The sequence below is a fragment of the Mobula birostris genome, chromosome 12, assembly GCF_030028105.1.
Source record: "Mobula birostris isolate sMobBir1 chromosome 12, sMobBir1.hap1, whole genome shotgun sequence".
Taxonomy (NCBI): domain Eukaryota; kingdom Metazoa; phylum Chordata; class Chondrichthyes; order Myliobatiformes; family Myliobatidae; genus Mobula; species Mobula birostris.
Genome location: NC_092381.1, coordinates 51,510,336 through 52,661,345, shown reverse-complemented (window position 1 = coordinate 52,661,345; position 1,151,010 = coordinate 51,510,336). Strand labels below are relative to the sequence as shown.

The window sequence follows — 1,151,010 nt, the reverse complement described above, 5'->3', positions numbered from 1 at the left end:
AGGGAGAAAAAGGAGAGTGAGAGAAAGAATGTGTGTATAAAAAATAAATAACGGATGGGGTACGAGGGGGAGGTGGGGCATTAACGGAAGTTAGAGAAGTCGATATTCATGCCATCAGTTTGGAGGCTACCCAGACAGAATATAAGGTACCCCTCGCTTATCCTCTGGGTTTCCCCCACCTCCCTTGTCTTTCTCCCAGACTTCCTGTCCCATGACCCTCTCATATCCCCTTTGCCAATCACTTGTCCAGCTCTTGGCTCCATCCCTCCCCCTCCTGTCTTCTCCTATCATTTTGGATCTCCCCCTCCCCCTCCCACTTTCAAATCCCTTACTAGCTCTTCCTTCAGTTAGTCCTGACGAAGGGTCTCGGCCTGAAACGTCGATTGTACCTCTTCCTACAGATGCTGCCTGGCCTGCTGCGTTCACCAGCAACTTTGATGTGTGTTGCTTGAATTTCCAGCATCTGCAGAATTCCTGTTTGCGTAGCAAAATACTGAGATTTGATATGATTCAAGCAACTAAGCCACTGTTTAAGGAGAACAACAGTCGTTGGCTGTACAGCACAGAAATAAGCCACCATGTCCGTGCCGATGGTTTTACCCATTTAAAATAATCCCATTTGCTCGGATTAGAACTGTATCATTGTACACCTTGTGCAGTTAAGTGCCTAAATGTATCGCGAATGGAATAATTGTATCTGATTCTACCTTCTCCTCTGGTAGCACATCCAAGCTATCAATGTAAAAAACACGACCCCTCAGATTTCCTTTTAAAGATCCATCCTTTCATCTTAACTCTTGTTTACCACATCATGGAAAAAACATATCTACCCTATTTCTGCCTATCAGGTCACCTCCTCAGCCTCCTTCGCTCAAAGAAAATAAATCCACTTTATCCAATCTCTCCCCATAACCAAAGTCCTCCATTCCAAACAACATCATGGTAAATCTCATCTGCACTCCCTCCAGCACAGCTGCATCCTTACTAAAGAGTGCTGAGCAAAAATAGCATAATATTCCAGTTTAAGCTTAAACCCACCACCCCTTTTGGGGCTAGGCTGCTGACAGCAGCTCGCCAGAGGCTTCAGTCCTTGGCCAGTCATTCAAGTTATCCCAGGTGTAGCCTTCCTCTCCCATGAATGAGGTCTTTGAGCTTCTGTTGCCGTTTCTGTAGCTCTGGGTTTTTACGGGATGGGGTTGCTAGCCCCATGCCCAATCCTCCTTCTTTTGCACCTGGACATGAGACTATGCATAGTGGGAATAACATTTCAAGTGTGGCCTAAATAGTTTTTCCAGAAGAAGCAGTGATTCACTTCTATTTGTTCCAATCTAGTGTACTGCATTTAGTGTCCACAAGATTTGAGAAACCCTACACAGATTGAGTAATAACTTTAGGGAACACCAATTGTACATGCAGTCATATTATCCTATTAAAGTCATCCGTCCTCCCTACTCTCCCTGCAGTTTTAAAACATGCTTTGTCACCATTTCAGTTCTAATGAAGGATCTCCAACTTGAAATGTTGAATCCACATGTCTTCCCATGAAGGTGGCCTGATCTGCTGAGCATTTCAATTACTTTTTGTTTCTGTTTTAGTCTAACTGATGTTTGTCATAATAAGACCATCATATGGCAAATATAAATATTATCAGTATTATTATCTGACCCATATATTTTGAAGTTTGATTGCCTAGGAAGTGCAGATGTAAATACCTCTAGGCAGAAATATGTTTTCCTCATTATCATTTACTGTTAGAAACTGAGCATTATCAGAATCAGAATCAGGTTAGTATCACTGGCATGTGAGGTTAAATTTGTTGCTTTGTGGCAGCATTACATTGCAATATTTAGATTTAGATTAGATTATGAGGACACTCAGTCCCCGTTTATTGTCATTTAGAAATGCATGCATACATTATATAATTATAGACTAATAATTTAAAAATATATAAATAACAATGTATATAAAATATTAAATTGAATAAGAAGTGCAAAAAGAGAGCAAGAAAAAAATAGTGGGGCGGTGTTCATTGTTCTTTCAGTAACCTGATGGTGGGGGGGAAGAAGCTGTTCCTGAAACATCGAGTGTGTGCCTTCAGGCTCCTGTACCTCCTCCTTGAAGGTAACAGTGAGAAGAAGGCATGTCCTGGGTAATGGAGGTCCTTAATGATGAATATCTCTTTTTTGATACACTGCCTTTTGAAGCTGTCCTCAGTGCTGAGGAGGCTGGTGCCCATGATAGAGCTGGCTGAGTTTACAATTTACTGCATCTTTTTTCCAATCCTGTGCAGTGGCCCCTTTATACTGTACTAGGGGGAGATGCGACCATAGAATTCCCTCCATGATACATCTGTAGAGAACATTGCATTAGTAGTGAACTAGTACAGATTTCTGGTTTAAAGAAACATTGCATCAATAGTACAGTAGCTTCCAATTATTTAAATTGACTCTATGAAGTAAAACAATTTTGACCACACTGCCGTGTTTATGTGTTTAGAAAGGGCATTTCTTCCTGGAAGAAATAACGAGGAGATTAGATGATAAAGATCAACACTAATGAGATGAGGAACTAGTCCTAAAGCACATTAAATTACCATATTTCCACATAATTAGTTTGTTCTCCACTTGAAATCAGAAAGTGGTTTGACGTTGCAGTCAATGCCTCCGGTTGATGGATTCAGTAGGACTCTCTTGCTAGTGTTTCATCTGTTGAATAATTAGAGAGAATAATCTGTCTGAATCAGATTTCTATTTGCTGTAAACATCATTCAGCTCATGAATACTGAATGTAACAAACAAGCAAATTAAACCAAAATAAAACAAAACTAAGTAGAGAAATCAGGTGACTCCTCACAACATTTACTTAATCAGCATCTTCCCACCACAGGAGAGAATGCAAATTTTAGCATACATTATCAGTAATGAGTATTTAAAAGAATATAATCAATTATGCGATTATGCTATACCTGCTCAGAGAAATAATCATTGCCTGGAGAATCCATTCAAAAAGCTTTTTCATAAAGAAATGTGTATATAGGCACTGGATTCCACAGTGTAGATTCCATTGTGTAGTTAAAGAAACAAATTGCATGGTCTTGACAAAGCATAAATTTAACCCTCATGTGCGCAGATCAGAAAAATACAATCTGTGAAGTTAAATGATTTCAATTCGTGCAGATTTGATTGCTGTTGTCTTCCTTTATTTATTCAAGAGGTGTGGATGTTGTTTGCACTCCATCACTTCCTGAAGGACATGGTGAACTAGATAGCTATAACAACAATTCAATGGTTTCATGGTTACCATCATTGGGAATAGGGTGTAAACGTCCATATTTGCATATAATTACTCGTTTAAGTTTCTCCAGTGATGTGGTGAGATTTGACCTCATGTATGTGTATCAACCACATACTTTATCCAAGGAAACACACAGAAAATGCTGGAGGAACTGAGGAGGTCAGCCAGCATCCATGGAAATGAATAAACAGTCAACAATTCAGGTCGAGACCCTTCATCATGAGCCTTTCAACTCTCCCCTAATGCTTCCCATTATCACCTTCTCCTTACAGCAGATTTCATCACCATAATCTTGTGTTCCTGTTTATCAGCCTCAGAAGCTACCATCTTTATTATTTCCTCCCTACTTGCACCATCTGCCTAATTTCTTTGACTTTCCATCCATAATCCACCACCCTTTCCCACTAGCTGGCTTGATCTGCTTGTCATCCTCCACCATTTCCCGGTCTGCTAATCACATCTGTTCTGTCTTACTCTCTCCTCCAAATTCTGGCTATCTTCCCTCTCCACACTTTAATACAGAGCTTGAACCCGAAATGTTGACAACTCCACCTCCCCTCCTCCCCCCACTTCCATGGATGCAGCTCAACCCAGAGATGAATCTGTAGATTATTTCTTGCTGAATGTTCTTTATAACAAAAAAGTGAATTATATTAGAAAATGGAGAAAAATGATTGAACAAAAAAATTCCTGAAAACTTTTAAGCAACACACATAAAAATTGCTGATGAACGCAGCAGGCCAGGCAGCATCTATAGGAAGAGGTACAGTTGACGTTTCGGCCCGAGACCCTTCGTCTTCCTGAGAAATGCATGCTGCTGTAATGACCATTCCATCACTAATTCATTCTTGCTCAAGTTTTCTTTCTTTTTAATACCTGAAAAACAAAGAACATAGAACACTACAGCACGTAATTCACTCAGGTTTGCTGATTGAGTGTTAAAGGCAGCAACTCACGGCAGTTTTTTGAAACTTTGAGCAGTGGCCAATCAGCGCTTGGGATTGATTAGTAACAACATATTAAAGTAAGGCAGGGAGATCGGCATTGCAGTGGCCATTGATAGAGTGGACAGAGTTCTGAAGTTTTATCTCTTCGAGGCTTCAGCAAGGAAGGCTTCAGTCAGAGAAGGAAAAATACCTATAGATAGAGTTTTTATTCCCCCCGTCTTTAGATTTGCTCAGTTACAACAATAGAGATGCTATGCAGGATAGTGGAATGCTCCTCTTGTGGGATGTGGGAAGGCAGGGAGACCTCCAGTATCCTTGACGACTACACCTGCACAAGACGTATCCAGCTGTAGCTTCTAATAATCCACATTAAGGGCAAGGGACAGGTGACAGAAAAGGAGTTCCGGAGCGGAGGAGCTGTGTGAGTGCAGACATACCAAGCCTTGAGACAGCAGGCAAGGTCATTTGATTTCAAACAATTGGTTTATTGATTATTACAGAATGACTCTCTGGGGCTTCCCACTCCCTCCCGCCTTCCTCCTTTTCCCAAACATGATTCCCCACTTACTGCCTCCTTTTCACACTGATTTTTGTTTTGCAGTGGCAGTACAGTGTAATACGTAAAATTACTACAGAACTGTGTAAATATCTTAAGCACCCTAGCCATATATATATATGTGCCTATGCCATCTACACAGCACTGTATCAGTACTCTTTGCAGTTGGTCTTTAAACACCCTCCTCATATCAGATATGGACTTGCCCAAAAATAGCTGTTCCCAATTTACGTTCCCTAGTTCCTGCCTAATGCTCTCGTAATTTGCCTTGCTCCTATTTAATACGCTCCTGCAAGTTCCACATTTATCCTGAGCAACACACTCAAGATGCTGGAGAAACTCAGCAGGTCAGATAGCACCCAGGGAAATGAATAAATAGTCAACATTTCAGGATAAGACCCTTCCTCAAGACTGGAGTGGAAGGGGGAGGACTCTGGAATGAAAAGGTGGCGAGAGGGGAAGGAGGACTTGCTAGAAGGTGATAGGAGAAGCCAAGTGCGTGAGAAAGGTAAAGGGCTGGAGAATAAAGAACCTGATAGGAGAGGAGAGTGGACCATAGGAAAAAGAGAAGGAGGAGGGGCACCAGGGGAAGGTTATAGGCAGGTGAGGAGAAGAGAAAAGAGGCCAGAGTGGGAAAAAGAAGAGAGAAGGGTGATGAAAAAAATTACCAGAAGGAGAAATTGATGTTCATGCCATTAGGTTGGAGGCTACCTAAATGTAGTATGAGGTGTTGCTCCTCCAACCTGAGGGTGCAAAAGAGGAGGCCACAGACCAACATATCGGAACGGAAATGGGAATAGGAATTAAAATGGTTGGCCACCGGAAAATGCTGCTTTTGGTAGATGGAGTGGATGTGCTCGACAAGGCAGTCCCCCAATTTACGTCGAGTCACACTAACGTAGAGAAGGCGACACCAGGAGCTCCAGATATCTCTTCTCCTCACCTGTTCACCTCCTTCTGGTGCCCCTCCCTTCTCCCTTTTTCCTATGGTCAGCTCTCCTCTCATATCACATATGTTTTGCTCCATCCCTTTATCTTTCCCACCAACATGGCTTCATTGGTCACTTTCTAGCTAGACCTCCTTCCCCAACCCCCACCTTTAAATTCTAGCATCTTCCCCCGTCCTTTCCGGCCCTGAAGGAAGATGTCAGCCTGAAACATCAACTGTTTATTCATCTTCAAAGTTGCTGTCTGACCTGCTGAGTTACTCCAGCATTTTTTCTTTGTTGCTCCAGATTTCCAGCATCAGTAGAATCTCTTGTGTTTATCCATACTAAGCTATCTTAAAACTTATGGAGTTGTGGTCACTGTTCCCCTTTTCACCCAATAAATGGTCAGTCACCAGGCCAGGATCATTGCCCAACATCAGGTCCAGTACAGCCATTTCTCTTGTTGGACTATCTACATATTGATTTAAGAAATCCTCCTGGATGCACCTAACAAATTCTGCCCTATCTAAACCTCTTGCACTTAGGAAGTTCCAATTTATATGAGGGAAGTTGAAGTGCCCCATGTCAACAACCCTATTGTTTTTACACCTGTCCTTAATCTGATCACATATCTGTTTGCACAGTGGGAATGTGGAACCAGCAATGTATAGCATGGGCTTCCTCCAGAAATGGCCATCCAATGCAAAATTGGTTATGTTAGATGCAGCAGATGAAAATCATGAAAACATTGCAGTTCACTGTAATGTGCAGAGATGTTGATATGTAAATATGCTAATAAGTTATGAAATGTCAAATTTGCATACTTAACTGCTCTGCACTGTTCTTTTACCTTAGAGCAAAGTAACATATTCGTGACCACTGAAGAACTTCTGAAGAAAGGCCTTGCATACATAAGGATGGCTATGTCACAAAAATTTATTTTATAATTACTTGAAAAAACAGGGAATGATCAGAACTGTCAGTAAGCTATCTTGAACCTGATCTGATTTGACAAATGATGTTGGTTTTGAAAGGGTCAGTAGTTGTTAAGGCTCTTATGGATAAATAATGCCTGGCAGCACAACTGAGATCTGAATACTTAAACAGTTCTTTATGTAAATTCGGCCTCTACCTGTCACTATCTTTTTTATAACCTGAGACCTTATGAACAAGTATAAGGTCATCATATAATTTAATTGGGAAACTCAAATAATGAAGAGATTTGCAGGGTCTAATCTGCAGTATGGAGAAACAACATTCTAAACTGCAGTTATCTGCCATTACAATAAAAATAACAAACTGGGTGCCCAAGGCTTAATTCAGACATGTCACGGTTGTTAAACACTATGTAATGAATACCAAGGTTTATTAATTGCATACAATTGAAAGACAGGACTCACTTGAAAAAAATACTGTAGAAACTTGAGACTGGGTAGTTTTGTTGTTAATCATCTAAAATTCTTTCGATTCTTTTTGGAATCTAATGTGAATAGGACACTGGAGGTAATATTATTTTCCCCTCACTACCAAATGCCTTGCTTTTATCCCACCACTACAGACGTGAAAAAGACAAATTAGAATTAATTTGACAGTATCTTTCCAGTTTTCCACATTCTCATTGGTATGCTTCCTCGAATGGTTAATAAAAGATATTCCAAAGAAAGACATCTGGATTTGTATCACTTTAACAGAGTATAATTTTCCAATATACTTTCAAACCATTGTAAATGGTCTTTTTTTTTACCAAAAATAATCTATGTGTATCCATCCATTTTCTATCCAAGTTTTTAAAAAGATTGGACAAAAAGATTGTACTGTAGTGAGCCTGAGAAGCTCTATGAGTCTCAGGGGTAGATTTTGTCTATGCAGTCATGGGTAATTTACACTTTTGTTGTGTAAGAGGATAAATGCAACTGAACAGGAAGTCTCTAATATTTATATTCTTGTCCTTTCCATCACACTGTCACACTGATCGTTGATGATTTCTGATTTTCCGATATCTGAGCTTTAAATTTCTCATTTGCAGACTTAATTTCTCATTTGCGTCCTTACACATCTGGAGAAGAAGGATGTTGATGTGAGAATGCAGTTCTTGGACTGCAGTTCAGCATTCAACGTTATAGTTCCATCCAGGCTCAACAAAAAGCTCAGAGACCTCAGCCTTTACCCTAGCTTGTGCAGCTGGATCCTAGGCTTCTTGTCAGATCGCCAGCAGGTTGTAAGAGTGGGCTCCAACAAAAACAAATTGAGAAAATTGCCAGGAATCCCATCACTTATTTGGGACGCTATGCCACTTAATTGGGGCAGGAGACTTGCTGAACCAGTGTCACTTGCGTGAATTTACAACCAAAAACAGAGATTATGTTAGTAAAGGCAGAGACTAAGTAGTAAGACAATTCCAAACTGTTGAGGTCACTACAGTTTCAAGCATTTAGGCTTGGAGATGCCAGAAATGGACGGAAGTGAAAATGAAATGATTTCACCACTTCAACAAGTTAGCGACTATGAAGAATTTTAAGGTATCAACAATCATCTTGAATGTTACAAAGAAAATGAAGACATGGAGGATGCAATCATCGATAGCCTCGTATGAAGGCAGTCCATTATCAGCTCTAAGTGTCTGCACTGTTTTTGTTCATTGTGAACACTGGATGAATTCCTCCATCGATAACTATTAGAACTAATACAGGTTTTATAGTACTGTACTATTATTGGTAGATTGGCAGGGTGGAGATATGTCTCTACCAAAGGAGGTGTAAGGTGTTCCTTCCCTTTGTAACTTACAGGTCACCCTTGGACAAGGTGTAGCATCTTTGTAGCCCCTCAATCAGGGTCACGTGAAGCCATGGGAGCAGGTGGTGAATACCCGTATGAACAGCTGGTGCATATCACAAGTCCTGGTTATGCGACCTCTGACACCAGGCAGTCAATCTCTGAAGAGTATTGAGAATAACTGTTGTCACCTGTCTTGTAAAGACACTGCCCAGAAGAAGACAATGCCAAACCACTTCTGTAGAAAAAAATTGCCAAGAACAATAACGGTCATGGAAAGACTATGATCACTTACAGCATATGACACAACACATAATGAGTGTACAAGTGTTATTCATAGTGTTCTAATTTGTTCTGTATCTCATTTAAATATATAATTTGTTATTCAGTTTGTCATTTTTAATCCATTGTAACTATTTCCTTGAAACTTTGGGTAATCGGACAGCTAATTAATTGAGCCAAAATGTACTGGTCCTGATGTGTCCCAATTGACTGATCCACTGTATTAGGGGAGAAAAGTTTAAAAAAGTAAGATCAGCAAAAATATTGTAATGGTGGCAATACAGTGTTGACAGTGCTTCGGTGAGTTTTCCAAAGCTCCTTCTGTAGTTAGCAGTAACTACAAAGAAATCATGCCAACAAAAATCATCACATAAGCAGTTATTTGAATATATATGCAAACATAAAAAATTTGGAACAATAGCAGATGATATGACCCCTTGAGTTTGTGGAACTATTCGAACCTGGTTGATCTAATCAGCCTCACACAAATGCCCCACCTCCCAGGAATCAGTTTACTGACATTTTGTGGCACTCACTTTATAAATTTTCAGAGCTAGGGAGATCGAAATCGCACATAATACTCTAGGTGTGGTCTCACCACAGCCCAGTATTTACATCTATAAATCTTCACCTGCCGAATATATAAGTGCCTTTGTACAATCTACTGTTATCTATTACAAAGATTCTGATCCTATCTATTCAATCCTGACTCATTTTATGTCGTTTTTTAAAAAAGTTTGTGTGTAATACACCAAGGGAAATATAGTTAAAATCAAATGAAAATGCAATAAAGACAAACAGGCAGTCACTTTGATCATAACCATATGTCAGTTATTCATTGATGTTACAATTAGTCTAAGTGGCGCCTATTATATAGATGCAGTAATAGTTCTTATGGTTTCCAAATGACTTTCACAGCATGCGTGATGGCATCTTGGTGAACAGGAAAGCGTATATGCATTTAATACCTTACAGAGGTACATAGAAAAACAGGTTATGATGGCTGCCCTGCTGAAGGGTTTCAGCCAAAATGTCGACTGTACTCTTTTCCTAGATGCTGCCTGGCCTGCTGAGTTCCTCCAGCATTTTGTGTGTGTTGCTCAGGTTTCCAGCATCAGCAGATATTCCCTTGTTTATGATGTCATTCAGCTTATCAAAGGCAGCAATTGATACCACCAATGATGTTCTAAAGATCAAAGCTTCAGTTGTCAGTGTCTATAACCTTGCGCAACTGAGCACACACTAAACCATCCATATAAACCAACACTCCCTCTGGTGACTTTATCTACACTTCCTGCTGCTTTGTGGAAGCAACTGAGATGATCAAGGACCCCTTCTATCCCAGTCATTCTCTCTTCTCCCTTTCCCGTTGGCAGAAGATTCAAAAACCTGAGAGTATTAACCACCAAACTCAAGAACAGCTTCTATCTTTTTGTTATCAGATTCATGAACAGACCTCTCTTATGCTAAAAGATAGAGCCAGTCATAATGCACTACAGCACGGAAACAGGCCCATTTAGTCCATGCCAAACAATTATTCTGCCCTCCGTACACTTCCCATCAATGTACATATCAAAACTTCTCTTAAATGTTGAAATCAAACCCGCATCCACCACTTCCACTGGAACCTTGCTCCACATGCTCACCCACCCTCTGAGTGAAATTCTCCCTCATGTTTCCCCTTAAATATTTCACCCTTAACCTATGACCTAAAGTTTTAGTCTCACCCAACCTCGAAGGAATAAGACTGCTTGCATTTCCCCCGTCAAATCTCCCTTCCTTCTCCTAAGCTCTAGGGAATAAAGTCCAAACCTATTGAACCTTTCCATATAACTCAGATCCTCAAGTGCTGGAAATATCCTCTGCACTCTTTCAATCTTATTGATATCTTTCCTGTAAGTAAGTGACCAGAGCCGCAAACAATACTCCAAATTAGGCCTCGGTAGCATCTTATACAACTTCAACATAACATTCTCGCTCTTATATTCAGTACCTTGATTTATAAAGGCCAATTTACTGAAAGGTCTCTTTACCACCCTATCTACCTGTGATACCACTTTCAATTAATTATTCCCAGATCACTCTGTTCTGCCGCACTACTCAGTGCCTTGCCATTCACTGTGCAATTCTTCCCCTGGTTTGTCCTTCAAAAGAACAACACCTTACATTAATGCCTGCATTAAATTTCACCTGCAATTTTAAAGCCCATTTTTTCAGCTAGTCCAAATCTCACTGCAGGCTTTGATAGCCTTCATCGCTGTCCACTATGCCCCTATTCTTGGCATCAATTGCTAATTTGCTGATCCAGTTTACCATATTATTAGTCCATAAAACCATAAGATATAAGAGCAGAATTAGACCATTTGGCCCATTGAGTCTGCTCCACTATTCCAGCATGACTGATCCATTTCCCTCTTATCCCTAATCTCCTACCTTCTCCCTGTGTCCTTTCATGCGCTGACTAATCAAGAATCTATCAACCTCTGCGATAAATATACTCAGTGACCTGGCCTCCACAGCCACCTGTGGCAATGAATTCCACAGATACACCACTCTTTAGCTAAAGAAATTCCCTCTCATCTCCATTCTAAGTGGACATCCCTCTATTCTGATGCTGTGTACTCTGGACATAGACTCCCAAACGTCCTCTCCAAATCTACACTATCGAGGCCTTTCAACGTTCAATAGGTTTCAATTAGATTTCCTCTTATCCTTCTGAATTCCAGTGAGTACAGGACCATCAAAAGCTCCTCATATGATAAGCCTTTCAATCCTGGAATCAATTTTGCAAACCTCCTTTGAACCCTCTCCAATGTTAGCACATCCATTCTTAGATAAGAGGTCCAGAACTGCTCACTTCATACTTCAAATGAGGCCTCATCAGAACCTAATAAAGCCTTAACATTACATCCTTGTTCTTATATTCTAATCCTCTCAAAACGAATGCTAACATTGCATTTGCCCACCTCACCCACTGCTGACTCTATCTGCAAATTAAACTTTAGGGAGTCCTCCACAAGGACTCCCAAATTCCCTTGTTCCTCAGATTTTTGGATTTCCCTTCATTTAAAACATAGTCTACGCTTTTATTTTTTTCTTCCAAAGTGCATGGTCATACTCTTCCTGAAACTGTATTCCATCTGCCAATTCTTTGCCCATTCTTCTAATCTGTCAAAGTCCTTCTGTAGCCTCTTTACTTCCTCAAAACTACCTACCCTTACACCTATCTTCATGCCATCTGCAAACTTTGCAACAAGGCCATCAATCCATCATCCAAAATAATCAGTCCCAACATAGACCTCCGTGGAACACCACCAATCACTGGAAGCCAACCAGAAAACGCTCCCTTCATTCCCATTCTTTGTCTCCTGCCAATCAGCCATTGCTTTATCCATGCTAGAATCTTCACCATAATACCATGGGTTCGTAGCTTGTTAAGCAGCCTCATGTGTAGCACCTTATCAAAGGCTTTCTGAATATCCAAGTACATGATATCGGCTGATTCTATCCTGCTTTTCATTTCTTCAAAGAATTCCAACAGATTTGACAGAAAGATTTTCCTTGTGGAAATTATGCTGACTACGACCTATTTTTATCACGTGCCTCCAAGTATCCTGAGACCTCATCCTTAAAAATCGACTTCAACTTCTTCCCAACCACTGAGGTCAGACTAACTGGCCTATAATTTCCTTTCTTCTACCTCTCTCCCTTCTTGAGAAGTGGAATGAGATTTGCAATTTTCCAGACTTCTGGAACCATTCCAGAATCTAGTGATTCTTGAAAGATTAACACTAATGCCTCCACAATCTCTTCAGCCACCTCTTTCTCTTAGCTATGAGTGTGTCATCCTTCTTTTAGAATACTTCTTCCTCTTTGGGATGTATATATCCTGTGCATTCCAAATTGCTTCCAGAAATTGCAGCCATTACTTCTCTGTCATCACCCTTGCTAGTGTTCTTTTTCAGCTCCCCTGTCATGCCTCTATTATTCCCTTTACTCCACTGCAAGATTGATACATCTGACCTTAGCACCTCCACAAATTTCAGGGTTAATTTGAGCATATTATGGTCACTTGCCCCTAAGGGTTCTTTTACCGTATGGTCTCTAATCAATTTTGATTCATTGCACAACACCCAATCCAGAATAGTTGATTCCCCAGTGGGCTCAAACACAAGCTGCTCTGAAAAGTCATCTCATGGGCACTCTAGAAAACCCCCTCTTCTGGAAGCCAGCACCAACCTGATTTTCCCAATCTACCTGCATATTGAAGTCCCCATGACTATTGTAGCATTTCCTTTTTAGCATATATTTTCTATCTCCCGTTGTAATTTGTAGACCACATCCTTACTGCTGTTTGAGGGTCTGTATACAACCCCCATCTTTTTACCCTTGTAGTTCCTTGGTTCTATTCACAATGAATCACCCCTTCTCACCATATGCCACTCTTTCTAAAGTCTTGATTTCATTTTTTACCAACAGAGAACCACCACCCCCTCTGCCTTCCTGCCAGTCCTTTCCTTGGACAATGTCTATCCTTGGACATTAAGCTCCCAGCTATAATCTTCTTTCAGCCGTGAGTCAGTGATGCCTACAACATCATATATGCCAATCTGTAATTGTGCTACAAGTCATCTACCTTATTCCATATACTGCACACAGTCAAATACAACTCCTTCAGTCCTGTATTCACCTTTATCATTTTTGTCCACCTTTTATGTTGCAACTCATCCTGTTGACTGCAATTTTGCCCTATCAACAGCCTCTCCTCACTACACATTGCCTCTGTTTGTAAACCACCTGCCTCATCTTCAGCGCTATTATCTGCCTTTCCTATGATACTTCCTGCATCAAAATATACTGTAGGCATTTCAGGACACTAGTCGCACGCTGCTCAACCTATTGATTCCTAACCATGTCTGAGGTCTTACCAACATTTGCCTCCACAACCTCTCCACTAACTGTTCTGGCACTCTGGTTCCCATCCCCCTGCAACTCTCGTTTACACCCCACTATGCAGCACTAGTAAACCTTCCCGCTAGGATATTAGTCCTCCTCCAGTTCAGGTGCCAACCGTCCCTTCTGTACAAGTCCCATCTTCCCTAGAAGAAAGCCCAATGATCCAAAAATCTTATGGTCTCCCTCTGACACCAACTCCTTAGCCACAAGTTAAACTGTATAATCTTCCTACCTCTGGTCTCACTAACACGTGGCATAAGTAGCAATCCTGAGATCACAGCCCTAGAGATCCTGACCTTTAACTTTGCACTTAACTCCCTGAACGCCCTATGGAGAACCTCATCACCCGTCATACCTATGACATTGGTACTACATGGACCATGACCTCCTACTTAAGAATGCTGAGGACTTGATCCGAGATATCCCAGACTCTGGGAATCTCATTCTCACCTCCTGTCCATTCCCCTATCACAACTCACCTCTTCTCCCCCTTTCCCTTCTGAGTTACAGAGGCAGACTCAGTGCCACAGACCCGACCACAGTGACTTTCTTCTGTTAGGTCATTCCCAACACCCCACCCCGCCCCGACAGTGTCCAAAGTGACATACCTATTGTTGATGGGGATTGCCACAGAGGTACTCTGCACTGGCTCCTTAACACCTTTCCCCTGCCAGTCCATGCCCGTGCATGTAGACTGGAAAGCTAGTAACCACAAAGGCTGAGCTTGGCAACAAGGAAAGACTTGGCATTGTACGTTAGTCAAATACAGGTTTCCCCCGCCATCTGAAGGTAGAGCGTTCCTATGAAACGATTCGTAAGCCGGAATGTCGTAAAGCAAAGGAGCAATTACCATTTATTTATATGGGAAAAATTTGTAAGCGTTCGCAGACCCAAAAAATAACCTACCAAATCATGCCAAATAACACATATAACCTAAAATAATAGTAACATATAGTAAAAGCAGGAATGATATGATAAATACACAGCCTATATAAAGTAGAAATACTTTTCCACAATCATTGCCGCACTATTCTCCGTAGCAAAAATCTCATGCAAGTGCTCTCGGCAGAAACATGGCATAAGCGCTCTCCAGTAACCTTTAAGCTATGAAGCTGCCAAATCATACCAAATAACACATAAAAATACACAGCCGATATAAAGTAGAAATAATGTATGTACAGTGTAGTATCACTACGGGAATCAGGAAGACATCAAGCACACTGATAATGGTGTTAGGCTGAGTCGTCGGAGGTTGGGGTGGTGCAGTGGCCCCCACCCTCTGGGCAGCGACCCAATACCGATCCACGAAGAATACAGCGGTCCAGCAGTGGACGGGACGCAATCAGCAATCGTCTTTGATCTGGGCCAACATTCACGTGCCGGGCGGCACCTAATTAATTAGCTTGTTTATTTCAGCTTTTTTTCTTAAAGATGTGCTGGGTGCCTCCCGGCTACCGCTGCATTCTCCGCAGCCAGGGGGATGGGGTGGTGGGACACTGGGGTGTCGTCTCATTGTCGATCAGGGCAGGCAGGTCATCTTCTTCTATGTCTGCCTGCCTTGACGGCAAAGGTCGAGGTTTGTCATCTGCTGTGGCTGATGTGGAAGGCTTGCTTGACTGCTTAGCCTCGCGCATTTTTAGATCATACTGTTCTTCGTAAGCACTCAAACCATCCTGCAAATATGCCCTAAACCGACGAACCCTTTCAAAATTAAAGTTGTACTTTATCATTGCAGCGAAAATCTCACGCAGATGCTTCACATTCAGTTCCTGGACAACTTCACTTTCAGTCCATTCGCAACTGCATTTGTTTTCAATTGTTATCCTTTCCTCTTCCAATTGCATCAGCTCTTCATCTATCAGTTCTTGGTCATGGGACGCCAAAACCTCTTCAACGTCACCTTTGTCAGCTTCCACAAGCCAAACTCACTTTGTCCTTACTTCGTTCACCACGATCGAAAGGCTTAATTATGTCTAGTTTTACGCTAAGTGTAACACCCTTACGAGCTCTTTTAGGCTTTTGCGATACCTTAGAACTCATCTTGCTAATGGCTGCTCACAGGCACGTGCTTAAGCAATGCCAGTGAGAATACAGTTCCGAATCCGGGGGAGGAGCGGCTACTCGGGCCGTGCGCAGCCTTTTTTCGCGCGCTGCCTTTACCGTGTGCTACCTTTTTCGTAACAGTGAAAACATCTTCTGTTAGTGAAAACAGGTAGCCAATGTAGGTCTTCTGTAACAGTGAGGTTTCGTGACGTGAACGTTCGAAAAGTGGGGGACACCTGTAGTCCCTGGCTTCCCCTCCATATGGTCCCCAAGTATGATGGTGGTTGCCGCCCATGTGGTAATTAAAGACCACCAACCCCCATCGTTACCCAGTCCCACACATGCAAGACCTTTCAGCATGTTTTAGCACATATGGCCTCAATGGTTGGCCTGAGAGGCAATCAGCCACAACATAACTTTTTCCCTTAGTGTATTGTACCTAAGTTGAGAACTGCAATATTTAGGCCAAGTGGTGTTACTGTCATGCAGACTAAGGGGATGATATTTTGGCCATCACATGCACGGAGGGTTTGTACTCAACAAACACTGTGAAATGGTGACCCTCTAGAAGAAAACGAAAATGGTAAACAGCCAGATAGAGACCGAGAAGCTCATGGTCAAACGTGCTGTACTTCCTATTGGGGGGATGAAGGTGAGCGACTGCCACGCATCTCCATCCACCTATTTGTACACAGCATCCACAGCATAGGCTGAAGTACCAGTAATAATAACTATAGGTGCATTGAGTAGTGGGTGCACATGTAGAGTTGCGTTGGAAATAGCTCATTTAGTATCATCAAATGCCCTGGTCATGTTCACTGACCAGTCCAGCACATGACCAAGGGTATTGCCTTTAAGTGCACTAAACAGGAGGAGCATAAGTTCAGCAGCTTGCAGAATGAAGCAATGATAGAAATTTACATGCCTAAAAATTCCTGTAGTTTTTTAGTAGTGCAGGGTGGTGGAATAAACCAACAAGTCTGAGAGTAGATAAGTCACCTGTACCAGATGGTGTACACCCCAGGGTTCTGAAAGAGGTAGTTGAAAATATCATGGAGGCATTAATGGTGACCTTCCAAGAATAATTAGATTCCTGAATGGTTTCGGAAGACTGGGAAATTGCAAATGTCACTCCACTCTTCAAGAAGGAAGAGAGCCAGAAGAAAGAAAGCTATAGGCCAGTTAGTCTGACCTCAGTAGCTGGGAAGAAGTTGGAGTCGAGTAGTAAGGATGAGGACTCAGGGTACTTGGAGGCACATGATAAAGTAGGCTGTTGTCAGCATGGTTTCCTCAAGGGAAAATCTTGCCAGACAAATCTGTTGGAATTCTTTGAAGAAATTACAATCAGGATAGACAAAGGAGAATCAGTTAATGTTGTGTACTTGAGTTTTCAGAAGACCTTTGACAAGGTGCCACACATGAAGCTGCTTAACAAGCTCTGAGCCCATGGTATTTCAAGAAACATTCCAGCATGTATAAAGCAGTGGCTGATTGGTAGGAGGTAAAGAGTGGGAATGAAGGGAGCCTTTTCTGGTTGGCTGTCGGTGACCAGTGGTGTTCCACAGGGATCCGTGTTGAGCTCGATTCTTTTTAAGTTATACGAGGGGTGATTGATAAGTTCATAGCCTAAGGTAGGAGGGAGTCGATTTTAGAAAGCCTAGCACATTTATTTTTCAACATAGTCCCCTCCTACACTTACACACTTAGACCAGTGATCATGGAGCATACGGATTCCTTCTTTGTAGAAGTCGGTGTCTTGGACCTCCAGAAAGTGGTCCACAGCAGAGGTGATTGATAGGTTCGTGGCCTAAAGTAGAAGGAGATGAGTTATACAGCTCTCATTACATGCACGTGCAGTTCAACTCTTTGAGTGATTATGCAGGAAGTTTGAAGTTAATAACTCATCTGCTTCTACCTTAGGCCACGAACCCATCAATCATTCCTGCTGTGGACCACTTTCTGGAGGTCCAAGACGCCAACTTCTACAAAGAAGGGATCCGTATGCTCCACGACCGCTGAACTAAGTGTGTAAATGTAGGAGGGGACTATGTTGAAAAATAAATGTGCTAGGTTTTCTAAAATTGACTCCTGCTGCCTTAGGCCACGAACTTATCAATCACCCAGCGTATGTCAATGATTTGGATGATAGAATTAATGGCTTTGTTGAAAAGTTTGCAGATGACGTACTGTAGATATGTGGAGAGTAGGTAGTTTTGAGGAAGTAGCGAGGTTACAGAAGGACTTTGACAGATTAGGAGAATGGGGAAAGAAATGGCAGATGGAATGCAGTGTTGGGAAATGTGTGGGCATACACTTTGGTAGAAGAAATGAAAGGGTTGACTATTTTCTAAATGGAGAGAAAAGGACATAATGTTGAAATTTATAAAGCACTGGTGAGGCTTCACTTGGAGTATTGTGAATAGTTTTGGCCCCTTATCTTAGAAAAGATGTGTTGAAACTGGATGGGGATTCAAAGGAGGTTGACAAAAATGATTTCAGGATTGAAAGGCTTGTTATATGAAGCGTGTTTGATGGCTCTGGACCTGTATTCCCTGGGGTTCAGAAGAATGAGGAGTGACCTCATTGAAAACTATTGAATGGTGAAAGCCCTTGATAGAGTGGATGTGGAGAGAATGACTCCTATGGTGGGAGAGTCTAAGACCAAAGGACACAGCCTCAAAATAGAGGGGCATCATTTTAGAATGGAAATGAGGAGGAATTTCTTTAGCCAGAGATTAGATTAGATTACGAGGACACACAGTCCTCTTTTATTGTCATTTAGTAATGCATGCATTAAAAAATGATACAATGTTCCTCCAGTATGATATCACAGAAACACAAGACAAACCAAGACTAAAAAAACTGACAAAACCACATAATTATAACATATAGTTACAACAGTGCAAAGCAATACCGTCATTTGATAAAGAAGAGTGGTGAATTTGTGGAATTCTTTGCCACAGGCAGCTGTGAATGCCAAGTCTTTATGTGACCATTGCTTTTCACATTGTTTGTCAGTGATTTAGATGATAGAATTGATGGCTTTGTGGCATGATACAAAGATAGGTGGAAGGGTAGGTAGTGCTGAGGAAGCAATGTGATTATAGCAGGAATCAGACAAATTGGAAGAATGGGCAAAATGTGGCAAATGAAATACAGTGTTGGGAAATGTATGATAATGTATTTTGGTAAAAGGAACAATAGTGTGGACTGTTTTCTAAATGGGGAGAAGGATCAAACATCAGAGGTGCAGAGGGACTTAGGTGTCCTCGTGCAACACTACCAGAAGGTTAATTTACAGGCTGAGTCTGGGGTAAAGAAGGCAAATGAAGGCATTGATTTCAAGGGGAATAAAATATGAAAGCAAGGAGATAATGTTGAGCCTTTATAAGACACTAGTCAGGCTGCATAGAGTATTGTCAACAGTTTTGTGCTCCATTTCTTAGAAAGGATGTGTTGTCACTGGAGGGAGTCCTGAGGAAGTTCACGACGATGATTCCAGGAACGAAGGGGTTAACATATGAGGAGCGTTTGGCAGCTTTGGGCCTATACTCACTGGAATTTAGAAGAACATGTGTGGGGAGGGGAATCTCATTGAAATCTACCAAATGTTGAAAGGACTAGATAGGGTGGACAGAATGTTTCCTTTGGTGGGGATATCCAGAATTAGGGAGCACAGCCTCAAAATTGAGGGGCAACCCTTTAGAACAGAGGTAAGGAAATTTTTTTAGCCAGAGAGCAGTAAATCTGTGCAATAGTCTGACACAGACTGCAATAGAGGACTGATCAGTCAGGGCATCAAAGGATATGACAAAGAGACAGGTGTTTGGGGTTGAGTGGGATCCAGACCCAATGCTCCCATGTGTTATGGTCTTATGGTGCAGAGGTTGATAGATTCTTGATTGGTCAGGGCCTGAAGGGATATGGGGAGAAGGGAGGAGATTTGGGCTGAGAGGGAAATTGGAACGGCCATGATGAAATGGTGGAGCAGATGTGATGGGCCAAATGACCTAATTCTGCTCCAAAATCTTATGGTCTTATGGAGTATAACCATAATAGTGGCTGTTTTGGTGGGAGGGATTTCGCACATTCTGTGGAGATGCAATGGTTGACAACTCAGACTGGCATTTAGCAGGGTTAATAATCAACCCTTGTTGGCTTAAGAAGTCAAAAATTGTGTGGAGATGAGATAATTTTTGGATTTGAATGCACTGTCAACAAGTATGTCATCCAGGCAAACAAAAAGAAAATCTAAGTCTTTTAATATAGCAGAGTCGATCAGCTGTTGGAAAGTCTGTGCTGCATTTTTCAGCCCAAATGACATGCACAGAAACTCAAAAAGACCAAACGGAGTTATCACAGCCATTTTGGGAATGACCTCCGAGCACACTGGCGCCCGATGGTAGCCCCTAATTAGATCAACTTTGGAAAATATTAACTTTCCAGCTAAACATGTCAAAAAGTCTTGGATGTATGGGATCAGGTAACAATCAGTGGTGGTGGCCTTGTTAAAGTGTCTGTAATCACCATAACGGGGGCAACCACCATCAGACTTAGGGACCATAATATGGAGGGGGGAAGCCCAGGGACTATATGACCAGCGTACAATGCGAAGTCCTTCCATATTGGCAAACTCAGCCTTGGCAGTTGCTAGCTTTCCTGGGTTCAGTCAACGTGTGCAGAATGTGTAGTGGAGAATGTGGGCTTCGTGAGGTTTGGGAAATCGCCCAGCAGACAAGTAAACTCACATGCAGTGGTGCCTGCACTTGACAGCGTCATTGTGGGGTAGTTACTGAGGAAGCAGAACAGCAACCCAAAGTCCTTGACATTCATAAGCTGGCTGTACTTAGGATCAACTAATAGTCGTTGGGCACACAGGAAATCTGCACCACATAAAGGTCTAGTCACTTTAGCCAGGATGAAGTCCCATTCTTGCTGCTGCCTGCAAGGAGTCTGTACATCCTCCCCGTGACTGTGTGGGTTTCCTCCGGGTGCTCCGGTTTCCTCCCACAGTCCAAAGATGTCCCAGTTAATAGTTTAATTGGTAATTGTAAATTGTGCTGTGATTAGGCTAGGATTAAATCGAGGAGGGGGGTGTTACTGGGTGGCGAGGCTTAAAGGGCCAGAAGGGCCTATTCCATGCTGTATGCAAATAAATAAATAAATGTGTAATGTCACCCACTGAAGCAGAACTTCACCTGTCGTAGTCTGTAAGCGTGCATTCTGCTTCCATTGCCGTTCTCCAGCAAGTTTCATCACTCCTTGCGCAGCCCTCCGGTGAAAAATGATATTGTATCTGTTAAATAGGGGTCGTGGACAATTCTGATTTGATGGAGAATGGACATGAAAGCACAGAGGAACATCTGGAGAAATTTCTGAAACACCTGTTCGCTGCTGTCGTTACTGTGCGGTCAGGAATCTTTTGGAGAGTAGGCCTCAAAATCCCCGGCCTTGCCTGCTTTTGGCAACCGAGAAGGAAGTTGAATCGTTCGGACAGAGATGGCGCTCAGTACTCGGTGTCGGAGAGCTGATCAGAGCTCGAAGTTCTTGGATGACTCAGAGTCGGATTGTGGTTGGCATGGCAGGGAGAGTTTTTCTTCCTTCTCCCGTCTGCATGAGATGTGGGACATTTGAGAAACTTTGAAACTCTGCCCGGCCAAGTGCAGATTGCCAGCCATTTTAGCAAGCTCCCTATCATCTTTCACTATTGCATTAGTGAGGGCTGTGCAAGTTTGAACAGGCACTTGCTGCATGAAGAGTTCTTTAAAAATAAAACAAGGATGGTGATTTCCCAGGAGAGACAGCATGTGGACCATTAGCTCCAATGGCTTAGCATTACTGAGGCTGAGCAAGGAAAACAACTGTTTGGCATGCTCTGACTCCGATAGTCCAGAAGGCTGTAATAGGTGAGTTTTCAGCAATCAGTATTTATCATGTTCAGGCGAGTGTTACAGTTGCCTCACCACTCTCACTGTCATGGAATTACTGAGTGATGCTAGTATATAAAAATACTTGGTGCTGTCAGCGGAGGTTTCTCAAAGCACAAATTGGGGCTCAGTTCGTACAAACCGAGCAATGACATTTTGCTCCCTAACCTCTGGCAGTTTCAAAGCGACTACATTGGCCCACATGTTCAATAGCTGGAATCATCCTAGAGCATCGGGGTCACCAATAAATAGAATGGAGTCAGGCATTTTATGTTTAAGAAAAACCATAACATATTTTATTGAACTCCAAAACCTGAACACAAAAGCGCATTAAAAACCCTTTACGAAATTATGTCATCACATCAGACCAGCCTCCTAAAGTGAACCCCAACTAGTTGTGAATTATGTACACTTCCACCAATTATGTTACCCTACATTTTGTGGTGACTTCCAACTCTATGCTGTAAAGCTGAATATGGGTGAAGTAGTGAGCCTCCCTCTGAAACGCATGCATGAGTGGAAGAACAGGAACACAGTTACACAACTATTGTGAATAACCTATTTACAGGAAGGAAGATGATGAGGCTGGAGAACAGGTCAGTTAACAGGAAGCCACACCCACCCGTGGTGCTCAAGCAGCATTTCTCCTCAATGTTGAACCTCATCATGTACTTGACTCATCTTTGTGACATCATTGACATTTGCCAAATTCTGTACCACTACTCCAACAAATCATATGGTAGCAACACATGCAAAGTGCTGGTGAACTCAGCAGACCAGGCAGCAGTTATGGAAAAGAGTATAGTTAACGTTTCAGCCCAAGGCCCTTCATTGGGACTGGCGTAATAAGCTTTCAAATTCAAACTGTTCAGTTATATGCCATTAGTTGCTTCCAGCCTGACACTCAAAATATGAGCAACATCGAGCCATGTGCAAGGCACAGATACAGCACACGTATCTGTACAGTCTCAGAATTGAAGAACCTCTCTTTAGAACAGAGATGTGGAGGAATCTGTCTTGCCAGTGGGTGGTGAATCTGTGGAATTCATTGACACAGATGGCTGTGGAGGCCAAATCATTGGATATATTTAAAGTGGAGGTTGATAGGTTCTTGATTAGTGAGGACATCAAAGGCTACAGGGAGAAGGCAGAAGAAAGGGGTTGAGAGGGATAATAAATCAACTATGATGGAATGGCAGAGTAGACGCAATGAGCTGAATGGCCGAATTCTGCTCCTACATCTTATATCTTATGGTTTAAAACTATACAGCAAAATTATTTTCAGAGTTCGGAGAAGGAATTTCTGAGCTACTGAGGCTGCAAAGGAAAGTACATAAGTACACAAAATTTAGAATAAAAAAATTCGAAGGAAATTCAGAGGATCACTAGCACAAACAAACCAACAGCAAGGTAAAAGAAAATCATCAGGGACACTTGGATATGGAGGTAAAAGTTTGATTCACTGCTTAATGTTATCAGGTGCACGGTGAACCCAAGATTGATCCTTAAAGCTCAGCTTTATCATTTTCTATTCCCTCTATCTGACCCATCATTCTATTTATATGTTATTTGATGAATCCTTAAGTATAAGTTACAATCTTGTACTGATTCTCATTTAGTCATTTCTATTAAAGGTAATATCTTCCTCCATCCTTTTAGATAAATATATTTGAATCTTTGTATTTTTATCCTTGTGTTTACCTTCTTTGCTCCACATGTAATCCAAGCATATTAGTCAATTTTATATTTATCTTTAGGTAGGGACATTAAACTGCCTACTGCCCAAGTGTGTAAAAGATCCTCCAATATTATTTTTAAGTGTGGGAAATTCTCTTACATTCAAAGATTCATTCCTTATCGAAGTATACAACTCTAAATTTCTTCGGTTCTCCGGTTAGCCATGGAACCAAGATTGAAAAGAAAAGCAGCACAATCATCAACACTGAAATCTTACCTCCCTGCAAAAAAAAACCTTACAAAAATGCAGGCACGTCAACCAGCAAATCCCTCCTCCTGCACAAAAGCTGAACAAGCTAGATCAGGCACATCAACACCCAAATCCCTCCTCCTAAACAATTAACAAAATAGATCAGACACGTCGACCCCCAAATCCCCTTCCCCGCACATAAAGAACCGAGAAGATCGGGCAAAAAAAAACACAGAATATAAAAATTTTAAGACTGAAAAAAAGACCCAATAGTCCAAGTCCACATCCAAAATGCAGAAAAAGTCCTGGGCAACACTCTCCAGGTGCAGCGTCAGGTTTTTCCCTCTCCAGTGCAGAGCAACCGATCAAAAGGCAAGCAGGCGGCGCTCACCCTCTGCACTCACTTCGATGCTTCAATCTCCTTCATCACTAAATGTCAGCTTGCACCTCATCCTGCAGCCTGCCCGCTATGAGGTTCACACATGCTGCCTCTGCCTCCCAGAATCCTGTCGGAGACTGGAGAGCACTGGAATACCCAAATGATCTCCAAACTTCCAACCTCACCTTGATGTTTCAATCTCCCTCTTCGCTTTAATTAGCAAACAATAGAAGCAGTAATCGGCGAAATGGGATCAAACACCGGCTTGCGCCATCCTACAGCCTTTTCGCCACAAGGTTCACTCAAGCTGCTTGCGTCTCCCAGAATCCTCTTGGAGACTGCAGAGTGCTGAAACACCCAAATAATCTCCAAACAGCAAAAAACTGGTTCCAACAGTACCAGAATCACATTCAAGATGAAAAACAAATGTAAAGGACATAAAAGAAGTGAAGAAGATAGTTTCAAGATCTAACAGGAAGATGTTGACCTAAGTTTTTACACAGGCGCCATCTTGACCAGAATGATAATTCAATTTTGACTAAAACGAACTACTAAGCCACTGTCTCATTTTCATTTGTAGGTGCTTGCAGTGCACAATTTTACTGCTGTCAAACTATATTACCAAGGCAAACGTTTTGCTAAAATATTTCATTAATTTTGGAACATGCTGGTATTGTGAAAGCCATTACACAAGTGCAATACTTCTTTTTCTTTCTAAAACTTCCTTCCAGGTTTATAATTTCTGAATTGTGGGCTGAGATTAGGAACTTTGCATGCAGAAGTTATACATGTCACATCAATTCCAGAGAAGGCACAATGAAGAATCCAATTTCCAATTAGGTCTGCCCAGTGCACACATATTGAAGCATTTAAGGAAGCTTACCATTCTGTTTTTCCATAGCCTCTATGCACTCATGTACATCTGGTATGATTCTGGAAGCCAAGTGCTGCAATTAATGAATAGCTAATAAAGCTGACAATTTATCTTAGGGGATGTACATCATAAGTCGAAACATTTTCATCACTGCTTGATGAAATCATCCAAGGAAATGATGGACCAGCAGATGTTTCAGTTAACTGATGAATATGAGCTACTTGAACTTAGTTCATCAAGCAGAACAAGGCCTGGCTGTCCTTGATTTGTATACATACCCTTGATTTAAAGAGTATGTTTAGGACTATAAATAATTTAGTCATAGTGGTATGTGAGAAATGCCCTTGAAAATTTTCAATATTCAAGATTGTTTAATGTCATTTCCAGTAAATAAGTGTAAAGTAAATGAAATAACTGTTAGACCAGATCCAACACAACACAAAAAAACAACACAATAAGATAAAGAACACAAAAATTAAAAATACAATAAATATAAATACGAAAGATAGCTTCTATACATAGGTTGATTATATGTCCATAAAGTGATGCTATGCACAGGAGTGCCTGTACATAAGGTGACACTGACAGGAAATAATGAAGTAGTGGAAGTGTGGGGGGGTGGGTTATGGAGGGGTGGGTTAGTGGGTGGAGGTCTTGATCAGCTTTATTGCTTCAGGAAAGTAACAGTTTTTGAGTATGGTGGTCCTGACATGGATGTTATGTAGTTTCCTACCTGATGGCAGTGGGACAAACAGTCCATGAGCAGGACGGGTAAGATCCTTTAAGTTGTTACTGGTCCTTTTCTGGCACCTGTCTCTATAATGTGTCCTTGATGGCAGATAGGCCGGTGCTGGTGATGGGTTGGGCAGCTTTGACTACCCATTGTAGAGCCTTCATGTCTGCTGCAGTGCACTTTCCGTACCATGCGGTGATGTAGCATGTTAGGATGTTCCCTACTGTGTGACATGAGTATAGATGTGCATATTCTGGATCCCTTCAGCCTCCTCAGAAAGTAGAGGCGTTGGTGAGCTTCCTTGATTATGTGGTCCAATTACAAACAGGAGAAAATTTGCAGATGCTGGAAATCCAAGCAATACACACAAAATGCTGGAGGAACTCAGCAGGCCAGGCAGCATCTGTGGAAAAGAATAAACAGTTGACATTTTGGGCCGAGACCCTTAATCAGGACTGGATGTGTAGGGTGAGTTCTGGGACCATGAGAGTTTGTGCAAGATGTGCACTCCCAGGAGTTTAAAACTGCTTGCAGTTTCCACGGCTGTATCACCAAGGTGAAGAGGGATATGATAGGTGCAAGTTCTCCTGAAGTTGATAACCATCTCCTTTGTCTTGTTGACACCAGACACTAAGCTCTTCCACCTCCTCTCTGTAGGCCATCTCATTATTGTGTTTATTGTGGCAAGAATGGAGTTTTTGACATGATGACTGGCATAAGTGCCAATGGACAGTACTCATTTAGTTCTGAAGGTGCAGAATGCTTTGGTACAGGGATGATGGTGGCTAATTTGAATCATGTGGGGACAGCAGTCTGGATGAGTGAAATGTTGGAGATGTTCGTGAAAATGTCACTGAGCTGGCGTGCACACTGCCTGAGTACTCAGCCTGGGACGTTGCCCAGCCCAGCCACCTTACAGAGGTTGACTCTCTGCAGAGTCCTTCTCACACTTGCTACTATTACGTTCAATGGCTGCTTACCTCAGAGAGCGGTAGCTTTTGTACCTGGCATTGAGTTGCATACATAAAAGTTGTCTAGAGCATCGGGGGGTGGGGGGGGGGAGGCGCCACTGGTACTGTCAACTTTGTTTCACCTTACATAGTCAGTAATAGCCTCGAGGCCACGCACCTCAGCGTTTAACCAGGGATTCTGGTGGGCATCAAAAATGTGGTATAGGGATTCTGCAGAATGCATTTGATTTTTTTTTTAATTTAAATGCAATTGTTATAATTTCAATGATGATAATTTATTCTAACTTCAGTAGTTGAATTTATATGAACTAATCATCGTCATACAGCACATTGTCTTTAAAATTCTCAGATAGATAATCAAATTAGTAGGGAGAACGCGTCTTCCCTGCAAGCTTGTTAAGTGTTTTTTTAAATCAGCATCCCAAGCATGTTAGATATATAGGTAAGAAGAACCAATAAAACTTTTATATTTATAAGGACAGAGAAGGGGGCCGTTTACTATTGCAGTTTCATGCCTGTTCCAGAGAAGTTATCACATTAGCCCTTTCCAGAGGGCCTTGTAAACTTGCTTCATTGCAGGCATTGCAACAATATTGCACTGTCAGCATGAAAGAAACAAAATGAAGGATTGTGATGCACTTTCAAAAATCCATAAGACGTGGCTTGACTGACAGCTTTGAGCAATAGAAGCTGCCAGCTACTCAAGCTGATTCCAGCCCGTAATCCCCCAAGTATCACTATTATATTATCAGCTCTTAAAACACTGTCCAGTTTATTCACCTTTTGTAAAAAAGCAAAATATTGCAGATCTAAAATAATATGTTCAAATACTCAGCAGGTTAGGCAGCTTGTGTGGAGAAAAAGATTTAACATGATAGTAGGGATATGAAGGGCTATGGTCCCAGTACAGGTTGATGGGAGTACATAGTTTAAAGGGTTTCAGCATGGATTAGATAGGCCAAAGGGCCTGTTTCTGTGCTGTAATTTTCTATGACTCTGTGACTATTTCAAAATGATAACGTGTCATCAGAAATTAGCAGACACCAACGTGTGTCTTTCCAGGTTCATCAAATTTGAGATCCAATAAAATTTATAGACTGCATTGCTTATCAAGGGGGAGGAGAATGTAGTTTGTATTTTGGGAAATTTCACCAGATGATTGAAATGTTTCTTTATTCACTTGTTTTCATGAAAAAAATGAAGAACCTGTCCTTGGAAAATAGTATATGTTGCTTCTTTGATGATTAATGGGGATTATCAACATGCTGCTCAAAAGGTATGAATTGCCTGTTACAGGTTGATCGACTCTAGAAATGGAATGAAGACGAGATTTCTTGTGATTGCAGCCTTCTAAGATATATTTCTCCAATAATGAAAGTCCATATAAATGTGTAGTTAAGGAGAGGAAGATGTAAAGTACAACTGAGATTTTTTTTCACCCAACACTCATTTTCTGTATACAAAGTTAAGAAAAAGAAGGGAATACCCAATGGTATGCATTACCAGAGCAACACACACAAAAACACTGGAGAAACTCAGCAGGTTACAGCAAGTATGGAAGGGAATAAACAGTTGTCATTTTAGGCTCAGGCACATGATCAAAATTTAATCGACATTTCAGGTTGAGATCCTTCATCTTCCATAAATGTTCCCTAACCTGCTGAGTTCCTCTGACATTTTGTTGCTCTAGATTTCCAGCATCTCCAGAATCTCCTGTGTTTATGTTTTGAGTATATCCAGTGCCCGCAAGAAGTATTCTAACCACCCCCCCCCCGAAGTTTTCATGTTTTATTGTTTTACAACATTGAACCACAGTGGATTTAATTTGGCTTTTTTTGACACTAATCAACAGAAAAACTCCTTCAGGTCAAAGTGAAAACAAATTTCTATAAATTGGTCTAAATTTATTACAATTATAAAGCACAAAATAATTGATTGCAAAATTCCTCATCCCCTTCAAGTCAGCATTTAGTAGATGCACCTTTGGCAACAATTACAGCCTTGAGTTTGTGTCAGCTTTGAACATCTGGACACTACAATTTTTTCCTCACTCTTCTTTATAAAACTGCTCAAGCTCTGTCAGATTGCATGGGGATCGTAGGTGAACAGCCCTTTTCAAGTACAGCCACAAATTCTCAGTTGGACTGAGGACTGGACTCAGACTTGGCCGCTCCAGGATATTAACTCTGTTGTTTATAAGCCATTCCTGCGTAGCTTTGGCTTTATGCTTGGGTCATTGTCTTGATGGAAAGCAAATCTTCTCCCAAGTTACAGCTACATAACCATATAACAATCACAGCATGGAAACAGGCCATCTCAGCCCTTCTAGTCCATGCTGAACTCTTACTCTCACCTAGTCCCACCGACCTGCACTCAGCCCATAACCCTCCATTCCATTCCTGTCCACATAGCTATCCAATTTTACTTTAAATGACAGTATCGAACCTGTCTCAAGCACTTCTGCTGGAAGCTGGTTCCACACAGCTACCACTCTCTGAGTAAAGAAGTTCCCCCTCATGTTACCCCTAAACTTTTGCCCCCCAAACTCTCAACTCATGTCCTCTTGTTTGAATCTCCCCTACACTCAATGGATAAAGCCTATCCAAGTCAACTCTACCTAGCACCCTCATAGTTTTAAATACCGCTATTAAGTCCCCCCTCAACCTTCTACGCTCCAAAGAATAAAGACCCAACCTGTTCAACCTTTCTCTGTAACTTAGGTGCTGAAACTCAAGTAACATTCTAGTAAATCTTCTCTGTACTCTCTCTATTTTGCTGACATCTTTCCTATAATTCAGTGACCAGAACTGTACACAATACTCCAAATTTAACTTACCAATGCCTTGTACATCTTAAATATTACATCCCAAATCCTATACTCAATGCTCTAATTTATAAAGGCCAACATACCAAAAGCATTCTTCACCATCCTATCCACATGAGATTCCGCCTTCAGGGAACTATGCACCGTTATTCCTAGATCCCTCTGTTCTACTGCATTCTTCAATGCCCTACCAATTACCATGTATATCCTATTTTGATTAGTCCTACCAAAATGTAGCACCTCACATTTATCAACATTAAACTCCATCTGCCATCTTTCAGCCCATTCTTCTAACTGGCCTAAATCTCTCTGCAAGCTTTGAAAACCTACTTAATTATCCATAAACAACAGGAATTCTGCAGATGCTGGAAATTCAAGCAACACACATCAAAGTTGCTGGTGAACGCAGCAGGCCAGGCAGCATCTCTAGGAAGAGGTACAGTTGATGTTTCAGGCTGAGACCCTTCGTCAGGTCTGAACGAAGGGTCTCGGCCTGAAACGTCGACTGTACCTCTTCCTAAAGATGCTGCCTGGCCTGCTGCGTTCACCAGCAACTTTGATGTGTGTTGCTTCATTATCCACAATGCCACCTATCTTAGTATCATCTGCATACTTACTAATCCAATTTGCCACCCCATTATTCAGATCATTAATGTATATGACAAACAACATTGGACCCAGTACAGATCCCTGAGGCACACAGCTAGTCATCGGCCTCCAATTTGACAAATAGTTATCCACCACTACTCTCTGGCATCCCCCATCCAGCCACTGCTGAATCCATTTTACTATTTCAATATTAATACCTAACGATTAAACCTTCCTAACTAACCTTTCATGTGGAACCTTGTCAAAGGCCTGACTGAAGTCCATATAGACAACATCCACCACTTTACCCTCGTCAACTTTCCTAGTAACCTCTTCAAAAAATTCAATAAGATTTGTCAAACATGACCTTCCACGCACAAATCCATGTTGACTGTTCCTAATCAGACCCTGTCTATCCAGATATTTATATATGCCATCTCTAAGAATACTTTCCATCAATTTACCCACCACTGACGTCAAACTCACAGGCCGATAATTGCTAGGTTTACTCTTAGAAACCTTTTGAAACAAAGGAACAGCATGAGCAATACGCCAATCCTTCGGTACCATCCCCGTTTCTAATAACATTTGAAATATTTCTGTCAGAGCCCCTGTTATTTCTACACTAACATCCATTAAGGTCCTAGGGAATATCCTGTCAGTACCCAGAGACTTATCCACTTTTATATTCCTTAAAATTGCCAGTACTTCCTCTTATTTAATCATTATAGCTTCCATAAATTACCTACCTGCTTCCCTGACCTTACACAATTCAATATCCTTCTCGTTTGTGAATACCGAAGAAAAGAAATTGTTCAAAGTCTCCCCCATCTCTTTTGATTCCACACATAGCTGTCCACTCTGATTCTCTAAGGGACCAATTTTATCCCTCACTATCCTTTTGCTATTAATATTACTGTAGAAACCCTCTGGATTTATTTTCACCTTACTTGCCAAAGCAACCTCATATCTTCTTTTAGCTTTTTTAATTTCTTTAAGATTCCTTTCACATTCTTTACATTCCTAGAACACCTCATTTGCTCCATGCTGCCTATACTTATTGTAGATCTCTCTCTTTTTCCAAACCAAGTTTCCAATATCCCTTGAAAACCATGGCTCTCTCAAACTTTTAACCTTTCCTTTCAACCTAACAGGAGCATAAAGATTCTGTACCCGCAAAATTTCACCTTTAAATGACCTCCATTTCTCTATTACATTCTTCCCATAAAACAAATTGTCCCAATCCACTCCTTCTAAATCCTTTTGCATCTCCTCAAAGTTAGCCTTTCTGCAATCAAAAATCTCAACCCTGGGTTCAGACCTATCCTGCCCCATAATTATATTGAAACTAATGGCATTGTGATCACTGGACCCAAAGTGCTCCCCAACGCATACCTCCATCACCTGACCTATCTCATTCCCTAAAAGGAGATCCAACACTTCCCCTTCTCTAGTTGGTACCTCTATGTATTGCTGCAAAAAGCTATCCTGCACGCACTTTACAAACTCCAAATCATCCAGCCATTTTACAGTACGGGCTTCCCAGTTGATATGTGGAAAATTAAAATCTCCCACAATCACAAACTTGTGCTTTCTACAAATATCTGCTATCTCCTTACAAATTTGCTCCTCCAATTCTCACTCCCTATTAGGTGGTCTATAATACACCCCTATAAGTGTTACTACACCTTTCCCATTCCTCAATTCCACCCAAATAGCCTCCCTAGATGAGCCCTCTAATCTATCCTGCCAGAGCACTGCTGTAATATTTTCTCTGATAAGCAATGCAACACCTTCCCCTCTTGTCCCTCTGATTCTATCACACCTGAATCACACCCCTCCTGCAATCACGTTTCACTAATAGCCACCACATCATACTTCCAGGTATCAATCCATGCTTTAAGCTCATCCACCTTTCTTATGATGCTCCTTGCATTAAAATAAATGCATTTAAGAAAATTTCCACCTCTTACTCTTTGTTTATCACTAACGGTGCAAACAACTTTACTATCTTCTTTTTCTTCCATATCCCCTACATCTGTTCCTACACTCTGTTTCCCCTCCCCCTTTGTATCTACAAAGTAGTTTAAATCCATCGGAGTCTCTCTAGCAAACCTACCTGCAAGAATATTTGTCCCCCTCCAGTTCAGATTTACACCGTCCCGCCGGAACAGGTCCCACCTTCCCTGGAAAACTTCCCAATTATCTATAAATCTGAAGCCTTCTCTCCTGCACCATGTGTTCAGCCACGTGTTGACCTGCTCTATCTTATTATTTCTAAACCCACCTGCACGTGGCATTGGTAGCAATCCTGAGATTGCTATCCTGGAGGTCCTGTCCTTTAACTTGGTGGCTAACTCCCTAAACTCACCTTTCAGGACCTCCCCACTCTTCTTACCCATGTAATTGGTCCCTACATGGACCACAACATCCAGCTGCTCATCCTCCCTCTTGAGAATACTGAGAACTCGATCCAAGATATCGCAGACCCCGGCACCAAGGAGGCAACAGACCATCCGGGATTCTCGATCTCTCCCACAGAACCTCTTATCTGTCCCCCTAACTATCGAATCCCCTATTACTACTGCTCTCCTCTTTTCCCTCCTTCCTTTCTGAGCTGAGGGTCCAGTCTCAGTGCCAGAGATGCAACCACTGCAACTTGTCCCTGGTAGGTTGTCCCCACCAACAGCATCCAAAATGATATACTTATTATTCGTGGGAACGGCCACAGGGGTGCTCTGCTCATTCTGTCTATTCCCCTTCCCTCTCCTGACAGTCACCCAGCTACCTGTCTCCTGACTCTTAGGGGTGACTAGCTCCCTGTAACTCCTGTTTATTTCTGCCTTTGCCTCCTGAATGATCTGAAGTTCATCCAGCTCCAGCTCCAGTTCCCTAACTTGGTTTGTCAGGAGCTGCAGCTGGATGCACCTTTTACAGGTGTAGTCATCAGGGACGACTGTGCTCGCCCTGACTTCCCATATACTGCATACAGAGCACTCAACCGCCCGAACTGCTGCTTCCATTACCTACTCCTAAGGTAATTAAATTAATTAAAGGAACTTACCTGGCCTTACCTCACTTGGAGTGAAGCTCGTCCTTCAGCCTCTGCTCGCCAAAGCCTCTCGAGCCAAAGCCTTCCTACTCTGTCTCCCACTATTCCGTCGTCCGCTCCGTTAATCTGCTCGCTTTTAAACTCTCCCACTGCCTCACGGTCCGACTTTCACACACTTACGCAGTCGTGCCCTGTTCAACTGCCGAAGAAAATGCTCTCTTGCAGATTGCATCAGATTTTGCTGCATTCATTTTACCCTCTTTCTTCCCAAGCCTTCCAGGGCCTGCTGCAGTGAAGCATCTCCACAGCATGATGTAGCTACCACCATGCTTCACAGTAGGGTTGGTGTGTTTTTGATGATGTGCAGTGTTTGGTTAACCACGTGACCAAGTGGTTAAGGCATTGGACTAGCTACCTGAAGGTAGTGAGTTCGAGCCCCAGCCGAGGGAACGTGTTGTGTCCCTGAGCAAAGCACTTAATCACATATTGCTCTGCGACGACACTGGTGCCAAGCTGTATGGGTCCTAATGACCTTCCCTTGGACAACATTGGTGTCGTGGAGAGGGGAGACTTGCAGCATGGGCAACTGCTGGTCTTCCATACAACCTTGCCCAGGCCTGCGCCCTAGAGAATGAAGACTTTCCAGGCGCAGATCCATGGTCTCGCAAGACTAATGGATGCCTTTACTGCAGTGTTTGGTTTACATCAAACATAGTGTATAGACTGATGGCCAAAAAGTTCAATTTTGGTTTCATCCGACCATAGAACCTTCTTGCATCTGACTTCAGAGTCTCTCACATGCCTTCTGGCAAACTCTAGCTAAGATTTCATGTGAGTTTATTTCAACAGTGGTTTTCTCTTTGACACTCTCTCATAACGTTGCAGCTGGTGAAGCACCTGAGCAATCAATGCATGAAAAGTCTCTCTCATCTCAGCCACTGAAGCTTGTAATTTCTCTAGTGTTGTCAGAAGTCTCCCTCACTAGTTCCCTTCTTGTACAGTCACACTGTTTTTGAGGACGGTCTGCTCTAGGCAAATTTACAGCTGAGCCATCTTCTTTCCATTTCTTGATGATTGACTTCACTGGACTCCAAGGAATATTCAGTGAATTGCAAATTTTCTTGTATCCATCTCCTGAATTGCGTTTTTCAATAAACTTTTCATGGAGTTGTTTGGAGTGTTCCTTTGACTTCGTGGTGTAGTTTTTGCCAGGATACAGACTCACCAGCAAGTAGACCTTCCAGATACAGGTGTATTTTTACTAGAATCAATTGAAACACCTTGACTGCACACATGTGATCTCCATCTAACTAATTATGTGACTTCTAAAACCAATTGGCTGCACCAGTGATGATATGGGGTGTCATTTCAAGTGGGATGAATACTTACGCAATCAATTATTTTGTGTTTTATATGTGTAATTAATTTGGATAATTTTGTAGAGATCTGTTTTCATTTTGACATGAAAGAGTCTTTTTCTGTTGATTAGTCATAAAAAGCCAAATTAAATCCACTGTGATTCAATGTTGTTAAACAATAAAATATGAAAACTTCCAAGGGGTTCGAATACTTTTTATAGGCACTGTACTACTATTTGTGTCACTATTCATATCACTTACTCTTTCAGTACTGCATCTACTGGATAACCAGAAACACCACAGATGAAACAAATTAGCCTTTGGAAACAAATGAGTAAAATCAATGCATTAAAATGAAATGCTAAGCCTGTAAAATTGCAGTATCTGCTGACCAATCAGATCACTTCCTAACTTTGGCACAGTAGTGTATCGGGGTAGTGCTGCTGCCTCACAGACTCGGGGACTTGCAACCTTACATGTTGTCTGAGCGCAGCTCATGGGTTCTCTCCAGTTATGTATAGATTTCCTCCAGGTGCCCTGGTTTTCCTCCCACACCTCTAAGTTTGCTGGCAGGTTTACTCGCTGCTGTAAGTTGTCCATTCGTGACAATTTACAGCAGCATCACAAGGTGGCAAAAGAATCAAAGGAGAGTTGACGAGCGTATGAGAAAGTTAGGATACGTGGGAAAATAAGGAAAGGAGGAGTGCAACAAATGAACTTCCACTGCCTTGAGCCTGCATGCATCTTGATGCACCAAATGGTTTCCTGTATTATAGTAACTCTTTACCTCTCAAGTTTACATTTGATCATCCTGTGATAAGGTGAGTCAAGCATTGTGGAAAGATTAAGGATCAGGACCAGGAGGCAGCAGGTCACCATCTCCTGTAGATTCCACACCGTCTGAATCACATTTTAGAAACTTTCAGGCCAATATGCAATAGGATAAAGACCTTATTTGTAGGTTGATTTCTATTTTTGGAATCCTGCCACTCTGTTACTTATTCAATATTGTGAGTCAGTAAAGTCTTTTACAGATTCAGTTCTTGTTAATCTTGAGTCCAGAAGCCTTTTCAATTACTTAGAATAATTTATTAACATCAACCATTTCATTTACAAATTAGCTAATTAACTCCATTGCTACACTTAGCACTCAGCATGGAAATTGTTAATTCATAGTATTGCAATTAGTATCTCAGAGGTATTGTTATGAATATTTCTGTTTCAACTAAACCATTTAAAAACAGCGACTACTTTCAAATTAGCAGAGTCACTTATTTCTTTTTTTTAAAATTTATGATCATTACATTAATCTTGAATATAATTTTTTTAAATAGATACCTGTAAAGTAACTTTAGGCATACTGTCTCAATAGGATTTTGACCTAGATGACTTATCTCCAGCTCCAGTCAAACCTCCTCATTTCCTTCCTCATCTCTTCTGTTACCATTCCCCTCAGTTCAATTTCTACCCCCCCCCCCCCATCACCACTACATCCCCTGCCCCTCCCTATCTGCTTATCTGGTAATTCCTTGGAGTTACCAGATGTATCCTCTATAAATACATCCTGAATACCAGTTCTGCACCTATCCCAAAGTGTTATACTTCCTTTCTACCTCAGAATAGAAGGACGTCCATTTAAAATAGAGATGAGGAATTTCTTTAGCCAGAGAGTGGTGAATCTGTGGAATTCCTTGCCACAGACTTTGTGGAGGCCAAGTCATCGGGTATATATAAAGCAGAGCTTGATAGATTTTTGGTTAATAAGGGCATCAAAGGTTATAGGGTGAAGGCAGGAGAATGGAGTTGAGACGGATAATGAGTCAGCCTTGATGACTGGTGGAGCAGATTTGATAGGCCGGATGATCTAATTCTGCCCCTATGTCTTATTGTCTTATAAAATCCCCTGTTTTATTTCTTGGTGATTTTCTTAATTGATAATCTCTAGTTTAATTCATCTCTCAAGTGCAGCAAGTGTACAGTCTTGCCAGATATGGTGTTAAAAGTTCTCCACTTAGTCATCTCCTTTCAGCCTTACTCTTTCAGAAAAAAAAGCAACCCACACAACTCAGCCCTATACATTACAGGCACACCTCTCCCCACTATCAGTAATATCTACGTGAGGCACTGCCTCAAGAAGTTAACACTTAGCATCAAAGATCCCAACCATCTAGGCCATGCCATCTTCTCATCGCCACCATCAGGAAGGAGATACTGAAGCCTGAAGTCTCACACCACTAGGCTCAACAGCAGCTACTTCCCTTCACCTGCTCGGGTTTTGAACCATCCTACGTAATTCTAATTGTTACCTTAGTATTAGAACCTAGCATAGCAACTTTGCACTACAATGAACTTTGAACTTTTTGATCTATTCATGTTCTTTCTTGAATAGTTCATGTTTAGACTTGTGAATATTGTTGTTTCTAATGCTATCTGCCTGCAATGCTGCTGCAAATAAGTTTTTCATTGCACTTCTGCATTCATATATTTGTGCATATGAAGATAATCTCGTTTTCAACTTTGACTATTCATAGTTCCCGGTTAGATATAACCATATACACTTATCCTCACCCTAACAACTTTCTTTCCATTTTTTGTTCTTCCCTAAAGGGCCAGTTGGCTTATTCCTCTCCAACATTTGTATTTTTCTATGAAAATGCAGAATCAAGGGAGGGTGTAGTTTCATGACTTTTGTTTCCCCTCAGTTCCTTGCCCTTGTCGGGCAATTTGTCATATGACAATTGGCAGTGATATTCAGCACCATAGTTGAGCTCTAATAGCATGCTGTATCCCTATGTTAGATTCTAACGGAGCTTGACGGCATGGGAATTGCCACTTGAAGAGTCACAAGCAAGGGAACGTAGCTACAAAACAAGGAACAGTAATTTAAACTGAAGTGCATAGCAATTTCTTCTCACTGGTGGTAGTGGATCTCTGGAATTCTCTCCCCCTGTAAATGGTGAAGATAGATGAATATGTGCAAGATCAATAACTTGAGGATTAAAGGGAATTGGCACAGAAGAGCAGTGGAAACTAGCATAGATCATCTTGAATAGTGGGGGGGGGGGGAACTTGAGGGGGTGAGTGACCTACTCCTGTTTTCCTGAGTTCTTATGTACACATGCATCCCTGGTCAGTGATCAGCAGTAAGAACTACGGCTCTCTTTATTTTCACTTCCACTTTGCAAACATTACTAATTTCAATTTTAGCCTCCGAAACAACAATCAGGCTGATACCATAGACCCTGTTGGGAATTGGGCAATACGTGGCCCAGTTTGACAATGATTACTTAGACATAATAAGGCTCTGAAGAAGGTTTTGTTTAAATACAAACATGGAAACATTTGATATTTTCAAATTCAGAAGTAAAATACTGCAGATGCTGGATATCAGCAGTTTTGTTTTTTAATTCATTTTTCAGATATTGTTTTTGAAGAGGAAGTAAAGCAATGATACAAGGCCAGTTGACCAAAACTGGAACTTAACTTTACTAAGAAGGAAAAGACTTTGGCTAATTAAGTCGCTGTAGGTGTAGACCAAAATCAGAAAAGAATGGAAATGTATGCATTACTGAGTTTGAAAGGAATGATACCAGTATGTATTATGACCCTACTGTGTCAATATAAATAAAAACCTAATCTGAATATATACCCCACAGTCCTGTACTTTAGCTGAATGAGTAGATAAATAACAGATTAGTACAAATGTAATCCCCTGATCATAACTAACCCTATGATTTATTGCTAAACATGAGAAGGAAGAAAGCGCCAGGAAGACCACACACAGTTACCTAGCTTCCAGCTATAACAGCGGTAGAAAATCAATTTTGTTTAATCCCACATTTACTTAGAAGTGTTTGTCGTACAGGTTCCTTGAAAATTTAAAATGTGTAATGAAGTGTGCTGACATATGCATTTGTTAATGTGGTTCCAGCCAAGCTGGGCTCGTTCTAACCAGGCTCATGCCAGTTAATTACCATATCAAGGATATACACCAAACGGGAAACAGACAGCAATATGAAAAGATTCTTAGTCTTTAGTTTATATAAAAACATAGGAAACTAAGTACCACGTTTTTATTTTACTCTGCAATATTATGTGCAGAAATCTAGACCATGACTCGTGCACGTACCAAGCCTGAGTTCAGTATTCTGGCAAACAACTCTGATGTAGCCAAGAGCCTCAGAAAAACTGACAATGCAGAAAACATAGTGAATCCAAAAACAAGGGACCAAGACTTTTAATGAACATTAGGTCATGCAATTGCCTTACAGCTGGAATAGCCAATAGAGTCAATAACAGTATTCCAATATGGTGGCAATAACCTCATTTTAAGCTCTATATAAGCTGTGGTGGTGCCATGTACTGACCTCACTTATGAGTTATGATTTGTACAGAAAGGCGTCGTTCTCACACACTATCAAGTAGAATAGGCTAGAATGCAGGAAATCATCAGTCTGATTTGTGACTGAAGCTTGTAAAGTCACATCAAAATAAATTTAAGGTCTTTCATGAAGTTAGCCTCTGATACCACAGACGTGTTGTTAATTCAAGCAGGTGACCATAGTTACATGCTTTATACTGTCTAATGTTGTATTGAGAGCCATAATCCGTTTACTTTAAGTAGGCTAATGGTTTTTTTGGCTGAATAACATTCAAAGAAAGTCTGGTATTGCTAGCGTATGGGCATAAATGTTATGACATAAAATTTTAAAAATATTATACCGTCCAGCTCTGTTTGGAGAAATATAGGTTCCAATATTCCATGACTTTGTATGCTCAGAATCTCTAATGGTGTGCTGCCACATTTACACCAAATAAAAGATATACCCTGTCAGCTGTTCACCAGGTCCAAGGATAGCAGGAACCACAATATTCTGAACACACATGTCTATTTCCCCATTGTATAATTACCCATTGAAGAGGCTTGTGAAGGCTTTGCTGGTACAAACTCTTAAAGAAAATCCAATAGCTGTTAATTTGTCCTGTTGAATATATGGCAAGAGTCCACCAGAAGGACGTAATTTTTGGTTAATGGTTACACAGTCACAATAATGAATGCTTGATTTTAAAATGGCCTCCTAATATGCTAAAATACATTGATTAACATATTTAATACCTGATATGATATCTCAATTTATAATTGGTAATGTCCTCATGAAGTGCAGCGGTATAGTACTTTGGTTAGGCAAGATTTGGAGTATTGTGTGCATCTGGTGACTGCATTACAGTAAGGATATGGAGGCTATGGAGAGAGTGCAGAAAAAGTTTACTAGAAAGTTGGCTGGGTTAGAGAGTATTCACTGGACAACAGATTTTTTTCAGAAGTGTTGCTTCCTCAGAATTTTTTTTGTTTATGATAGACTGCTTAAAGATGAACACAAATATAATTTCAGACTACTTGTATCACGTAGGAATTTGGAGAAACAACAAATTAACTTTTATTGAATATAATGTGTTTAACTGCATAATGGCGCTGATGCTTTGCAATAGTTCAATTAAGTTAAAAATATTTTGTTAATGATTTTTATTTGTACTCAGTGTCTGAGGCTTCTCGCTTATGTGTCCAACAATAATTCGCCAGCATTGATAGATTCCAGTTGCCCTGGTATCTTTTCTCCATGACCGCAATGTCCTGGTGAAACCTTTCACCATGCTCGTCACTAACAGCACCAAGATTTGCAGGGAAGTCTAAATGGGAATGCAGAAAGTGAATCTTTGGTGACATGTTGTATTTCATGGTTTTATATGCTTGAAGCATGCTTTCAACCAGCTGCATGTAGTTTGGTGCTCTGTAGATGCCGAGAAAAATTTCAACAACTTCCTTGAACGCCTTCTATGTGATTTTCTCTGGTCCCACTAGAAATTCTTCAAATTACCTGTCATTGATGACCTGTTCGATTTGTGGACCATCAAAAATGCTTTCCTCAATCTTGGCATCAGTTATTCTGGGAAGCATCTGTCTCAAATATCAAAATCCTTCATAGAAATTTTTGTGCCTGGTGATAGCAAATTCCATCCTTACAGTCCTGAACCCAAGAATTATTACTAAAACCTGTCTGCCATGCAGCAGCCACACTGCCTAAGCATGCCTGGACAATATAGGAAACTTTCCAGCTTAAATGGTAGGCAACATTTTAATTGACTTGAATTATGAATTGAAATAATAAACATAAGTGATTTCAAAAAATGGTGCATGATAGGGAAATTTCATGGTGATTTTCATGATCAGCAGCCCAAAATTCATAAAATACACCTAAAGGTATTCAGGAAGCAAGATCTTTGTTGTCCAGTGGTATTAGCTAATAGGGGAGGCTGGACAAAAATAGGTTGTTTTCTCTGGAGTGTTAGAGGCTGAGGGGAGAACTGATAGATGTTAATAAAATTATGAAAGTCATAATTGGCTAACTAGACAGACTCTTTCTCCCCCCAGGACAGAAAAGTGAAATACAAAAAGGGAATAAGATTATGGAGGGAATGTAATTGTTCAAAGATGAGCAAGGACTATATTTTAAACAGAGAAAGGAGAATGGTGGATGTCTGGAATACACTACCATTGAGAGCGGTGGAAGCAGATACCGTATATTAGTGATGTTTAAGAGGCACTTTGATAAGCACATAGGTATGCAAGGATTCAAGGAGTATGGATCATTTGCAGGCAGATGGGATTAGTGTAGTCTGGCATCATGGGCATCACAGGCAACACAAGCTGGAAGGCCTGTTCCTGTGCTGTACTTTTCTATATGTTCCTATAAGTGCCTTGGATATATTATTGTATTAAAGTTGATATATAAAAACAAACTTTTCTTTTAAATTAAACATTATGTTACTATCCTGCAGTTTTGGCTCCGACCTGTTGATCTGGGTTCAGATTCACATTAATTTATCGTACTGTACACCAAGGTGCAATAAAATTCCATGCTTGCGTGAAGCTCATAGTACACACCTATACATGGTAATAATAAATACAACAATAAATATAGCAACAACTACAAAACAAATGTTGCAAAGGTAGTAATGCAATCTGAAGTAGTGAACAAAGCAATGTGAAATTGATAATAGCAGACTAACTAAGAGGTAGAATTAAGAGTCTAAGAATGGGAAAGCATCACTGGGAAGGGATGTTAAAAAGATAGTTGGTTCAAAAGTCTCTTAGCAGTGGGGAAGAAGCTTTTCTTAAATCTGGTCATCCAAGCCTTCAAGGTCCTGTATCTTGTCCCAGAAGATAGATGAGAGAAATGTGAATGGGTAGTTGGTATACATCCTTGATGATATGAGGGGTGATTGATAAGTTCGTGGCCTAAGGTAGAAGGCCTCAATTTTAGAAAACCTGACACATTTATTTTTCCTACATTTACACACTTAGTCCAGCGGTCGTGGAGCATACGGATCCCTTCTTTGTAGAAGTCGGCACCTTGGACCTCCAGAAGGTGGTCCACAGCAGGGGTGATTGATAAGTTCATGGCCTAAGGTAGAAGGAAATGAATTATTAACTTCAAACTTTCTGCATTTTCACTCAAAGAGCTAAACTGCACATGCACGTAATGAGAGCTGTATAACTCATCTCCTTCTACCTTAGGCCACAAAACTATCAATCACCCATGCTGTGGACTACCTGGAAGTCCAAAACGCTCTTGTAAGATGCACGTGCAATTCAACTCTTTGAGTGATAATGCAGAAAGTTTGTTAATAACTCATCTCCTTCTACCTTAGGCAACGAACTTATCAATCAGCCCTGCTGTGGACCACTTCTACAAAGAAGGGATCCTAATGCTCCACGCCCACTGGACTAAGTGTGTACATGTAGGAGGGGACTATGTTGGAAATTAAATGTGCTAGGTTTTCTAAAACTGACTCCTTCTACCTTAAGCCATGACCTTATCAATCACCCCTCATACAATTAGCCTTGTGAAGCAGTACATTGTGAGGATGGATTGTGTGGAAGGAAGTGACAAACCAGTAATGGACTGAGTAGTGTTTACCACTTCCTGCAGGTTCTGTCACTACAAAGCAGAACAGTTGCCATTTCAGGCTGAGATGCCACACATAAGATAATTTCTATTGCACATCCCTAGGTGTTCGCGAGAATCCTTATGGACATGCCAAATCTTTTCAGGCACCTAAGAAAGTACATACTCTGATGCACTTCCCTGATCACCAAATCAGTGTTGGGGTCCGGGAGAGATTACTGGTTCAAGGAATCTAAAGCTTGTGATTATAACAACAGGCATTCAAAAATGATCGAATTGAGTACAGAAATTGCAGATAAGCACTAAGAATGAATGAACTGATCTTGTAGCTTACCTCAAGAATAACCACTCACAATGTCCTTCCCACTGGTCTCTGCAGTATAGACCTTATCATTCTAATGTCACTTTACAATTGCGTCCTTCCACAGGGGATGTTCAGCGCCCTGCAGGGGTAAGCAATCATAAGACTGGTCAAGTAATCTATGTATCTTCAAAGATGATAAACCAAGAAATTATAAAGAAATTTCATTGCTGAATAAAAGAAAAAAATTGAAATCAGTTACCCTATACATGCCTTTCATAATTCCCCTGGGTTAAGGGACAAATAAATTTTTTTTTAATGCTCTATTTTAGTCATTCTCCAAAGAGATGAACAAACCTACAAAATTACTTTTTTTTTAGCAGCAGCATAATTATGACTTATTGTGTTATTAAAGAACCCTAATTAAACAAGGTTTAAATTTTACTTGGGTCTTTAGTGTAAGAAGAAAGCAATTGTCTACCTTGTGAAGGAGCTGGGTTGTCTCTGAACACAAATCCCTGCTGTTCTAGGCCACAACAGGAATATCTGGGCTTTCAATTTCAATGGCAGTGTTGTTTGATCATTTCTGAGACTATAGTACTTTAATCACTAGCAGTCACTTGCTAAGTCCACGAGACCAACTGTCCCTGTCGCTATCAGTTCTACCCAATAATATCAGCAAGCACTGCCAACCTTGCAGTCTTAACGATCATGAGTTCTAGGATTGGCATTTTTTTTAAAAACAATGAATTGTTTCAGCTAAACCAAAATTAAGCCAGAAAAATAGATCAGCTGGCATAAATTCTCAGTTTTGGGGAGGAGGGGGTTTGTGGAATGCAACTTAGTTTTGGGAGATAGAAGAAAATCTGCAGATGCTGGATATCCAAGCAACACATACAAAATGCTGGAGGAACTCAGCAGGCCAGGCAGCACCTATGGAAAAGAGTAGCCAATGTTCCAACCTGAAACATTGACTGTACTCTTTTCCAAATACCTGGCCTCCTGAGTTCCTCCAGCATTTTGTGCATAGTTCTTACTCTTGAAATTAATGATGATGTCTGTGTTTTCTTAATATCAACTTGATTCTCCCTTTTCAGGGAAAATGACTATTGCTGGTTCTGAGTGGTGGAGTCCGAGGGGTTCTGTATATTGGGGCCAGAGGATTTTTTTGGTCCTGGTGTCAGTGTGGTCTCACTCACATCGTCCACAGGATTCTCCCTGTTAGAGAACAGCAAGCATTTCAGTGTTGGGGTCAATGGGTTTCTCAATATTGGTGGACAGCACAGTTCTCCATTTTTGAATCAGTGTGATCCTCAGTGTTGGAGGTCACAAGGATTCTCCCTGGGTCATTGGGGTTCTTGGTGTAGGTGCTGAGTGAGGTTCTGAGTATTGTGGATTGGCGTCGTTCTCGTGGCTTCCTCATTGCTTTATTCAGATGATGTTCTTCCTTTTAGGGGTGAGTGGACTTTCACAATTAGAATCAATTGAGCCCAGTGGGGCTGTCACAGTTGTGCTTCAAAAAGGTCCTTGCTTTTGAGGGTTTACAGAATCCTTTTTACCAGGACTGAACAGACTTCTCACTGTTGAGGGAGTAGTTGAGTTCTCATTGTTTTCAGTGCTGAAGATAAACATCAACGTTAGTCACCCTCAGCAAGGTGCTTCCCACAGCATTTGGGGAGGAAACACCGTTTTAGTTGTGTGTCATATATTACAGCATTACTCTCTCAGTTACCACATTGCCAGTGGCAATATGTACTCTAATATAAATGCATCTTATCACTTGTAATGTACTCATCTTCTATCAATATCCAAGTGATTCAAGTTGCTGAAATACTCCCTACATTATAAAGCATTAACATTATAGGGTAATAAGTTAACCATATCATACTTGCAGTTTTCCAGTACAAACCAAAATATACTAAACTGAATGATGTTAATAAATTTCACTATTAGCATGAGAGGGAAATCTGTGTTTCTGTTCCTTCATGTTATTACCACTGTTGAATCATTCTAGTTTGGAAATGATATTTGTTTAATTATAAATAGCTATCGAGAAACAGTTACTATTCTTAATAGGAGGATCCTTAATCAATTAATTGATGTTCTTGGTTACAGAAAATTGAAGTCTGACAGTATAATTATATGAATAAATTGATATTTAGACTTGGTTAAATTGATTCCTACCTGAATAATTTAGTAAGTTTTTTTCATAATTATTTTATTTATGCTTAAAAGGCCTGCTGCTTTTCATCCCAACCCACCCCCATATGGCAAGTTCTGGTACAGTCCCTGAGCCATATGGTTATAGACTATTTTGGCATTGTTCCCATCCATTTGCATTACTCAGAATGGTCTTATAATTATTTTTCTTTAATTCTGAATTGAGTTTATCCTCTGATTTGAAATATACTAAAAGTGCATCACAGTTTAACATTCATCCTCAAGCTGATTTTTGGTAGGTTGAATTTAAATAACCACAACAAAAACTGAAAAAGTTTCAAAATTAATATGTTGTGAATTTGCCAGTTTAAAATTAAAAAAAACACTGTAATGGTAATATTAATGGTTTCTGCCACAAAAGCTAATTGAAGCTGAAAGAGTAAGGTTAAGTGCTTTCATTATACAGTACAGCTTGGCCATTGTAGGCAGCCCTGGCTATAGCAATACTATAGTATGATTGAGGAAGGGCTGCTGTTGTCTCAGAGTGTAGCTCCGCTAGAAACAGTGTTTTGGCTGAGATCTGGTATAAAAGCTGCATCTTGCTAGTTGGACTGGGGGCAGCATCAGCTGAAACCACGACGAGGGCATAAGTTGCGGAACTGAATATTCATTCATTTCAAGCTAGAAATCTGAAATAACTTTCAAGCTTACACAAAATTATGCTTATTTTTATCTCCCCTTAGTTGTAACTCATTTGGATGCTTTTTCACTGTAAGTCGCAAAAGCCTAGACCAATACACATGCAATACCTAAGGGCTGCAGCGTTGTTAAAGGTGACCCTTTCAATAAAACATTAAAACAAAACCCCATTTGTATTCTCAGGTCAGTTAAAAGATGCTAGACGTCCTTTGAAGATGACATCACAAACAATATTGATCCCTCAGTCCTCAGGGGAAAACCCTAAGCTCATGAAAGGTGCTATATAAATGCAAGTTGTTTTACTATCAACTGGAATTGTTGGACCTCTGGTGTTTGTTCTTCCTTTGGAGCTGTCTCCTTCTGTCCTACTCCTGAGCTGTAGAAGCACCAGTGCACTAGAGTATAAAGAAACCTGCATTGCCAAAAGGGGAAAAGCTTGTCTGCATAATTCCGATTTGTTGGGTAAACTGCTGTCAACATCAAATACTGCAATACTCTCTAGCTCTTAACACCTGTTCTTCTAAATAACACTATTTTACATTGCTGCATTTGGAAGTATTCTGATTTTAAGAACCTGCAGAAATATGTAACCAATTAGTTTTTGTCCCCCCAGTTGAATTCATAAGATCTGCTAAGCTGAATTCAATAGCTAGGAATTCAATAAGAACTATTATATATGTAACATAAAATATCAACGTAATCTTTTCCATATTAAAGGAAAGTTAAAAGGCATTGTTACCTTTTTGGAAATAGAATTTCCATGGTTTAGTTCTTCCTATTCTATGCCATAATACCATCAAACAAAAGCTACACAGTAATGAATAATAATGAATAATTATTTTTCAAGAATTGGCATAATCATAAAATCACAACAACATCAAGAATCTCTGTCTAACAAAACTACACAAGCAGAAGAGGTTTTTGTTTTGATATAACCATAATGTGACAAATAGTAATATAATGCAGGACAGAACATGGAAAAATATTATTTGGATAATTTACAGTTTATTGTTTATTAATAATAAGTGATGCTAAAATTATGGTCAAATTAGAACTCATAAATATTTATTGGTTTTCAATTTTAGTTTTTTGGCAGTATATGTTTCATATCCTTCCTTCTGCACATTAAGGTCCCAGGTGAGGTCGGCATACCTACCTGTCCCACCATATGTGTGTGGGCTCAGTTATCAGCTGATGTATCACTAGAGGGGGTTCTTATATTTGGATTTTAAGCTTCCAACACACCAATCTAATTTCCTTCGAAGCAGGTTCACCTTTTACCTGCCAGTGCATAAGTACAAGCAGCCCTGTGATTGGAGCTAATTATTATCATGTACACTCTCAATTCATTCTATTGGTTGAAGATTTAATGTGAGAACCATTTAGAATAAAATATTAGAAGGAAGGGATAAAACCATTGTTAAATGGTGATGTTCTGTTCTGTACTAAAAGGTAACCATTGTCACTCTTTCTCAATGGCATCACACTGCATAATTGTCTCCTTCAAGTAATTAATTTCTTTTCCAGTGAATCAACCTTCGATCTTAGTGTTGTTTAAAAATATCACTTTGTAATATGAAGATTTTCAGTCCCATCATCAAGACCTTTTGTGTGGGATCAAGCTGGGATGAAAGGGATATTTCTTTAGCACATTACATCAAAAAAATGAGAGTACATCATTTTAAAAGCTTAAGATATTGTAAGTTTGTACTAGTAGGTTTTATTTTATTTTATAAAAATGCACACATACTTACTTAAATAGTTAAAAATTTCATTTCTGAAGGAGTAAGCATCTGGTTTTGCGGCAACAGAATGGTGACTTCCAGCACTGTAGCAGCTGCTGTCACATTCTACATGAGAGCATATTTGCAGCATCTTGTCTCAGCCACACATCAGTGCCCACTCCTGCTGCCTTTATCCCAGAGGATAGCCCAACACCTGCTACTGGCAACAGGCCCTACCTTGAGGGAACAAACGTTCCATTGCTGCTGGGTGATAGAACAGGACAGACTCTACCTTTCACGTGCACTGGCTAAAGACACCTTGGGGCTTCATGCACCCTCTACTTTCCCCATATGGCTGTCATTTCAGGTAGAATAGGTTTTATTAGTGAGTTGCATGCACAGCTTATATCAACTGGGATGTATATTGATTTGCAGATGCGTGTGGAATTGAGGCACCTACTGTATGTGCATAGTCATAATGAAATAATGATATAATATTCTACAATGTTAAAATGTACTTTAATAACACCATTCAATATATTAAAACAGTCTTTGGAGGATTGCTCACAATTAATTTTGAATATACAAGATATTAAATAATGTATTTAATATTATTCACTCATTCATATTATTCACAAAATACAATACATCAATACAAACTCCAGGTTTGTCAATAACTGGTGGCTACTATTATTTCCATGAAAATATAGGTAAAAATTTGACCATGATATCAATTGTTAATTGGTTTTCAGAAACACTGTTATGAACACAATACACCTGAAGAAGAACAATTACTTTATACTTTATACTTTATTGTCACCAAACAATTGATACTAGAACGTACAATCATCACAGCAATATTTGATTCTGTGCTTCCCGCTCCCTGGATTACAAATCGATAGTAAATATTAAAAATTTAAATTATAAATCATAAACAGAAAATAGAAAAATGGAAAGTAAGGTAGTGCAAAAAAAACGAGAGGCAGGTCCGGATATTTGGAGGGTACGGCCCAGATCCGGGTCAGGATCTGTTCAGCAGTCTTATCACAGTTGGAAAGAAGCTGTTCCCAAATCTGGTCATACGAGTCTTCAAGCTCCTGAGCCTTCTCCCGGAGGGAAGAGGGACAAAAAGTGTGTTGGCTGGGTGGGTCGTGTCCTTGATTATCCTGGCAGCTCTGCTCTGACAATTGATCAGTAAAGCTCTTAAAGTAGAAAAAAATGCAACTGTATAGTTTTAATAGATACTTCAGAGATATTTCAAGCCTGTATTGGCTGTAACATCTAAGTAGATTCTGATGTTTCATTTCCTCAATCAGATCGCTGGGATACAATACGAAGTCAAACTTCATGCCCACACAAAGCATTGGTGTTCACCTGCTTCCAACTTCTGTTTATTAATTCCCACTTGTGATAGTATGCTATTTTGCCACATTCAAAGTTGCAGGAATATTTTAAACTCCTCTAATCTATGAGTTACTAATGACTGAGACATTCATGCACGGCTGACCTTTTTATAAAGCCTGTTCAATGTCAACTATCTGTATGTGAACCATTAATTATAGAAACGAAAATGTCAAGTACCTGAAGATGTACTTTATGTAAATGCAGATAGTTTTTTAAATCATTATTAGCATTTTTCAATAGACTAAAATTTGTCACTATAATGATACAGGTTAAATTAAGCCGAATTTTTAAATTTTAAAAATATTGAATTCGTGACCTGTCCCAGGAATATCCAGACCACTTTATGCTTTGAACTAAAATCAGAGTCAATCTGAATCAGAATTGAGGACCAAAGGACTGTTTAACCACCTATATATTTACTTATTAGATTATGCTAATTACAATCCTAATGAGTTTTTAAATGCTGCACAACATAAATCTGCACGTGAATGTCAGCTTTCAGGACAAAAGTACAGCACAAATAAGAATTGACAATATCCTACATAAATGGTGAAAATTATTGTCACAAATGTGCAGACAGATTAAAAGTAAAAATGAAAATCCAAAAACCTCAGTAGGCTGTATTAACAGAAATACTGACTAGGTCACTCAGAATCAGTGCAGATAAACAAATAAATATAATTTAAAATGGGATAAACAAACAGAAGGAGACATGCAAAGTTCTTCAACAAAAAAATAGGAAGATTTTAGATGGATTAAATGGTGTTAAAGTGCATGTAAATATATTTATATTTTTTATATTTATGCAACCCTCTCACTGGGCCCATATGCAAACTTGGCTTAATAGCTAACTCGGCTAAAAGCCATGGGACTCAGCAGTGAGAAAGCCACCTTTATAAACAATATACGTCTAGGGTCGGTATGATTTGGGGTTCATCCAAACAGGAATGTTGTGATTTGACCAAATGCTGTTTAAGTACTGCTCATACACAATTATCAGTTGGGAAGAAATGGTATACCGCATAAATTTTAAAGTATATTTGCTAATTTCAGAAATATCAAATAGTTAGTAGGAAAAAGAAAACAAGAGGGTCTATTACAAATGAACCTGTCCAATGTGCACATAACCGTTGCAGCTCACACTGGAGTACTCGGCCGTGTATCTCTTACTCACCCACTGGACCAACAGTGTATGTGAAAACACCTGCCACATTTTTGAACTTCCCTAAAGACCATTTCAAGCAACTGGCTCTCTCTCAGGAGTATTGTCCTTCCTCCTTGGAGCCATTCATCTGCACAAAGCACTTCTTGCAATGGAGCCTCTCCTTCCAAAGCATTCTGCAGCATCTTTCCTTCAGCCCCGCTCCGCAGCTCCCACCAGAGGACCTTGAACCAGATTACCATTGTTTTCTTCTTTTCTCCTCAGTTTGATTAACAGCTGACTTATTTTTCAAAGATTTTCCTGTCCTTCACAGTCTCGCTTGAAATGTCCATCTTCTCCACAGTTGTAACAGGAAATACTGGTCACCTCTTTAGTCAAGAAGCCCTTTTCAGCAGCATTCCTCTGCATCGTAAGTCCCACAGGTTAGTCAGGTTTCTCAATGGACTTATCACATTTAGCTGAAACATTAGCATACATCCATCGAATCAGCTCAGCTCGAAGGTTTTCCACCTCATTCCTCAAAAGCTCTGTCTCTGTGACAGCAGGGGTCACTTTAGTAGCAGAGACTACCATTAAAGACACTACTTGGCTTTTGGAAATGTTCTGCTTCTCAATCATGTTTTCCTCTTCTCTAGCTTCTCTGAGTAACTAGGTAAAAGATGGAGGAGGGCGCATCTTGCGGGTTATTCGAATACGTAGAGCAATCACGTCACATGACAATGTACCCTTCACAACTTGTTCCAAACTCAAGCAATTTCTTTCAGACAGTTGAATACCTACTTGTGGCACAAATAATGCAGCAGTTTCTCCAATCTGAAAAGGTGGGCAGACCCTTCTCTCCTTCCTCCTGGAATGTGTGCCTAAACTTCATCCTAAGATCGGCTGCACTTTCAACAATGCCAAAAGCATTTTCCAGTACTTGCAAGTAATTAGCTGATATTGCTAAACTGTTTTATGCCTTTAGGAACCTCACTGTATCAGCTGCTAGAATCTTTAAACTCTCTACCAGCCTCTGTGTTTTTTTCATATTATCTGAGAACTGCCATTCATCCATGAACTGAGATATTTGCTATACCCAAACCTCAAACTTATCTTCCCCGTCAGCTGTGGGCTTGACTCCAGAGAACACTCCCAGACTATGATAACTTTGGCATTTATCAAACAGTGAAGTAATTACTGAAACCAGCTCAGAATTTCCATCATCCGCTGAAGGACCCATTAGACTCTTCACATCAGATAACTCCTTTCCCTCATTTTGCAGAAATGAGAATAACTTGTCTTTAAAGACTTCACCATCCTTCCACCCTTCTCTAAAAGTATGGGCTTCCCACGGCCCCACCTCTCCAGGGTCTCCTAACGTATCGGGCAGTGCAGCTTCAGTTACGTCACCGCTGGTCTATACTAACATCCTTACCAGCTGATTGGTCAAAGTGCCATTCAATCAACATAACTTTCCCCAAAACTTTTACTGAACGCAGCACTCTGAGTAACAGTTCATTGGGACGTCGAACATCCACCCTGCTCAGAATACAGCATTACTTGTGGATAATCTCTTCAAATCACACCAAATTTAATCCCTGTGGCGTCCATAATAAAGTATATTAATCACTTTTCTTGACACTAGTTTAAACATAGGATTAAATACACAAACCATATAATCAATCCTAAAAGAGCATCCAATCTCCAGATGAAGACCCAATAAAATGCAATCCTCTCACCGGGCCTGTATGCAAACTTGGCTTGATAGCTAGCTCGACTAACAGACACGGAACACAGCGGTGAGAAGAGTTGCTATGATTTGGGGTTCAACCAAACAGCAAAGTTGGGATGTTCTGATTAACGGGACCCCGATTTGAGCAAATGCTGTGTAAGTACTGCCCATACAAAATTATCAGTTGGCAAGAAATAACAGATCGTACGCCACACAGAATTATAAAGAAAGTATATTTTCCAATTTCAACTTTATCAAACAGTTAATAGGAAAACAAAAAGAAGAGAAAAGGGCCCATTACAGTTAAATCAGTCCAATGTGCACATAACCGTTGAGCTCATACTGGAGTATTCGGGGGTAAAGCTCTTTACTCACACGCTGGACCCACGGTCAACGTGAAAACACCTGCCACATTTTTGAACTCTCCTTGAAGACCATCTTGAACAAACTGGCTCTCTCTTTCTCTCAGGAGCATTGCCTTTCATCCTTGGAGCCATTCATCTGCACCAAGCACTTTTGGCAATGTGGACTGTCCTTCTGATGGCATTCTGTGGCATCTTCTCTTCTGTCCTGCTCTGCAAGTCCTGCCAAAAGACTAGAACTCTTTCTCATATCCCACAATCTTGATTGGCTGAGTCACATTCCTAAGCTGGACAACATGGCACCTTATCTTAGCTGAAGCCAAAACACACTTTCCAGCCTGGCATGCTGCTTTGATAGAAAATTGCTAAAATAAACTACCTCACAGCATAGCAGTATAAATCTTAACCAGGGCATTACATGAACCAATTTCCCCTGGGATCAATAAAATATGACTATGACTACTACATTTATATATACATTTGCACAGCTTGTTATTCATTAATATTGTTTAGTCACTGTTTTATAGATTTGCTAAGTATGCTCACATGAAAAGAAACTCAGGGTTGTATGTAGTGACATGTATGTACTCTAATATTATATTTTACTTTGAACATTGGGTATAACATAAACCATTAAAATAATGTAAAAATACTTATCTAAAATAATAAGTAGATAAACCCTTTTTAGTGCACATTGATATTGGATTCATTTTTTCACTTGCAGTCTTCTGGGATTGAAGATAACTTGATTTAACTCCAGTTCTGTAGATTATGAGATGGTAGAAGAATCTTACATCGGATCTGCGAACACTAACATAGGTGGAGCGGGTGATAATTGATGGGACTAGTGGAAATGGTCCTTAGGTTGTTGTTCACTCATCTTCCTTCTTGCAGTTGGTCTCTGACCGTTTTTGTCTTTGAGACTCAAAGCCCTAGGAAAAAACCTCTAACCATCCACATGATCAATGCCTCTCATCATCTTATGCACCTCTTTCAGGTCACCTCTCATACTCAGCCGCTCCAAGCACAAGGACCAAAAACTCAATTTAGGATTAGAAAAAATGTGAACTATCTGTTAGAGCCTCATACAATAGCTGGAATCACCAACAAAGTTATAGATTTTGCATTGAAACCCTAAAGATAATGTATATCATGTAGCCACTATTGAATTGGAATAAACAATGTCTCATTCAAGAGCAAATATCAGACTAACAGTACAGAGGGGCAAAGACAAGGTTGGAAAAGTAGGACTGCCTACTTTCAATATGCCTGTGAAATCTGATCTCATGTGTGAAATTGTGTTGTGAATGAGCAAAACATAAATTAGGATCATAGGTTGTAGACTTCAACTGTAACAATAGATAAAAAATGAAGCATATTCACAAGATGTTTTGTCTGCAGATAGAAGGAAAGCTAAAAGTTGAACTAACTGATGAAAACAGAGAAAAGCATTGATGGTAACCATCAAATATTGCTAACCATGTCTTTTGCCAGCCGAAAGGAGTGCTAGAGGTGGGCTGGAAGAGTAATGTAGACTGGAATGTACTTTGACCTTTTTGAGGAGCTGCTTGATGACAGTGTTTCTGAGATAGTGTGAGAAGTGGTGGGTATTTGAAATCTTAATTAGTAGGAAGACTGTGAATAGAAGAGGTGGGTGGAGATTAAGATTGGATATTAGAAAGGCAACTGTTTTGTTGGAATAGAATTGAGCTGATGACAGATGATTTTTAAGAGCAAGAGAGCCGGAGGACAGAAAAACAAGCAAGATCAAGGCTGAGGTTGGTGGGGACCTGCTGAGAAATTTGTCCTTGTAACTCAGAGATGGAACTGAAGTATCAATTGAATGGATAGCCTTGCACTTAATGACAGAAACCCACAAGCTCTTTCCCCCTGTGGAACGTGAAAATGGAGGGTATGGTGGGAGAGTTTGAACATAATGATAGATGGAAGAGAAAAGAGCTAGTGCTGGAAGGTGGAACTATTGCTGCTCTGATGAGTCATACTAGAGTAATAAACCTTAACAATGGAGAATAAGGTCTATATGCTACTTTGTTGTCTGTGGTGATGGATAGTTAAACCAGTTGCTAGCAGTCTGCAGTCAGTCCCTTTACAGAACATTTTTTTGGTCATTCTAAATTTGATAATATTAGATGTTCTCTGCTACTAAAGTATTAGAATTACAACATACTCTTCCATAGATGAAATAACTGGTATGTATGGTGAGACGTTGAAAACTAGAACTTGATAACATAAGAGAATGATAAGGAACCTGAGAATGATATGAACTAATTACACAAGAAAGAAAGGAATAATAGGAAATGCAGATACAATAAGATGAGGTAGGACTGAAAGGGTTTCCTCGGACACATAAAATTTGCAGTCTTTAGTGAGCCAACCACACTTACCATTGACCTACAGAGTTGAACACCTTAGGTCACTGCAGGGCCCTCCATCGTGAACCACTTCATGTCCGAAGACAGAAAAAGCTCCTGCCATGAAAGTATATTCTCTAGCGATCAATCTGTTAAATCATGAGGAACTTTTATATATTTCTAGCGGGGGAATGGTAAAATCAAAATGCACAAAAAACAATTTTTTAAACAAGTATTTAAATTCAAATATTTTTAACCCAAGCCCAGTATCATAACATAGTCCTTCTTCTGCTTAAGCAGATCCTTAGGATCAACAATGATTTAATTCCACTCCTATCTTCTGACTTCTAAATTTGCTGATGAGGACAATGTGAACTCTTCCCCAGAGAAGAGTGATTGATGTGTGTTTTATGAGGTGACGGGCTCCTTCCATAGTTTCTGCCATTGTAATTGTGTTATCCAAAGGCATGGACTCAAGGTTCTTAATACCATTTTTCTCCATTTTGGGAAGTCGTAGTCAAGAGATTGCCTAGAATCAATGGTTAGTTACATTTTCTCATGGAGGCTTTAAGCACGTCCTTAAATTTGGCATTCTGTCTGTCCAGTAACTCCTTCCCATGATAGAGACTGGAATTAAACGTCTGTTCTGGAAGTTTGCTGTTGATATTACAAATTACGTAGCCAGATTAATGTTGCTGACTGACTGTAACTGGGAATATTAGCCTGGAAGAGGTCACTGACAATGTAGTCACAGCAAACATCCATGAAAATTCTGAATTCCACAGGGCCACGCAAGGAATTTCTTGCATTTCCCTCCAAGATGTAATAAATGAGCTGTTTGCCTTGCTACGCATTTCCAGCAGGCTCAATAGGGTAGAATAGGCTCAATATTTAGAAGGACACCAAAAAATTTGCCCCACTACTTTTTGCCAGTCGTAGAAGGCTGGACTTAGAACAAAAACAAATCCCTATTAAATAAAAACTGAAAGAATATCAGTTTTTATTTAACAGAGCAATGGAGCAGAATTTTGATGGAACAAGTACTACTAATAGTCAGATTAGGGCAATTACTGTTAATACTTCGCTGACCTAAATAGAGTAATTAATACAACAGATAATTATTTAAAACATTAGAAAAAATTAACGTTGTACTCCTCCCCAAACTGTGGACCTTATTGCTATTGGAATTGCTGTGGGTAGTGCTGATTAGGCTGTACATTAATGGGTTAATTCTCTAATTGGAATGCAGTACCAAATGCAGATTTGTAGCTTTCAGAATGCCTGAAGCCAAAATTAAAGTCACCTTCCATATGCCTCATAATGCAATGTTGAGACATCTCAAAAAATTCTTGATTTGTCTTCCAAAACTAATTTCTTCAATGCCAGTTATCATTTCAGGAATCCAGGGACAAAAAATTGTTCCACATTATAAAATTTGTTTCTTTCTATATTTGCATATAGTTGGCTTTTTTTTGGGTCTGGTCACTTATACAGTAAATTTCTTAAATCAAAATAGCAATCAATCATAAAATAGTCGATGCGTCAGAGCAATGACAGGACTTTCATTGGGAATGTGATGTACATCTTTGATAGAAAAACCAAAAAAGAAGTCAAGCCAAGCATAAATCATGGAAGGGATTGCCCTTGATCATTAACTGCTGATAATATTGTACTCTCTCAGTGTAGCACCATTTAGAGTAATATTCCGAGGCATGATACGATTCTGTCATATTCAATCAAGTTCTTGCCTTGGATTGGAAGTGATATAATCTACAGACAAGCCCAGACCTATGATCCTTTCCTTATACTTGAAATGATACATGAAGAGGCCATTCATCACTTTGATTCTTGCCACCTTCCAAGCTGGCATTCCCATTAGTTCATAAGACCGTAATACATAGGAGCAGAATTAGGCCATTCAGCCCATCGACTTTGCTCTTCCATTCCATCATGGCTGATCCCGGATCCTGCTCAACCCCATGCATCTGCCTTCTCGCCATATCTTTTGATGCCCTGACCAATCAGGAACGATCAACCTCCAATTAGACTTCACCTTATTTCCCAGTACCCTAATAACTTATCGTCTCTATGTACACCCATCGACTCCCTTTGTTTTTTTTTCATCATTACATGCACCAAGGGTTAACTTACAGTAGTCAATTAAGCAATAAGCATACAATTGGTGCAAAATCCCCTTAGACAGCACTTGAGGTCTCAAGTGACCGTGGCCTGTGGAGCTGAGAAACATTAGTAATATTTGTTGTTCTACCATGCCACCCATCTGGCAGGTATTTTAACAGTTAAATGATTGCCATTCTCCAAGTTGTACTTGCAACCCATCAGAGTTAAGGTAAACCGAAACAACTGAGGCATCAGTTGAGATTAATGAGCTGAATCACTTCTGAGTGTGTGCTTCAGGAAGCATTATTGGAACTGTAGAAGAGTTATTTTCTTGATGATCGTCAGAGGTGGACATATCCTGTCAGCTTGAGACAATGTGATATGCAGAGAATAGGTTCACTGTCGTATATTAAGAGATTTTGCAATCAGTTGTTTTCCCTATTTGAAAGTCAGTGACATTGGAATACTGTGCCCTTTTTCTGATCCATTTCTCCATAGGTGCCTTTCCCTATTGCATTATCAACTTGAATTAACACTTTAAAAGTGCTACAGAGACAACCAGGAGCCACCAAGCAGACAAACAAAATAGTCGCCTTAGTCTTGTCAAGTGCATAGTGGTTACCGACAACTCTTCCTCCTACCACTCCTGTCAGCGTCATTTCCATGGCTCCCTTCTGCATTTCTCATATGAAGGTGCATTCACCTAGCACCAGTGTCTATGTAAATTAGCTGACTTCACAATCTATATGGTGGAAGGTGACTGGAGATGGTTGAGACTGAAGAGAACATTTGGAGAGGAAATTTGAAGGGAATTATCATGGGCATTGCCAATACGAGTTTTCAAGGACCTCAGATTTAAAGTCCAGCAACTTGATCCAAGCTGTCGACCTTGTACATATCAGCTTTGGAAATGCTGCTACGGAGCTCCATCACTATGGTTGAAAGGGCAAAGAATTCTACTTGTGCAATGTGATGGAATTTTCCACAGCAAAAGGACTGCCTTTTGCCTTGGGGCATGGGGTTACTATGAGTTGCGATGTGGTAACTTTGATACAAAATCAAATATTTGATATAGATTCAGGGCTCAATTCTGTGATTGATCTTAAATACCTTGGAAGAAGTTGACCAATTAATAGATGCTTCCACGAATAAAGACTTCTATATTCTGGCCTATCAGGGATAAACAATGAAACTAGCTCCATGTTGCAATGGCACTGTGCCTTCATTAGGATCTCAGCACATTTGTACATTACAATTCCTGCAGCTAATTACCAGTATTCTGTCTCTATTACTGCTGGACTCCATGACCCAGCTGGAAGATGGAGCACAGTGATCCCTATCCAATTTGTTGAATACTTGTTCATCAGATCCAATGAACTCATGGTTTCATAGGAGCTAGCGCTGGCAATGTTCCTTGTGGCTGTAAGAAACCAAAAAAATCTAACAATAAAGTTACTATACACTGAGTCATTGGAAGCTACTGACATGATGAAGGAAGCACTGTACTCCACCAGAGATGAAGACCTTCACTGTTGCTCTAAATGCTAGTGGTGTAATGGGCAGTAGAGAGAGACACAAAGTTGTTAGATGTCAACTTAATTTTAGATTATTTTTCAGTTGTAATTATATTTATTATTTTCTTCACATTCTAGAATTTGGTATTTAGTGGTTAGCATCTTTACATTGGTATTGGTGGATGAATATTGTCAAAAAGATGCTGAAATGGAGATTGAATAAATAGTTTAACTGTCCTATAAAGCATATTTATGTAGTAATGGAAATAATGATCACACAACTTTCAGGGAAGTTGATGGGAAATTCAGTGAGAAGAATTCTTCATCATTTCATCCCAAGAGTCCCCAGGCCTTCTGGATGGCACTGCTTTAGGCTCAGCTGCTAATTTGGAGACACAAGAGATGACAGATGAGGAAATGTGGCACAGATGCTGGAGGTCAGGCAGCATCTGTGGTAGGAAATGGGCAGTGGATGTTTCAAGTCATGATCCTTCACTTGCAGCATGGCTCTCAACATCCAATGAAGGGTCTCGACTGTCCATTTGCCTCCACAGGTGCTGCTTGACCCATTAAGTTCCATCAGCAAATTTGCTTCTTCAGCTGCTCATCAGCTTGGCTATTTTGGCTCTTTTTCCAACAGTCCCTTCAATCTTTCACGAAAAGCAGAATGTGTTTATATAAGCTGCATGAAGTCAAAATAAGAAAGAATAAAATACATATAGGGATTCAGAATTCCAATAAACACTCCAACATAAGTTTCATATTAAACTTTTGCTTCAAGGAAACTTCTCCGTTAAATTGTTACAGAACCTCTAGCAGTGATTATTTGAAGCCAGTTCCTTAAAGCTGTGCTAAATGGTTCTCTATTGGACTTAAATTTGGTTTTGCATTGCAACCAGCAGCGTCCCACATGATTTGGATCTATTCACTGGGCACTCATCTGTTGCAGCAGATGCTTTAGTTAAAGTGATAGTCAACGGAGTTAAAATTAGGACAGTTAAATTCAAAAGATAAATTATTAAATGCATTGGATTTGGGAACAAACTTGACTGGAGGATTAGAAATGGTCTGATTGGGTCTGAAAGGATAAGAAGCCCCTAAAGCAGATTTTGAGGTGATGACCACTGTGCTATCTGTCAGTATTGAAGCTGAGATTGTATAGACTCATTCATGAGTCACAGGACAACTGAAGATTATGGCAAGATTTACAATAAACTGTCCTGACTCTCTGCAGATCTCCTGGAATACTAACTCTACTAAAATTCCAATTTCTTTCCCCATTTCAAATATTAAACTGCTATATATTTGTATATATGAGCCCAAGAGGTACACCTATAGTCCAGACCATAATTTCTTCCCTCGTTCGTTACTGAAATACATTTTGGAGCAAAGTTATTGGAACTTGATGACAGATGTCAAGTAAATCTTGGAAATTAGATCCTTGAAACTTCTTGCTTCGAAATGTTGTAGAGATTTACCTCTGTGTACAATTGTATACACAGGCTTAATCATGAGACTACCCTTTGTAAGAATTATGGGAAACTCTGTGAAGAGTTATGAAAAGATTCTTTGTAAGTAATGAGCAAGTGAAAGACTAACTTGGGTAGAATCGATCTTCCATAAATCCTACTCCCAAAGGAATATCTCTAAAAAATCATATTCATTCACAGCAGCAACTAAAGGACATTTGTCATATATTGCTTTGAAATAAAACAATGAATACAATGGAATTCTTACATGCAGTAGAAAAGCTGAAGGCTGATAAACTGAAGCAGAAATGATTTACTTACTGAAATGATTGATGTACAATGTCTGAATGAAGTAACAGTACTCTTTCATAGGAAACATTTCTTTCTTTTTGACTGGGACCAATAAGATGAAATCCAATGCACTGACAAATGATGTTAAAAATGAAGGTCACAAAAATATTACTTACTCTTGCAAAACTTTACGTTTGAACAGATATTATTGTTCTAGTTAAATTTCCCATGAATCTTCACCAGACTACTAACTCGTAAAGGACTGCATGACTACATGCACCTGCTCAAGCAGGTAGATGTATTCTGCAGGCTGAGGTTAAAAGGAAAATAATTCTTCATAGGATGGTGAAATGAATGTTCTAACCTGCCCTTATTTAATATCCATATTGCTGTATTTTCCAGTAAAAGGCCTTGATTAGAAATAGTGATTTGGAATTGAAGTAATGGTATTTACTTAACCTTATGGGTTAACACGAGCTGACCCAGAATTTCTCCACTACTTACACAAATCAAGAAACACACAGCTTATTTTTCAAATTGTCCTCTTTGCACCACCTATTGAGTACTTTTAATATTGGACTAAAGCAGAAAGTGAAGTGATTGCAGTTGTTAAACCTGAGCGGAAGTAATCAGTAGATTCAAATGTGCAGAAAAACCGATACACTATATTTAAAAAGATGAGGAAAAAAATTGAGAAAATATATCAGAGAAGAAATAGAATTCAATGCAAAATCTAAATGAAGAGGTACAGACTGATCCTTATCCGAAAATCTCTTAAATCCCAAATTTCTTTGAGTGCTGACATGGCATCACAAATTGAAAATTCCATAAGGCGCCGGGAAGGTTCCCAGGCGATGTGCAGGTCCCTGCACACCACTGACAATTCTAAGAAATTACCTCAAGTATGTAATGAACAGTAGTTAATGAAAAATAGAAAACACTGCATAAAGCAAAAAATGAAGATCTCGATTGAAAGAGTGGATTTGTCAGCGTCGGAGTGAGCATATGCCACTTAGTAGTACACTGACCACAAAACAAGCAAAGATCTATCATGACAAACTGAAAACTGAAGGTAGTTATGACTAATTAGCAGGCTGGTTGCAGAATTTAAGAAAAGGCATGGCATTAATCTCTTGAAAAATTGTGGTGCTCAAGTGTCTGCTGCTCAAGATACAGCAGAGAAATTCGTTGATGAGTTTGCCAAGATCATTGTTGGTGAAAATCTAACACCAGAATAGTTTACATGCAGCCTGTTTTTGTTCCTACAGAAAATCTAAGAAAAAAGTAAAATAAAAAAACAGTTCAAATCAAATCAATACAAATCAAAACACAGCATTGTAAGTGGAGACTGAACGCCTGCCATTGTTTAGAATCACATAGTCATAGAAAACTGCAGCACAGAAGCAGGCCCATCACCCATCCAGTCTGTGCTGAACCATTAAATTGACTGGCCCCATCGACCTGCATTGGAATTGATATCGCGTGAAATCTTCCCTCAAATTGTGAAGCTATGTCCTCTAGTTCGAGATTCACTTCTCACAGTCATAGAAAAATACAGCACAGAAACAGGCCCATCATCCCATCTAGTCTATGTAGAACCATTTAAACTGCCTACTCCCACTGACCTCCCCAAAAAGAACAGCTATAGACTTCCATTAGGCCTTGCCTTTCACCCCAGCATCCTTTGCAAACAAAATATTCTACTCAACCACCTCCAGTATGGTCCCACCACCAATCACATTTTAACCTCTTCTATTAATTCTATCTATTGAAAAGGAATTTTGAAGGCAAAGTAGTATGTGCTAGTGTGACTGCTCGGTGTTGTGTCTGTGCACAACTGCATATTGATTAAATTAAAGCACGCACACAGGAGATGGCTTTAACTGGTGTATTCACATCGCAACAAGAGAGAGAGAGAACAATGCACATGCATAGACAACAGCACATGTCCAGACAACGGATCAGTATGCATATGTAGACAACAATCCTTACATAGTGCTAACGGGGTGGGGGTCATTGCTCTAAAAGAAATAGATCCATACATTACACTTACTCCCCTTTTAGACTAATGCAACATAAAACTGCATATGTACAAAACATTTAATTTCGCTTTCATAAACACATATTCCAAATAAACATGGTTTCAAAATAATAGTTTATAACTAACTCCATGGTTCTAAAGATTCAGTCTGGTGGCATTCTGTTTCTTTCAGGATAGCACCTTTGGACCTGTGGAGCAGCATCAGGTTTGGCAGGAGTCTGGTCTAAGAAAACATTGGAAGTTGTCCACCTTGTGCTGTAGAGAAATGTCTTCCTTTCCATCACTTTACTGGACCTCTTGAAGGTTGGATAAAACTTTCACCTAACCCATTCATTGTTGGGTGGTGAGGAGATGACTTGAAAGGTCTGGTACCATTTTTCTTCATGAACTGTCAGAATTCTTCTGGCATGTACTGTGATCCGTTGTCACTCACAATTTGCTCTGGTAAGACATTTCTGGCAAAGATAGTCCTCAGAGCAGAGATAGTCTTTGCTGAGGTGATTGACTTCATTGATGTAACCTCCAGCCACTTCGAATGAGTATCCACAGGAATCAGAAACATGGAGTCCATGAATGGGCCAGAAAAGTCAATATGTATTCTTTGTCATGGTGACAATGGCCACTCCCACAGGCGTAAGAGTGCCTGTGGGGGGCATTTTGAACAGCTTTTAGTCAAGTCTTCAATCTGTTTATCTATCCCCAGCCACTGTGTGTAGCTCCAGGCGAGAATCTTCATCTTGACTGTACCCAGGTGTCCATCATGCAGATTTTCTAACACTGCAGTGCCTAGTTTCGAGGGAACCACAACACAGGATCCACGCATCAGCGTTCTTTGACATACCAACAGTTAATCTCGTTTCGCTGAGCATTTTGGAAAAATAGGGGTTACCATGAGCTGGCCATCCTTGCATTGTGATTTCATAGTATTTTGAAAATGTCAGGTTATTTTTTGTTTCTCTTAGTATTTCGGAATTTGTTATCGGCAACTGGTCCACCAATGTGATGTGGAACACTTCTACTGGGTCACAGTATGAAGACTTTTCTTCTTCAGTTGCCGATAGTGGAAAATGTGACAAGCCATCAGTGTTGCTGTGTTGTTTGGTGCCCTTGAAATCTATATCATAAGAGTGGGTTCCTAGGAATAGTGCCCAATATTGTAACCGGGTAGCAGTCATCCTGGGATTGAAAATGGACGCAAGCAGCTTGTGATCTCTCAGTAGGGTCTTTACAGCCTTTGACTGTAGAAGTAGTGCTGGGACTTCTTTATTCCCCATACTAGACTAAGGGCCTCTCAGTCAATCTGCACGTATCTGTGTCCACAATGTGAGACTTCATTCTTTAAAAACTCACATTTCTCTCTCTTTGCATGCAGACCATACTCACTTAGACCTGTAAGCATTTTATCGCAGTTCTGGAGGTGCGCTTCCTCATTCTTGCCAGCCACAATGATGTCACCAAGGTAACATTGTGTTCCTGGGATAACTTGGAACACTTGCTCCATTGCTCTTTGCCAAGTTGCTGGAGCTAATGCAACAACAAAGATGGGGCTATTATACTGGAACAGTCCCTGAGGAATTTCCTGCTCGATTCCTCAATCTCCAGTTGCAGATGGGCTTGTGACAAGTCAATCTTTGAAAACCTCTCCTTGCCTGCCAAAGATGAAAAATTGTTTTCTATTCACAGCAGAGGATACCACATATTATGCAGCACTGGGTTGATGCTCACCTTGAAATCCCCACATATGCAAACGGCTCCAGCCTTCCATTTCTTGATCACAAGGGCAATGGACCTACTCAAGCTTGGAGAGAATTCCAGACACCTCCAAGCTCTGCAGTTCAGCATCCACTGTAGGACGTCGTGTGTAAGGCACTGGACGTGCTTTATGGAATCTTGGTGTTGCTGCTTCATCCAGTTCATTTCTGGTCTTCATGCCTTTGAGTTTACTAATCCTCTTCTCAAATCCTTGCCATGAGCACTAAGCAACTCTGACTGTCCCTGGTTAGTGCTACCATTTGGGCTGCCATTTTCTGTTGATGTCACACTGAGAGTTTTGACTGAGTGCCAGTCTAGTTGGATTTTTCTTAACCATTGCTGTCTGAAAATTATTGGCCCTCCACTTTCCAATATATAAATCTCTAACTGTTGTGTTTGGCCTCCATAAGTCACATTTACTTTCAATTTGCCTTTGGGAGACACTTTTCCACCTGTGTAAGTCTTTAGCATTACTGAGGTCTCTGTAATGGTATCTTAGAAAACAGCCTGTTGTAGTCAGCCTCTGGAATTCTGGACAAAGCTGACCCTGTATCCAGCTCCATGTTCAGTTTTACACCAGACACATCTATTGTGATCCAAATGATTTTGTGATCTGCTTCAGTTATACTATGCAGTTCTAGGCATGCCAGTTCAGCTTTGTTAGACTCCATGGTGTCTGATTCTGTTTTACATTTGGGAACTTTATGCATTTACATAGTTTTGTGTTTGCGACTTTTCACTTGGTTGTGCTTTTTGTCTGCCTTGCACATTTTCTCTATTAACTTAGTCTGTGACACTTTCTGCAGAATTTTTCTTTAAAGCAACAGTCATTTGCATCATGAGAGGATCAATAACACCTTTTTTTTTGCACCATTCAGGGACATCTTGTGCATTTCACATTCTAACTTACTTTTCTGTAGTTCTGCTACATCCTTTGCTGCAATCTCTAACAATATTGCAATGGTCAATGCCTGGTCTAAGGTTAGGCCTCCTTTGTATGCTTTGACTATGCATGCTACATACAAGCCTGTCCCTTAATGCATCAGAAAATTAATCTCTAAAGCCACAGTACTGGGAAAGTTTGCACAGTTCTAAAATGTATTCAGAACTGCTTTCATTCTTTGAGTGGTTCCTTTGGTAAAATCTAAATCTCTCAGATATTACCTACAGGTTAGGGCTCACATGATTTTGTAAAATTGTAACAATTTCACTGAACATCTTGCTGCTGGTTTTTCAGGGGTTACGAAGTTGCATAAGAGGCTGTAGTTCTTGTACCCATTAAACTAAGAAGTGTAGGGACTTTATTTTGCTCCTCCATATTGTTCGTGTTACATTACAGTTCTACTCTCTCGATTTACAACTCCCAGCCTTCATTAGCACTGTCAAATTTGTCAACTTTCCTGACTGAAGCCAGTGCCACGTTATTTTCACTTTAAGTTCAGCGTGTCTTTCACTGTCAGAATGCACTGTACTCACATCTTTGTTAGCATCCATGCCAGCCTTCTCTGTACTGTTAACTCTCAGTGTTTTGTCCCATAACCATGCCGTAACTGTCAGTGCAGTTCATGATAATTATCTGACATTCAGGTCTGTACTTGTTCCCAATTTGTTGTGTAGCCCCCAGTAAGCCCTCAGCTCACTTTTGTTTAGGAAGAGCAGTCTTTGGCCTGCCCAACTGGGTAATCGAGTTTGTGTAGATGCTGTGTGATGTACCCCACCACGCCAAATAACAGACAATACACCATATGCGACTTACAGAATACAATTTATAGAACTTACTGGAACTATGTAATTAATAGAGATACAATATAAAAGGAAAGTAAAAGGCGCCAATCTTCTTAGAGTTCAACCACTTCAAGCACAACCGTTGGAGCTCAATGAATGGAGTCTTCTTTCCACCATTCGATCCCTTCCGACCTCCTCGACCCGCCGCCTGGGACCAACCACGGTGGTCGACCAGACGCTCCACACAAGTCTGTCCTCGTCTCTTCTCCTCGCCAAAGACCCTAGGCCTCAGACTCCCGCTCGGGGTCTGGTCCGTCGCCCAGTTTACAGCATCATGTCTCCTCTCTCTGTCCCCATTGCGCCTTCTGCCCTAAAGCCTATGAAAACAATAGCTTACAGACACGCAAGAAAGAATAACATCTATCCCAATTGGTTAACAAATGAATACAATTCTCATTACCAGTAAAATAACCTAAACAAGCTGCTAGAGAGAGAACCACTGCCTCAGCAGTTAACACCACAGAGAAGCCATTTTATTAGCCTTAGCAGTAACATAAAAGAAGAAACCCCTTACACTGTCCCCCCACCAAACTTAGTCATGTCCTCATGACTTCTAAATAACTCGCTAACCCTTCCTGCAGACACAAAAACCAATCCAGGTACAAGCAGTCACATTGTTCCCCAAACAGTAGACCTTACGTCCTGTTCCACGGGTGCTAAATAGGCCAAACCCTCTGGGAGTTTCCTAATCCGCCAAGACCTCCGTACCCCCTCACCTAAACCCTTCAGGCTCGGGCACTACTGGGGATACCTCGGGTCTGCTTGTCAACTCCTCTCTCAATCTCTCACTCATGCCCCCACTGCAACTCCGAGCCCCCTGTCCTGTGTCCAGGGCCCCGCTTCTTTTCCTTCAGGGTTCAGCAGTAACTCAGGCTGCCCACAGCTAGCCCTCCCCACTACACCTGACTCAGTGGGAGAAGGGCCAAAGGTCTCTTCCTCAATCAAGGGGAAGTTATTGAAAGGCAGCATGTACCACACATCCAGCACATCATCCTTCGAATCCGTATTCTTCCCCATTTCCTCAATTGGTAACTGCTGTTCAATTTTCTCCCAAATGAAGCACTTAGCCTGGGCTGCCTCTGCAGCCTTTTCAGCCTCCTGCAATCGAGACGTCAGCTTCTTCTTTGACTCTTCTGCCTCCAGCCGCAGTCACAGCAGCTCGGACTCACGCTTCATGTCCATCTCCATCTGGGACGCAATTTCACCACCAGCTTCTTCCAATCTGTTCTGGATCGATTTCTTGAGTTTCTGCTGATCCTTTCGATGGTTGGTCATTGTTTCATCTGTCTAGATTAATTCATCAGTAAATGACCGCAGTTTCAGCTCGGAATTCCATTTCCCCATCTCCACTTTGATGAGCGTGGACTCCAATTCTTCAATGTTTGTCCCAAAATTGCAGCACTCAGTCTCCAGCCTGCATTTCTGAGCATTCAGTTCAGCGGTGCAAACCTCCTCTCTCAGCCAAACACTCAGGATCTGAATCCTTCTCCAGACCTGGCACTTGTCTAAAGAAAGTTTTACTTTGTTAATTCTTTGTCGCCCGGGATCCCTCACTTGCCTCGCTTCATAGTCCCCCAAGGCGAATCCAAACCCTAAGCGATCATCCATATACACTAAAACTCCAAAGTCCTCCACATCCCCCATGGTCTTCCCCATGCCCCGCAGGAAGGTTGCAGGGGCTCTGGATATGCCCTGTGGCATCTTTTCGGACCAGAAGAATCCTAGGGGATCTATAACGGCCATCTTCTCCTTGTCGGCCTCACTCATCGGGATCTGGCAACATCCACTCCTCAGATCCAGCACATTAAACCAAGTCGCACCACTCAGACAGACCATCAGGTCTTCGACCCTCAGGGCCATATATTGGTTGAAGAAAGTGCGCCTGCTCAGAGTCTTATAATCCACACACACGCTGCCTACATCTTCCATGGCTGCAGGTGCCAGTCGCCGTGACCTCTCTCTCACCAAGGTGTCTTCAGCGGTCAACTCCCCTCCCCCGTGGTATTTCGGAGGGTCTACTAAGAGGGTCTCACCCTCAGATACTTCCCCCAGGCCGTACCACAACCGAATCTCGTTTAAATTCGGTACCGGCCCAATGCTGCTACACACATCCTCACAAGCAGCTCGGAACACTAGGTGCACAGACAATGCCCCCGAACAGCTCTCACCTGTCTCCTCCTGGCAGGCCCCCATGCACCTCCTCATCAGCGGAGTGTTGGTCCCCTCCAGAATCGAAATGCTGCTCATCTCAACAGTGTCTGGACACATCAGCACTAACGATTCACGAACCTCACACGCCCACATATTGGCCTTCGAGAACTCCAGTTTCACTGCCCAATAATCGTCTCCCGGATAATCACTGGCACTAGTCCCCCAAATCTCCAGTGCCCTTAATGTTGTCAAGGGTAAATGCTTCAGAAATCATTTGCAAAACGAACTGTACAACAACTTGACTTGTGCCCTGGTGTCAAGGATGGCTTTAGCATAGCTTCCATCTATCCGTAACGACACCCAAGGGCGTGGTCCCTCTAAGCCTTCAGGAATAGGGTCTTTTCCTTTCAGAAGTTCCTTGGTACATTGCTAAGAACTTGCTCCCCCAGAGATCCTAAGCCATTCCCCTCACTGGGCCTCCACTAAGTTTCCCGACACCTCTCTGATCAGCTGAACAACTGAGGGAGGGGCTGATCCTCTTAAATGATCCCCCTGGCACTGCAAACAATTTAGCTGCCCCCTTGCCAGAGAAGATACACTGAAAGCTTTTCCCCAATCTCCTGACACAGGTACGGAAAGTCCCCCAGGTGCTGCATTTTACTTCCAGTCGAACCAGATGCATTTTCCCCCACTTTCAGATAACTGGCAGCTGTCACTACGGGGTAATTGACCCTGACAGCTCTAACACCATCACCAGCCCCCCTACTCAAACTTTCAACCAATCCCTGCCACTCTCCTTCAACCGAGCACTGCCACTCATCTAACAACTGAGAGATCCGTTCCATCCACATCTCGTATGCCTCCACCCTTTTAGGGGTGGGCATTATCTCAAAAACCAAGCAGAGCCTGCCATAGCTGGAACATTTATTCGCAGACACTACCTCCAAATCAGACCACTCCTTCCTCTCTCTCCTAACAGTAAGGACAGCCCATGGTCCCGCCTCACCTGGGGCACCAATAGACACTGGCAGTCCCACCACCATTTCATCAGCGCTAGTCTGAACTCGAACAAAGACCTCCGGGGTACCAACAGCCACTCCACCCAACACGAATGCAGTAATAACCAGCAATCCTACAGAGACACACCAGCTTTCCGTCCCCGCAGCATGCATAATTTAAAGAGGGCGATCACACAGCTTCCTACAAAAATCCATATTCCAGACAAGTAACCCCACAACATAGCCCCCTGGTAAGCCTCAGGCTCGCTCAGCTCGCTTTTGTCTGGGGGAGCAGCCTTTGACCCCGACAAACTGGGTAATCGAGTTTGTGTAGATGCTGTGTGATGTACCCCACCACGCCAAATAACAGACAATACACCATATGTGATTTACAGAATACAATTTATAGATCTTACTGGAACTATGTAATTAATAGAGATACAATATAAAAGGAAAGTAAAAGGTGCCAAACTTCTTAGAGTTCAACCACTTCGAGCGCAACCTTTGAAGCTCAATGAACGGAGTCTTTTTTCCACCATTCGATCCCTTCCGACCTCGTCGACCCGCCGCCTGGGACCAACCACGGTGGTCGACCAGACACTCCACACAAGTCTGTCCTCGTCTCCTCTCCTCGCCAAAGACTCTGGGCCTTGGAGTCCCGTTCGGAGTCCAGTCCATTGCCCAGCTTACATCATCGCGTCTCCTCTCTCTGTCCCCAACGTGCCTTCTGCCCCAAAGCCCGCGAACAACAGCCTACAGACACACAAGAAAGAATAACATCAATCTCAATTGGTTAACAAATGAATACAATTCTCGTTATCAGTAATATAACCCAAACAAGCTGCTAGAGAGAGAACCACTTCTCAGCAGTTAACATCACAGAGAAGCCATTTTATTTTTAGCATAACAAAGAAGCCATTTTATTAGCCTTAGCAGTAACATAAAAGAAGAAACCCCTTACAGTTGTGTCTGCAACTACATATCAATTAAATAAAAGCACGCACGTGGGAGATGGCTTTAACTGATGCATGCACAAGAGATAACAATACGCATGCGTAGACAACAGTACATGTGCAGACAATAGATCAGTATGCATGCGTAGACACAAATTAATACACATGTGTAGACAACAATCCCATACATAGTGCTAAGGTGGATCATTGCTCTAAAAATAGATCGGTACATTACACTCTGGATGAATCATAATCTGCAGAATGTTATGTTTGAATATATAAATACTCTTGAAGTAATAACATTTTCATCAAAATTCTTCCATAACTCCAATGATATTGTTAGATTATTTGGGCCTTTTATGTGGATTGCTTCTTGAACTCAATCATTAATGATTGGTGAAAGGGATTAAATTTTGTTAATTAAGCAATTAATTTTTGTTTTCTTAAGCAACACATTCAAAATGATGCAGGAACTCAGCTAATCAGGCAGCATCGAGGGAAATGAATAGATGGTTGATGTTTAGGAACAAAACCCTTCTTCAGAAATGAGAAGGAAGGAGAAGGTGCCAGAGTAAAAAGGTTGAGGGAGGAGAAGGAGGCTAGCTTGAATGAGATAGGTGAAACTGGGTGGGTGGGAAAGGTTAAGGGCTGGAAAAGGAGGAATCTGATAGGAGAGGAGAGTGGACAATGGGAGAAAGTGAAGGAGGAAAGGATCCGGGGGAAGTGATAGGCAGATGAGAAGAGATAAAAAAAATCAGAGTGGGGAATAGGAGAATGCGGGAGTGGGGTGGAATTTATTTACCAGAAGGAGAAATCGATATTCATGCCATCAGGTTGGAGGCTACTGAGACAGAATATAAAGTGTTGCTCCTCCACCCTGACGGTGGCCTTAGCTTGGCACAAAAGGAGGCCATGGACCGACAGATCAAAATGGGTATGGGTATCAGAATTAAAATGTTTGGCTACCGGGAAGTTCCGCTTGTGGCAGGTAGTGCAGAGGTGCTCGATGAAGCAGTTCCCCAATTTACAACAGGCCTCACCAGTGTAGAGGAGGACACATCGCGAGCACTGGCTGCATTAGCGACCCCAGCAGATTCACAGGTGAAGTGTTGTCTCACCTGGAAGGACTACCTGGGGCTCTGAATGGAGGTGAGGGTGGAGGTGTATGAGCAGGTGTAGCACTTAGCCACTCGCAGGGATAAGTGCTTGGAGGGAGATTAGTGGGCAGGGTCGAATGGACAAAGGAATCGCAGAGGAAGCAATCCCTTCACTATTAAGGCGGTGAGAAGATGAGGTGAGCGCAGTCAATGGGGGTAAATAAATAAAGTTTCATGTGCATTTAGTATAGGTATGGATTAAAACAAACTCAAACAGGAAAGCTTTTTCCACTGATTTTTTTTCCCCACATGAGAGATTTGATGGAGCGAAATTAAATTATGAGGTGTGTAGATAGGGTAAATGTAAGCAGACTTTTCTCACTGAGTTTGGCTGAGACGACAACTAGAGGTTATGGGTTAAGGGTGAAAGGTGAAAAGCTTAAGGGAAACATGAAGGGAAACTTCATCATTCAGAGGGTCATGAGAGTGTGGGATGAGCTGCCAGTGCAAGTGGTGAATGCGAGCTCAATTTCAGGACAGTATTTAAGAGAAGTTTGGATAGGTACATGGATGATAGGGATACAGAGGGCTATGGGAGTAGGCAGTTTAAATGGTTCTGCATGGACTAGATGAGCCTGTGACTAGATAGGCCTGTTTCTGTGCTGTGTTTTTCTATGACTGTGAAAGGTAATTCTCGAACTAGAGGACATAGCTTCAAAATTTAGGGGGATAGATTTAGAGATAAGAGAAACTGCTTTTCCCGCAGAGTAGTGAATCAGTGGAATTCTCTGCTCAGGGAAGAAATAGACGCTATCTGATTAAATATACTTAAGGCACAGATAGATTTTTGCACAGCAGGGGAATTAAGGGTGATGGAGAAAAGGCAGGTAGGTGGAGATGAGTCCATGGCCAGATCAGCCATGATCTTCTTTAATGGTGGAGCAGACTCGATTGGCCAGATGGCATACTCCTGCTCCTATTTCTTATGTTCTGATGTTAACTAATCTTTTGTTGTATTCCTTCTGACTTTGATTGCTGCAATCGGTAAACAGATGCTACTACTAAGTGTCTAAATGAGATAATTAATGATGCCTGCCTCACGGATTCATTTGATTCCATTAACAGCACACAGTCAGGATTTACTGTTTAATCCCAGCAGATATTTTTTTCCTCAAATGGAATGTTCTTTCTATTGTTTAAACCTGTTACTCACCCCTTGAACGACAACAAACCATTTTGGTATTTTAAGCTTCCAGCACTGATTGCATAAGGTTTGATCACATATGAAGGAATTTGAAGTTTAACATGATAATTCTTCAATTAAAATTTAGTTTTTAATTAAGTGGTTATCCGTGTAAGAATTTGTTTACTAATCCAGCTTATTTTGTAACGACTGAAAACATTTCCAACAGTGGTGCAGTGTAAGTGCTGCAGCCACACAGCTCCAGCAGCCCAGATTCAATATGAACTATCATGCTTTCCAAGTTGAGCTTGCATGTTCTCCCTGTGACTGTGTGTACTTTCTCTCGGTACTCTGATTTCCTCCCAGGTCATAAATTGGTAGGTTATTTGATTACTATAAATTACTCATAGTGTCATTGAATAGTAGAAGAATTTCATGGGAGTGGGCGGTGTTGATTGGAATATGCGAGAGAACAGGTTGCAAGGAAATAGGTGGAGAAAATCGGCCCAATGGAGAGACATCATAGATGTGATTGGTCAAATGGCCTCTTTTCTAAACTGCGAGATATACGTTCACTAGGCCGGAGGCTGTACATGGTGAGCGACTCAGCAGCTCACATTGGCAATTTGTCAGCAGAACTGGCTTTTGTTCCATGCCAGAAAATGGAGCTGTTGATAGAATTTATTTTTGATCGTAAGGTTTTTTTTAGGTGGAATAAATTGCCAGCTGGTTGAAATGCAGCTACTTAAATAGGAAATATTTTAAAAATAACCAGAAGCAGTCACTGGGATAGTTGAAAAAAATCGCTTGGTTTATAAATGTCTTTTAGTAATGGAAATCTACCTTGCTTACATTGATGGATCTGAATTATATTCAGTGTTCCTTACAGCAGTATGCTTGATTCTTAGTTACTCTCTGACATGGCATAGAAAAGAGTTAGACCAAAAGCTGCAAAGAAGAAGGAATAAAATAGATCAGATTACTTAGCATGGAATTAGGTGCCTTGCATGACAAAGACGCTCCATGCAGTCAACCCGACAAAATCTTCCTCATCAGGCTGCACTTGGATTCCCACCAAAGCCCAATATCCATCAGAAGTGCAACATTGTCTGCAAATGTTTCCCAAACTAGCTGAGTCCTCAAGGACTCAGCCTCACTGCTGGATTGAGCTTGTAGCAGATAGTAAGAGTACTGATGCAGGGGACAATCAACCTCACCTGTCCACCAGTCAGAGATGTACCACACAATCCTTGTGAAGAAGGAGTTACCACTTAACATTTGATGACGTTGCTTGGCATATTATCTGACACTGAACTCAGCAACTCAGGGGTTAACTCTGCTTTAAAGAAATTCCAGGAGTAATATCGTATCTATTAAAAAAAGGAAATGCCAACATTCAGTTAATTTCAATTTCAGCTGATTCCTGAGGTTCTCACCATCAAGGTCATTTACATTTTAATTAATTTTCAGGATATAAAAAAGGCTGAGTGCAATAGGTAGATAAATTACTGTACACATCAACATCCTCTTAGTGCAATGAAAGCGTATGCAAGATCTAGTTGTGACTTTTACATTCCACAACCATTATTTCAATACAGCTACAATGCAGCTAGCAAGGTGAATTTTGACCAAGTGTGGCATCAGGAAGCCCAGGTAATAATGAAGCCAATTGGAACGAAAGGGAGGATAGTCCATTGGCAGGGGTCATTCCTGACACAAAGGAAAATTGTTGTTGTTAGACATCGACTTTCGCAGCTCTGGAGTTACTGAGTGCAGTGTTCAACGATCAAACCAGTTGCTTCATCAATGATTTTCTCTCCAATGTAAGTTTTCGGATAAGAAGATTTGAAGATACTGCATAGCCTTCAGTTAGTGAAGAAATCCCTCACTAAAGGCAAATGGTAACTTTCAGGCTTGCATGTTTAGGAACAAGTGCTAGTAATTGACCATTCCCCAAAATAAATTTCTAAGCAATTCGTACTGATAGTTAACAGGATTACCATTGTCTAATTCCCTTTCTTTAAGTTCTGAGAAGTTGGAACAGGTGGTAGAATTGACCAAAAAAAAATCACAAGCTCTTTGACCAGGTACATAAACACTATGGAAACCAGAAAAGGTCAGTGGCTCTATATTCTATAGAGACACCCACATTTTAACTCCCCTAACCCTTTCCTTCATTGATTTGGGGAGGAGTTGATGAAGAAGAATTTTGATGCCCGTCCACCCAGCCCAGGTACAAAGTTGGATTGCTCTGAATGCTGAGCCGATTTGGTGAGATTAAAAATGGCTTTGGGCTCTGCGGTCCATGTGTTGCTATGCCAGGGCCCAGGTCCTAGAGCAAGGCACTACTCAGCATTTGGACAATTTAATCGCTGGCCCAGATAAACTGGAAAGCCCAAGCATTGGGACTAGAGTCAAGGGTCAGGATGATTTCATTCACTCTCCTACAATGTTCATTCCTCTCTCCAGCAGCAGTCATCTCGGCAAGTTTCACAATGTTTTTACTCTGCTAGTATGTCAAACTGAGATTGAGGCTTGGGGAGCTGCTCTGGGGAGCGGATCTAATGACTCAATCTGGTTCGAAATGCTGTCCTTTGCTTCTATTGTCTGCATGATGTTTGTTTTATTCCCCTCTTTCTCTGTGCAGTGGTTATAGTCTTTCTTTTTTTCTAATTGGGTTCTTCGGGATTCTTGCTTTGTGGCTGCCTGTAACAATAAATGATGATAACTGTACTTTGATTCTTTTAATCTGGTTGAGGACAGTTCTACTAGTGTCTGGTAGTATGTAAGAAGTATCTAGTAGTATGTAAGAAGTTTGGTAGAATAAACCAAACTGTTTAATAGGGACTCCATCACATTATCATTCACTTTTCCCAACATGAGTACACTGGGCACGGATTTTACCAACCCCAAACATACAACAGCAATTTGCCAAGAGGTCTTCAATAGTACCTCCCAATCTCACAACTTCCACCACTTTGAAAGACAATAACATCGGCGACACACTTTTAAGTTCCAATCCAAATTAATCATCATGTGACTTGAACGTATATCATTTTTTTTTCATTCTAGATGTGTCAAAATGCTAAAACCATAACCAGAAATACCTTCACCACTCAGACTGGGTGATTCAATAGAATAGTTCATCATCATCTCATTCAGGCTAATGAGGCTAGATGGACACTTCTTGTTGGCCTTTCGAGTGACATCCACATCCAATGTATGAGTAAAATAAAAGTCAACTGAAGTGATTATTATTCTTCTCCACCTTTTTAACATATTTTCCTCATTAATCTATTTTTGCTTACAGCTTTCATAATCCTCTGGCTCCAGGTTTCAGCACTACAAAGCAAGACTTTGGTCTTGGCACTGTGCATTAGTTAGTATCCTTTCATATTGTTGCAAATCACAAAATTCTGCCAAGGCTAGTTTAGTCTTTGGTTTTATCTCCACTAAACAGTTGTTGTTTGTCTATTTGAAAACACTGCCCAACCAATTGAATTCTGACACATTTCCGTACTGTTTACTTTGCATAAAAAAAAGTGTTTTTCTGTGACACCCTAGCAAAAACTATTGTCTGGATCTTCTTTGCTTCAGTACCCAATTTTTTCATTTACTGGCCTTCACAATTCCGTCTTTTAACTCCTGCTTATCCTTTACTGCCTTTGACATAAAATTAACGTTATCAACAAATGCAAAGTTGTTAATAATTCAGTCTTTCACTCCCTCCTTGGCACTCTTTAAGAGCATCAGTCGTGATCTTTCCAAGTATAAGTCAAACAGATGGAAAGAAAGTAAAGAGCCTTGTCTGCATCCTACTGTTGTATATAGCTCATCTGCTAAGACCTGATTCTCCAAAAGTCTGATGGTATAGTTGTTTTAAAAAGATCTTTGTTCCCATTCAAGCATTATATGGCTTTAAGACTGCCACCTTTTAGGGTTTCTAGGCTAATTCAAGGTTACATTGGTATAAAACATTTACGTTAATTTTGCCAGTCATCTGCCTTCATTGTCAAGTCAAAATCCTATTCACATTCACTGGTTCCTGATTGAAATTAGCTTATTCATCTCATATGCAAGTGGGAAGCTTACTTCCAGCCTTCAAAACGTATCAAGGTTGATTTCCATATTGATCCAGGATTTGCTTTTGGACTTACTGTTTTATCATTATCAGTGTAATTTCTCTTTCTTTTGGAAAAGTCATGCTGAGTTAGTCAGATTAATTTTAGTTATCCCTCAAAACATTGTCTTGGCTCTGCATCAGTTTTGTCAGACTGGAGTGCCTTGGGATGTTTCACTTTATTGAAGGTGCAATATAAATACAAATTGTTGTTGCATATTAGAGAGCACAGATTGTGCATTAAGCTCACTGATAGAAGTTGCTTTTATTTTTTTTTAGAGATTGAGCTCAGTAACAGGCCCTTTTAGATCAACGAGCACACATCACCCATTTACACCATGTGACCAATTAACCTACTGGCCCACATAGCATGCCTTTGGAACATGGGAGGAAACCAGTGCGTCCGGAAGAAAGCGACACGGTCACAGGGAGAACTTACAAACTTCTTATGGACAGTGTTGGAATTGAACGCGGGTCACTGGTGCTGTAATAGTGTTGCACTAACCTCGATGTTACCTTGCCACTCCAAATGTTCTGAGAATGTATTAGTTAACTAATTTCCTAGGATATTGCTGACAGGAAATAAGAACTGGATACCTTATAGCACTGACATTACATTTATCCTTAGCTTCCTTGCATTTTCTACTTTTCTTTTTTTCAAATATGTTTGAGAACAGGAAAAGAGCAAATTCCAAAGCATTAGCTCAGAAACACTTAGTGTGTTGAAAAAGGATTAGTGCCTTCCCGGTGTATAGATGAATAGACTCTTCCTCGGGCTCCCAGCTGGGTACAGGTATCATTTCTGATGAAGATGGCAGAGTTTGTCATCAAAACGTTGGCTATAATCGATACCTGAATCCAGCTGGAAGCCCAAGAAGGGTTTGTTCATTAAGTCTGTTGTTAAGTGACCCAGCTGTTCCTCCAATTCCACATGTGCATGAAAAAAAGGAAGTGTGGAACTATATTAAATAAATCTGACATTCCCTGGCACCTCTGAGATACTGCATCAAAACGGTACATCAGGCTGTTAAATAAAAATCAAAAAAATTCCGTTGAATTCTCAAAGAACTGCAGGATTATTCACTTTGCATTAACCAATTGCAAACTAGACGTTATTATCAAGGAAAGTTACAATAAAACTGTATATATAGGTGGCTTGGTTTGCAGCTGCACCTTTAGCTCAATAATTTGAAACGTGAATTATTGAAACAGTGCCAACAGGTAAGCAATGCATCTGGGACATGATTAGTTAGAACCATATATATCCATAACAAATAAGCTTGAAGGGCAGAACAGAGAGTGAGAAAAACTATAAATTAAAATGTAAGTTTGTAATCAAACCAGGAGTAGAACAGAATGATAATAAAGAAAGAGTAAGAAAGTTTAAATTTAGAGATAAAGAAAAAAGTGGCAGAAAAAAGTTAAAATAAGCATCCATCAACAATTAATACTGGATGGAAGTTTGATACTTTATTTGTTATAGTTAATTTTCAATGTCAGAGCAGCTGATTGATGATCATTTTCACATGACACAGTGTGATATTGAAATGAATTGACTTTATTTCTTACATCCTTCATATACGAGGAGTAAAAATCTTTACATTACATCTCCGTCTAAGTGTGCAATGTGCAATTTATAGTAATTTATAATAAATAGTATGTACAACAGGACAGTCCATATAACATAAAAATACAATTGTATCAGCATGAATTAATCAGTCTGTTGTCCTGGTGGAAGAAGCTGTCCCAGAGCCTGTTGATCCTGGCTTTTATACTGTGATACCATTTCCTGGACGGTAGCAGCTGGAACAGTTTGTGGTTGGGGTGACTCGGGTCCCCAATAATCCTTCGGGGCCTTTTTACACACCTGTCTTTGTAAATGTCCTGAATAGTGGGAAGTTCACATCTGCAGGTTTGCTCGGCTGTCCGCACCAGTCTCTCTGCAGGGTCCTGTGATTGAGCGAAGTACAGTTCCCATATCAGGTGGTGATGCAGCCAGTCAGGATGCTCTCAATTGTGCCCCTGTAGAAAGTTCTTAGGATTTGGGGACCCGTACTAATCTTCTTCAACCGTTTGGGTGAAAGAGCGTATTTACTGCTGGTGGTAACAAGACTGAGATGTCTGCAGTAGTTTAGTTTATATCCACAGCATAGTTATAGCTAGACGTTATTTGGGTAACTCATTACACCAAGACACAAACAACTACAATAGGATATTTGCTTTCTAATTGCTTTTCAGTCTCTTTTGAAAGCAGCGCCGCTAGTCCCAGTCCTACTTTCTCTCTGAATGTCATGGTCTGGATCAGTTTCCCTTTAAATTTACTTTGTTTATGTTATGATCTGGACCATTGACTCCCTGTTTTCCTTTGGTTCCCTGTTTTCCTGTGTCCCTCGGGCTTGGTGCTTAGAGGCAATTTACTCTCGGCTGAACCGGCAGTTTATAAGTCTCCGGCTTTCAGCCATTTGGCGCGAGAGCATTAACCAGGTCACCAAAAGTAGTGCGAGCCAGTGTCATCTGGCCGGAGCCAACTAAGTTTCTTGCCAGAGCAAGCCTAGTCTCCTCCCAAAGCAAGTGCCAGCAAGCCGCCTTCCCTTGCCAGAGGCGGTCAGTCAAAGTTAACCCGCCAGGGTATGTCAAGAGCTCGCCGCTGCTTGGAGCGTACTTGTGCCCAATTATAGTACCGTCCATCGTTGTGTGGTCTCCGTATCCATGTCCTGCGTCTAAAAGGGGTCCCAGCCCTGTACCCTGGAAGGGTCCTGACCCTGTGTCATGAAGAGTCCCGACTCCGTCCTGTGTCTAAGGAGGATTCCCGGCTCTATGTTTTATGTCCTGTGTCTGAGTCTGTCCCGTGAATAAGAAGAGTCCCTGGTTCCGAGGTTTCAAGTACCAAGTCCTGGCTCAGGGGGTTTCAAGTATCAAGTCCTGGCTCAGGGGGTTTCAAGTGTCATGTCCTGGCTCCGAGGTCCATGTTCCAAGTCCTGGCTCCGAGGTCCATGTTCTGAGTCCTTGTTCTGAGTCCTGGCTCCGAGGTCCATGATTCCGAGTCCTAGCCCAGACCCTTAGTCCCAGCCTAGTTCAGGGCCTGAGTCCTTGTCCATTACGCTATTTCTGCTTCTGCTTTGCTCTCCTTGTAACGAGCAATAAACTCAATTTAGTTAACCTCACAAACAGTGTTTTTGTGTCCTGCAGTTGGGTCCACCAACGCCACCCCCCCCGTGTGACACTGAACTTATAACTTATCATACATACTCTTTCCCATCCAATACTGACCATGTAGGATCAGCCAGTAGATCAACTTTTACTGTCTCTCTCTGTATATTTTTCCAGAACACCCAATGACTGAAGAGCCCTTGCTATTCATGAGCTTACTGTGTGTAATCATACTGACATCGGTCCCCACATGAAACTTTTGCATGTGGTTAGAACTGACACAACAGCCTTGTCCAGCTTGTCACTGAGACTATTGTGACACTTTTCACCATATCTAACCCTCTGCTTCTCCAGCACTTTCCTTTCTTCCAACCATTTCACCTCTCATGCCTCTTATTTTTCACCTCATACTCAAGTACCAGAAAAAAATAATCTTGCTGGATAAGCTCACAATTTTTCTCTGAGTGGACACATTACAACTTTCAGTAATGAACATTAAATACAATTCCAGCTAACCACATATTTTTTTTCTCTCATCTCTTCTGGTTTTTCAAATTTCATTTCTCTCTTCAGTTTTCCTTTAGGCATTCCTCTGTCAGCCTTTTTCTCCAGCCATAAATGGTCTCTCTCAGTTTTCCCACGCCATCAAAGACATAGCTCCTGCTGAGTATAAAATCATTCTCCTACCATTCTCCCTTCTGTTCAACTTAAAACTTGTTTCATTTCCATTTTCCCCACTTTTCGATATAAAATTACTGGGCTGAGATGCTGCCTCTCTTCCTCTTCACAGAAACTCAGTTATTGGCTGAGTATTTCAGCTCTTATGAAGTTATCATTTTTCAGCACAGCTAAACTTTCTAGTTTTTCTTAAATTTTCCAACATCTAGCAATTCAATAAAACCCTTACATAATTCTTGCAGCATCTTCTCTCTTGTTATAACCCAACAATAAGTAGCCATTTGTTATCCCATGCATGCCTTCTGCCTCCTTCACTGCAGATTCCTATCTTTATGGCCTATGACCAGTGCCATCTTCCTTTCTATTACATTTATGCTTATGGGATAGTATTGGATTGCTTTATCTTCCTTTTATCTTCCAATTAATAGTTCCTTCTCCTCAGACACCAAACTAATTCATGACCTGGGCAAGATATTGTTTCTTTGTGCCTGAAACCATTGTTGCTTTAGGCTATAAATATCAGGGATTTAGATTGCCAACTGAGCCTTGGAAAATTGCTGCCTTGTGCTTTGTGTTGCGCAAGCAAGGTAGTTACAATGCTTCAGTACTGGAGGAAGTGATTGTTTTGCCTCTATAGATGATGTAACAATTAAGTAGATTTCTTTGCTTTGTATTGCTATGACCATCCTGAGTGTTGTTCAAGTTATTCTCATCTGAGCAAATAGACTATATCCATTATCCTCTTAACATGTGCCTTAAGGATGGTAGCAAGACTTTAGAGGTTTAAGATCTGAGTCAGTTGCAATAGAATAATCTGCCTTTATCTAATTTATTAATTTATGTATTTAGTGTATGTACCTTTCGTTTGTGGTTAATTGTGATGGTGAGAAATATAGTGGTGATAATATTTCCAAATATCCAAGGGAATTCACTAGACCCTCCCTTGCAGAAGGTGGCATTGCCTGAAACTTATCTACAACTTATCACTTCAAATCTATATGTTGTCTGGGTGTTACTGCACACAAATAAAGATTGCTTCATTATCTGAGGAATTTAACACGTAAGCATCATTATTATTGGCATTTTGATGGAAAGGAGATTACTGATTACGTTTTTGAAGGTGTTTAAGCCTTGACCTTTGCCCGAACAAAATTCTGCAGCAAAGCCCTACGCAATGATGATTATCTCTGACATCATCATGTATGTTCCTGTGTGTGTGTAAATATACCAGGTAGCATTGACTATCGCCCCCTTTATTCCTGTTAGCCTATTTTATTCAAAAACATTGATGCTGCAATCAGAGATCAAGCAAGGGTTGGTTAGGCAATTGGGCAGGCATTGGTCAACTGATGGTTGGCTGTCAGGCAGAAGATGGAGGGTACCTTGGGTTGTGCAGATGATCAAGGTAAGGTCAAGCCTGGGGCAGGGACTAATTAATCAGGTTGGGCTGATTATATGATCAGCCTCGAATACAAAGGGGTAGTCAGGCAAAGGTTCCTTAAGGTTGTTAATAGCTGGGGATGGTGGTGGGGAAAAGCTCCTACCACCTATTAAATTACAAACAAGGGAAAATCTGCAGATGCTGGAAATCCAAGCAACACACACAAAATGCTGGAGGATCTCAGCAGGCCAGGTGGCATCTATGGAGAAAAGTACAGTTTTGGGCTGAGACCGTTCAGCAGGATGGACTGGTTACTACCTATTAAATGCTCCCAATTGGGTGCGCCTCAAATAGCCTCTGACAACTATGTCCAACTCTTGGCCTTCATGCATGGCTTAGTTATTAAGCTCGGGGGAAATGTTTCTACTGACAGGAGAAGGGGCAAAGGTGCCTTAAAACCTCTTGCTTCGTGCAGATGGGGTCACCAGCCGTGGTTGGTAGCTCATCTACAAGAAGGAAATCTCTGATCTCAAACCTTCGCTGCCTTGCTCATGGGGAAGGCTTTGGGAGTTAACACCAAGGAAAAATCCAGAGCTGGATTCTCCAAGGCAGTCCTATGTTGAGTTCAACACTGACTGGAAACTCCTGAATGCTGCTGGTGACAAACTATATCAGTCCCTGCCATTCCTTTGCACTCACCAGTTGCATGAGGAGGGTAAGTGAGCAACAATTTATTCTCCTTATTGTACCACCCTGATTTGTGTATCATGTAGACAGTTGGACACAGCATCCATTGTTGATTCCAACCATTGGAGGGTCTCATTAGTCAGGCATATACTGGGCAGCCAATGTCACTGGATGTTGAGGACCAGCAGTGAGGCTAATAGGCGACTGTGGAGAATGGTCATGACAGAAAGTTAATGTAGGCACTTGGAGAAAGTTTAATGCCTCATATTCTCTGACTGTGACCAAGTTGGAGTAGAGTCATTTAACTCCACAGAGCTAGACTTTGACCCACTGATTGAGATCAGCCAGAACTTTTCCGGAATTTGTTTGGAAGTGGAATTTTGCATAAGTGAAATGAGTATTGTGTACCAGTTGATAGCAACACACCTGAATACAAGGCTCTGGGTGACTGCACATCACAAAAATGAAAGTACCAACAAAAGTTTCAGCCCCCCGTCTTTTACTCAACTCTAAAAACAACAAACTCAGAAATAACATTTGCTCACTCCTGTTCAATAGCATCAGCAAATGAGCTCTTTTACTGTTCTATCGTCACCAGATAAACAACTTGTTCTATCCTACAGGGGATGGGTGAGTCTCAGACAGGACATTGTGCTCATTTAAGGAAGGTGAAGGGTCTCCCATAGCCTCTCCTTTCCAGGTGTAGTGATCGCCGCAGGACCACTGTTTGGCTTGCCATGCAGGAGGTGACTCGCATATGGCCTTTCCTACACTACTGTGCCCATAGTAACGCCTTCACGCGGCATCCCTGTTTTTACTGAGTTTGCTATGTCACGGTAGGACCAAGTGTCCAGCGGTATAATGGGGCGGACAGGCTGGACTCATCAGTCTTGGTTGGCACCCGGTCTGAGAGAAGGATAACTGCAATTCCAAACCCGGGTAGATGGGACTTCTTAGCCTTGCCAGGCAGTCTGTCTAGGAGAAGGAAAACTCCGATACTCAACCTACAGTCTTGCGGTCGCCACAGTCGTCAAGCTCACTCTGCCATTCTGGACATCCCCTGCCTAAAGAGTGGAATCGGTCTGTGTGCACTGATCCTCACTATAAACCTACACAGCGCAGGCAGGAAGAAAAATTCCTACAGCAATGGAGAAGGGCTCCTCTACAGTCACCAACGATCGTGCCATTGCCCCTGAGGACTCTTCTTTGCTCCTGATCTTCTCAGGTGAAGAACCAGCCATCATCATCATCATCCATCATATGGTGTCATCTTTTGGCATCTTCTTTGAAGCAGGATTGGTTCCCTGTCTTAACAGTAATGAAATACTGTAGTATGATGTAATAAAATTCTGTTGCTTCTGGTGGCTCAGACTGCCTGAAGGATTCTCAGTTTTGGTTAGTCGGTTCTGTTGTGAATCAAAATGAAAATACAAAATTAAAAATGTAAAAGTGTCTATAATTCATGGTGGTGACCATTTGTCAGCACTGAAGGGCAGACAGCAGAAAAGTGAGGTAAACCTGGGACATCAGAGACAGCCTGCTATCCTGTACTCACTGTGGCTTTGTAAGTTTGTTTTTCTCCTTCTCAGTTCTGACGACATATCTCTGACCTGAAATATTCACTCTGCTTATTTTCCCATAAATGTGGTCTGACCTGCTGAGTACCTCCAGTATTTTCTGCTTTTGTTCTGCCTTAGATTTCCAGCATCTGTAGATTTTCTTGACGTTTTTTGTTCAGAATCTATGATCTTAGATGTGTTGGAGAATAGGAAGAAGATGGTTTAGTAACATGGCATTATGACAAAAATCTTTTCCTCAATTTCAGCAAAGCTAAAGAGCTGGTCATTAACTTCAGGAAGGCGGGAGAGGGGACAGTGCATATGTTTCTGTCTACATCAGTGGTGCTGAGGTCAAAAAGGTAGAGAGTTTCAAGTACTTAGTAGAGAAAATTGTCCCAATCTAACAACATACCTGTAAATGCCACGGCCAAGAAAGTTAACCAATGCCTCTACTTCCTCAGGAGGCTACATGTCCCTATTGACCCTTTGCCAATTTTTTTTGATGCATCATAGAAAGCATCCTATCTGGATGCATCACAGACTGGAATGGCAACTGTTCTGCCATGACTGCAAGAAAACCCAGACAGTTGGGAGCACAGCTCAGCACATCACAGAAACATGTCTTCCCTCCAAGAACTCTGTTTATACTTCTTACTGCCTCCATAAGGCAGCCAGCACAATAAAGGATCTTGCCCACCCTGGACATTCTTTCTTCCCCCTCCTCTATCAGACAGAAGATACAAGATCCTGAAAGCACGTATCCACCAGGCTCAAGAAAACCTTCTATCCCACTGTTAAAAGACTATTGAATGCTTTCTTTGTATGGACTCTTGACTCTTGACCTCTCTTGACTCTTGACTGTTGGATTCTTGACCTTACAATCTATTTTGTTATGACCTTGCACCTATTGTCAACCTGCATGGAAATTTCTTTATAACTGTTACACTTTCTGATATTGTTTTACCTTATCCTACCCCAATGCATAGTGTAGGACAATTCATAATGAACTGTCTATGAACAATATGCAATCAAGCATTTCACTGTACCTCAGTACATGTGAGAATAATAAACTAATAACAAATCCAATTAGTATAATGATAAAGTCATACCACACAGTGAAGAGTGCCCAGAATATGAAGATGGGATTTTATCTCAAGAAAGGCTATACAATAGTCACTCTCACAAATACTGGGTAATAGGAGGATTAAAAACTGCTCTTGCCACTAGCCCAGTCTGGTGTATCAGTCTATCAGCATAGATTCAGTCTTATTGTTGATTATTCAATTCCTCTCCCAGATAGAATGACAAGAATGTTTATTATGCCCTATAAAACCCCATGAAGTCCCAAATTGATATATAATCAATAAGGTGCTTTTTGAAGTGTCATTACACCATGAGGTGTACAGTCAATAAGACCCTGAAATTAGTAGAAGCTGCAATTTAGGTGAACCATAGGTATTTACGGGAGAACTTATGAATGGCTGTATGCTTGGTACCATGTACCAGCTGCCCGCCGAATAAACGGAGGAATTGTAAACTGAATGATGTTTTCTGGTATTCCATGTGACAGGCAGAAAATGACCAGAGGCAAAGAAACTCAGGACTGCAGTGACATTACCTGTAGCAGCACAAGTATTGGTATAGCAGCAGAGTGATATTGTTAGTAATCCAGTAAACCTCAGGAGGTGAATTCAAAATCCCACCACAGCAGTTGTGGAGTTTAATTTCAAGTCATTTAGAATAAATTTTGAATTAAAGGTTACTGCTATTTGTAAAACTACTAGACTTTTATAAATCATGTCTGGTTCATTCATGTCCTGTTTGGAAAGGAAATCTGCCATCTTTGCCCGATGAGCCCATTTGTTATCTGACCAGCAGCAATGTGCCTGACTTTGAGCAGTCGGATGATCATACAACTAAGGATGGCCAATAAAAGGTGACCAGCCAACATTGTCCATCTCCTTTGAGTGAATATAATAAATGTGGGTCTTTTGGCAGGTAGTCACACAATTCTGTATTTGTTTTCCTGAAGGAGCATTGTTTTTCACTTCACAGATTCATAGGTATGTGTTTCTGGGCATATCCACTCTTTTGGCAGGATTTCTGTGAGGGAGTATTTCTGTGAGCCTGCCTCCTTCCATTTGGTTTCTCTGCAGCTGTAATTCCATTTGCTACCGTTTCCTGCTGTTTCCTCCTCCACCTGCCAGAGTGGGACGATCTCCGTCTGGACCACCGGAGGTGCTACTTCCTCTCTTGGCTAGCTTGACTGTTTTTACCCAGTGAGAGCCAAGGATGTGGGAACTCCTGAGTTGGCAAGTCTCTGGGCTTGGTCTTGCTTTGCTTCCACAGTGGTCGCATAAATCCGCTGATATGCATAAATGCAACACAGTGCAACAGATGACCCTTTCCTGCCTACCAGCTTATCTTTGAGACCGCCCATGAGGTATGGCAGGAGGGTGTCACAACAACCCCAAATTTACTGCCTTGGTATATTACAAATCCTTCAATATTAATTCATTCATTTATTGGAGTGAACATTCTATTGCCATGCATGCAGTATGAACAATATTATGGATTAATAATACACCTGTAAAAATCAATAGAGTTTATGATGTCTATTAATTTTTGAGAGAAACAAAATAAATGTTGCAGTTACAGTTCACTTCCCTCTGTAAAAATAATCTCTTTAAGGATTTTAGTAGACTGCTCCCATTCTGCATGGGGACTTTTCAGTTGGCATCAAAGAAATAGGATGAACATTTGGTTTAAATTTTTGGCTCAGTAAATCCAATATGGTGGCAGGTTGCAAACTTGTCACATGTGCATCTGAATTAACATATGGGGCAAGGTGCTTATGCACAGAAATGACATGCAGTGTCACACATAGCAATTAATAGAGGAACAGATCTCAGGAAGTTAGTCAAAACTGTGCTATGATCCACAAGTTTAATGCTTGTGCAGGCAATAGAAATTGCTAATATTTCCAGATGGGAAAGAGATTAACCAGTCTCTTAAATATCTTATTTCCTGGCCTTTTGTTAAGCAAAACTGTAGTAAGCTTGTCCTTTGTTTGTATTTCAGCAGTTGTTCCCTTGTTTGTATTTGGTGAAGTAAGCTGATTTAAACTGTGTTGCATTATCTGTTGAGACATATTCTTAAAAGTCATTAATTAATTTCAATTTAGGAAATTGGTAAGCAAAATTGTAATTGAAAACTTGAACTCTTAGGGTAATAAATGATTATGTATCCAGTTTTTATTCTTTTTGTAAAACAAATATCTGCATCTCATACATATGTGACAAGTCTTCTAGCCCTAACTGGCAGATATACAGTACATCTTCAGCATGAGCTCGATTCTGTCCAGTTCAGCAGGACTCTTATCATAGCAGCAGATCACAGCAGAATGTGGGCGGTGGGGAGGGGAAGAGTATAGGTAGAGAAGGGGTAAGAGGGGATGGGTGACTTCTCTGTATTGCCTGAAAACTTGTTTTTTTTTAAAGTATACTATTCTTTTCAGCAGAGCTTCCAACAACAGTTAAATGTGTTTATCAACATGGAAAATGATCTGGTATTTAGGTTTTCTTGTTTTTTTTGCTGTGTAATTTACCAAATCATCCAATTAAATGCACATTTTTACCTTTGGATTTACTTGTAGAGGAAGTATTTTCTTTGTTTCCTTGCCATGTTTTTTTTTACATGGAAATCAAGTAAGATGAAATAGACAAAAAGAAATCATTACTTAAGTTGTTTTCCTTCTTTCACAATTGAACTTCAGGTAAAGTGACCATTGATTATAAATGACACATTCAAAGTCAAAGTCAGGTTTATTGTCATATGCACAAGCGCATGTATACATACTTACATTGAAAATCTCACTTGCAGCAGTGTCACAGCCACAAGGACACAACATACACAAGAAAACAAATTATACAAAATTACTCAAGAAAGAACTCAATTGGAACAAAATTTATAATCAAATATCATTGTCAAAATTGTGCATGATATCATAATGATTACTTCAGGAATAAAAATCTTGCTACTTTAATGTACTTATTCCTAGATAAGTCTGTGTCTATTTCTAAATATTTGTCTCACAATACGCCTAGGTTATTTTCTAGTTTACATGATTGCAAGCATCATATGACATAGGTATTCATTTAGAAAGAGTTGTCACTGTGGGTACAGGAAGGAAGGCTCAAGCACTCACTGGATAGACAACTATAGAAAGACGTAGGAGGTGACTCAAAGCTGAATACGTCTGTTGTGCTTTGACCTGGCATACTGTCAGCAAGCTGCTTGTAAATTTTGATATAGCTCAGCAATCAGAAGGGCAAAATTTAGCATCCTCGATACAGAGCCTGAAGTACAAGCAGGTAGAAAAGGTAAAGTGTCTCAGGAAATAGCTACTGATGCTGACGTTTGTGGGATTCATCCTTATCTCTCTATCCACAATTAGATAAAAGTTTATCTTTTTAGTGTTCTGCAGAGGTTTTATCAGGTCAGTTAGCTGAGCCAATCAATGCCTGATTCCAACAGGTACAGAATGTGCAAGTAGTACTCAAAAACTGAATCAGAATCCTTCCTTCAACATGAACAGTAATGTAAGACCAAAATCCATTTCATGTAGACCAGTGTATCACTCGGTCCTGGCATGCTTGAAATTTTAATTTACTGACTGTCATGACTTTAGAAACATAGAAATATAGAAAACCTACTGCACAATACAGGCCCTTTGGTCTACAATGCTGTGCCAAACATGTCCTTACTTTAGAAAGTACCCATAGCCCTCTATTTTTCAAAGCTGCATGTATCTGTCCAGGAGTCTCTTAAAAGACCCTATCGTACCCGCCTCCACCATCACCGGCAGCCCATTCCACACACTCACCACTCTGCATAAAAAACTTACCCCTGACGTTTCCTCTGTACGTACTTCCAAGCACCTTAAAACTGTGCCCTCTCGTGCTAGCCATTTCAAGTCCTGGGAAAAAGCCTCTGACTATCCGCATGATCACTGCCTCTCATCGCCTTATACACCTCTGTCAGGTCACCTCTCATCCTCCGCCGCTCCAGGGAGAAAAGGCCGAGTTCGCTCAACCTAATCTCATGAAGCTTGCTCCCCAATCCAGGCAACATCCTTGTAAATCTCCTCTGCACCCTTTCTATAGTTTCCACGTCTTTCCTGTAGTGAAGCGACCAGAACTGAACACAGTACTCCAATTGGGGACCTTCAGTGTGAAGAGTTTGGCAGGTGACGCTATCCATCTGAAAGACATCCACTGCCAGGCCACAGTGTTGCATATTGAAAGATCTATTTTAGTACATAGCTACCTAAATTGAATTCCTAATTTCCATGTAGTTGCACTGGTCTGTTTTTATTATTACAGGATTCGTTCTAATTTCTAATGTCTGTAGAAGTGCTTACCAAATCTTAGCATGAATTACATTTAGAACATCATTTTGTGATGCCTAAGATAGGTATAGCATAACCCTGAATTGTTTATAATGATTTTAAGTATTATTTTGTAATCTTCTAGAAGCTGTTCAAGGATTATTTAAAATAAACTTTTTGCTTATAGAGACAAACACTTCACATTTTTCCTATTGTTCAGGTGCCAAGGCCAGCAAAAATCCCAATTTAATAGTGAAATAGTTTGCATTTGACTGTAGGAACAAATTGTCTCAATGAGAAATATTGCACTGAACTTAGGCATGTGCAGATGTGGATAAATACAAATACTAAATAACAAATTAAACTTCAAAGTAAAATATAGAACAGATCAAGCCCAGAAGTATAGTATCTACTGATCCTCTTGTTAATCTTTTGATCTAAAAAAAATGTCTAACAGAATCTGATAATAAATTACATAATTTTACATATAATTGTGAAATAAGAAAGATTTATTATTGCAAAGAATATATGCCAGTGCTTATGCATATAATTTTTCCCATTTTTAACAATACATTAGGCATTGTGCATAGCAGTGAGAGGGAAAAACTAAGAAGATTACAAGTTCATTACTTGTGTTTCTCTGAAACAAAAGTCAAAAATAGATTTAAAACTATATTCCCACATATTGAATACTTATATTGCTGGCATCGCCGTAACATCATGTAGAATTCAATTCAGAATCATGATGAGAATACTCTTTGAGTGTTTAAATTAAAATTCACAGTTCTTAAGTGTTAATTGCTTGCTATGAATGTAACTTGCAAGTAGGAGAAACAAAGAAAGCACTTTGGAAATGAACGAAGAAGAGCTGGATTTAAAGCACATTCATACAGATTGATTTTAATAACTGTGAATAAATGGATTTTACAAAAAAAATGCAATCCTTACTTTTGGCTAGGTGTGATTGGTTTGGTTAGCTGTTAGATTTTAAATAAAGTTGAATGCCAGCTTTTATGACTAATGTGACCAGAATTAATCTATTAGTAATTTAGGCCATCCTTTCTAAATACTGTTGCTTTCAACCTACAGAGTTAAAGTTTGTTGACTCTAATCTAAATCTGTAATTCTCTATATTGCCTCAGAACACTGCTCAATCACGGTATTATGGAGAGGACGATAGTGTACCTCTAAACTTAATAACAAATGCCACAAATTCTCATGATTGAAATAGACAGCTTGGAAGACTTGCCTGGTGTATATTTACAAGATTTATTTTCATGATTTTCCAGCCGCAAAACTGGAAACATAGTAGGTGATCTGTTTGATTGTATCCTTATTGGAAAAATGGTTTTCATTAAAGCTATGATCTGTCTCTATTGTTACATTCTTGACAGAATTCACAAGTCATAGCCTAAGGAAACAATTGTTTTTGCCAAGTTGCTACTCTATGACCTGATGCCTTGGTTAGGAATATAGGTGCCACAGTGAAGTGACATATAAATTGTGATTGTGTGGGAAACCTGCGGATAGGTTTACATGATGAGAAGTATGAGTTTGCAAATCAAATGTTCAAGAAACTCAGGAAGAGAAATCACTTTCTATAGGCAATGTTCCAGGCTATTGGTGAGGCTCACACAGGGAATTCGCACATCAACAATGAAGCTAATTCAGACAATGGAACCTGTGAATAACTTCCACTGTAATTGGGAAAAACATTCACCTGTGATGAATGTCAAACATTCTCTCACCTACCTGGTTCTATCTATGAGGATTCGAGTTTCAAGATTGTTTATTGTCATTCTTCAGTACACTAGTGTAAAAGAGAACAAAACAATTGTTACTCTGGATCCGATGCAGCATTAATAAAGCACTATAAGTGTAACAAACACAATTAAAATACACATACAATAAATATAAATATATAATATTAGCTTATATACATAACGTGACACAAGGTACAGGAGCATATACACAAGGTGACTCTGACAGGAACTGATCGAGCAGCAAAGGAGAAAATGTTGGTGTTCCTTAAGATGTGACTTCTGCTGTTGTAATCTGGAACAACTCCATGAGGCAAAATTAATAGAATGTTCTGAGCTGCATCACAAAAATCAATCTGCACTTCATGAATACATTAGACAGCTCATTGCCTTGCTCTTTGTTTATAAATTTGTTTCATAAACACATTAATGAGATTTCCCTGTGGATAATAAATAGAAACAGAGTACCAGTGTTTCTCTTTTCAAAGTTGCAGAACTTTTCAAAGCTCACAAAGTATTGTCCAAGAAAAAACAAGCATAATTAATTACAGAGTGTTCATATAGTTATACACAGGAAGATGTAAATCGATAATCACTTCCCCTGCAGATGGCCTGCCAATTTTCAACTTGAATAAAACATTTTTAGACTAAGGTTTCCCCAACACCTTGGTTCATTGCACTTATGTGACAGCTGCTCAGGGCAGCATCCTAGTCGAAACATCTTCTGCTGTTTCATTAATAACCTTTCTTCTACCATAGGCTCAGAAATGGGGATATCCACTGATGATTGCACATTATTCATCTCGTCAGCAAATGATGTTCACTATGTCTGCCTGTCACTACACAAAGGCAACAGTCAGATATGTGCGGAGAAGTAACATTTGTACCACAAAAGTGCAGGTAGAATAATCTTCAACAAGAGATTGTTTCATCATCTAGCATCAATAGTAAATGACATAAACTTTGTTAAATCTCCAGAATCAACTTTCTCTGAGTTACCATTGACTCTAAACTCAACTGGACCTGCTGCACAAGAACCATGACTACAAAATCAGGTCAACGGGTAGGTATGCTATGATGCACGCTTCACCACTGACATCACAATGGTAACCAACCAAGACAGCACCTGAGGAGAGGGACTCCCTGCCTAAAAGCCCTGTAGAAGCACCTTCACCAGAAGGACTACAATGGATAAAGGTTGTGTCTCACCATAGCCTTCTCAGTCAGGGATGGGCAATAACTACTAGCTTTCCTAGCAGCTGGACCAGAGAAGTATTGAAATCCTGCTAAGTACAGGCTTAATGCAGTGCATGCTTATTTGAAAGCTAATACTGACATTTACAATCATTGATATGGGGAAGCAAATATTTCATCACAGTATAAAGAACTACTTCTAATGCAAATTCATCTAACCTTCTATGCTGAACCATCCATAATATTCATTAGTGATGGTTGAGTTAACTTCTGTTAACTAAATGTGTCATAACGCAGTGGCCTCTTTATTAGGAACACCTGCACATCTGCTTGTTAATGCAAATATCTAATCAGACAATCATGTGGTAGTAACTCAATGCATAAAAGCATATAGACATGGTCAAGAGGTTCAGTTGTTGTTCAGACCAGACATCAGAATGGAGAAGAAATGTAATCTAAGTGTCTTTGACCATGGAATAATTGTTGGTGCCAGAAGAATGGTGTGAGTATTTCAGAAACTGCTGGCTTTTGGGATTTTCACACACAGGTTTCCAGAGATTACAGAGAATGGTGCGTTAAAAAAAATCATCCAGTGAGTCGCAATTCTGTCGGTGAAAGTGCCTTGTCAATGAGAGAAGTCAGAGGAGAATGGTCAGACTGATTCAAGCTGACCAAAGTTATTCCATTCAAAATGTGTACATTGATTTTAGTTCCAATTGTGCCATCAGGCATTCTGTTTATACCACCTGCTGTTGCTTTATTCATCACTAAAATGAGTGTTTTGGACACTGCAGCTCTGGGTGATAAAATAAATATGGGCAAAAATAGAAATCAAGGGTGCACTCAGATTTTATTAGTACATTCATAAAAGGAACTTAAGTCAGCAGAATTGTTCAAGTTTTACTTAATTTGAGAAATCTGGATAAAGACCAAACCCACATGCAGGACAACAGCAATTTGAAAAGAATAGGTGGCAACATGAACCTTGTTTGTCTCACTTTTCCCACATTAAATCAGAATTAGCAATCTCTTCTACTCCCAACATCATTTTAAAAAGTTACCAATAAAAAATGACAAGATTGATTTGCATCAATTCAGAACAACAGTACAAACTTCTTTTTTCCTTCCTGACACACCATCCTGTTTCAAGAACAGCAGGTCTAACTTTCTATTTTTGTTATTCCTTTCATTCCAGTATCTGATCCCAGGAATTAGCCCTTTAATAGATCAAATAACAATCCTATCAGCTACCTTTGATTTTCACAAGTGAATGATTACTTGCCTCACTTTTGGGAGTGAGACTCTCAGAAAGCCATTTGCTATGGAAAGGGCGCATAGCAGGAAGTTGTCAGGGAAGTAACTGTATTGTTGTTAGTAACCTCTATGATGGCCTGCATTTTTGTAAGCTTGTAGTTTAGTCAAATGCCCCTTCAAAGTGTGGATGCAGAAGTTGTATTAACTGAACAGAGTTTGAAAGAGAGATAACATTCGTAACATAGACAATGTGGACCTAATTTCACGAAGAAAAAAATTACGATGGCATAAGTTTTGGATTGGGCCCAAAAGCAAGGACACAGACCAAGATGTAGATTAGGTTGTTATCCAATAAGAAAGATTTTAATATATATATTACTTGCAAATTAAAATTATTCACACAATTAAGCAATGTCATACTTTTGCTATTGGCTCATGTCTAGCAGGGGTGGGGCAGTCTTGAAACTCCATTACATGTCTTAAAAACAGTCAGTGCTTGTTAGTATTAGGGAATATTCTAACTACAGCGTATAAAACTGTTGAGAGAGAAATTGTTGGGGAGGGATTAAGGAGGCAGCAATATTCTCTGACACTGCTCTGAAGGTTCAAGGGCAGGATATGGAGGAAACAACATTCTACAATTCATATTTTACACTAATTTTCAGCTGCTCCCCTAGCTGGACTCCTCAACTACCAGGCACTTCACAAGACTTTCAGTGTCATACAAGGCTTTTTGGCAAGAGGAAGATCATATCTGGCTTTTGAGAAGTGAGGGCCAATCCACCCACAATTATTCCTCCCCTCTTCCCCCACCACCCTCCCAGAACCTCCAGGCAATCGTTAGAGAGAGAGTGCAGAAAACATGTCTCTACTGATGCTAGAGGAAAGAAATAACTGGTTTCTATTTCATACTTCACTCTCCCTTACTCTAAAACATTTGCACGATTAAGTGCAGAAACTTTCATAGCTATATTTTCTTCCCTGTTCTGCAGACACCACATGCTGGCCCTCTTATGTTTAACTTCAGATGCTGGGAATGGCAATGAAAAATTGGATCAAGAAGAATAGAGAGCCCCTGAAGATGAAACTGATCTGATGCAAAGCTGAAGAAACGCAAACAGTGATACCACACAGACTATGAAAGTGAAGTTATACAGGACTACACGTGGGGACTTTCTGGTGAGAAAAACATGGGGTCAATAAGATGTCACAGATATTTGGAGCCAAAAAAGCAGATGGATGAAATTAAAAATGAAAACAGACAATACTGGAAGAAATGTTAAGCTGAAATGTCAAATTAGTTTCTCTGCCTAATGTTGCTGAGTTCTTCCAGTCTTTCTGTTTTTCTGTTTAATATGTCACAGGTACCTTCTTATCTTATGCAATATTAGAGAAAGGCTTTGCAGCAAATGTTGGCCTACTTTACAGAGATTATCTTGACTTATCTTTGGTGCATTTAGCACCCTGCCAGAGAGTTCATGAACACTGTTGCTCTGCTATGTTATTCTTTTCTTGTAACTCATGTGGACTTAGAACATCAATTTTAAAAAATGCCTTTCTTGTGGAGGTTAGGGTTTGAAATATTACTATGACTGCAGACTCGGGCTGTGAGTACAATTCCCCTTTGAAAAACAGAAGTGGGGAAGATGCACCTGTCGGTACAATTGAAATGCAGAGGCCTTGAACTCTCCACTCCTGACTATCCTGCTGGTAAATGTACAGTCTCTGGAAAATAAAATTGAAGACTGCAGAGCAAGATGCTGTACAAGAGGGACATCAGGGACTGCTGTGTACTTTGCTTCACAGAAATATTGCCATCCTCCACCATTTTGGACACTGCAACATTGCATCCTGATGGCTTCACCATTCTCTGCGAAGACAGGACAGCTCAGTCTTTTAAAGGTAAAGGAGGTGGAGTATGTATTATGATTAACTCATCGTGGAATGTGGTGGGTCTGTTTCAGTCTTTGTCAACTGACCTGGAACGTCTGATGGTCAAATGTCATCATTTTTTTCTGCCGAAGGAGTTTTCCACCATCGTCCTGGTAGCTGGGTATATTCCACCTCAGGCCATTGTCAGGCAGGCACTGAAGGAGCCTAGCACCATAATCAGCAGGCATGAGCTAGCACACCCAGGCCAGCTTGACAAGATCTCTGAACAACTATCACCTGTGGAACCACTGTTATGCCACCATCAAGAACACTTATCTTGCCACCCCATGCCCACACACGGAAAAGTCCATTCACCTGGCTGTACTTCTACTCCCAGTGCATAAGCAGAGCCTGAAGATCACAGCACCAGTGTTGAGAACCACAAAGGTATTGTCGAGGGAGACAGAGGAGCACTTACAGGACTGCTTTGAGTTGATGGACTGGACGATATTCAGGGATTCATCTCTGGATCTGAATGAATACACCACAGTTGTCACCAGATTCATCAAGATCTATGTGGATAATTGTGTGCCTTCAAGAACATACAAACATACCCAAATCATGAGCCATGGATGAACCAGCAGATTGATAGTCTGCTGAGTGCTAGAACTGTGACATTCAAGAGCAGTGATCCAGAGTTGTAGAAGAAGTTCAACTGCAACCTACGGAAGGCTATCTTCAGAGTGAAAAAACAATTCTGATTGAGGTTAGAGATAGAATCAGATGCCCATCAGCTCAGACAGGATTTGCAGGCCATTACTGTGGTGTTCCAGTCCCAGATGAGCTCAACACATTTTATGCATGCTTTGAAAGGGAGAATAAAACTACACCTGTGTGAACCCCTGCAGCATCTGGTGACACTGTGACCACTGTCTTGGAGGCCAAAGTCCGAACATCTTTCATGAGAGTGAACCCTCACAAAACATCAGGACCTGGTGAGGGCTCTGAAAACCCGTGTCATCTGACAGGTGGCAATGCTCAGGGATATCTTCAGTCTCTCACTGCTACAGCGCCAAGGAGGAAATACAGGAGCCTGAAGACACACACTCAACATTTCAGGAACAGCTTCTTCCCCCTGCCATTAGGTTTCTGAATGGACAATAAACCCATGAACACCACCTCACTATTTTTCCTCTCTTTTTGTACTACTAATTTAATTTCATTGTTTTATATTCCTTTTATTGTGATTTATATTTTTATTATTATGTATCGTAATGTACTGCTGCCACAAAACAAGAAATTTCATGACATATACCAGTGATGTTAAACCCGATCCTGATTCTGATTAACATGTAAAACAAGAGATTCTGCACATGTTGGAAGTTCAAAGCAACACACACAAAATGCTGGAGGAACTAAGCAGGTCATGTAGCATCCATAGAAATGAAAATGAAAATGTTTCAAGGTGAGGCCCTTCATCACTCCTGCTGAGTTCATCCTGCGTTTTGTTTTTGTTGCTCTAGGTTAACATCTGATATAGCCTCAGAAGCCCACCAACCTTCAGGTAACTTTTATACATAATAGCAAACCGTTCTGTTAGCTGAAAACTAAAATTTATACATCACAGTCATGAAGGGTCTCGGCCTGAAACGTCGACTGTACCTCCTCCTAGAGATGCTGCCTGGCCTGCTGCGTTCACCAGCAACTTCGATGTGTGATGATCGATCATCCTACGGTATTGCTGAGTTTGTGCTGGCAGAGTCCCTCAACTGTCTGCTGTGGTTGTGTGCACTGCTGTACAACAGACTTCTGAATCAATGTCTCTTCCTTTACACTACCAACCTAAGTGAAAATTACTTCCATTGTGTTCCAACTGTTTATTAGTTCACTACCGAAATCTCTGAAGTATCAAGCAATACCTAATGTTCAACTTTGGAAAGGATGATCTTCATTGTTCCTCAAGAGACTCAAATGACAAGTATATTTGGGAGGGAAGCATATATTCAAGATACTACTGACTTTTGCACTATAATGGTTCTGAACTGGAGTTTAGTTAACAAAATCATGTTGTGTCTAGCTAAAATTCTCAACTTTGAAGTAATTGATTAGCACTGACACCAGTGAAATAGGAAGTGCAGAATTTCAAACATCTCTGAAGTTAATTATCTTCTCAACGGCTAGACCATCAGAGTACTGGAGAGAGTAGCATTCTTGGTCCTGATGCTATTGTATCTTGTCAGTGACTTGGCCCCCACAGCCACTCGTGGCAACAAATTCCATAGATTTACCACCCTCTGACTAAAGTAATTTCTCCTCATCTCTGTTCTAAATGGACGTCCTTCAATCCTAAAGTTGTGCTCTCTTGTCCTAGAATCCCCTACCATAGGAAATAACTTTGCCATAACTAATCTGTTCAGGCCTTTTAACATTTGGACTGTTTCTATGAGATTCCCCTCCCCCCATTCTCCTGAACTCCGGGGACTACAGCCTAAGAGCTGTAAGATGTTCTCATACGGTAACCCTTTCATTCCTGGAATCATTCTTGTGAATCTTCTCTGAACTCTCTCCAATATCAATATATCCTTTCTAAAATAAGGAGCCCAATATTCCAAGTGCGGTATCATGAGTGCCCTATAGAGCCTCAACATCACATCCCTGCTCTTATATTCTACACTCTAGAAATGAATGCCAACATTGCATACACCTTTTTCACCACTGATTCAACCTGGAGGTAAACTTTTAGGGTATCTTGCACAATGATTCCCAAGTCCCTTCGCATCTCCGCATTTTGAATTCTCTCCCCATCTAAATAATAGTCTGCCCGTTTATTTCTTACACCAATGTGCATGACCATACACTTCCCAACATTGCATTTCATTTGCCATTTCTTTGCCTGTTCCCTTAAACTATCTAAGTCTCTCCGCAGGCTGTGTTTCCTCAACACTACTCGCTCCTCCACCTATCTTTGTATCATCGTCAAATTTAGCCACAAATCCATTTAGTCCAAATCATTGACATACATCGTAAAATGCAACCGTCCCAACACTGACCTCTGTGGAACTCCACTGGTAACTGGCAGCCAGCCAGAATAGGATCCCTTTATTCCCACTTTCTGTTTTCTGCCGACCAGCCAATGCTCCACCCATGCTAGTAACTTCCCTGTAATTCCATGGGCTCTTATCTTGCTAAGCAGCCTCATGTGTGGCATCTTATCAAAGGCCTTCTGAAAATCCAAGTACACCACATCTACTACATCTCTTTTGTCTACTCTCTTGTAATTTCCTCAAAGAATTGCAGTACGTTTGTCAGGCAGGATTTTCCTTTCAGGAAACCATGCTAGCTTTGGCCTATCTTGTCATGTGCCTCTAGGTGCTCTGTAATCTCATTCCTAACAATCAATTCCAACAACTTCCCAACCACTGATGTCAGGATAACAGGTCTGTAGTGTACTTTCTGCTGCCTCCCACGCTTCTTAAATAGCGGAGTAACATTTGCAATTTTCCAGTCATCTGGTACAATGCCAGAATCTATGGATTCTTGAAAGATCATCGATAATGCCTCCGCAATCTCTCCAGCTACTTCCTTCAGAACCCAAGGGTGCATTCCATCAGGTCCAGGAGATTTGTCCACCCTCTGACCATTAAGCTTCCTGAGCACCTTCCCAGTTGTAATTTTCACTGCACAAACTTCACTTCCCAGATACTCTTGAATGTCCAGTATACTGCAGACATTTTCCACTGTGAAGACTAATGCAAAATACGCATTCAGTTCCTCTGCCATCTCTGCATCTCTCATTACAATATCTCCAGCATCATTTTGTATTGGTTCTATGTCTACCCTCAACTCTCTTTTACTCTTTATATACTTAAAAAAATGCTTTTAGTATTATCTTTGATATTAGTTGCCAGTTCCTTTCATAATTCATCTTTTCCTTCCTAATGACCTTCTCAGTTTCCTTCTGCAAGTTTTAAAAGCTTTTAAAAGTTTAAAAGCTTCTACTTTGGCTCTGACTTCACTTCTCAGCCATGGTAGTGTCCAACTTCCCTTTGAAAATTTCTTCTTATTTGGAATATATCTGTCTTGCACTTCCCTCATTTTTCACAGAAACTCCAGCCATTGCTGCTCTGCTCTCCTTCCTGCAAATGTCCCTTTCCAGTCAACTTCGGCCAGTTTCCCTCTCCTGCATTGTAATTTCCTTTATTCCACTGAAATACTGACACATTGGATTTTACTTTTTCCCTCTCAAATTTCAATGTGAACTCAATCACATTGTGTTCACTGTTCCCTAAGGGTTCCTTAACCTTAAGCTCCCTTATTACCTCTGGATCATTGCACAACACCCAATCCAGCACAGCCAATCCCCTAGTAGGCTCAACAACAAGCTGTTCGAAAAAGTTGTTCTGAAAATCCGTACGCTTGTTGGTAATTTTGAAATATAGTTGGTAACTTGCCACTAGCACTGTCTTGCGACAGTGACCTTTACCATAGCTATGGAGAGGGACAGGAGAAGATGGTATGGGAAAGTATTTAATTGGGGGAGGGGGAATTATGCTATCAGGCAGAAACTGGGAGCGTAATATGGGAACAAATGTACTCAGGGAAATGCACAATGGAAATCTGGAGATTGCTTAGGGAGTACTTACATTGGGCTCTGGATAGGTTTGTCACATTGAGGCTGGGAAAGGATAATAGGGTGAAGGAATCATTGTTGACAAGAGATGAGGAACATCTTATCAAGAGGAAGAAAGAAACATACTTAAGGTTTAGGAAGCAAGGGTCAGACAAGCCTCTAGAGAATTACAAGCTAGCCAGAAAGGCATTTAAAAATGGATTTAGGAGAGCTAAAAGGGGAACTTAGGATGTCCTGGTGAGTAGGACTAACCATAAGGTGTTCTACGTGTACATGAAGAGCAGAAAGATTTCCCGAGTGCTTGTAGCACTGAACAGTGATACAAGAGGTTTCATATGCATAGAGTCACAGGGGAGGTCCATAGTGAATACTTTGCTTAAGTATTCATCCATTGAGAGGGACGTTGATGAATGTGAAAACAGCATAGGACAGACTGATATGCTGGAACACAATGACGTTAAGAAAGAGGACTTACTGGAACACTTGGAAAACATTAGGATTGTTAAGTCGCTGGAGCTAGATAGGATATTCCTCAAGTTACACGGGAAGCCAGGGAAGAGGTTGCTGAACCTGTGGTGATGGTTGTTGCATCCTTACTGGCCACAGCGTTGGAGTGTGGCAAAGGTTATTCCTTTCTTCAATAAAGGTACCGGGGAGAATCTTGGAAATTATTGACCAGTGAGTCATATGTCAGTGGTGGGCAAACTATTGGAGAGGATTTTTAGAGACAGGATTTACAAGCATTTAGAGGAGCATAGTCCTACTAGGAATAGACAGCATGGCTTTGTGAGGAACATGTCATGCCTCACGAGCCTAATCAAATTCTTTGAGGAAGTGCCAAAGTGCCAAATTAATGAAGGTAGAGCAGAGGACATGGTTATATGGAATTTAGTAAGGTGTTTAAAAAAATTCCCCATAGTTTGCTCATTCAGAAAGTTTTGGAATCAGAATTGGCTTGCCCTCAGAAGGCAGAGGGTGGTAGTAGACGGAGCATATTCTGCCTGGAGTTTGGTGACCAGTAGTGTTCCACAGGGACCTCTGCTCTTTGTCATTTTTATGAACTACCTGGATGAGGAAGTCGAAGGGTGGATTAGTAAGTTTTCAGATTGCATGAAGGTTGGTGGTGTTATGGATTGTATAGAAGGTTGTTGTGGTTACACTAGGACAATGGTAGGATGTAGGATTGGGCTGAATAATGGTAGATGGAGTTTAATTGAGAAAAACGTGAAGAGATATACTTTGCAAGGTTGAACTTAAAGCCAGAGTGCAGGGTTAATGGCAGAATTCTTAGCAGTGTGGAGGCATAGAGGGTTCTTGTGGTCCCTTAAGAACAACAAGTCCCCTGGCACGGACAATATCCCTGCTGAGTTACTGAAGAACGGAAGGTACATGTGTATGCGCACCCTCTACCAGTACATCACCAAGGCTTGGACTGATGAGAACATCCCACAGCAATGGAGAAATGCAAACATCATTGTAATTTATAAGAACAAGGGTCACAAGGCCGTTTGCGGCAATAGTAGGGGCATGTCACTCCTTTCTGTTGCTGGAAAGGTCCTGGCTAAGGTGATGCTTCAGAGACTCGTGAGCAACATCACCGAGTCTATGCTGCCTGAATCGCAGTGTTGATTTAGGAAGAACAGGAGTACGATCGACATGATCTTCACAGCCCGGCAGCTTCAGGAAAAGTGCCGGGAGCAACATCAGGACCTGTTTATGGCCTTTGTCAACCTCCCCAAAGCATTCGACACTGTGCAAAGAGAGTTCCTATGGGATGTCCTCCTCAGGTTTGGCTGTCTCAATAAATTTGTTTAACATTCTCCGCCAGTTCCACGCTGGGATGACTGCTCGGGTGACCATAGGAGGACAAGAGTCCGAGCCCTTCCTAGTACACACAGGGGTGAGGCAGGGGTGTGTGCTAGCGCCAATGCTCTTTAACACCTTCCTTTTGTGTGTTACCAAACTTCTCCATAACGAGATTGAAGACAGCAACGGTGTTGCAGTGGATGTCAGATTAGATGGCAACCTCTTTGACATCGGGAGGCTCCACGCAACATCAAACTCTGTAGAGAGTGGATCCTGGAGCTGCAGTATGCAGATGATTATGCTCTTGTAGCCCATACTCTGGAGGATCTTCAGACTGTCCTTGCTGTGGCGGTGAGAGCGTACAGCAGGATGGGGCTGACTGCCAATACCACCAAGACAGAAGTGGTTTGCCAATGGAGTACCAGTGTTCCACCCACCCTACCTGCCTTCACTGTTGGTGATGGAAAGCTGTCAGTAGTGCCATCTTTCAAATATCTGGTGAGCATTCTCTCTGAGGATAGCGGCATTGATGACGACATCCAGAGCCGCATTAAACAGGCATCAGCAGCCTTTGGGAGACATTGGCATAGAGCCTTTCAGAACAGGAGCCTTTGTCCCTCCACAAAGATCACCGTATACCAAACTGTCTGTGTCACCACCCTCCTTTATAGCTGTGAAGCTTGGGTAACCTACAGCCGTCACATCAAGTCCTTGGAGCGCTTCCATATAAGCTGCCTCCATCGCATCCTGGGAATTATCTGGTGTGAGCGGGTGCCTCACACTGAAATACTTGTAAAGACTAACTGCAGAAGTATTGAGGCCATGATCACCCAGCGTCAGCTGCAGTGGCTGGGGCATGTGACAAGGATGCCCCCATGTCGGCTACCCCGCAGAGTGTTATACGGCCAGCTGCATCATGGTCGACGCTCAGCTGGAAGGCCGAAGAAGCGCTATAAGGATCAGATGAAGAATGCTTTAAGGAAGTGCAAGGTCAGACCTGAGGACCTGGAAGAGGTTGCTGCTGACCGTATCACTTGGCAACAGCTGTGTAGGGATGGAGTTCGTATTCTGGAGATGGAAAGAACAACCAGAAGGCAGCAGAAGAGAACCAGGAGAAATGCGGCCACGGTGGCCACCACTACTATATATACATGTCCCACCTGCAATAGAGCTTGTGGGTCCAGGATAGGACCGTATAGTCATCAAAGATCTCACCGTTAAAGGAGTGGATGTTGTCATCGGATTTCGATGGACAACCAAAGAACAAGATCCCTCAAATTTGCAGCTCAAGTTGATAGGCTGGTTGAGAAGGTGTATGTTGTGTTGGCCTTTATTAGACAGGGGATTGTGTTCAGTAGCCTGAAGGTGATGTTGCAGCTCTATAAAACTATGGTTAGACCACAGTTAGAGTATTGTGTTCATTTCTGGTCACCTCATTATAGGAAGAATGTTGAAGTTTTAGAGAGCGTGCAGAGTAGATTTATCAGGATGCTTCTTGGATTGGAGAGCACGTCTTATAAGGATAGTTTGAATGGGCTAGGGCTTTTCTCTTCGGAGCTGGGGGTGGGGGTGGGGTAGTAGGTGATTTGATAGAGGTATAAAAGATGATAAGAAACATAGCAAAGCGGACAAACACATTTTTCCTCCCCAGTGCAGAAATGGCTAATATGAGGGCAGCATGATTTTAAGATGATTGGAAGAAAGTATAGGAAGGATGTTAGGGGTATGTTTTTTTTATACACACAGAGAGTAGTGGGTGCTTGGAATGTGCTGCCAGGAGCAGCAGTAGTGGCAGATACATTAGGGACATTTAAGTGTTTCTTAGAGAGGCACATAGATAGAAGAAAAATTGGTAGCTATGGGGAAGGAATGGTTAGATTGATCTCAGGGTAGGTTAAAAGTTCAGCATAACATCATGGGCTGAAGGACCTGTACTCTGACGTTCTAACACAGTAGTATCTGACTAACTGAATTCAGTCAGATACATAAAGATTGGGTGCTTTGGCTGATGTTCTGGATAGCAACAGTAAATGTGGAAACATATGACCAGGTCAAAAGATTCAGAATTAGAAACAGGTTTATTATCATTGACATATGTCATGAAATTTGTTGTTATGTAGCAGCAGTTCAGAGCAAGATATAAAAATTAGTATTTGTTACAGAAATAAGTGATAGTGCAGAAGAGAAATAGTAAGGTAGTGTTCATGGACCATTCAAAAATATGATGGCAAGGTAAAGAAGCTGTATTAAAATGTTAAGTGTGGGTCTTCAGGCTCCTGTACCTCCTCCCTGATAGTGGTGACATGAAGAGGGCATGTTCCAGATGGGGATGTCTTTAATGATGGACGATGGCTTCTTGAGGCCCCACCCCTTGAAGATGTCCTTAATGTTTGAGAGGGTTTGTCCATGATGGCACTGGCAGAATCTACAGTCCTATGCAGCCTCTTGCAATCCTGTGCATTGGGGGCTCCATAACAGGCTGTGATGCAACCAGTCAGAATGCTCTCCAATGTACATCTGTAGAAATTTGCAAGTCTTTGGTGACATATCAAATCTGCTCAACCTCCTAATGAAGTAAAACTGCTGGCATACCTTGTTTGTGATCACATCAGTCTGTTAGGCCCACGATAGTCTTCTGAGATCTTGATGACAAGGAACTTGAAGTTGCTGAGCTAGAGTTAACAAAAAATTCTGATGAAATATGGTCGACCCTAAGGATTACCTCTGTTCCTCTTTCCATTATTGCTGCCTGATTTGCTGAATATTTCCTGTATTTTCTTGCTTGTATTTGATGTAACATCAGCAGCATTTTGCTACTTCTTAGGTAAATTCAATACATTTGAGAGAAAGATGATGAGAAACAGGGAAGTAATCTTTAGGGAAATTGAATGGACATCTCAATCATAATAATAATAGCTATAGGAGAACTGTGCTCGGAATGATGAACCAATTGCATTAATTTAGTCATAATGCAAATAATCTAGTATAATTGCAGAATAAATCCCATGTGACAATATTGATTTCTTTTAACAGGATTGATGAAAGAAGGTAGATTTTCTGGCATTTTGATGAAGAAAAAGGATGTAATGAATGAAGGTTTTCAACATGAATGGCTTATCCCTGGGGTGAAGAATTTTAACAGGCTCCTGATTTATTTCTTTGTGCAGGATAATACCTCAGGACAGCAGTAAATATGTACTGATGCCTTTCCACCTGCTGTCTTGGAAAACTGTGTTGCTTTTCCAGAGGCTTTAACTGCAATAAATGAGCCAATTTTAAAAAAGCCACATGATAATTTCTACTAATCGTTCATCACTGGGGATTTTACAGCAGCACAGCTGTTCCACTGCAGGCATATCTGCCGAAATAGGAAACTGCTTTCCAGGTGAAAAAATAGGAGGAACAGAAAGGGCTGCTCATAGGTCAAACCATGGCTGCTTCTCCTCCCAGATGATGGATTGGAGAATCAGCAACACAGAACTAAGGCACGACTCTTCTATACACTGGAGAAGGTATCGAGTTAAGAACCTCAGACTATATTTTTCCATTTGTCTTGAAGTTACAAAGAATGCAATGAAGCTGATTAAGTGGGAAACTGTTACATATGTTTAATCCTTGTTTTGTCAGATGTGAAATTATAGCAGGGACAAATGGGAAGATGGCAGACACTCTTGATGTTGATATCCCACACATGGTCTTAAATGCAGGCAGTTTTACTGGCGTTAATGAAAGATTCTGTATAGCGTCATTGCCAAGATGTTTGGCATTTTTCAGGGACTATCTCAATTATAGAGATAGTTTGCTATCACAATTCAAAACTTAGTGAATGAAATAGATATTGAAGTACAATTACCGAAAAGAAATATTCTTGTATTGATTAGGAAGAAGGAAGTGAAAGAATTGTTAAGAAATGAAGATTGAAAATTGAGGATTTTTGATTTTATTCTTGATGAAAGTTCTCCACATTCTATGTTTTTTTTCAAACGTTGCTAATTTTAACCAGACCTTTTAAAGAGGAGCTGCATTACGGCAAGCATATGTCCATGTATACAAAAGAAAATGCAGATGCTGGAATCTGTAGCAGCATGTGTCCCTCGTAAACTCCCCACAATAATGAGTAATAAAGATATCAGAGCAGGTCAGTTGCTGGGGCATTGCTGAATGAACATGGCTGTAATGCAAAATATAAAATTAATGACTTCAAATGGTCATGTGGGGTAAGATTCAAGTATCAGATCTGGAAACATAGAAAACCTACAGCACAATACAGGCCCTTTGGCCCACAAAGCTGTGCCGAACATGTCCTTACCTTAGAAATTACCTAGGGTTACCTATAGCCCTCTATTTTTCTAAGCTCCATGTACCTATCCAGGAGTCTCTTAAAAGACCCTATCATTTCCGCCTCCACCACCGTCACCGGTAGCCCATTCCACGCACTCACCACACTCTGCTTAAAAAAAAACTTACCCTTGACATCTCCTCTGTACCTACTTCCAAGCACCTTAAAACTGTGCCCTCTCGTGCTAGCCATTTCAGCCCTGGGAAAAAGCCTCTGACTATCCACACAATCAATGCCTCTCATCATCTTATACACCTATCATCTGTCCTCTGTCCTATCAGATTGCTTCTTCTTCAACCCATCTCCTCTCAGCTTGCTACATCATTCCCTTTAGACCTCTACCCTACATTCCTGCCTTCTCCCTCTCATCTGGATTTATCCATTACTTGATAGCTCATGTCTTCCTCTACTCCCCCACCCTTTGATTCTGGCTTCTACCATTTTTTTCTTTCCAGTCCTGATGCACAGTCCCAGCCCGCAACATCAGTTGTTTATTTTCCTCCATTGGTGCTGGCTGACCTGCTGAGTTCCTCCACCACTCCATGTTTGTTGCTGTACGATTCAAGTTCATATCTTTCACAACATAGTTTTGTAGTCTCAGCTCACAACTGAAGTAAGACTGGACCTGGAGAAATACATAGAAATCTACAGCACATTAAAGGCCCTTCTGCCCACAATGTTGTGCCGACCATGTAACCTACTCGAGAAGCTGCCTAGAATTTCTCTAGCACATAGCCCATGTCACTATCCAAGAGGCTCTTAAAAGACGCTATCGTATCCGCTTCCATAGCCACCGCTGGCAGTGCATTCCATGCACCCACCACTCTGTGTGAAAAACTTACCCTTGACATCCTTTCTGTACCTATTTCCAAGCACCTTAAAACTATGCCCTCTCATGTTAGCCATAAATCTATAAAGTTTTGATCTCCCTCTTAAAGAATAATATACCTCTGATAGACAATTGTTTGCTGAAATGGGGAATTGTCTTATAAGAAAGTTTAAACAGGTTTGTCCTGCTCTCTTTTGAATTTAGATGAATGAGAGATCATTTCATTAAAACACACAAAGTTATTACAGAGTTTTTTAAGACAGATGCAGCAATGATGTTTTCCTTGGCTGTATGTATAAACCAAGATTCATAGTCTCAAAATTAGGTGTTTGCCATTCAGGATTGAGATCAGAGGACATTGCTTCACCCAGACATTTGTGAATTGTTAGAATTCTCTGCCCAGAAGAGCTGTGGGGGATTAGTCACTGAAATTATTCAAGACAGAGATTGATAGATCCATCCATCAACCTACCATGTACAGAAATTTAATGCAAGAAAATGCTGATTTTGAAAATCTGAAGTCAACGCATAAAATCCAAGATATATTTGATACTCAGGTAAGGCAGCATCAATGGAGTGAGCAACAGAATTAATGTTTCAGGCAATATTAGTACACATTAGAGATATCAACTTTTTAAATTGCGAGAAGTTAAACAGCAGGAAGGAAGGAATGAGTGAAATGGAATGTCTGTTAGGATAGAACTTTATAGAAATTAAATAGCAATTAAGATGATTATATAAATCAGATGAGTTAATAAAGGACAAATAAAGGAACAGACTATGGTTTGAGAGGAAGTGAGAATGGTAACAGCAGAATTATTAACAGTAACTTCTCAGCCAAAAAGCTCAGAGCAGCAAATTACAAGGTGAAGCTGATGAACTCATTGAATCTCTCAGGCCGTCCTTGTGCTTCCTTGGTGAAAGTAAGAGAGCGAGGACACTGCGGTCAGAATGAGAATGAAACAGATTTGAAATACCTAGAGGAAGGAGATTCAGGAAATGAAAATCAAAGCTTGAAATGAATATCAAAGCTTGATATCTGAAGGCAAAATCAGAAAATGCTGGTAAAACTCAAAACAGGTCAGGCAGCATTTGTGGAAAGTGAAAGAGTCTATATTTTGCACCCATGACTTTTTGTCAGACATATAATGCTGACTCTTTCTCTTTCTGCAGATGCTGCCTGATCTGAAGGAAATTCAGGTCTGGCTTGTCTGAATAGTGTCTTCCATATCACAGTTTCCCTATCTGCATTTGATGGTTCTAATGTAGGAGAAACTACAAAATGAACAGCATAAGCAGTACACTAAATTAGAAGGTGAACAAATCAGAGAATTCCGACACGTCAGTCCACAGCCTCCCCTGTTGCCACAATGAAGCCACACTCAGGCTGGAGGAACAACGCCTTATATTCCATCTGGGTAGCCTCCAACTCGATGGCATGAACATTGATTGCTCAAACTTCCGATAATTGCTCCCCCATCTCCTTCATCATTCCCCAATCCTATTTCCCTCTCACATCTCATCTCCTTACCTGCCCATCACTTCCCTCTAGTGCTCCTTTCCTTTCCCTCTCCTCCTTGGCCTTCTGTCCTCTCCTATCAGATTCCCCCTTCTCCGCTCTTTCACCAATCGCATTCCTAGCTCTTTACTTCACTCCCTCCTCTTCTTCCAGGTTCACCTGTCGACTACTGCCTTCTACTGTGTCTACTTTTCAAATATTCCCAATCGAATATTTCTCCTCTAATTTGTCTCATCCCATTTCTTCAGAGTCCAACTATAATCAGTCCCTAATGAGTACCAATTCCATGATGAAGCACTCCGTGGGTGCCATCAAAAGGAAAGATTGTCACACAAGTTTGATAAGCTTTATATTGCAAGTATTCTCTGGGATGAGACTTCAAACTTAGTACAGACTGATGACCAAACCTAGTATTTAATTGATCTATTCCATATCAGTAATACAGTATAACACATAATACTTTGGCAGCTAACCTACAGATGGGGGTTATTATTGTTTAATTTTAAATCCTACCTCTATACTATCATTTGCAGCAAGGTGTAATTTTTATGATGAATATTGCAAGTTCTATTTTCACAAGGGCTACTCTTTATAGTCAAATATTGTTACTTTTAACTCTGAATACTGAAATACTAGACTAGGCATTTCAACAGAACGTAAAATGGTAAATCCATCTTTGATTTGCCTTCTAGTTAATTTCTACTGCCACATTTCCCAAGCTATGCTCTCCTAAATTGTAAAAATACAGCTGTCAAAACATTTATGTGTTTTCAGAAATGTATGCACATCGCAACATAGTTTTAGCTTTATGATTTGAAGTTTACATTACAATTAATTCCGTTAATGAAATTCCTTCATAATTAATGTATTTGTTTTCATAATCTTAAAAGTGAGTAAGTTGCTTATTTATCTCACAGTAAACAATTCCTGCTGCTGGAACACAGTGGTAAGTACAACATGATAAACAATACAGTTGAAGAAATCCTACAACCTCATGGTGTAGGTTTATGAATATGGATCTCTAATATACTTACAACATAATTTCCTGTCTGCGTGTGGAACTTGAGAACTATTTCATAATAATATTAATCTTTCTGTACTTTTAATTGTAAGACATAAATGGTAGTCACACTGTAATCTGTGAGTTCAAAATAGTTTAATGATTTGCCCTAGTGTAATTTTGATGTAAATATTATTCTAATTGAGTCAAAGTAAGTTTCAGCTTTGCTTTCATTGTGCCGAAGGTGCAGGGCATATACAGTGAAGATTAGAAGTCCCTATATAATTCTTTAATAAGTATATTATTTTAGCTCTCCAACATGGAATATACAGTATATGCATTCAGCTCCATTGACTTTCACTCATTATGTAGTTGTAGCATAATATGGATCTAAGAAAGTGATGGTTGCAAATTAGTGTTCTATTCCAATAATCAACTGCCCGTATTTTGTGTATAAATAAAAAGATAATTGAATTTTAAGTCTTTAGATATTGAGGCTTTTTGTGCATTACTTTGACACAACAAATAATCTTGCTACGCATACTACACTACTCACTAATAATTTGTTTTCAACCTTCTACTTAAAATGGCCATGAAAATGCATTTAAAGATGATTAAAATTAATTAACCTTATTAAAGTATTTTCTTCAGATGATCATTTTCAAGATACACTAATGAAATAACGACATTAAGTAAAGTACCAACACACACATCAAAGTTGCTGGTGAACGCAGCAGGCCAGGCAGCATCTCTAGGAGGAGGTACAGTCGACGTTTCGGGCCGAGACCCTTCGTCAAGACTAACTGAAAGAAGAGCTAGTAAGAGATTTGAAAGTGGGAGGGGGAGGAGCAGATCCAAAATGATAGGAGAAGACTGGAGGGGGAGGAATGGAGCTAAGAGCTGGAAAGTTAATTGGCAAAAGGGATATGAGAGGATCATGGGATGGACGGGAGGCCTAGGGAGAAAGAAAGGAGGAGGGGGAAGCCCAGAAGATGGGCAAAGTGTATAGTGAGAGGGACAGAGGGAGAAAAAGGAGAGAGAGAAAAATATATAATAATAAAAGACAAATAAATAATGGATGGGGTGTGAAGGGGAGGTGGGGCATTAACGGAAGTTAGAGAAGTCAATGTTCATGCCATCAGGTTGGAGGCTACCCAGACGGAATATAAGGTGTTGTTCCTCCAACCTGAGTATGGCCTCATCTTGAATTAAATAATGTACCCGATGTTTCTCAGTTGAAGTTAACTTTAGATCATGTTTTGAAGTTAATGTGCGATCTGTCTTACTCTTTGGAAATGAAGGAAAAAAGTAAAAAGTAGATTTTGTTGCAAGCTGTGCTGATCAGATTAATTCTGCTAAACAACTCAAAATAGACAAAAATACAGCAGAAAGTGTCCTGCACGGAGTGCTATGGGATTGACCAAGGGGCCAAGATCACCTTAGATTGGTCCTCTGAATCTTACAAACATGTCACACTCTTCAGGCTTCCCTGCAGTACCCAATGAAACCTAGTACCTATCGATAAAAGTTCAAATACCAGCACAATGATTTAAACATGACAAGTGGGACATGCATGGAAAACAGCTCACAAAAGGCATTGGCAAGGGTGATGAAGCACTGGATCCTTCTGCTTGATGTTAGACCAAGTGGTGTACAGCAGTGTATGCAACGATTTTTAATTAAGGAACACATTGTCTAGTACTGACTGTGTTTCGCGGCTGCAGCTTTTCATTTTAAGAAAGCAAAACAATAAAAATGAACCCTGTTTTTGAAGATTTATAATCTCTACTTCAGAATCTAAAGTGTCCAATGAAAACAAAGCATTCTTTTTATGAGAAAAAAGGTTTTCAAAAACAGTTAACCTACTCAAACAGAGTAAATATACAAGCTGGATGGTTTCCAATAGTAGTTTACGGTATTTCGCTTGTTCCATTGACTGTTCCTAGTAATTGGGAACTGGTAGTGCACAATAAATGTGTAATCCATGGGCATCATTGTATTGCCGTTACCAGTTTGAGATTATTACCTGCTGAGAACAACATGGAGCCAACAGACCTAATTTACACCACAGGCTCCATGACAAGAGCTTGCAAGGAGCTGCAACGCTGCTTTCACTGACCATTGAACACAGCTTTATTTTTAATGTAAGCAAACAGCTAACGGTCTTACTTAAAACTTTTAAAGCACCTTCTTTGTATTATTGCAGTCAATTTTCAGGATGACGCATAATGAGATGGTCCACTGCAAGTCATTGTGAAACACACACTACAGTCTGTGGTGATGAAAGGCTGAATCTATTTAGCATGTATGTGAACTAACTGCCCTTATTACTTACATTGAAAAAACTAAGACCTAGGGAGAAATGCTGCAACTTTAGGTAAAGTTTTATTTTAGCATATGTATATGCTAATATAGATCTGATTATTATTGTTTTCTATAATGCAGTACTACTTGCATTGAAGAACTTGTAAATTTCCAACATATGTTTTTCTTTACCAATTCGGTATGTACAACGAAATTTCAAGGAGATTTTAAAGATATAGTTCTGCCCATGTATACAAAAATCAGTGCAATTGTCAAGAAATTTATTCAAAGCATTCCTTAGACTCTTCCGTTAAAGGACATTATTAAAAGAGAAAAGATGATGGTGTAATTCCAGTTCGGTGCCAGCATTATTATGCTCTTCAATGATGAACTCAACGGGGATGCATAGCAGTTCAGAATACACAATATGACTGATGCAATTTGATACATCATATGATGATTCTTTATATTTCCTCCCTTCCCCCTCTTCCCCTGCAACCACCTACCTATCCACGCCCCCACCACGAACATCTCCCATCCTGACCCCAGTCATCCTCCAGCACAGAGGGAAATCAGACTCCTGATTTTATGCCTGAAACTTAAAATCAGCAGTCTGCATTCCCTCGGTGCTGGAGGTACATCTCTCCATTCACCTAATGGAGAGATAGGATATCAATGCTTGTTCATAGTTGAAGAAATCTTTCATTCACTCTTTAGTAAGAGAATTCGATTAATATCATAGGTTTTTATTTCCATCCGCTCTTAAATCTGTCCACAAAGCAGCCTCCCTACCATTACCTTGTATGATTCACAACTACTCAAATGAATAAATCTGAGCAGCATAAATGTTATGGCTATGTTAATTAAATGTTTTTATTGTCTAATTATCTGGGTATCATATTTTACTCTTTATTAATTAAAGAACATTGCAATTAAATTACACCTTTAAAGGATCTGGTTATGAACCTCTTTCTCTTCAAGGTAAAGCTAGTCATGTCTGCACATTATGAACTGGATGGAAATTTAGACTGTTGATATTTATTGAGATTTATGTCTGAGCACATCACAAGATGTCACACTCATGGCCAATTGTACTGATTGTACATAGGGGAAAGCTATATGAATGAATATCCAAACAGAGAATATGCACTAGCCATGGAAGCATTTTGTTACAAAAAATAACCTTATGAAGGAGCAAACACATTCGATCACATTTTTTTAAATTTCCACATTGTAATTTCCTATGATGAAGGGTTAAAATAATGGCATTGAAAGCTTAATGATTAAAAAAATAATGTACTATAAGTAACGATGTAGTTTCAAAACCAAAAGAATAATATTTTAAAAATAGAAATCTTAGGTTCTCATAGTTCAATTTAAATCTCTCGGAAGTAGTTTAGATTTATTTAGATTGATGGACCAGGAAGTTTCATAGACTGATTGCTCTTCTATGTTTAGCTCTTGCAATTAAAATATGACATTGATTAGCCCCGCTCTCCTATCCACTGAACTTGAGTGAATCACGGATGACACACTTCATAGTTCAGAAGTATAGTAAGAATCTGAAAATCAGTTTCTGTACAAAGTTTAGTAGAACTTAACCTATTGAAATCCATAGCTCATATCAGCATGCTTAAAATACAGAAGAGTTAGTTAATAATTAATTGTTATTATTAACTTGCTGAATTTGTTATTTAGATACTGAAAGATTCAATTGTTGTTGTTATAAATGGCTTATTCATTACAGTAATTTTAATGACAGAACAGTTTCTAATTTGTATTCGATCGAGCCAGGACTGCTTTTAAACCAGCAGTACAAAAGGAGCTTTTCTGCCTTTTTGTTGAAAAATTTGTTGGGTAATACTTTAAAATCTTGAATGCACAGTTATTATTAATTTAGTGTTGTGAATTTATAAAAGGAGAAATATTGAATCATGTTTGATTTTTGTTGGAAAATCTGCTCTAATTTCCCTCCAACCACCAAAAGTTTTCCAAAGCAGATACATTAATTCCTCAAGGGACAGGTGGGCTGATTTCAGCCCTTTGTCACTGAACTAACCACTAGGAGGTGTAAAAGACAACCTGAAAAAAAACTAGAATCATTTTTCTCAAATTAGAAATATTTAAGACCTCCATCAACCCCAACTCTGCCCACAGCAATCAAACGACAATTGCTTTCGGTATTATCATGTTAGCCTTAGTAACATTTTGAACAATTCTGTTTCTCATGGAATCACTGATAACTACTGCAGTTACTTTAGCTATACGATCTGCATCAGCGTATTCCATTTACTTTATACTTTATATAAAGTATAAACATATATACTGACATACAATTGTGCAGTTTGAGGATTACTGTTAAATAATTTCATTCCTTGGCAGTTCAAGTAGTTTTGGAAACCTTTCAGTGGAATAGAGCTTGCCAAATATTTGTGGAAATCAAGATAATTTTATACCCTAGGCTACATCAGTCTGATTACTCATTATTTGCAATTGCTGACAGCTCATGCCAGGCAACTCCAAAATTCCCAGTTCCTTATTTCTTGATCACAAGCAAGGAACTAGAATAATAATTTATGTAAAGAGATCCAAATTGTGGAATTGCTCTGGTTTCAATTAGTAAGTGAGTAAGCACAAGCTCAAGTCCATATGTTTGATGGCACGCTGGGACAGGAATCTAAACATTTTTTTAAAAACTTTGTACATTCATCAGTTATTAATCACAAAGATCACCAGCAGGTTTTATTTTGCAAACATGCTGCATATTTTCCGTTGTGTTTCAATGAAAGAGGCAAAGCTTTGTGTTGCAAACTCATTGCCCTCTGTCCACACTGCCATTCAGACTCAATGCACTTTAATTTGAATACAGATTGAAGCATGAAAACCATTTTACTAATTGACTCAGTAATGAAATAATTTCTTTTTAAGTTTATAAAGTAAGTGCAGCTTTCCTGCCCACTGGAGGTGCCTTACACATGCGGATATTCAAAAGCGATCAACACCCCAACAATATAGCACTGTTTAGAGATTACCCTTAGGCGTGGTACCATTTGATCTGAAGGAAGACAGCAAGAATTGGCTATAGTGCAAAGATGCAGCTTGCTAGAAGGTTTCACTCTGATTCTGAATCCCTGAATAAGAGAGGCCAAGCATTAGAATATAAGAAATGGAAGCAAGAAAGAGCCATGGTCTGTGACATCTACCCTGCCATTCAATGGCATCACGCAAACCTTTTACTTCAGTATTATTTTCCTGAGGCAGCACTTAATCTCCTAATTCCTTTAAAAACCAAAAAATTATTGATCTATATTTTTAATGTACACAGTGACCAAACTTTCAAAGCCTTCATCATTGTCTGAGAGGAAATTTCTCCTCAATTGTGACTCCGAGCTGATTCTCACATGATAATCCCTCTTTCCAGCAATCAATTCAATGGATTTTCATTGCATTCCTTCTCTGAAACTCCAAAACATATCAAAATTCCTCTAGTTCTTTCTGTATTCTAGTTCTTTCTGTATTTTAGCCAAAATAGATAATCTTGTAATTTTTCCACATCATGTTCCAGCTACCATGTCTTCACCCATTGATTTTGGATTAACCATATCCCCTTGAAGCTGCTCCACATCTTCTCTCTATTCTCAGCACTGTATCATCTGCAACCCTGTGTATATTACAGTTAGTGACCCTACCTAAATTATTAATACAAGTTGTGAACAGAATCGCAATCAGAATCAGGTTTATTATCACTGGTATGTGACATGAAATTTATAAACTTAGCAGCAGCAGTTCAATGCAATACATAATATAGAAGTGAGCAAAAAATAAACAAAATAAAAATAATAATAAATATGTAAATCAATTACAGTATACATAATTTGAATAGATTAAAAACATGCAAAAAACAGAAATACTGTACACTAAAAAAGTGAGGTAGTGTCCAAGGGTTCAATGTCCATTTAGGAATCGGATAGCAGAGGGGAAGAAGCTGTTCCTGAATCGCCGAGTGTGTGCCTTCAGGCTTCTGTACCTCCTACCTGATGGTAACAGTGAGAAAAGTGCATGCCCTGGGTGCTGGAATCCTTAATAATGGACGCTGCCTTTCTGAGACACCACTCCCTGAAGATGTCCTGGGTACTTTATAGGATAGTACCCAAGATGAAGCTGACTAGATTTACAACCCTCTGCAGCTTCTTTCAGTCCTGTGCAGTAGCCCCTCCATACCAGACAGTGATGCAGCCTGTCAGAATGCTCTCCATGGTAAGCTATAGAAGTTTTTGAGTGTACTTGTTGACATATGAAATCTCTGCAAACTCTTAATGAGGTATAGCTGCTGTCTTGGCTTCTTTATAACTACATCGATATGTTGGGACAGGATTAGATCCTCAGAGATCCTGACACCCAGGAACTTGAAACTGCTCACTCTCTCCACTTCTGATCCCTCTATGAGGATTGGTATGTGCTCCTTCATCTTACCCCTCCTGAAGTCCACAATCAGTTCTTTCGTCTTACTGATGTTGAGTGCCAGGTTGTTGCTGTGGCACCACTCCACTAGTTGGCATATCTCACTCCTGTACACCCTCTCGTCACCACCAGAGATCCTACCAACAATGGTTGCATCGTCAGCAAATTTATAGGAGCCTCAACAATGATCGCTCTGGCACCCCACTAATCACAGACACTCAATCCAAAAGATGACATGTTTATCACTACTCTGTGTTCTGAATGTTATCTAATCCTTAATCCAAGCCGGTATATTAACCTCAAGCCCATGTGCTCTAATGTTGTTTAATAACCTCTAGTGTGACACAGAATTTCAGTCCTTCTGAAAATCCAAATGTACCACATCCACTGGTTCTTCCATATTCATCATAGACATTGCAACTTCATAAAACATATTCTTCATATGATTTTTTCTTTCATAAATCCATGTCAACTCAGCCCAATACTTCTGTTATGTTGGATTACTGCTTCGTCAATAACAGATTAATTTACATTTCCATGCTGTTCTTGTCAGGCTAATTGGTCTTTGTTTTTTTTCTTTCTTTTCTCTCTTTATTTTTCAGTCATGGACTTATATTTACTGCCATCCAATCAATAGAAACTATTCAAGAATCCATGAAACTTTGGAAGATAACAACCAGTGCACTGTCTATGTCCAAAAGCACTTCTTTCAAAATTTAAGATACAGTATAGGTCATCAGGTCCTGTGAATTCATTGGCTTTCAATCTCATTTATTTCCCCAGTACTATTTCCTCCTACATGCCAATTTCTTTCTGGTCTTCATTTATTTCAGTCCTTCATTTGTCTATTATTTTTGGGAGGTTTGTAATGTCATCTTCTGTGAGACAAACAGAAACCATTATTTCAATTCCTCTACTGCTTCCCTTTCGCTTCATTATCAAAAAGCTGGTGTTTCCACTCTCCATAAAGTGATAGACACAATGTCGAATCAGGAAGAAATGCACATTTCTATAATTTTATATTTCAGCTGAATAAATTTAACTCACAACAGACCATGATCAAGTGCGAGGCCGTGTTGATGCATGTCTTTCCAATCTACACAGAATTGTGCATTTACAAGTTATTTCATTACAAGAGTTTGAAATGAATTGGTCTGTATCTTGACTTCCATGCATTCTAATTACAACTGAGATTATGCTGGTGCACTTGATTATGATTTTGAATAAAAGTAATTACAGGAAGATGTAGCCTTGTATACAATGTATTGTTAAAATGATAAATATGAACTTCCTAATATTTGCACGTATTTTTCGAATAAAATTTGCCTTTTACTCAAAGGTATGTGGCATAAGATATAAGACTAAAAAAGTACAATCTAGTACAGGGAAACAAATTATTTATTTCACAAACACTTAGGAAAGCTTATTTATTGAAAGTATAATGAGGGACAAATTAGGTTCTGGCAATCTAACAGGACACAGCAGAGTCAGTACTTGCAGATTTAGTGGTGAAGAACTGTGGATGATTAAAAATTCTGTACGAAAGGGGGAGTCAGATTCTCCTGTTGGTCCAGTATTCTGGTGAAAGGATTTGCAAGATCACCTAACAGCTGTCAGCAGCTTGCAGATCAGACAGATTATGGCCTCAGCCATTTTGTTATGTCATATTTCAATCTTACACAGCTAAAAATGTATGAAGGACCCTCCTCTCCAGATTATTGAAAGGAAGCAAGAAGTACTTAAAGATTAGCTTCTGGATTATTGCATCTAACTGTTGATGGAATTCCATTCCTTTGCGTTGTGTATAATTCTAGCCATCCACAGGGTATGGTATGATTGGTGCTGTGCTACTTAATTTGTTGATTTGAATATTTGTGCAGAAACAAGTCATTTAGAGCCAGAGCTATGATCAAGGCTAGCCTTACCCTTGGAGTTGGGCCTGATTGGAAGAATAAAGAGCTGAAGAGGGAGGAGAAGGTCAGAAAGGATCGCAACAGGAAGTTATAACCTTGAAATAGACTTCCATCTTGTATCCATCTGGCTCAATCCAGGTTGCTGCTGAATCTTCTTGGTGTCTGTTGAGAGCAGCATCGTTGGAGTGTGGACGTTGATTATTAATAGGCTAAGTTTATTTCTGTTTTAAATATTCATTGGTTTAATTTAGATTTGCAGCCAAGTACTTTACCTCATATCATCACTTGGAGGGCAGAGCAAAGTCAAAATGTCGCTAAATGGCGAATCCTTTGCTTGCATCTTCAGAAACATTTCCATTTCTATATTTGCTATCTCTTTTTTTTTCCTTTTCAAGGTTCTTTGAAGACCCTGACCTGGAGTTACACTCTGACTTCGGTTCTTTGTGGGAATGGGACCCAATCTCGGGGCCTCACAACCAGCCGCTTTTTGATATCCCAAGGACGCGGCCTGGAATACTAGCATGCATTTAGGGTACCGGATATTCATGGCTCTAGAGATAGGCTGATTCAAGGCCGATGCCCCTGACTGAGGTGTCGTGGGAGAACATGGAACATTGGGAGCAGCGGGTTAGCTGCTGTGGGTTGTGTGTCCAAACACCCGAGCTCTCTGGGCACAGAGCTCAGAAAAAGCAACACAACAGACTTTTAACATCATAAATCAGCGAGTTACGTACTATATCTCCCCTCTCGCCATGAAACGGGGACACCTCTTTTTCCCTTATTAAGGAGAGAGGAAGAGCCTGAGGTATATCAAATTATGGGGTGAACGAGTAGTCTTTGGTGTACTGCAAGTCTGTGCCTTTATTGATGCTTCGCTGCACGCTTGAGTGCTCAGTGGAGTGCGCAATGTTTTTTTGCTGGTGGGGGTGGTGGGGGATCATTGCCTTGCTGCTGCTTGTGCGTGGGAGGGGGAGCTGAGAGGGGGCTTTGGGGTGCTAATATTTAACTGCCATTCATTCTTTGGGGCACTCCTCTGTTTTCGTGGATGTTTGCAAAGAAGAAGAATTTGAGGATGCATATTTTATACATTTCTCTGACATTAAACGTACCTATTGAACTTATTGAAACTGCAGTGAATAAGAAAGTAGCTAAGAAGCCTTAGTCCCTCAAATAACTGGGTAACCATCTGGAACAGTTTAATTGAAATTAAATGACAAAAATAAAGTGATATCTGGAAATATATGTCTGTTTGGTCAGCTAAACATAAAACATGTCCTCCATGCACTGATTGTGGACTTCAATGAGGTTAGTGTGATAGATCAAGAATATAGAAAGTGGAACAGTACAGGACAGGCACAGGCATTTTGGCCCTGCACATCTATGCGGACCATGGTGCCAATTTAAACTAATCCCATCTGTTTGCTCATGATCTGTAAGTGTCCATCCCCTGCCTGTTAACAGTCAGAGGACAGACAGATCTAAATGCTTCTTAAACATTCCTATTGCATCTGATTTTACTTGCTCTTCAGACAGTGTGTTCCAGACACCACCTACTCTGTGTAAAACAAAATCTTGAATTGTACACCTGCTGTAACTCTTTGCCCATCTCATCTTAAATCTTAAATCTTGTAGCTGATGTTTCCATCCTGGAAAAAAGATCCCAATTGTCTGTCCTCTCCTTGACAGTATTGTAATGAAATAAACTGATTAATTTAAATAAGCACCCTAAGGCACATGGAGATATATATCTACCAAAGGAAGTGTAAGGCGCTCCTTCTCTCCGCTAGCCTATAGGTTTCCCTTGGGCAAGGTGTAGCACCTGCTTACATACTGTGATCAGGGTCACGTGAAGCCACAGGAGCAGGTAGTGCATCATCGTATGAGCAGCAGGTACATATCACAAGCCCTGGTTATGTGACCACTGACACCAGGCAGACAGTCTCTGAAGAGTACCAACAATGGCTGGGGTCACCTGTCTTGTAAAGACACTGCCCAGAAGGAGGCAATGGCAAACCACTTCTGCAGAAAGATTTGCCAAGAACATTCGTGGTCATGGATAGACAAAAGAACAAGAACAACAGATGGAAGACCATGATTGTCTACGTCATACGACAAGACACATTTTGATGATGATGAAGGCAGGTAAGTCAGCTGAGATGAGCTACTGCAGCCATAGTAGTTCAGAGCTGATGGAATCTTTTGGGATCTATGACGAGAACAAGCAAAACTTAAAATGTGATAATATCTCTGAATTACAACTAAAATAATGCACATGTTAATGAAGGGTAGTTAAATTCAGACAATTGGATATGTGGTTAGTGTTGGAGAAATGCACTTCAATTCATGGCTACTGGGAAAGATAGACTAAAGTAGACTGGTCCAACGTCCTGGCAAATTAAACAAGCAAGGTGCATGCAAAGCTTTAATAAATGCTTTTAAAATTATTTATAAGAAATTTATAAAGTTAAAAATAAAGAACAAAGCAATAGTGTTGTGTAGTAGCATGGGTATTGATTATTTGCTATTATTTATGGACTGTTCATGCAAACTTAAAAGTACGTGCAATTAAAGTCAGAGAAGGGAAATAATTTACTAAAACAAAATTGAAGACTTTGTCCAAATGCTTACCACATTTGTAACACCACAGGTAAACCAATTGCCAAAACAAAAATAAATGGATTTGACCTACAACCAATAGAAACACTGTTGCAAAGTAACCATGCTTGCCAAGTAAAATATTCTGGGATAGTTAAATTCTCAGGGCATTAAATAGGCTTGATCATCTTTAATTACTGTATCAATGAATTTCCTTCCACCATAAGCTTGGTATGATGGAAGGAAGTTAATTAATACAGAAGTGCATGTAGGGGAACTAGTGATCATAATTGTATTAGTTTCAAGATAATAATAGTAATGGATAGGAAAGATCCTCAAGTTGAGGTTCTAAATTAAAGTAAGGCCAATTTTGAAAGCATGAGAAAGGATCTAACAGGCCTGGTTCAGGATAGACTGTTCTCTGGCAAAGAAATGCTTGGTAAGTGGGAGGCCTTCAAAAGTGAAATATTAAGAGCACAGAAGTTGTATGTTCCTGTTAGAATAAAAGACAAGACTAACAGGTTTATAAGAAACACAAGAGAACATTGAAGTCAGAAGGGCTAAAAGGCGGCAAAAGATTCCTCTGGCTGACAAGGTGAAGGTGAATCCCAAAGGGTTCTACAGGTTTATTAAGAGTGAAAGGACAGCAAGGGTCAAAACTGGTCCTTTTGAAGATCAGTGTGGTTGTCTATGCATGCAGCTGACAGATGTTGTGGAGATATTAACTGGATTTTTGTGCATCTGTATTTACTCTGAAGATGGATGCAGAGTCTATAGAACTGAGGCAAAACCGTAGTGATGTCATGGACTGTATCCAGAATACAGAAGAGGAGGTGTTTGCTGTCTTGAGACAGATAATGGTGGATAAGTCCCCAGGGTGTCCCCTCAGACTTTGTGGGAAGGTAGTGCAGAAATTGCAGGAGCCCTGGCAGAGGTTTTTAAAATGACCATAACTATGGGTGAGGTGCCAAAGGACTGGAAGGTAGATAATGTTACTCCATTGTTCAGGAAAGGCCCTAAGAAGGAGTTGGGAAATTATAAGCTGGTGGGCCTCACGGCGGTGGTGGGTAAATTATTTGAAGGTATTCTAAGGGCCAGGGTATACAAATATTTGGAAGACAGGGCCTGATTAGATAGTGAACATTGCCTTGCGCATCGTAAGCTGTGTCTAACCAATCTTAAGATTGTTTTTTGAGGAGGCTACCAGGAAAGTCAATGAAGGAAAGGCACTGAATGCTGTCTACATGGACTTCAGCAAGGCCTTTGGTAAAGTCCCACATAGAAGGTTTAATCATGTGGCATTCAGAAATAAATAGTACATTGGATTCAATATTGACTGAGCAGGAGAATCCAGAGAGTAGTAGTAGATAGTTGCTTCACTGATTGAAGGCCTGTGACTAGTGGTGTGTCACAGGGATCAGTGCAGGGTCTGTTGTTATTTGCCATCTATATTAATGATTTGGATAGTAATGTGGTAAATTGAATCAGCAACTTTGCAGATGATTGGGAAGATAGTGGACAGCGAGGAAGGCTATGAAAGTTTGCATTAGGATCTGGACCAGCTGGAAAAGTGGGCTGAAAATTGGCCAATGGAATTCAATGCAGACAAGTGTAAGATGTTGCACTTCAGGAGGACAAACCAGCATAGGATATGCACAATGAACAGGAGGGCATTGCGTCTGAAAACAAAAGGGATCTGGGACTACAGATCCATAATTCCTTGAAAGGAGCATCTCAAGTAGGTAGGTAGGTAGGGATTTCAAGAGAGCTTTTGACACATTGGCCTTTTGACACAGACGGTTAAAGAAGTTTGGCATGAGTTCCCAAATCATAAGGACTTTATACAGGGACATAATTGAGAGCATCCTGTCTGATTGCATCATTGCCTGGTATGAGAACTGTACTTCCCTCAAACACAGGACTCTGCAGAAAGTGGTGCGGACAGCCCAGCACATCTGCAGATGTGAACTTCCCACTATTCATGATGCTTACAGAGACAGGTGTGTAAAAAGGGCCCGAAGGATCACTGGGGACCTGAATCACCCCAACCACAAATTGTTCCAGCTGCTACCATCCGGGAAATGGTACCGCAGCATAAAAGCCAGGACTGACAGGCTCCGGGACAGCTTCTTCCACCAGGCCATCAGACTGATTAATTGACACTGATACAATTGTATTCCCATGCTACATTGACTGTCCTGTTGTACATACTATTTACTACAAATTACTATGAATTGCACATTGCACATTTAGACGGAGGTGTAATGTAAAGATTTTTACTCCTCATGTATGTGAAGGATGTAAGAAATAAAGTCAATTCAATTCAATTCATCAATCAGAGTACTGAGTACAGGAGTTAGGGTGTTATGTTGAATTTATTTGAGACATTGGTGAGGCCAATTTGGTGTATTATGTTCAGTTCTGATCATCTACCTATAGGGAAGATATCAGTGATTGAAGTAGTACAGAAAATATTTATGAGGATGTTACCAGCACTTGAGGACCTGATTATAGGGAAGGATTGAATAGGTTAAGACTTTATTCCCTGATACATAGGAAAATGAAGGGAGATTTGATAGAGGTGTACAAAAATATGAAAGGTATAGATAAGTACAAGCAGGCTTTTTTCAATGAGATTGGGTGAGATTAGAACTAGAGGTCATAGGTTAAGGGTGAAAGGCGTAATATTTAAGGGGAACCTGAGAAGGAACTTTTTCACTCAGAGGGTGGTGCAAGTGTGGAATGACCTGCCAATGAAAATGGTGGATGCAGGTTTGATTGAGAAGTTTGGATATGTACATGAATGGAAGGGATATGGAGGGCTATGGGCCAAGTGCGGGTCAATGGGACTAAGCAGAGTAACAGACTAGACGGGCCGTAGGGATTGTTCCTGGGCTGTCGTGCTCTATGACTCATGAATATGACTTCATATGACTTCATGAATATGATTGCGCAATATTAAATTCAATGTGGAACTTCTCAACAAATGAAGCAGTCCGTTCCTGCGATTAATACCTGCATCGCAAAATTAGTAGGAAATAACCATCTCTGGCAAGAGAAATTAAACATATCCATTTGACCTTCAATGGATTAGCAAGTTCACCACTATCAATAGGTGACTATCAGAATTGCAGCTGGGCCAGTACCTGTGCAGCCTGGCTACATGAATAGGCTGGCACTAGGGCGGCAGCTTCAGCCTGAACTGCAGTTCTTAGACCGTCGTTGGATACTACGTGTACTGTAGTGAAACTCCCTAGCAGAATGTAGTAACGATGGAGGTGCCAGTGGACTACAGGATTAAAAAATATTAAAACGCTGTTAGATATAGGAAAGTTCAATTGATAGACACTGCTAGATACAGGAGTGTTCAATTGATCGAACTTGCTGGCACATCGCCATGTCGTGAGGAAAATGTTTCAGCTCATAGGATGTCTCATTTGAAAGTGAACTTAGTGACCTTGACAAACCGCATGTATTGTTAAATTTCTTCCTACTTTGCAATCAATTTCTGCCCTATCTTCACTTGTTAATTAATTTCTTCCCCAATTAGTCTAAGGCTTTTCAAGTTACCAATTTTTTGCAATCTAAAACTGAGTCTTAAATTTTAGTATTACAAAATCTGTAATATTAAAAACATTATAACTCGAAATGCTGTGAAAGAGCTCTGACAGTGGAAGCAGCATACCATTAGAAATGTAACTTCAAAACTGTCGTGTTGGATTTATATCAATTTTGACCTTACACAGCAGTGGAACATTGTGTTCATAGTTTCCAATTCATAATTTTGTTGTCCAAAAGATGAATGTGTTGTCCACAATCTCAAAGGTGAGTAAGCAATTTACTTCAACATGTAAAATCCTATCAATAGGTAAAGCTCTACGGGTTAAAATCTCCATACTATTACTGCCTGGTTTTCCTTTGCACTATCTTCATACATCTACGTAAAGACTATCAGGAGAAGGGCATTAAGAATTCCAATCAACTGTTGTTGTGTCACATCAGAGAAAGTTTAAACTTCAGGCCTAGACATGACCTATATTAAATTCCATCTCTTCCCATTTGCTTATATTGCCTAGGTCCTTTGTTAATTAAACAAACCTCAGATTAATGTCGTCAGCAAATCTGAATCACATTCATTGTTCTTCTGACCATGACGCTTAGAGACTTGAAGCGCTCCACTTCGTGCATCTGCTGTTTCCTATTTTTCAGCTGGTTACTCAGGCTTTTCAAGTTTAACAGGCATACTCACTTCCAAAAGCATATCCAACAACATTCAAAGCTGCTTGAACCCCTTAGATACATTGTACTGTTGTGTTTTTCAGAATGTATTCAGTAAATGACCTGATGAGACTTGGATGGCTCAAGGGCAGGAATGGTTACTTAGAGTGCCAGGCTTCAGAAGTTTCAGGAAGGACAGGGAAGGAGGCAAAAGAGGTGGAGGTGTGGCACTACCGATCAGAGATAGTGTCATGGATGCAGAAAAGGAGGAAGTCATGCAGGAGTCTCTGTGCGTGGATGTTAAGAACAGGAAGGGGTCAATAACCCCACTGGGTGTTTTTTATAGACAGGGACATCGAGGAGCAGATCGGGAGACAGATTCTGGAAAGGTGTAATAACAACAGGGTCGTCGTGGTCAGAGATTTTAATTTCCCAAATATTGATTGGCATCTCCCAGAGCAAGGGGCTCAGCTGGGGTGGAGTTTGTTAGGTGTGTTCAGGAAGGTTTCCTGACACAATATGTAGATAAGCCCACAAGAGGAGAGGCTGTACTTGATCTGGTATTGAGAAATGAACCTGGTCAGGTGTCAGGTCTCTCAGTGGGAGAGCATTTTGGAGATAGTGATCATAATTCTATCGCCTTTACCATAGCATTGGAGAGGGATAGGAGCACACAAGTTAGGAAAGGGTTTAATTGGAGTAAGGGGAATTATGAGGCTATCAGGCAGGAAATTGGAAGTATAAATTGTGAACAGATGTTCTCAGGGAAACGTATGGCAGAACTGTGGCAAATGTTCAGCGGATATTTGCGTGACATTCTGCTTAGGTATGTTCCAATGAGACAAGGAAAGGATGGTAGGGTACAGCAACCGTGGTGTACAAAGGCTGTTGAAAATCTAGTCAAGAAGAAAAGAAAAGCTTACAAAAGGTTCAAAAAACTAAGTATTGATAGAGATCTAGAAAATTATAAGACTACCAGGAAGGAGCTTAAGAATGAAATTAGGAGAGCTAGAATGGGCCATGAGAAGGCCTTGGTGAGCAGGATTAAGGAAAACCCCAAGGCATTCTACAAGTATGTGAAGTGCAAGAGGATAAGACATGAGAGAATAGGACCAATCAAGTGTGACAGTGGAAAAGTGTGTATAGAACTGGAGGAGATAGCAGAGGTACCTAACGAATACTTTGCTTCAGTATTCACTACGGAAAATGACCTTGGCAATTGCAGGGATGACTTAAAGCAGACTGAAAAGCTTGAGCATAAAGACATTAAGAAAGAGGATGTGCTGGAGCTTTTGGAAAGCATCAAGTTGGATAAGTCTCCGGGACCGGATGAGATGTACCCCAGGCTGCTGTGGGAGGCGAGGGAGGAGATTGCTGATCCTCTGGCAATGATCTTTGCATCATCAATGGGGACGGGAGAGGATCTCGAGGATTGGAGGGTTGCAGGTGTTGTTCCCTTATTCAAGAAAGGGAGTAGAGATAGTCCAGGAAATTATAGACTGGTGAGTCTTACTTCAGTGGTTGGTAAGTTGGAGAAGATTCTGAGAGGCAGGCTTTATGAACATTTGAAAAGGCATAATATGATTAGGAATAGTCAGCATAGCTTTGTCAAAGGCGGGTTGTGCCTTACAAGCCCGATTACATTTTTTGAGGATGTGACTAAACACATTGATGAAAGTAGAGCAGTAGATATAGTGTATATGGATTTCAGCAAGGCATTTGATAAGGTACTCCATGCAATGCTTATTGAGAAAGTAAGGAGGCATGGGATCCAAGGGGACCTTGCTTTGTGGATCCAGAATTGGCTTGCCCGCAGAAGAAAAGAGTGGTTGTAGATGGGTCATATTCTGCATGGAGGTCAGTGACCAGTGGTGCGCCTCAGAGATCTGTTCTGGGACCCCTTCCCTTCATGATTTTCATAAATGACCTGGATTAGGAAGAGGAGGGATGGGTTAGTAAATTTGCTGATGACACAAAGGTTGGGGATGTTGTGGATAGTGTGGAGAGCTGTCAAAGGTTACAGTGGGACATCGATAGGATGCAAAACTGGGCTGAGAAGTAGCAGATGGAGCTCAAAACAGATAAATGTGAGGGGGTTCATTTTTGGTAGGTCGAATATGATGGCAAATATGATGCATTGGCCTTCATCAACCGTGGGATTGAGTTTAAGTGCCGAGAGGTAACATTACAGCTTAATAGGACCCTGGTCAGACCCCACTTGGAGTTCTGTGCTTAGTTCTGGTCACCTCACTACAGAAAGGATGTAGAAACTATAGAAAGAGTGCAGAGGAGATTTACAAGGCTGTTGTCTGGATTGGGGAGCATGCCTTATGAGAATAGGTTGAGTGAACTTTGCCTTTTCTCTTTAGAGCCATGGAGGGTGAGAGGTGACCTGGCAGAGGCATATAATATGATGAGAAGCATTGATTGTGTGGATAGTCAGAAGCTTTTTCCCTGGGCTAAAACGCCTAACATGAGGGGGCACAGTTTTAAGTTCCCTGGAAGTTTGTACAAAGGAGATGTCAGGGGCAGTTTTTTTTACGCAGAGGGTGGTGAGGGCCTGAAATGGGCTGCCAGCGATGGTGGTTGTGGTAAACCATATATATATGTTGTAACTGGGTTAACTGTCTGGACACGTCCCACAGCTGACTGCCCTTGTGGCTCCACCCACAGACCCCTGAATAAAGGTGATTTCACCTTGCCCCTCCCCCTCAGTCCAGGGGCAGACACTCAGCATGCTGGAAGTCATATTTTACTGCAAATAAAAGCCTTTTAGTATTTACCCTACTTCAGTCTTTTGGAGTAATTGAAGGTGCATCAATTTAATTTGCAGTAATTTTAAAGCATGGAACGTACCCTGAGACCCGACAAGTTATACCTCGACCCGCAAACACCTGAAGCTGAAAACGCTTTCGAACTCTGACTGGCTTGCTTCGAATTGTACCCAGAGGAGATTAAAGCAACCGACTCCGCAGTGAAGCACAGAGTTCTATTCTCCGGGGTCAGTCCACGGGTCTACTCGATGATCAGAGACCAGTCGAGCTACGACAGCACGATGAGCGCACTCAAAAGACAATACCTGCGGCTGCTAACCACCGTCTATGCACGGCCCCAATTAGTGACTCGGTACCAGCAGCCTGGGGAATCAAGTGCTGTGTTTGTCTGGACACTACAGACACTCGTGCGAGCCTGCAATTGCCAGGGGCTGACGGCAGGACAGCCTGCAGAGCTCCTAGTGAGAGACGCCTTCGTCATGGGGACCAGGTCAGTGTATGTGCGCCAGCGGCTGTTGGAAAAAGCTGATCTTACCTTAAGTTCGGCGATTGAGCTGGCCAACATGCTGGAGGCTGCTCTGCACAACTCTGAGGCTCTCCAGGCACACGATCCCCCGATGGCCTTGTGGGCGCTGCAGACCCCACAACCTGCTGGCGAATCGACCTCGGCTGCTGCCAGTTGCGAGTCCGCGAAGTGCTACTTCTGCGGACTGGAGAAGCACCCCCGGAAACGCTGCCCAGCCTGAGAAGCTACCTGCTCCAGCTACGGAAAGGAGGGCCACTTCACCAAGGTCTGTAAGTCCAAACCACGAGCGGGATCGAGCAGCGCCGTGTGCAAGACATGGGGGTCGCCATCTTCCCTGCACACCGCCACCACGTGTGAGACATGGGGGTCGCCATCTTGCCTGCGTCATTTTCCCTGTACGCCGCCACCACGTGCGAGACATGGGGGCAACCATCTTGGTTGGTGCCACCTCCCACCGCCTACGACCAACGGGTGCTCACGGGGCACCCCACCGCGCCGGACCAAGACAGCGACTCAACCCTGGCCTCCGTGATCCTCGACCAAAGCGCTCCCCACCAGCTCCCAAGGTCAATGATGGACATCCTGGTGGAGGGGCGCAGGAAGAGCTGCCTGTTTGACACAGGCAGCACGGAGAGTTTTATCCACCCGGACACGGTGCAGCATTGCGGACTCGCGATACGACTGGTAAGTCAGAGGGTCGCAATGGCTTCCGGCTCACATACAACAGACATCTGGGGAGGGGTTGTGTAGCGATGCTAGTGGTGCAGGGCACAGAATATCGAGACTTTACGGTACTGGTCATGCCTCAACTGTGTGCCCCTGTGCTATTGGGGCTCGACTTCCAGAGCCACCTGAAAAGCGTGACAATGGAGTATATTGGGCCCCTCCCCCCAATTACTGTCATAAATCCCCAGTTTTGTAGGGATATGTCACATATCCCGCTTCTGACCACACACACACACCAACCTGCACATCCCACCCAACACCATGCCAACTGCCACTCTACCAACGCCACTTGCAGCCTTTCCACCCTCAAGATCCCTCCCCCACCGCTGTTTGCCAACCTGACCCCCAACTGTAAACCTGTGGCAACTAAAAGCAGGAGGTACAGCGCGGGGGACAGAGCCTTCATTAAGTTGGAGGTGCAGCGGCTGCTCAGGGAGGGGGTCACTGAGGCAAGCACAAGTCCTTGGAGGGCGCAGGTGGTCATTGTTCGGAACAGGGAGAAAAATAGGATGGTCGTGGACTATAGTCAGACCATCAATAGGTTCACGCAGCTCGACGCGTACCCTCTACCCCGCATCGCGGATATGGTCAATCAGATAGCACAGTACAAGGTGTACTCGACCATAGACCTAAAAACTGCTTACCATCAGCTCCCCATCTGCCGGGAGGACCGCCCTTACACCACCTTCGAGGCGGACGGCAGGCTTTATCACTTCCTGCGCGTCCCCTTCGGTGTCACGAATGGGGTATCTTTCTTCCAGAGGGCAATGGACCGGATGGTGGACCAGTGCCAACTGAAGGCCACATTCCCATATCTGGATAACATCACCATCTGCGGTCACGACCGGCAGGATCACGACAACATTCTCCAAAAATTTCTCCAAGTTGCCAAAGCTTTGAATCTCACCTATAACAAGGACAAGTGTGTATTCGGGACCACCCGACTTGCTATCCTTGGGTGTCTTGTGGAAAATGGAGTCATTGGCCCTGACCTTGACCGTATGCGTCCCCTGTTGGAACTCCCTCTTCCCAACACCCTCAGAGCCCTCAAATTGTGCCTGGGCTTCTTTTCATATTAAGCCCAATGGGTCTGTAACTACGCAGACAAGGCCCACCCCCGGTCAAGTCCACCACATTCCCCCTCTCTGCCGAGGCCCGCGCAGCCTTCAGCCGCATAAAAGGGGACATTGCCAAAGCAGCAATGTGTGCGGTGGATGAGGCCATTCCTTTCCAAGTAGAGAGTGACGCCTCCGACTTTGCGCTGGCTGCTACCCTCAACCAGGCAGGAAGACCAGTGGCGTTCTTCTCCTGTACTCTTCAAGGCCCTGAAATTCGGCACTCTGCGGTGGAGAAAGAGGCCCAGGCCATAGTGGAAGCTATTAGGCACTGGAGGCACTATCTCGCCAGCAAAAAGTTCACCTGGTAACTGACCAGCGCTCAGTCGCATTCATGTGTAATAACCAACAGCGGGGCAAAATTAAAAATGATAAAATTCTGAGGTGGAGAATCGAACTCTCCACCTTCAACTATGACATCATGTACAGGCCTGGGAAGCTCAATGAGCCCTCCGATGCCATATCCCGGGGAATGTGCGCCAGCACGCAGATTGACTGGTTATACGCCCTACGTGTAGATCTTTGCCACCCGGGGGTCACCCGGCTTTTCCACTTCGTGAAAGCCCGGAACCTGCCTTACTCCCTTGAGGAGATCAGGACGATGACCAGGGACTGCCAAGTCTGCGCAGAGAGCAAACCACACTTCTACCGACCCGAAAAGGCACCACTCATCAAGGCCACCCGCCCCTTTGAACGACTGAGTGTTGACTTTAAGGGCCCCCTTCCCTCCACTGACCGCAATGTGTACTTTCTTAACGTTATCGACGAGTACTCGTGGTTCCCCTTCACCATCCCCTGCCCCGATACCACTACCATGTCAGTTATAAAAGCCCTGCACAAGCTCTACACTCTGTTTGGATGCCCATGCTATATCCACAGTGACAGGGGGTCCTCGTTTATGAGTGACGAGCTGCGCCAATATCTACCGGCTAGGGGAATTGCAACTAGTAGGACCACGAGCTATAATCCCCGGGGGAATGGACAGGTAGAGAAGGAGAATGGCACAGTGTGGAAGGCCACACTCTTATCCCTCAGGTCAAAGGGACTGCCGGTCTCTCGCTGGCAGGAGGTCCTTCCCGAGGCGCTCCACTCCATCCGCTCCCTGTTATGCACAGCCACCAATGCCACCCCTCATGAGCGGCTCTTTTCTTTTCCCAGAAAGTCGACCACTGGGGCCACCCTACCAACTCGGCTGATGTCTCTGGGGCCAGTGCTGCTCTGGAAACATGCGAGGAGCAATAAGTACTCCCCGATCGTCGAGAGGGTTCACTTACTTCATGCCAACCCCCAGTATGCCGATGTGGTTTTACCTGATGGGCGGGAGGACATGGTCTCCATCCGTGACCTGGTGCCCGCAGGAGCACTGGTCTCCTACCCTGAACACTCCATGGTGACTATTAACCCCGTATCCACCGATATATATACCCACCAGACACCGCGCACTCCAAGCCCTACACAGACGCCACACGACACTCCCATACCGGGCGCGACACACACACATGAGGGATTACCAACGCCTAACGTGCTGGCACCTGAAGTCAGGCTGGAGCCAGCACAACCGCCATCGCCGGTTCAATCCCCACCGGTGCTACATAGATCACAGCGACGGACTCGACCGCCTGATAGACTTGACCTGTAAATATACTTCTTGTAAATATTGTCAGTCACTTCACCCCGCAGGACTCTTTTAAAAAAAAGGAGGGTGAATGTGGTAAACCATATATATATGTTGTAACTGGGTTAACTGTCTGGACACACCCCTCTGCTGACTGCCCCTGTGGTTCCTCCCACAGACCCCTGAATAAAGGTGATTTCGTCTTGTCCCTCCTCCTCAGTCCAGGGGCAGACACTCAGCATACTGGAAGTCATATTTTACAGCGAATAAAAGCCTTTCAGTATTTACCCTACTTCAGTCTTTTGGAGTAATTGAAGGTGGATCAGTGGTGGAGGCGGATACGATAGGGATAGGTACATGGAGCTTAGAAAAATATAGGGCTATGGGTAAACCTAGGTAATTTCTAAAATAAGTACATGTTCGGCACAGCACCGTGGGTCGAGGTGCCTGTATTGTGCAGTAGGTTTTCTATGTTTCTATGTCTCCAGAAAAGCACTGCAAAAAAAATGTATTGCAGGGTTGTCAAGCAGAACCTTCTGTGCTTGCTGTCATTTACTGAGTTATTTTCATAATTATGTTTCTTCTGGCTGATTGGTTCTATTATTTGACAAGTTTTTGAGATGAGATTAATGGGCCCATAGTCAGTGGGGATGGTTTCCTTGTTGCTGACTCTGTTACAGTCATACCAACAATGAGAGGGCAGCCATTTAGTGACCATCACTTTCCAAAAGTTCTTCTGTTTAACTGAGGCAAATTATTGAATGGGTTAAAAGAAGCACATTTCACCTCTTATTTTTAAGGTAATAAAACATTTAGCCTGCAATCACTCCACCATATCAGAAGAATATCTCAGAAATGACAACTTGACTGTTTGAACCTTACGGCATCTTACCACTCACAAACCAACAGAGACTTTAAGGAAGCTTGTCTCTAGAACCAAGGTACCAGTAAAGACAAACTATATAACCATATAACAATTACAGCATGGAAACAGGTTATCTTGGCCCTTCTAGTCTGTGCCGAACTCTTACTCTCACCTAGTCCCACTGACCTGCACTCAGCCCATAACCCTCCATCCCTTTCCTGTCCATATATCTATCCAATTTAACTTTAAACGACAACACCGAACCTGCCTCAACCAGTTCTGCTGGAAGCTCGTTCCACACAGCTACCACTCTCTGAGTAAAGAAGTTCCCCCTCATGTTACCCCTAAACTTCTGCCCTTTAACTCTCAACTCTCATTCAAAAATGACAAAAGTAATGCAGTGTACAGGGTCACCTGTGGAGACTGCAATAAGAACTATGTCGGCCAGACAGGACGTAAACTCTCCACTCATTTACAGAAACACAAACTGGTGGTATTGGAGACATTATCCATATTTGCTAATCCTGGTACATGAAAGCCAAGAAGGACAGCACTTTAACTGGGATATCACAGAGGTTCTGTCGCAGGCAAACAAGAAGCAGGCATGAGAATTTTTAGAAGCGTGGTTCTCTTCTGATAACCCCGTAAGCAAACATGTCAAAATAGATGCCATCTATGAACCCCTAAGAACCAAAGAAAAGCGGGCCAATAGAAATCAAAGGTCAACTGAACAGGTAGCCAATCAGGACCAAACCTAGTGAATGGGGTCACATATAAATGCGAGCACTCCCAGAGAGAAATACCAACAACAGTGCACTGAAGATGTCACCTCAACTGGTGAGGAAACATCTGCAAGCTAATTGCTCAGCTCAGCCAACACTGCAACATCATCACTTCACCATGTTCCACCAATCATCCAGTGGAGCTACACAGTGGAACAGGGGCAGCTCTGAATGGACTCCTCATCTTTGAGTTTCTCTCAACTGCAAAAATAATCCTGACCCCAAAAATTCAAAATTCCCTGTCTTCTATGAGATTGTATCTTATTTCATCTATTCTAAGAATTATCCTAAATTGTTGAACCACATCAAAGCTCTAGTGAGAAAGGTTCCAGTCATTCTAAAAGACCTTAAAATGCATCACTTTCTTTTCTGGGGAACTCATTATTGGCATATACTTCAGTATTGCCTCAAGCCTTTCAGAAGGAGAATGGAACTAGACAATGGTGTCATTATCCATTTGACTGACAGAAATTTGATATCCACTTGCTTTATTAAATTTGGTCATTAGTGTAAAAATGAAGCATAACAATCAAATCTTCAATCTCCATGCAAGCAATTTTCAGAATCTAAGACCTCAGACAGTGAACTTGGAAGAATGAGTAAACAAAACTGCATCAGGCAAAAAAAGCATCTTAATTCCCAGTTGATACTGCTAATGCTGAGAGAATATTTTAAGCCCATTAATTGTTTATTCATTATACATTCAAAGTTAAGAGAGTTTATGACCACATGGGCATCAAGAGTTATGGAGATCGGGAGGGAAAGTGATATTGAGGCCAACTATCAGATTAGCCTTGATTCTTTGAAGGGTCAAGGAGCTGAATGGCCTTCTCCTGCTATTCTTTTGTCCTTATTAATTTCATTAAAGAATACTGACCAGTTGTAATGCTCATTTTGGATCCTGTCCTGACAACTGGAGATGTGAAGTCATGGGGTCATTTACTCCAGTGATATATGATTTCACCTTGTCTCAAATAGTCACCACAAAAAGGTAGAACCAGCCATCACTGATCTTGGAACATAATCAGAAGTCTGAACACACATCACAGTACTACCATTTATAGGTGTGTAATGTACTGTGCTGCTGCTGCTGCCAGAATCTACTTTTCGTGGTATTTATATCCTCTGTATGTACACCTATTACAGCAATAAACTTATCCCTGCCTCTGGTCCAGTGCATGTAGAGTCAGAGCCAATTCCTTACAGTGTAATACAAGTCTGCAGTTTTGTAAGGATTTGGATCAAAACTAAATTACCATGAAACTACATAGACAATATAATACAATGTAAATCAGAAATATTCCTTCTGTGGGCATTTAACATATAAAACCTGTTCAAGCAGGCCCTTGGTGGCATTTATTTTAAAAAGTTAAGAAACAGCAGAATGCCTATTGGACCTCACTGTGATGAACCACAAACAATAACCTTCCTGCAACCAACTAACCCTCCCCACAGGTTTCTGCTGAAAACTAGTTAGGGTGAATGTTTTGGCATCTGTTATTCCCGCCACATTGAAAGTTTTTCCGACTTCCACATCTCCAGAAAATCTAGGTCAAAACACTTCACTGCAAAGGTTCTGAGCAGAGTGAATATCAACAGGGCAGATACAAAATGTCTGCTTATCCACATTGTGGGTGATAGGATGTGGATGCCTGCAAAGCCTCAGATGAGGCAAGCAACTAAGGTGATGCAGACACAGAGCATGAAACAGTACAGTACAGCAACTGGCCCCTCAGCTCACTGTGTCTGTGCTGAGCAACTAGCCAAATTAATCTAACTCTCTTCTGCCTATACACGATCCATATCCCTCCATTCTCTTCATATTCACATGTCTATCCAACACCACCAGCCCTAAAAGCCCATTCCAGGGACCTACCACTCTTTGTAGTGAAAACTTGCCATGCACATCCCCTTTAAACTTTTCCCTTCTCAGCTTAAATGCATGATCTCTAGTACTTGATTGTGTGGGGGAACTGGATATTGGTCATTACCTTCAACTATGTTTAGATGATGTTGAGATGTGTCCAAAGGTTCCCTCCATGGAATATATCCCTGCTCAGCTTCACAATTCTCTTCTAAGTATAGTAGATTACAAAGATTGTTATCATCTGATCTGCATCCTCTATCTATGCAACCTTTTATACATCTGGAAGTTCTCCAAAATCAAATAGACCACAGTTTTGCTCTGTCCAGCAGCAAAAATCTTAGACTCATCACTGAGGTTCAGGGTGTTGAGCAGCTCCTTCAATGCACGTAAAATAATTAAATTGTTCCCTTTCAAAGAAGTGTTCCAGTTAGTTCCCTCTGAAGATTGAACTACATGCTTTAAAGAACCACTGCACAACCTGGTTTCAGATATCCAGCGAACCAGACAGCAGAATGACTTGACACAGAGACTTTCCATTGAAATGAAAGGGAGACATAGGATTCTAGAACTGAGTCAGACCTGTTACCTTTGTTAAATTAGTCCAGGTGCAGAAAAAAGGTGACAGCAATTAAACTTCTGAGGAAAACTTAAATTGCGGTAGATATTAATTAAGAAATGCTGATTTATTAATGTCTTAGGAACATAAGACCATAAGATATAGGAGCAGAAGTAGGCCATTCAGCCCATCAAGTCTGCTCCACCATTCAATCATGGGCTGATCCAATTTTTTCAGTCATCCCCACTCCCCTGCCCTCTCCCTATACCCTTTGATGCCCTGGCTAATCAAGAACCTATCTATCTCTGCCTTAAATACACCCAATGACTTGGCCTCCACAGCCATTCATGGCAATAAATTCCACATATTTACCACCCACTGATTAAATTAATTTCTCCTCATCTCTGTTCTAAATGGATGTCCTTCAATCCTGAAGTCGTGCCCTCCTGTCCTAGAATCCCCTGCCATGGGAAATAACTTTGCCATATCTAATCCGTTCAGGCCTTTTAACATTTGGAATGTTTCTATGAGATCCCCCCTCATTCTCCTGAACTCCAGGGAATACAGCCCAAGAGCCGCCAGATGTTCCTCATACAGTAACCCTTCCACTCCTGGAATCATTCTCGTGAATCTTCTCTGAAGCCTCTCCAATGTCAGTAGATCCTTTCCAAAATAAGTAGCCCAATACTTCAAGTGCAGTCTCATGAGCGCCCTATAAAGCCTCAATATCACATCCCTGCTATTATATTCTACACTCTAGAAATGAATGCCAACATTGCATTCGCCTTCTTCACAACCGACTCAACCTGGAGGTTAACCTTTAGGGTATCTTCCACAATGACTCCCAAGTTCCTTTGCATCTCCGCATTTTGAATTCTCTCCCCATCTAAATAATAGTCCGCCTGTTTATTTCTTCCACCAAAGTGCATGACCATACACTTTCCGACATTGTATTTCATTTGCCATTTCTTTGCCCATTCCCCTAACCTATTTAAGTCTCTCTGCAGGCTCTCTGTTTCCTCAACACTACCCGCTCCTCCACCTATCTTTGTAACGTTGGCAAATTTAGCCACAAATCCATTAATCCCATAGTCCAGATCATTGACATACATCGTAAAAAGCAGCAGTCCCAACACCAGCCCCTGTGGAACTCTACTGGTAACCAGCAGCCAGCCAGAATAGGATCCTTCATTCCACTCTCTGTTTTCTGCCAATCAGTTAATGCTCCACCTATGCTAGTAACTTCCCTGTAATTCCATGAGCTCTTATCTTGCTAAGCAGCCTCATGTGCAACAGCTTGTCAAAGGCCTTCTTGTCTCTTAATATCATTTAAAAGTCTTTCTATTCCTTTTCTTCTGTAAATAAATTTCTTTTCTTCAGTGATGAAAAAAATAAAGCTAATTGCTGTAATTAAGCAGATCCATAGAGCAGAATTTGTACCGTGAAGGTGACCCACTACACATTACCAAATGGAACTACCAGGCCCAAGGCTACTTCGAATTTGGCACATCTCCACAGATATGGCCCAAGTCCAATCACGTAAAGCAGCATCATTAAATTTCATTTGACTATTTTCAAACTGAGAAGATAAGTACAAACGTTGTAATCGAATATTTGAACTAAATAAGCACCAGTCACAAAAGTTATGGTGACACTTCAGTTTCACACGTCATACAGTATGTTTTCATTCAGTCATTTGGTTTTTCATTCATTATTGACAGAATTAGAGCACAACAGCTCTTTCGGGGTTTGTGGGCCATAACTTCCTACGAAGTGAAACCTAACATCATGAATGGCTGTGATACTTCACTCCCTGATGAGCTCAACACCTTTCATACACTCTTTGAAATGGAGAATAAAACTACACCTGTGCGAATCCCTGCAGCATCTGGTGACTCTGTGATATCTGTCTCAGAGGCTGACAGGTGGGTGAACCTTCACAAGGCATCACGCCCTAATGGTGTACCTGGTAGAGTATTGTAAACCTATGCCAACCATAGTGGGAGTGTTCAAAAACATCTTCAGTCTCTCAGTACTGCAGCCAGAGATTCCCTCCCACTTCAAAAGGGCAACAATCATACCAATACCCAAGAAGATTAGGGTGAGCTTTCTCAATGACCAGCGCCCAGTTGCACTCACATCTACTGTGATGAAGGGCTTTGAGAGGTTGGTCGTGGCCAAATCAACTCCTGCATAAGGCAGGACCTGGACCAGCTGCAATTTGCCTATCACCACAATAAGTCTACAGCAGATGCAATCCCACTAGCTCTCCACTTGGCCTTGGATCACCTGAACAATAGAAATACTTACATCAGGCTCCTGTTTATTGATTACAGCTCAGCATTCATCACAATTATACTCTCAGTTCTTATCAACAAATTCCAAAATCTGGGCCTCTGCACCTCCCTCTGCAACTGGATCCTTAACATCCTCACCAGGAGACAACAGGCAGTGCAGATTGAAATAACACCTCCATAGCGACAATCAACACTGGCTCACCCTAATGATGCGTACTTAGCCCACTGCTCTACTCTCCCTACACACATGACTGTGTGACTAAGCACAGTACAAATGGCATCTCTGAATCAGTAATTGTTAGCAGAATTTCAGATGGTGCCGAGGAGGTGTACAGGAGTGAGCTCGATCGGGCAGTTGAGTGGTATCACAACAACAACCTTGCACTTGATGTCAGTAAGACCAAGGAATTAATTGTGGATGTTAGAAAGGGAAAGTCGAGGATACACACAATAGTCCTTAACGAGCAATCAAAAGTAGCACGGTGAGCAGTTTCAAGTTCCTCGGTATCAATATCTCAGATGATCTATCCCAGGCACAACACATTGATGCAATTACAAAGAAGGCATGATAGTGTCTTTATTTCATTAGGAGTTTGAGGAGACTTGGAATGTCACCAAAGACACTCATAAATTTCTACAGAAACACTGTGGAGAGCATTCTAACTGATTGCATCACCATCTGGTAAAGAGAGACCACGGTACTGGATCAGAAAAAGCTGCAGAAAGTTGTAAACACAGCCTGCTCCATCATGGGCACTAGCTTCCCCAGCATGAACAGCACCTTCGAATGGTGATGCTTCAAGAAGGTGGTATCCATCATTAAGAACCCTCATTCCTCAGGACATGCCCTCTTCTCATCAAGGAGGTGGTACTAGAGCCTGAAGATACACACTCAATGTTTCAGGAACACTTTCTTATCCTCTACCATCAGATTTCTGAATGGACAATGAACCTATGAATATTACCTCATGATTTATTTTTTTGTTCCCCTTTAGCACTACTTACTTTATTTAAATATATTTATAACTTATTGTAATTCATAGTTTTTTAAAATTATTGTGTATTGCAATGTACTGCTTCTGCTAAGCAACAAATTTCATGAAGTGCTAGCATTGTTAAAGCTGATTCTGATTCTGAAACAGCGGCCAAATAACTGAGCCTGCACTTTGTTGGGATCAGGAGGGATACTAGAGCACACCGATGGCACAGTACCACAGTGGTTAACACAACACTTTACAGTACCAGCAACCTGAGTTCAATTCCTGCCTCTGCCTGTCAGGAGTTTGTACATTCTGCTCCGTATCCCCACGGATTTCCTCCGGGTGCTCCAGTTTCGTCCCACAGTCCAAAGGCGTACTGGTTGGTAGGGTAGTTGGTCATTGTAAGTTGTCCCATGATTAGGACGAAGGCTAAATTGGGGGTTGCTGGATGGCAGGGATTGAAGGGTCAGAAGGTATCTCGCTCTATCAGACAAAGCCATTGTGGTCATGGAGAGATGTAAATTCTAAATGGGTACAACTGGAGGTCATCTATAATCATGGGGTGTGAGGCAGCAGCTCTACTAGCTGCATCATTGTGCCAGCCCACATTTTGTGAAACTTGTCTGCTTATTTTTAGCAGAAATTTTGCTGTCCTTAGCACATTATTGTTAATGTTGTTCCAAAACTGTTCATGTCGGAATTCTTTGAGGAAATAACAGGCAGGATAGACAAAGAAGAGTCTGTGGACGTTGTTTACTTGGATTTTCAAAAGGTCTTTGACAAGGTGCTGCATATGAGGGTGCTTAACAAGGTAAGGGCCCATGTTATTAAAGGAGAGGTACTAGCATGGTTAGATTGGTTGATAGGCAGGAGGCAAACAGTCGGAATAAAGGCAGCCTTTGCTGGTTGGCTGCTGGCGACAAGTGGTGTTTCATAAGGGTTTGTACTTGGATCGTTTCTTTTCATATTATATGTCAACAATATGGATGACAGAATAATTGATGCCTTTGTGGCCAAGTTTGCAAATGATACAAAGATAGGTTGAGGGGCAGGTAGTGTTGAGGAAGCAGGGAATCTGCAGAAGGACTTGGATAGACTGGGAGGTTAGGCAAAGAAGACCGAAGGAATATAGTGTTGGGATGTGTATGGCCATGCACATTAATAGAAAGAATGAAAGTATAGACTATTTTTTAAATGGGGAGGTGCAAAGAGATTGGTAGTTCTTGTGCAGGATTCCCTAAAGGTTAACACGCAGATTGAGTCAGTGGTAAGGAAGGCAAATACAATGTTAGTATTCGTTTGGAGAGGACTGGAGTATAAGAACAAGGATATGATGATAAGGCTTTACAAGGTATGTATTGGTCAGACCACATGGAGTGTTGTGAGCAGTTGCAGGCCCCTTATCTACGAAAAGATTTGCTGGAATTGAAGAAGGACCAGAGGTGGTTCGTATGAATGATTCCAGGAATGAAAGGGTTAACGTATTAGGAGAGTTTGGTGGCTCTGGGCATGTACTCACTGGCATTTAGAAGAATGGAGAGGGGAGGGGGGATCTCATTGAAACCTATCAAAAATTGAAAGACCTAGATAGAGTGGATATGGAAAGATATTTCATATAGTAGGTGAGTCCAGGACTTGAGGATGTAGCCTCAGACTAGAGGGATGTCCATTTAGAAGAGAGATGAGAAGGAATTTCTTCATCCAGAGGATGATGAATCTGTGAAATTCATTGCCAAAGACGGCTGTGGAGTCCAAGTTATTAAGTATACTTAAAGCACAAGTTGATAGGTTCTTGGATAGTTAAGGTGTCAAAGGTTACGGGGAGAAAGGCAGGAGAATGGGATTGAGAAGGAAAATAAATCAGCCATGATAGAATGGCAGAGCAATCTTGATGGGCTGAGTGGCCTAATTCTTCTCCAATGTCTTATGGTCTTACTTCTTTCAAATGACAAACACCAAAAAATGAATACAGTGATATATTTGTGTGAAAATGTCAATACTTTCTATTCACAAAACAAGGTTTTATAAACTCATTTGTTAGTGAAACCCTTTTTTTACCAGGCATCTCTAGAAACACAACTAGTTAGCCCTTCACTAACAAGCCAATGGACTCAGTGGTGAGAGACCCACCTTTCTTGAACTCCATATATCTAGGGTCAATATGACTTGCGTCCCACCAGACCAGGAGAACTGGGATGTTTTGACCACCTGCACCCCAATCTGAACGAATATAATGTAAATGCTGCCCACTTGCAATTACCCATCAGCAAGAAATAACAGATTGGACACTGCATATGATAAGGAAGATGCATTTATGAATATCAACTTAATCAAACAGTTATTAAAGAAGAAATAAATAAAAAGTAAAGTGCCCATTATAATTAAAACAGTCAAATGTGCATAAAGTTGAAGCACAAATATTCCAAAAGCTGGAGGTGTCCTTGTATTCATGGCACCAGCTCCTATTCACCAATCACTGATAGAACGTTCCATCTTGGACTCCATCGAATCACTCATTCCGATTAGATTGAATCCTACCACCAGTTCTGTTGATCTTCTTCTCTCTGCATCACCCCCCAAAAAAGGACCTCGATCCCTTTGGTGTCCATCACAAAACCTCTCTGCCCAGCTTTCTCTAGAACTTTCTCCCAATTCCACCAACGTGATTGGCTGACCCGACATTCCTAAGTTGAGCATCACAAACCCTCATCTTTAACAGTAACCCAAACAAACATACTGTTTCTATAGAAACTACTAAATGAAATACCCAACAACATTAGCAATAAAAGTTTAATCAGGGCATTACACTCGGCCCCCATCAGGGTGTGCGTGGGTCCCAGATACGTGGGCACTAAGTATCATTATGTGTCCAGGTTCTACCTGGACACATGAAAGATGGGTCTGGCCCCTTTCTTGCGCAACACCCCCGTCAGCTAGTCGTTGCCGCCATACCTGTCCTTCGTAGAAAAGTTCTTCCAGGTCAATGCCTTTGATCACAAGGCCATCAGGCAGTGGTTCGAACATAATGTCCTGCAGGTGAAGGACGAGATGGACTCAGTGGGGTGGTTCCCTGAGCAGACCGTCCAGTACATCTGGCAAATTGTCTCATTGCCAGAACTCACCAAAAGGCACCAAGACCTCGCCTGGCTGGTGGTGAGAGGTGCGCTCCCTGTCAGATCCTTCCTGTACGCCCGGAACATCGTCTGCACACCCCACCGCCCACAGGAGGACTGCAGTGAGGCGGAGACAATGACTCACCTCCTTGCACACTGTGGGTTCATGAAGAAGGTGTTGAGGAGGATGGAAGGGACAGTGTCGAGATTCATGCCCAGAAGCAGCGTAACCGAGGACTCCCTGATTTACAAGCTGTTCCCGGGGACGCACACAAAGACCAACATCTGGTGCTGCTGGCAGATCATCAACTCTGTGAAGGACACTCTTTGGTCGGCCCGAAACTTGGTGATCTACCAGCACATGGAGATGTCCATGGCTGAATGCTGCCAGCTGGCACATTCTCACCTCCAGGAATACGTGCCGAGGGATGTAGCCACCACAAGAGCCCGGTGGGGAAGGACCACAGTTTATGGTTTGTCATCCGCGGGAGTGGGAGGGGTTGGGTGGAGAGGGTATACCCCTCATCAGCGGTGTGGATAGATGAATCAACATGGTGCCACAGGAGTGGCTGGAAATGTGGGAAGATACAGACCGCAAAGGAACTTCGGTAAAGAAATGAGAGTCAATGCCTGGCTTTTTATTGGAAATAAGTTTTATTCTTGACTAAAGTTTGAGAGTCAATGAATGATTTATTGTAAACATCTTTATTTTGAATAAGGACTGAGAGTCAATTATTGATTTATTGTAAATAACTTTACTTATTGAATAAGGACTCACTCTATGAATGATTTTTTTGAAAATGACTTTATTTTGTAATATTTCTGAATAAAGTGTATTTTTGGGGAAAAAAAATTACGCTCGGCCCCCCACCAAAAATAGTCATATCCTCATGACTTTGAAATTATTAATAACACAGTTTTTAAATGGTAGTGATACATCTCACTAGGGGGATAGACACAACACTCTGCGCATCATAGGCCAGCTTATCTGGGGGTTTCCTGACTCTTTGAGACCTCCTTATCCCTTCTTCAGCCTTAAGCACTCCTTGGGATCTTTCCTATCTACTTAGAGTTGCCTCTCCCTGCCCATTACTTGTGCCTTCTGGCAACTCTAGTCCCTCTGTCACTTGACTGTGTTCAGCTACATCCCCAATTACACTGGAGCCTAGCTTCCCTTCATTGTCTAGCATCGAGTATGCCTGCCCACTGCTAGTCTCCAAACCACCACCCCCCCCCCCACCAGGAAACCAGGCACCTGTGGCATCTGACTCTCCACTACGCAAGGCATAGCCACCCAGTAGTCAGCCAACTAATGCTTCCTTGGTAGCACCAAATTCCTTAATAAGACTCTCTCTCTAGGCATCAGTTGGGAGAACCTAATCTTTTGATCATATCTCCTTGTTTCCTTGATTCTGCTTGGTAGTAGGATCCTCTGCTAGTTCACAAGTCTTTTGCAGTTCCTTCTTCATATCAGACACATACTTAAGATAGGTCTTCCATGGCAAGTCTTCTCCACCAGGCCCAAAACAGAGGTCCACAGGGAATCTTGCTTCATGCCCGAACATCAAATGGTATGGCGAATATCCAGTACGGTAGCTTAATTCTGTGCGCAGTTGTAGCAGTCGACTAAATGACCAATATGTTGACTCCATTTGTTCTTCTTGCTAATATCCAGGGTCCCGAGCATGTCTAGCAATGTCTGGTTGAACCTCTCAGGCTGGGGATCACCCTGACGGTGATAAAGTGGTCCTTGACTACTCGACTCCAAGCATGCCCAGTAACTCACATATGAGCCTACTCTTAAACACCACCAGTAGAACACACTACTTCTACGGAAAACTATTAAATGAAATATCCTACAGCATTAGCAGTAAGAGCTTAATCAGGCTGTTACACTAGGGATGGTACTCTTTATGCAACCAACATTCAAACTGCATCTTTATCCTCAGAGAAAACTCTGTCTTCCTGCAGTCTTAGAAGAAAACTCATATACGAATCTAAACTGTTTTGCTTGTGGATGTTGAAGTCACGATCATCCTCAGCTTCCCATCTTCAGAGTCATTATAGGCTGCAGTCCCTGATCACTCGAAAATGTCACTGGGTTGCTCTTCATTGTTACATTTGGAAGGCTTGGAGGTGTGAGGCAGCTGCTCTCCTAGCTACTGCATCATGCATTCCAACTGTTGGGGACTTAATCAACTTTTCCCACAACCTATATATGCAGACAGAGAAGGCACTGATACTTGGCTGCACCAGAAGTCTCTCCAAATGGAGGAATTCATAAATTATACTCATGTCCTTGCAGATACAGCAGAACACAGGCTGGCCTGGAAGATGAGTTCTTATGGGATTCAAAATTGGCTTGACAGAAGGAATCAGACCATAAGACCATAAGACCATAAGACAAAGGAGCAGAAGTCGGCCATTCGGCCCATCGAGTCTGCTCCACCATTTTATCATGAGCTGATCCATTCTCCCATTTAGTCCCACTCCCTGCCTTCTCACCATAATCTTTGATGCCCTGGCTACTCCGATACCTATCAATCTCTGCCTTAAATACACCCAATGACTTGGCCTCCACTGCCGCCTGTGTCAACAAATTCCATAGATTCACCACCCTCTGGCTAAAAAAAATTTCTTCACATCTCTGTTCCGAATGGGTGCCCTTCAATCCTTAAGTCATGCTCTCTCGTGCTAGACTCCCCCGTCATGGGAAACAACTTTGCCACATCCACTCTGTCCATGCCTTTCAACATTCGAAATGTTTCTATGAGGGCCCCCCTCATTCTTCTAAACTCCATGGAATACAGTCCAAGAGCGGAAGAACGTTCCTCATATGTTAACCCTCTCATTCCCGGAATCATTCTAGTGAATCTTCTCTGTACCGTCTCCAACATCAGCACATCCTTTCTTAAATAAGGAGACCATGAATCAGGTTGGTAGCAATGGGCTGCTTTTCAAATTAAAGGCCTGTGGACAGCGGTGTGTCTGCTATATGAAACATATATTAACAATTTGGATGAGGATATCATTGCCATTATTAGTAAGTTTGCAGATGACACGAAAATTGGTGATGTGGTGAAGTTGTCTACGTTTATAACAGGATCTAGATTGACTGGGAAAGTGGGAACAGGTTTGGCAGATAAAATTTAGCTCAATCAAATGCAAAGTGATCTGTGACAAGGCCCTGGGGAGTATTGGAAAACAGAGGAATCTGGGGTACAAGTACATGCTTCCCTGAAAGTGATGATACAGACAGACAAAGAGGTGAAGGCGGCCAATGGGATGCTTGCCTTCATTGGATAGGGCATTGAGTACAAGAGTTGGGACATCTTATTGCAGCTGTATAAAACATTAGTGAGACTACACTTGAAATATTGTATATCGTTCCTCTTGACTTACTATAGAAAAGACGTGATTACTCTCGAATGTATGCAGAAAATAACTCACAATGATGGTGCTGGGGTTGGAGGGCTTGAATTATAAAGAGAAACGTTGTAGCCTTGAACTGCTTCCTTTTGAGTGAAGGAAGCTGAGCGACAACCTTATAGAGGTTTGTAAAATCATGGAAGTGGATGGTCATTGTCTTTTATCAAGGGAAGGGGAGTCTAATGGCTCTGCTCTATGGATTTAAGATGAGAGGAGAAAGGTTTAAAGGGGATTTGAGGGACAACTTTTTCATACACAAGATCCAGTGGTACCATACTGTGAGTTCTCAGAGGTGCATATTATTGGGTAGATTTATCAGGATCAACAACAGAGAAATACTGGGCTGGTAGTACTGGGAGAGTGGAAGTGGCATGAAACAACTGAGTTTGTGTAGCACACTACAAAAGCTTAGAAACGGAGATCTGAGGCATACACCGAATCTATCAATACAAAGATAGCAAATCCCATGGTTGGTGAACAAGTCTATTGAAGATTTGAATCAAGTGCCCAATGGAAATATCAACTTAAGCAAGGGTTGAAGGTAGTGAAGACAATTAAAAGCTCCTCTCTCTCCTCTAGAGAAGCTGTGATTTTCATCGTCACTTTCTGACATTTAAGGATATGGTGGACTTATCCTTAAAACACACTGCAATATACTCAGTGACAAGCTTTTCTCCCTCCTGCAGGAGAATGTGTTACGTCATTGCTGCCAGAAGCAACAAAGGACTAAGATGGAACAAACACAGTTCTTTCAGTTCTGCAGCCTTGAGTGGAGCCATTAGAGCTACCATTACAGAATCTTAGACTGGAGGCTGTCACTGAAAATAATCATACCCTATAATACCCTACTGGCTAAATCACATTCTTTCACTCCCCACAACAACCTGCCGCCCAACCACCCGTCTCATGTCTGCCACCCCATGATCTTCCAAGATTAATGGAGATTCATTGCTGATATCTCCAGCTCGCAGCTCTATGAGGTCTGATGTGGGAAGGTTGAAATCCCCTGAGGAGGCATGGTGATCCAGCCATGCCTTTGCAGTTGCAACAAATCTTGGAAGGTCTCCATTAGTACCTCAGAGGTTCACCTCCACTCAGGACCTTGCTCTTTAGGATCACTTTGCCTGAAGGTTCTGCTTGGATAAGCCTTCCTACTTGGAACCTGCTCTCCTCCTCCCATTAGTTGGTTACGTCTTCAGGTAGTCTCTTTCCCCTTGCCATGCCACCTCCAAAGTACCAATTCCCTCAAAAGTCCCTTTCACTTTAACGACCACGCTGACATTACAATTGCCTTACCTGCTCTAAAATTTCTCAGTCACCATAATTCTTTCTAAACAGCTCCACTTGCTTTCACTTTCTGAAGAATTTTCATGCCATCAAGGGCTCCTTTAAGCAGTACATGGCAGGGGTGGGGGATAGTTGGCTACAGACTGAGTTATGACCTCATGCTTCTCCCACTTCTGCAAAATCTTGCAAACTTGCACGATATTAGACTGAACTTAACATGTAAGAAGAGTTCAATAATTAAAATCCCTCTTCTAACAATTAAAATGCTGCACATCACTCTAAACACCAAATGATCGGTAAAACTGTAAATGTATTGGTGCTACAATTGCAACAGGTTTAGGTTGATAACAAGGGTCTTTGCTTGGAGCAATTGTTGATTTTGATTTTCACCACTAAGAAATCATAAAACCCAAAGCACTAGCAGCATATTTTTCTAAAATGTGCTTTCAGGTCTTTGGAAATGCAATCCAAATACTAATCCCACAGCTTGCTTCCTCTCCATAGTCCTGTAATATCCGCTATTTCAACTTTTTATCTATAATGTTTCAGCATCAGCCTGTCTTTGCAGATTTAGTCCTCTCATTCCATTGGGATCAGAGATTCCTCCAAACCTTTCCCCTGGATGATACAATCACTCTTCACCATTAAACCAAAAATGGGAAGAAAATGAAAGGAATGTCAAAAATGGACCTAATTCATTTAAAAGAACCCCTGCTGATGATATGCTCCATTTGAAAGCCCTGCAATTTAATGGCTTTAAAAATCAGATGAGCACAAACATTGGCTTGAGTACAGTGTATTCAGTACTGTTTTTATGGTGCAAATCCCTTTTAGACACGTTCAGTGGCAGATCTGCTTGAGCACTATGAGTTCAATTAAATAAATCTGTTAACCAGGACTGGTGGGGCTACAATGATTTATGGCAATGATTCAGTGAGTTTCCTACAGAATAGTATTTACAGATCACTGTATTGGTAGAGGTGGCATCTTTAGCATTAGGTACTTAACAATTGGCCTAATTACTTTCTCAGTGGGATATATTAAGTTGCTGCAATGTTCTCTCAGAGAATTCTCTCAATTTCCGGGACTACATTTATCCTACAAGCAGTACCATAAAAAAAAACCACTAACTGGTTATTCATTCGCTGACCTGCAAACCTTTTCTGTTGAAAGTAAATCCCCAAATGTGCTTTCACTTTATGGAGCTGACCATTTTGCTTTATAGACTGAATCATAATTAAACCCAAGTAGTTTGTATGGAAAGTTCTTACCACTAACTTCCTATTGCCGTATTATCTAGTAAAGGATTGATGACAATAATGCTATTATATGTTATCTTTAGCACATAAACATAGGATACACCACAATTCCAATTGATTTTTTAAGACACACAAAGAAGTGGCTCAGCCTTTGGGCTTCATATGCTGAGCCAATTTTTTTTGCTGCATTAGTACAGTACAATACACAAAATTATTACAGTACTGTGCAAAAGACCTAGGCATCCTAGCTATATATAAGCTTGGAGTGGTTGCTGAGTTCCGAAGCTTTTGGAAAGGCCATTGAAGTTCTGAGATTTATGGATTGGCCTATAGTTCATATTGGCCTCTTTCAGTTTTCTGTTCTGTTTTTTTCATGTTCTCATCCATTCTTTTTTGCTGCCAATGAGCAGGAGGGGTTTGGGTGAGCTGTTAATTTTTGTGTGAGGGAGGGATTGTGGTAGTTTGAAGTTTGCAAGTTTTTTCTTATTTTTCTCTTCACGCAGGGAGGAAATTGATGTCTTTCTTTCAACTACTTCTTTGGCTTTCTGTATTTTGTGGCTGTCTGGAGAAGACAAATCTCAGAGGTGTATTCTACATACATACTTTGATAATAAACACCAATTTAATAGCGTGGACCAAAGCTTGTCATGTGCAGCTTAGCTTTTTAGGTAGCATGTTGGTGGTAGGTGCATAAAGTATGCTGTCAAGGGCTATGGAAGTGGCAGATACATTAAAAACATTTAGTAATATCTTACATGGGCACATTATATTATTATTATTATTATGTGCCAATCGGCAACAAGAAAGAATGAGTGAGAACGCAAAAAAAAAAGAATTGAAAACTGACAGAGGCCAATATTATTAACAATCCCACCCATCCATCCAGGTACCTCTTTGACTTTCTACCATCAAGCAGGAATCAGAATAGGAGTCAGAATCAGGTTTATTATCACCAGCATGTGACGTGAAATTTGTTAACTTAGCAGCAGCAGCATTTCAATGCAACACATAATCTAGCAGAGAGAAAAAAATAAATAAAACATAATAATAAATAAACAAGTAAATCAATCACGTATATTGATGCATAAAAACAAGAGTGGTTAGGATGAGAAACACAGACAGGAGGAAATCTGCAGATGCTGGAAATTCAAGCAACACACACAAAAAATGCTGGTGAACGCAGCAGGCCAGGCAGCATCTATAGGAAGAGGTACAGTCGACATTTCAGGCCGGGACCCTTCGTAGGGACTAACCGAAAGAAGAGATAGTAAGAGATGTGAAAGTGGGAGGAGGAGGGGGAGATACGAAATGATAGGAGAAGACAGGAGGGGAGGGGTGGATCTAAGAGCTGGAAAGTTGAATGGCAGAAGAGATACCAGGCCGGAGAAGGGAGAGGATCATGGGATGGGAAGCCTGGGGAGAAAGAGAAAGGGGGAGGGGAGCCCAGAGGGTGAAGAGCAGGCAAGGAGTTATAGTGAGAGGGACAGAGGGAGAAAAAAGAGAAAAAAGGGGGAAAAATAAAAGATATATTTATAAAAAATTAAATAAACAAATAAGAGATGAGGTGTCAAGGGGAGGAGGGGCATTAACGGAAGTTAGAGAAGTCAATATTCATGCCAACAGGTTGGAGGCTACCCAGACAGAATATAAGGTTTTGTTCCTCCAACCTGAGTGTGGCTTCATCTTGACAGTAGAGGAGGCCGTGGATAGGCATATCAGCATGGGAATGGGACATGGAATTAAAATATGTGGCCACTGGGAGATCTTGCTTTCTCTGGCGGACATTGCATCGCCTCTGATCTGAGCCGACAATTACGTGCTAGGCGGCACCTAATTAATTAATGTTTATTACGGCTTTTTTCTTAAAGATATGCTGTGTGCCTTCCGGCTACTGCTGCGGTCTTTGTGAATTGGTACAGTATCTGTCCGGGGGCTGGGTGTTGGGGTGGTAGGATACGGGGGTGTCATCTCATCATCGATCAGGGCAGGCAGCTCATCTTCTCCCGTGACTGCCCACCTCCATGTCGAAGGTCGAGGTTCGTCGTCTGCTGTGGCTGATGTGGAAGGCTTGCTTGACTGCTGAACCTCGCGCATTTTTCTATCATACAGTTGTTTGTAAGCACTCAAACCATCCTGCAAATATCCCCTAAACCTACGTACCCGTTCAAATTTAAAGTCGTACTTTATCATTGCAGCGAAAATCTCACACAGTTGCTTCACTTTCTGCATTCGGTTGCAATCGGTTTCGATTGTTATCCTTTCCTCTTCCAATTGCATCAGCTCTTCACTTATCAGTTCTTGGTCATGGGATGCCAAAACCTCTTCAACATCATCTTTGTCAACTTCCACAAGCCAAACTCACTTTGTCCTTGCTTCGTTCACCACGATCGAAACACTTAATTATGTCCAGTTTTACGCTAAGTGTAACACCCTTACTCTTTCAGGCTTTTCCGACATCTTAGAACTCATCTTGCTAACGGCTGCTCAATGCAACGTGTTAAAGCAATGCCGTTCCGAATCCGGGGGAGGGCAGCTGCTCGGGGCGCGCGCTGATTTTTTATCGCGCTCTGCCTTTCTTTGTAACAGTGAAAACACCTTCTGAAAGCGAAAACAGGGTACTAATGTAGGTCTTTCATAACAGTGAGGTTTCGTAAAGCGAACGTTTGAAAAGCGGGGCACCTGTATACATTATATACATGTATATAGTTAAATGACAATAAACTTGACGACATAGATGAAGAAAAAATGGAGGGCTATCTGGGAGGTAAGGGTTTGACTGATCTTAGGGGAAGGTTAAAGCACCCACTTCCTCATTTGACCAAAAGTTGTGCTGGCACATTGAAGACAGTGCTGAAGTTCATTATTGATATCTGTATCACTGAACTGGGAAGTGGTCCACATCTTTACTGTCAGAGTGTGGTACATCCTCAGCAGGTTGCTGGATCTTTCCCTAACTGAGTGTACAGACCAATCTATGACATAAGGTGGTTCAGGAAAATCTAAGTGATGGCTTTATTTTAGCAGCATGTATACAATCTATAGTGGGTTATGAACTTAAAAAGTGGACATCTGGATGACTTAGGTTATGCATCTTGATATGCCATTGAAGCAACATATAAGGTACGTACCAATAACATGGGTAGGACGAGTGGTGAGACTGCATAGGGAGTTCAGGGAGTTAGGTGCTAAGTTAAAGGGCAGGATGACCAGGGTTGTCATCTCAGGATTAATACCCGTGCCACATGCTAGTGAGGCCAGAACTAGGAAGATTATACAGTTTAACAGGTGGCTTAGGAATTGGTGTAGGAAGAAGGACATAAGATTTTTGGATCACTGGGCTCTCCTCTAGGGAAGGTGGGACTTGTACAGAAGGGATGGTTTGCACCTGAACAGAAGGGGAACTAATATCCTTGAGGGAAGGTTTGTTAATGCTGCACACTGGGGTTTAAAATGGAGTTGCAGGGGAATGGGGACCAGAGTGCCAGAACAGTTAGTGGAGAAGTTGCGGAGGCAGATGTTAGTAAGACCTCAGACAAAGTTAAGAATCAAAAGGCTGAACAGGGTGCGACTAGTATCCTGAGCTGCATATATTTAAATGCAAGAAGTATCGTAGGTATCGTAGGAAAAGTGAATAATAGTGTTGAAGATGAGATAGCTGGTTTACAAACAGAGGCAATGTGTCGTGAGGAGAGGCTGTTGATAGGGGAAAATTGCAGTCAAACAGGATGAGTTGCAATGTAAAAGGTGGACAAAATCTAAAAGGATAAATACAGGACTGAAGGTGTATCTGAATACGCAGAGTATACAGAATAAGGTAGATGAGCTTGTAGCACAGTTACAGATTGGCAGGTATGATGTTGTAGGCATCCCTGAATCATGGCTGAAAGAAGATTATAGCTGGGAGCTTAATGTCCAAGGATAAACATTGTATCGGAAGGACAGGCAGGAAGGCAGAGGGGGCAGCGCTGCTCTGTTGGTAAAAAATCAAATCAAATCATTAGAAAGAGGTGACAGAGGGTCAGAAGGTGCTGAATCATTGAGGGCAGAACTCAGGAATTTTAGGAGTTAAAAGACCCTGATGGTAGTTGTACACAGACCCACAAACAGTAGTAAGGATATGGTCTACAAATTACAATAGGAGATAGAAAATGCATGTCAAAAGAGCAATGTTACAATAGTCATGGGGGACTTCAATATGAAGATTGTGAAAATCAGATTGGTGCTGGATTCCAAGGAGGGGAATATCTAGAATGCCGACAAGATGGCTTTTTAGAGCAACTCATTGTGGAGCCCACTAGGGAATCAATTATTCTGGTTTGGGTGTTGTGCAAAGAACTAGAATTGATTAGAAAGCTAAGGTAAAAGAACCCTTAGGAAGAGTGATCATAATATGATGGAATTCACCCTGAAATTTGAGGAGAATGTAAAATTAGATGTATCATTATTACAGTAGAGTAAAGGGAATTACAGAGGCATGAGAGAGGAGTTGGCCAAAATTATTTGGAAGAGAACACTGTCAAGGATGACGGCAAAGTAGCAGTTGCTGGAATTTCTGGAAGCAACTCAGAAGGCAAAGGACATATACAGAACATCCCAAAGAGGAGGTATTTTAAGGCAAGATGACACAACCATGGCTAACAAGAGAAGTCAAAGCCAACATAAAAGCCAAAGAGAGGGTATATAATAGAGCAGAAATTACTGGAAAGCTAAAGGATTGAAAAGCTTTTAAAGACCAACAGAAGCCAACAGAAAAAGTCATTAAGAAGCTAAAGATGTAATACAGAAGTAAAAGAGAAGGGAGAGTGGATTTCAGACCACTGGAAAATGATGCTGGAGAGGGAGTAATGGGGGACAAGGAAATGGCGGACAAACTGAATAAGTTTCAATCTTCACTGTGGAAGACACTAGTGGTATGGTAGAAGATCCAGTTGTCAAGAGTCATACTGTGTGTGGTTACCATTTCTAGGGAGAGCATTCTTTGGAAACTGAAAGTTCTGAAGGTAGATAAATCACCTGGATCAGATGGTGTACACCCCAGGGTTCTGAATGAGGTGGCTGAAGAGATTGTGAAGACATTAGTACTGATATTTCAAGAATTACTAGATTCTGGAATGGTTCCAGAATACTGGAAAATTGGAAATGTCAATCCACTCTTCAAGAAGGGAGAAAAACAGAAGAAAGGAGACTATAGGCCAGTTAGTCTGACCTTAGTGGTTTGGAAGGTGTTGGAGTTCATTATTAAAGGTTTAGGTCTCAAGAGGCACATAATAAAATAGACCATAGTCAGCATAGTTTCCTCAAAGGAAAATATTCCCTGATAAATCTGTTGGAATTCTTTGAAGAAATTATAAGCAGGATAGACAAAGGAGATTTAGTCAATGCTATGTAGTTGGATTTTCAGAAGGCCTTTGGCAAGGTGCCACAGATGAGGCTGCTTAACAAGCTACGAGCCCACGGTATTACAAGAAAGATTCTAGTGTAGATAAAGCTGTGGCTGATTGGGAGGCAGCAAAGTGTGGAAACAAAGGGAACCTTTTCTGGTTGGCTGCCAGTGACTAGCGGGGTTCCTCAGGTGTCTATGTTGGGACTGATTGTTCTTACATTGTATGTCAATGATTTGGATCATGGATTTGAGAGCTTTGTTGCAAAGTGTGTAGACAATATGAAGATAGGTGGAGGAGCAGGTAGTTTTGAGGAAGTAGAGAGACTACAGAAGGACTTAGACAGATTAGGAGAATGGACAAAGAAGTGACCGATGGTATGCAGTCATGGGAAGTGTATGTTCATGTTCTTTGATGGGAGAAATGAAAGGGTAGACTATTTTCTGAATGAAGAGAAAATACAAAAAAAAACTGAGGTGCAAAGGGTCTTGGGAGTCTTTGTACAAGATTTGATTTAATAGAGATTAATTTGCAGCTTGAGACAGTGATGAGGAAGGTAAATGCAATGTTAGGATTCATTTCAAGAGGACTGGAATATAAAAGCAAGGTTGTAATGTTGAGGCTTGATTAAGCACTGGTGAGGCCTCACTTGGAGTATTGTGAGCAGTTTTGGGCCTCTTATCTTAGAAAGGACATGCTGAAACTGGACAGGTTTCAAAAGAGGTTCATGAGAATGATTCCAGAATTGAATGGCTAGTCATATGAAGAGTATTTAATGGCTCTGGTCCTGTATTCACTAGAATTCAGAAGAATGAGGGGTGATCTAATTGAAACCTATCTAATGGTAAAAGGCCTTGATAGTGTGGATGTAGAGAGGATGTTTCCTATGGTAGAAGTGTCTGACCAGAGGACACACTCTCAGAATAGAGAGCCATCCTTTTAGAACTGAGATGAGGAGGAATTTCTTTAGCCAGAGAGTGATGAATCTGTGAAATCCTTTGCCACAGGCAGCTTTATGTATATTTAAGACCTAATTCTGCTCCTATATCTTATGGTCTTATAGTCCAAGAAGAATGTGAATACTAAAAGCAGGAAAAGGTCATTCAACCCCCTTTGTGTCTGTTCCCCCATTCAAAAATATCAGTGCTGTTCCACCTTGAATCCTTTTCTCTGCACTATCCCACTATCTTTTGATTGCTCTAATGTGCAGAAAGTTAAGTCATGAATGCAGGTCCCTGTGGAACACCACTAGTTACAGATCTCCAGCCAGAATAAGTCCCAGCAACCGCCACTCTCTGCCATCTCTGGGCAAGCCCATTCTGTATCCAAACAGCCAATTCACTGTGAATCCCATCTATCATAATCTCTGCTTGAACATCCCATAAAGAGCCTTTCCTTACTAAAATTCATGTAGGCAACAATCACAGCTGTATTTTCATTAATTACATTTACCATCTCCTTGAAAAACATATTCAAATTAGTAAGACATTGCTTGCCCACAGAAAGCAAAGCTGTCTGTCTCTAATCAAGCTGTGGTTTTTAAAGTGGCCATAAAATCTCCTCTCCAGCAACTACCCTACCACTAATATGAGGCTCACCAGTCTATAGTTTCCAGGATTATCCCTACTCAAGTTGCAGGTGCAGCATGCATGCAAAGTTAGGAACTTCGCCAGTAACGGATGAATTTCAATACTCAAACTTTGTGGGATGAGTAGCTGATGATAGTCATGTGACTACTGGCATTTTCTCCATAAAAATGACTAATGTCTTGCTGTCTTCCTTCCTAATAGTAGGAAGAGGGGAAGGTGCTGCTGTTTCTTTAAGAGTTAGACACACCATTGATACCTTCTGGCTCTGTAGGTAGGTAACCTTGAGGGAAAAAGATATCTTCAGTTGACAACATATTTGTCAAAGGGATATTTTAGCCCTTTAGTTTCTACAGTACATTGAAAGGGTTTCATGCCAAAACAAACATTCAATAAATTTGGTAACAAGATCAACAGCCACAGAAATTGCCCATCCCACTACTAATGTGGCCTGTGTGAAAAATAAAACACATGTCACATTTGTCTACAAGTACAACAGCTATTCTGAAGTAGTTTGATTGCTATTACCTTAAGAAAACTTCCAGCTATGGTTAAAGCTACCGTATATGTGTTTTACTTGATACACGTCATCTAAGTGTGTTAAAGTAATACTCACTTTTGATTCCACTTAGAAAATAGAACATAAAACATAAAACATTATAGCACAGTACAGGCTCATATTGTTGTGCCAACCTTTTAACCTACTCTAAGATCAATCTAACCATTCCCTCCAACATGGCCCTCCATTTTCCTATCATCTGTGTGCATACCTATGAGTTTCTTAAAATTATGTCCCTTTGTTTTAGCCATTTCCACCCTGGGAAAAAGTCTCTGGCCACTCACTCTATTATACTTCTTATCATCTTGTGTTCCTCTATCATGTCACCTCTTATCCTCCTTTGCTCCAAAGAGAAAAGTCCTAGCTTACTCAGCAATTTTCATAAGACATGTCCTCTAGTCCAGCCAGCATCCTGGTTGGTAGGTCTCCTTTTCATCCTCTCAAAATCTTAGGGTCATAGAGAAGTATGAACTAGAAACATGCCCTTCAGCCCATCTAGTGCATGCCAAAACCATTTAAACTGCATACTCCTATCGACCTGCTCTGAGACCATGGTTCCCCTACCATACATGTACCTACTCAAAGTTCTCTTAAAAGTTGGAATCAAGCTCACATGCCCCACTTGTTCTGGCAGCATACTCCACACTCTCACAACCCTCTGAGTGAAGAAGTTTCCCCTCATCTTCCACAAAGGTGCCCAGATCTAAACACCATATTCCAATTGTTGTCTCACTGGGGATTTATAGAGCTGCAACATTACCTTGTGTCTTTTGAAGAATCAACAATATATGACACTGTTAATGAAGCAGGTGATTATGGAGTCCAAGGCTACAAAAAGTAAGACTCTGTGAGTATGTACATTTACAATGGAGTGCATTCCTCAAAATTGAAATAAAAATCAGCACATGGAAAAAATGTTCAGAAGACATATGGGCAAATGTGAGGTTTGTAGTAGACCCTACCTAGACAAGATGTTCTTCTTCGGTAATAACGTGACAGAGGTAACAGTGGAAAATATTGGAGAACACAAGTAATATGTGGCAATATAGTGCAGAAACGTGAGAGCATAAGAGAGTTTATTTTGGAAGCATTCAGGTTGAATGCTTATTTTTGCACAGGTTAATTTTATAGCACCACACTGAGCAACAACTGTCCCCTTCGATGGGATTATTAAAAAACTGGAATTAGTTTCACCCAACACTGGGAGTGGGCAAACCTGTGAATTTTCAATGGTGTTTCTTTCATTGGGATCTAGTTCTGATTGAATTGGGAAATCAGCATGACATATGAATTCCAAAGGTGAAAAAACCTGCCATCACAGTAAGGCCCAGCAGAACCATGCAAGGAGAGAAGATTACAGTTCGAGGAGATGGCAAAAACAAGAAAGGGCAAGTTTGTGAAGTGGTCACAGGAAGCTACCCTGAATTTACTGAAGTGAAGGAAAACCCAGAATACTATATACTGAATAATATTTGTACCATAGCAGCACAAGAAAAATGGCCACAAGCTTCCAATCCTGACTCTGACAAAACACAATGAGGTGAGAAAGCTGGGATTTACTTCAGGTGTGTGTAAGTCTCAGGTAAGTAGTGCAAAAAATTAATAAGCTAGTGTACATGGGTTCAATGTCCATTAGAAATCTGACAGCAGAGGGGAAGAAGCTGCTCCTGAATTGTTGAGATTGTACCTCAGGCCTCCTGTAGCTGCTCCCTGATGGCTGTAATAAGAAGAGGGCATGACCTGGGTGATGGGAGACAATGTTGGATGCCGCCTTTTTCAGACATTGTTCCTTAAAGATGTCCTGGCTATTTAGGAGGTTAGTGCCCATGATGGAACTGACTGAGTTTAGAACTTTCTGCAGCTTAATTTGATCCTGTGCAGTGCCCCCTCCCCATACCAGACAGTGATGCAGACAGTTAGAATGCTCTCTATGGTACATCTGTAGAAATTTATGAGCGTTTTTGGTGACTTACCAAATTTCCTTGAACTCTGAATAAAATATAGCTACTGTCATGCTTTCTTTGTACTATATCCAATATGTTGAACTCAGGATAGATTCTCAGAGATGTTGACACCCAGGAACTTGTAATTCCTCACTCTCCCCACTTCTGATCCCTCTATGAAGATTGGTGTATGTTCCCTCGTCTTACCTTTTCTGAAGTCTACAATCAATTCTTTAGTCTTATTGAGACTGAGTGCAGGTTGTTGTTGCATAAATTGACGTTGGCTGGCTGAATAGTGTAACAGCAAACTTGTGCTCATCATCAGCAAAAGCAAGGAACTGATTGGTGGACTTCAGGAAAGGAAAGCTACGTGAACACTCACCAGTACTCATTGAAGGGCCTACAGTGGAAAGGGAGAGTAGCTTCAGGTTCCTGAGTGTCAAAATCTTCGAGGATTAATTACGGGCCCAGCACGTATGTGCAACTGCAAAGAAGACACACTACCTTCGAAGTTTGAGGAAGTTTGGTATGTCATGTTCTCTTGAAGATCCTGATCTGGAGTTACACGCTGACTTCAGTTCTTTGTTGAAATGGGACCTGCTCTCAGGGCCTCACAACTGGCCCTTTTTCGATATCCCAAAGACACAGCCTGGGAGACTAGCGCAACTTCAGGGTGCCAGATTTACATTGCTCTGAAGACGGCCGAGCCAAGGCTGGTGCCATGGCCTGATGCGTCATGGGAGACAGAAGATCAGAAGCAGCGAGATTGCTGCTCGCTATGTGCCCAGAGACCTGAGTTCTTTGGGCACAGGGCTCAGAAAAAGCAGCACAACAGACATTTAACATCATAAATCAGCAAGTTGTAATGTTATATCTCCCCTCTCACTGTGAAACGGGGACACCCCTTTTTCCCTTTTTACAGAGACAGAGAGCCTGTGGTGTCGAATTACTGGATGAATGAGTAGTCTTTGCGGTACTGCAAGTTTGTGTCTTTATTGATGCTTTGCTGCACGCTTAAGTGCTTGCTGGGAGGCGCCAATGCTTTTTTGCTGTTGGGGAAGTTGGGGTCATTGCCTTGCTGCTGCTTGTGCATGGGAGGGGGTAGTTGGGAGGGGCTTTAGGGGTTCTAATGTTTAACTGTCATTCATTCTTTGGGGCACTCCTCTGTTTTCCTGGATGCTTGCAAAGAAAGAGAACCTCAGGATGTATGTTATGTACATTTCTCTGACATTAAATGTACCTGTTGAACCTATTCATTGAAGATGATGACAATCCTCTACAGATGTCCAGTGGAAAGTATTATATCTGGATGTGTCACAGCTTCGAATGGAATCTCCAATGCAAAGGAATGCAAGAGGCTAAAGAGAGTGATGGACTCAGCCAGTTCCATCATGGGTACCGCTCTCCTCACCATTAAGGACATCTACAAAATGTGATGTCTCAGGAAAGGGTCGTATGCCATGAAGGCCCCACACCATCCAGGATGTGCTCTCTTGTCAATGCTGCCATCAGGCAAGAGGTATGCGAGCCTGAAAATATACACTTCAAGATTAAGCAACAGCTCTTCCCTACTGCCATCAGATTCTTGAGGAGGTTTGCAAACCCCTTACACTACCTCTCAACTTGTATTAAAGTCATTATGTTTATTGATTTTATTTTGTCAGTTATGTATAATTTTAGTTTATATTAGTTTATGTTTGTCAAGTTTGTACAGTACTATGTTGGTGCTGTATAAAAACTAATTTTCTAGCTTTTTTTTACGCTGGGTGTGTATGTGCATGAGAGCAAACTTGAATTTGACATCAATAAAATGCTTGTGGACAGTATTGGCTTTAGAATTCCCATCTCTCAAGTTAACATAGAATCTTAATGTTTTGTGTTGCTTTAATTCAACAATGAACTGCTTACAGCATTAGTCTTCCAATGGACCCTGTACACAGTGTTTTTGGGGTAGTCTATGGGTATACACTTTGTAGACAGTTTAGGAATATTCAAAACACATAGCTTGGCAATTCTAAAACTGATTCAACTGTAAGTGTAGCTACGATGGCTCAACGATGAAAGTGACACAGGATTGCAGACAGGAAGACATAGAAACACTCAGACAGAAAGTAAGCCAGTACAGGCTGAAGGCACAACAAAGAAACCAAGGTACACCATGTCATGTGGATGATAGACAAAAGAGTAACAAAGTAAAAGGAAGGCTTAGAAAAGAGCTCAAACTGCAGCAGTCAAAAAGAAAAGGAAAGCTTACAGAAATCATAGGCCATGGGTAAGATGAGTATAAAACTTACCAAGACGTGGGCATGGAGGTTGTACTAGAAACAGTACTGTGGATTCTGGGCTGGAAAGATATTTGCATTCCACAGCTAGCACAAAGAGGACATTGGTGATAACTGGTGAAATAGAATGAAGAACAATAAGGAGTCAAGGGAATTCAAAAGAAAACATCGCCTGTGGCTGCTGTCATTCAGATTGTATGCCATGAATGTCATATCAGTATTTCTCAGAGAAATCCAGACCAAGAACGTGGAAGAGTGATAAGCAAAACCAAGCCTAGCCACGTCTTTCATACTTGGGTCCATAAGACCATAAGACACAGGAGCAGAATTAGGCCATTCAACCCATTGAGTTTGCTCCACCATTCCATCATGGCTGATCCCAGATTCCACTCAGACCCATACACCTGGCTTCTTGCCATGTCCTTTGATGCCCTGACCATTCAGAAAATGATCGACTTGACCTCCACCACAGTCTGTGGCAGAGCATTCCACAGATTTTCTACTCTCTGGCTAAAATAATTCCTCCTTACCTCTGTTCTAAAGAGTCACCCTTCAATTTTGAGGCTGTGCCCTCTAGTTCTGGATGCCCCCACCATAGGAAACATCCTCTCTACATCCACCCTATCTAGTCCTTTCAACTTTTGGCAGGTTTCAATGAGATTCTCCCGCCCCTCCACATTCTTCTAAATTCCTGTGAGTACAGGCCCAAAGCTGCCAAACGCTGCTCATATGTTAGCCCCTCCATTCCCAGAATCATCCTTGTGAACCTCCTCTGGACTCGATCCAATGTGAACACATCCTTGCAGAGATATGATGAACAAAACTGTTGACAATACTCTAAGAATGGCCTAACTGGTGTCTTATAAAGGCTCAGCATTATCTCGCTGCTTTTATACTGTATTCTATTTCCCTTGAAATAAATGCCAACATTGCATTTGCCTTCTTTACTGCAGACTCAACCTGTAAATTAAGCTTCTGGCAGTCTTGCACAAGGACTCCTATGTCCCTCTGCACCTCTGATATTTCAAACTTCTCACCATTTAGATAATAGTCCAAACTATTTTTCTTTTTACCAAAATGCATTATCATACATTACCCAACACTGTATTCCATCTGTCACTTTTTTCCCATTCTTCCAATTTGTCTAAGTCCTGCTGCAATCGCTTTGCTTCCTCAGCACTACCTACCCATCCACTTAACCGTATCCTCCACAAACTTTGCCACAAAGCCATCAATTCCATTATCTAAGTCATTGACAAACAATATGAAAAGCAACAATCGTAACACTGACCCCTGAGGATCACCACTAGTCACCTGTGGCCAACTAGAAAAGGCTCCTTTTATTCCCACTCGCTGCCTCCTGCCTGCTGGCCATTCTGCTATCCAGGCCAATATCTTTCCTGTAACACCATAGGATTTTATCTTGTTCAGTAGCCTCATGTATGGCACCTTATCAAACGCCTTCAGAAAATCCAAGTAAATGACATCCATTGCCTCTCCTTCGTCCATCTTGCTTGTGAATTCCTTGAAGAACTCTAACAGATTTAGACTATAAGACCATAAGATATAGGAGCAGAAGAAGGCCATTCAGGCCATTGAGTCTGCACCGTCATTCAGTCATGGGCTGATCCAATTCTTCCAGTCATCCCCACTCCCCTGCCTTCATCCCATACCCTTTGATGCCCTGGCTAATCAAGAACCTATCTATCTCTGCCTTAAATAAACCCAATGACTTGGTCTCCACAGCCACTCGTGGCAACAAATTCCACATATCTACCACCATCTGACTAAAGTAATTTCTCCACATCTCAGTTCTAAATGGATGTCCTTCAATCCTGAAGTCGTGCCCTTTTGTCCTAGAATCCCCTACCATGGGAAATAACTTTCCCGTATCTAATCTGTTCAGGCCTTTTATCATTTGGAATGTTTCTATGAGATCCCCCCTCATTCTCCTGAACTCCAGGGAGTACAGCCCAAGAGCTCCACCCATGCTAGTAACTTGGGAGTACAGCCCAAGTTCCTCGTACAGTAAGCCTTTTTATTCCTAGAATCATTGTCGTGAATCTTCTCTGAACCCCCTCCAATGTCAGTATATTCCTTCTAAAATAAGGAGCCCAAAACTGCACACAATACTCCAAGTGTAGTCTCACAATTGCCTTTTAGAGCCTCAACATCACATCCCTGCTCTTATATTCTATACCTCTAGAAATGAATGCCAACATTGCATTCGCCTTCTTCTCAACTGACTAAACTTGGAGGTTAACCTTTAGGGCATCTTGCACAAGGCCTCCTAAGTCCCTTTGAATCTCTGCATTTTGAATTCTCTCCCCATCTAAATAATAGTCTGCCCGTTTATTTCTTCCACCAAAGTGCATGACCATACACTTTCCAACATTGTATTTCATTTGCCACTTCTTTGCCCATTCTCCTAAAATCTAAGTCTCTCTGCAGGCTCTCTGTTTCCTCAACATTACCCACTCCTCCACCTATCTTTGTATCATCAGCAAACTTAGCCACAAATCCATTAATCCCATAGTCCACATCATTGACATACATCGTAAAGAACAGCAGTCCTAACACTGACCCCTGTGGAACTCCACTGGTAACTGGCAGCCAACCAGAACAGGATTCCTTTATTCCCACTCTCTGTTTTCTGCCGACCAGCCAATGCTCCACCCATGCTAGTAACTTCCCTGTAATTCCATGGGCCCTTGTCTTGTTAAGTAGCCTCATGTGCGGCACCTTGTCAGAGCCTTCTGAAAATAGAAGTACACCACATCATCTGCATCTCCTTTGACTACCCTGCTTGTAATTTCCTCAAGCAATTGCAGTAGATTTGTCAAGCAGGGTTTTTCTTTCAGGAAACCATGCTGGCTTTGGCCTATCTTGTCATGTGCCTCCATGTAATCAGTAATCTCATCACTAACAATCAATTCCAACAATTTCCCAACCACTGATGTCAGGCCAACAGGTATATAGTTTGCTTTCTGCTGCCTCCCACCCTTCTTAAAGAGCAGAGTAACATTTGCAATTTTCCAGTCATCTAGTACAATGCCAGAGTCTAACGATTCTTGAAAGATCATCATTAATGCCTCCGCAATCTCTCCAGCTATTTCCTTCAGAACCCAAGGGTGCATTCCATCAGGTCCAGGAGATTTATCCACCCTCAGATCATTAAGTTTCCTGAGCACCTTCTCAGTCATAATTTTCACTGCACAAGTTTCACTTCCCTGACACTCTTGAATGTCCGGTATACTGCAGACATTTTCCACTGTGAAGACTGATGAAAAATACGCATTCAGTTCCTCTGCCATCTCTGCAACTCTCATTACAATATCTCCAGCATCACTTTGTACTGGTCCTATATCTACCCTCGAACTCTCTTTTACCCTTTATATACTTAAAAAAGCTTTCAGTATTTTCTTTGATATTAGTCGCCAGCTTCCTTTCATAATTCATCTTTTCCTTCCTAATGACCTTCTTAGTTTCCTACTGCATGTTTTTAAAAGCTTCCTAATCCACTATCTTCCCACTAGCTCTGGCCTACTTGTATGCCCTCTCTTTTGTTTTCACTTTGGCTCTGACTTCACTTTCTTCAACTTCTTCCTATTTGGAACATATCTGTCTTGCGCTTCCCTCATTTATCACAGAAACTCCAGCCATTGCTGCTCTGCTCTCCTTCTTGCAAATGTCCCTTTCCAGTCAACTTCAGCCGGTTCCCCTCCCATGCCATTGTAATTTCCTTTACTCCACTGAGATACCAACACATTGGATTTTATTTTTCTCTCTCAAATTTCAGATTGAATTCAATCACATTGTGATCAACGTTCCCTAAGGTTTCCTTAACCTTAAGCTCTCTTATCACCTCCAGATCATTACACAACACTCAATCCAGCACAGCCGATCCTCTTGTGGACTCAACAACAAGCTGTTCTAAAAAGCCATCCCTTAGACATTCTACAAATTCTCTTTCTTGAGTTCCATTCTGACCTGGTTTTCCCAATCCACTTTCATGTTAAAAGCGCTAATGATTATCATGACATTGTCCTTCTGACACGCCTTTTCTATCTCCTGCTGTAATTTGTAATCCACATCCACATTTGTCAGGCAAGATTTTCCTTCACAGAAACCATGCTGACTTTGATTTATTTTACTATTCGTCTCCAAGTACTTCAAAACTACGTCCTTAATAATAGCTTCCAAAACTTTCCCAACCAATGAGGTTAGGCTATCTGGCCTATGATTTCCTTTCTTTTGCCTTCCTCCCTTCTTAAAGAATGGAGAGACATTTGCAATCTTCCAGTCTTCTGGGACCATGCAAGATTTAAGTGATTTTTGAAAGATCATGACAATGCATCTGTGATCTCTTCAACAACCTCTCTCAGGACTCTGGGATATAGTCCATTTGGTCCAGGTGACTTATCCACCTTAAGACCTTTGAGTTTGCCTAGCACTTCTTCCTTTGTAATGGCAATGGTTCTCACTCCTGCTTCCTGACACTCACTGACCACTGGCACACTGCCCCTGTCTTCTACAGTGACAACAGGTGCAAAGTACCCATTAACTTCATCTGCCATTTCTTTGTTCCCCATTACTATCTCACCACCATCATTTTCCAGTGGTCAAATAGCAACTCTCACCTCCCTTTTACTCTTATTAAAACTGAGAAAACTTTTGGTATCCTGCCTTATATTATTGGCTAGTCTGCCCTCATATTTCATCTTTTCCCTTCTTACAACTTTTTTAGTTGTCTCTTGTTGAATTTTAAAAGCTTCCCAATCACCTAACTTCCCACTCACTTTTGTTACTTTATATGCCCTTTCCTTGGCTTTTATGCAGTCCTTAACTTCCTTTGTCAGCCACAGTTGCCTATCTCTGCCATTTGAGAACTTCATCCTCTATAGTACATATCTATCCTGCACCTTGTGAACTATTCCCAGAAACTTCAGCCATCTCTGCTCTGCCGTCATCCCCTCTAGTATCTTCCTCTAATCCACCTGGGCAAGCTCCTCTCTCATGCCTCTGTGATTCTGCTTATTCCATTATAATACAGATACATGTGAGATACGCTTCTCCCTCTCAAATATCAATATGAATTTAACCATATTATGATCACTGTCTCCTAAAGGTTCCTTTACATTAAGCTCCTTAATAAGATCTGGGTTATTACACAACACCCAATCTAAGATATCCTTTCCAGTGGGGTCAGAGGAGTGGAGTAAACGTGGGAATGGGGAGGGATCATGGAATTAGTTTCAAAGTATTTGGGAAAACTCAGAAACCCTAGAAAAGGTCTCTAGAAAGAAAACAGAGACGAACACTTCAAAACAAAGCTTTGGAGAGGAATGAGTGAAGCAGAGCAGGTGAGACTGAGAATGTGTATATGTATCAGAGTACTGGGGATACAGAAATCCCCCAGATGTACGGAGTACAACAAATTAAAGGAGTATGCAGGGTTTTTCAAAAGTATCAAAAAGAGACAAATGAGCCAGCAAAAATGTCCATCAGTAGGTAATTGATGTGGATTAGGGCACAAGTCATTGGATCCAGTGTTGCACTGAAGGCACATGAAACACGATGCCATGAGAAGTTTTCAGAAGATTGTGTCTGGATGAAATTGCCAGATATATGTTATTAACTGTAACTATGTTTACTAATGTTTAACTTACCAGTTTTATATATTGTTAATACATTCATTTGTCACATTTACTTTTCTCATAAAAGAAAAAGTACCACAGTTGTTTGCCTTTGTTGCTTCCTAAGGGTTGTAACTTCTATGAGGGAATATGGCACTGAAATAATGCCAAACTATGCATTCAGCTTCTGCTGAAAGTTGACAAACAAAATAAATGGTTTTGTTTTACTTGATACTCCATATTCAAATATATTAAGGCGACTTTAGAGCAGTTCTGAACTCACAATGCATTACAGCTAATATTGACAAATGATAACTACTAGAGTTCTCATAACAATAATTTGATTACTGTTAAGAGAAAGTAAGAAATTACACCAGTTATTTTCAGAGAATTCCAGTCATATATATCCAGAACCTCACAGCTCCCCAAAACATATTATTTCACTCCCTGATATACTGGCCACTTCTGGGATTATGAACAGTTGCCTTTCTGAAATCACCTTTATTCTTGTCAGTGATTCTGTCATTCTGTGCTTTAAAATCATGTATTCAATGCTTCTCAATATAGGTTCATACAAAATGTCATCAACTAGATACTGATAGATTGCAGCCACTACATACCAGAAAAAGGAAATACAATGGAGGATATACAATACAATTACATTCATATAGCCACCAAAATTTATAGCACAGAAGGAGCCATTTTATAATCCAATTTCCAATTTCAATAAACTGGATTTCCATTTTAGTTTGAAAGGAGTTGAACAATTTGAAAAATGTCATTGTCCTTGCCAGCAAACAATACAACCAAAGGCAATGTCCTTCAAACAGTTCACAAAATTACTTCTTTTACTTCCTTTTCTTCTTCTTCTTTCAAAATGATTCAGCTATTATTGGAGCCTGTGATCTACAGTTCAATAGTGTGTTTTCGGGCTGATTAGGTGATGTGGCACTTTGCTGTCTCTGAGGGTGCTCGATGAGGTTTCGAGAGGAGTGCAGGCCAAGAAGCCTGGAGGCAGGGCACAAGCCCGTGACTGACCACTTTTCTCGCCAATCTTTCCAATTAAAATGGCGAGGAAGATCGAAATTAACAAGGATGAGAGCAGAAGGTGAGCAGGTGTTTGGCCCCGCCTGCCTGCAAGTGTCTTGTCTCTCTCTCTCTCTCTCTCTCTCTCCCCCTCTCACTTGCTGCTGCCAGAGAAGGGCCTACTTGTGACCAGTCTCTATCTCACTCTTGCTTGCTGCTCCCAGAGGAAGGTGTGTGCACTCAATTGTTCTCTTCCTCTCCCTCTTGCTCATTGATGCCGGAGGTTGGTGCCAGAGTTTGGGCAAAGTTTAATTGACACAGTTTGCAGATTGGACTCTGTAGTTCATGTTACGATGTGCTTCTGGTTTCTGGTTCTCCTTTTTTTGTTGCTATTTTGTGTGCTTTTGATCAGGGAGGGCTGGTTCTGCAGCTTGCAGTCAACGAATAACACAGCACTAGGTTGAACTGAGCTGAGCTGAAACAGAACATTCCTGGACTGCTTTGTTGACTTTGTGATTTGATGTTTTATATTAAGAGCTTTTTGTTCTTTTTTTTGCCACTTGGGGTGGGGGGGATTTGATGTTTTTCTTTGAATGGGTTCCATGGTTTTCTTTATTTCGTGGTTATCTGTGGGAAGACAAATCTCAGGATTGTATACTGCTTTGATAATAAATGTACTTTGAATCTTGAATCTTGAATTTTGTTCATTTTGCTTTAAGGATCCCTTGATTGGTAAATCTAATGTAACATAGAATGCAATGGAACAGATAACCAGTTCCTGTGATGTGATAATGTGATTGGGCAATTCCAATTGGTCTTAAGATTTGGTAATGGAAAATTTGCTCCAGATTCTGCTATCTATTAGTTTCTCCTGGAAGAAAGCACTTGTGGGCAGCAGATGAGATCAAGATTAAGTTCATCTGCTGTCACCACAACTAAGTCTCTTCTGATAATTGTTATCTGACTTATGCTGACAGAGATCCCTTTATTGTGAAAAATTTACTCAGCCGTCTTCAATGTCTTCTGAAAAGACTGGAACACATTGGAGGAGGTTTTGTTGAGTTACACTTTCAACTGCTTGATTTACCTGCATAAGTACAAATGTGAAAGTGCTATTTATAAATGATTTGGGAGCTAATAGGTCCTACCAAATTCCCACCAAATGATAATTATACAAAGCAATAAAATTGTTCCTTTTGAAATGATCTAGCATTAATTGTTCATACTAAATGCCTTCTGTTGAGCCCTTTTTGAATACTTGCAATATTACTACTTCCTAGGAGTTACTTTTCCTGCTTGTCATGTACTCAGGAAATCCAATAATTGGCATTGCTGCCCTCATCAATCATGGTATTGAGTACAATAGTAGGGACGTCATTTTAGAAAATGTACAAAATGTTGGTGAGACCACACAAGTTATTGTCTGGAGTTCTTGTGGTCTAATTATAAGAAGAATGTCATTAAGCTAGAAAGGATGCAGAAAAGTTTTGCAAGAGCAACAAAAAATCTGCTGGGGAAGCTCAGTGGATCAATCAGCATGTGCGGAGGGAAAAGGAATTATCCATACTTCAAGCCAAAACCCTACATTGGGGCAGATGCTGGTCAACCCACTGAGTTCCTCCAGAAGATTATTTGTTGCTCCAGATTCCAGCATCTACAGTCTCTTGTGTCTTAATAAGGATGTTTCCTTGACTAAGGGGCATGAGTTATAGGAAAGCCTGTATTCGCTGGGGCTTTTGAGGGCTGACCTTATAGAGGTACAGTATATAAAATCATGAGGGGCATATATAAGATGAAAAGTTACAGTCTTTTGTTCCAGGCAGGGGAGTCTACACCTAGAAGGCATGGATTTAAGGTGAGAGGAGAAAGTTTTAAAGAAGACTTAGAGGGGTATAATTTTCATACAGGAAGCAGTAAGTACTGTATATTAAACAGACTGATAGAGGAAGTAGTAGAGGCTGTTAAAAGAAATTTAGACATTAAGGAAAGGTAGGCAACTTGGTTGGTATGGACGAATTGGGCTGATGGACCCTCTATAACTTTATTACTCAGTGAATGAGAAAGAATTTGTCAGTGTTGGCCACCACTGTGGCTCTTCGTTGAATGTTTGGAAATTAACAATAGCCATCCTCAACTGATGTAAAGAAATCCATGTCAATGTTTTGGAATTTAAGATACTATTGATTAATAAAGGAAGAAGTTCCAGTATTAGAAAAACATCCTTCTTCTCTCTGCTTTATAGTTCCATGGACACCAGCAGCACAGGCAATACTAAAGCTAAATGGTCAGTCTTCTTGCAACAACTTGGAAAATGAGCACATTGGTGGACTATTCCACAAAGTAGGACATCACAGAGAAACTACAACCTACACAGTGGGCACAACAGGCACCGGATGATTACTGGGAGTGATTGCCTTTCTTTCTCTCAATTTATGACACTCAGATCCACTGTAACAGTTGTAGTGTGATGTCATCTGAGGTATGGATCAGACCTAGGATCACATTGTGAATGATTTAGGAGCGTGTAATATGGTTGTAATTGCCATCACTTTAACTTACAAGGTATTTAAGCATGTAAAAAAATGTCCGTGCACTAATCAAAGTATTGTTTTATATTCCCACATTGCTTTTAAATATTCTATTAAATCTCCTCTTATTATCCAAAATAACCTCAGAGTCTTGGTCAACAGTTTGCATTTTTTTTAAATTTCCTACATGATAGGTGCCTGCAGGTTTATCAATTAGATCAATTTAATTCAAGGTTTTTTTGCTCACAGCTGAAGCCTTTTTTTGACCAAAAAAATTCTGTTTTTCCAAGCACAATGTGACATTATGGAGGGAGGAGGGGGTGGGGTGGGGAGGAGGATGAAATGAACAGAAGCATATCTTTGTTCTGCAATGAAATCCAGCTACAGAGAAACCATTGAACTTCCTGCAGACTGGAACCGAACACGCAGAATGAAGTATATAGCGGGTGCTCTGTTGCTTCTGCCTTTAGTGGCACTATAAGAACGACATCTTTGTGCCGAAGTGAAAATGATGCCGCTCAGCTTTCCCATGAGGTGACTTACAGCACCCCCACTGTTTAGAGAGATAATTTCACTTGTAACGCTAATAACTTTAGTGGGGTGGCTGGCTGAGCCAGCGAGGACACTTCACTGCACATCTTGGCTCAGTCAGAAATCGGAAGCAGATGGTTCTTTCGGCTGGCTTCCCACTCAGGCCTGTTACTGCAAGCCTATGGTTGTTTGCTGGTTGCTGCTGGCAGTTTGTGACTTAAACAATGGTAGGACAGCAGTGAAAAATCAAATCTCTTAGCAGACCAGCACATTGTGATGAAATTTGACAGATCTGACATTCTATACCTGATGCATATTTAGATTATATTAACCTTTGCTTTCTTTCAGCTCTTTTTCCCCACAAGTTGTTAAAATCGCTCATTTTCACCTGTGACATTATATGCAATGTTTAAAGAGACAGTGATCAAATTCACTTGCAGGACAGTTCTCCAAGTGAAGATATCCCTATTTTTAATATGAAAAAGTTACAAATGAATTGAAGGCTGTTGTTTTTCTTTTATATCATTACAGTTCTCCATCAGTAAAGCTGAAAATTAAGAATGAGAATATTTTCATTTCACACATTTGAAAGAGAAGCTGTTCACAAAAAGATTTTTTAGAAGCGTAATAGCAGTGTGGATCTTTGTCATAATGTTGGAGATAATGCAGTGATAATTTCTCATGTGTTAGACAAATCAACTATTTTATAATTAAAGGGTTAAAATATTTATTTATAGTTATTGACTTTAATCATTAGTATTTCTTACACCAATAGTGATGCTTGACAACTGACTTTACAATAATTCTATTGAAAATATGATAATTATTTTGAAAATTTTCACTGCAATGAGGATTATATTAAGAATTATACTTCATAAAAAAATCAAGTTTTCAATTCTTTACCTTCCCCAGCAGTATTTGTTTTCAGAATCAATTGCACAGATTTAGAGTATTTTTTCTTTCCAGAAAATGTGAAACAAAATTAGATTTTACCTTTATGAAGGTTTTGCTAACCTACAGAAGAAGAGTGTGTGAGTAGCAGTTTCATTTTCATGCCAGAATGTTCAATTGCCAGCTGTCATACTCATAAATGCTGAACTTTCTCATTTCCTTAATAAACATTTTAATTTCTCATTCTCAAAAAGCATCATTTTCTCTGATTCCTAGTGTGTTACTTGAAAGAAGTAAAAGACATCAGCAATTATAACCATAAGGAATTGATTAGACTTTGGATAACCTAAAGTGGATGTGCATGATTGATTCTCCTGTTTCAAAGACACCAAGATGATATTGATTTTGATTCAACATATTTTGCCAGTAAAGAAGGGGGAAAATACTGTGGTTTTTTTTTTTTTGTTTTGATTGTATTTCATTCAGCTCCAAGAAAATATTCTGCTTTCAATTCCCGAGCCTCTATGTTGTCTTAAAATTATTCCATCTTTTTGTACTGTCAGTCTTCAAATTTCTCTAAGGGCAAGGAATTTGTAATTAGGGGAAAAGGGGGTTTGATTTTAATAAAACTTGAAGTAACGTAAGCCTGTAAGTGTTCCGGGTGACTTAACACAAGGATGCTGTTTATCATATGCCAATTATGTTTCTAATTGTTGATCACAATTATACATGAAAATATGTAACGACTGCATGGCAATTCAGCTTTGTGTTTGGAAAAGTTATGAAATATTTTTTTCAGAATTGTAATCATTACAGGTTAATGGATTTTTCATTGTTATTCGCTCTCTGGAGTAAATGATAGATCATTCCCGCTTTCTGGTGGATTTTTTTTTTTATTTTGAAGATAGTACAATTATACTTTCATTAATATTGGACGCAATAAAAAGCTGACACAGGAATAAAAGGTAGAGGAAAAACAGCGTATTTTTCTTCGTGTTGAAGAAAGTTAGCTCTTTATGCATGCTTTGTAGAAACAGATACTGCATCAGCCTCGAAGTCTGTAAAAACAAAACATTGCATGATACTCTAAACAGTTCCATCTGTCATGCAGAAATTTTCGGCTAATAGCCTATGGCATTCTCAGTCCATAGTCCACTACCTGTGTTTCTCGTATTAATTCCCCATGTTCACCAAAAGCTTGCAGGCTTGAATCATCTCAGTGTTGAAACCCTTATTTTTGCTGCCTCACTTTGATGTTGTGCAGTGGGTTCTTTTTTTCTAAGCGAAGACAGTACTGAACAGATTACTCTTCAGTTCCTGTTCACCTTGCCACTGGGTCTGTGAGATTGGTTCATTGTCAAGGAGACTTTACCCATGATTCCATATGGTATGGATTGGGCTACAATGTTGCCCAACATGCCATTGCAAATGTTTTCTCAATTAGGTGTCTTATCTCCCGTGAGCTGCATCAGATGAAGGTTGTTGACAGCATAATGGCCGGGAAACCCTCCGACAGCTCCATCAAATGGCAGCTGTGCTATGACATCTCAGCCAGGACATGGTGGATGGTGAGTTGGCAGCAAAAGCTGTTTTTTTTTTACTTTCCCTCCCTCTTTGACTGAATGTCCCAGACCTTGCATTCATCAAATTAACATTTGATTTTCACACTATTCAGAGCTGTAATCTCACACTTTCAGTTTCTCCTCTATGCTTTTTGAACAATGACCACTGTACAGTAACCTGCCTATCCTGGAATCGTGCAAGAAAGTACAAGTGATTGACAGGACAAAGTGTTAATTTTGTGTTTTTTTATACAAAGCATGAAATTAGAGCTGTACTATTTAGATGTGTCTGTTGATCATGTAGACTTGCATGCAAGTTGGAACATGTTTCAGAATGCTAGTGATTAAGTTTTTCAGTGACTTTGAAACTTAAGTTGCATTTATTGCTTTAAAACAGCTGCAAACAAAACTTAAGTATTTTCTTGCAACATTCAGAGTTAACTTGAGATTTGATCAGCAGTATCATGCTCTAAATGTTTCTATCAGTTACTACTTCTACATACGACTGATCCATAGTATTCTGTTTGTTTTCATTATATGGGATAATGTGTTCCTGTCAGTTTAAGTCATGTGTTTTGGAGCTTCTTTATATTATGTAGATTGTTAGCAACTTTACCTGTGGTTTGAGTAGTAGAATGGCTCCGGTGTGTAGCGCGGAGAGGTTAACATAAAATTCACAGTCAGTCGGGCCACACAACCTTTGACTTGCTGAATCTAAAAGGATACACGGAGTGCAGGAGGATGCACAATAGTCCATTGTAGCACGAGGTACAAATGAGTTCTGTTGTGTGGGGAGAAGGAGATGTGAAACATAATTGTGTGCTTCAGCCTGTGCATTAGCTTGCGATTCATTAAAAGTGATTATTTATTTTGGTCATTATTATTCTCGAGGCACACACAACTTCTGCCAATGCGAGGAAGGGAGGGGAGGGGTGTGAGGGAAGAAAGAGAAAAGGAGAAAATAAGTTTGTTGTTGGGACAATGAATGCATTATTCTTTCACAACTGGACCGTAAACTTACTTGTTCTGCATCAATATCAGGATGGAGCCTGCAAGTGGATCTGTACAGCAGGTCTTGCTCTCTTTTCTCTGCTGGGAGGCTGAAATATTGTTGAATTCCTGGACAAGTTTTAGATACACTTTTGGAAATATGTTGTCTCATGGGGGGAATTAATGTGAAGAGTTTCAAGTCAAGGTATTCATAACCTCTCTCTCAGGGCTGGAGTCATGTCCATTTGTGTTCTTTCAAACCTGTGCTTTAAGATTGCTGCTACATCCTTGGTCAGGAAAATACATGTCTGTACTACCTTCTTGCTATAATCAAGACGAATGGTAATAATACAAGTTCTGTTATGTCACTGCTAGATAAATTACAATGTGATAGCTATAATTATGGTAGAATTTATTTTCTGTAGGAGGTTTTGCTCCCTCCCCTGACTGCTGCTGTGAAAGGAGAATTTTATTTTTAATGAATCGTAAACATTTCAAAATAGAAAAGGAGGCGTTCCTTTTATTCCTCTGCATGTGCTTACCATTTCTTATCATTGAATTTCAATGGTGTGTTGTGCAAAAACTTTACAGAGGAGTGAACCATGTGAAGTTAATGCACAGCTGTTTTAAGGAAGATGTGCATGCAGTATTACTTTCTGGAGCACTTTTAACAACCTGCTTCTCATTTTGCCATTAAATTCAATGGGGGATAAAACTGATAATTATGTTGATTTCCATTGGATGACTGCACCTTTGGATTGAACGAATATTATGCAGTGCCTATATTTATTACTGCATGATTAGTGTTTAATGTCCTGCATATGTTAAATGCTGGGAATGAATGCTGTAATGAATTTTGTTCTTTTAAGGACTCAATAAGGTGCGGTATGCAGACTATTTTCTCTCTCTTAGAGTTTAAACGACATGGAAAAGAATCTAAACATGCTGTGAAAACAAACCTCTTTGCATGAAAAATTTCTGAATTGATTTTTTTGTGGTCAACGGCAAAATGAGACTAAATTTAATAAGGCTGCACACTGTTCAAATGACCTGTACTCTCAGCAAGTATCTACACACAGCTGTGTTATTCTTATGAACTTTTTTTTCATTCTGTGTTTAAAAATGTGTTTTTAGTTTTGTTAGCAATTGGGAAGCAGCAAAGTTTAAGATGCGTCAGTATTTCTTCCTGTGAGAAAGACTATTGTTTTCAGAACTTTACAGTTTGAATTAAAGTACTGAAAAATTTTCCAAATCATTCTCTGAGTGAGTTATTTGCATTGATGTTACTAGTAGGATGGTGTTGACATTTTCCCTCTTTTCATCTGTTCTCTTCCGCTTGATTGATAGGTATGTTGTAGAAGTTATAACAACTAATTTTAACCCATTAAAATATCGGTGATTATTTGTTTCTGAATAGACTTTAAGTTACTGCATTATACTTCTGACATTCTGTTTGCTGATGTTCCGCCTTCCAAATAATTTCCCATGAATAGAGATTATTAGTTATTTGGTTCTAAATGTATTAAATTGACCTGTGATTTATACACAAATTCAAACAGGAAAAGGGAGCAACTACAGATTCAGATGAATAAAGACTTGAAGAATATTTGACTCACTTGCAAAAATGTAAAATGTATTGATTTTCTCAGATATGACACATGTAGATAGGATTAGATGATTACATGCATTACATATTATGATCAATTTGAATGTTCATTATGCCTGTAAAACAGAAACAGAGTCTAATATTCATAACATAGATAATAACAAATTTCTTTCTACACATGGAATTAATAGCACGGAGAAGAATGGGCATTCTTGACCATTAAGTAAAATTATTTCTTCTAACATAGGGAACGGTTGTAAGGAAAGCACTCACCTAACACTGGGTAGCTAAATATTTACAGAATTATTATTGCTAATAATTCCAACGTGCGCATTTGTTACAAAATTGTCTAGGTAAGTGTGACTCATATAATCTGATGTTATCCATTTATGACATGACGCACAAATGTAGCACATTCTAGTGCACAAAGGTATACTAGTGTGAGATAAAAATAATATTTAATTGTTACCAATACCTTACAAATTAAAATTCAGCTGCAAACATTTGGACTCATTCATATACTACTTCTGTATATAAAAAACAATATTTCTAGCATGATGTTGAGGCAGATCAGGTAATGTATTTGCTCTTGAGAGCATTCACTAATCTCATTGTTCACAACATTGTGTTTTGTTTTCTTTCAGCATAAGATATGACTTGCTTAAATAGTTTCTGTTTTCGTTAGGAGAGCTACGTCTCTTCGCCAGATTACCTTGCTAGGTGATTCACTATGATGAATATGATTTATTTAGATTTCCTCTGTGATACCGGACGGAACTCAGGCAGATGTGCATTGCTTTGCCAAAAACGTTTCGATTATAAACGATTGTCAGTTCATTCAATGCAGAAACAAAACAAATTTAAAAATAATTCCCGCTGAGGAAAAAAAAGAAGCAGCGGAGCAAAATATTTTCTGCTGTTGTGTTTGTTGTGGGAGCACAATAAAAATGGGTTGAAGGTTGAAACTTAAACGTGGCGCTGACATTTGATCGACGGTAGTAGATTGTCGGACACCACTCTTTATCTGATCTATTGCAATCATTTTTGCGAGTTCCCCTCCCTCATTTTTTTTGCGTTGGGCATATTCAATATGATTACCGTCCTCCCAGTACGCTTTCTTTTGTATGTAAACAAACCATTCCGTGTATTGGAACGTTCTCAATCATTTCTGAGCAAGCTTCATTCATTTTATTACCTGTGATGTGTGTCCCAATAGATAGTGCTAAGCACTGACCCAAGGGTCCAACGGTATACGTGATGAAGCTAGGGATTTCTGCAAATGTTATTTGAATGCGGGAAACTTTGATCTCCGTAATTCAAGATTTGTGTAGTTTTTCCTTTGAATCTTCCCGGCAACAATCAGGTATCAGAATTACAGTTTTTTTTTTCCTTTCCATTCTGCTTGGGAATTATTCCATTTCCTTTATTTAAACAATTGTACAATGAGTGGAGATCGTATCCCTGTATAGAGAAATAATTATTTTTCTAGCAATTTTTTTTTACAAGTTTTAACCTCGCTGGTCCTTCTCCCAATTAAAGTTTCGAGTCTCCGTGTTATCATTGAAGGCGCGGTGTTGAACTCTGCAATTTACACGAATTTCGAGCAAAACGTCACGAGCAGAGAGGAGTCTTTGTCTGATACTGAGGTCGCTACACTCCGGGCTTTTCAGATCGAAAGTGCAGACTTAAATTAGAGCGCATTCCGACGACTAGTTTCTGAACAAAATACGAGGTCTTTTACCAATAAATTAGGTACAATTAGTTTATTCATCCTTTGGCTCAAAGATGTGTAGGAAATACTTATTAGTTGTCTGAGTTTGTATGTAAATATTTGGCGGCACGCAGTGCCCTAATATCAATTTGATAACCGTACATGACAGCAGCATGCAAGGAGTTGCTCTGATGCATTGAGCAGGATGTTCCAGTTATAAGGTTAATAACTACACCGACACTAAGAGATCCACGGGCACAGAAGGCAGTTTCCCCAAGTCTGAAAAAAACGATTCTAATTCCGCCTTCCCCCACCTGCTCCAAACTTTTCTTACTTTGCGGGTAACCAAGAGAGAGAGAGAAAAAAGTTGTCTATCCAAGCTGTTAGCACGGCATCGCATCGGCTGTGGTAGGCAATCTCAAGCAGCCATGGGCGCAGAGATAGAGTCTCATGCGCTTTGAAACGCTGCAGGAAACTAGAATAAAGGGAAAGAAAATTTCCTCTCTCTGATCACCATTATCACTCCACGTAAAACAAGTTAAACAGTGGCTCTATCTTAAATCTGTAGATTGTTATTATTTCCACGCCATCCTACTTTGAAGGGAACTCATACACCATCGTGCAGGTAAATTACTTTAAAGTATAAAAACAGTAATTAAATCCGAATACAGTATAGAGAATTGTGAAGGAGACTGACATCCTAGCAGTTATTTCTTCTGAAGAAAATTTCTGCATCTAATTGTTGAGTTTAGTATTGCTTTAACCCCTAGTGTTGCCTAACTATCTAACTGAGAAGAAACACATTTCTTTTCAGTTTAATCTATTTGCGAGTTCTGTTTTAAATTCCTATGTTTTTGGCAGGACTGTGGAGCAGATGTACTTTGTAGCTGGATCTCTCCCTACCAGTCGTCACAATTTCCTTAAATGCAATTCGGTCCTCGTCTTTCTTTTTCTGCCTGCCTTTACACTTCTTTTTCCTGATTTTTTTTAACGTGGATTTGTTATTCCAGTTTGCTTTTGTGCCTCAGTACCCGCTTTCCCTGTCTCCCTTTCTGTCGGCTTTTGGCTGTGTTTACCTTCGGCCTGAAGCGAAGGTTTTTGCATACATAAAGAGCTTGAGTCCAGCTTGGTCGGAGGAAATCTTCCTCTTGCGCCAGATAAGCTCTGAATCTAATTTTACATTGTTACTGGGAATTTCCTCAGGGATTCTCCTGATCGAGTACCGCAACTTCAGCGAAACATCGGCGGACGCTCCTTTTAAACTGGCTTTTCCACCAATCTTCTGCTGTTTACGGTGAGTGATGAGGACATCGTCTTCCCCACCATTCACCTGCATAAGTATAACTTTGGAATGAAATCAACGCATCGCTTAATTGCTTTCCACTCATTTAACTGCCTTCTTCGCCCTCTGTTTCAGCGCCTTATTTTTCACTGCTGTCTTTAAAATGGTGTTAACACTCTTCTCCCTTTTGTTCCTCTAGCTCTCAAACTTCAGATTTTAAGCCGCCCTCCTCCATATCTGTGCACAGTGCCACAACAATGCTTGTGGCTGTCTTATTCACTTAAGAAATACAAGTTGTCATGACATCGCCAGCTGCTTTGCCAGGCAAGAGTTTACTCCAGATTTGAGGTTAATCAACTGCAAATTCCATTAGCTTCATACAGAGCAAAAACTACCAGGCAGATGGATCCATATGTGAGCCAGCAGTCAGGTGCAAGTGAGCAGAGCTGTCCATCAGGTGTGCTCTGCACTCATTGGAACATACACTAACCAGCATGACTAGGAGGATGAGCAGGACTCCATTGAGTCTAGGTATGACAAGTATCCCCACACACGGACTTTCATATGTCTGCATTCACACTGATTTCTTTGCCTCCTTTGATACCTCTGAGTTTTATTGTCATAATTCTATTCAGTTAAATATCATGAAAAGATTCCAATGTTCCATACAAATTGGGCTTTGTCTTATTGCTAGAAATATGTTTCCTGATAGATAGATAGATAAAGAGAGTGGGTAAGAGATTCTATTTGTTGTTAATACCATTGGGATGATTATTGTCCTCCAATATGGATCATATTATTTTGCACCACTAATTGAGTGTAAATACTGAGCTTAAATTCTGTGTCTTTTCAAGAGTGGCATGGGAGCTATCATAATATTTGCCTGAAAGAAGCAGCAAGAACTCAGGATTAATGTACACATCACACAGGTGTAGTTTGGAGCTATGCAGCAAGATTTCCCTTGAAACTTAATACCTTTGTAGTCTAACCCGATAAATGCTTTTCATTGCAAGTCACATAAATGAAAGGTTATTAAGAGAATAGGAAGAAACAGAAGATGATATCAGAATCTAAATTAATTGTAACATGTTAAATAAAATCTCACTTAGAAAATAAAATGATGCCAACATAGCATGCCCACAAGACAAGCTGCCTTGAAAGGACTTTTTAATTTTCACAGCAGTACTGTTTTTACTGCTCCATTGGCACAGAGAAAAAAAAATCTCATTGGAGTGTAATCAGATAAGAAATGGCCTCTGAAAAGGCGATATTGAGGCCGATGCCTAAAACGTTGGTTGAAGAGCTAAGCTTCGAGCAGCGTGTTAAAAGGGGCATGGGGGGCATAGAAGCAGTAACGTTCTGAGGGGGAATTCCAGGCCTTGCCAGTTTAAGGCACAGCGATCCTGTGATACAGCAATTAAATTTGGGTTAATACAGAGCCAAAGTTGGAGGAGCACCAATATCCCGGAGAGTGCTATAGAGGTGAGAAGAGGCAAGGTGATAAGAGGGATTTGAAAGCAAAGTTTAAAATTAAGTCTTTGATAACCAGATGTCAGTGTTAGTTGGCATCTTAGGGTGACTTCAAGATATGGAATATGGAATACCAGGGTCCAGTCAGGATCGCATTCGAATTGAAGTTAGATCCATTGGAATTAGGGATATAGGCCTAATGTGGTCAAATGTGATTAGCACAGATAGGCATTATGGCTGGTGTGGGTGTGGTGTGTGGAAAGGGCCCAATATTGATGAATTCAAGGCATAACAGAATGATGTTTTCAGCAGCAAACAAGATGAAACAAGGACATAGTCGGGCAGTTAAAGAGATAGAAAATAGTGACGGGGCTAATATGATATTTAAAGTTCTACCTTAGGACAATTATTAAGCCACATTTGCAAGTGATCTGATTAACTTCAGGTTGTTGCCAGGGATAGGAAATAAGTTGGGGCTCAAGAGTTGAATTTGTCGTGGGAAATTCAGCCCTGTTATTGCTGTCCCTGCCACCATAGCATAAGTTTCCATAGGCCTCCCATGGGCCAGCCAAGTGGTCTGAGTCAGGTGGTCAGTCCAGTTGAAATACAGAGGATACCTGCTTATCTTTTTTTGGAAAGTACGAATATGGGTGCCTTGGGCTCGCTCTGACAACTAAAAAATTTTTTTAAATCTTGCATTTTTCTGGGATCGATGAGCTGGGATTGTGGTGTATCAATTCACCTTGGAAAATCCTTTTACCTGTGCTTTGTTATTGTGTCAACTCAGAAAAATTACTGGGTGCAAAAGCGTTGAATTAATCTTTAGGATCAAGGATAACTAATTTTGAATTTTATGAGGTACCAAGAAGGTGAATGTAGGAACCACTGACAGTGCATGAGGTGCCTGGAGGGAGGGTAAATAGTTCCTAAGGTGATGCATTCCTTCCAATACCTACACAGGAACAGGAATTCTCTGTTCTCTGGATGCATGGCCACTATACCATCCTTAGTTTGCCCCCTAAACTTAAAGAGGTTATGGATCAGAGATTCAAAGCATACCACATTTTTTCAAGGAGACTTTGAGCTCATTCTTGAATATTTTCCCCTATCCACCTTGTAATCTTTGATTCTTTTGATTAGCAATTGAATGATCGGCATTGTAGCGGGGCAGGAGTCATTTGAAAAGAGTAAGTTTCATTGGGAGTGAGCTTTATTTTAGCCAATAAAAAGAAAGGAGGTGTAAGCACGACGGCCACTGTTGGAGTCAGAGTTAGAATGGTCAGGCTTTGGCTGAATGGGCTTCAGTGAGAAAGGCAAGGTCTGTGTGTGACTCAAAGATTTCAGAGGAAAGGCACAGGTAAGAACAGGTGAGTTTTTTTATCGTCTGTAAATCATTAGTCCTTAGTTCAATGTAGGCAAGATAGTTAAGGTGGTGGAATGCTCCTCCTCTGAGATGTGGGATTTCAGAGTACCTGGCAGTCTCCTTGATGCCAAAGGCTGTGATGCACATTGGCACTAATGACATAAGGGGAAGATGACCCACACATAGCATATAGGGAATTAGGAAAGAGGATGAAGAGCCGGACCTCCACGGTGGCGATCTCTTGGTGCCAGATGCTAGTCAGGGTAGGAATAGGATAATAGTACAGATGAATGAGTGGCTGAGGAACTGATGCAGGGGACAGGTACAAGATTGCACATGCACCAGAAAATCTGCAGATGCAGGAAATCCAAAGCAACACACACAAAATGCTGGAGCAACTCAGCAAGTCAGGAAGCATCTATGGAAAATACTAAACAGTTGAAGTTTTGGGCCAAGATCCTTCTTCAGTACTGAAAGGGAAGGGGGAAAGTGCATGAATTAAAAGATGGTAAGTGAAACCAGATGGTGGGAAAGGTAAAGGGGGAGGGGCAGTTGCACTACTAATGAGAGACAATATCACGGCTGCACTCAGAGGGGACATAGGGTAGAACTCAAAAACAGGAATGGTGCAATCACTCTAATGGGATTGTACTACGGACACCCCAATATCCACAAGGACACCGAGGAACAAATATGTAGGCAGATTATGATTTAAAAGCAATTTCCCTGATATAAACTGGGACCTTCTTAGTGCAAATGGTTTTGCTGGGGAAGAACTTGTTCGGCACATCCAGGAAGGATTCTTAAATCAATATATAGATAGTCCAACAAGAGGCGGACTGTACTAGAGCTAGTGTTGGTTTATGAGCTGTTTGTTTGAGCTGTTAGGGAACAGTAACCAGAACTCCTTAATCTTTTAAGATAGCTACAGATAAGCTAAACATAGAGCTTATGAGAGAGTATTAAATTGGAGCAGGGCAAATTACAAAAACGTTAGGCAGGAACTAGGGAACGTTCATTGGGAACAGCTGTTTTTGGGCAAGTGCGCGTCCGACATGTGGAGAGTGTTTAAAGACCAACTGCACAGAGTATAGGACAGTTATGTTCCAGTCAGAAGGAAGGAAAAGGATGGCAAGGTAAAAGAAACTTGGATGTTGAGGGAGGTATTGTAATGCTAGGAGTATTATGAACAAAGGTGATGAACTTAGAGCATGGATCAGTATATATCAGGATGTTTTAGCTTTTACGGGCATTTGGTTGAGAGAGAGGCAGGAATGGGTGTTATAGGGATAGGAATGGTCAAGGAGGAAAAGAAGTATGTAAACTTTTGGGGGCTCCAATCAAACAGAGTCCTGGAAGATTATACAGAAACCAGAAATGAACTCAAGAAATTAATTAGGGAAGTCAGGAGGGGCCATGAAAAGCCTTAGCAGGCAGGAATAATGAGAATCCAAAGGCATTGGATACATCAAAGAGCAAGTGGATAACTAGGGAGAGGGTGAGACCACTGAAGTATAAAGGGTGGAATATTTGCTTGGGTGCAAAAGACATGGGTAAGGTCCTTAATGAGTACCTTACATCAGAATTTACCAAGGAGAAGGACGTGGAGGATAAGGAGATACGGTGCTGACAGTATTAGGGCTGGGGCATTTCAAAGTAAAGTTGGAGAAGAAGTTGAAACTCTTAAAGAGCTTTAAGGTGGATAAATCCCCAGGGCCTGATGGGATATATCCCAGCTTATTGAGTGAGGGGAGTGAAGAAACTGCTGGAGCCATGACCAATATCTTTGTGTCCTCTCGAGCCACTGGCAAGGTCCCAGAGGACTGGAAATTATCTACTGTTGTTCCATTGTTCAAGAAAGGGAAAGGGGATAATCATAGAACCTGTAGACTGGTGAGTCTCATTTCAATAGTAGGGTTGCTGAGAGAATTCTTAGAAATTTAGCATTTAGAAAATAATGGCCTAATTAGGGAGAGTCAGCATGGCATTGTGCAGGCAAATCATGTCTTACTAAATAGATTGAATTTTTTGACGATTTGACACAGGTGATTGATGAAAGTAGAGCTGTGGATGTTATCTACATAGATTTTAGTAAGGCATTTGACAACGTCTCTTATCGGAGGCTCATCCAGAAGATTAAGATGAATGGGGTTCGTGGTAAATTGGCTGTTTGGATTAGAACTAGCTTGCCCATAGAAGACAAGGGACACTGGTTGAAGGAAGGTCTGTGATTAGTGATGTTCCACAAGCATCTGGACTGGGACCTCTGGTGTTTGTAATGTATATATATGACCTGGATGAAAATGTATAAGGTGGGTTATTAAGTTTGCAGATGAGCTAAAGATTGGTGATGTTGTAGATAGCACAGATGACTGGCAAAGAATAGAGTAGGATATAGATCAGTTGTAGATATGGGCATAGAAATAGCTTAAGCTGGCCAACTGTGAAGTGTTGCACCTTGATAGAAATATTACACTATTAAGGGTAAGATCCTTAACGGAAACACGCAGGAAACACACACGGAAAGAGAAGTCAATATTTATGCCATCAGGCTGGAGGCTACCCAGGTGGATTATAAGGCTTTGCTTCTCCACCCAAGGGTGCATCTATCCAAGTAGGGCCCCCTGTATACTGACTCAGGAAACGTTCCTGAACACATTTCACAAATTCCGCCCTTAACACTCTGGGTTCCAGTCACTGGGGAAAATAAAACCCACTAATTACAACCCTATTATTCTTACAACTGTGAGCAATTTCTCTCTACACCTGCTCCTCAAGACCTGCTGACTATATTACAGCCCCACTAGAGTGACTTTCCCCTTCTTGCTTCTAAGCTCTACCCAATTGACCTCACTGGATGTTCCAAGTAATTTCATCTTTAAGTACTGCCATTACTTCCTCCCTGCTCCAGTAGACTACACTCCTCCTTGCTTACCTGTACCTCTGTCATGTGTGTAGCATCTGTATCCTGGAATATTGAGCTGCTGGTCCTACCTTTCTCTTAACCATGTTTCTGTCACGGTGAGAATATTCTAGTCCTCAGAGACAATCCAAGCTCTCTTCTTTCACTGTGCCCTTGGCCATCCTTATCACCAGACATGCCGCTGCCATGTCCCATGACGTGCTCCTGCTCAGAGTTCTGCACTCCTACCAATTTAGTTAGTCCCTCTCATGTAGCACAAGTAAATTTCCCTTCCAGGACACTAGTTCATCTCTGGATCAGGTGAAAATCATCCCTCTTGTACTGATTGCCTGTCTCCCTGAAGAGATCCCAAAGGTTCCGAATCCTGAATCTCTGCCCCCTCCATCAATTGCTCAGCCACAAGTTCATCTGGCCTATTCTATTTCTGTTCTTGCTGGCACTTGGCACTGGGAATAGTCTAGAGGTGCCATATCAAGTTCCTGCTTCTTAACTTACTAGTTAACTCCCTATGTTTTTTCTGTAGGACCTCATCCCTGATTCTACCTATGTAGTTTGTACAAACATGTACAGAAACCCCTGGCTGATCACCCTCTCCCCTAGAGAATTTTCTGCAGCGGCTCAGAGACTTCCTTGATCACAGCACCTGGGAAGCACACACCATCTTGGCATGTTTTCTACAGCCACAGAATCTTGTGACTGTCTCCCTTTCTGTCAAGCTTCCTATCACTATCACCCTGTCTGATTGCACTCTTTCCCTCTCAGAGCCAATCTCAGTGCCAGAGACCTGATTACTGTTGCTAGACTCTGAAAGAACATCTTCTTAAAGGATATCCAAACCATACTAAATCGTTAACATATATGACAAACTACAGGAGTCCCATCACTGAATCTTGCAGCACACCACTATTCATACAACTCCAAGCTGAAGAACAACCCTCCATACTACATTTGGATTCCTTCCATCAAGTCAATTTTGTGTCCATTGGCTTGCTCGCCCTGGATACCATGTGATCTAACCTTCCAGATCCACCTATCATGAGAGACTTTGTTAAAAGCTTTGCTATGTAGTGTATTGCTTTGCTATTGTCAATCCCCTAGGTCCTTGAAAAAATTCAATCAAGTTTGTGAGACTGTCTCCCATACACATAGCCACACTGACAAGGATGGATAGATGCAACTTCAGCACCACTTTGTAGTCAACTACTCTACCCTTGTTTTCAAAAAGATTTATATTATTTATAGACAGCTAGAAAGGAAGGCAACTGCAATATTAGCAGTTATTTTGAGAAGATATAAATGCAAGGATGTAATGCTGAAACTTTATAAGGTATTGGTCAGATCACACTTGAAGTATTGTGGCAGTTTTGGGCTCCTTATCTAAGAGAGGGTGAGCTGGCATTGAAGAGGGTTCAGAGGAGTTCCAGGAGAATGATCCCAGGAATGAAAGAGTTTACTTATGAGGAGCATTTGGTGGCTCTGGGCCTATATTCACTTGAGATTAGAAGAATCTGGGGAGATCTTACTGAAACCTATCGAATATTGAAAGACGCAAACACGACGAAATCTGCAGGTGCTGGAATTTCAAGCAACACACATAAAAGTTGCTGGTGAATGCAGCAGGCCAGGCAGCATCTCTAGGAAGAGGTACAGTCGACATTTTGGGCCAAGACCCTTCATCAGGACTAACTGAAAGAAGAGCTAGTAAGAGATTTGAAAGTCTTTCAAATCTCTTACTAGTTCTTCTTTCAGTTAGTCCTGACAAAGGGTCTGAGCCCGAAACATCGATTGTACCTCTTCCTAGGAATATTGAAAGATCTAGACAGAGTGGATGTGGAGAAGATGTTTCCTACAGGAGGCGGAGTCTAGGACCAGAGGGCACAGCATCAGAATGGAAGGACATCCCCTCAGAATAGAGATGAGGAGGCATTTTTTTAGCTAGAGGGTGGTGAAATTTATTGTGACAGACAGCTGTGGAGGCCAAGTCAATGGGTATATTTAAAGCAGTGGTTGATAGGTTCTTGATTCATAAAGGTGTCAAAGGTTCTGGGGAGAAGGCAGGAGAATGTAGTTGAGAGGGATAATAAATCAGCCATAATGGAAAGGCAAAGCAGACTCAATAGGTCGAATGGCCTAATTCTGTTCCCACGTCGCATAGTCTTATGCTAAACTTATGAAACTTGAATATGATAGAAATACAGCTGATTAAAGACTGGAATCTCTGCTGGATAGGCGCTGGGCATTGCAAATCTCAAAGTCCACAGCCCGTGGACTTAGTGATTTATTTACAAATAAGAATTTAGCACAAAAGAAACAAAAAAAAGCAGACAACATAATTTGCAGTTTTGAAGACAGAAAAGATATGTGGATATAGAATGTAGGATTTTTTTAATAAACTGTACAATGCTGAGGTAGATTTTTGCTTTCAGGGTGAACCAACTGTCCAACCAACTGTCAAGTGCATCGACCAGCTGCCTAATGTGTCAGCTGGAGGCTCAGCCCATTTTGAGCACTAGGCTTCATTAACATTTATTTCAGAAGACTGTGTACACTCAGTGAGTCACTGTGCAGTGTTCTATCTTCAGACCTGTGCAATAGCACAGGGCCCAAAGACTGGCTGAACCATAAAAGTAGGTTGGATTTGTGATCATGGGAAAAGATGGGGTTTGTAAACCTGTGCGAATGGCCAGATCCTACTGTATTTCAGAACCATGGAGAAGTTATCTGCAGACCTCCTGAGCTCAGAAAACTATCAAGGTACTTTCTGTTAATTTGAGTGTTCCATCATGGAAGATGTTCTGTTCAGCAATTCATTAACTTGGCACTGGAGTCTTACATAAAGATAGGACGATGGTCTGCACATATTAATGAGGCTTGCTGCTGTGTCATTCCACTCCATTGTCCTGTGAAGAAAGGCAATTGTTCATGACGTCTACCGCAACCACACCTAGAACTGTTCAGTTTTTACTGGATGAAAAGAACTGACCCTCTTTTTAAATATTATGCCTTTGTGCCCTGGAGAGAGATTAATTGAGAATCTTCTGATGACTAAAATTTCTGCCTTGATAATTGTAAGCATTGAATCCATGTTTGTCCATGTACAATCTGTGGGTGCTTTGGGATGATTTTGTACAAGTAGGCAATACACTTCAGTAAACCAACAAACTGCTCAGCACAGGGCTGGTTCCTACACTTGCAATGTAGGTGACCTTCTGAAGCAGGGGACTTAGAGGATTATTAAGTAGCAGGAGAATTGCTTTGCGTGCATCGTGCGAGATGAATTTCCAAGAATATGAAATTGAAAAACAGCAAAATAAAACAGTGGCTGCAGTTCAGTAGCAAAGCAGTTAAGTGTTCTGAGTAGCTTCTGTTAGCCAATGCATCTAGCTAACATTGGCATCCCTTGGACGGGTAAACAGAGCATCCAGATTCTATGACTACTGCATAATTTAGCAATAACATTGTACCCGTGCAACTCAAGAATACTTCTTATGATTAGAGATGGCATTATGTGTAACCCATCTTTCTTTGTCACACAACAAAAGGCCCCATACAGAGACACTGGCCGCTGAGTGACACTTGTGGTCTGTCAGACAGTTCCATAGTGCCAGATGCTTCAGCTGGTAGTTAACAAAAAAGAAAACTGGTTGCCAAGATATGCTATACCAAGGCAACTGTGCCAAGAAAAAGTTTCCTTCATGTTCTCCAACCTCTGACCCATCCTCATCACTGCAAGGGGCCCACATTCATAACCCACAAACAATTGCATCATTCATTCTAAGTAAGCAAACTGTCTAGAGTTTAACCATCAAAGGCCTGAATTTACTTTAGTGATTGGTTGCAGCAAAACTGTAAATGGGAACTGAAGTCACATGCTTAAACAAAGTAGAGATGGAAAATTAAATACTTGACTGGGCAGCAGGATGAATCACATAGATGCCATTTCGTAGGAATAATCCAGTAATGAGCAAACCAGTGTGGATTTTATAGAGAATGAGGTCTGAGAGTCCTATCAACTGGTTTTAAATACGTAGACAAAAGGTGTTCTGAGTAATTAATTATGGCTAAACTATCAATTAATTAATCATGTTAATGTTACAGCATCAGCACATTGGTGTTGTATTTGTTTTGGTTCTTTATTGAACCCTGGAAAATGAGGAGTAGTTTTAATTCTCAGGTGCTAACCTCAGTGAAGGCAGATATCGCCAATGAAACTCACTGACACTTCCAACATGCAGACATAACTTGTAGACAAATGAAAGAAAAATAATTTTTTGAAGGCAATACACTGACTGAACACAAAACTCATGGACTACTAGATAGTAATGATCCCCGTCCTTTATGGTCCTAGACATTGTTTACCTATAGTAGGCATGGCAAGGCATTCTAAAGACATGAAATGCTGTCTCTGCAATATCTCTTAAGTTAATTGGAAGGATAATTGATTCAATATTAGCATTCTCTCCCAGGCCAACACCCCCAAGCACTGAGACCCTAATTACATTCATTTGGCTCCACAGGGCAGATCATATTGTTTGCATGCTCAACGTTGGACTCCTGAAACAGAAAGTCTATTCTAAGCTCTGTCATAGGAAGAGATTATAGAACATTTCAGCATAGAGAAGGCCAATCAGCCCATAATGATGTACTAAACCAGATAAATTAGGAATCAAGTGGCTAAATAAGCTAACTCCTTCTGCCTACACAATGTCCATATTCATCCATTTCCCTCACATTCATGTGCCTCTCTAATTGTCTGTTAAAAGTCCCTAGTGTGTCTGCCTCTACCACAACCCCAGGCAGCATATTCCAGGCACCCACCACTCTATGTAAGAACCCTGCCTCTCGCATCTCCTTTAAAATTATTTTCTCTCACCTTAAATGCACGCTCTTTGAAATTAGACATTTCAACCATGGGAAAAAGACACTGTCTGTCTGCTCTGTCAATGCCTCTCATAAACTTAAAAAAGCTCCATTAGATCTCGCCTCAGCCTCCACCACTCCAGAGAAAACAACCAAAGATTTTTCAGCCTCTTATTATAGCATATGCCCTCTAATCCAGGCAGCATCCTGGTAAACTTCTTCTGCACCGTCTCCAAAGTGTCAACATCCTTTCTATAATGAGGTGACCAGAACTGTATGCACTCCAGATGTGGCTTAATTAGAATTAGACTTTTTAACTCAATGCCTCGACTAATAAATGCAAGCATGCCTTATGTCTTCTTAACCACCCTATCAACCTGTGAAGTCAGTTTTCAGGGAGCTGAGTACTTGGATCCCAAGATCCATCTGCTTATCAACATTGTTAAGGATCTCAAACATGAGAAGGTCTGCAGATGCTGAAAATCCAGAGCAGCACACACAGAATGCTGGAGGAACTCAGCAGGTTAGACAGCATCCGTGGAAGTGAATAAACAGTCGATGTTTCAGGCCGAGACCCTTCTTTTGGACTGGAAAGGAAAGGGGAAGATGCTAAAATAAAAAAGGTGGGGGTGGGGAAGGGAAGGAGAACTGCTAGAAAGTGATAGATGAAGCCAGAAGGACAGGAAAGATAAAAGGTTGGAGATGAAAGAATCCAATAGGAATTTGACAGGGATGCGACAGGATCCGACAGGAGAGGAGACCAGGCCACAGGAGAAAGGGAAAGAGGACAGGATCCAGGGGGTGGTGACAGGCAGATGAGAAGAGGAAAGAGGCCAGTGCAAGGAACAGAAGAAGATGGGGGTTGGGAGGAAGAAATCGATATTCATGCCATCAGACTGAAAGCTACCCAGATGGAATATGAGGTGTTGCTCGTCCACTCCGAGGGTGCTGTTCCTCCACATCTTGGCACAAGAGGAGGCCATGGACTGACATATCAGAATGGCAATGGGAATCAGAATCAAAATATTTGGCTACTGGGAAGTTCTGCTTTTGGTGGATGGAGCAGAGGTGCCCAACGAAGCAGGCTGCATCAGGAGCACCGGACACAATAGACAACAACATATTCACAGGAGGTGAATGAACAGGTGTAGCACTTTGACAGTTTGCTTCCTTCATCTCTGCCACATTTGTCCCCGGGGTGCAGCTTTCCTTTCCAGGACATCAGAGATGTCCACCTTCTTCAGGGAGCAGGGTTTTGTAACAACATAATCTAAATCAGCTGGGAAACAAATGGCAACTGGAATTTAACTCAGAAGTCATACTATAGGATGGGATTATGCTGAAGGGCATATAAAAAGATTCTCAAGGACGTTGCTGGGAATGGAGGGCTTGAATTACAAGGAGAGACTGCGTCAGCTGGACTGTTTATCCTGCAACAAAGGAGGCCGAGATGCTTATAAAATAACGAGGATCGTAGATAGAGTAGATAGTCACAGTCTTTATCCTAGTGTAGGGAAGTCACTAGAGGACACAGCTTTAAGGTGAGTGAGGAAAGGTTTAAAGGAAACTTGGGGGGCATGTGTTTCATACAAGTAGTGGGGTCTATGAGATCAGCTGCCATAGGAGCTTATAGAAACAAATACAATTACATTTAAGAACATTTGGACAGTATATGAAAAGGAAAGGTAGCAGAATATGGGCAAAGAACAAGGAAATGGGACTAACTCTGCGGACACCTCAGTCAGTACGGGTGAGTTGGGCTAAAGGCCTTTATCTATTCTGTATAACTCTATAACACTATAGACGAATTTCCCTTGAAGGCTGCACTGGTTATCAGTACCTGACTTGCAATGCCATGGAAGAATGATTGGTGTGTCATCATTATAATAGACATTGCAACATCATTACTATGATTGTGACACTGTCTTCTGTATAGTCATTATAATATACAGTATACTTATATTATAATGAAGGTACAAAATTGGTCTCACCATTATAATCATAACACCTATGATGCCTTGTGTTTATAATATATATAATTATTACAGTATGTGCTGTACATTATCACAATGCATGCTGGTATATTGTTACAATTATAAGAAGGTCTAAAACATCATAATCAGAACTATAATACATATTGCAGTTTGTATCCTGATATGAATCTATGGGGAGCCTTTGTGCAGTTCAAATGAAGCATTCTCAACAGAATTTGGCTGAAGTGTTTTAAGGTGATGCATTCCTTAAGTCCAGAGAAAGTGATCAAGTTTCCAGAGCCCTTTGTTCTTATTGAAGTAAAATGTTTGTGTTGTAAAATGAATATCATGATTGCAGGTTTATTTAACGTCTGAGCCATTCATTTCAATGCTTCCCACTACAACGATGTAAAGCTCCCCACATAATCCACAATACTGGATGGCAGTTCGAGTGCCATTGATGATATCTTTGAAAAGCATGAGAAAATAGAGAATTTTGAATATATCTTGAGTTATTAAAGTTTAAAATCATTTTCACAATCTACAATATTGTCATTTTTGAAATGCATTTCCTAATATATATGCATAAAAATGTGTTATTGGCATCTCATATGTATGAATTAGTACCTAAACCATTTAACGTAATAATTGTAAACTATGAACATTCACATCTAACTCTATTTACATATAGATGCCTTGAAAAGCTGTCTTACTTGTCTAAATCAGGATTATATCAAAGTTTATTCATTAATTGCTCTAAATATTGAAGCTTTATGATTAGGGATATTAAAACATTCACTATTTGAAACCTTACAAATGTTCCGAGAAATATTGGTATTCTCATATTTTAGGAGTCAGCTCTGATTTGCATCAGATGAAACTATGCTTGAAAAATTAACACCAATTTCCACTTAGGTTAGCAAATCTCAGCAACAATGAAAAAAGAGTAGCTTTTTATTTTTTCTTGGCAAAAGAACCCATGAGAACAAGAATCTTCTCTTCCACCTAGTTGTTATCCAAATTGCTTGTTATGCAACACTTAAACTGATTGCTTGCAGCATATTTTCAAAATAAGAAAATTGGTGTAACATGCTCTAAACATTGAAAATTTGTTCATCTTTGTCATGGCAATATCACAAAAGTGGATTGCCTTTGTCTTGGGAAGGCGTAAGAGGAGGAGGAGGTTTGGATCTCGAAGCACAGGGACAGATCACAATATATTAAACACATTGTGTATACATGTGTATGATTACAATATGCATGTACACTTATTAAGCTTCTCTCAAGGTAATTAAATTGAAATCATGGCACATTTGAGAAATTGTGCGACTGGAGATTGCTCATTATTGCTTTTTTGCACTGGGCAGAGGTTCAAATGACTCAATGGGTTGCAAGAGAACTGACTGAATGAAACTACACATTTCCTGAAGTTTCACTTCTCTGAGGGTGTCTTCCAAAACTAGATGTGGAAGAAGCAAGATCCTCACAACCCTTACCTGATATCTTCTTGTTACAACATCTTCTTAACCACCATGCTTGCTAAGCATGCTCTACATCCTTAAAGATTTATTAAATTGATCCACTATACCCTTTCTTCACCACTTGCACAGAAGATTTCTTTTGCTTTAAAAAATATACTCTTCTGTAGTTTAAGCTTCCAGAATCTTTGGCTTTTCAGCTAGACACAGAAGAGAAATCATTTCTGATCTTTTCCTTAAAAGAGATAGCGATCTACTCATTTCCCTCTTCCCACTTACAGGCATTCCCTCCAATTCTGGCAGTTGGGATTGACCGTGATTCATATTGTCCAATCTCTGCCATAATCATCTGGCACTCAATATGCCATGTATGTTGGAGATTTGGTCACAGCAGATACAATAAATACTGAGCCTAATGTTTTTTTTTTATTTTAATGCTATTCCTGGAATCTCATGAATTGTACTTGCGGAGTAGAATTTTCTGAGCTTTAGCACCTGCAGCCAGATTGTTACTCCTTTCTCCTCCTAGTACTACACCAAAACAACAATCCAATTACACCAGCATACACACAGCATACCGACAGAGTACAACAGGATTTCCACCGCAAAAACATGTTGCATTGTAGATTATGCTTTCTTCCCCTTTCCTCTCAGGCTGTTGGAAAGAACGTTGGTTAAAGGCACAATGAATGAGTTCCATCCTGCTGTGTTTTTAATTGGCCCTTAAAAAGCTAGACAGAAGGGGTTTGTCAAGTATTTATTGTCTTCACTCTCTGTCTTCCCTTATTGTTGTCATTCTCTCTCTTTCTTGCTCCCTCCCTCTCTCCCTTTCTCTTCTCTCCCTCTCTTCTCTCTCTCTCTCTCTCTCTCTCTCTCTCTCTCTCTCTCTCTCTCTCTTTCTCTTCTCTTCTCTTCTCTTCTCTTTTCTCAGTTGCCCTGTCTCTCCCTGAATCCATCTGCCTCATTAACATGGATTGCTGGCAGGTCTCCTTGGCTTTGCTTTCCACAGCTGCTTGATGAAACAAATACTGGGAACCAAACATTCACAGAGGCCCAATGAACCACATTCTAAGTACCAGGCTGCTGACCAAATCAACTCCACAAACAAAACCAGAAAGTTCATTTTAAATCCTGCAAAGCTGATTTTGACTTGCAAGCTTAACCTGACTGAGCTAAGATCCAGGACACACAGCAGGAAGGGGTAGATTGTTTACTTGAATGATATGCATTCGTCAAATGAAACAACAGCATTATAAATGTGAATTACAGTGTGAAAATTGCCGTAACATGGTGAATTATGCAAATAAATTATTTGTGAGACAAATGGCATAGCTCAATTGCACTGTTATGCATATCAATCCATAAACCATTATGTCCTGGCACACACAGACAGTAGTGCAGACTGGCAACAATTTATTATACAGCAGAAGACTTGTATCTCAATGGCATAGACTGTGTTACCTTATGATATTCAGGACTGTTATTTTGCAATTGTTTGAGCATGCTTCATTCACAGTTTTATTCAAACATGCTCACAGCATGTACTATGAAATAAACAGGAGTATGATCCAATAAAATTTGTTGCTTTTATATTCTGTGTCTTTTCGTATTTTTCTCTCTATCCCTGCTAGAATTAACTAATGTTGGCTTATAATTCCATAGACATTGAGAAAAACTGTGAGGAAGAGAGGGAACAATAAATTCTAAAAGGTAGTAGTTGAAGGAAAAAAAAACAAAGATTCATACTTTTTAAAGCAGTGAGCCATTCTGAAAGAGAACGAGATTTTAAAAAAATTCTTTCGATGATTATCTCACTGAGAGTTAATAAAGGATTAACAATGGAGTTACAATGTGAGCACTGCTTTTCTGACCATCATTTACTCCAGCAAAATTTGCCACACAGAGGATTTAAGCAGGAGAGAGAACAAGGAATAAAGGAACAGGAGAAATTTACAGAAAGGACACAAGTGAGGAAAATGAACAAAATGAAAGAGAGATGCTGAATCAAAGATAGAGGAGTGTAGTCAAGGAAACCTTGCTGAGTTTTGCAATACTTTTTGCAACATTTCTGAGAGAATCTATTTATCACACATACTCCAATGGACAAGTGTCATACACACCACTTGAGTGAGAAATGCTATGCCTTATAATTGAATATATACTATTACTATTTTGTGAAATAGATTTGAAAATGTTGGCTAACAAGCAAACACACACTGATTTTCAAAGTTTCAATGCATTTGAACAGTTGGAATTTTCATTAGAGACAAAGATTAAGGAGCTCTATTGCCCCATAATTTAATCAATTCCACTCAGCAGGGATTTTTTTTTTTATTGTAGCACATGTCCTCTAATCTAGGCAGCATTCTGGTAAAACTCTTCAGCACCCTTTCCAAAGCCTCAGTATCCCTCCTATAATGGGATGAACAGAAGTGTGCGCAATACTCCAAATGCAGCCTAACTGGATTTTTATAATGCCACAACATAACTTCCTCACATTTGAACTCTGTGCCTGGTCTGATAAAGGCAGGCATGCCATATGCCTTCTAACCACTCTACCAACGTGTGTAGCTACTTTCAAGGAGCTATGAACTTGGACCACAAGATCCCACTCTACATCAACCCTGGTAAGGGTCTTGTCTCTTCACAGTTGCCTTATCAAGGTGCAACACTTTACATTTGAGCAGGTTAAACTCCATCTACCATTTCTCCAACCATACCTGCAACTGCTTTATATCTCACTGTATTCTTGGCCAATGATCCACACTTTCTACAACAATACTAATCTTTGTATCATCTACAAACGTGCAAACCCATCCATCCACGTTTTCATCCCGGTCATTTGTATACATCACAAGCAGCAGAGGTTCCAGAACAGACCCCTGCAGAACACCACTAACCACAGACCTCCAGCTAAAATAAGTCCCTTCAATCACTACCTTCTGTCTTTCTATGGGCATTCAGTTCCGAATCAAAACAGCCAAATCTCCATGGATCCCATGCATCTTAATTTTCTGGATGAGCCTCCGATGAGGGACCTTGTCAAACGTTTAACTAAAATCCATGTAGACAACATCCACAGCTCTACCTTCATCAATCACCTTATTCACCTTGTCAAAAAATACAATCAAAATAGTAAAACACAACTTGCCCCAAACAAAGCCATGCTGGCTCCCTCTATTTAAGCCAAGGTTTTCCAAATGCTCATAAATCCTGTCCCTAAGAATTATCTCCAGTAATTTCCCTACCACTGATGTGAAACTTGCTGCTCTACAGTTCCAAGAATTATTCCTGGTTCATGTCTTAAATAATGGAATAACATTAGTTACTCACCAGTACACTGGGGACTTGCCTTTGGCTAGAGAGGATATGAAGATATTGGTCAAAGTCCCAGCAAATTCATCTCATGCCTCTCTTAATAACCAGGGGTATATCCCATCAAGCGCTGGCGACTTATCCACCTTAATGCTCTTTAAGAGACCCCACACTACTTCCTTCTTTACCTTGAAATGTTCTAGATATTAATAGTCTCGCTATGATCTCCCTATCCTCCACATCTCCTTGATTAATACTAATATAAAATACTCAATAAGGACCTCACCCCCATCCTCCACATTCAAGCAAATATTCTCCCCTTTATCCTTAAGTAGTCTTCTCCTCTCCCTAACTGTCCTTTTGCTCTTGATGTATGTCTCGAATGCCTTAGTATTCTCTTTAATCCTACTTGCCATGAACTTTTCATGGCCCCTCCTGGTATTCCTACTTCAGTTCTTGAGTTCTTTTCTGACTTCTTTATAATCATCCAGGGCTCTGTTTGATTGTAGCTTCCTAAGCTTTGCACATTTCTCTTTTTTTTCTTGACTACATTCATCACCTCCCTCAACATCCAAGGTTCTCTTACCTTGCCATCCTTGTCCTTCCTTCTAAATGGAACGTGACTGTCCTGTAAAGTGTGCATTTAGTCTTTAAACACCCTCCACATGTTGGATGTGGACTTGCCCAAAAACATCTGTTCCCAGTTAACTCTCCCTAATTCCTGCCTAATGCTCTTGTAATTTGCCCCTCTCCAATTTAATACTCTTATTCAAATCCATACTTATCTTTATCTATTGCTACCTTAAAACTGAAGGAGTCTGTTCCTTAACTGCTCACCCACAGAAAGGTCAGTCACCCATTACCCAACATCGCGTCAAGTACAGCTCTTCCTTCTGTTGGACTATTTTCTGTGTGTATTGATTTAAGAAACCCTCCTGGATACACCTAATAAATTCTTCCCCATCTAAATTTCTTGCACCAAGGAAGTCCCAATTTATATTAGGGAAATTGATGTCCCCCATGACAACAGCCCTATTGTTTTTATACCTTTCCTTAATCTGTCTGCATATGTATTCCTCAATGTCCAAATGGCTGTTGGGGAGTCTATGGTCAATCGCATCAGAGTGATTGCACCCTTCCTATTTTTGAGTTCTACCCATAGAGACTCTGTGGACGAACCCTACATTGTGTCCCCTCTGAGCGCATGTGTGATATTGTCCCTGATTGGTAGTGCAACTCCCCCCCCATCCCCTATCCACCCTTTTACCTCCCTCTCTAACTTTTCAGAGACATTGAAACCCTGAGACAGTAGGCACCCTATCCTGTCCCTCTTTCAACGAAGTCTCTGTAACAAGCACGTTATAATTCTATGTATTGATACATGCTCTAAGTTAATCACCTTTACCCATAATACCCCTAGCATTAAAATACACACACTTCAAACTATCCATCCCATCATATCTATTGCATTGCTCCTGCCTGTTTCTACAGGCCCTGACTTCCACCTTCCTCTCCATCCCTCCACTTTCTGACCTGGTGCTTTGGTTCCCATTCCCCATCAGCCTAATTTAAACCTTCCTAAGGAGGATTTTATGCATTCCACCTCTTCTCCTTCCCTCTTCAACTTAAAACTAACGAAAATTCTCTCTTTCAAATTCCTGACCTGAGAGATTTTAACTCAAATTTTTGGATTTTCTTTCCATTTAGAAAATAGTCTACTCTTTCATTTCTTCTACCAAAGTGTATGGCCATACACTTCCTAACACAGTATTTCATCTGGCATTTCTTTGCCTATTCTTCAAATCTTCCTAAGTCCGTCTGTAGCCTCTCTACTTCCACAAAACTACCTGCCTCTCCACCTATCTTCATATCATCTGCAAACTTTGCAGCAAAGCCACCAAGTCCATCATTCAAATCATTGACATATAACATTAAAAAAATCAGTCCCAACACAACCCTCTGTGGAACACCACTAGTCACTGGCAGCCAGCCAGAAATGGCTCCCTTCATTCCCACTCTTTGCCTCCTGCCAGTCAGCCACTGCTTTATCCATGCTAGGATCTTTCCTGTAATACCATAGGCTCATAGCTTGTTAAGCAACCTCATGTGTGGCACCTTGTCAAAGGCTCTCCAAATGATACTAAGCATTCCCCTCCCTCACTGCCATTAAGGGCCCCAAACAGTACTTCTAGGTGAGGTGACACCTCACCTGTGAGTCTGTTGAGGTAATCCACTGTATCTGGTGCTCCCATTGTGGCCTCCTGTATATTGGTGTAACCCAACATAGATTAGGAGACTGCTTCCCCGAGCACCTACGCTCCTTCCACCAGAAAGACATCCACTTCAATTCTACTTCCCATTCCCATTCCCACATGTCAGTTCATGGTCTCCTCTTCTGTCATGATGAGGCCACACTCAGTTTGAAGAACAACACCTTATATTCTGTCTGGGTAGCCTCCAACCTGATGGCATGAACACTGATTTTTCAAACTTCCAGTAATTGCCTCCCCTTCAGCATTCCCCATTCCTGTTTCCTCCTCTCACATTATCTCCTTACCTACCCATTACCTCCATCTGGTGCTCCTCCTCCTTCCCTTTCTTCCATGGTCTCCTATAATCTTCTATAAGATTCCCGCTTCTCCAGTCCTTTATCTCTTTCACCAATCAACTTCCCAGCTCTTTACATCACCCTTTCCCCCTTTCCTGGTTTCACCTATCGTCTGCAACCTTGTACGTCTTCCTCCCCTCCCCCTCCACCTTCTTATTCTGACTTCTCATCTATTTTTCCAGTCTTATTGAAGCACCTCACCCCGTAGCGATGACTGTTTTTTTTTTCTTTTCCATGGATGCCGCCTGACCTGCTGAGTTCCTCCAGCATTTTGTGTCTGTTGCTTTGGATTTCCCGTGTTTGTTAACTATTTGATAGATTCTGTGTATTTTACAATATTGATGCTACCTTTCTATCTTATATTCCAGTTTGCATTAGATATTGCAAATCCATGCTTCACACAGTTATTATTGGAATTAGTGTTCTTTCTGACACAGTCAGGAAATAGGGAAGTTGACTCATTCAATGTACTATGTTCTCTAGTGGTTTATTAAGTTAAGCACTACAAGATGAGACTCTAACATTTGGCCACCATTTCAAGGTGACAAGTTTGATGTCTGCCAATCAGAGCCAAGCCAATAGTTGGCACGACATAAAATAAAAACAGATGTCTTCTGGGAAGTAGATCAGACGGCAACTGTGGAGAGAAGGAAATTATTAAAGTTTTGACTATAAACTTCACAAGAAGTAGAAGATATTACAGAAGAACAGTTTATAACCTGGAGTGACATAATTGGGCTTCACTACGCTTGGACTGAAGAGGAAGGAATCGGTTACTATTTTGTTATTGCTATCTGGTGACACATACTGGAAGGTACACAAATGTGAATAGCAGATTAAAAGACTTGGATAGCATCCATTGTCAAACAATCTGCTGAGACTCACTGCCCCGCCTCGCACAAGGCTGGGCACTTTGATGAGATACTAGAGAGCTGCATCCATCCATGAAATCATGTCCCAGCAAGAGTCTGGGAAACAATGGAGAAAACTGAGCAGGAAATGTTATTCATATGAGAACATAGATTCAAGTTTTCATGAGGGAAAGCGTTTTAAGTATCACGAAAGGCAGGAACCTCTGGGACCTTTCATTAATTTGGGCAAACTCTGTTTCTCTGCCCATTGGGGTTGGCTTGCCTGCTGTATACTTCCTGCATTTTGTATTTTCATTACAGATTTCCAACATCTGCGGGTTTTTTTTGTTTCAGTTCATTTTAAAAACATCACATTTATATCGCACATTGCAGCTTTGAAACTGAGTTCTTCTTTGCAGCCAAGTCACATTTCAGGATGAAACTATAATGTTGATAGGTATAAGAATACAAGCTCAAACATGGTGAGCAAGAAAATTTGCAGTAGTTTCAAAGTAAAAATATAGCAATTTAAAATGCTTCTAGTGAAAGCTATGATTTGAAGGAGGTAATTAGGCTGAAAGTGCAGTAGAACACTAAGAATCAAGCTGTAGAGATCTCCAACGTTCTTCAGTATTATGTACATGAAATCTTTAAAGGGAGTACATAAGTTGAAGAGATAATTTTTATTTTCTAATGGAGTGCCTGCCTCAAGATCATTTTATTTTTCATGCTTTATTTGAAGAGGGACATGATTTTTTTTTCATCTATAAAGGATGTAACCTTTGCTGGAAGACTACTTGGCCATACCTTGTAGCTAATCATTTCTGTTTATATTTAAACACATCTGTGTTCGATTTTAGGAAATAATTGATTGCTGAAAATTTCTTTTCTAATCCTTCTTTTAAAAACTGCTTTGTCACAAATGGAAAATTTAAACCCACCATAATTAAGCAGGTGGTCAGGGTTGTGAGAAGCAAGTGTATTAATCATTACCTCTCCCTATTGTTCAGAACAGGAGGAGTGAACTCCTGAAACATGTTAAGAATTGTGGTCTTGATAGTTTGAATATTTCACAATTAATTCTATTTCATTTTTTTGATTAAAATTTTAGATTAGATTAAGTTACAATAGTGGCCTTAAAAGGCTGTTAGACACATTAATATGCAGGGAATGGAGAGGTAAGGATCAAGTACAGACAGATGAGAATTAGTTTAATACGGTATCATGTTCAGCACACATTTTGTGAGCTGAAGGGCAAAATTTCCTGTGCTGTACTTTCTACCTCCCATGTACTAAATATAAAATATTGTATTTTTCTTCAATCATTTGCATTTGAAGCTACACCTACTGTATATTTTTTTTTCACAAACCTCTGACTTTTATTGTACCAACTACCTCCCAATTCTTTTACAAAACTATCTCTTGAATTATAAGCAACACACATAAAAGTTGTTGGTGAACGCAGCAGGCCAGGCAACATCTCCAGGAAGGGGTGCAGTCGACGTTTCGGGCCCAGACCCTTCGACAGGACTAACTGAAAGAAGAGCTAGTAAGAGATTTTAAATTATAACTTTGGCTACCTCCTCTAGTACCTTCTACCTACCCATGCCCTTGTGAAGCTCCTCGAGACAATTTGCTTCATTATATATGCCCTAAATTGTGGTTGGTGCAAAGTACGTTTGCAATAATTGTCACTGCATTGTGTAATCCCTATGAAGCCATCGGAATGAACGTACAGAATATGAAATAATATAATTTTATACATCAATATTTCATATATATTCACTTTAATTTTAATTCTTTTAATATAAATAAGTATTCCTTTCAGCACTAAGCTTAGCCTATGGTTGGATGCAAGTGAATATCTTCCAGGTCAGAGAGAAATGTAAACCAGACAGTATTACTCAAGATCTGCCAGCACCTACTTAGTAAGTTCCATTCTCATGCTGGTATCTACAGTAAGCTGATGACCTAAGTGATTTGGTTCATCATTATGTATTTACTGGTCTTAAATGAATTCTGGAACACCCTTTTGCTCTGCCCTTTGGCATGCTGAAGTATTGGACTTGGCAGTACAAAGTAATAATGCATGAGAGCCAAGGGCAAGAAATCTGCCTGAAACAGGTGGAGAACTAGCATGATACCACTGCACAAAATGTCCAAGAGCAGCGCCTCCTGTTAATTGGGTGGTCAAGATTAGTATATCATTAAGCAGTGAAAAGGTTTTTGCTGTCTATGTACAGTTCAGAATTGTTTAAAATTATTTTTTTTAATTGCTTATTTTTCTTCTTTCCTTCTGTTCAACTGCTCACCTGGCAAGAGATATTACTGCGTGGTGTATTTGCTCAATTTCCTTTCTGATTGGCCTACCACAGTTTCTGGTTCATTGCTGTAACCGATGGCTTCAATTCCTCCTCCTTCAATTGCCTGAATTGTAAAATACAACAAAATCACAATTGGTTCTTGTTAATATGCACATACTGTGCTCAAAAGTCAAGGGGTAAAATTTGGAGATTGCATAGTTCATTCATGCAAGAACTTTCTTTATTATTAAGTGCTATTTGTCTAATCAGTTTTTAGTCAATGATAAATAGGTTGACATTTTGCCTCTTCGAGAGTAGTCTTCAGGTTCCTGATTTATTTTTACTTTCAGAGGTATGGGTTAGATTCTTAAAAATTAACAATTGCTCCTCTATGCCTTGTATTTGATGTTATTAATTAAATTATCTTGATGAAGAATAATCCTGTCTGTTGCTTGGTTTCTGGCCAGTTCTGAGAAAAAACACAAAGATATTAACTGGAGGAATAATATATAGTATATACAGTATTTTTGCTAACAAATTTCATTTCAATAACCAATAAAGCTCTAATTTTGTGTGTATATTTCTAGATATTTATCTTATAAGCAGGCTTTGCCTTCTATCAACTCTACTTCAGTCATTCTCTATTGCTTCCAAAACTCTCCCAAGCTGAAGCCACATTGCTCTTCCTGACAAAATTATATGTCTCTTAATTCAGTACTTTAATTTCCCTGGTAACCATGGCTAGATAATTAACTAGAATATCAAAAGCAAACAGGAGGAAATCTGCAGATGATGGAATTTCAAGCAACACACATAAAAGTTGCTGGTGAACACAGCAGGCCAGGCAGCATCTCTAGGAAGAGGTACAATTGACGTTTCGGGCCGAAACATCGACTGTACCTCTTCCTAGAGAATATCAAAAGTACTACTTTAATATCCAATAGCTAATAAACAATATATATTTTATGACAATATATGATATAAAGTTAAGGAGTTGTGTTATGTAATTGTGTGAGAAAATACGAGTAGCTTTTTCATTCAGAACACTGCAGTTCTATAATCTTTTTAAACATCTTTTGGCCACATCACTGATGCTCTAGAGCTCTGGTTTCAAAGTGGAGGTTGCAACCCTTATGTGGTTGTGGGATATGAAAAGTTGGTTGTTATCTCCACTCCTTTAAGTAGACTGGAAAACTTGCTATTATTGGGTAACTTGGGTGAATCGTTTGGTTAAAGTAAGTCAGATAAAAAATACTGTTCTGGAGTATGGAGTCTGCTGTGGTTGTCCAGCTCTGCATACCAATTTTTTCTTTTGGAAAGGTCATTCACTGTGTTAGTGGATATTGTATGGGTTAACAGCTTTTATTTCATTTTAATCCTATCATTATTGATGAATCAGTAAATAAAAGATCTGTGCAGTTCTGTACTAAGTCATGCAGTTGAAGAATGCATCTATTTTGATTTACAGTAAACCAGTCTCACCCACGTTTTCAGTAAAATTTCAGCAATGCCTCCTGCATCAATCAAGTTTACTGCTCCTAATTACTAGCTGTTCAATGTTGGAATTTAGTTTCATAATTACACAATGATGATCCCATAGTTGGATAATCCTCTCACATAAGTGTATATATTCATTTCGGTACAGTGCCGTAAAATATCAGGCTTGAACAAAATGTAGACCTTGCTGGAACTTAACCCTCATTTATAGCTGCTCCATTTTTGTTGATGGAAGCTCCTCCTCATTTTTGAACAGTTCTGTTGAAATGGGATGGCAGTGAAATAGAGACATCATAAGCCTCTTTCGTAAAACCAGGACTTTATCAGCCCTCTACAAAAAATCCAACCATCCACATTGCATCAGTAGTGGAAGACTATTTTAGCCATTGAACAGTGCTGTTGCTCATTTCTTCAAACACAATGGTCTGCCCCATTTTCTGCAGCTGATAATTTGACTTGTCACAGACTCTTGGGATTGAGCATTCAGTTCGTATCCTTGTTAGAATAGTTAAAGCATTGGAGCGAAGTACAACTTAAGGGAAGCTACCAAAAAATACCACACACTTTTTAATGTTGCTTCTTATATAATTTATAACTCTCTCTCTTTACCTTTCCTCCTCTCTAATATTCTCTTCTTCTTTTCTCCTTCATCATTTCTCTCACTTTTCTACCTCCCTCTCTCTCTCTTTTCTCTTCCTCTTCCGCCTTCTCTCTTGCTCTGTCATCCCAGAAGATACAGTGCTGAGACAATTGTTAGCCCATGGCAATTTACTGACAACAATTGAGCAACTAAAAGAAACACAGTTTGATTTGACATCTTGTCACAGGTTGTAGCTGGACCGTAATAGTTTAGTTCATTTTAGGGCATTGGCTGACAAAAGTTTAATCATTTAGGATGACGATAAATTTGGGGAGATGTGTGATATACTGTGGTTTACAAATTCTGCAACATTCAGAGAAAAATTCTGAATTTTTATGAATAAATTGCCAACCTTATAATGCAACCTCTCCCTTTATTTTTACCCAAACTATTTGGTACCACTTGATAACAGCTAGAAAAAGTATTTGCATTTATACTGCACCCTCTCACATCATTATAACTTTATCCGAGGTTCTTCTTGGCTAATTAATTATTTTTGAATTTCATTTATTGCTTATAAGTTGGCAAATGACAGCACCCATTGTTCATAAACTAGTTTCCCAAATACAGAAAATGAAAACAATTGCTTGGAGTTTCTATAGTAATGATGGTGAAACTATTGGCATTTGGCACTGCTGTCATTATACTGTGAAACTGGCAGCAGCTTTGATATTCCCATGCATGTGTAGGTTAACATGGAAATCCCATAATTCCTGTGGAAGAATCTGTCCTGCACAGGCAGTACTGTTTTACAGCCATCTCCGCAACAGTCAAGGAATATAAATTAGCATGAATCTAAAGTATTTACAAGCCAGTCTCATTCTGTCCCTGAAAATGATATGCCTTGTTGCATGAAGTAACATTTTATAAATGAATGTGAAACCATAATTATAGCTTGGCAAACTATTTTACCTGGCTATAATTAATCTTAAACTTATGAACTGTAATTCCCTCAGACAAGCGCTTCAAAATATAATAGTTCAAAATAACCATTTTCATAAAGTTATGATATTACAGTTTACTACCCAAATCATTTTCCTTTTTTAAAATTACGCATAATTTTTCCAAATATAAATTTAAATAGCTCTCTTTCATTCCTAGTTTGCTGTCTGTGAGATATCTTCAGTGTGATTGTCTGTTTAGCTAACCAGCTAACGGCAATTTCTGAGTGCTTAGCATACTGTTAGACTGATGACTGATAGTAGAGAGCACTGGGAAAAAAAGCAAGTTTTCCCATACAGATTCTAAATCTTTGAGTGCGAAGGTCAGTGGCAGACCTGCCTCCTTGTTGCTATCTGCAAAATCCTGGGGTGGGGGGGATGGGGGTAATATTGGTTCCCAAGAGATTTTGATGCTCATTTTCATATGCTGCCATGGAATCTTTTAAACTTAAATTGAACCACTGGAATTATTAGGTTTGGTTTGATGTTTAATTTATTGAACAATTCATAAGATCTCCACTGGCCTATCAATTTATATTAGAAAACTATGTCCTCCTACCTCAGAGGCATGATTGCAACTTGATGTTATGTTATAAGAGGATGTAAATTAATTTGCCTAATGACATTAAATACTGCAAATACTTATTAGGACAGGGAGCATCAACGCAAAGAGAACAGAAGCAAACATATCAGATCAAATCTTGAACATCATTAGAACAATGTGGTAGCATACAAACGAACACTGGTCAGAAGTGGGCCACTCAACTTCTCAAGTCTGCACTTCCACGTAACAAGATCATGGCTGATTTGATGTAACATTGCATTTACATCTACCCTGTGGACTTTACACCATTACTTATCTTCCTCTATCTATCTCTGCCTTAAAAAATTTAGATACTCCATGTCCACCATCCTTCGAGGAAGAGAGTACCAAAAACTAATGACCCTCTGAGAGAAAAAAAAAAGTTGCCTCACTTCTATCTTAAATGGATGGTCCCCTTAGTTTAAACAGAGGCCCACAATTCTAGCTTCTTCCACAATAGGAAATATTTTCTCCACGTTGCTCCTGATAAGATCTATCAGCAAATTTAATCAAGTTCCATCTCAACTCTACAAACCTAGCTTGTCCAATCAGACATTTCACATATTAGTCTAATAAATCTCTTAATTGTTTCAAATGCATTCTTTTTTTAAATAAGCCAAGTAATACAGTCAACAGTTCTCCATATGTGGTCTCACCAATGTCAAATACAATTAAAGCATAATATCTTTTTTTTGTTGAATTCCTCTTCAAGTAACTGATGAGATTCTGTTAGTTTTCTGAACTTTTCCCGGGAGGCTGAGGGCAAAGTTGACTGGTAATAGATAATTAACACATCAGATAGGAGTAGTATCAGAAGATTCAGGGTGGAACTTGAGGGTGCCATTGTTCAAGAAAGTTAATAGAGATAACCCCAGGAATTATAAACCAGTGAGTCATATGTCAGTAATGGGCAAACCATTGGAGAGGATTCCTACTGATAGGATTCTAAGAACTTCCTACAGGGGCATGATTGAGAGCATCCGGACTGGCTGCATCGCTGCCTGGTATGGGAACTGTACCTCCCTCAATCACAGGACTCTGCGGAGAGTGGTGCAGACAGCCCAGCACATTTGTGGATGTGAACTTCCCACTATTCAGGACATTTACAAAGACAGATGTGTAAAAGGGGCCTGAAGGATCATTGGTGACCCGAGTCACCACAACCACAAATTGTTCCAGCTGCAACCACCTGGGAAATGGTTCTGCAGCATGAAAGCCAGGACCAACGGGCTCTGAGACAGCTTCTTCCAGAATGCCATCAGACTGCTTAATTCATGCTGACACAACTATATTTCTATGTTATATTGACTATCCTGTTGTACATAATATTTATTATAAATTACTATAATTGCACATGCACATTTGAACAGAGACGTAATGTAAGGATTTTTACTCGATTCAATTCTGTTCAATTTATGAGCATTTGGAGAAACATAGTCTGATTAGGGATAGTCAGCATGGCTTTGTGAGAGGCAAGTCATGCCTCATAAGCTCAATCAAATTCTTCAAGGAAGTGACAAAACAAATTGATGAAGATGTTGTATAAGGAATTTAGTAAGGCATTTGAGATTGTTTCCCATAGTAGGCTCATTCAGAAAGTCAGGAGGCATGGGATCCAGGGAAAGTTGTCTGTGTGAATTCAGAATTAACTTGCCCACGAAAGGCTAAGTGTGGTAGTAGATGAAATGTATTCTACCTGGAGGGCAGTGATCAGTAGGCTTCAATGAGGATCTGTTCTGGATCACCTGCTCTTTGTGATTTTTATAAATGACTTGGGTGAAAAAGTGGAAGGATTGGTTAATAAGTTCACAGATAACATGAAGCTTGGTGGTGTTGAAATAGTGTAAAAGTTGTTGTACATTACAACAGGACATTAATAGGATGCAGAGCTGGGCTGAGAAGGGGTAGTTGGAGTTCGACCCAGAAAGGTGTAAAGTGGCAAACTTGGAAGATCAAACTAGAAGGTAGAGGAGGGGAATAATGGCAAGATTCTTAACAGTGTGGAGGAACAGAGGGATTTTTAAGTCCACATCCATAGATCCCTCAGAGTTGCCATGTAAGTTGATAGGGTGGTTATGAAAATGTTTTGTGTGTTGGCCTTAGTTAGTCAGGGAAATGAGCTGAAGAGCTGCAAGGTGCTGTTGCAGCTCTTTAACACTGGTTACACCACACTTGTAGAATCGTATTCATTTCTGGGTGATTAATTATAGGTAAGGATGTGGAAGCTTTAGAGAGGGTGCAGAGGAAATTCACTAGGATGCTGTCTGGATCAGAAAGCATGACCTGTGAGAATAGGTTGAGCAAGCTAATGCTTTCCTTTACTGAGTGAAGGAGGATGTCAGGTGTCTTGGTGGAGGAATATAAGGTGATAAAAGGCATAGAAAGAGTGGAGAGCCAGTGGCTTAATACAAGAGGGCATGATTTTAAGATGAGAATATAGGGGAGCTGTCAAGGGTAGGTTTTTTAGACAGTGGGTGGTGAATGCATGGAACACACTGCCAGGAGTGGTTGTAAAGGCAGATACATTATGGAGACTTAAGCAACCCTTCTGAGAGCACATAGATGACATATAAAAGAAGGACTATGTGGGAGGAAAGGGTAAACGGTGGTACAACATCATGGGCTGAAGGGACTATACTGTGCTGTACCGTTCTACGTTCTGCGATGGCTGAAAGCTGATGTATCCACATTGTAATCACTCATTCTGGTTTGTGAAATGCAGTGAACATAATGTGCAAAACTACAAGTTGTCCAAGTAACGAACTGAAAAGAATGCTGAGCCCCTGAGAAACAGAAAGGGAGTAGTTAGGATAGCTCCTGCTTCAGTCATATAGGAACACATCATGGAAGAGGAAAGAATCAATGGCGTTTGAGAATGTTTTTGTTTCTTAACTTGTCGAATTAGCACATCCTCTTGCATTTCAGCATTTAAACTCTCCTGCTTTCCAAGCCATCACAGTTCTTTTCTTTAGTTGCTCTCTCCAATTGCAATTCTTTTTTTTTGCATCTTAAAGTGTCTTTTTTTTCCCTGTAACATTTTGCAGTTTCAATAAAAAAGGTCTTTTATTTACCTGTCTCTTTTGAGGTGGTGTCATTCCTGCTGAGTGTTCCCAACATTTACTGCTTTTATTTCAGATTTTCAACATTTGCACTAGTTTGCATGAAACCTTGAGTGAAAATTAACTGTTTTAATCCATGCTGGGAAAGTATATTTTTACAACCTTTAAAAATAGAAGGCAGAATATCTTGAGATCTGAGTGTGAAAGTTCTCAGTTTGGCTCTCAAAATATGGAGAAAATCACTTCATAAAAATTGTTTCCAAAAATCACTGGAATATGTTCCTTCTATTTCCAGTTGGACTGTGCCTGAAGGTAGTTTTAGCATTAAGCTATTGCAATCTGAAAAGTCCACAGTGCTAAAACTAATTCACATAATATGTACAGGTATAGGCACTGATGGAGAATCATATCTGAGACACTTATTCATAGAAAAGTGCAGCACTCAAACAGGCCTTCCTGCCCTTCTAGTCCAAGCTGAACCATTTAAGCAGCCTGCTCCCATTAACATGCATCTGGACCATAGCCCTCCATACACCTGCCAACCACGTACCTATCCAAACTTCTTTTAAACCTTGAAATCGAGCTCATATGCACCATTTGCACTGGCAACTCATCCCATGCTCTCATGACTCTCTGAGTGAAGAATCTTCCCCACATGTTCCCCTTAAACTTTTCATCTTTTACCCTTAAGCCATGACTCTAGTTGTAGTCTCACCCAGCCTCAGTGTAAATCAGCTGCTTTCACTTACCCCATTTATACCCCTCATAATTTTGTGTACCTCTATTAAATCTCCCCTCAATATTCTATGTTCCAAGGAATAAAGTCCTAACCTCTTCAATCTTTCCTTATAACTCAGGTTCGCCAGTCTCAGTGACATTCTTATAAGTTTTCTCTGCACTCTTTCACCCTTATTTTAACCTTGCCTGTAGATAGGTGACAAAAACTGCACACAATCAGAACTTCAAATATTTGCCATTTAGCCATTTATTTAGTGAGGAGAGAGATCGCTACAACCATGACAACAGCCAGAACAATCTTGGCCACTGTGGTAAAGCATAAAATTTATATTAAAAGATTGCAAGTTCTAATAATGCTATAGGCTGCCAGGCTGGGGGGTAATTCCTTTGTCAATTAAGTATAATGATCCTACTGGTATAAATGGATTATAATGATTTTAGTAACATAATTTACACATAAATATATTCGACACACCACATTTCAATATAGAAAATAATTGTCGCATTTTTTTGTTTGAAAATTCTCTTATTTCTGTTTCCTCTGCTTTTTCAACAGACTGAGTATTTGATTTTACTTGCTGAAATGTGTCTGTGGGTAATATTCCCTACTTCATATCCAATAATCATTACAATATTTATAAATGTCTTTCTCAAAAATCATCCCTTTCTTCAATGGGTCATGGAATTTCTTTGGCTAAGTTCTCCGTGAGTGAAGTCTACTTTAGCACATCCGGAAGACCATGAGCTGTTCTTCAGGAGGGCCTCCAGAAGAAATCCGTGAACTCCGGAAAGCCATTAAAGGCGCCAAGAGGCAATAACAAGCCAAGCTGGAAGCCCAGGCTAACAAGAGGGATGCCAGTAGACTATGGCAGGGTCTAAATGAGATCACTGGGCGCAAAGAAAAGGCTGGGAATATCAATAACTGTGGAGCTTCTCTTCCTGATGAACTTAACGTATTCTACGCAAGATTCGAACAGAAGAGGAGCGTCCTGCTCCCTCCGGATGAACCGGACCTGGTGGCATCGAGATTCATCGTCACTGAGGAGGACGTTAGAAGGGCCTTCCTGAAGATAAATCCAAGGAAGGCGACGGGCCCAGATGGCGTCCCGGGACGGGTTCTCCGGGCCTGCGAGCTAGCTGGAGTGTTTGCTGACATCTTCAACTGCTCCTTGCTTCAGTCTAAGATCCCCTCGTGTTTTAAGAAGGCAACGATAATCCCGGTGCCAAAGAAGAGCAAGGTGGCATGCCTGAATGACTATTGACCTGTGGCTCTGACATCAATTGCTATGAAGTGCTTCAAGCGATTGGTTATGGCACACATCAACCACAGCCTACCGGTCAACCTCGATGCTTTGCAATTCGCCTACCGGAGCAACAGGTCAACAGCAGATACCACGTCTCTGGCCCTTAGAACACCTGGAGAATAAAGACACATTCGTAAGGCTCCTTTTCATTGACTACAACTCTGCGTTTAATACCATCATTCCAAATAAACTGATTCCTAAGCTCCGGAACCTGGGCCTTAGCACTCAGATCTGCAGCTAGATCTTCAACTTCCTCACAGACAGGACCCAGGCTGTAAAAATAGGGGACAAGCTCTCCTCTACAATCACTCTGAGCACCGGTGCCCCACAAGGCTGTGTACTCAGCCTCCTGCTGTACTCACTGTACACCCATGATTGTGTAGCCAAGTTTCCATCGAACTCAATATATAAGTTTGCTGATGACACAACAATTGTAGGCTGTATCTCGGTTAATGATGAGTTTGAGAACAGAGAGGAAAAGAACCTGGTGGCATGGTGCGAAGACAATAACCTATCCCTCAACGTCAGCAAGTCGAAGGAATTGGTTGTTGACTTCAGAAGGAGTAGCGGACCGCACAACTCAATTTATATCGGCGGTGCGCAAGTGGAACAGGTCAAAAGCATTAAGTTCCTCAGAGTCAATATCACAAATGACCTGACTTAGCCCAACCAAGCAGAGTCCACTGCCAAGAAGGCCCACCAGCGCCTTTACTTCCTAAGAAAACTAAAGAAATTTGGCCTGTCCCCTAAAACCCTCACTAATTTTTATAGATGAACCGTAGAAAGCATTCTTCTAGGGTACATCACAACCTGGTATGGAAGTTGTCCTGTCCAAGACCGGAAGAAGCTGTAGAAGATCGTGAACACGGTGCAGCATGTCACACAAACCAATCTTCTGTCCTTGGACTCACTTTACACCGCACGCCGTTGGAGCAGTGCTGCCAGGATAATCAAGGACACGGCTCTCCCAGCCAACACACTTTTCGTCCCTCTTCCCTCCGGGAGAAGACTCAGGAGATTGAAGACTCGTACGGCCAGATTTGGGAACAGCTTCTTTCCAACTGTGATAAGACTGCTGAATGGATCCTGACCTGGATCTGGGCCGTACCCTCCAAGTATCCGGACCTGCATCTCAGTTTTTTTGCACTACCTTACTTTCCATTTTCATATTTTTCTATTTATGATTTATAATTTAAATTTTTAATATTTACTATCGATTTGTAATCCAGGGAGCAGGAAGCACAGAATCAAAAATCGCTATGATGATTGTACATTCTAGTATCAATTGTTTGGTGACAATAAAGTATAAAGTAAAGAAGCAACACTAATAATATTAGCTTTGTGAAGGGGCAAATAACTTATTGTCCCATACAACATATGTTAGTATTGTCTGGTGTAGGAGCTCTCTGCTATTTTCCTGTGGTGCCCTGCAGAAGAAGAAATGGTGGGAGAAACTATCAGATGCCCTATGGAATTTCAGAGTATATTAGTTGTAATAATACAGGTAAATAATTAGAACTGTGATGAATGTACATTAAAATCCACACAACTGAACAGAAATCATGGATTAGGATAGATAAATCAGATTTTTCCTTTCATTCTATCCCCATCCCCAGAATGATGTATATTCCACACATAACTTCCCTCAAATGCAAATGAAATTATGTTTTTTACAACATAAGTACTGTATATTTTATATAATATATATTTTTATATTAATCTGATAGTGCATGTATTAGAATAAATTTACACTTTCATTGAAATGTATCTTCCTTTAGATGATCATACCTCGCCATCTTTGTTACCTGTAAGTATCAGGTCCTATAATAAATAGTTCAGTACTTGTAGAGTTAATACAGATGCAGACCTCAGCTCTTTTGTGATCAGACAGAGACGGAAGAATGCATTAAATACCTCCATCCTGTTGCAATCAACCATTTTGAAAACAACTTATCTGCTTGATGAAAACTGCTTTTCCAACTTCACTGATCCTACTTCTAAATGATTGTTGCCCTGCTGACAAGCCAATGTATATTATTGGGAGAAGGCAGTATCCACTTACCCAGTATATCCCATTATTTGATTTCCTTTGAATTCCTTTCATAATTAAATTGCTGTGGGGCAATCTAATGGTTGAACATTTGACTCCTGACCAGGAAGTGGATAGCTTGGTCCTAAGGCTACATTTTTCCCTTTTCATTTTGTTCATCTTTGATAAATAAAATTAAAATATATTGTCTCCTTCTGTTTGTATTGTGCTTATTTTTGGCCATTTAGGAAGATGAATATACATATAACTTGTGCTTTCCTTTCTGGTAGCTGGTGAAGAAAGATATTCCATGAAAACTCTGTCCTGAACTGTAGCAGTTACAGGATTATAATATTCAGATTGCAATTGCATAGTGCAATATTTGATCTGCAATAAAAGAAAAATTATTTAGTAGCCAATATATTGGCAGTATCATCTTACCGTAGATGTATCCTGAAACATTAGCTTCAAATCTCTGCCGCCCCTTAGAAAAGAAACAGGAGAAAAAATGGATCTTCACTACTGTGAGAATGAGGAGGCTTTTCAACATTTCCTGGCAGCCCATTCCTTCTTGAAACCGTGGTAATAATCATTCCAGCATTGCTTTTATATAATGCTTTATTTTATTTGATTTTTTTCAGCTATTATTTTATCTACATTAACTTCATAGTATACAATACCCATAATATTTTGTGAAGAAAAACGTGTATTATAAAATTGTGTAATTTGTAAGAATCTTGAAAAACTCTAAAGGGGGAGAACAGAATGGTATATGGAGTTCCAAGAAGCAAGCTTTTGTACCTTTGAGAATTATGTAAGCTCTGTGCCTTCCAATACATTGTTGTAGCAGGCACTGCTGTTAATTGAATGCTTTGAGCTGTCATTTCAGGATGGTTGGTTAGAAACCCTCCTGTTCAGTTGCCTTACTCTGTAACAAAATGGAGAAGAACCTGCATACATTACATTGGCAGGGAACTGGGGATAAAACAAATGAAGTGGGAAAGAAGAGAGGCTTTTTTAGAGAGAAGATGCTCTGAGAGCAAATTTATATCATCAAGTCTTTGACCTGAGAACAGAGCAGTGCAGCCAATTGTGTAAAGAGGAATGCAGCACCTCTGCTCCTGGTAGCACAAGTAAACTTATTAGCACCTTGAACCATAAAATGAATTCGCTTAGCAAGTGCTGGTAAGAATTTTGATGGTACATTTAATCTAGTGTCCTTAGATATTTTCATAATTTTCATGAATTACATATTTAATTTGAGCAACCAGGTAACAGAAGAACCTGTGGGTGAGCAGACCATTACAGCTTTTCAATGTTGCACGTCAATGACATGGAATAATTTGGTATATGGAATGTCAAATAAGGGAACTCAAGCAAAGTTGTTATGCTGAGACTGACTTTCAAGAGACCATTGGTACTGAAGTGTTTTTCAGTCACATGGTGGTGATGCGTTTTCAAGGATCAAACTCACAGAGTGGGTAATAGCAGCATATCCCTTTTCTCTGAGGCCAGGTCAAGTAGTTTCCTCAGCAGGAAAGCAGGAAAGCAGTCGATCACCTGGATGCCAAAGTGAAGTTTGTGAGTCTAACGAGGAGAAAAGGCAGGGGACTTTCATCTGGCTGATAGTGCAATCATTTAGCCTCAGGGCAGTCTGCCCAGTGGAGCACATTATGTGACGTGTAGGTCCTTTCATAATGGCAACTAACTGTCATGGTAGCACTCTTAACCTGCCTTGGCCACAAGCTGGTCAAGAAATAGAATGATCCTGATGAAATACCATCTTTGAGCTGAATCAGAGAGCAAAGAGGTGCCGTCAGGGTTGTTAGATGGAATTTACTGTATGCATGTAAAAGTAGTCATCAATAAACGTTAGCAGCCTCCAGATAGTTCAAAGCATTATGATTATTAACACTGCGTTAAGGACCATAGAAAACATCTGTTCTGAGATTATCTTAAGCGCTTTGCATTATGGCAGAGTTAATTGGTGTCAACTTGCCAATATACGTAAATAGATGTGTTCTAAGCTGGTAATAACAAAGAGTAATGAAATCATGAGCTTTGATTGTATCAAGGTCCTGAATAGATGATCCCATACAGTATTCATAATGATGGAGAAGAAAAATTCGGTTCCATTACATTGAGGTCAAATTTATGCTTAAGGAGATTATCAAAGCATTGACAGGCAACTTTTATTATTGCAGTACAATGATAATTGAAAGATGTGCTGGGATAGTCTATGCATTTTAGAAATAACAACTTCTAAATTAAAATTTTCCTTTCTGTTTCAACCTTCCATATACTGTACCTTGTATACTTCTCTTCACAAAATATTATGGGTATTGTATAATATGAAGTTAGTGTAGAAACATGAAGCACAATAAAATGATAGCTGATATGGTGTCTGAGGAACTGATATCATTTGAGTTATCATGTGAGTGAAATACACAGTACAAGACTTTCTGGAGAGAAGGGAACCATAAAAGTCCAGTCAATGCACACAAACATTATGTGTGCCAAGGCTGGTTTGAAGATCCTGCAGTATGGAGCTCGAGCTCTGTGAGACCACATTGAAAGTTGTTATTTGTGAAAGAGGAGCTGCGGTGTGAGTATTGAAAGCTAATAAATAATTATTTTTCTGAGACATTTCAAGTTTTTTTTAACTACAATGATTTACAGTGCTAATTGTTTGGATTTACAGCTAGAAATGCAGAGCAGATTGAAGAATATTGGATGTGGAGAGAATGTTTACAACAGTGGGGAGTCTAGGGCCAAAGGGCACAACTTCAGAATACAAGGACATCCCTTTAGAACAGAGATGAGGAGGAATTTCTTTAGCCAGTGGGTGATAAGTCTGTGGAATTCATTGCCACAGATGGCTGTGGAGACCAAGTCACTGGGTACATTTAAAGTAGAGGTTGACAGGTTCTTGATTAGTAAGGGTGTCAATGGTTACAGGGAGATGACAGGAGAATGGGATAGAAGAAGAAGAAGAAAGCCCTTAACTCCGAGTGGAGTCATCAGGACACCATCATGACGGTGTTTTTTTAGTAGGCTTTCTTATTTTTATGAGGCCAAGTTGCTAGCTTGACGCTCAACCCAGCATGGATGGAAAGCGTGCAAGGGAGCCAGCTGGATTTGAACTTGGGAACCTTCATTCCGAAGTCCGGCACTGATACCACTATGCCACCAGCCAACATAGAATGGGATAGAGAGGGATAATAAATCAGCCATGACAGAATGGCAGAGAAGATCCAATGGGTGGTATGGTCCACTCCAATGTTTTATGGTCTTATGGTCTTCAGAGTTTTTTCAATCATAGATAAGCATCTTGAGTCTGGAGTATGAAAGAGACTGTGACCATGATTTTTCTGAGTTCAGATGCAGACTCTGTGATTTAGTTGGATGATACAATGCAATAGTTCACAGGGGTATCAGGATAGAGGTTGTATTATTTCCAATATCAGCATGGATAATTTCAGTCACTTCAACATTACACTGATTCCACAACCAATGGATTCACTTTCAAGGATTCTGCAATATATCTTTGTATCCATCTATCTAATTTTTGATTGTTTGATTGATTATTAATTGTTTATTTTTATATTTTCAGTTTGTCTCCTTTTGCTCATTGGTTGTTAGTCTGTTTTTGTTTGTATGCAGTTTTTCATTGATTCTATTGTATTTCTTTGTTCTACTGTAAATGCCTACAAAAAACTGAAACTCAGGGTAGTATATAGTGACATATAAGCACTTGTATAATAAATTTACTTTGAATTTTTGAACTTTGAAAATCACTACAACACTGAAATGTGAAGAGCTGGATAGGGGGTGCTGTGGAAAGGCTGTTTCAGCCATATTGAATAGTTCTATTGTGGTGGAAGATCATTACCCCTTTTGGAAAAAGGTGTGGTGTCTACAAGGATTCTGCTGTTCACAGAGCTGTTCGCTGGCCTGGGCCAGAGTCACATCTAGAGAAAGGTTTGTGTTATTATGGGCAGGGAATATAAATTATCTAAATTTCCCATGAATGTTTCCTTGTGTTTGTATTTTCGTCCCTCTTCCCTCCGGGAGAAGGCTCAGGAACTTGAAGACTCTTACGGCCAGATTTGGGAACAGCTTCTTTCCAACTGTGATAAGACTGCTGAACGGATCCTGACCCAGATCTGGGCCGTACCCGCCGAATATCCGGACCTGCCTCTTGGTTTTTTTGTACTACCTTACTTTCCATTTTTCTATTTTCTACTTATGATTTATAATTTAAATTTTTAATATTTACTAAATTTTACTATTTTTAATAATTTTAGTATTTAATATTTGTAATCCAGGGAGCTGAAAGCATAGAATCAAATATCACTGTGATGATTGTACGTTCTAGTATCAATTGTTTGGCGACAATAAAGTATAAAGTATAATAAAGTATTTACTGATGTCAGCTCAGTACACTGAAGACAAGGTATAGCAAGAGAGGCTTAGGAACTGTAACGCTGAACTGCAAGTACTGGAAACTATCCCGTGAGGCATGGCCAGAGGTAATTTAAAAGGGTCAGCCGAAAAATGTAAAGATCCGTAATGTCCATTGTGAGAGTTGCAATGAGGTACAAGGTATGTGTAAAATTGAAACAGTAGGGAAATTTTTAATTTAGAAATTGTTATTACTTTGGTTTACGATACTTGGAAATTTTTTTTGAATATCATGTACAATTCAGAATAAGAATCAGAACAGTTGTCACTAACAGAAGTCATAAAATTTATTGTTTTGTGGCAGCAGTACAGGGCAACGATAACAGATTACTATCAGCTATAATAAAAATAAATAAAGGGTATGAGAGAGGAATAGCAAAGTAGTATTCATGGGTTCATGGACTATACAGAAGTCTGTTGGTGGAGGGGAAAAACGTTGAGTGTGGTTCTTCAGACTCCTGTATCTCCTCATTGATTGTAGAATTGTATCTCCCATAGTAAATAGTGGGATTTTGATCCAAGTTAAGTTTCAAGCATCACAATTAATGTTAATTTATTGGTTTTTATAATTATATATCATTAAATAAACATTTTAAATGCAAAATATGAAATTTGATACATTGGATTTATTGGTACTGACAGAATAATTACTTATTTTATCAAGTAATTATTGTGATACAACACAAAATTGGATGATTGTGCAAACTTATCTTGTATTTATATAGTTAAGTGATAAACTAATTCAATATATGTGAATACAGTTGAAAGTTTGTAATATTTTTCAAAAGGACAGCAGTGTAACCTATTGACCATTCTCCAGGGTCAGTTGCAATCTGACCTCTCAGCTTTATGCCTCCCAAGATGCAGCTTAAAAATTCAGACTCAGCTGGATATAAATGATAAGTGAAGGCAAATGGTTTGTGTTTTTTTAAATTTTCAGTAAAAATATATATTTTAATTATTTTACAACTACTAAATGTGTTGGAAATAAACAGATTTTAATTTGTTTGCATAATTCTTGAATATTTTGTATCACTGAAACCTATGCCTACTTTTTTCAATCTCTGGTGAAAGGGCCTTTAATTATGTCATCAGCAAAAGGCTTCAGGGCATCCTGGGGTAAGATTGCAGGACCTAGAACCTGAAGCTTAGCTAATGCTAACAGCTTGCTCTCATCCACAGGTCAGCCACAAATGTGAGACCTCAAGATCTATCAGACCCAAGTTCCTGCAAATTATTTGTGTAGTTGTAAGAATTGTATGAGAGTGGGTGGTAATGGACAATTATAATGTATCAGGCCTGATGGGAGTCTGGAGACACCAGAGATTGCAGATGCTGGAATCCAGAGTAATGCATAAACTGGTGGAGGAACTCAGCTGGTCATGCAGCATTTATGGAGACAAAGATTAAGTCCTGTACAGATGAAGTCCCAACTGTTACTTTCTCTCCATAGCTGCTGCCTGACCCATTGAGTTCCTCCTAATGTAAATCAGCATTAGCTGTTGAGAAGCTTCATGCCAATGGATCATGGTTAGAAGAAAAGTTGGGAAATGCCAGATTTGAGTTCAGGACTATCTTTCTGGGCAGACACAGGACACCTTAATAGGACCTAGTTTATTATACAATGGTGCTTTATCTCAGATTCTTCCTTCAATATTTTGCAGATGATTTGCATTTTACAACACAGAGCCACGGTACAGAATGTTTTATACAATACTGTATATACACAATTTTTTGATCTGCTAAACAAAGATCAAATTTCCATGTAATCTAACATAAACTCATGCTTGTGCATGAACACAATTTCGAAATATAACATGAGTAAATGTTATGTCATAAAATTTCTTTTCCTCTTAAATGGTGATGAGTTTTTTTTTGTATTCATGATATATTGAACAGCTAAATATGGAACTGTTGTCAGATGATAGGTTAATTTTCACCAGCAATAAAGATTACAAGTCATGATCATGCTGTAGTAAAGGGTAGGTGATCTGTTTCTTCCTTTTCCTAATGAAAATAACTTTTTTTCCTTCAAGAGATGAAATCTAGCCTGAGGTTACGTACATACCTTAACATTCATACTGAAGAGAATATATAATTGTTTCCTACTGGACTCAGCTTCAGACAGCAATTTCCAGAAATATAATACAGCTTTCCAAGTCTTTCACATGCTGTTGTAACTTAATGTTTTTTAGTTGCAGCTCTGTAAATACAATAAACCAGTATATTGTAGTTCTTACCACACACACTGTGTAAGTGTTTGATTGTCCAAGCGTATGTCTCTTTACCCACTCACAAAAAGAAATGCATTGTGAGTTAAACATGCTTTTACCAATTAATTTATTCCATCTGTTTTTCCATGTGGGTTGACATCATGCAATCCAAGCTTCCTGGATGAACTTTCTCCTTGTTATCAACAAAACTGGAAATCAAACTATTTATTTATCATTTAAAATATGGAAGGGTAAGAAAGTTAATCACCAAGTTACATATGTATATTTATAGGTATTTCTTTGAATGTAATGAAGAGAATGTTGAGAAGTTTTACACTTAAATATAATGCCGTCTATGAAACAAAACAGTATGAATTAAGTTTTAGATGTGCATATTTTAATTCTAGCAAGAGGCTAATTGTAATGGAAGATCTTTCCTAAAAGGCTCACTGAGCAACTTGGTAAATGTAAAAATTGTATGCTACTTGTTGCAGTAATTGTACAGTCTGCATGAAAAATAATGTTGTTTAAGTTACAGTAATGCTGAATTTCACACCCAGTTACAATATGAAAGCCAGCATTGTTTCACATGATATTACTGCCAAAAGATTTTTCATGTAATACACTGTTTTACCAGATAGTTCAAATGACAACCAGATACTGCTCATGTTAGTATGCTTAGGTTTCAGAAAGATCCATTAAAAAATTCATACCCAAGGTTAAACATGGATAGAGGATAAAATAATATGATCCTTGGGGGCAAAAGGTGGATGCGCGAATGAATCAGCTATCTTGCATGAGTGCATTTATCACCATATTCTACACTACCAGCTTTGATGTAGTGGGGTTGGATTTTTCCATATAGAGTTTTTAGTGGAGCCATACAAGTGATCATCAATTATCACACTGTACTGCATAATAGTAGTGTTGTAAATGGATAAATATCAATATGAACTGCAAAAAGATCAGGGATGTCAACCACAAATCCTGTTAGCTACATAATTTGTTAAATCAAACGTAATCTTTACATGAACCTAAATTTACATTAGGTTATGATAAAAACAAACTTTCATTTATTGAATTTGCACAATGAGATTTATTTTAATTTATTCTTGTCTTTCCTAGAATAATTCAGAATGTTATTATAGTTATTCATTGATGTCATTCTTATTGTGAATATTTGCCTGTTATCCAAAAACATATTCTATAAAAAAAAGACACATAGTCAGCGTTTTCCTTGAGATTGTGCCACCTATGAAAAAGCAGTAATAATTTGAAATATTTTCAACTGTATCAGGAATTATTGGTCTGAAAGTACAGTTTTATCATGGCCACAATGGAAAAGAGACTTGGTTTTCCTAAAGTCATTATTTTCATTTTAAATAAGTCTGCATAGATTAGTAAAGCATTAACAAGGCTGCGCGTAATGGTGCATCTTTGAAAAGAAGGAAATAGCTTAACACAAATTAATCATCAGAAAATAATTTTCTTCCAATAAAAGAGGAGGATGTAAAAAATCTCTATCTTAAATGCAGAGAATTCCAGCTGCAGGCACAAGGTTCAATCTCCCCTGAGGTTGTTAGGGTGAATCAGGAAATAGCCATTAGTTAGCTGGCTAGACTGCAAATTAAAAGCCTAGGATTATATGATGAATTTTGAACTTTTTTTGGAAAGGGTAATTTTAGGCAGAATTCAGCATCCAGAACTACCTCTGGCTTCTGTTGCACAAACTAAATAGCAGAAGCCCAAAAAATGGCTGGCCATTATGAACTTACAAAGGCTCAGAACCTAACAAGTTTTTTTAAAACAGGATTCCATTTTCCTCCTACCTGATACTAACATAGTAAGAGCTAACTTATTTAGAAACAATTTCATTTCATCAGGAATATTCAAAAACAGTAAAAGCAACTGATATTCCAATTCTTAAACACTACTCAACAATTAATGGAGCTGATAACGAGCACACATCTAGAAATTTTGGAGTCTTGATTGTGAAATTGACAATATTTAGATGAAGCAACAAATTCAAAGTGCTTGTTTTGCTTACTGAATCCAAGGAATGCTGTGAAAAATAATGAATATCTATATGAGGGGAACTTTCAGATTTCCAGTTCACCTAGAGCTCATCACTTAGATCAGTGAGAATTGTAAACAGAGCTGGCTTGCACAGAGTAGCAAAGCACTAATGTAAGCATGAACATAATGCCTTGGGTAAACAAAGGTATCTGAAGATATGTAGCCACTCAATGGAACTTCTATAAGCCCTGCAGTTCCTCAGGCATCAGAATGAGAGAGAGAAGCCGAGGTAATCATTGATAATTCCTGTAAAGATATTCCTTTACATGCTTCAAGGAATTCTTAGGCATTCCCAGACCAAAGTCCTGACTGTCCGCAGAATGAGGAATTTTTCTGGAAACCATGGCCGCTTCTGTAAGCTGTGCCAGAGGGCTTGACAATTTCTTATAGAACAGCTCACTTGGGTGCAAGACAGCATTGGGATTCCAGGTGTATTTCTGCTCCTATTTTCTGATCTCAAGGACACTTTTATTGCATTTCAAATAGGAGACAATTTAGGATAATTAAAATGAGGCCTTGGAGTTTAAATAACATAGTCCCCTTGTTTAACACCTGTGGGAGTTTCACACTCACCTCTAATGTTGTTCAAGTTAAAACTAGAGCTAACAACTTGGAATTGTTGTGAGAATTTAGCATTACTCTACCATAACCTTAGTGGGGAACAGGTAGAAACACAGAGGAGATGATGAGAATAGTTCTAATTTTTTGAGGGCTTCATGCAGAAACATCACCTTTGAAATTCTATCCCAGACATTGGTCTTTGACGTGGCTATAAATTCAGTTTCACTTTGAATGTTTTTACTGTTCTTTAGAAAACATAAGAGAGCTTGACAAGATAGATACAATGAGGATGTTTCCTCTTATTGTGGAATATAGAATCGAAAGTGAGGAGGAATTTCTTCTTTCAAAGTGCCCTGAAGGTCTGCAGAGACCTGTAGAGAAGCCAACATTAGATCCACCACGACCTCATTGAAACATAGATTGGCTAATCAGAATCAGGGTTATTATCACCAGCATGTGTCAGGAAATTTGGTAACTTAACAGCAGCGGTTCAATGTAAAACATAACATAGAAGAAAAATATATATATAAATAAATAAAACATCAATTACAGTATATGAATATTGAATAGATTAAAAATTGTTCAAAACCAAAAATAATATGTTTTAAAAAAGTGAGATAGTGTTCATGGGTTCAATATCCACTGCATGTGTGTCTTCAGGCTTCTGTACCTCCTACCTGATGGCAACAGTGAGAAAAGGGCATGCCCTGGGTGCTGGAGGTCCTTAACAATGGATGTTGCCTTTCTGAGACACCGCTCCTTGAAGACGTCCTGGGTACTTTGTAGACTAGTACCCAAGATGGAGATCGACTAAATTCACGACCCTCTGCAGCTTCTTTTGGTTCTGTGCAGTAGCGCCCACCCCCCCCCCATACCAGACAGTGATGCAGCCTGTCAGAATGCTCTTCACGGTACAACTATAGAAGTTTTTGAGTGCATTCATTGACATGCCAAATCACTTCAAACTCTGAATAAAGTATAGCAGCTGTCTTGCCTTCTTTATAACTGAATCGATATGTTGGGACCGGGTTAGATTCTCAGAGATCTTGACACCCAGGAACTTGAAGCTGCTCACTCTCTCCACTTCTGATCCCTCTATGAGGATTGGTATGTGTTCCTTCGTCCTACCCTTCCTGAAGTCCACAATCAGCTCTTTCATCTTACTGATGCTGAGTGCCAGGTTGTTGCTGCGACACCACTCCACTAGTTGGTATATCTCACTCCTGTACGCCCTTTTGTCTCTGAGATTCTACCAACAATGGTTGTATCATCAGCAAATTTATAGATGGTATTTGAGCTATGCCAAGCCACACAGTCATGGGTACAGAGGGAGTAGAGCAGTGGGCTAAGCACACACTCCTGAAGTGCATCAGTGTTGATTGCCAGCGAGGAGGAGATGTTATCACTAATCCGCATAGATTGTGGTCCTCCAGTTAGGAAGTTGAGGATTCAATTGCAGAGGGAGGTACAGAGGCCTAGGTTCTGTAACTTCTCAATCAGGAATATGGGAATCATGGTGCTAAATGCTGAGCTATAGGCAATGAACAGCATCCTGACATAGGTGTTTGTATTGTCCAGGTGGCCTAAGGCCGTGTGAAGAGCCATTGAGATTGTGTCTGCCATTGACCTATTGTGGCAATAGGCAAATTGCAGTGGATCCAGGTCCTTGCTGAGGCAGAAGTTCAGCCTAGTCATGACCAACCTCTCAAAGCATTTCATGACTGTTGATGTGAGTGCTACTGGGTGATAGTCATTAATGCAACTCACATTATTCTTCTTAGGCACTGGTATAATTGTTGCCTTTTTGAAGCAGGTGGGAACTTCCGCCCATAGCAGTGAGATATTGAAAATGTCCTTGAATACTCCCACCTGTTGGTTGGCACAGGTTTTCAGAGCCTTACCAGGTACTCCGTCAGGGCCTTCCACTTGCAAGGGTTCGCTCTCTTTAAAGTCAGCCTAACATCGGCCTCTGAGACAGAAATCACAGGGTCATCAGGTGCAGCAGGGATCTTCACAGCTGTAGTTATATTCTCCCTTTCAAAGCATGCATAGAAGGCGTTGAGTTCATCTGGTAGTGAAGCATCGCTGCCATTCATGCTATTGGGTTTTGCTTTGTAGGAAGTAACATCTTATAAACCCTGCCAGAGTTGTTGTACATCCAATGTCGCCTCCAATCTCAGTCAATATTGTCTCTTTGCCCTTGAAATAGCCCTCCGCAAGTCATATCTGGTTTTCTGGTATAGACCTGGGTCACCAGCCTTAAATGCCACAGATCCAGCCTTCAATAGATGACGCACCTCATAGTTCATCCACGGCTTTTGATATGGAAATGTACAGCAAGTTTTCTAGGCACACACTCATCCACACAGATTTTAAATTGGTAACAACTGCAGCACACTAATCCAGATTCTCGAGGATGAATCCTTGAATACGGTCCAGACCACTGATTCAAAGCAGTCCTATAGGCGCTCCTGTGCTTCCCTTGTCCATACTTTCTGGATCCTGACTACTGGTGCTGCAGTCTTCAGTCTCTGCCTATACTCAGGGAACAGCACAGCAGGCATTCTTGATGGTGGTGTAACAATGGTCCAGTGTGTTGTTTCCTCTGGTATTGCAAGTGATCTGTTGATAGTAATTGTTTAGTGATTTTTTCAGACTGGCCTGGTTAAAATCCCCCAAAGCAATGCTCCTCTGCCCACTTCCTATGTTTTTTTTTAATTCTTGATCACAAAAATTGTCAGTTATTCAAAGAGTAAAGGGAATGTTTAGTGTTCTCTAGAAAACGATAGATGAAGAAATATCAATGTTGGTTTAACATATAAGATAAGAAAGAATTACTCCTAATTAACTGGAATGCCGTGGATTAAAATCCCACTTGCATCCCCTGCTGTGTAACACTGGCCTGAAAGCCCTGTGTAACTCCTATTAGCAATCTCCATCTCACCCACTCCATCCCACCCAACCCAACCCAAAACCTAGAGTGAAGCTTTAAACAAAGCAATGTTATTCTGCATGTAACAGTAAATTTATTAACATCATCAGGGCAGATTTCAAACCACTGACTTTTCCATGAGTTTTCAGCAATTCCAATAGATGGTAAATGGTAGCTGTACACCAGGATGTCTGCCTGTCTTTGGGCTATAAGATTGCTTCATGATGCCATCCATTTCAATTATTATTGCACTTCATATGACAAGAATCCCTCTGAAAGAATTCCAGCAAATGCACATAATTTTCTGCTGGTAAAAAAGTGAGGGGATGGTATAATATTTATATTTTGACATACAGATAAGTTTTGGAAATTAAATGTACCAGGGGATTTTTGAGATGCATGTGAGTGGTATGTGTAACAGTTTCTTCCCCCAAGCCATCAGACTCCTCAATACCCAGAGCCTGGACTGACGTCAACCTACTGCCCTCTACTGTGCCTATTATCTTGTTTATTATTTATTGTAATGCCTGCACTGTTTTGTGCACTTTATGCAGTCCTGGGTAGGTCTGTAGTCTAGTGTGTTTTTTGTGTTGTTTTACGTAGTTCAGTTTAGTTTTTGTATTGTTTCATGTAGCATTATGGTCCTGAAAAACGTTGACTCATTTTTACTGTGTACTGTACCAGCAGTTATGGTCGAAATGATAATAAGAAGTGACTTGACTTGACTTGACTTGATGTGTATTAACCATAAGCCTCATTTACAACCTTCCCATAAAGTGTATCTATGTAACATTTTGTGTGCGTATTATTTTAATCTTGGTAATGCTCTACTACCTTAAGTAGTTCCAAGAGAAATTGTCCTTGTCTGCTTGAGCTAAGTACCTGCAAGAACTTAAGAAATAAGTCAAGGAGTAGATCACATAGCCTTTCAAACTTGTCCATTTATACGATCAAGCCCGGTCTGACTTTGGCCTCACTTTTCTACCTGATTTCCACAACCCTGAAGTCCAAAAATGTTTTCATCTTAGCCTTGAATATACATAATAACTCACTATCAGGAGCTAATTGTGGTAGAGTATGCCTAAGAGTCACAACTGTTTGAAAGAAAGTAAATTCTTCCTCACCTCCATCTTAAATGGACAACTCCATAGCTTGAAACAATGTCTCTTTGTTGTGTACTCCACCACCAAGGAAACAACATTTGCTCTGTGAAAGACACTCATAACCTTATTTGGTACAATGAGATGCCTTTCAGTCTTCTAAACTCTGTAAACATACCCCCTTTTAGGTCAACCTTTTCTCAAGGGGCAACCTGCTCTTGTCAGAAACTAGTCTATGGAACCTCGGCTAAGCACCTTTAGGTTTAGTCTATCCTTCCTTAAAAGAGACCAGTCAAACCAACATGCAGTGTACCAGATGTAGTCTCAGTAAAACCCTAGAAAATTAGAGCCTGGCTTCCTGATCCTAGATCTCCATCCTTCTTACAATAAAGACAAGTATTCCACTTGTCTTCCTCATTACCCTTTCTATCTGCATGCTAGCTTTCCATTTTTGGTGCAAAAGCACTCAACTTTTTTTCTGAGAGGATCACACAATAAAAATAATATTCTGCTTTTCCATGTTTCCTGTCAAAATAGATAATCTAGCAGTTCACCTCATTATTCTCCTTCTCACAATTTACTTTCCCACCTACATTTACATTTTGTGCAAACTTGGATACATTATATCTGTGCCTTCTATCAGAGCTATTAAAATGGTTTGTAAGTAGATGAGGTTGCAATCCTGATCCTTGCACCATTCCATTAACATTTATCTGTTAACCCATTCTCCATCCCAGACTGAACCACAGTAATCTTTAAAGTTGCATCTTCTTGATACATAAATATATCACATATAATGGTAGTCTGTACCTGATATCAGGATCTTTAAAAAAACATTAATTAATATGTAAAGTGTTATATCCCTTCCATAAAACAATGTTCAATCTTCCCAATTATGATTTTATATGTCTATTATTAATTGATTACTGTGCTTTCTCTAAATGGCCTACATTTGCTATTCTCTTACTCCTTTCTCAAATAGAGAAGATGAATGTCCTGATTTCTAATTCACTGTGACCCTTCTAAAATATAGGGAAATTTTATAAACCAAATCAATGCTACTATTTTTGCAACCATCTCTTTTATTAGTCCAGGCAATCTATGTGTCTAAAATCCCATTCGTTGGCCCAGAACTTTTTATGTAGTGACATCAATGGTGGACGGTCACCCTCTGTTTTGCTGATTGTTATCTACTATTTTTGATAAGTTTTTTGTGTATTTAACTTTGAAGACAGACAGAAAATACTTATGTAACATCTCTGCCATTTTCCCAATAAAAATAGAACTATCTCAGTTGCAGAAAGATTGATATTTATTTTTCACCTCTCTTTGTTTGGTATACCAGTAGAATCTCTTGCAATCTCTTTATAAACTTCTTGTAAATTGTTGCTTGTTTTCTATTTTCATTTTATTATGCATATATAATCATGATTTTCATATTTTTAATTCTCTAAATTTTGAGGCCAAACTAACCTTCTATGGTTAATCATAGATTGATAATTTTTCCTATAAAATCTCTCTAAATATATTGTGCTTTTGTTGAGAACTGTGAGGTATTCTTTTGAAACTTTTCCCAACTTATCTACCATCAAACCTCCTAATCTAATTTCCAAATCCACATTTAAAGGTTTAAAATTCTAGTTTTTCACTTAAGTTTGTCAATCTCAAACTGAAAGTGATCTTACATTATGTTCACTATTCACTGAAGAATCCCAAACAATATATTATGAAACATTCCTTTCTTTTTGTACATTGGTGCAAGGCCAAATAGACTGTTGTTTGGTTAAACCCAGAAAATATTGTTCTTAGAAATTATCTCAAATGCATTCTTCAAGATTACCTTTGTCAATCTGATTTACTCAGTCTACATGAAGATTGACATTGTCTTTGATTACTACATTACTTCTGCTGCAGGATCCTCTTTTGATTGATGCTGTGGCCAACAATAAAGTTACTATTAGGGAGCCTATAGGTCCTCCCAGCAGTTGCTTTGCCCTTTGTAATTTTTCTCTCTCCAAGCAAACTGGTTCCACTCCCTGATTTTCTGAGTCAAGATCCTCTCTCAATTCCTCAGAGCATCATCCTTTAATATTAGGGCTATCCTGCCTCGTCTCCTTTACCATTTTGTCTGCCTTTCTCAAAGGTGAGATACCTTTGAATAATCAGTTCCCAGCTTTGGACATTTTGCAGCTTTCCTGTGCTGTGGTCATTAGATTAAACTCATGTATTTTTTATTTACATCACTGGTTCATCTATTTCAATAATGATGCTTAATCCATTGAAAAAAATTCTTTAATTTTGTTACATATAACGTTTCCATTTTGCTATTTTTGTCACTAGGATATATGTTTTATCACACACTGTAATTACCCATATTGCTAAACCATACTGTTATCTTGAGCTCTCCCTTTAACTTTTTGTAATTTTCCTACTGGAATCACACTGCACCCTGTCCATTATTGTACATTTGCCTTCATAGGCCAAGATATTGAGTAGAAGGTTTGGGTTGTCATGTTGCCACTATATAAAACATTGGTTTGGCTTCACTTGGAGTATTATGTGCAGTTCAGGTTGTCAAAATACTGAAAGGATATGGTAGGAATGGAGAGAGGAGAGTGCAGAAGAGATGCACCAGGATGCAGCCTGGTATGGAGGGCTATAGTTATAATGAGAAATGGGATAGGCTACTTTTATTCTCACTGAGACATAAGAGGCTGAGTGGTGATTTATACGATTATGTGTGGCATTAACAGGAAAGATGATCAGAGTCTTTTTCTCAGGGCAATAAAGTCCACATTCAGATCAGCCTGGTTTTAAATGCAGATACCAAAGACAAATAAAACCCCAGCAACACATACAGCACTTGTTGGAAATATAGCCAGAATTTTATATTGTTCCATTGATGTGAGCAAGTTTCCTTGCCTGCTGTTCCAAATTGATAATATAAATAATGAGAGTGGATTATAACATAACCTCTTTATGGAAGTTGGAAGAAGACTATAGGTTTTTTTCAGTCAAGCATTTCTGGACTAGAATAATTTGCTTGTAAGTGTGGTGTCAACTGCTCCAGTGGTAACAGTCCAAGGAAACTAGATAAGCACTTATATAGGAAAGCTATTCAGGGCTTTAAAGACATGGCAGAGATTTGTTAGGATCCTTTGTGCCAGGAGTTCCCAACCTTTTTTATGCCATGGACCAATACTATTAGGCAATGGGTCCATTCACCCCAGGTTGGGGACCACTGTCTTAGTCTGAATGAGGGTTAGTCCTCTAAGGCACCATGGTTCATGATCAGACAACTACCTGAGTTCTTTAACTTCGACTTCTCTAACTTCCGCTAATGCCCCACCTCCCCCTCGTACCCCATCTGTTATTGATTTTTATACACATATTCTTTCTCTCAATCTCCTTTTTCTCCCTCTGTCCCTCTGAATACACCCCTTGCCCATCCTCTGGATTCCGCCCCCCCCATCCCCCCCCCCCGTCTTTCTTCCCGGACCTCCTGTCCCATGATCCTCTCGTATCCCTTTTGCCAATCACCTGTCCAGCTCTTGGCTCCATCCCTCCCCCTCCTGTCTTCTCGTATCATTTTGGATCTCCCCCTCCCCTTCCAACTTTCAAATCCCTTACTCACTCTTCCTTCAGTCAGTCCTGACGAAGGGTCTCGGCCTGAAACGTCGACTGTACCTCTTCCTAGAGATGCTGCCTGGCCTGCTGTGTGCACCAGTAACTTTGATGTGTGTTGCTTGAATTTCCAGCATCTGCAGGATTCCTGTTGTTTACCTGAGTTCTTTTCCTGTCAGCATCACAGCAATACTTAAGTAGCATGAAGGGATACCTAAAACATTTTGTTGAGCAAGTTATGTTGTCTTTGTCTGGCACTGCATATCATTTCTGTGCCCAAATAGAAGCCAGATGGTTTCCCATCCAGATTCTGACCAGTCTGTTTTACTGGTCAATACTTACAGAATCTGTTCAACTGAGTTCACAGTGAGCACACCTAGGATGCTGTAAATACGCTTCCCTTATCTACAATGAAGCACTACATGATAATCAAATACAGGGAAAAATACATATAAGGATACAGATGTTACAACATTTTTGAAGATTGGTTACCCTTTTCCTGAAACTGTAAAGAAAACTTCTCTAATATGTCCATGAGATATGGCAGGGGTTCTGTTGAGGTTGTGGAAGTGTCCAAAATGAAATATGCCAATTTTGGAAGTTATTATTTTATCCCTAGTTGATTCCAACAAGCTTCTCACAACTGTTTAAATGTTTATTCTATTAACCAAAGTTTATTTTGATAGTTATACCCAAATATTCACGATTTTCAGAATTCCCATTGCCTCAAAGCAACAGCAGTTTAAATACACAGCAAATCTTCAAAGGAGCTTCATAAATCAAGGTCCAAGCAGTTGAACATTTTGGGCCCATGCAACTCAGAAGCACGTATTGAAATCTTGACATACTGCATTGTTGGGAATAAAATAATGTACAATTATTAAACAACATTTCACCATGAGTGGAGCTCGCTCATTATGTGTATAGAGATTACAGTCTAGATAGTGAAGTAGCACATTTTTCAACAGATGAACGAAGGGGAATCAGAAAGTAACTGAATCCACGCGTAATAGCAGTGCCAAAGTTCAGGACAGAAAATATCTGAAGCATCTGTTGCTCTTCAGTGACTTTCTTTGTGGACCTGAAAGATTTCTTTTTTCTTTTGAAAAGTGCTGCATGAACTTGAGAAGTAGTATCTAATTGAAATTTTACAAGAAGGACTCTATCCTACAAAGGTGGTGTCAAATAACGTACAGGCATGCCTCAGTGTTACGTAACTGAGGTCACGGTTGAAAGATGTTAGAGTGTTTTGTTCCTGGTTTTAGATTTCTTTTCATTTCTTCAGACTAGAAGGTTGCACTAAAACTCTGAGGCTTTCCTTTCAAAATGGATTAATTGAAATTATTTTGTCATTTATAGGGGAAAATCACAGAAGACAAAATTTCACAATCGACATCACAGTAAACAATGAGCAACTATAGATAATGATTATCATTTCTGTAATAATACACCTGAATAATTTCAGGTATATTAAGAACTGTTTAAAGACACGGTCATTGCAAAATAGCAGTTCTTTGCAGGATTTGACAATTATTGCCTTTATTTTCTCTTATTTTGCATTTTAGAACTTCTGTCTTTCAACCAGAAAGCAGTAGCTTCTGCTCAAATGCACACCCAGACCCGTAACAGACCTAAAATTTCGTGATAATAACTCTGAAGTAAAAACTTCCATAGGATGGCAAACTATTTAATTGCTGGAGACATTATAGGCAAATCTAATTAGGCTGGATCATCAGTATGCAGTTGCTGGGGTAAATGCTTGGAATTGCTTATTTATTTATTCATTTATCTATCTATCTCTCTAGCTATTTATTGTGATACAGCACAGAATAGGCCCTTCTAGCCCTACGAGCCACACTGCCCAGCAACCCCCAATTTAACACTCGCCTAATCATGGAACAATTTACAATGATCAATTAACCTACGAACCGGTACGTCTTTGGACTGTGGGAGGAAACTGGAGCACCTGGAGGAAACCCACATGGACACAGGGAGAATGTATGGTCTCCTTACGGGCAGCAGTGGGAACTGAACCCCGGTCACCTGAACTGTAAAGTGTTGTGCTAACCACTATGCTACCATACCACCCCTTCTGGAAGGAGGTCAGATCTGTGGAGTATTATTGGAAGGTGGAATCACACAGACTTTATGCCCACCAGACGGTCTTCACCATTCAGTGATTCCTCCACCATTTGACTCAATAGTGAGAGGTGAGAGGCCTTTGGCTGAGCAAAGCCTCAGCAGGAATTGAACCCGGATCCCTGACTTAGTCTTTGACCTTGGTTAATGTTTATCCAAAATACCAGCCAACAAAGTAGAGTTATTATAGACAAATGGCTAAATGAAAACAGAAGCACGTTTCTTCTTGCATTATTGATGCAGAAGCCCTAGTGTTTTCTCGCAACTATGTTTTCCGGGATGAGAAAGCTCACAAAACATTCCCATGCCAATTAGCTATGAAATGAAGGAAGTAATGTCACTAGCATGTGCAAAGACTTGTAACATGACCTCCTCATTGAATACGAAATGGTGTGGAGTTCACCACAAGGTCAGTCTGTCAGGGGTTTGGCAGCCTCCTTAAAGAAAACTTCATGTGATTGTGTGGATAGCAAGAGGCTTTTTCTCAGGGCTGAAATGGCTAACACGAGAGGGCACAGTTTTAAGGTGCTTGGAAGTAGGTACAGAGGGGATGTCAGGGGTAAGTATTTTATGCAGGGAGTGGTGAGTGCGTGGAATGGGCTGCTGGGGACTGTGCTGGAGGTAGATACAATAGGGTCTTTTAAGAGACTCTTGGATAGGTACATGGAGCTGAGAAAAATAGAGGGCTATGGGTAACCCTAGGTAATTTCTAAGGTAAGGACATGTTCGGCACATCATTGTGGGCCGAAGGGCCTGTATTGTGCTGTAGGTTTTCTATATTTCATCATTTGCTTTGTTGTTGCAGCTTACTGGTAGTTAGACATCAGGAAAAAGGATCAGATTTATTCTGTCTTTCTCCATATGAGCCTAGAGAGGGAGTATCTTTTAGCTAATGTAACTGGAATTAAAGGGATTGGTGATGATGTTCATTGAATAGCAATCAGCAACAAACACTCACTCAGAATCCAATGTTAGGGATGTCACCTACATTCACTGACCACATTCTTCATGTTCAAACACCAAAGCCTGACTGTGATGCCCCGTTTAGTCGCAGAGCCCGGTGGCCAGGTCCAAAGAACCAGGCAGACCTCTGATAATAAAATCAGGTGTCGTCTGGATGGAGTGAATCCCCACTCACAATGCCTTGACATCTGGCAAAGCTGCACCTCTAATATTGCTGTCTTTCAAACTTATCAGATATTTACAAAAGTTTTTAAAATTCTGCAAAATAGGGACAGTTAAAAATACAATAATGTTAAAATGTAAAAAAAATTGAAATAATTTAAAACATTGAGAAAAAAAATTGAAAAGCATCAAGAGTAAGGCATTCAAATTTTCCAGAATATTTTGACATTCAATAAAAATATGGTTGATCCTCTGTCTCAGCCCCATTCTCTCCCCACACTCCTCAATACCTTTTGTATCTTCTCAAGTACATACCACAATTTGCAATAGAGAATTCCAAAGATGCACCATACTCTACATGAAAACATTTCTTCTTATCTCAGTTTGAAATATCTTAACCATATGCCTAGACAGTAGCCAACTTTCCCAGCAAGAGAAAGCATCTTCTTTGCACCCAGTCTGTAAAACCAGGTCAAACTTTTATTTGTTTCAATGCGATCTCCTCTCACTCTTCTAAACTTTGGTTGATCCAATTTCTCTGCATTTTGCCATCCAAGTGCATCTGATGAACCCCTGATGCACTGTATGGCAAGTATGTCTTTTCTTCAGTACATGCATCAAATTATACACAATACTCCAAGTGCAGTCTCACCAAGTTCTGCATTGCTCTAGTGTGCCATCCATGCTTCTGTACTCAAAAACTTTTGCAATGAAGGGCAAAGTTCAATTTGACTTCTTAACTGCTTGTTTCACACATGCTATCTCTCTGAAGCTTGCTTCATCTGCCCATCTCTTCACCTGGATCCACTTATTGCTTGTCAATTCTTGCTTCACCCCTCCTCCTCAACTCTTTGCTGGCCTTCTCCCCTCAAACACTCTCGGTTCTGGTGCAGGGTCTCAACCCGAGACGTTGACTATCCTTTTGCCACCACAGATACTGCCTGACTCCCTAATTTCCACCAACAGTTTGTTTTCTGAAGTCATCTTTGTCTACCTCACAATTCATAATTGCACGCAACTTCTTTTTAATCAAGACTTTAGGATTTAACAGCTTTCAATGCCATTAATTTCTTCAGTACCAGTTTTTAGTAATATTAATATCTTTCCATTCTTCCTTTTTATTAGACATTTGGGAAGTTATTACTGTATTATCTTGCAAAGGACCAACCAATCCCATTGTTCATTTATTCTGACATTTCTTTGTTCCCCATTATCAATTCTCCCATTTTTGGCTGTCATCACTAATATTTTTCTATTTACAGATTCAAGAAAGCTTTCTAAGTCTATTTTCTACACTCCTTGCAAGTTACTTTCATACTCTACATTTGCTCTCTTAATCAATGTCTCGTCCAATTTTTGATAAATTCTAAACATCTCTCAACCTTTAGGCAAGCAACTTTTTTAATCAAACTCCTCTTTGAATCTTACACTATCTTTAAGTACTTCTGTTAGCCATGGCTGGCTCGTTCTATGAAATCCCTCAATGTATATGCTGGCACAGTAGCTTAGCGGTTAGTGTAATGCTATTTCAGAGCCAGCCACCAGGATTTAATTCTCACTGCTGTCTACAAGGAATTTGTACGTTCTCCCCATGACTGAGTGGGATTCCTCAAAGTGCTCTGGTTTGCTCCCACATTCCAAAGACTTGCTGGTTAGCAGGTTAATTGGTCACTTGGGTGTAATTGAGCAGCGCAGGCTCATTGGGCCAGTTACTGTGCTGTATCTCTAAATTAAAGAATACATAAATAAATGCCGCAGAACCTCAGTGAAGCTGCTGATTCACAGCTGGGCAAGACAGGGCGTGCAGGGCCAAGGCAGAACCAGGAAATCGCCAGTAGGGGTCAGCCAGTGAGTCTGTGACTTTATTAAGCACAGAAATCCTGAAATGTATCTGCACCTGCATTGAAAAATGCTGACAGTTCTGTGTGAAACTGTCAGATTAAACTAGGCTACTAATTAGAATTCACCTCTTAATACAAATTATCAAAGTATATTTGAAATGAATTATCAGCTCTTACGACTTGTAGATTTGATCAGTTAGCTCAGGTCATACCAAATATCATATCTGGAAGTTTTCTGGTCCAAAAGACTCAGATTCTCAATTTAAGTGTGTGTGTGTATATATATATATATATAATACTTTGGATAAAAACATGTATCTAAGAACCACTCACTCTTCAATATACATATGCACAGTTATTATCCCTGAGGTTCACTTTTCTCAGGAATGAAGCCAATCCACAATATCCTTAAGTTTTATTTATTTTCCTGAAAATGTTGAGAGAGACATGTCAAAGTTTAATCCAAAATTGTCCTGTTTTCTTTTGTTTTGATGTCTCTCCTGTCTGATTGCTTTCAGCAAAACAATCAGAAAATGTGGTGTCCTTATATCTTGTCTAAGTGAGGCAATCAGAAAATACATGATTGACATTCCCCTCCCTACATTTCATATGTTTGCATGTAATTGACAGACAAATATTTCTGAAATGATTTACTTGTCCTTATTTCCACTAGTAGTTCCCGGAACTGAACAGGAAGCAAAAATATCAGGCCAGGGATCGTTGTTGAATTTAATTTTAGTGTTTTACGCATTGAATCAAAAATAGAATCAGAAATTCAATCAGAAATGAATTGCTGACCCAAAGAAAATATAATTTTGAAATCTGAATGTAATTTTAAGAAATTCCACCTGGAACTCAATGCAAGATGTCACAATTGTTTGTCTATAAATGATCTAAATTAGACAATTAAAGCTTGAACTGACACTTACTACTCTTGATGAAAAAAATTATAAGAATATTTTAATATGAAACTTAAAGTATGCAAGGTGCATATTTAAAATATATGATTATTTGATAGAGTAACAGTGAAGCATCACAGGAGAACCAGCATCACAATACATTCAAGATTGACCAAGTCAGCTTGATTCACTTATGGTTAGACCTTTGTTTGGGTGACAGGTTAACAGTATAAATATTATTTCCATAGAATGCATTTTGATCTTTTTCAGGATACGACTGGAAAGCTCTTGGCTTTAACAAAGACATGCAAATACATACTGTATATCAGAGTCAGTGCAGTGGAGTTGGCTTTGTCGCCTCCCTCTGGTCAATTGCATCCTAGAGCATCAGAATAATTTATTTCTGACAGCAGGATTATCTTTTCTTGCTGAGCAGTTTGTCTCTCGGGGACAGTTATGTGTTGCACATCAGAAACACTAGATTAGAGTTGGTATAAATTTCTATTCCCTTATTCTTAAGGAACCTTGCAGACAAATTGTGCATTCTGGCTAGACATCACAAACTTGAACTCTCATTATTAATACTTGCCCACATTGTATGTAGCTGCGTCTTAAATGATTCCCTTCTTCATACTTTTTGACTTGACTCTTTGCTTTTATGTCTTCCAGGATGCTTTTTCCTTCTTCCCCTTTTATTTCCTTTCATGTCTCTCATTCTCTATTTTTTAATCTTCCCCTTCTGTCCCTTCACCAGCCCTGCTACCCCCCTCTATTTTAGTAATCTATCTACCTCTAAGTATTACAAGTGCCAACCTTTAAAACTTTTAATTATGAAAGAAATGCCTCTCCTTCCTGCGAGTAACCCAAACTGCATATTATTTGAAGTTCATCATTTTGCATTTATCAATGTAAATGGAAGACAACTAAGGACCTAAAATTATTGAATTCTACATATCTAAAAGAGAAATCTTGCCTAGCTGGTAACTCCTAAAGCATTCCAGTCTTCATTGACAAAGTCACTGGATAGCAGCAGAAGTTTAGTGCAGTTAAAAAACGAAGAAGTTGAAAAAAACAGAAAATAAAGGAAACCTGTCACAGATCAGGGAAGAGTTATGGGAACTGAATCAGAGTTGTCAGAGTAAGCTGAGTAACTTTTCACTGGTACATCAGAAAGATGCTAAAGTGGTTTTGTTCAATCACTAGGAGCTAATGTCCATGCAGCACTTGCATGATGATGCTGGATTAGGATGGGGGTGGGATAGAGTGAAGGGCATCATGATGTAAGCAGACAGGGACATAACACTACACTCCTTCCATTCTGGTTAAAATAATATGTGTAATAGAACATTATGGCCAGACATGCACATATTCACCCCACTGTGTTAGACATATCTTTCTACAAGAGCCAGCAAATATAAGTTTGTTGTGTGAGAGGTTGTGTGCTTCTGATTCCAGATCAGCCTTTCTGTCATCGAGATCAGTTAGTTATTCTCAAAGTATCACCTGTTACCAGTCTTGTATCATAGAGTCATAGAGGTGCACAGTACAGAAACAGGCCCCGCAGCCCACATCGCCCATGCTAAACAAAACGTCTATTTGAGATAGTCGTATTTGCCTTCATTTGGGTCATATATTTCTAAACCTTTTCTATCCACATTCCTATTCAAATATATTTGAAACATTGTAATTTTACCTTGCTCTACTGCAGGGATTCCCAACCTCTTTTATGCCATGGACCCTTACAGTTAACCAAGGGTCTGTGGACCCCAGGTAGGGAATCCCTTTTCTACAACATCACCTTACTTACTATTGATATGCTTCCTGTATCTCCTATTTCAGTTATTCCAAGGCTGTCTTGGTCATTCTCTAATCCTCATCCACAATGCATTTTGTACTCAAAACTACGCTGCAGTTTTTTGAATTTTCACTGTCCCCATGATTGTGATCTGTATTAACTGCACCTTCTGTAACGTAAATTCACCTTTCTCAAAACCTTCTCCTTTCTTCAGGCTGCAGCAGTTTCACAATCCAGGTGCCACTGTATCAATGCAGGACTCTGTGCATGCTACCAGTTAAAGTAGCAAAAAGTAGACACAACTAAGCAACCACACAAGCAACCGATCAGATTAAAGTTCCACCACATCTGAGTGATGGATGTTATTTAAACATTTAGAAGAAGGAGCAGGATCTAAGAGTAACCCTATACTCAATGATGCAGAGCCCTGTGTGTAGGTGTCAAAGACAGATTTGCAACCATATTTCGGCCAAGGGCAAGAATCAGATGGTCCACATCAGCTTCTTCCTGAACACACGAACAGCCAGACTTCAGCCACTTCAAATTGCTCAGCATTATGTCAATAAATAAGACCGTAAGAAATAAGACATAAAAGCAGAGTTAGGCCATTCAGCCCATCGAGTGTGCTCCACCATTCCATCATGGTTGATCCCAGATCCTACTCAACCCCATACACCTGCCTTCTCACCATATTCTTTGATGCCCTGGCATTTCAGGAAAATATCAACATCCACCACACATATACCCACAAACTTGGCTTCCACCACAGTCTGTGGCAGAGCATTCCACAGATTTACTACTCCGTGGCTAAAAGAGTTCTTCCTTACCTCTGTTCTAAAATGTTGCCCCTCAATTTTGAGGCGGTGCCCTCTAGTTCTGGATACCCCCACCATGGGAAACATCCTTTCCACATCCACCCTATGTAGTCCTTTCAACATTCAGTAGGTTTCAATGAGATCCCCATGCATTTTTCAAAATTCCAGTGAGTACAGGTCCAAAGCTGCCAAATGGTCCTCATATGCTAACCTCTTCATTCCTGGAATCACCCTCTGGGAATGAAGGTTAATGAATGCAATTAATGAAATTGAAGGCATCCCATTGTTATACTGAAAGCCTGTGCTCCAGCATTAACTGTGCCTCTAGCCAAGCTGTCGCAGTACACTTATAAGACTAGCAATAGCAGTATTGAGACAATGTGAAAAATTAACCAAGTACATCCAAACATCAGAACAAGTCGAATTACTGCATAATCATTCTACTCAATCATTTGTAAAGTAATGGAAAATGTTGTGTTCCATAAGTGTAAGTCACAATTATTTGCCTATAACCTTCTCACCAATGCTCAGTTGGGGCTGCTGAAGTGACTTAGCTCCAGACTTCATCATGGTCTTGGTCTCTTGATACTATACTGGAGCCCAGGAAAAGTCTACTTGCTTGATCCAAAGCCAGTGACTGCTTCTTTCTACCGCTCTGATGTGGCTCTGATGGTTTGCCGCAGAGCCTGACCATGGATCCCTAGCTCCTTCAGCAACCTGATGGTGGATGTGGCTATAAGTTCCCTACAATCCATTTCCACAGGACAAACTTTGGTTCTCCAGCCCCGTCGCTGAGCTTCAACTGCTAGATCTGCATAGCATAGCCACTTGCACTCGTATACTTCAGCCACTGAATCCTCCCACAGGACTGTGAGTTCCACAATGTAAACAATCTGTAATGAATTGGGCCAGAGAGCCAAGTCTGACCTAATTGGTGGTAGCAATTTCCGGTAGAAAGGAAAGTTGGTTTATTGACATCCACCAGCTTTTTCCAGTCACAGGCCATGTTCGTCTGTCCTGTTTCTTGCTTAGGAGGGAGATTAGTTGGTCTTTTCCCTTCTTCCCAATGAATGCTGCTTGTGTCAGAGTGTTAAACATTCTAGGGGCAAGGAGTTGGTTGCTATCCTCTTGGTCTCGATTGTAGCTGCCACACCCTTCAAGAGCAGGTTGTGACGCCATGTGTATCTGCCTTGTGTGAGGTTGTTTTTGCACCCTGCCAGGATATGCTTGAGGGTTGCCGGAATCGAGCACAGGGCACAAGTTGGGTCCTCACCAAACCACTGGTGGAGGTTTTTTTGTGAGGGAAGCACATCATATGTAGTTCTGATGAGAAAGCCAAGTCTGTTTGCTTCCATCTCCCATATGTCCTTCCTTCTCTCAGTGCTTTCCCACCACATCCATTGCCCCTGCTTAACCAGGGAGACAACCTTTGCAATTCTCTCTGACTCTTCTTGTCACCTCACTTCCTTGACAACCATCTTCCTTTGCTCTGGAATTGTGGTCTTGTGCCAGGTGGGTCCTCTTGCTGCCAAACTAAAACTGCCTCACCCTGTTGGACTTGCTCCACAATGTCTCTATGCCTAAGAGATGCTGTCGCTTGCTGCACCGTGTCAACTGGGGACCACTTCCACCCAGTTGTTAAGGTGCATGCAGCATTACTTTCCAATTGTCCAAAAGTGCCCAGCTCTAAGAGCACTTGAGAAGTTAAAATCTTTCAGGATAAGCAGGCCACTCCACTGGTATCACTTCAGTCACCATAAGCATACATTCCTTCCATCACCATCACACCATGCCTGAAGAGTATACCATCTACAATATGCACTTCAGTTTATTTCTAGGCAAATTCAGTGGTCTTCCAAATACATGATATCCACCAAGAAGGGCAGTTACAGCAGCAACATAAGGTTTTATGAGGCATTGGTCAGGCCAAGTATTGTGAACAGTTTATCTGAGAAAAGATGTGGATGCAAAGGAGGTTCACAAGAGTGATTCTGGGAATTAAAGAGTTAATATATGAGAAGCATTTGATTGCTCTGGGCCTCTGCTCACTGGAGTTTAGACGAATGGGGGGGAGGATCTCTTAAAACCTAATGAATATTGTGAGGCCTAGATAGAGTGGATGTGGAAAGGATGTTTCCTATAGTGGGGGAGTTTAGGGCCAGAAGCCTAGACCTGGGAAAATACAATAAGTAAAGCCGTTAAGAACTTTACACTTAACAATTCTGGACACCAGCGTAACACATCACCCACCAATGATCAGCGCCTTCAATGAGCTCTAAGCTATTAAATATCCATCCACAATCCCGCCATCCTTCTCTTTCTCTCAACATACTCTGCCTTTGGCTGAATGCCAATTAATTGTCTGATTACACATACAATGGAAAAGCTTTACACTGAAAGAAAGCTGTTAATATTAATTTCAGTACTTTTGTATAGAGGGAAAGATCAAAGTTTGGCTGTCTTACTTCAGCTGCTCAAAATTTCTGTTTCCTAATAGACATTTCTGTTATCAGACTGAGGCAGCTATGAACTTGTATAGTGTGTAAGTGGTCTGGTGTGCTTAGTAAATTGCTCTTGTTGCTGGAGATCACATGACTACCACCTCCAAGCCTCACTCAATTCTTCTGTCTTCTTCAAAAGCTGAAAAACATCATAACATCAGCTGCTCAAGTAGAGACACTAATGACCAGATTTAGGAACAGGTGGCATAGCTGCTTCCAAATACCGAGTAACATAGCTGAAGACATTACAGAATCAAAGTACACATGGTCTAAATACACTTTTTCAAGACTTTTCTTATCCAGCTTGAACCTGGTACGGCTTTTGCATATTCTTGTGTAGACTGAGGCCTGTCATGTGATGTTTGATGTATTTCGCACACGACCAACAGAGTCCAGGTTTCCAGACAGAAATAAAACACATGCATAATTTCTGCAATAATTAACACAAGGAGATGAATTTATTCCTACTATCAACCATTTAAAGTTAATGGTTATTCAGTGTTAGCTTCAGTGCTCAGGGTTAACATCATGCCATGCTGGAAGTTAGTCAGACACATTGGCCATAAGCCTTTCAACTGCAATGAATGAACAGGTGCCTAAAGAATGTGTCAATTAGGTCCCCATTAGCTGGGTTAAATTAATTGCTTTGACCCGACAAAGATCAGACATCACAAAGGACATAGTTAGGAGGATCACATGGGAGCTTCAGGAGAGATTTGTAAATGAAATGAGGGGAGTTTTGAGCAGCAGCAGCTTATAATCTTCTTCAGTCCATAAAGCAAATTCTGTGCAACTTTTTAAGGTGCTTCTGGGATGTACCCATGTACCTTAGACTAGTCATTGGGCAATTATGACAGAATCAGAATCAGGTTTAACATCACTGGCCTATGTCGTGAAATTTGTTGTTTTGCGGTGGCAGTACAGTGCAATCCATAAAAAGTTTGAAAGACCATAAGTCACAATTACATATAAATTAAATGAACAATGCAAAAGGAGAGCAATAAAAGAAAGAAAAATTAGTGAAGTAGTGTACATGGGTTCATTGTCCATTCAGAAATCTGGTGGCGGAGGTGAAGTAGATGTTCCTAAAATGTTGACAGTGTGTCTTCAGGCTCCTGTACCTCTTCCTTGAATGTAGCAATGAGGAGGGGAAGAAGCTGTTCCTAAAACATTGAGAGCATGTCTTTAGGCACCTGCACCTCTTCCTTGAATGTAATGAGAAGAGGGCCTGCCATGGATGATGGAGTTCTTAATGCCAGATGCTGTATTTTTGAAGCATTGCCTTTTGATGACATCCTCAATGCTGGGCTTCACATTGTTTCAGTCAAAGTTCAAAGTAAGCTCATTATCAAAGTACATATCTGTCACCATATACAACCCTGAGATTCATTTTCTTGCAGGCACACTCAATAAATCTATTTATAGGATAATAACTATAATAGAATCAATGGAAGTTTGTACCAACTTGGGTGTTCAAACAGTGTGCAAAAACAACAAATTGTGCAAATACAAATAGAAATGAAAAATAATAAATAAACAAATAAGCTATAAATATCAAGAACATGAGATAAAGAGTCCTTGAAAGTGAGTCCATAGGTTAATGTAACATTTCAATGTTGGGAGGAGTGAGGTTGAGTGAAATTATCCACTTTGGTTCAAGAGCTTGATGGTTGAGGGGTAATAACTGTTCCTGAACCTGGTGGTCTGAGTCCTGAGGCTCAAGATTCTCAGTCTGAGAGCTAAAACACCAGTTTCAACATATTCAAGAGATTTTTGCCTGAATTTCAAATACTTTTCATAAAGAAAGTAAATAGGGATCTGAAAATATGCACACAATGAGAAACAGATGATTAACGTTTTATTTGTTTTAGTTCACATTCCATCCTGTTCACCTCAGTGGTGGAAAATAAATTCCCTCTTCATTCATATTTATTACTCCCTCCCTTCAAACCATTGCACTTAAGCAACAGCCAAATGGCCACAGAAAGCAGAAAAACCATAAACTGCTCTGAGCAATTTACAAATGCAGCATGTGAGTTACTTGAGCTCCTTCAAGGAAAATATCTTGGATTTTCACAAGAAGCAAAGTTATTAACTGATTTATTACCATAAGACCATAGGTCATAGGAACAGAATTAGGCCATTTGACCCATGGAGACCGTTCCGTCATTTTGTCATGGCTGATCTATTTTTCCTCTCAGCCCTAATTTCCTGCCTTCTCCCCGTATCCCTTCATGCCCCTGACCAATCAATAATCTGATTACCTGGAGTTACCTTTGAATATCCTAAGAAAGCCCACTTTAATCCTCAAAATTATATATCAAACTTCTTTTTGTCGCCAGTCCATTGATGGCAAGAAAGACATTGGCATAGATGTGGAAGGAGGAACCCAATCCTCTCAACATTGAGAGAAGCAGACCAATGTCCAATCATGAAATGGAGCGTGGATATACAAAGGACGAAGAAAAAAGAAATATCCCCATTGGTGTGGCCCTAAATCATGAAAAAAATTGCATGTGTCAGTTGTGCTCTTCATCAGTTCAAATATGCTAATTTTCCAAGATTTAATTGGTGTGTCTGAGGGTGCATAAAGACAAAACAAGTAATTTATTAGTTTCCTGGATGGAAACTGAGGATTTGCCTGTGACTTGTTCCTGTGAGTGTAAGTCTTTGGATACCATATGACAACAGGATTGTGTGGCCTGCCAGTATGGGGGATCTTTGGCTCTCATGGAATAAAGTAATTACATGTTTGAGATAGCAGATGGATAGAAGCATTCTTTATATATTCCCGACATACTCAGCCATTTCAAAAAAACAAGGGTTAAGGGAGGAAAACTCGAAAAGAGAAAAGGAAAGGAAGCATTCAAAATATCTACTCAGTGTCAACTAAAGATTTAACAGATTTGCTACAAGAGGAGTATAGCAATATAAGGACATTAGAAATAGGACAGGAGTATATCAAATGGTCTCCTGTTAATCTTAACAAATGCTCTACTATTCATTAGCCTTATGGCTTATTTGATCTTGCTCTCCAATTCACTTTCCTACTAATTCCTGTCATCTTTGATTCACCTTTTGTTGAATAATTTATCCATCTCTTAATTCAGCCTCTGTGCTCTCTGGGTTAGAACATTCCAAAGATTCACAACCCTCTAGCTTAAATTGCAACTATCTATGTTTTAAATAGACAATCCTTACTCTGAAATTAGGTTTCCTAATTCTAGGTTCTTCATGAGGAAAAACGTTCCCTCAGCCTCCACCCCTGTTGAACCCGCTCAGAAACTAAAAACAGAAAACTGCATATAGAACATGGAATAGTACAGCACAGTATAGGCCCTTCAGCCCACAATGTTGTGCCAACCCTTAAACCCTGCCTCCCATATAACCCCCCACCTTAAATTCCTCCATATACCTGCCTAGTAGACTCTTAAATTTCACTAGTGTACCTGTCTCCACCACTGACTCAGGCAGTGCATTCCACACACCAACCACTCTCTGAGTAAAAAACCTTCCTCTAATATCCCCCTTGAACTTCCCACCCTCTACCTTAAAGCCATATCCTCTTGTATTGAGCAGTGGTGTCCTGGGGAAGAGGCGCTGGCTATCCACTCTATCTATTCCTCTTAATATCTTGTATACCTCTATCATATCTCCTCTCATCCTCCTTCTCTCCAAAGAGTAAAGCCCTAGCTCCCTTAATCTCTGATCATAATGCATACTCTCTAAACCAGGCAGCATCAGTTGTCCACCATTTTCAGCTTCAACTTCATTCACCTCAGGAGGTAAAGAAAATAAGAAATTCTCCCCCACAGTTGACTCCCCTAAGTCTGGAGGGCCTGGGTTTGGGGTAAGGGAATTAGATGGACTTGAAGAAGAATTGTTTCACTCAGATGGGGTAGCTAGAATCGGGAACCCATTGCCTCAGTGAATGGTGGAGTAAGGTCTGCTCACAGCATTTAGACAAGCACTTGAATTATTAACGCATTGAAATCTGAAAAAAACAAGTGCTGATTGATAGGGTTAATATAGAAGGGTTTTAATGCTGGTTATGGACACAATGGGCTGAAGAACCTGATTCACTGCAGTGCAACTCTCTGACTTGAAGGCATTCACTCTGTTACAATAGGAAATCTGTTACAAATACATTTGATCGGATCTCTAAAACAGCATTAATTGGTAATGTAAACACGAGGAAATCTGCAGGTGCTGGAATTTCAAGCAACACACATAAAAATTGCTGGTGAACGCAGCAGGCCAGGCAGCATCTACAGGAAGAAGTACAGTCGACGTATCGGGCCGAGACCCTTCCTCAAGACTAACTGAAAGAAGAGATTTGAAAGTGGGAGGGGGAGGGGGAGAGCTGAAATGATAGGAGAAGACAGGAGGGGGAGGGATGGAGCTAAGAGCTGGAAAGTTGATTGGCAAAAGGGATATGAGAGGATCATGGGACGGGAGGCCTAGGGAGAAAGAAAGGGGGAAGGGGGAAGCCCAGAGGATGGGCAAGGAGTATAGTGAGAGGGACAGAGGGAGAAAAAGGAGAGAGAAATAAATAAATAAATAAATAAACAAACAAACAAACAAACAGACAAATAGATAACGGATGGGATATGAAGGGGAGGTGGGGCATTAACAGAAGTTAGAGAAGTCAATGTTCATGCCATCAGGTTGGAGGTTACCCAGATGGAATATAAGGTGTTGTTCCTCCAACCTGAGTGTGGCTTCATCTTGACAGCAGAGGAGGCCGTGGATAGACATGTCAGAATGGGAATGGGGTGTAGAATTAAAATGTGTGGCCACTGGGAGATCCTGCTTTCTCTGGTGGACAGAGCATAGGTGTTCAGCGAAACGATCTCCCAGCCTGCGTCAGGTCACACCAATATATGGAAGGCTGCATCGGGGGCACCGGACGCAGTATATCACCCCAGCCGACTCACAGGTGAAGTATCGCCTCACCTGGAAGGACTGTCTGGGGCTCTGAATGGTGGTGAGGGAGGAATTGTAAGGGCATGTGTAGCACTTGTTCCACTTACAAGGATAAGTGCCGGGAGGGAGATTGGTAGGAAGGAATGGGGGAGATGAATGGACAAGGGAGTCGCGTAGGGAGCAATCCCTGTGGAAAGCTGAGGGGAGGGGGGAAGGGAAAGATGTACTTAGTGGTGAGATCCCGTTGGAGGCGGCGGAAATGATGGAGAATAATATGTTGGACCCAGAGGCTGGTGGGGTGGTAGGTGAGGACAAGGGGAACCCTATTCCTAGTGGGGTGGCAGCAGCATGGGGTGAGAGCAGATGTGCGTGAAATGGGGGAGATGCGTTTAAGAACAGGGTTGATGGTGGAGGAAGGGAAGCCCTTTTCTTAAAAAAAGGAGGACACCTCCTTCATCCTGGAATGAAAAGCCTCATCCTGAGAGCAGATGTGGTGGAGACGGAGGAATTGTGAGAAGGGGATGGCATCTTTGCAAGAGACAGGGTGAGAACAGGAATAGTCCAGGTAGCCGTGAGAGTCCATAATCTTATAGTAGACATCAGTAGATAAGCTGTCTCCAGAGATAGAGACAAAAAGATCAAGAAAGGAGAGGGAGGTGCTGGAAATGGACCAGGTAAACTTGAGGGCAGGGTGAAAGTTGGAGGCAAAGTTAATGGAGTCAACGAGCTCAGCATGCGTGCAGGAAGCAGCGCCAATGCAGTCGTCGATGTAGCGAAGGAAAAGTACGGGGCATATATCAGTATAGGCTTAGATCATGGATTGTTCCACAAAGCCAACAAAAAGGCAGGCATAGCTGGGACCCATACGGGTGCCCATGGCTACACCTTTAGTTTGGAGGAAGTGGGAGGAATGTAGTGGTTAGCACAGCACTATTACAGTGCCAGAACCAAGTTGCAATTTCCGCTGCTATTTGTAAGAAGTTTGTATATTCTCCTCATGACTGCGTAGGTTTTCTCCGACGTTCTAAAGAATTGTAGGTTGGTTGGCTAATTCATCACATGGATATACTGGACGGCATGGGCTCGTAGTCCAGAGGACCTGTTACTGAGCTTGTAGTGTTCTCGTGCTGTGTGTTGAAAGTCTGACTAAACACCAAGTTAAACCAGAGCCAATGAAGACAGAGTCATAGTTAGTTTAACCATTTACTGTTCACTCTTCCACATTAACATCGTATAGTGAAAACTGTTGATTAAAAAAATACAAACGTATACAGCGTCTATTTCATTCTGGAGACCGCGTGCACTCTCTTCTTTTACCGAGTGTCTCCAGCCGCTCCAAGTAACGGGCAAGGGGGTCGCGTCAAACCACCATTGGCCTCGAGCCGACCCCGCATTTGAAATTGAAAAGCCAGCACGCACACTGCCCCAACCGCCGCTTCCTTTACAGAAACCGCATTAATATTTTTACTTCAAATACATTATTATGAACTTATGGCGTTGCTTCTATAATGTTTCTTTGTGGGTAGAAACGGAGCTCTTCACGATCATGCTGCACACATGGTAACTACCTTCACACCTTCTCCGAAGCGGAGGTTACACATAAGACGTGGTGACACCAGAGGTGATGTCATCACATGCCGTGATATACCATAAACAATGAATTTACCTTTGTTATACAGTAACTTAATTATCAACCTTAACTTTAACTAGAAAATAGTTACAAACAAATCATTTAAAGTGTAGACCCAACAAAGTCAAATAAATGCCTTAAGGGCAACACGGAGCTATATCTCCAAAACCAAAAATAAAAAAAATCATAACTGGGTATTCTTTGATAAAAGGATAGACGTTCTCAACAAATAAAATAAAACTTAAAATAAGAATCAAAATGAGACATTTCTGGAGCAGAAGGTGTTCAGGAGCATCCCGGAGGTTGTAAAGTTCATTGATGCGATTTTTATTGAGGTGGTCACAGCCAGAGCGCTGGCTCCAGGTAATACGTGGGTAAAAACCAGGAGAACTAAGGGGTGTAAACAGTCAGTGCATGGTTCCTCTGTGGCCATTCCCCTCAGCAATGAGTATACCCCTTTGGATACTGTGCAGGGTGGGGTGATGACCTATCAGAGCACAGTAGCAGCAGTCAGACCAGTGGCACTGTGGCTGGCTCTGAGGCTCAGAACGGAAGGGTAAAGTCAGGCAGATGATATTGATAGGAGACTCGATAGTTAGGGGGATGGACAGGAGATTCTGTGGCCGCAAAAAAGACGCCAGGATGGTGTGTTGCCACCCAGGTACTAGGATCCAGGATGTCTCAGAGCAGCTGCAGAATATTCTCCATTGGGAGGGTAAGCAGCCAGAATAGAGTGGAGATCTGATAGAGATTTATAAGATTATTGGAGCTGAGACAGTACCTTTTCCCCACGTTTGAAATGTCTAATACCAGGCTCGAGCATTTAACGTGAGAGGGGGTAAATTCAAAGGCAATGTGAGAGGCAAATCTCTTACACAGAGAGTGCTGGGTACCTGGAATGTGCTGCCTGGGGAGGTGTTAGAGGCAGATAAATGTATCTTAAAAGTCTCTAATGTAACTAGGCAGATGAATGTGAAGAAAAGGTGAGGATTTGTACATTTTGTAGGCAGAGGGGTTTAGATTAGTTGGCTCTTTGATTACGAATTTATTTTGATTCAGTACAACATTGTGTGCCGAATGGCCCACTTCTGTACTCCACTGTTCTGTGTTCTGAGAAGATAGGAACAGGATGAGGCCACACAGCACCTCAAGACAGCCTTGCTATTCCACATGTTCATGGCTGATCTGCCCAATGACTAAGCTCTTCAGTGCCAGTCACCCATAGTCTGCAATCCAAGGGTATACAGTTTATCAGAAAGATATGTTAGTATGCAGAGGGGTCTCTATGGGTTGAGTTAAGAAATAGCAAGGGCAAAAGGACCCTAATGACTGTTGTATAAAGGCCTCCAAACAGTAGCCAGGATGTGGATTACAAATTACAGCAGGAGATAGAAAAGGTGTGTCAGAAGGGCAATGGCATGGTATTAGTTGGGGATTTTAACATGAAAGTGGATTGGGAAAACCAGGCCAGTACTGGACCTCAAGAGAGAGGACTTGTAGAATGTCTAAGGGATGGCTTTTTAGAACAGCTTGTTGTTGAGCCAACTAGGGGATCGGCTGTGCTGGATTGGGTGTTGTGCAATGATCCGGAAGTGATAAAACAGCTTAGGGTTAAGGAAACCTTAGGGAACAGTGAACACAATATGACTGAGTTCACTTTGAAATTTGAGAAGGAGAAACTAAGTTCCAATGTGTTGCTATTTCAGTGGAATAAAGGAAATTACAATGGCATGAGAGGGGAACTGGCCAAGGTTGACTGGAAAGGGACACTAGCAGGAAGGACAGCAGAGCAGCAATGGCTGGAGTTTCTACGGAAAATGAGGGAAGTGCAAGACAGATATATTCCAAATAAGAAGAAATTTTCAAAGGGAAGAAGGACATTACCATGACTGACAAGTGAAGTCAAAGCCAAAGTAAAATCAAAAGAGAGGGCATATAAGGAAGCCAAAGCAAGTGGGAAGATAGAGGATGGGAATCTTTTAAAAACTTGCAGAAGGAAACTAAGAAGGTCATTAGGAAGGAAAAAATGAATTATGAAAGGAAGCTGATGACATATCAAAGAAGATACTAAAAGCTTTTTTAAGTATATATAAAGGGTAAAAGAGAGTTGAGGGTAGATATAGGACCCATAGAAAATGATGCTGGGGATATTGTAATGAGCGATGCAGAGATGGCAGAGGAACTGAAAGCGTATTTTGCATCTGTCTTCACAGTGGAAGACGTCTGCAGTATACCGGACATTCAAATGTATCAAGGAAGTGAAGTATTTGCAGTGAAAATTACGACTGAGAAGGTGCTCAGGGAGCTTAATGGTCTAAGGGTGGATAAATCTCCTGGACCTGATAGAATGCACTCTTGGGTTCTGAAGGAAGTAGCTGGAGAGATTGCATAGCCATTAACAATGATCTTTCAAGATTCGATAGATTCCGGCATTGTACCGGATGACTGGAAAAATTGCAGATGTTACTCTGCTATTTAAGAAGGGTGCGAGGCAGCAGAAAGGAAACTATAGACCTGTTAGTCTGATATCAGTGGTTGCAAAGTTGTTGAAATTGATTGTGAGGGTTGAGATTATAGAACACTGTACCTGGAGGCACATGACAAGATAGGCCAAAGCCAGCATAGTTTCCTGAAAGGAAAATCCTGTCTGACTAACCTACTGCAATTGTTTGAGGAAATTGCAAGCAAAGTAGACAAAGGAGATGCAGTAGATGTGGTGTACTTGGATTTTCAGAAGGCTTTTGACAAGGTTCCGCACATGAGGCTGCCTAGCAAGATAAAAGTCCATGGAATTACAGGTAAGTTACTAGCATGGGTAGAGCATTGGCTGATCGGCAGAAAACAGAGAGTGGGAATAAGGGGATCCTATTCTGGCTGGCTGTCGGTTACTAGTGGAGTTCCACAAGGGTCGATGTTGGGATCACTGCTTTTTACGATGTAGGTCAATGATTTGGACTATTGGATTAATGGATTTGTGACTAAATTTGCTGATGATACAAAGATAGGTGGAGGAGCGGGTAGTGTTGAGGATGTTTAAAGGCCTAAACAGATTAGATATGGCGAAGTTATTTCCCATGGAAGGGGAGTCTAGGACAAGAGGGCACAACTTCATGATTGAAGGATATCCATTTAGAATGGAGATGCGGAAAAATTACTTTAGTCAGAGGGTGGTAAATCTGTGGAATTTGTTGCCACAAGCAGCTGTGGAGGCCAAGTCATTGGGTGCATTTAAGGCAGAGATAAATAGATTCTTGATTAGCCAGGGCATCAAAGTGTATGGGGAGAAGGGGGAGAAGGCAGAGGAGTGGGGATGACTGGAAGAATTGGATCAGCCCATGATTGAATGGCGGAGCAGACTCGATGGGCCAGTTGGCCTACTTCTGCTCCTACATCCTATGGTCTCATGGCCTAATTATGGCCTAATTCCTTGATCCTTCAAAAATGTACCTACTTTCTCATTTGATACTCCCATTGATCTATCTTCCAATTCATCCAGGATAAAGAATTGTGGAGATTCTGTGAAAAGATGTCTCAGTAAGAAGTGCCTTTATTATGTAAGCTAATCTAAACTTCTGTATCCATCAAAAAGGCAGATTTCTATTAGTGTTCGTTATAGAACATTATTGTGTGCTGTTCTGTAGCACTAACCATCTTTCAAATTTGAAATATTGCTTTCAAATATAAAATTATCAATGTATTTCATGGCAACAAATAAGCAACAACTAAAGGTTGTACTTTTAAGGTTAATATGGTCTTTAATGCATTTTATTATTAATGGCAATTTTTAATTGTGCACAAATGTGGGCACTCTTTTCCTGAATTCCAACATGCTGTAACTGCAGCTTAGACTGAGTGGCTGTGTTGCAAATTGTCTGGAATTCAGTTGGTGGAACAAATTATATGCTATTAATTAACTACTTGGTTTCCACTGATATTGATGATCATCCCAGTTCTTGTGGAGGATGCAGAGTACTGTAAAAGAACAAGCAGTACTGGTAAAACAAGATCCATGAAGGATCCTATTGTGCATGTATAATTGGTAACCTACTCGAGTAGGTAATCAAATCAGAAACACGAGAGTGTCTGCAGATGCTGGAAATTGAGAGCAACACATTCAGAATGTTGGAGGAACTCAGCAAATCCAGTTAGAAATCTGATAGTAGAAATGTGGACCATGGCAGAAAGGGAAGATGGAGAGGTACCAAGGGGAGGTGAAAGGCAGGTGAGAAGAAGAAGTAAGAGGCCAGTGCGGGAATACAAGGAGAGAGAAGGGAAAGGGAAAGAAAGGAGAAATTAATGTTCATGCTGTCAGTTTGGAGACTACTGAGATGGAATCTAAGGTTTTGCTCCTCCACACTGAGAGAAGCCTCCTCATGGCAAAAGAGGAGGGCATGGACTGACATGTCAGAAATGGGGAGAGGAATCAAACTGGTTGGCCACTGGGAAATTCCATTTTTGGTAGATGGATAGACGTGCTCAATAAAGCGGTCTCCCAAAATGTAGAGGAGGCCACTTCATGAGCACCAGGTGAAATTGACAACCCCAACTGATTCATAGGTGAAATGTTCCCTCACCTGGGAGGACTGTTTGAGGCCCTGAATGGAGATGAGGGAGGAGGTGAATGAACAGGTATACCATTTGCAGTGGTAAGTACCAGGAGGGAGATTAGTGGGAAGGGACAAATGGACAAGGGAATCACAGAGGGAATGATCCCTGAAAAAAGGCAGAGAGTTGGGCAGTAGATGAAGATGGGTTTGGTGGTAGAGTTTCATTGAAGATTGTGAAAGTTGTGGGGACTGATGCGTTGGATGTGGAAGCTTATGGGGTGGTAGATAAGGACAAGAAGACCTTTATCCCAAGAAGAAGATGGGGTGAGCACAGATGTCCAGGAAATGGAGAAGATGTGGGTGGGGGCAGCACCAATAGTTGAGGAAGGGAAACACTTTCTTTGAGGAAGGAGGACATCTCTGATAACCTGGAAAGGAAAGCATCCTCCTGGGAACAGATGCAGCAGATACAGAAGAACTGGAAAAGGGAATGGTATTTTCACAGGAGACAGGGTGGGGAAAGATATAGTCAAGACAGCCGTGGCCCTGACCCTTTTTCGGCTCCTCCCACTTTCTCTCAATTCATGGCTTAGCCATGGGCACCTGCATGGGCCCAAGCTATGCCTACTTTTTCATTGGCTATGCAGAACAGTCCGTATTCCATGCCTCCCTGGTAATGGTCTTCAACTGTTTCTGTGTTTCATCAACAACTGAATTGGGGCTGCTTTATGCACATGTGCTGAGCTCATCAATTTCATCAACTCTGCCCTCACCTTTCACCCTGTCCTTAAATTCACTTGGTCCATTTCTGACACCTCTCTTCCGTTTCTTGATCTCTCTGTCTCCATCACTGGAGACAAACTGTCTAACAATATCATTATAAACCCATAGCTATCTTGACTATATCTCTTCCCACCGTGTCTCCTGAAAATGGCATTCCCTTTCTCAGTGACCTGCTGAGTTCCGCCAGCATTTTGTGGGTGTTGCTTGGGATTTCCAGCATCTGCAGATTTTCTAGTGCATTGGGGTCAACATCTGCTGGGAGAAACAAAGAGGCAGTAGATCTCATCTACATATCAAACTTTCTACCATGAATGCATTATATATGGTTGCAGTTGCCTGTGGTCTGTAAATTAGCATTCTAGCACTACTTGAATTGTAATGTTCAAAAAACTCTGAATTTGCAATGCTCTGTTGCAATTAAAAAGTTAATTCATGAAAACTAATCTCTAAGCAGTTGGTATTTCCTGAAGTCAGTTTCATAGTTTTTGGCTAACTTTGATTTGGGTTCCTTTGTATTCAAGTTGCCTTGATAGGAACCAGAGATACCTAGCATCTATACAAATGGACCACAAAATAAACTAATTCCTTATGGGATTAAAACCTATTCTGAAATTGAGAAAGTTAATATTATCTCATTTTTTTGCTGTTCAGATCAACTTATAATGTTATTGATGCATGTGATGTGGAATTCCTTTGTCCTGATGTTGGAAACCCCTTGGTGATCCAATGTTTCAGTATTAAACTAACAAAAGGAAAAAAACCAAAAGCTATGTACATCTGAATGCATGTGACTTTTAAGACAAAACAAATGAAATAAGAATGAAAATAGAAATAAGTACAGTCTGAATGCCACTGCAGAGACATGGCTGGAAGTTGACATAGTCTGATTATTAAAAGGTACATAGCATTCAGGAAGGATAGAAAGCCAAGAAAAATCATAAGTTTTCAAATGCTTCTGATGTTGAAAGGTATTTAAAAATTGGACAAAAAAATATGTCCAGTAATTTGCCCCCTATCTCTTTGTCCTACAATCTACAATAAATTTAAGAGTTTCTTGTATCAGGATTTTTGAGGCAATTCTCAGAGTTGTGGATTCACAGTAAGACCTTGTCCTGACACTGGACTCCATGCCAGCCCTTTGAGTAGGTCAATATATCCCACATTTGTACATTTGATACCAGATATCCAGAACTTACAGTTTCAAAAATGGAATTACAGTGGTTCAAATCTGAATGACCCAGCAAGTGTTGGCCTGAATTGTCCATTATTGTACATCTCCATAAGCCCTCAGATTTACTCAGACCTCAAATAGTTGTGTATGTACAACTCCTGAATGTAAGAAAGCCCTCATGACTCTGCCAAATTCCCAGATTTCTGCCAATGCTACGCACCTGTCTACACTCTAACACTCTAACATAATCGAATACCCTGCCCTCCCGGGACATTCTCTCTTCTCCCCTTCCCATTGAGCAGAAGATACAACAGTCTGAAAGGACATATCAACAGGCTCAAGGACAGTTTCTACCCCACTATTGTTAATCTGTTGGTAATCTCATAGTTTGAAAAGGATTGTCTCTTGACTTCACAATCTACCTCATTATGGTCTTGCACCTTATTGTCCACTTGCATTGCACTTTCTCTGTGACTGTAACACTTTATTCTGCATTCCGTTAGTGTTTTTTTCTTGTACTCCCTCAATACACGGATGTGATGAAATAATCTGTGTGGATAGCATGTAAAAGAAAGCTTAACACTGGGCATGTGACAATAACAAGCCAATTTACCACTTGTGTGGACTTTACATATGGCTATGCTATATGAGTGGATGGGGTGTTGTGGGCAAGGGGTTTGTTCCCTTGGTTTTGCTGTTGTATGTTGGCTGTGTGGTGTTACTGGTTGTTAATGCAAACTGTGCATTACACTGCATGTTTCAATGTACATGTGATTAATAAATAAGTCAAATCTATTATAATGCATACTGTACATGGCTTGGTCAAGTCTTTTACCACATGTAATAACAGTATGGCAGGAGGACTAAATAAGAGCAAAAAAAAAAAATCATTCTTTCACTTGAGTTTCCACTTTGGACTATTTTGTATATTTTTTACCACACTAGATTATTGATCGTGTATTCTTCATGCCCTACAAAACACAAATTGCTGAATGTGCACTCAGCTTCTGCTGGTGGTTATGTTTACACATCAATCAACAACTATTGTTTAAAGAATTTCGTTCCCACGATTGCCATTCTTCTTTTGTTTGTATTTTGACTTGTAATTTTTACATTCATCATAAGATGATGTTGTCTCACTAGGAAAACCTGCTGACAAATTTTCAGGATCGCATCCAGGCAATGACTAAATAGTGAAACACGTCCTCATGTTTTTCACAATCAAAGGAAAAAAAATAACATTTCACATACTTCACATATTTAACAAAGAAACAAAATAAAAATATATCAGAAAAAAAAACCGTAGAAGCACTCAATAACGCACAGCTATTTCAAAATGACTGTACATCTCGACGTCCATGAAACTCCAATGAAGGTTTCCACACATTTTCAAATTCTCCTACCCTTCCTCTAGTTATGAAAGTCAGTCTCTCCAATACAATCCAAGATGCTATCTCCTTTACCCATATATGTATTGAAGGTATATCCATTTTTCTCCAAGATAAAGCTATCATCCTCCTGGCCTGCAGGAGTCCAAAGTCAATTAAAATTGACTGTTTTGAACTAACAGTAAAGTTCTTTGGATATATGCCTAGTACACACATTTTTGCTTGGTGGGGCACCTTTACTCCAAGAATCTCAGGTATAATCTGAACAACTATTTTCCAGTATTTTTTTTCAAATTTTGGACAGTCCCATACACAGTGAAACAGAGTACCCTTTTCTTCTAAACATTTAACGCAAGTGTCTGGGATGTCTCGGACTTCAACTACTGCACGGAGTCTTGTCATCTTCAGAAGTTTTCTAATGACTCTGCCATAGTTGGATGCATCAGCAAGGGAGATGAGGCTGAGTACAGGGCTACTATAGGAAACGTTGTCACATGGTGTGAGCAGAATTATCTGCAGCTTAATGTGAAAAGGCTAAGGAGCTGGTGGTAGACCTGAGGAGAGCAAAGGTACCGGTGACCCCTGTTTCCATCCAGGGGGTCAGTGTGGACATGGTGAAGGATTACAAATACCTGGGGATATGAATTGACAATAAGCTGGACTGGTCTAAGAACACTGAGGCTGTCTACAAGAAGGGTCAGAGCCGTCTCTATTTCCTGAGGAGACTGAGGTCCTTTAACATCTGCCGGATGATGCTGAGGATGTTCTACAAGTCTGTGGTGGCCAGTGCGATCATGTTTGCTGTTGTGTGCTGGGGCAGCAGGCTGAGGGTAGCAGACACCAACAGAATCAACAAACTCATTCGTAAGGCCAGTGATGTTGTGGGGATAGAACTGGACTCTCTGACAGTGGTGTCTGAAAAGAGGATGCTGTCCAAGTTGCATGCCATCTTGGACAATGTCTCCCATCCACTACACAATGTACTGGTTGGGCACAGGAGTACATTCAGCCAGAGACTCATTCCACCGAGATACAACACAGAGTGTCATAGGAAGTCATTCCTGCCTGTGGCCATCAAACTTCACAACTCCTCCCTTGGAGGGTCAGACACCCTGAGCCAATAGGCTGGTCCTGGACTTATTTCCTGGCATAATTTACATATCACTATTTAATTATTTATGGTTTTATTACTATTTAATTATTTATGGTGCAATGTAACGAAAACCAATTTCCCCCGGGATCAATAAAGTATGACTATGACTATGTCAGGAGAGCAACAATTCAGTTTGACTGGGGTAATATAAATTCTCATTAACCATTTGCATTGTAATAGCTTCATTCTCGTGTTAATTGATTATTTTGGGGCTTTTAAGCATGCTATTTCCCACTCAGTTTCTTGTATGTCCTCTTGAACATCCAGTCTCCATGCCTCTAGCCTGTCAATGGTGGACTCCTTATCGTATGACATCAAAGCTGTATAGAATAAAGAAACCTGACTCCTCCCCTTTAGGTTTAGAAGTGTGAGATTTTCAAGATGCGATAGTGGTGGTTCAGATATTAAATGCTTATATTTTGATAGTATGAAATGCTTCAGTTGCAAATATTTTTAAAAGTGTTTTAGGGATATGGTATGTCTGACACAATTGATCAAATGTAATAAGATTACCATTCATATAAAGGTCTTCTATTTTCTGCACACCTTTGTCTGCCCAGATTCTGAAACCACCATCTGCTCTTCCTGCCCTGAAGTATGTATTGCCCCATATTGGGGAGAAGCGAGAAATGGGAGGAGTATCTTTAATATGCTGATGTGCTTTATACCAGATGTCAATAGTATTTTTGAGGAAAGGGTTCTCGGTTGTTCTTTTCAAATTTCTTGGGTCTGCAGAGTATAGATAGAGCTTTAATGGGAGGTTTGGTACTGATGCCTGTTCACTATTCACCCAGGCTGGAAGGGCCTCCATTGAGAAATAAAACATTGCAGAACCTAACTGAGCAGAGAAATAATACCATTTCAAATTCAGGAGCCGTAGCCCTCCCCTTTCATAAGGCAGGTATAGCAGGCTAAGTCTCAGTCTAGATTTTTTATTATTCCAAATGAATTTACTAAAAATACTATTAAGCTTATCAAAAAATGATTTTGGTAGTGGGAGAGGAAGTGATTGAAAAATGTATAGAAATTTTGGTAATATATTCATTTTGATCATGTTTATACAGCTAGTCATTGATATGGGCATTGTTATCCATCGACCCAACTTCTCCTTCACTTTGCCCACTAGTGGGTCATAGTTTGTTGGGACGATCGTTTTAATTTCAGGGGTAATTTTGATACCATGGTAGGTAAATCCTTTCTTTGCATTTATAAATGGGGTTTTTATGACTGGTTTCAATCTTTCTTCTTTGTTCAAAAATAGTATTGATGATTTTAAGTTGTTAATGTTATAACCAGCGAACTACACAAACAATTCAATCTGTTGCATTAAGTTTGGAATACTGACGGATAAATTTGTTAAAAAAAGAATCACGTCGTCAGCATATAAGGATATTCAATGTTCCTGTTCTCCTAGCTGGATGCCCAACAGGCATGTCTGCGTTCTTATTGCCATAGCCAGGGGTTCTATGGCCAGTATAAACAACATTGGTGACAAAGGACATCCCTGGCAAGTAGATCGCTCCAAGATGCAAACAACAGGAATTCTGCAGATGCTGGAAATTCAAGCAACACACATAAAAGTTGCTGGTGAACGCAGCAGGCCAGGCAGCATCTCTAGGAAGAGGTGCAGTCGACGTTTCAGGCCGAGACCCTTCGTCAGGACCAAGGTGACTGGTTTAGAAACTATACTATTAGTTAAGACACTGGCTATTGGATTTGTATATAAAATCTGAATCCATTTAAGGAAGTTCTTTCCAAATCTAAATCTAGGCAATACATTAAATAAATATCGCCATTTTATTCTACCAAAGGCCTGCTGAGCATCCAGTGATAATACTGCTGTATCTTTAGCGTCAAATTTTTCATGAATTATGTTAAGGACTCTTCTAATATTATGGAATCCTTGGCATTTTTGCACAAAACCATTCTGATCATTAGGAACTAGATGTGGGATATAAGGATCTAATCTTCTTGCTAAGGCTTTACAAGGTATTTTTGTGTCTGATCCAATTAGACTTATCGGTCCAAATGAGGAACATTCTGTAGGCGATTTGCCTGGTTTCAAGATCAGCATTATCATTGCCAGCCTTAAAGAGGGTGGGAGAGTTCCATTCCGATAAGATTCATCATACATATTTAAGAGTGGGACTAGTAATTTTTCTTGAAATGTTTTGTAGAATTCAATTGGTAGGCCATCAGGCCCTGGCGCTTTATCACAGTTAATATTTTGGATAACCTGTGATAACTCTTCAATTGTTATACCTCTATCTACCTCCTTTTTTGCATCTTCTGTCAGTGTCTGGAATTGAAATTGATCAAGAAATTTGTCCCGTTCTTCTGAGGTTTGGGGGCATTCTGATCTATATAAATGTTCATAAAATTCTCTAAAACTGTTATTAATTTCCAATGGGTCTACTGTTAGGCTTCCTGAAGAGATTATAATACTGTTAATTGCTCTATCAGACTGTATTTTTTAAATTCTCAATGCCAAAAGTTTCCCAGCTTTTTCTCCTTGATCGTAATAAGATTGCTTCAGCCACATTTAACATCTTGCAGCTTTATCAGCAGATAATTTATTATATTTGGCTCTCGAAAGTAGTAGATCTCTTTGTTTTGTTGGATCATCCCTTTCATTTAGTTCTATTTCTAAAGATTTAATTTGTTTTTTCAAAGTTTACATCTCTATTTTTTGGTGTTTGGTCTTGAAGCTTGTATAACTGATGATTTCTCCTCTAATATATGCCTTGAACGCCTCCATCTTGTGCTGGCACTAGTTTGATCTGTACTTAACTCAAAATAACTATCTATTTTAGTTCCCACAAATTTAACAAAGTCTGGGTTTTGTAGCCATCTCAGCTGAAATCGCCAGTTAGGGGGACTGTGAATAAATTTCTCTATATGAATATTTAATAAAATAGCAGCATTGTCGTTTATTACTATGCTATCATACCAGCAACTTTTAATCTGTGATAAAAGCTCTCTTGAGACAAGAAAATAATCAATATGAGAATGAGATTTACATGTACTTGAATAACAAGAGTATTCTATTTTGCCAGGGTTTTGTTCTCTCCATACTTCAACCAAATTTATATCCACAATGTATTGTTTTAGTAGTTTTCTAGTTTGTGCCTTATAGGTATCACAGCTTGTAGAGCGATCCATTACTGGGTTTAAAGTACAATTAAAGTCTCCTCCAATGATATGAAAGCCTCGTAAAGTGGACACAGTTAAGAAAAAATCTTCAAAAAATTTAGGATTATCCTCATTTGGGCCATATATACTGACTAGGTTTAATGTGAAAGAAAGGATATTACCTCGCGTAATAACATACCTTCCAGCTGAGTCTTGGATTGTTTTCATAATTTGAAATGGTATCATTCTATGAATAAGAATAAGTACACCTCTAGCATAGTTGTTGTATATTGCATATATTACTTGGTCAGGCCACCTATTCCATACCAATTTAATATCTGAGACTGTCAGATGGGTTTCTTGAAGAAAAATTATTTTGGACTTAAGCTGTTTGATCCTATTTATAACCTGTTTCAATTTGGTTAACTTCTTTAGTCCCCTAACATTCCAGCTTTTGACTTCTATATTAAAGATATTCTGAGTGCTCGTTTGTTCCATGTATACTACATGTCAATTATACCAGGAAAAGGAGTAAGAAATATTACTGCTGTGTCGGGTGCATGACATACATAAAGAAAAACAAAAAACACATATACATTTACACGTAGAGACATTTGAACTCTTGAATTCCCCTTCCCTTACTCAGAACAAAAAAACTATAGGGCTTGTGCTGATCCACTCTATGGAGGAGCAGCTAAAATATGCAAACCTAACTCCATAGGCAACTAGTGGTGTCCATCAACCATGCACCTTATTATATCTTGAACATTACATACTCAACCCACTTAGCATAAAAATAAAATCAAAGTAGCCACTGAACTGTATGCCAGTATTACCTATTATAAATGTTCAATCAGGTCCATGGAGCTCCATCTCAATAGAATTAAGGTTTCAACAAACAAAAATGTTATAAATAATAAAAATAGGCAAAATAATAAAGCTATTCTGACGGCATAAACAACCTCTTAAATACAGTATCTTTTCAAGAATAGAATAAAAGAGGCTAAAGTGGCAGTTCCAGTAAAAAATAAAGGAAGAAAAAAAAACACTGTCTTCTGGGACTCACTGTAGGCTTATACCTGTTAAGCAGTCAGTATCAGCTGATTCTCATGGGTATGGAAGTAAACAAATCTCAACACTGCCTTAATCAGACCCCTAAGGTGTGTCTTCAATGGAAATCTTCCTCCTCTTTTGGTGATAAAAACAGGTGCATTTTCCCACTGTGAAGTACCCTCACCTTGCATGGATTATGTTGAAATCCACAGAAAATTCCTGTTTTGACAAAAATTCTTCTGGCCGTGTTGAACTCATTTCACTATCGCACGGTATCAGCTGAGAGGTCCTGAGTGAAGAAAAGCTTGTTTCCCTCATATGTAATATTACGCTGTTTAGTGGAGCGGAAAACAAACTACTGATCTTGAAATTTCAGGAACCGAATGAGAACTGCTCTGTTCTGGTTTGATTTCAGTGGTGCTAGAGTTCAGTGAACTCTTTCTAGAATGAATGAACCATCAGTGTCCAGCTCCAACCAGCGTGGTAGCATATTTTGTATGAACTCCAGCAGTGGTTGGTTTCCTTTAGCGCCCTCCCAGAGGCTGAACAACTGCAAGTTTTTCCTTCGACTCCGATTCTCCAGGTCTTCAGTCTTGGATTCCTGGTAGGCGATTTGTTTAATGGCATTGGTTAGACCAGTCTTATTCTTTTCCAGGTGCTCCTCTGCCATCACTATCCGATTTTCAGCTTCTTCCATCCATGTGGTATTAGAAGCAAGATTTCGTTTCACCTCCAGCATATTGTTTTCCAAGGCAACGATAGAGCTGGCCATCTTACCCAGGTGATCATCTATGCTGTCCAGTTTGGATCCAAACTCAGAGCGAATTTCAATTAGCACCGCCATTAGCTCCACCATGTTACTAGTAGCTTCCTGGTCTTGCTCTGGTCTTGGTCCTGGAGTGTTGATTTTTGGGTTTTGGGAGCCACATCTTCAGGAGCAAATATCACAGTCCTTGATTGTAGTCATTTTTGACACAGTCTAAGTTCAGTTGGTATTGTTAACTTAGGGTTTTAAAGCTGTTTAGTGCAAGGTTGTATGGAGCCTCCACATTAAGCTGCCATCTTGGTTCATGGCTCCATAGCGTCACCTGTTCGCATCCAGGCAATGACAATGCATCTCAACAATATACACAGTATGTTATATAATGCTACTACTATATACAGACTCCAGAAGTGAATAGCAAATTAATAAAAATGGAATTGGACACTGATTCAGTTGTTTCAGTCATTCCAGAAAATGACTTTGAATGGCATTTCAAAGATACTAAACTGAAGCCTGAAGATATCCAACTAAGAACTTACACTGGGGAAAAGATTACTCCTGTGGGAAGAAATCCGTTACTGTGAAATACATCAACCAACAAGACACATTGAGCTTGTATGTGGTAAAAACAGAAGGACTAGCATTGTGGGGGCGTGATTGGCTGAGACAACTACAACTTGAATGGAGATCCATCCAAAATTTAATGCCATGTCCCCTGCAACGAAGCCAACTGAGAGCAAATTAAGAAATGTACGGAATGATGACGCAATTGTCTCCATGCCAAACACCATGAACAGTTGCACAACAGAGGACAAACAGATGTTGGTGCCAACTTCTGTGCCTCTGATTGGAAAGCATATTGGACCAAGAAAGGTCAGAGGAAGCATGAAAGTGACAAAAGGGAAATAACCAATTTCCCCTGGGATCAATAAAGTATGACTATGACTATGACTAAAAGCAGTAGTCTGAGTACAACAGTTTTTGTAAGCAATATAGAGTATCTGAGAAAGCTGCTGATATGTTAATTGGGCAGTGACGTAAAATGTGGCTTGGTTTTAAGCTGGAAGAGAGTGCAAGGAGTTTTAGGAAAGTTGCAAACTTTCTGCTTTTGTGAGTATAAGGAACCAGAATCTACTCTGCGTGCATAAAGGTTGTATGAACTTCAAGTGGGAGACAAAAAGCTGCTTGTAAAAGTACATGCAAAGACGAAAGCCCAGGCAGGTGAATGAAAGGGCAAAAAGAAAGGAGTCAATGGAGTTACAAAAACAGAGGATTTGTCAGATGATGTTGTGGATGAGGAAACCAAGAGGAGAGATCAGATTATAAAGGGAGCAATAGAAGGATTAATAAGAGAATACTCCAGTGAACTATATGCAACTTCCAAAGATCAAGGTGCCCAAACTACTAGAAAAAGGAGAGAAAGAATGTGAATGAGAGAGAGAATAGTGTGAAAGAGAGAAGGAACATGAGAAAGATAAAGAAAGGAATTGAAGTATATCTAGAGAGAGAAAAGGAAGAAGAAAGGTGGTTACCACTGTCAGAACTACTTCTTGCAGTCTCAGAGCCAGCTCCTACAACCACCACGGAGGAGGCCAAAGAACATGAGAATATTTCACAGCAACAAGTGAGAAAGACGTTAGCCCACAAGAGTAAGGAATCCTACACAGCAATTAAATCTTTAGGTCTGAATGGGATAACTTAAAATGTACTATGCTGTGGATGTCTGTGTATAATAGTTGCATTATATAGTACACTGTGTATATTGTTGAGATGCATTGTCATTGCCTGGATGTAACCCTCAAAATTTGTCAGCTGGTTTTCAAAGTTGACGTTTCAAGCCAGGACGCCAACATTTGCTTGTCCCAGTTCAACTGACATTTCAAATCCTCAAGTTTTAAATAGTATTCTCCATAATACTTCCCTTCTGGAAAGACGTTATCCCATTCTTGTCAACAATGTTATGTTTTGTAACTTCAAAACATAATGGAGCCATGGAAGTCTGGGAATATGGGTGTGGTTTGAATTTACTTTAAGCGAGGTGTGCACATAACATGTGGTAGTGTGATGATGTATGCAATTAATGCATTATTACATTAAAATCCCTAATTAATTATTCAAATGAACAAGACTATTTCATCAAACAATATATATATATACAAGATTACTCAATTATTGCAATATTAAGTACATATGTCCGCTCAGATTTTTTTCTTTGCATTTGATGGTCATGTTATGTGTCTTTATAAATTAGTTTGTGATTTTTTTCTACATTTCAGAATTCCATAGGCGGTTGTGATGATTGCTATCAGATGGTTTATGTTGCTGTTATTTATGGTACTTTTTGACTTTAGGGTCCAAATCTGGGCTGTGAGTGAAAACCCTAATCGATGTAATAGGAGATCATCCTTACCCCATTTCAAAGTCAATCAATAACTATGATTGGCTACTCAAGATCACATTTGATTATCGTTCAAAACAAAATGAATGCTTGTAAAGGAAAACTTTAAAAAGATGAAGGGAGATAGCAATATGAAAAGGCAAAGCAGCACCAGCATTTACACTGGAGGTCTTTGTTTAAGTTTAGGTTGATGTATCTTTTGAAAAGTCCCCAAATATGAAATCAATGTGAGTTCTTGGTTCTGCTTACTTTGTTTGTAGCCATTGGATATGAGTCAAAGCACACTTCAGCTTCACCTTGTCTGTTTAAGTTCCCAACCTTATTTCCAACGTGTCTAATCTCTACCTGGGTGAGGTAAATGCAGAACTGCATTGCAGAACTGGCCATGCATTTAACTGATCTATTCCAGTAGAGCCGCAGTATAGGCATCTCCCCAACAATGTGGAAAAACTGCCCAGCAGTTTCCTATTCTCAAAAGCTGGGCAAATCAATCTGGCCAGTTAATACCTGATCAGTTTATTCTCAGTCATCAAGGTGATAGGAAGTGCTGTTGAAGTACAATCAATGAATTGACAAATAACCTTCTCACCAGTGCCCAGTTTGGGTTTCACCAGGAACTACTTGATTCCACTTCTCATCAAAACCTTGTTTCAAGCATTGACTAAAGAGCAGAATTCCCAAAGAAGACATGAGAGTGACTACCTTTAATTTCAAGGCAGCATTTTAATGAGTGAGACATCAATAACCCCTGGTAAAACTGAAGTGAATGGGCATCAAGAGGAAAATTTTTCAGAGGTTGTAGTCACACATCACTGATTGTTAGGAAATGGTTGTGATTGTAGAGTTTGATTACCCCAAGCCCTGGATACCAGCGAAGCAATTACGCCAAGCAGAGAACTTGGCTCAATCAAATTCAGCTACTTCTTCAATGATCTTCCTGCCATCATATGATCAGAAGCAGGAATGTTTGTGGTAACTGAAAAATTTCAATTCCACATACGAACTCAGAAATGGAGCAAACTGTGCCTATATGCAGCAAGACCTAGACAATATTATGGACTAGTATGTGGCATCACAAAAGTACCAGGTATTGATAATTTCCAACAAGGAAAGCCTAACCATAAAAGAAATAGAATTAAGAGTTAGCTATTCAGCTCATCAACCCTTGCTCTGCCATTCAAAACGATCAAGAGTGAAGATTTTCTCATTTCCAGTTTGCTGCTCAACTACTTATTACTTGGTTCCCTTCATTTCCGAAAAAAATCTCTTGAACGTTCTCAGTGACTGAACCTCAAAGAGCATTGGGTAGAAAATTCCTAAAATTCCATTCACTCTGCAGTCTAGCAATCCTACAAGTTACATTTTTATAACTACTTTCTCAATCTGTCCAGTCACTTCCAATAACTTACATATCTACCATAGATCTTGGATTGTAATAGACCTTTCCGAATTGTTCCCCTTGCTTTATATAACCTTCCTTTGTTTTTTCTACATGTAGCACTTTTGGCATTAGATTTCACCTGCCATTAATCCACTCATTCCACCATGTAGTTCATTTCCTCTTGAAGTCCATTACTGTAGAGTCATTTATGAAGTCATTGAGATATACAGCACTGTCCTTTAACCCAACTTGTCCAAAATGATCATGAGAACCATTTATGCTAATCCCATTTGCCTCCAATAAACCACTATCTCTCACTGCCTTTGCTGTTCAAGTACCTGTCCAAACACCCTATAAATGTTTTAATTGCATATGCCACTGCTGGAAGCTTGTTTCATCACCCTCTGTAAGTCAAAATCTTGCCCCTCAGATCTGTTTTAACTTTATTAAACTTTATTCCATTTCTCTTTAAACCTATGGTATGGAGTTTAAGCTCCCCTACCCTGGGAATAAAGATTTTGACTATCCACTTTATTTATGCCCCTCATAATTTTATGTACATCTAGATTTTTTAATTTGATTTAGAGATACAGCACAGTACCAGACCTTTCCGGCCCAATGAGCCCAAGTCATCCAGTTATACCCATGACCAATTAAGCTGCGTGCCTTTGAAATGTGGGAGGAAGCCAGAGCACCCAGAAGAAACCCACACAGTCATGGGGAGAAAGCACAAACTCCTACAGACAGCAGCAGGAATTGAAAATCAGTCGCTAATGTTATGGCTATGTTCTAACAGCTACACGACCATAATGCCCACTAACCACTCACTACGTGGTCACCACTCACCCTCCTACACTCCAGTAAGAACAAACTCAGTTTATGCATTATTTCCTTTAACAAAAGCCCTTCATTCCAGCCATCTTACTGGTTAACACACAGAAATTGCTGGGGGAACTCAGCAGGCCAAGCAGCATCTATGGAAAAAAGTACTGTCGACGTTTCGGGCCGAGATCCTTTGGCAGGAGCCAGCGCTACCAGATCCTTCTTGTTGTGCAGCAACCAGAACTGTACACAACTCTATAAATACAATCCATGAAGACGAGCATGATAAATATGTTTTTTTACTACCCTGTCCACCTATGTCACGATTTTCAGGGAACTCACACCCAGACCTTTCTATAAATCTACAGTCCTGAGGTCCTTGCCATTTACGGTTTCTGTTCGGTTAGTATCAGACTTCTCCAAATGTATTACCTCACACTCATCTGGACTAACTTCTATCTACCTCCACTCAGACTAACATTCCATCTGATCTATGTCCCTATGTACCTTCAGTCAACCTTCTTTGCTACGTACTCCACCAGTTTCTGTGTCATTTGCAAACTTAGTAATCACTCTCATCCAAGTCATGGACATATATGACAAAAAAACAAAGGTCCCAGCACTGTTCTCTGTGGTACGTCACTAGTTACAAATCTCTTGTCAAGGAACAACCTTCCACCACTATCTCCTGCCTCCTATCAGCAGTTCTTTTTGGATCAAGTTTGCCAATACCCCTCGGCCATGCATTTAAACTTCTGAATCAGCCTATTGTGCAGGGCGTTGTCAAAATCCTTGCTAAAATCTACGTATGCTCTGTTTACCACTATACCTTCCTTTATTTTCTAAGTTATGACCTCAACATATGTGAGACTGCATTTCCCCTGCAGACACCTATGCTGATGCCCATTAATTAGTCTCAATATCCACGTGAACATGAAACTTCGTCCCTTAGAATTTTTCCAATAATTTTGCTACTATAGATATAAGGGTCACCATTATCGATTATCCCCACTGGCCTTTTCGAATAAGGGAACAACATTTGCTGTCCTCCAGTTCCCATCAGCTAAGGTGAATACAAATGCAAACATTTTCATCAGAGCCTCATCAATTTCCTTCCTTGTTTACCTTTGCACCCTAAGATAAACCTCATCCAGACCTGGGGATTTAGCCACCTTAATCTATGCCAATATCTTTCACAATTCAAAGCTCAAAGTAAGTTTATTATCGAAGTACATAGATGTCACCATATACAACCCTGAGATTAATTTTCTTCAGTAAGTCCAAGAAACAAAGTAGAATCACCTAATTTTAGCAGTAAACCAATGTGCAAAAGACAACAAATTGTGCAAATATAACAAAGAAAACATAATAATAATAATAAATGAATAAATATCAAGAACATAAGATGAAGAGTCCTTGAAAATAAGTACATAGGTTGTGGGAATAGCTTAATGATGGTGCAAGTGAAGTTGAGTGAAATTATCCCCACTAGTTCAAGAGTCTGATGGTTGAGAGGTAATAGCTGTTCCTGAACCTGGAGATGTGAGTCCTGAGATTGCTGTACTTCTTCCTAATGGCAGCAGTGAGAAGAGAGCATGACCTGAGTGACGGGGGTCCCTGACGTTGGATGCTGCAACAGCACTCCATGTAGATATGCTAAATGTATGGGAGGGCATTACCCATGAAGGTCTGGGTTGTATCCACTACTTTTTGTAGGATCGTCCATTCAAGGGCATTGGTGTTTCCGCACCCGTCTGTGATGTAACCAGTCAATATACTCTATATACTTCCTCTTCCAGATGCAAATATGTTCCAGAATATCAGCATATCCCTCCCTAATTATCCATGCTCCACATCCTTCTCTAAGGTGAATATACTCTTCATTATTTTCTCTGCTCCCAGGTTTTGTATTATTTGTAAACCTGGGATCATATATTAAAACAATAATCCTAACACAGACCTCTTGAGATCTTGCACTTTTCTTCAATCCAAGAAGTAATCTTTCATTGCGACTCTCTACAACTTTTACCTATCCAATTTTCTATCCACATCACGACAGCCTTGTTTATTTACTAGCTTCACTCAAACCAAGAATGCAGGATTTTATCAAAAGTCTCTTGAAGGGTCATTTACACATCAACAGTTTTTCTCACATTGACCCACTGGTACTTTGTCTAAAATCACCTTCATTTTTCATAAATATGATTTATTTTTAATATTTCCATGTGAGTTTTAGATAATTAAGTGACTGCTAATTCTGTCATTGAGTATCATTTCTTAAAAGTTTCACCACTGAAATTAAACTTACTGGCTTCGTTCTTGCAGGAAACTTTTTCGAACTAGCTTGCAGCATTAATTTTTAGTCTTCAGGCAGCATCCTGTATCTACCCATGTTTTAAATTCTCAGCTAATTTCCTTCCTTCCTTCCCTTAACAATGATGATGCATTCGACTAGATGATATATTCACCTAAAGTACAGCCAGCCTTTCAAGCTCTCCGTCATCTCTCCAGTACCTCTGCAATAACTTCCTGTATTGGAACTCCAGCAGCACCCTCTTCTCTGAGAAAGATTGATTTGAAGTACACATTTAGTATTTTGGCTATGTTCTCTGGCTCATGAATGGATCTCTATTTTGTACCCTGTTTGATCCCATCTCTCTGCTTCCTATCTTTTTGCTATGTTGGCACCAGAGTATTTGGCGACATTTGGAGCTGCCCCCCAGTGCATCCTCAGATTATATTGGTTGCTAATGCAAATGACAAATTTCACTGTATACTCCAATGTACATGTGGTTAATAAATAAATGTAAACTAATTTAATCTAATCCTGTACACACAGCTACTGAAACATTTTGAATTCCTTCACATTGTTTATTGCTGTTCTCTTGCCATATTTCTTTGCTCCTCGTATTTTTTTTAACCTTCTATTTGAACATTCTATAACCAGCCAGGTTCCTACATACATTATTGAACTGGCATCTATTATAGTTTCAGAAAATCAGCCATTCCCTCTATCCTTTGTGATCATCTCTGATTTCATTCATCTCCTTGTAGTTACTCCTCTCTGGCCCTACTCTTTGTCATTCACCAGCCTCTATCATTCCTTCCAGCTAGCTCCAGGCTTTTGTCAAGGCTATCTCCAATCTAACTTTCACTCTAGCTGAAGGGTCTCAACTCAAAATGTTAACGGTACATTTCTCTCCATATATGCTGCCTGACCAGCCGGGTCCTTCCAATGCTTTGTATATAGTTCCACGCTTGTTCAATCTCTTCTTGTCTCAGTTAATCATAGGCAACCCCTTTTATTAATTTGCCTGTCTGCTTTTTCTCTGCAATTGTAAACTTGTTTTATTCTATCTTCTCCCACTACAGATGAAAGTTAATTCATCTGAAATGTTAACTCTGTCTCTCTCTCTCTCTGAAGCTGTCTGACCAAATGAGTATTTTAAGCTTGCTTCTGTTTCTATATCTGTCAGAAACCTTGTTTTGCTTTTGTTCACTCTCCAAATTCTGGTTGTATTTCTTTGCTTTTCTACATTGTGGGAACATGCCTAAAATATACATTTCCTCCTTAAAATCGCTACTGTTCAATTGGTTTGCTTGCCAGCCTTTGGTTCCAATTTACCTGCATAGATCTGTTCTCATTCCATTTAAACTGGCCCTTCTCAAATATATCCCTTTTACTTTAAGCAGTTCATATCAGTTCCATAATTATAGAAACACAGAAGCATAGAAAACCTACAACACAATACAGGCCCTTCGGCCCACAATGCTGTGCTGAAAATGTACTTACTTTAGAAATTACCTAGGTTTACCCATAGCACTCTATTTTTCTAAGCTCCATGTATCTATCCAGGAGTCTCTTAAAAGACTATAATATCTGCCTCCACCACCATTGCCGGCAGCCCATTCCATACACTCACCACTCTCTGCATAAAAAAATTACCCCTGACATCTGCTCTGTACCTACTTCCAAACATCTTAAAGAAATCTAAACTCAGACTGCGAATAAGACAACCTGTGGATCACCAACAGCAAAATCAAAGAGAGTTAGGAACAAAATTTGGACAAACATTCAAACTTACGCCCCTTACAGTAAATGTGGTGCAGCAGAGTTAGAGTGTTGTACCCTGGTACTGAAGTTTCGAACTGTTTTTGTTCCACAGACTACCATAGACTCTCTGGTATGATCGATCTTGGACATCTTCTCAAGGGACATCCAGGGGTCAATATTAGACACCATAAAAGCCATAGCCCAAAAATAATTTTTAAAACCTTGCATGTATGGTGGGAAACAGCCAAAGCTAAACTACCCATTTAAAGTCTTGCAGGTACTTACCCAGGCAATTCCAAATCTTCCCCAACAAGGTGGACAAGTGCAGCCAGTGTAGTGGAACACCACCACCTGCAGGTTCCCCTTCAAGTCACACACCATCCTGTCCTAGGAAAGAATGGCCATTCCTTCATTCACCGCGGGGGCAGGGTGGCGAAACTCCCTTGCCAACTGCAATGACGTTTGCTGGGTTTGTGGGTGTTTGAAAACACTAACTGTTCATTACTGAACTGCTGGCATTTCACAACTGGTTTTGGCCCACTGTTGAACAAGTTTCATTGTGTTATCTGTTGGTATAGCAGAGATTCTTTGCCCGTGAATTATTCTTAGATAATGCAATGAAGGAAGTGGAAATTAAGAACATTTTTCAGTTAAATTAAACTTTAAATTAAATAATGTGGGAAAACTACTGAGTTGCTTGCCTGAGCAGGTTTGCTTTTCAAGGAATGGCAGTAGAGATGAATTCCGATAGTTCATTTCATAGTCTCAGTCCCTACAATCCTTCAAAGCAAGAAGACACGTTTTACTACCAGGTTTCTTTAGCAGAGTCAGGACAATGATGGGATATCTACCCTCACTGTTGCTGACTCACGAGTATGTCAAGTGGAAGTATGGATGGGATTTATCTTTCTAAAATGTGGGCAGTATTTCAAAAAGGGAGGTGTATTGTCACTACTGGCTTTAAGCATGGTTTCAAGTAGCTTGGCAAGGATTTGGAATAGAAACATAGAAAAACTACAGCACAATACAGGCCCTTAGGTCCACAATGCTGTGCCGAACATGTCCTTACTTTAGAAATTACCTCGGGTTACCCATATCCCTCTGTTTTTCTAAGCTCCATGTTCCTATCCAGGAGCCTCTTAAAAGACCCTATCGTATCCGCCTCCACCACCATCACTGGCAGCCCATTTCACGCACTCACTACTCTCTGCATAAAAAACTTACCCCTGAAATATCCTTTGTACTTACTTCCAAGCACCTTAAAACTGTGCCTTCTTATGTTAGCCATTTCAGCCCTGGGAAAAAGCTTCTGACTTTCCACATGATCAATGCCTCTCATTATCTTATCCACCTCTGTCAGGTCACCTCTCATCCTCTGTCGCTCCAAGGAAAAAAGGCCAAGTTCACTCACCCTATTCTCGTAAAGCATGCTCCCCAATCTAGGCAACATCCTTGTAAATCTGTTCTGCACCCTTTCTATAGTTCCCACATCCTTCCTGAGCACAGTACTCCAAGTGGGGTCTGACCAGGATCCTATAAAACAGCAACATTATCTCTCAGCTCTTAAATTCAATCCCACGGTTGATGAAGGCCAATGTACCATATGCCTTCTTAACCATAGAGTCAACATGCACAGCGGCTTTGAGAGTCCTATGGACTCGAACCCCAAAATCCCTCTGATCCACCACACTGCCAAGAGTCTTATCATCAATACTATATTCTGCCATCATATTTGACCTACCAAAATGAACCAGCTCACACTTATCTGGGTTGAACTCCATCTGCCACTTCTCAGCCCAGTTTTGCATCCTATCGACGTCCTGCTGTAACCTCTGGCAGCTGTCCACACTATCCACAACACCCCCAACCTTTGTGTCAATAGCAAATTTACTAACCCATCCCTCCACTTCCTCATCCAAGTCATTTGTAAAAATCATGAAGAGAAGGGGTCCCAGAAAAGATCTCTGAGGCTCACCACTGGTCACCGACCTCCATGCAGAATATGACCTGTCTACAACCACGCTTTGCCTTCTGTGGGCAAGTCAGTTCTGGATTCACAAAGCAAGGTCCCCTTGGATCCTATGCCTCCTTACTTTATCAAATGCCTCGCTGAAATCCATATACACTACATCTACTGCTCTACCTTCATCAACGTGTTTAGTCACAGCCTCAAAAGATTCAATCAGGCTTGTAAGGCATGACCTGCCTTTGACAAAGCCATGCTGCCTATTCAAAATCATATTATACCTCTTCAAATGTTCATAGATCCTACCTCTCAGGATCTTTCCCATCAAATGACCAACCACTGAAGTAAGACTCATTGTTCTATATTTTCCTGGGCTATCTCTACTCCCTTTCTTAAATAAGGGAACAACATCTGCAAACCTCCAATTCACTGGAACCTCTCTGGTCCTCATTGATGATGCAAAGATCATCGTCAGAGGCTCGGCGATCTCCTCCTTCACCTCCCACAGTAGCCTGAAGTACATCTCATCCGGTCCCGGAGACTTATCCAACTTGATGCTTTCCATAATCTCCAGCACATCCTCTTTCTTAATATCTCCATGCTCAAGCTTTTCAATCCATTGTAAGTCATCACTACAATCGCCAAGATCCTTTTCCGTAGTGAATACTGAAGCAAGGTACTCACTAAGTACCGCTGATATCTCCACCAGTACCATACGCACTTTTCCACTGTAACACTTGAGTGGTTCTATTCTCTCCAGGCTTATCCCCTTGCTCTTCGCATACTTTTAGAATGCCTTGGGGTTTTCTTTAACCTGCTCGCCAAGGCCTTCTCATGGCCCCTTCTGGTTCTCTTAATTTCATTCTTAAGCTCCTTCCTGTTAGCCTTATAATCTTCTAGATTTCTATCATTACCTAGTTTTTTTAACCTTTCATAAGGTCTTCTTTTCTTCTTGACTAGATTTACAACTGCCTTTGTACACCACGGTTCCTGTACCCTACCATCCCTTCCCTGTCTCATTGGAATGTACCTATGCAGAACCCCACGCAAATATCCCCTGAACATTTGTCACATTTCTTCTGTACATTTCTCTGAGAACATCTGTTTCCAATCTATGCTTCCAAGTTCCTGCCTGATAGCTTCATATTTCCCCTTACTTGAATTAAACGCTTTCCTAACTTGTTTGTTCCTATCCCTCTCCAATGCTATGGTCAAGGAGATAGAATTGTGATCACTGTCTCCAAAATGCTCTCCCACTGAGAGACCTGACACCTGACCAGGTTCATTTCCCAAAACCAGATCAAGTACAGCCTCTCCTCTTTTAGGCTGATTTATATATTGTGTCAGGAAACCTTCCTGAACACACCTAACAAACTCCACCCCATCTAAACTCCTTGCTCTAGGGAGATACCAATCAATATTTGGGAAATTAAAATCTCCCACCATAACAACCCTGTTATTATTAAACCTTTCCAGAATCTGTCTCCCTATCTGCTCCTTGATGTCCCTGTTACTATTGGGTGGTCTATAAAAAACACCCAGTAGAGATATTGACACCTTCCTGTTGTTAACTTTCATCTACAAAGTCTCAGTAGACAATCCTTCCATGACTTCCTCCTTTTCTGCAGCCGTGACACTATCTCTGATCGACTGTGCCACGCCCCCACCTGTTTAGCCTCCCTCCCTGTCCTTTCTGAAACATCTAAAGCTTGGCGCTCTGAGAAACCATTCCTGCCCCTGAGCCATCCAAGTCTCTGTAATGGCCACAACATCATAGTTGCAAGTACTGATTTGTGCTCTAAGCTCACCCACTCTGTTCATGGTGCTTCTTGCATTAAAATAGACACATCTCAAACCACCAGTCTGAACGTATTCCTTCTCTATCACCTGCCTATCCCCCCCACCCCCGCACTGTCTCCAAGCTTTCTCTATTTGTGAGCTAACTGCCCCTTCTTCCGTCTCTTCAGTTCGGTTCCCACCCCCCAGGAATTCTAGTTTAAACTCTCCCCAACAGCCTTAGCAAATCCCCCAAATAGCCTTATTGTAAACATTATGAAACTATCATTGCTGTGCTCTGAATATCGCTGCTCTGACACTTCGCTCCACTTGTCATACTGCATTCCCAAACACCAACTCTTAATATTTTTCCTCGATGAGGCAGAAGTATACTGGTCAAGAGATTTCTTGGTCAGAAATTCTTCTCTCTCTTACTCCTTATTTTATTACTTACCCAGTCTGTATCAGGAGAGATGAAATCCCCTGTTATACTCTATAGCAGAGTTCCCCAACCTTTTTTATGGACCAATACTATTAAGCAAGGGGTCCATGGACCTCAGGTAGGAAACCACTGCCCTAATGCTTTTACACATCCATGTAATTCCCATGCATTTATTTTTCTAGATCTTTCCCCCTCGCTGAATGCCTACAGCAACTGCAGTTGCATAAAGACATCTCTTTTGCTTCTTAAGTGTCTGAATAAATACATCACAACTGCTCTAGGACACCCTTCCTTCCAATATCACAATATTTTCAATGTTGTCCCCTAGCACCCTGCTACCCTCCTTTCTTTCCATTTCCTGCCTGTCTGCTTCTCCCTGATCTCTTTCTTTCTCCTTTCTCCAAGGTTGCCACAGTGTACTAATCCCCAATGGCTCATAGCACTTGCAGCTCTCCAAATGTGTCCTTCTTACAAGGTCTCAGGTGGAAAGCGGTTAAAGTTACATGCCAGAAACTATAACACTCAATTGAATCTGAGTTTGGAGGCTCCCAGCTGTTGCAGATGCTATTATCTAAAATAAGAAATCTCAGAGAAACATGACTGAGAACAAGTCTTTATTCAAATATTGTTCTTATCAATATTTATTGCTTGTTCAACCAGCACCATTAAAGCAAATTAACTGATCAATCTTACATTACCATTCATAGATGCTTTCAGTGAAGGAACTTCTTGCAATACAAACGTAGCTGCACTTCACTGACCATAAAATGTTGAGCATCCTGAAGTTGTGAAAACATTCTTTTTTCTCAACACTTCTTTCTCCATTCACTGTATAATCTTGCAGCACAACAGAAAGGTTCAGATAAGCAGAGGTGAGGCAAAACTAGATTTAGGCACGTGCTGGTGGCCCTGATTCAAAAGGTCTGCCTTCCAGATTTGCATCATACAATGCCAAACAAGCCTTCTGCTGATCCACAACTCCCACCACCATGAATCAGTACTCTTTCATGATAAATCAGCTGGGGGGAAACTGAGGCAAGCAGGATCACACTGCATTCTGCTCGGGCAGTTTCACTATTCACCACGATCTGAAGCCTCCAATGGCCAAAATAAAAATTCAAACCACAGAGTAGTCTTTGTCAAAGTAGAGTTTAGGTGTGAATTAGTGTGCCAATGTTGATGTGGGACCATATTTCATGGTATGATGAGCATTCCCCTTCCAGCTCAAATTAGTTGCCTAGTATGGAATATAAATGGGAGTAAAACTTTACGCTGCATTGCAATGAGAATGGATAATAGTTCAGTAACATACAACACCACAATTGTCATTTTTACAATTAATTTCTTCTACTAGGTTTCTACTTTCAATTTAGCACAGTAAAGTTTGATACTAGAACCTCTCGGATACTTAGGCTACATACAGTAAATGATATTCTTTGGGTCTCTGGCTAGAACTTGGTAAGCTGCTGGAAAGAAATCATTGTTCTTGCAAATAATATGTGCCCTACTTACATGACTCACAATCTGGTAGCTGTTTAATGACTGATCTCAGGCGCATACACTGCAAGAAGTGATCCTTCAGTCCGAAATGTAAAATTATTCAACTGATTTGATTAGAGCTTTCCAAGAAATTCATGAAAGCATGGTATACATTTTTTTCAGCTATTGTTCCAATGAGTTTGATAAATTGTTATCTTTTATATGAAAAGGCAAACATAGGTTTGAAAGGCAGAATTAAACCTTGAAACACTTCTGGTGTCTGGCTTGGTAAGTGCAACAAAATAATCATAAATAACCTTAAGCTCGAAAGTTTACTGCTAAAATTGGGTGGTTAGTCCTACACCACAGGAAGGTTCTTTCTTCTCCATCACAGTCCTACCCTCAACCCATGCAAAGAGACTAAGAAAAATCACAGTTGAGTTTAGCTGCTGGAGTGGGGTTCTGGCTTTCAGATGCTGAGGCAGGATGGCTAATCGGAGCAAAAGGCTCATTCTATTCAGAGTTAAATAAAAATACACCACATTTTCTGTGAATACCTGATGTAATTTTAAAACTCTGCTTGATGGATGAACAAAAACATTGACTTTCAGATGGAAATTTCTCTGTTTATGATCACCTGCTGAGGTCGCTGTATAGCCAAATGTATTTATGAAAACCCAAATGTTGATACTGATGAATTTTGAATCTGATAAAAATTCTGCCATTTTTGACTTTCTTTTGTACGGTAAGCTCCCATGAAAGAGATTAGTAATGAATTAATCAAAAGTTTGCTTCTGTTTGCAACTTTCATTCTGCAATATCAGAAGGTTGGACACAAGGTTAACTGTCGAGAGGAAAAATGGAGAAAATAAAGGAGAGGAGTGCAGCACCACATAATTGATGTGACATGGCTCAACCCACCTTATCACTGAGCCTGAAATATGTTTGCTGCATGTGCAATAATGCATCTCAGTTTAGTAGCTGAACACATTACAGAGTCAGTTAAAAAAAAAGTGTCAAAGCTCTGATGGTAGTGTTATTGCCAAAATAGCTGACTCGCAGGAATAACAAGCAGGCTGTTTAATGGAATGCATTAAACTTAATAAATCTGTGAGCTAGGAAATTGGGTAAAAGGACAATTTTCTGATTTGCTGGCCTATAATAACTGGCTCCTCAAGTTAAAGTTTCCCTTTTCTTAAGCATTAACTTTCAAAATGTGCTTTTCTCTTCTTTTATGTAACATCTGTAACAGCAATTTTCTGTAAATTTATGGGAAGCATAATAAAGTAGATGGGTCTGCTGGGCATTTTTAAAATTATTGCCTTTTTCTGAACTAAGCCAAGGATTTGACTTTGTTTTGATTTTGCAGATGAAATGTTCCCAAAACATCAATAAATTAATATTGAAATCTGAATAAAATAAGCCTTCCTTGAATTTCCATAACCTTTTAACTGTTTGTGATATTAATCAGAAGTATCATTAATTAAATATCCAGAGAGGTCTTCCTCTGGCTGTAAAAAACAGATGCCAGAGGAGCTCACCAGGTCAAGCAACATTTGTGGAAGCAAAGCACAGTTGAAATTTTGGTTCCAGAAATTTTGGCAAACCATCCCTTTGCCTCCACAGATGCTGCTCGACCTGCTGAGTTCCTCTAGGGGTTTGTTTTCACACTCTCTATTCCAGCATTTGCAGTCTCTTTCATCTCCATCATACTGCTCTTTGCCAAAGTCTCTCTGTCAAAGAAAACCTACCTTTGAGGATGTGGGTAGAAAGGTCCAGTCATGCAAGGCAATGTTGTAATCAGAGCACAGGCCAGCCAATAATTATAACTAGTCCTCAGATCTGTTTGGGTGCTAACCATTTGCAAGGCTGCCTTTTGTGATGTCGGCGGATTTCTAAAACCCTGGGAGATACTAGTCCAGAACTCAATATCAATATATTGCTGACTGAAAAGATAGATACCTATACTCAACTAAACACAAATATGGAGACAAAGAGACTGTGAATACTGGATGAACTCAGTGGGTCAGGTAACATCTGTCATTGGAGGAGGATGAAGAATTGTCAATATTTCTGATAACTCAATCCTGATGCAGGGTTTGGAGCCAAAACGTTAACCATTCCTTTTCCTTCACGGATGCTGCTTGACCTTTTGTTGTTGAATACAAAGTATGACTGGCATAAGGTGACCAATATAAGAAAGATAGATGAATATATGTTCTTCTTGTGGGGTAAACCAGAAGAGAAATGCTATCTTTATGAAGTGAGACTTGCCATCAAGGAAGAGCCAAGTCTGGCATCTCTGTCAAATCCCTCTGTGGAACTAATGAAAACATTATGACCTGGTTCACTCTGGCACAGGTATCACAAACTAAACACCTGCATCTGTGGAGGAGTCTGCAGATTCCAGGAAGAAAACAAAGATTATTCAGGTCGAAAATGGCAGTACCCATGCGCTGATGCAAGAGGATGGGGCTCCTGCCAGCTCTGCAGACTGTTTTGATGCTTGAATAACTTTCAGAATTGACCATGGTTGAACCCACATCAATCACTATATTTTTCGTAATCAGGATAAATGCAATGCTGTCAAAGAGACATTTGTCACTCTTTTTAGTCACCTGAAAATTCAGATATGGGGTTCCTCCTTGAGTGTTGATGATACATTTATCCCTTATTGGTGCTAGCCATGATAAAAGGACATTTGTGTATGTCAGGTTGGGTTTGATTAAGAACCTGGAGCTGATGCTTTGTGACCATGGTTTTAGTAACCTTCTCTGTTGAGGAAGCAAAGTGTAAGCCAGGGAGATGTTGTTGGTATTAGCTTTATGAATTGCTGCAATGTGTTCTAAAGATAATGCATGACATAGCCAGACTGCGTCGGTGGTGGAGAGATAGATTCAACATCTCTTCTTAATATATAGTGGGAGATAAGGTGATTTATTAAACTAAAGAACATAGAGGGAAAGACAACATTTCTTCTGTGTACCTACTCCTGAAGACAAACGGGTAACTTCAGCACAAAGAGATGTTCTGGACACTTCTCCCTAAATGTGGCTGTAACATATACTAAGATCATTTATTCATGTGCTATAATCCACTTGATATTACATAACCACAAATGCTACAAGTTACTAAATTCATTATGATACCTATCAATACCTGACAGAAGGATATTAGAACATAGGAGCAGGAATTCAGCACTAGAATATAAAAGCAAGGATATAATGCTGAGGCTTCATAAAATAGTTGGAGTATTGTGAGCAGTTTTTGGCCCCTTATTTAAGAAAGGATGTGCTGACATTGGAGAGGGTTCAGAGGAGGTTCACAAGAATGATTGCAGGAATGAAAGGCTTATCGTATGAGGAGCCATGATGAAATGGCAGATCAGACTCAAGGGGCCGAATGGACTAATTGCTCCTGTCTTATAGGCTGCCCAGCTCCTCACGCCTACCCCATTATTCTAGATGATCATGTCTGATCTCGCCAGGCCTCATCACCTCTTCTATGCCAGCCACCAGCAGACCTGCCAAACACCTGCACCTCAAAGTTGTGCCTTGGTCACTGTGGAGTTCCTTAGGGGTGCTGAAATGGCAGAGGAACTCCTCCACAAGTCTCTCAGTGATGATGGTAGCGCTCTGGTCCGGGACTGCATATGCCTCCGGCCACTTCATGAAGTAGTCTATGGCTATGAGGATGTAGCGGTTCCTGGCGTTGGTGGGGGGAAGGGGCCCAGGATGTCTAACCTTACACACTCCACTGGGGCCCCCATCAGTACTGCTGCACTGTGGTGGAATGTTGTGAGACCGGTGGTGGCTGTTGCTGAGCACCCCCCCCACCCCCAGTCTTCTTCCTGGAGCTGCCCTGCCGGAGAGCCACGGCTTCAGTGACAAGGTGGAGTGTTGCCCCCACCCACCCACATCCACACAGGCCTCCCAGCAGATCCAGGCCAATGATGCAGGAATCCCGGATGTCAGCAAGCTACACCTCGTGCTCCACTGTGTTTATCCCCACCGTGGTGCGCAGCCTCTCGTGGCCACACAGTTGCCGGGGACTGTCGCCAGCTGGACTGCTGTCATTGTCCACCCCAGCAGGGATGGCAGGTCCGTGTTGAGGAGGACACCTGGGCGGATGATGGTGATGGTTGACCCCATGCCCACCAACACACAGCATCTGATGCCCTCTACCACACAGTCCATGTGTAAGCTTTGCTCTTCCCCCTACCTGGTCCGTCTGGAGAAGCGACAATGGAAGGATTCTGCTGGAGGCCTTGGGCAGCGCTGCCCACTCAATGTTTACTGATGGGAGTGCTGGGATATGGTGTGGCACTGGTGCGGGGCAGTTCCGGACCACATGGCCTGCCTTGCAACGCCGGTAGCAGAGATCGCTTCATGGCACACGGCGGTGCTGACGCGATGCTAGTCGGACCTGTCTCATGGGCTCCTCCGGTCAGGCTCCTCTTCCACTTTGGTGACACAAGCCCTGGTTCATGGGCTTGGGTGACACTGGAACACCTTGGGGGTTAAAATTGTTTCTGCCCTCTCTGTTTCTGCCAGCACCTCGGCCAGCGATGATGGTGATGTCAGGCAAATGTGCTGCCGAAGGCGCTCTGGCATCAGCGCTTTTACAAAGCCGTGGAGGGAAAGCACTTCCTGGGCCATGGGAGGGAACTGGTGGTGGTCATGCCAAGAACAGAGACGGAGATATGCTAAGAACACTCCCAGGCTTTCTCCTACATGATGTCGTCTGCTACCCAGTTCTTCCCTCAAGACTTCCTCCAAAGGCCTCTGCTCAAAACGCCACATCAGCATCACTAGGTGGGCCCTGTAGTCACACTGCTCAGCCAGCGATAGGTCGAGGAGGGCCCACAGGGCATCCTCTCCAGCACCTGGGCAAAGTGCACCGCTGTCTCGGTGGGGTTCTACCCATTGCACCATGCGGCAATTTTGACCTGCATCAAGTAAGGCTCCAGGTAGTCAGTACCATTGTATCTGGGAAGCTTCAGGGTGGACCTTATGGCATTAATTCGTGGAGCGCATTGGTTCGTCTCTTTCTCCCGTGGTGTTGGTGGTGCCTGCCACATTGCCTGTCCTCCCATGGCTGCGTTGACTTGGGTTTCCCAGCCCAGGCTGCAAACAAGGTGGTCCACCGTGTCCCCTGGGTTGGGGAGCCTGGGTATCAGGGTTTCCTGGGAAGGCAAGGTGCTCAGTTCCCAGGCTCTATTTCCAGGTCAGTGCCCCATTTTCGGGAGCCTGGCCCGAGAGGAGTGCAGGGGAGGCATACCGCTCAGTCTCTTGACTTATTCCCCGGGTCTTAAGGTGCTTCATCCAATGTCGTAGCTCTTCCATTTCGCCATCAAATTTCTAATTCCACCCCTGATATCGATGTGGCGAGCATTCAGTCCATGATGACAGATCAAAAAAGCTGGTTTATCACAGTTGCCATTTTTATTGCGACAAGCACAGTAACAGACAAAGTGAGAACCAGCTCAGTCACATACGATGGATGAGGTGATTACTACACACCTCGGTTTCATTCAGGGTGGTACACAATCACACAAGTGAACAACTGTATAACCCCAGCTAAAATGTAACAATAAAGGAACTTGAATGTCTCACCACGATTCTCCTGAACATGCACACCATGAACACATTTTAAAAACAAGAACAATAAATAGTGTTGGCCACTAGGTATGCTGGGGCGAGCTATCGATTACACCCTGGAGCACCTCAATATGTTTCAATAATATTGTCCCTTATTCTTTTAAATACGAAAGAATATAGATCCAATGTCTTTAGTTGCTAGGTCAAACCTCATTCCAGAAACTAGCATACTGAACCTTCTATGGGCTGCCTCAAATCTCATTCCACCTTTTCTTAAATAAAGGAACCAAAATTGTGGACAGTACTCCAGTTGTAGGTTTAGCAGTTCCATGTACAATTGCAACAATATTTTCCAATTTTGACTCCATCTTGCAAAAAGGTTAATATGCCATTTTGCAATTTGCTTTTTTGGCCTCTTACCTGCTAATTTCTTGTGATGCAGGGAGAACCTCCATCCCTCTGCGCTTAGCTCACCTGCAATCTTTCTCCATTTAGGTCATAATCTGCCTTTAAGTTCTCTTACTGAGATATATGACCTCACATTTTCTCAAATTAAACCAAGATGATAGGGGTAATTAAGTGTTATTATGATGGCATTCGTCCAAATGAATACTTATCACATTCTTCAATTCAGATAAAAAAGAAGCTTTTAATTGAAAAGAGTTGAGATAACTTAGATTGAATACTAAGTCCCCTGGCACTGAACATATGGAAAGCAAGTGCCATCCATGAATGATACTGCATGCACATTCAGCCCCAGTGACCAAAGAAAACAATTATGATTCCATTGGACAACTTATTGATATGACCAATTCGTGAAAATGAAGGTCAGTGGTAATCCTTAGAGGTATTGGACACAGTTACAGTAATATGTTGAAGATTATAGTGTAAAGACTGCACTTTCTTCATGGTGCGCATCTGTAGGTTGATAATAATGATGACTGCCTGGATATTATCCTGGTCCCTTAGAATGCCTGCACGCACTAAGAGAGGATATGAGTGGAGCTGGACATAGTGACAAACAGTAGACTTCGTCACTCTCTCTACTTCTGACAATGAATTAGTTTTAGTGCACCAGATTTCTCCAAATGAACTTTGATATTAGTCTATGTCTGATACTGGAAAAAAAAACAAGGATTCACATCAGAACATAATACCATCAATTGAGTGAATATTGGAGGCAGAATACAATGCACAGTTACACTTAAGGGCTGTTGATTAGAATAAATTTCTGGGCAATTACTTCAGAATGAATGTAACATAAACTGGAGCAATCATTCAATGAAATTTAAAGAGTAGCAGTTATGATTGGCCACAATCAAATTCAATAACCGGTTTATTTTTATTTTAACATGTAAATTAATGCATTGCTTTGAATTGAATTGAATTGAATTGACATTATTACCTATATCCTTCACATACATGAGCAGTAAAAATCTTTACATTACGTCCCCATCTAAATGTGCAATGTGCAATTTATAGTAATTTATAATAAATAGTAGGTATAACAATATAACATAGAAATACAGTTGTGTCAGCATGAATTAATTAGTCTGAAGGTCTGGTGGAGGAAGCTGTCCCGGAGCCTGTTGGTCCTGACTTTTAAGCTACTGTACCATTTCCCGTACGGTAGCAGCTGAAACAGTTTGTGGCCGGGGTGACTCATGGAAACATAGAAACACAGAAAACCTATGGCATAATACAGGCCCTTCGGCCCACAAAGCTGTGCCGAACATGTCCTTACCTTTGAACTACCTAGGCTTACCCATAACCCTCAATTTTTCTAAGCTTCATGTATCCATCCAGGAGTCTCTTAAAAGACTCTATCACTTCCACCTCCACCATCACCGTCAGTAGCCCATTCCACGCACTTACCACTCTCTGCGTAAAAAACTTACCCCTGACATCTCCTCTGTACCTACTTTCAAGCACCTTAAAACTATGCCCTCTCGTGCTTGCCATTTCAGCCCTGGGAAAAAGCCTCTGACTATCCACATGATCAATGCCTCTCTTCATCTTGTACACCTCTATCAGGTCACCTCTTATCCTCCATCGCTCCAAGGAGAAAAGGCCAATTTCACTCAACCTATTCTCATAAGGCATGCTCCCCAGTCCAGGCAACATCCTTGTAAATCTCCTCTGCACCCTTTCTATGGTTTTCACGTCCTTCCTGCAGTGAGGCGACCAGAATTGAGCACAGAACTCCAAGTGGGGTCTGACCAGGGTCCACTATAGCTGCAACATTACCTCTTGGCTCTTAAACTCATTCCCGTGATTAATGAAGTCCAATGCACCGTATACCTTCTTAACCACAGAGTCAACCTGCGTAGCAGCTTTGAGTGTCCTATGGACTCGGACCCCAAGATCCCTCTGATCTTCCACACTGCCAAGAATCTTGCCAGTAATACAATATGCTGCCATCATATTTGACCTACCAAAATGAACAACCTCATACTTACCTGGGTTGAACTCCATCTGCCACTTCTCAGCCCATCCTATCAATGTCCCGCTGCAACCTCTGACAGCCTCCACACTATCCACAACACCCCCAATCTTTGTGTCATCAGCAAATTTACTAACTCATTCCTCCATCTCCTCATCCAGGTCATTTATAAAAATCACAATGAGTAGGGTTCCCAGAACAGATCCCTGAGGCACACCACTGGTGACCAGCCTCCATGCAGAAGATGACCCGTCCACAACTACTCTTTGCCTTCTGTGGGCAAGCTAGTTCTGGATCCACAAAGCAAAGTCCCCTTGGATCCCATGCGTCCTTACTTTCTCAATAAGTCTTGCATGAGGTACCTTATCAAACGCCTTGCTAAAATCCATATACACTACATCTACTACTCTACCTTCATCAATGTGTTTAGTCACATCCTCAAAAAATTCAGTTAGGCTCATAAGGCACGACCTGCCTTTGACAAAGCCATGCTGACTATTCCTAATCTTATTATGTCTCTCCAAATAAATGCTGCCTGAGCAGGGCAAAAAGCATTATCAAGGATGCAGCTCACCCTAACCATGGACTTTTTGCTCTCCTCCCATCCAGTAGACGGTACAAGAGCCTCCACTCCCACACCAGCAGGGACAGGAAGATCTTCTTCCCTGAGGCTGTGACCCTGCTGAACCTCACATCACAGCGCTAAGCAATATTGCACCCATATTTACTGCTCCGTACTTTTATATTTGTGTGCTGTAGCACAGTTATTCACAGTTATTTTGTAAATAACATTATTCTTTGCATTTCTGGTTAGATGCTAACTGCATTTCATTGGCTTTCTATCTGTACTTGGCACAATGACAATGAAGTTGAATCTAATCTAATCTAAAAATGTTCATAAATCCTACCTCTCAGGAACTTCTCCATCAACTTACCAACCACTGAAGTAAGACTCACTAGTCTATAATTTCTTGCACTATCCCTACTCCCTTTCTTGAATAAGAGAATAACATCTGCAACCCTCCAATCCTCCGGAATCTCTCCCATCCTCATTGATGATGCAAATATCATTGCCAGATCAAAGAACACACCTAACAAACTCCACCCCATCTAAACCCCTCACTCTAGGGAGATGCCAATCAATATTTGGGAAATTAAAATCTCCCACTACAACAACCGTAATATTATTACTCCTTTCCAGATTCTGTCTCCATATCTGCTCTTCGATGTCCCTGTTACTATTGGGTGGTCTATAAAAAACACACAGTAGAGTTATTGACCCCTTCCTGTTGTTAACTTCCACCCACAGAGACTCCGTAGACAACCTCTCCATGACTTCCTCCTTTTCTGCAGCCGTGACACTATCTCTGATCAACAGTGCCACACCCCGACCTCTTTGCCTCACTTCCAGTCATTTCTGAAATATCTAAAGCCTGGCACTTGAAGTAGCCATTCCTGCCCCTGCACCATCCAAGTCTCTGTAATGTCCACAACATCATAGCTCCGTGCTGATCCACACTCTAAGCTCACCTGCTTTATTCATAATACTCCTCACATTAAAATAGACACATCTCAAACCATCAGTCTGAGTGTGTCCCTTCTCTATCATCTGCCTATCCTCCCTTTTACACTGTCTCAAAGCTTTCTCTATTGGTGAGAATTCTCTATTCTCTTTCCTCCCTTACTTCAGTTCGGTTCTCAACACCCCCCCCCCAACCGCCCCACCAGCGATTCTAGTTTAAACTCTCCTCAACAGCCCTTGCAAACCTCCCCGCCAGGATATTGGTCCCCCTCAGATTCCAGTGTAACCCGTCCTTTTTGTACAGGTTACACCTGCCCCAGAAGAGGTCCCAATGATCCAGAAATATGAATCCCTGCCTCCTGCTCCAATCCCTCAGCCACACATTTATCCTCCACCTTATTCCATTCCTATACTCACTGTCACATGGCACAGGCAGTAATCCCGAGATTACTACCTTTGAGGTCCAGCTTCTCAACTTCCTTCCCAACTCCCTGTAGTCTGTTTTCAGGACCTCCTCCTTTTTCCTACCTCTGTCATTGGTACCAATATGTACCATGACCTCTGGCTATTCTCCGTCCTACTTCAAGATATCGTGGACGCGATCAGAAACATCTCGGACCCTCGAATCTGGGAGGCAATCTACCATCCACGTTTCTTTCCTGTGTCCACAGAATCGCCTGTCTGACCCCCTAACTATAGAGTCCCCTATCACTGCTGCCATCCTCTTCCTTTCCCTACCCTTCTGAGCCACAGGGCCAGACTCTGTGCCAGAGGTACGACCACTGTTGCTTCCCCCAAGTTGGCCGTCTACCCCAACAGTACTCAAACAGGAGTACTTATTGTTAAGGGGGACGGCTACTGGGGTACTCTCTAGCATCTGCTTCTTGCCCTTCCCTCTCCTGACTGTTACCCACTTGTCTGTCTCCCGAGGCCCTGAAGTGACTATCTGCCTATAGCTTCTCTCTATTACCTCCTCACTCTCCCTGACCAAACGAAGGTCATCGAACTGTACCTCCAGTTCCCTAACGCAGTCGCTGAGGACCTGCAGCTCGATGCACCTGGTGCAGATATGGCCGTCCGAGAGACTGGGAGTCTTCAGGACATCCCACATCGGGTCCCCAGTGATCCTTCAGGCCCTTTTTACAGACCTGTCTTTGTAAATGTCCTGAGTAGTGGGAAGTTCACATCTACAGATGCGCTGGACTGTCTGCACCACTCTCTGCAGGATCCTGTAAATGAGGGAAGTACAATTCCCATACCAGGCAGTGATGCAGTCAGTCAGGATGCTCTCAATTCTGCCCTGTAAAAAGTTCTTAGGATCTGGGTGCCCATACCAAATTTCTTCAAATGTCTGAGGTGAAAGAGGCACTGTTGTGCCTTTTTCACCACACAGCCGTTATGACAGATCACGTGAGATCCCCGGTGATGTTTATGCCGAGGAACTTGAAACTGTTCACCCTCTCAATCCCAGATCCATTGATGTCTATGGGGGTTAGCCTGTCTCCATTCCTTCTGTAGTCCACAACCAGCTCCTTTGTTTCTGCGACATTGAGGGAGAGGTTGTTTTCTTGACACCACTGTGTCATGGAGACAACTTCCTCTCTGTAGGCTGCCTCTTTATTGTTTGTTTTTGGCCAATCAGTGTAATGTCGTCAGCAAATTTAATTAGTATATTGGAGCTGTGGGTGGCGACACAGTCATGAGTATACAGAGAGTAAAGGAGAGGGCTTAGTACACAGCCCTGAGGGGCACCTGTGTTGGGGATCAGAGGAGCAGAGGGGAGGGAGCCCACTCTTACCACATGCTGGTGATCTGACAGGAAATCCAGGATCCAACTACACAAGGCAGGATGAAGGCTAAGGCCTTTGAGCTTCTTGTTGAGCCTTGGAGGGAATTATGGCGTTGAATGCTGATCTGTAATCCAAGAACAGCATTCTCACATAAGCATCCTTCTTCTCCAGATGTGTAAGGACGGTGTGTAGAGCTGTGGCTATCGCGTCATCTGTCGATCGGTTGTGTCGGTTGGTGAATTGTAAGGGGTCCAGTGTGGGTGGTAGCAAGCTGCAGATGTAGTCCTTGACCAGCTTCTCAAAGCATTTGCTTATGATTGAGGTGAGTGTAACAGGATGCCAATCGTTCAGATGTGCTGCCTTGGTCTTGTTAGGTACAGGAACAATGGTGGATGTTTTGAAGCAGGAGGGCACTCTGTACTGGGAGAGGGAAAGTTTATAAATGTCTGTAAACACACCTGCCGGTTTCCCTGGCTGAGGAGGTCATATGAGACAGAGCAATCACTCCAGCAACTGCAGAAGAGGGACAGGAGGTCAAGGTGCCTTTCTGTGTGTGTATCAGCTTTTCCCCTTTAGTCATTCTCCATCAGGATGTGCACTGCCACAACTAAGAACTTGCAAACCTCTACTTTGGTTCCTGATCCACTGATAGGTCACTGTATTCCGAATACTGCAAAACTTCAGTGGAAGTGTATGGAGCCCACATGTATTCCTCCATGAAAATTGGCTCTAATCAGCACAGCAGCTGCCTGGTTAAGTACCTCCAGGCAAGTTCAAATCAAACTAACTAGCAATTAGAACCATAATTATTCAACTGGACTTCCAAACAGACTTGTAGAAGCACACCACCTGCACCTGTTTTCAATCTTTTAATTCAAAGTTACTCAGCACAATGACAATCATCCCCACCACCACACAATCAGCACCACTATGTCTGTCAGTCAAGAGTAGCTGTCCATTGTACATTCTTTTAAAACTCTGGTTCCGGTGAAGTCTGAGGAACTGATTTTTTTGAAAGAGAATATAATAGTTAGCAATTGGAAGTTCAGCACCATTGACTGAGGATGAATTTCTTCTCTGCTTCCCAAAGATTAATTGTAACTGGTTCCCAAGTTTTATCATTCAAATATTGCTCAGTATTCGCACCTTGTTGCTTTTGGTTTTTTTAAATTTCACATCCAGGCCTTCTGAGCTATTGCATTCCTCAATACTGAATACTCAGAACATCTAACAGTTAATAATGCCCTGACCAAGGAAGTGATGTTAATTTAGTCTCACACATATTGTCTCAAAGCATTAAGGTAACTCATTGGAACAGACAAACTGCAGATGCTAAAGATCTAAAACAAAAACAGAAAACACAGGAGGAACTTACCCAGTCAGGCAGCACCTGTGGAGAGAGCATCAGAGCCAGTGTTTTAGATCCAGGACCTTTCAACAGAACTGGAAATTTGAGAAAACAAGGTTCTTTTAAAATTCCAGAGAAAGGAAAACTAGAGAGATCAAAGAAATCCCCTTGGTGTGGTGCAGAACAAAGTTGTCAAGGTAATTATCATTTCAGATAATGGTAGTTAGAGACAGAAGAGAAATAAAAAGTTAGCAAGTGAAACCAAGGTACAAATACATTTGCAGAAAGAGAAAGAAAAGATGATTCCTCGAAATTGTTAAATTCAGTATTAAGTCCTGAGTGATGCAACAATCATCATAATAGGCACACACCATACTAATTGCTCTTTTCAAGAAAAAAAGGAAGACCCAAAAATGTACAAAATAACATATACAACATAGAACAAGACAGCACAGTATGCGCCCTTGGGTGCAGAATGTTGTGCTGATCTAAATAATCCGACTCCATGATCAATCTGATCCAGCCCACAAACGTCCATTTTGCTTACATCCGTGTTTTGTATGTTATATACAGAAGAGGGATTGCAATATATACATTGTAATTAGTAGTCAGCTTTCACACAGGCAGAAGCAACTTTTTGTGATTCTGACTTGTGTGTTGCAACTTTCTGATCTTTCAGTAGGAGATTCAACCTTCAGCGTCTCTTTAGAAAGAGTAACTGTTAACATTAACAATTGCAAATTCTTCCCACCTTTCCACTCCACTCAGAAGTACAGTTACAGTGATGAGTCAATTTCCCCCACAGCCTCGGGATCAGCTCTTTGACTCTACTTTTCAACTTTATTTTGAATTCCTTCTGCCCTGTGAAAATTACACCCTCCCATCATCCTGCACTGGCTGCCTCTGCCCATCCCTTCCTGAACTGAGAAAAAAACAAATCGTTTACTTGAAGTTTTCTGCATTTCCCGGTGACTTGTATAACATAACTCCTGACCCAAGACCCCTACCCTAATGCATAAGTCTAAGCATGCTTAATTCATTGCATATCATGAACTTCCTATCCAGCTTCACAACCAGTGCCATCATCTCAGGCTTTTCTTCTTCTCTATCAATTCCCCCAAATTGGGTTGTAAAGGTTTCAATTTTTTTTCTCACAACTGGGAGCCAATTAGTGTTTCCACTGAACAAGAAATGTGATAAACTGAGATATTGCATACACAATATGAAACAGCGTCTAGATAGGTTGAAATTGTTGTTCATGTGGTGTATTAGCATATAAATACATGAAAAGTTAACATGTCTAGAAGGCTTTGATCTACCATTGTGTGTTTATACAATTTGAACACCATGGTACTGATATACAGCACCGTCATTCAAAGCCCTTGTGCCCCATCACTGCTTTGTAAGAAATATTTACCAGAACTTCAACAATATACAGGTCCGTAGAATTCATATATTTGTTTTAAAAAAGGATATAAAAAACAAACAAAAATAAAATTAATATTGCATCGGAGGGTAGTGGTTAGCATTTTGCTTTACGGCACCAGCTTTCAGCAATCGGTGTTTGATTCCCACACCGCCTGTAAGAAGTCTGTACATTCTTCCCGTGATCAAGTGTGTTTCCTCCAGGTGCTCCGGTTTCCTTCCAAAGGCATACGGTTAGGAGTCCTGAGCTGTGGCAGCTGTGTTGGTGTCAGAAGAGTGGCTTCACTTGCGGGCTGTTCAGCACAATCTTCATTGATCTGATTTGATCTAAACAACAAATGTTTGTAGGTTTCAATATTTCGGTGTACATGTGAGCAAAAATCTTTATCTTTAAGACAGCATTTTTATATTTTACATTCTGTGAAGACGTGTTTAAAATGATAGAAACAAGACTCTGAAGGTAAAAATAAAACCTCACATGCTGAAATCTGAAAATAAAGGCAGAAATATATTAGTCCTGACGAAGGGTCTCGGCCTGAAACGTCGACTGCACCTCTTCCTAGAGATGCTGCCTGGCCTGCTGCGTTCACCAGCAACTTTGATGTGTGTTGCTTGAATTTCCAGCATCTGCAGAATTCCTGTTGTTTGCAGAAATATATTGACACTCAACAGATCAGCCTGCACCTGTGGAAAGAGAAATAGTTAACATTTCAGCTCTGGAACCCTTCATCAGAACTAAGAGAGAAACAAATTAGTCTAGTTGAAGAGAAGGTGAGGGAGGTGCATTGGTGGAACAAAAGGAATTGTACTAATAGGATGAAATAATGCCGCCATGTGGGGATGGTTAAGCTTCATCTGTGCGGTGTGTTACTAGTGTTGCAAAGCCTGGTTAATGTTGTTTCGTCTGGCCAAGTGGGAAAATCACACCTTTCTTAGCTCTTTCATTGTATATTGCAGCTTCACTTTCTCCTTATTGCATCCCAAGATGAAATTCACTTTCTTCCACTGATTGTCCTCTCCAGCCTTTCTGCTACCTGGACTAGTCTGCTTCTCTCTTTTTCAGTTCAAATGAAGAAATATAGTTATACAATCCAGGAGAAGGGCAGAAGCCAAGATTAAAAGATAGGGGAAAGGAGAGGAGCACAACCTAGCAGACAATAGGTGAATCCAAGTGAGAGAGGGAAAGTAAGTGACAGGAATGAAAGGGAATGATGTAAAAAGCTAGGAGGTGATAGGTGGAGGAAGAGACAAAGAGCTAAAGAAGGAATCTAAGAAGAGAGAATATTCCACCATGGAATAAAGAGAAGTAGGTGAGGATCCAGAAGGAGGTGAAGAGGTGTTGAGCAGGTCATGAGGGCACGGATGGTGAAGAGAAATGATGAGGGACTGAAGGAATGAGGGATTGGAAGATGGGATGAGGACCGGATGGGACTGTTTATTGGAAGTTAGAGAAATCGATACTGATGCTGCCAGGTTGAAAACTACCAAGAGGGTAAGTGGAACCTCTGCACAGTTGTAGGGATAAGTGCCTGGAGGGGGATCAGCGGGGAGGGAGAAGCGGACAAGGGAGGTGTGGAGAGATCGATCCCTGTGGAAGGCCGAGAGGTGGGTGAGGGGAAGATGTGCCTGGTGGTAGATGCAGAGAATGATGTGTTGGATCCAGTCCTGCCCCTATTCCTGCCTCTGCACGTCCACCCTCACCACCATTCAGAGCCCTAAACAGCCCTTCCAGGTGAGGTAGCACTTCGCCTGTGAATCTGTCAGTCTCATTCACTACATCCAGTGCTCCCAGTGTGGTCTCCTCTACATTCATGAGCCCCAGCATGGATGGGGCAGCTCTTCATTGAGGACCATCTGCTACAACAGCAAGGATCTCTCAGTGGGCACCTAACTTCACTTCCATTGCCAACACTGACGCGTCTGTCCATGGTCTCCTCTGTGCCACGTTGAGGCCACATGCAGCAACACCCCACATTCTATCTCGGTTGTCTCCAAGCATGAACATCGATTTCTATAAATAGTGCAAACCACTCTCCTTTTTTCTCTCCCCCCCCCCATTTTATCTTAATTCCTGTGGCCCCTCACTCCTTCTCTTTCCCTTTTCTGCTCTCACAAACTGCCCATCCCCTCTCCCTAGATTTTCACCTGCTTCCCTTTATTCTATGATCAATTCTCCTTTCCAATTAGATCCCTTCTTCTTCAGCCTTTTGCTTTTTCCACTGATCACCTCGTAGCTTCTTACATTCCATGTCATCCCCCTCCCTCGCCCACCTACCCATCCTCTTTCACCTGACTCACCTATTACTTGCCAGTTGGTGATCCTTCTCCCTCACCTCACTTCTTATTCTGACTTCTGCCCTCTTCCCTTTCAATCTTGATGAGGAGTCTCAACCCAACACCTCGACTGTTCATTTCCCTCCATAGATGTTGCCAGGCCTGCTGAGTTTTTCCAGCATGTTGTGTGTGTAGCTCAAGATTTCCAGTTTCTACAGAACCTCTTGTATCTCAGTTGTGAAAGATTGATTTTCACACTCCATTTGGCAGATGTGGATTTCCCAGTTACGGCCAAAAATATTGCTCAGAAGTCCAAAGAAATCATTACAGCCTTGTTCAACTTGTGTGTTTGAAGTATCAAGCAAGTGAAGATTTGTAAAATTTACATAACAAATTGACATTCCAGGCCCTTACAGGGCAAAGATTTCAAGTGAGTTAGATACTGAATACACCAGAATATTAACATAAAAGTCAGGAATTTTGTGCATTGGTTGATATATTGTTGGATAACAACAATCTTGTCAACAATACAAAACCACCAAAAACATAATCAGGTTGCTGAAGGAAGTCAGGAGGCCAGACAGCATCTACAGAAAAGAGTAAAGAGTCAACGTTTCGGGCCAAGAGTCTTCATCAGGACTAGAAGTAGGATCTCGGTCTGAAATATCAACTGTTTACTCTTTTCCATTGATGTTGCCTGGCGTGCTGAGTTCCACCAGCACTTTGAGTGTGTTGCTCTGGATTTCAGTATCTGCAGACTTCCTTGTGTTTGTGAAAGGCACTATCAGGAGCATGAAAACACTCAAATCAGCCATCCCAACATGTCAATGTCAATTTTTATCTAAAGGCGAATTATCATTTTTTTCTGCTCATTGATAAATACACAAAATGGATAGGTCAGACATGTGGTACTGCATTGCATTGTTTAGATTTTTGCTATTTATGAATACCTGCTCAATTGCCTTCAAAAAAGGACCTCAGATGGCATGTACTTATTTAAATCTTATGCAAAGCTATGGTGTCTAGCATCTTTTGACTGATTGTTATCTGCCAATGGGCAGAATGTACATAACAGAAGTCTTGAAGAAGCAAGTATTCCAAGGGCATTCTAGCTTCACAACGAATCATTGATTAGCTATGTCCTTGTTTAATATCACGCTACTTCATACTCTGCTACTAGTTTTGCCCTGGCTGATTAATTAGTCCATCATTGTCTTTGCACATGATTGAGTTTGATACAGCATAATTTAAAGGGAAGAACTAAGAGACTGTGATTGAGACAGAGGTAATGTGTTATGAAAAGAAATTTCAACTGAGGAAGAAATAGAGTTATCAAACCAGTAAGCAGGTATAAGATATAACAGTGAGACATTTGATGAAGTAATCATGTCATGTATATCTGCGTAGTTAAAGTAACCAGGAGAGACATATCAGTGGATATTAAAGTACATTAGTTCATGCAATTCGCTGATTTTCTATCCAAAGATTCACGTACTTGCTCTATCCCAAATATCTTTGAAGAAATATATCCATACACATTTACACACTGAGGAACCAATTATTTTCTATATTATATGAGCAATTTCCAAACAGCTTGCGTCAAGTGGCTCTCTGTTGTGTGCTGCCTTTGCCAACATGGTCAAATATCATCACCGACTCCTACCAAACATGAGAGTGGCTTATTGCAAGCTCCCTCTGCTTTGTTCTGGCATCCCCTTTAGAAAATCCTCAGCAACAGCCCATGCCGTAAAGATCTCAGGGTCAAATTAGCACATTGCTTCTCCAAAACTGCAAGAGCATTGTAGCCCAGTGCCGTAGTTGGCTGGCTCCCATGGTTGGAATGGACAATTTTGCCACACGTACCAGGTGAGAATTATGATCTATGCTTAAGGTGCAGGAGCATATCAGGATAAAAAAAACTGTTAAAAAAAACAAATGACTCCAATAAATATAACCAGCTTCTTTCTCAATTTGTACATAATTTCAATGGAAATGTGTACAGTGCATGTATAACAGGGAATTTGCATTGGAATTTCCATCACATGACATCGACTATCCCTTTACCTTCACAGATTCTTCCTGACACAGTAAGTTCTTCCAGAAGATAGCTTTTTGCTTTAGATTCCAGCATCTGAAGTCTCTTGTGTCTCTAGCAAAGCAGTTACCTCACAGCCCTAGTGATACAAGTTCAGTTTTGACCCTTGGTATTGTTTTGCATATTCTCCTTGTGGCCATGTAGATTTCCTCTGACATACCAAAGATATACTGATAGTAATGTTAAGTGGTCACAGTAAATTACCCCTTATGTAGCAGCAGCAGTAGAATCTAACCAATTTCTGAACTGTGTAACTCTATGACCTCTAAGAAGGAATGGAACTCTGTCACATTGCTCAGCTATCTCACATTCACAGTCATTGTCATTGTTCCCTCAACTGTTCTTAAACCATCTCTACCCACATTGAGCCCCGGGTCCACAATGGATTGCATGGAAGCTCCCTTAAAGTGCTTCAGGAATGTGTTGAACCTCCTTCAGCAGATCTTCTAGCACATTAGGCACTTTCTCTCATGCTCACTCTGATGCTAAATGTCATCTTGATTCTTCAGGCAGTGGGAAACAGTCAAAAGCAATTTGTCTGTCACAACTTGAAATATTGTAGAGGCAAATTTGACCCTAGAGGACAATAATACGCAGGCATATTGTCCCTTGCAATCATTGACTGTCAAAGCCCTTACTGGCCTGATCTACCATATCATCGGGCACAGGGATATGTCTAAATTGGATCCAACTGACTGGAAATCTTGTTTTCATTTTTTTTTTCAAATGAATCTGAGATATCCTGATGGATATTGTTTATCCTCAACCTTTGTTTTGTATTCACTGCAAAACTCCACCATCCTGTCCAACTTTGGGACTATCGTGTAGAACTGCCAGCTAGTTGTGCTGATCTTTCTGCAGCTCTCACTCCTACTGCATGTTACTTGTTCCTCTTCTCCCTGTACCCTTAGGATGTAGGAACCAGTCAGGATGCTGAACCTAGGACGATATTAATGACTATGCTATAGGGTTTTAAAGTAGGGGTTGAGGTGTTTTTAGCTATCTTTATTTTTTACAAATCTAATAATCTTAATTTTTTTCTATCATGTGTTTAGTTTAGATTTGAAAATTCTGAATAATAGAGACATGGAAAGATTAAAAACTCATGCAGCTTTTCCAGCTGTAAAAGCTGGATGGGAAGTTGTATTCATTGTAGCTATCAAAGCTTTTAGGGTGATTTAGGGTGCAGCTTGTCACAGCGTCGCTGGGGATCTGGCCACAGCAGGGCTACCTATTTCTCTGGAAGAGTGGGGAGTAAATAGGGCCTGTATCCACGAACCAGGCATGGAAGGAACACTGTTGTGACTAGCTAGGCTGGCAAAGCAGCAAGATCTGAGAGCTAGCTAAAGCATTTCTTGCTTTACAAAACAATTTGTCACATGTGGAGAGTACATGATGTCCAGTCACTTGCATGTTTCTAATAGGTATGTGGATGATGTTATGTTAATGCCAAAAATCTTTTCTTACAATAAAATAAAACCACGATGTTAAAAGTTCTGATATATTTTCTTTGAACAGTTGAATTAATAGCACCTCCTATTGTGACACTTTTAATGTTAAGATTCTCATTTGCCTCAATGATGCTTTCAGTTACAGATAAAATATTGCAAATTGATACAATCATCAAGAGAATAAGCACAAAAAGTCTGAGAAACTGGAATAATTATTCTTTCTAAATACTTCCTGAGATGACTTCCCTTGTCTAAACTTGTTAAAATATAGAAATTTATGCATATTTCAGATGGGATTGCAGCATTACCAGATCAGACAGCTTTTAATCATGAGTCTGAGGAACAATGGAGGCATTGAACATTTCAGGCCTCTCATCCAGATTTTTCCACCATTCCATAAATCTGGTTTTGCTGCACATTAACTTCTGATGTTTCTTTCAATTCCATCCTTGGAGTGTCATTCAAGGTAGATCTTTCCCTGCTCTGTGCCATTAACATGAAGTCTACTTGTACACTGTAGTCAGAATAGATGTGTTGGGTATTGCTGTAGAGCTTGGATTCCCTTCCAGACTTAAGTCAGAGCATTTCTCTGGAAATAAGGTCTGAAACCATGCACCAAGATAACCTGCTCTGTCTTTGCTGTGCAGCTGTAGATTATTCAATCTTGCAGCAGGTGGTGTGGTTGCTTCATATTTTTTAACATTTGAGAATCTTTGCAAACAATAGCAGTTTCTGATCAATGTAAGAGAAGAAATAACATAACTCTTGACTTTGGTTAACTGACCCTTTGGTGAAATAAGTTCAATTGTGTTCTTCTTGTTTCTTCCATTGTTCTGGATTTTTTTTATAGTGTTGCCAATTTCCCCCAAATACCTCAACAACAAAGCCATTCACAATGCCTGAGTCTCCATAATGAGGCTTTGTGCTCATCAGCACATGAATTTCTATCCATTCAGTCCAGTGACTAAAGTGTTTGGAGAGTAGCTAATGTACAAGTATAAAACCTCAGTGAGTTTTGTCATAGAGGTCATTACCAACAGTTCCATCCATATCCAGCACCCAAGCATTCATTTTCCAGGATGAATTACTGTACCACCCCATAACTCCAGTGACACAAATTCAGTCCTGACTTCCTGTGGCTGTCGATGTGGACTTTGCATCTGCCCCGTCCCTCACAAACTATCGCATTAAGATCTTAATGTAATTTATTTCAGAGAAACAGCACAGTAACAGGCTCTTCTTGCCCAGTGAGCCCACGCCACCCAATTACACCCACGTGACCAATTAACCTATTAACCCATACATCTTTGGAATGTGGGAGGAAACCGGAGCACCCGGAGGAAATCCATGTGATCATGGAGAGTATGTACAAGTTCATTACAGACAGTGGCAAGAATCGAACCCCAGTCGCCAGTGCTCTAATAGTGTAACACTAATTGTTATACTACTGTGCTGCCCACTGCACTTTCTCTGTAGCTGTTGCACTTCATCCTGCATTCTATTATTACTTTATCTTGTTCTTCCTCGATGCACTGTGTAATGATTTGATCCACATGCACAGTATGCAAGACTAGCTTTTCACTCTATCTCAGTACATGTGACAATAATAAACCAGTACCAATACAATGTGTGCTTCCTCCAAGTGCTGTAGTTCCAAAGATCCCAAAGACGTGAGCTGGTAGCTTAATTTGCCACCGCAAATCATTCCTAGTGCACAGGTCAGTGGTAGAATTTGAAGAAAGTCAATGCCGCATTCCCCAGATTAACATAACAAAGACGCCATTTTAATTAGCCTCCTCAGTAACATTAAAGTCGAAACCCCCTTACAGAAATATAGGAAGAATTATAAAAATGAATTTGTGGATGTGGGTGCTGATAATTGTCATGTTAGTGGTTACTAGTTTGCACTGTGTACGACACAGGACCAGTTTATGCCACCACCTTCGCAGGTATTCATTGTCGTTCCGGACAAATACTCTATCTCGTGCTATGCAACTTCCTACTTTGATTTGGCACATCTCTCTGCTTCAGTTTTCTGTTCATTTAGCACAATCTGTTTTGTGTTTGGGGTCTAAGCAGGTCAAGTTATGTGTGAAGTTTCCTTTTCATTCGTGCGGTGTTGGAGCCATTTTGATGGTGGCATGAAGTGTGTTGTGGTACGTCAGCGAGAAAGTGCTGAGTCACTGGTTGAGGGATCCACTTCCCACTGAAGTCTTGAGGGCTTGTTTCGTTGTTTGTATGAATCATTCAGCAAGACCATCAGTGGCTGGATGATATTGTGCTGACTTGATGTGCTGAATACCATTTGCTACCACAAACAGTTCATCAGCATTCAAATGGTGCTCGGAATTCCTGTACATTATGTTGCACTAATGTGCAGATAGTAACAGAGCCCAAAGTTGCATTTGACTAGCAGCCAGGGAAAGAATACCTGCATGTAGACCAAAAGTTGACCTCAAGTGCTAATGATCTGCCAGTAGTGTAAATCGTCAAACAAAGAAGAATTGATAGAATTTCTTAACTCCAAGAAAAATTAAGAGTGCTTCCCATTCAATCTGAGCCTAGTGGCTTTCTGCCTTGCTTAATGTCCTTGATGCAAAAGGTATTGGACGCTGTTCACCCAATGGCATGATGTGTGTGATAACTGGGTGATGTTTCACAGGCCAGCTGTATGGGCAGTGATGGGTTGAAGTGTGTGAGTGCTTCAGATTGTGGCAGAGCTGTTTTGGCCTTTTAAAAAGCCTCTTCACAGCAATCTGTCTACTACCAGACGATTTATTTAAAAGCTCATCAATTGGATTCAATGTGCTAATTAGGTTAGGAACAAACTTTGCGTAGTATCGCTAACTGCCGACGGAACATCAATCGTCTTGACTTCACCGCACCTTGTTCCCATTCCAACCTCCCTCCTTCGGAACGCTCTGCTCTCCGCTCCCTCCGCACTAATCCTAACCTTATTATTAAACCCGCCGATAAGGGGGTTGCTGTTGTAGTCCGGCGTACTGACCTCTACCTTGCCAAGGCACAGCGACAACTCGTGGATACCTCCTCTTATTTACCCCTCGATCGTGACCCCACTAAGGAGCACCAAGTCGTTGTCTCCCACACCATCACCGACTTTATCCGCTCAGGGGATCTCCCATCCACTGCTATCAACCTTATAGTTCCCACACCTCGCACTTCCCGTTTCTACCTCCTACCCAAGATCCACAAACCTGTCTGTCCTGGCCGACCTATTGTCTCAGCTTGCTCTTGCCTCACTGAACTCGTTTCTGCATACCTCGACACGGATTTATGCCCCCTTGTTCAATCCCTTCCTACCTATGTTCATGACACCTCTCACGCTCTTAAACTTTTTGATGATTTTAAGTTCCCTGGCCCCCACCACTTTATTTTCACCATGGATGTCCAGTCCCTACATACTTCCATCCCCCATCAGGAAGGTCTCAAAGCTCTCCGCTTCTTTTTGGATTCCAGACCTAATCAGTTCCCCTCTACTACCACTCTGCTCCGTCTAGCGGAATTAGTCCTTACTCTTAATAATTTCTCCTTTGGCTCCTCCCACTTCCTCCAAACTAAAGGTGTAGCTATGGGCACCCGTATGGGTCCTAGCTATGCCTGCCTTTTTGTTGGCTTTGTGGAACAATCTATGTTCCGTGCCTATTCTGGTATCTGTCCCCCACTTTTCCTTCGCTACATCGACGACTGCATTGGCGCTGCCTCCTGCACGCATGCTGAGCTCGTTGACTTTATTAACTTTGCCTCCAACTTTCACCTTGCCCTCAAGTTTACCTGGTCCATTTCCGACACCTCCCTCCCCTTTCTAGATCTTTCTGTCTCTGTCTCTAGAGACAGCTTATCCACTGATGTCTACTATAAGCTTACTGACTCTCACAGCTATCTGGACTATTCCTCTTCTCATCCTGTCTCTTGCAAAAGTGCCATCCCCTTCTTGCAATTCCTCCGTCTCCACCACATCTGCTCTCAGGATGAGGCTTTTCATTCCAGGACGAGGGAGATGTCCTCCTTTTTTTAAAGAAAGGGGCTTCCCTTCCTCCACTATCAAATCTGCCCTCAAATGCATCTCCTCCATTTCACGTACATCTGCTCTCACTCCATCCTCCCGCCACCCCACTAGGAATAGGGTTCCCCTGGTTCTCACCTACCGCCCCAGCAGCCTCCGGGTTCAAAATATTATTCTCCGTAACTTCCACCACCTCCAACGGGATCCCACCACTAAGCACGTCTTTCCCTCCCCCCCCCCGCTTTCCACAGGGATCACTCCCTACTCGACTCCTTTGTCCATTCGTCCCCCCCATCCCTCCCCACTGATCTCTCTCCTGGCACTTATCCTTGTAAGTGGAACAACTGCTACACGTGCCCTTACACTTCCTCCCTTACCACCATTCAGGGCCCCAAACAGTCCTTCCAGGTGAGGTGACACTTCACCTGTGAGTCGGCTGGGGTGATATACTGTGTCCGGTGCTCCCGATGCGGCCTTCTATATATTGGCGAGACCCGACGCAGACTGGAAGACCACTTTGCTGAACACCTACGCTCTGTCTGCCAGAGAAAGCAGGATCTCCCAGTGGCCACACATTTTAATTCCACATCCCATTCCCATTCTGACATGTCTATTCACGGCCTCCTCTACTGTAAAGATGAAGCCACACTCAGGTTGGAGGAACAACAACTTATATTCCGTCTGGGTAGCCTGCAACCTGATGGCATGAACATCGACTTCTCTAACTTCCGCTAATGCCCCACCTCCACCTCGTACCCCATCTGTTATTTATTTTTATACACACAATCTTTCTCTCACTCTCCTTTTTCTCCCTCTGTCCCTCTGAATATACCCCTTGCCCATCCTCTGGGTCCCCCCCCCGTCTTTCTCCCCGGACCTCCTGTCCCATGGTCCTCTCGTTTACCCATCACCTGTCCAGCTCTTGGCTCCATCCCTCCTCCTCCTGTCTTCTCCTATCATTTTGGATCTCCCCTCCCCCTCACACTTTCAAATCTCTTACTAACTCTTCCTTCAGTTAGTGCTGACGAAGAGTCTCGGCCTGAAACGTCGACTGCACCTCTTCCTAGAGATGCTGCCTGGCCTGCTGCATTCACCAGCAACTTTGATGTGTGTTGCGAGGTATGTTAGTAGTCCTTAAGAAAGATCTTAATTGACTTATATTCTCTGGTAATGGAGGCTCCACAATTGTCTTCACCTTTGATGGTGCCTTGTGAAGCCCTGATTTGTCGATCGCATGACCCAAATATTCAATTGAAGGTCAAAAGAACTCAAACATGTTCTTCTGGATCCTTTGCCCATATTCCTTGAATTATTGTGGTGTAGCATCTAAGCTTTGTAGGTGCTCATGCTCGGTTTTCCCAGTAATGAGTAAGTCATCAGAATAGTGTTGCACCCCTGTCAACCCACTCAGGATCTGGTCAATTGCTCACTGAAAACCTGCAGGAGCCTAGGTGATGCCAAGCAGAAACCTTCAGTACCGGAACATTCTTTTGTGCATCACTATGGTCAACAGTTCCTGTGACTCTGGCTCCATCAAGTAATCTTGACACAAGTCAATCCTGCTAAATGTCTGACCTCTGGCCAATCTTGCAAAAAGGTTATCATTGAGGGAAAGAGGGTATTTATCAGCTGTAAGAACTGGGTCAATGGTTGCCTTGAAGTATTCACAAAGCTTTAAAGACCTATCACTTTTCAGGACAGGAACCACTGGAGTTGCCCATTTACTTACATGCACTGATGCCAATACCTTACTCTGGTCCAGTCTTTCCAATTCAACCTCTACTTTTGGTTTGAGGGCATATGGAACAGTCTTGCCTTTGGACTGTCAAGCGTTGTGTTAAGTTTAACAGCCAGTTTAACAGTGATTCCTTTTATTCTGCCTGTACTCCATTGAATACTTCTGCGTGTTTCTTCAACACCTCTTGTAGACCAGTGCTCCCACCAATCAAATGCACATCGTACCAGTTGAATTTGAGCTGCTCCAACCACAAGTGGCCCAAAAGTGCTGGATTAACTACCTTTAACAATATACAATGGAAGTTTCTTTCTCTGTTCACTAATCTCCACTGTAATATTACTATTCCCCCAATTGGAACACCTTCTGCAGTGTAAGTGTTTAAAGTCAGTCTTGCCCCTCTGGAATGAGTTGCTGCAACTTCTCCTTGTAAACTGTCCCTGACGCCAGCGATACTGTCGCAGTGGTGTCCACATGAACCTTCACTGTAGCCCCATCCAACCATGGGGTCACACAAGAGCCATATTTGTGCCCTGAAACATCCACCTTGTTCACACGTCTCAACTTGTTTTTGCAAAAATCACTTTTCTTTATTACAGTGTTTTTGGTTAACCATGTCTTTTCACTTTTACAAGCACATTCAATATGCCCCTTTTTACCACAGCTTTGGCAATCTAACTCCTTACACCAGCCTTCTTTTGCTGAATGACCAACTTTGCCACAACAGTAACAAGGATGTCTTAATGCGTTTAAACAAACTATCGCTGCTTACAACTGACAGAAACACTGATTGTGGTCGGAAGCACCCACGTATGATACCTCGGAGGAAGCGCAGGTGCAGTGCGGGGTTACAAATGCGTTTAAGGAAACGGTTTTAAACTCCCTATTCCGACTATCTTGCTGGCAAACATGCAGTCTCTGGTGAATAAAATCGATGATCTCAGTGTTATGGGACTGAATCAGAGGGACATTAGGACCGCGTGTGTCCTTTGTTTCACAGAATCTTGGTTAACCCTTTCTATACTGGATGCAGCGATTCAAATCGACAGGTTTACTATACACAATCAGGATAGATCTATAGCAATGGTCCCCAACCTCCAGGCCGCAGACCGATACCGGGCCGCGAAGCATGCAGGGATGCAGCGGTAGCCAAAGAGCACACAACCACACCTTTAAGAAAAAAGCCGAAATAAACAAGCTAATTAATAAGGTGCAGCCCAGAAGCCAGTCTTCATTAGAGGAACTGAGGTGGAGAGGGTCAATAACTTTAAATTCTTCGGCATTAAGGATCGACGTTTCTCTCTCTGAAAAGTGTCAGAGGATCTGTCCTGGGACCAGCACGTAACTGTCATTACAAAGAAAGCACGGCAGCTCCTATACTTCATTGGAACTTTGTGTACATTCAACATGTCACCTCGTTCCTGACAGCCCTGCCTTTTCAGCCTGTCTGGGCTGGCATTTAAATTGACCAAACAATGGAACAGCTAAAGGCTTCAGCGCCCTGGAAAGAGACGTGAACATCGCATAGAGCAAGGGAAATCGGCAATCGCCTCTGATCTGGCCCAACATTTACGTGCCGGGCGGCACCTAATTAATTAGGTTATTTAATTCGACATTTTTCTTAAAGATGTGCTAGGTGCGCTCCGGCTCCCACATGCTTCACAGCCCGGTATCGGTCCGTGGCCCAGAGGTTGGGGACCACTAATCTATAGAGTCTCTCAAAAGCAGAGGTGGAGGAGTATGCCTCATGACCAGCTCTTCTTGGTGCACAAGTACATCAGTGCTGTCCCAATTCTGCTTACCAGACCTGGAATATCTAGCAGTTAAGTGCGTCCTTTGTACCTACCACAGGAGTTCTCCGGGGTCATTTTGGTAGCAGTATACGTTCCACCTCAGGCCAATGTCAATCAGGCTTTAGATGATCTGAGCAATGGGATCAACATGCACGAAACAGTGCACCCTAACGCCTTCACCATCATTTTGGGAGATTTTAACCAAGCCTGTCTGAAAAAATCATTAAGCAATCACCATCAACAGATCACTTGTAATACCAGTGGAAACAACACACTGAACCATTGTTACACCACCATCCACGCCCTCACTTTGGGAAGTCTGATCACCTGGCTGTACTTCTATTCCCTGAGTATTGGCAGAGACTGAAGACTGCAGCACCAGCAGTGAGGACCAAGAAGGTTTGGACAAGGGAGGCACAGGAGCACCTACAGGACTGCTTTGAATCGGTGGGCTGGACTGTATTCAGGGATTCATCTTTGAACCTGGATGAGTACGTTGCAGTTGTTACCAACTTCATTAAAACCTGTGTGGATGAGTGTGTGCCCTCAAGGACTTACTGTACATTCCCAAACCAAAAGCCGTGGATGAACCAGGAGGTACGTCGTCTGCTGAAGGTTAGATCTGCGGCATTCAAGTCTGGTGACCCAAGCTTGCACCAGAAAACCAGGTACGATTTGCGTAGGGCTATTTCAAGGGTGAAGAGACAATTTCGAATGAAGTTGGAGGTGACATCAGATGCACGGCAACTCTGGCAGGGTTTGTAAGACATCACTTCATACAAAGCAAAACCCAGTTGCATGAATGGCAGCAATGCTTCACTAACAGATGAACTCAACACCTTCTAAGCTCAGTTTGAAAGGGAGAACACAACTACAGCTGTGAAGTTCCCTGCTGCACCTGATGACCCTGGGATCTCTGTCTCAAAGGCCTATGTTAGACTGTCTGTAAAGAGAGTGAACCCTCACAAGGCGAAAGGTCACGATGGAGTACCTGGTAAGGCTCTGAAAACCTGTGCCAGCCAACTAGTGGGAGTATTCAAGGACATTTTCAACCTCTCACCGCTATGGGTGAAAGTTCCCACTTGCTTCAAAAAGGCAACAATTATATCAGTGTGTAAGAAGAGTAACGTGAGCTCCCTTAATGACTTTCATCCGGTAGCACTCACATCAACAGTGATGAAATGTTTTGAGAGGTTGGTCATAACTAGACTGAACTCCTGCCTCAGCAAGGACCTGGACCCATTGCAAATTGCCTATTGCCACAATTGGTCAACAGCAGACGCAATCTCAATGGCCCTCCACACAACTTTAGACCACCTGAACAATACAAACACCTATGTCGGGATGCTGTTCATTGACTATAGCTCAGCATTTAATAAAATAATTCCCACAATCCTGATTGAGAAGTTACAGAACCTGGGCCTCTGTACCTCTCTCTGCAATTGGATCCTAAACTTCCTAACCAGAAGACCACAATCTGTGCGGATTGGTGATAACATATCCTCCTCGCTGACGATCAATACTGGTGCACCTCGGGTGTGTGTGCTTAGCCCACTGCTCTACTCTCTATATGCATATGACTGTGTGGCTAGGCATAGTTCAAATACCAACTATAAGTTTGCTGACGATAAAACCATTGTTGGTAGAATCTTAGGTAGTGACGAGAGGGCGTACAGGAGTGAGATATGCCAACTAGTGGAATGGTGCCGCAGCAACAACCTGGCACTCAACGTCAGTAAGATGAAAGAGCTGATTGTGGACTTCAGAAAGGGTAAGACGAAGGAACACACACCAATCCTCATAAAGGGATCAGATGTGGAGAGAGTGAGCAGTTTCAGGTTCCTGGTTGTCAAGATCTCTGAGGAACTAACCTTGTCCCAACATATTCATACAGTTATAAAGAAGGCAAGACAGCGGCTATACTTCATTAGGAGTTTGAAGAGATTTGGTATGTCAACAAATACACTCAAAAACTAGTATAGATGTACTGTGGAGAGCATTCTGACAGGCTGCATCACTGTCTGGTATGGGGGGGGGTCTACTGTACAGAATCAAAAGAAGCTGCAGAGAGTTGTAAATTTCTTTGGCTCCATCTTGGGTATTAGCCTACAAAGTACCCAGAACATCTTCAGGGAGCGGTGTCTCAGAGAGACAGCATCCATTATTAAAGACCTCCAGCATCCAGGGCATGCCCTTTTCTCACTCTTACCATCAGGTAGGAGGTACAGAAGCCTGAAAGCAAACACACAGCAATTCAGGAACAGCTTCTTCCCCTCTGCCATCCAATTCCTAAATGGACATTGAGCTCTTGGACACTACCTCACCCTTTTTTAATATACAGTATTTCTGTTGTTTTGCACGTTTTTCAAATCTACTCAATATATGTATACTATAATTGATTTATTTTTTTTATTTTTTTCTCTTCTATATTATGTATTGCATAACAAATTTCACATCACATGCCGGTGATAATAATCCTGATTCTGATTCTGATTCTGATTGCCAATAGGTGTCTTCTTCCTAAAATCAGTAGAAAGATGGGAAGATGCGCTGAACAGCTATGCTTCTTTAGCTGCCATCTCCATAGATGTACCAGTTCTGAAGTATTCAGCCACAGTCTGACTAAAAGGGGATTATTTTTTAAATTACGAAATGTTTCATTACAGGATATAAATTATCAAAAGCATAATTACACTATTTGCATGATACAGAAACATACCAAAGTTCTCCCAATAACTAAATTTTAGTTGGTGTGGAGTTAACTTGTGATGTTATAATCTTGCACATTATAAGGTTACAAAACCATTGACTTTTGGAAATATTGGTAAGAAATCCACTTTGAACATAACATCCTTAAGATGCTTCTAAAACCAGTAAGTACTTAAACACATGACATACTGCAGATGCTGTAAATCCAGAACAACACCATAAAACATAAGACATGGGAGCAGAATTAGGCCATTTGGCCCACTGAGTCTTCTCCACCATTGGATCATGGTTGATCCATTTCCCTCTCAACCCCGTTCACCTGCCTTGTCCCCATAACTGTTCACACCCTGACTAATCGAGAACCTATCAACCTTGAATAGGCCCAATGACCTGCCTCCACAGCCGCCAGTAGCAACAAATTCCACAGATTCACCACCCGCTGGCAAAAGAAATTCCTCCACATCTCCGTTCTAAATGGACATCCCTCTCTTCTGAATTGTGCCCTCTGGTCCAAGACTCGCCCACTATAGGAAACATCCTCTTCATATCCATTCCGTCTAGGCCTTTCAACATTTGATAGGCTTCAATAAGATCCCCCCCCTTATTCTTCTAAATTCTAGTGAGTACAGGCCCAAAGTCATCAAACATTTCTGACATGATAAGCCTTTCACTTCAGGAATCATTTTCACAAGCCTCCTTTGAACCTTCTCTAATGTCAGCACATCCTTTCTCAGATATGGGGTCCAAAACTGCTCACAACACACCAAGTGAGGCCTCACCAGTGCCTTATAAAACCTGAACATTTCATCCTTGTTTTTGTATTCTAGTCCTCTCAAAATGAATGCTAACATTGCATTTTCCTTCCACAGCACTGACTCAACCTGTGGGTTAACTTTTAGGGAATCATGCACAAGGACATTTGCACCTCAGATTTTTAAATTTTCTTTCCATTTAGAAAACTTCTACCAAAGCACATGACCATACACTTCCCAACATTGTATTCCATTTGCCACTTCTTTGCCTATTCTCCCAATATATCTAAGTTCTTCTGCAGCCTCCCTACTTCCTCAGCACTACCTGTTGCCATGGGCTGTTGATTTCAATACTTGAACTTAGCCATGAGAGTGGAATAATAATCTACTTTTGTATCTGGGTAGGGATAACCTGGAGTTGGTAATATTCCCCATGTTGGTGATATTCTGTCTTTGTCCTTAAGGGGCCAAAACTGTGGGTATGGGTTAAATCTGCTCACACAGTTCTTCTTCAACACTGTATTGAAGAGTCAACCTAGCCTTTTTTTCTCAGATCCTGAAGTGCAGTCAGAAGCATATACTTCTAATTAATCAAAAAGTAGCAACCATATCCTCATCTAGACCCAAGTCAAATCCAGTTCACATCCTAATAAAATCGCCATGTCTGAAGAGTTATATGTAAAGAAGGACTTTGCTGACTGTAGTCTGTTGTGTGGTCGCGTGATGAGAGTTTTTTTTTAACTGTTAGTTTTAGAGGAGCTAAGCAATTACATATTAAAGGTTTAGGGGCATCTGGGGCAAATGGGGAAGCTTTGATGGGCATCTTGGCCAGCATAGTCTAGTTGGGCTAAAGGGCCTGTTTGCAAGCTGTATGAATCAATGGCTCTATGACTTGTAACCGTCTGCTTAACTGGTTCCACCAGAACGATGGGTTTAAGTATGACCCACAAATAAATAATTAAATAATCAGGGCAAAAAGAAATTACATACAGATCATGGACATGGGACATTAGGTAGTCATTCAGTCTTTCTTCCCTGTGTTGAATATAGACCCACCTGGAAGTTAATTTTACTTCTCCCATTTTCCTTTTTCTGTCATAAGATATTTTAAAGTTCTTGTCTTCCTGAGTATAATCTACTAAATTCTTAGTCATAGACATAGTGTTATACACCCTAAAAGTAGGCCATCAGCCCTCCATGACCATGCCGCTCTTGAGCCCATCCACACTAATTCAGATCACCCACATTGTTCTCTACCCTATTTGCATCATCTTCACATTCCCTGCTCCACTTCCAATCATCCCGCCCTTCCTGCCACACTTGACCACTGATTACTGCAGCACATTCCTCGGTTAAGTGTTCATTTGCTCTGACCATCTCTGTTCCTGGTTTTTCCTGCATGGTCCACTAGGCCATCACTCTTTTAGGTCTGCATCCATCAATGACATAGAAACATAGAAAACCAACAGCACAATACAGGCCCTTTGGCCCACAAAGTTGTGCCAAACATGTCCCTACCTTAGAAATTACTAGGGTTACCCACAGCTCTCTATTTTAATAAGCTCCATGTACCTATCCAAAAGTCTCTTAAAAGACCCTATCGTATCCACCTCCACCACCGTTGCCAGCAGCCCATTCCACGTACTCACCACTCTCTACATAAAAAACTTACACCTGACATCTCCTCTGTACCTACTCCCCAGCACCTTAAACCTGTGCCCTCTTGTGGCAGCTATTTCAGCCCTTGGAAAAAACCTCTGACTATCCACATGATCAATGCCTCTCATCATCTTATACACATCTTCCTTCTGGCAGACAAGCGCCACACTGCTTCTCCCTTTCAAGTCTTCATAAGCCCCACTCTGCAGTCAGATTGTCAAGTCCCCTCAGGGCCATCCTGCTTCCTCTGTACTCTTCCCTGCAGCCTTCTACCTCTGTGCCTTCATAGTTCATTCTCGTTTTGTTCTGTATTCAAAGTAAACTGGTCCATCCTTCATCCTACCTGGTACGGTGGCTTACCACCCTGCACTTCCTCACGTTTTGCGGTCCATTTCCAACCACCAGGCTTTCCGGGCAGCTGATTCTGGTTACGCACTCCTTGGTTTATTGCCCCTTCACCCTGTCCATCTATTCAAACTATACCGTCAGTTAGGGCATCGCCCTTTCAGGTCATCATGAGCTTCGTCCTGATATCTGACTTTCTGTTCCACCTGAGCCACAACTTGCCTTCTCCTCTTAAAAAAGAATAAATCCAAGGTAAAAAAGAAGCATGGGGTGATGGTTATGGAGGGTATTTTTACTCATAATGGTGCCGTTTTACAGAAAAGAAATAGACCAGATAATGTTTTTTCAATGTGTCTGTAAAATTCAGCTCTACCAAAGCAATTCAACAAGAAACAGAGAATGGAAACCAAAAACTAATCCGCAATACAAGTCTTGAAGAGTCATTTTTAGCTAAGGCTGAATTTTACGAACCTCCAGGATTTCTGCAGTGAAAGTATTTACTTGTGGAAAAGTGTCAAAGACTAAGTCATGACAAAGTAAACTAGACTTGGAAAGATTTGGTGATCTCTTCTGTTCCAGTGGGGAACAGCTTATACAGGGACACACCTGGGAAATTGCTGTGTGCAACTGTTCTCCACTCCTTGGGATTGCAGCATCACCCAGTCATCCTTCCTTCCTCATTAGTGTTAGGTGGCAGCTAGCAATTGCTACTAAAATGATAAATTGCAAGATTGCGTGAAATTACCAAGTGCTTGAGCAATGCCATAGAGGCAGTGATGTTGTCTTAAAAATTATACATTTTAACATGTGTTTCAACCTGTGGTCTGTGGGTGTTGTGAAGTTTGAATATTTTGATTTTAATTTGGAACTTATTGCAGCCTGAAGTAAATGTCATCTTTCCTCTTACAAGGTGGATTGTTTTACATATACTAATTTAAATTAGCACTTCATCACCAATGCAGTTTTAAAATATGTAAATTCAGAATTCTGTAGAAGTCTCTATTGTTCATATTTACAGCAAAATGAAACCATTTTTATGCTGTAGAATTAATATAAATTGATTCATGTCCTACTTTGGAATGAAAAAGAGGAGTTCGTCACATAAACTAAGCACTAATTTGGAAGACTTTTGAAGTCTTACTAATGAATGACACACATAACTGGTTTGAAAGTTTTGCGGAAAACAGTTGTTAAGCACACTATACTTGTTGTCAGACAGTATCTTGTAAAGATTGAAACACTTCAAACAAAAATGTTCCATCTTGCTTTCAACTCCAAGAGATTTATGCTTTCTTCTATAGAACTATTCTGTGTACAAAAGGTTTCAGTAGAGTATAATAGGAATACTTATGAATATAACTCCAACAACAAATAAGGTTTTTTATCTGCTTGATCTTTGTTCATTAGGTTTTGAGTTTGTTTTCCATTTGAACATAAAAATGATGGATCATTAGTCACTAAGAAATTTTGAAAGGAATAAAAGGAAAATCGATAACAAAAAGGCACTTGTCATTCATAGATTCACATCACTGGACTAAACAATAATAGATGTCTATATTGCCATACTCAACCAAGCTGATGAACTTGAAGGCCAAGTACTTCAGCTAATTTATTGTTGTCAATTTCTCACTGAAGAATAACACAATGCTATTGCTGTTGTACGATTAGTTTAGTTTGTATTATAAAGCGTTTGCAAAATGTTTCTGTACATTTTACAGCCTAGAATGTGCAATTGAAAGTAAAATATTACAGTTGGACATTACCCAAGTCATTGCCTTGAACCCCATATTAATGAATAGGAGGTCAAAGAGCAGGGAGTAAAAGAATCAAAAGGACCCTGCTGAACTTGACGAGAAACCCTCAGATAAATTTGATAACTAGTCAATTTGGAGACTGGTTAGCCATGAAGAAGGAACGTCAAGGCAACTGAATATGATAGTTACTGTCAGAGTGGAGTGGGCTCAGAATGTGGACAGAGTGGGGATTGGGTAACAGTGCTGAGGGAACTTGTAAGGTTCTAACAGCATGAGGCAATTATCGAGTCAGAGAGGAGATTATAAGAACATAAGAAACAGAAGCAGGAGTAGATTACGTGACCTCTTGTGCCTGCTCCATCATTCAGTAAAATTATGGATGATATTTTACCCTAGTGCCACTATCCTGAACTAATTCCGTGCCACCTGATTCACTTAATATTAAAAATCTTTCAATTTTAGTCCTGAATATTTTCAATAATTGCACCAGCTCTTTTAGGCAGAGAATTCCACTGAATCTGGGTGAAGAAGGTTCAGATTATTTAGTCTGTCCTGAATAGTTACCCCTAAATTGAGGCTGTGAACTCTGTAAAATCATTGAGCATTTCAATGACATTACCACTTATGCCTTGAAAGTCAGAACACTGTTTATTTAACTTCTCTGATCCCAAAAAAAAATGCCATTGCAGGATGCAGATCAGAATGCTAACAAATCTAACTGAATTAATCTCGACTCCCTAGCTTGAGTGACAATTTGGGAGTGCAAAGGTGCTGCAGTTAGTGGGGCTGACTCACACCTCCAGAGGCTCGGTTCAGTTCCATTCTCTGGCACAGTTTGTGTGGAATTTGCATGTGATTGCATGGATTTTCTTTCGGTTGTCTAGTTTCCTTCATCATCCCAAAGGTATTCTACAAGTTAGAAGTAGAACCTCCCGTACCTAATAAAGTAACCTTGGAAATTTTTAAAAGATAGTCGTCCTCAGTGAGTTTTAAATATGTTCTAAGAATTTTATCTAAATTTCAACATCCATCACAAAATATATTTTAACTGGGTTCAAACTACTTCATTAACAGGAAGTATTTCCTCCTTGATAGGACGGGAGGACCTACTGCTTAAATAGTGCACATTGGCAGTAAAACACTGTGGAGGATAAACAGGGAAGTAATCTAACCTTTGATGAATAGGTAGCTACTGCTTAACCTTCCTTAATGAGGGTACCCGTAGCTACCTATATCAGATATCTTTATCCTTAAGATCTTTGTTTGAGATCAGAACTTTATGCACAATGAACAAAATACCATCACACTGTTATTGGAGAAGGTCATGAAGAGATCTCGGGAATAAGAGGGTTAATGTATGAGGAGCACTTAATGGCTCTGGGCCTGAGCTCACAGGAGCTTGGAAAAATGAGGGAAGATCTCTTTGAAATCTATTGAATATTGAAAGGACTAGATAGAATGAACATGGAGAGGATGTTTTTAATAGTGGGAGAACCTCAGAATAGAAGGACATCACTATTGAACAGAGATGATGAGAAATTTCTTTAGCCAGAGGGTGGTGAAGCTGTGGAATTCATTGTCACAGATGGCCATGGAGACCATCATGGAGGCCATCAGTGGGTATACTTTAAAGTAGAGGTTGATAGTTTTATGATTAGTAAGGGGATTAATGGTTACAAAGAGATGTAACCATGAAAATGGAGTTGAGAGGGAAAATAAATCAGCCATAAATGAATGGCAGAGCAGAACCTGATGGGCTGAATGGCCTTTTCTCTCTGAGTTCAATGGTGTGGCAGAGAGTTCATCCCTCCCCCATCCCCTCACATGTTCTCACTTAAGTTTATAATTGTCCCTTCTCTAGGTTTAGTAATAACTGAGCAACAGTTTGACTAGCATGACAGAGGTCATATGATGATCTCTGGAAAGAAAATCAAGGCAACCTTGGCTCCACAGACAATCCAGATCTCCCAGTACAAGGCCTTCAGCCAGCTGTTTACGCATTCCCAATTAATGTAAAATAAATACTCAGGGAAGTAACAGCACTGTTCAATTCTAGGAAACAATTTGCCTTTTTAATACCTTGAGTGGTTTCATTTACTGTGCACAATGTTACAAAAACATTAGCCATTTCCATTTGTCCTTACTGGTTCTGCACTGCCATTTTGCCATGCTTATGCTTTTGTGTTTTCAAAAACTGCTTGGAAAATCAATGAACCTCCAGGAGATATTGCAGATATTGCTGCATGGAATTGTGCCTCTGAATCTTTATGACACTTATTAGTCAAACGTCCTCGTTTCCTTGGCTGCGTAAGTAGAAGGAAGGCAACCTCCAGCCCCGTCAAACTCATGAGACTGAGGCGTGCTCGATCCCACCCCAAAGCCCCGGTGTGTGTGGATGCTGTGTCATTTGCTGCCCTGTTACAAATTAGTGCCACAAAATAACAGACAGCACAGTGCAAACCGATTAAACGAATTATATTTATGAATCTTAACTGAAGGGCTAGTGAAGAATAACATAAAGAAAAGGGCCCATTCTGATTAAACAGTCAAATGTGCGCAAGTTGGAGCTCATTTTGAACTTCTCTATCACTCACATGCTGCGCCCTCAGACAACGTGAAAGCACACACGCCTCCTGAACGTCACTCGCAATCCATCTTGAATAAACTGATCTCCCACCGGTTCATATGCTACAAACCGGTTCTCCCCAGCATCTTCTCTCTTCGTCTCCTTTTAAGCAAAAGCTCCCAGCCCAACCTTAGTGGCCCTCACCACAGAAATCTCCCCTTAATCCGACCATTCTAATTAGATGACACACATTTCTCCTCTCTCTTATCTTCAGCAGTAACCCAAACAAACAGGAAAACAGAACAGACTGCTCTTACAGATCCGCCAAAATGAAATACATACAGTGAAAATATGAACCAGGAAATTACATTCCATAATATTGTCCTAATATTGAAAGGAGCAATTTGTCCTTGAAAATAAATCTAAGCACAATTTTGTAACTCAGCTGCCTGCCTAATAAAACGATCTCCCAAAGATTCACACCTCCTTTAACATCTCATTGGAAAGATCTTGGGACCTAACTTTGTTTGTGGGCTGTTAAAAGGTAGTATTCAGCCACTGTCCACATGTCTGAACACCCAACACATCTCTCTTTGGGACCTTGTTTCATTTTCTGCCTAATATCTCACTATTCAACCAGTTAATTACTGCTACTTAGAGACTCTGCTGTTACAGGCTGAAATCCTCTCAGCAGAGTTGTGCGGCATGCTGCTTGCAGAGGACTGCTGAGACAGCGGTCTGAGGGAGGCCGCAAAGAAACCCAGCACCTCCCTTGGCTCTCTGCAACAGCAACAAACCCATAGGGAGGCAGCCAACAGAGAGGAAGGCTTGGTATTGTGGTAGGAACAGCAACACTTTGCATAACATTGCCAATCCCATGACACACACATTGTGGTAGGATCTGTACAGTCGAAAAGCCATGATGCACCACTTGTAAACAGTTAATAAGGAATAAGTACCTGTGGAACTGGATATTATGTGACAAAACTAGGACCCTCCAGCAATAAATTTTATTCATATGTTGTATTCATCATGAGGGGAGAGCATCATTTGTTTATATAGGTCAGATTTAAATGTTAAAGACAAACATGCATTTAAACCAGAAGGCCCCCACATTTTTTTCTCATGTGAATGAGGTTTTTGTACTAATTGTTGCCACGTGTTTAATAATGTTTCACTTTCCCAATGTAAAGTTGCACAATAGTGTGAGATCAAAAATTTTTCAAGGTTTTGCCATAAATAGCATGACTTGTTTTCTTCCTACCATGCATAACTTCTGACAAATTTGATCATTAAGTACAATTCATTCCATATGCATAGAAGATACAACTGCTAACTAACTGTCAAGTCTTATAGTGCACTCAACGTTCTATATTTTTTATGGCTTAGAGGTCGGCATATCACCACTTCCATAGTTGGCACAGCTCCACCTGGTTAATAAACTTAATGGACCTTTTTAATTAAGGATGACAAAAAAAGCCTTATTTATTAAAAACTTAAAAGACTTTTATTTTATCCGATGATTTTCAAAATGATCTGACAGTGATCTATGGTTAATATTACCCTTCATATCTCAATCTTTAATTACTATCGGCAAAGATAATGGAAAGTATTTAAAATCAATGCTGCACTTTTTCTTTAATCTGGGTATGCTGGCAATCCTGGGACACTCTCGCCCCTGCCCCGTCAGAAAATGTGACCTTGCTGTTGTGTGTGTATCCAGGGTAGGAGAGGAATCCTGAAACAGTACCTGTGTCCAGATCAAGGATTAGATATGGTAGGCATTAGATGAAGAAAGTGTATAAAAATCTCAAGAAGTCAACATTTTTATTGATAATATGAAAAAGCTCATTCATGTCTTGCCTCAATGGTAGTACTTTTCTCTTTGAATGTCAACACTATACGAGGGGTGATTGATAAGTTCGTGACCCAAGGTAGAAGGAGTCAATTTTAGAAAACCTAGCACATTTATTTTTCAACATAGTCCCCTCCTACATTTACACACACAGTCCAGCGGATGTGGAGCATACGGATCTTGGACCTCCAGAAAGTGTCCACAGCAGGGGTGATTGATAAGTTCGTGGCCTAAGGTAGAAGGAGATGAGTTATTAACTTCAAGATTTCTGAATAATTACTGAAAGAGTTCAACTGCATGTGCAGGTAATGACAGATGATCTCCTTCTACCTTAGGCCACTGAATTATCAATCACCCTTGTAGACCTATTCTGTTATGTTTTCTAATTCCAAAACATAAAACTAATTCAAAGGAAAAGACAGAGAGTCCAAAATGCGTCTAACTTTATTTTTTGCTTTAACTAAGGCATGCAGGTATTACATGATGGTGTAATGACATGTGACATTCATGTACTATTACATTCCTCTATAACCCATATGATTTATTGAAGCAAAGAAAGAATGCTTAATCAAACAATATATTTACAATATTATTCAAATATTACTGAAATATTAAGTACACAACACTCCTCCTCCCTGCTCAGCTATAAATCCAACTCAATGTGGAATGCATCTCAATATTCTATATAATACCACTACTATACTGACATCCACAACATTGTAAATTTAAAATTGACTCATCCAAACCTAAAGATTTAATTACTGTGGAGGATTTCTTATTCTTGTGGGATAATGCCTTTCCTGATAAGGGAGGTCACTCTGCTTGGCAGGTCAGATTTCTCACTGTGAAAACAATCTCAGACTCTAGGGTTTGACTTAGGAAGTGGCTCTCTCTGGGGCCAGATTAACCTAGTAGCAAAAGTAGCATATGCTACGGGCCCCGCATTTTTGAGGGCCCTGCCTGCACTAAACGCTTGCAAGCTGCAGTCTAGTGAAATCGGCATCTCACCGTATTCTCACGACTGTTAGAGTGAGTTTTGGGTAGACAATTCATTTACACTTAAATAAATGACTTCAGCCATCAGTCTTCTGTTCTTTGACAAAGTACTGTGGATTGAGTTGATAACAATGCATTTCCTAAAAGCTGTGAACCCAGTTTCATTTGTAATAATGCATCTCTGGTGCCTCTGAGGCAAAAGGGCTAAGTTTACAGGTAGTTGCGAAGACATCGTATCTATGCTTTTTGAATATGAATTGTCCTCTATGTTAGCACGTAACATACCAAATAATGTATTATGGATTTTAACTTGCATTCCTAAAGGCCATGAATGTCAGCTTAGGCATACTGGCGCCGGTAGAATGAATTTAATCAAAAGATGTGAAAACTTTAAAGAATCGTCTATACTTGTAGCTATGAACTGTCCTTTGTTTAGCAAATAAATATCGAGTCTCAATCATAAGGTGGTTAGACCTGTTCTGCCAGAGGTCTCTGCCTGCTGTAACCTTGTTTTGTCAAATAAAGTAACCGCCTTCCATCTGCTGGTAACGCAACGCTCTGTGATTTCATCCACACCACAACAACAACGATCTGGCAACGCTGTTGTTTTCATGTCGGGGAGCTGCATGCTGCATGGTGAGCCTGCGACAAGGGATGTGCAACTCAATAGTTTTATGTGACCCAGTTCATGATTCCTCATTTTCAAAACTAAAAAAAGGATTAAAAATGAACCAGGAGCACCATGGGTCAAAACAGATTGAACTATCTCACTCTAATGAGCATTGAACATGAACTTCTGCATGAAATAGACATTTCCCGTATCATCAACAAGTTTGCTCATGCTAAATCTAGAAAATCTAACTCTTAAATTGTAGTTTTGTTACTTTTGACATTTGAAATTGATACCTACATGTAAGTAACACTATTACTGAAGTGTCAGACATTTGTTGTATTATCTGGCTGTATAGCAAATGAAAAAATTGAATTACTTTACTATGCAATTAAATAATTTATGTTTTAATACTTATGTTCATTTTATAAATTTAGGGCCCCTTTATAACATATGCTACAGGCCCCGCACTCACTTAATCCAGCCCTGGTTCTCTCAGATCTGAAAGTGAAGGTTTCACCTTTCTTTTCCTTTTCTCCACTTTTTGCTTTTCTCCTAGTCCTGGCTTCATTCTCTCTCTTTACCCCACTCTTTATCTCTCTAACATTACTTCTCTCTTTTTTGCCTTTCTCTTTCTCGCTCACAATCTTTCCCTCAATCTCTTCTCTCCTTGTCAACTTCTTGTCTTTCTTCTTTTCCTTGCCTTCCATTTTCTTCTTCTAGTTTCTTGGGAGATTCTCTGCTTTTGCTCAGATATTGAGAAATTGGATCTTGTTTACCCTCTTCCACTTCCATAGCATTAATGTCATCATCTTCTTTCTTTTCCTTTTTTTTTACTTTTTAGTTTGTGCATCTTGATCTTGGGAAGGTGCATTCAGTTCACTGGATTATTCGCTTATTAATCCTTCCATTGTTCTCTTTACAATCTGATCTCTCCTCTTAGTTTCCTCATCCACAACAACATCTCATGAATCCTCAGTTTTTGTATCTCAGTTGACTCCTTTCTTTTTGGCCTTCCATTCACCCATCTGGGCTTTGGTCTTTGCATCCACTTTTACAAGCAGCTTTTTGTCTTCCCTTGAAGTTTATGTAATAATCTTAAAGTTCACAGAGAAGAATCTGGCTCTATTTACTCACAAAAAAAATGAGTGCTTCCAATTTTCCTGAATATCTTTGAACTCTCTTCCAGCTTAAAAGCAAGTCATATTTCACAAGTAATTGTGCCTGATTTACATAACAAAAGCTTTCTCAGATACTGTATGTTGATTACAAAAAAATGTTATGGTCAGACCATTATTTTCTCACTTTCACAATCCCTCTGAGCAGCATGGTCCTTCCTTGGTCTAATATGCTTTCCAAACAAAGGAAAAGAGGTTGGCACCAACACGCTCTGTTGTGTTTTGTTGGGCAATGGTCCATGGTGTGCAGCATGGCCACAGTTGTAGCATCGTCTAGTAACTTTCTTAATTCACTTCCAGTTGACTCTATTGCAGGGGATGTGGCATGTAAATGGTAGATGGATCTCTAATCGAGTTATAGTTGTCTCAGTCATTCATAACCACACAATGCTGGCTCTCCTTTTTCTAACCATATAGATGATTCCTATATACAGTGGAATTCAGAAGAATCAAGGATACTATCATTGAAACTTATTGAATGCTAAAAGGCCTTGATAGAATGTATATGGAGAGGATATTTCCTATGGTGGAAGAGTCTAAGACCAGAGGACATATCCTCAGAATAGAGAGGCGCCCTTTTAGAATGGAGAAGAGGAGGTATTTCTTTAGCCAGAGAGTACTGAGTCTATAAAATTTGTTGCCACAAGCAGCTGTGGAGTCCAAGTCTTTATGTTTATGTAAGGCAGAAGTTGATAGATTCTTGATTGGTCAGGGCATGAAGGGATACAGAGGGAAGGCTGGAGACTGGGGCTGAGAGGAAAAATGGGAATCAGCCAAGATGAAATTGCAGAGCAGTCTCAATGGGCCAAGTGGCCTAATGCTGCTCCTATATCTTATGGCATATCACTGTTACAAGTGTCATTCACACAGGAGTTATCTTTTCTCCAGTATAAGCTCTTAATTAGATATCTGCAGGTTTCAGTTTAGTATCTTTGAAATGCCATTCAAGCTCATTTTCTGGAATAACTGAAACAGCAGAGCCATTGTCCAATTCCATTTTAATTAATTTGTCATTCACTTCTGGTTTAAACTATATTCTCTCCTTTTAGTTTTCACATTGTAAATCTCAAGGCTACGCAGTCCTGTGTCACTCTCATCATTATCAGATTTTTCATCAACAACATGAAGATTAATACTCTTTTTGAAACTGCAATTTGACTTTTTACCTTTATCTCTTCTTTATGCAGTCCATGTATTTTTGACAGACCAATATGTGCTTCCTATGTGTCCTATTTTGTTGCACTTTCAGCAAGTTTCACCTTTAAACCTGCATTGGCCTGGTGTATGTGAGCCCCTGCCACAACAGTAACACAATTTGTTCAGCCAGGCAAGTTTCTGTTGAGACCTTGTACTTTTGTTCATGCTCACTTTCATTCCTGACTGCAACTCAGTTGCATCTCTGTCTGCTGTTTCCATTGATACAGCTATTTCAACTGCCCTTTTAAATGTAAGTTGTGTTTCAGTTAGGAGCCATTTTTGAAGGCTTTCTTGCAAGATTCCACAAACCAAATGATCTCTCAGTGCATCATTAAGCTCATACTGAACCGACAATGCTCAGACAATCTCTTCAATCAGCCATATATGCTGAAATGGACTCCCCTTCCTTCTGATTCCACTTACGAAACCAAAAGCACTCAGCAATCAACAATGGGTTCATTTCTAAATGTTCCTGCATTACTTTCATTTTCAGCTGGTTTGGTTGGAGCTGTTAAACTTCTAAGCAAACTGTATATCTTTAAATCCAATGCCCTCAGCAAAATAGGCACTCACTTTTCGTCTCATCAGCTATTTCATTTGCTTTAAAATCCCTCTCAATTCGCACAGTACACAATTATCCAGTTATCTTCTGTGTAATTAAATGTGTCAATCTGTCTGATGTAGCCAGCAATTTCTGTTTATCTTATGATTATCACCAACCAGTGCTCACTGTTTATGAGCCTGTGAATTCTTCTGTTTTCTAACTTTTTTAACTCAATCATCTTTCCTTTTGCTAAGAAAATGTGCTGCTCCGAAAAAACAAAAACATGCTACAATTCTTTTTAACTCTACCATTTTTTGCTGCACTTATTTTTACTCAAATGTCTTGCTGCTCTTCAACAAGTAGGTAGTCGTCTCAGGTTCATTTAAAACTTCCTCGTTGCCACTGTCATGTTTTGTAACTCCAAAACATAAAACTAATCAATATAAAAACATAAGATTCTGGTATAATGTATCTAACTTCATTCTTTATTTCAAGCAAGGCACTCATGTATAATGTAAGATGATATATGCCATTCACGTACTGTTACATATAACCCAAAATGAATTATTTAAACAAATAAAGAATACTTAATCAAACAATATATTTACAATATCACTCAAATATTACTAAAATATTAAATACACAACACATTCCTGAACTTTAAGTTCAAGGTTAAGGCTCATAATCTAATGTAGAAGTGCAGGAGATGTCTTTTAGATAAAAGTTAATCCACCTGTTCTTTCATATGAGTGCAATAGAAAACATGACAATTAATAGTGTTACAACATCATGATCATAATTTCAGTCCAGGGACGGTAGTGTTATTGAGTTTACATGATGGAAAGAAGATGAGGGTTGCAATTATGCAATGTTTTTGACATAAGAATATCCAGTACCCACCATGGGGGCTTGAGAGAAATTTTGACTCTTTGGCAATTAAGGAAAAATTAGGCGACACAAGAGACTGCAGATGCCGGAACCTGGAGCAACAATTGATCTGCTGCAGAAACTTTGCAGTTCAAGCAGCATCTGTGGATGGAGGAAAGGAACTCAAAGTTCAAAGTGTTATTCTCAAAGTGCATACATATCACCATATACTACCCTGAGATTCATTTTCTTGTGTGAATTTACAATAGTTACAAGGAAACACAATAGAATCAATGAAAAACTACATACAAAGATAGACAAACAACCAACGTACAAAAAAACGACAACTTGTGTGAACACAAAAAGAAAAACAAAATAATAAATAAATAAATAAATATTGAGATCATGAGTTGTAGAGTCCTTGAAAGTGAGCCCATAAGTTTTGGAACCAGTTCAGTGTTAGGGTTGGTGAAATTATCCATTCTGGTTCAGGAGTCTGATGGTTAATAACTGTTCCTGAAACTGATGGTGTAGGATCTAAGACCTCTGTACCTCCTTTCTGGTGGCAGCGAGAAGAGAGTGTGGCCTGAGTGATGGAGGTCCTTGACAATGGATGTCGCTTTCTTATGTAGGCTTTTCCATTTAAGGAGATTGGTGTTTCCATACCAGGCCATTATGCAACCAGACACTACACTTCTCACTATGCAAAGAGTTTGTTGATGTTTTAGGTGACAATCATTCAATAGTTCCATTTAATATCAGAAAAATGTATGCAATTTACATCCTGAAATTCTTGTTCTTCACAGACATCCACAAAAGCAGAAGATTGCCCCAAAGAACAAATCGCGGTTAAAACATTAGAACCCCAAAGTCCTCTCCTACCCCCCACCCCACGCACAAACAATGACCCCCCCCCACCCACTTCTGCAAAAGGCATCAGCACCCTTCTCCAACCAAGCATGCAATAGCAAAGCCTCCAATGCTGAATCTCTGCAAACTTCTTAGGAAGTAGAGGAAATGCTGATGTTTCAGGTTGAAACTCTGCATTGGGAAAGATGAGTTATAATAGTGTATTAGTTATTTCGGTGAAGTTGTAAAGTCACTAAGGTAGGAAAAGGTAAGATATCACAAGGAGACACAAGAATGAGAGAAATGAGGAGTTAAAGGAAAGGCTAAATAGGTGGAGTGAGAGTCAGGAGACCAATGTGTGCGTCCTCCTCATGGAATGTGTGGGTATTCCCTGGTCCTCCAGTTTCCATCCACAGTCCAACAACATACCAGGTAGGTGAATTGGTCATTGTAAATTGTTCTGTGATTAGATTGGTGTTGATTTTGTTTGCCAGGGGTTGTTGAGGCTGCGTGACTCAAAGGGCCTGAAAGGGTCTACTTCGTGCTGTGTCACCAAATTAATTAATTAATTAATAGATTTAACAATAAGCCTTATTTGATTGGCATCACGGTCTACACAGAAGAGGATGTGGAAAGCAAAAGCAGCATGGTTGAGAAGTAGGATTTTGGTTAGGAGCAACATCTCTTCAGCCGCGAATCAGCATTCATGCTAATGACAAAATCTACATCTCCTTTGTGCTCTGTATGGGTCTTGTGTACAGGAGAGAGCAGAAACACTGGAGGAAATTGTGAAGCAGATCTGCAAGACTTGGATCAGGCTGGTTGGAGAGTACAGGGCAGAGGGTCCTGTCATGTTATCTCTGATGAGCACTTAAACACCAATAACAGTGGTTATCAGAGCAGCTTGGGTTGCTGTACTTCAAAGAAACTGTGTCAAGTATCACGATTCACTGTTTGTGTTTGCTGGGAGAAGAATCGAGGGCAGCAAAGTCTCATTCAATGGAGATCTCAGCTAAGAAAAAATATTGAGTGATAAATCAGACTGAGGATCAGCAGAAAAAGAGAGAAATTATAGTTCACACCATTGACATCATTACTGATTATTCAGACAGGCACTAACATTGTGCCTTTACCAAAGGCAATAATTGTAAAACTGACACTTAAACCACACTAAATCACCTGACTATTTTGTGTTTCCATGGCCATTTAGGCTATTTTCAGTGGGTCCTCATTTCCTGTAATTTGTCCAATATCATTTCAATGCAGTTAAGTCATTTGATTAGTATATATGAAATACAGTGGATTCTGGTTAACTGGGCTCAATTAAGCAGCTGCCCTAATTAGCCAAAGTTTCATGGAAATAGTTAGAAAGGTATAAAAAAAAGACAAACTACATTTAACTGAGTAACAAATTATGTATTTAAGTGAAATACAGAACAAATTAGAACACTACCAATACTACTAGATTACTATAAAATTGTGTACTAGTCCTAATATTATTGGACAGGGAAACTCAGCATACATTGTCACATTCTTTTGATTAACAAAAACAGTGCTCTAGGTAATAGAGTGCCTTTATACAACGCTATCAATGATTGCATCCTCCAAATCTTCATTCTCATTCTAACATTCAAGATGATTGGCGATACCATCAGATTCTTCGTAACTTGTTGAAGTAGCGAAATCATTTCACTTACACTCCCAGTTGTTTCTGGCATCTCCAAGCCTGAATATTGAAACTGCAGTAAGCAAAACAGTTCTGAATTGTCTTACTGCTTATTTTTCACCAACTATCAGTGGCAGAAATCACTGCTTCTTGAACACAAGAACATGCGACTGACACTATCTAAACACTGTTCATTCTAAGCACGGTGCAGTGTCTAATGGCCATGTACGAGGGATGATTGATACGTTCGTAGCCTAAGGTAGAATGAGATGAGTTATACAGCTCTCATTACATGCACATGCAGTTCAATGCTTTGAGTGATTATGCAGAAAGTTTAAAGTTAATAACTCATCTCCTTCTACCTTAGGCCACGAACTTATCAATCACCCTCATAAGTGCACGCGTCTGACACAAGCTAGAAACTATTTGCCAAATGTCTCCTGCCCCAATTCAATGTCTTAGTGTCCCAAATAAATGAAGTAAATCCCAGCTATTTTCTTGATTAGCTTTTGTTCTTTAAGAGTTGTTCCAAATAAGTGGCTGCCCCGATTAACCATTCGCCCAATTAACCAGAATCCACTGTATCTTGAAATTGATTGGAACACATTCAGAATCTGTTCAAACACACCAGATCACTAAAGAAAAATCTCCAAGAAGATTGTTTTAAGTTTCCAGCACAAAAACAGCTGCTTCTTTTCATCCATCCATGTAAGCTTCATGTTTTGCAAGCACGTTCAACCACATGAATCATGGTTTTCTCTAAATTAAAAGGAGAAAAAGTTGAACATTTTCAGCTGTTCAGGCAACATCCATGGAGAACAAAAATACTAGGTTGATAACCTATTTTATTTCCTTAAAATGGGGAAGAAAATATCAGTAATTGGCTTTAATGTTTATGTTTAAATTGCAGAACAGGAGAAAGGATAGAAGGAATAAAGGGAATATTCATGACAGGGCAGAAATCAGGAGAGTTGGTTGAGAGAGGGTGGTGAAGGCTTCTACAGGAAGTGTATATGGTTGGAGATAAATGAGAATGGAGGAGAGAAAAAAATTGCTGGAACTGTGAGATAGAACATATGGCAGTTTCTAGAAATTTGATATTTAAAAGGAGAATGCTAGTAATCCCCAGTAGGTAAACCAGCATCTGTGGAGGAAGAATAACATTAGAGGTTGATGCCATTACTGGGAGCTTAGGATCAACCTTGCAGGCTGAGCAGAGGTATTCTGCAAAGCAGTCACTAAACCTGTGGTTGGTTTCTACGATACAGAGGAGACCAGAGCTTGAACATCAATCCCAGTACATTAAATTGAAAATAGGGAACGTGAATCATAGCTTTACCCGAAAGCTCTCTTTGGGTCTGGAAGATATAGAAGTGCAGGTGTTGTGCCTCTTATGATTGGTTGGGAAGGCACTGTGAAAGTACATAGGATGTTGATGGATATGGAAGAATGATCTTAGGGATCACAGAAAGAATGGTCCTTTCAGAATATTGAGAAGGTAGGGGAGTAGAAGTCATCTTATTGACTGTGGCAGAACTTGCAGAGAGTGACTCCTTGAATGTGGAATTTGGTGGGATGAAAGATTAGACAAATGGGAATCCTATCCTTCTCTGTGTGAGAGGAGTAGTGGTGAGAACAGAATTGTGGGGAAAGGAACAGACATAAAGGTGAAGCTTTTCCACCATGGTGGAGGGAAAGCTATAGTCAAGGAAAGAGAAAGAAAACCCATAGCATTGTTGTGAAAGGGTTATCATGAGTAAATATAACACAGTTACAGAAACTGGGAAAACAGGGTATTGGCCCGAAACGTCGACTGTACTTTTTTCCACAGTTGCTGCCAGGCCTGCTGAGTTCCTCCAGCATTTTGTGTGTGTTAATCGGATTTCCAGCATCTGCAGATTTGCTCTCGTTTATGCTATGGTCATTGACCATTTGCTTTGCTCTCCATCTGGGTATCAGCCCTGGTTTGACCTTTGGGCTCAACTTTCAGATTTGCATGGAACTCTGACTTTCATGACTCCCATCTGTACCTGCGTCTTGCCGCCCATAAGGACTTCCAGCCCACTGGCCTGGGGATCGCTGATCTCCTCGGTGTCTGCTGACCTGACCTCCGAGATTGCTGATATTTAATAACAGAGTGATCTGACCTGAACTTGAACTCCTTCCCAAGCTCTTCCTTTACTGCCCTGACCTCGGTCCTGTCACTGGACCTTAAACTGACCCCTAACTCCCTGCGCTGTCTCCAAAACTGACCCTACAAATCAACATGAAATAATTAAGTCTGAGTCACAATGTCAGTGGATTTCATATCCCGATGTCACATGAACCAATTACTGCCCAGGGCAGGTGTGCGGAAATATATAGTACTGTTTTCTCAGGTTACAAACTGTACTCAGCTTCAGAAATAACATACCTTGAACTATCATCCCCAAAATATGCCAATCCCATCAAGAACTGAAGGAGGTCAATTCACTTTTGTTAAGAAATTTTGGCAAAGACACTGATACACTTCCCCAACTATTGCCCCCCTAATCCTGCCCAAAGATCTTGTCATGAGTAGATAAATTATGGTTGAAGCTACAGGAAAGTACCCATCAGGATTCGTCATGATTCATTTTTGTTGACGGCTAATCAGCTTTGTGCTGTGAAGTAATGTTTAATTCGACAAATGGCTTACATAGATAGATATGAGGTTCTTACCATATCAAGAAGCCATCATAGAGCAATTCTCTTGCTTGGTACACTTGAATAAATTCGGGGCAATCTTACAGCACACCTCACCAGGTATCTCATGATTGATTACAGATTGATGCAAACACTCATGTGGAGATAGGGCTCTTGCAGTCAGAAAAAAAGCAGTACATTATTGGAATTATGTGAAGTGATGTGGATTCATTCGCAGGGTAAACATTTCAGTTGCGGGGATGTGGTTTTTAAATCTGCTCTGCAAAGAAGCTGAGAAAGGAATGTGAGTTGGTTTCATATGATTATGCTATACGAGGGGTGATGGATAAGAATTGAATTGAATTGAATGATCTTTATTGTCATTATGCATAGGTACAATGAAACTCGGCTTTGCTTCCTCTCAGGCAATTAAATAAAGTGGTAGATAAAAACAAGACAGTAATAGAAAAACAGTATTAAATAGATAAATAGCAGAAAATAAGTTGCAGCAGCACCAGAATATCACAGTAATGCACAAAGTGCCGTTAGTGCAAGTATTTGAGTCCTTGTGTGTGCATGTGTGAGCTCACAGTTTCAGTCATTGTTCTGTGGGAGTGGTGTGATGGAGGCCACAGTTCGTGGACTAAGGTAGAAGGAGTCAATTTTAGAAAACCTAGCACATTTATTTTTCAACATAGTCCCGTCCTACATTTACACACTTAGTCCAGCAGTCGTGGAGCATACGGATCCCTTCTTTGTAGAAGTCGGTGTCCTGGACCTCTGGAAAGTGGTCCACAGCAGGGGTGATTGATAAGATTGTGGCCTAAGGTAGAAGGAGATGAGTTATACAGCTCTTGTTACATGCAAGTGCAGTTAAACTCTTCGAGTGATTATGCAGAAAGTTTGAAGTTAATAGCTAAATTTGGAAGACTTGTGCTTACCAACCAGCACCTCAAACAGAAAACTCTACTTGAAGGAGCAAAATACCAATTAGCAATTGAAACACCATTATGAACATGCAACTGGCAGAATGAACCCCTTAGGTGTGCCTTTGAGGTATGATTTTATTATTTGCAGTAACTAAAAATATGAAATTTTAAATTATGTTTGGTTGGACATCATTACCTTGCAAATGAATCAAGCAAACATCACAACTATATAACATTAGTTCACAGATAGCAGATTGAAGTTAAGCAGTTAGCCCTCAAGTGAAAATTTTATTCCACAGTTCTAGAATAGGTGTGTTACTTGGGGTAGTACTTGGATTTAGCCCGTGCAGAACAACCAGTGATTATAGACCTGAGTGTAACCTATTAGAAAAATACTGTATGTGTATGATCAGGATTGGGATATAGCTGTAAGGAACAAGTGGCATCTCTATCCAAGCTCACATAAAGGAAATGGCTCCTAGATTTGGAGCTGGATGCTGCAGGGAGCAGAAAGAATGGCCCATGGATTCTATTATGTGGAAAGGATAAAGAGAAATGACACAATTCGGAGGGGCTCCTTGAAAATGCCATGCAAAAAGTCCATCAGAAAACTGACCGCTGCACATTTAACTCTTTGGCTTAATGCAGTTTTCATTTCAAAATGATACATCTTGTTTAATATTGGAATCAATCAAACCCTATGCTCTTCCGAGCAAACCATTTTTATTTAAGAAATTATTGGGCTAAAACCACTAATTCATTATGACACAGTGTATGAATGCCTGTGCTATTTTAATGAGACAAGAAAAGAAAGAAATATATCATGTACAGAAGTAATTTAGTTTAAACCTTTAAGTTTTCTCAGCGTGATATGAGTCAGTTAGTCCAGAATGGCAAAATATATTCTACCTATTTTACACATCATAGGAAATAGGAGTATTTCAAAGCATGCCCACTGACTGAGATATCCTGCAATAATTTATGATGAAGGTGCTTTAGGGAAAGTGTACACATACCTTCAGGTGAATTTCTCTGCTTTGGTTTAATGTAGGCACTGTCAGGTCTGTTTAATCAGTTGGTTCTCTCTGGTGTATCATGCTTTTACAATATGAAAGTCACGATTACTTTGTTTATATCCAGAAAGGGAACAGTAATGGTCTGTGTACAAGGTGATACTTTGTCACAGATAAATCATTCGTCTTATAAATCACTTGTACTAGGAGAGGTCCATTTGAGGCATCCAGCAGGGTCCAATATTTTATTGAGAAAAAAGTGCATTTAATTTTTTCCTATTTTTTTCATCTTATTTCCTCTTGTTTCTTAACCATATCATGGGAACAGAAACCATTGTTTGCTCCTCCTGTATCTTCAAAGCTACTCTCTGTGACACCAGGATATAGAAAATGATTCAGGTAATTTTGTATGTTATAAATGGAGAGGATAAGTTTCATCAAATTTGTGACAGTAGTTTAATTTATGAAATGTCATTATTAAATCAATAATTTCTACTTAAGCTATCCTTCTGCTGTTCAGTTCTTCTGATTGATAAAGCTTTCAGCAGACCTTACTAGTGCTAGTTTTGTGAGACGATGGCAAGGTTGTTAAGGCTGTGTCTCCATTCACGAATGAAGTAAAGGGCAAATAAAGTCAAAGTGGATGTCAGTCCTGTATTTTAGTAGTGATAAACTTCTAATAGCATTCGACAATATTAGTGCTCAGCAAAATATAAGTTAATTAAGCAGCCAGAAGAAAGCCACATCTAGCAAAGTTAACAGTGATGACAGAATAAGAATGCATTAATATCATGAAATGCAAAGGATATTGCAGACATTAATTGTCAAATGATTCCCATTGAGGTGTCTCTGCAGAGACATGGGCAGAATTGAGAAAGAATAATACTGTAACAAATGTGGCAGCTTCTTAAAAAGTTGACTGAAGTAAAAGGGTGGCCATGAATGTTTTATTAAATTACCTAAGTCTGTGTTGGGACCACTATCCATGTAAAACAAATAATATAGATGACAGTATTGAGACTATGTTAAAAACTGCAGACAACAGTAGAGTTCAAATTGTATAGCAGTCAAAAATATGAAAACCTAATGTTATAAACAACAAGAGGGAGAAGAAATTGGTAACCCTTCAAGAGCTGCAGGAGGATAATTTCTTGAAGCTGACAACTTCACAAAGGTTAGAAATACTACTCATGCTTCATTTACAATAAAGTAATACCTACAATATATTTTAGTTTGGTTTTAAATAGAAATCTACCAGATTCTAGTTATTTTCTAGCTGAGGTATTTATCATTCAACATAATACCATGCCTATTTAAAGGAAATGCTACTACTAGTTTGTGTATGTAAATTTTGGAATAAAATTGACCATAAAACAAATTATTAAGATTAATTTTGGTTGAATTGATTGCAAGCCTTTAATTCATATGCCCAAATATATTATTGTGGCAAAAGTCATGAATATAAAAGACAAGTTTTACGATTTTAGTTATGAACTAACTAAATCATGTCCCGCTTGGTGGTGCAATAATATCAGCGCCGGACTCCGGAGCGAAGGTTCCCGAGTTCGAATCCAAGTCAGGCTGAGTGTTGAGCTAGCAACTTGGCCTCGTAAAAACAAGAATAGCTTGCTACTGAAACACCGTCAAAAGACGGTGCCCCGATAACTCCACTGCCAAGTTAAGGGCTATTCTTCTTCTCTTCTAACTAAATCATGTTTTCTGTAATTGAATAGTGAATTGTATTTCAATATATTAATGTAAACATGCATAATGAATATAAAATGGCTTAGATTTAATCTTGAATGATCTCTGTGATAAATACAACATTCTTACTAACCTTGCGTTCCTTTCATACTTCCAGTTGTGATAGTCTTTTAACTGAGAACTATGTATAATTTATTTGGTGTTCTCAGCAGCCATATCATTGCAATGGCACAGTGTCAAAAGCCAGTGCTCAGTAATGTTATAGCCAGGGGGAATGATGGGTAATTTAACAAAACCAAGTCAATGTGCCCTGAAACAACTACCAACTTCTATGAAAAAGCTTTCTCCTAGATTCTCAGCTTTCTCATTTTGTGTTAAAACAGTGGATTAAGACGTTAAGGCAGAAGTTCAACACTTTCTTTTGGTGTCTATAAACAAACACTTTGAATGATAAGTCTTTTGTGAAAGTGCAAGCAGCATTCCTGGGGAGGAATCCAAAGACAGTGACTCTCTCCAGGGATCACAGATTCAAGCAATAAATATTCAGAATATCCATTGACACTTAACGCAGTCACCAAAGGAATATGGAAAAACTAGGATTCTTCTACTCCCAGCAATATTGGCAAGACGTAAGAGGAATTAATAATCACTTGGTTCATCCAAGATCATCTTAATTTGCCTCTGTTCCATTTTGACTCTATTCTCCAGAACAAGACAGGCTGATTGTTGTAGTTTAGTTACAATGAAACCCAGATATCAGCTTGTCTAATAAAAATGTAATTGAGAATTAAATTAAAGGAAGAGGCATTATTATCATTTTTTAAACACAGGAGCATATTATACTGTAAAGACTTTAAAATATACCATGGAGAAGATTCATGTGGAAAGCTGCCCCATCCACACAGTTAAGTGTGAGGTCAGCTGGTGTTTCTTTTATTCTTTGTGAAGAGTGAGAAATAGTATAACACTTACCCCAAACATAAGTCTAAAATAATTTACTCCATTGTAAGTTTCCAACCAGAAGAACGGACAGATTTAAAAGGGCCAACACGAGGAAATCTGCAGATGCTGGAAATTCAAGCAACACACACAAAAAATGCTGGTGAACGCAGCAGGCCAGGCAGCATCTATAGGATGAGATACAGTTGATGTTTTGGGCCGAGACCCTTCATCAGGACTAACTGAAAGAAGAGATAGTAAGAGATTTGAAAGAGGGAGGGGGAGGAGGAGGGATGGAGCTAAGAGCTTAGCTCCATCCCTCCCCCTCCTGTCTTCTCTTATCATTTCGAATCTCCCAAACCCCGCCCACTTTCAAATTTCTTACTCACTCTTCTTTCAGTTAGTCCTGACGAAGGGTCTCTGCCCGAAACGTCGACTGTACCTCCTCCTATAGATGCTGCCTGGCCTGCTGCGTTCACCAGCATTTTTTGTGTGTGTAGATTTAAAAGGGACTAGTTTGGCCACTTAAGACCCATCGTTGTCTCGGAATTTCAAGTAAATATCATAATATTCCTGTCAAAATATCTGATTTGTCGAGATCTGATTTCTAATTTGCTGTGTGGTGAAAAGTGTCTGTTCCAGCCCTTATCAGCAATGCAGCAGCAAGAAGTGTAAGACAAACAGTAATCTGAAGAGTAGGAAAAGGTGAAGTCAGGACCACCAGACAGCAAAACTACTTGAGGTCATAGGACAGGAAATAACTCAAGCAAAAAGTTTCACGTGAGGCAGTCCCATCATTACATCAATGACCCATTGCTTAGTGCCTTTGAAACTTTCTAAGTCGCTTCAGTGGATGTCATCTTTACCTTCATGTCTCGATTGTATCATTTTAAGCAGAAGAAAGAGAGGAGATTGCAGGGATATAAGAGGGGAGAGAAGTGGGAGAAGGAATGTAGGATGGAGGGAGGGGTGTAAATAGGTTATTGACCTATAAAGCTGTGATTTATAGATAAGGCCAGCATTATTGTTTAAAAAGCATCAGTGAATTCATGAATGTTGCTGTCAGGCAACCAAAGCAATAGCAAAGAGTTTTTTCTAGTATCATTCCTTCAATCAAACTGGTATTTGATTACCACCAACATTCCCTTTAATTTTTTTTTACATAAGACATAGGAGCAGAATTAGGCCATTCAGCCAATCAAGTCTACTCTGCCATAACATCATGGCTGATTCCAGATCCCAATCAACCACATACACCTGCCATCTCACCATATCTTTTGATGCCCTAACCAATCAGGAAACAATCAGCTTCCACCTTAAATATACTAACGGACTTGGTCTCAACTGCAGGCTGTGGCAGAACATTCTACAGATTTACTACTCTCTGGTTAAAAGAATTCCTCCTTACCTCTGTTCTAAATGGTCACCCCTCAGTTTTGAGGCTGTGCCCTCCAGTTCTGGATACCCGTACCATAGGAAATATCTTCTCCACGTCCACCCTATCTAGTCCTTTCAACATTCAGTAGGTTTCAATGAGACCTCCCTTCATTCTTCTAAATTCCAGTGAGTACAGGCAGGTCCAAAGCTGCCAAACACTCCTCATCTTAACCCTTTCATTCCCAGAGCCAACCTTGTGGAGCAACATATATGTTTACATGGACCAACCATTGCTCTGAGCAGGAAATTTTTACACAGCCTGAAAACTACATGGCACTTTAAATGTTTCTTTTTGTAATATGCATATTATGAATCTTTAAAATAAAAACTGAAAAATCACATATCTTTGATTTCATTTATTAATCGATGGGTATAGTGAAATACAGTACAATAAAGAAAATCTTTCATGCTGTTTCTAGCTGCTTCCAATACCCACAGCATGGCAACAAAGGCTATGTGTGTAGGAGCATTTCAGATTGCGTGGCCACACTCCTGGGCAGCTTAGAGGGAACAGTGATCACCACTAAAGAATTATCTGTGTCTGTGTCTTTTTGTTGACAGCTGTCACAACGTTTATATTCCATCTTTTCCTCTGCACGAATGCCAAAGAGTTTTGGCTGGGGCAAAGAAGATCATAACTTGGGACAACCCTCAGCAATTCTACCATGCATGAGTAGCATAGGTACACTAACAGAATTATCATTACAGAATTGTTATGACACTGATGGAAGCTATTTGTCCAAATGAGTCTAGCTATGACCTAGTGTAGAAGTCCTGTTCATCCCAGTACGGTGCTCTTTCCTGATAGTCTGCAAGCGAATCTTACGCTGGTGCCAAACTAATCCCCTTATAAGGCACTGATTGATTCTATTTCCACCAATCCAACAGGCACGGAATTCCAAGATATAGCTGTGTGTTGCACAAAGTAATTTTTCCTCACATCCTCCTTATACTTTTTGCCAGAATTTAAGATCATCTCCCGCAATTTACTAACGGAAGCAGCATTGTTCTGTCATTTCAGTCTAAATCAATTCTAGCTGTTCTATTTTCAATGTTTGTTTCTCCAAGGAGAACAACACAAACCTCTCCAGCTTAACCCTGGAGCTGAGGCCATTCTAGTGCAGCTCAGGCGCCATTGTAACCATAGGCGACCACAAAACTCCAATTGTGGCCGCCGATGCTATTTATTTTATGAAGGTTCAACAATACTTCCATGCTAATGTATTGTATGCCTCTATTTATGAATCACAGGATGCAGTCTGGTTTACCAATTGCACTCTCAATATGTTCTGGCACTTTCACAAGAGTATTGCTGGGATGATGTAACATGTTAGGTGCTAAGGATGATGCAACTGTTGAGGGTGCTGGGGATGTTGAAATGTGTGCTGGGGAATGATAACATGATGGTGCTGAGGAGGATGTTGTGGTGAATGATGATGCTGGGGGGGACATGTTGACGTGTGTGATGGTGCTGGAGAGTGATAGCATGATTTTGCTGGGGGGAGTAGAGGATTGCAGTATGTGATGCTGCTGAGGAAACTGGATATTCTGATGCATATCAACATTGTGAAAGAGGATGTGCTAGAGGTCCTGAAATACATAGAGTCATACAGCACAGAAACAGGCCGTTAGTCAGAGTCGAGCCATTTAAACTGCCTACATAACAGTAGTGCATTCTGGAATGTTATGGGACATAAGGAGGAAATTTATGGGAATTTATGGACCAATAGAGATTTTATAACTTCGTTAACCACCATTGAAATGCCAGAAAACTGAAAGACAGTTCATGTTTTGCCTCTATTGAAGAAATATAGCAGGGATAAGGCAGGGAACTACAGGCCATCACTGTGTTATGTAGAGGTTCTGTTTTTTACATACCTCTATCAGTTGTTTTGTCTGTAAGTTAGAAAATATACAAAATCACTTGATTTGGTTACCGTATCTTCATAGAATTGTAACAAAGAGTGTCAAATCACTCAAGACGGATAAGAAAGAATAATTACAGAATGTGGAGATAGAGAATACTAGTTCTGCCAAGAGGAGGAACGAGCCTACATAATAGTTTTGAATTTAATAGTATAATGGGGAGCTCATTAGTATTTACAGGTTTCCATGGGTTGGGCATTTGTAACCAGGAGATGGCCTGTGCTGGCTGGTGAGCTTTATATCAGTGCTGGGAAAGTTCATGGAATAGATTCTGAGATATATGATTTATTAGAACAAGGCAAAGACAGATTGGGATAGTCAGCATAGCTTTGTACCTGGGAGATCATTTTTGAAGAGGAGGCCAACAGGACTGATGAGGGCATAGATATTAGCAAGGTTCTGCAGAGTTGGCTAGTCCAGAAGGTCAGGATACAGGTGGGTTGCTGGAGGGGGAATGGGTAGTGGAGGGGGAATGTTATCTTGGTATCCAAAGTGAGCTAGCCAATTAGATACAAAATCAGCTTGGCGATAGGAGGCAGAGGAGGGAGTAGTGGATGCTCTATTATCAGATTGGTGGCCTGTGAATGGTAGTGTACCGCAGGGATTGATGTTGTATCCTCTGTTTGTGATATATATTAATGATTTGAATGAGAACAACAGGAATTCTGCAGATGCTGAATGAGAATATAGTTAATTTGGAGATTACACCAAAAATAGTGGTATAGTGGACAATGAAGAAGGTTATCAAGGGTTACAATAAGATATTAATCAATTGGGGAAGAGGACAAAGGAATAAGCAGATGGAATTTAACACAGACAAATGTGAAGTGATACATTTTGGGGAGTTAAACTAGGGCAGGCATACACAGTGAATGGCAGGGCTCTAGTAATGTTGAAAGGAAAAAGACATTGAGGTGCAAGTACATATTTCCCTGAAAGTGGAAGCACAGGTAGACAAGATGGTGATGAAGGCATATTGTTTGCTTACCTTCAATGGCCAAAGAGTTGAGAACAAGAGTTGTGGTGTCATGTTACAGTTATATGGCTGGTTAAGCTGCACCTCAAAGTTACAAGTAAATTTATTATCAAGGTACAGGTATGTCACCATATACAGCCCTGAGATTCATTTTCTTGCAGGCATACACAGTAAATCCAAGAAACACAGTAGGATCAGTGAACAACCATACCCAACCGGATGGACAGACAATCAATGTGCAAAAGACAAGAAACTGTGCAAACGCAAAAGAGAAAATAAGAATAATAATAAATAAATGAGCAATAAATATTGAGAACATGAGCTGAAGACTCCTCCAAATTAAGACTAGAGGTTTTGGGAGCAGTCCTGTGATGAGACAAATGAAATTGGGTGAAGTTCCCCCCTCTGGTTCCAGAGCCTAATGGTTGACGGGTAATAACTGCTCCTGAACCTGGTGGTGTGTGTCCTGAAGGTCCTGTGCCCTCTTCCTGATGGCAGCTGTGAGAGCAGTGCATGGTCTGGGTGGTGGAGGTCCTTGATGATGGACGCTGCTTTCCTGCAACAGCACTCCACGTAGATCTGCTCCATGGTACAGAGGGTACAATTCATGAAGGACAGGGCCACATTCACCACGTTTGTAGGATTTTCCGTTCAAGGAAATTTGGAGTATTCTGCACCACACTAGTGGAAAGATGTGATTAAGCTAGAGAGAGTCCAGAAAAGTTCATAAGGATATTGCCTGGATTGGACAACTTAAGTTATAAGGAATGGTAAACTGAATTGTTTTCCCGAGAGCAAAGGAGGCTGAGAGGTAACTTAACAGAGACATATAAGAAAATGGGAGGTATAGTTAACATAGATAGCCAGGGTCTATTTTCCATGGCTGAGCTGCCTAAAACTAGAGGGTATAGATTTAAGGTGAGAGAAGGAGGCTTAAAGGGATTCTGGGGGGTAAACTTTTCCCAAAAAGGGTAGTTGGTCTGTGTAACGAAATACTGAAGGCGGTGTTGGAGGTAGGAGCAGCAGTAACATTTAAGACCTATCTGGACCAGGTATACAAGACATAGAGGGGTTTGGAATTAACGCTGGGAAGTGAAATTAGTATCGGTTGGCATGATGGTGGGCAGAGACGCAGTGAGCCAAAAAGTCCTGTTTCTCTGCTGTACGGTTCTCTGGCTATTCGTGATGGTGGTAGGGATGATTTAACATGTGAGATACTGAGGGGTGATGTACTGATGATGATGCTGGGTTACGATGGAGTATGTGTGATGTTGTGCCTCAGAAAGATGATCCAGCACTGAGGACTATTATACCAGATTGAATGGATATTGAGAAACTCCTAGACCAAGGAAAAAAACAAGATTTAAATCGACCTTGGGAGACTAAATAATTCAGAAGACATAAATCACAATATAGTTTGAAGCAGGCATACGCACTGAATCTGTGTCTTGTTAATGCTCAATGAAGGCACATTTGTCAGAAGACAGATTAATTTAGGTGTCCAGCCTTTAAATTCCTGGAGTGGCTTGCTTGGGTCATCTCCATAGAGAATCACAAGCCTAGCTTGTCCTTTCCCGGGCTGGCCACACCACAGTAACTGCACCAGAAATAGATGGCAAGAAATCATGGGAAGTTGCTAAAGAGGAGAGAGATGATGTACACAGCTTGTGCTGGTGGTTCGTGCGGTCAGAGGGTGTTGAAGCTATAACATAACCAAGTTGAGCAGGTGTTGAGTGGAATGTGGGAATTTGGAATGCATGGAATGATTGGGGATCCTACGTAGTTTTATTCTGCTTGTACTTGTGCAAATCGTCATTCCGCCGTGACAGAACTCGTTAACTCGATTCAGTCTGCAAATCACCAGACCACTCTCATCTAAACAATTGGAGACAATTCCATTGTTACTAATAACATTAATAGATAGTGTCTTCTTCCAGAAGTGAAATAAAAATTTTAAACTGCAGCTCTTTGCAGTACATCCTTTCCTTTCCTAATTGTTATTTTTGGATCGTCTATGTTTAGATGCTAAGTTCCTTTGAACAAGATAAACAAGAAACTGCAGAGACCTAATCTATGAGAAGGCACTGATTGTTGAAATTTTGTTAACATTTCATCCCGTCATGGGCACAAATACATAATTTTGTTGTTGGTTCCAAGCAATATTATTTCTTTATTGGTACAAAACCATCAATTCTGTGAAACATTAATTTTTCCCTCAAAGAAAATTTATCCAGCTTTAGAATGTTGAGAGCTTTAGTCAACCATTGATGATATAGTTCCTTTAAAATGGATATCTCAATGGCTGGGCAGTAAATTCACTTTGGTGCACAGTGTAGAATAGAAAGCCTGGAACATCAGTGTAGAGCTGAATGTTTGCATCCAGAGCAGCAGTCACAATGTCATATAAGATCTCAGCATCCCTCCTGCCATCCCAGGGAGGGAGAAATGCATCTAAGTTTGTGTTCTGTTCACAGTCTAGTGACCCTCTGCTAGGAAGTGAATGCTTTTAAGCATTGGCTAAACACAGGATTGGGCTCAGCTGTGATATCTGCCGCTGAATAGATTGCCAGCATTGACTGTTTAGGCTCACAAATGAAGAATGGTCACCTGGGCAAAATAATGGAGAGATGCCAGTGCTTTTTGGAATTGTACCCAATAATGAAGCACTGCCTTCAGGGTCGAAGTGAAATTCGGATTATAAAAAAAACATCAAATGAATGAAAAATTGTAAAATTAAAAATCCATGCTTTTTAATATGGCTCAAGAATATGTATATTATTCTTTCTAAAAAAAATCCTCCCTACCCTGACTCATCGAGGAATACTAACACAGCTGCTTAAAATAAATAGCTGAAACTACTTCTATTCCAATTAAAATAAAAATAGTAAAATTGTGATGGTGAAAGGAGAACAAAATAATAAAATAGAGGTTCAGAGATGTTACATATCTATAGTAAGATTTGATTTGGATTTTGTATTATGTCATAAATAAATCTCCTTTAAACAGACGGTTTACTCAGCATCAAGAGAACTGAAAATCTTTTTTTTTAATTTACAGTAAGTTTGATATTTAGACTTTTATTTCTATAAGACCCACAGAAAAAAAAGTTGGGGATTTAACAGGATTTTTTTCCTCTGTTCTGTTGAATGTAATTAGATCCTGCAGGACATTCCAAGCCCCTAGAGAACTTTTAGTAAGGAACGTTAATCCTCTAACTCAACCATTTCTACTTGCCAAAGGAAAAGGGATAATGGAGTCATTTGGTTAAACTTTCTGCATACAGAGTTCTGCTTTCAGATGGCAATGAGACAAAAAATAAATACAGGAACAGCAGTTGTAGTGTGAAATCTGTTTATGTGGAACAGATGGAAGAGAATAAGGAAATGCAGAAATGTGAGAAACGCTTGGAGCGATCTCCACATGAGGGCTACAGTGAGATACAGAGTCAGAACAAATCCTGGAAAATAAATCTGAGAGCTGACAGTGGCAGGGCAGTAAATCAAAACAGGAATAAAAACTGAAGAGCATTTTTCTCAGTAGGAGAGGAGGACTGCAGTTTTCAGTTATTTCAGAATAAAGTACAACTGAAGGGCAGCAAAAACAAGACACCTATCATTCACCTCAAACATCCACAAGTCTTACTATGTGTCAAATACATATAGAGACTCATAAATAAATTCATGTAAGAAAAACATACAGGACATACATACAAGGGTATATCCACAATCTGCAACAGAATCAAACTCATACCAGTTACACATTCTTCACATTTAACGCAAATAAAAATGCACTGCACACAGTGATATACATTTTAATGCATGCACCATTTTCACTTGCTCATACACACAATACTCAGACTTGTATTGACAAATCACATATGGGCACACCTTTTAAGTGTAAACCCATTACATTGTAGCAAGATAAACATACTCATATTTTATGTATGTCTTACAAAAGTAAATGTCACATGTCCACACTAGTTCTGCAAAGTTGTTGTGAGGATAAGTTGGGGAAAAAAAGTCCAATATTTGTGAGTATTGTCAGTGTATCAAAGAAAAATGGCTTCTTTCTCTTGTAATAATGTTCTCACTCTCCCATTCTCTGGTACGGTCTCACTGTGCTTGGAAATGCATGTATCATTGGTATTCTGGAATTGCCTGCTCAGAGAACCACAGGAGTGGTACTGGATGGCTCTTCCTTTGATTTTCCCTGGGAAAATGTGTTTTCTTTTTATTAAGTAGCTTCCCACAGGAATATGGCTGACATCAGGAGCTGAAGGTATGATCATATTCAATTTCCGCTTGCAACATGGCATGGTGAATTACAGAAAACCGTTTCTGCCATCGGTACTAAGTTCTATTCCAATCATTCTAATCTGGAAAGTGTATGGTGTTATACAGTGTATTAATAGTAATGTTTCCTATTCATCATGTTAACTATCTGGTATGAAAACTTGTGCAAGATCACATCATGCAGGATCCAGAAGTGAAGAGCACTAATCCATTGATATGCTGACAGATGGACCTTATTATAATCAATTGCTGGTCAGGTGTGTATGGAAACTTAAGGCCCATTTTGATCAAATTTGGGGAAACAGGAATCAGTGAGCAGCAATGCTACCATGACCACGTCTGGGTTGTTAAGAGCTGATGAAGTGTTAAAGAGAATAGTTAAAACACAGCACTAGGCATTGAAACAATCAGAATTGATTGGGAAGAATCAAAGCAGAGGAATCAATAGTTGCATACTATGTGATTAATTTTCATTCCTGAGATGGGTTAGATGATTGTACAATGGCAGGATTGGGTCACCCTCCTGAAGTCAGCAAAAATCTTCCAAATTGTTCAGCTGAACCTATTGTATATCATTATAGAATCTCTTGGGATTCTCCTTAAAAATACAAAAGAAAATAAGAAGAAGAAGAAATTGGAAACAAATAGAGGTATATTAAATGCAGAAGAACATCTAAGGAGAGAGTAGGTTCTCTCAGAGATCAGCAGGGCCAGGAGCTGCAGGAGGCAGATCGGGTTTGAAATGAATATTTCTACTTGAAAACCATGGGAAGTTAGGTGGATTCGAAATTGGCTTAGAGGTAGGAAGCAGAGGGTGGTGGATGAAGGCTGTTTCTTGGAATGAAGGCCAATGACTAGTGGTATGTGACTGAACCTGGTGCTGGAACCCTTGTTATTCGTTATTTTATATAAATGGTTTGGATGGGAATGCAAAAGGCGTGATCAATGAGTTTGTGAGTGCCTCACAAATAGGAGGTGTTGTCGATAGTTCATGGTAGATTATAAAGGGATCTTGATCAGTTTGGGAAGTGGACTGAGAAGTGGCAAATGAAGTTCAACACAGGTAAGTGTGAGGCGCTATATTTTTGGAAAGTTATAGCTCGTTGAAAGCAGTGTCGTTGGTAGACAGGGCGGTGAGAAAGGTGTTTCGCATGCTGCCCTCCATCAGTTGGGTCATTGAATATTAGATTTGGGACATTACCGTATGTTGCAGTTGTTTAAGTCTTCGGCGAGGCCCCACTTAGAGTGCTGCGTACAGTTTTAGTCACTCTGTTATAGAAAATATGTAGATAAACTGAAGAGTGCAGTAAAGATTTTTAGCGATGTTGTCAGGCTTAGAAGGCCTGAGTTACAGGAAAAGGTTGGCCAGACCAGCTCTTTATTCCTTGGAACACAGGAGAATGTTTAAAGTTATGAGATACATATGGATGACAATAGTCTTTTCCGCAGGGTAGGTGGGTCAAAAGCCGGGAGGCATAGAATTAAGGTGAGAGGGAAAGATATAAATGGGACCTGAGGGTAACATTTTCACATGAAGGGTGGTGAGTATATGGAATGAGCTACCAGAGGCAGCATTTAAAGTTGCTACAGTGGTATGATTTAAGAGGCACTCAAACGGGTACATGGGGGGTGGGGCTTAGAGGGATATGGGCTGAATGCAGTAAATTAGGACTGGCTGAGAGGGCACTGCGGACAACATGGACTCATTGGGCTGAATGGCCTGCATCCACACTGTATTCCTCTACAACTCTATGACTGTATAATTCTTGGCTAGGATCCATCTCGATGTTCACTTTTCTGGTCTTCTTACAGTGAGGGGACCACAGAGAAATGAGATAGGCACTGGCTGTCAACCTGCAGCACTCAGAAAGGACCCCAAACACATGGAAAGCAAAAAGAAAACCACCTTAAATTGTCATAGAGAGACACAGAACAGAAACAGGTCCCAGAGTCCACAAGAACCATTGAGCACACAGTTTTGCACCGGTCATTTTCTTCTCCTCTCATTCCCATCAACCCTTCCCTGATTCTGCTTCTCACCTACACACAAAGGCATGATTTACAGTGGCCAATTAATCTACCAGCCCCCACAGTTTTGGGATGTGGGAGCACCCAGAGGACACTCATGGGTGACAAGGAATTTGCAAGCTTCTGCAAACATCACTGCAGGTCGGAATTGAACCCACATCATTCGAGTTATAAGGCAATGGCTCTACTAGTTGCACCACTCTGCCTCCCCATGTTGGTTTCTAGTAATTGCTTTTTATAAATGTTTTTGATTAATAATTTATTTTCCTTAACTTTCTGTTTGTCTCAGCTGAACATAAAGCATACTCTTGATTATAATTGAAGTTATACTGTCATATGCGAAAGAGCATTTTTATTTTTACGGAGATATGAAAGTATTTAAACTACATGTTTTATTTTATTTCAGCAGTACAGAATATATAGAGCTAAGTTCCACCAAAGGCTGATATTCCGTCCTACTTATGTTTCACACTAGCTACCAGTGAGTTTCCCCTCCATTATCTCTTGGCTGCAAAGCTCCTTTGCATAGGGGTTTTCATCAAGGAATGCCGAGATCAGCAACTTTTGTATGGATGGTGAAACCAAAGCTTTCATGTTGAAATAGCCCTGCATTTCCAGCATGTGCTAGCTTTGTAAAGGTCCTGTTTACAAGGTGTTACACCTGGAACTAAAACTCCAATTTCTCCATTTAAGTTACTATATAAAAAGAGATGTTGTTTCAGGAGCCTACAAAAAGGCTTGTGAATGACCACAAGGATCCTACGTTCATCTAGGATTTGACTATGAACCCCAGACGGATTTAGCATCCAAAATACTATATGCAATTACCAATTTATGTATTGTAATGTATGCCACTTCCATTTTAGATAAGAATGCAATGGCTACCTATTATGCGATCCAATAAAATTTTACACTTTTGCAAAGAGTGCAGCCTCCAGTGATTACAAAGTTTGAAGTAATTTTGTTATCAATATATCTATATGTCACCATATACTACTCTGAGATTCATTTTCTTCTGAGCATTCACAGTAGCTACAAAGAAACACAATAGATTCAGTGGAAAAACTACACACAAAGATGGGCAAGTAACCAATGTGCAAAAGAAGACAAACTGTGCCAATACAATAAATTAATAACATTGCGAATGCGAGTTGTAGAGGCCTTGAAAATGAGCCCATAGGTTGTGGAATCAGGTTGGTGTTGAGGTGAGTGAAGTCATCAATACTGGTTCAGGAGCCTGATGCTTGTAGGGTTACAACCTGGTGGTGTGGGACCTAAGACTCTCATACCTGCATGGCCTGGATGCCTAGAAATGAGATAATAGCATTAAAGCAGAGACGATGAGACGAAAGACAGACAAGGGCACTAGTAGGACAAGTCAAGCTCTGTTTTTTTTTCCCAAACAGTTAATTAACTTATTTACCTTCTCACTGGTATAGTTCCGAGAACTCGGAACCTTCTCCCTATCTTCTATTTCAGGGAATGCAGCGGGACTGATGATCCGAAGAACTGCAGACAGACAAAATGGGGGGAGAAAAAAAAAGTACTTCCTGTTCTGGCTTTCCCAGTCTGGGCACAGCTTGAAGTCAGCTCTACTCCTGATATGAATCCCACCTTACATAGTAACAAGTTTAATTCGCCAGCTGCACAAATCACATTGATCTTTCTCTTCACAGTCTGTTCAGTTGCCGAGGGAAGATCATTTGAAGGCAGGCTTAAGAAAACCAGACCTGGACACATTCAAGCATAAAATTATCACAAAAAATGTATTTCTATTTTGTGAGTGTCATGTTGCCAACCGACATAAACCTTCTAGGAAAGACAGTGACACATTTATCAGAATACATTGTTGACATTTTGAGCCCCTCTGGTGGCTGAAAAGTTCTTACAGGATCATTATGCTGTTTTTTTCTCTCCTCACATGTGTAAAAAGTTAACCGAGCTTTCTATAGCAAAGGGGCCTTCCAAACAGTGCACAACTAGATGCAAATTGTAACAGAGTTTCTTTTTATCAATTCCAGCATCTTCATTTGAAAAATATTAAATAAAAGAGTCAAAGGTAATATTTCTCAGCTGAACAATATCACTATACTTGCAAAGAAGCAATAAGTCAAATAAAAAAAGAGAAGTGAGTTAAAAAATGCATTCATTTTCCTTTCAATTTTTATGACCTTCAGTTAACTCTGAGTTCCCTGATGAGGGAAACAGGGTGGAGTTGCTGGGAGTGGGCAAGAGGCACTCCCAGGACTCTGCCAGCGCTGTGTTTGAAATGATGTTGAGAACTGTTTTGTCAGCAGTGTGGATTGACTATTGTTCTGATTATTTCCCACTTATGGAGAGACATTTGTCCTGCACATCCTACTTACCTCACTACTGTGCATCACATTTCAAAAATATCTCATTGATTATCAATCACTTTGGGTTGCTCTGAATAAATGACATTCTCATTATAAGTGCCTAGATTTTGCCCGAACCTTCAAACTTTTATGAGTGCAAAGGCATATACATTACAGACATACTGTATACATTACAGACATTCTTTTCATCCGCTAATAGAGCTTGAAGAAAATAAACAACAGTGGGAAAATCTAATTAGTTTATGCATAAACAGGATCCTACCTATCTGCCTTACCTAAAGGTGGCAAGATTTGCTTTTCCTGGTTTGCCTTTTCCATTGCTATAAATATTTTACGTTTACAGGAAATCAGAGAGTTCCTGATCATAATATTCCAAACATCTATCAAATCAGTGATAGCGGATGGACACTGGAAAACTCTTGTTCAGATATTAGCATAGGAATAGATGCAGTAAGACCCTTCAGTCTAACTTCAGTGGAGGGGAATATTATTGATACAATATTCTGCGGCCATGAAAGAGAAGTCAGGATGGTGTGTTGCCTCCCAGGTGTTGAAATCCAAGATGTCTCAGAGCAGCTGCAGAAGATTCTCAAGAGAGAAGGTGAGCAGCCAGAGGTTGAGGTGGACATTGGCACCAATGACATTGGTAGAAAGGTAGAAGAGGTTCCTGCACAGTATATATAGGGAGTTATTGAAAAGGCTGAAGACAAGGACCTCCAAGATAGTAATATCCAGATTACTCCCAGTGCCATGTGCTAGTCAAGGCAGGAATAGGATGATGAATGAGTGGCCTTGAAAGTGGTGCAGGGGGCACAGTTTCAAATTTCTAGATCATAGAGATCTCTTCTGGGGAAGGTATGACCTGTGCAACAAGGACAGGTTTACACTTGAACCCGAGAGACCAATGTCTTCGTGGGCAGTTTTACTAGAGCTGTTGGGGAAGTTGGTATACAAGTCAATACAGTGTGTAGTGAAACTGTGAGGATAGACAGGCAAATGATAGGGCAAAATTGCAGTCTGTGGGATGAGGTGAAGTGCAACATGGGGGCAAAATTGAAAAAGGTGATGAACACAGGACAGAAGGTGTTATATTTCAACACAGGCAGAATATGTAATAATGTAGATAATCTTGCAGTACAGTTAGAGATTGGGCAAGACTCTGTGGGAGAGATCATAGTTTGGGAGAAGATCATAGCTGAGAGCTTAACATCCAATGATGCACCTTGTGTAAAAAGGACAGGCAGGTAGGCAGAGGGGGTAAGTGGCTCTGTTGGTAAAAAATGAAATCAAATTCTTCGAAAGAGTTGACACAGAATGAGAAGATTTAGAATCTTTGTTGGTAGAGTTAAGAAACTGCAAAGGTAAAAAGACCCTAATGTGAGTTATATACAGGCCTTTGAACAGTAGCCAGGATGTGGAATATAAATTTCAATGGGAAATAGAGAAGGCATGTAATAGGAGCAATGTTACAATAGTCATAGGAGATTTCAATATTCAGGTAGATTGAGAAAATGAGAGGGAATTTGCAGAATGCTTACAAGATGGATTTTTAGACTATCTTCTGGTTGAGCCCACTAGGAGAAAAGCAATACTGGATTGGGTGCTTTGTAATGAACCAGATTTGATTAGGGAGCTTAAGATAAAGATACCCTTGGGTGACAGTGATCATAATATTGTAGAATTCATCCTGCAGTTTGATAGAGAGAATGTAAAGTCAGATGCATCAGTATTAAAATGAAGTAAAAAGAATTACAGAAGCATGAGAGAGGAGCTGGCCAGAGTTGATTGGAATGGGACACTAGCAAGTTTTACAGCAGAACAGCAATGGCTGGAGTTTCTGGGGGCAATTCAGAAAGTTCAAGATAGATACAAACCAAAGATGAAGGAGTATTCTAAAGAAAGGATGAGGCAACCATGGCTGACAAAAGAAGTCAAAGTATAAAAGGGCAGGAGAGAATATATAATATAGCAAAAATTAATGGGAATTTAGAGGACTGGGGTGTTTTTAAAACCCAACAGAAGGCAACTAAAAACCATAAAGAGAGAAAAGATGAAATATGAAGGTAAGTTGGCCAAAAATATCAAAGAGGATACCAAAAGTTTTTCTTAGATATATAAAGAGTAAAAGAGAGGTGAGAGTGGATATTGGAACATTGGAAAATGATGCTGGAGAGGTAGTAATGGGGAACAAAGAAATGAAGGACGAACTTGATAAGTATTCTGCATTAGTCTTCACTGAAGAATGTACTAGTAGTATGCGCAAAATTTGAGAGGGTTGGGGGCAGAAGTGAGTGCATCTACTAAGGAGAAGGTGCTTGGGAAGCTGAAAATTCTGAAAGTAGAAAAGTCACCTGGACCAGATAGACTACACTCCAGGGTTCTGAAAGAGGTATCTGATATGATTGTGGAGGCATTAAGTGTGATCTTTCAAGAATTACTAGATTCTAGAATGACTCCAGAGGACTAGAAAATTGCAAATGTAAATCCAGCCTTTTAGAAGGGAGAGAGGCAGAAGAAAGGAAATTATAGGCCAGTTATCCCGACTTCAGTGGTTGGGAAGATGTTGGAGTCCATTATTAAGAATGAGGTTTCAGGGTACTTGGAGGTGCATGATAAAGCAGGTCAAAGTCAGCATGGTTTACTTAAGGGGAAATCTTTCCTGACAAATCTGTTGGAATTCTTTGAGAAAATAACAGGTAGGATAGACAAAGAGAGTTGGTGGATGTCGTTTACTTGGATTTTCAGAAGGCCTTTGACAAGGTGTTGCACATGAGGCTGCTTAACAAGATAAAAACCTGTTACAGGAAAGGTACTAGCAAGGATAGAAGATTGGCTGATTGGCAGAAGGCATAGAATGGAAATAAAGGGGACCTTTTCTGGTTGGTTGCCAGTAATAAGTGGTGTTCCACAGGGATCTGTATTGGGTCCACTACATTTCTCATTATATGTCAATGATTTGGATTACAGAATTGATGGCTTTATGGCCAAATTTGCAGGTAATACAAAGGTAGGTGAAGGGGCAGGTAGTATTGTGGAAGCAGGAAGTCTACAGAAGGACTTGACAGATTGAAGAAATGGCAGATGGAATATAATGTAGGAAAATGTATGATCATGTACTTTTCTAGAATGAATAAAAGCATAGACTATTTTCTAAATGGGGAGAAAATTCTGAGATCAGAGGTGCAAAAGGACTTTGGAGACCTTGTGCAGGATTCCCTAAAGGTTAACTTGCGGATGAGTTGGTGGTAAGAAAGCCAAATGCAATATAAGGGAATATAAGAGCAAGAATGTGATGCTGAAGCTTTATAAGGCATTGGTCAGAATGCATTTGAGAAACGTGAGCCGTTTTGGGCCCCTTATCTAAAAAGAGATGTGCTGGCATTGGAGAGGGTCCAGAGGATTTTCACAAGAATTATTCCATGTATGAAAGGATTATCATATGAGGAGAGTTTGATGGCCCTAGGCCTATACTCACTGGAGTTTAGAAAAATGAGGAAGGTCTCATTGAAACCTATTGAATATTGAAAGGCCTAGACAGGGAGAATGTGGAAAAGATGCTTCTTATAGTGGGTGAGTCCCAGCAGAGGGCATAACCCCAGAATACAAGGACGTGAATTTAGAACAGAGATGAGAAGGAATTTCTTCAGCCAGAGTGTGCTCAGTCTGTTGATTTCATTGCCATGGATAGCAGTGGAGATCAAGTCATTGAGCATATTTAAAGCAGAAGTTGATAGGTTCTTGGTTAGTCAGGGTGTCAAAGGTTGCAGAGGGTAGGCAGGAGAATGGGGTTGAGAAGGATAATAAATCAGACATGATGGAATGGCGGAGCAGATTTGATGGGCCAAATGGCCTAATTCTGTTCCTATATCTTATAGTCTAATAGCAATAGTAACAGTAATATGTATGAACTGATTAGAGAAAACCCGCATTTGTTAAGAATAAGGTGTGTCTAAATAATTTGTTAGAGTTTTTTTGATGAGGTTACAGAGTGGATTAATAAGGGAGTTATGCTCGATATGGTATATATGGACTTCCAAAAGGTATTGACAAGGGGAACCATTATAAACTTGTAATTAGGATTGAAGGAATAAAGGGTACTGTTGCGGCATAGATTGAAATTTGATGAGGTAATAGGAAACAGAGTAATTGAGAAAGGCTATCTTTCAAACTGAAAGAAAATTTCTCCTGTGGACTGGAATGGCAACCCCCAGGACTATAACTTTAGTTAGCAGATATTATTGGATTTGGAAGTGGTTTATCATTATCACATGTACTGATATACAGAGAAAAGCTTGTCTTGAATACTGTCCATCCAGATAATATCATTACACAGTGCATTGAGGTAGTAAAAGGTAAAGCAATAACCAAATGCAGAATAAAGTGTGACAGCTACAGAGAAAGTGCAATGCAGGTAAAAAATAAAGTGTAAGATCATAATGAGTTAGATTATGAAGTCAAGAGTCCATTTCATTATACATACAAACTATTAAATATCATAATTGCTTTAATTCTTGCAACACTGAGCTGCATCCATAATTCTTTTAAAAGACTTGGAAATCAAATCAAACAGTAAATGAATCTAAAACTAAAGTGGAAATGCTAAAAAGAAATCATTGACCATGGAAGGAGAAACTAGTCAATATTTTGGGTTTTTCTTTTCACAGATGCTGCTGAACTGGCTGAGTTCATCCAGCATTTCAAGTATGTCTTCTCCTTCCTACCAGTTGCATCACTGACATTTAGTGCAGCAATGAAGGTCCTCCACCTCTGTCTATCCATACCGTTGCCTACAGATATAGAAGGATTGTTGATTGCTGTTTCCGTAACAATTTTGTTTGACCAGTCAGGGTTGTTGGTCCTGAGCTAAACCCCTGAACATGGAGGACAGGTGGACCACTCTTAGTTTGGCCTCTACTCTTTGACCTGTTTGGCATGGGTGACTCTACCATGAGCTAAAGTGCAAGACCCTGACTCTAGCCAACATAGCTCTCCAGGACAATGAGGCACAGAAGGCTCTCATCCCTGAGACAAGTTTGTGGTCCTCTTGGAGGTTTCAAGTATGTAGATGGTACTAAACTCTGAAGTTTGTTTAACTGTAAGGAGGATAGAAGTAGATTTCAGGGAAGTACTTACATGGTATGAGCAGAAAGGCGGTAGATGGAATTTAATGTTGAAAACAGAGAAATTTTACGTTTCAGTCAGAAAGATGAGAAGAGGCAGTTTTAAATGGTGGGATAGTTTGAGAACGTAAGTATAAAAACAGAGACCTAGGCTTTATAAGTAAAGATATAGAGAATAAAAGGAAGGAATTTTTATGTAAGTTTGTAAAACACTGGGTCATTTTGTCGAATTCTGGACACCAGACTGAACAAAAGATGTGAAATCTTCGGAGAGGTATAGAAGAGATTTACTGAAATTATTCCAAGGGTGAAAGACTTTAGTACAGATAGATGGAAAGGTTAGGGTCATTCCTGAAACACACAAAATCTGATGGAGCTATTTAAATAGATAAAGTAGGATTGTAACTAAGTGAAAAAATCCTGAAACCCTCATGAGACAAAGGGAGAAGATTGGCTGGCCTGAAAGAGATTTTTAAATCTTTACTCACCACAGGTGAAATGCCAGATGACTTGAGGATAGCAAATATGGTGCCTTTATTCACGAGGGCATCAGGGATAAGCTAGGACTGTATGTCTATCATCAGTGGGAGGAAAATGACTGAGTACTTTCTAAGGGTTACGAGTAATGAGAAGGAGGGATTAACCAAAGTTAGTCAGCATGGTTTTGTTAGTGGGCAATCCTCACTGACCAATTTGAATGAATTTTTCAAAGAGATAACAGGTGTATTGATGTATACTCGTACAAAGGGTTAGGGTGCATGATATCTGGGATAAATTGGCAAATTTGATCCAAAATTAGTTGATAATAGGAAGCAAGGGATGATGGTGAAGGATTGTTGTGATTTTGAAATTATATCTGTTTACCATGGAGATCGGTGTTGAGAATTTTGCAGATTGTTATTTACTGCAGGTTAACAATTAAGATGTGAATACAGGTGATATAATTAGCAAATATGTAGATGACACAAAATTGCGACTATAAGATGATATTGTTGAGCTGCAAGGATGGGCAGAGCTATGGCAGGTGCAACTTAAACCTGGTAAGTGAGATGATTCATTAGGGTAGGGCATATACAACCAATAGTAAACAAGGTGATTAAGAAGTCATTCAAGATACTTCATTTATTAGCTAAGAAATAGAATACTGGGGAAGGTAGATTATGGTATTACAGTATTATATAAAATGCTGGTTTAGCCACAGTTTGAGTTCTGGTTGTGGATGGGTGTGATTGCACTGGAGAGAGTGCAGTAGATTCACCAGGAGTTTGCTTGTAATGGAGAGCTTCAGTTATGAGGAGAGACTGGATAGGCTATGTTTGTTTTCTTTGGAGAAGATGAGGGTGAATAAGGACCTGATTGAGGTACACAAAATTATGAGGTGTATAGGTAAGGTAGATTCTAAGAAACTTTTCTCCACAGTAAGAGTATATAAACCTGATGCCATAGGTTCAAGAAAAGAGGGAAAAGGTTTGGAGGGCATCTGAGAAAGACTTTTCTCACCTAAAAGGTGATTGAAATCTGGAATGCAGTGGGGATGGGTGGAGGCTGAGACTCTCACATTTAAGAAGTATCGGGATTAACAATGCATAGTACTAGAAGATAAGGTAGGTGTGGATGGGTACTTAATAGTTGGCCTAGACATAGTACAGACATAGTTCAATAGCATATGACTCTATGATAATAGAAAGAGAGAAACTATATTCATTAGTGGAGGAATCCAAAACTAGCATGAAGGCAATTGCTAAAAGAACCAGAATAATGAAAAAGTAAAGCATGCTTAATTCCTGATCCCTGACATCCTGAAAACATTTTGCACTGTCAGATGTCTACATGCATGTATTTTCCAGCACGTGTTATTAGTTAGAGAAAATAAATGGGAACCTAGCTCATCAACGATCATTATAGTGCTGAGAAGGTTTTGAAATTAGTTCTAATCTTCCTCCCAGTTTAAGAAAGACCTAAATGCTAAACTAAACAAAATGAAACAAATGTGAATCCCCGACCTCGATCTACTCTTCAGGGCACAGGGTACAGGAGGTATATGATTATCACCTCCAGTGAGACACAAGAGAGTCTGCAGATGCTGGAAAACTGGCACCACACACACACACACACACACACCCCCAAAGTGCTGGAGGAACTCAGCAGGTCAGGCTATGGAAAGTAATGAACAGTCAACATTTTGGGATAACAGTTGTCAATGTTAAAATTATAAATGTATTTAGAAAGAAGAGCTCATAAATTCAATAACTTGAGTGCACTGACAATACATTCCTCCAGTAAAATTATTTATTTTCAATTGATAACATAACTTCTCCAGACAGGTAGAGAACAAAATATTTTGCTTTTCATTTATGTCTTTTTTAGTATCTCAATGCAGAAATAAAAATTTAAATATTGTCTAATCCCTCAATTTTTATCTCTGACAACAACAGTCATTATCTCTCAGTTAAACAGACAGGTGGCAGCACGTGTATGTTTGTGCATGTAAATTTTGATTTGCTACCAACATAATCTGTGAAATCAATCACAAACCTACAAAGCAAGCAAGGCAATACTTATGCAGCTGGAGGTGGCATGTATCATTAGCCAAGGTTTCTGATTACAGAATAAATGCAATCTTGTCTAATATTGGAGACGGTTGTGGTTGGAGAAGGCTTGAGGGGGGGAGGGTGGTTAGAGATGGGGAGGGTAGTTCCTGAGAAGTTGAAAAGTTCATGTCCAACCCATGTAGGCCAGCTGAGCGATATTGCCATCATGAGGAGATTTGTAAGGAGATTTTCACTGAATAAGTACTGAAACCGTTGCTGTTTGCAACTTTCAAAAAAAAAGTAAAACAGAGTGTACACAGTTACTGCTTACTGTGATGGAAACTATCTTGGAATATACTATAAGTACACTGTGGTTTCCATAGAAGCAAGAGTATCAGGCAGATCAGTTTATAACGGTATAAATGCAGCATTATATGACAGACTTAATGCAATCCAATCCTCCTGCCCTTCAATTGACAGCACTTCCCTGGAAAGTTCAGTTCACCATTTGTTATGCTCTCCCAAGATACTTTGTTTCAATTTTAATTGGAATAGTTTGCTTAAATTACACAGCCAAATATCAACAGGACTGCACGCAGTTTTTCCATTATAAATTACTATATATTTAATCTTCTATAGTAGAAAGTGAATTAGTGGGGCCAAGTTTTTAGCTTTTTCATGTAAATATTTTAATTGATTTGACTTTGATTTAATGTCATTGTCTTGATTTGACAGTTTTATTGTTGAAAGGTAGATTGGGACAGTTGGGACCAAACACTGCAAATATCTTCCATCTTCTGCCTGAAGTAACACACCTCCTGACGCTGTACCAATAGTCATTAAGTTGGGGAGAGGTCTCCTTTTAAGCATAATGAATGGGAAAAAATGAATAAATAGCATTGTTAACTCTAGGCAAGTCAGAATATTTAAAATAATTCAAACCTGTGAATCAGATCGTTCTGTAAGCAAGATATTCGACGTATCATTGGTTGCTGCAGGGCACTCTCAGACCTGTACTGACATATCTCAATGTAGTCATTCAATTGTTTAAAAGTAATAAGCATCAGGAAAATCAGTTTTGAACTTGGATTAAATAATTCTCACATCTCCAAATAATGCCACAGTTTTCAGCACAGTAAACTCGAACAGTTTTGAGTTGTTTCTCATGTCTAGATCCTTGAAGAGTAAATGAAAATCAAAACTGAAACCTGAAGCTGGAAATCTGAACTAAAAACAGAATGAGCTGGAATTATGTACAGTCCTGGCAGCATCTGTGGAGAGAAAAACAGAGTTAATGTTTCAAATCAATAGATGTACAAGACATTAATGAGGCCCCACTTAGCTTTTAGGTTTCAGTTTTCATTACCATGCCACAGGAAAAATTAAACTGGAAAGAATGCAGAAAATAATTATAAGAATATTGCCGGGACTCGGGGGATAGGGTTAAAGGGAGAGTTGGGCAACCAGTGCTTTATTCTTTGGGACAGATGAGACTGAGGAGTGATTTTGTAGAGGTGAATAAGATCATGAGGGGCATAGAAGAGTGCACACAGTCTTTACCCAGGGTTGGGAAATCAAGACTGGAGGGCATAGATTTAAGGTGAGAGATAAAAGGTTTAATAGGAACCTGAGGAGCAACACTTTCACACAGAGGGTGGTATTTATATCAAGATGGTTGAGGCAACCTCAACAATAACAGTTAGAACATAGAACAGTTCAGTCCAGGAACAGGCTATTGCATCCACAATGTTGTGCCAAGCCAGCTAAATAGCAAATCAAAAACACCCAAACACTAATCCCTCCTACCTACTCCATGTCATATCCCTCCATCTTCCTTACATCAATGTGCATACTTAAACACCTCTTAAAAGCCTCTAATGTATTTGCCTCTACCACCATACAAGGCAGTGCAGTCCATCCACAGCTCTCCGAGTAAATACTTGCCCTCACATCCCCCTTGAATGACCCCCTCTCACTTTCAATGCATGCCCTCTGGTATTCAGCTTTTCAACCCTGGGAAACAGATATGCTCATCCACTCTATCTATGCCTCCCATAATCTTGTAAACCTCTATCAGTTCTTCCATCAGCCTCCTGGAAAACAACCCAAGTTCATCCAGCCCCTCATGATAGTACATGCCCTCTAAAGAATGCAGCATCCTGGTAAACCTGTTCTGCACTCTCTCCAAAGCCTTCCTATACTGGGACAACCAGAGCTGCATGCAGTACTTCTAGACAAGCACATGCATAGGGAAGGTTTAAAGGCACCTGGGTCAAATGCGGGCAAATGGAACTAGCTTAGGTGGCATCTTGATCGACGCAGATAAGGTAGGCCAAGAGGTTTGCTTCCATGCTGTTTGACTCTCTATGACCTTCACTCTAGTCCTTCAGTAGAATTCAGTTGTGCTGAAATGCTTTTGAAAAATCACTGATTGGAAATGTAAATTTTGACTCTTCCTCAATAAATCACTGCTTGCTCTGTTCAATTTGTCAGGCACTTTATGTTTTTACCTCCTGTAGATATATCTAGGAATTGACATCTGTGATAATCAATAATTCTATGATCGACAAATCATGAGATCATGAATTAGATGAAACATGGATCTTGTTTACTGAATAGTCTCTGTGTACCCAAAGCCCTCTGAGCTCAGATTTTTCACCAAGATTACCACTTCTTAACTTGGAGTATCCTGACAGTTGATGGTTCAACTGTACAAATATGATTTTACTTTGAACTACAACAAAAAAAGGTCTTGTAATATGAAGTTGAATGGCAGTAGGCCAAAGGGTAATTAGGTCAGATTTTTTCACAATTTTATATTCTGCTTCTCCAGTGAGATGATGATTCGGAACACTAGAATTGTGCCACTGGCCTCACAAATCAGTTCTGTATTTTGTCTCTGCTACTGATATGCAATACTAATTTGATACAAGTACTTGATGGCTGTGAAAATGGTCTAAACAAATAAATTTCCAATGGTTTTATTTCATTCTATGTTAAAATATTAACAATAATTGTCAGTCTATTCGAGAATTCAGTGTGTGGTGAGAGGCTACTAAACAGGAGTAAAAATTCAAAATTAGAAGTATCTTGCCTGATTCACCTCCTCAAGTTCATTGAGGAAGTGAGTGTCTACGTGAATAACTAGAAGTCCTGTGATGTGACTTAATCAGACTTTCCATATACATTGGACAATTTCACATGAAAGATTATGGATTAGACATTCAATTATTTGGCGTAACGTCCTTATGAAGTGTGATGAACTGAATCTAAAACATGATGGCAGACTGTCATCAAGTCATGTATATTGTGGTTTAGAAAATCTCAAATTCAACCCACATTAATTGTGTATATTCATGGTCCACAGGACAAATGCAATGACACCAAATGGTATATTTTTAGATCACTTGGGTAAATTAATTTCTTGTGCATTTGAGGTTGTGGGCTGCATTTATAAACATGAGGTTCAACCGCAGAGTTGAGATTTGATTGAGCTTTTGTTAAAGTGGGGTTGACTTTACTAATTTCCTTCAAGGCATCTGGTGTCTTGCTGTGGTGGTGGTCTTCAAGTGGATTCTTGGGATTCATTTCTGCTCTTCCTCACCTTACTTCCAATATCTATGGGAACCCTGCTCACTTGTTCAACTCCATACCTCTGGAAATGATCATAAAGTACCCCTGATACTATCTCAATACTCCCAGTACCCTGCCCACTATTCTTCCCTCTCCCAACTACCTGCTGCAAGTGGAAAGACGACGTGAATTTCCCCACTGCTCCATATTAGTCTTTCTTCACAATCTGTACAAGGCCTAGGCTGTTGTGGGCTATGCTTTGGGATAATAAATAGGCTGAAGGACAGAAGGAACAAAATAAGTGTCCATTGGAAGAACTAATACTGAACAGAATACAGTAAGGTCAATACAGGTAGCACCATAGGTACCGCATATAACTGGAACACGATTGATGAGAGTAAACAGAATAGATCAAAGGATGGAGAATTTACTTTCATTGAAATACTGAAGGGAGGAAAAGGAGCACATATCTAAAATCAATTGTAACACTCAGCTCTATCAACTCCTGTTAGTCTAGGGGAAACTGCCGTCTACCCACCAAACTGTGTCTACGTTTGCGTAGATGCTGCGTAATGCACCCCGGTACAAACCCACAACGTAAAATATCCGAAAGTAAACAACATACGATTAAATGATTACACTTTATAACTCTTTTAGGTGGTGTGGTTAGTAGAAACAAGTAACGCAAAGGCGCCACGCAGTAAGTTTATCAGTCTTGTGCACAAAATATAATTCGTTGGAGCTCACGCCTTCCCAATCAATCCACAATCGACCTCCGAACCTCCGACAGCATCCGAGCAGTCAAATTCTGGTATCCGCCGTCCGGGAACCACCAGCCGCTCCCGTACTCTCCCTTTCTCTTCATTTGCCTCACCGAAAAGACCGTGAACTCCTCCTCTCGGTTCCCACTATACAAGATAGCATAACAGGTCATCATTGTTTCCCATTTATCTGTAACTTTAACCCAAATATCGCAGCTACAGAGAAACATTACCTCATCAGTTAACATTACAGAGAAGCCATTTCATATAACACTACAGAGAAGCCATTTTGTTAGCCTTAACAGTTAACATTACAATTAATATTACTGAGAATCCTACATTCCAATGAGTGAGGCCGACAAAAAGAAAACGGCATTTATATGCCCTCTGGGATTTTTCCAGTTCGAAAGAATGCCCCAGGGCATATCAGGAGCCCCTGCCACCTTCAGAGGGTCATGGAGAAGACAGTGGGGGATATGAATTTGCTTGAAGTGTTGGTGTATTTGGATGACTTGGTAGTATTTGGATCCACCTTGGAAGAACACAAAGCGAGGCTACTGAAGGTACTAAGCTGACTGAAGGAGGAAGGGTTAAAACTTTCCCTGGACAAGTGCCAGCTCTGCAAGACGACTGTTAGCTATGTTGGGCACATAATCTCACGGAATGGAATAGCTACAGACCCGGCTAAGATAGAAGCGGTGACCACGTGGCCGAGGCCCCAGACTATGAGCACACTGTGCTCATTCTTGGGGTTCTGTGGTTATTATTTGAGATTCATCAAGGGCTATGCCAAAGTGAGTCACCCCTTGAACCAGCTTCTGCGTGGTTACCCTCCCTTGGGGAAGAAAGGGAAAGGGAAACGGGGATGGGAAGTTCGAGAATATCTCAACCCATCGGAGGCCTTCAGACAGAGGTGGGATGCAAATTGTGAGGAGGCTTTTAAATCGCTGAAAGAGTTGCTGACCCAGTCACCGGTGCTGGCTTTTGCGGACCCTCGATTGCCTTACGTACTACACATGGATGCCAGCCAAGAGGGATTAGGGGCCGTCCTGTATCAGGATCAGGGCACCAGGCTCAGGCCTGTAGCGTTTGTCAGCCGGAACTTGTCATCCTCCGAGAGAAACTATCCCACCCACTAGTTGGAGTTCCTGGCGTTGAAATGGGCGGTGGTGGATAAGATGAGTGATTATCTCTACGGGACCAAGTTTGAGGTGAGAATGGACAACAACCTGTTCACTTACATCCTGACCTCGGCGAAACTGCATGCTACAGGCCATCGGTGGTTGGCGGCATTGTCGATATATGATTTCAGCCTGAAGTACCGGCCGGGGAGCCACAATGTCGATGCAGGCACTTTGTCCTGATGGATGCATGAGGAACTGGAGAGGGACAAGGAGTGGGAGAGGATTCCTGCCCCTGAGGTGAAGGCCATGTGTCAGTTTGCTATCACTGTGAAGGCCGAGGAAAAGGAGAGACCGGATCGCGCAGTGGACACATTGGGAGCTTCTGATAATGTCCTACCCCCAGTTTACTGTGTCCTAACTGCTCTGAAGACCAAGCAGCTGACGGAATTAAGTGGGGAAGTGGCAGCTGCTCAGCGAGATGACCCAGGCATTGGCAACATTTGGTACACAGTGGAAAAGGGGGATATGGGGCAGACGGAGAAGACGAAACAGGTTTTGGTGCCTCCATTACTGAGGAATGGCCTCAGTTGAAGTTGAAGAACCAAATTTTATATCGGGTAACGTCACCCCCGGATCGACCTTGGTGTTGGCAATTGGTCCTGCCTGAGAAGTATCAGAAGATTGCGTTGAAGTCACTGCACGATGATTCTGGACATCTGGGGGTGGAAAAGACCGATGGATTTCTCAAAGACAGGTTTTACTGGCCCAGAATAAAGTCGGAGGTTGAAGAGTACTGCAAGTCATGCATTCGCTGCATATGCCAGAAGACACTGCCTGTGCAGGCCACTCCTCTGACACACTTGCAGAGTGCGGGGCCCCTGGACCTGGTGTGTATGGATTTTCTGTCCATTGAACCTGATGCCAGCAACACGGCAAATGTCTTAGTCATCACAGACCACTACACTAGATATGCTCAGGCTTTTCCTACCAAGGACCAGAGGGCAACTACAGTGGCAAAAGTGTTATGGGAGAAGTATTTTGTACATTATGGCCTTCCCCAGCAGATACATAGTGACCAGCAACGGGACTTTGCGAGTATGCTCATCTATGAGTTATTGGGCATGCTGGGAGTCGAGAAATCTAGGACCACACCCAATCATCCACAAGGCGATCCTCAGCCTGAGAGGTTTAATCAGACCTTGCTAGAGATGCTCAGGCACTGGAGATCAGCAAAAAGAGCAGATGGAGTCAACATATTGGGCATCTGGCTCACTGTTACAACTGTACATGCAATGAAACTACTGGGTATTCGCCCTATTAGCTGATGTTTGGGCACGAGGCGAGGTTGCCCTTTGACCTCTGTTTCGGGACTGATGCGGGTGACGTACTGCAGAAGCATTATCTGACGTATGTGTCTGATATGAGGAGAGAGCTGAAAAGGGCTTACAGAGGATTATGATTCGGATGTGTGGTACATGCTGCCATTTGCTAACTTCCCCATGACAGAGGAAGAGACTCCAGGCCCTTCTCCCACTGCATCAGGTGAGGCGAGGGGGGCTATTGGTGGGCAGCCGAGAGTACAGTGGGACTCTGGAGTAGAGAAAGTGGGGTCTGAACCTGAGACAGGAGGCTCCGAGTTGCAGAAGGGTTTGAGTGACAGATCGCGGGAGGTTTCGCCAGGTAGCCCCAGAGTGTCTCCAGTAGTGTCTGAGCCGAAGGAGCTAGAAGATGGGGTACAGAGGTCTCAGAAGATTAGGAACCGCCCGGATAGGTTGGCCTATGTAGCGCCTGGGGAGCAGGGTGTGATCTCTTCTGTTTTGGGGAGGTAGGTCACTGCTTTCTGCACTTGGATTGGGCTCTGTGTTTTGCAGGAGGGGTTGGCGAATTATCTGAACGTCATGAGGGCATGACTAAATTCTGTGGGGGGAGAATGTAGGGTTCTCAGTAATATTAACTGTAATGTTAACTGTTAAGGCTGACAAAATGGCTTTTCTGTAGTGTTATATCGAATGGCTTCTCTGTAATATTAACTGATGAGGTAATGTTTCTCTGTAGCTGCAATGTTTGGGTTAAAGTTACAGATAACAGGGAACTAACCAATGACGACCTGTAATGCTATCTTGAATGATGGGAACCGAGAGAGGGAGTTTGCAGTCTTTTCAGCAAGGCAATTGAAGAGAAAGGGAGAGTATGGGAGCGGCTGGTGGTTCCCGAACAGCGGATACGGGAATTTGACAATTCGGATGCTGTCAGAGGTTTGGGGGTCGATTGTGGATTGATCGGGAAGGCATGAGCTCCAACGAATTATATTTTGTGCACAAGACTGATAAACTTACTGAGTGGCGCCTTTGTGTTACTTGTTTCTACTAACCACACCACCTAAAAGAGTTATAAAGTCTAATCATTTAATCGTACATTGTGTACTGTCTGATATTTTACGTTGTGGGTTTGTACCGGCGTGCATTACACAGCATGTATGCAAACGTAGACACAGTTTGGCAGGCAGACAGCAGTTGCCCCTAGACAAACGGGAGTTGAAAGAGCTGAGTGTTACTTTTGTGGGGGCTTGTCCGGGATCTGGTAATATCCATTCCTCAAGTCCAGCACACTGAACGACTTTGCCCCACTCAGACAGGCCAGCACATCTTCGACCCTCGGGACTATATACTGGTCAGGAACAGTGCGCCGGTTCAGGGTCCTATAGTCCACACACATGCGTACCTTTCCGTTCTTCTTCCAGGCCACTACTATTGGGGACGCATAAGGGCTTCAGGGTTCAGAGATGATCCCAGCGTCCTTCAACTTACGCAGATGCTGCCGCACATCTTCCACATCTGCAGGAGCCAGTCACCACGACCTCTCTCTGAACGGAGCATCCTCAGTCATCCAGATGGTGTGGCGAGTGCTCTTGAAACAACCCATATCAAACTCGCCAAGGGAAAAAACATCTTCCAGCTTCAACATCTTCGCCACCAGCCTTTGCTTCCAACCCGGCGGCACAGAAGAGTCCCCAAAGTTAAAGGCCTCAGCAGTCAACTTTCCCTTGTTTTCCACTAGTTTCCCCCCAGCAGTCCTCACGGGGGCCCTAGACATTACTGTCACTGGGAACAAATGCGCTAGGGGCATCTCTCTCTTAAGTGTGATTTCTGTCTTCATAGTATTCCTGACAATCACAGCCATCCTGCTTGCCTGTACCACCGAATGCCTCTGCACTTTGGGCCTCACCAGCACCCCAGCTGGAAATCGCGACTCCTCCTCGACATCTTCCAGGGCGTCCACTAAAGTGGCCTCGCCATCAGGCACTCCAGGAAATCTGGGGGCTCCCATCACTCTCGCTACTTCCCCGGGCCTTATTACCTTCGGCTTCGACTGAGTGCACCACACAGTCTCTCATTTAAATTCAGTATCCAGCCCAGGGCAGCTCCGCACTTCCTCAAAAGCAGCTTGCAATACTGGGTGCATAACCAGGGTCCCCAAAAAGTTCTCACCCGTCCTCTCCTTACAGGCCCCCATGAGCCTCTGCACCAAAGGGGTGTTGGTCCCCACCAGAAATGAAGCAGCGCCCGTCTCAACCGGGTCCGGACAAACCAGCGCTAATGTCTCCAGAACTGAAAACTCCAGTCTCACGGACAAATACCTGTCATACGCATAATCACCAGCACTGACGCCCCAAATCTCCAGCGCACAGTATGGGGTCAAGGGCAAATGCTTTAAATACTGGTTATAAAACGAACGGTATAGTAACGTGACCTGCGACGCGGTGTCAATTATGGCTTTAGCATAGATTCCCTCTATCCGTAGTGACACGCTGGAGCGGGGTCCCACTAATCCTTTCATAATCGGGACTTTTGCTTTCAGGGGTTCCTTGGTCATTAAAAAGATAATTTTGCATTGATATCTACAGGAAATATTATTTCCCACAAAGACACCAACACACAGAATAAACTTCCCAGAGGAATAGAGGGAACAGAAGCTTTGGAAACTTCTAAAAAGGCAATTGAATAATGAAAATAAGCAGCTTTGGGAGTTTTCAAGCTAAATTAACCAGGATGATCCAAATGGAATTCTCCATCTATAACTATGCTGTGAAAGCATTACCTCTGGGCTCAAGCACTAAAATATACTGTTGCCTGATAGTTAGACAAAGATCCCTCCTGGAAAGCACTGGAGGGAGGACAGAATTGTATTTTGCTATAAAGCAATTAATAGGGACTCAAAATGAGTTACCCTCTTCCCTTAACTCCCACTTGCAAACCCCCACCTACACAAAGTGGCACTGTGCAAGTTCTAATATAAAAGAATGACGTCTATTGTTTCAGCGTATTGTAATGAGAGATCAGGAGGGATGCCCCACATTTCGGTAAATAGAAAACTGTGCCCATAAATGCTAAAATTTAGTAACAAGGAAGAATCCCACTATTTCCATAAGAAAAGGTCTCTCAGTTGTTTGAAACGGCAGCTGTGGTTACGCAGGGGCATCCTAATGAACATAGTGGTCAACAACCCTCCTCAGTGATTTAGCCTCGTGCAATCTGTGATAGTGGTCAGCAGCTTACAGTCTAGTTTCACATGGTGGCAAAAGTCAACAGTCCAGGCAGCATCTGTAGAGAATGAAAGAGATTCAATATGACAAAATAGCTCCTTTCACAGCTTATCCTTTGCTCAATAAAGGGTATTATTATCTCTGCATTTCAGTACACCTGAGCCATGAGATTGTAACCAATCCAGAATTTTAAATTGCAACTCAAAAATTAAAAATGCTAGAATGTGTCAGCAATTTTGGAAAGGACAAGTAAGTTAATGCATCAAGTGTGATTACCTCCTCTAGGGCTGAAACGTTCTATTTTATCCCCAAGTGTTTTAAACAAGGGGGAAAGTACTGTTTGAAAACAAATATATATATATATATGTGTAGTATACTGAACATCCAGAGGAATCCAAAATGTCTTGCTGACCAAATTTCTAGTTACCTGTCCCAATATTTCCTGTTGCACTTTGGTGGTAAAGTTTATTCATTTTATTCCCCCAAAACATAGAAAGATACAAAATGGAAAGATACAAATGCCTATTAGCTGGCTTCTTAGAGCAGTTTGTTGTTGTGCCTACTAGGAGATCAGCTATACTGGATTAGGTGTTATGTAATGAACTGGAGCTTAAGGTAAAAGAACCCTTAGGAGTCAGTGATCACAATATGATTGAGTTCAACATGAAATCGGACACAACAGTATTTCAGTGGAGTGAAGGAAATTACAATGGTATGAGAGAGGAATAGGCCAGAGTAAATTGGAAGGAGATGCTGGTAGGGATGACGGCAGAGTAGCAATGGTGTGAGTTTCTAGGAAAAATGTGGAAGGTGCAGCATTGATGTAATCCAAAAATAACGAAATATTCAAATGGCAATATAGTACAACCGTGGCTGACAAGGGAAGTCAAAGCTAATGTAAAAGCAAAAGAGAGGGCATACAACAAAGCAAAAATTAGTGGAAAGATAGAGGATTGGGAAGCTTTTAAAAACCTTTAGAGAGCAAATAAAAGAGTCAATAGGAGGGAAAAGATGAAAAATGAAAGCAAGTTGGCAAACAATATCGAAGTGAATACTAAAAGCTTTTTCAAGTATGTAAAAAATAAAAGAGTTGAGGGTGGATAAAGACCACTAGAAAATGAGGCCGGAGAAATAATAATGGAGGACAAAGGGATGGCTGATGAACTAAATGAGTATTTTGCATCAGTTTTCACTGTGGAGAACACTACCACTGTGCCAGGCATTGTAGTGTGTGAAGGAAGAGAAGTGGGTGCAGTTAGTATTACAAGGGAGAAAGTTGCTCAAGAAGTTGAGAAACCCAAGGGTACATAAGTCACCCGGACCAGATGAGCTGCACCCTAGTGTTAGAGATTGTGAAGATATTAGCAATGATCTTTCAAAAATCATTGGACTCCGGCATGGTGCCAGAAGATTGAAAATCTGCAGATGTCACTCCACTCTTTAAGAAAGGAGGAAGGCAGCAGAAAGTAAATTATAGACTAATTGGCCTGACCTCAGTGGTTTAGAAGATGTTGGAGTCAATTGCTAAGGATGACGTTATGGAGTACTTGGTGACACAAGATGATAGCACAAAGTCAGCATGGTGTCCTTAAGAGAAAACCTTGCCTGATGAATCTGTTGGAATTCTTTGAGGAGTAGGATAAATAAATGGGATGCAATGGGGAAAGGGGCGCAGCCTCAAGATAGGGGGGTGTCCATTTAAAACAGAGATGAAGGGAAATTTCTTTAGCCAGGATGTGGTGAACTTGTGGAATTTATTACCATGGGCAGCTGTGGAGGCCAGGTCATTGGGAGTATCTAAGAGAGATATTGATAGGTTCTTGATTGGCCAGGGCATCAAATGTTATGGGGAGAAGGCCAGGGAGACTGAGGAGAGAGAAAAAAAGGATCAGCCATGATTGAATGGTGGAGCAGACTCAGTGGACAAAATGACCTAATTCTGCTCCTCTGTCTTATGGTCTTGTGGCCCTTTGGCACACCAAAGCAATGTTAACAATAATGCATCCAACCCTATCTTAGTTTACCCTCCCACTCTGGGGCAATTTACAGCGGCCCATAAGCCCAACAACCCGCACATGTTTCTGATTGGAAGGAAAGGAAGCAGAGTACCCTGTGGAAACTCACCTGGTCGCAGAGTGAACATGCATACTCCACACAGACAGTACCAGAAGTTCAGACTGCAGAAGCTGTCAAGCAGCAGCCCTACTAACTGCACCACTCTACCACCCTGACCTTGAGGTGCATCATTCTTTAGAAATGCAAATTGTTGTGGCGAGTCATTTTAACTTTGGCCTAGAAATTTTTCTGTGCCATTCCCATTTGCGTTTAAATTGCAGTGCTAGTCATCTATCACTGTAGTATGTGAATGTTGCATTTAAAACAAGACTTTCAAGTACGAGATTGATGGAACAGCATTGTGAGATTTCTTTGTATGATGGTGCACTGCGACTGAGACTGCCAGTTCCTGCATTCGCTGTGGATATATTGAAAGTTCCCAACAACTGTTACAAGGTAGCTGTACAGAGGCACTTGTTCCAGCCAGATCTTATAAGGACAAACTTTATCAATACACAAGCAGCACTCTTCCTGCTTCAGGACAATATCACCAATGAGTGAATGAATGCTGTGGCTCGGGATTTCTCAGTACTTGGGTGAGTTGGGGAGTCTGGGAAAAAATAGGTTCCATTACAAGCATTTCTTAACTTTGGCGTTGTTGTGGGGATCAGGATTTTTTGGCAGGAAGTTAGCGAGGAGGTCTCTGTAAGAACATGTGCAGTCTCTGAATGTGTGTACTTTGCGAAGGCCTGCAGTGCCACTATTGTATAGGAGGAAACAGCAAATAATGAGGTGTGGCAAAGAATATTAACAACTTGGTTCAGTCATGAGGAAAGGAAGCTGACCTTGACATCCATGAGCAAAACGGTCCAGGCACACATGTAAGATTACATTTAAGGCTGTATGAGGTTACAGATGACAGTGAAGACAAGAAATGCATTTTAAGGGCTAGCTCCTAAAATAGCATGGAAAGGTGGAAACAGGGTTAGTAACACGAGTAGTTGCTCCACAAGGGCACCAAGTTAGAGTAGCAGTGAACACAACACTATTACAGCTCAGGCATCAAGATTCAGAGTTCAATTCTGACATCTTCTGTAAACAAGTTTGTGCATTTCTTCATGTGCATGCATGGGCTTCCTCCAGGTTTCCCAGTTTCCTCCCACAGACCAAGAGCATACTGATTAGTAGTTCATTAATCATTGTACATTGTCCCACAATTTGGCTAGGGTTAAATTGGTGGGTTGCGTGCTGGTGTGGCTCAAAGGACCAGAAGGGCCTATTCCACGCTGTATCTCTAAATAAATAAAGTACATAAAAGTTTTCATTTTGCAGAACAATGAGGTGAAAATATTACTAGGGATGGAGTTTGTTTGTGCATAACTAGCTGAGTTTTACTCAGAAGAACAAAAATCCCTCCAACAAATCAGGAAACAAATCAAGAGACAATTGAAAAAGTGTGTGCCTAATTGTTTACCTCCAATCTTACTCGATTTTCAACTCTACAACACTTTTTTATTTGGACTTATCCAGATTAATTACTTTCTCTCTCACTGTAGTATTAAATGTTATATTTCTAACTTTAATTTTCTGAAGTTTGGTGAAGTATTATGATATTCCTAGAGTGAGTGTGTGAAGTAGAAAGTGAATTTTTTATTTGAAAGTTAAAACCTCTACATTCTTTTGGTTTCATGCTGAGAAATATTGAATATCTAATATCATCACCAGTTCAAGACAATTCACTGGCAGAAGAGTAAAAGAACTCTGCTTTTGAAATGAAGATCACAGGATAGGGATAGTTTTATCTAACTTAAAGGTAATCAATGTCTGTGCTGAAATACTAACTTTATACTGTTCTGAAAGTTTTTGAAGTATTATTCAAGAACAACCTATCCCCTGCACTGCAGGCAGCATGTTAAACATGAGAAAAATACCAAAAAGTTAAAGACAAACTAGTTTCAGGAATGCACTTGCCTTGAATGTCACTGAGACCCCTAGTCATAAATGAAAAAACAAAGTGCTGGGGAGGAGAGCCAGCAGGTCAGGCAGCATCTGTGGAGAGAGAAGCAATGCTGTCATGTTAGGTCTTTCATAATAGCTTTGTTCTTCCCAATCTTTCTCCCCTACCTAAAATTTAAACCATACTTGTTTTTGTACTTCCCTCATTTTAATGAAGGGTTATTGAGCTGAAACATTAACTGCCTGATCTGCTGAGTATCACCACCATTTTAGATATTTTGTTTTTTTTTTCAGTGATTGCCTCTAATTAATTGCTTATTGCAATAGACTAAAGCCTTTCTGGTTCAATTTCAATAACTGAAACTTCCATGGTGTTACATTTCTAATCATCTTGTCTCAATATGAAATACCGTTAACAGAAATTTTGTTGGATTAATTAAAGAATATTTCCTCAGATGCTCTTGTTCTTTTTTTTCTTCATTTTTTTACCCTTCCCTCTGGAAAGCTTTGCCTCCTGTAATGTCCTTGTAACTCTAACTTCCCTGACACTTGACCTGGTGCATATCACTTTTGTGTAGTGTGGCGCATGGCCAAATGGCTAGGGCGTTGGACTAGCGATCTGAAGGTCATGGGTTCCAGCCTCAGCCAAGGCAGCGTGTGTGTCCTTGAGCAAGGCACTTAACCACGCAATGCTCCAGACTACCCAGCTGAGAATGGGTACTGGCAAAAATGCTGGGGGTTAACCTCGCGATAGATTGGCATCCTATCCTATCCGGTGGGGGGAGTCTCGTACTCTCAGTCGCTTCATACCATGGAAACCGGCATAAGCACCGGCCTGATGGGCCACAAGGCTCATGACAGTCTTTAATCTTTAAACATCACTTTTGTGAACAATGCATCATAACATTCTTGCAAGTTCCAGTTACAGTCATTGCATGCTCAAAGTAGAACTTTGATCTTTTTATGAAGACTTTCAAGAAGGCCATCTGATTCATCAAGCTATACCAGTCTTTTTCCTCCACTTATTGTTTTTTTTCTACTGTCCACTCTCTCATACATGCTCAATAACATTCAGTCCTTGCCAACTCCTCCCACCACTATCCATCGACACTCAGTGGCTACTTTATAAAGTACACTTGCAAGTAAAGCAACTTAATCTATAAAACCATGCAGATATAGTCAAGTTCAGTTGATGTTCAGACAAATCATCAGAGTGAGGAAGAAATGTGTTCCAAGTGACTCTGATCAGGGAATTATTGTTGGTGCCAGATGGGGTGATTTGAGTATCTCAGAAACTGCTGATCTCCTGGGATTATCATGTATAACAGTCTCTAGAATTTACAGAGAATGGTGCAAAAAAACGAAAAAGAGCATCCAGTTCTATGGGTGAAAATGCCTTGTTACTGAGAAAGGTCAGAGGAGAATGCCAGACTGGTTCAAGCTGTCAGGAAGGGGTGACCTGATTGAAACCTTTTGAATGTGGAAAGGCTTGATAGAATTTATAAGAAGAGAATGTTTCCTATGGTGGGTGAGTCTAGGACCAGAGGACACAGACTCAGAAAAGAGGGGCATACTTTTAAAATGGAAACAAGGAAGAATTTCTTTAGCCAGAGAATGATGAACCTGTGGAATTCATTGCCACAGGTGGCTGTGGAGCCCAAGTTTTTTGTATATTCAATCAGAGGTTGATCGATTCCTAACTGGTCAAGGCATGAAGGGATCTGGGGAGAAGGCAGGAGATTCGACCTGTGAGGGAAAATGGATCAGCCATGAAGAAATGGTGGAGCAGACTCGATGGGCCAAATTTTAGAATTTGTTCCTATATCTTATGGTCTTATAGTCTATATAACCATGTGTTACAACAATGTTGTGTGAAAGAGCATGTCTGTATGTATAACACACTGAACCTTGAAGTGAATGGGCAACAGCAGCAGAAGACCACAAACATACAGCCCATGGTCACTCTAATAGGTACAGGAGGTTCTACTTCTCACTTCTAGAATTCATTTGCGATGATGAAGGAAACAGGACAACACAAAGAAAATCCAAGCAGTCTCATGCAAACTCCACACAAATATTACCAAAGGTTGGAACTGAACCGAGCCTCTGGAGGGGTGAGTCATCTCCACCAACTACAACACCATTGCACTCACAAATTGTCACTCAAGTCAGGGGGTCAAGATTAATTCAGGCAGGTTTGTTATCATTCTGATTTGAACCCAGTGATGGCATTTTTGTGAACAAGAGAAGTTAAATAAACTGTGTTCTGACTTTCAATGTATAAGAGGAGATGTCATTGAAATGCCCCACAATTTTACGGAGTTCACAGCCTCAAATTAGAGGCTAACCATTCAGGACAGGCTAAATAAGCTAAACCTTTCTCGCCCAATTCTCTGCCTAAAAAAGCTGGTGAAATTATTGAAGATATTCAAGACCAAAATTGATAGATTTTTAATATTAAGTGAATCAGGTGGCATGGAATTAGTTCAGGATAGTGGCACTAGGGTAAAATATCATCCATAATTTTACTGAATGATGGAGCAGGCACAAGGGGTCACGTAATCTACTCCTGCTTCTGTTTCTTATGTTCTTATAATCTCCTCTCTGACTCGATAATTGCCTCATGCTGTTAGAACCTTACAAGTTCCCTCAGCACTGTTACCCAATCCCCACTCTGTCCACATTCTGAGCCCACTCCACTCTGACAGTAACTATCATATTCAGTTGCCTTGACATTCCTTCTTCATGGCTAACCAGTCTCCAAATTAACTAGTTATCAAATTTATCTGAGCGTTTCTCGTCAAGTTCAGCAGGGTCCTTTTGATTCTTTTACTCCCTGCTCTTTGACCTCCTATTCGTTAATATGGGGTTCAAGGCAATGACTTGGGTAATGTCCAACTGCAATATTTTACTTTCAATTGCACATTCTAGGCTGTAAAATGTACGGAAACATTTTGCAAATGCTTTATAATACAAACTAAACTAATCGCACAACAGCAACTACACTGTATTATTCTTCAGTGATAAGTTGACAACAATAAATTGGCTGAAGTACTTGGCCTTCAATTTCATCAGCTTGTTTGAGTATGGCGTATAGTCATCTCTTTTTGTTTAATCCAGTGATGTGAATCTATGAATGACAAGTGCCTTTTTGCTATCGATTTTCCTTTTATTCCTTTCAAAAATTCTTAGTGACTAATGATCCATCATTTTTGTGTTCAAATGGAAAACAAACTCAAATCCTAATGAATAAAGATCAGGAAGATAAAAAAACATTATTTATTGTTGTAGTTATATTCATAAGCATTTTTATCTATGCTCTACGGAAACCTTCTGTACACAGAATAGTTCTATAGAAGAAAGCATTAACCTCTTGGAGTTGAAAGCAGGATAGAACCTTTTTGTTTGAAGTGTTTCAATCTTTACAAGATGCTGTCTGACAACAAGCATAGTGTGCTTAACAATTGTTTTCTGCAAGACTTTCAAGCCAGTTATGTGTGTCATACATTAGTAAGACTTCAAATGTCTTCCAAATTATGTGAGGAACTGTTCTGTTTCATTCCAAAATAGGATATAACAGATTGTATCATTTCACCATAGTTCTGCTACTTGCCAGACATGAATCAATTTGCTTGTCAGAGATTTTGACTAAGTTTTATTTCCCCTGCAAATTAATTATCATCCAACGGTCCAAACAGCGTATTTGGTGTAATGTGGCAATATGACTTATTAGCAGTTGAATTAGTTTGATACTTAAAAATCCTGACGACTCGATGTCTGTATAGAAGCTAAATCCTCAGTATTTCACATGTGACAGAAGTGAATTAGAGGAACAGGTAAATGCAAAATAGGTCATTGTTGGCCAGAGTAATGCCACTATGACACTTTCTGTTATTGATTTTAGTAATGACATAGAACTGAAATCTATTTTATTTCTTTACTTCATAGTACTGATCCAGAACCATTGAATAAATGCTAGGTTCTTTTGCATAACTCACACTCTGTGTCCTTTCCTTCTAAATTCATAAGATGAACAAATCATTTCCAGGCACAGATGGTAAAGGTTGAAAGTGTAAGATAATCTGGTTTATAAAATAAAGTTTCAACAGATGATTCAACTCTAAAATTATAGAAAGTTTGAGAGTCAATGATAGAAAGTTTAGATGGCCAAATGACCAATCGTATTGGTCATTTTAAAAACAAGCCAGATGCTTTAGCAGTAACCTGTTCATCATGATTTAACCCAATGAGATGCATTTATAAATAGATTTGTCACTAAATTTATTTTGTTCTGCATAACTTCAGTTCAGCTGTTGGTTATATATTCAGGCAAAGATCAAACTGGTTTTAAAATTTGTTCTTTCACACTTCATTAATTATTGATGTTTGGCACTTGTGTGATTTTGAGCTGCAGTTCTGGGAACGGGTGTGCTGTGGAGTAAATGCTGCACTGTTCCTGTGCAAAATCCCAGTCCAGACTGGTACTTTACTAATTAGAGAGCAGTCATGTGCTCATTCTGCTCCTTGATGCAGTCTGCTGATGCTATTGGCTACGGGGCTTCCTGCAAATGAGAAACTCGATTACAATGATACTTTTAAGCAAGTGAACTTGCCACTTCAGTCCTGTGTCATCATTTTACTACAGCTGAAAGTGCTTGGTAGAAAGACAATGGATTCTCTGTATGCCAATTTCCCATCCTCCGTACTTCTATACAGAGAATGGGGATTATTTTTCTTTATGCACCTCCTTGCTCGAACAGATGACTTATGCTGAAGGACAGATCCACAGGTGCCAACAACCATCCAAAATCTCCCAAGTAGACATTATTCATGGATGAGCCTGGACACAAATGTTATTACATTAGGCAGAAATCACAGCTGAGCCTTGTTTCATTCCTTACCCAATGTCCACATGTGCACAGTCCAGTAGGGATTACCAGATAGCAGTAAAAGATGGAAGCTCTAGCTCATTTTGTTTTGTTTCCCGTCCCAGGAGCATGGAAGCCAATTGTACTGCCTGTTATGCTGCCCTGGCTGAGAGCAGCTAATTCAGCTAATTTGGAAGACTGGGGATTGAATTCAAGACCGTTCAGTATGGTTCAACAGCATACTGGAAGGTTTACATACCCATTGAGCAGCTGTAAGGAAAGAGGGTTAATTACTCCTGGCTGCCAAGCAATGTTAACACTCAGAATTTCTCCAGCTACCATGTTGGCAATGTGACCTAGGGAAGGGAGATAATAACTAATAAATATATGGGGTGGGGTTAAAAAAAGATAATAAATGAGTCATGTGAAACACAATTATGCTGACTATTACTGGAACAATTATTGGGTCAAACTTTTCACAGTCCGTCAGCCACCCCAGAGTTTTTTTTTTAATTGTTCATTGTTCAGGTTAGTAAACAATGTGTTTTTGGATTGGCTGATGAGTCAAAATATAACTCAGGCCAATTTCTTCCACAATAAAAATAAGGAAATCAACATAGGTAGCAAAGTAGCTTTAACCTTTTCAGCTATGTAGTGTAAAATTTTGAAGTACCTTGATAGTGGTGAACAGATCAAATAGCTAAATTCAGAGAGAAAATATTTCAAAATTTGGAAACCAGGCAGACTGGTGAAACATTTTCTACTGGAAAAATATTTCATATGGTGTATGGTTTGAATCATAGAAATAGGAGAACTGGGAGTCAATTATTGATGCTTTGCATAAGGAATGTTAACAAAAGTAAGATGACATGTTATTTTGGACTTCTTCTGACCCTGACTCCTCTTTTTGTTTGCTTGACCTGACAGGAAAACCACAAGCATATGGTTCTAGTTAAAACAGCAATCAAGCCCAATCTTGTCATTGGATTCCTATCCACAAAGTTAAACAAGGATCTTACTGGTTTCAAATGAGTCTCCTTGCTGTCTGTTTAGAAATGTGGGTTAGAATGGGAAGAAGTGGGAACTCAGGTGCTAAACTTTAATCTGTTATTGTGAACACCTTCCAATAGCATGCATTTTCCTTCCTTTCTTAAAATGTAACATGTTTCCCGGTTCGCTTTATGAAATATGAGGGAGAGAAAAACTGAGCAAAAGTACGTTGTTGCAGAACAATATAGTCAAACCAGGCATAGTGATCACATAAAGTTTTGATTATGGTCTGCCATTTCTTTTAAAGTTTGTGAGTTTTTTTAAATTAAAATGTGACAGCATTTCAAATGAATAAGTGAGAATGTCTTCTTGGCAGTGGAGAACCAGGAGCATTTTAAGGCTCAGGCCTCATAAAAGTAGACCCAGAAATGACTTCAGTCACATCAAACTGCCTAATGCATCTTGAGTAACTCACACAAAATGATGGAGGAACTCAACAGGTCAGGCAGCATTTTTGGAGAGGAATAAAGAGTTGCTGTTTCGGGATAAAACCCTTCATCAACACTGGAAAGGAAAGAGGAAGAAGCCAGAATAAGAGGATGAGAGAGGGGATAGAGTACAAGCAAGAAGGTGATAGGTGGAGCTAAGTGAGGGGGAGTGTAGGTGGGTAGGGGAGGGATGATGAAGTGAGAAGCTAAGAGTCTTGATAGATTCAATATGCCACAGTATTGGGCATCAAGGTAAAGACAAGAAAGTTGATGGTAGATGTTGGGGATTGTTTGGTTACGTAAATAAGTTTGCGTTTGAGATCATGGTTGGCAGGAACCCAGGACATTTTCTTTTAAATCAAAACTCTGTTTTCTTGGGTGCCTTTGCACTTATGGGAAGTCTTCAGCTCTATCATTATGAAGTAGGTCAGTACATGTGTGGTATGCATTCCATTAACGTCCAGTCAAAGTGAGAAATGAGCTTTTAAACACATGGTGATCTAATTTAACACATTAATATGGGCCTGAAACGTGTCAGCACTTTTCCCTCCCAATAATGGAACCCTATAAAAAAGAACTGTTGCTGCAATGGTGGCCGCACAACGTATCACCAACTCTGTTGATTGCCAAAGATCTGGCTGAGTCAAAGTCAACTCCATTTTTTGAGTATTCATCTTATTATTTCACCTTATGGTTAATAGTTCATTGAGCCCTTTAGTTGGTAGCTGGACCAAAGTTCAATAAATTAATTTTCAATAGGCTTTTGCAGTGAGGCAATTTTAGTACTATAAATTTAAGCTATCCTTAAAGAACTGCCATTATCATTCAGGCTCTTTCTGCATGAGTATTCAATGATATGTTGATTGCCAGAGATTAATGACAACAGGCTCTTTAATGAATCTGATTATATGCATTTTCAGTTTTATTAATGTTCTGAACTATTGAATTGTTTTATAGGATTTTTATTTTTAATGGCACTTCTCAGTCTACAGATCATGATCTTAAATAATAATAAATAGAACTTATTCTGAGCATTTATTATTTATAATAAAAGAGTATCTTCTATATCTGTGAGAAATAGATTCCACACACACAACAAATATTCCCTATTTTCCAGGGAAGAATGGCAAAATCTCTTATTCATTTTTCTTTGAAAATAAAGCATTTCAGAGACTTGTCAAACCTTCAATCTTCTCTAAAAGATTCAGCAAAGCATACAGAATATTTGACCTTATCATTTAATAGAAATGAGTAAGAATGATAATACTAAGTTTTTTTTTAAACAGTAAAGGGTATGGTTTCTAAATAAAACTTGATCAGTTTTTTAGGGCAGGTGCATTTAGATTTTAGTTGAAAGCTCACTAACAAAGATTGACTTGGGTTATTATAATTCCCAGCTTTCATTATTATCTCACCAGTAGTTTTCTCAACCCATATCAGTGACCCAACTGGAAGCCAGTTACATCTGGGATGCAATTTCTCTGCAGATTGACTAAAGGCTTATTTAATAGAAGCAGCTTCTTGGAATGAATTTTCATTCCCTTACATCATCTCTCATTTCCACAGTGCCGCGAGAAGAACCTTTTCAGATGTGATAAGAAGGAAGATGCCAAGGTGAATTGAAGCTTTGAAACAGATGCATCTGAAGAGAATTGCACTATTCTTCCAGGGTTCCTTCAAAACAGTCAGCGTCAATTTTGCTTGAGGGCCTTGGGGAGGATGTTCAATTTATACCTGTCTTTCCTTGCTGGAAAATATTGTGTCAACCATAGAAAATCAGAGGTGGGAGGGGCACTGACCTCTCATAAGCCATCTGACAGATATATGGTAAATTACCACACACCTAAAAGAAGACTGCTAAAATATGCAAATCAGACTTTATACTAGTTGTATGGTTTCCATTCTTGGATTCATATGAGCAAAGTTTGGGCCATGCACTTTCTATTGATTTATATAATTGTAAAGGAGTCTAATTTTGTAACAAATGATGACTTCTACAGTGAAAAAAGCAGATATGGCAGAAAAGGGGCATGTAATTCAACAGAGAAAATGACAATAAAATGATCTACAGTGCCTTGTGAAAGTATTCAGCCCCAAACCCTTTATTCACATAAATAACTGTTAAACCAGGGATTTTCATCAATTTAACTGAGAATTTTTATTTGTAAATCACATACTCCTTCTTTCACAGTGCAGACCATGAAAAGGCATGAAAAACAAAATATTCAGAAACTGAAATGTAAACAATTCAAAAGTATTAATCCCTCTTTGCTCAGCACTTAGTTGAACCACCTCTCCCAAGTATTACAGTCAGTAGTCTTTTTGGATTAGTCTCTGTTACCTTTCCACAATGTGATGGAGCAAGATTTGCCCATTCTTCCCAGTTGACTTCAGAAGGAGTTAGCAGACCGCATGACCCAATTTACATCGGTGACGCACAAGTGGAACAGGTCAAAAGTTTTAAGTTCCTCGGGGTCAATATCACGAATGACCTGACTTGGACCAACCACGCAGAGTCCACTGCCAAGAAGGCCCACCAGCGCCTTTACTTCCTGAGAAAACTAAAGAAATTCGGCCTGTCCCCAAAAACCCTCACTAATTTTTATAGATGCACCGTAGAAAGCATTCTTCTAGGGTGCATCACAACCTGGTATGGAAGTTGTCCTGTCCAAGACCGGAAGAAGCTGCAGAACATCGTGAACACGGTGCAGCACATCACACAAACCAATCTTCCATCCTTGGACTCACTTTACACCGCACGCTGTCAGAACAATGCTGCCTGGATAATCAAGGAAATGACCCACCCAGCCAACACACTTTTCGTCCCTCTTCCCTCCGGGAGAAGGCTCAGGAGCTTGAAGACTCGTATGACCAGATTTGGGAACAGCTTCTTTCAAAATGTGATAAGACTGCTGAACAGATCCTGACCCGGATCTGGGCCGTACCCTCCAAATATCTGGACCTGCCTCTCGGTTTCTTGCACTACCTTACTTTCCATTTTCTATTTTCTATTTATGATTTATAATTTAAATTTTTAATGTTTACTATCAATTTGTACTCCAGGGAGCAGGAAGCACAGAATCAAATATCACTTTGATGATTGTACATTCTAGTATCAATTGTTTGGTGACAATAAAGTATAAAGTATAAAAATTGCTCAAGCTATGCGAGGTTAGTTGGGGAGTGGCGGGGAACAGCAACATTGAGGTCTTGCCAAAGATATTCAATCAGCCTAAGTTCAGGACTCTGACTGGGCCACTCAAGCTCAATTTTCTTCATTTGAAGCCACTCCATGGTTGCTCTGGCAGTGCACTTTGCGTCATTATCCAGCTGAAAGACGAACGTCCTCCCCAGTTTAAGCTTTCTGCCAGAGGCCAGCAGGTTTTTACCCATGATCTCTATGTATTTAGCAGCATTCCTCTTCCCATCAACCAATACCAGATTTCCAGTCCCTGCTGCAGAAAAGCATCCCCATAGCATAATGCTACCTCAACCATAATTTACAGTAGGAATGGTGCAGCTAATGTGCAGTATTAAATGTATAACACACGTATCGCTTAGAATTGAGGCCGAAAGGTTCCACTCTAGTCTCATCCAACTACAAGACCTGCCTCCACATCTTCACAGTATGTTCTAAATGATGCTTGGCGAAGTCTTGAAGGGGAAAGATATGCCTTTTTTAGCCAGGGCTTCTTCCTTGTCACTCTTACATAAACACCTTTTTTGTGTAAGGACTTAGAGATGTGCAGCCATGAACATCATCTCCAGTTGCAGCCACTGACGTCAGCAGTTCACTTAGAGTGACTGTTGAAATCACAGTACCCTCTCTTATATTCTTCTCTGGTGACTAACTGCAGAGAGACTGCTTGATCTAGGCAGTATGGCTGTGGTTTTATATTTTTTTTCCACTTTTTCATGATGGAGTGCACTAAGCTCCAAGCTATGTTCAGTGCCTTTGAGATGGTCTTGTATCCATCTCCAGATTTGTGCTTCTCTATTATCACTTCCTTGACTTGCTTTGAATGCTTATTTGACTTCACTTTGGTTTGGTCTGTTGAAAATCTACCACACTGTTGTATCTTACAGGGGGTGGGGCAGTATTTGTTCCCATGAATTCATTGAAAACAGGTGATCCTCCAATTTTCTACATCAACAAATTGGGTAGGTAGGCAAAGTAGGAGAGTAATTACAAAGAAAATACTTACTTTTTCAGTCTCACAGTTTTGGTTTTCTATTTTTAGTTAGTTGTTGACTGGTTCTGGAATTTTTCTTTTGATTTGACATGATGCACAATGTTTTGTAGATTAGCTCAAAAAATCCTACTTCAATATATTTTAAACTTGGAAATTGAGACAGTAAAATGTGAAGATAGTTGTGGGGGCTGAATACTTTCTCAAGGCACTGTACTTGCAAAGCTGATGAAAGTCAGATCAGATTTCTGAATTCCATCCTCCCAGCATTAATACAGATTTTTATCTTGAAATAGGGTGTGCGTGGCCAATTTCAGATTGTTAACTGACTCATGTGCAGTACATAAGGCTTAGAAAGTAGAGGAAATTTAACTTGGCAATCTGATTCACAGTGTTTTAATCAGCAATGTGAGATAGAGCTTCTCATTTCTCAGGTAGGTTCAACTTTTGTTTTGCATTCTCCTGTGCCCTTCTCTCCCCATGGGAAATGCATGCTACAGTAAAAGGACAGTCTGGGTGTTGCTTGCTCTCTAGTCGCTCTCAGTGATGTTCTACATTCAGCCAAGGAGAAGGGCACGTGAAGCTCACAAGGTGAGCTGACTGCATTCATTAGTTTCCTGATCATCAGATGGAGCAAGGTGGCGTGGCATGGTGTTCCACCATTCATTAGGTTCCTGATCATCAGATGGAGCAAGGTGGCGTGGCATGGCGCTCCACCTAGCTGTCAGGCTGAGAAGTTGCTGTTGAGTAGCTGCAGACAAACTTGAATGACAGCCAGCCCTAATGCTCAGACCATTTGACATATGGTTGAGGAGGTAAACACAGCGCCATACCTGTCCTACAGAGTTGCTTCTGTACATTTTGTCTTGCTATTCAGAACAATTAATTTTCTTGTCTCAGTTGAAACTTCAGCTGCTGTATAGGTTGGAACACTGCAGTGATCTTCCTCCTGCAGATGGAGACAATCTCTAACTATAACCAAATCATCCAAGATTTTCTACACCTTTGTATTTCCCAGATTTGTATAATGCAATCCAAATCAGGAACTTATCACTTCCATGCCATTTCAAGAATTTAAGATCAATGCAACTGTGATTTCTGCTGGTTATTTACTGCAAGATCAGTAGAGTACCTGAGTTTTATACTGCTTTGGCCTTTTCCATGATCTTCCTATTGAATTCCCTATAGAATTCATTAACACTTACACAAATGGAGACCAGTGCTTTCAGATTTACAGCTTTGCAGTGCGCAAGAGAAATGCAATGCATTCTGTATAGCAGGCTCGTAGCCACAATCCATTGAAACTCATGGAAATGAGGGCATTTTAGGCCAGGAGAGTACAGAAATTTGAGGCAAGATTTTACACCCACCTCCATCCCAATGCAATGGAATTGGTTCACAAAAAGGGTTAAAACGTTGATAATGTATGATCCATCTTCTTCTTTCTGCCCTCACACCCCACACCACTTTTAACAGGTGAATTTTGCACAGCTTCATGCAGTCTCACTGAAAGAAGCTGAGAAAATTATTAAAATGTGAAATCACATGGTGAAGGCACTCAATCTTATTTTAATCCTGCTACTCCCGGAGAGGTTGGTATGAGAATGATGCAGGACCTGTGAAGTTCCGGGTAAGTAAAAAGACCATTCAAATATAAGTTTGGATTTTTCTTTATGTCTCAAGCAAAAATACTAAAATCAATCTCTTTATGAGGTATTTTATTCTCAAGCTATACTTTTACTTTTTTTTATACTTTCATACTTTATTGTCGCCAAACAATTGATACTAGAGCGTACAATCATCACAGTGATATTTGATTTTGCGCTTCGCGATTACATTGAAAGAGTTAAAGCATTTTGTCATCCTCTTCAGTACTCTGAATTGTTTTCTGAGTTCCCAGTATTAGCTACTTTGGAATTTCCCCGCAAGACTCAAGCCTTCATATCGTTAAAGTAAAAACAAACCTGGAAAATTCCAATGGGACCCAAGAGTTCAAGGTGAACTACAACAGGCCAATTACCTAGCTGGCTTGGGAATGAATCCCAGAATTTGAAGTGGGACTGGGAAGGAGATTTTATACCAACAGCTTTGCTTCATTCCAGCTCCAATCCACACTATGAAGCTTTATGCTCTCCTATCATACTGAAGATGGGAATGCCTGACTGTGTGGCTCTCCCAAGTAAAAAATTCTAAGTTCCACGAATGGGATTCCTAAAGAGTAATTTTTTCATTGCCATTATCAATGGTCACAGAAAAGTACAAAGGTAAGAGGGTTTAACTATGTTTGCAGCTATATAAAACCTTGGTTAGACCATACTTGGAACATAATGTGTAATTGTGGTCGCCACATTATGGGGAGGATGTTGAGGATGTTAGCATTCATTTTGAGAAGATTTGAATATAAAAGCAAGGATGTAATACTGAAACTTTATAAGGCATTGATCAGATCCCACTTGGAGTATTGTGAGCAGTTTTGAGCCCCTTATTTAAGAAAGGATATACTGGGATTGGAGAGGGTTCGGAGGAGGTTCACAAGAATGATCAGAGGAATGAAAGGGTTAACATGTGAGGAGTGTTTGATAACTCTGGGATTGATGGAGTTTAGAAGAATGAGGGGTGAATTTCATAGGGGGTCTGTAAAATATTGAAAGGCCTGAATAGAGTAGATGTAGAGAGAATGTTTCCTATAGTGAAGTAGTCTAGTACCAATGCACACAGCCTCAGAATAGAAAGGCGTCCCTTTTAGAACAGAAATGGAGAGGAATTTCTATAGAACTCATTGCTACAGACAGCTGTGGAGGCCAAGTCTTCTGGTCCATTTAAATTGCAAGTTGATGGACTCTTGATTAGTGAAGACATCAAAGGTTATGGAGAGAAGGCAGGAGAGTGGGGTTGAGAAGGATAATAAATCAGCCATGATAGAATAGCAGAGCAGAATTAGTGGGTTGAGTGGCCTAATTCTGTTCCTATGCCTTATGGTCATACGGTTTTGAAGATGCTTACAATGAGGCTGCCTGGATTAGAGGGTTTGAGAGGTTGGACAAGCTTGGCTCATTTTCTCTGGAGCATTGGGGGCTGAAGGGAGACCTGACAGAAGTTCATAAGATTATGAGAGACATGGATAGAGTAGATGATCAGAATCATTTCTTTAGAGTAGAAATGTCAAGCAGTAGAGGTGACAGTGAAATTTAAAGTGAGGGAGGGCACATTTAAAGAGATGTGCTGTTTTAAAAGTTTAAAAGGGCAAGTTTTATTATACTGAGAGTGGTAGATACCCGAAACGGCCTGCTGTGAGGGAGCAGCTGAAGCAGATGTAATAACTGCATTTAAGTGGATGTTAGATAGACAGCAGATGGATGGATACGGTCATGGACAGGCAGAAGAGAATTAAGTTAATTTGGTGTCATGTTCAGTACAGACATCGTGGACCAAAGGCCTGTTCCTGTACTGTATTGTTCTATATTCTATGTAATCTATGAGGAGAATACACCAGTTGCAAGGGTTCCCAACCTGGCATCCATGGACCCCTTGCTTAATGGTATTGGTCCATGGCATAAAAAGTAATAATCCTTCCCCAAAAAAATGCAGGATTCATCAATCCCGTCAAAGCCCACAGAGGTTTCATGGTGGAAAAGTGTACGTACCGAAGGATAAAATTGAGGATTTGTAGATACAACCTCTCTCCCCCCTCCCAGAAAACTCTGCCTGCAGCTGTGAAAGACAAGACTGTTTGCAATTTTTATGCCATTGAATGACCTCAGGCAGTGCCACCAGCCAAGTTACCATCATGGTTATTTTCATATAACTTCATTTCTGAAAACAGCAGGAGACTTTAACCAGTTTGGCATCACGGGGAGGAACGTATAGCATCAACCCATCTAGCTTCATGGAGCTGCAAGGTTTCAAAAATAGAGAAAAAATAAATAATACTTGCAGAGCTTCTGCAGTCAAGCCCTTTAAAACAGAATCAGGTATAATTTGCTCAAAAATCAGATTGCTAATCATTACTTAGAAACAATCTACAATAACATGGTATTTACAGGAAATGAATTTCTTTTATTGGTGCATCACAACCACACTCCCCCCCCCCCACCGAGTTCTTCAAGGACAAATAGATTTTGTTCAGCAAGGCATTACTTGTGCTTTTAACAGTGCCTTGAAAAAGTACTCAGTCCCCAAAACTATTTTCACATTTTACTGTCATTTTCTAAATTTAAAATATATTGAAGCAGAATTTTTTGAGCTAATGTACAAAACATTGTGCATTGTGTCAAATCAAAAGAAAAGTTCCAAAACCTTTCAAAAACTAACTAAAAATTAAAAACCAAAATTGTAAGGCTGGCGAAGTATTCATCCCCTTTGTAATTATTATGCTAACTATCCTACCTTGCCAACTCTCCCAATCTGTTGATGGAGAAAATTGGAGGGGCACCTATTTTCAATGAATTCATAAGAATAAATACACCTTCTTGCAGCAAGGCCCAACAGTATGGTAGATTTTCAACAGACCAAATCAAAATGAAATAAAGAGATCATTCAAGGCAAGGTAGGGAGATAATAGAGAAGCACAGATCTGGGAAAGAGTACAAGAGCATCTCAAAGGCACTGAACGAACCTCGGAGTTCAATGCAGTCTGTCGTGAAAAAGCGGGAAAAATATGAAACCACAGCCATGCTGCTCTGGTCAGGCTGCTCCTTCACACTTAGTTGCCGGAGGAGAATGGTACTTGTAAGAGAGGCTACTGTGACACCAACAGTCACTCTGAGTGAGCTGCAGACATCAGTGGCTGCAACTGGAGATGAAGTTCATGGCTGCATATCTCTAAGGCCTTGCACAAGAGGAGTATTTATGGAAGAGTGGCAAGGAAGAAACCATGGCTAAAAACAAAACATATCTTTGCCCATAAAGATCTTGCAAATCGTCACTTAGAAGATCCTGTAAAGATGTGGAAGAAGGTCTTGTGGTCGGATGAAACTAAGTGGAACCTTTTGGTCTCAATACTAAGTGGTACATATGGCATAAATTTAACACTGCACATCAGTCAGGTAACACAATCCCTGCTGTAAATTATGGTGGAGGTAGCATCATGCTATGAGGATGTTTTTCAGCAGCAGGGACTGGAAACCTGGTCAGGATTGATGGGAAATACAGAAAAATAATAAAAACCTGCTAGTCTCTGCCAGAAAGTCTAAACTGGGGAGGACGTTCATCTTTCAGTTAGGGTAACAACACAAAGCTTTGGAGTGGCTTCAAATGAAGAAAATTATCCTTGCAGGACCCAGTCAGAGTCCTGACCTTAACCCGATCAAACATCTCCGTCATGACCTCAAGATTACTGTCCACCAACACAGCTTGAGCAATTTTACAACGAAGAATAGGCAAATCTTGCTCCATCACATTTAACAAAGGTATTAGAGATGTATTCAAAAAGACCACTGGCTGTAATAGCTGCGAGAGATGGGTCAACTAAGTACTGAGCAAAACAGGGTGAATACTTTGGAACTGCTGACATTTCAGTTTTTGAATATTTATTTTATCATGCTTTACAATTTTCCTTTTTTGTCGACACTACAGTAAAATAAGCATCAGACTGACTGTCATTCCTGAGTTATTGCTGCAAGAGCTATCAGGAACACGAACTCTTTGTAAGCCTACATCCAAAATTCAGCATGAAATGTGCGGCCTCTCCTGCATGACTAATCTCCAAAAATATTTGATGTAAAATAAGTGCATATGGTTCTTTATAAAAATCTATATGACTATAAAGGAAACATAGTTTTCATGCCAGCAGGCTAAAATACAAGAAGAGAATGCTACAAATATACCACAGATCAGGTAACATCTGTAAATCTGTAAAGAGAGAAAGGGGTTAATATTAAAGAGAATGTACACATCTCCACTGATGTGACCTGTGTTTTTCTGTGCTTACTGTAAATTAATACATCTGCTTTGCTTTGCAATAAGCCCAACTTTCCTCTATTCATCTCTCAAGTGATATTTTAGGGACAACATCTTGAGATGTTTCCCTATTCTGTTTCTCATTGCCCTCTAGGTAAGCAGAAGGTAGAGCTAGTTCACAGCTGGTGGGGTGGCAGATGGAGTTACCTTATCTCCATGCTTTGAAAAATATCCCTGCAAGTGAAAGCTGAGTTTTTCAAATTCATGCATGCGTTTGCTGCTGCATAACTCTATCAGCTTATGCATGATATGTCCTCAATGCTATAATAATTTTACAAGGAGGAACGAAAGATTGGTATGAGGAAAAGGGTGAGAACAAGAATTCCACACCCAGAAGGGTGTGGAATCTTACAAATCTGAACCCAGTTACAGAGGGGTAGTCATGACTCTCTTGGCATTTTGCCAATTCGGTATTCATGCCATTACTGGTAAGAGGGAGAACACCTAATGTAAGATGCATCTTATCTTGGTGGGATGTAGATCATTCTGAATGAAACCTTCAGTCTTTCTTCTCTGCCTCTGTTTTGTCTTCTTGCCTGCCTCTACCATGTCTTCCACTTAAAGATAAAAAGTGGCAGAAATAGAGGGTGCAATGCAATAAACCCAGTCTGGCAAACAATTCAGTTCTTTGTCTCAAGCTCCCAAGTCCCTGTTGAAATCCTCAGCTATTCTTAGCTTTCCAAATGCTATAAGACAAAGAGCCAAGCTTTCCTGTACAATATATCCACATTACATAGAATTTGTCAAAATTGAACTCCATCCAAGAACATGAAAGTAAGCTGAATTTTCTAATTACAGTGTTAGTTCTGAACAATATTGGGGTCTCATACACAAATTGTTGGAGGAACTCAGCAGGTCAGGCAGCATCTATGGAAATAAATAGAAAGTCAGCGTTTCAGTTTTAGACCCTTCCTCAGGACTGGAAAGGAAGGGGGAAGATGCCAGAATGAAAAGGTGGAGCTGATGGGGGGAAGGAAGGAGGACCAGCTAGAAAATGATAGGTGAAGCCAAGTGGATGGAAAAGTTAAAGGGCTAGAGAAGAAGGAATCTGATAGGAGAGGAGGGTGGCATGGGCTAAAGGGAAGAAGGAGGGGCACCAGAAGAGGTGATAGGCAGGAGAAGAGAAGTAAGAGGCCAGAGTGGAGAAGAGAAGAATGAAGAGGGAGGTGAAAATATTACCAGTAGGAGAAATCAATGTTCATGACGTCAGATTGAAGGCTACCTAGGCAGAATTTGAGGTGTTGCTCCTCCACCACGAGCGTGGCCTCATCGTGGCAGAAGAGAAGGTCATGGGCCAACATGTCGGAATGGAAAAGGGAGTAGCAATTAAAATGGTTGGGCACCAGGTAATTCTGCTTTTGGAAAAATACCAGTCACGTAGACTCCCTGGAAAAGGAAATAAAGATAATAAATTATTAACTCTGTTTATCCTTCCTGCCTTGTGTATCATAGACCTTGCCTAAGCTTCTTGGTCAACAGAATTAGACCAGTGGGAGACTATGCATGAAATTAGCAAGGGTAGTTATGCAGTACCAGCTTAAGTACATTTTTAGGTGCAAAGTAATTACTAGGCCTATGTTTGTAAATGCAAACTATTTGGTCGTGACTGTCCTTAAAAACAAAAGCTGCATTTGTCTGCTCTCAGTCTCTGCAAAGTACAGTGCTTCAGCTCAGTTGGCTTAACAATCCTTTTAAAAGGATAATCCAAACAAGTTCATGAAGAGCTGAATGGTTTTCAAGCTACCAATGGAAACAGTCATCCATATTTCTTGAGGGCATACATCTTCCATATGTTGCCCTCTTTTATTGTACTATAGGCAAGGTTTGTATTTACCATCTGCAAATCATGCAAGATGTGGGTGAAAATCTGTTTCATGGTTTAGATATGCTCCTGTGGGTTGAATATTTGAAAATATCCCCAGGGCATTTGATCATGGTATTTCTAAGCCATGGGTAATTACATGAATTATCAAGCAAGGCATACATGATTGCTCACATTCACTTCCCGTTCTTCCTGTTCTTATGATTTATCATCTCTCTTGGTGGTGCACCCCTCTTCTGTCAGTAAGGGTAATGAGGTCTGGTGGGGAGAAATCAATGTGTTTACAGTGCTCAAGCATGTGATGTTTATATTGAACCATTCTTTGTGAAAATGTATGCCATGGTGGTGGCAGGGCATTTAAGTTGCTGAGCTGCTACTCAAGGACACCAGAGGAGCAATCCAAGAGACTTAACCAAATGTCACTCTGATAGTTGTGATTTTAAATTCAGTTAATTTTTTTTGGAAAAATTAATAATGATGACTACATAACTGGGGGATATTTGTAAAAAACATCTGGCTCATAATATGTTTTAGGGGAAAAAATCCTACTGTCCATAGTAAGCCAGTCCAATCCTGGTCTTCCCAAACTTACAAATGCCTGACTATGCCAACCTGCACACAAGTGAGAGTTTAGGAAACTAGGTGGATGGATTTGTCAGCTGACGCAGGATTGCAGTGTGGGAACTTGGCATTTCCGACTTACAAACTGTTTAGGTTATGAACAATTCACAGGAGTGGACCTCTGCCATAACCTGGGGAGGAGCTATATATGATTCCAGACCTACCAATATGGCAGACACTTAACAGCCTCTGATTAAGCAATTCAGGTTGAAGGAAAATTAGGGGTGGGCAATAAATACTGGTCGTATTGTGTCCAGATTCTGAAAAGTCAATATAAATAAAAGGCCACTGTTTAGCATTTCATAAAAGTAAAGGATCCATCTATGTGCATCAACTGTCATTTGGAAAACAGACTTGGGTTGGTAACCTGATGTCCAATGACTCTCCGATAAAATACTGCTTCCATCACTCTGAGTTTCTGGTCTGATATCATAAGGGAGTGGCTGAATTAAATGTATTGACACTCTCAACATGCTGAGCCACTTGTTGGATGATCCTTCACATAAGGAGGCAGCTGTTACAATGAACACAAAGGAAATTAGTTCTAAGCTCCCAGCTGTGACTTGGGGGAAGCCTGTGATGATAGGGGGCTTTCAAATTACTAAAATGGCTGCAGTTGTGTAAGTTTTACCCTCCGCTAACAAAATAAAACTGAGAATTTTCTTCCAAATTATCCCACTCCCTCTTCATCTCTGATAAATCTAGTTATACAAACATACAATTATGAACAGGAATAACCCCTCAAGCATGCTCCATCATTTCATAAGTTTATGACTGACCTGTTTGTAAATTCAATTCAGTATTTCCATCTAACCATGGTAGCACTTTCACCCTTGCTGACTAAGAATCTATACATCTCTTCCTTTAATATATTCAGAGTCCACTTCTCATTGAAGAAAGGAGTTTAAAAGAATTATAACCTTCTGTGAGAAAAAAAATCTCATCTCTGCCATAAATGACTGTCTAAACAAAAATCCCTATTTCTAAATTCAGGGGTAAAAGTTTTCTGCCTTATGACCCCTCAATTGACTAATGCTTATTCCACTGCTGATCTTGGCCTTTTACTAGTGATGGAGACACAATTCTCCTTAGCAAAAAGACACAAAGGTTTATATATGATGCAGAATAATTCAAAGTTTTCTTTCACATAGATATCTGTAAAGCTCCCCACATTTTCTTACAAGCATGGTATTAAGCATGGACAATGTAGCAATCTTTTCACCTTTTGTATGTTTTGCAACATGTAACATAATAGGAGAGGAGAAGATTGAATGACGGATGTGCTGTCGGACTCAAGCCAGCTCATGGTCTGATTCATTCATTCAGTCAATTATTCAGTTTTGCAATATGATCGTGAGTGATGCTGGGGCGAACACTACATCTGGAGTAGCTAAGAATTCACTTAAGTACTTTACTTCCACTGGTCAACATCTTATTACCACCAAAACACTTCTGGCACAGGACTGCTGAAAGTGAGTTTGTCTTGATTCCCCTGCCTACCACCTCCCTGTTACTTTCCCAATTCTGGATGTTGGTGGAGGACCTTTCCTCCTTTTCGTTGTCAACATTACTTCCGCTATATGTTTCAAGAACCATTGCACCTTGGTTATTGAAGTTATTCTTCTTCTTCATCCTCCACCTTCTGCCATAGCTTTTCCTCTTCCAGGTAAAATTCCTGCTTTTCCTCTCCTCTTCCCTTTCACATACTGTAGCTGCTTCCCAGCATCCCTCACAGAGAAGCAAATATCCATCAAGAAATTACAGGTCCATTGTTCCAGCTCCTGTACCACCCTCCTCTGAAGTCAGCCACTATATCATTGAACATTCAGTCAACCATCCACAAGGACAGTTGAGCGGTTAGCTTATGGTCAATTACTCAGTTATTTCAGTAACGTCCAGGCTTGCATGCTTACACATAACTTGGTGTAATTTATGCTGGGTTTTGGTCACCACAAGTAAAGTTTTATTTTTTTTGTAAGTAGGAAGATAGAAAATAAAGACATTCTGAAGTGAATTGAAGATCATTGTTACGTTGGCTCTGATCACTGGAAGTTTTCATCACTTAGAGTGGACTCTGTAGTAGTCACACAGAGCATCACTGTTGGAAGAATTTCATAGGTTTTTACTCCATTTCTGATTTCAGCAAACTGATGGACAGTAAAAATGCAAACACACAATATAAAAAAGCATAGGCAATCTTCCTTGATGGTTTTGCATCCTGCTGCCTCTTCCTGAGCATCAACAAACCAGATTAGCTCATCATTAATACTGTTCATAGAACTTCGTTAGATGAAATTGACTGCCATGCCTGTTACTTAACAACAATTACTCATCAAGAAGAAATTTATTAATTGTGGAGAACCTTACGATGTCCTGAAGACACACTACATTCAGGATCTCTGTTGTTTTTATGTGCAAAATTGAAAGGAAGGTTTGTTATGCTTTTTCGTAGTAATCGAAGTGGTTTGGCACACGCATCTTCATGGGTTTCCTGTAAAATGGCTAGAATGAGATGCTTTAAACCATGTTTATGGCACAAATGGTAAAGATAGATCAGCAACTAGCATAATAGACATTCAATATAGATATGAGTGAGATATTCCAGCTGGATGTAGCTCAGAGAAATACAGTACTGAATACAGGGGCACTGTACTGAATACAGGGGGAGAGAAACACAAGATAGTTTTCAGCACTTTAGCCTTGAAAGAAAGTTTCAGAGAGGTGATTATATAATGATACATAATGAATATAAATGAATATCATGCAAAGGAAAACTTAATTTAATTTAGGCTTTGGGAAGTAAGAGTACACAGATTCAAACTAACAAAGCATTAAATTAGACTGAATGCCAGTATGGTCTTTGTGTGAAATCTTGACACAATCAAGTTGTTTGATATCAAAGCAACTCGCACAAAATGCTGGAGGAACTCAGCAAGCGAGGCAGCATCTATGAAAAAGAGTACAGTTGAAGTTTCAGGCCAAGGCCCTTCATCAAGACTGAAGAAAAAAAGATGAGGAGTTAGAGTAAAAGGTGAGACCCCCCCCCCCCACCTTCTTATGCTGACTCCTCATCTTATTCTCTCCAGTTCTGATGAAGAGTCTCGGCCCGAAATGTCAACTGTACTCTTTTCCTAAAGGTGCTGCCTGGCCTGCTGAGTTCCTCCAGCATTTTGTGTATGTTGCTTGGATTTCCCGCAGCTGCAGATTTTCTCTTGTTTTTATTTGATATCAGCATGATTTGTTATCAAAATAGAAAAAAATCTTGAAATTCAATCACAAAACTTCAAATATCAAAAATACTGATGAAAAATCAGATAAGATGGAGTATAGTAATTTTTGGATACCTCAGCAAAAGTCAGAAATTAGTTTTCTTTCAGTGTAGGAATTTCATTCTCACTAACATTTTTTTCTGGCATTGAACTCCCCTGCAGAACATCAGCAACATGCAGCAAAAAATATTTATCTGCAGTAAGATTTCTCTCTCGCTTGTCTGAAAAACAAATATTCTTATTTACTCGCAGAGCAAAAAGATATTACTAACCATGTTTGCCTGAAATAAGACAGAAAATGCTGGAAAAAACATTCAGTAGGCTAGGAATCATATAAACCAGAAAAGCTAGTTATCTGAGATTGTTGAGTTCAGTGTTACACCTTGAGGGCAGGAAAGTGCCTCATTGGAAGTTAAGATGCTGCTTTTGGAGTTTACCTTGAGGCTGTACCACTTTTGAAAAAATACTCAGACTTCTACTCCACAGAAATTTGCGACTCCTGTGGCTTCAAATATGATTTCACCTCTGTTCCGTGACTGTTTTCTCCATGGGCATCAGTGTCATGGTTATGGTCAGCAACCTAACTGAGTTACCACTGATGACCTCTGCTATATTTCGTGTTCTTTTTTTCCTCAGGACAGAGAAGCATGCAGAGTCTGCACTCATTTGTCTGACTGCACAGGTATGCAGAGTTCACCTCAGACACATAGTACATCCCTTATAACATTATGCCAGGGATGAATGGATGCAGTCCTTGAGACTATTCGTGGTCAAAGAACATGCCGTAGCAGTTACAGTATCACTTTGCAGTGCCAGTGATGATAGTTTAATTCTTGCCACCATATGCAAGAAGTTTGTACAACTTCCCCACGACTGTGTGGGTTTCCTCGCACATTCCAAAGGCATATGGGTTCGGATTAGTAAGCTGTGTGCACGCTGTGTTGGTGCCAAAAGCATGGTGACGCTTGAAGGTTGCCTCCAGCACATCTTCGAACTGTGTTGGCTGTTGATGCAAGTGATGCACATTGCTGTTTGTTTCAAGGTTTTGATGTACATGTGACAAATAAAGGTGATATTTAATCTCATTGTGCTAAGATGCTTTTACAGGACATTTTTCCAAACTGCTCCCATCATTGCAGCAACTATTCAGTTAGTAGCGACATTCCCCTGTGACTGGAAGAGTGCTGCTTGTAAAATGGTATGTGCCTTTAAGAGCTGGCTGCAAAGATTACATCTGCTGTGCTACATACTGAGACCTCTGAAAGCTTGCAACACATCAATAGGGGAAACTATGCTGAGACATTACACATGGAAAGCTACCACTTGAAGTTTAGTTCTGTATCTGACTTCACAAACACTGTTAGAAACCCATGGCCAATGACCCATGTTTAAAGGTCAAAGATGTGGAAAACAAATTCTAGGCCAAGAACTGCAAACTCATAGCAAACAAGTGTTTGTTATAAAGGGAATGATAATTAAGATAAAGCTTATATGGTGAAAAGAAGTGCTCATCCCTAAGAAACATAGTTACTAGATGAAACAGAACTTTAAGGAAAAGAACAGAAATATAAGAGAGCTAGTTGAATGAATCAGAGGTGGAAAATCTATGAAAATAAAATTAACTGCATTCACATAGTACTTCAGTGCTACAGTCATGAAGAATGGTGGGGCACTCATTTATCTTGTTTAATTGTTCTAAGCCCCCACTGTGATGTTCTGGAGAAAGATAATTAGAGTATGAGTTGTATCCAAAATTCTGTAACTTCACTTGCATTACAGATTCAAAACAGCTGTCACAGAAAGAGGCAATCAGCCTTCATCAATATGTTATCCAGTGTAATAGCTCAGAAACAAAAACTTAAATAAAGAATATTGATCTCTAATGCCCAGACTTAGCTTTCAAAAGGTGGGTGTCAATATGGCATGATTCTACCACATGAAATAACTACAAATCTAGCATCATTCTGTTCATGCTCAGGCAAGTGGCTTCGTGAGATGGATCATTTTATTTTTACAGATCCATCCAAAAAAAATCTCATTTTACAAAACTAATGAAGCCAAAATATTATACAGTCCCAATTGAAGATGTAATTACAGAATTATCTAGTCAAGATTATGCCATTTCACTCTAATCATGTTTTATCTACATATTGCACTTTATAGTTACAGAATGAGGGTAATTATAGGTGGCAATACAAAATTTAACAATCTTACTAATTTGATGACACTTTGAGCAGTTAAATTGTACAGAATGGAATATGTGGCTCATTATAAAGAGAAAATATTACAGGAGACAGTGAAAACAATGCTTTTAGTGAAAAATATATTCTGGTTGTGATGTTTGTAACTATCTATAGATATCATCATATCAGTTGTAGTCACCAGACAGCAACATTTCACTAAGGATTACCTCATGAAATACTATACATACCACCAGAGATTGTATACAGCATGAGGTGAGGACATACACAATAAATGCTGGTGTCCCGGGCAATATTGAGGAACGGAGCAACTTTGGTGGGCAAGTTCCATGACCTCTGAAGGTGGCAGCCTAGGTAAATTAGATAGTGAAAAAGACAAGTTACTTGCCTTCATTAATCAGGGCATAGAATAGAGACAGTATAGGTGAGAAATAGAAAAAAAATGGCTGATGCAGGAAATCTGAAAGAACTCAGCAGAGATTAACTGTTTTTGTTTTCCTTGTATCAGAGGAAGCTGAAGAGAAATTTGATTGTGACATACAAAATGAAGAGGGGCATATAGAGCTTACAGGGTAAGAAACTTTTCCCCTGAGCAGAGGTTAGGTTTAAGGCAAGAGTATGAAGTTTGTCAGGGATCTGAAAGAAAGCAAAATCACCAAGGGCGTGGTTGTATTCTTGAAAACACTGTCTACAAAGATGGTAAAGACTGAAACTCTCACAATATTTAAGAAATATCTAGAGGAGCCTTGAATTGCCAGGACATAGAAAGCATTGGCTAATAGTTGGGAAATGGGTTCTTCACGAGTGCATTGGACATGATGGGCCAATGTACATGTTACTGTGTGGTATGGATCTGAGTATTTAATATTGGCAATTCTAGCACCCAGATCTATTAATTTTAGTATATTGAGTTCAGAATAGACTGTATAATTGTCTCCACTGGCAGAAATTAAAATAAGTAAGTTTGGCAGTTATGTTAAATTTGTGACTTCATTTAACAAACATTCCATTTCCTGGTTTTTCCAGCCTTTTTAGAGATCAGATGTAAAACATGGAGTGAATTATTGCTCTGCTACAGCTCCTACTTGTGAATAAACAGCTGTAAAATCTCATACCACAATGAGATTTAATTGTCAATATTATATCCTAACTATGTGTAAATATCTGGGATATCACATGAGCATCCCTTTGAAGTGTGGTTTATTGCTTTATTATTTATTTTTCAAGCTCAGAATTTTAAGTTTGTAAGCTACAGAAAGAGACCAATCCTTATTTTGGATTTAACTGACAAATGATTGGCTTCCCCATCTTCTGTCATTTATTCCTTGTTAAACAGCTTGGTATTTTGGTCAGGGGTAATTTCAATCTCAATCATTGACTGGATATGGAGGTTTTATTTGGCAATTCACAACTCTGCAGCTTTATTCTTTAATATTTACATATTTCCAACAGAAGCAAAGAAAAATACTGTATTTATTTACAATTATCCTTTACCAATCTGAGTGCCAAAGAAGTGTTCTTTAAACTTAATGCAAGGTTATTTGTTTATTTAGAGAAACAGCATGAAACAAGCCCTTCAGGCTCATTAAGCTGTGTCCCACAGCAACCCAACTATTTAACACTAATCTAGTCACAGGACAATTTACAATGACCAATTAACCTACCAGCCGGTATGTCTTTAGACCAGTGGTCCCCAACCACTGGGCCGCGGACTGGTACGGGGCCGCAAAGCATGAGCTACCAGGTCACGAGCAAATGATATGATTTGGCGATATGAAACGATATGAGTCAGCTGCACCTTTCCTCATTCCCTGTCACGCACTGTTGAACTTGAACACCCCTCACCCCCCACCGTCAGCCGGTCCGCAAGAATATTGTCAATATTAAACTGGTCCGCGGTGCAAAAAAGGTTGGGGATCCCTGCTTTAGACTGTGGGAGGAAACCCTCTCTGTCTTGGGAGAACATCCCCTGTCTTGAGAGAACATACATACTCCTTACTGACGATGCCAAGATTGAACCACGAACTCCGAACTCCAAAACCCTGAGCAGTAATAGCATTGTACTAACCACCATGCTACCGTGACGCCCGTTGGTATGGTTATTCTATACCAGGACTATTCCCAATTGTTTGGGAGTAGTCTTGGCGTGGAATAATAGAACAAACTGTTTAGATAAGCTTTCACTAGTCAGTCTGTCTTGGAAATTCAGTGCTTTCAGAATTAAATTGACAGAATTTCTGTGCCTTCACAATAAAAATCTGCTTTAGAACAGAACATATTTGCATCCCACTGACAAGTCTCTACTGTCATCTCAGATAAATGATATGTTATCCTGTCACACCTCAACTTCCGATTAGTCGGCAATCATGCTAAAACTGATTACAATATGATATTCCCTACACGTCAGTTGTACAGCTGTTCATTCCAAATACTGTTCATACGTGTATTATATCAGGTCAACGTTACACAAGGCATCTGATTGGAAACAGTCCTTGTTCTTTAATATTATTGACTATTGCCAGTTGGTTAACTGCTGCAATAATGTATCAGAAATGCACAACTAAGTGGATAAGTGAAGGCTTCTTTTTAGTTTTGCCAGAGATCTGAAATTAACTCTGTGAACAAAGTTAGGTCAAAGAGATTGTCTTTTTTTGAAGGAAAAGACAGTTTTTTTTTGCTGCATTCGTGCTGGTGTTGTTTGCAACACAAAATTCTTGGGAGTGGAGTGTAGCTAACATAGTGTTGTTTATCTTGATGCTGACCACCATTTCTAATACATGTAAATTAGCTTTTGGAATCAAAACAAAGTTTTGGCTTAGTGCTTTTGTCAATGAACAAAACACAGCTCAATGCAATTAATTTTAGAGTAAGCTTGGTTTAGTTATTTTAATCAACTTTTTTTCTTCTGCTTTGAAGACGTTTATCACTTAGGCTACAGCTACATATGTGGGACGATGAACCATCTCACCCACTTTTCAAGTATAATATTTAGTAGGTAATGGCCGTTTTGATTAACATTCTTTGCTAATTACTCAGTCATCAAGGAACTATAGAGTTAATAATAATCTTTTAAAAGTATTGAGATAAAAGCAAATTTAGACATATTGCTTTAGCAGGGGATAGGTTCATGGCTGTAACTGATGCCTGCTGAGTTTCTAGTCTTAAATATGGTATCCATTACATCATCCTTCACTGAAGATGTACAAGCGAAATCAGAAGAACAGTGTTCAAGAATCAATGTCATGCAGATCTTGGTACTAGGATAAAAGATGAATGCTCCGTTTCCCTAACAGAACAGTTACAGCACACAGCATTGATTATTGATGCTCCAGAGAGACAGATTCATGAATATTTTGAATTCAGGCTTAGACCTGAGTCTGGGATAACAGCATCTTCCCTCTTTTGAATTACACATGTACATGTACCACAGTCAAATTCCAGTTAAATGTAGGTAATTCATCTTCATGTCTGAGCTTGTTACATTAATTTACTAAAAACAAATCGGATCACTACCATTAAAATACACATGTAATCTCTTAAACCAATTCAAGTTCAGGTCATCATTATCTTCCCATTAACATATTTTAAACTGTATCATCTTAACAATGAATTTTCTGTTAATCTTATTTATAAACATTATTTGGAGATAGCTGTTTTATAATCACTGAAATTAATCTAAAACAAGTAAGCATTTCAGAGAGAATAACATGACGTTGTGGATTTTACATCAGTAATCTGGCTGTAATGGATGGTGTGGCCAAAGGGATTGTCATATTTTGGTTCTATGAATTATTAAAACATCTCCATCTTTCACACCCACCAATAAAATCATCCCTCTTGGCGAATCTTGGCAGACAAACCCAGCCACACACCTAGCTCTAAAACATCCTCCAAATGCACTCATTTGAGGAGGCTCTCAATATTGCAACTAAATAATCCTTTGCGTGATCTTCTATGCAACTTACAATTTTTTTAAATGAAAATATTATTTCTGGAATATAGTCCATGTCTTTGATGCTAATGCATTTTTTATCACCAAGAGTCAAGAAAAAGCAAAACCGAAAACTATTCATCACTGTGACTTTTTAAAGATATTGGCTTGGAAACCAGATTATGTGGTTTACTTTTGCACTACAGAATTGGGAATGTATTTAGCTTGGTGTGAAATACAATAACAAACATTTCCAGGTTGTTTCTATGTCACTTCAGGAAATTAGGTAGGTAGGATTGATTAGAGATAAATGTGGGAAGATGTGCCTGGAGGCTGTGGAAGTGAGTGAGGCCCTCAATGAATACTTCTCTTCGGTATTCACCAATGAGAGGGAACTTGATGATGGTGAGGAAAATATGAGTGAGGTTGATGTTCTGGAGCATGTTGACATTAAAGGAGAGGAGGTGTTGGAGTTGATAAAAATACATTAGGATGGATAAGTCCCCGGGGCCTGACAGAATATTCCCCAGGCTGCTCCATGAAGCGAGGGAAGAGATTGCTGAGCCTCTGGCTAGGATCTTTATGTCCTCATTGTCCACAGGAATGGTACCGGAGGATTGGAGGGAGGCGAATGTTGTCCCCTTGTTCAAAAAATGTAGTAGAGATAGTCCAGGTAATTATAGACCAGTGAGCCTTATGTCTGTGGTGGGAAAGCTGTTGGAAAAGATTCTTGGAGATAGGATCTATAGGCATTTAGAGAACCATGGTCTGATCAGGGACAGTCAGCATGGCTTTGTGAAGGGCAGATTGTGTCTAACAAGCCTGATAGAGTTCTTTGAGGAGGTGACCAGGCATATAGATGAGGGTAGTGCAGCGGATGTGATCTACATGGATTTTAGTAAGACATTTGACAAGGTTCCACATGGTAGGCTTATTCAGAAAGTCAGAAGGCATGGGATCCAGGGAAGTTTGGCCAGGTGTATTCGGAATTGGCTTGCCTGCAGAAAGCAAAGGGTCGTGGTGGAGGGAGTACATTCGGATTAGAGGATTCTGACTAGTGGTGTCCCACAAGGATCAGTTCTGGGACCTCTACTTTTCATGATTTTTATTAACGACCTGGATGTTGGGGTAGAAGGGTGGGTTGGCAAGTTTTCAGACAACACAAAGGTTGGTGGTGTTGTGGATAGTGCAGAGGATTGTCGAAAATTGCAGAGAGACATTGATGGGATGCAGAAGTGGGCTGAGAAGTGGCAGATGGAGTTCAACCCGGAGAAGTGTGAAGTGGTACACTTTGGAAGGACAAACTCCAAGGCAGAGTATAAAGTAAATGGTAGATTACTTGGCAGTGTGGAGGAGCAGAGGGATCTGGGGTTACATGTCCACAGATCCCTGAAAGTTGCCTCACAGGTAGATAGGGTAGTTAAGAAAGCTTATGGGGTGTTAGTCTTCATAAGTCAAGGGATAGAGTTTAGGAGTTGCAATGTAATGATGCAGCTCTATAAAACTCTAGTTAGGCCACACTTGGAGTACTGTGTCCATTTCTGGTCGCCTCTCTGTAAGAAGGACGTGGAAGCATTGGAAAGGGTACAGAGGAGATTTAACAGGATGCTGCCTGGTTTAGAGAGTATGGATTATGATCAGAGATTAAGGGAGCTAGGGCTTTACTCTCTGGAGAAAAGGAGGATGTGGAGACTTGATAGAGGTATACAAGATATTAAGAGGAATAGATAGAGTGGACAGCCAGTGCCTCTTCCCCAGGGCACCACTGCTCAATACAAGAGGACATGGCTTTAAGATAAGGGGTGGGAAGTTCAAGGGGGATATTAGAGGAAGGTTTTTACTCAGAGAGTGGTTGGTGCGTGGAATGCACTGCCTGAGTCAGTGGTGAAGTTTAAGAGACTACTAGACAGGTATATGGAGGAATTTAAGGTGGGGGCTTATATGGGAGGCAGGGTTTAAGGGTCAGCACAGCATTGTGGGCCAAAGGGCCTGTACTGTGCTGTACTATTCTATGTTCTATGTTCTATGTAATTTGACTAGGATCTTCCTATTGTGGGTGACAGATGTGCATCTAACATGTTTTCCATGTGAAATGCATATTAAATTATGTCATCCCAATGCAATTACCCTTTGGAAGTCTTCAGTGCACAGCACAGGACCTCTTTTTATTCTCTGGTGGTTCAACACCCCTGCACTCTCCTGACCCTGACACTCATCAGCAACCAACTTCTTCCCACTCTCTAATCAGCCCAGGTCAAAGTACCTACTGCCATCCTCCAATTTCCACATGAACCCAGAAATTCTCCACCAAGCTTCCAACCTAGTGTTCTCCTCCTGGAAGTGCTGATCCCCAATTCCTCTGCTGTTGTTAATTTGATCAACATTTCTCTCTCTCAGTCCCTCATTCTTTGGCCTTCTCTTCCACACCAGAGCCACCAGATCTGGCCTTAGGCCTCAGCTGCAACTGAAGCTTTCAATGACAAGCCCACAACTAAGAAGGCTGTTGATGTCCCATTGCATTAAACACATAACATACCCATTGCCAGGCGATAAAATTTGCAGCAGCTACGCTTGATCTAAATTAGTGATGGATAAGTGAGTGGAAAGTTACATTTCACAGTTCAAATTAGAAATATACTATAAGTTTAACATTTCTTGGAGCTCAGTTGTTTCAACTCATTTACAGCGGTGGTTCTTTTAAATATGAGTTTTTCTAATGAGCGTGCAAGAGTACTTGGTTGAAACTTCACATTATCAAAATGGTGTGAAATTGGACACAGTTTCAAGACTAGCTGTCTGCCTGCACCCAATCATTAAGCTTGAAAACAATAGGTCTCTTATTTTTTTCTGTGCCTATTGCAAAATTCACAGGAGGTAACAATTGGAAAGTGTGATCAGATTTCTGTCTCGTTTTCAAATTGACATGTAACATTTTCAGTGATTTTCATCTGAGAGTGAGACAAAAATGTTTTCATTAATTAAGTTAAAATGGAACTGCACTGGAGCAATCGTCAACATCAAGTGAAAATCCAGAAACATTAGATATTACAAAATTAAGTTTCTTGTATTTTTAGATGAAATATTATTGTAAAAATTTGATGCCAAAAAATTATGAAGTCAAACATGCTACAAAGTTGCAGATAATGTTTTTGTATCATTTAATTTTGGACTTTTGAGAAATTGGATGTCACTCAAGTAAAGTATTATTGAACGAATCTAATTACATCTTATTTCATGTGCTTATGACAAGGCCTATATTTCATGTCACTGGAAAGGATGCTAGTGTTTCAAAAAGGGATAAGCTAACATTTGTTGTTTATTCATTAGTTCTGGAGGTTGCTATTTCTGGCCCAGCAACAATCTGTTACAGAATGTGATATTGTAATTACCTGAAAGTATAGAAAAAACTCCTTTCTCGAATCATTGTAGAGGATTACACTTGAGCATTGTCCCTGACTGAGTAACAGGTGTGTGTTTCAGTACCATTTTTTATTGAGTCTTACTTTGGTGAGATTTTCTAGCCTATATCATGTTATCAGGGTTTGTGATGAAATTAGTAAAAGGCACTCTTGTTCCCAGGTACTAACTTGCAACACTTTGCTAATCACACTTCAGTTGGATGTGGATTGAAAGCAGGTGCTAAAGTCTTAGAACCATATCACCACAAGTGATAACCATCTAAATGATGCAAAAGTATGTGGTTTGCCATCCGTTTCATTGCCAAGTTTCTTGTGTACATACTACTCTGATTGTTTTCTTTTCAAACTCAGACTTCCGGAAGATAGTTTTCGTGAATAAATTGCAATCCACTCGAATGCTGCTTGTATACACGATGAATCTTTATAGTACATGAAGCTTTATAATCTGCTTAGGTGCTCTATTCCTGTTTCTTTTATACTTCAGTTGCCTTTTGTCCTTTTAATCCTGTTCCTTGACATTTCTCTCTCACAATCTTTCCTTATCCCATTTATATTCCCTTATTTTACAGCAGTTTTGATGGGATCATGCAATACAGATACATGCTGTATGCAGTAAAATATTTTGAAATTACAATTTTAAATCAGCATTTTTTCCTCATTTCGTTTAGCTCTTGCATGGCATTTAAGGTATGCCCTTATTTCCGTACCCCTCATGATTCTTAAATGAAGTAATGACTTACTTTTTCTCTTTCACAATACCAATGCCTCTTTGAAGGTAGGAAACAGAAAATTTCATATAAATCCATAAATAAGGCCTTACTGATTATACTATGTAGGTTATGAGAATTTGTTTTGATATATAATCAAATATTATTGAGATGAAATGCAATATTTGTTATTATAAATATGGATGCAAAAAACATACTTTGGCCTTGGTTACATTTTAGGCATTGCAATAAAACTAATTTAATTTGGCCTACAGTATATAATAAAATTTCAGGTGATAAAATCCAAACATTGCTTACAAAATTTAACTGTTACCTGTGACTTTAGAACACATATATATTGATCAGATTTCTCCCTCAGGAGTATGCTGAATAACTCTGAATCTTCCCCTTGCTCTTGAATAGATCTGTACCACATTTGAGGATATTAATTCAGTAAGGTATTTTGCTAAAGTGTCACGAAATTTCATTTTATTTTTAGGAGATGCAGTTAGGCAAATACTGATTTGTTCCAGGTTTGATATCCAACTCTTAGGACATTTTGAATAAGGAAAGTGTTTCATTTGCTACTGTTGAATCTAACCATTTATCTACAACTTTTGTATAAATCCTTACTAATGTAACTATATATCCTTAATGCATATCATCTTAATTCTGGAAGGCAGCCACATTAACAGCAGTGGTAATGCCTACCAGAAGAAGACAATGGCAAACCACTTCTGTAGAAAATTTTACCAAGAACAATCATGGTTATAGACCAGGATCACCTACGTCGTATGACATGGCACATAATGATGATGATGATGATAAATGCCAACCAACACAGTCTCTAGGAGGTTACCTCAGTATCTGTGGAGGTTGCAGAAAATTTCACAAATTTCAGAATTCTTTAAATTCAAGAGCTTATATCTATTCTTCATCTCTCCCAGATAAATTGCTGAAGGAAAAATGCTGGTTATGCCAGAAGCATGATGTTTTAACACAGACAAGGAATAAAGGCACATATTATAGGAATCCATAATAGAAGAGTATATTCCTTCAAAATGAGAACTGAATTACATCTCCCTTCCTTGATCCAATAGCGTTCTTGGTCCTTATGTAACTTCAGCTAAAGACTACCCTACACCTAATTCATTGTTTGGAGAGCCAAATTCAATTCAAGACAATGTTATAATTGCAATAAGTTGCATTTCCAGATATCACCATTTGCTTTTCAACAGACATAATTCCTATTATTAAATTCCCCTTTATATTTAAAATATAAATCACCAATGTAAGTATGCTGATTATCTCCCTATGTCCCCACAATTTTTTCAAAACACTTTTCTGAAAACATATCATTCATTGTCTTTTTTTATTTATTATGATTAATGAAATTTCTTGTATCCAAAATATAGCTGGAACCAAAATGGAAAAGATAACAAAATGTAAAAGAAACTGGAAATATTTCAAAGTTGAGATTCATAATGGGAAATTAGGAAATAGCAAAGAAATTGAATAAAAATTTTGCATTTGCTTTGACGGTAGGGAAAACTGGGAGGGGATATGGTGTTGGAAAGGAAGGGAGAATTTTGAAACAACCACATCACCAGAGGAAATGTACCAGGCAATCTCAAACAAGAGAAAATCTGCAGATGCTGGAAATCTAAGCAATACACACAAAATGCAAGAGGAACTTAGCAGGCCAGACAGCATCTAAGGAAAAGTCAAAATTTCAGGCGAGACCCTTCATCAGCACTTGATGAAGTGTTTTGGCCTGAAACATTGACTATACCTGTTTCCATTGATGCTGCCTGGTCTTTTGAGTTCCTCCTGCACTTTGTGTGCATTGTACCAGGCAACCTAATGGGATGAAAAACAGTCAGGTTCCCTGGACCTACATCCTTGGAGCATTTGTTGTGATCTTGTAAAATTTCCTAGATTCTGGAAAGTCCCAAGTGAGTTGGAAAACTGTGAATATTAAATATTCCTATAAGAGAGGAGGGTGACAGAAAGCAGGAAACTACCAGCAAATTGGTCTAACATTTGTCACTGGGAAAATGCTGATATCATTAAGGAGCAGGACATTTAGAAAATCACAATACAAGCAAGAAGAATCAATGTGATTTTATGAAAGGAACGTAACAACTGTATTAAATTACTATGAAGATATCATGAGTAGTGTGGACATAAGGGAATTGTATATACAAACATAGAAACATAGAAAACCTACAGCACAATACAAGCCCTTCAGCCCACAAATTTGTGCCGAACATGTCCCTACCTTAGAAATTACTAGGCTTACCTTTAGCCCTCTATTTTTCTAAGCTCCATGTACCTATCCAAAAGTCTCTTAAAAGACCCTATCGTATCTGCCTCCACCATTGTTGCCGGCAGCCCATTCCACACACTCACCACTCTCTGAGTAAAAAAATTACCCCTGACATCTCCTCCGTACGTACTCCCCAGCACCTTAAACCTGTGTCTTCTTGTGGCAACCATTTCAGCCTCTGACTGTCCACATGATCAATGCCTCTTATCATCTTATACATCTCTATCAGGTCACCTCTCATCCTCCGTCACTCCAAGGAGAAAAGGCCAAGTTCACTCAACCTATTGTCATAAGGCATGCTCCCCATTCCAGGCAACATTCTTGTAAATCTCCTCTGCACACTTTCTATGGCTTCCACATCCTTCCTGTAGTGAGGTGACCAGAACTGAGCACAGTACTCCAAGTGGGGTCTGACCAGGGTCCGATATAACTGAAACATTACCTCTCGGCTCCTAAATTCAATTCCACGATTGATGAAGGCCAATACACCGTACACCTTCTTAACCACAGAGTCAACCTGCGCAGCTGCTTTGAATGTCCTATGGACTTGGACCCCAAGATCCCTCTGATCCTCCACACTGCCTAGAGTCTTACCATTAATACTATATTCTGTCGTCATATTTGACCTACCAAAATGAACCACCTCACACTTATCTGGGTTGAACTCCATCTGCCACTTCTCAGCCCAGTTTTGCATCCTATCAACGTCCCGCTGTAACCTGTGACAGCCCTCCACACTATCCACAACACCTCCAACCTTTGTGTCATCAGCAAACTTGTTAACCCATCTCTCCACTTCCTCATCCAGGTCATTTATAAAAATCACGAACAGTAAGGGTTCCAGAACAGATCCCTGAGGCACTCCACTGGTGACCGACCTCCATGCAGGATATGACCCGTCTACAACCAATCCTTGCCTTCTGTGGGCAAGCCAGTTATGAATCCACAAAGCAATGTCCCCTTGGATCCCATGCCTCCTTAATTTCTCAATAAGCCTTGCATGGGGTACCTTATCAAATGCCTTGCAGAAATCCATATTCACTACATCTACTGCTCTTCCTTCATAAATTTGTTTAGTCACGTCCTCAAAAAGTTCAATCAGGCTCATAAGGCACGACCTGCCCTTTTCAAGGCCATGCTGACTATTCCAAATTATATTATACCTCTCCGAATGTTCATAAATCCTGCCTCTCAGGATCTTCTCCATCAACTTACCAACCACTGAGGTAAGACTCACTGGTCTATAATCTCCTGGGCTATCCCTACTCCCTTTCTTGAATAAAGGAACAACATCTGCAACCCTCCAATCCTCCGGAACCTCTCCCGTCCCCATTGATGATGCAAAGGTCATTGCCAGAGGTTTAGCAATCTCCTCCCTCGCCTCCCACAGTTCCCTGGGGTACATCTCATCCGGTCCTGGTGACTTATCCAACTTGATGCTTTCCAAAAGCTCCAGCACATTCTCTTTCTTAGTATCTACATGTTCAAGCTTTTCAGTCTGCTGCAAGTCGTCACTACAATCACCAAGATCCTTTTCCATAGCAGATACTGAAGTAAAGTATTCATTAAGTACCTCTGCTATTTCCTCCAGTTCTATACATACTTTCCCACTGTCACACTTGATAAGTCCTATTCTTTCACATCTTATCCTCTTGTACCTCTTGTCCTCTTGTACAAAGTACAGTATTTGGATTTCTAGAAGGCATTTGATAAAGTGCCACATGAAAGGCTACTGAATTAACATCACACTGGGACAATATATTAGCTAGGATAAATAATTGTCTAAATATCAGCAAACAATATTGGCATAAATAAGTATTGAGTTATTGGAATGATTAGAAGTGAGCCAAAATAGCTCACAATCAATATTACTGACTAAATGAAGGGACTGAATATATTATAGTCAGATTTGATGACAATACAACAGATAAGTGATAAAAGCAAGCTGTGAGAATGTCACAAAGGATCTGCAAAAGCGTTCAAATTGATTAAGTGAGTGGCAAATATTTGACAGGTTGGAGTACAAAGTGGAAAAATGTAAGGTCATCCAGATCAGTAGAAGAACCAGAAAATCTGAGTAAGTTTGAATGTAGTAACTCACACAAAATGCTGGAGGAACTCAGCAAGTCAGACAGTATCTATATTTATGGAGAATAATAAACAATCAAAATTTTGGGCCAAGATACTTACGTTCATATTTAAATGGAAATAGATCACAGAATGCTAAAGTATAGAGAGGTCTGAACTCAGGATGTGCATAAACTTAGCTCACCAGTGCAATGGGAAAGGGAATGTTGGACTTTGTAAAGGAGACAGAGTGTGAAACTAAGGAAGTTTAGATGGAAGAGAGCACATCAAGTACTCCATTCAGCTTTTATACTTGCGATATATCCTTCATTACCGTTCAAAGGTGATTCACCAGATTATTTCTTGGATGAAGGAGATGTCTTATGAAGAAAGCAAATTGAACCTATACTCAATGGAGTTCTGAAGAATGGCAATGAAATGATATGCAGTCTGAGAATGTATGACAAATTGGACAGAGGAAGAGCAGTTCCCCATGGGGCAACTAGGTATTATGCATTGTTTCAGAATAAGAGAATCAGAATCAGAATCAGGTTTACTATTACGGAAATGTGTTACGGAAGTTGTTGTTTGCAGCAGCAATGCAGTGTAACACATAAAAATTACTAATAAGTTACAAAAATGCATAAATAGTGCAAAAGGAAAACAATGAAGTGGCGTTCTTGGGTTCATTGGTAATTCAGAAATCTGAAGCTGCAGGGGAAGAAGCTGTTTAACAACGAGGATTGTACTTTCTCTCAAAGGATCATAAATCATGGGAGTTCTCTTACCTAGAAAACTGTGGAGTCTAAGCCACTGAAAACCTTTCAAGGTGATGCAGACAAATATTAGGGCAATAGAGGTGTCAATGATTATGGGTAAAGGCAGGAGTGTGGAACTGAAACCAAGACCACATAACTCATGATTTTATTGAAAGGTGGAACTGACCCAAGCAGCCATTTAGCCTAATCTTGCCCATTTTTCTTACACTCATAAAAATAGGATTAATGTATTTGATTATTTTTTGTTTTCTTAAAATTCTTCATTAAAATTTCTACTTGAAGACCTCAGCTGCTCCCAAATCCCATGGCTAGTAGTTGTTTATTCCTGAGTTTTGCAGTCTGAGTATATACAGTATGTACAATCTCTCTGGAGAGCTGTTCAGCCAGCCATTCTGAAGGAAATGCTTTCCATAACTTCTAGCCAGTTTCTGTTTGAAAGTTTTACATTATTTTAAAATAACTTACAAGACAAGTTTCTTCAACTTCACTAAGAAAAAAGTTAATCAATTTTTTAAGTAAAGGTCTGCATACGTGGGTTTTCAAGGATTTGATTACATAACTGCTGAAGCCATTAAACCATGTTTGAATTTAACTCCTGATTGCAACAATTATGACACTTGAAAATTTCTTTGGCTGCAAAGAACTTTTTCATTAAGCGTTGGAAAGGAAAATCTAGCAGTGTGAACAATGGATCTGCATTTCTTCAGCTGATGTTACTAAAATGTAATGTGAAATTGAAGCTGGATTTTATTACTCTTCCTGGTGTTGCTGTGTACAACTGTAGGCTGTTGGAGGAAGCAATGTGCAAAACACTTCAGAGGCGGGGATTCTACAAAGAGGCAAAGAGATAAAGAGAAGTATGCAAGCAGAAAACACAGTAGGAAAACAGCTCTTCACACGCATATTTGATTTATGGAAAATGGTTAAACTTGGATAGCAAGCAAAGCTTCGTAGAGAGACAGAAGTAGGAGAGTAATAGGAAATTTATCAGTCTGTGTTTTTCGTGAACACAACCCTTGGGATACAAAAATCTAGAGGGCAACTGCACTCTGACTGGTGAGGTTTATCCACATCTTGGGCTTAAATAGCCTTTCCCTTATTCTGAAATGATGCTCAGAGAAAATATTTTCGCTACATCTAGCCTGTCAAACTTGAGATTACAGAGAACATGTAACTTAATGTCAACTTTACATCTCTGTTTTCTATATTAGTTCACATTTTGTCATATGTTCACACAGTACAATAAAGGGGTTATACATTATGTGAAAATAAATCAAAATGTATGACCTTGAAATCTCCTACAATACTCTTCGCATTAAAGTGTGAATTAGCTTCTGAAGGACAGCTTGTAAAACTAACATCCTTGACATAATTAAATACATTTGCCAATAATGACTAAATCAAATGTTGTATTTTAACAGGCAGATTATGTCTTTACCTCATCACCATATGGCAAGGGTCTGCATAAGGAGGCGAGGAAACAAGAAGGGAACACAGCACCATTCTCCAATAGTCGTCTAGAAAGAAAAATATGAGCCCATGAAGGATATGCACAAAAAATAGGAAGTTCTAATAAGAACAGAAAATACATAATGGATGGTTTGACATTGGGGTTTATCGAGGAACTAAGGAACCTTGGTGTACAAGGTCAACTTCCCTGATGGTGGTAGCACAAGTAGATAAGACGATTTAGAAGGATTACATGATGGTGATGTGACCTTGCCTGACATCTCTCCTCCATATGCAGGCCCTTGGCAGCTGATGAGGAGGCAAAATCATAATCTATCTGTCATCTGTGTCACAAACAAGAAAAAATCTGCAGATGTTGGAAATCCGAGCAACACACACACAATGCTGGAGGAACTCAGCAGGCCAGGCAGCATCTACGGGGAGAAACTACAGTTGATTTTTCGGGCTGAAACCCTTCATCAGGACTGGAGAGAAAAAACTGAAGAGTAGATTTGAAAGGTGGGAGGAGGGGAGAGAGAATCACCAGGCCATACAGTAGGTGAAACTTGGAGGGGGGCGGGGATGGAAAAGAGCTGGGAAGTTGATTGGTGAAAGAGACAGAAGGCCATGGAAGAAAGAAAAAAAGAGGTGTGGGGGAGGAGTACCAGAGGGAGGCGATGGGCGGGCTGAGAGATAACATGAGAGAGGGACAAGGGGATGGGAAATGGTGGTGGGGGAGGGGGGGAGGCATTACTGAAAATTTGAGAAATCGATATTCATGCCATCAGGTTGGAGGCTACTCAAACGGAATATAAGGTATTGTTCCTCCAAACTAAGCGTGGCCTTATCACGACAGTGGAGGAGGCCATGGATGGACATATCAGAATGGGAATGGAAAGTGAAATTAAAATGGGTGGCCACTGGGAGATCCCACTTGTTCTGGCAGATGGCATGCAGATGCTCAGTGAAGCAGTTTCCCAGACCACACCGGGTCTCACTGATATAAAGAAGGCCACATTGGGAGCACCGGACACAGTAGATGACCCAAACAGACTTACAGGTGAAATGGCGCCTCACCTGGAAGGACTGTTTGGTGCCTTGAATGGTAGTGAGGGAAGAGTAAGGGTGGGTGTAGCACTTGTTCCGCTTGCAAGGATAAGTGCCAGGAGGGAGATCAGTGGGGAGAGACGAATGGATAAGGGAGTCACGTAGGGAACAATCCCTGTGGAAAGTAGAAAGTGCTGGAGGTGGGGGGAGGGAAAGATGTGTTTGGTGGTGGTTTCCAGTTGGAGGTGGCAAAAGTTTTGGAGAATTATATGCTGGACACAAAGGCTTGTGAGGTGGTAGGTGAGGACAAGAGGAACCCTATCCCTGGTAGTGTGGCAGGAGGATGGGGTAAGGGCAGAGGTGTGTGAAATGGAAGAGGTGCAGTTGAGGGTAGCATTGATGGTGGAGGAAGGGAAGCCCCTTTCTTTGAAAAAGGACATCTCCTTCGTTCGAGAATGAAAATTCTTATTCTGAGAGCAGATGCAGCAGAGATGGAGGAGACAAAGGAGAAATTATTTAGAGTGAAGACAAGTTCCACTAGGTGAAAGAGAGTGGTGGTGGAGAGGAATTTGTTGGTTCTGATGTCCAGAAAGAAGTGGAGAGCTTTGAGGCCTTCCTGGTGGGGAATGGAGGTGTAGAGGTACTGGACATCCGTCATAAAAATAAGCTGATGGGGGCCAGGGAACCTGAAATCCTTGAAAAGATCAAGAGTGTGTGAGGTGTTACGGATGTAGGTAGGTAGGGACTGAACCAGGAGGGATAAAACAGAGTCGAGGTCATTTATGCGATACTTGTCTTCATTAACCAGAGAGCACAGAGAGATTACATCTAGGTGAGCTCTTGAATTGTCCATGCAGGGAAGGCTGCAGGCCAGGTACTGAAGGAGATGCATACATACATACATAATGGTCAATATTGACATGGTGACCGAAAGATCTGTTCTGTACTATATAATTCTATGACAATGAATTGAAAGAAGACAGAAAATGCCAGTATAAACACTAGAGAATGTGCAGATGCTGGAAATCCGGAGTAACACAAACAAAATGCCAGAGGAACTTTGCAAATCAGGCATCATCTATGGAAAGGAATGAACAATTGACAATTCAGGCCAAGACCTTTCATCAAAAAAGGAGGAAGGAGTACAAGCTGGAAGGTGATAGGTGAAATCAGGTGGATGAGGGAGGGGGAGAAGAGGAAGGAGGAGGGGTATTGGCGGAGATGATAAGCAGGTGAGGAGAAAAGGAGGGAGCCAGAGAGGGGAATGGAATGCGAGGGAAGGGGGAGGGGGATTTTCTATGTGTATGGAGGGATATGGTCCATGTGCAGGTCAGTGGGACTAGGCAGAAAATGGTTCAGCACAGCCAAGAAGGGCCAAAAGGCCTGTTTCTGTGCTGCAGTTTTTCTATGGTTAGAAAAATTGATGTTCATGCCATGAGGTCGGAGGTTATGAGGGCAGAATATGAGGTGTTGCTCCTCCAACTTGAGGGTGGCCTCATCGTGGCAGTAGAGGTGACCATGGACCGATGTGTTGGAATGGAAATGTAGATTGACATTATAATGGTTGGCCACCGGAAAATACATTTTGTTGCAGATGTAGCAAAGATACTCGACAGTGCGGTCCCCAATGCACGTTGGGTCTCATCAAAGTAGAGGAAGCCACATCAGGAGCACTGGGTATGGTAGGTGGCCCCAACAGATTCATAGGTGAAATGTTGCTTCACCTAGAAGGACTGTTTGGGGCCCTGAATGGAGGTAAGGGAGGAGGTGAATAGGCAGGTATAGCATTTTTTCCACTTGAAGGAATAAGTGGTAGCAGGGAGATTAGTGGGAAGGAACAAACAAAAATGGAATAACAGAGAGACCAAATCAGAGAGTTGTGGGGGGGGGGGGGTGGTTAATATGTGTCTGGTGGTAGGATCCTGTTAAAGATGGCAGAAGTTGTGGAAAATAATGTGCTGGATGTGGAGTTTCATGGGCCGGTAGGTAAGGATAAGAGGAATTCTATCCCTGCTAAAGCGGTGGAAAGAAGGAGTGAGAACAGATATCCGGGGAAATGGAGGAGATGAGAGTAAGGGCAGCATCAATGGTGGATGAAGGAATATAACATTCTTTGAAGGAGGGGGATATCTCTGATGTTCTGGAAAGAGAACCTAATCCTGGGAACTGAGAAAAGGGAATAGCATTTTTACAGGTGACAGAGAGGGAAGAGGTATAGTTAAGATATGTAGCTGTGAGAGTTGATAGGTTTATAAAATTTGTTCCCAGTGATGGAGACAGAGAGATCAAGAAAGGGGAAAACAGTGTCAGAAATGGACTGGGTGAATTGAATGCAGGGTGGAGGCGAGAGGCAAAGTTGATGAAGTTCACAAACTTAGTATGGGTGCATGACGGAGCACCAGTGCAGACGTCCATGCAGTGCAGAAAGAGTTGGGGAGCATTATCAGTGAAGGCTTGGAACATGGACTGTTTCATAAAGCCAACAAAAAAGGCAGGCACAGCTGGGGCCCATGCAGGTGCCCATGAGTTTGAAGAAAGTGGGAGGAGCCGAAAGAGAAATTGTCGAGGGTGAGGAACAACTTCATCAGGCGAAGGAGTATGGTAGTGGAAGTGAACTGGTCAGTTCTGTTGTTGAAAAAGAAGCAGAGAGCTTATAGGCCTTCTTGATGGGGGATAGAATCTATAGGGATTGGATGTCAATGGTGAAAATGAAACAATCAGGACCAGGGAATTGAAAATTATTGACGGGATCGAGAGCGTATGAAGTTTTGCAAATATAGGTAGAAAGTAGCTGAACCAAGGGGGATAAAATGGAATCAATGTACGTGGTCACGAATTCAGTGGGGCAGGAGCAGGTGGAAACAATGGATCTATCCAGACAGTCAGTTCTATGGATCTTGGGTAAGAGGTAGAAGTGAGGAGTGCAAGATAAAGGAACTATGAGGTTGGTGGAAGTGGATGGAAGATCTCCAGAACTGATGATGGTGTGGGAGAAAATGGTCTGATGACCCTGAGTACGTGGTTTCCAAAGGTAAGTAGGAGGAGGAGTCTGGGAGTATCGGCCTTGGCCTCAGCAAGGCAGAGGTGAGTCCATCAGACTGCAGCAACACTCCTTTGACTGATGGTGAGTTTTGAGATGATGCTGAGGGAATGGTGGTCAGTGCATTCAGATGGGGTAATGTTCAAATACAAGAGAGAAGTGCTGAGGTTGAGATTGTTGATATCTCATTGGCAATTAGGGATGAAAAGATCCAGAATAGGCAGAAGTAGGGCATCAAACAAAAGGAAGACAACTGGAGATTGTAGAAGGAGTCATCGGTGAGGAGTGGGGAATCCTTGCCAAACAATTCGGCTCAAAGAGAGAGGCAACAGAAGAAGAGCTCCGAGTTGTGCTGGGTGAAGAATTCATTGAGGTGTTGGCATAGGGGAACAAAGGAAAGGCCATTGCCTTAGAGAGGGGAAGCTGAGGGAGGGTCGAAGTGGGATGCTGAGACTGTTCTGTAGGCCAGGCAGCATCTGTGGTTATTAAAACCAGAGTAATGTTTCATTTTATTGATATATTAATGATATTGGTAAGATCAGAAGGAACGTACAAGACGTGAAAATTCTGGTAGAACAAGTAATAGTGTGGACAAAATAAGAAAGCCCACTGTGGGAAATTCTATGGAAATAACTGGACAGCTAAAATTGAAAAGTGAAATCATGCAAGGAAGGACAATGTTGAGTGTTGGAGCAAATGCCAAAAGCTGCAGGAATATCTGCAGGGAATGTAGTTCAGTACAGTCACAGTGACATATAGGTCATTATATAAGGTTGCTTTGGAATTCCATGGTGCACTATTAGACTTAGAAACCTCCTTGCAGGAATTTAGTTATGGAGTTGTAAGAAAGATGAATATGGTTTGGTGAAATAACAGTAAGAGCAACCTACTCAAGAGCAAAACAGAATTGGATATCTTACAGGAGAGTGCAAGAACAGAGGGATCAGATCAGGGGTTCCGAACCTTTTTTATGTCATAGACCAATACCATTAAGCAAGGGGTCCTTGGACCCCAGTTCAGAACCCCTGGGTTAGATTTTGAAGAGGTTGGGAGATTAAAAGTGAAAATTATAGTCTCTTAAGAGATTGAGCTATTTGTGAATCAGAATCAGGTTTAATATCACTGGCATATGTTGTGAAATATGTTGTTTTGAAGCAGCAGTTGAATTCTTGTGGGTTGAGTTAAGAAACTGGAAGTGTAAAAGGACACTGATGACAGTTATATACAGGCCTCCCATCAGTAGCTGGTATGCGGACTGCAGGTTGCAACAGGAAATAGAAAAGACGTGTCAAAGGGGTAAAGTTATGATAGTTACGGGAGATTTTAATTTGCAGATCGATTAGGAAAATCAGGTTGGTGATGGATCTCGAGAGATTGAGTTTGCTGAATACCTATGAGATGGCTTTTTAGAGTAATTTGTCTTTGAGCATACTAGGGGATTAGCTATACTGGATTGGGTGTTATGTAATGAACCAGAGGTGATTAGGGAGCTTAAGGTAAAAGAACCCTTAGGAGCCAGTGATCACAATATGATTGAGTTCAAGTTGAAATTTGATAGGGAGAAAGTGAAGTCTGACATAGCAGCATTTCATTGGAGTAAAGGAAGTTATAGTGGGATAAGAGAGGAGTTGGTGAAAGTAAATTGAAAGGAGATGCTGGCAGGGATGACAGCAGAGCAGCAATGGCGTGAGTTTCTGAGGAAAATGAGAAAGGTGCAGGATAGATGTACTGTATTCCAAGAATGAAAAAATACTCAAATGGCAAAATAATATAATGGCACTATTGACAAGGGAAGTCAAAGCTAATACAAATGCAAAAGAGAGGTCATACAACAAAGCTAAAATTAGTAGGAAGTTACAGGATTGGAACTGATTTGCATTGGCCTTCACTGTGCCAGATGTTGAAGCGTGTGAGGGAAGAGAATTGAGTGCAGTTACTATAACAAGGAGAAGGTGCTCAAAAAGCTGAAAGACCTAAGGGTACTTAAGTCACCTGGACCAGATGAACTGCACCTAGTGTTCTGAAAGAGGTATCGGTACAGATTGTGGAGGCAGTAGTTTATGATCTTTCAAAAATCATTGGACTCTGGCATAGTTCCAGAAGACTAAAAAATTGCTAATGTCACTCCACTCTTTAAGAAAGGAGGAAGGCAGCAGAAGTGAAATTATAGACCAGTTAGCCTGATCTCAGTGGTTGAGAAGATGTTGAAGTCAATTGTTAAGGATGAGGTTATGGAGTAATTCGTGACCCAGGAAAAGATAGGACAATGTCAGCATGGTCTCCTTAAGGGAAAATCTTGCCTGATGAACTTGTTGGAATTCTTTGCGGAGATAACAAGTAGGATAGATAAAGGGAATGTAGTGGATGCTGTATATTTGGACTTCCAAAAGGCCTTTGAGAATGTGCCACACATAAGTCTGCTTACCAAGTTAAGAGTCCATGGTATTATAGGAAAGTTACTGGCATGGTTAGTGCATTGGCTGATTTGTAGGAGTAAGCAAGTGGGAATGAAAGGATCCTTTTCTGGTTGGCTGCCAGTGACTAGTGGTGTTCTGCAGGGGTCGGTGTTGGGACTGCTTCTTCTTATGCTGTATATCAATGATTTAGATGATGGAATAGATGGTTTTGTTGCTAACTTTGCAGATGATACAAAGATGGGTGGAGGGGCAGGTAGTGTTGAGGGAACAGGTAGGATGCAGAAGGACTTACACAAATTAGGAGAATGGGCAAGAAAGTGGCAAATAAAATACAATGTTGGAAAATGCACGGTCATGCACTTTGGCGGAAGAAATAAAAATGCAGAGTATTTCCTAAATGGGGAGAAAATCAAAAAGTTAGTGGTGAGAAAGTTAGCATTTATTTCAAGAGGTCTAGAATACAAGAGCAGGGATGTGATGCTGAGGCTTTATAAGGTACTGGTGAGGCCTCACCTTGAGTATTGTGAACAGTCTTGGGTTCCTCATCTAAAAAAAGATGTGCTGGCATTGGAGAGGGTTCAGATGTGATTCACAAGTATGATGCTGGAAGTGAAAGGGTTATCATACTAGGAGCATTTGATGGCCCTGGGTCTGTACTCACTGGAATTTAGAAGGATGAGAGGGTATCTCATGGAAACCTTTCAAATGTTGAAAGGCCTAGACAGAGAAGATATGGAAAAGATGTTTCCCATGGTGGAGGAGTCTAGGACAAGATGGCACAGCCTCAGGATAGAGGGACATCCATTTAAAACAGAGATGCAGAGAAATTTCTTTAGCCAGAGGGTGGTGAATTTGTGGAACTTGTTACCACAGGCAGTTGAGGGTACAGGTCGTTGGGTGTATTTAAGGCAGAACTTGATAGGTTCTTGATTGGATATGGCATCAAAGGTTACAGGGAATGGGGTTGAGGAGGGGGGGGAAAAGGATGAACCATGATTGCATGCAGGGCAGGTTCAATGGCCCAAATGTCCTAATTTGCTGCTATGTTTTATGGTCTTATAGTCTTATAATAAAAGTATATGAATTATAATAAGAAAACTTTAGATATGAAAAATAAATTAAGTAGTTCAAAAAGAAAGCAAAAAAAAAAAAAAATATATAGTGACTCAGTGGTGACACATGGGTTATTGTCCATTCAAAAATCTGATGGCGGTGGAAAAGAAACTGTTTTCAAAATGTAAAGTGTGTGTCTTCAGGCTCCTGTACCTCCTCCTTAATGGTAGCAATGGTAGCATGTTCTGGGTGATGGGGATCCTTAATGATGGTTGCTGCCTTTTTGAGGCATCACCTTTTGAAGGTATCCTCAATGGAGGCCACTGCCCATGGAGGAGATGCCTGAGTTTACAACTTTTTGCAGCATTTTCCAATCCTGTGCAGTGGCATCTCCATACTAGACAGTGATGCAACCAGTAAGAATGCTCTCATGTACATCTGTAGAAATTTGTGAGAGTCTTTGGTGACATACCAAGTTTCCTCAAACTCCTAATGAAATATAGCCACTGTCATGTCTTCTTTATAATTACATCAATATGTTGGGCCCAGAATAGATCACCAGAGATGTTGACATGCAGGAACTTGAAACTATTCATCCATTCCACTGCCAATCCCTCATTGAGAATTGGTGTGTGTTCCCTTGACTTCCCCTTCCTGTAGTCCACAATCAATTCTTTGGTCTTACTGACACTGAGTTCAGACATCACTCAAACTGCTGATCTTTCTCACTCCTGTATTCTTCTTTGTCACCATCTGAAATTCTACCTACAGTAGTTGTGTCATCACCAGATTTATAGATGGTGTTGAGTGTTGATTATCAGCAAGGAAGAGATGTTATTTCCAAAACTGCTTTGCCTGTGTCTCCCAGTGAGGTTGTCAAGGATCAAGTTGCAGATGGTGCCCAGGTTTTGGAGGTTGTTGATTAGTACTGATGGTATGATGGTGTTGAACACTGAGCTGTGATCAATGAACAGCAGCCTGACACAGGTGTAGCTATTGTCCAGGCGATTCTAGACTGAGTGGAGAGCCAGTGAGATTGCATCTGCTGTAGACCTGTTGTGATGATGGACAAATTGAGCAGGTCCGGGCCCTTGCTTAGGCAGGAGTTATTTCTAGCCATGACCAACCTCTCAAAGCACTTCATTACTGTAGGTGTGAATGAAACTGAGTGATAGTCATTGAGGCAACTCACCCTGATCTTCTTAGGCACTGATATGATTGTTGCCCATTTGAAGCAGGTGGGGACCTCCAACTACAGCAGTGAGAGATTGAAAATGTCCTTGAACACATATGTCAGTTGGTTGGCATGGGTTTTCAGTGCCCTATGAGATACTCTATCGGGACCTAATGCCTTGTAGGGGTTCACCTTCATGAAAGATGTTCTGATATTGGCCTCTGAGACAAAGATACGGGGTTGCCAGATTCTGCAAGGACTCAGACAGGTGTATGTTTATTCTCCCTTTGAAATCATGCATAAAATGTGTTTAGCTCATCTGGGAGTGAAGCATCACAGTTATTCAAGATGTTAGGTTTCGCCTTGTAGGAAACAATGGATGGCAAACCCTGCCAGAGTTGACGTGCATCTCATTCTGTCTCTGTCTTCAACTGGATTTTTTTCACTCATAAGATAATGTTTTGTAAGGCACACCTGGACTTCTTGTATAGTTCTCAATCACTGGTCTTAATTTGCACAGATCTAGCCCTCAGCAGACTACAAATCTCCTGGTTCATCCACGTATTTGCTTTGGACACAACGATCCCAGGAAGTTGAGTGTTCTGCAGTCTTGCAGAAATAGACTTTTGAGAATGCTACAGGTGGATCTCAGAGAGAAAGCATACAGAAAAGTAAGTGAGAAACCAGAGAAGAATATACATCCAAGGCTAAATATTTAAGGGTAAAGCTGTTGAATTCCATGTGCCTATATTTACCTGATCATATTACAAAGTGTAAACTTATTAACTTCATTTCTTTCTACTATAAGACAGTGTTTTCCTTTCAATAGGTTCTTCCTGAAGAAGGTGCTACTTGATTACCAGAGTGCCCTGCTCAATATACACTAGAAAATGTGCATTTTCCAGATATTTTTCCAAACTCAATAACTTAAAGTAAATAACTGATGATGCATAATTTAAACTAAACATCAGTTTTCGAACCTGTCATACATTTTCTTTCTCCTGTTTGCATTTATTCCAAGCCATATGTCCCATGAGCCTGTTTGTTTTCCAGATGGTTTGTACTCTGGCGGAGGTGATTCGCAGCAGTGTTAAAAGAGCGCCCCTTACTGTCAACCTTATAACAAACAGAAATGGCACTGACGTGGACGTTCTGTCTTCACCTTATGCACACTTAGTGCACAACAATGAAAGATCCTTCAACGTCCACATGAAATTTGACATCATTGTTTCTATTGGATCTTTTTCTCTAATAATAACTAACTATCTTTTTGAAATCTAATTACGTCACCAACCGCAGCATTAAGCTATTAATTCCTAACATTTTATTTAGTGTGAAATTGAAAGTAAGTGGTAAAACTGTAGCAAAAGTTTTATTAATGGTTTCGACCCCCCCCCCCATGAAAGCATAGATCTAGATACCCTAAAAATAATAGCATTAGTTTTGCATCTGGCCTTCAAATATAGCTTTGGTACTGACGCGCGAGTTTAAGGCATTCAAAGCTTGTGTCTTTCATTTGTATGTGTGTGTATCAATGTTCCAGGTAGTGGTTATAGAAGGGATCACGTACAAGGAAATCTGAATTCATAGTATAAAAGATTAAAATTGATCTATCTGAGCATTATCTAAAAGCAGACTGTAAACAATGTTAGAATACGCGCGGACCTGCGGCGCGCCAGGTATTTCTACCTTTTAAGAGCATCAGAACAAACAGCAATAACTTATTTTCCCTTCATCTGTTATTACTACCTTGTCTAATATAATTAGATTCAAACCAACATATTAGCAAACTTGTTTTTAAAATTATTTTGAGTAATTACACCAAAACTTGGCTGGCTTCAAAACATGGGCCTTCAAACGAGCGTAACCTCTCGATGCTGTAATGAGCAACAAGTAGGCGCATTAACTACTACTGTAATTACTGGTGTTCATTCCTTTCATCACCAAAGAGAAGATGCCGTTTTGAAAAGAATGAGAGAACAGTGTGTTGGGAAAGGAGGAGAATAGACCAGAACTCAGATACAAAGAGTTACACAGCGGCAATTATTGTTTGCCGCTGTAAGCGATCACGAAATACGCATTTAGTTGTTAAAAAAAACAGTTACTTAGAACTGCAATCATTGATTTGGCCCTGGTACGTTTTAAATAAACATGATTAGAAGCCGAGATAGAATATTAAACAATGGAACCACGATAATCTAAATCTATTTTAGTTATAGGTTTATTCCGGATAATGATGTTTTAATATATACTACTTAAATTTGAGTTTCCTGATTTGAAATACTCGACATTTATCCAACTCATTTTTCGGCCAAAATCTGAGGTTATTTATGTGAAAATTGGGTGTGAGTCTCTGTTTATTTACGTCAAAGTCGTTCCGACGATTTTTATTTAATGTTCTTGATTGCCCAGCATCATTCTGTTAGCCCAACTTTACCAAGTTCCGCCAATTCAAATATATAATTTAAATATATAATTTTCTAAATTAACAAACCATACTGATCGTAGAATGAACACTGAACATTAGCTATTCCCACTCAGAATTTGAGAATTGGTCCGTTAGGTATATCGTCTCCCCTGGCCAACGCTAGGTTCCTACGAGCTTATACTGTACCTTCTGTGCAACTGGAACTCGGCTGGTCAGGCAGCATCCATGGAAATGAATAAACAGTCAACGTTTCGGGCCGAAGCCCTTCTTCAGGAACTTCTGTGACCATTTCCAAGTTTCTTATGGGACTGTGTTCAGAATGTTCTTTTTAACATTTTTCTATTCATGGGAACGTAGAATTTTACCACACCATAACAATCATAAAGACCCGCACGCTGGGCAATACACGGATATGGTAGGATTAACCATTCCTGGAATGTCAAACTGGGCCGATATTTCTGCATATAATGAAAACGTATTTGTTGTAAAGCGGAAAGGAAACTGCAAAATTCCGTGTTTCTTTAGTACGTCAGGTAACATTTCTTCATGAAAGTGCAGGTGGACAAGGCCATTGTTTTCTCAAGAGTGGGATGCCAGGCTCCAAAATAATTGCTCCGGGGCTAAAATCTTTGTGCATTTCGTTGTTAGCTGTACCTAAGAAAATTAAACTAGGCTGATGTTTATCTCCATCAATGAAATCAACGTGATATATCCATTCTCGCAGCTGAAGTCTAAATGCGTTTTACAACCAGTGAAATGTTTTAGAATGCGAAGCTTCTAGTGGGAAATGGTGTTATACCCCTTATTTCATAAATGTGCCCCCTACTATTATTGTTATCTAAAACGATGATGTTTACGTTTATGAGTATTATATAATCAAGTGAATGGAAGGCAAAACCTGTGTTGATTTACAAATACCTACACTTCATACATAGTTAATGTAGCTTTCTCTGGCTCTCACACCTGCAGACACACACTCCTACTAATGCACATGATTTAAGTTACAGTTACAGGTGTCAAACTCGTATCTGTCCAGAGTGTTGGTAAGTCCTCAGATTTCAGTCACCTTGATAACAAAGGAAGTCTATGCTCATCGTTACTTTTAAAAATATAAGTAGACAATGGCCGGAACATTTTCCCCAAAACGGTATATCTAAAAACAACCCGTCGAAGCATTTTTTTAAGAAAAAAAGATGCAATTTTTACAACTCGGTTTTGTGTTTGGGCTGAATTTATTCTCAGCCGATTGTGAGTTTACTGATGTGTGAAGACTTCCTTGTGGGCAGCTTTATTTCAATGAACTTTGGAGTTAGCTCAGGTGCTGAGCACCAAAGATACTGTATACACGAAGTAGTTTCGTTTCGCTCCGCAAGTAAGTACGGGCTCAGGCAAATAGCTAGTTGTGGACTGTCAGCCGGTACTCACACACACTGTCACTTTACAATTCTCCCGGCAAGGTGTTTGGTAGCAAAATAGCACTAAAACTCGGTACTCCCATCAGAGCATACCGTTCGTCAAATCTTAACAGAGCATCTGGAAACGTTCAGACCTTACATATAGTTAAAAGCTAGAAAATGATACTCCCGCCTTGCCCTCCTTTCATTAAAAGAATCGTGTGAAAAGGGTCTGTGCTTTCAAGCACAGAGAAAATTGTCCTCAGATATTGTTGAGGCCAGCGGTTTCAGTACAACTACCGCTTTGGAAAACCGCAAAATCAGTCGCGGGCATAAATGGCCACAGACATATATTCATTCATAAGGAGTGACATCCACTCATTCATATTCATATACGTGTCCACACTTCCACACAACAAATACACATTTTCATATTATATATCCTCTCAAGTGGGAATTAATGATATACACTTTGACAGCCACTTCCATTTACAGACATTCTCAATTTCATTGAATTGATTTGTGTGCGTTCCTAGAAATACGTCCACTTACACATACGAGGGCGCGCACGATCGGGAGCGCACACGGAAGCTCAAGCCACCAACACTCCCCCTCCCCGCACCATTGCACACCCATGCTAACGATGAAGCTTTCTTCCTCTTTTATAGATGGAGGCTGCATTCCCTCTCTCGTACACTCTCAAACGCAGACATACACTTGTATTCCTTCTTTTCGCACACAATCTGCCATACATACACATAAAGACTGCATACATCAGCACACGTTTTTCTGACGTCTGTAATCTCAGTATGAATACACACACACACACTTCGCAAGCAGAAATATCCCGTTCCTCTCCCCTGCCTCTCACCATGTGCTTTCACGTACTGTACAGTGAATTTGCCTCTGCCTCTTAGTGGCGCTCTGGCTCTCGAGTTGTCAAAAAGTCTGAACCACTTCACCGATTTTACTTACCCTACGATCAGAAGTTAAATGTGCAAGAGCTCATGGACACATACTATATACCTGTATCTTCAAAGCTCGGAAATTAAACAATTAAAACTTAAACGAGGCATACGTAATATTTGTTTCTGTACTAACCGATATAAAAAGCAATCTCTAATCAATAAGCCCACAAATTCAAACTCAACATTTTACTTTCAATAATTTGCAGAAGAAACAATGCTATTGAATAAATTCATAAAATGCATCAGATAAGTTTAAAATAAGCGTTCAATTCTAGTCAAATATAAATCAATTATAGAATTCCTTCACTGCAGGAAAGTAAAAGACAGGGATTACTAAAAGTCACAATATATCAAAATGCATCGAATTTCAAAATGTGTGACAATGCATCCACAGTCTCTACGCCCGGTGGAAGATATTTTAGAAAACGTATCAACAAATTAAATCGAATATAAACCAAGGTATTTTCTCATTTTCAAGAATTTTCTGGATGAGTCTTATATGTATTAATAATTAGATTGACGTATTATCTAACTTTCCCAAGCTCCCTCTTTACCATAGGTATTAATTAATTAAGGGTATTTTACTACATACAATCCATAAATAGCCGCGAATGTCAACAATTCACCCTAATGTCTGCTTATTTCAGATATTTTGCCATATAATTCACCCTTACACAATTGCAAGAGTCGCTTGGGCTCACTTTATCTGCAATGCTAACAAATGTATCTTTTTTTATTATAGCGATTTACTTTTAAATTGATTGCAGGATATTACACCTATCTGTCTGAATTGAATTATACAATACAATTTCAGATATGGAAAAAAAATCTAAAGTTATTCCATCTTCACAGAGTTAAACTCACTAGAAAAGCTGTTGTGGGGAGGCAGATAGTAACTATTAATCCTGACGTTATTACGCACACATAATCGCACGGTTTGTTTTTGAATATATTCGGACACAGTGTACACAATTTTCAATTTAAATTGTAATCTGAGCAGTTTTACTGTCAAAAGTGTGAATTGTGGCACTTCAAAGCTGATGAAATGAACAGCAATGCAACAAATAGCTCCAACTACATATTACGAAGTAAATTCTAGTGAAAGCATCCTATACGATGCGCCCTGAAACACCTCCAACCTAGATAGCACTTGCATTCCAGTAACACAAAGTTTATATGTTATAGAATCGTGTATACTGTTCTCGATATTGAGAAACAACAAAGTTGATCCGCCTGTGGAATCAGAATAACAGAGAAAACACAAAGTTGAGGTGGTTCAAAATGTCCACCGACTTTAAAGTAGAAATAGTCAGAGTTGGTATTTTCAGTACTTCTAAATTTAAATAAATATTATTAGGTACAATTTAAAAAAAAATTAACGCAGCTGTACTTCAAAGTGTTACGTGTAATAAAAGGTATTCGAATAAATAAAACTTCACATTAGAACCTAACCAGATGTTTTAAAGTTTTTCACCTTCAACTTACCATGCACATATTGTAAGCAATGGATCCCAGTTTAGTACTCAGTGTATATCATCTTATTTGCAATTAGTAATGTAATAATTTTCTTTAGTTTTTATATTTTCTTAAAGGAAATGTTGTTAAACATTATCTTGGACCAGTAATCATCTGCTACAAGTACTTTATTTTGATGCTCCTAGTTTGGAAGCTAAATTTAGAATATAGTTAATATTTTAAGAGTTTCAAGTGATATTCGTTGCAGGCCAGTATAGCTGAACTCGAACTTTATCGTTACCATCGGGATTATTTACGCAAAATAATGTAAAATTGGATTGCGTAATATTTGAGAAAGAAACTAGATTTTTAAAGTAAAAGTTATTCCTGCAGCCTAGAACAGTATAACGTGATTAGCCAGATCAATATTAAAATTAATAATGTGGATTGATGTAATCATCCTCTATCTGTAGCTAGTCTAAATCTTTTATTTATTTCCATGACACTTAGTTGTAAATCTAATTGTAACGATTCTGACATTTCTTAAGTTTCTTATCAAAGTAATATTAACGAATAATATACAGTTCCTCAATCGTTAAGCAAGCCGTTTTTACATTTAGTTTTTATTGAATTTAACGACTAATTTACATATGAAACGAGTACTTATAGAAAAAAATCCCCAAAATGTTCATTCATTTTCTCATTCTGCATACAAGTACTTTGAATCTATTATAAGTTCGAATTTGTTTTCTCTGAAACACGGGTGATTATTGAAACTATTTATAATTGTGTCGATTCAGTTTTTTTAATCGTGAACAAAATAAACCAAACGAAGCAAATACACTAATTAAAATGAAACGAATAAAATTAGCCAAATTTGAACCGCAATGAAAGTCTTACTTTAACTCTATTACATTACAGACAGGTTGGAGTACAAACGTATCACCTTCTCGAGGTTAGCAGAATACATAATAAAGAATTGAAAGTGGTAATCCTGCGGCAACGTTTCATCTTCAAGCGCTCTACAGTCATATTCAAATATGAAAAATGTTAGGAAGAACAACGAAGGAATTTAGTTGTGTAATTGGAACAATTTCGTGTCTCCCTCAGTTTTATTGTAAATCTGGGATCAGATAACTAAATTCGCTTCGGGCTTCTTGATGTTAACTGTACATAGGTTAACTGTACTACAAGAAAAATAGAGAAAACGAACATCAATTGGAATAATTACCAGTATAATGCCAAGGCTGCCGTAGACCAAAATAAAACTGCATGGAGAATCACAGTATTACTGCAATTGCACGAATGTCTCGGTGAATTTAGTTTGATGTTGTGACAAAAGTAAGATAAAATTTAGTTTCGAAACTTGCAATTCAGTTGTTTTTTTTCTGATTTGCTCGCAGTTATTATCAATAAGTAGTTCCTCGGAATGCAATGCGAGGTTGATAGATAGATTACATTGATACTTATATTTATTCCGGTATTTTTGAAAAAAAAGAAATGCACCGTTGAATATTGCAGTATTTAGACTGATTAGAAATTTGTCACTAATATCTGTAGGCATATATGTTAAAGTCAGAGGTATCACGGAAAAGTCTATATCTGATATTGTCCAAAAACTTAATTGGTTATATATCCTCAAACCTGTACTGTTAAATAAAATATCGTTACTTCAAGTTTGTTAGTGGGTGAACACAAAAAAAGTAACACATATATATGTAAATGTTTTATTTATTTCTGAAATTTGATTTGTTGCAGTTTACTATTAAGAACTTAAAGTGTTTACAGATTAAATTTTTTGATATTAGTTGCACATATTCTTAACACCTCAGCTTTTCATAATTACTCAAGATTCAAAGTATTTGTGGCAGCATTCTTTAATTGTTCGTCCCGATTTCAATCAACTGCTTTAATCATTATTTTACTGTTTATTTTGTACTGTCTACAGAATTAAAATTCGTTCCTTCAGCACATTATTCTCATCTCCTGGTCAAAACAGTCACATTTCGTAGGTGAATAAATATGTTTTTTATCGTTACGTTCCTCTCTTTTGTATTATCTGCTCGTATTATTGGAAGAATAAATAACCAAAAATTTGCTCATCGAGATTAGTTTTCAACCATTGTTTTGTCACTCCCTTTTGAAAATTTTATATTTAACTGTTTTCCTGAAATTTGATGCAAATTGGAAAAAAAAGTTCGAATAAATTCCATGAAAAATAAAGACAGCAAAAATAAATGCAGGATTTCCACACAGCACATATGGTCACGAGTTTTAAATGTGTCCTTTTGGCTTTTAAGTTACACGTGTAATGAAAAAAAGTATATCGTAGAATGTATCGTAATGAGAGTTCCGATTATTATATATTATTATTCATATGTAAATTTAGTCATCAATTGCGCAACCTGTAATCATGTTTTGTTAGAGTAGTTATAAACCTTCTATCTTTCAATTGAACGTCATCTCATATGTACCCAGTAGAATTAATATAAAACTAAATTTTTGAAAACAATGTTTCACTTAATACAGATCTAAATATCGACTCTTTAAGCTTCTCTTTAGAGCCAGCTCTTTCGCTAATATATAAGTAGCAAATAGGGATTCGCAGAATTTTATTTTATTTAAAGTTTGTCTGTTTGTATTTGTATATTAATTTCCTAATTGTAAGTATTAATGAGCAACTTATTAATAACATTTCCCATTTGATCCCTTGATCTATGTTGAAGTTGTAAACTATACTGATTAAATTTTAAATCTGTTCAGTTTAAACGTAGTTCACATTTAATTTATATTTGACCATGAAAAAGGTTCATATGCACGTGGAAATCATTGGGTAATTTCATATGTACTAAATGGTCCTGAAATAAACACATACATCTTCTTTCTGGGGCTAATTGTTTATAATTAGCTAAGCCACGTATACTAAAGTTAGTCGCAAGTAATTAGTGGAATCAATATTATAATTTACGGTATAATTTAAGAATTAGTTAATCATTGTGTTCTTCTGATTGATATATAATTAACAAAAGCACGTTCCATTAATTATGATCATATTTATTTAAAAAAAATTAAAACCAGTACAATTTCTGCAGGCACTTGCATTGCTGAAAGTAATAGTTCAGGTATATTTTATTTACGCTTCGTCCAGAATTTTACTACAAACGGGTGTCAGTTTTCCACCACCGATCGATAGAGTCCACAGAATAAAATTATTGCACCTTCCTTTACAGTCATGCGCGCAGAAGATAGTTAACTTTCCAATCACTGAAATATAAATTCGCAAGTTGTATCAACGTTGAAGGAACTAGAGTTGCTGAAGTAACCGTTTACAGTAACTCATAAAAGACTAAAATTATATTCAACAGACGATGAGTCTTATTTTTTTTAATAATAAATAATTAACAGAAACATTTATAGAATTCTGATGTAATACTTTATTTTAAGTACGACAATGCAGGTGCGTAAGCGAATTCAAGAAACAGTTACGAAGGCTAAAAAAGAAACACAGCTAAATATTCTTTTGACTTTCATTTTTTGGGCTATTTTTGACTGTGCGACAGAACATCGGCAAGGTATATTTTGAGCGTTATCATAACCAGGCGGATATTAAAACTTCTTTTGGTGTTGCATTATTTGATCTTTTGCAAGAGTAAGTAATAATTTAATTTGAACATGTTTAGACTACCTATGCAAAACTTATAAAATATGTAACAGCGGGCTAAATAAAAAAAATAAAGCGGCGGAAGTTTTACCGAACTTGCAAAACTTTACTCTAGATTACAAGCGAAGTATCAGTTTAAATCCTAAAGGCACAGGATCGAAAATCATTGTGTGAAAAGAACCATGAATGCAAAACACAACTTTAAATACTGCGACTTCAACTCCGAATCTGAAGAAAACGTCTATCTTTTATCTCTGAAAGTTTTTTAAGATTAAAATTTAATTATAAATATCATTATTTCAACAATAGCGCTGGTTTTGTGCCGAATCATAATTTGCGTATCATAATGAAAACGTTAAACTTGTTGGTTACATTCAAATTAAGGTAACTTTTCCTGCTTTCATTATTTGTTATAGTTAATGGCTATGATTTAAGCAGCTTTGTCCCTCCTCATATATTTCATAATTTAACAGGGAAAAAATGGGCATTTGTAAATATTCATTGGGGTCTCAACTCCATTTCAGCAAGTAATCCGTCGAATACCCACTTCGCAGAACTGTCGAAAGAGTGAAACAGAACCAAGTTTTCTTTTAAACTTTATTTTAAACACTTTTTTACTAGCTCTGTTTCAGAGCAGAGCATGTAAAGTCGATATTTCAAGAGAAAAGAGAAAAAAAAACGGTGGTAAAGGCCGCAAAAAAGATCGCGACTTGGTGGAGCGCACCATTCTAAGTGGGGGTGGGCATTCAACTCCCTCGCAACATTTTCCAAAATCAGTAAATCACCTTTTTTTTTGTTGTTGCTATTAGAGCCCTCTAGTTGTGGGACTGCATGGTGTTAAACAAGAGATCTGGGATCTTAACGTTAGGCTTCGCGAAGAGCGGCGGAGTAATGTACAAAGACTTTCTCGTTCGCACTCCCCGTTCTGGAATGTCTTCAGATCAATATCTGCAGCGCAAAATCAATACGGACATCTTCGCAAGTGACATGTATTCATACCATTAGGGGGAAACGCGATGACTCCTTGTTTTAGAATAAATCAATGCTGCATCTTTTCAGAGAGAAAAAAATCGGGCAGATTTTGCATTGTGATCACTTTCAGTGAACGTCAGCTCGCTTTGTACGTGCTGTCGCGGCGTCTAGTTTTGTTGAGACTTTATTTTTTCCCATTTGACTCTGTTTTTTTTTATAAAGCGCCGGATCATTTTATTAAACATTGCGATCGCCTCGACCATAGAGAATATGCAGTTAAAAAACACAGATATCTGATTAATGTCAAGGTGACATTATTGACTTAAGGAGTGGCGAAAGCATAATAACTTTGTCGTCATGGTAGTAGTCGACGATAGATTGTATTTTCAAAAGTTCGTCTGGGTGGTTGCTGGCCGATCGAGACTGCGGTCAGCCTGCACTGGGAATCTTATTAAAGACAACGTATCAAATATATTCTTGAATGCCGCAATTGAGGTTGGATTAATTTGTAGTAACCAAAAGGGAAACAATTATACCATTCGCATTTGTGAACTTCTGAAAAGTAAATAAAATCTATGGGAAAATCTGTAACATTTACCAGCAAATGCAGCTATGAAACCATGTGTCAAATATAAGGCTGCAACACTCTTTATTTGCGGTATGCCAAAATGACAAATCCAAAACTTTATGCCTTTCTATACTTAATCAATGCACAAACTGAGACCAGAGTTCAGAACATGATTGGTGCAATGAGGTGTTATATGATGTCTACCTAAACAGATGTGCAATTGAATGAAATATATTATTTTAATTTCAATTTGATTTTTGTGTATGCTAATAACTTAGTATTTTCAATCTTTCTGTTTAAAATAAATCGCAAATTATAAAATTTTCTCATTTCCAAGATTTTTTTTAATTTTAAAGACATCCAATGTGGGTCCTTTGGAACTACGTTTTATCTCAACATTTATCATTTCCCCACTCACACTGTACTGTATGTGCACGCATTTTATTAGTCGAACAACATATGATGTGTACACAATGTCTAAGCTCGCACATTTGCAAGAAAATGACGGCTAAATAATCAATAAGTGCATTGCTGGTCAAATTTGAAATATTGAATATGATTATTAAAGTATTATACATTATTTTATTTATATTATCTATTTTTAATTTATGGCTAAGACACTTCAAATTCAGAATCTCACAAGTTGTAATACACAAACAGTTAAATAATATTTATTAAACCTTCAATGGCAAGATGGCTTGTAGTGATATGATTCGCACAGGGGCCCAAACAGGTGATGTAAGTTCCGAACGCGAATGTCAACCGCATTCAGTAGGTGTGTAACCGCATCATTAAAATGCGTGTATAATAATTACCGAGAAAACGCGCGTATTTGATTTACGTTTATGATCTAACTTAAATACAGCATCAAAAAGTTTTGATATTTGATGACAGTCTGAGTAATTAAAACAAGTATACAGTATACATAAAAATAAAAGAATTGTCATTAATACGTGCTTGGATGACGACATTTGTTTCGGATAATGAATTAACATTGCTGTGCGCGTGCTTATTTCCTCTTTGATAGTAAGTAAGATAAATGACACATTCTGTGAAGCACAATCTTTATTGGATGATGTAAGAGAATACACCAACGTTAAACTGTTCAATAATTATGCTTCAAACACAACTGTGCTCATTCACAAATTTCAAATGCAGTAAATTCGCATTCTCTTAGCTCTATCGATATATATTTAATGAAACATTACCAACATTTTTCTCCTATTCTGTAATTATTGTTGCTATTTAAGTACATTGAAACTGATAGCTGCTCATTTTCTTAAAAACTCATTCAATATGCCTATAAAGGTCAGTAATATCCCAGCAATATTTTTCGACACACTTCTAGGTTAACAGATTATTTATTTATTTATTTGCAGTGATATTCCAAGGTTACCACCTCCTTTTTGCTTCGGTATTATAAGTCTATGAATCAATCGGTTATAAGTGTTAAATAGAAATAGGCCAAGATCTGTTGAACTGTGCACGCAAATTATCGGGTAGACGAAACACAAGTTACAAAAAAAATCTATTGTGTTCTCTTACCTACTTCTGCTATTCAAAAAAAATCACAGCAGATTACAAATGCCTTCTGTATATACATATAAAATGAAAGAAGCTTCACACCGTGCAGACCAAAACGGTGAAGGAATAGAAGATTGGCCCGGGAATGGATTCCCAGGCCAGACGCTCGCGCGACTTACGTCTCCCGGGATTCTGGATGCCGATTGGTCAAACGTGTGGTCCCCTCCGTGCGTGGTTTCTATGCAAATACCGATGCGGAAATAAACAGTAAGGACTGCAAATCGATTGCAACTTCTCAGGGCGCTCCACAAAAGTGCTCTTTCGCCATCAACACTGAGCCAGAGCTGTGAGCGATCTTGGAACGCTTTCAAAGGGGCTTCTTCTTGGGAAACAAAAACCCTCAGGCATCATTCGCTGACTTTTTTTTGCAGTGGCGTTTGCATGGTTTCGCTTCCGGTTTGCAACGGTTCCCAGTTTATATATTAAAACCAAAATATAATCAACAAAAAGACGACAACAATGAAGCTAAACGTCTGAACAATTTAAAGTTTCTCACGTACTCTTTACATGGCAATGGTACGTGATACATAATGAACTTTATTTCAATTATGATTTTATTAGCGATATTCTAAATTTGAATGCAAAATATTTTAGGGATATTTAAAGTATATTTAATAATGTTTCAGCCTGGTATTTAATGACAGATGTCTATTTTTTTATTCACGCCGGTTCCAGTTTGCGTCCATGTAGAATTGTCAATTATTGCGCCAAGATTGGGCTGTCGAAAAGCGCTGAGCTTGGCAATTTTCCCCCGTCGCTGCTTGGTGCAAGAGCAGGAAAAAAATGTTGCGCGCTCGCTGTGTCGAGACGTGTGATTTAGTCTCAAAACCCCTTTTCTTCGAACAGCCAGCCGAGACGTGAACTTGAACCGACATGATAGGCAGATGCTTCTACCAATTGAAATTTCGGTGGGCATCCTCCGCGTTGCGCTGCGCCAATCGATGCGCTTTAGATGTAGTTTCCGCTATCAAGTTTGGTTTATTTGCAATCAGATACTTTGATACCGTATTTTGGGAACTGTAGTTCGATATGTACAGTACTAAAGCTAGATCAATAAATTTAATAAGGACGAGTAGTACAAGATTATATGCCATGTTTTGTTTCCGTAGATTATAATGCGGAGTGTGTCCGAGTATACACCGTGTAGCCAAAAAAAACGCATTACAACGTCTTTTTTCCCATAAAAGAATAATTCTTGCAAAAGTGCTTTTCACTCTGTTCCATGTAATTGCTTTAAATGAGACCAGATCACGGAATAAATACATTGCATTGTATTTTAATTGTACATAACGTTTACACTTCTACTTAATTTGCACTTATTGGAATATTTGCCATGATAAACTCCGGTATTATAATACTTTGGCATTGCATGCCATCCTGTAAGTGGCCATTAATTTGCAATGGTGATGTGAGTATAGATACCAGATCCAGGGTTCTGATGGGAAGTGAAGGCAGTTGATTTGCCTTCAGCAGGAGGGAACATATTTGAAATGTTTGTACGTCATCTGATGCAATGTTGTACATTTTTAGATAAAACGATTTTCTAAGGTGTTAAATGAATTTGGACGCTCAAAATAAATGATCGTTGCCGCAGGGATTTCGGCAGCAAGTGAATTTAAGAATTTGGATGGTGGGCGGGGAATAGTCCCGGAGTAATTTGGCTTTAAATTGCATTGGAATAATGATTGATGGCGTTTTGCGTTGATTTGTGTATGTATTGTATGGTAACCAACCCAAACGTGGAAATGATGGGTGTTATGACTTTGTAATTTCAATCATCTTCCTTGCCACTACAATGAAAGGCTTTGTCCATGCCGCTTTCTTCATTGCCGGGGAGCAGACACATTCCATTCTATTGACGGTCAATACCAGGCTTTGCATTATCTTAGCATTCTGGAAGTATAGTATTTTTCATCAAATAATGAATATTGGATTTTTGATCGTTGTTGGAGTGAAACATTATTGCACCAATGCCCTTTGTAATATAGATCCTTAAGTATTTTAAAATGACTTTTTAATGGGAGTTTTGAAACCCCATATAATCAACTAAAATGCTTAACATGCCATCGGGCAGAAACTACAGCAGATCTATCCGAATGAATTAGTTCACGTGTCTTAAATTCTACCACTACAAAGATGGGTGCGTTTTATTTGAGGATAATTGGACAAACACGTGCCTCTGGAAAAGAACCCGTGCCGTGTTTTCGAGTTATTGTTAACGTTGCTAACATACTGAAAACTTTCATGGATAACAAGTAGGGTTGTGGTTGCAACATGTTGGAATATTTTGCATTGTGATGAGAATCTAACCTTCTGCACATGTTTTTACTCTGCTGTATTTCGGTTCTGGTTTCGATTTATGAATTTTTTAAAAATTCAGAGCAGCACTCAATGAACTGACAATTTCACCAAGCTGTTGCCCTACTCCCTTTTTATTAGCTAAACAAACATTTCCAACCTGATTGCAGTGTTTCTGTCTTACATTTTCAAAATATTTTTCTTTAGAAAGAGATGGCTGTTAAAAAAACTCAATATATCATTCAAGTTGTGTGATAACTAAAATGCGCCGCACTCTCAGAATTTATCCTTAAAAGTGAAGTTGCGCAGTTGACAAGAATAAAAACTACAAGGCCCAGAAAGCATTGCATTGATGCGCATGCGTACTGGGCATCCAATCGTTCACTATTCAGTGTTACATATGGGTCACTTGCGCAGGCAAAGAAAATGTCAAACAATGAACGGCAGCCGGGTGGAGGAGCGGTGGACGTGACTTTCGACTGAGTGACGCGAAGAAGAAAAAAACAATAAATAGACACATGATTCTTAGTTATGTATTGTGATTTATTGCTGATAGAAAAAGGCGCCAAAGCGTGAGTGTGCTAACAAAACATGGGTTAGGGAAAGAAAAATAAGAAATAATTTCGCAACTAACTTTGATGCTGACAAGCTCTATATTTTATACAAGAAAGTTGCACGCAGACTTAGAACTTTCTTAATAGATATGGCATGGTGATGGGCATTTATGGCGGAATTTATTTTCATTCTGGGCCGTAAGGAAGAAACGCACTCAGTCTGCCACAAGCGCTCAAGTCCAAGTTCATTGTGGGCTTTCCACATTGGCCGCTGTATCCAGCCACACTGTCCTGCTGCATTCGGGTGTTGACGCAGAGCCTCAGGGCTGGGTAGGGGATCGGGTTTTATTTAAGGATCCAGTCGTTCTGTTTTTTTCTCTCTCTCTAAAACCTTCTCAGAGAGAGCGATGTTCGCGTGGCGCTGGGAGCTGCGGTGCGTTCGAGAGGGGTGTAGTCCAGTCTGGCTCGGAGAAAGCCAGTGCTTCCTTCATTGACAGGCGACCGCCTGACTTTCCCCCGTTAAATTCGCTATCATAATCTCAAGTCCGCTGCCCTAGAAAGCAGCTCACGAGCGGGCGGGAAAAAAATCTCTCCTCAAAAGCAGGTGTGAGACCGAGGGAGAGGAAGGTGTGCGCGAGGCGGCCGCCCGACTGTCACACTGAGAGAGGCAGAGTTGCGATGTGGACTATATAGTAACTATAGGCGGGGTTAAAGTTCAGGATGGAGAAGCGAGCTGGCTTCAGTTCGAGACTGAAATGTGAAAGCCGGCTTTTCCTCTCACCACCACCAGCACCGCCACAATAATGTACTCTCCGCTCTGTCTCACCCAGGTAGGATACATTTTTGCAACATTTGTATCCCTTTAGAGGCCAGCATGGTATTTTATTAAACTTTTTCCCCGTCTCTTTTTTTCCTGCGTTCTGCTGCCTCAGATCAGTGAGTGGGCTCAGCGATCTGCCCCATTGAGGCACATGGCTAATGGCGGATACGTATTAATATTTATTATTTTGACTAATTTTTTTAGAATATACTTTTACAAATTATATAAGTTCCAAGAGCGGTTTTTGCATAAGTGCTGTGTATTTCTGAAGACTTTCCCAGGCCAGCGAAGTGTGGCGATGGCTGCTGTTATTTTTTTGGAAGGGGGGTGGGTGGAAAGCGAGCGATGGGGAAGCACGCTTTTGTTTTGACTGTAAGGTACCGAGTTTACTCACAACAGCAGTGCAGGGAAGTTTGATTTAAATAATATCTTTGATAACAATCCCGCTAATGCCTGCTCAGCACGCCGCAGCGCTTGGCCAGCGGGTTCGGCTTGCACTGCGCTCGGTGTGTTCGCTGGTTTTCCCAGGCTGAAGTAGACTTGACGGCGAGAGTTTCTTGGCGGGGCACCGAGGTTCCGTCAGGTGTGGAGTATCGTCTAGCCAAGTTGCTTTCCCTAGGAGGTTGAGCTGTTGTAACTTTCTGGAGCTCTTCTGCAAACACTGCGATTTGATGGGTGGTTGCGGGCATTGTGGTTTAGAAACGACATCGGCTTCTCTTTCGAGTTTCTTTTTATTATTTGCCTTAACAATTTCTCCCACCCATCATCTATGTCATTACTCTCTGGAAGTTGGGACCTTTCAGTTGGCGACCCCAAAGGTTTACCCCTTTGACAGTGTTTTATTGATGCTTCTTTTGAAGAAGGTCGGGGTTTCCCCGGTGAAAGCGTTGGCTGCTGGCGGGCCGCGTTTCTTTACACTTAAGTTTCCAGATTGCGGTTTTGCTTTGAAATCTGTTTTATTTTATCCTTACACACACCCGAGGAAATTTAACCCACGGTAATTCCAAGACTTTTATTTCAAAACGTGAGCTGTATGAAGTGGATTCGGGATTCCCGATTTTATAAAACAAATCTACATACGGATTTTTGTTTTCAAAATATGGTCATTTCCAATATTACCAACAAACTGTTTGTGAATCTTGCCAGTCAGTCTTTCTTTTTTTTAAAAAGTTGCACGTGATTTAGAAGTTTCCAAAGCTTTATCAGCAAAGGACATTCTTTGCAATGTTTCTATGAATCCACTTAATTAATAACTTTCCCTTATGTGGATGGGGGCAGCATCAAAATCTTCACAAAATCTTTTAAAATCTGCTAAGCAAACCGTGGGAAAGATTCGTGTTATGACTCTAACTTTGCATCAACAGCAATATAAAGTCAAAGTCAACGTGACCATCTTGGAGTAACTGTTCTATTTCTCAAGTTGGCGTTCCCCATGAACACATCAAATTGTTCGGTGTTCTACTATCTGCTCCAAAGTTATTATTTTAAAACTGATGTAAAAGTTTAATATAAACTCTACACAACGTTTAGTAACCTATGTGTAACAAAACATTTCCCACTTTTCCTGTATCTATTAAGTGCGCAAGTCATTCATTACTGGTGTTATTCGCACTGTTACTGTATTTCGGGATACTTTCTAGTATTGTATCATTTTTGAACAATGGAGTTGTTAGCTGTAGGTAATCTAAGTATTTAGGCCTTCAGTTTTAGATCGACTCTCAGTCACACGTTTAACAACGCATTCTTTGAGGAATCTGTTAAAAGTGTTATTTTAAAGGATAAATACTCCAGAGAAAAAAAATGTCACTTAAATTTAAGAGGGTGTTGGTACAGCATTTACTATATTAAATAGAAAGAATTGATCTTTTAAATAATAACTAGTTCCAGCATCTACAATATTTTCCTTTTGTTCTGAGTCTATTGAATATATATTGTTTTTAAACAGGACACCAATAAAATATCATAGATGCTTGATTGTATAAATTTTAATCATGCCACTTTTTTAAAGAAAGGACTTTTAATGACTTCTGAACTTCCGTTAAAACAAGTTCTGCTTGTTTCTTGGCTAATTTTAAAAATTTGCGCAGAAGAGAAAATGTTCATCAAATGCATTAGATTGTTTTAAAAAAAAAGTAAATGGTGATAGTAAAGGTGTGGAAAAGATGTGAATTAAATGGCAGCAAGCAGAGTGTTGGAGTTTCAGCAGTCAGTTGGTTGTTTGTAAACAATAAAGAACAATTATCAGAGCTATAATATAAGTCAGCAAAGTTTTTGACCACTTGAAGGTTGGTGCTTATTTGTTTGCTTCATCATTTTGGACTGTATGCACTAATTGATGTGATAGTGCCAAAAGAAGAACGTGCTTGCTAGACTGGAGTGCAGTGCTGAGGTTTATATGAAAATAGACCCATAACAAAACCACAACTTCACTGATTGTCACTTAAGGAACTAAGTGGTTTGCCATTCAGAAATAGTAAAATATTTAGAAATCAGCACAAACTAGGCATATTTGTTAAAAATATAAAGAGAGATGAGCTTTATTTGGGAGAAAATAAGTTTTTGGTTAGAAAATGCAGCTTAACACACTTCACACATCAATGTTGCATGTCATGGAAGCTACCATCAAATTGCAAAATGTACTGTAACTACTCCAATCTTTTCACAATATAATGATGTTTAATTTGTAGATAATAAGGAGCAACTGCAGGAGGATAAATATACTAATGCTGGTTCAACCTCCTAGCCTGCGCACTTCCCCATTGCTGTAAAATTCACTTTTCATAACATTTCATTTTTGTTTGTTAAACTGATTTTCTTTTTGCTTAAAATATGTTATGTATTTTTATTTCACATTGAGATTGAGAGGGAAAGATGACTGGCATCTTGGAAGATGTAGGATTGACGGTGACGTGGATTAAAGTAATTTAAAGCTTTTTTCCCTGAATTGGCAGTGTGGTAGAGTAAGGAAACTGTACGTTGGACGATTTCCAACATAAAGTCAATGCAAGAATATATAAAACTTGTAGGCTTTGGACTGAATTAAAATGTAAATATACATATGCAAATGATTGTAAAACCATAATGTACCACACTCAGAACTTAAACATTACGATAATAGGTAATACACAATGTAAATTTCCCTGTCAATCAATTTTTACATTTTTGAATAATAATCTATATTTTATACAATTGTGATTTTTAAATTATTAATATATTATTTTACCTTTTCGCTCCCCAACTGCAAATGGTTTTTATGGATCTGAATCCTGTTGCAATACAAAGCAGCAGAGGGCAGATCTGAACTAGTGGCATCTGAAGGCCACAGCAAAGGACATCAATGTGGTGACATAGTATCACCACACTGGCATCCCTTGTTCCATGTATGCACACAACCAAGGTCAAATACTGACACTACAGTAAGTCTGTACTGTATCTATATTCACTCCAAAAACTGACTTTTAGTCTGGGTTGAGTTCTTTATCTTGGCAATTTGTGCCATATTTACAATAAGTACCTTGGTGCAAATTTAATTTCTGAATTCAGAAATGGAGAATGCTGAAATTGTATTTTAAGAGATTTCTTTCACCATATTATATACTTCGCTCAAATGAAACCTTTTAGTAGAGTTTATCTTAAGGAAATTTAGGACAAAAACTTTAAGTTGAGGTGAAAACGTAACAAGAACGTTAACCCTTTTAATACTTTATGAAATTAAGTTGTTTAAATTGTGTTCAGGGATAAATAGATTGTCTTGACTTTCTATCCCACCTTTTGAGACACTATAGGAGGAGATGTGTATCTGTTTAGGTAGTCATTTAATAAATTTGAGCATCATTATTTGTTTTGGCAGTTTGAAAATCTCCTTTACAGGACAGATTGTTACCTACGTGTAGATGATTTTAGTAAAGGAATTCAATTAAGCTTGAAGAATTACAGGCCAGATGTCGTGTGGCTGGAAAAAGGTTGGTAAATGAAAATTCACTTTAATCTAAAAATCCTCCAAATGTTCCCACCAATGCAACATTTTTTCATTAATTTATATCATTAGCAAAATCCCTTCTAGCCTGAACTGCTGTGGCCTAGTTTAGACCATGAAAATCCACAACTTTATTGAGCAAAGAGAATGTGAAATACACACTATTTCAGAATGTTATTTTCTGCTGTTAAAACAGATTTTGCATCCTCGTCATCATAAAAGTGATGCTACTTTTGTTTTGTTGTTTAAAGACACTTTATGCAGCATTTGGTTTAAACAAAAGAAAAAGACAGATGGCTGTTATGGTCAGAACCCTTTTTTTCCATTCGTTGTTTGTGGGTTTTTGATACTTAAGTATTTAATATTAAATTTATTATTATCTATTAAAATGTATGATTTTGACAAATAAATAACATACTGATAAGTATTTAACAATGCTTTGTTATTGTTTACATTATAATTCCTGTAAGTAGTTAACAGTTATCCCCTGTCACTTTTATGTTATTGATTAAAAATTGGATTTCAAAGGTCGGTAATGATCACCATTTACCCTCTGGATTTACAGATTTTTTAAAATGTATTTACTAGTTGAGTAAAAGAGGTGACACAAATTTGTTTTATGTTATTATCGAATAAGGATTGCAAATCAATTACTTTATAATAACTATTCAGTACTTATTTGGCACTATCTGTATACAGATTCAAATAATGCGTAAGCGTGTTTTTATTTTTAATTTTTGTTCACAAGGGCACAGCTCAATGTGACATTTCTTGTGAAAATAGCATGAATTCACAATGAAGAATATGCAGATTTTTTTCTGACTGTACAGACTTGCTGTGTTTGAAACCATCTTGTGGAGGGGAGAGGGGGGGTTGTCCTCTCTTGCTTAGCACAAAGCCCCCTCGTACGAGCTGTTGATTGGCATTCTAGTGTGTGGAATTTGCCAAATAGGCGGGCTCATGCTGGCTACACCACATGCAAAGGGGTTGGGGACGGAGAGTGTAGAGATCTGCGTTTTTTTTTAAAGCTGGCGAAGGTTAATGAAAGCACCCATGCTTTAGTCGAGGGATCTTTCTCTACTGTTTTGGGAAAGCTCTTCATAAACAAACCAAGCACACGCAGGGAATGTCTTGAATATTGGCAAGTGTTCTGGACTTTACCTACATGGGTGCTTTCAGTTATGCCGTCGGCATCTTTCTGACTGTTCCACACAAAGAATTCTCACTGTATATGGCATAAATTTTTCTAAGTCCAGCTTTGAGCAAAATACAGTGCTGGTCTGAGTTTACAATGGTATTGAATCAAATTTCTTATTTAAATGAAATGTCTCTTGATTTTTCAATTTATTATTCATTTGTTTACTTTATAAGAAGCCAATTCTGATGAATGTTCATGTGTAGTGCTGGATCTTTTGTCAGAACTTCATTTTTGCTTATTCTTTCTCTTCTGTTTTATTTTACTTTTTTTTAGGATGAATTCCATCCCTTCATTGAAGCACTTCTGCCCCACGTCCGAGCCTTTGCTTACACATGGTTCAACTTGCAAGCCCGAAAGCGAAAATACTTCAAGAAGCATGAGAAACGCATGTCAAAGGAGGAAGAGAGAGCAGTGAAGGATGAGCTGCTGAGCGAAAAGCAAGAGGTGAAGCAGAAATGGGCATCCAGGCTCCTGGCAAAGCTGCGCAAAGACATCCGACCTGAGTATCGAGAGGATTTTGTGCTCACAGTCACTGGGAAGAAACCTCCTTGCTGTGTGCTTTCAAACCCAGACCAGAAAGGCAAGATGCGGCGAATTGACTGCCTGCGGCAAGCAGACAAGGTCTGGAGGCTGGACCTGGTTATGGTGATTTTATTCAAAGGTATTCCACTCGAAAGTACTGATGGTGAACGACTCGTAAAGGCCTCACAGTGCTCTAATCCTGGGCTGTGCGTGCAGCCACATCATATAGGAGTTTCTGTTAAGGAACTCGATTTATATTTGGCGTACTTTGTGCAGACACCAGGTAAGTACAATTTCTGGAAGTATTTCTTCAGAATCCCTTATAAAGAAAACTACATTTGATTTTACTTTTTGTGAAATGGTTATGCTGCATGTATCCTCACCTTAAATGTAACCTTTAATAATGGTTGTCTTGTGTATGTACTTTTTATAAAGTTAACTTTCTTCTGCATGCTCTTGAAAATAATCTAGATCCTATCCTGTTGCAAATGTAGCCTAAACTTGTTAAAGCAATCTGTGATTTTGATCAGCATTTTTGTTTCTTTTGTGTAATGGTCATAAATGCTCATTACAGGCCGGATCTGCAAACTGCTGTTAAACTCTCCAGCTGTGTTTCTCACGCCCTTCACGATCAAACCAGCATTCTCTTTCTTTCCTCCCTCTCCCACCGTTAATAGACCAAGATGGAAGATGAAAATTCCCATCAGAATTGCATTTAGTTTACAAGTAAAAAAGAAAATTACCATTATTTTAGTGTGGATGTGTGATGTACAAACCAAAATATGCGTACCACCCGCAACCCAAAAAGCATGACCAAAAGTTTGAGAATTTGGGTCAGCCAATGCCCCAGAGTGCTGGCACAAGACTTATGCCAGCTTGGGTCCAGCAGTGGAATTCTGCAGCTGAGAGCTAAGGACTCTTGTGTTGTGAACTATCTGCTGCCCAAGTGAAGTGTCAAACTTTGGATTCAACATAATGCTTATAGTGGCAATGTAATGTAGTTTATGGCTGCTCTCCACCAGCTTCCTGGATAAAGTTCTCATGTGTTCTTTTAAAGATTTTTATTTACAGGTATACCATGAGAACAGGAGATATGTCTATATGTGGTAAATACAAGTGGTGGTTATAAAACATTAATGTGGAAAATGGTTCCTGAACACTTGGATTTTATTTCTTATGTTTGTGGCGTTTATCGCAAACTCGAGTAATTCTAAAGTCTTTGATTTCTTCCGATTTTAATCATGTCACTACAAGTCACTGGTCTTCAGAATAGCAAGTACTTAGAATATGTAACATACAAATAGTATACCTCAAAATGACAGTCATTTGAAGCTTTGAATCTGTTGATTACCTGACACATTTTGCTTTTAGGAAATACTTTTGCGATTGGCATTGCCGCTTTTCATGGTTTTGTTTGTCCTAAGTCAGGATCTTTGGCAGATTAGAAACTCTTGGACTTCATGGCCATTGGCTTTGAAAATAATAGAGATAATTGCTACAGGTCCAAATACATTGGAAAATGTATTCTGTTCCATCCACATATAGCATGCTACCTTTTATATCAGCCATGAAGTGACGAGGAACAGGTCAGTATTAACCTGAAATGTTTACTCAAGTGTTCACCAAAATAAGCAAAGTGAAATGCACACAATGCTTTTAAATAATATGCATTTTAAAATTAGGTCCTTGCAGAGAGTTATGCACAGAAAATCTACTGGATCCAATTTTGGCCTGCTTAGAAGGTTGAGGAGTTTTCAATGGACTGAGCAGCTGCCAGTTCTGGCAGAAAGCAAGAACTCTAAAAAGTGCTTTGTCCAACATGCCAAAGCCAACATGGGAATACGTGGCCACTTTTTTTCGCTGACGCTTGGCTCTTTCCTGTAGTCTGATTTTGCAGTGCCATGTTTTGGGGAGCAGATTATATCGCTATTAGAATTTTTTATTCAAACAATTTTATTCTAAAATTGAAAAGGGGTGTTTTTGATACTTTCTGCAGGTAACTGAGTTTTTTTAGCAAGTGCTCAATGCATTGAGTGGTTAAGAAAACTAAACTTTTTTAAAAATAAATTTAGCAATTTAGCAATGCAGAAGCCTCCTGAAATAATAGAAAAGCTGTATTAACTAAGGCAACTAATTACTGATAATAACTGGTTGAAGCTTGGAAATATTTTGCTATGAATATTAATTTTATGGACAAAGTGCAGTTGTAAAAATAAATCACTTGCTGGGAAATCTCAAGGTAAAGCACGTAACTTTTTAAACAAATTTAATTGTAACTGTCGTCAATAATTGCCATTGATTTTATTTTATATTTTTACCTACTATTTGCTTTAATAGTTGTTTAGGCCTGAATTCAGGGATTATATGTTTCCAGTTAATTTAAATTAGAATTGATCCCGATATCCTCAAAATAGAAATATAAAGACTTGTATTCAATCAAATGTTCTGAATTTTTAAATTGTTTAGCATAAGAATTTAGTTATAAAGCTGTAGGAGAACATTCTAAATCTATTCTATGGAGTATCCTTTTGTAGAAGAAGTGTGGCAGTGGAGTAATGGCCACAGTGTAGTAGCTTGGAGAAAAGTATGACATTTTAATCTACTGTTCAGGATTTCAAAGTTGTGCTACTTGAATTGGTTGCATCAGAATAATATAAAGATATCACTAATTTTAACAGTCCAAGTTCTGGATGCCAAAGACTTCTGTGACATGCAGTCAAAAGGGTAATTGAGAGTACTATCACTATCAAGGGCATTTTTCAAAGATTAATCTAATTCAGATTTTAAATATTCAGAAATGATCTGTTTTAAGCTAGTGTTCGCTACCTTCTTAAATACACAGAATAGTTTTTTGAAAAATGTGTATTTTAAAAAAAGCTAGAGAAATAGGATTGAACAGCCCTAATGATCTAGTTTTCCTTTGCATTTAGTTTGTAATTAGTAGATGAGCTCTTTGTCAGACCAGTATCCCATGCACGTATTGATTTTAAATTTAGAAATATACAGCACTGGAGGAAGACAAACTTTCTTTTGAAAAGGTGCAAGGCACAAACTAATTTATGGCCTGAACCATTAGCAGCTGACCCAGGTCAAAGTGGCATCATTCCAGGCACGTGTAAGGGTCATGACATAAGTTGTTTAGGTCGTGACCCAAGCCAACAGGCATTTGACCCCTTAGATAAACGGTGATCTTTGCTTATTAGTGGGCAGTCATGCGAGTGCTGTCTTCAGCTTGTCAGTATTGTTGTGACCCACTGCCTATGCAAACAGTTTGTGGAAGGGGAATCTAGATTGAAATAGAGTCCGAGCTGAGAGAATTCTCCATAGTCAAGTTTAAGTGGAATGAAAATTTAGACCTTGAACTTGCTGATTTTTATTTTTAAATCTAGGTTTCTTCCAAAGTTCTTCTTTTTATTCCCAGCATCTGTTTATTTTTGTTTCTTCTATTTAGTGGAATCAAAGCAAACTACAAAAAACTATATTTTGACCTTCAGTAACAATAGAAATTTTTAGAAGTGAATATCAAATGTCAGCTTACTTATCATGTAAATCATTTTAATGTAGCTTTTACTCTAATTTACCCAATAATGCATCTGCCCAATTCTTTCCCTAGCAACGAATTGTGTAATCCATAAATTAGATCAAACTGAATAAATGATGTAATAGATCAAAATTAATCTTTAATGTAAGTTCTTATTTACTTACCATGTCTGGTAACCATTTGATTACTAGATTTACTTTACCTAGCCTGAAGGCCTTTCTTTCCTAATGCCTCTTGCTATCTTCAGAGAGACATTCAGCTAGAACTTTTGAACAGTGTTTTGACTGAGCAGCAAACTAAAATTTGATGATTAGAAAACTGTGCTGCTCCATGCAGATGTAAATTCTGAAATTATTTTTGGACCCATGCAAGCTTTCTATATTCACAATTAGCAATCGTAGAATATACAAACATTGATTACTGGGAAGGCTACAAGAGCAAAGGTGCACGAGGGTGGGTTCAGAAGCAAGCAGAAATGTTAGTGACAATTAAACTGTGGGAAAAAAAAAGCAGCAATTCAAAATATAAAACCTATACTGAACAATATGCTGGATTTTGTCACAGACTGTAGATCTAAAGAGTATATGCTCAAGATTTTCAGGTTTAGTGACCGTTTAGAATGTTATTTTATGCAGAACACTTGGAAAGGATTGCTTGAGGAGGCACATAGTGTGTATAAAGAGAAAAGTGGAGCAAGAATGATTGTATTGTTTTTAGTTTTTAAGATTGATTTGATTATAGAACCTTTTCCAGACTCATAATGTCATGTGTTCTTTTAAATGTGATTGTAAATCACTTCTCAATTATAATTTCAATAATATTGCATTATTTATAATAAAATACCATGTCAATGGCAAAGTATTTATTTAGATTGAGAATGGAAAACTGAAAGCTGTGCAGAAATAAACTTTTTAAATTTATTATCTACACTAGTTGAAACTTGCTATTCATAGTTGTCCCAAAAGCTGTAATGTAGCTAAAACAATATTTTAACAAGAAAAAAAGTGCAAACTGTTGGAGTTCCTATGGATCAAGTGTTCCCAACCTGAAGTCCACAGATTCCTTGCATAATGGTATTGGTCTATGGCATAAACAAAGTTGGGAATCCTTGCTATGGATACTTCATACATAAGTCATCAACAGCTATGATTTATCTGGTGGTAACAAAGTATCTAAAGGCTACTTTCCACCTCTTTTCAATGGCAGCAGTTTTCTATTTTCTTTTCTTTTGATGGCATGATGAGTAACAATAATTTTCAGCTATTTGGGACGAATCTGGTAGAAACCACAATCTTTGTTGTGGTCAGTGCAGTACACAGCAGGACTGAATGTTTCACTTGGTTAAAGCTTTGGCTTCGCTGCTGGGAGACCCCAGCTACTTGGATAGGTACGAATTTTGACATCGGCTCTAATCCACTTCTTTTGCCTGTTTTTGATGCAGTCAGTGAATGAATGTTGTAGTTTGGTTTTGGAAGCTGTTAGTGTTAATATTTTCTATTGAAACCCTGGCAATAGTTCTTTAAACGTTAGTGGTTTCTTTCAACCAGCTGCAGCAATACTGTCTTCTTTGTTGCATTTTCATGTCTTTTCAAAAGCCTAGCTTCACTTTCAAATCTCACTTTAAATAAATCAATTTTAAAAAAAGATTTGTAAATGAATATAGTTTGGAATCTTTGAAAATGCATGCATCAGATTGATAGCTGAATTTATTTTGCATATATTAGTCCTTTGACAGGAGGTGATATAGGAAAAAGTAAATTATTTCTGATTATATTTCTTTCATAATTGTATAAAAATTTGAATCAGCCTACAGCACCCCCCACCCTCCACAAGAAGGGTCTTTTCCTTAATAGATTATTGCTTTTTTGTGTTCATTTATGTGGGGGTAGGGGGTGTTGGTCAGTTAGAGGTGTTAATCAAACAAGTGGGGCAAATCTTCATTCCACATTGAGAAATTTTGTCCTGAAAGAAAACTTATGCCAGTCTGTCCTACATCAGTCATATTGAATCTTTATTCCCACTTACCTTGCCTTTTATTGCTTCAGGCTGACCACTTTTTGAAGATTATATTTATACATACATAAAAAGTAAGTTAATTTGGAAGTCCTCTTGATGGATTACAGAAACTGAGGAATAAAAGAGGAGAAAAAATGGCAAATTGTTGTTTCAGCATCTAAATATTCTTTGCTAGAAGATGACCAATTATTATTGAATGCCAAGAAGGGTTAAGCCATTCCCATCTTTTAAAAATACTAAGTAAATGTTACTTAAGAAAATATTTTAATATTTTCAAGTATATTTTTATGGGCCTGTAAAATAAAACTTCAGCAACTTTGCCATTATCTGCTTTGATTGACTTTTTATTATAAATCTTGCAAATTCAATAAAGTGTGTCTACGTGATGGCTGACCAGTATTAAATGTAGCCCTTGTAAGAATACAAAATGGATACTGTTTCGTTTTATAGAGACAAAATCTCTTTTGTTGCATTCAGTAATCAAAGTTTTTTTTAATCTCCGTTTTCTGACTTTTCATGGACTTCCAGCATTTTTTTCCCTCTAAAAACAGCTTTGATTTTCTTAAATTAAAAATACAAGATCAAAATCTTGGGTTGAGATTGCACCCCTTCCTCAAAATTAAGAGGGAGTATTTTAAAGAGGTCTTCTCACTGTTTGTAAATATCATATTCTCAAAAATAATTGTAATTAATGTTAACATATTTCTTACCTCATTTGCCTTCTTTTGCATAGTTTTGTTAAGTTTGAGTGAGCAATTAGCATAGAGAGTTTGCTCAATTAAAATGTTGGTGAGTTACGCTTGTAAAATGGCAATGGGATTTTGCCTACCGATCCTCCTAGCATTCACGAAGCATTGCAGTATTGATGTGCCTCCCATTGAAATAATCCATGACATGGTTCACGTTCAGTAACACTATAACCAATGCCCTTGGTGAATTTAGCAATTTTGTTTTTCTAGAAAAAATAAAATTAGAAAGTATTGTTTTATATGGATTTTTTAATATAAATAATAGGTTGTCATCGTGATATCTCATTTTAACCTCAAATAAAGTTGACTAATTATACATTTGTATTGAATTGTATCATACTACGTTGGTTCTGTTATGATGTAGTGCCTGACTATAATAGCTGCCAACTAACATATCGTATTGCCCATTTGAATAGTTAGGAAATCCAAATATTTCAATAACTCAATTTGCTTCTTGTAGAAGCTAAGGACAAGACTAGGTGCTGAAGCTTTACTTTCCCTTGTTGTGAACCTTTTTATTTAAAATTTAACATGATAATGCACTTTGATTTTTTTTTGGGTTGCATTGACGTGCTCATGTATTGGCACATCCTGACTTTACTCTTTTGTGCAACAGTCTACACAGCCAACATTTTTAAAGCTTCCTCTATCCCTTCTTGGCAAATAGAAGCTCTAGGTAGTCATGCCATAAATGTTGGAGAGAACAATGTGGTTTAACGCTTTTGGATTTGCTAAATATTGACACTCCCAGAAGGAAAAATGCAACAATGAGTGGCATTCAAAAACATTCAGTGGCACATGTATATTGCAATTAAAGAACAGAATAATGTGAAAGATCAAATGGCAATTTCTTTAATACAGTTCTAATGTTTTAACAAACTTTACTCTGTCCAGCAAATTAGCTGGAGGGATCTTCAATCAACTTTTGTGTTTCATTCCTCAAATCAGTAGAGCTTGTGAAAGTGGCATGTGAAATATTTAATTAAACTGGGATTTATTTTCACTGTGTCCCAATGTCTGTTCTCTGCTTTTTTCCCTTTGTCCGCTTGTCTATTTTCCATCAATTCAAGTACACCCCGATGGCTGTGAACCTATACTACAGTCCTTTCTCCAAATGTTGGCACACAGCATTGCGGGCGTTGACGTTTTCGATGGATTTTCCACCTTCAATTCTCCTTTATAATTAATTGATAGTAAATAACTTTAACTTTTGCCCATCGTACATTGTTAGCTCCCTTCTCCCTCAAGTTACCCCACCCCAACTTCCCATTTTACGAGGCCTGTTTCCATTAGTTGCTCCATCTTGTGGTCTAACTGAGAACCAGCAATAAAATATTGTTTTACGAGGTTTACGGGAACAATTTAAGTAAAAGCTAACTTTACTCTTTTGTGCATGAGTTCTTTTTAAAATTTCCCAATCTTTTGCCAATTGTAAACACCAGGCAATGGTTTGCATCATGCACTAGTTAATAACAAAATATGCACTATTTCCATGAAACAATTAAATGATGTTATTCATTTTTATATTAAAAAATTTAGGTCAAAGCAGCTGTTTAAAAAATTCATCACTATTTAGTTGCTCCGATGATAAAGATCTTGGTCCCTTGGGGAAAGTAATAAATAAATATACTAAATTTATTTTGAATCCGATGGAGCATGTGGAAACCTTCCAATATCCAGGCGGTTCCTCTCTTTTTTTTCTTCTTTCTTTTCTTTTCTTTTTAGGTAGGAGTATATACCGGGGGGAAGGGTTAAGGGGAGGGGGGGAGGGTAGATATTATCTTTTCATGTATTCATTTTGAAAACTCAATAAAAATTATAATGAAAAAAAAATTCATCACAACACCAACTACTAAATCTGGAGTGTGCAAAGAATCCATATCAAATGTTTTGAGGTTCTTCGGTGGTATTTCAGCAGATGGAAAACTGTTCAGAAAGAGTAATCTTCAGAATGGGTATAGTGTGAGGTGGAGCAGTGAGAAGGAATTCTACAGGTGAGGGGGTGTTTTTGTTGATATGAAGAATGCTGGAAAGCATGACTAGAGCTATATATATTGATTTTCAGTTAGATATGTGTACTTGTGGTGGGGGTCACGAATTTTACTGATTCGTTGATTAAACCATCATGTTAGTGATTATACAGTGGACAACTTTGGTGACAAGGAGGAGTGAAAGTGAGCTACTGCAAAGGAATTCAATGTTTAAGTTCAATACTCCACTTTCCCACCATCCAAGGTCATTTTTTCACTAATATCCAATGTGGGTCACTACTTCAAATTAAGTGAGTTACGCCCATTCGGATTTCTATGGATATACCCTTGTGCAATGTAAAAGACAAAACTCTTAAAATAAAGGCCTATTGCTTCTTTTAGTTACTTGTATGGATAACTCACAGGATTCAAAATCTCAGCAAGGACTTGGGAAATAATGGATGTTACATTTTATGCTCATTATTTAAAATCTTCCAAAACTGTAGAAGGAGGTAAAAGAGGTAATTGAGTAAAATATCTCATGAACAAGTAACTGTAGAATTTAAATTAGTTCCTAATGATATTGACAACCTTCTCCGAAAAATTGAAAGTTGAGTTTGGTTTGAATACCTGCACCTCAAGAAATGCTCAGTTCTCAATATCAGAAATGCCAACTTTATGCAAATATTAAGATAATTAATCCACTAACAGCTGCATGCTTATGCTTGTTTTTTGATGTCCCTCAACACTGGTGTTGTTCAGTGTTCAGCTGCTAAGTGTTATGGTAGGAGCTTATTCTTTTGTAGCACAAACCTATGGAATATGATTATAGTAGTGATGTGGGTAGAATGAAAGTAATATTTAGTGTTGGCCATTGTCCCTTGTGGTTAAAATAAAGCTTTTGAACTGTGGAGGCCTGCTCCGTGGCTTTTGGTGTTTCATAGTGGTTAGCTTTAGAGTACACTATTCAAATAACTTGGACATTTTTATAGATGGCAGTAAACCAAACTCTAAAATATATTGTATCATTTTCTATGTTGCTTTCCTTTTGGTTTCAAATACGATGTGGAATTAAAAGCTGCACAATTCCCCACAAATAACTTAATTGTTTCTTGGTGTGCCACATGGATTTTGAGGGAAAATAAACTTTTCAGCTCCTCCTCCTATCAACGATGTACATATAAATCAGATACGTGGAGTGCCATATATTCCATCTAGACCGTTGCTGTCCTTTCTGATGTTTATCATGTTCACCTGGCATAATTCCAGTGGAGATTGACAGAGCAAATGTAGTAATTCACTGTAAATATTTCAGTGCAGTAGTCAAATGTTTTAAAAGTTCTCATAAGTGAAGAAAGTAGTTTTTTAAATATTGGGAAGGGTCACTGCTAGTAACATTAATGGTTATCATATGTTAATTTGATATATATTGACGACCACCCCAAGTAACAGTAGAATTCTGGTTGCTCAACTACAATTATTACTTAAAGATCTTGAAAGCTGAAAGAAAAACTTTCAATAGATTATTTGAGGAAAAGCTGTGGGTTTTTTTTTTGCAGTCTTTAAATAAGAAGTTTTTATAAAAGCCTCCATAGTTGTGAAACTGATTTTCATTCTAATTCTGTATCCATCGTAATCTTTATGTTCACCTTTTCAGGATCTTAGTATTTCCCTTAAATTTATTTATAAAAGACATAGGTTTGATTGACTTGTATTTAGTATCACAAGAGGACTTTCGGAAGTGGATGTCTGAAGTTTTAGGGCAACATAAATAGTCTGACGTCACTGATTACTAACAATTTAATGTTGCCTCCTTAACTGAGGAAAGCTGGTGATAGTTTTTTATCGTTAAATGGGTGTCCAGTGACAATACTTTGCATTTTCTTCTTAAATACTTTATTGCATTTATGCAATTAGGCCTATAGAGTTATTATTTTGGAAGATTTGCATTATTTGTAACTTAACACTGTTCAAGTGGATGAACAGATTGCTGCATGGTGTGTTTGGTGTGGCTGTTATCACTGTTCATGACAGTAATGGGTATTGTAATTTGAATACTTCAAAAAAATTGGACAACTGGATGATTCTCTTGAATGTAAATCCCTCATAGAGAGTATAATGGTTGTTGTTTTTTGGAGAACAAATGTCTGTAGTTTTCCCATGTTTGCTAGGCTTGCTTATTTTTTAAACAATCTGGATGATCTTTGGTGTCTCAATTGAATTTTTTGTCATTGACATGATTTCTTGATTTATTATTTGACACAACTAATGTAAACCTTTGTTTCTTTTATATAACTAGATTGTTTTCATCAGGGGATAGATATGTGTGGATAACAGAATGGGACTAATGTAGGATTCGTGGGTGGTTGATGGCTGACATGGGCTTGATGGGCTGAAAGGTTTGTTTCAATGCTGTATCATTCTATGACTCCATGGGCATAACATTCCTTGTCAAATGAATTAAATCAACTGTTCTTCAGAAAACACCAGCAATTTTCATGAATAAATTCTTTACTTACCCCTTTCCATTACATGCAAAAAGATATCATAGCATTAAAATTATTATTTTTATTTAATAAAGGCTAACATCTTAGAATGTGATTCCATTTAATGCTGTCCTAGATTCAACAAGGATTTTTCTTGGTACCTTCTTGTTTCATGTACAGGAGAGTTTTAACTACAAATCAGGACTAATGTGACCTTTTCAAGCAATTACAGTGATTAGTGTGTGGATGCATTGTCAATATTGTATGTCAAAACCTGATCTGTTTAATGGAAATAGATTCCCTTAACTTTAAGCTTGATTATACGTTAACATGGCTAAAATTAATATTTGTTTGCTTCATAACTGGTGTATTTTAGTTTAGTCAAAAACAGTTATGTTTTGAAGATTATGCAATAAATTTAAAGAAATAAAAGAACTTCTGCTACATCAATAACACTGTTCTTTGTATCCCTTTATAAAAAATACCATTATTTTTAATAATATGCTGTAGAAAGAAGAGCATAAACTATATAAAGATTTGGGTAAGCTGTCCCCTTTCAGTTACAGTTCAATGCCATTACACAAGTGCTTGTTTAAAATTGACATTGAACGGAAACCTAAATGAGAGTATCTTCGGATAAGACTGATCATTTCCTCTTGTGTGCCCACTGGATTTTTATTTCCACTTCACCAGTTCCTTGAGCGAGTAGTTTTAATAATTGTATAATGTGCTGGTAGCACGTCCATTTTAATTCTCAGTAAAATTTATGCAGGATTGTTCTAGATCTGTCTTTTTAAAGTCCAATTTTACTGGTGACTAAGTGTGAACATTTAATTATTTTAAAGACCATGGAACCCACTGTTCTCTTCACCTATACATGTGAACCTTATTTGACTAACAGCATGTTGCTCCACTCTGTATCATTATTTAAAATGTACAATGTTACAGAAAACAATGAAAGCATGGAGCACAGGTCAAATAGCTGCCACGTGTCGAGGATTTTCATGCAGGAGCTTAATGAAAGATGAGAAATGGATACGTTAGTTCCCATTAGGTCATATAAGAAAATAAATGGGAGATTCCTATGAGCAGTAGGAGACTTGACTGAGCTGAAAATATATTAGATATTTTAAAATCATATTTTTGAAATGTGTTTAAAATTTCTGCATCCTCTTAATTCAAGCAGTGCTCAGTAGAACAACTAACTGCTGGTTAAAGGGGAAAGATATGAATTACCATTGTAAGCACAGCAGTGTGGTTTGACCACCTACTGATAGCTGAGAATTATATTTTTTTCATTATGCCTACTTTCAATCTTTTCACCAGCTTTAAGTTTGCTAGTTCCTCAGTAATCATTTGATTCCCAGGCATTGACTTGAAAGAAATACTTTGACTGTTTTGATTTATCTATTATTGAATTCCGTGTTTCATTTAGTTTTTTTAATGTGAAGTGAACTCTTGAGTCGTTTCAGCAAAGGAGAGCATTTGACCTATCAGATGTGTGCCAGCAAACAGTATTACATTTCCCTACAATCTTCCAAATTCTTAATTTCAAATATTTACCCCTTACTTCAGAAAGCTGCAATGGAATATACATCCATAGCACCTTCAGGAAATCTTTTCCAAACAATAATTATTTACACAAAATATTGCTTTTCTTCATAATGTTGTTAAACTTTTGCTTATTGCTTTAACTCTGACTCATCTGGTCCATGACCTCTCTGCTATTGGGGAGGGCAGGAATTCTCTTTTTACGTTTTCTAAACTTCTATCAAACTTTCTCTGAATCTTTTCTGCTGCAAGGAGAACAACCTTAAGTCTGTAGTCTGTACTCATAATTGAAAATCTTCTCTCCTGGAAGCATTCCAGTAAATCTTGTCTGTGCTCTTTGGGGCCTTCAGAACCTTCCTAAAGTGTGGTGACCAGAGTTGGGCACAATAATCTAGTTGTGGCCTAATGAGTATTTTTTTTATAAAGGTTCAACAAAACGGCGTTGTTTTTGTAATTTATGCATGTGTTTATGAAGGCAGGATCCCAGATGCTTCATTAACCGCTTTCTCAGCCTGTCCTGCCAGTTTCAAAGATTTATACATATATAGACTGGGCTTGGTGTCATTGTTGAATCTACTACTATACTCCTCATTGCTTGCCACACTTCCAAGCTGTGTAATCCATAAATTTGGAAATTTTACCTGGCACCTCCACGTCTGAGTCAATAAAATATATCAGCCAAAGCAAATGTCCATACACTGATCCTGGGAGAGCACCACAGTTCATGTCTATGCAACCAGATTTTTAAAAAAGCCACTTACTATGACTCGTTGCTTTCTGTCTGTTAAACTGTTTCTTACTTGATATTTCTAACCTATTTATTCTACAGCCTTCAATTTTTCTAACCATTCTTTCATTCAGAATTGCATCAGATGCCTTCTGATTACAGCTAATTGAGCTGCTACCTCAGGGCTCCAGTGAACTGGACTGAGAACTGACCTTTGGTGCCTATGTGGAATTTGCACATTCTTACTGTAACTGCATAGGATTTCTCTGGATACTTTAGTTTTCTCCCACATCCCAAAGGCAGATTTCTATATTAATTGACCACTGTAACTTCTTTCTTGTTAGGCAACTGACTAGATCTGAGCAGACTTGATGGTAATGTAGGAAGAATAGATTATCTGGGGAATGGGATTGCTCAGTAGACTGAATTGCTTACTTCTATGTTGTTAAGAAATATGATGATGAATTCTTTTCCATTAAATAAACTCTCTAGTTTTTTTTTCCTCTTGGTCTGCTAAAAGAATTATTCCTAATAATGGGCAACTGCACCACCAACCAAATTTCCCAACATATTTAAAAGAAAAATTGGAATTCACTGACTGAAACCAATAATGAGTGTTGGTCAAAAAATTTCTGATTGATCTTGCACAATGTATTTGTATTTTTTGTAATAATTTAATATTATAGAGAACTATGATGGTATTCACTAAACTGCCAGTAAACCCATTGTTCTCAGAGTTGTCGAGTTTTAGGTTGACGAGGAATGGCATATAACTTGGCAAAATAATTGACAGCAAATAACTGTTTAAATTTTGCTGATTATTTTGCTGCATCCTAGCAGTTTGACATTTGTCAAAGTGCACAATAATATTTGGGACAAATGAACATTTCAACAAGGTTTAAAGTTCACATGCTTTGGCAAGTTTGTTGATTATGTGACTCATGAAGTGGCATTTTAAATCCACAATTTTTAAGTAGAAAAATATGTTCTTTCATGGATTATAGTGATAATGAATACAGAACATTGGGTATGGTCCCTAAAATAAGTAGATTACATTCAAGCATCACAAATTTTGGTTGTACTGGAACATCATCATATCATGATTTTGATTAAAAGTTCAATTAATACCCATCATAAGAAAATTACTGTTCAGAATGGAAATTTACAACCTTTATAATCTGCAAACTTATTCTGATGCTGTACTGGAGCTTTCGAACATTTGTTTTTTACTGAATTCTTATTTATTCCTCACTTGGCCATCAGTTGAAGGCTTGTATTGATCTGACTTAAAGAGCCAAATGTGAAGAAGCCAAAAGCCAGGCTTTAATTTACCATTATCATGAGTAAGTTTATTTGGAAAGACCAACAATTGTTTCTAAATTTCTGCTTGTTGAAGAAATCCCAGTTGCCTGACTCCAAAGAGGAAAAGTGCTGACAGTTTGTTTTAAAGACATTGGGAATGAAACTCCCATTTAATAGCAAAAAAACAAACTGCAATGTTGACAGGTTCTTTCTCCCCTTCCCCTCCCATCATCACGTACAGGTACCGCTGGACCCACTGAGTCCGTCCAATAGTTTGTTTTTTTTTGCTCCAGGTTGCAGCATCTGTAGTCTCTTGTGAACCCATTTAATAGGTTGTCTTCATTAACCCCCACTGAGCCGCAGTGAGACCGGTGCAGTGGATAGAAAGAAATCATCAGCCAGTGAAAGGTTAAGTAAACCCATGTGTACAGTACTGATTTAAATACAGTTGGAATTACTTGGCACTGGAAAGAATGTTCCCATTGATTGGCATCGATTGAATGACTTCAAATCTACCCACAAGACAACTCTTTGGAACAGCTTTGGATTGTTTCTATGGCAACTGCACTTATCCAAGCATTAACATTATGTTTGGGTCAGGAAGTGGAAAGAGAAAATAGAGACCAGTTGATGGAAGTGGCTAGGGGGAGGTTTGGAGACGGGAAGGATGGGGAGGGCAAGAAAAATAATTTTTTTGTTTGTCATTCACAATGTGGAAACTAATCCTTTGTCACATATTTGAAGTTTCGAAAGAGAAATGCTTGGGGAGCGGAAGATGCATAAAATAATCTATTTCAATGACCACTTGCTGTAAAGATAGTTGATGAAATTAACTACTTTGGAGTTTTTGCCATAATTAAGATTATAGACAATAATGCCATTAAGTATAATAATGTTTTATGCATGATCATTGCAGTCATATGGATTATAGGATAATACCAAGCAGCTATAGATCTAGGTCCACAATATAAGCCTTCAAACTCTTTGTGTAACTGTACAATGTTAAAAGTGGATTGTTTAGAGCATGCCACTGGTCTGAAAGCTATCTCATTTCTTGTTGATAATATAATGTATGATGGGTATAAAAATTCAACAGGATATACTGTATATACTCAAGTTAAATTGAATATTTCATGTGCTGTACCTTAACTGATGTCAAAAAGTGGATTGCCATACCCAATTTACTCCTTCACTTGTGGTTTCAGGGTTCAGGTCTGCATTTCTGCTGGATGTTTCAATTAGGTATGTTTGTCACATTCAAGTACAAGTTTTATGTATGGAATGAGAATCACTGGCCAATTCAACATGCAGTGTCTGGCTGCTTGAATAACTATTGTCAACTTCATAAAGCACAAATCTGTGCTTGGAGTAATTCAGAAAATATGTGAATTTGGTACATTGAATACCTATAAAATATGTTAATGTTTTAATGTCGTTCAGATTTTGAATCTACATGTCTTTCGGTTTTTAAATATATTTACTCCATCCTTATCTAATGTTATCTATTGATAAAATGGTTTTCTTGATGGTTGAAGCATGAAAAATAATTGTATACAGATTCTATTTACTTCTAAAATTTATAAAGATATTCCAATAGTCCTCTAAATAAGAAAAAAAAGTTCAATAATAGTGAACTTGTGCCGATGGTATTGTTTCTGTATGTTGCATATACTGTTGAGGAAATATATCTTTATACTACATATAGGCCTAGTGACATTATTTTATTGATGCTCCTTCATAGATCCTAATTGTTATAAGTGGCATTTGCCACATGACTTAAATAATTTTCTTCCATGAATTTAACGTTTTTGTGATAAGATTGCATTCGGGGCATGTCACATAATGCATGTGCCTATCATAATTTACATCTATTTTTTGGATATGAATATGTCATGGGCTTCCTGGAAGTAATTTAGAACATTTTGTTTTTTTCATTAATTGCCTTATCTAGCTATTCCACTTATTAAACTTTTGAAAATAGAGTCGAATTAAGATGCAGTTAACATTACAGCCATTGATTCTAATTTTAATTTGCAGTGCATTTTAAGAAAGAGGAGTGGGATTTGGACTCAGCAGTCATTGACATTTCTACTCCCTAGGCAAACCTCATTTTTATTTCTTCTGAGGTATTGAGGGTTATATTTCTATTACACATTTCTGGGGAGGCTTTCATACAAGCTGAAGCTAGTCAAACCTTAATGGATTGGGATTTTTTTCCCCATTTCTTAGCAGCTTCAGCTAACATCTGAGAATAGACTCTTTGTATTCAGATGCCTTCTAACAAGACACTCATTGTCTTAAGCCTTTGCCAGGAGAAAGCGAGCCACTGCGCAGCCTTTATTGTGAAGACTTTGATTGTATTTGAACTTGCTGAAGGCTGCATTTGAATTGTAGTCAGACAGTTCATCTGTAGTTTTGCATAGGCTGAGAACTAGTCAGAAATTGCTGTGTTTGTCTAATTACCTCTTTAGATAAGATGAGGTGATGGTGATGTTGTGAGGTTGGCTGGGGAGAGGTGAGTGTGGGTGTAATTGATGAGAGCAGGTGATAAGGTAGTAGAGAGAGGGATGCATTAATTGAAGTTTATCATATAGTATGAGAAGCAATGTGATTGAATTACTGTGGGAGTTTTGTGTATTCTGATCAGATTTTTGCATTAAAGAATAGTGATGTGTTGCAAGTTCTGAATACATGGTAGATTATTTCCCCATCATTTTATAAACATTCTCTACAACACTCCCTCCCCCACTATCTCACCTCACACAATTGAAAATATTAAGACCACGTTGAATAAATAGAGAACACATTTTATAAACATCTTTAAGTTATTTTGATGAATGCATAATTGATAACATTTATATATCGAAACTTGGCTCTGCTGCAGAGTGTGCTTGAAATATTATTGATTGCTTTGAAGTATTTCAATAGTTTTTCTCTTCATCTTCCCTGCCACCCTAACATTTAGGTGAAATAACAGCTACCCTGTGTGGCATCAATTGGTGCCACAGAAAGCATCTGCAGCAAAAGAAGTGCTAATCCTTGTACAGTATTTGTCAATTGGACTTGGGGAAACGGCATGGTGTTGGTGATGGTGGGAGGAAGTGGGGATATGGGTGAGCAACTTGATAAGATAACAGCGGTTTTTCAGTCGATTTTTGTTAATTCATTTATTCTTGTTGCTGCTGATAAAGTGTCAGACTTGTAAACCACCAGTAGCTTAAGAATTTGGAGCTCTAAAATACAAAGCATATGGTTTTAAATGTGAAGTCCTAACTTCACTTAGCAATTTATTTTCAAAAATGAACCATTGATCACTTGGTACCGGCCTTCTCTGATAGACAAACTAATGATGCACTTTCTATTGTAGTTTTTTTTTGAATTTGAGCATTAAGTTGTCCACTTGGTTGTTCTGATTCTGTTGGGTAATAATATTATCATGTTGCGATGTGACTGAATAGTCTGTACCGAAATAGATTTTAATCAGGTTTTACTTGCCATTTTCTTGAAATAGTTCAATCCAAGAGATGGTAAGCAAGGAGCAATTAGGCTGATGGCTTACAAATCTATATAAACAAAAATTAAGAATTGTCTTTGCAATTGTACAAAAGTGCATTTCGTATTATATATGATATTCTTAGAAAGAATGGATTTTTAAGAAAACTACATTGACATTTTTTTATATTGTTTAAAGTGTATGTCATGTAAATCAAGCAAAATCATATTTTCCCAAATGATCTGAATTTTTCCAAGTAGTTGCTTTATGTTTAAAGGAAGGGAGATATCCAGCACCGTCAGCATTAGCAAACTGATTAACTGCTGTACCTAAGTCTAAATCAAAGAATCAAGCGCTAAGGCTTTTAGCAGCTCCATCTGTTTAGACAGCAGCAACATTGACTAAGCTGCTTTTTAACTTCCAGTGAACTAAAACAGGATCATGATGCAGTCCGAGTCCTGGTTTATTCAGCATTGTATGTGTTTAAAAAGCAGCACTTGGGCAGATGGAGCTGCTAAATGCCTTGTCCTTTGATTTAGAGTTAGGCAGATACTTCTGCATGTACAGCTTGATGGTTGCAGTCAGAACAATCAGTACACTGTAAAACACAATCAACAGAAGAAATGTAAAAGAGCCTCTACTTGCTCTGTAATGCACAACACTCAGAGACTTTGAGATGAAAAGATGCCTTGGCATCCCACAATGCAATGCAGTGCCCGCAGCTGCTGGCATTTGGGAAGACAGCATTGGTACATTGTGTTTCATGTACTCCAAAAGACTTCAATATTAAGGATCGCTTTACAGATTTGCAGTAGGCTCCACGAACAAGACTTAGGTCTGTTATTAGCATTAACTCTTTCCCACCTACGTTTTATACTGGTTAGGATTTATTCTTGAAGTTTAGATGCAAAATAATGTTGGACATTTACATAGGAAAGATTTGCATCATTTCTAAAAATTTTTCATGAGGCAAATTTCTGATTTCATCTAAGAATGTCTAGGAACACATCATTTGGAGAAAAATTTAAATGTATGAATGATTTGACATTGGCCCTCTTCCAATTGTACAGTGTTCTGACTTATTGATGTAAGATATAGAAAGAGTAGGGGAAAAGGCCCATCATGTCTGCTCCTCTATTCATTAGGATCTTTTGCTGACCTTGTCTTTCTCTGTCACTTTCCTACCCTAACCCCATATCACATTATTTCCTTGATAATTTTTTTTGAGAGTGCTTCTTTGTCTTGAATATGCTCAGTGATTATGCAACCACATATCTCTTAGGTAGAGGTGTCCAAAATTTCACAAGGTGTTATTGCTGTAGGCAGCTCCTTCAGAAACTTGTTAGACGAGTCATTAGATCCAGCATTGTTTTGGACCCATTGAATTTTCCAGTACTAATATTTTACTAATGCTAATTTCCTTAAGCTTCTCATTCATTTGACTCTCGAGGTTTACTGTTTCCAGGAGTTTTTCTGTAATCTCAGGCACAAAATACTTACTTTGCTTATTCCCAGTACAATTTCTCCTCAATCAGGAACATTTCATTAAAAACTTCTAGTGTTTTGTTTTTATGTTTCTGGCTAGTTTCATATTCCATTATTCCTTCTCTTTTCAATGCCCTAGACCTCCTTGCAGAAATGTTCTTTTTCCTCAGGATAGTGCACATTTTAGCAATCGTAAAAGCATTTTCCTTTGATCTGATACTTTTCATGGTAGTAACTGCTGCACCACCCTTCCTGTTGCTTCTTAGCTATGTATTAATCTTTAAATAATAGGTATTGCTTGTTTAATGTTATACCTTTTAATGCTGTCACAGCAAAATCATACCTCCTGTCTTCATGGTGTACCTTATTCAGATTTAAGACACTGGCCTCAAATTGAACTAATATAAGGCTTCATATATAAAATTTAATTGCATTATGATCGATATTCCATAAAAGATCTGTGATAACCAGGTCATCAATAACCCTTTGACATTGCAAAACTAAATCCAAAATAGCCTTTTCCTTCATTGGTTCCTGCTGATCTAGAGTACCATGTTATATACCATTTGATTATGTCCTCACTCCATTACTCCAAAATTGGTTTGTTAGTTCATTCCCTTTGATAATTTTATAAAATCTTTGCTACATGGATGGCTAATGCCTTCATTAATAATGCATCCATGGAGCCTATAGACAACCCTCACCAAATATTTCCTGTCCCCTTACTGTTTCTCAGTTCCACAAGCTCGATTTTCTGAGCTAAGGTCTTTTTTTATCTGTTGTCTTTATCTTTAGTATTAGTATTAATGTTTCTACTCCTCTTTCCATTTTATTTATTTCCTCTAAAAGTCATGTATCCTGAAATATTTATAACCAAGCTTTTGTGGTGACTATTAGATTTTATTTCATGTCAGCATGTAATCACCTCCATTTCTTTGAATTCTATATGCATTCAGTTAAAGGGCATTAAGGTTTACCTTTGTACCATTTTGTTCCTTGTTTACACTTTGGAGGTATATTTTTAAGTTGGAATGCATGTCATTTCTGGACATGCTCTGTTTCCTTATTTGGCATTGCATTGTCCTTTCTTCTTAAGTTTCCAAATTTCCCCTTGTCAGAACCTAGCCCAAAATAAATGCTTCTGGGTTAAAGGACCAGAACGGAGTTATTTGCCTTTGATGATGACAGAGGGAAAGAGAGATGGTGTTAATTTAGTCTTTTCACAATTTATACACTGTGTTTTTGTTTGGTCCATGATTATTAGTTTATTGGCTTGAGGCACCTTGAACGAAATAAGGTTTGTATTTTTTCTGAATTTTATCCAAGTGATTGAAGAAACACACACATAACCATCAACAGGTACAGTAGTTTCCTTCAGAACTGAACTTGCAAGTAGTAAGATACCTGCAAGAGCGATATGTTTACTTAAAACTTCACCAGGGAATACTAAAAATTAGATACAAAAAACAATTGGGAACTAAGACAACTCAGAGTTAGTTATACTCTTTTTTTTGCTGTTCATTCAATGCACAAAAATGACAAAGTGACACTTTCCTTGTGTTCTGGCTAACATTTAACCTTAAACTAAGGGGTGTGAGAAAAGATTATCTGGTCATTGCTGTTTGCGGGAACTTAGTGTGCTCAAAGTGTGTGTTGCATTTCCAAAGTTATAATGGCGCATACACTTCAAATGTATTTTATGATATCTTAGTAAGTGACACCAGTATTAAATCATTCTGGAAGTTATATTGGGATGCCATAGAATTTATTTAAAATGAGTATGAATAACAAATGTCTGGCAAAGGAGAATAAAGTAGAATAAAAATACAACAATAAGATCTAAGATATTAAAATAGTACTACAGCTTGAGTTAAGTATTTGATCATCAAGCGTTTCACTGACTACTGTGAAGCTAGTTCAGCAGCATATTGGTAAGTGTAAAATATATAATAGTACAGAAATGTATACATATAATTTAGTTTTCCCATTAAATAATATTAGTTTGAAATCACTTTATAAATTTTGCCTTAATTGACATGTTGGTAGTAACTTCTGGGCCCAGTTCTGCCTCAGTACCAAATCTGCCATCATCTGTATGTGCTCTGAATTGGGAGATTGCTTGTTAGACATCGAGGACCTGATGAGCAGAAATTTCTGTCCAATAAATATTTTGAAAATTGAAACTGTTGTCTTTGGTCATTAGCACAAATTCTGTTGTCTTGTCACTGAATTTGCCCCTTTGGTAATTGCTTGAGGTTGAATCAGACTGCTTTCAATCTTGGTGCTACACTTAAAGCTGAAGTTCCAATAACATACCTGTGCTATCACTAATGCCACCTTCTACCTCAGCAATATCTGACTTGGCCCCATTTCAGCTCATCTGTTGAAAATTTCATTTGTGCATCTTAACCTGCAGGAATCCATTTAATCTGCACACCATTGTTGCTAACTTGGTTAGTCAGCTCCTCAGAAGAGTTGTGTCTCAGCAATTTCTGGTTAAGCTCTGATCTATTTGCATTCTTTCCCCACTCGTTCTCTCTAAGCCACATCTCCACTCTCAATCCGGTCCTCCTCCTCACCCCCTCACCACTGGTCCAATATCCGTTGCAATATCTGAGCATACCAATACTGATTGTAACATGTACTATATTAAAAAAGTAGTCTTGGTGACAAACAGAATATTTAAAAATAATGCAACACACACACAAGGCAACACACACCGAAATCCTTCAGCAGGACTGGAGGAGTAGATCTCCTCAGCTTTTTTTCTCTAGCCCTGCTGAAGGGTTTTGGTCTGAAACATTGACTGTACTTTTTTCTATAGATGCAGCCTGGTCTGCTGAGTTCCTCCAGCATTTTGTGTGTGTTGCTCAGATTTCCAGCATCTGCAAATTTTCTCTTGTTTGTGATTTAAAGATAATGAGTGCTTACTTAAGTTAACTTTTGATTTTAATTTTAAATAGTACTGCTGTTGAATGATTTTAAACCCTGATTTTATCAACTTCAATGAAACTGAACGTGTGAAGGGAGAGCAGCAGATGGGCAAGGCAACTGTGACTATTAATCACAAAGAACCAAGGGCAATTTTCTATCGCATAAGCCCAGAAATATTTTGTTTCTGCATCTGAAAATCAAATGCGATTGTTTCTGAATTGATTGTACCATACCAGGAACTCAACAGTAGACTTCCAGTTCCAATGCATACAGAATTTCCATTTCTGTTGTATGTGGCATGAGGTAGTTCCCTGTGCACAATTCCTTTTGGGACACTCTGGGGTAAATTAAATGAAGTTTTGAAGTGGGCAACATTTAAATGAAGAAATGAAATTAAATGACGGTGAAGAATGACAGTAGGGAGTGAAAAGGAGCCAAGTATAGAAGAAGGCAGAGCATACATTCACTTGTTAAGGGACTTGGAAAGAGCAGGAAACTGAATTGCATCTATTTTAATGCAAGAAAATCTGACAAGCGAGGTAAATGAATTGAAGGCATTGATTAACACATAGGAATATGCTATTGTTGCTATGACAGATAACTTGGTTGAGAGTTCAACAGGACTGGTGACTCAACATTCCCTGGTATAGAATCTATAGATATGATAGGAAAGTGAGATGTAAAAGAGCAGGTGGCATTGCAATATTAATCAAAAAGTGCATATCTTTAATAGGGAGGAAGGAAAGGTTGTATAATTGAGGCCCTGCTCCCCAAATTCTGCTTGTACTCTCTGATTTTTCAAAATCTGTATTTCCTTTAATATTATCAATTTACAATTTTAGATTATGAGAACACTCAGTCCTCGTTTATTGTCATTTAGAAATGCATACATGCATTAAGAAATGATACAATGTTCCTCCAGAGTGATATCACAGAAAAACAGGACAAACCAAAGACTAACACTGACAGAACCACGTAATTATGACATATAGTTACAGCAGTGCAAAGCAATACCAGAATTTGATAAAGAACAGACCATGGGAACAGTAAAAAAAAAGTCTCAAGTCCCGATTGACTCCTGAGTCCCTGAGAGGCAGCAAAAGGGAGAAACTCTCTGCCATAAACCTCCAGGCACTGACAACTGCCGATGCATTGGAAGCACCTGACCACAGCTGACACTGAGTCCGTCCCTGAAAACTTCGAGCCTCCGACCAGCCCCTCCAATACAGCCTCCCGAGCGCCATCCTCTGCCGAGTGCCTTCGACCTCGCCCTGGCCGCTGAAACAAGCAAAGCCGAGGATTCGGGGCCTCCTGCTCCGGAGATTCCGGACCACACAGTAACAGCGGCACCGAAGCCGGCATTTCAGAAGTTTCTCCAGATGTTCCTCCGTATCCTCACGTCTGTCTCCATCAAATCAGAATTGTACACGGTACCCTACTTGACAGATCATAGATATCATTCACTGGAGAGGCCGCGCGTGCTGCATCATGCTGCCATCTTGTCCTCCTCCAACTTACACATTTACAAATCTCTATTGGAAATATTGTCAGCTAGAATGTGAGATTGTTATTTTTCAGGTTTTTGAACTACAACTAGGGTTCTTTCTGGAACTGACATTGGAAAACCTTGTACTTTTGTTGAGGATGGCTTTGCATTGCACATAAGGCTTTCAGTGGAGCTTTGTCTTTTCTTAAGTCACTAGTGAATAGAGATGACTTTGGTTTAATATCACATCCAAAACTGGGATCTCTACCAGTGATGAGGTGAAGCAGCAGCCTATTTAGGTCATAGAAGTGAACACTGACTGAGTTACTTGCCAGTGGTTACATGTGCAAAGCATGTCGAATAGATGAATTCACTTCCAAAATACTCTACTATGAGACACAGCAGGTCAGACAGCATCTATGGAAATGAATAATATTCATTGGGACTGGAATGGAAGTGGGGAAGATGCCAGAATAAAAAGGTGGGGGAGGGGAAGTGAGAATATGATGTGAAGCCAGGTGGGTGGAAAAGGTAAAGGGCTGGAGAAGGTGGAATCTGATTGTAGAGGAGAGTGGACCATGGAAGAAATGGAAGGACAGGGGGAAGTGATAGGCAGGTAAAGAGTAAAGGTAAGAGGCCAGAATAGGGAATAGAAGAAGAGGGAAGGGGGAGAGAAAAAAAGTGTTACCAGTTGGAGAAATCGATGTTCATGCCATCAGGTTGGAGGCTACCTAGGCGGAATACAAGGTATTGCCTCTCCATCCTGAGAGTGGCCTCAACATGACAGAAGAGGAGGCCATGGACCAACAGGTTGGAATCATCTCCCTTTTGATATGGTCGTGAGAGTGCGACCATGAATGAATGCGAGTAAATGAATTCGGTTATCTTGTAAACAAAATATCAGCCCTGTAGTCTTTGTTCTCCCTTAATCATACTCTGGCTGCAGATAACCTTGCAAGTATTTGAAGGTGTTCATTTCTAAGAAGCTACATCCTGTTCTTTATAAATCATATTGGTTAGTCACCGTTTGTGGAGAACCTCGTTGTTTTTAAAAGTATGTTTACTGACAGTAGAAGAGCAGCCGATGGATTGATGCCAAGTATAATTTCAAATAAGAAATGCTGGATGGATTTAGAATAAAACTTCCAGCTGATAATGAACGGTGACACTGGTGCCATGCCACCGTATCTCTTGCCTTTATTTTGAAGCAAGTAGGACATATGGTGGCCTTCTGTTGTGCAGTTTCATTCTTGAGCATTTCCATTTTGCTTTTGAGTTTTAATAATTAATTATATTTTTGCATAATTTTTTTCAAGACATTTTGAAAACTAGTTTCTGTTATCCTTTATCAACATATTCTGATGATGTACTGTGTATTGGAGCATTTCATTATAAAACAAGAACTGGATCAGTCCCTCCTTAAGCTGCCCAGAACAAAAGGGACACAATAGTTATAAATATTTCAGAATTGTTGACGAGCTATTTGGAGAGAAAATAAAAGGAACTGAACACATTACACTGGACAGCTGCAGCAGTCTGTAGGGAAAGTTGGTACAGATGGTATTAAAAGTGGTAAAATGAAGTGCCTTATGGCTGCTGTGTATGTTTAAAAGAAAGGTTTGTCGATCTAACGTAAGAATTTTTTTTTCCTGGGAAAGTTGGAATACTCAGGCAAAATGAAGGAAAACATTACCCATGCCAGTAGTCCTATATTTCTATAAAAGAAGGTTGGAAATTCATTATTGATTATTCATTAAAAAAGCTGAAGACCGTGGTAATAGTTTCCTAATATAAGGGCTAAATCAAAATATTGCACACCTTTTTTTGATCTGTGCTTGTGTGTTAGAGAAAAACAGAAAAGTGGATCTGATTCTAACTCAGTGCTTGTCATCTTTTATGTGGATTACGTAATGGTGTAGTTTAAGTCCTGTAGTGTCGCACAATCCTGCTGAAAAGTGCATCATTTTCTCCTCTTCCATTTGACGAAGGTTCAGACTTAGTCCTATCAATAATTAAATTTTCTTCCTTTAATTTGCTTTTATCTATTTGGAATGGTATTTGATTATCTTTAATGTTCATTGTTTAAGCTAAATGTACCATAGAATACTAACTGCCATTATAATAAGTTACAACATTTTTACCATAGAAATTTCCAATGGAAGGGGTGAACTCTGTTAATTTACCAGTACAGTATCCTGACACTGTAGAACAGAGAACCAGGAGGCACTAAGTTTACACGCACATGGATTTATAAAATACTATTTATACTATATGATCCACAGTACTTAAAAAAAAAATAATGACTATAATTCTTTAGCTTATCATGGCATATATCACCATCTTTTCATCAGCACATAAAGGACTGGAAGGTAAATGCATTTTATCACACTATACCTTTGATGCTATGCTGGCATCTTTGTAAATACTACACATTTACAAAAGAAATTCCCTGTTGTGTACATATCGTACATGATAAGAGAAAGTTACAGGTAAATGTAAAACAATCAAATATTGTGGGTCTGATGAAAAACTGGAACAGCATATAGATTTTTTCATATCTGAAAGCCCCTAATTTGTTTTTCACCATTGTATCTGTGCAGATGCCAAAGGAGCTGCACGTGGTTTTTGTTTGGAGGAACACTTTTGTCCCTAGTAAAATTTGCTAACATTGGTGGTGCTCTAGAAGATGGACAAATCTAAGTTACAAAAAGATGTTTAGAACATCTTCTAAAACATTTCTTTTCACTAGTACTAACACATTTCAAGCTGACTGATATACCTACATGGGTGGAAATTTCAAGAAGACTTGTAAACTTTGCATTGATTATTTTTTAATCGTAGGACTGTAGGTCTAAAACTTAATTTTTTTCCCCTTCTTTTCTCACCAGTTCTTCATCTGTGGCCATTTCAACCCATATGGTAAACCTTACTAATATGTAAATTAGCCAGTTGTGCATTCATGTGTGTGTATTTGTGCTTTCTTGTTTTGCTGTTCTGAAGCTACTGAACTCAATCCATTCTGGCTTGGAATTGGAACTAAGCATTGTCGACCAGTGCCTAAAACCAGTCATCAGTTAGGTGAGCCAAGTGCCAGAAGGAGTTATGGATCCAGAACTAAAGAGTTCATTGGAGCAGATGGTACACCGGTGTCTTAATGACTGTAACATGAGGATCAAGGGAGGTCTACTTGCCGGTATGCCAAAGAAGATCCAATTTATGTTTATTAGACAGTTGGGAAAGAACCTGAATATATAACATCAAGTAATTCAATGAAGGGAAATACTTTCAGAACCAAAGTAAAGAAGGAAATCCTGGAAGATTTAATGAGTCCAATTTAAGCCAAGTTTCTCCCTGACTGGAGATGTTCACATCCTTAAATGTAATTGTGTGTGAAGTAACTTCCCAAGAGCATCTAGGCAATTGGGGATATTACAAAAATAAGGCAAACAGAGTTGAAGGAGGTTGTGACATAAAATAAGGAGTCATTGACTTTGGAGGAAATTATATGGTCAAAGAGGTGGGATTCTGTTCGCATTATTTTAATGGGCTGCAGAAAGTATTTGACATATTCTGTTCATATTCCATGGTAATAGCAATTTGTGTAAATAGACATTATACAATACCTTACCTGAAACCACAGTCCTGCATGTTATTTTGTTCTTGAGTCTAACAATGATTAGGATAATGGTGTTAAGTGGCTTTAATAAACATTGCAGGCCAGGTAATAAATTAAATCAGAGTGATGTTCATTTTAGGGAAGTTGTCTTCTGCTTCTAAATGGGAATTACTAAGCAAAAATGTGTATCATGATAATAAGAAATTATTTAAAAAGCTTCAAAATCTGCATTGTTTATAGCGAGATGTTTTGGCACATAAGTGAAAAGATCCAAGGTAGATTGAGCAGAGGGGTGCTACCTAAATTGCCCTTGGTAAGGTCACAACAGATGTAGTGTATCATGCAAGTGTTTTCTCAGCATCAATATGCTGTTCTATTGTGGGTAATGCAGTGTAATCAGATCAATACAACATTCTTTTTCTCTGCAAAAAAAATGTCCTCAGTGGGGAGTCAAAATGCCTCTGGAGATAGGATTTTCCCAGTTGTCAACCCCCACATCCCCCCCCCCCAACCAATCAAAACCCAGATAGAAATTCAAACTCTCAGCATAATTGCACTGGATTTTGAAAGAGGTGGCTTTGCATTGCTGGGTCTGCAGAAGCAGAGAGAATACGGGAGTATGTGATTGGACTAATTGGTGAATTTGTCTAGTAAAATGTTCCACATCGCACAATAGGTGAGAATTCAGTCCGTCCTTCTTTTGGTTTGAAGTGAACAATCACTTTTCTTCAGGCTAATTAAAGTGCTTGCAGATTAGTTGAGCAAAGACGAACTTGAGCTCACTTTTTAGTGCAGGGATTGAGTGAAAATGTATAAATGAGCTCTGCTAGTTCTGGATAGTGGGCTGTATAAGAATGTAATTAATTTTCAAAATTATCAAATTTCTTAAAACTTTTATTGTCTATTTTTCTGTGTTCTTAATTGGATGATTAATGTTAGACTTTTTTCCTTGTGTACAGTCCCTCTTTCCAGATGGCAAATGGTAGGTCCCAACTCTCTTTATACACAAAGAGGTCATGGTTCAAAGTCAAAGATACAGAGATACCACAATAATCAATCATTGGAACTTGCCTGCTTGCTGTGACCAGCCAGGCAAAATTGAGTCTCTTGTTAGCATCAAAACTACAGGAGAGTTTGTGTGTTTTTCCTTCTATGTTTTATAGAAAAAAGTGATGAGAGGGGGGCATTCACATTTTACAGTAGTAATTTACAGTTGAAAATTATGGGGAGATCATTTGGCTTCCATCACTATTCAGAATGGCAGTTAAAAAGACATTCTTTGCAAGTCTTCAGTAGATAGCTTCTCATTTCACTCTGCGCAGCGTGCTGTTACTCTGAGCTGCTTAACTAATTAAATTCAATTGCTATCCATTAGACTGATGGAATGAGAAGAATCTACAATGCAGCTGACTCAGTGCAGGCCTACAGTATGTGTCCAGATACAACCTTCAGTATCTGCCACCAATTCATTTTGATACAGCTATCGTCATACAGTACTCTTTGCCCTAGGCCACAAAACAAATATAGAGACATTCCTCATACCTTTCCACATTACATCACTTAATTTCTGATGCTTAGGTCACTTTATGCCCTATGTATGAAATATTTCATTGTTATTGGATCTGTTTTCCCCAAGAGGTTAATGTGTATATAGTTTTCAGAATAACTTTCGTTAATTTCATGGTACTTTTCATTCACCTCATTGGAGTTCATTATGTAGCAGCATTCTCCATTCCATTCCTTTTAAAGCCCCAAATGTAATCGGAGGCCACATTTCCACATAGGGCTAGAAAATAAAATCAATGGCTGAGTCATAGCTTCTCTTGTCCATTAGACTACTGAAAAATGACTATGACAAAAATATGGTGAGAAACTACTTGCAAATGGCAGGTATGTTGTGGTATGTATATTAGAGCATGAAGCAGTTCTGATGAAAGATGATCAACCTGAAGAACTGACACGGTTTCTTTTTCACAGTTACCATTTGACCTGCTATACATATCCAGTGTTTTCCAGTATTATATCATGAAAGCAGAGCCGTATAGTAAAGCTTTGCAATTACAAGTGATAGTTTTCATTTAAAATCTATTTCATGTGAACCTGTCTTGTCTCCATGAGAGCAGAGTAAACCCTCCGGGCACACCACTTATGCCAGTAGGAAGAGGCCATCAGGAAGGTTAATGACTTGAACTTGACTCCCAAGAGATGACTGCAGTGAGAGGAATTTTAAATGACCTCACTAGAATAATCATGGTAAGAATCTGGCTTCCAAAAGCAACTTTTCTCTTTATACCTGTGTTATCTACAGCTTCCTCTTGAAAATCACATTCTCTTACTCCTGTTTAGGAGAATTACTAAAAAGCTCTCCACAAGTAGAGAACCTCATTTCGTCATTATGCAGACTATTTGAGCTCCACCAGCACACTTTCAAAACAAACTCAGTTGTGTAACCAATACAATTACTTCCTTGCAGAAGGATGTTACCGTGAGGCAGGAAAATAGTAGAGGTAGTTCTTACAAGAATCCAACATGTTTTGAAAATTAAAAATCAGGGTTTACAATTGGAAAATTAGAGGCAAATGTAGCATAAGTAATACATTAATCATAATAGACTTTAGACTGGGCAAACTAACATCAAGGATAGTGTACATTCATACAATTTGGTTTTCCAGATGAGGAAAATGCAGAATTTGTATCTTTATTTTGTGCAATGAGACAGGATTAATTAATGAGCTACCAGTTAAAGAACTTTGGGGGAAGAGTAACCATAATATTATAAATGCTCTTTTAAAATTAATAAAATTAATGAAAAAGGAGATTAAGAGAGCAATACAGTGGGAAACATACATTCAGACTGTAGAAGTTATAAACATGTAAATAGGAAAAGATTAGAAGTTAGTTACAGACAGGGACCAAAAAAAAATCCATTGTGGAATAAGGAAATGGCAGAGAAATTAAACAAATGTATGTTTTATAAATGGTAAATTGAGTCAATATTTTCACGTGTACTGAGGTACAGTAAAAACCTTGTATCCAATTCACACTGATCAGTCCTTTACAATAGTTCATTGAGGTATACAAGTTAAAAACAATAACAGAGTGCAGAATAAAGGGTTACTTTTACAGACAAAGTGCAGTGCAGGTAGACAATAAGGTGTAAAGCCATAATGAGGTAGACAGTGAGTTCAAGGATCCATTCTTACTGTACTAGGCAACCATTCAATAGTTTCATAACAGCAGGATAGAAGCTGTCCTTGAGCTGGTGGTACCTGCTTCAAACTTTTGTATCTTGTGCCTGAGGGGAAAGGGAGCTGAGAGGATTTTCAGGGTAGGTAGTTTTTTTTTAAATTTTGCTGGTTGTTAAACTGAAACAGTAAGAAGTGGGCACGGAATCCATGGAAAGCAGGCTGGTTTCTGAGATACACTGAACTGTGTCCATAACTGTTTGCAATTTCTTGCACTTGGGGGCAGAGCAGTTGCTATACCAAGCCATGATGACTCCAGATAGGATGCTTTCAATGGTGTATATATTAAAAAATTGGTGAGTGAGTCTAAGGAGATATGCCAACTTTTTTAGCCTCCTGAGTAAGTAGAAGCATTAGTGAACTTCATTGGCTGGGGCATCAGCATTGTTGAGCAGGGAAGGCTACTGGTGAAGTTCACTCCTAGGAACTTGAAGCTCTCATTCCTGTCGACCTCAGCATAGTTGATGTAAACAGGAGATGTGCACTGCTCGCCTTCCAGCTCTTTTGTTGACATTGAGGGAAAGATTGTTATCATGTCACCACATCACTAGGACCTTTATCTATTTCCTGTACTCTGACTCATCGTTATTTGAGATACGGCCCACTACGGTGGTATCATCTGCAAACTTGTAGATGGAGTCGGAGCAGAACCTGGCCAGGCAATTTGACAGTAAAGGGAGTAGAGCAGGGGACTGGAGGTGTAGCCTTGCGGGTCCCAGTATGGAGGATAATCGTGGCGGAGTTTTGCTGCCAATCCTCACTGATTGTGGTTTGCTGGTCAGGAAATCAACTATCCAGTTGCAAAAGGAAGTGTTGAGTCTCAGATTTAGGCATTTGGAGATGATTTTCCTGGGAATTATAGCATTGAAGGCAGAGCTGTAGTCAATAAATAATACTGTATTGTAGGGGTCTTTACTGTGAGCTGTTTCAGAAATGAGTGTAGGATCAAGGAGGTAGCCTCTGCCATAGGCCTGTTATAGCGGTAGGCACGTTCAGCAGGTCAAGGTTGTCTGAGAGGCTGGAATTACTGTATCGCATGACCAGCCTTTCGAAGGTGGACATCAGAGCCACTGGGCGGAAGTCATTAAGGTGCATTACCTTGCTTTTCTTAGGTACGAGGATCTTAAAGCTTGTGAGAAACTTAGGCTGAAGCAGGGAGAGGTCAAAAGTGACTGCAACTACCCTCAAAAGCTGATTTACATAGGATCTAAGGACATGGCTAATGACACCAAATGGTCTAGATGCTTTTCCAAAGGTTCTTTTCTGGAAGACTGATCTCGTGTACGCAATGGTGACCGTGGGTTCATGTGCACTGGAGGTGGATGGCAACATTCCAATCCACTTCTCTATCCTCAGCGATGAAAGCATAAAAGACCTCTCTCCCAGAAGTAGTGGAGAATAACAAATCCAATGTATATGAAAAGCTGAAAGAATTTATTACTGATGTAATAAAAATTATCAAAAGATCCCAAGACAGTAGTGACTTATACTGAGTGGCTACTTTATTAGGTACACCTGTACGTTAATGCAGATATCTAATCAGTTAATGATGTGGCTGCAACTCAATGCATAAAAGCATGTAGACATGGTCAAGATGTTCAGTTGTTATTCAGACCGAACATCAGGATGGAAAAGAAATGTGATCTAAATGACTTTGACCGTGGAAAGACTGTTGGTTCCATACAGAGTGGTTTGGGTATTTCAGAAACTGCTGATCTCCTGGGATTTTCTTGCACAGCAGTCTCTAGAGTTTATAGTGAATGGTGTGAAAAACAATACAGTGAACGGTAGTTCTGTGGGTGAAAATGCTTTGTTAATGAGAGAGGTTAGGGGAGAATAGCCAGACTTGTTCAAGCTGAGAGGAAGGCAACAGTAACTCAAATAACCACTTGTTACAACAGTGGTGTGCATACAGAAGAGCTTTTCTGTACACACAACAGTGGTGTGCATACAGAATAGCTTTTCTGTACACACAACTTGTTGAACCTTGAAGTGGACGGGCTACCGCAGTGTACATTTGCAATTTTTGAAGGAAGAGGCTCTGGTAGATGCACTGGTTGTCATCTTTTTTTAGAAGGGAAAATCAGCAGAAGAGAAAATGTTTGAGCCTATTATTAAGGAAGTGGTAAGACGACATTGATATTAATAGTCAGGGTGAAAGGAAAATCCTGTTTGGAAGATCTGTAAATAAAGTTCTAAGGTTCTAACCAGCAGAATAAATAAATGGGAATTTCTGGATATTGAGTACTTGGTCTTTAAGAAGGCATTCAAGAAAGTGCCACACAAGAGATTATTAAACAATATTTCCTCAACTAAAGAGTAATGAGTATCTCTGTGATTCTCTCACCAAAAAAGCTCAGTTGGTCAGTATAATCAAAACTGAATTGATAATATTTTGTGATATTAAAAAGAAGATAAATTTGATTTGCACAAGAAAGGTGCAGTGAAGCAAATCTTCAACCATGATCTGAATAGTGGAGCAGGTTTGAGAGGCCAAATTGGTGCATTCTCTATTTCTCAAATACTTGTATTTTCTTATAATGCTGTGTACATTCTGCACATAAAACTACAGCTGCTTTTAGTAGCCAGTCAGCCCTTTTGTGCTCAGGAAACTGATAATAACTTTGTTAGTTATAATATTTAGCTCTTTAAGTGCCTCTGTATTTCCAGGATGTTCACAGAAGAGCTGAATCTAACGTCTGTGCACCACTCATTAAATTGGAATCTTGGGTACTGGGATTAATTTTTAGGATATGGTCTTTGAAAAGAAGTTGCTGGAGTGGCAACCTATTGCCACAGTGAATACTGTGAGCACATTTCTCAGCTGTATGACCATATGTTCAATGTGAAGCTGCAGCATCACATCGCTGCCAGATCAAAAATGTTTCTTAGTAGAGGAACTAAAGAAGCAGGCTGATACTGAGGAATCGTTCTGCCTCTAACAGTCATGAGTCTCCACTGTTAAGTCCAATTTGAGGATAACCTGTGCGTTCATGCTGATTTCTTCTGCTGGATGCTCTGATCTTTTGCAAGTTTTAACGCAAAATTCCACACATATATTTCTTGGGAGTAAATGCAAATACATGACATAATGTAACTTATTTTAACTTTACCCTTGGAACTTGAATTTCTTCATGATGAATTTAATTAAGAAAATATATCTTAAATACAATTTTCTCATTTCACAGACCATCCACTCCAATGTTTCTTTCCATCTTCCTTGGGGAAGAACATCCTTCTGCACCCTATCTCCTAGAGTTAAGTTATGACAAAAATTAAAATGCTAGAAATTCTTGGTATCTTAAAGAATTGTGATACCTTATCTTCTAGCATGAAACCACAGTACCTCTTGCCATTAGAACTATTCATCATATTTAAGAAGTTCAAATGGTTACCAGCACAAATCCACAAATGGCACATTCCATAAAATTTAAGATCTGTTATGTTATTGATTTAACTTTAAATTTCTCTCTCAAATGTCTTGCAAATAATAAGTGTATCTTTTTTCTTTTGTATGCTGGAGCATAATCCCAGTGGTTTTACAGAATTGTTTTCTTTCAGCATAATTCTAATTTTTTACCCCAGGTGAACACCAAAATGGTATATTTATATTGACAGATTTTGAGAAGAACTTATAAAGAATAATCTTATTTGTGAACAAATTTCATTTTACCATGCAAGAGTATGCTTTCTTTTATAACTTAGGTCATGGAATTAGTGGTTTTGTGGCAGCGGTACATTGCAATACATAATAACTGTAAATTACAATAAGTATATAAAGTAAAATTAAGTAGTGCAAGAAGAGAGGAAACAAAATACTGAGGTAGTGTTTATGGGTTCATTGTCCATTCAGAAATCTGATGGCAGAGGGGAAGAAGCTGTTCCTGAAATGTGTGTGTGTCTTTGGACTCCTGTACCACCACCTTGATGGTAGCAATGAGAAGAGAGCATGTCCTGGGTGATGGGGTTCCTTAATGATGGATGCCACCTTTTTGAGGCATTGCTTTTTGGTGTCCTGGATGCTGGGGAGGCTAGCACCCATGATGGAGCTGGCAGAGTTTACAACTTTCTGCAGCTTTGTCCAATCCTGTGCAGTGGCCCCTCCATACCACATGGAGATGCAACCAGTTGGAATGTTCTCCATGGTACATCTGTAAAACTTGCAAGTGTTTTTGGTGACATGCTAATTCTCCTAATGAAATATAGCTGCTGTTGACCCTTCTTTGTAATTGCATCAATATGTTGGGCCCAAGATGGATCCTCAGAGATGTTGACACCCAGGAACTTGAAACTGCTCACCCATTCCACTCCTGATCCCTTGCTGAAGACTGCTGTATGTTCCCTCGACTTCCCCTTCCTGAAGTCTACAGTCAGTTCCTTGGCCTCACTGACATTGTGTGCAAGGTTGTTGCTGTGACCACCACTCAACCAGCTGATCTAACTTGTTCCTGTCTGCCTCCTCGTCACTATCAGAAATTCTGCCAACAATAGATGTGTCATCGGTAGATTTATAGATGACGTTTGAGCTGTGCCTAGCCACACAATCATGGGTGTAGAGAGAGTAGAGCAGTGGGCTAAGCATGCATTCTTGAGCTACAGCAATTTGATTGTCATCGAGGAGATGTTATTTCTGATCCACACAGACAGTGACCTGTAATGAAATATAAAAATTATCAATAAAATCAGACAATAATATCATTAGTTTTCCAAACAACCAGTTGGTTGAATTTTATTTAGTTTTGATGTAGAAAAGTTCAGGAGTTGCAAATACCTAATGGCTCATTTGCTGTATCATTTAGTAGTTGAAATGTAGATTACAAGATACCATTAATCTGGAAACTGTAATATTGCAAAAATGTCTCAAGATGCTTCACCCAGCATTAACAATCAAAAATGAATTCCAAGCCAAACAAGGAAATAATAAATAGATGACTAATAGCCTAGCTGTTGATGGGATTGTCAGTGGAGAAGAAAGGAGGATTACTGAGAATGAATCAACAGCTTGAACTAATTTCAAAAATATCAAGATCAGTGCCATGTTTTCCATCAGTTCTTTTAAAACTGTGTTTTAGAAACTGATTATGGATAGCTCCTATTCATGATTGAAAAAAAATGCAATGTAGAAGATGTGTATAGATGTATGCGTTAAAATAAGATTGCTATCCCTTTGTGCAATCATAACATTCCTGGTGTTAACTATGTTCATTTGTCACATAGAGCAGTTATAAACAGTTAATACAATTTTTTTTCTTAGATACTCTTGTTTTTTTTCTATACTTAAAATCCAAATTGCATTATTACTTCTTGAACCATGACAGATGGGTTAAATAGTTCCTTGATTTCACACTAACATCGCAACCTCAAGTTAGAGGGTAAATTAACCATATAACCATATAACAATTACAGCACGGAAACAGGCCATCTCAGCCCTTCTAGTCCATGCCAAAGTCTTACTCTCATCTAGTCCCACCGACCTGCACTCAGCCCATAACCCTCCATTCCTTACCTGTCCATATAGCTATCCAATTTAACTTTAGATGACAACATCGAACCTGCCTCAACCACTTCTGCTGGAAGCTCGTTCCACACAGCTACCACTCTCTGAGTAAAGAAGTTCCCCCTCACGTTACCCCTAAACTTTTGCCCTTTAACTCTCAACTCATGTCCTCTTGTTTGAAACTCCCCCACTCTCAATGGAAAAAGCCTATCCACGTCAACTCTATCTATCCCCCTCATAATTTTAAATACCTCTATCAAGTCCCCCCTCAACCTTCTACGCTCCAAAGAATAAAGACCCAACTTGTTCAACCTTTCTCTGTAACTTAGGAGATGGAACCCAGGTAACATTCTAGTAAATCTTCTCTGTACTCTCTCAATTTTGTTGACATCGTTCCTATAATTCGGTGACCAGAACTGTACACAATACTCCAAATTTGGCCTTACCAATGCCTTGTACAATTTCAACAATACATCCCAACTCTTGTACTCAATGCTCTGATTTATACAGGTCAGCATATCAAAAGCTTTCTTCACCAACCTATCCACATGAGATTCCACCTTCAGGGAGCTATGCACCATTATTCCTAGATCCCTCTGTTGTACTGCATTCTTCAATGCCCTACCATTTACCATGTATGTCCTATTTTGATTAGTCCTACCAAAATGTAGCACCACACATTTATCAGCATTAAACTCTATCTGCCATCTGTCAGCCCACTCTTCTAATTGGCCTAAATCTCTCTGCAAAGTTTGAAAACCTACTTCATTGTCCACAACTCCACCTATCTTAGTATCATCTGTATACTTACTAATCCAATTTACCACCCCATCATCCAGATCATTAACATATATGACAAACAACGTTGGACCCAGTACAGATCCCCGAGGCACACCACTAGTCACCGGCCTCCAATCTGACAAACAGTTATCCACCACGACTCTCTGGCGTCTCCCATCGAGCCACTGCTGAATCCATTTTACTACTTCAATATTAATACTTAATGATTGAACCTTCCTAACTAACCTTCCGTGTGGAACCTTGTCAAAGGCCTTACTGAAGTCCATATAGACAACATCCACTGCTTTACCCTTGTCAACTTTCCTGGTAACCTCTTCCAAAAAATTCAATAAGATTTGTCAAACATGACAAATCCATGTTGACTGTTCCTAATCAGACCCTGTCTATCCAGGTAATTATATATACCATCTCTAAGAATACTTTCCATCAGTTTACCCACCACTGACGTCAAAATCACAGGCCGATAATTGCTAGGTTTACTCTTAGAACCCTTTTTAAACAATGGAACAACTTGAGCAATATGCCAATCCACCGGCACCATCCTCGTTTCTAATGACATTTGAAATATTTCTGTCAGAGCCCCTTGTGTTTCCACACTAACTTCCCTCAAGGTCCTAGGGAATATCCTGTCAGGACCCGGAGACTTATCCACTTTTATATTCCTTAAAAGTGCCAGTACTTCCTTTTCTTTAATCATCATAGTTTCCATAACTACCCTACTTGTTTCCCTTACCTTACACAATTCAATATCCTTCTCCTTAGTGAATACCAAAGAAAAGAAATTGCTCAAAATCTCCCCCATCTCTTTTGGCTCCGCACATAGCCGTCCACTGTAATTCTCGAAGGGACCAATTTTATCCCTCACTATCCTTTTGCTATTTATATAACTGTAGAAACCCTTTGGATTTATTTTCACCTTACTTGCCAAAGCAACCTCATATCTTCTTTTAGCTCTTCTAATTTCTTTCTTAAGATTCTTCTTACATTCTTTATATTCCTCGAGCACCTCATTTACTCCAAGCTGCCTATTTTTATTGTAGATCTCTCTCTTTTTCCGAACCAAGTTTCCAATATCCCTTGAAAACCATGTCTCTCTCAAACTTTTAACCTTTCCTTTCAACCTAATAGAAACATAAAGATTCTGTACCCTCAAAATTTCACCTATAAATGACCTCCATTTCTCTATTACATCCTTCCCTTAAAACAAATTGTCCCAATCCACTCCTTCTAAATTCTTTCGTATCTCCTCAAAGTTAGCCCTTCTCCAATCAAAAATCTCAACCCTGGGTCCAGTCTTATCCTTCTCCATAATTATATTGAAACTAGTGGCGTTGTGATCACTGGACCAGAAGTGCTCTCCAACATGTCACCCGACCTATCTCATTCCATAACAGGAGATCCAACACTGCCCCTTCTCTAGTTAGTACCTCTATGTATTGCTGCAAAAATCTATCTTGCACACATTTTACAAACTCCAAACCATCCAGCCCTTTTACAGAATGGGTTTCCCAGTTCATGTGTGGAAAATTAAAATCTCCCACAATCACAATCTTGTGCTTACTACAAATATCTGCTATCTCTTTACAAATTTGCTCCTCCAATTATTGCTCCCCATTTGGTCATCTATAATACACCCCTATAAGTGTTACTACGCCTTTCCCATTTCTCAATTCTGCCCAAATAGCCTCCATAGACGAGTCCTCTAATCTATTCTGCCAAAGCACCGCTGTAATATTTTCTCTGACAAGCAATGCAACACCTCCCCCGCTTCCCCCTCCAATTCTATCACACCTGAAGCAACGAAATTCAGGAATATTTAATTGTCAATTACACCCCTCCTGCAGCCATGTTTCACTAATAGCTACAGCATCATATTTCCAGGTATCAATCCATGCTCTAAACTCATCCACCTTTCGTACAATGCTCCTAGCATTAAAATAGATGTATTTAAGAAACTCTCCACCTCTTACTCTCTGTTTTTCCCTAATGGTGCAACAACTTTGTTATCTTTTTCTTCCTTCTCCCCTACATCTTCGGTCTGAGTGCTCCCGTTCTCTGTCCCCTGCCTGTCCTCCCTCACACACTGTCTACTAGCTTTCTGTAGTTGTGCAGTAACCGCCTCTCTCCTAGTCTCTTCAATTTGATTCCCACCCCCCAACCATTCTAGTTTAAAGTCTCCCCAGTAGCCTTCGCAAATCTCCCTACCAGAATATTAGTCCCCCTAAGATTCAAGTGCAACCCATCCTTTTTGTACAGGTCACACCTGCGCCAAAAGAGGTCCCAATGATCCAGAAACTTGAATCCCTGCCCCCTGCTCCAATCCCTCAGCCATGCATTTATCCTCCACCTCATTCCATTCCTACTCTCACTGTCACGTGACACAGGCAGTAATCCCGAGATTTCTACCTTTGCGGTCCTTCTTCTCAACTCCCTTCCTAACTCCAATATTCTCCTTTCAGGACCTCTTCCCTTTTCCTACCGATGTCATTGGTACCTATATGTACACGACCTCTGCCTCCTCACCCTCCCACTTCAGGATATCTTGGACACGATCAGAAACATCCCGGACCCTGGCACCAGGGAGGCAAACTACCATCCGGGTCTCCTGACTGCATCCACAGAATTGCCTGTCTGACCCCCGAACTTTCGAGTCCCCTATTACTTCTGCCCTCCTCTTCCTTTCCCTATCCTTCTGAGCTACAGGGCCAGACTCTGTGCCAGAGGCATGACCACTGTTGCTTCCTCCAGGTAAGCTGTCCCCCCCAACAGTACTCAAACAGGAGTACTTATTGTCAAGGGGCACAGCCACTGGGGTACTCTCTAGTACCTGACACTTCCCCTTCCCCCTCCTAACCGTGACCCACTTGTCTGTCTCCCGTGGCCCCGGTGTGACCACCTGCCTGTAACTCCTCTCTATCAACTCCTCACTCTCCCTGACCAGACGAAGGTCATCGAGCTGCAGCTCCAGTTCCCTAACACGGTCCCTTAGGAGCTTTTAATGTTGTTAAATTGTTACTTTTAATGTGATTTTTAAAATTTGTAGTTAACAATGCATAGCAAGACTATTGATGTTTTCTCCTTTGCTTAATCAAACTAACATTACAGCAAATAATCATCTGCATCATTGATTAAGATGGGATCTAACAGCTGAGTAAGGATATACATGTAGATGAACAATAAGAACTAAGAAGCAGGACATTTAGTGAACAGCTGAAGAATGTTTTTTTTTAATGACTTTTTGAGCTCTCTTCCCTAACTAGCTGAGTCAATTTGATGATCCTTGGTTATGTTATGAGTGTTTGGGTGTTTGAACATTTTCACGCTTGCTTACTTGCATTGTTGTCTTGAGTCTTTACACTGTCTTTTAAGTGATACTTACTAACTTGGGTCCTTATCACCAAGTGGAGCAGAGGGCATCGATGACCTCCCATCTCCATCATCCTCTGGAGTCAATGGAATTGGAGTTGATCAACGCTTCTGCAATCCATTGCATTCGCAGTACAGGGGATTGGCCTGTATAGCTTCACCAGAGCCCTGTTGCCCGGCCTTTCCCATTTCCACCTCTCACGATGGGGACATAGGGTTAGAATTTTAAGTAATAACATAGAAATATTTTGAAAAGATCTTTCAAAATCAACACATAAAATAAAAGAAACCTTTTATAGAGATGGGATGTTTCCATGAAAAGCATCTCATCAGCACCTGATCTCACCATCGCAGTGAGGTTTTTCTCAGGGCACTGGATGGAATAGTGAAAATGGCATTGTTGGTAGTGAGTTCTGCCTTTTTGTTTGTTTCTTGCTACAGGAATATTGCTGTTTTCCTGGCCCTGCTGATATCTGCTTGCCATGAGAAAAACATTGTATCCGCTGTAAACAAACCCTAGCTTATCTACATTGTCTGTTTGACCATGTTCTGCTTTGAAGTCTCAGTGCAGCTGACCTTTTGAGAATCCCTGTCAATCGTATATAAATGCGAAAAGCTTCCAAAGATACTGTTTGAGGAATCAAGGGAGAATAAATGTACGGCTTTACCAAAATGTTTTTCCCAATTTTCTGTGCCTCCATTTCATCGTCCCAATTGGCTAATTTATCCCCATCATCCAACAATTTTATGTCTACTTCTTATGCTTCTCTACTACCATTCTCTTCCTGATGTGCAAGCTTTCAGATAGCATTGGCAACTTGCTTCAAACATTCAAATTAGGTCCAATCATGAAAACTGCTCAGGCCCCTTTTGTTTCTTTTATTGTGTGTATTCAAAATAAAGAAAGGGCTGGCAATCTACTTCAGTATCTTGCCATGAAAACCCTATGGACAATACACTATCCATAGGGTTGCCTTGAGTCAACGACGACTCGACAGCACTCAACAACAACACTCAAAATAAAAATTGGAACCTGTAGTTTTAAAACTGTCAACACAAGAATGCTAGTTTAAAAACTGGCAGGCCCATCACTTCACCAACATAAGACTTCCCGTATTCCAGTGTAGTGAGGCAGAGAAACACTTTGGATACAAAAGCATGCAGACTTGACAGTGTCATTCATTGCTGCTAGCCCTTAAATAAAGAACACCAACCATAGTCAACCTAGTAACTCCAATATAAAGGAACAGTAAATATAACATTCTGTAAATTACTGACTGATGTCACTCAATGTCCAAAATATTCAAGTTTGTTTTGCACACTGGTGTTTTATCACACAATGTTTGATTGACAGGTCTTGGAAGCTTTTATTGATCTGAAGTGTCCCTAATACCTGTTGGGTTGTGAAGATGAAAAGGGTTACAGCATAATGTGTGTACATGCCAAAATGCATTAATTTGATGTGCTAGCAAGTTTTCCTCAATTTACTGCCATTGTGAAAAAATCAATTAGCTGGTTTCTTTTTGTTAATTAAATAGTATCAGCTAGCTTTCCAAAATTAATTGATATATTTTGATAAACTTCTTTGATGTGGACAAGCTGTATATGAATTGTCCTCTCTCTTTGTGTTTCGTAAATATTTTACCATCAAGGGTTCTGTGAAAATGAAGACTACAGAGACTATTGACTGAAAAAATATGTTTTAACAAATCCAAGTTTATGATCTTGTGGTTATCATTAGAAGTTTTCAAAATTGTAATTCTTTTGTTAACTTTAAAGGAAAATACTGCAAAAACTAGAAACCTGAACAGCCAAGCAGGTCAGGGAAAGGACCATAAACCTGAAAGAGTACTTCTACCTTTCTTTCTCTAGAGATGCTGCTTGGTTTGCTGAGTGTTTGTAGTGTTTTGGTTATGGTTGTGTGTTTTACTCTTTTTAACATGTTTTATGTAATTTAATTTATACTTCACAAACTAACTCTGAAGAGTTTTCTCTTTTGGGGCATTCTAGCCACTTGTGTGGTCATGTTGACTGGTCCAGTTCTTCATGCATTGTGTTACACTGCAGGGGAGATAGCGAATACAAATTGGACCAAGGGTGGAAAATAAGGCAGTATGGTTACATGCTGAAGAAATGTGCCACATCAGAAGGAGAATGCAAGCAGTTTCAGCTGAAAGGACAGGACACGAATAATAAATCTGTTGATACTGCAGAAAACAATATGGTGCTCCCCAAAGAAGGGTTATAGGGACTGATTGATGACAGCTCAAAGGATCACTGACTAACTATAGCTTGGGGATTATGGATACCTAGCACTGCTTTGTCATTCATGGGTAGTGATGCCAACAATTGGTAGTTTAAAAAAATTAGCTCTGTGGACTTTTTAACTATTGATATTTCTTTTTGTAATGTAACTTGTTTTAACCCTGTCTTGTAAAATAATAACATACAGTACATCAAATAAGTTTCACAAGAGAGAAAGGGGAAGCTAAATTTTGTTATGCTAATGCATGATGTAATATTTTCAATTACAGTCTCTTAATTTAACCTCAAGTTCTATCAATTAGAGAAAAGAGGAATGCTTGTGAATGCTAGAGAATTTTTTTTATTTCTATCACCAAGAAAGTTAAGCTTTAATGTTAAATATCAGTTACACAATCCATTTAACATTCTGAAATGAAACTTTAGTTTCAGCTTCCAAAGTAACACTTACTTATTTTGAAAACTTTTAAGTTTCCAAAATGAAACAATTGACTGAGTAATGGTTTGTAAAGTGATCAGAAGTTAATGTTTGTAGTGCAAGTCTACTTAGGCTGCCTCAACCTATTTCAAATAGAAAGCCAGGTAAACCTCAACATTTACTTTCGATGTTCCCAAGGCCAAAAGTGAATAGGGGCCAAATATGATAAGGGATGGGATATATTGCAATTTAAGGCTTTGCTTTTGTTTAGATAATAATTCGTTGAAAGTATTTACGTAGTGTATTCAATATTACAGTAGTATTAGAGTAATATTGTAAATATATATTTTGATTAGGTGTTCTTTGTTTACATAATTCATTGAGTTTTATGTAACATATATGTGAATGGCATATGTCATTAAGCTGCCATGTCATATGTGTGCACATCACTGGATGAAAACTAAGCAGCCAAAACATATTCCAGGTTCCAGTGGGGTTTTTTTTCCAATATGTGTTTGGAGTTACAAAGTGTAACAGTGCCAATAAGGAAATTTTAAAATGAACCTGAGACAACTACCTATTTGTTGAAACTCAGCATGTTTTAATTTGTAAATGGAGAGTTTTAATAAAAAGGGCAGGATATGTTTCTTTAGAAGGGAGGAGAAATGGTCAAGTTAAAAAGAAAAAGCAGAAAATGGACAAAATTCAGTGGTAATAATAAATAAATACAGATATGTCTCTCTACATTGGAAAGATAGACTTGTTTGATTGCACAACAATTCACTGGATGAATTATACTGAATGAATTGAGCAGTATTTTGAAGCAAATTAAATAACCAATGAGAAATGAGTGCCTGTGTTAGTGAGTGCAATAGGTGGAAAACTATACAGTCTGCTCAGAAATTTAACTGCTCCAACCAAACCAGCTGAAATGAGCTTTGCTGATATAGCAAACAGAATTCAGAATCATTTAGAACTGAAACCATTGTTGATTGCAGAACATTTTAAGTTTCATAAGCAGAATCAAAAGGAAGGAGAGCCCATTTAAGCTTACCATAAGACCATAGTTATAGGAATAGAATTAGGCCATTTAGCCCATCGAGTCTGCTCTGCCTTTTCATCAAGGTTGATCTAATTTTCTTCTCAGCCCAATCTTCTGCCTTCTCCTCCTAATCCTTCATGCCCTGACCAATCAAGAGTCTATCAAACATTGCTTTAAATATATACGTAGACTTGGCCTCCACAGCTGCCTTACGTGGCTGAATTGAGGAAATTAACAGCATTGTCAGTTCAGTGATGGGCTTAATGATGCACTGAGAGATTGTTTCACTTGTGGAATTTTACAAAAAAGCATTCAAAAATGGCTCCCAACTGAAGCAGAAGTCGCATTTAAAAGAGCAGTTGAAATTACTGTGTCAATGGAAACTGCAGTGAAAGGCACCAGTGTGTTGCAGTCAGGAAGGAATGTGAGTGTGAACAAAATTGCAAAGTCTGAACAGAAACCTGCCTGGCCAAGCAAAATGTGTCACCGCTGTGGCAGAGGCTCACATGCATTAGACCAGTGCAGGTTTAAAAACAAAACTTGCAGAAAATGCTACAAAGTGGGACTCATCCAAAGAGCATGTCGGGTAGACAAAAATAAATGGACTGCACAGGGAAGAGAAAAAGATTTTGAAAAAAAGTTAAGTTGTAGTTTCAAAATGAGCACTGATCTGCATGCTATTTGATGAAAAATCAGAGAGTGACACAGGATTGTATCGCCTTGAGATTTACAAAGTGAAAACAAACAAGAAACTGACAAGCAACACACATCAAAGTTGCTGGTGAGCGCAGCAGGCCAGGCAGCATCTGTAGGAAGAGGTGCAGTCGACATTTCAGGCCGAGACCCTTTGTCAGGACTAACTGAAGGAAGAGTGAGTAAGGGATTTGACAGTTAGAGGGGGAGGGGGAGATCCAAAATGATAGGAGAAGACAGGAGGGGGAGGGATAGAGCCAAGAGCTGGACAGGTGATAGGCAAAAGGGGATACGAGAGGATCATGGGACAGGAGGTCCGGGAAGAAAGACAAGGGGGGGGGGACCCAGAGGATGGGCAAGAGGTATATTCAGAGGGACAGAGGGAGAAAAAGGAGAGTGAGAGAAAGAATGTGTGCATAAAAAGATGGGGTACGAGGGGGAGGTGGGGCCTTAGCGGAAGTTAGAGAAGTCGATGTTCATGCCATCAGGTTGGAGGCTACCCAGACGGAATATAAGGTGTTGTTCCTCCAACCTGAGTGTGGCTTCATCTTTACAGTAGAGGAGGCCGTGGATAGACATGTGAGAATGGGAATGGGATGTGGAATTAAAATGTGTGGCCACTGGGAGATCCTGCTTTCTCTGGCGGACAGAGCGTAGATGTTCAGCAAAGCGGTCTCCCAATCTGCGTCAGGTCTCGCCAATATATAAAAGGCCACATCGGGAGCACCGGACGCAGTATATCACCCCAGTCGACTCACAGGTGAAGTGTTGCCTCACCTGGAAGGACTGTTTGGGGCCCTGAATGGTGGTAAGGGAGGAAGTGTAAGGGCATGTGTAGCACTTGTTCCGCTTACACGGATAAGTGCCAGGAGGGAGATCAGTGGGGAGGGATGGGGGGTACGAATGGACAAGGGAGTTGTGTAGGGAGCGATCCCTGCGGAATGCAGAGAGAGGGGGGGAGGGAAAGATGTGCTTAGTGGTGGGATCCCGTTGGAGGTGGCGGAAGTTACGGAGAATAATATGTTGGACCCAGAGGCTGGTGGGGTGGTAGGTGAGGACCAGGGGAACCCTATTCCTAGTGGGGTGGCGGGAGGATGGAGTGAGAGCAGATGTACGTGAAATGGGGGAGATGCGTTTAAGAGCAGAGTTGATAGTGGAGGAAGGGAAGCCCCTTTCTTTAAACAACTCCCTTGTCCATTCGTCCCCCCATCCCTCCCCACTGATCTCCCTCCTGGCACTTATCTGTGTAAGCGGAACAAGTGCTACACATGCCCTTACACTTCCTCCCTTACCACCATTCAGGGCCCCAAACAGTCCTTCCAGGTGAGGCAACACTTCACCTGTGAGTCGACTGGGGTGATATACTGCGTCCGGTGCTCCCGATGTGGCCTTTTATATATTGGCGAGACCCGACGCAGACTGGGAGACTGCTTTGCTGAACATCTACGCTCTGTCCGCCAGAGAAAGCAGGATCTTCCAGTGGCCACACATTTTAATTCCACATCCCATTCCCATTCTGACATATCTACCCACGGCCTCCTCTACTGTAAAGATGAAGCCACACTCAGGTTGGAGGAACAACACCTTATATTCCATCTGGGTAGCCTCCAACCTGATGGCATGAACATCGACTTCTCTAACTTCCGCTAAGGCCCCACCTCCCCCTCGTACCCCATCTTTTTATGCACACATTCTTTCTCTCACTCTCCTTTTTCTCCCTCTGTCCCTCTGAATATACCTCTTGCCCATCCTCTGGGTCCCCCCCCCACTTGTCTTTCTTCCCGGACCTCCTGTCCCATGATCCTCTCGTATCCCCTTTTGCCTATCACCTGTCCAGCTCTTGGCTCTATCCCTCCCCCTCCTGTCTTCTCCTATCATTTTGGATCTCCCCCTCCCCCTCTAACTTTCAAATCCCTTACTCACTCTTCCTTCAGTTAGTCCTGACGAAGGGTCTCGGCCTGAAACGTCGACTGCACCTCTTCCCACAGATGCTGCTTGACCTGCTGCGTTCACCAGCAACTTTGATGTGTGTTGCTTGAATTTCCAGCATCTGCAGAATTCCTGTTGTTTGCGTTTAAAGAAACTGACAATATGGCTTTCACCAGAAATGAACAGCAAATTAATTAAAATGGAACTGGACCCTAGCTTGGCTGTTTCAATCATCCCACAAAAGTGAGTTTGAACAACGTTTCAAAGATACTGAACTGAAGCCTGCAGATATTCAACTAAGAACTTAAACTGGAGAAAAAATAACTCCCGTGGGAATGACTTGTAACAGTGAAATACAACAGCAAACAATCAACATTGGGCTTGTAGGTGGTAAAAACAAGCGGAGCAGCATTGTGGGGTTTGTTGTTTGTGGGGTCATGATTGGCTAAAACAACTACAAATTATTTGGAGATCCATCCACCATTTCACGCCACATCCCCCTGCAATAGGGTCAACTGGAAGCAAATTAAGAAAGGTACTGGATAGTGACGCAACAGTGTTCAAGGTTGGCATTTGAAAACTCAAACATTTTTAAGGATAAAATCGTATTAACTGAAAATGCCACACCCAAGTTTTACAAAGCCCATTCAGTTCTTTATACCTGCTGTGTTAAAGTAGCTACTGAGCTAGATCACATGGAGGCTGAATAGAGCCCATGGACAACACCTGTGGTCCTAGTAGTCAAGACGGATGTGTCTGTCAGAATATGTGGTGATTTTAAGGTCACCATCAACCCAGTATTGAAAGTAGATCAATATCCTCTGCCAAAGGGGATACCTTTGCAAACCTTTCTGTAGGGGACCACTGAGGCTTACCAACAGATGGAGATGGAAGAAGAGTCCAAAGTGTTTCTCACCATAAACACTCACAAAGGGTGTTCTTGCTTTAATAAGCTTATTTTTGGAGTCCCATCTGCACTTTGTTAGAAAGCTATGGATGAGGTGCTGCAAGGCTGCCTGAGTGTTATCTGGATAACAACACTTAACAGTGAGGATGACAAGGAACATCTCCAAAACCTCAAGACAGTGTTAAACAGATTAAAAGATCCTGGACTCCGCAACAAGAGTGAATTCTTTAATTCAAGCATCACTTAATGTAGTAACACCATTGACACACAAGATTTAAATGAGTGTGCTGAGAAAATTCAAGCAGTGGTGAAAGCCCCAAGGCCAAAGGATGTGTCACAGTTGCAGGCTTTTTAAGGTTTGTCAATTACTATAACAGGTTTCTGCTGAACTTGGATAACGTGCACCATCCCTTGGACTCGTTACTACAGATTGGGAAGAAATGGCAGTGAACAAAGCAGTGTCAGGTGGCTTTCCAAAAGGTAAAGAAAACGATAATGTCAGACACTGTATATACACATTATAATCCACATCGTCCGTTGAAGCTTGCCTGTGATGCCTCACCTTATGGTATAGGTGTAGTCATGTCACATGTGAGTGATGGAAGTGATCACTACATAGCCTTTGCATTGCGTTCCCTTACAGAGAAAAATTACACTTAGATTTACAGAGAGGCCTTGAATCTGATTTGCGTTGTAAAACTTTTCAACCAATACTTCTCTTGGGAGAGAATTTACCATCATTACTGATCATCAACCACTAGTGTCCATTTTCAATCCACAGAATTGTGTTCTACTAACAGCAATAGCACAAATGTAGATACGGACTCTGTTTCTTGGAGGATACAATTACAAAGTTATCAAGAGGATAACTAATCGTGGAAGTACTGATGGATTGTCTTTTTTGCCCATGGAAAAGGAACTACTAGAAAAACTTACAAAAGAGGACACTCCTGTTGATGTATTCTCCCAAATGCAGAGATGATTCAAATGGAAACCAGAAAAGACAACATGACAACCCAAAATGGCTGGAGTGTGCAGCAGAAATTCCAGTGCTCCCATTTTTACCAGAGCCAGGATGAGCTTACCCTTGATGGATTTACCTCGTGTGGGGATTGAGAATTGTTGTACCATCCAAGCTGACAGCTAAAGTGTTGAAGACACTACATGCCAGTCATCTAGGTGTGATTAAAATTAAATAGTTGGCTCAAAGCTTTGTCTGGTGGGCTGTGATAGATCAACAAATTGAACAACTTGACATGCACTATTTGGAATGCCGACATGTCCAGAGCTGTCAGAACCATTTGCTGCAGTTCCAGAGTCAACTCCTACATCCACCATGGAGAAGACCCCAGAACCTGAGATTGTTTCACAGCCACAAGTCTCACCTGATGAGCAGAATGACCAAGAAACCTCCCCCCCCCCCCACCTCAGTCAGGAAAGCTATGTACCCATAAGAGTAATAAGTCCTCCACAGTAATTAAATCTTTAGGCCTGAATGGGGTATTTTAAAATTTACTATGTTGTAGATGTCTATGTACTAGTATTCTATAGTATGTAGTGTCTGTGAGATGACTGGAGACCAATTATGTTATTCATTTGATTTGAGAGGCATTTTATGTTGAGTTGGAGTTTATAGCTAAGCAGGGAGGAGTGTAGTGTATTCTATATTTCAGTATTATTTGAGAAATATCGTAAATATATTAAGCATTCTTTGTTTATTTACATAATTCATTATGGGTTATATGTAAGTAGTACTTGAATGCCATACATCATTACACCATCACGTCATATGTGCGTGCCTTACTAAAGGAAAAGCTACCTAGACAAAACATATTTTGGGCTCCCATATTTTAATTCTTCCACATCAAGGTATAATGAAAAGTGGAAAAATGACTTTTGCCAGTGTGGCAATGTGAGGGTGCTTTTTGTTTTCAAGTAAAGACGGTGTGGATTGGAGCATTACTCTAAGATAAGAGCATATAACATTAGCAAAAACTTCATTGAAGCTAAGGAACTGTTTCTTGGATAAACTATTAAAATTGACTTTAATGATTACGGTGCTGAAAATCCTATGCCTGCTTAATGAAGAATGTTGTTATTCTCTCAATGTCCTGATGAACATGCAACCTACTAAAGTTTCTAAAACAGCTTAACTTCCTTTCTCAAAGAAAGGGGCTTCCTTCCCTCCACCATTAATGCTGCCCTCAAACACGTCTTTTGCATTTGGCGCTCGTCTGTACTCACCCCATCCTCCCACCACTCTACCAGGGATAGTGTTCCTCTTGTCCTCAACTACCACCACACCAGCCTCCATGTTCAGCACATAATTCTCTGAAAATTCCACCATCTCCAACAGGATCACACCACCATGCACATCATATCTTTTCTGCAGGAATCGCTCCCTATGCGACTCCCTTGTCAATTTGTCTCTCCCCATTGATCTCCCTCCTGGCACTTGTCCTTGTACGCATAACAAGTGCTACACCTGCCCTGCATGTCCTCCCCCAGGACCATTCAGAGCCCCAAACAGTCCTTCCAGGTGAGTCTCTTCAATGGATCATCTACTGTATCTGGTGCTCCCGATCTAGATTGGGAGACCGCTTCACCAAGCACATACACTCCGTCCACCAGAAAAAAGTGGAATCTCCCAGTGGGCACCCATTTTAATTCGACTTTCCATTGCTATTCCAACATGTCCATCCATGGCCTCCTCCACTGTCGCAATGAGGCCACATTCAGGTTGGAGGAACACCTTATATTCTGTCTGGGTAGCTTCCAATCTGGTGGCATAAACGTTGATTTCTCTACCTTCTGCAAATGCCCCCCCACTCACCATTCCCCATCCCCTTTCCCCTCTCTCACCTTACCTCCTTTCCTGCCTCTGGTGCTCCTTCCCCTTTTCTTTCTTCCATGGCTTTCTGTCCTCTCCTATTAGATTCTCTCTTCTCCAGCACTTTATCCCTTTCACCAAACAACTTCTCAACTCTTTACTTCAACCCTGCCCCCGCCTGGTTTCACCTATCATTTTGTGTTTCTCCCTCCCCTCCACCATCTTCTAACTCATCTTTTTTTCTCCAGTCCTGCTGAAGGGTCTCGCCTGAAACGTTGATTAAACTCTTTTCCATAGAAGCTGCCTGGCCTGCTGAATTCCTCCAGCATTTTGTGTGTGTTGCTTGGATTTTCAGCATCTGCAGATTTTCTCTTGTTTGTAACTATTCATTCATTTTGTTTGTGAATTGCAAGATCTCATTATTCAGAATTCTACCTCAAACTGGTGACTAAGGTACGAAATATTTTATTTCAATAATGGCAGCATCATTAAAATACAGTATTGTGCAAAAGTCTTGGGTGCATGTATATAGCTAGGGTGCCTAAGCCTTTTGCACATTACTGTAGTAATATTATGTATTGTACTATATTGCTGCCACAAAGAAGAAAACAAATTTCATGATGTGTGAGTGATGATAAGCTTGATTTTGATATGGGTCTCTATTTGGACTGAGAGTGGGAAGGGCACAGGGAGAGGAAAATCATGGTTGGGAAAAGGGGAAGGGAGGGGGGAGGAAGCGTGAAGCACCAGAGAGACATTCTGTAATGATCAACAAAGCAATTGCTTGGAATCAAATTACATTGCCTTGTGTCTCAGAGCTGGGTGTGTCTGAACCCACCCAGCACTTCACTGCCACCTATCCCACCCCCCTCCAGTGGCACTCTAACCTCACCATTGCCAACATCCTTTGCTCCTGACAGATTTACGAACTCATTCGTTGCTGCACATTGACACAGTACTGTGCAAAAGCCTTGGGCACCCTATATATATGCATATGTATATGTGTATATGTATATATGTGTGTATATATATATATATATATATGTGTGTGTGTGTGTGTGTATATATATATATGTGTGTGTGTGTGTATATATATATGTGTGTGTGTGTATATATATATGTGTGTGTGTGTGTATATATATGTGTGTGTGTGTATATATATATGTGTGTGTGTGTGTGTGTGTGTGTATATATATGTATGTATGTATATATATATATAATGTGTATATATGTATATATGTGTGTGTATGTGTATATGTATATATGTGTGTGTGTGTATATGTGTGTGTGTGTATATGTATATATGTGTGTGTGTGTATATATATATACATGCCTGAAACTTTAGCACAGTATTGCAACTGCAGTAGATTCTCAGAGATACATGTTGGAAATAGTCTGAACTCACAGTTGCCCCCAGTCTGCTGTGATTCAAGAAATAGAGGCAGACTGAATCTGCAGGTTGAGGAGGGACAGAAAGTTTAATTTTTGATGGGAAGTGTATAGTGATTATTAACTCCTTTGTGATCAGTTATATTTGATTTTGTTACGAGGGTGCTTCGGTACATCCAGAATAGTGCCTGGTAATGCTTTATGATGTAGATTCTGTTCTTGGACACATCCAACTGAATTTCTCAATTGCTTGGAATAACCTCACCAACTTGTACAGCTGTTCTGATGTTGTTTTGTGGGGCTACAAAAAAAAGAATATAGCCCACACCCTCCCTCACTCTCATTGCTTTTGCGTAGTGGGGGTTCATGTTCTTTTAAATGGTTCAAAATTATAAATTCCAACCCAGATTCCAGTTTTCCCTGCAGCCAGAATTTCAGAATCTTGGGATGTGATTTTTTGGGTTTGATGACTTCTTGTTATGAAGCCAGTGGTCATCCTGCTTAGCAGGTTTTCAGTACAGAGTCAAACCATTCATATGCTGGGTCTTCCTTTTTCCTAGTGCGTAAGATGTAGCGAGAATATTATGGCCTCTGGCATATTCTTTTAATAAAGTGGTAGGGATCCTGTACACAGGCATTTTCCAAACTTCCTTGTAGGTCCCAAAAGTTAAATGAAGCAATTAATATGTTTGACGTGTCAGTTACTTGAAAAAAATTGTTGGCTTCCAGTCATGTTTAAAGATGACAGATTTTTAACAGTTGTCTCTATGCATGTTGTACATTAGTTTAAAAAAAACAGTTTTCTTTAGGGAAACCTTGATGGAAAGAGCAGGTTAATTAAGAATCCAGTAATCTTGCAGATACTTAAATTTGGCTTAACCCCAAAATCAGTCTTTTTAAAAATTCCTTGTCCTCATTTAGTTTTGCATTCATTGCTGGTCAGTCTTGATACACAGCATTGAGTGAAAGTTTCCTCATTTGCATATGAATCTCTATTCAACAGTTAATGTCCATTACAGACAGAACGCTCAATTCTTGTTTTCTGTAAGCCTGTTGTAAAATGTCGGTCTGTCACTTGCAATATAAAAAAGCAAAAATGATGGCATTTGTAAAAATGTTATCACCTCATAAACACAAATTGTAAAGACATGAAAGCGATCTCTTCCATGCTTTCAGTGGGAGTTAGTACAGCTGCCTTTTTTAAAAACACAGTTGTCCAGATTCCCACAGCTCACTACCAACAGACCAGTTTACACAAGCATATTTAATTCACAGTTCCCCAAATTAACATTTAATTTGCATAATATGTGATGTTCTATACAACTTGGACTTGCTCAGGAATTTAAATCCTTGGCAAATTTCTTCGAAGTGCTCCTGAAACTTTAATAATTAACTTCAAACCAGTCACGTTTTGTCTTTCCAGATAATATTAACAAATGTTCATCTACTTAATGATATTATTATTATTCATTTTTTTCTCAGCTCTAGCTGGTAAGACTGGAGGTGCGGGCATAGCCAAGCATGCACATTTCTCTATTGCTACGAACTTTTGGACTATTCTAGTGGTGTTTAGTATTGTGGCTTTCTGGAGATTTACATAAATATTGTTGTGTAGGCCTAATTGCTTAATGCTATTGTGTAGTGTGTTTGGGATGATACAGGTTGTAGACTGGGTCAATGTAGACCCTGTTCATTTCCATGGTCTTTCAATTCAGCATTTTTCTGGTGTTTTTCACTTATGATTTAGTATCATAGAAAAGGACAGCACAGAAACAGGCCTTTTGACCATCTACTCTGTGCCGAACCATTTTAAGTGTCTGCTTCTATTGACCCAGACCTGGACCATAGCCCTTCATACACCTACCATCCATGTACCTATCCAAACTTCTCTTAAACGTTGAATCGAGCTTGCTTACACCACTTTTCTGTTATTCCTCTTCCTCACTTGGTCCTAGGTTGTGTTAATCTAAGTGCGTTGGAGTGTACCTAGTGTTTTCTAAAATTTGTCATTTCAGTTCTTATCTTTCTTTGTAAAATTTTCAGATCAATTTTGGACCAAGATATTATGACAAAAGAATATGTTAATATGGATATGGCAAAAGTGTTTATTGCCTTTGTTATATTTTCACTATTGAGCTTTGGCAGATTTTCTTAAGCCTTGAAGTAAATTCTGTTGAATTTTCCCCTTATCGTATCTTTATGATCTATTTTCTTTGCTCTTTGATATCCCAGATACTTACATGTTTCATATTCATCCATCGGTAGTATTGTATCCTGCTGCTCTGTTTTACATCCTACTAGCTGTTTTGCACCTTTCTTTATGTTCAATGTTCTATACTTATCTAGTCCAAAGTTCATGTTTGTATCTTAAGAAAATAGTTCTACTCCTTGAATTAATTGCTTTAGCTTTACTGAAGAAGACGTGTGTAATTTCAAATCATTCACATATAAAAGGTGTGTCAAGTTATAAATCATTTGGTTGTCTCTGATTTGATACCCTATTTTCATTTGATTCAGTAAATTAGAGAGTAGTTTTAAAGTAGACAAAACCATAGTGGACTTAGAGTGCTGCCTTGGAAAATGCCTCAGCTTGTTTTGATAACTGCGGTTGTTCTTTTTAAATTGTTAATAGATAGAATGATTATAGTATGCCATCAGATGTTGTAGGAATTTAACAAGTATTCAGTGTAGTTTATTTATGTTAAGAGCTTCTATTAACATGAGTGTGGGACAGAATCAAATACTTTCTGGTAGTCAATATAACAACATGAAAGATTTCTGCTTTTCTGCCAGGTTTGATTTGGAATTACAGAATCTGCTCAGTTGTTCTTTACACACTTTCATACCCTTCCAGCATCCTTCCTGCTCTTCTGTAAGTATATTGTAGTTGTTTAAATGAGTGGTAATTAGTTGTGAGATGCATGATGTTACATTTTTATATATAGTTTGTGAATGAGTAATAGGGCGATATTTTGATGGGTCATTTGTAATTTTTTCTTGTAGGTAAGAGATGTGTTTTACCTGCTGTCAAAAATTTGGGCACTTTTTCAGGATTTTTAAGAAAATTGTTGCTATGTATTAATAAGTATGGATGAAGGCAAGTAAAGTTTAATACCAATAATGATGAATATTATCACTGCCAGTACTTTTCCAGTTGTGGCTATTTTTCATAACCACTTTTAGCAAATCCACTGTAACTTCAGGTGTTTACATGTATTCGATCGTGTGAATGTGTTTTCTTTCATCCCTAATCCAGCTTCCTTCTTGATTGTACATTGTCCTGTTTGACCAGATATTAGACCAAAAAGTTAATTTTCTCAGTGTATGTTGGTAATTCTGTGCTAGGGTTGGTGACATTTTGGTGCATCAAATTTAGTTTCAATGTCCTGTATAAATCTTTTCCATTGTTCTTGAACTGATAATTATGTTGTTGTTGTTGTTGTTGTTGTTGTTATTATTATTATTGTATTCTTGCTTTATCTCAGCTCAAACTGGTAAACCCGGAGGTATGGTCATAGCCAAGCACACTCATTTCTCAGTTGCTACAAACTCTCAGACTATTCTATTGGTGTTTAGTATTGTGGCTTTCTGGAGATTTACATAAATCTTACTGTGTAGGCCTAATTATTTAATCCTATTGTGTACTGACTTTGGGATGTCACCACTTGTAGATATTGCTATTAGGACAATGTATACCCTATTCATGTTCCATAGTTTTTCAATTTCTTCTTTTAATTCAGCAGACTTCTGGTGTTTTTGGCTTACTGATTCCAGTATGTTATGTGTGTTTGGAATGGTTATATCTGTTAAGTAAGTTATTCTTGCTTGTTTATCCTGTATTATTGTATCTGGACGGTTGTTGTGGATTGTCCTATCTGTAATAACAAATTGGTCGTAATATAATTTGTGGGACTCTGACTCTAAAACTGGATCAGGCTTGTATTTGTAATAAGGTATGGTTTCTATTATGAGCTTGTATTTTAAGGCAATATTTTGTTGAATGATGTTTGCAACTTGATTGTACCTGTGTAAGTAATCAGATTGAGTTAAACTGCCTCAGCATCCTGTAATGTGTTGAATTGTTTCTGGTTTCTCCTGGCATTTTCTGCATTCATCGTCTTGAATTTGTTAGTCTTTTATTATGTATTTTTGATAATTTTGTGTGTTAAGCACCTGGTCCTAACCACAAGGAATCCTTCTGTTTCGGGGAAGAGGCCTCCAACTCTGAGCCAGATGTTCAACCTTCTTTGTCGGCATCTAGTCTGATCAGATCGTGGAGATGTCTTCCATGGAGGATCATGCTCTTCTAGTAGTTAACCTTCTGTAGTGATAATTTCTTCTACTATCTGAGTTGTGCTTTTATTTCGGTGTAATGGTGTGTACTTTTTATCACAATTGCATATGCTTGCATGGAGTGCTGAATCCTCTTTTCGTTGATGAAAAAATATCCTTAGAAATTTTATCTGAGTGTTGTTTAAATTTTTTATGTCTGCTATTCCTCTTCCTCCTTCTGTCCTAGATAGTGTTAATCTAAGCGCGTTCTTCTGTACGGAGTGTTTTCTAAGATTTGTCATTTCATTTCTTATTATTTTGTAAGTTCTCCAGATCTGTTTCATATCAAGATATTAAGCCTAAAGAATGTGCTATTATGGGTATAGTGCAAGTGTTTATGGTTTTTATTATTTTTTACCATTGAACTCTGTTGGCAGATCTCCTTAAGCCTTGAAGTAAATTCTGTTGGAAATTTTCCCTTTATCACACTATGATCTATTTTCTTTGCTGTTTACATGTTTCATATTCATCTATCAGTTGTATGTATCCTGCTGCTCTGTTTTTATTATTTATTATAATCATTAGTACCTCTCTTCAAAGTCAAGCTTTAGTTGCTGTAGACGGTTCAAGACAAATGTGTGCTCAGAAATGTTTGTATATTTTGTACCATTGCTCGTGCCAAATCTGGGTCAAAGGTCGAGCTTTGTAGAAATTTTGTTACTGTTGCTTGGAACAGCCTGTCAGGTCTACAAACTAGTTGTAACTGTATGAAGGACTCTATTTAGTTTATGAAAATAAAATGTATTTTCAGAGACATGCCATTCTTCTAACTTCCCCAAGCCACCCAATTCCACGTGGTTTCCTTCAGTAATCCACTTCGCCATCTGAGAGCTTGCTTGTGTAAACTCTTCTTCAGAAGGAAGGAGTATTAACAGCTACATTAGCATATGATGCTGCAGTTCCATAATCATGCAATCACTTGACAGTACACCATCATCAAATCAGATTAAATGTCACATACTGTTAGGGCTGAAGTGCAGCGTACCACAGGACAACACAGCATTTGAAGAACATACTTTGTAAATTAAAGAAAAGCCTCTGTGAGAAGTATTCACAGCAAGATTACCCTGGTAGCCTTGAGGGTTGGTGCTCCTGTTTTGAAACATTTTGCTTGTTACTCAGACCGTTGTTTAAAAATCTCCAAATCTGAGGCATAATGAACAGTATGGAAGATGTAGGAACTCAGCAGATCAGCCGGCATATATGGAGGGAAAGGAACATTCAATGTTTCTGGCCAAGACCCTTGATCAGAAATGATGAAGCTGAGCGTTTGATGGCTCTGGGCCTGTATTCACCAGATGTCAGAAGAGTGAAGGGTGACCTATCGAATGGTGAAATGCTTTAATAGAGTGGATATGGAAAGGATGTTTCCTATGGTGGGAGAACCTAGGTCTAGAGGATACAGCCTCAGAATAGAGGGGCATCCTTTTAGAACAGTGATGAAGAGGAATTTCTTTAGCCAGAGAGTGGCGAATCTGTGGAATTTGTTGCCAGTGCAGCAGCAGAGGCAGCGTCTTTATGTATATTTAAGGCAGAGGTTGATAGATTCTTGATTGGTCAAGGCATGAATGGATACAGGGAGAAGGCAGGGGATTAGGGCTGAGGGGAAAAGTGGACCAGCCATGATGAAATGGCAGTGCAGACTATATGGGCCAAATGGCCTAATTTTGCTACTGTATCTTATGGTCTTACGGAATGATCTTGGCCCAAATGTCAACTGTTCTCTTTCCTCCACGAAAGCTGCCTGACCTGCTGAGTTCCTCCTACATTTTCTGGGTGTTGCTCAAGATTTCTAGCATCTGCAGAATCTTTTGCATCAAGGAAGATGTAGCCTTTACCCACCATGTGACTAATAGCAAGTCAGTTACAAAATAGTCATTTTAGGAGAATATAACCAGAGTAAGCCATTATTAACCTTCTAGAGCATGTTTCAGGTGATTATTCTGGTTATTTTCTGATCTTAAATGTTTTTACAGAATGTCTGACCTGTCAATTGCAGAAGAAGTTTCCAAACTTCTATCACCCTTTGCACCTGGCAATGTTTATGGTGTTCCACAGAATTGAATGTCCATGCTGACTATTCAAAACTAACCCATCTTACCAGTAATTTCCTTCAGATCCCCTCAATCTCGTCCCTTACTCTAAACCTATGCCTCTAGTTTTAGACACCTTTGCTGTAAGGGGTGTTTCCTACCTTTGATACCTCTCATAATTTTATAATGTGGTATATCTTAATCAGGACATAGCCCCCCCCCCACCCCATTTCAACTAACAGTATTCCGGAAAGGCTCGTTTAGTTTTTAATCAAGTCTTGCTTGCAACAGGCTGCAGACATTGTCTCCCTTCATCAGGCTTTTTCCTAGGCACACCTAAGTTTAGTGTAGATAAGAAATTTAGGTCCCATGAAGTAGTTGGAAGTGAATTTTTAAGGCAAGTTATAACGCTACTTCAGCACTATCAACCAAGGATGAACTTTTGGACATTATATTTCCTTTGTGTCAAATGCTGAGGAGTGTGCTTGCATTTACTGATGCACTTCCTTGAGGAAAACTTAGAAATAAAGGAACCATTTGAAGTTCTTTCAGCCTCATATTCTTTTCCCATTCTCGTCCCTTGGGAAAATCATGAAAACGTCATCATTTGGGCCGCCAGTTAAAATAGTTATGGGAGTCTGTTGATCTTTTTAGCTTTAAACCACAGAACAATTGAGGTAACCTGCTGGCTTCAGATTGGCAGAGAGTACGTGAAGTGAGAAATCCAGTATAAATGTCACCATTGGTAAAACTGTCAATGTGCTAAACCAGACAAATACTTTGATGGGCAGAGAGTACATAAAGTGAAAAGGCCAATATAAATGTCACTTTTGGACTGTCAGTGTGTTAAACCAAACAAATTCTTTGCCACTGCCTGAATGTACTTTTAAGTGGTAGGAAATGGAATTTAATAGTGATAATAATGGACTGTAAAGGCATAATTCTTAAGTAACTGGACGTAGCAGTGAGAATTTTGTATTTTTGATCTAGAGGGGGTTTCAAATCCCACCAGGATAGCTATTTAGTATAATTGAAGATACTTATGAAAATTTGGAATTTCAAGACAAAACCTAGTTCTAGTAACTTTAACCATGAATCTCCTGGATTGAATTGTAAATTAAAACTATCTGGTTCATTGATGCCCTTTAGAGAAAGAAGTCTAATCAACCCAACTCAGTCCACCAGAATTAGGTTCAGAACTACCAAAGTGGTTGACATAACTGTTTGCTCTTTCAGGATCAATAAGTGGTAGATATTACTTGCTGGCATTGCCCACATCCTGTGAATGAAAAACTTAAAATAATCTTGGAAAGCGCATTGAATTTTAACTTTATGTTAATGTTTTTTAAAAAATGAGTAGTAGAAGAAAAAGTGAGATTTTTCTGTCTGGTAATGTGTTATTCCGGAGTCCTTCTCAACCACTTTTGGAAAATGACAGGAGCTGGTAAGTACAGTGAACAGTTTGTGCATAGTTAGGTCCCATAAACAGTAAACATATTAAACTGTGTTTAGTGATGGATGATATGGAAGAAAGAAAAGTTCTTTAAAAATCAGATTTTTTATTAGAAGATGATCTTTTCTGTTCACTTTCAAAAAAAAAATTTAGTCTTAGTTTAACTTATAAGAGGTAATGGCCCCACTGCTGCACTGATTCCCTAACTATTGCTTCTTGGCCTCCAGTGTGATGCGATTATTATCTCATGATTCAAGTGACCATTCGACACGTGAAAGAAAAGGCTTATCGTATTTTGCTGATCATTGCGCATTCTATTTGATTATCATAATTTCAATGGGTAATTTTAGAGTTAATTTGTGAGTTTTTAAATCTTTGCTTTATATGACTAATTACAAAAACTATTGCAGTTTCTCAGTTTTAGAAATAACTATTTTACGATAAATAGCTGACATTAGAATAGGAAGCTTAAGGAAGGAATTCTGTCCTTCAGACCTAAGGCACTTAAAACGTTAAGATCTGTGAACAAATTGGATTTGAGATTACCATACACTTGGCAGTTTCAATTACTTTTATTTAAAGTCAGCAGAACAAAAGGCTGTCTGCAAACACTTAAATCATGGTAGTCTATTCCCAGGAAAATTGACATGAGATTCAAGATTTGCAGGACATTAATGGTAAGCTACCAACAACGTTGGTTCACATATTTTTAAATATATATATTTGCAAAGAAGTAGGTTCCTTATACAAAATGAGGGAAAAGAAAATGTAAACATTAATTATTCACTCCACTTTGATAATAGCCTTGGGTTATTGCCTGTAATTTTTGTTTTGTTTTTTAATGAAGGAAAGACATAATTATCTTTAATTTGTTGTTTTCTTTTCATTTGAAGTTGATGTTTGTATTTTAGTTGGAATAACTTTGATTTAGAAAAAGGCACAATTACTATCCAACCTCCACTCTCGCTGTTTGTACATATATGTTTGGACACATGCCAGCATTCTCTTGATTTCATTGCTAACAAATTTTTTGGTAAACTGGTTTTATTCTTTTCCACGCCAAAGAAAAAATATCCTGTTAATATCTTTGATATTAGCTGGTCATTTTAACCTTAGCTATTCTGAGTTGGCCCATGACTCATCTAGTTTAACTTCATTGAAAGGATGCACATGCATTAATGGTGCAGTTGAGAAAGGATTGGGGCAAAGCATTGCAACTAACAATAAGCTTTAAATGTTTTCCTAAGGTAATTTATTTAACATGGTAATATAATAATAATATTTCCATCAAATGAAGTTACTAAATAATAAGATAGGAAATAGCCTTGCAGACATCTGGTTAAAATATTTGGTATAACCTGAATGCAAATATCAATCCTCTATTATAGTTTATAAGTTAAAAGCAAAAAGATAAACAACTTCAAGGAGCTAATCTCTCATAAATATGGCAATAGTATTCTATGAAAATTGTGCTTAATCCACTCATCTGTGGAAAATTGCAAGTGTATTACATCCTTTCATGGTAGATGGGAATTACTTAATTTCTTAAGTCATACAGTTGAGTTTTAAATAGAAGATGGGCTGGTTTCACACAGTACATACCAATTCTGTGTGAATGCTGACTTTTGCTTTTCAATTTCTACATCATTACTTGCTGTATGTTGAAAAGCAAGGAGGTTTGTTCATTACTTGATCTGTATTTTAGATATTCTCTTTTTTAAATTTTTTTTCTGCAGTCAAGAGGACAAAAAAGATGGTAGGAAATAGTTTCCTCTCTTAACTTTAATTGGCACCATCCTGTGCCTGCCACCCTCTTCCCCTTCGTAAGTCAATGTGCCATGGTTTGGAGAAAAAGGATGAATAATTTCCAGCTCACAAACAAGAGAAAATCTGTAGATGCTGGAAATCCAAGTAACACACACAAAATGCTGGAGGAACTCAGGAGGCCAGGCAACATCAGTGGAAAAAAGTACAGTCGACGTTTTAGGCCGAAACCCTTTGGCAGGAATTTGGCAGGTTTCATCTGTCTAGTTTATGTTCAGTGTATGAACTGAGATGCTAAGAAAATGGGTTCCCTCAAAATGTGCCTGAGGTTTTATTATGTATGTCCACAACAAGGAAAGAAATTGTAAAGCTATTGATGATAGCCTTTTATAAAAAACAGTACTTTCAAATTGTGGCACTCTATTGGTTGAAGTTGACGTGGACCATGGACCATGGATGTTGCACCCTCCACTGTTGATGCAGTGCCATCTGAGGCTGACAAGACCAATGGAAGACTGGCAGTCTCCATACAGAGGTCACATCTATAAGTGGTCTCACTCTGCTGGAGAGGCAGCGTTCCATTCTATGGGCCCATTTTTCTTTTGCCGCTTTCAGGATTTCTCTTCCTCGCCTGACCTAAGGTGTTCCTTCAGGGTGCTTCTCCATCTGGTGCAGTTGGCTGCATTTTACTTGATGTTGATGTCCAGTGCCTTCATGTTCTGCTTGCAAACATCATTGTAGCACAGTTGCAGGTGGCCAGCAGTTCTCTTGCCTAAAGGCAGCACATCATAGAGGATACCTTATCCTGTATGCGGCAGACATGGCCCAGCCAGCGCAGCCTGCGCTGCCTGAGCAGGGTGACCATACTGAGGAGGATATCACGAGAGAGAAGCTCAGCACTAGGTGCTCTCTGTCCAGGAGGTGCCCAAGATGTGACAAAGGCACCTTAAGTAGAAGGTGTTAAACCCTCTCTCCTACTTAACATATGTTGTCCAGGTCTCGCTGCCGTACAGCAGTGTGTCCTGGTGACACAAACGTTGTACACTGCCATCTTTGTTTTGACTGTAAGTTTGGAATTCTCCCAGACTCCTTTGGTGAGGCAGGCAAGAGTTGTTGCAGGCTTCCCAATGTGCTTGTCCATTTCTGTACCCAAGGAGAAGTTGTCACCCCAGGTGATGGACCCCAGGTGTGTGAACTGATGGACAACATCTAGTTCATAGTTATCAATGGTAATGACTGGTGGGGCCTCCACATCTTGTCCCAAGATGTTTCTCTTTTTCAGGCTGGTAATCAGACCAAATTCTTTGCAGGCCTGGGAGAAGCGATCTATCAATCTCTGGAGGTGCTGTGGTGTGAGGGTTGTGACTGCTGCATCATCAGAAAACAGCATGTCTTTGATCATAGCCTCATGCACTTTGGGTTTGGCTCTTAGGTGAGTGAAGTCAAGAAGCCTGATATCTGATCTAGTGTGGAGGTAGATCCCCCTCTGTTGCATTGCCATATACGTGCGTCAGGAGAAGGGCAAAGAAGATCCTGAAGAGCTTTGGGGTGAGAACACAGCCTTGCTTAAGCTGCTTATATTGAAGAGTCCAAAGTGCTGCCCTTGTACTACATAGTCACCTTTGTGTTGTTGTGGAAGGATTTGATCATGATCTGTAGCCTTGGTAAGCAGCCTATTTTAGAGAGGATCTGAAAGAGCCCATCTCTGCTGTACTGACCAGGTCAAATGCCTTGGTGAGATTAATCAACACAACATAGAGGACTTCTTTTGTTCTCTGCTCTTCTCCTGAAGTTGTCAGAGAAGAGAAAGTCATGTCCACAGTTGACCTTCTAGCATAGAAGCCACTCTGTGACCCCGGATAGACAGAATCAGCCAACTTCTGTAGGTAGATCAAGAAGACACGGGCAAAGACTTTGCCAACAGCACTCAAGAGGGAGATACCCTGTAGTTGTTACAGTCACTCCTCTCACCATTGTTTTTGTAGAGAGCAATGATCTTTGTGTCCCTCGTATCCTGTGGTATGGTTCCTTCCTGCCAGCACTGACAGAGAACCTCATGCAGCAGATGCTGTAGGGTAGTCATGCAGTGCTTGATCAGGTCGGGGGTGGGGGGGGGAATCCCATCATTGCCTGGTACTTTCCCTGAGACCAAGCTGCCAATGGTTTTGCTGAGCTCCTCTAGGGTCGGCTCTGCATCTAGTTCTTCATTTTTTGGCAGGAACTCAATGGTGTTCAGGACTGAGATGGTGACAGTGTTTTTTCTGGAGTAGAGGTCAAAGTAATGTTCTCCCTATCTCTCCGTCTGTGTGCCCCTGTCAACGATTACTTCCCCATTAAAGGATTTGAGGGGAGCCATCGTGCTCTGAGAGAGACGAGGGCTCTTTTGATACTATTGCACATACCCTTGATATCGCCTGTCAGTGCTGCGGCCCAGATGTCTTCACTGCTGCATATAGTACTTGCCAGCGCAGCGCCTGGCAGTCTGCTGAACTTTACTTCGAGCCATCCTGAGGATCTGTAGGTTCCTCTCAGTTGGTGAACACTTATTCTCGCTGGGGCAGCATGTTTGGCTTCAAAGAAGGGGGTCATCTTTTTGGATTTGGCATTGAACCAGTCATTTGTTTTTGAGGTCTTCTTCCCAAAGATAGCCAAGGTCCGCAGCAAGGAAAGAAATTGTAGAACTATTGATAATTGCCTTTTATAAAATATCAGCACTTTCATATAGCATACACAAATCATTCCAAGGGGCAGTTAAGTACCATAAATCTGTTAGACCTAATTAGGTACCCTTGACCTATAATTAATTATGCTTTCCAGACACAATCTCATTAATATTATGATGTCATGCCTTGGAGGCATTCTTAACTGTTAGATCAAAACACTTCTGACAGTGAAATTTGGAGAAAAAGTACAGGTGAAACATCTAATGAAATTATAATTCAATTTTGTCTAGCTCACATGAAAGAATCCTATTTTGACTGATCACAATGGGTTATGGAAGACTGAATAAAGGATTCAAAGGCTTTAGGTTCTGGCCTGAGAGGTGCTAAAGTTAGGTAAACTTCATAATGCAAGAGATCATGGCTGTATTTCCTTTTTTGTGCAAGGATAAATGAGCATTCATGCGTAGGATACAAAGAAGGTTTATAGATGCACATTTTTAATTTTAAAAAAACAATCTTATTTATGGTGTATAAATCTGCAGACAATGTAGGCGTCACTTTGGAGTTGTTGAAGAGGAAACAAACATTTAATCGGGTGATGGCTAAATCACTATTAACCATGTCATTGCATATCTTCTACTGCACATGATAAGGCTTTTTAGTATCTGCTTTGTGTGCTTATATTATCACAGAGGAGCATCAGTTAAAGAAATATGTCAGCAATGTTAAATAGTAGTGCTGATAATATATTGGTCAAATTACATTATTGTATTAAATAAGTTTCTTTATGTACAACATGGATTATATCAAGTATAATCTCAACTCATTTCAACCAATGGACTGTGGATATTTTCCTAAAATCAATGTTTTTAACAGCGGAATAAATTGCTATTATTTCCATAAATACAAAACTGCTCACTAATAAGATTTGGAAATAGCCAGACGGAGACTGGTTAAAATGTGTGACATAATTTTGAATTTGAGAGCTCTCCTGTTCTTTCAAAATGAAGAAAGGGAAGGAAACTTAACTGTATTGTGATGACTTACTGAACGCTGCAGCAAAATTACAACTTGGGAAAACAATGAATTTGTAATCTTCTCTAATAATTATTAATTCTGGATGCAAACTTTCGTGGTGCAGTTTAGGATCTCATTGGCTTAGAAGTTGGTTTTGATAACAATAAACCACAGATAATTTTCCTCTGATTTAGTCTCACAATTTCCAAGCTTTTTTCCCCTCTAAAACCAGTGCTGGCTATTAAAAATTCTTCTATTCAAAGATTTATTTTCCTTTTATTTTAAGGATGTCCTTCCCTTTTCTGTAGTCTTCTAATGTTCTTTTAAATTGTGTTGGTAGAGATTTAGTAAATTTAAGAGCAGCAGTCTGAATTTTAATGATTTTTACAACTTTGAATATTGAATTACCTGTTTTTGAGAACCATCAATTAAATTGAATAATTAAGGAATGAGTTGGATTTAGTATTTTAAATGGATCTAAGCAAAACTATTTTTGAATCGTGTATTAGCAGTTTTTCGGGTATTTATTTTCTCCAAAAAAAGGAAGTGCCAATAATAGCATTTCTATCCATTCTCATTGAGAAGGATTTTGTGATTGATATTGTTGTAAACATCTGGGATTATGTCCAGTAAGTGTTAAAATATTTTGGAAGATCATCCTAATCTGTTTTGGATTCTAAAATTATATTCTTAAAATATATCACTAAATGTTGATTACAGTGACTCAGAAATCAAGACAGTTATTTTTACTGATGATTGCAGAAGCCTTAATGAAAATGGTAGCGTTTCTTGCTGCATTTGTCTGTAATAAAGCTTTTAACACTTGTACAGTTGAGTCTTATAAATTTTCGACAATGGGAGCAAATTCCAAATGTAGTATCTTGTATTACCAGGTCCCTTCTACATTTTTGGATTATGATTTTTTAAAATAACAACATTATAAAGGGGAAACATTTTAAATGTATCTGGTGCACACACTGTATGAGTGAGATTCTAATACAAAGTAAACATCTGAAAGGTTATCAATAATGGACTTCATTTGGTATGAAAATAATGAGATATAAATTTTGATACAGTGCAAATGAATAGTATATTTTAAAAATATTAGGTCAGATGTCGGAAAATGTCTACTACTTAGGTTCTCATGTAAACATTAAAAAGAAAAAGTAATATATTTTTATGTTCCAACATTATCTCATCTTTGATTTAACCTTTACAAAAGGAAATTCGACCAGTTTGCCTTTCCATATCTTCTAGCCAGGAACATAACATTGTCCTGTACTATTTGCAGTCTAGCTTTTGATCCACACTAGCAGCAGGTGTAAATCTATTGAGTAAAATACATGCAAAATTGTAGAGTTTGTGTTGAGATGTAACGAAGTATGGCGAAGTCACTGTATATACTGGCTAAAAGTTAGCATTATCCAGTGGTAAAAATAAAAACAGTGAGCCTTGTTCTCCCGTCTTTGTTTTGTTTGCCAAAATGCACAGTGCAGTACTGGGCACGCCATTAAATTTCAGTTTCAGCCTTATGAATGCTAGATAAAGGGAAGCAAGATCATAGTTTTAATTTTTTTAAAAGAAGATACGTAGTAACCTTTTATGAGGTTAGATTCCCTACAATGAGTAAAGTAATTTTAGTTTCTGCTCACTGTTCATGTAGACTTTTTGGCGTACTGACGGGTACTAACTTCATAAGAGAGAAAAAAGTACTGTACTGCCAAGCTACTGTGTTCGTGCAAAGTAATTTTGCTTTTTAATGTAAGTTAATGATAATTTACCAGCTGCACATTTTTAAATTTGTTTCTTTTGTGTTTGTTTAATACAAAAATAAAAAAGTCCAAAGATTGACACATGGGAGAATGCAATTTCAGCATTCTTTAACTTTTATTTCACACTTTATTATGTCTCAGTGACATATACAGCACAAAATTAATTGTAAACAGAACAAATCAAGATAGTACACATTGGTTTAGTTTTTAAGCACTAGGCACATTTTCAGTTTAGTAATTTTATGATATGTGCAGGTGTAGATTGATGTGTACATGGCGAGTGTTAGGAGCATAAAGGAATCTGATCTGTGTCAAAATAGTATTTACTGAGATGCAGTTAAAAAACTAAATTGAAATGATTATTCCCCGGAAGAAAAAGAATTTATTCTTTGCAGGAAGCAAAATGAATTTAAGATCATTGTGGGAGCTTTGTAATTATGAAATTGAATGAATGGCGGAAACATTTTGCACGCAGGAAGATGAAATGAAAAACATAAAGAAAACGACAAAAAAAAAATCAAGTACCAATGTGTTTCATATAACATGGTCCTTATTCTTCCCTGTCATCTAACCTTTTAATTTTATACATTAATGATCCTGAAGCCTGTGACCACTTTTCAAAATGTTGAAACTATTCATTTAAACCTTTACATTTGCTGTTTGTTTGTGGAGGAAAAGTTGATCTTACGTTTTATAAAACAAAGCTAATATTTAATTAGGAAAATAATGAACTACTTGAAATTTCTTCACAATGCATCCAGTAAGATGTATTTAAGGAATGAATTCTGAAGCCGTGAAGAAAATATAAAATGTAGTATTACTCTTCAACCTAGTGCATTTATCTACATTTATTTAAGCACGCTCATTTTGGTATAATATAATGTTTGGAAAATACCAGGTTAAGTACCTTTGTTGGCTTTTGAAAGCTTCAGGTAAATTGTACTTAAAAAAATAATATCTTTGGCTTTCAAAAATGTTTCTTTTTGTACTAAGTTTCAATAAAAAGGCCACAGAGGAGAAATGTGGGTTTAGGCAACAGGATCGTTTAAGTTTCTTGAGTGTCACAATATTGGACATAATCCATCTGATTTGAAATGGAGGTATTATTGACTGTCCGAACCTTTGAGTTTATGGGTCATTTCCACAGAATTCTCCATTATTTGTTAATTACAGGCTTACACATTAGTTGTTTTTCAACCTTTTCTAGAGCGCCCATATTGTCAAAATCAAAAAGAATTTGTATTTGTCATGAAGGGGAATTGATAGCTGAATTTTCACTGCAACTTATCATATTTCAAGTACCTGCTTGAGGTAGTTGCGAGTACAAAGTAATTTTATTGACCTGTTTAATTGAAGCAATGAATTGTCTTTTCCATTGAAATTATTGTTCACTTTCAGAAAAAGACTAATCTGATTTTGACCCCTAACTAATCAGCAGGTACTATGTTCAAACATAACATAGATTTAATTTACTTTCTAGAATTTTTTGATGATGGTTTTAAAAGATAGGCTGAGGAAATGTAACTTGAATAACAGAAGTAAAGACCTTTTATTTCAAATTTAAATTATGTTTAAAATTTAAGTTGCATTTAACTTAATGAATACCATTACATTATGCAGTCATTCCCTATCACATATTTTATCAGCTAACTTCAGTATTGAATAGTTAATAATAAGTTATTGTGTTTAAGAAAACATTAAATTTGACAATGGACGAGTGTGAAAAATATCTTTCGCATCAAGGGGCTTTTACTTTTGTAGCCTGTACTCATTTTAGAACAAAGAGCCAAATCAAATAATTCTGCAGCACATTTAATAAAAAGCAGGTGCTTGAAGTGGCTCCAGAAGACAATTTAAACTGAATTTAATTATTAATTTTATAAGTAAATGTGACTTAAATTTTGATTGTACTTTTTATAGAAATTATCTGCTGGGAAAAGCTAGTATGTGGATTATAATTCCCATTGATTTGGGTGTATGATATTAACTATTTTCAAGTTATTCAACCAACTGCATTTGATTTCTTATTTTTGCACAACTTATTTTTGTTCAAGAATGCATTTACACTATATTAAAATATTTAATAATTATGTGATTTTACTACATTACATAGATTACAGAAACAATTTTTCACAGTGACTTATCTTGAATAGACTAATTGTACATTTGTATATTAATCTCCTTATCTAAATATTTCTTATTGTCAATTATTCTTTGTTGACTTGGAGTTAAGATAGGTTTGTGTATTTGCTTTCTTGCATTTATTTTAAAAACAGTGGTAAAACGGAATATGTTCTTTATTTTAATTAATGTGTGGAGTTTAATTGTTCACTCATTGCATCAAGCAGCTTCGAATCATGAGGTTAACACTTTATATCCATAAATAAAAACTTGGATAATTGCTGCGTGAGTTTATGAAGTTTTTAACTTTTTAACCTATAGAGTGCAGGGTATTATTTCATTGGAAAAATAATGAAGGATTTATTTGTGAAATTCTCAATTAAATAAAATGAACTAGTATAGCATTGCCTTATGTTTGATAATTTGTTAGCATTGTGTAAGTCTTCCTATTTTGGTTACGTTGCTTTGGTTTTCTTCTTACAATTTCCAGGACTCTTAATTTTCATTTTCATTTTAAGTCCTTTATTTAAAGTTAAATTTTTTTCCAAAGTGATTCTCTTGCATGGGCCACACTATTGCTATTTGTCCCTTACAGCTTCCCTGCACTGTATTCGGTGGTTTAAGCAGAAGAAAGAGCAGAATTCAGACATAATCCAGCTGTGCGAGTATAACCCTAGAATGGGTACATAATGCAGTACAGAAATATTTTTAATGATTTTTTAAAATGTAAGATTCATACATTGCATTTCTTCAAATTTTTGATTTTTATCAGCTGTTATAAATTTTTATTGTTATTTGTGTATTTCTGCATCAAGGCATAATACAAATTTTGTAATAAGACTCTTTGCTATTGTGTGTCAGCCTTGTATATTAAATACGTGTATCTGGACTATGCTGTAACAAATAAATAGTAAAATGTGTTTTAAATGTAGCTAAATAGAAATTATTGCATATGTCATGGCTTTGACCAAAGTCCTTTTTATATGGCACATCTATAACTGAGTTCCTCTACTAGAGAAAGCAAAAAAAAAGATTTCAAAAAAGCTAATGTTTAGATCTTAACAGTGAGCTAATATCAGAAATCTTGCATAAACAATTGGTGTGTACAGTGCACACAGCCCTCTCGGGCAAAGTTTTTCCTTTGCCTTTTAGTCTGCAGTGGCCAATGTGAAAATGTTGCAGTAATTTATTTTATTGGGGGAAGAAGTGGTAAACTCTTTTAATTCAAGAATGTTTTAATTTCCTAAATAACTACCTCTCTGATTGTTTCCTGAATACCTTAAATTTAGCTAATCAGTGTTTACAAAATATTGGGGTGAGCACTGTGTATTACCCTAAGCTGCTCATTTTCTCTGCATAATGTCACCATTCCAAGCTTAGTTTCTTGTAATCCTTTCTCCTCCACAATAAGGTTAGAATTAAACCCTTAAAGCAATTGCCCACATTTCCAGTTCTCACAGTTAGCTTGGTTTACAACAGAAATCATATTGATTTTGACTCATAATATTCAACTTTGTTTATAAAGGAAGAAAAGTATGCTGGACAAACATATTTGTTTTCTGATGTAAAATCTTCAGAATGTCGTCATTATTAAAATAGCCAGAGATTTTTGAGCATTATATACGATGTCAGACCACAACTGAGACTACTTGCTGTTAGGCCTATTTGCTATGTTAAGATTGGGGGATGGGGGAGGAAATGATAATGCAATAATAAAAACTATTACCATTTATGTTGTTATTAGTGGATTATATAGTAAAGTTGACATTTCAATTAATGTAAATATTCAAAATGCTATTATGTTGCTCTAAGATAGTTTTGACTTTTTTAGTTTTGCAAGCTTCTATCATAATAGTTTGGTTGAACTTTATTAGAAATTGGTTTGGACTAAAGGCTCCAATCTAATAAGTTACACTGGGCCTCCATTCCTGATTCCTAGCTCCAATTTAAGCGCTTATTTTTCCAGTAAAATGGATTTCAAAAGCTGCAATTCAAAGTTGCATTTAATCTAAAAGTCTGTCTCTCTCGCTCTCTCGCACACTCTCTCTCACACACACACACACACACACACACACACACACACACACACACACACACCCTTAACCACCCCACCCCCTCCCCACCAGCCACCCCCACATCACATCTGATACTTAATCCATCATCTTTGTTTTCCCCAAACATCGTGCAAGCTGTTCTTGATGATGTTGGCATGGGTTTGAAACTGATGGTCCATCTGGATAGCATGAATGTGGGCCAGGAAGAAAGAGAGATGAAGAGTGTGTGTGTGGAAGGACAGATAACGCTCAGCTGTCGGAAGACCCTGCGGTACTGTCACAGTCTGGCTGCCAACATGATATTTGATGTTGCAAACTTCTGCTTCATTAACAATTGGAGAATTATTTGACATCTTTAAATTTAAAATAAGCATTGTTCACCAGCTTTTGGGAAATGCAGCTTTATTTCCTTTAGTGACAACACCAGTGTTTTAGGTAGTCAAATAAAGAGTCCTTCAGCACATTCGAATGCACATTTAAATCCTTAAATAGAACATTCTGTGTTGACATCCACAACTAATGCTGGTTTATAGTTTTGAATATGAAATTTAAAATGTGCCTCAAAAATTGAAACAGAAATGTAGAGGGCAATGATGTTTCTGGATGTGGCTCTGTCACTAAAATGGGAAGCAGCTTAAAGAACAAGTGTTTTGGAAAATAAATATTTTGAAGGTATTTTTGATATTTCTATATTCTAACATTTCACTGTTCTAACACAATACAGTACATTTTAAAAGCATGTTGAGATTTTTTTGTTCAGTTGTAAGTATGTTTGACAATAGTGCTAAAAATAGGCCAAATTTAGTGATTTTATTTAGCAGTAAAATAATAATTCCAAGTGAAAAGACAGTTGCAGAATAAAAAATCACGGAATAAAAATCAAAATCTGCTGTCAATGAAATACATAATTGAACTACTTTCATCTGTTGTAGTATGTGATTAACTGTTACTGTTCTGTAAAGTTTTTGTGAACATGTAATCAGTCTCTGGTTGAAAATGTAAGCATAAGGTTCTGTAAGGCCTATTTAAAATGGAAGAGAACAGGTCCAGTTTTGCAAGTAGTTGTTATTCATAAACAAGCTGTGCCAAATAGTATGTTTATATTTCATTATCAAGACTGATAAATTGTTTCTTAACCCTTTTCATCCTGTCTTGGCCAGCAAATATGCCAAAGCTCTCATCCCTTTCAGTAGATCTGGGAACCTAGCCAACCTCTGTTTGTCTTCAAAGAACCCATTGATATTTGCTAATGCATCTTCCAAGACATGTTAGCAGATTTATAAATGGAGGTGTGTGCATTGACATCATGGTGCCTGGTCCTTGAGATTTTTTGAAATTTAATTAAAAATTGTGGAAGGGAGATCTCATTGCAAAGCTTGGTGCTGCTGCTGAACTTGCATGTAGCATGAACTAACCCTGACGACTAACACCATTGTATTCAAGGGAGCTGTCCCTTTAGCCAGGAATGCATCAGAGTTTGCCAGAAATGTAACAGTGCCCCTCAACATGGGAAATTATCAGTTTAATAAGACTAGCAAGATGCACTGAGCTCATTGAAAGGAGAAAAAAAAATCAGTAGTGACTGAATACTATTTTTAAATTTGTTGTGGATGGTCAGTTTTGGGATTGGCATAATTTGTGATGTTCTTTTACTTGATTGGAAGCATTAGCTCTGCCCCTCTGTGGTGCCTCACCTATATGTCTTAACTCTGTTTCTATTTTCCATGTTAGTGAAGTTTGTGTCTTCATCCAGCTGATCTGCCTTTTATACTCTATAAGTGCTGGGGTACTTCACTCATGAGGAAATGTATTGTAAATATTTATTGGATGTAAAAGTCCTTGTATCTATCAGAGTGGATGATTTTTATTTTTGCAAACTGCAAAAGTGGCTACAGCTCAAAAACATAATCAATTAACTGTAAATCATATTGAGAAGCCCTGAGGCCATAAAAAGCATAATAAAACGTGGATCTATCCTTTCTTCTTTTTGGCCTATGTACATTGTATCTCAGATCCCTGAGGTGGAAGTTATATTTCTATATCATTACATTTACCCAATGCTATTGTGGAGTATTTTTATTGTAGCCTGTAGTTTCTGTTTGATTATTTTACTTACTTTTTTGAGTTCGATGTCATTCAGGGAAGATGTTCAATTATCGTGTGTTGGCTGGAAATTTTACCTTTCAAAAAAGTATTGTTTACTCCATCAGACTGTGGTGGAATAAAGGAAGAGAACTGTTAAATCAGAAAGGAAATCCTTGCAGTCTTTTTTTGAATGCAAAGCTCGTCAGACACTTCAGCAACAATCTATTTCATAAAGTTCCTGTCTGTGCTGATGTTAAAGAAGAGATTGAATGCTGTTTTCACTTTTCCTGTACTATAATTATTAAAGACCAGCAATATTTGCCCCAAGGGGGACATACGTAGCTTAGAATGTTATGGCTCATAGGATTACTTTCGTTGCTTGACTGTGGCTTTTTGTTACTTTTAAAATTAATTCCATCTTGTGTAATGGAGAAGATATTCACATATTGTAATATTTGTGCCTGGTTTTTGAAAACTTTCCCAAATGCACGTAACAAATATGGTTCATTCTCATTTTTGTTTGTGTGTCTCTTTAAAAATCCATTAATTTTTTAAAAATTTAATTTCAATTTATAGTAGGCTCTGCATTAATTCTCCATCTACCCTCTTTTACTTAATTTCTTAAGATCGTCTAATCCTGCACTAAACTTAAAACTGAAAAATACAATTGAAAGGACAACAGAATTACAGGCCACTATTTTCCTCCTCAACCCAAGGACATTGATATTTCTCATGAGTATATCTATTTGCTAATGTCTTGCCTAGGTGACCATTCTGTACGTCAGTCAAATATCCTCTCAATCAAGTCTCTCGAATGGGATGTTGACATGTTATCTGTAAATTATAGTCAAATCTGACCATCCACCCACATAACACATTTCCATTAGGAATAAAACGGTCTAATTTCTAATTATATCACCAGATATAATGTACAGAAACCAATTTTAGTGTCTCTGTGTCTATCCTGGCTGAGCTGGGCTAACTCAGGATTGAGCAGGTAATGAACCCAGGATCTTCTTGCTTGTACGATTCAACTGCTGAAGCCAGCTGAGCCATTAGAAGAGAATAAATATTTAATGTAGTCCTTATACAGTTTGTAAAAGGTGGAGACCCAGAGGAATTTTCAATCTCATGAACCTAAGTCGCTGCTGGTCCTGTGATAAGTACAAATCGATGGCCTAGGGACTCCAACCTGTGGCCATCTGGATAAAAAGCTAGTTCTGAACTCTCAAAGCTACTGGGCTGCCCAAAGGGTATGAACAGATTTCATCTTCTTTGCCAGAAGTGGAATCTAGCATGATTTAAAAATGATTAATAAATCTTTAATTACCACAAAGCGTATCAATTATTAACAGATTAATTGCACATAATTATGACTTATTCAGCATTGTAGCTGCATAAACATGCTAACACAGTGCCAGGTCTGGAAAGTTTTCATTCTAATGATGTATACAATTTTATACCACAATTCTAAGATATCTTAATGATTCTAAATAAATGAAATTAATTTACTGAGGGATTATTGCTATTGTGTGAGCAGCTTCAGATGGGTAAACCAGGCTTGGAGGAAGTAAATTCAAATGACTTATCTTTTGTCTATAGCTAATGTCCCTAGTTTAGCACATAATGGAAAAGAGTTTATTTCTTCCAGCTTTCAATAAGCATCATTTTATAAGTGAGTAGCCTTTTGGAAAAAATGGAAATTAATATTGGGACAAGGATGAGTTGTGTAACATCACTGTATGTTAATAAAGTATTGTTCTAGTGCAAATTTGGAAACTATTCTAAACAAAAATGCTTATAATTTTGCCTGAGATCCTCGTGGTCATTATGTCTCATAGCCATTATACGATAGTGACCAAAAAGAAATCCCCCATCCACCCGCCATTTTGATTATATGAGTGTCCTATTACAACAATTTTGCTTCTTTGTTCCTAATTAAACTGCCATGGCTGAGGAAGAACAACCACAATGCTTTTTGTTTTCTTTGTATGGCAGGTCAGTTTCTGGATGGAATATCTGGATAATTCTACATTTAATTGGGATGGTGATATTATAGTATGGTTCATTCCGGTTAATTTGGACAGCCGCTTATTTGGAACAACTCAAAAAGAACAAAAACTAATCAAGAAAGTAGCTGGGATTCCCTTTATTTATTTGGAACAATATGCTGCTTAACAGAGGCGGGAAACTGTTGAGCAGTTTCTAACTAGCCTCAGACATGTGCACTTGTTCAAAGTTCAAACGTAAAATATACTATCAGAGTATATACAACTCTGTGATTCTTTTATTGTGGGCATACTTAGCAAATCTATGGAATAGTAACTGTAAACAGGATCAATGGACAACAAACTGTGTGAATGCAGATATAAATAAATAGTAATAAATAACAAGCATGAAATAACAAGATAAAAGAGTCTTTGAAGTGAGACCATCGGTTGTGGGGACACAAGCAGTAGAATAAGTGTAGTTATCTCCTTTTGTTCAAGAGCCTGGTGGTTGAGGGATAGTAATTTTTCTTGAACTTGGTGGTGTGAGTCCTGAGGCACTTTCACTTTCTACCTGGTGGCAGCAATGAGAAAAAAGCATTGCCTGTGTGGTGAGGATCTTTGATAATGGATGTTGCTTTTCTTTGGCAATGTTTCATGAAGATGTGATCAGTGGTTGGGAGGGTTTTACTCATGATGTACTGGGCCGAATCCACTGCCTTTTATGGGATTTTCTGCTCACATGGCATTGGTGTTCTCATACCAGGCCGTTATGCAGCCAGTCAGCACGGTTTACACCTCACATCTATAGAAGTTTGCCAAAGTTTTTGATGACATGCAGAATCCCTGCAGAATCCTGAGGAAGTAGAGGTGTTTTAGACATTACACCATGCTTAAGCAAAGAGTTTTAAAATAGCATTGGTTGCTTGCGCTTGTGTTTGAAAAGCAATGATTTTTGTCACTGATGGTTGGTGAGAAATAAGTGGTAGGACAATTCAGAACTGTTTTTCTCACTGCAGTTTCAAACATTCAGGATTGGAGATGCCAGAAATGGCCGGGAGTGAAAATGAAATGATTTTACTAGTTCAACAAGTAAGGACTCTTGAATAATTTGAAGGTATCAACAGTCATCTTGAATCTTACAATGAAAATGAAGATTTAGATGATACAATAGTCAATAGCATTGCATGAAGGCAGTCTATTATCTACATTAGGTGTCTGCATGAATTTTGTTCACTTACAGTCAATTAAAAGAACGTGGCAGCATACAGGTACGCTAGATGAATTCCTCTAATAACAATTAGGAACTAATGCTTGGTTTTATTGTACTGTACTAGTATTGATAGTCTTGTAATTATTCTGTTATCTCATTGTAAGGGGGTTTCGATTTTTATGTTACTGCGGAGTCTAATTAAAATGGTGTCTTTGTTATGTTAATCTGGGGAATGCGGCTTTGTTGTCTTAAATGCTGAGAAATTTTGCGCTAGTAGCTTGTTGTGGTTTAGAGGGTGATAAGAAATACGTTATTAACCAATTGGGATAGTTGTTATGGTTTTGGTGTATTTGAAGATCCTGTTTGTGAGGGGGTTTTGGGGGCAGAAGGCGGGAGAGCGAGACAGAGGATGGACGAGGTGCTGTGAGTCCGCTAACGGGGTCGGACCCCGAGCAGGATGTTCGGCAAGGAGACGGAAACGGATTCGTGTGGAGCGTCTGGTCGACCACAGTTGTTGGTCCCAGGCGGCCGGTCGAGGTGGTCTGAGGGGGTCGCAGGGTGAAGAAGAAGGTCCTTGAGCTGCAACGGGTTTTTGTGCACGAAGAGATTGAACTTTGATAAGTGTGGCGCCTTTTATTTTCCTTTTATATTTTAATCTCTCTTAATTATATAGTTCCAGTAATATCTATAAACTGTATATCATTTAATTGCATCTGGTGTATTGTCTGTTATTTGGGCGGGGTGGGGTACCTCACACAGCATCCACACAAACTAATTACCCAGTTTGGCGGGGCCGAGGCTGTTTCCCTAGACGACAGCGAGCCGAGTGACCCTGAGGTCCTATGAGGTCCTACAATGAGACCCTACATTGTGGGGGCTTTGTCCGGGATGCTTGAGTCTGTTGGTATGCTGTGTGGGTGCCCTGTTTAAATCTGTAATGTGTGACTCTGTAGGTTATTTGCTGGTTATTGCTGTATGCGTGGTGGGTGAAGTCTTTGTTCGAGTTCAGACTAGCATTGACGAGTTGGAAGTGGCACTAGGGGCTGTCCATGCGGTTGGGAGAGAGAGGAAAGAGTGGTCTGATTTGGAGGTAGTGTCTGCGAATAAATGTTCTAGCTCTGGCAGGCTCAGCCTGGTGCTGGGGATAGTGTCCACCCCAAGAGGCGCGGAGGCGTGTGAGGCGTGGGCGGAGCGGATCTCTCAGTTGTTAGATGAGTGGCACTGCTCGGTTGAGGGAGAGTGACAGGGATTGGTTGAAAGTTTGAGTAGGCGGGCTGGTGACGGTGTTAGAGCTGTCAGGTTCACTTACATCATAGTGACAGCTGTCAGTTATTTGAAAGAGAGGGGGGGAAAGTTTTCAGTGTGTCTTCTCTGGCTAAGAGGGCGGCTAAATTGCTTGTAGTGCCAGGGGGATCGTTTCAGGGGATCAGCCCCTCCCTCAGTTGTTCAGCTGATCAGAGAGGGATCGAGAAACTTAATGGAGGCCCAGTGGGGGAAAGGCTTGGGGTCTCTGGGGAAGCACGTTCCCAGCAATGTACCGCTGAACTTCCGCAAGGAAAAGACCCTATTCCTGAAGGCTTAGAGGGACCATGCCCCAGGGTGTCATTATGAATAGAGGGAAGCGATGCTAAAGCTATCCTTGACCCCGGGGCACAGATCAAGTTGTTGTACAGTTCGTTTTACAACCGGTGTCTGAAGCTATTAGAGAAGTACAGTGGATTCTGGTTATTTGGGACACATATGGAGACCAGTACATTTTGGCCGTATTAAGTGGCTGCCCAATTACCTTAAGTTTCATGGAAAAGTTTTAAAAAAGAGATAAAAGAAGACAAACTACTGTTTGTCTTCTCTAATAGTTTTTTTTCTGGCCTGTGTCTTTCACGGTGGGTTCTACTATGACCTGTTTATAAAACGTGTTTTGGAAACTCCATGAGACCTAATCCAGTAACAACAGAGTGAAAATTGACCAATGTACAGTGGAGAATGGGGTACACTGTACTTGATTATGTTTAATACAGTATTAAATCAAATCTACTTGAATCTTGTATAGTGATACATTCATTCAGTAGCAACCCGTTAATATAGAGGATTTCTATGCTTACCAAATATGAGCTCTTCCTATCACTGTGGTACTATGAGTATTATCTTTTAATAGACAGTCATACTCTGTTCTGAAAATATAGTGAATATTTTAAGTTCCTATACAGGGGGTGGGATAGTAAAAACAACCTTGAAGTACATGTGTATTTTTGGCAACATAATGGAATGGAAAACTACATGCTAATGGAAAACATTTTAAATAACAGTGAAGAAACAAAGCTGTTGTGCTACATCGGCATATTGATGTAAAAAAGATTAACATTGAAAATCGATACACCTTACTGTAATAGCAACTTATGTCATTGTTTTTCTTTTTATGTAATGAGCTGGATTGTCCTGTGTTTGACTCTACCCAAACTTGCAGCCTGTGGTGCCTCTTAGCCCACACTAACCTGGTTTAGATATGGGGTTCTGACTGAGCTGAACCCCCACACCTGGATTCCTCCAACAAAACATTGTGTGTCCCATCTCCAGGAAAGCACAGATGGCCTTTTGACACTTGCAGCTGCTTTTTGACACCTTTGAACCACATGTAAATGACACTGATAATAGAAAGTTTAAACAGAGGTCAGATAGTCTCAAATAATGGTAGAAGTGTAAGCTTAATTAAAACATTATAGAAATTAGTTGAAGACATTGAGATAAAGAGAAATAAATAATATGTAGAGTCAAGGTCAGTGCCTGCACTCAAACCATTGAGGCAATGCTTCTTTTGCCTGGCTTGGCTCTGTGATCTACTACTGAACTCACCCCATTCATGCTGCAACCAAATTAAAAATCGTCTTCGTAGATATAAGCCTACATTTGTAAGTACATAGCAAAATGGATTGACTGCTATCAAAAATAAGCCTGGACATTTGCAAATTTAATTAGAAAATATTCTGAACTGAATATAGTTAAGAGTACTGACACCAATATGGTCAACAGTGTGTTGTTGAACTGATATAACCTGCTGCAATTAAAGTATTTGAGATCTTGCAAAGAGCTATATTACCGTGGATACGAGGAAATCTGCAGATGCTGGAATTTCAAGCAACACACATAAAGTTGCTGGTGAACTCAGCAGGCCAGGCAGCATCTATTGGAAGAGGTACAGTCGACGTTTCGGGCTGAGACCCTTCGTCAGGTCCTGATGAAGGGTCTCGAACCGAAATGTCGACTGTATATTACCATGGATTATCATTTTACATTGGCTAGCCGGAATGAATAGTGGAATTGTTGTTTTGATTGGCTTCTAAGCAAACTAATAATACTTAAAAGATGAGATATTATAAAAAGTCATTCTAATAATTGCTGATTGGACTTTTACATGGCTAATTTTAAGGAAATTAAAGCTGCATTATTACCTTTGTTTGATTCTATAGTCCAGTTCCAAAACCATCAAAATATGTCATTTAAAGCCTCCTGTAAATGGCATTCTGTCACTATTTAATAAATGGAATTCTTATGTGACATTTATTCTGCTGCTGGAATGAAGGCAATTTTGTTTCAATCTTAAACCTTTGTTGCTAAAACTTTCCAACCTTTTCATTTCCATGCTTTAATGAAACTGTCTTTCTGCTCTTCAAAAATTATTATCCATATTTCATAGAAACTGTATTTGAAAATTTTGACTGTAGGAATTACCATTTCGCATCTAAAGATTGGGTATGGGGGTTATGATCAAATAGATCTTGACGTTTCATGAGTTCACTGAAGAGATAAATAGTTTTCTTTTAAATAATAAATCTTAATGCTTTCCATTAGAATTTCCCCCTCTTCACCCAATTATCTTCATTTCCAATCATGAATGGCCTTAGGTTCAGCTTAATCCAGCCAGATCTGGTTTCAGGCCTAAATTGTGCCGAAGATTGTCAGGAGGAGTCCGTAGTCTAGACTCAGTTAGTTTACAATTAGTGAGAGTTTCTAGTTTGTTGCTACTCAGGTCTGAAATTCTGTTAGTTTGTGAATGTAGTCCTACATGCCTTTATCTTGTTACTTTGATCTGTTTACAATGTGTCTTTCTTTCCTTATTCTGGAGTAGTACACTTCAGAATTTTTACATCGCTGTGTGAAAAGGAAATATCTAGCCCTGTATGAGGTGTAACATGGGCATAATTATGAAACTACAGCAAGCTTCCAGCTATTTAAACAATGACTACAATGAATTTACTGTTTGAAGTGGTATAAACTGTGAAGAACATGCTACAAATACACGTGAAAATAATTTAAAATATTTTATTGCTTTTTTCTATTAGACTCCTTTTTAAAAATAAACCTTCATCACCGTGAATAATTCTAGTTAGGTTTCCAATGTCAGTTTAATAGTTAAATTTATAGCTCTGTGAGCTGGTAAGCTATGCTAGGCTAGACACTTCTAGGAAGATTCTCAGTCTATGATAAATTAATCTAGCTCAACTGCCATGGCATTAGGGACAAAATAGCTTGCACCAACACACACAGTGTTGCTCAGTTAAAATATAAATTATCCCATTATGTTCATTCTTGTTTTGCATTGTCAGAACAGGATGCTTTTGGGCTGGATACCCCTTGCTGAATAGCTTGCAGCACCCTCTATTCTGATTCATTAGCAATAAACACCTGTGGGGAAACAATGAGCATGGGAGGCATCGAAAGTTCATGCCCATCTCCTATTTCAGATGAAAAGGCAGAAGGAAGGTGCTGTTGAAGAACCTCATTGAATTGAGGTGGTGCCCCCTGTAAATGGTGTACTCTCAGCAATGCCACTCGTGGCAGAGGCCATGGATTTTAGGGTAGTAGACAGAGTGCCATTCAGATGGTCTGTTTTGTCTTGATGGTACACAATTCTAGTTCTTTCATTAGAGCTATATTCACTTTTCAAGGAAAATAATGTTTTGATATTACTGAAGTGCAACTCATTAATGGTGGAAAGGCATCAGGGAAACAGAAAGTGAACCATTCTTTAATGAATATTCAGCATCTGACGTGCTTATAATGACATTATTTATTTGGCTAGTCCAGTAAAATTTTGATATGCAGTGGGGTCCATGATATTAATGGGAGGAGATTCTTCAGCAATAAGCAGTAAGGAAGACAAATGCAATCATTTCAAGAAGACTAGAAAAGGAAGGATGTAAAGCTGCAACTTTACAGGAATTGGTCAGATCGCACTTGGAGTATCGTGAGCAATTTTGGACTTCTTATCTAAGAAAGGATGTGCTGGCATTAGAGAGTGTACAGAGGACGTTCACAAGAATGAACCTAGGACTAAAGAGGTTAACACATGAGTGTTTAATGGCCCTGAGCCTGTACTTACTGGAGTTTAGAAAAATGAGGAGAAATATTGAAAGACCTAGATAGAATGGAGGTGAAGAGGATGTTTCCTAAAATGCAGGAGTCTAAGACCAGAGGGCACAGCCTCAGAATAGAAGGACATCCCTTTAGGACAAACTTGAGGAGGAATTTCTCTAGCCAAAGGTTGGTGAATCATTGTGACAGATAGCTGTAGGGGCAAAATCATTAGATTAGATTAGATTCAACTTTATTGTCATTGTGCCAAGTACAGATACAAAGCCAATGAAATGCAGTTAGCATCTGACCAGAAATGCAAAGAATAGTGTTATTTACAAAATAACTGCAAATAAAAAGTGCTACAGTGCACAAATATAAAAGTACTGAGACAGTACAATATGGGTGCAATACTGCTTAGCGCTGTGATGTGAGGTTCAGCAGGGTCACAGCGTCAGGGAAGAAGCTCTTCCTGTGCCTGCTGGTGCGGGAGCGGAGGCTCCTGTAGCGTCTACCGGATGGGAGGAGAGTAAAAAAGTCTATGGTTAGGGTGAAGATGCATCCTTGATAATGCTTTTCGCCCTGCCCAGGCAGCATGTATGGTAGATGTTCTCAATGGTGGGCAATTGGGTGTCGATAATCCGCTGGGTAGTTTTCACCACACGCTGGAGTGCTTTGCGTCCAATACAGGGTAATTGCCATACCACACTGAGATGCAGCTGGTGAGTGTGCTCTCAATGGTACAGCGGTAAAAGTCCGTCAGTGTCCTGGGACAGAGGTGAGCTTTCTTGATGCGCCGCAGGAAATAAAGGCGCTGTTGTGCCTTTTTGATCAGGATGGAGGAGTTCAGGGACCAGGTGAGATCCTCGGAAATGTGGATGTATGTGAAGTCATTGGATGTACATAAAGCAGAGGTTGATAGGTTCTTCATTAGTGAAAACATCAAAGATTATGCTGAAAAGGCAGGAGAATGGGATTCAGAAGGATAATAAATCAGCCATGATTGAATGGCAGAACAGACTTGATGGGCTGAATAGCCTAATTCTGCTCATATGTCCTGTGGTCTTATGATCTAATTCTGTTGAATTTTAAAGAGCGTTGACTGGGCTGTAATTTTATGATCATCTTTACCGAGCACTTGTTTGTATCAGTGCTTTATCAGCCCACTTCTGATTACAACGGATCCAATCACTTTTTAATGAACAGCAAACTCCATACATCCAAGTTCATAAACAGTTTAAGATTGTTTGGTATGCGACATTGCCCTTGAGGAACTCCTGTTTAAGCTAATCTCTCTTACTCAGCATGATAGTACTATATCACCCAACGGAGTGTCTCTTCTGTTGATAGCAGGGCTTTGCCTCCATAAAGCAGTAATGCTAACAGAGGCAAATAACTGTGGAGGGTAGACTATGGGGACCAGGTTAAGTAGGGGTTTCCCTTGTAATTATTTTTTTAACTTTGGCTTCCACAGTGGACGTAGTATATGCTCTTCAGCACTTGGCCAACCTACTCTGTGATGCTGTAGTGTTTGTATAGAGGAGGCATGAAGGAAGTTTGTAGTGCTTCTTCCACATCATGTTCAACATAGAGGAAAGCTGATCCATCACCCAAGGGAGAGTGTCCAGTAGGTGGGATGGTTCTGACCCAGGGATGGTACTGGAGGAGTCCGAAACATTGGCTGAATTGTGATACTCTGATTCAGTCTCAGTCAGTCTATTGTTTGACTTGTTTAAGGAATAGCTCTCCCAGTTTAGCAAGGAGCTCCTAGATGTTAGTGGCAAGATTTGGCAGGGTTAATTTGTTTGGGTTTGCCTTTGTCACATTCAAATCCAGTCTCGAGGTTATTTTTTTCTTAATTGTGGCTTATCAAAATGTCATGGTATGAGTGGGTTGTTGAGCTATTTCACATGGCATTTAAGGGTCAGCCACAATGTTATTGGTCTGGAATTACATACACACCAGAGAAGATGAGGACAGCAGGTTTACTTTGCCTGAGGGTAGTAGTGAACAGGAGGTGTTGTTCATGCCAGTTCAATAGGCATCATTACTGTTGCTATCCCTGTATTTATTAAATTAATTGAATTTACTTCATCAGCTGCTATGGTGAGATTTTAACTTATTCTCCGAATCATTACTTGAGTATTAATAATCCAGTAAAGTATCCATTTATGCTATCATACTCATGCACTTCAGAAGATTCTTTAACAATTATGTGTCATAGGGATGACTGTATATTCTCACATTGTTAAACAGGTTCACATTATGAACTTTAGTAATATTTTCTTAATTGTTTTAAAATATATTTAGTTCAAAAGTTTTTTGTGTTTAAATCTTAAGATGGTAAAGTGTTTATATTATTAAATTTAGAGTTCTTGTAGTTGGAGTCTGCATGTGACATGGCGATGATGTGTGCTTGTAAGCTTGGTGGGTCACATGACTATAAGCCCCTTTTAAGAGTAAGGCGATTGATAGGTATGATGCAGTTCTGCTGAGCCATTCCCTGATGTATAGAAAACTCTGTTTCATATATTGTAGCCTTGGAAAGCTCTGTACCAGTGAAGGAGCAACTCTGACTCTTTCTGAGTTGTTCCTAGGATCAGATGCAGGGTTCTGGAACCTTCCCAGCAAACTTGACATGGCTAATACTTCTGTGAGCTGACCTTTGTCCCCTCTGTTCACTCAGTTCTATTCAAATGACTGTAGTATTATTTATTTTCTGCTGTGGCAGGGAAACTGCAATTGTTTTTAGTCCTTCTGAAAGACAAACCTGAAATTTTGGGAAGGTACTTTGAATTAACCCCCTTCCTTGGATTGCAGCATCTAATGTTTAGTAGATGGGAAGTATTATTACTTTAGTCAAATAGGTCAAGAGCTTGATGATAACCAATGAAGAAAGGAAGCTGTCTCTCAGCTGAGTGATCATTATGAAGTGCATGAGAATGGTTGACACAATTGTTTTCATTTTTACCTACTACTATTTAAATAAAGATACTTGACAATCTATTGACTGAAATCACTGAAAGAAAGACCTAGAAGTTCAGATGCCTGACATTGCTTGTTTCAGTGCTCTTCATAATATTATCTTTAATCCTTCAGTCACCTTCCACCCTTACCCTTCCACCCCTTATCCATGACACTCATTTCACTCCTGACCTCACAAGACGCAGATAATAGATGAATCAAGACTTTAATGGTACAATGCTCTGAGGTTCCTTGGATATCCTGGTAATCCTGAGCTTTACTTATGCATAAACCCAATCCTTCAGGGACACAACACCCTGAGGCTATGCTCTTTTTCCACTATCAGTTCCTTACTAGCTCCAGTACCAACTCTTCTTCTCCATTATCCATCCTGCTGGGCCATGCCTCCAAATGTGCTACTTCTGTTTTGTCACCTGTCCCCACCTTAACTCATGGTCAGTTGCCCAGTGATATTCTCATTGAGGGGTTAGCAGTGGAAAGAATGAGCTGTTTTAAATTGGTGGGTGTCAGCACCTCAGAAGATCTATCTGGGGCACAACATTTTGATGCAACATCTTGATGACACACCAGTGATGATACTTCATTGGGAGTTTGGTGAGATTTGGTATGTCACTAAACGCTAGCAAATTTCTGCTAATGTACTGTGGAAAGCATTCTGATGGGTTGCGTCACCATCTGGTGTGGAGGTGTTAATGCACAGGATCGTAAGAGGCCTCTGAGGGTTGTAAACTCAACAAACTCCTCACGAGCACAAGCCTCCCCACCATTGAAGACATTTTAAAAAGGCAGTGCCTCAAGAAGGTAGCATCTATCATTAAAGATCCTCACCATCTGGGACATGTCCGCTTCTCATTATTACCATGAGAGAGGAGGTAGATGAGCCTGAAGACCCATACACAAAATTTTAAGAGCAGCTTCTTACCCTCTGCCATCAGGTTTCTGAATGGTTCATGAGCATTACCACACTATTCCTCATTTGCATCATCTATTTATCTATTTATTTATTATTGTAACATAGTAATTTGTTATACCTACATTGCACCGCAGCCACTAAACACAAATTTCACAATTAATGTCAGTGGTAATAAATCTGATTTTGATTTAAGACAATCCTGATTTTTTTTTCTTATTGGCAGCCACTTGATTTCCAACCATTAATACCTCCTGACAACTGCCTACCTCCCTCCCTCAGCCCGTCCTCTTGTCCAGCTCTGAGCCTGCCTGAACCCCTCCGTGTTCCTTTACATGCCCATTTTCTTTCCCAGTACACAAACACGAGGAAATCTGCAGATGCTGAAATTTCAAGCAACGCATATATAAGTTGCTGGTGAACGCAGCAGGCCAGGCAGCATCTCTAGGAAGAGGTATAGTTGACGTTTCGGGCCGAAACTCTTCGCCAGGACTAACTGAAAGAACAGCTAGTAAGAGATCTTACTAGCTCTTCTTTCAGTTAGTCCTGACGAAGGGTCTCGGCCCAAAACGTCGACTGCATCTCTTCCTAGAGATGCTGCCTGGCCTGCTGCGTTCACCAACAACTTTTATGTGTGTTGCTTCTTTCGCAGTAACCTGACCTCACTGCCTCTCCCTACAAATCTAATCTCAGTTTCACAAATATGTTTGTGAGTTTGGTTGGGACTGAGGCACAACTGAAATTAGCAGTGGAGATGCATGAATAAATATTTTTAGGTCGAAAACTGTGCAATAAATCTATGATAATCTGCTATCCATTTGTTCGGAACTCTTGATGGTTTGGCATCTGGATCACTCATTAGCCCAGAACGTAGTAGGGGATCCACAGTGTAAGTGGAATGTGGGGAAGAGCAGGCAGTTTGGAGTATAGTCAGGGCTGGGGTCCTGATTTAAGTGTATTTGGGTATTAATATGATGAATTCCAACAGTTTCAAGAATCCTACTGTAGTATCCAAACAGGACCGCACAAACTGTTGTTGAGCAAATAGGCAAGTATTCATTTCGTCACTTGACCCTGGATGCGCATTGGAAATAATTAGCTATTTGTAACAGATGCCACTTGTTAGCGTTCAGAATGAAAAGTGCCTTTTGTTGCAAGTTCGATTATTTTGATAAGTTTGCCCAGTGAATATTCCCAAGGATTGCAAGATGTTTTGATTACAGATCTCCCAAAGTGAAATATTAATTAGCAGAAATAACCTGCTGAATTTAGTTCTGAAGAAAAGGGAGGGTGAACTCCTTTCTTTAGTTTATCTATCTCAGACTGATAATTTTCATTTTCTTGTCACCTGAGAACTCTCAAAGCAAATATTTCTGAATCGAGGTAGTTTTGTGGCAGCATGCAATTCATTAACATTATAGCTATAAAACTGTCAAGAACAGTGGATGTCCATCCCTCATAAGGAGACTGGATTTATACTCAGACCTCGGGGGCAGAAGAACTAGTATCATAATTCAAGTCTTAAATCAATTCACTGGGTAGTCCTTTTGAATTTTTTTTCCTGGCTTGCTGGTGTTGGGAAAAATATTCTAGCACCAAACAATGCATTAGAATCTTTACTCCATCCACCACACTGAATGATTTGCTCCTTTCTCATAATGCACTTTTTACTAATGAAAATTAATCTATTTGTTACAATGCACTTTTTACTAATGAAAATTAATCTATTTGTTACCAGGTCATAGTGAAAACAATTCTACAGCTTGTGAAATTAAATAAAACTGAAGATAATATTTTTAATTACAAATGAGCAAATTTGGTTCCTCTTACCTTGGCTCAATGATTCTAAGAAAGCCTGAACCAGTGTTCAGGGTAAGGAGGCAAAGCAAAGACAGGACCAAAATAGAAAATGTGATGTCTAGTATCTTGAACAGTTCTGAACATAAAAATTGTGTAGTGTAGTTTAGTTTAAGTTTGCGTCTTGACTTGACAACAATTGGTTTATTAAATTTAGCTCACCTTGCCCCTCTCAGTGAAAACTCATATTGCAATAGAACCTCAAACAACAGGAATTCTGCAGATGCTGGAAATTCAAGCAACACACATCAAAGTTGCTGGTGAACGCAGCAGGCCAGGCAGCATCTCTAGGAAGAGGTACAGTCGACGTTAGTAACTCTTCCTTCAGTTAGTCCTGACGAAGGGTCTCGGCCTGAAACATGGACTGTACCTCTTCCTAGAGATGCTGCCTGGCCTGCTGCGTTCACCAGCAACTTTGATGTGTGTTGCTTGCAATAAAACCTGGCTGTCTGTACCTGGAAATATGGCAAAGCTGAGAAACAATTGATTTTGGGGCTGAACTTTTTGTCTTAGGACAGTTGATGTGGGACCACAGTGGCTTAATTTATTTTAGGGCATATTTTAAAAAAGGAGGGGCCTCTTAGGCACTTTGTTTGCCACAGAGCATGAGAATCCATGGCATGCCATGACCTCAGAAGGGTCAACAGTATTAAAGCGCAGGAGCAGGAAGGGCCGGAAGGATTTTCCTTTTTTGAAGGTAAAAGGGAAGAATGTTGAACTCAATACTTTGTCATGAAGAGAGATAAGTTCCAAATTAATGGATGCCGGAAATTTAGAATTATTCATTGATGGTACTCATGTTTATCACTTATCTCTTTTATCAGCTGTAAAATGTTGCCAAGAATTGGGGAAACCGTGTGTGGAGGTGACACAGGGTGTTGACTGGACTGATGTATCATTTTTCAATCTAGTTGGTGAGGAGGAGTACAATTGTGGGATAGGATGCAGTGGGGCGATTGGAGTACTGATATAAAGAGTTGAGGTGGAAGTATGCTTTATGGTAAGGAAATGGTTATTAGTGGCTTAGGTAAGAGGAATTATGAGACGATTATGTGTTTGTCCGTCCTAATCTGCCTCTTGTGAGCAGGATTGGCAAAGTACTTACATATATGTAACAGAATATTGTTAGTATTTATATTCATATGTTCTAAACAACAAAACATTTTAAAAATAATGAATGTATACATATATTCAATAAGCTAAAAATAAAGGTTTAACAGGATAGCACCTATAAGACAGAAAAACAATAGCTCTGAAATCAGCAGCTCTGTTTTTCTTTGAGCCTTAAACCGTGTCCAGTGCTAATGGAAGAAATCTGTGTCATGTTACCATGAAATTTAAAATGTTGTTGCATCCTTTACAGGCAAGAATATCCAGTGAAAATTTTAATATAGTGAATTTTAGGGAGAAGACGAAGGCTCCTTTTTGAACTTCTATGCACTCACATCTGCGCAAGAGTACTCTGACAGAGGAAACTCAGTACTTATACAAACTTAAAAGGGCTTAAGTTTTGAGTTCATAAAGGATTGTTTTAAAGTTTCATGTAGATTATGCAAATTTCCTCACTTGAAGATAAAAAGTAATTACTTCTGGGGTCTCCTATTCTCAAACATTGTTATACAATAAAGATCTTATTATCTGATCTTGAAGCAGGCAAGCAACTTTGCATTATTTTCATTGAATATCTCACAGATTTCAGATTCCTGCAAAGTCAGTTAGTTGTTGAATGCAGAACTGTTCATTCCTAAAAACTCCGAGCAGATAAGCTAGTGTATTTTCCAAATTGCTGGAGAGATGTTGCAAGGTTGCCTTACAATATTAACACAGAAATAAGAATATTTAGTCTTTGGTATATAACTTTAACTAAATCAGTAATTTGGAATGTGGCTGCATACATATTTTCATTGGAAGCTGAGTTATGCTGTCATTGCAATATACAAGTGAACATTACCCAAATTATTTGTGTACAGCACAGGAACAGACCCTTCAGCCCACAGTGTTGTGCCAAATTAATTAACTTAGTTATCAAGTGAATAACTAATTTCTTCAGCCTACACAATGTCCATATACTTTCATTTTCCTCACATTCATGTGTCTATCTGAACATCTCTTAATAGTCCCTAATGTTTCTGCCTCTACCACCACCCCACAAAGCACATTCCATGCACCTGCCACCACTCTTGTGCAAAAATACTTGTCCCTCACATCTCCTTTGAAATAATCCCCTCTCACTTTAAATACATGCCATCTGGTATTAGACATTTGAACCTTAGGAAAAAGATACGTTCTATCTACTCTATTGAAGCCTCTCATAGTCTTATAAATCTCTATCAGATCTCCACTTGGCATTGTCTGCTCCAGAGAAAACAACCCAAGTTTGTCCAACCTCTCATTGTAGCATATTTTCTCTTAACCACGTAGCATTCTTCTGTACCCTGTCCAATACCTAACCATCCTTTCCATAATGGGGTAAACAGAACTTGTATGCAGTACTCCAGATGCAGCCTAGCTAGAGTTCTATAAAGCTGCAACAAAACTTTCTGATTGTTGAACTCAATGCCTGGATTAATAAAGGCAAGCGTACCATATGCCTTCTTAACCATCCTATCAACCAATACCGCCACTTTCAGGGAGTTATGAACTTGAATCTCAAGATCCTTCTGCTCATCAATGCTATTAAGGGTCTTGTCCTTAACAGTGTATTGTATCTTTATGTTTGACTAATCAAGATGCAACACGTCATATTTGGCTGGGTTAAACTCCATCTGCCATTTCTTCACCCATATCTGCTACTGATCAATATCCTGCTGTATTCTTGGTCAGTTTTCTATGACTACCCACAATGCCACCAAACTTCATATCATCTGCAAACTTACTAACCCATCCATCTACATTTTCATTTATATACATCACAAACAGCAGAGGTCCCTGTACAGATCCCTGCGGAACACTACTAATTAGAGACCTCCAGCTAGAATAAATCTCATTGGCCACTATTCTCTGTCTTTTATGGGCAAGCCAGTTCTGAATCAAAATAGCCAATTCTCCATGGATCGCATGCATCTTAATCTCCCAGATGAGTCTCCCATGTGGGAGCCTTGTTAAATGCCTTACTAAAATCCATGCATAACATCCACAGCTCTACCTTCACCAAAAACCTTGCATCTTGTTAAAAAATTCAGTCAAGTTAATAACACACAACTTGCCCTGCACAAAACCATGCTGGCTCTCCCCAATTAGGTCATGGGTTTCTAAATGCTCATAAATCCTATCTCTAAGAATTCTCTTCAGAAACTTCCTTACCACTGAAGTGTGACTAAGGGGTCTATAAATTTCCAGGATTATCCCTGGTTCCCTTCTTGCATTTTGGAACAACATTAGCTACTCACCAATCCTCCAGGACCTCTCTTGTGTCTGGAGAGAACCAAAGAAAATGGTTAAGGCTCCAGCAATCTCTTCTATTGCCTATCTCAATAACCTGGGGACTTACCCACAATAATTCTCTTAAAGGGACCCAACATTACCTCCTCCTTTACCTCGAAGTGCCCTAGCATATTAATATTCTCGGCACTGATCTCCCTATCTTCGTGTCTTTCTCCTTTGTAAATACTAGTGTAAAGTACTCAGTAAGGACCTGACCCTCGTCCTCCACAACCAAGCAAATGCCCCCCCCATCCTTGAGTGGTCTACCCTCTTGTAGTTATCCTCTTGCTCTTCATGTATGTATATAATGCCTTGGGATTCCCTTTAATTCTACTTGCCAAGGACTTTTCATGTCCTCTCCTGGCTTTCCAAATTATTTTTCTTGAGTTCTTTTCTGGCTTTTTAATAATCCTCAAGAGCTCCATTTGATTCTAGCTTCCTAAGCTTCACATAATTTTCCTTTCGCTTCTTGACTAAGTTCATCACCTCCATCGACGTTGTGTGCTTTTACCTTGCAATCCTTGCCGTTCCTCCTGACTGGAATATACCTGTCCTGTACTCTTTGCAGCTGGTCTTTAAACACCCTCCACATGTCACATGCCCAAAAACAACTGTCCCCAATTAACTCTCCCTAGTTCCTGCCTAACGCTTTCATAATTTTCCCTGCTCCAACTTAATGCTCTCTCGCAAGACCCATACTTGTCCTTATCTATAGCTGTTTTAAAAGTTAAGGGATTGTGGCCACTGTTCCCTAACTGCTCAACCACTGATAGGTCAGTCACCTGGCCTGGCTCATTACCCAACACTACATTCAGTATGGCCCCCCACCTCTAATTGGACTATCCACATATTGATTTAAGAAAATCTCTATATAAATCTCTTGCACTCTGAAAGTCTCAGATAATATATTAAGCAAGTTGAAGTCACCATGATAAAAGTCCTTTTTTTCCCAACTTTCCTCAATCTCCCTATATTTCTGTTCTTCAATGTCCCTGTGGCTATTGGGTGGTCAGCAGTATAATCCCATCAGAGTGATTGCACCCTTCCTGTTTTTGTGTTCTACCAGTATACAGTAGACTCGGTGGACGAGCCCTCCATTATGTCTGTTTGAATGCAGCTGTGATATTGTCCCTGAGTGGTACTGTAACTACACACCACCCAATTTTACATCCCTCTCTATCTTTTCTAAAGCATCAAAAACCTGGAATATTAAGCCCCAATTTCTGTCCCTCTCTCAACCAAGTCTCTGTAATGGCTGCAGCATCATAGTACCATGTACTGACCAATACTCTTAAGTTCATCACTTTTACTTATAATATTCCTAGCATTAAAATACACATACTTCAAACTAACTGTCTCATCGATCTTCGCTGTGGAAGACACTAGCAGTATTGTGGAAGTTCCAAATGTCAGGTGTCACGAGGTGAGTAAAGTTATCCTTTCTAGAGAGAAGGGTTTTGGGAATCTGAAAGGTCTGAAGGTAGATAAGTCACCTGGACCAGATGGTGCACATTCCAGGGGTCTGAAAGAGATGGCCGAAGAGACTGTGGGGGCATTAGTAATGATCTTTCAGGAATCACTAGAATCTGGAATGGTTCCAGAAGACTGGAAAATTGCAAAAGTCATTCCACTATTCAAGAAGGGAGATAGTCCATGAGCCAGTAGGGTTGGTCGGTACCATCTGAGGAGAATAATGCTCATAGTGATTTTTGGCAAGGTGTATATCTCTAGACTTAGAAAATATGTGATAGCATTGCACCAGTGGTAGCCTTATTACTTCAGATAAGTAATCACCTTTTGTATATATTCCATATTAACTTCAATACAGCAGAAGATGTTACCCCTCCCCCCCAAAAGGTGAAAAACCTCATTTGGAGAGGTTTCTGGAGTTTTATCAATGTCATGATATTTTCCATATTGTTGTATCAAATCAAAACAATCTTAAGCTTTTGTCATAGCATATAGAATTACAGTACAATAATTCAAATATGGGGTTCCACATGGCCATAACCTAAGTCCCATTTAGTTGTAAAATGAATATATTTAATCAAAGACTAATTTCCATACTTTCATAACCTATTAATAATCATAATAATTTTCCACATCTTCATCTGAACTTTCCACACTCTCTGAGGTGGATGCCTGGTTCTCACAGTCTGCCAGTCTACGCGTGTCAGTACACCTGAGGCCATTTGCAACACACATACATCTTGGGAGTGAACATTTTTTTGGACAGTTACAGGCCAGTAGATCCAGGATGGCATCGGGGGCTGGCTGGCCTTCCATCCAGTGCACCACCAACTGTTCAGCTTCCTCTTCTCTCCCCATCTTCCATCCTCTGCCAACAGAGCTTGGCACTTGTGGGTCCTTCTCCAAACATCTTCTCCATATACCAGCCTGGTAGTTGGCTCACTGTGCATGTTTTGTTAAGCAGTCCTTGCATGGTGTGAGTTGATGACTTTCAATTTCACCTTTTTTGGCACAGAAAAGATAATACCTGAGCTCATTGACCTTGGTGGTCGATGCTTTTGGGGCATACGAGAGACATGTAAATGCCTCCGGTTTGTCCATCAGTTCTGGGGAGAGGTCTCATTCCTGATTCAACTCTAAGAATGTGCCCTGAGTTTCCCTGTTGCTGGTCAGAAGTTTTAGGGCACTTGTCTTCCCTTTGCCTGCAAAAGCACTTACAGTGTCACATCCTGTATATGTGTGCAACCCAATGAGAGCCCTACAAACCTCTATGACAACAGTGGCAGCAACCTTCCTGATGTCTACAAGCCTTGTATGGGTTCTGGTGCCAAACTTCTGGAACAATGGGGCCTCAATCTTGTCACAAAATGCTAAAGACATGATAAAGACATCTGTGTCTTCTGAGCAGATCACTTCAGTTTGGTATCCCTCTCTTGTGGCATGGGCAGCATGGAGAAGTCCGCTTCTTGTTGACACTGAAGAGCTGACACCTCCTCACTGTCTTGAGATGTGATTCTGTAACATTTGTCATTCACAGTTGTATACAGAATCTTCTCCTGTAGCTTTGCTCTGTACTCCGCCTTCCTCCATTCATGGACTATGAAGCCAATGAGACTATTTTTGTTACTGACTTTGGTCAGGAAGTTCCTCCACTGCCTCACCATCTGTGTGCCAGTGATACCTTGCAACTCATGACCAGTCTCTTCACCCTGTAGAGATCTTTCACTATTCTTGATAAATTCTCCTTGTATGTGTTGATCACAACATCTATTCTGCTACTCTGACTGCCTTCCCTCAGAGCCATACCCAGAATTGTTGTGGCAACATCTCTGAAAGTAACTTGATCACCTTTCACTCTTTGGACCAAGTTCATACTAAACCACTGTAGCAGAGTTTCCTGGGAGTTACTCTTCTACTGCTACATTTTTCTGCAAATTTGTGGCTAAAGTAGCTTTATTTGTCTTTCTCAGCAATCCTTCTTCTGTGGACAGGGCCTGATATGTGATGAAGTCTGGTCTATGATCTTGTCGAAATTGGTTGCTTTGGCCCTCCAAACTTTGAGTTCCCTCTAGAGAGTTTGATTTTCCAAGACAACGTCCCTTAATGATACACTTTCAGGAACCATTAACAATTTTCCTTTGTCATCTGGAAATATGTCTACTGAATTGCTTAGCTCCAATTCCAGTTTCCTACGAACGTGCTTCTTTGTAGAATCTTGCAGGAGTGTAACTCCACCAGATAGCATGAAAGATTCAAGTTTCGTGACCAAAGAAGTGACTTGTACAATCATCTTGTTGGGTATGATATCAGTTCTGATATACTCGAAAAGGTCTTTATAGGCTTCCCTTTCAATCCTTTTATACAGTTCGTCACCATCATTCTCTTTGTAGTCAGGTTCCTTCTTCTTGATTCTGGTAGAATCCTTACAGCATAAAACATGATAGTGGGCCCCTGCAGCAGCTATGTCTCTGCTTGTTACGGCTAGAATGTTTTCATCTTCCTTTTGGGTTGCATATTCCTGTAGTGTTTGGTCAGCTCTGAGTTGTACAGCTTGTGTAAGCTTTTCACGTGACTTGGAGCCCTTCAGAAATTTCACCTTATTACAAAAAATGCAGATTTGATCATACATCCTTGCTTCTGATGAAGATCTCCTACTTGGCTTTTTTGATGTACAGGTATTCTCACCAGTTTCATCAGTAATGCTCTCCTTGGCTTTCCTTTTCAAAGTCTGTAAGTCTCTCTTCATGGTGAAGTGGCTTCAGCATTTTTGGTGATAGCAGATTCTTGAGACTTTTTCTCCTAGTTCTTTAGCAATGTCTGAAATAGGGACATAGTTTCTCACTTTGGCTGCTTCAAGTAATGTTTTCCAGGATTCATAGTCTTGAGGACTAACTAAATGGTCATCATCTTTTGATGTTTTCCGATGCTTCTTAATAGATTCTTTGTGCTTATGGCTCTCCATTCTGAAGCAAAGTGATTCAGCTACTCCAGATCTAAATCTACTCTACTCTTCTCTCTCCTGTATTTTGCAGGCCTATCCCACCACCACAGTACCCGAAACAGAAAAAAAATCACATTAACATTGCTGGTGAAAAAAGCACCTACTGCAAAGGTGATATAAATATATGTATAAATGGTGATATACGAGATATAAATGTGAAACAGAACATGAAAACAGAAGTACATCTTATGTAATGTATAGTCACTGTGTTGTCACTGCCAGTAATAGATAACATTTGTCAAGATGCTAATTTTAACAGCTTTTCTGAAAAACATATAGTCTGAGCTATATTCCCACCAATTTTCAAAGATAAAACGTCAATAATAAGAGAGAGCCATCAGTTTGAAATAGAATGCTTTGTTTTCTACTATGTATAGTTTTGAAAAGTGTGTTTTGGCATGGGGTTATAAATCGAGTGATAACACACAGAAAGCTACCACCGCTGCAATGCTATCACATGTTCTCTAGCACTAGGGGTGTATACCTTGCCAAAAATCACTAAGAATTATTCCCCCCAGATGGTACCAGTGGCCCAAATTTGGGGTCCTGGCTCACGGGCTAAGAGAGGCAAAAGAAAGAAAACTATAGGCCAGTGTTTGGGAAGATGGAGTCAATTATTAAGGATGAAGTCTCAGGGTACATGGAGCACATGATAAAATGGGCTGATTGGCAGGTGGCAAAGAGTGGGAATAAAGGGAGCCTTTTCTGGTTGGCTGCCAGTGATTAGTGGTGTTTCACAGTGGTCTGTGTTGTGTCCAATTCTTTTTGCGTTATATGTCGATGATTTGGATGATGGAATTGATGGCTTTGTTGAAAAGTTTGCAGATGATATGAAGATGGGTGGAGGGGCAGGTAGTTTTGAGGAAGTAGAGAGGCTCCAGAAGGACTTAGATGTATTAGGAGAATGGGCAAATAAGTGGCAGATGGAATAGTGTTGGGAAGTGTATGGTCATACACTTTTGTAGAAGAAGATAAAAGGTTGAATATTTTCTAAAAATGGAGAGAAAATATTAAAAACTGAGTGCTAAAACTGACCCTTGTCCAGGATTCTGTAAAGGTTAATCTGCAGGTCGAGTGTGTGGTGTGGAAGGTAAATGTGATGTTAGCATTTGTTTTGGGAGGACTACAATATAAAAGCAAAAATGTAATACTGAGACTTTATAAAGCACTAGGTGAGGCCTCACTTGGAGTATTGTAAGCAATTTTGAGCCCTTTATTGTAGAGAGGATGTGCTGAAGCTGGAGAGGTTTCAAAGGAGGTTCACGAAAATGATTCCAGGATTGAATGGCTTGCCATATGAGGAGTATTTGATTGCTCTGGTCCTGTATTCACTATTTTTTGTGTTCGTCCATCGTTGATGTTGATGAGGAACTCGACACCATTTGGTGGTGTTGAGACTAGCGCACGATTTGGATTTAAGTGAGGGAGAGTTGCACAATGTCAGCCTCACTCTCTCTTCCCAGTTCCCATCTGGATCCAGTGGCAAGACAGAGTCGAGACGGCTGGAGATGGGACTAGGCGCAGTGGATGACCAGGGCGTCTTTTGTGTCTTGTCCTGCTCTACACGTTCCACGACGCTTGTAGAGACCGCCTTCTTGACCGTTTGACCTTCCATTGGTCTCGTCCGCTCAATCCGCCGGAGTCTGTCTTCACATGCTGGGATAGACAACTCCCTATTTCACCGAGGGTTTGAGACCCGTCGGCTACCCTCACCTGGTTTAACCGGCTTGTCAAGGCTGTTGCCCGGGGTGTGGCCGCTGTCGCATGCAAACAGCAACGGGGAGTCACAGGTGAGAGCTGAGTTCCAAGTGGGGACCAAAGGTGGACTAACCGCCTTGAAAAGGACACAACATGCTCCCCCTCCAGAGGTGCTACCCCTCCTTGACACCCCATACACCCCTGTATTCACTATAGCATTCAGAAGAATGAGGAGTGACCCCATTGAAACCCATCGAATGGTAAAAGGCCTTGACAGGGTGGACATGAAGAGCATGTTTCCTATGATGGAAGAGTCCAAGACCAGAGGACACAGCCTCAGAATAGAGTGGCGTCCTTTTAGAATAGAGATGAGGAGGAAAATCTTGAGGCGGAGAATGGTGAACTTGTGGAATTCTTTGCCAATGGCATCTGTGGAGGCTAAGTCTTTAAGTATATTTAAGGCAGAGTTTGATAAATTCTTGGTCAGGGCATGAAGGGATACAGGGAGAAGGCAGGAGACTGGGGCTGAGAGGAAAATTGGATCCACCATGATGAAATGGCGGAGCAGACATGATGGGCCAAATGTCCTAATTCTGCTCCTATATCTTATGGTCTTGTGGTCTTATGGAGTGATAACGGGCAGATGAATGGAGGGCAAATCTTTTTGACGTACCTCATCATTGATGGGGGGGGGGTGCGGAAGCTTTGAAAGTTTAGTATTATAAATTATTTTAAATGGTACTACATTTATCAGAATGTTTTCAGGTTTACACTACAAGTAGAAAAAGTTAGAAAAATGAGAAATAGTTTTGTTGAAACTTTCTAAATATTGAGAGAAACTGATAGGTTGGACTGAGAAAACTAATTTGCTGGATGGTGAGTTTAGGACTAGTGAATATTAGAGCCAGACCTTTCAGGAAAATTAGGGAACACTTGAGAATGGAAAATATTAAACTCCCACAACGAACAGTTGGGTAAACCCCTTATTGGCATTATTAATTTAAAGTTAGTTTTAAGGGGAGATACTTAAGTCATCTAAAGCAGGCGTGGCTTTACAGTTTCTGATGAACCTGAAAACTTTAATGGGTTGTTTGCTTTTCATCAATAAAAATCCAGCCATAATATTAAGAATAAGCTTTTCAGTATCCATTAGTTTCAAAGGATACGGGTACAGCTGGAGATGACTGCTTTTAGATGCAATAAATAGTGATTCTCTATAAAGTAATCTGATATTATTTATGACTGTTTAACTAGGAGATTCTGCAGGAGGGTTCTAATGATAGATTTTACTGAAGGTCAATTGTACATGGTTTGGGTCCGTGTACTTTTTCTTGATTAACTTTAATCAAAGTGCATGCATTCCATGACCCCAATAAAGCAATTTTTCCTGACAAATGAAGACTGTCTTAACAAGGCTGGCCCATCTTAACTAAACCAAAGCTGAGGTAAAGTGATGTTTGAAGCCTCATTAAAGGCCGCAGCATGAAGTCCAAGGAGGGGGGATGATGAAACAGTGCTTTATAAAAATAGCCCTTCTTTAAATTTAATTGGACAAATTATACGCAACCCAGTAGCTACCCTGGGAATGGCTTAAACTCAGTAGATGAAAGGGGTTCAAAAAGACCTAAAAGAACAGTCAGATGGAGGGGGAGGGGAATGTGAAAAAAGAGACCGCTCTAATTTACATGAACGGCCTGTTGCCTGCAAAGACTATATCATGCATGTATTGAAAAGTATTAGATAATGCTGGATCACAAGGATTATGCTGACTTTAAAATAATGTCACTCTGGTTGATTTATCAAGATTATTCAAGCATATTTTTCAACTCTGAGTAAAGTATTATGATAATGTTGTGTTTCTTTTATGTGTCCAATCCTATTTGTTTTAAGTTTAATATGAACGGATCACTGAAATTAACTTATAGACAAATAAATGACAATTTCCTCCAGCTGATCCATTTGGGCAAGTTTTTGTTGATATTGACTGTTTGATCCTCCAGATAACCCAGTGGGTAGGGTATTTCTGACTGCCATCCACTGTAAACCAGGGCATCATCACTTGATTACTCTTCTTGTTGACTAATCTGTCAGTATACTGAGTGAAATCTTTGGGAAGGTTACAGCTGGGCACATCTGCTCTGTTCAAAATTGGAAAGGAGAAAATGGATAAGGATAGAAATGGAAAATGGATAATCTAAGGATTACAGGTGAGATTGTGGAATCTGCCAATATGTAGACCTCTTCTTGTTCCTGAGCTTTTCTGACAACATGTTAAAGTCATTTCCTCTCCAGCTTTCTAGTTATAGTTTGGCATCCGCTCCTTTTGTGAATGTAGCTATTTGGTTTCCAGTCAAGCACAGGGTCCAATGATGGGTGACCAGTTTCCTGAACTTGAGGTTCTGTAAGTGTAGAACAGTGGTTCCCAACCTGGTTAATGATAGGGGTCCATGGCATAAAAAAGATTGGGAAGCCCTGATGTCGAACTTTATTCATTTTTGCTATAAAGCCTAAGAACCGCTCATTGGAGCATATTATGTAAATCATTAGTGAATGCTGAAAATTTTTGAAAGGCAGAAACTTTATTGTTGCTTTCTTCTTTTTGAAGGCTGTGGAAAAGACAATTGGATGAGCTTTATTCAGGTATTTTATATCTCTTCCAAGAATGTAGACTCACTACTCAGAGTAATGAATTAATCGAGTACTAAGGGACGCAGATTTAAAAATTTGTCATAGCTTTCAAGAAGATATTACATTAATTTTAGTTTGTTTAGAACATCATGATCTGGGATAAAATGTGAATGTGTGGAATCAATCAGTGCCTTCGAAGAGGAGTTGTGCAGGCACATGAGAGAGTAGAATACGCTGGGTCTATCATGAACTTGCATAGAATTGAATAGCCAAGTAGTCTTCTGTGTCATAACAAATCTTTGAAAGACTATTTGAACTTTTTAGTCATTACAATGTAACTTTTCCATTTTTAATGTCTGTAAATGAACCTAACCAGGTTCCTGGTTGAAAAAGAGAGCCTTTATCTTATTACTGTCAAAACTCAGGTTTGGTTTTGGATCACGCATCAGCAGAATTCAGTGACAACAGAAGAAATAAAGATCATTATAGACCATCGTTCAGCAGGTTTCATGAAATTTGTCTGGTCTAGCCATAGTGATGATGAAGTTAAATTTAGAAAGAAAAAAGGTGGAAAAGAGACAAATGAACAGGTAAAGGAATATCCTATTTCCTTTAAATATTTTATGTTTCCTTTAACTTGTCACTGCATCATAACATCTATGTTTCATGGCCAAAAAGTTCACATGTTCCTTCAAAGATTTTTTATGGCATCGGAGAAAGCCATTCATCCACAAGTCTATGCCAGCTAATGGCTTTACTCTGTCGAGAACCGGTCCAATTCCCTTTTGAAGGCACAGATTGATTCTGCACTTTCAAACAGTTAATGTGAGAAGCCTCTCTGCATCCCGCTCTCTCACACTACACAGATAATAATGCTACTTCTTCCACATTTAGAGACTGTGGAGAAAGACTGATTCAGCCTTGTCTGTGAATGATGTCACTGGCTTGGCAAATTGCTCTGGAATCAGCTGCCTGCAGATCAAGTGTGGTCAAAGCCACCCAGAGTGGAGAATGTCTGTCACAATTTATGAATATTGTGTCTGTTACTTGGCATATCAACTAAAAAGCCAAAAAGCATAATCTGTGGTTTTACTGTTTCTTTTGGATGGAACCACAGCAAACAGGCCTGTAATCTAATTCATCTCATTTTGTGTTTTGCTTGAAGACGTGTTGCTTTTGTCAGCCGTGGGATGTGCCGCAGGGCCTGCATTTTCTCTCCAAGGACATTTTGTGGGATGGCTCTGGCAGACTTAGTTACATTGTAAATTTAGGGTTATTTAACACAAATAGAAGATTTGTTAAGTTTTATTGCAGATGACCATCTGATCAACAACTATAACGCTCAAAATAATGAGACAAATTGCTGTGAAGATTTGTACCCAAGTCCTAACAAAATCAAAAACAAACACAGGTTACTGATGTATCATTTATAACTTAGCATTTTTCATTAATATCAATGTTACAATTTTAATCAATGTACTTTCAAAATGTTTTTCCTTTTGATGATACCAGTTTGGTAAAATTAACTGAAAATTATGTAAATATTTTTACAAGGAGTGTAAGTATACTCAGCTTCTTATCATGACGTAGATTATTTGTGCATTACTTCTTGATCGAGCTAGAAAGTTTTATTTTCTTGCTATTAAACGGAAACGCTGTCAGTTTTAACTCAGTCTGTAGACCTTGGTCTCTGAAGGGATGCCCTTATATAGAGTTTATGTGGATATCAATAAATTAGACTATGGTGGAAGAAAATGTGAAGCTAATAAGTTGCAACTTTAATATATAATAAAACACCTGGAGAATAATGGGTAATAATTATCACAGCATTAATAGTAGAATTATTAGATGCAGTCTATAACCAACTAAAATAAATTAAGAAAGGCAGGGTCAATTTAATTGTATCACATTTTGATTTATTAAAAATAGATAGTGTCCTTGTGTATGACTCAGACTGCTTGTATGAGAACACATTCATTCAAGAAAAGGATTAGGAATGAAAAATGGACTTTTTGAATGAAGGAGACTAAAAATTAAATCTAACATTTAATTGATGTGCTGTTATAACAACCTAAAATTAATTCAATAACACGATCACTAACCTCATCAATTCTGGAGTTCTTCCATCCACTGCCACCATCCTCACAGTTTCCATGGCCCACACTGCTCATTCCTACATCCTACCCAAGATCCACAAACCTGACTCTGTGGGTAGACCTATTGGTTGTGCCTGCTGCTGCCCAACTGAACTCATGCTCATTCACGTCAACTCTATTTTGACTCCCTTGGTTCAGTCCCTTCCCACCTACATATCCATGACACGTCACATGACCTCAATCTCTTCAATCACTTTAAGTTCCTTGGTCCTGGTTGCCTCATCTTCACTACGGATGTCTAGTCCCTATTCACAATTATCTCACATCAGGAAAACCTTGCTCTCTGCTTCTTTCTGGACAACAGACCTAACCAGTTCCCCTCTACCACCAATCTCCTCCTTCTGGCAGAAATGGTCCTCAACCTCAACAATTTCTTTTTCAGCTCCTCCCAGTTTCTCCAAACCCAAGTGGTAACCATGGGCGCCTGCATGGGCCCCAGCTATGTCTGCCATTTTCTCGGCTATGTAGATCAGTCCATGTTCCAAACCTTCAGCGGTAACTCTCCACAACACTTTTTATACTACATCAAAGATTGCATTGGTGCTGCTTCCTGAACCCATGCTGAGGTCTTCAATTTTATCAACTATGCCTCTAACTTACACTGCACTCTCAGATTTATTTGCTTCATCTCCGACTTATTTCTCCCATTTCTTGAACTCTCTGATTCCATCTCTGGAAATAAACTGTCTACTGGTATCTTTTATCTTCATAACTTTAAAATTTACTCCAACCAACACAATCTTATAAAGCATTATCAAGGCCAAGCTATTCCACAAGTCTTCAATATGAGTTTCGTCATTTTCAAATTTTAATATAAAGCCAAATTTACCCCTGTGTTAAAGTTTCTTTGCTTCACTGTCTCAAATACTACTCCAATTTCACTAACAGAGACAAAAGGATTTTGGAGAGTTACTCTCGTTCTTACTAAATATGCTGCCTTAAAAACTAGGCTGTGATAAATGACATAAGATGGAAAGTAACTGTGTATTTGTCTCAGTAGCACAATTCACCACTCAGAATAAGAGGGTGTACCTTCACATATTTGACTATAGAGGCTTTCCTGCTTCCAATTTTACCCTTTAATCAAGTGTAATTGAATTTATAATTTATAGTTTGGGTGAGTAGTTGGAAAATCTCTTTCCTGTATTGAAGTGTGAAAGCTGCAACTGGGGAATCCATTTCCATTACTCTCCTCGGCACCAACCAATCAAAAAATCCTACATCTTGATTAGTGCAAATTTACTTTGTTCTTTTCAATGCCATGTCAACTTTATAATCAAACATAAAACTGAGTTTGCCCAGCTGCCCTTGTATTAGTCAAAGTAATTATGAATCTCAGCTGATGGTCAAAATGACTATCTTCTTTGGCCAGTCCATCCTGCTCTCTTTCTGAAGGGATGATAGGAGAGTTAGCAACTTAGAGACTGTAATAATTCGAGCAAAATCAAACAAAAACATGTATATTGTAAAGAAATCTGACAATGCTGTGAAATGTCTAGTTATTCCAAACATTACTCGCAAGAAAACTTCTTGGACCAATGTTGGTTATCCTTATCTGCACACATTAAGGCAGACTTAGAAATACATCAAGATTTGTAGTCCTCAAGTATTTTTTTTAAAACGAGCCCAAAACATTTATGATAACCAGCCTTTAAAACTTTTAGCAATATTTATTGTTAATTATTCCTAAATGTGTTTAGCTTTTGCTCAGTTTCTGAAGGTAAATTTATTTGGAGTGCTTTTAATCTCAGCCCTTTTACAACGTGAACTGAGGGCTTTAGGATGAGCATATGTGCCAGATGTTAATGTCAAGGATTTGAACTTACAAAGTGATTTGTTGTGTAACTAGATGTAGTCAGTGTACATTTTAGTCAAACTAGCCAAGTAATAAGCCTGAAACGAGCACACTTTTCTACCGCCTGCAAAAACTGATTAATTAACAGTTTTAAGATAATTCTGCCAGCTAGTCTGTTTTCTCAGTCAAAAGGCAAAGTTTGCCTTTTATGTATTCTCCAATAATGCCATCAAAACGATACCTGCAGACCAGACCATTGCTCAGTGGCCCGTGTGTGTATTAAAACTAATCATGGTGAAGTTGTTAACCCTAAATCTTTAACTTCCAGATCAAGACAATTATATTTGTTAAAGATGTAATTTACTGGTGAAGAACTTCATTATAAAATTGGAAAATTGTTTTAGGATTTTAAATATTGTGCCATTCTGGATCAGAGATTGCCCAGGCCATGTTATCTTTAGTGAATTTCAATCATCATAATATAGATCTAATAGAAAATGTTAAATATTCAAATCAGAATCTTATTAGTGGAGCTTCTGCTGAGGATGTTGCACTTATGATAAAGATTTATTTGTCACTTGTACGTCAAAACGTTGAAACACACGTTGTTCATGTCTACGACCAACACAATCCATAGCCTCTAGTGCCAGCCCACAACTTACTAACCCTAACCTGTAGGTCCTTTTGAAATGTGGGAGGAAACCACAGCACCTGGAGAAAACCCATGCAGCCACGTGGAGATGTAAAAGCTCTTTAAAGGCAGCAGTGGAAATTGAACCTTGATCTATGATCGGTTTTGTAACGTGCTGCGCTCACTGCTACACTGCCGTTGCACCCTCAATTGCAAGAGGCTGACCAATGGACCATCAGAAGAAATTGAAAAACATTAATGCTGGAAACTGTCAGCAGATCGGGTAATATAGAAAGAAACAGAGATGTCAGGGAAAACTTGTTGCAGATCATAAAAATAGAAAGATAAACCTGAACATTTGGGGCCACACAGTGTTTCTAAAGACAGTTAGATTCAGGACTATAAAACCTATAAAATTGTGTTAGGCTTTAAAATAAACAAGACCAAACAGAAAGGCTCTTCATTAATCAAAACAAACTCAAATTCTGTAATCCAATTTTGGGTTGGCCTAAAGTACTTCTGAAAAAATGAATCTTGAGCCTGAAATATTTGCTCAACCAAAAATTATTGAATCAGATGGTCACCAAGAATCTGATGGAATGGAGGAACAATCTCTTAAGATCTTTATAAGGCAAGGGTTTATTAGTAAAGTAGGGAAACAACTAGATGCAGGTTTAGAGACGATGCATCTTTCTCCAGAGATTGTGACTGAAATTGTAATTTGTATGATTCCATGAATGACACTGAACAATCAATACAAGAGGAAAACGCAGCCCACCCATTTTCTAATGATCTTCTTTTGTCCTGAAGACGGGCAAAAATAGAGCCAGTCAACTCTCATTCAAGACAAGTCAGTTGTTAAACCCTACAGAGCTTTCTTATATTTAGACCTTCTCCTCACAGAAAGAGAACTGTATCTAATAAATAGCCTAATAGGCACTGGACTGATTATTAATTAGCTGCTAGAACGATGTTGCTGATTAATCACATGCAATACAAGGGAATGGAAACTAGTAGGCATATAGGTTCCTAATATAATAGCATACTCATTGTTTGAATTTTATTTTACCTTTTGTCACTGTTTGCATTAAATGCATTGTTTCCAGTGTTTTAGGTGCCATTCTGTTAAAGTGAGAAAAACAAATAAGCTGTAAAACACACAACTGTTGAAATTTAAAACATTTCAGCAGCATCTAGTTATTCTGTGTGCTATTAAGTTCAAAGTAAACATCATCAAAGTACATATATGTCTCTATATCCAACCCCAAGATTCATTTTCTTGCGGGCATACTCAGTAAATCCAATAACCAGAAGAGAACCAATGAAAGACTGCACCCAACAGGGCAGACGACCAGTGTGCAAATGACAACAAACTCTGCAAATTCAAAAAGAAAGGGAAAATAAGAAATGATAATAATAAATAAATTGAACAAAGAAGTAAATAAAGCAATAAGTATCAAGAACATGCGATGAAGAGTCCTTGAAGGTGAGTCCATAATTTGTGGGAACAGTGCAGTGATGGGGCAAGAGAAGTTGAATGAAGTAATCCCCTTTGTTTCAAGAGCCTGGTGGTTCAGGTGTAATAAAGTGTTCCTGAACCAAGCTCCTGTACCATCTCCCTGATGGCAACAGTGAGAAGAGAGCATGACCTTCGTGGTGGGATCCCTGATGATGGATGCTGCTTTCCTGCGACAGTGTCAATGTTCTCAGTGGTGGTGAGGGCTTTTACCCGTGATGGACTAACTTTCCAGAATAAAAGTGTTCAGGAGAAGCACTAAAATCCTTAGGCTACGATTATATTACCATCACGAAAGGCACTTGCATTATACTTACATTAATCACAATAAAGAGTTTGGAAGGGAAGAATCTTAGGTTGATATAAGTTTAATCTCTGATTTGATTCAGTTTCATGATATTTCCCTTTAAAAATGCAATTCTAATGGTCTTCATTGGCAACATAAATGCAAAATGTTCCTACCTAGTCTCAAGACATGAATAATACTGTATGGTTGTTATGTTCTGACAGCAGTCATTTAACTGACAAACTGCGGCTGCATTAGGGTAACACTTCTTTCCTTATTGTTCTCCAATATTATCTTGGGAATACTGTAATACTTTTAAGACTTATTTTCTTTCATGATTGGAAAGGTATGCTTTATTCAACAATGCTGCTTTTTAGCCAATCTTCTTCTACAAAGAGGAGTTGGAATTAAAAAAATTCTCCTTAGTATTGAAGGAGCTTGCTGAATACACTTAATTTCTTAAGGATGTTTATTTCTCAGCTAAAGAAGACAGAAGCAGATTTGCATATACCAGTGTAGCTTTTCCTCCTAAAATACAATATGCCTCTATTTGTCTTTGAATCATTTTGTCCTATCAGCTTAATTGTAAATGTTATAGATTTTCTGGCACCCACAATAGGATGCATTTACACACACAAAATGCTGGAGGAACTCAGCAAGCCAGGCAGCATCTATGGAAAAAAGTACAACCGATGTTTCAGGCCAAAGCCCTTCACCTTGGATGTTTCGGCCCGAAACGTGGACTGTACTTCTTTCCATAGATGCTGCCTGCTCTCTTGAGTTCCTCCAGCATTTTATGTGTGTTGCTCGGATTTCCAGCATCTGCAGATTTTCTCTTGTTTGTGATAGGATGCAGTTGTAGCTTTATTTGAGGATTGCCTGTTTTAAGATTGCTATTGAAATTAATGCAAACACGAGGAATTCTGCAGATGCTGGAAATTCAATCAACACACATTAAAGTTGCTGGTGAACGCAGAAGGCCAGGCAGCATCTCTAGGAAGAGGTACAGTCGACGTTTCGGGCCGAGACCCTTCGTCAGGACTAACTGAAGGAAGAGCTAGTAAGAGATTTGAAAGTTGGAGGGGGAGGGGGAGATCAAAAATGTTAGGAGAAGACAGGAGGGGGAAGAATGGAGCCAAGAGCTGGACAGGTGATTGGCAAAAGGGATATGAGAGGATCATGGGATAGGAGGCCCAGGGAGAAGGAAAAGGGGGAGGGGGGAAGACCCAGAGGATTGGCAAGGGGTATAGTCAGAGGGACAGAGGGAGAAAAAGAGAAAGAGAGAATGAATGTGTGTATATAAATAAATAACAGATGGGGTACGAGGGGGAGGTGGGGCATTAGCGGAAGTTTGAGAAGTCAATGTTCATGCTATCAGGTTGGAGGCTACCCAGACGGAATGTAAGGTGTTGTTCCTTCAACCTGAGTGTGGCTTCATCTTTACAGTAGAGGAGGCCGTGGGTAGACATATCAGAATGGGAATGGGATGTGGAGTTAAAATGTGTGGCCACTGGGAGATCCTGCTTTCTCTGGCGGACAGAGTATAGGTGTTCAGCAAAACGATTTCCCAGTCTGTGTCGGGTCTCGCCAATATATAGAAGGCCACATTGGGAGCACCGGACGCAGTAATCAGTTCCCCTCTACCACCACTCTGCCTCGTCTAGTGGAATTAGTCCTTACTCTTAATAATTTCTCCTTTGGCTCCTCCCACTTCCTCCAAACTAAAGATGTAGTTATGGGCACTCATATGGGTCCTAGCTATACCTGCCTTTTTGTTGGCTTTGTGGAACAATCTATGTTCCAAACCTTTTCTGGTATCTGCCCCCCACTTTTCCTTCGCTACATCGACGACTGCATTGGCGCTGCTTCCTGCACGCATGCTGAGCTCGTTGACTTCATTAACTTTGCCTCCAACTTTCACCCTGCCCTCAAGTTTACCTAGTCCATTTCCGACACCTCCCTCCCCTTTCTAGATCTTTGTGTCTCTATCTCTGGAGACAGCTTACCTACTGATGTCTACTATAAGCCTACTGACTCTCACAGCTATCTGGACTATTCCTCTTCTCACTCTGTCTCTTGCAAAAATGCCATCCCCTTCTTGCACTTCCTCCGTCTCCGCCGCATCTGCTCTCAAGATGAGGCTTGTTATTCCAGGACGAGGGAGATGTCCTTTTTTAAAGAAAGGGGCTTCCCTTCCTCCACCATCAACTCTGCTCTCAAACGCATCTCCCCCATTTCACACACATCTGCTCTCACTCCATCATCCTGCCGCCCCACTAGGAATAGGGTTCCCCTTGTCCTCACCTACCACCCCACCAGCCTCTGGGTCCAACATATTATTCTCCGTGACTTCCGCCACCTCCAACGGGATCCCACCACTAAGCACATCTTTCCCCCCACCCCCCCCCGCTTTCCGCAGGGATGGCTCCCTACGCGACTCCCTTGTCCATTCGTCCCTCCCATCCCTCCCCACTGATCTCCCTCCTGGCACCTATCCTTGTAAGCAGAACAAGTGCTACACATGCCCTTACACTTCCTCCCTTACCACCATTCAGGGCCCCAGACAGTCCTTCCAGGTGAGGCGACTCTTCACCTGTGAGTCGGCTGGGGTGATATACTGCGTCCGGTGCTCCTGATGTGGTCTTCTATATACTGGGAGATCGTTTTGCTGAACACCTACGCTCTGTCTGCAGAGAAAGCAGGATCTCCCAGTGGCCACACATTTTAACTCCACATCCCATTCCCATTCTGATATGTCTATCCACGGCCTCCTCTACTGTAAAGATGAAACCACACTCAGGTTGGCGGAACAACACCTTACATTCCGTCTGGGTAGCCTCCAACCTGATGGCATGAACATTGACTTCTCAAACTTCCGCTAATGCCCCACCTCCCCCTCGTACCCCATCCATTATTTATTTATATACACACATTCTTTCTCTCTCTCTCTTTTTCTCCCTCTGTCCCTCTGACTATACCCCTTGCCCATCCTCTGGGTTTTTCCCCTCCTCCCCCTTTTCCTTCTCCCTGGGCCTCCTGTCCCATGATCCTCTCATATCCCTTTTGCCAATCACCTGTCCAGCTCTTGGCTCCATCCGTCCCCCTTCTGTCTTCTCCTATCATTTCGGATCTCCCCCTCCCCCTCCCCCTCCCACTTTTAAATCTCTTACTAGCTCTTCCTTCAGTTAGTCCTGACGAAGGGTCTCGGCCTGAAACGTCGACTGTACCTCTTCCTAGAGATGCTGCCTGGCCTGCTGCGTTCACCAGCAACTTTGATGTGTGTTTATTGAAATTAATGGCCTGCTTTAGAATCCTTTAACCTTGGCTTTTAAGGGAAGGATGTCATAGGAGTGATCCTGAGCTTCCCGTGTCTGCTGCTTTAATTCACTGTCCCATGCCCACTCTGATATTTCTGTCTATGGCTTTTTACATCATAACAACAACGCTCAATGGTTGATGAATAACACCCAATCTTCTGTCTGAGCATGTTGCACCCTTCTGGACTCAAGATTAAATTTTCAAACTTTAGGTTACTTGTTCTTTTTTTCCCTATATTAGAACAGGCCACTTCTGCCTATCATCATTTTGGCTAATTTTTTATTTTTGCTTTGGTTTGGACTGCTGGGGTTTCCCACAGCCTCACTGTTACACATTGTACAGGCAGATTAACTTCTAACTGCTACTTTAACTTTCTCCATTAAATGACTTGATCTCACTCTATTCACCGTAATTCTCATTCTATTCATTCCTCTCTCCTCTCCTTTTCTACAGAAATTAACTTATTTTTCTTCTTTCCTATGCTGATGGAGGGTCCTGGCACCAAAGCATCATCTGTTTCTCTTTACACAGATGCTGCCTCACTCCCTAGGTATTTCCAGCACATATTACCTGTTAGGATAATCCAGCTAAGGTCAACGGAATTGTTGTTAATAAAATTCTTCGTTAATCAGTATATATGTAAAGCAAACATACATTTTAAAGTGGCGAGGGTGCAACTATTCAGTTAAAAAAAAATCACTGAGGTGTTTCTTTAAGGCAGGTTTAACACTTAAATTACAAAGTAGTTGGAATGAGCACTAAACTGAAAAAAAAGATGAGACTTCACGCTTTAGAAGCAAGTAGCACAATGTTATAGGGAAAGCACTGAATTATAAGGAAAGGTTGAATAGGTTAGGACTTTATTTCCTGGAACGTAGGAGAATGAGGGGAGATTTGATAGGGCGTATAAGATTATGAATGCTATAGACAGAGTAAATGTAAGCAGGCTTTTTCCATTGAGGTAGGGTGAGACTAAACTAGTGGCCGTGGGTTAAGGGTGAAAGGAGAAATGTTTAAGGGGAGCATGAGAGAGAGCTTCTTCAGTTAGAGGTTGATGAGAGTGTGAATGAGCAATTTCAACATTTAAGAGAAGTTTGGATAGGTAAGTGTATGGGAGGAAAATGGAGGGCTATGGTCCAGGTAAGGTCAATAAGGCTAGGGAGGATAATAGTTCAGCATGGACTATATGGCCCAAAGGACCTGTTTCTGTGTTGTAGTGCTCTATGCTTTAAATATTGGGTTTATTTGGGCAAATGAATTCAATGGAAATTTCACTGTTATTTTGAAACTTTACAGTGAAATAAATATTAAACTTGGAATACACAGCACTCTTTTTTTTGAGTTGGAGTGAACCTGAGATCAGGTTGAAGTGTCTGATCTTCCTGATTGAATTGCAATTTTCCAATATTTTAGTATTTATTTAGTTTTTAAAATTATTATTTATTGTTCAGTATTTAGTTCATTTTTTACCTATGTTTCATAATTCACTTCTGATCTGTGACGCCCATTTGTTCCTTAGTTATAATCAAATTCAACTAGACATCTATATGTCAGGATCCAAGGATCGAATAGATAAAATTCACAATCTGCGATCAGTGAGAACACTGGAGTAAAATCTTGTCTGGGTAAAGAAAATATTTTTATCAGACTTTTACTTCCTGTTGGGATGCAGTTTAATTCCTGTTGCTGCTTGTAAGATGTATCAGTTTCCTTAATAATTTGGTGAGCCTGTTGTTTTCTTACCATATCTCAAATTCTAAGTCCAGGGTTCAATTCCTTCACAGAGAAGCCCTTCATTTTTAATAGAATAAATATTTTTTCATTCAGTTGAGTGCTAAGAAATATTAATGCTTAATGTTAATTTGGTTAAAATGGAGATTTGATCATTTGCATCTGGACACCTGTTGGTACTCTTAAACACAAAGCTTAAAACAAAATGTTGTTGATTTGGAAAAAAATTGAATTTGAAATTGCTCATTTTCAGTTGATATTTATGCATAGGCAATACATTCCTTTAAAATTTTAAGATTATCAGAAAAACAAAATAATGATTTTTTTTTCGACCTTATGCTGACTTTAAACTTTTAAACAAGTATATGGTCAGCTTTCCATAATTAATAACAAAATAAGGTCAAATAATTATAATAGATTGTTACATTATTTTCACTGGAAAATGGTCGCAAGTTTGATCGAAAAAATTTATTTAGTCTTAGTTTATAAAATTGCAGAAATAACTGTCTTAAAGAAATGCTAATAATGGGAATAATTGAATGTGAGACAATGTGTGATTAACAAATAATGGACTGAAGCTGAAAACTGTGATGGCTTTGATGCCAATGTATGTATGAATAGTAAATCTATATTTTGTTTGACTATGGTCTGGTCTGTCTTCTTGCCATATGAGTCTACCTTCAGCTTTTGACACATAGAGGTGAAGACTATTGTTTATTCCCCCTAATTTATTCAACTTTGTTGGCTTTTTTTGTGCTTGTGTTAAACTGGCATTCTTGACTGAGTTGTAAATGCACTTCATATTTTTGTCAGGCTTTTATCCCTGTTATCTTTCTTGAATAAAAGTACCACAGTTGCTTTCATCTGGTATTCACCTATGTACTTTTAAATGAACAGGGAGGAATTTGCTTAAAGAGCTGATCTGAAAGGCATCTGTTCATCAGTCCAGTGCCATTGCATTTATACTCTAACATGTCATTCAGATCATGGAACAGCAGCCTAACTCACTGAGAGAGCAGAATTTACCAATGGGCAAAGTGATGCATCCCATTCAACATTAATAGAAAGAAAAACTTGTGTTAAGTTACTAAAGAAAATTATTACTAAAACTCAATAGTTTGAGGAACGTAAGAATACATGGGAACATAAGAAAATAAGACCAGGAGTATGCCACCAGATTTCTTAAACCTGTTGCATCGTTCAGTATGATCATGGTGGATCTGTTTTATCTTTAACTCTTCTGTGCCAGTTCCCCATTACCCTCATTTCCTTAATATTTCAAATATTTATTTTTCTCCTTCTTAAATATGCAATGATCTGGCCTTTACCAACCTCGAGGGCAGAAAATTCCAGAGATTTAATACCCTCTCAGAGAAGGAGAAATTGCTACACACAGTTCAATATCCTCTGAGATAAGCAAGTTCTGTGTTATTATCTTTTCCTTTGATACGGCTTTTCTCAATGATTGTAATTTGATTTTAAATGGCACTTGTATAAAATATGTAAAGCATTTACACTTGTGATAATCCATGTTGTTTAATTTGGAGCCCATACCTTCTGCCCATTACGCCGCTGGCATTAAGGGCAACAATGAAGATCCTCCATCGCTGGCGGTGTTCTGGGCTTCCTTCGTCATGTCAGTAGCTTCCTTGCAGTTTTCACGCAAGTTCTGGATGGACACTCAGGAATACCATCACAATCAGATGTAGAAAGATTCTTTATTGCTGTGCACGTGATCATTTTGTTTTACCAGTCTGAGTTGTTAGCCCTGAGCTGAATCCCCAAACCTGAAGGACCAGTGGGCCACTCTTAGTCTGGCCTGTACAGTGTGACCTGTTTTGCATGGGTGACCCTACCAGGAGTCAAAGTATAAAGCCCTGACTCCAGCCAACATAGCTCTCTAGGTCATTGAGGCACGCAAGCCTCCAAATCCAATGAGAAGGTCATGGTCCTCTTGGAAGTTGGAGACCACAAAGCTGGAGTTTTTGGAGTCAACAGGCTGATTCCAGTAGTCAGCGTAGCCAGTTCTGGGAATATGGATGTTTGCATACGACCTCTCACCTCAATCTATTTTGAAGTTAGTTCCATGTCCATGCTCATGGTCATAGTGGCCACATAACTGCAGTTGTAATTACTCTCCCTTTACAACTTTTCTACTATCAGAAGACACTTCTGCCTTATATGCACTACATATGCCTTGTGCAGTGTATGACTGTTAGTACAGTGCTTTACACCTTGGCCCTGGAGGAACGCTGTTTCGTTTGGCTGTATTTGTGACTATCAGCTGAGTTGGATAGAATCCTGAATGGTTTTTCAACTACCAGTCAGGCATCACAATTTTTAATGTATTGCACTGTAACACTGCCACAAACCAACAAATTTCACAACCCATGGCAGTGATACCAAACCTGATTCCAATTCTGCAATCAACGCAACCATTTTATGATAGGAAATGGAGACTCTCCAGTACATTAGCTAGAAGAATAGTAAGGAGGTGGGGGGGTTGCGGTCAGGGCCCTACATTTCAGTTATGTCTGGAGCCTTCCCTGGCAGCCTCGTTTTCTCTGCCAGTCGTAGAGGAGGAAGAAATATAGAGACCAGCTATTAAAAGATAATGAGTAAATCTTAAATCAATAAGTAGCTGTTGTTGGTGTTAATGATTAAGTGCTCAAATTAAACAAATAAAGCCTTCTGTCAAAGTAAAAGAAAAGGTGAGGTTTGTTCAACATTTCTGAGAAATGCTGGTTGGATAATGTCCAGAGTAATTCCATGATAAATATATAATTGGCATTTATTTGCAGACAATGGAATGAAAGCTTCAAGTGAAAATCTAAAAAAAACAGCATTTTAAAATAGTGTACAAATTAATGAAAAATATTTTTTCTTTAATTTGAAATTTGTGTGTGTTATGATACCCTACAGGTCAATGCATTATTTTTATTTTTTATTGGAAGCTTGAAATACTACATTGTAATAGTGGGAAATGTATCGCCATGAATAGAGGGAAACTGGAAGATTGGGGACACTTTAAAGCACAACAGAGAACCACTAACTGAACAATAAAGAAAGATGCTGCAGATTATGAAAGCAAATTAACACAAAATATTAAAGCTGATACTAAGTTATAGTAGAGACATTTCTGACAGTTTGCCAAAATTGTCTGGACTCTGGGCATGTCCTGACAGATTGGAAGACAGTGAATCTCACGCCACTGTCTGAGAAAAAGATGTATACAAAATGCAGGTAACTATAGACCAGTCAGTTTAACTTCTGTAGTTGGGAAAATGCTTCAGGCTATCACTAATGAAGAAATAGCTAGACATTTGGAAAGAAAGAGTTCCATTAGACAGATGGAACACAGATTAGGAAAGGGCAGGACAAATTTACTGGAGTTCTTTGAGGATATAATGAGCCCACAAGATAGAGGGGAACAGGTGTATATTTTATACTTGGATTTCCAGAAGGCATCTGATAAATGCTGCATAAAAGACTTATCCATAAAATAAGGACGTGTGGATTTTGGATAATCTATTGGCATCCGGTTAATGAACAGCAGGCAGAGCTGGCTGTTGGCATTTTTTTGGTTAGCGATCAGTGGTGAGTCGAGTGCCATAGGGATGTGTGCTGGGCTTGCAGCTATACACAATAAACATTGTGGTATAATCAGGTGCAACTGTTACCAAGATGGCAAAAGGAATGTTGGCCTTCATTGCTAGAGAGATTGAATTTCAGAGCTGGGGGAGTTATCCTGCAATGGTATAAGTTACTGGTGAGGCTGCACCTGGAGTACTGCATGTAGTTCTGGTCTCATTTGAGGAAGGACATACTGGCTTTAAAGGTGGTTCAGAGGAGGTTCACTGGGTTGATTCCACATATGAGAGAGATTGAGTCACCTGGGACTATACTTCCTGTAATTCAGAAGAATAAAATTATGAAAGGGATAGATAGGATAGAGGTAGAAAAGTTGTTTACATTGGTAAGTGAGACTAGAACTAGAGGACATAACCTCAAAATTCGTGGGATTAGATTTAGGATGGAGACAACGAAGAACAGTTTTTCCCAGAGAGTAGTAAATCTATGAAATTCTCTGCCCAAGGCAGCCATGTAGACCACTTTATTAAGGATATTTAATGAACAATTAGATAGATTTTTGCATAGTATGGGAATTGAGGGTTATGAGAAAAGGAAGATAGGTGGAGCCGAGTCCACAGCCAGAGAAGCCATGATCTTAATGAATGGTGGAGCAGGCTTGAAGGCCACTTGACCTACACCTGCTCCTATTTCTCATGTTTCTTATTTTCAATAAGATTAGAATGATCACTGCATATAGAAGAGTAAACTGTAGACATTGGAGTCCTGGTCTTTCAAGATGACCCTCGTCTTTTACAGAATGTAATTTCATGGTGTGCTAGGAGTCATTGAAGAATATGAAAATGGTAGCTTTAATCCAAACATTGTTAAAAATGTCTTCACAGAAATTGTTTGCGCTAATTGGATAAATGGGAAGGGATGGCAAAATAAGCTCAATAGAAGAGCAAAAGCCAAATTTTTTGTTATTGCCCAGATTTGCACTATTTTCTTGTGTAGCCAGTATAGGATTGATTGGTTCTGTGGTTGTGGTTTCTTGCAGATTTTTTTGATGATTCTTGTCAAATTATTTAATACTTATCTGTATGTTCTTCATTAAAACAGGACTGCCGATCATGGTTTGATATCTTCAGTGGCAGCAAATGCAATAAGTTATAATTCATTGCACAGTAATCCACCAATACAAGCAGATAATTTATTATTGTTTCATAAGTTTTTGTTATTATGAGACAAGACCAGCAAGTAACTGAACCTAAACCAGCTCAATGGGAGTCAGCTTTCTTTTTAAAATAACAGTTCTACAAACTCGTATCTATAACTGACAGTTGGTTGATGTCTCTTAACTACTGCGACAGTTTTAATTACTTGAGGATATTTCCCTCATATGCACATTTTAGGTTACCGTTTATGTAATTGATGTGTTCTTTATTCACTGTGCTCCTCATATTTAATGTATTTCTCAAACTTGTTTTATATTTTGACTCTGGATTGGCAATAGTGATGTTTTAATGGAAATTGTACAACTCAATGCCATATTGGCATTAGTTTACTCCATACAACTATTTATAAGACAGAAGAACCTATAACATATGTGGAGATTTTAAAAACATTTTCAACGTATGTTAGGCTTAATAAGTATATGAGAAGCAGACTGCATCTGTCCCCGACAGTTATTTTCAATTCTATCTCAGTATAGAGCTTAGCACCATTTCCTGGTAAGTTGATTCATCCAAGATGACTCTTCCTACTGGAGACTGGCAGTTTCCTTGGCCTTGAAAGCTGCAATATGTTCCGTACGTTCTTTAGACTAGCAATATTCTTTTTAGAAAATTAAGGATGATACCAGGAATATATTTTGATGGCCTTAGTGCAGAAAGCCTGGACAGAACTTGGAAATCTGCTTATATAGATTAGATACTATAAAATATGCTCTTATTGTGGTAGCAAGTTGAAATAAATTACCACAAAGAAGTAGTGCTAGCTGAAGTGAATACTAAGGTAAGTGCCTTTGTTCAAGTAAGTTGAATGGGGTATTTCCAAGATCCTTGCTTCAGTCATGCCTGAACCTCAGGTGCCATTGCAGTTATCATTCAATTTGTGGTCTGCATAGTGTCTGACGATGATGGGAAACATTTGCAAGCGAGTTTTAAAGTGGAAAAGTCTTTGTACGGAGGGGCAGTTCCACTCTCTCGACCTCCAAAGTCCAGGTCCAGTGGTGTGAATAAGCATCACAGACTGGGGACTTTCTTGGTTGCAGTGGATGACCATGATTTCTTCTATGCCTTGTCATGCCCTTTACTCTCCATAGAGTGTTGCAGTACCACTTTCCTGGCTGTTGGATGGCAATGTAGATCTCATCCACCCATTTCACCAGAGCTGACTTTGTGTGCCTGGACAGGCATATGCCAGTCTCACCGGGGTATGAGTCCACTGGCTACCCTCACCTGGTTTAGCCCGCCTGTCAAAGTAGTGTGGCTTCTTGGAGCTGCAGGTGAGAGCTGAGTGTCCAGTGAGTGAGCTGCCCTGTAGATACAGAACTGAACTAAAGATGATAATTACTCATACAGTTGCTTAAACAGGAGCACTTATAGCTCTAATAATCAAATCTCCAGGGCAGTAAGGCCGAAATAACAACATAGCACTGTAGAATTTGATTAGAGAGTTTTAAAAACATGATATTGCTTTTAGTTATTAATAATTCTGCTGCAAATATCCTTATTAGTTCAAGTAAGCTGAACAGGGTATTGCACAGTTCCCTTAAGGGCATTGTGATACTGCCTTTCCCATCCGAATTATATACTCAAGGATGTCAGATTAAAATGGCTATTTTAGTAGATGCTTGCTCAGCCTGCCATCAGGTTGTATAATTTCAATATTCTATCTACTGATGCTTATAGATTGTTGCTGTCACAGTATTGTGGTGACACCTAAAAAATTGACTTTCATAATACATCTTAGTTTATTAACTATAAACAAAAGAGATTCTGCAGATGTTGGGAATCCTGAGCAACACACACAAAATGCTGGATCAACTCAGCATCAATTGAGGAGAATAAAGAGCTGATATTTTGGGATGAAGCCTTTCACCAGGATTAGAAAGGAAGGGGGAAGAAGCCAGAATTTTAAAAAAAGTAGGGGGGAGGGGAAGGAATACAAGCTGCCAGGTAATAGGTGAAACCAGGTAAGGGGGAAGGTGGGTGGGTGGGAGGTGAAAGGAGGAAGAAGTAAAGGACCAAGAAAGAGGGAATCTGATAGGAGAGGACGGTAGGCAATGGAAGAAAGGGAAGGAGGATGGGCAGCAGATGGAGATAATGAGCAGGTGAGGAGAAGGAGTGAGAGGGTAACCAGAATGAGGAATGGAAAACAAGAGAATGGTGAGGGAGAGTAATTACTGGAAGCTTAAGAAATCCAACATCAGATAGGAGTCTAGCCATGGGAGGTGTTGCTCCTCGAACTTGAGTGTGGCCTCATCGTGGCAGTAGAGGAGGCCATGGACTTGCATGGATGAGAATGGGAAGGTGAATTGAAATAGGTGGCCACCAGCAAATTCTGTCTTTTGTTGCAGATGGAGCAAAGATGCTTAAAGCAATCCCCCAATCTATGCCAGGTCTCACTATTGTAGAGGAGGCTGCACCATGAGCACTGGATACTGTAGATCACCCCAAGAGTCATGCAGGTGAAGCTTGACTTCACCTGGAAGGAGCATTTGGGGTTCTGAATAGTGGTGAAGGAGGAGGTACCTGCAGGAAAATGATTCTCAGGTTTATATGGTGATATACTGTATGCACTTAATAACTTTACTTTGAACTTTCATTTTAACCCAAAATATCTGTTGTGAAACAGATATTTTGCAGAAATTCAGAATGTTTTTCAGTAAAACACACTTTTATATATTGAACACACACACACACACACACACACACACACACACACACACACACACACACACACACACACAGCAGCTGTTAATCATTATCTACCTCAACAAAGACAGAAATTTGATTCTTTTTTCTTCTGCCCCCTCTGAGTATAACACCAGTACAGTATAGTCTTCACTTATTGGACAAGCTGTTAAAAATTCTTCAGTGTAGAAACTACCCAAATCAGGTATATTTCCATAATGTTATTAAAAATATGTACTCCTGCTGATTTCCTTTCTGAAGTTTTTATCAGAGGTTTTATGCTGTCTACTTGTCATTATAAATTCTTCTGCTCACAGTTGTAATGGAAAATGCTCATGTAAACATATGCTGCCTTTTCAATCTTCCGCCACTTTAGTGCTCTAGGCTTTCTCTTTGACATCTACTAACATAGAGGTATTCAATATTTTTGCCTGGACCCACTTCATTAACATTGTCTCACCTCCCCCACTAATTATAAATGTTTAACAATTTGTTTATGTAACTACATGCCAGATCTGACTTTACCACATTACTACGGGGGGAAATAGATGAAGGGAGATCAGGGGTTTGTAGGGCCTTGGGGAGGTACCTTTCCCCAAGTTTGTAAACCAAGCTTTTAACTCTACTGATATAGATATCTTTGGTTGTTCAATTTCAAGAAATTCTCAGATGACATAAGGATTCTGTTCCTGAGAACTGACAATAAGACAATTTTCCATGTCACGATTATCTGTTTTCTGTTGTAACTCGTGTGGCATTGCTGTGCAAACACCTGTAGTTGGGTCAGATTATGCCTCAAATACTATTTTTTTGGTTATTTAACTGCTAATAATAAAACTCAGTGAGAAGGATGTATAAAAAATTAGAGCACAATGATGTCACAACATCATTTGGTCTGGACATTATGTATGGAATTGCACTAAACATTCCCTTTCACTTAGATGCAATCTCGCTGGCTCTCTATGTAGCCATGGACCACCTAGAAAACAGCAGTACCCTGTCAGGCTGCTGTTTATTGATTACACCTCAGTGTGCAACACCTTCATGTACTCAGTACTAATCAACAAGCTCCAAAACCTGGGCCTCTGTACCTCCCTCTGCAACCGGATCCCTGACCTCATCAGCAAACCACAGTCAGCACAGATTGGAAATAGCAACTCTTTCTCACTGTCATTCAATACCGGCATGCCTCAAGCAGGTGTGCTTAGCCCACTCTTCTGCTGTCTCTATATCCTCGACTCTGTGGCTAGCCACAGCTCACACGGCAACTATAAATTTGCTGATGATACAACTTCTGTTGGCATAATCTCAGATGGTGATGAGGAGGCATGCAGGAGTGGGATAGATCAGCTGGTGGAGCGATGTTGCAACAACAACGTGGTTGGGCACCATGTAGCATAGCAGTTAGCATGACACTATTACAGCTCCAGAGTTCGGAGTTTAATTCTTGCTTTGTTCCATAAGGAGTCTTTGTATGTCCTCCCTGTAGATGCGCGTGATTTCCCCAGGTGTTTCAGTTTCCTCCCACAGTCCAAAGATGAACCGGTTTGGTTATCTGGTCATTGTAAGTTGTCCTATGATTAGAGTAGGGTTACTCGGGTTTGTGGGGTTGCTGGGGTGGCATGGCTCGAGAGGGTAGAAGGACCTACTGTATGCTGTATTACTAAATATATAAAACATCCTTGCACTCAATGACAGTAAGACCAAGGAATTGACCATGGACTTCAGGAAGGGGAAGTTGAGGGAACACACTCCAGTCCTCATCGAGGGAAAGGGTGAGCAGTTTCAAGTTCCTGAAGACACAATATCTCTGAAGGTCTACCCTGGGCCCAATGAATTGATGCAATTACAAAGAAAGCACTTAAGCACTATATTTCATTAGGAGTTTGAGGAGATTTGGTATGTCATCAAAGATTCTAGCAAATTACTGCAGATATATGATGGAGAGCATTCTAACTGGTTGCATCACCATCTGGCATGGAGGGGCGTCTGCACAGGATTGGAAAAAGCTGCAGCAAGTTGCAAACTCAGCCAATTCCATCATGGGCACTAGCCTCCCCAGCATTAAGTACAAATGGTAATTTCAAAGTAACGTTTGCATGGGCAGTTTTGTAAAGTTGTGTCGCCAATCTAACTTGTTTGAAAATATAGGGAATTTAAAAGTTTGTAAAATATATTAGAAGAAACCTAAGGAATAATTTGAAAAATACCTTAAATATATGTGTATGATCTCTTAATTATTTAACACTCTGCGTATGTTTAAAATATTTTAACTTTTTTTGCTTGTACTATCTCTGAGAATTCTTTAAAATGATTTACTGCATAATCAGGTGACATCAGAACTGAGAGTAAAGGTAGTCGTCAGAACTGTTGCTGGCAATAATGTGCATCAATTGATGGGAAGTTTTCACCTTGGAAATTGCTGGATTTTTGTGAGGAGATTTATCTGCAATCCTTTGTGAACAGGGTTGCTTTGCTGTCAATAGGATATTCTTGGCCAAAGTCTCAGTCATGGAAACAAAGTACAGTATAGGTGGGAGCACCGAGCTCTGACAGTACTCTGTTTTCCTTCCTCATAGACACGGTGCTATTCTTTTTTTTAAAAAAAGAACAGAGAAGTACCAAAAATGTTGTTACAAGTAGACTGTTTGGGTTGGGGATGGGGAAATTGGGTGGGTGTGGGTGGTCTGGTTCTTGAGGCAATTTGTACTAATCACTGATGCAGAGTCCCAGTTGGAACTAGCATGTTTATACAACACAGAAGTACTGAAGAGTAAATGAGACCCACCTGGGAGAGGAGCTGATTCCCAGGTGTACAGTTGAAGCTTCAGGAGTCCTTACACAAAAGGAGCTGTGATCTAATCCTCCTCTCGGAACAAGGTACCTGATACTTAAACAGTAGTCACTGTCAACTGGTGAAAGCATTTGGGAACCAGAACAAGCAGCAAGAGCATCCTCAGCCTTGTCTATTTTTTTTTTGATTTTCAGTATCAGCGGGGTTTTCTTTCGCTTTTCAAAAGCAATGGGTTGCCTGAATGAACAGCTAAATTTATTCTGCAGACTAAATTTAGAAGGGGGACTTTTTGGAATTGCAGAGCACAACACTGTGCTTTAGTAACTCAGGAGCCTCCTTGTTTTTCATGAATTGCAGGGCACAGCTGCTAGAAAACATCATAAACCTTTAAATAGCTTACAAATTGATGCACATGCCCAAGTTAATGAAAATTAATATTGAAACATGACTAGTCAATATTGTTGTATTTCTTGGGATCTCCTTTCATTGCAAGTATTTTAAAAAGCTCATTGAAGTTGAACATAGAAAATGTGGAGGGAGGGATGAGGAAAATTGATAATAAACTTAATGCCTACTCCACATGATGGCAGAACAGGGAGAAAACCAATGTTGGTATTAAAATTTGTGCTCCCTTCTAAAAGCCTGGGATACTGGCTTCACATCTGGAGACAGAGCAACTCTCAGAGCAGCCAGGACAAACCTCATCTAGAACATCAAGTGGGAAAAGACCTCCTACGCATAAAAAAATTCAGGATTACCTGTGCAATAACAAACCCCAACATAAGTGGCTGGGCATCAAGGGCATAACTGACATACAAGATTAAAACAGCATCAACTGTACCAGTAAATACCACACTTTGCAACTGAACGTTGGACTTCCTATCCAACAGATCTCAGGTAGTCAGGATGCACCTCCGCTCCTCCCTCCCCATCATCCTCACACGGGTACCCCCCAGGGCTGTGTGCAAAGCTTATTGCTGTACACACTGCTCACACATGACTACATGGGCAAGCACCTGAGTAATCAAATTGTGAAGTTCACTGCTGACACGACAGCGGTGGATATCATCACTAGCAAGATGAGATGGCCTCCAGAGAGGAGGTGGAAGAGCTCAAGGCTAGGTGGCTGGCAAATAACCTCTTCCTCATTGTCAACAAGGCAAAGGAGATGGTTATCGACTTCAGGAGAACTCACACTTGTCTTGGCATCGGTGACACAGCAGTAGAAACTGCGAGCAGTTTCAAACTCCTGGGTGTGTACATCTCACACAACCTCTCATGGCCCCAGACCATATCCTACACAATCAATAAAGCTCACTAACACCTCAGAGGAGATTGAAGAGCGCAGAACTATGTACATCTATACACATGTCCTTGTACAGATGCACAATAGAGAACATCCTAACATGCTGCATCACTGCACGGTACAGAAACTGCACTGTGCGGACAGGAAAGCCCTACAAAGGGTAGTCAAAACTGTCCAATGCATCACCGGCACCATCCTCCTCACCATTAAGGACATTTTATACTGAAAGATGCTGAAAAGTGGCCAGTAACATCATGAAAGCTCCCATCCACCCTGCTTATAGACTGTTTGTCCCACTCCCATCAGGGAGAAGGCTACGAGCAACAATGCCAGGACCACCAGACTCAAAAACAGTTATTTTCTCCAAGCAGTAAGGCAGATCAACATGTCCACCCACTAATCCTCTTCTCCACACCCTCTCCCCCCCCACCCACCCCACCACTACTTTATCATTTCCTGCCACAGTCACCTTATGTGTAGACACCCCTGTGCCTGGTGTCACTGTATGGACATACAATCAATCTATGCATATGCTATCTTATGTATTTATGTTTAATGTATATTTTTATTATTGTGTTGTGTATCTTATTGTGTTATTTTGTGCTGCATCGGATCTGGGGTAACAATTATTTTGTTCTTTACACTTGTGTACTGGAATTGACACCAAACAATTTTGAGTTACTGGAGAAATTTCTTTTGCATTCTGTAAAGCTGGCAAGGTTATGATTTTGTGGGCTTTTGGTACAAAGCCTTATTAAATTTAAAGAATTGTTGAACTGTATCAGAATTAGTACTTATTAAAGGCTGTTTCTTTTTGAAGAATGGCACTAATTAAGTATGTTTGAATCTTGTAAAGTGTGACATGGAGTTTTGCTTTATAACCCTTTACATGGTCAGAGTTCCAAACATCAACTGGAAATGCAAGAATTATATTCTTCATTTCTTTAATGGCTCAAGAAAGCCTTCTTGCATGGAATGAAGACTCAAATGATAATTTATTTCCTATAATGAATGATCAGATCATTGAGACAAGTGATAAATTATTCATGCAGATTGGCTACTGGCTTGTGAGGGAAAAACTGAAAGTTTTTTCTAAGTGCATTTATAAGTTGAAGTAGTGATTAAATAATGTACCAGCCATCCAACTCATCTTTTCCATAGCTGTTGTTTTACTTTGTAGAAGTATTCACTTCCCAAACAATTGCTAAGTATTTTTCATAGGATATATTTCCACATGGAAAACAATCTTATAAATTGCCATTCAAAATGACTGAATATTCCACTTCTCAATAATACAAATGCAGTTTTCAAATTTCAGTTTCCTGAATGAAAGCAATATTTGTGCTTACATTAAATTAATGAACTATAACATATTATGAAGCCTTTGATCCTGACTGTTGCTCAAGTAACACAACATCTAAAATCTTAGTAAGTAATGCACTGTGATCTATTGTAATCTAACACAGTTACTACTGAGATGAAATGGTGCAAATACCATATGCATGATGTCAAAATACACATTTTATTTGAACATTTTCATGCCACTGCATGATAGAAATTCTTTAAATCACTTCCATTGATTAAAGGAGATTGGTAAAGCTGATGTAATTATTAATTTTGTGTGGTACAGCAATAAATGTCCACCTGCATATTTATGTCTACCCTCTACACATGCAATGCAGCAAAAGATTAACTGAGCTACTTTTACATTGCTGTAGAATTTAACAGGCTATAAATTATGATCTAAATTTAGGGAACTAATTGCAATTTACTTGATTCCATTAAAGTTATAATTCATGAAATATTTCTTGAAAATGATGAGCCATGGGTGAAGAGGCAAATTGGCCAAGTTGAATGGCTTCATAGTTCTTAAAAGTATTGCAAAAGAAACTACTGGGTTCCTTTATTCTTCATTCTGAGGGATAAAAAAAAGCTCAGCTGTGGTCGGGACAACCTGCTCCACAGCTAGTTTAAGCATATATGGATGCAAACAAAAACAGCTCATGATTGAAGTCCTGATGAAGGATCTTGGCCAGAAACGTTGACTGTCTATTCTTCTCCATAGATCCTGCCACATTTGCTGAGTTCCTCCAGTATTTTGTATGTGTTGGTCAAGAATTCCAGCCTCTGCAGAATCTCTTGAGTTCACGATAGAACATGCGTATAGTGCTCTTCCGTTTCAAACAAGTATGCTAAGGTGTGTTTCTGCAGATAATAGGGAGAGAAAGCAGGAAAGATTTACGAGTTCATTAGCTGGTTTACCCACCTCCCTTCATACACCCATGTAACTGCAATGATCAATGGAACCTAATGTGCAGAGATGAATACTGCTGAGAGCGTATGCTCTCACAATAACTGCAAGCCACTGAAGACTAATCTCTCTCTTAATACCTTTTGATAAAATAACTTTGAACTCATCAGCTCTCTACCATTCTAGTAAAAGTCTGGATACTTTTCAGAGGCTTAACAATTACAGTATGAATTCTCATTTTCTAAGTCCTGTTTAGATTCCTGGCATTTCACATTGGTATATTATTGACTTACTTAAGTCTTCTGTTTAATTAGGAACTTAGCTTTAAAGCTTGATGTAACAGAGGACAATTTATCTAATGAAAAATTTGTTCTATAATATTACATTTTCTTTCTTGATATGCATGATAGAAACCGTAATCGTAACAACTTTCAATATTTTACTTATTTCATATTTATATATATCAATGCAAATTTATCAGTTTTAAGGTGAAAATTCATTAAATATGTTTTTAGTTATAAATAGCTATTCCTCAATTTGCTAAAAGAGTATGCCTCTGGAAAAACATTCTTTTAAGCAATAGTGTGTAACACAAAGAGGCTGGATCATTTGCCATGCTGCAGTGTATACCTCTGCATGAAGAGTGTGTGTTATTTATTACAGCAAAATAGCCTCATAAATGGAAGACATGCATCCCTGCCAATCAATAGCACTATGGTGAAAATTCATAAATTGAACGTTTGTAAATCAAGGAGTTGCACATGTATCTGTTAACTCTAAAAACGTGAGCATGAAATTTTACCCTTTCTTAGATGTTTGCACATAGTTTTCTTGTTTGGAATCTGCCTGTCCCAGAAACTGTTGAGGGAATTTTCCTTTATAAGACGGTGGTGGCCAGTGGACAGAATTTACAAATTTGCCTCTTGACCGTTTTCCAAAAGTATTGTACACTGTATTCAAAGACTTTCTGTCATTCATAGTGGTTAAGTGGCTTATTAGCTGTTGGAACAGTGTTCATTAATTCAAGAGCATCATTACTGGCTGATTTTTTTTGGCATCAATTTTGTTCAGAATTATTCTGTATAAAAATTGCACACTTTTTTTATTTTATTATTCGAACATTTAAAAAATGGCTTTTGGAACATTAACTATTTTACTACCAGGAGCCAAATAAAACTTCTCTTTTTTGTGATCAGTATTTTCACATCTGAGGTCATTTCTTAGCAAAGTGAAGTATTGCTTAAATGGACAATGTAAGCACATTTGCATAAGTTGATATAACATTAATAGGAATGACTGTCACAACTGAAAAATAAGATGGAAGTGCTTGTCAGTTAATGGTGTCTGGCACAAAGATGCTTTCAATTATTTACCTCTTATATTGCCAGAATCATCTCAGAGTAAGGACCACACAGTAACATTCCCCTTTCAGGGAGATTGTTTTTCATCTTTTAATGATGATCAGCTGGCTGTGGGCGCTGCTGTTATAACAACTATTTTTTTTCCCTTTGATTAATAGTCCCTTCACTTGCAGGTCATTTAAAGGAACCAAAAACCAGAACCAAGGGCTTTCCAAGGTCAATAGTTGTAGAGATTATATTGGATGCACTGAAGATGCAAAAACAGAAAACTTTAGAAATACTCAACAGGTCAAACTGCATATGTGGAGAAAGAAACAAAATTTTCGGTCAATGGCGTTTCATCATGATGAGGATAAGTGGAAAAAAATCATTTGTGGTTCCAGAGAAGGATGAATAGAGACTATAAAGTTAATTTCACTGACATTGTGGAGGAAATCAACAATCACTTAGCTTGAAGCATTTTCCCATGTCACTTTACCTTTTCCTTTCCCACCTTCCAGGGATGCAAACTCTCCTTCCAATGAAGCAGTTATTCATTTTCACTACTCCAGTTCAGTTTATTGCATGATTTCTTCCATGGTGGACAGCACAAGTGCAAACTGAATGATTGATTTGCAACCAGCTTTGTTCAGTTGCATATTCACTCTTGAGTTTCAGTTCTGCCTCCCACTCACACATTGACTTCTCAGTTTTTGACCAATGAAGCCCAATGCTTATTAAGGGCCATCACTTCATCTTCTTTAAAGGCATAATGTAGCTCAGAACTCCAAATTAAATTCAGTGATTTAATATAATGAACCTTTTGAGTTTGTATCAGAACTTAATGACATTAACTCAATTATTCACTCACCATAGACACTACCTGCATTGCTGTGCGCTTAAGTATTCTTTTTTACTTCAGATTTTTAGTAAGCATTATGTTCTGCAACTCACGTCCAGCTCTCTTCTCTTTCATGTCCCTATATTCATACTTTAGACAGCTCAGACATCACTAATAAACCTTCACTATTCTATCATAGACATCCCCTTTATTCTTTATACAGCTTCTGAGTTCTGATAAAATGTTATTGCCCTGAACTGTTAATTCTGTTTTTTCTTCGTTGAAGTTGCATGGCATGTTGCACGTTATTTGCATTTTTTAAAAATTTATTTCAGATTTCTAACATCCAGATGGGCCTTATAAGCAAAATTATTCCAGATTTTGCAATAGGTCATGACGTATGCAAGTTGCTTAAGTAAATACTAATGTGAGAATCAATCAGATGCATTTTGTACAACAAATAATTCTTCTGATGAAGTTGCCTGAAATGTGTTGACCTGTAATAAACCTGTTAACTTTTTTTTTAGAGTTCAGTATTGTCTCACTTAGAACTGTATGATCATATTGGATGGTTTTGGTTGAAAGTTTGTATACACAAAACCTCAAAATATAAATTATTTTTGTCCACTGTTCCTCTCTACCCACTTTATAATCATTCAGTGGTTAAGTAATTTGGATTTATATTAGACTCAAAGTGGCAAATCCTTTCAAAATATGTTTCAGTGAAACTAAGTTGAGAATTTTATGAAGGAGCCTGTGAAAACTTTAGAGTTGGAAAAATTCTGCATTCATGGTATTAAAAAAACACAGTTAGTGTGTCGAAGACCAATTAGTATCTGAAATGGAAAGATAGGTTAACATTTATGGTATATCATTCATCACAATATTTCTTATTATTTACTCTGTTATTTATGATGATGGTGCAGTGCTTGGGTTGTGCATGAGTCACCTATTCCGGGCTGCAGCACTGGATTCTCTCCAAAATACATTTGCCCGTGTAACTGACTTCCCACCGCACTGAAACAATGGAATTTTGGGCCCTTACAGTGACTGATTCTTGCCCGATATGTGCAACAGTATGGTATCACAGTCTTATCCATACAACTGAAATACCTTCTGAAGTGCTTGATGATTGCCAACTAGATCCATTTCTTGACTGTGGATGTGCTGGATATGGAAGGGGAATTTATTTTGTACTATCAAAATATACTGTATATTAAAATAGAAAATAGAAGTAGTGGCTGTTTGGCCCCTACCATCTGCTACGCTAATAAAATCATCACTGATATTTCACTCCTGAATTAACAAAATATCTGTTAACATCCCAAAATAAGGATAGTATTGAAGTCCATTTTATTGGTACAATAGCTCACTGTACTTGTGGATATGACAATAAACTTGACTTGAATGTCACGTGATCTTTGTCTTGAATAATCTCAGCAGTTGAGCCTTCACAGTTCTTTTGGGAGGCAGAATAAAGAAATTTGATCATTTCACTCCTGAATGGATGACACAATCCAGAGGAATCACTCCTGTCAATATCTGTGTAATTATTATATACTCAGGAGAGGATAGGCCCAGTTGTTTAATCATTCCTCTAAGAACACTCTTATCCACCCAAATTTAATCTTAAGTATCAATTTGATGAATGTTCATTGCACTGCTTGAAGTATATTACTACTTAGGTGGGGAGAAGGGACCTGTACGCTATTGCAGATGCAGTCGCATTATGGCTCCATATAATTGTATTAGTGTACCTTTACTTTTGTAGCCCAGTCCTCTTGCAGTAAATTCAGTACACAGGAGACATGAGTCTGCAGATGCAGAAATCTGGAACAGCATACAACCTACAGGAGGAACTCAGTAGTTCGAGTTGCATTGGATCAAGGTCAACAATGTCTTTCCTCCCACAGATACAGCTTGACCTACTGAGTTCCACCAGCAGATGGTTTGTTGCTAAAAGGTCAGGACATAATTTTCTTTCCAGATTGCTTTCTAAACCTGTATGATAACTTTTATGGAACAACTAATCAAAGCCACTTAGGAGACTAATACATGATATTCATTTATCTAAACTGGTAGTTTTACACTCAAGGAAAAATCTCTGACTGATTTGTCAAACGTAATTTCCCTTTCATAAATCCACTTTCATTCTGCCCAGTCCAGTTGTTATTTTCTGTGTATCCTTTCTGCCACTTTGAGAATGATGGATTTTAGCATTTTTTTTTCATATTAACTGGCTTGTGGTACCAGTTCTCTCTCTTCCCCCTCTCCCCTTTCTCAAATAGTTTTTGCTATCTATTAACTTGCGTGGCCAGTTTTACAATCAATAAAATTTTGGAAGATGACAACCACCATCTCCATCACAAAATTGTCATGATGTAAGTATTTCATGGGCAATATTTTCATGATGAAAAATAATTTATTTGGTGAGGATTTGGGATGTGCTGCCCTCACTAATTGCTGTTGCCCTGAACATAACTGGTTAGATTCATGTAGAAAATCTTGTTGGCTGAGGCCATCCTGCAGCTGAGCCGTGAGGCCTGTGCACGTGAAACTAAGTAGCCAGGGTGCATGGCATTCCAGAAGAAGCCCTGTCTACAATGCTCTTCCAGAAATCTGACAGCTGACTTTATACTGTGGATGTCTTTATGAAGTCATGCAGAGTACAAAACATCCAATTTGTTATTGAACATCAGGGCATCTGGTGGAATGCAAAGTTGCACCACACTGAACAACTTTTTTGGCTTCCTCACTGAAAACGGTCAATGCAGTTGCAATTCCAAAATTCCAATAGGGTTAAGTTTTTCTCCCTCTGTTGTTGCAGCAAAATCAAACTGTGTTGTTTGCTAAACCATGACAAATTCCATTCAGTCTTATAAATTAAGACCAATATTTAAGTGAGCTTAACTAAAATGTTTCCATTATATCTAAAGATTTACATTAGGTTTCTTCAGTTAATCAAACCAAAAAGAGTAACCTCTGTTAATTTAACACTATTATTGCTTTCAAAGTTATCAGTATTGATCAAGCTCATTTCAGCCTGGATAGTAATTTAGTTTCAAATGACTCCACTGCCTTGGGCAATATGGTGTTAAGGGAGGGAGGAGTGTTGGCAGGCCAGGGGAACTCCTTCATCAGAGTGCCTGCTGATGATCCACCTAGACAAATATAACATGTAAAGACTGCTTAAATTCAACTGCGGGTACCTTTCATCTTCACTCAGCTGACTTGCATCCAGTTTCTGAGTTGACATATGAAGGTAGTTATAAGAGAATAATTCTTGAGGTGCCCATGTTACAAAAGCCTGCCTTTATAAATCATGCCATTTACTGGAAAGGTTTTGAGCCACTTTTGGCAAATGTAGCAAACCAACCTATGGATAAATATTGAGCTTGACTAAATAACCAAGTAAGCCTATTGGGGAGAATGTTGTTTGAGGGATTAATGTTGACTCCAATGTTTCATTGATTTTAAACATGATCCATTACACTGTTGCAAGTTAAAGGCTGGAGAAATTCAAAAGAACTGGCCCAGAAATTGTTGTCTTTAATCAGAGTAATGTTCAGACTGGAGTTGATTGATATTTAGTATTCCCAAAGAAAAGCCTCTGAAGAAAAAATAAGCTTTTAATTTAGTGAGTTTACCTCTAGCTTGTTCCCAATGCCAATCTCCATGGTCTGGCCCATGTCAAGAATATTCCCTCCAAATTAAGAAAAAAACAACACTTCCAATGATTGTGAAAATTTGCTTATGGATGAAAAACTCACATAAACACGTTCCACATTCGTGACTGAAAAATGCCTAAGTGATAACCAGCTGTGTATTACATACCTTTGCTGCAACTGTTGTTTCTTGCTATTCACATTTAAAATAAATTGAGAGCCAGGAAGGAAAATCATGGACATTTTTTTTTCGGGGAGATTTTAGAGAGTAGCAGCTATGCAGCAAAATTTGAAGCCCACTGCTGTTTGTGAGTGTGAAGATTCCTGGTTACTTTGGTAGTGATAGTCCAGGTTATGTAGTGAAATCCTGGACAAGGAACCCATGGCTTGTTCAATTTGGGAGGATCCCCAAATGAACAAAGGTGACAACAAATATGGAGGTTACTAGATTAAGAGTGATACAAAAGTTAAAGGTTTTTTCTTTGTGGTCTGCTTCTTTCAGTGAGCAAAGTGCAAAGAGGATAGGGATTCAGAATAGTTGATTTCATACTCAGTGAAGTGGGTGAAAATATCTGGAGTTTCTTTTATAGTTCTAAACATTAATGTGCATTGTGGTTAAAGGAGTTGGTTTCTCTAAACTTAAATTATATTGATAGACAAAATAAATCTGACGTGCTTGAGTAAAAGCCAAGACAGGTAATTAAATTGCTAAATCTTGTGATTAAAAAAGGATTAAAGTTACAAAGGAATTAATGTGCAGATAATTAGTTGTTGTCCATTTTGGGAATTAACAGAGTTGGCAAACCAGTGGATATCTGATAACTTATGATAAAGTCTGTCGTTCCTGTCTGAAAATCTTTAAAATTGGTTAGGGTTAGAATTCAATTACTTTCTGTCTTCAATAGAACATTAAACTTTAAAATCTTAAGATTAAGAATTATGTTCTTACTTACAATACTAATATTTACTTAAATTTAGAATGCTTATATTTAATTTACAAATACCTACACAATGCCTATGGAATATATTTTGCTGGTATCTTTGCCAAAGCCATATAACCTTCAAACCTTTTTAGCTACTTGTACATGAGAAGGTGAACTAGGAATCAGGAGTGAGGGAAAAGACCAAATTTCATTGTGTATTTCTTATGTTCCTTACTTTGTAGAGTAAGTGAAAGTGCTGCAAATGTTCTTGAAAAGAACCAAGGGTTGAATTTAAGCATTGCTGCTCTTAATGGCACAAACAAAATATTACTGCCCAGAAGTCCAAAAGGTAGAGCTGTACAATCGGTATTGTCAAATCAGGAATTGGCTTCAGAAATTCATTCCATTGAAGTCAATAGAATACCTTCTGAAGATAGTTTGGAACCTGCTGCCACATTGCCAACTGCAGATGAATTTTTATGGATTTGTTTTGCAGAAAGGTCATTTGCCAAAAATGTCATCTCTGCTTCTCTTTCCACAAAAACTGTCCATCCTCCAGTTTTACTGCGTCCAGTGCTCCTGATGTGGCCTTCTATATATTGGTGAGACCCGGCGCAGACTGGGAGACCATTTCACTGAACACCTATGCTCTGTCCGCCAGAGAAAGCGGGATCTCCCAGTGGTCACACATTTTAATTCCACGTTCCATTCCCATTCTGGTGTGTCCATCCATGGCCTCCTCTACTGTCAAGATGAACCCACACTCCGGTTGGAGGAATAGCACCTTATATTCCGAATGGGTAGCCTCCAACCTGATGGCATGAACATTGACTTCTCTAACTTCCGTTAATGCCCCTCCTCCCCCTCGTACCCCAACCGTTATATATATTTTTTTCTTTTTTCTTTCTCTCTCTCCCTCTCCCTCTCCCTCTCCCTCTCCCTCTCCCTCTCCCTCTCCCTCTCCCTCTCCCCCTCCCTCTCCCCCTCCCTCTCCCCCTCCCTCTCCCCCTCCCTCTCCCCCTCCCCCTCCCCCTCCCCCTCCCCCTATACTCCGTGCCCATCCTCTGGGCTTCACCCCTCCCCCTTTCTTTCTCCCTAGGCCTCCCATCCCATTATCCTCTCATATCCCTTTTGCCAATCAACGGACCAGCTCTTGGCTCCATCCCTCCCCCTCCTGTCTTCTCCTATCATTTCGGATCTCCCTCTCCCCCTCCCACTTTCAAATCTTCTTTGAGTTAGTCCTGACGAAGGGTCTCGGCCTGAAACGTCAACTGTACCTCTTCCTATAGATGCTGCCTGGCCTGCGCCGTTCACCAGCAACTTTTATCTGCAGAATTCCTCGTGTTTGCAACCTCCAGTTTTGTTTTTTTATCTGCAGTTACTGTGCTGCACATTTGTTCAGTATAGCTTCAGATGGTCTAGTTCAGATTTTCATTCAGTTTAAATTCTAACAAGTGGAACCACTGAGTACTGGTGCCAGAATTCAGGATTTAGACTAAATAATTCAGGAGTACATTGCCTGAATCATTGAAGTACCATGTGAGGTGTAAGAAACACTATAAACATTCATAAGCAGTGATTTCACCTGGAAGACTGTACAAAGGTTTAAAATAGAAAAGTCTACCTGCACTTTATCTCAATAGCTGTCATGAATTTTTCCACAGATAGTTGCCCAACTTTGTGCACAGAAACTTGTTTTTGTCAGGAATTAAATTGCACTTGGGTGTGAGCTAACCACTTACATTTCATACAGATGTGTGTGAGCATTGAAAGATACTGAGTGGTTGTACATCGAATTCAGTTCATATAAAATATTGCATTTGTGGCTGCCTAATCTCTTACCACACAATGCCTCCAGATAAACTGATGGTAACTTTAATGCAATGTCACATGCAAATGTAATCAAAGTGATTTGGATAAATGAAAGAAGGAAGAGAAATAAGTGGTTTATATTGAATAGCATCTTGTCTATGGCCATTTCACTGTAGATATGATTATTTATATTAGGACAGTCCCTAAAGGTTATTTGACAGCAAATTTTGTATTTCTTTATGGCAATATGTACTTCTGCTTTAGGAAAACATTAAATTTAGCATTGCTTTAACAGGAAAACTTTCTGTTGACATTTTAAAAATGCTGTTAAGATATATTCTTTAGTTTTTCATGCTTAAGTGCCTGCGTTGTTGTAACTTCAAATGGCTCAAGCAATTGGAGTTGATTTCTTTGCTACTACCATTACATTGCAACATGTATGGAAATGAGTAAACAGATGGCGTTTTAGGCTGAGACCCTTCATCTGGACAGGGTGTCCTCATGAAGAGTGTTAGCCCAAAATGTTGACTGTTCACTCTTCCACAGATGCTGTCTTACTTGCTGAGCTCCTCCAGCATTTTGTGTGTTGCTTTGGATTTCCAACATCTGCAGATGTTCTCATGTTTGTGACCATTACATTACCTTTTCTTTTCAGTGTGTTAGTGTGGATGGCTTCTCTGACATTGGGTGTAACTAGGCAGTGCCCCAAGAAGGATTAAGTACAAACTGATATACTGGAACAAGGAAAAACTTCTTCAAAGAAGTAGTTTTCTTTTTCTTAAAATTTATTATTTCACATTCTAAATCTGTCTTCTCATATTCCATTTCCTGATTTTAGAACTTTTATCGTTGTCTTCCATAACCAAGCATGTACATATCTCCGAGCTTGGTCTTCATTGATTTTACTCTTTTTTTAAATTGTTTCAGCTCTTTGCATCTTTTTGATTCTCATTGTATTTCTCTTTCTCTCACTAATACCTTGCAATTGATTCCAGAGAAAAACAATTTAATCCAAGTTCACCGCCAGTCAGGGCAAAAGCTTCTGTCATTTGGTGTCAATTTTCAGGAAAAAAAACATGAGCTGTAAATTCACAATTTCTAGGGTGTGTTTCCTTTATGGGTGCTCTGGAATAACCTGGCTCTGCCTATATATTTTATTAATTCATTCATTTTTTTGAGAAGTGGGCATACATTTATTGCCCGTCCCTAAATTCCCTTTAGAAGGTGAGGGTGAGAAACCATCTTGAACCACTGCAATTCTTTTGGTGAAGGTGCTCCTACTGTGCCGTTGGGTAGGGAGTTCCAGGGTTTATGCCCAGTCATGACACAATGGTGATAGATTTCCAAGTCAAGATAGTATGTAATTATTAGGGGTTATGCGGGTGGTGATGTACCAATGCACCTGAAGCATTTGTCATCCTTTTGTGGAATTATTTGCAGATTTGACATGTCCCTTTGGACTAGCCAAGCCGAGTGATAGAAGGGCAATTTATAAATGGTACACGGTGCATCTGTGATGGAAGAAATAAATGTTTCAAGTAGTGGGTAGATTATAGTCAAACAGCCTGCCCTGCCCTGAATGGTGTCAAGTGTTTAACATGTTGGTGGAGCTGGAATCATTTAAACAAACAGAGATTATTTGACTTTGTACTTTGTAAATAGTGGAAAGACTTTAGGGTGTCAGGAGGTGACTCGGGGTAATTGGTAAAGTTGGTAAATTTAGCAATTTACCAATTTTAGGAACAGAGGCTGGAGAATGGCATGTGGAGTTTTGGTGACTTGCATTTTATTGTTGCAGGGACTGATTTGGGGAGGGGCTTCACCAGTGCAGAATGACAGAAAGCATATGGAGCTGTGAAAAGTTTAATGTTCAAAGTAAATTTATGATCATAGTACATATATGTCACCATACACAACCCAGAGATTCATTTAATTGCAGGCATACTCAATACATACAATAACCATAATAGAATCAATGAAAGGCCGCATCAATACAGCAAGCAACCAATGTACAAAAGACAACAAACTGCAAATACAAAAATAGAGAAAAATAATAATAATACTTAATAAGTAAATAAACAATAAATATTGAGGACATGAGATGAACAGACAATGCAAGTTTGTCCATAGGTTGTGGGAACTGTTCAGGGGCAAATTAAGTTATCCCCTCTGGTTCAAGAACCTAATGGCTGAGAGGTGATAATTGTTCCTGAACCTGATGGAGTGAGTCCTAAAGCTCCTGTACTTCTTCCTGGTGGCAGCAGTGAGAAGAGAGCATGTCCTGGATGGTGGGGGTCCCTTATGATGGATGCTGCTTTCCTGTGACAACACTCTGTTTAGATGTGTGATGGGTGTGTCCAGAGTTTTGGAGATTGACAGAAAGCATCTTTAGTTGTTAATTGTCAAACATGGAAACTGATAGGGATAGAGTATGAAGCTACGGAGAGTGACTAAAAGAGGCAATTATTGATATAAAATATTCAAATTGGTTATTTCAACTGGAAACTGGCATTTTCTATTGCATCACATAAATTGCTTTGGTTGAATCTGATTCTTTTGCTTATGTCAAAGGTGACAGTGCAGAGATTATGTGAGAATATGATTGAAGGGCAGTGGCTTCTCATTCTAGGATCTGATTCATTAAAAATATTGTGATTGTTTTCATTCACTGTCAGTTTTACAAACTTGCAAAATCTTTAATACAGTGTGTAGGTAAAAACATTCATTGAAGCTTTACCTTTATTTAATGTTCACTATAGGCAGAATATGCAGTTCTTTTGATGCACTGAGATGACTGTGGAGAGAAGCAGCAGGGGTTCCATAGTAAACTTTGTTCAGTCACCCCGAATGTTTTACTGACTGCATATTAAATACAGTTGGTTTAAAGTGATACCATATCCACACAAACATAAATTAATCACTTTAGCAGGTGATTTAATAGTCAAGAAGATGATCAGAAATTATTCACAGCTGAACCTCACGGGCATTGTTCAGAACCCCAGAGTGACTGAAAGTGCATCAGTACTGAGTTCTAATTATCTACTCAGGAGTTATCTAGTTAGTAGTTTATTACTTCAGATGAATAAACATTGGTTGGTCATTTTAATGTGCTTGTACAAAATAAATCACTAAAAATCTAAATTTAACCCCTGTAGAGTTTGTGGTAGAAGAAAGCGATAAGAAATATAGAATAATGGAGATTGATACTGTGAGGGACAGTGACTGGAATACTTGAGGGGCTAGCTTAACTTATAAGGCTCGTGACTGATTCCTCTTTCGATTCCATTCTAGTTCTTTTCAGGTCTTTTTACATGTATAAAAAAATAATTTTATTAAATGTATAATATAATCTCTGATTATAATTCCCTTGATATCAGTGAGGGTTGGTGTGCAGTGATTACTTTGGATGAAGCAACAATTGCATTCAGTAGAAAATTTGATTTGGGGGCTACAACTTTTTATTAGACAACTAAGAGATACTCCTTCTTTCATAGGGTTGTGAATCTTTTGAATTCTCTGCATATCTGGTGCTGATAAGTGGCAACGCTTTGCATGCAGTTCCAAGGGGAATCATCCAATATTCCCATTTAGGACTACTACAGTTGGAATCCACAGTCACATCCATGGGTACTTCAGTAAACAATATCGCTTTAAGATGTTTTAAAAAAAATCCATTGATACTTAAAATCGGTGGGTCCCGGATCGTCGCAGTTCCCCTTTCAGCAAACAGAAGTGGGGACAGTGCACCAGTGTACAGGTATCATTGAAATACAGAGACCTCAGATTCCCACTCCTGACTATCATTCTGGCGAATGTGCAGTGTCTGGAAAATAAAATGGAAGACCAAGTTTGCTGTACCAGAGGGACATCAGGAACTGCTGTGTACTTTGCTTCATGGGAATACGGCTCTCCCTCACTGTTTTGGATGCAGCGCTGCAGCCTTATGTCTTCACCATTCTCTGCAAAGACAGGGCAGCTCAGTTTTTAAATATAAAGGAGGTAGAGTATGCTTTATGATTACTTATCGTGGTGCACAGATGTGGCAGTTCAGTCTCGGTCCTGCTCACTCAACTTGGAATGTCTCGCGGTTAAATGTCATCTATTTCATCTGCCAAGGAGGCTTTCCGCCATTATCCTGGTAGCGGTGTACATTCCATCTCAGTCCAACATCAGGCAGTCACTGGATGAACTGAGCACTGTGATCAGCAGTCACAAAACACTGTGTTGTGATGCCTTCCTGATTATTGTGGGGGATTTCAACCAGGTCAGCTTGAAGAAATCTCTGAACAATTACCACCAGCATATCACCTGTGGAACCAGAGAAGCCAACTCACTTGACCACTGTTATGCTACCATCAAGAATGCTTACCATACCATCCCACGTCCATACTTTGTAAAGTCTGATCATCTGGCTGTACTTCTACTCCCAGCATACAGGCAGAGATTAAAGACCACAGCAGCTGTGGTGAGAACCAAGAAAGTATGGTCAAAGGAGGTGGAAAAGGGCCTACAAGACATTTTTGAGTCAGTGAACTTAACAATATTCAGAGATTCGTCTTTGAATCTGAATGAATAGGCCAAGTTGTCACCGACTTCATCAAGACCTGTGTGGATATGTGTGTGCCTTTGAGAACATACTGAACATACCCAAACCAAGAGCCATGAATGAACCAGGAGATTCGTAGACTGCTGAGGGCTAAGTCTGTAGCATTCAAGACCAATGATCCAGAACTGTAGAAGAAATCTAAACAACACACATAAAAGTTGCTGGTGAACGCAGCAGGCCAGGCAGCATTTCTAGGAAGAGGTGCAGTCGACGTTTCAGGCCGAGACCCTTCGTCAGGACTAACTGAAAGGAATCTAAATGTGACTTACAGAAGGCTATTTTAAAAGTGAAAATTTTAAAAAATTATTGTTGAGATAGGACAGCGAATCAAATATTGGCTTGTGGCAAAGTAGTTCAGGTGTTAGACTAGTGATCTGAAAGTCGCAAGTGCGAGCCTCAGCTGAGGCAGCGTGTTGTGCCCTTGAGCAAGGCACATTGCTCCTGCATGTTTATAGCCCAGGGGCGGTTGGTGCAGTATGGACAAGACAAGAAATGCACGTCATCTCTGGCAGGGTTTGCTGGCCATTACTTCCTTTTAAAAAGTGAAACCTAACATCAGTAATGGCTGTGATGTTTCACACCCAGATGAGCTCAACTGTTTGAAAGGGTGAATAACACTACATCAGTGTGAAACTCTGCAGAAATTGGTGACGCTGTGATCTCAATCTTGGAGGCCAACATCAGAACATCTTTCAAGTATGTGAACCCTCACAAGGCATCGTGCCCTGGTGATGTACCTGGTAAGAACCTGAAAGCCTATTGCAACCAGCTGGCGGGAGTGTTCAAGGACATCTTCAATCTCTCACTGCTACAGTCGGAGATTTCAATCTGTTTCAAAAGAGTAACAATTAAACCATTGCTCAACAAGAGCAGAGTGAGCTGCCTCAATGACTGTCACCCAGTGGCACTCACGTCTACTGCAATGAAATGCTTTGAGAAATTGGTCATGGTTAAAATCAACTCCTGCCTAAGCAAGGAACTGGACCTGCAGCAATTTGCCTATTGCCCCAATAGGTCTACAGTAGATGCAATCTCACTGGTTCCCTATTCTACCTAGGATCACCTGGAAAATAGTAATACCTATGTCAAGCTGCTGTTTATCGATTACAGCCCAGTATTCAACACAATTCTACCCTTGATTTTAATCAATAAGCTCCAAAACCTGGGCCTCTGTACCTCATTCTGCAACTGGATTCTTGACTTCCTCACCAGGAGACTACAGTCTGTGCAGATCGGAAATAATATCTCCTCCTCACTGACAGTCAACTCTTGTGCACCTCAAGGATACATGGTTAGCCCATTGCTCAACTCTTTCTACACCTGTGAATGTGTGGCTAGGCACAGCTCAAACACCATCTATAAATTTCAGATGGTGATGAGGAGGCATACAGGAAGGAGTTAGATCAACTGATTGAGTGGTGTCACATTAACAACTTAGCAGTCAATGTCACTAAGACCAAGGAATTGATGTGAACTTCAGAAAGGGTAAGTTGAGGAAAAACACACCAATTCTCACCGAGGGTTTGGCAGTGGAAAGTGTGAGCAGTTTCAAGTTCCTGAAGGCACAACATCTCTGAAGATCTATCCTGGGCCCAATATAGTGATGCATTACAAAGAAGGCACAACAACAGCTATATTTCATTAGGAGTTTGAGGAGACTTGGTTTGTCACCAATGACATTCGCAAATTTCTAATGATGTACCATGGAGACCGTTCTAACTGATTGCATCACTGTATGGTAAGGAGGGGCCACTGCACAGGATTGGAAAAAGCTGCAGAAAGTTGTAAGCTCAGCCAATTCAATCATGGACACTAGCCTCCCCAGCACTGAGGACCCTTTCAAAAAGTGATGTTTCAAGAAGACAGTATCTGTAATTAAGGACCCCCTTCACCAAGGACATCGCTACCATCAACGAGGAGGTACAGGAGTCTGAAGACTCTAAAGGGGTTCTTCCCCTTTACCAGCAAATTTCTGAATCCATGAAGTCTACCTCACTTTTTTCCTGTCTCTTTTTGCATAACTGATTTAATTTAATGTTTTAATATATACTTACTGTAATTTATAGTTTTTTATTACTTTATATTGCAATGCAATGCTGTTGGAAAACAACAAATTTCATGACAATGATATTAAACCTGATTCTGATTCTAATTAAGAATCATTTTCCAACATGCGAAATTGTAATAGACTTTATTTAATTGCTTGGAATACTGGTTATGCAGGACAGTGGAGTTAAGACCACCGATCGGACCCGAGGGGCACTTCAGCTTGCACCTGCTCCCATTTACTGTGTTGTTACGTTTACTAAATACTACTGATGTATGTAGACAACATCAGACACGCAAGTCTCTCTCATTCATCTGCACTCCAAAGTGTAAATGATTTGACATTTATGGGATTGACTGTATCTGAGGCCCATGAAGGTGTGGATTTACAAATATGCTGTCAGGTTGAAGCTGTTTGTTGAAGAGATTAAACATGGAAGAGTTAATTTTAAACATTTGCACTTTGGATCTCTGCAGTGAATACAAACCCAAAACAGCCTTGCATTCCAAGTTTGAAGCATAATATGATAGAATTATACAGTTATGCCTCTCAAAATGGGATTTAAAAAAACTTTTAGTAATTGGAACTAAATGTCATCAAGTTCTAAAATCTATTTGCTGCAAGCATGTTTTTCCTTCATTATAGTAAATTCAGATATTCACTATCTTATGTAATATTAAATACACAGCAGGGACAGATGAAACAACTTAAAGTCTAGTTTTTTAAACAAAAACAGTTGTTGAATATGATTCTAGATTTACCTTACTTGAAGAATTTTATGGTTTATGCTAATTAAGGTTAATATTCAATTTACAATGTGTCTTGGAGCAATTTGGTGAATTAGGTTAACAGAGGGAGATAAAGAAATGGACAATTAGCACACTGCATTTCAAAGTGAATATGGTTTTTCTTTTGCATGTGGTGTGAGTAGTATATAAGTGGTTGCGTGACTGCCAGTAGTCAGGCTTAACCAGGGTATAGTGTAGTGAGTGATCAAATTTCTTTGAGATGGAAGTACTGTACAGAGAATTTTCAAGCAGGGTCAGGTCTAATCATCTCAGCTGCCACGAAGTCTGCTTTCTGCATTGTATCTGAGCACTGCCCACAGGGAATGATTTCCCAAAATGAGGACCTTACACCTAACACTGCATATGGAATAGTATATGGCAGTGTGGAGATTAGACAGGAATGCTGAACTTGGAAACGTGGCAGTTTACAGCTCGGTATGGTTTGAATTATGACTCCTAAGCCACAATACGGAAAGACAACTGCAAACTGTGGTCTCTGCACAGTTTCTTTGAAATAAAAAACAAACCACTTTCCTTATTTTTGAAAAACCAACCAATTTTCCTTTACTTACCAGAACATATGCTGCTACTAGTTGAATGTTCAGCACTTCAATTGACACCACAAAATACTCAACATGGTAAACGAAATTCAGACCTATAGCTACTACTTAGAGAAACTTTCTTTTTTTCACCAACTGATTATTTGGATCATTGCTGCAACCCGGCATACCCACACACTTTGCATGCTTTGAAGGGAGGATAACACTACAACTCTGCGAATCCCCACAGCATGTGGTGACCCTGAAATTGCTGTCTTGGAGGCCAATGTCATGGCTTCCTTCAAAAGGATTAACCCTCTCAGGGCATCAGCTCTGATGTACCTGGCTAGGTACTGAAAATCTGTACTGACCTAATGTCTGGAGTGTTGAAGTACATCTTCAGCCTATTACTGCTCTGGTCTGAAGTTCCCACCTGCTTCAAAAGGTTGGCAGTCATACCAATGCCCAAGAAGAGCAGGGTGAACAGCTCAATGACTATCACCTGGTAGTACTCATTTCTACTGCAGTACAACTGCTGCCGTTCCACTTAAAAATAATTATACCATTTTGGGTGCTGTTAGGCAGGATGACCTCTCAGAGGGGAGCTGGTTCTCTGGCATAGAGTCCGGCATTTTTGCTCAGAACAGAAGGGGGAAAAGAAGAGAACTGTAGTAGTGAATATGTGATTCCATAGATAGAGGAGCAGACACAAAATTCTGTGGATGTGTTAGAGACACCCAGGTGGTAATTTGCCTCCCAGCTACCAGGGTCAGGGACATCTCAGTTCGGGTCCGCAGCATTCTAAAGCCAGATTGTGAGTAGCCAGATATCTTGGTACATATTTGCACCAATGACAGAGAGAATTTAGGGAGCTAGGTAGAAAGCTGAAAAGCAGGACCTTCAGAGTAGTAAAACCTGGATTGCTGCCTGTGCCAGTGAGAGTGAGAATAGGGTGATTTGGCAGATGAATAAGTGGCTGAGGAACTGATGCAGGGGGCAGTGTTTCAGATTTCTGGATTATTGGGATCTCTTCTGGGGAAGATATAACCTGTACAAGAGGGATGGGTTACATCTAACCCCGAGGGAGACCAATGTTGTTGCAAGCAGGTTTACTAGAATTGTTGGGAGGTTTAAACAAATCGGGCAGGGGGATGGGAAATTGAGTGATAGGACTGAGGATGGGTCGGTTGGTGTACAAGCAGAGGCAGTGTGTAATGAGACTGTCAGGAAGAACAGGCAGATGATAGGGCATAATCACAGTCAGTGGGATTAGTTGCAGTGAAATGGGGACAGAACTGAACAGCGTGATGAATACAGGACTGAAGGTGTTATATTTGCATACACACAGTATACAGAATAAGGTAGGTGATTTTATAGCATAGTTAGAGATTGACGTTGTGGGCATCACTGAGTCGTGCCTGAAAGAAGATCATAGTTGGGAGCATAACATCCATGGATATATATTCTGTCAGAAAGACAGGCAGGCGGGCAGAGAGGCAATTGGTAAAAAAATGAAATCAAATCCTTAGAAAGAAGTGACATAGGATCGGAAGATGTAACATTGTTGGTGGTTGAATTAAGAAACTGCAAGGGTACAGAGACACTGATGGGAGTTGTATACAGGCCGAAGAACAGTAGCCAGAATGTGGGCTGTAAATTACAATGGGAGACAGAGAATGCATGACAAAATGCCATTGTTTTGATATACATAGGGAATTTCAATGTGCAGGTAGACTGGGAGAATCGGGTTGGTGCTAATTTTAGATCCAAAGGAAGAATTTGTAGAGTGCCTACAAGATGGCTTTTTCGAACATTTTGTGGTTGAGCCCACTAGGGGATCAACTGTTCTGGATTGGATGTTGTGTGATGAACTGGATTTGATTAGGGAGCTTAAAGTAAAGGAACCCTTGGGAGGCAGTGATCATAATATGATATAATTCACCCTGCAATTTGAGAAGGCAATGCTGAAGTCAACTTTATCAGTATTACGGTGGAGTAAAGGGTATTACAGAGGTGTGAGACTGGAGCTGGCCAAAACTGATTGGAAAAGAACTCTGGCAGGGATGATGGCAGAGTAGCAATGGTTGGAATTTCTGGGAGCAACTCGGAAAATGCAGGATATATGCATCTCAAAGAGGAAGAAATATTCTAAAGACAGGATGATGCAACCATGGATGACAGGGGAAGTCAAAGCCAACATAAAAACAAAACATAGAAACATAGAAAAGCTACAGCACAATACAGGCCCTTCGGCCCACAAAGCTGTACCGAGCATGTCCTTACCTTAGAACTACCTAGGTTACCCATAGCCCTCTTATTTTTCTAAGCTCTATGTGCCCATCCAGGAGTCTCTTAAAATACCCTCTCATTTCCACCTCCACCATCGCCGCCGGCAACCCATTCCACACACTTGCCACTCTCTCAGTTTAAAAAAAAACTTACACCTGACATCTCCTCTGCACCTGCTTCCAAACACCTTAAAGCTATGCACTGTCATGCTAGCCATTTCAGCCCTGGGAAAAAGCCTCTGACTATCCACACAATCAGTGCCTCTCTTTATCTTGTACACCGCTGTCAGGTCACCTCTCATCCTCCGTCGCCCCAAGGAGAAAAGACCGAGTTCACTCAACCTAGTCTCGTAAGGCATGCTCCCCAATCCAGGCAACATCCTTGTAAATCTCTTCTGCACCCTTTCTGTGGTTTCCACGTCTTTCCTGTAGTGAGGCGACCAGAATTTAGCACAATACTCCAAGAGGGGTCTGATCAGGGTCCTGTATAGCTGCAAAATTACCTCTCTGCTCTTAAACTCAATCCTATGAATGATGAAGGCCAATGCACCTTATGCCTTCTTAACCACAGTCAACTTGCGTAGCAGCTTTAAGTGTCCTATGGACTCAGACCCCAAGATCCCTCTGATCCTCCACGCTGCCAAGAGTCTTGCCATTAATGCTATATTCTGCTATCACATTTGACCTACCAAAATGAACCACCTCACACTTATCTGGGTTGAACTCCATCTGCCACTTCTCAGCCCAGTTTTGCATGCTATCGATGTCCCGCTGTAACCTCTGACAACCCTCCACACTATCCACAACACCCTCAACCTTTGTGTCATCAGCAAATTTACTAACCCATCCCTCCACTTCCTCAACCAGGTCATTTATAAAAATCACAAAGAGTAGGGGTCCCAGAACAGATCCCTGAGGCACACCATTGGTCACCGGCTTTCATGCAGAATATGACCCGTCTATAACCACTCTTTGCCTTCTGTGGGCAAGCCAGTTCTGGATCCACAAAGCAATGTCTCCTTGGATCCCATGCTTCCTTACTTTTTCAATGAGCCTTGCAGGGGGTACCTTATCAAATGCCTTGCTAAAATCCATATATACTACATCTACGGCTCTACTTTCATCAATGTGCTTAGTCACATTGTGAGGGCATATAATAGAGTAAGCATCAGTGGGAAGTTAGTGAAGTGGAAAGCTTTTAAAATGAACAGAAGGCAACTTAAAAAGCCATAAGGAGGGTAAAGAAAAATATGAAGTTAAGCTAGCATATAACAAAGAGAGTAACAAATGTTTTTATTAAATATATGAATCATAAAAAAGAGGTGAGAGTAGATATCGGACCGCTGGAAAATGATGCTGAAGAGGTAGTAATAGGGGACAAGAAAAGGCAGGTGAGCCGAATAAGTATTTTGCATCTGTTTTCACTGTGGAAGACACTAAAGGTATGTCAAAGTTCAATGGTGTCAGGGCAGAAATGAGTGAAGTTGCTATTACTAGAGAGAAGGTGCTTGGAAAGCTGAATGGTCTGAAGATATAGAAGTCACCTGGACCAGATGGACTACATCCCAGGGGTTTTTTAGAAACACCAGATTCTGGTGTGGTTCAGGACAACTGAAAAATTGTAAACGTTGCTCCACTCTTCAGGAAGGGAGGTGGGCAGAAGAAAGGAAATTATAGCCCAGTTAGCCTGACCTTAGTAGTTAGGAAGATGTTGGAGTCGATTGTTAAGAATGAGGTCTCGGGATATTTGGTGTCACATGATAAAATGGGCCAAAGTCAGCATGGTTTCCGAAAGGGAAAATCTTGCCTGACAAATCGTTTGGAATTCTTTGAGGAGGTAGTAAGCAAGATAGACAAAGGTGGATGTTGTATACTTGGATTTTCAGAAAGCCTTTGATAAGGTGCTGCACATGAGGCTGCTCAGCAAGATAAGAGGCCACGGTATTGTAGGAAAGAATCTGCGATGGATAGAGCATTTGGCTGATTGGCAGGAAGTGAAGAGTGAGAATAAAGGGAGCCTTTTCTGATTGGCTGCTGGTGACTTTGGTCTTATGGTTTTAAGGACTAGTGGTGTTCTGCTGGGATCATTGTAGGGATTGCTTCATTTTACATTGTATGTCAATTATTTGGGTGATGGAATTGATGGCTTTGTGGCCAAGCTTGTGTATGATACAAAGGTAGGTGGATGGACAGGTAGTGTTGAGGAAGCTGGGAGGCTGCAGAAGAACTTAGACAGATTTAGGAGAGTGGTCAAAGAAGTGGCATATGGAATTCAGTCTCGAGAATTGTATGGTCAAGCACTTTGATAGAAGGAATAAATCATAGGCTATTTTCTAAGCAGGGAGGAAATTCAAAAATCCAAAGTGAAAAGGGACTTGGGAGTCCTCATGCAGGAATCTCTAAAGGTTAACTTGCAGGTTGGGATGGTGATGAGAAAAGCAAATGCAATGTTAGCATCTATTTCGAGAGGTCTAGAATATAAAAACAAGGATGAAATGCTGAGGCTTTATAAGGCATTGATGAGTCCTCGCTTGGTGTATTGTGAGTAGTTTAGGGCCCCTTGTCTAAGAAAGGATGTGCTGATATTGGAGAGGGTTCAAAGGAGGTTCACTGAAGTAATTCCTTACCTTATAAGAAGTGTTTGATGGTTCTTGGCCTGTACTTGCTGGAATTTAGAAGAATAAGTGTGATCTTATTGAAACCTATTGAAAGTTGAAAGGCATCAATAGAGTGGATATGGAGAGGATATTTCCTATAGTGGGGGAGTTTAGGACCAGAGGGCAAAACCTCAACAGAGGGATGTCCATTTAGGATGGAGATGAGGAGGTATTTCTTTAGCCAAGAGGGTGATGATTCTGTGGAATTTGTTGCCACAGGCAGCTGTGGAGGCCAGGTCATTGGGTGTATTTAAGGTGGAGGTTGATAGGTTCTTGATTAGTCAGGGTGTGAAAAAGTATGGGAACAAGGCAGGAGAGTGGGGTTAAGATGGAAATGGATGAGCTATGATCAAATGATGAAGGAAAGTGAATGGGTGGAATGGCCTAATTTTGCACCTAAGTCTTATGCAGTGAAGTGCCTCAAGAGGTTGGTTATGGCTAGAATGAACTCCTACCTGATGTCTACAGCAGAGACAATTACACTAGCTCTCTACTTGGCCCTGGAGTATCTAGATCAAAAAAAACATATGTCATGCTGTTATTATTCAATATAATCATCCTCACAAAATTAAGCACCAACCTTCTAATCCTGGACCTTTGTACTTCCCTCTGAAACTGGATTCTCGACTTCCTCATCGGGAAACCGCAGTCAGTGAAAATCAGTGCTAACATCTCCTCCTCGCTGATAATCAACACAGGCACACCTCAAGATTGTGTGCTTAGCCCACTGATCTGCTCTCTCTATACTCACGACTGTGTTGCAAAGCACAGCTCAATGCATTTATAAATTTGCAGATAACACTACTGTTGCTGGTGAAATCTCCGGTGGCAGTAAGAAGATGCACAGGAACGAGATAGATCGGTTGAGTGCTTTTGCAACAATATCCTTGCACTCATTATCATCAAGACCAATGAATTGAATATGGACTTCAGGAAGAGGAAGTCTGAAGAAGGAACACCAGTCGTCATTGAGTGGCCAGTGGTGCAAAGGGTGAACAGCTTTAAATTCCTTGGTGTCCATGTCTCAGATTATATGTCTTGGGCCCAACACATTGATACAGTCCTGAAGAAGGCACGCCATTGGCTGTACTTTGTTAGGAGTTTCAGGAAACTTGGTATGTCATGAAACACCTTTCCAAATTTTTATGGATACATGTTGGAGAACATTCTGACTGGTTGCAGCACAGCCTGGTATGCCTCTAATACTCAAGATTGAAAGAGGATGCAGAGAGTTGTGGACTCAGCCAACCTCATCACGGGCACAGCCATCCCCACCATTAAGGAGACCTTCAAGAGCCAGTGCCTCACGAAGTTGGCATACAATTACTGAGGATCCTCATCATCTGAGACATGACCTCTCTGTGTCACTGCTGTCAAAGAGGAAACACAATCAATAATTCAGGAAAAGCTTCTTCCCCTCTGCAATTAGATTTCTAAATGGTCTACAAACCCATGAACACTACCCCATTACTCCTTTTGTTCTTGCACTATTTATTTTGTAAATTATAGAAATTTTATGTCTTTGCACTCTATTGCTGCCACAAAACAACAAATTTCATGTCATACAGCTCAGACAAAAATAAGCAATTGATGTTTCAGGACTCTTGATGAAGGGTCTCAACCTGAAACATCAACTGTTAATTTACCCCCATTGATGCTGCCTACCCGCTGAGTTCCTCCAGTATTTTGGAGGAAGGTTTTCAGCAACTGCAGTCTCTTCTGTGTCTATAAATTTCCATGTCATATAAAATAGTAATAGTAAACCTGATTTTGAAGCCATCTCTATCTCCTCCTCGTGTGTCTTTTCCACATCTCATAGACTTATAATAGGTTACCAGAGTGTCATTGTCTGGTGTTGTCATTTTTTGGTGTTGGAAGCAGCAGGATGATACATCATTTGTGGTACACCATAGTTTGCTAAAGATGGCAGTCTCATGAGACTCCCTGAAGAAACAGATTCTGTCAGAGGTGATCATTGCAACAATAACTTCCAATTATGCAACTCCTTTAATGTTAGTGTAATCAAAAGAAATTTTGTTAGTCATTATGTCGAAGATGGCAATTAATGCGCAATATGGAGATTGGATATAGCTGAAGAAATGAAATGTTGGATTAAAATGTGGGTTTTAGGAAAGATATTAGGGGAAAAAGGAGAATTTAGATTAAAAAGGATTTAAAGATTAGTTCTATTTCTCACATGTACATCGAAACATAGAGTGAAATGAATTATTTGTGTTAGCGACAGCCGGAATATGTGTTTTCAGGCAGTCTACAAGTGTCACCATGCTTCGGGTGCCTGTGTAACATACCCACAACTTACTAACCCTAACCCATGCTGCTTTGAAATGTGGGAGGAAACCAGAGCGCCCGGAGGAAATGCACATGGGTCACAGGAAGAATGTACAAACACCTTGCCACACTGGCAGGAATTGAACCCTGATCATTGAAAGCTGGCACAGTAATAGGTTTACACTAACCACTGTTAATAGGTAGAGGAATAATGAATTGGTGAAGGGAAGTTAGTTTTGAAGAGAGTAGGTGTTGGAAGGACTGCTCCGGACTGAATAAGACACCAAGATTTACCAGCTAACTTAACACATGGACAGGAATTTGGAATCAGTGACAAATACATAGTACTGTGGCAAGAAGTAAATATGATCGCTTTAGTATTATCAGTCCTTAAGTAGATAATACTAGATATTAAACAAAAATTTTGAAAGTAAGGAGATGTTGATGGAGTTAACATTAGTAGTGAAGAGGTAGGGTGATTATCATCCTCTGACTTCATACTTGCAGGTGACACTATGAAAGCACAGCATATAGATGAAGAAAAGGAGGACAACAAGGTTGAATTTTTGGAAAACTCTGGAGGTAATGGAGGGGGTGAGGAAGGATGCTTTTATGGAAATCTTCATCTGAAAATGTTTGTTTAGAATGGAACTGAGCAACACTCACATTAAAATGGACAACAGAAGGGAGACATTATAAGTGGACAGTAGAATGGTGAAAAATTATGTACAAATCATGATCATAGTGATATGCTAAGTAGATATAAAACAGATATTTCTGACATTTTCCAGCCATTGTAATTGCAGATTTTATTCAGTTTCACCACGAATATGAGAGAAATGGAATCAAACAATCAAAAATATTCAGAGTTAGTGTCCACCTGTATGTGTTAATTTGTGCCTGACCCCACTGTTATTTTTCACAATTACTCATTACTTTGAGTATGGTTTTCTGTACATTTATTATTTTGGATCTGTAGTTAACTCCTCTATTCACTGTTGATTCTGAGTTCATGGTGATTATGCATGATGAGCGTTAAGTCTGTTACAGTTCATTTATCTTTATCATCCTTTTTCAACACCTTGGGGTCTCAGCCTTTACTGCTCAAGTCACAGACATGTGTTGTATTGTCGAATATCCCCCTGGTGAGATATTAAGCAAGTGACCTAAGCAACCTATGGCAGTATTCAAAGAAAAATGGAGTTTTCCTAACTTTCTGGCCAACATTCATCCTTTGGTCCACCGCTTAAACAGATAACCAAACTATTTATTTCATTACTTTGTGAAACCTTGCTGCATACAAATTGGCTGCCATATTTCTTGCATTACAACAGTAATTACTTTGAAAATTATTCATTGTAAGGCACCTTGGGACAAACTGAAAAGAATGCTGTAAATACTAGATGTTTCTTCCTTAGCATCACATATGTTAGTAGTTAAGACGTGATTTGCTAATTGTACATGCCATTTGATATTGTTGAAGTTTTGCATTGATAGTGGCCAAGAGACAAATATGTACAAATCCAGCAGCAACTGGTATGAATAAACTGTGTTGATTCTTTTGTGAGTTTTCACGGTTTTAATAAGATTATTCAAAGTCTTGTAGTGTTAACCTTTTGCTTTATGTGAAGCCTTGTCATAACTTTAGAGAAGAGGAAGTAAGCTATGAGTTTAAGCAATTTTTGCTTTTAAAAAATCTTGAAAGAAAATCAAAAGGGCAAAGGGAGGACAGTATGGGGGTTGGTTCATAGTAACCAATAATCAAACTGCAATTCATTCCTGACATTTAGCAATGACTTATGACTAGATTACAGGTGGGATGACAGCAACATTTCAGAATGAGTAGAGTGTTCAGTTGAACTAATGTCACAAGCTTGGGTATTCAACATTTATAGACTGGCACAGCTAATTGGTTTATTTCTGGATTCAGCTTCCCTCAGTATTCAACAGAATCTTGAGGCCTGTGACACAAATTTAATGTTTTTTATGATTTTTGTGAAGAAGAGCAAAATATATTTTGTCTAATTAAAATTCAATGTTTTGACAGCTTTGTGGAAAACTTAAGATATTTTTAATTGTATAATTGGATCCAAAATTGTTTTGGTTATTGTGTTTTTGCAGTTAAATGTAATTTAACAAGTTGAAATATAATTGCTGTATTTTAACATAAAAGGTCATGAGATAGTTATCTGAGATCAAATTACAGTTGTGGACAAGTATATGTTCTCTTACTAGGTTTGGACCAAAAGAAGGTGTGGTTTAAGTTTTGGTTTTTGTTATTATAGGAAATAAATAGCTTGTGGGTTTGCTTGACCAGATGTTTTGGCCTTGAATACAAATGCTGGAGAACTATTAAGTTTTTTTTGTTCATAAGAGGTGACTGACAGTCTCTTTTAACTTATACTTAAAAAATCAAGGTGATTGAAATAAGTGCCAGGAGATAATATAAATCACACAAGGCTTCCAGCCAGGCTGAAAGAGCTGTCATTATATGATTTCTTAATATGCAGAGTGAAAAAAAATGCAGTCTCTGCATTAGTCTATGAAAGACGTCACCAGGTTAAAAATTGAAAGCGCTCATTGTACCTTTTTGAGAAAGCTTAGTACAGTACACTCTGAATTAGTAAAGATCAATGCCTGCATTACAGGGTCCCCAGAGCAGCCAGGCTAGTGAACTGAGTTCACTCAGCTGTTAGACGGACTTCATTGAAACGCAAAGAAAAGAGACAAGCAATTTGTAATTAGCATGTGTCTCATATCACTGTTGACATCTCTCACAGTTCAATCTGACTACTTGCATTTCTTCATCTTATTCATTTTTCTAAAACTACATTGTAAATAATTAAATCCATTGATCACTGTCTTGTATATATTTTCTCTCAACCTATAATGCTTTTCATCTTTTGTACTGTCACATTTGACACAAAAATGACTTTACTAAAATGTTCTGAGTGACTTTGATGACCAAAGGGCTGGAGTATAATTGAGAGGCTGCATTAATGATCTGCAAAGAATAAACATAATTTTTCTCTAGTTCTAGTATCTTGTATTCTCTCAGAGAAATTAACGAAAAAGGACAACATTTTTTCTCTCATTAGTGTCAGGACAGCACAGACTACCCCCTGCAAAAATTTTAAAATGCAAAATTTAATTTTGATGATGGGTTGCATCAAGTCTTATGCATTTGTTTGTATTTACTGGCAATAATTTTCATTATATTTACCAAAAATACCAATATATAAATAATGTCTCAATTACATACCCAGCCAAAATTCCCCTTCTTCCCTCTAACCACTGAATGCTCAGTTGATGCAATTTTGTCTAACGACTGAATGTTAATGTTGGGATCTATGCCTTTCTTAAAGGAGGACATTGTAGAGCTGCTCACCACAAGTAATTAAAGATTTTATAATTACTGCCATGAGATATCTAATTGCCCTGAAAGAAGGCTAAATGTCTGATTGAAACATGATACTTGGCTCAGAACTTGGGGTAGATTTCACAATGATTTTAAGATTGTACTCTGATTCAAAATTCTACAAGACCCTTAGCAGATCGATTTATTATTTTGGTCTGGACCATGCTCAAACTGGTCCACATCCTATATGTGACCCTGTGCAATGTCTGTGACCACATGAATATTTTGTGGGCTTGTGGGACAGACTGAACTCAATACCTCACTACCACACTACCACAGCCATCCTATGCAGCAGAGTAATCCCTAACTGGTCTAACATTCTTCTGGTAGTATGTGATGGTAAAGAGTTTTTATACTGTTTCTGTGTGTCTCTTAATTAGAAAAGTTTCAAGTAGTTGACAAACATTTATAAAATTTGAAGAAAAATTAAACTAAATTAAAAACATTAATAGAAATCATTCTAAAAATACAACCACATCATTTTCAATCTACTGAGCAGCAGACATCCCACCCTGCAAAAACTGATTTCTGGGAGGTAGCACCATCAATTTGCGGGAGACTTCCGGCAGAGGTGGGATGTCTGCAGTAGAGTAGCTCCTTAGCAGCTGGCCAGCTAGTTTAAATAACGTTAGCTATGCGAATGAACGAATAACACCTGTTAAACTCACATGGCTTTGACAGTCTTAACCCACCGTGGGCAATAGAAAAGTCACTGTTGCAAACAGTGCAGAAGGCAACACTGTCATTATTTTTGACCCATTAGGCAGGGCTACACTTTAGTGTAGTCTGGGGTGATGTACGTTTTATATTTTCTTTTTTTTCTGGAACACTCTGCTACGGAGCGCGCGCGCGCTCGCGCTCTCTCTCTCTCTCGCTTTCTCTCATGCTCTCACGCTGTTGCTTGCTTTCTCGCTCTCTTGCTCGCTCTTGTGCTCTCTCTCGCTCTCGCTGGCTTTCTCTCGCTCACTCTCAAAAAAATTGATTTCCGTGATATTGTATATAATTTGCGGGCATCAGGGAGCCAATATTCATATGTGGGAGACTCCCGGAACTTCCAGGAGAGGTGGGATGTCTGGAGCAGCCCCGTTTGGATTAGTGGGTTCACACTAGTAAGAGGCCCTGAATGAAATGTATCTGGTTTCAGAACTCAGGGTATGTATGCTCCTTCCCAGGATTTGTTGCTAATAAGCAGAATTAACATTTCAGGGTCGGGCCTTTAGTCAAAATTCGGATAGGCCAACAGATGAAGACCAACTTGCCAACAGGTCTTCACGTCCAATGTTAACTTTCTTTCCTCTAATGCTGCCGGACTTGCTGAGTGTTTCCAGCATGTTCTATTCTTTATTTTAGATTTCCAGCGTCCGCAGTAATTCTATTATATATTTTAATTGCTAAAGGTTTGTTGGAAATAAGGTAGGAGAGAGCAGGTTGTGCACTGCAAGGCTTAACTTTAAAGCTGTCAAAGGGAGAAGTTTTTTACTTATATTTACATGAGGGCTGAAATGTGTTTTAGAAAAATGTGAGCATTTTAGAAATAATCATCTATTTGGACTTCCAGCATGGCCAGGTGAGGAAGTGAGAGGAATGGCCTTTCCTTGCTTGTGTTGTTATTGCTGTGTTCATTAACTGTCATCGTGCATGTGCAGCCAAGGCTGCTTCAGGTCCATAGATGTTGCTCCTTCTGTTATATTAGATCATAAAACCATAAGATATAGGACCAGAATTAGGCCATTTGGCCCATCGGGTCTGCTCTGCCATTTCATCACAGCTGATGCAATTTTCCTCCCAGCCCCAATCTCCTGCCTTGTCCCTATATCCCTTCATGCCCTGACCCTGACCAATCAAAAATCTGTTCATTGACCTCCAAACCCATTTCATGCCCTAAAGCATGCTGAACCTATCTAATGAAGGTTTATTGAAGGGAAATGTTAGTTTGATATATCTTATCACCAATGCAGCCTGACTTGCTTAGTATTGCCAGCATATTTTAGTTTTTATTATGCTAACTCTCTCCTCGGTCATCAGCTCTTTAACTTTGATTTTCAGTGTTCTGTCTGAAATTGGATGCCTACCTACTCTGACATCTGCTTCAGTATTATAAAGCTGACCGTTCCCTAAATTGGTCAATGAGGACTGAGTGGACCAAATGACCTATTTCCATGCTGTATGAATCTTTACTGTGCAATGACATCAACCCGTAGTTGTGGTCGGTGATTAACTTTCCTGAAAGAGGTGTTGGCTTGGCTTCAATCAGCATCAATTACATTCAGCTGGTGGTAGCAATTCTTGAAATTATTCCCCATTATTGTGCACTAAAGCATCAGAAAACCTGGTGACTTTGTTCTTTTCCAGCAACCTGGCATTATTTGCAAGCTACATTCTGCAGTTGTTTTGACCAAGATTTTCTCCTGGGGAACTCATCTGCAAAATTAAAATTGGAATATCCTGGAATCTGATTTTAATCAACTCACATTACTCTGCTTTACATGTTCATGTACAGAAATACTGGGGTCAACTCCATGGTATATGTTCATCACCTTGATTGGCATGGCTTTGATTAAGCAGGACATTGTTACAAGATTAAAAACGAAGTTATATTTATTGCATCTCCCAGCAATATCGCAAAGTGTTTCCCTATGTAGTGAGATGCCTTGAAATGCATTTCCAATTATATCATTAAACACAGCAGTATTTTGTACAATAGAGTCTCGCAAATAGTGACTACGTGGTTCTTTAATTGGTGGTGTTGATTCAGGGAGCACTGTTGACCAGGAAGTTAGAAGAAACCCTTTCCTTTGAATGGTTCATTGTAACTCAGATTATTGGGATATGTAGATAATACAGCATTTACATGGTACTGTAATCGATACTGAGTGTTCAAATCTGAAATGTTGCCCAATCCTTTGAAACAGGTGAAACTGCTGTTAACTGAGCCTGAACTCTTAGAGTTAGATACTACAATGTTATTTTAGTACTTGTGGTAACTTATTCATAATAAATGCCTTACTGGCAGCCTCTAAACCAATACCAATTAGAAAATTCAGATATTATTAGTCATGTTTTCCCCTTGAACTGAACACCACACTTACCCCTCTGTTGAGGTGTGCAGTGTGGGTGAACTGGTATTAAACTCTTTGTAAATTATATGCCTATGAATTTCCTTGAAGTCCAATAAAATTAGGTAGGTGAAAATAAAGTTCTGAATGTAATAGATTTTGTGGAACTTTTGCAACTTGGCTTTGCCCACTTAAAAACTAACTGATGTCAGGGTGATAATACTTTACAGTGAGCAGATGTCCAGCTCAGTTTGGTTCCCAGATGGTTTGTTGTGTCCGGGGTGCCAGGATCCATGACGTCTCGGATTGAGTCCTTGCCATTCTTAAGTGGGAGGGTGAGCAGCCAGAGATCACTGTCCATGTCGGTACCAATGACATAGTTAGGAAGAGGGACAAGGTTCTGAAAAAGTGAGTTCAAGGAGCTAGATGCTAAATTAAAGGGCAGGACCACCAGGCTTGTGATCTGAGGATTGCTACCCATACCACATTCTAGTAAGGCCAGAAAAAGTAAGATTATACAGTCCAACACGTGGCTAAGAAGTTGTTGTAGGAGGGAGGGTGTCAGACTTTTGGATCATTGTGCTCACCTCCAGGGAAGCTGGGCCCTGTACAGAAGAGACGTTTTGCACCTGAACTACAGGGAGACTAATATCCTGGCAGGAAGGTTTGCTAGTGCTGTGTGGTGGGGTGGGGGGGCGGGGGGTTGCTGGTGGTTAAGCTAGAGTTGCAGGGGTATGGGAACTGGAGTGCTGGAACAGATAGTGGAAAGGTTTGGAGACAGATGTTGTTAAGACCTAAGACCAAGTCAGGAATCAAAAGGTTGAATGTGGTTTGACTAATGTCCTGAGCTGCGTATATTTCATTGCAAAAAAGTATTGTAGGAATGGCAGATGAGCTTTGGGCATGGATCAATGCATGTAATTATGACGTTGTGGCTATTAGTGAGACTTGGTTGTAGGAGGGGCAGGACTGGCAGCTCAGTATTCTGGCGTTCCACTGTTTTATATGCAACAGAGCAGGAGGGATTAAAGGAGGAGGGGTGGCATTACTAGTCAGGAAAAATATCATGGCACTGCACAGTCAGGACAGACTGGAGAACTCATCTAGTGAGGCTTTATGGTTTGAACAATTTGTAGGACATGTCAGTCAGGGTATTGGACTATATATGTGTTTTTTGTGTGACTATGTTTCTTTTTGCTTGCTATTTTGAATGTGCTGTTTATATTTTGCACCTTGGCTCCAGAGAAGCACTGTTTCTTTCGGCTTTACTCATGTATGTTTGAATGATAATTAAATTTGATATGATTTGATTGATTTGAGTAAGAAAGGTGTAACCACATTAATGGGGATATATTATAGACCACCCAACAATCTGCGGGATTTAGAGGAACAAATTTGTACAGAGATTGCAGATTGTTGCAAGAAACATAAGGTTGTTATAGTAGGTGATTTTAACTTTCCACATCTTGATTGTGACTCCCATACTGTGAAAGGACTAGCTGGGATAGAGTTTTTCAGATGTTTTCCAGAAAATTTCCTTAGTTGGAACGTAGAATTCCCAATGAGAGAGTGAGTGATACTTGATCTTTTATTAGGGAATGAGACAGGGCAGGTGACAGGCACTTGTTTAGGGGAACACTTTGTATCTACTGATCATAATGCCACTAGTTTCAAAGTAAAGATGGAAAAAGATATGTCTGCTCTGGTCCATGAGTTGAGATTCTAAATTGGAGAAAGGCTAATTTTGATGGTATCAGAAATGATCTGGTAAGTGTGGATTGGGACAGGCTGTTTCCTGGCAAGGGTGTGTTTGGCAATTGAGAGTACAAAGCTTGTATGTGCTTGTCATAATAAATGGTAAAGATAACAGGTTTAGGGAACCTGGGTTTTCAAGGGACAGTGAAGCTCTGGTTAAGAAAAAAAGGAGGTGCATTGTAGGTATAGGCAGGTAGGAACAAATGAGGTACTTATGGAGTATAAGAAATGCAAGAGAACATTTTAAAAAATCAGGAGGTTTAAAAGAATGCACAAAAATTCCCTAGCAGACAAGGTGAAGGAGAATCCCAAGGGATTCTACAGATATATTAAGAACAAAGGGATTGTAAGGGACAAAATTGGTTCTCTGGAAAATCAGAATGCTAATCTATACGTGGAGCCAAACAAGATGGGGAGTCTTAAGTGGATTTAGTTGGAAGGTAGACACAGAGTCTATAGAAGTGAGGCAAAGCAGCAGCGAGGTCATAGACCCTATATAGATTACAGAGGAGGAGGTATTTGCTGGCTTGAGGCAAATTATGGTGGATAAATCCCAGGGCATGACAAGGTTATTCTCTTGTTTGACTGTTTAAGAACTGTTCTAAAGGTAAACCAGGAAATTATAGGCCATTGAGCCTGACATCAGTTGAGGGAAAGTTACTGGAAGGTATTCTAAGTGACTGGGTGTATGAATATTTGGATAGACATGGACAGATTAGGGATAGTCAGCATTGTTTTATGCATAGTAGGTCATGTCCAACCAACCTTAGAGTATTTCAAGGAAGTTATCAGGAAAGTTGAAGGCAAGGCAGTGGAGGTTGTCTACATGGACTTTTGCAAGGCAATTGACAGGGTCCCACATGGGAGCTTGGTCAAGAAGGTTCAGTTGCTCAGCATTCAAAATGAGGTAGTAAATTGGATTAGACGCTGGCTTTGTGGGAAAGGCCAGAGATTGGTTGTATATGGTTGCCTCTCTGATTGGTGGCCTGTGGCTAGTGGCGTGCCATAGGGATTGGTGCTGGGTCCATTGTTGTTCGTGATCTATGTCAATGATCTGGATAATAATTTGGTTAACTAGATCAACAAATTTGTGGATGGCAGCAAGACTGGGGGTGTACTGGATAGTGAGGAAGACTATCAGAGCATACAGCGGGATCTGGACCAACTAGACAAGTGAGCTAAAAAAATGGCAGATGGAATTTAATGCAGACTTGTGTGAGGGGTTGCACATCAGTAGGGCCAATCAAGGTAGGTCTTATCCAGTGAACGGTGGGGCACTGAGGAGTGTGGTAGAACAAATGAATCTGAGAATACAGGTCCATAATTCATTGAAAGTGGTGTCACAGATAAAGAGAGCCATAAAGAAAGCTTTTGGCAGATTGGCTGAGTACAGCAGTTGGGATGTTATATTAAAGTTGTATAAGATGTTGGTAAGCCGTAATTTGGAGTATTGTCTGCAGATTTAGTCATCTACCTACAGGAAGGATATTAAAAAAAAGTTTAAAGAGTACAGAGAAAATTTACAAGGATGTTGCTAGGACTGGAGGACCTAAGTTATAAGAAAAGATTGAATAGGTTTGGACTTTATTCCCTAGAACATAGAAGATTGAGAAGAGATTTGATAGAGTTATACAAAATTATGAGGGATATATCTAGGATTGATGCAAGCAGTTTTTTTTCTCACTGAGATTGGGTGAACTACAACTAGAGGTGAAGGGTTAAGGGTGAAAGTTGAAAAGTTTAAGGGGAACAGGAAGGGAAGCTTGGTCACTCGGAGGGTCATGAGAGCGTGCAATGAGCTGCCAGTGCAAGTGATGCATGCAAGCTCGATTTCAATGCTTAAGTCAAGTTTGGATAGATACATAGATGATGGGGACATTTAGGGCTATTGTTTGGTTGCAGGTTGATGGGGCTGTGCAGTTGAAATGGTTCAGCTCAGACTAGATGGGCTGAATGGCCTGTTTCTGTGCTAGATTTGTCTATGACTCTGACTCTATGATCTGATTCATTATTATACTCTGAGTGAGATGGTATTTGGCAGCCTTGAGGTGAGCAGGGGTGATGGTTAGAAATCTTAGCAATGTGAATGGGTCAGAGCCTAATAATTATCTGGAGATGAGAGATTAATTGAAAAAGGTCATCATAATGTTTTCAGCTGTTTTAAGAATAACAGATTGCTTCTAGCTTTTCCTAGTATTGGTGCAGGAATAGGTGTTGTGGGAAATGTATTTATAATGACAAACGTGCTCTATGAAAATGGTGTCTTTCTCTATTGATTATACAACTTTAGCAGATCTATTACTCAAGGGTAGGGTGGGTGAGTGGAGGTGCAAGAATCAGGTTACTTTTGGTCCAGCGCACTCTGGTATTGCAGACTTCAAACCTATGAAATGTGTCCTTTATTTCTGAAAAGTGTTGTGTATTTAATATTTTATTAATATTTGAGTAATATTGGAAATATATTGTTTGATTAAGCATTCTTTTTTTACATAATTATGGGTTATATGTAAGAGACGTGAATGGCATACATCATGATGTTACCACATCATTAGTGTGCCTTTCACTAAAGTAGAAACTAAACATACATGAGTTATCCCCAGCTCCGTGTTTTTCTTCCAATTAGTTTTATGTTTTGGAATTACGAAACATAACAAAAAGTAAGTCAACATGTTTATGATGCTTAAATTTCACTACTAGGGGAAAGGCTAATCAATTGTCTATTTGTTTTATGCCAGTGTAGTTTGTTTTCAAAGTTTGATTGTCTTCTTTGACAATTGCTGAGCTGATATCTTGCCTGTCCATTAATCACAAAATTAAGTTTTTGAATCCACTCTAGAAATGTGATAATAAATTGAGGTTGATATTTAACAGAGGGACAGTTACACATTCTGAAATGCTGACTTTAAAATGAAATATTACATAGTGAACCCATCTCCATTTTGTGATGAATACGAATGCTTCTTAAACACCATTCTGATGAAAAGACCAAGTGTTCTACCACTTCTGCTGCCTAATGTTTTTGCTTTGCATGAGTATTTTCTTTGTAAATCTGATTATTTGGTTGTTATACTTGTTCATGTACCAGAGCAATCCGGAGAAACTTGTAGGAAAGTTGGTGCTACCATTAACAATCTGAACCATATCTAATTTATGTGGCCAAGTTTAGGTGTCTGGAAAAAGTCACTTTGTGATTCAGCACCTGCTACCAAATTGAATAGGTTAACTTGAGACAAATTTAACCAGTTAGGATTGTTATCTCATAAAAATAGGTACAACCTTAGGTTTTAAATACTTTACAAGCAAAGCCAGCTGTTCTCTTGATTGTTTTTTAAGTATTGGCTCTTGTATTGCTTGTCTATTTTAGAAGTAGCCTAGCAGATTATGGGAGCTGCTGATAGCTCTAATTAAACCTTAATTACTTTGATTCTTGCCACTGCAATAGCCTGAACTAATTTGTTTGTTTCACTGCGTAAACTTTGGGAGGCACAAGATAATAGATCTCTTTTACTATTGACATACATGGCAATCAGTGAGATTAAAGGATTGCATATAAACCACTTTACATAGCAAACTTTAAATATGCAGTGAGGTTAAATTATAGACCCAATTGTAGCTGAATTAACTTTTACCTTCTATCTTGATGCTTTCATTGAAGATGTGCATCATTTAACTTTGTGGGAGGAGTGAATCCAACATCAGACAATTTAAGTGTTTTTGTTTACCTTTTCTGAACAAGATAAAAATAAAAAAATGTAACTAGCCATGTGAATATACAGTGTGCTAGTGAGCGATAATTTAGTATTTATTATACAACAGAAAATAAATGCCTTTACAGTAGTATAAATTTCTTTGTTGGATCTAAGTTTAAGAGTAACAGCCAGATGAGTAGCACTTGTAGTTCATTTTCAGATAGTGATTCTATTCGACCTTGGAAGATGAAATATGGTGGTGGTATAAATGCAGTTACTTTTCTGTAAGAGTTGCTGCTATATATGTCAGTTTCAACAGACATAGAAGATAAAGATGTTATAATTTTTTAATATTAATTTGAAAATGTCCTCTGCTTTATTGATTTCCTATTTGTGTCTCAATGGTGAGTCAATGTTTGTTTTTCATTAAATTGCTGTTCCTTTAATTTCTTTGCCTGGAGAGTAGTGAATCTTTTGAGTTCTGCATCCAAGAGGGCTGTGGAGTTCAGTTGCTGGTATACTCAAGGCAGAGATCAAAATATTTTTGAATAAGTAGAGGAAGCTAGGATTAGTACAGAAAAGTGGTACTGAGGTAAATGATTATTAATAATCTTATTGAATGGTGGAACAGAACTAGGGGACAGAATAGACTACTCTTGTTTAGTTTTTGTTATTGTTTACCTCTATTTAACTTAATTAGACTTTAGATTTTGCTAATTATTTAAATATTTCACTAAGTCTACAATGTATTTCAACTGTACAGAAATGCTACTTGGTACTTGAGCATTAATGTAACTCTTCATCATCGGTGAAATCCTTGGTCTTAATTTTTTTTTGTTGTTTATTGAAATGTATGACATGATTGTCCCTGAGGTGGTAGGTACAAAAATCATAGATCATGAGTATTTTCTCTTTATAGATAATAGAAATCCTGGGTTGATTAATATAGCAGTCACTGTGGTATTATTTCACAGGCAGGACGCTTGGGAGAGATACTGTGATCATTGCCCGAAAACCTGTACAATATATTTGCATCTCGAAAAGAAAAGGGGTATATAGGAATAGTGTACTGTGGAGGTGTGAGAGAAGAGGAGACAGACAAGAAAACAATGTATAATAGAAAGTAACTAAACATAATAGTTTCATATTATGTTGCTGGTGAAAGGTTTGCAATTTAGAGTAGCCATTTGAAAGTCCAAGATTAATTTACACAGCATAGATGATTAATTGGTATGTATTATAGTTTATAAGATCGATTTGCATTGATTAATTTACTTCACTTGTGTATGTGCTGATTGTCTATTTTGTGTAGTGAGATTATTAATAAAGGATTAATACTTATAAGACCAATAATAAATATTTCTTGACATTATCAGCATTTTTTTAATTTTCATTTTTATTAAGTGATGATAGTAATAGTGAAATATATGTTATGTACTGTTATCACTACTGGTAGATAATCTAGCCAAGTACTGATTGCATCTTATCTATAATAAACTGAGAACTATTACACTGAATGAAGAATAATAATTTTAAGGTCCCAAAATATTTATCAGACTGTGGAATGACCATTTAGTCAGCGCAAGTTTCAGTGCTTCTGCTGACAGCATGTTATCCCATCAAACTCTCTTGTTGCGCAGATGCAGTCACAGATGGGAGTCTTGTACCTGCATGCATAGCAAATGAATTAGAATGACAATCTTCTTTATAAAGCATAAATATGTAATTTGTTCAGCTGCTGTAATTAAATATGTATGTGTGAAACAGCTACCGTTCAGGTCATTACCAATGCGCCACACTGAATTAGAGAGCCCTGAGATAGAAATTTACTGTGAAATGTAGCAGGGGAATATAATTGGCAGTATTGTAGGAAAGCTGAGGCTTCTTGACTCTTTGCTAAATGTTCTACAAGTGGAGGTGTGAAATTGTAAACAGCAAAGAATGCAGTGGGAAAAACAAGTGATTGCTAAGGTGTAATTTTAGAGACCATTCAATCATTTGTCAGCCCACTTTTCATTTACCTTTACTTATAAATAGAACTATTTATATCCATTTACATTTATCACACTGTATGTAGCACTTTAGAAAAAAGTTCAAAGATATTTTTAATTATATTTTAAGCATGATGAAAAATGAGTAAGTTGTTCTGTGACGCAGGCTTTTAATATTGGAATGGTTTGCCACTAAAATGATACTGAATACTTTATTACATTATATGATTAATTTCATGGTATTCATTAGTACAGATAGTACATATTAATAGAAGGCAAATAAAAAGGGAAATCTCTATTACTAAATGATTCACAGTTTATACCAAGTAAGTTGCCATTATTTTTTACTGGTTAGATTAAGATTACAATGAAGCATAAAATTATGGTACATAAGCAAATGAAAATCAAATTAAATTTATTATGTTTGAACAATTCCACATTAACTATTATGAAATTAAACCACTTGTGTACATGTCTCTTCTTGCCATGGGGCAAGGGTAAATAGCTGAAAAACTATACTGTGTTTTGGTTAGTTCAGAGTAGGGATAGGTACTGTATGTCAACTGATTAAAAAAACAAAGGTTAACATTTAGATTCCAATAATGCAATGAAACCCTCTATTTAAGGACTCAGATTATTGTGCTGTAGAAATTTCAAGTAGTTTTCTTACTACAAGAACCCACTGCAAAAACTCTACTTAAGTTTTGATAGCATATTAATTTTGTAGTTAAACACAAATTACTAAAACAAATTTCATCTCTTGAATATCTAGGACACATAGATCAAGATAACATTTGATTTCCATCTTGTAATAATTGATCTCAGCAGGAGTAACATTAGCCTCAAGAAAATTGGTACAACTGTCCCCCAAATCTTTAAATAAGTATTTGGGGAAGGGAGGCTTTTCAGTGACTACTGAAATGCTAAGAATAATCACAACTTCATTGCATTGCTGTCCTTTGTCACTCACTGGCAAAGTTTATGTGTGAATAATCCAAGTTGGCTTGGATGAATGAAGATAGCAGCACTCTTACAAATATACTGCAATTAAAGGGAACATGGGAGAAACTGTAATAAACTATTCATGGATTCATTAGGACAGGAGATATATTCCAACTGCATTATTTTTGTGTATTGACAAAAATTGTGAAACAGGTAATGATGCTGTTGAAAACCATGCACAGTTGAATGCACTTTTAGAGACTAAAATAACCTTTTCAGAGTCAGATATTATCATTAATATTGGTCTTAAAGTTAGCAATGTACTTTCAGTTCTGTCCACCCAGTTTTGCCCATTGGTGCCAGCATTAGTTAAAATAAAGTTAACATGTAGATCAAGGCATCTAATTTTGCAGCGAATATTATCCTACTGATATTCATTTGTAACATGATGGAATCGTTCGATATGCTTAATTTTCTTTTTTTAACTAAAACATTTTGCCATGACATGAACATTGTGTTTTCCAATATTTACAAAGTACACAGGAGTGTGATATACCTGAAGTCAATGGTAATTATAAATGACAGTTACTGCAAAATTATTGTAATATGTGAAAAATATTTTTACAAAGGATGATAATTATAAATTTGACATGAACTTATGTACCTCAGTCTACACAGCATTCAGTGCAGGCTATGCCCCGATGATGAACACCTAACTTGTGGATACCTGTGCATATAGCCAAGTTCTCATAGCATAAAATTCGAAGCAATGCCATCCATGTACATCAGTTCATTCAGGAACTAGTTTCTCCTCTTTCTTCTCTTTCATTTTTATTGGCCTTGTATGCTTTTGATGCCATTAGTTGCAATTCTATGGAGTGATATTTATTTATTTTATGAGAAAATTGACTTATGGATGATTGTAAAAATAGAACTTGTTCATAATCTATTGCTAGTCTGCATAAGAGTTTTTGGAATTGATGCCTTTCTGCATTAGACATTTCATTGGCCCCAATCTAAGAGAACACCACAACTGTCTCTGCACAGAAACAGTTGATCCTTGTGCAGCAGCATCTGATTAGCAGGAAGTGCAAAAATGAAAGTTTTTGCCCTATATCAGACATTCAGATATTTTCAGGGTATCAAATATCCTTAGTGCCACCAAAACATGCTGAAATAATGATTGGCTTTTGATTCTTGTATAGAGTCTTTCCAGGATTTGGCTTATCTTCTAATTGATCTTGTCTATAGTTCCATGACTGTGCAATGAACTAGAACACCTGGTTCAAGAGTCCTTAACAACATTTTTACTCAGGGCATGAGATCTTTTATTTTGCTGTACTACTTGTAACATTAAATTCTTAATTAATTGTTATTCTTGCATGATTTTCTGTCTCAACTATTCTAATTATGGTTTTTTGTGTGCTGATTATTTCATTCCAAATAATGGTTTATTAATTTTAGTAGGGGTTTAAAGGCAGATAAGTCATCATATGGAGGAATCTAAGGTGGGGGCTTATATGGGAGGCAGGGTTTGAGGGTCGGTACAACATTGTGGGCCGAAGGGCCTGTACTGTGCTGTACTATTCTATGTTCTATGTTTTATAACCTGATGGACTTCACAGTAGGGTTTTAAAGGAAGTGACCTAATAGATAATGGATCCATAGGCTAAATGTTTTTAAAACTCAATTTTGAGAGGGTATACAAGGAATGGAAAACAGCCAATGTTCAAGACAGGGAAAAACAAAAGGTTGGGAAATCCAGACCGATTAGTTTAATCGCTATTGCGAGCAAGATGCTAGAGTCAATAATAAGAAAAATATTACTAATTATTTAGGAGAACTGAATATAACTAAATATCATAAACATGGTTTTATGAAAGCTATTATGGCTATTTCTCTTTCTACTCCACCCATTTTCTCCAGACTCAAGGTGTAGCCATGGGCATTTGCATGGGCCCCAGCGAAGCCAGCCTTTTCATTGGCTAAGTTGAACAGTCCATGTTCCAACCTTCCCTGGTAATGCTCTCCAACTTTTTCTACAATGCTTCATGCACTCATGTTGAGCTCATCAATTTTATCAACTTTGCCTCCAACTTCCACCCTACCCTTAGATTCACTTGGTCTACTTCTGACACTCCTCTCCCCTTTCACAGTCTCTCTGTCTCTATCTCTGGAGACAAATTGTCTACCAGTATATTTTATAAACATTCCACCTCCTATAGGTATCTTGAGTATCTCTTCCCACCCTATCTCTTGTAAAAATGCCATTCCCTTTTCTCAGTTCCTTCATCTCCACCACAGCCGTTCCTAGAATGAGGCTTTCCTTTCTAGTATGTTGTCCTCCTTCAAAGAACAATGTTTTCCTACCTCCACCATTGATGTTGCCCTTACCTGTATCTCCTCCATTTCTCAGACATCTGCCCTCACACCATCTTCCCACCACCTTAACAGTGATACTGTTCCTTTGGTCCTCAGCTACTACCCAACGAGACTGCGTGAAGCACATCATTTTTTGTCATCTTCAGTGGAATCTATCATCAAACACATCTTTATCTCTACCGTTTCCCCACTCTACTTTCTGCACGGATCACTCCCTCAGTGATTCCCTTGTCCATTTATCCCTCTCCACTAATCTCCCTCTTGGCAGTTTTCCCTGCAAGTGGAAGAAGTTCAACACATGCCCATTCATTTTCTCGCTCACTTCCATTCGGGGCCCCAAACCGTACTCCCAGATGAGGGAATACTTCACCATCCAATCTGTTGGGGTCACCTACTGTACCCGGCAATCCTGGTGCAGTCTCCACTACATTAGTGAGACACTACGTAGATCGGGGGTGTGCTTTGTTGAGCAACTCCGCTCCATCGGCAAAAATGAGAATTGCCCGATGGCCGACCATTTTAATTCCATTCCCCATTCCCCATTCCTGATATGTTTGTCCATTACATCCTCTACTGCCACAATGAGGCCACTCCAAGATGGAGGAGCAACACCTCATATTCTGTCTAGGTAGCCGCCAAGCAGATGGCATGAACTTCGATTCCTCCAACTTCTGGTAATTTTTCTCCCTTCTGCTTCCTCCTTCAATTCCCCACTCTGGCTCCCTTCTTCCTTCTTCTCTTCTCCTCACCTGCCTATCCCCCTCCTCTCTCCCTTTCTCCCATGGTCTCCCTATCATCTCTAAGCTTATTGGTTCAACTCCCTCCTCCACCCATGTGGCTTGTACTCCTTCCTATCCCCCACCACCTCATTCCTGCTTCTTCCCCTTTCATTTCCAGTCCTGGTGAAGGGTCTTTGCCCAAAACATCAACTGTTTATTCATTTCCATAGATGCTACCTGACCTGCTATGTTCCACCAGCATATTGTGTGCGTTGTTCTAGATTTCCAACTTCTGCAAAATCTCTTGTGTTTATGAAAGCTTTTGACAAACTTGCTCAAATTCTGTGAGGATGTGTTCAAGGAGAGTTGATAGGGGAACCTGTTGATATAGTGTATTTAGATTTCCAAAAAGGTACTGAAAAAATTTGCCGTTAATACAAAACCAGGTGGAAGGGCATTTTATAATAAGGGTAGTGTGAATCTACAAAGGGATACAGATAGTTAGAATGACTGAGGAAAATTCAGGCAAATGGACTTAATGTGGGGAGGTACAAGGCCATGTATCTTTGTATCAAAATTTTTTTAAAGCAGATTACTATATAAATGGAGAGAGACCGCAAGTCAGTAAAGTACAGAGAGATCTAGGCACTCACAAAATCACAAAAAGTTAACAAAGATTCAACAAGTAGCTAAGAAGCAAATGGCATTTTGGCCTTTGTTGCAAAAGAGTTGATATTTTAAAAAAATAGGTAGGTTTTGTTGCAATTGTACAGAGGATTGAATAATCCTTACCTGTAATCATGCACAATGATTTGACCTTAAGAACATAAGACATAGGACCAGAATTAGGCCATTCAGCCCTTTGAGTCTACTCTGCCATTCCATCATGGTTGATTTATTATCCCTCTCAACCCCATTTTCCTGCCATCTCCCTGTAACTTTTGACACCCTTATTAATCAAGAAGCTTTACTTTATATATACCCAATGTTTTGTCCTCCAAAGCCATCTGTCGCAATAAATTCCACAGATTCACCTATCTCTGGCTAAAGGAATTCTTCCTTATCTCTTTTCTAAAGGTACATCCTGGTATTCTGAGGCTGTGTCCTCTGGTCCTAGATTAGGTTCTCTTACTTAAAAAAACATGGTGTAACCTTGGAGGCAGTCCAAAGAAGCTTCTCCGGGCTAATTCCTAGGTTCTACCAAGAGTGACGAAATACTTCGTGCCTGTTTCTTGGAGTTTGAGTGAGGGATGAACAGATCTGAATAGATGACATCCTAAAGGGAATTAACAGGGCAAATGGTGGAATGTTTTCAAGATACAGGGTTGGTCATTTAAAGGTGAAGTGCTATAAGATTTATTCTCATAGAGAATAGAATTTGCTGCCCTGATAGGTGGTGTAAACTGGATCATTAGAAGCATTCCAAGTGGAGGTGAGAAATAGTTAATAGATCAAGAAAAAGAAGGGTATGGAGAAATGGCAGAAAGTGATATTGGCCAACTCAGATCAGCCAGGATCATACTAAATAGTGGGGCACACTTAAAGTGCTTGTTGGCTTCCTCCTGCTTTTATTTTCTTGTGTTCTTGTGTTTGATTTCACTATCTTAGTGTAACTGCATCTCTCACTTTCTTTATAAACAAAAGAGCGAAATGGCAATTAACTTAATAATCTGTGGGAACAGCTGCACTTTAAACTAATGCTGTTGATTATAAATTATTGAGCTTTTGCATTGGCATGCATTTATAAACTCATTAGAGAAACAGTGCATTCTCTTCAATCGTAAACTTTCTGGAATAATTTTGTTTGATTCTGTTGTATTTTGTAGTTGGCATTTGTGAATATACACTATCCATTTAAGAGATGGATTACAATTTTTAAGTTTAGCTACAATTTTCATCACATAGATCACTTTATGTGTAATGTCATGAAAGTGAAAATGAAGAATTAACAGATCTTTTTTGAGTGCACAGATAGATTACACTTGGAATTCTTTCCCCTTAAGTGATGTTTTTCTGAATATTGATTTTAGAAAAGATATACAAATGGGCACTGTTGATATTGGGGATTTGTCTTGAAGGAATTACTGAATTCGCCGGTATAACAGAGCCAGATTAATTTGCATACAGTGGAAATAAATCTTCAGAACCTTATATAAATAATGATCAGCTAGTGTTAATTTAGCTTCTACACACTGTCAAGCACAGTAATTTATTGCTGAGTGGGCAGTAACCTTGATAATGACACACAATTAAAAACAGAAAATAATGAAAAAGCTCAGCAATTCAAGCAGGACCTATGGAGGGAGAAACTATTAACATTTCAGGTTGAGTATCTTTCCTCAGTCTGACTAAAGGTCATCAACTGGAAATGTTATTTCTCTCACCACAGATGCTGCTTGACCTGGTGTTTGCATCTTTTAACCCTCATTTTCTGTTCTTAATTTCATGTCTTGCATCTATAATTTTTTGACTGTGAGAATATTCGACGTATTTTAAGCAATGTTTCAAATTCTGAACTATGATACTTTCAGGAACATAGTAAGTTATTTTATATTATTATTTTTGTTCAGTATATTAAAGGTGCTGACAATATGTTTCTCTCATGGAGACCCAGAACTTCTGAAAAACTGGCAAATTAGAATTTATTTGAAACTGTGGAGAAATGAACATTGACTTGCCTGGATCTGATCAGCCTATCTGGGTCTTCCATGAATCAGGAAAGATTTGTAAATGGGTCTTTCTGCCACTTTTTTGTAGCTGTCCCACACAGAGCTGAACTATTTGCTTGTTGGAGTTCACTGCTATTACAGGTTTCTGTAAAAGTATCTTGGGAGAGCAAAGCCAGTGGCTTTGTGCATGTCTTTTAGCACACTGCTATAGATGGCAAAGTCCTAAAGAAACAATATTTATAGCTTTGTGTAACTACTTCATGCTGCTCTCCAGTGAGCTACCTTTGCAAATGTTATATTCTATTGGGTGTTTATTGATGTTGAAAGCATCTGATTTCTTAAGTCACCACCTGTGTTTATGTCTATAACAAATTTGCAAGAAGGTTTGGAAGTGAAGTATCTTCTTGACAGTGTGTCTCTTTTGGGCTATGCTGCAGAATTATTCTCATTGTACTAGTTCTTACTGACCACCCTATTTTATTTCTTTCCAAATGTTAGGAGAATAATTCAATGGGGTATTTGTTTGCAGAATTTCTATTCAATCTCTGAATTTTGAGGCACATTTAGAATTTTTGGACAATAATTCCATCCTGCCTGAGGGACACAGAATGTTCATTCTTGTCCTCATTAACTCATTCACCAGATTCTAGTTGTTTCAACCCAATGCATTTAACACTAACCACTTGGGTAAACCCATGTGGCAGACTCACTGATCATTGTGGTTTGTGGTAAAAGTGTAACACAGCAGGAGATGGAGACAATCTGGTTAGCAGGATCTTAAAAATGTACTGCAGAAGAGAAATAATTTAGATTATTGAAAAGATACAGAGGCTTTTACAATGAAATCTTTGTATCTCTTTAATAATCTAAATGAACACATCACCCTGCCCCAGGTCAGTCTGCCCTTTTGCAATTGAAATTCAAGATGTCATCTTGACACAATATTGAAAACCATTTTATTATTTTTTTCTCTTTCGTAATTGCACAGTTTGTTGTCTTTTGCATGTTGGTTGTTTGTCCTGATGGATGCAGTCTTTCATTGATTCTATTATGGTTCTTGGATTTACTGAGTATGCCCGCAAGAAAATGAATCTCAGGGTTGTATATGGTGATACATATATACTTTGATAATAAATTTACTTTGAACATTGAACTCTGATCTTGCTTTTATCCATGTATCAATAACAAGTGTATATAATGGGCCATTGTAATGAAGCTTCATTCCATTTTGGTACTCCACACATTAATGTAATCACTCACTTTCCAACAAGGTTTCAGTACTTGATGGCTTATTCCATGGAGTGAAGTTAGAATCATATACTTAATGTCTCTGTAAACTATTTGGTAGTTTCAAATATGAGGGATTTCTTTGCCATCTTTGCATCAAATTAGAGAGTTTAACATTCAATGCAGCAAGCCTTGTGAATTTGGGTATGTGGTAGTTCCATGAATTTAATAGCTTGAAAGAGTTTGGGCTTTTTAAATTGGTATTTATAGCCTTCTTGAGTGTTGTTGAAGCTGCATTCTTCCAGGAAAGGGAATAATTTTTTGTTGTCTCTTGACTGTGCTTTATAGATTATGGAGTGACTTTAGGATTTTAGGTGAATCAGTGACCACAATACAGGTTTCCCCCACCATTCGAAGGTAGAGCATTCCTATGAAACGGCTCGTAAGCTGAAATGTCGTAAAGCGAAGAAGCAATTACCATTTACTTATATGGGAAAATTTTGTGAGCGTTCGCAGACCCAAAAATAACCTACCAAATCATGCCAAATAACACATAAAACCCAAAATAACAGTAACATATAGTAAAAGCAGGAATGATATGATAAATACACAGCCTATATAAAGTAGAAATACTTTTCCAGAATCATTACTGCAATGTTCTCCATAGCGAAAATCTCATGCAAGCGCCGTCGGCAGAAAATCTCACGCAAGCGCTGTTGACAAAAACACGGCGCAAGTGCTGTCCAGTAACCTTTAAGCTATGAAGCTGCCAAATCATACCAAATAACATGTAAAAATACACAGCCTACATAAAGTGGGAATAATGTATGTACAGTGTAGTATCACTTACTAGAATCAGGAAGACAGCGCTGAGCACACTGATGATGGTGTGTTAGGCTGAGTCGGAGTTTGGGTGGTGCAGTGGCCCCCACCCTCCAGGCCGCCGAGCGATACATTGCCGCGAAGCATGCAGGGGTGCAGCGGTAGCCGGGAGGCACACAGCACATCTTTAGGAAAAAAGCCGAAACAAACATGCTAATTAATTAGGTGCTGCCCAGCACGTAATTGTCGGCCCAGATCAGTGCCGATTTCCGATTGCGTCGTCTCTGATCTGGGCCGACAGTTACGTGTCTGTGGCACCTAATTAATTAGCATGTTTATTTCAACTTTTTTCTTAAAGATGGGCTGTGTGCCTCCCAGCTACCATTGCATTCCCCGGGAATCGGTATCCGTCCGTGGCCTTGGGGTTGGACTGGTGGGACACTGGGGTGTCATCTCGTCGTCGTCTGTTTCCATTAGGGTAGGCAGGTCATCTTCTATCTCTGTCCGCCTCGATGTCGAAGGTCGAGGTTCGTCGTCTGCTGTGGCTTATGTGGAAGGCTTGCTTGACTGCTGAGCTGCGCACATTTTTCTATCACACTGTTCTTTGTAAGGACTCAAACCATCCTGCAAATATCCCCTAAACCGACGTACCCTTTCAAAATTAAAGTCGTACTTTATCATTACTCATTCGGTTTCGAATGTTATCCTTTTTTCTTCCAATTGCATCAGCTCTTCATCTATCAGTTCTTGGTCATGAGATGCCAAAACTCTTCAACATCATGTTCGTCAGCTTCCACAAGCCAAACTCACTTTGTCCTTACTTCGTTCACCACGATCGAAACGCTTAATTATGTCTAGTTTTATGCTAAGTGTAACACCCTTACAAGCTCTTTTGGGCCTTTCCGATACTATAGAACTCATCTTGCAAACGGCTGCTCACAGGCATGTGTTTAAGCAATGCCGAGCACAGTTCCGAATCCAGGGGAGAGCGGCTGCTTTTTATCACGCGCTGATTTTTTTGCGCACTGCTTTTTTTTCGTAACAGTGAAAACACCTTCTGAAAGTGAAAACAGGGTAGTAATGTAGGTCTTTCGTAACAGTGAGGTTTCGTAAAGCGAACGTTCGAAAAGCGGGGGACATCTGTATATGCAGCCACAGCCTTGATATGACGGGTCCAAATGAGTTGATGATCAGATGTCACTTTTAGGATGCTGATATTTGGAAAAAATGATGCTCATAATAATAAATGTCAAGGATAAATGGCTATACTCACCTTATTGGAGTTGGTCATTGATGGCACTTCTGTGATACAAATGTTACTATTTATCAACCTATGCCTGAAAGCTATTCTGGTCTTGCAGCATGCAGACATGGATGGCTTCATTTTCTTTACTGTACAATCATTAGGGAATATTCTCCACTTCTAAATTTATGGATGATCTTTCTGAAGAAACTGAAGATAATTGGGACCAGGGCATTGCCCTGGTGGATTCCTGCAGCAGCATCCTGTGTTTGGGATATCTAACAACTGTTTGCTTTTGTGTACGGCATGAGTTGTAACCACTGAAGTGTTTACCCTTTGGTCCGTTTACTTCAGTTTTATCATGTACCCTTGATGCAACATTTACTGACAAATGCAGACACTCTAGAATTTAGGCTCTTGGTAAATTTTGTAAGGCTGTTGCCTAAATGGGTGATTGGGGAGCAGATTATTGGTGAAGAAGTGTAACTTGATTGCACTGTTTATGAAACTGTTCATCACTTTACTGGTGATTCAGAGTAAACTGATCGATTAGGCAGAAATTTACTAGAATAGACTTGGCCTACTTGTGAAACTTTTATAGCTATGCCATTGTATTTTATTCAAAATATATTTCAACCAGCTGAAGGGTTTGTGTTTGGTAAAAGTGTTTAATTGAAGTCAAGGCAAGACAAATTTTAGAAATTACTGGTGTAAAAACTAACATCCTGTCATACTCCCAATACTGGCATAGCGTTGCTTCAAAATCCAGAAGTTTGAAAGATTCTGGCTGTGCCTAACTCTCCCTTTAAAAATACAGTTAGATTTAATCTAATACCACTATAATCAAGCTGTTGACTTTGTATTCTGAATTTTTGGAGATTCCTTGAAAATTCTGACCACAGGCAATCTTTGAATTTTATAGGATTATTAGCCTTAAAGCTACTAATATTACTTGCAGTTTTCATGAAAACTTTGGTTTTCTACTATCCCATCTGTTTATATTGGCAGCAGGCAAAGGGAGCCCAATAGGCTCATATACACCATGTTATCACTAGCTGTCAAGCTGCAAGTAAGATAGCTTGTGGAGACCTGCAGAACCTTTTGGTATGTGTTTGGCTATAGAATTCTGGGAAAAAACAGTTAAATACTGTATTTGATTTTTAAAAACTAGTGCTGAACCTGTCAAATAGCTTAAAGTACTTTCTGATTTAGAAATAAAATTTTCTTATGTTCAAAATAAAGTAACCCATTACATATTTTGCAACAATATTATTTACCAGCTCTAGGATATTGGTCAGAATTTATCAGAAGCTTCGGAGTTTAAGTCAAACTTCCTAAACAGGAGATATTACTGAGGTTCACATTCCAGTACAGGAAAGAGGTTGTTTCACTGCTGGAGATAATTTCTTTCATCAGGGAGATTAAATCCATCCTTTCTCATGGACACAGAAGGTTCAATAATGTTGCTGAAAGAAGTCCAGCTAATAGCTGCCTCATGTGGAATGTTTACCTCTTGACTAATATAATTAAAACTACTTATTATTACGTTTGCTGAGCATTTGCTGTATGCAAATTGACAACATTTTTTCCTACATTTCTGCAGTGTCTACACTTCAGAACTGTTTAATCATTAAGTACTTTTAAGAGATTATAGTGCATTCACAATTCTCTATGTGATCTAATCTTCATCACAGTGTCATGGGATCCCAAGTAGTGTTCCTTAATTCTGTCAGAACTGTGAACTATCCAAACCAGAGCCATTTCCTGGTGTTACTGTAGGCTGCAAAAATCTCCTATGCCAACTTGGTGCAATCAGGTGTGGGCTCTGGGATCCATTTGCCAGTCAGCTAAGGAGATATAGGAACTGATCAATGTTAAGGTCAGGGACTGGAAGAGCTGATGTGTTAATAGATGAGAGAGACAGGGATCCATTCACTGGTTAGCTAAAGGGTTGAGAGATCTGGCTGACATCTAGGAAACATTGGTCCACTTATTTAGTGTCCCTGTTAATGAAGTTAGTACTGATTCCTGGCATCAATGTGCACTGTTATTAAAGTATATGCTATCAACAGTAGATACTTCACCAACCTAGGATCAAGATCCTTAAATTCCAAAAAGAAACTATATAGTGCGAGTATGCACACCAGAGGTTTAGCAGTATTGAAATTTGTAGCACTCTTTGGAAAGTACTTGGCAGTCAGCGACTTGATAGGGAACATTACAGTCTCTTTTCCTTTGTAGTCACAAAATTCCAGGAAGGGTCATCAAAAAGCAATGAAGGATTTTTCAGGTTATCCCACTCATTCTCTGAAAACCTGAGCTGAGCCATTGTTTATTAAGAGGCTTGAATAGCAAACAAGGATGCAAAGTAAAGAAATAAAGATGATTGTAGGATTTAAAATAGTAGACACGTGGAACTGAATTTGTTTACTTTCAAATTAGAAAAAGAAATTGAGCTTGATGTAAACCTGGTGTCAATTTGGCAGGCAGGTGAACACCAGACTGTTGCATTGTAAAGGAGAACAAAAGGGCTGGGAGTGAAGGAGTACATGAGCAAGAAATCACAGTTTTAAATAGGCCCAGACCACCGTGTATGTATAAAGAGTATTAAACACAAAGGAAGAGCTGCAAGCACAGTTAGCTGTGTGGAGCTGTGATGCAACAAACTTGGAGATCAGGTGAAAAAATGGGCAGGTTTGTGTCCTAAGTATTCTTGAATGAAAATTTTCAGGAATGATAGGAAAGGGAAGAAGGTAGGAAGAAGAAACTGCTGAAATCTTGTCAAAGAAAGATGTGGCTGAGATAATGGACAGGCCAAAAACAGTAAATATTGGGAAGGCAATTAAAGTGGATAAATCAACTCCTGTACTCATCCCAGATTGCTGAGAGGAGTAAGGCAGGAAATGGTGGAAGCATTGGTCATTATCTTTCAAACAAGGAATGGAGCCCAAGGGGAAAAAATATACAAGGATATATCAGCAAACAACAAAGCCAGTTGATTTAGCCATTCAGATAGGGTGGAATTCTTAAGAAATTATAATCAGGACAGAATCAGCAAGTTGGTCAAGCCAACATCAATATGTTAAAGGCAAGTCATGTTTAACTAACTTACTAAAGCTTTTCTGTGAGGTAAGTAGAGAGGACCAGTGAGAGAGGTGTAGTTGATGTGGTATATGTGGACCTCCAAAAGGCCTGCAGTAAAGTGTGGCAAAACAGACTTATCATCAACACTAGTGAAGAATAGCGTCCTGAGGGATCGATACTAGAACCACATTGTTTTTCCATTACTTAAGGGCAATTTCAAAAGAAGTAGGGAAAGCAAAACTTAAAATGTACAGTAGTGAACTCCGAGGGTAATAAGTTTCAAGAGGTAGGCTAATGGAATGGGCATTCATGTGACAGAAAAGATCTAAAGCAGATCATGGCAAAATATTGTATTTCAGTAGTGAGAAAAAGACAATCTAAATAAAGGCATCACACACAAATGCTGGAGGAACTCAGCAGGCCATGCACATCTATGCAAAAGAGAACAGTTCGGGACTGGAAAAAACGATGTGGTCAGAACAAGAAGGTGGGGGGAGGTGAGGAAAAAGTACATGGAGGTAGGTGATAGGTGAAACTAGGATGGGGGAGGAGTGAATTAAAGAGCTAGGGGTGATTTGTGAAAGAGGTAAATGGCTGGTGAAGGGGGAATCTGATAGGAGAGGGTCGAAGACCATGGAATAGAGGGAAAGAGGAGAAGCATCAGAGGGAGGTGATGGACAGTTAATAGATAAGGTGAAAGAGAAAAATGGGAACGGTGAAGGGGGGGGGGGGGGCGGGATCAATTACCAGAAGTTCAAGAAACCGATGTTCATGCCATCAGGTTGGAGGCTACCAAGACGCAATATAAGGTGTTGCTCCTCCAACCTAAGTGTGGCCTCATCATGACAGTAGAGGAGCCCATAGACTGACATTTTGGAATGGGAAATAGAATTGAAATCGGTGGCTACCGAGAGATTCCACTTTTTCTGGTGGACAGAGCATAGGTGCTTGGCAAAGTGGTCTCCTAATCTACATCGGGTCACACTGGGACCACCGGATACAGTAGATGACCCCATCAGACTCACAGGTGAAGTGTTACGTCACCTGGAAGGACTGTTTGGGGCCCTGTATGATGGTGAGGGAGGTGGTGTAGGGGCAGGTATGGCACTTGTTCTGCTTGCAAAGAAAAGTACTAGGAGGGAGATCAGTGGGGAGGGACGAATGGACAAGAGAGTCACCTAGGAAGCGATCCCTGCAGAAAGCAGAAAGTGGGGGACAAGGAAAAGTTGTGCCTGCTGGGGGTCCCATTGGAGATGGCGGAAGAAACGGAGAGTTATGTGCTGAATACAGAAGCCTCCCTGCTAGCCTCCTCATCCAGTACATAATTCTCAGTAACTTCCGCCATTTCTAATGCGATCCCAGCACGAGGCACATATTTCCCTCCCCCCCCCCCACCCCCACCTTTCCGCTTACAGTCTGTCTGGGTAGCCTGCAGCTGGATGGCATGAACATTGATTTCTTGAACTTCCGGTAATTCCCCCCCCCCCCCCCACTTCACCATTCCTCCATTCACATTTCCCTCTCTCACTTTATCTCCTTACCTGTCCATCACCTCCCGCTGGTGCTCCAACCCCCTTCCCTTTCTTTCATGGTCTTCTATCAGATTCCCCCTTCTCCAGCTCTTTATCTCTTTCACCAATCAAACTCCCAGCTCTCTACTTCACCCCTTCCCCCCCTCCCGACTTCGTCTATCACCTACCACCTTGTGCTTCTTCTTCCCCTCCCACCCACCTTCTTGTCCTGACCTCATCTTTTTTTCCCAGTCCTGATGAAGGTTCTCAGCCCGAAACAACGACTGATGTGCCTGGCCTGCTGAGTTCCTCCAGCATTTTGTGTGGGTTGCTTGAATTTCCAGCATCTGCAGCTTTTCTGTGTTTGTGATCTAAATAGAAGATTTACTCCCTAGTAGGAATAAATCTGCCAATCCTTGGGGGGGTGGGGAGAAATGTTGAACATTGGGAAAGGATGGATGATAGGACTTGCAGAATTGTTCTTACTTTGATCATTGTAAACTCAGTGGGTTGAAACCTTTCTTTCCATGCTGTAACCTTTATATGATACTCTTAAATTAGCAAAGCATAAATGCTGCAGATATGCATCAGCTGTTCACCTGAGAGTCAGAGTCATTGGGTAATACAGCAAGCGAACAGGTTGCTCAGCCTAACTGGTGCATAATGACTACAGCATACTTCCTGTTAGTTCCAGTTGCCCGTATTCGGCCAATAATTCTCCAAACCCCACCCCTACATGTACCTGTGCAGATGTCTCTAATTGTACCAAGTTCAACCACTTCTTCTGACAGTTCATTCCAGGTATTCAACTACCCTCTGTGTGAAGAAGTTACCTCTTGGGTTTCATTTAAATCTCTCCCCTCTTATATTGCATCTGTGCCCTGCAGATTTTGACTTTCCAACCCTGGGGAAAAAAACTATGATGCATGTCCACCTTAGTCATACCCTTCACAGTTTTATTAACATCTGTGAGGTCTTCCTTCATTCTACTATACTCTGGGGAATAAAGATCCAGTGTGGCCAGCCTCTCCTTATACCTCAGGCCTTCGATTCCAGGCAGCATCCTTCTAAATTTCTTCTGTATTTCTCCAGCTTGACAATGTCTTTCCTTTAACAAAGGGACCCACGGACCCCTTGCTTTATGGTACTGGCCCATGGCATAAAGAAGGTTAGGAACCTCTGCTGTAACAGGGTGACCAAAACTGTATACAATGTTGCAAGTGTGGTCTCTCTATTGTATTTAATAACTGCAACATAATGTCTCTCCTCCTAAATTTGATGTCGTGACTGATGAAGATCAGTATGCTTAATGCCTTCGTTGCCAGCATAACTGCTTGTGTGGCTACTTTCAGTGAACTCCGCTCTTGTACCCTTGGTTCCACAATGTTCTTCAGTGCCCTGCTGTTCACTGTACAAGTCTTATCTTGGTTTGACTGTACAAAGTGTATCATTCACACTTCCATAAGTAGAAATCCATTTGCTATTCCTCAGCTGATCAAGATCTCATTGTAACTTGCTTCATGATCAGCATGATCCCCCTATCAGCAGCAAATTTGCTAATTATGACATGTACATTCTTATCAAAATCATTTACATAAATAATGATAACAAAGGACCCAAGAACTGGCCTCTGAGCACCCCACGAGTCACAGGCCTCCAGTTAAGGAATTGCCCTTCAACAGTCAAGGCTTGCTGTCTTTGATCAAATTCTGAATCCGCCTTTCTAGCTCTGCCTGAATCGTATGTGACCTAACCTTCCAGATCAACCTGCCATGTGGCACCTTGCCAAGGGTCTTATTTACATCCATAAAAGCAATATCCAGTGCCCTACCTTCATCTATTCCCTCAGTTATCTCTTCAAAAAATTCACCAGACATGATCCCATTCCCAAAAACTATGCTGACTATCCCTGATCAGTTCTTGATTATTCAAGTGCTGGTAGATCTTGTCTCTCGGAATCTTCTCCAATAAGTTCCCTACAACAGAAATCAGACTCACCAGCTGTAGTTCCCTGGCCTGTCTTTGTTGCCCGTCTTGAACAACGGAGCAATGCCTCCTGTCTTCTGGAACTTCATCAATGGCTTATGACAAAGCAAATGTTTCTACAGGGGCCCCTACGGGTTTTATTTTCCCCATGGTCTCCCACAGGATCTCGCTCAGGCTCAGAGATTTTCCCACTTTAATATCCTTCAAAGCTGCAAGTACCTCCTTCCTTGTAATATGCATATTATTCAAGACCTCCCTACCTATTACCGTCATTTCTTTGGCATCCAAATATTCTCCTTGGTAAAGACTGAGCAGAAACTAACATTAAAAATCTCAGCCATCTCCTGTGGTTCCACACATAAGTGGCCCTGATGGTCTTTAAGATGATATTGTCTCTCCCTAGTTACCCTTTTACTATTGATATATCTGAAGAAACTCTTGGGATTATCTTTAATTCTTCCTAGCAAACCCATCCCATAGCCTCTTTTCACTTTCCTAATTTTTCTCTTAAGTCTGCTCTACAACTTTTTATATTCGTCAAGGGACTCATTCATACCCAGCTGCCTAAACACAATGTACACTTCCTCCTTTTGTCCTTATCAGAAGCATAATATTTTTCATCAACCAGGGTTCCCTGAACTTTGCCCGTCTTCCCCCAACAGGAACATGCTGTCTCTGGACTCTTGATATGACCTTTTTAAAAGCCAACTATTCCATTGCCTTAAAATAGAGTTTTCCAGTTGGCCCCAACTAGATCCTGTCTAATGCCCTCAAACTTGGTCCTACTCCAGTTCAGGCCTTACCTTTCTTCTGTTTCCATAACTGTTTTAAAACTAATAGAATTGTTGTCACTGGACCAAAAGTGCTTCCCAATTGCCAATTCAGTTACTGGCCCTGCCTTTTTACCCAAGAGTATTTCTGATATTGCTCCTTCCCAAGTAGGTTCCTTTATAAGGCCATAAGAGAAAGGAGCAGAGTTCAGCCATTCAGCCCACTGAGTCTGTTTTGCCATTCCATCATGGCTTTGAGTATTATCCCACTCAATCACATTCCCCTGCCTTATCTGCATAACCTTTGACACCCTGACTGATCAAGAACCTATCAACCTATACTTAATGACTTGGACTCCACGGCTGTCCGTGGCCTTGAATTCTACAGAGTCTGCATCCTCTGGCTAAAGAAGCTCCTTCTCACCTCTGTTCTAAGTAGACATGGCCACTGGTCCTAGAGTCACCTACTATAGGAGCCATCCTCTCTAGGTGCACTCTATCTAGACCTTTCAGTGTTCGATAGGTTTCAATGAGATCTCCCCCCCATTCTTCTAAATTCCAGCAAGTACAGGCCCAGAGCCATCAAACACACATCATTAATTAACCCTTTCATTTCCAGAATAATTCTTGTGAACCTCCTCTTGAAACTCTCCAAAGCTAGCACATCTTTTGTTAGATAAGGGGCCCAAAACTGCCCTCAATATTGCAAGTGTAGTCCGACCAATGCCTTATAGATGTGGCATGGAATGCAGTGGTTAGCACAACGCTTTACGGTACCAGTGACCTGGGTTCAATTCCCGCCACTGTCTGTAAGGATTTCTACGTCCGCCCCGTGACCGCGTGGGTTTCATCCAGGTGTTCACTGATTAGGAAGGAGGTTTGGAAGACATTCCCATAGGATACTAAGTAAGTAGTATGGAGTCTATGATAATTTTGTAAATTATTGTAATAAATGGTTTTATTTTGGTCCATGATTTCTGCCTGCTTGTGCTCCTCCCCTTCATCCCGCCCACCCACCTTTTTATTCTGGCTTCTGGCCCCTTTTTTTCCAGTCCCGATGAAGGGTCTCAGCCCAAAACATTGTCTGCCCATTTCCCTCCATCAGTGCTGTCTGGTTTGCTAATTTCCTCCAGCATTTTGTGTGTGTTGCCCATGCTTTCCTATGTTACATTTTTAATCCAATATTTTCTAATGCCTTTGTGTAATATAATGTGGTACATTGAGTTCCTGCCAGATTTTTACCAGCTCTAATATAAGTACTTCCAAAATCATTCATGTTTCTAATCCCTCTCACTTATTTATTTTAAGCCACTATCTATTAATGATTACAAATTATCAGGTTAAAAGGGGCAAGATTTTCCAACATTTCATATGTATGACAAGTACAAAATCAAAAATCTTTTAATGGAGACACCAACATAAACTTACAGCTTCCCAAATGCATAACAGGGTTCCAAAGCATGTGATGGAAGCAGTTACAATTGAAATGAACAGCTACTTTCTGACAGGAAACCTAACTTTCTGTGAGGTCATGGAGATAGGTGTGATGATGAAGTGTAAGTGGAGGCTCATGTGGAACACAACTTAACCCTTAGAAAATCGTAAGGAGCCTATGGCTTAGAAATGAGGAAAATTTCAAAGTGTCATAGAGAAGTACAGCATAGAAACAGGACCTTTGGCCCATCTAGTTCATGCCAAAACCATTTAAACTGCCTACTCCCATCGACCTGCACCGGGACCATTCCCCTTCATACCCCTGCTATCCACATACCTATCCAAACTTCGCTTAACGTTGAAATCAAGCTCACATGGACCACTTGTGCTGGCAGCTCATTCCACACTCTCCCGATCCTCTGTGAAGAAGTTTCCCCTCGTGTTCTCCTTGAACTTCTCATCTTTCACCCTTAAGCTATGACCTCTGGTTGTAGTCCCACCCAACATCTGTGGAAAGAGCTTGGATTTATCCTATTCGTACACTTAACAATTCTGTATGCCTCTATCATTATTCCTTCAGGTTCTTTCTGTCTTTCATTAAGAATATTGGATCAGTTTACTGGTTAGGTGGATAGTTAGTTTAAGTTTTAATATTTTATCTTCAGTTACTGGAAATGAAATTGTGTAAGTTTCATATGGATCTTTAACACATTTATATTATATTTTCATTTTTAAGGATATGAATATTTCTATTAAATAATTTACAGGAATGATAGAAATCAATAATCAATAAATCATCTGAACCATTCTCTTAAAAACCATGTCTTTGTTGCTTGACTAAAATGATCAGCTTACTCGTGGGTATCAACCATTTGACTCTCATTCCATTGAAGTGTAGTTTAACTAAAGCAGAGAATTCTGATAGCACAAACACGAGGAAATCTGCAGATGCTGGAATTTCAAGCAACACACATAAAAAAAATATGCTGGTGAACGCAGCAGGCCAGGCAGTATCTATAGGAAGAGGTACAGTCGACGATTCGGGCCGAGACCCTTTGTCAGGACTAACTGAAAGAAGAGGTAGTAAGAGATTTGAAAGTGGGAGGGGGAGGGTTGGAGCTAAGAGCTGGAAGGTTGATTGGCAAAAGGGATATGAGAGGATCATGGGACAGGAGGCCTAGGAAGAAAGAAAAGGGGAGGGGGGAAGCCCAGAGGATGGGCCAGGAGTATAGTGAGAGGGACAGAGGGAGAAAAAGGAGAGAGAGAAAAAAAATTAATAATAATAAATAATGGATGGGGTACAAAAGGGAGGTGGGGCATTAACGGAAGTTAGAGAAGGCAATGTTCATGCCATCACATTGGAGGCTACCCAGACCATGCTGAGCTGTTGACTTCATTAACTTTGCCTCCAACTTTCACCCTGTCCTCAAGTTTACCTTGTCCGTTTCGGACACCTCCCTCCCCCTTCTTGATCTTTCTGTCTGTATCTCTGGAGACAGCTTATCTACTGATGTCTTCTATAAGCCTACGGACTCTTACAGCTACCTGGACTATTCCTCTTCTCACCCTGTCTCTTGTAAAAATGCCACCCCGTTTTCGCAATTCCTCCATCTCCGCCGCATCTGCTCTCAGGATGAGGCCTTTCATTCCAGGATGAAGGAGATGTCCTCCTTTTTTAAAGAAAGGGGCTTCTCTTCCTCCACCATCAACTCTGCTCTCAAACGCATCTCTTCCATTTCACACACATCTGCTCTCACCCCATCTTCCCGCCACCCCACTAGGAATAGGGTTCCCCTTGTCCTCACCTACCACCCCACCAGCCTCTGGGTCCAACATATAATTCTCCGTAACTTCCGCCACCTCCAATGGGATCCCACCATGAAACACATCTTTCCCTCCCACCCCCCTGCTTTCAGCAGGGATCACTTCCTACGCGACTCCCTTGTCCATTCATCCCCCCCCTTCCCTTCCCACCGATCTCCCTCCCAGCACTTACCCTTGTAAGCGGAACAAGTGCTGCACATGCCCTTACACTTCCTCCCTTACCACCATTCAGGGCCCCAGACAGTCTTTCCAGGTGAGGCGACACTTCACCTGTGAGTCGGCTGGAGTGATGTACTGCGTCCAGTGCTCCCAATGCGGCCTTCTATATATTGGCAAGACCCAACACAGGCTGGGAGACTGTTTTGCTGAACACGTACAGGATCTCCCAGTGGCCACAGATTTTAATTCCAATTCCCATTCCCATTCTGATATGTCTATCCACGGCCTCCTCTACTGTCAAGATGAAGCCACACTCAGGTTGGGGGAACAACACCTTATATTCCGTCTGGGTAGCCTCCAACCTGATGGCGTGAACATTGCCTTCTCTAACTTCCGTTAATGCCCCACTTCCCCTTTATTTATTAATTAATTAATATTTTTTTCCTCTCTCTCTCCTTTTTCTCCCTCTGTCCCTCTCACTATACTCCTTGCCCATCCTCTGTGCTTCCCCCCGTCCCTTTCTTTCTCCCTAGGCCTCCCGTCCCATGATCCTCTCATATCCCTTTTGCCGATCAACTGTCCGGCTCTTGGCTCTATCCCTCCCCCTCCCACTTTCAAATCTCTTACTATCTCTTCTTTCAGTTAGTCCTGACGAAGGGTCTCAGCCTGAAATGTTGACTGTACCTCTTCCTATAGTTGCCTGCTGTATTCACCAGAATTCTGATAGACTAGTTCTTATCCTTCGATTTGGAACATTTGGAAGCCATGTGCATTAGATATGTTGTTATGTTTTATTCTGAAACCTCAATGTGAAACCTAGTTTGTGAGGGAAATTTTACGTTGCTTTTTAGTCTGCAGCTGATAGGCATTAAATTGTCACTAATAACCAACACAGAGCTGTTTGTTACAACATTGAGTTGAGACTTCCAGCACATGGCCTTGCAGTTTCTTTGGAAGTGTACGGAGATTTGCAATCAGCTGGTGTAAATGCTGGAGGCAAATTTCCTGTTTGCAGTATAAAATACAAGTGCAGTACATCCGTCCAACCTATAACTGACAGTGCTGTGCACAGAACCTGAAAATTCAAAGCAAACTCAATTGATTCGGGATCACCCTCACATGAACTGAAGGTGACCTCTGTAAGGGATGTTGTATGAACGGGATATGCACTTTTGAATAATGTAAATCTGCTGTCTCGGTTCTTATCTAGCTGTGCCTGGTGTAAACTTGCCACATTCACTGGAGATACAAGTGTCAACAGAGTATGATGGTTTTGATATGCCATGCATTGCATTCTGATAATCTGCTCTTGAGATTTGCCATTCGGTTGATCTTGAAATGTACTTATTCTAAAAGGGTTAATTGTTTATCCTCATAATTTTGCCCTCACAGGTGTGAACACAGCCATTTGCAGGCTAAGAAAGTGTTGCGGCAAAAATAGATTGCAAGTTTGTTGGTTAGCTATTAACTGTGACAAGGCTCCTTGTTAGAGAGATTAACCACAAATAACGGATGGGAGCACCTTGTGACTGGTGGCTAACTCATGCAACAGCAAAAGCCTGTTGGAGATCTGCAAATCAGTGCAGATTGTTTATCTGCCAATTGCCCTGGCTGGGCTACTTTCTCTTGATTCTTGTTTCACTGTTGTGTCTGGCAGCCTCTTTCGACTGTTTGAACTTCAGCCAGAGGAAAATATTTTGACATAAAGATGTGCATTTTTCGACTGGTCAGGTCTGTGTTGGTGATTGTGGGTTTGAGCCAAGGTAGATGTGCCACTTTATAAAAAAAACTCACGAGTGCTGATGGTTTCATATAATAGACAACCTTTTAGCTCTAAATGGCAGACAGTCAAAGTGATTCAAATTCACTGTTGCCTTTTTTTAATGTTGAAGTACAGTAATTTTTTGTAATGAGGTCAGTGTTCTCCGTGTCTTTCACCTACTCCTTTCAACTGAAGCAGATTTTGGAACCTTGACAGCACTCATTTCTGTGTGCTGTGTTGTAATTTGAATTCTGAGAAAATCTGGTTTTACTCAGGTCTGCTATATTTCCCACTCCCCTCCCCGAATCTTGTTTTTTTTTTGCAATAGGGTTCACAAAGTGGCTTTGGGCTCTCTTGATCCATTTTACTGAACTACTAGGCCGCCATTTTAAGTCCCCAGAACAGAATACAGCTTGCAGCTCCTTACATGGCGGCTGTACTTAGCTGAAAACCTAACCAATTGGGTGGACTTTGTCAGGTCATGTGATATGCCACGAATGCACTTGCAGCCGTTACCCAGTCCCCAGCACATTTCTCTTCTCTCTTCCCCTCAGATACTTTACCGTGTTTTTGATGCCAAATTTCTCAAGTTATATGTGTCTAGCTAGATTGGCAGTTGTCCATAAGTTATTTTAAGAAGGCAAAAAAACTGTCTCGTAAGAGTTCTTGTGCTGCGTGCATTCTTCATGTAAAATGGATTTCCCTTCCTGGCCCCTGTCCAAGAGTGCAGAGTGCTTGCTGGGTGAGATGAGAGCTTCACTGTTGAAAACTAGTGGAATGACGCAAAGTAATTTCTGGCTTCCAACCAAACGAAGGGAGATTAGTGCCAGAATTCAACAAAATAACAAATTATTATGTAATCAAAAGTTGATCTGGATGATAGTTTTCGTTACTGCAGACTGACAGTTGCTGAGCAGTTTAGCTAGATTTAATAGATCCTCAGTTAGATGCTGGGTTGGGAGTGAGTTATGAGTGTTTTGCAATCAGGGTCTGCTCATATTGGATTTGTTAAAGGCAGATTGTCATATCTGAGCTTTTCAGCTTTCTGTGGTGTTGGCTGTAGTCTAGACTAGGCAGCACTAATCTTCAATTCCCTTTTAAGAGATTTTTGTGGGAGGAGAGGAGTGAAGTGGTGAAAGAGAAAAAGAGATGAGAATACTAAAGTATCTAAAATGTTTTGGTTACTATATGTAAAAAAAAAGCAATTAAACATCTTAAAAGCTGCTTCTGTAAAAGTGTAGTAATTCTTTCCACTCCTGTTATATAGCTTATAAGACTATAACCCTTTTTACAGTGCTGTATCTATTTCAAGGCTTTTTAAGCAATTTCTTAACCCTTTGAGCACTGAAGGAAATTTTCAGCACTTAAAGGAAACAAATCTCTTTTTATGTAACTGGTTTCCTCAAGGAGAGCCCGCTGGAATGTATGCTCATGAACTGAGCTCCACCTCCTCCACAGCTGCCCAAAAGTGTTAGGATAGGATAATTAGCCAATTTTCATCTGGATTTACCTGCAAATCTTTCCTTATCCTGAAAGGAAATGGGGCTAATGTTCGTGTAGGTCAGGCAGGTCATCAGCAACACTGAGTACATTGCCAGTAGTAGCATGACTGAGCCATTTTTATAGCCGAGCCAATTTTGCATATGGCTGGCGAACTGCCAGCACTCAAGTAGTCTAGCTGGGCAGCTCGCCGATCTGGGTGCATTGGAAATCCAACAGATAAGTTAGAAACCTTTATTTAAAGGGAGGAAGTAAGTGATTCTGGGGAATAGGGATGGGAGTGGGAAGTGGGTGGTGGGGGGGCTGGTTCAGAAGGACTGGAGGCAGACTTGATCTTTATAAATTCTGAGGGAAGGTCCTTGTTTCCCCGATCCTTAACAAATCATTTAAAAACCACCTGCAATATGCTCAGAGCAGTCTCCATCATCTCACTGTGAACCACTGATCAGATTGCTTAATGATCCGCATCAGTGGCTGATCCTTTTTAGTGCACATTTGTCCGGTTCTGGAAAACTGAACAGAGGAGCTAAATTATTATATAAGCCTAACCTTAATAATGCTTTGGTTTTGTGGTCTCCACTGAAGTGACAATGCTCACAGTTTATCTTTTTAAAAAATAAAAGATCACAAAGATCTGGCTAAGCTTAAACTGGTGTGGATGTGATCATTCATTTTTCAGTTACTGACAGGCATCCGTTCTTTAGTGTCTTAACAACAGGATTGACAAAGTGCCACATATGAGATTGTTTAATGAGTTACGAACCAATGTTGTTACAGGAAAGATACTAGCATGGATAAAGAAGTGGCTGATTGGCAGGAGGCAGAAAGTGGAAATAAGGGGTGCCTTTCCTGTTTGGCTGCTGGTGACTGGTGATGTTCCACCGGGATTGCTTCGTTTTACATTTTTATGTCAATGGCTTGGATGATGTAATTGATGGTTTTGTTGCAAAATTTGTAGATGATACAAAGATAGGTGGAGGGCAGGTAGATTTGAGGAAGTAGAGAGCCTTCAGAAGGATTTAGATTAGAAGAATGGGCAAAGAAGCGGCAGATAGAATACCGTGTCGGGAAATGTATGGTCATGTACTTTTGTAGAAGAAATGAAAGGGTTAACTATTTTCTAAATGGAGAGAAAATACAAAAAAAAATAGGTGCAAAGGGACTAGGGAGTCCTTGTGCAGAATTCCCTTAAGGTTAATTTGCAGGTTGAGTCCGTGGTGCGGGAAGATGTAATAAGGCTTTATAAAGCACTGCTAAGGCCTCACTTGAACTATTATAAGCAGTTTTGGGCCCCTTACCTTAGAAAGGATGTGCTGACACTGGAAAGGGTTCAGAGGAAGTTCATGAAAATGATTTCAGGATTGAACGACTCGTCATATCAAAAACATTTGTCTCTGAGTTTGTATTCACTAGCATACAGAAGAATGAGAGGTGGCCTAATTGAGATCTTTTGAATGGTGAAAGGCCTTAATAGAGTGGATGCGGAGAGATTGTTTCCTGTGGTGGGAGAGTCTAGGACCAGAGGACACAGCCTTAGAACAGAGATGAGGAGGAATTTCTTTAGCCAGAGAGTGGTGAATCTGTAGAATTTGATGCTACAGACAGCTCTAGAGGTCATTTGTTTATGTATATTTAAGACGGAGGTTGATAGATTCTTGATTAGTTAGGGCATGTATGATATGGGGAGAAGGCAAGAGATTGGGGTTTGAGAGGGAAAATGGATTAGCCATGGTGTAATGACAGAGCAGACTTGATGGCCAGATGGCCTAATTCAGCTCCTATATCTGTGGTCATGATTTTATGTACTATATAAACAGTATATGTGAGGCAAGAGTAGACATTGGAAAATGATGCTGGAGAGGTAGTAATTGGGAACAAAGAAATGGTGGATGAATTGAATAAGTTTTTTGCTTTAGTCTACACTGTGGAAGATAGACGCCAGAAATTCAAGGAAGTCAGGACAGAAATTATCATAGTCACTATTAGTAAGGAGTAGGTACTTGGAAAGATGAAAGGTCTGAAAATAGATAAGTCACCTGGACTAGATGGAATACACTCCAGCTTTCTGAAAGAAGCAGCTGAAGAGATTGTGGAGGCATCAGAAGTGATTTTCTTTTTAAGAATCAGTAGGTTCTGGAATGGTTGTATCATAGTTATAGTTCTAGTCTCGATGTTACTTCTCAGTATGTACATTCCCTTCTCCTTCTTAAGCAGACTCCCTCCAGCCTCCTTTCCTCAACCCTCCAGGGCTGAGAATGATTTGCCTCCATTCTATTTTTTTTGGATTCTGGAGTTAGGTGAGCAGAAGGTGGCTGATTGGGCAAGTGGGTAAAAGTAAGGAAGGAAGGAAGCTTTTTCCACTGCTTATGCAGTGCTTTTGAAATGTGGCCGCAAGATGCTCATGATCACTGTTCTCCACTATGAGCAGGCAAGGACCTGAGGTTCTCAGGAAGCAGTGAGGGGTGTTGTACTTCTTCCAGGAAGCTTTGAGCATTCCTTGATGTGTACTCTTTGTCCACTTGTAGAAATATTCTACTTGATTTCCAGTGGTTAAATTTCACTTGCATGTTGACTGCAGATCCCTCTGTTTTAAGTATTTCACTGTTAATTTCAAGCCCACAAATTTTCTTAATCTATCATTGTACGGATGGCAACACAGTACAAGTAGGCTTGTGCATCAGAGGTTGTGGAAGCAAAATTCTCAGGAGAGGACCCTGGAGGATACTTGGAGTTTCACCTGCATGTGAAAAGGAGAAAGTGATGTAGTCATAGTTCAATAAGAGTCAGAGCAGTGTACATCAGAAGAAAATAGTAAACCAGAAACCAGCGAGACTTGAAGAGGAAGCGAAGTATGACCACTCCAGTAAACAAGAATAACTCTATAAGGTATGTCTAGTTTATTCAAGATTTATCTTGTGCTGAACGCATATACACAATAATACACACATAATAACATGTCATTCAGAAACATCACCCTTATCTATGTGTACTAAACAATGTTTAGTTGAGTACCCGCCAATGGAGCTGAATACAGAAGGGAAAAGAGTATACAGGATTTTGAATGAGAATGAGCTCAGGCTTTAACATTCTGTATGAGAATGGACTCTTTTCAGGTGTGATTAAAAATTCCTACTCTTAAAGTGTTGAAGGTACATTTGAATACCTCTCCTTTCTTTTCCACTGTTCGTTTGATATTCAGGTGCAGAATCACTATTCACTGTCAGTTACAGTGCCTTGTAAAAGTATTTAGTTCTCAAGCCTTTGTTCACATAAATCAGTATTACAACCAGGGATCTTGATCAATTTAACTGAGAATTTGTACTTGTGAATCACATGTTCTTTTTTCCACAATAGAGCCCCCTCCCCAAAAAAAACAGGGAAAATTTGTAAATCATGAAAAACTTAAAAATTCAAAAATGGAAATGTCAGCAGTTCTATACTATCCATCCCCTTTTGCTCAGTACTTAGTTGAACCACCTCTTGCAGCTATTACAGCCATTAATCTTGGATAAGTCTCTAATAGCTTTGCACAATGCGATGGAGCAAGATTTGCCTATTCCTCCTTGCAAAATTGCCAACACTGTGCTAGATTAATTGGGGAGTGGTGGTGGACAGATAATTTGGGATCTTGCCAAAGACGTTCAATCAGGATAAGGTCAGGACCAGGCCACTCAAGGACATCAGTTATCTTCATTTGAAGCCACTCCATGGTTGCTCTGGCAGTGTGCTTTGGGTTATTATGCTGCTGAAAGATGAACTTCCTCCCCAGTTTAAGGTTTCTGGAAGAGGCTAGCAGGTTTTTATCCATGATCTCGCTGTATTTAGCAGCATCCATCTTCCCATCAATCTTGACCAGATTTACAGTCCCTGCTGTTGAAAAGCATCCCCATAGCATGATGCTACCTCCACCATACTTTACAGTAGAGATGGTGTTACCTGGCTGATGCGGTGTTAGATTTACACCACACGTACCGCTTAATGTTGAGGCCAAAACGTTTCCCTTTAATCTCATCCGACCACAAGACTTTCTTCCACATCTTTACAGTATATTCTAAGTGAAGCTTTGCAAATTCTTTGTGGTCAAGAATATTTTTTTTTAACCAGAGCTTCTTCCTTGCCTCTCTTCCATAAATACGATTTTTGTGCAAGGCCTTGGAGATTGTGGAGCCATGAACTCCATCTCCAGATGCAGCCACTGTCTTTTGCAGCTCACTCAGAGTGACTGTTGGCTTCATAATAACCTCTCTTACAAGTGTGCCATTCTTCTCTGGTGACTATGTTTAGAGGGGCAGCCTATCTAGGCAGTATGGCTGTGGTTTCATATTTTTCCACTTTTTCACTGAGCAAGGTACATTCAGTGCCTTTGAGATGGCCTTGTACCCTTCCTTGCATTTGTGCTTCTCCATTATCATTTCCCTAACTTGCCTTGAATGCTTTCTTGTATTCATTTTGGTTTGGTCTGTTGAAAATGTACCATACTGTTGAACCTTTCAGAGAGAGGGGTTATTTATTCAGTTGATCCTCCAGTTTTCTACATCAGCAAATTGGGTGAGTTGGTAAGGTAATATACAGTATTGCACCTGAGGAAAGTTAGCATAGTAATTATGAAGGGGATGAATACTCTTTCAGCCTCTCAAATTTGGTTTTTGATTTTTAGTAAATTGCTGACAGGTTTTGGAATTTTTCTTTTGATTTGACATGATGTTTTGTCAAATCAAATATTCCTATTTCACTTTATTTTAAATTTTGAAAATGAGACTGTAAATCGCGAAAATAGTTGTGGGTGGTGAGTACTTTTTCAAGGCACTGTGTATGCCTGAATTGTTTCACAAATAATTTCCCATCCATTCATCCCTCAAAACATTTCAACACAATATACATACGTACAGATATTTCCAGAATGTGGATCCATATATTTATCAATGTACTGAGGCAAAAATATGTCAAAATGTCATCATCATAAAAATAGTGTCCAGGCATTTTTATCTACTTCAAGTAGAAAAAAAAATCTGGTTAGTAGCTGAGTGTTGAAAACTTTCAAATCCTAGTCTCAAATTTTTTTGAGGCGGAGGAGAGAAGGCACAAGGAGAGGTGACTACGTTTGTCTGGCTTGATTTTAAAATCCTGGACGCTAAAATTCTATTACTGCTAGCTTTATTGTACACTCGGTCATTATGTCACAATTGGTGCCTTTAATGTTGCTCAGTCAGCAGGTTTTTAAGCCTTGAAACTTGTGTTTTTGTTTCTGTTTAGCAAATTTTCAAATATAGTTTGTGGGGAATGCCCTTGGAGAAAAACACTTGAGTGGGAAAAAAAAAGCATTAAAATTTATGCACAGTGACCTAACTATAAGGTTCCATTGCTCCTTGGTAAAATTTGCATAACAAGAATGACTTCTATTCATTGACACAACTTAATCTGAGCAATTTTCTGCAAGATGTATCTACTTTCCATTCAAATGAAGTGTATATACCAGAAATTTAGTTGAATGTTGCTGTTTTCTTCAATGTTATTCATTTGAAATTCTGTATTTTCCAGATTATTGCTTAAAAAAAAGACTGCATTCTTCCTAGCCTCAGTCCTTCTGCTGATGCATTTTCCACATCAGATCCAACGCTACTTTGGATCATTGCAGGAAATTGTGGACCGTATTCAAAAACAGTTACTTCCCCCAAACTGTCAGACTGATCAGCTCCCCGTTAACCCAGCCCAATAACCCCCACCACCATCGCTACATGCACATCACCATGCATCACTTTATGTGCATACGATTAGTCGATGTATATAACAGTTACTTGAACATTGTGTTGTACAGGATTGCCTTAATATTGTGTTTTTTAATATGTTCTTTATGCTTATTATGTTTTTTTATGTTGCATCGGATCTGAAGTGACAATCATTTTGTTCTCCTTTACACTCGTGTACTAAAGACTGACAATGAACAGTCGTAAATCTTGAATATTCTCTAATTGGTGGGGTGGACACCCCAGGGATAACATGGTCTTACTTGTAGTGTGCCAGGGTGTGAGGATTGCAAAGGAAATAAATTACTCCCCTTCTTCCTTGGGCCATTTTCTACACCCCAAAACCTTTACTCTGTACTTGTCCCAATCTGAGCCTCTGCATGACCTGTGATACTCGTTCAATTGCTGTCAGTCTTGTTTCTTGATCAGTCCTTCCTGAATCCAAGTTTAATCCTGCCCGGTCCCATCACCAAGTGCCGGATCCCTTTGATGATGCCATTGAACTTTATAATGTCCTGTCTATGTGGTGCTGTAATACAAAATAATTTACTGAATTTACGAGTTCCGCAATTGTTTTACTCATTCCAAACTAGTTTGAAATAATGCAAGTAAGATGTGTTTCTTGGAATAATGAATGCACTTTAAATGAAGATCTTACCAAGGCTGAAATCACTGGAGGATCTAGCTAGTTAAAACATAGAACATAGAAATATACAGCACATTACAAGCCTTTTGGCCCACAATATTGTGCCCACCATGTTAGTTAGATAGAGACAACCAATGTGTCGGTTGCCTTAGTCATGGAACAGTTCTTTACTTCTGTGTTCAAGTTATCCTTAACTTTGCTTAACTTTGGAAGTTTATTCAACTTTGCTTAATTGAATAAAATAAATTGGAATGTTGTAGTTACAGGGTTACAAAATGGCTTCATTCTCAAATCCACAGAGATTTCAAAAGATTATTGCTTTGATCCCTCTGCACCCATTTATAATCGAATCCTAAATTTTCCTCAGACTGGATGGTTGTAGATTGTTTTTTTTCCTAATGCCCAGACAAATTAGAAAATTAAGATTTAGAAAGGGTTTGTTTTCACTTAAGTGAAAACAAGTGTAGCACAATGCTCAAATGAAATTCATGTATTCTAAGTATACTGGAATGCTCAGATGAAATGTGTTTATACTGTCCATCAAGTCTTTTGCAAATGACTTCAAAATTTTCCCCCTAACTAAAGTTGCATCTACCTTTAGCTTAATTGAATAAATAAAGCAGATACTGAGGGAAGATCTCACTGACAATGGAGGTTAAGTGCAATAGTAACCTCACATTGAGAGAAATATTCTGAGCTTTATGATCCTTCTGATACAAATCTAATGGCCCCCTGGAAATTAAATTGAAGAATCTCACAAACCAGCAGTATTGTTCCTTTGGCCATGTAAAACTAAAATGCTGTATAGGCCTTTTTAAAATATGTGTATTTTAAAGTCTCTGACTGTTTTAAATTATGCATTGGTTTTGATCTAAATATTTACATGTAATGAATGGTTAATCTCAGAGAATTTCAGAACTAGACAGTTTCTTAAATGGCTCTGAGATACCTTTGGAGTTAGAAATCTGCAGGGTAATTTTCTTCCAAGAACAAAACAAGTTTTGTGCATATGAAACGTAACTCTGTTAAGATTTTGCATGTAATCTTATTCTCAGCAATATAGGCTCTTTCTAATTGTTTCATAATAATAGTATCAGTTATTCTTTTGCACCAATGAGTGAGTGTAACCAAGTTAATTGTCGGTTACAGTCTATGAATATGTTGATGGAAATTGAGAGATGTTTAAGTAAAATAGGGACTGTATAGCAGGGTTTAACAATGGAAGATAGATCCATGGTATCCTTTTGGAAGAGTAACTGACATTGTGGAATCATTGCTGTGTGCGCACAAAGCTGCAATCTTAAAAACAAAATTACTGCTCAATTGTCAAGGTTGGTTATTTTATATAAAAAAAAGTTGTTTTTTTTTTTGTAGGTTTGAAAGAAATAACCAAATCCAAAAGTGGAAGAACTTAAGAGGATTGGTAGAACCAGAAGATGATATTGACACAATATGATCACCAGGGTTTTGAACAATAATAACTAGTTTGAAAAAGAACATAAATGAACTGTAATCCTCATACTCTGCCGGAGTTAATCTTGGTGAACTTCATTTTTCTCAGTTAGTTGCAGAACTATCAAATTGTAGTGTATTTACACAGCTCTGTAAATGAGTAGGGTATGCCTTGTTAATCTGGCTGTGGCAATACATACAAGTCATACCTCACCTTGTTGGTTCATCCATTTGATGTATGCTTATTTTTGTTTATGTATTGTGCTCCTGCATGTCTTGCATTGGTAGACCAGTTTCATGAATGGAATATTTCGTACTGCAATTTTCATTCAGTTGTATATTTTTAAAAAGTGGTTAGCAAAATATGTAATTGAGAGTTATTGATATTTAGTTTGTGGATGCTGAGACTGGAAACCCCCTTTATAGTACTCTTCACTGGCTGTAAACCACTAGAGGACCTCAACTAACTTTTACTTTTTATGGGGAGCAAAATAATGCCTTCGTCATAGTTCAGTGGAAAATCATGTCTAGTGGTTACTGTCAGAAACTAGGTACAGTCTGAAAGCTGAGGTTTCAAGGAACATCTTTTTGTAGACACGGAACAGTTTATCATTGTGTGAATGGGTTTAAACCTCGTATTCTGTGTCTGAGATTTACATTTATGAGAAGATTAGAAATTTGTTGAAATAGCTGATGAAGATTAAATGTATTATTTAATATGCAAGCCTTCAATTTTATTTTAAGCACTGAAGAACTGCTATCATAGTAAGTTTGCATAGTGAATGTAAAAGATTATAAAAAATAAAGTTTGTGTCCCAATTTTCAGTCATTGAAGATCACTAAGCATCTGCAATCCAAATTAAGACATACTCAACAGGTCAAGCAGCAACTGAAGAAAGAAAAAAAGTGTTTCTCTTCACAGATGCTGTGTGACCTGTTCAATATTTTCAGTATTAGTAGTCTTTTAATCTCCATTTTCAGTGGCTAATGAAGCAGGTATAGTGGTGCATCTACCAACTAATTTGCATCCACAGGTAATTTGCAGTTTAGATTAATCTTTAATATTTATCACCACCAGTACCATACTCAGTTTAAATATATTTGATTAGTTGAGAGATTCTGTAAGATATGAACTATATTATAAATTTTCACTGTCTTTTTTATCTTCACTAATTGAGGAAAAGGGTTTTTACTGATATTGGTTATAGCAGAGCATGAGAATCTTTATTTAATTTCACTTTTTAATAGAACTATTGTATTGGTCACAGTGAGCTGAAGTTAGATCAGAATGTGACATCTAAACCACTAATGTGACAGGAAGTGGTAAGATTATTAAAGAAAGCATGTGTTTTATGTTAGAATTTTAATATACTCAAGATAATTGTACTTTGCAAGTATGCATGCCTACCATATTCTGACATCAAAATCAAAGATATTATTTCCTGCTGATGTTCCTGATCTCAGCATCTTTGCCTCTCACCAAGAGGAGCTGATGTGTAAGCAAACAATTATTAAATAATTTTTCTGCTGTTATTTTGAATTTACCTTATTAAATGTATTTAAATGACTTCCCTATAGGATAATTTAACAATAATTCAAAAGGTACAAAGTGGGATGAATGTCACTGATATTATTAACATTTAGCAATATTTAAGGAGATCTTAACATTTTGTTACTTTTATGCTATATATAATGCAATGCGAATTAATCTTAAAACCAAAGAAAAAACTGGGTACTTCTGATCCAAGGTTAGAAATTACATACATTCCAATTGTCCCTTAATTGACCTTGTGAATATATAGGCCAAAACCTTTCTTCTTGGTAGCCAGTCAGGCCAATGTGTTCCCTTGTTTAAAATTAATTTTACATCCCTTTTCGAGCATTAAATCATGTTATTTCTTTCAGAAAGTTGGCATAACTTACAGACTTTCCATTGTTAATTTTGAATGATTTTGCAAGGTTGCCTACAACAGAAGGTTTGTTGAAAAGGCATAACGAAAGCAAGCATTTATATGCTTCTCCTGTCCTTGGGAGCATCCCAGAATGCTTCACTCACTGAACTATATTTTAGTTACTTGAATACATGTGACAACTGATTCGCGCACAGTAAAGTCCTGCAGATGACAATGAGATGGAATAGCTATAAATATTGTTGCTTGAAAGATTTATTGGCAAGAATAGCTCCATGTTCTTTACTTAACAAAGAACTTAGAATGTTGATTTAAGTGGGCAGATAGCTTGATTTAATATCTCAAATAAATGACTGCCCTTTTGATAATATACTGAAGTGAATTGTGAGAGGGATTTTATGTGCAAGTGTTAGCATTGGATTTAAACTTGCAAGTTTCTCACACTAAAGCAATATTCCCATGACTTAGATCAGCTCAAACTTAATAGAATAAATAGAATTATCTAAAAGAAAAGCAGGTTTAGAACATGTAGCAGGAATTTTCATACGGTGATAAAGATACACACGTGGATTTCTTGTCCTTCTAGCTTCTATTGGATGTGTTCTGTTTGTACAATGTCTAGAGACCGTTAATGTTAACTCGATTATGTCTTTTTTATTAATTTATGGAGACCTGGTGTACTCAAATTGCTTTTGTACTAGGATTTGTGATTTTGGCTCTTGCTTCTCTATCTTAAAATTATTTCCTAATAAATCAAAGGCTGCTTTTCATAAATTAGGTTTTAATTGAGCAGCATTCTGGAGGTATTTTGGCAATCACCCAGTTTATAAAATTATTGTGTGTTTGCTAGGCTAAAGGCTACGTTAATATGGGAAAGATCTTTATTTTTGCAAGGTCCATCAAAGCCAATCAAAGTTCTTTATGTACCATGCTGCCAAAATACATATTGTATTCAGTAACATGTGCATCTATGTGCTGCTGGATCAGATTATCAGCCTTTAAACATGGGGGAGCGGTGGTGTTGTTCTAGGTTGTGTGGGTACACTGTCATGTACGTGGATGGAACTACTGCTGTCCTTGCTCTTTGTGGAGTAATGAAGAATGCAAACTCTTAGTATAGTGTGTTGGATCTTTGTATTGTTGACAATTGGAAACTATGAAATGTCTTGTTCACTTTTGCCTCTGAACATGTAACATAACAGTGCTGTAGCTGTCTCTCAAGGGAGTTGGAGGTCTCCACTGACTACACTAGCAATGAATTTCCATATCCCACTCCTCTAAAACCTTGATCTTTAGTGAAAAGATGCTTTGTCCTAAAATGGTAATCTAAGAAAATAAAACACAGCAGTTTTAAGATTTTGAGTAACTTATTAAAACATTGTGGTGGAAACCTGGTGATTTTAGTTTATAAAAATTCCATGTCTAATGTATAGTTTGGCAGAGTCTTATCTCACAGATGGAACAGGTTTCCAGTGTTCCATCTCTACAGAGCAGAAGGCCCTCACCGAAGGCTGGCTGCCTATTACTCTTCCCATTTTTACAAAAATTTGTTTCAGCTGAGTGTATATGGGTGTTATAATTACAATTTCTCCAATTGTCCATGCAACCTGCCAGCATTAAATAAGTACAGGATTGTTTACTGTGAACAAAGGGATAGGGTTAAGGCCTGATTGGATGATGTTTTCGTTAGACTGGTCGAGGTTTCCCTATTATGCTTGGCATAGGCTAATGCCTGCCATCTCCTGAATGCTGCTATTTGATTTCATTATTTCTGCTATTATGCTCAAGTTTGCAGTTTCCCTATTTGCATTACTAAACCAGTAAAGATATGTAATTCCTTTGCATATCCCTTTTTCGCTATTAATTTGAAATTCTGTGGTTGCTTGCTACAAACTATGTACAGAAACTTTGCATTGACTGGGGACTAAACCTGGTAACCTGTGACCCATTTGGTTTAGTACTGCATCTGTTGATGCATTTATATAGTGAACTATTGGGGCATTCTAACTACCTTATTCCGGCAGTTTTGTGATCCCAGGTTGCTATCTGTGCAACATTCAGTGCAGCCACGTGTGTTGTGTTAATCTTGTACTGAGTGAATCACATTGGGTTCACTCTGCTCTCTGATTGGTATTGCTAGATTGTTCAGCTACTCCTAATAATTTAAGAATCCTTCCTGTGAAGGCTGAGTTTATGAAATGTGCAATGGCAAGTTCTTCCATATGGGACCTCCATATTAAAGGGATGCATCCATTTTAAATATATGTCATCATTTATGGAAATAAATAATGTTGGGACTACATATAAAGTGCCAGAAAATTCCAGGCTTTACAGTAAAAGTCTAATGGACAACGTTAAAACAGTAAAGCATGAAACATTGAGTGTGTGACTGTGACTGGACGATACATTCCTTGATGCATAAGTGAATATGAAGAGGCTAGCTCACTTTATCACTCTAGGCCATCCTCTCCAGAAGCTGGCACTTAGGATTGTCACCTTAATTGATTGTTTTCTAGATTTTACCAAAAGTTATTTTCTAATATCTTCAATTTCTTTTTAAACTATGGCATTATGATTTTTCTCTCAAATGGAGGGTTTCTGCATAATCCAGTAGTGTAGTGACCCCAGATGGATTTGCTATTCAGACAAAACATTTCTTATTGAACCATTTAACTGAGACTTTTTAGGATTTATGAAGTTAAATCTAATTGAGGGAATGGAATACCAGGTATCTGGCACAAACAGAAACTGGAATTTATTAATCTGTTTCTTGTTTACATAATGTCACATTTTCACATAACCCAGAGTCCTTTTACTCAGTCTCGCGGCTCTCCTTATATCAGGGTACGTTCCAAGCTTGAAATAGTCGGGCCACTGGCACATGGTGGTGCCAAGGTTTGAGGAAAGATCTGGCTCCGACTGATCCCCTTAGCTTTGAAAACTTGAATGACTAGTACTCTACTTGAGTGGATTTATAAACAAATTTAACATAAGGAATAAAAATTAGTTGGAAAAATGGAATTCCTAAATGTATTTTAAGTACTTAAATATGTCAGGAAGAAGCTGTTTGTGTAGAAGGGCAAACTTGAAAGGTGTGATCAGTGAGAAGGAGTAATGAGGGGAGTGACTGGGAGGGGCATGATCCAGTCATTAAGAAAGCATTGAACAAGGAATGGGTGCTTATGAGAAATGTGTGCCATTCTTCATTGGTTCTTTGTATAACATAAGCTGACAGGTCTCTTTTTCACTCAGACCTTTAGGTTGACTATCAGAAAATAAATCATAATTATAGGAATAAAATTCTGCTATCAATAACCCATCAACAGTTACATGACTGGTATTTTTCTTTGGAAATTACTTAAAAAGACAATTTATGAACAGAGATTTGACTTTGTGGCTTGATTTGGATAATTTTCTCTGCAGCTGTGCTAGATTCAACAATGTTTCTCTTACAGGTTGATAATAAATTAAATTTAGTTTGGCTGTGAAAACCAGCACTAAATGAAGGAATGGTTGTCAGTGCTGCAGGACTTGGAATTAATCATCTTTAATTTACCAATGTGCTGATTATTTATTTAGCAAAATCCTGTACTTATTTTTCACTGAATGCACTCATTTCTGCAAGTTCTGTGTCTTGTTGCTTTCTGTTCTCATTCTTTAAACATTCATTGAAGGGTTAAACACATATTGGGTCAGGCAGTCTAATTCCCCTTTATTTATCATAAAATCACAACGGCATACAGTTAATTTCAGCACTGTAATTTGGAAGTGCATTCTGGGCTGAGAAGGACTGTAACATGAGGAAATGTTTTAAAGGCTAATCATGAAAAGAAAGGGGTCTTTCATAGCCCATATGATGCTTCTGTCAGAGCTGTAGCCAGATAATGATTCAGTAATAATGGGACATTGTGCATATTTCAACTGAGTACAGCAGAGCAAATGAACGGATGTTGCTATTTTTCCAAACTATGCTGCATGTCTCTAAGGCACTCTCATGGCACTGAAGAAAGACCCTGGGACTGGATTTATTGTGTACAGTTCCTTCGATTGTATTTGCACGTTTTTGGTCTGTTAGCATTAGTTCTTTAAACATCTGTTTCACGTAGCTTTACGGAGCCATATCTTCCCATATGTTCTGGGAATGTTACCAAAAGTGAGCTTGTAGCTTGACCCCTTTTCCCAACCCCCAACACAGCTTGGTACCAGAGGGAGCAATTGCACAGTGCTATGTATTTTGAAAAAAGATAGAAAAAGGCAAGTAGTATGAACCGCAGCTCATTTATTTCAGAAGAAAGAAGTATTTTCTTTGTTGTTTTTTTCTCGTTTAAGGTCATGTTATTTGATGATTTTTAAAAATAAAAGTAGCAACTTAATGGAGGTTTTTATTTGTTCAAAGGTAAATTTTAAAACATACATTTTTGCTAGAACTTAAGCTGCAAAGTTTGTGATATCTCACTTTGCAATTTACTGTCATTGTAAAATGAATTACTTTTCACAGTGGTCTTTAAGCTGTGCAAAATGTCTCTGCATGATTGACTTTTCAGAGCTTTAAGTTTTAATAACTACGTAATCTATCTCAAAAATAATATTTAGTGAAGTTTTGCATGGGAAATAAAACCAGTTTTTCCTCTATGTGAAGTGCTGATTTTATGAATATTTAAAAAAATTAAAATAAGGATGATGCATGAACACTCATCATGGTGTTCATATATACCTGTTGATAGCATCTTAGAGGAACACCAGAACATAAATTACATGCTCAGTGTCTGTAGTGCATAAACATTCTTCATTTCTGTAGATTCTAATACGGTCAACTGAACCATCCTCGTTCAGTTCCTCTAGTCAATTGCCTATGTCGGTGGGCCTGCCCCTTGGAAAGAAAGTTCCTGCAACATCTGCTGACTTGGAATCAGCTTCCACATATAAACAAAGAAAGAAAAAGTCCATTTCCTTTGCACCTTCACAGCCTTAAGGACTTTTGAAGTTGAATCACCATTGTAATGAAGGAACCTTAGCAGCCAATTTGTGTACAGCAAGCTCCTGTAAATAGCAATGTGATAATCAGAATCAGAATCATGTTTAATATCATCGGCAGATAAGATAAAGATCAGATAATGTTTTTATAGCATTATTTGAAGGAAAAATATTGGCCTGAACACAGTTTAATCAAGCTGTTCTTTGAACTTGAGTTCGAGGATCTTATGTGTTCACCTAAGAGGCCAGAAAGAGCTTTCGCTTAATTCAAGATGGAATTTCATTGGCATACGCATAAATGGAATTGAACTCTATTATCAGCCTTCAAACCCTTTACTGCTCCTGTCTGTTAGATCACTTACTATCATTCATTTGTAAATAAATTGCAACATCCTTCGGATAAATTGGAGAAAGGAAACGAAAGCTCCAGTTTCAATCTACTTAAAACTCAGTATCCTCATCCTTGGACATAGGGTCTGACTCAATCAGATTGCTTTTGACCCTAATGTAGGGGTTCCCAACTTTTTTATGTCACGGAGCCTTACCATTAACTGGTAACTGGTGTGTGGACCCCAGGTTTGGTACCTCTCCCTCAATATATTTTCACCCCAAAGCTCTGCTCTTGAATTTTGTTACCTGTATAAACTGTGTAATATCACCTACTTTCATCCCTACTTGTACCCGTCTTTTGTTGAATACAAAAATAATGCCATGATCACAAATAAACTCAATTACCTTAAGTCTCTGTGGCTGCATCTTAATTTTTACAGTCTCACTAATCAATCACCCCTTTCATTGCTTATCAACATTGCTTCTCTATATTTAGAAATGTACATAACCTGAAAGTGCCCACAACTCCTGGCTCATCTGACTCCAGCTACATGTGAATCCCCTTACTGCCCACCAGTTGAGAGCATGTCTTCTGCCAGAGGATGTCTTCTGCCATCTTCTAGACTATCTTTCTGAAAATGGGGTAGCAATGCAGCTTCTCCTAACCACAGTATGAACAATGTGGACAAAGTCAAATGAGAGGAACTAAGAATTTGCTAATAGTGTTGCGTGTTCAAGTTGGCAAGCCAAAGCAACTTTTAACAAGGCTACTCTTTTTTTCTCAAAGAAAATCTATATTGTGATAAATCCTGTGATTGCAGTAAGATTATTTGCATATTTTACAAAAAAGAACCTGGTTACATGATCAACTTGAAAAAAGTCTGCTATGAAGGGGCCACTGAACAGGATCGATTAAAAACTACAGAAAGTTTTAAACTCTGCCAGCTCTATCATGGGCACTAGCTTCTCCTCCATCGAGGGCATCTTCAAAGGGCAATGCTGCAAAAAGGTGGCACTCATCATTAAGGACCCCTATCACCCAGGACATGCCCTCTTCTTATTGCTACTATCAAGGAGGAGGTAGAGGAGCTGGAAGACACACACCCAAAGTTCCAGGATCTGCTTCTTCCCCTCTGCCATCAGACTTCTGAATGGGCAATGAACCCATGAACACTACCTCCATATTTTTTGTTCTCTTTTTGTGCTACTTATTTACTTTATTTTATATACTTATTGTAATTTATAATGTTTTTATTGTTATGTTTTGCAGTGTACTACAGCAAATTTCATGCTATACGCCAGTAATATTAAGCCTGATTCTGATTCAAAAAAAATGCTTAAGAACAATGTGCAGAATGCAATGCATTCATTTCCTTCCAAGTGGAATATGATGTTCATATCTTAAAACCATTCTCTCAGTTTACAAAGAACTACATATGAAGAAACAAATTATTGTGAGGGGTAGCTCACTTTGCCCTTTGTGCCTCCTCTGTCATTCAATATAGTCACGTTTAACTGATTGTAAACTCAACTCATATACAAGTGTCAAATCGAAAAGGTGAATAGGCAGCCTGACTTCCAACAAAAAAATTGTGAAGATTGCCTGGTAAAAATTACAGTCCAAAAAAGTAATACGTTAATTGAAGTAACTTTTTCTTTCAAGCTTGACACCAGCACTTAACTAACAAACTGTATGTGAAGATTTGGATTTGAATATTGATGATTGGTAGGATTGATCTGCACGAAATGTTAACCTCCTCTCGTACTACAGTCTGACATATCCTGTCATCAGACTCCGAATTAATGTACAGTATCATGACTCCATCATTAACAAAGCTCAGGAAAGACCAACCACCAGCCCTCCCAACCCCCCACACCCCACCATCCCCCATCACCAGTTAGAACACACCCAGTCCTTTTTGTATGGCTTTCAAAGACATTAGTTTTGTTTTAATACATTGAATCATTAGGCGTGAAATTCTCATTGGGGAAAAATAATGGATGTTGAATGGAGAACAGTTTTAAACACTGGAAGCACACACGGTGTTAAATGAAGTAAGGTAACATTTAGAAATAAATTAGAGACAAGCAGGCTTCCAACATAATTTATATCCAAAATTCAAGATTTGAAATGCTTTCCTGCAGTTTACTACAGACCTCCTGCACTGGTATAAATAACACTGGGGGTCTGGTATTTCTTTTATAAATATACTTTTCATCTGCAGTTTTATACAAAACCTGAAACTACACAGAGACTGATGAAATCTATAATCCATTCAGTGGGAGGCAAGAAAAGAATTTTCTCTTTCAATAAAAGTCTCTGGCTGTGGGGGAGCTGGGGGTGGGGAGGTGGGTTTGTTGGGGGTGGGGTGTGGGGGTAGGATTATTTTAACCTGAAGGCAGAGTTTAAAAGAAATGGGGAGGCTAGGTAGGGTTTATGGTCTACATGCTGTGAGGGAGTTGTAAAAAGATAAGGGGATATGTCTTGAAGTTTTTCTGTTATGCATGAACAAAGAATAAGACAATGGGATATTTATTAGAACTTTGATTTAGTGCTGAAAGCTGCTCTCTGACCTGAAAGAAATTTGTGTTCACAGTCTAAAAGGCTTCGTGGGGAAAGACCAAAGTGATGCAAGCCATCTGCATTGGGCTCCATGCCAGTCGTTTGCCAGTATGCTTAGGCCACCTGGCTCAATACACAGCCAAGTATGCCAGTGACTAGCCAGCCTCACCCCTCGGGCCGCTGGCTTAAATCTCTTTTGAAATGCAAGGAGCCAGAAACTGTGCTCAAACTCTCCCTTGCCGACATCTTTGTCTGTTGGTAGACAGACTGTGTAGTCATGAGCAGCAGACAGTAAGCTGGTCTCACTCTGAGTGAACTCATTCTTTGTCTGTGGAAGAATTCAATATTGGTACATTGTCCCTATACTATCACCTGGACCATGGGACTGGCAGAGAGCAATAGGCAGAAGACGGTACCATTTGCTGTGATAAAGGAGATGTTGAATGATTACAGGCTGAATGCCAGCTGCTTTGAATCCCAGTTGACTTGTTAACTCTTTAGGACTTCAGCACTCTGTAACATCTTGTTTCTTTACATGCTTAAAAAAATGGGAAAAATGTATTTTTTAAGCAGATGTAAAGGTAGTTTATTTATTTTCTATCTTATGTGAACTTTATATTTAAAAAGGCATCACACCTCAAGTAAGCTCTAAATTTGTTTGCTTTGTAAGTTTTTGTTCTGAAGAACAATTATGTTATTTGATAGGAATCCTTAAGTACCTTCAGTACAATTTAAAATAGGAATGCAATTTGTAGGTAATGTTATCATGATTATATATTGATTGCTATGATTCTGTGACATTGTTACAGTAATAGTAATGACAATTCTTTCATACTCATTGCAGGCCCTTTGTCCTGAAAATAAATGCAGAATAATTTGCACACAAGATTAAAAAAATTTCTGTCATTTTGGAACTGGGCAGAAAGTATGATGGAAGGAGGAGAGGGGTGCTTCACAAACTGATAAACGTAGGGAGGGAATTTTTTTCTTTTCAGCATTAAATTGCACCAGTTTTCTCAGGTCAGTAGCTCTGATTCTAGACAAGCATTACACATTTTTACTGTCTAGCCTAAAGTTCAGGTCTACTGCTCAAGAGAGAGCTCTAAGCATGCATAAAGGGAGGACCCTTTTCACCAGATAAATTTTAGAGCCTTGAAATTTCAGTTGATTGCTATGGGAATTATTTACACAAAATGGCCAAGCACCTGCTTCTTTTGCATAGCTTATTGATTATTGGGGTTGGAATTTTCAGGATGGATGGGATGCTGGAATCTAGCAAGCTGGAGTGCAGTTGGCAAAGATATAACTTTGAGTTGTATTATAAATTTGGTTAGGTTGTCATTTTCTTAATTTGCTGCCTTATGGAACGGTAAAATGGGTTAGACAAGCTATACCTGCAGATTTAAGATCTTTGCATCTTTGGCATTTCAGAGGGAATATTGGGCAACCCAGCAGAGATGATCAATCTCATATTTAAATGAGATGACATAAATAAAATAGGGTAGAGGAAATGACTAATTCCCTTCAAATAGATTTTGTTTCTATGTGGGAGATATCTCAGTAGGAAGCCCTGATTCAGATTAGTTTATTGTCATATACATTGGGGCAGAAGCTCCTTTCCTCTATTTTGTGTGTGTTCCACAAAAAATGTGGTGTAGAGAATTAGCACATTTATACAAATACGTAGAAATAAGAGTAGACTATTTGTCCTATCTGGTATGTTTACTCATTAGCTGACATAAAGGCTGACTTATATCCCAAACCCCATATCTCTTAACTCATGTGATTAATTGAAGATTAATTAAGATTAACAATTGATAGAAAAACTGATAATTGATCTTTATGAAGGAGGGCTCTGAACTTCTACCACCCTATTGTTTGTATGATGCAAGAAACAGTTTTTAAATTACTTACAAGAAGAATTAATTCCCAAAGGCTTCTTGAGCAATTTATGCACTCAATTTGAGACTGCACTGAATTTACAGTCTATAAAATTTCAAAATTAATCAATATGGGATTTTGCCCATCAGAAATTCTCACACGTTTTCATTTTGGAGTCAGTTTGGGCCCAGACTTGGAATTGATACTACACGAGTTCTCCAGCATTGGCAGGATTCCCAATCTGCTGGAAGGGCTAATCATAAATTTAGGCAAACTCATTGCACGTTTTAATGTGGGAGTCAGAAAGTTCCACCAAGGCTAGATTGTTTTAAAAAGTCTGAAGCTGAAAATTATTCCAATCTATCTTGATAAACTTCTTTCTTTGCAACACACACAAAATGCTGGAGGAACTCAGCAGGCCAGGCAGCATCTATGGAAAAAAGTATTAATTTAATGTGGATGCCACTGACAATGGTATTATGGTTAAGTTCCTAGACTTTCATCCAGAGAATTTTGAATTGAATGGTTTGGTAAAGCATTTCAGGGACAGCGACAGCACATTGTCAAGCACATTGACGGCTACACTGAGTGAGGGTGAATTCTTTCTCTTAAGAAGGTTAGTTGATTGTTTTTAGGTTCATGGTTTACATTGTACTAAATATGCTTAATTATTTGAATTTAAATTTCTAGTTTTTGTAATATGAGCACATCTCTGGATCAATACTTCCATCCTCAAGATGCTAACTCAGTTATGTAACAAACATAGCCACTGCACTCTTACTGTATTGCAATAATGACTATGTTAAAAAATAAATTATAATTGTCTTGGAACACTCAGTAATTTGGGAAACAAATCACTTTGAAAGTGCAAATGTCATGTTCAGCACCATATACTGTACATCTTTAAAATGAAATTTTGAGGATAATATACAAATTGCCTCGCACTGGCTAATGCTGGCAGTTCTGGACATTAATGGCATAAACTTTGGACTTCCAGGCTTGCACTGTGAAACCTGAAAATCCCTAACTTTCTAACCAACTGATAATGCCAAAATTGTCAGTTCTCTTCACTGCTGGACCACCATGGATCCAAAAGCGATTTCAGTCTTGCTGAGATTAAATTGGGCAAATGTATCTTGGACCCTTTATCAGGTTCGATAAGGTCCAGGTAAATAACCCCACTGATTTCAGTGAAGATTGTAGAGCTCTGGACTAGAAGCAAAGAACAGTTAAGTTTCTTTACTAAGACTATTTTGCTTAAACTATAGTTTAAACAAAATATAACTATATATTTGTAATTATAATGTAATAATCATGTAAAGTGATTTACTTTAAATATTAATTGCTTTAAATTTCAGAAAGTAATGGTACCAAATAAATTATCCTCCCAGCCTTTACAAGCTGCCGTACCTGGGGCTCTACCCACAGTCAAAACTTACATGGGTACTTTAGGGGTGAGGTAACTTCTTAATGTATCTGAGTTCCTGCCAATGTTCAGGTAATGTCACTAGAGTCCAGTACAGTATATTTAGGGCTAGTGAGTGCACAGTTTGTGACCAGATAAGGGAAGTATAGGTAATGGGAGATTATGAGTGATGATGGACTAGGCCAGGAAGATTTGGCTCCATGTTTCTGCTGAGGCGTTAATGTGGTTGTGCTGCGCAAAGTTTTAAAGATCTTTCTGTATGCAAAATTTTAGGTAGTTTTGAATACATCATCTTATGATAGCTTTTAATGTAATTTATAGCATTTAATGTAATCTATAGCATTGAAAGATTGTATAAAACACATGCAGAATCTTGTAAATGAATTAATATTGTGCAGCATAATAAACGATACTATCAGGATAATGATTGAGATATTCTTCAGTTGGTTAAGGGCCTTAATTGGAAAAATAAATTTCATTTGGAGTGATGTGTTGCAGTGTTTCCCTCCTGTAGATATTTGAGAATGAAGTGGGGAAGAATTATTTAGAGTATAAACTGGAAGTCACTTTTCTGTTATTGTTGGCCCAACTCAGTTTGTAGAATTTGGTATATCAGGCTGCCTTCTTTTGAAGAAGCTCCTGTCACAGATCAGACAGGTCAAGTTGCAAGTCAATGGCTAATCAGTTCACACAGCAGATTGTCTGCCTTCAGCTTGAATTATCTCAGTCAGACATCCTGGCTAGTTCCGTCAGAAATGTCTGATGGCTTAAGCCTGGAAGGACCCAGAGCTTGGCAACCATTAAGCCTGAGATGAAAAAAAAGAAATCCTATCTCGATTGGTACTTTTCCCATCTTGGTTCCCCCACTGTAGATCGATGGACTGATCAATAGCTGGTTTTGAGTTGTTCATCCTGCTGCAGACTTTTTAATGGAAACCTTGTGGCTCAGCACAAGCTTTTATCGTGTGTCAGAGGGGTTTGATTTCTACTGCAGCTGGCAGAGGCTTGATTTGATTCCCAGTGACAGCTTGTGTAACTTGAGTAGGGAAAGGAATCAACATTAACAAGTACTGATCAATCTCAACACCATTTCTTAGTTGAAGCAAATATTGCTGTTTGGATAAAATATATGAATGTGGATTTATTAGACTGCTTTCTGAACATTAATGGGTTGCAAAGGTTGTGATAAAAATGATTCAGTGTTAGAGCAACATATATCATTGTTTACTGATTTTCCAGATTGAATCTTAAAAGTTATGAATTGCAATCCAGGACCCCTGCTTATGAATTGGAGTTTTTAAGGACAATCATGTAACTATTTGCAATTTCAAGCAATCTTTGTTGCTAATGATGTAATACTCAAGGGAAATCTTTCTTCCACACATAAAAAATAAATCTGCAGTTTTTATGAAAACATATTTGTTACATCCCTGCCTCAGAGGAGTGAAAAAGCTGATACATCGTGAAAGATACAGTAAAGTTTGGTGAAGTTTTAAACTGGCCATTTATTCTCCAAAAGCACAAGATTGCTTTGCTCATCTGCGTAAAGATAGATTTCTATGATTAACTATTCAGGCTGTGTCTAGTCAGGTAGAATTAAATAATGATTAATTGGTGTAGTAGTTTATTGCAAAGAATATATGTCACTTTCTGCAATAAAACAATAATTTGAATAACTAATACAGTAAACTATGTATTTGTAGATGTGTTGTTCCTTTTGCCAGGGAAAAAAATAAACACAACAGTGAAGTATTCATTGTTAGAGTATAGAAAGATGTGATAATAACTGGTAAATGCATAATAGTTCAGGAGAAACTTGCTGATCTAGAAATGGTTAGTATGTTGAATTTGCTACCCTGAAAAGATAGTGGAAATTGATAACGTAGATGTATTTCAGAGAAAGCTAGGTCAACATGAAACAGAAAAGAATAAAAGGAAATGCCAATAGGGTGAGATTAAGTCAGGTGGAAGAAGACTTGTGTGAAGTATAAAACGTAGTACATATCAGCGGGTAGAATGCCTTTTCTGTGCTGCTAATTCTCTGCATTTCAACTTCGTATGAAAATGCCAAAGATACATTAACTATAACTAGTTAATGTTTTCACAGAGGTAGAGGAATGTTAGATTTATCCGCAATTAAGTATTTTAAAGTTCAAAATAAATTTATTTTCATATATTTCATCATAAACTACCCTGAGATTCATTTTCTTGCAGGCATTCACAGAAATACAATAAAATCAATGAAAAACTGCAATACAATAAATTAAATATTGCTATTGTGTTTTATATCAACATTTCCTCAATACATAACCAACTTGTTGAAGTTTCATTCCAGACATTGTTTGTATTGCCGGTTGCTATTGTTGGTCTGTTCTTACGGAGCTTGGAAGAATATCTAATGCCTATTATGATAGGACCATTTTCACAATGGAGCTTATTGCATCAAAATCTGAATCTTCATTTACTACAAAAACAGACAAATATTCACTTCTTGAATATATACAGCCATTAGCTTCAGGCTTTATATAGTCCAGGATAAGTTATTTGCATGAGGGCTATTACTACCAATAGACTTAATAAATACTTTCTTTGGAGTTAACCAGATGGGATTGTGGTATGTATGATCAACGTAATGTGTGAACCTGTAGTTACTGAGATAAACATCAATGCGGTCGTAGAAGGACCTTGTCCTCGAAACACCTTGTATCAAGCATACCATATTTGCTGACCATTCGCTCAATATCCAGGAATTGTTTTCATCTGGTAATATTGAGGAACCATCGTCATTAAAAAAAACACAAGGGTTGAGAGAGGAAACCTAGCACCAGATGTCAGAAACTGTCCTCAGATTCTGAGAACAACTAATAGTTTCAAAAATAAACAACAAAAATACTGTAGACTCAAATGTAAATAAAATGTGATGGTAATTCTCAGCAGACCATGCAGCATCTGAAGAGAAAAAATAACAAAAGTTATATTTTCAGGTTAATAACTTTTCTGAATTGTTGTTCTTTCCACAGATCTACTTGATGTTATAAGTATTTCCAGCATTGTCTATTTTTAAAAAAATTAAATAACAAAACATGAAAAGTGTGCTTAGAACATTCAAGCGAATAATAGTTTAACTCCTGTCTGTAATGCTTTTACTCACAAAATAATCTGCAGATGCTGGGGTCAAAGCAACAATCACAACATGCTGGAGGAACTCAGCAGGTCGGACAGCATCCGTGGAAATGATCAGTCGACGTTTCGGGCCAGAACCCTTTGTCAGGACTGTAGAGGGAAGGGGCAGAGGCCCTATAAAGAAGGTGGGGGGAGGGTGGGAAGGAGAAGGCTGGTAGGTTCCAGGTGAAAAACCAGTAAGGGCAAAGATAAAGGGGTGGGGGAAGGGAGGCAGGGAGGTGATAGGCAGGAAAGGTGAAGAAAGAATAGGGGAAAACACAATGGGTAGTAGAAGGAGGCGGAACCAAGAGGGAGGTGATAGGCAGCTGGGGGAAGGGGGCAGGGTGACATAGGGATAGGGGAAGGGAGGGGGAGGGCCTATCACCTCCCTCTTGGTTCCGCCTCCTTCTACTACCCATTGTGTTTTCCCCTATTCTTTCTTCACCTTTCCTGCCTATCACCTCCCTGCCTCCCTTCCCCCACCCCTTTATCTTTGCCCTTACTGGTTTTTCACCTGGAACCTACCAGCCTTCTCCTTCCCACCCTCCCCCCACCTTCTTTATAGGGCCTCTGCCCCTTCCCTCTACAGTCCTGACGAAGGGTTCTGGCCCGAAACGTTGACTGATCGTTTCCACGGATGCTGCCCGACCTGCTGAATGCTTTTATTCACTGTCAAAAGTGTGGCAGACAGCTTTGGAAGTTATGCATATTGAATGGAGGCTAGAGTGGCTCTCTAACATAGTTTTTTTTTCTGTAAATATGGTCACTGCTTAGGCTCAAAAAATATTAGATACAATAATGTCAAAATTTAGAAAATGACAGAACTGTTGAGCCAAGCATTATTGAAACATCAACTTTATCCTAAGCTATATTGGTTTCACTATGGTCAAGCACCAAATGAGCTTTTGATCTATTTTAACTTAATAGAATCATAAAATAATATTGTTATGAAGAAGAGGCTATGTTGTCCTTTCAATCCATCCTGGCTCTTTGGAGAATAGTACTATTACTGCACTTTTAAATCTTTGGTTTGACAACATTTCCCTCAAGTGCATGACCCTCACAGCACGAATTGGATGGGTACCCAAGCTTACAGTTTTAGAAGTGGGTATGTCATTTGATCCAACTAAATGCTTTGTGGCACTTACCTTTAGTGACTCCATTTTACATATTTTGGGTTTTGTTCCAACTTATTGATAATGCATACATGGAACTTGTTTCAATGATATTGATTGCCTTCAATAGCATTGAACAGAAATCGGCTGAGGTTTGTTGCACCAGTTGGGTTTATTAACCTCGTGGGGAAGTGATTTAAATAATCATGCTCTGGGCCAATTAGAGAACATTTGGCAATTATGAAAGGAATTGTGTAAATCCCAACTACTTCCCTTGGGAAGAGGGAGGAAATGAAAGTGCAGTCAAACATTGGCTTTCTTGGTTCAGAACACGTGTTTCTCTATTAAAGGTTGCCCAGTTACAAATTTCAGGGAGACAAAATGTATTTCTACAAACTTGGTGATAAAGTGCTGTTTTCAAGCCATAAGGAGTTATAGTCATACAGCACAGAAACAGGCCCTAATACCTACTGTGCCGATAGTCAAGCACTTGGTCCATAGCCGTATATACTTTGACAATTCAAGTGCTCATCTAAATACCTAAAGAGTGTGAGAGCCTCTTCCACTGCCACCATCCCAGGCAGTGTATTCCAGATCCCAGTCATTCTTTTGATTGAAAAGATTTTTACTCAATTCCTTCTAAACCTAGTGTTGTTTATCCTGAACCTAGGTTTAGATTTAAAATTTTTTACATTTCCTGATATCTACCATACCTATGTCCTTCATCATTTCATGTAACTGTTAGGTCACTCCTCAGACTACTGATTTCCAAACAAAGATAAACACAGCTGATCCATTTTCTCCTCACAACTGGAAGACTCCATCCTTAACAATGCCCTAGTAAATTTTTTCTGCAGCATCTCTAGTACAGCTGTTTCACAACTTCCCTGTTCTTGTATTCTATGCCCTGCAAGTATCATTTATATCTTCTTGACCACCTCATCCACGTACATTTGCTACCTTCAAGGATCCTAGACCCTAGATCCCACTGCTTCTCATTATTAATGCACTACCATTCTGTGTGCCTGTCTCATCCTTAGTAGCTCCCCCAAAGCACGTCACCTCATACTTACTAAGATTAAATTCTAGCTGCCATTTAGTCTGCCCATTTTACCAAATGATCAATATTGTCCTTGACCCTAAGATTATCCAATTCCCTTTTAAAAAAAAATACTACTGGTTTTTCAGTTGTGTGGATCTGTAGGTAGCTGAAGTCAGTTTGGGTGTCCAAAGACTTAAATGTGTAAGATTCCATATAATTCACCTCTGGTATTTGTATTTTTTCCCAAAAAAAAACTTAATTCATCCCATTAATTCTTGCTAATTGAAGATTATAATGTAAAAATAGAAGAGCAATTCCACTGCAGAGAGGCAATATTTTCTTATTCCATTGTCCAAATTAACTTCATAACCTCCATTTCTGACTGATATTTTTGTAAACTAATAATTTGGTTTGTAATCTGGATGTTACATAATCACATGAATTAGAGAGAAAGTAATCTGCTTGTCATTAATTCAATCAGAAAGAATAACAGCATTTTATTGATACTAATTAGTGATTAACAAGGGCTCAGAGACCGCTGCTTATCTTGTAAGTGAAAACTATCAAAACTTGGCACGCTTTATGTTTGCTTTCAGTTCTGTTTTACAAGCAGTAAGACAAATGGCAGCATGGCTGGGCAAGTTTGCATGCAGAAGAGAGGTGAGAAGGAATTTCTGCCCATCATTTTATCCCCATCATTCCCTAAGCTAGGTTCCCAGCCACTATAGCAAGAAAAGCCAGAGGTGTTACAGCAACAACTGAGGTTTAGGAGCCGCAGAAGATTCATTTTGTGTGGCCATCTTTTAACTTCCACAAGATCTTGTATCTGCATCTGCCAAAGTCCTGTGGAGTTCCCTGGTGTGAGTGAGGGCATAGCAATGAACCAAGAAACAAATGTGTTTTGGGAGCACAGCTCCTTGCAATTACTTTCATGTTGTCTGGACCCTGCCACTTTCTGTTGTAACAGGAGGGAAGGAGAAATTCAGGTTGGTGGTGTGAAGGGGAGAGATGTTGCAATAGGTTTTCCAACCATTTTTTAGTGTTTGTTGTTATGTGACTGGTTTAGGAAAGGAAACCAACTCTGGGCTTATGGATAAAATACAAAGCCAAATGCAAAACTTTTGACATGGTCTGTAATATAAAAGATGAAAGATGATATGGTAGAAATTTAGGACAAAGACAATGGTTCACTGTATTAACATGATACTTAATGCATCTTTGAAAACATAATTCCTCCAAAACTTTTCTATCTGAAAACATACAGTTTCTTTGCCTGTTTCAGACTTTCTATGCACTACTTTAATTCTGCATTATAAATGTCTGTTTTGATGTAATGTTTGGGGGCTTAAAATATTCGAGACATTATTTTTGTAAATAGCTTTCTTTGCTTGAGGTTTGGAAAATGCAGCTGCTGTCCACATTTTGTGGAAGGTATCCATGATGAGCAATGGTTTCCAACTACAAACGTTTGTATTTCCCTTTTGTACAAATTGAGGATCTAACGTGTAGCTTGCCCATTACCCCAGCTCTAACTCTGTTCACACCCCAGCTGTACATTAGTATTCAATGTGTAATTTTCTAGCAGCTTTTTCTCCAGTGCATGCTAACAGATGCGGTACTACTTTATCCTGACTGCCATGGCAGTTAGACCCCCGACCTCTCATTAAGGAATTTATACAAAGCTGCACATCAGGAGGACTTAAGTTGGCATAAATAGTTGATGTGAATATCCTGCTTATCTTCCTCTGGGAGAAAGAGAGTGGACCTCACGTGACAGGCTGGTAATTTCAGTGCCAGCCCTTGTCCAGACTGATTCTGAGTAAAAATTGAGTGCAGTGGGAGGGATCCCATCAGAGTCAATATATTGTGACTAACATTGAATAGGATGCTTGATGCGGTTTTAGTGAAAGTGGTACAAAACTCAAATTGGGTCAGTAAAGGGGTTAAATACAATTAAGTTTGACACTCGATCGGAATAGAATTTTTAATTCTAATATCCCAGAATACCACACTAACTACCAGCACTTATCCAAAGCAAAACACATCACTCATGCTATCCATTACTGTGCTATAATTATGTTAAGTGAAGCAGAACTGAATCGATACAGTAATTTATCAGTTTCCTGACTGAATATTCTTACGTGACACAAATTGTAGGTACAGTTGATTCCTTCTAAGTGATTAGCCTTTTTGCCACAAATTTTTATTCACTTTTGGACTTTTCTCTTCATAATGCTTTCCCCATTTTCTGCTGTGATGCAGCAAATCCTACTTTGATAAAGAACACTCTAACAGTAAATTCAATTTGCAATATTCAGGAAAGTATGCAAAATGCAGCTGAAAGCAGCATAGAATATGACAGCAAGTAAACACTGGGCATAGAACTAAAGGTGTTTTTTTTAATGTGAGATGATGAACAATAAATGGTACATAATAAATGAATTTTATATTGATATATAGACCACTTAATAATTCCTGATATTTAGATGTAATTTATATTTTAAATTTTGCTGAATTTTCAAATATTTTGTATTATATGTTGCTTATTAATTATGTTTAGCAGTTGGACATTACTGCTTTGAACTTAAATTTATGTGAAGAACCAGAGAAGATGACAAAACATGCTTTCATGTGTAAAACTTGAAATTATTTTTACCTGTTGTTTCATCTTCTAAAATCTTTGGCCACAAATGGGCTCCTCTATAACTGAAATATTTTATGTGTTCGTTCCTTGTGTGATGTGACTCCTCGTGGGATATGTCTGTGTACCATAAGTTATTATATCAAAGAATGATATAATTATTTTGCATAGAAAGGATTTTTTCTTCTTTGGCAGGTCTTTTTTACATTGTGTTTGTACCAGCCTCCAGTAGATTAATCCTGTATGTTGTTGCTGTATTGCTGTATGAGAGAGGGAGGAAGATGGCTGTAAATATATTTATTGATTTTCTGATGGAATTCTCCTTTGCATATATCAGAGGTTCACGGTTTACCTGTACTGCTCCACAGCACAGCATGCTGGTGTCATATTGTGATGTGGCCCATGTAGATTTGAATTGTCATATGGTCAAACAAAATGCATTTTTGATAATAGCTGTTTGACTGAGGAATTGCTGTGATTTTGGTTGTAACCTACTGCCATTTAAAAGAGCAAAGTTTGGTGTCTGAACAATACCGGTGGTGTTATGTTTTTGCAATGTGCTATTTCACCATAAAATTGTTTTTGACATCTTACCTCAGTTTGAAGTTTGATGTGCCGAATACAGATTTTGTTTCCTGGTTTAACATATTTTTGTTATAGTTCTGGTCTTTACTGAGAATGGAACCAAAAACTAATGAATCGGGGTGCCATTGCATATTAACCAATGTTTTGGTCTGTTTACAATCTCTTTAGTTCAGCATTTTATGGATTAATATTTTAACAAACAAGTGGCTAGGCATGGAAAAGAAAAATATTCAACAATTTTATTTGTCAGCATGAATTAGAACTTTCTTTTAGCTGTTGAGTTAGTTATGTACTGATTTTGTTGGCAGATTATATTATGGAAATAGCGATAGACTATTACTGAAATAAGAACTCCTTTAGTCCTTGTAGCTTGGAGTCATATAGTGAGTGGCTGAGCTTTCTTGATTAAATAAATTTGAATTTGTATGCAGCCAGGATTATACCTATATTACCTGCACTTCATTAATTTGGACTAAATTAATTTCTTACCTGCTGTTCACTTAAGGTGTGATGGCGTGAACCGTGGCTGTGCCAGAGAAATTCTCAAAATGGTTGCCAAGCTCTAAAATGGCTGCCAAGGGCAAAGCCGAGCGCAAGTTCAATACTGTAACTGCGTTCTCAGGATTTTGTCTACAGTTTTTAAAGCAGAATGTGGCTGAATTTGGCAGCTGCTCCTTGGCACAGACAGCAATAATGTCATCCAGCAATTCAAGCAGTAAATATACAATTCACTTGCAGTAGTTGACAAGCTTGTGTACAGAGCACGAGATTGAGGGAAGCAAAACAGTTGTAACATGGCTGCCATTTAAAGGCCTTTGTCCTGTGTAAATGACCAGAATAAAAGTTTCAAATTTTCTTTGAAAATCAGAACGTTGAATGAAAGTTTGCTTCGAAATCCATAGCTTTCAAGCACAACCAGAATGAACCTTGTACTTATAACCTTGTACTTGAAATCAGGCTTCATGAATCCGTAAGATGGCGTCTGCTACTACATAAAATGGCTGATATGAAGCCACGTCAGGATAGCATGTGCTGAAGTGCAAAGTGTTTTGCGCAGCCGTAGTTTACTTCAAACTTAAAGCCTGTTTTATTTCACTGCTACAGTGTGGAAGTACAGACCCCGACTTCAGCTCTTTTGTTTCTTGGCACATCATTAACAACTGGTAAATATTAACAGGAAAATAAATTGACAAGCTGTTGTATTTTAGCCAACATCTATTTTTGTGTCAGAGGAAACTAATGAAATATAAGTGATTAAATCATATTGACACTAGGGCTGATTAGGATTTTAACACAGTGTAAATGCCAGAGACAGTGTCCAACTTCACAGTAAGTTGGCGATGGCATAGAGGGGATTCCCCCGTCTGTGTAGCACACAACCTGAACTTGGACATTGTGTTCAGATCTTGGATGTGTGCAGCTCAGAGCTTCTGCTGGTTTGCCTGGCACCAGTCCCAGAGTAGAATAAGGTGCTAAAATGGCAGTAAAGCCGAAAAAGGAAGGTAAAGGAGGGCAACGAGCAGCATTTTACCTTGAATGAAAACTGGATTAAGTTCAGGTTTTGCAGTGCAAACACAGTATTTCCGTGACTGAAGAGTTGGCTGTGAAGATAGTTTTTTAGGATTATAGTGGCACTTGGCATGGAGTTGATGCTTTCAAGATACTAGATGCATATACACAAAGTTGCTTGCCAGAGGATGGCTTGTGTTGTACTGAATCTTGCCAAATAGAACACAGCTTGGAAGAGAAATGAGAAATAGGGCAGTTCATTAGAGGTTAGCTCACTGGATATTCATCTCATCAGTTGATCAGTCAGGGTCATCATAAATAAAAGAGACATTGTTTGTTTTTTGGCTTGCTTATTATTGTATTCAAAAGTCTCTGTCGTGTAGTTCCAGAATTGTTCTGTTAGCCCTACTACATTCCCAAATTACTATCAAGGAAGTTAGACACAGTATATTTAGGTGGTTATATAGCAAGGACACTTCTTGGCAGAAAGTTGCATTGGGCAGAAGGTTAAACATCTGTAAGCCCATTGACAACTTGAGTAAAATTTTTTAAAATATTATGAGACTGTTGTAAATAGATTAATGGCAGTTGACTTTCGCAGAAATGTAAATTGCCTGGATGAAATACAGCAACAGGAGTAAGAGGCAGACAAAGTACAGGAAGAAAAGATGTATGAGAATACAAATTTTGCCTGAATATAAGACAAACACCTCCACCAATACTGGAAAGGAAGGAATCTGTTCATTAATACTCAACAGCTTGGTAAGTGTACAATACTTTCTTTATAAATATCTTCTCTTATAGTATAAAACAATTGTTCATGAAATTTAGATTTAACAGGGTAATCAGACATAAGATAATAAATTTGCATAATTAAGACTCTTCAAATGTGGAACCCAGCTACGATATCCAAACAATGTTTGTGTCGTTCTATGCTAGACCCTGTACATTTCTGTGTATACGCTCTTCAAAGCTACTTCAACAACACTTGACATCTATCAGCAATGATGTAATCTCCTATATCGGTCCATAGATGAGTCAGCATCATCAATTTCTCTTGAGAGAACTCTGTCAATAATGATTTCAGAAGAACATACCAGACTGAAGTTTACCATTAACATTTCAGTCACAGCAAAAGCAGCATTCCAAAGCATACTACTTAGAAAACAAGAGTTAATTTTCTTTTACTGGGTAATGGAGAGACTGATGGTTGAACAACACTTATACAGAACACTGTAAGCAATGAGCGAGGCAATATCAGAATGTGTCTGATACTCTATATATAGAGAATCCAAGTGAGTTAGGGAATGAGGATCAGCAGCAATTAATCCTTTCTGACAGGTTTAATGTTTTTACAACCTGTGGGGACTCTAAACATTATGGGAAACCTGGCCAGAATAGAACAGTTAAAGCTGGAAGCTGTGCAAAGAAGAGAGGAAGCATAATATAGCAAATAGCAGGATTCAATAATAGGGGACATTCTGAATTGGGAGGGTGACATTAAAAGTCATGCATGGTACATTGTCTATCTGAAATTGGGGTAAGGAGACATTTTTGATGGGAAGGATCAACTGGCAAGAATTTATCTTGAACAGTGTACATGGTTTCTTGCTTGGAAGAGGTAAGGAGCTGAATTAAATAACTGTTTTTCAAAGGTCGAATTTAATGCCAGAGAAATGTATACAATATACATTCTGAAATGCTTTTTCTTCACAAACATCCACAAAAACAGAGAACAGCCCCAAAGAATGAACAACAGTTAAATGTGAGAACCCCAAAGTCCCACCCAGCTCCCCCTTCTGCGCATAAGCGGCAGCAAGCAATGATCCCCCCTCCCCCCACCAGCAAAAGTAATGTGCATCGGTAGCATCACCAAGCCCAAGCGTATGCTGAGCAATAGCAAAGACACAGACCAAAGTTACCCCAAAGGCTTCGCATTTCATCTGACATTCGACAAACCAACGGTTCTCTCTCTCCCTGGCAAGAACAGGGGGAGCTGTCCCCCATTTTCACAGCAAGCGGGAGACATAACAACAACCCGCTGGTTTACGATGTTAAAAGTCCATTTCATCTCTTTTCTCGAGCTCTGTGTCTGAAGATCGCAAAGACCTCGGGTCTTCAGGCCCACAGCAAAAGATTTTCCAGCCTCCCTGACGACACCGATCTCTTGCCGTGACACCAACCCTTGATCATGGGTCTAAATTTGTGGCTATCACTTTCAACAAGAAAATTAACATTGTGGAAGGAAGCAATACACACACAATGCTGGAGGAACTCAGCAGGCCAGGCAGCATCTATAGAAAACAGTACAGTCAACGTTTCGGGCTGAGACCCTTTATCAATACTGGAGTTCCTCCAGCATTTTGTGTGCACCTGAAGATTTTCTCTAGTTTGTGATTGTGGAAGGCAGATTATCTAGGCAAATGCACCAAAAAGAGTGGTTTGAAAAAGATTTTATTCAAGGGATACTAGCACAAATGGGGTGGCACATTAGCATAGAGCACACCTTGCTGTGCAGCTGTAAGATCAAGGTTCAATTCCCGCCACTATCTATAACAAATTCATACATTCTCCCCACATAGATTTCCTCCGGGTGCTCTGGTTTTCTTCCACATTCCAAAGATGTACGGTTAAGGTTATTGAGTTGTGAGCATGCTGTGTTGCTACTAGAAGCATGATGACACTTGTAGGCTGCCCAGCAAAATCCACAAAAATTGGATTTGCTGCCAGCAATACATTTCACTGTATATTTCAATGTACGTGTGACAAATGAAGCTAATCTAATCTTTTAAAAAGTGCTGGGGTGTTTGGAAGGGTTAATAGAGTAATTGTTATTGAGACTTGCTGCAGAGTAGTGTGACTATATACTGAGTTATAATGCTTACTGGAAAGAAAAGAAAAATAGAAGAAGGGGGGACAGTAGTCATTCATTAACATGAAATGACAAGTGAGAGAGAATGTAAAGAGAGGTAAGCAGGTAGTTAATTGCTGAGGGTAGGTTAAAATAGGAAGCTGAATATTACATTGGGGTTTGTGTACAGGCCCCCGTTAGAAGCTGATAAATAGTTGAATATCTCAATGCAACAATAGGAGGAATGGATACCCAAGGCAGAGTGATTTTAATGCGGGATTTTGGGCTTCATATATGAATTAGTAGAAATGGTCAAGTTTAAAATGCATTAAAGTTTTAAAGTCATAATGTTGTATGCATAGAAACAGGCGCTTCAGTCCATCTTATCCATGCTGACTCCTTTGACAATCGATGCTGATCCCATTTGCCCAAAATAGGTCTGTATATGTCAATTCACCTGTCTGTTGGACACAGCAATGGCATTTGACTCAGCCACCTCATCCGGCAGTGAGTTGCAAAGATCAATCACTTTCTGTGGAGTGAGAAACTTCAGTGATTTCTCTATCTTCCAGTAATTCCCACCCCCACCCCGCTTCTTCCATTCCTCTCTGTGGCTGCCCTCTTACCTCTTCTCTTCTCTTTTCTCCCTCTCACTTGCCTATCACATACCTCTCTTTTCCTTCCTCCCATGTTCCACTCTCCTTTCCTACCAGGTTCCTTCTTTCCCAGCCCTTTGCCTTTTCTACCTATCACCTCCCACATCTTACTTCCTTCACCCATCTAGCTTGTATTCCTCCCCCCCTCTACTTTCTTATTATGTCTTCTTCCGTCTTCCTTTCAGTCCCGATTAAGGGTCTCCACCCAAAACATCGACTGTCCATTCATTTCCATAGATGCAGCCTGATCTGCTGAGTTCTTGCCGCATTTTGTATGTATTACCTCTCACCTTGAACTGATTTTTTTTCTCATATGATGCAGCAACCAGAACTACCTCAACCACAGTTTAATCAGTGTTTTGTAAAGTTGCAATAAAATGTCCCAACTTTTATATTCTATATTCTGACTTAGAAATTTGAGTGTTCCACATCCTTTCTTCACCACTCTATCTACCTATGTTGCCACTTACAGGGAAGTATGAAACCGAAGATCCCTCTGTTTATCAAAATCTCTCAGCATCCTACCATTTACTCTAGATGTCCTTCCCCTATTTGATGTCCCAAAATGCATCACCTTGCACTTGTTGGGATTCAATTCCATCTCCAATGTTTGTCCATCTTTCTATCTGATCGATATCTTGCCTCAGGCATCCATCCTTGCTTTCCATAGAGCTATTGAATTTTGTGTTGTCCACAAATGTATGAATCATATATCCTACATTCACATCCAGTTTGTTGACGTATCTCACAAGTAACAGGAACAAAAATGGGTGATGGGGGACTGGGAGGAGACGATGGGAAGGGGGTTGTAATACTGGCTATCATTCCCCTGTACTCTGTCCTGATACAAGTCTTGACCCGAAACATCAACAATCCTTTCCCACTACAGATACTGCTCAATGTGATGATTTCCTCCAGCAGATTTTTTTATATTACTGAACTCTTACTAACTCTCTTTTAAAAGACTCCCCCCTGCCATCTGTCATTTTAATGTAGGAATCTGCTCCCAATCTGTTTTCATCAGCTCCTCATATTATATCAAAATTATCCTTACACCTGTTCAAGACCTTGAGGACCAACATTATTTCTTTCCATAATAATGGTCAGGGTTCCTAAAGTGTCGTCTCCCCCCCGTCCCAGTGATACTTTCATTACTTGACCAATTACATTACCTAAAATGACTACTATCTGTAGTAGAACTCCACACATTGTCCCAAAAGACTTTCTTAGACACACCTAACAAATTCTTCCTCATCTTGGTCACTTTCACTAAAGCAATCTCAGTCAATATTGGGACAATAACAACCCCCCCCCCCGCCCCATCCCCATCCCCAACTACTATAATGCTTTCACTCTTTGGCTTACATGTTCATTCCTCTGATTCCCAGTGACTGCTGGGAGGGTGAAAGTATAACTCCAGCAAAGTACTCATTACTCTCATTCCTTACTTCTATCCATATGGTCCATTAGATGATTTCCCAAGGTTTGTTGAGAATAATTTTCAACACATTATCCTGGAACCAAGAGATAGAATAAATTAGATTTAATTATGAGGAAAAAGATAGACTTAGTTAATAACTTAATGATGTGCAAATATTTATTTAATACACTTCATATTACACTAACCATATGATTTAGGAGAGGAGTAGGCCATTTGACTACCCAAGCCTACCCTACAATTTATAAGATCAAGGCTGATCTGATTACTACATTCCTGCTTACAATGGTAATCTATAAATTCCTTTCTGATTGTGAATCTACCTATGCTTTAAAACATTCAGTCTGCTTCCACAGCCCTGAAAAGAGTTTCAACCTCTTATTTCTCATTAGTGACCACTTAGTTCTGAATTTCCAAAAAGAGAAAACATCTGCTCCCAGTAAACATCATCAGGGTCAATCAGGATTTTATGTATTTCAAATTAATGCCTCTTGTTCTTTTAAACTCTAAATAGATACAAGTCCGGCCTCACACATCAAAGTTGCTGGTGAACGCAGCAGGCCAGGCAGCATCTCTAGGAAGAGGTGCAGTCGACGTTTCAGGCCGAGACCCTGACGAGTCAGGACGAAGGGTCTCGGCCTGAAACGTAGACTGCACCTCTTCCTAGAGATGCTGCCTGGCCTGCTGTGTTCACCAGCAGCTTTGATGTGTGTTGCTTGAATTTCCAGCATCTGCAGAATTCCTGTTGTTTGTGTTTACAAGTCCAGCCTGTTGAACATTTCCTCAGAGTATTTGAATTGGAATTGTTTTATTATTGTCGCATGTACCAAGGTACAATGAAAAACTTGTCTTGTATACTATTCCTACAGATCAAGTTATGACAAACTGCATTGAGGTAGTGCAAGGTAAAATAACAACAGAATGCAGAATAATGTGTAACAGGTACAGAGAAAGTACAGTGCAGGAAAACAGTAAAGAGCAAGATCATAACAAAGTAGATTGTGAGGTCAAGAGTCCATCTTATCTTACTTGGGAACCATTCACTATTCTTATAGTAACAGGGTAAATGCTATCCTTGAGCCTGTTAGTACAGGCTTTTTGAGGCTTTTGTATGTATCTTCTGCCTAATGGAAGAGGGGAGAAGAGAAAATTCCAGGGTGGATGGAATCTTTCATTATGTTGCCTGCTTTACTGAGGCCCTGAGAACTATAGACAGAGTCCATGGAGGGGAGGCTGGTTTCTGTGATGTGCTAAGCTGTATTGACAGCTCTCTGCAGCTTCTTGCAGATACAGGCAGAGTAGTTGCCTTACCAAGCCATGATGAACCGGATAGGATGCTTCCTGTTAGTAACCCTCGTCTAAAGTGCTTCCAGAGCATTTATATCCTTCTTCAATAAGGAAACCAAGGCTATATGCAACACTCCAGAATGTAATTACATCAATACCCTACAAAGGAACTGTATCCTTTCTTTGTTTGCATTCATCTCCCCATCAATAAATTCTGCCTATTTACCTAATTATTTGTTGTGCCTGTATACTCAACTTCTGCAAATCATGCATCAGCATATCCAGATCCATTTGCATCTTGGGGCACCGTAATATTTCACCATTTAAATAGGCTTTTAAAAATTTTCTCCTCCCATCATAAATAGCTTCACATTTTTCCTACAATATTCTCCATTAGCTCACCTGCATATTTGATCTATATGCCTTTGTAGCCTCTCTATATCCTCTTCACAACTTACATTCGTGCCCATCTTTGTGTCATTAGCAAATGTAGCAATATTATCTTCAGAGTTTTATTTCAAAATCATTGAGGTGATTGAGGTTATAGTTTTTGAAAGACAGAGCCATAGATTCTGGGATTCTAGGCTAAAATGAACTTCAATTTAATGAAGTAGAAATATCCAAAGTAAATTGGAAAAAAATCTGTTGATTGATAAAATATCACGGACCCTGGTGGCAGGTAATTTAAAAAGCTTATTTATTGTGATCTTTACCATTTGTGTTTGTTGAACCAGAGTAAACAAAAATTTAATGCCCAAAATGCAAAAATTACAGCAAACTGTGGCAACCAGTAGAGATATGAACACAACAAATATGATTAAAATTGTGCAGCTGCAAAAGAGAACATGAAAATAGTATTATAAAGCATGCCAAAAGAAACATTTTTCACATGAGAAAAATAACAGAAAGCCCTAGAAACTTTTTACATGTTAGAAAAAAAAAGGGTGATCAAGAGCAATGTGGGCTCAGTGGAAAGCTATAGTAGTAAGTTCGTAAATGAAAATAAGGGAGTAGATATGTTGGTCAATTACCTTGAATTGGTATTTAAGTACAGGAGAATAGATTGTCAGATATGCCAACAAAACAGAAGTGAGTTTTTCAGCAAGTAAAATATGATGAAAATAACAACATCAAAGTAACAAATCCCTTGTGCCAAAGTAATTTCTCTCCAAGGTTAAAGCATATTGGTTAGGATGCTGTAGATCCTCCTACTATAACCTCCACAGTTATCTCAACTTATGCAGATCTCTCTGCTAAATAAGTAAGGTGATTCAGAGAACAAGCAAATCATACAACCAAAAGAAATACAGTATAGAAACAAGAACTTCATCCACCCGATCCAGACTGTCAAGCACCATTTTTACACTAATTTTATCTTAACCCATTTTATTTTCCCCATATTCCCATCAAGTATAAGAAATAAAGTGGATGAGCTTGAGGCTCACTTGGAAAATGGCAAATATGATGTGGTAGGAATAACAGAGATATGGCTGCAAGAGAACCAGGGCTGGGAAATGAATATTCAAGGATATACATCCTATCAAAAGGACAGACAGGTGGGCAGAGGGGGTGGGGTGGCTCTGTTGGTGAGGAATGAAATTCAGTCCCTTGTGAGGGGCGACATAGAATCAGGAGATGTAGAGTCAGTATGGATAGAACTGAGAAATTGTAAGGGCAAAAAGACCCTAACGGGAGTTATCTACAGGCCCCCAAACAGTAGCCTGGATATAGGGTGCAAGTTGAATCAAAAGTTAAAATTGGCATGTCGTAAAGGTAATGCTACAGTTGTTATGGGGGATTTCAACATGCAGCTAGACTGGGAAAATCAGGTTGGTACTGAACCCCAAGAAAGGGAGTTTGTGGAGTACCTCCAAGATGGATTCTTAGAGCAGCTTATACAGGAGCCTACCAGGGAGAAGGAAATTCTGGATTTAGTGTTGTGTAATGAACCGGATTTGATAAGGGAACTCGAGGTAAAGGAACCATTAGGAGGTAGTGACCATAATATGATATTTTAATCTACAATTTGAGAGGGAGAAGAGAAAATCGGAAGTGTCAGTATTACAGGTGAACAAAGGGGACTATGGAGCCATGAGGGAGGAGCTGGCCAAAGTTGACTGGAAAGATACCCTAGCAGAGATGACAGTGGAACAACAATGGCAGGTATTTCGGGGAATAATACAGAAGGTGCAGAATCAGTTCATTTCAAAGAGGAAGAAAGATTCTAAGGGGAGTAAGGGGCGACCGTGGCTGACAAGGGAAGTCAACGACAGTATAAAAGTAAAAGAGAAGAAGTATAACATAGCAAAGACGAGCAGGAATTCAGAGGATTGGGAAACTTTTAAAGAGTAACAGAGGGTAACTATAAAGACAATACAGAGAGAAAAGATGAGATACGAAGGTAAGCCAGCCAAGAATATAAAGGAGGATAGTAAAAGCTTCTTTAGGTATGTGAAGAGGAAAAAATTAGTTAAGACCAAAGTTGGGCCCTTGAAGACAGAAACGGGTGAATTTATTATGGGGAACAAGGAAATGGCAGACGAGTTGAACAGGTACTTTGGTTCTGTCTTCACTAGGGAAGACACAAACAATCTCCCAGATGTAATAGTGGCCGGAGGACCTAGGGAAACGAAGGAACTGAAGGAGAGTCACAGGCAGACAATGGTGTTGGATAGACTGATGGGACTGAAGGGTGATAAATCCCCAGGGCCTGATGGTCTGCACCCAAGGGTACTTAAGGAGGTGACTCTAGAAATCATGGATGCATTGGTAATCATTTTCCAATGTTCTATAGATTCAGGATCAGTTCCTGAGGACTGGAGGGTAGCTAATGTTATCGCACTTTTTAAGAAAGGATGGAGAGAGAAAACAGCGAATTATAGACCAGTTAGCCTGACATCAGTGGTGGGGAAGATGCTGGAATCAATTATAAAAAATGAAATAGTGGCACATTTGGATGCAGTAACAGGATCAGTCCGAGTCAGCATGGATTTATGAAGGGGAAATCATGCTTGACTAATCTTCTGGAATTTTTTGAGGATGTAACTATGAAAATGGACAAGGGAGAGCCAGTGGATGTAGTGTAGCTGGACTTTCAGAAAGCCTTTGATAAGGTCTCACATAGGAGGTTAGTGGGCAAAATTAGAGCACATGATATTGGGGGTAGGACACTGACATGGATAGAAAATTGGTTGGCAGACAGGAAACAAACAGTAGGGATTAATGGGTCCTTTACAGAATGGCAGGCAGTGACTAGTGGGGTACCACAAGGGTTGGTGCTGGGACCGCAGCTATTTACAATATACATTAATGATTTAGATGAAGGGATTAAAAGTAACATTAGCAAATTTGCAGATGACACAAAGCTGGGTGGCAGTGTGAAATGTGAGGAGGATGTTATGAGAATGCAGGGTGACTTGGACAGGTTGGATGAGTGGGCAGATGCAGTTTAATGTGGATAAATGTGAGGTTATCCACTTTGGTGGCAAGAACAGGAAGGCTGATTACTATCTGAATGGTGTCAAGTTAGGAAAAGGGGGAGTACAATGATATCTAGGTGTCCTTGTTCATCAGTCACTGAAAGTAAGCATGAAGGTACAGCAGGCATTGAAGAAAGCTAATGGCATGTTGGCCTTCACAACAAGAGGAGTTGAGTATAGGAGCAAAGAAGTCCTTCTGCAGTTGTACAGGGCCCCGGTGAGACCACACCTGGAGTTTTAGTCTCCAAATTTGAGGAAGGGCATTCTTGCTATTGAGGGAGGGTAGCGTAGGTTCACGAGGTTAATTCCCGGGATGGCGGGTCTGTCATATGTTGAAAGATTGGAGCAACTGGGCTTGTATACACTGGAATTTAGAAGGATGAGAGGGGATCTGATTCAAACATATAATTATTAAGGGATTGGACATGCTAGAGGCAGGAAACATGTTCCCAATGTTGGGGGAGTCCAGAACCAGAGGCCACAGTTTGAGAATAAGGGGTAGGCCATTTAGAACAGAGTTGAGGAAAAACTTTTTCACCCAGTGAGTTGTGGATCTGTAGAATGCTCTGCCTCAGAAGGCAGTGGAGGCCAATTCTCTGGATGCTTTTAAGAAAGAGTTAGATAGAGCTCTTAATGATACTGATTGTGGATGATCAGCTGTGATCACAGTGAATGGCGGTGCTGGCTTGAAGGGCCAAATGGCCTACTCCTGCACCTATTGTCTATTGTCAATTCCTCCAAGATTCTACTTCTCATCCGTACACCAGGAGCAGTTTGTAGTGGGTAATCAGAGCGAACCGGATGGATTTGTAAAAGGAATGTCTTACTGGATAAGCCTGCTTGAAATTTTGAAGATGTGCTTAAAATAATGGAAAGGCAATGATATAGAGTATCAGGAAGTTTCATACCCCATCAGAAACATTTAGTTAAATTGGAAGCTAACTAATATTGACAAATTGTTGTCTTGGCTAAGAAGTTAGCTGAGTAGCAGGAAATAAAAATTGGAGGTAATGTCAGTAAGTGACCAGTGGTACTTATAAATTGCTGGGGTCTCAGTTATTTATTAGCAATGTAAATTACAGTTTTGAATGACATATATGGAGCAATACAAATCAAGGCAGTATTGTTGATGGAAGCATAGCATTACAGATAGGTATTTATAGATTAGATGATTGGACAGAACTATAGCAAATTATCTCATAATGAGGAAACTTTGGCCATTCATCTGCATAAGAATGTAGAGTATTTTTTTAAAATTGAAAAACAAAAAACTACAATCAGGAGAGGTCCTAAGAAGCCTAGTTGTCCATTAATATGAGCTGCGTCTTCCTACACAGAAGGCCAATAATAGAAGGAAGTAACATTATAAAGTACTGGTGAGGCTCACTTGGAGTATCGTGAGCAGTTTTGGCCCCCTTATCAGAAAGGATGTGCTGAAACTGGAGAGTGTTCAAAGGAGGTTTATGAAAACCACTCAAGGATTGTATGACTTGTCGCAGAAAGAGGGCTCGATGGCTCTGGGCCTGTATTCATTAGGATGAGGGGTGACTTCATTGAAACCTACCGAATGGTGAAAGGCCTTGATTGAGTGGATGTAGAGAGGATATTTCCTATGGTGGAAGAGTCTAAGATCAGGAGGACACAGGCTCAAGATAGAAGGGCGTCCTTTCAGAATGGAGATGAAGAGGAATTTCTTTAGCCAGAATGGTGAATCTGTGGAATTCTTTCCCACAGGCAGCTGTGGAGGCCAAGTCTTTTATGTATATTTAAGGCAGAGGTTGATAGATTCTTGATTGGTCAGAGCATGAGAGCATATGGGGAGAAGTCAGGAGATTGGGGCTGGCAGACTCAATGGGCCAAATGACCTAATTCTGCTTCTATATCTTATGGTATTATGTAGAAACCTTTGGAAAGCCCTGGAAAATATGGAGTATTATAAGAGTTGCTAGCACTGCACCCTGGCAAGAATGTACTAGCCTTTGAGGGAGTACACTATGCATTTACCAGCATGATATCTAGACTGCTGAGGGTTATTATGAGAAATTACATAAATCAGGGTTGTGTTTCCTGTAATTTTGAAAGCTAGGGCGTAATTTGTTTTCTGCTTTCAAAATCTTTGTTTTCCTTGAGACTTAATATAATTAATAATAATGTTGGTGATTGCAATATGAGTGTTGTATGTTATTTGAAATTTTCCAGTTTTATACTCCTGTACAAAAATCCAGAAAGGATGCAGCATTGCATGTAGATGACAGGGACAGTGATATGGCGATTTACGGTGCGGCAAAAAGAACTATGTAGAATATGGTGATTTCCAGACAGGATAGAGAAAGTGCAGATTCTGGGGTGCTGTGAGTGAATTTGATTTGACAAATAAGTCTCATTTCTAGCGGATACAAATTTATGTTTCTTCTTATCATGTTTTTTAAGTAAGTAAGTAAATTACGAGCCCCTATTTTTACACGTAGACAGGATAGCTATGACAAAATTAGGAGCTAAATTTTCATGCCTTTACTGTATCCTGATGGTTGAGGCCTTATAAAGGGATCATGTCTCTGGGCAGATACATTATCCTTCTATCCTTTGTGTGAACCTTTTAGAGCTTATTTCAAAACAAGTCAGAGTTCTTTGAATTAATTCAGTGCCTCGACTGTTCTATCTAACTTTTGGTGGTCAAATTTTGGCAGGAAAAATAATCAGTAAATCTAATTAAACAGAAAGACGCATTAATGCCACAGGCTCTTACAGTATTATATCAGTGGTAATCTGTCTAAAGTATTTATAGGATTGTATATGTTCATAGTAAATCAGTTATTTTTGATGATTACTTTTTTTTATTATTTCTTACAGATTTTTAAAATGCTTTTAAGTTGTCATTATGACCGTAAGATATAGGAGCAGAATTAGACTATTCAGCCCATCATATCTGTTGCACCAATTCATCATGGCTGATTCATTTCCCTGTCAACCCCTGTATCCTTCCACGCCTTGAGTTATCAAGACTCTCTCAGCCTCCACTGTAAATACACCCAATGACCTGGCCTCCACAGCTGCCTGTGGCAATGAATTCCACAGATTCTTCACCCTCTGGCTAAAGAAATTCCTCCTTATTTCTGTTTTAAGTGGATGTCCTTCTATTCTGAGGTTGTACCATCTGATCGTTGACTCTCCCACCATAGGAAACATTTTCGCCACGTTCACTCTATCTAGTCCTTTCAATGTTTGATAGGTCTCCTTGAGATCCCTCTCATTTTTCAAAATTCCAGCAAATACAGGCTCAGAGCCAACATACGCTCCTCATATGACAAGCTCTTCATTCCCAGAATCATTTTTGTGAACCTCCTTTGAATCTTCTCCAATGTCAGCACATCCTTTCTAAGATAAGGGGCTCAAAACTGCTCACAATACTTCAAGTGAGGCCTCATCAATGCCTTATAAAGCCTCAGCATTACATCCTTGTCTTTATATTCTGGTTCCCTTGTTATGAATGCTAACATTGCATTTGCCTTCCTCCTCACCAACTCATCCTGCAAGTTAATCTTTAGGGAATGCTGCATGAGGACTCCCAAGTCCCTTTGCACCTTGAATTTTTGGATTTTCTTCCTGTTTAGAAGATAGTCTACACTTTTATTCCTTCTACAAAAGTGCATGACCAAACACTTCCCAATACTGTATTCCATTTTCCACTGCTTTACCCATTCTTCAAATCTGTCATAGGCTTTCTGTAACCTCCTTGCTTCCTCAGCACTGCCTACCCTTCCACCTAAGTCTGTATCATCCGCAAATTTGGTCATGAAACCGTCATTTCCATCATCCAAATCATTGACATACAACATAAAAAGAAGCAGTCCCAACACAGACCCCTGTGGAACACCACTAGTCACGGGCAGCCAATCAGAAAAGGCTCCTTTTTATTCCCACACTTTCCTCCAACCAATCAGCCCATGCTGTATCCATGCTAGTAGCTTTCCTGTTATACCATGGTCTCTCAGTTTACTAAGAAGCTTCATGTGCAGCACCTTGTCAAAGGCTTTCTGAAAATCCAAGTAAGCAACATCCACCGATTCTTCTTTGTCCACCCTGCTTGTTATTCCCTCATTAATATAGTTTATGAATCTAAAATTGTTCTTACTAACTTTGACATTACAGAAAGAAAAAAAATACTTTTTGGGCTTTTGGTCCTGCTTAAGTGATGTCCATAAGTCAGTTGAAAGATGCTTAATGTTTTATTGGCTCACACGTACAAAATGCTGGAGGAACTCAGCAAGTCTGGCCGCATCTATGGAGGGGAACAAACAATCGAAGTTCCAGGCTGAGTCTCTTCATTAATACAATAAAGGAAGGGAATAGGAGGAAGAATAAAAAGGTGGGTTAGGGGAAGGAGTTGAAGTTGGCAGATAATAGATGAGACTAGGTGAGGGGGAAGATGCGTCCGTAGATGAGGTCTTCTAGGTCTTCAAGATTGCTTAATGTCATTACCAGTACAAAAGTGTAAAGGAAAATGAAATAATTGTTACTTTAGATCAGATGCAGCAAAAAGAAACACAAGAAGATAAAGAGAAGAATCATAAAAAACACTGTACATAAATACATGAGTTAGCTTATATTCATAAATTGATTGTATGTTCATAAAGTGAGGCTAGGTACAGAGTGTGGAACATAAGGTGACTCTGACAGGAATTGATAAAAGTTTTGGAGATGGGGGATGTGGAAGGGTGGATTTGTGTGTGGATTAGCCTTACTTCCTGGGGAAAGTAACTGTTTTTGAGTCTGGTGGGCCTGGCATGGTTGCTACATAGCCTCCTCCCTGATGGGAGTGAGATGAACAGCCCATGAGCAGGGTGGAGGAATCCTTCATGATTTTACAGGCCTTTTTCTGGCAACTTTCTATATTTTATATATGACCTTGATGGTGGGTAGGCTGGTGTCTGTGAGCATTAGGCAGTTTTGACTACGTGTTGTAGAGCCTTCCTGTCTACCACAGTGCAGTTTCCGACCAGGTAGTGATGCAGCATATTAAGATGCTCTCTACTGTGCATCTGAAGAAGGGCTTAAGTATAGATGTGCATAGGGGATGAAGTAAAAAAAAAAATAGGTGGAGCGGAAGAGATAAAGACCTGAAGAAGGAGGAATCTGGTCGGAAGAAAGGGAAGGAAGAGTGGAACCAAAGGGAGGTGAATGGACAGGTGAGAAGAAGAGTAGGTAACTAGAATGTGGAATGGAAAAAGAAAGATGGGGGGGTGGTGGTGGTAGAAATTAATGTTCAAGCCATTAGGTTGGAGGCTACCCAGGCAGTATATAAGGTGTTGCCTCATCCTGGCATTAGAGAAGACTATGGACAAACATCTCAGAATAGGAATGGGAAGTCAAATTGAAATGGGTGCCTATTGGTATATCCTGCCTGTTGCGGCAGACAGAGCAAGAAGTCTCAATAAAAATAAAACAGTCCCTTAACCTGTGTCCAGTCTCATTTATGTAGAGGAGGCCTCAACGACCCGAAACATTGACCATTTATTCTCCTCCATAAATGCTGCCTGACTTGCTGAGTTCCTGCAGCGTCTTGTGTGTGTTGCTTTAAGATTTCCAGCATCTGCAGAGTCTCTTGTATTTATGATTCACTGCATTGGATCTGCCAGTTTTTACTTAAGTATTATTCATGGCTGCCTCTGATCGAATACATATTTAGTGCTCTCACCCACCTCACTAATCCCCACTAAGAGAATGGGCAAATGCCAGGTGAACTCTATCCTAGATCCAAAATATTCACTGGTCAACCACCAACAGTTGGCACAATTTTTAAAGCAAACTTAAGTACCAGAAGGAAATATTGTCTGGTTGGTCAGCAGTATAAATTCTACAATATTCCAAGTTATCAGCAGCCACCACTTCCCTCCCTGGGACCTCAGCCTCTCCTCCAGCTTCCTGGGATATTCCTGCAAATGGGCCAGCTGCCTGTAATAGCACTAAAGAAATGAACAGCTCAACCATTTATTACTAATGAGGCTCTTGCTCACGTTGGATCAAATTCAAATCTTTTACTTCCCAGTCAGTGCAATATTGAAGATTTGCTGTCATGGTGTGATACACCAAACTTCAGTCACAGCATCACTGTTGACTACCCACTTGGTTTTGCCAATCTTTAAAGATTTATCATCACTGCTTTGAAGAGGCAAACAACTTTTCCTGGTGCCTTGACCTACTTTTATTCTCAAAATGCACAATCAACTTCACGTTGTTTGTGGGAACATTGAGGCTACCTATAAAGATATTCTTATTTAATTTGTATGAATTAACATGTGTTTTTTTCTGAGTGATGTGCTAAGATCATTGATAATGGAGGTAATTGATTTATTGAAATATAAACTCGACTTATTTTCATTTTTTCCCTATATTTGTTTTACAAAGAATCACTCTTCCATTTCTCTACTGTAGCTGTTGTCTTCAATTTTTTTTGTATTTATAAACTTTCAATTATTTTCCTGGAAAACCAACTAATATATTTAAAATTGAGTGAATCTTAAATAAGGTACTAATGGAAACCGTATTGAGTAGGATTGCACAGTCATTTCATTCATTTTTATATTTTAAAGCAAACAGCACAGGGTTTGAAGATGTGCTGGGGCGTAGGTATCGTAACTCAGTGTCTAAAAATAAATGCAAGATGATGGTGTACAGTTAAGCTACATTCCTTGTTTGCAAATCAAGCTGCATGGCAATTTTGTGCAGGTTACCTATTAGAATCATTACATTGTCTAGCCAATGCTAAGTATGCTATTGATTAGCTGAGGAATCAGCAAAGACAAACACCATGAGTAGCTCACCCCAGTGAAAGCTCGTATGCTATTGCTAAAAACTGGTTTGTACCTCATAGATAGGACATGTTTTGTGGTTGGAGGTGATACATGTTATACTGAATGTTATAACTGAATCTAATATAGGAAATACGGAAGAGTTGCATAATGTGAGAAAATGAGGGACTCATGGATTTTTGATATTACTTTGGAAGCCTTGGTAGAGCAATAGAAAGTAAAAGAAGTGCTTATTTGCAGGACCAGGACACTGTCCAGATTCATTCAAAAGACACCTGGATTCAGAGCTGTAAGATCAATGCCCTGATGGTGCTCAGATATGGCAGTGCACAATTTGCAATAGCCTCATATGAGAAGTCAAAGTTGATGAATATTTTTTGAATACATCTATGTTCTACCAGTTTCACATCTAATCTTGCTAAATGTACCTCATTCCATTTGTCAAGTTTCATATCTAACATTAATACTCTCTGCTGCACACTTAGACATTCAGGACAGGAACACATACCCACATTTTGTAGTTTTCACATACTGTTGGCTATTCAAGCAGGCAGAGCAGAGATAGCATATACTGTGATATACCCCTGCCTGTCTCTTGGAGAGCAAGCAAGAGCTAATTGGAGGGGAAACATGTGCTTATCCCTATGGAGTAGATGGAGCGATGCATGCAACACTTCTATGGCCTGCTGTGGAGCTAAATCAATTGAAGGTGGTGGTGGTTAACTAATCCTCACCTTCACATTCTACTACCACCTTTCCCCATAGCCTTGTCTGGTTCATATCCAGCAGATAGGACAAGCCAAAACCCCCCTACAACATATTTCACCAGTGTATCTTGTTCCTTTTGAACCAAGAAGTTCAGCTTGACGAGAAAATAAAGGAATAGCAAGGAGGACTGTGATGATGAAGATACAGCAGTACTTAAACAACAGGAATTCTGCAGATGCTGGAAATTCAAGCAACACACATCAAAGTTGCTGGTGAACGCAGCAGGCCAGGCAGCATCTCCAGGAAGAGGTACAGTCGACGTTTCAGGCTGAGACCCTTCGTCAGGACTAACTGAAGGAAGAGTTAGTAAGAGATTTGAAAGTGGGAGGGGGAGATCCAAAATGATAGGAGAAGACAGGAGGGGGAGGGATGGAGCCAAGATCTGGACAGGATATGAGAGGGGATATGAGAGGATCATGGGACAGGAGGTCCGGGAAGAAAGACAAGGGGGGGGGGACCCAGAGGATGGGCAAGGGGTATAGTCAGAGGGACAGAGGGAGAAAAAGGAGAGTGAGAGAAAGAATGTGTATATAAAAATAAATAACGGATGGGGTACGAGGGGGAGGTGGGGCATTAGCGGAAGTTAGAGAAGTCGATGTTCATGCCATCAGGTTGCAGGCTACCCAGACAGAATATAAGGTGTTGTTCCTCCAACCTGAGTGTGGCTTCATCTTTACAGTAGAGGAGGCCGTGGATAGACATGTCAGAATGGGAATGGGATGTGGAATTAAAATGTGTGGCCACTGGGAGATCCTGCTTTCTCTGCAGACAGAGCGTAGATGTTCAGCAAAGTGGTCTCCCAGTCTGCGTCGGGTCTCGCCAATATATAAAAGGCCACATCGGGAGCACCGGACGCAGTATATCACCCCAGTCGACTCACAGGTGAAGTGTTGCCTCACCTGGAAGGACTGTCTGGGGCCCTGAATGGTGGTAAGGGAGGAAGTATAAGGGCATGTGTAGCACTTGTTCCGCTTACACGGATAAGTGCCAGGAGGGAGATCAGTGGGGAGGGATGGGGGGGACGAATGGACAAGGGAGTTGTGTAGGGAGCGATCCCTGCGGAAAGTGGGGGGGGGGGGGAGGGAAAGATGTGCTTAGTGGTGGGATCCCGTTGCTGAACACCTACGCTCTGTCCGCCAGAGAAAGCAGGATCTCCCAGTGGCCACACATTTTAATTCCACATCCCATTCCCATTCTGACATGTCTATCCACGGCCTCCTCTACTGTAAAGATGAAGCCACACTCAGGTTGGAGGAACAACACCTTATATTCTGTCTGGGTAGCCTGCAACCTGATGGCATGAACATCGACTTCTCTAACTTCCGCTAATGCCCCACCTCCCCCTCGTACCCCATCCGTTATTTATTTTTATACACACATTCTTTCTCGCACTCTCCTTTTTCCTCCCTCTGTCCCTCTGACTATACCCCTTGCCCATCCTCTGGGTTCCCCCCCTCCCTTGTCTTTCTCCCTGGACTTCCTGTCCCATGATCCTCTCATATCCCCTTTGCCAATCACCTGTTCAGCTCTTGGCTCCATCCCTCCCCCTCCTGTCTTCTCCTATCATTTTGGATCTCCCCCTCCCCCTCCCACTTTCAAATCTCTTACTAACTCTTCCTTCAGTTAGTCCTGACGAAGGGTCTCGGCCTGAAACGTCGACTGTACCTCTTCCTAGAGATGCTGCCTGGCCTGCTGCGTTCACCAGCAACTTTGATGACAGCAGTACTTAACTCTGGTACTGATCTTAGAGGACATTTTAGAATGTAACAAAATGGCAAGATTTTCATGAGGCACACGTAGTAGGGTATTCTCATCATAATGGACTAGAAATTCACCTTGTGTGTTAAGGAACATAAGACGTACTTTCCTGATGGGCTGAATGTCTTTTACACTTGGTTTGATGTATAGAACAATGAGTTGTCAAAGAAGCCCATAGGTTATTTTAGGTCGCTAGCATTGTGGTAGTTGCCTTGCTCTGAGGGTTCCATTGTGATTGTAGATTTCAAAGATAATTTCACTGAAACCAATCCTCTTTCAAGAAAGGATTTCTCATGCATTTTATTCCAAAAGACTTGTAGCTTAAAGACATATCCAGAGTGTGAAAACTCTCATAAAATTCAAGCAAAATTTAGAAACAGCCTGTTAGTAATTGTGGATGCCTTTACACAATACTGATGTAAATAGAGGATGCAGAAAGAGAGAAAACAAAGAAGGAGAAAAATTGCTGGAAATCTAAAACAAACAAAAATGTTGCAAAATATCTCAGCATCAATGAAGAGCGGAAAGCTGAGTTAATCTTGTAGGTTGATATGATAATTCATTGGAAACTGGTCTATTTTGATTCAAACTTGGAAGGCTGGCTATCTGAAATATTTGCCTACTCAGGAGCTGCAATATTGTTCTTCATGCTTATGTTTGGCTTCATTGGAACAGTGAAAGAAGCCAATGATATAACTCAATGTGGATATGGGATAGAAAATTCTAAAGGGTCTTTTTCTTCCATGACTTTTTCCCAGCTCATGGCATCTTCCCACTAAGCTGTTGGGAGTACTACAGCTACCCAATTCTTGCTCACCAAATACTTGACCCAAGTGAACCAGGCCTTCACTTGTACTTCTTCCAATTTAGTGTGATATGTTCAATGCTCATAATGTGGTCTGCTCCCATAAAGGAGAAAGCAAATACTCTTTGCTAATCTCTTTATAGTTTAGTCTGCAAGAATGAAGCTTAGGTTCTAGTTTGCCTAGCATTTAACTTCACCATTCCATTCCCATTTTGACCACTCTGTCTTTGGTCTCTTACACTCTTTGAGTGATTATGCAGAAAGTTTGAAGTTAATAACTTTTGTGGCATTTCTGTTTCAGATAATTGAAAATTGCTAGGTTTTCTAAAATTGACTCCCTTCACCTTAGGCCATGAACTTATCAATCACCCCTGGTATGTCACACCCAATTTGTGTACCTGCTCATTTCATGTACTGGGCAACTCCCTTGCCCCATTCATGGAATGAGCAGGTACACAAATTGGGTGTGATATATATATCGTTGCTTGTAAAGGTAATTTCTCCAAACTTCCCCTTTTCAACTGCCTCTTGAGCTTCTAGCGTTTTTGTACCAGGTTGCTCTTTCAGTCCATGCAGTGATCTTATGCTCTATTGGATCAGCTGGTCTGCATAAACAATCGTAGTAGTGTGTTTCTGTAAACACTCTGACAATAAACCAAGTTCATGCAACATGTCATACATTAGAGCTAAGTCCAATAGAAACTGTTCTGAAGAGAGTCTTTTCAACAGACCTTCATAGGTTTTTCTGTCACTCCCAGATCTTGTTTCATCCTTCATTGCTTTTTGAAAATGAAAACACAGTGTTTCATAATTTTGCCACACTGCTGAAACTGTTCGAAATAAGCTAGCTACCCACCTGGTGCCCAGACACGGCATATTTTGCAAATCTCTTATTCTCGTTGAGAGGTACATTCAGACAGTTCCTTTTGATTTAGAGGTGATCTACTGTAAACAGAGTACAATTTGTCCATAAATGATTGAAAATGATTTATTCCATGAGCTTCTGTCACCGAATCACCTACTGCAAATTCTAATCTGTGGTTAAGACAGTGCCAAATTATCACATCAGGGTAATGTTCTTTGAGAATTGTAGCAACACCAGATTTGACACCAAGCATTAAGCTCACCCCATCACTAGCAAATGCTACAAGGTTCTGTTTCAAGTAAGAGTCATCAAACCCATGGTTATTGAGACATTTCAATAGATGCTTAGCAATAGTTGCAGCTTTCTGATCAGTCAGTTCAATTAGATTTAAAAACATAAAATGGGGATCATCTTCCTTATCACTCTCACATTTCAAATAAACTTTTGGGCAGTCTTAATGCTCAGGCTTGTTGATTCATCAACGAGAACAGAAAATTTGCCATTTATCTGCTTGATATGCTGGAAAATTTTCTTTTTCATATTAATGGCTATGTGATTAATTATCTTTGTAGCACTAGTCCAGGAATACAGTACAATTCCAATGTCAATACCATTAATTTTTTGAAGTTCCAATATGCCAATGTGATCAGAGTACGGTCTGTCATTCTGACCTAAATAATATGCAGAACGAAAAATTGAACAAGTTGCCTTTAGATGCAAAGCATTCATGGTGTCACATAATTTTCCAAGAGCATCTTCAGTAGCCTTATTTTCAACACATAGAGCAGAAGTGTAAGATTTTGGTAGTTTGTGATCAACATTTTTTTTCTGAGAGACTTCAAGCATGTAGTTTGATGGGCTCCATAATAGGATACTTGGTACATCTGCCATTCATTTGACAGCCTCAGACCTCAGTGAAAAGTGTCAGATTGCTTTTGTTTGCAGTTGCACATACTTTACACCCAAGTTTATCATCCTTGAAGTCTAACCAGGGATAAGTTTCCTTCTTCCACATTTCTTCAGTCCAAACATCTGAACAGGGATACAAGCCTGACTTCGAAGGACCATTACTTTCAGAACTACATTTGGATCCGGTTAGAAAATTTGAACTAGAAGCAGGCGAAACACAGCTTTTGTCACTTTTACTGTTATCAGTCTCTTGTACGTTATGCTTGTTACACCCCTCAGCTTGTTTACGACAGAAAGAAGTTAGCATTATTTGCATAGGGTTGTTAGTGAGAAAAATTTACTTTTGTATTAGTGTAGGTGTAGCTTTACTAATACGACTGAGTCAGAGCAGACAGCAGGGCCCGTGGTTTTCCTAAGCAGGTATAAAAATAACAGAAATAAAGCAAATAAGCTTTTTATACCTTTAGCCACCTAAATTGGAACCAGGTAATCAAGTATGAAAAAAGAACGTCTAATGAACATTTGCTAAAGCCACGAATATTGCTGAATATTAGTATCAAAAGCGGTAGGTTGGTAACTCTGCCTTGTACCGTCTCTCTCACAGAAATGGTTGGACAGGAAGTGTAACTGTGAGTGTCAATACTCACAATATCCTCACACGTCGGGTAATACATGGTTAGACCAATACAGATCCTGTTTAGTCTTTAAATATATAAAAAGTTAAAGAAGCTTGAATCCTTACATAAATTATTATTGTATCTATACGAATAAAAAATATCGTATTTTGGAAGTGACAAATGTTAACGGGGAGGAGAGCAACGATTTGGGAGGTTTGGAAATGTGTTTCGTCTCGTTCATTGCCTCACTAAATTACTCTTTTTCTTATCAACACAAAGAGAAAAAGAGCCTCTTTCCAATCAACTATAGTTGGTGGAGCTCCGCCAAGGGGTTGATCCGCTATTAATGATAGTTGAAATGACGTAAAGCTAGTTTATAGCCTAGAAATGTTTTTTTTTCCATTTGATTTGTAAAAAAAAACTAAATTCACTTTATCTAGGTGTAGAAAAGGATTTTGGATGATTGAATATTTCATCAAAATCAGGCCGAAGATAAGTGAGCAGTCAATTTTTCTTTCATTATTTTCGACTTTTAACTTTGGGTTTCGATATTCATTCTTCATATAGCTTCTACCTGGATTTCAATGATACCCATTGGAAAGAGTGAAAAAATGCTCACACTTGTGTACAGTCGTCCCTTGGCTGGAGAGAGACTGAAGATCTGTGAAATAGTGGGAGGCTACAGCAGGGTATGCTGGGAAAACAATAATTCGAGCGAGGATGAATTTCACAAATATCTAAATAAAAAACAGTCACAGCTCCAGGATTTCACCAAAAACGATCAAATATCCTATCCTAATGTTACTAGTGGTATTTTCCTCACCAGCCACCACCCCCTCTCCCCAACCCCTGCTTCTGTAAAATTCCCTCTATTTAATATGCGGCCACTGTTAAATTCCCCGCTTGTTTATTTTGACTTTTTTTTACAGAGGTGCCGGAACGGTGCTCCGGTGAGCTCCGGCAGCACTGCACCCCTGCCATATACTTACATCTCCTCTAGATAGATCAGTCTTAACTCACTTGTCTCCGTTGCCTTCTTTCAGGCAGCACCAGCCAACAATAGACATCCACTTTAATCTTTCCATTGTGCCCCAACCTTTGCAGCTTAAAACATGTGGAGTTTCAAGCTTTGCCTAGTTATGCTGAAAGGTCACCAGTCTGAAGTGTTAACTAGCATTTTTTTCTCCACAGATGCTGCTTGGCCTTTTGGGAATATCTGGCATTTTCAGTTTTGTTTCTGTCAGAGGCCAATAGCTGGAGCATCAAGAAACAGAATGGCAATACTGGTGTCAGAACAACATTGCACACTGATTGATATCATGATCTCCCTGCTCTGCATACTTCTGGCAGACATATGCTGTGCATAAATTAATATCCACTCTTATATGACATTTAGCATGAAATTTCCCACATGTATGAGTATGTTGTGAATACTATTTTGGAGCTCGAAGGGCTCCAAAGAAAGAGTGCAAGCAATGCCACTTCCTTGGCTGATTTCTTTTTAACTTGAATGCATAAAATTAATTGTCTACTTTGTTTTTCTTGGCTCTTTCATTACCCTGTCACCCTCAGGTTTTCCTGTAGGTGCTGCTAATTATTTCAGGATTGAATGACTTGGCAGGCTGGTTTCTACTGTTTTGACCCGACAGCATGCGGCCCACTGCAGTGGACCAGAGAAGGAAGGATGCATAACTTCCCTCCTTAAATGCTCTCATGCTCGACATTGCCTGCAGTTTTTTTCAAAGGCAAAGTACAGAATGCCTAGATATAAGATTTCTATGGCACCACATAAAACAAAACAGTCAAGTTCTTCCTAGTATTTTGCCCAGTGTTAACCCCTAATCAGCATCAGTGAAAGGAAATATCTGGTTATTATCAGGTACAAAATGTGCTGAAGTATTTTGGAACAAGTTATACAATGTATTGTACAGTGCACGTTATTTCATGGCTGGCTTTTTATAAACTATTTGTCATTATTTTATAGAAATATTTAAATCAGTGGTACAAAAAATTACAAAACAAATTTCAATACAAAAAAGAAAGTCAAGCAGATGTAAAAAGTGTTATTGCCTATTGTGATTGGCAAGTTGAAGCCATTGTGATATGCTAACTTCACTTCTATCCTTTTACTCTTCCACAAGCATTAATTGCTTTTCCAGTTCTACACAGGAAATATAAAATGATGGCTTACATTAATGGTTGCATTCAATTCAAGTTTGAGACTATGATCTCTTCTAAAATGTGAAGCTAGGATAGTGAATAAGTGACCCATCGGTTGTGTCAGCTGAGAAACATGGTGAAGGGAAACTGAAGGAGGAGGATAATTTCCCTGTGAGCTCTTGTTGTCTCCCTACATCTACAAAGGGATTGCATCTTACTGGTTATCTTAGCTATGAATTTAATCTTACCATCAGGAGATGGACAACAGTGACATATTTCAATCTGTACTATTTTTATTTCAAGACCATTTTTGGCCTCAATGCAATGCCGGCTTTAGTGTATTCTGTAATCTCTTCATAGTATAAATGCAGTGAGGCTCCATAGTGCTTTAAAATAATTAACTTTAAAATGTTATGGAAAGGGAAAGACTTCAACTTGTGCTTTGAAATCTATACCTGCTTGTTTTCTTGGAGATATCCACATTGACAGAAATGTTGTATATCCTTTTAATATATTTTTAAAACACTTTTTGTGCACAAATGTTCATAGTTTGCTTTGACTGGCTTTCCAGATAAACATCATTCAGCTGCAAGATGAGAAAATGATAATTTTAATATACAATTCTTGTGAATGTTATATCAAAAACTGAACATCCATCCTAGTATAACAACATTAAGGATAGCAGATGTGTCAAAGATTCTTACTAAAAGTAACATTACATCCAATTTATTTACCACAGCATAAATACCTAGGCTAAGAAGTTTCTAATGCAGTGTTAACCACTGTAATGAAAGTTTTAAACTTGCTATAAAAATTACACTAATTGAAAAGCCTTGGTTTTATGTTAATTGTGATGATTCAGGAAGTGTTGCAATACAGCCTCTCATAAAGCAAACAAATCATCCTTTAAATTGTAATATTAACATAAAAATGTTCTGAATTACTGCATATAATATTACAGATACAATTCCCGTTCATGAGGGAGTATCTCTTTAACAATATTTCTTTGGCAAATAAAGAAATGTCAACAAAACAGTTTTAAAAAAGGCTCTAGATGCTTTTGCAGATAATACTTATGATGTTTCATGGCTTGGCAATAACCATGGGATTCCTTTGAGGCTTTTTGCCAGAAGCTATGAAGGGTTTGAGGTAGACTGCCAGAATGAGTCACTGCTCACTTTTTTCATAATGTCACTCTGCCAAGGCCTTGGACCCTTTCTATTTTCATTCTTTGTGGGCTTTCCTTCCCACAACAGTGTGGTTTTGCTTCAGCCAGCTGAATGCTTATTTCATGGTAGGTGCTATTGCTTTCAAATGAAATCCTTCCACAATCAGCCCACAGTAATTGTTATAGTGTTTATCAAATCAGAAATTGCTTCAGAATGATTGAAAACAAAAATTAATTGTGGTTTGGCCTGGTATAAGGGTCAATGCTACCATCTTTGATTAATTTTGGAGTTGCTTATTTTTCTTGCATTGTTCATTGTCCTGTTGTATTTACCCAGAAGTGGGACATATTAGATGGTAACAAAATATGCCTCCATGATGTTTCAGTGAATTTCCACCAAGGAGTTTTAAATGCTACTAAGGACTAAGAAAAAGCTCTACTTTGATACTTGCACAAATTTTATAGCTTCATCATGTACCCATTACAAATTCCCTTTTGTTTAATGATACTTTCCCTTCACTGATCTGTGAAAATAATCAAAAAATAGTTCTAGATTCTAAGGCCTGAGCTAGAAATTTTTATTACAATTGTAATACAATAAACATTTTTTTCTCAGCAAATGAAGTCTTTTCAATTTGCACAGTAAGTCAAAGGTTCAAAAATTTTGTCTGTCTTCACAAGGTTCACCTCTTAGATATATGACATCTGTATTTTTAACCTTTATTCAACCAATTTTTTCCTGGTGAATAAATAGAAAAATACACTTCATACATCTCTCAAGAGCTAATTTCCAGATACTCCATTCAGTGTACTTCCCCAACCTCTACTTTTTTTTAAAGAAGATTTATTATTGGGGGTGACACAGAATGGAGGCATAATGAACTGTGAACTCTTTCCAGATTATTTTTTTCTGAAGTCAATCACTATCCCCCTCAGAATGTCAGCTGAAATTTAATAGTAAGACGTGAAATGTACATTTTGGCATGAAGAATGTGAGGAGATGATTTAGAGAGCACACTTCTAAAAGTGGTATAAGAACAGAGAGATCTGGGAGTATACGTATGTAGCGCATGTTATTATTTCTTCCTTTTTGTATTTACACTGTTTGCTGTCTTGCACACTGGATGAACACCCAAGTCGTTTGGTCTTTCTTTGATTCTGTTAGAGTTAATATTCTATTATGGATGTGTTGAGTAAAACCACAAGAAAATGAACCTCAGGGTTGTATATGGTAACATATATGTACTTTGATAATAAATTTACTTTGAACTTTGAATGTGGCAGGATAGGTGGAGAAAGTAGTTAAAATATATGGGATCTTGAATTGTATGAAAAGAGGTACAGAATGTAAGAGCAAGGAATCTTAGTGAAACACTGGCTTGGCCACTGCTACAGTACCCTGTTCTCTATGATTCACTTTAGGAAAAATGGAAAGGGTGCAAAGAGATTTACCAAAATGATTTATGGGATTAGAGATTTTAGTTATTTGGGTAAACAGGAGAAGCTAAGATAGTTATGCTTGGGATAAAGGAGCTTATGTGATTATTTAAATTTCTAAAGGTTTGGAGGTTCAGATAATAAAGAATTATCAGGTCACATCCAAAAAATCTGAGATATGGATTAAAAATTCACTTGTACAAAATTCATGTGTAAAATCTTGTGACATAGCATGACAGATAAGTCACAATATGAATGTAACTCCTCATATCATAGCAGCTGCTTGTATAGACAGGATGGAATGAAAGAAGGAGAGATAGAATGAAGGTGAAAGACAAAACTGATACGAGGAAGAGTTACATTGCCAGGAGTAGCTGTGGAGATGAATTCAGTTGTAGCATTTAGAAGGGAGATGGATAAGTATCCGAAATGAAAGAATTTGCAGAAGTATGGGGGAAGGACTGGAACCATGTAGCTTGCTATGAGATAGAGCTAGTATCTATGACAGGGCAAATAGGTTCCTTCAGAGCTGTAACTAACCTGTGATTTTGTAACTGTAACCTGAAAGCATTACACTCTTATCTTCCAGCTCTGATTCCCCAAGACTGATATTCTTTTGTTCGATGCATGTATGCTTATGATACTGCGACCTTGGGAGTTACTGAGGAAAAGTGGGTCCCTGGTGTATACGTCCTGAAGGCAGCAGTACAAATAGATACGTGGTTATGGCATACAAGATGCTTTCTTATATTAACCAGGGCATTGAATATAAGTACAAGGAGGTCATGGTAAAACTACATTGAACATTAGCTAAGCCATAGAGTACCATGTTCAGATCTAGCTGCTGGGCAATAATAAGACCATAAAACATACATAGGAGCGACATTTGACCTCAAAAGTCTGCTCTGCCATTTGACCATTGCTGATTTATTTTCCCTTGCAACCCCACTCTCCTCCCTTCTCCCCATAACCTATGCTGCCCTTAATAATTCAATACCTATCAACTTTTGCTTTAAATATGCGATGACTTGGCCTCCACAGCCATCTGTGGCAATGAAGTCCACAGATTCACCACCCGCTAGCTAAAGAAATTCCCCCTCATCTCTGTTCTACACATTCATCCTTCGAATTCTGAGATTGTGCCCTGTGGTCCTTGATTCTCCCTCTATCTAGATCTTTCAATGGAATATAATTGCACTGGGGAAGAAGAACCGGGATGTTGCCTGGGATGGAGTGAATCAGTTTTGAGTAAATACGCAGTAGGCTCAGTTTATTTACCTTGGAGCATGAAAACTGTGAGTAGCCTGATAGTGGTATACAAAATTGTTAGGGGCATAGATGGATAGATGTGAAAATAGTTTTCTCCTTAAAATTGTATCTATAACCAGGGGACTGTGTAAATATGGAAGGTTTAGAAGTGACTTGAGGAGGAGGTTTTTCTGAAAACAAGCATGTTTGAAATCTGGAGTGCTTTGCCAAAGGAGGAGAGGGTGTGTGATGGGAACAGGTACTCTTACAACATTTAAGAAATTGTAAAAAGAACACTAAAAATGACTTGACATAGAAGGTTTAAACACTGGGTGGAAAATGGCGTAGACCATTGATGGCCAGCGTGGGCATGGTGTATCAGAAGGCCAGTTTCCAGACTATAATGCTTTATGACTGCATGCAGGCTTTGATGGAATGCAAAGTAAAATCGAGGCAGTGCAGAAGCAACCATCTCTATAAATAAAGCCGTGAATGACTTCAAGTAACAATACCCAAACAATATTCAGGCATGGACTGACCAGAGGCAAGTAACATTTATGCTGCACATATACCCAGCACTGGCTTCAAAAATAGTCAGAACCTGAGTATCCATGAGTCACTCAAATAATGGCCCATCGTAAGAGCATCAGAAAACAGGAGCTTGGTCCCTCAGGCCTGCTCATCTTTCAATATGATCATGGCTGATTTGCTTCAGGCTCTCTCTTCTGTGCCAGTATCCTTAATTCACTGGTCTTTTAATAAAAATCTACTCTGCCGTTAAGTACCCCAGATGATCTGACCTTCACAACTCTCTGGAATAGAGAATTCCAAGAGATTCACCACATCTGGAGGAAAAAAATTCCAGCGCACTTCAGTTCTTAATAACCGTACCATAATCTTGTAACTATGTCCCCTCATTCAAGATTTGTCCATCATTGAAAAAAAATCTCAACATATATCCTGGCAGGTCCATTAATAATTTTAACTTCCAATAAGATCACCTTTCATTCATTTTTAGAAGACAACATTTAGGAGGGTGATGGAATACTTCATCTGCCCAGATGACTGCAGATCCAATAACAGTCAAGAAGCTCAATACCAACAGGAGACAGTTTGACAGGCACTCCATCCATCACCCTTAATATTCATTCTGTCTGTGTTGCAATATCTACTCTCTGCCAAATGCTCTGCAATTACTTGCCTAAGCAGCAGTGGCTCCCCTTCATGTAAACACTGCCACCATAATTGAACAAATGGAGCTGGCACATGGGAACACTAGCACCAATAGGTTTCCTTGCAAATTACATATCATCCTGACTTGTATAGACAACTGCTCTTTCATTTGTCAGTGGACTTTAAAAATCTGGGAGCTTCCTTCATATTGTCACCTTAAGGGCTCAAGCTTCAAGAAGGAGGCTTAGTGCAACTTCTCAAATGCAGTAAGTGGAATGGACACTGACTTTGTCAGTGAGGTTGACAGCCTGTCATTGATTTTGGGGAAAAAGAAACCTATAAAACCGTGCATTAATTCTCTACCTGCTAAAAAGAAGAATGCCCTGCTTCCTCACCCTCTATCCTTTTCCTTCCAATAATTGTTTCAAAACCCCATTCTCAATTTTCTGACAGGATGATCACTGTAAGATCACTTACTTTTGACTGTAAGATCACTTGCTTTTGACCAGCGCACAGGATGATCACAGTTTCCCTGGACCTTTAACATTTACCCTGTGTCTACTCACATTTTCCATTTGTTTCACTGTTTCTATACAGTTTTTAGCCAGTTCCCACTTTAAAACTAAATATGTGTACTCCAAAAGGGAATTCAATTATATTAAATTAAACTCGTACATTCATGAGCATTCATGAGCCACATTATTTTTAATTAAGACAGTTTGCCAGCGGCTAGCAAGATTGAGATGATTTTGGGCATTGCTGGAGTACAGTTACTGAATAGGTGGTGCTTCCAATTTGGAAGTTGTTTCTTTTCCTGAAACTCCGATGTTTCAAGTTTCTGTTCTTGCCCAGGGCTCTGACAATAGCAGGAAGCAGGTTTTCAAACAGCTCCAACATGCAAGGATTGCTTAGAAACTCGTGTCTGGACTGCTTTTACCAGACAATCCAGAACTATCTGGTAAGAGGCAATTAGAAAAGCTTTCCTTATAACTCAATAGACAGAGCACCCTAACAGCAGGCAGCATGTTTGTGCCAGAAAGAACTGTCTTTCAAATGCAGGAATATTCCACATAACTAAACTGAATGGAGCCCCACAAGCTATATATTTCATTAGATCCCAGGGGAAGTGTGGGACGCGGCTTCCTTCTGCTTAGCTGGGATTTAGCCAAGAACGTTTTCCAGGCCTAGTTTCTACAATAGGCTTGCCTTAAAAAAATATTCTACCAATCACCCAAAGGGCTATAAATTTGACATTTCCCACAGATCCTTTACTGCAGTTATGTTGCTTTGTCAGCAATATGTATAAGCTCAAGTGTTCTCTATTGTTTAACCGAGAACAGTTGAAAGTTTAGTTAAACCAAGTGTTTTCTTTCACTGTCTTCAAAGTTTAGCACTGAAGATGTGAAAAGTAGCAGAGAAATTTTACTAGATTTGTACCTCTTGTCTTGTGACAACAAATAAACAAATTGTAAATCTTTTTGCTCAAAAATGTAAACAACTATAAATGTGTCAAGAGATTTATACTGCTTTTTTCTCTTTTAAAAAAAAATTTAACCCTCACCCATCCATGTAAGGAGTTTACTTTGTTTTCTTGAAGGAATTAATGAATTGTGGGTTTGGCTGTAAAATTGTGGAGATGTTCTGGAAGCAATTACATCCTACAGGGTCGGGACACCCTGCTTACTGGCCATAAAGTAATGGAACTCATCCCACAAACATAGTGTCAAGTGGTTTGGAATAGCTTTAGGCTTAGCCACATGCTTCCAGTGCCCAGTGCAGTGATGTTCCATCAGTCGAATGTATGGGTTTCCGGATTAATATTGATATTTCACCACTAGATGCTACTGGTATATTTAATAAACACCAGAGTGTAACTTGTGTAAGAGACATAAGAGCAGTAGATGACAATTGCATTAGCTTACTCTCCATTTGGGAACTTCAAAACTGATACTGAATTCTTCACAAGCTGAGCAATAAAATCTAAGTGGTTCAATTTGACATTTTAAGGTCTTTCTTAGACTTGTTTTGAATTTGGCATTAGGCATTTCTACCAGTATTACTGGCTTACTCACAAAATTAATCAATGCTGAAGCAAACGTCTAACAAGGTAATAATTTAAGTTTATAAAGAAAAGTATTTAAATATAATACAGTATTGCTTCTCCTTTGGACATGATATGAACAAAAATTGTACTTTATTTTTCCAGAGTGAAGATGCATTACAAAGTTCAGCAAATTTACATAATTGCAATTATGAATGATTTATTTTTCCTTTCCAATAAAGGAGATATGCCTTGCATTACTGGTGTGGTTTCTTTAATATAATTTAAAAATATTTTGGCACTAAGCTATAGTTCTAATTTATTGTCATATGTATATTTTCAGAATTCACACATCACAGTCAAAGCCAGTGTTTATATTTTGCCTCCAACTGCCCTTGAGAAGTTGGTAGTGAGTTGCCTTCTTGAACTGCGCCAGTCCTTCAACATGGTGTTTTTGGGAGAGTTCCAATATTTAGATTCAATGTTGATGAAGAACCAGGGATATACTTCTAAGTCAGGTTGGTGTGTGACTTGAATGGGATCCTGGAACTGTGGGAGTTTCCATACAGCTGCTGCCACTTTCCTTCTTGGTGAGAGATGTTGCAGGTTTGGGAGTTGATATTGAAGTACCCTGGTCAATTGTGTAGGAGGATTTCATTGTACATTGTCAGTAAAGTATGATTCTGTATGCTAAGCTGTTGCTTGACATGTCTGTAGAACAACTCTTCTCACTTAGAAATAGGTTCCCAGGTGTTGTGAGAAATACTTTGCAAGGTTGACTGGGCAATGCTTGGTCATTTATCCAGTTTTATTTGCAAAAATCAATATTTAAAAAATGCAGATGTCAGAAAGCCAAAATAAAAATCAGAGATTTGCTGGAAACATTAAGCACGGAGGACTGAGAAACAGTTAATGTTTCAGGTCAAAAATCTTTCATCAGAACTAGGAAAGATGGAAATAGTTGCTGGGAATATCTATGATCAGGTCAGGCAAAGTTGTCATGTGAGCAGATTGTAGAAGTTCTCCAGTCAAATGTGTCTTTGAAATGTGTTCCTTTTTTTTTGTTTTTACCATAGTTTACAAAACACTTGATTACATTTCATCCACATCCTGTAGCATTTTTGTCACCTTCTCTCCACCTGGAAGGAGATAAACAGAGTTCTTAAAAACAAGAGATTCTGCAGATGCTGGAAATCCAGAGTGAAGTGTATTCAATATTTCAGTAATATTTGAGTAATATCGTACAAACGTAAATATATTATTTCATTGAGCATTCTATGTTTGTTTACATAACTCTATGGGTTATATGTAAGAAGTATGTGAATGGCATATGTCACTATGGCCACCACATCATATGTGAGTGCCTCACCAAAAGAGAAACTAAGTACATGAGTATCCCTGGCTCCTGTGTTTCTCTTTTGATTAGATTTTGGAGTTACAAAACATAACAATGGAGACGAGAAAGTTTTAAAATGATCCTGAGACAACTACCTACACATTGAAGAACAGCACAACCCAGCACATTCGCTTCAGAAGGGAGAAGGTTATACAAGTTTTAAATAAGAAGCACAGGAAGTGTTTCTATGGAAGGGAAGAGAGACGGTTGAATTTAGAACAAAAAGGCAAAAAACACACAAAATTAACAAGCAACGGGTATTACCAGGAGCTCATAAACAGTGAGTACTGGGTAATAATAATAATAATAAAAAAAATCAGAAATGACTGGCTACATCAGAAAGATAGATGCATTTGATTGCACAACAGATAACTGGTTGATGTGTACTGAACAAATTGAGCTGATGAAAAATTAATGAGAGTGTAGCTGAATACACTAGATGGAAAAGCATACAATTTACTTAGAAGTTTACCTGTTCCAACCAAACCAGCTGATATGAGCTTTGCTGGTATCGTGAATGTAATACAGGAACATTTTGAACCTATATGATAGTTGTAAAATGCTTTAGGTTTCATAAGCAAAATTAAAAGGAAGTGAAGTCCATTTCAGTTTATGTGGCTGAACTTTTGAACCTTCTTGAACCTTTGAATTGAGGAATTTTTCCAAGCATTGTCAGTTCAGTGATGAGCTTAATGATGTACTGAGAACATTTAGTTTGTAAAATCTTACAAGAAAACATTCAAAAATGGTTCCTAACTGAAGCACAACACATATTTAAAAGAGCAGTTGAAATTGCTATGTCAATAGAAGCAGCAGGCAGAGACACAATTGACTTGCAGTTAGGAATGAAAGTGAGAACAAAATTGCAACATCTAAACAGAAACTTGTCTGACCAAAAAGTAGTGTTATCATTGCAGAGAGGCTCATATACACTAGACCAATGCAGGTTTAAAGGTGAAACTTGCAGAAAATACAACAAAGTAGGACACATACAAAGAACATGTCAGGCAGTGAAAAATAAATGGACTGCACAGGAAGGACAAAAAAGATTTTTTTTAAAAAGTCAAGTTGCAGTTTCAAACAGAACACTAATCTGCATTCTGTTGAGGAAAAATCTGATAATGATGCAATTGACACAGGACTGATTAGCCTTAAGATTTAAAATATGAAAAGTAACAAGAAACAAGAAATATGCCTTATACACCAGAAGAGAATAGCAAATTAATTAAAATGGAATTGGACACTGGCTCGTCTGTTTCAGTCATTCCGCAAAATGAGTTTGAATGACATTTCAAAGATACTGAACTGAAACCTGCAGATATCCAACTAAGAACTGATACTGGAGAAATTATTACTTCTGTGCGAATGACATTCACAACAGTGAAATGCGACAACCTACAAGCCACATTGGGCTTGTATTTGGTAAAGACTAGAGGACCAACATTGTGGGGCCATGATTAGCTGAGACAACTACAAATTAATTGGAGATTCATCCACCATTTATACACCACATCTCCTGCAATAGAGTCAACTGAAAGCAAATTAAGAAAGGTATTGGATGATGCCACAGCAGTGTTCAAGGATGGCATTAGAAAACTCAAACATATCAAGGGTAAAATACTGTTAAGTGAAAATGCCACACTCAAGTTTATGAAGTCTATCTTGTTTTTTTACACCATCTGTGATAAAGTAGTAAGTGAGCTAGACTGGATGGAGGTTGAAGGAATTCTTTCCAAGGTTAAGAGAAGCCTATGGGAAATGCCAGTAGTTCCAGTAGCCAAAAAGGTTGGGTCTGTCAGGATCTGTGGTGATTTAAAGGTCATTGTCTAGCCAGTCCTGAAAGTAGATTAATACCCTCTGCCCAGGATAGAGGATATCTTTATAAACTTTCTGGAGGGAAGCACTTTGTCAAAGTGCACTTAACTGTGTCCTGCCTACAGGTGGAGCTGGAAGAAGAGTCCAAAGTATTTCTCACCATAACACTCACAGAGGGCTTTATCACTATAATAGGCTTATTTTTGGAGTAGCATCTACACCTGCACTCTGGCAAAAAAAACTATTGACCAGGTGCTGCAAGGGTGCCCCGGCACTCAGTGTTACCTGGATGACAATGTTCCCTCTTAAGGTCTGAGGTGTGCATGCACACACAACTTTTGCTGTTAGTGCACAAAGGAATTTAAGCTGCAGACAAAAGGTTGTCATCTTCTACCTCATTGGCATGCTAAGTATATTTCACAATTGTAGATAATCACTTTCCATTTCCGGTTTCTGATGTGGACAGTGTTGGTAATGTGGAGTTTGTGATGATTTGCTTGCAGATTTTAGAACTGGCTTATTTATACTGTTTTTATTGAAGGAATTATTGATTCACTATGTCAAATTCCAAACAAGCAAAGGGCATGATGAGCAAAAGAACTGCAAGTTCATTTAAAGTGGAATGGCTTAATGAAACTGTAGAAACTACTACACTGAAAGCTCATGAAGTCAGGAACGTGCAGCTATGAGAAATATTTATGTACAATACGGAAAATGGTGTTACCTGTGTGTATGAGAAATATGTGTATTGTTTTATCTTTCAAGCAATGAACAACAAACTGTATTTGGTAATTTATTATCCTTAGAACAGCTTCAAGTTTGCTTCCACTTAAAAATTCAATGTGTACATTTTGGTGTCACTGGGCAAAAAATTCCACAGCTTAAGATTTTTGTGCACGCTGCTCATTGCAATTCGAGGGAACGTTGCTGGATGACATCTTTATTACTGGTGAGGATGACAAGGAGCATCTCCAAAATCTCAAAACAGTGTTAAAAAAAATTGCAAGAGTATGGGCTCAGAGCACAATGTGACAAGTATGAATTCTTTAAACCAAGTATCATTTATTGTGGTCATACCATTGTCGCACAGGAATTACACAAGTGTGCTGAGGAAAGTTAAGCAGTGGTGGATGCCCAAGGCCAAAGGATGTGTTACTACTGTAGTTCTTTTTAGGACCTGTCAATTACTATAACAGATTCCTGCCAAACCTGGCTACTCTGCTTCAACCCTTGAACTCAGTGCAGATGGGGAAGAAATGGCAATAGATAAAGCTGTGTCAGGTGGCTTTCCAAAAGGTGAAGGATACCTGTACTCTCATGCACTGTATACACTGTCAGACACTGTACTCTCATATTATCATCCACATTGCCCAATGAAACTTGTCTTTGACACCTCACCTTATGTATGGATACCATCTTGTCACATGTTATGAGTGATGGAAATGGAGTTACAAAACACAACACAGAGTAACACACACAAAATGCTGGAGGAACTCAGCAGGACAGGCAGCATCAATGGAGAGGAAGGAAGAGTCAAATTCTTGGGCCAAGACCCTTCATCAGTCCTGATAAAGGGTCTCGGCCTGAAACATTGAATCTTGCATCATAGTTTTTTTTTATCATATTCCCATACTGCTGCTGAAAAAAATTTACACACAGATTGTCAGAGAGGCCTTGAGTCTGGTTTAGGGTGTAAAACATTTCAACCAGTACTTGTACGGGAGAGAGTTTACCATCATTACTGACCATCAAGCCCTGGTGTCAATTTTCAATCCACAGAACAGTGTTCCACTAACAGCAGCAGTACAAATGCAGGGATGGGCTCTGTTTCTTGGAGGACACAATTACAAGATGAATTCAAGAGAAAACTAATCATGGAAAAGCTGATGTATTGTCCTGTTTTTCCTTGGGAAAGGAAATAACTGAAAAATTTACAAAAGAATACACTGTTTCACTCCTGGGCAAGCAGTGTTTATGAGGGACTAAAGAGGTGACCAAAAATGTGTATTTTAAAAGATTAAGGACAGAACTGGGCTACCCTCCTACACAGTGAAGATTGTGCCTGATGTCATCTAGAGATGACACATCTATCAGCTGAGAAGAGTGGAGTCAATTCTTAGAGAAGGAAGGTGTCCAGAGCTGTCAGAACCACTTCCTGTAGTCCCAGAGTCAACTACTACAACCACTGCAGAGGAGGCTGCAGAACTTGAGATGGTTTCCTAGCCACAAGTGTCACCTGCCAAGCAGAGTGACACCATTTGTCAGCAAAGATGTTATCCCACAAGAGTAAAGATTCCTCCACATACACATGGGCTAGAGAACATTACATTATATATTTGAGTTGAGATGCATTCTATATTGAGTTAGAGTTTATTGATAACCAGGAAGGAGTGTAGTATACTCAATGTTTCAAGTTATATTTGAGTAATATTGTAAATATATTGTTTGATTAAGCATGTTTTGTTTACATAATTTACTATGGGTTATATGTAAGAAGTACATGAATGGTTTTAGACCACCATGTCAAATGTGAGTGCCTTACTAAAAGAGAAACTACTGTAATTACACAAGTATCCCTGGCTTCTGTGTTTTTCTTTTGATTAGTTTTTGGAGTTACAAAACATAACACATTGTAACACACACAAAATAGATGCCTGACCTGCCAATAAGCAGAACTCTTTTGATCATCACCTTTCACCCACCACCTTCTCACAACTTCCGCAAGTTCCATCAAGACAAAACCACCAGATAAATCCACTGCTTCCTTCTGTCCTCAGCTGTTTGAAGAGATTGTTCGCTTTGTAACTTCCTGCTCTACTCTCCCATCCTCTCCATCACTCCCGCTCCTATTTCACTTTCTTCTGAAACTACAAGAGAAGCAACATCTGTCCTTTCACATCTTCAGTTCCCACCATTAAGGGACCCAACAATCTATGCTGGTGTTTCATTTGCAGTTCTCCATCTTTGAGTACTGCATTCAGTGTTCAAAATGTGGTGTCCTCTATACCCACAGGCAAGGTCTCAAAGGACTGGAGAGTAACCAGTATTATTCCGTTGTTTAAGAAAACAAAAGAGTTCATCCAGAAGATTATTGGATGGTGAGTCTTGCATCAGTGATAGAGACTCTATTGGAGAGTGGCCTTATATGATTTGGGAAAGCACAGGCTTACAAGGGATAGCCAGCACGGCTTTGTGTAAGGCAGGTCATATCTTACAAACTTGCTTAAGTTTTTTTAAGGAGGCGATGAAAATGGTTGATGGTAGTAGGGTAGTGAATATTGGAGGTATTTGACAAAGTCTCTCAAGGTAGGCTGAGACAGAAGATGAAAACACATAGTTTCTTGTCCGTGTAGATTGGATTTAAAGTTGGCTTACCCATGGAAAACAGAGGGTAGTGGTGAAGGAGTATTTTTCCGACAGGATGTCTGTGACCAGTGGATTTCTGTAGGGCACCCTTGGTTCTAACAAATGTGAACTATTTGGACAAAAATGTAAATGGACTGCTTTGTAATTAGTAGAGTTGTGTATAGCGAAGAAGTTTGTCAAAGGATACAGTAGAATATAAATCAGTTGAAAGTATTGTGGAGAAATGTTAGGTGGAGTTTAATCCTGTCCTAGCAAAGACCTGGATCCGCTGCAAATTGCCTATCGCAATTTGGTCTATGGAAGATGCAATTTCTTTGGCTCTTCATGTGCCCTTGGATCAGTTGGACAATACAAATTCCTATGTCAGGTTGTTGTTTATTGGCTACAGCTCAGCATTTAACACGATCATTCCTACAGTTCTGATCAAAAAGCTCCAGAACCTGGGCCTTTGCAACTCAATCCTTGACTTGCCAACCAGAAGATCACAATCTGTGTGGATCGGAAGTAACATCTCCACCTCGCTGATAATCAACACTAGTGTACCTCAGAGTTGTGTGCTTAGCCCACTGCTGTACTCTTTCTACACCCATGACTGTGTGGCTAGGCACAACTTGAATGCCATCTATAAATTTGCTGATGATACAACTATTGTTGGCAGAGTTTCAGGTGATGACGAGGAGGCATCCTGGAGTGAGATAGATCAGCTGGTTGAGTGGTGTCATAGCAACAATCTTGCACTCAACGTCTGTAAGACCAAAGAACCAATTGTGGGCTTCAGAAACTGTAAGATTAGGGAACACACACCAGTCTTCATAGAAAGATCAGGATCAGAAGTAGAAAGAACTGCCTCATATATATGGCAGAACAAAACCCTAGGTTAGGTAAAAGGCATTTACAGAAATCTAAAAAAGACGGTGAGGGGGGGTGGTTAGCGCTCCTGAATTTTAGATTTTACTATTCTGCTATTGGGCAATTAACATTCAATACTTAAAATTTTGGTTATGGGTCTTGGATGTAATTTCAAGTCCACATTGGGTAAATCTTGAATGTAATTCTTTACAAGGGTTTTCATTGGTTCTGTTTTAGGGACTTTGCTTCCTTTTATTCTTTCTAAATTGTATAAACAAATGAATAACCCAATAGTTAAACATACTTTATGTATATGGTTTCAATTTCGAAAAATTTTTGGGTTGAACCAATTTATTTTAGCAAGTCCAATTATATCTAATTTCTTTTTTCAACCCTCCACTGTGGATCAAGCTTATTTAGATTGGAAAATCAAAGGTATAGTACGATTTCGTGATTTATTTTTGGATAATTGTTTTATGTCCTTTGAACAGCTATCTAATAAATATAATTTCCCTACATCTCACTTTTTAGATATTTACAGGTTAGAAACTTTTTAATTACTGTTTCTCCTAATTATCTACATTTATATCCAATGGATATTTTGGAAAAAATTTTATATTTAAATCTTCTTCAGAAAGGTGTTGTAGCAATTATTTATAATATAATTATGAATTTGTGTCCTGATGTATCTAATAAAATTAAAACTGATTGGGAAAGAGAACTCAAGATTACTGTACCGATTGAAAAATGGGAAAAAAATTCTTCAATTAGTTAACTCATCCTCTGTATGTGCTAAACATGCGTTGATACAGTTTAAAATAGTGCACAGGGCTCATATGTCCAAAGATAAATTATCTCGTTATTACTCTTATATAAATCCTATATGTGATAGATGTCATTCTGAGATAGCTTCTTTAACTCACATGCTTTGGCCATGTCCTTTGTTGAAAAAATATTGGAAAGATATTTTTGATATTATTTCAATGGTTTTGAATATAGACTTACAACCTCACCCAATTACTGCTATTTTTGGGTTACCAATGATAGAATCAAATCACTTAACCTCTTCAGCTCGTTGGATGATTCCATTTCTTACTTTAATGGCTAGAACATCCATTTTGCTGAATTGGAAAGAGATTAATCCTCCTACCACATTTCACTGGTTTTCTCAAACTATGCTGTGTTTAAATTTGGAAAAAATTAGAAGTTTTGTTTATGACCCCTCTATCAAATTCAAAAAGACTTGGAGGCCATTTATTCAACATTTTCATATGATGTAGTTTGACCATTTCCAAACTTATTTTACTTCTTTGTAATGTTGGTTGAGAGGAATGGAGTCGCCGACACTAAGGTTTTCTTTTTTCTCTCTGTTTACGATGTTACAAAACAGCCCATGTCTTTTTTAGTTTAGTTGATTAATTCTGTTTAGATTAGTTTTTTGGGGTTTTTTTTCCCCCTTTTTCACGATTTTTTAAAGATATTTTTCTTTGTTTTATATTATTCACTTGTATCCTATATGATTGGGAGTTTTATCATTTAAGTGTTATCCGGCTTTATAATCACTTATGTTAATTATAACAATGTATTCCCAATAACTTTGTACTACTACCATGTTATGTTTATTTTTATGAAATTAATAAAAAGATTGAAAAAGAAGTAGAAAGAATTTTGAAAGATCGTTTATAATGCCTCCACAATCTCTTCAGCTACCTCTTTCAGAACCTTGGGGTATAGTCCATCTGCCAGGTGAGTTATCTACCTTCAGACCTTTCAGCTTCCCAAGTACCAACTACACTAATTTCTGTCCCCTGACTCTAGAATTTCTGGCCTACTGCTAGTGTCTTCCACAGTAAAGACTGATGCAAAATACTTATTAAGTTTGTCTGCCATATACCTCTCCAGAGTAATTTTCTAGCAGTCGAGTACCCACTCTTGCCTCTCTTTCACTCTTTATATATCTGAAAAATATTTTTGTTATCCTCATTTATATTATTTGCAAGCATGTTTCATATTTCATCTTTTCTCTCCTTATGGCTTTTTAGTTGTCTTCTGTTGGTTTTTTATAGTTTTCCAATCCTTTAACTTCTCACTAATTTTTGCTGGATTATATGTCTCTCTGTTGCTGTTATGTTGTCTTTGACTTCCTTTGTCAGCCACAGTTGCATTGTCTTCCATTTAGAATAGTTCTTCATCTTTGGAACAAATCTATCCTGTGACTTTCGAATTGCTCCCAGAAACTCCTGCCGTTGTTGCTCTGCCATCATCCCTGCTAGTATCCCCTTCCAATCAATTCTGGCTAGATCCTGTCTCATGCCTCTGTAATACTGATACATCTGACTTTAATTTCTCCTTTTCAAACTGCAGGGTGAATTCTATCATATATGATCACTGTCTCCTAATGTTTCCTTTACCTTAAGATCCTTAATCAAGTCTGTTTCATTACACAATACCCAATCCCGAATTGCCTTTCCACAATTGGGCTCAACCACTATCTGCTCTAAAAAGCTACGTTTCAGGTGATCTCTAAATTACATCTCCTGGGATCCAGCAGCAACCTGATATTCCCAATCTACCTGCAGTCAGAATCTTTTTCCTCGAATGAAAGTGTCAAATACAAAGTGACTTCGATGGGGTTTTATATCATGTTGTTCTTCCCAAATACCTGATTATTAGCTAAATTTAAATTGCACAGCTGCTGTGGAACTTTGATTTCTGGGTTGTTAGTCCATGCGTGTTGATTACAAGTCTGATTATGCTACTGTGCTAATCAGACTTATGATTAATCTGTTTTTATATAACAACTCTATACAATGATTGAAATAATATGGAAGGGTATGAGAACTGGAGTGATAATGCTGAGGATGGGGCAGTTGGTAGACAACTAGATGCAGTATGTAGTAAGACTGTGAGGAAGGTCAGGCAGATGATAGGGTAAAATTGTAGTCAGTGGGATGTTAAAATGCAACAGGGGGCCAAAATTAAAAAGGGTGATGAATACAGGACTGAGGGTGTTATATTTGAATGCACACGTATATGGAATAAGGAAAATGATCTTGTGGCACAATTAAAATTTGGCAGTTGTGATGTTGTGGGTAGCAGGGTGTCATTAGAAGGACTTAGACAGAATGGCAGAATGGACAAGAAGTGACTTGGCATATAATGTAGGTAAGTGCACGGTCATGCTCTTTGGTAGAAAGAATAAAGGCATGGATTATTTCGTAAATGGGGAGAAAATACAAAAATCGGAGGTGCAAAGGGACTTGGGAGCGCTCATGCAGGACTCCCTAAAGGTTAACCTACAGTTGAGTTGGTGGTAAGGAAGGCAAATGCAATGTTAGCATTCATTTTGAGAAGAGTAGAATACAAAAGCAAAGATGTAATGCGGTGTCTTTATAAGGCATTGGTCAGACCACACTTGAGTATTGTAAGCAGTTTTTGGCTTCTTGTCTAAGAAAAGATGTGCTAGCATTGGAGAGAGTCCAGAGGAGATTCACGAGAATGGTATCTTATGAGGAGCATTTATTGGCTGTAGGCTTGTACTCGTGAAGTTTAGAAGAACGAGGGGGTATCTCATTGAAACCTATCAGATATTAAAAGGTCTGGATAGAGTAGATGTGGAGAGGAAGTTTTCTATTGTGGGGGTGTCTAGGACCAGAGCGCACAGCCTTAGAATTGAAGGATGTCCATTTACAACAGAGATGAGGAAAAATTTCTTTAGTCAAAGGTGGTAAATCTCTGGAATTCATTGCCACAGACTTCTGTGCAGACGAAGTCATTGCGTATATTCAAGGCAGAGGTTGATAGTTCTTGATTTATATGGACATTAAAAGTTACGGGGAAAAGGCCGGAGAATAGGTTTGAGAGAGATAATAAATCAGCCATGATTGAATGGCGGAGCAGATTCGATGGTCCAAATATCCTAATTCTGCTCCTAGGTCTTATGGATTTGGTCTTATTTATTAGTTCATTTTTGTGCACTAGTTCATTACTTTGTAATTAATAAGATTTTAAGTATTAAGTATTAACATTTAAGGATTGTCCATTTATGCCAAATAAAAGTCAGTTTAAAGAGCCATATTCAGCAGCTGATTTTTATGGGATCTCAACATGCTTGCTAACTGTTGTGGGGGCATGGTCAGTTTTATGGGGTGGCTGTGCTAATGTTTCCCCCAAAAGTTACCATAATTAATGCTGAAGTTGACAAGTATGACAAAGTACGCAATCTCCTGGGATAGTTTGCTGACTGAGGCAATCAAGCAACTTTTACCTGATATGTTCATAAGTCTCAATTCATACAAATCTCTGTGATACAGATGAATTACAGTACAGCCATTAATGAGATCTTGGTGCTTAATGGTGATCACACCTGCTGCCCTTTAGCATTGTTCCAGACAGAAGAATTTCCATGAAAGTCCAAATTATTCAATGGGATATGAAAAGATGAGCACAATAAGAGAGAAGGAACTCTTGTTTTTAACGAATGTTGAAGCCCTCATTTGCCATTGATTCAAAGAGTGTTCTCAGTTGGTGACACTGGCACATGTAGAATATATGTATTGTCATTTGTAAAGCAATTTGAATAGATATCATGAAGCTGTACTTGTGCTCAAGTTTCATACTATAACTTGGAGAGCAAGATTTTTCAGTAATAGCCAATGCAAAGGTAGATTAAAACGATGTACTGCCAGTGCAGATCTGTGAACACATTACAATGTTATGGCACTGCTGGTACCAGTATTTGAATAAAGCTTTACAACCATTCTGTAATACAAATGCGAATGATCAGCAAAATAAATATGATTAAAATGTGCACAGTGATCAGTTATTTCAAGAATTTCAAGGAAGAAGATTGTGGATGAGCTACCTGTATAATCTACAGAAATGGTAAATTTGAAAGTGTTAACCTTACAAGAGTTGGAGGAAGTTGTGCCTGCATACAGTTTGTCAGGAATGCAGAGCAAAATCACCTTAGGTACAAGAGTAGCTGTGGATATAACTAGACTGATTTTTCCCATTAAGTCCCTACTGTCTTGTGTCAAAAGGTGTGGGAGGGGGCAGAGGTGATTTTTAAACATCTTATTTCAAGAGAATGCCACTCTCTTCACTTGGCAAAGTTCTGTAGCACACAGCAGAAGATGAAGTCCTTTTGGTCACTGCTGACTCTCTGTAGAATGACGTAGGCAGGAAGAACTCATCTTCAGAAGGCCTATGTTGTGATCCTGGTATTTGTGTGGCTCTTGTCATATCTGTGCTCAGCTCCTTTTGTTGGGGAACACATTCACGTTAGTATGCATGGGGAATTGAGATTAGTACCTTTTCCCCAGGGTCCATCCCTTTGGGTAGTGCTGAAAATATCCAGCACTGTGGGACTGTCTCAAGAAGTGCTTTCTGAAAACATTCAATCTGAGGAATTATTTGTGCTCGAAGGAATATTCATGTCATAGGAGTTGACATCTCTTGGTTCATTGGAAGATTTGGATTATTAAGGGGAGCCTTTGTGGGTAGTGAGGAGCAAATTGTGAGAGGCTACAGCCGACTTGGAAAAATTCTGTGTTAATGAGATAGAAGATCACTGATCTCCACGGAGAGAGCAGACCAAGCATGAGAAGATGGGCAAATGGCTTCCTCCAGCACATTACATACCTTGATAGTGCAGCCTTGGAAAATCTGGGCCTGCAAATACATTATTCATTAAGGAGGAGCAGGTAAAATGTGAGCTCTCTAAATCTTGTCTGGGTGTAGTTTCTTTGCTAATGGCATAGTTTTGCTTCATACCTTAAGGTGGTCCACCCACCCTACAGTCTCCAAATAAAGCATGCTGCCAGTGGTGTCAACACTAATGCATCCCTTATGAGTTTCTCAGCAGCTAAATGCTGAAAGACTCATTGTCTGTTGTAGCACTCTGTAGGGTTAGAAGGTGCTTGACGAATTTTCAGTCAGTTCTGAATGTGCTCAGTCAGGTCACTGGATGCCAAAGTGTGTCACTTCAAATAGCAACAAAGCACATGAGGAGATCCTCATTGCACTAAAGCCTGGTTTATACTTCTGCGTCAATGCAACCCCGACGCAAAGCCGATGCGGAACCCTATGCCAGAGCCTGCGTTGCTGCAACGTGCTCCTCTCCCAAAATGTAACCACGCGTCGTGGCAACGCAGACCGTAAAAACTGTGATTGGTCCGCTTGGTAGCATTGCATTTCATCCTACGCTGCAATAGCTTCCCATTGAGTGACTGAAGAGCAGGGAAGGAACTCTGGCTGCAATGCTTTCCATAAAGCTTTACAGATCTACGAAATTATGGAGGACACATTTCACTTTTACGAAAAAAGATGCTTGCTTCTTGTTTTCCCCGAGAGAGGCTACCATGACCATGAAGCCTTGCGCGGGCAGCTGAGTGCGCATGCGTGACGTGCACGAATTGCAGTGCGGCGCAGACACATCAACGTACAAGTATAAATGCTCACAATGCGCGTAAGTCACTTGCGTAGGTTACGGCGTCCAGTTAACGCAGAAGGCTTAAGACTGTACCACAATGGTTGTTCTGTGGGACTTTCTGTATAGTTGGGAATAAGAAGAAATATGTGTAACACAAATAATGACACCAAAAGAACATCAGACATGGTGTTATGAAGTGAGCACAGATGCATTGGTCCAATTTTTTTTATTGACACAACTTCACCTGGAAAAAAAACCTGTTACCCAGTGCCCTCCCAATGAAGTTAGAATTGGATTGCTTTTCACCTAAAGATGGACATCATGTGATCCATTTTCTGTGCTCTTGTTCTGTTGTGTTGTTTAAATTGACAATGCTTGAAATCATTTTGTTTATTCCTTAATATCTCATTGCCTGTTAGGAGGGGCCCAATGCAATGTTGTATTAATATTAATCTTAGTGTGGTATTGATAGTTTCGCAGCTGTTAAAGTGCATGTGTTTAAGTTCCGATATGTTAAAGACACCAGTGGCACTTGTCATTATGAAGAATAAATCTTTCAACATGTTGTGGCTGAAAAGGCTGAGTAAAGTGGTTTATGGTAGGATTGTTTGTCCCACAGACCATAGGGTTAATTAGAGGTTACCATTGCCTCACCCCTTCCCTTCTCTCCTCCCCCAGCTGGAAACACAACAGGACTCTGAGCAGTCAGTCTGCAGTCATGACTTTGACCTAAATTTGACGGAAAAATATAAGTTTCCTTTACCATAAGTGCATCACTGAACATATTAAGAGATTTTTATCAATTAATCTTGGTGTGTGCATATAACATGTTATTTATTTAAATATAATTCATACATATACGGATGCATGCACTTCTGTTAGCATATATAATGAGAAATCGTGAGAAAACTGCTTTTAAATTGTTTAATCTTTCTGTTTGAAGCATACTTGATTTTTAGAAGTTTTCTATGCTGCTTATTGACTTTAATTGAGCATCAGAGTTTGATGAAGGGGCTTGGCCCGAAACGCTGACTGTACTCTTTTCCATAGATGCTGCCTGGCCTGCTGAGTTCGTCCAGCATTTTGAGTATGTTGCTTTGATTTCCAGCATCTGCAGGTTTTCTCTTGTTTGTCATTGACTTTCATTGATGTATACAGATGTAAATTATTAGAATCAGATGTTTATATTTTGGTGTTGCCTGAAATATGTAATATAGATGTAAATATTTGTATGTAGAATATTGGATGGCTTATGGTAGATACCTGATATAGCAACTTTCTGATCGTAAGGTTTGGCAGTGCAGCTTGCTTTGGAAAGTTACTCGGGGGCCCCTATTAAGTATTCAGGAAAAATTGCAAAGATTTTTCAGTGTGTTTTTATAATATTTTAATAGCTTTAGTTTCATAAATTTTGAAGTGAAGCATTAATATTTCTTATAGTACCCTTGATACATTTATTAACCTAGAAAAATAGTTTGTGAAGCTGCTTATTCAACAGAATTGTCTTCCCTGAACCCGTTGAACTTGCTGTTTTACTTGGTCAGATTGTGTGGCTCGTGAAGACAATTGTCTTGTGGTTCAGTAAGGGGAGAAATGATTGTTTCCTGTATTAAAAAAAAAGTTGCAGCGTAATTTTGTTTAGATGAGTTAGCAATACTTAATTATCTCTATATATTAAAGAAAATTAAGATTCTAATTTAATAGCATTTGCTTGAGAACTGCAGGGATCAACCTGTTGGTGCAACAGTTTAAACCCTGATTATCATAGCAGTTACTTATTTTCTGTTTTCTGCGAAAGCTCTTCAGCTTTAAATTATTGGAGATAGGATTTTGCAACTACACTAGAATTTGAGGGCAGCACAAAAATGAAAAAGTCATAACATATTTCAAATTTGCTTTTCATTATTTAAGTTCAACAAAATATGAACAGGAATATTTTTTATTTACATCTTTTTCTTCAATTCCTGAGTCTTATCATCCTAAAGGAACTAGCCTATTTAATGGCCCATTATGACAACATTGCTCTTGGTGTCTTTAAGTGTTCAAATGAGTCTGAATTCTTTTTAGGAAGGATGTTTATGGCCAAGCCAATGAGAAAGTTGACTCAGCACCAGCAACAACCGCTGAATGTACTATGTTGCTTAAGTTTGCATAACAATGGACCCTAGGTTAAGGGGAATATCCCAAATTCAATGTAGAGCTAAAAAAATACAGGCATAAAGTGTTACTAAACACTGCACAGAATCCTCACACCTCTTACCTTGCTTCCTATGAGTGGATTGTGATAAACCAATACCCCCTCTCCCTCCACTATCACCACCACTACACCTCTCCCTAGACTAGAGCTAGTCCCTAGTCTGTTGCTGCTTGTTTCTCTTTTCACTGAAGGGGAATTGACATTGGCTAATATAATCTATCTTTCTCTATCTACTGTTTCCATTCTCCTCTGCTGTGCAGTATCTTCTGAATCTTCTCTTCATCAAGCTCTTCTTCTTTCCCATTTACCTTTCCCCTCAAAGAACATGGCTCCCATTTGTAGTCCTCCTGTTCTCCTCCAATACCTGCTCTAGCACTTTGTTCTTCACCCCATGATGTCTCCTGCTTTGATAATACACTACTTTGTCTGTCTCTCTTCCCCTTTCATTCTTCTCCTTATCTAGCACCATTTGCCCATCTATCACCATCTATCACTGTTGGCACCTTCCTTGATTACTCAACACCTAGTAATCTGTTGTACCTGAATGCTGGGCTTTATCTTTACCTTTGCTACAGTGCAATCACTTGTTGGCTATTGAGCTGAGAGTGGATGGGTTAAGAATTAAACTTTAGCAAAAGTGATGAAGGCAATGAATGTACAATGACGATACCCAAGAACTGATTTAATTCAGTGAGAGCTTTTAGTGCATATTTGGATTACTGGAGCCATTATTTATTGCAGGAGATTATTATATTGGATTGATAGGACCCATTCTCTCACTAGTAAATTTCCAAAAGGCTGTCTGTAGTTACAAACACAATAAATGATTGCAATAAATTTACGGTACTATTTCACTTTTTTATTAAATAGTGTTATGATAACCTTCAAAAATTGTTGGATTCTTTATATCATTTGAGAAATGCCAATCTAGCTTCAGTACAAAACCACAAATACTCTCAACATTTTGATAAATGTAATCCTTGAAATTTTGCACAGTTTTAATAGTCATATTTTATAAAAGTAGAATAACTAATTTTGAGAAAGGAGATGTGAGAAAATAGTGGGCAGAATGGGTGAGCCATTTCAATTCTTCTCAAAGTCACAGACTGAACTGCTTGATGGAATAAAACTGAGATCTTGTTTGATTTGTACAGATGTTAATGATTTTGCTCTTTCTCTCCACCACACCCCATGTGTAGTAAGTTTGGATAGTCTTGACTCGCTCAGACCATAACAAATATATAAAGCTACAACTCATTTCACATTAAGGAGACAGTATCTTTTTGGAAGATCAGAAAAATAGGCTGTGTGTGAAATTCTTGACATTGGGGTTGAGGCCCCTTATTGAAACTAATTCATGGAAATTCATCTGTTGATACTACTGCATACTGATACTAAACTAACAATATAGAAAGACATTCCACTCCCCAGCACTGAAGTGTTCACTTTACTGTGCTCAAAGTTCAACCTCTGCTTCAATACTTAAAAAAAAATATCGTCTGGGAGTTTACAGCCCCACTGTGACTAGTATAATCAACAGCATTATTTCAGTTCATACATGTATAAAATTTAAATTCTAAAATTCAATTATTGACTTTAGCATTATTCTTTTCAATTATTTGATGTAATGGCACATGTTCTTTTTGGGGGGAAAGTGATTGCATTTTTGAATTTTCAATTACTTGATTTAATGGCACAAATATTCCTTTTTGGGGGAAAGTGATTGCATTTTTTAATTTTCTCTGGAGTAGGTTTCCTCCCTTTGTCATTTTCTTGAAAAAAAGGTGTAGCATTAGTAGAATTTGTCAACTGTTTTCTCTCAAACGAAGAGAATGCTGCATGGAAAGGATTTTTAAAAAAAAATAAATGAGAAAATGATTGATGAAGTTTGGTTATTGAGGGAAGATGTGAGAAGAGAAAAATGCTATGTAAGTTTTGTGAAAAAGTGGCAGGTTACTGACGAAGGGTCTCGGCCCGAAACATCAACTGTACTTCTTCCTATAGATGCCGCTTGGCCTGCTGCATTCCACCAGCATTTTGTGAGTGTTGCTTGAATTTCCAGCATCTGCAGATTTTCTCATGTTCAGGTTACTTTTACATCTAATTCAACTATGAAACCAGAATTAATAAACTATGATAAGCTTGTAACCTTATTCTTTTGATGTTGAGTACTACAAGATCCTTTTGGAATTTCTGTAGGTTGGAGCATTCTTGATCCAGGCAATGCTTCATGTTCAAACACACATGAACTCAAAGGCCCCAAGGACCTCATCAACTTCAAGACTTTGTCCCCGGGGTCAGGGACATCCTGTCAATAGTGACTAGGTGCCAGGTGATGGATCTCAAGGCATTACTTCTCTGTCCTATGGTGCCCTAATGGTCTGATGGCTTAGGCGTTTCTGTATGAATGATAAATATGGTTGAAACAAACCTAAAAGATTTTTAAAAAATCTTCCTGTGTTTAGAAATAAATCTTATGAATATTTAAATAAAATTCAGTAAAACAAACCACTTCCCTTTCTTGCTTTTTCCATCTAGGTTGAATGGGGCTGGGCTAGGTATGTTAGTAATGGCTAGCTTAATGCTGAGGGACCAGGTGCAAAGTGTATCATTTCTTGGCCAATACAACTGAGTTCACCCTCTGGACCAGCATCTGATCTCCAGTACATCACTACTTCTACCCTCCAATGTGCAGACATGGAAGTCAAAGGCGTGTCAAACAGCAGGGGATAGGTGGACAGCTGTTGCATACAGGATTGTTACCAACAATGAAACACGATCTGGTCTTGTTCCTCTTTGTAAATGTACATATAATGGTTTCAGAAAACTGCACCAGCATATTTATGCTTAAGTGCTGCCAGTCAAATTTAGTTTTGGTAGAGATACACAGAATATTATGAAATATATTTTTGTCCTTTGTGCATGGTATCTTCAAATATAAGAGGAGAATATTCCCAAAAGACAGATCCTGCGGACAATGCCATTGGAGTTCCAATAGGAACTATATTCCTTTTTTTTTCTTTCCTTTTCTTCTGGGCACAACTTGTTTGGTTGCTGCTGTTAAACAGTTCGTGGCAACCTGCAGATTGAAGATTTCTGTACATTCACCTGTATTTTTACTTAGACAGTCATTCTCCCTTTCTGTTTTCTTTTAAATGGTTCAGCTGAGATAAATCTGATGTAGCTCATTCATGTGTTTTCTTCCAATCTAGGACATGCCATCTGAGACCAGTATAACTCAGCTCCAGGAATTAGGCACAAGGGTTTTGGAGCTTTTGTAAATGAGAAAACCAGCTGTGGAACACATACCTGTCCTATTACATGATGAGTAACTGCTTCAGAAAGCCATTTATGGGTTTATTTCATTGAATATAGAATGATTTCAACTGGAAACCTCGTGGCTTACTTCTTTTATTAATTCTAAAGTATTTTGCAAAATAACATTTTTTGAAAACTTTGTTCCCTTTCTTATTCAGTTTAGTTGCCAAGATAAGGTGATGTAAACTTTATAAACTTTTTTTTAATAAATGGCGTTGGGCTGTTATTGCAAAATTATGATGACGTTTTATGTTCTTTGCCCAACATTACAAAGTACGACTGACAACTGTGAAGGCAAATGGATAGGATAAGTTTTGTTTTTTAATATATGTAATTAAAGATGATTTTAAAATTAGATCTCACCCCCCACCCCCAACCTCTCAGAGAAGCAATATGCCACTTTTGTCCACTGCTCCATCTAGCGGACTGAAATAGAACTGAACAAGCTCACCTGTTAAGTCAGTAAGCCACCTTGGCATTTGAACTTGACTGTCATCTGATTGAACAGTAGACAAAACTAATTTTTTTTCATTCTCTGGCAAGTGTTCACTAACTCGTATTTTCTTAGGAGTACATTAGGTGTATGCAGAATCTGTAGTTATTACAGCTGTAAAGAACATCGTGTATTGTTTTTACTTTTAGCGGTTATCTCAATTAAATTCTCTGCCATTAAGCTGATTATGTCAGTTTACTGAAACTGTATTAATAATAGCAATATAAATTCCCTTCAAAATTGTACTGTTTGGTCAAGCTAATCTAAGTATATTATATGCCTGACGAAAGGTAAGAAGGGAAGGCCTTCTGAAACTAAACTATATTAAATGAAATTACACATCTATAGATGGATACAATCTTATGTCATTTGAGTAGACCTTTGCACCCTACAGATGGTTCCTGCATGCATAATGAATTCCTTTAATGAGACTGAGAGCTCTCGATGTTCCCTAAGTTCCCACATGGTCCATAAATGACCACTGTAATCATCTGAAGTTAACGTGGACAACAAGGAAAGTGTCCTTGTTACACAGGGTCCAGAGACTGGCAAAGGCCATTGAGGAATGGAATTTTTCCCTAGGCATGTGTTCATTAGTTACACCCTGGCATACCCACTTTAGTGTCAGTGAATGATTTCAGACATTCATATGGATAATGCAAAAGATGATAATCTGCGGGACTGAGACGCTATCTTCAAGCAAACTTCTTGCCTCCGAATTTATGAAAGTTTCTATTGTGAGGCTCAGCTACATGAAATACATCCTTCAAATGCAATCTCTGATAAATTGGTCAAACTATAAGTGACTTTAGTGTTGACTTGAAGAGCTGAATTTTGCTGAAAGGCAACCATAAATACTCTGCAGAGAAAATTACATGCAGCTGAAGGATGTTGCCTTGAAATAATTAGCAGGGATCGTTCACCACCTAGAAGCTACTCCACCTGCTTTATTTTTTTTTCAAAGCCATACACTTTCAAGGCCAGGCAATGTTCTTCATTTTAAACACAAGTATGGCTTCTGCCGTTCTTGCTATCAGAGGGGTCTGGGTTGAGTTATGAGCCATTTTGTTTCTTCATTCATACGCTAGCATCAATTTTTAAAATTTGCTCTTTTTGGGGGGTGGCGAGGTATTGGACTTTACTGATAGGACTTGGATTAATTGCATATCCCTGATTGGTTTTGAGACTGTGGTGCGAACTGACCTCTTTAACCACTGCAGTCATTCTGGTGAACGTATCCTACAATGCAGTAGAGGGAGGAATACTACCGGAGTAGCCTAGGTGCATTAAGTAGATGGTATATACTGAACCAGTGTGCAATACTCATGTAGGGAATAATTGTTTAGCAGGTTCAATGGCATGTCAATCATCTGACTGCTTTGTCTTATTTGAGATTTGTTTGATAAAAACAAGTAAAGAAAATTCCAACACAGATCTAAGTTGCCTTGTTGGGAGGTGAGTTGCTCTGATCAACTTTTGTAGCCTAGGTATTTGGGTGGCTGGATCTGTAGAGTTCTGGTCAATTGTGACCGTAGTTTATTGATTGTGGCACATTTTTTGATGGTAATAGAACATAGTACATAAAACAGTACAGCGCAGGAATAGGCCCTTCAGTTTATACTGTTGTTCCAAACATTTAAGACGAGTAATTGAATGTGTAACTAATCTCTTCTGCTTACGCAATACCTATATTCCTCATTCTCTGCACAGTGATGTACCTAAGAGCCTCTTAAACATTGTGAAGATACTATTTGCCCTCATGATCATTCTTGACAGTGCATTCCAAGCATCCAACACTCTGTGTGTAAAAAAAAAGCCCTTGCCCCCATATACTCCGTTTGAATTTACCCTCCTTCCCCCTCACCTTAAATGCACACCCTCTAATACTAGATTCCGGAGGGAAAAAGAGGATACTGGTTGCCTCTCACAATCTTGTAAACTTATATCAGGTCTCCCCTCAACTTTTATCATAGAGTAATGTTTAAGGTGGTAATTAGGCTTGCTTTTATTGGAGTTGGTCTTTACTCATGCCTGAATGTTGCTGCACGTTGCTGCACAGATTGTTTCATATGCTGATGAATTATGAATAAAATGAAAAATTGTGCAGTCTTCAGCAAACGACCCCATTTGCATCCCTAATAGGAGGAAGGTCATGGATGAGCCAGCTAAAGGTGGTTGGCCCTAGGACACTACCCTGAGGAACTCCTTCACCAGTACAGTGGTCAAGTCAGGTTTATTGACTACATCCGTGTATATAACACATATAACCATACAATGTAAATAGAAATGAGACAATGTTTCTTGGAATCAGAGTGCAAAGCATAGTAGTACACATAACACGAGGTAATTTATGAAGGTAAGGATAAAATGTACAGATGAATCACTCATAAATACCCAACTAAAGTGCATTAATATTAAATTTTGTAAGGTACTGAACAGATTAACCAGTGATAATACGATGTGACCGGGAGCAGGCCTGAGATGGTTAAGCTCCAGCAGCCATGAGCATCGTCCTTTGCCTTGTGATGTCAAGGGCTGTCACTCTCACCTTGCCTAGGAATTCATCTCTATCTTAAGCATGGTGTAATGAAATCTGGCGTTTGAGTTTTCTTTTCAAAATCGAAACTGGACATTGATACACAGATTGTTGATGAGGAAGTGCCATTTGATAGTTCTCATGATGAGATATTCCATCACCTTGCTGAGGATTGAAAGTGGACTGATTGAGCCTAATTAACTCCATTGGATTTGTCCTGCTTTGTGTGAACCTTACATAGCTGGAGGAATTTTCCACATGGTTGGGTAAATTCTGATGCTGTAAGTGTACTCAATCAAACTGGCTCGAGGTAGTATGATTAGACATTGTTTCTGGAATATGGGACTTGGCGACTACAGCTGATATATTGTTTGGCCCCATTGTCAGTGGACCGTTGCTTTTTGCAAACATGACTGCTAAATCAAATTGGTTATCGTAATGGTCAGGAGAAAGCTTACATACAGTAGGTCTTCCATTTGACATTTTTGGTACAGCATGCTTGCAAATGCTTCAGAGCAATAGGTGAGGATAAGGTCAAGTATGATTAGCACTCACATTGTTTCATTCACTACTGCAGCTGTTACAATTTATCCTGCATTGTTGTTTAACCTTGTTCTACCTCAATGCACAGTGTAATGATTTGATCTGTATGACAGTGTGTAAGGCATGCTTTCACTGTATCATGATACGTGGGGCAATAATACACCAATACCAGTACCCACCAAGGGCCCATTCTAGCAGCCATGTTCTTTAGCCAGTCAGTACAGGTGCTACCAAGCCTCTTGTGGTGATGGACATTGGATACGATATATTCTGAAATGAGTGCAATGGCATCTTCCTCTCACCTGTAGCCAACTGTACTGCCCCTTCTCTTGGATCTGTTTTGCCCACAGGACTGGATATAACCAGGCGTTATTATAGGGGTGTGTAGAACAATCTGAAGAATAATTTTGTTAACCATTTAATGTTTCTTGGCTGCTCTGTAGACAACTGCCCCAATTTAGACACTTTTCCCTGTTGAGTCTACATGGTCAATTGGACTGGGTGCTACTTGGCCATTGTGGTATGATGTCCTCATAAAAAGCCTACAGCCTCACATTTCTTATATCATATGACCCCCCCCCCCACTAACTCTCAGCTCTTCTTCCAGCAATGGGAACCTAAATATCGACAGCTTCTTTTGAAGAGAGAAATTTCATGATCTTCTTTCCCCAACATGGAGCAAGAACTGTGAAAACCAGTGAACAGCTCGAACTTTAAAAGATTAGTGATCATTCCTGCAGACACTTGGATAGCCATGGGCATTGACATTCTTACGTTCATCTCAGATTGCATTAGTGGCTGCAGCAGATCTCAGATTGAGAAAGCATTCTTTCAAGGTTCATGTAATCTGTCACATGAGGTAATACTTGTTGAGATTTAGCTAGGAAATTTGCTCCCTGTCTATCCTGAGCTGATTTCTCTTCCTGATAACTGTTCTTCCCTCCTGCCTCTTACTCCCTCTTCCACCAATTGTCATACACAGTATGATTTCTGCAACTGAACTAACTCAGAGAAGAAACAGAAGGAGAGGAGGGAAGCTGAAAATATACAGATCTATCAAAAATGTGTTTAAGTGTAAAAATTCTGGGTCTTCTTCTATGTGTTATTTATGTAAATGATTTGAATGTGAAAGTACAAGGCATAATTCATCAATTTGCATTTGATACTAAAATAAGAAGTATCATAGTCAGTGAAGGTTATCAAAAATTGCAAGGGTGTCTTGATCAGCTAGGTACAGTATGTGGGCCAAAGTTTGACAAATATCGACAGATGATGTATCTTTTTCATTACACTTGTGGCTTATTTTGTCTCTCAGGTTACCCTTAATCACAGGAAACCAATAATCAGGTTATAGCAATATTTTTGCAAAACAATCAGTAGATTATTTGTACAGGATGTATTTTTCACTGACCCTTGCTCAAATATCTTGCTTTATAGAGAGAAAATCTGGTTTATTTGAAGTACAGTGAGTATTATGTTAAAGTTGAAGGGTTAACACACCAACCAGTTTTAATTCATGGTTATAATGACAAAATTCCTTGGACACTAAGGAGAACTTTAGAACTGGTTGGAAAGCAACATGAGATAGAACTGAAAACTTTAGAGAGAAAGTACAAAACAAATCGACAAGTGAAGTGAAGGAAGGAAGTGATCATGCTATAAGAAGTATATCCACAAAATCTGACGTTACTTTTATATTAAACCGGATAAATAAACTTTGGAAATAATGTGAAGTCATGAATTTTAGATTTTGTAAAATTTTGGTAGCTTGGAAGGGAAATCTATGACTTATTTTTGAAGGGAAAAATGGGGTATTCAAAAAACAACTGGAGAAAAAAATAGGTTAAAGATACTGTGAATTCCATTTAACTGGGGCACATTTTGGCCCAATTAAACAGCTGCCCCAATTTGCCAATGTTTCATGGAAATAGTTAAAAAGGTATTAAAAAAAAAGACAAACTACCATCTACCTGAGTAACAAATTATGTATTTAAATGAAACAGTGAGCAAATTAAAACATTATCAATACTAGTGGTGATTGTCCATCCTATTCAACGATGACAGGAAATCTCTGTGGGAGAGTTTTTAAAGTGGAGAGGACATTGCACTGGGGCAGTTACACTCTCTGGACCTCGGAAGTCTAGGTCCAGTGATAGTCACAACTGGGGTCTTCCTTGGTTGCAGTGGATGACCAGTTCCTCATCATGCCTTTCACTTTTCATGGAGCTTTGCCGAGCTGCCTTCCTGACCATTAGATTTCACTGTAGATCTCGTCCGCACAGTCCAGTGGAGCTGGCTGTGCATGATAGGACAGTGTACCTATCTCACAAGGGTATGAAACCTACCAGCTACGCTCACCTGATTAAGCCCGCCTGTCAAAGCCGTATACCGAGGAGTGGCCACTGTCCCAGGCAAACAGCTGCTTGGAGCCACATATGAGAGTTGAGTGTCTTCTGGAGACCAAAGGTAACATTCATGATTGTTGATACTTTCAACTTCTTCATAGTTCCTAACTTGAAGTAGTGAAATTGTTTCATTTTCACTTCTGGCTGTTTCTGGCATTTTCAAGCCTGAATGCTTGAAACCACAGTGAGCAAATCAGTTCTGAATTGTCTTATTGCTAATTTCTTGGCAACTATTACTGCTTTTTTAACATAAGTTCACACAACTGATGCTAGTTAGAAACTGTTCTGCAACAGTCTCCTGTCCCAATTAAGCAGTACAGTATTCCAAATAAACGAGGAGAAACCTATTTTCTTGATTAGTTTAAGAGTTGTCCCAAATAAGTGGTGGCCCCGATTAACTGATGACCCAATTAACTAGAACCCACTGTATATGTATTTCCAAACATTTACAACATGAAGGAAAAAATGGTGAATGTCGAGGTAATGGCACTGAGGACTGTTGACAAATCAATCAATTGGATTTCATTTTGTAGAACTTTGAAGATTCCTTTTCTTAAATTATTATATGAGGCAGCATTGTTGCAAGTTTGGTCTTGATGTGATTGATAGAAAAATCCCATAATTATGTCAGCTAGCCAAAAACGTATTGTAATATAGCATGTACGGCAGGGATTATTTAATATGTTAATTAAAAAATCACATCTGCAGTTATGTAGGCTTAATGCTAAGAGATAAGTGTTAAATGCAATTTGTTCAGAAAGGAATAATCTCTGCATAATCGCTCATCTATTTTTATATGGGAGCTACAGTATTTGAAATCAAATCTGACAATGTTAGAATGCCTACACTTCTTTGCTTTGCGCTGCTTAACTAGTTCATCCTGTAACTTTTAGCAGAGTGTGGTGTCTGTCTAACAGTATCTGTAACTATTCCTGTGCATTCTTTAGACCATTCACATAGCAGCCTAATCACTAAACTGTAAACCTAATGTAACAATCTTGACCATCAGAATACTGCAGATACGAGGGAGAAAAGTTGCCAATCTCACTTTACTTCGTTGAAGTTTATTCAAGTCTCCAGTAACGTTTCTTTTTTGATTTCAGAAGATCCTGCAGTAATTGCAGGCAAAGTTATTAATTTGAAAAGTGAAGGATTACTTGCAATGATGTTGTAATGAATGTAATTATAACCCCAATTCTAATGCTGCGCTGTCCACTATCAGCCAGAATCACACCAAATTTTTTTCATGATGACTTATGACTTTATGGTTTAGCTTGCACCTCTTAAGAGTATAAATTTCTTTGTCTACATGATTACTTGCAAAAGCTGAGTGCACTTCTAATCTTTTAAAGGAGTGCTGCCCCCTACCCTAGTTAAAATCAATGTAGCCACACTAATTGTTTATTCACAATGTACCTCTACACTTCATCGTATTTTATGTTTCTGCACTCGCTGTGAAGGATAGCAAACCAGAAGGTATCACACCCATAAAGGGAATGTGACAGATTAGAAGTGCTCTATATCCAAGATCGTTACAACATTATGTGATTTTATCCTCTTGTTTGTCTATCTGTGAGGAGTAGTGCAAACAAAGATACATTAGTTAGTGATATTCTCTGATACTGCACCCAAGTGGCCATTTTTCATCAATAAATGTGTACAGCAAACTGCCCTGTCCCTGAACCATTATAACTGATCTCAGTTCCCTCCTGGTGTCCACGTAGATTGTCGGTTAATTATCAGGAGTTGGGCCTGGCTTAATTTTTTTTATCTGACGATTAAGCAAAGCACGATTAAGAGCCATTTTTGGTCTTCAGTCAGAAGTCAGTAATAAAACACACCATAAATATATGTCAGTTTTTCCATTCAGCTTTTGTGGGAATAATTGCCTGGAACTTTTTTAAAAACACTTTTTTCACTGTAATTGTTACTAAATGGAAAAACATCAAATTACATTATATAAGGTGATGAGCAACTAACTGCCCCTATTAAACTGACATTCAGCATGATTAAAGTGTAGTGTATTAGAATCTAATAATGAGTCCAATTAAATGATTTCACCTGAGAAAGAACAGGATGTTAGTGCAAAAGGGGGAGGCAATGAAGATCATATCTAAGCAGAAGAAATCTTTAAGAATCATTGACAACTTAATAGTTGTTTGAACATGCAAAGGCAGGATTTTGCTTTGATTTTTATGAGGATTAAAGACTCAGCCAGTCCTTACAAAGTTTCTGAGGGTCATTGCCACTGCACAATTTTGTCAGTTGACCAAGCACATTGCCAACTTGTCTAATTCCTGTGCTAAATCAGGATCACCTTGTTATCTTTAAAATGCCCAGCCCACAAATGTTTTCATTTTCAGTTCTGTTTGCATACTCTACTAGAAATGTACATCCTTCTGCCATTTTGATCAAATATGTGCCAAAAGCTGTGCAGATTAATTGCAATGCTATGTCAAAAAAAAAATCCTCTACTTTAGATGGCTTTTCCCTCCATTTCTAACTTCTGCTGCAATGTGGTCCCATTGCAATCCACCATGTCAACCAAGTGGTCAAGCATCATGTGCAAATTTGCATAGCAAGAATTGACTAGCTGTCTGACAGTAGGAAATATCATAGCTGAGTTTTGCTTTTAAATTCTTTTCAACAAGGGTCACAGGATAGAAATTAAGAGCTGGTATGCCCTTGCCCAAGTGCATCGAGACTAGTTAAAATACTTAACTGTAGCTTGGGGTGAAATCTAAGCAGATTTTGTTGAGGAGAGATTTTAACAGACAAATTGAACACAAAACCCTCTTCCAATGCAGTCATCTGGTCATATGAATTTCATAAATTAGAGGAATTTCTGAATATTACCTGCAAATGACTTTTTCCTGGAAATAAAATGTTATTGATTTTCATTTGTCCTATGCATATATCAATAATGCAAACAAAACTCATCTCACATTCAATATGTTGCTGCCTTAAAATTTGTGACTCTTATTTTTGGACTTTGGCTTGTGCATTTCGTTGTGTCTGGATTCTATGCTTTCTTTTCGGCATAGAAAATCTAAATGCTTTAAAGTTCTACTGGTTCTACAGGGATGGAGATGGGATTGGTGGTGTAGAAGTTAATCAGCACCAAATAAGATTGAAACAGCCCTTGCTTTTTAAAACACAGGTTAGTTGTACACAAAATTAGTATCTGGCTATGCAGTTTTGAGGATATTTAACATTGCACTGCATAGCCAGATACTAATTTTGTGTACAACTAACCTGTGTTTTAAAAAGCAAGGGCTGTTTCAATCTTATTTGCTGCTGATTAACTTCTACACCACCAATCCCATCACCAATCAACTGTGGTTCTACATTTTACGGTGACATCATTCCAAACATTTTTGCTGATAAAGCGGAGTTCAATCTGGGTATAATAAGACCCACTTTATTGCTTTTAGATTGGTACAGTTTACCTCTTCTATATTTATTAACCTTCCCCAAGGAAGGGGACACTATCTGGGGAGGCCTGCAGGGTTTCTGTTTTCTGTTGTATTTTACTTCCCTGTGAGACTTGCAGCATCAGCTTACTGTAGGAACTAATGCCATTGTCTTGTCTTTGTCGAAAGGTCAAAACTGAATAAAAAGCACAATATCCACCATCAGAGTACAAAGAAAATATTGACTTTCCTAATCCAGTTTCGCTGAAGGGTGAGAGAATTAAATTAGTTATCTGGGTGAAGAAATCGAGAGCCTATGAGAAAAGATAAGGAGGCAGTTGTGTTTTCTCTGGGAGCTTTCGGCCCAAGATGCGCAGGTGTGTCACCCGATCCATGACTTGCATCGATCGAGCTGTGCAAATGCATATTTAATTAGTGCAGGGACTTGGATTGCATTATGGCCCTGAAGTTCGCATTGAACGGACTGTCAGGCTTTGTGAATGTTCTCCCCTGGTTCGTTGTTCAAGGCGCTTCTGCACTGTGTCTGAGCAGCTAAAAGTTTCTTTGTTTTTAGCTGCTGATGCGTAGCACACTGCTGAGGGGAATACAAACAAGTAAAGTCTTAAAGTGTTTATTTTTGTCTGGAAATAAGGCTGAGGCAACATGATGAGAGACGAGGGATGTGAGGCTGATGCCGAATACTGATGAGATTCCCATTGGAGTGAATGTATTTTCCCCATTTTACTAAATGACATTCTCAATAAAAATGTGTAGCCTATCATTTGTCTGTTTTAATTCTTACATTTCTAACATTTTAAACCTGTAATATCCCACAGATTTCCCATAAGATTTACAGTGTGATTCCCATATCCTTCACCAGTCTGGTGGTGTCGCGCTAACTTTTGTCTGGAGAAACTGAAAGACAGTTGCAATAAAAAATAGTTTATGTGGACTGACAAAATAAGAAGTTTGAAAGGGATTATGATTACTCGAGGTTGGCAAGGACCATCATCTCAGTATTATGCAGAAAAACAATGATTTAGTTTGCAAAGTCACTAACTCTGCAAACAGATTCTATTTCATGATAAATGCTGCATCATGTTTCTCAGTTTCTTCTTCTTACACAACTTATGACAAAGAAAGCTGGTGGAACATATTTCATGCAGTTTTAGTTGTGATTGCATAGAATGTCTGAATAAAATATTAATATTAAAGATTTTTATGGATAAATTGATATAATTGGTTGTTGAATTGCATCTTATGCAATTTAAAGTGAAGGTTTATTTTTTGAGAACAGAACAATTTTTGACAAACTTACAGTATTTTGAAACCTTTTTTTTAAGCACAGCTGTATTAAATCTATTAATTTATTTCTCAGCCTACTTGGGGATACACATTCTGAAACGGTTCTAATCCCCAGACAATTTGTATGCCCTTTGATATTGTAGCCGAATCTAGCATAACCACTATTAAAATAGACTAACTGAGCACCCTAATAAATATGCAGATTTAAGTCCACATCTTAAGGCTAATAATCCAAACTATATGTGTATTAGCTGCTCAAAAAGTGAAAAAGTAATCTATGAAGAAGATATTGCTCTGGATATGGTTTCAGATGGTTTGGAATAAATATTAGGATCATGTTAACAGAACTGCTATTTAGGCACACTTTATCTGTCATTAATCATTGCATGTCTTTTTACACAAACCACAAAGCTAATTGTAAGTGGTTTAAAACTCCCTCAAAGGTTAAGCTTCCCCCAGCTACAACTACAAATTTAGATATGATCAGATGTTGAAATTTTAACCACAAATGATTCAGTTTTTGCACGGTGCCAGTTAACAGTGTAAGCTTTATTAGAATGTATGCATCAGATTATGTATACAGTATAGACCTAGATGGTAATTCATAATTTTTATGATTTTGGGCAGACTCTAAAGATGGGATAAAGCAAGATACTAGCATTGCACTAATACTGCATCTCACCTCCAACAAACTCCCTACTGGATTGGTGTTGCTGTACAGAATGAGGAGTTGTTCAACCTTTGTTGCCTCTGCTTTAGCTTCAGTAGTTGAATTACAGTACACAGACAATACTTGTAGATACATACACTGAGCAGTCAAGTCATCATTGACTCCTTCACTGAAGCATACCAAAAGGTTCCGAAACATACAAAAGAGTTGGCCTTGCGCTGCGCATATGGAAGACTCTTTCATGTCACATAGTACCATTGCCAGACAATCACAAGGCTCTATAAATGTGGGTAACATGTTCTACGTCTTGGGAGTGACCACACAGTCAAGTAAGACATCAATTTAAAAATTCACCACTGACTCCAGTGGACTAGGGCAACCTTTGTCCAAATATAGAAAAAATTACTTGAAGATCAATACCTCAAATCGGACACATTTGTTCTCCTGAGCAGTAGTGATTTGAACAAACTGTGGTCATCATCATTATGTGTCATGTCGTATGATCATGGTCTTCCACCTACCTTTAGTCAGCCCATGGGGAAGACCCCCTTCATGCTATTGTACTTACTGTCTTCTCTATGCATGACCATGATTGTTCTTGGCAAGGCTTTCTCCAGTAGTGTTTTACCATTGCTTTCTTCTGTGCAGTATCTTTACAACACAGGTGACCCCAGACATTATTAATACTTTTAAAAGATTGTCTGCCTGGTGTCAGTGGTCGCATAACCAGGAGTTGTGATATGCACCAGCTGCTAATACGACCATCCACCACCTGATCCCATAGCTTCACTTAACCCTGATTGGGGTGGGGGGGTTGCTAAACAGGTGCTACACCTTGCCAAGTGTGACCTGCAGGCTAGCGGAGAGAAGGGATGCCCTACACCTCCTTTGGTAGAGACTTATCTGCATCTCACAACCCAGAAGTGAGGTCCTCCTAACTTTGCCTCTGGCATCCCCCAAATCCATTGTCAGATTAGACAAACTTATGTTTGTGTCCTCTCCCAGGCCAACATCCCCAGCATCAAAAATCTGATTATACTGAACTAGCTCCAGTGAGCAGGCCATATCATCCACCAGCCTGACCCCAGGCTTCTGTATGAACAATCTTATCAAGGTTCCAAAGGTTTTCAGGTCAGAGGAAATATTTCAAGGGCATTTTCAAAGTCTATGTGGGGAAAAATGTAACTTCCTCACTTGTTCAATGGAATCTCTAACCCATGACCATTGAACTGGAGATGGATGTCAGGTAAAGCACCTCAAGTCTCTATGGTAAGAGAATATGGATGCCACGTTAATGCAGAAGATTAAGTGCAAACAGTTAAGTGCAAACTCCCAAACAGTTTTCCCACCCACTCTGGAAAGCAACATGTGCTCCACCTGTGGCAGGCAGAGTCTGCAGTTTTATATTGGACTTTTCTCTCAACTCAGAACCCACAGAACTGGGATGAGACCAAATCGCTGTCAGCCCTGAAGAGACAAAAAGTAACCTTATAAGTACAATGATGCAGCGTTCATAGATTTAACAGGGAGGATGGATGGTGATTTATACAGATGTCATGTTAGAACGAGGAAGGGCATTCAGGTGAGGAGTGCTCATAACTTGACTGGGTTAACGAGATTGCTAAGTCCATATAGAGCAGATGTCTGCCAGGAAATTACTTAACATTTTTCTGCTTAATTTGACGTGCTCCACAAAGCTGGTTTGTAGGAGTGCTACTCCCTTTGTTTGTTTAACCTCCAAGCAGGCAGAGTCAGCAGAGCTAGTTTCATCTTGCCCATCTCTGAAGAGCTGCTTGCTTGAGAAGAACTCCAGTTTGGAGTGAAATCACTTCCAGAACTGACGCTACAGCAATTTACCACTTCTTTGCAGATTGGGCCATATTTACAATCGAGGCAGCACTGAAGGGCCACATATAAGAAACATATTTTAACGTTAACTGAATACAGCCAAGCATTGATACTTGCAATTATATTTAAAAATGCATATGACGTACTGTTCATTTCCCCCTCACCACTCCACAGATTTCTCCCTCACAGCCTCACTCACTCTGTCATTACTGATTTCCCTGTTCCATTCACTCCCATCTCACTGTCCTACCCACCTCCTCACAGCCTCAGTCGCTCCCTATTTGCTCTTCCAGTCATTCACTTTTTACTCCCTCCTCAACTCACTGTTCCCCTCAGTCCCTCCTTCCAGCCCCTCACTGCCCCACATGTTCCTCATTGTTCCTGTGCCCATTCATTCCTTCCTCACTTCACCACTCATTCACTCTCCTTTGCTCTCTGTACACCTTTGTGCTCCCCTACTCCCTCCTCTCACTCCCCTGTTCTTGCCTTTATTATTCTTCCATTCACTACTTTCTTGCTCCCCCACTCACTCCCTCCTTGATGCTGCACCGTACAGAAAATTGTGCTTATACTCTGAAAGTCAGGCAGAATATATGGGCAGAGAAGCAGATTTAGCATTTCAGGTCATTGACCGAGCATCATTACTGAAATGTCTTCAACCCAAAATGTTAACTATTCTTTCTCCACCAGAGTTGCTGAATATTTCCTAGATCGGACTTCTAGCAGCTGTAGTATTTTGTGTTCCAATATCAACAGTGCAACTGATCATGCTTTGGATCTCCCTGTGATAGGTGAAGAAAAAGGGTTTTTCACTAGAATGGCTTCGTTCTGACTGGACCGGTCATTAAGACCCCATTGAACCCCAGAAACCAGTGTAAACTCTACAATCTGAGATAAACTCTGAATTCAATATCTGAGCAAGTCAGAAAAATGAAGTAATTTGTTTTAAAGCTAACTGTTGACAGCTTCCTCTTAGAGGGCAAATATTTCTCACTCCTTAAAGTCAGGAAGTCAGATGCCTTTCCTGCCTGTTCACCACTGTGTTTTGTACATCAGCTTTATTTGGGAGTCTGTCTCTAACAGGTGTAGAACCGAGTAGGCAGACTGTGACATGGATGATAATTCAAAGAATTTTATAACCCATTGTGCCTATCTCAGTTCTTAAATAGGGCACTTTGAATTTGCAGTTGCTAGTGAGAGACTTGCATTCCCCACTAGTACCCCCATCTGTGTTGCACACTCTTTAAACTGTGCCCAACAGTATTACTAAACAGTGACTAGCAGTTAGACAATGATTAACCTGTGACTTCCAGGAGCGTCATATTATGTGGTGATAGATTTGTGTCCACCAGTACTGCAGCCCACTAGTATTGTAGTACGTGCTTTACAGTGACAGATCTCTGCCCACAAATACCATATCTGAGTTTTATAAATATACCTTTGCCATTGAGTACTCTAGCTCAGTGTTAAACAATGATAGATCTGTGCCCACAAGAATTGTAGTCTAGTGCTATACAAAAATGGATCTATGTCCACCAGTTCTACATCCAAATGTTATGAAGAAAACGACCTTTGCTGAACAGTACTGTAATCCAGCTGTTCTCAGCAATATGGTCACCAGGGTTATACAATGATGGTTCAATGCTTGCCAATGCTGTATTCAAGTAAGGGACTTTTGCCGATTATTACCGTCATTTAGTATTACATAGTATACAGTATTATTATATTATTGTAGCATTATAAAGTACTGAAACACAATGTTATAAAAAAATCTTTACCCACCAGTACAATAACCTTAAGTTATATAAAGATACAGTGTACCTATGCTAATTGGTATTCAAGTGTATAGTGACAGACCTGTCCCTATCAGAACTGTATCTTTGTCACTTCTGTGGCAGCTGACATACTGTAGCAAGCAGTGGGATGGGATAGAGTGCATCTTGCAAGCTACAAGGGTGGTAACTGCAGGAAGGCTGATTAGACCTGTGGTCTGAATGTGACACGAGAGGCATATGTTATACTCTACAATTTGAAATATTATAATAATTCATAAGAAGAATTTATTTTCTTTAAAATTTGTAGCATGAGTGCACGTATCTCTTGGCACAAGGTATTCTGAGTTTGCAGATATTTATATTGCTTTCACAATAATCGGTAAATAATTCAGCAAGATATCTAAGCTGATTCCTTGATGCTCTGTCTCTGACAAGGCAGCCATGCCTTTGCAGATCAGGAGCTGGTGATAGAACTGCACTCTAGCTCCAATTTAATAGTTGATAGTGCTTGTTCAGCAATTTCATTTTGTGTGAAGAACACAGTCAACCCATTTGCTGATGATCTGATGCAGTGGTTTTGAATTTAACCCTCCTGCAGGAACCAGTGTTATGTCCCTCTGAATCTCACAATAAAGCTTTGAGCTTTGTTTAACTTCAGCCTGAAGTTACACCCAGAACCTCCCCACTTAATATAAGCAAGCATGAGCTACCAAATAATGCCTTAGAGTAGCGCGGCTATTCATGTTAATCTTGCTCCCATCTATCCTGTCTACACACAAGTTCCATAAACACACAGTTTACAGATTTTCAGGGCCTACATTTTCAGATTGGAAAAATGTCTCAGGTGGAGTCATTGATGCTGAAAGATTCTTGTTTACAAACTGCATCACTTTTACCTACGCATATTAGAAAAATTGCTTTCCACTGTAAAGGTCATTGTCAAGTTGTTCCATTTATAACTAGCACACTTTTGTAAAGATTCACAGACTGAAAAATTTCTTTGCATAGCTGCCAAGGTCACTACACCATTAATCTATACAACAGAAACCTTTCAGGCCACTGCAGGGAACATCTTTTAGATACGTAAGAAAGCATTTTATGATAGCATAAGGCCAGTGACTGATACCAAGTTTTCTTTATCTTTTTAATTGTAGTAAGATTGCACATCAAGAAACACATGGGCAGATTTCTTGTTAATTCCGTTTGTACAGTGAAATTTCAACCCAAATCAGATGATGTTGAATATTGGTACAGACTGAATCATTCTTGATGAACTTTGGAGGATATGTGATGAGTTTTGCCTCAGCATTGCCATAGTCCTGAAGCATTGGGCTGCCTGGCATTTGCTGCAGTAAGGATCCCAAGTCTATATCTAAGCTTCCCATTTTAAAGGAATTGAAGAAGTAAGTTTACTGTCTGGTCTCAAGACATTACAACACCTTTACTCACTCTTGCAGTCCATGGGAATTTGCAGTAAATTTTCCAAGGTACTGTAATACTATTGAGTGCTTTTCTATGCATAATTATTTCCAACAGTTCTTGGAAGCCCTGAGAAAATATCTTATGGGGAACGTCTACTGCAACGTTCTTAAAAGTCATCCCAAGTGGTGCCAATTTCTCCAGAAGTTCTTCCTCACCATGTTGATGTTGCAGCATTCATTTGGGCCGATGTGGACTGAAGGAATTCTGCAAATTGAAAGACACGTCTGGAAGTATGTTGTGAATGTATGCAGTGGATTTCCTCTAGCCATTCTTTACTTGTGTTAACAACGTTCTGATGTCAATGCTCCTGACCCACAGTTATCATTGTGATTTGACTTTTGGAACTGGGAACTCTACTTCCAAAGCTCTGCTTTCTAAGTTGAAATGTATATCTATATAGCAAAGTTATTGCTGCTTCCTTTAGATAATCATATGTTTGTTGGCCTTCTGTGATACGTATTGTTTTTGTTCTACTAATATGGAATAAGAGAAGGCAATATTTCAAAGCTCTATGTGCGGTAGAGAATTCTCCCATATGAGTTCATAATAATTATTGAAGATTACCAGAGCTGGCAGCTGGTAGAGTAAATTCAGGGATGTTAAAAAAGTCTATTTGAAGTTTATAGGCATTACTGTCAGGACCATTCTTATTTGTGAACCACTGCAGTCCATAGTGTGAAGGTACTCCCGTCAAACTGATGGGTAGGAAGTTCTAAAGTGTAGATCTTGTGTTAATGAAGGACAGAAACATTGCTGGAACTCAGAGTGGTGTTTGACTCGGAGGTGAAGTTGCAGGGGTGATGTTCTTAATGTGTCTGCTGCTGTTATATTGGTTATTTATGGTGATAGGTTTGAAGGTGCTGCTGAGGTAGTCATTGCCTGTAACTGGTTTAAAGAACGGAGCTATGTATACTATATATATGTTGTCATTTTCCCTGAGAACCATGTGCTCAAAGGGAAAACTTTTGCCCAAAGGATGGACTTGTCTTCCTGTGTAAAGTAGGTGTTGTTGGGATGGAGCAGCAAATGGTCTTGTGGTTTAGGTATTGGCAGTCCTTAGAGATCTGAGGTTTGCAAGGTTTTATGAAGACCAATCCCACAATAGTACCAATATATAAATGGTATAGAAATAGATTCATTATCACTCATTTGGATTGGTTTTTGGAACCCTTGAATGCAAAAGAATCAGACAATAATTAGGTTACAAAAAGAAGCAAATGCATCTTCTAACTTTAGTAAGCTTTGGTTGGATACAAAATTCCAACTAGCTAAGTAAAAATATTTCCTTTAAGTAGCCTTGGCATAATTGCGCAGAAGTATGAATGCCATCAATAGAAGATAAATTGTGGATACAAGTCCTGGGCTTGCCTTTGGGCTAACAAAGTCCATAATATTTATTCCAAGGTTCTATATATGTATGCCAAGTAACACTGAGGGCTGTTTCTGGGAACCTCAAAGGAAAACTTCTGGCACAGATTCCAGTCTGATGCTGAAATTTGATTCCAGATTATTTCTTTAAATAATCTCTATTATTTACTAGCCTTCCTTTGGATCACGTGTTACAATCACCACAATGTCACTGACCGCTGACCATTGTCTCATTCCTAAAGCATTTATCAGACTGGACTTCCTCACCTCTAACCAGTCACCTGACCAGATTGTCCCTTTCCTACCTTACAGACATCAGACCAGGCTACCACTGATCACTCCTGCCATTCCTTGTGATTCATTTACTTACTCAGTAAATCACCCAATGCCCAATATCACTCCAACTAACACTTGCCAGTACGCTTCAGCTGATCCTCTCCTTAACCTCCCCCATCCCGCCAACCTCAGCAATGACCAGCTAGTACACAGCAGTATGGATTCTCCACGCTAGCACAGCACTCAAGGGGAAGACCTTATCTCATCTAAGGCCACTATTTAAGCATCCATAACTCAAAACGGTTATCAGCATGCTATCCAGTAACCATTTAATGTGTCTTTGCAGTCACGAAAGGAATCCTAGGCTAAATGATTTCCATTTGAGCTGTTACTCACTAGAATGTATGAAAGTAGGCTACGGCTTACTCCCTGGGTCAACAACTCATTGAGGTTTGAGAATCCACTGGAATACAAGCTGCAGTGCTTCAATGCCTTGAGCTGCTGTGCACTCTGCAGTACAAGGTTTACAGTCAATCAAAATCATCAACAATAATAAAAACCTCCATGATTTTATTGCTGTTTAGAAAAGAGAATGTATTTGATGCCATTCTCTTGTTCTGATTTGACTTTCTATCTCCCTGAGAATTTTCTAAGGAACCCTTTCCTGAGCAAAATGCTTGAGATTGTAGAACGCATCGTGTAAATAGCCCTAAACATAATCAGTTGTCTATGACTATGGAAATAAGGACATGAAAAAGGAAAACACAAAATAATGTGGGGAAAGAGCAGGAATTAGGTTCAATGTTCCCTCCCCTGCTAAGAAGCTTGGTCTGACACAAGGTCTGCTTCTGCAATGTAGTCTCCATGATCCATTCTAATAGGTCGGCTTATATTTTCTGTCTTTCAGATTCAGGTCAGTCTGAAAGTCCTAGCCAGGCAAGTGAGGATATCAAGGACCAGCCAGAAAATGGTATGTATTAATTTGACATGGAGCAGTATTTTTTTTTCTGGATTCTGCAGAAGAACAACTATCCTTTTAAAATTAGCTTTCAAAGAGCGATGTACTCATCTTTAAAACCTGAGAGAGGCTGGACGTAAGCATTAAATTCCATTCAAAACTTAGAACAAAAAAAAATCATGTGTATGGTAAAGTTTATTTATGTAATTTTGACAATAGGGCTGTGTGCAAATCATGAAAACTATATATATGTATATGAGCAAGTTGCTTTTCCTTCTACTGAGGAATTAAGTCCTTAGATTGAAGAGGAAAAGATAGTCATCTTAGTTTCTATTAAGATTGCTATACAAATCACTTGGCATCAATGAACATGGCATCATTTGTGTAAACACATATTTTGCATGGTAGGAAAAAAGTTGATGGCACGTGAAGAAAAGGGTGCCATGTTCAATAAGGAGCTATTTTCAATGAGCATTAGCATTTGTTTTTAATGTTTTAACACTTTTCTAGAAAGGAGTTTTCAGAGAAGCTTCTGATTCCCTGCCTGCAGTCACTGATGAGCTGAGTATTAAAGGTGCCATGTCTTCACTCGAAACTGGATTTATAATATTATACTATGTTGATTTTCTGTTCATTTGTGTCTGACACTAAAATTGTAAGGTAGGAACTTGAAAATAGTGTTCTAATTAACTTTTTTTCCTGATATGTAATTTCTTTATTTTAATTTTATTTCAAATGATTATAAATAGAATGATCTCGATATTCCACCGTACAGCACAGTACAGCGAACATAAAAAAAATTACAGCACAGTACTGGCCTGTTAGCCCATGAGCTGGAAATGTCTGTGCTGAAAATTACTTTCTGGAAATAATCAGTAATTCTACATAAGAAGTAGACATCCAGGGCCTGGATCAATCAGAGGAAGTTCAAGGCCAGGCTGTTTGACAACTGGCTCAACTGACTCAACTCTCCCTTCACAGTCAGGTCCGACTGCCTGAAGGTGTCGCGGATCTAGTTTGGAGACCTGAGATGTGTAACAGACTTTGGCTGCAGCGGACAGGCAAGTTTAAACAAAGATGGGAACTGTGAGAGTTACACACACTCTCCATAGCAGGCAAGAAAATGGCCATCAGATGAAAGGTGGTTGGACCAATCTGTGCTGTTGTACTTGGCGCAGGTGTGCACTTTCTCGCTGCTTGGCCCTGGCAGTCACCTGAAACATATTCCAGTTTATCTGGTAATGAAATGTGGAACAGGTGAGAAGAGTTGCAATACACAAACCCCTGGACACCGAGGTCAAAAGTGTACCCAGCTGCACCCTTAATCTTGCTGGACATTTTTGGGTGTGGCTGCAGCAGGCTGTGCTTAGAACTCAAATATACAGGCATCAAGGACAGATGCTATTTATTGAGATACAGAGATACAGCATGGAATAGGCCCTTCCAGCACTTTGAGCTGCACCATCCAGCAATCTCTGGATTTAATCCTAGCCTAATCATGGGATAATTTACAATGACCAGTTAACCTACCAATCGGTATGTCTTGGACTGTGGGAAGAAACCAGAGCACCCAAAGGAATTCGATGTGGTCATGGGGGAAACATACAAACTTCTTACAGGCAGCGGCAGGATTTGAACCTGGGCCACTGGTACTGTAAGAGCCACTACGCTACTGTGCTATCCGTGCTGCAAGGGATAGGCCTGGCTCCATTGCCACGGAATGTTCCAGTCTTTTGTGCATTGATCCTCCGTGGAATTGTTCTTTCAGAAGAACAGTTTACCAGACCGTGGTCAGCACCGAACATCCTGCAGGCACTGTGGGCCAGAGACACAATTCTGTAAGCACAGGTAACCAAATCAATTGCAAGAATGGTTCATTGTCAGAACTCCTCAGCAAGCATCAAGATCTTATTTGGGTAGTGATGAGAGAGACCGTTCCTGTCAAATCCTTCTGTAGAGTGGTAATCTGTCTTTTAACACATATTTCCCATGTAACGGCTACAATGAGGAAGAACCGCTCACCCATCCCTTTGTAAATAGTGTAAGTGCAAAGAAGGTCTGGAGAAGGATGCAGAGTGCCTCCCTCGGATCATCCTGAGAGCTTCCTGATCTATGAGATGTTACCAGAGATGTATCTAGACAACATGAATCCACATGAATACTTCATTATTCCCTTTTTCTGCACTATTTACTTATTTTGTGATTTCTGGTAATGGTATGTCTTTGTGCTGTACTGCAGCCTCAAAATAATTAATATCATATCATATAAGACAGTGATAATAAACCTGATTCTGCTTCTGACTCTGCATGCCTCAATACTGCTAGAAAATCATCAACTTAGTGAAAGACACATGTAGGTCTGCCTGAACTTGTTGGTCTTCCAATTCAATGAGATGCCCATAAGGGAATGCTGCTAACTGGCACATTCCAGACAGCAGGAATACCTGATGGGGGCACTCTGAAGATTAGTGCAACCAATGCAAAGGCTTTGTAAGGAAGAACTGTAGTCCAAGGTCCTTGTGCTACTAGATATTAAGGGGTTAAGTCCAGTGTAGAAGCCTCTCAAACACTTGCAGTTTGTATCATCCCAGGAGACCACATGAGAAACAATGGAGGTTATAAGTACAAACTGTGCTAACTCTACCAATGTAGTACAGTACTGTAAAGTAACACTCTGAATGCACAGACTGAATGACACTACGAATGTAAGGGGAATCATGCACTGTGTATATTTTTAATAGTGTTTATTATTGAAATTTAAAGAATTTTATTCTCTGTGAAACATATGGTAGTCATTGGTGGTGTAATGTTGAATGCAGGAGCGGACCTGTACTAGTTGATGATGATTGTTCCTAGCATTTGTTGAAGGTCCTGCCTATAACTGGGCTGTTCTCAAAGTCTCTGCCAGAACAACATGCCCTAGAATCGTTTCAGCTGACCAATTCCACAGGAAGTTCTGGTAAAATGGTGGTACACTCAGACGCAGCAGCATCTAGAGGGCCAACCAAATGTGTTATTATTTTAATGTATTTTTTATGATCGCAAGACCCTACTGAACATTAAAAACCTAACGTACTGCAGGTCTACTCCGTCAATGAGTTGCTCGTTAGCAGGGAGACTGAAGGAGCTGGATTTGGTGCGGATCGTGCTGCTGCCTGCTTTAGAAAGTTGGAGTCAGTGCGAAGGAGGTGTGCAGTCTAACGGCAACTGATCATCTTGGTCGCTTTTCTTGTGATCGTAAGACCAAGCTCGACATTGTTAACGTGGAATACTGCAAGTCAGATATACTGATTTGTTGGTGAATGGCGGGGAAACTGCATAGCCTCGGTCATGAGGAGGTCTAGCCCTCAAGCTGCAGTGTTGCTCATTTTCAGCCACCTAGGGAGGATGTGTCAGAGCTGGTGCCCGCCATCAGAGGTGTTGTGGCATGGTGTACATGTAGGCTTCAGTGCTGCTTTCCAGTGTTCACTTGGCAGAAAATAAGATGCATTGTACTTGACTACGGACCGCTGCAACATTCAGTGATATGGACAATATTTTATTGGTGTTGTCTTATATGTGCTATTTGTGTGTCTTGTGCTGTGTATGACTATTAACATAAGCTTGGCCCCAGCGTAACGGCTGTTTTGTTTGGCTGTATTCATGTATGGTTGAATGACAAACTTGAACTTGAAATTTCTCCTTTCTTGGAAGCAAGGTAAGTAACTGCAAAGATCATTGCCTTATGAACCTACTTTCCATGCTGCAAGATGAAGAGTATTCATATCCATTTCTTAACAACCAATCCAATATGACTGAACACAAGAAATTCTGCAGATGCTGGAAATCTTCAGCAACACACACAAAATGCTGGAGAAATTCAGCAAGTCAGGTAGCATCTATACAGGGGAATAAACAGTCCATGTTTTGGGATTCTGAAGAAGGGTCTCAGCCAATGTTCCCTCTAATTTTTAGTAGTCAGTGTGCGCAAAAATCTTATGTTGTGCAAATTTTTTTCCTGTGACAAAAGTATGTGCGTACTGAATGCACACATGGCACAGTTTATGTAGGTTTACAAAATACTTGACATAAAACTGCACAGAATAACAACAAAATAACATACATATTTAAGTCACTCAGTTATTTTTTTCTCTCTGCTGTCTTTGGCATTTACCTATTCTTTGTAAACTCTATCTAGGCTAGTAGAACTTCCATCCAAATGATAGCTTTTGATTCTTATTAACGTATCCAAATGACATTCACCTAGACGGTTTCTCAGCTTGTTTTTGAGTTGATTCATTAGGCTAAAACCTCGCTCACAGTCTGCACTAGATGCAAGAAAGGTTCCCCCAATGTCCATCCATCACTGTGTAAGGTCGCAAAACTGTTGATTTTGAAGTACAAATGCCACCATTTGAGCAAAGTTTGAAATCAGTTGGGATTTAATTTTTTGTTGCACGGAAAATTTGAAATCATTAAACTGTCTAACTATTACAGTATTTTCAGCTAGAAAATCATGATATTTTAGACATAAGGCATTAACTTGTTCATCGCCAAATGGGAAGTCACAATCTGCAATTGCGGGGAAATCAAAAGCTGACCATTCTTGTACCTCATCTTCAGAAAACCTTTCTTCTAAATGAACACAAAGACTATTTATAAAAGTCAACAGCGAACTTGTATCCACTGTGACATTTTCTTCACATTGTTGGCTTAGCAAAACTTTAACTTTGTCACTCCTGAAACATTGCCTCCCAGATACTGCTTTCTTATCTTGTTAATTTTGCCTTATGCAAGATGATGTGAATCAATCGGTGTCAGGCCACTCTTTTGCAGAATCTTGCACTGTGCAGCCAGTTCATCGAAGACCTCTCTTAAAACCTGTAAAGCTACTTTGTATGTGATGTTTATCAATTTCTTGTGACAGTATTTAGCCACAGGGTTATTTGACTGATCTTTTTCAATAAAAACTTATTAAGCTATCTATAGGATTTGAAACAGATCTTTGTAAATTTTATGATATGAACACTGCCCGCCAAAGATGGCTGCTGCCGTGATGCAGCTGTATAAACTGGAACAGGAAAGGTGAGGTGACATAAATTAGTGACGTGCATTGTGGTATTTGAAAAACCAACTAACTAGTTAACAGAAGCATTTAGCTAAAAGATTATTTTCAATAAGTATAATTATTAATTACTACATTATTTTAGGTAACTAACCTTTTGTGCGCACGTTAATTTCCTTTGTGCGCTGGTTGAAAAACGTGTGTGCACGCGCACACGCACACAGCTTAGAGGGAACATAGGTCTCAACCCAAAATGTCGACAGTTTATTCCCTTCCATAGATGCTGCCTGACTTGCTGTGTTTTCCAGCATTTTGTGCATGTTGCAATAAGATAGAAGCTATCTTAGATCTGCCTCCCTCTGCCCTTGTGCTGCTTCCATCAGATTATTCCTAATTTTGCACCTCTTGCCCAGCCTTGGAATGATGCAAAGTTTTTATGTGCAGTCAAGGCTAATGATTCTTTCAGTTGCAATGAATTGCACATTGTGCAGTTAAGAAAATTGAAGCCCAGCACAAATCTGGTACTGGTTTGCAGGGAGGCATCACTTTAAGTCAGGGATGAATTTCCAGACCTATGTGTATACTACCTCTTATTATACAATTGTAACAAACAGTACACCATTCTGATTAGTTGTGAGACTTTTTACAATTGAAAATGCAAAGTCCATTGGTTTCAAAATTATAATGAGTGTGAAGGATTGGATTGAACTCTTGATACTGTTCAATGTAGACAGCTTCATTTCCAGATATTAAAACAATAATGTAGGAAGACCACTGCACAGTATGATTAAAATAAATGCTATTTGGATGGGAGTGTGCGCTCTGGGCAGCTATATTTAGAAATGTAGATTCTTGGTGTTCAGTTTGAAAGGTTCCCCACAGGAAATGGATGGGTGGAGGGATGTTTAATCCTCAGAGGCATACAATTCGACAGTTGTGCATATTAGCCTCATTAAGTGAGCATCTCAAAATAATACTTCCATCTATAATCATAAATGGAATTTCCAGCTGTAGGAGCGTTCATTATTGGTGTGGTCTTACCAAATTTACTTGAGATCAAAACTGGTAAGGAAAACTTAATAGCTTCACCAGAAGTATGAACTTTTTTAAAAATTAATTACTCTGTATCCTGAAATTACTTAACATTTCGTGTTTAATGTAGAGATGTTATGATTTTAGTTAATCTCTCAATGATTACATTAGTGAATATTCAGTCATTTCATAGATTGTAATTTTGTAAAATGAAACTATATTAATACAATATGAAATATTACACAAATGCAGTTTGCGGTGAGTTTTATACAAAATGCATTTAAGTTTAGACAAATTGATAGTTTAATTGGACACAATGAAAACTTCTGGAAAGCAAAGGGATTGATAACTAATTAGTTTTATGGGGTGTGTGTGTTATTGCCAAGACCAATATTTATTGTTGAACTCTGTTCTTCAGAAGGTGTTGAGGAGCTGCTTTAATGAATTGTTGCATGCAGTCTTTTTGATGAATGTACTTTCTCAGTACTATTCAGGAGGGAATTCCATGATTCTTATATTTCTAAGCGACGTAGGTGTATAATTTGGAGGGGAAACTGGGGCCATTGATGTTCCTATGTACTTGCTGCCTTGTTTTTCGTGGTGGTTGAAGTTGTAAACTTGGGAGATGCTGTCAGAGTAGACAAGGTAAATAACAGCAGAGCACTTTGCAAATTCTATCTGCTGCTGCCCTTGTGCAGTGGTGGCAGGAGAAATTTATGGTTAGGAGAGTGGATGGTATTTCAGTCCAACAGACTTCTTTGTCCTGGATAGTTCTGAGCATCTTCGGTGAAGTTGGAACCATGCTCACCCAGTCAAGTAATGACTATTCACCTTCCTGAATTGTTCTCTCAAAATGGTGGCAAGGCTTTGAGGTATAAGAATGTGGATTATTTACTGCAGTATATCTAGTGTCTGACCTGACCTTACATCTTCACTATGTGGATGATCCAACTGAATGAATTGTCAGATAGAGTAACAAAATGCACTCTATCGTTAAAGCTTTTGACTTTAACATATTCTTTTTAAAGTAGAAACAGCAAATAAATCTCATTAACATGCATGTTCCATTTTGTAAAAGGTGGGCTTCATTAGAGCATCAATTGTGACTTGCTTTGAGTTCCTTTGCTGTAGAGTGTACTTGATCTCAGAAATTAAGTGCCCATGTTGTAATATCATATTTTACCATATCATTGAGCCATTACCTTAAGCTATACAGACCAGTTATAACTTGACATGATGATAAATTTGCTCACTTTATATACTTCCTTCATTCCCCTTCCTTTGTTTATTTTACATTCCGGTGTGAGATTTAAAGGAAGAGAGAACAAAAATGCAGAAAAACGAGTGAGAGACTGTAAAGGAGACAAATAGAAATGTGGAATCAGCAATGGTTAAAGACAAAAGGTAGAAAGATCGGAGGAAATGGAAAGCATACGACAAGCAGAGGTGCAATCGTAGGAAGGGAGAGCATTCAGCAGATGTTTTGTCTGTGTTGAGTGTTCTGAAATATCGAGTAATGTTAAAAAAACAAAACAAAGCTAATGGGCCGGATCATTTTGGATGCAGTCCATTACCAAGACTTGCTGCTTGTGATCCTTGCCACCTGGGCTTAATTTTTCTGAACCTAGTGGGCCAGAGGCTTTCTACAAGGTGGAGAAGGCTCACCATCAACTAACGCTCAGGCAACAGAACAGAGGACGCTGGCTCCAGCCTTTGGCAGCTCACTGCTGCCAAGCTTTTGAACAGTTTTTAAATGATTTTAATAGTTAAAGAAATTCCAAAACTACTTGAACGTTTTAATGAAAAGTAACATTAGATTAAATGAAAATAAAAAATGAATTACAAGTACATTAAAAGACTACCTAGTACTTAGAAAGGAAATGAAGTAAAATAATTTGAACATTTACCTGCATGTTTCTTCTCCCACAGGGTTGGCGAACTCATTCAAATGAAGAGTGTTGCCTTTGGGCTGGAACTCCCTCCTGGGGTAAAGCTGAGGGGCCGGATGCAAACTGCATCCAGACTCTCCCTTTAATGGTGAATTCAGCAGTGGGGTGGGTAAGGTGCACAGGCATCTGATCTTCAGGGCATTTCAGCTTCTGTGTCTCATTATGCATACACGGGTGTCCCAGGTGCCCTGGAATTTTAACAGCTGATTGCTGATTACTCACAATGAAACCTGGCTGCAGCTTAACTCATTTCAGCCCAACGTACTCCCTCTTCACATCTTAATTTTAGTTAATCAAAAAAAAACAAGTCAAAGATAGGAACTTAATTGAGCACCTTATTTTTTTGCTTAATGGCTCTGTACATGAGTTTTCCCAAAATCCTATTTTTATATGATTAGTATTTTGACTAGTCATTCAGCTTGCAGTATTAAACTACCACCAGCTACTCTTCCTATAGAGAGTAATTCTTTATAGTATATAATCATCTTTTACTAGATAGGAAGTGTCTTTTTCACCTATTGTAGGATGCAGGGAGGGGTGGATGAGAACCTTGTGCATTGAAAAACTCATTGTAATAGAAATATTTTCATTGTGTTTGGTTAAATGATTGAACCAGCAATTAAGTCTCTTCCAAAGAGTCTTATTGGAATTATTTCATTGTTAGATTATTCTTACCATTTCCTGTATCTACTTGCTGTTGGTGATGTTTCCTTTGGTAGTGAGGAAAAAGAAAGGATAATAAAATGACCAAAATAAATGACACATAGTGAGGTAACAAGATCAACCACGTCTGATGACATGGGATTGAGGATTCTAAACATCAGATGAACTCTGATATTATAAATGACTGTCTTTTTCCTTCACCCCATTCCAGATTAAAAAAAAGGTTAATTTGATTTTTTTGCCTTTGTGGATTGCACAGTTATGTTTAAATTCAGATTCACATTAATTTGCCCATATGTCAACTTGCTAATGGTAGCATTTCTCATTGTTCAGATTAGAATTTGTCTTTCACTGAGACAATGATAATAGAAAGGGGCCGTTGCCAATCTATAGGCTGCAGAGTTCAGCCAGAATAAATCAAGTGCTTGAATTTGCTTTTGACATGAACCATTGAGCTTGTAGTTTTAAAGATAATTGGTGAGACTTCTTTCATTTTTTTAATTTGATTATGAGTTGAACTGGTAATCCTTCAAATGAACAGTTTTCCTTGCAGTATACTAATTCAAGCAATGAGAAAATGATCTGTGAAGACTTCATACAACAGGCGATGAGGTAGCAATTCACGTTTCAGAGAATTGCATGAGAAGCCGTAATGTGATGGACCAATATTTTTGTGTGCTTTGTACATTTGTTAACCAGTTCATTTTAAAGGCTGAAAGTCCAGGCAAATACAGCACACAAAGCAATGGCATAATGGTGCACAAATCATTAATGGTTGATCTTCAGTCAAAAACTTTAACCTTTATGTACCCCATATATGACTCTGTAAGAAAAGGTAGTTTAGTCAATAGGGCCACTAGGTGGAGCACAGCAGGCAGGCATAGTATTTCATCTCCTGGGAAGGAAACTGCATTGGAGTCATTTTCAAATTAAATCTCTTGAAGTTACAAGGCAGACTGGTATCAACCCTAGCGAATTCACAGTTTAATCAGTACAAGTCCTCAGCCAGCAGAAAGATACGTGATGCGTTGCTCATTTTCAGCAGGTGGAGGTTTGGAGTAAGAGACCAACAGAAATATACTGTTTGGAAGTTTGCCATTGATTTATCTGTGGTTCAACAGGGATGTCCTTGCTCCAAGAGGCTTTCCAGAGCATCAAATAAAAATATTTTTATGTTTTTATACAGGGAATTAGCAGCTGTGACAGTCTTAACTCCCTCAGTTGATTGGTGTAATCAAATAAATGATTTAGTGAAATTTGAGCTAATGACAGCTTATTGTTAAATGTTGTTTCAGTTTATAAAATAACATTTTAAAAGGTTCTATTTTCTCATTCTCTACTAGTTAGCTGGTTATTTTATGGAACTAAAGTCTGAACTTTTTAGAAACAATTGTTTCATTTCAATATTTAAAAGGTGAACTGTCTTGACTTAGAGTCAGTATAAACGAATAGAAACTGAGAATATACAAAAAAAGCTACACAAAACATTAAACAATCATGCTCACATGTGAGGTGGTGTCAAAGGATTGGAATGCCAAATGTTATACCACTCTTTGAAAAAGGTATGAGGGCATATTCTGCACAGTATATTAGTCACATTCAATTTGGTAGTGGGGAAGCTATAGGAAAGATAAGTCACTCAGAATATGTGTGAGACAACATGGATTTTTTGAAAACAAATTGTATTTAAATGAACTATTGTTTAAATGGGATAACTGAGAAATTTGATGCGGGAAGAATAATGGATGTTGTCAACTTGAATGTTTGGAAGTTTTGTGATAAAAAAAAATGCCCCACGTTTTTCAGACAGAAGGAAGTACTCAGTGGTGATCCTCAGGATGTTGCTGCAGTCAGTGTTTTTGTTGTTATATATTAATGGCCCGGTAAACTTCCAAAATTTGCAGGTGACTCAGTGCCTAGGAGTATGTTAGACATTGCAGAGGGCTGTTGGAATGAGCAGACACATGGTGAATGAAATGTAGTCCAATCAAGAGAGATAGATACTTTATTGATTCCAAAGAAAATTACGGTGTCACAGTAGCATTACAAGTGCACAGGTATAAATATTAGAAGAGAAGTAGAAAGAATAAAACTAAGTTACCATGAAGAGTCTAGCCGGAGGGGGTCATCACTTCCCCGGCTATAGGTAAACTCATTATAGAGCCTACTGGCCAAGGGTGATAACGACTTCATATAGCACACTTTGGAGCAGCACAGTGATTAAGTGATGCACTACAATGGTAAGTACAGGTGGAAAAAGTATAGACAAGACAGAACAATTCCAAAAAGGAGTGCAGGAACAAAGAGACTCAGCTGTCTATGAGAAACCTGACTGTGCAGCCTGCACAGATATCTTCCAACTTGATTAGACAGACCTAAAGCTAACAGTAAGTGCTTTCTTTTCAGTATTAAGTGCTGAGGCATTCATACAAGGGTGCCTCAATGACACTACGAGCAGCACCATTACAGAACACATTACTGTGTCTGTAGTCTGTGACTGGCCACAAGGTGAGTTATTGGACCTCAATTCAGGAGGCAAAGATGTATCCAACAAAGAGCCTACTCACAGGGAGAATTCAGAGACATTCCATGGTACCTGCTGTGACTAAGGATATACACAGAGTTGTGTTGCCTCCCTATACTAATCCTATTTGCCTGCATAATGCCGTTCCTAATTAAGCACCTGATCAAAGTTCAAAGTAGATTTATTATCAAAGTATATACAGTGCCTTGAAAAAGTGTTCGGCTCCCACAACTATTTTCAAATTTTACTGTCTAATTTTCAAAATTTAAAATAAATTAGGATTTTTTGAGCTAATCTACAAAACATTATGCATCATGTCAAATGAAATGAAACCTGTCAACAATTTACTAAAAATTAAAAAACTAAATTATGGGGCTGAGAAAGTATTTATCCCCTTTGTAATTACTACACTAACTTTCCTCAGGTGCAATACTGTATATTACCTTACCCTGTTTGTTGATGTAGAAAATTGGAGATCACCCATTGTCAATGAAATCATAGGAATAAATAACCCCTCTAACTGTAAGGTCCAACAGTAAGGTAGATTTTATACTTTATACTTTATTGTCGCCAAACAATTGGTACTAGAACGTACAATCATCACAGCGATATTTGATTCTGCGCTTCACACTCCCTGGATTACAAATATTAAATATTAAAAATAGTTAAAATTAATAAATATTAAAAATTTAAATTATAAATCATAAATCATAGATTTTCAACAAACCAAACCCAAAGGAAGACAAAAGAACATTCAAGACAAATCAGGGAACTGATAATAGAGAAGCACAAATCTGGGCGAGGGTACAAATTCATTCAAACCTAAACTGGAGAGGAAGTTCGTCTTTCTGCAGGACAACCACCTAATGCATGCTGCCAGAGTATTCATGGCATGGCTGCAAATGAAGAAAATTGATGCCCAGTTAGAGTCCTGACCTTAACCTGATCGAACAAATCTGGCAAAATATCAAGATTGCTGACCACCACTGCTCCCCAACTAACCTGGCACAGCTTGCACAATTTTGCAAGGAGGAATGGGCAAATCTTGCTCCATCAAGTTGACTCAAGCTAACAGAGATTTATCGAAAAAGACTACTGGCTGTAACAGCTGCAAGAGGTGGTTCAGCTAAGTACTGAGCAAAAGGGGGTGGATACTTTGGAACTGTTGACATTTCAGTTTTTGAATTTTCCACTTTTCATGCTTTACAATTTTCCCTTTTTATTGAAAAAAAAGAGACTGTGACTCACAAATAAAAATTCTCAATTAAATTGATCAAAATCCCTAGTTGTAATACTCCATTATGTGAATAAAATAGTTGGGGGCTGAATACTTCTTCAAGGCACTGTACATGTCACCACATACAACCCTGAGATTCATTTTCTTGCGTGCATTCACAGTAAATGCTAGAAACAGAATAGTATCAATAAAGGACAGCTCCCAACAGGATATAAAAACAACCAATGTGCAAAAGACAACAAACTGTGCAAATACAAGATAGAAAAAAAATGATAATAAGCAATAAATATTTAGAAAATGAATTCTAGAGTCCATGAAAATGAGTCCATAGGTTTTGGGATCAATTCAGTGAAAATTGTATTTCTATTTGTCTCTACCACATCCTATGGAAGTTCATTTCATATAAGCACCTCCCTCATGCGAGAAACTTACCCCTCAGACCTTCTTTAAAATTCCCCCCTTTCCCTTTAAACCCAAAGTTTTGAGCCGCACCCTATGGAAAAATAGCCATCTATTCTATATTTGTCCCTCATAATTTTATGAATGTCTGAAAGGCCATTACTCAGCCTCCTATATATTCCAGTGGGAATAAACAAAACTTATCAACATCCCCTCATACCTTGAACTCTTCATTCCAGACAACATACTGATGAATCTCAACTGCTGTCTTTCTAACCACATCTTTTCTGTAGTGTGGCAACCAGAACTGTATACATACTCTTTAAGTGTGGCCTCACCGACTTTTTGTGCAGCTGCAATCTGACATTCCAAATCTTATACTCAATCCCAGCCCATGAAGACAAGCATGCCAAATTCCCTCTTCACTATTCTATTCACCAGTGTCACCATTTTCAAGGAACTATGAACTTGCATATCTGTGTCCCTCCATAAATCAACCCTTCCAAGGTCCTTGTTCCTTGCCGAATATGTCTTATTTGTGTTTGACCGCCAAACTTCCTGATTGATCCATGCCCTTTTGTATCCTTTCACAAGCTTCTTTGCTATCTCCAACTCACACTCTCCTCTAGTTCAGTATGCTCTTTGGTAGTGATATTGTGTGTTCCTGCTAGGGAGGGTCTCTTTCACGTCTGATGCTACTCTGAGTTTGATATGCAGTAATTTTCAGAGCATGCTTTCAATTCAACCAGATTCCATTGGAAATCTTGTGGATGCTGTGTTTGTGTGTGTTTTTATGCATGAGTGATCCAGATGCTCTGTCTACCATACCTTTGGCTGATTTCTCCAATTTGTGCCTTCAATTCTGGTCAAGACCATTTAGAAATTACCAGAAAGTCCTAGAGAAGGTGCTAAATGGATTAGTCCAGGGATGGGAGAATTACATGGATAGATGAGAGAATCAGGAGTAATATAGAATAGAATTTTATTTCTTACATTCATCTCACAACGAGGGAGTAAAAACCTTTATGTTGTGTCATCGTCACAATTTACAAGCAATAAGGAAGGGAAATATGGTAGGGTATTGCTCAAACACTAAAATTGTATACATAATTGTTTTGTATACATGTATGTGAAGTCAGATACAACGTACAGTCAGATATGCAATCAGATCAATATGTACTGGTAAATCTGATGGCCTGGTGAAAAAAGTTGTCCCGGAATCTGTTGGAACTGGCTTTAATGCTGCGGTACCATTTGCCAGACGGAATCAGCTGAAGCAGTTTGTGGTTGGAGTCCATGATGGTCGTCCATGCCCTTTGTATGTAACTGCTGCTGTAAGTGTCCTGAACAGAGGAAAGTTCACATCCACACCGCTCTCTGTAGTGACCTGCGTTTGAGGGCAGTACAGTTCCCATACCAGGTGGTGACACAGCCATTCAAGATGCTCTCGATGGTGCCCTTGTAGAAAGCCCTGAGGACTTGGGGACTCATGCCGAACTTCTTCAGCCATCTGAGGTGAAAGAGGCACTGTTGTGCTTTTATCACCACACTGCCAGTATGTATATTCCAGGTAAGATCTTCAGTGATGGGTATACCAAAGAACTTGAAACTACTCACCCTCTCAACTCCAGTTTCATTGATATCAATAGGAGCTAGCCTGTGTCTGTTCCTCCTATAATCCACGATCAATTCCTTCATTCTTTCAATATTGGGGGAGAGGTTGCTTTCTTTAGAGGAGGCTATGAAGTGATTTTGTTAAGGTAGGTAGAAAGAAACTGTTCCAGTTACAGAAGGGCCAAGAACCTAGTGAAATGAATTTTAAAATTTATAATTCATATATAGGATGATGTGAAAGAAAGCTTTCCATACAGCAAGTAAATAGTGTCTGTCAAGTAGTACCTGAGAGAATGATGAATGCAAATTCAATTGTGACCTTCAAAGGAGAGCTCAATAAATATTTAAAGAAAACGATTTCATGCAGTTATGGAGTGCTGGGTGTGAGAGGATGACGTGCTACATTGCCCTGTTAAAAGTTGAAATAGACTCGATGGGCTGAATGTCCTTCTGTGCTATAAAGAGTGAAAAGTGCTAAGCTGCATACATACTCCGTACAGACCCAGATTAGTGTGGTCGGACAAATTTGAGTCAATGATTTCCAGAGAATCACAATCAAATTTCTAATACTAAAACATCATGTTCTGGTCACCTCACTACAGGATGGATGTGGAAACCATAGAAAGGGTGCAGAGGAGACTTACAAGGATGTTGTCTGCATTGGGGAGCATGCCTTATGAGAATAGGTTGAGTGAACCATAAAACAGTACAGCACAGAAAACAGGCCATTCGGCCCTTCTGGTCTGTGCCAAAACATTATTCCGCTAGTCCCATTGACCTGCATCCAGTCCATAATCCTCCAGACCTCTCCCATCCATATACCTATCCAATTTATTCTTAAAACTGAAGAGTGAGCCCACATTTACCAAGTCAGATGGCAGCTCGTTCCACACTCTCACCACTCTCTGAGTGAAGAAGTTCCCCCTAATGATCCCCTACTAAACCTTTCCTCTTTTCACCCTAAAGCCATGTCCTCTCGTATTTATCTCTCCTAATCTAAGTGGAAAGAGCCTGTTCACATTTACTCCCTGTCTATACCCCTCATAATTTTGTAAACCTCTATCAAATCTCCCCTCATTCTTCTACGCTCCAAGGAATAAAGTCCTAACCTGTTCAATCTTTCCCTGTAAGTCAACTCCTGAAGACCTGGCAACATCCCAGTAAATCTTTTCTGCACTCTTTCAATCTTACTGATATCCTTGATATAGTTAGGTGGCCAGAACTATACACAATACTCCAAATTTGGCCTCACCAATGTCTTATACAACCTCTCCATAATATCCTAACTCCTATACTCAATGCTTTGATTTATAAATGCCAGGATGCCAAAAGCCTTCTTTACATCCCTATCTACCTGTGACGCCACTTTCAGGGAATTATGTATCTGAACTCCCAGATCTCTTTGTTCCTCCGCACTCCTCAGTGCCCTACCATTTACTGTGTATGTCCTAGCTTGATTTGTCCTTCCAAAATGCAACACCTCAAAATTGCCTGCATTAAATTCCATCTGTGATTTTCTGGCCCATTTTTCCAGTTGGTCCAGATCCCTCTGCAAGCTTTGAAAGCCTTCCTCGCTGTCCACAATGCCTCCAATCTTAATGTCATCACCAAACTTGCTAATCCAACTTACCACATTATTATCTGGATCATTGATATAGACAACAAACAACAATGGTCCCAGTACAGATCCTTGAGGCACACCAACTCGGCCTTTTTTCCTTGGAGTGACGGAGGATGAGCGGTGACCTGATAGAGGTGTTTAAGATGATGAGAGGCATTGATCGTGTGTATAGTCGGAGGCTTTTTCCTGGGGCTGAAACGGCTAGCACGAGAGGACACAGTTTTAAGGTGCTTGGAAGTTGGTACAGAGGAGATGTCAGGGGTAAGTTTTTACGCAGAGAGTAATGAGTGTGTGGAATGGGCTGCCTGCGATCGTGGTGGAGGTGGATACGACAGGGTCTTTTAAGAGACTCCTGGACGGGTACGTGGAGTTCAGAAAAATAGAGGGCAATGGGTAATCCTAGGTAATTTCTCAGGTAAGGACATGTTTGGCATAGCTTTGTGGGCCGAAGGGCCTGTATTGTGCTGTAGGTTCTCTATGTTTCTATCCTGAAGTGCAGATTAATTTATTAATCATGTGTACATCAAAACATACAGTGAAATGTGTCCATTGCTTTGACAATTAAGGATGTGCTGGGGGAAACCCGTAAGAGTCACCACACATTCCAGCACCATTGTAGCATGCCAACAATATTCAGTGAAACAACAACAACAACAAAACAAAAACACAAACACAGGAAGTCCAGAGCAACACACACAAAATGCTGTTGGAACTCAGCAAGTCAGGCAGCATCTATGGAAATGAATGAACAGCTGACGTATCAGGACAAAACAGCAAAACAAGCTCCTTGCCCACCCACAGAAAGTCCTCCAACCTCAGGACAGGATGATTCCAGACCTCTGAACACCAGCCCTTGGTCCCAGAATCTAAGCCTCACAGGTAATGGGCCTCCAACCTCCAGACCCTGATCCAGGATCCAGACTCACAGACCTCCAACCTCCAGACACGCCGATTCGCGGGTTCTGACCTGATTACAGTGCAACACAGAAAACTCACTATTTGTTACAAAATAAATAAATGGTGCAAAATAAATATATTGAGGTAGTGTTAATGGTTCCATGAACCATTCAGAAACCTGATGGCAGAGAGGAAGAAGCCGTTTGTAAAACGTTCAGTGTGGGTCCTCTCTATGAGTGGTATAAAGAAGTTGATGTGACCTAGATCAGGGGTTCCCAACTTCTAGTATGCCATGTACCAATACCATTAAAAGCAAGGGTTCTGGGGATCCCAGGCTGGGAACCCCTGCCCTAGCTGGTAAAGTTCTTTAATGATGATTGCTGCCTTTTTGAGGCACTGCCTCTGCAAGATGTCCTTGATAGTAGGGAGGGTTATGCCTGTGTGGACCTGGCTGTCTACAACCCTCTACAGTCTCTTATGATCCGATGTATTGGTGGGAGGCCTGAAAATGTTCTTTATTTCCTTTTACTGCCATTAATGCAACATTGTACCTCACTCCAAGAGACTATAGAAGTCTCTTATAAATCGTGATCTTTAGATGTTATGTTTCTCTATGTAACACCGTAGTGGGTTGGTATCGGATGCAGCGTATTTAATCTCTGGCAAGTTCTTGCAATTACTGGCATTTAGTCTAGCAACTGTAATCTTGGGAACCAGCCCTTGCAGGGACATGGGAATCATTTAGGCACATAATTGGCTTATCAAACAGTGGAATCACAAAAAGTGAGGCATCAGATTCCTCACCAGCACAGCAGCTGACTGTCACATTCCCACAAGTGGCATTTACTGTAAACGTCAATGTGAAGATGAGGCTCAACAAAGAATTCCATTTTACTACTTACTGTGTTTCCTTCACTAAACCAGGATTTGCCTGTCGGACTCTGGCAGGTATCCGTTCAGTAACAGTAGTCACAAATGAACAGGGCTAGTGGTGACTTCCTCAAGTTCCAAAACCAGGAATGAATTGGAAAAGAGGTGGTAGCAGTGAACTGTAAAATAGAGAGAATGCCAGTAAATGGAAATTAGGGAAAAGAACCTCTATATTTTGCAGTTTTAATACAATGAGATCTCGCTTGGGTCTGGTAGACATATAATCTGTTGCCTAGCCCTGCCTTGGGGAATGGGTTATACTATACAGCAGCAAGGAGAAGGTGGTTTCCCTTCAATGTTACCCTACCTTGAAGAGGAGGATATAACCTTTGGAGAAAAAGAACTTTTAATTTGTTCTGGTCTGGTGCATCTCCCAATAGAGTAGCCTTAAGGATTGCAGAATGTCATTTAAGATATCTGAGCAGAGGTAAGCCACTGAGGATTGCAGTGTGATTGAATAAATTTGCAAATAAATAGCAATATAGAAAATGCTTGACTTGGGGGAAAAAAAAGTAGTTGCTAATTAGTAATAGCCTGCTGTACTTGAGCTGCAGATTGCCTGGGTGTAGACAGCAATCTTAGGTAAATACAGTAATTTATTGATATTTAATACCAAGTTTATGTTGCAGAGTAGGTCATTCCCTTATGCTTCTTATAGCATCTTAAAAGTTGAATATATAAGGGATATTTTATATCCTTAGGGTCTGGTTGGATTCAAAACAGAACCCATTGGTTCACCTACAAGTTAGCTAATTTATTTGATATACATAGGTATTATTTTTCTATACTTGCTCTAACATTTAAGTAGATTAAATACTCTACTTACACATTTGAGTGATTCAGAGAGGTACAAAAATTATAACGAAGGGCAAAACATGTGAATATTTTATCCATTTCTATGTTATGTATCTACTATAACAGCATTCCCCACCCCTCCCATTTTCTTATATTTTCTCATGTTCTTCTATTGAAAATACTGACCTTGTTCCTTTCTACATGACATGACAATTTCTACATTGGCCACATCTGGTGAACACCTCCTTAGTGAAAAATCCTTGGTGTCTTATTCAGTGATACAGCATGAATCAAGCCCTTCAAGCCATGCCACCCTTGCAACCCCAGGAGCCCCGATTAACCCTAACCTAATCACAAGACAATTTACAATGACCAGTTAACCTACCCAGTATGTCTTTGGACTTTGGGAGGAAACAGGAGCACCTGGGGAAAACCTACACATTCCACCAGGAGGACATACGAGGCGTGATTGATAAGTTTGTGACTTAAGGTAGAAGGAGTCAATTTTAGAAAACCTAGCACATTTATTTTTCAACATAGTCCCCTCCTACATTTACACAGTCCAGCAGTCGTGGAGCATACGGATCCCTTCTTTGTAGAGGTCGGTGTCTTGGACCTCCAGAAAGTGGTCCACAGCAGGGGTGATTGATAAGTTCGTGGCCTAAGGTAGAAGGAGATGAGTTATTAATTTAAAACTTTCTGCATTTTCACTCAAAGAGTTGAACTGCACGTGCATGTAACAAGAGCTGTATAACTCATATCCTACCTTAGGCCACAAACTTATCAATCACCCCTGCTGTGGACCACCTGGAGGTCCAAGACACTCTTGTTACATGCATGTGCAGTTCAACTCTGAGTGATTATGCAGAAAGTTTGAAGTTTGAAGCACTTGGAGTATTGTCAACAGTTTTGGGCCCCCTATTAAGAAAGGATGTGTTGTCATTGGACGGACTCCAGAAGACATTCACAAGGATCATTCCAGGAATAAAGGGGTTAACATATGAGGAGCGTTTGGCAGCTCTGGACATGTACTCACTTGAATTTAGAAGAATGCTGGGGATTCTCATTGAAACCTACCGAATGTTGAAAGGACTAGATAGGGTGGATGAGGAGAGGATGTTTCCCATGGTGGGGTATCTAGAACTAGAGTATACAGCCTTAAAATTGAGGGGCAACCTTTTAGAATGGAGGTAAAGAGGAATTTTTTTAGCTGGAGAGTGGTGAATCTATGGAATGCTCTACCACAGTCTGTGGTGGAGGCCAAGAAGAAGAAGAAGAAGAAGAAAGCCCTTAACTCTGAGTGGAGTCATCGGGACACTGTCATGGCAGCGTTTTTTTAGCAGGCTTTCTTGTTCTTGCGAGGCCAAGTTGCTAGCTTGATGCTCAACCCAGCACGGATGGAAAGCGTGCAAGGGAGCTGGCTGGATTCGAACTCGGGAGCCTTCACTCTGAATTCCGGCGTTGATGCCACTACACCACCAGCCGGCTATGGAGGCCAAGTCTGTGGGTATCTTTAAGGCAGAAGTTGATACTTTCCTGATCAGTCAGGGCATCAAAGAATATGGCGAGCAGGTAGGTGTATGTGATTGAGTGGGATCGGAGACGACCATGATGGAATGGCGGAGTAGACTCGATGGACTGAATGGCTTAATTCTGAACCTATGTCATATGGACATCCAGAGACACCGTACAGATGGCACCGGACATCCTGAGCTGTAATAGTGTCATGGAACCACATTATTACCTTGCCTTCCTTCAGTTTTATCATGATAATTCTGAGTTCATACTTCAAGCTAACATTACTCAGTTTGACTTGCGGTCCATTAATTTTCTTTATGCTCCCGCTCCCCAAAGAAACTGTCTTGTCTCCAATTTGTACCTTTCCAGCAAAGACAATAATTAATTAAGTGCAAGAGCAAGCTTGATGTTTTATTCCTTTGTCACCATATGCGTTTGGTTCCTGGCTCCCGATAAATTTGTTTGATTAAATTAACTTTTCATACAACAGTTTATTGATCCTTTCCTCATTAGTGTGGGATCATGGTGGCAACGATAGGCAAGTGTAAGTATATTGCTTTGCAGATTATACATATTGAATTTTCCAGATAACACAGGTGTTCTCAGCTGGGATTTATTTCCCAACAAATATCGTAATACACTGAAGTATTTATGGCAGAGAAGCACAAAAGATTGTGCCTATATGCTATACATTACTCAGACAGAATATTTATTATGACAAGAAAACATCTGGTTTGCATCAGTTCTCAGCTGTGAGTAGTCTGTACAGCATTTGGAACCAGGTTTTCTTCTTTCTCGTAAAAATTAGAGAAAGAAGTTAACAAATGGGATTTTAGATGCTCAAATTCCCTTTGTAAATAGGTCTGAGTGATTCAGATTTGCCAATGTGCCAACTAGCATATTTGACGGTGAGTTCAAATATGTTCTAAGCAATATTTGTTCAATGCTAGTTTTTTTTAATGTTTTTCTCTTCTTATTTTAAACTTAATACAGTCTCCTCATCTGCTATGAATTTGGATGTTTCGTGACTTCCACGGCAACTTATTGTTTTTTTTTGTTCATTTAATAACATCATGAAATGCATCTGACTGCTAGCAAACCATAACGCCACATTTTTTCATTTTAATTTTTTTTACGAGTGATATGACAGCTTTTTGGATTTTGCTCTGAAGTAAAAATTAAAGAGGCAATCAAGTTACTGAGTTTCAATGTTCATATATAATTGGAGAATATAATCTGATGTCTTTTAAGTGTCCCATGGTCAGTTAATATAACAATGTGCATATTCATAACGTCATTTTGTTTTAGTGACATATTTATAAAAAATTATTATTAAAAATTTATTAAAATCAAATTTTAAAAAACTTGAAACTCCTCAACAAATCTCTGGAGCCAAAGTAAGAACAAAAATAGCAGTGATTTATGGATAATCGTTTATTTTAATGCGAAAGCACCTTTCAGTCTCTGCAACAGTCTTGGGTAGTAGTCAACTGGAATTTGGGTAGATGAGCATGTCTACCGTAAGTGCCACCGTTAATGGTCATCTCACCAGGGATGTGGGGCCAAGGGATATCAATAGCATTGATAAAGACTGGAGTGAGTCCAAAGTCCTTCAGTTAGTGCCTGCATCTGGAGAGTAGGATTGTTGATAACCTGAAACTCAACTTTTGAGTTGGCAGCAGTTGGTTATTTCAAGATGAGCTGTCTTCCTTCCCACTCAGGCTGATATATCAGTGCAGATAATTGAGCTAAAGAGGGCAATCATCATTCAAAGCACATTCCTTCAACAAAACAATCAGTATAAACAATTGGCTTGCCCATGGGTTATTCTGGGCCAGTACAAAAGGAACCCAGACAGTCCTGCTGGTTTATTCAGCCAGTTTACTGAATTGAATTGTGCCTCCCATGACTAGCAGCACTATATAATCCTTCACTGTAATTGGGTTTTCCAAGGAGGTTGATGATGTTTTAATCCATATCAACCCACTGTAAAATCAGCTGTTCATTCCAATGGAAGAGAGAAAAAACAAGCTTGACTAGCTAGTTAATTATCTCTTGTTTATAAAAATTTAAAACTGTGAGCCCAGTAATGACTTAGCCATTTATTTGAAAACTGATAATCTGCTAAAACTATTAAGTATATATTTTTACCTGCAGTCTATAGATGTTCTGATTGTGACAGGGAGAGGTTGATATAATTTTTCACTCAAAGTTCTTAAGTTTTATGGATCTATTTGAGCAACTCATGGTGCTATGACTCAAGTTACATGCAGTGATATGTTAATCTGAAATAAAAATAAGATCATACTATGTCATTGACCATTAATTCTGCTTACCTTGGATCACTTTACCATTATTGATATTTGCTGCAAATTTGGATTTTTTTTTGTTTGTTTTTAGGCATCTGTTTGGGCAGAAAACACTAGAAGTTCAACCATAGCCATAAAACAGTTTTAGAGCAAGCATTCTGTTTATCTCAAGAGTGATAAAGAGAAGCAAGAAAACAATTATCTTAGAACTGAGGGGAATATGAATTATGTTTGCCAGGTTTCTTTCGGAAGAGCACTTCTATTTCTTGGTATTCCATGGAAATAACATCAGAGAGGTATTTTTTTTCCCAATTACTGTAAGTGTTTGCCTGTAATATTTTTTCAATTACAGTAAGTGTCTCCTCTCCTCCCTGTTTAACATCATGCAAGAAAATGGAAAATTTTTCTAGCACTCAATCCATAGGAAGTTGAATTTGTTATTGTTGACCCTGGGACTAATGGCTGTAGCTAAACAAGAATTGAAAGAGCTAGTAACAATAGAAGTTAGTGCTAAACAAAAACAAAGCTTAAATTAATAGCAACTTATTTATGAATAAGTCTGTAATAATGCTGCACATAACCAGAAGATGAAAGAACCAAATTCCTCAGTTCCATTATTACCTTATTTGCATATGTTGTTGCAATAACAATGACTTCAATATGAACTGCAACCAAACTAATAACAGTTTCAAAGAAGAAGAGCATTAGTATTGGCAATATCATCAGACAATAGCAAACTCTTGATGTTGCTATTGCCAAGCGTTGCCATGAAAAACTATGCACATTGTAGACTGTACGGCATCTAAAGTGGGTCTCCAAAAATCAGAACTGCCATGGACACGGTAGATAACTTTGAGGTAACCTACAGCATAGAACGTTGACAATTGACTAACGTTAACATGTTGACAGTATCCTTTGACATCAGTGTTGTTCACAAATTTGAGGTGGTTATTCATCATCCAGTAATAAAATTCAGTTTTCCAGAAGTTAATTCATATTGTTTCATTTTCACTTTAAAACACACCATGGATCACACAAACACTTTTTATCAAAGTTACTTAAGGAGGGAGAACTTCAACTTTGAGGTTCAGGAAAAAAAAATTGTTGGATTTCTTTGTGGTGCTGTGGTGAGGCTGCTGTTCCTCTCGGAGCGATACATTACAAGTTCTCATAGGTCTCAGCATGCAGCAGAGCAGCAATGTATTTCACATCCAGCTCTTAAAGGGCCATGCCACAATATAAGTAGCACTCTTCCAGCTGCAGGTGAGTGGTCCTTCTGAATGAATGGATGCTGTAATGATAGGTGGAGTTGGATGTATATCCCTGAGGTGCAGGGAGGGATCAGAGGGACCTGGACATCTGGTGAAGAACAATGGCAAAAGAGATATTTTTTGTGCAATGGAGCTAAAGATACACTCCAGGCTACATCCAGTAACACTTGGCAGTAAGTTGCCTGACAAAAGTGCAGACCGCCAATGGCTTTGTTGTAGTCTGCAGTGCTGCCAAATGGCAATGCCAAATATAACATCCTGTGGATAATAGATGAATTCTTCTCTCTTTGATTATGAGGTTTCGGTAACTGTGAGGTATGATAGAGATCAGCAACATCAGCCAGGAATGATCCTGACACTTGGATGCCATGTGTGATTAAGACCATGATTTCCAGGCACTTGTGGAAAGTTGTGATTTTCGCTGGAGGTCACAAATCTCAGTGAAGACAGTTTGAGTGGTGGCCCCTCTAAATAGCATAAGGAAACAGGTTAGTGATATCTGGTTGTTCCGTGAGCAAAGAACTAACACTGTCAGACCAAAGAGGTGGAAAACCTCACTGCAGGAAAAATAATAGGGGAGGTGATGACATTTGGGAGTCTTTGTTGGAAAAATTTTATAAGAAGGAATTGAATTCCAGTTGAAGATGAGGGGATGAATTTCCCAATATTCGGTAAAAGACCTCGAAATCTGTACCAACTTTGCTCTACTCCATCTTAAGGTCATATTTAGACTACTAAGTGCAGTTCTGGTTGCAACTGAATAGGAAAGATGTAGAGACTTTAGAGAGGGTACAGAAAAAGTTCACCTCCCCTCCTCCTACATTTTAAATCTACTCCTCAGTGTTTTTTCTCCAGTCCTGCTGAAGGGTTTTGGCCCGAAATGTCAACTGTACTCTTTTCCATAGATGCTACCTGACCTGTTGAGTTCCTCCAGCATTTTGTGTGTGTTCACCAGAATTTTGTCCAGATTGGAGTATGTTAGTTATGAACAGAGAATGGACAAACTTGGATTGTTTCCTCTGGAGCTCAGAGGCTGAGGGGTGATCTAATAAAAATACATAAAATGACGTGAGGCATAGTTCGTGGAGGTAGTGAAGGTCTTTTTCCCAGTGCTGAAATGTTAAATACTCAAGCAAGGGTTTAAGGTGAGAGTGTAAAGGTTTAAATGAGACCTACAAGACTAGTTTTTATATACAAAAAGTAGTAGGTTCCTGGAATGCATTGCCAGGGTAAGAATCAAATACCATAGTGTCAAGAACACTTGTAAACTTCTACAGATCTACTGTGGAGAGCACTATGACTGGATGCATCAGCATCTGGTATGGGGAGGGGGCTACTGCACAGGATCGAATTAAGCTGCAGGGAGTCGTAAAATTAGTCAGCCGCATCATAGCTACTAGTCTCCATAATATCCAAGACATCTTCAAGGAGCAGTGCCTCAGAAAGGCAGCACCCATCATTAAGGACCGCCATTACTCAGGATATATCCTCTTCTCATTGTTTCCATCAGGAAGGAGGTACAGAAGCCTAAAGGCATGCACTCAGTGCTTCAGGAACAGCTTCTTCCCCTCTGCCACACGATTCCTAAACGGACATCGAACCCATGAACACTACCTCACTACTTTTTTAAAATTTCAGTTTTTGCACTATTTATTTTAACGTAACTATTTAATATACATATATATACTTGCTGTCATTCCATGTTTTTTCTATATTTATCATATATTCCTTTGTACTACTGCCGCAAAATTAACAAATTTCACAACATATGCCAGTGATATTAAACCTGATTCTGATTCTGATTTAGGAGGCATTTGGAGAAACACATGAACAGACAGGGAATGGAGGGACACATGCATGTGCAGAAAGTTGGGTTGTATTTAATTTGGCATCATTTTTGGTGCAGACCTGGTGGTCCAGGCGGCCAGTTGTTGTTCTGCAATCTTCCTACATGTTTCTATGTTTTTTCTGAACTATGTATTGATCTAGTTAAATTACAGGTGAGTAGGATGCTCTTGTACCAGATTTTCTACTACATCTTTCTTAACAAGCATGGTTTTTTACCTCCAGTTGAATTATAGCTGACATCTCAGAAGGCTTCAACCTTGAATTCCTCTCAGTAAGGTAAATCTTTATATTATTAATTCACAGTGAGAACCTATGAATCAACCTAGCATCTCTGTTATCTTGTCTTACTTGCCAATGATACTAGGTCAGCAATGACTGTTGATTTACATTCACATTTGAAATCAAGAGCATTGCTAAACAGCAACCTTTTCATTTTATATGAGACCAAAATTATACATTGTATTTACCAACAAAATAAAGATTGAACAGTTCCTGATCATACCAGGATAGGAATAGTGAAGAAAACATAAAGTTCATCATTTTTACTTCACATCCACTTTATCAGCCAGGGTGCTGAAGGTTTTGCTCGGTGCTTGCTGCCAGGCAGATACTTGCATTAACATATGCTTTCTCCCAAGTGGTTTCCCTCATTTTTGTACCAAATTCCATTGCTTTCAATTGTGCATATGAGTTCACCACAAGCAAAATAATTCTTAACTATTCCTGTTTTGATCTAAGTGGCTTCAACACTGTGTTTCTGCTAATGTCTGAATAACATCAGCCAGATTTTACTGATCCAGGTCACTTACCAGATCACTGCTTGTGGACACTCCATGCCTTTATTCACCAAATCCAGATAATACAGCAGTGTACTCTGCCTAGAAACTGAGTCTGTGGTGGGGCTGTGAAGAGGAAATTGCCCATAACCCTGCTCCACCTTTGCAAGCTGTGATGATTTTCTACAATAGAGACATTTTAAAACTCTTGAGATGGAAAAATCTAACTTAAAAATACATAAAGCTCATAAATAATGAAAAACATTAACCTGAATGGAAGTACTTTAAAGAAACTTCTTCTTTGCTTCCTGATCTAAGCTTTTGATGGGCCAAATGGTTCAATTCTGCTCCTGTGTCTTATGGTCTTTACAAATTCCATCTAAATTAATTTGTCTTCCATCCTGACAGAGGATATGAGAGATTATCTTTGGCATGATGCTAGAAAATCTCAAACTAAGAAAGTTGTAAAATTAGTCAGCTTCATCATGGGTACTAGCCCCTGTAGTATCCAAGCCATCTTCAAGGAGTGACGCCTCAGAAAGGCGGCGTCCATCGTTAATGACACCCACCACCCAGGACATGCCCTCTTCTTATTGTAATCATCTGGAAAGAGATACAGAAGCCTGAAGGCACAGACTTAGCGATTCATGAACAGCTTCTTCTCTGCCATCCGATTCCTAAATGGACCTCAAAACCATGAACACAACTTTACTTTTTTATTCTTTCTGTTTTTGCACGACTTACTTTAATTCTGATTCCAATTCTGATTCTGACAAGAGAAAGATCCAGTGCCGAATTCCATGTGGAGTCCAACCATGGATTTGTCCTTATGAATCTGTCAGCAGATTCAGGACTTCTACATGCCATCCTGGATATACTGTATACTTGGGTTTAAGTGGCAAAATATTAGCAGTTTTTGTAACCATTAGCACAAGCCAACAAAATCTGGTCCCATTTTGTGTTCTGGGTAGTTTAGGATTCATAACTCAGTAAGGAAAAAAAAAACTTTAGATTATCTCCTAAAATAAGGACAAAGATAGAGTATGAGAAGAGGTTAGTAACAAGCATAAGAGTAAATTGCTGAGTGAACCCTCCTTTTTCAGAAAAGAGAGCATGTAAACTCAACAACAATAGACATCCAGTTTAACCTGAATGGAGAACAAACTTTTAGAAATAGTAATAAAGTATAGAATTAGAGATCACTTGGACAAATTACGATTGAATCAGAATCAGCTTTAATATCACCGGCATATGTTGTGAAATTTATTGACTTTGTGGCAGCAGTACAATGCAACACATGATAAATATAGAAAAAAACTGAATTACAGTACAGTAATTATATATGTACTGATATTAAATAGTTACATTAAAATAAAGTGCAAAAACAGAAATTAAAAAAGTAGTGAGGTAGTGTTCATGGGTTCAATGTCCATTTAGAAATTGGACGGCAGAGAAGAAGACACTGTTCCTGAAGCACTGAGTGTGTGCCTTCAGGCTTCTGTACCTCCTTCCTGACAGTAACAATGAGAAGAGGGTATGTCCTGGGTTGTGGGGGTCGTTAATAATAGACTCTGCCGTCATGAGGCACCACTCCTTGAAGACATCTTGGATACTATGGAGGCCGGTACCCGTGATGGAGCAGACTAATTTTACAACTTATTTTAATCCTGTGCAGTACCCCGCTCCCCACCCGTACCAGACTATGATGCAGCCAGTCAGAATGCTCTCCACTGTACACCTGTAGAAGTTTTCGAGTGTTTTAGGTGACAAACCAAATCTCCTCAGACTCCGAATGAAATATAGCCATTGTCTTGCCTTCTTTGTAGCTGTATAAATGTGTCGCAGCCAGGTTTGGTCCTCAGGGATATTGACACCCAGGGACTTGAAATTGCTTACTGTCTCCATTTCTGATTCCTCAGTGAGGATTGGTTTGTTTTCCCTTGTCTTACCTTTTCTAAGTCAGATTGATTTGGGAAACCCAGTATGAAGTTGTAAAGGGAAATTTGTGTTTAACTAACTTGATAAGAGAATTTTGATGAGATGGTAGACAGGGAAGTATTTTTGAAGTGTAAGTAGAATTTTGAAGGCATTTGATAAAGTCCCTGTCACAGGCTTGTCATTTGACCAAAGCCTATTGAATAAAAGGTGCAGTAACAATATGTTTAAAAATGCCTAAGTGACAAGAAACAGACTACAGTTGCTTTTGAGACTAGAAGGGAGTGTACAGTGCTATACCTTACGAGGTGCATCCTGGGCTATTGTTTTTGTTAATTTGCATTTGCAATTTGGGATAGAGGTACAAAGCACAATTTCCAAATTTACAGATAACATGGGAGAATAATGAACTATGGGAGGATGCAGGTAGATGCACGATTATTGGAATTCAAAGCAGTGAATGCTTGGGTTATGTTTCAGTAAGAAAATTGTGGAGATGCACAATCCTATATGAACAGAGTTCCCATTCCTGAACTGCAAAGTGGAGGGGCAGTCTGGAAAAAAGTAGATACAAATGAGATACCTTGCTTTATAAATTGATGCATTGACTGTCAGGCCAAGGAAGTCATGACAAACCTTTGAAAAAACACTGGTTCCACGATAATTGGAATGGTGTATTCTGGTGTGAACATTACATTTGAGAAAGCGAAAGGGTTCAATAGAAATCAAAAATTTTCAGAGATCTGAGACCTTGTTTACACAAATAGATATGGATTAGTTATTCTCTTTGGAACAGTGGAGGTTGAGAGGGACACCGATGAGGTATTTAAAATTTAGAAGGTTCTAGACTGTAGCTGGAAGGAAAGGTCAAGAATAATGGAGAGCTATGGAAAGCAAATTGAGAGGTATGTGGGAGGGAAGAGATAGATTATTCTTGGAGTAGGTTAAAAGGTCAGCGCAATATCAGGGTTTGAGTGGCCTGTACTGTGCTGTACTATTGATGTTCTAAATTAATCGGATGTAGTGATTGGTCAAAGAACCAAAAGTAACATGAACAGTGAGTGGTTAGAATCTGGAATGTCCATCCAAGCGTGGACTGGAGGCAGATTGAAATATGATATTCAAAAGAATAAGTGCTTGAATAGATACGCCTGTACCGGTTACGAAGTTTTGGGAGAGAGCAGAACAGTGGACTTAACCAAATTGTTCTTGCATAGAGCTAGAATACACTAATTAAGCAAAATAGCCTCCTTTCATCTTGTAACCTTCTCATTATCTGTGAACTGCCTTAATTCTCATTCAAAGTTATGAGCTGGCTTTCACTTCCCAGCTCTTCTTTGAACCAGTTAGTTGGTACATTGCTCATGGATGGAAACATTTAAAACTGGAGCAGGAGAAGATATCTCCACCATTCAATATGATCAAGGCATTTCCAGATTTTTCCCCATATCCCTTGATCCATCAGGTCTTAGAAATATCTGACTACTTCCTGAATATATTTGATCCCCAGGTTCACCACTCTCTGGGAGAAGAGATTTCTACTTGTCTTATTTGCAGTTGGCTTGCCCTTATCCTTAAATTGTGAGCCTTGACTCTGGATTCCTCCATTTGTCCAGCTGTGTTGAACTCTTGTAAGTTTCTGTGAAATCCCCTCTCATTCATTTAAATTTCACGTCACATGCCAGTGATAATAAACCTGATTCTGCTTCTGATTCCAGTGAACGTTAGCCTAATTGACCCATAAATCATAAATTAGTTCTGAAAGTCAAGAAATCTGTCAGATGGATTATCACTGAATTCTCTCAATAGCAAGAATGTCCCATCTTAGATAAAGAACTCAATGTGCTTCCTCAGCAAGGTCCTGCACAATTGTAGCAACGCATGCCAGCTCCTTTACTCAAAGCCTCTCACAATGAAAGCCAGCAGACTATTTGCCTTCTTAATCACCTGTTTGCATCGACATGTTTACCTTCTACAAATTATGCACGAGGACACTTGCTATACATCCACCTTCCCCAATTATCAGCATTCAGATAATCTGCTTTCCTGTTACTGTCACCAAAGTGGATAACCTCATATTTGTCCACAATGTATTGCTTCTGCCTGTATCTACCTGCCTCCTCAACATGTTTTGATGAACATAGAGCTTCTTGGCAGTCTCCTCCTCAAGACTCACTCTCCATAAACCTTCCAGAGCTTTGTGACATTCATAAACTCAAAGATTTACATTTAATTCCCTCATCCAATACAGGCCCTTCCCAGATTACAAACGGCTGGCTTGTGGACATTCTGTATATCCAAACAAGTGTTTGGGTGTGCCAGCAGAATTGATAGGGATGAATATACCGGCCACTGTGGGGCTGCAGGCATCTTTGCCACAGAGAAGGGGGCAACTCCATGTACCTTCCCTGTCCACCATCCCCAAAGTCTGATCTCTGTGCTATCTAATGAGTCATTGCCTGGCACTTGGAAAAAGACCTTTGTCTTTGTTGACCTACGTTCATTTCCCTTCTGCTATCCAGTTCTCTGTTCATACCAGTACTTTATCCTGTGCACTTTATTCTTGCTCAAAAGCTGTGGGACTTTATCAAAAGCTCATTCAATCTGAAATATCATTCAAAATCTCTGCTGTCTTCTTCAATGAAAAAATGCAGGTCAAGATGAGTGTTAAGTGAAGATATTTTAAAAATCTGTTTAATTGATAGCACATTCTCAGAAATAACCTTGTGTTTTGAAGTGACTTTCTTCCCTGCTTCCCCCTTCTTAATAGAAAATTGTTACTGTGTGTCACTCTCCATTGGTTTATGAGTAGAATCATAGCTATACATGTGATACAATGTTATTTTAATTGTATAGCGATCAGAGTAAAAGGTTTGGAGTGAAATCATGTTTCTGCTTTTAATGTTTCAACTTTGCAAGATGTTTTTGAAGTCCAGATTTGCACACAAATGTTGCTTTAAGGTTTAGTTACAAACATCAAGTCCAAACCAGTAGAGTCAGCGCTTTGAGTTTCTCAGAAACTTCTTCACTCACTTTCCTGTGAGATTTGTTTTTCTTCGATAAAGAATAAGCAATTAAATTAACAGAGGTATCAGTAACATGCAGAAGATTTAGTTGTACTGGATAAATAAATCTACTATCACACTTGAATAATTTTACATACAGTTAAAATCAGCTTTTGTTCCATCCTGATTGTTGGAGCTGCCCACCCTCCGTATTGATCCTTCTCTAGCTCACTGAGTATCAATAGCTGCTGCAGGGCCCAGGCAACAGAGGGGCATGAAAGTTTTCAGAGCATTTCCTCAATTAGCCATAGATCTTTCTCATCTGAGTTTTCCCACTTTCATCATGATAAAATTAATTGTATATATATATATATATATAGGCTTGTTCTTTTTACTGATTGCCCTTTGTTTCACTGTTTGCATTTATACTTGTTTATCTCATCAGAAAACCACAGAACTAACATGTTAACAAATGGTTTTCTGGCATATTACTGGCTAGGTTCATTTTTGTGTGTACACTTCAGCCTCATTCTCCCTCTTCTACCTTCCCCTGAACTCCTTCCTTCCCTCTTCTTTCTTCCTCCCTTCCCTCTTCTTTCTTCCTCCCTTCTTCCACTCCTCTCTTCCTCCCTCACTCTCTTCTCTCTACTCTCCCTTCCGTCATCCTCCAGTGCTACCTCCCTTCCTTCTTGTCCATCCTTCTTTCCTACTAACCCCTCTGCACTCCCTTCCACTCTCGATTCTTCCTTCCACCTTTGAATCACCGTGATTGGTCTCAGAACTTTGTTTTAGCCAGTCATGCCCTCTGGATGTCTTTTCTTAGATCCATTGGTTGCTGTATTTTACCATCCATGGAAAAAAACGTTCCTTCTTACCATTTTTTACAATCTTACTTCCAGTTATTTTTAACTTTTCAATATGTTTCTGTTTTTTTTTTCCTCTCTAAAACATCTGGGAATGTCATGTACAAAAAATGCACCACATAAATACAAGTCAGTGTTCTTTGTGGAAAAAAAAGACCTGCACACATGCTCAGTTATTCATGTTAAATGTCATATACAAAAGGCTGAGAATTGTTATTATTAAGGAGTTTGTAAACCACACAAATGAGCTGTGTTCAAATCAAATATCTGATACACAAAATCCATATAATATTGACAAAGTTTTCACATAATAGGCACACACATTTTATTTAAAAAGATATAGGTTAAGAGGCACAGTTCTGTAATCTTTTGGGACAGGGAAACGTAGCATTGCAAATCACAGATATTTCTGTAGCACTAATGAATGCTACAGTAGTGTTGCTCTCAGAGCTAGGTTGTTTTATTCAATTGAGATTGACGCCTTGTTCCATCTGAAAGAATAAGAAAGTACTTTGAGGGAAAGATGTGAAAAAGTATTATCTGATCAGTTCTTGAAAAGTAAGAGTTAAAATTAGATATCAAGTAATATCTATTAAACCTCCGCAAGATAGGTGCAAGCAGGCATAGTCTGTCATTCGGGTCTGTGAGTTCCTGTTCATGCCAACTCTGAATAGTTGTGGACAGGTTCAGCAATAAGGGAGGGCACCATCAGCACAATTTAAGTGGATCATTTGCTATTTACAGTTTAGATATTTGTGATTTCTGTTGGCTGTTTCTGTACCCCAGCACAGTACTGCAATCTGGGCAGGCTGGCTTACGGGCAACAGCAATATTTCCACCAGAAAGAAGTGAGCAAAAGGACAAATGCTATCTTCTTGAGGACGGATACCAGTTTGTCCTTGATGGAGTCATTGCTACTTCCCTGGAGTGATGACTCTACAGTCCCAGTAATCCATGGGGACAGCCATTGAGTCTCTATGAATGCTGTAATATACAGCCATTGGAAGCCGACTTCGCATGTCAACATTCTAAGCTCCTACTGCAGCACTCAGACATTGGTGTCAAATCCTTGCACTGCAATAAAACTGCAACATCAGCCATGAAATCCTGTACTCTGGTTGAAAATGCAAATGTGCAAATAGAGTTGATCACAGATTCAGTGCTGGAATGGGCAGTATGTTCTTCATAAAGCCCAAACTTCTGTCAGACGTTCTCCTCAGTGTTCCTCAGCTTTGTATGTAGCTTTCCGTGCGAATTACCAATACATGTTTTTCAAAGCCTATATCTAAAAGCCTCCTGCTTTGCCTAATTGAAGTTTTTAATCAGAACAGAATGCAGTAGAGTTGACATTCATCTTTACTATCTAGCATGCACTATTCTCGTACCCTGATTGCATGCCACAGTTGTCTAGCGACTCCTAATCTGGAGGCTTGACTTTTTCTCAGCATTATCTATATGATGGCTCGGAGTGTGGTATCAGTAATGCAATGTCCATTGTCACTTTACAGTTTCCTGCTTTTTGACCAGCTCATAGTCCAAGGAAATAGATACAAGTGTAAAGTTATGGTGAAAGCAACATGGAGAAAGTAATGATAAATATGAGAAATTCTGCAGATGCTGGAAATCCAAAGTAACACACACAAAATGCTGTGGAACTCAGCAGGTCAGGCAGCATCCATGGAAATGAATAAACAATTAACATTTTGGGCCAAGAGCCCTCTTTTGGGAAAAGAAAGAAGTCATCCTTAGAACACCTGCAATTTGTAAATCAGAAGAGAGTATGAGTGGAGAGGAAGATGGGATATGCTGTATTTGACAGTTTCAATCCAACAACTTCCCATAGTCTAAACAATAGATGCCCCAAAAACACTTATGCAGGCTCGCTTGTCCTTGCCCAGTTATCACCCATCTCTAGTGATGCGCCACTTTGTCCTGGAAGAGGAAACAAAATGTACCCATGAGCTTCATCCAATGGGTTTAGTTTGTGTGAACATCATGGTTGGAAGGTGCTGCAGCTTGTGAATTGTGAGTGTGAGGTTTTTCAGAACTACTAAACGAATGATACAATTACAAAGAAGACACAATAGCGGCTGTATTTTATTAGGAGTTTGAGAATATTTGCATGTCACCAATGACACTCGCAAATTTCTACCCATGTACCGTGGAGAGCATTCTAACTCATTGCATCACCATCTAGTATGGAGGGCCACTGCACAGGATCAGAAAAAGCTGCAGAAAGTTGTAAACTCTGCCTGCCCTATCATGGGCATGAGCCTCCCCAACATCCAGAATACCTTCAAAAGGTGATAACCTCAAAAAGGTTGCATCTATCATTAAGGAATCCCATCACCCAGGACATAACCTCTTCTCATTGCTACCATTAAGGTGGAGCTACAGACACACACTGTAGTACACTGGAACTGAAGATACACATGTATCATTTCAGAAGCAGCTTCTTCCCCTCCACAGACATCCCACCCTGCAAAAACTCATTTCAGGGAAGTAGCATCATCAATTTGCAGGAGACTTCCAGGAGAGGTGGAATGTCTGCAATAGAGTAGCTCCTTAGCAGCTGGCCAGCTAGTTTAAATAACGTTAGCTATGCTAATGAACGAATGACACCTGTTAAACTTACCTCAACATGTCTTTTACAGTCTTAATCCACCATGGGCAATAGAAAAGTCACTGTTGCAAACAGTGCAGTGAGCAACACTGTCATTATTTTTGACCCCTATTAGGCAGGGATACACTTTAGTGTAGTCTGGGGCAATGTATGTTTTATATTTTTTGGAACATTCTGCCATGGCGCACTCTGGCTCTCGCTTGCTTGCTCTCGCGCTCTCTCTCCCGCGCTCTCGCTTGCTTTCTCTCTTGTTCTCTCGTGCTCTCTCGCTTTCTTTCTCTCTCATCTCGCTTTCTCTTTCTTGCTGTCACTTGCTTTCTCTCTCGCTCTCTCTCTCACTTGCTTTCTCTCTCGCGCGCTCTCTCGTGGTCGCTCTCGCGCTCTCTCTTGCTTTCTCTCGCTCGCTCGCTCTCAAAAAAATTGATTTCTGTGATATTGTATATAATTTGCGGGCATCAGGGAGCCACTATTCATATGCGGGAGACTCCCAGAATTTCTGGGAGAGGTGGGATGTCTGTCTCCATCTCCCCCAAATGGATAATGAACCAATGAACACTACCTCACTACTTTTTCCCTCTCTTTTTTCCACTACTTTTTAAATGTTCTTTGTTTACTTAAGTTTCTTATTGTAATTTATAGTTTTCATTAATATGTATTGCTGCCGCAAAACAACAAATTTCATGACAGCTGCCAGTGATACTAAATCTGGTTCTGATTCTAATTTAAAACATATGATTGTAAGGTACAAGTGTTGTATGTTAAAGTGTTTTTGGTAGCTGAGTGATGATGCAATGAAAGATAGCTGCGACTAGCAGCATATTTTGCATCTGGCACTGATCTTAGGACCTTGGTGCTTGACTCCTTCTGTTGACCATCTGATTATCTGTCCTCACTGCTTTCTGTAAATGAGTCTACATCTCTCCTACCTGTCAGTTTCTGCAGAGTCCTATTGCAGCTCATGGCCTTTCGTTTGTGTTTTTCTTCACAATTTCCTGGGTCAGAATCCCTTGTAGTTCATCTGCCAGCACCTGCTTCATCCATAGTACACTTCCCTTTAAGTGGTTCAGCTAGGTTTAATTGGTGCTGAACAAACAATATTGGCCCCCTGAGGATGCTTTCAGATTATCAACAGCACAGTTAGTGCAGGCTGGACATTGAAGCCATTCTAATGATCAGGCAGCATGAAATTGGTGTGTTGCCAGCATTGCAGTCAGCAGGCATGGGTTAATTGCTCATTACGATCCTTGTGCCTTTTTCTAGGGGCTATCAAATTTATCCCCATTGGTGCTTTCTTTACACACTGAAGAAAAAGACGTTAACTTGTTCTTCAAATATATTACAGCTATATATGTAAGTGAATCTGTTTCTTCATGAGAGTCTCATGAACTCTAAATGAACTCAAATTAGGCTTATCAGAGAGGTATTTAATGGAAAATGTTAAACACTTTTAAACACAGAACACTGCCAGATCACTAAGCTTAATCACTTTTTATAATTTGTGTAGCATTTTATGGCCCAGAATTTCCTCGGAGTTGCTCCCACCCCGTCAGCATAACTTTGATAAAAGTGTGGCAGGAAACATATTTAGCACATAATAACATTCCTACATTACAGCAATGACTACACTTCAGAAGTGCTACAGTAGATGCAAAACAATTTGAGGTGCCCTGAAGTCATGAAATGAGATATGGAAATCAAAGAATTTCCTTCATAATGGGGATCCTGCTTTGTTTATGACAGTAGCAAATCCAAAGAAATTTCTTTTTTATGTCACAAATCATGGCCTACAATACAGATATATTTTCAAGTGGTTTGTGAGCATAATTTGAGCTAAGTATTATTTATTAGGCTGCAACCTGAAATGGATTTTTGTTGAATTCAACGTGTGTGTTGCACATTCCTGCTGTGTATTGCACAGGGCTGCTGGGAGAGGTTAGAATGCTTGCATAGGAGTGTCCAGAATACATGACATTCAACAGCTGGGTACAAAGCTAATAAATAATGAGTTAAGAGGGGCATATTCTGTTGTCCAAAGTACGTTATAGTCTAAAGACCCATGGGAAGTGAAGCACCTTCAATTACTCCAAAAGACTGAGGTTTGGTAAAATACTGAAAGGCTTTTATTCGCTGTACAATACGACCTCCACTGTGAGTGTCTGCCCCCGGACTGAGGGGGAGGGGCAAAGCGAACACCTTTATACAGGACTCTGTGGGAGGAGCCACAGGGGCAGTCAGCAGAGGGGTGTGTCCAGACAGGTAACCGAGTTACAACATATATACATGGTTTACCACAGGAAGTAATTTCTGGAGTTGTAAGTGATCTGCAGAATGCCTCTTATGTAGATCTGCTGTGGGACTTTCACACAGTGAGCTCTGAGGGACTAAGGTTATTTCAGAAATTGGAATATTTTTCCACTCTCCAATTAATTCAGAGGTTCGTAGGTATAATCTTCAGATCCTCAAGGACCACTCCTCATTGCTATTTTAATAGAGGAGGAAGGACGGCATGGGACAAAAGAAAGGAGGATGAGACAGCATTGGATGAGGAAGTATTTGCTGGCCCTGCAGATCACAAGGTATTGATGAGAAGCACTGCGTGAGAAACTCTCAATGCACATTAAGGGTAGTGGGATGATTGTGCCACCACTGACATAAAAAACTACTGCCGAAATCATCAACGACAGTAAAGATGACCAGAGAATGCTACTTTTAGCTACCAACTCACTTCAAACAAATCCAGGGGAATGATGTGCTATTCGCAGATGCAGTCCTAGAATCCATTAATCAAATCACTAAGATTATTTTCAGTATAACTATCATGAGGTAGCTTTGTGATATTGCCAAAATATTTTATCAAATTGCTGCCAAAAAGACAGGGTTCAATTGATGGCACTGGCAGAGCATGTTGATATCTTCCAGTAAATCTCTTAAACTTTATGAATAGAAAGGCCTGCATCATAACAAAGTGCAGATTGTGTGCAACTGGATGCAATGAGCTGTGCGAGAGAGTGCCAGATTTTCTGCAGGTTACCATATTGTATTGAATCTTGCTCTCTGATCCCCTTTTTTAAAAAATTGAAGCAACAAAAGGTTTGTTATGAAGAATAAATTGGACCATGCACACACCTTCACTTCAATCAAATGCAATGTCAGTAACAGAAAGAGCTGCTGAGTAATTTTACAATTTCAAATGGGGCTCTTACTCATCTGTAATTATTTTCTTACATTTAATCCAATCATATGCGTCTTCTGAATTATACATTTCACATTGGTTCAGTTTGAATTTACTGTGTATGAATAAAGAAGTTTGGCCCTGTCTGGTTCAGATTACAGGTTAAGCATGACATCAAGTTAAAACTGCACTAATTACATGACTGTATCTTACAGGATCCTTGTAAACAAATTGTGCATACAATATGAAGGTCCTCACGCTACAAGAAAGCAAGTGGGTGAATTAGAAGTATAGATCAATGTAAAGCACTCTGGATTTTTAAATGATGAATTCCGGTGACCAGAAAATTGAGAGTCAAGAGAACTAATGTCAGTGCCAAATAAGGCTGAGTATTGACTCAAAGTATGTGCCTTCATGCTTATTACGGATCACGTTAACCATTGTTATTATCACCCTTGTCTAGCTAACAATAAAATATAATAAAGTAAAAGAATGAGGCACAAGATATGACATGTTACAATGTAGTTATTTCCTGGGAAAATAGCTAAGAAACCATTGATTATCAGTATGGAAATGAACAAATTTAATCCAAACCTCTTAGCCAAATTAGTCTGGTGGATTGCTCAAAAGATTCACTGCACAGAACGTACTGAGGTACAGTAGCAGATTTGATATGGTGTTTATGTGGATAGAGGCCTACTATCCTTCCTGTAGGATACTTATAGATGCATCTTCTCATGTCTCAAGCAGTGAGCATCTATAATTCTTTAGATATCAATAATAATAACAACTGATATTTATGAAGAACCTTTTTAATAGCAAAGCACTGAAGCCTCTTCAAAGGAGATTGAGCAAAACAGCATTGATATATTTCAGATTTATCCATTAAAAATCCTCATGGAAATGTTAATATTAATTGATGAATTTAGCAGCAAATTGTCGAGAATTTGGTTACTGACTCGTATTTATTCAAAAATAAAATACTGCAGATACTAGAATTCAGAAATAAAACAGAAAAGCTTGGAAATGCCCAGCAAATAAGGCAGTGATGAGGAAAGCATAGTTAATGTTTCAGATCAATGAGTTTTAGTAAGGATTGGGAAAAGTTAGAGATAAAGATTTAAAAATGCAGAGGGAGACAAGTCTAGAAAGAGAGGATGCATAAAAAGGATAAACATGAAATATGTCAATGCTATTTTTCACCAATCTCGGTTTATACTTCTCACTGTACTAGTAAAGCAACCACAGACCCCACCACCCCGGACATTTGCTTCTTCCCTCTCCCACTGGGCAGAAGATATAAAAACTTGAAAGCATGTACCACCAGCCTCTAGGACAGCTTCTGTCCAACCGTTATCAGGCTCTTGTTTGATAGGATGGACTCTCAGAATCACAATCAATTTCGTTATGCTCTTGCATTTTATTACTTACATGCACCACACTGTTTCAGAAAATTTTTCTCTTTATTTTGTATCGTTATTGTTTTACCTTATTTTAGCTCAATGCACTATACAATTATTTGACCTGTATAAACAGTATGCAAGACAAGCTTTTCACTGTATCTTTGTATATGTGACAATAATAAACCAATACGAAGACAGCAAACATTAAATGATAAGGGTATGATAATGCAGAGGGCAAGAGGATGGTAATGAATTTAGCGAGTACAAAATGTAAGTATGGAGAAGACAGGAAATAGGTAAAAACAATTATCTGAAATTACTGGTGGAAAAGAAAAAGAATCTGTGCATGTTGAAAATATGACACATAAACACTAGAACTGCTGACTCTTTGATTTGTTGAAGTGCCGAGGGTAGGAAGTTTTGTTCCTTCAGTTGATATTCAGCTTCATTGCAACAGTGAAGGAGGCCAAAATCAGAATAAGAGTGAAATAGGGAGCAGAAACATACTGTATTGCTGAAGCTGTACAGAGATGCTAGTCCAGCTCCAGCAATGCAGTATGCCTCCTGGAAGCTTGCAGGCATGCTTGAGGACAGAATTCAGTTATCCAAGGTTAGTTTAGCACTGGAATAAATTGATTTGTGTGGAGATATTTTAGGGCTCTGAAAGGAGTAAGTGAGGAACTAATAGGGAAGATGTGGCATCTCCGGCAATTGCCATAGAGGTGCTAGTACAGGTCCAGCAACATAGAATGCCTCCAATCTCTGTTAGGGACCAACTTTCAGATTTTTTTGTGTAGTGTACATAAACAATGTGTTATGCAGCAGTGTTTCAGGGATATGTTCATGTATCTTCTCACCCCTTATGGCCTGATACAGAAATAATTTTTGACATATCCTTTTCATGAGGCATAGAAATAGAATTGTTCTTTATGGTGGTGATGAATATATGCAGTAGTCATGGGTCATTTCATAGAGAAAAACAGAATGAACTATTTCAGTCAAAGACCTTCCATAAGAAGATGCAAATTGATTTTAATTAATACGGCCTGCATTTATGCTACTTAGACGTGTCCACCTAAATTCTGGACCCATGTCTACATTAACTCCTTTTGAAATTATGGAGGAATGTTTGACGTTTTTGCTGAATCTAAGTGAAATTTCAGTTAGTTGATATCACTTGCTCTGTGTAAAAGATTTTTAAAGAAGTAAGTATACTAAAATTCCAATCAAATTTCAGGTTTTGACCAATTACAAAAGAGCATGAAGAGGAGGTGGCTATCTGGTACAGTTCTCATGGCTTCCTTAACTTTGCCTTCCTGCAACATTGCCATCTTCTTTGATTCACTTAGCATCCAAAAATCTATCAATCTTGCCCTGTATATATTAAATAACTCAGCAGCTTCAGCCCTCTAGGACAGCGGTCCCCAACCACCAGGCCGTGGACTGGTACCGGGCCGCAAAGCATGTGCTACCGGGCCACGAGGAAACGATATGATTTGGCGATATGAGTCAGCTGCACCTTTCCCCATTCCCTGTCACGCCCACTGTTGAGCTTGAACGCATGCGAGGTAATTTCGCACGCATCATCCATGTCAGCGCGGGAAAAAAATTAACTCCTCGAGCTTGCAAATGATGGTGGGCTGGAAGTATGTTTGACACAACATCTCTGCCGGCATTCTGGATCAAAGTCAAGGCTAAATATCCTGAGATAGCCACGAAAGCACTGAAAACCTTGCTTCCATTTCCAACATATCTCTGCAATGAATGCAACGAAAACTAAATTGCGGAATAGACTGGACATAAGGAACCCCCTTCGACTATCGCTGTCTCCCATCACCCCTCGATAGGACCGTCTTGTTGCAGGGAAACAAGCCCAGAGCTCCCACTGATTCAGCGATATTGGTGTGTTGCAATGATTTTATATGTTCATACAGGGAAAATACGTGCTATGTGCTTAATATCCAAACATTACTTAAAATGTTATGATGCTATTGACTTATAAGTGACTTATATAACCATACAACAATTACAGCACGGAAACAGGCCATCTCTGCCCTGCTAGTCCGTGCCGAACGCTACTCTCACCTAGTCCCACTGACCTGCACTCAGCCCGTAACCCTGCATTCTTTTCCTGTCCATATACCTATCCAATTTTTCTTTAAATGATAATATTGAACCTGCCTCTACCACTTCTACTGGAAGTTAGTTCAACACTTACTTCAAACCCCCCGTCCTCCCCTGATAATTGACTTATCACTATATTCAGGCGAGGAAAATGTGCGTTGTGTGTTTAATATTAAATTCCTTAGATAAACCCTTTTAGAAACGAAATTGAGTGTATTAGCCACTTATCACCTATATTCCGGTTGTGATTAACACCCCCTCCCCTCCCGAACAGAATTGCCAAAAACGATTTGTAGAAAAAAATCAGCACGTACACGCATGCGCACTGGTGCCTGCGCAAGGCTTCATGGTCATGGTAGTCTTTCTCGGGGTTACACAACGTATTTAATGGCTACTCTTGTCCGTTGGCAACCCTACCCCCCCCCCCCCCCAAGTCGGCCGGTCCACAAGAATATTGTCAATATTAAACCGGTCCGCAGTGCAAAAAAGGTTGGGGACCCCTGCTCTAGGGTCAAGAATTATAAAGATTCACAGCCCTATGAGAGAAGATTATTTTCTTCATTCCTGTCCTTGTGTTGTACCTAACACATGTCTTGGATACTGCTGAAGTATTAAGCTTCACATAAAATAATTGTTAGAGGATGCAAGAGTTTGCAGCCTTGAACAACTCTTAATAGTTCGGAGCTCCCTATATGTGGTGCTTACATCATATATGTGTGCATATTAAACATATACAAATGTTGATGTGTCTGCATTCTCCTACATACACAATACACCATTATCTCAAATGGCAAATCCCTTATTTTGAGAATGTAACTTCATGTTATGACACAGCATATAACAAACGACCAAATGAATTAACTTCTTCATGTAGTGCATCTCTTAGGAATGTAACACAAAAGTTATATTCCGAAGAAGTGCCATGTTATTGAAAATTATGATATATCAGAAAAGGCTGTAGTTGCCTTCAATGCACAAATTTAAACAAGTTTTCCGATCGAGATTGCATTAATTCAAATGTGGCCTCATAGTACATACCGCATAATACTTAGTAGACCTGAGGAAGGGTCTCAGCCTAAAATGTCAATTGTTTGTTATGTCCATGGATGCTGCCTGATCTGTTGAGTTCCTCCTGCATTTTGTGTGTTTTAATACAAATAGTGTTCTCTAATCTATTAATTATGTTTTAACCAACTCAAGTCATGGAAGTGCATGTTATAACAGAACTGCGACCTGTATTCTCATTTGTATTCAGCCAGAGAAAGTACCTTCTTAGTATCTACCATGATAGGCTGCTTAGGAAATTTTACAAACTTCATTGAAGTCCATTTCTTCTATAGTCAAGGATATACAAACCTTGTAAGGTAAGTCTGTGGAACCAAATTCAAAAGGGGAGTAGATGCACATATACAACTATTTAATGCATTTAGTACCACAAACCAGTGATGAGCTTATAGCAAAATTATTTTCTCTGTTTGAACCTAACTAAAAGACTATGTCTCAGGGGTTTTCAGTCGAAACGTCAAACATCCTGGACTGAGATGGCTTGTAGGCAATACTAATTTTTCAAATCTAATATGCAAACATTCTTTATGCATTAATTTAACTTGATATTGTGTTTTTCTCTTGTAGTACCAAAGTCCTTTGAGAAATTATGTTCCTTTATTAATGCTATTCTTACAGAATACCCAAATTTGGTGCAGACTTGCAGGGTTACCCATTGCAATGTTAATGAAATGTTAAATATTCTAGAAGTTAATTTTATAGTAGATTTGATGATATTACAATATTGGTAACACAGTATACAGGGTAAGGTACCGTAACTGATCTTGTAACACAGTTAGAGATTGGCAGGTATGATGTTGTGGGCGTCATTTAGTTGTGGCTGAAAGAAGACTATACTGTAGCTGGGAGCATAACATCCAAGGATACACTTTGTATCAAAAGGACAGACAATTAGGCAGAGGGGTTGGGGAGGCTCTGTTGTTAAAAAATGAAATCAAATCCTGAGAAAGAGGTGATATAGGATTAGAAGATGTAAAATCCTTGTCCATAGAGTTAAGAAATTGCAAGGGTAAAATAACCCTGATGGGAGTTATATGCAGGCTTCTGAACAGTAACCAGTATGTGGGCTACAAATTACAGCTGGAGATAGAAAAGACCTGTTAAAAGGGCAATGTTACAATAGTCATGGGGGATTTTAATATGGAGGTGGTTTGGGAAAATCAGGTGGGGTGCTGCATCCTGAGGGAGGGAACTTGTAGAATGCCTATGAGATGGCTTTTTAGAGCTTTGTGTGGTTGAGCCCACAAGGGGGAAGGCTATTTTGGATTGGATATTGTGTAATGAACCAAGTTTGAGAGTTTAAGGTAAAGGAATCCTTAGGAAAGTGATCATAATATCATAGAATTCACCCTGCAATTTGAGAGGGAGAAGATAAATTGACTGTATCAATATTACAGTGGAGTAAAGCAAATCACAGAGGCATGAGAGAGGAGCTGGCCAAAGTGTATTGGAAGGGGACACTAGCAAGGATGACACACGAACCACAATGGCAGGAGTTTCTGGGAGCAATTCGGAAGGCACAGGATAGATACATCCCAAAAAAGAAGTAGCATTCTAAAGGCAGGATGACACAACCGTGACTGACAAGAGAAGTCAAAGACAGCATAAAAGGTAAAGAGAGAATGTATAATAGAAGGTATTCTAGCCAATAATATCAAAGAGCATACCAAAAAGTTTTTCAGATATATAAAAAGTAAAAGAGAGATAAGGGCAGATATTGGAACAATGGAAAATGATGTTGTAGAGGTAGCAATAGTGGACAAGGAAACAGCAGACAACTGAATAAAGATTTTGCTGGGGAAGACACTAGCAGTATGCTGGAAGTTCAAGAGTGTTGGAGGCGGAAGTGAATCGGTAGCTGTTACAAGGGAGAAGTGCTTGGAAAGCTGAATGGTCTGAAGGTGGATAAGTCACTTGGACCTGATGGACAAAACCCCAGGGTTCTGAAAGGGGTAGCTGAAGAAATTGTGGAGGCATTAGTTATAAGCTTTCAAGAATCACTAGATTCTGGCATGGTTTCGGAGGACTGGAAAATTGAATGTCACTTCATTATTCAAGAAGGCAGGGAGGCAGAAGAAAGGAAATTATAGGCCTGTTATCCTGATCTCAGTGCTTGGGAAGATGTTGGAGTCGATTGTTAAGGATGCGGTCTCAGTGTACTTGAAGGCACATGATAAAATAGGCCAATGTCAGAATGGTTTCCTGTAGTGGAAATTGTGCCTGACAAATCTGTTGGGATTCCTTGAGGAAATAACAGACAAGGTAGACAAAGGAGAGTCAGTGGATGTTGTGTACTTGGGTTTTCAGAAGGCCTTTGACAAACTGCCACACACGAGGCTGCTTAACAAGATATGTGCCCATGGTATTACAGGAAGGATATTAGCATGGATAGTGGATTGGCTGATAGGCAGGAGGCAAAGAGTGGGAATAATGGGATCCTTTTCTGGTTGGCTGCCAGTGACTAGTGTTGTTCCACACCGGTCAGTGTTGGGACTGTTTCTTTTTACGTTATATGTCAATGATTCAAATGATGGATTTTGATGGGTTTATAGCCAAGTTTGTGGACAATACAAAGATAGGTGGAGGGGCAGGTATTGTTGAATAAGCATGGAGGCTGCAGATGAACTTAGAGTGATAAGGAGAATATAGAAAGAGGTGGCAGATTGAATACAATGTCAGGAAGTGTATGGTAATGCACTTTGGTAGAAGAAATATGAGCATAGAATATTTTCTAAATGGAGAGAAAATTCAAAAACTCAAAAATGAGGACTTGGGAGTCCTCATACAGGATTTCCTTAAGATTAAGTTGATGATGAGGAAGGCAAATGCAATACAGGTTTCCCCCGCCTATCTTCGGATGGGCATTCCTATGAAATGGTTCGTAAGCCGGAATGTCGTAAAGCGAAGAAGCAATTACCATTTATTTATATGGGAAAAATTTGTGAGCGTTCGCAGACCCAAAAATAACATATCAAATCATGCCAAATAACACATAAAACCTAAGATAACAGTAACATATAGGAAAAGCAGGAATGATATGATAAATACACAGCCTCTATAAATTAGAAATACTACTCTACAACGATTGCCTGCACTGTTCTCCGTAGCGAAAATCTCACGCAAGCGCTGTTGGCAAAAACACTCTCTCCAGTAACCTTTAGGCTATGAAGCTGCCAAATCATACCAGATAACACGTAAAAATACACAGCCGATATCAAGTAGAAATAATGTATATACAGTGTAGTATCACTTACTGGAATTGAGACAGCGCCGAGCACACTGATGATGGTGTGTTTGGCTCAGTCGTCGAAGGTCGAGGTTCGTCGTCTGCTGTGGCTGATGTGGAAGGCTTGCTTGACTGCTGAGCCTCGCACATTATTCTATCATACAGTTCTTTGTAAGGACTCAAACCATCTTGCAAATATGCCCTAAACCTACGTACCCTTTCAAAATTAAAGTCGTACTTTATCATTACTCATTCGGTTTCGATTGTTATCCTTTCCTCTTCCAATTGCATCAGCTCTTCATCTATCAGTTCTTGGTCATGGGATGCCGAAACCTCTACAACATCATCTTCGTCAACTTCCACAAGCCAAACTTACTTTGTCCTTACTTCGTTCACCACGATCAAAACGCTTAATTATGTCTAGTTTTACGCTACGTGTAACACCCTTACGAGCTCTTTTAGGCTTTTCCGATACCTTAGAACTCATCTTGCTAATGGCTGCTCACAGACATGTGTTTAAGCAATGTTGGCGAGAATGCAGTTCCGAATCCAAGGAGAGCGGCTGCTTTTTAAAAATTATTTTTTTTTCACACGCTGCTTTTTTCGTAACAGTGAAAACACTTACTGTTAGTGAAAACAGGGTACTAATGTAGGTGTTTCGTACAGTGAGGTTTCGTAAAGCAAATGTTCGAAAAGCGGGGGACACCTGTATTACCATTCATTTCATGAGGACCAGAATATAAACGCAAGATGTATTATTGAGGCTTTATAGGCACTGGTGAGGCCTCACGTGGAGTACTGTGAGCAGTTTTGGACCCCTTACCTTAGAAAGGATGTGCTGACTTTGGAGAGAGTTCCAAGGAAGCTCATGAGAATGATTACATGAATGAAAGGGTTATCATATGAAGAATGTTTGATGGCTCAGGGCCTGTACTCAATGTAATTTAAAAGAATGAGGGGAGATCTCATTGAAATCTATTGCGTGTTGAAATACATAGATAGTGTTGATGTGGAGAGGATGTTTCTGATAGTGGGGGAGTCTCAAACCAGAGACCAGAGCCTTGGAATAGAGCAACATCCATTTAGAATGGAGATGAGGAGAAATTTCTTTAGCAGAGGGTGGTCAATCTGTTGAATTCGTTCCCACTGGCATCTTCAGAGGCCAGATAATTGGGTGTATTTAAAGTGGAGGTTGATAGGTTCTTGATTAGTCAGGGTGTGTAAGGTTACAGAGAAAGGGCAGGAAAATGGGGTTGAGAGGGAAAATGGATCAGCCATGATAAAATGGCAGAGCAGACTTGATGGGCCAAATAGCCTAATTCTGCTCTTATGTCTTATGGTCTTATGCTGAAAAAAACTACTAATCTAAAACATACAAAATTTTTGTATTGCAGTCCCACAATGCTGCACATTATTGTCATGTTTTATCTTTGCTCACAGCTTGTAAAAGAGTGTCATAAGAAATCTGACTATGGTCTGGCAAAACTCCAACATTTTGAAAAAGCATTCAACTAATTATTTGTAACTGATTGTAATATAGCACATTTGTAAGGTGTTAGATTAATCTTGTAACCAAAACTATGTTCAACCAAATTGACATGATGCCAGACCATACTGAGATCTGTATGATGCTGCCTTTGGCTTTAACAATGTAGTTTTGATTTCAAAAGTGTTGAAGAGCTCAAAGGTATTGGCTACTTTTGTAAAACAATTTTTTTTAAACTTTAGCCTTTGTTTCTTTATGTTCATTCAATTCCTTTTGCTGCAGACCTTGAAAACATCTAATGCAACCATTACAAATTGAATTGGAATCATTTAGTTTTTGATCTTTTATTCTTATTTAAGTACTTGTCCAAACCAAGGTGATACATCAATTATTGTATCCTCGGTGAAGCAGAATCTGTAGAAAGAAAGATTAGCATTTATCAGGTGCCTCACACTGTCCTTCCTGCATGCCCCAAGGAGTATAAGAGCTAATGAACTACTTTAGACAAGTAGTCACCATTTAAATGTAGAAAACATGGCGGCCAATTTGTATATAACAAACTCCCGTAAACAGTATTGCGGTAAGGACCAAATTATTCATTTTTAGTGATATTGAGTGAGACTGAAGCAACCTCCTGCTTTCCTGCAAAAATATTTAATGATCTATATTCACTTGACACTGCAAATGGGTTTAACATCTCTTCAGAAAGATAATACTCCAGAAGACTGGAGTAGTATTGGGCGAGTTGATCAATTGAGTCTGCTCTGTCATTCCATCATGGCTGCTTTATTTATCCTCTCAACTCCATTTTACTACCTTCTCCCCATGAACATTGACAGGTGAATAAGAATCTAACTGTCTCCGCTTAAAATATATCCAATGACTTGGCCTCCATAACCACCTGTTGCAATGAATTCCACAGATTCACCACCCTCTGGCTAAAGAAATTTTTTCTCATCTCTCTTCTAAAGGCATATTCTTCTATTCGCTCTATTTTCAAGCCAAAACCTTTGTCCTAAAATTTCTTGCCATCTCTTAAATTGTCAAAATTACTGTAAAACTGTCTACTCACACAGACAATGAATTGCAGGGCCCTGGGGAGTTGAACAGATAGACCTAGAAGGACAGCCATATAGCCCTCAGAAAGAGACAACATGGTTAAACAAGGTGATGATGAAGGCATATGGTATGCTTGCTTTCATCAACTGTGGCTTTGAGTTGAAGATTTAGGACATCATGTTACATACAAAATGTTAATTAGATTGCACTTGGAGCAATAGGAAGGATGTGATTAAGCCAGAGATGGTTGCCTGGATTTGAGTTATAAGGAGAGATTAGATTGAGTGACACAAGCTGGGAAATGACCTAATAGATGTTTATAAAATTATGAGGGGCATAGATAAAGTGAATAGTCACAATCTTCATCCCAGGGCAGGGTTGTCCAAAACTCAAGGGCATAGGTTGAAGATGAGAGGAAAATGATTTGAAGGGGATGTAAGGGACAAGTTTTTAACACAGAAGATGGTGAATGCTTAGAACGAAGGTGCCAGAGGAGGTGGCAGAGGCAGGTATATTTACATTGTTTAAAAGATATTTGGACAAGTTCATAAATAGGAAGGGTTTAGGGGAATATGGTATTGATTCAGCTAAGCATCTAGGCATGGATGAGTTGAGCTGCAGGACCTGTTTCCATGCTGGATATCTTTATGAATCTAACTAGAGCCAATGTGTAATCCAATCTGCCTATGATCCCCACACATTCTGGAAGGAAATGAAAGTTACTGTGGGCAGTACTTGTATATTTCAGTGACAGTAACTGATCAGAGCAGAGGTCATTAACTTGGTTTAGTTTTTAGCAAAATGTAGGATAGCAGAAATAGGTGTAGGGGAGAAGGCTCCATGGCTTTGAGGTGAGCTGGATGTTGGGACCTAAATGAGAGATACAAGTTAAAAAAGAGGTAAATATTGAAGATGAAGATGAAAAAAAGAGATACATATTGAAGACGAAGATGAAAAATATTGCATTATGCTTTAAAACTAAATTATTGTTTATGCTTACAGAAGCACTTGAAAAATTGTACTTTGTGTTCAAGTACTTGTATGTGATAAGCATGATGGAGCGAAACTGTTTGATGTTGTAGTTTACTGGGATACCACATACATATTTAGATCTTTCCAGTGGATTTGTAGTCAAAATACAACAAAGACTGAAATCTTTTCCTTTTTAAATCTTTTTATTAATTTTCCAAAGTTATAAACAGAATAACAATATTGATACAGAGAGTTTAGAATAATCTTATTGTTGATAAACATGTACAAAAAAGACTTCAAATAATACAGGTGTAATAGACTTCCAAACTCTTAATATAGTTAATCATAGAGAAAAAAGAAATAAAAAGAAAAAAAATGCAAAGAAAACACCCCCCAAAAAACAGAAAAAAATAAAACTAAATACTAAACCCAAAAAGAAAGCAAACAGAACAAAACAAGGCTAGACCAATATCTTAAATCGAATACATTCAATAATGTTGTCAACTCCACTCCTCTATTCATATATTTTAAGTTAATAAAAAGGATTTGGAAAAGGTCAAATTACATCATATGAAAATGTTGAATAAATGGTTTCCAAGCCTCTTCAAATTTAACCAACGTTAAAGACTGAAATCTAAGGTCAATTCTTAAATTGTTGATTCAGACATAAATGTAGCATGTGAGAAGTGTATCATCAATATGATGAGTCCATCAAAAGTGAATGAATTAACTGCTTCCAGTGAGATGGCAGCACGCTTCCATGCAATGGCATCTACAGGGCCAACCAAAGGTGTTATTGTCTTTTTTAAGCATATTTGTTATGATCACAAGACCCTACGGGTCATTAAGAAGTTAAAATACTGCAGGTTTACGCCATCAGTGAGCTGTTCATTGGCAGAAAAACTGAAGGACCTGGACTTGGTTCAGTTCCTGCTTCTGCCAGTGTCAGAGAGGCATTGGTGCACAAAGGCAGTGACCAGTCTAACAGTGAGTGATTGTATTAGTCGCATTTCTTGTGATCGCAACACCCTGCTGGACATTGATGATGTGGGATGCTGCATTTCTGATTCACTGTGTTATTGGCAAACGGCAAGTGAACTGCATAGCCTTGGTCTCAGCAAGGACTTGGGCCTCAAACCGCGGTGTCGCCTCTTTGCAGATGCCGGCAGGAGAGAGGTACTGGAGCCAGTACACTCCACTGGATTGCCAGAGACATGGTGGCACAGCATCCATGCCAGAGTTGGTCCTGTCTCCCCAGTGTTCGCTCAGAAGTAAAAAAAATGTATTTTGTTTGACTGCAGACTGCTGCAACTTTCATGGACTCAGGGAGTTAGACTATATTTTTTTTATGTGTGACTGTACTTTACTGCTGTGTTATGTGCACTATGTGTGCCTTGTGCTGTGAATGACTGTTGGTGCTGTTTTGCACCTTGGCCCCAGAGTATAATTGGTACTGTTTCATTTGGCTGTATTCATGGGTATTCATGTATGGTTGAATGACAATTGATCTTGAACTTGCATTTAGTTTCTGCAATCATGCTGATGAGTAACTACAAACATTTGTAAATCTCTGACTTTAAGTTGATCAGCTAGTTACTTTAGCCCTATTTTCACATTTTTGTTTTCAAAATTTTTAATTATTGCTGTCTATTAACTCAAAAACGGGAAGCAATTTTCTATCAGCACTCTGATCTGGGCAGGGACTCTGCTGTCTTTTATTGTTTGGGCAGTGATAATTGTTCCCTGTTCAGAAACGCTCTGTCTCTAACTGCTATCATTGAAATCCTCCATAATTTCTTCAGGTCAAAGAACAGTCAACCATGACCACTGCAGTTAAAAGGTTATCCTGATTTAAGTTGTCAAAATCATTCCTTTTCATTTTCTTCGCTGAGTGATCAGTCCCTTCCTTAGCATTTAATAACCAGAAAAATATAGGCACAAGGTGTTTTTGGATTTGCATATCTACTAGACCCATCTCTTCTCAATTATGCAGCGCTCTGGCTGAAATAACAATACAATGTATGCAGTTTGTAATACAGTTGCTGCAGTTTTGTAAGGGTGAAGTGCATTTTAGAGGATTCTTGCTGCCACCGACAGTACAGTAATTGTGCTGTAGCTCAGTTGTTTCAAAAGCCATGGCAACTTAAAAGCATTTCTATCAAAGGAGAAATCAAAGAATGCATCCTTTGGCTTAACAGTCAGTTTGTTTCATTTAAATGTGTAAACAAATCACCAGTACTACGTAGAATGATCAGGCACATAAAAATGTTAAAATTGTTCTGTGCACCACTTAAATTTGTTGCTGAGCCAATTCATGTGAAATTATGCAATGCACTAATTTTATAGTCATTAATTTTTTAAGGTAGCTGAAAGATGATGTTAGTGTCATTAAGGATAAGTTGTGATGGCTTTTTTCAAAAACAAATATAATGAAACAAGATTTACTTACCTTCAGTGGTGGCCTTACAAAAAGATCAAAATGTATTGATTGGACCATTATATTGTAAGAGATCTGGTGGTTATAAATGCAGAGAGCATGCAATCTGAGCAAGATGTTGAATGTAAAGTGCAATTATCAGCAACGGAATGGAAAAGTTATGGTAAGTAAAGGGGATCTTTGATATGAAGAAGAAATTATGTCACTGAACGTTACAGCACAGACATTTTGGCCTAACGAATCGAAGCTGGTGACGTTGCCCATCCAGCTAGTCCCGATTTCCTGCTTTGGACTCATAGCCCTCTAAACCCCCACCACCTCCACTTACCTGTGGAATAAACATAGGCCAGTACGGAACAATGCAGGCCCTTTGGTTCAAGAGCGTGTACTGTCACAAGGTGTCAGGTTCCAATGGTGTATCTGGCAGGGAACTGAAAACCTGTGCCTACTAATTGGCGGGAGTGTTCAAAGATATCTTCAATTTCTCACAGATGCATTTGGGGGTTTCCACCTGCTTCAAAAGGGCGACAATTATACCAGTGCCCAAGAAGACCAGGATAAGCTGCCTCAATGACTATTGCCTTCAAGATTGACCTTTCATAGTGTAGCACTTCACACTTCTCTGGACTCCATCTACTACTTCTCAGCCCAGCTCTGCATCCTATCCATGTTCCATTGTAACTTATGACAAACTTCTACACTATCTACAGCACCACCAACCTTTGTGTCATCTGCAAACTTATGAACCCATCCTCCCACTTCATCTTCCAAATCATTTATAAAAATCACAATGAGCAGGGGTTCCAGAACAGAGCTCTGCAGAACATAATTAGTCATGGTCCTCCATCGCAGAATACACTTCATCAACTACTACCTTCTGCCTTCTCTGGGCAAGCCAATTCTGAACTTAAGCAGCCAAATTTCCCTTGAACCCATTCCTTCTGACTTTCTGAATGAGCCTGCCATAGGGGAATGTTGTTGAATGCTTTGCTAAAATCCATATGCACCATATTCACTCTTCTACCATCATCAATTTGTTTTTTCACTTTGTTGAAAAGTTAGTCAAGCTCATAAGACACAGCCTGTCCATCACAAAATCATGCTGTCTATCCCTAATCAGAGTCTGTTTCTACAAATGTCCATAAATCCTACCTTTAAAAATCCCCTCCAATAGTTTCCCCACCACTGATATAAGACTTGCTGGTCTAAATTTCCCAGGATTATCCCTATTATCTCTCTTGAACAAAGGAATAACATTTGCAATCCTTCCATCTTCTTTTACAAGTCCTGTGTGCAGTGAGGACACAAAGAATTGCCAACAGCGCAGCAATTCTTCGCTCTTTTCCTATAATAGCCTAGCGTATTAAAAAGAGAATAGATTGATATGACTACAGTTTAATAGAAAAGAACATGATGATAACATTTTTATATATTTTATCAGTCCCTTAATATGTAGGACCAAAAAATAATTAATCAGATCTCTGAATGCTCCCCTAAAATGAAAGCTGTAGTAAAAGACAAAGTATTTATTCAATATAAAGTATGTTAATCTGTGTCAAAACTTTTGAAATGTCCAGGATAAATTAGCCAGTGAGTTCAACCAAAATTTCATGCTTGCAAAATCACCAGTCAAATGGCTAAATAAAAACCATTCTTTAGAATTACTTATTAGATTATTAAAGAAGACGTGTACTAATGTAAAGGGCACAAAGTCAAAACAGGCCTATGAGACATCAGTGATATATTTCTAATGTATTAGACATCCATAACTACCTGACTTAATGACTATTAGCTTTAAAACAAAACAACACTATCTGCTGTATGTATCTGATTAAGTTATAAGGTTAAATAAGGTTACCTTGTAAAGTTAAAAAGTGCAGTGGTGCATACTGATTAATTGTCTGGGATCATAAATCAGAGGTCTGGGCAAAGTTTCCAGAGACCCAAGTTCAAATCTCACAATGGGATCTGTGAAATTTAAATCAGTTAATAATATGAAATTTGGAAGGAAAATGGAAACCATTGGGGTTGTCATAGAAAAGGTGCTACGGTGCATGAAACAGAAACAAAACTATATTCAGATTAAAATAATGATTTCATTTTGATTCCTGCAAAGTAACTTAATGAGTGTCCTTTCTCTGACCATTTCCTCGTTCCTTGCTGCACGAATGTAAGATTATAGTCAATGGTTACAGAGAGAATGCAGGAGAATGGAACTGAGAGGGATAATGAATCAGCCATGATGGAACAATGATTCATACTCAATAGACTGAATGGCCTAATTGTGCTCCTATATCTTATGGTCTAAGATTGGAATAAATATAAAATAACAATACAAGATCCATTCCGTTACCTGTCTCTTCTGATTTTCCTTAATAGCACGTACCCATTCCAGTTTGGCATCTAAACTTATGTTTAACCCTGTACCTTCATCTTCCTAGAAGAGTACTGCTTGTATGACACTCAATCACCACCCTAAAACATTTACTTTTCCACCACCATAGCTCTGCGTTATCACTACAACAGGAATTGCAAGTACTTGGCTGGGTACCTTCACCCATATACTCCATTCAAGTTTGGTCAGTGTGCTTGTCATTACTTCATCAGTTAGGGGAGGACAGTGGATGTTCAGCAGGAGGATCCCTTGACTTTGAGATTCCTTAGAGTCTGCAACATTGGAAACTGCAAAGGTAGTTTTGGCTGTCTGAATACTATTATACCTCCAGATCTAGTGCATTGTGAAACAAGGCAGGCATGGGGATTGTGATGGAGGAGTTTGGCTTGCTGTCTGTAATGTTTGATTCTGTATGTACCAATGCACTAAGCTGTTGGTGGATCTATCTGTAAAAAAAAACTCTTCCAGTTTAGACACCAGTCCAGTCCCTGAATATTTGTCTAGACAAGCTTGCACATTCAGCTGGGTTGGGAGTGACTTTACTTACTTGGGCACTTAGCTCCCAGTGGAGAATAGGCCATCGGTGACCTCCTGTCTCCATCATTCTCTGAAGTCAATGGTATGCTTGGAGTGTGCTCTGCAATCCATTGCATCCACTGTACAGGGGATTGGTCTATACAGCTTCATCACAGCCCTGATTGTCAGCCTTGCCCATTTCCATCTCTCACATTGGGGACATAGGGTTGTAAACACAAAATATTCTGCAGATGCTGGGGTCAAAGCAACACACACAAAATGCTGGAGGAACTCAGCAGGTCAGGCAGCATCCATGGAAAGGAACAGTCAACAGACGAAGGGTCTCGGCCTGAAACGTTGACTGTTTGTTTCCATGAGTGCTGCCCGACCTGCTGAGTTCCTCCAGCGTTTTGGACATAGGATTGGTCTTTGAGAGGCAGGAGTGACTTTGCTATGTCCAAATTTAGTGCCTCTGTCAATGCCAGGTGTTCCACATGCTTTTATTCTTTCTTTGATTGAATGTAGTGGCAGTGGTTGCACTAAGTGGCTTAATCGGCCACTTCAGAGTGCACTTAAGAAATAGCCACAATGGGTAGCTCTGGTGTTCTGTTTAGGCCAGACTGGATGAGGATGGAAGATTTCCACCCTGATAGCACCAGATTGACTAAGTATGTCCTGTTCAGACAAAAAGGGCAAATCCAATTTAGTTAAGTGCCATATAATCAATCCCCAACAAAACTAATCTGTCATTGACAGTTGAGTTTTGCCAAGACCTCTCAGTATGGATATCATCACAGACTGAATTCCAGCAGTGAGATGAGTATGACTGCCCTTGACATCAAGAGGGTATTTGATTGCAAGTGTCTTCAAAGTATTCTGGTAAGACTGAAGTCAATAGACATGAAAGAGAAAATGCTGCAATGTTTGGAGCCATACCTAACACAAAGGAAGATGGTTACATGTGCTTGTTGCAGATTGATGATTCTGGCAGCAGGGTGTTACTGCAAGAGGTTTTAAGACCTGTATCCTAGGCCCAGCTATCTTTAATACTCAATGTTTTTCTTTTAACATTCAGTCAGAAGTGTGAGTGTTCACAGATGAATCTATAATATTGAATTCCATTTACAAATCCCAAGCAAATGAACAGCTGATGATTTTGGCAGCTAGAGCTAGGCCATAGTTAGATACAGGCCAACAAGTGGAAAAATAACTTTTCTACCACAGAGGTACCAGACAGTGCCTGAATCTAATAAAGGCTGTACCCACCTACCTTTGAAAGATAGTGACACTTCATTAACAAATATCCCAACCTTCAATATCTTGGGACTCATCAATGAATAGGCACTCAACTTGACTCACTATATAAATACCGTAATGAGAAGAACAGGTCAGAGACTGGGCATCCTGTCGTGAATGACTGGTTCTCCAGATTCCCAATGCCTTTCTACTACCTAGAAGGCACAAACCAGGAATGTGATGCGATTCTCTCCATTTCCTGAAATGAGGGTTGCATCAACTCTCAAGAGATTTGACACCATCCAAGAAAATCAGCCCACTAAGTTGATACCCAATATCTACCCTAAATAGCAATTTTCTCCTCTACAGTGCCTGTAGGGTCTGCTGACTACACAATTCACTCCAGTTGCTCACTTAACTCCCACTGTATCGCCTAAATACATGACTTTTACCACCAAGGGCAAAAAATATATTGAAACATCACCGCTACTGGGTTCCTCACCAAGATGCATACCATCTTTAACTGTAAATGTATCTGTGTTCCTTCCACTTGGACCTAAGTTCTGGTACTCTATCCTCAATTACACATTCAAGATTAATGATTCAAGTTTATTTGTCATGTGTGCATCAAAATATACATTGAAATGTGTTATTTGTGTTAACAACTAACACACTGAAGGGTATGCTGGGGGCAGCCCACAAGTGTCACCACACATTCTGGTGCCAGCAAGGCATGCCCACTTTACACAGCAGAGCAACACAGAACATAACAAGTAGCAATCAGCTACAGCAAAAACAAGTCCTGTTCCTCCTTTGCACCCACATATATCCACGGTCTTTAACCCCAGGACAAGCCTCCAACAAACAGGTGCTTGGTCCTGCAGACATCAGGCTTCGACCTCCCCAGCGAACTCAGAGATTCGTAGACTCAGCTCTAGCCAATGAGCCTTAACCTCCAGACTTCTCAGTTGTCCTCAGGCCTTGATCACAGCATCGATTCTGGAACACACCAATCATGGAAAACCAGGCTTTGAAATCGGAATCGCTGATGGTGGGAACCCGAACATGAGACTCAGTGTTGCAGTCTCACTGATTTACGAACCCAGAACTCATTTCTCCTGCCCGCATGAAGCTCCAACTCCGGATCTGCTGACAACTCACTGATCTAGGGGAGTTCCTGTCCTCTCTCTGCCAGTCTGACTTCCGACGTCCGACCACAGATGTCCCACATCAGTGTCGCTGGTCTTCGAACGCGGAGTATAGACTTAGCCTCTGGCCTGACCTCTAACTCCCCCCCACCCCCCCGCCACCATTCCTGTCCCTAAAACCCTAACCTGATTCCTAACTCGCCCTTTCTGTCTCTAAAACCATCTTTACAAACCTGAAAAGATTAAAAATTAAACAATTAAAAGACAACTAACTCTGAGCGGTGACTCAGTGGAAGTTGCAGCTCATTGCCATCTTGGATCCACGTGGGGAATATCATCAATTGAAGCACTGCACCAGGGCAATTAAGAATGGACAATAAATATTGTGCTATCTAGCACTGCCCAAATACCATAATTAAATTTTGAAAAATTTGATCCATCAAAGCGGGAGAGGAAACTACTAAAGATTAACTGTCATGCCTGTGGCATTCTCCATATTTTGTAACCTGTTTCTGGAGATCGATACTCCTGATGTTATCTCACCAATAACTTACATAACTAGGCCTACTTTTCCATTCCTGTCAAAATAACCCATAATATTCCGTTACTTTCCGAGTTACTTTGTGGACAGCATTCGGCTTTTGGCAAATCATTCACCAAGGCACTGAGATCCTTCTGCATCTCAGAACTCTGCAGTTTCCTTTTTATAATAAAAAGGCAGATAAATATATATAAATTGTAAAATGATGAGTCCCAGCATTGATCCCTGTGAGATACTACATTACATCTCATCAGCCAAAAAAGGTCCACTTATGTCTGTTCAGTTCACACCAATACATTACATCTTACACCACAAGCTTTTATTTTCCACCGTCACCTTTGATAATGCACCCAATCAATTGTCTTCTGAAAATTTAAGTACTGTATAATACATCCAGCAATTCTCCTTTATCCACAGCACGTTATTTCTTCAAATAAATCCAATAGTTTAGTCAAACATAGTTTCTTTTTCAAAAATCACATTGATTTTACCTGATTTTCTTCACACCCTGCTGAAACATCTATAATAACAGCCTCTAACATTTTTCTGATGACAAATGTTAAATTCAGTTGAATCATGGGTGATCTGATTGAAACCTCAATTCTGCATTCTGTTTTATCCATGTTGATTTTTCATCCCTTGCTTCTCAAGTATCTGTTTACCTTTGCTTTAGAAATATCCAGACTGTTCTTTCATCATACTTTGAAGAAGAGAATTTCAAAGACTCTCAAAGCATTCAGGACAGTGCACCAGTGAATTGGTATTTAGATTGATTGCCAGGAAGAGAAGAGTCTCTCCAATCAAAACTATCCACTTATCGGAGAACAGGAAGAATCTGCAACTTTATTGCTAAGAGTCCAAAATACTCTATTAGCATCCACTAAGTGGGACCTAAAAACAAAACTAAAAAGATGACGATCTCTATCTGAAACACTGACTGTCCATTTCCCTCCACAGATGCTACCTGACCTACTGAGTTCCTCCAGCAATTCATGTTTTGCTACGCATTTCAGCTGCCTCTTGTGGCTGTCTGTAAAAAAAAATGTTTGATTGGGCATACTGTTGTGCCTGTTGTTACCTCAATCTGCAGATTTTTGACTTCATAATTTTTCAGTAATGGTCTGAGCAACTGGAATCATGGTGGGTCTGTCTTGGGAATTTAGTACCTATGTAGTTTGACTTCTGAACTTTTGTTTTGTTAACCTTGTTTGGCCACATCATAGCATTTCAGACAGCTGAAAAGATCTGTAATATCATTGTTGTATCGCAGTGAACAGTGCTCCAAGAATTTCCCTTGTAATTATAAAATGTGGATGAGTTGAAAAGGAGTTTTTGCATATTAGGGGAATTAAGAGTTATGGGGAAAAGGCAGGCAGGTGGAAATGAGTCCACGGCCAGATCAGCCATGGTATTATTGAATGGCGGAGCAGGCTCGACAGGCCAGATGGTCTGCTCCTGCTCCTATTTCTTATGTTTTTAAAATAGCCCCAGTAATTCTTTGTCAGCTGTAATAAACAATACTTCCTTGCATTGACTGTGAACCCCCATCCTCCAGACCCTAAGTCATGAATGCAAGCACTGAACCAAATATGAAGTCTTGTTTATATTTTTTTAAAGTACATTGCCAAGAGATGTTGAACTGTGATAGTAAGTTTCAACATGCAGTATTGTATTTCTTAAACACTCTGAATGTAAGAAAAAATGGAACAGAACAAATTGACATTGATTGTACTATCAGGAATTTCATAATCTTCAATCCTACGTTCCTTTCCCAGTGACTGGACATTAATTTATGGTGAAGGCGTAAAATGAGTGGAATTTATTTGGGTGGCCATTATGTATGGTGTTTGGTCTTTTACTCCACTGGCAGTAATGAATTGCATCACTCTCCTGCAGAAATAAAACAGTTTTGCAGCCAGGGAAATTTAGGAACCTACAAGTAACCAACTTATCTTGAAAAACATGAATGAATCAGAGGTTATATATACATCATGCTAATATCATCAGTTAATAAATATTATTAACTTTAAAACTTCTTTCAGGAAAACAATGGGGAAAGTGTTGCGGAGATCTTCCTTATTTAAAAAAGATCTCAACATGGAGCTGTAATTTTGGAGAACATTTAACAGTGATTATCTTTTTGTGTTTGATCTCACAAGATTGTTTTAATTAACCCACTTTAGGAATCATTGTTCTGTTTCTAGACCATTTTCTTTTAAAGCAGTGTCTCCCTTCATTAAATCATGTATTTGACTGGGTTATGCATTTTATTTGGTTTATTGAAAGTGGGGTCACTTTTAATAACAATCCACATTTTGTTCTTTAAATTAAAGGTGGCCACACTTTATTGTGAAGCACCGTTTAAGTATGTGTTGTATAGCAGCTTACTGTTCTTTTTGCTCTTATTTTGCAGGGCATTTGGGCTTCCAGGACAGCTTTGTTACATCAGGCGTGTTCAGTGTTGCTGAGCTGGTGAGAGTGTCACAAAGTAAGTGAAACCATCTTCTTTTAACAGATATGACCCTAAAGCAGCAGTTTCCAACCTAGGGTCCACGGACCCCTCGTTAAGGGTAAGGCTCAATGGCATAAAGCAGTTGGGAACCCCTGCCCTAAAGGGTTTAAAATGTCAGAATTGCTGATGGGATGGGTCTGAACAGACATAGTTACCACTGCCTCTGGTACTGAGACTATTTCCAGTCCTGTAGTTAGGTTATACATTTGTGGTGGACATACAGATGAAATTTTAGATCTTGTTTTAGTTCAAATATCTCAGTCACTAACTATATGCCTTTACTTTTTAAAAAAAAGTTATATTGACATGCATTGTTCACTGTGGCCTGCTCCTGAGCTATACTGTTCTGACTCGTTCAAATCATTCATAGTATTCACTTAATATAAGCAGCAAGAATCCCAGCACTGATCCCTGTGGAAAATCAGGTGTTTTAGTTTCTAGGTCTGCAATTACAAGGCTTTCCCTGCTGCCTTTCTTGAAAAGAGGAATCCTGTGCCACTTTCCAATCATCAGATACCTCACTTATGGCCAAAGAAGATTTTAAAAATCTCTCCAAAGCTGCATCAGTCTTTGACCTTGTCTCCCATAACAGCATGGGATAAATCCCATCAACTCCTGGGGATTTATCCATCTTTAACCCGCCAAGGCTTTGAGTACTTATTTTTTTATCTATAGAGACTTCAACAAAAAAAAACTCACTTTTCCCTCACTGAATTTCCAATGATAAGATTCATTTTCTTTCTCAATTTGAATGAAAAGTATTCATTTAGGACCTCACATACCTTCTGACTGCATGCACAATTTGCCTCGGATGTCCGTAGTAGCCCCTACTGTTTGCCTGGTTTTACTTTTGTCTTAAAAAAATCTGTAAAATGCCTACAGATTTGCATTAATCCTATCTACTAGTAATACTTCAGTATTGTTTGTGTCAGTTCCATATTATTTCATCTTTTATCTTTGCACCCATTCGAACCTGATAGTTTACCTGAGTTTGGCAACAGTAGTCTTTGAATAGAATGGGCATTCTTTAAATATGTCCTCAGGGCATGTTAATGAAGTAGATACCTAGGTAGAAGAGAGAGCTGCACCTGGAGTGTAGGCTTGGCACTGACACAAGCCCAGCTTTTTAGAAAATGATAGTTTCCTGGACAAGACACAGGAGCTGTGTCTGTGCCACTTATACATCAGCAAGAAGATAGTCATGGAATATTGCCATTTCCTGATGATAGACTTCCAAACTTCCTCCATTACTTAATTAGCCCTGCCTACAGACATTAAAGTCATGCCTTTGATGTCAGAGAAATACATATGACAAAGAGTCTGAAGAATTCTGGGCTATTTATCCTGTCCAGTCAGTCGTGTATGTTCAGCTACTTTACAGTGGAGCTACCTGATCTCTGTGCAGCTACAGTATTGATGTGGCTAATCTAGTTACACTTCTGAGAGAGATGGTTGCAACGTGTTCCACTGAAGATTAAATGGAGTTGACTGAGGGTTGTCTTAATTGGTATATTTGTTAACCAGCATGTATATGCTGCCAATAATGCCTCTACTTGCTAGACTACTTCTGAATGTGCTCCATCAGAGGACAATGCAACTTAAAACTAAATGCTCATACTGACAGCAAAAGGCAGCAGAAGGAAAAATCGTTAACAAAAGAACTGAAGAATGTTTGGCTAAGAATAGTTTTTTCAGACCGTAGTCACGATATCTGGTCCCCTGATTGTCCTAAAAAGCCAAATATGGCATGCTTTTTTGTTATCACCTGCTTTCAGCATAATTTCCAGACGTCAGAAAATCCAGCAACCCTTCTTCCACCAACAGCGCTGGCAGACTCCAATTTCACCTCACACCTCATGCAACAAAGTGGTAGATGTGACAGAAATCAATTTCTAGCAATCAGAAGCTGTAGCTGCTGCTTCAAGTGTCAACCAGATCTAAATGAGACCACACCTGTGCCTGTGAGAAATGTAGACTGTAGCAGGGCAAACAAGCTTGGATTGCTATTGCAGCATACTTCCCTCAATGTGCATGAAATCAGCAGTGTAACCTCCATTCTTAGTTAATTCTATAGTGCAGCAACTTTGGGTTTAAAATTACTTCTCCACTGCACTATGTTTACCAAATATTTAACTCTATTCTGAATAGGTTTATCAGGAATGTAACTGCTAGTACCAAATATGTTGATCTAGTCACAGAGTAAAACAGTTTTTCCAGGAATATTCTTGTTATTTTAACTTGAGCATCATGAATGTTTGATACACCTTTTGAGATCATTTGGACAGAGCTTTTGTGTGGAAATTATTTTTGCTTAGCTCTTACTGAATCTCACCAATGATCTTGAATATCATTTACCCCCCAAAATAGAATTGGTATCCATTCACTTACAGCAGAGAAGCTGCTGCCTATTCTGGCAACATAAGCTGATCTGATGATCTTTTTGTTCCTCAACCTGAAACATTAACCATTAAAAAAAAACTCTCAGTAATAGCCAAAATCTCCTGAATGTGCTTATTTTTTGTTGAGACACAGTGCAAAGATATGGGTTCGAGTGGTCAGGCTTTGGCTCAACAGGCTTCAGTGAGAGCAGGCGCAGTCTAAAACTTAAGTTTGAGAAGTTATAACAAGTGAAGGCAGTAAGGTAGTCCAAGCAGTAGAATGCTCCTCCTGAGAGATGGGCAATTTCAGGGTATTTAGTGGCCTACCTGATAACTACATGTGCACATAACTTCAGATCAAGAAGCTGGAACTGGATGTACTCAGGACCATCTAGGAGGCTGAAAACCTTAAAGATGAGGCATTTTCTGAGGTGGTCACACCCAGAGTGCAGGCTTCAAATAGTGGATGGGTGACCGCCAGGAGAAGTAAGTGGAGTAAGCAGTCTGAGCAGAGTGCCCCTGTGGTCATTCCCCTCAGCAACAGATATACCCCTTTGGATACTGCTGAGGGTTGACCAGCAAGGGTATAGCAGCAGCAGCCAGACCAATAGCACTATGGCTGGCTCTGAGGCTTGGCAGGGAAGGGTAAAGTCAGGCAGAGTGACAGTGATAATAGAATTGATAGTGAGGTGGATGGCCAGCAGATTCTGTGGCCACGAAAGAGAAGCCAGCATGGTATATTGCTTTCTAGCAGCTAGGGTCCAAGATATTGCAAAGTAGCTTCAGAAGATTCTCAAGAGGAAGGGTGAGCAGCCATAGGTCATGATACAGATTGGCACCAATGACTTAGGTAGATAGGGGGAAGAGGTCCTGCGCAGTGAGAATAGAGTTAGCGAAAATGCTGGAGAGCAGGACCTCCAAGGTAGTAATTTCTGGATTACTCCCAGTAACGTGTGCTAGTCAGGGCAGGTATAGGATGAGGAACTGGTGCAGGGGGCAGGGTTTCAGATACCTGGATTATTGGGATCTCTTCTGGAGATGGTATGATGTACAAAAAGGATAGGTTAAGCTGAACTCAAGGAGGGTCAATATTCTTGCGGGCAGGTTTGCTTGAACTGTTGGAGATGGTTTTAAGTAATTTAGCAAGGGGATAGGACCTGGAGACATAGGGCTGAGGATGGGGCAATTGGTATATAAGTCAATGCAGTCTGTAGTGAGACTGTGATGAAGGACAGGCAGATGATAGGGCAAAACTCCAGTCAGTGGGATGAACTCAAGTATAACATGGGAGGAAAATCAAAAAGGTAATGAATACAACACTGAAGGTGTTATATTTGAATGCATACAGTATGCAGATGAAGGTAGATGGTCTTGTAGCACAGTTAAGGATTGTCACGTATGATGTACTGAGCATCACTAAGTTGTGGCTCAAAGAAGATCATAGTTGGGAGCTTAACATGCAAGGAAACACCTTGTATTGAAAGAACAAGCAAGTAGGCAGTTGGGGCGGGGTGGCTCTTGGGTAGAAAACAAAATCAAATCCTTAGAAAGAGGATCAGAAGATGTAGAACCCTTGTGGGTAGAGTTAAGAAACTGCAAGAGTAAAAAGACCCTGATTGGAGTTATATACAGGTTCCCAAGCAGTAACTAGGATGTGGGACATAAATTTCAATGGGAAATAGAAAAGGCGTGTAATAAGGGCAGTGTTACAATAAGCATGGCAGATTTCAAGCAGAGAGATTGTGAAGGTCAGGTTGGTGCTGGATCCCAAGACAGGGAATTTGTAGAAAGCCTAGGACATGGCTTTTAGAGCCATCTAGTTGAGACAACTAGGGGAAAAACAATTCTGGATTGGGTGTTGTGTACGGAACCAGAATTGATTAGGGAGCTTAAAGTAAAGGAATGCTTAGGAAGCAACAATGATAATATGATAGAATTAACCCAGCAGTTTGGGAGGGAGAAGATAAAGTCAGATGTATCAGTAGTATAGTGGAGTAAAGGGAATCACCGAGGCATGAGAGACAAGCTGTCCAAAGTTGATTGGAACAGGACAGTAGCGGGAATATCGGCAGAACAACAATGGCAGGAGAATCTGGGAGCAATTCGAAAGTTGCAGGATAAATGTATTCCAAAGGTGAGAAGTATTCAAAGGGAAGATGATGCAACTGTGGCAACAAGGGAAGTCAAAAAGAGCATAACAGCAAAAGAAAGGGCATATAATATAGCCAAGATTAGTGGGACATTAGAGGAAAGGGAAGTTTTTAAAAACCAACAGAAGGTAACTGGAAAAAGCCATAAAGAGAGAAAAATTAAATATGAAGGCATTCTAGCCAATGATATAAAAGAGGATACCAAAGGTGTTTTTTAGATATATAAAGAGTAAAAGAGAAGCAAGAGTGGATATTCGACCAGTTGAAAATGACCCTGGGAAGGTAGTAATAGGAGATAAAGAAATGACAAACAAACTTAATACTGTAAGTGTTTTGCATCAGTCTTCACTTTGCAAAACACAAGCAGTATGCCAGAAATTTGAAAGTGTCAGGGCACAGAAGTGAGTGTAATTGCTATTACTAAGGACAAGATGCTTAGGAAGCTGAAAGGTCTGAAGGTAGCTAGGTCACCTGGGCCAGATGGACTCCAACCCAAGGTTCTAGAGGAGGTAGCTGAAGAGATTGTAAATGCATTAGTAATAATCTTTCAAGAATCACTAGTTTCTGTAATGGTTCCAGATGAGTGGAAAATTGTAAATATCACTCTACCCTTTAAGAAAGGAGGGAAGCATAAAAAAGGAAAATATGGGTCAGTTAACCTGACTTTAGTTATTGGGAAGATGTTGGAGTCTATTATTAAGGATGAAATTTCAGGGTACTTGGAGGCACATGATAAGGCAGGCCAGTGTCAGCATGTTTTCCTTAAGGGGAAATCTTGCCTGAAAAAATCTGTTGGCATTCTTTGAAGAAATAACAGGCAGGATAGACAAAGGACAGTCAGTGTGTGTTGTTTACTTGGATTTTCTGAAGGCCTTTGTCAAGGTGTTGCACAAGAGGCTGCTTAACAAGATAAGAGTACATGGTATTACAGGAAAGATAGTAGCATGGATAGAGCATTGGCTGATTGGCAGGAAGCAAAGAGTGGGAATAAAGGGAGCCTATTCTGGGTTGGTTGCCGGTGACTAATGAAGTTCAGCAAGAATTGGTATTGGCCCCTCTTCTTGTCATGTTATATGTCAGTGATTTGGATGATGGAATTGATGGCTTTGTGTCCAGGTTTACAGACAATACAAAGATAGGTGGAGGGGCAGGTGGAGTTGAAGAAACAGTGAGACTCCAGAAAGACTTGGACGTATTTGGAGAATGGGAAAGAGGTAGCACTGGAATATAGTGTAGGGAAGTGTATGGCTTGCACTTTGGTAGAGGGAATAAAAGCAGAGACTATTTTCTAGTTGGGGATAAAATTTTAAAAATCAGAGGTTTAAAGGGACTTTGAAGTCCTTGTGCAGGATTCCATAAGATTTCACTTGGAAGTTGAGTCAATGCTAAGGAAGGCAAATACAATGTTAGCATTCATTTCAGGGGGTGAGAATATAAGAGCAGGGATGTGATGCTGTGGCTTTGTCAGGCATTGGACAAATGGTACTTGGAGTCCTCTGAGCAGCTTTGGGCCCCTAATCTAAGAAAAGATGTGCTGACATTGGAGAGGGTTCAGAGGTAGTTCATGAGGACGATTCCAGGAATGACACTATAACATCCTGTGAAGAAGTGTGGCTTCCTAAAAATATCATTATGAGGTATAATAACAGCAACAAGCTGTGGTTCAACAAGGAGCTGAGGACTCTCAGATCTGTAAAGGATCAAGCCTGCAATTCTGGAAACTGAGAGGAATACAATTTTGCAAAATAGCAGTTTAATGAAGTTCTGAAAGTGGCAAAAGCCACACAAGGATCAGCTGGGAAGATACTTCAGCAACAATATCTGAGGTAGTGTGGAGTTCCCTGCAAAGTCTTACCAACTTCAAATAGAAGCGCTCCCAATTCTCCCCTTCCCTCACCTTAGACAATCAGCTCTATCAGTTTTATTGCCAATTTGATAAGGATAATAAAACCATAAGATATAGGAGCAGAATTAAGTCATTTGACCCATCGAGTCTGCTTTGCCATTTCATCATGGCATATCCAGTTTTATTCTCATTCTCAATCTCATGCTTACCCCATATCGCTTAATGCTGTGACCAATCAAGAATCTATCAACCTCTGCCTTAAATATACATAAAGACTTGGACTCCACAGCTGCCGGTGGCAAAGAATTCCACAGATTCACTACCCTCTGGCTGAAGAAATTCCTCCTCATCTCTGTTCTAAAAGGATGCCCCTCTATTCTGCCATCGTGTCCTCTGGTCTTAGACACGGCCAACATTGGAAACATCTTCTCCACATTTACCCTATCTAGGTCCTTCACCATTCGATAGGTTTCAATTAGGTCATTCTCATTCTTCTGAATTCCAGTGAATACAGGCCCAGAGCCATCAAACAGTCTTCATATGACAAGCCATTCAATCTTGAAATCATTTTCATGTACCTTACGTACATCTTTTCTTAGGTAAGCTCCAAGTGAGGCCTCATCAGTGCTTTATAAAGTCTCAACATTACACTCTTGCTGTTATATTGTTGTCCTCTTGAAATGACATCGCATGTGCCTTCCTCATCACGGATTCAAACCACAAATTAACCTTTAGGGAATTCTGCACAAGGTCTAACAAATCGCTTTGTGCCTCAGATTTTTGTATTTTCTGTCCATTTAGAAAATTGTCAACCCTTTCATTTCTTCTACCGAAGTACATGACTATACACTTCCTGACACTGTATTCAATCTGGCACTTCATTGCCCGTTCTCTTAATCTGGCCAAGTCCTTCTGCAGCCTCCCTTATTTCATCAAAACTATCTGCCCATGCACCTGTTTTCATATTGTCTGCAAACTCTGCAACAAAGCCATCAATTCCAATTCTATCATCCAAAATGTTGACATAAAACATAAACAGAATCGGTCCCAACACAGACCCCTGTATAACAACGCTAGGCACCAGAAGTCAACCCACAGACGGCTCCCTTTATTCCCACTCTTTGCCTTTGGACAATAAGCCACTGCTTTATCCATGCTAGAATCTTTCCTGTAATACTGTGGGCTGATAGCTTGTTAAGCAACCTCATCTGTGGCACCTTGTCAAAGGCCTTCTGAAAATCCAAGTACACAACATCAACTGTCTATCCTGCTTGTCACTTCTACGAAGAATTCCAACAGATTTGTCAGGCAAAATTTTCCCTTGAGGAAACCATGCTGACTACAGCCTATTTTATCATGTGCCTCCAACTACCCCAAAACCACATCCTTAACAATCAACTCTAATATCTTCCCAACCACTGAGGTCAGAATAACTGGTTGATAATTTCCTTCCTTCTGCCTCTCTCCCTTCTTGAAGAGTGAAGTAACATTTGCAATTTTCCAGTCTCCTGGAACCATTCCAGAATCTAGTGATTCTTGAGAAATCATTACTAATGCTTCCACAATCTCCTCAGCCACTTTTCAGAACCCTGGGGTGTACATCATCCAGTCCCGGTGACTTATCTACTTTCAGACCTTTCATTTTCCCAAGAATTCTAGCAATGGTAACCACACACTTCATGACCCCTGACATCTGGAAATTCCACTATACTGTGTGTGTCTTTCACAGTGAAGACTGATGCAAAATACTTACTCAGTTCATCTACCATTTCCTTGTTCCCTATTACTAACTCTCCATCATTTTTCAGCAGTCCAATATCCATTCTGGCTTCTCTTTTCATACTTTATATATTTGAAGAAACATTTGGTATCCTCTTTAATGTTCTTGGCTAGCTTACTTTCATATTCCACCTTTACCTTCTTAGTTGCTTTCTGTTGATATTTAAAAGCTTCCCAGTCCTCTAACTTCCCACTAATTTTTGCTCTATTATATGCCCTCTCTTTGGTTTTTATGTTGGCTTTGATTTCCCTTGTTAGCCATGGTTATGTCACCTTGCCTTTAGAATTCTTCTTTCTCTTTGTGATGTGCAGTGATGCTAGAAAGGTTGTGAAGCCTGTAGAATTCAATCTATTTCTGCATTAAATATGACCTAAAATGTGATCAAATCTTCACATAAGTCTGAAAACTAGATAAAGAGAATTCAATTAAATAAATAACACAAAAACATTATTTTTGTTCATTTATTTATTGAAAAATATTGATCCAATATTACATGTATGTGTTGGAAAAAGTATGTGTACCTCTGGGGTCATGCTTTCTACAAAAGCTACTTGGAGTCAGATGTTCCAATCAATAAGATGAGATTGGAAGTATTGGTTATAGAGGTACCCCACCCTATAAAAAAAGACACAGTCAAGTTACTGACAGAGCCTGCTCTTCTCAAGAAAGATCAGTTTATGTGCAGCTTACCTCAATCAAAGCATCTTTCAGAGGACTTTAGAAGAATTGTAAAGATGCATCAAGCTAGAAAAGGCTACAAAAGCATTTCTAAAGACCTGAGTGTTCATTAGTCCACAATAAGAGAAATCGTCTACAAATGGAGGAATCTCAGTACTACTGTCCCCAGGAGTGGGAATCCTGCAAAGATCACACCAAGAGCACCATGTGCAATGCTGAAGGAGATGAAAAAGAACCCAAGGGTAACAGCAAAGGACCTGCAGAGATCTCCAGAACTTGCTGAAGTCTTTGTTCATGTGTCCACTATAAGAAAAACACTGAACAAGAATGGTGTTCATGGAAGGACACCATGGAGGAAACCACAGCCCTCCAAAAAAAAAATCACTGCATATCTCAAGTTTGCAAAAGACCACCTGGATGTTCTACAATGCTTCTGGGACAGTGTTCTGTGGACAGATGAGACGAAAGTTGAACTTTTTGGAAGAATGCACTTCACTATGTTTGGAGGATAAAGGGCACTGCGCACCACCACCAAAACCTATCCCAATTGTGAAGCGTGGTATAAGGAGCATCATGGTTTGGGGCTGCTTTGCTGCCTCGGGGCCTGGATAGCTTGCAGTCATTGAGGGAACAATGAATTCAACATTGTATCAAGACATTTTACAGGAGAACGTCAGGGTAGCAGTCTGTCATCTAAAGCTTAATAGAAGTCAGATAAGGCAACAGGACAGTGATCCGAAAGACAAGAGTAAATCAACAACAGAATGGTGTAAAAAGAAGAAAATTAGTGTTTTGGAATGGCGAAGTCAAAGTCCTGATCTTAATCCTATAGAAATGTTGTAGAAGAATCTGAAGCAAGCAGTTCATGCAAAGAAGCCCACCAACATCCCAGAGTTGAAGCAGTTTTGTAAGGAGGAGCGGCCTAAAATTCCTCCAAGGTGATGTGCAAGACTGATCAACAGTTACCAGAAAATATTTGGTAGAAGTCATTGAAAGCAAAGGTTCACATACTTTGTCCAACAAATGCATGTAATATTGGATAATTTTTCTCAATAAAAAATGAACAAGTAAAATGTTTTTGTGTTATTTATTTAATTGGGTTCTCTTTATTTAGTTTTAGGGTTTAAATGAAGATCTGATCACATTTTAGGTCATATTTATGCAGAAATAGAGAAAATTCTACAGGGTTCACAAACTTTCTAGCACCACTGTACGTATCTTGTGACTTCCAAATTCCAGAAATTCCTGCCAAACGTACAAACATGGAAAACCTACAGCACAATACAGGCCTTTCAGCCCACAAAGCTGTGCTGAACATGTCCCTACCTTAGAACTACCTAGGCTTTAGCCATAGCCCTCTATTTTTCTAATCTCCATCCAGGAGTCCCTTAAAAGACCCTATCATTTCTGGATCCACCGCCGCCACCAGCAGCCCGTTCCATGCACTGACTACTCTCTGCATAAAAAAACTTACCCCTGACATCTCCTCTGCACCTACTTCCAAGTGCATTAAAACTATGCCCTCTTGTGCTAGCCATTTCAGCCCTGGGGAAAAGCCTCTGACGATCCACACAATCAATGCCTGTCATTATCTTGAATACCTCTATCAGGTCACCTCTCATCCTTCGTTGCTCCAAGGAGAAAAGGCAAAGTTCACTCAACCTATTCTTATAAGGCATTCTCCCCAGTCCAGGCAACATCCTTGTAAATCTCCTCTGCACCCTTTCTATGATTTCCATGTCCTTCCTGTAGTGAGGCGACCAGAAATGAGCACAGTACTCAAAGTGGGGTCTCATCAGCGTCCTGTATAGCTGCAACATTACCTCTCGAATCTTAAAGTCAATCCCACGTTTGATGAAGGCCAATGCACCATATGCCTTCTTAACCACAGAGTCAACCAGCATAGCAGCTTTGAGTGTCCTATAGACTTGGACCCCAAGATCCCTCTGATCCTCCACACTGCCAAGAGTCTTGCCATTAATACTATATTCTGCCATCATATTTGACCTACCAAAATGAACCAGTTCACACTTATCTGGGTTGGACTCTATCCTCCACTTCTCAGCCCAGTTTTCCATCCTATCAATGTCCTGTTGTAATCTCTGACAGCCCTCCACACTATCCACAACACCCCCAACCTTTGTGTCATCAGCACATTTACTAACCCATCCTTCCACTTCTTCATCCAGATCATTTATAAAAATCACAAAGAGTAGGGGTCTCAGAACAGATCCCTGAGGCACACCACTGGTCACCGGCCTTCATGCACAATATGACCCGTCTACAACCAGTCTTTGCCTTCTATGGGCAAGCCAGTTCTGGATCCACAAAGCTATGGTCCCCTTGGATCCCATGCCTCCTTACTTTCTCAATAAGCCTCACATGGGATACCTTGCTAAAATCTATATAAACTACATCTACGGCTCTACCTTCATCAATGCTGCTCTGCCGTCATCCCTGCCAGTGTTCTTTTCCAACCAATTCTGGACAACTCCTCTCTCATGCCTCTAGTTCCGTATTCACACTTTGTAATTTTGTCTGCCTTTTACATTGCAACTCATCTTGTTGACTGTAATTTTGCCCTCTCATCAGCCTTGCTAGGAGTCTTACTACACATTGCCTCTGTTTGTAAACCAACTACTTCATCTTAAGCACTATCACTCCAATTCCCATCCTCCTGCCAGATTAGTTTTAACCTTCCCAAACAACTCTAGCCAACATGCCCACAAGGATATTGCCTCTCGGGTTCAAGTGTAAACCATCCCTTTTGTATAGGTCATATCTTCTGTAGAAGAGATTCCAATGTTCTCTAAATTTGAACCCCTTCCCCTTGCACCAGTTTGTTAGCCATGTATTACCCTGCCAAATCATCCTATTTTTACCCTCATTGTCATGTGGCACAGGCAGCAATCCAGAGATCACTACCCCAGAGGTCCTTTTTCTTAGCTTTCCACCTAGCTCCCTAAAATCTCTCCTCAGGACCTCCACATTTTGTCTTCCTATGCTATTAATGCCAATGTGTGCCAAGACTTCTGGCTGCTCACGCTTGCCCCTTAGAATGCCATTGACACAATCCAAGACACCCCTGATCCTGGCACCAGGGAGGCAACATACCATCGTTGTGTTTCTAACGAGCCCACAGAACCTCATCTCCGCTCCTCTCAACACTGCAGTCCTCTTCATCCCTCTGCTCTTCTGAGCCACAGCACTAGACTCAGTGCCAGAGACCCGGTCACTGTGGCTCCCCCCCTTCAACAGAATCTGAAGTTTTATACTTATTATTATGATACTTATTAATCAACTATCTCTTCTCACTTCCTCTGATCCTGGTATGCTGAGCCCGTACCCATCTCCCGTTCACAACCACTCCAATGTCACCAACCCCCCCCCCCTTCACCCCAGCCCCATTCACCTTCTTCAGCCTCCTCCCCCTCTTGACTACTCCCTCCATCCCATTCTATCTGTGAAGCAAGAAGACATTTGCAAACTATTTGGAAAAGAGAACATTAGGAAAGCTGCAGGCCCCGATGGTATCTCACCTGGTACTCTAAGGCACTGTGCAGATCAGCTAACACCTGTCTTCACTGAGATACTTAACACCTCCCTGCAGTTATGCATCATTCCAGATTGCTTTAAAATTGCTAAAATCATTCCAGTTTCCAAGAATGGCAAGGTCACTGGATTTTATGATTATAGACCTGTCACTCTGACTTCAGTAGTTATAATAACCTTTGAATGTCAGACCTTGGCCTACTTTAAGTCCATTACCGATCTTCTTCTTGACTCACTATAGTTTGCTTATAGAGAAAATTGCTCAGTTGAGGATGCAGTTAATTTTAGCCTTCATTACATTCTTCAACATTTGGACTCCCCCAACACCTATATGAGGATTTTTCTTTTGGATTTTAGCTGTCTTTAACATAATTGTTCTGGAGTTGCTCCATAGCAAGCTAACCCTGCTAACAAGACAGTGGAAATGAGAATTTCCTTCTGCCGACTACACCCTACCTCCCCCTTGGAAATTAATGGACATTCTGAGTCATTTCACTTCCTGGGACTACCATTACCAATGCATTGAAGTGGGACAACCATGTTACACTCATCTTGAGGAAAGCCCAGCAGATATTATTGTTTCTGCACCAGTTTAGGAAACTTAACATCTCAGTACATGTCCTGATGAATTTTTACTCAGCCAGCTTTGTGAGTTTTGTGACCAGCTCTATCACCATTTGGGTTCCCACCACCTCCTCGCTCTCCAAGTTCAGGTTGCAGCAGGTGGTCGACTCAGCAGAGAAGATCATTGGCTGTCAGCTACCGACATTAAGAGACCTGTTCATCGCCAGAGCAAAGATAAGAGCTGAATAATTACTGCTGACTCTACCCACTCTAGCAGTCTTCACCAAATTGCCATCAGAGAAACGCTACACATCCATCACCATCAGGACCACACGTCATCTCCGAAGCCTATTATTCCGTAGCTATCCAGCTTTTCAACAAAACTCACTCAGGTGTAATACCCTCACTGTCTCTGCACAACATCCCTTAAATTGTCTTTCCTGACATCCTTGTTCTGTTGATAATTATTGAGCCTGCTTATGCATTCACATTTGTTTAAGACGATTATTGATGTTTGCATTTGTGACCATTCTGCTAGTTGCTGATTGCTCATGGCTGTTTGCACTATTGTCTTGTAAATTGTTGGCGGTTGCTATTGTGTTGTCTGTTATGGTGTTGTCCTGTGTTTTATGCTTGGCATTGAACCACAATCAATTCTGCTATGTTTCACATATTGGCAATAAAGTGATTCTGATTCTGATTCTTAAAGGGTTAACATATGAGGAGTGTTTGATGACTCTGGGCCTATACTCGCTGGAGTTTGGAAGAATTGGGGGGGGATACTCTTTGAAACCTATCAAATATTGAAAGGCCTAGATAGAGTGGATGTGGAGAGGATGTTTCCTATAGTGGGTGAGTCTAGTACCAAAAAGCACGGCCTCAGAATTGAGGGGCATCAATTTAGATCAGAGATGAGGAGTAATTTCTTTAGCCAGAGGGTGGTGAATATGTAGAGTTCTTTGCCATGGATGGCTGTGGAGGCCAAGTCATTGAGTATATTTAAAGCGGAGGTTAATTTGTTCTTTATTAGTCAGGGCATCAAAGGTTACGAGGCAAGAGAATAATGTTAGGAGGGATAATAAATCAGCCATGATAGGATGGCAGAGCAAACTTGATGGGCCTAGTGGCCTTTCTGGTCTTAAGGTCTTCATGCACTTGGATCTCACAAATGGCTTTCTTCCATTTGAGAGATGGATATTTTCATGAGATAGAAACAGCTAGAATATTTCTTCACATTTTCTGTTCTTTTGGGAGCTGAATTCAATTATTGCCTTGAGTTGAGCATATCAACTACTCCCAGGTCCTTGGTTCCCAGAAAACAGAAAATATTAATAATAGCGTGCTGGCCTGCCAGCATTTAACATATAATGCCTGACATGGAAGAGTTAAAATTTTGGAGTTTATAACCTTTGTTGAAATTTGCCCAGCTAGGAACAACTATAAAAGCAATAAAAGACCTCATGATTTCTTACACTTCGTTCAAACCGACATAGATGGAATATTTAACCTTGTTAATTTTCCATTTGTGCATTTTGTGCACAACCCCTTCCATCTTCCTCCCTCATCCAATATCATTTGTGGTTGATCCCATCACCTTTGCCAGATGCTAAGTATCAGTCAAAGTCTAGATACTTCTTGTAACTGAACAAAAATAGCAGTAACTCACAGATATATAGTATTCGTACATTGAAAAAGCACTTTATGAAGGGAAAAGCATGAATGGACAGTTTCATGTTGATTGCAGGTTTTTAAAATTTATTCATTTATGGGATATAGGTGGTGCTGGCAAGGACAAAATTTCTCAAATATCTATTTTGACTGAGAGACTTAGCAAGCCATCTCAGGCGAGTTGTTGGTCTGGAGTTAAATTTAGGCCAGTCTGATTAAAGATGTAAAATTTCCTTTCCTGAAGGATATTAGTGAATTGGCTGGGTCTTACAACAGTCCAGTAGTTTCATAGTCTTCATTAGTCATGCTAGCTTTGTATTTTAGATTTAAATTAATTTAAACTACCTCGTATCCATACTTTTATTCAAACTCATTTCATGAGTACTTTGGATTCTCATCTGTTAACTTCACCACATTTTCATCACCTCAAAGCTTTGTCTATAGATATAGCTCATCCAAATTCAAAGTATTATCTAAAAATTGCTCAATTCTGTTATTTGTGTTTCACTGCACCCTATCAATATTGTACGGTGTGTTGACTGGACACTAACTTTTCTAGTAAATTTTTTTTTGCTCCTACCAGAGAGATATCAGGCCCTTAGTGTTTCTACTACCCAAAAACAGGGCCAAGAAGGTGAAAGCTCAATATGAAAGATATTGTAACCAGCATACTGGAGTGCCTTTTCTGTGCTTTGTGGTGTCCTGTAACACTACAGTTAATTGTATATTCATCAGATTGTTTTGTTATAACATTGTGTAAAAGAGAGGTAAAATATCACAGTTCCTGTAACTGTTCAGTGACCTCTGATTGAATTCCATGTGTGTGGTGATCTGGTCTGGGAAGATTAGACAACATTGTGACCTGTTTCACAGAAAAGTAATTTATTGCTGCTCATTTTCTGAGCTGTCAAAGGTGGGCCCTGAGGACAAAGTACACGATGTACATTAGGGGACACTAATGAACATAAAACATAGAACAAGTTGCCCTATTCAGGGTTTTGCAAAGAATGAACTGAAAACAATAATATTGGACCATGAAGTGTTGCATTTCTTTTGTACAGTGAAAGGTATTGGAATAAATTAGCATGCAAATCAGAGCAACACACATCAAAGTTGCTGGTGAACGCAGCAGGTCAGGCAGCATCTCTAGGAAGAGGTACAGTCGACATTTCAGGCTGGGACCCATCGTCAGGACTAACTGAAGGAAGAGCTAGTAAGAGATTTGAAAGTGGGAAGGGGAGGGGGAAGATCCAAAATGATAGGAGAAGACAGGAGGGGAAGTGATGGAGCCAAGAACTGGACAGGTGATTGACAAAAGGGGTATGAGAGGATTATGGGACAGGAGGCCCAGGGAGAAGGAAAAAGTGGGGGGGGGGAGCCCAGAGGATGGGCAAGAGGGACAGAGGGAGAAAAAGGAGAGTGAGAGAAAGAATGTGTGTATATAAATAACGGATGGGGTACGAGGGGGAGGTGGGGCATTAGCGGAAGTTAGAGAAGTCAGTGTTCATGCCATCAGGTTGGAGGCTACCCAGATGGAATATGAGGTGTTGTTCCTCCAACCTGAGTGTGGTTTCATCTTTACAGTAGAGGAGGCCGTGGATAGACATGTCAGAATGGGAATGGGATGTGGAATTAAAATGTGTGACCACTGGGAGATCCTGCTTTCTCTGGCGGACAGAGCGTAGATGTTCAGCAAAACGATCTCCCAGTCTGCGCCGGGTCTCGCCAATATATAGAAGGCCAAATTGGGAGCACCGGACGCAGTATATCACCCCAGTCGTCTCACAGGTGAAGTGTCGCCTCACCTGGAAGGACTGTCTGGGGCCCTGGATGGCGGTCATATACTGAATTGAAATAATCAATCAGTAATAAAAACAGCTTATATAACAGACACTGGCTCTAACCAGACCTCAAGATGCCTTATTATTTCTATCAGATATTTAATAGCACTGATTAGCACATCAAGAACAATTTGTTGCTGGACCTTTGGGATCAACTGGCCTTTTCATTAAACCAATGTTGACATGACAAGCTAAATAAAATGGATTTTTAAAGAAGCAGGATCTTTGTGTCTGGTAAATCTTTTTTGTTCAGGTGGAACATGTAGCAGGTAATTTTTGATAGGGACTCATTCACATCAGCATCATATATTTGAAAATTTATGATAAAAAAATGAAACGCAGACTTTTTCTTTGTTGCCCCATTCTCCCTGATTATAACAGTCATTCTTCACTAAACTGAATGGGCAGATGACCTGATTTAAAAACATTGTTCATGAGAGTCTGAAATGGCTGCTGAGGGAAATCAGCAGTGCACCTCTCATTGTCATCCTCCTCTGATTCTTCTTTGAGTTTTTGAGTCTACTTGTTTGGAATTAGCAACATTCAACCACGTGAGGTGTGTTCCAGGACTTAGGCTGTAAGTCTGAAATATTCGGAATGATAGATATGTCTGGCTTTCTCGCTATACTCTTCCCCTTGAGTCCATGTGGAGTCTGGCAGTGGGACTCAGTATAGTGGGGTATTATGTGGGGGAGTCCCTTCATTTCTCCTTTGTCAGGTTACACCTGCTGCAGGACTGGATTCTTAACCTATGAGTTATTCACCAAGTTAAGTTACATATTTAATTATCTTATTGTGCTTTAATGTTGTTATTACATTTCATGTAATGTGGCTTTAATTAACTTAATAGTTTTTAAATGTTTCTGGTTATCAGACTTATAAAAGCTGTTGAAGGTCTTGCACTTTGAGGCAAAACCTATGCGGTTTGCTTATTAACAAAGGATGGGGGGCCAAAGGCAGTTGCCGGGGAGTGGGGCGGTTGTTGGACTTGTCAGCCTTCAATAGTAAGTCATTTGAGATTTAGTTGCAGCAACGTAGGTTGCAGAACGTCTGTGAGATCCTCCATCCTCAGTCTATACAAGATGTCAGGAACCATGTGCAGCAGGCTGGATCCAGCACTCATGAGCCTTGTCACACTCTAGGTGCAATTCCTCCCTCTTTCCTTCGGATCTCAAAGTAGTGGTCCATGTTACAGTCTCGCTGCAACATCGGCTGCATTTCCATTCATTTTTCTTCAAAATAGACAAGAGAGTTGTTATACGTTTGGGGCATTGTTTCACTTCTCCAAGTACGTTAGAGATACGTAAATGTTTAAATTGTATTATAAAGACTAACATTTTACCAGTCAGCCGCCGTATTATCATTTATTTCTGAAGAATTGTCATGTGTTGACACTGTTTTATGAAAAGCTAACATTTTAACATAAATTAACTTTGCAATGAATATAATATAATGCTTTTCACTGAATGCTAAGATTTTGTCTGTGATTGACAGAAACCCATTTAACAAGGCTAAGAGATCAGCAGATGTTCATAATAGGTTTTCAACTTAACCAATCATCACCCTGTTTGCCAGATAAAATGTGAAGCAACAGTGTAAATTCCTATCACTTTGGATCTTTCATCTCCATCAGTAATAGCACAGTTGGCCAACTCGGTCAATAATCTTTAGAGGTTTATTTTCAATGAGTTCTCAAGCTTGATGCTGTTGTGCCGATTTCCCCATGTGGAATTTGCCGGCTTCTGTCAGACCTCACAGGAGTTGCTTGACACTCAATATGTTCAGATGATTCAATTCAGCAAAAATAGGTTTCATCTGTATTGTATTGTTTATATTCTTTTTATGTGAAATAGATTCTAAAAGAAACATAAATTATTTAGTTAAAGATCAAAAAGCATCAAACTGTAACAAAATGTTTTAAAAGGAATAGAAAAACATTGGAAAAATCTTTTCTGCGAGGAAACAGAACTATAATGCCATAGTAGAAGAATCAATGATATATTCGAAAATTGAGCTGAACGAGGGTATTCAACCCTTTAAACTAGATCTGACATTCAGTATGACCAGCATTGATCTGAATGTTGCCTTTAAGCATTGGATTTGCTGCAAAGAACTGTAAGCAAATCCTATCCGAGTTGGCATTATTGTTATTACTGATACCACGGCAAGATTCAGACTTTTTTTCATTATAAAGTTATATTTGTTTAATTACAAAAAGACACATTTTAATTGGTTATATTTAAGTTCAATGCAAGAAAACACATTTTCATTTGGAAGCCAGTAAGAAATACTCAGTGGAACTCAAGCATTCTACAAAGGCAGAAGGCAGAGGGTCGTGGTGGAGGGAGTACATTCAGATTGGAGGATTGTGACTAGTGGTGTCCCACAAGGATCTGTTCTGGGACCCGTACTTTTCGTGATTTTTATTAACGACCTGGATGTGGGGGTAGAAGGGTGGGTTGGCAAGTTTGCAGACGACACAAAGGTTGGTGGTGTTGTAGATAGTGTAGAGGTTTGTCAAAGATTGCAGAGAGACATTGATAGGATGCAGAAGTGGGCTGAGAAATGGCAGGTGGCGTTCAACCCGGAGAAGTGTGAGGTGGTACGCTTTGGAAGGACAAACTCCAAGGCAGAGTACAAAGTAAATGGCAGGATACTTGGTGGTGTGGAGGAGCAGAGGGATCTTGGGGTACATGTCCACAGATCCCTGAAAGTTGCCTCACAGGTGGATAGGGTAGTTAAGAAAGCTTATGGGGTGTTAGCTTTCATAAGTGAAGGGATAGAGTTTAAGAGTCACGATGTAATGATGCAGCTCTATAAAACTCTGGTTAGGCCACACTTGGAGTACTGTGTCCAGTTCTGGTCACCTCACTATAGGAAGGATGTGGGAGTATTGGAAAGGGTACAGAGGAGATTTACCAGGATGCTGCCTGGTTTAGAAAGTATGCATTATGATCAGAGATTAAGGGAGCTAGGGCTTTACTCTTTGGAGAGAAGGAGGATGAGAGGAGACATGATAGAGGTGTACAAGATATTAAGAGGAATAGATAGAGTGGATAGCCAGCGCCTCTTCCCCAGGGCACCACTGCTCAATACAAGAGGACATGGCTTTAAGGTAAGGGGTGGGAAGTTCAAGGGGGATATTAGAGGAAGGTTTTTTACTCAGAGAGTGGTTGGTGCGTGGAATGCACTGCCTGAGTCAGTGGTGGAGGCAGATACACTAGTGAAGTTTAAGAGACTTCTAGACAGGTATATGGAGGAATCTAAGGTGGGGGCTTATATGGGAGGCAGGGTTTGAGGGACGGCACAACATTGTGGGCCGAAGGGCCTGTACTGTGCTGTACTATTCTATGTTCTATGTTCTATAAAGTCTAATTTTCATCCATCAGAGGAAACTTCAATTCTCACTCACTTTATTACCACATGATTAAAACCTTGTATATTCACTTTTATAGATCATAACTCCTCAGATGCAATCTCTAGAAAATTAGTGATTCTCCCTTGATCCTATGCCATCTTCAGAATCTTGTTCCTTATCTTGACTTTGGACTCTTCCCTTATGGAGTGACTCCAGACCTTTTTATCCTTTCAACCATGATTAGTACAACTTTTAGCTGTCACTGCAATTCACAAATAGTTTTTTTTCCCAAGATATTCTAGTCTTTTATCTTGAGCTATCTCAGCATCTGTCCTTTATTGGCACAATAGATTGAGCAATTTGTCAGTATCATGAATTATGAAATACCACATTTGAAATTCTGTCATCTTTAGAAGGTTGTGGCTTGGAACGATTTGTTTTCACAGCAAGACATGGCGCAAGAACAAAGCCTTTGATGTTATTTTTTACCTTTGTATTTTGAATAGTTACCACTTAATAACTGAACCATGCATTGTGATCTATCAACAAGTGCATAATCATTACTTCATTGATATACTGGATATACTAATGACGTAATGATATCTATTAGTGCTTCAGATGTGATGGTTTTGGAACCAAATAAGCATTAAAATATTCATCTTTGTTTCACTCAGCTTTTAACATTTTCTACATCATGATCAAGTTACACATTCACATGCATACTGCTTGTTTCCAGTATAGGTTACATATATTCAAATATTTTTTCCTTCTATGCCAGTATATTCTCAGTTGTTGGTCAATTGATGATGCCTTTCTTCACCAACTCCCTTTTCATTGACAACTAGTGGATACACTTCTTATGCATATGGCGCTTGTCAACAAAAACTTCTCTCATTAGAGTCATAGAGTGCTGCAGCACTGAAACAGCCCCAAATAGTCTTTGCCGAACTCTTTTGTTCCCTGGTCCCATAAACCTGCACCTATATCATAACCTCCAAACCCATCCCACTCATGTACCTATCCAAACTTCTCTTAAATATTACAATCAAACACACATCCACTATTTTGGCCAGCTGCTCATTCCATACTTGCACCACCCTGAGTAAAGAAGTTTTCCTTAAATAACCTTTCATCTTTAACCCTATGACTCTAGTTGTAGTCATGTCCAGTCTCAGTGGAAAAAGCCTGCTTGCATTTACACTGTCTATACCCCTTATAGTTTTTTATACCTCTATCAAGTCTCCCATCATTCTCCTACACTCCAGGAAGTAAAGTCCTAACATATTCAACCTATATGGTGGCATCCGTTAGTCTTGCGAGACCATGGATCTGCGCTTGGAGAGCCTTGCTTCAGTCTGTGTTGGTAGTATAACCGGTAGACTGCTGCTTTCTGCGTTGTGCCGTCGTGATGAGGTGACGCTGGAGTGTCCTCTCCAGGGCACAGGCCTGGGCAAGGTTGTATGGAAGACTGGCAGTTGCCCATGCTGCAAGTCTCCCCTCTCCACGACACCGACGTTGTCCAAGGAAAGGGCAAGGGCCGATACAGCTTGGCACCAGTGATGTCACAGGAGTTGCCAGAATGAGGTTGAAGACAACGTCAGACTGCCTTAGGGACTCCAGCTCCGGATTTGTCCTCAAGGTTTACTCCCGAAGCCTTTCCCATGAATGGGTATGGCTGCAAGACAGCGATGGTTTGAAATCAGAGTTTCGCCTCTCTTAGATGGACTGCCTTCCCAGGCTGACGAGCTCCATCTACCCAAAGCACTGGTTTTAAGGCACCAGGACCCGCCTTCGCCCCTTCTCCTGTCAGTAGAAACAGCTCCGCCAGGCTTAGAGGCTAAGCCACATGAGAAGACCAGGAGTTGGACTTAGTCGTCAGAGGCTATTTGAGGTGCATGCCGTGAGGAGCACTTTCAGGTAGTGGGAGCTTGTCCCCACTACCATTCCTCAGCTTGACAACCTTTTACTGTTAATCTTTTACTGTAACTCAAGTCCTGGCAACATCCTTGTAACTTTTCTCTCCACCCTTTCAATTTTATTGAAATCTTTTCTGTAGGTCGTTAGCCAGAACTGCACACAATACTCCAGATTTTGTCTCAGCGACATCTTATGCAACTACAACATAACATCCCATCTACTGTGCTAAATACATTAATTAAGGCCTGTGTGCCAAAACCTCCTTTTATGACTCTATCCACCTATGGCACCACTTTCAAGGAATTTTGGATCTGTATTCCCAGATTCCTCTGTTCTGCTGCACTCCTCGCTGCCCTACAGTTCACTATATAAGTCCTACTCTGGTTTGACCTCCCAAAGAACAACAGCTCACACTTGCCTGGATTAAATTCCATCTGCCATTTTTCAGCCCATTTTTGCAGCAGGTTTCAGATCATGCTGCAAGTTTTGATAGCCTTCCTTGCTGCCCACTAAGTTTCCAGTTGTGATATCATCTGCAAATTTGCTGATCCAATTGACCACATTATCATCTAGATCAGAGGTGGCCAACCTTTTACATTCCATGCGTCAATTTTTTCACTCACGAGTTCGAATGTGCCGTACAACTCTTGTACCCCCATTCAATTCTTGTAAAAATATGTTAATGTAGAACTCGTGCGTGAAAAAAATCGCATCTGAACTCGTGCGTGGAAAAAAATTGATGCATGGAATGTAAAAGGTTGGCCACCCCTGATCTAGGTTGTTACTTTAGATGACAAACAACAATGGACCAACCTCCAATCCCTGGGCATACCATGAGTCACATGTCTCCATTCAGAGAAGCAACCATCTATTACCACTCTCTGATATCTCTTGGAAGCCAGATTCAAATCTAATTTACTACCTCATCATGAATGCCAAGTGACGGAACCTTCTTGACCAGCCTCCTATGGGGGACTTTTTCAAAGGCCTTGCTAAAGTCCAATAGACAACATCCACTGCCTTCCCTTCATCAACTTTCCTGGTAACCTTCTCAAAAATAGAGATTAAGACACATTGATTAGCCTTTGTTGATTGTCCCTAATCAGGTCCTGTCTATCCAAATACTTACAGTATATCTCTGGTTCCTTGGAATATCTTCCAATAACTTACCCACCACTGACTTCAGACTCACCAATTTATAATTTCCCGATTTATTCTTTGAGTCTTTGTTAAACAACAGAACAACATTAGCTATTTTTCAGTCTTCTTGCACCTCGCCCATGGCTAAGACAATTATAAATACCTCAGCCAGGGTCCCTGCAACATCTGCACTAGCCTCACACAATGTTCAAGGGAGCACCTTATCAGGCCCTGGAGTTCCATCCATCCTAATTTTCCTCAAAAGAGCAAGCATCCCCACACATTTTAATTCCACATCCCATTCCCATTCTGACATGTCTATCTACGGCCTCCTCTACTGTAAAAATGAAGCCACACTCAGGTTGGAGGAACAACACCTTATATTCCGTATGGGTAGCCTCCAACCTGATGGCATGAACATCGACTTCTCTAACTTCCGCTAATGCCCCACCTCCCCCCGTACCCCATCTGTTACTTATTTTTATACACACATTCTTTCTCTCACTCTCCTTTTTCTCCCTCTGTCCCTCTGAATATACCCCTTGCCCATCCTCTGGGTTCCCCCCTTTCCTTGTCTTTCTTCCCGGACCTCCTGTCCCATGATCCTCTCGTATCCCCTTTTGCCAATCACCTGTCCAGCTCTTGGCTCCATCCCTCCCCCTCCTGTCTTCTCCTATCATTTTGGATCTCCCCCTCCCCCTCCAACTTTCAAATCTCTTACTCACTCTTCCTTCAGTTAGTCCTGACGAAGGGTCTCGGCCTGAAACGTCGACTGCACCTCTTCCTAGAGATGCTGCCTGGCCTGCTGCGTTCACCAGCAACTTTTATGTGTGTTGCTTGAATTTCCAGCACCTGCAGAATTCCTGTTGTAAGCATCCCCTCTTCTGTCTTCTGATTAAATACAAATGGAAAAAAAATCCATTTTGGAACTCCCCCATCTCTTTTTAGCTCCACTCATAGAATGACCACACTGATTCAGAAGTAGATCAACTTTGTCCATTGCTACTGTCTTAACATATCTGTAGATACCTTTGAGATTCTTCTTCCACTTGTCCACTAGGGCATCCTCGTGCCTTCTTTTAGCCCTCCTGATTTTCTTCATACGTGTTCTCTTTCATTTCTTATACTCCTCAAGTGCCTTATTAGTTCTTTGCTGCTTATACCTGTTATGCACCTCCTTCTTCTTAACCAAGGCTTCAATATCTCTTGAAAAACAAAGTTCCCTGAACCTGTTATCCCTGTCTTTTATTCTAACAGGAACACACAAACTCTGTACTCTCAAAAATTTCTCTTTTGAAGGCCTCCCTTTGCCAGAAAACAGTCTATCCCAATCCACACTTGCCAGATCTTTTCTGATGTCATCAAAATTGCCTTTTCCCCAATTTAGAATCTGAACCCAAAGACCAATCATGTTCTTCTCTATACTTACCATGAATTATTAATCCAAGCTGTTCCCCTGCACACACTTCAGAAGAATGGATGGTGGCTCTATTGAGGCATATAAGATCCTAAGGGGACATGATAAGGAAAATGCTGTGATATTCTTATTAGTCAGAAAGTCTCAAGCAAAGAGACATTGTTACAAGATAATGGACTGGCGGCCAAAAACAGGGGTTCATAGAAATTTATTTCTTGCAAAGGGTGGTGAATATTTGGATTTTTTTTTTACCTCCGAGGGCTGTGGAGGCTATATCTTTAGAAGCATGTAATGTAGAGTTTGATAAAACTTTTAAAGATCAGAGAATTCAGGTCTGTGGGGAACCAGCACAGAAGAAGAGTTCAGGGCAGTATGGATCAGCCATAGTCGTATTGAATAGTGGGGCTGGCTTGAGGGACCAAGTGGGCTACTCCCACTCTTAGTGTATAGTTCCTGGAGAGCTATACTATTCTTCAGTTTTAAATCCTTAAAACCAGATGTCTGGGGCTGTAACCATTCTTGTCCTTCAACACATTTGCGGAATTGTTTTAAATTATATCCTGGACATTATTACAACTTTTCAAAATAACACACACACACATATATATATGTGTATATATACACACATAGTTGTTCGTCCATCGTCAGCGTCGATGAAGACCTCGACACCATTAGTGATAATGGTGTCGGGACCAGCGCTTGATTTGGATTTAAGTGAGGGAGAGTTGCGCTGCGTCAGCCTCATTCTTCCATCTGGATCCAGTGGCAAGACAAGAGTTGAGATGGCTGGAGATGGGACTAGGCGCAGTGGATGACCAGGACATCTACTGTGTCATGTAGCTCTACACTTCCACGACGTGCTGAGACTGCGTTCTTGATCGTTGGACCTTCCGTTGGTCTCGTCGGCTCAATCCGCTGGAGTCTGTCTTCACATGCTGGGAGAGACAACTCCCTATCTCACCGAGGGTCTGAGACCCGTCAGCTACCCTCACCTAGTTTAGCCGGCTTGTTGAAGCTGTTGCTCGGGGTGTGGCCGCTGTCGCATGCAAACAGCTACGGGGAGCCACAGGTGAGAGCTGGGTGCCAGGTGGGGACCAAAGGTGGACTAACCGCCTTGAAAAAGACGCGACATGTTCCCCCACCAGAGGTGCTACCCCTCCTTCACACCCCATACACCCCACACATAGTATAAATGTGCTCAAAGCATTAATAATCCTGACAAAAGTATTTCACAGCCACAACCTTCATTTCTTAAACGCCTTTAATATAATAATGTTTTGTGAGTGCCTCATAATAACATAATCAGTCTACGACTGACTTTGAAGCAAGAGAAGTATCATTTGATAGGTGACCAAGGAGTTTGTAAAATAGACAGAAATTAAGCAAAAACTTGATTAGTGCAAAAAATAGTGTATACTTTTATTTGTGCACACCTTTGAATTTGGTAAGCTGATTTCAATAACATTAGTCAAAGGAAATCTCTGCAACCAGGCATAATCTATACTTTGAGCATATATGAGCATTTAGCACTAGTCACCTGCAACGATTGCACCACAATATATTAATGATGGAAATGTATTCCTTGAGGGAGGAGAAGGAAAGAAAAACTGGGCTTTAACAATGATATTTTAGAGGTAAGGGTTTGACATCATGGGTAGAACAAAGGAAATGGGGCAGGCAGAAAAGTCCAGAATTGCAGGAATGCAGACTTTTTGCCATGTTTTAGGGATGGCTGGAGTTACAATGAAGAAGAAAAGTCATGGACGTTGAGTGTGAAGGTGAAAGATTTGAAAACTGAGCATATGTTGACTGTAAACAGATAGAGGTTTGGAGAATGGGAATGATTAAATCAGTGCACGTTAGGATAGGGTTGTATGGAGGAGATTACTGTTCTCCATGTGTGCATCAAATGTTTAAGTTAGTCAAATGCAGCACAGTGGCACATTAGTGAGTGCTACTGCCATGCAGATCCAATGATCCAGATTCAGTAGTGACCGCCAGTGTAGCGTGTGTGGATTTTGCATGTACTACCTGTAGCTGCATGTGTTTCTCTGGATGCTCTTGTGCCAAGAACATGCTGTTTTGAAAGTTTTTAGGCTAATGTAAATTACCCCAAGTGTAAGAGGTGGCAGGAGAATCGGGGGGTTAGATGGGAATGCAAGAGGGAAAAAATTGACATTGAACATGGGTACTTAATGGTGAGCAATGGCCCTGTTTCCATATCCATATTATTCTGTTTCAGTAAGCATTGAAATTATTATACCAATCCCTGTCCTTGACCCATGTCTACATACAACTTTATGTGAAGTAATTATCTCCTGTTGGTAATGCAACAATCAAAGTTTCCATTACTAGATGTTCCACGGAAGTTTGTAGTCTTAAATCACGTTAAGCAGGAAGTATAGCTTTGGGCATAGGTTACCCCAGTTCTGTCTGAAATACAAAAGAGCAGCAGAATATTGAATGCAATATGTCATCAGTGCAAATTTCTCACTCTTATGCAATAATCTTAAAACCTTTTAAAAAAAAAAGGCCCTTCCATAAAGCTGACCATGTATTGAAGGGGAATTGATCTAAGATGGGAATTTCCTTCAATGTGCACTTATTTGCTGACTTTAAAGTAGGCTCCAAAAATTAAGCTGATTCATTTAGGAAAAATAAGACTATCAAGTACATTTTAATATTTTTTAATTTTTGGGAAAAATTAAAAATTTTTGGAAAATATTTAAAAATTATTGTACATCTACATGAAACACTGTCGCAGGAAAGCAGCCTCCATCATTAGGGACTGCCACCACTCAGGAAATGCTTTCTTCTTGCTGCTACCATCAGGAAGAAGGTACAGGACCCTCAGGACCCACGCCACCAGGTTCAGGAATAGTTATTACCCCGCAACCATCAGGCTCTTGAACCAAAAGGAATAACTTCACTCAACTTCACTCGCCCCATTATTGAAATGTTCCCACTCTCAAGGACGTTTCATCTCATGTTCTTGATATTTGTTGCTTATTTATTTATTATTATTACTTCTCTCTTTTTGTAATAATACTCTGGTTGACCACCCAAGGTGGGCAGTCTTTCATTGATTCTGTTATTGTTATTATTCTATAGATTTATTGAGTATGCCCACAAGAAAATGAATCTCAGGGTTGTATATGATTACCTATATGTACTTTGATAACAAATTTACTTGGAACATTGAATTTAGGTTCCAAATAGTTGTATAATTCAATAATTTAAAATTGGCTTGCTTAAAGGGGCTATAATTTAAAGTACTTACAACTTTTAGTTGTGTTAATAAACCTGTACAATTACTACTCTTTGATAGATTAAGGAATATATCTTAAAGCATTTTAAAATGTAGTGTTTTAAGATTGCATGGAGCACAAGGGGTGATAAAATGAACACTTCCCAAAACTAGTGCAATTTTAAGTGAAATTCACAGGAGAATCCCATTACTTTGGAATTCAAGCACTTATTGCTGCTTTTTTCCATATAGTATATTTAAAAATCTATGTGCTCCAGAATGAAATGTGATAATGATCATTTCCATGTGGTTTTTGGCAATCTGGAAATTCGATTGGGCTTTTGTGCTGCTGAGTTAGTCTGCACAGTATGACATCATTATCTTGGTAATGATTCTTTTAGAGCATTACAGGGAAAAGGAAAATGTTGTCTTGGGAACAATCACCATCGTTCACTCAGACAACTTGATCTTCCTTTTGCAGTGCTAGACAGGGGCCTCAAACTGTAGACCTATTCCTGCATTACACTGACAATCCTTCCCCCACTTCCCCTGATAACGAAGTAGGGAAGTTATGACTCTTCATTAAAACATAAGGTTATGAGGGGTCTTGGTTAGTCCAGGAGATTAGAGACTATAGGATCCAGAGCAGAGTTCCAAATTGGCTTGCTAATAGTAGGCACTGTGGTGGTGGACAGTTGCTTTTCAGACTGGAAGCCTGTGACAAGTGATGTACCAGAAAGATTGGTGTTCCATGGTGTTTGTAATATACATTAATGGCTTGGTTGACCACGTGGATGACATGAGCATTTCTGATGTTGTAGATGGCAGAGTTATTTAAGGCTACAGCATGATATAGATCAGCCAGAAAGTTGGATGGTGCAATGGGAAATGAAATTTAATCCTGAGAAATGCAAGATGATGTATTTTGGGAAGGTAAAGACAGCTAGTACAGAGTAAATGGTATGGCCCTATGCACCGTGGGTGAACAAAGAGTCCTTGGAGTTCAAGACCATAGATCCCTCAAAGTTGCAGTATAGTTTGATAAGATGGCGAAGAAGGCATATGGAAATCTCACCTTCCTTGGCTGTGGCATAGAATGTAAGAACTGGGATGTCATATAAACCTTTATAAACTTTTTTTAGGCCACACCTGGAACATCGGGTACAGTTCTGATCGTTACAGGAAGGATGTGCTTGCACCAGAGTGGACGCACAGGAAATTCACCAGGATGTCACCTGGATTGGTGCATTACAGTTATAAGAAGAGACAGGATAGAATAGTTTGTTTTTCCTGGAGCAGAGCAGGCTGAGCATTGGCCTATTATATGAAATTATGAGAGGGATAGCTAGGATAAATTTGATGATCCTTTTCCCTGGTGAGATGTCTAAGACAATATGGCATAGGTTTACTTGAGAGATAGGATATTTAGAGGAGATATGAGAGGGATTTCTTTACTCACAAAAGTTGGTTAGAGTCTAGAATGCCTTGTCAGTGGAGCTGGTGGGGCAGATGTTCTCAAGGCATTTAAGAAACTTGAATTACATTTAAGATCTTGAATTGCCAAGGCTAAAAGGCTCTGGGCTTTATGCATAAGTAGGATTAGTGAGATGGATACAATAGGCAGCAAGGATATCTTGAACTAAGAGCTCTTTTTCTACGTAATACAACTCTATGACAGGATGGATGTGAAAAGGTTATTTCCTCTTGTGGGAGAATCTAAAACCAAGGATCACTATTTAAAAGTAAGCAATCATCCATTTGTGCCAGACCTAAAGTGAATTCTTTACTTTCAGGAACTCATGAATCTTTCGAAGTCACTTTATCAGAGGGAGGCAGAAGCAGAGTCTAATTATGTTTATGACAGAGGTAGACTGATTCTGGATAAGACGAAGTTGAAAGAATGTGGTGTATAGACAATAATGCAATGTTATTAGTAGAATCAATTCAGTCATGATCTTGACTGATGGACCAGCTTCTGTTGAATCTCTGGTGTATCAGACAGTTGGAATTTGAAACAGCAAGTGGCAAAAACATCAGTGGGTGTGGTCAGTAAGCCCCAAATAATAGAAATAAAATATGAAACAGATAATTAGTGATACCCATAATGTCGGCAATATAACAATTGGAGAAGTGTTTCATCTACATATACACCATGCATAACTAAGTTAACTCTATTAGTGTGGGGGATAATTTCATGATTATGGTAAGGGATACCTTATAGATTAGCGTGATCATGAACCAACCAGGAAACTGGATATTATTAAATGAGAAATTGTTAAACAATGATGTTGTTAAGGGAAAAATGTCATCATTATATGATAGAATAATGTTTAAAAATGACTTAATTCAATATGAAACCATTGTCTTAGATCTAAGCAAAGGAAATTCAAAAAAAATAAAGGGCATAAATTAGCTAAGGTAGATACGGAAACTACACTTAAAGATATGAGGGGTGATTGATAAGTTCGTGGCCTAAGGCAGAAGGAGTCAATTTTAGAAAACCTAGCACATTTATTTCTCCTACATTTACACACTTAGTCCAGCGGTCGTGGATCCCTTCTTTGTAGAAGTCGGCGTCTTGGACCTCCACAAGTGGTCCACAGCAGGGGTGATTGATAAGTTTGTGGCCTAAGGTAGAAGGAGATGAGTTATTAATTTCAAACTTTCTGCATTTTCACTCAAAGCATTGAACTGCACGTGCGTGTAATGAGAGCTGTATAACTCATCTCCTTCTACCGTAGGCCACAAACTTATCAATCACCCCTGCTGTGGACCACCTGGAGGTCCAAGACACTCTCGTTACATGCACGTGCAGTTCAACCCTGTTTGATAATGCAGAAAGTTTGACGTTAATAACCCACCTCCTTCTACCTTGGGCCACAAACTTATCAATCACCCCTGCTGTGGACCACTTTTGCAAAGAAGGGATCCGTATGCTCCACGACTGCTGGACTAAGTGTGTACATTTAGGAGGGGACTATGTTGAAAAATAAATGTGCTAGATTTTCTAAAATTGACTCCTTCTACCGTAGGCCACGAACTTATCAATCACCCCTGGTAAGACAATAAACAAGCCATGACAAACATTAAAAAAATAGTTTTACAACGCAGCTTTATTCCTGAAGAGACAAAAACAGCAGTGTCTAACAAGACAGGTTAAAGATAGTATTAAATCAAAGAAAAAGGTACATAAATTTTCTAGAAAGAGCAGTATGCCTGTGGATTAGGAACATTCAGACAATGTCAAAGAAGGACCCAGACTTTGAAACAGACAGAGAAAGTATGAGTAATCAAGCAAGAAGCACAAAAAAGAACCATAACAGTTTCCATACATATGTGAAAAAGAAAAATGTTATACAAAGTCATGAGGTTGACAGAGTCATGAAGACATATGAGGTTGCTTTGGCAGTCAAGGTGAAGGATAATCGAAAGAGCTTCTGCAGGCATATTAAGAGCAAAAGGATAGTAAGGGATAAAATTGGTCCTCTTGAAGATCAGAGTGGTCGGCTATGTATGGAACCAAAAGAAATGGGGGAGATCTTAAATGGGTTTTTTGCATCTGTATTTACTAAGGAAACTGGCATGGACTCAATAGCAATAAGGCAAACAAGTAGTGAGGTCATGGAACCTATACAGATTGAGGAGGATGAGGTGCTTTCTATCTTGAGGCAAATCAGGGTAGATAAATCCCCAGGACCTGACAGGGTATTCCCTCGGACCTTGAAGGAGACTAGTGTTGAAATTGCAGGGGCCCTGGCAGGTATATTTAAAATGTCCGTATCTATGCGTGAGGTGCCGGAGGATTGGACGATAGCTCATGTTGTTCCATTGTTTAAAAAAGGCTCTGAAAGTAATCCAGGAAATATAGGCTGGTAAGTTTGATGCTGGTAGTAGCTAAATTATTGGAAGGAGTGCTAAGAGATAGGATCTACAAGTATTTGGATAGATAGGGACTTATTAGAGAGAGTCAACATGGCTTTGTGTGTGGTAGGTCATGCTTAACAAATCTATTAGAGTTTTTCAAGGAGGTTACCAGGAAGGTGGATGAAGGGAAGGCAGTGGATGTTGTCTACACGGACTTCAGTAGGGCCTTTGACACCGTCCCTCATGGGAGGTTAGTTAGAAAGATTCAGTTGCTAGGTATACATGGAGAGGTAGTAAATTGGATTAAACATTGGCTCAATGGAAGAAGCCAGAGAGTGGTAGTGGAGGATTGCTTCTCTGAGTGGAGGCCTGTGACTAGTGGTGTGCCACAGCGATCAGTGCTGGGTCCATTGTTATTTGTCATCTGTATCAATGATCTGGATGATAATGTGGTAAGTTGGATCAGCAGATTTGCTGATGATACAAAGATTGGAGGCGTAGTGGACAGTGAGGAAGGTTTTCAAAGATGCAGAGGGATTTGGACCAGCTGGGAAAATGGGCTGAAAAATGGCAGATGGAGTTTAATATAGACAAGTGTGAGGTATTGCACTTTGGAAGGACAAATGAAGGTAGAACGTACAAGGTAAATGGTAGGGCACTGAGGAGTGCAGTAGAACAGAGGGATCTGGGAATACAGATACAAAATTCCCTAAAAGTGGTGTCACAAGTAGATAGGGTCGTAAAGAGAGCTTTTGGTACATTGGCCTTTATAAATCAAAGTATTGAGTATAAGAGTTGGAATGTTATGATGAGGTTGTATAAGGCATTGGTGAGGCCGAATTTGGAGTATTGTGTGCAGTTTTGGTCACCAAATTACAGGAAGGATATTAATAAGGTTGAAAGAGTGCAGAGAAGACTTACAAGGATGTTGCCGGGACTTGAGAAACTCAGTTACAGAGAAAGGTTGAATAGGTTAGGACTTTATTCCCTGGAACGTAGAAGAGTGAGGGGAGTTTTGATAGAGGTATATAAAATTATGATGGGTATAGATAGAGTGAATGCAAGCAGGCTTTTTCCACTGAGGCTAGGGGAGAAAAAAACCAGAGGACATGGGTTAAGGGTGAAGGGGGAAAAGTTTAAAGGGAACATTGGGGGGGGGCTTCTTCACACAGAGAGTGGTGGGAGTGTGGAATGAGCTGCCAGATAAAGTGGTAAATGCGGGCTCACTTTTAACATTTAAGAAAAACTTGGACAGGTCCGTGGATGGGAGGTGTATGGAAGGATATGGTCCAGGTGCAGGTCAGTGGAACTAGACAGAAAAATGGTTCGGCACAGCCAAGAAGGGCCAAAAGGCCTGTTTCTGTGCTGTAATGTTCTATGGTTCTAAAGTCAAACTGGGTACCTTACATATTGAGAGAGAAATTATATTAAGGAATAAAAATGTGACTGAGAAAAAATATATATATATCTCACTTCAGTTCAGTTTTCGTTTATTGTCATTTAGAAATACATGCATTAAAGATGATGCAATGTTCCTCCACAATGATATCACAAAAAAAACACAGGACAAACCAAGACTAAAACTTACAAAACCACATAATTATAATATATAGTTACAACAATGCAAAGCAATACCATAATTTGATAAGGAGCAGACCATGGGCATGGTAAAAAACGTCACAAAGTCTCGATAGCCTCATCATCTCGCGCAGGCAGTAGAAAGGAGAAACTGTCCCTGCCATGAACCTCCAAGCGCTGAAAACTTGCCGGTGCAGCACCATTAGAAGCACCCTACCACGGCGGACTCTGAGTCCGTCCAAAAACTTCGAGCCTCCGACACAGCCTCTCCGAGCACCATCCTCTGCTGAGTGCTTTGACCCCGGCCCCGGCCGCCAAGCAACAAGCAAAGTCGAGGACTTGGGGCCTTCCCCTCTGGAGATTCTGGACCACATAGTAGCAGCAGCAGCGAAGCGGGCATTTCAGAAGTTTCACCAGATGTTCCTCCGTGCTCTCATGTCCGTCTCCACCAAATCAGGATTGTGCACGGCACCCTACTTGACAAATAACAGACAGCACCACTGGAGTGCCTGCGGCGAGCTGCGTCGCACCACCATCTTCTCCTCCCTCCCTCCCTCAAGATCAAACTTGAAGGCAAGAGTACAAGGTCTGTGGTAGGATTTTTAGCAATGTGGAAGAGTAGAAGGATCTTGGGGGCCAAGTCCAAAGATCTCTCAAAGTTACCACTCAAGTTAATACGGTGGTTAAGAAGACATATAGTTTGCTGGCCTTCATTAGTTGGGGAATGAGGTTATGAGGTTATATTGCAGCTCTACAAGACTCTGGTTGGATCACACATAGAATACTGTGTTCAGTCCTGGTCAGCTCATTATAGGAAGGGCATAGAAGCTTTAGAGAGGGTGCAGAGGAATTTTACCGGGATGCTGCCTAGATTAGAGCACACATCTTCTGAAGAGAAGTTGAATAAGTTATGGTTTTTCTCTTTGGAGTGAAGGAGGATCAGAAGCAACTTGATAGAGGTGTATAAGAATATGAGAGATACAGATTGAGTGGACAAACCAGCGTCTTTTTCCCCGGGTGCCAACGGCCAATACCAGAGGGCAGCCGTTTAAGGTAAGTGCAGGAAAGATACGGTAGATGTCAGAGACAGGTTTTTATTTTACACAGAGGGTGATAGGTGTCTGGAATATTCTGCTGATAGTGATGGCAAAGGCTGATACAACAGAGACATTTAAAAGACTTAGACTGGCACAAATATATAAACAAAATGGAGGGTTGTTGCCTTTTTAGGAGGGAAAAGGTTAGATTGATAGTGAAACATGTTTATACAGGTCAGGACGACATTGTGGGCCAAGGGCCCATACTGTGCTGTACTGTTCAATGTACTCTTTTGAGATTGTAGCATGCGGCATGGATAGGTTGCAGGATCTAACAGGTGTAATATACTTGGATATAGAAGGACTTTGCTAAGACACTACAAAAGAGGTTACTAAACAAAATTAGAACAGATAGGATTGAGGATTTGGCAAGGAACAGTAACAAATTGGAATGAGGAAGTTGCTTTCTGGATTGGGTGGCGAGTGGGTTGGGGTGCTGTGCCTAGCCGTTCACAATTCATATCAATTTCTTCGGTGAGGAAATTAAGTGTACTTTGTCCAAGTCTCCTGATGTGACAAAGCTGTGTGGTTGGGTTAATGATGCAAAGAGGCTTTGGAGAAATTGAGACAGGCTAAGTGAAATGACATTGAGATGGTAGAAAGGGTGTAGAACAGTGTAGCAAAAGAACAGTCTTTTACGCCCTCAATAGACATACAGTATATTGACCATGATGCCAAGTTTGATTAATCCCTCCTGCCTGCATATGATCTCCATCCCTCCATTTCCTGCACTTCATGTGCCTGCCTAAATTCTTCCTAAAAATAACCGTCACATCTGCTTCTACCCCACTCCAGCATGTACTCAATTAACTTGGAAGGCAAAGGCTTTGTTAGGGTTTATGTAAAGACAGTTTGAATACAAAGGTAAAGAAGTTGTACTGCAATTATAAAGGACACTAGTGATACTGTGTACGGGTCTTGTCTTGACATCTTAGGAAAGGCAGACTTGTGATTAAGGATATGCAGTGACTGTTCACCTTACTAATTCCTTGGACGTTGGCCTATGCAAGAGGTTAAGCAGCTCACACTTTCTAGAATCTAAAAGCTAAACATGACTTCCACACACGCAGAGAGCAATGAATCTTAGTAATTTCTACCCTTGAAGGCACAGTTGCTGAATAATTCAAGAAATACATAAATAGATCTTCGGATGTAAACAGAATTAAGGAACATGGTATTATTGAACGAGAGATGTGCTGACCTTGTTTTGGGCCAGAGCAGTCGCTGGAGGTAGAATTATCCACTCTTGCTTCCATCTCATGTTCAGTCAATCAGTCCTTTTCACCCAGCCACCTCATAGAGATGCTAATGCCCTTACATTCACACAGCCTTTTCTCTCAGAACCAAGCTTCAGTACAATAGAAACTCCAATTCCTTCATTGCCCTGCTCCAGCAGTGCCCAATAAACTTATAGCTTTGACTACTCCCATCCATAAACTGGTTCATGATTGTCTGATGTACATCCCCTTAGGCTCAAATTAATTTTCAAGTGGTGACACAGTGATTAAAATGGCCATTGCTACCCCTCCCCTCCCCTCCCATGAAGTTTATCCAATAGATTGTACTAGAACTTCTTGTCTCGTACTCCTGGGAGTTCCTACTGGCTGCAAATATGGGGGACAATGCAAACTTCCCTTTCATCATGCTTATAGATTTCCACCATTTTGATATGTGTGAGAACCTCCACCTGTCCTTCAAGAATTATTATATTCTGGAATGGTTTTGGAGGACTGGAAAATCATAAATGTCATTCTACTTTTAAGGAACGAGGGAGGCAAAAGGCTGCAAATTGTAGGCCAGTTTGTCTGACTTCACAGGTTGGTAAGTAAGATCCTAGGAGTAGAAGAGTTACTGTATGAGTAGCGTTTGATTTCTTTGGGTCTGCACTCTGTGGAGTTTAGAAGAATGAGGGAGGAATCTCATTGAAAGCTGCAGGATATTGAAAGACCTGCATAGAGTGGACACAAAGAGGATGTTTTCAATAGTGGGAGAATTTAGGACCAGAGGGCACAGCCTCAGAATAAAACAAGATCGCTTTATAACAGGGAGGAGGAAGAATTTCTTTAACTGAATAGTGGTGAATCTGTGGAATTCATCCTGTACAAAGCTGTGGAGGCTGCCATTGGGTATATTTAAAGTAGAGGTTGTAAGGTTGTTGATAAATAAGGACGTCAGATATTTAGGGGAGAAAGCAGGAAAATGGTGGAGCACACTCAATGGGCAGGGTGGCTTAATTCTGCTCCTATATCTTATGGTCATCTGCTTTGCAAGCACTCCCAACCACATTGTACCTAAAATATTCATTTACTCTTGATTACTTGCATGCAGTATCAAGGGAGAACAGCTAGTTTCCAATTATATTAATGGATGACTTTATTGAACAATGAGGAGGTTATCCATTTGAGTGTATACCATGGGTGCTTTTCAGTGACTTTGCATCAAGCTTTGATTTTGCAATGTATCCTCATCCTACTGAAAACTTGCTCAATCAATAACCTATTAGACTTGCACAGAAATCTCCATGAAGTTGGTGGATTATTGTGTTTGTAAATGGAACTCAAGATAATTGTCTGGTCAATAAGTACCAGTAATTTTAGAAATGAGTTGCACACAATCTTATTCAGGCTAGAAATTGATCTTGTACTGCAGAGAAGGCATAACAGAATGGATAAATGGCAGCATCTCTCAATAAATCAAGAAAGTACTCCGTGGGAAACTTATTTGGATTTTAGGATCTATGTTCCCTGCTATAAGAATAATAGAGTTTGGGTGCTCATAAGGTGCAAAATAGCAACAGATAACCTTGTAATATTAATGAATGTTTTATTTTGCTTTCCCTACAACATATCTACCAATTTGAACACTATCAATTTTCATCCCCCTTTATTTTAAAGTATTGATACTCACTCATGGGTGATTACACATGCACTATCTGCACTGCTCAATTGACCATGTTTTATGTTTAACCCCAATTAGTAATTCTAAAAGTCTAAATTAGGACAAAGAATATTTCCATCAGGGTCACTCCTGATGTTCAGATGTGTGCATGATAATTCCAAGTCCTTCCCTAACAAAGTGTTCCCTAATACGTCTGGTTCATGGATGCTGAGACCGCACTGAATTTGATCAGCTAATTCAGCACTAATCAGAAATTTGTTTTAATATATTTGCCTTCAACAGCAGCTTCAGGGTCTTTTAGTTATAGTGCATGGATTCAATTAACTGAGTATTTCCATAATTGATGCATCCAGCATGTGTTATTTGTTGGTTAAAATTAACCAAATGTGACTTCATATTGGCTCTTTATTTGGAGTGGACCAGGGATTACAATATAAGGAACCTGAAAGTTTTTCAAATTGTTGCAGGGAAAGCAAAGTGAAACTTATATTAGTTGTTACATTATTGTAACTATGGAGCTTAAACTTTGAAGCCAAAAACTACAAAACTACTTAAATAACTTGGCAATTTTGACAAAGGAGTCATAACTTAGAACATTAATGCTTTCTCTCTTTCCACAGAAGCTGACTCATGTGCTGATGTTTCCAATGTTTCCTGTTTTTATTTCTAAATTATGGAAATGAAGTTTGAATTCTACTGTCTCAAAAGACAGTAAGAGTAGGTTACGGATTTTAAAAATCTTGATTTTGATACAGTCAGAACCCTTTTTTTTGTGTAGAGAACAGTGCTGGAAAATAGTGTTCTGGTAAGGATGAGCCATTACTTGATGAATTGTGCAATGGACTCGAAAATTTGTATGAGTTCGTCCTATTTCTTATGAGGCCATGAAGGACTCTTGAACCTGCTCAATGAAATCAGTAATATCACCACCACTTCATTGCATTAACCTAACATCCTTGGGACATGATGCCATGACAACAACTTTTCCCGCAATGGCAGCAAAAGAGCTGGTTATTGAAATTAGGAAGGGGCTTATGCTCCCATTTCCATCAATAGTGCTGAGGTCAAGAGGATTGAGAGCTTCAAGTTCCTAAGAGTGAATGACACCAAAGCCTCTCCTGATCTAACCACGTTGATAGCATAGCCAAGAAGGCTCACCAGCATCTCTTCTTCAGGAAACTAAAGAAATTTGATATGTCATCTTCAACACTCACCAACCTTTACTGATGCACCATAGAAAACATCCTATCTAAATGCATCATGGCTTGGTAAGGCAACTGCTCTGCCTTGCACAGCAGAGAGTTGTGGACACAGCTCAGCACATCACAGAAATCATCCTCCCCTCCATGCATTCTGTCTACACTTCTCACTGCCTCACAAAAGCAGCCAGCATAATTGAAGTTCCCACTGACCTCAAACATACTCTTTTCCCCACCCCACCCCTAACCTCTTTTGGGCATAAGATACAAAAGCTTGAAGCACATACCAACAGGTTCCAGGACAGCTTTTATCCTGCTATTGTAAAGCTATTTAATGGTTGCCTTATACAATAAGAATGTATTCTAGAACTCACATTCTACCTCCTTGTAACCTTGCACCTTGTGTTTATCTGCATTGCACTTTCTCTGTAACAGTAATGCTTTATTCTGAACTCTGTTATCCTTGCAGTATCTCAATGCACTATTGAAATAAATTGATCTGTAAGGACAGCATGCAATACAGATTTTTCACTGTACCTTGATACATATAACAATAAATTAACTTACCAATTTATCCCTCAATTCCCTTAATGTCTAAAAAATTATCACTCTCTTTCTTGCCTATATTTTACAACTGAGCTTTTATAGCCCTCTTGGCTGGTGATTTCCAAATATTCATCAATCTGTGGATGGAGAAATTTCTTATCTCTGCCTTGAATGATTGACCACTTATTATGGAGATCTGCCTCGAGTTCTAGACACCACAGCAAAGAAAAAATAGCTACCCTGTTAAAGCTTGTCTTAATTTAGATAATCTCTTATTTTTCTAAGCTGTGATTTAAAAATTCATGCCTGATTTTGAACTCCCTACCTCCCACTACACTCCCCCCAATAAAGTGGCCATCTCTTTACACCCTTAGTCCTGATGCAGGATCTGAACCAAAAAGGCTGACTGTTTCTTTGCCTTCACAAATGCTACCTGACCTGCTGAGTTCCTCCAGCAGCTTGTTTTTTTTTAGTTTCAACTCACTGCAATAGTCCAGCCATCCCAGGAATCAATCTGATGAAACTTGACTCCATTCTCAATCACACATCTCATTTTCAGATGGGGAAACCAATCCTGTGTGCAATATTTTATCTGAGCACTCATCAAAAAACTCTATAACATGAGCAAGATGTCTCTGTTGTTATACTCAAATCCTCTCTGAGAAAAGCCAATATATATTTTTAATTCTTAATTCTTTGCTCTACCTGGCTGCTAAATTTCAGTGATGTGTACAAGGACTTCAGGTCCCTCTGAGAATCAAAACCCTTCAAACTGGCATCTTTTAAAAATACACTGGATTTCTTTTCTATATTCAAATAGATAATTTCACATTCTTCAGTAGTATTTTTCTTTGCCCTTTTGTTTTGTCCATCAGATGTACTCACTGCAGAGTCTAAAATCTTGTTCACTGTAAGCCTACTTAAAGAGATATAGTGAAACAGGACAAAATTGATTAATCTTTGCAATATTTCTAAGAGCGTCGGCTTCTTTGTGTTCTATAATTTAAAGCCTCTGTATACAAGACTTGGCAAAAAGATCCAGGTCCGAAAAGGTTAAATTTGCAAACCAAACTAATCCTGTCAATTTTAATTAGTATACATTTATTTTATGGTAGAAAAGTGGCCATTTATCAAATATTTTACGGCTTTAACACCTGAGGAAAAAATGTGTGAAGCCACAGAAGGTCATTCTTGAAGCAGTCTACTTCCTAAAGATTGCTTTTCGTTCTTTTTTTTCTGCATTGCAAGGAATTTTATATGAACAGCTGCAGGGAACAGTTTTGTTTTTGTCACCCTTTGATACCTAATTGAGAAACTGTTAGACAAAGCAACCCCTGCAGAATTCAAGATTTTCTTCAAAACACTTAGGCTTTTTAATGATTCTTGACATGCCATCGTAATTGTACAACATCTTGATGCTCTTAGATACAAAGTCAGGCTTTACCAAAAAATTCCACAAGTTGAATAGATTCATATCTGGTACGAGGTGAACAACGTAAAATGAATCTGAATCAAAATCAGGTTTAATGTCACTGGCATATGTCGTGAAATTTGTTGTTATGTGGCAGAAGTACATTGCAATACATAATAAAAACAGTGAATTACAGTAGAAAGTATATATATATATGTTAAATTAAGTAAGTAGTGCAAAAAGAGTAGTGAGGTGATATTCATGGGTTCAATATCCATTCAGAAATCTGATGGCAGAGGGGAAGAAGCTATTCTTGAATCACTGAGTGTGTGCCTTCTGGCTCCTGTACTTCCTCCCTGACAGTAGCAATGAGAAGAAGATGTGTCCTGGATGATGGGGGTTCTTAATGATACATGCCACCTTTTTGAGGCATTGCTCCTTGAAGATGTCCAGGATGTTGGGGAGGTTAGTGCCCATGATGAGAGCTGACTGAGTTTACAACTTTCTGCAGCTTATTTCAATCGTGTACAGTGAACCCTCCTCACCGGATGGTGATGGAGCCAGGTGGAATGCTTTTCATGGTACATTTATAGAAATTTATGAATGTCTTTGCTGACATATCAAATCTCCTCAAACTCCTCAGGAAATATAGCCACTGTTGTGCTTTCTTTGTAACTGCATCAATATGTTGGGCCCAGGATAGATCCTCTGAGATGTTAACACCCAGGTAGCTGAAAATGCTCACCCTTTCCACATTTGATCCATCAGTGAGGACCAGTGTGTGTCCCCTCGTCTTACCCTTTCTGAAGTCCACAATCAATTCTTTGGTCTCATTGATGTTGAGTGCAAAGTTGCTGCTGCAGCACCACTCAACCAGCTGATCTATCTTGCTCACATACACCAGTTAAAATGAGATATTTGCATAAAGTAAAAGAGGAAAGGTCTAAGAATGAATTATGCAATGCCTTATATCCTTTTCCTTTGAGTGAGAAACTTAAGGGCCACAAATGAGGCTTGGTTGTAAAATGCCTGGTGCCTTTCGAGCATCGTGGGTGGATGAGCAGCCTTCACAGAGTGGGTTGGATGGGAGGCTGCATATTAGTGTATCGCTATTTGTGTAAGTGGATAGGAACAATGGCTTTGATCTTGAAATGCAAAAGGAAGCATGATTATGTTCTAAGATATTTGTTTTTGAAAAAATAGAGCAATGGTTTAACAGTTTTCCAAGCTAATGTTATGAAGTCATTTCCCTATTATTATTCTGCAGCAAAATTTATTTGCCACATATATCGTAGATTATCAAGACCAAGATAAAGTTGGCCTATTTCCAGTAAACTAAATGTATCGGATTGCTCTGATCACTACTTTCAATTATTACCCAGGCCTCAACAGCATTTTCTGATATTAGAATACTACAGTATTAAGTAAGCTTTGAAACCAGATAAGGATTTTGACACATTTCAACAAAACATCTGCACAACAACCAAAGTTTGTGCAATCATATTTGCCAGATTAATATTTTCTTTCAGTTGATTATAATGAAGAAGAAAGTATTGACAAAGATAACACTTTTCCATTATGTGCGATGCTTGGTATACTACATTAACTATTGTGTGAACTACACAACATACCTATGAATTGCAGTATAAGGTTAATAAATAGCACATTCTAGTGATTTGATAGCAACTTTTGCAATAAAATTACAATTAGGTTATACACTGTCCAGTGTGATGTTGAGTGCCTGTTCCTAACCTGTTTTAAATGTAGTTCTGAGGCTAAACTTTAAAAGATTAATAAAACTCTGATTTTATCATACCGAAATGGTGTGTTTAAAAGTATCCCATTTCTGGATTGACATCAGTTTCTAAATAACATCAGCCAAGTCAGGTTACCATAGCAGCTTCATGATGTCAACCAAATGCATGGTATCTTTATTTTATTTAGAGACACAGATGGCAACAGGCCCCTCTGATCTTTCTACACTGACCAGTTACACCCAAGTGACCAATTAACTACTAATCTTTATGACTTTGGAATGTGGGAGGAAACCGGAGCCCGCAGAGGAAAGCCGCTCATTCACAGGGAGAACGTACAAAAGCCTTACAGACAGCATTGGGAATCATTGGCACTGTAAAATATTATGCTACTGTGCCTTCCCAATACAATAAAGGAAACTTTAATTATATGGCATATCTTTATCATGTTTCAAATGTATTCACAAATATTGTTCATCTTGCAGCTTTTTTTACTCTAAGTTCTGTTAACAGGGAGAATTTAAATTTAAAACAAAATGCTGAATGTCTCTAAAAGCAGAAGGCCTTGCTATTCAAGCTTAAAGAGGCAATTGATAGCACCTTAACATTAGGCTTTAGAGATTGCAGCTTTGATTGATTTTCTTAGAAGTCAGTGGGGCTGAGATGTGGCCATTTTTTAGTGCCTTATTGCATATATACTGCATCAGCATTCTCGCTGAAAGGTGTCTAAATTGTTATAGGTACGATCTCAGGTCACATTCTACACTAATCAGTCATGCCATTTCCAACAATTGCCTCACATTTAGAGTACATTATGCATTTTTTCATTAAAAGATTGCCTAGCACAAATTAGAAAAAATGAGCTGACGGCAATCTAATGCATATCAATTGTAAGTTTTTATATTCTGTATCATCTTGAGAGTTTTTGTAATAATGCTTTATCTTTACTCTTCCCAGTACCAATAGCTGTCGGAACAGGCCCAAACTTCTCCCTCTCAGATTTGGAGGGATCTTCGTACTATAGCATGAGCCCGGGGGCTATGAGGAGATCCTTGCCCAGCACGTCCTCAAGCAGGTAATCTAAATATATATATGAATTATTAAAGAATTTGGGGGATTATGATTATGAAGACTATTCAATTGAAAATGAAATAGTAAAGAGATTCTGATTGCTTGAAATTGATAAGCTGTGTCAGATTGTTGCAAAATAATTTCACACAAATATTGGCTGGAATGATACTAGTTGCTACTTGCACTTACTGTTTGAATAACCGAAGGGAAAAAGGATGCAGTACCTCAGTAATTCAGGCATGTATCATGATGGTCAATAAACAATATCACACAGAAATACTGCTTCTCCAGTCTGGCTGGTTGTGACTGTAGAATTTAGATTGGGCACCATTTTTTTTAATTCCCTAGATTTCTCTGCAATCCCCAAATTGCTTGTAAACCATTTTTACTATTTACTCAAGCTGTAGAATGAGTTGGCAATGGAAGTGGTAGATAAGGGTTCATTTGTAACATATAAGAGTAGTTTGGGTAAATATGTGAGTGAGAGATGTATGGACAGGATGCAGGTAAATGGGACTGGGTAGAAGATGGTTTAGATGGGCTGAAGACCTGTTTTAGAGTAATGCTGTATGATTATGACTTTTCATTATCACATTACAAGTCAAACTTCAACCATGATGTGAATCAAACACTATTACTTTGTTTAAAAAATACTGTAGCTTCATGGGGTATCTTAATTCTGGGTTCCAATTAACACTTCTTTTGCTCATCATATGTGGGGATTCATGCACCTTTAAGTTAAAATCATGTTTAAATGTTAACACTTCAATGAGGTTTGCATCTGTGAAATATTGATAATGCTAGTAGAATTATATAGAAATTTGCTTTTATTTTAAAATCCCTTATAATTTATTTCAAGATTGTAACATGTTTGCATCACAGTAGTTCTACTCTCTTTTACAACATGAATTTCTTACTGCGAGCAAGTTACTGGCCCAGAATTTATTGAAAAATATCAGTGAAGTTTATGCCATAAAATGAATAAATTAAGCTATTATTTGGATTTAATATCTCAACTATGAGAAAAAGAGAAATAGAAATAGAGTTAAGTGTTTATTAACACGGAAGTAAGAACAAATGGGAGGAGTGATGGGAGTGATTTGGTGAGGGGTATCAGAAAATCGGCTGTGCGTCAGCAGTGAGAGAGAGGTCAGCAGATCAAGACTCAGTACAGTGAGGGATGGACCCAAGTATTTAAGTAGGTAAATTTTCCAGATTAGAATAGTGAGATTAAGATCATGTTGTCCCAGGAATGCCTCTTAATATTTCAAAAGGTGATTTGCACCTTGAAAAACATCATGCATGCAAAAGATGAAACCCTCCAATTCTTTGAAGACCTGACTTGACCTGCAAGTCACTGCGTTTGTGATTTACTCTGGGCAAAATAAAGTTTCATTCCTGTGGTGCTGATAAATCTTCTTCTGTGGCATCTAACTTCTGGGCACATTTGCGTTATTGAAAATCCAAAATTGCTGTGCCTTTCTTGAGGTAATTTCATGTGCAGCTGAATATGTACTTAAATAGCACAACAAACTATCCTAATTTACAGTTCTCAGATGTAGGAGGTTTAGTTATAGATAAAAATAATTAAATGAAAGGGCCATATATAATAGCTCTAATTTATTTGCATACTCCCTTATTCCCTTTGAAAATTGTTGTGCAGGTATCTTAAGCTTTGTATAATAAGAATAAAAGGTAGAAAAGTTTGGATCCTGTCTTAGAAACATGGAAAACCTACAGCACAATACAGGCCCTTCGGCCCACAATGCTGTGCTGAACATGTCCTTACTTTAGAAATTACCTAGGGTTACCCATAGCCATTTATTTTTCTAAGCTCCATGTACCTATCCAGGAGTCTCTTAAAAGACCCTATCGGATCCGCGTCCACCACTGTCACCGGCAGCCCATTTCATGCAGTAACATAGTCATAGTCATACTTTATTAATCCCGGGGGAAATTGGTTTTCGTTACAGTTGCTCCATAAATAATAAATAGTAATAGAACCATAAATAGTTAAATAGTGATCTGTAAATTATGCCAGTAAATTATGAAATAAGTCCAGGACCAGCCTATTGGCTCAGGATGTCTGACCCTCCAAGGGAGGAGTTGTAAAGTTTGATGGCCACAGGCAGGAATGACTTCCTATGATGCTCAGTGCTGCATCTCGGTGGAATGAGTCTCTGGCTGAATGTACTCCTGTGCCCACCCAGTAAATTATGTAGTGGATGGGAGACATTGACCAAGATGGCATGCAACTTAGACAGCATCTTCTTTTCAGACACCACCGTGAGAGAGTCCAGTTCCATCCCCACAACATCACTGGCCTTACAAATGAGTTTGTTGATTCTGTTGGTGTCTGCCACCCTTAGCCTGCTGCCCCAGCACACAACAGCAAACATGATAGCACTGGCCACCACAGACTCGTAGAACACCCTCAGCATCGTCCGGCAGATGTTCTCCTCAGGAAATAGGGACAGCTCTGACCCTTCTTGTAGACAGCCTCGGTGTTCTTTGACCAGTCCAGTTTATTGTTTATTAACCACTCTCTGCGTAAATAAACTCACCCCTGGCATCTTCTCTGTACCTACTTCCAAGCATCTTAAAACGGTGCCCTCTCATGTTAACCATTTCAGCTCTGGGAAAAAGCCTCTGACTATCCACACGATCAATGCCTCTCATCATCTTATACATCTCTATCAGGTCACCTCTCATCCTCCATCGCTCCAAGGAGAAAAAGCCAAGTTCACACAACCTATTCTCATAAGGCATGCAATCCAGGCAATATCCTTGTAATTCTCCTCTGCACCCTTTCTATGGTTTCCACATCCTTCCTTTAGTGAGGTGACTAGAACTGAGCACAGTACTCCTCTCTGCTCCTAAACTCAATCCCACAGTTGGTGAAAGCCAATGCACTGTTTGCCTTCTTAACCACAGAGTCAACCTGCGTAGCAGCTTTGAATGTCCTATGGACTCGGACCCCAAGATCCCTCTGATCCTTCACACTGCTAAGGGTCTTGCAATTAATGCTATATTCTGCCATCATATTTGACCTACCACAATGAACTATCTCACACTTACCTGGGTTGAACTCCATTTGCCACTTCTCAGCACAGTTTTGCATCCTATTGATGTTCCATTGTAACCTCTGGCAGCCCTCCACACTATCCACATCACCCCCAACCTTTGTGTCATCAGCAAATTTATTAACCCATCCCTCCACTTCCTTATCCAGGTCATTGATAAAAATCATGAAGAGAAGGGGTCTCAGAACAGATCCCTGAGGCACACCACTGGTCACCAACCTCCATGCAGAATATGACCCGTCTACAACCACTCTTTGCCTTCAGTGGGCAAGCCAATTCTGGAGCCACAAAGCAATGTCCCCTTGGATCCCATGCCTCCTTACTTTCTCAATACGCCGTGCAGGGGTACCTTATCAAATGCCTTGCTGAAATCCATATACAGTACATCTACGGCTCTTCCTTCATCAATGTGTTTAGTCACATCCTCAAAAAATTCAATCAGGCTCGTAAGGCACGGCCTGCATTTGACAAAGCCATGCTGACTATTCCTAATCATATTATGCCTCTCCAAATGTTCATAAAACCTGCCTGTCAGGATATTTTCCATCAACTTACCGACCACTGAAGTAAGACTCCCTGGTCTATAATTTCCTGGGCTATCTCTACTCCCTTTCTTGAATAAGGGAACAACACCTGCAACCCTCCAATCTTCCAGAACCTCCCCCGTCCCCATTGATGATGCAAAGATCATTGCCAGAGGCTCAGCAATCTCCTCACTCACCTCCTGCAGTAGCCTGGTGTACATCTTGTCCCGTCCCGGTGACTTATCCGATTTGATGCTTTCCAATAGTCTTACTTTTGTTACTTTGACTTTTATTACCAACTTATCTTTTGCTAAACTTTCCTGCAACGTGATGTAGTAGGATGTTTATCTGATGTGAGGTAGACTATGGCTTTATATTCTGAAAGCACATAAGTAATTTGTGTGTCCTTATCCCACCCTTTATTCTTGCCAAGTGAAGAGATAACATGATTACTGGAAGGCAATATTGATATTGTGGTAGTATGTGGAACTGAAAGATTTATTTCTGAGCTGTTCAGGAGCTGGCTAACCTGCATCCTTTTAGCTGCAAAGTTACAGGTTCAGGCAGAAAACTTATGCCTAGATAATTTTTGATGGACTGAAGTGATGTGCTTAAATTTATTGGTTCAGAAGAGAAATCGAATTTGTGCACCTCTATTTAGATCCAGCTCTGCATAATTTAATCCAAACAGAACTGAGGGAGGCATTAATTGCATTCTGCGTTTTTGATCCTGTGCAATGCAGTAAGGAATGCAAAGCATGAAAGGCCTGTTGTGGATGTACCTGGCCTCTTCAAACACATCTGAATTCACTATTAAGTTGTATAACTTGCTGAGCTAAGCAATCGGGTGCATTTCATGTCTATTCCTCAGAGAAGTGCCAGCCGTAGCTGGTGTATTTAGTGCTACACCATTAATTTAAACAAAGTTAAGGTAAATGTTTTATGTATTTTTCTTCATATCATTATTTTAAAATAATTAAGTGCATCACCACACACTTCCCTACTCTGCTCTCCATCTGCCAGTTCTTTGCCCATTCTTCCTATTCTGTCCAATTCCTTCTGCCGACTCCGTGCTTCCTCAACAGTGCCTGGCCCTCCAATTATCTTGTATTATCTTCAAACTTGGCAACAAAGCATTTAGATCATTAACATGTAACATAAAGAGAAAAGGTCCCAACACCAACCTCTAAGGAACACCATTAGTCGCCAGCAGCCAATCGGAAAAGCCCCCCTTTATTCCCACTCTTTGCCTCCTATCAGTCAGCCAATCTTCTCTCCATGCTGGCATCCTTCCTGTAATACTGTGGGCTCTTATCTTGTGTAGTAGCCTTGTGTGGGATCTTGTCATGGGCCTTCTGAAAATCCAAGTAAATAACATCCACTGCTTTTTATTTCCTCAAAGGATTCCAACAGATTTGTCAGGCAGGACTTCCCCTTAAAGAAACCACGCTGAATTCCACCTATTTTATCATGTTTCTCTAAGCTTTCCAAAAGCTCATCCTTAATTGTGGTCCCTAACAATTAACAATCACGGAAGTCAGGCTAACTGGCCTATAGTTTCCTGCTTTTTTTCCCTCCCTCCTAAAGAGTGGGGTGATACTCTACAGCAACCTCTTCTAGAACACTAGGTGTATTCCGTTTTGTCTAGATGACTTATCTCCCTTCAGACCTTTCTGCTTCCCAGGATCCTTCATAAAATAGCAAATGCACTCACTCCTGTCCCCCAACACTCTCAGATTTCTGGCATACTGCTGCTGTCCTCCACAATGAAGACTGAAGCATTATTGAGTTCTTCCGTCATTTCTTGATCCCCATTACTTCTCTCCAGCATCATTTGCCAGTGGTTGGATATCCAATCTTACCTCTCTTTTACTCTGTAAATCTGAAAAAAAAACTTTTGGAATCCTGTTTTATATTATTGGATAGCTTACCTTCATATTTCATCTTTTCTCTCACTATTGCTTCTTGAGTTAACTTTTCTTGATTTTTTAAAACTTCCCAATCTTCAAGCATTCCCACTAATGTTGCTATATTGTATGCACTCTCTTCTCCTTTTATGCTGTCTTTGACTTCTCTTGTCAGTCATAGTAGCCTCTAATTGGATACCACGCATTGGCCACATCTTCCCCTCCTACTCCCTTCAGCATTCTGAGTTGATCATTTCCTCTGCAGCTTGTTGTTTCTCTCATCCATCCCTGTCAACCACTATCATTCTCATTGTGGTCTGCTGTGCAGCTGTACGAGGTGTACCACCTGCTCTTTTGCCATTCTTTTCTCACCATACGTGGACCCTCTGGGTGAAGCTGTGATTTACTTGCACTTGATCCATTTTCATACATTGCATTCTGTGCTAATGATTTGGTCCCTCATGCACTGAGAAACAAATACCCCTGGGCACCTTTGCAGGACACCTCCATTCAGTCAACAATGGTGACCCTCAGCTTCCAATCACCTCTCACTTTGATACTCTGAATCATTTTTCCCTGTCTGTGTCTGTTCAATGAAAAACATCTCTTCTATCTGGATATGTTTCAGCCATTGGAACTGACTATTATATTCAGCCATTTTCGATCATCATTTTTCTCCACAGATGCTGCTGGATATTTTAGTTTCAATGTATTATTTGTTGTGTATTTAATATTTGAGTAATATTGCAAATGTTGTTTGATTAAGCATTCTTGTTTTTTTACATAATTCATATGAATGAAGTACCTGAATGGCATCTGCCATCAGGATACCACGTGATATGCACACTCCCTGTTTAAACTAAAAACAAAGCAAAAATAGTTTCTCCTGGGCTCCCATTTTTTGCTTTCAATAATGTTTTGGAGTTACGAAACATAATATTTTGTTTCCTTTCTTTTTTTTTGCCCGCATCTGCCAGACTTGAAAGCCATGGTGGTCTTGACAACATTGGTTTGCACCATAACATAGACGACCCTCCCGTCTGTCCATTCCTCACCCTCACTAGCAACCAAAAACAATTTTTTCCAGTTCAGGTGAAGGGTGATAAACTTGAAACATTTTTTTTGTCTTCGTGGATGCTGTCTGGCCTGCTGTGTGCTTGCAGCATCTTCTGATTTTGTTTTTGGATCTCTAGCATCTGCAGACTTTTTGTTCCAAGACACCCAGTGAGATTGGAAGGCTTCTGAACAGTGTTCCAATCATTTCATAAGTTATTTGAGGCTTTGAGATTGTTCTTGTTCTATGGAGTTGGCACAGACCAGTTCCTAAAGCTACCTGGTGCCTAACAGGAGAGTTAAGGAACATAAGGAATTGTAGCTTTTTGTGTTTATTAATATTCTTTAAATGATAGCAGAGTCAAAATCAATCAAAATGTAATGTGGTGTTTTAATGCATGTGCTGGTGTCTGAGAACCTAATACAAGCTTGCTAAGCTTTATTGGATTGTGTTTCCTGATTGCACAAAAAATGACAAATGCTGTACATCTCAAATAAAAATGAAAATGCTGAAGAAAAACAGTATGATATTACTTAATGCATTTTCTCAACACTTCTCTTGTGATTCCTAATTTCAAGAAACTGTGCTGTAATTTTTAATGGGCTTTGTTTTGTCATTTCTCATTAGTTATTATCAGACATCTGTAATTAATAGCTAAATGATGTCATGTGAATAGGGTTTATATTATATAGCTTTTATTGCCCACATCTTGACAACATTTTTTTTGAGCCCTTGGGAGCCTGGGATTCAGCCTACTGCAACCTAGCCTGAATCCTCTCAAGGGATTATGCCTTGCCATCTTCGTCTGATTAAAAAAATGCTGAGAACTTAGAGGAAAAGAAAACATTTTATATTTCTTTCTCTGGCCTTAACACCCTTGAGTGGCAGAAGTTAAAGACATAGTTAATAATGATTTAAAAAGGAAGGTAGATAACTAGAGAACATAGTTTGGTAGGGTAACCTAAGTACACACCAGTAGGACATTTTATTATGCAGTACATTGTAATAATACATCAATGATAGTTAAAGTAAGTTCTTTTTGGAATGTTAATTAAGTGTTTGGATGAATAAATAAAAGGAAACAAAATTGAAGGCTTATGTGGAAAGTACAGGAGTATATCAATGAACCAGCCTAGGTATGATAGACAGAATGACCTTCTAGACTACATAATCCTATAGCAAAAGCAGGTGGGTAGTCTGCATCTGAGCTATTGCTACAGTGCTGGGTTTGCACACACTGGACAGTGGTGATTATTCTCAGAGTCTTTTTCCCTCTAGAAATAGTTAACTTCCTTCCTATGATAATGACCAGAAGCAGAGTGAGGATGATGGCTGTCAACCAGTCAGCACCATACTACCTAGCTAAAAACCACATTGAATTAAAGCCACATTAAAATGGCAAGGCACCCCAGTTTACTCTTGTTTTTTTTGTTATATGCTTACCCATAGTATAATATTTTTCTGTATGGTATAACTTTGTTCATGCCACTGCAAAAACACATCGATTTTGTAAACAAGCAGATCTAACAAGCCAGAGTCCCTCTGGCTGGTTTGATCATTTAAGAAAATGGATATTTATACATTGTTTTTACATTTTAAAGATGTGTGAGATTAATACTGTTTATTGTCCTGTGTCAGCAAGGTTAAATTGTGTGATAATTGATCATAAATCACACTTGTGGACTGAAAAATACAGAAAAAAAGAATACAAAACAAGCTTTATCAATGTGGTTTAGTTACTGGAAGAGTCAGCAAGAGTCTGATCAAAGAACTTTCATTAGGCTTTAGCCTTGCTGCAGAATTCTTAAAATGCTGAAGATGGAACTGGAATGATATTGAATTGGAGCGAGAAGAAAAATGACCGTGACTATGGTAGATACACAGAAGCTGCCATCTTTAATGAAACCAACATACTCATTGGCATTCAGGGTCAGTAAACCTGGAGGAATTTCTTGTACCTAAGTTTTTATTTGTGATTTTCTTCTACTCTTACTAACTTTTACTGTTCCAAGCTACAGATACTTCTAAGTTTTGTTCTTTAGTATCTTTATTAATTAACCAGCTCTCCACCAGTGCATCTCATCCTTTATTCAACTTTATTCTCTGTATCCTTCTGAATGAAAAATACCTGTGAAGGAATTTTGTTGGCTTTACATTTCAAGCCTCAAATTATTCATCATCTGCAAACTATTCCACCCATTTAAGCATATCTGCCACAAATTTCCTCTTATCGCTGTGTCACTTCGGTGTAATATGCGTACAAGGCCAAAGGAATTTTCCATAGATAGGGAGAATCCCTTGTCTGCAGGTGGAGATTCATTTTAAAATAAGGAGAAGCCTAATGTGTTTGCATCATTAACTTCCTGGACCAAAATACATGAAACATGCAAAGTCTTTCATTTTAAGATTGTGACCAGAAATAGTTCAGGATAGAAATCAGAGATCTTGCAGCTATTGTTATCAAAGGAACAGTTTGAAGTACCTCTAAGCAATCTATTCAACTGCTGCCTGCAATACTGTATGTTTTACTAAGTCCCTTCAGCAAACACCAAGATATCTAGATATTGAAACAGGTGATCACCTGTTTAATGGAAATTAATTAACTCCAAAACCCCTGTACTGCTGGTGGAATGTAAATTCAGATCTGTTGTGCCCTGTTCACTCAACTTCCCTGTGAGTGGTCTCCATTGGCTCCTTGTTAAGCAGCACACCTTTGTTACCTAAGCCTATCGAATCTTCCGTAGTCATATCATCACTGGCTATGTAATCTCCACCTTTACAAACCTCAATTAGGTGGTTCTCCTCTTGATCAACACTGATTGACTTGCTCTCACATCAAAAGCTGAGCCATGGCCCTAAGCTCTGGAATTATCTCATTAAACTGCAACATCTCTCAACCTCTTCCTTCTTTTTCCCCCTTTCTGACAGTCTTTGAAATGGTTCTTTTCAACCAATTATTTGTTTATCAGTTATGATATCTGATAATTACTCATGTAGTTTGGTTTCAAATAATGTCTTATGAATGGCTTTGAGAAGCAACGTATCAAGTTTTTTGTTTGTAAATGCAAACGGTTGATGCCTTCAGAGAAATAGTGTTGGCACAAGAAAGTTATTCAAAACTTTGCCAGATATGAGGAACTGGTTAGCGACTGTTGGAGGCAGGAATGGAAGGCAAAGTGTATGCCTGTTGAGGAGGGCTGCCAGGACTTTGCTGGACAGTCTCTTCACAGAGCCCTTGCCTCATTGGATGTCACTGGTACAAGGAGGCAGGGAGCCCTCAAGCAGAGAAAGCCTCAAGGTGGCTCTGGATGAAGAGAACAAGTCCGTGGGGATCTGCAGCACCTGCTACGTGTACACAAGTCGTGGCTTGATCAACCATGGCTGGGTCACCTGGGTGAGGGTGAGTGATGTTGAAAGACCCAAAGCATCCGATGACCCCAGGTTACATCACTGATGATGTGTTCAGAGCCTTGTGAGATGTATTCTTCAAAAAAAAGCAATACAAAATATTTACAGTAGAGAAACAGACCAACAGATGTGTGCTTATATTTGTGCTACACGTGGTTCTTTTCATGCATCTAACTTATTTACCTTTCTCTCTCAAGTACTCACCTAGCTTCCCATCACATATATTTATACATCAGCTGATTTGTTTTTAGCTATAATTGCAAAAGAACAATTTATGTTATTTGACTGCTTGCTTTGTGCTTCACTGTAATTGTTTTCAATTACAATAACAAGAGCAACCTATTATCTGTGTCAAAGCTGCTCTGGGTTCACTTTAGGGAGGCCTTGTCCAACAACTCAGCTAAAGTTAAGACCTGAATAAATTAATGTTATTCATGCAAGCAACATTAGTGGTTGTGCTGCAGTTTTTCTCAGCAGTCATTGGTTGGGAATAGGGAAATGTGCTGGGGTTCCTCTCTAGCAGCATCTTCTGAAGATTGCAGGTAACAGTGTTAATTCCTGCATATGAGTGTACTGGTTATACTATCAGGGTCATGTATGAGTAACCAACATCTCAAGGTGAGTTGGAGAGAGTGGCAGAAAATTGATTTTTGTGGTAAAGGCAAAGGAAGGGGAAATTCAGTTGCATTATTACAAAACAGTATTCAATATTTACAACACAAGACGCACAAGCCAGATAGACCAGTGCTGAAATCAGTGTTCCACATGCTCCTCTTTCTACATCTAACCTCATCAATACATACTCATTTTCCTTTCTAGTTCATGTTCTCACCTTGCTTCTCCACATATTTGTTTATACATTCTATGTCTATTCAGCTGCTTTTAGCTATAAACACAAAAGAAAAATCTGTTTTAGCTCCATTCTTACCGAGCATACTGCTGTGTAGTAAGATTGTTTTTTAAAAGAAATTTAATCTAAATATGCAGTAACTATCAATCTGTTATTGTACAGATAACCCTTATAACAAAATCAAGACAGTGTCTTAAAGATTATTCATTAGATCTCTTGCACAAGAAAGACATAGATGTGAATGCATCTGGTGGCTAAGTAAGCTGCTGCTGTGTTATTTGACAAACAATAGTGCTATTTCTGTGCTACTTCTGCTCAGAAGCACTTAGCTGTATTATTGGTGCTTTCATTTAAGTAACAGATATACCTACTAGTTTGAATTCTTCTTTCTTTTAATTCAGTAAACAAAATTATTAAAAGCTTCTTTTCCTAAAAATTTAAGCAGGCATCCATAATTCAAAGAAATAAATTGTAGCTTTCTTGAAGCAATTTATTTTGCAACACTGCAAACTTAATTTACAGGTAACGTTTCTGAATATTGTCTAGGGTTCTCTAATTTTAAGAGAAATTGGAATATGGGTCTTTCTGTGCATTTATTGAACTGCATATCCTCCAAAAGAGATACTGTTAGTTAAACATCACCGGCCTGCTTAATTCTCACTCATAAACATTATCTCAAAAATAAAACTTATGATGATAGCTTACAAATGGACTGACCAGGAAAAGTGTGAAAGAGATGGATCATTACTTTTGGAAAGCCAAAATAATGATCTTTACCTGAAGTACAGAATATTTCACCATATCTGTGCTGCGTTGACTGCATCCACTATAACATTCTGTGATGCACTGTCTGTCTGTACTTCTGTCTATAATTAAAAATATAAAGCATAGAAATTTGATTTGTGCAATTCTTTCCTCTAATGTGATACACAATATAACATCAATTTTTCCAGGACTGGATTATATGTGTGATAATTTCTAGGTAAATTGCAACAGTTGTACAATGGACTACAGTACCAACATTAACACATCTGATTTTCCTCAGCTCCAGCATAAACCTAACAGTTTTACCCTTATGAATATGAATTGTGGGTGATCTTCATGAAACAGATTTACTGGAGCACATGCTCTTGCTTTTTTGTTATTTAAAGGGATGCTTTATGAATATCAGGTGATCTTGCTGGGCAGACTCAGATATAACTGTAGGCTGCTCTCTGAACTTCACCATCATTACAAGCAATAACCCCAAGCCTTTATATCATCGTCACTAAGTGCCATGTCATACGACATGGGAAATCATGACCATGATTGTTCATGGAAAAATTTTCTACAGAAGTAGTTTGCCATTGCTTTCTTCTGGGTCCATGATGATGATGATGTAGATGGACAAAACATTTGGCATGGATGGGGGGCCCATGTCTGTGCTGAACAACTCTGTGACTAGAAGAGAGTTCTGTAAATGTCCGACCATATCATTGTAATAATGCACCAGCACAGGTGATAATGAGGAAGTGTACAGTCGATCAATTTAATTGGATATAATGAACACAATGAAAGACAGTTAATGAGCAAATCTGGCAGATTCTGTACAGCTGCTGCTAGTAAGATATTTTGTACCTCAGTTGCTCCTGTGCCCGCGAGCAGGAGGATCATTTTCAGCAGACTGCTAAATTGACCCTCTTGCCAATCTGGACTCTCTGCTTTTCCTCACTGAATGAGGAGACTTGTCTGTCACCAAAGACTCCAGCTAATTTCCATGGATGTATCACAGAGAGTATCCTGACTGGTTGTGACATTGCCTGCTACCCTCCAATGCACAGGATTGAAAGAGGCTGCAGAGGGTTGTAGACTCAATCAACTCCATCAAGGGCACAACCCTCCCCACCATCAAGTTTATCTTCAAAAGACATTGCCTCTCAAGAAGGCAGCATCCATCACTGAGAATCCTCAGCATTCAGAGCATGTCCTGTTCTCGTTACCACCACTGGTGAAGCGGTACAGGAGCCTGAAGACCCACAATCAAAAGTTTACAAACAGCTTCCTTATGTCCACCATCAGATTTCTGAATGGTCCATAAACCCATGAACACTACCTCACTATTCCTCTTTTGTACTATTAAACATGGAAACATAGAAAATAGGTGCAGGAGTAGGCCATTCGGCCCTTCGAGCCTGCACCGCCATTTATTATGATCATGGCTGATCATCCAACTCAGAACCCCGCCCCAGCCTTCCCTCCATACCCCCTGACCCCCGTAGCCACAAGGGCCATATCTAACTCTCTCTTAAATATAGCCAATGAACTGGCCTCAACTGTTTCCTGTGGTAGAGAATTTCACAGATTCACCACTCTCTGTATGAAGAAGTTTTTCCTAATCTCGGTCCTAAAAGGTTTCCTCTTTATCCTCAAACTGTGACCCCTTGTTCTGGACTTCCCCAACATCGGGAACAATCTTCCTGCATCTAGCCTGTCCAATCCCTTTAGGATTTTATACGTTTCAATCAGATCCCCCCTCAATCTTCTAAATTCCAACGAGTACAAGCTCAGTTCATCCAGTCTTTCTTCATATGAAAGTCCTGCCATCCCAGGAATCAATCTGGTGAACCTTCTTTGTACTCCCTCTATGGCAAGGATGTCTTTCCTCAGATTAGGGGACCAAAACTGCACACAATACTCCAGGTGTGGTCTCACCAAGGCCTTGTACAACTGCAGTAGTACCTCCCTGCTCCTGTACTCGAATCCTCTCGCTATAAATGCCAGCATACCATTCGCCTTTTTCACCGCCTGCTGTACCTGCATGCCCACTTTCAATGACTGGTGTATAATGACACCCAGGTCTCGTTGCACCTCCCTTTTTCCTAATCGGCCACCATTCAGATAATAATCTGTTCTCCTATTTTTGCCACCAAAGTGGATAACTTCACAATTATCCACATTAAATTGCATCTGCCGTGAATTTGCCCACTCACCCAACCTATCCAAGTCACCCTGCATCCTCTTAGCATCCTCCTCACAGCTAACACTGCCACCCAGCTTCGTGTCATCCGCAAACTTGGAGATGCTGCATTTAATTCCCTCATCCAAGTCATTAATATATATTGTAAACAACTGGGGTCCCAGCACTGAGCCTTGCGGTACCCCACTAGTCACCGCCTGCCATTCTGAAAAGGTCCCGTTTATTCCCACTCTTTGCTTCCTGTCTGCTAACCAATTCTCCATCCACATCAATACCTTACCCCCAATACCGTGTGCTTTAAGTTTGCACACTAATCTCCTGTGTGGGACCTTGTCAAAAGCCTTTTGAAAATCCAAATATACCACATCCACTGGTTCTCCCCTATCCACTCTACTAGTTACATCTTCAAAAAATTCTATGAGATTCGTCAGACATGATTTTCCTTTCACAAATCCATGCTGACTTTGTCCGATGATTTCACCGCTTTCCAAATGTGCTGTTATCACATCTTTGATAACTGACTCCAGCAGTTTCCCCACCACCGACGTTAGGCTAACCGGTCTATAATTCCCCGGTTTCTCTCTCCCTCATTTTTTAAAAAGTGGGGTTACATTAGCCACCCTCCAATCCTCGGGAACTAGTCCAGAATCTAACGAGTTTTGAAAAATTATCACTAATGCATCCACTATTTCTTGGGCTACTTCCTTAAGCACTCTAGGATGCAGACCATCTGGCCCTGGGGATTTATCTGCCTTCAATCCCTTCAATTTACCTAACACCACTTCCCTACTAACATGTATTTCGCTCAGTTCCTCCATCTCACTGGACCCTCTGTCCCCTACTATTTCTGGAAGATTATTTATGTCCTCCTTAGTGAAGACAGAACCAAAGTAATTATTCAATTGGTCTGCCATGTCCTTGCTCCCCATAATCAATTCACCTGTTTCTGTCTGTAGGGGACCTACATTTGTCTTTACCAGTCTTTTCCTTTTTACATATCTATAAAAGCTTTTACAGTCAGTTTTTATGTTCCCTGCCAGTTTTCTCTCATAATCTTTTTTCCCCTTCCTAATTAAGCCCTTTGTCCTCCTCTGCTGAACTCTGAATTTCTCCCAGTCCTCAGGTGAGCCACTTTCTCTGGCTAATTTGTATGCTTCTTCTTTGGAATTGATACTATCCCTAATTTCTCTTGTCAGCCACGGGTGCACTACCTTCCTTGATTTATTCTTTTGCCAAACTGGGATGAACAATTGTTGTAGTTCATCCATGCAACCTTTAAATGCTTCCCATTGCATATCCACCATCAATCCTTTAAGTGTCATTTGCCAGTCTATCTTAGCTAATTCACGTCTCATACCTTCAAAGTTACCCCTCTTTAAGTTCAGAACCTTTGTTTCTGAATTAACTATGTCACTCTCCATCTTAATGAAGAATTCCACCGTATTATGGTCACTCTTACCCAAGGGGCCTCTCACGACAAGATTGCTAATTAACCCTTCCTCATTGCTCAAAACCCAGTCCAGAATAGCCTGCTCTCTAGTTGGTTCCTTGACATGTTGGTTCAAAAAACCATCCCGCATACATTCCAAGAAATCCTCTTCCTCAGCACCTTTACCAATTTGGTTCACCCAATCTACATGTAGATTGAAGTCACCCATTATAACTGCTGTTCCTTTATTGCACACATTTCTAATTTCCTGTTTAATACCATCTCTGACCTCACTACTACTGTTAGGTGGCCTGTACACAACTCCCACCAGCGTCTTCTGCCCCTTAGTGTTACGCAGCTCTACCCATATCGATTCCACATCTTCCCGGCTTATGTCCTTCCTTTCTATTGCGTTAATCTCTTCTTTAACCAGCAACGCCACCCCACCTCCCCTTCCCTCATGTCTATCCCTCCTGAATATTGAATATCCCTGAACGTTGAGCTCCCATCCTTGGTCACCCTGGAGCCATGTCTCTGTGATCCCAATTATATCATAATCATTAATAACAATCTGCACTTTCAATTCATCCACCTTATTACGAATGCTCCTTGCATTGACACACAAAGCCTTCAGGCGCTCTTTTACAACTCTCTTAGCGCTTATACAATTATGTTGAAAAGTGGCCCTTTTTAATGCTTGCCCTGGATTTGTCAGCCTGCCACTTTTACTTTTCTCCTTAGTACTTTTTGCTTCTACCCTCACTTTACACCCCTCTGTCTCTCTGCACTGGTTTCCATCCCCCTGTTGTGAACTAACCTCCTCATGCCTAGCCACTTTAATTTGATTCCCACCCCCCAACCATTCTAGTTTAAAGTCACCTCAGTAGCCCTCGCTAATCTCCCTGCCAGGATATTGGTCCCCCTAGGATTCAAGTGTAACCTGTCCTTTTTGTACATTATTCATTAATTTGTTCATTGTAACCTACAGTAAGTTATATGGCTTACAGTATACAGCTGCTGCAAAACAGCAAATTTCATAACATACGTCAGTAATAATGTACTTGATTCTGATTTAGCCTGAATGGAGGTTTTGAAAGACATAATCCTAAATTTGGAAGTGTTGTGTGGAGGCCCTGAAGGTAGAATGTCTTTTCTGATGATGAGGTGGTGAAGTATTAGGAAAGGATATTAGGAAATTGGTGAAGTATTGTGGTGGGGTGGGAATAAAACTTCAAGGAAGTAGTATTTTTAATAGTCTGTGCTTGACATTGATACATCTTGTGAGATGAAGAAATCATTTGCAGCATTGTTATGGATTTTCACTTCTGGGGACTTCTTTCTTTCTTTTTAAATCTTTTTATTGAATTAGTACACAAAAGGTAAACCATATAGGCACTGATACAAAGTTGCAATATAACTTTACAAGAGATATTAATACAAAAAAAATTAGTACAAACAGTGCAGTTTAGATATAAAATATAATAGTATACTAATTTTCAAACATGTCAATAAGGAAAAAAACCCAAAAAAAAACCCACCGTGCAACTCAGCTAAAAAGCAAAGCAAAGCAATGGGCTAACTAGGTATCAAGTAGAGTAAAACAACTTAAAACAATCACATCCTCAAACCCGACCTCCATTAAAAACAGTTAAAAAGCAAGAAGGGAATGAAGATATGGCCAGAGAAAGAAAAAAAAGTTACATTAAATGAAAATGTTGAATAAAAGATCTCCAAGTCTGTTCAAATTTAACTGAAGAATCATAAAGATTACTTCTAATTTTCTCCAGATTTAAACATAGTATCGTCTGGGAAAACCAAGAGAATGTAGTTGGAGCATTAATCTCCTTCCAATGTTGTAAAATACATCTTTTCGCCATTAAAGTAAGAAATGCAATCAATCTACGGGCTGAAGGGGAAAGATTACTGGAAATTTTAGGTAATCCAAAGATAGCAGTAATAGGATGGGGAGAAATGTCTATGTTCAATACCTTTGAAATAATATTAAAAATATCTTTCCAAAAAGTTTCCAGAGTAGGACAGGCCCAAAACATATGAGTTAAGGAAGCTATCTACCCATGACATCTGTCACACAAAGGGTTAATATGAGAATAAAAACGAGCTAATTTCTGAAGGGCACTTCTGAAGGAGACAGCTTAAGCCACCGTCTGCCAGGTTCTTTGTTATGGTAACTCTGGCTGGTCTTCACAGGATCTCCCTCCTGATATATATTTCTCACTTATGAGCAATGCTAAGGTTCTTCATGTGAATCCGGGAGCCCTTTTCCTCTCCCCTGCAGCCTTTTTCTCCTCCATTATGACTCTAATGTGTGTTATTGCAATGTGGAAGAAAATAGTGATGCTCATTTCGAATAGAGATTGATTGATTTTTGGCCATGAAGGGAACCAAGGAATATGTTTGTGTGGCTAGAAAATGGCACTGAGGTAGAAGATGAGCTATACTGTTGATGAATAACAGAACAATCTTAAGGTCTTGGGTTGCCTATTCCTGCTCTTATATTTATGTGCTTGTGTTCATGTTATCCTCTATTGAACATTTCTTTCTAGGCATTACTACCCAGCTGCTGTTTGAAAACTGATTTTATGATATTTTTTGAAGGAAATGCTAATTAGCTCTCCCTTTGAGCATTGCAGTGTTTAAACACACCACAAAAGTTGATGCAAACAATTACCAAGTTCATATTTACTATAAAAAAATGTAATTTCAGCTACAGGATATCAAACTCATTTTTATGTCAATGCAAATCTGGTGTTGAATGCGAATGTATTTTCCACAAGATCAAGTATTTTCAAGCTGACTATAACTGTGATCTCCAGTGAACATGGATTGAACACTAGTTTGCAGGCTGTGACAGGCTTTAAAGTTTTGAGTTGAACATATGATGCTGCAGTCCTAATGTGTCTTTAAAAAATGGTAAATTTAGCATAACTGTTGCTCTGACACTTAATTCCCCTTTTACAGTTCTGCAAAACGCCACAAATCTATGGAAGATGAAATGGACAGCCCTGGTGAAGAACCCTTTTATACCAACCAAGGTCGATCTCCAGGGAGTGGCAGTCAGTCAAGTGGTTGGCATGAGGTGGAGCCAGGTAAGCAGTCCAGTTGATACCCTGACTATATCTGATTGTTTGTGGAAGGAAAAATGGCATGAATAATATTTTTGTTTTGTTTTGACAATAATGTAAATTTTATCACGATAATTAAGTGCAGTTCCTTTTTTAATACACTGCTGCAGTTGCTTAAAATGATAAGTTAACTGAAATGGTATGAGGTATGTTTTAAAAAGAGTTATAAATTATTCTTGGCACTCATTTTGAACTACTTTTCTGAACAATTGTTTGAATCACCAGCAAATTAAGAAGCTACTGTTAACCTTCAAATCTGTTTTTGGTTTGGAAAATTATTTTATTACCAGTTTGTGTTGTTACGCAATGGCAAGTCACTATAAGTGACAATCCAATTCAGATTGTTACTTTATATCTGGGACAGTATTTTGAACTGTCTGAAAGCCAAAAACAGACATATGATGATTTTGTTTTATGATTTGTGGTATTTCTTTTAATGTTACTTAAGTACAGCCTGTGCAAGACAATGATGTTTTTGGTGCTTCCACTCGGAATTTTAAAAGCTAATATATTATGGTTCATTGAAGTTGGTATTTTGTCATTTCTTTCTTTTTGAGTTTTGGATCCAGGAATTGATTATGCTTGCAAGGAAATGTAGATATCTATTGATTCATACAAGACAAAAAAATGGATTGTCATGACCAGAATCAAAGATGTGTATCATTATAGACTATAATAGATGAGGGAATGACTTTGGTTTGTTTTGGGTTCCATAACAACGAATGCAGTAGCTGAAGCTGTATAGGTTCCTGATAGTACAGTGGTACGTAAATGTGCTACACTGTGGAGGATGTGTAATAGGAGAATATCTGTCTGATTCTTTCCCAGTGAACTTTTGCTCACAGCCAGGTTGTTTCAGGTAGGATGGTAAACTGTGCTTCCCAGATGAAGGTGAGGTATATAGATTATTGAATTAACATGCATTCTCCTGTATTTTCCATCCATTGTTTTGAATGAGGGGGGCAGAAATTAAAGATCTGGCTGACTGTTGTTGAAGAGGAAGGGGATTGATAAGCAACAAAGCAGAAAAATGAAAATCTCACAACTTGGTAGAAAAATTATTCTTATCTTTATAATGTTGTTAGTATCAACACAGGTTGTTGGATTTTCAAAATCATCATGTTTTTTAGACTATGTAATCAAGTGAAACAAAGGAGTGCCAGACTGGTAAATTTTCTTCCATGTGTAGCATTATTCTTGTCAATTGTGTGAATGTGTAATAGGGGATACAGGGAGCTATTTTATGATGAGTATACAATGCTTTGACATAAAGACATTATTCTTTTATATGCAAAGACGTAGCCATCTCTGGTGTGAAGATTTTACTTTTCCATATTTCAAGTACATAACAAGTAATAGGCAACTTCTGCTGTTAGCCATCAAGCTATAAACCAAATGGAAGAATTCCCACAGGTAGTAAAACAAGAAATATAGAGCAGATTTAATCACTCACTTTTCCTAATTCTGAAGAAATCAGAACAAAGGTAGAGGCTAGTTTTTAAGCATTGTTCAATTAAAATAGCTTTTATTTTGTGTGTGAAGCATAATACTGGCCATTTTTAGGTCGCTTACTGTCACTCAGAAGATTCAATCAAGTGCTTGCTCGGAATGCATCATTCTCTGTCCTTCAAAATATTTCAATAAAATTTGAAGCACTTTGTCGTTTTGACAGCTGAGACAACAGAGTGCAGCAGAGATGTCCAAGGAAGTGTGCAAATATGAAATGTACACAGAATCATTGAGTAACACAGCAAGGAAACAGGCCCTTTAGCTCAACCTTTCCACTCCTGTTGTCCAACATCAGGCCCGTGTCCTTTAAAACTCTTCCTATGCATGTATTTATTATTTTTTTAATGTTGTTGAAATCCTAGCCACTCTTTGAATTAAATGAACCATCTGAACAAGCATGATCTCCTTTTCTCTTCTTTTACGCACTGAAGCCTCTGGGCTCTGATCTTTTACTCCACTACTGAAATGGCAGTGAAAACCTTCTTACCATCTCGGCTATGCACGGATATTGGACTAATCCATTTCCTCCCTCCCTTCTACACAAAAGCATGTATAAACACTGCAGACTGCCATCATGCCCCAAGCCAAAATCCTCCACCACCTTTGATTTGGGCAACTTCACAATTACTTAAGTACTCTCCACTAACCAAGTCCTTCAGTCTCAGTTGCAACCAAATTTTGTTTTGGTTTAGCAACTAGCAAAACATTCAATGACCCATCACAGTGGTACCATTGTTTTAACCATTTATCATGCCCTATATTTTATACGTAGTATAATTCAGATTGTTATTATGATATACACAAATATCCAATGAATTTTTGCAGAGCCAGAGCAGTGTTCTACAGTATGGCTCACTATACTATTGCAATCTCAGATGGATCTCTTTTGAAAAACAAGTTACCTTTTATGGGGAGAATACTACAAGCAATTTCATATAGTGTTCTATCCTAGAGGACTTCAACATCACATCCTGTGGAGCACTGGAGAATCACAAACAGTAGCATCAACCTATCAGCCTTTGACTATGTCAAGTGCAATTTCAGAATTTCTGTTAGTTTCATAGTGCAGTGACACCAAATGCTGACCAATTCACTATCATTACAACCAATAGACCCAAGCAATTGCAGATGTGACCAATGCTCTTCCTATTGGCATATTATTACTCAGAATTCCAGAAAAGCACACTGGATTATTTTGGGACCTGATAATAACACTCCATATTGTTACTTATCTACTTTCAAAATACATAATTGATAATTAGTTAAGGAATCACACAAAGCATTTATGCGGGCACTATCAAGTTATGACTGTTGCATTGATTTTAAAACTAGCATGCATTAATATACGGAAGTTGCATATAAATCTCGAAAAAGTATATTTCTTATCCACAGAATGACAAGGTTAGAAACTATATCCAGGTTAAGACTATATTGAATGTGAGTAGTAACTAGATATATATGAGGACTTGTACATAGTGAAAGGGCTGGTTCAAATAAGTTTTAGAGAGACTCTTCTGGAGAAAAAGCACTGAGCTGTAGTTACCAAGTAGTAGGGATAACTACAGAGGCTCAGCATTATATAGTATAAATGAAAATGGGTGGGTCTATTTCAGTCACACACTTGCCCAAGAAGGACTAATCAGGTATTCATTTCTAACACTTAACTGCTACTGATAAACTCAGAAATACAAATACTCTAGGAAGGTCAGAACTGTGCCAGCCACAGTATCCTGACATCTGATTAAAAACTCAATATTAAGATCCCTGTAGCTGATCCACATGAGTTACTGTTAACGAGGGCTGACTACATTTGTTTCACTGTAACATTAGCTGGAGTCGGCTGTCTGTAAAGTGCACTTAGTAATACATGCAGTCTGCTCTCAACACCTGAGTAGGCAATATGCTCTACAACAACTAATAGCGGTTTGCTTTCTCCTGTGATATTAAATGTCAGTGTTTACTTTCTATCTGGGAATATAAAAGCTCTTCTGTATGATAAGGCATTGAAATGCATTCATGTGTACCCAAGATAAAAGTACTTGACTTGCCTGCAAACCTTCAACGAAATTGTCGTAAGGCTGTTCTGCCACCTTGTCTTCCCTTTCCATATCTGTAGAGAATAGTTCTATAGGCACTGCAGACTTTCCACTTACGTTAACTATCCTAGCTGCTTTCATGTAAATATACTTAAGACACAGTTGGATAGATTTTTGCATAGTAATTGGAATTAAGGGTTCTGAGGAAAAGGCAGGTAGGTGGAGGTGAGTCCATGGCCAGATCGGACATGATCTTATTGAATGGTGGAGCAGGCTCGATGGGCCAGATGGCCTACTCCTGCTCCTACTTCCTACGGTCTTATGTTCATGTACAATAACTGAAAGCAAATGTTTTGAAACTATTTAAATTTGCAGGATTCTAGGGCAATGCTACATTTTTAAGAATTTAAAATTCATCTCCTAACAGGTGTCACCAGTATTTCAGACACAGGTTTCCAACAGTATTGATTTTCCAGTTTTGTCCAAGTTGAGACCCAATGTCATCTCACCTCATAACATGCAATTTGATGCAAAGTAAGTCAGTCGTGGACTCTTGTTCTGTGAAAGACAATGACACACTAGGCAATGTGCTTAAAACCTGAGTCATTGGGAGTAGAATGTTTTTAATTACATGGAATTAAATGGTAACAAATAAAGCATGCACGCAATTTATAATAATATTCAATTAACCAGAAAATGATAAGTTTGTATAACTTACCAATATGACATGGTGCATGGATCCCGTAAGCTGAGACCAATACTTTAGAGGAATAGTAAGATTTGGTAATAGTTTCAGCAGATTTTGATAGATTCACACATTCTGATCGTAACGCAACAGATCAATACACAATGCGTAAGTATGATTCACACGAGTGGAGCAGTCTCTTGATTAAGTTATTGGCCAAAGTGATCAAAGTGCACCATTACTGGTATTCTCAACATGAAATGCTCAGCGAGCTTCAGAGTTTGCAGGGAAAAAAACAATTCAAATAACATGTTCTGTCAGTGTAAAGGAAATTTTAAAATAGAATTCTTATTGAGTACTTTCATAGAAAAGTGCAGTAATTTTCAAATCACTCAAACATTCTGCAGTTCCCTTAATCTGTTTGAGAGATGATCGTTTCAGTGAACATTGTGCATTTTATGCTGCAGGAATAATCAAGTGGTATAGCTATTAAAGTGTAGAATGCTTTGCATGATTACAATGATAATTTGAAAATAAACCATATGTGGAAGTATGGCATGTTATCTGAGTGTCCTTGTTTGTTAAAACCAATTGAAAACTGCTTGGATGTGCCCAATTGAAAAGCTACACAAGGTGAAACAACAAACTCGTGTGGGTCTTCAATGATCTACTATTTTCAGTTAATGTTTCAAAATCCAAAGAGAGGAGTAACTCTTCCTAAATCTACTGTGGAGATTTGACAGATGTTTACCAAAATATGAGGATAATAGGTAGGATAAATGCAAGCAGGCTTGAATGGGACTACAACCAGAGGTCATGGGTTAAAGGTGAAAGTTTAAGGGGAACATTTCGGGAAACCCCTTCACTCAGAGGGTTGTTAGAGTGTGGAACGAACTGCTGGCACAAGTGGTGCGTAGAACTCAATTGCAATATGAGAAATTTAGATAGGTACTGTATATAGATGGTAGGAGTATGGTCCCTTTGCATCTTGATGGGAGTAGGCTGTTTAAATGGTTTTGCATGGACTAGAGGGGCTGAAAGGCCTCTCTGTGCTGTACTTTTCTATGTCTATGACTGTAAAGTTAAATGGCGATACAGGAGCAAACTTGTAACATTTAACTACTGGCAGGGATGAATGGGCTAGAAATTCAGATGTGTGACCCATCTGTTTCCAACTATGAAGTGAAGCATTTTCTAAATCTGCATTGTCATTAAGTGAATCTGTTTGTCAGGTATATATGCTCAATGCCATGAACATTAACTCTTTGCAGCAACAGCATGGTACATTGCAGGCATGATAAATGTACATTTGCATAAACTTAAATTAACATAAATTATCCATAATTTACACAACAAAATAAACAGAAGTAAACATAGAACCATACAGCACTACAGCACAGCAACAGGCCCTTCAGCCCATCTAGTCTGTGCCAAACTTTTAATCTGCCTTGTCCCATCCACGTGTACCTGTACCTGCACCTACACAATAGCCCTCCAAACCCCTCCCATCCATGTACAGTATGTAAAATTAGAAATTTGCCTGTAACAGGTATTTAGCACTCAGTTCTAATGATGTATAATCATCTTCCTGCTGAAGTTACATAGCAGCAGCTCTGAATATTCAACTTACTCCTTGGTTTGGCATGTGAGCTTTTAAAACGAAGTGACACCAATCTAGTCCTCCTACCAATTACTTACCCTCTATGGCATATAAATGTTTTTGATGTCTCTGCTTGGGGAAATAGGTCCTTTCTATTTATTCATCATTTTCATAATTTACCATATATAACCATATAAATGTATAAGAATTACAGCACGGAAACAGGCCATCTTGGCCCTTCTAGTCCGTGCCAAACTCTTACTCTCACCTAGTCCCACTGACCTGCACACAGCCCATTACCCTCCATTCCTTTCCTGTCCATATAGCTGTCCAATTTAACTTTAAATGACAACATCGAACCTGCCTCAACCACTTCTGCTGGAAGCTTGCTCCACACAGCTACCACTCTCTGAGTAAAGAAGTTCCCCCTCATGTTACCCCTAAACTTTTGCCCTTTAACTCTCAACTCATGTCCTCTTGTTTGAATCTCCCCCACTCTCAATGGAAGAAGCCTGTCCACGTCAACTCTATCGTTGCCCCTCATAATTTTAAATACCTCTATCAAGTCCCCCCTCAACCTTCTATGTTCCAAAGAATAAAGGCCCAACTTGTTCAACCTTTCTCTGTAACTTAGGTGATGAAACCCAGGTAACATTCTAGTAAATCTTCTCTGTACTCTCAATTTTGTTGATATCTTTCCTGTAATTCGGTGACCAAAACTGTACACGATACTCCAAATTTCATACAGACAACATCCACCGCTTTACCGTCGTCAACTTTCCTAGTAACCTCTTCAAAAAGTTCAACATGATTTGTCAAACGTGACCTTCCATGCACAAATCCATGTTGACTGTTCCTAATCAGACCCTGTCTATCCAGATATTTATATATACCATCTCTAAGAATACTTTGCATCAATTTACCCACCACTGACATCAAACTCATAGGCCAATAATTGCTAGGTTTACTCTTAGAACCCTTTTTAAACAATGGAACAACATGAGCAATATGCCAATCCTCCAGCACCATCCCCATTTCTAATGACATTTGAAATACTCCTGTCAGAGACCCAACTATTTCCACACTGACTTCCCTCAAGGTCCTAGGGAATATCCTGTCAGGACCCTGAGACTTATCCACTTTTATATTCCTTAAAAGCTCCAGTACTTCCTCTTCTTTAATCATCATAATTTCCATAACTTCCTTACCTGTTTCCCTTATCTTACACAATTCAATATCCTTCTCCTTAGTGAATACTGAAGAAAAGAAATTGTTCAGAATTTCCCCCATCTCTTTTGGCTCCACACATAGCTGTCCACTCTGATTCTCTAAGGGACCAATTTTATCCCTCACTATACTTTTGCTATTAATATAACGATAGAAACCCTTTGGATTTATTTTCACCTTACTTGCCAAAGCAACCTCATACCTTCTTTTAGCTTTTCTAATTTCTTTCTTAAGATTCTTTTGACATTCTTTATATTCCTTGAGCCCCTCATTTACTCCATGCTGCCTATATTTATTGTAGATATATCTCTTTTCCCAAACCAAGTTTTCAATATCCCTTGAAAACCACGACTCTCTCAAACTTTTAACCTTTCCTTTCAACCTAACAGGAACATAAAGATTCTGTACTCTCAAAATTTCGCCTTTAAATGACCTCCATTTCCCTATTACATTCTTCCCATAAAACAAATTGTCCCAATCCACTCCTTCTAAATCCTTTCGCATCTCCTCAAAGTTAGCCCTTCTTCAATCAAAAATCTCAACCCTGGGTCCAGACCTATCCTTCTCCATAATTATATTGAAACTAATAGCATTGCGATCACTGGACCCGAAGTGCTCCCCAACACAAACCTCCGTCACCTGACCTATCTCATTCCCTAACAGGAGATCCAACACTGCCCCTTGTCTAGTTGGTACCTCTATGTATTGCTGCAAAAAACTACCCTGCACACATTTTACAAACTCCAAACCATCCAGCTCTTTTACAGTATGGGCTTCCCAGTCTATGTGTGGAAAATTAAAATCTCCCACAATCACAATCTTGTGCTTACTACAAATATCTGCTATCTCCTTACAAATTTGTTCCTCCAATTCTTGCTCCCCATTAGGTGGTCTATAATACACCCCCCCATAAGAGTTACTACACCTTTCCCATTCCTCAATTCCACCCAAATAGCTTCCCTAGAGGAGCCCTCTAATCTATCCTGCTAGAGCACTGCGATAATATTTTCTCTGACAAACAATGCAACACCTCCCCCTCTTGTCCCCCCAATTCTATCACACCTGAAGCAATTAAATCCAGGAATATTTAGTTGCCAATCACACCCCTCCTGTAACCATGTTTCACTCATAGCTACCATATCATACTTCCAGGTATTAATCCATGCTTTAAGCTCGTCCACCTTTCTTATAATGCTCCTAGCATTAAAAAAATGCATTTAAGAAATTTTTCACCTCTTTCTCTCTGTTTATCACTAACAGTGCAAACAACTTTACTATTTTCTTTTTCTTCCTTCTCCCCTACATCTGTTCCTAAGCTCTGGTTCCCCTCCACCCTTGTATCTAGTTTAAATCCACCGGAGCCTCTCTAGCAAACCTACCTGCAAGAATATTTGTACCCCTCCAGTTCAGATGTAGACCATCCCTCCGGAACAGGTCCCACCTTCCCTGGAAAACTGCCCAATTACCTATAAATCTGAAGCCCTCCCTCCTGCACCATGTCTTCAGCCATGTGTTGATCTGCGCTATCTTATTATTTCTAAACCCGCCTGCACGTGGCACTGGTAGCAATCCTGAGATTGCTATCCTGGAGGTCCTGTCCTTTAACTTGGCGCCTATCTCCCTAAACTCACTTTTCAGGACCTCCTCACTCTTCCTACCCAAATAATTTCCAAGCTACTCCTCCCTGCAAATACTTTCCTGGATAGTTCCATCTGAAATTATTGAGACAGGGTTGTAGGTTTATTCTCTTTTAATTTTTATACTACCTGCCCTTAGCTCTGTTTATCAGGTCTAGTTTTCAGCAATAAACTTGCTTGGTCAGTAATAATGATACAGAGGTCTATGAGTTGCGGAGAGTACATTCTTGTTCAAGCTGCCCACAATCTTTCTGCAAAATATTCTTCAGCATGATGGGCTACTGAATTTGTGTGCTAATGAAGCATGGCAGATCGTTAAACAGAAAGGAGGCTTGTCCCGAAGAAAATAAGTTCATAGGATCTGCAGTTATTGTCAAGATTTTTCAGATCCATTCCCTCCCGAGTATACATCATATGGCACCTCTTCAGTCTCCTCTACTGTCGGCACAGTACATGTGCCAGGGATCATAGTGGGGGTCAATTGTTGACTGGTACTTTTTTGTGAGGGGCTGTCAGGCTATTCTTAAATTGCAGTACAGTCCCTCGTGATTTTGCCTTTATATGGGAAGGTTAAAGGGGACATGTTGTTTCCGTAAGTTGAACAGGAATGTTAAAGAAGTTGGCTATTCCCTTACCATTTTTGAATCCTAATTTTTGGTTGTTACTGATTGGAGGCCTACCAGATTTTATTCTTCTTATATTTGACTGTTTTATCTTGGTAAAGTCATGAACTTCAGTAGAAGTAGCACGGACTTTCTTCACTGCAAAACAATTTTTTAACTTTTCCCTCAGTCTCAAATAAATCTAAGCTTTGTCCCCAAATTTAAACCAATAATGCTTAAGGAAAAGTCTGGAGGCCAGAGTTACTGCAGTTTTCATGTACCTCTTGCAAGGATTTATTGAGACTTGCCCCTTGATACTGCATCAGTGATCAACATTTTACAATTGTTGAATTGCACTTGCTTCCCAGTTCTCAGTAGCAGAATCCCAGTAGCCACATTAGTAATCCATCAACATTATGGTAACTCTGCTTAAGTAATCTGAGGCAGAGTCAAAGTCTGCACCCAATGAAGAGAAAAGGTATCTTGGGCTGAGATGGATTGATATCTCGGCATATTGGAAAATAGAGCAGGAAAGTGAGGCTGAGGTCAATAATCAAATTAGCTGTGCTCTGGATGATGGAGCATGATCAACATTCTGCAGTCCACTCCTATTTCTTATGTTTGAGGTGAAATTTATCAGAAATAAATCAACTGCAGGTTTATTTCTCTATCTAGTAACAGAAGTTCAAGGATTCATCTTGAGAACTAAGAGTTTCCCCAAAAGTGACCTATTAAAAAATTATTTTGAACTCCCTGTTTCACATATTTTTCTCTTGTTACCAGAAATCTGCTTAAATTAGCAATATATCAGACACCTGAGCAGATGTTATGGTCTGGCTCTCTGGGTCAAATGACTTATACCTCTATAGCGAATCTATTTCATTTGTGAGATGATCTGCAAGAATAGTGATATCAGATCTTTATATTTGCTATATACGTCAGTTTTTGAGATGGCGCTGGTGAGACACAACGATGCTTTACTGACAGCAAACAGAACTACTAACTACTCCATTGATCACACATTTTCTCGATAATTATCATTTACAGCCAATAGACTGTAACTTCCCTTTTGGAGTTGTGCTTTTGAATCGCCTGTACAACCTGGCATTTTTGTAGTTTTCAGGAAGATTCAGTGAACTAGAGTCTCAAAGGTGCAGTGCGGGAATAGATGGAATCAAGGTGATGAGGCCCAGGTCTAAGAGTGAGGAACAAGCCCATGCTTGGCCATTGCTGGAGTGAACTTGGGGCCGAATTAAGGTGGTGAGGCCTGGGCCCAGAGTGAGGAACGAGCCAATGATTAGCCAACTTAAGCACAAGGCCAGTTTCAAAAGGTCGGGGTGCCAGGGCGGAAGGCGAGAGACAGGTCAGTGTTGAGCTCGCCGCTCGGTAATGTTTACTTGCCTCTGTGCTGAACTGAGGTTATGGCCTGCGACTAACAGACTCCTGGACTGGCTTCGTTGCTGTGGATTCACTTTTGTGAACTTTAGTTCTGAGTGTTACTTGTTTACTTTTAACTGTTTGCACAATCTGTTCTTTTTTCACGCATTGGGTCTTTTTTATGGATTCTTTTGGGTTTCTTTGCTTTTGTGGCTGCCTGTAAGAAGGCAAATTTCAACGTTGTATATAATATGCATGTTTTGATTATAAATGTACTTTGAACTTTGACTTTCCAAATACTGTCGTGCTTCTGACAAACCTGGTTGTAATTTTGTACATTCAAACTATTCAAATTCTCAAATTCTGAAAAAGACAAATCATATTTCAATTTTAAAATAGCCCTACATTTCAATATATTGTTATTTAAATCTGTAACATAATCATGCTGTGTTTAAGAGCTAGATGAGGTGCTTAAAACCACAAAAGCAAAGACTGGAACCTCTAAGATTCTGTTTGCTGTTTCCATTTCCTTGAAATACAAGGATGTCTTACAATTTATATCCGGTCTGTACCAATTTATTTGACCACAAGCAGACTGAAATTTGGAGAACTACAGTGATTTCATCAATCTTTAGCTAAGAAAGGGGAGAAGCTACTGGGAAGCCCTGATCTCAAGTGACTAAATCTACTTAACTTGATAGCTTGGGTGATGCCTCAAAAGGGTGCCACTGCAAGCATATTTCACCATGACAAGAGGCAAGTGAAAACTGAGGAGTGTACAAACCTCAGTGTAAAATAACAAATTTATCTTGGTTATTAAAGAGTTAATCAGCCATGTGGAAAGGCCATTTTGCAGCTGTAGTCCCTTTGAGAAAATAACGATAAACTGTAACTAAAACAAGCTGAGCCTTTTCCATGGGTCAGAAGGCAGAGAATGTTTACATTTGAGTATTTTATGGAAAGAATTTAGTTTTCTTAAATGGGACTCCAGTCAAACTATTTAATTTGAGTCTTTGGTTTAGGAATAAGCCATGTAGATGGTGAATTTCTGAAGAGGTTTTTCCCACACATTCTTCATAACCTGGCCATAGAAACCACAGGAAAATGGCAAAGAAGGCAGTTGTCTAGCATTTCTGCAACAGTTCCTGTGATCTATAGAAAACTCCACCTGAAGTCATACTGATAGCCATAAAACTTGTCTCTGCACAGTTCTAGGTTTGGATAAATTTTAGTTAGCAACCTGAGAGTGGGGGCCATTGATACCCTGAAAGTTGTCAATAGTGCATTATTAAGTTTTTAAACAGAATAATATAGCCCAGAAACAGACATCATAATTCCTTTAGAAATAAAGAAAATACCATTTTGTAAGCTTCACCTCCACACGTGTTGGGTTATTGTTTTGTAATTTGCTTCCCTCAGTTCCCCTTACTTATTGTGATAGTGATAAATTGCAATAGTGATTTTTTTTCTCCGCCACACGAGTTAGTTAATAGCCTGTAATGTTAAGTCTTGTTTATAAATAGCTACAGCTATGCTTGGTAACTTACTGTATATTTGAACGAATCTTATCCCTTTATATTACCTATTTAAATTGCTTTTGCTCTAAATCTGCAGGCAAGGTCAATATGCACATTCGTTTCAGCAATTGGAAACTGAACAAAAATATTGTGTAGATCTGATTGAATAAGAGTTGTCTGATGTTTGAACAAGAGTTGTATAGGATATCCCCATACAGTTCTCAGAGAAGGCTGCGAGGATTTCATTTGGTTGATGATGTGTTTTAAGCAGTCTTCAAGTGCGATGATATGCATCATCCAGCACTCAACAGAGCAAATCAAACCAGAACAGTTATTAAGCAATTAAATTAAGCTATTTAAAAATAAAACTGATCTGGCATCTCTTGAAAGAAGCAGATATGTTAACCCTTCATTGTTGTTTCTTTTTATTCATTCTTGTGGATATGAGCAGACTTAGTGTTTAGTGCCCTCCCTAATTGCCCTTGAGAAAGGTGGTGACAATCCACTTCCTTAAAATGCTATATTGCATCTGTTGAAGATGCTCTGGTGGTGCAGTTGTCAGAGAGCTTCCAGGATTTAGGCCCAGTGATGATGGAGGAGTTTCTTTGTAAGATGGGATGTGGACGGAAATCTGCAGCCATATTTGCTCCCATGTACCTGCTGCCCTTGCTTTTAGCAAAAGGGGCCATGGGTTTGGAAAGGGGCTATTGGTGAAGGCTGCAAGGAACTGCAGTGCATTTTGCAGGTGCTATGTGCTGATGTTGGGAATGAATATTCTCATTGGCAGCAAGGTGTTCTTGAGCATCTTGTGTATAGTTGGAGCATCACACAGGATGCTTGACAAGAGGAGAGTATTCCATCACATTCCAGATTTGTAACTTGTAGCTGGTGTAAGGGTTTTGGCGTATCAGGAAATGGCTCACTTACCACTGGAGATCCACACCGATACATGTTCTTGTCACTGCAGTATAACGTTACCAATTCATCTGATTTCCTAATCAATGTCAAACAGCAGAATGCTGATGATGAAGACTATGAAATTTAAAATAACAGGTGAAATCATTCTTTGCTAAAAGCAATAAAACAAGTAAAGGTGAAGTAATTTTATTAAAACTCTGCTTCATTGTCCTTTTACACGGAAATCAATTAGTATTCAAATAATTCCATATAGAAACAATACTCTCTCATTATTATCCAATTACTACTTAGAGTTTCTAATGTCCTTGCATATCTTTCACATATGCTGGTTGAACTGCTCTCTATTTTTATCTAAATTTTCATCATTCCAGGCATTCTCATTATCTTGAATCAGGCATTATGCCTGGTGCTGGAAAGCTCCTTACTTACAAGGGACTAGCACTCTTTTCTAGTAATGATGATTTTGCTCAGTGATTTGATACTTTTTGCCCATAATTTTGATTTACCCATTATTTGTTACTTTAAATATGATTATCCTAAATCAGAGATCACCAAAAGATCATGAAGTTGTAACTTCTTTGCTTTGTAAAATAATTATCATGGTTGGAAACAATATATCCCAGGTTTCAGTGAAGACGAGAGGAAATGTAGGGAGAGGGAAATGTTCAGAGAGGAGAGGTGAGAAATCAGATGTGATTGTGAGGAAAGGGTGGAGCAGTGTGATTGTAGCCTGAGCTACAAGTAGTCATATGCACTGAGAGTGAAATGACTGCCGGGGCATCCGATCACATTATCTTGCACTGAGGTGCACAGCATAGGGTTGCTGCAGTCTGTGTTAGCACCACCTGTGCTGTAATGGTCACAAATAAAACTGAAGCTGGGAAGTCTTTGCTTATATTAAACATGACCCTGTGGAGACCTTCTAATTCAAACATGGTTCATGATTTGTTATGTATTTTGATTGATGCTTTACTGTAACTGAGCAGTGAAGATTGGTTAAGACCATTTTGTCTAATTTCTGTCAAAAAGGAAGTAATAAGTGCTGTGCAACTTGATGATGACATCATATGTGTCTGGAGATGGTACCTAGGCTAGGAAAGAATATACCAATAAATGTTTGGTCCAATTTCCTGATGGATGAGAAATGGACACAATTATTTCAAACAATGCACAAAATGATTTTTATACCTGTTTCTTTCTACGAAGTAGGGATGTATAGTTCTACTATCTATGCATTTGGTTTTGCAATTACAAACGTGCTCTATACAATGGTAAATTTCATAAAACAGCATTAGTAAAAGCCTCACACACAAAAAATACTGGTGAACGCAGCAGGCCAGGCAGTATCTATAGGAAGAGGTATAGTCGATGTTTCGGGCTGAGACCCTTAGTCTCGGCCTGAAACGTCGACTGTACCTCTTCCTATAGATGCTGCCTGGCCTGCTGCGTTCACCAGCATTTTCTCTGTGTGTTGCTTGAAATTCCAGCACCTGCAGATTTCCTCGTATTTGCATTAGTAAAAGCATGTCATATCACTCTTGAGTTCCTATATTATGCTCAAGCCTTTGCTAATTCTAATGAATGGAAGTCATTTGAAGTTCCATCATCTCTGAGGAAATCTTGACTGAAGATGTAGCAGTGGGGATTGGGTCTTTTTCACTTCTTGGTAGGGATAGCAGCTGCATGTGTGTCATTACTTTGGAGTGAAATCCTTACTCTCTGGGGCAATATTATATAGTTTTGTGCTCACTTTAATTTTCTCAAACATTATTCAGACTGCAGAAATTTGAGTAAGATCATCTAATTCAGTGGATCTCTTTAATTCAGTCTTTGATTCACCAAAATAAAAACCTCAGCTTCCCACAATTCTCTAGTTTGTGGTAAATCTGCAAAAGCAGCAAGGACCTACTATCCAACTTCTGATTTTCACTATCCTTTGTTAATTCTTTCCTCCTTCTCTTCAGTTGTTTTGATCTCATATATATTCCTTTACTTTTATTATCCATTTTCTCTGCCCTACCACCCAAGATGTATAGTTTGGGACAATAGAAAGCAACCTAAAATACATACATGACGTCTTCAGTCAGCCAGGGGCTTGTAGGTATGGTATGGTCTCCTAAGAAACTCTACACAATATTTTCATTGTAGTACAAGATGAGGAATAGAACCAGATAATTAACAACCTACATATATTAAACATTGGCTTGAAGTATGGAGCATTTCTGGGTGTCTCCTATTGATATCACATCTGCCATTACAATTGCTTTAGCTTTGAAGTATCATCAGTATGGAAATTGCATTTTGTTACTCCGAGGACAAAAATGGCATAGGTCAGTTTTGATGAACCAGTAAAGCTGATGTTGAATTGACCCAGTGTTGGCTAATAAGAACAAGCCTAACAAGCATCACTCTTAAGGGCAGCACCAATAAGTCAGCATATAGACCAGACAAGCTAAAACAGGTTTCCCCCACCATCCGAAGGTAGAGCGTTCCAATGAAACGGTTTGTAAGCCGGAATGTCGTAAAGCAAAGAAGCAATTACCATTTATTTATATGGGAAAATTTTGTTAGTGTTCGCAGACCCAAAAATAACCTACCAAATCATGCCAAATAACACATAAAACCTAAAATAACAGTAACATATAGTAAAAGCAGGAATGATATGATAAATACACAGCCTATATAAAGTAGAAATACTTTTCCACAATCATTGCCTGAACTGTTCTCCGTAGCGAAAATCTCACGCAAGCGCCGTCGGCAAAAACACTCTCACCAGTAACCTCTAAGCTATGAAGCTGCCAAATCATACCAAATAACACGCAAAAATACACGGCCTATATAATGTAGAAATAATGTATGTACAGTGTAGTATCACTTACGGGAATCGGGAAGGCAGCTTGCCGAGTACAATGACGATGGTGTGTGAGGCTGAGTTGTCGGAGTTTGGGTGGTGCAGTGGCCCCCACCCTCCAGGCCGCCGATCGATACCGATCCGCGAAGCATGCAGGGGTACAGCAGTAGCCAGGAGGCACACAGCACATCTTTAAGAAAAAAGTCGAAATAAACAAGCTAATTAATTAGGTGCCACCCGGCACGTAAATGTTGGCCCAGATCAGAGGCGACGCAATCAGCAATCGCCTCTGATGTGGGCCGACAATTACGTGTCAGGTGGCACCTAATTAATTAACATGTTTATTTCGACTTTTTTCTTAAAGATGTGCTGTGTGCCTCCCGGCTATCGCTGCATTCTCCGCGAATCGGTATCTGTCTGTGGCCTGGGGGTTGGGGTGGTAGGACACTGGGGTGTCATCTCATCGTCGTCTGTTTCCATTAGGGCAGGCAGCTCATCTTCTCCTATGACTGCCTGCCTCGATGTCGAAGGTCGAGGTTCGTCGTCTGCTGTGGCTGATGTGGAAGGCTTGCTTGACTGCTGAGCCTCGTGCATTTTTCTATCATACAGTTCCTTGTAAGGACTCAAACCATCTTGCAAATTTGCCCTAAACCAACGTACCTTTTCAAAATTGAAGTCATACTTTATCATTACTTATTCGGTTTCGATTGTTATCCTTTCCTCTTCCAATAGCATCAGCTCTTCATCTATCAGTTCTTGGTCATGGGATGCCAAAACCTCTTCAACATCATCTTTGTCAACTTCCACAAGCCAAACTCACTTTGTCCTTACTTCGTTCACTATGATCGAAACGCTTAATTATCTCTAGCTTTACGCTAAATGTAACACCCTTACGAGCTCTTTCAGGCTTTTCCGATACCATAGGACTCATCTTGCAAACGGCTGCTCACAGGCACGTGTTTAAGCAATGCTGGTGAGAATGCTGTTCCGAATCCAGGGGAGAGCAGCTGCTCGGGGTGCGCGCTGCTTTTTTTTTCGTGCGCTGCCTTTTTCGTAACAGTGAAAACACCTTCTGTTAGCGAAAACAGGGTACTAATGTAGGTCTTTCGATAAAGTGAGGTTTCGCAAAGCGAACGTTGGAAAAGCGGGGGACACCTGAACATGCCAAAGTACGTAGCAAAGTCTTGACAAAATCAAAAGGGATCTCACCAACTAAATTATTGTTTGATACAAATTCACAAAAATGTCAGTTTGCAACAGGATAACTCCCGGGAATAGAAAAAGACTTGTCTAATCCAACTCTTAATGCTTAGTTTCTGGACATGATCTTAGGGAAGCTTGCAACTTAGACTCCTAACTGCATTTCACCAGCTTGAAGGAGTTACAACTGAGTGGGCATATTTAGACTCAGTGAATGCAGGGAGATGTGATTTAAAAGGTTATGAATTCTGAAGACTTTTTGACCTATATTCAGATTGTAGAAATAACAGATGTTGTCCTTCACATCAGCGAAGAATGTAGCCAACCGGTGCAGAATGGTTCAGCCACCTATACACAACAGGGACTACTTTAAACACTGACCCAAGTATGACCCTAGATGGCTTGATTGTATTTCACTGTAGAAATGTTGCAAATGCTTCTGCGGTAAAGGATTTCTGCAGCTGATAGCATCAGATTATGTTTTTGTTCCCACATCTCATATCCCCAACTTCGATCATATTGACTGCCTGGGCTTAATCATAGCAATTCCCAGTCTTGTTCACATTACAGCTGAGTTGCAGTTTTCATCAAATCTTGTGGATTCCCAATGCTGGAGCAAACATAACAAAGCAAGCATTTACTAAACGATTACCTCACTCCTCTTTATAGATCTTTAAGGAAGAAATTGTTAATGCATTTTTAAAAATTTGTTAATAATTATTTGTTAGTAATAAATCTGTTAAAGTTAATTTATGATATTTTGAAATTTTATGTTTAAAATAAAGCAGGGTTTGCATAAAGCTACAAGTATGCAGTAAATTGAAACTGTCCAGTTTAGAAGCAGATATAATTTGCAAAAGCAAAGGTTTTCTAGATACATATTGAGAAGCATAAGAAAAAGCATTTCATATGAAGCTGTTGGAAAAATTTGTATAAAATTTTTAATCCTACTGGAATACTCTAAACCATTCATATTCTTTATTTTCACAAAAACTGATATATTTTCATAGATTTTCTACTTTGTACTGAATTATTTGTTGTTTCATATTTCGGTACAATTGGACAACTTTTTAAATGTTTTTTAAAAAACATACTTATGGAATTTTGTAGACATCATTAAATTGCTCTGTTTATTAAATACTACTGTAGACAAATAAGTAGTTTTATCATTTATGCTTGTACACCAATGAAGGCAATTTGAAAATATATGTTGCCCTTTATTTATAAGTGCTAAGGAGATGAACACACTGGTGTGAATCCTTACCACCAATTCTGAGTTGAAATTGAAAAATGTACACATGAATGGAGATAGTCCATGGCAGCCCACGACTTGATTTTTTTTACACTGCACATCAAATTGTCCCAACATTCTTGAATACACAGTTTTCAATTAACTGAAAATATGTGGTGTGCAAACTATTTAAATGGCATAAGGATCATGACAGGTTGTCTGTTTAGCTGATCAATTAATTTAGTTGAGGTGTTGGAACTTGTTAGCAAGTTGCTGAAATAGGAAGAACTGTTGAATTGGATGCCCCAGTGATTGATATTATAAACCCTTACTCCTAAAACGTTAAAGACTTGTTGAAAACTAGACTAATGCGGAGATGATTCCAGATCAAGATGAGCAGATGAAATATGAGCAAACAGGTCAAGTGCTACAGAAAGATTAAAATCACACATCGAAATTGGTAGAACAATAAAGGATGAAAGTTAAGATAGAAATAAAATGTAAAAGCAGAATTTTGCTAGTTCATAAAACCCATGCTGTGCTGAATTTGAAGCCCTCCTGAGTGGAGATACCAAAGATCATTATCCAGCTTTCTACCCCAACTGATCCTGATTTTCCTGCAGCTGGAGGAAAATAAGGAATTGCCAAAATTGTAGAAGGGGCTAGAAAAGATGATATTTAATTAGAACAGACACAGAAAATTGGGTTATATGAATGTAGCAAAATTCTGTTATTTTCCTTTCACCTGGGTGTATTGTCATATTATGTAAAGGTCAAAGTTATATTTTTTCTGTTAGTTTTGACTTCAGAACTAATTGGATAAAGATATATGTCAATTGAAAAGAGCTTGGGGAAATCCCTTCCTAGGTAATGGACTGAAGATAATAAATTGCACACTCGGATTATTGCAAGCTTAGTTTTAGTTTACTCTCTGGCATGAGTACTGCCAGGATTGTAACCTCCCTCTTGCCTGTATTTTGTTGTCTTTTCCAATGCTAAGAAATTTTCAACACCACTAGATGTTAAATATTTGAAGAAGGGCATCAAAAACATGAGAACATGGAAGTTGTTATCCAAGCTTTTATGATAAATGTCAATTTTTACGATGTATGTCAATGATTTGGACTACGTTATTAAGGGATTTGTGGCTAAATTTGCTGATGATACAAAGATAGGTGGAGGAGCAGGTAGTGTTGAAGAGACAGAGAGCCTACAGAGAAGAATGGGCAAAGAAGTGGCAAATGAAATACAATGTTGGAAAGTGTATGGTCATGCACTTTGGTGGAAGAAATAAACAAGCAGACTATTATTTAGATGGGGAGGGAATTCAAAATGCAGAGATGCAAAGGGACTTGGGAGTCCTTGTGCAAGATACCCTAAGTATTAGCCTCCAGGATGAGTCGGTTGTGAAGAGGGCGAGTGCAATGTTGGCATTCATTTCTAGAGGTATAGAATATAAGAGCAGGGATGTGATGTTGGGGCTCTATAAGACACTCGTGAGACCACACTTGGAGTTTTGTGTGCAGTTTCAGGCTCCTTATTTTAGAAAGGGTATACTGACATTGGAGAGAGTTCAAAGAAGATTCACAAGAATGATTCCAGGAATGAAAGGGTTACCATATGAGGAACATCTGGCAGCTCTTGGGGTGTATTCCCTGGAGTTCAGGAGAATGAGGGGGGATTTCTTGGAAACATTCCAAATGTTAAAAGGCCTGAACAGATTAAATATGGCAAAGTTACTTCCCATGGTAGGGGATTCTAGGACAAGAGGGCACAACTTCAGGATTGAAGGACATCCATTTAGAACTGAGATGCGGAGAAATTACTTTAGTCAGAGGGTGGTAAATCTTGTGGAATTTGTTGCCATGAGCAGCTGTGGAGGCCAAATCATTGGGTGTATTTAAGGCAGTGGTAGGTTCTTGATTAGCCAGGGCATCAAAGGCTATGGGATGAAAGCAGGGGAGTGGGGATGACTGGAAGAATTGGATCAGCCCCTAATTGAATGGCGGAGCAGACTCAATGGGCTAAGTGGCCTGCTTCTGCTCCTTTATCTTATGATCTTATATCCTAAATTGGAAATATATTGTTGTTCCTTCAAAACTACTGTATTGAAATCCTGGAACTCTTCCCTGAAAATTATTGTGGGCATAGTTGCTCCTCAAGGACTGCAGTAGTTCAAGAAGGCAGCTCACTACAACTTTTTCAAGGGCAAGTAAGGTTAGGCAATTAAATGTTGTTTCAGCTACAAAGTTCACACCTCTTGAATAAAAGAAGTATAATCAAAGAAGTACCTGCATGTCCATTACCTGGCAACTCAGGAATCTTTCTTTCGGGAAAGATCGCAATCTAGCAGTGCTTAGCGATATAATGTCAGATCTGTGACTAGATCACTCAGCATCTCCTAAGAGCAACATTTAGGAAGGAAGAAGGTAATTATGGTAATTGCAGTGAACAGATCTAAACCTAAGAATATCAGATATCCTAAGTGACAAATAGAAAAAGCATAACAAATGAAAACTAGAAAAGCATATCTAATAAAGAAAGCTTGATGAAGTTTAGGATGAAAGGAATGTTGTCAAGCTATTAGCCCAGTTTTCATGCTTAGATACTGATAGTTTCCCAACAATTTCTATTTCATTGCAAAAATATACAAGTTTACAAGTTAAAAGTAATAGGTGTCACCATCAATTGCAGGAAGAATTCCTATTTGGACAGGATTAAATTAATGTAAATGTATAGGTCTGCTTTATTACAGGGCTGGTTATGCTAATTTACAGGATACATTTGAATTCTGCTTTGGATTTCTTTTGAAAGATCTTAGATCAATTGAACTCTATCCTCCTTTAAATGTAAGCATTGGATTTGTTCATTTGCCATTCTCAATCTCATCTATTGAACTCGTTCAAAAGTTGGGTTGTTACTTTGATCAGGTTTATCATTGTAGTTCTGTTACTGATCATGTGATTATCTTACAAATTATTGGTCCTCCTACTGAAGAGATCAGAGTCTGGACTTCAGTTAGCAAATAGAAGGAAATTGGTATTGTTATTATAAACATAGAGAAAAATCATTGCTCACCATTTGCCCACAGACCAAACAATCAGCACACAGTCACATATATCTGACTGACCTGTGACATTTTATAATCTTTGAACTTTTCTCAGTGGCAGAGAAATACAGGTCCTCTTTAGGATATGACAGAATTATGTTCAAGTGAACTATTCAACTATTCATAATCTAGACAATTTGCAAATTGGAAATACGGCCATGCATCATGTCCTAAGGCAGTAAATGATGCTTGCAACTGTGGCAAGTTTATCTTGCTAGTCTCCCAAACACTGATTTGTATGCATTGGCTATACCCAAGTCACACAGAATGCTGGAGGATCTCAGTGAGTCAGGCAGCATCTACAGAGGGAAATGGTCCATTCCCCTCCATAGATTCTGCCTGATGCATTGAGTTATTCTGCCATTTTGTGCGTCACTCCAGGTTTCCATCACCTGCAGTCTTCCTTGTGTCTGTACATAAGTTAGGAATTTGTAGCTTGGGGAGAGTCTGTGTGTTGTTTCTAAACACATGCTTAAGTATTTTCCAAGAAAGAAAATTTTCATTATACGCTTAAAACATTAGGATAGCCGTTCTTACTTGCTGCCTTTATAAATATTTACAGGAATATTGTTGAAACAGTGCCAGAAACTGGAGAAACTGATCCTTACTCTAGGGGCTGTTCAAAGGCATCACTTTGTAACTGGTACCACAGGATATTATACCATAACTGTGCCAGTCTATGCAACTCCAGCACAACATGCTATCAATAATTAAAAGAGATCTGTTACTGTGGATTCTTCTAATAGTGGTGTTACTAGCAGTAGAAAGGTTTATGTATAATAGTTCTAATATTCTCTCCCTCTCTGAATAAACTAGAATTCCATTATACCTAAGGCTAGCAAGCCCTACGATTATTGTGATGAGTTAAATTTTATCTCTGTATCAGGAAAATAGCAGGTTTGTATTTCCATTGAGTTCAGTTAGAAGAAACATTGATACCAAAGGTCAAAATGTGAATGTGCTGGCAGAGTTGTACCCACTTGATATTTTTGAAAGAAATTGATTGAAATGAATATGCAAATTTACCAAATAATCCAAAATGAATCATTGCTGTTTTCCTTTGACCTCTGTGGCTTAGATCTGAGTTGATGTTACTCCCTCACTCTGTCAGAATGAAATTCAATAACACTTGGTTGCACATCGATCTGTGAAGTAGGAGAAATTATGTCATTTGGCCAACAAATATTGATCGTCCCTGCAACTCAGAGTTTGGAATTAACAATTTGGAAACTACTCACCAAATGTTCAAGTTATTTGCAACTTCCAGTATAATCTTTTATCTTTCAGTTCTGTAAGTGAAATATACTGCTTAATTAAAAGTGCTGCAATAATAATTCAGTAAGAATATATGGATGATTGGTTATGGCTAACTAAAACATCATTTGTTGTACTAACAACTAAAAAAACTTGAAAGAGCACCAATGAAAATTGATAACTGAACTGCAGCATAAATTTATCATGTGAACACTCAACGTTTGCATACAACAATCTGCTATACTTTAATCAGATTACTTCCTCTGCAAAAGTAGCAGGTGATAAAACATGAACATCATTTAAGTATTCATCTGCTGGCATTGACTTTCATAATTTTGAACAATAGCTAAAGAGCCTTCAACACAGGTTGCTCCTAAAAATGCTTCATTGATGTTCCTTATTTATTTTAGTCAAGAAACAAATTAGTGACCTGTTTCAAATAGTATCAGCTTATGAGTTGTTCGGCAAATTCAAAAGCTGGTCCTGGATTCTGTAGTCACACAGACCACTGAAAAGACTGATGGAATGTCGGAGCAAGACCAAAATATGTGAAGAAGGGGGTTAAAGTTATCCATACTGTGATGGAAGAGTGAATTTTATGATATTTGTGTAGGGTCCAGTATTTGAGTTTATCACCTTGAGTTGTTATTTTGTATTTTACTGACATTATTGCCTTGACCTCCCACCATTCCACTTGCCATCAGTTCTTGTATTCAGATTTTCCTGAAGTTTTCTATTGCGTTTTGGTCATGAAAGCAAGCCTGGTCCTGGAATAGAAATGGCATTCTGTCATCTTCCTTCATTTGGAATAAACCAATCAGGTATTTGCAATGGAAAACATTCAAAAAATATTATGGAAGTCTAGAAGTATGGGTCAAGTTGGAAATTTTACAGCACAGAGAGCATACTCTTGCTATTTTTGGGCTTCTGGCTATTTAATGGTGACGTGTGTATTTTACTTTTTTGTCAATTTATTTGTGGTAATATTACTTTAGGTGTGTGTGAGTTATATGTTGAGCATCCTGGTCCAGAGGAATGTTGTTTTGTTTCACTATATACATGTATATGGTTGAATGACAATAATCTTGAACTTGAAATGTATAAGATGTGGCATCCTACAGAAAGCTAGCACCCATTGCCTATCCTCAACCCTTCTTTTGAATCTCAGATTCAAAAGATGGCAAAGGGACTCCCAATGCAGATGGACAGGGAGTTCCAGAATATCATCCCAAAGAAGATGAAATTATGTATTTCCAATCCAGAGAGGTTACAGCTCAGCTGCTTCCTGCATTGTGATGATCCTCCTGGGAGTTCTCGATTGGATCAGTTTGCGGAATTAGAATTGTGAGGGTTGTAGAGAATGACAAGGTTACAGCACCATTTGGAGTTTGTACAAGGAGTCTCAAGGAGATATTTGGGGAAGTTAGCATACTTCATTAAGAGCAAGCTCTTAAGCGTTTTGGTAGTCTCATGCAGGAATAGATTGATGGTAAATTTTGCAGAGCAATTTGCTAGGAAAGTGCTGCTTTCCTCTTCCTCACCATCAATTTTGTTAAATGAGAATATATCAGCTGAATTCTTTTGACTGAGATTAAAAGAGTTGTATTTATCTTCTTTGGAAGCAGGAGCTTTCTTGCCCACCTAGGGAAGGTTAGATAAGTAGCCAGAATCTGAATCTTGTCCAGAGTCAGGATATTGATGAATGTCTCAATAATGTGAAGTAGTTGGGATACATAACTCTGTTTTATTTCTTGCCTTGTTATTTATATCCATGTCTTGGGTGTTTCTATAGAAATCCTGTGAGCCAAGGTAATAGACCTTTTCAAAACTTTGCAAGGTAGATCTTCATCAGATTGTAGATAACTAGCCATGTGAGTTAACTTGTTCTCATCAGTTTCAGGAGGGAGGTTCATGCTCGAGCGATCAGGTTATAGTTTTCAGCAGAGTAATCAAAAGGGGAGACAAGCATAACATGATAACAGTATATTTGGATTATCAGAAGGCCATTGATAAATTAGATTGCTGCCAAACCATCAAGATATATTGAGTCAAAAAGGGTGGGTGGGGGGCACCAAAATAAAAGCAAACTGTGCAAAGCAGGAAATAAGATTGTGGTAGAAGGTTTCTGGTAGTTCACGATTCTCTTTAACCCCTGTGCCTTACATTGGATTTGATGAAGGAATGTTATTGTTCACCATTTTCATTAACAATTTGGACTTGGAAATTAAACTTTTACAGTTCATACCAACATGGGATTAAGTAAGGAAGATAAACATGGGAAGAAATTGAGAAAGATAACACTGAATGTCACAAAAAGTAATAGGCATGCAAAAATTATATGTCAGTAGTATATTCATTTGTATATGTATGTGAATGTGACCCAGTGTACACTATGTAGGCTAAAAGACAATAAAATTATTACAGAGCTTCAGAATTCATTTCTAGAGGAATAAAAATGAATGTCGGAAAAGGTATTTTGAACTTCTACGGAATCTTGGTTAATCCACACATAGTAATACAGAATGGATTTCGATTCATAATGGATTTCCAGGGTTGTTAACTATATGAGAGGATACAGCTGTCTAACAATACTGAAACTCTTCTCCATAAGGTAGAAAGCTGAGGAGGGACATAAAAGAGATCTAAAAATTAAAAGCATTTTCATAGAATAGATGTTCGTCTGAAATTAGAAGTTGCGTATATAAGATAGGCTCATAAGGAAGCCAGGAGAAACCCCTTTGAAAGAGATTTTAAAGATTAGCTTTATTTGTCACATGTCGTGAAACATGTCATTTGTTTCAAATTAAATCAGTGGGAATTGTGCAGGGCAAACCACAAGTGTTGCATTAATTCTGACGCCAGCATGGCAAGCGCACCGTTCCATAAGGCAGAAGAGCAGAATTAGGTTATTCAGCACATCAGGCATGCTCTACCATTCCATCATGGCAGATTTATTATCCCTCTCAACCCCATTCTCCTGCCTTTGTGACCTTTGACACCCTGACTAATCAAGGACCTATCAACCTCCCCCTCAAATATACAGAATGATTTGACCTCCACAACTGTCTGTAGCAATGAATTCCACAGATTCACTACCCTCTTGCTAAAAAAAATCTTCTTCATCTCTGTTCTAAATGGACAACCCTCTATTCTAAGGCTGTGCCCTCTAGTCCTAGACTCCCCCACTATAGGAAACATCCAGAACCCCTCCAATCTATCTTGGTCTGTCAACATTCAACAGGTTTCAATGAGATTTCCCCCCCCCCCCCCCAATTCTTCTAAACTCCAGTGAGTACAGGCCCAGAGCCATCAAATGTCCTAATACATTAACCCTTTCATTCCTGAAATCATTCTTGTGAACCTCCTCTGGACCCTCTCCAATGTCAGCACATCCTTTCTTTGATAAAAGGCCGAAAATGGCGTACAGTACTCCATGTGCAATCTCACCAATGCTTTATAAAACCTCAGCATTAGATCTTGCTTTTATATTCTAGTCCCCTCAAAATGAATGCTAGCAATACCACTGACTCAACCTGTAATTTAACCTTTAATAAATCCTGCATAAGGGCTCCCAAGTTGCCTTGCACCTCTGATTTTTGAATTTTCTCCCTGTTTAGAAAATAGCCTACACTTTTATTTCTTTGCCAAAGTGCAGGACCATGCACTTCCCTACACTATCTTTCATCTGCCACTTCTTTGTCCATTTTTCTAATCTGTCCAAACATTGCTTTAGATTCCCTGCTTCCTCAAAACTACCTGCCCCTCCATCTATCTCTTGAGCCAAAACCTTAAAGCCCCATTCCTACATTATCCCAATCTGCAGACGCCTTGCTTCCTCAACACGGCCTGCTCCTCCACCTATCTTTGTACCGTCCACAAACTGCACCACAAAGTCGCCAATTCCATCATCCAGACCAGCACACACAAAATGTTGGAGGAACTCAGTACATCTGAATACATCTGACTTTAGCTTCTCCCTGTCAAAATGCAGGGTGAATTCTATCATGTTATGGTCACTGCTTCCTTAGGGTTCACTAACACTAACCTGACATACTGGAATGTTGGTGAAAACCAGAGCACTGGAGGAAACCCATACAGTTATAGGGAGAACATACAAACCCCTTGCACGTAGTGATGGGAATTGAACCCCAGTCTGTGACAATTGTAAAGTGATGTACTAACTCCTACCTACCATGCTACTCCTTACAATAACTAGTGTTCACGTGAGAGTTTATGCCAGGCAAAGTGAATCAAAAGATACAGATGCACTTTGTGAAAAAACTAAATAAATCCAAGTAGAAGGAAGGTCTAAATCATTACACTGATGTGGTTAGATGAAGTAGGGTACATGGAATAAAACCACCAGTATAGACCTCGTGAACTAAATGTCATATGCAATTGTGTTTGAAATATAAGTGACAATATTAATTTCTGTCATATATATTGAAACGCCTTCAATAACTCCAAAAGACTGAAGCTGGGTAGAATACTGAAAGGCTTTTATTCACTGTACAATACGACCTCCATGCTGAGTGTCTGCCCCGGACTGAAGGGGAGGGGGAAGGCAAAACACCTTTATTCAGGAAGCTGTGGAAGGAGCCACAGGGGCAGTCAGCAGAAAGGCGTGTCCAGACAGTTAACCCAGTTACAACATATATATGGTTTACCACATACATGACAACTGGTTGCCTCAAATAGGTTACCATAGCACAAACAAATATTTAGAAGAGTTACCAACCAGGTATACGTTACTGAATGGGGATTGTGATGGACACACACATCTATTAAGGTTTCCTATATCAAGCTGCTTACCATGGACGTTCATAAGAGGGAGCAGTGAATAGGTGGAACACTTCTTTTACAAACTGCTGCCAATCGTAGATGAAAAAAAAAGCCGCTAAGAATTCAGCTGGGTGAATGACAGGTTGAGGACAAGTTGATTTGTCTGTTTAGTTAGAAGACTTAGTAGAGGGAAAAAGAAATCACTGCTGTACAGTAATAAGGTCTGGAGAAAAAATGCTGACACAGCTTCAATTTGATTTCAGCCGACAAAACCGTTGCAGGAATTCATCATTCAAGTTTGCAGCTCAGCTCATTCTGGAAGGCTGGAGTATTAATGATATTACTTTTTGTTTGAAGTATTAGGCCGCTTTCCACCTAAATGAAAATTGTCCTCCCCCTCCCCACTATAAATATAAGCAGCATTCCTGATGAATGTGCACAAAACTGCTAAGACTTAATTGAATATTCCCACACAATATCAGCTTTTCTTTGAATGTGCACTGAATATTATTGTAAATAAAATTATTCCTGGAGACAGTAATTCCATCAAATAATTTGCCATTAAATAAAATATTTTTATTCAGTGATTTGATACTCTGATAAATTATATTTTTTTGTTTATGATGAACATCCCTGTCATCTGCATCTTTCAGCAGAAGTGCTGGTTAGAATTACGCAGGTTATTTGCTTAATCATTCAAAAGTCATTCTTTGCCTAGTTATCTCTTTTAATCTAAAGTTAGAGACTTGGGACTTGGTTGCCATCCACTGAAATGCTTAGTGGTGTTCAGTATTGATTGGCTAGTTCTCAGCATGTCACTAAGTTCCGAAGTTAACTTTGTTTTTGAAAACTATGATACTTCATGTTTATCCCATTTACAATCGTAGATGAGAAAAAAAGCCACTAAGAATTCAGCTGGGTGAATGACAGGTTAAGGACAAGTTGGTTTGTCTGTTTAGTTAGAAGACTTCGTAGAGGGAAAAAGAAATCACTGCTGTACAGTAATAAGGTCTGGAGAGAAAATGCTGACTACTACAGGACGTGACAACCCTGCCTTACGCGAGTCCCGGGCTCAGCCGGCTCCGGCTGACACTACCCGGTATGGGCCCCTATCCAGGGTTACGGATCCCACTGCCTTGTGGGTATCTTCGGGGGAAGAGAAGGCTAAGGAGTAAACCCTACACAAATCTGGAGTGGAGCCCCTAAGGCGGTTGGATGACGTATCACATCACCTCCCGGCAGCTCCTGCAGCCAAGCTGATGCCAAATGTACTGCTTCGCATTCCTTTGGACCACATCCGCGAGGCCAAGAGGGGGATCTTGACGTTTGGGCAGCCCAGGATCTCCATATTCATCGACCAGGTCTGCACTCTGAAAGAGCATATCCATTGTCTACTTAGACAGATGGAGCCATTATATATATATAACCCTAAGGAGGATCATAATATGATAGAATTCACCCTGAAGTTTGAGAGGGAGAAGCTAAAGTCAGATGTACCAGTATTAAAGTGGAGTAAAGGGGAATACTGAAGCATGAGAGAGGAGCTGGCCAAAGTTGAATGGAAGGAGACACTAGCAGTGACTACGGTAGTACAGCAATGATAGGAGCTTCTGGGAGCAATCCGGAAGGCCCAAGATAGATACATCCCAAAAATGAAGAGGTATTCTAAATGGAGGATTGCACAAAGGTGGCTGACAAGGGAACTCAAAGACAGAATAAAAGCTAAAGAGAGGGCATATAATATCGCAAAAACTAGTGGGAAGTTAGAGGATTGGGAAGCTTTTAAAAACTAACAACGGAAGGCAACTAAAGGAGAGAAATGATGAAATATAAAGGGTAAGCTAGGCAATAAAGTGGAATAAATGGAATTACTGAGGCATGAGAGAGGAGCTGGCTAAAGTTGAATGGAAGGAGACACTAGCAAGGATGATGGCAGAGTTCCAAGTGAAAACTGACGTGACTACAAAGCTTCCTTGATTTTTCTAAATCTCACAATATAGTCCTGCATTTACTGAGAAGCACAGCCAGACTATCCAAACCTTCAACACATAGGAATTCAAGTCAACAAAGCAGAAATGAACAAATATCAAAATATTGCAACAGAGAAGCAAAAATAGCACAACATAATTCTGTACTGTTGTGTTGTATCCTCAGTAGTGGTCACTAACCTCAGTAGGACTCTAACCATACAACTTCTCTGCTTACAGTGAGTAGGTTCAATACTGCTTTGAGTTTGAGAAACAGCTGCAAAAAAAGAAGTGACACAAATTTAAAGATGAAAGTCAAACCAGCATATGACTTGTACTATGAATGGTAGACACTAGGGAGTATAATAAAACAGATGGACATAAGAGTACAAGAGCATAGTTCATTGAAAGCAGTATCACAAGTAGACAGGGTGGTGAAAAAAATGTTTAACACGCTGAACTTCATCAGACAGAACACTGAGTAAACAAATTAAGAAGTTATGTTGCAGTTGTACAAGTCATTAGTGGGACTGCACTTGGACGACTGTGTACAGTTTTGTTCACCCTGTTATAGGAAAAATGTGGTTACACTGGAAACAGTACAGGGAAGATTTATAAGAATATTGTCAGGACTAGAGGGCCTGAACTATAGGGTGAGGTTGACCAGTCTTGGTCTTTATGCATTGGAACTTGGGAGAATGAGGGACGACCTATAGAAATACTTAAAATTATGGGAGGCATGGACAGGGTGGATGGTAACAGTCTTGTCCCAAGGTAGGGAAGACCAAACTTAGGGACCATAGGTTTAGGTTGAGAGGGGAAAGATTTAAAAGGGACCTGAGGTAGCTTTTCATGCTGAAAGTGATGAGGAGATGGATCAATCTGTCAGAAGAAGTGGTTGAGGCAGGTACAATCATGTCATTTAAGAAATACTTAGGTAAGTATATGGAGGGACAGGACTGGGAGGGATATGGGCCAAATGCATGAACAAAATAGGTTGGATCTGTGGTTGGAAAACACTGATTGGGTCTGAGGCCTTATATCTGTGCTGTATTGCTCAGTGACGCTATGACTGTAAGTTGGGTATGGCTCTTTATTTATTAAGTACGTGAACAATTACGGTAGTGAAGAATGTAATATGAGCAAATGATTGGAGAATTTGAGAGTTGGTGTTTATCACATTCCACAATTTGTTCAGCAATTTGACCTCTGGAAATCAGGGAAATCAGTGAATTGTGGAGAAATTAAGTTAGGAGGCTTCTTTTAGACCTTAACAAGCTCCTGCCATTTACCAGTTTTAATTTTAAGAGACTGAATGTTAAACAAATGAAGTTATTGTAGATGTTGAATGTTCATTTGGGAAAAATAACATCTGGTAATACTTATTCACTGAGATTGATGTCTTTTGTGTACTGTATTTATGATATTCCTCATCCCCAGCATGAAAATCCCTGAATGTCAGCAATAAATATAACTTCCATTGCAAGGGTCAATAAGTACAGTGACAGAGTAAGTTTTCATAAAACTGCCAGTTCGGAGGGAAAGCAATTGTAGCTTTCATACTTAGAACTTCATATATTCAATGACAACTGAATGGAGTAGGAACTTTCCATTAATGGATCATTCAGATCCATTAATGATGCAAAAAGATATCCCACCATCACTCACTGTGATACTGATGAGATTTGTTTGCCCATTTTAGGTGTCAAATACTTTGGCCTAGTTTTTTGCTGGAAAATACCAATAGGTCGAGAGTGTCTGCATATGCATTGTTGGAAATCCCAAACTTTTCACTGGAAGCGCAACAAACATCTCCTGTCTGTGTTCTACTGCAGGACTCCTTCAAATATTCCTTAGCATTTTCACTGGGGAGTTCTCCCTTGTACCCTGTCACCAGTCTAGTCCTGGCATGACGACGGGTTATTCTGCACACAAATAATGCTGGCTATATGCACAGGTCTGTCGCTATCAGGGTATAGAAAATATTGTCTGACCTACTGAATATTTTCCATTCTATTTTAGATTTACAGCAGCAATAGTATTTTGTTTCTGTCTTCTGATGAGAGGGATTGATCATGTGGATAGCCAGAGGCCTTTTTCCCAGGGCTGAAATGGCTAACACAAGGGGCCTAGTGTTATGGTACTTGGAAGCAGGTACAAGGGGGATGTCAGAGGTAAGTTTTTCACACAGAGAGTGGTGGGTGCATAGACTGCCAGCAAAGGTGTTAGTGGTGGATACAATAGGGTCTTTTAAGAGACTCTTAGATAGTTACATGGAGCTCAGAAAAATAGAGGGCAATGTGGTAGGGAAATTCTAGGCAGTTTCCAGAGTAGGTTGCATGGTCAGCACAGCATTGTGGGCCAAAGAGCCTGTAATGTGCTGGAGGTTTCTATGTCTCTCTGTTTCTATAATTGGTCTGAATAGAAATGTCGGTAAAGCTGGAGCCTGGTGACCTGACACAAAACTAATGGAACTAGAGAGTATGGGTTGGATCAGGTATCAAAAAAATTTGAAGACCCTCAGTTTAGGTTCAATCAGGTCAGGCTAGCTCTTTAGAAATAATGTTCCAAGACTCAGTACTTTAACTAGTGCCTCGTTGTCTAGTTCCCAAACCTACCAGGATCCAACAGTATGTATTGGATTCAAATCCAGGTCAGGTATCAAATAAACTAAAAGTCCCTTGGGTTGCTGGATTTGGGTTGCCAGATTCAAGTTGGTATTTAATTTTCTGCCCCAGAAGACCACTAAGCAAAGCACTGGGTAGTTTTATTACCCATAAATTTACATCTCCAGGATTGGAATAAACTACCCATTGGAGATCTTTACTGAGAATGAGGGAAAAACTTACATCATATCTAGTCGTGTTGATCCATTTCCCTGAGGTAAGTCAGTTTTAAACTGTTTTCTTGAAATATCAGTGAGTTAAGTTATTTATCATTGTTTTTATTTATAAATAAATCCCACTTTTACTGGATATACAGAAAACAATATTATACTGGCACTAGTTTTTTCCTCAAGGAATTATTTTTTTCAGTTTTATTTTATTGAGATTGTGAGGTTGCCATTGCATTTCCTGGCTGCAGTTTCAAGCTGATTAACCAGCTGAGTAGCTGTATTTTTTCCCCTTTTTGTTGCTCAACATTCAGCCCACTTGCAGCAAATTTCCAACATGGTTTGCAATACTCTTGTGATAATTTCTTTCTGTGCAGATGTTGAACTAACACGGGCTTGAGCATTTATATAGCGTCCTTTCTATGCATGTTGCCAACCATTCAGATTTTGTTTCCTGTTATGACAGCCTGAACCAAGAGTTTTCCAATCACTGTCCAGAAACACATTTTCTGAAGTAAAGAGCTGAAAATGTCTGCCTTAATTACTTACATTTCCAGAGCAGCTTGCAGCCAAAGAATTCTTTTACTATTTTTCCTGATTATTCCATAATCTATTTTATCCCTGTAAAGGATATTTTTAGTTGCTTGTGCCACTACAAACATTAAGTTTAACTTCACTGCTATCCAATATGTCTTCTAATTGAATCTTCATTTTAGCACATTCCTTCTTGTTCTTTTCTAGGACCGCAGGACTATGACCATTAATAGTGCAGTCATTCTTGATGTGGGCCATGCCGTATTTCATAGGGGCTGCAAGTAAATACCAAGAAATTGGGGGCCACAGGATTTTCTGAATGGACCATGATTCATTTACCATTATGTAATATATGTAATTTTAGAGTGCGTATAAAACTATTCAAGCCAACCCCTTGAGCAACTCATCAGTATCAAGGTGTATTGATTAAATGTCAGATGATGTGGAAAAACAACTAGTTGCACAACTGCAAGTTGAGAAGTTTTTTCCCTGCAAATCAATAAAAGCACATTACGTGATAATAAAGCCCTTCTGATGGCATATATTAGGTTTTTGAATGATGATCAGGCTAGTGAGGAAATGCTTTTTGTCCAAAAACTTAAGACATATACCAAAGCTGAATCTATTTTTAAAGAAGTCAAGAGCTACTTCTTGGGAAACAATAATCCACTAAAAAATATAATGGCTTGTCCAACTGATGGAGCTGCTTTAGTGTTAGGAAGATGCAGAAAATTCATTTCTTATTTTAAAAATGCTATGCCAGACGTTTTTTACATACACTATGTCATCTACCGCCAGTATTTGGTTGCAAAATAATTGGGAGGGCATTTGCACGACACTCTTGCTGCTGTAATAATGGCTGTCAATTTCATCAAATTGATTGCACTTCTAGATCATGTTTTTCAACAACTTTCGGAGGAAAACAGAGAAAATTTTGAATGCCTACTAATGTATACAGAGGTCTGGTGATTATCAAAATGAAATTGTCTTCATTGCTTTGTTGCACTTTGGGATGGTATTCTAGCATTTCTAAGTGATAAGCAGCTTGGAGAACAAATTGTCACTGCTAAGTCTTGACATGTTTTACCGGTCAGCTATTTTTGAGAAACTGAGTTTATTAAACAGTTACAATGAAAAAAAACTGCATTTTCATATTATGCAGTGATGCTATTATGGCTTTCCTTGGAAAACTCAAACTTTTCAGCTGCAAAATTGGACATCACAAGTTTATACAATTTCCTTCACTGGCCACTCTTAAAATAAAATTGCAGGACAATGATCTGATTGTATACCTTGATCATTTGAAACAACTGCAGACTGATACGGAATTTCAGTCAGAGTCATGCTGGAGATGCATATTCCAGATTGGGTGGTGGATCCATTTGGGGTGAATGTGAATGATGTTGAGCTGCAGAGTGATTAACAGCTCAAGCAAAATTCAAACGCAGCTGCAAAATTTCTGGATAACTAGTGATTATCAAAATAAGTTTCTACAGCTTTTGGAGAAAGCAAAGTTGTTTTTAATTGGACTTTCCACCTCTTATCTAATTGTTTGTGGTTTTAGTTAAGTTCCTCACCTGCTATCAAAAGCTCATAATCATCTTGATGTTGTAAAAAGAGGTGATCTTCAATTATTTTTAACCAAGTTACAAACAGATGTTCAAAAACTTGTTGGTTTGGATCAGTCACAAGGATCTCACTAAATACCCAAAGTAACAAAAGTGCTTTTTCATTGCTAGTTGGAGTATTATATATATTAAAAATAAAGTGCTCTATTCACAGTTTTGAAATAGTTTTATTTTCATATACACCTGTAACATTATATTTAACATATAATAATACCTATAACCTGTGAAAACGTAAATATTGACCATATATTAGAATAATTAGTACGGTTGTCCAAAAAAACTTCAGCAAATAACGGAGACTATGGAGAGTAGGTGCTACAGAGGTAAATGAAAGTCACAAGTGGTCCGCAAGCAGTAAAAGGTTGAGAACCACTGCTGCAATGAATAGATATTGTCCAGATTAGATAATCTGCAACTTTAGAAATGCCCTTCATAGTGAAGCTTGAGCTTGTAGTTACTTCCTCAGTTTAAATGCCCTATTGTTAATGATTGTGACTCTGTTGTCACACTTCTAGCCCTGGAATTCCCTCACTAAAATGTTTCAATGAGTTCATCGCTCTTTCTCCCTTTACAGTTATTATTTATACCTGTATCTTTTACCAAGCATTTAGTCATCTTGCCAATATTTCCTTTTGTTTGGCTTTGTGAGAAAATGTGATTGTCATCACCCTGTAAATGCCTTAGGGTATTTATTAAAATTCATAAATTTATATTTGCATTGGAACTGTGGGCAGACACATCTCTAGGCCCTCATAAATTTCATCCTATGATTGTAGAAGAAGTCACTAATGAGATAGCTGATGCATTGGTTTAATTTAACAAAATTCCCTAGATTTGAGGATGTTTCCATTAGAAAGTAGAAAATATTTTAATCAAAAACTGAAGAGAAACAAACTTCAAGCCAGTTAGATGAGTATCTGTCTAGGGGAAAGGTTCAAAGCTTTTATTAAATATGTTATAGTATTTCACAGACAAAGTCAACATGAGTTTGGCCACTTCATTGGAGCTTTTTGAAAAAGCATTGTGCTGTGGATAATTGGGTGAATATGCCATATTTTGGTTATTTGATAAGGTGTCAAACGAAAGGTCATTACTGAAAATAAAATATGATTTGGAGGTAAGTTTTATTTATAAATAGATGTTCACCTTGAAAGCATGAAAGAGAAAATAGAGAATGGGCATAAAATACCTTTTCTCATTGGCAAAATGTAACACATGGGAATCAGAGCCTGGTCCTCAATAAATTACAATTGATATCGATGATCTGGATAAAGATGTAGGTTCTGTGATTTTCCTGATGGAAAAGTAAGTTGTGAAGAGTCTTAAGGGGAAGTTAAGTAGGAATACAGATATAATAGAAGAGGTCAGAATCCAAAATCAGAGTCACTGACATATGTTGAGAAATTGGTTGTTTTGTGGCTGACGAACAGTACAAGACGTTAAAATTTACAATAAAAAAGTAAATAAATAAATAGTACAAAAAAGATGAATAGCAAGGTAATGTTCATGGACCATTCAGAACTCTGATGGCAGAGTGGAAGAAACTGTTCCTAAAACATTGAGTATGTAACTTCAGGCTCCTGTACCTCAATCCATCTCAATGCTGTACGCATCCTTGTCACCATCTGAGATTCTAGTGACAGTGTTTGTGCCATAAGCGAATTTATGGATAGCATTTGAATTGTGTCTAGCGACATAGTCATGAGGGCAGATAGAGTGGAGCAGAAGGCGAACCATATATCCTTGAGCTACCTCCATGTTGATTGTAAGTAAGGAGGAACGTTATTTTTGATTCACACTGACTGTTGTCTGAGGAAGTCAAGAATGTAGTTGTAGTGGGAGGTACAAAGGTCCAGGTTTTGAAGCGTGTTGATTAGTATTGGGAGATGATGACATTGAATGCCAGGCTGACGTAAGTACTGATTTAGTCCAAGTTGTTCGAGGCTGAGCGGACAGCCAATGAGTTTGCATCCATTGTTGATCTATTATGGGGCTAGGCATATTGCAATGGGTCCAGGTCCTAGCTCAGCATTAGTTAATTCGAACCATGAACAACCTCTCAAAACTTTTGTTCTGACATCAACCTCTGAGACAGAGATCACAGGGTTGCCAGATGTTGTGGGGATTTGCACAGGTGTAGTTTTATTCTCCCTTTCAAAGAACACATAAAAGGCATTGAGCTTATCAGGAAGTGAGGCATCACAGCCTTTTAGAAACTAATAGGTTGCAAAACCTTCCAGGGCTGTTGTGCATCTGATTGTGCTGAAATCTAGCAAGTAGTGTATTAATTGGGGAAAAATAAAAATTGAAAAAAGCATACTATCAAAATTAGAAACATAGAAAATAGGTGCAGGAGTAGGCCATTCGGCCCTTCGAGCCTGCACCGCCATTTATTATGATCATGGCTGATCATCCAACTCAGAACACCGCCCCAGCCTTCCCTCCATACCCCCTGACCCCCGTAGCCACAAGGGCCATATCTAACTAAATTGTGAAAGATTGTGGAGCTTTGAAGACTGTAGAGATCTGAATGTCTTGATATATGTTTTGTTGAAGGTTAATGTGCAATCCTAGTTAAGAAAGCCAACAATGTTATTATTTATTGAAAGATGAATTGAATCTAAAAGTTGAGGGACTAATTTTTTCAGTTATATAGAGCATTCGTGACACAACAGCAAGTATACTATGCAGTATTGATCTCCTTTCTTAAGAATAGATGTTAGTGCCTTTAAAGTAGTGTGGAGAAGTTTTACTGGACTGCAATATAAATGGTTGGATTATCTGATGTGAATGTTTGGATAGCGGGCATGTAGCTCCTGAAATTTAGAAAAGCAAGAGGGAATTTTATTTGAAACATACAAGATCCTGAGGGTTTGACAGAATGGATGTGAAGAAGATGCTTCCTCTTGGAGAATCCAGAACTGGGGTCACACCTTGAAAATAAGAGATCACCCACTTAAGAGGAATTAGGTAACAATTTTTTTTCGGTCAGAGAATTGTGTTTCTTTGGGGTTCTCTTCCTCAAAAGGTGGTGGAAATATTTTTAACGCAGAGGTGGTTATATATGGGTATAAGACAACACAGTGATTCTAGATATCTAATAATTTTTCTCTGGACTGCTCCTAGTGCATTAACATCCTTCCTTAAATAAGGGAGTGAAGGTTGCAATGGATAGATTGGTATGCAGAGTTAAGATTAAAATCACTCAGCAAAGTAGAAAGGGTGAGTGGTTAACTCCTGCTCTTAATTGGTATGTTGATGTTTTTTCAGTATGTTTCTGCTTCACTGTTCCCAGAACTCAAGAGCTAGGTGTCTTTCTATCCATTAGGGCAGGGCAGATTAAACTCTTCTGCACTTCTTTACTAACTTACAGTTCAGCGTCTGAAATGAATGCATGCAAGGAACATCAGTTGGTGCCAACTTTGCAGAAAAGCTAAGCCAAAAAAATGTGTAAGCAGGAATCCAGAAGCAGTACTAGATTACTGTTATATGTAAATTTGCAGTATCCTCAGCAAAGGTATAATATTCAAGTGTTGTGTAATTGAGTTTGTTTTCCTTTTGCCTTCCTCCTCAAGTTTAGTCTATATGTGCTTCATTACATCCATACAGTCACAATAATACTAATGGAACATGACCCTCCATGGAAGACATCCCCATGATCTGAGCAGACTAGATGTTGACGAGGAAACATCGAACACCTGGCTCAGAGTTAAAGACCTCTTTCCAGAAACAGAGGGGTTATATTGTGGCAATACAGAACCAGGGGATTAACGCAAGAAATATATATAAAAAAATACACAATAAAAGGCCAACAAATTCAAGGTGATAAATGCAGAAAATGTTGCCAAGAGAATCCACAAACAATCCAACACATTACAGGATCCTATATCGGTTTAACTCAATCTGATTACTTATACACCCACAATCAAATGGCAAACATTGTTCAACAAAATCTTGCTTTAAACTGCAAACACATAAAATACACCATACCTTGCTATAAATACAAACCTGATCCAGTTTTAGAGTCAGAGTCCTACAAATTATATTACAACTGATCCATTATTACAGATAGGACAATCCATAATAACCATCTGGATATAATATTGCAGGATAAACAAGCAAGAAAGTTTTACTTAATAGATACAGCCATTCCATGCACACATAACATACAGAAATCAGTAAGTGAAAAATACCAGAAATATAATGAATTAAAAGAGTAAATTGAAAGACTACGGAACATGAACAGGGTAGACATTGCCCCAGTAGTAATATCTACAACTGGTATCATTCCAAAGTCACTACACAATAGCATTAAACAATCAGGGCTACACAGCATTATCTATGTAAATCTGCAGAAAGCCACAATACTAAACTCCACTAGAGTAGTCTAAAGGTTCCTAGCAATTGAGAAATAAGTGAGCATGGCTATGACTGCACCTTAGATTGTACCTGCTGAGCTGAGAAAAAATAAACATACGGTAATAATGATAACTTATTTATAGAGCACTTTTCATACAAATGATGTAGTTCAAAGTGCTTGACAATGGGATAAAGTAAACATAAAAATAAAAGACAAAATGATGTTAGTAAACAGCAAAGTTAAATCAATAGATTTTAAGCTAGCATTTAAAATTGAGTTCTGTAATTGTTCATGCATGCCATTGGAGAAGGCAGAGGATTAGACTTGGATATGAAGTGCATGTGATTGAATGAGCTGCAAGTCTTTGAGTTCTCTGATTTCAGCTGCTTTGGTCCAAGAAATGGAAAGCTCGTCTTCTTTCATTTAAAAGATACTCCTCAGAGCCTTCTCTTCTTTAATCAAGCCTTTGGTTATCTCTCTTAATAAATCCATTTATAACAAGGTGTTAAATTTTGATTAAACACCCTTTTGAATAGCCTTGAATGGATTTAATATATTTAAAACATTATACCTATTCCAGTTGCTGTTATAATATGCTAGATATTTGAATAAATAGCCCTGAACATATGTAAGTAAATTATGAGCTGTTGCAATTTCAGATCTGCCATTGGGTGTGAGTATGGATTTGGTGGAATGTAATATTTTGCTGTCCTTAATGTATATAGCTGTACATTTTTCCAAAGCTCTTAACAATACACAAAAGGATTAGTGAGATGAGTACAGGTTGGCTGAAAAGCTATTAAATTTTATGAGGCAAACATATTTTACTTACAAATCATTTCATTTTTTCATTGTATTCAGTTTTTGTAAATATCTGCAGCACATATTGGATTGCACAGCTATTTGAATAAGAAATAAAGAGAAATCAAAATCTCAAAAGGCCAGAGGTTCCCCCTAAGGAAGAAAAAAATAATTTCCTTATATCCTTCTGTTTATGCTTATCTGCCTTTGGAAAAATGACTTGCATAGAACATAGCAGTAAAACTGAGCATCAATCATAGCACAAATTGATTTACCTCTATAATGTTTTCCTGTTGTATATTAATTTATGGAAAGAAAATTTCCTTTAAATTCTGGTGGACATACTGTAATAAAATGCAATCTTACATTTGTAATTTGCATAACTAGCTCTTGTTTGGTGTTTCTAAAAGTTAAGATATTTGGAGAAAAGTCTTCATTTAATAACAAGAGAGACTTTTCAAAAGCCAATTATTAAACCTCTGTTATTTGCATAATTAAGTGTTTAAGGGAATTCTATAAGCTGCAGTAATGAAGGACTGAATCATAAATTAGCTGTATATTACAGTTTGTAATGGATTGTGATTTATTGCAGTGTTTAAAACTATAGATGATTTCTTCTGTGTGACCATTGGTAAATGCCTCCAAAGTTTCTATGTTGTTATCTTGCTGAACTGATTCGGTATTAACCATTGTCAGGAAGTAGTGTGACCCTGTTCTGATAGAGATCGCTGCCCTTTGCTACCTTCAGACTATTTGGTCTGTATCTAAAATGTTTAAAATACTTTTAATACCATGGAATTTGAGATTATGTAAAGTTCATCTAGTCAAAAGAAACCCTTAACTCTGTCACCTTTTCATACTGTGTGAATATTGGTGACCCATTGTACTCTAAAGCTTTCAGACATTAAACACATCTAAAAAGGCAGTCAGCAATTGATAGTTGCATGACTTGTATTTTAATTGGATAAAAGGTTAATATGCGCACAAGATGCCAAAGAGTCAAATGCATTTTAAAGATGTTATTTAAAACACAATTTATCATAAAACTTATCATAAGGATGTTATCTAAAGCACAATTTATCATCGGAACAGCTGTCCCGATTAGCCAAAGTTTCATGGAAATAGTTAAAAGATATAAAAAAGACAAACTACCATTTAACTGAGTAACAATTTATAAATTTAAATGAAACACAGAACAAATTAAAACAGTATCAATACTTCTACAGTACTATAAAACTGTGTATTAGTTCCTAATAGTTATCGACGGAGGAATTTATCAGCCATGTTCTTACGATTGACTGTAAATGAACAAAATCAGCATAGACATGTGGTGCAGAGTGTCTTCTTACAATGCTATAGACAATTGCATCCTCCAAATCTTCACTTTCATTGTAACACTGAAGATGGTTGTGAATACCTTAAAATTATTAGTAGCTCCTAACATGCTGAAGTAGTGAAATCGTTACATTTTCTCTATGGCTGTTTTTTGGCATCTCCAAGCCAGAATGCTTAAAAGCACAATGAGCAAAACAATTCTGAATTGTCTTACTGCTTATTTCTCGCCTGCTATCAGTAACAAAAATCACTGCTTTTTGGATGCAAACACATGCAAATGATGCTGTTTAAGCCCTGTTCACTCTAAGCATGGTGTAGTGTCTAACAGCCACATAAGTGTACACAACTAACACTAATTAGAAACTGTTCAGCAACATTCTCCTGTCCAAGTTAAGTGGCATAGTTTCCCAAATAAACTAAGGGAATCCTGGGCTTTATCTCTATTGTTCTTTACGAACTGTCCCAAATAAGCAGCTACTCCAATTAACTGATGGCACAATAAACTGGAATCCACTATGTATGTATGTCATGTGCGTCTCTCTCTCTTCTGTTCTCTTCTCTCACTCACTCACTCTCTCCACACACACACACACACACACACATCACATACTATACAGTGGATCAGTGGATTCTGGTTTTATATATTCTGAGCTGCTTCCAGATCTGGAAAAATAATTGTTTAGTGACCTCACAAACTCAAAAGTCACACAGCACATTGAAGTATTTTTTTCTTACAAATATTGCATTGTTTATCAAATATATGAAACAAATATTTGAAAGTGAAATGTAGTATGTCTGTTTTAATTCTCTGAAAAGATTAAAGTTGGACTTTTATTGAAAATAGCAAAGATAAGTTTAATGTAGCTTTATTATCTACTTATTGTTGCATAGGTGTTTCTATACTGTAATAGTATGCCAGTGAACCAGATAATAATGCCAATTGAAAACACAGCAGCAACTAACTAGAGCTTTGTCACAGTGAGTGTCTGATGAGGGATCATTGGGCTTCTCGTGTTTGAGCATAACAGTACAATGTGTTTGGCTTGATATTAAGTGGATCCTAGCAACATGTCACATCAACAGTGTAGTGTCTCACGTGGGGCTACTTGGAGCCTAGTAACACATCACAACAGATTGCGTCTGGCTTGGTGATATGTAATGCATAACAACACTCCATAGAAATGGTGTGACTCAGGGACCCTGGCATCTTAGCAACATATCAGACTGGCAGAGTATGTCTGTCTTGAGGATATTTGAAGCTTAACAATGCACCATGACATTGTTGTGTATATGGTTACATTAGTCAGCACAGTTGGATATGGGTAACCCTCTACTTCCTCAAAAGTAGCTGCCCACAAAGCAAAAACCTTTTAAAAAAATCAGACATATCCAGAATACCAGTATTTCCTGACACTTAAGCTCGGCTAATTAGTATATTATACATTCATGCACTTCTGACCTGACTTCTGTTACCAAACTGTAGCCTGCCAATCATGGTTTATGAGGCCAACTCCCTAATATAGTACTTTTGAGTGTTTCCCAGATGGCTGTTCAGTATCCTTGATTGTGGTGTTAAATAAATGTTCTATGATCCCCTAGAAGCAAGTGGAAGTTTGACACTTCTCGCACTTACAGTTTCAAAATCCAATGAAATTCTTTTGCAGGTTTAGTTTAGATACAGGAGCATGGTTTATGAATGTAGCTCATCCTTGAAAACATTTTCTTGCATGCATACTCTTTTCTCTATTATTAACCTGACAAGGAATGTTGTTTGAAGTTGCTAAGTAAACATACTGAGGCACCATAGAACGTGAATGATGCAGAATGCTTTTTGCGCTGCTTAACTCTTTCTGTCTGCAATCTCTTCCCTCTCCCTCCTCTTCTCTCTTCCCCCTATTCATGCTGCTTTTGCACCCCTTTCCCTCCCCCTCCACATTGCACAGGCTGTCGTTTCATGACCTAGCATTATTAAAATTGCAATTATCAATCATTCTTGCCAGGAATGTCATCGCCTACTACATTAAAGAAGTCAGAGAAGTCTGGTTTCAGCAGTCCCACGCCTTCGCAGACCACCTCCCCTCGAACGGCATTTACACATCATCATCGGCCTGTGATTACAGCACCCAGAGGTGAGGCACGGCCGCTGAGAGCCCTTCCCTGTAGCTCCTACTAAAGAGTCTAGGGTCTTGGCCAAGTAGCTTGTAGTTTGGTGCCTTGAATTACTGCTGATACAGAAAATAAAAACTCTAGGAAATAAAAATCCGTGTGTGCATTATGGGCTATAAAACTGAGAGGTGATGGTTCTTTTTTCCAGTTTGATTGTAGAATAAGAGGGAGAGGATTCATAGTATTGTCTTTTAAATATTTAAAATAAAATTTAAAAAAATTGTTTAGTTAACAGCTGGTTACTTCCCATGTTTTCTGTCAATTCAGTGATTTTTTTCAATCAGCTATTTTTATCCAAGCTATATTTGAAAACCTCTTTCAATGACTTCATTATATGTACCAATTATAATTTGCTGTGTCTGGTTGCTGTAATAATTAATGACACATGTCTCAGCTAGGTCATTTTCCCATCTAAATCTCCTTTCATCTTGTTATTAAAATTAAGAAATTACAAAACTGCTCAGGATAAGTGACTGCTAGATGCATTTTAGCTCTCTATGTTATGGAGCATTCAATTATCATACATTTACAACATTAGCAATTAAATATGAATAAAACCACATTTTTCCAGAATTTGGAATATATTTCGATCCTGTTCCTTAGGACTGAAATTTAAAACCATAACTGAATTTTTAAAAAATCCAATGCCCATGAACTTCTGCATTCTGAAAATGCTGAAAAGTATTCCTCTAAGATAAAAGGTGTATCGAAATTACCATAACACATGTCTTTTGCTTTTCATAGGTATAGCCTTCAGCCCAATTTATATTTTCATATATATGACAATATGCAGCTATTTCTGTCAGCAGAATGTAAGAGACCATTCTTATCAACTAGTTCAGAATAGTTCTTACTATTGAATGGAGTGTGCTGAGCATTGGAAATTGGTGCTGAGTGAGCACCAATATCTGCCAATAAAAAGTAATGGGGTGAGACAAATCTCCAAAATGGCATGATTGGATAAAATCTCAACTGAACTCTATAGACCAGAAATGGCTTGCTCCCTGAAGGGCACATGGTGATGTCAGTGAGGTCATTCTGCGGGTATGTAATGCTGTACTAATTCATTCTTCCAGTATAGCTCCTGTGTCTCTAAAGGATTATTTGTTCATGATAGGTGTGTTACTGAAGCTGTGCCAGTATTGGGCTGCAAGCTTTTAAAATGCCATTCTTCACATGGAGATTCCATTAATAGCCACTTAATGGGTGCCAGTCATGCCCCTAAGAGAGAAATGGCAGAAAATATTTTGCAACACCTTTTACTGCATTATTGGAAACATTTTAAGATAAAATGGAACTTCAAAGTAATTTAAGAAGGATATAAAGGAGTCACTAAATGGAAGAAAGTAATTTCCTCAAAGAAAAAACAAGGTCAAACTCTTTTAAACAAGTTCAGTTATCATTGGCACAAACATCATTCCTTAACTTCAAAAAATGAATTAAAGTTAAAGCAAATGTGGGGGCGGAGGACAGCCTTGGGAGTGTAAACAAAAAGGTGGTATTCTCCATTGAAAATTCAACATCTGTTCAAACAGTAACGATTTGTATCATTGGCCCATTCACTTATCAGAACAATTCCCTGCCATATATTTCTGATTTTCCCACGTACTTATGATAATAGTGAGGGAGTGGGGAGAGGCCTATGTTTGCAAGTGTGATGTCTGTTCCCAAGTGGCAATTTGATGTGTCATTGACTAATAATTGTAGGGATAAGTTTCTGTCTAACTTGTCATTTCTCCTTGCCAACTTGTGCTCAGCACCTTCCTTTAGTGAGATGACAGAAACTGGAAACCAAGTGAAACAAAGAAAATTAAAACTTGACGTCATGTGTCATGGTTCAAACGCTACCCATCATTTTGAAAGATATTTGTGAATGATCAGGTTCATTTAAATATCATGCTAATACAAAACCAGTTTATGAAATTTAAAACTGCTCCTGTAGAAGGGAAGTGAGACTAATTAGATAGCTCTTCATACAATGAGTTGAATGGCTTCTGCCTTTGATTCCAAAGATACTGAGTAGCTTATTTTAAATTTCAATTGTTGAACAAAAAATAATTAGCTGAAATGTAGTACCAGTTATCATTTCTATAAAGCATATTTTGTTTAAACAAGCACAAATACTAAGATCCATTTTCACTTTTTTGGTACCAAGGTCATCACTGACAAAACCATGAATGTAGTCATAACTTCTAGCAGTGTAAACAAGCTTGAAGTATGCTGAATAAGTTTATTTGTAATATTGAAGAAAATAAGTATGAAGTTTATTAGTAAGCATCACTCTGCATGTTACTTGCACTTTTGCCTCTAAGTTAGAAAGTTGTGGGTTCAAATCGTACTCCAGAACACAAACACACAATTTGCCACCTCATTGAGACATGAGTGCAAACTCCATTACTGAAGCTCTTTGTTGCCTTTCAGAAGAGATGTTAGAATAAAGCCCCATCTAATATCCAGTTGGATGTGAAACATCCCACTGCACTAGTTGACAAGCTGGGGTGCTGTTGTGTTATTTTAGCTAACGCTTTCCTGAAGCATTTCGGCCAAGATGCAATGAACTGACCAATTTTACCAATGGGTTTTTGTTGCGTATAAGTTTGCCATTGTGTTGCTATATGTCGCTGCTCTTATTTTATTCAACAGAAATGTTTTGTAAAATTTTCTGTGATATGAAAAATATGCATTTGATGCTATGGAAAAACAGTTTGGAATTAGATCGAACGTCATGTGTTCAAAGTGTTCTTGAACAACATGATTGTGTAGCAATTTTTATGAAGCTTCCAGTTTGAGCATTCCATTCTAAAATCTGCAGTTCCCACGGTCAGTGAGTAATGTGAATTAATTTAATATATTTACATGCTCTTTTATATCAAGTATCGCATTCAGCCACTCTGTCAACATCTAAAGCTGTTTCATGGGTAGTGTACAGCTAGATGCAGGATATACAATTTAAAAGCAAAGAAATCTAATGCAAACAACCTTCTTAAAAATCCTGTCTAAAAAAATATAGATTGGAGGTTGCATATGTTTAGATGTCAGGGTATATAAATATATTTATTCATCTGGACCTAAAAGTGAATATTCATTAGTCATAGCCTCCTAATCAATTAGTTCTGTAACTGTCATAATAAATGACAGGCCCTAAGTACTCCCTGTGCATTTCAATCTCCGACTAGGCTATTACCAGCACTTGCCATTGTTTCCCTGGATTCTGCTACATTCTTGAATTCTAAGATATTTATATTTGCTTTGATTTACAAGTAAAATTGTGTTCATGGACTTGGCTTTGTTTGTAATACCAGCAGTCCAACACTTGAAGTTGTTGGTGACACAGTTATATTAGTTCTTGCCTTTTGTGCTTGTTTTTATGCTGCAGTGATTGGAAAGTTCCAGCTGACCTTGGGTTGAGATGGTTCAGGACTCAGAACAGCACAAAGTTATTTCAATTTTTCTACAGATATATGACTGTAGAAATCCCTGGAACAAAAATGACTACAGTACTTGGATGCTATAGTTCCAGACACATTCCATAATTGGTTTATTATGTGTTTGAGAGGATAGGACACTTGGAGGGAGGGGTGGGAGATCATCATCTTTGGTTGGTGATTTTCTGTAGGAGAATCTTTTATTGCTTAAATGAGACAGGTGTTGATTGGTTGCAAGTTGCATTTGACAGATAAAAACTGATCTTGACAGCTTAACTTCCTTTATGCCATAGGCAATGATGCTACTGTGATTGTGATTGCTGAATGCACAGGGGAAGGACTTGGTCTCATGAGAGGAAAATGCTGGACAATTGACCTGCCAGATGTAGCATTATTAATTTTAATCCCACCCTTGCGTTTCTTTTTCCTTTACCACACGTAGCCAAGCTGATCTCATTGCATTTCTGCCGTTTCTGCATGCACCTTACTATTGGAATACATTTTAAAAAGTAAACAAGCAAATTTTAAAATAAAGCTGGTTGCTTATACATTAGTAGCGGATTCTGGTTAATTAGGGCACATCAGAGTGAGTTCATTTTGGTCCAATTAAGTGGCTACCGTAATTAGTCACAGTTTCATGGCAATTGTTCAAATGGTATAAAAAAGGCAAACTACTGTTTAACTGAGTAACAAGTTATGTATCTAAATGAAATGCATAACAATTTATAACACTACCAATTCTACTTCAGTTCTATAAAACTATGTATTGGTTCCTAATAGTTATTCGCAGAATAATTCATCCAGTGTACACAGCTATACGAAGTTATGGTTTCGGAAGTATGGCCTACTGGCCTCACAGAATTTGTTCCACTTTATGGGAGCTCTCTTGAGTGCAGAGGTTCAGATTGTTAAACCTTTCACAACTGGAAAGAGTAATTTTGAGCAGGCTGCTCGATGTCCACTGAGATCCAGCTTGATCAAGCCCATATTTTTGTTTGTATGGCTGACAGGTTTGCTCAAATATTCAAAGCAAGGTAATGAAAGAATGGCAGAAACTACCTTTTTGCGCTTAGAAGTTGAACACCCCGTACAGAGACCCTAGTTTTTCCATAGAATGATTTTTAACAGGTTTTTCTCATCATTGTACACATTTCAATTGAACTAGGAGGCATTTAATCTAAAAAATGTTGACAATTACAGACTCTTCCATATTTTAAGTAGTTTCATGAAAAATATTGGAATGAGTTTACATCATGTCAGCGCAGCACTATGAAAAGAACAATGATGTTTTAGCTTTGTTGGTAATGTTACCTCTGACAATGCTCCTTCAGTCTTGCTCTCCTGATGATGAAATTCAAGCAATCATTTGTCTTGGCTGGGGTTGATACATTTCTTTTAACATCAATAAATGAACTATTAAAAAATATCCTATTGTTCTGTTTGGCCAAGGCTATGGCATTACTTCAGTAATCATTTCATTCCCATGCGGTTGTAAAGGTGAGATCCTACTTTGCTGGTAATCTTTATGTAACCTATCTTATGGAAATTTTTTAGTTATATTGCATAACTTCAACCCCAACCCCCATCTTAGACTATCACTCAAATAACATGGCGTGCTTTATTATACTTCCACAACAATAGTATGTAGGGTAGAAGCTGTAACAAGGTGATTTAAAATTATTTCTTGGCGTTAGAGCTAAAAACAATTACAAAGGGCCTGGTCTGGGATGATCTATCACAATGCATGAAATTAATGCTGGTGGTATTCCCCCTGATGAGCTCTCTCCAGACCAGCTGCGAGGTGGAACTGGTGCCATGCAGCAAGTAGAGCTTTGGTGCAGTTCCTAAGGACCTGCTCCTAAAATACTCTGATGGCTTTTGACAATTGCCTTTTGGAGCAGCTTTATAATGCCCTTGATAGAGGTATCTAAATCTCTTCAAATAGTTTCAGAATTAAAATTAAATTTAACTTAAAGCAGCTTAAAATGCTAGCAAGTAACCAAAATAAATGTCAACAATATTTACAGAGTACTAATTTAGAGTTAAATCAAAAATAGCTATTTTGCTTTTCGGCTAAATGTATATTGGATTGAGCAGCCAACGAAATATACCATATTAGACAGATATTAACGCTCAGTGCCTCTTTGCTCCCCTCCTCTTGCTCTCCACTGGGGTCTGTGAAGCTGCAGACTAATGGACTAGATTATACTCACCTCTACTAAGTGGTTCCATTAGGGAAATGAGAACAATCTGCTGCTTGATGCTCAACAGCTCCTGATAAAAATCAAATTAGTGAATCCTGTATATAGGCTTAATTTTTTATATAAATAGAGGTTCAGCAATGCCATTCAAATAAATGAGATCATGATTCTAAAGGCATACAAACTTAGCTTTAAGGATGAGAAACATATCTGGACCTTGTCTCCAGCATAACATGGTAGCACTGTTGGGTTCATTAGCAACACCAGCAGTGGAGCAGGAAATCACAAACAAGGTCCAATCCCTTTGGAGTTCAGTGATCTAGATGTTTTAGATCACAGCATGGAGAGACAAAGTAAAATCCACCAAACATTAGGAAAAATCGAATAGATGTTTCAACAATTCATCAATCCAATATATATTCAGTTTAAAAGTGCACAGAAGTTTTTTTTGATTTTGCACTAAAATATTGGCATGTTTATTCTGTTGCTGTATTGATTGTCTTTAATAAAATTAAGTAAGATTTTAATAATTTCTTTATAAATTAACCCAGTTGTTCCATGTATTTGCCGATGAGCGGACAAATGGCATTTTCATCTTCAAACGTCTATTTTGGCACAATTCCACTCAGCTGCATGGAGATGTCATCTCTGTTTCTGTTTCAATGTTACCTCAGTCAGCACACTTAATAAGCAACTGAACAAATGTCAAACTTCTTTCCCTCCCACGCCATACTGCAGCAGAAGGTTAGCACTGTATCATATCACCACCAGTCTTGAAATAACATCAGTCTTGGTCTGTTTATTGAAACCTCATTTCTAATACATTAGCTGATATTAAAAAGTGTGTTAGCATCATAGATAGTTTGACAATTTATAAAATTGTTGAATATTATATGTAAGAAATAGGTCATTTGTTCCGTCACGTATCAGATAATTGTTCAGGCTTTTCTGGCGTGCAAAATGACTATCGCTGGTTGTGCTAATACCAATCAGGTGAAAGGCAACAAAAAATACTTCAGGAATTGGTGAGAATCTAGTTTTCACCCTGAATCATGAGGTGAAGCTTATCCCCATGTCTCCTAATGGCAGGTGTATACCATTGCTATTCCGATAGCTGGTGACTCAAATCTTAAAGAGTACTTTCCATGGCAGCCACGTAAAAATAAAACAGCAAAGGAGGCTCCAATGGAGAAGAGGGCAACTGAGGGGTGAGGAGCAGACCTGTGTCTGTATGTCTGGTATCTTTCATTCACTGGTCAGGCACAGTAGACATGTGTGTTGTGAGTGGCCCAAGCCACTCTGAAATACAGGCTCATCAGATAGCAATGGCTGCAGCATTGTACACTGAGGGTAAGGCTACAGGGATACTGCAGTCCCTGTCAGTAAAGCTTGTGGTTAAAAATGGACACAGATGAATAGCCTGATAGAGGCTGTGGACAAAACAGTATCTCAGTGGGGATCTTTCAGTCCACGTCTCTTTGCCAGCTTGCTGCAGAATTTGCTTCTTGTTTTACTGTGAGTTATAAATGCAGCTTATAGGTCACCTTTCACAGTCAATTTCCTTCAGTAAATGGATAAACTGCCACTGCACACTGTATGATGTCATTGGATACTCATCTGATCCAGGGCAATCATCAGGCTTGCAAAACTATAATGTACCAGGAGGTGGGGTCAATTGGAAGTTAGGTTAATTTTCCAATAGTTGTTAATTAATGCAGATAAATAATCAAACATGCACAAAATGAGTTTTCAATGCAAAATGAATCATGTTCAAGTGAATCCAGTTTCTAGCCAATATTTCCCACCCCCTACCTTTCATATTACTCCTTAATCTAAACTGTTTTGTATCTAAATGTATGTTAAATATTATATTATCGATTCAAATTCCTTGTGTTTAAGGGCAGTATACAATATATGAGGTTAATTATTTTAGACCTTACAATTTTGCATACAGAGGTGTGTACAAACCTTGATTCATTAAAATGCAAGTAGATTTAATAGGCTAGTATCAATTGATATGTACCTATTTATAGAACACTTCTTGACTGGTAGGACAAGAGTTACTCTCCAAATAATCTTTGCAGTTGTCAGGGAATGGTTAATCACTTAATTTAATTAAGGAAATTGTAGCTTTTGAAAAATGCTTGTATGAATAGGCTTCAAAGGAAATGGAATGATACATCTGGGTAAATTCAGTTCAGGGTCTGTCGTCTGAAGCTTATAGAGAGATTGTGCTATCCTACTATCTCATACAAAAAGACCAAATTATATTCGTGGCTCATGTAACATAGATCTGTCTTAAGGCACTTCATAAACACATGGTTTTTTTTTTGACCAAGAGGAAATTATGTATTATTAGTCAGATTGAGGTTTTCAAATTTCCTTTTAAAAGTGTTGGATTTAATGAAGGATTGCTTTATGGCCAAGGTAGCTAAATGCCTTGTTGCAACCTTGTCAAACAAGAGGCAAGATTTGGGGCAAGTCAAAGCACATTTCAGATTGTTGGAGACATGAAATGTATGTACAGATAGCTGGCAATGTTAAACAGTAAGATGAGAAAAATAAACAGTAGTAAGCCATTTTTACTCACAGCTCTTCTACCATCCAAATATATTGTGGTCAATATTTTACTTCAGCAATGCTTTATAATGCCAAACCCATATCCTTAGATTCCTTTAATATTCTAAAGTCTATCAATCTTGGTCTTAAGTATACTTAGTTATTAAACCTCCACAGCTCCCTTGGTGAAGAATTCCAATTATTTACTATCCTCTGGGTGAAATAATTACTCAGTCGTGATGGCTGGCTCTTTATTTAATATCTGAGCCCTGGTTCTAGGTATTGCATACAGGGGAAGTATCGTCTTTACTGTCAAACACTGCAATTTGTATCGAATTATCCTGCAAGTGATAACATTATAGTGCAAAATAACACACCATAGGGTATTAATGACAAGCAAAGCCATATATTTACCCACAACATTTCCCACAATACCCTTGGCAACTTTGGTGCATCACATGTCCACCAAGCTTCCCACTAAAGAGGAACTAATGTACTGTACAGGAAAAATTGGAAAATATTCGACCTACCTTGCCTCAATCACAGAACCACATTCACCATAACTCCTACCATCGACTTGTGTTGTGCAGCCACATGTTCTGAGCCTACCTTCAAATTATTGTTAACATTCACTAAACTCACGCACATCTAAAGAGTGCGTCTTGCAGTTTAGTTTCAACAACGCGCAGTTTCTCAGCCAAACTGACTACTGAATGACTTAACACTTTCGATAATGAAAGTCCCTGACAGCTTCCCATATCTCAGGAGGCAATTCTCAATGCAGGCAGACGTGATAACATTTACCATTCAGTGCATCAGTACAGCATTTTCCCATCTGATGAAAAGAATGGCTGAAGATTAAGACTTTCAATCCAGCATGAAGTTCTGTTCCTGTTGGGCAGCAATGATCCCTACTTTTGAAGACTTGAACTAATCAGACCGGGCACCTCATAATAATGGAAAGGTGCTACCTACATCATCTGCAAGATTCTCCAAGTCAACACCTATGGTATTAAGATCCTAATTACATTCATTCACATCTAATCGAAAGGCTGCATCTTCATATGCCCAACACCAGCTTCCTGAAACAGACACTGGATGGACAAATAAACTAAGTCAAAGATTAACGTTGAAACCTCCTTGAAAAGGTGTGATATTTCATCAACTGAGTGGAATCTCTGTCTTTGAATTACTTAAAATGGAGAAGGAATATCTGGAATGGCATTAAGAACTTTGAGTCCATGTGTCAGGAGTACACTGGAAGAAGTCTACCAAACACACCCATGCACACTGTCAATCACCTCTTGTCCCAACTGTGACAGAGTCTCCAGAACCAAAATAGGACTCATCCATCACCTCAACAAGAATTGAAATGGAAGTAAGTCAACTTCAATCCAAAGAGGCCACTTAAACTGATAAATAAAATATATGCCCCAGCTACTTCACTCTGTTTTATGTCTTGTCCTTCCAGTCTATTAGTGAATTTTGACTTTAACTTTTCCATTTTATTTGTTTTTTAATTGGATATTTAAAACTATACATTGTCATTCAATTCAGATCCAAATAGCACCCTGCAATTCCAACGTTATCTTTCTGTTAGTATAGAGATAACCTTCATGTTTTGGGCACTGAAATAGAAATTCACTCTTGCAGAATTCACAAATCACAACCAAAAAGATTGATTTATGGAATAAAATTCACTTGCATTGGATCTATGAGGAAAAATTGAAAATTTATATTTTTCAACTTGTCTTACGTGACACGTGCAGATAACACAGCTATGTGTTTAGAAAATCACGATAAGAATCCTTTTCTGGAAATGCAACTCTCACCATGGTAAGATATTACACATCTAATACCAAACTAAATATTTTGGTTTTCTTTTTTATAATTATTTGTATGTGATTCTTTTCCTGCCCCTCCAGCAGATAGATTACATTTGAATTTACTTCCCAAATTTTAGCCTGCAATTATTTATTTACAGTGTTCCACACTGAATTGCATTGTCTGTTCTGACTGCCCTAGTGCTTCTGCAGTCTTACACAAGGTTTATCCAATCTGCTATCAGCTTAAATCTTCCTCTTCCTTTCCTTTATTTGCTATGAATAGGAAGTTTTAAATTTATTCTTTCACTTCCTAAATTCATGTTTGTAAGCAAATAAAGGTGGTTCTAAATTTGCTATTGTTAAAGATCATAGTATTCCTGTCCAAGAAGCTTCCTCTTGTTCCCATTATGTTCTTTCTGCCTTCCAGACATGTCTCCTTTTCTGTTTTGCCCAAATCTATCTTAATTCTATAACCCCTTCGTAAAAGTCACTTATTTCTTTTGAATTGTTGAATTGTGTTACTGTTTTCAATCAGTACAAACAATATCCATTGTTCCTTTTCTCAAGCTCTTCTAAGCAGTTTAACTAATCAGCTCTACAAGTGAGTATTAATTTTACACTTCATTACCGGAATTTTTGTCAATAAACCTCAAAAGGTCATTTTAGTTTTTAAAAATGTCAAAAAATATTTTTGTAATCTTATGTTGTGGGAAATTAAGCAAAAAGCATAATCAATGCAGGTGCTGCAAATCAAATAAAAACACAAAATGTTGGAGATATCAACAGATTAGGGAGCATAGTTCCCCTCCACAGATGCTGCAGAGGGGGAAATGGAAACAGCAGTGCCTAGAACTCTGCCTTCCCCAACCTTGCAATTCCTTCTCGTGCTTGAATAGAAGTAATAACAGAAGCTAATATTATTTTTATTGCCTTTAGTTGCTGAACTAGGTAAATGTTATTCAGTAGTAGCATCATTGAGTGAACCAGCTAGATTCTGAAGAATGTGGTCCATAGTAAGAGGCAAGAGAACTAAAGGACAGGTGAACTTTCTTCACTTTGTCCTGGTCAATCTATCTGCAATATATGTCCATGACAGTATTGATGGATTGTGTGAGACTGAACCAAAGGTTATGTCTTCTCATCGAGGCCACCATGCCAGGTAGTACTATTAACAGCATGGAATTGTAGTCCATAATGTGCTGTGCCTCTGGGTTGACCTCGTCTATACTAGCAACATCTGCCTGACAATATGGAAAATTGTAAGGCAAAAAAAAAACACAAAGTTAGGCAACATTTGAGGAGAGGTAGAAACTAGTCAATAACCTTTCATTAGAACTGTGGAAAATTACCTGTTTGCCCTGTCCTCAAAAAAATGGACAAATTCATTTCAGCTACTTATCACCTCATTTCTCCACACTCCTCCATTAACAAAGTGATGGAACCTGTTTTTGACGGTGTTGTTGAATAGCTCGCCCTGCTTACCAATACTCAGTTAAAATTTTGTTTGAATCACTCTGCATTTGACTATCGATGGTGCCACAATAAAAAGTGCAGTTCATAGCAACATTTTGGATATTTATCCACCTTCTAGAAGAAATCCTCCAAGGAAGGTATTTCAACACATCATTTTAAGAACAGCTTCTTCCACTCCACCATCTGATTTCTGAACACAACCTTATTGTTCATCTTTTGCACAATGTATTTATGTAACTTGCACAGTACAAACATCAATGATAATAAATCTGATTCTGATATAGCTGTAGTTGTTAGGATCAATTATCTCAGCCACAGAACACTTCTGCTTTTTCTGAGAGATGTGTCAGTCATCTTTAGCTGCTTTAACAATGGCTTTTCCTCCATTCTGAGTTCAAATTTGGAGAATTCACTGTTTTCATGGTATGCAGTTCCATCTGCAACTTGTCAAAGAATGAAACAGTATCTGGTTACATGCATCAGGACCTGATAACATTTTGATAGGAACTGATAAGTAGCAAGTAATATTGGCATTATTACATACATACTGTGTGAGACAATGGTCATCTCCATCAAGTCTAGCATACCATTGCTGAGTCACCTTCAGTGTCCCTGGATCACCATTCTCCAGAAGCTCAACTACACCAGCCATATAAATGCTGTAGTTGCATGTACAGGCAAGAGATTAGAAATGCTCTGCAGTGTAAGTCACTTTCTGACTCCCACTGAATCTTTGCTGTCTATGGGGCACACCAGGGATGATAGAATGCTCTCCACTTACGCTCATGAGGTTAGCTCCAAGAGCACTATAAATATTGACACTATAAATCTTGACACGATATTGGATAAAGCAGTCTTCTTGACTGGGAATCAAGTCTGCTGGTTCAAGAAAGTGGCTTACACCAATCTTTCAAGAACAGTAAGAGATAAATTATAACCCTAATGCTAACCTCGTTAGGTACTCATCCTCACAATGAATTAACAACATTCATAGTCTTTATACCTGTGATTGATATTTATGAAATATCTGAACTAATGCTTTTATGTTTTCATATTTGTCTGTGAGTGAACTCCTTAGAGGAGCACAGTCATAGATTACCAGAAGGTTCTCCTACTGAGAAAGTATCATAGAAAACCATGATAGCGTATTTTTATGTTGTTGTAATAGCTCAATAATTACAAGGTAAATGCATAAGTAAAATATTTATTATACTCATCTTGTAGAATGATTTGCAGGGCACCATGCTGGGTAAGTTTGTTAATTTGCAGCAAGTCTCTGAAGAGGGGATGTTGGGAATGTGAGTTGCATTTATATGTGTCATGATGTAAGACGCTGAAGAGACAGCGATCTCTCCTCTTAGAGAAAACAAAGCAGTGAGGATTAAATAAATAGAATTCATCAAAGCTTTAACTTAGTATAATATTATCATACCTAGTGTACTCCTCTAGGAAGCAAATCAGATTTCACTTTTTCACTCACACAGACAAGTATTTTCTTAACCTGTTCATCTTTCTAATATTGCTGCTTCATCTCAAAATTAATAAATATACCTGCATTGTTCTGAAGAAATCACTTTGAATGATTTCTCTATTACAACCATTATTCTCAATGTATCGCACTGTTGAAAAACAGATTTTGTATTGGGTTGACATTTTATAACACTCGAGCTCCTAAATTTTTCTGAAATATGGTCTCATATATGAGCATTGATTGCAGTATATCTTCAGCTGGTGAGCTTCAAAGCTGCTGCTTTGAAGCTCAGCATCAAAATCTATAAATAATACAGATTCTGCCATATCACCAATCCTGATGATAGAGAAATGGTTGTTGCATTTATTGTATCGGGATGATAAAAATCACATCTACAATAGTAAACAATATTTGCGAAAAGCAGAAACATGAACAGGCTATTCAATCCCTATCATCTAGTTCAATAAATCAATTAAGAGCTTGGACTATCTTTTTTCTAACCTTAATAATCTTGCCAGAAAAATCTGTCATTTTTATTAAATATTCAATTAACCTAGTCTTGTATGTTTAGAGTTCCAAACTTCACCAAACTCTATAAAGAAATACTTCCTGCCATCAAGCCTAAGTAGTTGAGCTCTAACTTTAAGGTTACGCCCTCTAGTTCTCAACTCTCACCAGAGGAAATGGTTTCTCCCTGACTACCCCATAAAATCTTGTAATCTTTTTAATCACCTCAATTATATCACCTATTAATCTTCAGTACTCAGAGGAATACAAGATGAATTATTTCAACGTGCTCTCATAGCTTAATCTTTAAGCCAGGTTTTCAGTTTGGTGTATCTGCTAAGTTTCATTTGCCTGGATTTGAAAAAGGTTTGTTTTGGAATTGAATTTTCATCCCATCTCTCTGCCCTGTTCTGAAATTAGCACTGTTGAAATAAATCTTACAGTACTGATTAGGTTGTGGGTGGATCCAGCTTTACACCATAAAATTATCTAGTACACATCGTATCAATTTAGTTGTAGCTTTTTGAAAAAAATGTTTTGATGTGGTGGTATATGGCATAGGTTAAGCCTGAGAATTGATTGTTTTAAGATGATGTGTGACCTTGTGATAAAAATCAGGTTCTGCCTGACCTGCTGCGTTCATCCAATGTTTTCTTTTTTCATTTGTGGACTGCGATTATTTCTCCATAACCTCTTTCATGTGCCAATATTATCACGCTGTAACATTATTTAAAAATGGGCATTTCTGTTAGAGAATCCCATAGCACAATACAGAATAATGACATCCAAGACAAAATATTTTTTTTCATCTCCTATGACCTGCCTAGAATGTTATTAATAACTAACAGAAATGTAAACAAATTGGCATTTTGATTGAAGCACCACTGTATTAATAAAAAAAATACATTTGTGGAACTTGTAAAAGGTACATACAGTAAGCAGAGAACCCTTTCCTCTGTTCTCTCTTTCTCCCTCCCCACCCACCCCCCTCAGCACAGATCATTGAAAAATGTTTAAGAACATAAGAAATAGGAGCAGAATATGTGGATCTTGAGCCAGTTCTGCCATTAAATAAGAATAGAGCTGATCTGATCTTGGTCTCAATTCTACTTTGCTGCCTTTCCTCTCAGCCTTTATCTCCTCTGTAGTCTGAACATCTCAGACTCCACAGTTATCTGGAATAAAATATTCTAAAGATTTGCAACCCTCCAAGGAAAGAAATGCCTTCTCATCTCCAGCTGAAGCACACGTGGAGTCCCCATATTCAAAAATATCCCCCACCCCCTAACTCTAGATTCACGCCACAAAAGGAAATTTCCTCTCAACATTCAAGTATCGACCTTGCAAACCTCCTCTAAACTGCCTCAGTGCATGTGTGTCTCTTGCTAATAAGGAGACTAAAACAACTGTAGCCTAACTTTTGTATTTCAATATTCCACCATCCTTGCAATAAAGGTGATTAAAAATGTGAAAAGCAGATATTTTGTACTGTAGATTTTCTGGCACTAATCAACTTGTCCAACTTTCCCTTTCCCCAAGAAATATGAAAACATCACTCCAGCAGCCAATAACAACTGGCTGAATGAAACATCTACTCTGTAACATTTTGAGTTACAGACTTCAAGACACTGCAGTGACAGCCCCATAAATCATCCAAATGTTAAGTGAATTACTGTAGCCCCAAATTCTAGCTTTTATGTTGTTTATGTAGTGTCATCTTACTGCTTTAAACATGAAAAAGAGGGGCTTGATGTGCTGTATCAGCAATTCTCTGCCCTTTCTGCTACTGCCATCTGGCAAGGCAGCTCACAGATGCAGCAAATGTGGCTGCCACAATGCATTTGGTACAATGAGAGGAAACTGAAGCTAAAGTTATTTCTCTGGGTCTCCAGCCCTGTCTTTTAACTCCTCCCTTCTGCCTGAAGACAAATCTGAAAAGTTATTTCTCCTTTTGCTCGAGTTTCATAAATCATGTGTAATTAAAATTATGTGAAAATATGCCCAATTTGGTGGATATTGTTGATCCATTATATAATTAACAGGTTTAATCCATTTTGTAAATGAATGCTCATATATTCTTGTCATATTGCAAAAATTTGTCTGAAACAAAAATAAAACAATACAACACCTTTTGTAGTTCTTTAATTGTACATACATTAGACTTAGATGTAGCTGAGAATAAAGGGGTCAAAGTTTACTCTATCTCGACATCCTATGTGAAATCAAGGTTTGAACTTCATTGGTGCGGACAGTCATGCAAGCTGCTCGTGGTTTGGCATTGATTCCCAATTCTAACATGAGATTTCACAGGATATGAAGATGAGCATATTGTTATACGGTTAAACCAGACTGAATTACATTAAAACACAGTCAAAGGAAATTTACTTCACATCTTGTGTCTGCAATGAGATTTCTCAATCCAGAAAATCTAGCTAGACAAATGTGCCTTAAATTTTATGCCTTCTATTCCAGCACTGCTATCTCTTCACTGCAGTTACAATGGTAAAAGTAAATGAGGGATTCTTGTAATTTCGGATGGGATCTTAAATTCACCAAGCATATTTTGAAGTATTTACATTGGGCTTTTGTTGGGTCAGCTGCAGCAGAGTTCAAAGTTCAAAGTAAATTTATTATCAATATAGATATATGTCACCATATATTACCCTAAGAATCATTTTCTTGTGGGCATTCACAGTAGAACAAAGGACGAAAATAGAATCAATGAAACACTACCTGTAAAAACTGACAAACAACCCCTGAGCAAAAGAAGATGAACTGTGCAAATACAAAAAATATTTAAATAAACATTATAAATAAAAGGTAATTAGATAATACTGAGAACATGTGTAGTAGAGTCCTTCAAAGTGAATCCATAGATTATGGAATCGGTTCAGTGTTGAGAGGAATGAAGTTATCCATGCTGCTTTAGCAGCGTGATGGTTGAAGGGTAATAAATATCTAACCTGGTGGTGTGGGACCTTAGGCTCTTGTACCTCCCTCCCAATAGCAGCAACAAGAAAAGTATAGCTGGAATAGAGGGAGTCCTTGGTCATGGGTGTTGCTTTCTTGTGGCAGAGCTCCTTGTAGATGTGCTTATTGATATGAAGAGCTTTTTCTGTGATGGACTGGGCTTTATCCACCACATTTTTGTAGGTATTTCTATCCTTGGACATTGGTGATTTCATATTAGGCCATGATACAACCAGTAAGGGTGCTCTCCACTGTGATTCTATAAACGTTTGTCAGCATTTTTGATGACATGTTGAACCTGAGCAGACTTCTAAGAAAGTAGAGGTGCCTCTGTGCCTTATTTGTAATGACACTTAACGTGCTTGTTACAGGACAGATCCTCTGAAATGATGATGCCAAGGAATTTAAAGTTACTGACCCTCTCCAATACTCCGATCTGCTAATGAGGCCTGGCTTATAGACCTCCAGTTGTTATTGTGGCACAATTTCAATCTCCCTCCTTAAATCCGATTCATCACCCCATCTGATTCAGCTAACAAAAGTTCCTGGCAGCAGTAAATTAATTAGTAGTGAACCTGGGATAAAGATATTGTAATGAAATACAACAACGGTATCCACTGGAGCTAACTTGTTCCGTTTATCTTCTAAAGGGGATGCTCCACTGATAGGCTGTGGGCTGAAACAGCCTCTGCAACCTCTTTCTTCCTGCAGCTACACTGGGCAAAACGAGGTTGGAGAACAGGAGGAGTTGGCTCCAGTGATAAGGGTCATATAATATGCCCATTTAGATACAGATTCAGGGATGCAGTGAAAAGATTAGCGGGTATCCTTGTACCTTACTAACAAATAACATTTACCAGACCATGCACTGTGTCATTGATTATGTGACTGAAAAGGTGAAGTGTAAAGGAGGTATCTGCACAACTCCAGTTTCCGGGGGAATCCCCAGCTGCAATATTCTATCCACTGCCAAAGAACATTCCTACTAGTGGAGATATCTTTTGCCCCTACAATTTACAAATGCAACTGGACCCCACTGAGTCTGGACACTCTGGGTACAACTCCACATGAAGACTGGACTTGTGCTGCTTTCCATCCCATACCCTGCTCCTCTTATCCCAATGTACTAGAATGAGTGAAGGTAGATATCTGATCTATCAAAATGGCCAGTTGTAGGCCAATTCCTGTTGCTATGAGCAACCCCAATTGAGAAGAGGGAAGAAAGAGAGGGATTCATCAGAGCTGCTTGTATGCTGTCACCTTCAGAAATTCTTAAAATCCAGTTTATTGTCACCTACTTATTCAAAGATTAAAAGAACATTTATTATCAAAGAATGCATAAATTACACAATGAGAAGTGTTTGCTTACAGGCAGTTGCAAAGTAAGAAACTCAAAAGAACCCATTTAAAAAAGACAAACTCCCAATGTGCACAGAGAAAAAGGGTGGAAACCCCACAAGCCATGCAAACAATAGAAGCAAGCAACAGCAACAGCATTCCAAACTGTGTTGAGTTCTCAGAACCAAATCCCCGGAGCAGCCTGGAATAGGCCTAAAGCCTTGGTATTCAATTCGTCATTACATTAGTGGGGCAAATCACTGCAAAGTTCGCAGACACGAAGCACAACAGCCAGGAGCAATCTCACAGCCTTAGCATTGTGGAGAGAGGAGCCCTGGTCTACTTGGGCCAGTGTTTAAATTATCTGAACAATAGATTGGATCTCAGAATAGGACACAGGCTTCACCGCGGCGAAGAGCTTCAGGCCTAGATTTCACTGCCGAAGAAGCTGTTCTCGACCTCTCCAAATCGGCTCAGTGCCCAGAGCGATCCTACCTCACCTGACTCTCAACACCCTGTCTTTCCAGTCTATCTGGGCTGGCATTTAAATTGTCCAAACAGCGGATTGTACCTCAGTTTAGGGCCCAGGCTCCATTGCAGCGAATCAGTCCAGGCCTAGAACGTGCCACCCAGTGATTCGCCTTGGACCTAGATATCACTGCCAAAGAAGCCATTCTCGACCTCTCCAAATTGGCTTGGTGCTCGGAGCAATCCAGCCTTACACCCGGGTTAGTTGGACGGACATCAGAGATCCTCTGCCTCACCTTCTCCTCTCCAATTCAGCATGGCTCCAACTCCAATTGCATCGACTTTGCAATACACCAGCAGGGCACATCTCTCGAATTCTCTTTGCTTTCGCTCACCTCTTCATTGTTTGCAGTGATAGTTTACCACAATTTACTTCAAAAAAAATTTTATTGGTGATGTTTTTAATCGAATTTTTCTGCTTTTGAACCCCCAGTAAGCTGTGGCACACCTTTGGTAGCACCATCTTAAACCAGAAGTATGTCATATAATTTACTGTTTTGCCACAGCAGGTGCAGGGTGCAAAAATTATTATGTTACAAATAAATAGTGCAAAAGAGGAATATTGAGGTTCATGGACCTTTCAGAAATCTTTGGTGGAAGGGAAGGAGCTTCCTGGAAGAGAAAGGTTTGGGGTTAAAGAAACATCAATGTGAGACCCTTGTTCCTGGAACTAGATATTTTTCTGCTTCAGATGTAGGCAAGATTTAATAGTTCCTTGAATATAATGCACCATGTTATTGTGCCTTCCACAGTTTCCTCCTGTTTTGCATTATCTTTCCAATCAAACCAGCAATATTTATTGGGGGTATGGTTTTTTCCTAGCCTTCATGTAAAAATGACAAATATAGGTATTATGAATGAAGTAAAGTACAATACTTTAGTTGATGTAGCACAAAGACAAGAACATCTGAAGATGCTGGAAATCCAAGGAACACATGCAAAACGCTGGAGGAACTCAGCAGGTCAGGCAACATCTACGGAAAAGAGTCCAAAACGTCAACTGTTTATGCTTTTCTGTAGATGCTGCCTGGGCTGCTGAGTTCCTTCAGCATTTTGTGTGTTACTTAGTTGATGGATGTGTTTTATTATATATAAACAACCATCTCCTGTAAACAGTAATTCTGTGATAGAGAGCTTCTAAAGTATGCCCACTGCTGCTGTAAGAAGAACTATGCCTTATCTCTGGTGATCTGGGAGAGCGCCCATACCCAACAAGGCTTGCATTACAGATCTCTGAACACTTTTCTATTCTACTACAACACCTGAAGCACCGTCAATATTAAGGACATAAAAATTAATATCTCCAATTCAAAATAAGAAATTTGTGATTAAAATGCTGTTTCATTATTATAATAGGCATGTCATTTTTGGAAACATTCCATTAGTTTATATTCTGGAAGTTTTTTGTCAGCTGGAGTTACCTACGCTCGGTATCCTTTCTTGTGGCTATATACAGTATTTCTAGGTCGAGAACAGTTTTTCTTTGGAGATGACGTGCATATCAGATTCCTTTCCCTAGGGAGTCTGAATCACAACTCAAATTTTTGTCTTTATGATATCCTGAAAATTTAAATCTAAAACAAAAATTAGGATTGTGCCTCACTCAGCATGCAAACCTTGATTCAGATCTAACATTAGGAGTAAAAAAGTTTCATTCAGGAAGAAATCTCTGCTTGTCTATTTTAAAAAAATGTTTTGAATTGGAAAATAAAATGCATTGTTATCTCCTATACAGTATGTATTATCGCTGGGGTTCCATAAGTGCCAGCTGCACATACTTTGTGCACACATAACGGTCACTTGGTTGACGTAATCAACTTATTGTCTTAAAATGATAAATTATTTCAACGGGTTAAAATCACATAGCTACTTCTTATGGTTGAAAATGCAAAACAAGGGGGCAAAATAAGACTGAATCAAGGCTACACCAAGGATTTCTGATACCACAGTGCTGGAATGAGGTAGGAGATACAGGGTTAAAAACATAGCTCCATGCCAAGTGGAATGGTGAAGTCATAAATGATGTAGCTGAATTTCAGACTGGTTAAAGAAATGATAAATAGTGATGCCTTGGAATTTTTATTACATCAGAACTACTATTTCAGTTTAATATTCAATGTGTTGTCAAAGACCAGATGTTGGATAAGCAACTGGACAATAGAGTTGTGCTGAGCTCAGTGGTGTGGCTGTGGATTCTGTTGTCTTTAGATGATACAAAGGGGCAACATGTAGGTAAGGAGAAAGAGGGAACCATGAACAGATACTAGGAGGCTCCAGAAACAGCAGTCCAAAGTGGACAGAGCAGTCATTGCTGAAGATTCTATGACTATGATTAGACTGGGAAGAATAGAACTAAGTGAAGGAAGTGCAGCTGAGGTGGAGAGCAGAAGAGGAGCAAAGAGATGGGGAATGATGCATACACAACAAAGCATTTCACTTGTGATTTTTAATTGTGTCTATCTCGATATTATGGTAGGAGCGGAAGCCAAGTGGGCAGATTGAAACTTGAAGTCAGAAGGTTGAACTCTGATAGTGCAGTAAGTTAAGGTTCAGTGGATTAAAGAGGTAAAGTTTGATGCTGTTATCACATTTCAGCAGTTTGCAGATATGATGACCACATGGAGCTAAGAGGTTGAATGTATTAAGCCGACTAAATCCACAAGTTCAGTAAATATTTGTATTGTAATATACACTCAGTAGCCAATTTATTAGATACACTTGTACACCTGCTTGTTAATGCAAATGCAGACATGGTCAAGTGGTTCAGTTGTTATTCAGACTAAACATCAGAATAGGGAAGGAATGTGCTTGAAGTGACTTTGACCATGGATGATTGTTGGAGTCAGAAGGGTTTTTTGAGTACCTCAGTAACTTCTGATCCCTGCAATCTTCTAGCACAACAGTCTCTAGAGTTTACAGAGGATGCTGCGAGAAACAAGGAACATCCAGTGAGTGACAGTTCTGTGGGCAAAAATTCCTTGTTAAAGAGATGTCAGAGGAGAATGGCCAGGCAGGCTCAAGCTGACAGTAACTCAAATAACCATGTGTTACAACAGTGGTGAGCAGAAGAACATCTCTGAGCACACAATCACAGGACATTGAACATTGAAGTAGATAAGCTACAGCAGCAGTAGACCACAAATATACATTCAATGGCCACTTTATTAGGTACAGGAGATAGGTAATAAAGTGGCCACTAAATCTAAATGGAATTTCTTTTGTGTAATAGGTAAGTATGAAGCAGTGATTTTAAAAAATATCTTTCTATAGATGTGTGGTGGGAAGTGTGGACTGGCTGCATTATAACCTGGTATGGGAACACCAATGCCTTTGAGTGGAAAATCTTACAAAAGGTAGTGGATTCGGCCCAGTACATCATGAGTAAAACCCTCCCAACCGTTGAGCACATCTACAAGAAACATTGCCATAGAAAAGCAATATCAATCATCAAAGATCCTCACCACTCAGGCCATGCTCTTTTCTCACTGCTGCCATCAGGTTGAAGGTACAAGTGCCTCAGGACTCACTCCACCAGGTTCAAGAACACTTACTACCCCTCAACCATCAGGCTCTTGAACAAAAGGGGATAAATACACTCATTTAAGGACTCTGTTATATTGTTATTTCATGCTCGCTATTTGTTGCTATTTATTTATATCTGCATTTGCAGTTGGTTTGTATTTAATAGTTCCTGATGTTTACAATTTACAGCTACTATTCTATAGATTTGCTAAGTATGCCTGCAGAAAAAGAATCTCAGGGTTGTATGTGGTGACATGTGTGTACCCTGATAATAACTTTTACTTTGAACTTTGAAAATCCATGAAGAAAGATAAATCATCCTCAAATTTATCAAGACAAACCGGAGAAGAAGTTTAAGTGCGAGTTGGATCGAGATGTCAGAGTTTAGAGGCCAGAATCATGGAATTTAGGGACCACAAGTGTCTGCAGCTCAGAGTGGAAGCTATGAGCATTGTGTGCCTCATCTGTGGCATCTTTGTTCTACTGTTGTGTTGTAGCCTGGATTTCTTGTATAACATTGGATGGTGCACAGTGCAAGTGAGTGTCTTGGACAGTCCTATTGTGATTGCAAGTCCCTGTGGGACATTGGTAATGTAGAATACTGCGTGTCTGGTTCACTGATTCATTTGCAAGGGCCAGGCCCACACCACAAGGTAGCCTGTTGAGCTGATCAGGGGAGAAGCTGAGGCAGTGTGAGAGAGCCTCCTTGGTGCTGCCCTCTGGTGTCTCGCAGTGGAAGAACAAGCTGGGCCAGGACAACTTACCATCACTTCTACAGTCATGCCACTCAGCGACTCAGGCTACTCAGCTATATTTTTTGTCTTTGTGACTACATGGTTTTCTGAAACCATAACCATATGCGCTATGTGCAGCATGCTGTGTGATGTTGGTAATGTGTTTTGCACCTTAGCCCCGGAGGAACACTGTTTCATTTGACTATATTTATGTATGGTTGAATGATAAATAAGCATGAACTTTTAAATAGAGTTGAAAAGGAAGTGGGTATTCTCTGATACTACATCTAAGGGCCAATTGTGAGCACTGGCAGATTGCACACTGCATACCATTCTTGTTTAATGTATACTTATTGGGGTAGGAATATTGTATGATGTATCTTTCCCTGACTTTTTGGAGTAATGAAGCCAATATAACATCCTTCTATCATCAGTGAAAATGGCATGTTCTCTAGATCCATCTTGGGAGTTGTATTAGCTTTATGGCTGCGCTGCTCTTTACATTCAAATTATTAAAACACCGTGGCAGCATTGAGATATGTTAAATAAAAAGGTTAAAAAATTACTTCACCTGTGATCTCATTCTGAGAACAGTATAGCTAAAAGTCATTCAAAGTTCAAAGTAAATTTATTAACAAAATACATGTATGTCACCATATACAACCCTGAGATTTGTTTTCTTGCGGGCATACTTAATACATCCAAAACCATAACAGAATAAATGAAAGACCACACCAACTGGGCATATAACCAGTGTGAAAAAGACAACAAAATCAGGCAAGCAATAAATATAAAGAATATGAGATGAAGAGCCCTTGAAAGTGAGTCCATAGGTTGTGGGAGCATTTCAGTAATGAGGCAAGTGAAATTGAGTGAAGTAATCTCCTTTGGTTCAGGAGCCTGATGGTTGAGGGCTAATAACTGTTCCTGAACCTGGTGCTGTGAGTTCTGAGGCTCCTGTAACTTCTTCCTGATGGCAGCAGTGAGAAAAGAGCATGACTTGGGTGGTGGGGGTCCCTGGTTATGGATGCTGCTTTCCTGTGACACTGCTTTGTCAAACATTGATTTTACCTGAAATTTGTGCAATTGACCGCTGCATAGTGCAGGTGAACTGACCCAGCATTTCTACTCAGTGTCATAGAGTCCTAAAGCACTACAGCACAGAAGCAAGCTCTTCAGCCTATCCAGTCTCTGCTGAACTATTAATCTGTCTTTTCACATCAACCTACACCTAGACCATAACCCTCCATACCCCTCCTATTCATGCACCTATCTAAATTTCTCTTAAATGTGGAAATCGACCCCACATCCACCACTTCTGCGGGCAGCTCATTCTATGCTCTCATTACCTTTTGCATGAAGAAGTTCATGCTCATGTTCTTTTAAACATTTCACCTTTCACCCTTAACCTATGACCTCAATGACCAACTGTCTCACCGAACCTCAATAGAAAAAGCCTGGTTACATTTACCTTAACTAAACACCTCATAATTTTATACACTTCCATCAAATCTCCTCTGCTTCTCCCATGCTTTAGGGAATAAAATCCTAACCTGTTCAATCTTTTCTTCTAAATCAAGTCCTCAAGTCCTGGCAAGATCTTTGTAAATTTTCTCTGCATAAGAGATTAGGTGACTAGAGTGAAGTCAGAAGCAGTGCAGCATAAATTTTGAGTGAAGCTGTTACATATGTCATTTTCATAGAAGTTGTTGGCCATTCACAGGAAATAGTGTTATCTGAATGAACTTCTATGCCACTACATTAAGAATAGCTAATCAACTTCGTCTTTCTTCATGTGAATGCCTTCCAGATTTTTCCACTTCCCTCTTGCTCCTACAATCTCATAAGGACCAGCCCTTTCAGTGTCCTTTTTAAAGAGTGGCTATGATGGATAACCACAAGAGCATTGGTCTGGAAGGGCAACTGGTGGATACATTGTCAGAGTAAGGAGCTGGTTTGTAGTTGCTGACGTCAGGCATGGACTTGAATATCACCTGAAATCTACTGGAGGAGTAGTGCTGACCATTCTCAGATGAGAACATTTTCATGCTCGAATAAGGTAGTGGAACTGCCCTGGAATCAGCCGTGCAACTGTCTTGACCCAGATCTTGTATCTGTCTTTAAAACCAGCAGTTCTATTCCAATACAAACAATAAACTACTACAAGGCAGCTGCATTTTCCTATTTGTCAGTCCTTTGTTGTTGCAGAACAGCAACCTCCTCCCAGACAACTAAGAGGAGGCACATCATCCTGGGTGGTCTCTGGATGACCATCCTGTAAGTTGAAACATGCACTAACACTCATGCCCTCAGGGACACGTACCACTTCCAGGCTGGAAAGTCCTGCAAGACTCCTTAATGTTTCTTCACATCTCCTACGTTCTTTCATACAGGCAGATTAATGCAACAAGTATTCCTACATGCATCTGTACTAACTTTCCCACGTATGCTCCTTTATCCTCTATCAAATTGACTTTTTCCCCGATATGTGACCTGGCACTCTTCGCTGCCTCTCAAGTACAACTGCAACCTGCACTGTTAGATATTTCCTCCAAGTGAAACTTGTGCCACCAATCTAAGCAACCTACACTGTCAGGTATTTCCTCCTCGTGATACACGGGCCACTGATCTAGCTTATCCAATTCTTACACTGCTGCTTAGAGATGTTCTTCCTCTATGGCTTGGTCCTCCTGGATAGGATTGGTGTGGGATAAAGCAGATTGGGAGTTTAGCTTAGGAATGGTAATAACATAAAGCGGAGCATAGCATGAGTGGGCATTTGTTGCAGTGAGACAGAGTGGTCAGCTCACTTAGAGACACATACAGATAATTAATTATGTAGGTAAATTACACAGATACCTGTACATCTAGGTTACTTATCAGGCCTTCACCTGAATAAAGGGCTATGCCTGAATTGTGCTAATGCCAAATGATAAAGGGGTCCTCTTCTCTAGCCTGGAAATCCCTTGTGATTAGAAGGATTTACTTTCATTCTGCTGCTGCAAACATTTGTTGTGGACACCATTAGTTTGGAACATGAAAGCAGAGCTTATTTTCAAAGTGCAATGATGTTGCCTTAGTTTTGTTTGTGTGTGTGTGTGCGCATGTGTGCATTCAAGAAATTTGTTGGGACTGTTGGCAGTGGTTGCCATTATTTATCTGTGAGGGGAAATCTGGAATGGGTGGGCAGGGTCATGCAAGGGTTGACAGTGATTTAGACTGAAATCAGTGTAAACTGAGAGTATTTAACTTGACTTTTCCTGAAGGCCCAATGGGATTTCTTGTGCCACTGTCCCAGTTTAGGAGAGGGAAGTGGAGGAAGGACTGAATCTGCTGTCACCCTCTGTCAATACCTTTGTGTATATGTCCATGATCCTTCTGGCAAATCCTTGGAGCAGGGGGCATGTTCTTTGCTCTCTGCCACAGCCATGAAGTCCCCCAAAAGAGAATGCTGTTTCCCTGCTGTGCTCCGTCAGTTACCCCCACTAACACAGCAGTACTATGGCTCAGCAGAGAGCTCTCCATGAGGTCTAGAACCCTGGCATCAATTAGCACAGGAATGTGCCAACAGTTGTGTTAAATTGTGGTGGTAATGATTGGGATCTGCAATGCAACACACAATTCAAATATGCCTGCAGATTTATAGGAGGAGCATGATTCAACTTGTGAATAGGAGTGGGTTAATATGCTGCCCAGGATTAGTACTCCTATTTAACAGCAATCCAATTTCTAGGCAGCTATGTCTCATGCTATTAAATGCTTTGGTATTGGATTAGTATGCAGAAGTCTTAAGATTGCTAGATTCCCAAAATAATTTTATTTCATAAATGGTGGTTCGTACAAAAATGTGTGACCTATCCGGCTCTATAATGCACCATACAGCCATTATAGACAAATGGATGCAGCATTGATATAATTTATTTTTTTCATATCTAATAGCACTTTTAAAATGATTTATGCCTCACTTGGTCAAGAAACAAGATGGGAAATATTACTGCAGTATAAATAATTTACAGCAGTACATTTAAATTCAGTTTAGAATTGCAATGTGAAGACATTATTTCCTTGATGCTACACATTTCCCATTTCCACATGTGCTGCTGGCTATTATAATTTCCCTTTAGGGAGAGAGTAGCAGCAATTTGAAACCTGCTCAGCTTTTACAGCAACCAACAGTCCAAACGAGTGTTGGGGTAAAGTCTTTCTGCATTGCCATTGAAGCCAGATTCATTGTATAATATCAAATAAGCACGAATAATTGCAATATTCCAATGTGTCTCAAAAATTGACACAAGCTGCTTAAGTTCCAAGGACTTTATTCCTCCCAATGGCTTTAATGTTTGGAACTGTGTAAACTAGTTACTCATAGTGCTGAGCTCATTTTGCTGGTCCCTGCCTCTCTAAATGGAGAAGAAAATGGTGTAGAAACATAGGTGCTCAACAAAGCGGTCTGTGACATTTGGTCATTGGTCATTTGAGCACCTTCATTTTGACTACAAAAGGCAGGATCTCTCAGTGGCAATCCATTGCAGTTCAATTTCCCATTCCCATTCCAGTATGTCTGTCCATGGCCTCCTCTACTGCCAAGATGAGACCAAACTCAGGTTGAAGGAGAAGCAACTCGTATTCCATCTGGGTAACCTCCAACCTACCATGAACGTTAGCTTATACATTGATTTCTCCAATTTCCAGTAATCTCCCCCCCCCCCCCCCCCACCTCTCATTCTCACTTTTTCTATTCCCCATTCTGGTTACTCTTTCACACCTTTTTTTCCCTCACCTGCTCATCACTAAAGTTCAAAGTAAATTTATTAACAAAGTACATATTTGTCACCATATACAACCCTAAGATTCATTTTCTTGTGGGCACACTGAGAAACTCTAATGAATAATAGCCATAACAGAATCAATGAAAGAACACCCAACTTGGGTGTTCATTCTAATTGCAGAAAATAACAAACTATGTAAATACAAAAAGAAAAAAAATTATAGTAAAGAAATTAGGAATAAATATCAAGAAGATGAGATGAAGAGTCCTTGAAAGTGAGTCCTTTGGTTGTAGGAACATTTCAGTGATGGAGCAATTGCAGTTGAGTGAACTTATCCCCTCTGGTTCAAGAGCCTGATGGCTGAGGGTAGTAACAGTTCCTGAACCTGGAGATGTGAGTTCAGAGGTTCCTGTACCATTTTCCTGCAAAGAGAGCATCCCTGCGGGGTGCAGATCCCTGATGATGGATGCTGTTTTCCTGTGGCAGTATTTCACGTAGATGTGTTCAATATTTGGGAAGGTATTAGCCAAGATGGACTAGGCTGTATCTCCTACATTTTGCAGGATTTTCCATACAAGTGCATTGGTGCTTCCATGCCAAGCCGTGATACAGCCAATATACTCTCCACCACACATCTATAGAAGCTTGTCAAAGTTTCAGAGGTCATGTTGAATATCCGCAAACTCCTAAGGAAGTAGAGGCACTGCCGTGCTTTCTTTGTAATTGTAGTTATGTGCTGGGCCCACGACAGGTCCTCCAAAATAATAATGCCAAGGAATTTAAAGTTACTGATCCTCTCCACCTCTCATTATCCATTAATAACTGGCTCATGGACCTCTGGTTTCCTTCTCCTAAAGTCAATAATCAGTTCTTTGGTCTTGCTGAAATTGAATAAGAGGTTCTTTTCATGAAACCACTCAGCCAGATTTTCAGTCTCCTTCCTATGTGCTGATTCATCAACACCGTTGATTCGGCCTACAACAGTGGTATCATCAGCAAACTTGAATATGGCATTGGAGCTGTGCTTAGTCACACAGTCATCAGTGTAAAGTGAGTAGAGCAGGGGGCTAAGCACACAGCACTATGGTGCACCTGTGCTGATGGAGTTCATGAAGGAGACGTTGTTGCCAATCCAAACCGACTGGGGTCTGCAAGTGAGGAAATCAAGGAACCAATTGCACAAATAGGTATTGAGACCAAGGTTTTGGAGCTTACTGATTGGTATTGAGGGGATGATGGTTCCCCTCAGCTTCCCCTCCTCCTTCCCTTTCTTCCATAGTCTACTGTCCACTCTTATTAACTTTCTTCTTCAGCTGTTTAACTCTTTCACCTTTCACCTCCCAGCTTCTTACTTCATCCCACCTTCCCCCTGACCTGGTCCCACCTGTCACATGTTAGCTGGTACTCTTTCCCCTCTGCCCTCCTTCTTTTACTGGCTTCTGTCCCCTCGGACACTAACCTCATTTCTTTTTAATATACAGTATTTCTGTTTTTTGCACTATTCTTAATCTATTCAATATATGTATACTCTAATTGATTTACTTATTTATTATTAAGATTCGGAGCAAGAAGGCTGCGAGTGAACGGCTGATTTTTCAGAGCAAAGGGAGATTTTTACTACCGGGGTAAAAGAGAGGCGAGACTGCGCAGGCGCGTGATGTCAGCCAGTAGCGCGTGAAAGGTTTAAAAAGGCAAGGAACCTTCAATGGTTTTTGATTCGGAGCAAGAAGGCTGTGAGTAGTGAACGGCTGATTTTTCGGAGTGAAGGCAGATTTTTACTACTCAGGGTAAAAGAGAGGCGAGACTACGCAGGCGCGTGACATCAGCCAGTAGCACGTGAAAGGTTTAAAAAGAAGACCGCAGTATCCATCGGGCAGCAGAGTGGTATGGCTTTGGCTCAATGGGCTTAGGTGGTGATGGGACGAGGTGAGGTAACTGTGTTAATTGTGGAAAGGAGGTAGTATGAGTATGAAGCCAGTTTTCTGTGCTCGGTGTCAGAGCTGGGGGTCCTAGAGTCTCCCAGCCTCCCGGACCACCATATCTGCACTCAGTCCCTCAGGAGCTGGAGTTAGGGAACTGGAGATGCAGCTCGATGACCTTCGTCTAGTCAGGGAGAGTGAGGAGGAGATAGAAAGGAGTTATATGCACGAGGTCACACCAGGGCCACAGGAGACAGACAGGTGGGTCACAGTCAGGAGGGGGAAGGGGAAGAGTCAGGTACTAGACAGTACCCCTGTGCCTGTACCCCTTGACAATAAGTACTCCTGTTTGAGTACTGTTGGGGGGGGGGGGGACAACCTACCTGGGGGAAGCGGCAGTGGCCGTGCCTCTGGCACAGAGTCTGGCCCTGTAGCTCAGAAGGGTAGGGAAAGAAAGAGGAAGGCAGTAGTGTTAAGGGAATGTATAGTTAGGTGGTCAGACAGGCGATTCTGTGCACGTAAGAAAGAAACTCAGGTGGTAGTTAGCCTCCCAGATGCCAGGGTCCAGGATGTTTCAGATCGCGTCCAAGATATCCTGCAGTGGGAGGGAGAACAGCCAGACGTTGTGGTACGTATTAGTACCAATGACATAGGGAGGAAAAGGGAAGAGGTCCTGAAAAAAGACTGCAGGGAGTTTGGAAGGAAGTTGAGAAGCAGGACCACAAAGGTAGTAATCTCGGGATTATTGCCTGTGCCACGCGACAGTGAGTATGGGAATAGGATGAGGTGGAGGATAAATGTGTGGCTGAGGGATTGGAGCAGGGGGCAGGGATTCATATCTCTGGATCATTGGGACCTCTTTTGGGGCAGGTGTGACCTGCACAAAAAGGATGTGTTGCACTTGAATTCCAGGGGGACCAATATCCTGGTGGGGAGGTTTGCTAAGGCTAATGGGGAGAGCTTAAACTAGAATTGTTGTGGGTGGGAACCGAACTGAAGAGACTGGGGAAGAGGAGGTTGGCTCACAAATAGAGAAAGATTGTAGACAGTGCAAGAGGGAGGATAGGCAGGTGATAGAGAAAGGACGAGCTCAGACCGAAGGTTTGAGATGTGTCTATTTTAACGCAAGGAGTGTTGTGAACAAAGTGGATGAGCTTAGAGCGTGGATCAGTACTTGGAGATATGATGTGATGGCCATTACAGAGTCTTAGATGGCTCAGGGACAGGAATGGTTACTTTCAAGTGTGGGATTTTAGATGTTTCAGAAGGGACAGGAAGGGAGGCAAAAGAGGTGTGGGCGTGGCACTGTTGATCAGAGATAGTGTCACAGCTGCAGAAAAGGTGGACACCATGGAGGGATTGTCTACAGAGTCTTTGTGGGTGGAGGTTAGGAACAGGAAGGGGTCAATAACTTTACTGGGTGTTTTTTATAGGCCACCCAGTAGTGACAGGGATATCGAGGAGCAGATAAGGAAACAGATCCTGGAAAGGTCTAATAATAACAGAGTTGTCATTATGGGAAATTTTAATTTCCCAAATATCAATTGGTATCTCCCTAGAGTGAGGGGTTTAGATGGGGTGGAGTTTGTTACGTGTGTTCAGGAAGGTTTCTTGACACAATATGTAGATAAGCCTACAAGAGGAGAGGCTGTACTTAATTTGGTATTGGGAAATGAACCTGGTCAGGTGTCAGATCTCTCAGTGGGAGAGCATTTTGGAGATAGTGATCATAATTCTGTCTCCTTTACAATAGCGTTGGAGAGAGATAGGAACAGACAAGTTAGAAAAGCATTTAATTGGAGTAAGGGGAATTATGAGGCTATCAGGCAGGAAATTGGAGGCTTAAATTGGAAACAGATGTTCTTAGGGAAAAGTACAGAAGAAATGTGGCAAATATTCAGGGGATGTCTGTGTGGAGTTCTGTATAGGTATGTTCCAATGAGACAGGGAAGTTATGGTAGGATACAGGAACCGTGATGTACAAAGGCTGTAATAAATCTAGTCAAGAGGAAAAGAAAAGCTTACAAAAGGTTCAGAGAGCTAGGTAATGTTAGAGATCTAGAAGATTACAAGGCTAATAGGAAGGAGCTTAAGAAGGAAATTAGGAGAGCCAGAAGGGGCCATGAGAAGGCCTTGGCGGGCAAGATTAAGGAAAACCCCAAGGCATTCTACAAGTATGTGAAGGGCAAGAGGATAAGACGTGAAAGAATAGGACCTATCAAGTGTGACAGTGGGAAAGTGTGTATGGAACTAGAGGAAATAATAGAGCTACTTAATGAATACTTTACTTCAGTATTCACTATGGAAGAGGATCTTGGTGATTGTAGTGATGACTTTCAGCAGACTGAAAAGCTTGAGGATGTAGATATTAGGAAAGAGGATGTGCTGGAGCTTCTGGAAAGCATCAAGTTGGATAAATCACTGGACTGGATGAGATGTACCCCAGGCTACTGTGAGAGGTGAGGGAAGAGATTGCTGAGCCTCTGGCGATGAACTTTACATCATCAATGGGGACAGGAGAGGTTCTGGAAGATTGGAGGGTTGCAGATGTTGTTCCTTTATTCAAGAAAGGGAGTAGGGATAGCCCAGGAAACTATAGACCAGTGAGTCTTACCTCAGTGGTTGGTAAGTTAATGGAGAAGATCTTGAGTGGCAGGATTTATGAACATTTGGAGAAGTATAATATGATTAGGAGTAGTCAGCATGGCTTTGTCAAGGGCAGATCATGCCTTACGAGCCTGATTGAATTTTTTGAGGATGTGACTAAACACATTGATGAAGGAAGAGCAGCAGATGAAGTGTATACGGATTTCAGCAAGGCTTATTGATAAGGTACCCCATGCAAGGCTTATTGAGAAAGTAAAGAGGCATGGGATCCAAGAGGACATAGCTTTGTGGATCCAGAGCTGGCTTGCCCACAGAAGGCAAAGAGTGGTTGTAGATGGGTCGTATTCTGCGTGGAGTGATTTTTATAAATGACCTGGATGAGGAAGTGGAGGAATGGGTTAGTAAGTTTGCTGATGACACAAAGGTTGGAGATGTTGTGGATAGTGTGGAGGGCTGTCAGAGGTTACAATGGGACATTGATAGGATGCAAAACTGGGCTGAGAAGTGGCAGATGGAGTTCAACCCAGATAAGTGTGAAGTGGTTCATTTTGGTAGGTCAAATACGATGGCAGAATGTAGTATTAATGGTAAGACTCTTGGCAGTGTAGAGGATCAGAGGGATCTTGGGGTCCGAGCCCTTAGGACACTCAAAGCAGCTGCACAAGTTGACTCTGTGGTTAAGAAGGCGTACAGTGTATTGGCTTTCATCAATCGTGGAATTGAATTTAGGAGCCGAATGGTAATGTTGCAGCTATGTAGGACCCTGGTCAGACCCCACTTGGAATACTGTGCTCAGTTCTGGTCGCCTCACTACAGGAAGGATGTGGAAGCCATAGAAAGGGTGCAGAGAAGATTTACAAGGATGTTGCCTGGATTAGGGAGCATGCTTTTTGAGAATAGGTTGTGTGAACTTGGCCTTTTCTCCTTGGAGTGACGGAGGATGAGAGGTGACCTGATAGAGGTGTATAAAATGATGAGAGGCATTGATATTGTGGATAGTCAGAGGCTTTTTCCCAGGGCCGAAATTGTTGCCACAAGAGGACACAGGTTTAAGGTGCTGGGGAGTAGGTACAGAGGAGATGTCAGGGGTGAGTTTTTTATTCAAGGAGTGGTGAATGCGTGGAATGGGCTACCGGCAACTGTGGTGGAGGCGGATACGGTAGGGTCTTTTAAGAGACTTTTGGATAGGTACATGGAGCTTAGTAAAACAGAGGGCTACAGGTAAGCCTAGGAATTTCTAAGGTAGGGACATGTTCGGCACCACTTTGTGGGCCGAAGGGCTTATATTGTGCTGTAGGTTTTCTATGTTTTTTCTATTATTATTTTCTTCTATATTATATATTGCATTGAACTGCTGCTGCTAAGTTAACAAATTTCACGTCACATGCCGGTGATAATAAACCTGATTCTGATTCTGATTCCTTTGCTGTTCTGATAAATGGGTTTGGTCTGAAACATTGGCTGTTTATTCCCATCCATAGAAGAAAAAATCTCAGAGTGGGAAGGTGAAGGGTAATGCCCCTCCCTTAACCTTTCCCCAGTCCCTTTTCTCTCTGTCACCTCGTCTCTTTACCTGCCCATCACCACCGTCTGGTGCTTCTCCCTCTTATTTTTCATCCATGCCCTTCTGCCCTCTCCTATCAGATTCCCCCTTCCCCAGCTTTGTATCTTTTTCACAATCATCTTCCCAGCTCTTTACTTCACTCCTTTCCCCCTCCAGATTTCACCTATCACCCTGTGTTCCATCCCCACCACCACCGCCCCAACCAACCTTCTAACTCTGACTCCTCATCTTTTTTCTCCAGTCCTGATGAAGGGTCTCGGCCCAAAATAGCGACTATACTCTTTTCCATAGATGCTGCCTGGCCTGCTGAGTTCCTCCAGCATTTTGTGTATGTTGCAAGGGTAGAGACAGAGTCTAGATGCCAATTGTAGAACCTGAGAAGGGAGTGATGATGGGCAGATAGAAACAGGTGGTAGAGGGGATAGAAAAGACGAACCAAAGGAGAAGAAACCCAGCGAGATGCATCTACACGGGCAGATATAACCAGGTGGGAACTAGAGGTAAGTTAAGGAAACAAAAAGGCAAGGGGATAAATGGTTACAGGAAGAAGGGACAATAGAGTAAGAAAAAATCAGCCATGATTGAGTATGGATTGGGATAGATGAGCCAAATAGTTTATTGCCTTATAATCTGAAGGAAGAGGATGAGAACCTGGGTGAACTGAACGAAATGGGAAACAAACACAGAGTTATGCATAACCTGAAATGGGAAAATTCAATGTTTACACTATTTGGTTGTAGGCTACTCAAGTGGAATATGAGGTACTCTTCTCATTTGCTTTCACCTCATTATGGCAATGAAGAAGACTGAAGATAGACAGGTCACTGTGGGAATGGGAAGGAGAGTTCTAATAACATACAACTGGAAGCTCCACTCTGCAGGCAGAGTGCTTTGTAAAACAGTCACCTAATCACTATTTGATCTCGCCAGTGTATAGTGGGCCACCATTTGCAGTAGATGAGGTTGGAAGGGATGCATGTGAATCTCTGCCTCATCTGGAAGAGCTGTTTACGTCTCTGGAAAGTGGTGAGGAAGAAGGTACAGGGATGTGTTGCACCTCCGATGGTCGCAGGAGAAAGTAATCAGGAGGAGTGGGTGGGAAGGGATGAGTGGACCAGGGAATCACCAAGCAAGTGTTCTTTTTAGAAAGCAAAAAGGAGGACTGTAGGGAAGATGTGGGGGGTTATGGGATCCCATTTCAATGAGTGGAAGTAGTGGAGGATGATGTGTTGGACAGAGGCTAGTGGGTTGAAAGGTGTTGATCAGGGGAATTCTACCCCTGTGCTCTCTGGAGAGAAGGGTGGTGTTTGGCATGAGTGGTGAGGGTAGAGATGTGTGTAAAGGGCCCATCAACTACAGTATGGAGGAAGCCACATTTTCTGAAGAAAGCTACACCCTTTGTAGTAAGTGGGTGGAATTAAGGCATTTGACAAGGTACCCCATGCAAGGCTTATTGAGGAAATAAGGAGGCATGGGATCCAAGAGGAAATTGCTTTGTGAATCCAGAACTGGCTTGCCCACAGAAAGCAAAGAGTGGTTGTAGATGCATCATATTCTGCATGGAGGTCAATCGCCAGTGGTGTGCCTCAGGGATCTGTTCTGGGACCCCTGCTCTTCGTGATCTTTGTAAATGACCTGGATGAAGAAGTGGGGGGATGGGTTAGTAAATTTACTGATGACACAAAGGTTGGAGGTGTTGTGCATAGTGCGGAGCGCTGTCAGAGGTTAAAGCGTGACATTGATAGGATGCAAAAATGGGCTGAGAAGTGACAGATGGAGTTCAACCCAGATAAGTGTGAGGTGGTTCATTTTGGTAGGTCAAATATGATGACAGAAAATAGTATTAATGGTAAAACTCTTGGCAGTGTGGAGGATCAGAGGGATCTTGAGGTCTGAGTCAATAGGACACAAGGCTACTGTGCAGGTTGACTCTGTGGTTAAGAAAGCATACGGTGTATTGGCCTTCATCAATCATGGGATTAAGTTTAGGAGCTGAGAGGTAATGTTGCAGCTATACAGGACCCTGGTCAGACCCCACTTGGAGTACTTTGCTCAGTTCTGGTCGCCTTACTACAGGAAGGATGTGGAAACCGTAGAAAGGGTGCAGAGGAGATTTAACAGGATGTTGCCTGGATTGGGGAGCATGCCTTATGAGAATAGATTGAGTGAACTCGGCCTTTTCTCCTTGGAGTGATGGAGGATGAGAGGTGACCTGATAGAAGTGTATAAGATGATGAGAGGCATTGATCGTGTGGATAGTTGGAGGCTTTTAACCAGGGCCAAAATGGCTAACATGAGAGGGCAACACACATCAAAGTTGCTGGTGAACGCAACAGGCCAGGTACCTCTTCCTAGAGATGCTGCCTGGCCTGCTGCATTCACCAGCAACTTTGATGTGTGTTGCTTGAATTTCCAGCATCTGCAGAATTCCTGTTGTTAGCATGAGAGGGCACAGTTTTAAGGTGGTTGGAAGTAAGTACAGAGGAAATATCAGGGGTAGGTTTTTTATGCAGAGAGTGGTGAGTGTGTGGAATGGGCTGCTGGTGCCAGTGGTGGAGGTGGAGGCGGATACGATAGGGTCTTTTTAAAGACCCCTGGATAGGTATATGGAGTTCAGAAAAATAGTGGGCTATGGGTAACCCTAGGTAACTTCTCAGGTAAGGACATATTCGGCACTGCTTTGTGGGCCGAAGGGCCTGTATTGTGCTGTAGGTTTTCTATATTTCTATGTTAATCAAAAGATAAGTTGTACAAGGCAAGAACAAATGGTGGGGAACCAGTTGGGCCCTTGGTCCAGAAAGAGGAAGACCCCAGAAGGAGGATTTAGGTTTATGGAAACTGGACATCTATGTCAAACCATCTATGAGGCGTTTTGGACCAGGAAACTGGAGTTATCAAAATGGGGAGCACATGAGGGGTGTTGTGGATGTACATAGGAAGGGACTGAACAGGGGGAAACAGAATGGAGTCCAACTGTGAAGAACTCAGACAACAGGAATTCTACAGATGCTGGAAATTCAAGCAACACACATCAAAGTTGCTGGTAAACACTGCAGGCCAGGCAGCACCTCTAGGAAGAGGTACAGTCGACGTTTCAGGCAGAGACCCTTTGTCAGGACTAACTGAAGGAAGAGTTAGACGAAGGGTCTCGGCCTGAAACGTCTACTGTACCTCCTCCTAGAGATGCTGCCTGGCCTGCTGCGTTTACCAGCAATTTTGATGTATGAAGAACTCAGTTCAGTGGGAGAAGATCAGTCCCAAGCAATTTGTATACGAATGCAGTCCAGTTTGTGGATCTTGGGTGAGAGAAGTGGGAAATATGAGGCTGGGACATTATCAGGTCATAAGCTGTGAAGGGAAATCTCCTGAGGTGATGAGATCAGTAATGGTGTTGGAAGCAGAGGCCTGGTGTTTGTTAGTGGCATCATGATCCAGGGGAAGATATGAGGAGGTGTCCAAGATCTGCCGTCTAACCTTTACATGGCAGAAGTCAGTGTGCCAGACCACAAGGGCATCACCATTATCTCCACTCAGTGTATAAAACCAAGGAGAAACAGAATGGTTTTACTTTGCCATTTTCCATCAACTCCTAATTCCAGGTTATGTATCAGGAGGACAGCTGCAGCCAAGCCTCCGAATAAAAGTAGTGAATGGATGATGTTGGCATTATACAAATAATGTGCATAAAATCAAACAAAACATTAAAAGGAATTTTTGTAAGTCGATTGTAACATTCTGACATTCCCTTTAGGATACCAGTTGTGCATTCACTTATTTCCAATTTACTCCATGAAAACGTTTAAGTGAAAAATAATATCATAAATGTTGAAGTATGAAACCTCTAAAAAATTTGCCTCTGTTCAAAAATTATTCTATTTTTGAGATGTTTTGTGGTAAAATGGTGGCGGACTCGGACACAGCAACTTCTACGGAGTCAACCAAAGGTGCAATCGTCTTTTAAAGTATATTTTCTATGATCACAAGACCCTGCTGGACATTAAGAATTTAAAGTACTACAAGTCAGCAAGTTGTTTGTTTGCAGAGAAGCTGAAGGAGTTGGATTTGATGCAGACTGTGATGCTGCCTGCTACAGAGAGGTATCAGTGCGCGATGGAAGTGTGCAGTCTAACAGCGAGTAATTGTCTTAGTCTTAGTCACTCTTCTTGTGATCACAAGACCCTATTGGGCTTTGGTGGAGTGGAATGCTGCAAGTCCAATTCAGTGGTTTATTGGTGAATGGCACGGGAGCTGTGTGGTCTTGGTTGTAGCAAGGTCTAGACCTCAAGCCATGTTTGCAGCCACCCATGGTGAGACTTTGGAGTTGGGTGCTCCACATGCTGGAGGCGTGTGGTGCAGAGTCCATGCTAGAATCAGTGCTGCCACCCCGGTGTTTGCTCGGCAGAAGACAAGGTGTATTGTGTTAGACTGTAGACTGCTGCAATGTTCATGGATTCAGGGACATAGGCTATATATTTTTTGTGTGACTGTATTTACTGCTATTTTATATGTGCTTGCTATCTTATATGTGCAATATATGGCTTATGCTGTGTGTGACTGTTGGTTCTGTTTTACATCTTGGCCCGGAATAATGCTGTTCAATTTGGCTTTATTCATAGGTATTCATGTATGGTTGAATAACAATTAATCATGAACTTGGACTTCAGAATCATTGATTGCTGAAATACACTACTGCTCTTTACCTTAAATATAACTAGTAGATTAATTTTCATCTCTAGGATTCTTCAAGGTATCATTACATTTAAAATATTAAAGAAAGTTGTTCTAAATCTATACATCGTCCTGTGCTACAAGATTGACCTAGAGTTCAGAACTAAATTATTTGTCTTTTTTCTGTGCCCTGCATCTTGCACAATTAGCAAGTGCACTGTTCATTAGCCTTGACAAACGTTCTACAACCCTCAACAAATTTTCTAGTTAATAGAGTTAAAGAACAAACTGATTTTCTTTGCTTTTTCATTCCAAAGCACTTTACTTCACTTTAATTCCCAGAAGAACACATGCTCACGAAACAACATACAGGTTGCTGGAAATCTGGGGAACAAAACTGAAGATACTGCAAGTATTCAGCAATCCAGGCAGCATTTATGGGGAGAGAAAGAGAGTTAATGTTTTCAGTCTGTGACCTATCATTATAAAATTTGCTTTGCTATTTCTTCAGCCAAATCTTACTACTGTCTTTTAATATTCTTTACATTTGTTTAAAGATCTTTACATTTTTATGTTGCAGCTCATTTTACATTTTTGGTATTATAATGTAGCATTAGTTAAGCTTAGCTGCCTCCTAATAGAACAAGGCAGATATTATTTAGCCACTCAGATATAATTTTTGAAACTGGGTGTGATTGGATTTATAGTCCTTGTTGTGAAATATTGTCTCCTATCTGTCAGGTGGAATAATGTTCAATATTTCTAATTGAAAATCATCCCACTTCAGAAGTGACACATGCATCCTCTTTATTCCATGACTTCTTCATTGGGCTTCAATTGTTTAGTTGTAGAGTTCTGTTCACCTTCAACTCTGCAAACAGATGAAAACAAAACTGATCTGGCATATTACATATCCAGAAAGATAGGAAATTATTCAAAATGACTAGAATTTGTTTATATTCTTCAGGAGGAGGTAGCTGTCAGAATGAGGATTCTTGGGAAAATATATATAATTAGAGACAATATTCTGAGAAATGTTGACAACTATGAAAGTGAAGTGTCAACGTAATGCAGTTTTGTAACATTCTGGTTTTGGACACACTGTAGATATTATCATGTTCCTCAAAATGAAAATTAACTAAATGATGGTTTCACTTATAACATGTGTAGCTTATAATAGTTATTAAATCTGACCTCAACATCCGCAATATACCGAGTTTGCAATGTATTTAGTTTTAAATTTACAATAGTTTTGTATTGATATGTTGATCCATTTGAAGAATGCACAGTCTACATTGGAACATTCTGATAGAGGGTGAATTGTTTCTACAAATACTCTATAAATAAAAGTTAATGCATGGTAAGGAAAATTACAATGTGGTAATTTTCTGTAAGGCATTTAACTATAATTATGTTCACAATTGGCATTTATTTGTGTAGTTTGTACTTTGAAAACAATGTTTGATTGCTGTAACATTTTGAGCTGATTTGGTTTATAATATTTTCTCTCTTTTTTTTATAGCAAGTCCTCATGCAACAGCCTCAACTCTACATTTTCCAACATCTCCCATCATCCAGCAGCCAGGTCCTTATTTCTCACACACGGCCATCCGCTATCATCCACACCCTAGTCAGGAGAGCCTGAAGGAGTTTGTTCAACTTGTCTGCCCTGACACCAGCCAGCAGTCAGGACAGGTGGGGTTTCTAAATGTAAGACCACTTTTTACTTTTCATGTCGATAGACAGACTTATTGATAGAAAGTTCAAGCTTGATGCACTAAATAATCTGCATGTTGATATTATATGTCCCTTTTAGTTATGGCTGTTAAGGCCTCAAGTTATAAATCACTGAATGCTGTAAGCTCTGAAACAACAAATGTAAGTTTGCACCTTTCCCTAAATAAACTTCCCAAGATACTGATGTTAAATCATTTTCTTATTTCTTATGTATTTGAATTTTGTTTAACCTGTGATATTTACTCCCCCAATAGCATTTATTCAGCATGAGTGTTAATGGCTTATGATGGTGCAGTTAACAATCAAAAATAACCTATCAATTACGTATATAAATGCTGCAGCTTTGATCTCATATCGTCATGTCAAAGATCTCAATCTTTGTTGTGCTCCGTAGTGTACATTCATGACCAGGAGAAGCCATTCGATGTATCAGGTGTGATCATATTTGTGATGAAGCAGATAACAAAGCCCTGCAGCTTCCGAAATGGAAGAATAGGATTAATATTCCTGACCCCAGTGAGAATACTGAAGTAATTAGATATCATATATGATCTCTTGAAATCATATTTTATTTGAACTCACTGTGACCATATTGGCAGGCCACATACTAGCTGTGACCAGATAAAGGAGTGTTTCTCCTCTGCTGTATAGCAGAGTAGTAGGTGGTATTCAGCAGAGAATTCAGACTGGCCTTTTAGCTCTCCCTCTTATAGCCAACCCCAGCACTGCTGAGAGTAAGACATACCTAAATACCTTCATTCTTAGGTTTAGAGTAGCATTTGCTGACAAGCAGCCAGGGCTGGAGACAGAAGACTCCCAAAAAACATATTAATGATAATATATTAATGTCCTGCAATGCTGTTACTTCACATAGCTCCTCCACTGCATGTCTCAAAGGAATACGATGCCACATGTGTGTCAGAGGGAGAAAGGATTTGCACTGAGCTTCCACACTGACACTCTATTTGCCAGTTAGTTTTTAAGTACATCTCTCTCTCTGTTTTTCAGACAGAAGGAAAAGCCAGATGTGTTAATGCATTTGTTCTACTATGCCACGCAGGCCACTTTATTGAGGCCAGACATACAGTACATAGCCAGCTATGATATCAGATGTCAGATTCAACAACATTTGCAGCAACCTAAAGCCACAGAAATATCACATTTTTTTGTTGGATTGCATAAAATTGAAAATTCAGATGCCAGGAAAGAACTGTAACATGGGAGGGCATTTAAATTAGCTTCACCATGCAATAGCCAGCTAATGGATGGACCAACCTACAGCCAGCGGAAGGATTAGAGTTATATGGGTAATTTGTTCATAGAGTCATAGAAGAGTGCAGCACAGAAAAAGGCCCTTCAGCCCATCTAACCCATGCTGAACCATTTATTCTGCCTACTCCCTTCGACATGCACCAAGGTCATAGCCCTCCAAATCCCTACCATCTATGTACCTATCCAAACTTCTCTTAAACATTGGCATCAAGCCCACATGCATCACTTGTGCTGGCAGCTCATTCCATACTCTTAGAATCCTCTGAGTGAAGAAGCTTCCCTTCATGTTCCCCTTAAACTTTTCATCCTTCACCTTTACTTCATAACCTCTGGTTGTAGTCCCACCCAACCTCAATGGAAAATGCCTGCTTGCATTTACTTTATCTATACCACTCATAGTTTTGTATCCCCTTATCAAATCTCCTCTCAATCTTCTATGTTCCAAAGAATAAAGTTCTAACCTATTGAATCTTTCCTTATAACTCACATCCACTAGACCTGGCAATGTCCTTGTAAATTTTCTCTTTCAAACTTATTTACATCTTTCCTGTAGATAGGTGACCAAAACTGCACACAATAGTCTAAATTAGGCCTCATCAATGTCTTTACAACTTCAACATAGCATTCCATCTCCTGTACTCAATACTTTAATTTATGAAGGCCAATATGCCAAAAGCTTTCTTTACAATCCCATCTATCTGTGACTCCACTTCAATGAATTATGGAGCTATATTGGTCATTGGGAATTTGTGTAACAAAGGAAAAAATGCGAAGCTTGGGCTACCAATGAGAAGGAAGTAGCAGCAGTAGAGGTTCAGTAGTGAGGGAGGAAGAGGAAGAATGATCTTGGCATTTAGTTGGTGGTTTGAAACAGGAAATGTAAATGGTGTGAGATCATTGGAATTAAAGCTTGTGACAGTGATGATCATGTTAAACTGGTGAGTTCTTTTATGACTTGTTGATCACAACCCTTTAACATCCTCATTGGTCTACCTTGATTTGCTCTTTCCCATCTTTCCTTTACCAGTATTTCTTAATGGAACTACTTTCTCACAGTTTATAAGTGATGCTGAGAGGGTGGGGTAGTGTGGCTGGGATGGAGGCTAACTATGCAGTAGGTAATGGATCAACATGACTTATCAGTTGATCTATTGAGATTTTACAAACATTGACTGAGAACTGGGCATGGTGTAAAGGCATCAGTCAAGATCAGTTGAGAGTAAAGAAACACAGAATAGTGGAGTCTGACTAAGAAGCGTTCATCACATGTTAAAGTTGTATTCTTTTTGTGGAATATTTTTTGTTCATTCATGTGATATAGAGGTTGTTGGCAATTCTGGTATATTGCTTTTTCCTAATTGCCCCTGAACTGTGAAGGTCGTAAAGAATTGATGTGGACTCAAAATTGAGCCTACAATGGTAAGAATGACCGGCTTCTTTCAATGAGGAGACCTTCAAGCACATTTGTAAATCTCTTGGATTTTTACCACAGTACAATGGCTTCATGGTTTCCATTGCTGAGATGAGTATTCAAACATACAGTTGAGATCTACCTAGTAAAATGAATTCAAATTTCCCAACTGGCATTTTTGGTATTGATCACAGGTCAGTCTTCAGATTAATGATCCAGATCTTCGGCTACTCTTCAGTGATTTAACCTCAACTGTACCCTTAAGATCTAGTAAGTGTTTTGAGCACCTACATATTGCCAAACAAAGCTACTGATAAGTTTGCAGGTGATCCCGCTGTTGTTGGAAAAATTTGAGATGGCAACAAGGAGGCATACAGGTGTGAGATAGATCAGCTAGCTGAGTAGTGTCACAACAATAACCTCGCACTCAAGATGAGCAAGACCATGGATTTGATAGTGGTCTCTTGCAAATTTCTATCAATATACAGTGGAGAGCATTCTGACTGGTTGCATCACAGTCTGTTATGGAGGCTCCAATGCACAGGATCGCAAGAGGCTACAGAGAGCTGTAGACTTAGCCTCCTCCATCAGAGGCACAACCCTCCCCAATGTGGAGGACATCTTCAAGAATCGGTGCCTCAGGAAGGTGGCATTCATCATTGATGACGTTTACCATCCAGAACATAACTTCTTCTCATTACTATGATCAGAGAGGTGGAGCAGGAGGCAGAAGACCCAGACTCAACCAATCAGGAACAGCTTCTTCTCCTCTGTTATCAGATTTCTGAATGCTCTAATAACCCATGAATATTGCCTCATGTAATCTATAGTAATTTTTCATCTTTGCACTGTGCTGTTGCCACAAAACAACAAACTTCACATTATATGGGACAGTGATAATAAACCTGGTTCTGAGTTTACAAAGCTGAATGAATTTCTGCCACTGAGGTTGCTCTTACATCCCATTTCTCAGTAAGTAGCCTTGGATGAAGGCTGATTGATAAGTTCGTGGCCTAGGTAGAAGCTTATTTTAGAAAACCTTGCATATTTATTTTTCCTACATTTACACACTTAGTCCAGTGGTTGTGGAGCAGACAGATCCCTTCTTTATAGAAGTCAGTGTCTTGGACCTCCAGAAGTGGTCCACAGCAGGGGTGATTGATAAGTTTGTGGCCTGAGGTAGAAGGCGATGAGTTATTAACTTCAAACTTTCTGCATTTTCACTGAAAGAGCTGAACTGCACGTGCATGTAATGAGAGCTGTGTAATCATCTCCTACCTTTAGGCCACGAACTTATCAATCACCCCTGCTGTGGACCACCTGGAGGTCCAAGACGCTCTCATTACATGCACGTGCAGTTCATCTCTGAGTGATTATGCAGAAAGTTTGAAGTTTCTCCTTATCTCCTTCTACCCGAGGCCACAAATTTATCAATCACCCCTGCTGTGGACCACTTTCTGGAGGTCCAAGATGCCGTCTTATACAAAGAAGGGATCCGTATGCTCCACGACCGCTGGACTAAGTGTGTACATGTAGGAGGGGACTATGTTGAAAAATAAATGTGATAAGTTTTCTAAAATTGACTCCTTCTACTCCAGGCCACGAACTTATCAATCACCCCTCGTATAGCACTCGCAAAACTATGCCCATCTGTTTAGGATGAAGTTACATGCCAATCCTTGCCTTTAGCAGCATTATCTCTGAGACATTATGGGCCAAAGATATTGGAGCAATCTCTGAATACCATGTCAGTTATTTTACTGTTTTGGCTATGTGCTAGATCAGCTTTGCATGTGAAACTTTATCCAAGTTATTTATTAGATTGAATATGCAAGCGAATCCACATATATTTAACTATCACTTTGATATTGATTATAAATTGGAGGAGAGTAATCTGTAAATTTGAGAAATGCATGCTTTTTCAATCCATAAATTTAAAATTGAAACTGCTGTTATGCCATATGGATCTGTGCTATTTTTCACATTGCAAGCAAGTATCAATTATAGTCTTAGTAGTTGCATTTAATTTAGTGGCTAATTATGTATTTTGGTAGCTATGGCTAAAAGACCAAAATTTGAAAAATATGTTTGCGAAAATTTCTGGAGGTAATTTGGAGATTTTATTTTCACTTGATTGGGGAGAAATACAAATATAACAATGTTTGAGAGAAGCTGTTTTACAGGCGTTTGTAAGATCCATCACAAATGCCTCTAATGCTTCACTCCCCGGTGAGCTCAATACCTTTTTATGCACAATTTGAAAGAGGAAATATAAACTAAACGTGTCGAATCCCTACAGCATCTGCTGACCGTGTGATATGTGCCTCAGACTCCAAAGTCAGAACATCTTTCAGGAGGGTTAACCCTCACAAGGCATCAGGTCCCAATGGCCTACCTGTCAGGACACTGATATCATGTGCAAAACAACTGGCTGGAGTGACAAGGACATCTTCACTTCTCACTGCGGCAGTCATTGGTTTAAACCCGCTTCAAAGGGCATCAATCATACGTGTGCCCAAGAAGAACAGGGTGATCTGCCTCAATAACCATCAGAATTAGATTTATTGTCACTGATATATATGCTGTGAAATCTGTTGTTTTGCAACAGCAGTACAGTGTAATATATAAAAGTTACCATTAATTACAATAAGAATACATAGAAATAAATAGTGAGGTAGTAATAACATTTATGGACTTTTCCCAAAATCTGATGGTGGTGGAGATGAAACTTGTCCTAAACATTGAGTGTGCGTCTTCAGGCTTCTGTACGTCATCCTTGATGATAGTAATAATTAGAGGCCATGTCCTGGATGGTGAGGGTCCGACAAGATGGATGGCACCTTCTTGAGGCATCACATTTTGAAGCTGTCATCAGTGGTAAGAAGGCTAGTACCCATGATGGAGCTGGCTGAATCTACATCCTCCTGCAACTTTTTCCAAACCTGTGCATTGGCACCTCCATACCAAGCAGTGGTGCAACCAGTCAGAATACTTTCCACAGTACATCAGTAGAAAATTGCCAAACCCTTTGGTGACAGACCAAAACTCCTCAAACTCTTAATGAAGTATGGCTGTTATAGAACATAGAACAGTACAGCACAGAACAGGCGCTTCAACCCACAATGTGCTGACCTTTTAACCTCCTCTAAACTCAGTCTAATCCCACTGTCCTACACAGCCCTCCATTTTTCATTCAATTCACATGCAATCTAAGAATCTCTTAAATCTTCTCAATATATCTGCCTCTACAACCAACCTGGCAGTTTGTTCCATTGTTCCATGCATCTACAACTCTGTGCAAACAAAAAAACTACCTTTGATGTCTTCCTATACTTTCTTCCAATTACCTTAAAATTCTACCCTTTTCTGTCCTGGGAAATAGTCCTTGGCTGTTCACTCTATCTACATCTCTTATCATTGTGTAAACTTCTGTTGTCACCTCTCATTCTCCTTCACTCCAGAGAGAATAGCCTTAGCTTGCTTAATCTATCTTCATAAAACATGCACTCTAATTCAGGTAGCATCCTGGTCAATCTCCTCTGCAACCTCTTTAAAGCTTCCACATCCTTCCTACAATCCTTGGGCACCACAGTAGCGTAGTCATCTGTGGGACGCTATTACAGCTCGGAACGTTCCAGAGTTTAGAGTTCAATTCCGGCGCCATCTGTAGAGAGTCTGTACATCCTCTAACATGGAATGCATGGGTTTCCCCCCATATTTCAAGGATGTACCAGGGTAGGTTAATTGGTCATTGTAAATTGTCCCATGATTAGATTTGAATTAATCAAGTTTGTCGGGGGTTGCTGGAGTGCCATGCCTCGAAGGGCAAGAAGGACCTACTCTGCTCTGTATCGCTAACAAAAAAAAATGTGGTGACCAGAACACAGTGTTCCAAGTATGGTTTAACCAGGGTTTTATGGAGCTGCATCACTACTTCACGGTTCTTAAACTCAATTCCTCAACTAATGAAGGCCTACACACCTTACACCTTCTTAGCCACACTGTCAACTTGCATGGTAACTTTGGATCTATGCACATTACTCTGAGATGCCTCTTTTGCTCCACACCTCCAAGAATCCTGCCAATAACCCCATATTTTTGCCTTCGTTTGTCCTTTCAAAATGATAATAATTGTCTTCTGCACTCTGGTTGATGTTTCAGTGGTCCAGTTATAGTTATAATTCTATAGAAATGCTGAATATTCCAACAAGAAAATGAATCTTAGGGTTGTATTTGGAGTAGAATTAGGCCATTTGACCCATTATGTCTGTTCTGTCATTTCATCATGGCTGATTCAATTTCTCTCTCAGCCCTATTCTCCTGCCTTCTCCCTGTACCCCTTCATGCCGTGACTAATCGAGAATATACCAACCTCTGCCTTAAATATATATTAAGAGTTGGCCTCCACAGATGCCTGTGGCAAAGAATTCCACAGATTTGCCTCTCTTTGGCTAAAGATATTCCTCCTCATCCCCATCCTAAAAAGGGATGTTCTTTTCAATCCTTACTCTCTGTACTCTCCAGATGAGGAACTCAAGGATTCAGTTGCAGGGGGAGTTCTGTGACCTGGTAACACTCAGATCTACTATTATGAAATGCTTTAAGAGGTTGATCATGGCTAGAATTAACCCCTGCCTGAGCAAGGACCTAGACCTACTGCAATTTGCCTCCCGCCACAAGTCCACATCAGATGCAATCTCACTGGCTTTATACTTGAAATTGGACCACCTGGACAACAGCAATACCTCCAACAGGCTGCTGTTTATCGTCTATAGCTCAGTGTTCAACATTATCGCTCCCTCAGAGCTAATCAGCAAGCTTCAAAACCTGAACCACTATACCTTCCTCTGCAACTGGATCCTTGGTTCCTTAACTTCTGGACTTTCACATTGAGAAACCACAGTCAATGCAGATTGGAAATAGCATCTCCTCCTTGCTGACAATCAACACAGGCTCACCTCAAGGATGCATGATTATCCCACTGCTCTGTTCTCTCTACACTCATGATTGTGTGGCTGTCTGGCTCAATAGCCATCTGTAAAACACGCCGGTGACAAAACTGTTTTTGGCAAAAATCTTAGATGGTGATGAGGGGTTTGATGGTGTCACAACAGCAACATTGCACTCAACATCAACAAGAGCAAGGAATTGATTGTGGACTTCTCAAGGGAAAGTTGGGAAAACATGCAACAGTCCTTATTGAGGGTGTCATCGTTGGAAAGGGTGAGCAGCATGAAGTTCCTGAGTGTCAGCATCTCAGAGGATCTGTCCTGGGCCAACATATTGATGCAATCATGAATAAAGCATACCAGCTGCTGCACTTCATTAGGAGGTTGGAGAGATTTAGAATAAGACTGTAAGACATAGGAGTTGTATTAGGCCATTCATCCCATCGAGTCTGTACTGCATGGTTGATTTATCTTCCCTCTCAAAAGCGTTCTCATGCCTTCTCCCCATAACCTTTGATGCCCATATTACTCAAGAACCTATCAACCTCTGCATTAAATATATCCAAGATCTTGGCCTCCACAGAATTCCAATGAATCTAACAGATTTAACACCCTCTGGCTATATTCTGAAGCTATGCCTGTGGTCCTAGGCTCTCTCACTATCCAGCTCTTTCAATGTTCATTAGGTTTCATTGAGATCCACCCGCAACTCCAGTCTTCTAAACTCTGGTGAGGACATGCCAAGAGCCATCAGATGCTTCTCATACATTAACCTTTCCATTTCCAGGATTATTATTGTAAACCTCTTCTGGGCCCTCTGTAATCCCAGCACATTTTTTCTTAAATATGAGACCCAAAACTACTCACAATACTCTAAATAAGGTCTGACCAACCCCTTATAAGCCTTAATGTTACATCCTTGCTTTAATATTCTAGTCCACTTGAAATGAATGCTAACATTGTGCTAGGGCTCCAAAATCCATTTGCTCCTCCGATTTCTGAATTCTGTCCTCATTTAGAAAATAGTCTATGCCTTTATGCCCTTTACCAAAATGCATGACCATGCATTTCCCCACTCGGTATTCCACCTGCCACTTCTTTGTCCATTCTCCTAATTTGTATAAGTCCTCTGTAGACTCCCTGCTTCCTCAAAACTACCTGCCTCTCTACTCATCTTTGTGTTATTCACAAGCTTGGCCACAAAGCCATCAATTCCATCGTCCAGATCATTAACATATTATGTGAAAAGTAGCAGACCTAACACCAACCACTACAGAAAACCACTAGCAACTGGCAGCAAACTAGAAAAGACCACCTTTATTCTCTCTCCTTGCTTTGTGCCAGTCAGCCAATCTTTTATCCATGCTCGTATCTTTCCTGTAATACCATGGGCTCCCAGATTGTTCAGAAGCCTCATGTGTGACACCTTGTCAAAGGTCTTCTTAAAATTCAAGTAAACAACATCCAACATCCTTTACTTCCTCAGAGAATTCCAATAGATTTGACAGGCATGATTTTCCATTAAGGAAACAATGACTTTGGCCTATTTTTCCATGTGTCTATAGCTGTCCCCTTATCCTTATTAATTACATCTTCCCAACCACTGAAGTAAGGCAAATTGGTCTAGGATATCCTATCATTTGCCTTGCTCCCTTCTGACAGGTTCCATCACAGTCTGTATAGAGGTTTCAACGCACAGGTTCGAAAAAAGCTGCAGAGTTGTAGACTTATCCAGCTCCATCATGGGAACTAGCCTCCCCACCATCAAGGACATGTTCAAAATCCAGTGCCTCAAAAAGGCAGCATCCATCATTAAGGACACACCAGCCAAAACAAGCCCTCCCTCTACTACATACTACTATCAGGGAGCAGGTACAGGATCCTGAAGACACACAATTTAAAAACAGCTTCTTCTTCTCAGTCGTCAGGTTTCTGAATGGCCTATGAACCCATAAATAATATTTCTTTTTGCACTATTTATTTATTTTTAAAATATTTCTTATTGTAACTTAGAGTAGTTTTTGTGTATTTCACTGTGCCTCAAAACAGCAGATTTCACATTTACGAGTTGATAGTAAACCTGATTCTGATTCTAAAACTATTGAAATTATCTATGAGAAAAGGAGAGATTTAATAGTCATATTATCTGACTAAGCTAGTTGAATGTTTAAGGAGCCATGAAACTAATGGATAGGGAAGTATCTACAGACATTTTCCAAATGTTCTTCCAAAAAGAATCAGCATAAGTGATTATTAGCAAAAACTGAGAGTCAATCAAATTTGTAGTTATCCTTTACCATGGTTGACAAAAACGGAATGTGTGAAAAAGGGAAGGGACTAGCCAGTCATAAGTAGAGGGTTGAAGGTTTGAAGTTGTAGTACAAGTCATATGAAGGGGAATAACATATACAAATACAGCAAATGGTAAATCAGAAAAAAGGGGTTATCATGCCATCAGCAAAAAGGCAAAGCTAAATAATGTAACACATATTTATTGATTATGCTTGTTGTAACTTGAATCTATTTGTGATCAAGCTTTTCCAACAGGATAGTAATCTTCAATCACAACATTGAAATAGAGGATTTTGACCCAATTAGTAGTGTACCATCAGTACAACTGCGAGATCTGTCCTGTTCAACCAATCTGCAATGAGAGTCCACAAAAGGGACACCTCTGTATAAGCTTACAGTTTGGTCTAACCTGGATAAAAATAAGAGTTTTCCTGTGCAGTTGGTGCACTTTAACTGAGTAACTCTGTTGATCTGTTTGTGTCCAGATGGGAAAGATTCGGCAGATTTCTGCTCAGTCTTTCCCACTTAAATAGTAAATAGACTTATGACTTTTGTGGATAAACTTCCCAAATCTCTTTGAAATAATTTTCACTACTGCCTCTGCATAGTGCATATGTCTCTATATTAACAATAAAAATTATATTTTTAAAGTGATTATAATTCCTCTAGTCTCTCATCATCTCTCTGTACATAGCTTTGTTTCTCAGTCATAGTTTTCAGGAAAAATCTCATTTGGGAATATTCCACCTTTTGAGATTTTAAGGTCAGTGAGTAAGAGTTATTCTTTTGAACAAAGATAATTTCTGCAGTAAACTTGCACTGCATCTGGCCAAAGAAAACATTTAAATAATCTATCAATTACTTAGCATCAGAACACCTAAAGTAACAAAGCATCTTTTGTACTGTGGGCTTCTAACTGACAATTTTTGATTCAATTTATAGCAGGTGTATAAAATATATTACACTCAAGGCATTATTTTATGTAATCATGCTTTCAGACATACCAGACAACACGTAGTGGATACTGTCTGCAGTGAGTTAGAAGATACCTACTTATCCAGACATCAAATCAATATACCAACATTCATGCCTGAGGATTCATTTACTCAGATCATCTGAAAACTCATGAATTATATAATAGTAAAAGTGCAGATCTGATATTTTAAAACTCATTCAGTTATCTTGAGCTCCCCCAGTTGTGTGAAAAAAAAATCTTCACAAAGGTGTTCATGATATAGATTTGCTGATTGACTGTGAATTAAATAGTATCAGTAAGGGTAGATCTCCTACAGTGTCCTGTTTACTCCATGTTAGCTTAAAAAGTTCAACAGTAATATTAGGATAGATTTTTTTTTTAACTCTAAAACATTCCCAGGCACAGCAAAGAGGAAATGCTGGAGGAATTCCGCAAGTCAAGCAGCATCTATGAAAAGGAATAAAGAGTCAATATTTCCAGCTGAAACACCTCAGCCCGAAGCATCGACTCTTTATTCCCCTCCATTGGAAAAGCTTGATCACAAATAGATTCAAGTTACAACAAGCATCTGCTTGATCTGCTGAGTTCCTCCAGCATTTTGTGTGTATTACTCTGGATTTCTAGCACTTGCAGAATCTCTTCTGTTTGTAAACATGAAATGGCCCCACATCTCTCCCCAGAATTTATGTTGTTTTACCCACTTGGCATCCCTAGCCTCACCAAAGACTCAACAAAGTTCTACAGATGTACCGTGGAGAGCATTCTAACTAGTTCTATCGTCATCTGATATGATAAGCCATTGCACAGAATTGGAAAATCTGCAGAGGGTTGTAAATTTGGCCATTTTCATCACAGGTACAAATCTTCCCACCATCGCGGATATCTTCAGAAAGCTATGCAATAATGACCCCTAAAATTTATATATATATATATAGCCAGACAGTCATAAGTTTGAAGAGAGTGGAGCAGCAGGCTAAGCACACAGCCTTGAGATGTACCTGTGCTGATGGAGATTGTGGAGGAGATGTTATTGCCAATCTGGACTCACTAGGGTTTGCAAGGGAGAAAGTGAGGATCCAATTGCACAAGGAGGTATTGAGGCCAAAATCTTGAAACTTATTGATTTGTTTTGGGGGGTGGGTCTGGTGGAATGATAGCACCGAATGCCAAGCTGTAGTTGATAAGGGTTAGAGTTAGGATCCTTGAAGCTTATTCAGAATTTCCTGAGGTGTTGAGCAATTTGAAAGTACCTTGAAGCATAACTAAAGTATATATGAGAATATTAGGATTCTTCTCCTCTAGTAACCTGTGTGTGTTGCCCAATATAAAATCCTATCTGTATCACAAATGGATCAAGTGCACTCAGTTTTATATCAGCATGCATTGCTGATCATGTATCCAGTGGAGGGCAGGAGAGGACAATTCGGCCCTAAGCTTTGGCCATGTGCAAGATGATGCAGTCAGAAAATTGAATTTCTCACTCTAGACTTCATTGACTTGCCATCTGTTCCATATCCAATCCCAAGCCATTGCTTTTAGCACAAAATGCCAGGCACGCATCCAGCCATAGTTTCCAGGTCATCATGGTATTACTAGACAATCTGTCACTGCATTGCTCTCAGGACTCAATACCAAGTGTAATCTTCAGGGGCAGCAGACATTTGTATTTGAAATAGCACACCCTAGGCTTATACAAAAGCTCGTACTGCCCTTGCTGAGTGAGAAAAATTGCGACAGGTTTACAAAGGCGGCATCCATTATTTATGTTGACATGGGAATTTATAATGGAACAAATTGATGCAAAATTGTCAAAATATGATGATAGGGCCTGAAGTTTTGTACTTGAGCAAAAGTTTGTGGATCACACTTGTGCAGTGTGCATCCACAATTCTTTGGAGTGAATAAAGCAATATCACCCTACTCTCACGAGTTTTTCTACCCAGGAAGTTCTAGGCTGCCTTCACAATTACATTAAAGGCAGGGTATTGCTTGTTTGTACAAGTTTAATAATTGTTATAACAATTGTTATAACGTGCCCGACGCTGGCCCCCTAGGCCTGAGTTGACGTAGTAGTAGTAGTAGAACAGTTTAAAGGTTCAAATGCAAAGCTGAGTTGATTGTAAAACAACTTTTAGGGAGAATGAAATATTCAAAGGGAGCAGCTGACCAGAGAACAACAGGCATTGCTGAAGTCACGCTTGAAGGATTAATAGACAGGAAGGAACATCTCTTTCATGGAAATCTGCTGAGTGTTCTGTAGCAATGTGAATGAGGCCTTCTCTTCTTCCATTGCTAAGTCTACCACTCAGTTAAATGGATCATTATTGTAAGAAGTTAAATGAATTTAACTGAGTCAAACCAGCTAAAGGGTTAAATGTATACCTTCCATTAATGCATTATGCAAAGTGTACATGACAGTCGTTTTTATCTGGTTCTACCACTGTCCATGAGAGCAGCAGGATGTTCTACCTACATCCAGGTCATCTGATGTTATTCCTGCTCTGAACATTTTTACAGTCATTCAGTGCACAGGGTCCTTGCTGTTTAATTCAATTACCTGTCATTTACACCAACTGATCAGCACATTCTTAATAAATAAGATTTGGATAGTTGGGCTTTACAGAATGTCATTGTCATGATAATTAACTGGCTATATAGAGTACTTAATGTGGTTTAACATCACAATAATTGTTCATAAAGTTTTGTACTTAATTTTGAAAGTGAAGGCTACATTGCAACACAAGATGAACAACAATGCAACTTATGCTTACATTCTGAAATAATTTTTGTCAGATGCAAATTAGTCAACGGGCAACTTGTGTGCAGCAAATGCCCTCCAACAGATGCAGATTGCATGGCCAGTTATTCTGTTTGCTGGTGGTGGTGTTGCCAAGTAGCAGAGAGCAAGAATCCAAGAATATTTCACTGGCTATAGTCAGGAACAGCTCCAGACTCATCCAGTTGTACTTGTTAAGATTGCTGATGGTGTATTTTTATAACTCTGGCCATCCCCTTTATCTCATTATGTTAATGATCAGTTTGTGTTTTGGGAAATCCAGGAAGTGCCATGGCCCAGAAGTTTGGTTTGAGTCTCCAGGAGTCACACTAATTCAGATTTCCAGAGACAATGGGTGATTTAAACTGAAGGCATTGCAAATAGTGTTGAAGAAATATATATATTTCTTTGTCATTAGTTACAGATGCATTAGGAGGGGAAGAGAAATCTTTGTGATTTGTATAAATAGTGGCATACTGTATCAGAATATTTGGGTCATGTGATTGCAATCAGTAATCATGCTGATTTTCAGGAATCCTGCCAGCCTTAGTTGCACATCTCTGTTAAAGTGTTGTTGAATGTACAGAAAGGGAATGAGATATGATGCTCACACAAACCATGTCAGAGACCTGTTTCACATATCAATTACACAATTGATAGTTGCAATGTTCCTCATGGCTGTTTGAAGTGATCTTGATATGTTTAAATTGGTGCAGTTATCAGTGCGTAAGTGTCTGCCTGCAAGCTCTCTTCACAGTGTGATAATACTTTTCATTATTGCTACTTTGATGCAATTGATCTCATTCTTGTGCAAGTATAAATGCATTTACCTGAGCATTCTGGTTTTGAGGTAGAAGCAGATGTATGCCAGTACTCTGAAATGCAACATGAGCTTCCCTAGCATGTTTCTTGTCCTTTGAAGAAAAGCAGAGGTTCAGTTGATTTCCCAGCACCACATCAGGAGTTAGGAGTTGCAAAAAGCTCTTCAAACTTCAATTAAAGCAAAGGTGAAATAGATGTGAAGAAGCTTTAATGACGGGTCACTATTTTTCAATCCTCCTGTTGTCGTGTTACATACAGTATTTTATTTAGAGTCATAAAAAATGAGCAGGCTGTTCAGCCCCAAAGAACCTATCCAAGCAATCTCTTTTAAAAAGGGCTATCTATTTGGTCCCTTTCAAAAGTAAAACATTATGGAAGCTGAAAATCTGATAAACGGTCACTGACCTGAAACTTTAATTGTTTCTCTCTCCCTGCTGTCAAACCTGAGAAGTACTTCAAGCAATCCTCTTTTGATTCTATTAGTCTATTCCTGTGTTTCCCAACAGCCCCCTAAAGAACTTTTATACTTGACAACTCCTCCCTAAAGCACCTTCAAACTTTCCAATGCCCCTCTGAGGCACAATATACTTTCTGGCATACCCATCGCCTCATAGGAAGTCATTCCTTCCTGTGGCCATCAAACTTTACAACTCCTCCCTTGGAGGGTCAGACATCCTGAGCCAATAGGCTGGTCCTGGACTTATTTCCTGGCATAATTTACATATTACTATTTAATTATTTATGGTGCAATTGTAACAAAAACCAATTTCCCTCGGGATCAATAAAGGATGACTATGACTATAGTGTAAAAACATGTCTACCATATACTAACATGAGAAAAATGATTCTGCTTTAAATTTTCAATCACAAACAAGAGAAAATCTGTAGATGTTGGAAATCCAAGCAACAAACACAAAATGCTGGAGGAACTCAGCAGGCAGCATCTACGGAAATGAGTACAGTAGATGTTTCAGACCGAGACACTTCTGCAGGACTGAAGAGTCTGGAGAGTCCTGCCGAAGGATTTCGGCCCGAAACGTTAACTATATTCTTTTCCGTAGATGCTGCCTGGCTTGCTGAGTTTTTCCAGCATTTTGTGTGTGTTGCCTGCTTTAAATTTTTATTTGTCTTTAAACCTAGCTTACACATTTACCTCTGCTGTACAGCAGCTTCAATATCAATGTGATCCTTGAGCTTCATGGTTTTTAGCAAGAGTTGAAACATCTGGTTCAAGTTGTGACAATAAAAGCCTTAAGTCCCCACATATAACAATGTCCAAGCATTTTCTGTTTATTGTGAGTATGTGGTTCTCTGCACTGAAGTCTCTTTCAACAAGGTAGGAGGATGGAAATGCAGTGAGGAGCAGTTTGGATCTTCTCCAAAGAGCAGGAAACTTCGTATGACCGTATAGCCACATACCACAAAAGCTGACATTTTTGAAAAGCATTTTTGTTTTTTCATCATTCTGAGTTTTGATAATTTCTTCTTGCAAGCTCTCTTCCTGTTCTTCCACCTTGCAAAGAAATGGGTTAATTACCCAGTCTGGAATTTCCAGATCGTTCAAATCCTTGAATCCATTCTGAAAATCCTTCTTCAGTGACTGTAGATGTGAGCAGTACTCTTGAAATCACCATCAGTGAAAGGGAGTACCATACTTTCTATGCAAGGAAACTATGAGAACATTCTTCTCCTAATATTCTGTTTATATGTTTCCAAATTTCCAATAAAAGAGGACATGGCATTTTCTGCCTAGATTAAATTGAAATTCTCACCTTGCAGTTTCATATTTAGAATGTTCATTTTGTCATGCAGATTGGTTAGGTATGCCATATCTCCACATTAGAAATTCAGTCTTGTTTCCCAAGTTCTTGTCCACTTTGAACAAAAATTCAACCACAGTATCAAAAAGATCAAAGAAATATTTTAAGCTGCAGCCTTTTGCTAGCCAACACAATTCAGTGTAAGAAGCAAGCATTCATCATTATCTGTCATAACTGGTGAAATTTTCTGCTATTCAGTGGACGAGCTTTAGTTTTGTAGATAGAAGTTATTACAAGATTCATGCTTGAAAAAAGTCACTGGCTGAGGTTTTTGGCTGCGAGATGTTTACAATGAATTACACAATGGATTGCAAGCAGACTCGGGTGTTATTTTTTCATAAATGTCACTCAACCAGCATGGCAGCCTATCATGTATAGTGCTCCATCTGTTGCACAAGAAATCATGTTCCTAGTTGGAATACTTTTGCCCTCAATATACATTTTAAGCTTATCGTAGATTGGTTCTCCATTAATATTTGTTTTTATCTTTTTACAGAAGAGAATCTCTTCATAAACGTTTAATAAACCATACATATGCCATTAGCAATGACTCGTAATCTTGCACAGTTAACTCATCCAGTTGTATCCCAAATTTTGTTTCTTGTAGATCTGTGTATAGCTCATACTCAATGTCTTCACTCATTTCGTCAATACAACAAGCTACAGAGTTATTACTCAGAGGAATTGCTTTTAACATACTGGTATCTATTTTGAGAACAGTGGTGAGCACTTCTGATACAGCAGGCATTATTAATCTTTCACCAATTGTATGAGATTTTCCACATGTTGCTATCATTTTGGAAATGTTATAAGAAGCAATGAGACCACTATCAAGGTTATTTTTAACTTTATTGGCAAAGGACATGAGCATGCAATGCTTTTCAAATGCTTCTTTCATCTTCTGGAACTATAAGTAGACTTTACAGGTTCTCTTTTACAGAGGTGTTCCTGCAATCTTGATAGTTTTGTGACTTCATTAGGCAGTACAGTATTTGCAAATAACACACGTGGGGTGTCACTGATCTGATAGGAACAAAATAAATCCATATTCCAGGTGTGTAACATTGTATTGACACACTTTCTGTAGTTTTTATTTCTTAGCAGGATTAGCATTCAAGGCTTCACCACCTTCAGACTCATAGAGATCACACCGTACATATTTATCCATCATTAATAGGGCTAAATTAAAATAAAAAATTAAATCAAACTGGGAATGCCTATAGAATGTTGATGATAGCAATGAGTTGACATGATTGGTCGGTCAGGTCTCGTGCCTCAAGTTAGAGTACCGCTTACCGCCCCTCCCAGAATCTTGAACAACCTCCAACGACTTCTATTTCCTTAATGCCTCCTTAGGATACATACCATACCCCCCACGGGGGGGGGGGGGTGATACTGCCCTCCCTTGGGAACCACTGGTCTATTCCTTCAATCTTTTCTTGTACTCCTGCATTTCTTGTCCTTAAAGCACTCTGCAGTTTCATTTTGAAGAACACTGCTGAATCTATATCCTTCAATCAGTCTGGTACTACGTTCCAAGTCCTTCCCAATGTAGCATTGAAAGGTTATCCTCATCTTGCCTCTGGCACAAACTTTTCCCTCAGCCTTCGTCCTTTGGTTCTTCAGCTTCTTGAAACAACTTTACTTAATTTAGCTGAACTTTTAAATGTATGTAAAATACCTCCTCGTAAACTCACTTGCTGTTAAGGGAATATCTGCGGCTTCTCCATTGTATAATGTAACATCCTTGAAAACATTCTGGTCCAGCTATAGGTTCCTGAAACTTCAGGGTCCATCTTAAAGTGAGGCACCTAAACTTGATATTATGGAAGAAAAAAAAGAGATGTATGAATTAGTAATGTTTACTGGCAACAAAAGCGGTGGCCCGGCAGTCAATAGTGATGCTGCTGCCTTAAACTTCTATTAGTTCTGTACTGATCTTCGATGCTGTGTATGAAATTTGCATATTCACCCTCTGTCTCTGCGGTTTTCCCTGGCACACTTAGGCTACGTCCACAGTAGACCGGATAAATCCGTAACCGAAGCTTTTTCTCTTCGCTTTGACCCTCCATCCAGACTGAAGCGGCCTTTTCCTCCCCCGAAAATGGAGCTTTTCTAAAACACTCTCCAGGGTGTTTAAATCTGAAAATGCCGGTTGGCCATTGTAGTGTGTACGGGGTAACCAGCTAATTTTAAAAACACTGTCGTGACGTGCCGGAACAAATGGTGGCGGCAGCGCTGCATTTCATCGTTTTCTTGAACACAACCTCCAACACTACAGCAACAATATCTGACAATAGATGTTCAACAGCCTAATGTAACATTGTAAAGAAATACAAGATAACTCTGATGCAGACATGTTTTATACGTTTAGCAAGGTGCTCTATTAATGTATTGCTTGTGCAAACACTCAATAGATGCAATTGTCACTTTTGCCCAGTAACTCGTTTTATTGCACATGTTAAATACAGCAAAATAGTACACAAAATCATGACAAAAGTAAAGGCAAACAAATGAGGTAACAGCAAATTTCACTTTTGCCCAGTAACAAGCCTTATTGCACTTAGTTGTAGCTGTCATCCATTTCATCAGTGAAGAGACTATGGCTGTAGGAAATGTTTCTGGAGAAACGCGCACCAAGTCTTTCGTTTGGCAATTTCCTTTTAAGTTTTTCTAGTCTGTAACTGGACAAATGTGCGCCAAGTATACCGTTTCCTCTTCGCTTGTTTTCTGTGTGTCCTGCGCATGCCCACTAGGAGGAGATTTGCCCAAATACCCGTTTTAATGTGGACAGAGGTATTTTCAAAAATGCCTGGTGTGGATGCCTATCGTTTTTACGCAAAACCGGCATTTTCAAAATTATTCGGTCTAGTGTGGATGTAGCCTGATTTCCTCACACATCCCAAAGTTGGTTGCTGAGTTAATTAACCACTGTAAATTGTTCCTCATGTATGTGACTGGTGGGTGGAGTTATGGGCATTTGAAAGAAAATGTATCAGGGAAATACCTGGAGGAATGGAATTGATGGGACTGTTCTGAGAGCCAGCATAGTTTGTGTGCTAAATGACCTCATCCTATGTTGTAAGGAAATATAATATTCTTAGTATATTAGTAGTTTATCCTTAGTGATTAGTTGACCACCTTACTAGAATACAACTTTTACTTCACCACTAAAGCTGATGGCATGAATTATCTTCATCTTCAGAAGTTTTCGGATGACTCTGTCATAGTTGGATGCATCAGCAAGGGAGATGAGGTTGAGTACAGGGCTACTGTAGGAAACTTTGTCACATGGTGTGAGCAGAATTATCTGCAGCTTAATGTGAAAAAGACTAAGGAGCAGGTGGTAGACCTGAGGAGAGCTAAGGTACCAGTGACCCCTGTTTCCATCCAGGGGGTCAGTGTGGACATGGTGGAGGATTACAAATACCTGGGGATACGAATTGACAATAAACTGGACTGGTTAAAGAACACTGAGGCTGTCTACAAGAAGGGTCAGAGCCGTCTCTGCTTCCTGAGGAGACTGAGGTCCTTTAACATCTGCCGGACGATGCTGAGGATGTTCTACGAGTCTGTGGTGGCCAGTGCTATCATGTTTGCTGTTGTGTGCTGGGGCAGCAGGCTGAAGGTAGCAGACACCAACAGAATCAACAAACTTATTCATAAGGCCAGTGATGTTGTGGGGATGGAACTGGACTCTCTCACGGTGGTGTCTGAAAAGAGGATGCTGTCTAATTTAATGCCATCTTGGTCAATGTCTCCCATCCACTACATAATGTACTGGTTGGGCACAAGAGTACATTCAGCCAGAGACTCGTTCCACCGAGATGCAGCACAGAGCGTCATAGGATGTCATTCCTGCCTGTGGCCATCAAACTTTACAACTCCTCCCTTGGAGGGTCAGACACCCTGTGCCGATAGGCTGGTCCTGGACTTATTTCATAATTTACTGGCATAATTTACATATTACTATTTAACTATTTATGGTTCTATGACTATTTATTATTTATGGTGCAACTGTAACGAAAACCAATTTCCCCCTGGGATCAATAAAGTATGACTATGACTATGACTATGGATGAAACTGACTGGCATTTGGGCTGTTATGTTTCAGTATCTTAATGCAAAGAAGGAAAAACTGCCTATGTTTAAGACAAGCTTGGATAGATTTTTGCATTGTACGGGAATTAAAGGTTATGGGGAAAAGGCAGGTAGGTGGAGGTGAGTCCATGGCCAGATCAGCCATGATCTTATTGAATGGCAGAGCAGGCTCGATGGGCCAGATGGTCTACTCCTGCTCCTATTTCTTAGGTTCTTATGTTGTAAATCCAAATCAAGCAGGAAATGCTAGAAATGTCAAAAGGTCAAGCAGTGTCTGTGAAGCGAAAAAGACAGTATTAATATTTAAGGTTGATTTTTTTTGTTAGATCTCCTTGTTGGACAAGAAATAACATAATTCAACAGTAATTGAAAAGCAAAATAAACAGTCTTGAGAATTAATTCACCAATATTTCCAGCATTTTCCAATTTAATTTACATTGTTATGAATTGTTTTTCATCCCTTTCTTCATTGGAATCCTGTATTATAAATCTCCAACAACAACACATAAAAATTGCTGGTGAATGCAGCAGGCCAGGCAGCATCTATAGGAAGAGGTACAGTCGACATTTTGGGCCGAGACCCTTTATCAGGATTGTCGTTGTGCCTATTCCTATAGATGCTGCCTGGCCTGCTGCGTTCACCAGCAATTTTTATGTGTGTTGCTTGAAATTCCAGCTTCTGCAGATTTCCTCGTGTTTGCATTTATAAATCTCCAAACTGCTTTTTTGCTCAAATCGTGGTCTTCAACTTTCATTATAGGTTTCACTTTTCAAAATGTAAAGGTTATTGACTTTTGTTTAATATTGAATAACATAAGAATTGTGTTCAATTCACTATGAACTTTTGTCTTGATGAATTAGCTTAGACAGAAATGGCCAGGATTCTACAAGAGTTCCAATAGAAGTAAGTAGTGTAATGTAACTATCATCTCATAATAATGGGATAAGCATTGCCAGTTTGCTGGTAACAACCATGGAGTAGGAAGAACTATGTGTTGTATACAAACAAGAGGGCAAACTATCAAGAGATCAATCTATTGCAGCAGATGTAGGTATTTTGATCACACAAACAGCAACACACAATGAAGCTGAGATTCAAGAGGGAAGTTCTGATTTTTAGGGTACTTATTGCTTCATGTTTTCTCTCAGGGGTAGTCATTCATTTATTATTACATAATGTCACCACTGCTATGAATGTTGTGTTTGAGGTAACACCGCAGGATAGCATCCCTATCTATTGTAGCAAATAAGATTTAACTGATGTTGGTTTGTTCCAAGTTGACCTACATCATTATCAGCAGGAACTACCTCTTGTAGCTTGAGAGGGAGCCCTGTTCTCAATGGCTGATTCTCCTAGATTACAGAGCATTATTGATTGTCACCTTCTGTGTATTGCCAACAATCCTTTGGCTTACTTTCAAGAATTATTACCTGAGAAACATGTAAACAGAGTACGTTATCAGCACAAGCCAAATAACTCACAGATAAAACATTTGAGAAGACGGTTTCTCTCTTCTGATACACAGTTTTGAATAATGATAGTCAGTGGATGAATGGACTGAGTAACCTCTTTCACTGCTAATCATTTTGACACAATGCCACATAATATTGCCATTGTTATTTGTAAAGGAACTAATTAAGAAGCAGTTCAATGGTCACTAAGTTAATATGCTTTAGGAGATCTTTCATTTCAGAAAAGGAGAAATGCTTGAGTGTCTCATTGTTTCATTCATTCTGAGGTCTCTGCATTAAATAGGCACTTTCATATATTCTTTTGCCCAGATTCATATCTTCTGAAATCTTATTAGTGTTACTGTGTTCTTCACTGTATGCACTGCTTATGTCAAGTATATTATTCTCTTGGTTGATGAACGTTGTTTTCTCACCAGTGTTTAGATGACAGACTGGAAGACATATTTGCAAGTGAAATAATTTCATAGAAGTGGCTTGTGATTCTTAATGGCCTGTGATTGTACCTTATTCCTATGTTTGCCATTTTTGTGTTACATGCTTTTCTTAGCTTTGAAGGATATACTAAATTACACATTCAAATAGTCATAGAGTTGGCCTTCAGCCACTATGTCCATTCTGACACTTTTCACCATCGACACTAACTCTATGTGCTTGTCCATATGTCCATATCCTTCTAAACCTTGTTTCTTTAAGTACCTGTCTAAATGTGTCTAAAATGTTGTGATTCTGTCTGTCTCTATCACCTCCACTTGTGTTGGGTTCCAGATATTAACCACTCTCTGTATAAAAAAAAATAGAAACTTTCTCCTCAAATCCCCTTTAAAGTTCTTCCTCTCAAATTAAACCTATCCCTCTTACTTTCCATGTACAACATGTGAAAAAGTGTCTGATGACCTACCCTATCTGCATGTTTTGAAATTTAATATAACTCTGTCAGGTCACCCTCAGTCTATTTTGCTGTCAGGAAAAACAAACCCAACTTATCCAGTCTCTCCCCATTACTGAAGTCTTTCAATTCATGCAACATCCTAGTGAAATTAACAATCTGCTTCAGGAACTCAATAGGTCAAGCAATATTTGTGGGTAGGAAAAGGGGATTTCAGGTTAAAAACCTGAATCAAGACTTCTCCAGCAGATTGCTGTTGCTCCAGATTGCAGCATCTGTAGTGTTTTGTGTCTCCAGCATCCTAAAGAATTTCCTCTGCATTCTTTGCAGCACAACCACACTCTTCCTAGAGTGTAGCAAACAAAACTCCACACAGTACTACAATCTAACTACAGAATATCAGGACTCTTATATTCTACGTCCTGCTGTATGAAGACTACCATTTCATATACCTTCTTCACCACCCTATGCATCAGCATTGACACTAACCACGGTCTAACCATAGAACGCCACAACTCTTATATTCTATGTTGTGATGTATGAAGACTACCATTTCATATACCTCCTTTACCAACCTATGTATCTGTGTTGCCACGTTTAGGTAAATATGGACTTGAACTCCAAGGTCCCTCATTCATCAACATTCCTTTAAACCCTATCTTTGATTATATATATCTTATCTGTTTTTGACTTCCTGCATATTGTTCCTGCAATGTCAATTGAAAATGCATAGTTGCCTAAGAAGCCTCATCCCCTCTCTATATTTGCGAACTATTGTTAAGATTTTTATTGATGCAATTTCTGTAGAGCCAGAGTTTGAGCCACAAATTTGAGAACAAATTGTTTGTACAAATTGCCATGAGTAGAGAGTGTTTGTTTATTTATGTAGCCATAGATAGAAATACCTCTGAAAGACTGTTTATTGAAAAGTTTTGATGGTCCTTGAGAAGCTGGCATGAGTCATGCCTTAAGTAACTGCCATCCATGCATTGCCTTGGGTACCTGTCAAAGACAGGAGACTCCAGGATTTTAACCCAGTGGTGATTAAAAAAACAGCAATTATATTTTCATGTTACTTTACATATAGTTTATGTGAATACTTGCAAGTGATGAAATATTTTATTCCATTGGATGCACTGTATAAATCCAAGGTATTGTTATGCTGGTGTTCCCATGCACCTGCTGTCATTGACATTCTGGGAGTTCAAGGTTGCAGGTTTATAAAATTGCAGATGCTGCCAATGAAATATTGGTGAGTTGGTGCTGTTCATCTTGTGGATGAGGTATGCTATAACTCAATCTACAAGTAGTGGGGCAATGAATGTTTTGTGGTGGTGAACCAGTGTGCAAGAAGCAGGATTGAGGGGGAAGTGTAATTGAGACATTTCTCACTACCCTTTCTCCTCTCTGCAATGAAAACATACTTTTCTCTCACTTTTCCATTTCTAGTGAAAAATCCTTAACCTGAAACGTTGAAATCTCTATCCATTAATACAGCTTGGTCACTCACGCTTCATGCTTTTGACCTGGATCGTGTTGAGTTTCTTGAGTGTCAGAGTTGCAGTCTTCGTGCAGAGAATATTTCATTACACTCTTAAAATGATGGAAAACTTTCCATGGATCTATTGATGAGTGGGAGTTGGGCATCAGTAAAGTTTGTATCTTTTATGGTTACTTGCAGCCATGCAGAGTGTAAGCTACGCAGAGAGTTTAACCTTCAAGCTTTCTTAACAGCTCCGAGACATAATCATTTAGGCAGGCATCTTCAAGCTCTGAGAGGAAGACAGCTGAATCCTTTTGAGCATTTGTGGGCCCTCCCTTTCAAATATAGCAGTGCATGCCATGACAATATGAGATTATTGTCTACATCACTATTTTGGAAAGTTCTGAAGTAACACTAAGACATGACCTGATTAATGTGATCCCTCACTAAAAGGTATTTAATAGGTTACATTTTACTGCATTACAGTTATGTGCACCTGATTGGAGATTTTTCCTGCTGATGAGGATATCAAATTTCACAGTCAGCATTTTGTGATAAATAAATACAATTTCAACTGTACTTAAAGTAATGAAAAGGTGCATTTTTTTCATTTTTTAGTTTATGATTTTAAGAAACCTGAGTCTGTGGGGTTGGCTCCAGATTTTCTCATGTTTCGCGTGACCATTCCCTTTGGTATTTCATCCAGAATATTATTATATGATATGTTTAGTGAAAGTAAAGATGTTACTAAAATGGTAGTGCTACAATGTATAAAATCTGTTATTAATATTAGTCTATCAAATATATGCCCCTTGCCTGACCAGACAAAAATAATACATTATGTTCAGTTGAGGTGTGTGGAGGATCTGATTTAAAAAAAAGCTTTTGTTTAATTTTATGAATGCCACAGAATTGTGCCTGGTTTGAGAAAAAAACTTTGTTGTTTAGCTTACTATCACATTTCTTTCACACCGATGCTGCCTCCATTAACTATAATCATTGCTTACAAATCCTTTTCTTTAGCTGTGGTTTTGACTTATTCATTATTATTTTTACTCTGTCCCACAGCCAAATGGAAGCAGCCAAGGCAAAGTCCATAATCCATTCCTTCCCACCCCAATGTTGCCACCCCCACCTCCTCCACCTATGGCTAGGCCTGTGCCTCTGCCAGTGCCAGACACAAAACCAACTACCACATCTACAGATGGAGGAGCAGCTTCACCTACTTCACCCAGTAAGTGTACTTTAGCAAACCCCATGTATGTTATATGAACATAGAAAGTGCTGACCTTCTAAGGTGGTCCAAGCATTAGGTCACGCATCTAAATGTATAAAAATGTTAATGTGGATAGCCAGTTGGTTAATCCTTCTTTGTTATAAAGTTACTTTGCATCATTTTCATGCATCTGAATGGAAGATATCAAGCTGTACTAATATTCTTTTTCACTGTAGCGTAAGGTTTTCTTATTTTCTCCTGCAATCATCTATTTGCTGGCTTCCAGATAAATCATGCTTTTATTTCAGTCATTAATTGACCATTTTCAATGGTGTTTTCTCCCTTAATAACGTGAAATGTGAAAACTGTTCAGGGTTTTCTTTGCATCTATTTTCAAGAATAGTCCCATGATAAAGAACTTATTAGCAATGTGCCTTTGTCCATGACTTGGAATGAGCCATATGCTTCAGGCTTGTAAAACGGGAGGACAATACAAGAAAGTAAATGGGCAGCTTGGACTCCCACCTTTGTACCTGATACAATTTCCAAGAAAGTCAATAAATACTTATTACCATTAGTGCTGGGAGTAAGATCCTAGTTCCAGTTTTACTTTATTCACATCCAGAGTTTTCTCAATGACATTTTCACAAGGATTGATGGAGACCTTAAAAGAGAGGTAAGTATCAGGGAGCTCACTCATGCTCCTTCTTGACCACTTTCAGACTATTACTATGCATTTCCCCACCCTGACATCCTACAAAGGGCACTGGGACACTGGCAGAAAGGAAACTCCATGCAAGTCTCAGCTGAATTTTGCATTCAGAAACCTGCAGCTCTACCCATGTGGCAGCTTCAGGCTCTTTTCTCTTGCCATTCATTCATTCGACAGTATAGTATACATACTGCTCAGAATATTTAAAAATATTGATCTATAAACTTCCCAGAAACATTATGCCCACAGTATAAGAGAAGTCAGCAGTCCCATATATTAGAGACACAGAATCACTGGTGATTTTAGACTGAGGTGTATGCTTTTTTCCTTTCAGTTAATAAAACCATCAATATGATAGACTAGAAGGCATAAGCATAGATGGGATTGTTGAGGCTTGTGACAGTCATGTGTTAAACCATCTCACTATTTCATAAAAAAAATCATGCATGCATGATGTAATCATAGATTGAAACTTGCTATTCTCTTGCGAGTGGCAGTAGGTTTACAATACAAGGGGGAAAATGTCTTCTGAAGTAAGTTGAGACTAAGCATGATGATACATTGCAGAATGCTTTCCAGTGAATTCTGACAATGCTGCTGGTAGCATAGTTGAAAATATACTCAAAATATATGTTTCTTTGCCTCCAAAATTGAGACAATGAATGCATTTATCTATTTATTTGAAAAATAAATAGTAAGTATGTAATAAGTAGATAATAAAAATGAGACAATAAGTGTGGTAATCTATTCCTTGCAAACTACATTACTGCTTCTTCATTTGTATGGATCAAATGTAAGATTAATTGAACCTGCCTACAATTTGGAAGGAAAAAAATTAGAAGATGTTACTTTCCATATTTTACTTCCTGTTGAGGACATTTTCAATGTGACGCTTGGTGTCCTAACACCAGAAGTTTCACCTCCTAATTTGTAGGTCAGCTGATGTAATCAATAATGGGAAGCCATTCTGCATCTTATCAGTTTATCTCTAACTGAAGGTGGGTAGCAAGGGGTGGCTGCAACCAGCTTGGCTGACTGCATCCAGCAGACATCCAGCCTTGGCGGGGGCATTTTTAGAGGTAGCAATTGAGATGAGAATTCTTCTGACTTTAGTGTGTAGCGACATTATGGAGATCAGTGATTATTCCTCACACTTCCATCAAGTGTTTCTCTGACAGTGTAAGAAATACCCAAAACAAACATTTTGAAGTCTGCTTGCAATATTGCTTAAATTTCCAGAGCCAATCTGACCCCAACATTTGTAATATTTTACCAGCAATTTTCAGTTGAGCTTCATTAAATATCAGGGACTTTTAAAAACAATGACAAATCAGGTGAATTCAAACTGTAAGATCACCTTTTTGGCCCATCATTTACCTCCCACTGTTCACATGAAGCATGAAAGAAATAGCCCGAGCAGTTTTCAACTTTCTAAAAAAAAGACAACTTGTTTGCCTTTATTGTTATAAATAATTTTAATAATTACATTAGCAAATGCCTACCTATATCCTGTATTGAAATGTTGCCTTTGCTGTATACCTTGACTGACACTTCCACTTCTGTTATTTATGTTCTTTTAACTCGCATGCTCATGTTGCTTCCTCATTCCTCAGTTCCTTGCAGTGCAGATAATAGTTGATATTAATCAGAGGCATTTTCTATGACCCTTGGCATTTGTGTTTCCACAATAATACATCTTACAAGAAATGAAATTCCATTATTGTTTTGCGATGGAGGATTGTTGCAGGACTGTGATTATCGCCCCACAAAAAGAAAAGGTTGTGCCTTTGTACGCCTGCTTTTTTAAAATGCAAACCAAAGTCTCTCAAGCTTCAAGTTCATTATCAGGGGGTTAAAAGGAGTACCAGACATAAATTTGGGTGAGTGCTTCTACAGACCCTGCTGTCTTTCAATCAGGCTTAAGATGTGTGTTGTTTGCGTGCAACCCACTGCTGCTTCTTGAACGCATGTATCCCTTCCCTTCACAGCCTATTCGACACCCAGCACCTCCCCTGCAAACCGATTCGTGAGTGTTGGACCACGGGATCCCAGCTTTGTAAATATCCCTCAACAGCCACAGGTGGGCAGCTTTGAACCTTTTTGTATCCAGTTTAGCTTTTTGTGGTCTTGTTTCTACGTGCAGTGAGCTGCAATCATACTGCATAGTAGGGATCTTTCAGAACTGACCTTATGCTCAATCTGCAAAGCAGAAGAATTTTCAATAGCCCGCTGTCTGGAAGTAAAATCCATGTATTCTCTAATGTTGCTTGGCAAAAAATTAGTATTGTGAGTAATTACAATATGGTAAAATGTCGTCGCTTTTTTATTTTAAAAATTCTCTCAGATGAATATTTTCCAAAGTACATCAGTTGGCTAGTTTTGAATGTATATTTTTGTTGTGCTTTAACGTTTAATGTCCCGATAGAGAAAAAATAGCAGAAGTCCCATTTACAATATGGATTACTGGCTGCACATTTTAACTCAAGACCTATAGGAGTTCAATTCACATACTTTAGAAGACCAATGTTAGTTTAGTTAATTATTTGAATCTGTATTTCTCTAAAAAGGAAAACTCTGATCTCAAGCCTCCGCTGCCTTGCAGCTATACCCACTCATGGGGAAGGCTTTGGAAGTAAACCCCGAGGGAAAAGTACAGAGCTGGAGTCCCTAAGGCAGTCCTACATTGACTTCAATGCTGACTGGCAACTTCTGCAACGCTGCTGGTACCAGACTGTACAGGCCTCTTAGGGTCCATCAGTCGTGTGGAGAAGGGGAGCTTGCTACATGGACAACAGCTTGTTCTCCATCCCGTACTGCCCAGGCTTGTATATCTAGACAGCTAGGATGAAACATCCATGGTCAATTCTGACTGACAGAGGCCTCAGGTTTCTCTAATACTTCTAAGCCTACATTGTATATTCAAATCCATGGGCTTGAGAAAGATTCTATAATGTAATATTAAGAATAAGAATGTTCAGAGCACATCATCACAAAAACCTAAGATAGAGAAGAAGGAGCAGGCCATTCACCAACACCCCCCTCCCCTGGTGCCTCCTACCTAATCAGTAAACTTGTGAGAACATAGGCCCAGTCTGCATAATCTCTCTACCAAGGGCAATATTCCCATTCCAGGAATCAATCTGGTGAACCTTGATAATAGTTCCTCATCATAGGTGGATCCTTGCTTCAATAACATGGCCAGACATGTACATGGTTTTCCAGGTGCAATCTTACCAAGTGCCTGTATCATTTCAGTGGCATGTTTTCTTATTGTACCAAAATGTTCTCACAATTAAAGCCAGTGTTCTGTTTACTTTCATGTTTACTTGTTGTACCTCCGGGTTAACTTCCAGTGATTCATTTACAAGGACATTCAAGTCCTTCTGAAAACCAGTGATTTTTAATCACTTATCACAATTTTTCCACATTATTTTCTTCCATTTATTTTGCTTGGCCATATCCCCTTGAAGCCACTCTGCACCCAAATCAAAACCCACTGTGCCATCCAACTCAAACTATATTATTAAAAAAAAGACTTTCAGTCTATTGGGCACATTTTTTTAGTATGGCAGTGAGCAAGGGAGTGTCTTAAGATACCCAAATGTGGCAAATGTTTGCATGACAATGTCAAGCAAGCGCCATATGATTCCATTCTCATGACTTTATCAAGAATCATTAATATTTCTTCTTCACAGTCAGATGGTACAATCTCTAACAAAATGGGGTACTCAGTAAAAAGAACTTTTGCACAAAATCTTAAAAAGAATTATGAATTCAGTCTGCACTGAAATGTTTTTTTAATGTGGAAGATTCCTATGTCTGAGGGAACTCAGTGACAGCCTTAAACTACTTACTAATGCTAGAAAGTCAGGATGATTTCCCCTTTCATCCTGTATTGGACCAGAGCTGATTCTACAGATAAGCAGTGATTGATGACCAGATTGTCCATGGATTTTTAATACCATCAATTGCCTACTGGAGTGCCCTAGAAAGTGGAAGTGCTGTGGTTTATAAATTACATTTTAAATGGATAATTGAACCTTGTAATCTTTAAAGAGATGGTTCATGCTGGTAGTATCAATTGTTTCTGACAAAACCTTGTTTGATTTCTGTATCTGTAGAGTTATCTTTTAACTAACTATATATTTAAGCAACTCTTAATCATTGTAAGAGTGCAGGGTTTCCTCAATTTATAAAATAAGTACCTTTAATAAGAAGCATTTTGTGTTGTGAAAATTTATAAATCATAAATGTTGGGCTGTAGTTACAGGATTTTGGGTACCATGAATTCCTTTGCACAGAAGTTGAGATTCCATTTGTTACAGCAAAAAAAATAGCTTCCTACAATGAGAACACTGACCTTTAATGATCTTTGGTGTTATCATGAAAATATCATGTAAATCAGATGTTCATAAGCCAAAGGAATTCATTAGTAGGAAAAGTTCTATCTGAGCAAAGCTCATTGAGACTGTGGATGCCCTCAGACTATATGGAAAGATAGTAGTATGACAGGACGGACAATGTGTGCCTCTATCAGCACAATAAAATTACGAACTCTGGTCTGCAGGGTGGTGGAGGTGACACGGACCTATGGCAGTTTTTTGAAAGAATAAAATATGAAAACAATGAACTGCTCCCAAGTTTCTGTAAGAGTCACCTCAGACATCATAAAAACAATTAGAGTTTAGACTAGGGGACCAATTTGGCTAGGATATCTGAGACAAAAGAAGGGAAAGTATTTTAAAAATTGAGTTTAAGGAAAGGGAAAGGAAAGCTGAGCAGCCAAAATATTTTTATATAGAATTAAATAGCTTTCAATTGCTGGTTTTCCTGCACTGTTCTATCCACTATGCAAATTAGTCATGAAATCATAGAGCAGTACAGCATACAAACAGGTACCTCAGCCCAGTACAACTATGCTAACCATTATGTTTATCCATACTAACCCCATTTTCCTACATTAATTCCAGGTTCCTTAAAGTCTTATTCATTCATGTACATTTCCAGATGCCTCTTAAATGTTGTCACTGTTCCGGCCTTCACTTCCTCCTCTGGCAGCTCAATCCAGATACCAGCTACTCTGTGTGTGACAAATATATTCATCAAATCCCCTTTAAAACTCTCTCCTCTCACCTTAAATCTATGCCTTCCAGGATTAGATGCCCACACAGTGGGAATCAAAGACTCCACCTACGTGACTTACAATTTTATATTCTCTGCCATGTCTCCTGCCACCTGTAACATATTATGACTATGATTCTGTGATTCTGCTGATAACTCAAGCCCTCCAATCCAGTCAAAATCCTTGTGAACCTTTTCAGCATCCTCTCTTCCTTAATAATATCTTTCCTACAGGGCGGGATCTAAAATGCACTCTAAGAATGGCCTATTCAATATTTTATGTAACTGTTACGTGATGTTCTAACTCTTATAATAAACACCTCAGCTGAGGAAGGCAAGTGTGCCACACACCTTCATCACCACACACCTTCATCACCACCCCGTGTCTATCTGTGATCCCATTTTCAGGGAATTGTGACTTCTTACCTAATGTCACAAACTACTCAGGGCCTCGGCATTTACTGTGAAGCATGTTTCTTTAAAAAAACTGATCATTGTTTGAATGTATTAGTGTGCTATAGGGGATAATTTGATACTTCCTCTGACATTCTAAAGTATCTAATTAGATCAATGAATTTTCTGGTTAATTTTAACGACCAATTTTTAAAAACTAACCTTACAGCAAACTACATGGAAGTATGATGTTAAAAATACACTGAATTTTCATTTTTGTTATGTCGTATTTGTGACATTTTCTTTCTGTCTCTATGTTTGGTAACTGCTCAAGATTATAGCAGTTTGCTCAGTACATATTAAGCAACATCTAAATGGAGTGGGTTTGGATGAGTCACTGCAAGAATCCTCTGAACTGCAGGATTCATTCCAGGCACTTTATGTTAAATCAAAATTTCAATTTGTGTTGAGTAATACATCTTCTTACTAAAGCTTTGTTTAGAATTTATTACGTATATTTTTTAAAAAATGCAATAAATTCCTGTTTAACCAGAGAATGGATCTCTCTGGTTAGCTGTTAACTTGCAGTTATTACCACATAAATAAATCAAATGCCAGCAGCAGACACCGAAGAAGTAGGATTCACTAGCCAGTTACAACATTTTCTAAGTTTCCTAATTCTTATATTGATCTTTATTGACTTCTATGCTTATATTTAGTGTTTAAAAGTACGTATATTCTGTGCTTTCTCATTTTTTTAGTTTACTTCAAATAATGTCAACTATTTATTGAAAAAGTCCTGTCTGTTGACATAGAGATGCCCTTGACAAGTGATCTAAATTGATACGTTATAAAGATGCTGAAACTTTAAGGTAACTGAGAATAAGTAGCAAATGTTTTGCAGCTAACCAGGCAAGGCAGAAGCTGGTGTTGCTATTTTATTAACAGTTCCACTTTATATGTAAATGCTAGAGACACTTGTGGTAGTTTATGATCAGCCGATGCTGCATTTCTAAACTCAGAATGGACACGTGATCTGACTTCTAGACAGCAGCATGTTCATGCTGACTTACAGGCCTGGAATTACTGTCATAATAAGCAATGCCTATCTTAGAGGGTGATTTCACACAAATGTTGATTCAGAGACTAATTTAGTGCCATCAGGTGATGAGCACATCTTGCAATGCCTCTGCCTTTTCGACCACACTTCCTTTTTACTAGTCTGCCATGCTTGATACTAGCATTTAAATTTTGTTTTAATTATCATTGTGGGTGTATATCTGAGAATTGCACAGCATCAAAACGTAGTCCCTTTATCAGGTGTGCGATGAGAAATTCTGAATGTGGATTGCATAACAGAAGCCAATTTTTAAACTTGCCTGTTTGGCAAAACGCAAGTGCATGTTGGAAGGGATGGAGTTGGTGGTGACTGTTAATTTAAATAGTGGGTTCTTTTCTCATCATTTGTAAGATGGCTTTGGGCATATGAAGTATCTCAGTAGAGTGGAGTGGGATCTGGTTTAAATATACAGTTCCAACTGCAATGATGTTGGCAGCAATTGACACCACTTCTTTCCTGAAACTGCCTTCTTAGGCCAAGATGGCTGGAGCAGGAGGCTCAGAAAATCTTTTTTGATCACCCCTATGGGTGAGGAAGAACAGAAATGAAATCTGACGCTTTCTCTTTCTTTGGATTTATCTCCTATGTGTCCCCCGCCCATATACAGCTACGTCCTTACAACGCACTATCTAAATTCACTGACTGACAGGCAAAGACTTAAGAGGGAAGTCTTATAACATCTACCTGCTAGCAGAGATCAGGTCTTAACTTATCCATTTTGCGTCTAACATTGTATCTTGTACTTGTTGCTTATCTGTCACTAGGTTGTGTGCAGAAACACTCTGCAAGCACTGTCCATGTATTGTCAGTCTTACACGACAACTTGGAAAGATCTGCAATATGAAGTTTAATGATAAATGCACGTGGGCTGTATTAATTTACTGTCCTCAATATAGCTCCAGTTGATTATCCACTGTGAGGATGATGAAATCTACATCACAAAGAGCTAGCCAATTGTTTTCTGTTTTTATCAGAACCTCGTCCAGTATTAATTAGCCATAAGTTCATTTGGTAACACTGCATCAAGATGTCCTTAATGAGCACCTTTAGTTAGATAGGCATAGTTGAGGAACTGATATAATTTTAAGACCTGACTATCCATAGATTAGTGCCAGAGGAGATAGGAGATGTATATGTATTATTACTGTCTCTTCCATCCATCTTCTCTGATTATTTTTTACTGCAGATAGCACAGTATTGGATTAGCTTGCTGTATAGCACATCAGCAGGAAGATCAATTTATTGACTTTGTCATCATAGTAAGTAATAGTCAAAGAAAAGAAATAGAAGGCAAGACTGCATTGCATCAAAGTAAACGTGCCATCTACTTTTCTGTACCTTATGCATCTTTAAATGTTTACACAGGAAAGAACACTTCAGTAATTTAGGTGGTTGTACATTATTAATTAACCCCAACTCAGAGCTCTGCAGAATTGCATGGTTTTTAGAACTACACTGTTTGATTTCTTGTAGGTGATGGAGACATTGACCAACTTTCAGCATTTTCTTTTCCTCTACTGCTTTCCTCAGATGCAATCAGATCACATTTTGGTTCAAATGGCATTATAGTGTTCAGCCTATCAATAAAATTGATTCATAGTTCACACAATAAGCAATGTGGCTAGACAAAACTGGCACATCTTCTTTCCCCAGTGCTTTGAAACGAAATCCATCCCTAATAACACCTCATGACCTACAGGTGAGTCAAGATGAGCAGTTTCCATTCTGTATGAAGTTTAATTCTGTGCATATTCCACTGCAAAAAAATAACCTTAATTTAATTCTTCTACCTTTTTAATCTCACCAAGTTCATGTGATTAGTTTCAATAGCTGGGCTCTAAATTATGAAATAGCCTGTTAAGAGTTATATTGTTTAGGAAGTTAGATTCTAATACCCCTTAACCATTAGGCTCATGAACAAAAGAGGATATCGACATACATTCTAATTCTGGTGTTCCCGCAACCGGTAGTCTCACTTTAAGGACTCTTTATCTTGTTATTCATGCTCTTGTTATTTATTACCATTTATTTATATTTACATTCGCATAGTTTGTTGTTCATTGATCCTGTTTACAGTTATTGTTCCACAGATTTGCTATGTATGCCCACAGGAAAAAGAACCTCAGGGTTTTATATGATGACATGTATGCACTCTGATAATAAATTTTACATAGAACTTTGAACTTTTCTATTGAAAGGCGTAGCTCCTATTACTCTGGTCATCAACCTACCCATAAAAGGATTTGGGATATGAGAGGAAACAGGAACACTCAGGTGAAATTCATGCAGTCACAGGGAGAACATACTAACTGCACATGGATGGCACCCAGGGTCAGGTTGCTGATGCTATTAACAAAAAGCACCACTGCTGCAGCACAACTGTGCCACCAATTGTAAGGAGATATGCATCTATTAGAGTCTATGGTGGAACTCTTCTCTGACTAAATGTGGTATCTTTTCTGCTGAGAAGAGATTCTGTCACCCACACAGAAACATACTGTACCTGCATAACTTCTCTTTCCTTTCTTGTTGGCTTCTTAATGTTTAACATAAATTACTAGTTGTTAGTAATGCCTTTTGAAGCTCTTAATGGCTTTTAGTATGAAGGCCTTTCAAACAGTCAATCCCGTTAATTATTTGCAACCAGTTCAATTTTACTTGTACGTAGTTTACCACTCCACTATTAGTTTACCCTTCACACAGATCCAAATCTGTCTCTGAAGTTTTGTGAATGAGCTGACCATGGAAAATTGAGTACAGCTTCTTGCAATTTGAGAGTGACTTCTGTATTTGTTATCTGTTTATTTCCCGATCGTCATCTTTAATCTCTTCTTTTATAGATGAATTGCCCTATAAGATGTCAACTTTTCATAAAGCTTAGTACTTTAAGAGTGGTGATCTACCTTGCAGTTTCTACTACAATTCTCTGAAATCTTTGCTTTAGACCAAGAAGTCTCCTACAGTGTTAACGTCAGTTCTTCTTGCTGCTCCTCTTCCTCTTGTTGGGAGTGAGGAGGACAAACTTGCACTCCAGTTCTGTGGGGTCCTGGGGTGGTTGAGGAGTTCAAGATGGGGTGTTAGGTGGTGGCCTTTAATGAGCTGGGTGGAAGTGTGGGTTCGTGGATGTTGACATTCATTTTGTTTTTTATCACTGGGATTCTGTAATTCAAGGTGCTCAATGTTTTCCCAGAAGTTCTTGTCTATTTTTTTAAACACTCATGAGCTAAGAATTCCAATGAGCTAGTAAGGGCATTACATTCCTCACAATGGATTTTGAGTATGTCCTCAAACCACTTTCTCTGTCCTCCCTGAAATTGCAGAGTGAGCTATCCTGTTTAAGAAGTTTGCTTCAGGAATGCTGATGATACAGGCCATTCACTGGATCTGACTGCATTTGACTGATGTACCAAATGTTTCTCTGCAAGAGATTATTAATATTGTTTTGCCTATCCTATGAATGAGTTTGGAGGATTTTGCTGGGTCTGTTTGTGGTATCATGCATGTGTTGCGGGGCCTACTGTAGCAATCCCATGTTAGTGAAGGACAAGGATCAACACTGATTAATTGACTATGAGCTCCAACTCTTTTGAATATACTTACCCTCAATCAGCCTGGGTCTGTGCTGGAGCAGTATACTGTTTGGAGGAAGTAGCTTTGGCATTCCTCTGCATTTATTCCAGACCTCATGAAGTGTAATGGCATCAGGTCAAACATGGGAAATGAAAGTCCTCCCAGTTATCATCTATCATCCTCTCTTGATGCTCCCCCATGTTGAACAACTTAGAGGAATGATCTTCATATTGAGGATGCATTCCTTGGTGTTGTCTAGCTCAAACCCAGTTGGGACCTGTGTTGATGATAGTGTTGGGGTACGTTCATATCATATGACAGGTTACCAGTGGGATATTTGTTATGTAAGTAACGTATAGACTAGGGTTTAACTCCAGTATTGCATTGAGAGATCGAGTCATCCCATAAATGACCAGCAATGGTCACTTACAGGACTACTTTGTGTACTCCAGGTTCCCTCATTGCACCCTAACAATGAAATCAGTTCTGAGGCCCGTGAGAGATGCTGTCTAGGAATTGCCAAGTCAAACTTCAGGAAAAACTCAAAAATGGACATTATTATGTTTCACTGCAGAAAAAAATCAATTTTCATTGCATAATGCTGAAAAAGCAGCAGTTTACGATTGAATTTCTAGCTCACAGTGTTTCACATTGCAGATCACATTTGAAGTTCCCAATATACAATATCTAATATTATGAATAGTAACAAAATATTCCCTCACTTGTGCCCCTAAAATATTAGTGATTCAAGCAACAGCATTATCTTCAGAGGTTTCTCAGTTGTGCTCTCTTAATCAATAATAGCTGTTACAGAATTTGGTGCAGCGATGGAGAATTCTGCCTTCCTGCCAAGTTTAATCTTTCAAAAAGTCCTTGTGATCATATAATGTGGAATTATTAGAAATAAATGAATACTTATTCAATTACTAAAAATGGCAACACAAATATAATTATTTTTCTACCTTTAAACAGAATCAGGATGTGTACGTCTTTTATGGAAATTTGTTGTTTTCGAGGGTCAGATAGTTTTTAGTCTTTGAGCAGTTCAGTAAGTTTTTACACAGCACTTAAACAGTTTTATAAATACTTTATCGTATTTTATTCCCAATGAATCATAGGCTGTGATAGCATGACACCTAAAGAGCTGAATTAATTTATTAAACGTCAATTAAAAATCTTAACACCTTTTAGAAAGGCAGAAATAATTTACTTGCCCCTATGAATCAAATACCTATGAAACAGATGCCTTCCTTTAAATTTGAAAGTAGCTCTTTAATGTCTTAAACTGTTTCAATTTTCTATTATGTCACACAATTGGTAATCTCTCAACATCCATCTACTATAGGCCAGGAGTTTATCATGTGTTAATAACAAGGACAAACCTTGAACAATCATAAAAGTCAGTCCCGTGCAACATTGGTGATCACTAAGTTCCTCTGCACTCCAGTCTAGTCAACTGAGCTGATGCAATTAGATTCAGAAGATATAAGCTGTATACAAATGTTAATTTCTCTATTTTTCAAAATGGATTTAGTTGTTGTGAGTAAGCCCTGTTACAGTACAAATTCATTTTGTAGTGTTTAGTTCTACTAACTCTTATATGTTTTGTAACTGCAACATATTTGGTGTAATAATTGAAGTTTTTAAATTCATTACTTAAATTGGAAAGCTGTGGCTAACCTGTGGTAACCAGAGTTATAACTAGCTCCTGGGGCCATGGTTCTCAGTTTTTGTGCTGATAGTTCTTTAAACACAAGAAAATTACTTTCAACCATGCTGAAAACAAACTCACTTTTAGATAGCAGAGGTTCAGTGAAATCACATGCAAATTAGTTTTCATGGCAAGCAGCTCAAGAGTGTCTTCCTATGGCATGAACTTGAACTTGTTACAAAGCTGTACCGCTCAGCAAAAGAGGCTGTAGAGTTCAGGAAAAAAAGTGCAAGTGTTTAGCATAAGGATTAATTTTGGACCAAAGTGCAATCAGGTTGTCTCTCAGGCAGTCTAACTCACAGCTCTAATAGACACGGCATCACTGTGGGACAATGGTTAAAGAATGGAACAAAAACAAGTATGCGGAACAAGAATGTTCACACATTTCCGAACTTGGATTCAGACAGTACAAATACTATTAGCAATTAAGTAAAGGAAATGGTACAAGCTTAATCTTTTCTGAGGCAAAACCTGGAGCTGAGAATGTTAATGTTATGAAAATGTTAATGTTCTATAGAATAGAATCATATTTTAATTTACACTAGTGGCCAATATTGTTAGCTGAATGTGGTAACTGAGTGATCCATATGGCTGCTGTTATTGTTTATGACAAAAGAAATAAGCAATTAACAGGAGTAAGCTGCCCTTCCTGGATCTAATTGCTCACCTAATGCTGACCATATTTTCTAAAAACTAAAACTTCTGAATTGCCGTGCCTGTTAATCACAGTTACATGTTTCTTTCTCTTTGTGATTAACAGGAACCGTGCATTTTCCCTGTCATCCTGAAGCTATGAATGCAATTGTTGTAATCATTTTCCAACAAGACCGTAATCTTTTATTTCAAAAAAATAAAAGAGAAAAGCAGGGGAAAAAGCAGGAAATGAGCTGTCCTTTGTCAAGAGATTTCCGAAATGTAATGACTGGTGAAATATTTGTGTTGAACTGGCTTGTCGGCAGGGGTCTTTCACTGCTGACACTTGGATTCTTTAGAATTCGCACCGCAATATCCTCAAAAACCCCTTCTGGTAGATCAGGTAGGCCAGCGGTGCTCTTTGATGGTTTTTCATGAGCAATGGAATGGCATAATGAGAGGAAGCTATTACTCAAGCATAAAATACTCTTTGAGGTAGCAAAATGGCAGAGTTAACACTGTCTAAGAAGCTTTTTCTTTCCTTTATTTCTCATTAATTTTTTTGTCCCTGTGCATGTTCCATGATGGGAGATGTTTTGTCTGCAAACCATTTCTTCAACTTGCAGCACCTGCCTCTGAAAGAAGCAGCTCTTGTGGCTGCACTTGAATCAACAATAATCAGGGAATCAGTGAATGCACCCCAGTGCGTATGCAGCAAAAATTGAAAAAAACAATCAGTTGATTTGTGAGTAATGTAGTCTTTAAACTTCATTATGCAAAGGACAATTGGAATAATCAACGGTGTTTGAAGAAGAAGAAAAAATGTCTGGTACAAAATCGAAGGGATCTCTGGTTGCTACTAGAAAGTAACCATGAGCCAAATTAAATTGCCAAATGGATCCAATTCTTAGCCTTGTAATCTTAATTACAAAGATCTAAAGTATGGGATTATTTGGGAAGGAATGCCTGTAAAAATATATAGATGACATGTACTGAGGTGCTTTTGTGCAGTTTTTCTACTACTTGTGCTTTGGTTGGGTGTTTAGCCATGAAAATGTTAGTTTTAGTTGTTTTTGGTTCCTTTGGGAAGAATTAGCTATGTTGCCAATCTCAAAAATATAGTCATAGAAAAACAGTGACAATATTTTCTGTTGGAACAAGAAACACAGCACCTTGAAGCAGCTGGACTCTTCAGCATTTCTACATATGCTTCCTTTTCTCATTTTTTTTGTTATCCAATTGAGATTGCCTGGAATACAACTAAGGTTAGAGGGAACATCCACATAGAATGGCCACCTCCAAACCTTCATGAATTTATATCTGTAAGTTCCAACCTGCCATGCCCATCTCCTCCTGAGTCAGGAACACTGTTTGTAAAGATACTTGGACACTAAAGCTAAGTTACATCATGCTAGTACTAAGTTAGGGAGTATCTACTCCAAAGACTGCTAACAGTAGGGTTCACTATTGTCCTGAATTTCATGGTCTCTGAGAATATCAGTGCACTGTTGGTGTAGATGCATTGTTTCTTTAGCTGCTAGTTCATGTGTTTTTCTGCAGAAATCTACTGAAGTACTGTAATGAGATAGAGTAACTTAGTGTAGCAAGACAAACCCAGTGTGTCTAGCTGCAAGTGGCACTGTATGAGGACGTCTCTCCCATGCTGAGGTGGAACTGGCCAATAGGCAAGTGTAATTTCTGAAAGGGAGCTGAATGATGATTCATGAAACTGCTTTTATTTGAAGATTTCTCGTACCTATCAGAAATTATAACAGAGCTGTGTGGCTCTTGACATCTGGGTAGATCATCAGTTTTGTGTTCTATCATTTCCATCTCCATCCTAGAATTAAAAAGGTGTTATGCAAGAAGTTCCTCATCACAGTTCCTGTTCTGCAGTACTATAGCCTGGTTTCCCAAACAGGAGGGGTAGTAATTCTGAGAAATTCTGTGCCATTTTTACATTGTACCCTTGCAACATTTTCCATTGCCGGGTTCTGTCACCATACCTGAAAGCAGGTGGACATTCACCCTTTCTGTTAGGGCTGTTCCTTACCTTTATGCACAATTGTCAGTATCAAGCACAAGGGAGCTATGCATTCATAATTTACATGAGTTTGTAGATAGAATGCATTGACCATCCATCTGCCTGGATGTGGATTGTAGGTCTCAACAGTATTGTCCACTCGATGAATTCTGCTCAGAGTATCGATTTAAGTTCTTGTAAACATCATCCATTTTTAACGTGGCTTGAAGTAGTTGTTTTTACCTTGTCTATTCACCCTATTCTGTCTTTTGATGGTCAGATTAGTGTTTGGATTTATAAATTGTATCATATAACCTTCCCTATCTGTCAGAGTCGAGAAAATTATATAAATCGGCCTGATAATAAGAGAAATTTACAGTTAAATGGGATTAGTGTTCAGCTTGCTGACGATCATGGTAGTGAAACAAGGCGTGATTGATTGATAAGTGGTTGCCATGCAGACTATGATGTTCGGACTAAGCAGAATGGGCAGTTTCAACCATTGATAAAGTAAACTATGATACAAAATCTACAACTATACTCCAGCACTCCATTTTTTATTTTTCGTTCTATATTATGACACAACCAGAAGAATTATACTGAATATAATGGAATGGGTGACTGATTGGTAACTTTGCAAAAAGGTGTATAAATTATTACTTTTTTATGAACACGTGGCTATAAAGTGGAATAAGGGTTGCTTAAACTGGCAAAAGTTAAACTTGTTTTGATCAGAAATTGTTCTTTCGATACAATGGTAAGAGATTTTGGAAGACAATTTTAGGTTGTCGACACTCGTCAGCTGAACTGTACAGTTGCCAATAGCGAAGGGAGTAAAATCACTAGAAGCTAGAAGTAGAGGAGCACAGAGTGATAACGAGGGATGGTTGGAGAGAGATTACCAGAGACAAAGTGTGACAACAGAGGAGATTAAAAGTAAAAATGAGAAAGGATTCCTGTTGCAATATGTAGGTCAGTGAATTGCAGGGACATATAAAGCAAATAGTCTGACCTGCAACATAGGCATTGAAGTTTTGAGTGAATTTGAATTAATAGAGGCAGAAGATGTGAGACAGGCAGAGAAAATGTGAGAATAGTCAAACCTAAAAGTAATAAAGCATGGGCAAGGATCTTGGAAGCTAGAATTCTGACAATGAAAGCAAGCCAATTTATTGTGGAGTACTTATGTGGTTTGAAGCTAATTCTGGAGTCAAATAAAGCATCAGCATCAAGAACAGTTCAGGGAGGGAGAGAGGAAGACGGGAGGGGGGGTGGAGAAAAAGAATGTATTTGTGTAAGGGACCAGAATTTATTGAGGAATCCAAAATAGTGGCTTACCAATAACAATAAGAAATTTCTGCTAGTCCACCATTGCTTTCAACTAGTCAGATAGTTGAGAGACACCATAGAATAGACATCAATTGGCTTGCGGCATCCTAGCCTTAAAATTTATCTGCACTCAAGTGGTAAATAAAAAATGTCTGTTTATTCTGAGTCCAATTAACAGCAAAATCGGTGAAAGAGGCCACTCAGCACCTAGATCCAGTTATTCTGCTCAGTTAGGTCATGATGGGATTATGTATTCCATTTACCTCTCTTAGATCCAGAATCCTTTTCACCTTGGAATAAAAAATTCCAAAGTCCCAGTTTTGAAAGTTAGTTCACCTTAAGAGCAAGTGGAAGTTCCATTTCTAGTATGATATGTATGAAAAAATATTCTTTGATATCACATCTGATTGGCCAAGCTCGAATCTGAAGATTATCCCACCCTCCATTATGTGTTTCCCCAATAAGTTAATAGATTCCTTTTAAAAACGCAAACACGAGGAATTCTGCAGATGCTGGAAATTCAAGCAACACACATCAAAGTTGCTGGTGAACGCAGCAGGCCAGGCAGCATCTCTAGGAAGAGGTACAGTCGATGTTTTGGGCCGAAACCCCTCGTCAGGACTAGCTGAAAGAAGAGCTAGTAAGAGATTTGAAAGTGGGAGGGGGAGATCCAAAATGATAGGAGAAGACAGGAGGGGGAGGGATGGAGCCAAGAGCTGGACAGGTGATTGGCAAAAGGGATATGAGACGAACACTCACAACATGCTGGAGGAACTCAGCAGGTCGGGCAGCATCCGTGGAAAAGATCGGTTGACATTTCCACGGATGCTGCCCGACCTGCTGAGTTCCTCCAGCGTGTTGTGAGTGTTGCTTTGACCCCAACATCTGCAGATTATTTTGTGTTAGGTATATGAGAGGATCATGGGACAGGAGGCCCAGGGAGAAAGAAAAGGGCGGGGGGACCCAGAGGATGGGCAAGGGGTATAGTGAGAGGGACAGAGGGAGAAAAAGGAGAGAGAGAAAAAGAATGTGTGTATATAAATAAATAACGGATGGGGTACAAGGGGGAGGTGGGGCATTAGCGGAAGTTTGAAAAGTCAATGTTCATGCCATCAGATTGGAGGCTACCCAGACGGAATATAAGGTGTTGTTCCTCCAACCTGAGTGTTGCTTCATCTTTACAGTAGAGGAGGCCGTGGATAGACATATCAGAACGGGAATGGGATGTGGAATTAAAATGTGTGGCCACTGGGAGATCCTGCTTTCTCTGGCGGACCGAGCGTAAGTGTTCAGCGAAACGATCTCCCAGTCTGCGTCGGGTCTCGCCAATATATAGAAGGCCACATCGGGAGCACCAGATGCAGTAGATCACCCCAGCCGACTCACAGTTGAAGTGTCGCCTCACCTGGAAGGACGGTCTGGGGCCCTGAATGGTGGTAAGGGAGGAAGTGTAAGGGCATGTGTAGCACTTGTTCCGCTTACAAGGATAAGTGCCAGGAGGGAGATCAGTGGGGAGGGATGGGGGGACGAATGGACAAGGGAGTCGCGTAGGGAGCGATCCCTGCGGAAAGCAGAGAGAGAGGGGGGAGGGAAAGATGTGCTTAGTGGTGGGATCCCGTTGGAGGTGGCGGAAGTTACGGAGAATAACATGTTGGACCCGGAGGCTGCTGGGGTGGTAGGTGAGGACCAGGGGAACCCTATTCCTAGTGGGCTGGCGGGAGGATGGAGTGAGAGCAGATGTGCGTGAAATGGGGGAGATGTGTTTGAGAGCAGAGTTGATGGTGGAGGAAGGGAAGCCCCTTTCTTTAAAAAAAGAGGACATCTCCCTCATCCTGGAATGAAAAGTCTCATCCTGAGAGCAGATGTGGTGGAGACGGAGGAATTGCGAGAAGGGGTTGGCATTTTTGCAAGAGACAGGGTGAGAAGAGGAATAGTCCAGATAGCTGTGAAAGTTAGTAGGCTTATAGTAGACATCAGTAGATAAGCTGTCTCCAGAGATAGAGACAGAAAGATCTAGAAGGGGGAGGGAGATGTCGGAAATGGACCAGGTAAACTTGAGGGCAGGGTGAAAGTTGGAGGCAAAGTTAATGAAGTCAACGAGCTCAGCATGCAGAGCCAATGCAGTCGTCGATGTAGCGAAGGAAAAGTGGGGGACAGATACCAGAATAGTTTTGGAACATAGATTGTTCCACAAAGCCAACAAAAAGGCAGGCATAACTAGGACCCATACGGGTGCCCATAGCTACACCTTTAGTTTGGAGGAAGTGGGAGGAGCCAAAGGAGAAATTATTAAGAGTAAGGACTAATTCCGCTAGATGGAGCAGAGTGGTGGTAGAGGGGAACTGGTTAGGTCTCGTTAGAAATTTCCTTCTGTCTACCTTATCCTCTATACTGAAGTAAATACAGATCTAATCTATACTATCTACTATCTTAATTTACTTATTGTCATAGTGATGTACATACACTGTACACCTTCCAAAAGCAATTTAAACTCTCTGTGCTATGGTGTCCAAATCATTTAGCTGTAGTGTATCATCCCTCCCTTTGTGCCCATGATGCCATGATGGTAGATTAATTACCAGCAGCACCTTGCTGAGTGTGGCTAGCTGTGATACTAAGTTTGTATATGGAGCTAATCCATTTTTCACCACTCAACCATTATCAGATGTACCTAGTTTCAAGCCAACCTAATTGTATTATCCAGACTGAGGGAAGAATTATTACTTCTATAAGATGACAGATATACATACATCATGTGGCTAAATGAAATCATAGCACTAATTATATTTGTAGAAATGTTCCATTACTCCAAAGTCATAGATGACAATATTTCAACCACGTGCCTAACAAGGAGCAATGTTAAGTGACACAGAAGGATTTGGTAACAGCCAATAATATTGATCAAGTAGTAGATGAAGATGTAAATAAGGCAAAGAACGTTTTTATTCATTTGACTATGCATAATTGTGAGGCAGAACAGCTTAGGGTTTTATTTTAGAAATTTGTAGCACTGCATTTAGTTCAAGATTTTCTCAAAGCAATTGTAAACCATAAATAAACTATGAAAATGCTATTTTGGAATGTTTTTATTTTCTAAGATGTGCGCAGATGCTGTTCTGTCTGAAGGTTTATTTTCTCTAAGGCTGGTTGCGGCTGCTTCTTTGCAGATAATGAAGATATTTCTTGACATAAATAGATTACCTGGCTTTATTTCAACAGTTTTGTCTTTGCATTACTCATAATTCCAGAATGTGTAAATATATGTGATGCATTTTTAAAGGTACAAGTAGTCTTATACGTTAGTTTTAATTCCTACAATCTGTGATTTATTCCGTTGGTTTCTAATGGTTGTAAATCAACAACAGCAATCAGATGACACCATGGCTTTAATTTTACCTTTAATTATACAAAGTAGCGTGAATGTGAGTGTTGAGAAATGGGGATGTGCACTATTACATAGTGTCCTTTGCATGATTCATTGAAAGTAAGTATGCAGACACTGCAGAAGGTGAAAAAGGCAAATGGTGTGCAGGAGGATTTGGATAAGTGAGTGCAATTGTAATTGCAGCAATTAATATTATGTTTAGAAAAATTACAATATTCCAAGAGGACAGGGCAGGCCAGATACAGATTTATTTATCTATCACCTGTATATCGAAGCATACAGTGAGGTGCATTGTTTGCATAAACAACTAACACAACAAAGGATGTGTTGGGTGCAGCCTGCAAGTGTCACCACCAAAATGATGTGCCCATAACATGAACAGGGAAGGCTGTTTCCATTGGTGTGGAAGTCCAGAATCAAGGATTGGAACCTAAGGATACTGGGTATGCAATGTAAAACTGAGATAAGAAGAGACTTCCTCACTCCATGAATTCTGCACCACCAATCTTTAAATATATTCAAAAATTGGTGGAAATGGTCTTAATAGCTTTAAAGAGATTTGGGGAGAACACAGGGACACACTAATTTCAATGAGCAGCCATGATTATATTGCATGACAGGATTAACTCAAAGGCCGAATTTCCTACTCCAACTCTTTTCTGTGTTTCTGTGAAGCTGTCCATTATTAATTTGTTATTTTCTAATCATGATTCCAATTAGCTAAGCCTACTAGATCCCCAGTTTGACTGATTAGCCTATGAACAGCCCATCTCTGTGCATGGGCTAACCTCTGTTCTTTAACACTGATAGTGCTTTTTATTTCTGCCTGTTTATGTAGAGGTAGCCAATTTGCTACTGTGTGATTAAAAGGATGCCAGCCAAGATATTCTTTAATTAATGTGGCCAAGATCCGTGGGGAAGCATGAGAGTGACATCAAACACCTGAGGAGAATAGATTTAAAACAATAATAAGGTAATAAAAAATGCATTTAAGGATGGGTGATAACTGCTAGTCTTGCCAACAGTGCCTTAATTCCTTGGATAAATACAAAGTCCAGTGCATAAACTATTTTCACAAGATACCAACAGTAAATACTAAATTATATGGCAAGCTTTTCTTGCAGCAATCATAATTTTGTATTATTTAATTATTGTAATGCACAATGATTTTATTCGTAGTGCAATAAAGTGTACATTTTGCGTGTATTAAAAATGCACATTTAGTAATAGTGGATAATTGCTTAATTTATTTGTATATCACATTTCAAAACTGGTGTTGATTTTTATTTTACAAGGGTATTGAGGACTACAAAGCAAAGCAGATAGATGATGAAATATTGATCAGCCGTGATCTAGTTGACTGGCAGAACACCTCAAGGCCCTGAATACTTGCTTTTGTTAATTCCTGCTGCGTACTTCAGTGGAGGGTGTAGTTTAGACATCAGTTGTATTTTCTAAAATATCTAGAATTCGCATGCAAATGTTGATATAAAATAATAATGACCTGGCTAGATACATGAACACAAAATACTTGAAAGTAACCTGTATTTATTTAAAACATGCAAATGAGTTCTCCACCCACCTCTGGGTTTTCTCTGGACCCCAGAAGGATACTCTGAAATAGATCCATTGTTCACTGAACTACTTTTATTCTCAATAGGTGTCTGAGGTGTCAGACTGGCACTTGCAAATTTCTTTAAGAAAAGTGCTTGAACAATGTCATTTTTAATTCATCCCTTCTGCATATGTAGAGGAAGTTATATCTCATAGTATTAAAGGGTGGGGGTATATTTGTTCTAACCAAAAGATACCAGTATAGCATAGATTTTCACTTCTGCAGACAGAATTTAACTCAGAAGTATGAAGTGATATATATTATGGGAAGTTACACCAGTGTAGGGCATAGATAGTGAATGTGTTGAACAGAGAGAGACTGAATGGTATGAGTAAGTGTTTGCCTGAAAGTGGCAACACAGTTAAACAGCTTATTGATTGGTACTGAGGGTTTGATAGTGTTGAATGTTGAACGTGGACAATAACATAAGCCATTGTTATTTCAAAGGCCAAGTGGAGAGCCAATGATATTACATCTGCTGGATGCCTATTGCAAATTGCAGTGGGTCCAGGTCCTTTGCTTAGGCAGGAGTTGATTCTGGGATGACCAACTTCTCAAAGCACTTCACAATAGATGTGAGTGCAACTCAGTGATATAGTTAAGGCAGCTCACCCTGCTGTCCTTGAGCACTGGTATGATTTGTCTTGCTTTTGAAGCAGGTGGGAACCTTCAACTGCAATAGTGAGAGATTGAAGGTGTCCTTGAACACTCCTGCTAGTTAGTTGGCACTCGATTTCAGTGTCCTACTGGGTACACCATCAGGGCCTGACACCTTGCGAGGGTTCACTTTCCTGAAAGATGTTCTGACATTGACCTCTGAGACAGAAATCATAGGTTCACCAGATGCTGCAGAGATTTGCACAGGTGTAGTTTTATTCTCCCTTTCAAAATGTGCTTAAATGCATTGAGCCCATCTGGAGTGAAGCATCACAGCCATTCATGATGTTAGGTTTTGCCTTGTAATGGCCTGCAAACCCTGCCAGAACTGAAGTGTATCCGATTCTGCCTCTGACTTCAATTGGAGTTGTTTTTGCTCTTAAAATATCCTTCTATTGGATGTACCTGGACTTCTTGTATAGTTCTCCATCACTGGTCTTGAATGGCACAGATCTACGAGGGGTAATTGATAAGTTCGTGGCCTAAGGTAGAAGAGTTATACAGCTCTTGTTACATGCATATGCAGCTCAACTCTTTGAGTGATTATGCAGAAAGTTTGAAGTTAATAACTCATCGGTTAATAACTCATCAGGGGTGATTGATAAGTTCGTGGCCTAAGGTAGAAAGAGGAGTTATTAACTTCAAACTTCCTGCATAATCGCTCAAAGAGTTGAACTGCATGTGCATGTAATGAGAGCTATATAACTCATCTCCTTCTATTGTAGGCCACAAACTTATCAATCACCCCTGCTGTGGAGGCTTTCTGGAGGTTCAAGATCCGTATGCGCCACGACCGCTGGACTAAGTGTGTAAACATAGGAAGGGAGTATGTTGAAAAATAAATGTGCTAGGTTTTCTAAAATTGTCTCTTTCTACCTTAGGCCACGAACTTATCAATCACCCCTCGTATTCCTCAGCCAAGTATGAAACTTCTGGTTCATCCATGGCTTTTGGTTGGGTATTTGCGGTATGTCCTCGAAGGCACACACTCATCCGCACAGGTCTTGATGAAGTTGGTGACAACTGTGGTGTATTCATTCAGGTTCAGATATGTATCCCTGAGTATTGTCCAGTCCACCAACTCAGGTTAGTTTTGTAAGTGCTCCTCCACTTCCTTTGACCATACCTCGAAGAAAGCTTTTGCCATGTGGCTTCATCAGTTGTAACGCTGAGTAAAAAAAGTTGGGACATCATATTAGAGTTTTACAAAACATTAATTAGACTGCACTGGAGCATTGTATACAGTTCTGGTCACTAGGAAAAAAGAAATGATGTGATTATGCAATAGAGGATACAGAAAAAATCCACAAGAATTTTGGCTGGACTGGAGGGATTGAATTCTAAGGAGATTGGATGGCCTGGGACTACTTCCTCTGGAGTTAAGGAGACTGAGAAGTGCTGTTACTATTACTATTAGGGGCATAGATAGGGTAGTAGTAGTTATACTCTCCCCCCTCCCCCCAGTTCAAATTCAAGTTCAATTGTAGTTTTCATTCAACCATACATGAATATAGCCAAACGAATCAGCATTCTTCTGGGGCTAAAGTGTGAAACACATTACCAACAGCACACAGAACACCACACATAGCACAAATAGCAAATATGGTTACGATTTCAGAAAAAAGACACAGTCACAAAGAGAAAGAAAATAATAATATAGCCCAAGTTCCTGTGTGGCATGATTAGATTGATGCTAAGTTGTCCTGGCCCAGCTTGTTCTTTCTTTGAGCAAACACTGGAGGGCAGCACCATCTTAGTATCTCCTCCGCTGGGCGACTGCAATAAATGACACCACAGCCTAGGCCTAGGCCTCACTACAACTGAGGCAATGCAGCTCCTCCGCGATTAGTCTCACCAAAGAACCAGTGGACCGGACTTACAGTGTATTTTGCCAATGTCAAAGAGGGTCTTGCGATCACAATAAAAACATCCAAGACAGTCACTCACACTGCACACCTCAAAAGATGCACAAGTTCAGGTGACAACACAACAATGGTATGCAGTAAATCCAGCTCCATCACTTTCGAGCAATTTGCTGATGGGGTAGTCCTGCAGTATTGGGTTTTCTTACTATTCAGTAATGACGAGATCATAAAAAAAATGTACAAGACAAACAAATACACTTTTGATTGGACCTGGAGTGGCTGCTGCTTCCAAGCATGCTGCCATCTTAGCAGAAGCCAGGAAACATATATGGAGCGGGATAAACAGTTGACATTTCAGTTTGCATAAAACATCAACTTGCCTGACTTGCTGAGTTTCTCCAGCATTTTGTGTGTTGCTCAAGATTTTCCGCAGCTTCCGAACCTGTTACATTCGTTAAGGGGACATTATTTTGACAAAGTTCTTGGAAGGAGTTATCAGCTGGGGAGGACAGAGGAGCTTAGAAGAAATGAGAGCTCATGGATTTACTAGTTTTGCATAGAAGAGGATTTGCTATCTAGTAGGATAAAGAGTTCATTTGTATGTTGGCATCCTATGAGGGAGGGACCTCTACCTTTAGGGATCAGTGTTGGAACTGCAACTGTTCACAATATGTATTGACCATTGAGAGGAAGGAGCTGAATATACAAAGTAGGTACGGGTGAGCAGTGGGGAAAATGCAGACAGTTTACAGAGGGATCGATTAACTTATTGGGCAAAATATTGGCAGATGGAGTATGATGTGAGAAAATGTGGAGCAAGAATGACAAAGTACATTGTTGTTTAAATGGAGAAGAATTGATGAATGCTGAAGCATCAAGGCATTTTCGAGCCCAAGTACATGGAACACAGAGAGCTATAGGAAGTAATTAGAAAGGTTAATAAAATGCTGTGTTTTTATTTCAAGGTGATTATAGCACAAAAGCAGGGAAATTATGCGCTACAGCATACAAGGCACTAGAGTACGGGGAGGAGTTTTGGTTTCCTTATTTTTGGAAAGATGTATTAACGTTAAAGGCAATTCAGAGAGGGATCTCTAGGATGATCCAGGGTATGAAGGAAGCATCTTATTAGGAAAAATTGAGCAGATAGGGTCTGAAATCATTGTTGTTTAGAGGAATGAGAGATGACCTTACTGAAACATATGAGATTCGTTGGGTGTTTTACAGTGTTAAGATGAAGTAAATATTTCCCTAGGATACAGGACCACAGATCATAAACAGAATAAAGGGGAGTCCATGGAGAATGAGATGAGGAAGAATTTCTTCTCTGAGAGTCTTTGAAATTTCTTACTTCAGAAATCCGAAGAGGCTAAATCAATGAATGTAATCGAAGCTAAGATAGATATTAAAATAAATAAAATAATCACATTATGGGGAAAGAGCAGGACAATGAGGAAAATTGGATAAGCTATGATCTTCCTGAATGGCAACGAAAGCTATTGTTGTTTTCAGTTAGGGTACGGTGGTACACAACCATGTCTGATTTTGTATTTCATCACTGTTCTCTTGCCCTGTCTCAATACTCCTTGATTCCTCTAATATGCAGGTTTATCTGTCTCAGACTTGAAAGCAATCAATGACTGAGTGCCCACAGGCCTCTGGGTAGATTACTTGGAAGATTTACCACCCTTGAATAATTTTTTTTCTCATTACAATCCTTTGTTGCATTGTCTCTGTAGCAAGCATATCCTTTTTAAGTAAGAGGATCAAAATTATGCAAACTACTTCAAGTGTGGTCTCACCAAGGCCGATATAATTGAAGTGAGATATATTTACTTTTATACTTAAATGACCTTGCAGCAAAGGCCAACATACCATTTGTCTGCCTAGCTGCCTGCTGCAACTGCCTATCAGCTTTCAGTGACTTGTTTACAAGGACATAAGGTGCCTTAGCAGATCAACATTACTCAGTCTTTTACAGCTTAAGACACACTCAGTTTTAAGTGTATTTTTATATATTGAAGTAGATAACCTCACAGTTTTTTCCATATTGTACTACATCTGTTATGTTGTTGCCCCTTATCCAGCTTGCCAATATCTGCTTGAGGCCTCTTTGCATCTTCATCACCACTCATATTCCCATAAAGTACAATGTCTTCAGCAGAATTTAAAATGTTACATTGGTCCCCTCAGCCAATTTGTTGATGCAAACTATAAATGGTTTGAGCACAAGTACCGATCCCGGTGGTACCCACCACTCAGAGCCTGCCAACCTGAGAAGAACATAGTTTCCTATTCTTTGTTTTCATTCTATTTAAAAAATTAACAGTACTTTCTAGGACTTTGCTGTTGATTCCACATGCTTTTACTTTGTTCAACACCTTCCTCTTTGATATTTAATCTAAAGCCTTCTGAAAATCTATGTTTATTTTATTCTTGTTTAGAGATAACAGCGCGGGATAGGCCCTTCCAGCCCTATCAAGGTGCACCACCCAGCAGCCCACTGATTTAACCCTAGCTTAATCACAGGATGGTTTACAATGACCAATTAACCTACTAACCAGTATGACTTTGGACTGTGGCGGAAACCCACGCATACACAGGAAGGAACATACCAACTTGATTAGAGAGGACACCGGAACTGAACTCCAAACACCGATAATAACTGTAATAGCATCAAGCTAACCACTGCACTATGCGTGTCGTATCCACTGGCTCCCCTCTGAGATACATCCTCAAGGAATTCCACAGGATGCCTCAAATGTGATTCTTTTTGTAATCCATATTGGCATATTCTACCCAATTGTTTTTTATAAATTGTAAGGCTAATAGAGCAATGTTGCTTGTTTTCTCTTGCTATCCTTTCTTAATTAGCAGGGTCACATTTGCCAATGCCCAACAAGTAAAGAGAAACACTAGAACTGGCACTCGCTTCAAAACTTGCAAGAGCTTTAGAACCTTTCTTCTTTTCCAGATGCTTTTTTAATTCTTCCCAAGTAGGTCTCGGTCGACTTAAGTAATCTTGCATAGAAGATCCTGATGATGGAGCAGGACCACAAGCTCTTGCAAGAACAACTGGAATAACAAAGACAACTTAATTATCCTGTTTGTCCATCTTCTCAGCCACATACCTCCTCCATTGCCAGTTAACACTAGACCCAAATGAACAAAGCAGATCCCCGCCAAGACCACTGGGATGGTAGAGGAACTCCATCACAGCGAGCCCTTACGGTCACCATGGTCCATAGTAGTCTGCAACTGAATCTAGCCATGGCGCATGTGGTGCCTGTCCATCCACACATATCTGAGTAGAAGCAGGGAGCAAAATAAACTGACCCAGGAAGGATTCAAGAGGGGGATCTATGCTTTCTTCAAAATGGGAAATTTTGGGAATTCATTGCAGTTGTTGGCAATGCTTCACGTCTTAAAGAATATTTTTCCACCACTTTGTCCCTACTTTGTTGTAAAATAACTCAAATTCACATATCCACTTGGAGTTGGGTAGGAAGATAGTCCAGGCCTAAAGTCTTCACCTTGGTTCAGTTCCTTGATCTGTAAACATTTAAGAACATCAATAAATTATTTTTATTTCTCATTCTACCTGAACAGAAACAATGAGTTGCCCACTACACTGCCCAGCAACAAAGAAATATTAAAACATATCCAGGAGTAGATCAAACATGAGAATATCTACAGATGCTGGAAATCCAAAGCAACACACACAAAATACTGGAGGTCTCAGCAGGCCAGGTAGCATCTGTGAAAAAGAGTGAACTGCTGATTTTTTTGGGTCGAGACTCTTCATCTGGAAAGGAAGGGGAGAAGTCAGCATAAGATTGTGGGGGATGTGGTGAAGGAAGTACATGGCAGCAGGTGAAACTGGGGGTGGGGTGAAGTGTAGAGCTGGGAAGTTGATTGGTGAAAGAGATAAAGGACTGGAGAAGGGAGAATCTGATATAAAGGGACCAAGACCATGGAAGAAAGGGAAGTGGGAGGAGTACCAAAGGGAGGTGTTGGACAGGTAAGGAGATAAGATGAGAGAAGGAAACAGGAATGGGGAATAGTGAAGGATAAGGGTTGGGGGAGGGGGTGGTCAATTACCAGAAGTTTGAGAAATCGATGTTCATGTCATCAGGTTGTAGGCTACTCAGACAGAATATAAGGGTTGCTCCTTCAATCTGAGTGTGGCCTTATCATGGCAATAGAAGAAGCCATGGACTGACAGGTCAGAATGGGAATGGGAAGTAGACTTGAAATGGGTGGCCACTGGGAAATCTCGCTTTTAGTGGCGGACAGAACGAAGGTGTTTGATAAAGCGGTCTCCTAATTTACGTCAGGTTTCACCAATACTTTTACAGTATACACCCCTGCACTATGGCTTAGAGCATCATCTGAGAAAAGGGGAAAATCAGCAGTAGCTGCTTAATTTTCCTTTCATTTGTTTAAATGAAAAGATACTGGATGTGTCATTTGTGTTCCCATTTGTCAGATTGTTTTCAGTTTTCTGAACCTCACTCTCATGCCCCAGATAAATTCTATGTCCTAGTTTTGCTGAAAACATTTTGCCCAACGTGATGAACAATTCCAAGGACTTGAATTGATTGTAATTGGGACCCAAGCATATCGGCACTATAGTTACTCACTTGGATGTTTCAATAATTTAAAATTTCATTTATGAGTTTATTTGAGAGCCAGAACTTCTGCACTCTATTAGTATTCAGTCATTTCACTTCTAAACACTTGAGTTTAAACTGATGAGAGTTTGAACAGACCTCTAGAACTTTGACTGATGAACAATATAAACTGTTGTTTTATTCAGCATAGCAATACAAGATCAGTATTCACGATTAAAACAGTGTTTTATCAACATATTCTATGTGTCTGCTTTGCATTACATGAGCTGAATACCTTTGAAATGACACACACACGTGCAGGCAGTTATTAAAAGTTTAGTCAGCACTTTTGGCGAGGATGAGATTACATTGCTTTCTGAATAGCTGTAGAACTAAATCTGCATCTTAAACTACAAAATTTCCACTCACGTTTCACCTTGAATACTGAGAAAGGGCAGCCAGAAGATTTTTAAGATGGGATTCCTGAAAGATCCTTTGCTGTAATGTGATGGTGTAATATAGTACAATTTGAAAAGGAAGCTAAGATTGTTAAAGGAGTATTCCTGATTTGAAAGATGCTATTAGTGAATTGCTTCCAAAAGAACAATTTTCTGAAGTGCATACATAATTGTTTTCCATGGAGACAATTTGGAACCATGATAAATATAACCTTATTTTCATTTACTTTTTAGTCAAAACCACACAGATACTTTAACTTTGTTACTGCATATAAATCATATAATATTCACATATATATTTTCTCATGCTGATGGAATGCATGCTATTCTTTAAAAGGTTTGACAAGAGTCCAGTACCATCAGTATGCTCAAAATAATCTGCAGATGCTGTTGCCAAAGGAACAGTCACAATGCGCTGGAGGAACTCAGCAGGTCAGTCAGCATCAGTTCAAAAGATTCGTCGACGTTTCGGGCCGAAACCCTTTGTCAGGACTGAAGGAAGAACTTTGGGGAGGGTTTGAAGAATGCTGGTAGCTGAAAAAAACAGTAATTTGAAAGACAAAGGGGTGGGGGAGGGGAAGCAGGGGGGTGATTGGCAGGAGAACAATGCGCAGTAGTAGGAGGAGGTGGAACTATGAGGGTGGTGATGTGAAATAGGGATAGAGGAAGGGAGAGGGAGGGAAATACTGGAAGTTGGAGAATTCTATGTTCATACCAAGGGGCTGGAGACTACCTAGACGGTATATGAGGTGTTGCTCCTCCAACCTGAGTTTAGCCTCATCATGGCAGTAGAGGAGGCCATGTATGGACATATCTGAATGGGAATGGGAAGCAGAGTTGAGGTGGGTGGCTACCGGGAGATCCTGTCTGTTGTGGCGGACGGAGTGGAGGTGCTCGACGAAGTGGTCCCCCAATCTGCGTCGGGTTTCACCGATGTAGAGGAGGCCACACCGGGAGCACCGGATGCAATAGATGACCCCAACAGTTTCGCAAGTGAAGTGTTGCCTCACCTGGAAGGACTGTTTGGGGCCCTGAATGGTGGCAAGAGAGGAGGTGTAGGGACAGGTGTAGCACTTACGCTTACAGGGATAAGTGCTGGGTGGGAGATCCATGGGGATGGACGTGCGGATAAGTGAGTCGCGGAGGGATCGATCCCTGCGGAAAGCGGAGAGGGGTGGAGAGGGAAAGATGTGCTTAGTGGTGGGATCCTATTGAAGGTGGCGGAAGTTGCAGAGGATAATGTGCTGGATCCGGAGGCTGGTGGGGTGGTAGGTGAGGACAAGGGGAACTCTGTCCTTGTTGTGCTGGCGGGAAGATGGGGTGAGGGCCGAAGTGCGGGAAATGGAGGAGATGCGGGTGAGGGCATCATTGATCACCGTAGAAGGGAAACCATGATCCTTAAAGAAAGAGAACATTTGAGATGTCCTGGAACGGAAAGCCTCATCCTGAGAGTAGATGCAGCGGAGATGGAGGAACTGGGAATAGGGAATGGCATTTTTGCATGTGGCGGGGTGGGAAGAGGTATAGTCGAGGTAGTTATGAGAGTCAGTGGGCTTGTAGAAGATGTCAGTGGACAGTCTGTCTCCAGAGATGGCGACCGAGACATCGAGAAAGGGGAGAGAGGGTCAGAGATAGACCAAGTGAATTTGAGGGCTGGGTGGAAGTTTGAAGTAAAGTCGATGAAATTGACGAGCTCAGCATGGGCGCAGGAAGCAGCACCAATGTAGTTGTCAATGTATCGAAGGAAAAGTTGGGGAGCAGTACCAGAATAGGTTTGGAGCACAGACTGTTCCACATAACCAACGAAGAGGCAGGCGTAGCTGGGTCCCATGAGGGTTCCCATAGCTACACCCTTAGTCTGAAGAAAGTGGGAAGAGCCAAAAGAGAAGTTATTAAGTGTGAGAACCAGTTCCGCCAACCGGAGGAGGGTAGTGGTGGTGGGGAACTGGTGAGGTCTATTATCCAGGAAGTAGCAGAGGGCTTTGAGGCCTTCTTGATGGGGAATGGAGGTGTGTAAGGATTGGACATCTATAGTAAAAATGTAGCGGTATAAGGATTCCGCCTCCTTCAACTACTGCGCATTGTTCTCCTGCCAATCACCTCCCTGCTTCCCCTCTCCCACCCCTTTGTCTTTCAAATTACTGTTTTTTCTCAACTACCAGCATTCTTCAAGCCCTCCCCAAAGTTCTTCCTTCAGTCCTGACGAAGGGTTTCAGCCCGAAACGTCGACTAATCTTTTCAACTGATGCTGACTGAGCTGCTGAGGTCCTCCAGCGCATTGTGAGTATGCTTATTTGTATTCTTTTTAAGAATAGACAGCTAATGTTATTATAATATTTTATGAATCCTTGGTATCCCTAATTTCAAATACCTATGTACTAAACCTTACAGGTGCTTTTTGCATCTATATCGGGTCCAAAATCTTTATTAGGGTAGTGTGAGATTCATTTAGTCCTCTTTACCCTGTGTAACTTCTATGTTTATTTTCTTTGTTCATGCCGACTTGTTCTTCTGTTCAAAATATAAGAGACTGCAAATGCTGGAACCTGCAGATGGAGGGTTTTGACCCGTAAACATCGACTGCCTATTTCCCTCCATAGACGCTGCCGGGTTTGCTAAGTTCCTCAAGCTTCCCGAGTGTTCTTCTTTCCCCTTGTTTAGCTTTATCCTGTAATGTTTTCAACAAATATTATGAACTTCAACCTGGTTAAAAGTTTCTGTACTTCATCAATTTAATGTACTTCCACTCGACAAAAGGGTCGAAAGAGTTTCAATTTAATCCCTTGTTCAAAAGACATTGCCTCATCAGTATGCACTGAATCAGAATCAGGTTTAATATCACTGGCATATGTTGTGAAATTTGTTGTTTTGCAGCAGCAAAATACAATAATTAATAAAACCTATAAATTACAGTAAGAAGTATATACAGAAAATGAATTGAATAAGTAAATAGTGCAAAAAGAAATCAAGAAAAAATCATGAGTGAGTGCTCATGGGCACATTTTCCATCCAGAAATCTGATAGTGGAGGAGAAGAAGCTGTTCTTGAAACATTGAATGTGTGTCTTCAGGCTCCTGTACCTCCTCCTTGATGGTATCAATGAAAAGAGGACATGTCCTCGGTGATGGAGGCTCTTAATAATGGATACTGCTTTTTTTGAGGCATCGCCTTTTGAAAGTATCCTGGATGTGGGGGAGGCTAGTGGCCATGATGGAGCTAGTTGAATTTACAGTTTTCTGCAGCTTTTTCCAATCCTGTTCTGATCTTCTCAAACTCCTAATGAGATAGACACTGTCATCCCTTCTTTGTAATTGCATCAGTGAGTTGGGCCCAGGATAGATCTTCAGAGATGTTGATTTCCAGGAACTTGGAACTGCTCACCTTTTTCACACCATATCCCTCAATGAGGAATGGTATGTGTGACAGTTTCACCATCTGAAATTAGAAACATAGAAAACCTACAGCACAATACAGACCCTTCGGCCCACAAAGTGGTGCCGAACATGTCCCTACCTTAGAAATTACCAGGCTTACCTATAGCCCTCTATTTTTCTAAGCTCCATGACCTATCCAAAAGTCTCTTAAAAGATCCTATCATATCCGCCTCCACCACCGTTGCCGGCAGCCCATTCCACGCACTCCCCACTCTCTGTGTAAAAAAACTTACCCCTGACATCTCCTCTGTGCCTACTCCCAAGCACCTTAAACCTGTGTCCTCTTGTGGCAACCATTTCAGCCCTGGGAAAAACCCTCTGACTATCCACACAATCAATGCCTCTCATCAGCTTACACACCTCTATCATGTCACCTCTCATCCTTCATCGCTGCAAGGAGAAAAGGCCAAGTTCACTCAACCTATTCCCGTAAGGCATGCTCCCCAGTCCAGGTAACCTCCTTGTAAATCTCCTCTGCACCCTTTCTATGGTTTCCACATCCTTCATGTAGTGAGGCGACCAGAACTGAGCACAGTACTCCAAGTGGGGTCTGACCAGGATCCTATATAGCTGCAACATTACCTCTCAGCTCCTAAAGTCAATTCCACGATTGATGAAGGCCAATACACCGTATGCCTTCTTAACCACAGAGTCAACCTGCGCAGCTTCTTTGAGCGTCCTATGGACCCCAAGATCCCTGTGATCCACCACACTGGCAAGAGTCTTACCATTCTGCTGTCATATTTGACCTACCAGAATGAACCACTTCACACATATCTGGGTTGAACTCCATCTGCCACTTCTCAGCCCAGTTTTACATCCTTTCAATGTCCTGCTGTAACCTCTGACAGCCCTCCATACTATCCACAACACCTGCAACCTTTGTGTCATCAGCAAATTTACTAACTCATCCCTCCACTTCTTCATCCAGGTCATTTATAAAAATCACAAAGAGTAAGGGTCCCAGAACAATTTAGGTGGCCTTTGAACTGTGCCTAACAACAGTCAAGTGTGTGGAGAAGAGTAGAGTAGTGGGCTAAGTGTGCATCCTCAAGGTGCACCAGTGTTGATTATCAGTGAGGAGGAGGTGTTATTTCTAATCTATGCTGACTCTGGTCTCCTGATGAGGAAGTCAAGGATCCTGTTGCAGAGGGATGTATAAGGGCCCAGGTTTTGGAGTTTGTTGATTAGAATTAAGGGTATGATTCTGTTAAGTGCCGAGGTGTAGTCAAGAAACAGCAGCCTGATATAGGTGTTACTGTTGTCCAGGTGATCCAAGTCTTAAGTGGAGTGCCATAGAGATTGCATTCCGCTGTAGACCTATTGTGGCAAAAGACAAATTGAAGCAAGTCCAAGTCCTTACTTAGGCAGGAATTGATTCTGGTCATGACCAGTCTCTCAGAGCACTTCATCACAGTAGATGTGAGTACAACTGGGCGATAGTCGTTGGGGCATCTCACCTTGCTCTTCTTGGACTAGTGTGAGCAGGTGGGAATCTCTGACTGCAGCAGAGAGAGATTGAAGAGGTGCTTAAACACTCCCAGTGGTTGGTTGGCACAGGTTTTTGGTGCCCTGCCAGGTACACCATCAGAGGCTGACAATTTGCGAGGGTTCACCCTTTAGAAAGATGTTCTGAGACAAAGATCACAGGGTCATCAGATATTGCAGAGATTTGCACAGGTGTAGTTTTATTCTCCCTTTTAAAGAGTGTGTAAAGAGAGTTGAGCTCATCTGGGAGTGAAGCATCACAGCCATTCATGATGTTAGGTTTTGCTTTGTAGGAAGTAATGGCCTCCAAACTCTGCCAGAGCTGACGTGCATTCGATTCTGTCTCTAACTTCAGTTGGAATCATTTTTTGCTCTTAAAGTAGCCTTCCGTGGGTTGTACCTGGACCTCTTGTATAGTTCTGGATCAGTGGTCTTGAATCACTAGTCTGGATCTGTGGTACCACAGATCTGGTCCTCGGCAGACATTGTATCTCCTGGTTATCCATGGCTTTTGGTTTGGGTATGTCCAGTGCGGTCTCAAAGGCATACACTTAATCCACACAGTTCTTGATGAAGTTGGTGATAACTGTGGCATATGCGTTCAGACTCATAGATGAATCCCTGAATATTGTGCAGTCCACCAATTCAAAGCACTCCTGTAAGTGCTCCTCTGCCTCCCTTGATCATACCTTTCTTGGTTCTCACCACTGGAGTCCCTGCCTGTACACTGGGAGTAGAAGTACAGCTGGGTGAGTGGACTTTCCAAAGTGTGGGCGTGGCATAGCACAGTAAACATTTCTGAAGGTGCTATAACAATGATCAAGTGAGTTGGCTCCTCTCATTTCACAGGTGATATATTGGTGGTAGTTGTTCAGAGACTTCTTCAAGATGGTCTGATTGAAATCCCCTGCAATGATAGGGAAGGCAGCGGCTGTGCTGTTTCTTGTCTGTTGATCATGATGCTCAGCTCTTCCCATGCCTTTCTTGCATTGGCCCGAGGTGGAATGTACACAGCTACCAGTACAATGACAGAAAACTCTCTCAGCAGATAAAATGAGCGACATTTGAATGCTGTATGTTCCAGGTCTGGTGAGCAGAATTTAGACAGAATTGCCACATCTGTGCAGCATGATGAGTTAATCATAAAGATTACTCCACTTCTTCTACCTTTAAAAGATTGAGCTATCCTATCTTTTCAGAGAATGGTGAAGCTATCAAGCTGCAGCACTGCATCTGAAATGGCAGTAGTGAGCCATGTTTCCATGAAGCTAAGTACACAACAGTCCCTGATGCCCCTCTGGTACTGCAGTCTCGTTCTGAGGTCTTCAATTTTATTTTTGAGAGACTGTACATTTGCCAATAGGATAGTTGGGAGTAGGGGGTCTAAAGCCTCTACATTTCAATCATACCTGCAGACTGGTTCAGCTTCCGCGCTTACGTTTTCTTAAAAGGAAACTGCACTTATTGTCGAGTCTGCAGTCCGGGGTTGGCTGATTTTGAATATTGATAGTTGTTTTTTAACATCTTGAGGAGATGATTTGATTCTGACTCTAATTCTGAAAAGGAATATCTCTGATAGGATAAGTTAAACATTGCAGTTAGAATCTCATTATGCTTCTTTGTCTTTGTACTGTGTTGTAAATAGCAGGGCCAAATTCTAGCAATCTAAAAAGAAAAAATAATACTAATTGCTGAAAGATAGAAATGGCCAGGCATGGTACAGGCAGAAAGTAATTGGTAAATAAGTTTATTATTGTCATGTGTACAGTGGTACAGTGGTACAGTGAAAAACTTTACTTGCCATGCATAAGGATAATTTCATTCACATCACATTAAATTAGAACAAGGGAAAATAATGAACAAATGCAGAATGGAGTGTAACAGTTACAGAAAAAGTGCAGTATAATGCACGATAAGGTGCAAGGCCAAAGATCTGGTTACCCGGAGTAGAGTATTTTGATACTGAATCCAGAAAACTGCAATATGTCAGATGGAAAAGAGGTGTTCTTCAAGCTTACATTGCGTGTCATTACAGTGGTGTAAGAGACTATAAATTGATCAGAGTGAAAGTGAGATGGGGAATTTAATCTTTCATCCCCATTTCAGTTGATTTTTATGCATCTTCTGTAAGATCTTGACATTCTAAACAAAGGAGTTTGAAGTAAAAACTTTTCTTCAGCTTAGGCTTGAAAGTGCGTTATAAATGTTCACGCCAACGTCTTCTTAAATTCAGGCTAATCTGAATTTTATTTTTATGTTTCAATACTTGCCTTAACAGTTTAAAATATATGTATTTCTGTTGAACCTGAGTCACTCTTCATACCCCTAAGAATTAAATTTTACCTGCTACATGTGTCTTGGTCTTTCTGAAAGTTTTAATCTCCTATGAACAAATATTGCAATTATAGCTTTATATCTAATCTCCAGTCAATAATATTTGTCAGAAAGATTCAACATAATGCATTTACATCAAATTCAAATCTAAGCAACTCAGGAACATAAGCAAGTTTGTCCCACCAGTCTGAAAAAAATATGTACATTCAGTCCCTCAGCTATTTTTCTAACTATGCTGCCATTCTGCCTTTAACCATATAGGATTTAATTTTGCGAACGATTCTAATTTACTGGACGTACATCGAATTTAAAAAATAATCAACACACACACACCCCTACCTTACTCTGTCCCATCACTTTATCAACAAGTTCAAATTCATTGTCGATTAATTATTATTTCCCATTTCTGACATTATTTATTCACACAATTAGATTTATCTCTCGTTTTTTTTCTTATTTTAAATAAACAAACTTTCAGTCTTCTGTCACCACTCACTCCCTTGCTTCTCACTTATCTGGTTCATGTAATTCTGAGCATTGCCAACCTTTAGATGTACCTTCTCTTTACCAATTTTTATCCATTTTATGTTCTTATACAACAACCTCATCCTTTACTACCACATTGGTACCATTTTTGTACAGAAGATAGCTGCAAAGTACCCATTTAGTACTTCAATCGGTTTGCCTACACAAAATTTCCTTCCTTGTCCTGTCATATCTTTACCATCTATATATTTTAAAATGGTTTTTAATTATCCATTGATGTTTGCTACTTATCTATCTCTATATGTATGGTTTCTTTATTTTCCCTTTTTCCTCGTAAGATCTCATCTAATTTCTATATTCATCTTGCTTCTTTTACTCCTTTACTTATTTTAATTTAATCTAAGTATGAGGAGTGATTGATAAGTTTGTGGCCTATGGTAGAAGGAGTCAATTTTAGAAAACCTAGCATATTTATTTTTCAACATAGTCCCCTCCTACATTTACACACTTAGTCCAGCGGTCGTGGAGCATACGGATCTTAGACCTCCAGAAAGTGTCCACAGCAGGGTGATTGATAAGTTCGTGGCCTAAGGTAGAAGGAGATGAGTTATACGGCTCTCGTTACATGCGCATGCAGTTCAACGCTTTGAGTGATTATGCAGAAAGTTTGAAGTTAATAACTCATCGCCTACCTTAGGCCACGAACTTATCAATCACCCTTGATGAGTTATTAACTTCAAACTTTCTGCATAGTCACTCAAAGAGTTGAACTGCATGTGCATGTAACAAGAGCTGTATAACTCATCGCCTTCTACCTTAGGCCATGAACTTATCTATCACCCTGCTGTGGACACTTTCTGGAGGTCCAAGATCCGTATGCTCCACGACCGCTGGACTAAGTGTGTAAATGTAGGAGGGGACTATGTTGAAAAATAAATGTGCTAGGTTTTCTAAAATTGACTCCTTCTACCTTAGGCCATGAATTTATCAATCACCTCTCGTATTTAGTTCGTCCAGCAGATTTGAGTTTTGAATACCTTAGCTTTCCCCCTTGAGTTTTCTCCATCCATTCATCTATGTTTTGCCATTTTGAAGGGTTTTCATTGATTAATTGCTGTATTGCCTTTCTGTTTTGATGTCAATCCTTCTGGGCAAGATCACTTTTTAACTCATTGATATTAGTCTTCCATGTGCTTGGAGCTGACCTTGGGATAGACCACAGTTGACTTCATTGTGTACAGTTTGGCCTGATCTCAAATATCACCATTCTGACTGTGCTCAACAAGGCAGCATGTTCAGATCGAGTTACCTAGTGATGTCTCATGGGGTTAGTGCTCTCCTGAAAGAAAAAATTGGACAATACAATTACCACCATAACTTTTGGATCTCTCTGTATCTCTTCCACTATTGTGTGGCCTGGTCATGCAGTCCTTTATCCTGTATTTGTATTGATCATCCCACAGCACTATGTGGTTATGCTGTGAGCATTCTTTGCTAAACACATTTTGTTGCCTCTAAAGGCACTCACCTCCACTTTCACTCACCTTTACTTTCAGTAAATAAATGTGGCCCATTAGTTTCTCCCTCTTCTGTCTTTTATACAAAATTGCTCTATCTGAACAGCAAATATGCTGCAGTGGGTGCCACAGTACTGTAGCGTTTAGCGTGACACTATTACAGCTCAGGGTGTTGGAGTTTTGGAGTTCATTTCCGGCGTCCTCTGTGAGGGGTTTGTGTGCTCTCCCCGTAACCACATGGGTTATCTCTGGGTACTCCGGTTTCCTCCCACATTTCAAAGATGTACCAGTTAGTAGGTTAATTGATCGTTGTAAATTGTCCTGTGATTATTTAAATAGGTGGGTTGCTGGGCAATGTGGCTCATTTGGCTAAAAGGACCTGTTCTGCACTGTATCTCTAAATAAAAATTAAATTCAAACAGTCTGTTCTTTTAGTTCGTAGGAATTGTAGCTGGAAACTCTTTGTAGTTTGTAAATCTTCTATAATTCAGAAATTAAAGATCAAATAAACTGTGTTTAAACTACTTCATTAGCTGGAAGTATCTCCTCCTTGGTAGTAAGTGGGGGACCCACCACTCAAGCAGTGGGTATAGACAACTAGATCTGGCCACGGAGACTGGACTAGACAAGGAGGTAAGCTAATTCTTGAAGAGTAGGTGGATACAGTATAACCTCCCTGTACTGAGGTACTTATATCAGACAGGGCTCTTTATAATTTAGGGCTTTGCTGACAGTGAAGCTTATACCAGCAAAGGGTAGAGGAACTAATGGCACAAGCAGAAGAACGTATGTATGATATAAATGCTATTATGTAAATAAAATTGATCAGAATCAGATTTAATGTCACTGGCACATGTTGTGAGACTTGTTGACTTTGCAGCAGTAGTACAATGCAATACGGTGAATTACATTAAGTATATATATGTATACAGCATATGAAAGATAAGAAAAAAGTAGTGAGGTAGTGTTCATGGAGTCGATGTCCATTCAGAAATCGGATGGCAGAGGAGAAGAATTTGTCCTGAATCACTGAGTGTGGCACTTTGCAGGTTATACAGCATCTGTAGAAAGAGAAATAGGATTAACATTTCAGGTTAAAAGTCCCTTCACCAATGCTGGGGAAAACAATATTTTAAAAACACTTAAAAGTTTTCATAGGTAGAAAAAAAAAAGGAAAAGGCTAGCAAGGGTAAATGTAAATCCCTGACAGACAGAGTTAGGAAAATTTGTATTGGTGAATAAGGAAATGACAGAGGAAGTAAGCAATTTCTTCACCATTGTTTTCATAGAAGAAGACACATAAAATCTGCTGAATATATTCTAGAAACAAGGCTCTAATAAAAAAAAGGAAACCAAAGAAATCAAGTATCATTCAAAAAATAGTACTAGAGAAGTTGTTGAGCTTGAAAGCAGATGTATCTAAAGAACCTGATGATTTATGTCCCAGAGTTTTGAAAGAGTGGCTTGACAACTACTCTGGTTATCATCTTCCAAAGTTCCATACATGCTGGTATTGTTCCTGTGAATTGGACTGTAGTTAACATGGCCCTGTTAGTTTAATGCCAATAGTAGGGAAAAGTGTTGAAAACAGTAATGATGTAATAACTGAATGCCACAAAAAGAACAAGTGGAATAGGCTGAGGTAGAATTACTTCATGAAGTCAAAATCATGTTTGATTAATCTGCTATGACCAGTAGAATAGAAAGGGGAACCAGTGGATGTAGTGTATTTGGATTTTAGGGAGACTTGATGAGCCAAGTAAAAGTCTCTTCATAACTGTTAGGGGAAAAAGATATTTAAAAGCTTTTATAAGTATAAAAAAAGGAAAAAGACTGACAAGAGTAAATATAGCCACCTGACAATTAATGGGTTCTCACTTCATCCCTCTTTCCCTCCTCCACCCACCTCCTCGTTCTGCCTTCTTTCCCCTTCTTTTTCAGTCTTGAGGAAGGATCTTGGCCAGAAACGTCAGTTGTTTATTCCTCTCCATAGATGCTGCCTGACCAGCTGAGATTCTCCAGCATTTTGTGTGTGTTATTCTGGATTACAAGCATCTGCAGAATCTTTTTGTGTTGGTAATTGATGAGGTCGTTTGTCACTAGGATAGATCACATGGAATTGGTTACTGAACTGAAAGGAAAGAGCAAGAATAAACAGATTATTCTAAGGTTTACTGTTAGATTAGATTAGATTAGATTCAACTTTATTGTCATTGTGCCAAGTACAGATACAAAGCCAATGAAGTGCATTTAGCATCTGACCAGAAATGCAAAGAATAGCCACTGCAGGGATCAGTGTTTAGGCCTCAGCTTTCCACAATTTGCATCAATAATTTGGTTATGGTGTGGATGAAATGTCATATTTCCAATTTTTCTTAAAATACTTAGAATTCTTAAGTATTGTACTTAATTCTTAGAATTGACGGAGATCTGAGGGGCCTCATAGTCCTTGTGAATATGACAGGTGGAAAATAGGGGGTTCCAAAGCATTAACATGTGATTCTGCAGATGCTGGAAATCCAGAGCAACACACACAGAATGCTGGAGGAACTCAGCAGGTCAGGCAGCATCCATGGAAATGAAGAAATAGTCGGTGTCTCGGTCCGAGATTGCTCTTCAGGACTGGAAAGGAAAGGGGATGCACTTTGGGTCATGTAACAGTGAAGAAAGTGTTAATGTTCAAAATAATCTAAGTGTGCTTGTACACAAGTCACTAAAAGTAATATGACGATGGAACAAGTGATTAAGAATGCAATTGGTATACCAACCTTCATTGTGAGACAGTTTGAATACACTACTAACAACGTCTTATTGCAGTCATAAAATGACAGTGAGTTTGCACCTGGAACGTTGTATTATGACCTCCTTACCTAAAGAGGATGTGTTTGACATAGAGCAGGAGTTCCCAATCTTTTTTATGCCATGGACCTCTGCCATTAACAGAGAGGTCCGTGGACCCGAGCTGGGGAACGCCTGTCATTGAGGAAATGCAGCAAAGGTTCATCAGTTAGTTCCAGAGGTAGCGGCTCAGCTATACAAAGAGTAATTGGGATTGTATTTAGAGCTTAGAAGAATTGGGGAAGAGTTCATTGTAACATACTGTTAAAGCTCTTGACAGGTGACATACAGGGAGAATATATCCCCTGACACAGGAGTCTATGGCCAGGGAACAGAGTTTCACAATAAATGGTAGGCTTCTAAGGGTTGACTTCAGGAGAACTTTCCTCACTCAAAAGTTTGTAAACCTTCAAGAATTATCTACGTTAGAGGGTTGTGCGGGCTCATTGAAAACAGAGATAGGTTTCTGAACTATAAAGGTGTGAATGACATGAAGATACAGCTGGAATATGGTGCTGAGATAGAAATCAGTCATGATCTTGACAAATGATGGAGCAGGCTCAGGAAGGTGAGATGGCCTGTTCGTGTTCCTACTTTTTATGTTTTTATATAAATGTATTTGTTTAAAATAGCCCAGTATGGTAACAGAAAATTGGTTAACATTGCACAATAAGTGAGAGGTAAACTGTTCAATCTAACTCCCATTGCACACTTTCTAAGAAGGAGCCTTTCTCCTTGAATGGGCTTCTATTTGTCACAATTAAGAGTACAAAAGGGTGTTAATTACAATGAATCATTCAAATCATGATACTGAATTGCATTGATTGAAATATAAGTGGGTGGTAGGGAAAGAGAGACCACGCAGGAGGGAGTAACACTGGAATGTAGAGTAATGCTGTGGAAAGTGCTGCTTGTTTTGTACCAGAAAGGAGTTATTTTTATTTACTTGGTAAAAGTCACTTCACTCTGCCATGTATCTAAGCAGTATTTCAAATGACATTTTGTTATTGATACTGTAAGACATTTCTTAATGTAACACGGAAACAAGTGCAGATGAGCTGTGCTGTATGGCAAAAAAGTATAGAGTCAGCAACTTCTATTAATTAAAAACTAACTTTAAAGTGGCTTTGAGCATGTGAAATGAAATACAAAGTTGGAAATTTATTTGTAGAGCTTAATGAAGTAACCTTTAAAAAAATAAGATGCAATCAAATAGCTGAAGAATTTCATCAACCATCAACAGTTTAAAATTCAAGAAAACCAGCCTCTGGCTTAGTAGTTCTTTTCTAGTGCAAGTACTTTTTTTTGGGGGGGGGGGGGAATGCATTCACTGCTGGGGGGTGGCTGTGTTCCGTGGACAAGCAGGAGACTTCTTGTGTGTGTTTGGAGAAAAATGCAGTAATTGAGCCATTGTCTAATTTACCCACATCTTTGAAAAGGGCTGATTAATTAAATATACAACAGTGTTGCTCTTTGGACTGTATTCTCATTTACAGCATGGGCCATAAATTAGACAGAATAAATACTTCAATGTGTTGACCAAAGAGCTGCTACGTCAGAACCGCTTGAAGGCTGGTGGGTGGAGAGCAGAGTGTTTCTTGATAATGATAGTCACGTCTGGGTCTGTCTGGTAACCAATGGAAACCAGACATGATGTAACACCAGGATGAACTTGAACTTGGGGGACTTAAAAAGGGAACAATAGACCAGAGTAATCAATAAAGCAAATTTCTGTGAAGGATTACAGGACTGCTCTCGGGTAACCTTGCCTGCCAGGCAGTGAATAGTAAGGAGTGGGAAAGAACCTTGTTTTAATTTAAAAGGGTGGGCAAAAGCACTGCAGACTTACGCTGTGCAGTTAAGAGAGGAGAAAGGTGCTGTGTACAATTGCACCCCCTGTTGACAGAAGCTAGTATTATTTGGCAGGAACATCATTCTTTTTTAATTAAGGAAGATTGCAATAAAAGAAGTTTTCACATTACTATGTGTCCTTATCTATTTTAACTGTAAATGCAATTTTTAAAAAACCTATCTCAGCTAATATAGTGTTCTTTGCTTGTCTTTTGTTCACTTCTGCAGACAAATCTTCAAAGATCCGCGGTTGGCCAAATACGACTATTACATAAGTGCATTTCCCCTAGCTGGTTAAATAAATTTTTAAGCAAAAAGCTGTTTGAAAATAAATACATCCTCTTCACATTCAAAATATTTTAGCTGTGATACAAGAATTGTTGAAGTCCTTTCTTTGGTATTGGATGTAAATCAATGTATTCGAAATATATAGTATAAATATACATTGCTTATAAAATATTAAATAACATTCCAGAACGAATCTTTCTTTCACTATAACAGTACTTTTTTATCAATTAGCAAAGCAGCTTAAACAGCAGGATTGAATACCAATTTTCCAAGCATGCAGACTAAATACCGGCCATCTGCGGTTGTGCTGAAGCTGCAGTATTCCCTTCGCATTGATCTGCTAATTGATGTTGAGTTGCATTAAGGTCTGTGGACTCGTGCTGGTTTTGAATAAAGAACCTTATACTTTCAACTTTAACCCTTTCCAGCGCACACTGCACGATGAAGTAGTGTTATGTTTTACTAGAGTTGAGACGTAGATCCACAAGATGCCTGTTTGAGAATTTTGAATGAATATAAAAGCAAGGAATAAACCTGATAGTGTTGCTCCAAATTCCAGATCTACACTCCTTTGTGTCTCCATTCAGGATCTGAAGTCTGGACAGCAGCCCCGCGATCAGAGGTACAGGAAGCCAGTACTCCCTCTCGGGCTTGACCTTTGGGTCATTCCAGTCCCACACTGCAGTGGTTGATTTTGAGCTTTTCTCTGAAGTGATCAAGCAAACAATTAATTTGTTTATAACCATTGCAAAACCTGAAGTGGTTCAAAGTTGTGTTCCGCCAGTATTTTCCCAGGATTATTATGGATGGGTAATCAGTTTCCTTAAGCAGCACATAGACGTCCCAATCAGAGTCTGTGCGATACTTGATCTGGAATGAGACAGAGCAAGTGACAGCAGTTTGTGTAGGGGAACATTTTGTGTCTAGTGACTACAATGCCATTAGTTTCAAAGTAAATACACAAAAAGATAGGTGTAGCCCACAGGTTGAGATCCTAAATTGAAGGAAGGCCAATTTTGATGGTATCAGAAATGATCTGGCAAGTGTGGATTGGGAGGCTGTTTTCTGGCAAAGGTATGCTTGGTAAGTGGGAGGCCTTCAAAAGCGAAATTTTGAGACTACAATGCTTGAGTGTGCTAGTGTTATGGAAACTTAGTTTTCAAGAGATATTGAGGCCCTGGTTAAGAAAAAAAGGTGTATCACAGGTAGGAACAAATGATGTGCTTATGGAATATAAGAAATGCAATTTCTTTTGTATTTGCCTCCACCACCGTTGCTGATGACAAAAAAAAAGTGGATATGATAGGGTCTTTTAAGAGACTCCTGGACAGGTACATGGAGCTCAGAAAAATAGAGGGATATGGGTAACTGTAGATAATTTCTAAGGTAAGGACATGTTTGGCACAGCTTTGTGGGCCGAAGGGCCTGTATTGTGCTGTAGGTTTTCTATGTTTCAACTTAAGAAAGGAATCAGAAATGCTAAAAGAAGGCATGAGGATGTCTTAACAGATGAGGTGAAGGAGAATCCTAAGGGTTCTACAGATATGTTTAGAGCAAGATGATTCCAAGGGGCAAAATTGGTCTTTTAAAAATCAGAATGGTAATCCATACATGGAGCCAAAAGAGATGGAGGAGATCTTAAATGAATTGTTTGCATCTGTATTTTCTCAGCAGGTAGACACAGAGTGTATAGAATTGAGGCAAAATGGCGTCAACTTTGTGAAACCTACACAGATGACAGAGGAGGAGATGTATACAGTCTTGAGGCAAATAAGGGTGGATAAATCCCAAGGGCCAGACAAGGTGTTCCCTCAAACGCTAAGGTCCACTGTTTAAGAATGTCTCTAAAAATAAACCAGAAAATGATAGGCTTGTGAGCATAACATCAGTAGTGGGAAAGTTATTAGAAGGTATTCTAAGGGACTGGATATATGAGTATTTGGATAGACATGGACTGATTAATCAGCATGGCTTGTGCGTGGTTAGTCGTGTCTAACAAATCTTACAGAGTTTTTTGAGGAAATTGCTGGAAAAGTTGACGTAGGCAAGGCAGTGGATGTTGTCTACATGGACTTTAGCAAGGCATTTGACAAGGTCCCGCATAGGAGGTTGGTCAAGAAACTTAAGTTGCTCGGCATTCAGGATGAAGTAGTAAATTAGCTTAGACATTGGCTTTGTGGGAGAAGCCAGAGACAGGTAGTAGATGGGTGACTCTCTGACTGGAGGCTTGTAACTAGTAGAGTGCTGCAGGGATTAGTGCAGGTTGATGTTTGTCATTTATATCAATGATTTGGATGATAATGTGGTAAACTGCTTCTGTGTATTTGAGCATGACACTAAGATTGGGGGTGTAGTGGACTCAAGGAAGACTATGAAAGCTCGCAGTGAGATCTGAACCAGCTGGATAAATAGGTTGAAAAATGGCAGATGGAATTTAATGCAGACAAGTGCCAAGTGTTGCACTTCGGTAGGACCAACCAGTGTAGGTCTCACACAGTGAACAGTAGGGCAGTGAGGAGTGTGGTAGAACAAAGTGATCTGGGAATACAGGTACATAATTCGTAGAAAGTAACATTGCAGCTAAATAGGGTTGTAATGAAAGTTTTGGAACATTGGCCTTCATAAATCAAAGTATTGAGTGCAGGAGATGGGATGATATGTTGAAGCTGTATAAGATGTTAGTGAGGCCTAATTTGGGGTATAGTGTTCCGTTTTGGACACCTTCCTACAGGAAGGATGTAAAAAAAAGTTTGAAAGAGAACAGAGAAAATTTACAAGGATGTTGCCGGGTATGGAGGACCTGAGTTATATAGAAAGATTAAATAGGTTAGGAATTTATTCCTTGGAACATAGAAGATTGAGAGGAGATTTGATAGAGGTATACAAAACTTATGAGGGGCATAGATAGGGTAAATGCAAGCAGACTTTTTCCACTGAGGTTGGGTGGGACTACAATTAGCGGTCATGAGTTAAGGGTGAAGGGTGAAAAGTTTAAGGGAAACATAAGGGGAAACTTCTTCACTCAGGGGGTCTTGAGAGTGTGGAACGAGCTGCCAGCACATGTGGTGCATGCGAGTTCAATTTCAATGTTCCACAGAAGTTTGGATAGATACGTGGCTTGTAGTGGTATGGAGGGCTGTGCTCCCAGTGCAGGTCGATGGGGTAGGCAGCTTAAATGCTTCAGCTCAAACTAATCACAAACAAGAGAAAATCTGCAGATGCTGGAAGTCCAAGCAACACACGCAAAATACTGGGGGAGCAAGTGCTTCACCTACCCCTATGCCTCCTCCATCACTAACATTCAGGCCCCTAAACAGTCCTTCCAGGTGAGGCAACACTTCACCTGTGAGTCTGTTGGTGTCATTTACTCAATCCAATGTTCCTGTGTGTGGCCTCCTGTATATTGGTAAGACCTGACGTAGATTGGGAGACCACTTCACAGAGCACCTACGCTCTGTCAGCCTGAAAAGGTGAGATCTCCCAGTGGTCATCCATTTCAATCCCGCTTCCCATTCCCATTCCAACATGTCAATCCGTGGCCTCCTCTGCTGTCGCAATGAGGCCACACTCAGTTGGAGAAGCAACAACTTGTATTCTGTCTGAGTAGCCTCTGAGGCATGAATATTGATTTCTCAAATTTCTGGTAATACTCCCTCCCTCCCTCACCATTCCCTATTCCTATTTCCCTCTCTCACCTTATCGCCTTACCTGCCCATCACCTCCTCCATTTCTTTCTTCCATGGCCTTCTGTGCTTTCCTATCTGACTCCCCTTTCACCAGCCCTGTATCTCTTTCACATCCCTGCTCTTGTATTCTAGACCTCTGGAAGTGAAGCTAACATTGCATTTGCCCTTCTTTTATTTAATTTTATTTTTATTTAGAGATATAGGGGCAGCGTAGGTCCTTCTAGCCCTTTGAGCTGCACTGCCAGTAACCCACCAGTTTAACCTTAGCCCAATCATGGAACAATTTACAATGACTTACTGGCCTACTAGCTGGTACATCTTTGTTCTGTGGGAGAGAAGTGGAGCACCCAGAAGAAACCCATGCATTCCATGGGGAGGATGGACAAACTCCTTACAGAGGACACCAGAAGTGAAATCTGAATTCGGTAATAGCGTTGTGCTACTGTGGTGCCCTTTTTGTCTCTTTCCCTTCTGGAATAGTGGTTTACCAATACTCTCTAAAACCTCTTCAGAATCCAGGGAATCCAATTCATTCACTTCCTCTGACACGACTTCCCTGAGAGGAGGCTGAGATACAGACTAGGGGACTTTTTATTTGTTAGCACTATTAAAATATTTTATTTTAGTGATAGGGGTTGTCTGTACTCCCTGTGGCTTCTTGGTTACCTATTACTGTTTTGCTTTTACTGTCTTCTATTATGAAAACTGATCCAAATTAATGATTCAGAATCTCTGCCATTTACTATTTCCAATTATCAATTTTCCAATCTCATTCTCAAAAGAACCAATGTTCACTTTAGCTCTGTTCTTCTTTCTGATGTTGTTGCAGAAGCTGTTATGGCCACTGCCTCACAATTCAGCCTTGGTCCTGCAGACCTTAATTTCAAGCAATTGACTGCGTATTAAGTATCCAAACTCAAAGGACTTTTTCTATATTTTACCACAATTTGAGCTTAGAAGGTTTGTCTGTTAACAGAAGACCGTGTTTAGGAATTAAGTCTGTTGTTTGCCAGAAAAATAAAGTCAACATTATGGATTTTATGAGCAACAAGCTCAACAACTTAAAGAGGGACCTTAATTTTTTCCAGGAACTAAAGTGACTCAAACAGGTTGAATGGAGTAAAATTAAGAATAGTTTAATTTGCACTCAATCATTGTATTTGAGTCTTTTAAGCATCAGGAAACAGATTCAAAATGTATGGGAGGATGAAATGATTTTTTTTACATCAGAATGGTGCAATTAGTTGATGAAGTTGCACGAATATACAAACATATGGTCCTCCAAACCTACCTACTGTTTAATAAGAACATGGTTAATTTGATTGTCGTTACCAGTTAGAACAGTAATACTGCACTCCTGTGATTATCAAATATCTAGCTCAGAAATCTTCAATGACACTGCCTTTAAGGAAAAAATCCTCAAAAATTTCCTTCTGTGGGAAAACAGTGCCTCTTCTCTGCCTTAATAGGTGTCATCTTATTTTTAAATTCTATCTACCGTTGCAAGGGAAAGCATGCACCCTGTCAAGCCATCTTTGGATGTTAAATGTTTCAGTCAAGTCCCTCTCACTCCCAAGAACAGCCAATCCAAACGTTCCAGGTAAAGCAACCCACCCATTCCACATATAATTCTCTCTTATTTACAGCAAGCAACCCTCTCTGAAATGCTTCCAACACATTTACATAAATAAGGGCAGTGCTGTATAGAAGGCCCCAGACGTGATCTTACCAATATGTTTATTTTCCTAGCACTAAACAATGATGCTCTGTTACATTTCATAATTACTTGTGCCTGTTAAATAGCCTTTTGCAGATCACTAGTCACGCAAATTCCTTTGTCTTCTCCAAAATGCAAACTGATAATGATAGAAGCATAGAATCAGTTTGGCAGTACCTGTGGAAGGAGATACAGATTTCATGTTTCAAGATGACCTTAAATTATTCAGCATGAAACTCTGCTTCCCTTTCCTACTGTGTATTTCTATCACTTTGTATTATGAGGGGTGATTGATAAGTTTGTGGCCTAAGGTAGAAGGAGTCAATTTTAGAAAACCTAGCACATTTATTTTTCAACATAGTCCCCTCCTACATGTACACACTTAGTCCAGTGGTCGTGGAGCATACGAATCCCTTCTTTGTCGAAGTCAGTGTCTTGGACCTCCAGAAGTGGTCCACAGCAGGGGTGATTGATAAGTTTGTGGCCTAAGGTAGAAGGAGATGAGTTATTAACTTCAAACTTTCTGCATAATCACTCAAAGAGCTGGACTGTGTGTGCATGTAACGAGAGCTGAATAACTCATCTCCTTCTACCTTAGGCCACAAACTTATCAATCACCCCTCGTATTTCAGATGTGAGCATCTATAATTTTCGTTTGATTTTTTGCCTCTGCATCTCAAATTTCTGTCGTCTCTCACTGTTTTGATAGGCTTTAATTATATTTTCTGACCAAAATGGAGATTTCATTTATTTTCTTCAGTCATATATCAGTTGGAAAGTGTATGGTCGTGCACTTTGGTGGAAGAAATAAATGGGCAGACTATTATTTAGATGGAGAGAGAATTCAAAATGCAAAATTGCAAAGGGTCTTGGGAGTCCTTGTGCAGGATACTCTAAAGGTTAACCTTCAGGTTGAGTCAGTGGTGAAGAAGGTGAATGCAATGTTGGCATTCATTTCTAGGTGTATAGAATATAAGAGCAGGGGTGTGATGTTGAGGCTCTATAAGGCACTCATGAGACCACACTTGGAGTATTGTATGCAGTTTTGGGCTCCTTATTTTAGAAAGAATATGCTGACATTGGAGACGGTTCGGAGAAGATTCACAAGAATGATTCCAGGAATGAAAGGGTTACTGTATGAGGAATGTCTGGCAGCTCTTGGGCTATATTCCCTGGAGTTCAGGAAAATGAGGGGGGATCTCATAGAAACATTCCAAATGTTAAAAGGCATGAACAGATTAGATATGGTAAAGTTATTTCCCATGGTAGGGGAGTCTAGGACAAGAGGGCACGACTTCAGAATTGAAGGAAGTCCATTTAGAACAGAGATGTGGAGAAATTAGTCAGAGGGTGGTAAATCTGCGGAATTTGTTGCCACGAGAGGTTGAGGAGGCCAAGTCATGGGGTGTATTTAAGGTAGAGATGGATAGGTTTTTGATTAGCCAGGGCATCAAAGGGTATGGGGTGAAGGCAGAGGAGCAGGGATGACTGGAAGAATTGGATCAGCCCATAATTGAATGGCGGAGCAGACTCAATCAGCCAAATGGCCTGCTTCTGCTCCTTTATCTTATGGTCTTATAGTCTTAAATCATTTCCCTTTCACATTCTATCTTTATAATCTCTTAAAGATTCTCAGCCCTCTGTTAGCATTTATTTTGAGAGAACTGGAATATAAAAGCAACGATGTAATGTTAAGGCTTTATAAGGCACTGGTGAGGCCTCACTGAGTATTGTGAGCAGTTCTGGGCCCCTTATCTAAGAAACGATGTGCTGGCATTGGGGAGGGTTTAAAGGAGGTTCACAAAAATGATTCCAGGATTGAAAGGCTTATTATATGAGGAGTGTTTGATAGCTCTGGGCCTTTACTCCCTGGAAATCAGAAGAATGAAGGAGGGATCTCATTGAAATCAATCGAATATTGAAAGGTCTTGTAAGAGTGGATGTGATAAAGATGTTTCCATGGTGGGAGAGTCTTAAGACCAGATGACATAGCCTCAGAATAGAGAGAAGTCCATTTAAAATGGAGATGTGGAGGAATTTCTTTTGCCGGAGAGTGGTGAATCTGTGGAATTTATTGCTATGGGCAGCTGTGGAGGCCAAGTCATTGGGTATATTCAAGGCAGAAGCTGACAGATTCTTGATTAGTCAGGGCATTAAGGTATATAGGAAGAAAGCAGGAGATTTGGGCTCAGAGGGAAATGGATCAGCCATGATGGTTCAATTGAGCAAATGACCTAATTTTGCTCCTATATCTTATGGTCTTAGGGTCTTTTAAAGCCTTCTCAGGTACTGTTTGCAACTGTTCCTATCCAACTTTGTGTCAATAACAAACTTAGCAGTCATATGCCTTTATCCTAGAAATTTGCATCAGTTGTCTATTTCTATGCTACTGTGATATTTTCAACTTCTTCTTTTACAATGAATAGTTAACTTTTCAAAGCTGCAGAATAGAATGAAAGCATTTAAAAGCTGTGTCGATTGTTGCTCTTTCTGTGACTGCTTTTTGTGGAAGAGAATGTTTTGAAGGTAAATTTAAAACTTAAATAATGTGGTTAATGTGTGCCAGTTCATTTAGCATCTATAAGGGAAAGCTAAGTTAATAACTCAAGTTTGACCTATCAGCAGAACCTTTGCAGTGAGGCGACGACCTGCTACAAGAATTTGAAAGGGCGAATGGTAATGGATATTCATCTTTGCCAAGAGCCTTTCTTTTAGGATCTTGAATGAAGTACATTTAATGTACAATGTCAAAGCTTTTGCATCTGCAGAGTGAAGTGAGTCATAATTGTGATTAAAATCAATATTCTATTCATATTTCATCTTCTCTGATTCAAATGCTGAAGAAATTGAATATGATAGGAAGAAAAACTAAGAAAGAAGAAACTAGCTTTATTGCATTGCCTGTGATTGATTCCCATTTAGCTTAACACTGTGTCTTTGTGTCTTCTCTTCCAGTCCTGGTACCTGGGATAAAGGCCATAGCTTCCCGCCACCCAGCAGACAGACCACCTGACCCCTTCCCAACTCTGTAACATGGGAGCAAGACAACTTCACTTCAAGCTGTAGGGGGAGGGGAGATCAATAGAATTTCAACAGAGAAAATATGACATGAAACAGCACGCCTAAAAGCTGAATGATGAAGACCATAGTAATGGATTTACTTAATAAGAACTGGTCATACTCGTCATTTATGTTATCGTGCTATTGATACGTAAGGGTCTGTTATTGAGGTACTGAAATACTTAGGCTCTATTAGAAAACTCTGAAGTGTTTTAATAGTAGAAGATAGGCATAGCAAGGTAGTCTCTCATACCGGATAGAACTAGTCCGCTATCACTTACCAACTGTGTGATTATTACACAGCTTATGTAGAGTCTAACTATTTCAGGCAATCTCTAGCTAGCAGGAGACCCTCAACAGATAAAATATTAGTGAAAGATAATGAAACACATGTATTTTGAAGTTCCATAGCTAAATCCTGCAAGATATAAAATGCTACAACACCATGGAAATAGCTAGGGCAGCTTTCTCTGCAACATATCACAAAATACAGCTCTTCTTTTTTTCCAGAGAATTTATTAAACACAATCCACGCTATATACTGATGCACATTAATTATCATAGCTCCGATAGGCCTCCTGAAAGGTATATAAAATCCAAACATCTCACATCAAGAAGGTTGAAATGCTGCATTCACACCATTTTAGTTTTGTTTTTTATTTCTCTCCAACAACAATAAGACAAATTGTTAAAAATCAGAAATCCATGCAAACTGGGGAGGATGGTCTGCTTTGATTGAAACTGACAGGAATCAATCAAAAAGGTTTAATTTTTTTGATTAATTGAGTAAAGTGCAATTTCATTGGATAGTTAAATATCTTTGTATGATAGAGATTGTTGAAAATTCTATTTTTGTTTTCCAAGTCCTCCCACCCCAGGACTCTAAACTATCGGGGTAAAATCATAGCCTTGCAAGAAAAAAAGGGGAGCTATTTTTTGCTTTTTTTATTTTTTTTAAAATAAACTTGCATCCCTCAAATAAACTGAAGGAAGATTTAAAAAAAAATTAAAAAAAAGCTAATGGTGCTTTTACCAGATCATGTAAACTACATTCAAAATTATAGCTACTCATTGTTTTAACTAAGCACATAATAGAAAATCGCCACATCGTACTATAAGTAAAATTCTTTCTAAATTCAAAGACACAGTACACAGATTAAAATCTTGACGAGTTTTTCAGTGTTCCACCTTGGAACACTAGAATTCAGATCCACATGTTGTATCTAGGAATTTATCCGTATCAATTTAAGTAACTTGTACATGTAAGAAACAAAAAAAAAACACTGCATTGAAATAGATTTTTGACCAAACAGCAAAGCAAACCCTCATCCATGCTATGAGGCATGCTTCGCAAATATTTAACAAACCATTTTCCCATGGTATACCAACCGTATATATTCTCTGCTTGGCTTGCCAGCCAGTCAGACATTTAAAATGCATGATCTAGTGTTAGTGACTAATTTTTATATAGACAATGTAGGAGAAATGTATAGTGCATTAAGACACAAGAAATATAATCCCTATTCCGGGCACTTGCCTTTTGAACTGTACTTGTTGGGCCTACAAAAAGGGCCTCTACTACTGTCCTATACAATCAGTAAACAGAAAGTCTTGGGAAGACACTTTTGCTCCTCACTTTTTCCCTAATGGAATAAGTTTCTTGATTTGCACGAATAATATAAAAAAATTCCGCATCAATGTGCCTTGCCCTGGATAGCAATTATACGTGGAATCATTGCACATGTTCCTATAATGTAACAATCCTCTTGGGTCTTTTCCTGGTGTAGCAATCAGAGACACTTTTTAAATGCGACATTGATGTCAGCCATTGTAAAGTTAAAACATGTAGAAAACAAATCAGTTTTGCCGCAGATAGGATTAGATTTCATTGTTCTTTACGGTCAGTACTTTTGAAATTTGTAGATGCTAGTGTATCAGTATTTTTTTTGGATGTTGCTACATTTTAATATTATTTGGCGTCTTCCTTTGTTTTCCCAGATATATGAAAAAATATGCAATACCTGATTTATCATGTAGAAATGCTTAGCAAGTTTTACTTTTAATTTTTTTTATTTGACCAAAGTTGGTGCTGCTGTTAATGCAGTCTGTTAGGTGTTTGTCTTGTAAATTGTAAACGCTGAATGCACAGACAGGAAGGGCTCTCCTTAGAGTTGCAGTAGAACTGTGAAGCACTAAGCTGAACCCTGCTCCAACAAATTTCAGAACAGTTTGTTCACATTTGAGCCTTAAACTTTCATTCAAACCCCAGACCCATATTTTTGTCAGCATAGCAGACTGCAAGGAATTTGCATTCAAGAAAAACAAAAAAATGCCCATTTTATATGCACATTTGAAACTTCCAAGTTTTCAAATTGTTTACTGATTATGTATATTAAAATGATTAAAACAAGTTTCTGGATTTTGATAGGTGTCTACTAAGTGGTGAGTAAGTGTTCCACAATACCGTATTGTGTGATTGTAATTGTTTGATGTAATTTCTTGTAATCCACATCGTTAGCCTTCCTTTAGCACGTAGCTGGGCATTACATTGACATATGTGCACTATAAAGAGCAGCTTGCAGTGCTTCACAGTGAAGGGAATAGCACGGACAAACTTTTTTTGTAGGAACCTTGTTAAATGCCAAGGTTTATGAGTAGAATTGGTTGTACATACAAAATAATAAGTAAAAAAAATGCACCCTGTTTTTAAAACAGTTTTTAAAAAAAGCAATAGTTTGGGCAGTTAATTTTTTTAAATTTTTTTTTGTTGGTGAGTGTGATTAGTCATGGCTGCAAAGCAAGGAAAGAGAAAAAGTTGAGCTGCCCATTCAGCAGATTTGTAATTTGTATGTTGTATAGTTGTATTAATTACACTGATTTAATCTGCCCTATTTTGTAATGCAGGAACTTTTGTAACATTGTTAAAATGAGAAAAAAAATCTGTCAACTTAGCTTAGTGGATCTTCTGATTGTTGGTTATAAGGCAGCATTCGTAGTATTGCTATTCCTCTGGGAACTGGATTTGAGTTATAAACTTTCCTGTTTCCTTTTTTGTATGTATTTAAGTACTTTATTTTTCTTCTTTGATTGGTATGGCATATTCCTATACTTATAAAGTATAGGCTACTGAGAAACCATTATAAATGGACATTACATGCTGTATTTTTGAAGGTATTTGTCGTTTCAAGTATGAAAGATGCTAAGGGAACCTGAACAAATTTAAAGTTTAAAAAAAAGGAAAAGTTTTTTAAAAGGTTTGGAAAAACGATAGTATGTAGGCAAAAGGGTAATGGATGAAACAGACTGTAAGTATTATTAAGCTAACTCTCTTTCACAATATCAAGAACACTACAAAATGAGAATTTGGTTTCATTTAGGAGGTATGGACAGCATGTCATTCTTGTAATAGAAGGGAGGTGTGATTATTTTTTTCTTTACTCCCCACCCAACCGTCAGGCTGGGTAGATGTAATGTTAACTTAACCCTTTGATTATTTAATTATGTTTGCATCCTCTTAGAATGTAACCCTAAGAATGTTGCTGAGGTACACAAAAAAGCAAGCTTAGAGTATACAATACTTGGTTAGAAATGTATGTTTCTGTTTTTAGTTATTTTGCAAAACAGTGATCATGGGTTTTTTTGTCTGCCAATAAGTTAGCAGTTCTGACTGACTGACTTAAAAGTCAAAGTTGAAATTAGTCAAGTAACAGTACAGACAGACTAGAAATTGCCTAAAGCTCTAGATCAGCTATTCTTCACAAGAAAGGATGGGAGAAGAGATAAAGACCACACAAGAATGAAAATTCCTCTCGAAAGCATAGTTTTGCAGAATTCAGTCAGCCCACAGTAATATTCAAGTTCCATGACAGGTTCTCTCACCTTTTTCTTCATGCATATTGCAGCTTTGTAGTGGCAGTGTTGATAAAATATATATTGGACAAAAAAAATCAGACTCATAGCTTGAGACAGTTTTTTTCCTTGTAGTGATTTTTTTGAATGTCAGACAATATTACACTTTGAATTGTGTCTCTGGAAATATCTTTGATAGAAGGCCTCCATGGAACAAATTACCATAAGAACATGACTTTGAGATTGGCTTGATAATATAAGGAGAGCTTTAATGGCACCTGGCAGGATTCAGATGCACTAAAATAAAAAAAAAAGACTTGTCTTGAGAGTATTGCATGCATCAGCGTTTGACAGTAAAACCCAGCTTTGCATTTGCAAACCGAGGCTGTACAACAGCTCGGCACTTAGAAAGCCTTTTTAATTAAAAAAAAGTTCAAAAAAAGTTTGCAAACAATACTGAAAATTGCTTTGATGTGTGGCAGATAACATTAAAGCTGTCCCATAGCACTTAATTGTAATGAATACTGTGTCACCAAGTTTATTGTCAAATTTACTGTTAAATGCAAATCCATTACATGGTGCTATTACAGGCTGGCAACGAAATGTGACAACTTGGGCTCACTTCACTTGCTTTATGACAGTGTAAATGCGTAGCAGTGTTTTCTGCATGAGAACTATGCACAAAATCTATGGTTAACCTTGGTATCTATTGAGTTTACGTCAATCCTTGCCTTTTGTCATTATTATAAATGCCAGCTTTAGATAAAATAAAGAAATAAGAATACCAGCATATTACCTGAAACATTACAAAAAAAAAGTGGTGCCTGTGAAATCTGTATTATATGAATCTTCTGAACTACAATTTTCTACAACGGTCGCCTTCGCTGTCTGTCAGAACCTTCTCCTCATGATGATTAAGCAAATGTAAAGTAACCATACAATATTACTGCATGCTATTCCATAATGCTTATTGAGCTGTATAAATATTACTCAAGTTTATGTTAGTCATTTTTTTTTCCTGACTTGGTTCTTGTCAGATAGTTTAAAGATATTTCACTGAGAACCCATCTGTCTATCTTTGGGGGTGTTTTCAGGTTTTTTTTTGAGGTAATACATTTACTTTTAAAAAACATTTTCAGTATTACTTATTCTTGTTTGTTTATTTTGCTTCACCCTAGGGGGTGGGCACAGTTCCAAATTTAGAAACTGTGTACCCAATAAAACTTACCTGACAGTTATCTATAAGTGGCATCGCACGCGATTCAGTTTAATTTTTTTTTAATTGACGTCTGTGCATTTACCGTCCCATTACTGTGCAGCAGTGCTGTTTTGTCCGGGTTAGAAGCTCCTTCCCCAGCAGAAGGATTAAAAAGAACTTCAGTTTTTTTGGGAGCAGGTAGCACTTTAACAGATGGGAGAATGGGTACCCGTGCCCACCCCTACCTTCACACCAGAGCACGTATTTTTAAAACGAGAATTAAAGAAATGGCTGTTTAGTTTCATGCACGGTTGAACATTTACTTTAGATGAATTCAGTAAAAATGTTGTGCCTCTGGTACTGGCAATGATTCTGTTCTCGTGGTCATTTTTTAAAACAAACGTGTATGTGAAAGTATGTTATTGGTTGAGAAACACTGTGGGCATCAATTCTTACTCAACTAAATCTCTGCAAGTTTTGAGCTGGTGTGGATTAGTTTAACTCTTGTATTCAACCATTAGTGCTACCACCTTCTCACATTACAATACAATTACTGGAAGCAAGTGCTGCATTTCCTATGCAACAAAAAAAAGGAAAATAAAATGCTAATGCTACTGTACCCTGTATTCATGACTTATTATTGGTGTCTTTTAGTTGCAGTGGGAAGCAACGTCATTGAAAAGAGGTGAGATGGTGGTGGAAATCCCTCTGCAAATAAGGAAAGCGGGAAGATAGTAATAAGAGGCAATTGGTCAGCCATTAGCCCATGTGCCAAAATTGAATGTTATTTGTAATGTCTTCTGTTGCTTTCAGATTGCAGTACTGATAAAATAGTCCCATTTGAGTTATTATAGAGCACTTCACTGATTATTTTATGGTAGTTTTTAATTATCTCTTGTGAAATTGTTTTCATAGAAAAAATTATTCAGTGCAAAGTGGTTCAAGGTGTCTCTTAAGAGATATGATAAGGTGCAAATTACTCTACACACCACTGCCCCACCAAATTTTGTTACCGATTTTCCAGTCTCTTTCTGGACCCCACCTCTTCCACACCTTGTCACCTCACTCCAAAGATTAAGTCCATAATGATGGCCATATCTTTAAATCTGACCTCCATCTCTGCACATTAATTGATTGTGACCCCTTCCCTTCCAGTGTTGACTGTGATTGCAGTCCTCCCTGGCCAGCAGTGACCTTGCTTGCCTTCAAAACCACAGCTAACAAACCCTAGTCAACAGTCACTGTTATTGGCACTGTCTCAGCTGACACATCGCCTAATGAGACCCAGCCTCGTTTCAAGTAAGTGGCATATGATGAATAAACACTTCTTAGGTGTCCAGGCAGATACAGTACCTGGTTGCAAGCCTGAGAAGATTTTATTCATCATATACTCTGGGAAAGCACTAGATTCTTGCTAAGTGGCATAATTTCATCAATGATGACATGCAGTACTCTTTTTGTCACATCTGAGGGCCTGGGCTCTAATGAAATTTGGATGCACTACAACTCGTTTCACAAGATACGGCCATAGGAGCAGAAGCGGGCCATTCGGCCCATTGAGTCTACTCCGCCATTCAATCATGGTCTGATCCAATTCTTCCAGTCATCCCCACTCCTCTGAATTCTCCCCATACCCTTTGCTGCCCTGGCTATTCAAAAACCTATCTATCTCTACCTTAAATACACCCAATGACTTGGCCTCCTCAGCCTCTTGTGGCAACAAATTTCGCAGATTTACCACCCCCCTGACTAAAGATGTGTTAAATTCCTTCCACCTTCTCATGTTATGCTAGTGACGTCTGTGTAACATATATGCTATTCATCTGGTTACATTTATATTTCAGATTCTCAGTTATACATACAGTAGTATATCTTCACTTAGTTCACTGGTTAATATGTTAAATATTATTCTGAAAACAAAGTTTGGGCTAACTGTACTGAAGTTCAGTTCTCTCACACAGACTGAGAAGTTCTGAACTTTTGCACAGTGGATGGCTGGCAATTCTCTGAATGCACCCTGATGTTAGATTCCTCATGGAGTCTGGGGTGATGTCTGAACCCGAGCAGATTTTCCAGTATTTCTACTGGGAAACCTGTATGTTGGTCATTTGCTGGTTTAACCCTGGCACAAGGGCTAGAAGACCATTTACTGATTTTTCTTTCCAGAAGCAAGTTTTTATGAGAGAAAGGTAAGTCATATGATTAACTCAATTAAATACTTTAAAATAATAATTTCAATGTAATTGTTTTAAGTACTTGGTTTTAATTTCTTTTTACGATTTTAAGGATTTGAAAATGCTTAATTTAATAGCTTTTAATGATTTTGTCAGAGACACTCACAAAGATTCAATCTCTTTGCCAGTCTTGACTGTGTGGGGGTGTGGCTCAACTGTCTGTCAAAGTATTTCTGTGGGCAGGGTTTGCCAGGTAAGTGCGTTTAGTGGATGAGCAGCTTGTCTGGAGAGGATTCAGTCCAAAGTACAAAACATCCTTAGAATGCAGCTTTTGCTGTTGTTATTTATAGATTTTCTTTAAATTAAAAACATTAATAGCCTTAGCTTTTCTGTGACATTGTGTATGTTTCCAATTCAGAAGTATATATAATTTGTTTGATGCAACAACTTGTCTTCAAAGCATTGCATATAGTATTTCATATGAATGTTCAAACTATCAGAATTAGAATCAGATTTATTATCTCTGACTTAGATTCAAAGATTTAAAGTAAATGTATTATCAAAGAATGTATAAATTATCCGATCTTGAGATTTGTCTATTTACAGGCAGCCGCAAAGCAAGAAGATATGAAATTAAAAGTTTTTAATTATTAGAATAATTGAAAAAATTATAAATTCCATGGAAAGGTACATGTAACAAGAAGCAAAGAGAATCAAGGAATTTGTGGAAGGACAACAAGAAAATGTGACTTGTTATAGAGAAGAATTTATATGATTGAAGCAGTTGTGCTGTCTTAGAACTGGCAAATGTGAAATGAAATTATCTGATGCTATTATTGCTGCTGAATTGATGGGTGACAATTTAATCACAATTCTGTATACGCAGACCTCCAAATAGGGAAACATTTTTTAATTCACTTGATGAATCACTTGTGAACCATTAAGTCAATCAAAAAATTAACCTCACAATTTTTTAGCAAATTTTAAATGACCTATGAGATGTACATAGCTTGAAAAATTGTATTGCAAATACTACCAATATATGTCCGTAGCACCTCAGAAATTCTGCACTTTAAAAGTTGTATTTATTAAAAAGGTATGATTACAAAGTATGGTAAGTGCATGAGGGCTTATCTTATGCGATCACAATTTTTTGCCTTTAGTAGTTCTCTAGAGCCCTCCAGTAACAGAGATATGAGTACTGAAATTACATTAAGGTACTTAAAATGCCACTTTAAGATCTACTACAAACCCCCTTATAGCCCCTGAAGATCTCCTTCCAAACATTTTATTAATCTGAAATAATTATGAGCAGGTAATAATGTTAATTAAGCAGGTGGCTGTTATAATGCAAATAATACCAATGATCTTTGGAAAAATATACATAAAACATTGAACAAAACAGCACAGGATCAGGTTCTTCAGCCCACAATGGTGTACAGAACTCATTAAATTAGTTATCAAATGCTAACTAAACTAATCCCTGCTGCCTACACCATGTCCATATCATTCTGTTTATGTGCCTTTCTAAAAGCCCCTAAACATCTCTATCACATTTGCCTCCACTACCACTCCGGGCAGTGAATTCCAAGCATCCACTATAAGACCAAGAGACATATGAGCAGAATTAAGCCAGTTAGCCCATTGATTCTGCTCTGCCATAACATCATGGTTGATTTAGTTTCCCTCTCAACCACATTGTCCTGCCTTCTCCCTGTAACCTTTGACGTCCATACTAATCAATAACCCCTATCAATATCCGCTTTATATATACCTAATAACTTGGCCACCATAGCCACCTGTGGCAATGAATTCCACAGATTCACCACTCTCTGGCTATATAAAAAAATTCCCCCTCATCTCTGTTCTAAAGGGACATCCTTGTATTCTGAGGCTGTTTTCTCTGGTCCTAGACTCCCCCACTATTGGAAACATCCTTTTCATGTCCACGCTATCTAGGCCTTTCAAAATTTGATAGATTTCACTGAAATTCCCCCCCTCATTTTTCTAAACTACAACAAGATCCATCAAACACGGCCAGAGCCATCAAATGCTCCTCATGCACTGTTTAAAAAAAATTTGTCCTGCATAATTTCTTTGAACTTACTCTTTTTCACCTTAAATGTATACACTTAAATATATTAGTCATTTTAACCATATATAAAAAAAACAGCTTTCTATCTTTGCCTCTTATAATATAAACCTCTACCAGATCTCCCCTCAGCCTCTGCCACTCCATTGAAAGAACTCAAGTTTGTCCAACATTTCCTTATAGCATATGACCATACAGCATCCTGGGGAACCTTTATGCAATTTCCCCAGTGCCTCGACATTCTTCCTATAATGGGGTGACCATGACTGTATGCCGTGCTCTAGATATAGCCTAGCTAGAGTTTTATCAAACTGCACCATAACTTCCCAACTCTTGAACTCAATTCTTCAATGAATGAAGAGAAGCATGCCTTGTGCCTTCTTTACCACCCTGTCACTCTGAGCCATGAAACAGAGATCAATGGACATCTGAAATAAAAGCAAAACAAAAATATTGTTCAGACAAAATTATAAAGAGAAAAAAACAGGTTGACATGCCATGTGCTGTTTAGTAATCCTTCAACACAGTGGATCAAGATGTGCTACTGATAAACATGTCCTTTACGGAAGCAGAAGTGGGGGTGAGGGAAAGCAGTGTTTAATAAAATGAAGGCAATAAAGGACAACTCTGAATTTGCAGTATTGTTTATTTTCATCACCAATTCAATTGCAATTACAGAAACTGAGAGGACATTGTTTTTAAAAAAAACAAATACCTGATTTTGACAGGTACAGTAATGATAATTTTAAAAAGCACAAAATTAAAACCTGAAAAATTCAAGGCATACATTAGTTTTTACCATTATTACTATTATAAATATTGTTGTTAGTATCAGCTGTAGGAAGGCATCCCAAGATGAATATTCTAATAAAAAGCTACCTTGTACCCTAACAATTGAAGTTCAATGATCACTTATCTATATATATATATCTGTTTAGTTCTTTGCCAGTACAGCAAGGATATTTGCTATTTGTTTTATTTGGCTTGGTTCAAAACACTGTTTGCACTGAGGCCATGTATTTAAAGATGAGTGGATGAAACGCTGGAAATGGCTAAATTGTATGCTCTGTGCCAGTCTTCACAGATGTGCCAAAGCCCACTCCCCAAGTTCTATGGATCAGGAAAGATTTCTCTTGTAATCAGCTTCTTAGGAAAACAATTACATAATTTTCCCTGAAAATTAGTTGAAAATACCTTAAACATCTGTCTGAAGACCTGCAGTCTATTTCCATCAGAAAAAAATCAAGCCAGGCCTACTTGAATTTCATTTCCATTGGGTCTTGTATGTAATATCAGCTGATATGTCTAGATTTGCTTGTTGTCCAAAATTCTAAGGATTCTTGATGTTGCTAATGCTAAAAGAGCAATCGCTGATTCACTGTTGCGTTTAATAGCTGCTCTTTAACTGACATCGACCGTTTAAAGATTATATTAAAAGTGTTCTTCTCACCCTGCCTGTGGTGCTAAGTCTATAAAGTTACTGTGGGAGTCCATTCGGTAATGTAAATGGAATTGGAGAGGTTCAGGAGTAGATCCACTGCCAGTACTCAAACTCTGTCATTAATTTGATGAAAGATTTAACATTCATCCTGAAGCTCTAAAAAAACATAGATTTTAAATAAATATCAAAAAGTAAAGATAAATGAATTCAAAGTACATTGGAGTTCATATAATTTGGCTGAATTAAGATTCTCTTACACCTAGGGATATTACCTACCAAACATTGCATTTCAAACCAAAATAAAATGGCTCATAAAAATAACACTTGCAAGTTTGTTCAAATAATTATTGCTCGTATAAAAACTTTGGTTAATAACAATAATACATAGATTTAGCCACTAGTTTAGTTGCTCGTATGAATAGTTGATAATTAAATTCTTTCTTGCCATCCATTGGAAACAATTTCATGCCTGCAGGGAAAATTAAATGTTTTTCTTAGTGTGAATAAATATAATTTCATTAGACTGGCAATTATTCAGTATGAGCAGATTAAATGTTTTCTTATTGAACAGATAGCAGTTTTTCCAGACAAGTTCTGCTGTAGTTCATTGGAGATTTTGGACAGACAATATCAGAGCATAATTTTAGGTGGCTTAAAGTTCCTTCAGTTTACTTCATCTTCGATACAATATTCCCTTCACCGCCAGTGTTGATAATGTTCTGTACTGTGGCTTTTCACCTCATTTTTCTTAATTGAGACTAATTAAGATATATTTCCTTAGTCCCATTTAGATTTACCATTCATGCAGGAAATTCAAATTTATGAACTTAGATTTTTAAAATGTGTCACTAAAATTTCAGATGATTAATAGGATAAGTACTAAGAACAAAGAAAGCATATCACAGAACACTATCTGAAATAGAAACAGAAATCCTGGAAATACTCATCTGGTGAGACAGAGTTGACATTATGGGTCAATTACTTACCAGCAGACATAGTAAGTGCTAAAACTGAATCAAAATTTTCAGCCAAGAGTTTAGGAATGGGAAGGGTTTGGTAGGAAAGGAATACTAGAGTGAGGTCTGCTTAGTGGCTGGAGAAGAGGATTTATTACACAAAATGGAAGTGAAACAAGCCAAAGTGAACTAATAATAAGATAAATGTTGAAACATAGCCTGGGTCCTTAGAAGAAATAGATGTTTAAGGCAGAATTGAATACCTTATCAATGAGGAGTCTACTCCTACAACCTGTGAGACAAAAAAACCTCTGGTCTGTGAATGACTACGTAATTCATTACAGGTTGTCATGTAAGGAATACGTTAATGGAATACGTTATTATGGCACCATGTCATTTGTGAGCACCACACTAAAGTAAAACTAAGCCTATACATCCTGGATCCTATGTTTTTCTTTCAATTAATTTTGGAGTTACAAAACATAACAATGGCAATATAATGAAGTTTTGAAATGAACTTGAGATAACTACCTATCCATTGAAGCACAACACGGATTAGTTTTTTTTTAAAAAGGTAGAAAATGGACGAAATTCACAGGCTCATAAACAGTGAGTACCAGGTGATAATAATAAATAAATAAATAAGCACAACTGGCTGGATACATTGGAAAGGTAGATGCATTTGCTGTATACTGAATGAACTGTACAGTATTTTGAAGCAAATGAAATTGCCAATGAGAAATGAGTGCCAGTGTTGCTGAGTGTAAAAAGTGGAAAAGCATACAGTTTGCTTAGGTGTTTGACAGCTCCAACCAAGCCAGCTAAAATGAGCTTTGCTGATATCATGACCATAATGCAGGAATGTTTAGAATGGAAACCGTTGCTGATTGCTAAAGGAAGAGGATCCCAATTCAGCTGACATGGCTAAATTGAAGAGATTGTCCATGCATTGTCAGTTCAGTGGTGGACTTAATGATGTACTGAGAGATCATTTAGTTACAGGAAAGCATTTAAAAATGGCTCCGACCAAATCACAACTCGTATTTAAAAAAGCAGTTGAAATCGCTGGATCAATGGAAACAGCAGAGAGAGTTGCAATTAAGTTGCAGTCAGGAATGAAAGTGAGCATTAACAAAATGCCTTCCTGCAACATCCAAACGGAAACCTGCATGGCCAAACAAATTTTGTTACCATTTTGTTGGGGTTCACATACAGGAGACCAATACAGGCCTAAAGGTGAAATTTGCAGAAAATGCAGCAAAATAGGACACATAAATGGACTGCACAGGGAAGAGGTAGAAAAAAAATCAGTTTGCAGTTTCAAAAAGATCAATAATCTGCACGTTTTTAATGAAAAATATGATGGTGATGACAGTGACACATAGCTAAGTATCTTTGAGATTTACAATGTTAAAATTAGCAAGAGACATAGAGGTGAATGGCAAATATATTAAAGTGGAATTGGACACTGCCTCGGCTGTTTCAGCCATTCCACAAAACAAATTTAAATGGTATCTCAAAGATACTGAACTGAAGCCTGCAGATATCCAACTAAGGACTTATACTGGAGAAAGATAACTCCCGTGAGAATAACATTTGGAACAATGAAATACAACAACCAACAAGGCAAGTTGGGCTTGTATGTGGTAAAAACAGGAGGGCCATTATTATTGGACTGTGATTGACCGAGACAACTAAAACTTGATTGGATATATATCCACTGTTTGCATGCCACATCTCCTAGAACAGAGTCAATGGAAAGGTACTGGATAATGCTACAGCAGTGTGAAAATGCCACACCCAAGTTTTACAAAGCCCATCCAGTTCCTTATACCATCTGTGATGAAGTAGCCAGTGAGCTAGATTGCATGAAGGCTGAAGGAATTCTTTCCCAGGTTGAGTGGAGCCCATGGACAATGTCAGTGGCCCCAGTAGCCAAGGAGAATGCGTCTGTCAGGATGTGTGGTGAGTTTAAGGTCACCATCAATCCAGTACTGAAAGTACAAACGCTGTAGATCAATACACTCTCCCCAGGATAGAGGATATCGTTGCAAACCTTTCAAGAAGGAAATACTTCAGAAAAGTGGAGATAGCTGAGGCCTACCTACAGATGGAGTTGGAAGAAGAGTCCATAGTGTTTCTCACCATAAACACTCACAAAGGGACCTACCACTATAATAAGCTTATATCTGGAGTAACATCTGCGCCTGCACACTGGTCCGATTGCTGCAAGGCTGGCCAAGCACTCAGTGGTTACCTGGATGAGATCTTTGTTACTGATGAGGATGACAAGGAACATCTCCAGAATTCCAAGACAGTGTTAAACAGATTAGAAGATTATGGGCTCAGAGCATGATGCAACAAGTGTGAATTTTATAAACCAAGCATCACTTACTGTGGTCACACCATTGAGGCACAAGGATTACACAACTGCTGAGAAAAGTCAAGCATTGGTGGATGCATCAGGGCCAAAAGATGCGTCACCATTGCAGTCCTATTTAGGATTTGTCAATTACTATAACAGGTTCCTGCCAAACCTGGCTACTGTGTCTACCCCTTGAACTCATTACTACAGATTGGGAAGAAATGCAATGGACAATGCAGTGTGAGATGGCTTTCCAAAAGACTAAGAAAAAGGTTATGTCAGACAATGTACTCACATACTATGATCCACATTTTCTAGTTTTGCTTGTCTACGATGCCTCACCTTATGGTATATGTGCAGTCATGTTGCATGTTATGAGTAATGGAAGTGAATGCCCCACAGCCTTTGCATTACATTCCTGTACCACTGCATTGAAAAATTATGCACAGATTGACAGAGGTGCCTTTGCGTCTGTTTTGGGATATAAAACATTTCAATCAGTTCCCGCATGGGAGAAAGTTTACTCGCATTACTGATCATCCACCACTAGTGTCCATTTTCAATCCACAGAGAGTGTTCCGCTAACAGCAGCAGCACAAATGTCGAGATGGGCTCTGTTTCTTGGAGGACAATTACAAAACCGAATTCCAGACGACAACTAATCATTGAACTGCTGATGAATCGTCCTGTTTACCTGTGGAAAAGGAAATACCTGGAAAATTTATGAAAGAGGACACTCCTTTTGAGGTATTCTCCCAAATGCAAATCAAAATGCATAATCCAAAGGGAAACCAGGAAAAGACCCTTCACTGTTTCAGGTCTACATAGCAACCCAAAGTAGCTAGAATATGTAACAGAAATTCCAATTCCCTCATTATTACCAGCACCAGATGATCTTACCCTTGACGGGGTTGTTGTACCATCTAAACTGAGAGCTACATGCTGGTCATCTAGGCATCAAAGTAAAAGCTTGAAACTTTGTCAAGTGGCTTGTGATAGATCAGCAGATCCAACAGCTTTCCATGCAATGGTTGGGATGCCAATATGTCCAGAAGATGTCAAGAGCCGCGCCTCTTCATGCCAGAGAATGAACTACAAACCCCATTTCCAGAAAAGTTGGGATATTTTCCAAAATGCAATAAAAACAAAAATCTGTGGTATGTTAATTCACGTGAACCTTTATTTAACTGACAAAAGTACAAAGAAAAGATTTTCAATAGTTTTACTGACCAATTTAATTGTATTTTGTAAACATACACAAATTTAGAATTTGATGGCTGCAACACACTCAACAAAAGTTGGGACAGAACCATTGTGTTACATCATCTTTCCTATTAATAACACTTTTTAATCGTTTTGAAACTGACGATACTAAGTGTAGTAGATTTGCAATTGGAAATTTTCTCCATTCTTGCTTGATATAAGACTTCAGCTGCCCAACAGTCCGTGGTCTCCATTGTCTGATTCTCCTCTTCATGATGCGCCATACATTTTCAATAGGAGATAGATCTGGACCAGCAGCAGGCCAGTCAAGCACACGCACTCTGTGTCAACAAAGCCACGCTGTTGTAGCCCATGCAGAATGTGGTCTGGCATTGTCCTGCTCAAATAAGCATGGGCGTCCCGGGAAGAGACATCGCCTTGATGGCAACATATGTCTCTCTAAAATCCTAATATACGCCTCAGAGTCAATGGTACCTTCACATGCATGCAACTCACCCATGCCATGGGCACTGATGCACTCCCATACCATCACAGATGCTGGCTTTTGCACCTTTCGCTGATAACAATCTGGATGGTCGTTTTCATCTTTGGCACGGAGAACTTGACACCCGTTTTTTCCAAAAACTAGCTGAAATGTGGACTCATCTGACCACAGCACATGGTTCCACAGTCTTTCGGTCCATCTGAGATGAGCGCGGGCCCAGAGGACTCGCCGGCGTTTCTGCATAGAGTTGATGTATGGCTTCCTCCTTGGGTAATACAGTTTCAAGTTGCATTTCTGGATGCAGCGATGGACTGTGTTGAGTGACAATGGTTTTCCGAAGTACTCCCGAGCCCAGGTGGCTATAATTGTCACAGTGGCATGACGGTTTCTTAGGCAGTGCCGCCTGAGGGCTCAAAGATCACGCGCATTCAACAGTGGTTTCCAACCTTGCCCTTTGCGCACTAAGATGTCTCTGAATTCTCTGAATCTTTTCACAGTATTATGTATTGTAGATGTTGAAAGACCTAAATTCTCTGCAATCTTGCGTTGAGAAATGTTCCTTTTGAACCGACTTACAATTCTCACATGAATTTTGGCACAACGGGGTGAGCCACAACCCATCCCTGCTTGCAAAGACTGAGCCTTTGATGGACGCTACTTTTATACCCAGTCATGATACCTCACCTGCTACTAATTAGCCTGCTTAATGTGAAGTCTTCCAAACGGGTGTTACTTGAATATTCTGTGCATTTTTCAATCTTATTTTAACTCTGTCCCAACTTTTGTTGAGTGTGTTGCGGCCATCAAATTCTAAATTTTTGTATATTTACAAAATACAATTAAGTTGTCAGTAAAACTATTGAAAATCTTTTCTTTGTACTTTTGTCAGTTAAATAAAGGTTCACGTGAATTAACATATCACAGAATTTTGTTCTTATTGCATTTTGGAAACTATCCCAACTTTTCTGGAAATGGGGTTTGTACATTACCCTGGTAGAGGATTTATTTCAATTTTTCATGACCATTCATAGCTACAAATTTCTTGGTAGTTGTAGATGCAGCTACAAAGTCGCCAGAGTGTTCCCAATAGCCTCCACTTTAGCCTCACACACCATTGATGTGTTGAGAAGCCTCTCCTCAGTGACTGGTGTCCCAGACTATTTAGTCAGTGACAATGGACCATAGTTTGTTTTGGAATAGTTTCAGTTATTCCTGAAAATGAATGGAATAAAATATATTACATCTGCATCGTACCACCCAGCTGCAAATGACTTAGTGGAAAGGTTTGTCCAGAGTCCAGCAAACACTGGGAGCAGCGTCAGCAGAACACATTACATTGACTCTGAATCAGAAACTCACCAATTCCATCCTTGCAATTGTATTGCAATCCAGTACACTCCTCAGCCAACAGCTCACCAGATATGTTGTTCCTGGGTTGTCCCCTGCATTCACGCTTGGATTTCCTCAAACGCAATCTCAGAAGGAGTATGCAGGACAAACTGCTGAGACAAACTGAAGGCTCCTCAAACAAGGAGGTTCAATGTTTCACTCCTGGACAAGCAGGATCAATTTTGGGTACGCGGGAAGATTAAGGACAAAACTAGACCACTATATACAGTGTGTATATTCATAATATATAATAGACATATTTATATATAGAATAACTAGGAAGCAATATATTACTTATTTGAGTTGCGATGCATTCTATAATGAGTTGAAGTTTATAGCTAAGGAGGGAGGATTGTAGTGTGTTTAGTATTTGAGCAATATTGTAAATATATTGTTTGATTAAGCATTCTTTGTCTGTTTACATAATTCATTATGGATTATATGTAAGAAGTACATGAAGGAAACATTATGCCACCATGTCATTTATGAGTGCCACACTAAAGTAAAAACAAGCACATGCACCCTGTCTCCTGTGTTTTTCTTTTAATTAGTTTTTGAAGTTACAAAACATAACAATAGAACCTGCACCATCTACTCTAGAGAAAATGTGAGGTGGTTTAGATCCAGAATATCAAGTCTAGAAGTTTGCAGTGGAAAAAGAATAAGCTATTCTTCAGAGAATGTAGAATTAAGCTGATAATAATTGAATGGCTACAACACAGGAAGTCAATCAGCCTGACAATTCCAAACCAATTCCTTGTAAAAACAAATCCAGGTAGTTCCACTGTCCCATCATCTCCCTATAGGGCTGCAATTTCCTTTCTTGCAAATATGTATCCAACTCCTTTTTGAATACTACCATTGAATGTGCATCCATTTCTGCCTTCAGCTGTATGTTCCAGACCCTAACCAGACATCTCAAAAGGAAGTTTTTCTTTACATTACTTTTGCTTTCTTTTTACCGGTTACATTAATTCTACGTTTCCTTGCCCTCGTCCATTCACCAATGGGAGTAGTTTCTCTCTATCTACTCTGTTGATATTCTTCATGATTTTGAAAGCCACCATCAGTAGCCTGATCAGTCTTTTTTGATTATCTGGAGAAGGTGTCGTTGTTCTTGTTGGAACAGAAAAGATTGCAAAGGAATTTGACAGAAGCTTTCAAAATCAACAAACTGGTTGATGTTATGCCAGCCAGTAAATCATGGTTTAACTAATACTGTTTCATTAATGATTGTGGTCTCTGTGATCATCATAAATATTGATCTACAAATAAATGGCTACATTTTCTAAATCAAAATGGGCTGGTGACTAGCTTCTGACTAAAGAGAAGCTTTCTGAAGCACTGTTTGAGAGCTACTAACTGTCTCTAATGGAGTATGTTTAATGAAAAGTGTGGCCAGATTATTTACTTCTTCATTGAATCATACAGCCCTCCTCATCCTTGGGAGGAATACATGCTTATAGCAGAATAGAAGAGGGAGAGACCAGCATAGAAGATCAGTTGATGAAGAGAGTCCCCATGATGCCTATCAATGCTGATCCTATTTGTTTACATTCGGCCTGTATCTCTCTATGCTTGTCCTATCCAGGTGTCTGTTCAAACACAGATATTCACCTCTTTCAGTGTGTTGTGGCCTTCCATTTTGCCTGGTGTGTTGTTGAACTGTCTACTTCCACACTTCCTGTACTACTTCTGCTAAAAACATGAAACACCATATTCAACACATAGGCAGTTAAAACACAAAGATCTGCATCTTCAAAAACTCATATACTAGATTAGATTAGATTATGAGGACACTCAGTCCTAGTTTATTGTCATTTAGAAATGGATGCATTAAAAAATGATACAATGTTCCTCCAGAATGATATCACAAAAAAAAGGACAAACCTGACAAAACCACGTAATTATAACATATAGTTACAACAATGCAAAGCAATACCATAATTTGATAAAGAGCAGACCATGGGCAGTGTAAAAAAAAAGCCTCAAAGTCCCAATAGACTCATCATCTCATGCAGGCGGCAGAAGGGAGAAACTCTCCCTGCCATGAACCTCCAAGGGCCGACAACTTGCCGATGCATTGGAAGCACCCGACCGCAGCGGACTCTGAGTCTATCCGAAAACCTCGAGCCTCTGATCAGCCCCTCCAATACAGCCTCTCTGAGCACCATCCTCCGCCGAGTGCTTCAACCCCGCCCTGGCCACTGAGCAGCAAGCAAAGCCGAGGACTCGGGGCCTTCTCCTCCAGAGATTCCGGACCACACAGTAGCAGCAGCAGTGAAGCAGGCATTTCAGAAGTTTCACCAGATGTTCCTCTGTACTCTCACGTCCGTCTCCATCAAATCAGGATTGTGCACGGCACCCTACTTGACAAGTAACAGACATCACCACCAGAGTGGCCGCTGCGAGCTGTGTCGTGCCGCCATCTTCTCCTCCCAATGAGGTGTTATTGGCTATTCTGAAGTTAAGTTCAAGCCAAGAAGACCATAAGACATAGGATCAAATTAGGCCATTCAGCCCATTGAGTAATCATCACAGAATTGTTATCCCTCTTCTCCCGCCTTCTCCCTGCGAACTTGGATGACCTTACTAATCAAGAACCTATCAACCTCCGCTTTAAATATACCCAATGACTTCTGGCAATGAATTGCACAGATTCACCACCCTCTGGCTAATGAAATTCTTCCTCATCTCTTTTGAAAGGGAAGTCCTTCTATTCTGAGCCTATGCCCTCTAGTCCTAGACTCTCACACTAGTGGAAACTTCCTTAACACATTCACTCTAACTAGGCCAGGGGTTCCCAAACTTTTTTATGCCATGGACCAATACCATTAAGCAAGGAGTCCATGGACTCCAGATTGGGAATCCCTGATCTAGGCCTTTCAATATTCAATAGGGTTCAATGAGAAGGAGCAAAAGCAAAGGAATTTTCTATAAATTCAGCTAAATTTGCCAATTACGATGATTTAACTTACTAAGCTGCAATAAAACATAGGACCTCTGTCAATATTCCATTTGCTAGAGAGAAATTTTGGATAATCTCTAACATTTAGGCCAATGCAATGCCGTTCCTCTGATTTAAACTAATTTGACCAGACATTGTACAGCTGCAATAATTATGGTTAAATGCTTAAATAAGCTTATAATGAATCACTTGAAACTTATAAATAGCTGAAAGGCCAGATTTATGTATGCTTGAAATTCCTCAACATGTTAGTTACAGGACACATGGACCAAGTGTTAATGCTGAGCAATTTTTCATGTTTGAGCTAATACACCACATGTGTATTGCAGAAAATTACTTGGTGGCATTTCCACCTTCTGCACACAGTACCATCAGTTTCTGTTGCACTCACGTCTAGCTCATTAAGCTCTTGGTAAAGGCAGCACTGTGCAAATTTCTACAGCCATTGCACTCTCTGAGTCATGCTTGATAACAGTCACTGTAGAAGCAATAATGAGTCAACTGTGGACAAGCAACAGAGGAGCTATGAATCTAAACAAGAAGGACTTAAGTCATGTCCTCTACTCAGTCAAAACTCCTGAAATGATAAATGACTGAACAAAAGTAAAACAAACCAGTGGGGGGAAAGCTATTGGAGGGATTCTGAGAGATGATGATTTATTTGCATAAAAAGGGTGAACAGCTTCAAGTTCCTGAGCGTCAAAATCGCAGAAAATCTATCCTGGGCCCAATGTATTCATGCAACCATGAAGGAGTCATGCCGGCAGTTCTACTTTGTTAAGAGTTTGAGGAGATTTGGTATGTCACCGAAGACTCCTGGAAATTCTACAGATGTACAGTGAAGGCCATTCTTACTGTTTGCATCTTAGCTTGGTATGGAGCCTCAAATGCACAGATTTGCCTGAGGCTGTAAAGGGTTGTAGACTCAGCCAAGTCCTTCATGGGAACAACCCACCCCACCATCAAGAAGGAGACATCCATTATTAAAGATCTTCAGCACCTGGGACTATTTGACCATAAGATATTGGTGCAGAATTAGGCCATTTGGCCCAACTGCCATTTCATCATAACTGATCCAATTTTTTCCCAGCCCCAATTTCCTGCCTTCTATAAACCTCTGCCTTAAATATATATATATAAAGACTTAGCCTCCACAGCTGCCTGTGGTAAAGAATTCCACAGATTCACCACTCTCCATCTAAAGAAATTCCTCCTCATCTCCATTTGGAAAGGACGTCCCTCAATTCTGAGGTTGTATACTTTGGTCTTTGACTTTCCCACTATAGGAAACATACTCTCCACGTCCACCCTATCAAGGTCTTTCATCATTTGATAGGTTTCAATGAGGTCACTCCTCATTCTTCTGAATTCTAGTGAACAGAGGCCCAGAACCATCAAACACTCTTCATGTGACAAGCCATTCAATCCTGGAATCATTTTCATGAATCTCCTTTGAACCCTCTCCAGTTTCAGGACATCCTTTCTAAGATAAGGAGCCCAAATCTGCTGACAATACTCCAAGTGAGGCCTTGCCAGTGTTTTATAAAGTTTCAACATTACATCCTTGCTTTTATATTCTAATCCTCTTGATGGCATGTTCTCATCACGTTACTACCAAAGAGGTAGTAGTAAACGAGTCTGAAGTCACCTACTCAATATTTTAGGAACAGCTTCTTCCTTTCTGCCATCAGACTTCTGAAGGCCCATGAACACTACCTCATTCATCATTTGCACTATTTTACTTACTTTGGAAGTTATAGTAACTTTTATGTCTTACACTGTATTGGTCCCACAAAACAACAAATTTCACAACTTATGTCAGAAATAATAAACCTGATTCTGATAATCAGGATAGTTTTGTGCATGGGAAATCATGTCTCACAAGTTTAACTATTTTGAAGAGTGACTGAGAGGATTGACAAGAGCAGAGCCATAGATAATGTCTACATGGACTTTCCATAGGGTAGCGTAGTCTACAAGGTTTTAAAAAGTGAGGGGTCTGTCAAGATTTGTCTGCGGAGCGGGAGATTGCTTGGGTTATTAGTAACATAGCAAGAGCCAACAAAAGGAATTGAGGTGTAAGTGAAGTGGCCATTGTGGTCTAAGTGAGCCAAGGTTAGACTGGGAGACTTTGGCTCAACAGGCATTGGCTAGAACAGGCAGCAGCTCTAAATAAGTTCTAGTAAGTCTTTTTTCTCTTTCTTTGGGTCTGGCTTAGTGGCTCAGAAGGGAAAGGAAAGAAAAGGGGAGAGAAGAGGTGTGCAGTAGTGGTAGGACATTCCATAGTGAGAGGAGCAGACAGGAGATTCTATGGATGTGAAGGGAACACCTGGATGGTATGTTGTCTCCCAGGTTAACATGGTCATGGATGTCTTGTATCAAGTCCACAGCATTCTAAAGGGGGAGGATGAACAGCCAGACGTCCTGGTACATATTGGTATCGACGACATAGGTATGAAAAGGAATGAGGTCCTAAACAGAGAATATAGGGAGTTAGATAGAAAGCTGAAAAACAGAACCTCATGGGTAATAATCGCTTGTGCCAGTGAGTTTAAGAGTAGGATGATTCGGCAGATGAATGTAGACACTATACAGAATAAGGAAGATGCTCATGTAGCGCAGTTAGAGATTGGCAGGTATGATGTTGAGTGCATCACTGAGGCCTGACTGAAAGATGATCATCATTAGGAGCTCAACATTGAAGGATACACATTATATCAAAAGGACAGGCAGGTAGGTCAAAGTGGTTGGATGGCTCTGTTGTTAAAAACTGAAATCACATTCTTAGAAAGATCCTTAGGATTAGAAGATGTAGAATCCTTGTAGATAGAATGAAGAAACTGCAAGGGTTAAAAGAATCTCTTGGGAGTTACTTACTGACTTCTGAACACCAGCCATGATATGGGGTACCAATTATAATGGCAGAAAGAAAAGACATGTAAACAAGGTAATGTTACAATATTCATGGAGAATTGCAATAAGTAAAGTAAGTAAAGGCATCCGTTAGTCTTGCAAGACCATGGATCTGTGCCTGGAAAGTCTTCACTCTCCAGGATGCAGGCCTGGGCAAGGTTGTATGGAAGACCAGCAGTTGCCCATGCTGCAAGTCTCTCCTCTCCATGACACCAATGTTGTCCAAGGGAAGGGCATTAGGACCCATACAGCTTGGCATCAGTGTCGTCGCAGAGCAATGTGTGATTAAGTGCCTTGCTCAAGGTCACAACATGTTGCTTTGGCTGGGGCTCGAACTCACGACCTTCAGGTTGCTAGTCTAATGCCTTAACCATTTGGCCACATGCCCACAGAGACAGGTAGATATGGAAAATTAGATTGGTGCTGGATTCCAAGAAAGGGAATTTGTTTGAATGCCCACAAGATGGCACTTTAGAGCAACTTCTGGCTGAGCACATTAGGGAAAAGGCATGTCTGGATTGGGTGTTGTGTAATGAACTAGATTTGTTTAGGGAGCTTAAGGTAAAGGAACCCTTTGGAGACAGTGATCATATTATGACAGAATTCACCCTGCAGTTTGAGAGGGAGAAGCAAAGATCAGATGTATCAGTATTACAGTGGAATAAAGGGTATAACAGAGGCATGATGAAAACAGCTGGCCAAAGTTGAATATAAGAGGACACTAGCAGGGAAGAAGCCAGAACAGCAATGGCTGGAGTTTCTGGAAGCAATTTGGAAGACACAAGTTAGATACACCCCAAAGATGAAGAAGTATCCTAAAGGGCAGATGACATTTCCTTGGCTGACAAGTGAAGTCAAAGACAGCAGAAAAGCAAAAGGAAGGGTATATAATATAGCAAAAAATTAGTTGGATGTTAGAAAATTGGGAAGCTTTTAAAATGAACAGAAAGGAAATTTTAAAAAGCCATACAGAGAGAAAAGATGAAATATGAAGGTAAAGGTAGCCATTAATATAAAAGGCACCAAAAGATTTTTTTTCAGATGTATAAAGAGTAAAAGAGGGGTGAGAGTGGATATCAGACCACTGGAAAATGATACTGGATAGGTAGTAATGGGGGACCAAAAAAATGGCAGATGAACTTAATAAGTATTTTGTGTCACTGTGGAAGACAATAGCAGTATGCCAGAAATTCGAGAGTGTCAGGGGCCAGAGGTGAATGTAGTTGATATTACTATTATTGAGGATGAAGTTTTGGGGTATGCAGAGGCACGTAATAAAATTGGCAAAGTCAGCATGTTTTCCTTAAAACGAAATCTTATCCAAAAAATATGTTGGAATTCTTTGAGGAAATAATGGGCTAAGTGGACAAGAGAGTCAGTGGATGTTGCTTACTTGATTTTCAAAAGGCCTTTGACAAGCTAAGAGCCCACAGTATTACAGGAAAGATACTACCATGAATAGAAGATTGGTTGACTGACAGGAGGCAAAGATTCAGAATAAATGGGGCCTATTCTGGTTGGCTGCTGGTGACTAGTGATTTTCCATTATTAGGACGACTTCTTTTTGTGTTATATGTTAACAATTTGGATGACAGAAGTGATGCCTTTGTGGACAAGATTGCAGATGATAAAAGGTAGGTGTGGGGCAGGTAGTTCTGAGGAAACAAAGTCTGCAAAGGACCTAGACAGATTAGGAGTATGGGCAAAGAGTGCTAGGTGGAATATAATGTAGGGAAGTATATGGTGATGCACTTTGCTTGAAGGAATAGAGGCGTAGACTGTTTTCTAAACAGGGAGAAAATACAAAAATGAGAAGTGCAAAGGGAATTGGGGTCCATGTGCAGGAATCTCAAAAGGTTAGTTTGCGGGTTGAGTCGGTAGGAAAGAAGGCAATTGCAATGTTGGCATTCATTTTGGGAGGACTGGAACATAAGAGCAGGGATGTAATGCTGAGGCTTTACGGCATTGATCAGACTGAACTTGGAGTATTGTGAGCAGTTCGGTCCCCTTATCAAAGAAAAGATGTGCTGGCATTAAAGAAGGTCCAGAAGAGATTCACGTTAATGATTCTGGGAATGACAGTGTTAACTGTACTCACTGCAGTAAAGTAGAAGCAGGAGGAAAACTCATTGAAACCTATCGAATACTGAAAAGCTTAGACAGAGTGGATGTGGAGAGATATTTCCTGTAGTATATGAGTCTAGGACCAAAGGGCACAGCCTCAAAACAGAGTGACATCCATTTAAAACAGAGATGAGAAAGAATTTCTTTAGCCAGAGGGTGGTGAATATGTGGAATCCAATGCCATGGATGGTGGTAGAGGCCAAGTCATTGAGTATATTTAAAGCAGTGGTTGATAGGTTCTTAGTAAGTCAGTGCATCAAATGTTATGGGGAAAAGGCAGGGAAATGTAGCTCAGAGGGACGATAAATCAGCCATGATTGATTGGTGCAGTAGATTCGATGGGCCAAGTGGTCCAATTGTGCTCCTATGTCTTATGGTCTTAATGCAGTGGAATTAGTATAGACAGGCTCAATGGACGGCGTAGACATGATAGACTAAAATGTATCTTTCCATGCTGTACAACATTTTGACTCTAAATGAAGGCAGAAAGTTAGTAACCCTTCAGAAAGTGCTCTCACAGGACCCCTTTAGAAGACCCAGCAGATTTCACAAGGCCAACTCACAACACCATTTAAATACATCACAAGTGGTAAATTACAAAACTGGGTTTATTGAATTGGAAGTATACAGCCTTAACCTGCTGATTAAGAATTAAAGAATGCAGTTGCTAAAAGTCAACCTTAATGACTCAACGTGCTGTGGCTAAATTTTCGAAATTTGCAAAAGAATTGGATATAATTTCACAAATGAGACTGTTCACAGGCTGCTAATGAGTGGGAAGGATTTTAAGGATTTTGTGCAAATGCAAACAGTATTGATAAAATGGGGAATAACAACTATCTAAATACAAACAACAGGAATTCTGCAGATGCTGGAAATTCAAGCAACACACATAAAAATTGCTGGTGAACGAATGAGGGGGACGAATGGACAAGAGAGTTGCGTAGGGGGCGATCCCTGTGGAATGCAGAGAGAGGAGGGGGAGGGAAAGATATGCTTAGTGGTGGGATCCCGTTGGAGGTGGCAGAAGTTACGGAGAATAATATGTTGGACCCAGAGGCTGCTGGGGTGGTAGGTGAGGACCAGGGGAACCCTATTCCTGGTGGGGTGGCGGGAGGATGGAGTGAGAGCAGATGTACGTGAAATGGGGGAGATGCGTTTAAGAGCAGAGTTGATAGTGGAGGAAGGGAAGCCCTTTTCTTTAAAAAAGGAAGACATCTCCCTCGTCCTAGAATGAAAAGCCTCATCCTGAGAGCAGATGCGGTGGAGACGGAGGAATTGCGAGAAGGGGATGGCATTTTTGCAAGAGACAGGGTGAGAAGAGGAATAGTCCAGATAGCTGTGAGAGTCAGTAGGCTTATAGTAGACATCAGTGGATAAGCTGTCTCCAGAGACACAGACAGAAAGATCTAGAAAGGGGAGGGAGGTGTCGGAAATGGACCAGGTAAACTTGAGGGCAGGGTGAAAGTTGGAGGCAAAGTTAATAAAGTCAACGAGCTCTGCATGCGTGCAGGAAGCAGCCCCAATGCAGTCGTCGATGTAGCGAAGGAAAAGTGGGGGACAGATACCAGAATAGGCACGGAACATAGATTGTTCCACAAAGCCAACAAAAAGGCAGGCATAGCTAGGACCCATACGGGTGCCCATAGCAACTCCCTTGTCCATTCGTCCCCCCCATCCCTCCCCACTGATCTCCCTCCTGGCACTTATCCGTGTAAGCGGAACAAGTGCTACACATGCCCTTACACTTCCTCCCTTACCACCATTCAGGGCCCCAAACAGTCCTTCCAGGTGAGGCAACACTTCACCTGTGAGTCGGCTGGGGTGATATACTGCGTCCGGTGCTCCCGATGTGGCCTTTTACATATTGGCGAGACCCGATGCAGACTGGGAGACCGCTTTGCTGAACACCTACGCTCTGTCCGCCAGAGAAAGCAGGATCTCCCAGTGGCCACACATTTTAATTCCACATCCCATTCCCATTCTGACATGTCTATCCATGGCCTCCTCTACTGTAAAGATGAAGCCACACTCAGGTTGGAGGAACAACACCTTATATTCCGTCTGGGTAGCCTTCAACCTGATGGCATGAACATCGACTTCTCTAACTTCCGCTAATGCTCCACCTCCCCCTCGTACCCCATCTGTTACTTATTTTTATACACACATTCTTTCTCTCACTCTCCTTTTTCTTCCTCTGTCCCTCTGAATATACCCCTTGCCCATCCTCTGGGTACCCCCCCACCCCGTCTTTCTTCCCGGACCTCCTGTCCCATGATCCTCTCGTATCCCTTTTGCCTGTCACCTGTCCAGCTCTTGGCTCCATCCCTCCCCCTCCTATCTTCTCCTATCATTTTGGATCTCCCCCTCCCCCTCCAACTTTCAAATCCCTTACTCACTCTTCCTTCAGTTAGTCCTGACGAAGGGTCTCGGCCTGAAACGTTGACTGCACCTCTTCCTAGAGATGCTGCCTGGCCTGCTGCATTCACCAGCAACTTTTATGTGTTTTGCTTTATCTAAATACAAAGTTGGATAGCAATAACATGAGAGGCATGATTTTCTGAAGTGTATTAAGTACAACTTAATTTGACTTGTATTTTGCTGGACCATTGAGGAAGATGGCAGTCCTGGACATGGTTCAGGGAAATGAATCAAGGAAAGTGAACTTAGAACATAGAACATAGATATCTGTAGCACATTATAGGGCCTTCGGCCCACAATGTTGTGCCAACCATGTAACCTACTCTAGAAACTGCCTAGAATTTCCCTACCGCATAGCCTTCTATTTTTAAGCTACATGTGCCTATATAAGAGTCTCTTAAAAGACCCTATTGCATTCGTCTTCACCACCATCACCAGCAGTGCTTTCCACGCACCCACCAGGTGTGAGAAACCTAACCCTGATATCCCCTCTGTACTTACTTCCAAGCACCTTAAAATTATGCCTCCTTGTGTTCGCCATTTCAGTCCTGGGAAAAAGCCTCTGGCTATCCACACGATCAATGCCTCTCACCATCTTATACATTTCTATCAGGTCATGTCTCACCTTTCATCACCCCAAGGAGAAAAGGCCAAGTTCACTCAACCTATTTTCATAAGGCATGCTCTCCAATCCAGGCAACAACCTTGTAAACCTCCTCTGCATTCTTTATATAATATCCACATCCTTCCTGTAGTGAGGTGACTAGAAATGAACACAGTACTCCAACTGGGGTACCGAGGTCTTATATAACTGTAACATTTCCGCACCGCTCTTGAACTCTATAAATGGAGTGGTGTAAAATGGGAAATGTGTCACCAAAAATTCTCTCAAGAAAGATGTGAAGGCTCTTGAGATGCTGCACAGGAGATTTACCAAAATGATTCCAAGTGTGAAGGATTTCAGTTAATGTGAAAAAACTGTGATTGTCTTCCATGGAACAGAATATGTTGCAAGAAAATCCTACACATGTATTTAAAATCATGAAGAATAATTGATGGACCAAAAAGATAGAACTGTACCCATTAGCAGACAGACCAAGAACTAGAGTACAAACAATGAAGTTGACTGATAAAGAACCAATAATGGCACAAGTAATAAACATGAGAGATTCTGTGGATGCTGGAAATCCAAGGCAACACATACAAAGTGCTGGAGGAAATCAGCAGGTCAGGCAGCTTCCATGGAAATGAATAAACAGTCGATGTTTCAGGCCGAGACCCTTCATCAGGACTGGAAAGGAAGGGAGAAGAAGGTGGGGACCAGGGTGGGGGGGGGGGCGGGTGAAGAAGAGGGAAGAGGGAGGGGTAAAGATTTCCAGAAGTTAGAGAAATCAACGTTGGAAGCTAGCTGCCTATCACAGCCCCCTGGTGTTCCTCCTCTTTCCTTTCTCCCATAGTCCTATCAGATTCCTTTTCCATCTATCACCTCCCTGCTTCTTACTTCCTCCCCCACCCACCTGGCTTCATCTATCACCTTCCAACTTGTTCTTTTTCCCCTCCTCTCACCTTCTTATTCAAGCTTCTTTCCGCTTCCTTCCAATCCTGCTGAAGGGCTTTGACTCGAAATGTCAACTGTACTCTTTTCCATAGATGCTGCCTGGCCTGCTGAGTTCCTCCAGCATTTTGTGTGTGTTGTTTATACAACTAGTAATTGGGGCCAGGAATGTGTCTGCAAGATTTGTGATGGGGACACATTCATCTGTAGTGTTCAAAAGGTAGATGAATAAGTATCTGTGAGAAATAAAAGAGCAGGGCTATGGAGAGAGGGCTGGACAGCTGTTACATGGAGCTCGTATGGACTCAACAGCCTTCAATGTTGTAATTATTCTCTGTGTCTTTGTGGAAAGAAATCATTGATAGACCTATGATTTCACTCCCCTGGCAAGCGTCTTAGAATATTCTTGTTGACACAGGCACTAAATGAAGTCATCTATTGAAAGGATTCAAATCTCTGATCCATGGATAACAGGCAATTGTATTCTAGCCATTACACCAGGAGGTACCAGAGTCAATGTTTGACTCTATGTATAGTTTAAAAAAAAACAATTTCATGTCACAGCCAGAACACTAACTCTCAATCTGTAATAATCTGTGATTAGGCACTGCCTAATTATTTTATACTACCCACAGAAGAAGACTGGAACAAATGGAAGAGGGTGATAATCCACATAAAGCAATGTACAAATTATCACCAATCGTAGGGCTAAAGGAAGCAACTGGTATTTTCTGAAGAGCTTAAGCCTGTTCTTGGCTGTATTGTGTTTATTGAACCAAACTAAAAGCGGTAACCCAAGACTGGCGTGTCAGTAATTTTATCCAAAATACTTCATTTCTTTTCACTTCAGAAGTGAGCCAAATGTAAGCTGCACCTTAACAATTGTGAGGAAAATGTAAAAATTGGAACAGTCAAGACTGAACTACAGTAAAACCTGAATCAGAGAGTGCATACAGGCATATTCAAAGTTCTTTCTATGCATACTAGCCAATGGCAGTGGTGAAAAACCTCTGTTTATGAAGAAAGATGGAAATATATTTATTTTTTAGAAAGCTATATCATATTCAAACATGGCAGTAACTAAGAAATCTCTCCATCAGATAGGTTGAACCCGATCTCTATTGGCAGCAAGGAAGGCAGGGGTTGTCGTAAGTAATCATTAAGAAAGAGATCAAATATAAGATAATTCCAAGAAGGTGGCGACAGCACTTGAATGTATCACAAAATCAAAGAGGTAAAGAATAAGAAAAATGAGGAAAGGACAACTTGGCTTAATCAACAGAACGAAATACACTGTAGTGATGGCCTATTTGAGAATGACAATAAATCACCAGTGTAAAGAAATAGCCAGTATAAGGGATAATTGTCAGGACATATTTTAAATGGAAAAAGTTTCACAAACTGACTGGGTAATGGCTTTAATACAAAGTTCAATAAACTTAAGTAATCAAATGTGAAATAGAATGTACTAAGGACAAAATATGCAAATAAAAAAGGATGAAGCAAAGAGCCTGAGAAATTCACTAAAATACTAATGTACGTTTGTAGATACAAAGGTAAGTTCTTCAGTTGTTGCCCAGAGAACTGCTCAATAAACAAAAAGAAATTAAATCAACTTAAGAGCCTTTCCAAATCTTCCAGAACTTAACTATAAAAATACACGATATAGTGTGTGTAGTACTGCATTAAAAACAATAATCATTGCCCCTTTTCAAAGGGTTGATCCTGATCTCGCACCCACCTGAACTGTCAGTCCTATATCCAGCTACATCACTAGGTTCTTCAGAAATCATAACTGACACTTGCGTTCATACCACATAGGATAGCAGAAATCCTAGACAAGATTGAAGTTAATACTGCCAAGGACAGGTATACAAGTAATTCTGTTGTTCAATACAGAGAGCTCATCAGCTGATGCTATATGGGTGAAAAGGAGGAATAAGAAAGGAATGGCCACATTAATAGGATTGTATTATAGACCACCCAACTGTCCAACTGTCCCTGGGGTTTAGAGGAGCAAATTTGATGAGAAATTGCAGACTGTTGCAAGAAACATAAGGATGTGATTGTAGATGATTTTAACTTTCCACATATTGATTAGGATTCCCGTACTGATTACAGAGGAGGAGGTGTTTGCTGTCTTGAGGAAAATTAGAGTGGATAAATCTCCAGTGCCTGACAAGGTGTGATCTCAGAGGTATGGGAGGGAGTCTACTGCAGAATTGCAGAAGCCCTAGCAGAGATTTTAAAAAGTCTTTAGCCACAGGTGAGGTGTCGGGGGATTAGAGGATAGCTAATGTTGTTCTGTTATTTAAGAATGGCTCTAAGAATAAGCCAAGAAATTACACGGTGGGGAGCCTGACTTCAATAGAGGGAAAGTTATTGGAAGGTATTCAAAGGGACAGGATACAAGTATTTGGATAGACAGGGAATGAGTAGGGAAAGTCAACATGGCTTTGTACATGGTAGATCATTTCTAACTAATCTTTTATAGTTTTTTGAGGAAGTTACGAGGAAAGTTGATGAAGACAAGGCAGTGGATGTTGTCTACATGGACATTAGCAACACCTTTGATAAGGACCCGCATGGGAGGTTAGTCAAGAATGTTCAGTAACTAGGCATTCAGGATGAGGTAATAAATTGATTAAGACATTGGTTTCCCTGGAGAAGTCAGAGAGTGGTAGTAATTACTCTCTGACTGCAGGCCTGTGACTAGTGTGTATGCCGCAGGGATCGGTTCTGGGTCCATTGTCATCTATATCAATGATCTAGATCAGTGGTCCCCAACCACTGGGTCGCAAAGCATGTGCTACCGGGCCGCGAGGAAATGATATGATTTGGCGATATGAAACGATATGAGTCAGCTGCACCTTTCCTCATTCCCTGTCACGCACTGTTGAACTTGAACACCACCCCCCGCCATCCCCCGGTCGGCCGGTCTGCAAGAATATCGTCAATATTAAACCAGTCTGTGGAGCAAAAAAGGTTGGGGACCCCTGATCTAGATGATAATGTGGTAAACTGTTTCAGGAAATTTGAGAATGACACCAAGATTGGGTGTGTAGTGGACAGTGAGAAAGACTGTGAAGGCTTGTAGAGGGATCTGACCCAGCTGGAGAAATAGGCTGAAAAATGGCAGATGGAATTTTCTGCAGACAAGTGTGGGGTGTTGTACTTTGGGAGGACCAACCAGTGTAGGACTTACAGTGAGCAGTATGACATTGAGGGCTGTACTGTAGAAGCACAAACAGATCTGGGAATACAGATCTATAATTCCTCGAAAGAGACATCACAGGTAGATAAGGTCATAAAGAAAGCTTTTGGCACATTGGCCCTCATTGAAGTATTGAATACAAGAGTTGGGATGTTATGTTGAAGTTATATAAGATGTTGGTGATGCCTAATTTGGAGTATTGTGTGCAGTTCTGGTCACCTACCTACATGTAATTAACAATGAAAGAGTACAGAGAAACTCTGCAAGGATGTTGCCAGGACTTGAGGACCTGAGTTGTTGAATAGGTTCGGACTTTATTCCCTAGAGTGTAGAAGAATGAAGGTAGATTTGATAGAGATATACAAAATTATAAAGGGTATGAATAGGGCAAGTGACTTTTTTTCCACTGATGTTGGGTGAGATTACAACTAGAGGTTATGTGTCAAGGGCGTTTAAGGGAAACATGAGGGGTATCTTCTTCACTCAGAGGGTGGTGAGAACATGGAATGAACTGCCAGCAGAAGTGGTGGGTGTGGGTTCAAGTTCAACATTTAAGAGAGGTTTGGGTAGGTACATGAATGGGGAATGTGGACAGCTGTGATCTGGATGCAGGCCCATAAGACTAGGCAGATTAATAGTTTGGCATGCACTAGAGAGGCTGAAGTGCCTTTTTCTGTGCTGCAGTGTTCCATAACTTTATGACTCTATATGACCATATAATGATCAAATGTCTTTTTTCAAAGGTGGGCACAGAAGGTTATAAGATAATTCAAAAATGGAAAAGCAAACAATAACACAATATGGTGACAATATAAACATAACTATAAAATACCATGTAAGTAAAACAAACGAGGAAATAGAACATTTGGTGTTAAAGTAATACAGGTAATTATGAGGTGGCTGGTTCTGTTGATACCAGCTAGGGCTTCTCTCTGTACTCGTTCAAAGTGGAAAATATAATATAAATTGGGAAATGGAGAGTTTAGAAAAACAGCTTTCTAGTCCAATTAAAACATACTGTATTTGTAAAATAACTGTAAAAAATTTAGAGCCTCAAGTTGTTTAGATTGATTGATAAATTACAAGTTAAAATCCCCCTGGAATTGTGACGATCCCATATACTGGTGAACTGGAAATTTTCAGGGGGAGCTGAGTACTACCACCTGGCAACAAAATGTGGAAGAGCTCAAAAAGGAGACAACATCATGCTGCTGCACAGGGAAGAAGAAAACAAGACTATATGAAACAGAACAGTGCTTAAGAAGAACATGATGCTCATTGATCGGGTAAATATAAGTAAAAATAGAGTAGTCTCTCAAGTAGAATGAATCAGAGACTTATTATGTAACTATATGGACCTCAAGCTTGCACCAGTTGTGTTACTTATGAAGTAATTTATCACCGGGAAAGGAATTATTCACAGATTATAAATAAGACAGTGGAAGAGCTGATAAAGATATCATTTAAAAAATGAGAAATCTAAATCTGCAGAGGGAAAAGATAAATAAAGGTTAAGTGAATTAGAAAATAGAACAGTCCATCCCAGGAATAGACCCTTTGGTCCATGGTGTCAATGCCAACCATAAACCACATCAAAACTAATCTCATCTGCCTGCAGGTGATTTATTTCTTTCATTCCCTGCCTGTCCAAATGCCCCTAAATGTTACTATCATATTTGCTTCCACAACTTCCGCTGGCAGCACATTCCAGTCACCTACCACTCTGTGTAAGAATACTCGCAAAAAATCTCCTTTAAATGGCACCCCCTCACTTTTAAACTATGCCCTCTTGTACTTGACATTCCCACGCTGGAAAAAAGATCTAAACTATTTATTGCCTCTCATCATTTTATAATCTGTTATTGTGTTACCCCTTAGCTTTGACACTTCAGAGAAACAAAGCAAGATTGTCCAAATTCTCCTTATAGCTAATGCTTTCTAATCCAGACAAAATCCTGGTGAACTCTCCTGCAACCCCTCCAAAGCCTCCACATCCTTCCTGTAATGCATAAATCAGAACCGCACATAATTTTCCAAATGAAGTCTAACTACATTTTTCTATAGCTGCAACATAACTTCCCAATTTTTATAGTCAGCAATCCAACCCAATGAAGGCAATTATGCAATATGCCTTCTTTACCATTCTATCTACACATGTTGCTACTTTCAGAGAGTTTGTGGCCATTTTTATGGATTTAAATATCATTTACTATCCCTTTGCCCACCCCCAGTTCATTTAGACCAGTGGTTCTCAAACTTTTTTTGGTTACCAACCCCTTGGCTTCCAGACCACATCCCCAGCAACCCTCTCCCTCCCTTTCTGGCCATTGTATAAAAACTATAAATAATTTTGATTTATGATGCACAGTAAAAGAAAATAGGAACAGAAAATTCAAAGCAATGACAAATAATTGCAAAAATTATTCAAATCTATTTAAAGTTACAAAAAATTATTTCCTTATTTACTTACAGTAAAAACAATTTTAGAGTATGCGTTAGTAGTCCAACTATTCAGTACTTCATTGCTTTTTCACCTGTCACTAAGATGGATGGGCTTGGTGCAGCGATATTAGCTTCTCAAAATCGGTCTGAATTCACTCAGATGGAGTCTCAGATCCCTATGTTCAGTAATTTGCAGTCTGTTTCATTGCCTTGAAAGAAGTTCTGTGACTGCACTGAAACCATGCTCCACTAAATAATGATGTTGGAAAGGCAGTAAAGAACATCTTGACCCATTTTCCCCCCCACAGTGCAGGACAGTGTTCAGAGATTTCTTTCTGCAAGCAAAAGTCTTGATATGATTGTTGAATCCTGGCTTCATCTGAAAATCATTTGTAATGTGATCAGTTCTTCCTCCATCCTTTTTGTTAATTCTTCATTACAAGTGTTAAGGAATGGGTTTATTATGCAATCTGGAATTTGGATTAAGAGAAGATCCTGAAATCTCTCTGACATATTTTTAGGTCAGGTGGGCACAGTACTTGAAGATCATCATCTGGTATTCTTTCTTTCGCTTTGAACTCTAAGGCTCGGAAACTGGAAAAGATCAAGACAGCCAATGTTGCATGTAAATAGGGTTAAGTCGGAGAGGAATATGGAGATGACTGATTTGACGTTTGATAAGAATCAAATCATTCCTTGAAACTAAAAATTGATTTCATTAAACTTTGCAAATAATTCTTACAAAGAATCAATGTCATGCCTAATATTCTTGAGTTCAAAGGTTGAAAGATTCATTTTATTGTCAAAGTATGCATGTACAATACAACTCTGATATTTATCTTCTCCAGATAGCCTCGGATACAGAAAAACCATGGTGGTTGCTGAAACAAAAAGATATCAACACCTCCCTGGCATGAAAGAGAAAAAGAAACAAAACATATAAATCACAAAACACACCTCCCCTTCCATCACACAAAAAAAACTAACAGATCACTCACATGGAAAGCTGCAGCTGGAACATGATAAAACCCAAACCCCCAAACCCTCAAACCCTCTTCATCGCACAAATAAAAACAGTGATGATAACATCAAACCCCCAACTCCCTCCTTTGCAGAAAAGAACAGCAACAAAAGTATGAAAACTCCCTTTCTCTCTCTCTCACACACACACACAAAAAAGTAACAGATGGCCCACACAGAAAAACACCAGCAAGAACATCAGACCCCAAATCCCCAACCCCTCCCTCTCAGAAAAAGTAAAATATCACCCATCCGCCAATCGGTATCAAGAAAGAAAACACTGAAAACTGAAGGAGACCAATATAAAGTATAGTTGAAATATCACATAAATCTCAGAATATTGAAAACATGTTCTGTCAGCACTCAAGGAGAGCGGCCGTAGGACCTCAATACTTCTGTGAAGAGTGACCACCACACCAAGTCAGAACATGCCGATCTGGCTACAGACTGCCATTGCCCCTGTGGCCTCCATTGAGACCGACCTCCTCTGCATTTGCCTTGATGTTTCAATCTTCCTTGACACTTTGACATTGAGTCATTCACGACCCTGCGCCCTGTCTCTGATTTTTGTCATGAGGCAACTCGTGTTCTTGGTCCTCTCCAGGGTTTGATTACTGAATAAGGCATTCATGCCCTCAAAGAATTTTATCACAGTTTCAAAAGGTGCATTAAAGCATGTCAGCCATTTTCCTTTTCAGAGCCAACTGACTTCTGTGTGCAACTTTAAGGATTCAAAGTGTTCATCATTCTCAATGTAAAGCCTTATAAATAGTTGAGAATTGAGAGCATGGGACTTGTTTTATTTACCGCTGTGATAACAATATTAAAAAATTGTGTGGCCAATTATTTAGGTTTTTTTTTCAACAAGATGTTGCCTGTGAACTACACAGTGAATGGTAAATATGTTAGGTACAGCTTTTTACAAGAAAGCAACAACCCCATGATGGCATCCTGTCATTGATAATGCTCCATCTGTTGTACAAACAAGAATGCTGGTGAGTGGAATGTCCTTCTCTTTGAAAAATTGAGCAACAACCTGAAATATTGACTCCCCTTTCATTATCTTTCCATTACCCTTGGAGATAACAATTCTTGAACTATATTTCCATCTTTTATAAATTGAACATAACCAAGAAGCAAAGATTCATTGCCTGGAAAAGTTGACTCATCCAACAGCACAGCAAATTCTACTGCCTCAATTTCTCATTCTCTATTCATCTATTCATCTTTGAAGAGTTGTCATTGAGTGGAATCACCTTAATTATCTGATCTGGTGACTTATGCAAACAGTACTCAGAACCTCCCTTACTGCTGACAGAATCAATTCTTCTCCAAACGTATGGGGCTTTCCAGGTTTAGCAATGAGCAGGTAAATGTTGTATGAAGCATGCAAACCATCACTGTTGTGAAGTGAAGTACTGGCAAACATGTTTTGAAGTGATTTCCGTTTCTGAATGTTTTCACGAAGAGACTGAAAATACGCTAAGTTCTTGTTTACTTTATCAGAGTGTATTCTCTTCAAATGTTCAAGGAGCCTGGGCAGTTTCATTGTCTCATTTGAAAAAAAATTCTTCACACAACAGACACATTGGCGGCCATTGGTTTCTTGGTGCTGATATAAATCCATATTTCGGGTACACCACACTATACTGTCCGCATTTCTCTTTTGTTTCGTCGGCTTCTTCCATTTTTGTTATGGATTAATGACCACAGTCAATCGTCTATTGTTTAATGCAACCTCAAGCACTGCAGTCAATAAAGAAGAAATTTATGGTGTCATCATAGCTCAGGCAAAAGCTAACTCTCTGCCTGAAGGTACAGACAATGGGGCAGCAATATCTCATTTGACCAAGGGCTAGAGAAATGCAGTCAAGACCATTCAAGAGGTCCTGAACTTTATTCCATTGCATGTCATACCCTAATTCACAGGAACTGCATCACTGCATGATTAGAGTATGGGAATTGTATTAGCTTACAATGTACTACAGTAGTGAATGACAATAATGCACAGACTGGGCCCAGGAATAACACCACTTCTTCCATCCAAATTTCTCATTATATGCCAAATACAGAAGTGTCACATTGCTTTTCAACAACTATAATGCACTTTGAGCAAAGTCTAAGAAAACGATAGGTTAGCAAGTGATGCGATGATTACAATAATCAATTATGAGGCACTGAGGATCAGATAAGAAGTAATTAAATTCTTAAATTAGGCATGCAATCCCTCAGCTGCCCTCCTTGCTACCAAGTACTCACCCACCACTCCTTTTATTGCCCACTTAGAAACTGCCACCGCTCCAGGAGTGGGGGGGGGGGTTCAATATCGCCCATTTTGGGAAACACTGAAAACTCAGAAAACCTTTGTCACTACCCCCATACCATCAAATTTGGTTTCCTCTACAAAATTTACCAACTATATTAACAACACTGTCATCTAAATCATTAATATATATATATGACAAAGACAGGTGGACCCAGTGCTGATTCCTGCAGCACACAATGGTTATTGACCTCCAATTTAAAAACACAACCCTCCAGTATCATCTTCTGACTAACTGATAACTAGTTGCTTAGCTTACCCTGGATCAAATATTATTTAATCTTGTAGATGAGCCTACCATGGAGGACCTTGTCAAAGCCTTGCTAAAGTCCATGCAGACTACTTCGCCTTCATCATTCATCTTTGTCATCAGTTCAAACAGCTAAATTAAAATTTGAACGTGATTTCCCTCACACAAGGCCATGGTGGCTACTCTTTATCAGTCCTTACCTTTCTAAATGCCTGTAAATCTTGTTTCTCTGAAACATATCAAGTAACTTCCTCACCACTACTGTTAATCTCGCCAGCCTGCAGATCTCCGGCTTGTCCTTGCAGCCCTTCTGAAATAAGGGTGCAATATTAACTATCCTCCACTCTTCTGTTACCTCACTGTAGCTAACGATGATGAAAGCAAATCTGCCAAAGCCCATGTAATTTCTTCCATAGCTCTTTCTAATGTCTTTCTATGATACACCTACAGATCTTTTCCTCTATTTCTCTCTGGTTATTAGGAAGCCTTGGTTATGAGGAGGCCTTTAATCTAGCCCCATCATAGTGATTGCATCTTTCCTGTTTCTGAGTTCTGTCCATATTGTCTTACAGGATAAGCGCCAGGAAATCCTCTCTAAATACAGTGGTGAAATTCTTACTGACTAATAATGCAACTTCCCTGTTTCCTTTACACGCTTTATAAAATATTTGAAATATATGAATCCTGGTGCACTGAACTGCCCATCCTGCCTTTCTCTCAAATAAGTCCCTGAAATAGCTATAACACTATCATGCCATACACAAATCCAGGCCCTAAGTTCATTTAGCTTACCTGTAGCATTCCTTGTACTGAAATAAATACCCTCCTGCCAGTCAGCTCCACCATGTTCAATCCCTTCACTTGCCGTTCTGGTTTCCACCTCACCATGCTAATTTGAATCGTCCCAAATAGTATTTAGCCGGCCGGTGGTGTAATAACATCTGCACCAGACTTCGAGGCGAGTGCTCCCAGGTTCAACTCTTGCCGCCTCTTTGCACACTTTCCATCCGTGCTGAGTTGAGTGTTGAACTAGCAACACAGCCTCATGAAAAACAGACAAAATGCTAAGAAATGGCAAGGTTACTGCCAGATGCACTACAAGGCATGGAGAGGGACAACAAGAAATAGCATTAATAAAACTCTCTGCGAGCATAAGTGCCTCTCAGTTTAGGTGCTGCACTTTATTCTTATATAGGTCCTATCTGCCTTGGAAGCACGCACAATGATCCATATCTCAAAATCTCCATCCTGCATCAACACCTTATCCATCTATTGAATTACGCTATCTTCCTAAGCTTCTTGATTCACTTGCACAAGGTTCAAAGAGTAATCTTGAGATTACTACCTCTGATGGACTGTTTTTTAACTATCTACTTAACTCCCTAAATTCACTTCTGTGTTCCTGCCTGCACTAATTCAGACCACAACGTTTGTTTCTCACACCTCCCCTTCAGAATGCCCTGTGCCTTGACCCCGGCGCAGGAAGGCAACATACCATCCTGGAATCTTACTGATAGCCACAGAAACACCTATCTGTGCCCCTCACTGATGAGTTTCCTGTCTGGACTTTCTCCTATCTTTGCCGTATAGTCAGAGACTTGTTCCCAGGGTGGATATGGTCATTACAAGGGGCCATAAGTTTAAGATGATTGGAGGAAAGTACAGAGAGGATGTCAGTTATGTACACAGTGAATGGCACACCTTGTCAGTGATGGTGGTAGAAGCAAATACTTGGGGGTATTTAAAAACTCATGGATAGACACATGGAGGACAGACAAATGGAGGGTTATGTGGGAGGGAGGGGTTAGACTGATCTTATAGTAAGGCAAAAAGTTGGCAAAACATCATGGGCCGAAGGGTCTGTTTTGTGCTGTAATGTTCTATGTTAAATAGAGCCCGTCATGGTTGCTGTGATTAATTAACAACATTTTTAAAAATGAGATCTTCTAAAGGTAGAACAGTGATCTACAGCAGAGCTTGCAGAAGTAATCAAAAAGAAAAAAAATACAGATGCAGGAAAACAAATAAAATCAGAATATAGTGGAACAGGTTGGGTAGCATCTGTGAAGAAAGAGTTGACGTTTTGGGAAAATGGCCTTTCTGAGGAATTCAAAACATTAACACATCACAGAAATAGCTGAAGAGCTATCAAAAGGCTCATAGTTTTTTTAGATTATGAGAACACTCAGTCCTCATTTATTGTCATTTGGAAATGCATACATGCATTAAGAAATGATACAATGTTCCTCCAGACTGATATCACAGAAAAACAGGACAAACCAAGACGAACACTGACAGAACAACATAATTATAACATATAGTTATGGCAGTGCAAAGCAATACCATAATTTGATACGGAACAGACCATGGGCACAGTAAAAAAAAAGTCTCAAAGTCCCCAGTCGATCAACTCTGAGTCCCTGATAGCAGGCGGCAAAGGGAGAAACTCCCTGCCATAAACCTCCAGGCACCAACAACTGCCGATGCATTGGAAGCACCCGACAACAATTGACACTGAGTCCGTCCATCCAAAAACTTCGAGCCTCCGACCAGCCCCTCCGATACAGCCTCCCAAGCGCCATCCTCTGCTGAGCGCCTTCGACCTCGTCCCGGCCGCCAATACAATCAAAGCCAAGGATTCGGGGCCTTCTCCTCTGGAGATTCCGGACCACAGAGTAACAGCGGCAGCGAAGCTGTAATTTCAGAAGTTTCTCCAGATGTTCCTCCGTATTCTCACGTCTGTCTCCTTCAAATCAGAATTGTGCACGGTCCCCTACTTGACAAATAACAGACATCACCACTGAAGCAGCCACGCGCGCTGCGTCGTGCCGCCATCTTCTCCTCCTCCTCCTGAGTTGCAGTTTGTGGGTCTTCCAGAATATATTAGGCCAGATCGTGCTCATTTTTGGCCTGGTCTTTTCAATAGCCCCTACTCCATCTCCACTGTACTTTAGCTGGTCTACAGTTTAATTAAGCTCTTGCACTTGCTGTCACATCTATCTCACAATCAGTGATCCACGAGTGGAAATCTGGCCTCAGGTGGTGGGCCTCACACAGACCACCATGATGGCCTATGGAAACCTTGTTGCCATCAAAGGCCATTTAACTTATAAAATGTCTCTTATGATGAGATATGAAAAATATTTGAAAGGATTAAAATAATATAAAAATGAAGCTTATGTCAAAACACATTTAACTGATATAAATTAATGAGGAAAAATATTATAAAATGAAAATCGCACCTAATACCATGCATCACCCTGATTAGCAACCTCATTCAAATAGGGCTGGATGCAAAACGCATTTTGCCCCGGAGCACAACTGAGCTCCAAGTCTGGATTCAGTGCTGAGTCGAATTGCACAGCAGGTGATCAGATGTGCCAGATTTAGGCAGTCCAAACTACCACATTGCAAGGTTCAAGCACGGAGAACAGGAGCACACTAACCCTCGCGTGCTGTAGCCAGTGGTTCCCTACAGAACTGCCACTATCTGGTCACTACAATCCAGGACAAAATTTAATTTTGCATGAAAGAGCAATGGGATCGCCGGATATAAGCATTAGGACAAAAGCCCTCACTGTGAAACATGTGGACATGCACTGCCAACGCTTGTGAAAGTTATAGTTACTGTGGTCTTCAGCATCAATGTCATGCATCACAGAACTAGCACATGTTGGTTTGTTATCAATGCAACTGTCAAAGTACATCCCGAATGTTTTCTCTGCAAGGAGAAGCTATCTGTAATCCTTCTTGTTGAAAATTCCCCATCAAAATGGAAGTTTTTTTTCCTGTATTCCTTGACTTTCATAGGCTTAATGCCTCATTGGCAACATGCAAGCTTCTAACTTCAACATAAAGCCGGTATATTTTTCAATGGGACAGAGTTCCACCACTTGAATGTTCAGCTGGTCTGTGACAAATTTACTACAGAGTTGTGCCCAGTAATGCAGATGCCTTCACATTGGGCCAATCCACTATCTCACTGTCAAATCAGACTGGATCAATTCAGGCAATCTATTTTACCTCTGGCTCAGGATTCCTCAAGGCCCTGTGCACAAATGCCAAGCACCAAGACAATGACAGCCAGTGTCAAATTGAGAAACTCCCTGGTCATCTCAGATTGAATATTCTGGTGCTGAACCAACCCAAGTAAGTCCTGTGGAGTAGTTGTGAGCAAACGTACAGATTAGCAGTAGCTTGTTGCAGGCAACATTTATGACATTAAGAAGAATCCAAGCCCGGTTACTTCCCCCGGGTCCCCACCTCCTTCCCTTTCTCCTATGATCCACTCTCCTCTCCTATCAAACTCCTTCTTTTCCACTGTTTGATCTTTCCCACCCACCTGGCTGCACCTATCACCTTTCAGCTAGTCCTCTTCCCCTCCTTACCCCCCCCCCACCTTTTGTATTCAAACGGCTTTCTCCTTCCTCGGCCTGAAACGTCGACCATCTGTTCATTTTTATGGATGCTGCCTGACCTGCTGAGTTCCTCCAGCATTTTGTGTGTGTATCAAGAATCTAAGTGGCTTTCAAAGTAACCATCTCTTCATTTTGTCTGTTATATAACTTTAAATTTTAAACAATCATATCTATATAAACTATTTGTGAATCTAATGATTGTCCAGTTAGACCTAATCACTGTTTCTGTAATTCAGTTTAGAACTCCGACCTGTCGAAATACTATGGAGCTAATACTTTAAAAACTTCTTTTTCAGGTGAATATCATGGGAAGGAAAGGGTAAATTGCAAAATAATACAAAAATAAAATCAGTACCAGAAACTCGGCTCGATTTTTTAGTCTTGTTTGTTGCAATCCTTGTGCACCTCCAGTGAACTTCAATTCTCTCCAGAGAAATTTAAGAAAAGGTCTCGAGTTACAGTAAAAGAATCAATCTGGCTTGGCAACTAGCAGCACTGCAAGTCTTTGTGTAAATAATTTACTGTAACATGGATATTCTGTTTCAAGGATAGAAACTGCCAACATTTGAATAATGGAGTAATGTAAAAGTATCCAATATTGCTTGTACAAATATTCAAAACTACATATATATATGTATATGTATATGACATCCTAAGTTACTAGAAATGTTAAAATCAAATACAATAATTAATGGCTTTCTTTACACCTAATTGAAATATATTGGTTCACCATCTTGGCAAAGTTTATTAAATGCAAGTCCATCTTCAAAGGCACAATAATGGAAATCATGTGTAAAATATTTGCACATTGCAAAATATTGAACTGAAATATTTATCATGCAGCATTAATAATATTCAATTAGTAGTTTAATCAGGGGTTTTCAAATACCATACCAGAGAAATTATTCCTATCCTATGATTAGTTTCCATTATACTCTTGGATTTGAAAGCCAAGTATAATTTTTCAAAGCTTTCGTGAAATATGTGTACATTTTGTGTGAAAGTTCACTTGATGCTTTCTACTACACATCTTTAGCAAGAGAAGTTAAAATTAATAATCTGACTAAGAGTTTTCAACGTTAAATGTTAACCCTGTTTCTCTTCATACAGATGCTCCCTGACATGCTGAGTATTTCCAGAATTTTATATTCTCATTCATCATTATTAATCTTTATTTTAAAGGGATGTTATAGTCTCAATGGGATGATTTTAACAGGTATTTTATATAAAATAAGTGAGATCAGTTTTATTAAAATAGAAATAAAATATTACATTAACCTTTGGATTGTTGGCAATTTGAAACAATATAATTGATTTGATCAAATCAATGGGTCAAAACTGAGAAGAGTGTCTTAACTAAAATACTCTAGATACAGCCCTAGGCTTTTACAAGATATAGTTACCATTCATATGCCAGTTCTAGTATAAAATTCATCAGCTCTGTTGAAAATTCTGCAGTATTTATCTTCAATTTTCATCAATAGATTATGTGCAACCTGTGCTGGTCTGTTTCACTATGACCAATGAAATGAAAGGCAGATGAAAATCCAAGCAGAAAATCTCAACAAATTAATATGTTGACTTTACGTGGTGGAATTTTTATCAGGTTTCTTGTAAAATGGGAAAACCTGCATTGTTTTTGCCTCATTCTGAAGCATATTCTAATTCACTATTCATAATCAACATGATTGAAGGGGTAAATTTTCATGGAGGCTTTCTCATTGGTTATTATAACTTCTGCAAAAATGAAAACCCTAGGTGATATAACATATATCACAACAATTTTGCCAATGTTTTATGGAACATTGGCTCAATGAAATTCTGTTCCCCCTAAGGTCAATGAGTGGAACAGAATCAAATATGACTAATTCATTATTCCTATTAGTATATCTTCCATAATATTTCTCATAAGCAGTGTCGTGGAGTAGAACTGTCAGGAAGAGAATGAAGAGGACATAGGGAGCAAAATATTTGGCTAAGGGATGTAACAGTGAATGAGGTCTGAATTTTGGATCAGAGATGTTCAGTGTTTAGGTTAAGCCTGTCTGTATCTGGGAAATGCAGTGTTCTGGGGATAGGACAAGCTGGTGATGATAAATTGACAGCTGGGAGAGTGAAAGAACAGTCAGCATGAATTTTTGGCCATAAAAAGAAGCTGGAATGAATTTTTATCCTCACATTCTGTTTTCCACTCCATGGGAGCAACAGAATCACTGGCCGGTAGTACTACCATCAAAATATACTGCATAGTTAACAGGATAAAGTTAGAATTCTTCAGGTAATTTCATGAATTGTAAGATGCAGTAGCTAGCTCAGTATATATTCAGGGCCATCATTTTAAGAATTGAAATCTGTGAAAATAAAGATTCATGTAATTTTCAGAGTTAATGTTTAATATGTTCTTATTGTTGCAAATTTGTCTGGAAGTCAACGGTTAACGTTTTCATTAATCTAACGAATAATGATCTACTCTCCAACATAGGCCTTTTTATGCGATAACTTTTTGCAATTTTCAGCTACAATCATAATTCACATTTGTCCTGATCTAATAGTTCATCATTCTTTATTATAGAGTGAAATAAATATATTACATTCCCATATTCTGATTGTTGAATCTAAATTGTAATTATAGGTGTAGTTAAAATTTACAGTGACAATTAATTCTGAAAGATACTTAGTATCTTCCATTATTACTCTCAGCTGCTGCACTACTTGCCAAGTTTGTTTGTTTATAGGACAAGTGGAAGAAAAATGAAAGTAAACAAAACTTCACTCTGCAGCACTCTCTCATACCCTCCCTATTGGTTTAGCTAATAGAAGCCCAGAAATAAATCATATTTCAAACTCCGCGTTTGTGCATGTCTGTCTGCTTCAAAGGCAGGTCCATGATGAACGCTTTGCAAATAAAACTGTCAGTAACTCCAGTTGAACTCTGTCTTTTTGTGTGTTTGCCCCTAGTTGTCAGTCTGTGGTTTTGTATTGCCATGTGCTCCAGTCCCTGCTCCTGCTCTACTCTGGCCCCTGTAGTACTGAGTACTCCGTCTCTCATCTGTTTCTCATTATTACCTGTATTGCTGCCACCTGTGTCTCATTGTGCTCCACCCATCATCTGCCCCTCTGTTTATTGCTCAGTATATTTCAGTCCTGTGTTTTCACTTGTTTGTTGCCCGACTGTGCCAGTGAGTTTTCCTGAGCCTTTCCAGCATTTGTATCTGAACTCTGTGTGTCTGAATATTGACTCTGCCTCTTTCCTGATTCTGGTTGTTGGATTTCTCTGGATGTTTTGATTTCTACCTGAACTTTAATGCTGACTTTGTTTGTACCTCGGGATTTGTTACTCAATTAATATCACAGTGTGCACAGTACTGTATCTGCAATTGGATCCCTGCTCCAGCACCCTGACAGAAACACACATTAAATGATACCTATAATTGTTATTAGTTTACTGCCCCTTGAGCCCGGATGAGATAATTTAGGCTTCACAGAAGCTGCATTAAATTCCTTCAGGAAAGCTGAGGCTCCATCATATGTACAACGCTACCCTCCAGCTCTTTCCTTTGCTCTTCTGCATCAGCAGCAATACAATTCCCTCTGCCACCTTTTACTCAAACTCATAGCTTTTGCACTTGTTGTAGCAAAATGAAATTAAAGCAGTGAGGGAATAAACTTCGACATGCCATTTTGTTTTGAATCCGTGAGAGATAGCTAAGCTACACAAAGTACAATATAACTGTTAAGTCTAAACCATGCAGCTAATGCAGGAACGTCCAGTGAAAAAGCTAGGAAATCAGAAACTAAAGAGCCCTGCCATATATTCAGGGGCATCTTTTAACACTATGCACACAAAGACAAGAAAGATCTAGTGTCGTTGAGAAACAAATTTTCAAGTCTATGTTATGTTGACATTTTCAGTATATTTGTATGATTTTGTTGGATGCTTCCATTTGAGAACTATAAAGTTTTCTAAAAGATCTTCTCGGGAAAGTTTTGTAAAGCCAACAGAAGAAAATCCATTTCTTATAAATATTTTGGTAATTATTCTCCATTAGACAAATGACTGCTGAGGATAAATAAAGATCTAAACAACTAAAAAGCTCATAATAGCAGAAGCTTGAACTAAAGTCAATGGCTGTATATTAAATGCTGAAGGATTTAATGTTACATACTGAAGTTATTAGTGTAAGTATGTACGTAAGCTCCAGAAAAATGTTAACCTTGATGTGTTAGATAGGCCTAATAGTTGGAAGTAATGTTATAGTTTTCCTAACTTAGTTTATGCCATATGTTTAAAGTTCAAGTAGGTTAGAATTTCTAAAACCAGAACTATAACTGTAGATAAGTAACAATGAGTAAACAAAAAGAAAAGCAAATATTTGACATATTGTTGGTAAATCTTTGTATACTCTTAAATTTAAACAGAAATTGTAATTTGGATGATATTTTTGAATCTTTTACTTCTAGCTCACATTTAGCATTTTGAATTTATACCAGGTGGTAACATTTATAGCCAAAATGGTTAAAATCTCATTAATTCTATAATTACCAGGTCAAATATAGCTAGTTATTGTTTTTCAATAGTAATAGGTAGTATTAAGTCCTAATTTTTGTACGATGCTGGTTTAATACTTAGCACTGTAAGATAATTGCTTACAGACAAACCCTCTTGTTTTCCTTTCCACACCTAACATCGAAGACTGCTTCAAAGTTATAGGAACTCCTGGTGATGCTTATTTTTGAGGAACTTTTTTTCTACTCTTAATCAACATCTAACCAGATACTTTTCAAGAAACTGTCACCAAATACTCCAGAACTTGAAAGGAGAAAATTGTTCCAGAGCAAATTAAATCAATCTAAAATCACACCAAAGATGTGAATAACAGAGACAAAATACCACAGAACACAGGACATAATTCACTGGAAATTAGTTATCGGGTAGAAGACTAGCTTGCAACCCACTTTAAAGATCATATCTGTCAAATTATGTCACTAATTTTTACTAATCAATTTTCCATTGCTTTGTTTAAAGGGATTCAGTAGCAATAAGCTCTGGAAAAGTTTTGTTTCCAACTTTCTAAAAAAGAAATGTGACCATAAAATATAGATGTATAATGCTAAGTGTCATTAATTAATGGAATTAAATGAAGAGTAATTTTCTGGTTATGTTTGTCTCAATCAAAAATTTAGGATGAAAAGTACAAATAGTAACCACCACTGAAACCTAGCTAATCAGGCCCTTGAATATTAAATTAAAAAGAACAGCTTATTCAGCAGTTAATACATAAATTGCTAAAGGTTCGTGCATAAAAAAACTAAAAGTACAGCAGCCACTTCAACAAAACAGAAGAAAACTGGCTCAGACAGGATAACGAACAGAGTACTGAAGACCTGTGCTGATTAACTAGCTGGAGTGTTCGCTGAGATCTTTAACCTCTTGCTTCAGCAGTCTGAGGTACCCACCTACTTAAAGCAGGTTTCAATTATACCAGTGGCCGAGAAGAATTTGTAACCTGTCTCAATGACTGTAGCCCAGTAGAACTAACATCTACTGTGATGAAGTGCTTTGAGAGGTCAGTGATATAAAACATATCAACGCCTGCCATAGCAGCGACTTCAATCCACTCCAGTCACAACAAGTCAACAGCAGATGCCACTTCATAGGCTCTTCACTCAATGCTGAAAATTTGGAGAGTGAAGATGCACACTTCAGGACTACAGCTCTGCATTCAATTCTATCACTCCCTCAAAACAAATCAATAATCTCCAAGGCCTCTGTGGGAAGCGAGGGAGGAGATTGCTGAGCCTCTGGTGGTGATCTTTGCATCACCAATGAGGACAGGAGAGGTTCTGGAGGATTGTGGGTGTTTTCCATTATTCAAGAAAGGGAGTAGGGATAGCCCAGGAAATTATAGACCAGTGAGTCTTACTTCAGTGGTTGGTAAGTTGATGGAGAAGATCCTGAGAGCCAGGATTTACGAACATTTGGAGAGGCATAATATGATTAGGAATAGTCAGCATAGCTTTGTCAAAGGCAGGTTATGCCTTATGAGCCTGATTGAATATTTTGAGGATGTGACTACATTGATGAAAGTAGAGTCGTAGATGTAGTGTATGTGGATTTCAGCAAGGCGTTTGATAAGGTACCCATGCAAGGCTTATCGAGAAGGTAAGGAGGCATAGGATCCAAGGGGACATTGCTTTGTGGATCCAGAACTGGCTTGCCCATGGAAGGCAGAGAGTGGTTGTAGACGGGTCATATTCTGCACGAAGGCTGGTGACCAGTGGTGTGCCTCAGGGATCTGTTCTGGGACCCCTTCCCTTTGTGATTTTTATAAATGACCTGGATGAGGAAGTGGAGGAATGGGTTAGTAAATTTGCTGATGACACAAAGGTTGGAGGTGTTGTGGATAGTGTGGAGGGCTGTCAGAGGTTACAGCGGGACATTGATAGGATGCAAAACAGGGCTGAGAAGTGGCAGATGGAGTTCAATCCAGATAAGTGTGAGGTGGTTCATTTTGGTAGGACAAATATGATGGCAGAATATAGTATTAATGGCAAAACTCTTGGCAGTGTGGGGGATCAGAGGGATCTTGGGGTCCGAGTCCATAGGACACTCAAAGCTGCTACGCAGGTTGACTCTGTGGTTAAGAAGGCATACAGTGCATTGGCCTTCATCAACCGTGGGATTGCGTTTAGGAGCCAGGAGGTAATTTTGCAGCTATATAGGACCTGGTCAGACCCCACTTGGAGTACTGTGCTCAATTCTGGTCGCCTCACTGTAAGAAGGATGGGGAAACCATAGAAAGGGTGCAGAAGAGATTTACAAGGATATTGCCTGGATTGGGGAGCATGCCATATGAGAATAGGTTGAGTGAACTTGGCCTTGACTCCATGGAGTGACGGAGGATGAGAGGTGACCTGATAGAGGTGTACAATATAATGTGAGGCATTGATTGTGTGGATAGTCGGAAGCTTTTCCCCAGGGCTGAAATGGCTAGCACGAGAGGGCAGAGTTTTAAGGTGCTTGGAAGTAGGTACAGAGGAGATGTCAGGGGCAAGTTTTTTATGCAGAGAGTGGTGAGTGCGTGGAATGGGCTGCCGGCAACGGTGGTGGTGGAGGTGGAAATGATGGAGTCTTTTCAGAGACTTCTGGATGGGTACATGGAGCTTAGAAAAATAGAGGGCTATGGGTAAGCCTAGGTAGTTCTAAGGTAAGGACATGTTCGGCACAGCTTTGTGGGCCGAAGGGCCTGTATTGTGCTGTAGGTTTTCTATTTTTCTATGTTACCTCCTTATGCAACTGGATCCTTGGTGTCCTCCAGTCAGTTCAGATTGGCAATATCTCCTCCACAATTACCATCAGCACAAGTGCACTACAAGGCTGTGTGATTTGCTTCTTGCTCTAGTCATTTTATACTTACGATTATGAGGCTAAGCACAGCTCCAATGACACATTTAAGTTTGCAGACAACAACACTGTTGTTGGCTGAATCAAGGGTTGTGACAAATCTGGCAGAGTGGTGCCACAACAACAAATATTCACCTATTGTCAACAAGACCAAGGAGCTGATGATTGATTAGAGGAGGAGGAACCTGGGGGTCCATGGGCCAGTCCTCATCAGGGAATCAGAGGTGAGAGGGTCAGTAACTTTAAATTCTTTGACAATATAATTTCCTGAGACCAGCACATAAATGCCATTACAAAGAAAGCACGGCAGCACCTCTTAGAAGTTTGTGAAGTTTCGGCATGTCATCTAAAACTTTGACAAGCTTCTATAAATGTACAGAGGAGAGCATACTGACTGGTCGCATCATAGCCTGGCATGGGAATGAAAAAACCTACAAAAATTAGTGGATATATATCATCATCTAGGACACTCATCATCCAGGCCATACTCTTTTCTCATTGCTGCCATTAGGAAGGAGCTACAAGAATATCAGTACCCATACCAGCAGCTTCAGGAACAGTTATTACCCTTCATCCATTAGACTCCCAAACCAGTAGGGATAACTTCACTCAGCTTCATTAACTGTAACACTGGACTGTCCACACAACCTATGGACTCACTTTCAAGGATTCTTCATCTCATGTTCTTGTATGTATTGCTTATTTATTATTATTACTTTGATTGTTTATTTTTTCTTTTTGTATTTGCACAGTTTGTTGGTTAATGCACATTGGTTATTTATCCATCTTGTTATATGTGGCTTTTCATTGATTCTATTGTGTTTCTTTTTATTTACTGTGAAAACCCTCAAGAAAATGAATCTCAGAGTTGCATATTGTGACATTCATGTACCTTGATAATAAATTTACTTCGAACTTTTGAACATTGAACTTTGAAAATTATTAATATATTGTATGAACCAATGAGTGGTATAATGACTAAGGGTAAATTAATAACCTAATGGGAGAGGAAATCATATTATACATTCACATGTCTCATGCCTTCTAAGTGATAGCGAGGTTCTGGGGAATCAGGAACTGGGTTTTCAGCAGCTGAACACAGAAGCTTGCCAATTCTTATACCTATGACACTTCTGTGTCCAATTAATTGGCCCTCTCTTCCAGAACCCACCATTATATTAAATAGTTTAGTCTAAGCATCCACTGACTGACACTCCTTTGTTATCTAAGAAATGGCAAATGAAGTTAAGCGCTGTGTAACCATCATCAGCTATTACCCCTCTGATCTTTTGTTAACCTCTCATTAATCATATGATACAAATAAATATGCTTGTGGACACAAAGACTGATGATGCTGGAATCTGGAGCAACAAACATGATTCTGGAAGGAGCATCCTATTGTTAAGGTGATGGTATCTAGGACACTGCTCTGAGTAAGTCCCATGGGAATATCCTAGAGCTGGGATGATTGGCCTCCAACAACCACAAGCATTTGCTTTTGATGCCATTTAATGTCTAATGTCAAGGGCACGCTCACCCCACTACTGGAATTCAGTGATGTCCATCCCTGCGTTAACACTGTATAGGGATATGAAGCTGAGTGGAGTGGGTTTACAGAATCCAAGTCAAACATTGACATCTGTGGATAATAATTCACTTGTTCCAAAGTATATAGTTTCTGCATTTTCCTGATTGCAATATTCTGAAGTGGCTGATCCACTATCCAAAGGTAATAGGGATAAACCTGGGAATTATAGACCAGTGGGTTTTCTATTAGTTTTGGGAAAATTATTGGAGAAGGTTCTTAGAGACAGGATTTGCAAGCATTTGGAGAAGCATAGTCTGATTCTGGACAGTCAGTATGGCTTTGGAAGTGTAAATTGGGAATTCAAATTTGGCTTGGATTCTACTGTGCCGGCGGTGGCGTAGTGGCATCAGCGCCGGACTTCGGAGCGAAGGCTCCTGAGTTCGAATCCAGCCGGCTCCCTTGCACACTTTCCATCTGTGCTGGGTTGAGTAAAAATAAGAAAGCCTGGTAAAAAAAAACGCCGTCATGATGGCATCCCGATGACTCCACCCAGAGTTAAGGGCTTTCTTCTTCCTCTTCTTGGATTCTACTAATCCACTTGGTTCCATATCCCTGTACAGATGCAATCAGGAAAATGTGGAGATTACTCAGGGAGCGCTAGCTTGAGGTTTTGGATACATTTGTCCCAAGAAAAGGATGGAGACTAAAGGAACTATGTAAACAGTAAAAGTAGGATTCAAAGGTTTCAAAAGTATAATTTAATGTCAGAGAAATGTATACAATATACATCCTGAAATGCTTTTTCTTTGCAAACATCCATGAAAACAGTGGAGTGCCCCAGAGAATGAACGACAGTAAAATGTTAGAACCCCAAAGCCCCCCCAGATCCCCCCTCCTGTACATAAGCGGCAGCAAGCAACAATCCCCCCTCCCCTCACCAGCAAACAAAAAGCGTCGGCACCCACCACCAGGACCTCAAGCGTGAGCAAAGCAAAAGTAAAGACCCAGACTTCAGGGAGAAAGAAGAGTCTCCATTTTCACAGCGAGCCAGGAGACATAACAAACAACTTGCTGGTTTATGATGTTAAAAGTCTGCCACATCACTTTTATCAAGCTCTGTAGCCCAAAGAACAAGTGTCGCAGATATTCCGAATCCCCTGACGACACACGGTTCTCCTGTCGTGACACCGACCCTCAATCTGCCTGTCTCCAGTGGCCCGAGATCCTAGGCTTCCAAAGCCAAGCCAAATACTTAGGCTGAGCTCTTGGCTTGCCGGACAACAGTCAGTCCTGAATCCCTGAGAGTGGGTCCCATTCCCACAAAGAACCATAGTCAGCATGTAACTCCAGGTCAGGGTCTTCAAAAAAAACCCTTAAAGGGAAAGATAAAGATATTAAAGATGGAAGTAGAGCTGTTTCCAAAGATGCAAGCAGAGGAGTCGCCGTTTAGCGCCATCATTACTCTGCTCCGCCTTCTTCGGGAACCAGTAAAGGACAAAATATTGACTGTTTACTCTTTTCCATGGATGCTGTCTGGCCTGCTGAGTTCCTCCAGCATTGTATGTGAATTATAGTGTGGATACAGAACTGACTTGCCCATAGAAGAGAGAGGGTGGTAGTAGCTAGAGAGTATCCTGCCCAGAAGTCAGTGACCAGTGGTGTTCTGCAGGGATCTGTTCTGCAAAGCACTACTCTTTATGAATTTGATAAATGATTGGATCAGTAAGTGGAAGCATGGGTTAGTAAGTCTGCAGATGATACCAAGATTAGTGGTGCTGTGGATAGTGTGTAAGGTTGTTGTAGGATGCAAAGCTGGGCTGAGATGTGTTAGATGACTTCAATCTGGAGAATTGTGAAGTGATACATTTTGGAAGGTCAAACTTGAAGGCAAAGTACAAAGTCAATGGCAGGATTGTTAGCAGTGTGGAGAATCAGAGGCATCTTGGGGTCTATATCCATTGATCCCTCAAAGTTGCCATGCAAGCTGATAGGGTGGTTAAGAATGAACCAAAGGGCCTGTACTGTGCTGTACTGTTTATTCTCTATGTTGCATGACTACTGGAAATTGTTGAAGTGAAAAGGCTTTAAACCCAGTATTTGGGACTTTCTTTTCATAGATTCTTCTGTCAATGGAAGGTAGGAGAATGTTATAGTTAATAGTAGTGAAACAAATAGTGGGATTGAAGAGACTACCGACTAAGAGTGTGGATATGGTATAGATTTAAATTGTGATCCATTCAGTGTTGGGAAATCGAGAAAATTGTAAAGTTGAAGGAGTAATGATGGTGAAGATACATTTTGTGATGTTGAGGATTTATGTTCTTCACGTCACCTCTAGAATAGCAAACAAATCTTACAAACAACTTCGCTGAAGCTGGGATGCAGACCCGAGAGAAAATCTGAATTATTGTTCAGGGATTAGAGACTGATGGAGTCATTAGAAAATTATGGTTTTAATTTTTGATTTGTTGCATTGTTGGCAATATGTCTTCCTTGTCAAGTGTCTGCAAAAATCCCACAGTTCCAAGTAAAAGCATTGCTGCCAGTGACTAGTCAAACAACTAATACTCACCCAACAGAACAGACGTGGATTATGAAGTTATTTGTTTCACATTATGTGCAAATTAACTGTTATTTTTATAGATATTAAATCAGTGATTACATTTCAAAATGATATCATCAGTTGTACTGTATTTCGGCATACCCAGATGTAAAATGCAAATTGTTTCTTTGTTGTCAGATTATACAAGAATAACTAGCTAGTACTCCAAGATAAGCGTATTTAAATACATAGGATGTTAACACTGAAAAGGGAAGATAAAGGTAATAAATTTGTAGCCAATGTTTTGAAAAGGTTGCTGAACGATTTATTCTTTCTGCATATGCCTGCACCATCATTTATAAATTTAAGATCAAGTTTCAGAGGTCACTTTTTGGAGTGGATGATTCAAAGACAGTGCCACTGAATTTGCATCAAATATTTGCAGACCACCGTCATTCCAAAAAAAACAAAAACAAGATAATACCTACCACCCAGTGGCTCTGACATCTACCATTATGAAGTGCTTTGAGAAGCTGGTCATGGCTGGTTGTTAACTCCAACCTTCAAGACAACGTTGACCCACTGCAATTTGCCTACTGCCGAAACAGGTATACAGTGGATGCCATCTACCTGGTTCTACTCTAATCTTTGGAATATCTAGACCAGGGTTTTCTACGCCATGGAGCCCTACCACTAACTGAGGAGTCCGTGGGCCCCAGGTTGGGAACATCTGATCTAGACAGTAGGGGCATTTATGTCAGACTATTGTTTATTAACTACAACAATAGGGAGGAGAAGATGGCATGCGCGACCCCTCCGGTGAATGATATCTGTAATCTGTCAAGTAGGGGACCGTGCACAATTCTGATTTGATGGAGACTGACATGAGACTACGGAGGAACATCTGGAAAACTTCTGAAATGCCCACTTCGCTGCCGCTGCTACTGTGTGCTAACCGGAATCTCTGGAGCAGAAGGCCCCGAATCCTCGGCTTTGCTTGTTTCAGTGGCTGGGACTAGGTCGAAGGCGCTCGACAGAGGATGGCGCTCGGGAAGCTCTATCGGAGGGGCTGGTCGGAGGCTCGAAGTTTTCGGATGGACGGACTAAGTGCTGGCTGTGGTTAGCTGTTTCCAAGGCATTGGCAAGTTGACGGTGTCTGGAGGTTTATGGCAGGGAGTTTTTTCCTTTTGCCGCCGCTATCGGGGACTCAGGAGTTGATCGACTCGGGAACCTTGAGACTATTTTTACCGTGCCCACGTGAAGCACCTTCAATAACTCCAAAAGACTGAGGTTAGGTAAAATACCAAAAGGCTTTTATTCGCTGTACAACAATACGACCTCCATGGTGAGTGTCTGCCCCCGGACTGAGGGGGAGGGGCAAGGCAAAACACCTTTATACCGGATTCTGTGGGAGGAGCCACAGAGGCAGTCAGCAGAGGGGCGTGTCCAGACAGTTAACCCAGTTACAACATTTATATATGGTTTACCACACCATGGTTTGTTCTTTAGCAAATTATGGTATTGCTTTGCACTGCTGTAACTATATGTTATAATTATGTGGTTCTGTCAGTGTCAGTCTTTGGTTTGTCCTGTTTTCTGTGATATCACTCTGGAGAAACATTGTATCATTTCTTCATGCATGTATGCATTTCTAAATGATAATAAAAGAGGACTGAGTGTTCTCATAATCTAAACTCCACCTTCAATACCTTAATTCCAAGTAAACTCAACACCAAATTCTGGATCTTGGAAGTCAACATCTCACTTTGCAACTGGATTCTAGATTTCCTGACCAAAGACTTCATTAAGTAAGGATAGGAAGCAACATCTCATTCACAAGACTGCATCCTCAGACCCTTACTCTACTCTCTGTACACTAATCACTGTGTGGCCAGATTCTGCCCTAACCTCATCTATCAGCCTGCAGATAATACCAGAGCATGGGCTATATCTCAAATAATGATGCGTCTGAGTACAGGAAGCAGATAAAGCTTGGTGATGTGCTGTCATGACAACAACCATTCCCTCAATGTTAGAAAACTGGTTATTAATGTCAGGAAGTGGGGAGGGGGTGTGTATATATTCCTGTCTACATCAACAGTGTTGAGAGCTTCAAATTCCTAGGAGTGACCATCTTCAATAGCCTGTCTTGTTCCAACCACATTGATGTGATGGCCAAGTAGTCTCATCATTGTCTCTACTTCCTCGGGAGGCTAAAGAAATTTGGCATGTGCCTGTCAACCCTTACCACTTGTTAATCAATGCATTATAAAGAACACCCTTTCTGATTGCCTAATGGCTCTGTGTGGCAACTGCCATGCCCATAACCTCAAGGAACTAGAGAGAGCTGTGGACGCAACTCAGCACATCACAGAAACCAGCCTGCCCTCTGTGACTCTGTTTATACTTTTCGCTGCCAGCATAATCAAAGACCCCAGCCACTCCATACATTCTTGCTTGTTCCCTCTTCCATTAAGCAGAAGATACAAAAGGCTGAAAGCATGTACCACCACGTTCAAAAAGAGCTCCTACCTTGCTGATAGATGACCATTGAATGGTTCCTAGTGCAATAAGGAGCACTCATTAACTCACAATCTACCTTGTTATGACCTTGCACCTTACTGTGTACCTGTTCTGTAGCTGTTACACTTTAAAGTTCAAAGTTCAAAGCTAATTTATTATCAAAATACATATATGTTACCATATACTACCTTGAGATTCATTTTCTTGCAAGAATTACAAGGAATAAAAGAAATGCAATAGAATTTATGATAAACTATACACAAGACCATTAGAAAATAAAACATAATAGATTTAGACCATTTGAGATCGCTCCGCTCTTCCATTATCCTTCTCAACCCCATTCTCCTCTGCCTTAAGTATTCCAAATGAACTGGCCTGAACAGCTGTCCGTGGCAATAAATGCCCCAATTCTCCACCCTCTGGCTAAAGAAAATTTTCCTCATCTCTGTCCTAAATGGACACAACTCTATTCTGAAGCTATCCCCTCTGGTCCTAGACTCACCCACAATTGGAAACGTCCTCTCCACATCCACAATCTATCTAGGCCTTTCAATATTCAATCAGTTTCACCTGGACCTCCTCCCACCCCATTCTTCTAAACTCCAATAAGTACAGGCCCAGCGGTATCATACATTTCTCATATGTTAACGCTTTCATTCCTGGGATCATTCTTGTGAACCTCCTCTGGACCCGCTCCAATGTCAGCACATTATTTCTTAGATAAGAGTCCCAAAACTGCTCACAATATTCCAATTGTGGTCTGACCAATGCTTTATAAAGCCTCAGCATTACATCATAGGCTTTTGTATTCTAGTCCTCTTGAAATAAATGCTAACATTGAATTTGACTTCCTTACCACTGACCAACCTGCAAGTTAACCTTTAGGGATCCTGTATGAGGAGTCCCAAGCCTCTTTGCACCTCTGATTTTTAAAATTTTCTTCCCATTTAGAAAACAGTCTACACCTTTATTCTTTTCACCAAAGTGCATGACTTTGTACTTCCCGACACTATATTCCATCTTCTTCACCCATTCCCTCAATCTGTCTAAGTTCTTCCTCAACACTACCTGCCCCTCCACCTATCTTCATCTGGTCTGCAAACTTGGCCACAAAGGCATCAATTCCTTCATCCAAATCATTGATATATAATGTGAAAAGAAGCGGTCCCAACACCGACGCCTGCAGCACACCACTAGTCACCAGCAGCCAATTTATTCCGACACTTTGCCTCCTGCCAATCACCCAATCTTCTATCCATGCTAGTACCTTTCCTGTAATACCCTGGGCTCTTATCAGTACCGATCTTTTGTCATCTCTTTCTAAGGATTTGATTTGGGGCAGAGCCACCCCATCCCTTCTGCCTTCCTGCCTGTCCTTTCAATACAATGTGTATCCTTGGATGTTAAGCTCCCGACTATAAACTTCTTTCATCCATGATTCCGAAATGCCCACAACATCATACCTGCCAATCTCTAACTGTGCTACAAGATTATCTACCTTATTCTGTATCCATAAACAGACAAAGGTTAACAAAGTAATGAGCAAATAAAAAGAATACTGAAAAGATGAGTCATAAAGAGTTCTCGAAAGTGATTCTCTAAGTTGCAGAATCAGTTCAGAGTAGTAGTGATTTAAGTTATCCACATTGGTTCAGCAGCTTGATGGTTGTAAGGTAATAATTTTCAGTAATTTTCCCCCACCCTCTTCCTTATACTTCCATTCACCACTCTAGCATCCCACTGACCTCTCCTCCACCTCATCTGCCTAACACCTCCACCTGGTGCCTTTCCTGCAATTTGGTAGGTTCTGATGTGCCCTTTAGAGCAGGTGGGTAGTGTGGGAGCTGGTGTGCTGTGTTTCCTTGACAAAAAGTCTCAAAATTTTCTGTACCACCCCAAAAGCTTCATCTCTGTTTCGTGTAATATATTTTCAAGAGTGTTTTGTGGAATGAGAAACAGAGTCAATGCTTCAGGTTAGAGACCCTTTGTCACAATTGGAAAGGAGAGGAGACTGGGGATACATCTTATAAGGTAAAACTGCGGTGTCCACAAGAGACCTCAAGATGATCTGATCAATGAGTGAATGGGATCAATTAGAATGTGAGAACACAGACAAAAGAACATGGGAGCTGTGGAATACAGAACAGGAATAGAAATCCATCATGTCAGGCCGGACGTGTCCTCCAAACCCAGAGAAAGAGAGAAAAAAAAAGAATATTACAAATGGATGACTGATACAGACAGAGAAGTCAATATTGAGTCCAGAAGGCTGCTGTATGTCCAGGCAGAAAATAAAGTGCTGTTCCTCAATCTTGAATTGGGCGTCATTGTCAAAGTAAAGGAGGGTATATGCTAATAGTTAGAGTGGAAGTGGACTGAGAATTAAAATGGCAGGCAATAGGAAATGCAGGGTGCCTTTCTGCTGAATGAATTCAGGTGCTCTGCAAAGCAAACAGCCAATTTGTGTTTAGTTTCTCAAATGTAGAGACTTCATTTTGAACTCTAAATTTAGTTCACTTGATTGTAAGGACAAGTGAATTGCTGCTTCACCTGAAAAGACTGTTTCAATCCCTGAATGACCTAAAGAGAAGTGGTGAAAGGAATATGTTGCATTACCTGGAGCTGCAAAAGAAAGTGATGCTACTTTGGTGGGAACTAAAGAATGGACAAGGTCCAAGGAGACAGTCCTGGTGAAATGTTGGAAGGGAAAGAGAGGGCATGAGGTATCTAGTAGTGGAATTTTTTTAAATGTTGGTGGAAAATGCAGAGAATTATCAATTGAATGTGAAGGCATGTGGGACAGAAGGTGAAGTCTAGGGGAATACTATCCTTGTTCTCTCCTAATTCTATGAGTCATGAGGTATCTGATGCTAATGTTAGACGTACAGACTCTAGCACAGATAGGATAATAGATATTTGACAAGCTGGGTGAACAGATAATATGGGAAGTACCTCCTTTGTGATACGTGGCTTCTATGAATATTTTACATCTTCAATGCTATTCTGCATGCTCCTTCTCTGCTTTCAGTGGTAATGGATTGCAATAATCAGTAGAATGTGCAAGGTGTTACCCTTTTTCAAGGAGGCTTTGAGAAGTCCCCTGTATCACAGTAATTCTGCTGTGCATCTGATAATCTCATGATTGATGGAGCCTGGGAACTTGTCAATTGATCTAGGCTCCCCATTAGAATTATCTGAGTGTAATTTTCATCTCAAAACTGGTGATATTCACCTGGGAGAGAACTTTGATAATGGTCTATTTAACCTGTCAACAGATTTGGAAGAATTGTGCAACATGGAGATGTTGGCACCTCTCCATTCCAACTATTTGACATAGAAGCAAATTGACATTTTTGCTGATGTCATAAATATATTTTTCCATTGGCTCTGTGCATTATTTCTAATTGCAGATTTGTATTTTGTTCAACAGTAAATACCAGGATCACTATAAAAATTACTAGCATGCTAAATGAGAAACTAAGCATAACTTTAGACCTACAAGACAAACTAGAGAATTTTTCATTTAGTGACTGTTTCAGAGACAGAAAGACAAAACAAGCTACTCTTTATGGAGCATTTAGTTCAACACTCTTGAAAAAAAATGGGGTTTGTACCTTAAATTGTTAATTACCGAATCTTTCAAACACAATACTTATCTCCTTCTCCAGCTAATACTTACTGTTTAAGTTCCACAAGTAATATTTTTACAAAATTCCAAATGGTCTAAAGAACTGTCAAGTGTAAACTGCAAAAGTTATTTGGTGTTAATTGAATCCCTCATAAGGCATTGGTGTTTTCTGGTGTGTTCTAGATGCAGCTACTCAGACCTCCAGGATACAAGTTACTCAATTTGTTGTGCTAGAAGAGCAAGGTTACAAGGTTTGGATGCAATGTCAAGGACATAGCATCAGATGAACAATAGCTTTTTAAGGTTATGTTTGTAAAAGAAGGGAAAATCATCAAACTCAATTCACAGCCTCATCTGTGCCAACAATGCAGATTGTCCTCTGTCTTCGATGCTGTTCAACACCAGTGCCAGAAGTGAAAACCTGGACTATTGACACAACATTGCCAGAAATGTTACACGATAACAGAAAGAAGCAGGGGCTGCAGTCAACAAGGAATGTCATTGGACAAAAAAAAAGAAAAATCTAAATGCTGAGTGACTTTTCATTCCACCTCATTTCAGGGAAAATTAAAAATCAGTGATGTCTAATATATGCTGCAGATATCCACATCCTGAGAATATAATTAAATGAATATAAAAGCGCTTTATAAAAGTATAGTTTTAAAACATAAAAACAAGTATAGATAAATCAATTTAAAGAAGTGTATGTTAGTGTATTTGCACTCTGCCATGGCCATTTCTCTGCTTTGATATGGCTGGAACCACGGGTTCAGCGGGCAGATTTTCTACAGTTTTAACTGATGGAAAACTTTCCTATTTTACAGCTGGAATCCAATGTTAGTGGGGGTGGGGGTGGCAGCAATAGTGTAAACACCAGCAAGAACCTGTAAAGAAGTCTGGGACTCCGTGTTTTTTTCCAGTTAGAGATGAAGGGGAATACTCGCAGTTCTATGTGGAACTCTTAACATTTTTCAGGTAAATCTAACCTAATATATTATTGCTCCTTTGAAATTCTATACTAAATAAAATGTCATATATTTCATTGCCCAAATATGTACACTTATTATGACGTGACTACTATATGTATACTGGTACACTGTAATTGTCTAAATGCATCAATGAAGGAAACAGAATATATTCCAATCCACAGCCCAGCTGTACCCTGGGAGCCTTTTGGAAACAATTCAGTACTTTTGAAAGCAGTGATTGATAATACTTAACTGCCCTGTAAATGTGAAAATACTTTTGCAACACATTTTTAGCAGCCGTTGGAGATGTTTGACGTTCTATCTGGATTCATGGGAAAATATGTATAATAAATGACTCAAGTGTCTTGTGAAATATGGCTTAACAAAAAAAAATATTTTGACTTGTTCTAGGCCATATATGGTCAATGGTACTGTATTCTTCATCTTTGCATTTTAAAGTTCTGTGCAGATTGTTTTTATCTGAATATTTTTGGAGAACATAGCTGGCCTAGTTATGAAACCTGAGAAGATTTTTGTTACATTTTGGAATATTAAAAAAATAACGTAACACCAAATTTGCTGCAACAATGCAGAAATAAACTACATGAAGAATCTTTAAAAAATCGTTATTGCCACTTTAATTGTCTGAAAATAGAACATTCCAAGCTTAAAAGCAACTTGCTCAGCTGGAAACATTTCATGTTCTTCCATACAAGAACATGGATAGGCAAATTAAGAACAAATTTGTATTCTCAAATGATTTTGACTTGTTAGTCTAAAGTAAAAGTTAATGAAAATATTGTTTAAATATTACCATCAAGCAATACAATGGTGTGGTGTTTTGGGAGCAGAAGAATGATATTACACTAAACACTTATGGTCCAGTGAAACTTTCATTCTATCGTTCTCAATGAGCCCGCAGACGGAATTCAGTTCAACAAGGAATTTAGAGACATACAGGCTTATCCAGAGCATGTCGCATCTGGTCAGTAATAGTGGTGGACCATTAAACAAAGAGGCTTGAAGTACACCTCCATCCTCAGTGAAAGCAGAGAGGAGAAAAGTTTGGACAAAAGAAGAGATGAAGATATTTGCAATAAATTTAGAGCCAGAAATGCTGGGTGTGCAATCCAAAAATGGCAAGTAACATTTGTACCCCCAAAGTGCCAGGCCTTTTCCGACAAGACAGGGTGCAATTCCTACTTTTAACATTAAAGCCAACACTGAGTTCAGTAAATCATCAACATCCCAATGGTCACTATTAATAGGAGCAGACATAATAAATTATGATTTCAGTTGAAGCTGGGTACCTTGTGAGAAGTATTCATCTATCAACCCAACAACATTTGTACTACCTACATGGAACAAAATCAGGAAGATAATGGTGTACTTCCCACTAACCAAGATGAAAACAACTCCAATGAAAAGCTCAACTTGTTCCACTTGGTAACTCAGGCACCATCTTAAACATTAACTCCCCTCAGCACAAGTGCACTTTGGATGCAGTGTATATCATCTACAAGATGCATTGTAGTTACTTGTTAAGACTACTCTGATAGAACTTCTAAACACTGATCTCACCACTGAGCAGAACAAGAGCAGCAGTTATTTGGAGGCATCACCATCAGCAGGTTGCGCTTTCAGTCACGTGCCCTGTGGAAAGACCCTGTCAGGAAGGCCAGCAGCTGTTCGAGAAGACAAAAAGCTCCCACCTTCTCAAGGCATCATGGGATGGACAACAAATGCTGGCCTTACCATTGATATCCAAACTGGATTTTACTAAGTGAGCATGCTGCAAGCAGAAAATATACATCTCGGGATCAAACTTAGTTGGTGTTGCAAAGTTCAGCATCTTTATCTTCAGTAGATTATAAAATAGTTGCTTTTTGTTTCCAAAATTTACATGCAGCTACAAACCATGCGACATTCAAATGACATCAAGGCAAAATTTATTTGTATCTGATCTAGAAAAATACCGGTGATTTCATTATTTCCATATTTTTCCCAGTGTGTTTCCTGATTATTGATATTGCTTACCCATTACTGCCATGGTTGATTAAATTCTTGCCCAAGGGGAATCTGAACACATCCCTTCCTCAACAATGAAGCATTCAGCTATCATCCGTACAGTACAAGGATGATGTTAAACGATACCTTTGTCTGACAAAAAAAACACAACAGTGAAACGTTTAAATAGTGCAATATCTTAAATAGTTCCCTTTTCCATGTAGTGGCTATATAATGAGTTGTCCACATCTATGACTGACATTACCGGTTTCATCTCTGTAGTATTAACAGTTGTTCAGAATATGATTGCACCCAAACATCATACACATTAGGGCTCTAAACATTAGCACAGTGAATAGCACATGGAAATTTCTAAGATGGGAAAAATCTAATGCCACAAATCTAAGGACCCCAACGTTGTTCCATGCTATGATATATGGTCCTGCGGCATATGTAGATGAAAGGATAAATGAGCTGCTGTCTTGATTGTTACCAAAAATAATATTCAAGGCAGAATACACTGTTGAAAGAAAAGATAAACAAATATGAGTGGCCATTCAAATGTCAATGAAAATCGGATTTAATTTATAAGTTACTTTAGCCCTGATGACTGATCGAACTGATTGTATTTCTCTCCATGTATTCTAACAAACCTGGCAAGTATTTCCAACGCAATATCTTGAAAATTTTTAAATTTGTGCTTTGCCATTTCTGGATAAGGAAGAAAACTTAAACTCCTTATACCATACAGAAAAATTATATTTCTCCAGGTACTTATATTGCTAAGACAAATAACTGTGGGAAACAAAGCTACTGAAAAATGAATCTTCCACAACACCGTATACATGAAGTCAACGGGAATCATGATATATATTCCAGTCACAAATGTAAATGTTTCACTACGTTGCTGTTGCTGTCCTATGAAATTCTGCAGTCTTTTCAATTGGGTCTACTGGGGGCTTACCAAAACTGCTGGGAAAACTTGGCGCAACTGCATTTAATATAAAATTTTAAGGGTCATAACTGCAACAATATATATTACCTAGGACAAAAGGCACGAATTTGTTAAAAGGTAATTCCATCTCCTTCAAATATTATATGCAGCAGATAGTGTCAAGTAATTAACAGTGGAAAAATTGTGCTCGAAAAAGGCAGGTGATGGAGTACCATAACCCTGTGCAGTGACTGGGAAAGTGACATTTGCACACTGAGTGCAATGAAGGATAATCTTTTTATCTGTATGGGACACCACATGGCAGTCAGAGCCAAGACTGTGTACAATAAATGACTAGCTTGGCAAAGGAAATAGAAACAAAATGGCATACTTCAGTAATACACTCAGAATACTGGAGGCACTCAAACAGGTCAGGCAACGTCTATGGAGAGGGACAAAGAGTCAGAATTTCGGGCTGAGACCCTTCATCCATGAAAGGAGCTGGTGCACAAGCTACTGTTTTCATCAATGTTGCTGAGGTTGAGAGGGTTGGAAGTTTCAATTTCCTAAGAGGGATCATCTGCAAAAGCCTGTGATCCATTCACATAGACACAACAGCCAAGGAAGTATTCTAATACCTCAAATTCCTCAGGAGGCTAGAGAAATTTGACATGTGCCCATTGACCTTTACCAATTTTTATCAATGCACCATAGAAAGCATCCTATCCAGATTCATCATGGCATAATATGGCAACTGCTCTGCCTGAGACCATGAGAAACTGCAGAGAATTTTGGAAACTGACCTTCCCTCCATGAACACTGTCTGCACTTTTTGCTGCCTTGGTAAAGCAGTCAGCATAATCAAAGACCGCACCCACCCCAGACATTTTCTCTTCTCCACCCCCCCCCACCTCCCCCATCAGACAGAAGATACAAGGGCTGAAAGCATGTACCACCAGGCTGAAGGACAGCTTCTATCCCACTGTTATAAGACTATTGAATGGTCCCCTAGAATGATAAGTTGGATTCTTGACCTCAGAATCTAAATTTTTATGAGCTCACACCTTATTGTTTGCTCCACTGTGCTGTCTCTGCATCCTGTTATTGTTTGGATGACATTCAAAATCAAGTTTTCACTGTAGCTCAGTATATGCTCCAATAAGAAATCAATTTACCAATTGATTGGTAAATCACACGGACACACTCAAACATGTCAGTTCACATTATCATACCTTTAATTATATTCATTTATAAACTTAACTGAATGAAACAGTTACTTACTGATACATGGAACTGATACAGTGGATAGCTATGTTGCTATCTCCCACAACCTTGCCAAATATATTAATTTACTGATCACCTTTGTCAAGATTTGTTATTATTGAATGCTTATGAAACTGAATATATTCATCATGTTGAGCTGCGCATCAGTCAAATGTTTAATCAATTTTGTAATTAACAATTGATTGATGTTACAGATAATCCCATTGCTATCCTGAACTGGTGCAAGGAAAATGGATTGAAAGGGTTGTTTTTGACTTTCACCAACAATCCTCTGCCTTCGTTATGGGTTAGCAGCTCTCATGAGACAAATCCGATTGACTTAATGTTGATCTGAAACTTGCAAAACTAGCTTATGATTATTAAAACATAGGCTTAGCAGGACTTACAAATATAGTTCATAGACACATGTTCCATTATGATGTAAACTCAACTCATTCATGTTTCTTTTGCAACCTTGTATGATTTCAATGGTGGAATTATAAAGACATAGCAACTTCTAATTTTACTTCCTAACTAAAATGTTAGTCAACTTAGATTGCTTGTTATTTCCTGGCATTGCAAATTACAGTTGGCAAATTGGTTTATGGTTGTCATGTACTGAGGTACAATGGAGAACTTATAGTTAAAAGAAAGGCAGACAACAAGGTGTTAGACCATAAGAAAATGGATTGTGAGTTTAAGAGTCTATCTTATTGTAATAGGGAACCGCTCAGAATTGTTATAACAGCAGGATAGAAGCTGTCCTTGATTTGGTGGTATATGCTTTCAGGCTTTTGTATCTTCTGTCCATTTGGGGGGGGGGAGGATATGTGCGGAGACAAAGAGAGCATGTCTGGAGTGGGTGGGGCCTTTGATTATTCAAACTGCCTCAGTGAGGAAATGACAAGTGTAGACTGAGTCCATGGTGCAGAGGCAGATTTCCATGCTGTACTGTGCTGTGTCCACAACTCTCTGATGTCCTTTTTATGCTCGACAAGTACCTTTTTTTTACTTCCTTTTGTTGATCAGCTCTTCTTATTCTGGAGGATTTCCAAATCTTAAGCAATTACAATTGTTTTTTAGTGAACTAAAAAGTTTAATATTTGACTAACAGGAGGAAGATTGGAAGAACAAAACAGTTCAAAACTAAAGTCAAATAGTACCTCAAAATTTGCCAACAAAAATTAATAACAGAAGACAGAACAAAAACAGTTGGAAAAATCATGCTTTGTGCATATCTGACTTTCCGGAGCAGAATCAGATTTTCCAGACCCTCGGGACATGTTCCACTTCAGTATCACTAGCCTCAATGATTAGAGATGTTTCCTAGTGTTTCATAAGGATGGAAGGGTTGTTTTAAAAAATACGTAATTGAGAATATATTAGCACAGTTAAACTTCTTCAGTTTAAAACAGCATAAGTGTAGAATTAAAATTAATTTTATATAGGAATTGCGTATACAAATAAAGCACTGGACATGTCCAGTATTTTATGTTTTTATGTGTTAATGATCATGTTAAATAGTTTTGTAAGTTTCAGTTTGTATATGAACTAATACCAGAATTTCCCGCATAATAAATACAACGTAAAATGAATCAAAATAAGGGGATGTATGAGAGACACATGACCAGCTTGTCCTTTCCCCGCAGTATTCCAACAAAGATCAACATAAACTTGAGGAATGGTGTTGCAGTTCTGAGTGAGCAAGTTACAGCCATTCAGTTTCAAATGTGAGCTCAATAATTTCAGCAAATCAACATTTTTATTTCACATTCCAGCATTCACTCTATGTGTGTGGTAAGCTAACATAATGATTCTGCAATACCATGTGCTCCAGGATGATCCTTTATTGCTTTCATTATCCCATTACCCTCTTTTTTAATTTGCACAATCATCTCTTGTTATTTACCCTCTCCTGCGTGATGCTCTCTAATTGTTCTCTATTCCACACCAATTTTTTGCATCATAAAACATGTTTAATCTCTAACTTTTCTCAGTTCTTAAGATCATCAGTCTGAAACATTAGTTGCTTCAGCCTGAGTATGTCTAGCATTTTCTGTTCTAATTTCAGATAGTCAGCATCTACCGTGATCAAAACTGTGGAGGTTTAGGCATAATATTTCAAGCTGATTTAGACATTTAGATGTTGCTGAGGGAATGGAAGGATTACAAATGTTATATCTCGTTCAAAATGTTATGTCTTGTAGGAGGAGGGAGGACAAGGTGGCAGCGCAACGCAGCACGCGCGGCCATTCTGAATGATATCATATGTGTAACTAGGGGCCGTGCACAATCTGGATTTGATGGAGACAGCCATGAGAAGCGCAGAGGAACATCTGGAGTAACTTCTGAAATGTCTGCTTTGCTACCACTGCTACTGTGTGATCGAGAATCTCTGGAGACGAAGGACCCAAATCCTCGGCTTTACGTATTGCCTGTTGCCGGGGCTGGGGTCGAAGCACTCGGCGAAGATGGTGCTCGGAGGTTCGTAGTTTTTCGGACGGACTCGGAGTCGGACTGTGGTCAGATGCTTCTGGGATGCTGCACCGGCAAGTTGGCGGCACTGGAGGTTTACCGTCTGCCTGAGATGATGGGACTTTCGAGAGACTTTGAGACTTTTACTGCGCCATGGTCTGTTCTTATCAAATTATTGTATTGCTTTGCACTGTTGTAACTATATGTTATAATTATGTGGTTTTTGTTAGTTTTTAAGTCAGTTTGTCATGAGTTTTTCATGATATCATTCTGGAAAAACATATTATCATTTCTTAATGCGTGCATTACTAAATGACAATAAAAGAGGACTGCATGTCCTCATAATCATAATAATCATAATAAAATTTACAGAAAAATATACCCAACAAATTCTGATAAGCCGGCTGTTGGGAAACTATGGGAAAAGGCAATTTGGTCAAAATAACCTGTCAATTATGAATTAATTGTGGAAAACTAAACATTTCTTGAAAGGCAAATCATGCTGATATTGTGCACATGGACTTTCAAAAGAAGTTTGATAAAATAGGATATAACGGGTTTCATCAGCAAAACTGAAGCCACTGGAATAAAAAAGGTAATAAAAGCATAACATGAGTAACATGAAACTTCTCCAAAAATACTTCCACTCATTTCCCTTCTGAGCAAATATGATTTTCCCCTCAGTAAACACCAAGAAGAAATATGCATTAGACATCCAACTCTCCTGTGGCTTGAGTCACAGATGGTCTGTAAGGGAACCTACTCTGTCCATAGTCAAAATGTTCCTCTTCATATATCTAAACAATCTCTTCAAATTTTTCTTAATCTTACCTATCAAACCTAACTCAGAACTCGCTTTTCCCTCCCAATTTCCCTCTTAAGTGTATTTGTAATCTTTTTATAGTTTTCAAGGGATTCACTTGTCCATGACCTCTTCAGGCTCATGTCTGCGTCCTTTTGTTTCTTGACCAGAGCTTTAATATCTCTCATCAGCCAAGGTTCCCTAAACTTGCCTGCAAGTCATAATAAATTATAACAAAACATGATATTAGCTGCTTTTTAAAAGTGTTATTAAGTGTTCATTATAAGCACCTGCTATGTACGTTCAGAATATTTTGTCTATACAAGGAGCAGTCAGGTAGGAAGAGGTCATTAATGATAAGATTTCTTCTTATAAGGGAAATGCTATCAAGATGGAGGATGTGGGAATGTGTAGACCCATGATTCTTTTTAACTCATTGCCAGTGATCTTTGATATTGATTATTTAGTGCCTTATTAACACACTCAATAAATTCCCTAAAGCACAAGCCTAGGTCACTGAAAACTGCCATGTTGTCTAAGTAAAATATTTTATTACTTGTCTCGTAAGGTAAGTGTTCTTTACACACAGAGATATCCGAGAGATGACTGAACACACATTATAGCTTCCACATGGCACCTCACAGTTCTGATTACAATAACAACAATGAAAACAGCATGACAGATAAGTCCAATCTGGAGAACAGAATGTTGCAATAAAAGTGATACATTATTTGATAGGTCAGCAATTCATGGTTATTTTCATTACACACTCCACGCAATATGGCTATGATTATTAGAATTTTATAAAGACATTGTCATTGGTTTTGATATCAGCAGCAGTCGTTATTACTAGTGCCCTACAGTGATCTTTGATTACTGAATTCAACATCATTACAATATAAAAAAAATACACATTTTCTGTAATGATTTTCATTATGCTGTTGAGGTTGCTTTAAAGAATCAAAAGTCTTATTGTATCCTCGAGATTACACTGGACAACAAAGATTTTGCTTCCTGAGTACCTTTAGGTGTATCTAATGAATTTTGGGAAATTGATCATGAAAATCACCATGAAATTTCCCTATCATGCACCATTTTTTGAAATCACTTATGTTTATTATTTCAATTCATAATTCAAGTCAATTAAAATGTTGCTCACAATGTAAGCTGGAAAGTTTCCTATCTTGTCCAGGCATGCTTGGGCATGCTTAGGCAGTGCGGCTGCTGCATGGCAGGACAGGTCTTAGTAATAATTATTGGGTTCAGGACTGTAAAGATGGAATTTGCTATCACCAGGCACAAAAATTTCTATGAAGGATTTTGATATTTGAGACAGATGCTTCCCAGAATAACTGATGCCAAGATTAAGGAATGCATTTTTGTTGGTCCACAAATCAAACAGGTCATTAATGACAGGCAATTTGAAGAATTTCTAGTGGGACCAGAGAAAATCACATGGAAGGCATTCAAGGAAGTTGTTGAAATTTTTCTCGGCATCTACAGAGCACCAAACTACATGCAGCTGGTTGAAAGCATGCTTCAAGCATATAAAACCATGAAATACAACATGTTACTAAAGATTCATTTTCTGCATTCCCATTTAGACTACTTCCCTGCAAATCTTGGTGCTGTTAGTTAGGGACGAGCATGGTAAAAGGTTTCACCAGGACATTGCGGTCATGGAGAAAAGATATCAGGGCAACTGGAATCCATCAATGCTGGCGAACTATTGTTGGACACTTAAGCGAGAAGCCTCGGACACTGAGTATAAATGAAAATCATTAACAAAATATTTTTAACTTAGTTAAATTATTGCAAAGCATCAGCACCATTATGCAATTAAACACATATTCAATAAAAGTTCATTTGCTGTTTCTCCAAATTCCTACGTAATACCAGTAGTCTGAAATTATATTTGTGTTCATCTTCAAACAGCATATCATAGGCAAAAATAAATTCCGAGGAAGCAACACTTTTGAAAAAAGTTGTTGTCCAATGTTATCTTTTAATTATAGTTTCTATATCCACCTAACCATGTCAGGTCATGCTATTTAGACTAAATAAAGCTTCTAACAGGATGAACATAGAACATAGAACATAGAAATGTACAGCACATTACAAGAGCTTCGGCCCACAATGTTGTGCCGACCATGTAAACTACTCTAAAAACTGCCTAGAATTACCATATTGCATAGCCCTCTATTTTGCTAAGCTCCGTGTACCTATCTAAGAGTCTCTTAAAAGACCCTATTGTATCCACCTCTACTACCTGCACTGGCATACGCTCTATGCACACACCACTCCCTGTGTGAAAAACTTAACCCTGACATCTCCTCTATACCTACTTCCAAGCACCTTAAAACTATGCCCTCTCGTGTTAGTCATTTCAACCCTGGAAAAAAGCTTCTGGCTTTCCACAAAATCAGTGCCTCTCATCATCTTATACATCTCTATCAGGTCACCTCTCATCCTCTGTTGCTCCAAGGAGAAAAGGCCAAGTTCACTCAACCTATTCTCATAAGGCACACTCTCTAATCCAGGCATCATCCTTGTAAAACTGCCCTGCATTCTTTCTATAGTATCCAAATCCTTCCTGCAGTGATATGACCAGAACTGAACACAGTACTCCAAGTGGGATCCAATCAAGGTCTTATGTAACTGTAACATTACCTCACGACACTTGAACTCAATCCCATGGTTGATGAATGCCAACACACCATACACCGTCATCCTGCACAGCAACTTTAAGTGACCTAGGGACACGGACTCCAAGATCTCTCTGATCCTCCACACTGCCTCAAGTCTTAACATCAATACTATATTCTGCCTTCAAACTTGACCTACCAAAATGAACAACTTCACACTTATCCGGGTTGAACTTCATCTGCCAGTAGCGTGGGGTATATCTCTTCCGGTCCCGGCGACTTAACTAACTTAATTTTTTTTAAAAGCTCCAGCACATCCTCTTTCTTAAAGTCTATATGCTCAAACATTTCAGTCCGCTGTAAGTCATCCCCACAATTGCCAAGGTCCTTTTCCATAGTGAATACCGAAGCAAAGTATTCATTAAGTACCTCCGTACCACCTCTGACTCCATGCACACGTTTTCACTATCACACTTGAGTGGTCCTATTCTCAGATGGCTCATCCTCTTGCTCTTCACATACTTGTAGAATGCCTTGGGGTTTTCCCTAATCCTGCTCACCAGACCTTCTCATGGCCCTTTCTACCTCTCCTAATTTCATTCTTATGCTCTTTCCTGGCAACCTTGTAATTTTCTAGAACTCTATTAGTACTTAGTTCTTGAACCTTTCGTAAGCTCTTCTTTTCTTCTTGACTAGGTTTTCCATGTCCTTTGAACACCATGGTTCTTTTACCCTACCATCCTTTCCCTGCCTCAATGGAACATCCCTATGCAGAACACCATGCAAATGTTCCCTGAACATCTGCCACATTTCTGCTTTGCACTTCCCTGAGAACATCTGCTCCCAATTTATGCTCCCAAGTTCCTGCCTAATAGCATCATATTTCCTCCACTGGAAAATTCAGGAATCAAGCTATATAAAGGAGAGACTACCTATCATCATATTTTCACAGCTTGTTCAAAATAAATAATGTTAGGTTTCAACAAGAATTGTTACTCACTGTGTAGTTAGGCTTTGAGAATCAAAGGTTAAAAATGCAACACAATCAGCTGAAAGACTTTTACAGTATGTACAGGACTATCCAAGTTAATGAATAGGTTCTGGAAACAATGACCAACTTCTGCAACCTTCAGAAATAATTGATAATTTGGTTGAAATCCAACTGCTATTGTGACTCCTTCAACACAATTGTTTATTCTCTGTCACTGCTCAGTGCCTTGAAGTGTTCCCACATACCCACTATTTCCTTCCTCAGACAATTCTTGAACTATTTTAGTATATATGATGTCAATGTTTCAAAAACTTGACTGATGCAGTGAAACCGCAGTTGGTTTGGAATGTTCTCTACATATACCATGTAGGTTTCTAAATAACTTTTGCCATTGTTTACATCGTCCAAGGGAATATAACTAGTAAGTCAACTTGATAAAACTATGGTTTGTTTAATTATTATGAGTTTACACCACAGTGTAAGTTCATAACAATTAACTTTTAACAAGTATCATCATAATAAAGTTCAGTATTAATTGCACAATGATGGGTTTTGAGTTCGAAAATGTAGTTCTGTGGTCTGCTGTCAAATGGAGTCTAGCTTCCTTAGCATTTTAAGACATAACGTTGGGTTCAAGTCTGGTATAATTATCAAAAAAAAATACTAGTGTTTGAGTTTGTGTTGGGTTACACACACAAACTGGACTGGTGATGGGTGTCGGCCCGAAACGTCAACTGTACTTTTTTCCATAGATGCAGCCTGGCCTGCTGAGTTCCTCCAACATTTTGTGTGCGTTGCTTGGATTTCCAACATCTGCAGATTCTCTCTTGTTTTAGAAACATAGAAACATAGAAAATAGGTGCAGGAGTAGGCCATTCGGCCCTTCGAGCCTGCACCGCCATTTATTATGATCATGGCTGATCATCCAACTCAGAACACCGCCCCAGCCTTCCCTCCATACCCCCTGACCCCCGTAGCCACAAGGGCCATATCTAACTCCCTCTTAAATATAGCCAATGAACTGGCCTCAACTGTTTCCTGTGGCAGAGAATTCCACAGATTCACCACTCTCTGTGTGAAGAAGTTTTTCCTAATCTCGGTCCTAAAAGGCTTCCCCTCTATCCTCAAACTGTGACCCATCGTTCTGGACTTCCCCAACATCGGGAACAATCTTCCTGCATCTAGCCTGTCCAATCCCTTTAGGATCTTATACATTTCAATCAGATCCCCCCTCAATCTTCTAAATTCCAACGAGTACAAGCCCAGTTCATCCAGTCTTTCTTCATATGAAAGTCCTGCCATCCCAGGAATCAAACTGGTGAACCTTCTCTGTACTCCCTCTATGGCAAGGATGTCTTTCCTCAGATTAGGGGACCAAAACTGCACACAATACTCCAGGTGTGGTCTCACCAAGGCCTTGTACAACTGCAGTAGTACCTCCCTGCTCCTGTACTCGAATCCTCTCGCTATAAATGCCAGCATACCATTCGCCTTTTTCACCGCCTGCTGTACCTGCATGCCCACTTTCAATGACTGGTGTATAATGACACCCAGGTCTCGTTGCACCTCCCCTTTTCCTAATCGGCCACCATTCAGATAATAATCTGTTTTCCTATTTTTGCCACCAAAGTGGATAACTTCACATTTATCCACATTAAATTGCATCTGCCATGAATTTGCCCACTCACCCAACCTATCCAAGTCACCCTGCATCCTCTTAGCATCCTCCTCACAGCTAACACTGCCACCCAGCTTCGTGTCATCCGCAAACTTGGAGATGCTGCATTTAATTCCCTCATCCAAGTCATTAATATATATTGTAAACAACTGGGGTCCCAGCACTGAGCCTTGCGGTACCCCACTAGTCACCGCCTGCCATTCTGAAAAGGTCCCGTTTATTCCCACTCTTTGCTTCCTGTCTGCTAACCAACTCTCCACCCACACCAATACCTTACCCCCAATACCATGTGCTTTAAGTTTGCACACTAATCTCCTGTGTGGGACCTTGTCAAAAGCCTTCAGAAAATCCAAATATACCACATCCACTGGGCTCCCCTATCCACTCTACTAGTTACATCCTCAAAAATTCTGTGAGATTCGTCAGACACGATTTTCCTTTCACAAATCCATGCTGACTTTGTCCGATCATTTCACCGCTTTCCAAATGTGCTGTTATCACATCCTTGATAACTGACTCGAGCAGTTTCCCCACCACCGACGTTAGGCTAACCGGTCTATAATTCCCCGGTTTCTCTCTCCCTCTTTAATGTAAAGTGGAGTTACATTAGCCACCCTCCAATCCTCAGGAACTAGTCCAGAATCTAACGAGTTTTGAAAAATTATCACTAATGCATCCACTATTTGGTTGGGTTCTGCTTGGCCTTTAAGCTGATACATACGCAGATCTCTGCCATTAACTGACTCTCAATATAATCTCACTTTATAGTGATCTGAGAAAAATGTTAGAATTACTAACTTAAGTGTCAAATATACTGTAGAAGCTAGTACTTGTCAATTCTAGCTCTGTAAATTAGAATTAACATACACTGAAATCTGTATAAGTGACAGTAATTACCATTCAAGAAACAACACATAGCTGTCTGACATAGGACAATCAGGATAGAAGAAAGCTATTTAACCCCTCTGGTATTCAAAGAGATCACCGCTGATCTGTGATCTATCTCCATTTTCCTTATTAGCAATGATTAACAGTAATCTGTGAATCGCTCCACATGTAAAGGTAACAATTCCTGCGGCATTTTTTTCTATCTGTGGAAGTGAGTTTCTAACATTCCTGACTCAGCAGAAATACCACAAGTTTTCATTAATAGACTGAATGTTTCAATCAAATTATTCCTTGATTATGATTTTTCTAAATTCCATAATATATTAATTAGATTGTGAAATAAAGCCACTCTCATCCAAAGATAATCAATCTATCCTCAGAGGCATAATTTAGCAAGGTTTTAGTTTGAACTTTTAACTATAGATTTTCCTAAGGCTGGGGAATCAAGAACTAGAGGGCATATGTTTAAAATGAGAGGGGAAAGATTTAATAGGAAGTTGGGGGCCAAATTCTTCCACCCAGAGGGTTGTCCATATATAGAACAGGCTGCTAGAGAAAATGGTTATGGAAGGAACAATAACAGCATTTAAAAGACATTTGGACAGGTACAAAGTTAGAAGCAGTTCTGAGGGGTGTGGGTGGAATGCAGGAAAATGCAGATGGGTATCTTGGTTGACATGGACGAGTTGGGTCAAATGTCTTACTTCCATGCTGTATGGCTCTGTGACTGTGACTATGACGCTAAATCCTGTTACTGTATATAACTCTCAAATAAAGGTCAACATCAGTTAGCCTTTTTACTCGTTTTTGTGGCAGTCTAAGACATTTAACATTATGTATTGACAGATCTATAAATCTCATTAGGCTTTCAATGCATGCTTCATAGTCTGCACCATTCAGAATATATTCAAATTCTTCCATTTTTGATAAAATTGAATGATAATCACATTTCCTACACTGAAATGCATCTGTCACGGTTCGAGCTCATAGGACTAGATGGTTCAATCCCTTTGATAAGCAGATCCTAACTTGGGTCACAGCATAGAAATCTTGAGGTGGGGCTTGGTGGGTGGCAGGTGCTTCCCAGGGGTCATCAGGTGGGCACCCACCTTCATCAATTTAATCGCACTACATCTCCAGGTGACACAACAGTGTGACCCGGTGTACCAGGTGCACACCCCCTTCACATCTGGCCACCCATAGGTCATCTTAGGGCTCAGTTGCCATCACTCCTCTTCATCCATAACCAGTGGCTGCTTCGCTCGGCTACCTCCAAGTGCTCTTTTATAACTTGCTGCTGGCCCTGGCCTCAGACTCCCAATCTGACCATGGATGTGGCCACAAATCCTCTGCAGCCAACCTCTACTGGGAAAATCTGCACCGATACAGTTCATCTGTTACCAGTTTTTGTAAAACAGTTTTCATCTATACAACTCAGAATATCACATAGCTTTGGTGCCACTGGCAGTTGTATATGACATGTAACTGTCATATACAGTTAATAATCACAATGGATCACTGAGCTAGTAACGCTGATCCACAGGAAATACTGTAGGTCACATCTTGGCAACTGTAGTTCTAGCTCACCCTCCCTAATCAAGCTTACCTGCTGCTCAATCATTTAGCCAATTTCTCTAATAGCCAATTTTTGAATAATCCTCTGTGAACTGAAGGATATACTTGAAGTAGAGGGAATGAAATAAAGCTTCACAAGACTGGTTTGTGAGAATATGAAGTAAGTCCTATGAGGAAATATTTCTTTTTAAATGGCTGTATACTCTCGAGAGTTAAGAAAAAGATGAACATCTTGAAACGTAATATTCTTAAGGGACTTGACATAGGAAATGGAGGGATGATGTCTCCCCTAGCTAGGATATCTAGAACCAGGAGAATGGTTTCAAATTAAAAAGTAGCCGTTCAGGGCTTAAATGAGAAGAAATTCTTTATCCATAGCCATCATAGGCTGTGATTTGCAAAGATTTTTGATATTAAGAAAATCAAAGGAATGGAGCAAGTACAGTAAAGTAGTGCTGAAGTAAAACATCAGCCATGATGTTATTGGATGTCCTTTTTGCCAAGTTCACAAGCTTCAACTAAGTGTTTTATGAGGAACTTTTATTGCCTTCTAGTAGTTCATGTAAATAATATCTTCAGGCCTGCCCCTGTCGATTGTTTTAATCACCCACTTTAAAAACTTCCATCAGACTCATGAGATGTGTTACTATTCTCAATGGGATTGTCAATATGGGGGAGGATGTAATGAAGCTCTAAGGGGATATGCGCAAGCCAGGTGAGTGAGCCAGAACATGGCAGATGGAAGACAACATTGTGGAAAATATGAAGTAATTCATTTTGATGCACGTAACAGAAGAGCACAGTAATTTATAAACAGTGAGCTTAAGTAGTGTTGATGTTCAGAGAAATCCTGCTGTGCTTATACAAAAGTCATGAAGACCAGCCTGCTAGCAGAGAAAGAAAATGGGAGGTAAAATAGGATGCTAGACTTAATTAATAGAGTAAGGAAGTCTTATTAAGTCTTCTATTACTCTATTGCTTTGCTGTACTGCATGCAAAGGATATGCTTACCATAGGGTGCAGAGCAAAGATTTACTAAACTGTTTCCAGGATTATGTGTTTGCCATAGGAGGAGATATTGAGCAGTCTGGAACACTTTTAGAGTTTAGGAGAATGAGAGGAGATCTCATCAAAACTTATAATTTGTAAGTGCTTGACTTGCTAGGTGCAGGGAAAATATGGGGTCACATAGGGCACAGTTTCAGATAAAATGTTGGCAATTTGCAACTCATATGAGAATAAATTTCTTTACTAAGAATATATGGTAACTTTGGAATTGTCTTCTGTAAGTGGTTCTGCAAGCTCAGTTGTTCATTCAGAATAAATAGAGATTTCTGGCTACTTAGGGAATGAAAAGATTTGGGGATAGCACTGGAAAATTATGTTGAGGTAAAAGACCAGCCACCATCTTGATGAATGGTGGAACAGGCTCAAAGGAAAACATTGTTTACACCTGTTCTCACTTCTAATTTTCTCATATTTTTATGACTTTCTCTTTATAAATCCATGGTGGTTCCTTTAATATTGAAGATGTACAATCACTCCACATTTGACACATTCCAAGAGCAGATGTTGATATAGTGGTTGACAAACAGTTTTCCAATATAAATTCAAATTCCAAGCCAACTTCGTAGGCGCATTCTTCCTGAATTGCTAGAATTTCAGAAGACATAATGGCCATGAAAGAAAAACAGTGCAGATATACCATAATTGTACATTGTTTAAAGAAGTGCATTAGCGTGGCTTATGTGTTTTGTATTAGATATTAAGAAGGTGAGGGGTAATCTAATCAAAGATTTCAATTCAAATCCCACATAACAATTGCAAAAAGTGAATTTAATAAAGCAAATCCTTTATGAGTTGGTGCAGGAAAAATGATGTGTTGTCCAAAGGTATAATGGATTTTCCAGAACAGAATCTGCTACAGCTTCCCATGTGATAGTTCACATTGTTTGGTGATTTTTAATGCACTCAGATACGGACAGCAGATGCAACCTTGCTAGTTACAGTAAACATGGTTTACATGAATTTCCAGAAAGCTTTTGAAAAGTCCATACAGAGAGGAGGTAGAGCAGCTGGAAAAATGGTACAAGCACAACAACATGGAGAAGGTCAAAGAGATGTGTGTGGGCTTTAGGAAGGTGCATGCTGGCCACCCTGTACTGCACATACACAGCTCCTCTGTGGAGAGAGTTAGGAGCACCATGTTTCTGGAATGCACATAACTGACGCCCTCATCTGCTCCCTCAGTACCTCTTTCTTTGGTCAAGAAATCACAGCAGCATCCCCACTTCCTGAGAAGATCGAGGCAAGTGAGGATCCCCGTCTCCACTCTCTCCAATTTCTAATCAATTTTTACAGGAGCACCACCAAGTGAGTCCTGACCAGCTGTATCGCTGGTACGGGAATTGCAAGGCATCTGACCACAAGCCCCTCCAAAAGATTGCAAGGACTGCTGAGGTGATCATCAGGGTCTCTCTTCCACCCATCATAGATACTTACCAGGAGCGTTGCATATGCAGGGCCCTGATCAATGTCAGTGATCCCTCCAATCTGACAGATTACTCAGGCAAGTTTTCCCTTAAAGAAACCATGATGACTTCAGCCTATTTTGTCATATGTCTTCAAGTACTGAAAAATTCATCCTTAATAATAGGTTCTAATTGCTTACCAACCACTGTCCAGAGACTGGTGTTGGGTCCATTCTTTTATCTATAGTAACTATTCAGATTGGAGATGTAAGCCACAATTTCTAAACTTGTGTATGACACAAAGCTCAGCAGTATTATGAATGCAAAGAGCAAAGTGATAAACTGCAGCAGGAGATAAATAGGCTGGTGGAAAGGACAGATGAAGCTTGATCAACGAACATTTAGGTAGGAAGAATGCAGAGAGGCAGCATAGAATAAAGGGATGCAGGAGCAGAAGTACCTGGAGTTATACCTGCTCAAATTATCAACAGTGGAAAGGTAGGTTGCAAAATTAGTTAATGCAGCATTCACAGTTCTGCCATAGCGTAATACTGTATAAAAACAGGGAGGTTATTTCTAACTGGTCTAGTCTCCAGTGGAGTACTGTCTTCAATGCTGGTCATCACATTAAAGAAAGGATGTGAAAGCATCAGAGAAGAGTAAGAAGAATGGGTCCAGGGATGATGGGACTATAGCTACAAGGGTAGAGAGGCTGGGACTGTTTTCTTTGAACAGAGCCAATGAAAGATTTGATTGATGTATAAAAAAGGACAGGGAGTTTGGTCAGAATGAACTGTAGCGACTATTTGAGCTAAAAGGGGGATCAAGGAAAATGTGCAAGGCTGTAGAAAAGTGGCCAGTGAGTGGAATCATAGGACCGTAAGACATAGGAGCAGAATTAGGCCATTCAGCCCATCAGTCCACTCAGCCATTTCATCATGGCTGGTCCTGGATCCCATTCAACCTGTCCTCTCACCATATCCAATGATGCCCAACCAATCAGGAATCTATCAAATTCTGCTTTAAATACATCCATGCACTTGACCTCCATCACAGTCTGTGGCAGAACATTCCACAGATTCACCACCCTTTGGCTAAAAAAATTCCTCCTTACTTCTGTTCTAAAAGATTGACCCTCAATTTTGAGGCTGTGCCCTCTAGTTCTCTCCCCAGCCTCCTTATATAGTCCTTCCAACATTTGGTAGGCTTCAATGAGATCTCGCCTCATTCTTCTAAATTCCAGTGAGTACAGGCTCAAAGCTGCCAAACACTTCTCATATGTTAACCCCTTCATTCCCAGAATCATCCTCGTGAACCTCCGCTGGAATCTCTCCAATGACAAATCATCCTTTTGGCGATCAGGGACCCAAAACTGTTGACAGTAATCCAAGTGCAGCCTGATAGTGTCTTATAATGCTATAGCATTATCTCCTTGTTTTTATATTCTATTCCCTTTGAAATAAATGCCAACATTGCATTTGCCATCTTTACCACAGACTCAACCTGTGAATTAACATTCTGGGAGTCTTGCACAAGGAGTCCAAAGTCCCTCTGCACCTCTGATGTTTGAATTTTCTCCCCATTTAGATAATAGTCTGCACTATTGTTCCTTTAACAAAAATGTATTATCATACATTTCCCAACACCGTATTCCATCTGCCACTTTTTTGCCCATTTATCCAAGTAGCCTAAGTCTTGCTGCAATCACATTCCTTCTCAGCACTACCTACCCCTCCACCTACCTTTGTATCATCTGCAAACTTTGCCAGAAAGCCATCAATGCCATTATTTAATCATTGACAAACAATGTGAAAAGTAGCGGTCGTAATACTGATCCCTGCGGAATACGACTAATCACTGGTAGCCAATCAGAAAAGACCCCCTTTGTCCCATTCACTGCCACCAGCCTGTAAGCCATTCCACTATTCATGCCAATATATTTCCTGTAACACCATAGGATTTTATCTTGTTAAGCAGCCTAGACCGTGTGAGGCGCCTTATCAAATGCCTTCTGAAAATCCAAGTAAATGACATCTACTACCTCTCCTTTGTCCACCCTGCTTGTTACTTTCTTAAAGAACTCTAACAGATTTGTCAGGCAAAATTTCTCTTCACAGAAACCATGTTGGCTTTGACTTACTTTATCATTAGAATCCAAGTACCCCAAAACCCCATCCTTAATAATGGATTCCAACACTTTCCTAACCATTGAAGTTAGGGAACTGGCCTATAATTTCCTTTCTTTTGCCCTCCTCCCTTCTTAAAGAGTGGAGTGACATTTGCAATCTTCCAGTCCTCTGAGACCATTTCAAAATCAAGTGATTCTTGAAGGATTATGACCAATGCATCCGTTATCTCTTCAGCAACTTCTCTCAGGATTCTGGTATGTAGTCTATCTGGTCCAGGAGACTTATCCACCTTAACAGCTTTGACTTTGCCAAGGGCTTTTTCCTTTATAATAGCAATGGCACTCACTCCTTCTCCCTGACACTCACGGACCTCTAGCATACAGCTAATGTCTTCCACAGTAAAGACTGAAGCAGAGTACTTATTAAGTTCATCTGTCATTTATTTGTCCCCCATTACTACCTCACCAGCATCATTTTCCAGTGGTCCAATATCAACTCTCACCTCCCTTTTACTCTTTATATAACTGAAAATACTTTCAGTATCCTGCTTTATATTATCAGCTAGTTTGCCCTCATATTTCATCTTTTCTCTTCTTATAGCTTTTTTAGTTGTCTTTTGTTGGATTTTAAAAGCTTCCCAATCATCCAACTTCCCACTTACTTTTGCTTTCTGATATGTCCTTTCCTTGGCTTTTATGCAGTCCTTAACTTCCCTTGTCAGCCACAGTTGCTGAGCCCTGTCATTTGAAAACATCTTCTTCTGTAGGACATATCTATCCTGTGCCTTGTGAAATATTTCCAGAAACTTCAACCACCTCTGTTCTGCCATCATCCCGCCAGTATCCTCCTCCAATCTACCTGAGCAAGCTCTTCTCTGATGCCTCTGTAATTCCCTTTATTCCATTGTGATACTGATAATTGTGACTTATATTTCTTCCTTTCAAATTGCAGTATGAATTCAATCATATTACAATTGCTGCCTCCTAAGGGTTCCTTTAAATTAAACTGGATTATTACACCCCAATCTAAGATAGTCTTTCCCCTAGTAGGCTCAAGCACAAGCTGCTCTAAAAAAGCCATCTTGTAGGCATTCAACAAATTCCCTCTCTTGTAATCAGACACCAATCTGATTTTCCTAATCCCCTTGCATATTGAAGTCCCCCATTACAATTGTGATAGTACCTTTAATTGTGTCCTTTCCAGCTCCCTTTGAAATCTCAACCCCAAATCTTGGCTACTATTTGGAAGTCTACATATGACTCCCATAATGTTTTTTTACCCTTGCAGTTTCTTAACTCCACCCACAGAGATTCAAAGTATTCTGACCCTGTGTCACCTCTTTCTAAAGATGTAATTCCATCTCTTACCAATAGGGCTACTCACTGTCTATGCCTTCCCACCCGTCCTTTCGATACAAAGTATATCCTTTGATGTTAAACTCCCAGCTATGACCTTCTTTCAGTTATGATTCAGTGATGTCCACAATGTCATACCAACCAATCTTTATTTGCGCCGTACGTTCATCCACCTTATTCTGAATGCGACGTGCATTTAAATGCAGCACCTTCAGACCTGCATTCTTTGCCCTTATTAATTTTGCCTCTGTGGTTCAATTTGACTCTTTTCTCTGTCTGCAGTTGTACCCAATCTTGTTTTGTCCTTCCTTACATTCATATTACATATTACATATCACTTATTCTTGAGAATTTGGATAAAACAGGTTTTAATTTTGAAAAGAAAAAATTTTAACTGTTAAGAAATCTAAGCTTATATATTTATAGAACAAGGTCTCAGCAATCAAGCAATATTTCAGTGCAACCTCCTGATTTTGTAATTTTTTCATAAAATGTGTTTTTCCTGTCATTACTTAGTTTTTGTCAACACAGTCAGACACAATAAAAAGCTAATTATTCCTATTTATTTAGTCTTATATAGATTTAGAGCTTTTAATTCATTGTGTCTACACCATAGGTACACATATATGCTGTTAAATGTTGAATATTCACTTTTGTTCATTTTTTATACTATTTCACACGTACTCCTTTAAAAACTCTTACATCGTGCAACTTTTATCATTAGTATTAAATATACAAAATAACAATTTTGGACATAAAAACACATTTTTAATTTTAAAGGGACAATTACTTTAATAAATCAACTGTTTTTGGAGGAACAGGTTGTAAGCATATTAATTTAAAACAAAGAAAGTTCCATCTGATGGTGGTGACTGAGACCTGACGGTGGTGGCAGTGGCCTAATTACAACAAACAATTCCAATTTTTTCACCACTCAAGTCAATGCTTCCTCGCTTAACAACTTTATTTAACAATTTGTCATGTACATTTTATCCTTCTGTAAATATTAACAACAACAGTAAAAAGGAAAATTAAAACTAAAGTACAACTGCAATGCTTAAGCATGAACATCAGAAAACACACCAGGAATTTAAAAAAAATTCCATCCATTTCTGGGCTTGAAAATCTTCGAAAACCTTCAATCAACTTTATCAGGAAGTAGACGATTAATATGCTCCTCCTCTATGAAGTCCATGACTTCAGCAGACTGGTGGTAGATCTCCCTCGTCCTGCTTGCACAACCCGGTGATGATGGCTCCATTAGTTTGATCAGAATATCTTCAACTGGTACGAAGCACATGTCCTTTCCACCTGCTTTTGGATGGAAGCACGTGTTGGGCCCATGAGGGTGGAAAAACTCCACTTGAACATCTTGGTGATGAGCATCCATGGTGACAGGCTTTGCTAACCACCAATTTTGGTCATAAATGACTGCAGGCCAATCTCCACAATTAATGACACCAGCAGATATATCTGTCGTAGTCCCGTCAGGACCACTCTGGGGTTCCTGCTCCATTTCCTCCATCAGCATTGCCAAAGGCCCTCTGTTCTTTCCCGTTGTGGTAGGGCCATCATTCTCCTCAGCCTGTACCCTGACATGTGTATTTTCAGTCAACTGAAATGTTGTTGGGCTGAAACACTGACACACCTGTGGCTCACTGCAGAAACATGACAATGATCTGCAATGGATACTGTTTCCGTAAGGTATGACCTGATGGATTTTCCTCGTTGCTGGTGCAGATTTTAGTGGTTGAGAAAGGAGTGCATCATATGTCTGCATGTCACCTTCAGCAATATGATAGAGCTGAGTACTGCAAAGGCTTCTCCCAACCATCTCATGGAAGATTTTGCTGCCCTGTAGCATCTGCTCTGTTTCTTTTCTGGGTGATTCTTGTGTTTTTTATTTCTAATTTGCTCTCGTCGCCAATGCTTTTTCAGTTTGTTCTTATCTTTTATTATCTATTGAAGTTTATTTTTCAAAGCTTTCATCTCTCTCAAGTATTTTGCTCTTGTTTTCTTTCTTCCCCTTTCCCCTGCTATAGACTGCCAGCTGCGATCTGGCTCCTGTATAGTCTGATCCAATGGAATATGTGGTGGAGTTTCTGGGCATTCTGGGCCCTTTCTGTTATGCTCTCTTGACTCTTGCTGTCCACCACGTTTCCACGCTTTTCTCTTACTCCTTTCATTTACTGATAGTTTTTATTTTCCCATCCTCTACTCTCTTCTTCCATCTTTGCTTTTCCTTTCTCAGGTATTCCTCCTTTAACTCTGGCTCACTATATATTTTCTCTCTCCACTTTTTTTGGTATTCCCTGTTTCTTCTCCTTCGTTCCTCCACTGATAGCTGCAGCCTAGCTATAACTTCCTAAAATACATAAAAGGAAGGTCAGAATTTAATGGAAGAAGATGGCGGCGCAACGCAGCTTGTGCGGCCACTCCGGTGAATGATATCTGTAATCTGTCAAGTAGGGTGCCATACACAATTCTGATTTGATGGAGACAAACGTGAGAGAACGGAGGAACAGCTGGAGAAACTTCTGAAATGCCTTTATTCGCTGCCGCTGTCACTGTGTGATCCTGAGTCTCCGGAGGGGAAGGCCCCGAATCCTCGGCTTTGCTTGTTGCTTGGCGGCTGGGATGGGGTCGAAGCACTCGGCAGAGATGGTGCTCGGTGCTCGGTGTCAAAAGGCTGGTCGGAGGCTCGAAGTTTTTGGACAGACTCAGAGTCGGCTGGGGTCGGGTGCTTCCAATGCATCCACGGTTGTCGGTTCCTGGAGGTTTATGGCAGAGAGAGTTTCTCCCTTCTGCTGCCTGCTATCGGGGACTAGGGTGTCAATCAGAACTTTGAGACTTTTTTTAACCGTTCCCATGGTCTGCTCTTTATCAAATTGTGGTATTGCTTTGCACTGCTGTAACTATATGTTATAATTATGTGGTGTTGTCAGTGTTAGTCTTTGGTTTGTCCTGTTTTTTTGTGATATCACTCTGGAGGAACATTGTGTCATTTCTTAATGCATGCATGCATTTCTAAATGACAATAAATGAGGACTAAGTGTCCTCATAATCTAATCTAATCTAATCTAAAATTACTATGAATTTAATTCTGTTTAATTTGGTGAAATTTTATAAAATGATGATGAAATGGTACAACTAAATTCATTTATGGTTTTAGTCATTGGGGATACATTTAGTAAGGAAATATTGTAGGCCTGTGTGCGGAAGAAATAAAGGGGAAATTATGTATATTATAAATAAAGAGGTTAATGAAACATTACAAGCCATATTACTATTTATTATGATTATAAATTATATTCAAGCCTCCATTGGGGATGATTTGATGTTTTTGTCAACACCGTGAAAGTATGTGTCACCACTGTCGGACAGGAAACCTGACAGTGTTGATATCTGAGGGTGGTGACAAAACACACTTTTCTACATGACATGCATGAGTGGTATACAGGAGCCATCTTGTTTTCCCTCTGTTGCTGGCTGCCTCTGGCCTCTACTTAAAATGCATAAATTTATGTCATAATTTAAAATAATTCTTTCTATACAAGAGACAGTGTTGACATATCATGGTTGTGACGGTAGCAACATCAATAGATATGCAAAAATTATTGAAAAAATAGCAAACTTACAGGAGCTTGTTTGACCTTGTTGCATTGAGCAGATGTGGAGGGTGGAAAGGGGGTCCTCAGGAATATAGTTGACCATGTGGTTGCCTGATTTTTTTGCTTTTTTTAAATAAATATCTGACTGTTGACAAAAACTTGGGACACATTTTGTGCGACCACAAAATAAGAGTAAATATTGTTGAAAATTCACTGCTTTTAGTTTCAGAGGCTTTTCACTCTACTCTTTCATCTGGCATATACATTATACATTTTAAATGATTTTTTCACACTTCTTTATCAAATTGAAATAATAATCTCTTGTCCGAAGACAACTGATTTTGTGGGTATTTGGGCTATCATATAATCATATAATTTATAAAATTAAAAACAAACATACAAAAAAATGTTGCATTTGTGCAAAAAACCCTCAGATGATCAACCCCGATTATTTTAAATAAGAAAATGGTATTCATTTTCAATGGAATTAGCACTTTTCTTAGAGGGACATATTTTCACCAAAGTCTCAAGAATCAGTGACGTTCATCTACTTGTAAACCTGCTGGCTCATCCTCAGCTTTATCATACTGATTCCCATCCCCTGCTATATTAGTTTATACCAGTCCCAACAGCTCTAGCAAACCTACCCACAAGGATATTGGCCCCTCTCGGATTCAAGTGCAACCTGTCCCTGTTGTACAGGTTACATCTGCCCAGAAAAGGTCCCATTGATCCAGAAATCTGAATCCCTGCCCCCAGCTCCAATTCCTTAGCCATGCATTTATCCAAACCAGATGGTTATATTGATAAAGAACCAATGGGCAATGAAGGGATGAATTCCCTTCACTTGCCTGATAATCATGCAACAATTCTGTGAAATAATATGAAAATCCAGTTTCAAAACCTGTGGATTTAAAACAGAACACTGCTCCATTCTACAAACAGGCATCAATTGTGCGACAAAGGAAATCCTCAAGATCTAAAATTTGGAGAAGTGAATTTTTGATAGTTTATCTGGGGTTTATTCACTATCAGTAACCTTCCCCTAAAAAAAACTTCAGCAGAAAAGAAAATAAATGGTGAATGAGTGAAGAAGCAAAAAACCTTAGGCTCCATTAAATTGACAAAGACTCTGCCATAAATTCTATGCTAAGAAAAATCCTTCTTATAAGTGAGTTAAGTGTTAATCTGAATTGATTGCTATATTCTGTCTAATGCACCAGTGTACATGGTATAGTCCTGTATGTTTCAAGTTCCATTTGATTTTTCAGCTCATGATAAACAAAAATATTTACTTCAATTGGAAAAACGCTCAGGTGAAAAGTAACAAAATACACAAACAATTTGCATTCATGAATGAAAAGCACAATTTGCAAGAGATTTGAAATCGGAGATACATTGAATACAGAAAAGGACTCCAACAGCATAATAAATCTAGAGACATCACAGGTAGTTATAACTTGAATTTCAAAGCAGATCAATGCTAAGTAATACACATTGATGGGGAAATATGGTGTGGCCACACACGCCATACAAAGTAAGTAGATGAATGAGTTTATAACAGAGGGATTTAAGGATACAGATCCCCAGCTCACAGAATAATAAGGTCATTAATGAAAATCAACAAGCTTCAATTATAATAAAAGGATTGAAAAGGATTTTACAGAACGGTGGCTAGATCAGATTTAGTATAAGAACAGAAGACATATGAGCAGAATTAGGCTATTTGCCCTATCGAGTCTGTTCTGCCATTCTATCATGGCTGATTTATTATTGTTTTCAACTCCATTCTCCTGTCTTCTCCCCGTAAGCTTTAACGCCCTTACTAATCAAAAACCTATCAACCTTCACTTTAAATATACACAATGACTAGGCCTCCACAGCCATCTGCCACAATGAATTCCACAGATTCGCCACCAACAGTCAAAAGAAATTCCTCCCCATCTCTGTTCTAAAGGGATACACTTCTATACTGTAACTGTGTTCTCTGGTCCAAGACTCTTCCACTATAGGAAACATCCTCTCCATAACCACTCTCTTTTAATGCCCAGTAGATTTCAATGAGATCCCTACTCTTTCTTCTACACTCCAGTGAGTACATGCCCTGCCATCAAATGCTCCTCATATGCTAACCCTTTCAATCCTAATATCATTCTTGTGAACCTTGTCTAAACCCTCTCCAACACTAGCACATTCTCTCCTAGATAAAGCGCCCAAAACTGCTCACAGATATGAACCATTCCAGTGTCCAAATAATGAAGTGTTTAGGGGCATATCAAAGAACACAAAATAAAACAGTAAGTTAACTGAAAGATGGCTAAGAGGGAAGATAGACATTATTTTCCCTTATGAAAATGAAGGGATGACCTAGCAGAGCTCTTCAAGGTTATAACAGAGTTTACTGTAGTGAATGTCATGGAACTCTTTCTTCTTGGAAGCAAGATCAGAATCAAGGAACATGTTTGTCAGAGAATCAACAGTAAATCTAAGAGGAGATTCAGCAGAAATGTCTTTCCTGGCAAGAGAGGACAGAGTGCAAAACCAGTCACTAGATGTCTGGCATATGGAACAAGTTGGCAGAGGAAGTAGTCAAGGCAGGAACACATAAAATATATAGAAGATTTTTAGAAGGTACACGTATAGGTGTACAAGCTGGCCTTACCTCCATGCTGAAAATCTATGACTGCATGCAACAACTGAACTAAAAGCTTGATGCACCGAAGTTAATCTAGAAGAGCAAATGTGAAACGAATGAGGTGAGTCAAAGAGGTGTAGGTGGAGGCTATCAGATTTAGTGTCCCATTTCTGTAAATAGTTTGACATAGTTAATACTATATTAGAAAATCCATTTCTCAAGAATATTTTCATTCAACCAATAAAATCCAGAATATCAGAGGTTGAGTACATAATCACAATAATTAGTTTTGCTGTCATTGCAAAGAAGTGAAAATGAAGAAAGCAATGATCACAGTTCGTTGAATTACTAATAATTTTAAGAAAGACGAGATAATGATGAACAAATATGAATTGATGAAGACTGAACAAATGTACCAAGTGTAAAGAGTTAATGACATATTTCAGTTCAAATTCTGGAGGCACTCTGTGATTTGGGAATGTTTGATGGAATAAAATGTCAATACTAAATGGAAAACAATGAATACATTTTTTCTGGAAAATATTTTGCCTCAAGATGTTTTGGAAACATTATAGCCAAGATACTGATGTATCGCAAATGTCCATAACTTTTTTTCAGTTTTGTCTGGTGAATATATTTTTTCTGGCCGCTATTTACAGCTAATTTTTACATGTAGATTGAAACCAAAAGATTACGTGAAACTATTAAAGCAATGATTCCTAAAATTATGAAACACACTAGTATTTTGAGATAGCAAGATATTTCTTAAAGTTTAATTTAATCCTATTATCAAGTTATCCCACAATCAGTATATATTTGTACATATTGTAATAAAAATAAAGATTGACAGTAAGTACAGCAATATTTTAATTAGAAGCCACTTAGCTTTGATTGTTGCCTGGTGGTCAACCTTTCTTGTTCAGTCATTCTTTTTACTTTATGTAATAACTAAGCACATTTGCAAAATGTCTTCATCAATTAGTATGTGTACATCGTCATCAATTCTTTACTGAACGACTGATGCAGCAGACTGTCATCGCAGTCATTTTCACTTTCATCGAACTTGCAGTGACAACAAGCATAATTTTTCAACAGCACAGTTTCTAACACATCCACCTGTGTTTATCTTCATCAGAGTTAAAGCCTAGAGTTGGAGTTTTCAAGTCCTCAATCACGTTCATCTTTCAGATGAAAAGTTAAACTGAGAACTTGGGTGGATGCAATTGTGAAAGGAAGAGAAGGGGAGTTATGCCCATTATCATGTTCAATGTTTATCAAAAAAAAACATTATCAGTACTGAGTTATTGTTATATCACTGTTTGTGGGAGCTGGGTGTTTGAAACCTGGCAGCTGCATTTCTTGCATTGCAACAAATAATGCACTTCAAAACTGTATCAATGACATATGGAACGTCCAAAAGTCTTGAAAATTGTATACAAGTAAAAGGGCACTCTTTTTGAAAACAACAGAGAAAAATCCCTCTTTTTTAAAAAATTCAGCTCATACTTAGCAATGATCCATGTGATGTTGATGTAGCCTGTTGTGACCTTGTACAGAAGAAGTGATAGCATCATCCATCATGGCAATATTCATTGTCACCGAGGAGAACGTTAGAAGAGCCTTCCTGAAGATAAATCCAAGGAAGGCGACGGGCCCAGATGCCATCCGGGGACGGGTTCTCTGGGCCTGTGCAAGCAAGCTAGCTAGAATGTTTGCTGACATCTTCAGCTGCTCCTTGCTTCAGTCTAAGATCCCCTCGTGTTTTAAGAAGGCAACGATAATCCCGGTGCCGAAGAAGAGCAAGGTGGCATGCCTGAATGACTATTGACCTGTGGCTCTGACATCAACTGCTATGAAGTGCTTCGAGCGATTGGTTATGGCACACATCAACCACAGCCTACCGGTCAACCTCAACGCTTTGAAATTCACCTACCGGAGCAACAGGTCAATGGCAGATGCCATCTCTCTGGCCCTACATTCCTCATTAGAATACCTGGAGAATAAAGACGCATATGTAAGGCTCCTTTTCATTGACTACAGCTCTGCCTTTAATACCATCGTTCCAAATAAACTGATTCCTAAGCTCCGGAACCTGGGCCTTAGCACTCAGTTCTGCAGCTAGATCTTCAGCTTCCTCACAGATAGGACCCAGGCTGTAAAAATAGGGGACAAGCTCTCCTCTACAATCACTCTGAGCACCGGTGCCCCACAATGCTGTGTACTCAGCCCCCTGCTGTACTCACTGTACACCCATGATTGTGTAGCCAAGTTTCCAACGAACTCAATATATAAGTTTGCTGATGACACCACAATTGTAGGCTGTATCTTGGGTAATGATGAGTTTGAGTACAGAGAGGACATTAAGAACCTGGTGGCATGGTGCAAAGACAATAACCTATCACTCAACGTCAGCAAGACGAAGGAATTGGTTGTTGACTTCAGAAGGAGTAGCGGACCGCACGACCCCATTTACATCGGTGGTGTGCAAGTGGAACAGCTCAAAAGCTTTAAGTTCTTCGGGGTCAATATCACAAATGACCTGACTTGGTCCAACCAAGCAGAGTCCACTGCTGAGAAGGCTCACCAGCACCTTTACTTCCTGAGAAAGCTAAAGAAATTTGGCCTGTGCCCTAAAACCCTCACTAATTTTTATAGATGCACTGTAGAAAGTATTCTTCTAGGGTGCATCACAATCTGGTATGGAAGTTGTCTTGTCCAAGACCGAAGGAAGCTGCAGACGATCGTGAACACAGCCCAGCACATCACACAAACCAATCTTCCGTCCTTGGACTCACTTTACACCACACGCTGTCAGCGCAGTGCTGCCAGGATAATCAAGGACACGACCCACCCAGCCAACACACTTTTCATCCAGCTTCCCTCCGGGAAAAGGCTCAGGAGCTTGAAGACTCGTACGGCCAGATTTGGGAACAGCTTCTTTCCAACTGTGATAAGACTGCTGAACGGATCCTGACACGGATCTGGGCCGTCCCCTCCAAATATCCGAACCTGCCTCTCAGTTTTTTTACACTACCTTACTTTCCCTTTTCTACTTTCTATTTATGATTTATAATTTAATTTTTTAATATTTACTAGCAATTTGTACTCCAGGGAGCGTGAAGCACAGAATCAAATATCACTGTGATGATTGTATGCTCTAGTATCAATTGTTTGGTACAATAAAGTATAAAGTATATTAAACATCCTAAAAATTTCACTTCACTTTATAATTATGGACTGTTTGAACCTCATCATGGGCAAGATATATACAGATATGATGGGAGATAAACCCAGAACTAAGCTTCTTCTAACTCCATTGCTACAGATTTCCCAAAGCTCAGGCTGGGAACTCTGTCTGTCGAGCCTCCTACTGGTTAGATGACACACATACCACAGATCTTTTAAAATGAATGGGAAGCACTAGTTACCATTTAAGAAATAAGGAAAATTATTTTATGTGATTTAAATTGGTTATGCATTTTAATTATCCTTTTATCAAGTTAATAATTTTCTATTTTACAAGGATGTTATATTTTATAGGCTCCAAGTGATTTTGAATGTGAACATCATGGACATTCTGTTCCATCTGTAAGTCAGTGGAAGTAAAATGCTCTTGAGAATGGATTTTACAACAGACGTTGAAGGCCTTTTCTTATCAATAATTCTCTCCAGCGCTTGGAATATAAAATGTTAATTGTTGACATTTCCATCTTTGGCCCTTGAAATAAATAGTTCAGTTATGCAAATTTTTCAACTAAAATAAACGAAACTTTGGTAGAAACATCCTCTCAAATAGGAATCACATGCAGTTGTACATCAATCTTTGATAATCTCTGTCATGGAAGAGTTTCGCTTATTGACAACCACTCTAAGCACCATTCGACTTTTAAAATTGTGAACACTGCCTTGAGAATCATTCTCTGCACAGCAAAGTGAGCAGAAATGAGCAGGAAAATGGCTAGAGCACTGGGCCTCTTTTCACTTGGATATACCATTTTTATAGCACAATATCAGGAATGGATTTCTTCAAAGTTGAGTTTATTGTCATGTGCACAAATACATGCATGCACAGGTGCAATGAAAGGCTTACTTGCATTGGCATCAGAGGCACGTAGAATCATATAAGCAGCATTCACAAGGAAAACATAAGCTGTACTGAACTTTTACCAGGAGAAAGTCCATTTTAGTGCAAAGTGGTCATGGTGCTGCTATATAGTGATTAAGATTTTGCCTGTTAGTTTTTGAGAATACTGACAAAGTTCTGTGCTGTTTTATGACAACAATAACAGTGCATTTGACAGGTACTCCATAATTTCTTTTCACTGTTGCAAGGTTATCTTGTCAGTGGCACCGAATGTTGATGGAATTTCCATATGCTATTGTTTTGCTAGTACTCTTAGACAGATTGTGATGGCAAAGGAAATCAAAATCAGATGTGATATTATACGTCACGTGGAAACTGGAGGCTGTAATCTAGTTAAAAATGACAAGTCACATGCATACTAACTGTTGTAATTGGATTTCAAATGACATGTTATGTGCTCACTGTAAATCATTTGCTGAGGTTAGTAAGATTTAATAAAGTATCCTCTGACAAGTAAACCCCAAGGCGCCAATAGGTGCCACACAAGCATATTAACTTGATGATCTGTCAATATTATAAGAAAAAGGGTCAGCAACAAAAAATTGTTTTTCCAAAATCAAGATATATAAATATATACTGGGATTAAATTGATGAAACTGACTTTTATCTGCTAGGGTGCCATGCCAGGGACTGCATTACCAAAACTTTCATAATTATCAGGTCCAGTTAGAAAATTTGCTGCCCTTCAGTGGACTGGATGTGGTGCTGAATTTGAACGCTTTGAGAAATAGCAGAAGGGAGATTGCATAGTCCAAGTGAAGTGTCTGCAGCATAATATGTTTTTTTTTAACCCAGTCACTGAATTAACATACTACGTCCTGTTTTCCTGACAAATTAATTTGAACAAGCATCACTTACCATCAGATCAGGAAAAGTGAGGAGAGAAGCTGATTTGCTCAAAACTGGATGATTGTATTACTCCTGCCCCCTCAGTCTGTCCCCTGTCCCTACATGAGTGGACCAATCCTCACATTAACTCACCTTGCAAGTGTTTACATCCCCATCAAACAAATTTCATCTCGCTTCTAATCACCTACCTTCTATTCAGCTGGAGGTTAGGTGAGGCAACATGAATGTTTCTTTTGATCCTCTAAGACCAGAAGTATTTCAGGGTAAGCAGCATTTGTTGGCTAATGAAAGATGGAAAGTGCAGTTTAGTTACCTGCAAAGTACAGCACCTGTATAGCCAAGGATCCAGTTTGTGCTAATCTAAACAAAATTTTCTCTGGTGTTCTCCAAGAGACTTTTAAATTAGATTCAACTTTATTGTCATTGTGCCGAGTACAGATACAAAGCCAATAAAATGCAGTTAGCATCTAACCAGAAATGCAAAGAATAGTGTTATTTACAAAATAACTGCAAATAAAAAGTAAGTGCTACAGCACACAAATATAAAAGTACTGAGACAGTACAATTTGGGTGCAGTACTGCTTAGCACTGTGATGTGAGGTTCAGCAGGGTCACAGCCTCAGGGAAGAAGCTCTTCCCGTGCCTGCTGGTGCTGGAGCGGAGGCTTCCGTAGCGCCTACCAGATGGGAGGAGAGTAAAAAGTCCATGGTTAGGGTGAGATGCATCCTTGATAATGCTTTTCGCCCTGCCCAGGCAGCGTTTATGGTAGATGTTCTCAATGGTGGGCAACTGGGTGCTGATAATCCGCTTACTTACTGCCATAAATGTAGTGACCATTTTTTTGCAGAGAACATGGAACATGGAACATAGAAATTTACAGCACATTACAGACCCTTCAGCCCACAATGTTGTGCCGACCATGTAACCTACTCTGGAGAATGCCTAGAATTTCCCTAGTGCTTAGCTCTCTATTTTTCTAAGCTCCATGTACCTATCAAAGGGGCTCTTAAAAGACCCTATTACACCCCCTATTGAATTTCATGCATTCACCACTCTCTGTGTGAAAAGCTTACCCCTGACATCCCCCGGTACCAATTTCCAAGCACCTTAAAACTATGACCCCTCGTGTTAGCCGTTTCAGCCCTGGGAGAAAGCTTCTAGCTATCCACAGGATCAATGCCCTTCATCATCTTATACACCTCTACCAGGTCACCTCTCATCCTTCATCGCTCCATGGAAAAAAGGCCAAGCTATTCAAAAATATCGTTGTTATAACGCCTTTTTATTGACACATTTGCCCTTCATTTCTTCAATTCTTATCACATTGTCTTATCCGGTATTCAATTAAAGGTTTGAAGAAAATTGGGAATTATGCACACTGATTGATTGTAAAAAAATTCCTGTTATGAGTTATTACCATATTGAAGATGGAAGCCTGTCTTTCTTGAGCAATTTGTACACACACAGTCCGACATGGTTAAGCTAAATGCAGGCATCTGCAGGTTCGGAGGCAGCTTGCTGAAATGCTCCTATTTACAGTGCATTTAATCTAAAAACCCAGCCACTCATATAAATTAATATCCAGACCACCGGATCAGTTAGCTTCTAAAGCAAGAGATGGGATGAATCTGGAAAAATACTGTCTCTTGACTGAGTTTAGTCCAATAGGGAAAGCAGTTCTGATATTCCCTGAACTCTATACCGCCGCCTTACTGGAGGTTGTGAGCCAAGCTTATAAGTTGAAGAGAACCTTTAACACCGGAAATAACTCATCATAATGATTTTGGTTGATAATATTTCCATACTGATCCAATTAGAATGACTTGTTTCGTCAACTATTATAACCTGGAATCATCAGTTTTGAGCATGCACACTGTAATAAGTGAAGTTTGATCAAACACATATGGCCTGTAACCTCACATGAATATTTAAAAGCCATGACCTACTATGAAAGATTCAAACAGGCAAAACAGGATGTCCTCGAGGTTGGGCATGAAAATCAATAACAGCTGTAGAACATAACCATGAAACACTTTTTTGTAAAGGTAGCTAACAAATACTCTATTTAGATAAAGCACTGTAAAAAAAAAAGCAATTCAGCTGTTGACTTATGTTACGTACCCCGTAACTGGGTTGCCAAACCAGCAGAAATGGATCACTCAGTTGGAGTCTGGATTACTGGAACTAAGAAAGTTTTATTAAAGAAACAAGCAACACAGTACTCTAATCAAAAGGATAATAAATGCAACAGTTCAGCAATGATAAACACACATGTACACAGAATTAGGATAACAGGATCAATCAAGCTCTATCGTCGTCTAGGGGTAAATGACCAGTTTCAAAGTGACGCAAAGTTCAGTTCAACTGAGTTCAGTTCAGTTCACAGTAATCACTGCCATGGCGATGGACAGTGGGGGGAAGGAGAGAGAGAGCAAAAGCGAATGAATATTCAAACGGCTTCCACACAGACCTTCGATATTCTTCGCAGTCAGCTTTCGGGCGAGCCCTTTGTAATGTCTTCTGAGGTCACCGATTGTGACCCCTCCGTTTTCAGATACGATCATTCTTCTTCAGTGAACCTGGCACCCAGGCAAGGGTGGACACACACCAGGTTCCCGCCGATCGTACCTTTCCACCCTATGCGTCTATGGCTTGGTCCCGTGACCAGCCCTCTAAAACCCCCACCGACTTGTGGGAGGCGCACCGCTTCCAGGGTCTCGTTACCTCGTGGTGTCGTGTGTGTCTTGCCTTAGCGAACCTGTCCCTTTTTATCCCCCTGCTGGGGTATCGCTTGTCCATCACTTCAAACAGTTCAGGGTTCAAAGGGGAGCCGATCTTGACAGCTCTCCTTCCTTCATTAACATCTCCAAATGCTGCTCCATTGTTTTCCTTAGCTCTCGTTCTCCTGAAGACAGGTGGCAGACCAACTGCTGATTCCACTCGTGCCAGCACAGGACAGTTAACATCTTAATCTATGTGTACTCTCGTCACACTTATAATCAAAGTTATATAGGTAATATGACACTTAGAACAGTTAACCTTCAATTAATAACATTTGCAACTTTTGATGTTAAACAAGAATTTTTAAAGTGAATCTGAAGCCAGTTGAACAGGATTTTGAAACATGTTCCCATCTATAGCATTAATAATCTGAGGGTCAGATTTGGAAAAAGAGGATTAGGTATGAGGACAAAATCATCTTCTATGCTTTAGCCCCTCCAGTGGTAATAAACTCATTGCAGAATGGAATACTTGGGGAATTGTCAGACTGTGGAAAAACCTTTATACATTAAGTGAGATAAGTGAGCCTGGAGCCAGTCTAGAAATTTCTGGACCCAACTAGAATGCAGCATCTGATGAGCTACATCCCATCTTCCATTAAGCCACCCGCAATCCATCTCAGTCTATAGTGGAGCTCGGCTTCTGCCTCATAAGCTTGGCTTGCTGTCAGATGAACTCAAGCATTTCAATGGATTTGCAGAACATCACAGAAGTCCACGTGAGTGGTAGTGGCTCAGAGGACCACAAGTTTCTGTTGTCTCTCAGGATACCAGCTGTGGTTATACATCAGTAATATTGGTTGTGTTTGTTTATAGTTGTCATGTGATTAACAACTACCTGGTCTGAAAACATCTGTAAAAACAGGTCCAGAGGTAGCTATGAAGACCCTCTTAATAAATAGCATATGTTTTCTTTCAGCTCTTTATGTCTAAAGTGCAGTGATCTATACACAGCAATGGACTTTGCAGGAAGTCACAGTTCACTTTGAAGATGAGGATGGGTTTGTGAAGAACCATATTAAGGGAGTTTGCATCTTACATAAATGTTAAGGCTTGGGTGAAATATATCTCTATTTGATAAAGTAAACAAGTGAAGATATTCCAGAGGCTTTGAATTTTTCAAAACATCCAGTCTACAGGAGTGGTGTCAGAAGATTGAAGGACTGCTACCATTGAATTTATGTTTAAAAAGGGAGGGAAGTATGAATGGAATATCCACAGGAAAGCTAGATTACCTCTGTATGTAGGCAAATAATTGGAACTCATTAAGGAATAACATATTAAGTTATTTTGAAAGATTAATCAGGGATAGTCACCATGTGTATGCTAAAAAAAAGGTTATGTCTGTGTAATAGTTGATGTTTTTGAGGAGTAAACACCAAAGGTAGATGACGTCAGTATATCTGATGTTGTCTACACTAATTTTAGCTTTTACTTCAGTGCAACTTTCCTCCACTAACAGCATATGCCTTGATTTTTTTTAATATCGAAATACTTCTGATCTCTATCTTGACTAAATTCAGCTACGGAATCTCTGCAGCCATCTAGGGCAGAGAATTACAAAGGTTCTTCTCATCCCTATCCTGAAAAGCTGAAATTTTATTTTCAGACAGTACCTCCTACGAAGGGAGATACTTACTCTGCATCAACCCTCTTAAACGCATATGAATTTTGTGCATTTCATTTAGATAATTTCTCATTGTATTAGACCGAAAAATGCAAAGACAGAGAAGCAGCACTTGCCCCTTAACCTCAAGCCTTCTCACCATTTGGGCCCTCAAATAGGTGAAGCAGAGATTCAGCTGCACCTCTGTCAATTTAGTGCATTATGCCTGTTACTCACCATAAGACCATAAGACATAAGAACAGAATTAGGCTGCTTGGCCTATCGAGTCTACTCCGCCATTCCATCATGGCTGATTTATTAAGCCTCTCTCCCCATTCCCTTACCTGCTTCCCATAACCTATGACACCCTGTCTAACCAAAAATCTATCAAACTTTGCTTTAAATATACTCAATTCCACCTCAGGCCAATATCAAACAGGCTCTAGATGATCTGAGCACTGTGATCAACAGACATGAAACAGCGCACCCTGATGCTTCCCCTTCATCTCAAAGTTTCAAAGGTTTCAAAGGTAAATTTAATGTCAGAGGAATGTATGCCATATACATTTGGTATATTGAGGATATAAGGTATATGAGGATAAGATTGCCTTTTCTTCACAACCTTCCACGAAAACAGAGGAGTGACAACAAAGAATGAATGTTAGAACCCCAAAGTACCCCCCCAGCTACCCTCCCTCCCACACGAAAGTGGCAGAAGGCAACAATCCCCCCTCCTCCCACCGAGCACGTAAGCGTGAACAGGGCAACAGCAAAGACACAGACCTGCAGTACTCCAAAGACAAATTGTTCACCCGGCATTCAACATACCACATGTTCCCTCTCTCTCCCTAATAAGGGAGAAAGAGATGTTCCTGTTTCACAGCGAGAGGGGAAACATAACAAACAACTCACTGGTTTACGATGTTAAAAGTCTGTCGCGTCGCTTTTTCCAAGCTCTGTGCCCAAAGATCTCGAGTTTCTGGGCACATAGCAGTAGAATTTCCATCTTCCCTGACACACCGGTCTTCTTCTCGGATACCGACTTCCAATCCCCCGTCTCCAGAGCCATGAAAACTCGGCCCTCCGAAAGCGAGTGGAGCTCTTAGGCTGAGCCCTTGGTGTGCAGAACAATAGCCAGTTATGAAACCCCGAGAGTGGGTTCCATTCCCGCAAAGGACCATAGTCAGCGCGTAACTCCAGGTCAGGATCTTCAAAAGAACCCTGAAAGGGAAAAATAGAGATATTAAAGATGGAAATAGAGCTGTTTCCGAATATGCAAGCAAAGGAGTGACCATTAACCCTCCTAAGCTCCGCCTTCTTCAGAGGTTGGTCATGGCTAGAATCTTAGGGGATTTTAACCAGGCCAGCTTGAAAAAGTCACTAAATAATTGTGATCAACTAATCACATATAGTGCCAGAAGAAACAACACACTGGAGTACCTGGAAAGACTCTGAAAACTTGTGCCAACCAACTGGCGGGTATATTCAAGGATATTTTCAACCTCTCATTGCTATGGTCGGAAGTTCTCACCTGCTTCAAAAGGGCAAGAGTTATACTAGTGCCCAAGAGGATGAGTGTGAGCTGCTTTAATGAGTATCATCCAGTTTCACTCACATCATCATGATGAAATGTTTTGAGAGGTTGGTCATGGCTAGAATCAACTCTTGCCTCAGCAAGGACCCACTGCAATTTGCTTACCGCCACAATAGGTCTACAGCAGATGCAATCTCAATGGCTCTTCACGCAGCCTTAGATCACCTGGACAATATAAACACCAACATACATCAGGATGCTGTTCATTGACTATAACTCAGCATTTAACATTATCATTCTTACAGTCCTGATTGAAAAACTACAGGACCTAAGCCTCTGTACCTCACTCTGCAAACGGATCCTTGACTTCCTGACCGGAAGACCACAATCTGTGTGGATTGGTAATTACATCTCCTTCTCGCTGATGATCAACACTGCACACCTCAAGGATGTGTGCTTAGTCCACTGCTCTACTCTCTCTATACCCATGACTGTGTGGCATAGCTCAAATGCCATCTATTAATTTGCTGATGATACAATCATTGTTGGCAGAATCTCTGATGGAGATGAGAGAACATACAGGAGCCAGATATATCAGCTAGTTGAGTGGTGCAGCAACAAACTTGCCCGAACATCAGTGAGACCAAAGAGCTGATTGTGGACATCAGAAAGAGTAAGACAAGGGAACATGAACTAATCCTCGTTGAGGGATCAGAAGTGGAGAAAGTGAGCAAGTTCAAGTTCTTGGGTGTCAATATCTATGAGGATCTAACTTGGTCCCAACCTATTGTTGCATCTATAAAGAAGGCAAGATAGCAGCTATATTTCATTAGGAGTTGCAGGAGATTTGGATTGTCACCTAAAACACTCAAAAACTTCTACAGATGTACCATGGAGAGCATTCAGACAGGCTGCATCACTGTTTTGTGTGGGTGGGTGGGGGGCTACTGCACAGGATGGAAAGAAGCTACAGGAAGTATTATAATTAATCAGCCCCGTCATGGGTACTAGTCTCTGTAGTGTTCAGGAAATCTTCAAAGAGCTGGTGCTGAGAAAGGCAGCATCCATTATTAAGGACCCCGCGTCACCCTGGTAACATACCCTCTTCTCATTGTTACCGTCAGGAACAGGTACACACACAGCGATTCATGAACAGCCTTTTCCCCTCTGCCATCAGATTTCTACATGGACGTTGAACCCATGAACACTATCTCACTTTTTTATCATTTCTGTTTTGGCACTGTTTTTAATTTAACTATTTATAATACATATATAAACTGATTATAATTGATTTTTTTCTATAGTTATCATGTGTTGCATTGTACTACTGCTGCTACGTTAACAAATTTCACAACATACGTGGGTGATATTAAACCTGATTCTGATTCTGACTACATTGCCACAACTGTCATTGGCAATGAATTCCACAGATTCGTTTCCCTCTGGCTAATGAAATTCCTTCTCATCTCTGTTCTCAATGGATGTCTCCCTATTCTGAGTCTGTGCTCTCTAGTCCTAGACTCACCCTCTATGGGAAACATCCTCTCCACATTTAATCTGACGAGGCCTTTTTAATATTCTATAGGTTTCAATGAGACTCCACCCACCTTCTCCTAAACTCCACCAAATACACAACCAGAGTAAATAAAATTGCCCTCATACATTAACCCTTTCATTCCCAAAATGTTAAAGGGCAGGACCTCCAGGGTTGTGATCTCATGGTTGCTACCTGTGCCACGTGCTAGTGAGGTGAGAACTAGGAAGATTATACAGTTTAATACGTGGCTAAAGTGTTGGTGTAGGAGGGAGAGCTATTCTGGGTTGGATTGGGTGTTGTGCAATGAATCAGAGATTAGAGAGTTTAAGGTAAAATAACCCTTCAGGGTAAGTGATCGTAATATGATCAAATTCATCCTAAAATTTGAGAAGGAGAAGCTAAAGTCAGATGTATCAGTATTACAGTGGAGTAAAGGGAATTACAGAGACATGAGAGAGGATTTGGCCAGAAGTGATTGGAAAAAAAGCACTGGCAGAGATGACAGCAGAGCGGCAATGGCTGGAATTTCTGGAAGCAATTCAGAAGGCACAGGATATATATGTCCCAAAGAGGAAGAAGTATTCTAAAGGAAAGATGACATGACCATAACCAACAAGAGAAGTCAAAGCCAACATTAAAGCCAAAGGGCATATATTAGAGCAAAAATTAATGGGATGTTAGAGGATTGGGAAGCTTTTAAAAACCAACAGAAGGCAACTAAAAAAGTATTTAAGAAGGTAAAGATAGAATACGAAAGTAAGCTTGCCAATAATGTTAGAGAGGATACCAAAAGTTTCTTCAGATACATAGAGTGTAAAAGAGTGGTGACAGTGGATATCAGACTGCTGGCAAATGATGCTGGAGAGGTAGTAATGGGAGACAACAAAATGGCAGGTGAACTGAATAAGTACTTTGCATCAGTCTTCACTGTGGAAGACCCTACCAATATGGTAAAAGTTCCAGGTGTCAGGAGGCATGAAGTGTGTGAAGTTACCATAAGTAGAGAGAAGGCTCTTGGGAAACTGAAAAGTCTGAAGGGAGATAAGTTGCCTGGAGCAGATGGTATACACCCCAGGGTTCTTAAAGAGGTGTCTGAAGAGACTGTGGAGGCATTAGCAATGATCTTTGAAGAATCACTAGATTCTGGGATGATTCCAGAAGACTGAAAAATTGCAAATATCACTCCACTTTTCAAGAAGAGTGAGAGGCAGAAGAAGGGAAATTATAGGCCAGTTCGTCTGACTTCAGTGGTTGGGAAAATGTTGGAGTCGATTATTAAGGATGAGTTCTCAAGGTACTTAGAGGCACATGATAAAATAGATGATATTCACCATGGTTTCCTCAAGGCAAAATCTTGTCTGTCAAATCTTTTGAAATTCTTTGAAGATGTAACAAGCAAGATAGACAAAAGAGAATCAGTTGATGCTGTGTACTTGGATTTTCAGAAGGCCTTTGACAAGGTGCCAAATATGATGCTGCTTAACAAATTATGAGCCCATAGTTTTACAGGAAAGATTCTAGCATAGATAAAGTAGTAGCTGATTGGCAGGTGGCAAAGAGTGGGAATAAAGGAAGCATTTTCTGACTGGCTGCCAGTGACTAGTGGTGCTCCACAGTGGTCTTTGATGGGACTGTTTCTTTTTATGTTATATGTCAATGGTTTGGATGATGGAATTGATGGCTTTGTTGCAAAGTTTGCAGACAATATGAAGATAGGTGGAGGGGCAGGTAGTTTTGAGGAAGTAGAAGATACAGAAAGACTTAGACATTATAGGAGAATTGGCAAAGAAATGGCAGATGGAATAGAGTGTTGGGGTGTATGGTCATGCACTTTGGCAGAAGTGAAAGGGTTGATTATTTTCTAAAAGGAGAGAAAATATAAAAAAAACTGAGGTGCAAAAGGACTTGGGTATCCAAAAGGTTAATTTTCAGGTTGAGTTTGTGACTGGGTATTGAGAGGATGTTTACTGTGGTGGGAGAATCTAAGGGCAGAGGACACCATGTCAGAATACAGGGGCATCCTTATAGAACAGAGGTGAGGAGGAATTTCTTCATTCAGAGAGTGGTGAATCTGTGGAATTCTTGGCCACAGGCAGCTGAGGAGGCCGGGTCTTAATGTATATTTAAGGTAGTGACTGAAATCTTCTTGACAGGTCAAGACATGAAGCGATATGGGGAGAAGGAAGGAGATTGCGGCCCAGTGGAAAATTGGATCAGCCATGATAAAATAATGGAGCAGACCCGACAGGCCAAATGGCCCAATTCTGCTCCTCTGTCTTATGATCTTGTGGTCTTATGTGTGTCCTCATAATCATAATCATCATGGAATCATTCTTGTGAACCACCTTTGGACTGCCTCCAATGCCAGTACATCTTTTCTTAGATAAGGGGCCCAAAACTCCTCACACTATTCCAAGTGTGGTTTGACCAATGCTTTATAAAGCCTCAGCATCACATCCTAGCTCATATATTCTTGCTCTCTTGAAATGAATGCTAACATTGCATTTGCCTTCCTTACCACTGTCTCAACCTGCAAGTTCGCCATTATGGAATACTGCACAAGGATTTCCAAGCCCCTCTGCTCCTCTGATTTTTGGAATTTCTCCATATTTAGAAAATTCTCCATACCTTTATTCCTTCTATCAAAGTGCATGGCACACACTTCCCGACACTACATTGCATCTGCCACTTCTTTGCCTATTCCCCCCAATCTGTTGAAGTCCTTTTGCAGACTCCCTGCTTCCTCAACACTACCTGCCCCTTAACCTATTTGTGTATAATCTGCAAACTAGGCCATGAAGCCATCAATTCTGCCATCCAAGTCATTGACATTTAATGTGAAATGAAGTGGTCCTCATCCCGATCTCTGTGGAGCACCAGTTGTCACTGACAGACAACCAGAATAGGTCCTGTTTATTCTGACTCTTATCTCCCCATGATATAATCTCCTCTACATCAGAGAAACTAAATTGAGATAGCATGACCACTGATAAGATGAAAATCATTCGGTCTAAAAGAGTCAACCTAGGCTACAGTCACTCACATTGTGTTCTTATCTCACTCCCACTCTGTCTTTGGCCTTCTTTACTATTCCAAAGAAGATTATTCTAGGTGCAGTATCATTAGCATCCTTTATAATTGCAGTACTTTATCCTCGTATTCAAATCCTCTTTAAATAAATCCTGACAAAATCGTTGCTTTCCAAATTAATTGCAGCACCTGCTGAAGGGAAGGTGGGAGCAGATATGATACTTTATGCTTTGTACATTAGTTCTGTTTAAGAAGAATTTAGACAGGCACATGAAGTCCAGGGAATGGAGGGATCGTGATCATATGCAGATAGTGATGGGATTAGTTAAATTTGGCATCATAGTCAATATACACTCAGTGTCCATTTCATTATGTACAGAAGTGGAACCCGGTGTGGTCTTCTACTGCTGTAGCCAATGCACTTCATGGTTTGAGGTCTTGTGTGTTCAGAAATGCTCTTCTGCATTCCACTGTTGTAATGCATAGTAATTTCAATTACTGTCTCCTTCCTGTCAGCTTGAACCAGTCTGGCCATTCTCCTCTGACCTCTCTCATTAATTTCACTGACAGAACTACCAGGCACTGGATGTTTTTTTTCACTTTTTGCGCCATTCTTTGTAAATTCTATAGATTGTTGTATGTGAAAATTCTAAGGGATTATCAGTTTCTGAGAATAATCATTCCACTGTTAAAGTCACTTAGATCACATTTCTTCCCTATTCTAATGTTTGGTCTGAACAACAACTAAACTTCTTGACTATGTCTGCACGCTTTAATGTATTGAGTTGCTGCCACATGATTGGCTGCTTAGATATGTGGATTAATGAGTACCTAATTATGTATTACATACCTAATTATGTACCTACCAATGTGTAATTAATGTGTACCTAATAAAGTGGCCACTGAGTGTATAGCTTGACTGATTCCAAAAGCATGGCATCATAGTATTTCTAAAGGTGGATCAGCATTTTTAGAAATGTTCAGGAAAATTCTTACATGTGACAGATAAAAAATCAGGTTTGTCCAGCTAACATCATTACGAAATTGTTAAACTGTTATATGCAATTAATATAAATAGTTATTTAAATTGCAATTAATATTACAAATAAAATTCCATTATAAACTATACACTCTTGTAATTATGCAGATAGTAACTACTGAGTTATTTATGAAGGAAAAGATTCAGTTAATTAAATTGAATCTACACACAGATGGATCATAACTACATCTGGCATATGTGTCTGGATGTAAGGAAAATGCATCAAGAAAAGTTTTAAAACAAGCCTGTTTTGCAAACACCAGAAAAATGGATTGAAACCAAGCTACCACCAAGTTAGGAATGAAAAGGCAATAAAGTCAATTATAAACATGGAAAGTAACATCAAATATAGAAGAATACCTTTTGCTATTTTTTTTATTGGTGAGGAGTTAAGAAAACCTGCTGGGTCAATTTTTAGTGCTGTGAACTACTTATTTTGATGTAGAAAAGGAGCTACAAATAATAGAAAGAGGACAAATTTTTACCTCATGTGGAGCAAATGGATATGTGTAAATGCACTTCTGGGACATCTACAGGAAAAAATGTATCTATATTCTTTTAGGATAACTTTAGAAACTCAATACATACTGGTGGGAACTTTCAGAAGAGCTATATCATTTAATAGAATGTGACTAATTTTCATAACTTTTAATCTTACATCAGGACATATGATCTGAATTACACACTATATAATTTTATTTTTTAATGAACTATGAATAGTGCCACATGATGATAGGACAAATAAGGTGAAGGAAGTAAAACAAGTACATTATAAAGATCATGCCAGGGTCTTGCATCACAATCCCAGTGTACAGTGCCCATAAAAAGTATTCAGCCCCCTTGGAAGTTTTCATGTTTTGTTGTTTTACAACATTGAATCAGAGTTGATTTAATTTGGCTTTTTTTTTGACACTGATCAATAGGAAAATAACCTTTCGTGTCAAAGTGAAAACAGATCTCCACAAAATGATCTAAATTAATTATAAATACAAAACTCAAAAGAATTGATTACATAAGTATTCACCCACCTTTAATATGACACACCAAATCATCACTGGTGCAGCCAATTAGTTTTAGAGATCACATAATTAGACTATAGATCATAAGACCATTTGACAGTTGAATGGAGATCTGTTTTTAGAGACCTGTGTGCAGTCAAGGTGTTTCAATTGCTTGCAGTAAAAATACACCTGTATCTGGAATGTCCAACTGATGGTGAGTCAGTATCCTGGCAAAAACTACACCATGAGACAAAAGGACACTCTAAGCAACTCTGCAAAAAAGTCATTGAAAAGTACAAGTCAGGAGATGGATACAAGAAAATTTTCAAGTCAGTGACAAATAAGTCAATCATCAAAAAATGGAAAGACTATGGCACTGTTGTAAATCTGCCTTGAGCAGGCCTTCCACAAAAACGGAGTGACCATGCAAGAAGGAGACTAGTGAGGGAGACCACCAAGAGGCCTATGACAACTTTGGAGGAGTTACAAGCTTTGGTGGCTGAGATGGCAGAGACTGTGCATACTGTTAACACGAGGAATTCTGCAGATGCTAGAAATTCAAGGAACACACATCAGAGTTGCTGGTGAACGCAGCAGGCCAGGCAGCATCTCTATGAAGAGGTACAGTCGACGTTTCGGGCCGAGACCCTTCGTCAGGACTAACTGAAGGAAGATCTAGTAAGAGATTTGAAAGTGGGAGTTTTTGAAACCCATTCCCATTCTGATATGTCTATCCACGGCCTCCTCTACTGTAAAGATAAAGCCACACTCAGATTGGAGGAACAACACCTTATATTCGCTCTGGGTAGCCTCCAATCTGATGGCATGAACATTGACTTCTCTAACTTCCGCTAATGCCCCACCTCCCCCTCATACCCCATCCGTTATTTATTTATATACACACATTCTTTCTCTCACTCTCCTTTTTCTCCCTCTGTCCCTCTGACTATACCCCTTGCCCATCCTCTGGGTTTTCCCCTCCTCCCCCTTTTCCTTCTCCCTGGGCCTCCTGTCCCATGATCCTCTCATATCCCTTTTGCCAATCACCTGTCCAGCTCTTGGCTCCATCCCTCCCCCTCCTGTCTTCTCCTATCATTTTGGATCTCCCCCTTCCCCTCCCACTTTCAAATCTCTTACTAGCTCTTCCTTCAGTTAGTCCTGACAAAGGGTCTTGGCCTGAAACGTCGACTGTACCTCTTCCTAGAGATGCTGCCTGGCCTGCTGCGTTCACCAGCAACTTTGATGTGTGTTGCTGTGCATACTGTTGTTCAGGTGCTTCAGCAGTCGTAGCTTTATGAGAAGGTGGCAAAGAGAAAGGCAATGCTGAAAAAACTCACATGAAATCTCGGCTAGGGTTTGTCAAAAGGCATGTGGAAGACTCTGAAGTCATTTGGAAGAAGGTTCTGTAGTCTGATGAATCCAAAATTGAGCTTTTGGGCCATCGGTCTAAATGTTTGGCGTAAGCCAAATGGCGTCATCAAAAAGACATTGTTCCTACTGTGAAGCATTTTGGTGGCTGCATCATGCTCTGGGGATACTTCACTGCCGCAGGCCCTGGAAGGCTTGTGAAGATAGAGGGTTAAATAAATGCAGCAAAATCCAGGGAAATCCTGGAGGAAAATCTGATGCAGTCTGCAAGAGAACTGCTATTTGGGAGAAGATTTGTTTTCCAGCAAGACAATGACCCCAAGCATAAAGCCAAGGCTACGCAGAAATGGCTTAAAAACAACAAAGTTAATGTCCTGGAGTGGCCAAGTCAGAGACCAGACCTCAACCCAATTGAGAATTTGTTGCAGGACTTGAAAAGGGCTGTTCACTCAAAATCACCATACAATCTGGCAGAGCTTGAGCAGATTTCTCAGGAAGAATGGGGGAAAATTGCAGTGTCCAGATGTACAAAGCTGATAGAGACCTATCCACACAGACTCAAGGCTGAAATTGCTGCCAATGGTGCATCTACTAAATACTGACTTGAAGGGGGTGAATACTTTTGCAATCAATTACTTTGTGTCTTATATTTGTAATTAATTTAGATCACTTTGTAGAGGTCTGTTTTCACTTTGACACGAAAGAGTCTTTTTCTGTTGATTAGCGTCAAAAAATGCCAAATTAAATCCATCGTGATTCAATATTGTAAAACAATAAAACATGAAAACTTCCGGAGGGGCGGGGTGAGTAATTTTTATAGGCACTGTATATTCTGTCATCCTTTGCCACCAGCTGGGCAGAACCACTATGACTGGGAAAGCAAAAAGTTAAGGAACAGAGTAGAAGAGGCTATGGATGTAGGGAGGGATTTGCCCTGGGGATCCAAAACATTGACTCCAGACCTCTTAAAAGATCATTTCATCTGGTCAGAAATAGGCAAGATAACCTACTAATTATGATCTCCCTATTTGATTGAACCAACATTGAACAATATTTGCAAGAAGCACTGAAAGCAGCTTGTGCACAGATCATGCTCTGAGATGGGGAACTTCAAAATTCGAGTACACATTATCAAAGAATATATAAATTATACAACCTTGAGATTTTCTTCCTCACAGGTAGTCACAAAGCAAGAAACCCAAAAGAACTCAATTAAAGAAAAAAATAATAAAAATAAAAAGATCAACATCCGATGTGCAGGAGAAAGAAAAAAAACAAATCATGCAAACAATTGAAACAAACAACAGCATTCCAAACCAAATTGAGTCCTCAGATCTGAACCCTGGAGCAGTCCAGAGTAGGCCCAAAGCCTCACTTATCAATTCATCATATTAGTTGTCATGTAGCACAGCTGCCAAGTCAGTCTTCATAGTCTCAGCGCCAGGGAGAGAAGAGTGACCATTGCAAAGAGCAAACAAAATTGACTCTCACCCTGGATCTGAACTCCCCGTCTTTTCAATCTTTCTGGGCCAGCGCTTAAATTGACTAAACAATGCGACAGCAAAAGGCTCTGGCACCAAGGAGAGAGGAGTGACCATTGCAGAGAGTGAACAAAATAGGCTCTCGCCTCTGATCAGGGCCGGTGTTTAAATTGTCTAAACAGCAAATTAGATTAGACTATGAGGACATGCAATCCTCTTTTATTGTCATTTAGTAATGCATGCATTAAGAAATGATACACTATTCCTCCAGTATGATATCACAGAAACACAAGACAAACCAAGACTAAAAAAAACTGACAAAAACCACATAATTATAACATATAGTTACAACAGTGCAAAGCAATACCGTAATTTGATAAAGAACAGACCATGGGCACAGTAAACAAAAGTCTCAAAGTCTCTTGAAAGTCCCATCATCTCACGCAGACGGTAGAAGGAAGAAAAACTCTCCCTGCCATGAACCTCCAGCGCCGCAAACTTGCCAATGCAGCACCCTGGAGGCACCCGACCACAGCCAACTCTTGAGTCTGTCCGAAAACTTCGAGCCTCCGACCAGCCCTCTGACACTGAGCACCATCTCTGCCGAGCGCTTCGACCCTGGCCCCGGCAACAGGCAATAGGCAAAAGCCAAGGATTTGGGGCCTTCCCCTCCGGAGATTCTTGATAGCGGTGGCAGCGAAGCAGGCATTTCAGAAGATTCTGCAGATGTTCCTCCACGCTTCTCATGTCTGTCTCCATCAAATCAGGATTGTGCACAGTACTTACTTAGCAAATACCGATACCATTTTGGAGCGGCCATGTGTGCTGCGTCGCGCCACCATCTTCTCCTCCCCTCCGTACCTTGCACTAGGACCCATTGCCCATCATCAACAGCAGCTTGGTTCCACTATTACTGACTGGGTTGACCAGATCCTGAAGGTCATAAAATAGTATCAGATGCCACAAAACCCTGTAACTTCAAAGCCCAGCATCTCTTTCAATCTACTGTTAAAATCAGGCCAAGCAATCAATCAAAGTTGAATTAAGAGCACAGGGAGATGGGGGTTGCAGGAAGAACCAGGAGCAGCACAATGCATATCTAAAAATGAGGAGACAACCGGGTGTAGCTGCATATGAGTTAGACAGATGGTTGCAAGATACAACTACGTGAATGCAAAAGGCAAGGGTAAGAGATCTTACAGAAAACAGATCACCTCAAAGCCTTACAGTCCTACTAGGTTCAGCTGCGAATGATGGTGAACAACTAGACAATGGAAGAGACTTTCCAACCTCACCAACATTAGGGCCAGAAGATCACTGATAAAGACAAGGACAAAGCATTTGTAATCATGTTCTGTCAGATGTGCTGAATGATTCCACTTCCCTTGAGATCCTGACTATCTTAGAAGCCAGCTTCAAACTATTCGATTTACTCCATGCAATGTCAGAAAAAGACTGATAATAATGGATACTGTAAAGGCTATGCATCCAGTTAAAATCTCACTACAATAACGAGGACTTCCAGTAAGATGCATGCTAACCAAAGGTGTTTCTGTCTTTTTTAATGCCTTTTTTTTACGTTCGCAGGACAATTCTGGACATTAAAAACTTCAGTTACTGTATGTCTGCCACATTAGCAAGCTGCTTGTTGGTGGAGGAGCTGGAGGAATTGGATTTTGTGCAGACCATGTTACTGCCTACAACAGGAAGGCATCAGAGTCAATGCACGAAGGCAATCGCAGTCTAACTGTGAGTGATTGTCTTGGACATTTCTCTTGTGATCACAAGGCCCTGTTGGACATTGTTAATGTAAAGTGCTGCAAGTCTGTTTCCCTTGTTTATTGACAAGACAGACACTTGGGGAATTGCACGGCCACAGTCGTAGAGAGGTCTACGTCTCAAGCAGAGGAGTTGCTGATGGCAGTATAGTGCAACAGTAGAAGACAGTATCCATACTGGGTCAGGGCTGCCCCTGTTGGTGCTGTCCTCTAGTGTTCAATTGGTGTAATGACAAACTGGATTGCAAGCATGTGTGCAAATGTTCATCTGCATACTGCTGAGAAACGTTCGTTCCTGCCAATAACACCCGTGCACCATCAATTCATGGAACTCATCTCTCAGACACTCGGGCTTTATATTGTTTAGCAAGACTGTATGTTTTACTGCTGCCTTATATGTGCTATACATGCCTTGAGTTGTGTATGACTGTTGGTCGTGTGATTTGCATCTTGGCTCCTGAGGAATGCCGTTTCATTTGGCTCTATTCATGTATGGTTGAATGATAATTAAACTTAAACTTGAACTTGGTGTGATACAGCGTTAGCTGTGCAGCTCATAAAGCCATTCCAGCACAATCACAACATCGCCATCTACCCAACAATGTGGAAACTTTCCAAATTTTCCATCTACAAAAAATTTAGAGTGAATCAAATCTGGCTAATTATTACCGAACCAGCCAGATGTCAACTGTCCACAATGTGATGGAGGATGTCATCAACAGTGCTAGAATATGGCACACACACACACACCAATTTCTTGGTGGGTTTCACAGAACTTCATGGTTCTATGTATCATTATCATCTTGATACAAGTGCTAACCAAAGAGTTGAAAATCAGAAGTGAAATGAGACAGTGGAAGCTACCTGATAGTCTGGGGCAGTTGTAGTCAAACGGGACCTTTGAAGTGAGACCGGCAGAAACACCTTTGCTGTAGCCGTGTGTACTTAGCCAGATGAGTGAGGCTCTGTAGTGAGACTCTTCATAAAGCATAGCATCCCCCTACACAATATGGTTTGCCGGGATAACAGAAGGATGTGAAACATACCTAACAACTAAGACTCTGTTGTCTTTACTAACTTCAAAATATCATCGGCTGTCTGCTTGAATTTTCAATTGACTTTAACACCTCTGTTATGAAGGTGATTCATCTTTCGAGTAAGGAATTCAAATATATACAATTTACAATAATCAATATCGCAGACTTCTGTTCAGACTTCAGAATACTGTGGGTGACAGGGGCCCATGCTATTCTTCTTGTGCACAAGTAAAATGAAAAGGAGTGCTTGAGTTATAAGAGTGCATGTGTTCTGGTCCCATTTATTTTAGTTATGTTATTTTTATTATCGGTGATGACAGATACTTCAACAGTTACTTGGACATTCCACCCTTGGCTTTGTTGTATGGGAGAAAGGAATTCAGCCAATCAGTCCTAAATCCTAGGCTGCCCATATCTGAGCAAAGGACTGAGTCTGCTGCTGGGACAGAAGTTTCCTCCTGTGTGGAATAGACAAGGTACGCCACCTCAGTCACCAATATAGGAAAGCTGAAGCATTGAGAAAAAGAGACAAGGTTGCAGTGGTCCAGGTTGGAGCCTGCACGAGCTGTTGCTATACGGATTGGAGTCCACTCGAAGCACAGAAAAATTCGGTAAGTGCGTTGTTGAGAAAAGAATTCCCAAACATGCATCTGTACACATGTATGTGTGTCTGTACGTGTCCTGATTGTGTGTGTGTGTGTGTGTGTGTGTGTGTGTGTGAAAGTCCTCTGTCCTGGACCTCTAAAGGACTTCAGTAGCAAATGTTTGTAATAGAAAGTATATTGAAGTGTGTGGAATAGACTATGTGAGTGTCTGCAGGTGTGTGTTAGAGGAAGGAAAATGTGAGAAAACTGTAGAGTGGTCTGTGTTTGTTTAATGTAGACATAGTAATTGCAGACACAGTAAGATGAATCGTATAGAAAAAATTGAGAAAATCTAGAGATCAAAAAATTATGAAAAGAACAGGCAAAGATGGTGGTGTCTGCTTTAAGGAGAAAAAAAACAAATTTAAACAAATGGTGCCAGAATCTGAAGATGAACTAGATGACTATAATCCTCTTTATCCCCAAACACCATTACCACAGAGTCTGCACAAGGTGTCGCCTCCCAATTATCCATGATCGTCAGTGCTAGCCAATGCCCCAATTCTGTCTGAGGTTTTGACTACCACTTCAGAAGGTAGAGAACAACAGTGGGGTGTGGGAGGGGGGTTTTAGTTAAAGGTCTGATAGCAGAACATGCTAGAACTCGTGACTAGTGTGTATCTGAACCCTGTGTGCACATTTCCAGGACTGGATGGGCACCTGGTTGAAGATTACAGACCATGCTCTAGATCTGAATAATGGGCTATAATGGAGTTGACTCCTGATCCTAAAGAGGAGGTAGAAGGATTTATCCCTACGATGGAAATCCTCTCTAAATGTCATACTCCAAATGTTGATGTAGTAATGGACGCCTGCTTGGGGTTGGTTAAGTGGAAACAAATTAGAGAACATATTGAATGACTAAGACAGGCTCAAATATTGATCTGAACACACTAATTTACTAGAAACATTGAGGGAATGGTTCCCTCGTATCATAGATTGGCATAAGATATGCAGTTATGAAGAGAAGAGACAAAAATGTTGATGAATACATGGAACATGTGTGAGGATGCATCTTAAAAATATTTTGGCTTACACTCAGAAACAGGAATACCCGCTTTGGTAAATGTTATTGAGAGGGCTGCAGTACGGGTTAAAAAAAATGTTCACTACAACTTGTGTAGGATGGGAGGGGGAAGAGTTAAACAAAGTAGTAAACATTTTACAACATTGCCAGAGGCAGTCACAATATCAAAAGATTAGAAATGTTAAAGGAAACGATTAGGAATGTTAAAGGAACCTTGGATTTGGAGAGATATTGGGACTTGGTTAAGAAAAAGGAAGTGCATAGCAGGTACAGACAGGCAGAAACAAATGAGGTACTTGAGGAGTGTAAGAAATGCAAGAGGACACTTAAGAAGGACATCAGAGGGGCTAAAAGAAGATATGAGGTTGCTCTTGCAGACAAGGTGAAGGAGAATCCTAAGAACTTCTACAGATGTATTAGGAGCAAAGGAGTAATAATGGGAAAAAAATTGCTTCTGGAAGGTGAGACTGGTAATATGTGTGTGGAGCTGAAAGGGATAGGGGAGATCATAAATGGATTTTGTGCATCTATATATACTTGGAAGATGGACATAGTCTATGGATGTAAGGTAATGCATAGACCTCCTGAAACCAGACCTCTGGAAGGAAGCACAGAATAAACAGTTCAGCCAGTTGCCAAGTGAAGCAGCAAGGAACTTTGAGATTTGGATAGAAAGTCCTAGTGCGTGATTATTGAGAAGACAAGTGGACACCCAGTAGGATAGCTACAAGAACTGCACCACTGATGTACACAGTGGCTGTTGGAGATCAGACATGGAGACATCATGTGAACCAGATACTGGATACTCAAACAAAGAACACAGCTGAGTCAATTTCATCCAACAAGTTGCCTCTCAGTGATAATCATGCCACTGACAGCAATGTGACACCAGAAACAGAGAACGTTGTCTCAGACAAGACACCTACCTAACCTGATGCCACTCCACAGGTCCCGAGGTGCTATCCTGGAAGAAACAAAGCGCCACCCAAAAGACTGAACCTTTAGAACCGTGAAGTTATTTGTGGACTGTTATTGTGAAAGCATGTGAAACCTCAGGTTCAGCTAGTGGCTTACTCTAGGGAAAGACAGCCTCTGGCCTAGCCAAACTTGAGAAATCATCTCGTCCCTGTCCGGTCCCTCATGTGCCCACTGGGACAAAGCATCAGCATCAATGTTCCTGCTTCCTGGCGGGTACTTCAGGCTGAAATCATAGGCAAACAACGCCACCAACCACCAATGGCCTGTGGCATCCAGTTTCGCTGAGGTCAGGATATACTTAGAGGGTTGTGTCCGTCCTCACCTCAAACTTGGCCCCATAGAGGTAGTCACTCAGCTTATCCACCACCGCCCATTTCAACGCCTGGAATTCCAACTTGTGCGTGGGATAGTTTCTCTCAGAGGGTGACAGACTCCAGCTGACAACCGCAATGGGTCTCAACCTGGTGCCCTGATCCTGATAGAAGACACTCCCTAAGCCCTCTCAGCTGGCATCCGTGAGCAGTACATACAGCAATCGGGGGTCCGCAAAAGCCAGCACCAGTGCCTGGCTCAGCAGTTCATTCAATGACTGAAAGGCCTCCTCACATTTTGTATCCCACCTCAGTACAAAGGGCTCAACAGGATAAGATACTCTCCACCCCCCCGTCCTATTTTCCCCTCCCTTTCTTCCCCAAGGGAGGGTAACAGCACAGAAACTGATTCAACGGATGACTCTCTTTCACGTAGCCCTTCACGAGCCTCTGATAGTAACCACAGAACCCAAGGAATAAGAGCAGAGCGCTCAGAGTCTGGAGTCCTGGCCAAGTGGTCACCGCCTCTATCTTAGCCAGTCTGTAGCTACTCCATACCGTGAGACTATGTGCCCAACATAACTAACAGACATTTTTCAGAACTGGCACGTCCAGGGAATGTTTTGACCCTTCAGCTTTCAGGCAGCCCAGCACCTTCAGTAGCCTCGTTTCATGTTCTTCCAAGGTGGACCCAAACACTATGAGGTCATCCAGATACACCAATACCTCAAGCAAGTTCGTATCCCCCACTGTCTTCTCCAGGACCCGCTGGATGTTTGCATGGGCTCCCAATATGCCCTGAGGCATCCTTCCGAACTGGAAGAATCCCAGGGGACATATAAATGCCATCTTCTCTTTGTTGGCCTCACTCATAGAGATCTGGCAATATCCACTCCACAAGTCCAGCACACTGAACCACTTCGCACCACTCAGACAGGCAAGCACGTCGTCAATCCTCGGGACTGTATACTACTGGTAAGGGACGGTACGCTTGTTCAGAGTCCTAAAGTGCATGCACGTTTCAGGCCACTACTATTGGGGATGCATAGGGGCTTTGGGACTCAGTGATGACCCCAGCTTCCTTCAATTTACACAAATGCTGCCAAGCGTCCTCCACCTCTGCAGGGGCCAGTGCTTGTGACCTTTCTTTAAACGAGGTGTCCTCGGTCACCTGAGTAGTGTGATGAGGGCTCTTGGAACAACCCACATCAAACTCGACAGTGGAAAAGACACCTTCCAGCTTCAACATCTTCGCTACCAACCTCCTTTTCCAAGCCGCAGGAACCGGGGAGTCTCCAAAGCTGAATGGCTCAGTGGTCAACTTTCCCCCTTTTTCCAATAGTTTCTCCACAGCTTGACTCACAGGGACACAAGACATTACTGTCACCAGGAACAGATGTACCGGGGGCATCCCCCACTTGAAGGTGACCTCCCTCTTTGTAGCATTCCTGACAATCATTGCCATCCTGCTCCTGCTGTTCGGGCCTCACCAGTACTCCAGCAGGAAATCCCGACTCCCCCTCGTGGTCTTCCAGAGCATCCACTAAGAGGGCCTTGCCCCCAAGCACTCCAGGAAATTTGGGGGTCCCCATCACTTTCACTACTTCCCCGGGCTGTACCACCATTTGCTTTGACTGAGTGAACCACAAAGTTCCTCGTCTAAATTCGATATCCAGTCCAATGCAGCCACACACTTCCTCAAAAGCAACTCGAAACACCAGGTGAACGGTCAATGTTCCCAGAAAGCTCTCACCAGCCTTCTCCTTGCAGGCCCCCATGAGCCTCCTCACAAGAGGGATGTTGGTCCCCACCAGAATTGAAATGCCGCCCTTCTCAGCGGGGTCCGGACAAACCAGCACCACTGTATCAAGAACCTCAGACACTCCCACATCGGCCTCTGAGAACTCCAGCTTCACTGACAAATAACTGTCGTATGGATAATCACCAGCACTAAGACCCTAGATCTCCAATGCCCTGAATGGTGTCAATGGTAAATGCTTCAGATACCAGTTGTAAAACGAACGGTAGAACAATGTGATCTGCGACCCGGTGTCGAGTGTGGCTTTAGCATAAGTATCCTCTATCCGTAGCGATGCACTGGAGCATAGTCCCACTAAGCCTTCAGGAATAGGGTCTTTCGCTTTTGGGGGTTCCTTGATATATTGTTGGGAATGAGTTCTCCCAAAGACTCCAGGCCATTCCCTCACTGGGTCTCCTCTAAGTTTTCCCCAATGACTCTCTCTGCTTAGGAACCTGGGGGCTCACTCTCCTTCTGGCATGACACCGGCTGCCAGCAGCCCTCGGCACTGTTCGTCCCCTTAGGGCATCCACCCCTCATCAGCTCCATCATATGGGGGAGGGGCTCACACCCGCTGATAACAGCCAAGACATCTCAATTCTCAACTCTGCCACAATCTCCTCTACCACTCCCCGGGGCAGGCTATTCGTAGTCACTTTACCCCAAAGGACTACACCCTGCTGATGGAGCCCTCCCACGCCTCTGACGCATTCTCCTCTTTCCATACCTCTCTGATCAGCTCAACAAAAGGGGGGGGCACGTCTTACGAGACTGTCGGAGACCCCAAGCAATCAGATCCTGGGACTGGGCGCCCCTGGCTATCTGGTCCATTTTTAACTGATCCACCTCAGCCACCTGAATGACCCCTCTGCGCTACAATCAATTTAGCTGCCTCTCTAGCCGAAAAATAAAAGCAGAAAGCTTCTCCCTCTTCTCCTGACACATGTTCTAAAACCCCAGCATAAGCTCCACTGGGTTTCCCATTGGGCCAAAAGAGCTTTCCAGTGCTCGCAGGCAATCGCTCATGGTTGCTAGGGGATATTGCAACCTGACGGCTCTCACAACGCCAGCAGTCCGCCCACTCAAACTCTCAACCAATCTCTGTCCATCAGAGCACTGCCACTCATCTAACAAGTGAGAGGTCTGCTCTGCGCAAGTCTCATACTCCTCTTCCCCTTTAGGGGTGGGCATTATTCCAGAGAATAGGTGGAGCCTACCATAGCAGGGACTTTGAACCTGGACATTTTTCCATTTATTCGCCAGAGAGGTAAGGGTAAATACTACCTCAATACTCTCACTCTCCTCTCAAATCTGACCACTCCTTCTCTTCACTCCTCCAAAACGATAGAACCCTGTCTTTGAAATCTCCGCTCCCAGCTATGGGAAACTCGACTTCTGATTTAGCCCGCTCTGCCACCGCTAGGTCAGTGCAGGTCTGCATTAAAACGAGAGCTGTGCCCACCATTTTATCAAACCTCCGCAACTTTAACCATACTTAACAGGTGAGTTAACAATTCATCTGGAGTACGAATATCTACCCCACCGGTTCAATGCTCAAGGTAATCACGCAGCATCCAACGAAATCAATCCCGAATGATACTCCCACAATTGTAACCCTCAGGTTTGGCTAGTGGATTACTTAGCGGGAGACAGCTCCCAGCCCAGCCAAACTTGAGAAATCTTGTTTGGGTGGATGCTGCATGATGGGTTCCCTTGTTACAAATTCTGTACCATGAAATAACAAACAGTATACAATATGCAATTAAACGATTTAGCTTTCTAATTCTTATTTTGATTATAGGGTTAGAAAAGAAACAAAAAAAAGAAAATGGCCCCATTCTCATGAAACAGTTTATTTCACAATGTTGGAGCTCACGGTTTTCCCGTCAGTTCGTTCTCCTTCAATTTTCTCCCCGGGTGTCAACTCCCGACCTCATTCCAAGTCCACTCTGTCCTGTAGTCCACGGCTTTCCCGTTCTGGCATCTTCTCTCTCCATCTTCCGCCGAACAAAAGACCACAAAACCATCACTTTTGGGTACATAGGAAAGAAAACGTCTTCCCTCATTGGCCAGCGCACATTCCCAAGTCCCCGTTATCTCTAGTCATAACCCAAACACTGCTGCTACAGAGAAACCATAACATTAGCAGTGAAACATTACAGCGCATTACATACTTATTTGGAATATGGGTTTATGAAAGTGAAATTGAATGTTTTGTACATATACAGTTTTATAGTGCATTAATCTAAAAGGGGAGGAAGTGTAATGTATGGATCTGTGTCTTTTAGAACAATGACCCACCCCCCTTAGCACTACATATTGACCTATTGCCTGCACGTGCGCATTGTTCTTTCTCTTGCTCTTGCTGCAATGTGAGTAACTAGTTAAAACTATCTCCCGCGTGCATGCTTTCAGTTAATGTGGTTGTGCACAGACACAACAGTCAACATGGCTTCGTACGTGATAAATCATGTCTAACCAGTCTTATAAAGTTTTTCAAGGAAGTTACCAGGAAAGTTGATGAAGGTAAGGCAGTGGATGTTGTCTACATAGCCTTTAGCAGGGTCTTTGACAAGGTCCTGTATCAGAGGTTGATCATAAAGGTTCAATTGTTTGGCATTAAAGATGAGGTAGGAAATAAGATTAGATATTGGCTTCGCAGAAAAAGCCAGAGAGTGGTCATAGATGGTTGTCTGGCTAGCGGCCGTTGACTAGTGGTGTGCCACAGAGACTGGTGCTGGGTCGGTCTGTTGTTTGTCATCTATATCAACGATCTAGATGATAATGTGGTTAACTGGATCAGCAAATTTGACGTGAAGATTGGTGGCGCTGTGGACAGCAAGGAAGACTATCAAAGCTTGCAGTGGGGCCTGGACCAACTGGGAAAATGGGCTGAAAATGGCAGATGGAATTTAATACAGACAAGTGTGAGGTGTTGCACTCTGGGAGGACCAACCAGGGTAGGTCTTACACGGTGAGCGGTAACACACTGAAGAGTGCAATAGAACAGAGGGATCTAGGACTACAGATCCATAATTCATTGAAAGTTACATCACAGGTAGATATGGTTGTAATAGAGCTTTTGGCACATTGGCCTTCACAAATCAATGTATTGAGTACAGGAGTTGGGATGTTATGTTGAAATTGCATAAGATGTTGGGGAGGCCTAAATTGGAGTTTTGTGTCCAGTTTTGGTCACCTACCTACAGAAAAGATGTAATTAAGATTGAAAAAGTACAGAGAAAATTTACAAGGGTGTTGATGAGTCTGGAGGACCTGGGTTACAGGGAAAGTTTGAATACATTAGGACTTAATTCCCTAGAACGCAGAACATTGAAGGGAGATTTGATAGAGGTATACAAAATTATGAGGGGTACAAATAGGGTAAATGCAAGTAGGCTTTTTCCACTGAGGTTGGGTGAAACTACAACTAGAAGTCATGGATTAAGGGTGAAAGGTGAACTGTTTAAGGGGAACATGAGAGGAAGCTTCTTCAGTCAAGAGGGCAGTTTGAGTGCGGAATGAGCTGTCAGCACAAGTGTTGGATGCAGGGTTGATTTCAACATTTAAGATAAGTACATGGATGGGAGGGGTATGGAGGTCTATGTTCCAGGTGCGGGTTGATGGAACTAGGCAGATTAACGGTTTGGCATAGACCAGATGCGCTGAAGGGCCTTTTTCTATGCTGTAGTGGCAAAATAGTTGTTGTGATGCGTCTAGTGTGGTAGTGTAGTGGGTAGTGCTTGTTGCTCTCACTTTCAGCTTCCACCACTGGCTAGTGGGCTTACAAAAAGGAGAGTTGAATGTGTAAGTTTCTCCTTGCCATTACGTAGTCTTTCCAACAGCAAGCCTCATGTGGTGTCTCCTCCCCGGCGACACATGGAAACTGAACTCCTTTCAGCCTCAGGCTGAACTATGGAGGATGGGGAGGAGGTCTGGCCCCTGAACACTTAGCAGACAGGCTCGCTGGTGTGTGGACACACCCTGGTGCTCATGAACCAGATACCCAACAATGGGTAAATTGCCCCACTGGCTTGTGGGCAGCCTCAGGAGAGATGAAGGCTATGGGAGTAAACCCAGACAGCAAATCCAGAGTGGAGCCCCTAAGGTGGCTGGATGTCATTGAACATCCTTCCAGTGGCCAGAAGGTGCCAGAAGTATTGCTTCATAAGGTTTCATTTGGACTACGCTGGTGTGGCTGAGAGGGGAATCTAGACGACTGGGCATCTCAGGATTTCCATATCTTCCATCCAGGCTTGTGATGATGATGATCATCACCCATTGTCCTTCAAGAAAGATGGATGCCAACCAGCAGTGTTCTATGGCTCTATGAAATGAGGATAGAATACTTGTATTCACACCAATGACTGCCTCGTAGGGTTTGGGCAGTGGATGCAACAGAGGGATGGGAAGGGGACAACCACAGGTTTGCGTTTTGTTTGCATGCAGCCTCGCCACTGGGCTCAAAGGTGCTCTTGGCTCCATTTCAGCTTTGAAAACAATCAGCTTCCCCCACTCTCCACCACCACCTACACAGTGGACTACACAGTTTACTGTAAATAACCCTTTTGGACAACATCTCCAGCCTCCACAGTTGGGGCGCCATGCCTAAATCCAGCCCATTGTAAAGATTTCTGAGCCCGTTGTTCCTTTCAGTTTAGATGGAGGACAACTAGACTTTTTGATTCATACTGGAGCCACTTTTCCTACAATCTGAGCTTCCGACTGGCCACAAGCATCACTAAGAGATGAATCAGTAAATGCCTTAGACTGACAGGACAGACAGTTTCACTGCCCCTTTCCTGCTAGGTCACTTACCAGCTTTTTAGATATGAAAGGGAACATCAATCTAATAACACCAGAATCACTGATCAATTTATTGGGCCGGAATCTTTTTTGTAAGTCGGGATGTATATTAGCACACTCCCCAGAAGGGGTACAGCTGGAGGTGCCTGAGACAAGTCTATCAATCGTTTGTGGTTTATTGGAAGATTCCGTTCAAAAATGACCAGGGCTCTGGTGGTGGAATTTCGTTGGTGTACCTTTGTCTGCTAATACATTAACCATACTTAAGCAACTGCTGAAACTTCCAGAGGCTGGCACGTCTGAGTGACACCTGACTGTCCACTGTACGGCACATTTTTCCGCAGAGGATCTGGACTATCTGCATGAGAAAACAGCAAAACAATTGTTGCAAGATCTAACAGTAAGTCATTCCCTCTTGTTATTTTTGCTCTCTGCGTGGGCCCCGGAGGTATTGTTGCTGCTGTAAAGCTTACACCCATTTTGTTTTAAACATCGCCTGATGTGAGCCCACACTTTACCCTTGATGTTGCACCATCAAATCACTCACAGGATTTGGGACCCATGCTTAATCATTTCCTATGTAAGCCATCAGAGGTTAATTATGCCCAATTGGAGGGAACTCTTTCAGAATTTCCCCAGGCAATTGTCTTTCTGTACATACAATAACCCTATTTCCTACTCTGCTGAGTTTGAGCATCAAGTCCTAAGTCTCTCCAAGGTAAGTGCTGATGAAACAATGAAACGCTTGTTCACTCAAGTACCTGAAACATGGTGGGTGAAAGAAAGTAATAATGTGGGCTGAGTACTGTGTGCAGAACTTTTGAAAGTACTGTACTGTGTGATTGGATTCATCAAAATCCCTCCCATGCAAACCTCAGTGTCCTTTGAATTCAGAGGCAGAGAAGGACATTAAGCCTGTATTGCAAGCATTCCTACAAAGGGGAATTGTCATTCCGACAGGATTGAGTTCTGTTCATTTGGGCCGTGCACACATTCAGTAAGCATACGCACTTTCTCTGTTGTGGGCAAGTGCGTGGGGGAGAAGGTGGGTGTTCTGGCTGGAAAGATAGTGGCCCTCATGTATTGAAGGTGGACAATAAAATTAAAGTAGTTTAAACAAAAGGAAAACTTGTCTTTGTTGTTTGAGTGTGAACAGTGGTACCAGAAGATGGTTTCCAATTATAGGATCCCGCCAGCATGTGGCGAGAGCAAGCCTTACCAAAGCTGGAAAAACAAAATTGGAATATGGACTTGTGTTACTAAGCTCGAAAAGAACAAGCAGACCCTTGCAGTTGTGCTGTCGTTTTCGGGAGCAGCCAGGGAGACCGTGATAGGAATTTTGGTGAACAAAGATGGCAGTATAATTACACTAATAAATACACTTGATTCAGTTGTTTTGAAAGAAGAAAGAAATTGGATTATGAGTCATATTCAGATGTTGACAAAATTTCCAGAGACAATTCTAAAAATATGGCTGATTATATTATTCATTTTGAACGAAAGTAAAATTGTATGTGTAAATACAAACTGGAACTTACTGATCCAGTATCAGCTTTTAAATTGTTGGATACTGCATGTCTAGACATAAAGGACAGACAGTTAACATTAATTACATGTATAGAACTTGCATTTGCATTTATATAATTTGCACTGAAGAGGATTTTTTGGAGAAAAGGCCACTAAGACAACAGTTGGAATTAGTTTGAGTCGGGAAATGGCATAATCCACTGGGCAGAAGTGAGAGTATAGCAAGCGTAGGTCCCAGAGTGACCAGACAAGGGTACCATTGCCTGGTAAAAATATGGCAGGTGATCGAAATAGATTGTATGCCAACGTACTTACTGTTGGGCAAGAAACTGTCCACATAGAACTAAACCACATCATTGATGAGTTGACATGATTCGGTGCCAGTAGCATTGTAAGCACAAAGTGACCCTCAGAGGTAGTAAAAAACTTCACCCATTCCTGGATAAGTGTGCAATGGTCCTCTTCGGAAAGTACTCAGTGATAACAGTGGCAAATTTAATAATGATGAATTCAAAGATATGGCAGAGAACTTTAACATTGAAAGAAAGACAACAGCGGCATACGGTCCTAGGAGAAATGGACTTCTGGAGTGATACAGTCAAATGTTTACTGGAATAATGCTGAAGGTAAAGAAAAGCAATGCCCTGGCCTGGGCCCAGATGGTGAAGAATACCATGAACAGTGTGCATGGCAATAGCCTCTATCAATTGGTGCTTGTCCGGAATCCAAACCTTCCCTCTGCACAGGTTGGCAGGCTACCTGCTCTAGTGACAGGGTTGGGAAATGTATTTCAGCACTGCGTACATCAAGGAGGGCTCTCACTGAAGTAGAGAGTTCAGAGGGAGTTCAAGAGAACTGAAGGCACTGCTCCGTCCTACAGAGGAGAAATATAAGACAGGGGACAGAAGAGCAGACTGTACAGAATGGAAAGGTTGTCGAGTTGTCATTGGTCAGGATGGAGTTGTGGTATTTGTGAGACATGGAAATACAAATGTGAGAGACCATCATTCCAGGCTTGGTAAAGCACAAACTGAAGACAATCAGAACTCCACGGAGAAGGACACAAAAAATTGAAGGCACTTACCTGATGCAGTGTCACATAGCACAGATAATGCTGAGGACCCGACAGAGTTGCTGACAGTGGCCCAGACAGTGCAGAGGAGAATGCAGTTGGGGATTCAACAGACAGAGATCATCAGCAATACTTGTCTGTCATGCAGATGACTTCATATGGGGAGGCTCACAAAGCTTTTCCACGATAGTTAACCCTCAGCTAAAGTCAGCCTTTCACGTTGGACGGGAGGAATATGACAGATTCTGTTATGTAGGGATAGACATTCTTGCTGTTGACAGAACAGTAGAACTGTATCAAGAAAGCTACATTAGGATCTTCAATCTGCATTGAATCCTCACGTGCTGTGCAGCAGGATGCACGGCTCATTGAAGCTGAAGCTGGGCGATTCAGGTCAACGATAGGTCAGAGGCTATGGGCGGCAAGACGGAGCAGACATGACATGTTTGATGCCTGCAACTTAGCATCCAGCAGAAAAAATACCACAGTACAAACTTTACATGAGGCAAACAATTCGATCTGAAAATGTAGTCTTGAAGTTTCAGTGGTTTGAAAAAGATAGCTCAGTGAGGCTCGCTGTTCTTCAGTGACACCTCACTCGGAAATCTTCCGATGGAGACACTCAAGGAGGACATTTTATTGTAGTGGTTGGAGAAGAGGGAAGATTTTTACCTCTCTATTGGCAATCAAAAGGGATCTGAACAGTTGTACAGAGTACGCTGACAGGAGAAACTCTTGCAATGTCTGAAGGTATTGACAATGCTGTTTATCTGACTACACTCTGTTCAGAGCTTGTCCATGCTGACCCAAAGAAGAACACTCTACAAGTAACTTGTGCCACAGGCAACTACTCTTTGGCTGATGCCATCAAATCCACCGTCAGTTACAGAGAAGAGGCTTCATCCAGAGCTAAGCAGCATCAAAGTACTTGTCCAAACACAGAAAATTCATCACATCCACTACAAAGGAACAACAGCTGCCTGTCCCACAAAGAAGGGAGCACCAGCTCTTGTGCTACTAAAGACACTTAGGGAAGGCATTTAGCACCTTAAGAATTGTATCAATATCAAGAGATAGAACTAATTCCATATCCTAATGGGTGTTTGAATTGATTTTAAGCTTTTATTTTTTAACTAGACAGTACATAAAAAGGATGGGAGATTATTGAGTTCTGTTCATTTGGGGCATTTAATTACTTAGTAGACATACACGCTTTCCCTTTTATGGGCATGTGACAAGGGGGAGAAAAGGGGTATTATGGGTAGTAAGATGGCTGCCTTCATGTATTGAAAGTGGACGATGAAAGTAAAGTTGTTTAAATGAAAGAAAAACTTGTCTTTGTTGTTTCAGCGTGAACAACAGTGAATCCATGTAATACATCTGTATTGCCAGCATGGAAGCCAGGAAAGGACACCTGGCATTTTGTCCAAGAACTGAGGGCTGTTAATAAGTCTGTGATATCAACGCAGCAACTATGACACCATAGTTCTAAACCAAGCTACGATCTTCAAATGCATTCCACGAACACTAAATACTACACAGTTGTTCAGTTGTTGATTTATGTGGGCCAATTTTTTAAAATCCCAATTCACCCAGATTAACAAGAGTTTGCATCCTTGCATCTGGTCCTGCTGTGAATATCTGTACAGACTCGTGTTATGCCTTTGGAGAGCCACATGATTATGAACAATTATGGAAGTTACATGGATTTCTCAACTCTTTTGGAACTCCAATAAAACATGGCAGGTTGATTCTGTCTGCTATTCAACTACCTTCTGCTATTCTTTATATAACTATGTACCATGGGTTATTAATAAACAACCATATTCTGGAAGAAATAGAACTTTTATTTCACAACGTTTTTACAAAGCCATGTTCTCAATCATTCTATCATTCCTGTGCATGCACAGAACACTCTCTAATCATGATTTTACACGTCATATCAACACAATCACAAACAAGTATGGAAGGATATGGTCCAGGTGCAGGTCAGTGGGACTAGGCAGAAAAATGGTTCGGCACAGCCAAGAAGGGCCAAAGGGCCTGTTTTCTGTGCTGTAATGTTCTATGGTTCTGTGGTTCTATTGCAGTTAGTAAGAGTATGGCTCACACTAGTGGAAGTGATGAAATATCTTAAGGTATTAAATGGGCTGATTCCACTGCCAGGGCAGTAGCAATGGACCTTTATGGGCATCTGGTACCCAATGTGTTCAGGCTGCCAATTCTATATCAAGTTCTATTGATGAATTTATACAATTTCAATGTGATGCACCTGAGGCCACAACATTTCATGGACTAAAACATAAGCGCTAGGATTTCTGGCCTTAGCAAGGAAAATGATGGAGAAATGTATGATTTGACAGAGACATAATCCTGGGAAAATACTGTCGGTACCAGCCATTGTGGATCCTTCCCCTGGGGGACCATTCATGTATCTCCAAATGGACTTTATGCAGTTACCCAAATATTTGGGTTATAATTATGTGCTTGTTGTTGCATGTTTGTTTTCTTGGTATGTAGAAGCATATCCAACTCGTTGAAGCTCGTTTAGTTGTTGCTGAACTCTTATTATGAGAATTTATTCCTAGGTTTGGAATCCCAGAAAAGATCGAGTGATAACAGCCTAGACTTCACAGGCAAGGTAATAGGTGAACTAATAAAAGCCGTACAATGTAAACATAATTTCACCTGTCCTTTCCGCCCTTAATCTTCTGGTGCAATTGAAAGAAAGAACAGGGCCCTGAAAAGCGAGCTGGCTAAATTGTGTGGGGAAACTGGGCTAATATGGCCAGAGGCACTTCCACTGGCCCCCACAACAATATGCTGCACACCAATCTGTGTAATGGCACTATCTCTGCATGAGGTAGTATTGGAATGTCCTACATGCTTGCTAATCACTCATCCCACTTCAGTAAAATACATGGACCTCCATACTGTGAGGAAAAACATGTTGCAGTATTGTGTGGCATCAATGCAAACTCTTTTAAAGGTTTCCATCACCAGGTATCAGAAGCCCAAAAAGTCCTGACAACTGCAGAGTGCCACACCTGCCAGATAGGAGATTGGGTACTACTGAGAGCCTACTGATGAATTAACTGTCTAGAGCCTTTCTCGGAAGGTCCCTTCCAAGCGTGGAATGAGGAAGGGTTTCGGTGCCTGTCCACCTGGCCTGGGTGTGAAGTTGGATTGCTCCAAGCGCCGAGCCCATTTGGTGAGATTGAGAATGGCTTCAGGCTGTGTCGCCGTGCCCGTTTCAGGTCCTGGAGCGTGGCACTACTTGGTGGTTGGACAGTTTAAACATCAGTCCAGATGGACTGGAAGCCCGTTTCGGGTATGGAGGCGAAGTTTGATCTGATTCCTTTCTCTGCGGCGCCAAGGCTGTGAACTGGTCCAACTGCTGTGTGTTTCTGCCCCATTGGTGTGATGTGCTGGGGACCAAGGGTTGGGCTGACTCCAGCTGCTCTGCGAGCGGATCTAGGACTCAGTCTGGTTCGAGATATGTTGGCTTGCTTCTATTGTTTGCATAGTGTGTGTGTGTGTGTGTGTGTGTGTGTGTGTGTGTGTGTGTGTGTGTGTGTGTGTGTGTGTGTGTGTGTGTGTCTCTCTCTCTCTCTCTTTCTAAGTTTAGTGGTTTTTGTTTTTTTTTAAATTGGGTTATTCAGGTTTCTTGCTTTGTGGCTGCCTGTAGGCAACCAAATTTCAAGGTGTAAAATTTATACATTTTTTGATAATAAATGTGCTTAAAATCTTTGAAGTGTTGCTGACCATGTACACTGTTTTAAAGGTCCAAGGAAAGCTGACGTGGATACACAACTCACATTAAGCCAGCAGTTTCACTGGACCAGGGAACAGGAGGCCAGAAGAACATTGATGGTAAGCACTGTCGGACTGAGCTCCTGATCTTTGCTGTTTGCCACCTTAAGTAACCAACATGCATTATATGTTTTGGGTAATCCGGACATCTATTTCTGCCTAAATGCAGAGGTATCCCACAACACTAATAATCCTTTTCATCGCCTTAAATGTGAATATATGTTGCATAGTAACTGCTCAGGTTGTGGGTTTGTATTAGAGGGCCAATACATTCAGAAAGTGGTTTGCTAATATGCCCTGTACCTCCAAATCGCAGTGAGTTTGATTCTATGTTTTAGTTTGATAGTGAAACCAAAACTGTAAAGGAAGCAGGAACTGAACTGTCCTTAGGAATGACTCTTGCCAGCGGAGCTGTTGTGAGGGTGGGTGACAACCTACCTACAAAGACGGGCATTACTGCCCTGCACTGAAGCTGCTTCATGAGGATAGGGGTGAAGCATATGTAACATCCTGGTTAAGATTTTTACTGCTATGCGGTAGGTAGTTCATTTTAGCGTTTCTGTAAGAGCATTCTGGTCTGTTTTTAGCATGTCTGGGTTTGAGCTAAAGATAAGGGGTTATGTTGTTCAACTTAGGAATGTTGTGTCAGCCAGTCAGGATGGTGGAATTGGGAGAAGGTTCTAGAGAATGCTGGGCAGAGTGATTTTTTGTGACGGAAACTGCTGTGGGTTGAGGTCTTCTTCGGCGGGGGTTGGGAGAAGACAGGAGGGAAAATGGCTGAGGATACCATCCCTGTTCCACAAGGTGTTTTGTGCAGATGAATACCTTCAAAGAGGAAGGACCAATACACCCGTGGAGTACTTTTTGTTCAGGATGGATTTCAAGTGACATTTGGAAGGTGGGTTAACTGTAATGGGCCCTTTTTATTTTATTTCCTTTTCTTTTTCCTACTAAGTATTCAATAAAGCTGAAATTTGTAAGTATACTTTCTTTATAATTGTATGCAGTTTGCGACCTGTTATTTCTTGCCAACAGCTACTTGCACAGTATTCACACAGATTGGGGTTGGGTGGTTGAGACATCCCGACTTCCCGGTTTTGGTGGGACCCAAATCATACTGACCCTAGAAGTTTAAAGTTTGAGAAAGGTGGCCAAAAAGTTCTATTCAAAAGGTTCAAAGGAACATCTAATCAAGCCTGATGCACTTTGGAAACAAGTCCTGTGGACTGATGAAGTTAAAATAGAACTTTTTGTTCACAATGAGCAAAGGTATGTTTGGAGAAACAAGGGTGCAGAATTTCATGAAAACAACCCCTCTCCAACTGTTAAGCACGAGGATGGATCAATCATGCTTTGGGCTTGTGTTGCAGCCAGTGGCACAGGGAACATTTACTAGTAAAGGGAAGAATGAATTCAATTAAATACCAGCAAATTCTGGAAGCAAACATCACACGGTCCGTCAAAAAGCTGAAGATGAAAAGAGGATGGCTTCTACTACAGGATAATGAACCTAAGCACACCTCAAAATCCAGAATAGACTACCTCAAGATGCACAAGCTGAAGGTTTTGTCATGGCCCTCACAATCCCCTGCCTAAACATCATCAAGAATCTGTGGATAGACCTCAAAAGAGCAGTGCATGCAAGACGGCCCAAGAATCTCACAGAACTAGAAGCCTTTTGCAAAGAAGAATGGGTGAAAATGCCCCAAACAAGAACTGAAAGACTCTTAGCTGGCTAAAAAAAAGTGTTTACAAGCTGTGATACTTGCCAAAGGGAGTGTTACTAAGTACTGCCATGCAGGGTGCCCAAACTTTTGCTTCGGGCCCTTTTCCTCTTTTGTTACTTTGAAACTGTAAAAGATGGAAATAAAAAAGTTTTCTTGCTTAAAATATTAAAGAAATATGTCATCTTTAACTTTATGCCTTTTGGAAATCAGTTTATCTTTTACTTGCTTAGCTATTCACAGTAACAGAAATTTTGACCGGGGTGTCCAAACTTTTGCATGCCACCGTATGATGCAGAAGGACTTAAACAGATTAAGAGAATGGGCAAGAAAGTGGCAAATAAAATACAATGTTGCAAAATGCATAGTCATGTACTTTGATAGTAGAAATAAATGTGCCGACTATTTTCTAAACGGGGAGAAAATCCAGGAATCTGAGATGCAGAGGGACTTGGAAGTCCTTGTGCAGAACACCCTGAAAGTTAATTTGCAGGTTGAGTCAGTGGTGAGGAAGGCAAATGCCATGTTGGCGTTCATTTCAAGAGGTAAGGCACTAGTGAGCCCTCATCTTGAGTATTATGAACAGTTTCGGTTTCTTCATCATAGAAAAGATGTGCTGGCATTGGAGGGGGTCCAGAAGAGGTTCACAAGGATGATTCCAGGAGTGAAAGGTTTATCAGACGAGGAACGTTTAATGGCTCTGGGTCTGTACTCACTGGATTTCAGAAGGATGGGTGGGGGGGGAGCTCATTGAATATTGAAAGGAATAGTCAGAGTGGGATGTGGAAAGGATGTTTCCCATGGTGGGAGAGTCTAGGACAAGAGACACAGCTTCAGGATGGAGGGGTATCCATTCAAAACAGAGATGCAGAGACATTTCTTTAACCGGGGTAGTGAATTTATGGAATTTGAAGCAGCGGTGGAGGCCAGATCGTTGGGTGTATTTAAGGCAGAGATTGATGGGTTCTCGATTGCACATGGCATCAAAGGTTACGGGGAGAAGGCCGGGAACTGGGGTTGGGGAGGAGATAGAAAAAAACGATCAGCCATGATGGGCGGATGGCCTAATTTTGCTCCCGTGTCTTATGGTCTTTACTTGGTGGCTGGGCCAATTCCATTGTACAGTGAGCAATGAGGGCCTTATTCTTGTTAGTCCTTTCAGTCTCTTGCCTGAGATTACTTTGCGGAATGTCTCCACCATAATAGAACAGCTAATCACCTCTGACAAGACTGTTATAGAGCTTCAAAGACTATGTGCTATTGAAATTCAGTGAGATTTATGTTGTTTTGTACAGGACAAAGAGGAGGGAGTATGGAAGTTACAGTAAGGCAAAGGTAGCTTGGGGCAGTTATTCCTGCCGAAAGGTTTTGGCTGGAAACATCGAATGTACATTCTTCTATAGATGCTGCCTGGCCTGCAGAGTTCCTCTAGCATTTTGTGTGTGTTGCTCGGATTTCCAGTATTTGCAGATTTTCTTTTGTCTGGGGCAGTTGTTGTCAAGTGAGACCTTTGAAGTTAGTCTGCCGGAGAAAACCTCTGCTGTGGTAGTGTGTATTCAAGCTAAATGAGTGAAACCTTTATAGTGAGTGTTCTCCAGAAAGGTCTTCCCCTTACACAATAGGGGGTGATGGAGACAGACAAGATGCAGAAGGATATGAAAGATACCTAACAACTAAGACTCTGTTGTCTTTACTAACTTCACACTATCATCGGCTGTCTGCTCGAAGTTTTGATTGACTTCTAACACCTGTATTGTGCATGGCGATTGATCCTGTGGGAAAAGAATTCAAACATATACAATTTACAATAATCAATATCCATAACTGATAAGCCGGTTTTGCATTAAAATGGCAGTTTTCTGTTCAGAATTCAGAACAGTGTGGGTGACAGGGGCCTGCTGTACTCCCTGTGCACAAGTTAAGTGAAAGGAATGCTGGAGTCATAAGAGTACGTGTGTTCTGGGTCCAGTTAATTTAGTTATTTATTTCATTATTGTGATGCAGTTACGTTGTCAAGAATCCGTCCTTGATAGCATTTGACTCAGTGTTGTGTCAAAGTAATGTTTCAAATCTGAAGTCTGAGAAGCCATATGGTCTATTCCTGCTTCTAATGTGTATGTTTCCATGCTCCATTGAAGTTAATGCCTGTTTAATATCACGAAGCAAAATGAAATTTCATCCCCCACTATCTCAACTCTTTCCCTCGGTTACTCTGCTCTCACTTCCACCCCACATGTTGGAAAGGAAAGACTAAATTGAAAAAGAAACTGTATTAGAAAGACTAAGGCTAGAAAAACTATTTCTAGAATTTCTCCGGGTATTTTCAGTTCCAATGCCAGAAATTACTGAGGAACTAATGGGGGATGTATTAAGTTTATGAATTCCGCTTTAAGACTTTAAAACCATATTCTTAAGTTTTCAGTGTTATTAAATTTACCCTTTTCTGATCATGAGAGCTGTAAAACTGGTACATTATGTGTATCTTCTCCTGAGAAAGCAAATACAAACTACTTTCTGGCTCTGGATTTCACTTATCATTTCCAGACCACATTTATTTTTCCTACGGTTTTGTTTTTTTTCTTGCCCATTTCCTGAAGCTCTTGCAATGTATGTTAATACTTGAAAATTTATTTCAAAATCCAGTGCATCAAATTTTTGGTTATACTTATCTTTTTTTAAAATCGCCCAATCTTCAAGCTTTCTGCTCTTTTTATTTAACAACATTATGAACTGGTACCAGCTTTGACATCTTGTCAGTCACAGATGGATCATTCTTACTTTGGAAATTTTCTCATTGGAATGTGAGTTCATTGTAAATTGTGGAAGGCTTACTTCAATGACTACTGCACATTGTGTACTAAGCAAAGCTTTTAGTTTAATCTCTCAGTCTACTTCAGCCATTTATCCTATATACCTATATACTTGGCAGGAATTGGCAGCTCCGTTTGTTGAACTGTTCAAACTTCAAAAAGTCTCCAACTTGCATGCATGCGTTGTCAAACACAGTAGGCTTTGAGTTTATGAGACTTACTGAGTGACAGATGGCGCCACATCTGTCACTGCATTCCTTCACCATTCTCCTGCCTTATTGGGAGTCCCCAATGTTACACTCGGGAAATCGTGACTCTGTTCACCTGGTCAGAACTGGCACAGGATCTGACATCCCTCTGATTGCAATGCATATTCTAGGTCTGTGAATTAGGAAGTAAAGGCAGGTTTGTTAATTTTAAAATTATTTTAATGTGTTTAATTATTGCTTAATGTGCTTAATTATTGCTGAGTTTTGAAGTGCATGTAATTATTCTTATATTTCAAACATCTTTTCCCAATAATTTACTGCCAAATTTCTTAACAAGTATAAGAAATAAAGCAGATGAGCTTGAGGCACAGTTGGAAATTGGTAAGTATGATGTTGTGGGAATAACAGAGACATGGCTTCAAGTGGACAGGGCCTGGTAAATGAATATTCAAGGTATACGTCCTATTGAAAGGACAGACTGATGGGCAGAGGGGGTGGGGTGGCTCTGTTGGTGAGGAATGATATTCAGTCCCTTGCGAGGGGGGACATAGAATCAGGAGACGTAGAGTCAGTATGGATAGAACTGAGAAATTCTCAGGGTAGAAAGACCCTAATGGGAGTTATCTACAGGCCCCCAAACAGTAGTCTGGATGTAGGGTGTAAGTTGAATAAAGAGTTAAAACTGGCATGTCGCAAAGGTAATGCTACAGTTGTTATGGGGGATTTCAACATGCAGGTAGACTGGAGGAATCAGCTTGGTACTGGACCCCAAGAAAGGGAGTTTGTGGAGTCCCTCCGAGATGGATTCTTAGAACAGTTTGTACTGGAGCCTACCAGAGAGAACGCAATTCTAGATTTAGTGTTATGCAATGAACTGGATTTGATCAGGGACCTTGAGGTAAAGGAGCCATTAGAAGGTAGTGACCATAATATGATAAGTTGGAGAAGGGAAACTCGTTAGTGTCAGTATTACAGTTGAACAAAGGGAACGATGGTGCTATGAGGGAGGAGCTGGCCAAAGTTCAATGGAACAATACCCTAGCAGGGATGACAGTGGAACAGCAATGGCAAGTGTTTCTGGGAATAATGCGGAAGGTGCAGGATCAGTTCGTTCCAAAGAGGAAGAAAGATCCTAAGGGGAGTAAGGGGAGGCCGTGGCTGACAAGGGAAGTAATGGACAGTATAAAAATAAAAGAGAAGAAGTATAGCATAGCAAAGACGAGTGGGAAGCCGGAGGATTGGAAAACGTTTAAAGAGCAACAGAAGGTAACTAAAAAGGCAATACATGGAGAAAAAAATGAGGTACGAGGGTAAACTAGCCAAGAATATAAAGGAGGATAGTAAAAGCTTCTTTAGGTATGTGAAAAGGAAAAAAATAGTTAAGACCAAAACTGGGCCCTTGAAGACAGAAACGGGTGAATTTATTATGGGGAACAAGGAAATGGCAGACAAGTTGAACAGGTACTTTGGATCTGTCTTCACTAGGGAAGACACAAACAATCTCCCAGATATAATAGTGGCCAAAGGACCTAGGGTAATGAATGAACTGAAGGAAATTTATATTAGGCAGGAAATGGTGTTGGATAGACTGTTGGGTCTGAAGGCTGACAAGTCCCCGGGACCTGATGGTCTACATCCCAGGGTACTTAAGGAGGTGGCTTTAGAAATCGTGGATGCATTGGTAATCATTTTCCAATGTTCTATAGATTCAGGATCAGTTCCTGTGGATTGGAGGGTGGCTAATGTTGTCCCTCTCTTCAAGAAGGGAGGAAGAGAGAAAACAGGGAATTATAGACTGGTTAGCCTGAGGTCGGTGGTGGGAAAGATGCTGGAGTCAATTACAAAAGATGAAATTACGACACATCTGGTTAGCAGTAACAGGATTGGTCCGAGTCAGCATGGATTTACGAAGGGGAAATCGTGCTTGACTAATCTTCTGGAATTTTTTGAGGATGTAACTATGAAAATGGACAAGGGAGTGTACCTGGACTTTCAGAAAGCCTTTGATAAAGTTCCACATAGGAGATTAGTGGGCAAAATTAGGGCACATGGTATTGGGGGCAGAGTTCTGACATGGATTGAAAATTGGCTGGCTGACAGAAAAACAAAGAGTAGCGATTAATGGGTCCCTTTCGGAATGGCAGGCGGTGACCAGTGGGGTACCGCAGGGTTCAGTGCTGGGACAGCAGCTGTTTACAATATATATTAATGATTTAGATGAGGGAATTAAAAGTAACATTAGCAAATTTGCCAATGACACAAAGCTGGGTGGTGGTGTGAAATGTGAGGAAGATGTTATGAGAATGCAGGGTGACTTGGACAGGCTGGGTGAGTGGGCAGATGCAGTTTAATGTGAGGTTATCCACTTTGGAGGTAAGAACAGGAAGGCAGATTATTATCTAAAAATGGAGTCAAATTAGGAAAGGGGGAAGTACAACGAGATCTAGGTGTTCTTGTACATCAGTCACTGAAAGCAAGCATGCAAGTACAGCAGGCTGTGAAGAAAGCTAATGGCATGCTGGCCTTCATAACAAGGGGAATTGAGTATAAGAGCAAAGAGGTCCTTCTGCAGCTGTACAGGGCCCTGGTGAGACCACACCTGGAGTACTGTGTGCAGTTTTGGTCTCCAAATTTGAGTAAGGACATTCTTGCTATTGAGGGAGTGCAGTGTAGGTTCACAAGGTTAATTCCCGGGATGGCAGGACTGTCATATGTGGAAAGATTGGAGTGACTGGGCTTGTACACTCTGGAATTTAGAAGGCTGGGAGGGGATCTTATTGAAACATATAAGATTATTACGGGATTGGACACGTTGGGGGTAGGAAGCATGTTCCTGCTAATGGGTGAGTCCAGAACCAGAGGCCACTGTTTAAGAATAAGGGGGAGGCCATTTAGAATGGAGTTGAGGAAAAACTTTTTCACCCAGAGAGTGGTGGATATATGGAATGCTCTGCCCCAGAAGGCTGTGGAGGCCAAGTCTCTGGATGCTTTCAAGAAAGAGATGGATAGAGCTCTTAAAGATAGTGGAATCAAAGGTTATGGGGAAAAGGCAAGAAATGGATACTGATTGTGGATGATCAGCCGTGATCACAGTGAATGGCGGTGCTGGCTCGAAGGGCCAAATGGCCTACTCCTGCACCTATTGTCTATTGTCTATTGTTTGAAAATGGAAATGGTCCTCTGTCACATGCTATCAGCATTGTTTCAGGGGCACTTGATTATTTTACCAAGCTCAATGTCGGGCTCCAAGGTGCAGAAAGCAGAAGGTCACTCTTCCATTGTCATCCCAGCAAAAGTATATGTTGTGGGGGGGGGGGGGGGGCAGCAGGGTTGTAGAGTCAGTGTCAGTTCAGTAATTCTGCATGGTTGGATAGATCCAATGTAATTCACCAGCAAGACACTTGCTTCAGATTTGTATGCATGCTGTGAGGAATTGTCTGTTGTTGTGTATGTGGCCATTTACACAACATCATTAATAAAAATGCTAAAGGCTGGAGCTAAGTTAACAGGGGCTTTTACTTATGGAACCCGAACTGAACACATATATACAGATCAATACGCGCCTAATAGCACATGCTCAGTAACGTGTTACTAAAACATAATATAGTCCCATATTATACAGTAGGGCTATATGGTACATTCCTCCCCTTTCATTTCAAAAGTGTATCAACTGTTTTTTTAGGGGCACTACGCTAAACAAATACTGTTTATACAAATGCCCACCAACTGTTTAATTAGAAACTTAATAATATGAAGTTATAACAAAGTAACATAATAATAATAATTATTATAATTATAACTGAAGTCTCGGGGGGGGGGGGGCTTCTCTGCCTCACCGGGTAACGTCTGCCCTGCAACGTTTGATTAGGGGAATTAGTCTCCACAGGTACATCAGGTGGGTCCTCAGCACTGATGACAAGCTTATCTGTGGATGAGGCTGATGTAGTCACATCAGGAGTGTTTGCTTCTATGTTCGGGGAGTCAGGGCAAGATGTTGTTGTGTTTTCCACCTGAGCATTCAGGATTTGATCCACATGATGTCTCCATACTTTCTCTCCCAACTGTACTCTATACATCAGTGGCCTGTCTATGGCGGAAATTATACCCGGCTGCCACTTTTCAGTCCGGTAATCCCGTGCAAGAACTGACTGTCCCACATTGAAGTTCCGTGTTGACTTAGCATTCAAGTGTTTGAACTGTTTGCTCTCTACATCACGTCGTACATTTGGTTTGAGAAGTTTCATGCGGGACCTCAGGTTCCTGTTCAGAAACATCATCGATGGGGTCTGATTAGTGGTTGCATGTACTGTATTACGATAGGCAAGGAGAAAGCTGTCTATCTTGTGTTGCAGCGGTCGATTTTTGCTGTCCCTTGCCTTGAGCGCTTTCTTGAATGTCTGCACAAATCTTTCTGCCAAGCCATTTGTGGAAAGATGGTAAGGAGCCGATGTAAAGTGCTTGATTCCATTGTTCTCCACAAAACTTTGGAATTCTTCAGAGACAAATTGTCGTCCATTGTCTGTGCAGATTTGTTCTGGTATGCCCTTCCTGGCAAACATGGTCCTCAGCACAGTAATGGTCTTTTCCGATGTGGTTGTCTTCATTTTGAGGATCTCTGGCCATTTGGAATGTGCATTAATGGCATTTAAAAAGATAGCGTCCATGAATGGTCCAGCAAAGTCGATGTGCACTCATTGCCATGGTGATAAGGGCCACTCCCACAGATGGAGAGGGGCTTGTGGTGGTGTGTTCTCGATCTTTTGACATCCAGAGCAGTTCTTGGTCACGTCCTCAATTTGTTTAACAATTCCAGGCCACCACACATAGACACGGGCAAGACCTTTCATTTTCACAGTACCCAGGTGCCCCTCCTGCAGTTTCTCCAGCACTCTGGTGCGTAGCTTGAGAGGAATCACAACTCAAGAACCACACATTAGAGTTCCCCGACACACTGACAACTGCTCCTTCCTCGCTGAGAAGGCTGGAAACAGTGTGTTACCCCGTGCTGGCCATCCCTTTACCGTGATGTCATACACTTTTGACAACATAGGGTCATTACGTGTTTCCCTTTCAATGAGGCTGTTTGTCACTGGTAATTGTTCAACTATTGTTGTGTGAAAGATCTCTGCTGAATCCGTTTGTGTAGTTACCTTGGAAGTGGGCAGTGGTAAACGTGACAAACCATCTGCATTGCTGTGTTGCTTGGTTCCCTTGTGTTTGATGTCATACCTGTGACCTCCTAAGAAAAGGGACCATCGCTGTAGCCTTTGTGCTATCATCACTGGAACGCCTTTTCTTGGATTGAAGATTGACACGGGCGGCTGATGGTCAGGGTAAACTTTTGACCATACCGGTAGTGACTGAATTTCTTGACTCCCCACACGAGGCTTAGGGCCTCCCTATCAATCTGTGCATATTTGTGATCAGCTGAAGTTAGCGTTCTTGAGGCAAAGGCTGTTGGCTTTTTGGAGCAATCAAGAAACTTGTGCGATAATACAGCTCCTATCCCATGGGGTGAGGCATCACAAGCTAGTCGGATAGGTAAGGAGGGGTCAAAGTGCGTGAACACCCTGTCTGAAGTTATGAGTCTTTTAGTTTCTTGAAGCGCTTTCTCACAGCTCTCAGCCCACTTCCATTGTGTCCCTGCCTGTAATAGTGCAATTAGTGGGTGTAGGACTGTGGATAGGTTAGGCAAAAATCTTGTGGTAGTAGTTCACTAGACCAAGATATGCTCAGCTGAGACACATTTTCAGGTGGTGGTGCCTTAAGCACCGCTTCTATCTTGTCTTGAGACATGTGTAAGCCATCCTTGATCACATGCCCACAGAACGAAATTTCCTCTTTGAAAAACTCACATTTCTGTCGATTAGCTCTGAGCCCATATTCTCGTAACCTGGTGAGCACTTGTTTTAGGTTAGAAAGATATTCGTCGCCATCTTTGCCAGTGACAATGACGTCATCCAGGTAACACTGAGCCCCTGGAATCCCCTGGAGGACCTGGTCCATTGCCCCTTGCCAGATTGCAGGTGCTGATGCTATCCCAAACACCAACCTGTTGTATTGGTAAAGTCCTTTGTGTGTATTTATTGTCAGGTATTTCTTGGATGCTTCCTCGATTTCCATTTGAAGGTAAGCCTGGGTCAAATCGATTTTTGTGAAATGATCCTCTCCTGACAGGGAAGCAAAGATGTCTTCAATACGAGGTAGAGGATACTGTACTGTGCGGAGAACTGGGTTGACAGTCACTTTAAAATTCTCCACATATGTGCAGCTTGCCTGGTTTTCCTGCCTTTGTGCTGGAGGTTTCCTTCATCACTGGAACAATAGGCGTGGCCCATTCACTCCAATCCACCTTTGACAGGACCCCAGTCTGCTCCAGATTTTTCAGCTCTGCCTCTGCTGTAGGACAGATTGCATATGGCACTAGTCCAGCTTTGTGAAATTTTGGTCATGCATTTTCCTCAATCTCAATCTTTGCCTTCATGCCCTGAAGTGTTCCTATTCTTTTCCTGAGCTATTCACATCCCAGCAACAGTAGTCCTCCATTTTTCAGTATTTAGAGGTTCAGTTGCTGTGTTTTACCTCCGTGGGTCAATGTCACTTTAATTTTGCCTTCGGGACGCACTTTCTGTCCTGTGTAAGTCTTTAGCAGTTGTTTAGTTCGTTTCAGAGGTATGTGCGAAAACAGTCGTTTGTAGTCGGATACAGAGATCACTGTTAAGGCTGAGCTTGTGTCCAACTCCGTTTTCAGTCTCACGCCTGCCACTTGTGGAGTGATCCATATTACTCTTTGATCATCTGTCTCTTCCACGCTGTGAAGTGGCAGACAAGACAATTCACATTTTCATCAGAATTGCTTTCTTTCATTTTGTGCACATTGTTGTATTTTCCTTTCTGGGGTTTCTTGTTTCTCTGTATTTTGTCCTTTTCCTGCTGTTTTCTAGCTTTGCATACTCTGCCAGTGTGGCCCCGTTTGCCACAGTTTCAGCATTCTTTATCTTTAAACCAACAACCATCAGGGTCATGTGACCTGTTCCCACAATGGTAACATTTCTTTCCTTCATTTCTGTGCAGTGACATTTTATTCGTAGCATATTCTAGAGATTTTTGTTGTATCTCTGAAGCACCTCGTGCAGCTGTTTCTAATGATATTGAGGTGTTTGGTGCTTTCTCAAATGTAGGGTCTTTTTCACACAGGAGCTTCTTCTGTGGGGTTTCACAGTGCATGCCACACACTAACCTGTCCCTCAATGCCTCCGATAGACCAGCTCCAAATTGACAATGTTCTGATAATTTGCGCAATTCAGCACAATATTCAGAAATGCTTTCATTTTTGCTCTGATTCCGTTTATGGAATTTAAATCTTTCAGCAATGACCAGCAGTTTGGGGTTTAAATGCTGTTGGAGAGTGTCTACTATTTGCTTGAAAGTTTTGTCAGCTGGCTTTTCAGGGGTTAACAAGCTCTGTAGTAGGTTGTATGTTTTCACACCCATTACACTAAGTAGGACACTGGCTTTCTTTTCTGCATTAACATCGTTAGCATCACAATATAACTATTCTTTCAATATAAGTTGCCCAGTCTTCAATGCCACTATCAAATGCTGTAATCGTTCCAATTAACGCCATCCTTGCTGTGTTAATTTATCCTTGTTATGTCAATTTGGCCCCTGTCCCTTGTTAATTTAACCCTGGTCCCTTGTTTTCTTTTTGACTCATGTAACCTTTTTTTTGGCTAGCATCGGGAGCGTACTCTGGATAGATGCGTCTGTTGCTCCTTTTTTTTAAATCTCCCTTCTGAGGCAGGCAGACCCTCAGCCCTGGAGTTCAGTGTCGGCTGTGGTCTCGCCTGGACGCACCACGGCTCTGTGTCTTTCGCTTTCCCGACGTACCCGACTCCGGCTGAACTCCCGTTTCTTTTCAGACTGGCGGCCTCACTCTGCCTCTTCTGAGTGCCATTATCAATTAAAACACGGCGTTCCGATACGATGCAGGTTCATTGACCTCGTCGCCAATTTGTTGTGTATGTGGCCGTTTACACAACAATATCATTAATAAAAATGCTAGAGACTGGAGCTAAGTTAACACTGCCTTCTACTTATGGAACCCGAACTGAACACATATATACAGATCAATACGCGCCTAATAGCGCATGCTCAATAATGTGTTACTACGACATAAAATAGTCCCATATTGTACAGTAGGCTAAAAGGTACATCTGTAGTATCCTGTAACATGGTGATCACATCTCCTGGCGAACCTTTTTGAGAATTGTTCCCAAATTGGCGATAGTCTTCTAAAAAAAAGTCTCTGTCTCCTATGGTAATTTTGACCAGAGATCATTGATTAATGACATATGGAAGAAGAGTAGCAATAATTAAAGATTCAAAGAGCATTTATTATCAAAATATGTATGCAGTGTCCAACCCTGTGATACATCTTCCAACAGACAGCCACGGAACAAAGAAACACCATAGAACCCAAAGAAAACATCAAACACCCAATGCGCAAATAAAAGAACAAATCGCGTAAATGGTGAAAAACACAACATAAAAAATCAAACTGCAGAGTCATCGAAACAGTCTAGGAATATGAAGGCAACACGCATAAAATTCTGGAGGAACTCAGAAGGTCAGGCATCAGCTATGGAAAAAAAGTACAGTTGATATTTCGGGCTGAGACCCTTCGGCAGGACTGAAGAGTTGGCTGTACTTGACTCCATAGATACTGCCTGGACTGCTGAATTCCTCCAGCTTTGTGTGTCTGTTGCTCGGATTTCCAACATCTGCAGATTTTCTCTTGTCTAGGAATATGGACTTTTCTTTAAGGAAAAAGAATGAGTCCTATTGCTTATTTACATATATTTCATTGTTACTTTATAAATACAGTAGAAGTATAACAGAGACAAATTGAAATAAATGAAGCATTTTAGAAAACCTATTCAAAAATTAATAATAATCTTTAAAAAAACTGATTGAAAAATAACAATTTCTAGATTGTATTGCTATTGTACCTGAGATAAAACATTAGAAATACAGTGTGATATTATAAGCTTTAGTGCACATGGTATACATAGAAAATCAAAGAAAGATAAATGAAGACACCTTGCTCTCAGTGAGACCTCTATTGCTGCTCTAATAGAAACCACAGAAAAACTACAGCACAGAAACAGGCCTTTTGGCCCTTCTTGGCTGTGCCAAACCATTTTCTGCCTAGTCCCACTGACCTGCACACAGACCATATCCCTCCATACACCTCCCGTCCATGTATCTGTCCAATTTATTCTTAAACATTAAAAAAAGAACCCACATTTACCACCTCGTCTGGCAGCCCATTCCACACTTCCACCACTCTCTGTGTGAAGAAGCCTCCCCTAATGTTCCCTTTAAACTTTTCCCCCCTCACCCTTAACCCATGTCCTCTGTTTTTTTTTTCTCCCCTTGCCTCAGTGGAAAAAGCCTGCTTGCATTCACTCTATCTATACCCATCATAATTTTATATACCTCTATCAAATCTCCCCTCATTCTTCTACGCTCCCGGGAATAAGGTCCTAACCTATTCAACCTTTCTCTGTAACTGAGTTTCTCAAGTCCCAGCAACATACTTGTAAACCTTCTCTGCACTCTTTCAACCTTATTAATATCCTTCCCGTAATTTGGTGACCAAAACTGAACACAATACTCCAGATTCGGCCTCACCAACGCCTTATACAACCTCATCATAACATTCCAGCTCTTATATTCAATACTTTGATTAATAAAGGCCAATCTACCAAAAGCTCTCTTTACGACCCTATCTACCTGGATTTCCTGGATTACTTTGCGATCCTTTTTTAAACAACGGAACAACATGAGCCATTCTCCAATCCTCCAGCACCTCACCCGTAGACACCGACATTTTAAATATATATGCCAGGGCCCCTGCAATTCCAACACTAGTCTCCTTCAAGGTCCGAGGGAATACCCTGTCAGGTCCTGGGGATTTATCCACTTTAATTTGCCTCAAGATAACAAGCACCTCCTCCTTTTCAATCTGTACAGTTTCCATGATCTCACTACTTGTTTCCCTTAGTTCCATAGATTTCACGCCAGTTTCCTTAGTAAATGCAGACACAAAAAAACCGTTAATGATGACAAATATTTCATATCCAGCTTGTATTTGGTTGTTTTGAGAGCTATGCATGTAGCACTGGTCTCATCACTGAAAACAATGAATTATGAATATTGATGGGTATTTACAGTATTTGCCATCGTTATCATTCTGCATTCACTCACAAATGACAGAAAAAAAATATAAGCAAAGCGAAGCCAATGGCAACTGGTCTAACCATTTACTATCCAAATATTGATGTGTACTCCAGCTCTGTCAGGATTTCCAGATGTACCATCCAACATCATTTGTTCTTGTATCCGTCTAACTGGGCCAAGCTGGTGTGAGTCGTTTCCTGTGAAAATATTGCACTGCTCTTTGGTTTTAAAAAGTCACTTGTTGCTTCATTTGACAGTGAGATAATCATTATGTATCTTTTTATTATGGGTGAGTTTTAAAGAATCGAGGGGTGGCTCTGCATGCCATGTACCGACAAAATTTTTGCGTATGCCATCTTGGGTACGTGTGCCATTGGTTCACCACCCCTGACAGTCTCTTACTATGAGATTACTAATTAACTCAATCTCATTACAAAAACTAAAGCAAATTTGAGATATAAGATCATACAATGGTACAGCACATAAGCCTAATGGCCTGCATTCTTGATGCTGGCTATTGTGCTATCTAGATTAGTTCCATTTACCTGCATTTTATCTTTGGCCTCTTTGCCACTGAGTACATACACTGTATAAAAAAGTGAAAAATAAATGAATCCAACGTAAGTTAGGGCCTCCTACCAGATTAATGAAGTGGATTTTTGGAAACCTTAAAGTACTGTGAGCATGTTGATCATTCATCAAGCAATTGTTTCAAATGTTGCATATTTCTGCCAGTAATTTGTGGTACTTTTGGCTGTGGCTCAGTTGGCGGTAATTTTGCCTCTTAATCAAGGGGCTGTGGATTCATGTTCAGCTCCAGAAACATAAGAACAAAAATCTAGAATGATGCCCCAGTGCATGTTTCAGGGATGCTGAAGTCAGAGGTGCTTTTTTCAGCAGCGATATTCAACAGGAGTCCTGCCTGTCAGTCAGGTTAACATTAACAATTCCGTGACACCACTTTGAAAGAATGTAAAGAAGTTCATTCCGAGTGGCCTAACAATACAATCCTTCAATCAAAGTCATTAAGAAAACTATGTATTTGTCACCAAATGCATCGAGGATGTTGTCCCCCGGAAATCGGTCAGGATCTATCCAAACCAGGAACCTGGATCAACGGTTCCGTGCAAACAGTACTTACTGCGCAACACAGAGCTTACATTGCCAGTAATCATCAGACACTCAAGAAATGCAGCCATGATCTGTGCAGAGTCACCAAGGCAGTGAAACGACGGTCCAGGGACAAGATCCAGACACAACTCTCCAACAACACACAGAGCTTATGGCAAGGTCTGCAGGCTTCAAAGCTAAACACAGTGGTGTTGCCAACATCGCTGCCTCTCTCCTAGATGAACAAAATCTTTTTTACGCTCAGTTTGATGTTGCGAACACCGAGCCACGAGGAGAGCCACCAAAGCAACTGCACTTTAGCCATCTCTGAGGCTGAAGTACGCAGGTGTTTCCAACGAGTGGACAGCCGCAAGGCCACGGGACCGGACGGCGTCCCGAGGCAGGTAATCAGGATGTGCACGGCACAACTAGCAGGTGTGTTAACAGACATTTTTAATCTCTCCCTCTCCCAGTACAGAGTGCCCTCTTGCTTCAAAACATCCACCATTGTCCCTGTACCTAAAGAGACCAAGGTAACATGTCTGAATGACTGGTGTCCTGCCACACCCACCTCAATAATAAACAAATGCTTTGAGTGGCTGGTCAAGGACTACATCTGCAGCATACTACCACCCACACTGGACTCCCTACAATTCGCCTACTGGCACAACCGATCAACAGATGATGCAATATCTATCGCTCTACACACCGCCCTTACACATCTGGAGAAGAAGGGTGTTTATGTGAGAATAATGTTCTTGGACAACGGTTCAGCATTCAACACCATAATTCCCTCCAGATTCGACAAGAAGCTCAGAGACCTCGGCCTTCATCCTCCTTGTGCAGCTGGATCTTGGACTTCCTGTCAGATCACCAGCAGGTGGTATGAGTGGGCTCCCTCGACTCTACCCCTCTGATCCTCAACACAGGTGCCCTGCAGGGCTGTGTTCTAAGCCCCATCCTTTACTCTCTGTATACCCATGACTGTGTTGCCACCCACAGCTCCAATCTGCTAATTAAATTTGCTGACAACACTACATTGATTGGCCTAATCTCAATAATAACGAGGCAGCCTACAGGGAAAAAGTCATCACCCTAACACGGTAGTGTCAAGAAAACAACCTCTCCCTCAATGTCACAAAAACAAAGGAGCTGGTTGTGGACTACAGGAGGAATGGAGACAGGCTAACCCCTATTGACATCAATAGACTGGGTTGAGAGGGTGAACAGCTTTAAGTTCCTCGGCATACACATTACCGAGTATCTCATGTGGTCTGTAGGTTTGTCCATCGTCATCGACACCATTACTACTTTTTACGAGGTCGAGTTGCTAGCTCGACACTCAACCCAGCATGTATGGAAAGCGTGTCCAGGAGTGGCTGGACTAGATTTGAACTCAGGAACCTTCGCTCCCGCAGTCCGACGCTGATGTCACTGCGCCACCTGCCAGTTTGATGGTGTCAAGACTAGAGCTTGATTTGGATTTAAGTGAGGGAGAGTTGCGCAGCATCAGCCTCACTCTCTCTTCCCAATTCCCATCTGGATCCAGTGGCAAGACAAGAGTTGAGACAACTGGAGATGGGACTAGGCGCAGTGGATAACCAGGATGTCTTCTGTGTCTTGTCCTGCTCTACACATTCCACGACGCTTGCAGAGACCGCCTTCATGATTGTTGGACCTTCCATTGGTCTTGTCCGCTCAATCCACCGGAGTCTGCCTTTACATGCTGGGATAGACAACTCCCTATCTCACCAAGGGTTTGAGACCCATCGGCTACACTCACCTGGTTTAGTCGGCTTGTCGAAGCCGTTGCCCGGGGTGTGGCCGCTGTCACATGCAAACAGCTATGGGGAGCCACAGGTGAGAGCTGAGCTCCAGGTGGGGACCAAAGGTGGACTAACCGCCCTGAAAAGGATGCGACATGTTCCCCCACCAGAGGTGCTACCCCTCCCTGACGCCTCATACACCCCGGCTGTACATACTGGCTGTGTGGTGAAAAAAGCACAACAGCGCCTCTTTCACCTCATATGGTTGACGAAGTTTGGTATGGACCCCAAGATCCTAAGAACTTTTTACAGGGGCACAATTGAGAGCATCCTGACTGGCTGCATCACTGCCTGGTATGGGAAATGGTACCGTAGCATAAAAGCCAGGACCAACAAGATCCGGGACAACTTCTTCCACCAGGCCATCAGACTGATTAGTTCACAGTGATACAGTTGTATTTCTATGTTATATTGACTATCCTGTTGTATGTACTATTTATTACAAATTACTATAAATTGCACGTTGCACATTTAGACGGAGATGTAATGTAAAGATTTTTACTCCTCATGTATGTGAAGGATATAAGTAATAAAGTCAATTCAATGCAAATTACAGTCTTTGGGAGTTTGCTGTGTGGAAACTGACTGTCATAGTTCTGTATTTAAGTTATTACATTGATTAGTAATATTTTAGCTGCAATCCCCCTGTGATGTCCCAGGGGTTTGAAATGCACTAAACAAATGCAAACTTGGATCCATTAGTTTTGCCCAGCGAGTTTCTGCAAAGAACCATCATGTCACAAATGCCTGCATTTAGAGGAGAGGCTAAATGAATACATAAGGTAAACTGACAATATCAACATAGTAAGTTTGTGCTTCTGCTGGCATGCCCTTTAAAATTTGAAAATATTCTTCTGAGCTGGAATTTATATTTCAAAATTATTCAAGGATTACTTCAAGAAGGTATTGGTTGTTATTTTGAACCTACATCTGAGGAAAATGCGTAAAAATTCTTAGAGGTACTGCCCCAAAATTGAATTCCCTTTGTTTTACTCTCATTCCACTGGTGTTTGTTTCTCACTTGTTTATGTCTCTGACTGCTAGTTTTTAATGTGATTATTCTGCAACCTATCACAAAATTGACTCTGTTCTCTCCACTCCCTTCTATTCTGAAACATAAAATACACTTGTTTCTCAATTTCCTGGTTCAAATGAATGATCCTTGGCTGTAAACGCCAACTCCGTTTCCCTCGTAAATTCACTGTCAATACAACACCACAACCTTGGGTTAATTAAAGACAAGGCTATTTGAAGATAAAGACCTCAAAACCTGGCACACCATGCATAGTCTACAGGAATCAGTGACCCCTGCCTCTTATATGTTTCTGATGTCCAGTTTAGCAACAACTGGCATCACAGGGCACTGGAAAAAAATACAACCAACTTTGTTTCTGCATAATCATCCAAATTTGTTGGAAGGATAAATGAACCAAAGTCAATACTCTCTCAGAGAACATCAAGCCCAGCATTGTGTCCCTTGATCCTCTTTGTTTGACTACACTGGCAAGATTATCTCATTTACGTGCCCAATATTAGACTCCCAATATGAACACTCAGTTTCAAGTTTGGTTGGGGGACAGACTGCAGGACAGAGAAAAAGATTCAAGGATGTGCAAAGCACGTTGATTATTCTCAATGCTGGTGCCCCACAAGGCTGCATGCTTAACCTCCCCTACTCTACTCACTATACACTTACAAATGCCTGGCCAGGTTCTGCTCCAACTCCATCTGCCCATTTGCCAATGACAACACCAAAATTGGCCAAATTTCCAATAACCATGAATATAGGAAGGAGAAAGTGCAGTTAGTGGCATGGTGGCATAACAACAACCTTTCCCTCAGTGTCAGCAAAATAAAAGAGCTGGTCTCTGACTACGGGAAGGGAGGCAATCCCACATGCTTCTGTTTATGTCAATAGCTCTGAGGTTGAGAGCTTCAAGTTCCTCAGAGTGAATATCACCAGCAGTCTGTCCTAGTCCCACCCTGTTGATGCCAAGGCCAAGGAAATGCACCGGTGCATCTACTTCCTCTGGAGGCTAAAAAAATTTGTAATGTCCCCTTCTGTAATCTCAACAATTTTTAATCAACGCTTCAAAGGAAGCATCCTATCCAGATGCATCATAGCTTGGTAGAGCAACTGCTCTGCGCAGGACTGGAAGAGCTTGTAAGGAGTTGTGGACATAGTCCAGCACAGAATGGAAACCAGCCTCTGTTCGTCAACTGTGTCTACTCTTCTCACTGTCTCATTAAAGCAGTGTCTATAACCAAGTACTCAAACCAACCCAGACATTCTCTCTTCTTCACCTTCCCACTGGACAGAAGATATAAAAAACAGAATGTATCTGCCATAAATGTTAAAGACAGCTTCTATCCTGCTGTTATAAGATTACTGAATGATCCCCGAATTTGATAAGCATAAACTCCTGACCTCACACTCTACCTCATTAAGGCCTTGCACTATATTTTCTGGCTGCACAACACTTCATTCGTATCTGTGACACTTTATTCTGCTTTCTGTAATTGATTTTCCTTGTACTGCCTCAATGCACTGATATGATGAAATGATCTGTACGGATGACATGCAGAACAAAGGTCTGCACTGTACTTGGTACATGTGAAACTAGTAAACCAATTTCCCAATTTAAAAAGTCAAGAAGTCCAAAATCCCCACCGACTCCTGGGAATCGTTTGCCTCTGCCTGCTTAAAGTGGAGACA

At 39.7% G+C, this 1,151,010-nt stretch overlaps 1 protein-coding gene across 8 annotated transcripts; it reads left to right on the top strand.

The window, feature by feature from the left end:
* The first annotated feature begins 423,903 nt into the window (after positions 1-423,903).
* On the top strand, positions 423,904-1,007,995 carry nfia (nuclear factor I/A). Of its 8 annotated transcripts, none has more exons than XM_072273792.1 (11): positions 423,904-424,216; positions 432,820-433,351; positions 720,476-720,538; positions 780,573-780,647; positions 823,512-823,629; positions 841,816-841,943; positions 884,973-885,101; positions 924,742-924,929; positions 950,286-950,451; positions 953,134-953,225; positions 1,002,233-1,007,995. In XM_072273792.1, the coding sequence occupies exons 1-11, from the start codon at positions 424,208-424,210 to the stop codon at positions 1,002,248-1,002,250; spliced, it is 1,518 nt and encodes a 505-aa protein (XP_072129893.1). In that variant the 5' UTR covers positions 423,904-424,207; the 3' UTR covers positions 1,002,251-1,007,995. The 8 variants fall into 8 exon arrangements, with proteins under 8 accessions (XP_072129893.1, XP_072129897.1, XP_072129898.1 ...); XM_072273790.1 differs by lacking the exon at positions 423,904-424,216 and adding an exon at positions 426,998-427,382; XM_072273791.1 differs by lacking the exon at positions 423,904-424,216 and adding an exon at positions 431,248-431,334.
* Positions 1,007,996-1,151,010: the final 143,015 nt, after the last annotated feature.

Excerpts from the sequence above, each read along its gene's own strand:
- nfia (XM_072273790.1), top strand. The coding sequence starts at position 427,356 with ATGTACTCTCCGCTCTGTCTCACCCAG. Across the intron at positions 720,539-780,572 it reads CAAGGACCAGCCAGAAAATG|GGCATTTGGGCTTCCAGGAC; the intron begins GTATGTATTAAT and ends CTTATTTTGCAG. Across the intron at positions 841,944-884,972 it reads TTGGCATGAGGTGGAGCCAG|GAATGTCATCGCCTACTACA; the intron begins GTAAGCAGTCCA and ends CATTCTTGCCAG.